This window comes from Mirounga angustirostris, unplaced genomic scaffold (genome assembly GCF_029215605.1).
Source record: "Mirounga angustirostris isolate CCGP_5_RB_7025 unplaced genomic scaffold, mMirAng1.0.hap1 SCAF_1, whole genome shotgun sequence".
NCBI classification, from domain to species: domain Eukaryota; kingdom Metazoa; phylum Chordata; class Mammalia; order Carnivora; family Phocidae; genus Mirounga; species Mirounga angustirostris.
Window position 1 is genome coordinate 180148553 of NW_026991709.1, and position 1153433 is coordinate 181301985.

General features: G+C 39.2%; 2 protein-coding genes, 2 long non-coding RNA genes, 3 other non-coding genes and 2 pseudogenes across 10 annotated transcripts; 7 read left to right on the forward strand and 2 right to left on the reverse strand.

The window, feature by feature from the left end:
* Positions 1-501: 501 nt before the first annotated feature.
* On the forward strand, positions 502-5181 carry LOC135362306 (uncharacterized). Its single transcript, XR_010406834.1, has 3 exons — positions 502-687; positions 4409-4715; positions 4993-5181. It is a non-coding gene; the product is annotated as an uncharacterized LOC135362306 (long non-coding RNA).
* Positions 5182-5795: 614 nt separating this feature from the next.
* Positions 5796-206639, forward strand: TAFA4 (TAFA chemokine like family member 4). Of its 2 annotated transcripts, XM_064593882.1 has the most exons (7): positions 5796-6109; positions 53795-53860; positions 60066-60202; positions 67511-67626; positions 185507-185662; positions 195956-196080; positions 205158-206639. In XM_064593882.1, the coding sequence occupies exons 3-7, from the start codon at positions 60189-60191 to the stop codon at positions 205167-205169; spliced, it is 423 nt and encodes a 140-aa protein (XP_064449952.1). In that variant the 5' UTR covers positions 5796-6109; positions 53795-53860; positions 60066-60188; the 3' UTR covers positions 205170-206639. The 2 variants fall into 2 exon arrangements, with proteins under 2 accessions (XP_064449952.1, XP_064449943.1); XM_064593873.1 differs by lacking the exon at positions 53795-53860.
* Positions 105986-107003, forward strand: LOC123862996 (large ribosomal subunit protein uL1-like; annotated as a pseudogene).
* A 101824-nt stretch (positions 206640-308463) lies between the features above and the next one.
* TAFA1 (TAFA chemokine like family member 1) lies at positions 308464-883143 on the reverse strand. 3 transcript variants are annotated; one of them, XM_054504642.2, is made up of 4 exons: positions 882623-883143; positions 485705-485842; positions 378718-378842; positions 308464-309646 (listed from the first exon to the last, which is right to left on the reverse strand). In XM_054504642.2, exons 1-4 carry the CDS (start codon positions 882738-882740, stop codon positions 309620-309622), a joined length of 408 nt encoding a protein of 135 aa, XP_054360617.1. In that variant the 5' UTR covers positions 882741-883143; the 3' UTR covers positions 308464-309619. The 3 variants fall into 3 exon arrangements, with proteins under 3 accessions (XP_054360617.1, XP_054360616.1, XP_054360618.1); XM_054504641.2 differs by having other exon boundaries at positions 485705-485845; positions 882623-883137; XM_054504643.2 differs by lacking the exon at positions 308464-309646 and adding an exon at positions 367982-372891 and having other exon boundaries at positions 485705-485845; positions 882623-883125.
* Positions 597018-597148, forward strand: LOC123835035 (small nucleolar RNA SNORA63). The gene has a single exon (XR_006788595.1). It is a non-coding gene; the product is annotated as a small nucleolar RNA SNORA63 (small nucleolar RNA).
* On the reverse strand, positions 714747-714849 carry LOC123835018 (U6 spliceosomal RNA). Its single transcript, XR_006788580.1, has one exon. It is a non-coding gene; the product is annotated as a U6 spliceosomal RNA (small nuclear RNA).
* Positions 881751-900181, forward strand: LOC129045408 (uncharacterized). The gene is made up of 3 exons (XR_008505111.2): positions 881751-882084; positions 884864-889385; positions 899395-900181. It is a non-coding gene; the product is annotated as an uncharacterized LOC129045408 (long non-coding RNA).
* A 132310-nt stretch (positions 900182-1032491) lies between these two features.
* LOC123834761 (large ribosomal subunit protein uL22-like) lies at positions 1032492-1033083 on the forward strand (annotated as a pseudogene).
* A 112571-nt stretch (positions 1033084-1145654) lies between these two features.
* LOC123834971 (U6 spliceosomal RNA) lies at positions 1145655-1145761 on the forward strand. Its single transcript, XR_006788546.1, has one exon. It is a non-coding gene; the product is annotated as a U6 spliceosomal RNA (small nuclear RNA).
* Positions 1145762-1153433: the final 7672 nt, after the last annotated feature.

A 1153433-nucleotide genomic window follows, 5' to 3' on the forward strand; every position in this document is an offset into this window, starting at 1 on the left:
ATGCCTGAATTATTATTACTATTATCATTGTATTTTTCTTAATTGGTGTCACCTTTTATTTTAATCTCATTCTAAATAACAATATCCATGAAATCTCAAGTTTGGTGTTTTCATTTAGCTTCTCCCCCTCCAGTATCCATTACAATAAATTAAAACTATTAAAATAATCCTTCTGTGTATCACCCAAAATAATTTTGTAAGAAAACTGTGAGATGCAAACCACAGTTTGGAAAAAAAAAAACAACAACCCTAAGTTAATATTCTGTTTCTTGTGTTACTGCACATATATGTTAAGCCTGGTAAGCTTTGATACAAATTGAATTACACCTCACATTTTAAGCTTTAAAATTTTGCCAGTTTTGATTAATTTAGGAGAATTTCTGTTAGTTTAAAACATTTTTAGATTGTGGCAAAATACACATAACACAAAGTTTACCACCTTAAGCATTTTTTTTTTAAAAGATTTATTTATTTATTTATTTGACACAGAGAGACACAGCGAGAGAGGGAACACAAGCAGGGGGAGTGGGAGAGGGAGAAGCAGGCTCCCCGCAGAGCAGGGAGCCCGATGCGAGACTCGATCCAAGGACCCTGGGATCATGACCTGAGCTGAAGGCAGTCGCTTAACCAACTGAGCCACCCAGGCGCCCCCACCTTAAGCATTCTTAAGGGTAGCGTTGAGTGGTGGTAAGTGTATTCATGTTGTGTTGCAATCATCACCACTATCCATCTCCAGAACTCTTTTCATCTAGCTGAAACTCCATACCCTAACTCTGTACCCTAAACACTAACTGCCCATTCTCCCCTCTCTCTATCGTCTGCAACTACCATTCTACTTTCTGTCTGGACAAACTGACCACTCTAGGTACCGCATATAAGTGGAATTATATGGTAGATGTCTTTTTTGACTGGCTTATTCCACTTAGCATAATGTCCTCCATGTTCATCCTTCTAGGAGCATGTAGCAGGATATCCTTCCTTTTAAAGGCTAGATAATATTGTATTGTATGTGCATACCACATTTTGTTTATCCATTCAAGGACACTTGAGTTGCTTCTAGCTTTTGGCTATGTGTATACTACTGCAATGAACATGGATGTACAAATTTGACAGACAAAATTTTAAATGAATTCATAAAAGAATCAGTGAAAAAAATAAATTAATGAGTGACAATGGGGTCTTCTGGGGAGCTGGGGGCAATATGACCACATTGGGAGATGGTGGGTGGAAGGGATGGGGAAAAAAAATAGTACCAAACGAGTATTATTTCTTTGATGGTTCTACTCGAGGCTGGTCCTGCTCGGAGCTAGCTCATAGTACTCCATGCAACAGCTCTTGTGTGATCTCTAAAAATGCCCTCCCACTGTGGTTTCATAAATCCTTCTTATGCTAATTTGCCCTGAAGTGCTGTTCTTTTCCAGGGCATAAATTATTGAGGCAGTTGTGGTCAGTGAAGGGAAGGATAGTGAAACCCACCTGAGCCTTCCAAAGCAAACAGCCAGACACCTTGTCTGGGTTCCAGAAGTTTAAAGCAAGCCTGACCAAACCATCCCAGGCAGGAAGTCATTTCACAGCTAAAACGGCTGCCCACTTCCTAAGTGAGGCCTGGGGGAGGGGGTGAGTCTGGGATGCAATGAGAGATACCTCACATCTTCTCACCATTGCAAGTTTCCCGGGCTTTTTCCCTGACCAAGACTGTAGGGAAGCTGCTAGAATAGAAAGTGATTCACAAAGACCGGCTGAAGCCATTTTTAGATGTTCACTCTCAGGGAGGAGAGCCTATTAGTATCTGTGTGAAGAGGCTAAAGCTGGCGTTCCACATCGTGCCCAGCATTTGGTTTGGCAGGGGGGCATTTTTGAGTGAGGGGAGGGACCCCCTTTGTGTTGGGGAGTGTCAGTGTGTGAGGTAGGGATGTCTGAAAAGGCAGGCTGAGCTCAAGAAGCTTGACTCACATTTCCTCAGAGGGTGCTTGAAAAACAGGCTGAAAACAAAAAAAATCTATCAGTCATTTCATTTTTCAAAGTTCTTGCAGTTCCCAGTTTGAAGTAAGGGAAAGCAAAGCAAATATCTGCCTAGAAAAGTGAACTTGAAAGCTAGAGGGCTGGGGTAAATAGGAAAAAAAAAGTCAGAAAACAGTGCTTTGAAAATTTCAAAAAACAAATGCAAAGGAATGCACAAATGCTTTTTGCTTCCTGCTCGCCTGCCCCCGCAAAAGCCTTGCAGTTCAAAGAGACTGGCTCAAGGCCTAAGTCTGCCATCACATAGCAGTTTCAACTGTGGGCATATTACTTAACCTTTCTGGAGCCTCGGTTTTCCCATCTGTGGAATGGATGTTCTATATAAGAGAACTTACGTCCTAGGGTTGTGAGGATAACAATCCACGTGAAGCACTTAGCATCGCGAACCACACACAATCCCCCGTTTAATGGTAATTAGTATTCTTATGAGTCTCCTAAGTAAAAATTACATTCGAAGTTCATGAGCACTGCACAATTTTAAAACTGAAGCTTCACTTGATAATAAGAAGATTTTATGAACGGGCCTCATAGAGTTAGAATTTTCCTTCTCACGCACAGTTGGTTATCAGTAGATTGAATTAATCCCCAGGATGTGCCCAACAGATGCTACAAATATGGAAAATAAACACAATGTCTAAGTCCTGTGGTATCACCGTCTACAAATACAGAGGCACGTCAGAGGGTGTATTGTGAGTGTGCGTGTGCTGTTGGGACAACCTTCACAGGGTCTTTTGTAAGAAGAGAAATAATTGGACCCCATTTTTATGAAGCAGATATTTATTGATTTTTGCACTACCTCAGAGGATGCAAAATCGGTGATAAAGAGAGAAAGGAAGGGTGTTATAGAATGAATGGCAGGGATTTTTTTTTTTTTTTTTTTTTTTTAACAAGAGGGATTGTTATCTTTGCCTAGAACAGTTTTTACCAGCTCTTTGCTTGGATGGCTTTCTGTCACTGGGGTCTTAGCGCATACGTCCCTACCTCATGTGGACTTACCCTGGTCAGCCAATCTAAATTAAACCCATCCCCCATTCTTTTAATCCTCTAGCCTTCTTTCCTTTCTTTTAAGCCCTTACTCTGTTCTGAAATTACCTTGTTCATATATTTGTTGATTTGCTCACTGTCCAACGCTTCCTGTAACAAGACACACAAGTCATACGAAAGCAGAGACCACATCTGCCTTGTTTGTCATGGTATGTAGCAGGCATTCAATAAATATGTGATGAAGAAATAATTGAATAATTGGGGCTTATGTGGCTTTATTTTATTTAATTTATTTAGAGAGAGCAAGCGAGCCAGTGAGATGGGGGGAGGGGCAGAGGGAGAGGCAGATGGAGAATTCCAAGCCAGCGCTGCACTCAGCGCAGACCTGATGAGGGGCTTGATCTCACGACCCTGAGATCATGACCCTGAGATCATGATCTGAGCCAAAATCAAGAGTCGGTTGCCTAAGAGACGGAGCCACCCAGGTGCCCTTCATTTGGCTTTTCTTTTTAAAAAACATAATTTGCCCTTTCTTTTGGTGATTTGGTTAGTAAATCTCAATTCGTCAGATCATTCTGGCTTCTTGCCATTGCACAAAAGACATTGGAAAATCGTAGATGGTACTTAACTGTGCCATCTTATCTCAGAATCATACTTTTATTAGTTTGTTAGGGCTGCTTTAGCAAAGTATCACAAATTAGGGGGCCTAAACAACAGAAATTTATCATCAATCAGCTCTGGAGGCTAGACGTCTGAGATCAAGAAGTTGGTGAGTTTGGTTCCTTCTGAGGGCTGAGAGAAAGAGAGTCTATTCTATGCCTCCTCTTCTGGTGGTTTGTCAGCCATCTTTGGCACTCCAAATAAGGCCACATTCCAAGGTACTCGGGATTAAGACATCAGCATATGAATTTGGAGGACACAAACCCCTAACAATATTGAACACCCAGGATGGTAGAATATGGTATTAGGTAGAGCCACAAAATTGTTAAATTTGTTTTTTCCCCATCAGGATAGGTAAACTTCAGTCCAGGGAAACTTAGACTTAGAAAAACAGCCGTGCTTAAGTGAACACTCAGACCCATGGCAGGACCATGCTTAACACAAAGTCCCCAGTCAATAAATATTTGGTGAATGAATGAATGTGGGGTACTTCTAAATGACTTGCTCCCTAAGTCTTTGTTCCAAAGGTCAGGTGACAACTAGCTTGACCATTCCCTTAAAATCACCCCACCCCAGCACTAATCTCCTTTTCCACACTTAATTTCTCTCTGTAATACACCTTTTATTCAACTGTATTTTACTTATCACATTATTGCCTGTTTTCCTTCACTAGACCGTAAGCTCCATAGGAGCAGGAGTTTTTCCTGTTTTTTTTTTTTTTTAATTTGTTTTTTTACTTTTGTAGGTATCAGCACCTGTTTACAGTGCCGGACACAGAGTAGGCCCTCTATTTCACTGAGTGAATGAATGGTCTCTGGAGAGAGGTCTGGAATCTCTTGGCATGTTTTCCTTGCATCTGTCCTCATTCTCCCTAGAATCTCAGCACAAAGAGACATCTCAAAGTTCAAGCCCCTGTCTCTGATGCTTGAATTCCCTCCAAGACTGGGGACTACTTGGTAACACAACTGTCTTTGGCTCAGAGCCCCAGTTTTGATGATAAAAGAGCAAAGAATGGAAAGTGTTATATGATACACAAAATAATACGGTATGCGGTAAGTGTGTGCATAGAATAAAGGAATGGGGAAGAGAGACAGGAAGGCTTCCATATATTAGCTCAAGCAGTAGGCTCAGAAAAGGGCAAATATACTCTGGAGCGCAGCTGGGGCAGGATGACGCATTATTTTATATCAATGCAGAGTTAAAGGATCAGAAGATTGTAAGACAAACCCTGAACAGTGAACAGCTTAGTGGTATAGGGTAATGCTTCTCAAACTTTATGCATATACTAACCACCTGGGGATCTTGTTAAAATGAAGTTTCTGATTCCAGGGTCGGGTCTCGAAGTCTGCATTGCTAACAAAGTCTCCGAGGGTGCCTCTTCTAGATTACACTGTGAATATTAAAGAAAGTGGATTCTGCAACCAGACTTGCTGGGTTCAAATTACACACAGTTACCGCTGATGAGCTGCGATCTTCAGTAAACTAGTCTCTTCGTGCCTCAGTTTTCTTATCTATAAAATGGAGATCAAATGAGGTATTCTCTGTAAAATAAATACTATTTAAAAGTCACGGATTATTAGTGTCACTTCACTTGGAGAGGGGAAGAGGGCTTAGCATGGAGTGCCAGTCAAAGAAGTCTTAGCCGTACTTTCATAATTTTTAAAATAAGAAAGTATTCCAGTATTGACGTGTGTGCGGATTTCCCTCCTCTCCCATGCAAGCAAGTTACATAAGAAGCCGGATTAGTTAAGCCTGTGTTACGCTCAGGGCGTCTGAGGAAGCCTGTTTGCAAACCGTTTTGGGCCCTCGGATGGGGACACCCTGCGTGGGGATGGTTTTTGATTGGGAGCCGAACCCTAAATTCCACTCCCTTCTGCAGGGCTCACGCGGCTCTCAGGTCTTCAGAAGGAATACCTTTCCCCAGCACCTGCCTGCGGAGTGGTGGCCACAGCGAGGCGCTCGGGAGAGGCGCTGGGAGGCGAGCGGGGGCGAGGCGGGGAGGGCGAACGAGCCCGGGTGCGGGGAGCGAAGAGGGCCGGCCCACGTGGACCCCCGGGCGGGGCGGTAGGGCAGGGGCGGCCGGCGGCAGGGCCAATCAGCGCGGCCCGCGGTGAGCCCGGCCCCTCCCGGCCCGCGCGCCTGCCGGCTCGGCTCCGCACTGCCAGCTGCGCGCGGCCCGGACGGGGCGCACCGACCCCGCGTGCGGCTGCGGCCAGACCCCCGGAGTGAAGTCGCACCCGCGCTTCTGCAGCCGCTGCTTTTCTGCGGCAGTTTCGGACTTGTCTTCGGAGAGACCTGGGAACTTTCACAGTGAGCCTGCGGAGGTGATGGGCCACAGCCGGGGCGCCCGCGGGGAGGTGGCACGGTGAGCATCCTCCGGCTGCGGTGCCGAGATCCGTGCCTCGTCCTGGACGCGCCAGCCCGACTTGGATGCGGCTCTAGTCAAGTAAGAAGGGTTGGAAGGGCAAAAGAGGGGTTGGGAAGACCGGGTTGGGGTGGCGCTGGACCCAGTGCTCAGTCTCTGTCTCGTGGGCGGCACCTGCCTCTCAGGCTGATACCGACTTGACTCGGCTCGGGGCAGCGCCCCTCATTCCGACGCTCATGAGTTGCGGGGGTGACCTCCTGTGCGGTAGTTGGTTGGCACCCCGAAGTTGGAAGCGGCGCTCCTAAGTGGGGTTGCGTGGCTGGGGCCGGGCAGCGGCCGCTGCCAACTTCGGGGTTCATGTCTGCTTCTCACAAATCCCCGGGGTGCTCCTTGGGGGCGAGAGAGGCCACTTGATGGATTTAGGTATGAGGAGGGGGAGCGCGAGCTCGGGGTGAGCGATAGTTTTGGAGAAGCCGGCCTTGGGGCTTCATCCCTTGGGTCTGAGCCTGGATCCTTATAGGAGCCGCTTAGCCTACACCTGCAGCCCCGGTTGCGGGGCTCTTGCTGGAAGGACGCTGCGTGCACCCGGGGCGCATCTTTCAGCTGAAGCGCTAAGCTTGCCGCCCGAGCAGAAAACTAGAGCGGGTCTGGAAGTTCTGTCTCTTCCCCCTTTAGGCACCTCGGATTTTTCCACCAGGCCGGAGTGGCTACGTTGCTTCGCCTCTTTTTCAGACCTTCTGTTGCCTCATTTGCCGTGTCAATCCGCTCCTGGAAGGAAAGGCATCTTTTAATCCTAAACTCATGGCTTGGGAAGGATGGGAGGTGGAAAGCCTGGTATCCCGCACCTAGGGAGGCAGCCGACGCCAGCGCGGTGCCCCTGGTGCGCTTTTCTCCTGAATCAGTAGCGTTTAACGTCTGGGGGTTCCACGGACGCCTTAGCCAAGCTGTGATTCAACTCCCAGGAAGATGTACATGCACAGGTTCATGGACTCGCTGAGAACTCCCCATGTGCCCACATCCCTCCACCCAACCAGGGTTTAAGGACCCCCCTTGATGAAGCATCTGCATCCCTGTACTCTTTTCTCCTTTAACTTTTCTATGGCCGTCCCTCCAAAGCTAGCAAGGTTGATGTGATGTGACAGGCGATTCCTGTGTGTGGGGATGGGCGTGTTCAAAGCCTTGGTTGGCTTCTTTCTCTAATGTCCTTGGTATAGAGATTATCCACACCAGCCCGAAAATTCCACCTGCACACCCAGACACCCACACCTGCCCAATCACAATATAATCAGTGTTTTCCACTTGGTCATTCTTGAACAGATGTATGACTTAAGGAAATTCTTCAACAGCTCGCTGTGGGTTTACAGTGACAAGCATTCCTGCTAAGTTTGTAGTCATAAATCAGTGCACAAGCCTAACACTTCCTTTGGATTGGAAATACAGATCTTAATAAGGCAGCAGGAGAACAGTTTTCAGAATCATCATGACTAATGATGACTTATGTCCTCTCAAACTGACCGCGTGAGTTGGCATTGCTCATTTGTGCAAACAGCTTTCTTCATATGTGTGGACATTTCTTGATCAATAATCTCATAAAGCTGTATTTCAAGGTTTCCTCTCTCAGTTCTGCTCATTGTTCGCTTTGAGTGACTTTTCTGTCTTCCCTCTGTGCCATTTTAACTACCTTTGACACTTTAAAATTTATTACAAGGTTTTAAGTCACGATTTGACTTGGCTAATTTTCCCTGTTAAAGATAAGGAAGTTGCTGTTCCCAGAAAAGTAATAGCTACTAGTTCGCTTATTTTTCAATGACTTTAGTTTTTTTTAACTTGTCTCCCAAACACACAAAAACCTTACAAATATCTCTACTTAATTACTGAATATTTTTCATTGGAGGCAACATTTCCGTATTTCTAGTACTAGAATGTTCTAGGTCACTTGAATTTCAATATTCATTTTTTGCTTTTTTTAGAGATGTGTATTGTTTGATGACCTAGTTCCATTTAGTCTAAAAAAAAAAAGTCTTTGTCCCCTAACTCCTTTTCAGTGGCACATAGCCTTTCTCTAATAGCTGTTTTTAACTGCACAGCTTATTTATTGTTACACTTAATATAATACTTTGTTATGTAAATGATGTGTTGATGCATATGATATTAAAACTGCATTCCCTGGGGATTAACCCCTGGGGATGACATCATTGCCAGCCAATCCTCTATCTGATTTGAACATGCATTGACAAAAGTCACATTATCTTATTGAGCAAGGGTTTCTATATTGCCTGTGATGAATAGGAGAAAGAGGAAAGTCATTTTGGCTCTTTCTAACTCTCAATTAGCTGCCCAGTTGGAGAGTTTTGGGGATTTCTATACTAAGAAGCTTAGCTTAATAAAATTCTCAGATTGCAGTTTATAGATCTCCTTAGAATTTGCAGAAGTATGTTTCCCCCTTATGCCTCCTCTTCTTTGGAAGTTTTTTATGCTACATTTTTGCTCTATTTCTTTACTATTATGGAGAGACATCATAGTAAATGGACTAGTCTTTTGAGTTTTTTTTCCCTCAAGATAGATGGAACATCTGGATGATGGATTCATTTGTATACACGTGTGCATTTTATCAGGTGTTGGATAAATAAATCTGCTAGGATTGGCAAAATGACTTAAAGTCCTAGAGCCAGTCGTAGATGACTTGGAGATCATACAGTGGACTTTCTCCTGATTTGTTAGAGAGATACAGGATTGAGGGTGAGGGACAGGCAAGAGGAAAAACATGTCCACAAAAGGATTGGCGAAGGGATCTTGGACACATTAATCACTTCATAGCTATTTGTCTTGAAAACATTATTAGAAAAAGCTCCCGGCCTTCCTAGCAGTCCTTACTTATAGACATAGGCTTGAGTTACACTTTGGAATAATAGCGCACTCAGTTCGTGATCTCCGGCAACCCCCCTCTCACAAGAAAAAATTAACTTTGGCTCCCCATCTATTTGATATCTGCTGGAACAATAAAAGTTAACTCTTTGTGGTTTACAGTTGCTAGTCAAGCTAAGTCCATTTTCTTCCATAAAGTCAGTGAAAAGGGCTCTTGTGTGTGTTTTTCAAACGTAAGTTTAATTGCATAATCTGGTTTAAAGAAAGACTCAAAGCTCACAGAATTTTAAATCTGGAGAGTACCTCCGGAGTTCAGTATTCTAAAAGATCAAGGGTAGAAGGTGTTATGACTTAAGTCCATTACGGTGTAAAAAGAACTGGGATCCTAACTTCTAGCCCAGTGCCCTTTACTGACTTTTCCGATAAAGGCCTGCAGGATGGTGGAAGGACCCCTCATTTCATCCATCTCTGCAGAGCAGAACCATGTCCACCTCTCTCGGTATCAGGGATCAGTTTGTTAGAATGTTAGGCTGATTGAACCCAGTTCAGGGATTTGACAACTGTATGCACCAGCTAGCCTGGGCCACTTCCTAGTAGACATCCTAGTATCTGCATTTACAAAAGAGACACTTAAAGGGGCGGTGGCAGTGGAAAAGAATGGGGTCGGGTGACTCAGTTTGGCCCTATTTGAGCACGTGGAAAGACACAAATGTGAAAATTAAGATAAGGCATGATGTAAGGTTTGAGAGCTCAGAATATTAATTTATTGTGTGATCTGTCTCCTCTGTCATACTTTGTGCTTTTCAGCTGCTGTAAAGCCAAACTGGTAATTTGGAATAAAACTCTATTTTCTGGCATGGTTGTGAGTAATGGTAATGGTGCCCTGCATTTGTTGAACACTTCAGTGTGTGTCAGGTGTAGAATGTTGATGTTAATGAAAATCCTGGTTAATAAGTGGCTTTCTCTCTGTGAATGAACTACTGATGTCCAAAGAGTCATGAATCTAAAACCTTGTTGAATCTCTTTTGTCACTCTTTTTAATTCAAAAGATGTCAGGATCTTACAGTAAGCAAGTCATTAGCATGAGCATAGATAATTTTAACTCAAAAGCATGGTATTGTCAGATGTTAGGGAGTTCTTGTTAATAAAATGGCAAATAAAAATAAGACACTATATTTAGAAAGGTAGATAGTAAAGATATTGCTAATTTGTCTCCTTTCATAAGATTGTTTGTATTATTGCAGAAGAATAAAATACCTCTCCTAGAAAAATGCCCTTGTATTTCTTATAAAGAGAAAACACTAGGCTTTTTTTTTTAAGTAAAAATATGGCATTGCAGAAAAAATAACCTATGTGGGTTTTTTGTTTTTTGCTGTAAGTTTATTTCAAACTAGAAAGCAATTGAACATTTCCGCAGCATTTCGCTTGTCTTAACTAAAGGTGGAACTGTCTAAAGCCGGTGTTATTATTCGTTTTTAAATGATGATTGCATCTGCTTGAATTCTCTGTTTCCTATCTATGCCACATGTCCCAAAGTTTTCTCTGAAAATTCAGTTTTATTTATTTTATGCAATTTTATTTGATCTTCTGCTTAATGAATCCTGAAAATATTAATGAGACTTTGGTCTGCCATAAGCACTTCCCTGTGCATCACTGGGGCTAAAACTCAAACTTTAGGCACAGGGTTTAAAATAATCAAAGAAGGTTTCCAGCAAGGAAGAAACTTACGGACCATCTAGTGCAGTGGTTCTCAACTGAGGGCAGCTTTGCTCTGTAGGGGACCTTTGCCAACATCTGGAGACATTTTTGGTTGTCACAGCGTGGGATAGAATTAGATTGTGGTGTGCGGAGGCGAGAGGTGCTGCTAAACTTCCAATCAGGCATAAGGCAGCCCCCACACAAAGAACTCTGCGGCCCAAAATGTCAGTGGTGCTCAGGTGGAGAAACGCTGGTCCAGGGTGACTTTTTGGGGCCCAGACCAGTGAAATGGCTTGTCCAGCGTCCCCAGATCCCTATTTCTGGCAGGGAACTCAGGTCTCTAATGCATAAGTAGGATTCTTTTCCTCACTCTAGGCTTCTGTTTTGAAGATGTCTTTTGTTTTTGATTTCTTTAATTTATAAAGATAATACATGTGTGGGGTAGAAGATTCAAACACAGTAAAAGAGTATAAAAAAGAAAGTGAAAAACGAACCCAGTTCTGCCATCGAGATAATACCTTTTCATATTTTAATTCATATATTTCCAATTCCCTCCTTCTGCCTTTATCCACAGAGAGACGTTAAGACCAAATCATTTTAGATAAATGGGGTCATATATCGTATAATCTGTACTGCTTTGTTTACTGGGCAAAGGGCCATGGGAAGGCCGTCGGTGCACCCATGGCTGGGAAGGAGTCTGACATCCCTGTGGTCAGCCAACATCCGTGTGGTCAGGTGAAATCCCCTTGATGATGAAGACTTTCTATGGAGTGGTAGCCATTTACCTGTGTTCATAGGAGACTCAGATACACTCTGGAGCCATTCCAGGAAGGATGACAATTCGGTGAAGAGAGCTCTAGGTCATTCTTTTTCGTGGCTGTATGTTTTTCTATTTAAAAATGCATCTTCCTACTTGTCATAAAAACACCCGAAGTTAAAAAGCAATTTTGAGTTTCTTTATAATGCATTCCTCTTTGCCAAAGACAGCAAGTTTCATAATGTCAGTGCTGGAATACGTCCTTCAGTTCGATTTTTTATTATTGGTGTCCAGTTTAAGATTTTAAGTAGTTTGAGAGCCAGAAATATTTTATACAGTGGGGCGTTTAAATAAGGCCATCCCAAAATATATTACTGGGGTGAATTCTCTGCATATATCGGTGGGGGCAACAATTCGCTGGGGCCAGCAATCTCCGTTACTATTTAAATCATTTGGCAGCTCTACCAGAAGCAGCCAGATTGTAATGTAAACATCTGTTACCTTTTCTCTGCTTTCAGAACTGATTATGCAACCCGGCTTCACATCCGAGACACAGCTTTCTTCATCTATATTTTTGGATTAATTCGTTCTCAACACACACACACACGCACACGCACACACACATCCACGGACACAAATCAAAAGAGCCGTAAAATTGGTTACCATGGGTCCAGTCCTCCCAGGATAAAACTCGCATCTTCTCCGCACTCTGTCCTGCTCTTTGCAGACCGTTGGATCTGCTCAGGAGCATGGAGCTCCATTAAGCAAGCTGGGGGATGGCTAGGAGTCTGTCCCCTGGCACCTGTCTGGTTCTCCTTGTGTGCTGAATTTCCACTCACCTCAGCTGGGGGGATTGGGGGAATGAACTGGTTAACATTGAAACGTCCCCCAATAAGGCCACGTAGTACCAGTGGGGGTTGGGGTAGGCGGGAGTGGGCAAGGAGGCATTTAAATGGAATTGGACGTTAGATAGCAAATGTCTCTTTCACTAAAGTTTTCTGCAGGTATTTACCATTTTCACATTAGGGAATGCTTGTTAAATATTTGCTTTGTTAGCCTTTCAAAAAATCATAGTAGCTACAATAGCTATCATTTGTTGAATAAGGATGTTGCTGGGTATGGTGCTAAGTGTTTTATTTTTTAAAGAGTTATTTATTTAATTGAGAAAGAGAGAGTGCATGGTGGGGAGGGGCCGAGGGGGGGAGAGAGAGAGAGAGAGAATCCTCAAGCAGACTCTGAGCATTGAGCCTGAGCACTGCTGAGCTCTGAGCCTGACTTGGGGTCCTATCCCTTGACCCTGAGATCAGGACCTGAGCCAAAACCAGACATCCCTATGCTAAGTGGTTTTTTTTTTTTTTTTTTTTTTAAGATTTTATTTATTTATTTGACAGAGAGAGAGACAGCGAGAGAGGGAACACAAGCAGAGGGAGTGGGAGAGGGAGAAGCAGGCTTCCCGCCGAGCAGGGAGCCCGATGCGGGGCTTGATCCCAGGACTCTGGGCTCATGACCTGAGCCGAAGGCAGACGCTTAACGACTGAGCCACCCAGGCGCCCCTATGCTAAGTGTTTTTTTTTTTTTAATTGCACTAAAATAGAAATAACATAAGTTTACCTACTTAACACTTTTTATTTTTTTAAGTTTTTTTATTTTTTTAAGATTTTATTTATTTATTTGAGAGAGAGAGAATGAGAGACAGAGAGCACGAGAGGGAAGAGGGCAGAGGGAGAAGCAGACCCCCTGCTGAGCAGGGAGCCCGATGTGGGACTCGATCCCGGGACTCCAGGATCATGACCTGAGCCGAAGGCAGTCGCTTAACCAACTGAGCCACCCAGGCGCCCCTATTTTTTTAAGTTTTTATTAAGATTTTATTTTTAAGTCATCTCTATGCCCAGCGTGGGGCTTGAACTTACAAACTCAGGATCAAGGGTCACGTACTCTACCGACTGAGCCAGCTGGGCACCCCGCTACTTAACCATTTTTAAGTGTGTCATCCAGAGGCATTACTTGTTCACATTGTTGTGTAGCCCTCACCACCGTCTATCCCCAGAACTCTGTTCGTCCTGTTAAAACCCAGACTCTGTGCCCATTAAACAGAACTCCCCTACCCCCCCACCTCAGCTCCTAACAGTTAATTCTTTTTCTATCTCTAAGAATTTAACTGTTCCACATACCTCACTGAAGGGGAGTCATACAGTATTTGTCCTTTTGTGGACTGGCTTATTTCACTTCGCATAGTATCTTCAAGGTTCATCCATGTTGCCGTGTGTGTCAGAATTTCATTCCCTTTTAAGGCTGGGAAATAGTCCGTTGCACTTGTAAATCCCATTTTGTTTATCCATTCATCTATGGAGGTGGGTTGCTGTTAACCTTTTGGCTACTGCGAATAATGCTCCCAGGCACGTAGGGGTACAGATATCTTCTTGAGTCTCTGCTTGCAATTCTTTTGGGCATGTGCTCAGAAATGGAATCGCTGGATCATGTGGTAATTCCATTCTTAATTTTTTGAGGAACCATCATACAGTTTTGCATAGAGGCTGTATCATTTTACTGCACTATCTCATTTAATCCTCCCCCAAGCCCTGTAAGGTGGAGAGAGCCCTCATCAGAAAGGAGCCACTCCTTTCTGTACACCAGGAAGGTGAAGGACATTGGCTGGAACCACACAGGTAGCTTGTGCAGGAGCCACAGTTTGAACCCAGGCAGTGTGGGAGAACCAGACTCTTACTTGATCCTTCATTCTTCCAGCTCGAGGAAGATTGACCGAACGTCTCATGTGCACGGCCCAGGTGTGGTGGGGGAGAAGAGATAAGTAACAAATATGTTTATTGTGAGGAAAAGCTCTGAAAGTCCTCACCCTGCCACACGAAGGAATTTGATTGAGACGTGGAGCTCGCGTGGGCCATACTCATTGTGAGATCGGTATTTGATCAAAATAGTAAGAGGCCGGTAAATATACACTGCGGTTATTTTGGCTGCTAATATTAGCACTGCCTCAAATCCTCTGGCGATTAATAACCGTGCAGCTCATGGTGTTCCAATGCTTGCTTCTCGTTGGAGGTGGGGGGTAGTGGTGGGTGTAGACAGTACAAGGAAATAATTGAGATCGAGATAAGCCTTAGGTAGGATCTGAGTGATGATTGTGTTTTTATTTTACAGAGACGGTAAGCAGAGGACATGGGCATCTTTCCCACCCAAAGCCCAGCTTAATGGAATTACTGCCAAAGAAGACACGTTTAGTCACTTTATGAAATTAACAATTGATCAGTTTTGTGGTTCCCGAGTCCTTTATAAGCACCCCATGTTTATTCATTATTGTGATTACGCGGTGGAAGCTGCTGTGCTTGATGTGATGAGCAAAAGCGAGCTGCTAAGGCATTGAAATACACTTGAAATTAACATTTGCACAAATAGGCGTCTGATGCAGTATTCTAATTTGATTCTAAAGGCCTAGAAATAAGCCTGTAGCTAAGGGTGTCCTCCTGGGAATCCTAAATCAGATGTGTGTAGCTCATTTGCAAGGTTTCTGTGTTATTTAAAAGGAAAACGGCGATGTGTGGAACACATCAGCCCCACGTCCTTCGTGGGTGAGTAGGGGGAGCAGAGTACCAGTAAGCTTGGCTGCTGATACTAGCCTAGCATATTGGGTTACCCTTTAGGATAGAGCAGCAAGCTCTAGTGTTCCTGATAGTGGGGGGAAAGTCAGCTTGTCCTGATACATACTCGAACAAAGTACACTAATCATCCTACGGAAGTATTAATCAGAGAAGGAAAATGCTCCTCAAGTCTGAAAGTTAAGGTCACCCTGAGAAAAAGGACTGGCAGAATTCCTAGAAAACTCTGTTTCTTCAAGACATTTGATTCCAAATTTACTCTCTTCACATTTATAAAAGACTCATGATCCCAAGTGTAAACTCAGTTTCTGGTTTGATGTGCAAATATTTCTGAACCAGAGCATAAATAGACATGAACTTACAAGCAGTTGACTACATTCATAAACAAGTTTCAAAGTCCTCGTTGACTCAGAAGTCAGTAATGAGGAGAGATGAACGTAGGGTTTATGCTGATTGTAATTTTTTTTGTCCTCTGAACATTCTGGATTTAAAAAATCTATTTCATGTTATCAAGTCTTATTTGGTATGCCAGTATCCCAATTCCAGTTTTATTACAGTTCTTTTTATTGAAGTGTAGTTGGCAGACAACGTTACATTAGTTTCAGGTGTACAACATAGTGATTCGACAGGTCTATACATTATCCTGTGCTCACCACAACTGTAGCCACCCTCTGTCACCATACAACACTCTTACAATAGCATTGACCCTATTCCCTATGCTGTCTCCCCCTGACTTACTCATTCCATAACTGGAAGCCTGTATCTTCCACTCTCCTTCACCCATTTTGCCCATCCCCCTAAACCCCCTTCCCTCTGGCAACTATCAGTTTGTTCTCTGTATTTATGGATCTGTTTCTGCTTTATGTTAGTTTGTTTCTTTCTTTGTTTGTTTTTCAGATTCCACATATAAGTGAAATCATATGGTATTTGTCTTTGTCTAATTTATTTCACTTAGCATAATGCCCTCTAGATCCATCCATGTTGTCACAAATGGCAAGATCTCATTCTTTTTTTTTAATGGCTGAGTAATATTCCATTGTGTGTGTGTGTGTGTGTGTGTGTACATATATATTCCATTGTGTGTGTATATATATATCATATCTTCTTTATTCATCTATTGATGGACACTTGGATTGCTTCCATATCTTGGCTATTGAAAATAATGCTTCAATAAATATAAAACATAGGGGTGCATATATATTTTTGAATTAGTGTTTTTGTTTTCTTTGGGTAAATACTCTGTTGTGGAATTACTGGATTGTATGATATTTGTATTTTTAATTTTCTGAGGAACCTCTAAACTGTTTTCCATAATAGCTGTATCAGTTTGCATTACCACCAACATTGTGCAGGTGTTCCTTTTCCTCCTACAATTCTTCATATTTTCACAGAGACTAGTGCATAAGAACCACCTGGGGGGTATTGTTAAGACACAGATTCCCAGGGCTCACCCTCAGAGCTACTGGTCTAGGATGGAACCTGAGAATTTGCAGTTTTGATGAGCTCCCCCAGAGCACTGAGGGGTCAAACCTATGCTTTACACTTCTGTTTACAGTTCATCTTTCAGAGTTAAAAAATTGCAATATGGACATTTTCATACAAGTTTGTTTTGATGAGGTTTTGAGTTTCTCATTTTGTAATACGCTGGTTAAGTTTGTCGAAACAGTACAATTCTGAAGATCAATTTAAATCACTGAACCCAAAATACAAATTAGATGTTGTTTGGATCAGTGTTATATATGAGAAACTGATTTTGATAACACCTGTTAAGTTTCTTTTAGAGTGTAAGGTATATTTTCCGTAGTTAAGAACTTTTAGAATAAGAATCGTATGTTGTTTAAATGGATATTGAGGCAGTTTGGCTGTTCATAGCACGTAACCAGCATATCACCTGCTTCTGTCATCTGGCTGATGTCTACATGGATCAGGAAAAAAATGTGGCTTCTATTTTCATATACTTTGAGTCTGATTTAAATTGTAATCCTATCGGCAGGTGACACACAGGAATTTCGTGTTGGTTCCTGTATAGTTAAGACTCAGCAGATGTTGGGATGCCTGGGTGGCTCAGTCGGTTAAGCGTCTGCCTTCGTTCGGCTCGGGTCATGATCCCAGGGTCCTGGGATCAAGTCCTGCATCGGGCTCCCTGCTCCGCGGGGAGCCTGCTTCTCCCTTTGCCTCTGTCTCTCTCTCTGTCTCTCATGAATAAATAAATAAAATCTTTAAAAAAAAAAAAAAGACTCAGCAGATGTTAAAAGCTGATGTGGATTTAAGATTTCATCCGTTCTGGGAATAATTGAAGATTTAGTTAGGACCAGAAGATGGAGTTGCAGATAGAGTTATAGGGCTTCAGGGTGTATGGGAAGTTTTTGCCCAGATGCCTGGCTTGTTGCGTTCTCTTACCACTTGGAGGAATAAATTATCATCTGTGTTTGCTTAAATGAAAAGCTTTCCGTGGATTTTACTTCGTCTTGCACTATTAACAAGAACTTGAAGTTTGCAAACCAGAGTCTCTTCTGAATGAAAAACAAATGCTGAGGAACTTGATTTTTTAAATCTTGATTCATTTTTTTTAAAAATGGTGGTTTTGTGAGAATTTTTCGAGATAGTCTGACTTACAGAAATGTGTAGGTGTTGGCGGGAAGGTTACCATTGGCAGCCACCAAGAAGAGCGGATGGGCTGGATCAGAGCCACTTAACCTTCTCTGTCTCCAGAGCTGTGTTTTAATTACATGGCTGGTTTGCGAAACCGTGATGCTCTCTTGAAGGCTGTGCCGTGTTGCGTATGACTAGGTTTGTACTAACATTTCCTTGGGACCCATCAGTCACTGTTGTCCCTTCGGCAGGTTTCACTTTGGTTATCTTTGCCCAACTGTCAAGACGCTATAGCTCATGGCCGCCTGCCAGGGTGCCCTTTGTCTCTCTCCAGTTCTCAACTCCAGACAGTTAGGGATGAGGCTTCAAGGTTAAGTGGCAGACTAGGGCGCGACAGAAGCTAGTTTACATGGAAGACAAAACAGCAGAACATATCCACTTATATATATAAAAAAAAAGCGTGGCATTTTTCTGCTGGCTGGGAATGGCAGGTCAGTGGTATTACAGCGACTCTGGACAGTGATGCCCCCAGTGATAATACAGGATCACAGCAACCAGCGACCCTGTGGAGGACCCACTGGTAACATGCAAGTGGTAAAAAAAAAATAAAGGTAAAACTGCAGTAAGATTAAAAGCAAAGCTCCCCTTTAATGACCCCTCCAACCCATTTCTAAACCTCTCTCCCCAAATACTATTAAGAGTTGGGCTGATATCATTCTGCATGTATTGCACATACATTATGTCTCAAAGAAATCCCAACATGAGGAGGGAGAATGGACTGATGATGTGCTGGTAGACTCTCTCTAACCATTTGAAGTTCATTTGTCAGGGCTCACCGATCAACAGAAGTCGGAAGCAGATCTGGCATTTTACGTTTATTTCAAAGTGTGACGTGGAAACATCAAAACATGTTCAACTTTTCAGTTTGTGTTATTTAAATTATGTATGTTTACTAAATATGCAGTATTGTGTGAATTTTCTCACTTAAGTAATTTACTATACATCAGGTTCAATAGTTTGCATTGTTTGCTTACCATTATCTTGGAGTCCTATCATGTTGGTACATATGTAGCGCTTGTCCATTTCTTTAACTGCCTAACTTTCATTAGGAATGTACTACATTTTATTTAGTTGTTCCCTACAGGTGGATATTCAGATTTTTCCATTTTTTTCTGTTACAGAGAGTATTATGAGAACATTCTTTTTTTTTTTTTTGAAGTATAGTTGACATACAATGTTATATTAGTTTCAGGTGTACAACATAGTGATCCAACAGTTATATACATTACAAAATGCTCACCATGGTTAAATGTAGTTAGCATCTGTCAGTACAAAGTTATTACAATCTTACTGACTGTATTCCCTATACTGAACTCTTCATCCCTGGGGCTTATTTATTTTGTAATTGGAAGTTTGTATCTCTTCATCTACTTCACCTATTGTGCTCATACTGTTTTCCATAGTAGCTGCACCAATTTACATTCCTGCCAGCAGTCCACGAGGGGTTCTCCTCCTCTTTTTTTAAGGATTTTATTTATGTATTTATTTATTTTAGAGAGAAAGGGAGAGAGAGACACACACACACAGAGCATGTGTATGAGATCAGGGGAAGGAGGAGGGAGAGGGAGAAGCAGACTTCATGCTGGGTGTGGAGCACAACTCGGCTTGATCTAGGGGCCCTGAGATCATGACCTGAGCTGAAATCAAGAGTCTGATGCCTGACTGAGCCACGCAGGGGCCCCGAGGGTTCCCTTTCCTATGAGAATATTTTTGAACAAATTTATACCTCACACTGAGATTCAATGTTTACTGTTTAAAGCCCTCTCAGAATTACATGTAGCTTTGTAGCCAAATGCTAGTTGTTTTTTGTTTTTGTTTTTGTTTTTTTTTTGAAGTACACCCAGAAGAGACACGTTAGAGGATGTGTTTTATAGTGTTGTAGTGTTAGGTTGCTTAAGAATGCATCTGGAAAATGTGGGGACAACAGAAAGTCTCTTTCATTACTATGTTCTCTCGGAATTAAGATATATGAACCCCAGAACACGTCAGGCTTTGGACATTATATGTAAACAATCTTACAAGTTCCAGTAGAACTTTCTGCCATGAGGGGAGACAATTCTAAAGTCTGTGTCGTCCATTAACAGAAGCCGCTGAGCCACATGGGACTGTCGAGCACTTGAAGTGTGGCCGTTGTGACAAAGGAACTGAATTTTAAATTTTATTTATTTTAAATTAATTTAGCTTTACATTTAAAGAGCCACTTGCATGTAGTGGCTGCCATTTTGGACAGTGCAGGTGGAAGGTAAACTTCGTCAGAGGGGGTACAGCTACTATTTTGCCATTTTACTCCTGAAATGTTTTCGTAAGTGACTCCTCAAGAGATGGGAATGTAGTCCGTTGTGTTCAACAAGAGGCCCAAGCCTCTTTCACTGAAAATAGAGAGATAAATAATAGACTGAAAACAGGACGGAGTCATTAAGATTTATCAGGCGTTTTCCTTCCCTCGTTCAGGCTCCTGTCTGCTCTGCCCTGGCAGGGCTGCCTAATGGGAGCCACGTCATTCTACCGGGGCAGTTCTTTGTAAAGGGAATTGATGGCTATGTAAATACAGCCATTAACCTCAAGCACCTCAGACAGCTCCTTGGGCGCTGTAGTTCTCTTGCCCTTGAAAATGCTGGTTGATGGATGCTAAGATATTAAAAAAATTTTTTTTCCCTCTCTAACTGTTGGAAACACTGGACCTTTTAAGGACTGGCCAAAGGAGCCAGTGAAATTGAGGGCCTACTAGGTGTAAATACTCTGGCAGGGGTTTGGAATTCTGTTATTGCAGAGGGATATTTTATAGGTTTACTCTAGATAGATAAGAAATAGGGCTCTGCCATCAAAAGGAATGAGATCTTGCCATTTGCAACGACGTGGATGGAACTGGAGGGTGTTCTGCTGAGCGAAATAAGTCAATCAGAGAAAGACATGTATCATATGACCTCACTGATATGAGGAATTCTTAATCTCAGGAAACAAACTGAGGGTTGCTGGAGTGGTGCGGGGTGGGAGGGATGGGGTGGCTGGGTGATAGACATTGGGGAGGGTATGTGCTATGGTGAGTGCTGTGAATTGTGCAAGACTGTTGAATCACAGATCTGTACCTCTGAAACAAATAATGCAATATATGTTAAGAAAAAAAAAAAAAGAAGAAGATAGCAAGGAGGGGAAGAATGAAGGGGGTGGAAATTGGAGGGGGAGATGAACCATGAAAGACGATGGACTCTGAAAAACAAACTCAGGGTTCTAGAGGGGAGGGGGGTGGGAGGATGGGTTAGCCTGGTGATGGGTATTAAAGAAGGCACATTCTGTATGGAGCACTGGGTGTTATGCACAAACAATGAATCATGGAACACCTACATCAAAAACTAATGATGTAATGTATGGTGATTAACATATCAATAAAAAATTAAAAAAAAAGAAATAGGGCTCTGTGTTTTCGTAGGCACTTCTTTGAATAAAACACACACACTGAGATATAATTTGAAAGCATGGGTCAAAGGAAGTTTGTGGAAAATTTGCTCTGAAAGCAAATGGAGTTTTATAATTTTGAAATTTTGTATATATTTTAAAATTAATAGCATGTCTTGCTATTAAAAATGCCTTCCCTTTCTTTTCTTGGAAGATAGTTGTAGGAGATTGAGTGGTGGTGGAGACAGACAGAAGATAGGTAAGATTCCCACGTTGAAAATGCATTTGTTGGGATGTCTGGCTAGCTCAGTCGGTAGGACATGCAACTCTTGATCTCAGAGTCATGAGTTCGAGCCCCCCATTGGGCGTGGAGCCTACTTAAAAAAATAAAAAAAGAAAGAAAATGCATTTGGTTGTAGGAAAAGTAGCAGTTGTGTAGAAGTAGGGCCAAAGGGTGACAGTTACTGGTGTCTTGATTTTCTGATGTCATCTGAGATCTCTTCCCCTTGCTTATTCTCCCTATAACCACCTTGACCATCTCTCATTTCCTAGAATGCCTAAACTCGCTCCTTCCTCAGTGACTTTGTACTTGATGTTCCTTTCCTTGGAACGTGCATCCTGTTTGTTTTCCTATCTTTTTTGGCTGGCTCCTTCTCATTCTTGAAATCTCCACTGTTACCTCAAGTACATAAATCCCTTACCTACTCAGAGCAACAGCTATCTGGCCTCTTATAAAGCATTGGTGGGTGTTTCCAAAGCTGACTAGGTGGAAATACTTTGAAAACTGCAGCTTATTGTATAAATGCACACTGTCATTATTCCTGAAGTTCTGCCAAACGCCACATTGCCTCTGCCAAGCCGTAGTGATCTTCCATAAGGCTGGGCATTGGTGTGAAAATGCAGAGGTGTTGAATTCAGAGTTTGGGCTTCTACCTTTCCATCTGATCCTTGGTGAATGCCATCGCTTCCCTGAGCTTTCCGTCCTTCCACACTGACACACAGGGAAGGAAAACTGTGATCTTGCTCTTGGGTTTGGATGGGACAGAAACACACATGGTTTAATAATTAAATTTCACAGAAGACAAAACCTGAAAATTCAAACCATACAACACCTTAGTCTCATAATAAGTGCAGTTGAAAATACGATGAGGAAGTATGCAACACTGACCAATCTGAGTCTTCTGAAAGGTTCCCTGAGGTGATGAAAGGCACCATATTGGTACCTTTCTTTCATTGACTTAATCATTGATTGTTCCTCTTTACAATACAATACAAGGTTGCGGAAGAGATGCTCGTTACCTACGTAATATCCATTTTCCCCCTTCCTTCCTAACACTGATTTCTAGTGAGGCACATGCTGACAGAATCCTAACTCTTTCACAGCCTCTTTGGCACTAGGGTGGCTGCGTGAGATTCATGTAGAAATGTCAGGTGGTATTTCTGTGGAGTCTTCCTAAAATCGAGAGTGGAGCCCTTTGTGGATCCCTAAAGTCCTGGAATGTGATGTGATAGTTGGTTCTCCAGCAGCCATCTTGGTCTGTAAGGTGACTTTGAGGATGATAGGCAGATGGGAAGAAGACAGAATAGAAGGAAACAGTGGGAGGTCTTGATGATTGTGTAGTGCTCAAGTACCTCCCTTGGCCTGTGTACCACTGGACTTAACTTTCGTAAAAGAGCAAGTCATTTTGTGTTGAAGCCTTTATTTTCTACATCATTGTTCTGGGCAGTGATGTGAAATGATACAGACAGAAGGTTAGCACTCAACCCTTTCTGAGTTCATAACATGGTAGAAGGATTTATAGTTCGTAAATCCAGAACGCTCTTTCAAGTTAGGTGTAGACATAGCTTTAGTTCTGGAGAGCCTGGGTGATGGGAAAAGGGATGCGATGCTATAGATTTGGAACTGTAGGGACTCATACGACACAGATAGATACCGAGGGCCATTTCTGGGGAGGGTCAAACAGAGATACTCTGTGGTTTGGGAGCAAGACGTGAAGAGAAAACTGCCAAGGCTATTAAAAGCCATCAGAGGACTCTCCAAATTCCCAATATTGAAGTTAGTTACAACTCATTCTCAAATAAATTGAAGTCTTACCCATTGGATGTGTTTTGACAGGAAATGTGTATTTACTGCCTGAAATGACTCCAATTGCTAAGCTCTGAACCACAGTATATCATAAATGATTAACATTAGAGCCTGAAGGAACCTTACACCTTTTCTTGAACAGCATTCTATAAGAAACAATTTTTCACAACTATAAGGTATTTACCCTATTTCTGAAAGTACGCATTCATACTGGTGGGTTTTTAACTTGTCTGTCAAAAATAGTTACTGCTTTTGCAGACAGAGAAATAGTCATTTAAAATCTAAGGCAATGAGCAGATAAAGTCAGCATATCTTGATCAATACCATATTTATTGACTGAGGATTAGAACTCCCTCTCGGTTTCTTTCTTCTTCCATATATTTCTCAAACGCCCATTTTGCATAAGATGGTGGGCGTGGCACAATTCTTGATTCTGATATAGTTTTCATATTCAGGGAGCTTTCAGTCTGGTAAGGAGAGGTAGCTACAAAGAAGATAGGAGGAAGGATATTCCATGTGAAGGAGATAGTCTATTGAAAGTTCAGTGATAGGAGAATTCATCTTCCATCACGTTTCTTATCAGCCAGTTAGCACCCTAATTATTTTCTATTGGTACATTTCCAACAACAGCCTTAAATGTTGATACTTTAAAAATACATTAGTGCCTTGAAAACAGAATAGGACTCTCAAGTTGTTGGTTTTTAAGCAAGAACTAAGCTGAGGGCTCAGTAAACATTCCAGGAAAGAAACGGACAATTTTACAGTGTCTTCAGAGAAAGCCATCATGTTCCCTCGTGATGGTTTGTGACTGCATTGTCCTTTGTGGAAGCATCTTCTGATCGTGCTTTGGTTGCCATTGGGTCAGATATCAGAGCTTGCACTCGTGCTGTGGGCTTTATTTTTTTAAAGATTTATTTATTTGAGAGAGAGAGAGAGAGAGAGCAGGGAGAGGGGCAAAGGGAAAGGAGAGAGAATCCTTGAGCAGACTCCCCGCTGAGCTCAGAGTCCGACGCATGGGGCTCAACCCCAGGACCCCGAGATCATGACCTGAGTCAAAATCAAGAGTCAGATGCTTAATTGACTGAGCCACCTCAGTGCCCCTGTCCTGTGGGCTTTATAAAGTCAGAATTTGGAGCCAAGGAGTTAATCATGGTGGTTATTGGAAAACACCTCATGAGAAGGGATTAGAAGAGTATGTGACTTCATAGGGCAGTGTCAGTGGCAAGGATGGAAGTTATCCGTTGGAGCTGAGATCAGCAAACCTTTTCTCAAAAGGCCACGTAGTAAATATTTTAGGCTTTGCGGTCACATGGTCTTTGTTACAACTACTCAGCTCTGCCATTGTCATGGGAAAAGGGCCAGAAACAGTATGTAAATGAGTGAGGATGGCTGTGATCCCATACCATTCCATTTACGGACTTGGAAATCTGAATTTTATATCATCTTCACATGTTAAGCAATGTCCTTTTAACCCCCTCTCCCCCCAACTATTTAAAAATGTAAAAAACACGCTTAGTTTATAGGTTGTGTAGAAGCAGGCTGATTCAGTCCTTGGCTGTAGTTTGTCCACCCTTGGACTAGAATAAAGGCCCATTTGACTCTCCTCCATAGCTGCTCTAGAATCTAGTGATTTCTAAATTTCAGTCATTCGCACATTGCCTTCATGATTTCTTCCCCAAATTCTTCCATATTTTTATTGAAATAGACTTATATTCAGTCTCATCTTCAGCAGTAATATCTGTGAAATAATGAGTTTGATGTTCTGATTAATGAAAGACAGGCTAAATGCATCACTTCTTAAAATAAGCTTTGAAACTATTAATTACTAAAACAGAAAAAATTTAACTTTGTACATGCAGTCATACCTCCCATACTGACTCAGCGGCTTCTGTTAATTCTTAAACGTTGAGGTGTAACTTATAATAAAGTACCCAAATCTTAACCATGAGAGCCTTGTGAGTATGCACATACATGTAGCTCACCCACGAAACCACTACTCAGAATGCAGAATTTCTAGTACCTCATGGGTCCCTTATGCCCACTTCTGTCACAATCATCCCCCCTAGGTGACCAGGAGGCTCCTTCTGCTAGTAGAGCTTTGGGTTTCCCTCTTCTATGGCTTCATATAAGTAGAAGCACATAGTGTGTATTCTTTCCTGAGTTTGTTAAGCAATATGATGTCTGCTTCACAGGTAACCCTTCTTCATTGCTCCATAGTATTTCATTGTACAAACAGGCCACTCTACTTCCCCATTCTAGTGTTAAACATTTGGGGTTTTTCTAGGTTTTGCCTGCTATGAACATTCTCATACGTGGTTTGGGTGGACAGATATGCTCGTTTCTGTTGTATACCTTTGTTTTTTTCAGACTGTGTGTATTTGAGCCAGGGCTGTTTCTTTTTTTTTTTTTTTTATTCTTATGTTAATCCCCATACATTACATCATTAGTTTTAGATGAAGTGTTCCATGATTCATTGTTTGTGCACAACACCCAGTGCTCCATGCAGAATGTGCCCTCCTCAATACCCAGGGCTGTTTCTTGACAGAATTGTTAAATAATTAAAATAAATCATAATTAACACTTAAATAGCATTTGTCCTGTGCCAAGCACTCTTCCAAATCCTTTGAATGTATTAATCCATTTAATTGGGGTGAGTAGGATTATCGTCTTCATTCCATAGACAGGGAAACTGGAGAAGACAGTGATGAAGCCCCTTGCCAGGGTCACGCAACTACTAACTTTGAGCTTGAATTTCTCTCCGTCTCTCTCTGTCTTTCTGCCTTTCTCATCTCTGAGAATGTCTTTCCAACCTTGATCAGATTAGTAACATTGATTTCTCCAAATGGTTACCCTTCTGCAGGACCTCATGCCCAAGAGAGAGGTAGCAAGGACCAGCACTCTAAATTGAACGGTAGCAGCTAGTGATTTGAGCTGGAATTTGAACCCAGCTGGTCTGGCTTCAAAGGCTCTGCTCATAACCATTCTGCTAAATAAAACAAGCATTGTCTTCCGCAGCCTTTCCCTGTCCCATCGGGCACATCTTCCCCCCTCTTTCTGTTCTGCCCCCTGATGGCTAGCTTTATTTTGCAGCCCCGCTGGTTGGGGTTGCAAAAACTACCGGGCTGCTAGGTGTAAATGAGGCAGAACAGGGTGGCCTTTAGGAAAATGGGGCTCTGGAGTCACTCACCTGGATTTCAATCTTGGCTGCAACTCTGACTGTCTGTGCAACCTTGAGCAGATAATGTTAACCCTTTCAGGTGTCCTCATCTATATAAAAAGGAGAAAATACCAGGTGTGCATTGGATGGGAAATGCACGCACAGCGCACAGCACGGTGTTTGGCACGCAGGAAGTTTTCATTAGATATAAGCAGCCACTGTATTTGTTATTATTTATTTTGGCTGGTGTTTTTCAAAAGGAGTGTCTTTAGGACCATTTCAGTGAAAGACTGAGCAGCTCAAAATCCTCCCACGTTAATTCCTCTAGGACAGACTGTTCCTTAGTAACCCCAAGCGTTGATCTCTAACAAGATAACGTGGCTGGGGAAATATTTTGGGGCAGGATTCCTTCCCCCGTGCTTTCAAGTATGCTTTTCCCTGCATTAGGAACCTGGGTAAATGCCTTGAACCCCCAAAGTGAGATCCACAAGTAGTTTAACATGCACTCAGAGGAAAATATCAGAGAACCCCGCATCTTTTCTTTCCATTTTGTTAATCTCCAGTGGTTTTCTGAAGCCCAGGGAGAGCGTTCTTAGGGCTTTCCAATTTTCCAGCTATAGCAGAAGAAAAACTGAGTTTGTTCTCTTGGGGTTTAAGAGAATAGCCATGAATGCGAGAGCAACTGAGTGAGAGCCAACAGCACCTTAGTCCTCCTGGTTTTCAGATACATGCATTATTATTATTTCAGCGCAGGGCTTGAACTCACAACCCTGAGATCAAGACCTGAGCTGAGATCACGAGCCGGATGCTTAACTGACTGAGCCACCCAGGCGCTCCCAGCTACGCCCATTATTAATTCTTTGTGAATGCAGTGGCACACGCAGATGAGTAAGAGTGATTAACGGCATGCTGCTAGCTTGCTCATCTGGTCCCCGACACTTGGAAAATGCAGCGGGATGGGGGTGGGGGAAACCAGGGGTGTTTACTGTATAGAAAAAAATAAAAGCCCAATATAGTGTTGCTCATCCCATTTTACATTAATGCTACTGTTTTGCATTTAATTAGTGGCCAGTAGTTAAGTCAGATATCTAACATTTTGGTTGTGTCCTTGAGCTACGGCAGTCTTTTAATCAAGCAGTCCCCTGCCCCCCCTCCTTTTGATGTACTATGTGCAGGCAAATAAAAGGACCCAGCTTCGATGGGACTGGTAGGGGTGTAAGGGAGATTTTGGTTTGCAGGTCTTTCCTGATGTTTCATGATTGAAGGGGCGCTAGCAGGTGTAGGAAAGGAAATTGCTCATATACCCTTTAGGGGCGGGCTTCCCTTTAATGTCTTGAGAAGTGGGAAACAGACAAGAGGAAAATAATAGAATGGAAATAATGGAATAAAGGTGCGGGAAATATTCTGTGAGCCTAGACTCAAAGAATGAGGGAGAAGGATCAGTGATTTGCTGGAACGTGGCGGATGAAACATTGATCCAAGGGGGCTTAGGGGAGGGGTGGTGCCTTGGAGGTGAGGTGCCGAGAATTGAAATGATTTCACACCACTTGGGCTGATGATCTGGGCACTAGAGCCCTCTGCGTGGGTAAGAAACATATTACTAATAAGGGTTTAGAGCCAAGACAGGCCTGCCTGACACATACATCACCACGTACACATACCCTTTCCAGGAGGCTTTGCGGCATTTTATTTTTCTGTTTAACCTTTTCTGACATGCTGATATAAATTAACCAATCTCCCTTCCCTATCCCTTCCCTGTTACCCCAAGATTACAAGTGAACTTGTGTTTTGGGGTCTTCCCTGTTTATTGGTTCTCTGGCTTATTTATAAGCCACACGGTGGCTGGTGGTGTTTAGCACATATACTTTCAAAATATTTGTTGATTAGCTGTGGGGATTCTGTTATGCTGGAGAGATGCTCTATATTAGGGGATCCTCTTCTGAGAGTCTAGCTTCCAGTTCCATTTGGGGTGTGTGTGTGTGCATGTGTGTGTGTGTGTGTGTGTGTGTGTGTGGCTTTAGGCTAACAATTTAACACTTCTCACAGCTTCTGTTTCTCCATGTGTAAAACAGAGTCAATCATACCCACTAGCTAGGAGGGACTATGATACAAGTGAGCGAGTATGGGAACAATGCCCAACACATAATGTCTCTCTTAGTGTCCCTTTTCTCTTTACCCTCTCAAACCACATCACAGGGAGTGTAAATCTTTTAGAAAAGAACATTTGGCTCTCATTGGAAAGCACCTTTTAATTGTCGATGTTTTGTCCTTGTTTTCTGATATGATAGAGACATGGGGGAGAGGAGTGAGAAATCGCCAAGCGCTGTCTTCTATAGGAAGAAAATGGATTATGGAGGATTAATCTTTACAGTTCGTTTTATTGATCGGCTTGGCATAATTGCTCTCCTCTCGAACATCAGCAGTATCTTTGCTTTCAGAAGCAAGCTGCTCAGAATGTGGCTGGGCCTTAACATGTTTTGGGGCTACAGTTATTGAAATGTAAATTCCACAGAAGGGAAAGATACAGAGTGTGACCCTCCTTTTGGGGAAGTGACATTAAAATGAGCAACTATTCCATGCAAAATCTATCATCAGATCTTTTTTTTTACATGCTTAGTAATTTAATAGGCGATAGGAGCTGATATTTATCAAACACTTTAGTACGGACACTTAAGTCACCCTTCTAATGATGTTTTGTTATGACAAGCCTATGAGGTTGGGACAGTGGAATCTGGCTGCATGTGGGATTTGGTGCTGAATTAAGTGTGTAAAAGAAAAATCATATATAGTCAGAATTCTTCCCTGAAAAATCCCATATAATATTTTGGGATACAACCCTATTGAAGAGCTCTTAACCCCTAAAGTTTGAGAATTGCTGAGCTAGTCCATAGGAAGGAACAAAGGGAATGCTGAAGTCTGAGCATTCAAATGTGTTGAATAAATGAATGTTGAATGAATTCTGCTTATAACTACCAAACTTCTAAAGATGGGTGTTGGGTTGGGAATTCTTAAGTATTTCTCCGGCTTAAAGGGTCAGCTTACTTCTCTTTTCATCTTAAGCCTCTTTAACCTAAATCTACCCTACGAGACTTGTTGTTGTGGCGTTTCAACACTGCTGTGGAGACTAACCTGACCCTCGTTACATGCTAAAGTGAGTTTGTATATTAAATGTGTCCTATAATGACTCTGTTGTGCAATTAGTGCCTCATTTCTATGGAGGAGGACCTGGGCTGTGCTGACTTGCCAAAGTCACTGTCAGACACTGGGGCGGCCCTGTATGATCCCCGCCTCCTAGCGTTCACACTTTTGTGGGCAGAACCTGACTTGCTTCTAACCAATGGAATACAGTAAAGGTGAGAGGATGTCATAGCTGATTGTTGCATTATGTAAACTCTGCTTATAGGCGGCATGTTGGGAAAGCCCATGTGGCAAGGAAACGCAGATGACCTCTAGGAGCTGAGCGCCAAAAACCCTTGAAGCTTTCGGGCCTGCAAATGCAAAGAGAAAGGACGGAATGTTGCCACCAACCATTCAAGGGGGGGGAGTGGGGTCTTCTTCAGTCGAACCTCCAGGTGAGACGCCAGCCCTGGCTGACACCTCAACTGCAGCTTCATGAGACCGTAGGCATAGCACACAGCTAAGCTGTGCCCAGATTCCTGGTCTGCAGAAACTGTGAGGTCATAAATGTGTGCATGTGAAGTCATCAAGTATAAATTAATCTGCTATGCAGCAATAGATATAGAGTCCTACAAATAATGAATGTCAGGATTTGAACCCAGCCCCATCTAATGGCAGACATGAGGATCAGAGCTGATCTGGAAGGACCTAGAAGGCCATCTAGTCCAGCAGCCTTTTTTGGTGGATGCCTGGAGCTTCCACAGTCTCCCTGGCAAGTGGTCAGCCAGCGCCTTCGGGACTCCCAACGGACTGGGGGGATTCATTGTCTTTTGAGGCATTTGCAGTCCATGTAGACAGCTTCCTATTTCATTGATTGATGGATTCACTTACTTATTAAATAGAGGTATTTCCTGAGGGTCTCCTCAGTGCCCAGCCCTGTGCTAGATGATGGGCTATGGTCTTGCTTTATAGAACTGACATTGTCCAGATACCTGGGTGGCTCAGTCAATTAAGCGTCTGCCTTCGGCTCAGGTCCTGATCCCAGGGTCCTGGGATCGGGTCCTGTGTTGGGCTCCCTGCTCAGTCCAGAGTCTGCTTGTCCCTCTTCCTCTGCCCTGCTCATGCTCTATCTCTCTCAGTCTCTCTTTCTCTCAAATAAATAAAATCTTAAGAAAAAAAAAAAAGAACTGCATTTGTCATAATTATTAAACCCTTATTTCTACACAGTAATGGTTTTTTAAAAATTTACTATAATTTCTCTAAGTCCTAGTTCTGCTCACTGGGCTCCGAAGAGTATTTCTAAACCCTTTTCCACAAGACAGCACTTCAGATATTAAATACTGTTGTCATTTTGTCCCCCTGAGTCTTCTTTCCAGGCTTGCTATCCTCCCAGCTTTTTCCACCATGTGGCGTGTAGCTTTGTCTGGAGCCGTGCTGCCCAATACGGTAGCCATGAGCCATAAGCGGCTACATAAATTTAAATTGATTAGAATTAAATAAAACTAAAATTTCAGCTCCTCAGTCATACTAGCCACATCTCAAGAGCTCAGTAGCCATATGTGGGGGTGACGATTGCGTTGGAGATGGAGAACATTTATTTCATCATGGCGGAAGTGCCATGGGACAGGGCTGAATCTGAAACTGAACCAAATAACACAAAAACCTTTCATTCTGGTCTAACTAATTCACAGTATAACCGACTTAGCCCTTCTCTAGTTTGAAGTAATAAACTCTTACTAATGAAACCTAAGATCCAAAATAACATTTTTAGCAGCCATATTGTATTCCTCATTTAAAATTCAAAGTCCTTTGAGACATTTATGAGCAATTTTTCTCCATGTGCTATGTGAGAGCAGTGTTTCTTCCGTCCTGTACTGTCTGCTTATGTTCTTAGACCCACGCTTCATAATTTGCATTTACCTCCAGAGAATGTAATTGTGTTAATTTTCAATGGATTGGTCACCTTACTGGAATTTTTTCAATTTTGCTTTTGACAGATCAAAATTGTTGTTTTTCTTCCTAGGTTCAGTTCATCCCCAAATTTGAGTGGAATGCTGGTAATATCGGCATCCAAATTATTGATAGGAAGATGAACAGCATGGGGGCTCTGGATAGAGGCCAGTGGCATAGTACTAGAGAATATACTCTAAATCGACATAGATGTAATTAATCAGCGGAGAGGAAAATTTTTGATGGGTTATTCAGCCCACTTATTTTCATTATGTCTGGCCTCTATTTCTTTATATTTTTGCATTGGAGTTTTATGAAAAACTCAGAATATCTTGGTGAACTCTGGATTTTATGACCATAGTAGTTTCTTGATCATCAGCTTCATTGGGTATGAAAAAAGGGAATGAGCATTGTCTGGTAAGATTTTTCTTAGTGAAGCCACACGGATTTCAAGGAATCATTGCTGCTCCTTGCCACCCATGTTAATAATGGCATTCTAAGTATTTTTTGTGAGGTTGGCACATGCTTACTGATTTGTGATTGGCAGAACCTCTGTTTTCATTCCTTTCCATTTGCTGGTACATCTCCTATTCTCCCAGATTTTTCAGAGTTTGCCAGCAATGTTTTACCACCTTATACCTCATGCTATCGGTAGTATGGGGTTTAATTCATCAGGGCCAGGAGCCTTGGGCTCATTTAGAGAGAGCAGACACTCTGACAGTCACAACACCTATTGTGGACCTCAATTCCCTCTACCCTGTATCCCCTCTACCCTTTATGGAAAGCATCTCATCCTTCTTGACAGAACACAGACACAGACTGGAGGTTGAGTAATTCCACCTGCTGTCACCCGTTAGCATCACACTACCGTCACCAAGCAGGAGACCTATGTCTTGTTGTTCTTGCTCTGAGCATAATGAAAATAGCCCTTTTGTAGTTCTGTGCATTTTCTGCAGGGCTCAGCTCATTCTGGCCTTTTGCCTTCCTGACACTCGTATCAGAAGCTGGAAGATTTTTCATTTGAAGATCGAGGCATTCTCCAAAGCAGATGACTTTATAGGAGCCAGCTAGATAGAAAGCTACTATCTTGAGAATGCCAGTTGGTGCATATCTTTGCCTCCATCTTCTGTTTGGACAATGAGCATTAATTTCTTTGACTATTTTGGGTGTTACTGGAGGACCAAATTTTCTCAACCTTCTTTCCCTTGCCTTTTTTCCTGTCTCTTGGCCAAAAATCACTTTATTGAGACCCTTTCATGATGGATGTGACATACTGTGGACACTGATTTTCAGATGGCAGTGAGTTCTGTGCAAGATGCAGGGCCTTCTCTCCAGGAAGACTTCCAACCTTCACAACGCTGTCACCACAAAAGTCAGCTGTGCAATTAACACGGATTTAACAAAGCCCTTAGAGCTTGTGTTGAGAGAAGGGCTCTGGAGTCAGACCCTTGCTGGTTCAAATCCCGGCTTCCCTACTTATCAGCTTTATGACCTTGGCCAAATTATTAACCTTGCTGTGTTTGCATTTCCTCTAAGACGGTCCGTATCTCAGAAGGCTGTGGCCAGACTTGGATGCGTTAATGTATGTAACAAGTTTTCAGCATCATATTTGGCCACAAGTTAGTGCTAAGTAAAAGCTTTCTAATAGCAGTGATTATTATTTGTGCACTGAGACTCTCAAGGCTAAGAGGCCCCAAATAATTGAAATTAGAGGGCAGTCAGCTGGCAAGATTTTCAATTCTAATGTCCAGGGAGGGATATATGAAATCGATACCTGATTTTCTGTTGTGCCAGTCAATGTATCATCACCCAGGACGTGAGAAAGGAACGCGGATGCAGAGCTAGCTTTGCCATTTTGAGGAAGGACGCTTCACCCTTTGATGAGCCTTGATCAGCCTCCCGCTTCCTTATCTGGCCTGCTTGTGTACACAGAGTGTTACTCACCTGGACCTACTCCCACCTGCTCCTTATCTTCTCTTCCTCAGGTGGGAAATGACTTTATAGTTTGCTTTTGTTTTCTCCTTTCCAAAATGCCTTGGCCTCCAGGCAGTTGGGGATTTTTACTTCAGGTTCAAGCCTGGTTAACACCGTGAACTTCAAATTCAGTGATCTGTGGATGAAAATGTGGAGAGAGAAAAAAAAAAAAAAAAGGAAAAAGAACAGAAATCCTTTGATCTGGTTGGAAATTGCCCTGCAGAGAGGACTCTGTATATTGTACAGAACTCATCACCATCTGAAAACGAATTTCCACGGTGTGCTCACTCTCTGACCAGTGAGAACTCCTGCTTATAATAGATGCCCCCTTCCACCCACCTTATGGGAGACTCTTCTCACTAGAGCCCTGGCTGGCTTCTTTGCACCTCAGGGCCTTTGGATGTGCTGTTCTCTCTGTTTAAAAGCACTTCCTCTACGTGTCCCACAGCTGGCTCCTTCTCATCTTTTAGGCTCCGACTCAAAACAACAATTTCCTCCTGCCCTTTCTGAATTCTCCTCTCCGCCCTCTTCCCCTTCCTCGTCACTTTCTATTGTCTGTTGTCACCTCTTTTTATCAATGTTAAATACTCATTTTTCAGATGCCTGAAACCAGAATACAAGGAAGAGACCCCGCCTGTCCCCCTCATTGCTTGTCCCCGGACCTGGAGGCAGTGCCTGTTGCGTAGCTGGGGCTCAGATCTATTTGGTGAGTGAACGAAGTTTAAAATTCAGTGCAGGAAAGCTGCTCTAGGAGAGAAAAGGCTGCATTCCTCCTTTGCCCCTGGTGGCAGGTACCTCTGCAACCTCATGACATATATCCCTCAGCCCTCGGCAGCTGCAAAGGACTATTCCTTGCAAGTTCAGCGGTGAATCTCTGGGGAGCTGAGGCCTATAGCACAAGGTATGAGCGCATATGAGCCGCTCGAGCTGCTCATGTTCTGTCCCTAGCTTCTGCCGAGTGTCTTTCTGCCTTCCTCACAGGTCTTGTCTGTCACAGCAAGGGCGACCCAGCAAACCTGGGAGGTAATGTCTCTGATGGAAATCTAGTGGTTAAATGCTTCTACCTTCTGTCTTTCGGTGGACGATTCTGGGAGCCATTCTAATGCTTCTTGAGAGGCCCTAAGGAATCCGGCTGCCACTGTTTGAGGCAGCGACCTCATTTATGCACCTGTATGTCGTTGTCTTGGGCTCTGCTTGGTGGCGAACCCATCCTGAGACCCCATTCGTACTGGTACCTTCACTTCGTTGTTGCCTGCCCTTTGTCACCTGCACAGAAACTTGCAGTATCACATCGGGAAAGCTTTTATGAACCTCTTTGTTAATGCTTGCCTGCATGTGTATTTTATCTCTTTCAGGATGACGGGGGTCTCTTTGCCCTTGGACTCCTGACACCTGTTACCCTAAAGATCTCTGACACTTCATCTCCCTTTTACAGCTGTTCACTGAGCAATCTGCTGGCCTCCAGCTCTGCCAGTTTCTTCCTTGAAGATGCAATCATGGAATCCAGTTCGCTCTTGCTTTCCCAGGCCATGCGTATTTATAGCTCTGGCTTTTAGATTGCGGGCTAACTTTCAAATGTGCTTGCTTTGAAATAGACTTTCTGAAGGACCTCTGTGGGGATAATGAGGCCATTTCTACACTTGCAAGCTGGAATACATTACAAATAGTGGTTGTAAGAAGTACTTGAAATGATGGTGCTTTCTACACAGGGCAAATTGTGTGTTTTTTTTTAACCTTGCAAAAATCATTCTGCAGCTCTTTCCTGGTGCTTCTGTGACTGGTTTATGCCTTACACGATGTCAGTGCATCATCTGTGAGTTTTCTTTCCAACTTCCTGGGTCAGTACTGACAGAATTGATGGGTGCGAGGTCTGGCTTTCGTAGGGTGGGAGGGGGAAAGAGGGAGAAGGTAGCTGTGGGACTGCAATTGGTTTTTACCAACCCCTGGGATCTAGATCCTTTAACCTCTTTGGTGCCATAGGTCCTTTTGGAGGTTTGGTGGGGCCAGTGGGTCTTGTCTCAGAATATGTTTTAAAGCGCATGAAACAAAAGCCATAGGATTACAAAGGAAGCCAACTGAGTTGTCATGTAGTGATCACAACATTAAGGCAGTTTGTGATATAGAACACACACTTTTGTATTAGTGCATTAAACAGCATGCTCTATGGGCAGATCCGTGAGCTATATAATTATGGAGTGGCCACGGACACAGATTTCGAGGTATACACCACAAACTGTAATGTGACTTGAAAATACCTGTGGTTTCTATGTGTGACCACGTCGTAGGAACTGCTACATAACCCCTGTCATTTGTTGCTGACTTTTATCATTGAGGGATGTGATGGACTTCAAATAGAGCTGAGTGAAGAGAAAGATATCATTTTTTTTTCTTCATCCCAGTTCACGGACCCCTGAATTCTACCCAAGGACCCCAGATTCAGAAGCCCCATTCTCAGGATCGGCGGTTGCTTTAAGTCCTGGGCTAAAGCTTCCGTTTGCTCCAGTGTCTGCCTCACAGGAGATGCTTGGCAAATGTTGGTCGAAGGAAAGCTTTGCCAGCGAGGTACCTGCCGTTATTCTAGGTCAGAGCCACGTTAATGACGAGAGTTAGGACCCTGGGATGTTACCTCTCAGGATTCCTGTGTCTGCCTTTTTTTTTTCTTTCTTTCTTTTGGTTCCTTTCATCTGTTATAGAAATGGCCATTGATTGGGAGAACCAAGATGTCTGAAATTACTTATTAGATTGAAAATACTTTGGAAAGTGACTTTACTAACTTGGTTTGTCAGGTTTTCTCAGGCAGGATCTGTTTGCTGATTACTGCTTTGCATATTGCCGTGGCGTGAACAAGGCTGACTTGTGTTTTGACATCAAGTGTTTTCAGGTCCAGGAAGGTTTCAGACCTGTAGACAAACATATATATGCACACAAGGTGAAAATATTAGAAGAGAAAGCCCGAAGACAAGATTATAACTAGAGTGTGTATCCACAAAGTGAACGATATCGGGATTGGCTGAAAAAAGTGGTGGTAGGGGTGGGGAAAGAGAGGGGTGAGTGCTCATTTCTAGATGTTGGAAAGACAGTGTTGCCCAATGGTAGGGAGAGCAGACTCTGGAACCTGGGTCCCTATCCCCATTCTGCCGCTTGGTAGCCGATCTTGGGCAAGTCGCACCTGCATCCAAATTCCTCCTCTGTAAATGGGATAATGACAGCACTTACCTCAACTCATCTGGGGAGGATTAATTGAGTTCATGCAAAGAAAACCCTCAGGGCAGAGCAGGGCATTTACAGGGGTTCTGGAAGTCATTACAACGGCTCATATTAGAATGGGTGTCTTACTCTGTACATGCCTCATTTAACTTTACTGTAGCCCAGGTAGTTATTTTATAATCCATTTTCAAGATGAAGAACTTGAGGTTCAGAGAGGTCCCATGATTTGCCTGTTGAACAGATGTGAACAGTGGGAACAAGAACCCACATTTTGGGTTGGCGAGATCAACCCAGATTCCAGTGTCTTCCACTGTATTTAGTGTATCGGCTGAAGTGAGCTTCTGCAGTTTTTTTCTCTCTCTCTCTTTCTTTTCTTTTTTGTCTCTCTTTTTAAAAAAATTTTATTTTATTATGTTATGTTAATCACCATACATTACATCATTAGTTTTTGATGTAGTATTCCATGATTCATTGTTTGCGCATAACACCCAGTGTTCCATGCTGTATGTGCCCTCTCTGATACCCATCACCAGGCTAACCCATCCCCCCACTCCCTCCCCTCTAGAAGCCCCAGTTTGTTTCTCAGAGTCCATAGTCTCTCATGGTTCGTCTCCCCCTCCGATTCCACCTCCCTTCATTTTTCCCTTCCTACTATCTTCTTCTTTTTCTTTTTTTTAACATAAAATGTATTGTTTGTTTCAGAGGTACAGATCTGTGATTCAACAGTCTTGCACAATTCACAGCGCTTACCATAGCACATACCCTCCCCAATGTCTATCACTCAGCCACCCCATCCCTCCCACCCCACCCCCCACTCCAGCAATCCTCAGTTTGTTTCCTGAGATTAAGAATTCCTCATATCAGTGAGATCATATGATACATGTCTTTCTCTGTTTGACTTATTTCACTCAACATAATACCCTCCAGTTCCATCCACGTTGTCGCAAATGGCAGATGGCTGCATAATATTCCATTGTATATATATACCACATCTTCTTTATCCATTCATCTGTTGATGGACATCTTGGCTCTTTCCATAGTTTGGCTATTATGAACATTGCTGCTATAAATCTATCTATCTATCTTTCTTTCTTTCTTTCTGTCTTGAGAAATTAACTTTTGTTTGAGCCATGAGTTGTTGGGTCTTTTTGTTAAAACAGCTTGTGTTCTCCTGAACACCTGTGTTGGATATCAGGTTTACTGCATCCCACATAGGAAGATTTTCTCAGCTTATTTCTTGATTTTGGTGGAGCAGCCCCTCCATTTGCATTTCTTAGAAGGTATGCTTGAGCAGTAAATATTTTGGAAGCTGAATTCCTTTGCATTTGACCTATTTTTTATCTTTCTGGAAACTTTAAGGATCTTCTGTTTGTCTCCAGTGTTCTGGTGTGTGTCTATTTTCAACCATTGTGCTGTCGACTCAACCCTTTCAATTTGGAAACTTATGTCCTTCATTTCTGGAAATAAAAATGTTTTATTTGATGATTCTCTCCCTTGCATTTTCTCTGTCTCTCTTCTTAGCAGAACTCTTTTTTTTATTTATTTATTTATTTATTTATTTATTTATTTATTTATTTATTTATTTTATTCTTATGTTAATCCCCATACATTACATCATTAGTTTTTGATGTAGTGTTCCATGATTCATTGTTTGTGCATAACACCCAGTGCTCCATGCAGAATGTGCCCTCCTCAATACCCACCACCAGGCTAACCCATCCTCCCACTCCCCTCCCCTCTAGAACCCTCAGTCTGTTTTTCAGAGTCCATCGTCTCTCATGGTTCGTCTACCCCTCCGATTTCCCCTGCTTCATTCTTCCCCTCCCGCTACCTTCTTCTTCTTCTTCTTTTTTTTTTTCTTAACATATATTGCATTATTTGTTTCAGAGGTACAGATCTGAGATTCAACAGTCTTGCACAATTCACAGCACTTACCAGAGCACATACCCTCCCCAGTGCTATCACCCAGTCACCCCATCCCTCCCACCCCACCCCCCACTCCAGCAACCCTCAGTTTGTTTCCTCTTAGCAGAACTCTTAATATCCGGGTCCTGGAATTCCTTGCCTGACAGTCTAAGTTTCTTATGTTTCTCTCCTAGCTCCCATCTGTTTGTCTTTTTGTTTTACTTTTTGGCAAATTTCCTTATCTTCCTTCTACTGATTTTCTTGTTTGTCTCCTGAATATTTCTTCTCTCTCTCTCTTTTTAAAAAATATTTATTTATTTAAGTAATCTTTACACCCAAAGTGGGGCTTGAACTCACAACCCTGAGATCAAGAGTCTCGTCCTCTTCCAACTGAGCCAGCCAGGTGTCCCCTCTTTTCTTCTTTAAATAACACCCTGAATTTGTTTCTTGGTTACAGACCCTCTTATCCCTCTGAGGATATTTTATTTTATCTTATCTTATTTTATTTTTTTAAAGATTATTTATTTGAGAGAGAGAACGAGCGAGAGAGAGAGCATAAGGAGGAGGAGCAGAGGGAGAGGGAGAGAGAATCCCAGGCAGACTCCATGCCAAGGGCAGAGCTGACTTGGGGCTCGATCTAGGGCTCTGAGATCACGACCTGAGCTGAAACCAAGAGCCAGACACCCAACCAACTGCACCCCCAAGCACCCCTTTGTGAGGATATTATTGATAGATTTTTGTCAGTTTTTTTCTTCCTGTGTGGGTTATTCCTTCCGAGTTGCCATTTTGGTTCATTTTAGAGTTTTCTTTTTTTTTTTTCATAGAGTTTATTTTTTTATTGTTAGGTTAATCACCATACATTACATCATTAGTTTTAGATGTAGTATTCCATGATTCATTGTTTGTGCACAACACCCAGTGCTCCATGGAGAACGTGCCCTCCTCAATACCCATCACCAGGCTAACCCATCCTCCCACCCCCTCCCCTCTAGAACCCTCAGTTTGTTTTTCAGAGTCCATCGTCTCTCATGTTCGTCTACCCCTCCGATATCCCCCCCTTCATTCTTCCCTTCCTGCTATCTTTTTTTTTTTCTTAACATATATTGCATTATTTGTTTCAGAGGTACAGATCTGAGATTCAACAGTCTTGCACAATTCACAGCGCTTATCAGAGCACATACCCTCCCCAGTGTCTATCACCCAGTCACTCCATCCCTCCCACCCCACCCCCCACTCCAGCAGCCCTCAGTTTGTTTCCTGAGATTAAGAATTCCTCATATCAGTGAGGTCATAGGATACATATCTTTCTCTGTTTGACTTATTTCGCTCAGCATAATACCCTCCAGTTCCATCCACGTCATTGCAAATGGCAAGATCTCATTCCTTTTGATGGCTGCATAATATTCCATTGTATATATATACCACATCTTCTTTATCCATTCATCTGTTGATGGACATTTTGGCTCTTTCCACAGTTTGGCTATTGTGGACATTGCTACTATAAACATCGGGGTGCACGTACCCTTTTGGATCCCTACTTTTGTATCTCTGGGGTAAATACCCAATAGTGCAATTGCTGGATCATATGGTAACTCTATTTTCAACTTTTTGAGGAGCCTCCATACTGTTTTCCAGAGTGGCTGCACCAGCTTGCATTCCCACCAACAGTGTAGGAGGGTTCCCCTTTCTCCGCATCGCCACCAACATCTGTCATTTCCTGACTTATTAATTTTAGCCATTCTGACTGGTGTGAGGTGGTATCTCATGGAGGTTTGATTTGGATTTCCCTGATGCCGAGCGATGTTGAGCACTTTTTCATGTGTCTGTTGGCCATTTGGATGTCTTCTTTGGAAAAATGTCTGTTCATGTCTTCTGCCCATTTCTTGATTGGATTCTTTGTTCTTTGGGTGTTGAGTTTAATAAGTTCTTTATAGATTTTGGATACTAGCCCTTTATCTGATATGTCATTTGCAAATATCTTCTCCCATTCCGTTGGTTGTCTTTTGGTTTTGTTGACTGTTTCCTTTGCTTTGCAAAAGCTTTTTATCTTGATGAAGTCCCAATAGTTCATTTTTGCCCTTGCTCCCCTTGCCTTTGGTGATGTTTCTAGGAAGAAGTTGCTGCAGCTGAGGTCGAAGAGGTTGCTGCCTGTGTTCTCCTTTAGGATTTTGATGGACTCCTGTCTCACATTGAGGTCTTTCAACCATTTGGAGTCTATTTTTGTGTGTGGTGTAAGGAAATGGTCCAGTTTCATTCTTCTGCATGTGGCTATCCAATTTTCCCAACACCATTTGTTGAAGAGACTGTCTCTTTTCCATTGGACATTCTTTCCTGCTTTGTCAAAGATGAGTTGACCATAGAGTTGAGGGTCCATTTCTGGGCTCTCTATTCTGTTCCATTGATCTATGTGTCTGTTTTTGTGCCAGTACCATGCTGTCTTGATGATGACAGTTTTGTAATAGAGCTGGAAGTCCGGAACTGTGATGCCGCCAGCTTTGCTTTTCTTTTTCAACATTCCTCTGGCTATGCGGGGTCTTTTCTGGTTCCATACAAATTTTAGGATTATTTGTTCCATTTCTTTGAAAAAAGTGGATGGTATTTTGATGGGGATTGCATTGAATGTGTAGATTGCTCTAGATAGCATTGGCATCTTCACAATATTTGTTCTTCCAATCCATGAGCATGGAACGTTTTTCCATTTCTTTGTGTCTTCCTCAGTTTCTTTCATGAGTATTTTATAGTTTTCTGAGTACAGATCCTTTGTGTCTTTGGTTAGATTTATTCCTAGGTATCTTATGGTTTTGGGTGCAATTGTAAATGGGATCGACTCCTTAATTTCTCTTTCTTCTGTCTTGTTGGTATATAGGAATGCCACTGACTTCTGTGCATTGATTTTATATCCTGCCACTTGACTGAATTCCTGTATGAGTTCTAGCAGTTTTGGGGTGGAGTCTTTGGGGTTTTCCACATAAAGTATCATATCATCTGCAAAGAGTGAGAGTTGGACTTCTTCTTTGCCGATGTGGATGCCTTTTATTTCTTTTTGTTGTGTGATTGCTGTGGCTAGGACTTCCAATACTATGTTGAATAGCAATGGTGATAGTGGACATCCCTGCCACGTTCCTGACCTTAGGGGAAAAGCTCTCAGTTTTTCCCCATTGAGAATGATATTCGCTGTAGGTTTTTCATATATGGCTTTTATGATATTAGGTATGTACCCTCTATGCCTATACTCTGAAGAGTTTTGATCAAGAAAGGATGCTGCACTTTGTCAAATGCTTTTTCTGCATCTATTGAGAGGATCATATGATTCTTGTTCTTTCTTTTGTTAATGTATTGTATCACGTTGATTGATTTGCGGATGTTGAACCAACCTTGCAGACCAGGAATAAATCCCACTTGGTCATGGTGAATAATCCTTTTAATGTACTGTTGGATCCTATTGGCTACCTTTTGGTGAGAATTTTTGCATCCACGTTCATCAGGGATATTGGTCTGTAATTCTCCTTTTTGATGGGGTCTTTGTCTGGTTTTGGGATCAAGGTAATAGTGGCCTCATAAAATGAGTTTGGAAGTTTTCCTTCCATTTCTATTTTTTGGAACAGTTTCAGAAGAATAGGTATTAATTCTTCTTTAAATGTTTGGTAGAATTCCCCTGGGAAGTCATCTAGCCCTGGGCTTTTGTTTTTTGGGAGATTTTTGATGACTGCTTCAATTTCTTTAGTGGTTATAGGTCTGTTCAGGTTTTCTATTTCTTCCTGGTTCAGTTTTGGTAGTTGATATATCTCTAGGAATACATCCATTTCTTCCAGGTTATCTAATTTGCTGGCATAGAGTTGCTCATAATATGATCTTATAAGTGTTTGTATTTCTTTGGTATTGGTTGTGATCTCTCCTCTTTCATTCATGATTTTGTTGATTTGGGTCATTTCTCTTTTCTTTTTGATAAGTCTGGCCAGGGGTTTATCCATCTTGTTAATTCTTTCAAAGAACCAGCTCCTAGTTTTGTTGATCTGTTCTACTGTTCTTTTGGTTTCTATTTCATTGATTTCTGCTCTGATCTTTATTATTTCTCTTCTCCTGATGGGTATAGGCTTTATTTGCTGTTCTTTCTCCAGCTCCTTTAGGTGTAGGGTTAGGTTGTGTACTTGAGACCTTTCTTGTTTCTTGAGAAAGGCTTGTATTGCTATATACTTTCCTCTTAGGACTGCCTTTGCTGCATCCCAAAGATTTTGAATAGTTGTGTTTTCATTTTCATTGGTTTCCATGAATTTTTTTAATTCTTTAATTTCCTGGTTGACCCATTCATTCTTTAGTAGGATGCTCTTTAGCCTCCATGTATTTGAGTTCTTTCCGACTTTCCTCTTGTGATTGAGTTCTAGTTTCAAAGCATTGTGGTCTGAAAATAGGCAGGGAATGATCCCAATCTTTTGGTACCGGTTGGGACCTGATTTATGACCTAGGATGTGACTGATTCTGGAGAATGTTCCATGGGCACTAGAGAAGAATGTGTATTCCATTGTTTTGGGATGGAATGTTCTGAATATGTCTGTGAAGTCCCTTTGGTCCAGTGTGTCATTTAAAGTCTTTATTTCCTTGTTGATCTTTTGCTTAGATGATCTGTCCATTTCAGTGAGGGGGATGTTAAAGTCCCCCACTATTATTTGTATTGTTGTCGATGTGTTTCTTTGCTTTTGTTATTAATTGGCTTATATAATTGGCTTCTCCCATGTTAGGGGCATAGATATTTACAATTGTTAGATCTTCTTGTTGGATAGAGCCTTTAAGTAGGATATAGTGTCCTTCCTCATCTCTTATTACAGTCTTTGGTTTAAAATCGAATTTGTCTGATATAAGGATTGCCACCCCAGGTTTTTTTTGGTGTCCATTAGCATGGTAAATGGTTTTCCACCCCTTCACTTTCAATCTGGGGGTGTCTCTGGGTGTAAAATGAGTTTCTTGCAGACAGCATATCGATGGGTCTTGTTTTTTAATCCAATCTGATAGCCTGTGTCTTTTGATTGGGGTATTTAGCCCATTTACATTCAGGGTAACTATTGAAAGATAGGAATTTAGTGCCATTGTATTGCCTGTAAGGTGACTGTTACTGTATATTGTCTGTGTTCCTTTCTGGTCTATGTTGCTTTTAGGCTCTCTCTTTGCTTAGATTTCTTGTAGGGCTGGTTTCGTGTTTGCAAATTCCTTTAGTTTTTGTTTGTCCTGGAAGCTTTTTATCTCTCCTTCTATTTTCAATGACAGCCTAGCTGGATATAGTATTCTTGGCTGCATATTTTTCTCATTTAGTGTTCTGAATATATCCTGCCAGTCCTTTCTGGCCTGCCAGGTCTCTGTGGATAGGTCTGTTGCCAATCTAACGTTTCTACCATTGTAGGTTACATATCTCTTCTCCCGAGCTGCTTTCAGGATTTTCTCTTTGTCTCTGAGACTCGTAAGTTTTACTATTAGATGTCGGGGTGTTGGTCTATTTTTATTGATTTTGAGAGGGGTTCTCTGTGCCTCCTGGATTTTGATGCCTGTTTCCTTCCCCAAATTAGGGAAGTTCTCTGCTATAATTTGCTCCATTATACCTTCTGTTCCTCTCTCTCTTTCTTTTTCTTCTGGGATCCCAATTATTCTAATGTTGTTTCATCTTATGGTATCGCTCATTCTTGAATTCTGCCCTCGTGATCCAGTAGTTGTTTATCTCTCTTTTTCTCGGCTTCTTTATTTTCCATCATTTGGTCTTCTATATCACTGATTCTCTCATTTATCCTAGCAGTTAGCGCCCCCATATTTGATTGCACCTCACTGATAGCCTTTTTGATTTCTACTTGGTTAGATTTTAGTTCTTTTATTTCTCCAGAAAGGGTTTCTCTAATAACTTCCATGCTTTTTTCAAGCCCAGCTAGTATCTTTAAAGTGATGATTTGAAGTGATGATTTAAAGTGATAGACATCGTGCTAATGTCCATATTGAGTAGGTCCCTGGCAGTCAGTACTACCTCGTTCTTTTTGTTGAGGTGATTTTTTCCATCTTGTCACTTTGTCCAGAGGAGAATAGATTAATGAGAGAATAAAATGCTAACAGGGTAACAACGTCCCCAGAAAATATACTCTAAACAAATCAGAAAAGACCTGAAGCAGTGGGAAAAGAAAGGGGAAGAGAGAAAAAAGAAAAAGAAAAAAAAAAAAAGGAAAAGAAAAAGATAAAGATAAAAACAAAAACAGAACAAAACAAAAAAAAACCAGAATGTGATCAAATATGATCAGGCTGGTATATAGATCAGTGCCACACACTAGATTTTGCGTGTATTTGGTCTGTTAGAAGAAAGTGCCTCCCAAAATTTTAAAGAAAGAAAAACTTATATATGTACAAAAATAAGGGTTGATATGATGAAGGGATGGAATATGACTGTAAAATAGAAATTATAAAAAATTTTATAAAAGGAATTGAGAAGAAGTTGTTTGAAAAAGGAAAGAAGAGGATTTAAAAAAAAAGAAAAAAAAAGGGAGAGAATGTGATCAGGCAGGGGAGTAGAAAAAAACCATACAATAGAGATTTAGGGTATATTTTGATCTGTTAGAAGAAACTATCTCAAAATTTTAAAGGGAGAACAACTTATATATATATGCCCAAAATACAGGTAAGTACTATGAAGGGATAGAATATGACTCTAAAAATGAAAAATAAAAATGAAAAATAAAATTTTTTTTTTAAAAAAGGGATTGATAAGATGTTGGTTGAAAAAGGGAAAAAGAAAAATTCAAAAAAAAAAAGACAGTTAAAAAAAATTAACTTTGAAAGACTAAAGAATCAGGGCGCCTGGGTGGCTCAGTCGTTAAGCGTCTGCCTTCAGCTCAGGTCATGATCTCAGGGTCCTGGGATCGAGTCCTGCATCGGGCTCCCTGCTCGGCGGGAAGCTTGCTTCTCCCTCTCCCGCTCCCCCTGCTTGTGTTCCCTCTCCTGCTGTGTCTCTCTCTGTCAGATAAATAAATAACATCTTTAAAAAAAAAAAAAGAAAGAAAGACTAAAGAATCATGGTAAAAAATGATGTTTTATGAATTCTATGTGCAGTATTCCCCTAGCGCTGGAGTTCTGCCGTTCTCATTGATCGGTAAACTTGGTCTTGGCTGGCTGTTCTCGCTGATCTTCTGGGGAGGGGCCTGTTGCCGTGGTTTCCAAATGTCTCTGCCGGAGGCGGAATTGCCCCGCCCTTGCCCCCTCCCGGCTCAGTAATCTGCTCGGGTTTGCTCTTCGGGGCTTTTGTTCCCTGCGAGCTTTCCGTACAGCTTTGGAGGCGGAGAGTGAAAATGGCGGCCTCCCAATCTCCGCCCCGGAGGAGCCGAGAACTCGGGGCCGCTCCTCAATGATCCCCCAGAGAAAAGCCGTCAGTCACTCCCGTCTCCCCGGTCTCCGGCCGCACTCCGTGCTCACCCGGCCTGTGACCGCGCGTTTCTCTCTCTGGCACCCGACCCCGGGTGGAGTCTCCAAACCCAGCAGATCCCTGCGGTGCACTCCCGCGGGGCTCCTCCCGGGGGAGGAAGGTGAGTCTCCCCGGATCTGCCGCTTGTGGGGTCCCTGCTGGAGGAGCAGGGGCCCGACTGGGCCGCGGATCACGGTTTATGGCCACCCCGAGCTGAGAGCCCGCGCCTGGGCTCCGCCTCTGCAGCCGGCTTCCCCGCTCAGATACCTGGGAGCTCTGCCACCCTCAGGCACCCCCGGTCTTTCTGTGACCCCGAGGGTCCTGAGACCACACTGTCCTGGAGGGTTCCACCCCCCGCTTAGCCACCAGAGTGACGTCCCTCGGCGGAGCCAACTTCTAAAAGTTCCGATTTTGTGCTCCGCGGCTCTCTCAGTTGCCAGAAGCGGCCGACGGAGGCCCCTCCCCCGCCGTCTATCCTCCCGAATGTCGCCTCGGATTCACTTCTCCACACGTCCTACCTTCCAGAAAGTGGTCGCTTTTCTGATGAGAGAGTTGTTGCTCTTCTTTTCTTCGATCTCCTGTTGAGTTCGTAGGTGTTCAGATTGGTTTGATCCCTATCCAGCTGAATTCCTGAGAGGAGACGCAATCCAGGTCTCCTACTCCTCCGCCATCTTGCTCCGCCGCTCTCATCTCATTTTAGAGTTTTCAAATTAAGGGGACCCTTCATGGATCCAGTGCTGTCCAGTAGAACTTTCTGCAGGGGTGGAGATGTTCTATAAATGTGCTCTATAATATACCATTCACTACGTGGAGCTGTTGAGCACTGGAAATGTGCCTAGTGCCACTGATGAACTCAATTTAAAGTTTTATTTCATGGAAGTTAACTCACATTTAATGGCCCATGTGGCAAGGAGCTCCCAGCTGGACAGGGCAGACAGAGTTGTTCTTGTTGGGGGAGGCTTGGGTATGAACCCAAGAGGTACCACCAATTAGCTTTGTAACCTTGGGAAGGTAGTTTCTGGGGTCTCAGTTTACCCGTCTAGGAAATGGGGGTAATTCTACTTGAAGTCAACTAAAAACTCACTCTAGCTACGCCAAAGGTGAAAATTATTCTTTTAAAAAATCTTTTAGGAGTTCTTATGGAATACAAGGGAAAGGTTGAAGGCAGGCCAAGGAAAGGCTAAAAATAGAACAACCTTCTGGGACCTGGATCATGTCCTCTGTCTCATTTCTGCTCTTTGAATGGCTGTGTCAATCTTGTCTCTGTGCAGACCGGCTTTTCTTGTGCCCCTATGTGTACTGAGGGAGAGATGGGCACCCCACAACTCCCAAATCTGTGTATCTCTCCCTCAAGAGTTTATTCCTAAGTGACTAAGAGACTAGCTGTCTCTCAGTCTCAATTCTCAGTTCCAGGAGGAAGAAACTTCACTTGGCGTGGCTTGAATTTTCGCCACGGGTGGCTGAACCATGGAACAATCCGTACTGCCCTGCGGTTCTTAAGATGTTTGGTGGGGGGCTGGGATGTTCTCAGGGAAAGCCAGAGTTCTGAGTTGGGTCCACACCTAAGAAAGTGTATATAGTTAAAAACTTTGCCACAGGGTGAATATGGTGATTGAAAACCCGAATTTGTTGGGGATAGGGGACTGGACATCCTACCTCAGGTTAGGTTTTCAGATTTATTTATTGATTCAACAAATATGTGTTGAATGTTTGGTACATGTCAGGTCCAGTACCAAGGGCTGGAGATGAGATGCAATGCTGAGAGGACACCTATTCTTGTCTTCATGGAGCTTCGGGTCTTACGGGGGAGACCCATATGAGTATAACAATGCAGTTCTGAATAATCAAGAAGAAAAGGCTAAAATTTAGAGATTTTACTTAGTAATATAGGTAAGTGCCTCCCCGAGGAGGTTATGGCTGTCCTGAGAAATGAAGATTGAGCAGGAATTAACCAGGTGGAGAAGGACAGATCAGTGTGTTTGGCTCTGAACCAAAGAAATGACATGGGCAAAAGCCCTGAGGCAGGAAGGCTATGAAAGACTGGATCGTATTGGACCTTCATTGTTTCTGCTCTCTCATGCCCTCGTGTTTACAAAGGTGCTTTGGAATTGATTACAATTGATGAGGTTTCAGGTATCTGTTATCTTAATTAAATTTTAAACATCCTGTCTGTCACAAAGATAAATCTGCATTTTGTGTATTTTTATGTTATGCAGCAGATTATGATAATCTTAGTTTTTTTTTTTTTTTTAAAGATTTTATTTATTTATTTGACAGAGAGAGAGACACAGCGAGAGAGGGAACACAAGCAGGGGGAGTGCGAGAGGGAGAAGCAGGCTTCCCGCGGAGCAGGGAGCCCGATGCGGGGCTCGATCCCAGGACCTGGAATCATGACCTGAGCCGAAGGCAGACGCTTAACAACTGAGCCACCCAGGCGCCCCGATAATCTTAGTTTTTACATGCATTTCTTCCTTCTGGGGATGAATAGGGCATTTATTACCTTGAGAGCATATATTTATGACTAGAAAGAGTGGTTATTCTTCCTGGCTTCCTGTGTTTTTCTGCTTTAGAAGTCTCTTCAAGTGTGTGGTGCATCTCTTGTGTGTTGGAATTATGGGATCATGACCCCACGATTTCCTTATATTTCCTTATATGGGCATACTTGCTGTCAGAATGTTTCCCTGATGCCCAAATGAAACACAATTAGTGAATACTTGTGTGAAAATGTGGACTGGGCTAGAAATGTCTTAAAACTCAGTTTCTGGTTGTAATGCATTATAAATGTAAGCTGGGTTTTTTGTTTTGTTTTGTGTTTTTTGGTCTTGAATAAGAGGAATGGCCTCACAGGCCATTATCTGAGTCAGATATCAAATCATAGGAGGAGTTTAAGACAATTGCTGTGAACGCCAAAAGGTCTTTCCAAATGAAGAAAAAAATAATCCGGAGTGTACTGTATCTGTGGATAACACTTGCAGTTACACCGATAAGCCTGGATCTTGTTTTTCACTTTCAAAATTTTATTTAACCCCCTATCTAAACTTCTGTCATTTCAAAGTGCAATTAATATTTGCAATTATTAATGAGGTGGTTCTTTCTTTTGTACTAAGTCTTTCAGATCCGATGTGGTTTTTACACTTAGAGCCTATCTCAACTCAGAGGGCAGTTTTTCATTGGAAATATTTGATATATCTTATAATGTTTATGCAGGAAAAAGTAGATATGTGGCTGGAATTTATGCGATGTCATCCTTCTTCAACTGTGGCCAGTTGTTAGGAAGACTCTGTCCTTCTCAACAACCCCGTCTCCAGACTGTGAGACGTTCTGAGTGGGATTTTCTGTGTTGCACAAACCCCAGTCTTCAGTCTTGACCAAGCACGTACTATCTCCAGCCCCCTCTCTGGGTTTTCCAGGCTTTTTTTTTTTTTTTCTATTTTAAACTCCCCTTTCTTCCCAGAGGGTGGAATCTCTCAGCCCAATTTGGAATCCTGAGTCCACCTCTTACTTGTTTTGTGCTATTGGGTGAGTGAGCGGAATGACTTACTTTCTCCCTTGTTAAATAAAGATTGACAACAAAATAAAATGGAATTGCCTTATCAGATTATTTCGAGGATTAAATGAGATGAGAAGTGAACTGAGGGGTCCAGTGTTGGACCCTGAGTACCCATCTGTTAAAGTATTACCATGCTATCAGATTCTTTGATTCTCTTCTTTTGACTTAAAATCTAAAACCATCAGGTGTGGCTTTCCACTGTTTCCTAGGGCCCATGAACATTTTTCTGGATTCTGGGATCACACATATCATCAGGATCTTAATTTCAGACGACATGTCTGGTTTGAATCACCGTGAGCCAGGACTGAGCTCTGTTAAAGCTGTAAAACATGTGTCCTTGGACTCCCTTCCCATCCAATCCCTTTGTCCTTTGTCTTCTCCCTGGTCCCCTCACCGCTTGCTTCCCTATGTTGTATGCAACAGACTTTGTTCCTCACAGAAACCAAACCCTCCCGGTCCTTGGACCCATTCCCTCCCACCCTGTTACCTACCAGGAAACCCATCTGTGAATCCCAACCTGATTCACTGCCTATTAATTCCTGTGTTGTATAGTCTCGGTGACATTTTTCATTTTATGATTTGGAGATAATGCTTTTACCCTTAGGTGGCCATGTCAAGGTGGGAATTTTGACTTTTGGTAAGGCAAGTCGAATGGGTAGACAAAAGGGAAGTGGATGAAGAGATAGGAAAAATTGAACTTTGAATCCGTTAAAGAATATTAGATAATGTTGTCTTGTTCATATATTCATGTATTTGTGTCTGTCCCCATCAAAACAGACTTGAGAAAGCCTTTAAAAGTATTTAGTGAAATGAAAGATAGAGGGAACGTAGAACAAACTAAGTATAAATTTAGTATATAAAATGCATGGTGAAAAGTTCTATTCACTTGCTGAAGGTAGATGATAAATCTGGCTCTGAGCTTCCTAGTAGCTAAAGTGAAGAGTGAAATATAATTGATGTTAGGATGTGCAAAGCCTGTAACAAAAAAAGTTGGAGCCCGGACCTGAGGCTTGGACCTTGCAAGTTGGTTCATTAGTTTGCCTCCACACTGAGTGTCAGAGATAACCCAGTAATGTATGTAAGAGGAGATCTTAAAGCAGTCTGACCTCACTGGTGCTCTGCTTTAGTGATAGCTGGCTAAATTCATTCTGTCTCTCTCTCTTTGTTAATTGTAGTGTACTTGTCACACAATGTTACATTAGCTTCAAATCCAAATTCATCCTCTTACACTACTAGGTTGAGACCTTAGTGTGCACGAAACAAGCAGCTGATAAAATGTTTTGCTAGTTTTTCTTCTCTTGAGGGCATAGATAAGGCAGTTAGTAATTTTGTTGAACTCACTGGTAATATAGACGCCAGCCCTAGAGAGGATTAATGAAGGGAAAAGGGGAGTTTTACCTACTCTCTTGATTAGGCACTCGCTCATTCATTCACCAACATTTATTAGGAACCTGTTGTATGCAAGCATTATTTTAGGCTTTGGAACATGAGTTTTTCTTTGGCTCTTTTGTCCCCATCCTGCTTTAAACCATCACCATGTCTTGCTTGGACTGCTGCAGTAGTCTCAGCATCTGCTCCTCAGAGTGCATTCTCCATCTAGCAGCTGGAGGGCACTTTTTTTTTAAAAGATGTTATTTATTTATTTGACAGAGAGAGAGAGAGCACAAGCAGGGGCAGTGGCAGGCAGAGGGAGAGGGAGAAGCAGGCTTCCTGCAGAGCAGGGAGCCCGATGTGGGGCTCCATCCAAGGACCCTGGGATCACAACCTGAGCCGAAGGCAGATGCTTAACCGACTGAGCCAGGTGCCCTGGAGGGCACTTTTGAAACCTAACCCATCTTCAACTTCTGTCCTGTTTAAAACTCTCACAGCACATGTGGAATCAAATCCCACCTCCCCTCTATGATTTGCAAGCTCTCTCGTCCTCTGCCCCTGGGATCTCTCTGATATCATCTCATACCCCTCACTCCCCTAGCTCCACTCTGACTGCCTCTCTGCTCCTGACTATACCAGGCTTAGTTTGGCCTGTGGTTCCTGCAGGCCCATGCTGTTTCTCTCCCTGGGATCTTTTTCCCCCGGAAGTCCACATTTTGTCATTCACCATTATGTCAGAATCACCTTCTCAGACAGGCCCTCCCTGAACACTCAGTCCAGGTAGCTTCTCGTCCTCCAAGGCCAACCAGTCTCTCTTACACTCTTCACTTTCGTTTTCTTGGTTACACTTATCTCAACCCACAGTTCTCTTATTCACGCTCGTTTACCTGTCTGCCCGTCTCCCCGTGCCGGAACACAAACTCCAGGACTCCCAGGACCTTATCCATCCTCTGCGCACAGCACCCAACACAGGGTCTGGTGCAGGAGAGTTGATAAAAAAATACTTGTTGAAGGAATCCCGCAGAGGTGACCCACGAACATGAAGACAACAGAGAAGATGGTGTCCAGCTCTTCTGTAGGACTTCCACATAGGGTCAGTCCTTTTACCTGCCTCCGCTCCTTTCCCCCTTTCCCTGAGTTCTGTGGTTTCCTTTAGTGGCCTTTTCCCCTCCTTCACCATCTCAGATCAGAGCAAAGCCAAACAAAACCACACATGCATACAGACCTTCCTCCGTCAACAACAAAAAACAAAACCCCAAATTTAAAACCCCCCAAACACCTCTTTACTCTGTTCTCCAAATGTTCCTTTATTCCTTCTGCTGTCTGTATTGTTGCCTCTTGTAGAAAGCCTTCCTGGATTACAGAATTCCTCCCCGATTTTACTTTTCTTGACATTGTTAGTCTTTATATTTATTATTATATTCTGAAAGACAATACCAAATATCAATGACCTACGCTCTTGGTTGCCCTATGTATGTTTGTCTTTTCCAATTAGATGATCACTTCTGGATGGACAGGAATTAGTCCTATTCTTTATTCCCCCCCAGTACATACTGGTGTAAAGCAGTACCTACTAGGCTTTTAGTATATACAGGCTGGGTATTTTGAGCATCTTTATTTATTTATTTTTTAAAGATTTTATTTATTTATTTGACAGAGACAGACACAGCAAGAGGAAACACAAGCAGGGGGAGTGGGAGAGGGAGAAGCAGGCTTCCCACAGAGCAGGGAGCCCGATGTGGGGCTTGATCCCAGGACCCCGGGATCATGACCTGAGCCGAAGACAGATGCTCAACGACAGAGCCACCCAGGAGCCCCGAGCATCTTTAAATAGCCTGGGGACCTTTGATAGATTGTAACATTGACTTGTGTTGTAGAAGTAACAGGGAGAAGCAACAAATACTAAATCCCAGTATGGTCTGGTGTTTATTCTATTGTAGTATTCCATATAATAATTACCATTTCATTTAGAAGTTGTTGATATATTTTAACTGTTTTTGTGATGTCATTTAGTGTGACATGGTTATCTAAATTATTTGATATCTTATGTTTATTTAAGGATAGCTTATATCCTGTTTATAAATATGGCTTTATTAAAAAATTAAAACACACTTCTCTAACAAAAACCTAGATCAGTTAATGTTAGCACTGTCAAAAGACTTCCTTTTTTGGCCACAGGAGGGCACTGTTGCCAAACAAAAGATGATTTTCAGATTGAAATTTAATAAAGGTTTAGATTAAGCTCTTAAGAAGCATTTATTCCACAAATAGATTAAAATGGCCAATATTGTCTGCAGTGGGTGTTACCTTGCTATGCAATCCTGTCACAGCTGAATTTGCTGTGTATATATGTCCATGAGCTGTATGTTACCGATAGCTGAATCAAACTGTGTTTTTCCTAAAATGCTCTGTGAGTCATTACACCTAAAGGCACCTTGCTGGTCTTCTAATTGAACTATATTAGTTTACAGGTGAGGAATTTAGGGCTATAGAAATGAAGTGACCATTCATTTGGGATTGAAACAAAAGACTTACATTTACTCATTTATTTAACCAAGCATATTTAACACCCCTGATGTGCAGGGCGTTATGTTAGAGATGACGGTGGAGGAGAAATAAGATATCATTCTTTCCATCAAGAGGTTTAGATTCTGGATGTAAGTGAACAGATCCCGACCCTGCCCCCCCCATCCTCCAGCTAAGATCGAAATGATTAAAGTAGTAGAAGCGATGTTACTGATATTCACATACAACTTACTTTATTAATATTCTTTATGTAGAAGTTCGATCACATCACATAAAAACTTTTTAGGTAAAAATTCAAGTGCATGGCAACTTGTGGGCAGCCTTTAAAATATTCTTATGTTGGTTATTTATTATGTTAAAATCCTTGCACACTCTGTTTTGATTATTTGAAAAATGAGAAATGAGAGGAAAATTTCCAATTAAAAACTGGGCTAATTAAAAGAAATAAACCCTCTCTGCAGGAAGGATAATTGGGCCTTGAGAGATTTATGGCTAAATTGTCATTACCGTTCACATTTGTTCAGCCCCAGACCTGGGCGATTTCACTTGGACAACAAGCTGTGGAGTCATGCTGGGTGTCCCTGAATTTGGTAAGTGCATCTTATTTCATGTAACTTGCCAGTTTGTTTTGTCTGTTTTATGTATACAGGCTCTCAATGAACCATTATCACTTAGTGACGATTGCTTGTGTACTTTTCATGGTCACTGGAAGGCTGGAGTTTTTCTTCATTAACAAAATGCACCGTTTGCCCATAATTCCACTAGAAAGGATTGTGTCACAGCACTTAAATAAAGATGCTGTGTGGTTTTAAGGAATTTCTCAGTTCTTAAAATGACAGTGTGAACCTTATAAAAACACAGCATGTCTGTTTAATTTATTTAAATCATCTCCAACTGGAAGAGCCTTTTTAAAGAACTCCCTACCACCTAATGTAGATGAGATGGTACTGGTAACACTTGAAATTAAAATGCCATTTATAAAATTCTTTAATATTTAATAGACACAGTTATTGTCTATAATGGCTCATTTACAACTTGCTTTCATATGTTGTAAAATGGCTCAGTAGTAAATTCTTCATAGATGTTTTTAAGCAAGCAATAAAAAAGCAATTTATGACATGCATATACCACATTTTTGGCAGCAAAACGTGCCCGCTTTCACATATGATGGTGAACATACTCTAAATTACAAAGTAATTCCATGCGTCATGTGATAATTATAAACGATAACCCAGCGAGACATCAACCAGGCATTAGTGTTTGAAATATATTCACATAAGCGTCGATAACCTATTAAATACATTTACCTTCATCAGCCCACTCTTAAATGGAAGAAGCTCATTAATACTGGTTTCAGAATAAATTTGTCAAGAGAGGGGTTACGTGTGGTTTTACATATTTTTGTGGAAAAGCTGTTTGAAGATTTCCAGGAGACAATTCAATGTGGTTTTTTTATTTAAGCACCTGGAAATGGAAACATCTTTCCTCATTTCTGCCTGAAGAAATGGTGAATTATTTTATGTAGGCAGCTTCTATTTCCAGATTTCCGTTGTTTATCAGACAAGACATCACCGAGGGGGATCATCTTTTAATCTGGTTTCCACTCATAACCCCCCTCCCTTTTTTTTTTAACTCCCCCAAACCCAGGTTGCTAATTCAGGATACATTTCTCACCTATGTCTTGATTCAGTAGAAATTAATGTGGTAAAGTGATTTACCTTCTGTAAATCTTCTTCTGTCTTGACTGAGTAGAAATTAATGTGGTAAAGTGATTTACCACAATGTCCAAACTTTTAAGTGTGTCACATCTTCTATCAGTAGCTGGAAGAATTTTTCCACCTTGCACCCTGGTACCTGGGGGGCTGAGAACTGGAGTCACCAGGCCATCCCAGTAGATCCCACTGTGGGAGGTCAGTTGGACTGATGGTGAATCTGGAAATAACTAATTATTCAAATGTACCCACTCTGGAGGTGGTGCAGGGTAGAACCTGGAACTCTCCCCTGCTAGTGGGCGGGCAGGAAAGGACAGGGGTTAAGCAGTGCAGGGACCCTTTGCTTTGTGATCAAGGGAGAATCTGCCGTGTTGTATGTTTGTAGAAATGCTTTCCTCCTGGAGTTTGTCAGGAAATGAGTCTGAGTGGATGCATGGACAAAGATCCACTTTTGTTGTGTTTCGGTGCTGAATTCTTTCATCGAAATCAACAGAAGTAATTTAGCCTTTGTGTGTGATGTTTTGGTTCTGGTGGGTTTTCTCTGAAATGTTTTAGAGGCGTTCTGATAGGAAGTGTGGTTGTTTCCCATCTGTTTGAAAAATGGCAGCTTAAGCACTCAAGGACTTTAGTAGAATTCTTGCATGTTTGGTCTTAATTTGGAAAATGACACAAGTCTTTAATAAATCTGCAGCAAATCAGAACCCTGCAGCCATTCTGAATCACTGTTTTTCACCAGGTTTGCAGAGATGAAGCAAAACTTATTTAGGGGTTAATAAAATACCTCCTTGGCTCCAAGCTCTGCTCTGCTTTCAGATTCACTCCAAGTGCCTCTACGAATTTTTCCGTAAACAGAATTCTCATCTTTAGGATGCTGATCAATGTCTTGAATTCCCAAAGATAGATTTATTTTCAGTCTATTTACTAAAGCATGAAGAGGGACTAATACTTTTTGGGAATAATTGTGCAGGAACTGAAACAGTAGGTGCCTTGGTGTCAGATGGCTTGAGTTTGAATCCTGGCGTAGCTGCTTGCTAGCTGAGTGACCTTGGGCAAGTCCCTTATTCTCTCTATGCCCTACTCTCCTCATCTGTATATCAGGATATAAGTAAATCCTACTGTTAGTGAACTAATATTTTAAAGTGCTTAAGAGAGGGCCTGGTGCTACGTGAGTGGTTTTTAAATTAATACAAAATAAGCCTGGGGGACACCTGAGTGGCTCAGTTGGTTAAGCGTATGCCTTTGGCTCAGGTCATGATCCTAGGGTCCTGGGATCGAGTCCTGCATTGGGCTCTCTGCTCAGTGGGGAGTCTACTTCTCCCTCTCCCTTTATTCTTCCCCTCTGCTCATGCTCTCTCTCAATAAATAAATAAAATCTTAAAAAAAAAAAAACCAAACACAACAAACAAACAAACAAACAACAAATAAGCTTGGGTGAATGCTCACAGAATTTAATTAACCGGAACATTCCAACTATCAACTCTCCTCATTGTTTAGGACTGGTAACACATTCTAAATAATTTGTGTATATCTTTTGAATTGAAGGCTACTAATTAGTTATTTAATGTCTTATTTGACACAATTTCTGACTTCATGAAAAGTTGAAAGAATGGTATAAAGAACTCCCATAAGCCCTTTACCCAGATGCACCAGTTACTCACATTATGCTCATTTGGTTTTTAATTCAGTCATTCACTCTTTTCTTCCTCCCTTCTTTTCCCCTTCCCTCCTTTCTCTCCATTTTTTCCCCCTCAGAATCATTTGAAAATAAGGTGGAAGCCTTTGTTTCCTTATTCTTAAATATTTTAGGGTGGGGGCGCCTGGGTGGCTCAGTCGTTAAGCGTCTGCCTTCGGCCTGGGTCCTGGGATCGAGCCCCACATCGGGCTCCCTGCTCCGCGGGAAGCCTGCTTCTCCCTCTCCCACTGCCCCTGCTTGTGTTCCCTCTCTCACTGTGTCTCTCTCTGTCAAATAAATAAATAAAATCTTTAAAAATATATATTTTAGGGTGTATTTTTTAGTAATAAGGACATTCTCTTTCTTATCTACATTATGATCAAAGTCAGGAAACTTAATGTTGATACAACACTGTAATTTATTCTGCAGACTATATTTAGAAATTATTAGTTGTCCCAATAATGTCCTTTAGAGCTGTGTGTGTGTATGTGTATGTGTGTATGTTTGTGTGAATGTATATATGTGTGTATGCAGTTTATTCTGAGGAAAACTGTGTGTGTTGTATTTTTTTCTGGTCCCAAGATCCAGTGTATGATCACAATTGCATTTCGTTGCCATGTGTCTCTCCTTTATTGAAACCATTCCTTAGAGGTTTTTTTTTTTTTTTTTTTTGGTCTTTCATGACCTTGACACTTTCAAAAGCAATTACGTTTTAGAATGTCCCTCAAATTTGAGTTAGTCTGATTTTTCGTCCTGATTAGATCTAGCTTTAAGGTCGTTGTGTCTTCTAATTCTAAAAGGAACTGTGATATTTCATCCCTGTAAATTTTTAGACTGGAAAGATGAGGAGCTTGATGCTTTGCTGATTGACATGTGTGCAGTGACGTGGGTGTAGCAAAACCAACAAAGATATTCCGAGGGTGCTTATCTACAAGTAAATGACTATATTCCAAAAGAATAATCCCCTTAGGGAATTCAGCCTACTAATGGTGAGGACAAAGAGATCAAGAGAAAAGAGAGGTAAGACCTCACTATTTCCTTGATAAAAAAATCAAGTGTAGGCAGAATTCTTTCCTATGTGCAATGGAAATAAATTAAACATCACAAGAATGGTCTCCTCTGGCTGGGAACCTCCAAGTTTCTTGGTACCAGGAAACATAACCAGGCATTCTGCTCTTTTGTTGGAAAAGAGTGACTGTCCCTATACAGTGCCAACACATCAGGGGAAAGATGAAAAATGTAGCCTGGCCTCTAAATGCTGAGTCTTTGAAGTTCATTCTGAGAATGACTGGACATGTGAAAACATTTGTATTTTTTTGAGAGAGAGAGCATGAGTGGGGGTGGGGGTGGTGGGAGGGGCAGAAGGAGAGGGAGAGAGAGAATCTTATTTTTTTTTTAAGATTTTATTTATTTATTTGAGAGAGAGAGAATGAGAGCGAGCGAGTACATGAGAGGGGGGAGGGTCAGAGGGAGAAGCAGACTCCCCGCCGAGCAGGGAGCCCGATGCGGGACCCGATCCAGGGACTCCAGGATCATGACCTGAGCCGAAGGCAGTCGCTCAACCAACTGAGCCACCCAGGCGCCCCGAGAGAGAGAGTCTTAAGCAGGATCCATGCCCAGTGTGGAGCCCCATGTGGGGCTTGATCTCACGACCCCAAGATCGAGATTTGAGCCAAAATCAAGAGTCAGACGCTTAACTGACTGAACCACCCAGGTACCCCAGAAAACATTTTTTCTTAAGTCTAGATATGGATGGTGTCTTTCATCATGAAAAATTAAAAACAAATGAGTATGGAAGCACATGGATAGAAATCACTGTGCTATGGCTGGGAAACAAAAGAGACAGAAATGAAATGACTGGAAGCAAATGCTTTTGGTGCCATGCACAGAATTACTGATGGTCTTGAATGCACTCAAGTTCAGAAGTGACAAGAAAGAGTTAATCCTTTTAAGCCAGTGCTTAGGGTATGCCCTGGGAAAATCTGACCAAATGAGTTACTGCTCAGCCTAAAATTAAACTCCTGGCTCCTTGTCTGGCATACAAACTATTAGATCACATTTCTTTCCACTGATGGATCCATTTTTTAATGAATTGAAAAAAGAATCCCCAGTGGTTCCTTTTGTGTGAAGAAAACAAGATAAATATTAGCTAGGAAAGGTCATTTTGGTTTCCAATATGTGGGAAGTTCATTATGATGGATCCTGATAAATTATACTGTGTATTTCTTTCTGATAACAGAAGGTCACACTGTGCCCTTGGGTGGACATCAGGACAAACATACTTAACAAAGTTGGAGGAAGTGGGAGATGAACATTTTCCAGTGTTTTATTTTTTCCCCTGAGTACCTTGTATTTGTACAGTTATTCAAACCACTCCCTCTTGAGCTACTCACTCAAAGCTTACTCTTTTTCCTTTGGCCCCAAAGGGGTGGGTCTGCAAGTCCATCACCTACAGTATTCTCTGGGCAAACTTGTGTAGTTATCTTCAGGGGAAGATATCTAAAGAAGAGAAAAATCTCAGTTGTGCTTTGTGGCAGATTTGTAATGGGTTCAACGGGATTCTAAAGTAACTAGACTGTGTCACAGGATCATTTTTATCTCATATTTGCAACTTTAATATTTACCGATGCGCATCATTATTTTTCCCCGCTCTCCACCACTGGGAGGGATGTTTTTAACATAGCAGTGTTAAAAACGGTGTCGTTTCATGGTCTGTTTTTTTTCTCTTGAGATGTCTTTGGTTTGGAAACATCTGAATCCTTCTTGCAAAAATGTTTTCGCTGAGTAGAAAAGTCCTTTTAGGTCTGTGCATTAAAGGAGTGTGTTGAATGTCAATTATGGTATTAACAAGCATTCTTTGTATGTTGGTGTGATGTTTTCTATTGGATAGACGTTTTCTCTCTTCCTCCCAAAAACATTTTTCAGAAAAGATCCTCACAGATTGTTTAGCAACATCTGCAGGTTTATGTCTCACAAATATAGGAATTCAGATCTTCATGCTGGCTTTTCCACTGCTGTGTGAACTTGGGCAAGTTGCAGAATTCTTGGGAATGGACCATCTCCATTTCCGTTTTCATCCCATTGTTAATGACATGGGGAGAATGAAATTTTGCATCATGAAGGTTGGGGATCCTCTATCAAGTTTGGAATGCCTTTGCTGCTGAGATAAGTTCTACTTTAAAATTGTATTCTGTTAACTAATCTGTGATGAGTTAATGAGTACTGGATTCTGTGGCTTTTCTCCCTCCTATATTAGGACTCCTTACAAATGTGGATGCATCTGGTTGCCTACCACTGTCCTGAAACTGCAGGTTTCATGGTAAAAAAAACCCATTATTCTGCTACTGGAAATCTGTTTGATTTCAACATTAACATGCTAATGACTTCCTGTCCTTGTTGTTTCTTAAATAGGTTTTTCCAAGCTAAGATAATTTTTTGGAACTGCAGAAATTGTTGGCCCTTGCTACAAATGGGAATTTGGAGTTGCTTTGAAATCCATCCTGAAATAATTGTGCTTGACTGGAACCAAATCTTATGAAGTCACCAAGGTAAAATGATTTTAAGAGACACCTAGAGATGGTTTCTTCATGAAGCATTGAGAATTTAGCAAAATGGAGAATCCTAGAGTTGATGATCCTTTATAAAAGGTGTCTTTTTACATTGAAATTTTGAGTATTTTGGGAATCTTAGTTTTTCAAGTTTTAGTTCTCATTTTGGAAATCATTTCCATTTGTAAAGCAGCATTTTGACTATCTGGTAGGGTGAAAGGTGAGATTTAAAGATAAACCAATTTTGTTTTACGTTTGAACAAAATGTTCAAGGGGGAAGCAATTGAAGTTGAGGTATTATGGTAGATGTGGTAGGTCAGAAGTCCTTTGGGGGTCTGGATTATTGGCCACAATAAAGAATGATTGCTGAATAGCTGTCCACTCGTTCCCTGGCATTTCTCCAGACAGTGATAGCTATTGTAAAGTAAATACCTGCCCTAGGCAGTGGAAGCTTCACCCAGGAACCTGGTACATAGAATTGTCTATGTACGAAGATGGATCAGGGATCAACTCCTCAGGTTGGAATGGCTGTCCTTGAGACTTCAGATTTGGGGTTTGTTGTTGGGATCCAACCAGGAAAACAGACCATTCTGATAATGTGGGACATAAGGAATTGAATTCAGGGAATGTATGTAAAGGGAGAGTCAGAGAAGTCAAGCAGAAGACATGGAAGCAGCCCAGAGGTAAGGAACGAGAGGAAGCTACCACCGTCCCCAGGGCTGGTCGGACAGATGAAGGAAGTAGTGTTTGCCAGCACCTAGGGGAAGGGACCCTCAGTGAGAGCTAGAACCAGAGTGGGTCTTCTGGCAGGAACTGGCACCATGCAGGAGAGATGGCCACTCCATAGATCCTGCCCAAGACGGAGAAGGTAGGAAGAAATACCCCTATCCTTTTTCTTCCACCCTCCAGGCTCTAGCTACTGTCTCCTATTGGTTAAATCCAGCTGATTCAGGGGCCTGGAAAATGCAGCCAATGAGAGTGACCTAGGGGAAGGGAAAAGAATGGATCCGAGGGCAAAACAGGCCCAGGAGGGGATGGGCTTCCTATATGAAACCTCTTCCTATGACATTTTAATGGGCATGGCATGGCCTTTTATACCTCAGGATGGGTCTTCTCTTGAGGATGACTCCACAGCCTCAGAAAGTAAATTATGCATATTGCATATGCCATCTTCTATTTGAAGATGGATAGTAGTAGACGCTGTGATGCAGAAGGATTTATTCCCTCACTGTCCAGAGCCCCCTTTTGGAATGAAGGCTTATTCCCCCCTTTAGGAATGAGGACACACCCAACTGAAGAAGATGGCCTACAACTTCTTTGAATTATTCTCAATTCAAAGAGTCCCTTGCCTAAAATTACCCATCTTTTTAAGGGCAGCTCATATCCAGTGATGGGTCAACATGGAAGTATAAAGCCTTGGCCCCTCACCCCAGCTTGGGACCACTGAGAAGGGGCATTTCAGCTTTGGAACTCTCCACTGGGTTGTCTGAGGCCTTTTCCTCCTCCTCTCCTGCCTTCTTCCCTCCCTTGCCTTCCCCTTCCATAGGTGATATCCCTGGACTACCCCTTGATTAACCTCCTGCTCACCAATTCCCAACCTTGGGACTCAGATCATCTCAAATATACTCTCCAATTTGTTAAAACCCTTCCAGACAAGTTTAGGTGATATAGGGACTGATAAACAGATGGAAACTGAATTTCAGTGGTACATTAGGTAGGAGAGATTATAGATCACCTGAAAGACCTAGTCTGAATTTGGAGACTAAATTGGGTGGGACTTTATGGTTAGAGGCAAGGAAGCCAACCCACTAAGCAGAAGAAAAGTATTTAATGATACTCAGTGGAGGGTAAATAATTAAGAAGCCAATAGGGATCTGGGCATCTGGAAATTGGATTAAGAACAAGAAGGTGGGTTTCAGAACCAGATTGAGTCTGATAGGTTTATTAACAAGGAGAGAGAGCAACGTGTACTCGAGGTTCTCAGCAACGTTGCTCACATCTTGGAGAATGGATGGTGTATACCCGGACTGGGCAGGGAAGATGCTGGTCTGCAGGTCAATTTGGCAGCACTGGGGAGTGACAGCTGAAGGAAAGGACAGTGAGGGAGAGCACATTCCCTTTGGGTAATGTTTTCATCAGAGTCCATTTTCAGTGATATAAATCTTGAGATTAACGTGTGTGATTAATCACTTAAATCAGTTAGATTGAATACCTAGTTGGACCTTTGTAAACCACATATATGGATAAATTTTTGTGATTAGGATTGTTTGCCCATTTTTGGTAGACAGAGTTCTAAGATGGCTCCTAAGATTTGTACCCTTCTGTGTGTACAATCTGGGTTATTTCCTTCCCTTGACTGTGGGCAGGTTTGTGAATATGATGGGGTTCACTCCTGTGGTTAAGTTATGGTTATATGACAAAGATGAAGGGATTTTCTCATTGTAATTACGGTCTCAAATAAATTGATGTTGAATTAATCAGAAGGTAGATTATCTTGGATAGGACTGACTTGACTTGGTGAGCCGTAGCAAAGGACTACACTTTTCCTGATAGAGGAGATTTGGACTGAAGCAGCCTGAAGAGGGTCCACATATGTGGCCAAGTTCAGGATGCCACATCTCAGAGCTGAGAGCAGGTCCTGGCTGATAGCAAGAACACAGGGACCTCAATTATATGGGCCTATGGAAATGGATTTTGTCAACAGCATGTAGGTGGTTAGAAGTCATTATTTCCCCAGTTGAACCTCCAGATGAGGACACACCCAGATGACATTTTTATTTCAGTCCTGTGAGTCCCTGAGCAGAGGACCTGGCTAGAATGTGCCAGACTCTGACTTAAGGAAACTATGAGAAACTATGGAAACCATGTCCATATTGTTTTAACTTCTGAGTTTGGCAGTTTATTTGTTATGTCAAAATAGAAATTAGTACCCCATTTATCTGATTCCTTAAAATTCTCCCTTTTGGGGCCGCTAATTGCTGCAAATTGGAAGCCAAGGTGCCTTATCCAGCCTGCAGATGTATTTTACTTGGTCTATTTTGCACTGTTTTTTTTTTTTTTTTTTTGGAATTTTTTTTTTTAAGATTTTATTTATTTGAGAGAGAGAGACAAAGAGAGCAGAGGCAGGGGCAGAGGGAAAGGGAGAAGCAGACTCCCCACTGAGCAGGGAGCCTGATGTGGGGCTCGATCCCAGGACCCTGGGATCATGACCCGAACCGAAGGCAGACGCTTAACCGACTGAGCCACCCAGGCGCCCCTGCACTCTGTTTTAGTAAAAGGCGAAAGATTTATGCGATCTGAAGAGAAACCAGAGTATTGCACTCTGTTTTAAAAATAAAACAGGGCGCCTGGGTGGCTCAGTTGGTTAAGCAACTGCCTTCGGCTCAGGTCATGATCCTGGAGTCCCGGGATCGAGTCCCACATCGGGCTACCTGCTCAGCAGGGAGTCTGCTTCTCCCTCTCCTGCTCCCCCCTCTTGTGCTCTCTCTCTCTCTCTCTCACTCTCTCTCTCAAATAAATAAATAAAATCTTAAAAAAAAATAAAAATAAAACAAACTGAATTAGTTGCTAACGTAAAAATTTGGGTAAGAAACTTTATAACAATGAGATCAATAACTAATATTGGAGTTAACAACTGGAATTTATTTTTTTTTAAAGATTTTATTTATTTATTTGAGAGAGAGAGAATGAGAGAGAGAGAACACATGAGAGGGGATAGGGTCAGAGGACGAAGCAGACTCCCCGCCGAGCAGGGAGCCCGATGCGGGACTCGATCCCGGGACTCCAGGATCATGACCTGAGCCAAAGGCAGTCGCTTAACCAACTGAGCCACCCAGGTGCCCAACGACTGGAATTTTAAAACATTATGGGTGGGACAGAGCACTTCATCCACAAATTTAGTGAATACAGAATTTTGAAACTACATGCTATCCCTAATTATCTTTTTTTTTTTTTTTAAAGATTTTATTTATTTGACAGAGAGAGACACAGCGAGAGAGGGAACACAAGTAGGGGGAGTGGGAGAGGGAGAAGCAGGCTTCCCGTGGAGCAGGGAGCCTGATGTGGGGCTTGATCCCAGGACTCTGGGATCATGACCTGAGCCGAAGGCAGACACTTAACGACTGAGCCACCCAGGCGCCCCTAATGCTTTCCCTAATTAGTAGTAAATAAATAATCAGTTCCCTGAAATGACAATATAATTAATGGCAGTTGATCCTTGAACAACACGAGGGTTGGGGCACTTGACTCTCCATAAACGTAACCACTCAGAGCCTACTGTTGACTGGAACTCTTACCAATAACATAAACAGTCAGTTAACATATATTTTATATATTATATATATTACCTACTGTATTCTTACAATAAAGTAAGCTAGAGAAAAGAAAATGCTATTTAAAAAAATCATAAGAGGGATGTCTGGGTGGTGCAGTCGGTTAAGTGTTCAACTCTTGGTTTCAGCTCAGGTCATGATGGCAGGGTTGTGGGATCGAGCCCCGTGTCCAGCTCCCTGCTCAACACAGGGTCTGCTTGGGACTCTCTCTCCCTTTGCTCCACCCCCTCAAATAAATAAATCCTTAAAAAAATCATAAGAAAGAAAATACATTTATAATACTGCAATGTATGGAGAAACTCCATGTGTCAGTGAACTCGCACAGTTCAAACATGTGTCATTCAAGGGGCAGCTGTACTCATACCAAAGCTCACGTAGACCCACGTATTTTCTTTGCCACTTTTTGAACTGCTCCCAGGGTGTCTATCTCCCATGTGTACAAGATGAAGTGGGGGAGACGGAAGGTGGTGCTTTGAGAAATTAAAGCACATGCAGGGCCTTTAAAGCAGAGAGACCTGATGTTCCCATGTCAGTTGGAATGCTCAGGATTTCCAAGGCCAAGGGCAAAGAGAAGCCAAGACTTTGTGTCTCCTTTAACGTTTAGTTGTTCAAAGACGATCTTAGAACCTTGTCTTGCCCTGACTGCTTCAACAGCACAATGAGTCTCACATCAATGAACTGTATGATACCTTTCAACAAGATCTATTTGACTAAACTGTAAGAGGCCAAAAGCGAAGGGTGGGGGTAGAACCTGTTCTCTGGAGTATGATTTGGGTCCTAGGTCCCCAAGGCTGTGCTTTCCCTCAAGCACAGACTCAGGGTTCTGGTTGAGATGCTGCTCGTCTCTGGTTGAGACCCTTTCTTCCAGAACTTTAGGAGATTTGCCTCTAGTGATGCAAACAGGAATCCACATATATCTATGACAGGGGTTCCTTTGACCCATTGTGGTGAATTATATCATAGACAGCACGATGCATGTGCCAGGCAGAACCTAATACCACTGGAGTTTCAAATGCCAAGCTCTCTGTCCCACTTTGCTTGAAAAAGTTAATTAAAAAAAATAGCAAACAGAAGTTAATCTAGTTTTATCTAATTTCCCTATAATGTCTAATTAGTGGAGATGTCAACTATTCTTCAATTAAAAAAAAAATTGAGGGGAGAATGCACTTTTAAAAAAGATTTTATTTATTTATTAGAGAGAGAAAGAGAAGCAGAGGGAGAGAGAGAGTATCTCAAACAGACTCTTCCCTGAGCACGGAGCCCGACTCAGGGCTCAATCTCATGATCCTGAGTTCATGACCTGAGCTGAAATCAAGAGTTGGATGCCTAACTGACTGGGCCACCCAGGCACCCCGAAAATGCTTTTTTTTTTTTTTAAAGATTTTATTTATTTATTTGACAGAGAGAGACATAGCGAGAGAGGGAACACAAGCAGGGGGAGCAGGAGAGGGAGAAGCAGGCTTCCCGCGGAGCAGGGAGCCCGATGCGGGGCTCGATCCCAGGACCCCGGGATCACGACCTGAGCCGAAGGCAGATGCTTAACGACTGAGCCACCCAGGCGCCCCCGGAAAATGCTTTTTTGATATTTTCTTTTTATTTAATTTCTTTCAGGTTTTTCTGAGAATAGTAGACTACACATACACATTTGTGAACTGAATTGTCTTTGAGCAACTGTTTTGATACTGTCCATCTGTATGAAGTTAAGTTTATTTATCTTAGCTGTATTGATATATAATTGACATACATTGTATATGTTTCAGGTATTCAATGTGCTGATTTGATACATATATAAATTGCAAAATGATGACTACCGTAGTATTAGCTACCATCTCCATCCTGTCACATAATTACCATTTTTTTTTGTGGTGAGAACATTTGAGATCTACTCTTCGCAACATTCAAGTAAATGATAAAGTGTTATTAGCTATAATCACCATGCTATACATTAGATTCCCAAACTTGTTAATCTTGTCACCTTTTTAAAAAGATTTTATTTATTTACTTGAGAGAGAGAGAGATCACGAGGAGGGGGGAGGGAGAAGCAGACTCCCTGCTGAGCAGGGAGCCTGATATGGGGCTCAATCCCAGGACCCTGGGATCATGACCTGAGCCAAAGGCAGACGCTCAACCAACTGAGCCACACAGGTGCCCCAATCTTGTCACTTTTGATCAATATCTCCCCATTTTTCTCACCTCCCAACCTTTGCTAACTACCACTCTATTCTGTGTCTCTGAGTTTGTCTTTTCCAGATTCCACATATAAGTGGAATCAAACAGTCTTTGTCTTTCTCCATCTTATTTCCCTAAGCATAATGCCCTCAGAGTCCACCCGAATTGTTGCAAATGACAGGATTTCCTTTTTTCTCATGGTTGAATAATATTCCATCGTATATACATACCACATCTTCTTTATGTATTTATGTATGTATTCATCTGTTGACATCCATATGAAGTTAAGTTTACTTTACATTCACCTATACTTGCCCATATTCCTACCAAACTTTGAGACTGATAATCATTTATTAATGCACAGCCAGAGAAACCAGGAGAAAACTCTCAGGCTGAGTGTGACAATTTCTGTGTTTTCTTTGAGGTGTAGAAACCATGTATATTTTATTTGAGTCCAGCTCTAAGTGTGTAGCTTTCTAATTTCATGATATAAAATAGTATGTTACCCCCATGTTCTGTGAGGATAAGTCACGTGACACAATGGAGCTTCATAGATAGACTTCTCATTGAAGCATGTCGCTAACTTGGAAAACTCGTAATTATAAAAAGCGTTCATTGAAAATTGAGTTAATGCACGGTGGGAATCAGGTTTGATTTGCCTTCAGTGTCCTTGGGGGGAAAGAAGTCCAGCGCTGAGCATCTCTTGCGTGCTGTTTGCTTCTAGTTTTCCCCAGCCCCTGCTTGAGCGTCTGCCGCAGAGCCTCACCTCACTGAGTCCTCACTGACTTGTGTCCTGCTTTCTCTCCAGGATGAGAGTTTGTTCTAAGTCAGTGTTGCTGTCACATTGGGTCTTTCTGGCCTCTGTGTTAATGGTGTGCTGTAAGCTGATGTCCGCCTCGAGCCAGCACCTCCGGGGACACGCAGGTAAGCCCTTTAAGCTCATTATGCACCACGGGGATCAATTAATAAAACCCTTTCAAACGTCAGAGTCCACATTTTAGACACAGGTAATTGACAAGAGTGTTTGATGGTGTATAAATAATCAGAGGAAGCCTGAGATACATCAGAGCAAAGCAGTTCAATGGTTTGGTGCTAAGAGTGTTTTCTAGACATTTTTTTTTTAAAGATGTTTTCCAGGGTTTTTTCCTCCTTTTCTTCTCCTGAGTGCATTTCCAATCTTAGAGTGATTTTTCTCAAAGAATCCTGGAAAACCATCAGCACTTTCTTTGCATATGTATTACTCCTGTAACTTCCTTTGAAGGCAGGACATCTTTATTGGTAAACTTAAACACTTCCAGGGCTAGAGTGAAGCTGTCAGATAATCTAAGAGATTTTAACACGTGTGGAGAAAAGACGGTGAATGATTTAAAAACATAAAGAAGAAAGAAAAGGAAAAAAGCAGTGGTAGCTGTAACATGGGGCCTAAAATAAAATGTGTCTAAAGTTTTAGAGAATCATTCTCATAATTTCTCATGAGACCCTTGTCTATATTTGGCTTCTTTCTAAAAAAAAAGATGAAAATAATCACTTAAGTATCTACGTGTGCAGGTGCATGTGTATGTGTGTTTCTGCCCACCCCTACCCCCTTTCCTTGTTACATCTACATTTAAAGTGATACACAGACTTGGAAAATCCCCAGTGTAATGTGTTTTCCTGATAAATTCATATTTGTTTGTGGACTCATTGCCAAATAATTAATTTACTGTCATTGCTTCAGTAATTTGAAGTGTGGCAATGCCAGGCTTGCTTCGACTGCTTAGTGAAAAAGTGAATCTTGAACCGTCAACCAGGTGTATGTCACAGTCATAAATTCTGTCTCCCACAGGACTGATGTATGGACTTTATCACATATCCTTACCCTCACACATATAGCAGGCTGTGCTTTCCACTCAGTTATTCTGATATTTTAAGGTGAAGACGTAATATGAGGCTTACAATGACTTTAAAAAATCTCTCACGACTCATTTTTCCCGCCTCAGGTGAGAGTTCAGAGAAAACGAGAAAAATAATTGAAATTGTAATGAATCAGCATAAAATCAATACCATTTGGCTGCTGTGAAGTGCCTACAGCTAGCTGGTCATTGCACTGTGTATCTTTTGATGAGCTTGTTCTCAAGGATAGAGAGTTTGAAGTCTTTAGTCTTATCTGTTTAATTCATATCTCTTTTCTTGGGTGGAGGTTGAGAGCCCGGGTAGCAAGCAGGCAGAGCATTTCAGTGGGGCAGGTTATCAAGAGCAGATTTCCAGACTTCCAGGAACTTGGCTTGAGAGATTGTGTTGAGAAGTGATTAAAAGTAGAAGGAAAGAGAGGACATGACTGAACCTTCAATTTTTATCCATGTGGCAATCCTCATTTCTTTGAATTTAGAAAAGGCACAAGCATAGGAATAAATCTAAGTTAAGATTAGAATTATATACACAGGAAATACAGACAATATCTTCTACATGAGCAGACTCAACAGCAATCAGGAGAGCGAGAAGGCAGAGCAAAGCCTTGGCAAATCCTGCTCAAGGAATGAAATTTTCAGCCCTAGAATTCTAGCTGATTTTATTTGGATTCTCAGCACATGTCCTTTGGCTTTGGGGGGATTCCTTCTGCTTTCCTCTTCGGGATTTGCATTCTTTTCACCCCTTGTCTGAACAACCACGGAAGGAGTCAGGACTGGTTCCTCCCTGCAGGGGCCTCTGTTCTCTCATTTTCTTATCGTGCGTGTGCATGAGTGCGTGTGTATGATATTTGTGATACAGAAAGAGATTTATTATGAAGTATTGGCTCACACAGCTATGTAGGCTGAGAAGTCTCATGATCTGTGGTCTGTGAGCTGGCGACCCGGGAAAGTCAGTGGTGTGGTTTAAGGGTCTGGGAACCAGAGAGCCCACGTGTACTCTAGTCTAGGTCTGAAGAGCTGAGCACTAGAACAGTGAGGGCACGAGAAGATGGATGTCCCAGCCCAACAGTCAGGCAAAGAACAAAGTCAGCTTTCTCCCACCTTTTTGTGCCGTTCAAATACTCAGGGGATTGGTTGACGCTCAGCCACATTGGGAGAGCCATCTATTCCACTCGTCCACCAATTTAAATGCTAATCATTTCCAGAAACACCTTTATAGACACACTCAGAAATAATGTTTAATCAGATACCTGGGCATCCCACGGCCCAGTCAAGCTGACATATAAAATTAATCATCACAGCTCTCCTTCCAGAAAAAAAGAATGTGTATACCAGTATGTGTGTATGCACTTACGTATCACTATGCCCTCTGTTTTGATTTTTTTCCCCATTTAACAATAGAGTTTATAGATCTTTTCATTTGAGTGGTTATAGATCTATCACGCTCTGTAACACTGCATAGTCATCTATGGTATGGAGGTGCCATAAATGATTTGATCACTCCCAATTTTTGCGGACATTTGACTTGTTACCATATTTCTACAAATATGTATGTTCTGACTTCAGGTGAATTCCTAGTAGCGAGATCTTGAATTAAAGTGCACGCACGTGTATCAGTGAGCGTAGGGTAATTGCTGTAACCAATAGACCAAATAGACATAATGGCTCAACAAATGGAGGTCTGTTTCTTTCTTTCTTTTTTTAAGATTTTATTTGTTTGAGAGAGAGAGAGACAAAGAGAGTGAGAGAGAGAGAACACGAGCGGGGTGAGGGGCAGGAGGAGAAGCAGACTCCCCGCTGAGAAGGGAGCCCTACGTGGGGCTCGATCCCAGGACTCCAGGATCATGACCTGAGCCGAAGGCAGATGCTTAACCGACTGAGCCACCCAGGCGCCCTGGAGGTCTGCTTCTTGCTCATGTGTCCTGGAGATGGGGGGTAAATATATCCGCTGGATGACCCTCCGGTACTGCAGTCTTTTTGGAACCCGTGGTGGATGGAAGTACTATCATTTTCAACCTGTAGCTTCTAAGGCTGTCCTAGAGCGGCCTCCATTCTAGCCAGCTGGAAGGGAAATGAGCGCTGAGGCTTCAGCTGGGAGGTGTTAATGAGCCGGCCCAAGCGCGGGCAGCCTCTCGTGCACTGTCCTGCCATTGGCTAGAGCCCAGCCCATAAGCACGTCTTACTGACGGGCAACTGGGAAACGCTCTAGCTAGGGGCACAAGGAGCCTGGGAGAGCCCGAACCTTGGTGAGTATCTTGCAACTTAAGATGCAGCGCATTCACGTTTTAATCGTGCCAAAGTGCTCTTCAGAACTCTTGGACTTATTTATACTTCCACCAACTGTAATAGTGTGATAACACCCATTTCCCTTTACACTTATTAACTCTGGGTGCTATCAAGTTTTAATTTTTTGCCAATCTAACAATGAAGATGTGTCATTTGTATGGGCTTGTATCTCCTTCTGACTGACGAGTCTCTTAATGTGCTGGTGGACTATTTATTTTTATTTGAGCTATTGCATTCTTTATCCGCTTTTCTGTTGGCTCTTATGTTTGTTTATTTGATGATTGGCAAAGCTTTTTGTAGATTGAGGACACCAGAGCACTTTGACCATCCCTTTCCTCCTTCCTTCCCTCCTTTCCTACGTTCCTCCCATTCTAGCGAGGCTCTGTATTCCATTGTGGGGTGGGGTGTGTGTGTGTGTCTGTGCTCTTTGCATGGCCATGTGGTTGATGGAAAACTCAGGGTCAGAATCAATGGGGGGTGGGGAAGTCTGTCTGTACCTAGATGCTGAGAAACTGGTCAGGTTTTACTGCACTGTGGAGGTACCCAAGGCAGCTCCAGCGCAGGAGCAAGCTGCTGAGGGTTAACTGCAGAAGCCTGTGCATCAGTGTCCAGAAGGGCTCTTGTCACTCTCCCAAGGGCTTTGTGGTTCGTGCTGGCCAATTAACGGAACTGTGGTCCCGGGAAACCCTAGTTAGACGTTTATTGGATGCTTTTAATGGCTCAGATTAGGAGAGTGGCTTGTTGATGGTTGCGTATCAACAAGGAGAGATTTCACAAGGGCTCTCTAAGATAAAGGGGAGGAAGGTGGGACTCACCCCCAATTTTGAAAGATGAGGTACTAGGTGTGGCTTGAAGTTTTCCTTTTAGTTCAAGCATTGAAAAACCAAACCTAATAAAACCCCACCTAATTTTCATAGCAGAGGTCGAGGGAGTCTTTCTTTAAGGCAAATGGCTTTTGTAAACTTCCACAAGAGTCCAGAAGTGGTATTTTTAAGGAATTAGAAAACACAAAAGACCACCTGTGTTGTTTTTAAAACTCTACTTGAGGTAATAAGTGAGTATGAGACCACGTGGACTTTTGAAGACTCAAGCTATAGAAAAGGAGAAAGGATCAGTGGATAGGTCAGTTTCTTTTAAAAAGGAAGCCAGAGTAAACTCTGTTCTTTTTTTCAAGAGCTAGCTATTTGTCCTTTTGTTCTTTTTTGCTGTAAGTAGCACCGTTTCCCCGCAAGAGGGCAGCAAACGTAATGCGGTGGAAAGATGCTGGCAGTTTCAGAAACTTGAGAATCCTGTGGAATTAATCCTGTGGGGATCTTTGCAAAAGTTTCATCTGATGTAGACATGATGAGTTTGGGGCAGTAAGCACCCCACGCCCTTGAGATTTAGTCATAGGAATAATTGGACACTCCAAAAAATTAATAATTTCCCCTTTGTAGACAGAACCAGAGCTCCTCTCCAGATGTAACAGAGAGGAAGGAACTTGGGTGCTGCTGGCTTGCAAATTAATTTCAGTGGTTCTATTTCCCCAAGGGAGCTTTAAGTATGACCTGGTTGGGGGTGTGTAAATTGCAGCAAATGCTGTGCTGTTTAGCTACTATTTAATATAATCTGTTTCAGTGTAAAACCTCCTATGTAGTATATACTCTGTCCAGGTGTATGTAGGACCTGAAAAAAATGGAACACACCTGGGAATGAAGCAGTAAAGGGGACCAAGTGTTTGGACTCTGGAGTCAAATATGATCCCGATTCTGCACATCTGGCTGTGTGACGTTGTCTAGGCCACTTAGCCTCTCTGAACCTGCATCATCATCTGTGAAAATGGAATGATCTCCCTGTTTACCTTATGAGATTATTGAAATGACTGAATAAGACAAAGTAGGCAGATGGATTAGCATAGTAAACATTCCATAAATAGTAGCTATTTATATGTCTAGAGGCATCCAGAATGAGAGGGAGTCTGGAAACGTTCATCTTTGAGAACAGTGGAGGGCTGTGGGCAGGTACAGGGAGATAGATCAATGCCTGGAGAGATCGAAGCTTTATCGTGTACAAGAGAAAAAGGCTTGTTTTTCATTGTTCTAAAAGGCGGACTGTAATGAAGAGCATTGCTTTATGAAGACTGATATCAGTTTCAGCTCAACCCCAAGAAAGAAGGAGAAAAGGAATGTCTAACAAATAAGGCTTCAGCAAGCTGGGACAGAGTGACCTGGAGGTGTTGGAAGCTGGGCGGATGATAAGAATTGTGACAGGTCTGAGATTTCACCCTACTTGCCAGCTAATGAGTTAGCCAGTCACAGTTTGCAGGGTGCTGGCGGGAGACTTGACGTGCCTGGGTCAGATACAGGGGATTTTATTTATGGCACAATGAGCTGTAGGAGCTTCACGTGTGCCTGGTTCTCCTTTTGTTCTTGGGTTGGCTGTCAAGCCAGGTAGGGTCTGAGTCTCTTGTTCCGTAAAGTGGGGACAATAAAAGATAGAAAGAGTCCTGTTAGGTTTGTAAGTAGGTGTCCATCACAGGCATACCCTGTTGGATTGTACTTTGTTTTATTGCGCTTCTCAGGATTGGGATTTTTTTTTTTTTTTTTTTTTTTAACGGAAGTCTCGTGGCAACCTTGTGTCAAGCGAGTGTACGGGAGCCATTTTTTGCAATAGCATTGGCTCACCTTGTGTCCCTGTGTCACATTTTGGTAAATCTCGAAATACTTCAAACTTTCCCATGGCTGTATTTGTTATGGGATCTGCGATTGATCAGTGATGAGGACTCACTGAAAGCTTGGCTGATGGTTAGCATTTTTTGTAATAAAGTATTTTCAAATTAAAGTATGGGGCGCCTGGGTGGCTCAGTCGTTGGGCGTCTGCCTTCGGCTCGGGTCATGATCCCAGGGTCCTGGGATCGAGCCCCGCATCGGGCTCCCTGCTCCACGGGAAGCCTGCTTCTCCCTCTCCCACTCCCCCTGCTTGTGTTCCTGTTCTCGCTGTCTCTCTCTGTCATATAAAATAAATAAAATCTTAAAAAAAAAAAAGTATGTACATTGTTGTTTCCAACATAACATTAGTTCACGCTTAATAGACAACAGTATATTGTACACATGATTTTTACATGCACTGGAAAACAAAATCCACTTGTCTTGATTGTGATGTTGACTTTATTGCCGTGCTCTGGAAACGCCTATATTCATGTCTGGAAAGTGCTAAGAATTGTGTTGGCGTAGTTAGTGCTCAAAACATGTTAGCTGTCTTTATTGAAACTTGCCTTCTCCTTTGGAATATATTCTATTTTATAGATATCTGTACTGTTGAAATTTATGAAACCTAGGTTTCCTGTTTTCTGTATTATAAATGATGATGAACGTTTGAATTGTGATTGTGCTTTGTTGTGTCAGGGAGCAAGGATATCCTGTCCCCTCAAGGTCTTTCTACTTGGACTAAGAATTAAACTGACATGAGACAGATAAACAGGAAAAAAAAATCTAATTTAATAGGCTATGTATGGGGAAGCAATACAGACATGGAAATTCCAAAGACAATAGGGTAAAATGAGGTATATATGTGATTGTGAACAAAGGAGAAGGGGGTAGCGGTCTGGGTCTTCAAAGAAAAGGAATGCAATCCTCAGGAAGAACAAAACAGTAGATGTTCAGTAAACAGATGTTTCCTGGGCCCCTCAGGAGCACTGGGTCATGGAGGACTTTCATGGAACAGGCTTTGCTCTTCTCCCTGTCCACCTTACCCAGTTCATATCATAATGTAGTTACCTCTGATGATAGCTGTTTTCCTGAAGCAGGTCTTCTATCAAAACTCATTTTAGACAGTTGTCAGGGAAGGTAAAGAGCTTCCCTGAATCTGCTGAGTCTTGATTGCTTTTAACTCAAAATAACCTTTATGGGACAGTGGTCCGTCTTGGCCCCCACAGGTGCCTTGTGTTCATTTTAACTTAGGATAAACTGAAGAGTAGTTGTTGCATCCAAGTTTGGGCTCATGTTTCTGGCCCCTATAATGGCTGAAATTTTATAGGAACCCTGCGGATACTTTTGATTGGATTGACTATTTTAGCCCTAATTTTCTGTGAGAAACCTTTCCAAGGTACCAGTTGAGTGGGGAAGGTAATTTCTACTACAGGAGTTTTTTGGCAAGACTCGAGTGCAATTTATTATTGGTGAAAACTGCAAATAATAAAGCTGTGCATGTAAGCTACTGTTTCTTACTTTGCAGGCTAAAATGAATAATACCTTCGAACAGATGGTTTTGAAAAATGATTTGCCTGTACTGCCTGAATTCTGACACTAGGGGGCAGGCAAGGCTTAGAAGACCGCAATAGCAAAAAGGAAGCCCGGTCTAGTGCAGTGTGGTCCAGTAGAAATAGGAGAGGCTACACAGGTAATTTTCAATGTTCTATAACCACGTAAAGTAAAAAAAAAAAAAAAAAATTGGTGAAATTAATTTTGTATTAATACATTTTATGTAACCTGTATCCAAAATATTTTTTTTTTAAATTTTTATTTATTTATTTATTTGAGAGAGAGCATGAGAGAGAACAGGGTCAGAGGGAGAAGCAGATTCCCTGCAGAGCAGGGAGCCCGATGCGGGACTCGATCCCGGGACTCCAGGATCATGACCTAAGCCGATGGCAGTCGCTTAACCAACTGAGCCACCCAGGCGCCCCTGTATTCAAAATATTATTTCTACCTATGAGCCTGGCCACATTTCAAGTGATCAAGGGCCACACGTGGCTGGAGGCTGCTGTAATAAACAGTGCATGCTCACAAATTGGGTCTTAAGAGTACTTTCTGAAAGATGAGAAGTAGAAGTTATTCGTGTTTTCATGGGTCAATCATAGGGCACAGTGTTTCATCTCCTTTTATTTCGGTTAATCTATTTTTATGTTTTATTTAGTTCTTTTTTTCCCCCCTGAATGACCACTTCTAGATTTATGGAGAATGCCAGGTAGGTGGGGTTTGTAACCTTAAGTCATAAAGACTGGGGAAGATTGTTCCGTTTCCTAATCACTGCCTGTGTGATCATTCTTTGTAAGAGTGTACTTTAAGGAAGAGAGAAGTGTCAAAATAATGTGTGTGTGTGTGTGTGTGTGTGTGTGTGTGTGTGTGTGTGTGTGAGTGAGTGAGTGATGGCTCCAGCCAGTAAGTCTTGAAGTTACTCCCTGGACAGCTTATTTTGACCAATAATGGGCATTTACCCACCTGAGTGCAATCCAATGATACAGTTTTAATATGGTTCCTTCCATAATTGTCCCTGTCTGTCCTCCTCCTTCTCCACCCCCAGTGAATGGTTACTTTGTCAACTGTATAGATACATCTCTATGTAGGCAACTCCATAGGATTATCCTCTATTTTATAAACAAGATAAGATTGTGGAATGGTCAAAAAGACTGTTTTGGTGGTGATTGAAAAGGGCATCTCTATGACGATGCCTACTTAAAATTCTCTCTGGGGAGCTTTTACATGATAAAACACAGCACCTTCATCACAGCTATGTCACATCTGAATCTTGCAAGGTGGATCCCAGGCAACTGTATTATTTAATAGCTTCCTGTAGCCAAAGATGAGAACCACTGATTCAGAAGAAAAAAAAAAGAGAAATTTGACTCCCAACTCTTACCAAACTATAGTTTGATCCAGGGCTGTTGAGTCTCTCTTTTAGCGTTAGTGGGCCACAGTTAGGCTGGGAGAGATCTGCTTTCCCCCTACAAAGGTGCCCTCCATCTCTACTTTTTGGAAGGACTGAAAATACTCTGGCATAGCCATTCCTGGATGCTAAAAGCCTCTAGCATGAGAGATTCCATTGACCTCCCTTGTACCCTACATTATTTTTCTCCAGTGCCATCTTCATGGGCTTTTCATAATCTTGGCATTTAATAAGAAGGGAAAGGAACAGATTACACAAGGTGTTAATATTTGGCTTCTTACCTCCTTGGCTCCAAGTTCAAGTCCCAATGCCATTGGCAAGGTCAGCTTTGCAAAGTATCTGACAAATGAGCCGGCTTCACATCCTTTTTCGAGGGAAGGAAGGGTTGTTTCGCTGACCAGAGAGTAAAGAATTTCTGTTCCTTAAATGAGCTTGTGAGCCATCCTACTTGGCAGAACATGCTTTTCCTGCTGCCCCTTTCTGAGTCTTTGAGGCAGAGTAGGTAAAGATCCACCTTTGAAGAGTTAGTTAGGAAAAGATTCTCCTAACCCTTAAGAAGAAAGTTCCTCTTTGTTCTTTCAAGCCTTGCACTTAAACTCATCTAAACAAAGCCTACAATTTGGGGTTTAAAAAGCTACAGGTCAGTATCTCATCTGGATGTCAGTGGTATCTAAGGAAATCAGAATCTTTTGTCCCAGATAAAGAAAATGAAATCACTGGTAAAAAGAATCAGGAGGGTTGGCGATAGGGCAGGAAGAGAAAGGTTTTGTGTTTTTCTAGGTGTGGCTTGGATGCTTGAAATATTGTGGCCGATATGGTGGTCTCAGAATAGCACACTGGAGATAATGTTATTGAAGAGATGTTCAAAAGCCACTAGAAACAATTAATTGATTACGAGAAGACTATGTGTGTCTATAGAGTTAAAAAAATAATTTCACTCCTAATGCCATGTGTCAGCAGTGCTTATGTTTTGGAGTATGTCTGAAAGCAGATGAAAACTGTAAACAATTTATTTTTTTAAAGATTTTACTTATTTGTTGAAGAGAGAGAGCGTGCGTGCGCACAAGCAGGGGAAAGCAGCAAGCAGAGGGAGAAGCAGATTCCCCCCGTGAGCAAGGAGCCTGATGTGGGACTTGATCCCGGGACCCTGAGACTATGACCTGAGCCAAACCGACTGAGCCACCCAGGTGCCCTGAGAACTGTAATCAATTTAAACAGAGTAAGGAGAGCCTGAAGGCAGCAGCATCTCCAGCTGGGTTGTGTGGTCCTGTTTCTTCCCTGTTTGGTGTGAGTTATGGGGTCCCAAAGTCAGAAGGCAAAATAATAGAGAACTTTGTTTCAGGAAAAAGATACTATGAGCATGAAATGAAAAAAATGAATATCCACAGTGTTGCCAGAAGCAGGTAGCTTTTCTGTGGTTCATCACTGATTTTGCATAGGTAGCTGCTAAAGGACTAGAAATAAATACCTGAAATGTGGGGGTGGGAGACTTGAACAACCTGAACTTGGTGGTGGGTGAAGGAGAACAAAGTTAAGGTGTGTGTCATCTTCCTCCAAATCAAACACAGTCACTGACTTGGTAGTTTGGAAAGCATTTGCAAGGGATGGTGGAAGGCACTTCTTTCAAGAGGAGCTTTGAAAGCCTGGGTGGATTTGAGCCAGGGAAATGAACATGGTTCTGTTTTCAGTGCCCCTTCATCAAATGTCCTGTGGTCTAATCCTAGAGACTTCCAAGTAAGTGTGGACCAGCAGAGGATAGTGAATTCCAACTGATGTATATTATACCTGCTTGAGCTGTTGCTGGCCAATTCTATCCTGTAGGAAATAATGCCCATATGTAAAGAGAGAGAGCAGCAATCAACATTTATGATTTTTCTAGTTAGTGTACTTCTAGGGCACCACCTAGAAATTGGAAACATCCACAGAATGGCTAGATCAGCAATTTAGTTGTCAGTGTGTGTGTGTGTGTGTCCCCCGAAGAAAAACTCAGGCGTTTGCTCTCTCCAGGTGGGAACAAGAAGGTTATTAACCTGACTTTTCTACCCTGTGTTGTGCTGATGTTAAATTGGTTTTCCAGTGAGCCTCACTTGCAACTCTTAGGTGTGTGACACATCAGAACCTGGATTATTTCTCTTAAGTCACTGAAACCTTAATTTGAACCCTATTAATTTTAGAATTTGTGCTGATCCTGAAATGATAGGGCTGACATTTACCCATGTGTTGTCTATGAAAAGAGATTTGCTAAGCAAATAAATAGTGTAAATATATTTGCCTGGGATAAAGATATATATATATATATATATATATCTTTGCCTGGGAGCTATTTAAGTTACCTTAAAAACTTGTCAAGTGCTTTGGAAACATTTATTTAACATGAAATCAAAACGCTTGTGCCTTTGCTCTGTAAAGTTCTAGCTATGGGAGTTACTGAATAACAAAGTTATTCATTCTCTGTGCGCCTCAGTTTCTTTCTCCTGGTAATGGGTGTAACAACATCTCCTATTTCAAAGTGTTATTGTGAGGTTTAAATGGAATAGTTCATATAAAGAGTTTTGGTATTACATTAGGAAGTAAGGCATTTCTTTTAATTTTACTTATTTTTAACAGCTTTATTGAGGTGTGCCTGACATACAGGGAATGGAACTTATTTAAAAAGAGTACAATTTGATAAGTTTTAACATACTTATGTACACCATGAAATCGTCTCCATGATTAAAATAATGAATATACCTTTCACCCCTGAAAGTTTGCTTGTGCCTCTTAGTACCTAGTACCTTTTGCCCCTCTCCCCACCATCCCCAGGTAACCACTGATCTTTTTGTCATTATAGATGAGTTTGCTTTTTCTACAATTGTGTTTAAGTGGAATCATACAGTATGTATTCTTTTTTGTTTGATTTCTTTGTGCATAATTTTTTTATGGTTCATCCATGGTGTTGTGTGTATCATAGCTCATTTTTTATTATATTTTTTAATTGTTCTATTTTTCTTTATTTGAGAGAGAGCGAGTGAGCATCAGGGAAGGGAGGGGCAGAGGGAGAGGGTGAGGAAGAATCCTCAAGCAGACTCCCTGCTGACCGTGAAGCCCTATGTAGGCCTCGATCCCAGGACCCTGAGATCATGACCTGAGCCAAAATCGAGTTGGACGCTTAACCAACTGAGCCATCCTGGTGCTCAGTAATTTTAAAAATTGCTGAGTAATTCAATTGTCTGCCATACACTGTTGATCCATTCACCTGTTGATGGACACTCAGGGTGTTTGCAGTTGGGACCATCTCAAATAGAGGCGTTACGAACATTTTATACAAATGGACAAAATGGACATATGCTTTTGTTTCTTTTAAGGAAATACGAGGGAGCAGAATGGCTGGCTCATGTGGTAGATGCATATTTGATGTTTTAAGCAATTGTCAAACTGTTTTCCACAGTGGTTGTACTGACCCCCACTCCCACCAGCAGTGAAGGAGAGCCCCAGTTCCCTCATGTTCTTGCCAGCACTTGGTAGGATCTGTATTTTTAACGTTAGCCTTTTCAGTAAGTATGTGGTGATACCATATTGTGGCTTTAATTTGCCTTTCCCTAATGACAGATGACATTGCACATCATTTTCTGTGTGTGGTAAAGTGTGCATTCAAATAATTGGCCCATTTTTTACAAGTTGGGTTTTTTTTGAATATTGAATTTTGAGAGTTCTTTATATATATATATATATTTTTTTAAGATTTTATTTATTTATTTGAGAGAGAGAGAATGAGAGAGAACACATGAGAGGGGATAGGGTCAGAGGGCGAAGCAGACCCCCCGCCAAGCAGGGAGCCCGATGCGGGACTCGATCCAGGGACTCCAGGATTATGACCTGAGCCGAAGGCAGTCGCTTAACCAACTGAGCCACCCAGGCACCCCAGAGTTCTTTATATATTCTTGATACAGTTTCTTCATCAAATAAATGAATTGCAGATATTTTCTCCTAGTCTGTTCATTCTCTTCATGGTATCTTTTGAAAGGCAGAAGTTTTCTGTTTTGATAAAGCCCAGTTTCCCAATGTGTTCTTTTAATGTATCTTGCTTTTGATTTCTTAGGAATAGTTGCCTCTAACCCAAGGTCACAGAGGTGGTTTTCTAGAAAATGTTTTAGCTTTAGGCTTTACATTTAGGCCTGTGACTCATTTTGAGTTAATTTTTGTATGTGATGTGCTTAATGAATTTTTAGTAGGTAAAATAAAAATATTGCTGATTATAAATTCTCCTCTTGTTACCTAGGTGAAGTTGCTGAGAGTGCTTGAAAATAATAACATCATAGATTTTTTTTTAAATGACTTAGGCATGTTAATAAGCCAGACCGATATTACCACACTAATTAGTCTGAATTAGTAAGTTAAAATAACGGTGTGCAATAATTTAAACAGTACAGCTTTTCAGAATATTTTTTTTTTTTTAAAGATTTTATTTATTTATTTGAGAGAGAGAATGAGAGACAGAGAGCATGAGAGGGAGGAGGGTCAGAGGGAGAAGCAGACTCCCTGCTGAGCAGGGAGCCCGATGCGGGACTCGATCCTGGGACTCCAGGATCATGACCTGAGCCGAAGGCAGTCGCTTAACCGACTGAGCCACCCGGGCGCCCCAGCTTTTCAGAATATTTTAAATAGATCATATCTGTGCAGCTCTGAACACTGAGGCTGCCAATTTTGAAGCCAGGCGACCAGCCTTTCTCCCAGGTTTTTTAGACAATTAACTAGTTGTGTAGACCATGAAAAATTATTATGACAAATTGTTGAATCCCTGGGCCTCTGTTTCTACAGCTGTAAAACACAGAAGTTAGATGAATTTTTAAATTGACAATGTGTAGGTCTGCTGACTAGAAGAGGGGCAGGTTGTTAAGAATCCTTATATCCATCTTGGTAGCAATAATTGGCTAGATTGAATAGATGTCCCTCATCTGTATATATCTCATTTTTCAAGGGTGTGTCGATAGCATTTTGATGGACAGAGAGCTTAAGGATTCAAAAGGGCTATGACTTCCTAGTAATGCTGTGTCGTGTATGCATTTTTTTAAGATTTTATTTATTTGAGAGAGCTACAGAGAGAGCACAAGCGGGGGCGGCAGGGTCAGAGGGAGAGGGAGAAGCAGATTCCCCGCTGAGCAGGGAGCCCGATACAACACGGGCTTGATCCCAGGACCCTGCAGGGCTCGATCCCAGGACCCTGCGATCATAACCTGAGCCAAAGGCAGACTCTCAACTGACTGAGCCACCCAGGTGCCCTGCACATACGCATTTTTGTAGTCAGAGTGCAACAATGCAATGACTATCTGCTTGGAAAACTGTGAACTTTATTCTTACTAGTAAAAGGTATTCTTAGTCATGGTAACTTGAAACCCCCAGCTAAAGGGTCTTTTGTTAAGGTTCTTTCAAGCTTTGAAGTGAATGAGGGCATGGTGTCACACACCGGTCAGCAGTCGTGGTTAGTGGATTTCAGTGTTGCAGAGATGCCGGTTTAGATGATTCCAGTCCGAGGTGACGGAACGCCTGGATTCTGCTCCCTGGCCCCTGACAGTGTTCCTTATTCTGCTTGATCCATGTTGCTGATGGTTCAGAAGGTGGCGAGGGAGCTAGATAGAGTGATGCATGTCACACTTAGAATATATTTGTAGCTTGGGCTTTCCTGAAGGATAGAGTTAGAATCTATCATCTGAGTATTCTGTAATATGTACTAGTTTGGAAACCCTCAGAAACCTGTTAATCAACAGGTAATTAGGGTAAAAATAAACATCCCTGTAAGGACTGGTGCGTGGCCCATATGCTGCTCTATACCTATTTTTTACTAACAACTACATGTATGTATACAAACCTATCATAGACAACATTTAAAATTGCTTGGATTCTGCACTTAGCACATTTTATTTTATTTTATTTATTTTAAAAAAGATTTTATTTATTTGAGGGAGAGAGCGAGCACGAGCGAGAGAGCACAAGCAGGGGGAGCGGCAGACAGAGGGAGAAGCAGGCTCCCCGCCGAGCAGGGAGCCCCATATGGGGCTCGATCCCAGGACCTGGGATCATGACCTGAGCCGAAGGCAGATGCTCAACTGACTGAGCCACCCGGGCGCCCCGAACTTAACCCATTTTATTTTATTTTATTTTTTTAAAGATTTTATTTATTTGACAGAGACACAGTGAGAGAGGGAACACAAGCAGGGGGAGTGGGAGAGGGAGAAGCAGGCTTCCCGCGGAGCAGGGAGCCCGATGCGGGGCTCGATCCCAGGACCCTGGGGTCATGACCTGAGCCGAAGGCAGACGCCCAACAACTGAGCCATCCAGGCACCCCAACTTAACCCATTTTAATATAACTATTTTCCTTTGCAATCCTATGAATTTTATCTTATGCATTTACAGTATTTGTTTTGAGAGGAAGTTTGTAGGGTTCACCCCGGCATAACACAGATGATGAATGGCCGTGTCTACAGCCACCTCTTCACCTCCCTGCCCGAGGTAACAAGTCTGCCGTCTTGGTAAGGGGTGCCGCAGCTCCAGGCATCTGGTGGTCTCATCAGAGAACCATTTCCCTCCAGGGAGGTGATTCGATGGTTGAGTGGGAAGCCGCCCTGCCAGGACCTCAGGGGTCCACAAAGGTGAGCTCGCGTTTAGGCCAGCTGGGAAAGGCCACCGAGAATAAGCCTGTCAGCCGCTGCATCATGTGGCATTCTTGGCCCGTGGAGCTTGTGTGTGACTGATTTGGGGGACATCAGTGGAGTTTTGTTGTCTCTCTCGGGTATCTAGTAAGTCGAATCTCCATCACTTGCATTTGTGTTGTCGATCTGCAGTTCCGGCAGGTGGGAGCGGGACGGGGCACAGACGGCTTGGAGTTCTGGTGAATCCTCACGTCCCTTTCTGCGCAAGTGTGGAAAGAGAGGTCAGGGAATGCTTGAAAATTTGCAGAGGGTGTAGAGCTGGGCCAAGGGGCGGTAGTTCGAGCAGCGTGTCCTCTCTCCTGGCATCCTGTGGGTAAGCCAACACCTTCGGTGATTTCATGGCCTGGGTGAACACATCGTTTGCGGCCTTTATCATCGGGGATGAAAAGGATTTGTGTCTGTCTCCCTTCCAAGGCAAAGAGTTCCAAAAGGATAAGCACAGGTGTCTTATTTTTGTTTCACAGGGTACCTGGCACGATATGGTTGGTTTTTGTTTTTTTTTTTAACTGAGTGAATATTGACTATAATAGGCTATTTTCTCATGTAAAATGAAATTTCCCAGGGCTTGTCATCTCAGCTCTTCAGGATATAAGTGGGAAAGATTTTTCCCAAGTTAGTTCTTAGAGTGAATAATGAACAGACCCAAACTGGAATCACTCCCGAACATTCTGTAGCAAACACCTGCCACAGGTGAGTTCATTCTCTTAGCGGTGGACACTTGGTTTGCTCCAGCTCTCTACTCTCCCAAAACAAGGACAAAACAAACAGCAGCCGCAAATGCATTGGCGATCCATGTCGGTGAATTTCCCTGGGATCCGTGGTTGCCTGGGAGGATTTGCTGGGGTGGGGGTGCGTACGTGACGTGACAAGACACTAACAGATGACAGGCCACAGTGGTCATTCTCCTTTATAGTCACAGAAGCTGTGGATGAGATGTCTTCTTAGAAAGGGAGGAATTTGAAGGCAAAGATTTTGGAAAAATAACTTTGGGGCTTCCCTTGGTCAGGTTCAGGGTCCCAGCCCAGTTATTAGCATATGTGATTAGCATATTGGGTTAAGGACGACCTCCATGGACTAGAACTATCTTTTAGAAAACTCCTTATAACTCTAGGATTTCAACATTCTACATGCATATTAGACATTCAATTTTAATTATATAGTAATCTAAGAAAATCTGATGCTAGGAATGTCTGAAAAGTGGGCGTTTGCCACTTGGAACTGAAATACTAGATTGTCCTTTTGTCAGAGTTACAAGTGTCCACCCTGATTGGCGAGCTCTCATTGCTGACCCTGCGTGGTAGGCTACCATCTCGGGGCTGCTTTCCCTGCTTGGATGCAGTGCAGTTCAAGGTTGGTGCATGGTTGGGAAGTTCTCTGCCTAAATTAGTTCCATTATTTCCCGAGTCTCAGCCCATTAACCAATTTGGTCCAAAGGCCAGGAAGAGAAATGGCATTCTCGAAACATTATTAGCATTTTGCGGTGAATGCTAACTACTGTACATTTACAGCCGGTTAAGTTTCACGCTCTCTATTTTATTATGGATTATGACAGGGATTTTGAGATGGAGTTCTGTTAAATAATAAATAGAACCAGCAAGGTCATTTTCTACCTGACCAAAGGAAAACTTTGCAGCAAGAAGCCATGAATTAAGAAACAGGTTTGGTTAAGTGTCTCAGGAGGAGGGAGGGATTCAGGTTTTTCCGAATCAAACAAATATCAAACAGATAATTGGCAATGACATGTGAATATCACCTATTATTTATTGCCAATGAGTTGACGTATTGTATCCCACCAAAAATTTGATGAAGTTGTAGTTTGAAGCTGAGGTCTCAAAGTGGTGGCCCACAGGTAACTTAGGCCCACATATGTGCTTTTTTGGCCAGATTATGTTTAAAAGTATTTTTAAATTGGTTGCATTATTTGAAAATCACAGAATTTGACGTAAAAATTCAGCTTTGGGGCAACACTAAGTTTTTATTTCTGCTTTGTAACAGTTTGCTGTAGCTGACTGCTGGCTGCCCCCAGCCTTTGGGGTATTTTTCGTTCCCTATGCCGCCCGCTTCCCTCATTTATGTTGACTCCCTTGACCCTGCAGTATAAGCAATTGAGTTTGAGGGCCTTGACTCACATGTTCAAGAATAAAGATAAAAATAACTAGAAGATTTTCTTTCAAGTTTCAAGCATTGCTGTCATTTATAGCACACTGGTTGGGTCTGGGCTCCAGGATCAAAATTACCTGGAAACGAAAGCTGGTTTCTTCCAGATTAGCTGTGTGACCTTAAGCAGATGACTTAACCTCTCTGAACACTAGTTTCCTCAGTTGGGAAAGCAATTGTGTGTACCTTGTAAAGTTGCAGTGAGGATTCCATTTGCATCTGTGTGGATGTGTGTCCATTAAACACGGACACACTCAAACATACCCATACTACTTACAATAGCGCCTCCTTCATGCTAACCCATTAAATATTTTTATATACGATTTTGTTGAAAAAGAAAATGTAATTGGTAAATAAAAGAGTAATTTCTCATTTTCCCATCAACTGAGAAAGGCATGAGGTAGTATTTTTGCTTCACACAGGTGTTCCTTAAAATGGTGGGTACACTAGGTTGATAGTATTATTAACTTCACTATAACATAATTACAAAAAGGATACTATGAAAGCTGATGGACAGGATCCTGTTCTTGATACCCTTCTAAGCACTGAGACTCGAGGGGATGGTACATATATGAAGGATGACAAGCATTTCCACGAAGCAGTATCTCAAATGAGTGAGCCTTGTTCCTCATACGGGAATCTGATGGCTTTATGCGAGAGAAGTTAGAGATAATGCCCCACTGATGGATAGGGTGAGCAGGACCCGACCGTCCACAGCGGGGAGGGAAAGGATCACTCTCGTTGGAGGCAGCATCTTGTGGTGGTGTGTGGTATTTGATAAGCTGATGGAGAATCAGGAATCTGATTTAAATTACTGAGTGATGGAGTGAGAGGGAGATAAATTGGTCTGCTCTAGTCCTCACATCCGCTCTTGACTAGAGTCAGAGCTTAATATATTGTATTTCTTCAGATAATACAGCTTTTTCCTATCTCTCTCCCTTTAAAAACAATAATGTTGGCTTCCAGAGCTGTTCGGTGCTAAAACCAAATGCTATTTCTGTGTAGTTTTTGTCTCTGGAGCTGTAACACTGAAGGAAAATTAAGAACATTTTACTATATTATGTGTGTGTGTGTGTATGTGTATATATATTTGTAAATAAGTCTTTATGCATTTGTATTGCACAGTGTACTTCTACATAACTTATTTTTAGGTAACAAACTAGTAGAGCAATCATAGTATGTAAAACCCATTTTTAATTTCAATGATTTGAAATCATTTTGGTGGCAATTAAGAACATTATCTGGGAGTGAAAGGTTGACATCCATGGTTTCTCGTTAGCTAACATCTAATATTATTTCCTGTTTATCCTCTTTTCAAATTAGTTCCGTACCTTAGGGTACAGGCATTGTTTTTCCATCCTTGCGACACTCCATGGATGCTTGATGTGCTGAGCAAAGTGACAGGCTGTGATGCTCCTTTATTGAGAGGGACTTTGTCTTTTAGATGTACTGTACTGTATTATTTAGATGTACTGTATTATTTAGATGTGCCACCAGCATATCTTTGAGTTTTCAGAAGTGGCTGTGTGGCAACATTTTGACAGTTTGTGTGAATTGGAGGAAATCACCGAATGCCCCTGTGACAGGGATGCTCATTGCCACACTTTGAACATGGAGCAGGTGCACAGAAGATGATAATAAGAATGCTCTGGGAATTTAAGTTTAATTCAAGAAGAATGCTATTTACATGATGATGAGTTTAGTTGATAGAAATGATTATTACGATATTAGTAACAGGCACTGAGCCACATCATCTGCCTTATACATGTCCTGTTTGATTTCCTCCCTGATCCTGGAGGTCTGTGTTGTTATCCCTACACATTTGCACTGAGGCTCAGACCCATTCAGTGACCTGAGGTCTAATTGGTATTTATTATCCGTATGAATGCTGAAAACCGTATTTTGGGTTGAGTGCCTTTTCCAGAACTGATGAGTCCTAGAAGTAAAAGTGGCCCCATAATACCTGTTTTCCAGCTCAGGATTCCTGCCTGAGTACTACTCGTAGGAGTTAATTTAAAAATCATGTGATGGTTACTGCTACAAATGGAGCCTATGAAGTCTGTTAACCCAAGAGGCTGCTTAGTGGGTTGAAGATCTAGGTCAAGAGAAGTTTCCATAGGACTCTGGAAGAATGTTCTAAGTGGGAATAGTCAGACAAGTTAGGTGTGTTTGGGAACGTATTGATCTTCAGAGAGGGACATTGTGTAAGGGAACGTAGCGGCCAATTCCTTTGTGCAGCATTATTCATGGACTCTCAGAATGATCCTCTATTCTATTTTTTGACTAAATAAGATACAAATAATACAGCAATGTTATTTTGAAACCTTCAGAAAGATAAAGTTGCCTTAGACCTTCTAGTCCTCTTTGCGCATGTGCCCCTATCCAATTTTGTCCTCAGAGACAAAGCTCCTTGAATCCTGGCTCCTAAGAATTCCACGATCCGTGTTACAATTTTTATTCTGCTGTGAGTTTGAGACCAAGGGTTAGGATTGTAGGTTAATGAGAGTGATGTCGTGTGTATTCTGATAGTTAGAAGTTAAATGTAGAGATTTTGTGTTGAAAAGTTAGGACTGATTCTTGCAGAACTTCGTAGGACGTTTTGTGTTCTTTCGAGGCTGTGTTCCAGGCGTTTGAGGTTGTTGGAAAGTGGACTTCTGTGGAGGTAAAATTGTTCACTTTTCTTTAAAGGTGGTTAGGAGAGGAAACACACAAACCAAACCCCACAAAAAAAAAAACAAACAAAACCAGAGAGAACATATTAGAAGATACTCGGTAGGGCACCTGCGTGGCTCACTTGGTTGAGCGTCGGGACTCTTGATTTCGGCTCAGGTCATGATCTCAGGGAAGTGAGACTGAGCTTTGCATTGGGCTCCATGCTCAGTGTGGAGTCTGCTGGAGATTCTTGCTCTCCCTCTGCCCCCTGCCCCCACATCATGCCCCTCTCCCCCCGCCGCCAATTGCTTACACGTGCATATGTGCTTTCTTTCTGTCTCTCTCTCAAAAAAAGGATACTTGGTGATTTTTTTTTTTTTTTTTTTTTAAGCTCAAATGAGAAGCAAAGATCATTCAATCACTAAGGCTTTAATCATGTATCTTTTCCTTGCTCCAAGTAAGCTGGGTGAGAGTCTAAGAATTGCAGGACTTGGTGTCTGCCCACAAGGAGCTCAGAGGAGCAATGGGCGAATGTGTAACATTTTGACGATTAGTGAAGATGTATATGATTCTAGTATATTCTCCACACAGCACGTTATGTCACTTCCCTGCTTGTAACCCTCTAGTGTCTTCCCATGACCTTAGAATAAAGCCTGTACTCCTTCCCATGACCTCCAAAGCTCTGTCAGACCCGGGCCCTGATTATATCCCTCACATCATCTCTTGCAGTTGTCCTCCTTACTCCCTTTGTCCCACCCATGCTGGCCTCCTTCCTTTCCTCAAAGAACGCTCTCATCTCAGGCTTGTGTTCCTTTTGCCTTGAACCCACTTTCGTGTTCACCCTCCTATTTCACTGAGGACTTGGCTTAAACGCTACCTCTTCAGGTACCCCCTGTCCTGCCATATTACTCTCCTACCCTTTATTCTGCTTTATAATTCTTTATGGAAATCATAATTATCTGACAACCTAGTATATTTTTATTTATTTATTTATTTATTTTCTCTCAATGAAGTAGGTGCTCACAATTACATCCCCCGAATAGCACCTGGTATGTAGTAGGTGCTCAGTAAATAGTTGTTAAATCAGTGAATGAGATCTAAAATATGAAGCTGTCACTGTACCCTATTTATTTCCATATTCCCTGAGCCCACAAATACACTTAGCAATAGTAGTAGAAGTAAAAGCTAACATTTATTGAGGCTTGCTACACTCCAGGCACTGTTGCATGTCATACTACTAGATCTGTTTGGAAGGCAGCTATGCTCACCACTATACCACCAACGCTACTAGATCTGTTTGTACAGCTAGGGAAACTGAGGCACAGGAATTGAGCAACCAGCCCAAAGTCATGCAAGTAGTAAGTAGAGGATCCAGAATGACTCAGCCCTGGGCATTTTTCCATCCTTTAACCACCTTGCTGTACTGTCTTTGCCAACAGTAGGCATTCAATAAATATTTATTGCATTGAAATGAATAATTAATAAAGGGCCATATCATGGAAAACAGATGGCAAGAGACTAGAGGAAAATATAGAGGAGTGCTGATTGCATTGTATAAATTAGAAGTAGGGTAGGAATTAGCAAAGGGAGTGACCCAGGAAAGGTAGAGGTCATGGCCTGACCTCACCTCACAGGAGAGATGGGACTTATCCAGATTTTAAGAACAAATTTCTTCTAGTAGGCAGAGAGGAGGAAAGGTGGGCATTCCGGGGAAAATTAATAATAAATGATAAATCATGCATTTAAAATATTACTTAAAATAAACTTGAAGTTAATAGAAGGAAGATGAATGTTACAGAGTCACACTTTCTTGTATTAAAAACACAATTGGGGTTGCCTGTGTGGCTCATCAGTTAAGTGTCTGCCTTCAGCTCAGGTCATGATCCCAGGGTCCTGGGATCAAGCTCCTGCATCAGGCTCCACGCTCAGTGGGGAGTCAGCTTTGAGGATTCTCTTCCTCTTCCCCCCTCTATGCGCATGTGCTTTCTCACTCTCTCTCTCCCTTTCTATTTGAGAAAGAGTGGGAGAGAGAGTGAGCACAATATTGGGGGAAGGGCAGAGGGAGAGGGAGAAGCAGACTCCTGGCTGAGCAGGGAACCTGACTCAGTGTGGAGTGGGGTTGGGGGGTGGCTGGATCCTAGGACTCTGAGTCATGACCTGAGCTGAAGGCAGACACTTAACCGACTGAGCCACCCAGGTGCCCCATAAATAAATAAATCTTCAAAAAAAAGAAAAAAACCCACACAACTGATTCATATCTATTAACACTTGAAGATTTATTTTTACAACACTAGCAGGGGAAAAATGTTTTTTTCCCCCTTAGTTCTGTAGTAGGTAATAATAATAATTAAGGCTAATAGATATGTAAACATTGTGACACTCCAACTTTATATCCATTTGACATTATAAATTAAAGTATAATTTACTTAGAAATCACATAGCTTTGTACATTATTACCATGTTCTTGCAAAAGATTCAAGTGAATCACAACTGAACTTTCACATTTCTGGTTTAAGAACCCTCAGTTTTCCTTTGAAGGGAGAAGAGTTTATTAAGAAGGAATTATTTCAGAACACTGTAGGGGAAACACGTAGGGTTTTTAGATCCAAAAGGATTATCTAGTCTGATCATGAATATGAGGGAGGTTCCCCCCCCCCCACCCAGAGCTCACATGACCTGAGGGCTCAGTCTTGCTAGTTACCTTTCTTTTTGGTAGATGATGATGATGATGATACATTGAGGAAGATGTGATAATGTTTGGAAACTTGGTTAGTGAATTTCAATGACTAAGGATTCAGGCTTAGTGAATCTGAAAAGAAATTGATCATGAGTGCCTACTGACTTTTAGGCTGAGCTGAAGCTTAGCCAATTAAATTCAATTCAAACCTTGTGATTGGAGTTTTGGGAGGCCCCCTATTCAGGTCTGACCTGGTTGAGAGAGAGCTGCAGAGTCAGGCAAGTGGAGATGAGCGCATTGCCTTGGGCACTGGAAAATTTGTTGGAGAATGTGCTTTTGGGTCTGCAGCCAAACTCACAAGTGCAGTTAGTGAGATGCCTGGTTCTTCCTAATACTATCTGGCTTGAAACAGTCCCCTCCCTGTAAAGGAGCCCTTCTTGGTCTCCCTGTTTCTGTCTTGGCCTTACTCAGTCTTGAGACTTCAGAGGCAGTGTTGATTCATCATTTCTTCTCCTGTTTCTCACTCATTGTGTGCTAAGACCTCAAGTAGGGATTCTCAAAGAGTGGTCTGTGGCCACTTGCATCAGAATCACCAGGAAGCTATTAGAACACGCATTCCTGGGCTCCCACTCAGATGTACTGAGATAGAATCGTTTGGTCTGAGCCTAGGAATCTGAATTTTTAAGAAGGTCATTCTGAGGCATGCTGAAATTTACTCACCCCAGTCCCATAAGTTTGACCTTAATCTTACTCTTGAAACTATCTCTACTTCTGCTGCCACCATCTGAGGGTCCAGTCCCATTTATCTCTCCCCCAGGTTGCTTTCCCCTCTAAGCTTGCTACTACACCATATCAGTAAGTTTTAAAATTAGATAACCCAATTTCTTGCCTTCCCTTAAGTGTTTAGTGTGAGTGCACTGTACTTATTTGAAGGTATAGGAGTCTTTAGTGATCAGATGGAATTTGAAGAGGAGGGTGTAGATCCTGGTGGTTTTACAGTGAAGGAGGCAATTTCTCAGCACTATGGGAAATGGCGACCAGCAAGCCAGACACCCTCTAGAAAGACTGACGAGTGGGGAGGGGATGCAATAGAGGAACCTGTTGAGAGACGGCCAAGAAGCTGGTCAATAGTGGATCATTTGGGAGAGAAGATGTTGAGTGAGACAATGTGAATGAAAGTTGTTTTTTTTTTTTAATTTTTTTTTTAAGATTTTATTTATTTGCGAGAGAGAGAATGAGAGAGAGAGAGCATGAGAGGGAGGAGGTAAAAGGGAGAAGCAGACTCCCTGCTGAGCAGGGAGCCTGATGTGGGACTCGATCCTGGGACTCCAGGATCATGACCTGAGCCGAAGGCAGTTGCTTAACCAACTGAGCCACCCAGGCACCCGAAAGTTGGGGTTTTGAGGAAGGACTGGTGATTAGTTGATGCTTGTAACAGAGGACTCCAAGACTTAATGACTTAATACATTTTATTATGTCATGACTGCAGATCAGCAATCAGGCACACTTGGTTAGGGCACAGTTCTCCACATGGATCGGGTTGCTTGGTGGTATTCAGATGACATCTGGGCTAGTGCGAAAGATTTAAGGTAGCTTCACTCATGTTTCCCCCACTTGGGTGGACAGCTGGGAGCCTGAACTCAGCTGCGTCTCTTTGCATATAGTTTCAGTGTCTCTCCACGTACTTCTTAATACCATCTCAGGGCTCGAGACCAAGCTTTCCAAAAGCCAGGGAGTAGAAGTTGTCAGTCTCTTGAGGCCTGGGCCCAGAAATTGGCACAGGGTAATTCCTGAATATCCTAGTATTGGTCACATGGCACATTCATTTTCCAAGGGAAGGGACACAGACTCCATCTCTCTCTCTCAGAGAAATGTCAAAGCATTTGTGGCTATCTGTAACATGTCACAATGAGTTACCATCACATTTTAGATCAATCGATTGACCAAAAAGAATTTAAGAAATCTGAGAAGGAAATATGGATTTTTAAGTGAAATTCCTACTAGAATGGCTAAATAAAGATAAATAATGGAAAAACTATATTGCATTATATTCATCAGTAGTTTTTATTGCTCCTTTTCCCTGGAAGGATCGCCAATGCTAGAGGTAAGAAATCCATTTAAGGGACAACTTCTGGAGGAGTGTTCTTACTTTTTCTCCTTGGCAAACATCCAGGGAATCAAGTTGGTTTTTGTTAGGTGAGCTAATGAAATAGAAAGGAGACAGTATGCCACACTCCACACGCTATGAACGGCCATGTTCTCACCCTAAGATAGTTTTGCCTGAGGAAGTGGTTCAGGAGCTAGGACCTCTGTTTTGGGATAGGGAGTGGTGTAGTGCAGGCTTCACTGCCTCTGGAGGTGGCAGTAGAAATTATTGCCCGAGGCGTTGGCACCGGATGTGGAAGATGTTAAAAGGGACCATTGAGGGGATGAGGAAGTAACACAGTTAAATAGGCCTGCCCATTTTTTTTTTAAGACTTTATTTATTTGAGAGAGAGTGAGAGCGAGTGCCAATGGTGGGGAGGGTGGTAGAGGAGCTGAGGGAGAAGGACAAGCAGACTCAATACTGAGTGCAGAGCTCCATGTGGGGCATGACACAGGGCTCGATCTCACGACCCTGAGACCAGGACCTGAGCTGAAATCGAGAGTTGGAGGCTCAACCAACTGAGCCACCTATATGTGTCCCCCTGCCCCCCTTTTTTGTTTTTAAAGATTTATTTATTTATTTTGGAGAGAGAACATGAGAACCCAAGCAGGGGGCGGGGCAGAGGGAGAGAATCTTCAAGCAGACTCCATGCTAAGCCGGCGCCCACGACCCATGAGATAATGACTCGACCTGACACCAAGGGTTGGACATTCAATTGCCTGGGCCACCCAGGTGCCCCAGGCCTCCCCACTTTTCCCTTTAAGGGTTCATGGAACCATTGCCACCAAGGTGAGTTGACCAACCATGGTCCGTGGAAAGGCCAAACAGCAGGATGAAAACACCAAGACATGTTCTACCTTATTGATTGAAGATGCCTGTTTCCTGGGGAAGAACCACATGGGTCACAGGAAACTACAGTTATATTTCATGCCTAAAGGACTAAAATGTATGAGTGGAGACCATGATTTTTATTTGCTGATAGATGACCAAGAGCAGAGAGAGGATACTGTGTGATTCATTTTCTCTCATGTCACGTCTGGCTTTGGAGTCCTGTGTAGGGTAGGGTCTCAGAAAATGCTGGGCAGATTATTATTATTTTTTTAAGATTTTATTTATTTGACAGAGAGACACAGTGAGAGAGAGAACACAAGCAGGCGGAGCGGGAGAGGGAGAAGCAGGCTTCCCACGGAGCAGGGAGCCCAATGCTGGGCTCCATCCCAGGGCCCTGGGATCATGACCTGAGCCGAAGGCAGACGCTTAACGACTGAGCCACCCAGGCACCCCTGGGCAGATTAATTTTGCGTGTGTTGCACTTATAGATGGAGAAGGTAGATATCCCGGGGTATTGCAGGGCGGTGTTGTGTGGCAGTTAATGGCCTAGGCACTGGAGCCAGACTTTGTTCAAATTTTGGTTTTGCTACTGAATAGCTGTGGAAACTCAGATTTGTTACTTAATGTAGTGTGTCTCAGTTTCCTGAACTATAAAATGGGGCTAATAATAACGTCCACCTTTTCGTGTAGATGTGGAGGTGAAATGTCATTGCATGTAAAGTGGACATAGTGCTATAAAAGAGATAGCTATTAGCAGCAGCAGCATTTAACTTTTCTAGAGAAGTTGCTAGCATTAGTTCTGGACACAAAGTAGGGACTTGGAAATATTTGGTGAGTGAATTCTTTTTTTTTTTTTTTTTTAAGATTTTATTTATTTATTTGACAGAGAGAGACAGAGAGGGAACACAAGCAGAGGGAGTGGGAGAGGGAGAAGCAGGCTTCCCGCTGAGCAGGGAGCCCGATGTGGGACTCGATCCCAGGACCCTGGGATCATGACCTGAGCCGAAGGCAGAAGCTTAACGACTGAGCCACCCAGGCGCCCCTGGTGAGTGAATTCTGTGTGTGTTTCACTTAACCTCTGGAGGACAAGTTCAAAGCAGGAACTGCATACAGTGGTGGTAAATGTTTCTAAAACATGTTACATATCTGGGAAATTAATGTGGATTTTATGACCCAGTGATTTCATACTTTATTGTGCTCAAATCTCCTAATTGGTAATTGGTGGCCTTTTGAGAAGCTCAGTTCCTCTCACACCATCCAGTAGATCAATTGGAGGTGACAGTGTATGAATTGTGTAGAGAGATAGTGATAGTGATTGTGATTTAGCTCAGGGGCTGGTGGCCATGAGCTGTCAGGGAAGAAAGGCAAGAACAATGCCTCAACTTTTGCATCAACATGGATGGAACTGGAGGAGATTATGCTAAGTGAAATAAGTCAAGCAGAGAAAGTCCATTATCATATGGTTTCACTTATTTGTGGAACATAAGGAATAGCATGGAGGACATTAGGAGAAGGAAGGGAAAAATGAAGGAGGGAAATGGGAGAGGGAGATGAACCATGAGAGACTATGGACTCTGAGAAACAAACTGAGGGTTCTAGAGGGGAGGGGGGTGGGGGGGATGGGTTAGCCTGGTGATGGGTATTAAGGAGGGCACGTACTGCATGGAGCACTGGGTGTTATAGGAAAACAATGAATCATGGATCACTACATCAAAAACTAATGATATACTGTATGGTGACTAACCTAATAAAATAAAAAAAACAAAAACGAACAATGCCAGGCGATTGTGGGACTGCAGAGACTTAATGCAAATTAAAAGGTGTGTGTGTGTGTGTGTGTGTGTGTATTCTTTAAGAGCACCTTCTATTTGGGCTTATAAAGGAAGCCTTTAGAGTTTTGTACTTAATTCAGTGTTATTGTCTTGACAGCAGGGGTGGGGAATGTGAGACAGGGCAAGTCCAGGATTAGAAAGCAAATTCACTTGGTCCAGTATTTTAGGAACTAATAGTACCTAAAGCAAGAGTGGCTGATAGTTGGTCAGTCTAACTGTGGTTGGGGCAGTAAGCCCAGGGAAGGCTTTGGCAGGCATGTTGGCTCCCAGAGGCAAACCACAAAAGGCTTCTTCTCATGTAGGAAGAGTGTTTGCTGCTAAACTGTGGAACTCTAATTTTTCCAAGTGGGGAAGGCCTAGGGCTCTTTTTGTTTCCCCTTCTCCATCACCATATAGGTTATATGTCAGTGTCATCAACCAGCTTCTTAGTAATGAATGAAACGGAGTATAACAGCTTTATTTTGAAAAGCCACGTGTGTTCTCTTGAGCATTTCTTGGAGAGACTACTTACCTAGGCTCACAAATGGTCTATCTCAAACCAGTAAAGTGGTGAGAATGATTTCTGGCCACAGAGTTCACTGATACAGCCCATGTTTGTCACGGGGTCCTTCTGTCTCTCAATCTCTATCTTTTCTTGAGACTTTAACTTGAGGGAACAAAGCATCTCTTTGGAGAAAAGACAGTGTTCTATCACAGCTTCTACCTGGAAACAAAAGAAGGTGAATGGGAGAGTCTAACAAAGCTGCTTCTCCCTCAGGCTTTCTGCCAGTAGTATATTCAGTCTGTGTGCACAACTTTTTTTTTTCCCTTTAAAAAAAAGATTTATTTATCCATCAGGTGGGGAGGGGCAGAGGGAGAGCGAGAAAGAGTTTTTTTTTTTTTACTTATATCGCAGTGTTTTTTAAAAATTTTTTATTGTTATGTTAATCAGCATACATTACATCATTAGTTTTTGATGTAGTGTTCCATGATTCATTGTTTGTGCATAACACCCAGTGCTCCATGCAGAACATGCCCTCTTCTTTTTTTTTTTTTTTTTTTTAAGATTTAATTTATTTGCAAGAGAGAGAATGAGAGACTGAGAGCATGAGAGGGAGAGGGTCAGAGGGAGAAGCAGACTCCCTGCTGAGCAGGGAGCCCAGTGTGGGACTCCATCCCAGGACTCCAGGATCATGACCTGAGCCGAAGGCAGTCGCTTAAACAACTGAGCCACCCAGGCGCCCAGAACATGCCCTCTTTAATACCCATCACCAGGCTAACCCATCCTCCCACCCACCTGCCCTCTAGAACCCTCAGTTTGTTTTTCAGAGTCCATCGTCTCTCATGGTTCGTCTCCCCATCCGATTTCCCCCCCTTCATTCTTCCCCTCCTGCTATCTTCTTTTTTTTTTTTTCTTAACATATATTGCATTATTTGTTTCAGAGGTACAGATCTGTGATTCAACAGTCTTGCATAATTCACAGTGCTCACCATAGCACATACCCTCCCCAATGTCTATCACCCAGCCACCCCATCCCTCTCACCCCACCTCCAACTCCAGCAACCCTCAGTTTGTTTCCTGCAATTAAGAATTCCTCATCAGTGAGGTCATATGATACATGTCTTGCTCTGATTGACTTATTTTGCTCAGCATAACACCCTCCAGTTCCATCCATGTCATTGCAAATGGCAAGATCTCATTCCTTTTGATGGCTGCATAATATTCCATTGTATATATATACCACATCTTCTTTATCCATTCATCTGTCGATGGACATCTTGGCTCTTTCCACAGTTTGGCTATTGTGGACATTGCTGCTATAAACATCAGGATGCACATACCCCTTTGGATCCCTACATTTGTATCTTTGGGGTAAATACCCAGGAGTGCAATTGCTGGATCGTATGTTAGCTCTATTTTCAACTTTTTGAGGAATCTCCATACTGTTTTCCAGAGTGGTTGCACCAGCTTGCATTCCCACCAACAATGTAGGAGGGTTCCCCTTTCTCCACATCCCCACCAACATTTGTCATTGCCTGACTTGTTAATTTTAGCCATTCTGACTGGTGTGAGGTGGTATCTCATGGAGATTTTGATTTGGATTTCCCTGATGCCAAGCAATGTAGAGCACTTTTTCATGTGTCTGTTGGCCATTTGGATGTCTTCTTTGGAAAAATGTCTGTTCACGTCTTCTGCCCATTTCTTGATTGGATTCTTTGTTCTTTGGCTGTTGAGTTTGAGGAGTTCTTTATAGATTTTGGATACTAGCCCTTTATCTGATATGTCATTTGCAAATATCTTCTCCCATTCTGTCGGTTGTCTTTTGGTTTTGTTGACTGTTTCCTTTGCTTTGCAAAAGCTTTTTATCTTGATGAAGTCCCAATAGTTCATTTTTGCCCTTGCTTCCCTTGCCTTTGGTGATGTTTCTAGGAAGAAGTTGCTGCAGCTGAGGTCGAAGAGGTTGCTGTGTTCTCCTTTAGGATGTTGATGGACTCCTGCCTCACATTTAGGTCTTTCAACCATTTGGAGTCTATTTTTGTGTGTGGTGTAAGGAAATGGTCCAGTTTCATTCTTCTGCATGTGGCTGTCCAATTTTCCCAACACCATTTGTTGAAGAGACTGTCTTTTTTCCATTGGACATTCTTTCCTGCTTTGTCAAAGATGAGTTGACCATGGAGTTGAGGGTCCATTTCTGGGCTCTCTATTCTGTTCCATTGATCTATGTGTCTGTTTTTGTGCCAGTACCATACTGTCTTGATGATGACAGCTTTGTAATAGAGCTGGAAGTCCAGAATTGTGATGCCACCAGCTTTGCTTTTCTTTTTCAACATTCCTCTGGCTATTCGGGGTCTTTTCTGGTTCCATACAAATTTTAGGATTATTTGTTCCATTTGTTTGAAAAAGTGGACGGTATTTTGGTGGGGATTGCATGGAATGTGTAGATTGCTCTAGGTAGCATTGACATCTTCACAATACTTGTTCTTCCAATCCATGAGCATGGAATGTTTTTCCATTTCTCTGTGTCTTCCTCAATTTCTTTCCTGAGTATTTTATAGTTTTCTGAGTACAGATCCTTTGCCTCTTTGGTTAGATTTATGCCTAGGTATCTTATGGTTTTGGGTGCAATTGTAAATGGGATGTAATTTCTCTTTCTTCTTTCTTGTTGTTGGTGTATGGGAATGCCACTGATTTCTGTGCATTGATTTTATATCCTGCCACTTGACTGAATTCCTGTATGAGTTCTAGCAGTTTTGGGGTGGAATCTTTTAGATTTTCCACATAAGGTATCATATCATCTGCAAAGAGTGAGAGTTTGACTTCTTTGCCGATTCAGATACCTTTGATTTCTCTTTGTTGTCTGATTGCTGTGGCTAGGACTTCTAATACTATGTTGAATAGCAGTGGTGAGAGTGGACATCCCTGCCGCGTTCCTGACCTTAGAGGGAAAGCTCTCAGTTTTTCCCCATTGAGAATGATATTCGCTGTGGGTTTTTCATAGATGGCTTTTATGATATTGAGGTATGTACCCTCTATCCCTACACTCTGAAGAGTTTTGATCAAGAAAGGATGCTGTACTTTGTCAAATGCTTTTTCTGCATCTATTGAGAGGATCATATGGTTCTTGTTCTTTCTTTTATTAATGTATTGTATCACATTGATTGATTTGTGGATGTCGAACCAACCTTGCAGCCCAGGGATAAATCCCACTTGGTCGTGGTGAATAATCCTTTTAATGTACTGTTGGATCTTATTGGCTAGTATTTTGGTGAGAATTTTTGCATCCACATTCATCAAGGATATTGGTCTGTACTTCTCCTTTTTGATGGGGTCTTTGTCTGGTTTTGAGATCAAGGTAATGGTGGCCTCATAAAATGAGTTTGGAAGTTTTCCTTCCATTTCTATTTTTTGGAACAGTCTTAGAAGAATAGGTATTAATTCTTCTTGAAATGTTTGGTAGAATTCCCCTGGGAAGCCATCTGGCCCTGGGCTTTTGTTTTTTGGGAGATTTTTGATGACTGCTTCAATTTCCTTAGTGGTTATAGGTCTGTTCAGGTTTTCTATTTCTTCCTGGTTCAGTTTTGGTAGTTGATACATCTCTAGGAATGCATCCATTTCTTCCAGGTTATCTAATTTGCTGGCATGGAGTTGCTCATAATATGTTCTTATAATTGTTTGTATTTCTTTGGTGTTGGTTGTGATCTCTCCTCTTTCATTCATGATTTTGTTGATTTGGGTCATTTTTCTTTTTGATAAGTTTGGCCAGGGGTTTATACCATCATGTTAATTCTTTCAAAGAACCAGCTCCTAGTTTCATTGATCTGTTCTACTGTTCTTTTGGTTTCTATTTCATTGATTTCTGCTCTGATCTTTATTATTTCTCATCTCCTGCTGGGTATAGGCTTTATTTGCTGTTCTTTCTCCAGCTCCTTTAGGTGTAGGGTTAGGTTGTGTACTTGAGACCTTTCTTGTTTCTTGAGAAAGGCTTGTATTGCTATATACTTTCCTCTTAGGACTGCCTTTGCTGCATCCCAAAGATTTTGAACAGTTGTGTTTTCATTTTCATTGGTTTCCATGTATTTTTTTAAATTCTTCTTTAATTTCCTGGTTGACCCATTCATTCTTTAGTAGGATGCTCTTTAGCCTCCATGTATTTGAGTTCTTTCCGACTTTCCTCTTGTGATTGAGTTCTAGTTTCAAAGCATTGCGGTCTTAAATTGGGAATGATCCCAATCTTTTGGTACCGGTTGGAACCTGATTTATGACCTAGGATGTGATCGATTCTGGAGAATGTTCCATGGGCACTAGAGAAGAATGTGTATTCCATTGCTTTGGGATGGAATGTTCTGAATATGTCTGTGAAGTCCATTTGGTCCAGTGTGTCATTTAAAGTCTTTATTTCCTTTTTGATCTTTTGCTTAGACAATCTGTCCATTTCAGTGAGGGGGGTGTTAAAATCCCCCACTATTACTGTATTGTTGTCGATGTGTTTCTTTGCTTTTGTTATTAATTGCCTTATATAATTAGCTGGTCCCATGTTAGGGGCATAGATATTTACAATTGTTAGATCTTCTTGTTGGATAGACCCTTTAAGTAGGATATAGTGTCCTTCCTCATCTCTTATTACAGTCTTTGGTTTAAAATCTAATTTGTCTGAAAGAAGATTGCCACCCCAGCTTTCTTTTGGTGTCCATTAGCATGGTAAATGGTTTTCCACCCCCTCACTTTCAATCTGGGGGTGTCTTTGGGTGTAAAATGAGTCTCTTGCAGACAGTATATCAATGGGTCTTGTTTTTTAATCCAATCTGATAGCCTCTGTCTTTTGATTGGGGCATTTAGCCCATTTACATTCAGGGTAACTATTGAGAGATAGGAATTTAGTGCTATTGTATTGCCTGTAAGGTGACTGTTACTGTATATTGTCTGTGTTCCTTTCTGGTCTATGTTGCTTTTAGGCTCTCTCTTTGCTTAAAGGACCCCTTTCAAGATTTCCTGTAGGGCTGGTTTCGTGTTTGCAAATTCCTTTAGTTTTTGTTTGTCCTGGAAGCTTTTTATCTCTCCTTCAATTTTCAATGACAGCCTAGCTGGATATAGTATTCTTGGCTGCATATTTTTCTCATTTAGTGCTCTGAATATATCCTGCCAGTCCTTTCTGGCCTGCCAGGTCTCTGTGGATAGGTCTGTTGCCAATCTAACGTTTCTACCATTGTAGGTTACATATCTCTTCTCCCGAGCTGCTTTCAGGATTTTCTTTTTGTCTGTGAGACTCGTAAGTTTTACTATTAGATGTCGGGGTGTTGGCCTATTTTTATTGATTTTGAGAGGGGTTCTCTGTGCTTCCTGGATTTTGATGCCTGTTTCCTTCCCTAAATTAAGGAAGTTCTCTGCTATAATTTGGTCCAATATACCTTCTGCCTCTCTCTCTCTTTCTTCTGGGATCCCAATTATTCTAATGTTGTTTCGTCTTATGGTATCGCTTATCTCTTGAATTCTGCCCTCGTGATCCAGTAGTTGTTTATCTCTTTTTCTCAGCTTCTTTATTTTCCATCATTTGGTCTTCTATATCACTGATTCATTCTTCTGCCTCATTTATCCTAGCAGTTAGCGCCCCCATATTTGACTGCACCTCTTTGATAGCCTATTTGATTTCTACTTGGTTAGATTTTAGTTCTTTTACTTCTCCAGAAAGGGTTTCTCTAATAACTTCCATGCTTTTTTCAAGCCCAGCTAGTATCTTTAAAGTCATGATTCTGAACTCTATATCCGACATCATACTAATGTCCGTATTGAGTAGGTCTCTGTCAGTCGGTACTACCTCTTGTTCTTTTGGTTGAGGTGATTTTTTTCCATCTTGTCATTTTGTCCAGAGGAGTATAGATTAATGAGAGAACAAAATGCTAGCAGGGTAACAATGTCCCCAGAAAATATACTCTAAACAAATCAGGAAAGACCTGAAGCAGTGGGAAAAGAAAGGGAAAGAGAGAAAAAAGAAAAAGAAAAAAAAAAAGGAAGAGAAAAAGATAAAGATAAAAACAAACAAAAACAGAACAAACAAAAAAAACCCAGAATATGATCAAATATGATCAGCCTGGTATATAGATCACTGCCACCCACTAGATTTTGGGTGTATTTTGGTCTGTTAGAAGAAAGTGCCTCTCAAAATTTTAAAGAAAGGAAAACTTATATATGTACAAAAATAAGGGTTGATACGATGAAGGGAGGGAATATGACTGTAAAGATGGAAATTATAAAATATTTTATAAAAGGAATTGATAAGTTGTTTGAAAAAAGAAAGAAGAGGATTTAAAAAAAAAAGAAAAAAAATGGAGAGAATGTGATCAGGCAGGGGAGTAGAAAAAAACTATACACTAGAGATTTAGGGTATATTTTGATCTGTTAGAAGAAACTCTCAAAATTTTAAAGATAGAACAACTTACATATATATGCCAAAAATACAGGTAACTACTATGAAGGGATAGAATATGACTCTAAAAATGAAAAATAAAAATGTTTTTTAAAAAAGGGATTGATAAGATGTTGGTTGAAAAAGGGAAAAAGAAAAATTCAAAAAAAAAAAAACCGTTAAAAAAAAATTAACTTTCAAAGACTAAAGAATCATGGTAAAAAAGCCATGGATTCTATGTGCAGTATTCCCGTAGCGCCGGAGTTCTGCTGTTCTCATTGATCAGTAAACTTGGTCTTGTCTGGCTGTTCTCGCTGATCTTCTGGGGGAGGGGCCTGTTGCCGTGGTTCCCAAATGTCTTTGCTGGAGTCGGAATTGCCCAGTCCTTGCCGGTCCGGGCTAAGTAATCCACTCCGGTTTGCTCTCGGGAGCTTTTGTTCCCTTTGAGCTTTCCATACAGCTTTGAAGGTGGAGAGTGAAAATGACGGCCTCCCAATCTCCGTCTCGGAGGAGCTGAGAACTCGGGGCCCCACTCCTCAGTGAGCCCCCGAGAAAAGCTGTCAGTCTCTCCCGTCTCCCCGGTCTCCGGCCACACTGTGTGCTCACCCGGCCTGTGACCAAGTGTTTCTATCTCTGGCACCCGACCCCATGTGGAGTCTCCAAACCCAGCAGATCCCTGTGGTGTGCTCCCACGCTGCTCCTCCTGGGGGAAGAAGGGGAGTCTCCCCGGATCTGCCGCTTGTTGGGTCCCTGCTGGAGGAGCAGTGGCCCGACTGTGCTGTGGATCATGGTTTATGGCAACCCTGAGCTGAGGGCCTGTGCCTGGGCTCCATCTCTGCAGCCAGCTTCCCCGCCCTGATACCTGGGAGCTCTGCCGCACTCAGACACCCCCGGTCTTTCTGTGACCCCGAGGGTCCCGAGACCACACTGTCCTGCGAGGGTTTCACCCCCCGCTTAGCCACTGGAGTTACATCCCACAGTGGAGCGGACTTCTAGAAGTTCCCATTTTGTGCTCCACAGCTCTATCACTTGCCGGTATTGGCCAACGGAGACCCCTACCCCGCCGTCTGGCCTCCCAAATATTGCTTCGGATTCACTTCTCCGCACGTCCTACCTTCCAGAAAGCGTCACTTTTCTGTTCAGAGAGTTGTTGCTCTTCTTTTCTTCGATCTCCTGTTGAGTTTGTAGGTGTTCAGAATGGTTTGATCCCTATCCAGCTGAATTCCTGAGACCAGATGAAATCCAGGTCTCCTAGTCCTCCGCCATCTTTCTGTGTGCACAACTTTTTTTCATGGTGGACCCATCAGGGGTCACTCCCATTGTCCTTATATCTCAGCCCAGTGCCTCTGTGACTTTAGCTGATGGTCTCTCTGACCTCTGCCACTTCTAGCCAGTTGACAGAGTTGGTGTCCTTTAATTTTCCCCCTTAACTGTAACTCCAAAGACCAGGCACTCCTTTGCAACAAACTTTTTTTAAAATTTTTTAATTTTTATTCTTATGTTAATCCCCATACATTACATCATTAGTTTTAGATGTAGTGTTCCATGATTCATTGTTTGTGCATAACACCCAGTGCTCCATGCAGAATGTGCCCTCCTCCATACCCACCACCAGGCTAACCCATCCTCCCACTCTCCTCCCCTCTAGAACCCTCAGTTTGTTTTTCAGAGTCCATCGTCTCTCATGGTTCGTCTACCCCTCCGATTTCCCCCCCTTCATTCTTCCCCTCCCGCTACCTCCTCCTTCTTCTTTTTTTTTTTTTTCTTAACATATATTGCATTATTTGTTTCAGAGGTACAGATCTGAGATTCAACAGTCTTGCACAATTCACAGCGCTTACCAGAGCACATACCCTCCCCAGTGTCTATCACCCAGCCACCCCATCCCTCCCACCCCACCCCCCACTCCAGCAACCCTCAGTTTGTTTCCTGCGATTAAGAATTCCTCATATCAGCTTTGCAACAACCTTCTAGAGTGAGGATCAACTGATCTCAAAATTAATGCTTCTAATGGATTAACGGGAGGTTGGAAAGCAGAGTGGCAGGCCATATGTCAGGGAAAGAAGGAATTCAAATGATTTTTTAAGAGGCAGGGAGCATTTCTCAATATGAAAAGGTTGTGAATTGCATCTGAGTGTTAATGAAGCTTGAGTTGGTGCTGACTTTTTCAGGACCTGTGTGAAATATTTGCATGTATATCATGTAGTAAAACTTTCACTTCTGTCTTGACTATTAATATTTGTGCCCGAAGCCCTTTTTATTATGAATTATTTGTTTTGGATGTTGTTTTCCTGTGTTCTCATGTGGTGTTCACATTATTCCCCATAATGATATTTTTTTTTTTTCTCAAAGCCAGTGTTCTATTTATTTTTGTTTTTAAAATTCCAGTAAAACTAACCAGTAAAATTAACTTGACCAGGCCTTGGTGTATCTGTGATCCTGCTGTATCTGTATCCCTATTTCATTCAGATTTCTGCTTAAATATCACCTTTCTTGGCCACCCTCTGTTAAAAGTCGTCTTCTGCTGTCACTTTTTATCCCCTTACTATTTTTTTTTTAAACATTTTATTTATTTGACAGAGCACAAGCAGAGGGAGAGAGAGGGAGAAGCAGGCTCCCTGCTGAGCAAGGAGCCCGATGTGGGACTTGATCCCAGGACCCTGGGATCATGACCTGGGCCGAAGGCAGCCGCTTAACTGATTGAGCCACCCGGGCGTCCCTACTTATTATTTTTCTACTGAACTGACTTCCTATCTACATTTTAATCCATTAATTTGTTGATCATATGTATCCTTTTGCTAGAGGATGGTCTCCTAGAGGGCAGGGTCTCCTGTCTGTTTTATTCACTACTGTAGCTCCATCACCTGGAGCAGGGATGTACAAGATACAACCCACAGGCCAAATCTGGCCCATAGCTAGTTTTTGTATTGCAGGAGAAGCAAGAATGATTTTTACATTTTAAAGTGTTAAAAAAGGGGTAAAAAAAAACCCTGAAGTAAAAATACGTGGCCCACAAAGCCTCAAATATTTCCTATATGGTTCTTTAGAGAAAACCTCTGCCAACCCCTGACCTAGAGCAGGACCTCGCTATGGAGCGGGCCCTGGATGGATATTTGTGCTAGGAGTGAATGTTATGTGGGTCCCTCAGTGTTGGACTCCCAATCTACCTAGAATGATGCCTTACAAACCTCTGGTGTTCAGTAAAGTTCCTTGAATAAGGTCATGAACATATGAAAATGGATTCTTGTCACTGAAAACAATAATGGTGGTGAAGTAGTAGCTGAGAGGTAAGGCATTTAACCCCTGGACAGCCATGGAGTCATTACTTTGCAATAAACTACTGCTGACCAATGTTCTGGTGCTGTTTTCAGTATTTAAAAGAAAAATGATGGGGTGCCTGGGTGGCTCAGTTGGTTAAGTGTCTGCCTTTGGTTTAGGTTGTGATCCCAGGGTCTTGGGATTGTGCCCCACAGTGGGCTCCCTGATCGGTGGAGAGTCTGCTTCTCCCTCTCCCTCTTCCACTCCCCCTGCTTGTGCTCTCTCTCTCTCTGTCAAATATATAAATAAAATCTTTAAAAAAATACAAGAAAAATGTTAGTAACAATGGGCATGAATGAAGCTTTTGATTTTTGGCCCAACTCTACACGATATAAAAGCATACTCTTAAGTGTTTCCCAAGTGATGTTCCGGGATCACTTACGTCTGAATATCTTCAGGGGGTATTAGTTTAAAAAATTTGGATTGTTTGACCCCACCTCAGACTCATTAAATCAGAATCACTAGAGGGAAGCCTAAGGAGTTTCTATTTCCAACAAGCTGTATATGTGATTCTGATGTTCACTAAGGTATAAAATCATTGTTCTGAATCCAGCTATTGGCTAGAATGGTAGGAAGGGGAAGGTTGATATTGACCCAATCATTTTAGGGCAAGAATGCATCTGTCTCTTTTCTGGTTACTGCGGCGCAAAGAACCATTAGCAGCAAAGTCTCCCATGACACCCTGTACAATGTGCTGTGGGAAGTCCTGCACGGGAACCAGTGCAAGCCCTGGAAGTTTTTGGAAATGGTGGAGCTGCAGATCAGCCTGAAGAACTATGACCCTCAGAAGGACAAACGCTTCTAGGGCACCGTCAGGCTTAAATCCACTCCCCACCCCAAGTTCTCTGTGTGTGTTTTGGGGGATCAGCAGCACTGTGATGAGGCCGAGGCAGTGGATATTCCCGACATGGACATTGAGGTGCTGAAGAAACTCAACAAGAATAAGAAATTAGTCAAGAAGCTGGTCAAGAACTATGATGCCTTTTTGGCTTCAGAATCTCTGATCAAGCAGATCCCACGAATCCTGGGCCCAGGCCTGAATAAGGCTGGCAAGTTCCCTTCCTTGCTGACCCACAATGAGAACATGGTGGCCAAAGTGGATGAAGTGAAGTCCACCATCAAATTCCAGATGAAGAAGGTGCTGTGTCTGGCAGTGGCTGTTGGCCATGTGAAGACAGATGACGAGCTTGTGTACAACATCCACTTAGCGGTCAAATTCCTGGTGTCCTTGCTCAAGAACAATTGGCAGAATGTCTGGGCTTTATACGTCAAGAGCACCATGGGTGAGCCCCAGCGCCTGTAGTAAGGCACAGTTCAATAAATCTAGTGCTACCCAAAAAAAAAAAAAAAAAAAAAGCATCTGTCATGGCCACACTCTATGGCCCTGTTTCCCAGCCTTCCATGTCAAAGGATTCACACTTGGGGATCTTGCTAAAAGTGGATTGACTCCTGTCTGGAGTGGGGCCTCAGATTTTGCTTTTCAAACCCACTGCTGGGTGATGCTGTTGGTCCCTGTTCTTGGATCATTTGGCATAACGCCAGGATTACGTTGGCAAGTTTTTTCTCTAAAGGGTCAGAGAGCAAAAGTATGATGCTTTGCGGTCAACAGCCTGTAACAACTGCTCGAATCTGCTGTTGGAGCATGAAAGCAGCCATAGATTATATACAAATGTCTGTCTTGATACAACTTTGTTTACAAAAACAGATGGCCAGTTGGTTTTAGCCTGAGGCCATAATTTTCCAGTTCTGGGTTAGAGAGTCATACCAATTATTATCACTATTCTTTAGAAATATTCAGCACCTTCCATATGACAGGTGATTTGCTAGGTGCTTTCCTTCATCCTTTGTATCCTGGTATAATACACAAAACTAAAGATCTGGAAAGTTAATGAAGGAACTTCCTCAAGGATGCAAGGCAACCAGTTGGCATTGTCCAGACTTGAACCCTGACCTCTGGATTCCAAACTTAGTGTTTTTTCTACTATACAAAGTGGGTTCCACACTGGCAACGAATCTCGCTTTGGAAATAACTTTTCTTTTTGAAGGGCAACTAGAATGTAAACTCCATGAGGGCAGGAATTCGTTTGTTCTGTGGTTTCTCTATCCTCACTACCTAGGAGAGTACCTGGAGCATAGTAGGTGCTCAATAAACATTTGTTGAATGAATGGTTAGTTTATGATTTGCCACTTCTAATGTTAGTGTTTTGTAGAAAGTGATTTTAAAGGTAAATAATTCAGCCAATGATACGGTATAAGTCCTAGAAGCCAGATGTTGGTACATATAGGCTCCTTGGTGCTCAAGATTCTTGGTACTCGGGCTGCTTCATATGCAGCAGTTCATTTACATTTGATAGGTACCATTTGCAGGGACCCACATTGTTCCCTGTGGCTTAAATAGTTAGGACCCCCTTTGAATTTTGATCCTTCAGTTCCTTCTCAGTATTATGTTTTGACAAACCACTGTGGTGGATGGAGGAATCAGGATTATTTCTGGGGCAAGAGATTCAAGACAAAAGCACCATTTTCTTATGATGGGGAGTTCCTACAAAACACAGTCAGCAGTGCGTTCTTATGCCAACAGTCAGAAGAGATAAGGGGCCCGAGAGGGTAATACACCCTTTTCTTCTTTCTTCTCTGTAGTTGCTCATTTTAGAATACTTAATAAGATTTTATTTTTTATTTTTTATTTATTTTTTTAAAGATTTTATTTATTTATTTGAGAGAGAGAATGAGATAGAGAGAACATGAGAGGGGGGAGGGTCAGAGGGAGAAGCAGACTCCCTGCTGAGCAGGGAACCCCATGCGGGACTCGATCCCGGGACTCCAGGATCATGACCTGAGTCGAAGGCAGTCACTTAACCAACTGAGCCACCCAGGCGCCCACTTAATAAGATTTTAAAAATGAAATTTGCAGACCTTGCTGGAATGGTTTTTTTTTGTTTTGTTTTGTTTTGGGGGTAACAAGATTGCATATTATTAGAAAACACTCTATAATTTGCAAGGGGTTCTTCTGACACAAAGGGAAGGGCAATTTTGTAGGTGTGTTTGAAGAATCACAAATTTTAAAGAGGGGTACATGAAGAAGACAAAATGACTGCCCATTTCAGGGCATTTCAGGAATTTACTGAAGTAAAGATGCTGTTGAATGGCTGAGAGTCTGACTTTTGATCCTGAAGAAGGAAGAGGGAAGGCACAGCTGTGGAAGCGACAGGAAGACTAACTGAGAAGACATACAGATTCCTTTATCATTGCTGAGCATTCCCACCCCCAGTGACCTAATTATGGTACCTGCAAGCCAACTTGGTACCCATGCAAGACTGCCACATGACGTTGGGGCTTTGTAGTGAAACTTCCCACAAAAATGTTCTCTCTGTGCTATAACTTGAGCTAACTTCACGAATTTACCTTAGATGGAGAAATTCGCAATTTTGGAATTTTGGGGTTTGTTTATTCAAGGTATCTATTATTATCAAGCCTTCTAGAGGCCACAGGCAAGGAAGAAAGACATTTGTATCATGTGCCTCCATCTCCTTCATTTATTTGTTTTTTGTTTTTTTTCATTTTTTTTTTCATTTGTTTGTTTAACCAATATTTGGGTGTTGTTGACTGTGTATCAGACAGTGTTCTCATTCTGGGGAAACAAAGTCTTTGTCCTCCAGGAACTTTTAATGCTAGCGAGTGGAGACAGACAATGAACAAACAGAAAACGTAAATATCAGATGGTGATGAGTTCTAAGAAGAAAAATGACAGAGTCGAGGGGTTGGGGGAGCAGGGTGGGTGTGAGCAAGGGTGCTGTTTCAAATGGGGTCATCGGGAAAGGTTTTACTGGGAGGTGCCATTTAGACAAAGACCCACGGATGACTGGGAGCAAGTGTTCTAGGGGGAGGGTACAGCAAATGCAAAGGCTCTGAGGGAGGAGGGGAAGAAATAGGTAGTAAGGTTGGAGAGTTAAGTGGAGTGCATATGGCAGGCAGTGGGGGATGTGGACCGTATTGGGCCTCGTAGGCCATTGTGAAGATATTGGCTTCTACCCTGAGTGAGGTGCGAGACATTGGTGGGTTTTGAGAAGGAGGAGACATTTTCTGACTTGAACTTGAAAAGAATTACTCTGGCGGTGTGTTGATATGTGGGAGGGCCAGAGCAGAAGCATGGAGGCCCCTAAGGAGGCTGTTGAAATAATTCCTGGCAAGAAATAGGGGTGCCTTGGATGAGGGTGGTACCGGGAGATATGGTATTTGAATTGAGTAGATGCTGAAAATGTGAAATGGAGCCAACACAACTTGGCTGACAGATGGACTGTGGATTGGAAGAGAAAGAGAGGGATCAAGGATGATGCAAATATTTTTTGGCTTGATCAGCCAGAAAGAAGGAGTTGCTGTTTCTGAGATGAGGAAGGATATGGGAAGAACAGGACCTTTTCTGTGTGGAGTGGAAGTAGTTATCAGGAGTTGGATTTGGGATATGTTGAGTTGAAATGCTTATTAGCTACTCACATGAAGATGTCAAGAAGGCACCAGGATATAAATTGGTGAAGCTCAGGTAGGAGGGTTTTGGTGATGATGGTGTAATAGCAGTGAGTATTATGTGCCTATTATTTGGGTTGTATGAGCACAGTAAAGAACATTCTTTCCCATGTATCTGAACTCAGAACCAAGTATCAGCACCATGCTCTAACCAACTGAGCTAACTGGCCAGCTACAAGAACCAAGTAATAAATTCAAACAAAAATTATACAGGTAAAGAACTAAAATTTCAATGTTACTCTTTATAATGGCAGGAGTAAAGAATGTGGCCTTGGGTTCATGGCAGAGTGGACTTGCCCATACTCTACTCTTAAATCAGATGGGCTTATTTACCAGGCCTGGTTGGGGTGGGTTCCTTACTGCACAGACACAAGCAGATCAGAATGTTAGTGTACGTTCAGGTAAGCAGATCCTACCACAGGTGGGCCTTCCTTCTCTCTAAACTTGCCAATCAGCCAGTTGTGTAAGTCTTCCTTCCTCTTCTAGAGAGGGGTTCTTGAAGTCTGGGAGGAGAAGCCAGGGTGGTCATTAGCTCTAATGAATTATGAGGAGTGGGGAATACATGTCTCTGCAACCCATCTGAGTGTTAGAAGCTTTATAATAATTGTTTCATGTAATCTTCATATTTTTATCATTGTTTTATAGATGAGGCACCTCAGACTTGAGGATGCCATTTACCTAAGATCTTGCAGCTTGGAATAGGAATACCTCAGTGTGCGTTTGACACTAGTCTTGTATTCCTCTGCTATGTTTTGTAAAGAGATGAAAGCAGTTATCATTTTATTTTATTTTTTTTAGACTGTAGACAGCAAAGTAGTTGTAGTTGTTGATGAAATTTTAAGAGTAGATCTCAGTTAAGGGAAACTTTTATTCAAAGTTGACAAAGGAATTAAGAAAAATAGCTCTTCCAAACAAATTAAATATTTACACACTGATTAAAAAGTTTGTGGACTGTTCATTCTTAACAGACTCATGTTAAGGAAAACTTCTTATTTTCACGTCTATTTACAAGTACCTGAATGCTTTAGTTACTCAGAATAATCTTTACATTGATGTTTCTACTGAGGCTTCTTAGACAGACATGCTACTATAACCTTGGGTGGTATGTTTCATACAGAGTTAGGTTTCAGTCATGGAAAGTTCTAGACTCTTTCTGGTATATATGCTGAATTTGCTCTTATTCTCAAGTCTTTGGAGCACTAGGTAACTTCCTTTAAATGGAACTCTTCTGAAATAATACATGACCTGTTATTTTATCTTACATCTGGTTGTTCTCGTAACATTACTGGGTAAAAAAGGTCCGAGTAGAAAAGGATTGAATCTTCAGAAGGAAGGTGTGTTTTCATTATTCTTGAGCCTCCTCAGACTGTTGATAATACTATACAGATCTTCCTTGACTTAAAATGGGGTTATGTCCTGATAAACCCATAATAAAGTGAAAATATCATAAGCCAAAAACGTACTTAATACACCTAGCCTTCTGAATATCATAGCTTAGCCTTAAGCTGCTTAGCCTGCCTTAAACGTGCTCAGAACACTTAGAATAGCCTACAGTTGAGCCAAATCGTGTAACACCAAGCCTATTTTAGAATAAAATGTCAAATATCTCATGTAACTTACTGAGTACTGTTCTGAAAGTGAAAAACAGAATGACTGTATGGGTACAGAATGGTTGAAAGTGTATTGGTTGTTGACTCTTACGAATGCATGGCTGACTGGGAGCTGGGGCTGCCACTTCCCAGCATCACGAGAGAGCATCCTACCATATATTGCTAGCCTGGGAAAAGATCCATATTCAATAATTCAATACGGTTTCTCACGAGTGTGTATTGCTTTTGCACCATCTCTAAGTCACAAAACTGTAAGTAGAACCATCATGAGTGGGGGCCCATCTGCACTATGTCTCCTCTTCCCCTTTCTTTCCAGGTAATGCTTCACTACCCTATAGTACCCTCAAATGCAGATGAACACTTTTGCAGACGCATTTACATCATGTTATTTATTTTGCATAACACCCCTCAGAACTAACATTCATATTATCCATTTTTTTATGGATGAGAAAGCTTGGCATAATCAAGTAACTGTGGTTACACAGATAGTGACAGAGCTGGCTCCTCAAAGTAGGCTTTCTGATTCCAGGTTCAGTGTTCTGTTCCTCTCTCCCCTCTTCTCTGCAGCCCAAATAAAACGCTTCCCTGAACTATGCCATGATTTCTAGCCTCTGTGTTCTATTCCTGCCCAGCAGTGCTCTCTCACCTCTTCATTCTGCAGGGCTCCTGCCTGTTCTGAAGGTCCTTCTAGTTTGATTTCTTAAGAGCCTCTTCACAATGTTGACCACCAGCCTGGGTCACTGGCCGTGTCCCTCCCTGTCTAATGGTCAGGTTTACACTGATTGATTACTGCCTCCTCCTGCTTGCATCCCTTAGGTTGTAAACTGTTTGAGAGCGGGGATGGGCCCTTCACCACGTTCCCAGTAGAATCCAAAAGAAAGCCTTGACCAGAAGGGCAGAACTGGTCATTGAATGCACCTGACATATCCTGGAGAAGGGCTCACAGAGAGTGAAAGGCCTTCCCTTCAAGGCTGGGTTTTCATTCTTATGAGTTATGGGGAGAGATAAAGAAGCTGCTAAGTGAGCCTTTCCTTTTTGCTTCCCCCTACTCTGAAGTATGTCCATTAAGGTAAGGTTAATACTGGATAAATAAAAATAAAATTCTGGACTGACTGGGGACATGGCAGTGAAGGCACTAGGCTCCCAAAAGCCTCAAAAGAAAGCATTAAACTCTGCATTCAAGGCTAAGTGAGGGCAGGTCTAGAGAATGTAGGACAGCAAGTCTGGAGGATAAAGGATAGGGGGATATTGAACGCGCAAAGAGCTCACACATAATAGGCATCCCAAAGTAGCTCTTGTTAGAGGCTGGTGGCTAAGAGAACCGAGTCCTGTTTCTGTCGCTTGCTGGCTTTGTGACCTTGAACTCTGAATTTAAAACCTCAAAATTCTCAATTCTGAAGGTACTTTTTTTTCTTCTAAGTTTTTATTTGAATTCAAGATAGTGAACATATAGTGTAGTATTGGTTTCAGGAGTAGGATTTAGTGATTCCTCACTTACATAAAACACCTAGTGGTCATCCCAGCAAGTGCCTTCCTTAATCCCCATCACCCATTGAGCCCAACCCCCATCCAAATCCCCCCCCAGCAACCCTCCATTTGTTCCCTATAGTTAAGAGTCTCTCATGGTTTGCCTCTCTGTTTTTTATGCTGAAGATCATTTCAAACTCATTTGATTATTTTACCAGGTAAAGCATAGCTGGAAATAGGGTTAGTGTGGTAGACAGAATAAGGTTTCCCAAAGAGCTCCACATCCGAATCCCTGGAAGCTGTGAGGGTTACTTTACGTGGCAAAAGGGGACATGGCAGGTGTGGTTAAATTAAGGATTTAGAGGTAGGGAGATTGTCCTGGATGAGTCGGGTGGGCCCCACGTCATCACAATGGTCTTTATGAGTGAAAGGGGGATGCAGGAGTGTCAGAAGCAGAAGGAGATGTGATGTCAGAAGTAGAGTGATGTGGAGCTTGATGGGCCATGAACCAAGCAACATGGGCATCTGGTAGAAACTTGAAAAGGCAAGGAAATGGCTTCTCTCTGGAGCCTCCAGAAGGATTGTGGCTCTGTCAATGCTGATCGTAACCCAATTAGACCCATTTTGGACTTCGACATGCAGAGTAATAAAATAATGTTTGTATTGTTTTAAGTTGCCAAATTTAAAGTAGTTTGTTATGGCAGTAATAGGAAACAAATACAGTAGGTATTAAAAAATGATCTGGGTGGTAGCTACTGTTCCTATTTTTTGAATAACTTAGAGCAGCCACGGAGCCTCTCCCGGCTTCAGTTTCTTTCCCGGTCCTGAGAACTGTCCCCATACCACATCACCGGAGTTCTTTCTCTGAGCCATGGGCCCCTTTGGCAGGATATTACGTATGGATTATGTTTTTAATTCACAAAATAAAATCAGCACTACAACAAAGGAAACACATTAAAAAAAAAATGTAACATTTACCATCTTAACCATTTTTTTTCCATTCTGATTTTATTATTTTTAAAATAAGCTCTAGGCCTGGTGTGGGGCTTGAACTCATGACCTTAAGATCAAGAGTTGCATATCCTACTGACTGAGCCAGCCAGGTGCCCCCAGGAAATGCACTATGTTTTTAATTCATAAAATAAAATCAGTACTACAACCAAGAAAACCCGTTATATTGAAATACAGTTATCCAATATTTTAAAAAGTGTGATGTAAGGTGGTATTTGAACTTCAGTAACACATTTAAAAAGCTCTTGGGGCAGGCCTCATAACTACTGTAACTTTGAAGTAGGAATGCACGTAAACAATATCCTAGCACATCTGGCACAATTGAAATGTGAGATGAGAAGATCCATGATTTCTTTTGGTGACAGAAATCGTCAGCACAGCTGATAGTATGGTGTTCCATTGACCGTATTCATCGTTGACGTTGCTGCTACATTCAGTGTGAGATTAGTGGAATAAAGATGTAACTTGTCCCCACTCAAGTTCACTTACCCTGTTCCCCACCCCCCACCTCCCACCAGTTCTGACTGTGCACCCCTCGGTGTGAATTCAGGTGTGAATCCCTGACCAGGGGCATTATGAAAAGACAACAGGAAGGGTGGTGAACTCCCAAGACCTTAACTCTTAAGAGTCAGTGAATATCTTCTGTAAATTCCTTGGGGCTGAAGGGGTGATAGGTTTGAGAGGACAAGGCAATGACTGCCCTGCTTCATTTGCAAAAGGCCAAAGCCAGTCTTATAAACCCAGTTGAGTTGATGGGGGCTTGAAACATCATTTGTAAAAACAAACTGAGCAGGAGAGAAGAGCTGGCAAGTAAACAATTTTATGGTACGGTTAGGGAGGTGAGTGTGAAATTAATTCCATATTAGCAAAGCATTCTAACACAACAACAGGAATGAAAAGCGGTGCAAGAATTTCAGTGCAGTTGCCTCCTAGAGGTAATTTTGGGTAAATAGCAGCAGTTAGCAACATTTTCTTGACCGAGAAGGAGTCAGAAGGTCCACTAAATTGTGCTGACCATTTTCCCTGAGCCATATACACAAATGAGCTTCAGTCGGAGTTCATAAGACAGTTGCTTATTTGATAGCTTATCAAACAGCTCATTGAGTGAGGATTTTAGGCTTAAATCTGGCACACTGCGGTGCACATAGTAGGCATGCAGATGTTTGTGATACTGGCTTGACTTAATATTTTACATCCTCCTCACCTTTGGGATTACTTTTTTTTTTTCAAGTCAGTATTTGTTTTCACTGGAAAATTTGGAAAGACAGCTATGGCAGCCACAAGAAACCAAGTAGCCTTCCAGAGCTTTCCACACCTGCTGTATAAATAGAGCAAGCATAATACATTTTTGTTAACATGAGGCTCAATAGGATTGTAAAAATTAATACCAGTAGAGGTTTTCCACAGGCAGTTTTCATCACAGATTTACTGGAGGAGCACTCTCAAATATCTCTGTAAGTGATGGATTTGACAGCTGTGTCTTTAAATAGAAGACAGAGAGCTGTTAGGTACTTACCATGGTTTAAACATGTCAATATTTTCTCATTTTTCTTCTGGATGAAAAGTGGTATATGGGCAAAACACCTGAATGAAATGTAGTTATCGGGAATGTGCCCTCATGGCCTTCATCCCTGTGGAAAGATTTAACATTCAGGGTGGCGGTGGGGTTTATCGTTGGGGCGATATGTGAAGAACTCACGTTAATTCATAACGCATAACTTCCAAGACTTGTTTTCTCCCGGGGGAAAAAAAAAAAAGGTTAACTTCACGGCTCATAAATCTACAGCCGTCCTATCTTACTGTTGCTTTGATGCTGTGTTTATTTCCTCCATATTATCTTTTTTTTTTTTTAAAGGTTTTATTTATTTATTTGACAGAGAGAGACACAGCGAGAGAGGGAACACAAGCAGGGGGAATGGGAGAGGGAGAAGCAGCCTTCCTGCTGAGCAGGGAGCCCGATGCGGGGCTCGATCCCAGGACCCCAGGATCATGACCTGAGCCGAAGGCAGACGCTTAACGACTGAGCCACCCAGGCGCCCCTCCTCCATATTATCTTGAACAGCTCTGAGTTTGTACCCAAATGAACAGCATGATATATATTTTGGCAGTAGTTCAAAAGTTATCGATTTTTGACCATGTTTTTCAGCGTCACTGGATGTATGGATGACATTATTATGGAATTAAAAGTAATTTTAATTTGTAAGTATTGACTGTGAAAGCTACAGCACGATAGTGAGTAACATAATTTGTGAATCAGTTTCCGCAGTACTAAAAGAGTCAGTGGGTGTCCGCAGATCAGCTAAATTGGCACCTTCCTGTGGTGCAGTGTGAGCAGTTTGTAGTTTTCCACGGCTCACCAACTATGAAATGAAGTTCTTCATGTTTTGCTTAATTGCGGAGGGTTTGCATTGCTCCTAATTTTGTACGTGTAGTGAGATTTTAATACCGCATATCTCATGATTTTAAATTTGTCGATCTCAAAACTGCGAAACAAACCCAGCCAAATTATATTAGTAACAAAACATATTTCTGGACAAATAACTACAATCCCTATACTGTTAGAGTGCACTTTAAATTCATGTCCAATTTATTTTGTTGTACTAGAATTTAATTGCATTGGTAAACTGAATTCACAAACTGGCAATCCGAGAGACATTATTGGTTCTGATGTATACTGATCAACAGTTCTTTCAGGGTTTCGACTTGGAGTTGAAAATGTTCAAATCCACTGCTATCATCATATTAGAATAGAATACCAATAAATGGCTTGTTGCCGACCATGAAACGTATACTCTAGAGGTATGAGGGTATTGCTAGGAAGTGTTCACTATGCAAGCTGATTCATTTATTAAAGATTTTAATACTGTTTGAAAATCTGAAAATATTTGTTGTTTCTTCTCTCCCTGCCTCACTGACATCATGTTTGGTCATATGGTTTGCTTCAGCCAATGAAATATGAGTGGAAGTGACACATGGATCTTCTGAGCAAAAGCTTCCTTAAATCAGGAATCCCCATGTTCTCTTTTCTTTCTGTCACAGTGAGCAGCAGTTTCAAGATGAAGGCACTCCCTTGATTTGTGTCCTAGAATGAAGATGACAAGGAGCCAGAAGCAGTGTTGATTTGTATTGAACATTTGACATAAGTGAGAAGTAAATCTTTGTTGTAAGCCCCTGAGATTGTGGGGCTGCTTGTTATTGTAATGTAAGAGACCCTATTTGGACTACTGTGTCATACTTAATGGCTCCCTCTAGGTTTTTAGAGGAAGAAATGATCACTTAGGACTTCTGAATAAGGAATTTGTGTTGAGCCATAAGGGAAAGATAAAGGGTTTAGAATTAGAGGTGGGAATGGGCTTTGCCATGGGGAAACCAGAAGCCAAAGGTATGAAGATGAGATTTGGGATGGCTTGTGACCTATTTAGGGAAAAGTAGAGATTAGGGTGGCTCATTCAGTGGGCTTGGGTAGGCAGAAAATTTATTTTAGGAGTATTGGTTGGGTCTAGATTGTGAGTACATTAAGGTAACTTGGGACTTTGGAAAGCTTTTGAGTAAGACAAAGATAATAGTAATGATCATTTTAGAATGATTATCATGGTAGCTGGATAGATACACGGGTCATGGAACAGGGAACAAGAGGTGTTTGCGGTGGTCTGACCGAGGTGGAGGGTTGAAGGCCTAGCACCAGCTGGAAGCTGTGGTTGAAAGGGCCATTTTAGAGGCTTGCTCATGGATGTGAATGGTTCTGTGTTGGAATACTCTCCTTCTCCTGTATGTTCCTTCTTCTCCATTCTGGCTGGTTTCAACCCCATCAGATCCAATTCTCTTTTTTTCTAACAAATATTTTTCAGCACCTCTTTTACTGTTTTAAGCCAAAATTCGCAAGTAATACTATCTACGTATGCACATAAAGAAAAACCCTCCACTGCAATGTCTTACTCTGTTATAAAGGATGAAACAAAAAGGAATAGAATGCTCTATAGTTCAATATGTAAATTCTCAGGAATGACAACACCAGAGGACATGATACTTTAGCTTTGGATGCAAATCAGCAGAGGTGTGTTAAGTCGGGAAACTTAACACAGAGCAGTCCTGTGTAGGTAGTAGGTCTACCTGAAATGGTGAGCATCTCTTGCTAAAGCTCTGAACAAAACAGGGCAGTCCTTCCTAGATTGACATGTTAGTGCGCTCCACCTTTATATGCAAAGTAGAGTCAGCCTTTAAGTCCTGGTAGTTACAAACAGATTTTCACCTAAATGAATGTCCTGCAGGGTATTAAAACTCCTGTAGATCGCAGGACAATTCTCTGTGCAGGACTTCAAGAGTATTGCAAGATATCAAGCATCATTGTCTATCCAATTCCTGGGACAACCTGAAATGCCCCATATATTTCCAAAGTGTCTACTGATGGACAGTCTGGCTCTGAGTTGGGAATTATTGCTGCTCTTCATCATTGCTTCTGCTCACTCATTGTTTCTGCCGTCTTATAACATCAGCTACATTTGCCTTTAATAAGACCTCCCTGTCCTCCTTACAGAAAGACAGCCATCATAAACTCTCAGCTTCAGCTGCCGTTGCTAACTGCCTTATCTCTTGCTCATCTTTAGTTCAAATTCAAGGAGTGGAAGAAGATCAACTCAACTTGGTGGGGTTTTTTTGTTTTGTTTTGTTTTTTAATACCAGACCATAGGTCTTAGTCACTAGCCAGCCTATTGGTTAGCTACTCTAGACCAGTCAGTTGTAGGAAATGAGGCACAAGATCGTGGAGAATTAAATGCGGGCTGAGAGAGCGAGTAAGCAGGTGTTGTGATTGACATGGCTGATGTGCTCAGCTCTTCCTGTCCATCACTAAGGTGGAAGCACAGTGAGTGTGGGGACTTGATTTTGTTCACTCGCCTATTCTCAGCTCCTAGAAGAGTTTCTGGTACTTGTTAGCATTCCTTAAACAACGATGGAATGACTATCGATGACATTTGTGTATCATCAGTCTTGTGCATTCTTGGTCAAATCTTGCATGCAAGGCTTATATCCTCTTGGCCAAGTCCTGGATGGTAAGCTTTTTATAATAAAAGCTGAACCACAGAATATATAATACATGGTTTAGGTATATAAGAGAGAATAATGAACTAAATGGCTGGGGCTTATTTGTTCTTCCTTAGAAATGTCACTTGAAGTAAAATATTTTTCTTGTTTGATGCCTTTGACAGTTGTTAAAGCAGACAAGTGTAATGTGTGGGAACCAGTAGAAGAGTGTCTTCTACCAACTAGTGAATTTGAGGAAAACCATTTTTCTTTTTACTTGGAAAGAAAATACCGTGTCACAGACTTTACTGAAAGGGTTTTTCTCTGCCTCCTGATCACCAAGGCATAAACTATAAAATGAAATGCTGCCCAGGTCACTGGCGCACTGCTTTTCTGCAGTGTTCAGAATGTTATCATGTACTTAAGGTCACCCAAATTCAAGATACTGTGTACCCAATTGGTTGTTTGTGAGTTATTTTCTAATACTTATATATTTTATATGTAACTAATGCCCTTTATGTATTGATTTATCCAGAGACCACATTCTTAGGTAGTTTCTTTAAAGCGTTTGCATTGAATTCATGTTTCTTGAAGAAGGGGGATAGATGTTTTCTACGCATGATTTAATTATATAAATGTTTGAAACAAAACAAAACAAAAAGTAAAGACCCTTGAAGGCTCTCACCTTCTTGAGGGCAGGAATCTTATCTGTTGGTACCATGAGTCCTATCCCTCTTTTTTTTTTTTTTTTTTTTGAGTCCTATCCTCCTCCACCCTCCCGCCCCCCTTACTGATCCTAAGGAAAAACAAACAGATGAGGCAGAGAAACATCAAAACATCAGCTATACCTCTGGTAAAACATGATTAGAGAATGAAGTTCAGACCTCCAGCTCAGATAGACGTGTTGATACTTCTCTCCCCACCCTGCGTCTCCTCCCTGGGACTCACCCATGGCCGAACAGTTCCCTAGTTATCCATGTAACCCAATGTGGCAGATCCTGGCCTTTCTCATACCCCTTGAACACAGGAAGACCACATCAACACAGCAGTTGTGAACAAATCAACTTTGCCTAGGACAGAGTTGGGGATCAGGGATGTTGGACTCTCATCATTGTACCTGTCAAATGAATATCTCCTTCTCCTATTTAGAGGAGTGCAAGAAGGCAGCAGTTTCATACCAATTCTGTAGAAACACAGGGAAAGGAGTATTTTCTAAGTCATTCATCTCTGTATCTGTGGTTCTCTAATACAGTACATAATAGGCATTAACGAGGAGATGGATGGATCTCACATGTATTTATTTATTCAAGCCTGTAGAGAATATTATGACTGTAGCAACAGTAGATAGGAAATGAGCTACCTTTGTAATTCAGCAATGAAGAGAATTTTCAATGAAGATCTTTTTGGATAGCATTTCAGGTATTCAGTTAGGTAGATAGGAGCAAGGAAAAAAGTCATAGTACCTAGAGAAGGGGGAAAGTTATACTTAAGCTAAAGCAAACCATCCCATTAGAGTTGTCCATTGCATTGTTCAGCTCTTTATCTTAAGAGTAAGCTGGGATTTTGACAGCAAGTTGTCAAAGAAAGCACTTGAAGTTCTAGCTCAAGTTCTGTATTGTGCAAATGTGGTAATTTAATTGGAAGAAAAAGGCTAACTTCCTTGTTATGTAACCTTTAACAATGAGGTTGCCACGTGGTCACTGCAGCATGGAAAAGCTGGCTGATGTCTCTGATGTTCTACTGTGCTTAGAAATCAGACTATGGGGAAAGGATTCTCATTCTTCTGGATGTGTCAGACTGTTCTCTCTATGCTCTGTGTTGTTCAACACTGTTGTGTTTTGGCTGCTCTTCAATGCAGAGTACTTCTGGAGCTTACATATTTATGATAACTTCAGGCCATCTGCTGCTCAACTACTATCAGAATGAAGCACAATTTTCAACTTAAGTACAGTCCTCCTTATTGCACCAAAGCGCTTTCCATAGTATTTATTTTCTAATGCACTAGAAACAACTTTGTTGTTCTGAACTTACATTGTTATTACTTGCTTCTTTTCTAAGAAAAGAACTATCCTTCCTGCCAGGAAAAAAAATTCACCAGGCTGCCTTTTATTTCTGGGCCAATGTACAGGGCTCTAAACATGACAAAGATTCATTTTGACCTTCTGATTTAGCATGTAAATTAGGATACTTGAAGCAGAAGGCTCCATATTTTCTTCTAGTTCATGTGTAATGCCAACAGATTGGCATAAATCAAAATGGAACACTTACAAAGCAGATACCATTTATAAAATGTCAATTAGAGAAGGAAAAACTGCATATAAAAGTTATCTAACTGGTGATATCAATTAGAATGGTTTTCTCTGTTGCTTAATACCACTATTACCATTTTGCAATAGGGTAAGAACACAGTGTATTCTCCCTTCTGTTATTTTGAAAAACCTCTTGAACAAATGTGTCTATCAATATTCCTTAATTGCATTTACCTGCAAAAAAACCCTGAAGATCCCAGTGGTTATTTTGCATCTTGTACCTATAAACACTGTAGATTTCTGGACTCTGGGTGAAAAACTGCATGGAATTTTGTATAAATAATTTCAGTGATTAGAGGAACAGGTCAGTATGGCCTTTGGGCCAAATCTGGCCCACTGTGTCCTTTTGTAGGGCCCATGAGCTAAGAATATTCTTTAAATTCTTAAATGGTCACTTTAAATGATTATTTAGGCATGGATATGATAGTGTTTATTCTGCTGCTTGACCCTGAAAGCCTAAATATTTACTGTTTGGTCTTTTGAGAAAAAGTTTGCCAACTTCTGATCTGGATTATGGTAATAAGACTTTGCCTAATTGAATTGCGGTGATAAATAGGTGGTAGGTATAAAAAGGTCTTTAGGGGCCACATTCATGTTGTTGTCAAAAGATACTTGATGTAAGCAGAATATCATCATAGCTTGTGCTGTGAATGGAGAAGCTTTAAGAACTAAGAAACTTCTTAATCTAACAATCTAAAAAGCTTCTTTCTGTCTTTTTCGCTCTTTATTTATTTAAATTAATTAACATATAGTGTATTATTAGTTTCAGAGGTAGAATTTAGTGATTCATCAGTTGTATATAACACCCAGTGCTCATTACATCATGTGCCCTCCTTAATGCCCATCACCCAGTTACCCCATCCCCCCACCCCCCTCGCCTCCAGCAACACTCAGTTGATTTCTTTTTTTTTTATTCTTATGTTAATCCCCATACATTACATCATTAGTTTTAGATGAAGTGTTCCATGATTCATTGTTTGTGCATAACACCCAGTGCTCCATGCAGAATGTGCCCTCCTCCATACCCACCACCAGGCTAACCCATCCTCCAACCCCCCTCCCCTCTAGAACCCTGTTTGTTTTTCAGAGTCCATCGTCTCTCATGTTCGTCTACCCCTCCGATTTCCCCCGCTTCATTCTTCCCCTCCCGCTACCTTCTTCTAATTCGTTTTTTTTTTCTTAACATATATTGCATTATTTGTTTCAGAGGTACAGATCTGAGATTCAACAGTCTTGCACAATTCACAGCGCTTACCAGAGCACATGCTCTTCCCAGTGTCTATCACCCAGTCACCCCATCCCTCCCACCCCACCCCCCACTCCAGCAACCCTCAGTTTGTTTCCTGCAATTAAGAATTCCTCATATCAGTGAGATCATATGATACATGTCTTTCTCTGTTTGACTTATTTCACTCAACATAATACCCTCCAGTTCCATCCACGTCGTTGCAAATGGCAAGATCTCATTCCTTTTGATGGCTGCATAATATTCCATTGTATATATATACCACATCTTCTTTATCCATTCATCTGTCGATGGACATCTTGGCTCTTTCCGCAGTTTGGCTATTGTGGACATTGCTGCTATAAACATCGGGGTGCACGTACCCTTTCGGATCCCTACTTTTGTATCTTTGGGGTAAATACGCAGTAGTGCAATTGCTGGATCATATGGTAGCTCTATTTTCAACTTTTTGAGGAGCCTCCATACTGTTTTCCAGAGTGGTTGCACCAGCTTGCATTCCCACCAACAGCGTAGGAGGGTTCCCCTTTCTCTGCATCCCCACCAACATCTGTCATTTCCTGACTTGTTAATTTTAGCCATTCTGACTGGTGTGAGGTGGTATCTCATTGAGGTTTTGATTTGGATTTCCTTGATGCCGAGCGATATTGAGCACTTTTTCATATGTCTGTTGGCCATTTGGTTGTCTTCTTTGGAAAAATGTCTGTTCACGTCTTCTGCCCATTTCTTGATTGGATTCTTTGTTCTTTGGGTGTTGAGTTTGATGAGTTCTTTATAGATTTTGGATACTAGCCCTTTATCTGATATGTCATTTGCAAATATCTTCTCCCATTCTGTCTTTTGTTTTGTTGACTGTTTCCTTTGCTTTGCAAAAGCTTTTTATCTTGATGAAGTCCCAATAGTTCATTTTTGCTCTTGCTTCCCTTGCCTTTGGCGATGTTTCTAGGAAGAAGTTCCTTCGGCTGAGGTCAAAGAGGTTGCTGTCTGTGTTCTCCTTTAGGATTTTGATGGACTCCTGTCTCACATTGAGGTCTTTCAACCATTTGGAGTCTATTTTTGTGTGTGGTGTAAGGAAATGGTCCAGTTTCATTCTTCTGCATGTGGCTATCCAATTTTCCCAGCACCATTTGTTGAAGAGACTGTCTTTGTTCCATTGGACATTCTTTCCTGCTTTGTCAAAGATGAGTTGACCATGGAGTTGAGGGTCCATTTCTGGGCTCTCTATTCTGTTCCATTGATCTATGTGTCTGTTTTTGTGCCAGTACCATACTCTTGATGATGACCGCTTTGTAATAGAGCTGGAAGTCCGGAACTGTGATGCCGCCAGCTTTTCTTTTTCAACATTCCTCTGGCTATTCGGGGTCTTTTCTGGTTCCATACAAATTTTAGGATTATTTGTTACATTTCTTTGAACAAAGTGGATGGTATTTTGATGGGGATTGCATTGAATGTGTAGATTGCTCTAGGTAGCATTGACATCTTCACAATATTTGTTCTTCCAATCCATGAGCATGGAACGTTTTTCCATTTCTCTGTGTCTTCCTCAATTTCTTTCCTGAGTATTTTATAGTTTTCTGAGTACAGATCCTTTGCCTCTTTGGTTAGATTTATTCCTAGGTATCTTATGGTTTTGGGTGCAATTGTGAATGGGATCGACTCCTTAATTTCTCTTTCTTCTGTCTTGTTGTTGGTGTATAGGAATGCCACTGATTTCTGTGCATTGATTTTATATCCTGCCACTTGACTGAATTCCTGTTTGAGTTCTAGCAGTTTTGGGGTGGAGTCTTTTGGGTTTTCCACATAAAGTATCATATCATCTGCAAAGAGTGAGAGTTTGACTTCTTCTTTGCCGATTTGGATGCCTTTGATTTCTTTTTGTTGTCTGATTGCTGTGGCTAGGACTTCCAATACTATGTTGAATAGCAGTGGTGAGAATGGACATCCCTGCCACGTTCCTGACCTTAGGGGGGAAGCTCTCAGTTTTTTCCCATTGAGAATGATATTCACTGTGGGTTTTTCATAGATGGGTTTATGATATTGAGGTATGTACCCTCTATGCCTATACTCTGAAGAGTTTTGATCAAGAAAGGATGCTGTACTTTGTCAAATGCTTCTTCTGCATCTATTGAGAAGATCATATGATTCTTGTTCTTTCTTTTGTTAATGTATTGTATCACATTGATTGATTTGCGGATGTTGAACCAACCTTGCAGCCCAGGGATAAATCCCACTTGGTTGTGGTGAATAATCCTTTTAATGTACTGTTGGATCCTATTGGCTAGTATTTTGGTGAGAATTTTTGCATCCATGTTCATCAGGGATATTGGTCTGTAATTCTCCTTTTTGATGGGGTCTTTGTCTGGTTTTGGGATCAAGGTAATGGTGGCCTCATAAAATGAGTTTGGAAGTTTTCTTTCCATTTCTGTTTTTTGCAACAGTTTCAGAAGAATAGGTATTAGTTCTTCTTGAAATGTTTGGTAGAATTCCCCTGGGAAGCCATCTGGCCCTGGGCTTTTGTTTTTTTGGAGATTTTTGATGACTGCTTCAATTTCCTTAGTGGTTATAGGTCTGTTCAGGTTTTCTATTTCTTCCTGGTTCAGTTTTGGTAGTTGATACATCTCTAGGAATGCATCCATTTCTTCCATGTTATCTAATTTGCTGGCATAGAGTTGCTCATAATATGTTCTTATAAATGTTTGTTTTTCTTTGGTATTGGTTGTGATCTCTCCTCTTTCATTCATGATTTTGTTGATTTGGGTCCTTTCTCTTTTCTTTTTGATAAGTCTGGCCAGGGGTTTATCCATCTTGTTAATTCTTTCAAAGAACCATCTCCTAGTTTCGTTGATCTGTTCTACTGTTCTTTTAGTTTCTATTTCATTGATTTCTGCTCTGATCTTTATTATTTCTCTTCTCCTGTTGGGTTTAGGCTTTATTTGCTGTTCTTTCTCCAGCTCCTTTAGGTGTAGGGTTAGGTTGTGTACTTGAGAATTTTCTTGTTTCTTGAGAAAGGCTTGTATTGCTATATACTTTCCTCTTAGGACTGTCTTTGCTGCATCCCAAAGATTTTGAATAGTTGTGTTTTCATTTTCATTGGTTTCCATGTATTTTTTTAATTCTTCTTTAATTTCCTGGTTGACCCATTCATTCTTCAGTAGGATGCTCTTTAGCCTCCATGTATTTGAGTTCTTTCCGACTTTCCTTTTGTGATTGAGTTCTAGTTTCAAAGCATTGTGGTCTGAAAATAGGCAGGGAATGATCCCAATCTTTTGGTACCGGTTGAGACCTGATTTATGACCTAGGATGTGATCTATTCTGGAGAATGTTCCATGGGCACTAGAGAAGAATGTGTATTCCGTTGCTTTGGGATGGAAAGTTCTGAATATGTCTGTGAAGTCCATTTGGTCCGGTGTGTCATTTAAAGTCTTTATTTCCTTTTTGATCTTTTGCTTAGACGATCTGTCCATTTCAGTGAGGGGGTGTTAAAGTCCCCCACTATTATTGTATTGTTGTCGATGTGTTTCTTTGCTTTTGTTATTAATTGGCTTATATAATTGGCTGCTCCCATGTTAGGGGCATAGATATTTACAATTGTTAGATCTTCTTGTTGGATAGAGCCTTTAAGTAGGATATAATGTCCTTCCTCATCTCTTATTACAGTCTTTGGTTTAAAATCTAATTTGTCTGATATAAGGATTGCCACCCCAGCTTTCTTTTGGTGTCCATTAGGATGGTAAATGGTTTTCCATCCCCTCACTTTCAATCTGGGGGTGTCTTTGGGTGTAAAATGAGTCTCTTGCAGACAGCATATCAATGGGTCTTGTTTTTTAATCCAGTCTGATAGCCTGTGTCTTTTGATTGGGGCATTTAGCCCATTTACATTCAGGGTAACTATTGAAAGATAGGAATTTAGTGCCATTGTATTGCCTGTAAGGTGACTGTTACCGTATATTGTCTGTGTTCCTTTCTGGTCTATGTTGCTTTTAGGCTCTCTCTTTGCTTAGAGGACCCCTTTCAAGATTTCCTGTAGGGCTGGTTTCGTGTTTGCAAATTCCTTTAGTTTTTGTTTGTCCTGGAAGCTTTTTATCTCTCCTTCAATTTTCAATGACAGCTTAGCTGGATAGAGTATTCTTGGCTGCATATTTTTCTCATTTAGTGCTCTGAATATATCCTGCCAGTCCTTTCTGGCCTGCCAGCTCTCTGTGGATAGGTCTGTTGCCAATCTAATGTTTCTACCATTGTAGGTTACATATCTCTTCTCCCGAGCTGCTTTCAGGATTTTCTTTTTGTCTCTGAGACTTGTAAGTTTTACTATTAGATGTCGGGGTGTTGGCCTATTTTTATTGATTTTGAGAGGGGTTCTCTGTGCCTCCTGGATTTTGATGCCTGTTTCCTTCCCCAAATTAGGGAAGTTCTCTGCTATAATTTGCTCCATTATACCTTCTGCCCCTCTCTCTCTTTCTTCTTCTTCTTGGATCCCAATCATTCTAATGTTGTTTCGTCTTATGGTATCGCTTATCTCTCGAATTCTGCCTTCATGATCCAGTAGTTGTTTATCTCTCTTTTTCTCAGCTTCTTTATTTTCCATCATTTGGTCTTCTATATTACTGATTCTCTATTCTGCCTCATTTATCCTAGCAGTTAGCACCCCCATTTTTGATTGCACCTCATTAATAGCCTTTTTGATTTCTACTTGGTTAGATTTTAGTTCTTTTACTTCTCCAGAAAGGGTTTCTCTAATAACTTCCATGCTTTTTTCAAGCCCAGCTAGTATCTTTAAAGTGATGATTCTGAACTCTAGATCTGACATCGTACTAATGTCCATATTGAGTAGATCCCTGTCAGTCGGTACTACCTCTTGTTCTTTTTGTTGAGGTGATTTTTTCCGTCTTGTCATTTTGTGCAGAGGAGAATAGATTAATGAGAGAACAAAATGCTAGCAGAGTAACAATGTCCCCAGAAAATATACTCTAAACAAATCAGAAAAGACCTGAAGCAGTGGAAAAAGAAATGGAAAGAGAGAAAAAAGAAAAAGAAAAAAAAAAGAAAAAGATAAAGATAAAAACAAACAAAAACAAACAAAACAAAACAACAAAAAAAAAACCCCAGAATGTGATCAAATATGATCAGGCTGGTATATAGATCAGTGCCACACACTAGATTTGGGGTGTATTTTGGTCTTTTATAAGAAAGTGCCTCCCAAAATTTTAAGGAAAGAAAAACTTATATATGTACAAAAATAAGTGTTGATATGATGAAGGGATGGACTATGACTGTAAAGATGGAAATTATAAAAAAATTTAAAAAAGGAATTGATAAGAAGTTTTTGAAAAAAGAGAGGATTTAAAAAAAGAAAAAAGAAAAAAAAGGGAGAGAATGTGATCAGGCAGGGGAATAGAAAACACCATATTCTAGCGATTTAAGGTATATTTTAATTTGTTAGAAGAAACTATCTCAAAATTTTAAAGAGAGAACAACTTATATATATATGCCAAAAATAGAGGTAACAACTATGAAGGGATAGAATATGACTCTAAAAATGAAAAATAAAAATGTTTTTTTAAAAAAAGGGATTAATAAGATGTTGGTTGAAAAAGGGAAAAAGAAAAATTCAAAAAAAAAAAAAAAGACAGTTAAAAAAAAATTAACTTTGAAAGACTAAAGAATCATGGTAAAAAAGCCATGAATTCTGTGTGCAGTATTCCCCTAGCGCTGGAGTTCTGCCATTCTCATTGATTGGTAAACTTGGTCTTGGCTGGCTGTTCTTGCTGATCTTCTGGGGAGGGGCCTGTTGCTGTGGTTTCCAAATGTCTTTGCCGGAGGCAGAATTGCCCCGCTCTTGCCCCCTCCCGGCTAAGTAATCTGTTCGGGTTTGCTCTCCCGGGCTTTTATTCCCTGTGAGCTTTCCATACAGCTTTGGAGGCAGAGAGTTAAAATGGCAGCCTCCCAGTCTCCGCCCCAGAGGAGCCGAGAACTCGGGGCCCCGCTCCTCAGTGAGCCCCCAGAGAAAAGCCGTCAGCCACTCCCGTCTCCCCGGTCTTCGGCCGCACTCCGTGCTCACCCAGCGTGTGACCACGCGTTTCTATCTCTGGCACCCGACCCCGGGTGGAGTCTCCAAACCCAGCAGATCCCTGCGGTGCACTCCCGCGCGGCTCCTCCCGGGGGAGGAAGGTGAGTCTCCCCGATCTGCCGCTTGTTGGGTCCCTGCTGGAGGAGCAATGGCCCGACTGTGCCGCGGATCACGGTTTATGACAACCCCAACCTGAGAGCCCGCGGCTGGGCTCCGTCTCTGCAGCCGGCTTCCCTGCTCTGTTACCTGGGAGCTCTGCCGCACTCAGGCACCCCCGGTCTTTCTGTGACCCCGAGGGTCCTGAGACCACACTGTCCCGGAGGGTTCCACCCCCCCGCTTAGCCACCAGAGTGACGTCCCTCGGCGGAGCAGACTTTTAAAAGTTCCGATTTTGTGCTCCGCGGCTCTATCACTTGCCAGAAGCGGCCGACAGAGGCCCTTCCCCTGCCATCTATCCTCCCGAATATCACCTCGGATTCACTTCTCTGCACGTCCTACCTTCCAGAAAGTGGTCGCTTTTCTGTTCAGAGAGTTGTTGCTATTCTTTTCTTCTATCTCCTGTGGAGTTTGTAGGTGTTCAGAATGGTTTGATCCGTATCCAGCTGAATTCCTGAGAGGAGATGAAATCTAGGTCTCCTACTCCTCCGCCATCTTGCTCCGCCCTCAGTTGGTTTCCTATGATTAAGAGTATCTTATGGTTTATCTCCTCTGTTTTCATCTTGTTATATTTTTTCCTCTCTTCCCCTATGCTATTCTGTTTTGTTTCTTAAATTCCACATATGAGTGGAATCATATGATAATTGTCTTTCTCTGATTGACTTATTTCGCTTAGCATAATACCTTCTAGTTCCATCCACATCGTTGCAAATGGGAAGATTTCATTTTTTGATGGCTGAGTAATATTCCATTTCTCAATACATTTTTCACGTAAGCCACTGAACAGCCATCAGGAGAAAAGAGATTGGGTTGGTTTCCTACTCAGAATTCCCCAAAAGGCTGCAGCAACATTCATAGGGATTCCAGAGCTCATTCATAGCTACAACGTGATGGTCAATTAAATAAAGACAATAAAACAGGGATGCATCAGCAAAACATTAATTCTTCTTAATATTTTGGCCAAGAGGGACATGGGTGTGAGTTTCACTTGGAAATCTACATGCCAATGATAGGAGATTTAATAAATAACATTTTCATGTACTAAATGCATAAAAATAAAATTAATGACCCTGGCATAATGGTTGACCTTTTCTGGAACTTAAATGCAGAACAAGTCTGGCTGTGAAACTCTAGAGTCCTAAGGGAGTGGTCACACAAATCAGTGGTGGTCTCTTTCATACCAGGCAGCTGTGACCATTCAACACTTGAAAGCCCAGTTAGCTTTGCAACTGTTGAAAAGTAGGCATCTGTGCCTTTCCCCTCGGATGCTTGCCACATACCCATGGCTTTGGTGACAAAGCTGATGTCCCATGTTTTTGATCTTAGAACTTTGCCCCCTCAGCCTATTTTCAATTCCATGTCTCATTAATGATGATTCCAACACATATTTCATGTGCTCTGGTTCTCATTAAATTTGTGGAATATGTACCTGGCAAAAGAACTTGCTTTTCTTCCGCTCTTTAAGTTTCGACAAGCTTTCAAACATGCCTTAATGAAATTCTTCAAAAGTGGCCTCTCCATTCTGGTGCCAGGCCCTGGAGAACTGAGAAGCAAGTGTGGGGAAAACCTGTTGGAGGTGAGTGTGAACAGTGAGGCAGGAAAGTTACTCTTTCTGAGGTTGGGCAGGTTGCCTAGCCACCGTGGCTCCATTTTTTCATATAAGCCGAACTGCAGGGCCATGATTGACTCTATGGTTCCTTATGTTTTGAAAAGTTTCATTCTGTAATTGACTCTATACCACAAACTTAATTGCTCAGAACACACAATTTTATCATCATTTTACAATTCCAAAGGTAAGAAGTTCTAAAATCAAGGTGGTTGGAAGGGCTGGTTCTATCTGGAGGCTCTGGGGGTAAATCCGTATCTTTGTCTTTTCCAGCTTGTAAGGACTATCCTCATTCCTTGGCTATGGCCTCTCATTACTCTGCCTCTTCCCCATCTACTTCCCTTGTCACACTGCCTTCTCTCCGACTCTGAGCCTCCTGCCTTCCTTTTAGAATGACCCTGTGACTCTATCGAACCCATCTGAATAATCCAGACTATTCTCCCCATTTCAAGATACTTATTCACACCTGCAAAGTCCTTTTGCTAGGTAAGGTAATATAGTCACAAGTTGTGAGAATTAGGATGTGGATATTTGTTTGCCAGGGCGGGGGGTGGGGGGGGGCGGAGAGGAGAGAAGGTGGTTTTATTTTGTCTACCAAGTATTCCTAACCTGTCTCTGTTCAAAAACCCTTCAAAGGTTCCCTGTTGCCCAGAACATAAAGTATTTTTAAGATGCATCTTTCTTTTTAAAACAAATAAGGACTGCAATAAAACAGATAATTTCCTTTTTACCCTGATTACAAGGAAGCTCAGCTCCTATTTAGCTTAATCACAATAACTTTGCTGATATTGACATATTTTATTATTTTCCTTCGTCCCATTTTATTTTGTGTGATTTAATTTTACTTGTTTTGCTTTTCTGAAAAAGGCAGTGTATGATTTTATTCTCTTTATACAGAACAAAAATATATAATATATATTAATATATATATTAAATATTGTGTAGCACCCTTCATTTTGGAAGTAGTAAGGTATCTGAACCCTAAAATCAGGTTTTTGTTTTTCTACAATTTGACCATTTTTTAAATTTTTTTATTTTTTCGGCTTCATCCCCTAATCAATGGCTATAACCTTCCCCGCAATGAGCATGTAGTTTATTTAGGGTCTGCAGCCTTTATAACATTGGTCATATAGGTTCTTATTTTACTTAGGTTTCTTTCCAAGTGGCAGTAACTTAACCAATGTGTCCCAAGCCAAAGAATATGGTGATTCTTATGAAGACATAACTTGCTCTCATTATAGCCTGATGGACCTTCCAACAATAGCTCTAGGATTCAGTTTCTGTCTATCTTTTGCCTCTGCTTTCCTCTGGATTTGGTCCCACGTGGTGGCAAGATGACAGTAGTAGCTCAAGCCTTCTACCCTTGTGAGTTTCAGTGTTCTGGGATAGAGCAATAAACTCATCAGTTGGGTGTAAGACCCAGTTAGCTCTAACTGGGTCTGCTTGGGTAGGGCTGAGTCATGAACTCCTCATCAGCAAACCAATTATTGTGACCAAAGGCAAATGCAAGGCAATGACATCTTAGATTTGGGTCATAGGATTTGTACATGGAGCTGGAAGGTAGGACCCTACCTCTGCTACAGGGTTGAGCATGGGAAAGGAAGGGTCTTGTACTAAAGGAAAATCAGGCTGTTATTAGCATTGAGCTAACGGATGCTGGGTAGCCCAAAGCTCACAACTATAGAAGCTGTTCCCATCTACGATGCTTTCTGTCCTCTCTGTTATTTGTAACTATTCTTCAAAGTCTAGTTAAAAATTTTTTTAATCTCTCTTAATCTCTCTTCTGAGAGATTAAAAAATATATATCCTTCCTGCAGAAATCTCTGCATAGAATCTTTAATTTATCTGATTATCTGTGGAATCTATTCTTTCATTTAACAAACATATAAAGCATATTCACCTCTCAGACCCTGTGTGCTGAGTACAGAAATGTTGATCATTTGCTTTGAGGGAATTGCAGTGTGGAGGGGCAGACTGGCCTTTCACAGGTAATTGTAGGCATGATGAATGTTACCACTAAAGAGACGATGGGAGAGTTGAACAGGAACAGTTAGTCAGGAGGTTCTGAGAGGTCTTCCGTGCAGAGGTGTTATTTAACATGAATCGTGGAATAACCTTTACACAGGTCAGGAGACTTTAGAATAAGCTGAATGGAATATTGAAGATTGAAGGAAGTAGAAAGGCCCAGAAACTTTTTTTTCTTTAGAGCGTGAGTGCATAAGTGGGGTGGGGGGTGAGTGTGGGAGGGGAAGGGGCAGAGGGAGAAGGAGAGAGAGAATCTTAAGCAGGCTCCACGCTCAGTGCAGAGCACGGGGCGGGGCTCGATCTCACAACCCTGAGATTATGACCTGAGCTGAAATCACGAGTTGGACGCTTAACTGACTGAGGCACCCAGGTCTAAGGCCCAGAAACTTTTACACACCAGAGTCTCACACTTCTGTGTCTAGGAGGATGGCTAATCAAAAGAAATGAGCCAGGACTGGTATAAGACATGTGGCAGGGATTGCGAATCAAAGCACTCAAGCCCATTTCAAGTGGCTTTGTCCTCTGAGCTCCAATCCAGGATTAGATTGTCTGATTTTTCAAGAGTTTCTCATTTCATGCTTAGAAAAGTAAAAAATTTTGGTGCTTGATTAAAATTTAATTGTATGGGCAAAATAAAATTCTGGCTAAAGTGTCTCTGTGTCTGTTTTGTGGCTTCCGGTATACACGAATCTGTTCAGGGAGCTAAGAATTGTAATCTGTGGATTTTGGATCTTATCCATTACGAGTTTTCAGGAGGGGAGAGTGAGTGTTGTGCTAGATTGCGCTGTATACTGGCTCATGAAAGCTGATGGTTCACTTTGTAGGATTTTGGTAAACAAGTTGTTACACCATTGGTAGCTTGAAATCCACCACGGAGAACTGTTTACACCATGGAAATTGGCAAATTGAGATGGTTGTTAAACATTTGCAACACACCATTGAGTCTGTTCATCAATACATACATGTACTATGTATATATATATATAAAATACATTTATATACATATTTTTTAAGATTTTTATTTTTTATTTTTTTTAAGATTTTATTTATTTATCTGACAGAGAGAGACACAGCGAGAGAGGGAACACAAGCAGGGGGAGTGGGAGAGGGAGAAGCAGGCTTCCCGCCGAGCAGGGAGCCCGATGTGGGACTCGATCCCAGGACCCTGGGACCATGACCTGAGCCGAAGGCAGACGCTTAACCCAACTGAGCCACCCAGGTGCCCTAAGATTTTATTTTTTTATCTTTACATTTTTAAAGATTGATTGATTTATTTGAGAGAAAGAGAGAGTGAATGCACAACAGGAGGGGCAAAAGGAGAAGGAGAGAACATCTCAAGCAGGCTCTGTGCTGAGCATGGAGCCTGATGTGGGGCCGGATCTCACCACCCTGAGAACACGACCTGAACTGAAAACAAGAGTTGGACGCTTAACTGACTGCGCCTAGGTGCCCCTTAAGATTTTATTTTTAAGCAATCTCTACACCCAATGTGGGGCTCAAACTCACAACCCTGAGATCAGGAGTCACATACTCCACCGACTGAGCCAGCCCGGTGCCCCCTGTACATATATTTTATATAATACACTTTCATATATATAATTTGAAAGATTGTTCTGGCTGCACTGTGGAGAGTGAACAGGAGAGGGCAAAATGGAAGATGTAATATTGTAGGTGAGAAATTATGATGGCAGAGGAAGATGAGTACGTTGATGTAGAGAAGCTTTTGTTTCAAACATATGTTTAAAAACAGTCATTTGTTTAGCTTGAAATTCTTGGCAGGTCTCTTGTAATCTTGTAATCTCAGCAGAGTTCGGGCTGGCTTGTGCGTTGCTTGCTTGTGTGTCTGTGGTCATTTAGCAGGTCATCTAGGGACTGCGTTATCAGGATGGTTCCAGTTACACGTCTGAGGTTGACTGGCTTTGGCTGAATGATAGGGTGGCTGGATTTTTTCACATGCTTACTGCCAAAACAACACCAAGAAGCAAGTCCCAATGTACAAGTGCCTCTCAAATGTTTGCTCATGTCCCACCAAAGTAAGTCATAGATGACCATCCTTTATTCAGGGGTAGAACAGAGAGCCCCTCTTGCTGAGAGAAGCTACTAAGTCCCGTTGCAAGGGATTGATAAAAGGAGGGGAGAAATCTGTGGCCAGTTGTGGAGTCCATCACGATGGATTTAGGATGTAGCTAGGAAATCGTATTATCAAGACTGCTGGTGACTGTCTGACTGTGGGAGGTGAGGAAAAAGAGTGAAGCATGATTAGTTAACTTGTGTGTGCATGTGATCTCCCTACCAGCATATAAATGTAGGCAGAGAGTGTCATGAAGTACAAGAAACTATTGCCTAACACCTTGGGCAACTTATTTGTTGTCTAGTGAAGTAAAATTATTCTCTTGTGAAGTTTGCCACCAGCCTGAGTTTGACTAAGACACAGCACCAGTGTGTATTCCATGTTCTTCATTTCCTTCCAAATAAACCTTGCCCCAAACTTCCCTGTTTCAGAAAGTCCCACCTGAAAAATAAAAGCTGCACACCCTGATGCTTTCTGCCATGATGCATTTGCTAGTCTTAATGTTGAGACCTCACTCTTTGGCCCCAGTCCTTGAAGTGTGTATGCACATAGGTAAAAATGGTTTCTAATTCTACTGATGCTCTACGGGTGCTTTGATGTCCCATGTTGCTCTCAGATTCATCGAGTGAATGGACGAGAGAAGAGTGTATGCTCTGTGGGGACGGGGACCAGGTCTTTGTTCCTCAGGGCTGTTTCCCAGGTGCTGGAGCAGCATCTGATGCACAGTAGGCTTCAAATACCTATTTGCTGAAAAAGGGACCTTTGGAATTTATTTTGTAGTTTATGGACTGACATACCTGTCTTTAGTCTCTAAACAAGAGATGCAAAAGCACATCAGAAAACCAGCCTCCACTCTGAGTTTACTTCCTTCAGCTCCTTGCTATAATTCCTCAGTAACCTCCACATCCAAAGAAACACTTCTGCCAGCAAAGTGTGTTTATGCTTACTCTGTTACCTGTCGTTCTTATCCAAATCACTATAAAAACCCAAGCATGGTTTTAAATACTAGTCAACAATGACAGCACTAGAAATTTAAGGTTTCAAAATTAATGGTGATTTTGCTAAGTGAAACATGAACTTGATCCAAGAGCAAAGGCTTAGTTTAGGCTTCATAACTCTTGATAGAGTATGTTTTTTTCAACTGTATCTGCGCTTGGTTCTACAATAACTGTATTGTTTTTCCTCTTTGTTTTTTGATGGAGCCAATTTCTACTACTCTTTGCCTTAGTGGTGGTAAGCAGATGATTATTAATAATGAAGAGAATCAGAACTGCTGGGTCACGTTCATTAATGGGGTTATGTCATGCTTTCTGAAGTGTGGAGTGTATCTATCTACCCCACCCTCTCCGCCTGCCATGATTGACAAAGATATTCTTGGCTTTCAGTTGCTGGTACTGCTGTCTGCAGGTAGGCCTAAGCTGTTCACTGTTGAGATCAATACATAGTGTGGAATTTTGAAAGAAGTGTGAGGAAAGAAGGGAGCCATGGAAAGTGGAAAAGAGTGATTTGGGAAGTGTTAGCGAAGTGGGAGAGCAGACCTGTGGTCAACTGGGGGGTAGAGGGGAAGAAAAGATCATCTCAAGACCAGAACTGCCCCTGTTACTTCCAGTTAAATGAGAGTGCAAGTCTTTAAAGTCCTTTTTGGTTGCTTTGTAATAATGCAACATATAATTTTTTTTTTTTAAAGATTTTATTTATTCATTTGACAGAGATAGACACAGCGAGAGAGGGAACACAAGCAGGGGGAGTGGGAGAGGGAGAAGCAGGCCTCCCGCAGAGCGAGGAGCCCGATGCGGGGCTCGACCCCAGGACCCTGAGATCATGACCTGAGCCGAAGGCAGACGCTTAACGACTGAGCCACCCAGGCGCCCCAACATATATTTAACATAAGCAAAATACAACCATCTTGTATACCTATGGCTTTTTAAAATTTTAAGGGAAGACATGCAGACAGCCAGCATAGAAAACAAACAGCTCCTGTTAATGATTAGTTTTCCGGGAAGGGGTAAGTAGGGGAAAAAATGATGCAAATGAATTGGTGTCATCTTTCCTGAGCTTGTATTCATGGACAGTGATGCCTTATAACATGAGTTCTGTATTCTCATCAATGGCAAAATAAATCATCATATGCCTACTGAGGCTTGGTAAAAGATACTGGAATTTTTAAGAAAACCTTGTATTCCAAAGAGAGGAGTTTAAAAAAATAGGGGGTTGCACAGGTCAAGATCCTAGCAGCTCCTCAGGGAATGAAAGGTGTTTATGTCCCATCGATTCTGACAACCTGCCCACTTTTAAATGAGTCATCGGGGACAGGGTGTAAAGTGAAGCAGCTTTGCAATTCCAGTGTCTTGACACATTTTTTGATTATGCCATTAAACACAGTAAAGCTACATTTTGAGTTATTTTATAGATCGGCAGGTAAAGAGATGGCGTTTTCTGAATTTCACTTTATCTGATTTGGAATCCCTCTTTATGTGCCTGCATTTGATTCATCATTACAGAGTGAATTAAACTTGCATGCGTGATGCAGTTTTTAAAATCCATAACTCAAGCACAGTTATAAAAATGGCAGCTCCCTTTTTTAAAGAACGGGCTCAAAGTCTCATTCCTTTTGCAAAAGATTGTAATTGTTCCTCTCCATGAATTTCAGCTAAGTGTTATAGGAGAGCACATTGGTTTATGCTAAATGTTTTTAATGTGCTCTTGCTCAAATATAAGCTCAAAATTAAAATGCCATTTTTGCCATTTAGCTTTATGACTAATCATTGCCTAAGTGGCAGTTGGATTTCCGAATTGGGCTGCCTAGCTGTGAACCACCAAATAGGATTGCTTATCAGAAACAGTTTGCTGCAAAACTAAGCCCTGAAACGAATTACAAGGAAGCAATTAAAACAGAGGGTGTTTTTCAGTAGACCGATGATCATCTAAGTGCGTTTTTTGGCTCTCTATTCCCTTAATTATGCAATCTGTTTAGTGGAATTTAAAAACAATAGTCCATTCTTCTTTTATTTAGTAAACGTCGGGGTCAGGCCAAGTGGGCCAGCTTCTTTTTCTGAATTGAATCAGACAATCTCATCCGAAGATCTATCTCCCAGGGTAGGATTTGGATAAGTCAGTTTCTACTTCCCTGAAATCAGAGAGCGATTAACTGCCCGTATTTGCCTGCCAAAGTTGAGATGCTTTGCGAAGTCAAGAATAATAACAGCAGAAATATAGGAAAAACGTAATCCCACTATTTTTTTTTATAAATACAATCTTTTTTTTAAAGATTTTATTCATTTGTCTAACAGAGAGAGACAGCGAGAGAGGGAACACAAGCAGGGGGAGTGGGAGAGGGAGAAGCAGACTCCCCACTGAGCAGGGAGCCCGATGCGGGGCTCTATCCCAGGACTCTGGGATCATGACCTGAGCTGAAGGCAGACGCTTAACGACTGAGCCACCCAGGCGCCCCCATAATCCCACTATTAAGAGACAGTATAACCCATTGATCTCATAGAAGCAGTAGTGCCCCTGTACAGGGATAATGAAGAGAGTGACGGAAGCTTTTTACCTGGGTGTAGATGGCCATCAATTTAATAGAAATAGGAAAATATCAAACTCATTTCAATTTTTGAGATTCTGCTTGAATTTAAGATGAAAGGTCTGAGTTTCATTAGGAAGAGAAGCAAAGTTGTATCTATTCTCAGAACACATTTTGTGTGTAGTTAAGTGGCATTCTTTTAATCAAGTTAATTTGAAAACACCAAAGATGAAAATTACTGCCCGTGCGAAGAAAAATAATTACAAAATGACATGGGCAACTTTAGATTAATTTAGTAACCCCGAAGATTTTCATCAACTAAAACAGGACAAGAGATAGCAGGAATCAATCTGGTTATTTTTCTGAAAATTTGAAAGCTTTGAGGGGATTATCTTTGGAGTGTAAGTACATTGTATTTTGAGTTTGAGATAAAAAAAATGCTATCCAAATGTCAGAAAAAGTTCTCCATTCTATTGTCTGTTGTACAAGTTTGCAAACTCTGCTGCATGCTGGGATCACCGGGAAACTTTTAAAAATGCTGATGCCCAGGCCATGTCCCATATCCTGAAATTGGGATATGTGCCATCAACTTCGAAATTTCAGTTCTGTCTCTTACAAAAAATTCTCTTGACTCACTGATGGAAAAAATGATTATCCATGGGTGAGTCCATATATGTAATCATAGCTAATGTTCTCAGCCAAGAAATAAAAATAAGATTAATAATTGATAATTTCCTTCCACTAATGATGAGTTAAGGTTTTTTTGTCCATTAACCTCTTAACCTTGATAAGTACTATTTAATAATGTGGTATCAGGCCAGCATTTCCTTTTATGAGTGAAATGAGCTTGCAAAGATGGATATTGATGGCATGTTTCTAAGAAAAACTAAGATTGTTTAATAACTTGAGAAATCCAGACAACTGATGAAATCTACTGGTAGGCTGTTAAGTATTAAAGGTACTATGACTTTCTTTCTTTCTTTTTTTTTTTTACCAGTTCCAGAGTTTTGTTAGAATCTCAATCTCTGCCTTGGGGTACAGGGTGTGATTGACAGGAGGGATTGTACACAGATAGCTTTTGGGCTGTGTTTGGCCCAAATTGGTGCTGTGTTCAGCCTGTACATTGTTTCACTGTCTGAAAATATACACATCAAAATCTTAATTTCTTGTTCCTAACAAAAGTTTAGTACATCCAGAACTGAGAATCTGCTGCTATAATCCCAGAGACAGGGCTTTCATTTGTTTCTGTGCCTATTTAGGTTATATGGCTGCTCTTCTCATTTACTTTGCAGTCTTGTAAGCTTGAGATCCCCTGCATTAGACAAGGGTGTGAGGCAGGGAATGGGTTATTTCTTGGGTGTTGGGTTCTTATAATGGAAACAAAGCCTTATCTTTTCTTCTATCCCTTCTTCAAATGATCTTAGGCTCCAAAGAGAAATAGCATCCTTTGCTGTACTAGTTTCCCTGGACTGTCCTAACAAAGTACTATGAACTGGATGGCTTCCAACAACAGAAATTTTTTTCTCCCACAGTTGTGGAGGCTAGAAGTCCAAAATCAGTGTATTGATGGGGCCATACTCCCTCTGAAGGCTCTAGGGGAGGATCTTTCCTTGCCTCTTCCAGCTTCTGATAGCCCCAAGTGTTCCTTGGCTTGCTGCTCAGTACTGCAGTCTCTGCCTCCACTGTCACTCTCTGGGCGTCGGTCTTCACTTGGTGGTTTCTTCTTGCAAGGACACAGGTCATTTGATTACATTTGTGAAGATCTTGTCTTTAAACAAGGTTACATTTATAGGTACTGACTTCAGTATATTTTTGGTGGTTACAATTCAATCTACAACACTTAATGTTGAGCAGAGAGCAAGACCAGTGTGACCAGTGGCCCTTGGTCAGGTCCTTAGGGTGGAGCGAGATGCTTCCAGCCACAGTGACCTTGTTTTGCCATGTTTCTTCCTCTTGTAGTCACATGTCTCTGTTAAGTGTCTCCATCTGTTACATACCTGCCTTGTCCTCCTACTAAGCTACTACACACATTGGGGATACCCAGAAATACTTGAAAAGTAAATCAATGTGCGTGTTGGAAGTGGGCATGAATGCCAGAGCCAAAATTTGCCAAAGTAGGATTCCTGAGTCTTGCTTTCTTCCTTTCTTTCTTTTTTCTTTTTTTTAAATTTTAATTTCATTATGTTATGTTAGTCACCATACAATACATCATTAGTTTTTGATCCACGATCCATTGTTTTCTTATAACACCCAGTGCTCCATGCAGTACGTGCCCTCCTTAATACCCATCACTGGGCTAACCAATCCCCCCTCCCCCCTCCTCTCTTAAACCCTGTTTGCTTCTCAGAGTCCATAGTCTCTCATGGTTCATCTCTCCCTCCGATTTCCCTCCCTTCATTTTTCCCTTCCTTCTCCTAATGTCTTCCATGCTATTCCTTATGTTCCACAAATAAGTGAAACCATATGATAATGGACTTTCTCTGCTTGACTTATTTCACTTAGCATAATCTCCTCCAGTCCCATCCATGTTGATATAAAAGTTGGGTATTCATCCTTTCTGATGGCTGAGTAATATTCCATTGTATATATGGACCACATCTTTATCCATTCATCTGTTGAAGGGCATCTCAGCTCTTTCCACAGTTTGGCTATTGCGGACATTGCTGCTCTGAACATTGGGGTGCACATGACCCTTCTTTTCACTACATCTGTGTCTTTGGGGTAAATATCCAGCAGTGCAATTGCTGGGTCATAGGGTAGCTCTATTTTTAAATTTTTGAGGAACCTCCACACTGTTTTCCAAAGCGGCTGTACCAACTTGCATTCCCACCAACAGTGTAAGAGGGTTCCCCTTTCTCCACAACCTCTCCAACATTTGTTGTTTCTTTCCCTGTCCATTTTTGCCATTCTAACTGGTGTAAGGTGGTATCTCAGTGTGGTTTTGATTTGAATTTCCCTGATGGCTAGTGATGATGAACATTTTTTCATGTGTCTGTTAGCCATTTGTATGTCTTCTTCAGAGAAGTGTCTTTTCATATCTTCTGCCCATTTTTTTTGACTTGATTATTTGTTTTTTGGGTGTTGAGTTTGAGAAGTTCTGTATAGATCTTGGATACCAGCCCTTTATCTGTAGTGTCATTTGCAAATATCTTCTCCCATTCTGTGGGAGATATCTCTTTGTTTTGTTGACTGTTTCCTTTGCTGTGCAGAAGCTTTTTATCTTGATGAAGTCCCAAAAGTTCATTTGACAAAATACAGCATCCTTTCCTGATTAAAATTCTTCAGGGGGCACCTGGGTAGCTCAGTCAGTTAAGAGACTGCCTTCAGCTCAGGTCATGGTCCCAGGGTCCTGGGATCGAGCCCCACGTCCTGGACCCTGCTCAGCAGGGGCCTGCTCCTCCTTCTCCTTCTGCTACTCCCCCTGCTTGTGCTCTCACTCGCTCTGACAAATAAATAAATAAAGTCTTAAAAAAATAAAATAAAATTCTTCAGAGTATAGGGATAGAGGGAACATTCCTCAAGTTCATAAAATCCATCTATGAAAAACCCACAGCGAATATCATCCTCAATGGGGAAAAGCTGAGAGCCTTTCCCTTAAGATCAGGAACACATCAAGGATGCCCACTCCACTATTGTTCAACATAGTACTAGAAATCCTAGCAACAGCAATCGACAACAAAAAGAAATAAAAGGTATTCAAATTGGCAAAGAAGAAGTCAAACTCTCTCTCTTCACAGATGACATGATACTTTATGTGGAAAACCCAAAAGACCCCACCCCCAAATTACTAGAACTCATCCAGCAATTCAGTAATGTGGCAGGATACAAAATCAATGCAAAGAAATCAGTTGCTTTCTTACACACTAACAATGCAACTGTAGAAAGAGAAATTAGAGAAATGATTCCATTTACAATAGCACCCCAAACCACAAGATACCTCGGAATAAACCTAACCAAAGAGGTAAAGGATCTATACTCTAGGAACTACAGAAAACTCATGAAAGAAATTGAAGAAGACACAAAAAGATGGAAAAATATTCCATGCTTATGGATCGGAAGAATAAACATTGTTAAAATGTCTATGCTATCCAGAGCAATCTATACCTTCAGTGCCATCCCTATCAAAATTCCAATGACATTTTTCAAAGTGCTGGAACAAACAATCCTAAAATTTGTATGGAGTCAGAAAAGACCCCGAATCACCAAGGAAATGTTGAAAAAGAAAAACAAAGCTGGGGGCATCACGTTGCCCAATTTCAAGCTATATTACAAAGCTTTCTTAATGCTAACTTGGTACAAAAGGTGGGAGAGATCCTTTAAATTTTTTGCTGCTTCTGGCTTATACTCTCCCCCACTTTGCCCCAAGTTTGCAGATCCATTTTATTTTATCCATTTACTTTATTACTATGGCATTGTAAGTTTGTTCCCTGGTTGATACTTCTGGACTCATGTCTAATTTAAGGTCATTTGTGCTATTAATTCAGGGGATTCCCATCTCCATATGAATGGGACACTGAACTTCGACCTTAGAATTGACTGTATAATGCAAGTCACCTGACTATACTTTAGCATGCTCTTTTCCCTCAACACATGAAGGGTTCTTATTTTGTTAAATTATGAGTATTCTCATTTTATTCAGTCTGATAATCTCTGTCTTTGAATTAGTGTGGTTAGGTCATTTACATTTAATGTAATGATATGTTTGGACTTGAGTCTGTCATTTAATTATTTGGATTTTTTTGTTTTGGTATGCCACCACTGCTTTTTGCTCCTTTGTTCCCTTTTCTTGCCTTGTTTTGCCTAAATTTTAATCTTTTTTTTTTTTTAAAGAATTTATTTATTTGAGAGAGAGAGAATGAGAGAGAGCACACGAGAGGGGTTAGGGTCAGAGGGAGAAGCAGACTCCCTGCCGAGCAGGGAGCCTGATGCGGGACTCGATCCTGGGACTCCAGGATCATGACCTGAGCCGAAGGCAGTCGCTTAACCAACTGAGCCACCCAGGCGCCCTTGCCTAAATTTTAATACTTTATGTTATCTACTGGCTTTTTGGTTATATCTCTTTGTATTATTTTTTAGTGGTTGCTCTAGGGCTTAAAATACATCTAATCTTTCACAGTCTACTTTAAAGTTAATATTGTACACACCAAGCAAAATATAGAAGCCTTTTAAGCATATAAATCTCTTTATTCACCTTCCTTTATATTATAATTGTCAAATGTATTACATATATGTACATTAAAAACCCCACCAGATAATGTGATAATTTTTGCTTTCAACATATACAATTTTTTTAAATGAAAGGAGAGAAAAATAGACTATATATATATCTAGTTATTCACCACTTATGTTCCTCTTCCTTTACTGATAAAATTCCAGATTTCTCTCTGATAGAATTTCCCTTCAGTGTGAAGAATATCCCTTAACATTTCTTTTAGGCCTACAATAAATTGTACTCTCATTTTAGAGGTGTGACGTCCTCATGGCTTCATTATCATGTATGGGTATGTGTTAAGTGTGTGCTTTTCTTTTGTTTTCTGATGAGAAACACAGTTAATTCATTTGATGGCTATGTTTTTTTTCAGTGCCTGTTATGTGCCAGGCACTGTTATTCATCAGACAATTGATGATAGAGGAGTAGACAAAAGAAAATATTTGCCCTCTTGAGGCTAACATCATATGTGGGGGGGAAATAGACAATAAATAAACAATAAAGCAGAGGATGGCAGATGTCCTGAGTTCTACAGGGAGAATTAAAGCCAAGATCATAGGTGGACTTTTAAATTGGGTGGTCAAGGATGCCTTCTCTGAGAAGAGAATGTGGGAGTAAAGACTTGAATCAGATGAAGGAGCCAGCCCTGATGAATTCTGGGGGAAGAATCTTCCAGGTGAGGGAACAGCAAGTGCAGATGTCCTGAGTCAGTAGATAACTGGTATGTTTGACGAGGAGCAAGGAGGCCAATGTGGCTAGGTGGCAAGGCAGAAGGGTGGTAAGGGATGTGGGAATTCAGCCATATAGGTGAGGTTGGGATCACAGAGAGGCTATAGTGAAAAAGAGCAGGAAAGAAGAGCCATCTGTGTTATACCATAGCATGAAACTTGTATAGAAAAAGTTGTATTTTTCAATTTTTATGCTTCTGGGGCTCTAACGGGAAAAAAACCCTCAAATACTTAAGACTTGTCTCTAATAGAAATATGCAAATGTAGGACTAGCATTGGAGTCTTCCAATTTTATCAGCAAGCTGGAGATAGACCATTGAGTTGAACATCTTGACTTTTAAATATTGACAACTAAGAAATTAAATTCTTTGAGGATCCCTAAGCCAAACACAACACCTGTGCACTGGAATCATTTTACAGGTTGCCAGATTTTGAGCATGTACCTAGAAGCTTTATCAACAACAAGCTGCTTGTTCCATCCCTCTTTAAGGAAAACAATAGTCTGTGCACAGATTGCTTTAAATCTGATTTGTACTCCTATGCCCTGTTTCATTTAATTTAATGTTGTAGTCAAGGATTGTGTACCATAGTGAATTGCTTGGTGAAAAATATTTTATTTGCAGGTATTTCTGCTTGTAGTGTAGATTAGATGTGACCTGTTGGGGTGAATCATGGGGTTCTGGTTTGTAAGTAGCTCAAGGACGAGTACCGTGATGCCACTGGGCATCTACCTTCCACCCTTCTTTCTTCTTTACATGGCAGACTTTGGACATTCATCTGACTTTATTGCCTGAGAGGTTTATTGTACTTATCACAGCTTTCTCCACAGCCTGGTGAGATAATTATGATTGTTATCTTCTCCTTATCTTCCCTCTCTCTCCTTTTTATGAGATGAAAACCTCTGGTATAAATACGTGACAGCTAGGGCATGAGCTTTTTCTTCTTCTCAGCCTAATGGATGAACAGCTGGGAGTTAATGAGCTTTTAATAGTGAGTGTAGGGGGTTAGTTTGTTGCAATTTCAGTCTCAGCTGAATACTCTGAGGTCTCGTTGTTTTTCTATTTCCTCTTAACATTAGCTTTATTGATACCTGCAAACACCTGTTTAAAATTCACTCAGCATGGAGGGAACATATTTCTCTTTGGATCACCTTGGCCTCAACTGACTCTCCTTTAATTATGAGGCTCTTGTGGAACTTCATGTGATGTTTTTGTCTTCATTTTTAAGGACCTCAAAAATGTTAGAGATTAAATTTTTATCTAGCACAGAATTTTTTTAAAAAGCCTTTTGCATGAGTATTTCTATGTTTTCCTTGACCCTTTTAATTTTCCTACTCTGAACTTAAAAGCAAAACAATACAAAATCCTTCATCCAGTATTACATTTTACAGCTATGTTCTTAGCATTTAGTTCTCATTTATCTTTTCACCTAAAAATTAAATTTTCTTTAGACCTATCTAATGTAAATCCTGGGTCATAAAATGATTATCAAAATCACAATTAGCATTAATATATAACTTTTATGTAGTTTATGCAACATTCTATAAAGATTACAGATCACTTTCATGCATCTGCATTTTCTCATTTACTATTCACAGTTACCTTCTGAGAGGAGCTGGACATGTATTACAATTTTACATAGTAGAAAACCAAGGTACAGTATGTTATTAGTCAAGGTTAAATGGTGATAAAAGCTAATACATGTACATGGTAAAATTTGAAACAGTACAAAGGATATACAAAAGTTTCTCTACTTAGAGGTAACCAGAGGTAACCATTTTCTTGGGTTTCTTCCAGTACCTTTCCATGTGTATTCAAACTTGTGTGCACTTTTTTTTTTTTCTTTTTAAACACAGGAGGAGAATGCTCTCCATACTGTCTTCAAACTTGATTTTATTTCATTGTGGAAATTGAACATGTATGATAGCAGTCCCCGCATATCTCCCTCCTATGTTGTGTGGACTTAGCATAGTTTGTTGAACCAGTCCCCTATTGATGGACATTTAGTTTGTTTATACTTTTTGGTACTGAAGAGCCGGATACATGATCCTTTGTATATATTACAAATATTTCTGTACCTAGACAAATACACAAATTCCTAGAATTAGAATTGCTGAGTTATTGGGTCTGTGCATTTAAAATTTTGATGTGTATTTCAAAGAGTGCCCTGATACATCATTACAGTATTTACACAGCATAACAATTTACATGAAAGATTGTGCCAGATCTCACAACTGCTCTGATACCTTAAACTATAAAACTTTTTAAATTGCTAGGTGGGTTTAATTTGTGCTTCCTTAGTTATTAGTGAGGTTGAACATCTTTTCATATGATTATAAGCATTTTCTACTTTATTTCCAGTTCTTGTCTATTTGTGATTTTTTGGATATTCAATAATCTTTTCTTATTGATTGTAAGCACTTTCTATATATTGAAGAACATAGCTCGATCTGTCCTGTTGCAAATATTTTTCTAATTTATGTTTTGACCTGTTTTTCATAAAAAAAATTTTTATTGCAAGAGCAAACAAGATCATTATAAGAATGAATGTGGGAAAATCTGAAAAGCAAACCAAAGGAAATGAAAGTCTCCATAATCTTGTTATTTAGGGACAGCCACTTCTGTTATATTTGGTATATGTTTTCCCATCTTTTTTCTGTGTGTGAGTGAGAGAAAAAGAGGGAGAGAGAGAATTGTTCTTCAAAGTTTATCTTGTAAATTCTGGAGCTACCTGGGGTACCAGAAAACTAGGTGGGGAGCTCTGAAATAGATCCATTCAATTTTTGTTTCACCATCCCCTTTCCATTTTCTTTTAGAAGAGAAATCCTCAGTGCTTGCAAGAATCCTTTTTTTGTTTATCTAAGATCACTTCTGGGAGGTGGTAGATGGACCTCTCCTGTTTGGACTTTGGGCACAGCACTGAAGCTCCTAAGCTGGACAGAACTTTTTTGTTTATGTCTTTTTGAATCTGTCACTGTTTGCCTCTGTTTTGGTTTGTTATTAGGGATGTAATCACTGGATTTTAGGACCAATTACTGTGTTACTCAGTCTGCATTAAAAAAAAAAATCAAGTTTTTTAAAGACATAATTTACATATACAAAATAATCCCTTTTGTAATCTTCATGCCCTGTTAGTGGGAATTCATGTTGGTGCTGCCATTATGGAGGGTGGCGATTCTTCAAAAATCAAAAATAGAGATACTATACAGCCCATAATGTTACTTTCAGGTATCTACTCAAAGAAAACCAGAATGTGGGCGCCTGAGTGGCTCAGTTGGTTAAGCAACGGCCTTTGGCTCAGGTCATGATCCTGGAGTACCAGGATCGAGTCCTGCATCGGGCTCCCTGTTGATCAGGGAGTCTGCTGTCTCCCTCTGACCCTCCCCCATCTCATGCTCTCTCTCAAATAAATAAATAAATAAATAATCTTAAAAAAAAAAAAAAAAAAAGAAAACCAGAATGCTGATTCAAAAAGATACATGCATTTCTATCTTTATTGCAGCATTGTTAATAATAGCCAAGATATGGAAGCAACCTAAGTGTCCATCGACAGATAAATGGATAAAGGAGATGTGATATATATACACAATGGAATATTACTCAGCTATAAAGGAGCATGAAATCTTGTCATTAAAGACAACAGGGATGGACCTAGAGGGTATTATGCTAAGTGAAATAAGTCACACAGATAAAGACAATTGCCATGTGATTTCACTTGTATGTGGACTCTAAGAAACAAAACATACAAACAAAAAAACCAGAAACAGACTCATAAATACAGTGAAGAAACTGGTGACTGCCAGTGAGAAGGGGATATGGGGATGGAGAAATAGGTATAGGGGATTAAGAGGTTAGAATTTCCAGTTGTAAAAGAAAAACTCATGGGGATGAAGTGTACAGCATAGTTCCCTATGATAGGGAATAATATTGTCAATAGTCAATAATATTGTAATTAACTTTGGTCACAGATTGTAACTATGGTTACTATGGTGATCATTTTGTAATGTGTATAATGATCAAATCACTGTTATACACCTGAAACCAATATAATATTGTATGTCAACTATAGTTCAATAAGAACAATGACCACTTTTAAGTATATAAGTTTTATTAGTTTTGACAAATATATACAGTAAGTGTAATGATAACAATCAAGATAAAGAAAATTTCCATCACTCCTAAGAGTTGTCTTGGGTATATTTGCATTCCACCCCTCCCTCAGTACGCAGCTTCTGGCAACCATGGATCTGATTTCTTTCCTTATAATTTCTCTGTTTTCTGGACTGACATATAAACACAATGATAGAGTATGTTGGCTTCTTTCAGTTAGCATAATGCATGGGAGAATCCTCCATATTGTTGCGTGTGTCAGTAATTTGTTCATTTTTACTGTGGAGTAAGTAGTATTCAGTTGTATGGATATACCATAATTTGCTTCTCTGTTCACCAAGTGATAGACGCTGGGATGTTTCCAGTTTTTCACCATTAAGAAAAAAGCTGCTATAACCATTCACATACAAGTCTTTATGGGGAAATAAGTTTTCATTTCCCTTGGGAATTGGATTACTGGCTTGTATGGAAGTTGTATGGTTAATTTTGTAATAAACTGCATATTTGCTTTCCTAAGTGGGTATACTATTTTGCATTCCCATGTATGAGAATTCCAGTTTGTCTGCATTCTCAGCATTTGGTTTTGTCACTTTTATGATTGTAATTATTTTAATAGGTAACTAGTGGCATCTTATTAAAGTTTTAAATTGCATTCCTCTAGTACATGTTGATTTTGAATGTTTTTGGAGACAGAGCTATCTATCCATTAATTTGTTTTCTTATTGAGTTGTAAGAGTTCTTTATATTCTGGATATAAGTCCTCTATCAGGTAAGTTTTACAAATTATTTTTCCTAGACTGTCTTAAAAATTTTTTTTTAAACAGTGTCTTTTGGGCAGAAGTTCTTAATTCTGATGAAGTCCAGTTTACCTAATTTTGTTTCTTGTTTGTCGTTTTAGTGTCCTAAACATTATCTAATTATCGATTGCTAAATCCAAGGTGTCAAGATTCGTCTTAACTCATTTATTTTATTGAGATATAATTGACATATAATATGATAGTAGTTTCAAGTGTACAACAGAATGGTTCAGTATTTGTATACACTGCAATGATCACCATAAGTTTAGTTTTCCCCAACACCATGTAAAGCTACATAACGTGCAATAATACAACATTGCTGATCATAGTCACCATGCTGTACATTACATCCTGATGACTCATCCATTTTATGACTGGAAGTTAGTACCTCTTGACTCCCCTCTTCCCTTTTTATCGACCACCAACCCCCTTCCCCTCTGGACAACCATCACTCTCTTCTCTTCATCCATCATCCATGAGTTTTGTTTTGTGTCTTTGTTTAGCTTTTTAGATTCCACATATAAATGAAATCATATGGTATTTGCCTTTTTCTGTCTGACTTATTTCACTAATCATAATACCCTTAAAATTCCATCTGTGTTGTTACAAATGGCAAGATTTTGTGCTTTTTTTCTGGCTGAGTAATAATCTATTGTATATAAATAGTACAGTTTCTTTATTCATTTATTCATTCATCTTTTGATGGACATTTTGGTTGCTTCCTTATCTTGGCTATTGTAAACAATGCTGCAGTGAACATGGGTGCATATATCTGTTCAAATAGGCATTTTTTATTTCTTTGGATAAATACTCAGAAGTGGAATTGCTAGATCATATGGCAGTTCTATTTTTAAATTTTTGAGGAAACTCCATACTGTTTTGCATAATGACTGTACCAGTTTGCATTTCCACCAACAGTACACAAGGGTTCCCTTGCCTTCACATTTTACCAACACTTGTTATTTCTTGTCTTCTTGAAAAGAAGAGGTATAAGGTGGTATCTCATACCATTCCAAGAGGTATAAAGTGGTATCTCATTATGGTCTGGATTTGCTTTTCCCTTATGATTAATGATGTTGAGTGTCTTTTCATGTGCCTGTTGACCAGCTGTATGTCTTCTTTGGAAAAATGTCTATTTAGATCCTCTGCCTGTTTTTTTTTTTTTTTTAAGATTTTGTTTATTTACTTTCTTTGAGTAATATGGACATTTAACAATATTAATTTTTCCAGTCCATGAGTACAGTATATTTTTCTATTTATTTGTGTTAACTTCAGTTTCTTTCATCAAGGTGAAATAGCTTTTAGAGTACAGGTCTTTTGTCTCCTCAGTTAAATTTATTTCCAAGTATTTTATTATTTTTGTTGTAACTGTAGATGGGATTGTTTCTTAATATCCCTGTCTGTTACTTCATTATTAGTGTATAGAGACATCACAGATTTCCATATGTGAATTTTGTATCCTGCAACTTGACTGAATTCATGCACTAGTTCTAATAGTGGTTGTTTTTTTGTTTTTTTTTTTTGGTGGAGTCCTTATGGTTTTCTACATGCAGTACCATGCCATCTGCAAATAGTGACCGTTTTACTTCTTCCTTACCAATTTGGATGCCTTCTTCCCCCCCTTATTTACGTGGCTAGCACTTCCAGTGCTATGTTGACTGTAAGTGGTTAGAGTGGGCAACCTGGTTTTGTTTCTGATCTTAGAGGAAAAGCTTTCAGCTCTTCAGCCTTGAATGTGATGTTAGCTATGGGTTTGTCATATATGTCCTTTATTATGTTGAGGTATGTTCCCTGTTAACCAACTTTGATTTTGTTATCAGGGTAACATTGGCCTTATAAAATGAGCTTGGAATTACTCTTCCCTCTTCAATTTTTGGGAATAACTTGAGATGGATAGGTATTAAGTCTTCTTCAAATATTTTGTAGACTTTCCCTGTGAAGTCATCTGACTCTGGACTTTCCTTTGTTGGGAGTTTTTTTTTTTAATTACTAATTTAATTTCATTGTTAGTAATCAATCTGTTAAGGTTTTCTATTTCTTTCTGATTCAGTCTTGTACGATTGTGTGTTTCAAGGAATCTATTTCTTCTAGGCCATCTAATTTGTTGTAATTGTTCCCGGATATACTAATTATTCATAATATTTTCTTATGACCCTTTGTAATGCTGTTGCACTGATTATAATGTCTCCTTTTTCATTTCTGATTTTATTTGGGTTCCCTTTCTCTTTCTCTTGATGAAGTGAGCTAAAGGTTTGTCAATTTTGTTTACCTTTTCAGTACCAGCTCTTAGTGTTATTGACCCTTTCTTGGCTTTTTTAGTCTCTATTTTATTTATGTCTGCTCTGATCTTTTTATTTTTTTTTAAAGATTTTATTTATTTATTTGAGAGAGAGAGAGAATGAGAGAGAGAAAGCATGAGAGGGGGGAGGGTCAGAGGGAGAAGCAGACTCCCCCCCCCGAGCAGGGAGCCTGATGCGGGACTCGATCCCGGGACTCCAGGATCATGACCTGAGCCGAAGGCAGTCGCTTAACCAACTGAGCCACCCAGGCGCCCAAATAATTTCTCATTGGGGCATTCTTTTTTTTCTTAAACAATCTGTCTTTTCTATGCCCTGAACTACTTTTTTTTTTTTTTTTAAGATTTTTATTTATTTATTTGAGAGAGAGAGAATGAGAGCGAGCACATGAGAGGGGGGAGGGTCAGAGGGAGAAGCAGACTCCCTGCCGAGCAGGGAGCCCGATGCGGGACTTGATCCCGGGACTCCAGGATCATGACCTGAGCCGAAGGCAGTCGCTTAACCAACTGAGCCACCCAGGCGCCCTGCTCTGATCTTTTTATATCCTTTTTTCTAACTTGGAGCATTTTTGTCTTTCTTTTTCTCTTTTTTAAAATGTAAAGTTAGATTGTTTATCTGAGGTTTTTGTTTCTTGAGGTAGACCTGTATTGCTATGAACTTTTCTCTTAGAACTTCTTTTGCTCTTTCTCAAAGGTTTTGGAACTTTGTGTTTGAATTCTTACTTGTCTCAAGGTATTTTTTATTTCCTCTTTGAAGTCTTCACTGACTCACTGGTTGTTTAATAGCATGTTGTTCAGTCTCCATGTTTTTGTGGTTTTTTTGCACTTTTCTTCCCGCGATTGATTTCTAGTTTAATCTCCTTATAGGCAGAAAAAATGCTTTGAAATATTTCAGTCTTCTTGAATTTATTGAGACTTGTTTTATGGCTGAACATGTGATCTATCCTGGAGAATGATCCATGTGCACTTAAAAATAATGTGTATTCTGCCCTTTTTGGATGGAATATCCTGTATGTATTTATTAAGTTCAGCTGGTCTGATGTGTTGTTTAAGGCCAGTGTTTCCATATTGATTTTCTGTCTGATTGATCTATTCATTGATGTAAATGGTATATTAAAGTCTCATACTATTATTGTATTATTGTCTGTTTCTCCCTTTATTTTTGTTAAAATATGTTTTATATATTTAGGTGCTCCTATATTAGGTGTATAAGTGTTGGCAAATGTTATATCCTCTTGTTAAATTGAGCCCCTATAATGCCTTTCTTTGTATTTTGTTACATTCTGTTTTATAGTCTGTTTTGTCTGATACAAGTATTTTCCCCCAGCTTTCTTTTCATTTCTATTTGCATGATACATCTTTTTCCATCCCTTCAATTTCAGTCTGTGAGCATCTTTAGGTTAGAAGTGAGTCTCTTGTAAGCAGCATATGGAAGAAGCTTTTCCCCCCCTTAATCCATTCAACCACCCTGTGTCTTTTGATTGAAGCATTTAGTCCATTTACATTTAAAGTAATAATTGATAGGTATGTACTTACTGCCATTTTGTTAATTGTTAATTCATTTCTTCCCTTGTGATTTGAATATTTTCTTTAGTGTTTTGTTTAGATTCTGTGCTCCTTTGTCTTGTGCTATAAGTTTTTTCTTTGTGATTCCTCTTAAGCTTACATAAAACATCTTAAGTATATAGCAATCTCTTTTAAATTGATAATACCTTAAATTTGAACACAGTCCATAGCTTTATATTTTTATATTTTGATGACATATTTTGCTACTTTTTACTTTATGTATTTGGTAGTAATTAGTTATTTTAAATGAATTTTACTACTTTTTTCCTGGGGATATGCCTTGCTCTTTGGTTTATAGTATACTCCTCTGTCTCCTCATTTTGCCTGTCTCTGTATGTTCCTCTCTCTGTATTAAGCTAAACAGGTACCTCCCTCAGCCTTGCATAAATCAACTTCTGTAGGAGCTGTTCCTTATGGCCCAGAAGCACAATCTCTCATCTCCATCAGAGCCAGGCACTCCATGGTGTTTTCCTGTGAGCTGTGTTGTGATTGGGCCTTGACTTCTGTGAGGGGAGGGTAGGATGCTGGGTACTAGGTTGCAGACAGATTGCTGTTTGGCCACTGAGTGGGGGAGTTGGGTTGGAGTGACTTGCCTGTCCTGGTTGTGGCTCAGTCTCTGCGGGGAGTAGGCAGCACTGGGGCACTCCTCTAGCTTGGTTATGGCTTCTCTGTCTGCTGCTTGGGGAGGTCATTACTTGGGGCACTGCCCTGCTGGTTGCTGCTTGTTTTCTGGTGGGGTTGGTGGGGGCTCCAGGCACTTGCTTGGCCTTGTTGAGGATGGACTGCTGCACAGGGAGGATGGGGTTCAAGGTACTCAGCATTCCTGCTTTGGAGTTGATCCCTCTGTGGGATGGGCTATCTTGGGCCCAGTTGTTCGTTAGCTGCAGTGCAGGGATAGCAGGGCCCAGGGCCCTCTTGTGGCTCAGTTTCAGAGCTGAATGCATGGGAATAAGAGCACTCCCTGGTCCACTTTTGTCCCCATTCATTGCTTGGTGAGAGTGGGACTGGGGCACTTGTCTGGCCTGGTTTGGCTTGCTTGCTGCTGAGTGGGGTGGGGTGCAGCGCAGCTCCGGGTGTGTGCCCTTCTCAGTTCTGTACTAGGTAGACAGAGTCAGGGAGTTTGCCTGACACACTGTGGCTCAGTATTTGAAAGGGTAGGGCAGTTCTGGGGTGCTTGCCCAACCCTTTTGCAGCTCTGATGCTGCACATGGTGAGCAGGGTGTGGGTCAGGAGAGCACACCCCATGGTACTAGCAGTTTAGAGGGAGAGCACCGAAAATGGCACCCATCAGCTCTGTCACCAGCAAATTAGGATGATTTTGCAAAAATCATGTCTACCCACACTTCCCTCCTAGATGAAGTCTCTGAAGGTTCTTGCCTAATAGCTGCTTTAAAATTAGTAGGTTATTGTCCATTGACTGTGGTCTAGGTACTTTCAATCTATTACTTTTGTCCGGATATCAGGGTGAGTGGGTTTGTGCATGAGCCCTTTAAGACTGAGATCTCCATTACTTGTAGTTCTGTGATCCTCCTGGTCCTATTCCCCATTGATTTTCAAAGCCAAACATTTTGGGGGCTTATCTTTCTGGTGCTGGCCTACAGGTGCCTGTTGTAAATAAGCTGTAAATATGTTGTGTCCATGACAGGAAGTGAATTCAGGGTCTTCCTAGCCAACATCTGGAGCCCTCCTTTTATTTTTCCTCTTAAATCCATCAATTTGCTTTATGTATTTTTAAGCTCTATTGTGTTTAGAGTAATGATTTCTGTATCTTTCTGTTAAACTGGCCTTTTTATTCTCATGAAATGTTCATATTTATCCATGGTAATGAACTTTGTTTTGAAATATATTCTGTCTACTCCTAATATAGCTATTTCAGTCTTCATGTGTATTTTGCATAGTATATCTTTCTTCCATTCATTTCCTTTCCACCTTTCTGTTTCAAAAAAATATAGCCTGTAGCTAGCATATATTTGGGTGAAGTTTTTATTTTGTCCATTCTGACAATCTCTGCCTTTTGACTGAATTCTATAGTCCATTACTATTTACTATAATTATTTATATGCTTGGATTTGAGGCTACCAGTTTATTTATTTATTTGCTTGCTGCTTCTCTTTTTCGAACTTCATCCTCCCATTCCTGTCATTTTGGATAATTTTTGGTGAATTCTATTTTAATTTTCTTGTTGTATTTTGCCTTCATTTTTGAACATAAATTTCTGGGTTGGCAGTTTTTCTTTCTTTCAATACTTTAAAAATGTTCCTTCATTATTTTCTAGGCCATTTTCTCTTGATTTATTGTGTGTGTCTCATAATTTGTTATTTAATGTAAGACAGTGTATATAGAGCAGGAAACTGAGATAAAGGTTATTTATGATCAGAAATAGGCCCATCTCTTTTCCATGAGGCTATGAGTTGAGTCAGTCTAGTGTATAGTTAAGCTGGGTTTGTTTTGATGTTGTTCTTGCTCTCATTACCCTCAGTGGCCCCAGCTTTCCCCATCCCTTCGACAGTGGATTCTTGTTACCTTGTGCATAGTGTTGGACCTGTATGGAGGTAGTCTTCCTCCCTGCTTTTGTCCTATCCCCAGTGGTAGACTGATAGTGCTCTTTACTCAGTCTTGTGATGGGGGCAGGGATGTTGATGGCTCTTCTCCTCCAGCATCAATCTTAGGCAGGCCCTGTATGCCTGAATTTCAAGGGCAGGGCTTTTTCTGGGTTCTTTCTTGTGCTCCTACCTCCATAGTGGCTGAACTTTCCCTTGTATCTATAGAGGGAAGGTTGGGAGTGGGCAAGTGGCAGCAGACCTCTGGTTTTTATCATTCTAAGATCCCAGGATTGAGTGGGTTTTCCTGTTTTTCCTCCAGTGGCCAGTGGCTTTTGTCTTGTGGCAGTGTGGTCAAGGTCACTCAGGTTTTCTACCTCCTTGACTGTAACACCATCCTTAATCTGGGGCTGCATATAACTTTTACATAGTATGTGAGAAGTTTCTAGGACAGTAAGTCCTATGTTTTTCTCCTGTGACAGCTGGTCACCAATCTCACACCTGCACTGCCTAGAGCCTCTCTCTGTTTTATCCTCTTTTCAGTATTGCTCTTGAGCACCCAGTGGAAGACCTTGTACAAGATTGAGAGCAATTTCTCTCTGGGCTTGGTGCTCCCAGCTCACATTTGTCCTTTAAGAAATGGTTAAAATTTCCATGGTTTTCCAAAAACAGGCCACCTTTTTCTCCCTTTTTCTGACAAAAGTCAAACAGTTCACATTTTCAAAAGACTTGCCATCCCTTGGAAATCAGTTCACCTGAGTTCTTTGAGACTCTGATGGGCTCAAAAAAAGTTTTGATTCTATAATTATGTGGCTTTTTGTTAGTTTGTTACTGTGGAAATAATTTTCTTTTGCAGTTTTCTATATCCTATGCACAAGTGGAACCTCTTCTTGTATTTAACTATTTTTATATGCCTTTGCCACATAATTTTCTTCTCACACAATCAGATATAGTTTTTCTCCCTTATGCCTCTGAGTTTTATGTTTTGATTAGAAAGGACTTCTTACTACAAAATGAAAAAAAATGGTTTCTGTTAGTGCATTTACATGTTACTCTATGTTCAATTTTTGTATTTATATTTAAGTATACCTGGAGTATATGTTGGTTTTTAGCATTATTATTAATTCATATTTATTTGTTTCCAAGTAGTTATTCAGTTGACCAAATAAAATTTGCTGATTAATTAATCTTTGCCCTGCTGCTTGTCAGGTATGTATTATTAATGGGCAGTAGGCAGGATTGCTTAAGCTTTACTTGTATACCATTTAATCACATTGTCTTGGTTTAGTTTCTGATATTGATGCTTGAGAGTGCAGAACATAGAAAGAGTTAGCTTCTCCACAAGCAATACCTCTGTGTTCATGGTCCTATCTTTCTTCCCCTCCAGTTCAAGAGCCATTTCAAATGAGATAATGTACAGTAAATAGTACAGGCATTGTCCTCAGAAGTGTTAATTACCATCTACCTGATCCTTGAGACAGAATGAAAGAATTCTGTAGAACTAACAATATACTATAGATTTTTGGCATAGTATATCAATTCCAGTGTTGTGTTACTGACTGAGCTTAGTAGGTATTTCTAGGGGCAAACTCCTCCTTCTAGAGGCTTCCTTTAGATATAGTTTTGGAATATAGGTGAGGTTTGGTGGGGTGAGGTCCAGAGCCAACGGCCAAGAAAGAATTCTTGAGACAACTTTGGTGCAAAATGGTGGTTTCATTAAAGCATAGGGACAGGACCCGAGGGCAGAAAGAGCTGCTGCCCAGGGGTTGTGAGGGGTGACTGATTATATACGTGGGAGTAGGGGGTAAGGAAAAAGAGGTTTTCAAAAGAATTTCTGTATGCTAAAGAGGGCCTACAAGATATTGGAGGCCTTGCCATTGTCAAGTTAAGGTTGTTTTTCCCTCTAGTAAAGCTTTAACAGTATGATAGTTGGGAATTTCCTTCTGGAAGTTAGGTTATTGATAAGAATGTTTTTTTTTTTTTTTTTCTGGTAAATCACTAAGACATTTTGTAAACTGAGGGAGACTCATATCTTGCAGGACTGTGATCTCAATAAGTTAACCATTTGTTTTTCCTTCCCTTAGCTTTAAGTCAGACAGGAGTGCCCAAGGAATGTCACCATGTCCCCCCTGGGAGTTGGGGGGGCTGTTGCAGGGTGTCAGCTTGTGCTTTGTCCTCAGCTTGCCTTCTGCTCCCTCATCACTTTCCAAGTATTGCTACCTGTCCTAGTACTGGAACTTGACAGGGGAATCCTCATTTTTATCACTGGAATTTCCAGTGTCTAACCCTAGACCTAATGTGACCATTCTGGTTCATCTCCTAGATGAAAAAGTAAAGTCCATCCTGTTTGGATTCTCCCTGCAGGTGCTTTGTTTCTATACAAAAACTTTTTTTTTTTTTTTTTTCGAACATGTTGCCCATACTGTTCTGTCCTTAGGCTGTCATTTCCTCCTCGATCTAGTTCCTTTGTTTGCTGTGTGTTCTTTCATCACTGTTCTTAGTTTCCTTGTTTTCGTTCTTAACCCTGCTTAAGCTGACCTACTCTTGCTGTTCTCTCAACCCAAAATTTCATTAAAAATTTCACAATATCTTCCCACCATTTTAATTTACCTATTGCAATATAACAAAGAACATATCTGGTTTTTGTCCCTGTTTTCCTGACACAGAATTTTAAAAACCTTGAAATTTCCTGCTGGAGTGGAGGGGGGTGGGAGGGATGAGGTGGCTGGGTGATGGACGCTGGGGAGGTTATGTGCTATGGTGACTGCTGTGAATTGTGTAAGACTAATGAATCACAGACCTGTACCCTGAAACAAATAATACATTATATGTTAATAAAAAAAATAAAAAACTTTAAAAAAACCTTGAAATTTCCTAAGCGATAGGACTGTCTTTGTTATGCTAATGAAGTCACTCAAGATGGGCCCCTATATGGCTTTAGAATGCAGGATGGCCACAGAAAGACCAAGATGTGAATGGAGGGTGGGAACTTGCAGCCTTCTGATCTCTGGGTAGAGGAGGAGAGCTGGAGACTGAGTGCAATCACATGGCCAGTGATTTATTCAATCATGACTATGTAATGATATTTCTGTAAAAAGTTTGGACACCGGTTTCGTTCAGCTTAAGGTTGGTGAACAGCACATCAATGTGCTGGGAGGACGGCATGCATGTAATCTGAGGGGGGAGGGCACTGGAGCTCAGCGTCCAGGACCCTTCCGGACCTTACCCTGTGTGTACCCTTATTAATGAAAATGTAAGTGTCGTGCTTCCTTGAGTTCTGTGCGTTGTTCTAGTGAATTATCAAAGCTGATGGGGTTGTGGGAACGTCTGAATTTGTAGCCAAGTTGGTCAGAAGGGCAGGTGACTTGGCATCCACATTGGGAGCCGTCTTGTGGAGAATTGAACCCTTAATCTGTGATGCTGACTAACTCCATCTAGTGTGAGGATTACATTGTAGTATTGTGGTACACCCTATTGGGGTAGAAACAGAACACCTGCTCTTATAGGGCATCCCTCCCTGTAACCAGGGGTAATATGTGCTCTTTTAGGAATGACTGAGCTGAAGTTAACTTTGACTTTTTAAGTAGATGCTCTCTTATCGAGGTGCTAGTTATATGGTTAGCTGAAAAAGTCATTTAGAGAAGGAATTATTTTTTTTTAAAAGATAAAACATACCTTAAATCTTGTATTTGAACTTAATGTCTATAAGTGTGCACTCATTTACCAATCATTTGTTGTAATATTGAGGTTATTTCTTTGAGCATGGATCTGCTCTTCTGAATTCCATATGGTCTTATTTCTCTAAACCTGGCCTATTCTGTCACTCTTGAATTTCAGATTCTTTGGAAAAGGAGAGTGTAGAGATGAGACACTTGTGAAGCTTCTAAGTTGACATCTTCCCCGTTAGTAAAATTTTACTGGGATTTCATGTCTTAATGAGATGAAAATTGGGGAGGGGGCCTTCAGTGACCCCCAAACTTCAAACTCTCCTTTTGTTGGAGAGCAGGCATACATGTGCATACATCATAGCACATCGTATATGTTTAGGTAAGAAAAACAATGTATGGAGAATAATCTAGATTGATTACCTTAATTGTGAGTGTACCTTTTCGAAAGTCTTTCTGTATTTCTAGAAGTTCGCGTACCCTAGTTTGAAAACTGCTGTTGCAGAACATTGGTAAGAGAGCTGCTGCTTTATTTACACCCATTTTTACAGTGCTCTTATTTTCTTTAATTATAAAATCAATTCTTGTTTATTCCAAAAATTGTTTTCCTCAGCGTCATTTCTCAGAGATGATCACTGTTATCAGCAGTGGTATATTGTACTAGATTTTCTGGCATTTCAAAACATGTTATCACCAACTTGTCCTGGGTGGTCACAAACTTTACTACCCTTATAGAATTTAAATTGCATAACTCACACAAGTAACCCTCTTTTTTACCCCTCTTTGGGCATCATTCTTAAAGCCCTCATGTGTTTAGGAGGGAGGCATCTTTGATAGTGTTTTTCTCAAGTTTTATTAAAAGCAAACAAAACAAAAAGTAAAAATGAACAGATGAAAAGAAAAGATATTTGGCATTTGAATAGGATTGTATTTGAATTTCGTTTTTTTTTTTTTTTTTTAATGCGTCTGAGTTCCTGACTCGCCTAGAGGATGAACATACAGCCTCATGTGGGGAAATCTTCCTTGGCTTTCCATGATATTAAGGTTCTCCTGGCTCAAATTCATAGGGCATTGATGCAGCTTTAATGGAACGAGTGTCTTCTAGTATTAGTGTGGGTTATATATGAAAAAGAGGACTAAAAGGATTAACTCCTTAATTCAAGAAGAATTTATTGACTACTTACAGTGGGGATCCAATCATGAATGAGTTGTGTTCTCTGCCTTCTTGAAGCTTATAGTCTAAGAGAAGGTGCTCAGGAAAAAAAATATCATAAGCCCAACACTCAGTGAGATTTTTGCTTCTGTTTTGGAGGGTTTTTGGTTTTGTTTTTTAAGATTTTATTTATTTATTTATTTGAGAGAGACAGAGCACAAATAGGGGGAGTGGCAGAGGGGGAGGGAGAAGCAAACTCCCCACTGAGCAGGGAGCCTGATGTGGGGCTTGATTTCAGGACCCTGAGATCATGACCTGAGCCAAAGGCAGATGCTTAAGCGACTGAGCCACCCAGGATCCCCTGTCTTGGAGGTTTTAAGAAAAGTTTTTAGCCAATATTCTTGTAAGGAATTACTGTATATATGGTGTGATGACTTAAATACATCTGAAAAGTACAGCACATAAAGATAGATTTTTTTTTAATCTGAAAATAACCTGTGTCATAGAAAAAAGACTTACTTAAAATAGCAAACTAACAGATATTTAGATATAGTTATCAACTGCAAGGAGTCACTTCTGTGTGTGTACATCTCTGTGTGTGTGTATGTGTGTGTGTGTGTAGATATATGTATGCATGCATGTAAGGACTCAACTAGGAATGTAACATACTATGGCTTTGGAAATCATCTGGCTGGTTAGGATTTCAAAATATATGATTAAATTTACCAAATTAATATTGGTATATTATTGACTATCAACTGCCTCCCCTCTCTGTATCCTTAGTTCTACTCTCCAGCTACAACTATTTTTTTATCTTAGATTTTCTATTAACACCGTATTTCTATATTTTTTTTAAAGATTTTATTTATTTGACAGAGAGAGACACAGGGAGAGAGGGAACACAAGCAGGGGGAGTGGGAGAGGGAGAAGCAGGCTTCCCGCTGAGCAGGGAGCCCAAAGAGGGGCTCAATCCTAGGACCCTGGGATCATGACCTGAGCTGAAGGCAGGCGCTTAACCGACTGAGCCACCCAGGAGCCCCTAACACTGTATTTCTAAACAATATGCATATGCTGTGATTAATTGATTCATCAATTTTAGATCTTATTATTAACCCTCATTATGATAGGTAAAGATTATATTGCTTGGACAGTTTTACTGTTTCTAGCTGTTTTGTTCATAATGTTTTTAGCTTATGTGTCGTATCAGATTCTCTTCTGTTCCAGAGATCTTCTCCATTCTGACTAAGCTGAAAAACTGACCCTGTGGCTTTGTTTCACTAATCTTTTGGATTGAATTTCTTGTTTTCCCATGTCTTTCTCTTTCTAACTTTATTCCTTTATTTTGCTACAGCATACCCTCTAGCAAATTCTTAAATAATTGGATTCATGAAAATAAAAATTTTGAAGCAATGTCTGAAATACGTTTTGTTTCACACTTTATTGACAATTTTGTTGGATATAGAAATTTTCCTTTAGAATTTTGAAAGCATGACTCCATTGGTTTTTAGCATATACAGTGTTGGATTTGAGAAGTGTAATAAAATTGTTTCATTTCCTTTTCTGCATGTTAATATTTCCTATTCTGGCTTCTCAAAGTTCTTACCATTTTCTTTGGTATGTTTTTGTTGTTATCCTTAAAACTTTACATTTCATGATAGTGCGTGTTATGGTGTTGGTCTGCTCTAACTGGATTCAAGTTACTCATTCCTCTGATCTTGGACTTTTTTTTTTTTTGGTGATCTCACTGTGCTTTTTGCTATTGTTGTTTTCTATCTCTAGAATAGGATTTTGGGCCATCTGGGTTGTTTCTCTAACTCTTTCCTGTTTGGTTTCATTCTTTCCATCTCTTTTTATTTTTTGAATTTCATGAGAGATTTTCTGTGGCAAAATAATTGATTTTGCTATTAAAAAATTCTCAAGAGTGTTTTCTTATTGCTAATGTTTTTATCATATGATTTTCAGTATCCTATTACCTGGATTTGAGATGGGGTTTTGTTTTGGGTTTTTTTTTTTTTAATATTTGATGGATGACTTTGAAACAGTCTTATTCCCTTACTTTACTTATTGTCAAAGATTTAATGAGTGTGTGTACATATGTATACTCCATAACTATGGGATTTCATATATATTATAATTATATATAAAACTAATAAGGGGATATGTAAAATGACATGTATATAGGCATATATATATTTATACACATACATATACACACATAATGACACATAGTAAAAGTTCATCATCTCCTTGTCTTCTTTTTCTTTTTTAAGTCATAAAATTATTGTTAGTACTGTTAGATCCTTGTCTGTTCCATGCATTAATTCTCTGCCCTCTCATTTTATTTTTTCACTTGATTTATTTTAGTCTTCATATTAGAAAATTTCTCCAAATGTTGTACACTTAACTCTTGAACAGCGCAAGAGTTAGGGGCACCCACCCTTGTGCAGTGTGTAACTTTTGACTCCCACAAAACCTTGACTACTAATAGCCTACTGTTGACTAGAAGCCTTACTGATAACATGAACAGTCTAATTAACACATATTTTATATGGTACATGTATTATATAGCATATCCTTACAATAAAGTAAGCCAGAGAAAAAAGATCTTATTAAGAAAATCATAAGAGAAAATACATTTACAGTACTGTACTGTATTTATTTAAAAAAAAAAACAGGTACGAGGGGACCCGTGCTGTTCAAATCCATTGTTCAAAGGCCATTTGTGTCCTCTTAGGGAAGTGTGGACTCTCTGAATATGGATAGGATTTAGTGACTAGTGGACTTTAATTTTATGTATACTGATGCTTTCAACTCCATACCTTGAAGGACCTATTGAGGCCCTTAGAAATGAATCAGTCTCGTCCCCTCAGTACCCACTTCTGCCTGTCACTCACTGCTAATCCATCTGCTTTCCATCTCCCAAAAGACTATTGAATGTCTCTCAGCTGCCGGTACCTCCCCTTTTCTTTCTTTGCTTTTGTAAGTTTGGATCTGTTGTCTTCCTTTACTGTAGTTTTAGTGGGGTCTTAGGAAAGAGAGATCAACAAAGGTCTTCCACTATCTTTAACTGGAATTAAAAAATTTACAACATCTATTGAAAATGGGTTCTGCTAAGTGATGTTAAGGTTGATAGTGCCATGTCAGGGTAATTTTCTGTTTTAATTCTGGGCTTAGGTATTTAATGACGTGTATAATAATATGTCAACAAAAGTAATGTTTATAAGAGTTTAACACCTAAAATATTGTTTAGAGTATGATGAAAAACATGATGCACTTTCTTGCTGGAGTCTATTTCAGTTAGAAGTAAAATAGAACAAAATTTCCTAAAGGAAAATGTTAAAAATACACATATACTTTTTATATTTTAAACATACAAATAGTAGCTTATCACCAATTTCTACATTATATGTGCATAGATTTATTTTTGTCTACTGAGATGGTTCTGCACACAAATTTAGTAGAACAACAAATAAGAAATCTATCCACCTGTGTATGAAATGTTATTGAAATCATAAATGCAGATATTGAAAGAGACTTGCAGGGACTAAACAAGTACTTTTATTTTTATCTTTAATTCTCATTTGCCTTTACTCTAACTTTATTTTATATGTATAGCTTTTTATTTTTTTTAAATTTTAAAATTTTATTTATTTATTTTTAAAGATTTATTTATTTTGACAGAGAGAGAGAGAAAGAGAGCAGGAACACAAGCAGGGGGAGTGTGAGAGGTAGAAGCAGGCTTCCCGCTGAGCAGGAAGCCTGACGTGGGGCTTGATCCCAGGACCCTGGGACCATGAACTGAGCCGAAGGCAGACGCTTAAGGACTGAGCCACCCAGGCGCCCCTATATGTATAGCTTTTAAAACATGTTCTTTGAACACAGCAATTTCACCTGTTCGTTCTTTCTTTCCTTTCTTTCCTTCTTCCTTCCTTCCTTCCTTCCTTCCTTTCTCTTTCTTTTCTTTTCTTTTTCTTTCTTTCTTTCTTTCTTTCTTTCTTTCTTTCTTTCTTTCTTTCTTTCTTTCTTTCTTTCTTTCTCTCTCTCTCTCTCTTTCTCTCTCTTTTTCTTTCTTTCTTTCTTTTTTCCTTCTTTCCTTTCCTTTCTTCTTTTTTCTTTTTCCTTCCTCCCTCCCTTCCTCCCTCCCTCCCTCCCTCCCTTCCTTCCTTCCTTCACCTTACACTTAGCTTTCTCCCCTGCCTTTTTCTCCCCCTTGTACTAAGAAAGAGTGGGAGACTGGGGCTCAGAGTAGAGACACAAGTGAAGTGTAATGTGGGCTCTCTGCTTCATCAGTTACTTCTAAATAGAGAGGCTTTTTGCAATCTCTTCTGTGTCTCTGCAATTACGTTACCCTTTCAGAAGAAAGGTGCTTGCTCTGACCTACTGAGAGTGGGGAGGCACTTCATTTGATTTCCTGTCCTGTCACCTTGTGGTCCTGCTGAGTCTGAAACCTTTAAAAGTACTAGGCAGTAGTAAGACCAGAAGACAGAGAAATAGGAACTGGAGCGTCCAGTATAGTCCTATGCAGTAGGGATGGGAGTCATGACTCACATCATTGGAAATGCCTGAAATTGGCATCAGCTGGTTTCTGATGGGAGAACTCAGGGTTTGAGGAGGGTACTGGATGAACACTTGTGGGGAAATAAAGGGATTCATGTGCCAGGATGGAAAAAATTAAAACAAGGATTGCTGACTATCTCAGATCTCAAATTCAATGAATATCAGTTGGGTAAGCGGCCTTTGCAATGTGCTGATTTTTTGCTTCTAGAAGGCACTTATTTTTTCCTTATTCTGAGAAGTATAATTATTTTTAAAGATTTTTATTTATTTGAGAGAGAGAGAGAATGAGAGAGAGAGAGCATGAAAGCGGGGGAGGGTCAGAGGGAGAAGCAGACTGCCCGCCGAGCAGGGAGCCTGATGTGGGGCTCAATCTCGGGACTCCAGGATCATGACCTGAGCTGAAGGCAGTTGCTTAACCAACTGAGCCACCCAGGCGCCCCCTGAGAAGTGTAATTTTTAAGAAAATGAATTGCACCCAGAGTTTTATATTTCTTTCTAGATCTTCCCAGTTTACTAGTTGTTTAAATAGTTCATAAGAAGAGCAGTAATAATGGTAGCAATGCAGCACTCTCTATATTACCTTTATGCTTACATCAAAACTCTGAAAGTTTGTTATTTTGCAGATATGGACACCAAGGCAAAGAGAAGTGAAGCCACTTGTTGAAAGCCTCACAGGAGAGAGATGGCAGAGTAGCTATTTCAACGGAGGCAGCTTGGGTCTGTCCCTCTATAATGCTTTCTAGTTATTTCTTGTAATAGTAGTTTACCTCCATCCACACCCCCCAACTTCTTATTTGGAAACCTTCAAAATCTAAAGAAACGTTGAGGTGCCTGGGTGGCTCAGTCGGTTAAGCAGCTGCCTTTGGCTCAGGTCATGATCTCAGGGTCCTGGGGTCGAGTCCAGCATTGGGCTCCTTGCTCAGTGGGGAGTCTGCTGCTTCCTGTTCCTCTGCCTGCCGCTCCCCCTGCTTGTGCTCACTCTTTCCTCTCTCTCTGTGTCAAATAAATAAAATCTTAAAAAATCTAGAGAACGGTTGAAAGGAATGCACAGTGAACATCTTTATATCCCTTGCAAGAGTGACCACCTGTTATACCCTATCATATTAGAACTACCAATTAAAAATCTGCCTATCTTGCCATTTTTTTTTTCTGAAGTATTTGTAAGTAAGCAGCAAACCACATGTATTTCCTAAGAATAAGACCATTCTCCAATACAGTTTGGTATTGTAGTAATCTGTGTTGCTGTAAACTAAGGCAGATTGGGTCCACACCACCAACAGTTGAAGGCAAAGATCATGTCTTTTACTTGATATTTCCCAATGCTCTGTAATGGATTGTAAAAACATTTTTATGGGACACATACCTGTACACATGCATACATGGAGAGAGATGTTTTCAGAAACATGAGTGAACCCAAAAGATTTGTTTTACCCAGTCATGTTAGTATAATACCCCTTGAAACGAAGTGTGTCACCTTTTCTCATTCTGTAAAGTTAGAATTAATAAGTGACCGTCAGCTCGGGCCACCATTACAAAATACCAGAGCCTCGGTGGCTTAAACATCAGAACTTTATTTTCTCATAGTTCTAGAAGGTAGAAGTCCAAGATCCATGTGTCAGCAAATTTGTTTCCTGGTAAGGACTTTCTTCCTAGTGTGCAGGTGGCTACCTTCTCCCTGTGACATCATGTAACCTTATCTCTGTGCCTGTGTGGAGAGAGGGGCACCTGTCTGGTATTTCTTCTTATAAAGACACCAGTTTTTCTGGATTAGTGTCCTGCCCTTAAGACCTCACTTAACCTTAATTAGCTTGAAAAGGCCTTATCCACATATATGGTCCCTTGAAGTTTAGGGCTTCAACAAGTGACCTTGGGCGTGGGAGGGGTACATTTCAGTCCATAACAGACAGTTGGATGGACTCCTTCTGAAATAAGGGAGGAGTTAGTCCACTAAAAAGTAATGGTATCTCAATATAACATTGGAAAGTTATATGTTGTTAATTAAAAGGAACTTTTGTATTATAATTAAAATAGGAGCTCTGTGTGTGTGTGTGTGTGTGTGTATTCTCATTTATGCCATGTATTCAAAAGACCAAGGGTCATTTAATGATGAGGTCCCCTCAGCATTTATTCCATGGTGCTTTTCATATCAATATATATATATCTTCTAATTGATGGTACTCTTGGTAGAGAATGGTAAACAAATAGACTTTTGATTAAGAAAAATGTGCAGGGCAAGTACTTAGAATAGGACTTGAGTGATAAGGGAAGAAAAGTTTTTAAAGACTAATTAGAACTGCTAAGCTTGGGAAGTTTTAGGTATTCTAAAAACCAAGGTAAGAGACTGGGGTATGCTAGGTTAGAACATACAATTTTTTTGACCTTCAATCAGTTGAAAATTTTTATTTGCATTATCTATTAATATATTTGACATATAATATTCTATTGTTTTAGTTTCACATCATAGCGATTTGGTGTTTTTATACATTGTAAAACTATAAGTCTTCTAAGACATTATAAGACAATAAGTCTAGTTACCATCTGTCATTATTACTAAAATTATTCTAGTATTTCTGCCTATATTCTCTATGATGCATATTACATCCCTGTGACTCATTTATTTTATAACTAGAAGTTTGTAGCTCTTAATCCGCTTCACCTATTTCACCTGCCCATTAATACCTTCCACTTCAACTAATGACTAGTATGTTGGATGTTTCCATGAGTCTGCTTTCTGTTTTGTTTGTTCATTTGTTTTATTTTTCAGATTCCAAATGTAAGTGGAATCATATGGTATTTTTCTTTTTTCTTTTTAAAGATTTATTTATTTTTAGAGAGAGCGCACACATGTGTCTAGGGAGGGGTAGGGGGAGAGAATCTTTCAAGCAGATGCCCCATTGAGCTAGGAGCCCAAGTTGGGGCTCAGTCTCACAACCCATGAGATCACTACCTCAACTGAAACCAAGAGTCAGCTCAACCGACTGAGCCACCCAGGTGCCCCCTGACTTAATTCATTTAGCATAATACCTTCAAAAGCCCCTCTGTGTTGTCCAAATAGCAAGATTTCATTTTTTTCCAGACGTGTTGGTGTGTCTGTGTATAATATACATCTTTATTCATTTATTGATGGACACTTTGTTTTCATATCTTGGCTGTTAGAAATAATGCTGCAGTGAACATAAGGGTGCATATATCTTTTGAACTGGTGTTTTTGTATTGTTTGGATAAATATCCAGAAATGGAATAGCTGGATCATATGTTAGTTGTGTTTTTAATTTTTTGAGAAATTTGCATAGTGTTTTCCATAGTGCCAGTGCCAGTTTATAAACCCACCAACAGTGTATGAAGATTGTCTTTTTTCCACATCCTTGCCAGTCTTGTTATCTTTGTTATTCCTTGTCTTTTTGAGAAGAGCTATTCTGACAGGTATGAGGTGTTATCTCATTCTGGTTTCGTTTTGCATTTACCTAATGATGTTGAGCATCTTTTCATGTGTCTGTCATCTGTATATCCCTTAAAAGAAGTGTAAACTCAGATCCTCTGCCCATTTTTTTTTTTTTAAAGATTTTTTTAAATTTATTTATTTGACAGAGAGAGATAGCGAGAGAGGGAACACAAGTCGGGGGAGTGAGAGAGGGAGAAGCAGGCTTCCTGCGGACCAGGAGGCCCGATGCGGGCCTCGATCCCAGGACCCCAGGATCATGACCTGAGCCGAAGGCAGATGCTTAGTGACTGAGCCACCCAGGCGCCCCCTCTGCCCATTTTTTAACAGGTTTTTTTTTTTTTTTATTGTTGAGCTGTAAGAGTTCTTTATATATTTTACATATTTGCACCTGATCAGTCATATAGGAGATGTTTGATTAGTGCTTCAATATCCTTATTAGTAATTGGTCTATTCAGATTTTCTATTTCTTCCCAAATCAATCTTGGAAAATTGTATTTTTTTGGAACTTACCCATTTCTTCTAGGTTGTCCAGTTTGAAGGCAGTTGTTCATAGTAGTCTCATGATACTTTATTTCTGTGGTATCAGTTATAACTTTGCCTCTTTCACTTCTGATTTTGAGTCTTTTTTTTTTTTTTTTTTGGTTAGTTGGGCTACATGTTTGTCAATTTTAATTTGTCAATGAATTGGCTTAATTTCACTGATCTTTTAAATTGTATTTTTAGTCTTGATTTCATGTATTTTAACTTTGATTTTTAGTATTTCCATCCCTCTACTAATTTTGGGTTTTGCTGGTTTTTTGTTGTTTGTTTTGTTTGTTTATTTTTGTTTTTGTCTAGGTCCTTTGGGTGTAAAGTTAGATTTATTATTTGAAATTTTTCTTATTTCTTGAGGTAGGCCTGCGTTGTTATGAACTTCCCTCTTAGAAACCACTTTCGCTGCATCCCATAGATTTTGGTATGTCATATTTTTGTTTTCATTTGTCTCTAGGTCTTTTTAAATTTATATTTATATATTTTTGTTATTTCTTTTTTGTTCAAAGACCTACTAGTTGTTCAGTTATCTTTTTGTAATTAATTTCTACTGTCATACCATTGTGGTCAAATGAGATGCTTGATATTAATGCAGTTTTCTTGAATTTATTAGACTTGTTTTGTGGCCTAACCTGTGATATATCCTAGAGAATGTTCCATTTGCACTTGAGTAGAACGTGTGTTGTACTGCTTTTGGATGGAATGTATATATATTTACTAAGTCCATCTGGTCTAATGTGTCATTTAAGGCTAATGTTTCCTTACTGATTTTTTTGTCTGGATAATCTATGCATTGATGTAAGTAGAGTGAGTATTCAAGCCCCGTACTATTATTGTATTACTGTCAGCTTTTCCACTTATGTCTGTTAATATTTGCTGTAAATATTTTGGTGGTCTTATGTTGGGTGGGTGGGTCCGTTCCTGGCCCATTATTGGGGTACAACAGCAACTGCTTCTTTGCATTTGTGGGTGGGGCTTTCAGTGGGCACACACACTGGTGCTAGCAAGTTAGAGGGAGAATGCCAAAATGACACCATTCAGAGCCGGTATCAGGAAGATAGACTGAGATTACAAAAACGGCTCCCACCAGTGTCTCAGTTCTGTGGAGAGTCCTTGTCTCCTGCCTCTCCAGCAGACTCTCTAAGATTAGTAAATGGACTCTTTTATCTAGGGCTTTTCAAATTGGTGTTTTTGAGATGTTTTCTAGGTCAAGTGATTCTGCACATGAGCCCCTTTACAGTTTTTCCAGTCGCTACAGTTTTATAGCTCTTCTGAACATAATCCCCATCGATTTTCAGAGCCTGGTATTTTGGGGTCTTGTCTATCCTGTGTGGGATCTAAGGGTTAGGATGCCTGATGTGGAGCTTGAATCCCTCGCTTCTCAAGAAAAAGTTCCATACCTTTGTAATCCCTCCCGGTTGTAATTCACTTAAGTCTGGAATGTTTTTTTTCCTGGTGAGTCCATGTCTCTGCTTCTTCCTGTCTCATTGCTGTCCTTTTATGCTTTGTTGTGGAGGCTCTCTTCATTAAATTTTCAGGTGCCTTTTAGAGGGAATTAGTCCATATGTAGTTGTAGATTTGTTGTGTCTGTGAGAGGAAGTGAGTTCTGGATCTTGGTATGCCGCCATCTTAAACCCAACTCTTTGCCCCCACACATTTATTTTTGGTTTTATTTAGGCCACTGGCTACCTTTTCTCTGCTCCCAAACTCAACATGTAAGTGATCATTTTTTTTTAATCGTCTGGCTATCAATGTTCTTTCGGGGATTTTATCCAGTGTCATGACTTGAAATACTATCCAATATTACAATGGTGAGTAACTGTCCACCTTAAAACCAGACTTCTCTCTTGAACACCAGACTCAAATGTCTAACTGCCTATTTGACCTTCCTCAGTTAAAATCTAATTGGCCTCTAAAATTTAACAGCCCAGCTCCTACTTTTCTCCTTATTTATTTAAGGGACAGCCCCACCTTTCTCAGTGTTCAAGTCAACAACTTTGGGGGCAGCATTGACTCCTCTCTTCCTCTCACATCTTAAATTTAACTTATCAGCAAATCCTGTCACTTCTACCTTCTACATAAATCCAGAACCCAACATTTTCTTACCATTTCCACTGCCGTGACCTTGGTCCAAGCTATCATCACCTCTCCTTGGATTATTGTGGCAGGTGCTATGTCCCTGCTTTCATCCTTGCTCTTCTTCAGTCTGTTCTGATCATAATAGATCTTTTAAAAATGTAGGTTAGATCAGGTCATTCCAAGTTCATCATTTCCAGGGGCTTCCCATCGTATTGTGAGTAAAAGCCCAAGCCTCAACAGTAACCCATGAGGCCCTCTGTAATCTGCCCATTTACCCTCCATTATCTTTCTGGCATCATCTATTAATTTCTCCTTCTCTTCCATAGCTCCAGCTATAAGGGCCTTTTTCCCTTTGATATCTGCAGGACTTATTTTCTTACTGCTTTAATTTCTCACTCAAATATTAGTTTCTGGCCTTCCCTATTTTAAATTGTATCTTTCCTGCTTTGTGTTTCTTTCATACTAAAATATGAAAAGTCCTTGAAGAGGATTTTGGGGGGCCTTTTTTGTTCAGCATTGTTACCATGTGCTAGCATAGAGTAAATAGTCAACAAATATTTATTGAATAAATGTGTCAACAAAAAACAAAGGCATTTATTCAACATCTATCATTTTTCAAATAGCTCACTATGTTCATTAAGCAGTTTAAAATTCATAACCATCATGTGAGGTAGATAATAAACTACTTATATATGGGAAAATGAGAGTGAGAGGCTCTGTGGAATTACCCAAGTCTGTAAGCTGGCGTGCTAGCTCAGCAATTCTGACTCCAAGGCCAAAAGAAGGTAAGGAGAAGGCCGTTTCCTCCTTGGGAGTATTGCAAGATATTTTGTTTGGTGTCTCTACTTGTTGAGACCAAAGGCCATCTCTTCTTTACTGCTCTATCCTCAACCCCAGCAGAGGGCCTGGCACATACTATGGGCTCAGAAGATATTTGTCTCCACGAGTAAATTATCATGATTGTCCAGCTGGTGGTCCCGTGGCTACCATAGTTTTACATCTATTCTGTGACATAACCCTTTTTTGACTGAAAGCTGAGTTGGGGCAGGTATAGAGGGAGAGAGTTGAGAATTATAAGAGAACTACAACCAGGAATACTAGGCATGGTTTCCAAAGGCAATGACTAGCCACTACCTCATTGTCTGCTTTCATTTCATGAATTCGTCTTTTCATCTTTCTCTTTCCTCTGTTGTGCTTTCGTGAAGAGAAAGGCTGAGAATGCCGTAGAGAAAAACCACACTCAAATAAAATAAATGCCTTCTAAGAAGATCACTGGAGTGTGAGGCTTCCTTTTAAGGGTGTATATTCTTGAGCTGGGCAGGAGGAGGAAGGGGAAAAGGGATTTGAACAAAAGGAAAAGGATCCAAGGGAAATAATCGCATGAAGTAAGTCACCCTAATCTGATGCCTCCTGACTCCCTATCAGCTTTCAAGTAGTTTCAGTGGAAGAACTTCTATTGCAAATGAGGTTTTGTATTTTATCTCTTTAACAATGAAATGGCCCTGACTGCACTGCGACAAATGGGCATTTCCTTTGTTGTTGGCAACTTTTCTTAAAAGCATGGTTAATAAGAAAAAAAGATAAACATTTAAGCAATTCACTCTTCAGATAAAGTCAACCGACTGAGCCACCCAGGCGCCCCTATCCATCTTCTATAGCAATCCCAAAATAGTAAGTTATTGTTTTAGGAATTATAATGTTTTTAATGATGTCCATGTTAACTTCAGGTGAATGAGGAATTAGGCATCTTATATTTTATAGTCTTGACAATACTTTAAGTCACCTTTTCTGAAAAGAAAATATGCAACCTGATTGCATGGTCAAAAGTGTGGAAAGGAATCAAGGACCAATTTTAAGTTTCCCCACTTACATGTCTCTAGGAGCACAGGGAACAGTGTCTTGTACGTAGTACACTGTATGAAGTATTGGTTAAATACATAGAAATAAATACCCTCCCTTCTACCTACCCAGACAGGCCATTTCCCGGGAAGGGAAATGGCCCAGCAGCTGACAGAGATGAAGAGAGAGCACAAAGAGGATAGTGTTTTGTTTTCTGTTGGGCCAGTTTTGCTTCTGAGAGCAGCTCTACTTTTGGATAACTTAGTCTTATCCATTTCATTTCACACCTGTAAGGTAAATCCCATAAGAGAAGTCTGAGGTACAGTCCCTCACTCTCAATACTTACATGTATTTAGCTTTAGTTTTCAAGGTGAATCCCTAGCCAAAATATTTCCTGCTGCCAAACAGAGCGATGTATCTTTGTTTTAAGCGAATTTACTTGCAGTGGCCACTCTTTGGTAGTGATCTTACTGAACAAGGCATCCTTCCTGTACCTTTCCAGAGAACTAAGTTTACCATGAAAGTCATTAACTTCTTGTCTCTTTTAAAAGCTTTCATTTGAGGTGCCTGGGTGGCTCAGTCATTAAGCGTCTGCCTTCAGCTCAGGTCATGATCCCAGGGTCCTTGGATTGGGCCCCCATTGGGCTCCCTGCTTCTCCTTTTCCCGCTTCCCCTGCTTGTGTTCTCTCTCTCGCTGTGTCTGTCTCTGTCAAATAAATAAATAAAATCTTAAAAAAAAAGCTTTTATTTTTTTCCCCACATCCAGTAAGACTACACTACATAGTTTTATCATGTTTATGGTGATGAATTTTATATAACAAATTGACTGGGCCATGGGTTGCCCAGATGTTGATCAAACATTATTTGTGTGTTTCTTTGAGGGTGTTTAGCATTTGAATTGATAGATTGAGTAAAGAAGATTGCCCTCCTTAATGTGGGTGGGCCTCATGTTCTGGGCTGAAGACCTCAGTAGAACAAAAAGACTGACCTTGCCCTGAGTAAGAGAGAATTTTTCCTGATTTTGGACTGGGACAGTAGTCTTTTCTTACCTTTGCAAACTGAAACACCAGCTCTTGCTGAGTCTTGAGCCTTCCAATCTTTCAACTAGTGTGACAACCTTGGCTCTCCTGGGTCTCAAGCCTTTGGACTCAGACTGGAACTAAACTTTTGGCTCCCTGGAGTCTCCATCTTGCTGACTTACCCTCCAAATCTTGGGAATTTTCAGCTCCCCTAATCACGTGAGCCAGTTTCTTATAATAAATCTCTTTATGTGTATATACCTGCTTCATGTTGGTTCTTTCTCTTTGGAGAACCCTAATACAAGATGAGCTGCTCAAGCCAAGTATATAATCTGATTTCTGTGCACGTTAGCCCACAATGGATCCCTGTCTTCTGCCATCATTCCTTGAGCAATTTTAAAATACTTGTTTCTGAATACTTACCTCCTGTGTCAGGAACTATAGATTACAAAGAAATGAGGCACGTTCTTATTCAAAGACCAAAGTCCAGTGTAAACAAATGACTAGAAACAGTGTCTGTATGGAGTCCCACACACACTGCCGTTGTGTAGGGAAGTTGTTTTCAGTGGGAAACTGAACCATATCTTGTGGTTTGCTGAGGTGGAGATGCCACTTTGACTCTCCTTAGTTAAATATTGGTTACTGTCTTTCCCCTGCATTCTGTGACAGAATAGACACTGCCTGGGTTTGCATCTGTCCTCTTCAATTTCTAGTTCTGTGATCTTGGGCAAATTAATGTTTGCTTATTTTATTAAATGTACAAAAGGAATAAAAAGAGTACCTACATCGTAGCATTTTTATAAGATCACATAGGATAGTATTAGTAAAGGATTTAAAACAGTGCCTGCCACCTACCCTATTTTATCAAATCTAAGATGCCATTAATTTTGAGATAAACTGCGATTTTGTGTATTTCTTTTTTTTTTAATTGTTAATCAGCATGCATTACATCATTAGTTTTTGATGTAGTGTTCCATGATTCATTGTTTGTGCATAACACCCAGTGCTCCATGCAGAGCGTGCCCTCTTTAATACCCATCACCAGGCTAACCCATCCTCCCACCCCCTCCCCTCTAGAACCCTCAGTTTGTTTTTCAGAGTCCATCATCTCTCATGGTTCGTCTCCCCCTCCGATTTCCCCCCCTTCATTCTTCCCCTCCTGCTATCTTCTTCTTCTTTTTTTTCCCCCTTAACATATATTGCATTATTTGTTTCAGAGGTACAGATCTGTGATTCAACAGTCTTACACAATTCACAGCGCTCACCATACCACATACCCTCCCCAATGTCTATCACCCAGCCACCCCATCCCTCCCACCCTCCAGCACTCCAGCAACCCTCAGTTTGTTTCCTGAGATTAAGAATTCCTCATATCAGTGAGGTCATATGATACATGTCTTTCTCTGTTTGACTTATTTCGCTCAATATAACACCCTCCAGTTCCATCCACATTGTTGCAAATGGCAAGATCTCATTCTTTTTGATGGCTGCAAAATATTCCATTGTATATATATACCACATCTTCTTTATCCATTCATCTGTCGATGGACATCTTGGCTCTTTCCACAGTTTGGCTATTGTGGACATTGCTGCTATAAACATTGGGGTGCATGTACCCCTTCAGATCCCTACATTTGTATCTTTGGGATAAATACCCAGTAGTGCAATTGCTGGTTCGTATGGTAGCTCTATTTGCAACTTTTTGAGGAACCTCCATACTGTTTTCCAGAGTGGTTGCACCAGCTTGCATTCCCACCAACAGTGTAGGAGGGTTCCGCTTTCTCCGCATCCCTGCCAACATCTGTTGTTTCCTAACTTGTTAATTTTAGCCATTCTGACTGATGTGAGGTGGTATCTCATGGAGGTTTTGATTTGGATTTCCCTGATGCCGAGCGATGTGGAGCACTTTTTCATGTGTCTGTTGGCCATTTGGATGTCTTCTTTGGAAAAATGTCTGTTCATGTCTTCCGCCCATTTCTTGATTGGATTCTTTGTTCTTTGGGTGTTGAGTTTGATGAGTTCTTTATAGATTTTGGATACTAGCCCTTTATCTGATATGTCATTTGCAAATACCTTCTCCCATTCTGTTGGGTGTCTTTTGGTTTTGTTGACTGTTTCTTTTGCTGTGCAAAAGCTTTTTATCTTGATGAAGTCCCAATAGTTTATTTTTGTCCTTGCTTCCCTTGCCTTTGGCAATGTTTCTAGGAAGAAGTTGCTGTGGCTGAGGTTGAAGAGGTTGCTGCCTGTGTTCTCCTTTAGGATTTTGATGGACTCCTGTCTCACATTGAGGTCTTTCAACCATTTGGAGTCTATTTTTGTGTGTGGTGTAAGGGAATGGTCCAGTTTCATTCTTCTGCATGTGGCTGTCCAATTTTCCCAACACCATTTGTTGAAGAGACTTTCTTTGTTCCATTGGACATTCTTTCCTGCTTTGTCAAAGATGAGTTGACCATGGAGTTGAGGGTCCATTTCTGGACTCTCTATTCTGTTCCATTGATCTATGTGTCTGTTTTTGTGCCAGTACCATACTGTCTTGATGATGACAGCTTTGTAATAGAGCTTGAAGTCTGGAATTGTGATGCCGCCAGCTTTGCTTTTCTTTTTCAACATTCCTCTGGCTATTCGGGGTCTTTTCTGGTTCCATACATATTTTAGGATTATTTGTTCCATTTCTTTGAACAAAGTGGATGGTATTTTGATAGGGATTGCATTGAATGTGTAGATTGCTCTAGGTAGCATTGACCTCTTCACAATATTTATTCTTCCAGTCCATGAGCATGGAATGTTTTTCCATTTCTCTGTGTCTTCCTCAATTTCTTTCATGAGTATTTTATAGTTTTCTGAGTACAGATCCTTTGTCTCTTTGGTTAGATTTATTCCTAGATATCTTATGGCTTTGGGTGCAATTGTAAATGGGATTGACTCCTTAATTTCTCTTTCTTCTGTCTTGTTGTTGGTGTATAGGAATGCCACTGATTTCTGTGCATTGATATTATATCCTGCCACTTGACTGAATTCCTGTATGAGTTCTAGCAGTTTTGGGGTGGAGTCTTTGGGGTTTTCCACATAAAGTATCATATCATCTGCAAAGAGTGAGAGTTTGACTTCTTTGCTGATTTGGATGCCTTTGATTTCTTTTTGTTATCTGATTGCTGTGGCTAGGACTTCCAATACTATGTTGAATAGCAGTGGTGAGAGTGGACATCCCTGCCGCGTTCCTGACCTTACGGGGAAAGCTCTCAGTTTTTCCCCATTGTGAATGATATTCGCTGTGGGTTTTTCATAGATGGCTTTTATGATATTGAGGTATGTACCCTCTATCCCTATACTCTGAAGAGTTTTGATCTGTACTTTGTCAAATGCTTCTTCTGCATCTATTGAGAGGATCATATGATTCTTGTTTTCTCTTTTGTTAATGTATTGTATCACGTTGATTGATTTGCGGATGTTGAACCAACCTTGCAGCCCAGGGATAAATCCCACTTGGTCGTGGTGAATAATCCTTTTAATGTACTGTTGGATCCTATTGGCTAGTATTGTGGTGAGAATCCTTGCATCCACATTCATCAAGGATATTGGTCTGTAATTCTCCTTTTTAATGGGGTCTTTGGGTTGGGGATCAAGGTAATGGTGGCCTCATAAAATGAGTTTGGAAGTTTTCCTTCCATTTCTATTTTTTGGAACAGTTTCAGAAGAATAGGTATTAGTTCTTCTTGAAATGTTTGGTAGAATTCCCCTGGGAAGCCATCTGGCCCTGGGCTTTTGTTTGTTGGGAGATTTTTGATGACTGCTTCAATTTCCTTAGTGGTTATAGGTCTGTTCAGGTTTTCTATTTTTTCCTGGTTCAGTTTTGGTAGTTGATACATCTCTAGGAATGCATCCATTTCTTCCAGGTTATCTAATTTGCTGGCATAGAGTTGCTCATAATATGTTCTTATAATTGTATTTCTTTGGTGTTGGTTGTGATCTCTCTTTTTTCATTCATGATTTTGTTGATTTGGGTCCTTTCTCTTTTCTTTTTGATAAGTCTGGCCAGGGGTTTATCCATCTTGTTAATTCTTTCAAAGAACCAGCTCCTAGTTTCATTGATCTGTTCTACTGTTCTTTTGGTTTCTATTTCATTGATTTCTGCTCTGATCTTTATTACTTCTCCTGCTGGGTTTAGGCTTTATTTGCTGTTTTTTTCTCTAGCTCCTTTAGGTGTAGGGTTAGGTTGTGTATTTGAGACCTTTCTTGTTTCTTGAGAAAGGCTTGTATTGCTATATACTTTCCTCTGAGGACTGCCTTTGCTGCATCCCAAAGATTTTGAATAGTTGTGTTTTCATTTTCATTGGTTTCCATGAATTTTTAAAATTCTTCGTTAATTTCATAGTTGACCCATTCATTCTTTAGTAGGATGCTCTTTAGCCTCCATGTATTTGAGTTCTTTCTGACTTTCCTCTTGTGATTGAGTTCCAGTTTCAAAGCACTGTGGTCTGAAAATATGCAGGGAATGATCCCAATCTTTTGGTACCAGTTGAGACCTGATTTATGACCTAGGATGTGATCAATTCTGGAGAATGTTCCATGGGCACTAGAGAAGAATGTGTATTCCGTTGCTTTGGGATGGAATGTTCTGAATATGTCTGTGAAGTCCATTTGGTCCAATGTGTCATTTCAAGTCTTTATTTCCTTGTTGATCTTTTGCTTAGATGATCTGTCCATTTCAGTGAGGGGGGTGTTAAAGTCCCCCACTATTATTGTATTGTTGTCAATGTGTTTCTTTGCTTTTGTTATTAATTGGCTTATATAATTGGCTGCTCCCATGTTAGGGGCATAGATATTTACAATTGTTAGATCTTCTTGTTGGATAGAGCCTTTAAGTAGGATACAGTGTCCTTCCTCATCTCTTATTACAGTCTTTGGTTTAAAATCTAATTTGTCTGATAGAAGGATTGCCAACCTAGCTTTCTTTTGGTGTCCATTAGCAAGGTAAATGATTTTCCACCCCCTCACTTTCAATCTGGGGGTGTCTTTGGGTGTAAAATGAGTCTCTTGCAGACAGCATATCGATGGGTCTTGTTTTTTAATCCAATCTGATAGCCTGTGTCTTTTGATTGGGGCATTTAGCCCATTTACATTCAGGGTAACTAATGAAAGATAGAAGTTTAGTGCCATTGTATTGCCTGTAAGGTGACTGTTACTGTATATTGTCTGTGTTCCTTTCTGGTCTATGTTGCTTTTAGGGTCTCTCTTTGCTTAGAGGACCCCTTTCAAGATTTCTTGTAGGGCTGGTTTTGTGTTTGCAAATTCCTTTAGTTTTTGTTTGTCCTGGAAGCTTTTTATCTTTCCTTCTATTTTCAATGACAGCCTAGCTGGATATAGTATTCTTGGCTGCATATTTTTCTCATTTAGTGCTCTGAATATATCCTGCCAATCCTTTCTGGCCTGCCAGGTCTCTGTGGATAGGTCTGTTGTCAATCTAACACTTCTACCATTGTAGGTTACATATCTCTTCTCCCAAGCTGCTTTCAGGATTTTCTTTTTGTCTCTGAGACTCATAAGTTTTACTATTAGATGTCGGGGTGTTGGCCTATTTTTTATTGATTTTGAGAGGGGTTCTCTGTGCTTCCTGGATTTTGATGCCTGTTTCCTTCCCCAAATTAGGGAAGTTCTCTGCTATAATTTGCTCCAATATACCTTCTGCCCTTCTCTCTCTTTCTTCTTCTTTTGGGATCCCAATTATTCTAATGTTGTTTCATCATATGGTATCGTTTATCTCTTGAATTCTGCCCTCGTGATCCAGTAGTTGTTTATCTCTCTTTTTCTCAGCTTCTTTATTTTCCATCATTTGGTCTTCTATATCACTGATTCTTGTGCCGCATTTATTCTAGCATTTAGCGCCCCCATTTTTGATTGCACCTCATTAATAGCCTTTTTGATTTCGACTTGGTTAGATTTTAGTTCTTTTATTTCTCCAGAAAGGGTTTCTCTAATAATTTCCATGCTTTTTTCAAGCCCAGCTAGTATCTTTAAAGTCATGATTCTGAACTCTAGATCCAACATTGTACTAATGTCTGTATTGAGTAGGTCCCTTGCAGTTGGTACTACCGCTTGTTCTTTTTGTTGTGGTGATTTTTTCCGTCTTGTCATTTTGTGCAGAGGAGAATAGATGAATGAGAGAACAAAATGCCAACAGGGTAACAACATCCCCAGAAAATATACTCTAAACTAATCAGAAAAGACCTGAAGCCGGGGGGAAAGAAAGATAAAGAAAGAAAAAAGAAAAAGAAAAAAAAAAGAAAAAGATAAAAGCAAACAAAAACAGAACAAAACCAAAAAAAAAACCAACCAGAATATGGTCAAATATGATCAGGCTGGTGCATAGATCAGTGCCACACACTAGATTTTGGGTGTATTTTGCTCTGTTAGAAGAAAGTGCCTCCCAAAATTTTAAAGAAAGAAAACTTATATATGTACAAAAATAAGGGTTGATATGATGAAGGGATGGAATATGACTGTAAAGATGAAAATTATAAAAAAATTTATAATAGGAATTGATAAGAAGTTGTTTGATAAAAGAAAGAAGAGGATTTAAAAAAAAAGAAAAAAAAGGGAGAGAATGTGATCAGGCAGGAGACTAGAGCAAAGCCATACACTAGAGATTTAGGGTATATTTTGATCTGTTAGAAGAAACTGTATCTCAAAATTTTAAAGAGAGAACAACTTATATATATATATATATGCCAAAAATAAGGGTAACTACTATGAAGGGATAGAATATGACTCTAAAAATGAAAAATGTTGCTGGCACTTGGGTGGCTCAGTCATTGAATGTCTGCCTTCGGCTTGGGTTATGATCCCAGGGTCCTGGAATCAAGCCCCACATCGGGCTCCCTGCTCTGCGGGAAGCCTGCTTCTCCCTCTCCCACTCGCCCTGCTTGTGTTCCCTCTCTCGCTGTGTCTCTCTTTCTGTCAAATAAATAAACAAAATCTTAAAAAAAAAATGAAAAATGTTTTTTAAAAAAGGGATTGATAAGATGTTGGTTGAAAAAGGGAAAAAGAAATATTCAAAAAAAAAAGTTAAAAAAAATTACCTTTGAAAGACTAAAGAATCATGGTAAAAAAGCCATGAATTCTATGTGCAGTATTCCCCTATCGCTGGAGTTCTGCCATTCTCATTGATCAGTAAACTTGGTCTTGGCTGGCTGTTCTCGCTGATCTTCTGGGGGAGGGGCCTGTTGCCATGGTTTCCAAATGTCTTTGCTGGAGGCAGAATTGCCCCACCCTTGCCTGTCCGGGCTAAGTAATCTGCTCGGGTTTGCTCTCGGGAGCTTTTGTTCCCTGCAAGCTTTCTGTTGGGCTTTGGAGGCCGAGAGTGAAAATGGCGGCCTCCCAATCTCTGCCCTGGAGGAGCCGAGAACTCGGGGCCCTGCTCCTCAGTGAGCCCCCAGAGAAAAGCAGTCAGTCACTCCTGTCTCCCCAGTTTCCGGCCGCACTCCGCGCTCACCCGGCCTGTGACCGAGCGTCTCTCTCTCTGGCACACGACCCCTTGTGGAGTCTCCAAACCCTGCAGATCCCTGTTGTGCGCTCCAGCGCCGCTCCTCTCGGGGGAGGAAGGGGAGTCTCCCCGGATCTGCTGCTTGTTGGGTCCTTGCTGGAGGAGCAGTGGCCCGACTATGCCGCGGATCACCCCGAGCTGAGAGCCCGCTCCTCGGCTCCATCTCTGCAGCCAGCTTCCCTGCTCCGATACCTGGGAGCTCTACCGCACTCAGGCACCCCCAGTCTTTCTGTGACCCCGAGGGTCCTGAGACCACACTGTCCCACGATGGTTCCACCCCCCGCTTAGCCACCGGAGTGATGTCCTTCAGCGGAGCAGACTTCTAAAAGTTCCAATTTTGTGCTCTGGGGCTCTATCACTTGCCAGAAGCGGCCGATGGAGGCCCCTCCCCCGCCGTCTATCCTCCCGAATATCGCCTCGGATTCACTTCTCCGCATGTCCTACCTTCCAGAAAGTGGTCGCTTTTCTGTTCAGAGAGTTGTTGCTATTCTTTTCTTCGATCTCCTGTTGAGTTCGTAGGTGTTCAGAATGGTTTGATCCCTATCCAGCTGAATTCCTGAGACCAGATGAAATCCAGGTCTCCTACTCCTCCGCCATCTTGCTCCCCCCCCCCGATTTTGTGTATTTCTAAGAAAGAAAAGCATTGCCAGTTACAATAAGATACTATCAGTTGTGAGACCTGAAATGTTTAAAGATGAGAAAAACACTGTATCTTAAAAATCAATGAGGTACCATAGTCCGTGTTATATAAATGAATAAAATCCTAGACTACACAAGCTGATTATTTAAAGAGAAATTTGAGTAGGGAAAAAAAAATCTGTTTGCATTTGTGGATGGTTATCTAAATAGCAAAATTCTAAGCCAACTATAATATTAATCAATATCCCAATCACTTCTCAACTATGCTAAGTTACTAAAATGCATTTCTTTTATTTTCTTAGTGAGGTTTAGTTCTGCCTTCATGGCTCTCCAGCGTCTTTGAAAATCTAATTCAGGGGCGCCTGGGTGGCTCAGTCATTAAGCCTCTGCCTTTGGCTCGGGTCATAATTCCAGGGTCCTGGGATTGAGCCCCACATTGGGCTCCCTGCTCGGCCGGGAGCCTGCTTCTCCCTCTCCCACTCCTCCTGCTTGTGTTCCCTCTCTCACTGTGTCTCTCTCTGTCAGATAAATAAAATCTTAAAAAAAAAAAAAATGAAAATCTAATTCAGGATGGCTGTTATATCTACTGAATATTTGCCCCCCCATTCCTAAGTTAAAGCACTAACCCCCAAATATGACTATATTTGGAGACAGAGACTGTGAGGAGGAAATTAAGGTTAAATGAGGTCATATGGGTATGGGTGTGGCCCTAATCTGGGAGAGCCAGTGTTTTTATGGAAAAAAAAAAAAAATAAAAGACAGCAGAGCGCTCTGTCCCTGCCCCCTTCTGCTTTTTGCAAGCTGCAAAGAATGCCCTCACCTGAATTGGCCAGGACCTTGATCTGTTGTTTAAGCCACCCAGCCTGTGGTCCTTTCTTGTGGCAGCTGAGCGAACTGTGACAGTGGCCAACAGGGGAAGGCACTGATGGAGGACTGGGGATGAATTCACCCTGGGCCCCCCTACCACATGGCTAGTCATTCAGGGAACGTTTGACCTGAACGTGCTTACTTGCAGTTGGAAACCAGAGACAGGGTCTCCTCTTGAGCTCTTCCCAGTCCTTGCTGTTCTGCTTACTCAGCACTAAGTGCCCACCCTACTTTCCCGACATTGTAATTACCATTTATTTGTATTTATTTTTTACAATTGTATGCAACTACCTATGGGAAATCAGCATTCTTTTTTTTAAAGATTTTATTTATTTGACAGACACAGCAAGAGAGGGAACACAAGCAGGGGGAGTGGGAGAGGGAGAAGCAGGCTTCCTGCTGAGCAGGGAGCCCAAAGGGGGGCTCAATCTCAGGACCCTGGGATCATGACCTGAGCCAAAGGCAGACACTTAACAACTGAGCCACCCAGGTACCTCGGAAATCAGCATTCTTGTTGTGTACATTTAATTGGGTTTATAGTTTTAATCACTTTATGCTTTCTTCTGTAGTAGATGGAAAATTTCAGGATGGTGGTTTGATTCTCTGGGTAGTGGTTCTGCTTTTATGTGTTTTACAAATGAAATTTTGCCTTAGTATTTGTTCTTGCCAGTGATTGAATTTTGTTTCCACCGAAAGTTAACATAGAAAAAAGGGCTAGAAATTTTTCAGAATAATATAGAGGTTGTTTTGTGGAAGGGCTTGTTTTATCAATTAAAAATATTCCATAATTCAGATTTTTAAGCTAGTTTTGTGATTTGAAGTACCTGCACCCACCACAGAAACCAAGCAAAGCATTAGCCCCTGGGAATCTTTGGGGAAACCTGTCTTAATGAGTAGATGAGACTGCTTGTAATTCACAGAACAATTTATTGTAAATAGCATATGTGAAATTTGAGGGTGCTTGAAAAAGTTGTCTTTTACTAATAATTTCTAAATATTGCCTCCACAGCCTTGTTTACATAGTTTTTATCAGAGCAGAGGTAAATCTTTCCAATCCTGCTATAGCCAGAGATGATAATTAGTTATCTATCACTGTGTAACAAATTAGCCCAATTCTTAGAAGCTTAAAACAGTCAACATATATAACTTCACACAGTCTGTCAGTAGCTGAAATCTGGGAGTGTCTTAGCTGGGTGGTCCTGTTTCAGGGTTATCAGACTGACTTTAAGCTGTTGGCTGGTGTTGGAGTCTTTGAAGACTCGACCAGGGCCACTGGACCCACTGAGGGACATTCTACAAAATAACTGGCATGTATTCTTGACAGATGTCAAGGTTAAGAAAGATCAAGGCTAAAAAATACTTTCTGACTAAAGAAGGCTAAAGAAATGTGACAACTAAATACAATATAGGTCCCTGAGTTGGATCCTGAACAAGGGGAATAAAGGCTAGAAAAGACATTATTAGGACAACTGGCAAAACTGTAGATCATGTAATAGCATCGTGTAAATAGCATTGTATCAGTGTCAAATGTCCTGATTTTGATAATTATGTAAGAGACTGTTTTTATTTTTAGGAAATAACCACTGAAGTGTTCCTGAAGGGTCAGGGGGTATCATGTTTGCAAGTTACTCTCAAATGGCTCAGAAAGATATGTGAAAGAGAGTGAATGACAAGACAAAGAGGGTCACGTGTTAACAACAGTGAATCTGGATAAAAGGTCTTAGTTATTGCTGCTGTGACAAATCACCACAAATTTAGTGGCTTGTTTCTGTAGGTCAGAAGTCTGGCACAGTGTAGCTGGATTCTCTGCTCAGAGTCTGACCTCTGGGTTAAAATCAAGGTATCAGCAGGCCTGCATTCCTTTATGGAAGCTCTGGGGAAGAATCTGCTTCCACATGTATTCAGTTTGTTGGCTCAGTTCCTTGTGGGTGTAGGACTGAAGTCACCATTTCCTTGCCTTTTGACCCCCTGATCTTTAAGCCAGCAGTGATGCTTTGAGTCCTTCTCATGTTTTCAATCTGACTTCCCCTTCTGCTCTCTCTCTCTGATTTTAAGAGCTCATGTGAGCACATTAGCTCAAGTTCCTTCTCTTAAGATCAACCAGTTAGTAATTTAATTATTTTTATTTTATTTTTTAAAGATTTTATTTATTTGAGAGAGAGAGTGCAAACACAAGCAGGGAGAGAAAGGGAGAAGCAGATTCTCCGCTGAGCATGGAGCCTGATGCCGGGCTGGATCCCAGGTACCTGGGATCATGACCTGAGCTGAAGGCAGATGCTTACCTGACTAAGCCACCCAGGAATCCCCCAGTTAGTGATTTAAATTATATCTGCAAAATCTCTTTTGCCATGTAAGTAACATAATGGGTGTGATACCGGGGGTTGAAGGTTCTGGGGGCTGAATTTCTGTCTACCACAGGTTTATAGGAATTTTTCGCACTATTCTTGACACCTTTATAAAAATTTGAAATGACATCCAAACAAAAAGTTACAAAGATTCTTAAGCATGGTGCAGGAAGCTGGAAAATGTGGTCATGGTATCGTTCACATACTTTGTAGCTTCATTTTTTTCCTGACAGCACTGGGTCTGTTTTATCCATCAGGTCACCACCAAATCAAGCAAGGGACCTGTGAGGTGGTCGCTGTCCACAGGTGCTGTAACAAGAACCGCATCGAAGAGCGATCACAAACCGTCAAGTGCTCCTGCTTCCCAGGGCAGGTTGCTGGCACAACGCGGGCTCAGCCTTCTTGCGTTGAAGGTAAGACCTTTCTGGTCAGTTTCTCTACTCTTGCAAAAGTATGTAAAACCACCAACAACCTCCTTGCTTTACTGTCTTTTCAACTCAAAACTAGGCTGCTTTCAGGTTAGCATTGCTCCAAAAGTGAACATCACTGTAACTCCACACATTGCTTGGTGCATAAGGTAGGTTATTAATGATATTTCTCAAGGGGTCCTGATGGGGGAGTTCTATCACTAGACAATCAGGAAGATATACTTTGATTTTTTTTTTTTCCTTCCCCAGCTGTCTTTCCAAATCTTATCCATCAAAGCACTTGCTTCCCTAGATACACTTTTCTCCCTGATTTCAAGCTCTCAACTCAAAAGCGATTAGCAACTTGTTTTTCCTCACCTCATTTTTAATGTTACAGACTGATATTCTCTTTATTTCTAGTTTACTATCTTAACAAACATTTATAGAACATCTCCTTTGGAGCAACTTCCCTGAGAACAGTTTGGGATCACATGTCATTTATTTGTTGTCTCCAAATCCCCTCGCAGAGTACTGTGCCAATGGGTTTTTAAAAAAATGAATGAATGTTGATGGGTTGTAGGTAGAGGGCTGGGATAGATTCCTTTTGATGCCTCTGGCGTCTTGTAGCACACACCTTGTTAGAAACAAGTTATCAGTCCCCAGGGGCAGAGATACATGAGGTTAAGCCTTGTAGCACTTTCTCCACAGTGCCATGAAAACTCCCTAAACATGAATGCTTCCTGTCTTATTTGATGCATGTCTAAAGGTCAGCCATTAGAATAAACCTATGCATTCTTAACTCCAGAATCACACAATCAAGAATAGTAACTGACCCATATCCCGCCTCCCTGACCAAACACAGGCACAAATTTATGGTCTGTATGATCACTAGTGGTATGTATCACCGTGAAAGCTGGAAAGTGAATATGGTCAACTTACCATCTACAGTTCCTCCCAGAAACCCTAGGGGCCGAATGCATTGCTGAATTCAGATTTTTTAAAGGTAGCATAGTACATACAGCAACTGTTTCCTCACAAACCTAATGTCTTTTCTGGTTGTACCCCATAGTCACAGATGCTAATATTTCTACAATGAACTATGTAGAATATTCTTGCAGAATGGGATAGGGCAAGAATTAGAAGCTCATGTTAAATCCGGTTTTGCCGCCATCGTACAGAAGTCCTGTCCATTTTCAGAGCTTTTTGGATTTGGGGATCACAGATAAAGGATTGTGGATCTATAAAAAAAGATGAAGATTTTTAGCATTTAAAAAAAAGACATTTTTTAAAAAAGATTTTATTTATTTGACACAGAGAGAAAGAGAGAGAGCGCGCGCGCACACAAGCAGAGGGAGGAGCAAAGGGAGAAGCAGACTCCCCGCTGAGCAGGGAGCCCAATGGGGCTCAATCTGAGGACCCTGGGAATCATGACCTGAGCCAAAGGCAGACTCTTAACTGACTGAGCCATCCAGGTGTCCCAAAAAAAGACATTGCAAAGAAATTTGCTAAGTTCTATCTCTCCAGCAGGGACAGCGGAGCATATTTATTTCCTCCATCAATTGAATCCAGACCACACCTATTTTGTCCCCTTGGTCTGTCTCAGATTCTCTATGTTGCCATCACCTGCTGTCTAGAGGCTCACATTACATTCTGCCAAGCTTACTACTCCAGTCTCCCATTCTCTCCCCTGAGCCTTCTACAGAAGCAGAACTCATCATGTCACTGCCGTATTTAAAACCACCCTTCAGTGACTTCCCACCATCTTTAAAATAAAATCCAAGTTCTTTACCATGGCTTATGAAGCCTTGCATAGTTTTGACTCTGTCTCCCTCCTCTTTCAACTACACTACCCCCGTCCAAGTGGGGGCATTTACGTTCTTTTAGATCTCCACACTCCTACCTATATCCTTTACCTGAATCATTGCCGTCTTCCCCACAATACATATTTTGTCTACTTGATTCCTATTTTCCTTCCATATCTGCTGTATGCTCTTGTATCTCCCTGTACTTCTAGTTCATGACCTGTATGCCATTATGTTTTAAGATCTTTCTGAATGTGTGCCTTCCCATTAGTCTGTAGGTTGCTTAAGGATGGAAACTGAGTCTCTTATTTCTCCCCACCCTCCCCACCCCAACTGTCTAGTGCATGAATGACTTTGAGCACAGGGGAGAACTGATTCATTTTCAGTAATCACAGATTGTTTTCAAATTCATGGTACCAACTGTGTTTGCTTGCTCTGTGGATTTTAAACTCCTTCAAAAGCTTAAGAACTTAGGAATTATAAACTTTCTACTCTATCCATCATAGAATCTTTAGATATAAAAAGCCTTACACATTTATCTCAGAGCACTTTTATCAGCATCTGGCAGGTATAGATGGTGTGGCAATTAAATTTACTATTTCTCTTAGTATAGGAAATATTAATACCTTGTCCTCCAGTAGCTTGTTTTATATACATTTATTATGTGGTCCAAATCCCCTTTGGGCACCACTGTAAGAATAACTGCGTATCTGTTTGGTCAATCCATTTGTTTTTGTATATTTGTGTATTTAAGATAGGTCTCTAGAAAATGTGGTACATTTTAATATGAATGTGTTTTACCTAAATGGTATCACATTGTATATTTCTTAATCCAACCAGTATCAATATTAAGTTGTGGAGATCTTTGTGTGCTAGTACATACTGACCTATTGTGTTTATTTTTTTAATTGCTCCATAACATTCCATTGTATGGATAGGTTATAATTTGTTTAGCCATTCCTTTACTGAAGGACATTTTAGTTGTGTCTGTGTCATAACAGACTCCTAGGCTAACTAAATGATTTCCTTAGTGTTATAGGATCAGTAAGTGATAGAGATCAATGATTTAGTGTCTGAGCCGAGTCTGTGCAGTGGAAGGTTCTGTGATGATGTACATATTCTTTCTATATATCCTTAGCTCTATGTGTTGATGCCCATGTGCCCAGTATAATTGGTAACCACTAACCACATGTGACTAGTGAGCATTCGAGATGTGCCGGGTATGAATTTAAATGTAAATGGGAACTTAAGACTAAAAGCTTCTCTGTCGGACGGTGCAGGATCAGCTTTATGTACCTATGTAACTTATGAGTACTACATTTGTAGCCAGAGAATACCCAAACTCTGAAGGATAGGCTTGTGATTCTATCTTAATATTTGTATCCCCTGAACCTAGCAGAGCCTGGCAAACAGTCGGTGTTCAATAAATGTTTATTGGATCAAAGTCAGAGGAGGTGTGGAAAGTTGTCGTTTAGACTCTAGTTAGGATGTATGTCTGTTTTCATATCCCCTTTGATCTTCTATTCCTTATCCGAATGTTTCCATTAGGGCTTTTTAGCTTTATCCCATAATAATCTTTATCCCATAATAATTATGCAGTATCATGCTGCTAGTTGGCTTGTGGAAAGACCTAGTCTCTGCTGGTAAGTTCCTCTTATCTTATTTGTCAATAAGAATGTGGAGAGGATCTAAAATATAACATTCACTTGATTTACATTTAAATTAAAACAAAGGCGAGGAGACATTGGAGCGGGGCACTAATTAATGTTGGCATAGAAAGTGGAATATCCTTATGCGTTTCTGCTAATCCACAGCAGAGATACTTATCTAGTGTTTTCATTGCTTTTCCATAAAATCATAGCTTTTATTAGTTAAAAAGGGAAAATAATTAGTTGGTTTTTGTCCTCCAATTTTTTTGGATATAATTAACTTATAAAGCCCTCCTGTATTATGGAAATGTGTTGTACTCCACATTTGGGATTTGGGAGGAGGGGTGGGGAAGTACTTGATTAAAGTTGTGGTTACTTGGGTCCTACAACAGACAATTGTGTAGCTGGTAAGCACGTTCCCTTTTGAATCTTTGACTGGTATATATACAAGGAACTGTATTCTCCACATTTATCAAAATACCACTCTATAGAGATAATGCTGAATGGTTTATGATAAAACGAGATAAATGCATAGTACGATGAAGCTTCATTTATTTTGTTAGAGTGAATGCTTTCTAAACATTGGGTTTAAAAAAGACTGATAAAAGCTGAGGAATGGGAGGCAGCTGCTTTTTAAAGCTATTTGTTTTCTTTGGCTGATGGCTGAATTTGTGTTCTGAGATGTCAGAAATCACTTAGTGAAGGCCGAGAGTTCCCGTTCGTACTGCAGCAACTAATGTGGTTTTTATGGACTGTGTGATGAGGTACGGAGTCGGTCTTCAAGATGGGGTTTCACAGAGCTGTGTGACTGGGTGTGTTCTCTGTGCCACTTGCAAGATCAAGTGGTTTTCAGGGCTTTTCCCCGTGGTGATCAGGTGAATGACAGAGAAGTGTACTTCGCAAAAGCACTGGGGGAGGTGGAAGGATGCACCTTGCATACGTTGGTTCGTGGAGTTTTAATGTAGCACATTGTGCCCGGCATGTCCTAGATGCCGGGGGATAGGATGCTAATTAGACTCAGGTCTTGCTTTCCCGCAACAAACTCGAGAAAATGAAGGTACTTGAAGAGAGAGCAGAGAAGCGGTCAGAGACGGTGTCCCATGAGAAGCAGTGGGTCTGGTTTTACCAGGCAGGAGGGAACTAAGTGGTAAAGCAAGTAAAGTGTGTGCCAACGAGTAGGGGCAAGCGTGAGAATAAGTGTCTCTGTCGGGCTCTGAAGTGGTCGAAGACAAGGCTGGAGATGTAGACAGAGCCTTTGCTCTTAGAGACTTTCCATCAACTCAGATTGTAGGATTAATTCCTGCGTTCTGGGAATTTATATTCAAGGAATAGCGGATGAAGGAGAGTAGACCAGTAAGAAAGGGTATTAAGTGCTATCAGTAAAGTTCATATCCAATCCCCGAAGATTCCTGAAAAGGAAAAATGGGATCTCTGAATTTGCCAGGTCAGGTAGTTTGTCAGCATAGGTTTCAGGGTGAGCCCTGGAGTAGCCAGGATTTGTGTGTGGGAGAGAGAGCAGTGAGACTGAGCCGGAGAAAGTGAGATTCAGAGAGAGAATATGCACATTCTTGCCTTGTAGGCTTGCCCACAATGGAGGCTCCAGGAGGGAAGAGAAGGAATAGAGGTGGCATTGTGTTTACCACGTATTAAGGATTATGAGGTCTGCTGAACTAGCTCAGCTTCTCATCCGGGGCTGAGTACATCCCAATGTACATGACTGTAGATTAATTTTTTTTAAAGATTTATTTATTTGAGAGAGAGGAGAGAGGGAGAATGAACAGTGGGTGGGGGGGAGGACAGAGGGGGAGAGAGAGGGACAAGCCGGCTCCCCACAGAGCAGGGAGCCCGATGCGGGGCTCGATCCCAGGACCCTGAGATCATGACCCGAGCCAAAGGCAGACGCCTAACCAACTGAGCCCCCCAGGCACCCTGATTAATGTTTCTTAACCAGGGGTGATTTTGGCAACCCTAGGGATATTTGACAATGTCTGGAACCACTTCGGGGTGTTAAACTGGGGGAGAGGGTGCTACTGGCATCTAAAGGGAAGAGGCTTAAGATGCTGGTCACTATGGTATAAGGTGCAGGATAGACTCCTACAGTCAAGAATTACCCAGCCTCTAAAGTGCTAAGGTCAAGAAACTCTGCCTTACGGGCAGGTCATGGCTGGGGAGGGTTGTACTTGTGTGAGCTCACACTTTGTGGAAAAGACAAACCTAAATCACAAAAGATCATTCTGTACCTATTTATCCACAGCCTCACTCAGTACTCTGTAGAAATAACAATACCTTGTTATGTGTGAAGTGTGTGAACAAGTAAAATGTTCCTTTAACAAAAAATCATGTTCTCAGGACTACTTCTTTGCATGATACCTGGGTCAGGTTGGAATGGCTTCTTTTCTTGAAATAACAAAAATTAGCAGGTCTCCTTCCTCCCCCCACCCCTGGCCTATCTTTATTTAAAGTTAACAAATGGCTTAAAGTTAATAAACCTTTCTTTAATGTTAATTGGCAAAGAAAATCTTGAAAGAACACTGTTAAGAGCAAATCAGCTAAATTATCTGAAAATCTCAGAGCATATTTTTGTGATTGTTTCCATTTTTAAGACTGTATATATTCTAGGAAGATGTGTTCATCTTTCGGTCTGTACCTTCAGTGTAAAAATATGCTTTTCTTTAGAAAAGCCTTAACTCTGTAAATGCAATGAAACGAGGTCAAAAAAATGAAAGACCAACTCCTGAGAAGTGAGCCTGGTGTTGGTCTTACTCGAAGGTGGGTTTATAGAAATAGCTATATGAATACATCTTGTGTTTTATTTCATGGAATAATGTTTAATTGGGACAAGGGATAGAAAAAAAATCTCCATCTATTTTATACAACAGAGAGTACAGAAAATGCACCAAGAGCAAGATAGCTAATTGGTCCCATTACATTTTCACCTAGAAAACAACATCACAGAAAACACTAGTCACTACCATAAAACCAGAGTTTCACTGTTTTTTTTTTCTTCTTTCTTTCTGCATAAAACTAGAAATTCATTACAGGTTGGCAGCTTGAAGATAGGGATGTTTTGTATTTTCCTAAGTCAGGGAGGCATGGGGCTTTCTAAAGAATTTTATTTTAAAAATAGAAGTGACAAGACACTTTCTCATCTCTAGTATATTATGGTATTTTGAACAGGATAAAATAGATACCTCCTACAAACTTATTTTCCTATGGAGACAAGGCTCAGTTAAGTGGGCAGATGTTCTCAAGAGTTACTTTAATAAAATCCTACTTCTGCATCCTTTGTCTCAGCTCAAAGCCCAGCTCAGTAGGCATTCAACACTGGAACTTCTGAGCTTTTTAATCACCTTATTCACTGGTGGGTGAAACCCTCAGTTGGTTCTCACCCTTGCTATGAGTTCCTTAGTCAGTCTTTAACGCATAAAGGAATTTGAAACTTTTATTTATTTATTTTTATTTTTTATTTTATTTTTTTAAAGATTTTATTTATTTATTAGAGAATAAGAGAGAGGACATGAGAGGGGGGAGGGTCAGAGGGAGAAGCAGACCCCCTGCCGAGCAGGGAGCCCAATGCGGGACTCGATCCAGGGACTCCAGGATCATGACCTGAGCCGAAGGCAGTCGCTTAACCAACTGAGCCACCCAGGGCGCCCTGAAACTTTTATTATGGCTACTAGGGTGGCGCTCATTAAGACTTTCTTTTCTGAAAGAACATTTGCTGTTAAGTAAGTACGTCTCTAACACTTGGAGGGCCCCTCTTAAATGTATTCTTCACTCAAATATGAAAATGATTTTTTTTTTTTGGCAAATAGAAATATTTTAAATTTCAAGATAGGTTGCTCTTTTAAGGAACCTATTGTGATTCTGTCTTCAGAAAAATCACTCCATATTTTCCAGTTAAATGAAAGAAAACTGGTAAATAATTCTGCAAGAGCTTGATCATACATGCTTTCTTCTTTTGTTTAAATAAATTGAAAGCCTTAAACAAAATACTGTGAAAGTCTTTTAACTTTTCTGTAGTTAAGAATTGGCACAGTTTTTGGTGATGAATGCCTGACTCTTTTTTTCCCCTCAAGCTCCTCTTCTAGATTTGGCATCAGAATGATCTTAGGACCCCATGAGGCCAGTGAGGAAGTATTAGCATTTCTTTGCTGTGAAGTTGACATAGAATGAATCAGATGATTTCCTCTGTAGGGAATTTATTCCCAGATTTCTCACTTTATACCTCAAGTGGTCTCCTTCAGAGTCCTTTCTGTCCCAAATTGTTTACTATCCCCTGTCAGACTAGCTTTCCCAGGCACACAGTTTTCCCTGCCTTACTGCACCCCCTTGTTTAGAAACTTTCCATGGCTCCCTACCCCTTGGGGAATCCAGTCTAATCTGGAGTTGGCATTGAGAGCCGTTGAAGGTTGCTTCTCAGACCACCCACCTTGCTCAACTGGGTCTCCTGGCTTCCAGGTAGGTCACTCCCTGACCCAATGCACTGCGTGCCTTCACTGGGGCAGATCACTTGTCAGCTGCCTGGGCTTCTGTGGAATCCTCCATGTAGCCCTGGCCCCTGTCAAGAGTACATAGGTGCCCACGGCTGAGTGGCAGAGAATCTGCCTAAGGGAACGGTTTTAAAGATAAAAAAAAAAAAAGTATTTTAAATTCAGCTGTAACTCTGTGTAAATATAACTTAAGCTCTGTCAACATTTATATAACTTCCACAGTCCTGCAGATGGAATTTTAAATTGAGGGTTGGGAACCATGTCTTATTTATCTTTATATCTACTTGGGATTGGCCTAAGGTATTCAGAAGATAATGAAGGACTTTGAATCTGGTCAAACTCTACGTAGCATATGTTAATCTAACTATTATTATAAGTTGTGGTACAGCAGAAAGACTTGTAGATGCAGAAAAAGAAGTTGATTCTAGTACCTCCTCCCTCATTTTACTCACTTTGTGGAAGGCTCTCGTTTTTATTTCTGGCCATCTGCTTCTGAAGGTTGTTGAGATAATCGAAAGAGGAACAGTATGTAAAAGGGCCTTGAAAATAACAAAGCTCCATACAGTGTTGAGGTGGGATTGTTGTAATATCAGTGACTGAAAAGGATACGGCTTTCTCAGACTTCGTCCAGCTGTCTCCATCCATCTGCTCAAGTTCAGTGGCACTCTCTGACAAAATAAATAACCCATTTAGCTATATTCCTTTCTCCTCAGTGCTGGCACCTTCTGACTTAAATAGCTTATGGTTCTTCTAGATCACAGTTCTAACTCATTGAGGTATGATTGGTTTATCAGATAGAAGCACAGTATTTGGCCGGAATCAGGAACGGTGGTTTTCATGGGGAGTAGACAAAATGTCTAGCCACTTCAGCTGATAATGAAATGTTCCAGCGCCCTAACCATGCCATATTGCATTGGCCTGACAGGAGCAGAGTTTTTATTTTTTATTTTATTTTTTTTAGATTTTTTATTTATTTTCTGACAGAGAGACACAGTGAAAGAGGGAACACAATCAGGGGGAGTGGGAGAGGGAGAAGCAGGCTTCCCGTGGAGCCAGGAGCCCGATGCGGGGCTCTATCCCAGGACCCTGAGATCATGACCTGAGCCGAAGGCAGACACTTAACGACTGAGCCACCCAGGTGCCCAGGAGCAGAGTTTTTAATGCATGAGCCTGCTATGTTCCCTGCTTTTGTTACTGTCTCTACACCTCTAGTTGTTTCTCCTACAGATCTCTGGTGTGAGGGAGGGGTGTGACTTTAAGGGTTGAAGAAGGGGCTCTAGCATTAGAATGCCTCTGTCAAAGGGCCTCAGTTTTCTCTCCTCTACAAAATGCAGGAAATACATTTAGCAGGGTGCCTGACCCTCCAGAAAAAATAGCTATTAGGAATTCTCAAGACTTGTTTGAAATGGTAGGCAATGGTAGTTGGAATCAAATCCATTGGGATATTTTTTTTTAACCAAAGTGCTGTTATTTCAACAGAAAAACAGGGCTCAACAACCCTCCCCCCTTAACCTACACACCTACCCGCAGCCCCAGATCTCTGATCTATACCATTTGTGAGCTCACCATAGACACTGAATCACAATCCCTTTGTCCTTTGACTCTGTGGGAATACCCAGGCAAGTTGATAGAGTTTCCTTAACGTGTCTTCATCTGCCTCCAAACCCAGAGAATTTTCTGCTTCCTCATCTTATTGGCAGATGTCAGCAGAGATGATGGTATAAGGGGGAGAGGGCATTCACAGGTGAGATTGCGAGTCTAGAATGTGGGCAAGTGAGGGAGTGCCACGCTCTTCCACCTTCACTTGGCTTCTGGTTGTTGAATTCAAGGTGTTACTCACCACTTGCTGGAACGGCATGGAGAGGTGAATGACTCTGTGATGGAAATGCTGACTGTTTTGGGTTGTGCTCCGACAACAGAGAGCATCAAATGTAACAACTTGGCCAGGTTTGCGTCCACCATTGGAGCCTACAAAATGATGACCACAGCAATAGCTAACATTTTCTGACAACCTAGTGCCTGGCCCCTGGTTAGCAGAGAGTTTGATATGGATTAGCTCTATCCTCTTGACATCTGTGGCGAGCTTCTATTATTATCCCCAATTTACAGATGAAGAAATTGAGGCCAAGAGGAGTTAAATAACTAGTCGAAGGTCATTGGAAAAAAAAAAAATCCAGGCATGCTGCAAAGCTTGGTATCTTACTCTTACCTAAGCATAATTCTTTAAATTTACTTACTGTGAAATAGTTCTTACTAACAATCTTTGAAGTCAGTATATTGATCCGTATGAGCTTTATGTTGTCCATAGTCGGAGGAAGCAACTATCACAAACATTATGTGGCCTTTGTCTTACAGCTTCCATCGTGATTCAGAAATGGTGGTGTCACATGAATCCTTGCTTGGAAGGAGAGGATTGCAAAGTGCTGCCAGATTACTCAGGTTGGTCCTGTAGCAGTGGCAATAAAGTCAAAACTACAAAGGCAAGTATAGACACATGCAATTCTCCTTTACAACTTCCGCAGATTATTAACTATGCGGTTTTCCCCCCTTCCTTTTATCCTGGCACCACGGCATTATTTTATGTTGAGCCACCCTATTACTTTGGCCTTTTGAAAAGCCCATTTCTGAATATTGCCCTTTATGTCCGATTTTACAGAGCAGTGATTTGGGGGATGAACTTGTTATTTTAGGCAGGGCCACGAAATTCATTACATCTCCTTCAAGAGCCCAGTTTAAAATAAAGGGATCGGAGTTGACAGGCCAGCGTATCAAAACAGCATGGTGAGGTTCCACACACAGTTGACTTGCTGAGGGAGGGATACTTCCTGGGAGGAGTTTTAATAGGTGGAGACTCAAATTCAAGGTGTCACAAGTTAAGAGTTGCCTCCCCCCAGTGATCCTCTGTCCAAGCCACCCTATCTCAGAAGAGTACTGCCATCTACAAGTTCTTGAGCCAGAAATCTCTCTGCCTTAAAGTCCCCATGTCCCATCTATTATTGGTCCTTGGGACTGTTCCTCCCAACTCCCTCCTTGAGTGTGTGTCACCATCCTTACAGCAGGGGTCCTGTCCCCACCATGTCTCATCTGGAGGACTGAGTTGCTGCCTCATTCTCCACACGATGACTCCCATCACTTTTGTGAAATGAGATCTTCTAAGCTAGTCTGTCTCTCTTGCTACACTGGTCTTGTCAGTCTGGTGCTTCACGAAGGGAGGTGGCTTGGTGGGTTATTTACTCTTTTTTTTCCCCCCGTTTCAGCCTTCTTTTGGTACCTCTTACCATGGTGCCTTTGTGGTGGCAAAGGAAGGTGTTCTTCATGGAACGTGCTTCCCTCCTTTCTTTTCTACTTCACCATTATTTCTTCAGAGTCCATCACTGATTGGATTTGTGTCTTGTGTATCTCTGAGCATTGATTATGGTTCTACTTTACATGGCAGGGTGTCCTGAGGTGCTTAGCACCTAGAGCTTTTTCTCTAGGAGAGACCTATGAGGTCAGGCCCCATGTTTGCAGTGACCTTGATAGTCCCATAATAAAAGATTACATTTAGAACAAATGGTAACATTTTATAGAAAACTGTAAATGTAAATTTTAGCTGACATCAAATACAAAATTAATAGTACAGTAAGTCAGACGATTAGTTACCTGGTTAAAATCATAATTTCAAACTCAAAACTATTTAACATTAATTGTAAACTTTAATATAAAGATGACTGGGATAAATAACCTGATACAGGCATATCTCATTTTACTGTGCTTTGCATAGACTGTTTTTTGTTTGTTTTACAACTTGGCTTGTGGCAACCCTGTATCAAGCAAGTGTATTGGCATTTGCATTGGCTCATTTAGTGTTTCTGTGTCACATTTTGGTAATTCTTGCAATATTTCAAAACTTTTCATTACTTGTTATGGTTATCAGCGATCTTTGGTGGTACTATTATAATTTTAGGGTGGCAGCCCTGTAAGATGGCAAACTTAATATGCACACCTATGTGTTCTCTTCCCCTGTCTATCTTCCTCTCCTGGGCCTCCTTATTTCCTGAGATACAACAATATTGAAATGAGGCCAATTAACAAACCTACATGGGCCTGTAAGTATTCCAGTGAAAGGAAGAATCACATGTCTCTCACTTTAAGTCAAAAGCTAGAAATGATTAAGCTTAGTCAGGAGGCCTTGTTCAAAAGTCGAGATAGATCCAGATCTAGGCCTCTTGCACCAAACGATTAGCCAAGCTGTGAATGCAAAGGAAAAAGCCATGAAGGAAATCTTAAAATACTCCAGTGAACACACAAATGATAAGAAAGGGAAACAGCCTTTTTTGCCCATATGAAGAATGTTTCAGTGGTCTGGATAAAAGATCAACCAAGCCACAACATTCCCTTAAACCAAAGCCTGATCCAGAGTACGGCCCTAACTCTCTTCAGTTCTGTGAACGTACAGAAGAACAGTTTGAAGCTAGTAGAAGTTGGTTCCTGAGGTTTAACAAAGAAGTAAGTGCAAGGTGAAGTGCCAAGTGCTGATGTGGAAGCTGCAGCAAGCTGGCTAAAATAAAGAAGGTGGCTACTCCAAACAACAGATTTGCGTTGTAGACAAAACAGCCTCCTAAGGGAAGAAGATGCTATCCATGACTTCCATAGCGAGAGAGGAGAAGTCAATGCCTGGCATCAAAGCTTTGAAGGACAGGCTGACTCTTTTTTTTTTTTTTTTTTTTAATTTTTTTATTCTTATGTTATTCCCCTTACATTACAACATTAGTTTTAGATGAAGTGTTCCATGATTCATTGTTTGTGCACAACACCCAGTGCTCCATGCAGAATGTGCCCTCCTAAATACCCACCACCAGGCTAACCCATCCTCCCACCCCCCTCCCCTCTAGAACCCTGTTTGTTTTTCAGAGTCCATCGTCTCTCATGGTTCGTCTACCCCTCCGATTTCCCCCGCTTCATTCTTCCCCTCCCGCTACCTTCTTCTTCTTCTTTTTTTTTTTTTTTCTTAACATATATTGCATTATTTGTTTCAGAGGTACAGATCTGAGATTCAACAGTCTTGCACAATTCACAGCGCTTACCAGAGCACATACACTCCCCAGTGTCTATCACCCAGTCCCCCCATCCCTCCCACCCCACCCCCCACTCCAACAACACTCAGTTTGTTTCCTGCGATTAAGAATTCCTCATATCAGTGAGATCATATGATACATGTCTTTCTCTGTTTGACTTATTTCACTCAACATAATACCCTCCAGTTCCATCCACGTCGTTGCAAATGGCAAGATCTCATTCCTTTTGATGGCTGCATAATATTCCATTGTATATATATACCACATCTTCTTTATCCATTCATCGGACAGGCTGACTCTTGTGAGGGGTTAATGCACCTGGTAACCTTAGGCTGCAGACAATGCTCAGTTACCATTTCAAAAATCCTAGAGTCCTTAAGAATTAGACCAAATCTACTCTGTCTGTGCTCTAGAAATGCAACAAAGCTTAGATGTCAGTGTATCTGTTTACAGCTTGGTTTGCTGAATATTTAAAATTCACTATTGAGACTTATTGCTTATAAAAAGATTCCTTTCTAAATATTACCACTCAGTGACAATGGACTTGGTCCCCCAGAAGCTCTGATGGAGATGAATGTTGATTAATGTCTTCATGGCTGCTAACATGACTCCTTGATCCAAGGGCTGCAGAATGGATGTCATTTAGTCTTTCTTATTATTTTTTTATTTTTTAAAGATTTTATTTATTTATTTGACAGAGAGAGACACAGCGAGAGAGGGAACACAAGCAGGGGGGAGTGGGAGAGGGAGAAGCAGGCTTCCCGCGGAGCAGGGAGCCCGATGCGGGGCTCGATCCCAGGACCCTGGGGTCATGACCTGAGCCGAAGGCAGACGCTTAACGACTGAGCCACCCAGGCGCCCCTAGTCTTTCTTATTATTTAAGAAGTGCATTTTATAAGGCTACAACTGCCACAGTTGGATCTGGGCATGCTAGATGCCATCAAGAACATCGCTGATTCATGGGAAGAGGTCAAAATTAACAGGCATTTGGAAGAAGTTGATTTTAACACTCATGGACAACTCTGAGGTGTTCAAGACTTCAGTGGAGGAAGTCACTGGGGATGTGGTGGAAATAACAAGAGAACTAGAATTAGAAGAGGAGCCTGAACATGGGAAAAAAGTGCTGCCATCTCATGAGAAACGTAATAGATGAAGCGCTTCTTATGGACGAGCAAGAAAGTGCTTTTTTTGCGATGGCATCTACTCCTGGTGAAAATGCTGTGAAGATGGTTGACGTGACAACCAGGGATTTAGAATCTCACATCAACTTGGTTGATAAGCAGCAGCAGGGCTTAAGAGGATTGTCTCCCAGTTTGAAAGAAGTTCTGCGAGTAAAATGCTATCAACAACATGGCACGCTATAGAGAAGTCGTTCATGAAAGGAAGAGTCAGTCAGTGTGGCAGGCCAGATGGTCTCGTTAAAAGAAATTGCCACAGCCACCCCCCCCCCCCCGATTCTTCAGCAGCCATCAACATCAAGGCAAGACCCTCCACCAGGAAAAAGATTCGGTCTGGATGCAAGCTCAGATGAGGGTTAGCACTTTTTGTGTGCTTTTAAATTAAGCCATGTACATTTTTGCTTAGACAAAATGTTATTGCACACCTAAAAGAGTACAGCACAGTATAAACATAACTATTATAGGCACTGGGAAACCAAAAAATTACTTTGGCGTGCTTTATTATGATACTCATTTTATTGTGATGTTTTCTTTATGGCAATACTTGCTTTCCTGGGCTGGTCTGGACCCAAACCTGCAGGCCTCTGAGTTAACGCCTGCATGTGCTCTTATATCCAGAGCAGTGGAAGTTCGTGGAGTCCTTTGCTGGCGGAGGAAGGAGGTTAACGCTCCCATGATTTCTATCAAGTCCGCTTCTAAGCTACTCCAAATTGACTTCCAATCTATGTAAACCCAAGTGTGCTTGCTAAGCAAACTCTGCCTTAAAGTAATTCCACTCTCCTTTCCCCACTGGCCCCTTTCAGCCCTTTTTCCCCTATCCCCTTCCTGAGTAAAAATCTTGGAGTTGCCAACAAACTGGGGTCTTACATCCATCATTGATAAAAATTTCCCTTTATCCTATTGCTTGTAGACTAACAGTCGGAAGATTATACTTGTATTGATCTTTATATATAAATATAAAATAAGCCATGAGCACAAGCCAACCGTGTTCCAGAAAAGAATGTGTCTAAGTAGTCTCTTGCTGGAGCGGCTCCCTCTCTATTTATGTGCAGTTAGAGAGAGCATTTGCAGGAAGCAAACCTTTAGGGGCATTTTGGCTCTCTGTGCTGGGAATATAAGTTTGCTCTAGCTAAATCCTCAATGGTAGTGACATTTCATTTGGCACTTTTAAAGTTGTAGAAACACAATACAGTTCCCTAAGCCATAATGATACTTAGCTGCCTTTTTTTTTTTTTTTAGTGATATGCCACTTGAGAATAATCTCGAAGTAGTAAAACTTTGTTTCCTTTATTAATCCAAGTCATTGTGACTTGAGCTGCATAAAACATTTTATGTCTTTTATGGATCTTATGAACAGAGTAAATTCATTTGTAGAGGTGTAACTGGCTTCCTGGGAGAGCTTAGTACCCTCAGAAGCTGTGTCTTTTTCTTAAAATAGACAGCAACCTTACACCACAAGTATGACAGAGGTCCTACAGAGGTAAACCATTGCAGCCCTAGAGGGGGTATTAACTATATAACAAAGTAGCTTTCATTTTCCTTAAACAGTTCATGTATAGCAACATCAAAACATGGAAACGTTGAAAAAATATAATCCTGCAGTAAGCCACCTATGTCAGAATTTTGTTTTCCATTTAAATGCAAATATGAAAAGAGTAAGCAGTCAAGTTGAGATATTAACAGATGAAGATATGACAACGAGGGGGACCATTTCCAAGCCAGTCATCCGGTCTTTTCCAGGGGTAAAAAGGTAGCTGTGAGTTTATTCTGCCTCTACAGTTTTCAGTGTTTCCAGAGAGAACTTCAGCTACTAGTTCTCAAGGAGAACTACAACTCTCATTGTCATCCGGCCTCAGTTTTCCTTTACATTTGAGTTGTTCATATTAAAGCTCCTAACAACTGCACGATGTTTTATCACCACAGTGAACCACTGGCCAGGGCTGTTTTTTGTTTGAAATTTCAAGAAATTTTAGATTTGTCATGTTTTTATTTTTCCAACATCTGAGGGTGAAGAGCTATGTCTTAGGAGCTGTAGTTCTCAACCAGGGGTAATTTTTCCATCAAGGGGATATTTTTAGTTGCCACACGTTGGGGAGTGGGGGTTATATGGACATTTTGGGGGGAAAATCTTAAAATGCACAGGAGGGCCCCCCATAGCAAAGAATTATCTGGCTCCAAATGTAAATAGTGTTGGGGTTGAAAAAAATCTGCTTTAGAGAATTTTTTTTTCCTTCTTTTTGGTAGCTCTTTGTAAGCATCTTATTTGATTCTCTTACTTCATGTAGCTCTTCAAAGTTTCCACTTAGTATCTACACGTTTCCAATATTTCATATTAGAAAACTAGAGATAGGAGTTAATGTAAACAACAGGTTTTCTTTGCAACACCTCTCACCCTCAAGACCTAAGATGATCCAGTCCTTACGGTATCTTCTTTGGAACGTGTTCTAAATGGTAACCTTCCCTCTGTTTCTTAGGCTACCACCATGGATCATCCTCATTCTCTCTTGACCAAATATTAATTATTATTATATTATAATATGTATTATTATAATTATTTAATGGTAACAGTGGCTGCAGGAAACTTATCGTGGGAACGTGTATCCACTGTTTTGAGCCCCATCTCTAGGGTATTCTGGTATAGTAAGTCTGGGATGGAGCTTAGCAAACCATTCTCAAAAATTTGTTCTTATGTTGATTCTCGTTTAACCAGGCTCTGTACCTGCTCTGTTCTTGCCTTTATTTCCCTGCCTAGATTTCTCCTTGGTGAGAGACCACCAATGGATTCCCATGGGTAACAGAAAATAGAGTATAAGCACCTTGAGATGAGCCATCAATATGACTCACCCAATAGACCATGTATTTCCATATCCCACTGCTGCCTTCTTCATCTGTTCCCTTTTATAAAATTCTACTTGTCTTTTAAGGTCCAACTGAGACCGATCCTTTACCTATAGTCTTGTCTTTCTTGATCCCTAGGGCCAGAGCTTGAAATACTCAGAGTACCCTGTCACGTGAGAGTGGAGCTAGTATTGGTAATTAGCAACCTTATGTCCACCAAATTCCAAAGCAACAACGACCTTCCATATACAGTTAGCAAAATGAAAATTTGACAGGAGAATAAATCGTAAAGAATCTTACCATTCAACTTTAATAGAGATCAACTCCAAAACGAGCTGGGCATGCAAAGCTTCCTTAAATAAGAGGCTGTTGAGAATTACATCCTAGATATAGGTTGCTACCTGGCTGTGAACACTGTTAACTTATATGCGTGGATGCATGGCAGATCCATGAGGAGCTAACGGGATAAGAGCCACGCTTTCCTGAGTGTCAACCACATGCCAAGCCCTGGGCCATGCCATTCACATCTCACTCACTCTTCAGTACAACTGAAGGGAGCAGGTGCTAATTTAACATTTAGCAGCTGAAGAAGCTAAAGCAGTGATAGTTCTCCCCAACCTACAAAATTTGAAATCAAGACTTTGCTTGAATCCTCATTCTCTCACATCCATTGTCCTCATTTTCACAAGTCCCGTTGGCCTCACCTTTCATCTCTTCTACCAATGTGATCCCTTTAAGTTGGCAGTCTGGCCATGCATCCCTGGTCTCCTCTTTGTGCCCCAGGTGGAAAAAGGCCAAAGTTCTTCTCCTGGGTAGTCAGGGCTCCCTTGTCTCCTTCAAGCAGCTCCTCATATGACAACCTCTAGAAATCCATAGAGCCCTACCCTCTTGGCCCTAGTATCTTTTTGTCCATAGCACCTATCACTTGCTGACATGTCGTTCCTTTGCCTGTTGGTCCAACTATTTCCTCTACAGTAGGAGTCACCAAGCTGTGGCCTGCAAGCCACACTCAGCCCTTGGCCTATATTTTGTGGTCTGTGAGCTAAGACTGGGCGATATGGTTTTAAAGGGTTGGGAGCAATCAAAAGGAAAAAAGTGTTTCATAACATGAAAATTACACGAAGTCCCAATTTCAGTGTCTACAACTAGAGTTTTACTGGAATAAAACAATGTCCATTAGTTTACGTGCTGAATTGTCTATGCTCCTTTTGTGCTATAAAGGCTGAGTTAAGTAGTAGTGGCAGTAACTGTATGGTGTACGATGTTGAACAAACTTCTGTCTGGTCCTTTACCTAGAATAAGGCTAGCATACTTGTTCTATAAACTCCACGAGGACAGGGTTTTTGTTCTGTTTGCTATAGTATTTCCCTCACAAACAAAAGGGCAACTGTATTGTAGAATATCTAAAATAAAGGCTATATGTCAATTAATAGCAAATCTGAGGTTTGAATAAATACTTGATTGGGTCTAAAGGCCAGGAGTGATGACTTTTTCACACTGTAGGCCTGTTAAAGTCTCAAGCTTTTGGGGTTTTTCCCCCCCTCTAGCTTGTGTATGGATTATCTAACCTGTAAAATACCTTACCTGACCAAATAAAACTCAAGAAACTGTTAATCTTTTTTCTTATAAGTATTTAAAAATAGAGAAAACAACAGTACACTTTTAATGAATGTCTGTTTCTAGTAATTATGGCAGTTTTCTAAAAGAACCTATTTCTTTCTTTTATTAAGGATTTATTTATTTGAGAGAGCATGCAACGAGAGAGAGAGTGAGTCGGGGCGGGGAAGAAGGAGTGGGAAAGAGAATCTCAAGCAGATTCCCCGCTGAGTGCAGAGCCTGACCTGGGGCTCAATCTTCCTGAGATCACCACCAGAGCCGAAATCAAGAGTCAGATGCTCAACCGACTGAGACACCCAGGTGCCCCATAATAACTTATTTTTAAGAATAAAAGTTAACTACATTAAAAAAGGGGGGGATGCCTGGGTGACTCAGTTGGTTAAGTGGCTGCCTTTGGCTCAGGTCATGATCCCTGGGTCCCACCTTGGGCTCCCTGCTCAGCGGGGAACCTTCTTCTCCCTCTCCCCCTGCTTGTGCTCTCTCTCACTCTCTCTCTCTCAAGTAAATAAAAGTTAACTACATTTTCAGATTGACATACACTGATCTTAATTGGTATTCATTTGAAAAAAAATGTAGTGCCTTCAAGAAAGCATGCTCAGCAGGCATACATTAACTCTGTGGGCAATGAATGTACTTAATCTGATGGGTTTTTTATAACTCAACAAAATACCAAGCTAAGGTACATAATACCATGTTGTGGAAGTCTTTGTGCATGTTTTCTATGCAACCTGGAAGCAAGAACTGTGAAGAAGAATTTGATTTGAACAGTTGATTTGGTTGAGACAGGGACTTCTGGGTCTGGTAGCAGAAAGGACTGTCTTCAGTGGGGATGAGATACTGAATTCTCACTTATTTAATTTGTTTTAGGTAACACGGTAGTGAAGAGAGGTATGCTTAATCCTGGAGGAGCGACAGGATGCAGAGGTCTCTTAATTGGATTACTGTCCTGGCTGGTTTGGGGGAAATTGTCTCGGATTTCAGCAACATCACATTCGCATGTGTGTGCTATAAGGAGTGTCATTTACTTAACTGTTTCAGCCCTCTCCGTTTCATGATTTTATTACATTGAATTATAGCCATGGGCTGCCACACAATTCACATCCTCTCTGGATCCCGAGGAACATACCTCCAAGAAACCCTGGAGGAACAAAGCAGAGACTTCAAAATGGATCTCCACTGGGCCTTCCATGTCTTTCTGCCTTCACAAAGGAACACGGATGGGTTCACAGGGTCCTTATTCTGTTCCTCTTTTGAACGTTTCCTTTAGCCCTTGCATTAAAGTGGTTTGAAAGGGATCTCAGTACCAAAACATTTTGGCAAAACATATTTGCAGATATAGATTAATGAACTCTGATTAACTGGTGAAGAAAATTCATTTTATAAATCTCGATGAATAGACTTATCGGGGTTATTGTGTGTGTATTTGTATTTTTGCTTTAGAAGGATTTAAATTTTTGCATTTTAAGTTCTATTGTCAGGTTAGCAGAAATAAAATAACATTTTAACTTCTGTGCACCATTTTACTGAGTGCTAAGGAAGCATATCTCAACTCTAATATTTTATAACTGAAGCTTGATCATGACATATTCACAAAAGAAATAAAACCTGTTGAGATTTTTATGGCTTACGTGTAGTCATAAAGGTAAATCACTTAAAATATAAAACAGTCTGTTAGATCAAGGGTGATTTCTAAGACCCAGTTTGTGTCAAATGTATTAAAATATTTTGTTTGAAATGTTGAATTTTTAGGCTGTAAATGATTTATTCTTAGCTGTTCTCTCATTTGTTAGTTGTTTTATTTCTTTAAATGTAAGTAAAATCTGAGCCATTTTTTTCTTGGTTTAATGATTTTGCAGCAGACGTGTGTCCACATATTCTCAAATGCTGTTATGCAGAAATATATTACAGATGAAAAGTGACTGACCCAGATTTTAAATATAATGTCATTAAAACACATACTACTGTAATATAGGATTTTATATATTAAGAAATGCCAAAAACATCCTTTCTGCACTGTTAATTATCCCTGTCCTTTCACAATTGGGGGGGGGAGAGAATATTACTATAACATTTATAGCAGTAACAATTACATCTACTTGATTTTAGTCTTGCAAAAGGAATGGAAATAGGGGACATCGATTTGTTGGCTAACTTTGTTTGAATTTGACGGGATGCTTACTAGAATTATTATTGTCCTATTAGTAAGTAAAAAATTCATTCTGCTGATGGCACATAAGTTTTTGTGATTATTTTATTGCCTTAAGACTTCATGTTAATACCCTAGGCTTGCAAATTTTAAATGCAAATGTGAAAAATAAAAATTATACTTAATTTTGGGCATGTGAACTGTATGGCAAACTTAAGACTTCAACATGTAGCATTAAAGATAATTTAAAATCTAGGGAGATTTAAGTTGAGGACCATGCATGATGCTTTATATACTCAGCTGCCTTTACTATAGAACCCCCCCCCCCATTGTAAGAGGAGAGGGTTAAAAAAAACCAATTTTATGGTATTTGAAAGAATGTCTCCATCTTTTGCCCATACATCTGGTCTAGTACGCCAAAAAAGATCAAGTTAAAATGACACTGCTTCACCTTGAGGTACATTTCTAGGGTGTAAACTACTTTGGGGGAGTAAGTGGTCCATTAGGGAAAATAGCGGGTATCACAACTGCCACTTCATCCATTATTGCTTCAAAGTATACTTTTTATCAAGTTCAAAAGTTAGTCCTAAAATGGAGCTTGCACTGCAGAAGCATTTTAATGTTACCATTCCTATACCTTTCCTGGAGGGAAGTAGATAAGACAGTTTTCTATGTATTCCAGAATTTAAAGCAAAGATACCAAGGGTGTTGTGAGGACATTAGTCATGTCAGCATTAAGCCCACTAAGTGTGGTACTTGTGATCTCAACACCTGAAGACTTTCAATTCTTTTATCTTAAAACCTGACGCTGCCCAGCAAGGGCTGTGGACTTAGCCTGGGCCTCTCCAAAGGAACCAGCAACCTCCTAGATTTTATAGCTTTCCCTCAGATCCAGATTTGTTGCTCTAAACCATATGGACCTCAACTATATACATGGGGAACTCCTCTACTCATTCAACAAACACTTAATGAAGACCCCCCCCAAGTGATCTACCCTTATACACACAAATGTTTTTCTTCTCTCCCTGTTAGGTCTTTATGAATATTCCCATTTTATAGAATTTAGGACCAATAAAATTAAACTTGCCCAAACTCACACAAGTAGTTACTACTAGAAATTATGAGGAATCATGAAAAAAATATCAGAAACTGTAGATTTACTTTTCCTTGAGAGCTTTTGGGATAATCTATACTAATCCTGTGTCTTAGGGTGTCAGGGAAATTGGCTAGCCCTAGAATCTGGCTAACATCTGACCTACTTTATCAGGGTTTAGGACTTGCACTCTTTGCCATGATCTTATAATGTACCAATACACTGATGAAAAATCTCACTGCTAACATTTTTAAGTTGGGCAAAAGGAGATGGTCCTTTCATCTTAAGAAGTCCCAGAACTCACCTCCTCCCATGGACACACAGACTCTACAACTCAATATAGAGCAATTCCTTCTGAAGAAAAACTGCTGATTGAATGGCTTTTGCACAACCAATGATAGAGGGACCGCCTAGAGAAGAACAGGACAGAGGGAGACATAGTAATGATGGGAACCCTACCCCTGATGTGATGATCTGCACTAGGGACAGATATCACTGAGGGGCCTGTATATAGACTCACCTGCCTTAGGACACAGCAAAGAAACAGCCATTTATTTAAAGGGCAACTACACTGTAAGTGAAGGAAAGCCATTTACTAACTCTAGAGCATCTGCCAAAGTGTGAGGACTCTTTGAACTCTCTTTGGAGTCTGAGGTGCCACCAGGCACCACTGTTTATATAACCCTTGACCTTGATAGTGTAGATGGGAGCAGGGTCCAGGCACTCAGCAAGCCCCAGGCCCCAAGCCTACATCAACTGCAGCCATTCTACCAAGGTGGTCTCAGTGTGTGCTCCTGGTCTCCCCTGGTCTGTGCCCAACCCAGCCATCCTGCTAGGCAACCCAAGTACACAGCACCTCAGGACCCCATCAGGCCTGCATCACTCCAGCCATCCTTCCAGGGTGGCAAGCAGAGAGTGCACACTTCTACTTCAGTTCCAGCCATCCCTCCAGGACAGCCTTATAGAGGAGATGATCTTTCTGAGAACCCCAGCCCATGAATGCTCCAGTTCCAACTATCCTGCCAAAGGCGGATCTGGTTCACAGCATCCTGTGACTTTGTGGTCCATTTCCAGCTCTAGCTGTCCTGCCAGGGTGGCCTTGGTGTAGCACACTCCGGAACCCTCCAGGCTGCACCTTATTCAGCTCCAGCTGGTCAGCCAAAGCCACCAGGCACATGTAGTCTACAAAGGGGATGCTCCAATGCAAGGTGACTCATGATTGGGAGAGGTAGGTGTTCTCCATAATTTACAGATACAAACACAGAAAGTTAAAAAAAAAAAAAAATGAGAAGAGGAATATGTTACGAACAAAAGAACAAGATACTACCCCTCCCCCCAAAAACCCGTAATAAAACAGAGATAAGTAATTTACCTGATAAAGAGTTCAAAGTAATGGTCATAAAGAAGCTCATATAACATACAACTCCAGAGAAGAATGTAAGAATAGAGTGAAAACTTCAACAAAGAATTAGAAAATGTAAGAAAGTACCAAACAGAAGTCACAAAATTGGAGATTATAATAGCTGGACTAAAAAATACACCAGAGGGAATCAACCACAGATTAGATGACACAGAACAGGTCAATAATCTGGAAGAGAGAATAGTGGAAATTACCTAATCCGAAGACCAAAAAGAAAAAAGAATTAAAAAATGAGAATAGTTTGAGACCTCTGGGATACAACATCTAGCATATTAACATTTGCATTATATTTATCCCAGCAGAAGAATAAAGAGATAAAGGGGTTAAAAACTTTTTTGAAGAAATAATGGGTGAAAAGTTTGCTAACCTGGGGAAGGAAACAGACATCTGGATCCAGAAAGCACAATCCCAAACAAGAAGAATCCAAAGAGATCCAAACCAAGACATATTATAATAAAATACAAGGGAAACCTCATAAGACTACTAGTTGATTTTTCAGCAGAAACGTTGCAGGCCCGAATGGAGTGGCATACCACATTCAAAGTGCTGAAAGGGAAACCTTACAACTGAGAACACACTACCTGACAAGGTTATCATTCAGAATTTAAGGTGCAGTAAAGAGTTTCCTAGAAAAACAAAAGCTAAAATAGTTAATCATTACTAAACTAGCCTTACAAGAAATGTTAGTGTTTTCTTTAAATAGAAAAGGATGTAACTAGAAATTAGAAAATATAGGAAAGAAAAAAATCTCAATGGTAAAACCAAATATATAGTAAAAGCAGCAAATCGGCCACTTGAAAAGTTACTATAAAAGTTATAAGACAAAAAGTAAAACCAACTCTAACTACAATAAGTAGTTAAGGGATAAACAAAATGAAGTAAAATAAGACATCAAAAACAAAGCACAGAGTGGGGACTAAAAATGGGGGCATTAAAATGCATTTTAATGCTTTCTTAAGCAACCATCAGCTTAAGACAGATTGCTACATATGTAAGCTACTGTATATGATCTTCATGGTAACCACAAGCCAAAAACCTACAATAGATACACAAACAATAAAGAGAAAGGAACCCAAACATAACACTAAAAAATACTATTAAATCCCAAAGGAAGAGACTGAAAGAAGAACTACAAAAACAACCAGAAAACAATTAACAAAATGGCAGTAAGTATATACCTTCTAATACTACTTTAAATGTAAATGGACTAAGTGCTTCAATCAAAAGGTATGAAGTAGCACAATGTATACAAAATTTTTTAAATATATATGCTGCCTACTCACTTCAGACCTAAAGACACACACAGACTCAAAGTGAAGAGATGGAAAAGGATTCCATACAAAGGGAAATGGAAAGAAAGCTAGTGTAGTAATATTTCTATCTGACAAAACAGAATTTAAAACAAAAACCTAACAAAAGACAAAGAAGGGCATTACATAATGATAAAGGGGTCAATCCAAGAAGAGGATATAGCATTTGTATATGTTTATGCACCCAACATAGGAACACCTACATATGAAACCCAAATGTTAACAGATATAAAGGGAGAAATTTACAGTAATACAATAATAGTAGGGTCTTTTAACATCCCACTTACATCACTGGATAGATCATCTGGACAGAATCAAGAAGAAGATATTGGCCTTAAATGATGTATTAGACCAGATAGACTTAATAGATATATACAGAATATCCCATCACCAGACAGCAGAAGACACATTTTACTCAAGTGTACATGGGACATTCTCCAGGACAGAGCACATGTTACACCACAAAACAAGTCTCAGTGAATTTAAGATTAAAATAATCTTTTCTAATCACCATAATATGAAACTAGAAATCAATTACAAGAAGAAAAATGGGGGAAAAAGCCCCCACAAACATGTGGACACTAAACAACATGTTACTAAACAACCAATGGGTCAATGAAGAAATCAAAGAGGAAATTTAAAAAATACCCTGACACAAATGAAAATGGAAACATAGCTTTCCTAAATCTATGGCATACAGCAAAAGCAATTCTAAAAGGGAAATTCATAGTGTTATGGGATTACCTCGAGAAACAAGAAAAATCCCAAATAAACAATCTAACTTTATACCTAAAACAACTAGAAAAAGAGTAAACCAAGGCTGAATTAGTATAAGAAAGGAAATAATAGTGATCAAAATGAAAATAAGTGAAATAGAGACAAAAAAAAATCAGCAGACCAAACACGTTCTTTGAAAAGATAAATAGAATCAATAAACCTTTAGCAAGACTAATAAAAAAAAAAAATTCAGGGCCAAAATAAATCAGAGATGGAAGAGAAGTTACAACTAACACCACAGATACAAAAGATCATAAGAGATTACTACAATTATTTGTCAATAAATTGGAAAACCTAGAAGAAATAAATTCCTTGACACACACAACCTTTCAAGATTGAAACATGAAGAAATTAAAAATCTGAACAGACTGATTACAAGTAATGAAGTTCAATCAGTAATTTAAAAACTTCCCCAAACCAAAAGTTTAGTACCAGATAGCTTCACAGTTGAATTCTAACAAATACTTAAAGAAGAACTATCTATACTCAAATTATTCAAAAACTTTCAGAGGAAAGAATGCTTCCAAACTCATTTTATGAGGCCAGCATTATACCAAAGCCAGACAATGACACTACAAAAAAAAAAAAAAAAGAAAACTATTGGCCAATATCCCTGATGAACATGGATGGAAAATTCCTCAAAAAATATTAGCAAACTCAATTCATAATACATTGAAAGGATCATACACCACCATCAAGTGGGATTTATTCCAGGGATACAAAGATGGTTCAATATCTGCAAATCAATTAACATGATATACCACATTAATAAAACAAAGGATACAAATCAAGTGATCATCTCAGTAGAATCAAAAAGCATTTAATGAAATTCAACAAAGCAAGTAAGGAAGGAGCTTAGTTCAATAATAAAGGCCATATATGACAAACTGACAGCTAACATCATACTCAGTGGTGAAAAGTTGAAGCTTTTCCTCTAGAAGCAGGAACAAGACAAGAATGCCCACTCTTGCTACTTTTATTCAACATAGTATCAGAACTTCTTGCCATAGAAATTAGATAAGAAAAAAGGCAACCAAGTCAGAAAGAAAGTAGTAAAGTTTGCAGAAGATATGAAACTATATATAGAAAACCCTAAAGACTTCACCAAAAAACTATTAGAATAAATGAATTCAGTAAAGTCACAAGATACAAAATAACATACAGGAATGGATTGTGTTTCTATACACTAAGACTGAAACATAAGTTTAAAAAACACCATTTACAATTGGATCACAAAGATTAAAATACCTAGGAATAAATTTAAACAAGGAGGTGCAATTAATTTCATCAAGGAGGTTCAGAAACTACTCTGAAAACTCTGGCACTGATGAAATAAATTGAAGATGACACAAATAAATGGAATGATAATCTCTGCTCATGGCTTGGAAGAATTAGTATTATTAAATGTCCATATTACCCAATGCAATCCCTATCAAAGTACCAATGACATTTTTTCAGAGAATTAGAACAAAGAATCCTAAAATTTGTATGGAACTACTAAGGACCCTAAGAGCAAAACAATTTTAAGAAAGAAGTAAGCTGTAGGTTCTATGCTCCGTGATTTCAAACTGTACTACAAAGCTATAGAAATAAAAAAGTATGGTACTGACAGGAAAACAGACACACAGATCAATGGGATAGAACAGAGTTCCCCTCTCTCCATCAAAAGACTCCATACATACGTGATCAATAATGACAAAGAGGCAAAAATATACAATGGGAAAAAGACATTCTCTTCAATTAGCGGTGCTGAGAAAATGGGACAGCTATATACAAAAGAATGCAACTAGACTACTATTTTATACCATATACAGAAATAAATTCAAAATAAAACTTGAATATAAGACCTGAAACTATGAATGTCCTAGATGAAAACATAGGCAGTAAGGTATTTGACATCAATTTTACTAATATATTTTAGGACCAGTCTCTTCAGGCAAGGGCAACACAAACTAAAATATATAAAAAGGACTACATCAAACTAAAATGCTTTTACAGAGCAAAGAAAGTCATCAACAAAATGAAGATAACCTACAGAATGGGAGAAAATATTTGCAAACCACACAGCTGCTTAAGGGTTACTATCCACAAGAGACAACAAACTCGACAACTTAATAGCAGAAATGCAAATAATCCAATTAAAAAATGAGTAGAGGACCTCAATAGACATTTTTCCAATGACATGCAGAGGACCAACAGACACAAGAGAAGCTCAACATGAATAATCATCAGGGAAATGCAAATGAGAACCACAAGGAGATATCACCTCACACCTGTCAGAATGGCTATTATCAAAAAGACAAGAAGTAGCAAGTGTTGGTGAAGATGTGGAGAAAAGGGAACCTTGTGCCCTGGTGATGGGAATGTTAACTGGTGCAGCCCTGTGGGAAACAATATGGCGGTTTCTCAAAAAATTCAAAATAGAACTATCATATAATCCAACAATTCCACTTCCGAGTATTTATTCAAATAAAATGAAAACAGTCTGAAGAGATATATGCACATCATTGCTCACTGCAGCATTATTGATAATAGCCAAGATATGGAAGCAAACTACCTGTCCATTGATAGATGAATGGATAAAGAAGATGTGATACGTAATATACAATGGAACATTACTCAGCCATTAAAAAAATGAAACCTTGCCATTTGTGACAACATGGATTAACCTAGAAAGTATTAGCCTAAGTGAAATAAGTCAGAGGAAGATAAGTATCATATGATTTCATTTATATATGGAATTTAAAAAACAAAACAAATGAATAGAATAAAACAGAAACAGACTCATAGATACAGGATATAAGCTGTTGGTTACCAGAGGGGTTGGCAAAATAGATGAAGGGGATTAAGTAGTACAAGCTTCAGTTATAAAGTAAGTTATAGGGAAGTAATGTATAGCATAGGAAATAAATCAGTAAGATTATAATAACTTCGTATGGTGAGAAATGGTAACTAGACTTACTCTAAGGATCATTTTGCAATGTCTAAAAATATTGAATTATTGTGGTGCCCACCTGAAACAAATAGGAGATTGTATATCAATTATACTTCAATTAAAAAGATTAAAATAAAGTAAAATATTCACTACTGAATTTCTACTTGAGTTTGAAAAGAGTAATTAATCTCTTTTATTTACTTAAGGGAGAGTATGGGACTGAGGCAATACAGAACAAATATTGAAAACCTCCAACTACTACTCTGTAGTTGAACTTAGACTGTAGGCAACTCTAAGTTTCTCTATACCACTGTGTACGCTGGCAGAACACCAGCCTTCTCCATGTAATCTTTAGTCAGAGGCTGCATGCGGGCAGATGCATACCCAGCATGTTACATGGCTTCCCAAGGACTTTTCTGCAGATGTGGCAGTAACGCTGAGCCCCTAATTCCTCCACTTCAAGACTGTTGGATGGAAAGGAGACAGTGACCCCTTTGGCTGATGTGTACTCCCTACCTCGTCCAGCCCAGTGACTACTTGGCCTACTGCCTTCACTTGAATTTTTGCACACACTATGGAATTTCTGGAAAAAATTTGTTGGTGCACAGGTTGGGTACTGTCTCCTCAAAGTGTCAATGGAAACAACCTTACCAAAGTACCTATTTCACAGATAAATCTTCCAGGACCTGAAGAAATTTCCTCACAGAATTCTTTGTCATGGGCTATTAAGGACTTACTGAATCCAATGCTAACTAACTTTACCATTTAGGGTGTCTCTGAAATAGGCAAAGCGTTAAGAGTTGTACCCAAAGCACGTGGATTCTCCTACTGTAGGGGTTGGCAAACTCCAGCCTGTAGGTCAAAACCAGCCTGGATGTTTTTGTAAATAAAAACTTATTGGAACATAGCCTGGGCATCCGTTTAGTTATCATCTCTGGCTGCTTTTGCACTGTTACAGCAGAGTTGATTGACTGCGACAGAGCCCACAGGGTCCACAAAGCCTAAAAATTGGCTCTTTCAATCTTTACAGAAAAGTTTGCTAATTCCTGTTCTACACAATGGTGAACAAGACTTTTTTTAGGAGTTCACTGCAACAGTGTAAGATAGTGAGAAAGAAGTGCTGGAGGCAAACAAAACCAAGTTTGATGATCAGCTCTGCTATTTACTGTCACAGCTTTCTACCCTGTAAGTTTCAGTTTATCTATAAAATGTTTATAATAATAACTATATCTCACAGGAGATTTTAAAAAGAATTTTGCCTCAAAAAAAGCTCAGCATGTTGATTAGCAAATATTTTAAGTTCTTGATGAAGTTGTTCCTCTTTTATGAACAATTTGTGGTCCAGGTAATAACCTCGTAAAAAAGAATCAAACAGCAGACCCTCCCCTCAAAACTGGGCATAAGGTTTAAGAAGACACAACTGACAGAGAATTAGGACCAAGTAAGAACAGATCTTAAAGAGTTTTCTCCTTGTTTCCAAGTCAGTGGGAACTTTGAGAAAGCAGAACAAGGACAAATGTGGAAAATAACTCAAGGAGCATTGCTTTCACTTGACCTTGGCTGTCAGTTAGGTGGGATACTGAAATTGCTTGTGCTTTCTTCATGGACAGGAAAATGTCTTGGAACTGTAATGCAAATCTCAGAGAAGTTGAAGCACTGGACAGAAGGATGCCGCACACAGGTACCTTGATCTGAATCTGCAACCTAAGATGACCAATGCTGCCCATACACACAAACACTGTTCTTTCAAGTTCATCTTCAAGTTATCTTGTAAACAGAAACCTTGAACAAAAGAGGCCTGTAAATAATTGATGAACAGTTACTGAAGCATGTTGGGCAGTCTTTGTAGTACTGATTTTGGACTGTGAACAAAGCAGAGCTCTGCAAGCTCATGCGTTAGTCCCTTTCTCTCCTATTTGGTGCCATCAATATCCATCGCCTGCTCACATGTTAGGAATGTGAAATGATACTTCTTTCATGTTGCTCATTTGGGCCTTTGCTCTCTGTGGATAGGGTCTCTGACCCATACTTTAATTATCAGCTTTGATCCTCTTAATGAGGAGTTATCAAAATAGTTCAGGACACTGAATTATTAATTGAATAACTGTAATTAACCATCAAGGAATGGAAGCCAGCAAATGAACTTTGGTCCTCTACTTCCAAATTTGAAATCCTACTCTCAGTAGTTCAGCATAGGTCTCTGAACTTCCTGCCCTCTTTTTGAATTGCATCTTCACCCATGCTTTGTTACATATATTAAGTTCAACATTCAGTGTTTTATAGACCATTCACAGACATCATAGAAAATAAAATCATCTCCTTGCAATTTTAGCATTGCAATAACTGAAAAGAAAACATAAAAAATAATCCATCATTTTTCTCTCACTCACACACAAATCAATAGAGCAGAATGCTTAGGTCAGCTCAGTGGGGGCATGGGTTGAAATAGGAATCAGGACAATACTTTGGCATATTTAAACATTTATGAGTGCTATATATCTCACAGAGGACTGAAACGGATTCTTAATGCCACGGTAAAGAAACTGGAGTAAAACCAGTAAATCTCAGCTTGAGAAAAAGTTAGTGACAACTCCTGAAACTGTCAAAATCAGAATTGGTAGTTGATGCTGCCATATGCTATTTCAATCACTGTCTTTCCTGATTCACTACTGGAGCACAGACAGAGTGGGAATAGGGAAGGGCTCGCTATAAGATGCTGTGTCTGCCATTCTCAGGGGAAAGGGGCTTTGCCTGTGGGAAAATCACCACAAATGGCTCTGATTTGGTATCTGATGTAGGCACTTGGGTTGTGGTCAGTGAGGGTAAAGTAGAAAGACATTTGAGTGTGTTTGTGGAAGACTCTTATTTCACCTCTGATTAGACAAAAAAGTAGTGTCGAAGGTCTTTCTCTTGTGTTACTGCATTCTTCTTCTGGTGGTTTAAAGAGAGCTAAGTTCATTTTTCTTTTCCCTCCTGACATCTCAAATGCAAAAAGGACGTTGAGTTTGAGAAGTTCTTTATAGATCTTGGATATCAGCCCTTTATCTGTAGTGTCATTTGCAAATATCTTCTCCCATTCCGTGGGTTGTCTCTTTGTTTTGTTGACTGTTTCCTTTGCTGTGCAGAAGCTTTCTATCTCAATGAACTTCTCAAACTCAACACCCAAAAAAGAAACAAGTAATTAAGTCAAAAAACGGGCAGAAGACATGAACTGACACTTCTCCAAAGAAGGCATACAAATGGCTAACAGACCATGAAAAAATGTTCATCATTAACCATCAGGGAAATTCAAATCAAAACCACACTGAGATACCACCTTATACTAGTTGGAATGGCAAAAACTGACAAGACAAGAAACAACAAATGTTGGAAAGGTTGTGGAGAAAGGGAAACCTTCTTATACTGTTGGTGGGAATGCAAATTGGTATAGCCACTTTGGAAAACAGTGTGGAGGTTCCTCAAAAAATAAAAAATACAGCTACTCTATGACCCAGCAATTGTACTACTGGGTATTTACCCCAAAGACACAGATGTAGTGAAAAGAAGGGCCATATGCACCCCAATGTTCATAGCAGCAATGTCCACAATAGCCAAACTGTGGAAGGAGCCGAGATGTCCTTCAACAGATGGATGGATAAAGAAGATGTGGCCAATATATACAATGGAATATTACTCAGCCATCAGAAAGGATGAATACCCAACATTTGCATCAACATGGATGGAACTGGAGGAGATTATGCTAACTGAAATAAGTCAAACAGAGAAAGACAATTACCATATGGTTTCACTTATTTGTGGAACATAAGGAATAGCATGGAGGACATTAGGAGAAGGAAAGGAAAAACTAAGGGGGGGAAATTGGAGGGGGAGATGAACCATGAGAGACTATGGACTCTGGGAATCAAACTGAGGGTTTTAGAGGGGAGGGGGGTGGGGGGTTGGGTGAGCCCAGTGATGGGTATTAAGGAGGGCACATATTGCGTGGAGCACCTGGTGTTATACACAAACAATGAACCATGGAACACTACATCAAAAACTAATGATGGGGGCGCCTGGGTGGCTCAGTCGTTAAGCGTCTGCCTTCGGCTCAGGTCATGACCCCAGGGTCCTGGGATTGAGCCCCACATCGGGCTCCCTGCTCCGCGGGAAGCCTGCTTCTCCCTCTCCTATTCCCCCTGCTTGTGTTCCCTCTCTCGCTGTGTCTCTCTCTGTCAAATAAATAAATAAAATCTTTAAAATAAAACAAACAAACAAACAAACAAAAAAACCACTAATAATGTACCGTATGGTGACTAACATAATAAAAAAATGCAAAAAGGAGTGAAAAGTGGGGAAGAAGTTTATTCAGGCTCAAGGTAGGACCTGGAAGCCATGTCTACTCCATAGAAAAATATTTGTAAAAACTGATAGATTTGACTATGTAAAAAGCAAAACCTTGCACATGGCAAAACCCCATAAACCAAATGAAAAGTCAGACTGGGAATCATAGTTACAGCCTATATGGCCAAAAAAAAATATGAGTAGCCACATATACAAAGCTTTTACAAATTGGTAAGTAAAATACAAACACCTCAATAGTAAAGTTAATAAACGGTGTGATAATTCACAAAAGAAATACAAAAATGATAATGGTTTGCAGTTTTTGATGAATAGTAGAGACAAAACAGTCTTTCACCTATCAGTTTGCCCAACATTAAAAAAGGAAGAGAACATTTAACAAGAGTTGCAGGGGTGTAGTGATACACTGTGCATCTCAAGAGCTTTAGCGATGTAATAGTTCCTGACTCAAGATTTCTACTTCTGGGAATTTAAGGAATTAAAAGGCCAAGTGGCATGAGCAATAATATGAATCACAGAATTGTTTGTAACAGCAAAAATAAAAAATCCTAAATAACCATCAAAAGGGGCTGTACTTTTGGTGCTGGGCAAAGTCTATTCCATTTTCCTTCTTCTGCTAATTACAAAACACATAAATCACTTAGGAGAAGACTCCAAGATGGAGTAGAAGCAGACTTGCTAGGGGCTTTGAGACTCAAAGAACAACCTAGCAGTAAGGTCCTGGTTTTCTTTTCTTCCTTTCCCTTCCTTCTTCCTTCCTTTTCTTTCTCCTTCCATTGCTCCCTCCCTTCCTTCCTTGTGTCCTGTGTATCCTAGGTGAGGCCCTGGAGAAGCCCACAACCCAGAAAAGCCAGAGTGCAGACAAAATTAACCCTCCTAAAAACCTACTTTCTTTTGTGCAAACAGCTGGGAAGAGAACAATGCCACCATGCAGAAATCTTTAATCATATCTGCCTGTCTTGAATGAACACTATGAAAACCATCTGCAGCCATCCTCTAACCCAGTGGATACTGTAGCAGTGCAGTCTGCAGATAGAACCCTGTCCTTTATCCTTCTCTTTTACAGTGTTGAGTCAATCCCTCCCCTGCAGGGCCTGTGGATGAATTGGACTTCCACTACCCTCTGGCAGGAACAAGCAGGTGTGCTCCTCTCCTGTATAGATCTATGGGCAGAGGCCTGTCTTTCACATCCCCTACAATAATGAGGCAACACCCCTTCCTCCAGAGGCTGTGGGCAGAACTCTGAATCCTCTGTTTCCCATACAATGTAATGAGAAAATGCTCTTTCCCTGTGGGCAGAACTCTGACTTCAACCCCCACCTCACTACAACAGTAATGAACAGGCATCCCTGCCCTGTGTAGCCTGTGACAGAATTTTGATTCCATCCCTTCTGCAAGGACAAGGTGACCCCCTCTTCTTCCTCACGTGTATCAGTACATAAAACTCTGTCTTTTGTCCTCACTCTGAGGTAATGAGGCATATCTCCCACTCCCCATCCCAAACTGAGAATACTACAGTATTGAATCCTATCACCAACACACAAGTAAGGTGGAAGAAAATAGCACTGCAGAGGCTTTATAAGCTAAATTGACATATCAACCACAACCCACAAGAGTGAGCCAGGACATACATTTTGAACCTAATAGGTTGACTAGCTGTCAAAATAGAAGATTTAAATGGGGCCCAGAGTTTAATAATAAAATATTCAAAATATCCAGGATACAGTCCAAAATTACTCATCATATCAAGAACAGAAAAATCTCAACTCAAATAAGAAAATATCATTAGCAGATGTCAACATTGGGATGACACAGATGCTGCAATTTTCAGACAAGGATTTTTAAGCAGCTGCCATAAAAATGGTCCAACAGGCAATTATGACACTCTTGAAACAAATTATAAAATAGACTATCTCAAAAAAAAAAAAAGACAATCTCAACAACAAAGTAGAAGATATAAAGAAGAACTTAATTGAAATTTTAGAACTGAAAAGTATAGTAAGTGAGATTTTAAGAAGAGCTTCAATAGATGTGTTTCATAGCAAAAATGAAAGGAGATGGAGAAAAAATCAGTTAACTTAAAGACAGATCAATAGGAATTATCCAATCTGAGCCACAGATAAGTAGCAGCTTGAAATAAAATAAACTGAGCCTCAGGGGCCTGTGATAAAAGAACAAGAGATCTAATATTCATCCCCTAAGAATCCCATAAGGAGAGGAAAAAGAATATGGCACTCAAGAAAATGGCTGAAAACCTCCCAAATTTGGCAAAAGACATAAATCTACAAATTCAAAGGTGCATGTACAATTTTTCATTTCTCTGTGATAAATACCCAGTTACTGGGTTCTATGGTAAGTGTATGTTTAACTTTGTAAGAAAGGTTGCTAAACTTTTTCAAAATTCTATAACCATTTTACATTTCAACCAGCTAATGTGGAAGAGATCGTTACTCTACATACTCACCAGCATTGTACAGATGGTTACTGTTATTCATGGTAGCTTTTATCTATAAAGTCACCATGAACACTACATTAATGAGTACTATATCATTGTTCCTATGGATATATAGGGCTACGTTTCTGTGGGCCTCTTGGTCACATTTTCATCAACCAATCAATACAATATATTATTTTATGTATGTTTCTGTTTAAAGACACCTTATGTGGGGGTGCCTGGGTGGCTTAGTTGGTTAAGCATCTGACTCTTGATTTTGGCCAGGTCATGATCTCAGGGCTATGAGAGTGAACCCCACGTTGGGCCCTGTACTCAGTGCTTGAGTCTACTTGGGATTCTCTCTCTCTCTCTCTCGCCCTCTGCCCATCCCCCAACTCATGCTCTCTCTAAATAAACAAAAAATAAATAAAATCTTTAAAAATGAAGACACCTTATTTAATACAATAATGTTGATTAACATTGAACTCCTGGCCAAACTCATGCTGGAACAAAGCTTATTTAATACATGTATTTTCTCCTGGGTAGATCTCAGCCTTCTTGTGCTTAGAAGCACTAGCCAGCACTTCAGTACTATGCTTGGAGTCCATCTTAAACAGTGCAATCACCAACAAAAAGCTCAAAAATGCCAGAAAAACGTGATGCTAAGCAGACTGAAGAAAGGACTCTTATTTACTCTATAGGACCTGAAACAAGAAGGCAAAGAATCCCTGTATTCAACCTCAGCTGTGAGGTTTTACATTGGGCAACCCAGATTTTTTACCGCTCTGTGTAGGCACATGTCCAAATGACTGCAAACGCTCTGTGAATATTGATTTTGGGGATACAAATAAATTTTAGCAAGTAGACAAATTCACGAATACAGAACCCATGAATAATGAGGACCAATTATACCACCATCAATTTTCTGGTTTTAACATAGTGTAAAAGGTACACATAAACTCTACTAATTTTTTAACTTTTTGTGAGTCTTTAATACTTCAAAATAAAACATTATTATAAGGAGGGGTGATTAAATATATCATATCCACAAGCAATGAATTATTATGGAACCATTAAAATAGCATTGCCTTATTTCTAGTATAATCCCATTCAATTAAAATATACACATATATCTCATATATAAAATGCTAAGGGGGAAAACAATTTGTGGTTTTAACTTCCTCCTTCACAATGTCCTTTTTTGAGACAGGTTCACTAACATGTTTAATCTCCAACTGGGTTCCTTTGGATATTGGCTCATCTGGTCATTCTAACTTGAATTATCATTCCAGGGCAAGGAAGACAATCAAGATAGCTAGTTATGACATTCTGTTTAAGTGGTAAAACTCTCTGAGATGACCACTCTTTCAACTTGCTCTCTCATGTAAGTTCCACCAACTCAGAGTTATCATGTATCTGAATGTTTGGAAAGCGTGTTGTGTAGCTATCAGAATTCACCTGTTACTTTTCTGTCTGATCTCCCACATTCTAGGTTTTGATGCAAGTCTAAGAAATCTTTGGCTCCAATATACAGAAATTCCTAGAAAAAGAAAAGGAACTGTTGTTAATGAACACTATGAGTAAGGCACAACATGGTCCCAGTATCTTCCAGAGGAACAGAGTCTTAGAAAAAAATGAAAAGCCATCCTGAATACTCATAGATGTTATCAGAGTTTGTTATGTTCCTACCTCGCCTTTTTCAGAGGACTATAATTTTTTAAAAAGGATTTTACTTATTTATTTATTTGAGAGAGAGAGAATGAGAGAAAGAGCACATGAAGGGGGGGAGGGTCAGAGGGAGAAACAGACTCCCCGCTGAGCAGGGAGCCCAATGTGGGACTCGATCTTGGGACTCCAGGATCATGACCCGAGCTGAAGGCAAGTGCTCAACCAACTGAGCCACCCAGGTGCCCCAGGGGACTATAATATGAGAGTAAATGTTAGGAAATAATAATGTCAGAAACCCCAAGTCATTCTCATGGCTTCAAAGGCGTCAAAACTCCCTCCCCCCAGAGAAGGTAGTATAAAAATAAAGCTATATCAGGGTAGTGATAATAAATATCAAAAGGAAAGAGATTTGGAGCCTAATGCTATAATTAATTTTGTAATTACATAAGAGTGTCCAGAACTGGGAATTTGAGTTCTTAGAAAGTAAATAAATTTTTTTTTTTTAAAGCCACACCTGAGGGTTTTTTTTTTTTTTTTTAAGATTTTATTTATTTATTTGACAGAGAGAGACACAGCGAGAGAGGGAACACAAGCAGGGGGAGTGGGAGAGGGAGAAGCAGGCCTCCCGCTGAGCAGGGAGCCCGATGTGGGACTCGATCCTAGGACCCTGGGACCATGATGTGAGCCGAAGGCAGTCGCTTAACCAACTGAGCCACCCAGGCGCCCCGAAAGTAAATAAATTTAAATGAGAATTACTTAACTAAAAATTTGATAAGACACTAATTGATTTTAGTAAAAAGACATTATGTGAAGTATAGTCAGCAAGACTGGTAAAATAAGGAAGTACGTGTCTTGGAGTTTAATGGAACACCATCCCAATCGCCAAGACGCTGTCTCAGCAGAAAACAGGAACCCACAGGATGCTATTAGGTAGGAAGAGGTTGTTTTCATGGCTAAAAGGAGGAGGGGCAGGGCCTGGGGGGAAATCTCTCTGGTTCTGCAGCTCTACATGTGATAACCAACTGCCTTCTGACTTGGTTGCAAATCACAAGAGTTCCTTGGCCCGTCCAAGATTTCTTCAGGGTAGAGAAAGGTATCCTTTAAAGCTGGGCCACTGCTTAGGCCAGAAAAAACAATGACAAAATTAAGGCCTGAGAGAAAAAGATGCTTATCTTAATTTGATCTCCAATGGAGACTTGAAGCCAGGTATGTTTTTCAATAAGTAGCTCCATTCTACTTTGTCACAATCTTTCTCTAACAAAGGAAAATTCCCTTTATCTTAAGTTTCTGTCTAAAAAGTTCTCCTTGTCAGAAACGTAGTAAGTATTGTCATATGCAATATCAGATCAGTGCTAATGACTGTGTTTGGAATAAAATGTAGATAGCAGAAAGACAGATTATCAAACCAAGCTCTATTTTATAGCACTCCACGGAGGGACCATAGTGGATGTTGATTTATTGAATCAAAGTAAAGCCTTTGTTGGTAAAAGTGCCTAATGACATAATTAAACCTTTGATCATGTGTAATGTTTGAGCCCTGCTTTAGCTTTTTGCTGCACATGTAAAAGCAATAGTAACTCTTTGGTTCACAGTTTAAAAAGAGGAAGAATCAAGAATAAAAAAAAAATTTTTTTTTCTGATCTTTGGAATAGCTGTGGTGTGGTACAGATCAATTGCTAGAGATGCCTTTATACATCAGATGTATTTAAGAGATACATTGATTCAGTCACTCAGAATAAATCAGAGCTCATCTAATGGGAGGTTAAGATACTAAAGCACATCAGTTTCAATTTTCCTGCAGTTTTCATCCTCCATTTGTATCTGAAATTTAGTTGTCCAGACAGTCCCAAGATACTGACGGAGACATGTAGTTAATTTTTCCATTAGAATCTAAGATGCTGTGAAAGGTAGGCAGATCATTCTCAGGAAACTTGACTCCTTTTTTTTTTTTTTTATGTTATGTTAATCACCATACATTACATCATTAGTTTTTGATGTACTGTTCCATGATTCATTGTTTGTGTATAACACCCAGTGCTCCATGCAGAACATGCCCTCTTTAATACCCATCACCAGGTTAACACATCCCTCCACCCCTCTCCCCTCTAGAACCCTCAGTTTGTTTTTGAGAGTCCATAGTCTCTCATGGTTCATCTCCCCCTCTGATATCCCCCCCCTTCATTCTTCCCTCCTGCTATCTTCTTCTTCTTCTTCTTCTTTTTTTTAACAATATTTATTTGTTTCAGAGGTACAGGTCTGTGATTCAACAGTCTTACACAATTCACAGCGCTCACCATAGCACATACCCTCCCCAATGTCTATCACCCAGCCACCCCATGCCTCCCACCCCCCAACACTCCAGCAACCCTCAGTTTGTTCCCTGAGATTGAGAATTCCTCATATCAGTGAGGTCATATGATACATGTCTTTCTCTGATTGACTTATTTCGCTCAGCATAATACCCTCCAGTTCCATCCACATTGGTGCAAATGGCAAGATTTCATTCCTTTTGATGGCTGCATAATATTCCATTGTGTGTGTGTGTGTATACCACATCTTCTTGCACCCAAAACCATAAGATACCTGGGAATAAATCTAACCAAAGAGGCAAAGAATCTGTGCTCAGAAAACTATATACTCATGAAAGAAATTGAGGAAGACACAGAGAAATGGAAAAACATTCCATGCTCATGGATTAGAAGAACAAATATTGTGAAGATGTCAATGCTACCTAGAGCAATCTACACATTCAATGCAATCCCTATCAAAATACCATCCACTTTGTTCAAAGAAATGGAACAAATAATCCTAAAATTTGTATGGAACCAGAAAAGACCCCGAATAGCCAGAGGAATGTTGAAAAAGAAAAGCAAAGCTGGCGGCATCACAATTCCAGGCTTCCAGATCTATTACAAAGCTGTCATCATCAAGACAGTATGGTACTGGCACAAAACAGACACATAGATCAACGGAACAGAATAGAGAGCCCAGAAATGGACCCTCAACTCTATGGTCAACTCATCTTTGACAAAGCAGGAAAGAATGTCCAATGGAACAAAGACAGTCTCTTCAACAAATGGTGTTGGGAAAATTGGACAGCCACATGCAGAAGAATGAAACTGGACCATTTCCTTACACCACACACAAAAATAGACTCCAAATGGTGAAAGACCTCAATGTGAGACAGGAGTCCATCAAAATCCTAAAGGAACACAGGCAGCAACCTCTTCGACCTCAGCTGCAGCAACTTCTTCCTAGAAACATCGCCAAAGGCAAGGGAAGCAAGGGCAAAAATGAACTATTGGGACTTCATCAAGATAAAAAGCTTTTGCACAGCAAAAGAAACAGTCAACAAAACCAAAAGACAACCGACAGAATGGGAGAAGATATTTGCAAATGACATATCAGATAAAGGGCTAGTATCCAAAATCTATAAAGAACTCCTCAAACTCAACACCCAAAGAACAAATGACCCAATCAAGAAATGGGCAGAAGACATGAACAGACATTTTTCCAAAGAAGACATCCAAATGGCCAACAGACACATGAAAAAGTGCTCAACATTGCTTGGCATCAGGGAAATCCAAATCAAAACCTCCATGAGATACCACCTCACACCAGTCAGAATGGCTAAAATTAACAAGTCAGGAAACAACAGATGTTGGTGGGGATGCGGAGAAAGGGGAACCCTTCTACACTGTTGGTGGGAATGCAAGCTGGTGCAGCCACTCTGGAAAACAGTATGGAGGTTCCTCAAAAAGTTGAAAATAGAGCTACCATACGATCCAGCAATTGCACTACTGGGTATTTATCCCAAAGATACAAATGTAGGGATCTGAAGGGGTATGTGCACCCTGATGTTTATAGCAGCAATGTCCACAATAGCCAAACTATGGAAAGAGCCAAGATATCCATCGACAGGTGAATGGATAAAGAGGAAACTTGACTCTTTAAATAACAGTCAGAGCTGTTAGCAAAATGGCATGTTGAAAATCTAGGCCCACCAGGGTGAATGGTTCCCTTTGGATTTGCTTTTTTAAGTTTTTATTTAGAAATAATTATAGGACTTGCAGGGATAATACAGAGAGATGGGTCTCTTGTCGTTTTCACCCAGATCACCCACTGGTTCCATCTGACATAATTACAGCATAGTATCAAAACCAGGAATTCGACACCGGTACAATGTGTGTGTGTGCAGTTTTAGATATAAAATTATTTCATTACACAATAATCTCCCTCATAATTACCTTCTAAGTCACACCACCTCCTCTGCCACCCTCCATTGCTAACCTTTAACAACCATTAATCTATTTTCCATCTCTATAAAAATGCAGCTCAATGCCCTTGAAATCCATCCAGGTTGGTATGTGTCAATATCTTGTTCTTTTTTATTGGTGAGTAGTATTCCAGGGACCACAATTTGTTTAGCCATTTACCTAGTAAGGCATAATTTGACTGCTTCCAGCTTTTGGCTATAATAAATAAAGTTGCTATGAACAATTATGTACAAGTTTTTGATGTGAACATTATGTTTTCATTTTTCTGTGACAAATGCCCAGGAATGCAATTGGTGGGTCTTACAATAAATGTATGTGTATTTTGTTTTTGGGGTTCTTTTTTTATTTTTTTAGAAAATGCAAATTATTTTTCGGGAGTGGCTGTACTACTTTACATTCCACTAGCAATGTATGTGTGGCCTAGTCTTTCCACATCCTCACCAGTACTTTACCAGTGTTTGTTTTTAATCATGAGTTTTTCAGAGTTTCTTATGTATTCTAGATAGGAACCCTTTGTCAGATAGGTGGTTTGTTAATATTTTCTCCCAGCCTGTAGCTAGTCTTTTCTTAACTGGTTATTTAAAAGAGTAAATGTTTTCAATTTTAACGAGGTCCAATTTATCAGTTTTTTCTTTGATGATCCTGTTTGTGTCCTAACAATCTTTCATTAAGTGGTTGGTCCTAAAGGTTTACTCTCATGTTGTCTTCTGTAAGTTTTATAATTTTACATTTTACACTTAAATCTATGATCCATTTTGAGTTATTTTTTCTTCAACGAGTAAGGTTTAGGTCAGGATTCATTTTTTCCCCCTTTGGATATCCAGTTGCTCTAACACTACTTGTTGAAAAGACTACCCTTCTTCCATTGAATCGCTTTTGCCCCATTGTCAAAAATCAGTTGGCCGTACTTGGAGTCTATTTCTGGGTTCTCTCTTGTTCCCTTTATCCATGCTCTATCCCTCCACCAAATATACTAGTATATAATAAATCTTAAAATCAATAGAATGATTCCTTTGAGTTTACTCTTATTTTTCAGTATTATTTTTAGGTATTCTAGTTCCACTGTTTTTCCATATCAATTTTAGAGTAGTCTTGCCTACATACAAAAATATGATTGCATTAAACTTCTTATTTTAGGAGAATTAGTCTTTAGTAATTGGAGACTTCCAATCCATGAACATGGAATATCTCTTCACTTTTTTAGATCTTCTTTTTTTCCCCCATCAGTACCGTGTAGTTTTCAGCATACTGTCCTATACAGGTTTTGATAGATTTGCAACTAAGTATTTCATATTTTTGGAATAATTGTTAATATTTTATTTTTAGATTTCATTTTCCATGTGTTCATTGCTGCCACATAGAAATACAATTGATTTTTGAATATTGATCATGTATCATGAGACCTTATTGAATTCATAAGTTCAAAGTTCTAGGTTTTATTTTCTTTTTATATATTCTTTGGGATTTTTTTTGTATAGAATCTCATGCTATCTGCAAAAAGAGTTTTATTTCTTCCTCTCTGACACATGTGCCTTTTCTTTTCTTTCTTTTTTTTTTTATTTCCTTATGGTACTAGCTAAAATTTCCAGTACCATGTTGAGTAAGAGTGGTGAGAGCAGTCATCCTTGCTTTGTACTTGATCTTAGGGGACAAGCATTTAGTCTTTTACCATAAAGCAAAATGTGAGCTGTAGGGTTTTGTAGGTGCTCTTTATCAATTTGAAGTTCACCTCTATTTTTTTTTTCCTGAGAGTTTTTATCACAAATAGGTGTTGAATGTTGTCAAATACTTTTTCATGCATCAAATGATATGATCTTGTCCTGTTTCTTCTTTAACCTGTAATACAGCGAGTTATATCAATTGATATCTGAATATAACAACCTTGTATACCTGGAATAAACCCCTCTTGGTCATGGTGTTTACTTCTTTTCATTTATTACTCAGTTCTATCTGTATTTTGTTAGTGATTTCTGTATTTATATTCATGAGGGAGGTTGGTGCACAGTTTCCCTTTTTTTGTACTGCCTTTGTCTGGTTTGGTATTAGAATAATAATAGGTTTACCAAATGAATTGGAAAATGCTCCTTCCTCTTCTGTTTTCTGGGAGACATTGTTTAGAGTTGGTGCCAATTCTGCCTTAAGCATGAGGTAGACTTCTCTAGTGAAACAATGTGGGTTTTGAAAATTCCTTGTCTATGCACACTGATGTTTCCAAGTTACTGGTTTCCTCAGCACTCAGTTGGAGACAAAAATGAGGCAGAAAGAAAACCTGGGGAATTCACTATCATGTTGTTCCCTGTATCCCAGCCTTCCTAGCTAGTCTGCCTTCTTGTTTCTACCTTTTAGACTTCTGTTATATTTGTCCAGAGTTTTTCATTTGTACTTAGTGGGAGAAACAAGGAAGGTACATATATTCCATCTTCCCAGAGGTAGAAGTTTCCCAAAGGATTTTAATCTGGTGGTTAGCCAGGAAGAAAAATATTTAGGAGAAAGGGGAAAAGAAGGCAAATTTTAGTGAATGGTTCTGTCTTGAACATAAATGGATAGTGATGTGCTGGGTCCAGTAATAAACTACTGCACCTCTTTGTTTTGTTTTCTATAGAGATATAATTCTCATATCATAAAATATGCCCTTTTCAAGTGTACCATTCAGTGCATTTTTAGTATATTCAAAAAGTTTTATATCCCATTTCAAAACAATTTTTTCATCCCAGAATAAAATCCCATACCCATTAATAGTCACTCCACATTCCTTTCTTCCTTGTCCAAAACCCCTCACTGAACTACTGTCTTTATATAGTTGCCTATTTGAATAGCTCATATATATATTTATAGAGAGAGAGAATCATACAATATGTGTTCCTTTGTGTCTGGATTCACTAACTTAGCATAATTTTTAGGTTCATCCATGTTGTAGCATATATCAACACTTCCTTCTTTTTACGGCTCACTGAGATTCTATTGAATGAAAATGCCAGATTTTGTTTATTCAGTCAGCAGTTGATGGGCATTTGGATTGTTCCTACTTTTTAACTTTTGGGAATAATGCTGCTATAAACATTTGTTTATGAGTTTTTATGGAAATATGTTTACAATTCTCTTGGGTATAGATCTGGTAGTAGAACTGCTGGGTCATATAGTAACTCTATTTTTAACTTTTTTAGAGATTGCCCAGGTGTTTTCCAGAGTGGTTGCATCATTTTACATTCCCACTGGTGATGTAGGATGGTTCCAATTTCTCTACATTCTCATTTTTTCCATTTTTAAAAAAAATTACAGTCATTCTAATGAGTGTGAAATGTTATCACCTACTGGTTTTATTTTCATTTCCCTATTTTCATTTCTCTATTGACTAATGATGTGATTACCTTTTCATGTGCTTATTGGCCTTTTGTATATTTTCTTTGGAGATAAACCTATCCAAATTCCTTGCCCATTATAAAATTTGATTGTCTTTTATTGTTGAAATATAAAAGTTCTTTGTAATTCTGGATATTGGATCCTAATCAGATAAATGACTTGCAAATATACTTCCCCCATTTTGTAGGATGACATTATGTACTCTTGACAGTATCCTTTGATGCACAAAATTTTAAATTTTGATCAAGTTTATTTTTTCTTTTTTTCCTTGTGCTTTAGATATCTTACCTAAGAAACCACTATCTAATCAAAGGTCAGCAAAATTTACACCTGTATTCTCTTTTAAGTGTTAAATAATAATTTGGACTCTTGCATTTTAATCTTTGATCCATCCTGAGTAATTTTTATATATGATGCAAAGTAAGCATGTTAGTTTCATACAGCTTTTGTAAAAATTTATCACAAACTTGGTGGCTTAAAACAAAAGAAATTCATTCTCTCACAGTTTTTGAGGCCAGATGTCTGAAATTAGTTTCTTTGGGCCACAAGCAATATGTCAGCAGGGTTGTGTTCCCTCTGGATGGACAAAGGGAAAATCCATTTCTTAACTCTTCCAGCTTCTGGAATGCTGCTCATAACCACATCAGTCCTTGGCTGCTTGGTTCATGACCATGTCAGTCATGAGCTCCTTTGCTCATGACCTTGGCTCATGACCACATCAGTCCAATTTCTACCTTTGTGATCACATGCTTTCTATTCTTTTGACTGTATCAAGTCTCTGTCTGTCTCCCTGTTACACTTCTGATTGGGTTTTGGGCCCACCCTGATAATCTGATAATCTGAAATAATCTCCACATCTCAAAATTCTTAAATTTAATCACATTTGCAGATCCTTTCTCCAAATAAAGTAACATTTACAGATTCCATAAACAGAAACTGATACTTTTGGGAATCATAATTCAGCTTATTTTAGTAGGGGTTCAACTTCATTGTTTTTGCTTGTGTATATCCAATTGTCTCACCACTAGTTTTTGAAAAGTTTGTTATTTCCCCACTGAATTGCCTTGTCACACCGGTTGGACATCGGTTGACCATCAATATATATATTTTTTCTGGTTCCTCAATTCAATTTCATTCATCTATAGGTATGTCCTTATGGCAGCACCACAATGTCTTGATTACTATAGCTGTGTACTAAGTTTTGAAGTTTGCAAATGTGAGTTTTCCAATTTTTTCTTTTTCAAGATTGTTTTGATTATTGTAGATCTTTTGTATTTCCTTTTGAGTTTTAGGGTTGGCAATAGATTCCTGTAAAACAGTCAGCTGGGATTTTGATAGAGAATGCACAGCATCAGTATATCAGTTTGGAGGGCATTGATATGTGTTAACAATATTAAGTCTTCTTTTTTTTTTAAAGATTTTATTTATTTATTTGAGAGAGAGAGAATAAGAGAGAGCACATGAGAGGGGGGAGGGTCGGAGGGAGAAGCAGACTCCCCGCCAAGCAGGGAGCCCAATGCGGGACTCGATCCCGGGACTCCAGGATCATGACCTGAGCCGAAGGCAGTCGCTTAACCAACTGAGCCACCCAGGCGCCCAATATTAAGTCTTCTAATCCATGATCATAGGAGAACTTTTCACTTAATTATGTCTTTTTGAAATTTTTTCAATGATTTTTATAGTTTTCAGTATACAGACCTTCTGCTTCCTTCTGATACATTTATTCCTAAGTATTCATTTTGATATCATTGTAAATGGGATTTTTTTTTTAAATTTCTCATGACTGAAGTGTAGAAATACATTTGATTTTTTAATAATGATCTTCTATCCTACAACCTTCATTAACTTATTAGCTGTAATACTTTTTGTGTGTATATCTTAGAATTCTCATTATGTAAGATAATGGTACCAGCCAATAGAGATAATTTTACTTTCTTCTTTTCAATCTGGATGCTTTTTATTTTCTTGCCTAATTACTCTGGCTAAAGCTTCCAGGACATTGTTGTATAGAAGTGCCTATGTATCCACTGTTCCTGATCTCAGGGAAAAATCTTTCAGTTTCAACATTGAGTATGATGCTAGCTGTGGATTTTTCATGTGTACTCTTAAATAGGTGAGGAAGATTCCATTTCTACTGTGTGTGTGTTTTTTTTTTTAATCTTGAGTTGATGTTGGGTTTTGTCAAGTGCTTTCTCTATTTAGAGTTAGATGATCATGTCTTTTTGTCCTTCATTTTATTAATGTGGTGAATTACATTGATTCTCATATGCTAAACCAACCTTGCATTCCTGGAATGACTCTTTCTGGGTCATGGTATGTAACTGTTTTTACATATTGCTATATTTGGTTGGCTAAGGTTTTGTAAAGTATTTTTCCATCAATATTCTTAAGAGATTTTGATTTTTGCCTTTTTTTTGTTTAATTTTTGTTTAATTTTGGCATCAGAATAATTCTGATCTGATAGAATGAGTTGGGAAGTATTCCCTCCTTTCCTATTTCCAGGAAGAATTTGAGAAGTTTTAGTGTTAATTATTCTTTAATCATTTCATGGTATTCACCAGTGAAGCCATTTGCACCTTGGCTTTTTATTGTGGACAGATTTTCTGAACACTAACTAAATCACTTTACTTATTATAGGCCTAATTAGGTCTATATTCTATTTCTTCTTGGGTTAGTTGCATTAGTTTGTTTCTACCCAGGAATTTTTCTATTTATCGTAGGTTATCTAATGTGTTGGTATATAAATGCTCATAGAATTCTGTTAAAATTCTTTTTATTTCTGTAAATTTCATAGTAATGTTCCTTGTTTTTATTCATGATTTTAATAATTTTAGTGTTTTTGGTTCTTGGTCAGTTTAAAGATTTGTCAATTTTGTTAACTTTCCAAAGAATCAACTTTTTTTAAATTTAAATTTAAGGTAGTTAACATACAGTGCAATATTGGTTTCTGGAGTACAATTCAGTGATTCATCACTTACATACAACACCCAGTGTTCATCCTAACAAGTGCCCTCCTTAATACCCATTACTGATCTAGCCTATCCCCTACCCACACCCCTTCATCAACCCTGTTTGCTCTCTATCATTAAGAGTCTCTTAGGGTTTATTTCCCTCTCTCCTTTTTTCTCTTTTCTCCCTTCCCATATGTTCATCTGTTTTCTTTCTTAAGTTCCACATGAGTGAGATCATATGGTATTTGCTTTTCTCGGACTTATTTCACTTAGCATAATACTCTCTAAATCCATCCATGTCATTGCAAATGGCAAGATTTTTTTCTGATGGCTGAGTAATATTCCATCCATATATATATATACCACATCTTCTTTATCCATTCATCAGTTGAACATTTGGGCTCTTTCCCTAATTTGGCTATTGTTGACAATGCTGCTATAAACATCAGGGTGCATATATCCCTTCAAATCTGTATTTTTATACCCTTTGGGTAAATACCTAATAGTGCAATTGCTGGATCATAGGGTAGTTCTATTTTTAATTTTTTGAGGAACCTCCATACTGTTCTCCAGAGTGGCTACACCAGTTTGCATTCCCACCAACAGTGCAAGAGGGTTCCCCTTTCTCTGTATCCTTGCCAACACTTGCTACTTCTTGACTTGTTATTTTTAGCCATCCTCACAGGTGTAAGGTGGTATCTCATTGTGGTTTTGATTTGTATTTCCCTGATGATGAGATGCTGAGCATCTTTTCATGTGTCTGTTAGCCATCTGGATGTCTTCTTTGGAAAAGTGTCCAAAGAATCAACTTTTAGTTTTGATTTCCTCTGTTTTTTTCCTACTCTCTATTTCATTTATTTTGGCTCTCATCTTTATTATTTCCTTCCCTCTGGTTGTATTATAGTTCTTTTTTTTTTTTTTTCCCTTAAGACATAAGGTTAGCTTACTAATTTGAGATCTTTTTAAAATATAGGTGTTTACAGCTATAAGTTTTCCTCTAGGCACTGTGTTAGTTGTACTCCATAAGTTTTGGTATGCTGTGTTTCATTTTCATTCATCTCAAACTACTTTCTAATTTCCCTTGTGAGTTCATCTTTGACCACTTAGTTATTTAGATGTATGCTATTTAATATCCACACATTTATTCCCCAAATTTCCTCCTGCTAGTGATTTATAATTTCATTCCATTGTGGTTAGGGAACATGGTTTATATAATTTCAATTCTTTTAACATTTTCAAGATTTGTTTTATTGCTTAACATATAATTTATATTGGAGAAGTTTTCATGTACACTTTCCACTTTCAGTATATTCTGTTGTTGTTGGGCAGAGTGTTCTATAGAAATCTACAGTTTAGTTGGTTCATAGTGTTGTTCCAGTCTTCGATTGTCTTGTTAATCTTCTGTCTACTTATTTTGTCCATTAGTGAAAGTAGGATATGTAAGTTCCAACTATCATTGTTGAATGATTATTTATTCCTTCAATTTTGCCAATTTTTGCTTCACATAGTTTGGGATGCTCATGTTAGGTGCATCTGTCTCCTGTTGACCCACTTTCTATCTTAATTGACTCTTGTGATTTAAATGTAAAACAATATTCTCAAAGTATTTTGTATATAATTATCTTTAAAAAGGTAATTGTATAACTAATGTTCCAGATCAGGGGCCAGAAAATGTTTTCAGTAAAGGGCCAAATACTCTTTGAGGTTTCTGCAGGACATACAGTCTCAGTCACGACTACTCCATTCTGCATTTGAAGTGAGAAAACAGCCGCAGAAAACATGAAGGCAAATGAGTGTGACTATGTTCCAGTGAAACTTTATTTACAGAAAATAGTCAGTGGGCTGGACCATGTTTACCAAACCCTGGCCTAGATGATTGTTTTTTGGCAGTGTGATTTATTAACAGGGTACTTTTATCAATATTATTCTCTGTGCTCTTTTGGGCTATTTCCTCTGCATAATTCCAGCCAATAATTTTGATTTTATGCACTTTACTCATATCCTAGAGATTCTAATCGACCAACTTGTAATGAGTTTATTTGTAAGAAAAAATTATTTTTTAATGTCTTCAGTTTTGAAACATAGATATGAAAACGCATTCCTGTGTTTTTTTTTAACCAGCCATGTCTACATTAGTAGAAACTTGAATATTGACATTTGACATATCAATCTGAGACAACATAATATTCTCATCCTAACCCAAAACATCCCTATGCATGGATTTGAATGAGTTGCATCGGTGTTCAGAGTAAGTCCCTGCAAATCAATTACAAAAAAGCAAACGAAGGTGTACCATATTTAGCTGAGAATGTATGAAACTCTGTGTTAGAAAATATTTGGCAAGTATTGAGACTTCAAGATTCCAAGAATACTCCTGAGGCTTCAGAGGTGCGGGGCAGGGAAATTGTGCCCATTCCAACATACAGGTGTGACAACAGGAAAATTGAGTGCTGATTGCTTGCTGCTCAGCGGCATGAAGCAGTCCTTAGCAGAGTCCAAATGAATGAATAATCAAATCCCAGCTATAAAGTAATGGAGTGATAGATTGCTCAGGAAGGTTCTGTTACCAAGACATGTTAGTCAGAGCTGCAAGAATACCTTTATGCTCTGGGAGGGAACAACAGACGTGATGTAAGGTATTTATCACTATATGATTATCCCATAGCGCATTTTTTTTTTTCCTTCTGAGAGCCTTGAATCGCTGCCACAAACTTCATCAGTGAGAGGAGACAGAGGGGGAAGTTATCTTGGTTTAACAGACTTGGAAATGATGGCCCACAGTGGCTTAGTGACATACCAGTGAGCTTGTTTGCTTCAGCTCTGGAACCCCTCCTGGGATGAAACCTGGACAGCTTCCCAAGCTGCCAGCCTTCAACTGCATTACAGCAACAAGTACTTATCTGGCTTTGGCTGTGTCTGGTGAGGAGGATAAGAGGATAAGAGCAGCCACTGGTGGTTGCAAGCTTCTCTGGTGCCAGGTCCAGTGTTAAGGGTTTGACACATGTTATCTCATTTATTCCTCACAAATGATGCCATATAGTGATTAAAATTGTCCCCATTTTAAAGATGAAGAAACTAAGTCTGAGAGCAAGTGAACAACTTGACCATATTGAATCTTCTCTGATTCCAAAACTCTCTTTAAATACTTTCTGCACTTTCTTCAGACAACACACCTGTTCTGGTTTGCTGGTAGCGACACTGTGTGCTAAATGACAACGATGTCATTCTGGTTACTGACCAGTCTCTTGTGAATCTGGGCAGGCTAAATTAGGCTGTCAGAGCTGAACTGGTGATCAAATTAAGTTGCCCCAAAATGATAGACAACGGTTTCTTATGACCCACATGAATGAACTGGTTCTTTGGGGGGGGGGGGCAATAGCTGCCTACTTCTTGCCCATTTTCCCCTGAAGTACAGCCAATTATTGTGGGAGGTTCTGGAAGGCTAAATGCTATGTGAGTTTGGACAACCACAAAAGTTGTGGTAGGCAGAATTCTAAGATGGCTCCCCCTCCATCCAGAGATTTCTGCCGCCTAGTGTACATACTAGTATATGTTCTAGTGTAATCCCCTCCCCTTAATGGATGAACAGGACCTGTGAATATCGCAGAATATCATTCCTGTGATTAGATAGTATGTCAAAGGTAAAGGGATTTTGCAGATGTAATTAAGACTCCAATTCTATGGGTTTTGAGTTCATCAAAAGGGAGATTATTCTGGGTGGGCCTCGTTTAATTAGGTGAAACAGTGGATTGTTTTGAAGAGATTCATTCTCAGGCTCACCTTGAAGGAATAAGCCGGCACTTTGAGGGAGAGCCACACACCAAGGACAGCTGGCACCTATTAAGGAAACAGGGACCTCAGTCCTACAATTAGAAAGACCACCTGAGGTTGGTAGAGGACTCTGAGTTCGAGAAAATACAGTTTGACCAACGTGCGGGTTGCAGTCTGGTTAGATCCTGAGCAGAGGACTCAGTTAAGCCATGCCGGGACTCCTGACTCACGGAAAATGAGCTCATAAGCGAGAGTTGTTTAAAGCCCTATGTTTGCACCTTTTTGCTACATGGCAACAGATAACTAATACAGAGTCCTTTCTCAAGGAGGGGATGTATTAGTCAGGGTTCTCTAGAGAAAGTCCCATGATCTGTGGTCTGCAAGCTGGAGAACCAGAAAACCAGTGGTATTCAGTCTGTGTCTGAAGGTCCAAGAGCCACATGTGCTCATGTCCCAAGGCAGGAGAAGGGGGAGGTCTCAGCACAACTAGAAAGCAATATGCCCTTCCTCCACTTTTTTGTTCTATTCAGGTCCTTAACAGATTGGATGACACCCACCCACACTGGTGAGGGCAATCTTTCTTCATTCTACCAATTGAAGTGCTAATCTGTCCTGGAAACACCTGCACAGACACACCCAGAAATAATGTTTTACCCGCTCTCTGGACATCTTTTAGCCCAGTCAGACTGACACATAAAATTAACCAACACAGGGGGCTTTTCCCACTTCTTCTCTCTTGTCCCTCTTTAAACCCACTGTCCAAAGAGCAGCTCAAGCGACCTTTCAAAACTATATAGCAGATCATGTCTTTCCTTGCAGAAAACTCTGTCTTTCCCCCTAACCAGAGTCTACTCTGAATCACCTTAGCGTGTAACACTGTGTATGACATGGCCCTTGCTCTGTCCACCACTGTGCCATTTTCCTCCCTCTGCCTACACTCCAACCTCACAAACCTTCTTAGAAGATACCACCAAGCACTTTTCAAATCCAGATCCTTCACCCATGCTCTTTGTCTGAAATACTCTTCACCATGCTCTGAACCACTTCATACTCTTCATTCAGGTCACTTTTTCACAGACGACCTTCCTCCTTCCCTATATAAATAACAAGTCTTTATTTACAACCAGTTATTCTGTCCCAAGGATATGTAACTGAGTATTTGTGTATTTTTAATGATCATCTCCATCCTCCCCTCCCCCCCATTAGATTCTAAGCTCTATGAGGGCAAGGCACATATTTATTTCATTTTGCACTGAATGTCCAGAATGCTAAACAGCAGTGGTAGGCAATTCATTAGTGCTACTCAGTGATGATTTCTTTCTGTCTTCCAACAAGGACAAGGTGGAACATCTCTATGCGGCCCCTGGAAGGTAGAAGTGAACATGGGACTTACTTTGGCTGATTCGATGCAAGAGGGCATGATGATCATTACTTCTGGGTAGAAGATTTGAAGGACCAGTACATAAGTATCCATGTTTCTCTCTCCCCTAGCAGTACATCATGTTCTGGACCTGGATACTTTAGTAGCTGGCTATTGAAATTTAAATGAATTAAAATCAAATAAAAGCAAAAATTTATTTTCTTGGTCACATTAACCCCATTTCAAATTTTCCACTGCAACCTGTGACTAGTGGGTACCATTTTTTGGCAGTGCAGATACTATTTCCTTTAACACATAAAGATCTACTGGACAGAGCTGCTACAGATGCTGGAGATTCTGTGCTTCTAAGTGAAGAAACTATGAAGTCCCGCCTTCAGTCACCTACAATACACATATTATACGAGTATGAAATAACCTGTGTTATCAGCAACTTATATTTCAGGTTTGTTTTTGTAGCAAAACCCAGCCTATCCTAACTGATAAAAGTCATCATTGAGTAAGTCTTTGCTAAATAACAGAATGATTGAATTTCATCTGAGGAAATTGGATGATGAAGAGGGAAGGAAGAGTTTTAAGGGCAGTGAACAACATAAGCAAAGGCTTGAAGTAACAAGATCTTTGGGAGTAGTAATGGTTTATGTGATGAAGCTTCAGATAAGGGAGAGATCTGGAGAGTAGAAATGAAGACTAAGAGTTGGTGCACAGAAAATGAGGAACTCAATGGTAGATCCCAAACTTGCATCTGACCTCTAGATCTACTGAAGAGTTCTAATTTACAGAACTTATAACTTGAACCCATGACTGATACTGCATTGTCCTCCCACTAGAGTATAGGCACTACAGTGTGCTACCTTTGCAAACCACCACATCCTTCAAATGGAGATGACAAACCTACTTCAGAACACTATTATTAGTTTGCTGAGGAGAGCGTGCGTAAAGAACTTGGATGATGACTGTCACCCAGGAGTATGCCCCTGTGGTTACAGAATTGTGGCTGTGTTCTAAAGTCAGAATGAAGAGGACAGCTACTTCCCTGTAGCACTTGCTTAAGGGTGCCATTGCAGAATGATTCGTCCCTCCTACCCAACTCAGCCTTGCCACTACATTAATAAGAGAAAGACAGTAGGAAGAGCGGCTGCCTCTACTTCTCCCAGTGGGTCAGTGATGAGAGGTACTTCCTCTCCTTGGAGTCAACAGTCCTCCAGGAAAATCACTTCTAAAGCTTGTGAGGGACTGAACTGCTCCCCTCATGGGCTGTGGGGAGATTGGAGACGGGAGATTCTTTCTTTTTTTTTTTAAAGATTTTATTTATTTATTTGACAGAGAGAGACATAGTGAGAGCAGGAACACAAGCAGGGGGAGTGGGAGAGGGAGAAGCAGGCTTCCCGCGGAGCAGGGAGCCCAATGTGGGACTCGATCCCAGGACCCTGGGATCATGACCTGAGCCGAAGGCAGACGCTTAACAACTGAGCCACCCAGGCGCCCAGACAGGAGATTCTTTCTAATGTTGGTGAGATTCAGGACTGGACACGATGGGGCAAAAGGGAAAAACAGATCAGAATAACATCTAAAACATCCAGGACTGAATCTCAGTACAAATCCTAAAGAGACCACTGGAGCAAGTGAAAAAACACCAAAAAATTGTGGAATTGGGCTGAAATGCTAGGGACGGTGTTTCTCAGCTGGGAAAGAGTGGGAGTGATTTTACATATGCTTCTGGAAGGCTATTATTAGGAAAAAGTTTTTCCCTAAAAGTTACTCTAGTAATTTGAGACTCTTCAGTGAGCCAATTACACTAGGATGATGCTGGGGACATAGCAAGCCCTTGATGATCTTCCCAGGTACGACAGCTGGAGAGATGTTTTAAAAATTGGCTCTTGAATATTCTTCACTTCCATCCCTTAAGCTCTGAGTTGATGAAACAAAGTTATCATTAAAAGAAAGTGTGGGGATACACTCTGATATTCTTAGAGTATTGCTAGTTTTATAATTAATTCATGGACGAGAGAGCCATTATCCAATAGCATCCAGAAATGTGGAAATTATTTGTTTCAGACAAGCACCCCTGGTCCTGTTATAGTTTTTGATTAAAATGAAAACTTACCAAGTTTTATTCTTCAAAATGTGATAGCTTCACAGGCAATTGCAATCAGCTAGTTCCATTGTTGGGTTTCTAATTCCAGGGTTTATAATAATTTTTTTTTTTTTTTGGAGTCAAACATGACATAACGCTAGAACTCCTGGAGCTAGCAAAGATGATAAAATGCTTTTGCCGCAGCAGGTGCTCTGCAAAATCCTTTATTAAAAAGGGCTGCCACACGCAGGCACGGAGTGTGATGGATTGTACAGAAATTAAGAGTGACACGCTATGAATTCACAACATCAAAATTTCCCCCTAATTAAAGCAATGGGAATGGCCTCCAAACAGAATCTGGCTGGAGTTGGACAAGAATGATTGTATTTCCCAGGACTCCAGAAGAAGGATTCTTGACCCACTGTTCTCACAACAAGAATGCTTGAATTAAACTAGGAGCTGACGGTAAAAGGTAACTGACATTATTTAATTAAAAGCCTCTCTCTTCTGTTATACTTTGACTTCTATTTCCAACATGTTATGTGGACATTTTCTTTTCTTTTTTTTAATGTGTGTAATTAGACTTGGTAATGTAGCTGTCCTGTTGACAGAGTAAACCCCCTTGACAGTACGAGTGTTCTACTTCCAGACATAGGAAGGGCTCACAGAGTCATTCAGACTGTGACCGGGGGTGTGTACTACCACTGACTGAGCAAAGCTTGACAAGCAGGATCTACTAACAACTCCACGATTGCTGTGGAAAGAGTCGAATGACTTTTCCTTATCTGCATGTTCATTCTTGCACAGAGGAAAACGGAGGTACGTGTATGTCTCCTGCAGGAGGTATTTAAGGAGCCACAACTATGATATGAGAACAGATGAATACTGGGTCTTTCAAAGCCTTTGGAAGAGAAAAGATAGGTGGCCAGGATCATGTCTGGAACAGAGTTTTTCAGAAACCATAATGTACCCTAACAAATAATAGACTGTGAAGCTAAACAAGCTCCCTTCTCCCTAGATGGTCATCTCCTAACTGTCAGTTATGTGTTTCCCACACTGATCCAGACAGGGACACCCAAGTGTTTCCTTAATCCAGTAGATTTATGGCTTTTCTCCCCCTCTTTAGAACTCCAAGGAGGATATGGATAGCAACACACACACACACACACACACACACACACACACATTATTTCCATACATTCCCAAACACATACACAAAAGTCTTCAATTTCTCACTGTTTCTTAAATACATCTGTATTTCTCATCCCAATAAATCATTTAATAACTTTTCTTTACTAGTGTGAATAGCATTATTATTAATAGCTCGGACTTCAGAGCCAAGCAGCTCCAAGCTTTCTCTGAGTTGGGCTGTCTTGGGCAAGTTACATAACTAAATCTCTTCTATAAAAAGAGGATGTTAATACTATCTATCCTCCAAGAGTTGTTCTGAAGAAGAAATGAAATCATGAATGTATATCCAGCACATGGGATGCACCCACTAAATGTTGGCTATGAATATTACCATCATTGTAATTATTATCAATGGACTGAGACCTGAAATCACTCAAGCTAATAAATTACATTTGCAGAAGCTGAAACTGGTAATAAATTACAAAACTATTTCAGGAAGACAAGGAAAGGCCTCTGCCTTTATTCATATACTCCTATTTTCATTATTCTCAGTGTTCGGGATGGGTGATGTCGGGAGAGGGTAAGAAAAATGCGAGGAAAGGAAAGTTGGAAGAAATGAGAAGATGGAGCTGACGAAACTTCCAGAAGGTGGAGGATAAGAGAGATGTAGAGGTACATAATTCTAAAACGACATTCTTCTCTCTTTTTCCCAAACCAGCAGCTTCTCTGACTGTTCCACTTATTTTAATGAGGCCCCAGATTTCTGCTCACATGTTTTGGAAGTCTTCTCCAAATGCTTTTCTATCACGATGACTGTAAGGGTGTCAGGGCTGGACCAGAAATATCCTTCTTGCTTTCAAAATTTCAACTCCCCATTAGTCTATTCTATCCAAACCACAGTGACTTCTTCGAATCCACAGTCCCAGGATGGCAAAGAAAGCTCAGCTCAGGTCCCACTTCCCATTGAGTGGTTGTGGCCACTTGCATTGCTATGTTGGAAAGAATTCTAAGTCTATGTCTGGCTACAGTAATGAAGAGAGGCACGACTCATATTATGTGTGCCTCAAGTATGGGAGGGGACACAAGATTCTCATGTTATTACTGTCCCTCTTGTGACCACTACCCTCTGTATCATTACCGTAATTTGTTATGAATCCAATCCTTCCTTGAGTTCACTCTTGTCTGCCATTATTTCACCTAACCCCCAATTTTTTTGAGGAATTCAGATAACTCGGGGTTTTTTTTTTGCTCTCTCTTCTATTAACAGTTGCACCATGAATGCTTTGCATGCTGTAAATACTTGGTAATTATATGCTGACTGATTGACACCGGGGAGCAGAAATTAAGGTGTTTGAGTGAGTACAGACAGCCACATGACAGCTCTCCTTTCTACTGCCATTTTTTCCCCCTAAACATCCAGACTGTAACACCTCACCAGCTCCCTTGGTGCTTTTCAAAGGAAAATATACATATGCTGTCTGTGAAAAGGAAGACGTGTCTGCCATAGTCTGCAGGATTAGTCTCTGCACCGCACCAATCACTGAATCTTTAGAGCCAAGTATTATTTCCTCTGTCTTGCCAGCCATTGGGAATGGCAGGCTGGAAAAAGCATCTCTTGAAAGGGAATGCACATCCAATCATCTCCACAGGAACCACATTGGAAAGGGTGTTCAAAGCCAGGGCATACAGAGCTTAAGGTTGGCAAGAATCATAGCTAGGTTGGAAGGCAAGTGGAGCCATTTAACTTTTCCTATTCCCCATTGCTCCTCTCCATGGGTTCATTAAAAAGCTACAGTGAATCAACCACAGCAGGGGCATGCAGTCAGCACGTCAGAATCATTATGGCAACTTTCAGGCTGCTGAGACATAGGTGCAAGAGACAGGCTTTATATTGGGGTTCACAAAGTGAGTGTGTGTGTGCACGCATGCACATGTGTATGCACATGTACAGCAAAGCTGCACCTGGGATCAGCTCAGCCACCTCAATTTCTCAGGACTCTTGCCAGGGTAAGCCGGAGAGGCATGCGCTCGTCAAATAAGTAAGTGAGCTATCACTTGAGTAGCGGCCAAGAGGGCTATCAGTAGCGGGATATGGATGTCCACACTTAAGGGATACCAGAGGGATTTACATTCTTCAGACTAGCCCAGGATTTCTCATCCTTGGCTTTATCAGTTTGGGCCAAATAATTTGTTAGAGCAGGACTGTCTTGTGTATTGTAGAATGGCGAGTGGCATTCCTGGCCTCTCTCTCCACTGGATATTAGCGGTGGCCCCTCCTTAGTTGGGACACAGGGTCTCCAGATATTGCAAAATGTCCCCCAGGGAAAAATCACCCACTTTTGAGAACCATCAGACAAGACCTTTCTCTTTCAGTTTCCTGAGGGTGAGCGAGACATCAGATACACACAGGTTTCACTGGTAATACAGTTTGACAAATTATATACGTGTACCTTGTATTTTATCACTCAGCATTGTCTTGAAGGAAAGTTGTATCTGCCCCAAGCAGCAATTATGTTAAAAATGTCCTTAGTGTATTAAATACTTGCAAAGAACATAGAATTTTAACTTTGAAACATATCAGCCTCCATTGATCAGAGCATTTTCCTGCAGATAGAAATATATATTCAAACACCAAGAAGTTAGAACTACAAATCATGGCAAAGCTAGCAGTCTAACTAAATTGGAAATGAGTCTACAATACAAATGAAAACACAAAACATTATAGAATAAATATGTCCCTTACTGCATCCTTTTTGGGATTGTTATAAATCAAAAAGAAAAGAGAAACATGTACAGTGGGAGTTAAACATAATACATTCCACCTGTCAAAATACACTCACGCAAATAGATTTTTGAGCAGGTGTATCTAAATGCTGTGGTCATTAATCTGGATTTGCAAACCTCTTAAGTTTCTAATGACAAGGTGGAGAAAAGTAAGTGAAATCCTCATCAGCATTAATTCAATGACAAAACAAATGTTCAAGATACACTGTATCACAAGTTTTCAACGAAATCTTTATGATTTTTATTACTAGGCATTCCTTCTCTTTGTTTCTATTCCTTCTATCTGTAGAGTGAGCTATCGCTCATTAACTTATTGGACAGTCATGGTATGGAAAGAGGACAAAGATGGGCAAATGACTTTAAGGAAGCTTTCCAGTTCACAGGTATACTTTCTCCTGGACAAAGACAAGCATAGTCAAATTGCTCTCACCTAATAAAACTTAGGTGTTAATTTAGCAAATACAGGGCTTGAATAAAGGTTGTTTTAAGTGTCATTCTTATCACCAGAAAAAACAAGAATTAGAAACAGTCACTTCAACATTATGTTTACACTGGATAATTTAACCGAGTAAGAAGTAATTCTATCAAACTGACTCATCACACTATTCCTTCCCCTCCTAACAGCAAGGATGTTTTCTATCCAAGTTAAATTTATTCTCTGTCAACAGCTCTCTTGTGCTCACAGGTGAAGTCGCTACATCTTTTTCATTGTGAGGAAAAGGCTATTTCATTTGATGAAATTGTGGACTGTTTCATTCTTACTGTATTTGTATTTTGCTTGATAATTAGGCATCTGCAATAGGAGAAATTAATTCCTTAAACCAGCACTCCGTTTACCTTCTGTTGTGAAAGATAATCCCTTGCTCACTGAAGTATTTCTGCCATGCCTCCATTCCAATGATGAGTAACTGAAAATACTCTCGGAGCTTGCTTTCTTTCCAAAATGCAACGAGGGAGTCCAAATCAAATGCTATCGAACTTGTGAAAATGTAAGGTGTTTTATTTTACCAACTGAAATTAGTATCTTCTGTGGATTTATACATGTGATCAAATGATGGGAGTTAAAAACAAGAAGTCACCCCTCCAGACTCAGCTCAGAGAATATTGCCTTTATAAACCACCAGGATCAGATTGCCTGTATGGCTCAGTCAGTTCAGTGTTTGCCCTCGGCTCAGGTCAAGATCCCCAGGTCCTGGAATTGAGCCCTGCGTTGGGATTCCTGCTCAGCAGGGAGCCTGCCTCTCCATGCCCCTACCTCCCTTTTGCCCCTCCCCACCACTCATTCTCTCTCTCTCTCTCAAATTAAAATCATAACCACCAGGATCAGTCAGTCCATTCTTACTCTGTGCTGAGGCATTTTGAACATAACTCCTATTAGCATTTAGCTAATGGTATTAGGATTATTTATTTGAATGTCTTTCTCCCCTAACAGACTGTGAACTACTTGAGGGAAATGAACACATCTTATTTATTGGCTTATCTCTCAGAGATTGTCCTTTCCTAATACTAGCATAATTACATTAACTTGTCTAGTGCCCGTCTTCTCTCCTGGACTGTTACTAGGAGGCAGACATTGATAATTGTAACTTACACTTACATGATACTTTAAATGTGTGAGGCATTGTTCAAAATGGTTTATAGTATTAGTTACATCCTATTTCATCCCCAAAACAATATATGAGGTCAATACAGCTATAAACTTCATATTATAATTGAGAAACCTCACGTCAGAGAAGTCACTTGCCTAAAATAATTAGCTACTAAGTGACGGGGCTAGAATTTGAACCCATGCAGTCTGACCCAGAGGCAATTACTCTTAGTTCCATTATGCTGCCTATTAGGGACCCAAACAATATTTGGTAAATGTGTACAAGAAGGAAAAAGGAAGAAAAAGATTAAATAAATGAAGCAAAGAACAAATGAACAAGGAGGTGATAGTCATTAAATGTTTGCTAAGTAACAGAAGAGCAGAATCTAAATGCCACAGCAAGAAAACTGAGTATCACAGGAAGGAAAAAAAAGTTCTTTTATAGTATTAAGTACAATATTCAAATGATAAAATATTGAATTGATATTAAAAATGATAATCTTGATGAATTCTTTACAGCATGTGAAAGTGTCTGTGCTATAATATTAAGTGAAAAAAATAACAGAAATCAGTCTACATCAGCTCTGTCCAAAGGAAATAGGAGACCCAAATATGAATCACATGAGTGATTTTAAATGTACTGGAAGCCATATTTAATAAACAATTTTTTAAAAATAGCTGAAGTATATTTTAACTTTTAGTTAACCCAATATAGCCAAAATATTGTCATTTCAAACAGGTAATTAACATAAAAATTATAAATGAGGTATTTTACTTTTTTTCATAATAAATCTTCTAAACCTGGACTATATATTCCAATTAGAGCGCATCTCAAAAAAGACTATCCACATTTCAAATGCTCAATAATGACATGTCGCAGTGGCTACCACACTGGACAGCACAAGCTTCAGAATATTCCTATTAAACATAGTTGGTCAGCTCATCTATGTGTAAGAAGAAACTGTTGACAGGAAATGTACTCATATGTTCATTGCATTGGATTATCAGAGACTGCTATGAAAAATTACATGCTAACAAAAGGGAAAACAGTAAAGAAATGGATACATTCCTAGAAACATAAAATCTTCCAGGGCTGCATCAGGCAGAAACAGAAAATCTAAACAGATTGATTATTACTAACAAAATTGAATCTGTAATCAAAACACCCAACAGACAAAATCCAGGACCAGATGGTTTCACAGGTGAAGTCTAACAAACATTTAAAGAAGAATTAATACTTAGCTTTTTCAAACTGTCCCAAAAAATAGAAAAGAGAGGAATGCTTCCCAATTCACTCTGTGAGGCCAGCATCACCCTGACATCAAAATCAGACAGATAAAAATAGAAAATTACAGACCTATATCCTTGATGAACAAAGATGCAACATTTATCAACTAAGTATCAGTGAACTGAATTCAAAAACACATTAGAAGTATCATTCACCATGATAAGTGACATTTATTCCAGGGATACAAGGTTGGTTCAATATATATGCATCAATCAACATGATATACCACATTAACAAAATGAAGGGTAAAAATCATATGATCATCTTGGGGCACCTGGGTGGCTCAGTTAAGTGTCTGACTTTGGATTTCAGCTCAGGTGTGGGGCTCTGTGCTAGGTGTGGAGCCTACTTAAGATTCTTTCTCTCTCTCTCTCTTTCTGCCCCTAACCCCGCCCCCCCCACCAAGCCCCAGGGCTCATATGTTCTCTTTTTCTTTCTCTCTCTATCTCTCTCAAAAAAATCATATGATCTTCTCTAAAGATTCATAGAGAGCATTTTGATAAAATTCAACATCGATTTATGAAGAAAACTCTGAACAAGTGGGTACATACCTCAACATACTAAAGGCCATGTATGACAAACCCTCAACAAACATCATACTCAATGGTGAAAAGCTAAAAGCTTTTCCCCTAAGATCAGGAACAAAACAAGGATGTCCACTCTCACTTCTATTATTCAACATAGTACTGGAAGTCCTAGCCATAACAATCAGAAAAAGAAAAAAAAAAAAAAGAAAAAGAAAAGAAGAGAAATAAAAGGTATCCTAAATGGTAAGGAATAAAAAAAACTGTCACTATTTGCAGATGACATGATACCGCATATATAGAAAACACTAAAGACTCCACCAAAAAACTATTAGAACTAAAAATTTAGTAAAGTTGCGGGATATAAATTCAATATACAGAGATCTGTTGTGTTTCTATACACTAATAATAATGAAGTAGCAAGAGAAAGACATTAACAGAACACGTCCATTTACAACTGCATCAAAAAGAATAAAATACCTAGGAATAAATTTAACCTAGAAGGTAAAAGATCTGTACTCTGAAAACTATAAGATGTTGTTGAAAGAAATTGAAGATGACACAAATAAATGGAAAGATACACCACACTCATAGATTGAAAGAGTTAATATTGTTAAAATGTTTATACTACTCAAAGCAATCTACATATTATTATTTTTTTTTAAGATTTATTTATTTGAGAGAGAGAGAGAGAACATGAACAGGGAGAGGGACAGAGGTGGAGAAACTCAAGCAGACTCCATGCTGAGCACAGAAGCTGACATGGAGCTTGATCCCACAACCCTGAGATCATAACCTGAGCTGAAATCAAGGGTTGGATGCTTAACCAACTGAGCCACCCAGGTGCCCCAGCAATTTACATATTCAATGCAATCCCTATCAAAATACCAATAGTATTTTTCACAGAACTACAACAAATAATCCTAAAATTTGTATGGAATTTCACTAGAGCCCAAATAACCAAAACATTCTAGAGAAAAAAGAGCAACTCTGGAAGTATCACAAACCCAGCTTTCAAACCATACTAGAAAGCTACAGTAACCAAAACAGTATGGTACTGGCACAAAAACAGGCACAAAGTCAACAGAACAAAATAAAGAGCCCAGAAGTAAATCCATATGTATATGGATCAAGGGACCTATGACAAAGAAGGCAAGAATATAGAATGGGCAAAAGACAGTCTCTTCAATAGATGGTGCTGGGAAAACTGAGCAGCTACATGTAAAGGAAGGAAACTGGACCACTTTCTTACACCATACACACAAACTAGAAATGGATTCAAGACCTAAATATAATACCTGAAATCATATAACTCCTGTAAGAATACATAGGCAGTAAAGTCTCAGACATCAGCCTTAGCAAAGTTTTTGTAATTATGTTTTCCCAGGCAAGTGAAACAAAAACAAAAACAAACATGTGGGACTACATCAAACAAAAAAGCTTTTGCACAGTGAAGGAAACCATCAAACGCAAAAAGGCAACCTACTGAAATGGAGAAGGTATTTGCAAATGATCTATCTGATAAGGGGTTAATATCCAAAATATATTTTTAAAAAGTGATAAAACAATATAAAAAACCCACAAATAATCCAATTAAAAATGGGCAGAGGACCTGAATAGACATTTTTCCAAAGAAGACATACACATGGCCAAAAGACACATGTAAAGAAGCTCAACATCACTAATCAGGAGGGAAATGCAGATGAAAACCACAATGAGATATCACCTCACACCAGTCAGAATGGCTATTATCAAAAAGACAAGAAATAACAGGTGTAGGTGAGGTTGCAGAGCAAAGAAGAGAAACCCTCGTGCACCACTGGTGGTTGGTGGGAATATAAAATGGTGCAGCCACTATGGCAAACAGTTTGGAGGTTGCTCAAAAAAAATGTAACTAGAAATACCATACAACCCAGCAATTCCACTTCTGGATATTTGTCTAAGGAAATTGAAAACACAGATGTATGCACTCTTATGTTTACTGCAGCATTATTCACAATAGCCAAGATAGGGAAACAATCCTCCATTGGTGGAGGAATGATAAAGATGTGGTATATATGTGCAATGGAATGCCACTCAGCCATACAAAGGAATGGAATCTTGCTATCTGTGACAACATGAATGGACCTAGAAGGTATGATGCTAAGTGAAATAAAGCTGACAGAGAAAGACGATTTTATTTATATGTAGAATCTAAAAACCAAAGCAATTAAATAACAAAATCCAGAAACAAACTCATAAAAACAGAGAACAAATTGGTAGTTGCAAGGTGGGGGTGGCAGCCATTAGTCAAATAGAAGCTTCCAGTCATAAAATATTGGAAATACAAGCTTCCAGTCATAAAATAATTAAGCCATGGAGATGAAAAGTACAGCACAGAGAATAAAGTCAGTAAGATTTTAATAACTTTGTATCGTGACAGTAACAACACTTACCATGGTGAGCATTTCATAATGTATATAACTGTCTAAACATCGTGTTCTTCACCTTAAGCTAATATATGTCAAGTACATTTAAAAATAAAACATAAAAATAAAAGATTTGTTATGTTTAGAATCAAGGAAACAATTATAGTCTTCACTTACAATCTCTTAGGAAATTCAAATATTATAAAAAGGAGTAAAATGAGCATATGACATGTGCAAGAGTAAATTCAACATAAGTGTCCTGAAAATAAAACAATAATCAGGATTCTGATGGAATAAGAAAAGAAGGAAGGAAAGAGCCACAGATGCCTTTGAGACAATTACCCTCCAGAGAAACATATCTCAACATAATAAAGACCATCTATGAAAAACCCACAGCTAATATCATCCTCAGTGGGGAAAAAACTGAGAGCTTTTCCTCTATGGCTAGGAACAAGACAGGGATGTCTACTCTCGCCACTGTTATTTAACAGAGTACCAGAAGTCCTAGCCACAGCAGACAGACAACAAAAAGAAATAAAAGACATCCAAATTGGTCAAAAAGAAGTCAAACTGTCACTATTTGCAGATGACATGATACTATCTATAGAAAACTCCAAAGACACCAAAATACTGCTAGAAGTGGTCCAACAATTCAGTAAAGCTGTAGGATACAAAATGAACATATAGAAATCAGTTGCAGTTCTGTACACCAATAATAAAGCAGCAGAAAGAGAAATTAAGGAATCAATCCCATTTACAATTGCACCAAAAACAATTAAGATACCTAGGAATAAACCTAACCAAAGAGGGAAGAGACCTGTATTCTGTTTGTTCTCTATATTTAAGAGTCTCATGGTTTGCCTCCCTCTCTGTTTTTATCTTATTTTCCCTTCCCCTCCACCATGTTCATCTGTTTTGTTTCTTAAATTCCACATATGAGTGAAATAGTATAATATTTGTCTTTCTCTGACTGGCTTATTTCACTAGTTGCTGGAGGGGAGGTGGGTGGGGAGATAGGCTAGGTGGGTGATGGGCATTAAGGAGGGCACTTGTTGGGATGAGCACTGGGTGTTATCACTATATTCTATTCCTGAAACCAATACTACACTATATGTTAAATAACTTGAATTAAAAAAGAATAGGAAGGTAAAAAAAAAAAAAAAAAAGCCCTGTATTTTGAAAACTATAAAACACGGACGAAAGAAATTGTAGATGACACAAAAAATGGAAAGACATGCTTATAATTGGAAGAACAAGTATTGTTATGATGTCTATACTACCCAAAGCAAGCTGCACATTTAAAGCAATCCCTATTAAAACACCAAGAGCATTTTTCACAGAGCTAAAACAAACAATCCTAAAATTTGTATGGGGCCACAAAAGACCCTGAATAGATGGAGAAACCTTGAAAAAGAAAAGCAAAGCCAGAGGCCTCACAGTTCTGGACTTCAAGTTATATTACAAAGCTGTAGTGATCAAAACAGCATGGTACTGGCACAAAAATAGACACAGAGATCAATAGAACGGAAAACTCAGAAATGAACCCACAGTTAATCTTCAACAAAGCAGGAAAGAATATCCAATGGAAAAAAGACAGGCCCTTCAACAAATGGTGTTGGGAAAACTGGACAGCAACATGCAAAAGAATGAAACTGGACTACTCTTACCCCATTCACAAAAATAAATTCAATATGGATTAAAGACCTAAATGTGAGACATGAAACCATAAAAATCCTAGAGGAGAACACAGGCAATAACCTCTTTGACATTGGCCATAGCAACTTCTTTCCAGATATGTCTCCAGAGGCAAGGGAAATAAAAGCAAAACTAAACTATTGGGACTTCACCAAAATAAAAACTTCTGCACAGTAAAACAAACAATTGACAGAACTGAAAGGCAGCCTACAGAATGGGGGAAGGTATTTGCAAATGACATATCCAGATAAAGGGTTAGTATCCAAAATATATAAAGAACTTATGAAACCCAACATCCCCAAAATGAAAATCTAATTACAACTGGGCAGAAGATATGAATAGACATTTTTCCAAAGAAAACATACAGATGACTAACAGACACATGAAAAGATGCTCAACATCAATGATCATCAGGGAAAGACAAATCAAAACTACAATGAGATATCACCTCACACATGAAATAACAGGTGTTGGCAAGGATGTGGAGAAAGGGGAACCCTCTTGCACTGTTGGTAGGAAGGCAAACTGGAGTAGTCACTCTGGAAGACAGTATGGAGGTGCCTCAAAGAGTTAAAAATAGAACTACTCTATAATCCAGCAATTGCCCTACTAGGTATTTATTTGACGAGTACAAATATACTAATTCAAAGGGATACATATATCCTGATGTTTATAGCAGCATTATGTACAATAGCCGAATTATAGAAACAGCCCAGGTGTCCATTGACTGATGAATGGATAAAGAAGATGTGGTATATATATATACAATGGAATATTATTCAGCCATAAAAAAATCAAATCTTGCCATTTGCAGCAACATGGATGGAGCTAGAGAATATCATGCTAAGTGAAATTAGTCAGAGAAAGACAAATACCATATGATTTCACTCATATGTGGAATTTAAGAAAAAAAATGAGCAAAGGGGAAAAAAGAGAGAGAGAGAGAGGCAAACTAAGAAACCCTTAACTATAGAGAACAAACTGATGGTCACCAGAGGTGAGGTGGGTGGGTGGGGCATGGGTAAAATACGTGACGGGGATGAAATAGTGCACTTGAGCAGTGATCAGCACTGGGTGATGTATGGAAGTGTTGAATCGCTTTATTGTACACCTGAAACTAATATTACACTGTAGGTCAACTAACTGGAATTTATTATTATTTTTTTTAAAGATTTTATTTATTTATTTGACAGAGAGCACAAGCAAGGAGAGCAGCAGACAGAAGAGGGAGAAGCAGGCTCCCCACTGAGCAAGGAGCCTGATTCGGGACTTGATCCCAGAACCTTGGGATCATGACCTGAACAGAAGGCAGATGCTTAACTGACTGAGCCACCCAGGCGCCCCAACTAACTGGAATTTAAATAAAAACTTAAAAAACAAAACCAAAAAAAAGGAGAGAAACTACGTGGGACTAGAATTTCTGTTAATATAAAACATCACGGCTTTCTCTCCAAGTTTAAGAAAAGACAAGGATGCCGGATTTTGCCATTTCTATTTAGCATAATGCATGAAGTTCTAGCCAGAATAATTAAGCATGAAAAGAAAAGTCATCCAAATTAAAAAGGGAAAAAATAATTTCTGCTTCCAGATGACATGATTTTAAAAAGAAAACTTTAAAGAATCTACAACAAACCCTGTTAGAGCTAATAAATAAATCCAGCACATTTGTAAGATACAGTCAACACACAAAATCTGTATTTCTACACACTAGCAAAAACCGTCTAAATAGGATATTAACAATTCCTTTACAATATCAAGAATCACATAATTAGGAATATATGTAACCAAGAGGATGAAAAGCATGTGCACTGAAAAGTATAAAATATTACTGAAGAAATTACAGAAGATATCAATAAATGAAAAGACATTGTGGGGGCACCTGGGTGGCTCAGTCAGTTGAGTGTCTGACTCTTGATTTTGGCTCAGGTCATGATCTCAGGGTTGTGGGATCGAGCCCCATATCAGGCTCTGCACTCAGTGCAAGGTCTACTTGAGATTCTCTCTCTCACTCTCCCTCTGCCCCTCCCCCATCTATATAAATAAATAAATAAATAAATAAAATCTTAAAAAAAAAAGAAAGACATCCCACATCATAGCCTTGAAGATTGAAACAAAAATTATAATGCTATCTGATACAATGATGATTGAAAATGGGAAGTTAAAGAGACCTAAATGGAAGTGAGTTTTCCACAATTCACTTGAAAAGTGGTAAAATGTTCAAACTAGAAGACTTTGATAACTCATATAATGAAACTGTAATACTCAACCACTACAAAAAATACATTAAGAGATATACTAAAAAATACTATAAATGAATCAAGATGAAATTATAAAAAAAATGTTCACAAAACGCAGAGGAAGGCAAGGCAAGAAAAGACAAACAGAAGAATTTAAGTCAGAGAAGACAAATATGAAAAAATTATAGAATGGCAGACTTAAGTGCTAGCATATCAATTATTATCTTAAATGTAAATGGTCTAAGTAGAACAATGAAAAGACAGAGAAGGGCAGAGTACATTTTAAAACTACATGGTTCAACTATATGTTATTAATAAGAAACTCACTTCAAATTAAATGACATAGGTTGAAAATAAAGGGATAGAGAAAGATACAACGTGCAAGCTTTTACAAAAAATACATGTGGCTATATTAGTATCTGACAGTTGTAGACTTTAGAGCAAAGAAAATTACTAGAGACTAAGAGGGATATTGTGAAATGATAAAAGGATTAATCCATCAGGATGACAGAATGATTCTATGTTTATGCACCAGACTACAGTGCCTCAAAATACTTGAGACAAAAACTGATAGGGCCAAAGGGGAAAAAGACAAATTCATATGATAGTTGGACACTTCAACACTCCCCTCAGCCAGAATATAGAAGATTTGTACAACATCATCAACCAACGTGATCTCATGACATAGGTAGAATACCCAACATCAGAAGAACACAAGGTTTTTCAAAGGCCATGGAGCATTCACCAAGATACACTATGTCCTGACCCACGAACAAACCTTTACAATTTTGAAAAAGTTAAAATCATATAGAGTGTACTCTCTGCCCCTTATGGGATCATACCAGAAAATCATTAACAGAAAGACAACAGTGAGAACTCTAAATATGTGGCAATCAATCAACACACTTCTACATAATCTGTGGATCAAAGAGGAAGTCTCAAAGGAAATAAAAAATTACATAGAACAGAATTAAAATAAAAATATAACATATCAAAATATGGGGGATACAACTAAAGCAGTGCTGAGAGGGAAATCTATAGCACCAAGTGTGGATACAAGAAATGAAGAAAGGCTTCAAATCAGTAATCTAATTACATGCTTCAAAAACTAGAAAAAAAAAAGAACCAAATAACTCGAAGCAAACAGAAGGAAGGAAATAATAAGTACAGAAGTCAAATGGAAGTGAGAATAGAAAAATAATATAAATCAATCTGAATCAATCAAGCTGGCTCTTTGAAAAAAATCACTATAAATGATCAGCCTCTACTAAGACTGACAAAAATATAAGGGAAGAAAACACAAGAATGTCAGAAATGAAATAGGTGATTTGATCGCAGATCCTGCAGCCATTAAAAATATTACAAAGGGATATTATAAACAGTTTTATTCTCGTAAATTTGACAACTTAAAGGGCCCAATTTCTCACAAACCACAAAATACCCAAAATTAACCTCAAGGAAAGAGAAGTACTTAAGAATTATATAGTCCTTAAACAACTTGAATTTGTAATTTTAAAGCTCCCCAAAATGAAATTTCTGGACCTACATTGTTTCCCTAGAGAATTTACCCAGAGATTTAAAAAATTAAAAATTTTACACATTATCTTCAGAAAATACAAGAGAAGGGAACACACCCTAACTCATTTTGTGAGGCCAGTATTATCGTGATGCCAAACCAGACAAAAACAATACAAATACAGAAAAATGCAGACCAATATCTCTCAAGAACTTAGATGCAAAAATCCCTAATATTAACAAACTGGCCCAAACATCTTTAAAAATTTATACACCATGAGTAAATTAGAATTACTTCAGGTGTGCAAAGATTGTTCAAGACTTGGAAAAAAATCAATATAATCATATGAATAAACTAAAGAAGAAAATTCATATAATCATATCAATCGGTACAGAAGCAACATTTGACAAAACCCAACAGCCATTGTGATAACAACTCTCAGCAAGTTAAGCATAGAAAGAAATTGCTTTAATTGATAAAGCACATCCACAAAAAATTTACAACTACTACCATCCTTAATTCTGTCCACCTTTTTTCCTAATATCAGGAAAAAAGCAAGGTTTTCTGCTATCACCACTCATTCAACATAGTACTGGAAAGTGTAACTACTGCAATAGGCAAGAAAATGAAATAAAAGATATACATATGGGAAAGGGACATATAAAATTATCCTTGTTGCTGATTACATGATTGTCTACATAGAAAGCCAAGTAATGTACAACAACAACAAAAATCAGTGCTGTAACTAATAACCGTAGTTTCAGCATGGCTAAGGTATAGAAGATCAACATACACAAATCAGTTGCATTTTTCAATACTAAAAATAAACATGCGGAAAGTGGAATTAAAAATACAATATCATTCACAATTGCAAAAAAGAAACAAAGAAGTAAAAGTAAGAAAAAAAGATACACTTAGGTATAAATCTAACCAAACATGTACAGGATTTGTATGCTGCAAATAACAAAATATTGATAAAATAAAGAAGATCTAAACAAATGCAGAGAAATACCATGTTAATGGACTGGGAGGCTCAACATAGTAACAATATCATCTATCCTCATTTGACCTATATACTTACTGTAATTTCAGTCAAAATCCCAGAAAGGTTTTTTGTAGACACCGACAACACCATTTTGAAATTTGTATAGAAAGATAAAGAAACTAGAATTTTAAAACATTTTTTAAGAGAAGATAAGGTAGGAGGAATCACTCTGATATCAAAGCCCACTATATGGTGACAGAAATAAAAACCATATGGTTTCACAGAGGGCTGGACACATAGACCAATGGAGTAAAAAAGATAACCTCCAAATGGCCCCATACATATAGACAACTGGTTTCAACACAGGTTTAAAAGTGATTCAGTGGAGGAATGTTAGCCTTTCAACGAATAGTGTTAGAGCAACTGGGCATCCACTAATAAAAAAATGAACCTCAATTTAAACCTCATGTTTTATATAAAAATTAACTTAAGATGGATCACGGACTTAAATGTAAAATGTAAAATTACAAAACTAAAAAAGACGTAGGAGAAAAATCTTTGCAATGTAGCTCTATGCAAAGAACTCTTCGACTTGACATCAAAAACAATTTATAAGAGGAAAGATAAATTGAACTTACTTTATCAAGTCAAAAAGCCCATGTGAAAAGGATAAAAAGACAACCTATACCCTTGGAGAAAATATTTGCAAACCATAAATATAACGAAGACCTAGACTTCAGAATATATTAAAAAAATTTTCAAAACTCAACAATGAAAAATGAACACATTAATTAGAAAATGGGCAAAAAACATAAAGGGACATTTCCCTAAAGAAGATCTACAGATAGCAAATAAGCACATGAAAAGATGTTTAACATCACTGACCACCAGAGAAATGTAAAGTAAAACCACAGTGAGCTATTACTATCAACCTATCAGAATGGAGAAAATAAAAAATAGGGATTATTCTAAATGTCAGTGAGGATGCAGAGAAAATGGATCACTCATACATGCTGGTGAGAATATAAAGTGGTATATAGACACTTCAGGAAGACTTTATGTAGTCTTTTATAAAACCCAACATGCAATTCCCATACGACTCAACAACTATACTCTTGAAAATTTATCCCAGATTTCTCTTAAATGTAGGTTCATACAAAAACCTGTCCAGGAGTGTTCATAGCTTTTTTTTTTTTTTTTTACAATAGCCCCAAAGAGTTTAGATGACCTTCAACAACAGAGTAGTTAAAGTGTGGTACAGAAACACCGTAGAATATACTCAACAACAAAAAGGGACAAATTACTGATCACGGTAAATGGAATGCTGAGCAAAAAAAAAAAAAAAAAAGCCAATTCCAAAATGTCAAATACTATATAATTCTATTAATGTAATATATTTTAATGTCAAAATTTTAGAATTGGACAATAGAATCAAGGTTTCCTACGTTTCCTATCGTTAGGGGTATTGAGGGTGGGAGGGAGATGGTTGTTGTCAATAAAAAGGCAACATGGGTGAACCTCATAATGTTCCAACTGTTCATTATTTTGACCATGGGGGTGAACACACAAACCTACACATTTGATAAAATTATACAGAACTAAACACATGCATACACATATGCAAATAAATACATGTAAAAGTAAGGAAATCTGAATAAATGTAGACTGTATCAGTGTCGATATTCTGGTTGTGAAATGATAACAGTAGTTTTGCCAAATGTTACCATTGGGAGAAACTGGCTAAAGGGTACGTGAGATCTCTGTATTAATTCTTCTATCTGCATGTGAATCTACAATTATCTCAATGAAAATTAAGTAAAATTTTGTGTTTATTAGTTTTGAGAGAAAAAGAGCCAATGATGTAAAAAACATACAGACTTAGAAAAAGAGTTGTAAAATTTGAGAAGTGTATAAAAGATTAAGGATATTATGTGTGAAATGTTGATCAAAAGCATAAATTTATTGTCCTTTTGGGAGAAGGCCAATTTTTAGTAGATAAAAATGAGTTGGCAAGAAGTTACCATTGAGGGAGACCGGGAAGTGTACACAGAGACTCTGTATGATTTCTTACAACTGCATTTGAAACTGTATTTCCAAATTAAAAGCTTCATTTGAAATTAGGGACAAATCCCCCAAAGATGAGAGGTCATGGATAAGAAGAGAAAATAGGGAGATTAATGCCAAGAGAAGTGACCCATATATTCAATGATGGGATAAAGAGAGAAGTTAGACTCACAGCTGAAACTTGACCAAAGAGAGCAAGAGTTTCCATAAAGACTGGAGTGCATATTTCATTCTGTTACCCTTGATAGGGCCCATACTTAATGGTAGTGATACATTAAAAAGAAAACTCATAGGCAAGTTAGCCAGAAAAATCAAAATGAGCATGAATCAGATTCTTTTTACCAGCAATTGTTATCGCCAGCAATTGGAGGTAGAGGAACCCATGTAATGCCACATCTTAGACCGAATTGGGGAGGCTTAAGGGCTGCATACAAAGGAATAATTTGAGTTTATAGACAGATTCTATTGAGACTTATGTCTAAATATTTCTGGGTATTTCATATACTGGTTTCCCTCACTGGTTCAGCCACCACCAGAGACAAAAAATTAAGCAGCTGTACAGCCATTCTGTCACAATTCTACTAACAGCCATCACTGTAAGAAGATACTTGGACTCAGGGATGGGAAAACTCATTGTCCTGGTAGTCTGCATGGACCTGCATCTTAAGACTGCCTAGAAAAAAGGAGGGATACTAGAATAAAAATGTCAACAGAAAATCTCAAAAATGTTAAAGTAGAAGCACTACAAGGCACATATAACGTAGTAAGAATTTAACGAATTAGAAACACAACCTTCTAAAGGTTCTTAGGTGAAAGAGGAAACCAACAGTGATATTGCAGACTTTTGGAAAGTATCATCAACGACAATTGTATTTATTAAAGTGTAGAGGATACAGCAAATAAGAAAAACTCAAAAACAAAGAATTCCTACTCTTTAGTAGTTCCACTGAGAAGAAAAAAAATAAACAGCATCAAATAAACATTCAGTACAATAATATAAAAAGAATAAAATAACCAATGAGAAATTTGAAAGAGTAAAATTAAAGCAGAAATTAATTTGAAAGCAAAAAAAGAGATGAGAGGTATCTCCAAGAGCTAGTTATGTAAAAGGACCAATAAAATAGATCAGTTTTTCACTGGTTTGAATTAAAAAAAGAACAAAGAAAGGACAACTTTGGAATTAGAAACAGCTAATAGCCACACCTGGAAGAAATTTTTAAACAACAAAACAATTCTGTGTAAAGTTTGTCCATTTAAAAATCTAGGTTAAATGGTTGCTTAAAGAAATGCTTAACAAAATGGATTAAAAATCAGCATATCCACAAAATTGAAAAGGGTACAAAAAACCTGTCTTACAAAAAAAAAAAGCAGGAGAAAAAATATTTGTTGTCTATAAAATTATTTACTATTTTTCAGAGCACAGAAACACATGATGTTACAGGCTGAATTGTAACCCCCCTAAAATTCTTAAATTGAAGCCCTAACCTCCAAAATGACTGTATATGGAGATAGGGCATTTAGGAGGTAAACAGTGTTAAATGAGGTCAGTAGGGCCCTATTCTGATAGAATTGATGGCTTTAGACACCAGATAACTTTTTTTTTTAAAGGTTTTATTTATTTGAGAGAGAGAGAGAGTGAGAGCAAGCGAGTACATGAGAGGGGGGAGGGTCAGAGGGAGAAGCAGACTCCCTGCCGAGCAGGGAGCCCGATGCGGGACTGATCCAGGGACTCCAGGATCATGACCTGAGCTGAAGGCAGTCGCTTAACCAACTGAGCCACCCAGGCACCCGACACCAGATAACTTTTTTGCTCTCTCTCCCAGCCATGTGAATGCACAACAAGAAGGTGACCATCTCTAAGCCAGGAAAAGACTCTCTTACCAGAAACCTAATTGGGCAGTGCCTTGACCTTCAGAATCTTAAGAAATAAATTTCTGGGGACAGTGTGGGCAGGTGAAAGATGAAAGGAAGAAAGAAAAGAAAAGAAAAAAAAAAGAAGAAAAAGAAAAAAGAAAAGAAAATTTCTGTTGTTTTAGCCTCCCAGTCTGTGGTAATTTGTTATGGCAGCCCCAGTGGATTAATACAGATGAAAACCTTCCCAGTTTATTTTTACAAAAGTAACATAATATTAATTCCCAAAACTGACAGACAATAGTACCAAGAACTGATAGACTTATCTCCTTAAAGGTTAAAAAACCTAAAGAAAATATTACCAAATGAATTTAGCAAAGTATTCAAAGAATTAACACTATGATATTGTTGGTGTTTTTATTTAAGTAATATAAGAACAGTGAACACTGGTAATTCTATTATTTTAATATATGTATGAGTAGGCTAAAATAGGAGACAGAGAATGTTTTCTATGTAACACCAGCAAATCTTTTAGGTTTTGTGGGAAAAATCAGTCTCTGTTACAAGTATTCTGCCAATGTAACACAAAAGCATCCACAGACAGTATATAAATGAATGGGTGTGGTTGTATTCCAATAAAACTATTTACAAAAACAAGTAGTGGATTTTGTTGACATTTGGGCCAAGGGAGAAAAATAGTATTTAATAAATCTAGATGCTAAAAAGATATTTGATGAAATTCAACATACAACACTGTAAACAGAAGTCTTACTACAATGAATAAAATCACTTTCATCAACATGAATATCAGAAAGCAGTCATCTTTTATAGGGAAACACAAGAAGTGCAGTCATTCAGGTCAGGAAAAAGGCTACTGATGCCTGGTATTATTGCTATTATTCAGTTATATTGGATATCTTTGTCAATGCATAAGGTAAAAAAAGAGATAAATATTCTTTTTTTTTTTTTTTTTTTTTTTTTTAATTTTTTTATTCTTATGTTAATCCCCTTACATTACAACATTAGTTTTAGATGAAGTGTTCCATGATTCATTGTTTGTGCATAACACCCAGTGCTCCATGCAGAATGTGCCCTCCTAAATACCCACCACCAGGCTAACCCATCCTCCCACCCCCCTCCCCTCTAGAACCCTGTTTGTTTTTCAGAGTCCATCGTCTCTCATGGTTCGTCTACCCCTCCGATTTCCCCCGCTTCATTCTTCCCCTCCCGCTACCTTCTTCTTCTTCTTCTTTTTTTTTTTTTCTTAACATATATTGCATTATTTGTTTCAGAGGTACAGATCTGAGATTCAACAGTCTTGCACAATTCACAGCGCTTACCAGAGCACATACACTCCCCAGTGTCTATCACCCAGTCCCCCCATCCCTCCCACCCCACCCCCCACTCCAACAACACTCAGTTTGTTTCCTGCGATTAAGAATTCCTCATATCAGTGAGATCATATGATACATGTCTTTCTCTGTTTGACTTATTTCACTCAACATAATACCCTCCAGTTCCATCCACGTCGTTGCAAATGGCAAGATCTCATTCCTTTTGATGGCTGCATAATATTCCATTGAATATATATACCACATCTTCTTTATCCATTCATCTGTCGATGGACATCTTGGCTCTTTCCACAGTTTGGCTATTGTGGACATTGCTGCTATAAACATCGGGGTGCACGTAGCCCTTCGGATCCCTACTTTTGTATCTTTGGGGTAAATACCCAGTAGTGCAATTGCTGGATCATATGGTAGCTCTATTTTCAACTTTTTGAGGAACCTCCATACAGTTTTCCAGAGTGGCTGCACCAGCTTGCATTCCCACCAACAGTGGAGGAGGGTTCCCCTTTCTCCGCATCCCCGCCAACATCTGTCGTTTCCTGACTTGTTAATTTTAGCCATTCTGACTGGTGTGAGGTGATATCTCATTGAGGTTTTGATTTGGATTTCCCTGATGCCGAGCGATATTGAGCACTTTTTCATGTGTCTGTTGGCCATTTGGATGTCTTCTTTGGAAAAATGTCTGTTCATGTCTTCTGCCCATTTCTTAATTGGATTCTTTGTTCTTTGGGTGTTGAGTTTGATGAGTTCTTTATAGATTTTGGATACTAGCCCTTTATCTGATATGTCATTTGCAAATATCTTCTCCCATTCTGTCGGTTGTCTTTTGGTTTTGTTAACTGTTTCCTTTGCTTTGCAAAAGCTTCTTATCTTGATGAAGTCCCAATAGTTCATTTTTGCCCTTGCTTCCCTTGCCTTTGGCGATGTTTCTAGGAAGAAGTTGCTTCGGCTGAGGTCAAAGAGGTTGTTGCCTGTGTTCTCCTTTAGGATTTTGATGGACTCCTGTCTCACATTGAGGTCTTTCAACCATTTGGAGTCTATTTTTGTGTGTGGTGTAAGGAAGTGGTCCAGTTTCATTCTTCTGCATGTGTCTATCCAATTTTCCCAACACCATTTGTTGAAGAGACTGTCTTTGTTCCATTGGACATTCTTTCCTGCTTTGTCGAAGATTAGTTGACCATAGAGTTGAGGGTCCATTTCTGGGCTCTCTATTCTGTTCCATTGATCGATGTGTCTGTTTTTGTGCCAGTACCATGCTGTCTTGATGATGACAGCTTTGTAATAGAGCTTGAAGTCCGGAATTGTGATGCCACCGGCTTTGCTTTTCTTTTTCAATATTCCTCTGGCTATGCGGGGTCTTTTCTGGTTCCATACAAATTTTAGGATTATTTGTTCCATTTCTTTGAAAAAAGTGGGTGGTATTTTGATGGGGATTGCATTGAATGTGTAGATTGCTCTAGGTAGCATTGACATCTTCACAATATTTGTTCTTCCAATCCATGAGCATGGAACGTTTTTCCATTTCTTTGTGTCTTCCTCAATTTCTTTCATGAGTATTTTATAGTTTTCTGAGTACAGATCCTTTGTCTCTTTGGTTAGATTTATTCCTAGGTATCTTATGGTTTTGGGTGCAATTGTAAATGGGATCGACTCCTTAATTTCTCTTTCTTCTGTCTTGTTGTTGGTGTATAGGAATGCCACTGACTTCTGTGCATTGATTTTATATCCTGCCACTTTACTGAATTCCTGTATGAGTTCTAGCAGTTTTGGGGTGGAGTCTTTTGGATTTTCCACATAAAGTATCATATCATCTGCAAAGAGTGAGAGTTTGACTTCTTCTTTGCCAATTTGGATGCCTTTGATTTCTTTTTGTTGTCTGATTGCTGTGGCTAGGACTTCCAATACTATGTTGAATAGCAGTGGTGATAGTGGACATCCCTGCCGCGTTCCTGACCTTAGGGGGAAAGCTCTCAGTTTTTCCCCATTGAGAATAATATTTGCTGTAGGTTTTTCATAGATGGCTTTTATGATATTGAGGTATGTACCCTCTATCCCTATACTCTGAAGAGTTTTGATCAAGAAAGGATGCTGTACTTTGTCAAAAGCTTTTTCGGCATCTATCGAGAGGATCATATGATTCTTGTTCTTTCCTTTGTTAATGTACTGTATCACATTGATTGATTTGCGGATGTTGAACCAACCTTGCAGCCCAGGGATAAATCCCACTTGGTCATGGTGAATAATCCTTTTAATGTACTGTTGGATCCTATTGGCTAGTATTTTGGTGAGAATTTTTGCATCCATGTTCATCAGGGATATTGGTCTGTAATTCTCCTTTTTGATGGGGTCTTTGTCTGGTTTGGGGATCAAGGTAATGCTGGCCTCATAAAATGAGTTTGGAAGTTTTCCTTCCGTTTCAATTTTTTGGAACAGTTTCAGAAGAATAGGTATTAATTCTTCTTGAAATGTTTGGTAGAATTCCCCTGGGAAGCCATCTGGCCCTGGGCTTTTGTTTTTTGGGAGATTTTTGATGACTGCTTCAATTTCCTTAGTGGTTATAGGTCTGTTCAGGTTTTCTATTTCATCCTGGTTCAGTTTTGGTAGTTGATACATCTCTAGGAATGCATCCATCTCTTCCAGGTTATCTAATTTGCTGGCATAGAGTTGCTCATAATATGTTCTTATAATTGTTTGTATTTCTTTGGTGTTGGTTGTGATCTCTCCTCTTTCATTCATGATTTTGTTGATTTGGGTCATTTCTCTTCTCTTTTTGATAAGTCTGGCCAGGGGTTTATCAATCTTGTTAATTCTTTCAAAGAACCAGCTCCTAGTTTCGTTGATCTGTTCTACTGTTCTTTTAGTTTCTATTTCATTGATTTCTGCTCTGATCTTTATGATTTCTCTTCTCCTGCTGGGTTTAGGCTTTATTTGCTGTTCTTTCTCCAGCTCCTTTAGGTGTAGGGTTAGGTTGTGTACTTGAGACCTTTCTTGTTTCTTGAGAAAGGCTTGTATTGCTATATACTTTCCTCTTAGGACTGCCTTTGCTGCATCCCAAAGATTTTGAACAGTTGTGTTTTCATTTTCATTAGTTTCCATGTATTTTTTTAATTCTTCTTTAATTTCCTGGTTGACCCATTCATTCTTCAGTAGGATGCTCTTTAGCCTCCATGTATTTGAGTTCTTTCCGACTTTCCTCTTGGGATTGAGTTCTAGTTTCAAAGCATTGTGGTCTGAAAATAGGCAGGGAATGATCCCAATCTTTTGGTACCGGTTGAGACCTGATTTATGACCTAGGATGTGGTCGATTCTGGAGAATGTTCCATGGGCAGTAGAGAAGAATGTGTATTCCGTTGCTTTGGGGTGGAATGTTCTGAATATGTCTGTGAAGTCCATTTGGTCCAGTGTGTCATTTAAAGTCTTTATTTCCTTGTTGATCTTTTGCTTAGATGATCTGTCCATTTCAGTGAGGGGGATGTTAAAGTCCCCCACTATTATTGTATTGTTGTTGATGTGTTTCTTTGCTTTTGTTATTAATTGCCTTATATAATTGGCTGCTCCCATGTTAGGGGCATAGATATTTACAATTGTTAGATCTTCTTGTTGGATAGATCCTTTAAGTATGATATAGTGTCCTTCCTCATCTCTTATTACAGTCTTTGGTTTAAAATCTAATTTGTCTGATATAAGGATTGCCACCCCAGCTTTCTTTTGGTGTCCATTAGCATGGTAAATGGTTTTCCACCCCCTCACTTTCAATCTGGGGGTGTCTTTGGGTCTAAAATGAGTCTCTTGCAGACAGCATATCGATGGATCTTGTTTTTTAATCCAGTCTGTTAGCCTGTGTCTTTTGATTGGGGCATTTAGCCCATTTACATTCAAGGTAACTATTGAAAGATAGGAATTTAGTGCCATTATATTGCCTGTAAGGTGACTGTTACCATATATTGTCTGTGTTCCTTTCTGGTCTATGTTGCTTTTAGGGTCTCTCTTTGCTTAGAGGACCCCTTTCAAGATTTCCTGTAGGGCTGGTTTTGTGTTTGCAAATTCCTTTAGTTTTTTTTTGTCCTGGAAACTTTTTATCTCTCCTTCAATTTTCAATGACAGCCTAGCTGGATAGAGTATTCTTGGCTGCATATTTTTCTCATTTAGTGCTCTGAATATATCCTGCCAGTCCTTTCTGGCCTGCCAGGTCTCTGTGGATAGGTCTGTTGCCAATCTAATGTTTCTACCATTGTAGGTTACATATCTCTTCTCCCGAGCTGCTTTCAGGATTTTCTCTTTGTCTGTGAGACTTGTAAGTTTTACTATTAGATGTCGGGGAGTTGACCTATTTTTATTGATTTTGAGAGGGGTTCTCTGTGCTTCCTGGATTTTCATGCCTGTTTCTTTCCCCAAATTAGGGAAGTTCTCTGCTATAATTTGCTCCATTATACCTTCTGCCCCCCTCTCTCTTTCTTCTTCTTCTGGGATCCCAATTATTCTAATGTTGTTTCGTCTTATGGTATCACTTATCTCTCGAATTCTGCCCTCATGATCCAGTAGTTGTTTATCTCTCTTTTTCTCAGCTTCTTTATTTTCCAGCATTTCATCTTCTATATTACTGATTCTCTCTTCTGCCTCATTTATTCTAGCAGTTAGTGCCCCCATTTTTGATTGCACCTCATTAATAGCCTTTTTGATTTCTACTTGGTTGGATTTTAGCTCTTTTACTTCTCCAGAAAGAGTTTCTCTAATAACTTCCATATTTTTTTCAAGCCCAGCTAGTATCTTTAAAGTGATGATTCTGAACTCTAGATCTGACATCGTACTAATGTCCGTATTGAGTAGGTCCCTGGCAGTCGGTACTGCCTCTTGTTCTTTTTGTTGAGGTGATTTTTTCCGTCTCGTCATTTTGTGCAGAGGAGAATAGATTAATGAGAGAACAAAATGCTAGCAGAGTAACCACGTCCCCAGAAAATATACTCTAAACAAATCAGAAAAGACCTTCCAGAAAGTGGTCGCTTTTCTGCTGAGACAGTTGTTGCTCTTCTTTTCTTCGATCTCCTGTTGAGTTTGTAGGTGTTCAGAATGGTTTGATCCCTATCCAGCTGAATTCCTGAGAGGAGACGAAATCCAGGTCTCCTACTCCTCCGCCATCTTGCTCCGCCCCCCGAGATAAATATTCTAATAGAGAAGATGATGTCTATGCAATAATGTTTTCTATTCTAAAATACAAGACAATCAACTGAAAAATTACTGGAACAGACACAGATTTGAATGGTGTGGTTGGATATGAGATAAATATACCAAAAAATCAAAAGTATTCTTCTCTACAAAAATTGACATAAGACTCTCCAACATCATTCTTCTAAACAAATGATTCACCCTGCAAAATTAGGATAGGCCCTGCTGAAGGAAAACACAGCTGCTGTGAGTCACTGTTAGGAACAAGAATTGGCTGCATCTTTTTTTTTTTTTTGAAGATTTATTTATTTGACAGAGAGAGAGAGGGAGCACAAGCAGGAAGAGGGAGAATGCGGGACTCGATTCCAGGACCCTGGGATCATGACCTGAGCTGAAGGCAGATGCTTAACCAGCTGAGCCACCCAGGCCCCCTGGCTGCATCTTTCAGGTGGCCTAAATAAAGAAGCAACTACTGAAAAATCATTGAAGAATGTCAAGAATCCAGTCATCAAGGGAAATATATCTAGTTTCCCTGGATGAAACATTGACCATTGTAAGAATACTCTGTCTCCAATTAAATCACAAAAGCATGTCTTTGAACTAGAAAAAAATCATTTTTTTCATGCATTTACTCATTCATCAAATGATGACTCCAGTCCTTCTGCTAAGTGCTTGGATTTATTAAAGAATAAAACAGGCAAAGATTCCTGCCTTTGTGGAGATTACACTCTAGTCAGGCAAGATCAGCTTTAAACAAAAAACCCACTAAGTAATGTTTATTAGAAGGCAATGAATATAGCAAGGGAAGAGAGATCAACAATTTAGGAGCAGGCAGGGGAGTGGTGGGTAGTAATTTTAAATAGGGGGTTGGGTGTGACCTTTTTGAAGAGGCACATTTAAGCAAAATTCTGGAGCAGGTGAGGGAGGGAGCCATGTTGATATCTGATGGAAGGAACATCCCGGGAATTGGGGCGTGGTGGGGATGGATCACTTGGTGCCAAGGCTTTAAGGCATGAATGTGACTAAGGAACACCAGAGAGAGCAGGGGACAGCCTGACTGGAGTGGAATGAGCACAGAAGGGGAAGAAAAGTAAGACATGATGCTGATGAGGCAACAGGATGCAATCATATGGATCTTACATCATTCCATTAAACTAAGTAAAATGCTAAACTCTAAATAAATAGCACAATGTTAGTATTGCTGGAAATAATTTATTAAAACATCATAAATGAACCTGTTATGTAACAAGTAAATAAAAGATCCTTAATAAAACAGAAGAAATAATTTAGGAGAGCCACATATATTTGATAATTCAGTATATGACAGATGTGGTGGTTCAAATTTAGAAGAGCTGTCTATTTGGGGGGAAAAAAATCTAACTTAACCATACCATGGAAGAATAGGGAGGAGATTGAAGGGTAAGAGAGAACTGACCTACTGTTGTTGGCTTTGAGGACAGAAGAAGCAGGTCCTAGCCAAGGCATGTGGTTAGATTCTACAGGTGAAGAATGATCCTGAGCAAAGAAACTGGGACTTCAGTCTTAAAACTGGAAGGAAGTGAACTCTGCCATCAACCCCAATGAGCAAGGAAATCGATCATCCCATAGAGCCCTGTCAACAACGTGACTTTACCCTGATGTCTCGTTTTTAGTGTCTTGTCAATTTTTCACCCATAGAACTGTATGATTAATAAATGTTTAAGAAAAACATTAATTCCCTCTGAGTTAAAAAATTAAAGATTAAATAATTTCTAGGAGAAAATACATGAAAATATGTTCATAGTGTTGGCAGTAGAAGACCTTTCCTGGAATAGAAATAAACCCAGAAATTTTAAGGCTTTTTTTTTTTTTTTTTTTTTTTTTTAGGAAAAGGATTTTTAGTTGTAGTATATGTTAGTTAAAATTTCTAACATAGCAAATGGTATAATAAAGTTAAAAGAGAAACAACCTAGAGACATTTTTGCAGTATATTATCACAATGTATTAATATTTTTCAACATGCAAAACAGTAAATAATGAAGATAAAGAATAGTCTCTGAATAACAAAATGCACAAAGATAGGAGACCAAAAGTTTTAAAAAAGAAATACAAACAGTTACCCACAGAAACATATTTAAGCTTATCAATAATGAAACAAATGCAAATTAAGCTCTAAGTTTGTTTTTCCTATCAGATGGAAAAGGATTTGGGCTTGCAATAATGCTCAGGAGTGGAGAAGGAAGAGGGGGGGATCTCTCACACCGTGGTAGGCTGGTGGGCATTTAAATTGTTATGCCCTTTGAGCTAGTATCCAAAATCTATAAAGAACTTATCAAACTCAACACCCAAAGAATAATCCAATCAAGACTTGGGCAGAAGACATGAACAGACATTTCTGCAAAGAAGACATCCAGATGGCCAAGATACATATGAAAAAGTACTCAACATCACTCGGCATCAGGGAAATACAAATCAAAACCTCAATGAGATACCACCTCACGCTAGTCAGAATGGCTAAAATTAACAAGTCAGGAAATGACAGATGTTGGCAAGGATGCAGAGAAAGGGGAACCCTCCTACTCTGTTGATGGGAATGCAAGCTGGTGTAGCCGCTCTGGGAAACAGTAGGGAGATTCCTCAAAAAGTTGAAAATAGAGCTACCCTACCACCCAGCAATTACACTACTGGGTATTTATGCCAAAGATACAAATGTAGTGATCCGAAGGGGTACGTGCACCCCGATGTTTATAGCAGCAATGTCCACAATAGCCAAACTATGGAAAGAGCCTAGATGTCCATTAACAGATGGATGGATAAAGAAGATGTGGTACACACACACACACACACACAGGAATATTATGCAGCCATCAAAAAAATGAAATTTCGCCATTTGCAATGACATGGATGGAACTAGAGGGTATTATGCTTAGCGAAATAAGTCAATCAGAGGAAGATAAGTATCATATGATCTCACTGATATGAGAGAATTTGAGAAACAAGACAGGATCATAGGGGAAGGGAGGGAAAAATGAAATAAGACAAAACCAGAGAGGGAGACAAACCATAAGAGACTCTTAATCTCAGGAAACAAACTGAGGGTTGCTGGAGTGGTGGGGGGTGGGAGGGATGGGATGGCTGGGTGATGGACACTGGGGAGGGTATGTGCTATGGTGAGTGCTGTGAATTGTGCAAGACTGATGAATCACATTGAAACAGCATAATTGAAACATACTGAAATAAATAATACATTATATGTTAATAAAAGGGAAAAAATTGTTACACCCTTTGAGATCATGATGACAGGATAGCATGATTCTAAATGTGGAGTTCATTTAAAATTTCATCTCTATAAGTTTATCTTAAGGATCAAGTATGATCCTTAAAGTAAAGATATGTAAAATTACATATATTGTAACACTGCGAATAATAGTAAAAACCTGTAAAACTGGTAAATATCAATTCATAATGGATAACCAAATTATGGAACATTCATATAATTGGATTAATACGAAGCTATTAACAATGATTAATTAATTCTATATGCATTATCAGAGAAAGTTTTCCTCTCTATGTTAAGCTAAAATAGCAGGTAACAAGTAATATGGGCACACTTAGGAAACAAGATGAATGTTACACAGAGATTAAACATGTAGACAAAATCTGAAAAGGAACACTCCTCAAATATTTGGAGTTGGGAAGTATTTGGAGTTGGGAAAAATAAATACCAACAATAACAATTATCTCTATGTACACTATATTGAGTGTTTTTTTTTCTTGTATTTTTGGATTATTCCTTAATGAAATACATAGCATTTATAAAAATTATTTTATATAAAAATGTGTTAAACAGTAAGGAAGACAGTGAATAGATGATAAAGGATCTAGGAAATCGGTTGTTGCTATATACAACAGCTTTGTTAAATACATCCAGAATTCAGGCCAAATAAACATGTAAAAGTACAGGGAAGAAAGGGTGGAAAACGAAGAAATACTTACAAGGAATCCCTGAAAGACAATAGAAGTGTTGGAACACAAGGAGTAGCAAAGAAAAGTACAGAATGGTCAATTCTTCTGTCCTTAAGAAAGGCCTGAAGAAAAATTAATGAAAAGAGCTAAATGCCTAGGCTTATCTGGTGACATCTCCTGAATTTTATGAAATTAAAAATCATCTTATGTATCACCAGGAAAAATGTCACTTACAAAGGAACAAAATTCCAGGGGTATGTAGAGACTGTAAAACTAAACCAAGAAAATAAAACAAATCACATACATTTGAGAAAAACATCTAATTCAAGAAATCTAATTCTGGTTAAATAATTTCTCATCTCTGAAGACAGTAGTAAGATGTTCTTAAACATTTAATGGCTCAGAAAGTATCCTATACATATATCCTTCCTCAAAACAATTACATATATATGTGCACATAAATTTTATATACACATTTAAATTTAGGTATATATGTAAAATTTACATATAGATGTAATGCTTTGAGATGAATTAGTTATTGTGTAAGAGCAATTAGCCCTGAAATAAAACAGGAATTCTACATGACAATTGTGAATGGGGTACCAGAACAATGGAAAATTAAAAATAAATCATGAAAGATTTATAGTATTTTAAAACTCAGTCCAGCCTAAGATTTAAGATATAGCATTAAAACTGAGCAGTGGATACAGAGAAGATACAAAAGTAAGCTTAAGGACTCATCTACTAGAGACCAGATATTTTTTTATTTCCAATATTAAAAAATTTATAACAAGTTAATTTATGTTAAAGATTTTATTTATTTATTTGACACAGAGAGAGAGACAGCGAGAGAGAACACAAACAGGGGGAGTGGGAAAGGGAGAAGCAGGCTTCCCGCTGATCAGGGAGCCCGATGCGGGGCTCGATCCCAGGACTCTGGGATCATGACCAGAGCGGAAGGCAGTCGCTTAACGACTGAGCCACCCAGGCGCCCTTAATTTTTTATATTAAAGGTAATCATTAGTCAGGAGGGGGGGTGGGATAAAGAGGTCACCTTTTGCCTTAAGAAAATGTCATTTTCTAGAAGTTTTCTAAACACCTGTGACTATACAACAGATTTAATCTAGCCAAATAGATATTTGTGTTTCTCCTCCCACTGGTAATTAAAATAGACTATGTACTGTGTAGTAGTGTTTTTTCCAGCAGATTAAGTGCATTGAGAACACAGGGATTTTTGCTGATGATGGATGATGGAAATGATCTTAAACATTCAATCATGGTTCATTATCAGAGAAAAAGTCCATGGGGGAAAAAAGAAGAAGACAAAATGGGGAGATTGGGTTAGCCGACACTGTCTTTCCTTCCAAGGTCAGCCCACATAAAAAGTGTGTCCTATGCATGCCTGTGCCATATATTGACACAGAGAAATATGTATTTAAAACAGTAATAAATGAAGAGGATGTCTGTATGGGGCTTGCTTTCTTAGACTCTCAAGACCAAAGAGCAGGTGTTTCTGAAATGGCTGGGTAGAAGATCCAGGGATGGCTTTTGAGAAAATCCCTCTCAAATTCTAGTGCTTTTCAATGAGACAGCTCTTTGAAGGGAAGCAATCTCAGTTTCCATAGATGCAAACTTCTGACAGGTATTTTTAAAAAATACAGAGAGCCATTATGTTGAGTTCATATAGGAAAGAGCATCACTTAGAAAAGCGAGGCTTCTACTTTGAAGAGTGAAACTTATTCCTAATTATAGGGATGACAATTAAATGCTTGAGTAGGCTTATAGAAATGAGAAGGGGCATTTGAACAATCCTGCACTGTGGGCATTGCAAGGTCTAAGATGGGGCTGAGGAGGCCGGGGAGCCCCTCAGGCAGGGATCAGAAGGCTGGCCTCAGTTTCCGGGTGGTCACTGGGAGGTCCTGTGCAAGGTAAGGAGCCTCCTGGGGCCCTGGTTTTCTCAATCCGTGTCCCTGCCTGATTTCCAAACGCTCCTAAATTAGCCACTGAGGACACATCAGCACACCATATTGGATGAGAGCCCAGCGGTTCAGGGTCCAGCAACGCAAGTTCAAGTCCTGATCTGACCACAGAATTGCGGTGAGACCATGGGCAGTCTTGCTTTTAATTGTCCTCATCTTCGAAGAAGTCCACAACCCCTAATCTTATAGGTACATACCGACTAAACAGATAGATAGATCTTACGTAGTCTGAAAGTGTTCAGTAATTCCTTTATCAGAAGGAATATATTCTTGCAATAAGAGAATGATAATAATAAAGGCTTGCTTCTTCTATGCCAGGCACTTAATTGTTACCTACAATGATTCCAGGAGAAAGGTTTTATTATTCCCATTTTACAGATCAGGGGACAGGCTGACAGGGATAAGAAACTCGCTCAAATAAGAAAGAGAAGCACAGGGCTTCTCCTGTATTTCAGGTCTAACTTATTTCAGAGCTCAACTTTTAGCCACCACCACTTAATGCCTGGGTAATTATCTATATATTTAAGACATTTTGCATACATTACACATTTTACCTAAAAATGACTCTGTTATGATAGCATATCCATTTTCCTTTCCTGATCTTAAATTGAGGTGACTAGTTTGGTGGTATGCAAGCTGGTTCCTTAGAGAGTTAGAACAATTATAAGTCCCTTGGGAATCAGTAAATGGTGAAGTTTGTCAAAAAGTAAAATATTACAAAGGCAGTTGCTATTAATTTTTTAAATAATTGCTGGATCCTACTTCCATAAGCAAGGAGCTACATATATATTCTGACTAATTTGATGGGGCTGAACTTCAGAAACAGATTAGATCTTTTTAGCTTTTTACCTCAAAGATAATTAGCTTGAAATATAGGAGAGGAGAATAAATCACAAATACTGTTATTTCAAAGACATTTCCCTTTACTCGATCCTGATTTGCTTGACATCTCGATGCATAAAAAGTAATATTCCATCTGTACAAAAGTTTTGCACATTTTGCTCAGAAGTACCATTTTTATATTTTAGCCCCTGGAGGGTAATTTGCATGGCTTTGTCTCCTCTTGTGTGACAGTTACTCAGTGATTCCTTGGGACTTCCTGAGTATAAACAGCAAATAAGAAAATGTGGTAAAAGTGAGAAACATCAGGAAGCTAAAGATGCAGTGAGGGAATTGTACTTTATAAACTTGAGAGAAATAGTTAAACTCTCCTTGCTGCTTTGGAAGACCAGGAGCCACTCCTAAACCCTTCTCCTGTGGCTGGATTATGTCAGTTTGTGCTCTCACTGGCCTAGAAAGAACCTCAAGATATTTATGTCTGTCTGACAGTTTCAAGAAAGGTTTTACCCAATATAGCAACATGGACATCTGGGCAGTGCTCAGGAAATTGAAATAAGCATTTGTCAACAGAGCCTCAAGTTCACCCTAAAGGACTTTTTTTTTTTTTAAGTATTATCTCATTTCTAGCAGAACCTCTACTTTGGGACCATGTCCAGGGGACCCTAGACAAAGTCCAAGTTAATTTTTCTCCTTGGCTTTGCCTGATGTATCATGCATCATGCTCTCTCCTAACTTGTTTACCGGGAGTTAACGTTTATGTTAGCCTTCTGAAGAATTACTCTTAATACCGCTCGTGTATCTGATTCTATAGATCACTATCAATAACAAAATACTGACTGGAGTAATTTTCTGTTTGTCATTCCTCTTGGATTCACCAGCCACATCCTGACGAAAGTGTTGGTATTTGGGTGCTACGGTGGTCAAGGAAGGGAAATATTTATTTTGGACAATTATCTGCCCTTTTCCAAATCCCAGACTCTGACTGCCAATCTTTTAATAAAGTATTTCAAAACCTGACCAAACCGTTGGAAATAAATTTGTAATACAAGCTTGCCTTTTGTATCACTTCCCATTGTTTACCTCATTACAATGAGAAAAATTGTATTAATGACTGAACATTTCATCAGTTCTGAGAACTGTAGGCAGTTCATAAAATGGAAATCAGTAACTGGTTGGATTCATGTATACCACACCCACAACTGTTTAATTTGTGATAAATGTGTATACTTTGGACTCAAATCATACATGTGTACTGCACTGAGAGTGGGGAGGGGGCTTTGGTTGATGGTGGTGGAAGAAGTTCTAATACGGTTTGAGAGGCAATTTAGGGTTACTTGTGCAGTAGGTAAGAAACTAAAACATTGTAAAATATTCTTTTTTTAAGATTTATTTACTTATTTAAGAGAGAGAGAGAGAGACAGAGAGTACAAGCAGGGGAAGCGGCAGAGGGAGAGGGAGAAGCAGACTCCCCACTGAGCTGGGAGCCTGATGTGGGGCTCTATCCCAAGACCTGGAGATCATGACCTGAGCCGAAGGCAGACGCTTAACCATCTGAGCCACCCAGGCGCCCTCATTGTAAAATATTCTATTATTCTAAAATAATACCTTCCATGTCCTCTTTTTTAAATTGACGTATAATTGACATATAGCATTATATTAGTTTCAGACACAACAACGTGATTTGATATTTGTATACATTGCAAATGATCACCATGGTAAGTCTAGCTAACATCTGTCACCAGACCGAGTCACAAAACATTTTATTTTTTCTTGCGATGTACATATCCTCTTCTGATATCACTGGTATTTATAGTCTACCTCCAAAATTCATTCTAGGGCTGCACTGAGTGAATTATGCCCCTGTATGGATCAGATAACAGAATCACCGCCTGTCTTTTGAAGTGTTTGTGTGAGAAAAGAAATTGATCAAGGTGAAATTGATCTGTGCAGATCACCTTGGCCACTCCCAACAACTCAGTTTTTTTTTTTTTCCCCTCCTGTGTCAAAGCTCTAACCAGACAGGTAGGGGCCACGCACAACATATTTTACTGGGAAACATTTTTCTGTAGGATGGCAGAAGATCATTTTGATATCCACACTATCCCCTGTGTGCCACAGTCTTTGCAGGCTGCTAAAATAACACACACACACATATCCAAACATGAGCCTTGGCATTGCTGTCCTGAAGACCCGGTGTAGAGTGAGTGTTCACCCTGACTTGTATCTGCTAAGTGCCCGTGTAACCAATACAATACATGATAAAGCCCAAGTGATTACAGAACAGGGTTTCAGGACACGGATTTTTCCCGTGATCTCTGTTCCTGGACTTCAAACTCAGGGCACCTCCTTAGTATCTCTATTGATTGTCATGTGGGCAAAGCTTGCAAGGGCTGCAGTCTCAGCTGCTGCCAATCTCTAATGCTCTCCTTGCAGTTAAGGTCACTTCAAGGTGAGTGATTAAGAGGGTGCATTGCCAGCTCCCAGACCAACCCATTGGAGCAGGTTGGGGGAAGGTAGCTCTGCGGGTTCAGGAGCCATTTTAAACACCAAAACTCAGTCTCCAAATTTGACTTATGCTGCAAAACAGACTGGAGTTACTGGGGCAGACACAGGCGGAATGTGTCCCCTAGAGGGCAAGTGTCCCCTGCTTCTCAGGGGCAGCTCAGGAAGCTTCACTGTTGGACCGCAGAGGCCAGTGACAGAGGAGCCCTGAGCGGCTGAGACCTTCACTATGACAGGTGAAGATGAGACTGACAGATGGCAATACATCTTCCATTGAAGAAACTGGTGATTGGCTCTGCTATTTTTGTGTTGGCAAATCCTCAAAAGAAGAAAAATCCACCCTAATGAAAGGACTTCTTGAGTGCCTAGTTGGCTCAGTCAGTGGAACATGTGACTCTTGATCTCAGGGTTGTGAGTTCAAGCCCCACTTGGGTGTAGAGATTAATTACTTAAAAATAAAATCTTAAAAAAAAAAAAAGAACTTCTTAAATACTAGAATTGGGCTCATCGCCTTGAGGGGATTGGGCCAGGTGGACTCATGCTTTAGACAGATACCAACCTATCATTTATTTTGGTATTTAGAAAATATTTTCTTTATTCTGTCTTTATCTCTTCTGTCCTGTATCTTGACAAAAGCAGAAAACTTATTCAATTGTCAACTGGCCCACAATTACTGGTTGACTAGTGTAGTCAGTAGACTAGTGTAGACTAGAATAGTCACTCTGGGAAATACAAAACCATGATCCTCAAAAGGATTTTATGTGATGCAAAAGGAAAAACCTTATACTGAGAAACAATTAGAGAACAGTTATATTTTAGGAGTATTTTAGCAGATCATTACATTCTGGGGTAGTAAAAAATGTTTCATAGAGCGTGAGGAATTGAGCTTTGAAAGCTAAATAGAATTTAAATAGGCATTTTATTTATCTACCTATTTTGACATTGGGCTAGTTACACCACAGTTTACTTGATTACATGTTCCTCCCTCATCCAGGAAAAAGGAGCTTCCAACTTTGTGCCTGTGAGAATCATATACAGTTCTGGGCACTTTCTCAACTAGGTCTGTGTCTTCTCACATTCAGAAAGTGGCTCTGAGCCCCTCCTTGGGTTATACCCTCTTAAGAAGATAGTCAAGAATTGTACCAAATATCAATTTCTTCTCTTACAACCATTTAGAAGTATTACTTAAGACAAAGTTGTAAGACCCCTTACAACAAATGGATTAGAAATCTATTATTCTGATAAAGATCCTGACTCTGGGTTGTTCATCTTGGGTAGCCCGCACAGGGCTGGGGAGGGGTCTGTGGATGGGATGCGGCTGGACAGGTGGATCAAGGAGAGGAGGGGAGGGACAAGGGGACTTTGGCAGGACAAATTTATGCTGCAAAATGTGACTGTTTTAGTCCCTGTGGGGTTTGAGTCCTGGCTCTGCCTCATGTGTGACTAGGCTCAAATTTCTCAGCTTTTCTGGATGTTAGTTCCTTAGGTAAGTGGATCTCGGTGCTGCTTATCTGAAATTGATATTAATATGAGCAACATTTACTCAAAAGTGTTATTGTGGATGTTAAATAATTTAACATCTAGGAAGCTTGGTGGAATGAAAGTAAATTAGATTTATTTTGTGTATTTAGTTTATTTTTGACTTTTCAAATATGCCCTATCACTGTTTACATTTTATTGTATCAGTAAAAATGTTTATATGGCATGCAATACATGTGTTACATTTTTAATAGCTAAAGTTTTAAATTTTAAAATGGGGAGAAATGAATACAATTTCTTGCATCTCATCCTAAGAGATTAGGATCTGCAGAGGTGTCCCGAGAACGCTGCATTTTGGAAGTAAGTCCAGGTATTGATAACACAGACGATGCCTGAGCTACCTTTTGAAAACCAGTGTATAAACTCCACACATCTTGTTGGGAAGACAGCAGGTCGCTTTTCTGGATATCTTCAGCAGCTAGTACAAAGCATGGCACATAGTAGCTACTCAATAAACATTTGATGAATGAGTAAAGGAGTGAACTGTTGGATGAAAAGGAATACTAATCCCGAGTCTCTCAACCTCAATGTTGACATTTTGGGCCAAATAATTCTTTGTTGTGGGCACTGTCCTGAGCACAGTAGGACGTTTAGGAACATCCCTGACCCTATACCCACTAGATGCTAGGAGCACTCTGTCCAGTTGTGACAGCCCCGAATGTCATCAGACATTTATCAAAAGGGGGCCAAACCACACCCAGCTTAAAACTACTGTCCTAGACTAAGGCAACAGTAGAAGCTTTGAACACAATAAGCATTGAACAAACATTGGTGCTATTGCTTAAAATTATTTGGGATGTTGAGTCACTGCAGGTGAATTGGACAAAGTGCCAAATGAAAGGGTTGTAGGATAGTTCTGCAAGCCTTCTTGTAAGACGAGATCATTACTTTCTCCTTCAGAATGGTCATCTGAATATGGTCGTAAGAAAAAAAAAATTAATTTGATTTTGAGCATCCCTAGCGGATGTCTAGCCCTTAATTAAAAAAAAAATATTATGTGTTGTAATTTATCGGTGTGGTTCCTGTTAAGTCAGTGGGGAGTCAATGAATAAATCTATATACAAGACTTGAAGATATAACCTTGGGTGTTATCCACTTGTTATATTCATGAGAATTATAATCGATGGCCTATAAATGGGCACATTTTTTTCTATTCCCCCCGCCCTTTAAAAATTTAAAGCCACACACACTTTGTAAAAGGAACTCACTTTGCCAAGAAAGCAAATAGACAAACGAAATATAAAAGATTAGTGTCCTAAACATCATTTTCACTTTATTCTTTTTCACATATGGCCATTTGTATAGCTTCAGCCAAACTTTTGAGTTTCCCTCGGGCACCTGACAATTACAATTTGAAGTACAAGTAGGTGTGACTTGGTGCTCTCCTCCATCAAAGGAAAAAGTGAGGAGTAGCAGCCTCAAAGAAGCACAGGTCGCCATGGGCCTCAGATGGAATCCTGTGTTTCACGGTTGGTTCGAAATCATGAATTGGGAATTTTAGTGAGACAGGTAAAATGAAAGAAATAATAGAGAAGTCCATTCTGCATTCTGCTCCGAGGTCCCCACCACGCAGCTTCTTGCTATACCGACCCAGTGGCAACAGACACCAACCGCAAGTCAACACCTCTCTCTCCTGCAAGAAACACCACCAGCACCACTAAGTTCTGCAACCACACAGTCGTGGACAGAGTGCTATTCTTCCTGCGGGTCCGCGCTGGGAACAGCAGGGACAACAGCCGTAACTATTCTTGCTGCTACCCCTCCCCCACCACTGGGGACAGTAACCGTGCTGACAACCCCAAACCATCCTACGAGGTAGGTGTTTACTCCATGTTCCCAAATTGAGGCTGAGAGTGTAACTATCACTAAAGGCAGTAAATAAGGGTTCCTGGGAGACCAGTCTGGCTAGGAGTCCTTGCCTCCAGTTCAGTGATAGGAGGCTACACACCGTAGCCAGATGCCTCCGCCTTCCGGGAACAGGGCCATCTTGTTTACTGAATGCCGCCAAGAATGCATATGGGTAAGCAGCTTCCTCTAGTTCTTCTCAGATGAACTCTGTCACTATGTCATGTAAGCCCAGAGCAGCGTGGCACCACTCAGTGACACGGAACTGGATGCTCAGATGTGTCCCTCCCATGGGGGCACCTGGCTAGAGCTGTGACTCAAGCCAACGGGTGTTAGGTGAATTTGTCCTCTCCTGGCCAAGAGGACAGTGTTGAGATCAGAGCCATCCCCCCGCTTTGCCCTTGTCCACACCAAGGCTGGCCATAAAATAAGCCATTTTTATTTGAACTTTGAGAAAGTCCAAAAAGTGCTGGCTATGGAAACCCCCTAAGTTAGACATCCTTTAAAAACACATTCCTTCAAGGAGATCTTGCCATTTGCAACGATGTGGATGGAACTGGAGGGTATTATGTTGAGCGAAATAAGTCAAACAGAGAAAGACGTATCATATGATCTCACTGATATGAGGAATTCTTAATCGCAGGAAACAAACTGAGGGTTGCTGGAGTGGGGGGTGGGGTGGGAGGGATGGGGTGACTGGGTGATAGACACTGGGGAGGGTATGTGCTCTGGTAAGTGCTGTGAATTGTGCAAGACTGTTGAATCTCAGATCTGTACCTCTGAAACCAATAATGCAATATATGTTAAGAAAAAAAAAAAAGAAGAAGATAGCAGGAGGGGAAGAATGAAGCGGGGGAAATCGGAGGGGTAGACGAACCATGAGAGACGATGGACTCTGAAAAACAAACTGAGGGTTCTAGAGGGCAGGGGGGTGGGAGGATGGGTTAGCCTGGTGGTGGGTATTGAGGAGGGCACATTCTGCATGGAGCACTGGGTGTTATGCACAAACAATGAATCATGGAACACTACATCTAAAACTAATGATGTAATGTATGGGGATTAACATAAGAATATAAATAAATAAATAAATAAAAGATTGAGCAGTTCAACTTCAAAAAAAACCACATTCCTTCAAAAAGAAAGCCTGAGGGAGGATTTGAGAGCAGGAAGAACACATTCAGGCCTGTTTGTAAACAGAAGCATCAATGGCAGCAATGTTCCTAGTAGTGTAGTTTATAATACCAAAAACATTGGATACCATTTACACACCCATCAGGAGGGGGCTGGCTACCTAAATTAGGAGATCTCCCTACAGCACAATGCTGCAAAGCCATTACAAACGACGCCCAATTCTACATATGACACAGAATGATACACGTTTCATGTAAGTGACAAGATAAATTATCATCATAATCCCATTTACAAGAGACAGTTCCTCATTTCAAACTCTGTATGAACAAGGAGAATTAAAAATATATATACATATATATACACAAAAATATAAATCACTGGTACCTCTTGGCAGTGGGTTAAACTTGCTCTTTACTTTTGTCTGTATAAATTTTAAATAATAGGCAGAAAAAAGATATAAAACTATTTTGAAACTATTTCTAGTGACGATTTTCTGTCTCATCCCAACTTTGCATGCAAATTGGCTGTAGATTTAATTTACATACTATATTAAGAAATCAGACCTCTTCTCTTTAAAAATCCCAATCTCCTACCTCCACATTGTTAGCTTTGATTGTGAACAACTGGTAGCTTCTCACGAAAGTCACGAAAGTCTAATCCCCCAAAAGGAGATGTACTTTTTTTTTTTTTTGCAGGTACAAACCCCATAGGTTATGACAGCAGTTCATGTGAACATCATTACAATAAATACGAAGCTTCAGAGTCAACTACAGGGAAGGAAACAATGCTTATCTGAACACATACATTATAAGGTGTGAGGTAAGAAAAGCACCTTTTTTTTTTTTAAAGCACGTAAGTGAACACATAGAACGATACAGTCAGCTCCCTTTAGCCTAAATTTTATATGATTTTCAAATTAAGCCTTTCCAATCTCCAGTCTTGCCTTCCCGACCCAATTTGGTTTGCTGATCTATTTTCATCCGTCAATTTTCTGTTTGAGTACAGTGCATTTTGGGCTCATCTTTTCCTTGAGGCCTGGAGGCATTTTAATAGGATGAGTCAACAAATGAGCTTAATTGATCCTGTTGGGTCTTTGTTTATGCAAGGACGGTGAGGAGCTGCTGGCTCAGTTCTCTTCTGAAAATTTTAACTTGGGAAAAATGCATTTCTATCTAATTTTACTTGCTGAAAGGATAGTCACCTATCTATTATTCAATGCATATTGACCACTAGATTACAAGCATCCTCACTTTTAAAGACACCTTTCCCCAACCCTGCTGGATTTAACGCTAGAACGCCACTGGGTGATTCACAGCAGCTGTTCTCCAAAAAAGGTTCAGGGGCTTTTAAATACCTTTTCACAGTTTCCAGCTCCCGCCCCACCCCCCACCAAAAAAAAACCCCTTGGTAGTGTGAAGGTGAGAAGGAAACCTGATTTACCCGAGGATTAAGAACTAGCCCAAGGCTGATATCAAATTTACACTAAAAAGCTCAACCAGACATAATTCGCAGGTGCCTTCCACCTCGCATTCCAACTGCCAGGGTTTGCCTCTCCAGCATTTTCTTAGGCTGCCAGGACTCAGTGAATTCCTTGGTTTATCCTGAACACATTCCTCAAAACAAGGCCCAGTACTGGAGATGTTGTCCTATCTCCTCTGCCCCCAACACAACAAGGAAGAGAGTGACTTGGTCACTGTCTTATACCCTGACCCATCGTCTGGTGGTTAGCCATGCTTCGGTTTCCTCTCCCAGCCACCTCCTGACACCTCCCTTCTCAAAATGCTATCTCCTTCTGCTTAACATTCTTAGCTGACCACCTTGCTCTTTCCTTCTTTGAGAAAATTAAAGCAATAACAAGAGAACTTCCACAAACTCCCATGTCCACATCAACTCACCTTTCCATATGCTCTGTCTCCCCTCTTGTTCCTGCGGGTAGACTCCCCGTGCTCCTCTCCAAAGGCAGTACTGTCCCTTCTGCGCACCTTCCTTCTCTCTCCTGCTCATAAACTCCACTCCTGCAAGCCGCCCCTCTCCCTCTCACGTCATCAGTTCTTCCCTCTCTACCAGATTGTTCCCAGCTGCGTGAAACCACTGACATGTCTCCAACCTTACAACAGTCTCCCTTCATTCTGTTGCTTCTTCCTTCTGGAGCCTCATTTTCCTGCTCCCTTTAGCGAAACTCCTCTAGGAATTGTTTATGCGAATGGTCTTCACTTTGACCCTGAACGTATTCAATCATTTTTTCCCCAGGCTTTTACCCAGATCACTGCACTGAAGTCACTTCGTGATGTCACCAGAGAATTCCTTGCAACTGCTTCTAATAACCTCCTAACTAGTCTCCCTTTACCCATCTTTGCCTCCCATGCAGTACATTAAACCCATCAATAAAAGTCAAATCATGTCACACTTCTGCTCAAAACATGTTCATGACTTCCCATTATATGAAGTCCTTATAATTTTATGCAAGGTCCTATGTGATATCACTCCCTCCCTCCATTTACTCTCGACCCTCATCCATTCCGCTCTGTGTCAGCCATGTCATCTCCTGAGTACTCCTTGAATAAGTCAGGCACATACCTACCTCAGGGCCTTTGCACTGGGTGTTCTCCCTCGGATATGCTCTTCCCTCAGTTGCATGTTGGCATACTTCCTTAAATTCTCCAGGTACCTGCCCAAATACTACTCTCTCATTTAGGTCGCCCTGTCTACTCTATTTACAAATATAATTTTTATCTCTGCTCCTGGAACTTCCCCTCTACTAACCCTACAATTAGGTTTCATTTTTCCTCACGTCACTTACCACATTTTATGATACTACCATTTACTTATGTATTGCATTTATTGCCTGTCTCCTCCCCCGGAATGAGAGCTCCTTGAGGGAAGTGGTTTCTGTATTCTACCTTTTAGAACAATTCTTGGAACAGCACAGGCTCAGTAAATAAATCTTGAATAAAGGAACTAGTGGCAAGATGACCAATAGTACTCGAAGGAACTCGTATCAAAGTACTTATTAAAAAATGCAAGGTTTTTGGCTCCCTACATGACTACTTGATTATAGTCTCTGGGAGTAGGCCCCAAGAATCGAACAATGATTTCTGATAGTGATGATTTGAAGACGGTTCAGAAGCTAGAGCTACAGAATTCTGAATGGCTCTTTGGTAGTAAACCAGGGAGAGGTGGTCACTCAAATGGCTTGACTAGGCCAACGATTCTGAACCAGGGATGATTGTGCTCCCCATTGGACAATGTCTAGAGACATTTTTCTGTGTTCACCCTGAGGGGGAAGGAGTACTACTCGCATCTAGTGAACAGAGGCTAGGGATCCTGCTAGACATCCTACAATGTACAGGAAGGCTCCCAACAACTAATTATCTGAGCCAGAAAGATAATGGTGGTGAGGTTAATCTTGGACTAAGCTAGTTTGATATCCTGATCTGTTCACTTGCACAATTTCTGATCCCCTTCTCCAAATTAGAAGACTGGCAGAGATTTACAGAGAGAGACTGAAAGGCAATCAGGCAAAGGGAACATTGCTTTAGGAATAGTGTACAGCCTTCCAGTCTCAGCCCTGCTTTGAATTGTATGATCTTGATGATCTCACCTATTCATTCTATTTAGATCACGTTATGGACTGAATTGTGTCCCCCTCAAATATCCTATGTGAATGCCTTAACCCTTAATGTGGTTGTATTTGCCATTAGGGCTGTAAGGAGGTAATTCAGGTTAAATGAGGTTGTCCTTATAAGACGGTACCCTTATAAGAAGAGGAGGAGACACTGAAAGTGTGTGAGCCCAGACGAAAGGCCACATGAAGACATAGGGAGAAAGTGGCCCTCTGCAAGTCCTCATCAGAAACCAACCAGGCCAGCACTTTGATCTTAGACTTCCAGCCTGCAGAATGGGGAAAAAATAAAAATAAGTGTCTGTTGTTTAAGCCACCCGGTCGGTGGATTCTGTATGGCAGTCCAAGTTGACAAATGTAGATTGCAAATAAACTGTTTATGCTGCCTAGCATATGCTCCCCTTTCTTCTTATGGCAGCATCTTGATTTTCCTTTGGAGAACCACCTCAACTGTTACATCACTCTCTGCAGTTCAAGTAGGGTTAACCTCACCCTCCAGCTCCCAGGGCTGACCCACGAACTAGGCTTGGCTAATCAAAGCATTTGTTCTCTTGAACACACTAACCAAAACTCAGTCAAGAGAAAGTCTAGGATTTTTGTTGGATTTCTTGGAAAATTGGATCTTGCCTTCTGCTGGCTTGAAGTTGGGAGCCTGGGAGACTGCAGCTAGCTGCCAGGTGTCTCTGCAAGTCTCCTCCGGGCCCCTAAATGTGGCACGTGAATCAAGTTTGAGGCACACAGTAGGGCTTAGAAGACATCGTGGGACTCTTCCCTGGGATGAAGGTTAAATTGGAAACAGGAGAAGCATTTGTGAGGAATTCAAGTTCAAGTGGTAAGGCAAGCCAACTCTAGCCTCGTGGAAGATGAGAGAGATGAGAAGAAATACAACAATAAATTAGTATTTAATGTGTGCAGGCCAGGTGGCTTTGCTGCTGAGTCTTCATGTATTACATACATCCCATGATGTACCTAGTGTGGAAACAGGGTTTATTGTCCCTAGGAAAAGACAGTCAGAATTCAGAGCTATTAACAAAAATAATAGGGCTGGGGCCCTGAGGAGCCTTTCTTAGAATGCCTACACATATTCTACCTAACCTAATTTAAGCGATGTCATAAGTCAGAATAGATCCCCATCAAGTCTGTCATGCTTGTCATAACATGACATTTGAATAGAAGACATCCCTTCCCAGGAGATATTCCTGCTAAGGAACTGTGTTATTTAATGGGGTTTAAAGGTTCCTTTTAAGTTGCAGGGCCTGTTTGTAGGAAATTTGCATTGGAGAAAGCAACTGTTGGCTGAGCTCCTCTTAAAGGGAAAGAAGCTTTCTCCAGGCTAGGATTTGGAGGGCAGGCTCCATAGCCGTAATTAGCTAATGGTGGCAAGGAAATCTAACAGAGAAAGGAAGGGGGGTGGGGGGTGGGGCTTTGGTTTGAGTTTGGAATGACAGACACAGTTTTTTAAAAGCTACCAACTGTGATTCTCACTTACTTCCAAAATAACCCTGTGCTTATTCATGACGATGTTTGCATTTCATGGTGTCTTCTCTCTGGATGAGGTGACTGGACCAGAGGTGGACACCTGGCTTTAAGTGTAGTGTAAGTGTGGAACTGTCTGGTTTCCAGACACAGGGTGATTCCTTACCAGGTTAGTCATTTCAAGACGAGTGTTAAGAGAAAGTAGCATATTTAATTATCAAAACCACATTATAATTTCATTTCAAAAGTAGCATCTCAAACTCTTTGCATTTCTGCTGGTACAAAAGTGACAGAGTAATTATGTTCCTGGAGTTATGTAAGCAGAGAATTACTGAGGCATCTTAGTCTTATCCATCTTTAAATTCTTTCCTTCTTGCCATCTTCACCTTTTCAAATGATAGTCACCGACTCCATACACATTTAGTTGTACCGAAGAAAGGAACATTGCCAAAACAGCACAGGAGGATTCAGCTTACGCAATTCAGAGAAGGATATCTGCTCACGAAAAGGTAGACATTGATTGCAGATACAAAAAGGCTGGCTGGGTATGTCACTCATGAACCCGAATATTGCAGTTTCGAAATATCCACCCTTATCTTAATGTCGCGGGAGGGGTCAGTACCCAAGTGATTCGTTATTCCTCTGGATATGTTTCTCAAAGTTTATTTGGCAGTTCAGTAGCAAGAAAAGTTATATTTTTCACATCAAGAAAAATTTGGGAGTAAAATGAAACCTCTCATTAGTGACTCTCGTTTCCAGATGCTATGTTGCCATATTTCTCGCACATCATGACAGCATATCCCTTGAACCTTACACTTTTGTGTTTCAGATCTCCTTGCTTGCTTTACTTACCTATTGTTATCTGTCTCTTTTACCTCCCTGATTAGAAAGACCTCTCAAGTGCTATTTTAGGAGAAGTGCCACTGGGCTTTCTGGAAGAGGACATGGTTGGGGTAGAAGTGAGAAAAGTAGCCTCTAATGGTTCGTATTTGGGGGACTTTAGGCAGCTTGGGGCAGTGTAGACAGAAAGTGAATCATCCCCACAACCAGCAACAAATGTTCTGACTGTGGCTGGGGTCAGCCCGCTAAGCATATGCAAGTGGTGCTGGAGCTTGGCTATCAGTACAAGTTCCCAACCAATTAGTCCTGGGGTGGTTCAGCATTCCAACTGCAGCTAGACTCTCTGTTTGGCTGAGAAAGCAGACTCATGAACAGGGGTGATTTTGCCCCAAGGTGAAATCCTGAAATACTTGTGGGAAAGCACATTCATCAGGAGTTTCACTGTAGGGAGCCCGAATTTGTTCTGGCATAAACATTAATTGGCTCAAATCCCTGGGAAGTCAAGGGAACCAAGAGCTTCAGGAATAGCTGTATCCAGGAGACCTGTTGAGATCAGTCGCTCTCCATCTTTCTGTATTGGCTTTTTAGTTTCATACAGGCTTCTCAGCATGGTGGTCCCTGACAGCTCCACACTTACACTACACTTAAAGCCAGCAGAAATTCAAAAATTCCACAGAAAGAGATCTTCCTCCTTAGTAGTTTTCCCTCCCCCCTCCCCCATCACTCTCACATTATTCCTGAGATTGATTTACTCCCTGACCAGTCCAGGGAAGTGTTGTTTTCTGGAGTCAGATGTGTGTGTGTGTGTATGTGTGTGTGTGTGTGTGTGTGTATGGGACAGGGTGTTGTCAGCTCCCACTAAAACCCATAGATAAAGTGTGAGAAAAAGGTGACTTCCCAAAGAGAACCAAGTTACAATTACCAGAAGAATGGGGGCTAGAAGACAGGTTTACAAAACCAGCATTTGCCAATATCTACCCTAAAGGAAGCCCTACAAGGACTGCCCTTCACCCCTGAGGACACAAAGATTGGTAATTATCCAGACCAGGCATACATGTTCACATATCTTCATTCACACTCACAGGCTAGCTAAATGTGGCTCAGTTAGGTGTGACCTGTTTTTAAATTGACCAGGATGAGCCTAGATGGTAGGGGAGCCCACTTACCTTCACTGAGTTCCTGCCACATACGGAGTACTTTCATATACGTGATTTCATTCTCTTCTTAGGCTCTTTCAAGGCAGGTATTATTAGCTCTGCTTTAATATGGAAACCAAGAAAGTAAAGCAACAAAGAAGCCTGTCTATAATCATACAGCTAGTGAGAATCTAGCTCTTGTCTTCAACCTAGCACATTATTTTTATGTTTACATAATTCAAAAAATTAATGAATAAGCCAGAGGTCTCATGTTTGGTGATGATGATGCGGGGTCTCTCCCAGAGCCTCAAATGTGTTATTTTTCTAGCTCTTGATAAAATTTCTATGGTTCAGCTGATTGTCTATCTTAGTGCTTACACTGCCGTAACAAAGACCATAGACTGGGTGGGTGGCTTACACAATAGACATTTATTGCTCATAGTTCTGGAGTCTGGGAAGTTCAAGATCAGTATGACAGCATGGTTGGGTTCTTGGTGAGGGCTTTCTTCTTGGCTTGCAGACAGTCACCTCATTGCTGTGTCCTTGCATTTGGAGAGAGAGTGCTCTGTTCTGTTCTTCTAAGGACACTAATCCCATCATGGGGCCCTGCTCTCATGACCCCATCTGTACTTAATTATCTCCCACAGGCCCCATCTCTAAAAACCATCACACTGGGGGTTAGGGCTTCAACATAGGAATTTTGGGGGGACACAGATATTCAGTCTATAACATCGTCCTACCTTCCATCCTAGCTGAACTTAACTCAGAGTCATTTATTCTGGTAATCCTTGCCCCAGTTCTGACTGCCTGCTGTATCTCCCTCCTAAACCTATCTATGCCACAATAGGAATTTCTTTTGGAAAACGAGCTGGAGTCTCTTTCTCTCTCTCTCACTCGTCTGCTATCAGGCAGCCTTTGGCAGGCATGTGAACTCAGAGAAGGGAGAACTGGCTTTGTAAAGGTCACTTTTGCTTCTGTGTTCAATAATGCCCACATCTTAGAGCCAGAGGAATCACTTTTACTCTTTCACACAGGCTTTACAGTATTTCATCCCAATATATCTTGGGATTTTTGAACCAGTAATAGTTATGAGTTGGATTCCCAATTAACTTTCCCAAACAAAAAGGAGGGGCACAGTGCCACCCAACTCATTTTGACAAAACACTTTATTTGGCGTCTACTGAGAGTAACAGCCTTAAGGTGTTAGCTGGCTGGGCTGAGTAGATTAATAACTTGCTTTGGGTTATCAACTGAGTTTTATCCACAAATAAATCCTGTCTGATCTCTTGGTACAAGCCATGAGATTATTCCGTCTAGTCCAGAGGCAAGGATTTTTTTGCCTTGTAATTGAGCAGTAAAATGACTCTGACTAAAGCATATTTTGTGTGTCTCAGGGTTCGGCTAATTTATGAGCCCGGATCATGGGAGAAAGATGGTTTGCTCACTGTCATCAGAAATTTTATGGTCAAAGAGCATACGATTAAGCTACAACAGTAGTTCTCAGCCTGGGGGCAATTTTGCCGCCCTTCTTGTCCCCCAGCAGACATTTGGTAATGTATGGAGATATTTTTGATTGTCAAAATTGAGGAGAAGAGGTACTACTGGCAGCTCATGGGTAGAAGCCAGAGATTCTGCTAGGTATCCCAGAATACTCAGGACATCCCCCGCAACAAGGGGTTATCCAGCCAAAACGTTAATAGTGCTAAGGTTGAGAAGCATTAAGTTAAATCATATGTAGCCAAAGATGATACTTGGATTTCATGTTGGATAGAATACTTTCTTAAGCTCAAAGAGGAAACACCTTTCTTTTTGGCAGACATGGCTGATAAGGAACTTAGTCCTTGTATTACTGTCCAATGGCTAATGTAACAAATGACCACAAGGGAGATGGCTTGAACAATACAAATGTATTATGTTACACCTTGGGAGGTCAGCAGTCTCACTAAGTCCCTTCTGGAGGCTCTAGGGGAGAATTAATTCCTTGCCTGTCTCATCTTTTAGAGGATGCCCACATTCCTTGGTTTGTGGCTCTCTTCCATCTTCAAGGTGAGCAATCTCATCACTCGGCTCCATCACCAAATCTCCTTCTCTGACTCCCTATAACACCCTGCCTCTATCTTGGAAGGATCCTTGTGATGCCATTGGGCTCACCGGCTAATCCAGGAAAATATTCCCATCTCAAGACCCTTCACTAACCACATCTGCAAAGTCCCCTTTGCCATATAAAGGTAGCATATTCACAGGTTTTGGGGATTAGGACATGGATATCTTTGGGGAACCATTATTTTGTCTATCATGGCCCCCTTCCTCTGCTATAAGAATCTGTAGACTACCCGTGCTTTCTGAGACATCTCTGCCCCAAACTCCCATACATTACTAGAATCCTGAGACTACGGAAAAATAAAAAGCAGTTCTAGACAAACAAATCAAAACAACAACATTCCTAACCATACAAAAAAGGACACTTCTTCTTCTTCTTCTTCTTTTGGAACCCAATGTGGGGCTTAAACTCATGACCTTGAGGTCAAGACCTGAGCTGAGCTCAAGAGTCGCTTAACAGACTGAGCCACCCAAGCACCCCCTAAAAGACAATTCTTTTAAAGAAGTGTCTGGCCACTGTTCAAGCTATGAAGCTAATTCCACATAAGGTTGAATACAACAATGATTATAATTTCAAGAAAATGGGAGAGTTGAACCATTCTTTTGGTCTTCAATCATTTCTTCTTTCTGAATAGAGATTTGCAGTAAAGAGAGTCTCTTTTTAAAAAAATTTGAATCTCTAGTAGTCTTTATTCTCTCAGTCTTGCCTAATCAAAATTTCCAAGAACAGAGCTACTATTTTGATCCAGGTGGGTGTCAATGTTCAACTCAGTCCTTCTTGGCCTCCCAAAATGCAGATTCTGAACTTGAAACTCACCATAACAGAATTGTGGGGTTTGTATTAATTGCATCAGTTTGAGCACCTACATGCTTACCATTGTACTTTAGAGGGCAAAAATGGGACTGGAGAAATGCCAGATATCCTCCGAGTGTTCAAGGAACTTAAAACTTTTTTGGCTCCACTTAAACGGTTTGGGAACTAGAAGAACAAAAGTCAAGCCAACTGAGTAAACATTTATGGAACATGTACTCTACACTAGCTTGGCATAAAATGCTAAGATAAAAAGATAAATACACAAATGCTGCTCTTGAATTTAGGACCCAGAAGGAATTTACCCTAATCTTTCTCATTAGGCTATGTTATCAAAGATATTTCTATAATAGCAAGGCTTCAATTTGTCCCCACCTCTAAAAAAAAAAAATCTCTAAATAAATGTGACACTGTGCAAAGAAAATCAAATCATTTCCTCCCATAATGAAACTATCAAACGTAGAATTTCTCTCGGGGTCTCTTTTTAGAAAGGCAACATGACATGGTAGAAAGCATGCTAGTTCTCAAGTACACAGATGTCAGTATGAACCTTTTCTTTTTAGAAAGGCAACATGACATGGTAGAAAGCATGCTAGTTCTCAAGTACACAGATGTCAGTATGAACCTCAGGTTGGTCCCTTACCAGGCAGTAGGACCTTCAGCAAGGCACTTATTATGTCTCAGTTTCAGTTTCTTCATTTGCAAAATGGCTCTAATAAGGGTTCCAACTAAAACACTATAGGAAGGACCACAAAAAATGGTGGAAGGACTTTACACAGGAGTATAGTGGGTGGTGGATGAGCAATGGCTACCATCCTCACTCTCCCTTTCTGTCTCTGGTCCCTGGACCCACTGCTTATGTGCAACCTTACCAAGTTTAAGTCAGGTTGCATGCTCATCCTTTATGGCTCTTTAACTTCCCCCAAGGTCTTGGAAAGAGCTTAATATACAGATCAGCTACAGTTGCTCACACTCCTCAGTTCACATTTTTTCTATATCTTTAAGTGTAACTCACTTGTCACATAACTGGATGCTATAAAAGCCTGCACTTTTTTTTTTTTTTAATTACACAACTGAGTATCTTCTAGAAGGTGCTGACTTTACATTTTTTAAAACCGGTTACTGATGGAGTCATTTTTCACTTCAGAAACAATCCCTCATTTTCGTAGGTCACACAGGGCTGGCCACACAGCCAACTGGGAGCCTTTACAACTCTCCATTCCATTCATCCATCTCCCATTTGGTATAATTCTGCCCAGAGAAAAAAGTGGTATTGACGTTTTTGATCCATCCATCCCGTGCTTTCTAGAAAATTTGAACATTGACATCTTCATTTTTATGATGCATTATTTTTGTGGTTTTGAATTGGTGAGCAATTGAGAGCTTGGGTTCTGGAGTCAGGGGGGATGTAATTTCAATTCCAACTCTGCTACTTGCTAGTTATATGGCTTTGGGCAAGGTACTTACCTTTCTGTGTCAGTTTACCCATCTACAGAATAGAGACTATAAAAGAATCTCACTAGAAAGGTTTGATGAGTTTAGACAGGGTACTATAGAGCCTAATGCATACATTATTATTGCTGCTATTACTGTTACTATTATTTATGAATTCTTATTACCATTACCCTACTATACTTCATTGATTTATGGTTAGGATAAATTTAGATGTTAAATGTAAAGTACTTAGCATAAAGTCTGACACACAGTAAGTTCTTAGTAAAAGGCAAATATTATTTATTATTTATTTTTACTTATGGAAGGATTTTATAAACAATAACTTACTTAATCATTATCCTTTGTGCAATTTCTGTTATGCCCATTTCAAAGCAGATAAACTGATCTGTATCAAATGGCTAACAATCTTGCTCCAAAGTCACATAGACATTAAGTGGTAAAGGTGAGATTTGAACCCAGGCAATTATTCAACAGAGCTCCATTTTATTTGTTTGGCTGTAAGATTCTGCTCCATCTAAAATCTGTCACCAAAATGCCCCTTGTATGTCATTAAAGTCATGGCCACCCTGAAAGGCCAGTTAAATTATCTAGAGCTAGGCAAGATAAATGAGATTATAAAAATATTACTGGGTTTAGCGTGGTCCCTTCCTTTCCAGGGCAGGACACCATCTGGCTGGCCCAGAGAAGGTAGGAAGTCAACATCATTAATAAACTCGCTCCCTCAGTATGGAACGGCCATGAATTCAGCATCCGTGACGATAGACACGCGCTGATTCAAGCAGACTGGTTCTTCAGTAAGAATGACTAAACTTTTTCATTGTTTTGATGGCAGTTGAAACAACTAATCAGCAGCTGCTTTACTCCCTTAAGAAGGAAGAAGGTCTTCAAGGGGATGGGAATTAGGAACACTGCGTCTGACATGAATATGAAGCTGAAGGGGGAGATTGCATTATAATGCTGATTAGAGCCAATTTTGTTAGGGCGATTGGCTGAGAGAACTCAGAGGTTCTGGGAAATCAGTGGGTTGGGTTACTCAGTGCACAACAGTGATGCTGCTTCTCCCAGAGAACATTCCTTGGCTCAGGGCAATCTGCTGTGCACGTAGACACTGCATTTTACAGTGCAGTGGCAATGAAGGATTTGACAATATTGTTCTTAGTGGACACCGTTTATTGAGCATTTTCCAAGGGCTTGACCCTTCCCCTACTAATTCTCACTGTATCCTCATACCAGCCATCTAAAGAAAGTAGAACTGTTTTTACCATTTCACAGATGAGGAAACTGAGAAACAAAAGCCTGAAGGCTCCCATGTGACAGAGTCAGACAAGATCGGGCGTGTTCAGGGTGGTATGGCCGGTAGACCCATGTGACAGAGTCAGAATTCAAACCCAGGTTGGACCGACTCCATCACCTACTGGTCTAGTTACTCAGCCACACAGGTGGCTGAAGATGGTGGGAAGAACCAGATCAGAAGAATTTTAGTTAGCTGGGAGGTAGAACGGAACAGCACATTGTTTTCTCATCCCTACAATGAGGAGTTGGTATACAAAACATCCTTGGTGAGTCTCTTTGTCCTTCGTAAAGATAACCTGAAGAACAAATATCATAACTTCAATATGTTTCAAAAAGGTAAAGAAGGATTCTAATTAAGGTAGCTCATCTGATTTTCCACTATTCGAACAAACAGATTAAAGCTGGGCTAAGGAATGTAAAAGCCAGATTTATAGAGGCTTTCCAAAGAAAGGTATAGATTCATTTGTGGTACTGAAAACTCTAGCATAATTGTTCTTGAGGTACACTGGCTGATTTTCCATCAGCTTTCTGGATCACTCAACAGCATTGCTTCTCAAACTTTAGTGTGCATGGAATCACCCAGAGGGCTTATGAAAATGTAAACTGTAGGGTTCCACACACACAGTTCTGATTCAGCAAGTCTGCACTGGGGACACAGCAGTTTGCATTTCTTTCTTTCTTTTTTTTTCCCCTGAAGATTTATTTATTTGAGAGAGAGAGTGTGCATGGGGGGAAGGGTAGAAGGAGAGGGAGGGAAACTCAAACAGACTTCCCGCTGAGCCTGGAGGAGCCTGACCAGCAGCCCCAGGACCCTGAGATCATGACCTGAGTGGAAACCAAGAGTAGGACACTCAACCGACTGAGACACCCAGGAGGCCCAGCACTTTGTATTTCTAAGTTGCAAGCTAATGCTGGCTCTGCTGGTCCTGGGGCCACACACTGGAAACCACTGATCTAGAAACTGTAGTATATTTCACAGGAGGCTTCATTCACAGGGCACATACACTATCACCAACACCCAAACTGCTCTCCTCTCTTCTGCCACCTGCAGAATTCCCTTCATCTTAGCCTCTGCATTTGCCTTTAGCAATTCCTCACTGTAAAGGCAGCAGGATTTCTATAGCATTTTATTTCCCCCATGCCTCGCTTTATAGGGGTGAGAAAGCAAGAGTGTTTCATTCCTGGAAACACCATCTCTTTCTCCCAAATGTTCCACGTGTCTTATCAGTTCTGATCTGTTCAGGCACTCATCCTTGAGTCAATCCCTTGGGGATGGGGGTTGACTGAGGCCAAGCAGAGACTCTAGAAATAAAAATGGGAGATGAACCCCAACTGAAACATATGGCTGAGAAGGGCTGAGGGATGAATCCCCCGAAGAAAAATCAGGGACCTGACTTATTGTGGGGTGGAGCGGGGGTAGATATTGGAGAGATAAGCAACGTATTCCCACAATTTTATAATAGGATGAGGTCCTTTGATGAAGGCAGCGCTGAGGTCAGAGGGAGCCCTTACCATACAGGTTATTTCAGAATAGGAATTCCTTCAGGAGACAGCCGGACTCCTCTCAGAATCCTTAGCTGTGCTTGTGTGGGGTTCTGCTCCATTTTCTCTTATTAAGTAGGTATCATGAGTTCAAGATATATATTATCTCTTCCTGCTTAAATGGCTTCATAACACTAAGAAAGAAAGAGATCTTATGGTCAAAAGATACTAACTTCCAGTTATAAGATAAATAAGTCTGGGGGATATAATACACAACATGGTGACTCTACTTAATAATACTGTATTGTACATTTGAAAGTTACTGCGAGAGTAGATCTTGGAAGTTCTTATCACAAGAACTAAGAAAAAAATCAAAATTGTGTGACGGTGGATGCTAATTACACTTACCGTGGTGATCATTTCATGCTGTACACATGTATCAACTCATTCTGTTGTACACCTAAAACATACAATATTATATTGTGTTAAAAAAAAAAGAGAGACCCTAAAAACTGACAGTGTGACCAATTTTTAAGTCTGAAAAAAAAAAAAAATCTCAAAGCCTTAAAGCTGTAGCCATCAGCTCTGATGATGACTGGGGTCTCAAGAGAACCCATTTCTTAATCCTAAGCAATTATGTAGGCAAAAGCATCCCTATCATGTAGCTCAGGAGGGTCCACAGACCTCTAATCCACTGTCTAAACAATGAGGAAAAAAATGCTCCACTTTCAAATGCTCCACTTGGTAAAGGAAAAGGCTGTAGTCTGTCTTTGTTCATTATGCCTGAGGTCAGCTTCTTGGGAGGGGCTCCGGATAGAGACAGCTCAGGTGAGAAAAGTCTTACACATATGGTTTCTTACAGAGGGTCAGGTTCCTGTCCCTTACTTCACCCAGTCTCTAGGTATCTTAGTTTGACCTAGCCCAGAGCTGGCAATTCTCGACATTGTCCCTGACCCCCAGCACCCTACATATTGCTTGATAAAAATGAGGCTCAAAATGTTTGGCCATTTTGGCTGGACTTAAAAGCTTATTTTTCATTCATTTCTGTAAAGTGTTCAGTCCATTTGTTTGGTTGCTGCTGGGATCAGTGACCACCAGATCTTAGGGAGTATTCTTGGGACTTTTGGAATGATGGTAGAACGGAGGGGGGAAAAGTTTTCTCAATAGGAAGTCTTATGACTTTAATATGAGTCATTTCATTCACATATTAAAAGTCATGACCAGGGCGCCTGGGTGGCTTAGTCGGTCGTTAAGCGTCTGCCTTTGGCTCAGGTCATGATCCCAGGGTCCTGGGGTTGAGCCCCGCATCAGGCTCTCTGCTCGGCGGGAAGCCTGCTTCTCCCTCTCCCACTTCTCCTGCTTGTGTTCCCTTTCTTCGCTGTGTCTTTCTCTGTCAAATAAATAAATAAAATCTTAAAAATAAATAAATAAATAAAAGTCATAACCTTATTGTGGCAGGCGAGAATTCTACCACTGAACCACCAATGCTGACATCATAACCTTATTGTGGACCACAAACTGGTAAAACTACAAGTCAGTAAAATAAAGATAACAATAACACAATAATATTTAGTATATTTTTGAGTGCTCACTATATGTGAGGCGTTTTTCAAAAGCACTTTATATGTTTTAGCTCTTTCAGTGCTCATCATAACAATGCAATTATTATTACTATCACCATTTCCCAGGTAGAGAAATTAAGGCAAAGAGGTTAGGTTACTTGCCTAAAGTCACGTGGCTAGTAAGTGGCAGATGCTGCTTTCGGTCTTAGATGGGTGATTCTCAAATATTAGTAGGCAACAAATCCCCCTGGAGCATTTGTTAAAACACAGGTGGCTAGATCACATCTGTAGAGTCTCCGATGGTGTAGGTCTGGAATGGGGCCTAAGAATGTGTATTTCTAAGTTCACAGGGGCTGCTGGTGGTGTTTTCCAAAGGCCACATTTTGAGAACCATGATCTTAGAGAGACAGATTCTGGAGTTTACACATTTCACAAATTTGGGGTGAAAAGGACAGTCATTAAAGAAATCGTAGCACCTGTTGCTTGGACTTTTTCACTCTATGTTCCTGGTACGGGATCTCATTTTTATGCCCAAGTAGGAGTCAGTCCTCTCTCACGTCCAGGACCACAAGCATTCAGGCTGTGCACTCCCTGAGCCCTTTGTGTAGAGTTACCACAGCTGTAGTGTGAGCTCGACTTGCCTTCCGTTGATTATTCATTCTCAGAGTAACTTGCTACACAGGACTGAACGGCCCCAAGTCTGGTGGCCATCGCTTAGTGATTGACTAAATAAAAGTAAATACATCTAAATAAAGGAATACTGCAAAGCTGGAGAAGAATGGTGGTCCTCCTAACATCTATTTTCTGCTTTTTACTGGTTCTATGGCTGGTCTGGTAGAGAAACAACTTCCCAGATTTCCTTGAGGTTAGGGGTGGCCATGTGATTAAGTGGTTCCCAGATGAGACAGATACAGCTCTCCTTTTATTTCTTGATGGGAAATTGTTTTTGCTTGTTTTCTCCTTTCTGCAAGCTGGAATATAAATAGGATAGCAACGTGGCTTTAATTTTATAGATGAGGACAGTACCCAAGGGGATAACAGAACAATAAGATTAGAGGAAGCTGGGTCCTTGAAAGACTATGAGGAGCAGAATTTCTCTACCAGCCTGGGCCTCACATCTCCAAACTATTTTTTGGGAAGGAAAGAGTCTTATGCTTATTTACATCATTGTATTTTAGGATTGTTGTTTCTTTATTAGCTTTTGCAATAACTAACAAAAATGACATATGATGGTATATATTATCTAAAATTACCCCCAAACTTAGTGGCTTAAAGAAACAAGTGTTTATCATGTCACAGTATCTATTGGTCAGGAATTTTGGAGCAGGTTAGCTGGATGGTTCTGACTCAGTCTCTCATGAGGTTGTAGATAAAATGTTGAATGAAAGCCTTACTTGGACTGGAAGATCCACTTCAAAAATGACTCATTCACATTGTTTTGGAAAGATGCCTCAGTTATTTGCCTCTTCATAGGGCTACTTCAGTGCCCTCCCAATATGGTAGTAGGCTTCCTCTAGGGTGAGTGATCCAAGAAAGAACAAGGAGGAAACCACAATGCTTTTCATGACCTAGTTTTGGAAATCATACTTCATTCTTTCTGCAGTATCATATTTGCACATGTCAGCCCTATTCAATATGGGAGGGGATTATACCATAGGAGGGGATCGCTAGGGTCATCTTAGAAGAGTTCCACTGTATGGTATGAAACTATATCTGAGATAAACTCTTAGCTGGTAGGGGATGAAAGGTAGGCAAAGTATGCTGCCATTTGTTTTGATTTTATGGATACATCATACCTGTACTCACATACACCTATGTGTCTAGAGACTCTTTGAGAGGACACCTAATAAACTCCTAACTCCTGGACTGAGACTTAGGGGACTAGGGGTGTACAGTAGCGTAGTAATATCTTTTATGAGTTTTTGTACAGTTGGATTTATCCAGTTGGATCTGTATATTTATTTGTGGCAGTGTTTAGTGAAAACACTTTTTGGTTAAAAAGCTGAAAAAAATGAAAACAAAGCAAATAAAAAATTGTTATTCAAACTTGAGTCCAAAATACAACCATCCCTAAAAAAGCAAGCTAGTGTTAGAATTTGATGTTGTTCCTTTTTTCTCCTCAGATTAATAACTCAATATTACTTAAATAGTTTTTTTTACTATGTAAAAAGCAGTTTTCCAAAGTGATTTTTTTTTTTTTGCAGTTAATATCTTTGCTGTAATGCACAAATATTTGGAAGGTGAAGTTGGAAGTGCTTGAAAACACAAAGTATCATCAATAGCAAATGTGTTCAGTAGGCAGAAATAACAAAGAAACATAATGAACTCCATATTTCACTTTTGGAAGAATAACTTCTTTTATGTCACCAAAGGCATTTAAAATGCTCCTAATTGATATGGTTTACATCTTGAAACAAAGCAGCCCATGTCTACAGAATTGCAAAGTTATTTGCAAACAATGGACAAACTCTGTCCCCTGGAAGGCTTTACAGAAAGTTTATTTTAGATTGTGTTCTTTAAAAGGAAAAGGGAGATTTTTGAATTAGGTAGAACAATAAGTTGGCAGAAATAATAACAATCTTTTGTTTAGGACCCAAGTGTTGGAATGGTGAATGGGGTTTACATAAATAACTATGGAAAGGTAGAAAACTTTTTTTTTCCATTTGTGATCATTCACAGCCTGTTCACCACATCAGTGGATCTCAAAGGATTTGTAGAGAGCGAACCTTCCAGTCCATGGTGTGACCAATTACTTAGCCCATGCCATGTGAGTTAGCATTCAAAACGGCCTATTTCCTTTCAAACAAGCTAAGTTCAGTGAGTACGCACTTGACTGTCACAGCATGGTAAAAATGCTCTGGAAGTATCTAAAACTTACTCTCTCTTTCTATATTTATTGCATCCCAGACCTAGTCAGACAGTTCACGAAAGTTGTCAGTCACTGGGCCAGACGTTAAACAATACTGAGCTACATCACTGTTTGTGGGTGGGAGGTGATTTGGGCCAGTAAAGTATGGTTGGACGTGTTTGTCTTGTATACGCTGTGGTGGGTAGAATTGTGTTTCTTGAAAAGGTATTTTCAAGTCCTAACCCTAGGTGCCTGTGAATATGACCTTACTTGGAAATAGTCTTTGCAGTGGATCTAGTCAAGTTAAGATAAGGTCATACTGGATGAGGGTGAGCTCAAAATCCAATGACTTGGTGTCTTTATAAAGAGAGAGTGAGCTGAAGGCCAGAGGAGTCACAGGGAAGAAGGCTATGTGAAGAATGAGGCAGAGACGAATTATGTGTCCACAGGTCAAGGGACACGAAAGATCACGGGCAAGTACCAGAGGATAGGAAGAGGCAAGGGGAACTCTCTTTCTCCAGTGACCTCAGAGAGAGATAGCCCTGCTGACACCTAGATTTTGGACTTCTAGCTTCCAGAACTCCAGGAGCATACATTTCTGAGTTTTTTGATACCTAGTTTGAGCTATTTTGTTAGCACAGCTTTAGCAAACAAATACAGATGCCAGTGGTGAAGGCTGTGGGAAAATATTTTAATATGTACGTTATGTTGGAAAATGGTTTTTGTGGCCAAATAAGTTTAACAAGAAGAAAGTTAAACAACGCTAAAGATTTACTCTCTATAACATTTCTCAGGCCTTTGCCATAAAATCAGCAAAGCCTATTGACTAAACACTGCCCAGAAGAGGTGTCAAAAATGATAGGCATATTAATGTATTTGATTGACACAATAACTCTGAAGTTGGGAACTGTCGCTATCCCCATTTTAGAGTTGATGGAACAGAGGCATGGAAAGCTAGGATGACCTACATAACTGATGAGGAGGGGTGGGGCCAAGATTCAAAACCTGGAAGTCTGAGTCTCAAGCCTGGGCTCTCCCTGACATGTAAGGAGCACTGGGGATCTCTAAGGTCTCCCACGATGACAGCAGGTTCCTAATTTTTTTTTTTTTAAAGATTTTATTTGACAGAGAGAGAGAGACAGCGAGAGAGGGAACACAAGCAGGGAGAATGGGAGAGGGAGAAGCAGGCTTCCCGCTGAGCAGGGAGCCCGACGTGGGGCTCGATCCCAGGACCCTGGGATCATGACCTGAGCTGAAGGCAGACGCTTAACCACAGCCACCCAGGTGCCCCAGCAGGTTCCTATTTTTGTGCAGAGGATTCACAGAATGAATACTCAATGCTCAATGATGGTGGGCCTGTTCTAGTGCTGAGGTGATATCTCAGGATTCAGGCAGTTTAGAATCTCTGAGAAACTAACTGAAGTGAATATCCATGGCCTCCAGTGGTGCAGACATTTTCAAAGAGCTGAACAAATTATTTCTTTATCTAAATATTCCTGTTTGGAATCAACTTCTTTTTTGTCTTCCACAGGATTTGGGATTTGGACAGGGAGGCACACCTTGGTTAGTGACAAATACAGCTGACAAAAGCAAAAGAAAAAACCCACACCAGCAAATGGAAGAAGGTGCCATAAGAACTGAAGGGAAACTGACTCAGGTGTGAAGAAATGGCATGGTTGTGAGTCATGCTATGTTGCCAAGAGGGTGAGCTCATTTTAAAAAATGAACAACACAAAAGGAATCAGGGAGACCCTGACACAGGACCAGGGGGATATGACTATTGGAAGACAGAAGGAAAGTGAGAAGTGGTCAGTCACAACATTTCAAAGTGCACACACTGAGCGAGGAGTGAAATAGGGGGATGACTACAAAGGTGTAGAAGATCACGCTCCTGGTGTCAAGATGTGTTTTCCCCACTCTCAGATAACAATCTTCCTTCTTATTTCATTGAGAATACGGGAGCAACCAGAAAATCATTTTCTCATGTTTCCATCACCAAATCTACCACCCACCTGCATCTCTACCCATTTCTTTTCTTTTGCTCCTGATACATGGCATCATCTGTCCCTTCTGGTCCTGCCAATGTGCACTGGGTGCCAATCCTTCTGCCTCACCCTGGGACTTTCTCCTGTAATCTTCCTCTTTCCCTTTCATGTCATTATTTGTTCATGCTCTCTAGGATTAAATCAATCAGGTTATAGCCATACCGAAATTATTTCCCTCCTTAAAGTCCTTTCCCCCAGCCCTATTTCTTCCTCCAGCCAAAACCCATTTCTTCTCCCCTTCATAGCAAAACTGAAAATTTTTATGTACTCCTCTTGTCCACCTCTTTGTGTCCAATCTGTCTTGAAAACACTCCAACCAGGCTTTTTATCTGGACCACTCCCCTGAATCATTCTTGTTAAATTGGCAATGATTCTCTGTTGCCAGATCAAACAATTACCTCTCTGTCCTCATCTTACTCAACCTCTCAGCACAATTGACATGGCTAATCACTTCTTTGAAACTCTTTTTTTGTTCGTTTTCCAGAGTACCAAACTCATCTGGGGTTTCTTCTGTTTCACCGCTCCCTTCTTTTCAATCTTCTTTGTTGGATTCTCTTCTTTCTGGCCTCTAAATGTCAGGACTCGGTCCTTGGATCTCTTCTCCATCTACACCTGCTCAGCAAGAGTTCTCATTTAGTCCCATGGCTTTAAATACCATCGATGAGTGGTTTGTCTCCCAAGTTTGCATCTCCATCCCTGAAGTTCGTTTGAGCTCTAGGCTCATATATACAATGGCTTCCTTGACATCTCCCTTCAGCTGTCCAATAGATAACTTGCACACACCCTGTTTAAAACAGAACTACTAATTTTCTTCCCTTTTTGCCCTCAAATGTGCAGGTTGGGATCTCTGAAAGAAAATGTTGAGATGGAGTTTGGTAGGCAGGTATTCAGTGGGGATCAACCTCTGTGGAGGGGAAGGTGGAAAGGGGGTGAGAAGCAAGATTGAAAAAAGAAAGAAATTTTGTTGTGTGGCAGACCCAACAAAGCCTTGGCTTACCCCACGGAGAGTTCTGGAATACATATGACCCATTAGGGTTGTCCCTGGTTGGGCCAGGCCTTTATACTCTTCACTTCACTGAATGTGGGCTGCCCTCAGAAGGGTGGTCTCTGGGATGGGGCAGCTCGGTGCAGCTGAGCAGATCATGAAGGCACTCACTGTTGGAGGTGTGTATCTCTGACTGGGAGTCTTTGTCATCACTAGAACCACACTGGGTTACCTAACCATTTTCTAGAGCAGAGCACCTCTGAGTTTTAAACAAGCAGCCCATTGTGAATGCAGGCATTTTGCTAATTGTTGATATTTTGTTCCAATCTACAAGTATTCTTTGCATAACATCAGGACACTGTTTTCCCTACTCATTCTACAATGATTACAGTGATCTCCCCAATATTTTATTATTTATTTTTAAAAGATTTTATTTATTTATTTGAGAGAGAAAGCACATGAGAGAGCTTGAGCATGAGGGGGTGGGAAAGGGCAGAGGGAGAGCTGGGAGAAGCAGGGCTCAGGGCTCGATCCCAGGACCCCAGGATCATGACCTGAGCCAAAAGCAGATGCCTGACTGAGCCACTCAGGTGCCCCTACTTTATTTCATTTTAAAGAGATTTTTAAAAGGCACATGTATGACAATGAAGCTTTGCAATTGTGAGGGTCATACCTCTGGAAATACTTAATCTGTGTATAAAGACAAGCAGAAACTAAATGTAAGAAATTAATTTGGTACAGGAGTCTCTGTAAGTATCTTAAACTAAAATGGACTGAGGGACTTTCAGGAAAGGCTTTTTCTAAATTCTACTTGGCTGTGGAAAATAATTGAGAAACTTTGTAAAGACTTGTGTGTAAGGTGATTCCCTCTTTTCTGTACCATGAATTTTGAGGAAAATACCTTGCCTTATATTCAGGCACATATGTTATTTAAGATTACATAAAAACCAGGTAGATAGATCTGTCACAGTGGTTGAAGTAAACCTTAATCTATATACTGAAGTGAATTCCTCACAGGCCCAAACAACAAAACCACTTTTCTTCAAAGCAACACATCTTAAAAAAAATCCTGCAATCCGGTTTTACCTCTATTTAATTTTCTACATAGAGCTCCTCTTGAAAACCCAAACACCTCATGGAGCAAGTGACAGGCCCTTAATTCAAGGCACAGACTTTAGAATTCTACAACGCATGGGCCCAATAAACCAATTTCATATTTTCTAATCTGCTTTGAGCAAACTTGGCTTGTCCCCTTCTCTTCTGGGGTTGCTTTCCTCATCCTGGACATTCTGGTTGTCTTCTAAAGTCAAGAGATAATAATGAGAGTTCCTGTGGGGACAGGTCCCCGAAGCCCACGCACAGCACATGGGTCTTCCAAAGGAATTTATGGATATTTCTGCCCCCTCATTCTGCTGCCTCATGATTTATCAAGACCTCAGACACAGATGAATACAGAATTGAGAAATGACGTGGAGAGTAGACATGTTCCCGGTTAATAAGTTTTATTTTTTAAAAAGTTCAAAAAATAAAAAAACTCTAGGCCATTGTCTGCTTTTTAAAGCTCGTTATCAAAAGAGATACTGTTGTTTGCTATGTTTCATTCCTGCTCTTTCCCCAACCTCACTCTGCCTGCTATTACTAAAAACTTCAAGAGTAACATAGGACTTGGTAATACGGTTTAACTTTATTGCGCGATCTCCCCAGATGGCCTGAGGTCATGTGGAGCACCCCGTGGACCCCCAGGTGGCATGACTGGGGGCCACCCCTGCACCGCCTCCTACTTTATTTCTCTCCAAAAAAATCGGTTGGCTTAAAATTTTTTTTTTTTTTTTTAATTTGCGAGAGAGAGAGTGAGAGAGAGCACGAGAGGGAGGAGGGTCAGAGGGAGAAGCAGACTCCCTGCTGAGCAGGGAGCCCGATGTGGGACTCGATCCCGGGACTCCAGGATCATGACCTGAGTAGAAGGCAGTCGCTTAACCAACTGAGCCACCCAGGCGCCCTCTAAAATTCTTTTTTTTTTTTAAGATTTTGTTTATTTATTTGACAGAGAGAGACACAGCGAGAGAGGGAACACAAGCAGGGAGAGTGGGAGAGGGAGAAGCAGGCTTCCCGCTGGGCAGGAAGCCCAATGCGAGGCTCGATCCCAGGACCCTGGGATCATGACCTGAGCCGAAGGCAGACGCTTAACCGACTGAGCCACCCAGGCGCCCCGGCTTAAAAAAAATTTAAACCCCAGTCATTATTACAAAAGAACCCAAAGAAACCAGCTACTATTTATTGACTGTAGGTTTCAGGGTGCTTCATCTAAACTATCTCCTTTGGAAGTGAACATTATTAAGCCCATTTTCCAAATAAGAAAAGTGAGACTTAGAGAAGTTAAGAAACGACAAAGGTATTTAAGTGGGAGGGAGGTTTGGCCTAACTGCCAGAACTTAGGCTCTTAACCTCTGCCTAGCTCCCTGTGCTTGGAGCTACAACTCATCCAGTGAATGCTCTATTCCAGTCACCTCATTTTCAGGATGGTAGAGTGACTCATTTGAAATGACATGACAGCTAACCCAGATTAGAGCTTGGATCTTTTCCATTCAAATCCTAGGGTCCAGGTACACTGCCTCCAACATGATTACGATTCTAGGAAATAAGGGACTCGTTGCTCACACTGGTTTTGGCTCAAAGGAAACTGACTTGAAATTGTAATAGAGGTATGTAAGGGCAAGCACCTAGGAGAGAAAGTACTGACTCTTTAGTTCCAGTTACTTTTCAGCTTCTTTTTAATTCATGCCCATCATGCAAATTGGCACCCTTCAGTGATGCCAATATAAAGTGCTCTCACTGACTGGGTGAGTATCTGTGTGGATTTTTGGATATGGCTGGGAGGAAATCAGTTCTGCTCATTGGACTTTCTAGGACTTTGTTCTAACTTTCCTCATCATGCTTGTTTAGAAAGTGAGGCCAATAGATTCACTAAAATGAATTTTTGAGACATTTTACAAGATTTATCTTTTCAAAGGATAGTTTTTAAAGGAAATATAGAATATTTTCTCCCTCCAAGTTTTATTACTTCTCTGTCCAGTATCATCATCTATCATCTATCTATCTATCTATCATCTATCTATCTATCTATCTATCTATCATCTATCATTATATTTTTATTACTTTAGTGGCCAGATGTGAAAACAGATTCATATGTGAAACCAAGTATGATAATAGAACTGCTCATAGAGTTAATAATTGACTTGCTATGTGCTCTGATTCAACTATGTTTTTGCTAGGCTTTTGTGAGAACATTTCATTGAGCCTGATGAAGAATCTCAGAACAACTTCTGAGCTAGCTGCCAAGCTACAAACTAATAAAATTAACAAGGACAGTGACTCCATGCGGGGGTAGTAACTTCATAAAGGATTGCACAGATTTTGATCTACAAAACTCTTCTAACAGATTTCCTGGCTAGAGTTTCACTTTGTGTTTGCCATGGTATTAAGGCATGCTATTTTTCATGGATGAAAACAAATGATTGTTTTGAAGAATAATTTGCCACTTCTTCTACTGGAGTTTGATGGAACTATTCAAAGCCATTTGATTGATTAATTATTTATAAACTACAGTCCTGATGGCCTTTTTTTCTCCATGACTGTGGATCACTTGCCCATTTTAAATTGTAGCAAGTGGAAACTTGGTGGAGAGAATGATACTTTATAACAAAAATTGCCATTGGTTTGGTAGATAGCAAAGAAAATTGCCTTCTCCTAGGTCATATTTAAATCCCCAGGCACACCAAGTTTTGAAGTAAGGGAATTGGAATAAACATACATTTTTCTCAAAATAAAACCAAGATGGTTTATTATCAAGGGGAATGATACAATATGTTTTTATATAAGATTTAAGGTAGGTTGAATATACAAATAAAATGCTGGGCAAACTCACACTACCGTTTCCACATTTATGGGGATCGTTGTCCCCTGTCACAATTAGACCTACCCCCTAAATTCTCTCAAGACAGCATTTCCTAACATCTTGAACTGCCCGTCATTAGGATGGGGGAAATGTGGCGCTCATGGGCATGACAGACATCACTAATCAATGGCAGCACTATTACAGCCCGCTTTGCTGCTGAACCTGGCTGGGCCAAAACGTGTTTAACCTTTGCTAGTTGTCTAGGCACTGGTATCCACTGAGGATGCACTCCACTACTCCCATTCTACAGAAAGAGCAAACACATTTTTTAAAGATCTAAATTCTATTTCAAATCAATTTAACAACTGTTGTAGGCACTGTGGAGATAATGGGAGAAGAATCGCGTTACTCCAGTGCACAAAGTAGCTCACTAGACCACCCTGTGTGTGTGTGTGTGTGTGTGTGTAAAAACTTCCCTACCTCATTAGAGTAAAATGCCTAGTTCATGACTTTAAAGCCACAGATGCTCAATGAATAACAGGAATGAATAGGATTTGCACAGACAGGCCATGCCCTGGTTGTTTGGTTAAAAAAAGTAGTCACTATACATTAGAATGAATTGGGTTTCCCTCACTATTCCCACTCTCCCTCCCTCCAAATCCCATCAAGCTTGCTATAATCTAAGCCACCATCATCTCCTATCTGGATAATGCAATAACATCGTAATCTTAACTTGGGTCCATGCACAGAGTTGGGGGGGGGTGTCCTTGAACTACAATGGAAAAAAAATAGGTCTTTTTCACTAACCTTTAAGTGAAATTGAGCATTTCCTTCGATTATGTCTATATGTAGCAAATCACAGTGCGACAGGTAGAATCTGTGACTTGTTACAGATAAAAATCATAGAAATTTTCATGTTACATGTCAACATGTTACATGTTGAAAATACCTTGAAATTAGCTTTGAGTTATCATATTTTTGAAGTAATGGTAGATTCACCACGAGATTCAGTCATTTAATGTCTTCATAAAGAGACATATATATTCCTCAATGACAGTTTTCCTTTAATGTTTTGCTAACTTTATTTTGTAGAACTATTTCCTTTGTAATCCTATGTATTTTACAAACATTTGAAAACATTTTTTCTGAGATGGGGTGAGATACTGAAGGCCCAAAAAAGTTTAAACCCTCATTCTTACCGATTTCTCTGTTTTCATTTGTAGTTGATTGTCAATGCTGCAATCTCAGTGATTCCTGTTAGCACTATCATGTCTCTGACCTTCTTCTACCCTCCAGTGGCTTCCCAATACAGGATGAAATCTAGAATCCCTGCCACCGTCTATATAGAACCCTATGTCACCTACCCACCACCTTCCCCATCTTCTCAGATCCCATCTGCTCTGTCTCTTGCCCTCACAAATCATTCTACTTGAGATCTCTACCCTGCCTTTGTTCTTCTTTTGTACTTGCTCATCCCTCTGGCTAGAAATCTTATCCTTATTCTCAAGGATCCCTCCTTACTTCTTCAGGTTTGTGTTCAAATCTATGTCTTTATCAAAAAAACCTTCCCTAACTGCTTTATTTAAAGCACCCTCAACCCCACCACTCTCTTTCCTCTTTCTGCCTAATTTTCCTCATTGTTTTATCACCACCAACATATTACATACTGGTTTCTCCCCCACCAGATGCTCAAGTTGGTGTCAAAATAATGAACAGGTAAATAATATAAGGGTACCTGGGTGTCTCAGTTGGTTAAGCGTCTGCCTTCAGTTCAGGTCATGATCCCAGGGTGCTGGGATCGAGCCCCGCATTGGGCTCTCTGCTCAGTGAGAAGACTGCTTCTCCCTCTGCCCCTCCCCTGCTCTCTCTCTCTCTCTCTCTCTCTCTCTCTCTCTCGACAGCGAGATGGGGAACACAAGCAGGGGGAGTGGGAGAGGGAGAAGCAGGCTTCCCGCCGAGCAGGGAGCCTGATGTGGGGCTCGATCCCAGGACCCTGGGATCATGAATTGAGCCGAAGGCAGACGCTTAACGACTGAGCCATACAGGTGCCCCAAATAAAAAAAAAAAATTTTTTTTAAAGAAAAAGAACAGGTAAGTAATGTGCAGGTGAGACAAAGCAACGGGATGCCCAAGGGCCAACTCAAAGAGTCTCCCTATTTCTCCAAAGTCTCCTCCTATCAGGGGGATAATTCAGGTGGTCTTCATGGTTTGACAAAGGGCCCCGTAATTTTACCTTGGTCCCCAGCAAGGGGAATTCTGGGAAGTCTAAGCAAAATAAGCATGTGGACTGGGAGAATGAAGCCTAAAATTCTTGAACTGGGGAGAGCTATATAACCTCTCCAAAATCCATGTTTCTCAGCTGTAAAAGGGAGATAATAACACTCCTTAACCCTCAGGGAAGTTCTAGAGTGAAATGAGATAAGGCAGGTAAGTTTAGCCCAGTGCCTAGCCAGCTGAGGCCAGTGTTCAGAGAAAGGTTAGTTGTTGCCACTTTTATTGTATAGAAATGAACCATCTATCTACTCTGCTTAGGATTCAGATCAAGTCTTCTTCACAGGAGGTTGTAAATACCAAATATTTTTGGCATGCACACATCTAGATTTCTCTAGAAAAGAGAGCATGATGAACCTGTTTCACTACCCTTCCCCTCACACAATCAGAAGGGGTCAGCATCAAGGTGAAACCATAGAGGGACTGTAAGGAATGGCATGGTTAGGGATGCACAAAGCTGCCTGCTCTTCATAGCATATGACTGTCAATTTATCTAAAATACTAGAGGAAAATATTTGTGTTCATTGGGTTAAATATATTACAGTACAGAAGACTAAATTTTCATGAACTCTAGAGAGAAAATACTATAGTTCAAGGACATTTCCTACCATGGAGGCTTAGGACGTTGCCCCCAGATCCCCTGAGGTAGAGGGCTTGTGGCTGTTAATGGGTGGTAGTGATGGATGCAATTTAGTACAAGAGTGGGAGTAGAAACAGTGGTGCTCACATTTTATTGTGAATCAAAATTCTCTGCAACATGCATTAAAATGCCCTAGATTCTGATTCAGTGGCTCAGCCATGAGACCCAAGGATGTACATTTGTAATAAGCATACCAAGGAATTTTGATACATGTGGTCCAAGGCCCACTCTAAAAAAAGATGTATTGAAATGAAAGAAGTTAACAAGAAGGACTTCCAGCATATTCCAGCCCAGGATCAGAGAGCATAATGGTTTAGGGCAAACTCTATAGGTAACAACAAAAGGATACATTTGTATGGAGGATCTTTTCTATCTATAGTGTTAGAAATCTGTGCGGTGATAGGGGGCTAGTTGAGGCTGAGAGATCTTTACCATCTCCTCCTTGGGGACCTTGCTCATTTCCACTGTGTTTTCCATGATTCATTCATAGTCCTCTTTATCCTGGAACACCTTTTCGTCTGTCTAGGAGTCCAAAGGTAAGTTCTCAATTGTCTCCCAGAATCCTGGATTTAGAAGGAAGATCTAGTGTGCAAATACTATCAAAGAAACAAGACAAAGTATGGTAAATTAGGTTATTATTCAGCCAAAAAAAAAAAAAAAATCACTTGCTTTCACTCCTCCCTGACCTCCATGGGAGCAGTATACTTCCCAGCCCTGTTCATTTTGGGTTTGGTATGGTAACTTGCTTTGGCTAATGGAAAGTGAGGAGCTGTGACAGTGTGTGAATTCCAAGCCCATCACATAAGATTCTGTATGTTTCTACTTATTGCTCTGTGTATTCGTTTTTGGGGGTTGCTGTAACAAATTGCCACAAACCAAGTGGCTTAAAATAAATTTTTTCTTTCACTCTTCTGGAGGCCAGAGGTCTGCAGTCAGGCTGTCAGAAGGGCTACAGTCTCTCTCAAGATGCTAAGGGAAAATCCTTCCTTGCTTCTTCCAGCTCCTGTGGCCCCAGGCACTCCTTAACCTGTTCCTGTATCACTCCACTCTCTCTTTTTAAAAAATTTTTAATTTAAATTCAATTTAGTTAATATATAGTGTATTATTAGTTTCAGGGGTAGGATTTAGTGATTCATCTGTTGCATATAACACCCAGTGCTCATTACATCAAATGCCCTCCTTAATGCCCATCACCCCATCCCCTTCACCCCCTCCCCTCCAGCAACCCCCAGTTTGTTTCCTAGAGTTAAGAGTTTCTTATGGTTTGCTTCCATCTCAATTTTCATCTTATTTTATTTTTCCTTTCCTTCCCCTATGTTCATCTGTTTTGTTTCTTAAATCCCACATGAGTGAAATCATATGGTATTTGTTTTCCAAGGACTGACATTTCGCTTAGCATAATACCCACTAGTTCCATCCATGTCATTGCAAATGGCAAGATTTCATTCCTTTTGATGGCTGCATAATATTCCATTGTATATGTATACCACATCTTCTTAATCCATTCATCAGTCGATGGACATCTTGGCTCTTTCCATAGTTTGGCTATCGTGGACATGGCTGCTATAAACATTGGGGTGCAGGTGCCCCTTTGGATCACTACATTTGTATCTTTGGGGTAAATACCTAGTAGTGCAATTGCTGGGTCATAGGGTAGCTCTATTTTTTTTTTTTTAAAGATTTTACTTATTTTTTTTTTAAAGATTTTTTTTTTTTTTTTAAGATTTTACTTATTTATTTGACAGAGAGAGAGAGAGTCAGAGAGAGAGGGAACACAAACAGGGGGAGTGGGAGAGGAAGAAGCAGGCTTCCTGCGGAGCAGGGAGCCCAATGCGGGGCTCAATCCCAGGACCCTGGGATCATGACCTGAGCCGAAGGCAGATGCTTAATGACTGAGCCACCCAGGTGTCCCTATTTTTAACTTTTTGAGGAACCTCCATACTGTCCAGAGTGGCTGCACCAGTTTGCATTCCCACCAACAGTATAAGAGGGCTCCTCTTTCTCTGTATCCTCGCCAACATCTTTTGTTTCCTGGGTTGTTAATTTTAGCCATTCTGACCCATCTGAGGTGGTATCTCACTGTGGTTTTGATTTGTATTTCCCTAATGCTGAGTGATATGGAGCATTTTTTTCATGAGTCTGTTGGTCATTTGTATGTCTTCTTTGGAGAAATGTCTGTTTCATGCCTTCTGCCCAATTCTTGATTGGATTATTTGTTCTTTGGGTGTTGAGTTTGATAAGTTCTTTATAGATTTTGGATACTAGCCCTTTATCTGATAAGACATATGCAAATATCTTCTCCCATTCTGTGGGTTGCCTCTTTGTTTTGTTTACTGTTCCCTTTGCTGTGCAAAAGGTTTTTATTTTGATGAAGTCCCAATAGTTCATTTTTGCTTTTGTTTCTCTTGTCTCTGGAGATGTGACTAGAAAGAAGTTGCTGTGGCCGAGGTCAAAGAGGTTTCTGCCTGTGTTCTCCTCTAGGATTTTGATGGATTCCTGTCTCACATTTAAATTGTTCATCCATTTTGAGTTTATCTTTGTGTATGGTGTAAGAAGAATGAAACTGGACCACTTTCTTACACCATACACAAAAATAAACTCCACTCTCTCTTATCCTCACATGGCCATCCCTTCTATGTCTGTGTCTTTTCCTCTTCTGTCTCTTATAAGGACGTTTTGGTCTTTGGATAGGGCCCATCAGGATTATGAATCATGATCTTATCTTGAGTACCTTAATTATATCCGCAAAGACCCTTTTTTTAAGTAAGGTCACGTTCATAGGTTCATGGGGTTAGGACATGGATGTGTCATTTTAGAGGCCACCATTCAACAGAATACACTCTGGGAACTTCTGATTTTTACAGTGAGAACATGCCTTAGTTCTTCAGTCTGGGCCTTGACAGAATTAAACCCAACCCACTGCCTGAAACAGAGCATACCAGCTGATCTGCCAAAATTTGAACAAGAGATAATCACTGATTACAGTGTGCCACTGAGACATTCTGGTAGCTTGTTATGCAGCAAAAGCTGACTAATACACCAGGTGTGAAGAACATACACATTTATTTCTCTCCTGGCGAATGAGAATTTGTAAACTATGTCAGAGACACAGCAATAGTAAGCAACAGTAAGAAGTGACTTTGTGACAAGTTATTAGAGAAGTTGGTATGGGGATCTTGTACCAGATAACTTACCCCCATGTTGGACTGGAAATATTCACTCTGCTTTGGGACTCACATATAATGATATAACTGCCAATATGGCGGGTGGGGAGAGGAAATAATTTTAGTACTTCTTACATGCTTATTTCTCAATAAGGCAACCCATAGTTGCAAATAGTGATAAGGCTCCTTTGGGTAATTTGCGTTTTTCCTTACAGAGAGAAACTAGCTTTTTGGAATCTGATTAAATGTATCTTGCTATTGCACACTTTTAGCAGAATATATACCAGTCCTTGATCAGGTTTAAGAAAGGAGTTATTAGTCTGATTAGAGAAAGTAATGGATGAGACTGTGAAAAATGTGTTTGCCACCAAGGAAACAGAAAGCAATATATAGGAATGGTGGAGGCACTCAGCAGTGGAATAAAATTACAGCCTCACTTACAACCCATGGTCCTTGTCCATGGACTGAATTAAATAAGACATTTACTGCAGAGTCTGTGAATTGATAGAAGGGAGCAGATTTTGCTCAGTTGTGTGTCCCCAATACCCGGCTTCAAGCTTGATACTAAGTATATGCTCACTAAGTATTTGTTAAATGAACGTGCAGGAGCCAGAGTGAACTTCTTGAAATGTAAGACCCATTATGTCACTCCTCTGCTCAAAACCTTTCAGTGGTTTCTCTCTCACCCAGAGATAACCTCGAAGTTCCCTTGATGACTTTCAAAGCCCTACATAGTCTGACCTGAATGCCCAGTCTAACCTCATGTGCCTTCTCATTCTCTACAACTCACTCATTCTTCCCCAGCAAAACAATTCTCCCCATTTCTTGAACTCAACAAGCATGCTCCTGTTTCAGGACCTTCGCATTTCCCAACTCCTCTACCTGTGTTGTGCTTCCCTGGATGTCTGCATGGCTCACCTCCCCCACTTCCTTGAAGCCATTATTCAAATGTTTCCCGCTCCGACTAGCCTTCTATGACTACCACATATATAACTGCACCTCTCAGCCTTACTCCTCAACACTTCCTGCTTCCACTCACTGCTTTATTCATTTAATTTTTTCTTTTTTCTTAACCCACTATAACAATGGATACTGATATATTTATTTCCCTCTCTAGCTAGGCTCTAAGCTCTCCCAAATGAAGAGATTTTTACATATTTTTTGTTTATTGCTATATCCTACAGTAGTGCTTGGCCCAGAGTAGTCATGCAATATAATTTGTTAAATGAGCAAGAGAGTAGCAGTTGTGCTCCACAGTGGGTGATTCCACCCTTGGCAATGAATGATGTTGCCCCAGCATAGGATCATGACTGTCTCTGCAGAACTCACTCGAAGGGAATGCTAGTCTTCAGATAAGTAGAAGGCCTGTAGGAGATAATTCTTCAAGCTGCTTGTGATTATCTAACCTTGACAGCTGGAACAATAAGGCAACTTGGTGCTAATGTGCCATGTTGTGGCAGCAAGGGTGCTTCAGTTCAGTATTACAGATCAGTCTACAGCTTTGTGCCGGTCAACAAGAAACAGCCCGATGAGTGTTGTCATTTATTAAATGTGTCTCCCTAATTAAGCTAAAATAGTTGATGCATTAGTATTTTCCTTGTCTGCTGTCTGAGTCGTAGCAGGAAGAAATCCAGTAAGAGATAAGCCCCTCCGATTCTGATGAATTGCCTTGGGGGGCGGTGGGACTTGTGAAAACTGTCTTTTTTTCTGATGGAAAGAAATAGGGAGAGGCACCCTAAAAGTTGTGAGCTCTGGAACAGATTGTGGCTGCATCTTTGCCATTATAACCAGTCATTAAGGTGGGAGCTCTAAGAACCAATGCTACCTCTCTGGCTCTCCCTGGGGGGAAAAGATTGGGGCCTGAGTCAATGGTTCAGAAAATGTCATTAACGCAGCATTTTCCATAAGTCAAACCAATTCTTGCGGGAAGGAACCCCAGACCTTGTTTACCTTGAGTGTGTTCTATCTTGGAGTCAGGGTAGGAGAAGTAAGGAGGGAACTGAAATACCCATTTCAGCTTTATCTTATCCTGCTCTACACACATGCACACATCTCTTGAGTAGGCTTTCTTGAATATGGGATTAAAGAATGTTTAAATCTGGTAAACCAAACTGATAGGCTAAAGAGAACTCGAACGCACTCTAACCTACTTTTTAAATAATCTGAATGATGGTGTGTAAATGAATAGTGTTGTACTATGCAAAGGGAAAATTCCAATCTTGTCAAATCCTAGGGCATAGATAGAAGGCTGTTCTGGAATCCAGGGAAGTGAATATCTTGAATATTGGCAATGTATGGGCAAGGTATATTAGCCACATTATCTACTAGAATTCTCATCATAACCTTGCTAAACTGATAATATCATCCTTCCCCTCCCCCTCTTCTCCTTCTCCTTCTTCTTCTTTCTTCTTCTTTACCAATAATAAAAGTTAGGTGACTTTATTACCACCTAATAAAAGTTAGGTGACTTGCCCGAAATCAAACAGTTAGAAGCAGCAGTAATGATATGAAGCTGGGTATGTCTCTTCCCAAGTCCTCGTCACTATACCCCACTATTTCTTTCTTTTTTCTTTCAGATTTTTATTTAAATTTTAGTTAGTTAACGTACAGTGTAATGTTGGTTTCAGGAGTAGAATTCAGTGATTCATCACTTCATCATATCAAGTGCCCTTCTTAATGCCCATCCCCCATCTAGCCCATCCCCTGCCCACCTCCCTCCATCACCCCTCAGTTTGTTCTCTTAATTTGAAGAGTCTTTTATGGCTTGTTTCCCTCTCTCTTTATTCTCCCCCCCCATATGTTCCTCTGTTTTGTTTCTTAAATTCCATATATCAGTGAAATCATATGGCATTCATTTTTCTCTGACTGACTTATTTCACTTAGCATAATACCCTCTAGTTCTATCCATGTCATTGCAAATGGCAAGATTTCATTCTTTTTGATGGCTGAGTAATATTCCATTGTGGATACATAACACATCTTCTTTATCCATTCATCAGTTGATGGACATTTGGGCTCTTTCCATAGTTTTGGTTATTGTTGATAATGCTGCTATGAACATCAGGGTGCATGTACCCCTTCAAATCTGTATTTTTGTATCTTTTGGGTAAATACCTAATAGTGCTATTGCTGGGTCATAGGGTAGCTCTATTTTTAACTTTTTGAGGAACCTCCATACTGTTCTCCAGAGTGGCTGCCCCAGCTTGCATTCCCACCAACAGTGCAAGAGGGTTCCCCTTTCTCTGCATCCTCACCAATATCTATTTTTTCCTGTGTTGTTAGTTTTAGCCATTCTGACAGATGTGAGGTGTATACCCCACTATTTCACCAGAAGCATGAGAAGATTGGACTGACAGCACCTCAAAGAAGTACAGTATTACATAGAAAATAGCAGTATAAAACTAAATTTCCAAAAATGGCATTCTTAGAAAGCTCAAAATTTCAAAGGGGCTCTGGATAAATTCAACTCTTACCCCATCTTTGATTATTTATCAGATTTTATTTAAACTCTTCAGCTGAACATGACTCCACACAAGATTTCTCATCTCCATGTCTTTACATGAACATTGTTCTTTCACACAGGATGCTTTGACCTTTGATACAAATGCTACATATTTTCTAAAACCTACATACGATGCCTCCTTTCTTTGGAACCTCCATCTTTGGAACTTAGGTACCTGCTTCTTTCTTTATACATCTCATTGGGAGCCAGGTTTGTTCCTGACTTACTGCTATGATGCATAGTAGACACTCAGAGCATGGTTACAAAATGAATAGATGAAATGAAAATAGATTAAATCTCCATAGTCTATAAGAAACATAAGTCAGAGCTCCTTTGGCGGATAGCACCAAGCATCACAGATTAGCCCCCTGAGGAGCAGCCAAGCCTACTGAAAATCTGGCTGCATGGGATCCACTGACCTCGTCCCTTTTGACATCTGCACATGCCCGTCTAAAAATGCTCCACTTGTTATTAAGGAGGTACAGGTAAAATACAGAAGATAAACTGAATTTTTTTACCCATTGCAAAACCTCCCATGCATTGAGCAATGTGTTGGCCATCATGGTTCACATTAACATGGGATAGGGAATTCAGAGAAATGCTCTTTTGGAAGCAGATGAGGCAATTTTGTAGAAGGAAAATAACAGGGCATAAGAGTCATGAGATCTGGGTTATAATCTCAGATATGCTACTTTGGGCAATCACTTATCTCACTAAGCTCAATTTCTTCATTTGCAAACAACATTTATCATTTTTTCTCTGCCTACTTTGAAGGGAGATTCTGCAATCAAATAAGAAAATATTTTGTCTGATCATTATGTAAGAATAATTATATTTTTTCTAAGTTACAACAACCCGTAGCTCTTGTTAAGATAATCTCAACTCCATAGGCCCCCACCATATGGACTGACAAGCCAGGCCATTGGATAACTAGGAATGTGAAGGCAGAGGATATTTAAATCTACTGCCAATCATATTTCTTTTAAATAAGTTATTTTCCTATTTCTTATGTCACCCCTGTACTAGCAATACTATGAGATTGAAATTCACAAAGTTTCTTTCTTTCTTTCTTTTTTTTTTTTCTTTTTTAGGGTTTAAATATCTTACAGGTTAATTGAGAGGAAAAACAACTCCATGTTTAATGTGGTTACTACTCCTCAAGGTTCCAAGTCAGCACTTAAGACCCCGTCTTGAAAACCTTAATTGAAGGTGAAACCATGCTAATCAGGATAATGGGAATTTATGTATCTAAGTGTCCGCTTCCTTTGGGGCAGCTCCTCACTCAGGTGGGAGTGAAGAAAATACATTGGGAAAGTGATAAATATTTACTACCCTATGAAAATATATTTGGAAAATACCATCTTTCTCTCTGCTTGGGGAAGATTTAATGCTGTGACAAGAACTCAGAAGGAATTCTCCAGTATCTGAGATCAATAGATACTTCTCTGTCCCTCAGTCTCTTGTGTAATTCTTCCTTTACACACACACACACACACACACACACATCTGCAGTGCCTTTTGGAACTCATTTTCCCCTTTAGGCCTGCCTTTATGATGATACACCAGCATGGCATCCAGAGCTTATTAGCTCTCTTTATCATCTTTTATGTTGCCTCTCCCAGGAGAAGGGAATACTATTTTTATTGGTCAGATTCTGGGTACTTTAGGGAAAATTTACTAGTGGATGGGGGCACTGCAAATCAAGAGGTTATACATATGGTATTTAGGGATAGAATTAAATTCTTAAGAAATTCAATGTTAAAATAGACTTGAATGAACTAAAACACATTTTATATCTAGAATTTTTCCCCTAATGTCTGTCTTGCATCTACAAAACTAGATTCCTGTGGATAGTCAGACAAAAACATAATGAGTTTTCTTGTCTTTTTTGTCCTCCCAGATAAGTCAGTGTGAGTTTCTTCTTCACCCATACTTTCAGTTCTGAGAACCAGTTACAGCCCAGTGTAAGCAAGAGTAGAAGTGTGAAAGCTGAATAAAAGTAAGTTTTCCTGCCTAGGGATTTATATTTCTGCAGTTCTATTATTGGGTTCCAAGGAGTTTATTCTTATATCTTTAAAATATTAAGTGACAAGCTTCCTCACATCTCTACCTCTCCTCTTTCTGTCTCAGAGACATGGGCATTTACAGTCTTTGGCTGAAGGAATTAACGGGAGCAAGTTTGTCAGTGGTTATCATTTGGAGTTCATAAAATCCTTGTGAAAGCCTATCTTTTTGAGTCAGTCCTGAATCAGGACTTTGTTTGACTCTTAGGACATATGATATACCACACTGGAAGAACAAATTCCAAGTTTTGCCAACCTAATTGTCTCTTTCTCAGGGACGTTGGCTGGACAGGAGACCATGGCAAATGCACACATATTAGATACAACAGTTGGATGTAGCTCTCTCTCTCTCTCTGCTTTTCTCTCTTCTCTAGCTTACTTCTAAGATAAAGGTGCACATAGTCCCCGGAGGGACCTAGCTAAAATTCTGATTCTGATTCAGTAATTTTGGGGGGAGGACAGAGATTCTGCATTTCTAACAGGCTCTCCAGGGAGGCAGATGCTGCTGGTCTGCAGACCACATACAAGGACATTCCTAAGTTTCAGCTCGTCTTGCCAGAGCATGGTCAGGGTCGGGGAGCAGGCTCAGATCCACCTAATAGTCATCTAGTATTTTGCTTTCTCCTCCTTCTCTCCCTTGTAGGTGCAATTCCCTTAAACTTTTTTTGTGGAGGGATGATTGGAAAGGTAGGTAGGGTCTCCTGGCGCAAATACTATACTGATAACCTCCAGGATATCACCACTATTCCTGTATTCCACCATTCCATTGAAAAGTCTAGATTTCAAACTGCGGTAGTGAAGTATTTGCAATCCGGAGGATGACGGCTGGTGGCCAGAAGAATGTCATTGTCACTTTTATCTTTTGGCCTCAATTTATGTTTAAGTTTCTTAAGACGTCCAGTTTCCATGGAAGCTGTCATCTGTTCGATGGCTGATATTTTTAGAGACTCCTGCATACGGGCTAGTAAGAGCTTTTCTAAACTAATGACATCTGAATTAAAATAACATCCACAAACACAGCTTTAAACATAAATGAAGACTCAGGAAAGCTACAGAGGCACATTAGCCTGCTTAACGAGGCAGGCAGGGAGAAAGAGAATGATTCCTGTTGGATCGAGGACGTTAGCAGCCCCCGTAGACTAGCTGTTCCTTGGCATTAGTAATAATACTGAATTCTATTCCTTTATGGGATGGTTCTTCTATAAACATTACTGAACATTTGCTTTGTGTCAGGGACATGTGAGGTACTGTGGGAGAAACAAAGATAAACAAGACGAATGCCTACTCTTCAGAGATCTGCATGCAGGCTAGAACTAACATATTCATAGCATGAGATTTTAAAGGATTTAGCAGACCATTTAATGTATGCATCTGATAGATATTTATTGGGCCACTACTGTGTGCCAGGACATAGTGGTGAGAATACATATAGTCCCTCATACAGTGGAGCTAATGAAATGGCCAATCACACAAACAAATATGTGATGGCAAATCGATAGAAGTGTCAGGATGGGCCCCAAGGAAGAAAAAAACAGGGATATGGTGGAGAACAGAATCAGAGGCCTACTCTGAGGAAAACTAGCTGCTCTGCTCACCTCCCCCGAGACTCTGAAGGATGAGGAGGTGTCTGCTAGGTAAAAAGATAGCAAGACCAGTCCAAGAAGAAAGAAAGGTGTGTTCTGAGGCCCCAAGGCAGGAAAGAGCTGATGCATTCCAGAACTAAAAGCAGGCCAGTGTGGCCAGATGGCTGTGGTGGAGAGAAAGGGGGGAGTAAGATGATGCAGGACCAATAAGCAGAGGAGGAGCCCATTACAGCACCTGCAGGACCTTTCCCATAGTCCGCATTTTCTTCTCTATGCACTGGGACACCTTGTCATCCAGTCTGCTCTTTGGGAAGCTGACTCTGCCTGCAGACAGCAGAGAGGAAAAGGCAATGCTGAGGGACCGACAGGAGTTGCCCTGCTGGGTCATGCTCATCATCTTCTTCAAAAACTTCAACACTGCCTGGAGTACCTGAAGTCAACTTGGACGCAAGTTTGGTCACAGTGTTTCATCCATCCATTTGATAATTATTTACTAAGTATCTCTTATATGCTGGGAGCTGGGGGAAAAGAGTTAGTGAAACAGAAAAAAAAAAATTGCTTGCTTCTCCCCTTCCTCCTCCCTACCTCTGTCCTTTCTTCTCTCCCTTCCTTCCTTCCCCCCTCCTTCCTTCTTTCCCTCTCTTCTTAAAATGTCAATTAAGCGGCTTCTCTGTGCCAGGCCCTCTATAATGAGCTTGTGAATAATTCTTTGCATGGAGATCCTTTAACTACTTATACCCTTGGGTGGATCAAACCCATTAGTTATTAATATCTACATTGGGATATAATAAGAAGATACTTCCTACAAATGTTTATCATTACTATTAATGATCATCTATTCCCTTGTTTTCTTCTATATTCTAAGATCAGGCCCCTTGAAGGGGATATGAATTGGAGAAGAAATTTTAGAGCATGTCCTCCAGTGAAAAGCGTGGGTTTTAGACATGACGTAAAAATACATAGTAAATCTTAAATTATCCTTTTGGGTAAGACCAATGTACTAGGTGCTGGGGGACCTGAGTTCCCATTCCCATTCAACTATTTGTAAATTTTAACCTTGGGCAGAATGTTTATTTTTCTCGTGTACAAAGTAAAAACGTTGAATTTTATAATCTCAAGGCCCCACTCAGCTATAAGTTTCTTCTGTGGAAATCAACATGGGATTTGGAATCAGAGGACCTAATATTTCTGCTCGTTAACTTGTGACCTTGGCAAAGTCATTTGATATTCCCGAAGCCAGAGTCCTCATCTGAAATGAAGAGAGAAATGATGCTACTTCAAATTTCAATCCAGCATTTTAACACAATACCTCGCACTTAGTAGAAACTAAAAACCTATTTTTCAGTGGATGATGTATACTTTCTACCTTGTAAAAGTTAAATGAGATCAGGCATACAAAAGAAGTTTGGAAACTACTTGGTACTGTTTCCGTAAGAGTTCATATACTTATTATGAACTCGACTTGTGTATTTTTTTAAAAACCCTTCGCTGTGGTTTGAGTGGAGCATGACTCTTTATCCAGTATTATTTATTAAATTGAGAATACATCTCCAAATTCTTCAGTGTGCATTAAAACAGCAGAAAGTAAGGCTGGGAAAAATGAGTAGGTATGCCATTTAATGAGCTATTAAATTCCCATCAGAAAGCCAGAAACTCAGAGGCAGTCCAAAATAGCAACTCTGCATAACCAGCCAAATAATAAGCTACATTTAAGAGCCAGCAATTCATTCTTAACACGCCTACAAGATAAACTAAACAGGAAAAAAAAAAAAAAGAGCCAGCTTTGGCTCAGAGACTTTGCTGTAAGGTAACTTTATTCATAATCTTTAACACTTCCAATTTCCAGGCAACTGTCTCTTAATCTGGGCTTGCAGGTTTCATATGAGAATGACAAGGAGTTTAAAGTGTGAAAAGTCACCTCCACAGCAGAGTGTTTGTCTTAGGTTGGAATTTCTTTGATTTCAACCTGCCGATGTTATTTAAATGCCAGGGTGGTTGTCCCCTGCTGGTCCCCACCCCCTCTCCCACCACTCCAGTTTGTCTACTGCTGCTTTCTCATTCAGGAAAGAATTGTAAGGCAACCAGCTGTAGTTTGGTCTGGCTTTGATGTTCAGGAGCCTTCCCATCTTCCCCATGAATGATCTCTCTCATTGAGACTCATTTTGAGTTTGAGGTAGAGTTCAATGTTCACAAAAGACTAAAAAAATTCCCTTTGGTATGTGTTGTAAAGAAAAGACATTGCCTCCTTATTTCTGCTCCAGTTCATCCATCTAGAAGGCGGGCCAGTGGGAAGGTTGGGACAAAGGCAAGGCTGAATTAACATTCTGGTTCCAACACTCACTCGTGATACATTGCACCGGGAAGCCTGCTGGTGGCCACCATGAGTGGGCTGGGAGGGAGAGAAGGCAGGGATGGCTGTGAGCATAAAAGGCATGAGAGAGAAGAGCTAATGTTTCCTCGGGGGTAGTAGGGGCCGGCTATCTTACTGGTAAGAACCGTAGCAAAAAGAGAAGCAACACGAGTGACAAACCAACTACCCTCTCACTGACTGCCTCCTGTGTGTCAGGTAGCATTACCAGGTCCATCATACACGCTGGCTTGTTTAGTCCTCACGAAAACCATCTGAGATTTTCACACGTGAGAAAACGGAGGCAAAGAGAGATTAAGTGATTTATCCAAAGTTATGTCATTAGGGTGACACAGAGCTGAGATTCCAAGCCAGTTCTGTCACGCAGTCTGCAGCCCAGGGTCTATATACTCTGTCACACTATGGAGTGCCAAAGAGGGTCTTCAGGATGTTGGAATGGTGGCCTTTTCTTTCTGGCTCTCCTAATTTCTAGGGCTTATACAGGGGAGATGGAGTTGGCTCAGGGCTAACGGAGTGATTCCTTTCTGCTGAGAGAATGAGAGCTTTGTCCTCCCCGCCCCCGCTCACCGCCATTTAAAGCAAAAAAAAAAAAAAAAAAAAAAAAAATCCCAAATGTGAGGTGTTGGCCAAAGGAAAGAGGTGTGGTACAAAAGGTAAAGGGCATCCTGGTGATGTTCACAAGATAGTAAGTAGCAGGTGCATATAGTTCAGGGGCATATATGTCCAAAGGGGAAACATGGGCATGAAAGGAGAGAGAAAGTAAATCTAGTTGGGTGGGAGTGATAGACTTCCAAGAGGCCTCATGGAGGAGGTGACTTCTGAGCTGTGCTTTGAAAGAGAGCAAAAATGACAGCAGGCAGAAATGGGTATATTCCAAAGTCAAAAATAGAATCCCTGTTAATTGCATCCCAGACAAAAACCTGATTTTAGGTAGGAGAAACTCACCCTGAAGGCAAGCATCTTCCGGCCAATAAAAATGTTGACCCTAGCAGTTTGCTAGAGTGGATGTGAGTACACTCAAGTAGAAAGAACATTTACTTGGATAGAAGTCTGCTTTCAAATTCTAATTCTGGCACTGCAGTAGGAGGTAACCACTCTGAGACTCAGTTCCTTCAGCTGGAAAACTCTAATAGCCTCTGCTTACCTTCCTTGCAGCTTCTGGAAAGGTTCAAATATGATAAAGTAGATGAAGGGGTTGCAAGTGAAAAGAATTGCCATTCCCTTTGGAACATTTTTTTCCCTAGTACATTCTGGATATTTCTGGGGATAGTGGCTTCCATTGGAAATTTCCTTCAAGTTCCACTGGCTAAATGACTTGCCCACACCATTTAATCATCTATGTCAAAGCTCACAAGGTGTTTGAATGTCTCAAAGAAATAAATGATCAAGATACATTTTTGACACAAATTCCTACACGTCAAAGTAGGTCATAAAGAAATCCACCACATATGCACACAAAGCCCATATATGCATGCACATACTACCATCTACGACATTTGGATGCCGAAAAAGTAGGAAGGAGGGAACCTCAGTAAAATGCCCTTTAAGTGGAATAAGTGTGGCTTTATGAGAAATTCACTGCAATGTCCCTCTGCTGCAGAAGGTAAAAGTGTCATATTGTGATGACATCAAGCCAGATTGGGACCCATTTCCAATTTGCCAGATGTTTGCTAGGGACAGTTTATTTTATTTATTGATTAATTTTTTTTTTGATGGCCATTCCATAGGCTTGAGGATAGGATTTCTAGGTATTGTTTTCTGTAGGTTGAGATGAAGTTTAAGGCTCTTTTTTTTTTTTTTTTAAGATTTTATTTATTTATTTTGACAGAGAGAGACACAGCGAGAGAGGGAACACAAGCAGGGGGAGTGGGAGAGGGAGAAGCAGGCTTCCCATGGAGCAGGGAGCCCGATGCGGGGCTCGATCCCAGGACCCTGGGATCATGACCTGAGCCGAAGGCAGACGCTTAACGACTGAGCCACCCAGGCGCCCCGAAGTTTAAGGCTCTTAAAGTATCCTTTTAGGGTATCTACATTCCTAGCCCCAGCACAATACCTGGGATGGCACTGAAGACAGTACAGGGCCATAGGGAATATGAAAGAGAATGAAGTTTCTGTGGGCTTATCAGGTAAAACAGAAATTATGCTGGAGATGGAGCATTTAATCTACAAACTGAATATAGACCTAACAGTTTCCCAGCCTCACCTGCCCCCCCCCCAACCCAGATTCTACTCTATCATCTCCTCAAATAGCTTAATGTTAGGCAGTCTTCATGGGTAAGTGGCATCAACTCTGAACAAGTAGGGCCATTGTATAGTTTTTTCCACATATCTCATTTATTGCTGAAGATTTTCTCTTTTTGTCAAATGCTGAAATGTTTAAATGTCCCAGTATCCACACAGAGACTTCTCTTTTGTTTCTTCCTTCAGGGCTTCTCAAACTTTGGTAGGCATAATATTATGGAAGTGTGTACACAAATCATGGACCTGAACTTTGGGGGATAATCTGTAACATATTCAAGGTTATTTTTGATCAGTCACAATTTCTACCTTAACGCAATGACTTTAACATTTTGCCTTTCCCTTTGTGTTTTTTTTTTTTAAATTTTATTTTATTATGTTATGTTACTCACCATACATTACATCATTAGTTTTCGATGTAGTGTTCCATGATTCATTGTTTGCGTATAACACCCAGTGCTTCATGCAGAACGTGCCCTCTTTAATACAGCCATACCACCCTGGACGCGCCCAATCTCGTCTGATCTCGGAAGCTAAGCAGGGTCGGGCCTGGTTAGTACTCGGATGGGAGGCCTTCTCCTTTGAACCGAACAATGGGTCCATACCATGAATCACTGGGCTACCCAGCACAGAACTTGGACCTTTATGGCAAGTACAAGAACTGTTAGCTCTGTGGGTAAGTAACCCAACAAGTTCGGAAGGAGAACACTGAGACACTGCCAAAGAATTTGCATGGAAACTGAAAAATAACCTCTGGCTTGCGTTTGTGATGTTCTATTAGTCAGCTACGACCACAATAATGTTATGTAAGAAATTACTCCCGAGCTCAGCTATTGAAAATGACGATTAAGTATTCCTGTGCCCTTGGGTCAGGGCGTCAGGCTCCAGGCTGTGTTCATCTGGGCAGCTCTGCCTTCAGCTGTGGGTCAGCTGGACCTGGCTCTGGGCTTGGAGTTGGGCTCAGTTTGTTCCGTGGTCCAGGCAGAAAGGGCAGAGCTACTAGAGCATGCTCTTTTCAACCTTGAAAGTATAGTTCAACTGTATGCTTGTATCATCACTAACTGCCTAGTATCAAAACAGGTCACAGGATTTGCAGTCAGTAATTAAGGCTACTCCAAGTGAAGCAGTCCACCTATCCCATGGAAGGAAGGGTTTGGGAGGCTAAAAGGACCGAAGCTTGCTTGGTGAGTTAAGTTCTCCTTCAGTCTGCTAAGTAAGCACACTTTCCCAAGGCAGTGACAAGATTTTTTTTTCTATTAGGTTGTATTCTTTTTGCCAGATCCAGGCTCTGATGGCTATGATTGATTTCCCCAGTTCTAGTATATGGCACATCAGTAAACATGGAATAAAGGTTCACCAAACTGTGGAAAACCCAAACATTGGTTTCTGTGATCTAATTCCTAGCTTCAAAATACAACAGTGGTAACCTGAGTGAGACAAGTTAATTAACCTCTCCCAGCCTCAGTTTCTTTGTTGATAAAACAGACTCAATAACAGTGTCTACTTCATAGGACCATTGAGAAGAAATACAAGACAATGCAGATGAAGTATTTGTCACAATAACTCCTCAATAAATGCTCTCCTTGCTCCTTATATGAAAACAACTCTCAGGAGGCACATCCTACGGACGGACAAAGAAGGATGTCTCGGAACATGTTATATTAAGTTCTTCTTGAGATGACTGCAGAAGGAAGAATACTTTAATGGCACTTTTAAGAGACATTGTCTGACAAGAGAACAAAAATGGGTATCTGAATACAAGAGCTCTGATCAGTGTGACTGCTAAACATCAGCAGCTCCTCATTTCTGCACTGCCCTGTTATCTCACAGGCTGGTTTCGTGGTCACTTCGGGAAACATTTGCTGAACATACTGTCAGGATTTTCACTGGAAGAACAAAGAGGTGTCTGGAAGCACTGTTCATAGGACCTCTCAACCTCATACCTTATTTTGCCCTGCTCTGAGCATTAGGACTTTGGAATGTGTTCATTAGTCTGAATTTGTAAGAAGTATCATTCTGAGAAATCTTTTCATAACTCACAAACTTGTCTAGATACAATGACTTAGGACCCAGACAGCTTTTAGGAAATCACAGAGCTTTATTTGACTTGGCAAAATTTTGATCAAACGCTAGGCTGGGAGTTTTGTGTACTGACAATATCACAGTCTGTGTGATTTTATCCTAGGAGCGGTTATTGCTGTTTAAAATAAAAATCAGGAGTCCAGTGACAATCTTTATTTTAGCAGTTCTCGAAAAGAATTCACAATATTACTAGTGTGCCATGAATCCTTTGCATGTTTGTCTTCTCATTTTGATCAATGTGTCCAATTAATTTTTGTTTCAACTGAGGGCACATATTATTATCATTTCTGTCAGATACAAGGTTGTGCTGAGTGAGACTTAGGAAGCCTCGTAGAGTCGAGAAATGCTGACTTTAAGAAGAGGGTAATCATCATATCAAGTCAGCGTGAAGAAAGAGTCTTGGGTTTCTTGGAATACTCAAGAACTCTGCCTCGTAGGTATAGTAGGGGAACTTAGGGAAGTACACTGTTCTTCTAAAATAGTCTGCATTGAGTTGAAGGACAATCAACAAAGAGGATGAAACAATGGTTATTTTCATAAGCACTGTGTAGTATCACCCCATTGTCATAGAACCTTACTGTAATTATTACAGACTGATTTATCGTTGCTTTCAATCTCTTAAGTGCTTTAATGTGTGGCCGGAATTTCTGTTGTTATAAAGGTAGAGAATGACTAATTTATCACCAGAAAACTGTATCCTTTAAATGCGGTAGGGAGAGAAGCTCAGTATTTACCCAGTGAATGGGAATCTGGGATCTAATGTTCCAGGTTCTCAGGACAGCTTTGGGATTTGAGGAAGCACAAAAATATCTGAGGAATGGCAAGTTTGGAACATCCTAGTATTAAAAGTTAGATGGAGGGGCGCCTGGGTGGCTCAGATGGTTAGGCATCTGCCTTTGGCTTGGGTCATGATCCCAGGGTCCTGGGATCGAGCCCCGCATCGGGCTCCTTGCTCAGTGAGGAGGCTGCTTCTCCCTCTCCCTCTGCTGCTCCCCCTGCTTGTGCTCTCTTTCTCTGACAAATAAATAGAAATCTTTAAAAAAAACAAAAACAAAAACAAAAGGAACTGAACTCTATGGGACGCCTGGGTGGCTCAGATGGTTAAGCTTCTGCCTTCGGCTCAGGTCATAATCCCAGGGTCCTGGGATCGAGCCCCGCATCAGGCTCCCTGCTCAGCGGGAAGCCTGCTACTCCCTCTCCCACTCCCCCTGTGTTCCCTCTCTCACTGTCTCTCTCTGTCAAATAAATGAATAAAATCTTAAGAAAGAAAAGTTAGAGGGAGTGATGATGGGGAATCAAAAGGTGTAAAAAGAAAGACAGTTATCATACGATTTCACTCATATGTAGAATTTAAGAAACAAAACAGAGCACAGAGGAAGGGAGGGAAAAATAAAACAAGACGTAATCAGAGAGGGAGACAAACCATAAGCTACTCTTAACCATAGGAAACAAACTGAGGGTTGCTGGAGGGGAGAGGGGGGGATGGGGATGGGGTAACTGGGTGACAGACATTGAGGAGGGTACATGATGTGATGAGCACTGCCCGTTACAGGCAACTGATGAATCACTGAACTCTATTTCTGAAACTAATAATACATCGAATGTTAACTGATTTTTAAAAAATCCTCTAAAAATAATAATAAAATGCAGCTAGTAAAAAAATTGCTACATGCAGAACTTTGAAGGAGCAGAACCCTAGTGATTGAGTACATATTGGTTGACTACACAAACAAATGAATAAATCAGTCAACGAATAAATAACCTTTACCAGATTTTCTATGTATTATACATGTATATGATCTTATATAAGAAGGCAGGTATTATTATGCCTATTTTGCCTTTGAGGGTTTAATGCAAGAAATTAAATAATTTCTGAGATCAGATGAACTGGTAAATGGTAGAATTGGGATTTGACCTCAGAACTATCTAATTACCAAAACCTATTCTTTTTTTAAAGATTTCACGTATTTATTTATTTAGAGTGGCATGGGTGGGGGAGGCAGAGGGAGAGGGAGAGAGAGAATCCCAAGCAGAATCCGGCACTGAGCACGGAGCTCGACGCAGCGCTCGATTTCACGACCCTGAGATCATGACCCGAGCTGAAATCAAGAGTCAGATGCTTAACCAACTGAGCCATCCAGGTTTCCCTACCAAAACCTATTCTATCAAGCTATTATTATTAAACAAAAAGGTGTAGCTCTATTCACTACAGATCCACCCAAATGTAATCATATAAAGGTTAAACGTGATCATATGCTTCTCCTATTAAAATCCGATGATGGTTCTCCATCACTCAGAGAATAAAACCCAAATTCCTGACCCGGGCCAAGAAGGTCCCACATCATCTGGCCCCTGCCCACCTATGGGCCCTCATCTTTTTTGCACTGAGTTCTTCTTGTTGTTCTAATCAGCCCAACTTGTTCTTGCCTCCTTACTGTCTCATCTCTCTGGAATATTCTTCTCCTAATTTTTTTTAGATCTCTGCACAAATGCCACTTCTTAGAAAGTCATTCAGTGGTCACCCTGTCTACGTGGAGGCTCTATTTCTTGACCTTCCTGTTTAAATCACTATCTGAATTTATGTGTTTTGTTTCCTTATTGTCTCTCATTCCCAGTAGTATGTGAGTTGCAAAGGTCCCCTCAGGGTAGCCCTAGGCCCTAAATTAATGCCTGAGAACAGCAGATACTCAACTAATGTTTATTAAGTAAATGCATGAATTCATTCTTCGAAGCAAAGATTGAGTGCTGCTTGCAATCATGAAAACATTTCCCTTGTCTGGAAGACAGATAACATCTTGTAGAATTAGGGAGGTGAAAAATAATGCCTGGGTAAAATGTTTTCACTTTAAGAAAGCACAAGATTGATCAAGGGACATAACCCCCCAGCCTGTAAGAACAAAGGAGCAAAAAGGTGAAGGTGAACCACAGGATTGCAAGGGTTGAAAATTTGTGGTTATAGTCTCACTGGTCAGGTGAAAGCTTATGACCTCAAAATGGTGCGGGTAAAAATGAATTTTGGCCCAAGTGAGTTGATGACAAATTTGGCCTCAGGGTCACAAAGCAGACATAATTTTAACATAAACCACCTTCTGTAGCGAGAGCAGTCTCCTATTTGTGAGCGTGATTCCAGTGTGATATTATAAAGGGCTGCAGCAATTTTGGCCAGGCACTGAACGATAACAAGTCTCTAGCTAAGTTTAAAGCACTGCAGAATTCAGAGTATGTCGTCTGAGCATCAATTTGTGAACTCTTAGCTATAGCAAGTTTTAGAAGGTGACAAATCAATTCCCATTCAGCTACCCTTCCCAAGGTTAAGGTATCTCTGAGGCCTGATCACCAAGACTCAGATGGAGTTTGGAATTTAACAGTTATTGTTTCAGGTTAGAAGTATAATCTAATGAAGTGTGCAGTAATATCCTGTGGTGAGCACTTGAACGTTAATCTGCTTGGAATAAGGCAGTGGATCTCATCCGACCTTGTCATCTATATTGAATTTAACACTCCCAGTGAACGCATTTCAAGCAGCCCATGTCAAATGGATGTGATCTATTTCGATTTTCATTCTTCCCCCTAATAGTTTAATACAGCTGAGTAACTCCTGGGGCCTCGGTACAAATCAGCAGTTGCTCCTGCTGCCAGTTATGGGCTGGTGCATGACGTAGCTAGAAATTGACCTTCATACAACACCTCTCTATTTCCACCACTGATCCTGATTCCAGGAGGTGACTGCGAAACCCACTGGCTGGCTCATTCTTCCCTGAGGGTTTCCCCTGACTAGCTCTTGGAGAGCCCTGGCAGATGCAGGATGTATGAAAGATGGGAACATCTGTTTTTTTGTTTTTTTGTGTGTGTTTTGTTTTGTTTTGTTTTTCATAATTAGAGCTAAACTTCTTTTAGAAGTAGTTTGAGGCTGTGGGGTAATATTATGCAGTGGCTGCTAGTTTCCATATTTGGTAGAGAACAGTGAGGATGGCATAATTCAACACTGATCAGTTCCATTTTCCTGCGTGAGCTGGTTACCGCCAAAGGCATTTTATGTTTTCAGGATATTTGCAGGGATTCTACTTCAATAACCCATTATAGTTCCCATCTAAAGAGCAGGAAGAAAAACCTTTTTCTACACCCCATCCAAGCAAATAATCGATAATTATTTAACTAACATTGTATAGGCAACAGGAGAATGTAGGTCTCAGGAAAGGGGCTGCTTATGTATGCTCTGTTGAGAATGAATGTGTTCGTCTAGAAAATGGCATTGGTAAGGGAGTATGATATTTAGTCTCTTTGTACAAATCAGATTAAACTGGGTAAATTTTAAACACATCTATTTCTCCTTGGTGTAGATTACAGAGTTTTACACTCTCAGGAAAACAACTACAGTTTATATACTCAAAAAGACAACAAAAATGGGTCAAAATATCACCTTGGTCATTTATGAAGAATCTACTATGTGCTAGATATTACTGCTGAATTTCATAAAATGAAGTCATTTTAGAGATGAGAAAATTAAGGCTCAGAGAGGTGAAGTGATTTTGCCAAGTCCCACAGCTGGTTAGAGGCAGCCCTAGGATTTGTAACCAAGTTCTTTCCGACTCTAAAGTCCAGTGTTTCCCCAATCCATCTGTAATCAAGTTTTGAGGTTCTACCAGCAATGGGCTGACTCCCTAAAGAGATAAGCTATTTCTGAGGTAGGGGCTCTGAAGGATCCTTCTGAGATAGTACTACTATCTGGAGTTTTAGGCACCAAAATACTTTGAGGATTGTATCTGAGCATTCAATTTCCATGAGGATGGAAATTCATGTCTGTTGCATTCATTAGTTATTCCTCGTGTCTGGCAAGTAGTAGGTGCTTAATAAGTAATTAGATGCACAAGGGAATGAATGAAGCAAACAAATGGCATGCACAAGAAAAATCTAAAATACTTTCTTAAGTAGAAAGAAGTTAGATTATCAGATCTGGGTAAGACGTGTAAGTCAAAAGCAAGAAGCACTGCATGGAGCCCTGGGTGTTATACGCAAATAATCAATCATGGAACACTACATCAAAAACTAATGATGTAATATATGGTGATTAATATAACATAAAAAAAAAAAAAGCCAGAAGGAGAGGCTGAAGCCAGATCCTTGAGGACTTGACTATCAGCCTAAGGAATTTTGATTAAATAATGGAAGCTAATGTTTCCTACACTGGTTCTGTGAAGCAGTAATCCCAACAGATGTCTTTTGAATAAAATGTTCTATGGTTAAACTTGGAAAGTGTTGCATGCTAAAACAAAAAAACAAAAGCAAGAAGCACTGAAGAATACCCTTAGTTCAGGCTATCATCTCTGCCTGAGTAAGTCTACAAATCTTTGTGCATTTAGTTCATTCTTTCCCTTTAGAGCTCATTTCCAGTGTCATCTCCTTGGAGATACTTTCCTCAACAATGGTTGGAGTTTACCTCAAATCTATTTACTTCTTATACCTTGACCCTGATTTATTTTCTTTATAGAACTCATGAGGGAGGCTGTCTTCATTATTCATTTGTTTGTTTCCTCATGTATTGTCTGCTTCCCACCTTTCCAGTGCTAGCTGGCATCATGCTTGTTTTCACCACTTTATCCCCAGTGCCTAGGCACACAGCAGGCCCTTTATTTCTTGAAAGAATGAAGCCAAATCCTGGAAAATGGGCTCAAATCAGGATCTCAGAAGTCAAAGTCCAAGAGAAGGGTCAAGGTCCAAGAAGCTGGTATTAGTTAACCCAACAGCACATGGCTGATTTGCCGAAGCTCTACATACTGTCCCCTGCTCTCCAGGACATCCTCCCCACAAAGACTGCTTGACTGAACTGTTTCCATCCCTTGGCATTTCAAATTATTCCTTGTTACTGAACACCGGGGCTTAGTGATAGAACACGTTCCATTCTATGACATCAACATTTCATGCCCTCATTTCAAAGGGCATAAGGGGTCCAACTGGCACCTGGCTGGAGAGAACTAAGAATCTCCTAGGAGGTATAGTATGTTGTCCCTGTGTCCCTGAACTCCAGGAAGCTGGCATTCTCCAGGATCAGCCCATCCAGCATTTTCAGCTTCTCTATGACCATTGTTACCTTTTGGACCTCTTGGTCTTCTTTTATAAAAATCCTCTCATTTATGCCTCACCATTATCCCCACTTTATAGAGGAAGAAATGGAGGCTCAGAGAGGTAGGGTAGCCTGGTCCATAGTCACCCAGCTGGAAAGTGATGCTGGAGAAATTTGAATATAAGTTAATCTAACTTCAAGGATTGTACTTTTCTACATCAACATGTAAATGTAAATCTGCGTGGCTGCCTGATGCTGAACTTTCCATTTTAGCCCCAGTTACAACAAGAGGTTGGAAGGGTAGCCTTCAGCCTCCTTCCATCTGTGTCCTATGGAAAATGTAATTGTATGTATTTCTCCTTTTTCTTTAGCTTTAAGCTCCCTAACAGCAGAAGTCATGACATCTAACTGGTTTTAAGGCCAGGACATGTAAAGTAAGGCTTAGATGAGCAGTCAAAGGGTAGTTTGGAAACATTCCCCAGGGATGATTCACCTAAACAGATCCAGCATCAGGGGCTGGCTCCTTATGCAGTGGTGCCTTCTCTTCTCACTTCCCCTACCCTTGGTCTCCAGCCAGACAGATGGCTTCATCTTCCTGCCATCGTGCTGCGTTTCTCACCCTGGGATTCAATAAATGAGTCTAACCAAAGTAAATCTCAGGCAGGCTGCGTGGGCTGCTTCGATATTAGGGCAGGAAACGCTGCTGTCCATCATCATTTGGGCTTTTCCTGAGAAAGCCTGTAGGTCCAGGGAAGTCCATCATTTTCCAAAAGGCACATTCTGTTCCTCAAGGCAAGAAAGGAGATTTGTCTAAACCCAAATTGCCCTCAAAAAAAAAATTTTTTTTTTCTGGAGGCTGATGGGCTAGAAACAAATAGGAACATGTTAGTCGTGCATCATTCAAACAAGGTGAATTGATAATAATGATCGTCCTTAGTGTTATGATTGCCAACGTTTATCAAGTGTTTATTAAGTGTCAGTCTGCGTGTTACATTACCGCACTTGATCCTCATATCAGTCTTCTGAGGTGTGTATTATGATTATCCCTATTTTCTATACACTCAGAGATGCTAAGGAATTTTCCCCAGGCCACACAGCTAGAAAGTGGTGGAGGTGGGACTTGAACCCAGATACTCTACAGCAATGGCTCTCAGTTGAAGGTGATTTTGCTTCCAAGGGGACATTTGCCAAGATCAGGAGACACTGTTTCAGATTAGCTTTTTATTTTACAATAGTTTTAGGTTTACAGAAAAGATTTGAAGGTAGTAAGGGAGTTTCCACATACCTTACATCCAGTTTCTCCTATTAAAAACATCTCTCATGCTAATCATTTATATGGTACATTGTAACAATTACTAACCAATATCAATACATCACTATTAAATAAAGCCTATACCTTATTCAGATTTCATGTGCTTTTACCCGATGTCCCTTTCCTGTTCCAGGGTTCATCCAGGATACCAGACCATGTTTAGTCATCTGATTCCTTGGGCTCCTCTGGGCTGTGACAATTTCTTGGACTTTCCTTGTTTTGGATGACCTTGACAATTTTGAGGAGGGCTGGTTAGATATTTTGTGGAACATCCCTCTGTTTGGATTAGTCTATGTTTGTCTCATGATTGGAGCAGGGTTATAGGATTTGGAAGGAAGAACACAGAAGTAAAGGGTGATTTTCATCACATCATATCAAGGTACATAGTGTCAACATGACTTATCACTGTGGATGATCACCTTGATCACCTGGCTGAGTAGTATCTGTCAGATTTCTTCCCTGTAAAGTTACTTTTTTTTTTTAAAGATTTTTATTTATTTATTTATTCATGAGAGACAGAGACAGAGAGAGAGAGGCAGAGGGAGAAGCAGGCTCCCAAGGAGCAGGAAGCCCGATGCGGGACTCGATCCCAGGACCCTGAGATCATGACCTGAGCCGAAGGCAGATGCTTAACCATCTGAGCCACCCAGGCGCCCCTGTAAAGTTACTTTTTAAATCACCCTTTCCATACTGTAATCTTCAGAAGGAAGTCACTACATGCAGCTACACACCACCTACTTGGAGGCTGAGTATCTACATAAATCACTTCAAATTCTTCTGTAGAGGAGACTTTATTATGTCCATTTATTTAATTGTTCAATAATTTATTTGTATCAACACAAACTCATGAATATATATCTTATACTTTAGGTAATAACCCAGCGTCACTTTATTTTGTTGCTCAAATTGTCCCAGCTTTGGCCGTTGAGGGCCCTTTGTTTGGTTATCGTGTCCATCTGACATAACCCCGTCACTGACTTCGTATGTGTATGTTGTTATAACTTCCCTTTTTTTCTGATACTACGAGACACACTAGACTCATCTATTCTTTCCTCAGCTGCAGAATCGGTCATTTCTCTAGAAACATTTAGGGGGAGGGTTCTACTGGGATCTAGTAAGTAGAGGCCAGGGATGCTGCTAAACACCTTGCAATACAAAGGACAACCTCCACAGCAAAGAATTATCTGGTTGAAAATGGCAGCGTATCAAGACTGAGGAACTCTGGTCTATTTCTAGAAGTAAAAATGTATTATCTTGACAATTATTGTCTTCTCTTTATCCAAACCTTCTGAGGGAAAATGTAGGAAAGGTGGGCATACAATCTGTGGATGCCATACACTTCTCCAACTGACATGAAACCATCAGGCTGATTCAAAGTTTTTTTTTGTATTTGCCCAATTTTTCCTTGTCTTTATGCTTGCCTTGAAGAATGAGATATGTTTGACAAAAGGAAGGATTTTTAAAGTAGAACACATAAAACAGAAGGAGCAATAAATGAAAACATGAATTTAGCATCTGCTAAATTAAAAATAAAAGTTTGTGTCCCTGGAGAAAGCTCTGTTAACTTTCCCTCTTCCCTTCTAGCAAATTCTCCTTAGTAAGAAGAACGAAGACTTCTTTCCTAGCCTCTTCTATAGGAGGATATTTTAGAATTCACCCTGGGGGAAATTATATGGTTGGAAAATATAACACAGTACATAGTAAGAGGAGCAGACCTGTAGCTTGATTGTAGTAGTTATCTCTTGATTTAAGTAGCTAGTTTAGTGTGGGCAACAATTACTGCCTTATGCTTGGTTGTCACCAGTTCCTAACACTTGTTTGTGTCAAATTCATGTCTGTAATTGATTTTCAGATTGTAATCCTGGGCTAACAGGGCTTGCATGTTCTCTCTTATGTGCACACTTCCTCGCTTTCCTTAGAACAAGACAGTTATTTTGTTTATCTTCCTCTTACCACCATTCCCGCTTATAGGATGTACAAATTCTTGCAGACAAACTGGTAAAAGAACAACACTATGAATGAAGGCAAAGCCAGGTCATTGAGAGAAAGTCAGAGCTTATGAAGCATGCCAGGTCAATCTCTGGGACACCCAAATGTGTCCTTAGCAGATTGAAACATATTGAGAGAGAACAAATCACCATTTATCGTGGAACATTCTTACCCCTCACCCTCACCCCAACACATACAATGATTCATGATTGAAAGGCAGCTTTGTGCAGGCAAAGGCACTGGACTCAGACCTAAGTTTCTAGCCCTGGCTCCCTCACTACCCAGCTGGGTGAAGAGCTAGTCATTGAACCTCTTTAAGCCTTACTGGATACTCATTTGTAAAACTGGGCTCATTTAACTACTTCATAGAGTTGTGAAGATTCAATGAAATGGTGAATATAAAGCACTTTTCATGATGTTTTTTTCATAAAGCTACATGTTGCAGATGTTCTATAAATTATGCTAATTAGACATACCTCCATATACACATTATACTGATATGGTGAGTAATAGAGGAATAGCTTTCTGAGAAAAAGTGAAGCTTGGACAAATTAGTTCACCGCTATTGATCTCGGTTTCTTCATTTATAAAAGACAGGGTGGGACAAAATGATGTTTGAACCTCCAGAGCTGATAAAATTCCAAAATTCTATGATTCTATTAAATTAGCATTGAGATAATGAACAGTAGCCATTTACGGCTGATATACACACATACATAGTTGTTATTGCTATTATTTATCATAGGATGTCCATAGATCCTATTTTTGTAGACCCCGAAAAGAATGGATCATTTCCAACCCAAATTCGCTCTTTACCCCCTACTTTGTAATCCATCCCTTGCCTTTCCCCAGCTGGGAGACCTGGGGATGCAGATCTGGTAAAGGGCAGAGGAAGCAGACCCCTCTGAGGGGCATTGGTGGAGTGAGAGTTGGTGAGAGATTCAGGAAATCTCCACAGTGAAGCCAAGGAGAACAGAGACGGCTGGGCATGGGCATGTGCAGGGCGGGGTGGGGGGGGGGCAGTGGGCAAATGAGAGTTCCAAAGAGTTTCAAGCATGTAGAGAAAAGAGGAAAGGAGATATAGTAAATGGTGAAACTTTTGAATTGAACCTCTTGAATTATCTCATGAATTCCTTACCTGATGGACTTTTCCCTTTGAACTTCAAACATGTACATATAGCTTCCTGCTCTGTCGTTGTCCATTGGGACTGCTCTAACAAGATACTACAGACCGGGTGCTTATAAAAGCATCAGTTCTTACAGTTCTGGAGGCTAGAAGTTGAAGATCAAGGTGCCAACATGGTTGCTTTCTCCTGAGATCCCTCTTCCTGGTTCATAGCTGGTATATTCTTGCTGAATCCTCACACGGTGGAAGGAGTGAGGTGTCTGTGTGGGTCTCTTCTATAAAAGCACTAATCCCATTCATGAGGGCTTCACCCTCATGACCTAAGCACCTCTCAGAAACCCTCCCTCCTAATACCATCAAATTTGGGGTTAGAATTTCAACATAGGAGTTTGGCAGGGGCAGGAGTGGGGGGACACATGTTCAGACCATTGCATTTACTTTGGCACTTGGATATCTAATAAGGGTTTAAACATCACCTGTTCAGAACTGAGTTCCTAATCTTTTCCCTAAACCAGGTTTTCTTATCATCTTTCCTATCTCATTCAGGGACCATGTGATCCTCTAAATTGCTCAGGACAAAGTCTTAGAGTCCACCCCACTGTAGTCTTTCTCCCACACTAATACCACATGGTCAGAAAATTCAGTCAGTGCCACTGACAAAAGCCAATCTGATTATTTCTCCCCACCTACATTGCTACCACCTTGTTTAAACCACTATTATCTCTGGCCTAGAATATTGAAATAGCCTCATAATTGGTCACCCTACATCTATCTGCCCAACACACCAGCTAGTGTCATACAGCTAACATGTAATCAGGTCATGCCATGTGACTGCCCCAAATCCTTTAGTGTCTCTCTTGCCCATATAAAATGTGATGGTGATGGTTAATTCTATGTGTCAACTTGACTGGGCCACAGGGTACTGAGATATCTGGTCAAACATAATTCTGGGTATTTCTGGGAGGGTATTTGTGGACGGGTTTAACGTTTAAATTGGTAGACTGGGTAAAGCAGATCTCCTTTCCCAGTAGGGGTGAGCATCATTTAATCAGTTGAAGGCCTGAATAGACCAAAAGGGCTGACCCTCCGCTGGATAGGAGGGAATACCTCCTGCCTGACTGCCTTCAAATTGGGTGAGGCATCGGGTTTTTTCCTGCCTCCAGATTCAAACTAAGATATTGGCTTTTCTTGGGTTTTGAGCCTGCTGGTCTTCAGAGTGGAACTATACCATCAGCTCTTCTGGGTCTCCAGCTTGGGAACTGTGCATCTCAGTACTTGTCAGCCTCTAGAATCTTACGAGCCAATTCCTTATAATCTCTCTCTCTCTCTCTGCACCCCCTCCCCACATGCATGTACACACACACACAACTCACTGGTTCTGTTTCTCTGGGGCACCCTGACTAGTATACAAAGTAATATCCAAAGTTGTTGCAATGATGTATAAGGTCATACACATTCAGATATCACTACACTTGCTCATTCTTTTAGACCCGGGGCCAGCAAATTATGGCCTATTTTCTGTGGCAGCTTTCATACCACAATGACAGAGCTGAGGGCTTGTTGTGGATGCTGTATGGCTCTCAAAATTGAAATCTTTTACTATCTTGTCCTTCACAGAAAAAGTTGGCTGACCTTTGCTCTAGTCTCATACTGGCTTCCTTATAGTTCTAAGAAAGGCTCAGTGCTCTCCCACCTTTGCCCTTGCTGTTCTCTCTGCCTGGAATGCTCTTCCTTCAGACAGTTGCCTCTCTCTTCACCTCCTTCACACTTTTGGACAAGAGTCATCATCTCAAAGTGGCCCTCCCCTCCCAGTGCTCCCAATCCTCTTTTGTTGTGTTTTCTGCATATCACTTGTCATCATCTAACAGGTTACACATGTTATTTGGGTTATCATCTGTCTTTTTCCACTCATTGTAAAATCAATGAGAGGACACTTTTTGTTTAGTTTGTTCACTATTAAATCACTAGTGGCATGAATATGGCTGGCATAGAACATACCCCACAGAAATGGTAAATAAACAAATGGAATACATCTTAATTTATTTCTGGACTGTTGAACTGTGCCTCCTGAATAAGATACCATAGACTGATCACATGGGTCACAGATTCAATAGGGTTTCACACACTTATTTAGCTTGTGTAAGTGTGGATCAGCCCCAAATCATATTGAATGAAATAGCAATCTGAACAAAAATATAATAGAAATAGATTCCATTTCCTTCGAGAACACACACACAAACACAGAGTGTATGCTTTAGGCATTACAAATAATTTCTTTTAATCTTTTTTCCTGATCCTCTCTTGCACTTATAAGCATGTGCTGTCCTTTGCTTACTCCCTTGACTCTCTGACTTTCCCGGAAATGACTACATTTGGTTTTCCTGGTCTTATTATCTTCTGATCCTCTTCTATTTGTCCAGGCCATCTCAATTTTAATCCTTTAATTCCATTTAGCAAATATGAGTGGAAAGAATGAAAAAGAGATAAACCTCCAGCCCAGAGATTGTTGACAAAAGTAAGTTATTATGAGAAATAGATATTCGTCTCTTACGGTATAACTCCTGAGAGTCTGCTGGGCAATTTTGCACACTCACTTCCCTTCATGGAAGCAGATATTCCTGGGCTTACATGCTGTGGGTGGATGGGAGGGTTGTGAAGATCTGGTGACTTTTCTCTGAGAGCCTTCATGATATTCTTATTTAACCTTTTGGGTACCATTTAAAAACCAATGTATTTATGTATCTCTTTCCTGAATGCAGTACCACCCCCCTGTATAGAGTATAGACACAGATATAGATATTATCAAATGATATATGTGATCTGTATCTACAATAGAGATGATATATAGGATTTATATCCATATATCTATACCTACCATCTTTTTAGAATTCTCTATACCTTGAAATATTTTTCAGAGTTTGTGATGGATCAGTATCAGTAGAAAATAAATTCCAGGGGCGCCTGGGTGGCTCAGATGGTTAAGTGTCTGCCTTCGGCTCAGGTCATGATCTCAGGGTCCTGGGATCGAGTCCCGCATCAGGTTCCCTGCTCAGTGCAAAGCCTGCTTCTCCCTCTCCCTCTGCGACTCCCTCTGCTTGTGCTCTTCTGTCTATCTCTCTGTCAGATAAATAAATAAAATCTTTAAAAAAAAAAAAAGGAAGAAAGAAAAAAGAAAAGAAATTCCAACTTCTCATGTGCTTTATTTAGTCCTTGTTGATTCATATGGTAAGAAACTTGACTCAAACTGGTTTAAGCAAAAAGGAAATTCATTGCCTCACATAACTAAAATGTCCGTGGGATGATTTCAGGCACAGTATGATTCAAGAGCTCAAACTGAGTCAAATAAGCTCCCACTTTCTCCGGAATCCTAATATGGAGACTAACCCAATTCTGCAGTAGCAAAAGCTATAGGTGCCTTACCCAGATCCTCCTTAGGTCTTATTTCAGACCAGCAGAATCAGACTTCCAAATTCTAGCATCTGTACCTCTTTGCTTGACGTCATTCTTTTGTGACTGAACATCTACTCTGCTGGTGCTCAGGGCAGGACAGAGGTAACAGGGTTGAACATGTCAAGGAATAGTCCTCTACTAGTGACTGATAGGGATTGATATGTACTCCTCTGATGGACTAATTTGTTCAACACTGACTCTGTGCCCCCCCCCAAGATGAAGCTCCAATTCCCCCCCATTGTATCTTGCTTGATACATCAACCAATATTTCTTGAGATCACTTCTCAAATAAACCATTTACACTCAAATCTTTATCTCTAGATCTTCTTCGGGGGGTTCCTTCTGATTGAACATATCACAAACCTTATCCTAATTCATACTCCATCCCTGTATCAGTCACTGTGGCTTGGGGGAACGGTGTACTCATTGGTTAGATTTGAATCATATTCTCCACTCCTGGAGCCAGGAGCCAAAACAGCCAAAGCAAATGCATGTGGACTGAGAGTGGGGTTAGGGTGGTTCCCAAATGACACCAAGGGGAGTAAATCCTAAGTAACCCAGAAAATAAAATCAACAATGACCACTATTACCACTGTCTGCTATATACAACAGGCAAGTCCATTAGTATGTTCAGGTTTTAGGCCCCAGACATCATATCTCGTGGCCAGATCAACTTTCTTTGATGCAGATAAGCTAGATTAGAGGTTGGGCTAACTCCAGCTGCTCACTGTTGTATACAGATAAAGTTTTATTGGAACCTAGCTACACTCCTTTACTTATGAATTGCCTTTGGCTGTTTTCCTGCTGTAACAGTGGTGTTGAGTAGTTGCAACAGAGATCTTACGCTCACAAAGCCTACAACATTTACTATCTGGCTTGCTATGGTCTGAACGTTTGTGTTTTCTCAAAACTCACATGTTGACATCTTAACTCCCTTATAAAAGATGTCCCAGAGTGCTCCACAGCCCCTTCTGCCAGACTAGATAAAAGAAGACATCTGCCACCTTGAACAGAGTCCTCCTTCTACCAGCCTGGCACCCTGCTCTCAGATTTCCTGCCTTCAAGACTGTGACAAATAAATCTCTGTTGTTTACGAGCCACCAGTCTATGGTATTTTGTTCTAGCAGCCCAAACTAATGAAGACATGACCTTTGCAGAAAAGAATTTGCCGACCCCTGAGTAACACAGCAACCACTTGGGCTTCAAGATGTTGTCTCTTAAGTGCCAAGGCAGCATGTGAAGAAATCTTATTCTCAACCCTTCTGTCTCCTTTTCTGTTCTCTCACAGAGACCTCTATGTGAGGAGGAACACCCGAACAAATGGCGATTAGCTTGCAGATTCAACTTGTCATATTTCCCTAAGCAAGAACTTTGTATTAAATCACACAACCCTCTAGCGAATCTTGTCAGTAGCTCTGTGCCCCTGGTACTGCTAATGGAATACACTTCATATAAAATGCAACCTGAGCTCTTCTAAACACAGTTGTCATGAGTATGATTAATTCAGTGACATTCCCCATATTCAGCCCGAGAGAATGAGTTACTCTAAGGCAAATGTTGGTGGGTTATGAACCTAAGGTAACAATCTCAGGTGTGTAAAAATTAACTTTATTCCTATGAAAACTTTTGATTTTATGACTCAAGAATCCCCCAGAGAGAAAAATTAACCTAGCCCTTTCTAGGATTGTCTCACTCCAGTCCAGAGATTTTTACTTGTTACTTCTAGGTTAAAAGTCAGGCTCATTCAGAAGATCTCAGAAACATCGTGAGGTTCTCTTCTTCCACCTAATTCACTCCTGATTTTAAATGCTCCAGGGTTAAGACAATTTTTGCAAGATGCCACTGGGGAGAAAAGTATAGATTTTGGTCTTATTATATCTTCATATCTGGAATTTTTTTTGGAGTGGGGGGCGCATTTTTTTAATATCTGCACAACTTGTCTTGCCCGAGTCTTGAGTGTGCTATCTTGTATAATGTGGCACTTTACCCTTCACGGCTTTGTGTCATTGGCTCCGAGCTACCCTGTCCCTTGACCTGATCAAAGTTTTGCTTTAGCTCTGATCCTGAGGCCTTCAGGTCATTCTCCATCCTTCACGTTCTTGCCCACAATTTCATTCAGATTTTTGGGACTAACCTGGGTCCTTCAGGTCTCTCCTATAGGTCTGATTGTTGTCCCTCATCTTTTCAGGGTCCACAGGAAATAAAGAATTAATCTTTTCCTTAACACCTTATTTTCAACTCTTTGAGACTACTAATGACTAGAGTTTGAGAATGAATTGTCAGGGTGCCAATCCTCTCTAGTCCTAGATCCTCAAATTAAAATCAGTTTTGAGGTGGTTTCTTTTCTCCATCACCAGGATTGGTTCCAGGAAAATGAGACCGAGTAAATGGCTCCTGCAATGTGTCTTCTCTCTTCTCATCCAAATTCTTTACTCCAACTATAGCTTAGAATCTGGGGACAGGGGGAAAACATCTTTTCCTGCTCACTCTTCCATTTGGAGGCTAAGGATGTCACCTCTGTTCTCAGCAGTGAATTGTCCTCTGCAATTGGAGTTCATCCATTTGGTTGCTACAACAAATGGTCAGCTGCTAGACTGGGAGGTAGTAAGTAGTACTTCAGTTAATACTTGGAAATTTTATTTTGCTACACTGAATAATAGGTTGTTTTTGACATCCCAAAAAAGACAAAGGATTATCCTAAATGATATTTAAAGTTAGCATTTCTTGTCTGCGAAGAATATACTAGACCTTAAGCAAAGCAATTCATAAACCTCATCTAATTCTCAAAAATCCCTATGAAATAGATGTCTCACAATCCCCATTTTTAGGGGGAGATGACTTTTTTAAAATTCAATTTTCTCTGGAATTTATTGCATTTAATAAAATGTGTAAATGTCAACCAGACTTAGAAAAATATATTTGTAGCTTAATAAATAGCTAAAATAGATTATTCATAGACAGATACAATGCAGACAAAAAAAAATCACCACAATCTAGCTAATTAACACACCTATCTCTTGGTATTTTCTTTTTTTCCCTCCCTCCCTCGCACTCTTTCTCCCACTCTTCCTTCCTTCCTTCCTTCCTTCCTTCCTTCCTTCCTTCCTTCCTTCCTTCCTTCCTCCCTCCCTCCCTCCCCCCTTCCTTTCCTTCCAGTGAGAGCACATAAGATCCACTCTTTTAGTAAATTGCAAGTATACAATACACTATTATTAGCTATAGTCACAATGCTGTGTATTAGATCTCCAGAATTGATTCATTCTGTATAAATGAAACCTCGTACTCTTAACGAATGTGTCCTCATTTCCTCTCCCAGTTCCTGGGAAACACCATTCTACTCTGTTTCTATGAGTTTGACTATTTTAGATTTCACATATAAGTGAGATCATATAGTATTTGTCTTTCTGTCTCTGGCTTATTTCCCTTGGCATGATGTTTTCCAGGTGCATCCATGTTGTTACAATATCAGAATTTCCTCCTTTTGCAAGGCTGAATAATGTTCCAGTGTGTGTGTATGTTTCTGTATCTCACACTTATTTTATCCATTCATCTGATGATGAACGTTTATTGATATGTTGTTTCCATATCTTAGCTATTGTGAATAACCCTCATGGGAGTGCATGTTCATATCTCATTTAGATACTGATTTCATTTGCTTTGGATAAGTGGGGAGAAATTTGAGAAAATTAAATTAGATCATTTAAACAAAATCACATGACCACTATGTGGCAGAGATAGGGCTTAATCCCAAGTCTCTGGCTTTCTAACAAGTGTCCTTAACTCTTAAATGATACTACCTCCCCCGTGATGTTAACAACCCATATTTCTATTTTTTTTTATAGAAACATGGCTTTGCAAGGAGTCTTTATGGATTCCAGTAAGACTTGGCAAATGACCTGTTCATATGTGAAAAGAACACCTATCAGCACTGATCCATTGTTAGGCTCATATATGTCTGCCCTTAAAACTGTTAGTTCCTTAATGGCAAGAATGTAAGTTGGGGCCCCTGGGTGGCTCAGTTGGTTAAGCGGCTGCCTTCGGCTCAGGTCATGATCCCAGGGTCCTGGGATCGAGCCCCGCATCAGGCTCCCTGCTGAGCGGGAAGCCTGCTTCTCCCTCTCCCACTCCCCCTACTTGTGTTCCCTCTCTCGCTGTCTCTCTCTGTCAAATAAATAAATAAAATCTTTAAGAAAAAAAAAGAATGTAAGTTACCTTCATGTCCCTGGGGCCTGGCATTTAGTAGGTAGGTAGCACTCGAGTGCTGCATGACTGAAGAAATCAAGCGTCAATAGGAAGAGGTTCTATGAACCAAAGCCATCCTCAACTCTCGCAGAATAGTGTTCATTTTTGGTATATATAAACATTGGACACATACTTTTAGCCATATTAATGTATTTGTTTAAAATGACCATGGATGACATCATCTTTGAATAAGGATATCGATGATTTTCAAACATTTCACCTTCAGCCATCCACCCAACTTTCAGTAATGCCTGCTATATACATGATTCTGGGCCACGTTCTGGGGACATAAACCTTGACCTTGAGCAGCTGTCATTCAACTGGGGGAGCCAGAAAGGTAAAGAGCTAATTTCAATGTAATATGATAAGTGCAAAATGAGAAGTATGAATAGAAGGCTGTGGGAACCCAAGAAGGGAGTAGCATCTGGCCCATGGAAATGTTCATGGAAAAGTTAAAGACAGCAACTTTCCAGAAAGAGCTGACAAAATAATATAGAAATTAAGAGCACTACTGTGATAGGCTTCACAAAGATATCCATTTCTAAGCACCAGAACCGGTGAATATGTTTCCTTACATGGCGGGGGTGTGGGAAGGGGGGACTTTGAGGATGTGATAAATTAAAACTGAGATAGATTATCCTGGTGACCCCAATGTAGTAACAAAAGAATCCTTTTAAGAGAAAGGCAAAAAGGTAAAATTTAGAGGAGATGTGAATGGGGAAGCAGAGTCCCCTCAATGAGAGGGGAAGAGAGAGACAGAGAGAGAAAGAAGGAGGGAGGGAAGGAGAGAGGGGAGAGAGAGACACACAGATATACAGAGACAGGAAGACAGAGAGACAGAGAGCAATTTCAAGGTACAACACTGTTGGCTTGGAAGATAGAGGAAGGGCCATGAACCAAGGAATGCAGGCAGCCTCTAGAAGCTGGAAATGTCAAGGAAGCAGATTCTCTCCTAGAGCTTCCAGAGGAATATAGCCTGCTGACACCTTATTTTTAACCCAGTAAAATTCATTTTAAATTTCTAACCTCTAGAACTATACGATAATACATTTGTGTTGGTCTGTTATAGCAGCAGTAGAAGACTAATAAAGCTACTCTGGAGTCAGAATGTCCTGACTAGAATTCTCCCTCTGCCATTTCTGATACATGTGTCCTTGGATGGGTGTCACTTTGCTGGTGGACATACATCCTTGGAATGGTGTCACTTTGTTGAGCTCCACTTTGTTCCCCATATTCCTTCTTATGCCTAATAAGATGATCAACACCCTATGCCTAACATCATAGGGTGTTGATCATCACAGTGCTGGGCATGCAACATGAACTGAACAAATACGAGCTTCTAAGGTGATCCTGGATTAAAGCCTTGAGACCTCCACAGAAACATTCCAGGCAAAGGGAAGAGAATATGCAAGACATCACATCATGAGCAGTTGGGGTACAGTGAAAACTCTACTCTGGCTGCAGTAAAACATGCAGGCTGGGAAGAAGTCAGATATGAGGCAGAAGGGGTAGGAGAGAAACAGATTGTGATTGCCTTGTATGGTATCTTAAAGAGTTTCAGCTTTATCTGGTTAACTAGGAGTGATCTTTAAGAGAGGGAGGGTCATGATGAACTTGGGTATTCAAAGAGGTAGCTCTTTTGCTGGTAAAAAAAAAAAATAGAAATAGGAAAGATTTGTTTGTGGGAAATAACGTAAAGTGCCCTGCAGTCTTACAAATAATGATGATGATTACTGTCATCATCATCATCATCATCAAAATGCAAGTATTTCTTGAGTACTTATGTTACACCAGGTACTATGCTAATTACTTTCCAAAGGTTATCTAATTTAATGATCCCAACAACCCTATAACTTAGTACATCATTAACCTCAATATACTGAAGGAACCATGTATACTTAGGAAGTTAAGTGACTTGCCCAAGGGTTGCCCAAGAAGTAAGGTGGACAAAGAGGATTCAAGTCCAAGCTACTCAGCTGCCAAAGCTTATTGTTTTACCTGCTGCATAGTTTTTCACTTCTATCTCTCTGGGGCCATCTCATAAGTGAAACTATCTTTTGATGAAATCCTTGGGTCCTTAAAAGCCAAATTAGGGCTCCATGAAGGACCCTCACTCTATCTATCCAGTCTCCATTTTTTGCAATCCATACAAGAGCCAGTTTCCAGTATAGTAGTTTCTCTATGAGCTTATCCTTCAATCTAGCACTCCTATGTGCTAGGGACTGTTTAACCACTGCACATCTTTCTGGCTGTGGTTTTATGCTCTTCTCTGTGTTCAGCAGATGAAATAACAGCCATTGATGAACTAATGAAGCACTGCTGATGCTGGTGCCCTAGAAATATAGCCAATTAAATTCACTGGGCAGAAATGAACCCTATCATAACTGTTGCTGGTGACAGACACTGCTGTTTGTCTTGGTAGAGGAAATAAACATAATTAGCTTTTGCTTTCTGAGAGTGCATCAGAGACAGTACCTGCCTTTCTGGGTGCAGAAAGATGCTCTGTTAGCAACTTGGTATCTTTCCTTATGTGGAATGGGTGAGAAGGAGATTGATGGAAGGAGCTCAGGTTATGGGACTTGTATGAGATGTCCTTTATTAGGGATTATAAGGGAGAACTTGCCCAACCTCAGTCATATACCCTTAAACACTGAGAGCTCCCAAGCCCCCAAATAGCAAGATCAAGAAAGGACAGTACGGAATCTGATTGCAAACTTAAGGCCAAAAGAAATGGAAGAGCAGCTTCAAAGGCAAAGAAAAACACTTGTGGTTCCTATACCAAGATAAGTAAGGTAAGCTGAAAAAGGAAAATGGAAAAAGAAAAAGGAAAAGAAAAAATATGGAATTATGGACTTTAAGAGATAGGAAGTTGTAGCTTATCTAGTTTGGGGTTAGCAAACAGGTGACATTTGGTCCATTACATCCCATGTAACCCTGCAGGGAAGGATCTGGGGGTTAATCCCTGACCTCAGTTTTCTCCCTCCTTCCAATTCCCTGCTTGTGTTCTCTGTTGGTTGAACTAAAATGACAGCCAGGAAATACGGAAACCTGTAATGTTATACATACGGGTCAGCCTGGAGGCAGAGATATGGTGAAAAGTAGATAAAGAATGGGCGCTTGGGTGGGTCAGTCTGTTAAGCAGCTGCCTTTGGCTCAGCTCATAATACCAGGGTCCTGGGATGGGGCCCCGCATGTCGGGCTCCCTGCTCAGCAGGGAGTCTGCTTCTTCCTACTTCTACCCTTCCCCCCTGCTTGTGCATGCTCTCTCTCTCTAATAAATAAATAAAATCTTTTAAAAAAAATAAAAAGAAGGGCAAAAGTGAGACATCTACAACACTGTGGGGAAAAGTTAATCTTAGTCTAACAATTAGAAAGGACTCTCACATCCCTAGTGTAGTAACAGTGCTACATGAAGCCATCTGATGACCTGTGTATCACACTAGGACAGATACTTAGCTCCTTGGTCGTATCTCCCTCTACTTGTAGAGAATCAGGCAGTGGTCTCTTATTAAAAGACATAATAAGTCTTTCTTCTCTCTTACTAAGCCAGTAGTTCATCCTAATAAATACTTGGTGATAAAGATTTTACTGTTGTGCATGAGCTAGACCCAAAGTCAGACGCAGATGGTAGAAAAGCATGCTGAATAAGTTATAGGGCCCACTTGCCTTCAACAGTTGGCAGTTCTCACTCCTGTCTCCTCTCTGCCCTACCTTCTTTAATATTTTCCCAGCACATTTCTACCATAGAATTCACTCCTTAGGCTAAGCTGGATAGCTGCTTTTGAACATGGGAAACACTCCTCAACCTTATGAGAACTACCACATAATTCATTAAGCTGGACACTCATGAAAGGCTTACTTTTCTATATATGTGTATACATATTACACTTCAATAAAAAGTTAAAATTTGTTAGCTTGGAAAAAGGTATGTCTCCACATAAAATATATGCATCTGTTGTTTTCAAACATTCAAATGTGGTTATTTTAATATAGTTAATCGGAAAGTATCTTTCTGTTAGAATAAAAAAATGTGGTTTTAGTGGACACTTAGATCTTTGTCTTCTTTATTCCACTTTCTTTGGGGGATCATTTCTCCCACTGTCTCTCTGACTTTGTGTATGGCTGCCCCTGCTCCCTGAGCCTACAGATGATCATGTAATCCAGTTTTGGCCAATGTTCTCCCTTCTTCTTGCTGCAGTGACTGATGTGAGGATGGATACTCAACTCAAGGAGGCCAATCACAGTCTTCCTTGGACATCTCTGTTGGAAATCTGAAGAAGATGCATCCCCTTTGCTTAGATAATAAATCATCAGAAAGACTGACTATACATGGGACTCCTGGCTGTCGTCTATCCAATTGCATGGCAGGAGAATGAAAATGAGGTCAATGCATTATTGGAAGTGGAACTAGAGATGGAGGAAGAAAGGCAGCCAGACGTCATCTGAGCCCCTGGAACCCGCTATGCCTGGCATGTCAATATCTTCTAAACTTGACTCCACTCCCGGACTTCACAGCTCAATGAGCCAATATATTCTCTTTTTGTTAGTTTGGGTCATATTTCTGCCACTTCTTTTATCTATTTATTTATTAAAAATATTTTTTTAAAATTTATTTGAAAGAGAGAGAGAGAGCACAAGCAGAGGGAGGGACAGAGGGAGAGGGACAAGCAGACTCTGCACTGAGCACGGAGCATGATGCGGGACTCGATCCCAGGACCCCAAGATCATGACCTGAGCTGAAGTTAGACACTTAACCCACGGAGCCACCCAGGCACTCCATGTTTCTGCCATTTGTAAACAAAAGAATTCAACACTAGTTGAATATGATACTAGTAGTGTTGCTATATTTAAAATTATTATTAGGTTTCTTTTCTCCTAAGGTTGAAACATTATGGGCTTCTCCCTTCGAAACAAATTAAATAATTGTCCCAATATTTTCCAATCTCATTGAGCCTCACATTAAAGGAGAAATGATCTTATATGCATCAGCAAACACTAAGCGCAGTTTCCATATCCAAGGATCATTATTGTTTAAAAGGTAGATAAAGCCCTAACAAAATCATAGAACCTTCTGCATTTTAGATTCCTCCTACACAGTGGTCTTGAGATTCTTGACTTGGAATTTGCCCCTGAGACTACATTTCTGAGAAAGAACTCACCTCAACTTATTGGGATTTTTAGGGAGAAAGAGAAAGGCAACACCGCTTTGGTTGGAAAAGCAGAGGAACACTGGTGTGTGGCCTCCACCAAGAGCTTGAGATAAACAAGACCCCAAGAAAAGAAACTTGAGTGACCAGCAGAGCTGTCCCAGCCTGCTGTAAACTGACCCCTGGAATCTGGCCAAGAGCCTAGCAGGACCACAGCTGATTGTTTCCTTAGCTATGCACTCATCCTCCTACTTTCTGGGAACTTCCTTGTGCTTTGGCCTACAGTCAGACTCTTTTTATATTTCTGTTTTAAAGAAATTGCCCATGTTATTACAGTCTCTCTTGGAATAATTGCAAAGACAAACCTTGTTTCCTTCTCTCAGTTTGACTGGTTTCACAACAGGGCCGACAACTAACCTTCTAGGGTGACACTTAACGAGAACATGGCCTTGATCTTAAAATAACTAATAAACCCTACCTTACGGGTGTTTAGTCCACATAAGATGTTTCTCAGATGTTAAGATTTACTTTCTAGGCTGACCCTGGCCTTTCCCTGAGATCTGAAGATCTGTCCTGTAATGCAATGTCATCATTTTTGGAATGAGGGGGATTACCTACTGATCAATGTACTGGAGTCTCCAAGCTGGTTTTCCTTTCCTCTGGCTTTCTATAACATCCATTTCTTACTACCCTGTCTTAATCAGTTCAAACAAATTGTCATAGACTAGGGGGCTTAAACAACACTCATTTATTTCTCACAGTCCTGGAAGCTGTGAAGTCCAAGATCAAGGTGTGAGACAATCTGGTGCTTAGCGAAGGTCCTTTTCCTAATTTGCAGATGTCTATATTTTCCTTGAATCTCAGATGGTGGAGAGCAGAGAGAGAGAGAGAGAGAGAGAGAGAGAGAGAGAGATCCTGAATCTCCTCATTCTACAAGGACATTAATCCCATCATAAGCCCCTTACCCTCATGATCTCATCTAACCCTAATTACCTCCCAAAGGCCCTACCACCAAATACCATCACACTGGGGGCTAAGATTTCAACATATGAATTTGGGAGGACGTGAACATTCACTCTACAGCACACCCACACTTCCACCCCCAATTCTGGGCTGCTATCCTATCTCACCTAGATTGTGATCACAGTCCCCTAGAACTGGTCTTACTTCCACCTCTATAATCTGTTTTCAAAGCAGCAACCAGAATTATTTTATTAAAAGCAAATTCGGCACATCACTCTTGTGCTCAATACCCTACCATGGCTCCCATCTCACTTAGATTAAAAGCTGAAGTCCTCATGGACAGCCCATGGGTCCCACATAATATAGGTCCTTCTTACCTTTCTGACCTCATTCCCACTACTGTCTTCCTCATTGACTTTGTGTCTGCCATACTGATCTTCCTCAGTTCACCAGGCCTGTGCCCACCTCAGGGTCTTTCCACATGCTGCTTCTTCTGTCCAGAATGCTTCCCTTCACATATTCTTATGGCTAGCACCCTCATTTCCTAAGGGTCTGTTCTCAAGAGTCACCTCACTGAGGCCATCTAGAACCACTTGATCTCAATTTCAAGCCCTACCCTCTAGCATTTCATATTGTCCTTCCTTGTTTCATATTATATCTTACTAATTGGTTCTGTTCCTTCTAGGAGAACGCAAGCTCTGTGAGGCAGGAAGTTTGGTCTGTTTATTTCACTATACTGAATCCTCAAGGGCCGGACGAGTACCCAGCACATGGTATATGTCAAAAAAGATTTGTAGAATAAAGAAATAAATGGACGGATATTTAAAATGGAAGCCGGGGACACATGGTTGAGGGCTAAAGTGAGGACACGTGGGGGAGATTTTTCAGAGAAGCGTTGCTCCCGATTGAAGTGGGGGCAATGGTTATAGAGGCAGGGAACATACAACGTGTATGAAATGCTATTAGGAGTTATAAAAAAAAAGAAGTTGAGATAAATATATTGACACAGAAAAATCGTCAAGCTATACTATTAAGCAAAAAAAGCAAGTTGCAGAGCAGTGAAGAAATAGAAATACGCAAAACTATGGATTTCTATATGTCTATTTGTGTGTTTATATATGCACACACATAGATACATACTTAGAAAAAGGTCTGCAGTTTATGCCAGCAGTGAAGTATATTTTTTCTGTAAAGGACCAGACTGGAAATATTTTAGGCTTTGCAGGCCCTATAACAGTTGCTGCTGCATATTATTCATGTTTTTACTTTTAAATAACCCTTTCAAAATGTAAAAAGATTCTTACCTCATGGAATGTACAAAAATAAAATCTAGCCCGTGGGCCCACTGGCTGTTGACTCCTAATCTGGGGCTTGGTTAGTTATGGTGAAGGAAGTGGCCTTAGGAAGAGTGAAGTGAGATTTTAGGTTTCTTTTTTTTTTTTTCCTTTATATGCTCTCTATTGTTTGAAAAAAATTTTTTTTTTTTTTTCTGGAAATGTAGTCCTGAAATGTATGGGCAAAAAATAAGGTGTGATAAAAAAAGGAATGGGAAAAAAACTTGGTGCATAGTAGGTATTCAAGATTATTTGCTGAATAAATGAATGTAATTTAAACAATTTCTATTTTTTTTAAAGATTTTATTTATTTGACAGAGAGAGACCCAGCGAGAGAGAGAACACAAGAATGAATGAATAACTAAATATTCAAATGAACAAATGAGCGCATAGATTCCAGCCCTTTTGCTATGTCTTGCGTGGAAGCAAGGACATTGCTTGTGAAGTCCTAAGGCTTACAGAGCATGTGCTAACAAAGATCACATAAGCTACTAATTTTATGTTTTCTATCATTATCGGTTTCATAATATTAGTACAGGAAAACCTGTTAAAAAGTCAATTCTTTGCAATAAAAACCCTTTTACCTAATGCATTCATCTTTGATTTGTATCAGGTTCTGCTACAATACACCAGAGGAAAGCTTAAAATAATATTTGGTTACTTCACATTTTATTCCAGGCTTAAGTGGGCATTGGGCCACGAATATTTATTCATATTAAACCCAATTGTCTAGGTATGAGCTGCTTTGCAGGCTCAACATATCAAACAGTTTTTTAGAAAAAGCACTTTAAACCTTCTTGGATTTTTGCAAAAACCTGTTGTTCAACAGCCTCTTTGCAAAGAAGCAAAATGAAACATGCACGTCTGTGTCCTTGTGGAGAAAGGAAACTGTCTTTACTTTTCTTTAAAATGCTATTTTTATAATAATAATGTAAATTTCAAATTGTCCTTGAGATTAGGGTCTAAATTGCTAACAATTGTTTAAAACATCTCCCCATGCTTTAGTACCTATCCTATGTGGTTTCACAAAATAGCACATTTATCATCATCAACATAAATCTCATTAAAAACACACATTAGGCACCCATCTGTACTGTCCTGGGAAATGTAGTCCAGCCAGGCGTGCCCGGGAAGGAGAAGAGAACCATGTGGTGAACCCCCAGGTGGTCTTTACCATAGCCTCCATCTCAAAGGATTTTGGGAAAAAGAAAACCAACAGTGTAAGTATGGGGAGTCCTTTAGAAGTCACTATCAAGATTGATTTTAATCCTGCAAGAATTCCATCTCTTAAATGTCTAGATTTCCCCCCAGTGTTACTGAGATAAACATTACGTCAGTTTACAGTGTACAATGTGAGGATTTGATAAATAAATATCTAGATTTCCCCCCTTTGTTTGTAGGAAGTTTTCACTATTCAGTTGATTTCCTAATTTTATTTTCAAAAAAATATTTGACTGAGGTCCACATTTCACTGTTTTAGGCTTAGAGTTACCATTGTCATACAAGAGTGTCCTTCAGCTATAACTGATGCTGTCAGATTTACTGCACTGAATGCCATTTTAAATAAATGCTAAAATACAATATTAACTGTCTGTGAGCAAATACTCTACTACAATATGTGAACTACCTAATATTTTCTTATCGTCCTAAAAAGTGCGAATTAAATTATAATATAATGAGAAACTAGCGGTTTGTAGTAATTCCGAATGCAGCAAATCTTCACCAGTGCGTGAAAATTTTCAGTGACTGTGAAGAACAGTGGAATGATTTGAGCCTTGAAGCTTTCTCCCAGCTACCAAAAAAGGACCCAAAACAAACAAGCATAGCTAAGCGTTTCATCCTGGAAGCGGCTTATTGAATTAATAAGACAAGTCAATTAATGTAATGCTCTGTTGCTTTGGGATAAAACACCATACTGGAAAAATGGGGAGCTGTTTACCATATTAGGATCAAGCAACCAGGAAGGTTCTGAAAAAAACATCCTCCTCTCTCCAAGTCTTAGAGAAGAACTTGACACATGGCTTCTGTCATGGACTGAAACGTGTTCTCCCCCAATTCATCTGTTAAAGGACTAGCCCCCAGTGTGACTGCATTTGCAGACAGGGCCTATAAGGAGTAAGAGTTGGGCCCTGATCTCATGGGATTAACATCCTTATAAGAAGAGACACCGGCAAGCTCACTCTCTTTCTTTACAGCAAGAGAACACCATGAGAAGGTGGCCATCTACTAGCTATGAGGTGGACTCTTGCCAGAAATCCAGTTGGTAGTAGCTTGATCTTGGACTTCCAGCCTCCAGAACTGTAAGAAAACACATTTCTTTTATTTAGGCCACTTGGTCTGTGGGGTTTTGTTATGGCAGCCAAAGCAGAGCAACACAGCTTCCACAGATATCCTGTGTAGCAGTCTGGAGAGGACTGCTGGTAAAGACCACCTGGGGGTTCACCACATGGCTCTCTTCTCCTTCCCAGGCACGCCTGGCTGGACTACATTTCCCAGTGTCCCTTGCAGGTAGGTGGGGCTGGACTACATTTCCCAGCGTCCCTTGCAGGTAGGTGGGGCCATAAACTGGATTTCTACTTAATGGAACCTGGGCTGTTTTATTTTATACCACTTTCAGGGTTGTTCCTTAACAATACTAGAATGGTTCTCTGTGCTTGCTCTCTTCCGTCTCTGCTGATGGGAAGCAGAGGCTCAAATGGATTTTCCCATGGGCCCAGAAATGCAAAGACTCTCAGGTATTTTCAGCCTTGAGTCCATGAACCCTGGCCCATGGATAAAATTCAAGGAGAACACGATTTTGGTGAGAAAAACACTGTTCTCTATTTCCACGAAACTCTGCTTGGTTAGAGAAAGATTACATCTCTATTTTCACTTAAATTTAGCATTTTCTTCTGTTATGAATGTAGGCAAATAACTATAGTGGGTGAAGTACTTCCTATAACTTTATCACCTAGGGAAATCATAGATATTTCATGTCACATTATAGTTGCAGATATTTCAAAATATTTTACATTTAACACCTTTTAAAATTATGATAATTATTAAACCAGCTGCTAGATTTTATTATTTAATGCCTTAATAAAGCACATATACTACTATACCACATTGAAGAATATTTTGATTACTGAATTTCAATATAATTTTCTTTAAATCCTATATGTTGTATTTTATGCATTTGAAAACTATTATCCTGAAAAAGGGTTGACAGACTTCGCCAGACTGCCCAAAGGATCCAGGGCACAAAAAGGTTAAGAATCTCAGTACCCCATGGAAGGAACCTGTGACACGAAGAGGGAATAAGTATTTGTTGTGTTAACTCACTGAGACTTTGAAATTGCTTGTTATATTTGTTAATCTTTGCAAATAAAAGGGTCTACACCCTCCAAGACATGGGTCAGCAAAGGTTTTCTGTAAAGGGTCAGATAGTAAATATTTTGGACTCTGTACGCCATTGTAGAGTAAAAGTTACCACAGACTATATATGAGTGAACAGTCATGGGTAGATTCCCATAAAACTTTATTTATAGGCCCTGGAATTTGAATTTCTTATCATTTTGATATGTCATTAATATTATTCTTTTTTTTTTAAAGATTTTATTTATTTATTTGACAGAGAGAGACACAGCGAGAGAGGGAACACAAGCAGGGGGAGTGGGAGAGGGAGAAGCAGGCTTCCTGCTGAGCAGGGAGCCCGATGTGGGGCTCGATCCCAGGACCCTGGGACGATGACCTGAGCCGAAGGCAGACACTTAATGACTGAGCCACTCAAGCACCCCTCATTAATATTATTCTTTAAAATTCTTTTCAGCCATTTAAATATGTAAAAACTATTTTTAGTTCACAGGCTAGACAAAAGCAGACATTGAACTAAGTTTGCCACCCCCTGATCTAAGATATCCATTAGGTGGTACTTCTGCAAGGATCGGGGAGGGTAATTGTGTTAACTGTTCAACTTGCTGGATGACTCAATGCAACATTGTATCCCTTATTGGACATATCACTGAATGGCCATCTGAAGCAATTCTTCATTGTTTACTCTTTGTAAATCTAAGTATCATTCTAATAACACGTATGTCCTTAATGTCAAGATTAGTGGTTCCTCAGCCTGGCTGTGCCTTAGAATAACATGGAGAGCATTAAAAAACAAAAGACATCAAGGCCTTGGGGTCACACTGGACCCATTAAGTCAGAATCTCTGGGTTCTGAGAGTGTGCACCAGCATTCTCACAAAGCTCCCAGATGATGTCATGCACAGTGAGGGAGGGAACCCTGCTACGTGCAGTGAAGTTGGAGATGAGCATTTCCTGCCTTCCACGATGGGGGGCTTGAATGAAAATCAAGATTTCTTCTTTTGTGTGTGTGTTAATCAACTGTTTATTTTATTTACTTATTTTTTATTATGTTATGTTAGTCACCATACAGTACATCAGTAGTTTTTGATGTAGTGTTCCATGATTCATTGTTTGCATATAACATTTCCTTCTCCAGGGTCTTGGTCTTCACTTTGTTTCATTTTTCTTAGGTTGAAAATGGCACATATCATTTTGGCCACATAAATATACAACATCTCCTGTCTTCTGGTACATACCATGTCATCAGAGCAGTGTTGGTTCCAAATATGATTGAATGGGCACAGCCTTTTGCCTGGAGTTTGAAAACTGGTAGTTTAAGGAATGGTTTTGGCCATTTGGTTCTTATTCATTTTTTCTGACTTTTACCTTTCTTTGTTTTTGTTTCCTCTCAGCCTCTCTGCCTCCATCCCTCTCTCTTTCCCTCATTCCCATTCCTCTTCCCTTCTAACATATATTTATTGAGACCTACTATGTACTTGATGAATACTTTTCTGGATGCCATGAGATTTGTTTTGGTTTTCCTCTGCATTGTCCTGAAATTTTTCAATTATTTTCCAACATTTAAAAATAGGGAGATTTCACCAGATCATTAGAGAAGATAGAGACACTGGACATTTCCATGTGGTGACAGTTAGGTATGGCTTAGTACAGGGGTCCCTTTACATTGGTGGGGTGGGAGGGGGCCAGGCCCCTCCTGCTGAACTATAATCTCACCACTTCCAAACGTCTTATAACACTCGTATGTCTCTCATGTAACTGAGAGTTTTCACCCTGTAGGCCTTTGAGCTATGATCTCCAACTGGAGCCACTGTTTTAGAAAAATATTCCATAACCTCACCTTACTCTCACACCTGCCACTAAGTATTAAATTCTCACATGAAAACAAAATATTCTGACCTCATCTATATCAGAGGTCTGCAACCTATGGGTCATATACCAAATCTAGCCTGTTGCTTATTTCTGTATATAACTTCATAAATAAATTATAACAGAATACAGCCCTGTCCATTTGTTTATGTATTGTCTGTGTTTTCTTTCAAATGGTGATGGCAGAGTTTGGTAGTTTCCTACAAAGTCTAGAACAATTACTGTTTGACCCTCTACAGAAAAAAAGTTTGCTAACCTGTGATTTAGCTACTTGGTATAAGAAACTTGTATATCTAGACATCTGTTAAAACCAGACTGATTTCATTTTTAGCTTTTCATTCAGAGGTTTCATATTATTGTGGCATCTACTTACTTCCACGTAGTCCACTAAGCAACTTGGAGGGCCTTGCCTTTCTATTAGAACACAGCAATTTGAGTAACATAGAACGAACATGGAGAGATGTTACTAGCATCTGTGGTTGTTCTTTCACTGAAAAACTTTGCTTTCAAATTAATTTAAGTCACACTCACTTGTTTTTCAGTCAACTGTTGAAAGAGTCATTAAGAAAATTTTATTTCGGGCGCCTGGGTGGCTCAGTTGGTTAAGCGACTGCCTTCGGCTCGGGTCATGATCCTGGAGTCCCGGGATCGAGTCCCGCATCGGGCTCCCTGCTCGGCAGGGAGTCTGCTTCTCTCTCTGACCCTCCCCCCTCTCATGCTCTCTGTCTCATTCTCTCTCTCAAATAAATAAATAAAATTAAAAAAAAAAGAAAATTTTATTTCATCTTATTATCTAGGAGAACAAAGTCATTGCCTGACTTTTCAGCAAATTCCCATTTACTCCCAACCTGTGATGGAGGAAAACACTACTGGTTGGGTACCCTTAGACCATTAGACCATTTTAAACACTACAGTTGCAGCTAATTTCCTTGACACATGTTTAAGATATTATGCTTATGTTAGGTCTCCAGTCAGCAGGAAAATGATCCAGTTTACTGGGTGAGAGCACAGTGCTTGACAGTAGCAAGATACCTATCACAGGACTTCATCTTTTCCCAGGAAAAGCTAGTACAACCTGAAATTCTTTTTTTTTTTTTAAGTTTATTCTTTTAACTCCAGCTTCTCCCTACCCCTGCTTGACCAAGAAAGACTTGTTAAAATAAGATTCGTTCTCTACAAAGTGCTTATGTGGCAATAATTTCTCAATCTTCCTCCATCCTGGGAAGTGGACTTTCTGATGTATCTCATGGACTGTGATTCTCATCAAGAGAAAATATAACATGCTATCATCTACCATGTTGGCCCATAGCATGAAAATGTTCTGTGGGAAGAGGTAACTGTCGGTTTAATCACACATTTATGTCTTCAAGTATCTTAGAAGGTGTCTAAGATTATTCTCAAGACTGTGATGGGAACAATCCTAACAAGGATAATATGGTCAGCTTTATTAAGATATGTGTTAAGAGCCCTGAAATCAGATCTGATATATCATCATAGCTCTACCATCAAGAAGCCCTGGTGACCTTAGCAGAATTTCATTTATCTGGGCTGTGTGTCTTCTACTATTCAACATGGTTACCACCAGGTGCTGTCTGAGAGCCCACCCCCAACATTACTATGACTGTGGACGAGTCCAAATGAGAGAAATGAGAGAAAGAGTGTAGCGCTTTGTAAAGCACTCTACAAAGGGAAGGAGCTCTTAATCTGCTGCTCCAGAAGCTCTTGGAATTCCTACTGAAACTCCTTTCTGGTTTGCCTTTACAAGTCCCTAAAAAGACATCGGTAAGTTTCAAATGGCCAAAGAGGGGGCAATTTGAGCTTCAGTAAGGATAATACATGCAAAGAATTAAAAGACATCAAATATTTGACTTCCACAAAGTCAAAATGATACCAAAAAATGCACTGGTCACTTCGGAGGATGCTGGCAAAACATCTCAATATTTGAAAGCTGACAAACAAAGAGAATCAACCATTTATCATGCCTTCTTATGAAATCTGTACCTCTAGATAGTGATGAAGAAAAATTCCTTTTTAGACAAGTATTCTAGTTAATAAAGAAGGAATAATAGAATTAAAAATATCACTATTTGTAACTGCTAAGAAATTAAGGAATGAGTAGTGATCATCAGTGGCTAGTAATCAATCATTGATGATCAATGACATCACAAAAAGAGGCAACCAGACATTATGTGCCTCCTGATGAAAGTAGACATCCTTGCTGAAGAAGTCTTACCTGAACAAAGAAAGAATAAAAAAATACAATGTGAATCTGATCCAGCCTCTTGATGTAATTTCTAACTTACAGGAAATTCAAGGGACATGGTCATTTTAAACAATACTATGGAGATGTAGTCCACAAAGTGAAGAAGATTTGGGAAGATTCTACAGGACAGAGGCAATCCACTGTTTAAAATTTTCTTTCGGGAAAAAAAAAGCAAGACAGAAGGGAAAACTACAAGACTTAGGAAAGATATCAATCTGCTGTTATTTATGGAACTCACATCCATATTTGGATCCTGACTCAAGCAATTTTCTAAAAAATTATAAGACAGTCAGGAAAGCACAGGTAACACTGATTTGGCATTTGGTGATATTAATGATTCATTGTTAATTATTTATTAGTTTTGATAATCATATTGTGATTATGTTTTTTAAAAGATGCCTTATCTTTTACGGTCTGATATATTTATGGATGAGATAATAATGAGTTGCTTCAAAATAATCTGGGGTGGGGGGTGTTGGTGGGCATGTGGCTAAAAAAAAGATGGGCTATGTATTAGTATTTGTTCAAGCTAGCTTATGGGTAAACAAGTTTTCACTATACTGTTCTATCTATTTTTGCTTATGCTTGAAATTTTCTATAATAAAAAGTTAAAAAAGAAAAAAAAACTTGCTCCAGCATGCAACAAGTAATGGACCTCCACATCCTCATGCATGTTCAGGGACTGTGGCCTTAGAGCGGGCAGTTCTCAGAGCAGACAGAGTAGGGGGAGGGCCTCAAAGACTCACTTTTCTATCAAATGCTTATATTAGGTTTTGAGTTACCAACGCTGAAACCCATAGAACTTCAAAGCCCCCTCTGTAAAATCCATGTCTTACACTTACACATGTCTCAAATGTCACCGAAATCTGTTAAATATCTCAGAAGTTATACAACCAACATAATGACCACTGTTTCCTTTCTAATTGGAAGGCGATCTCCAATAGACTTTTAGCCTAACTTGAGTTTTTCTAAAAATATGTTGGATCTGACCCAAACCTATTATGCTTCTTAGATACAACCTTGAATAAATGTGAACATAAAGCTAGATTTCACTTAATTCAAGGAGATAATTAATTTTATGTTCAGATTAAAACATTTGACAAAAAGTTTTTATTTCCAGTGGTAGAATTTGCCGAGTTCATGTTAGGAAGCCAAATGGAATGAGCCTAAAAAATACAAGGTATGTCTCTAATCCTACTCTGGCATTTCAAAATCCTCTTTGGCATTTAGGACATTTTTGAATAAAATGCCTTCATTTCTCATCTCTTTGAGACTACAGTCAATGTGTGAGCTGAATAATTATTTCATCAAAAATCCCACCTCATAAGAGGCAATGGTTCATGGGAGTCTGCAGAAGGCATGCTCCCAGTGATATCGGCCAGTGACCAGCAGGCTGGGTATTATTTTTGAGAAAGTCTGGTTGCATTGCCCACCTTTTCTATGTTACCCTGGGGGCATATTTTATTTTGAAAAAGACTATAAATAAAAATAAAGTATTTTGAGAATTTCTGACTCTCCTCAAAATCATTAGAGACGTCCTTGTGTGTACCAAAACTTGGTTTAGGAATCACCGACTTAGATCCCGGTTTTAAGCCTCTAGCACTTGGAAGGAGCCAATTCAAGAATAGAAAAACTGAAAAGATTCTTGGCTGCTTTTTGTGATGCCAGCAGCCCATGATGCTGCCTCACCCCTGCAAGCAGTCAGCTACTCAGTTGCACAGTTGAAGCCCTTCCCATGCCTTGAGGCTCTTTTAACTGCTGGGTTAAATGGAGAAAAACAAGCAAGAATAAAAAATCTTTGAGAAACATGAAAAAATCCTAAATAGCTTGGAAGCTTTTTTTGTTTTGTTTTGTTTTTGCTTTTCACCCTCTACCTCAAAGCACCACAGAACTATACAGTTGTTAAACTCCTTCTAAGAAACATATCATTACTGAATCTTAAGAGACGCTGCAAATTCTGAGAAATACCGCACATCTGAATAATTTGTTTTTAGGAAAAAAATCCAAACAGAAACCTGCACACATTTCCCGGGTCACTGGACAGGAGTATATTCTGCCCTGCTATCTTAAAAGTTGGGTGGAATAGGAAGGAGAAGCAGGTGAAAGGACCAACAGATGCAGCTTGAACAGGCATTGAAGTGGTCTCTAAGTGGTGGTAAGTGCTACCAGTCAGATGGAAATCCGGCAAAGCGTGGTGACAAGTATTTATACGTCATAATTATTTTTTCATGCTTTTACAACTGTCATTCTCAGCAAGAGCCATACCTTACCCTCACGGGCCATGTGGAAATTTGTGCAGTGATTTCTTGATTGCCATAGGGGTTGTGGGCTGCTACTCCTATGTGGTGAGCAGGGACAGACGCTAGAAGCCTGACATGCCTGAGATGTTTCTGCTCAGGGCAGAATTATTGTCTCAAAGAATTATTAATGTCGCAGTGAACATTAGTGTAAGTGAAAATTCTGTTTTAAGTGATCTGAGCACGGAAGTAAACTCAGATATAAAAAGAGAAATTTTTGCATGCTTTTGAAACCTGAGGCATAATTAACATTCCATAAAATTCAACCTTTTAAAGATTTTTAAAAAATTTATTTATTTATTTTGAGAGAGAGAAAGCACAAGCAGGGGAAGCGGCAGAGGGAGAGGGAGAAGCAGGTCCCCACTGAGCAGGGAGCCCAATGTAGGGCTCGATCCCAGGACCCCTGGATCACGACCTGAGCCAAAGGCAAGATGCTTAACTGACTGAGTCACTCAGGAGCCCCAAAATTCACCCTTTTAAAGCAGTGTACAAGTCAATGGTTTTTAGTATATTCAAAAGCTTGTGTATCTAGACGACAGTTACACTTGTGGTGATTGGAGCATAATATTTAGAGATGTTGAATCACTATGTTGTATACGTGAAACTAATGTAACATTGTGTGTCCACTATGCTAAAAAAAAAAAAAAAAAGGAAGAAAGAAAAGAGAAAGGTTGCGTATTGCACTATCTAGTTCCAGACAATTTTCATCAGCCCCAAACAACCAACTAGCCATCACTCTCCCCTCCCCCTTCCCTCCAGCCCATGGAAACCAACCAACCTCCTTTCTGTCTCTAGAGACTTGTCTACTCCGGACATTTCATATAAATAGAATCATAGGATACGTGACCTTTGGTGTCTGGTTTCTTTGATTTAGCACAGTGTTTTCAAAGTTCACCCATGTTGGAACATATATCAGCACTATATTCCTTTTTATGGTTCAATGATATTCTGTTGTATAGATGAGCCACGTTTTGTTTTATCCATTCATCAAGTGATGGACATCTGTGCGGGCATGATTTTGATATACACTAAAATTATTCAGGAGTGTAACTGACATGTACATGGGGAAAGATTGTCCTGGTTTGTTCTGAACTTGACCAAGAATTAGTTACCATTTTAGAAAAATCATATTAGTAATAGGAACATGGATTATGGATTTGAATCAGCAACAAACCCATTTGCTTCAGTTTTTATTTACAGATGTCACATTCTTGACTTTATGTAAATACACCTTTTCTATTATTTCGTCTGTATTTTAAAATATTTGTACACACACACTTTTGCTTAGTCTGTAATTTAAAATATAATACATCAACAGTATCTGAATAAATTTTACTTCTCTTAAATCCAAATTTAGTCATTATAAATGTGTTCAAATCTTTAGAATTTCATTATGTCTTCTAACATTATGTTTCAGAGCACTTACAGATTAAAATAAATATTATTTTATTATAAGTCAATTTTCTTGTAGTTCTCTTTTATATTATACTTGTGAATTACATTAATTTTTTGGAATTACATGTATAGGGAAGTTATATTATTCATGAATTTCATTTCAGGAGGCTTAGATGATGTCTGAAGGGGGCATTGGATCTTGCAGGGTTGACAGTCATTGTATTAGGGCAAAATTATAAAGAGATTATTTTGTAGGGTGATGTCCCTCAGGCATAAGCCCCACAATTCTTTGATGGCATTTGCATGCATGCCGTATTATTCAGCACTTTGGGGTATTTGGGGTTGTTGGACCCTGGGTAAATGTGCCACAATGAAAACTTAATTAACAATGGATGTGGCACCTCTGAGTTAGCACTGACCTTTCCCATTTAGCAATTTTCTTCCAAAAAAACACTTCCTCCCAGAGCAAAGGAATATCTGATGGTCTTTTATTTAGACATTCCTGGAAAGAGCGCTGAGATCATAAGCAGCATGTTAGAATGGGAAAGTGAAATAGAGTTGAGAGACTTTTGTCCAGATAAATTTTCATGTATTGAATATCCCACTACTCATATGTGTTATTGCCTCTGAAATTATGGTATATAATGAGATGATAACTATAATCTGCCAAACCATTGTAAAGGTAGTGGAGACACCCCTGGCTAAAATATTGAGTGACTTGTTCAGTTTTACATCTTCGCACCAATTCCTGCCTTTAACCATTTTGGGTTTTGGCGGATTTGTTTTTGGTCTGCTTCCCCACTATCAAACTTCTGCCTGGTTCATCCTTGCAGTTGAGGTTATACCTGACTGAACTTTTGGCCCATCTCCCTAACAAAGGGCTGCTGGTTTCTTAGAAAATTCCTCCGTCTCCAAGTCATTTCCATCATCACCTCATCATTGCTGTAACCGGCTGGTTAGCGATGGAACAGACTTGCTTGCTAACCGATTGCTTTGAAGAAAATGATGCCTATGAAACTGGGAAGGAGGATCTGTTTTTGCTGGTGAGCAATACCTCGGGGGCAGTTAAGGGACATCTGTACATCCAAACCAAGCAATCTGGATATAGGCCGTGTGAGTTGTTCTTGAGAACGTAAGAATTTCTTGCATCATAAGAATCTGATATTACCAATGATCTCCAATTCCATTTTTACTCTACTGATAAGAAAGCAGACTCAGATTGTCACAAATTCTGAGAAGTATAAGATTGTTTAGGCATGAATCCTCCTACAGAACTCCCAAGAGTTCTCGTCTGTTTGAACACCCTTCACAACAAGCAAATCACTACTTACTGTGAAAAACCTGTTGGGTAAATTGTTCTTATTTTAACTGAAATATATTTAGTTATATATCCACACACTCTGGGACACCTGGGTGGCTCAGTCGGTTAAGCATCTGACTTTGGCTCAGGTCATGATCTCAAGGTCCTGGGATCAGCCCTGCTCAGTGGGGAGTCCAATTATCCTTCTCCTTCTGCTCTTCCCCCCAACTCATGGGTTCTCTCTCTCAAATAAATAAATAAAATCTTAAAAAAAATAAATTCCACACACTCTTTAGAAACTAATTTTATCCCTTTTCTAAATGACAGAACTTCCACTATTTAAATACACCTGTCATTCTTGATCTGTTTATTCTTTCTCACAAATCTAAATAGCATGTCCTTCAACTGTTTCTAACCATCAAAACTGCTTTCCTCTGCCTGCCTATTTGCTTGAACTTGATTTAACCATCCTACATTCTCAATGACCACTTCGACTGCAGACCATCTGCAAGATCGGCCTGCATGCTGTGTCAATACCCTCTTCCACGTGGTTCATAATAAAACAAGGCACAGGACACAGCCAGGACAGAACTCATTTTTCTGCTACTAGGAATATTTCTCCAGGATACAATCATTCCATGAATTAGGAACATTTGAATATGGCTATTCATTGTGGTTATGAGCCCATGTGAATTTTTCCTATCATCCAGCCTTTTCCATAATAGACTAAGATTCAGCAAAGTTTATAAAGGGCCCAGTAGTAAATATTTTAGACTTGCTGATCCATAAGATCTCTGCTGCAGCAACTATTCAACTGCTGTTGTAGCTCAAGTGCAGCTACAGCCAATATGTAAATGTGGCTGTGTTACAATAAAACTTTATTTACAAAAACAGACAGTGGGACAGATTTACTCTAGGGCCATAGTTTGCCAATTCTTGGCCAAGAACTCATACCTTGCTGAAGTCTGGACATACTATGTTCATCAATGTCTTAAAATCTTTCAGACTAGTTAAAGAAAACAGGCCAGTGAAAAAGGTGCCTGGCATGACTTTTTTCCTGGTGAATGCAAGTTGGCTCCTGGTGATCACTGCTTGCCTAATTATTCACAGAAATCCCTTAAATCATCTACTGCATAATCTTGCCCTGGGCTAGCCTCAGGGTCACTGGTCTATACTTTTAAGAATTCGCTTCTTCTTTTCAACAACTGTAGCTATACTTAACCAATACTAGACTTCGGGTGCCTCTCTTAGATACCTCAAAATTCCCTGTCAGTACTGTGGTCATTTTTTGATAGTTTGGTGATTTGAAGCTTTGTGATTTCTTTCACAGAGGTGGTAATATGCTGGAGCCAGCTCTCATTGGCTGTGGGAGTCAATGGTGCACATCTCTTCCCTACTTCACATTGGCAGCTTGAAATCAGCTGTGGTGGGAGTATTTACACTAAAGGAATCAATAAATTGTACAAAGCAGAGCTATCCCCCTCCCCTGATCACTGCTTGAACCATTTGGACCACTGAGGAGAGCTAGAGGCTATCCTGAGTTTACTTCTTTCTGAACAATATTCCTTTCAGATGTTTTTAGGCAGGAGATAGTTTTCATTAACATAGGAAAAAGAAAAGAGAAATAAAACAGTTGCTTGGGAAAAACCTGACTTCTCTATCACCTGTACATTCCTGGCTTTAGGCAGATTTGTCCTACTTGCTTTGAACATAGATGCTTTTTAGGATGACCTTACTATTTCTGGAAGTCAATTTTAGTCTTTAATTCATTTAGCCTTCATAATGATACTGTTAGAGGTCTCTGTCATTCTTATACAGTCTTTCCTGATTATGTGACTTTCCTAGATCTTTCACTTATGCCCTTTAAATTTCCACACTGGTCCTTTAGGCCACCATTTTCTCCTATTGGGATGATTTGGTATTGTCTACACAGAATGTCATTTCTGAGAACCGCTTCAAGAGTGTTAATGATTCCCTAAATGAGGACTAGAGATTAGGGTTCTTCGCTACATTTTCTAGAATGCCATACTAGTTTTACCATTTGGTGAAAGAAGATACTAGGATTAGAGACAAATTTGAAATTGTCTCATTAGAGAAATTTTGCTCTAACTACTCTGCTTTGACAACAAACTAAAAGAGACTTTCTCTCAGGCTTACAAACACACAGAAGTCCCCCGTGGCTAAGGCCTTCGCCTATACTAATCTGTCCACCTGCAACACCCACCCTGCTCACCCTCACTCCCCATTTGGCTCTCTGCATGGCTGTTTCCTGCTACCCTCTAGTTCTTAGACTAAATTCCACCTCCTCCAAGAGACACTCCCCTCTTATCCTTCCACAAGCTCATGTTTCTCTCCCATTATTTACTTTTGTGGCTCTTTTTGTATTTATCATGATTTATAATTACTTATTCACTGTTTTTTGTCTGTTTCCCCTAGAATAATGTAAAATCTGAAATTATCTCCAGTATCTAGTACTGTGCGTGACATGTAGTAACTACTCAACAGGTACTTGGTAATCGAATGAACGAGTGAATGAATGAATGAAAGCAGTATCTACCAGTGTGGTAGCTATAAGAGTGGACAATGAAAGGTCATACCTCTGTCGTAACAAGAGTCACATAAGAATCTGCTAGGACAATAGCCTGAATGACAAGAGGCTGGATGTGGGAAAAAAGTAGCTAGGTAATGACACTGTGTGCAGTTGCTGAAAATTGTCTTACACAGCAGATAGATCAGGTCATCAGTGCTTCAAGTTCTGGATGAACATTCTGGACACCAGCAAGGTGCCTTCTCCAACATGCATTACTTGCTTGTGCCAACACCAATGCTTGAATGTAAGTTATACTGGCTTAAAAACATTAGCAATGGTAATGGCAAATGGCAAATCCTACAAAGTTGAGCAAGATCAGTCTAGTTCTAGAGCTTTCTAGAAAGAGAATATGAAATCATATTTTGGCTGTTAGTTTACCTAAGTTTGATTTTGTTTTGTTTTGTTTTGCTTTGAGTGGGGCTAGCATTGACACAGGGAGCATCTAGGTGACACACAATCATAGGAATCTGAGAAGAAGAGCACAACAACCACAGCTTACCTGCTGCTTTGCATTTATAAAATATTTCCATTTTCTCTATTTCCCTCATCCTCCCATAACCTTTAAACTTTGTGCATGATCTCCATTTTATAGACATGAAAACTCAGAGGGTACAGGCTTTTCTCGGTTATAAGTGGAAAACAAGGACTTGAATCTTTGCAGGGGAAGCTTTTCTGGCTTACAGTCTTAGGGTTCTTTTCAATGGATACAATGTGAAAGAGAGAAGAAGAAATGTGTCAGTGCGGAGGTGAATGGCAGGGATAGGGGAGGGGTGAGAAACTTTGAGAGCTTCTAAATCTGGAGGAGGATCCAGATCAGGGGACAAAGAAATCAAGAATCTGCATGTATGGGAGGGTATGTGTGGAACATGGAAGCAGAGAGGAGGTCATTCTGATCGGACAGCCAGTTCGTAACATTCTTTAAAATAAATGTACAAGCTTCTCATATCTATTAGCACCAACTGATGGGTTCTGCTGACTTTATACTGCCCCCTTCCAGTCCCTAAATTTTGCTCCCACACCAGCTCGTGACCCCCAGGTTGGAATTTACAGAACTTCAATCAATCAACTCCATTCTAGCCAGTGGTTGACCCCTTTTTGCAACCGTGGCAAGTGTCCCCAATCGAGGACAGTTGAGGTCTGTTGCTGCACCCACAGTATTCTCAGTGGAAAAGTAAGACAATCTGCAGGTTAAGTGCAATGAACTTCAAACAAGCTCTAACTCCATTGCTTTTTCTACCACCGGAGGATGGGCACAAGGATGCAAATCCATGAGAATAATGTAATTTTAGGCCAGACTTGTAAACTGGTATTTCATGGACAGAACAGAGTCATTAGTCCTTTTCTTTTAATGAAAATTCAATGGGTTGGAGAATTCATACAAGCCTCTAAGTTTCTGGATTTTCCCAAAACAACAACAAGAATAACAACAACAACAACAAATAAAACAGAAGAACTGGGCCACCCTGGCTCCCTAAGTCTGGGACCAAATGCTGGCTGCTAGAACCCTGTCGTGTCAGGTCTCCAGCCTCATCACTGTGTGCCTAGGCTTTAACATGTGACCCTGGTTAACTAACTAGTGTTACCTGGCTAGTGCCTATAGGCACGTAAGTCTCTTGGGCCTTGTTTGAGAACTACCCTTAAGCCAATTATAATTCCTTTTAAGATGTATTTGCAGACTTGATTAATAGTAAGGAGTCACTTCCAGCCCACTCCATGATGTATGGCCACAGATCCATGTACCGTGGCTAAATGGTTGACAACCACTGTCTTTTTTTTTTTTTTTAAGATTTTATTTATGTATTTGAGAGAGAGCACATAAGAATGGGGGAGCAGGGGGGGAGGGGAGGAGGGAGAGGGAGAAGCAGGTTACCCACTGGGGGCCCGATATGGGACTCGATCCTAGGATCCTGGAATCATGACCTCAGCTGAAGGCAGACGTGAGCTGAAAGCAGACGTTTAACAGACTGAGCCACTCAGGCTCCCGACAGCCACTATCTTAAGGCAAGTCTGGTCCCAGATTTTCCTCGGCACGTGCATGTGAGTCTACTCTCTGAACAGGTGGGAATTAGGGCTGCATATACACTGCCTGGTCTATAAACACAGTCACTTATGGCTGGGGTCCTGGCTTTCATGTTTGATAATTATTATTTTTTTAAATAATGCATCTAGCTGCCAAAACAAATAAATGAGAGCTTAACACCTGGGAAAAAGTGAAGCAAACTAAATAATGAATAAATAAATAAATGAGAGCCACTCGCAGACCAATGATGTGAGAGCATGCCACCACATCTCCTGATACGTCCCTAAGAGCTTTACAAGGAAAAAACCCCCGCCTATTCAACCTAAACATTTTAAATCTTTAACAGGAGATATGTGTGTGTGTGTGTACGTGCACATGCAATTAATGGTTTTCCATTTAATTTACTTTGAAGTGTGAACATGATTCTGCTTTATCACTTTGCATGATGCCCGTGGGCACTAGGCCATCTGATTCTACCACTGCTGTCACTAGTCCTGAGCCCTCACTTTTCTTAGTACGTCTTATATCTTGTTTTCTTATATTTATCCACTAGATGGAGGTGGCTTGAGCCCTAGAATTTACTAGACACTAAATCTTTTATTTGGAAAGCAGACAGCTCATGAAAAGGAAAATAGTTCACTTCTTTTTCAGGTAAACCTTAATAGATTTTGAAATGGAAGTGTCAAGCTTAATTAAAAGAAAAACTCATATTATGATATGCCATTTAAGCTTCCAGGATGGAGTGCGTATCCTATGGAGGTGAGGAATGTGTGGATCTCCTCATATAAACAATTTTTATACCCTTCATAACTTACATCAGTGACAATGTCAAGGTAGCATAATACACTGCCCTATATAAAACCATTGCTTTGCGAAAGTTACACTGGATTTGATCAGAAAATGATGTTGAATTGTGTGTTGGTAAAAACATTCTTCATCATTCGATAACGGAAAAAAGCCCAGTAGTAAAACTTCTCAGTGTGCTTGCCAAATCCATTAAGAGATAAATCTAATCACACATACAAAAAAGTCAAGAAATAAGCTTTACCTAACTAAAAAATCTGTCTTATGAAATGAGCCATATTTTCCTTTTTACCCAGAGATGGGTTCTGGATAAAGCCCTTTCCATTTGCTCTAATTATGTTAGAACATTATTTATATCACACCTGAGGCACAAGCTCAAAAATCATTATTAGTCATACCACACCAAGCTCTTTATTACCAGCAATACATGATAAAAGTTTTTAAACAATAGATGTAGGCACGGGATAGCTACTGAATCCCCCTAACTGGGGTGGGTCCAATTTAAGTACAACTTGATGGTTCACACATTTGTATAAGGACCTTGATGAATCCAAATTGAATTTGATGACATTTACAAATATTTGCACTGTTTTATTGGATGGTTGCCTGATTCTGATGTGGTCTTTTCCCCCATTCTCTCTTCTTCTAGGTCTTTCCAAGGGAGGTTATTGCACGAAGTGATCACTAGGAAATGAACTGACAGACCTGGGCCTCTAGACTCTTTCATTGACTTACAGGCTCTGGTTACAGAACAGGAGAAACTGTGAGCCCCACATATTGTAAATTGTGAGAAGGGTTTGTATGCATGAGTCCATAGAAAAGAGAATATTCTTTTTTCTTCCCATTGGATTTTCATTTAGGACTAATGCTTTTTTTTAAAAGGGTATTCCAGGAAACATTCATCTCCTAGAAAAAGCCACATGATCAGGGAATTTGGGGGCAATAATAGTGCTTGTAGAATTTTTAATGACAAACATCTCATATTAGTTAATCTTATTTAAGAATGTTAGGAGATTTTATATAAAAATCCAGATTTCTGGTTCTATTGAAAAAAACTGAAGAAGTGACAAGGCAGCGAATATGTCCTCACACAATTTCTTGCAGTTTCTCATTAGGCAGGGATGTACTGTCCATTTGTCAAGTAACCACCTTACATGTCTGGATTCTGGAAGTTCTTGACTTGGCAACCCATGTTTTAGTCTTTCTTGAAGACATACATCACTTCTGGTGTATTAAAGGCTCTGAAAATTTCCTCGGTAAATATTTCTGTTTTATTTTATTTAAAAACTTTTTCCCAATGTATTTGATTATGGAAGTTTTTTCCTCCCCATTTGGGGAAGTACTATTCCAGATAATTCTTTGCATTCATGATTTCAGGTTTTACTCTGAAGTTTACAGGTGAAAGTCAATTGCTAATATATTACTTGGTACATGAATATGGACCATAAATTCAAGGGATTCTGATTTGGTTATATGAATTTTATGCTATCTTCTGGCAAATATTTGTGAAAGTATTTGGAAAGCCTAGATTTTGCAATTAGGGTTCCATTTCCATTTCTGGATGCTTTTTATAGGCATTTGAGATACAGAATCAATCTATCTGATTAGAGTATTTACATATTCAATCAGACTTCAAGCTATATTGGTAGACATGAAGGAACCTCTAGATTTTACCTGAGGTTTAACTTTAAAAATCCACACTAGGGGACCACTTGTGCTGGTGATGTAATAAGAGGCCCTAACAACATGTATTCTAGAGAAAAGGCTTTGGAGAAAAAACAGATATACTTGAAATATGCTAGGTTAAGTAACTGGAATGTATAGTACTATTATGCTATCCCAGGTAGATAATAGATATTTCTTTTCTATAATCATCATCTGAGTAACTTTTAACAAGAGAAGATGGACAGAAGTTTCTTTTTTAGAAGTGAGCCCCATATGTCTCATCTAAGTGGCCAGTACAGAAACCCTGTAATGGGATTTGACATTTCATTTTGTGGGCTAAGAACACAGCAGTTATAGTAATGAATTTCTGATTTTCAAAATACTGGGATTAGAAATACTGGCAGCAAAGACCTCATGGAAAAAAATTCTGGCTGACTACAAGTCTCTAAGCAGGGTGTTCTCTGGATTTGGCTAAAGCTGACTCAGGACAAATACATGGCAAATAAAGAGGACAAGTAGGTTTAGAAAGAAGTTATTTACCACTTTAATAGGGCTGTCCAGCATTTGGTCACATAGATCATTCTGAAACCTAATTGCTTTAATGGCCTTCCTGAATCTTCAGATTCAGAAGAGATCTGAATACTCTTGGAAAAAGCAAATCAAACATAGAAAGAGGTGCCATGATAAGACTTGTGGCTACAGCACTATGTACTTAATGATGCCAGGCTTTGGATTTAATCGGAGGATATTTCTTCAGTCTAGGACAGCTATACCAAGCCTTAAGACATTGTATTTACAGAACTTATTAACACAGGGATCCATATTCTACCATAATTTTGCCAGAGTCTTAATAGCATGGTGGAGTAGCTCCCTCAAGAATCCTCATTGTCTTATCTGTGGAAAAGCTAGTAGTTCTAAAAATACTTTCCTGGAAGAGGTTAGAATGGTTATTATATATCAATTGAATATAAAGTATGGTTATGTAAGCCAGGCTTGCATGCTAATATTGCACGGGTAGAAAGCAATAAAACAGGACGATGTGCTTCCTTGGGTCATCTGGTAGAAACGGAAGGAAGCTCTCAATTCAGTATGGTTATGATGCCTCAGATTCCAGGAGTCCACCTGTAGCTGGCCTTCCAGTGTGAGTGCCATGTTGAAATTTCAAAAGGGGCACATGTCTTCTTCCTTGCCAGTAAAAAAAGAAACTGCGACAAAACAAAACAAAACATCCAAACTCAAAGAGGTACACCAGCCGTCTCAACCTGTGGCATTGTTCATTTCTTGAAGAGAATATATAATATTTCAAAATATTATGTATATACATATATTTAAAATGGTACAAAGTAACTATAGATCCAAATTAGAAGATAGTTGATCGTTCTTCGTAATCCCAAAAATTTTCTTTGAGAAAACCGTTTTTGTTTTTGTTTTTTTTAAACCCACTTTCCATGGTGCTGCCAAAAGCGCGGGGTCTTCTCACTATAGGATACTTTGTGACACACAGTAAAAGCACTGTGATTATCTGGTAACCAGTCAAAGTGCAAATAAGAAATCCATTTGGCTTGTAATGTGTAAGATGTTTTAAATTCTTAAAATTTATTTTCCGCAGAGGTGATTTTCCTTTGCTACTATAACAAATGCTTCCGTTAGGTTCTTGGGTGAATCTGAAACCAAAGAAAGAAAGAAATTTCAGGGAGAAAAGAACAAAATGAAGGCATAAAGAAAGGTGAATAGGCAGAAAATGAGGACATCTTGAATTTATAGTACGTTGCTTCTTTCAAGTGCTCTGAAGCCAAAAATGTTAATCTAGAGCCGTAGTTCTCAAATGGTGATCAAAAAGCACACTGACAGGCCATCGTATTTTTTATCAATTCATTACTTTTATTTTGCCACAGCTGAGGAGATAGACTCTGGAGCAATGAATAACCATGACTGGCTTCATGGGCACATGATCTGTACAGTTGCCCAGAGTCCTGTGCTGAACAGGGCCCCACACTTCATTTAATGACCTGCTACTGCAGTCTTGAAATTATTACTAGGGGTGCCTGGGTGGCTCAGTCGGTTAAGCGACTGCCTTTGGCTCAGGTCATGATCCTGGAGTCCCAGGATCGAGTCCCGCATCGGGTCCCCTGCTCAGCGGGGAGTCTGCTTCTCCCTCTGACCCTCCTCCCTCTCGTGCTCTCTGTCTCTCATTCTCTCTCGCAAATAAATAAATAAAATCTTTAAAAAAAAAAAAGAAATTATTACTAATTTTTGAACAAGAGGCCTGTGTTTTCATTCTTGCACTGGGCCCTTCAGAATATGTAGTTAGTCCGGTGTGTTTGATGAGAATTTGAACTGAGTAGGTCATTCCGTGGCCTTGTCAAGTTGACCTGCTGTAACATGTTAAAGGGGTGACATAAGGTAAAGTCACTGCCAGGATTAGAACACATTTTCTTAGGAACATAGGAGACCCTTGCAGGATGAGGAACTCTTCCTCCCAATGACATAGTACTCAAGGGCAACCAAGAGCATACTTCTACCACTACTGGTACCATTTAATATATTTGAATATGGTCCCAAAGACTCTAATGTTCAAAAGGATGCATGCACAGAGAGTCACTGGTTTGGGGCAGAAATGATGATTCTAAGAGAGTTGAAGGTTCTACTTTAGAGTTCTAGGACATAGGCATTTTTCTTCATCATCTCTTAGTTCTTTATAGTCTTAGGAATTGAGTGTTCTGAGTCCAGGCGTGGAGTCCATGAAAAGGTTTCAGGGTTGGGTGGGAACAGTAATAAAAGTTTGCTTTCAAAAGTTGGTTGTGCCCAGGGCAGCATGTATGAGAAATCTTCACACATTTATTTTTTTATCCTCTCCATATGAATAACAGATTCTTCCAAACTTTGGTTTCCTACATTCTAGTAGTGTTTATCACCTTCTGTTTCCACTGTCTTCTTCTTCATCAAAAGGAGGGAGAAAGTGACATTTACAAAACTGAATTGGAATTGCCTTTCTATCGACTTGCCATTCCCACCCCCATGGTACCCCCCAACTTTAGGCCCTACCCTTCATGGAAGAACAGGAGATGGGTCATATCTACCATCACATCCCTAAAACCTTAATACACTAACTTTAGATAGAAGAGGCTTAAATATATTTGTTGGTTAAAGAAATGAATGAGTTCACTCTAACCCAGGGGCAATTTTAACAGCATAAATTGATTTATTTTTCCTTCTTGCCATTTCCAAATCCACCTCCCCCTGCACTGCTCCACATTCCTACCCTTCTCTCTTAAAGGTAGTTCATGCAAAATGGTCTGGACATCAGGATTGTAAAGGCTTTCATAACACTTCAGACCAGGTGGAAATTTTGAGTGAATTTTGAATGATAAAGCTTGGATATGTCAAAGCTGGTACTTTACACTTCTCTAATATAAAAAACATTGGCTGATGAGAATGGATGGAGATATGCAGGGTCTGAGTCACTATTAGGAGGATGGGCCCAGGAAGGTGTGGACAAATGACTGTAGTGGATTTGTGTAAAACATCAATTTGACAAGATAGCCATTGTGTTTAGGTATGCAGTCTGAGGTCTGCTAACTCACCCTTTTAGGGAAGGCAACTTGACTCCACCTTGTGGAAATCTAACTGTTGATTTTCTCATTAGTCTGAAAGATACTAACGAAGTTGCCTGATATGTTCCCAGGTATTATACCAGATTATGTTCTACTATTTTAACCTGCTGATTTTTCCTTCCAAGCACCTTTAGTTTTCTCCTCATTTTATTCCCTTCCTCATTATGTCCCCAAACAACAAATGTTCACTTTTTACATGTGAATTTTTACAGCATTGTCAAACAACTTATTTTCTCCAGGGAGAAGTCTACCTTTCTAAATTAAGGCATCATTCCTGAATACACAGAGTATACATTTAGGGCTGAATGCATTGGATACAGCATCCCCAACTTTCTTTTTTTAAAATACATATACCATATTATACCTTATTATTTTGTATATATTAAATGTAATATTTATTATAGGGAATTAGCTCATCTGATTTTGGAGATTGGCAAATCCAGAATCTACAGAGCCAATTTTCCAATAGCGTCATCAACTTGCAAACTTAAGTTTTTGATATATATGTTTAAAGAAAAGAAATAAACCAATAGGTTTCTAAAACCATTAGAGAAGATCTCTTGTCACTATCAGGATTGGTGAGTCTTGCCACAGACTAACAACAAAGCAATTTAATGAAACAATTGAAGCAATGGTTAAGAGGGAATAGGGTTAAAATTTAGCCTTGACACTTCACCCAGATGTACCAGACTTCTCCCCAGGTGGGTTTCTGTCACCAGCTTTATTGTACCCCTTGCTAGGTTTTGGAAAACTTCTCAAGGGTAACTATTTTCTCTCTGTAAAATGACATTCAGGAAGCTTCCTCTTTTCCTTAGGTTTATTCTCCCCAATCTCCTGAAAGGGAAGCCTGTACCTGATTCTACTTATCTTTTCTCCTTCCTTCTGTAGTTTATATTATCACCTAGATCTAATTTTCTCAAGGCTTTCCTTCAGATTGTGGCCCGTTACCCTGGCTAGTTCCCATTCTGCTCTGTCTGGTCCTTTAAATGAAACATAATTAAAAAAACAAATAAAGAAAAAGAAAAAGAAAAAACAAAAAAAAATAAATGAAACAATGAATTTCTACTCTCCATCCTCCTTAAAAAAATGAGCATCATGAAAGTCTGAATTAGATCACAGTTTGGAATATCTTTTGTTTATCTACATTTCACAGACTGCTGAGGATTTGGCTTGGGATGATAAGGTTTTGAAAAAAACCAAAAAAGGAAAAATGACATCTCGGACTCTATCTTGCAAATTTCTTCATATTGGAGTTACTTTTAAAAATTAACAGTATGAAGGAAACTCTCAGTTGCTATTAACAAGCTGGGCATGTTTCTTCTGTCTTTTTTGCTTTTATGTTTTCTTTTCTTTTTTTTTTTTTCCTGAGAGCACTCTCTTTGAATCAGTCTTACACATAAGAACCAGAGGTGATTTTCTTTATTTTTCTTCTTACTTTAAGAACTTGATTTTTTTTATCCTAAAGATTACTTCTTAGATAAGAACAGAACAATGAAAGCCTATGACTCATAATTAAAGTACATCTGTCTATTAAACTGTTTTTAAAAGTTAAACTGCCAGAGGCAATATTTGAAGTATGTAGGCGTATTTATACTCTGACAGGGAAAATCACATAGGGCGTACTAGAAAAATTAATATAAAACCTATTTTGGAGCATATCATCTAAGGACTGGTGTTGGCACGTCATTTATACAGAAGGGAAAGCGCCTGTACGTATCAGCTGGACTTAATTGTGCCTTTGTGTTTAAAAGTATGTATTTCACTGTGAATTTCTTTGTAAGGAAGTGGGGGAGAAAATTAAGTAAGTAATAGTGTCTGAGTCCTCTCAAGGTGTAAAAAAGTACAGCTTTTCCTCGTGTTTCCTTTAACCTTCTCTAAAGACAGTGTGGAGATTTATTAGTTGAGTGATATGTTGCTCACATGACTACAGAGCAATCTCTTGTTTCCTTGATTGAAATGGACACACACATTAGAACAGGTACATCCTCTGCTTTCAAACCAACTGCATGGGCGATTTATTTCTCTTGTACACTCAACTGTCTTGGTTGCATTTAGCCCACCCAGGACAGTAGCAAACACAGTGAGCTCCAGACTCTATTACTGTGATCAGACCTGCACTGTACTTCCGGGAGAACAGAAAATGTCTGGGAGATATTTACAATATGTTTTAAAATACACTCTACAGAGGCCAAATCAAGGAAAGTTACACAGTCATAAAAAGTAGCATTAACATTTCTGTGTTTTGTTTATTTATATTCTGTCTTCCAAAGAGTCTCCTAGTTGGTACCCTTGGAATTTCACATACTTAAATCCTGAAATAATTTGACTTGTATTATTGTTCTTTACTGAGTTTCAGGTCTGGAGGAACCATGAGAGCAGGCTTATGTTCAATAAAGGGAGATCAGTTATCATTTGAAAGAGGAAATGGAGATTTGGCAGAATAAAATATATTAGCAACCTGCTTGAAATAATGGTGATCAAATTCCAATCATACCGGCCGTGATTCAGAGTAGCAGAAAACCAACTTGTGAGGACATCTTCAGACTGTTTGGTCGTATTAGTTTCAGGCAAAATGTAACCAAAGGGAAACCTGAAATCCACTCTCCATCAGTTAATGAAGATGGTTTCTGGAGGTAAATGTCATGAACTGGATTCATTTTCGAATAATCTCTCCTGAGGGTGTTTCTTTACATTGAAATATGATAATCCATGCTGAGCATCTCAGGTGCATGAAAATACATGTTAACAAGCTAAGATGTTCAGGAACCTCTCCTGGCCACGAGCCAAGGAGGCATAGCCATTTACTGCTTATTGTAGTCAATACGGGCAACTAAATTTGATATGCAAAGAGTCTCTACTTATTTTATATATAAAATATGTTTTATAAGGTATTATGTTTTCTGCATCCCAAGGGTGCAAGTATCAGTTTTATTTCTTGAAAAGATAACACTGAGAAGAAAGATCAACTTAAAACTCATTATACAGGGGTGGGAGTCACAGATGTCGTTTTAAATTGGAGTCACCCTTTTGGAAGGCTACAAGTCCAACATGTTGGAATTTTTAACTAGTAGAGCTTGCTTTCAACAATACCCAATGCATTAAAATACATACACATGTAACAGGGCTCACGGTCACATGATATAGATATGTGTAACCCTACTGGTTGTAAAAATATTAACATAGTTCTGTAGTACATTTGAATAAATACTTTCTTAAGTGCTCTGAGTGCCACCCCCTCCCCCGATCTTCCCCCCTTTAGGACTCCCACACTTTCCTATGATCTAGTATTATAGGGTCAATGGCTGGCCTAGTGGGGCCTTTCCTATCTGCCATCACAACACCAATTCTGATGAGTTGGATGGCCTCACTATGCAGGTTGTTATATATTTTGAAGATAACTCCTTATTTTACCACAGAAACCAAGGAATGAAAATTCACATCACAAAAACCTTTCACTTCCTTAAAAGACCATCAAATAATTCTTTGAAAGACCTATAGAAAATGGCTGTACTTAAATGCAGTGCTTTTTAGCAAACCATCTGGATGAATTAGGCAAGACCCTTATTTTATAAGCTCTTTTGAGCACTATAGTTGTTGGCTGAATTATTTGAATAATTACTGTTCCTCTTCCTTTGGCTATGGCAACCCAGCCTTATTTATGAGCCAGTCACAGAAATACTGAACTGCTCACTATGGAAAAATCAAGTACAATCTCTAACTTGAGATTAACCGATATGAATGGTTAAGAATGTTTTCTGTCAGGGAAAAGGCTTTCTTGTCTCCTGTTCAAACCTTCTCTGGGGGCTGATTATAGAACACAAAGGTAAACAGTATGGTTGGTAACATGCATGAGACATTTGAAAGAAATAAACTTACTCTTGTAGTCTTAATTTTATTGCCTGTAGCGCACATCCATCCGGAATTATCAGGTAGCGTCTTACATTCTTCTCCCTCTAGACAAGGCTCCATCTCACACCACCATTTCCCAATCACTATGGAAGCTGCACAAAAACAAGAAACAAGGGTGTTTGCATTCATCCAAACAACTTGGGCATGGGTGCTGTGACCCTCTGGAAGTGTCAATTCTCTTTGAAGTACAGTAGTTTCTCTTTAAGCTTCTATGACTAGCTAAGAATTCTCTCTGAAGAAGAGTAATATTTTCATGTATCAGTCTTACATCACAAATATAATTTTATGCTGCCTGGTTTGATCAAGCAACATTTTGTCAAAAATCTCCTCAGACAATAAAAGATGAAAACATATGGATTGGGGAGACATACTTTTTGGAGGAAATTTTATGTTAGTTTTCACAAACCAAGGACCTGTACTATTTATTTGCAGGGAAGGGGACAAAAGTATTAACTGCTCTTCAGAATGACAGAGCTATTCCTTCAGAAAGCCCAGTTTATCCACCCAGCGTTAGGGTTTATCCCCCAGCCTAATGCCTTTGAGAAAAAACAAAATGAAAGCATGAAAGAAAACCTGCAAAATAAAAACTAAGAGTAATAATTAATAAAAGTATTTGTTTACAATCAAAGTTATATTTGATGTGAGCTGGGTTTCCTTTTGATGTTTGATGTGATGTGGCTGAAACTTTAGAAAGTTAAGCCTCTGATAAAAAAGCTTTACTTTTCAGGGTAATAGCAAAGATGACCAGAACACGAAGCTGGCAACGAATTTAGTGGATCTATTTATAGCACAGACTTGTTTTTGTTCTTACCAAAGAAAAGGTGTACACTTTTATAGTATTTTGAGTGCATGGGAGTTCACAAAAAAGTGGCTACACTTTTCCATTTTATTTTTGTTTTGATAATAAGATTTTATAAAATAGTGACTGGATGCACTCCACACAAATCAAGAAGCTCCACATCTTCCCTGATGCCTTCATGAGTGAAGAATTATTTCTGCCATCCCAAATTCTCAAAATGTCTGCCAGTCTCTCTTTCCAGCACTTTCCGATTGGCTGTTTTCATACTGGACGGGAACCCTAGTTCTGTAGATACTCACCCCTCATCCCCTTACCCCCCAAAGAAGAGTCCCCACCATGATGCTTCCTCCTCGCAAAGACAAAGAGGTCAGATGACATCTGTTAACATCACAGAGGATTCATATTAAAACAGAATGGAGTGATACTCCCCCCTTGGCAAAGTGAAGCAGGAGTACATTGAAATTCCCCACCCATCGAGCATTAGGCATTCTGTAGAGGGATGACATTGCTAACTTACAAGCAGAATGGTTTAAACATCCGGCCATCTGCCTGCATTCAAGTTTTCCTCTTTCTACACTACCCTTACTTTGGACTTTCCCTCCTTTGGAATCCAGTGTATGGATTGCAAACTTTTGATATTATATGCAAAATCATGTCTACTCTATTATCCAGTCAATTTAAGGAATTTTCCAAGGGTAATTTTGCCTCTGTTTGATTCATACCCTATGTGTGGACCAGGCTGAATGACATAAAATAAATCTCCATTGGAATATAGCATGCAAGTATAGCAAGTAAAATCTTGTAAATGGTCTATCCCTATGCAAAACAATGTGATATTTTGGTAAAACACAAAGTAGTAACAGAAGACACAAATCCTCCACAGGGTACAAAATGATTATGAGAGCTAGGAGTGTTTTTCTTTTCTTTTCTTTTTTAAGATTTATTTATTTACTTGAGAGAGTGGGGGTGGGGGGAGAGGGAGAGAGAGAAAGCACGAGTGTGCAGGTACAAGTGGGGGAGGGGCAGAGGGAAAGAATCTCAAGCAGACTCCCGCTGACCACAGAGCCTGATGTGGGGCTGGATCTCACAACCCAGGAGACCATGACCTGAGCAGAAACCAAGAGTCAGATACTTAACTGACTGAGCCACCCAGGTCCCCCTAGAGTGTTTTTCTTTTCAATAGCAGGGCTCTGTTGATGAGGATGTGGAATAGGGCCACATTCCAGTCATAGGTAAGGGAACTTACTTATGTGAATTAATAGGTGACAATAGTAAATAAGAGATGCATGTATTTTGGCAGCAAGAAAAACACTTGTAGTGTTGAAAGGGGACAAAAATAAATTGTCAGGTTTCCGGTAACATAAGATAAAAGTCAGGGCTTGGCAGTGTTTATCGAGAGTCCACAATCTAAAGCTTCCTTTTGGCCGGCACTCAGTCAGCAACAGGCTGGTGACATTTGCCACACTTGTCCCCTGAAATCCCACCTAATATCTCATGATAGCTGCCCTGAATCGACACCAAGAATGGAAACCCTCTGATCTTAGCTCTGACGGGAAACTGCCTTTCTTGACAGTCTCCCATTTAGCGGTTGTGACATTTTTTTTTCCACAGAGGCACACAAATAATGAACAACTGGCAGGAAGGTCAGCTTTAGCATCTTTACTTCCTTCAGAAGGACACTGTGCCCTCTTCTTTAGGCTGCTCTCTGCCCTCTCCGAGCTGACCTACTTTGTTGCAAGCTAACAAAACAGTTTCTCTTTCTCTTAAGCGTTAATATCTTCTCAATGACAATGTAGACAATAGGAAAAAGAAGGCATCTCAAAACCCACAGATTACCTTTAATTCCAGGTAGTAAAGGTGCACTGGCTCACAGGTAAAAACAAAAGGCTTTCTAAGAATTAAAACAGCCCCAGACCCGCCTATAATCTCTAAAAATTCATATTACACTTGCTTCTCCTAATTAGAGTTTGATGCTTTGACATTACCCTCTCGTTTATTAGAATCTAGTTCATTATTCCGGTGTTGCTTTTCTAAAGATGCTATTAGGCTGATTTTGCTTCTGATTTATGCATTACACAGTCATTTTAATGTATATTACTTCATGTCCTAGGTCAAACTATAGTCTTTTTTCCTAATTTTTTTCATACACTCATATTTCCTGAAAAAACTTTAAGAAAATTCAGAGAGGATTTATAAATTTCTCCCTCTTCTCCCACACTGGAAACTACCTAAAACCTTCAGATTATTGAAAGAGGAATGATTGATTAGATTTAATACAGTGAGCTAATATGAATGTTACTTAACTGTTTTTATAATTCTTCTTATGAAGATACTTGTAATAAGAAAAATGTAAAAACAAATAATTGTAAATATCTTGAATTATAACGGTCAGTGCAGTAATAAAAATGACACCTGACATTTTTGATGGCCTCTTCTGTGTTAGGTACTTTAAATATATTATCTTAATTTTCATAGCAATCCTAAAGGTGGGGATTATTTTGAACTTATTGTATGGATGAAAAAACCGAAGGCCAGAGGGGTTAAATAACTTTGCCAAGCTTACACTGGTAGGAAGTGTAGTTATTAACACTAAAATGCAGATCTGCCTAATGATAAAATCTATGGTTTGCATCATATTAGTGCAAACTCATTCAAGTTTTGTGTTCAGGATTCACAGAACTCTTAAAAAGCATTTACTGACTGCTGAGTGAATGAATGAATTCTCTCTGGTGTATGATTATTGAAAATAAATTTCAAATAAACTCAAAACACGTGAGGCAAACACAAAACATTTAGTTTCTTATAAAATTAAGTTAATGTAAAAAAAATATTTTGGGTAAGAGCCAGTTTATATCACACTTGTTTCTTCCTAGACTGAGCTACATGTTGCTCGATTTTACTACTTATAGTGTTTTGGTAAAAAGTCCCAGTAGTGAACAATTTTTGAAGACACAAGAAATTTGTGAAGTAGATGACTAACTTCTATGAGGACTTTTTATCCCCTAGAAGAACTGAGTTAATTAAATATCAGCTGCAAAAACCAACCCTCTCTTATCTGTGGTGATTATGAAAGAGGCTCCTTTTTACCCTGGAGTTCTGGAATTTGCCTTATGAATGTGTCATGCTCAGGAAAATATCTGAGCTTCAACTTTTCCAAGAATGTTCATCTTTCCTTGAGAGATTTTTAAAATCACTAAAGCTACTTTAATCATGAGTTTTGATTTCACCCTTATACCAGGTCATGTTGCTACAGAGCAAAGAGAGACTGTCAAAGGAGAATCAATCCCTCTTTCAGTGATAAATCTTAAATAGACCAGAAATCCTTTTGTTGTTGTTGTTATTACTGTTTACTTTGAGGCATTTTCCCATGTAAAGAGAACAAGGTACTGATAAGCAATGGACTTAAGAAATACAGCACATATGCATTATCTTGTTGAGGAGGTACAGTCCCTGTTCATCATTTCAATAGACAATATTTGGGTCTCAACTCAGTAAAAGTTCTTTGCACACACTCTGTAGTCAAAGGACTACCTGATTTAGTGAGATGGATAAAATAATGAACATGACATAGTTCTTGCCCTGAGAGCTTACAGCTCAGCTCAGTTTCTCAACATGGGCACGATTGGCATTTTGGCATGAATTACTGTAAGGGGGTATAAATGAGCAAAGTGCTTGCTTGGCAGTAAGTACATTATTGTGCTAGAAGAGTAGGCTCACACTGGGGAGTGGGAAGAGAAAATCTTAATAAGATTGTAGAAGTTCTTGAAAGCATGAAGCTCAGTCCCCCCCCCCCCTTAAAGAAATGGTAAGTCACTGAATATTCTAGATCCTGTGTGCAAATGGAAGACACGATTATCAGGGTGGTTGGGAAAGATGTATTTGGCAGTGATGTTCAAGATGGAAGAAGGAGGAAGCAAGCAGCTGAAATGCTACATAAACATGGCAGCATTCACACAGAAGGGATAGGCATTGATTTTGGTTGCCTACTCCAGAATTGTGAAGAAGGGCAGAGCTGAAAGTGATGTTAGGAACAACTGAGGAAACTATATGGCCAATAACTCAACTACATCAACTGTAACCCTCACTACATTGGTCTAGAATTACTAGCTCATGTACCTGCCTATTCACCAGGCAATGTGCTTCTGGAGTGCAGGGATCCTACTGCATTCATCTTTGAATGGCATGGAGTAACTCAAGACAGGTTTAGAATTTATAAATGAGTGAATTAAAAAAAAAGAAATAGAGAAAAAGAAAAAAAATAGTGCTTATATCAAAAGATTGGGAGAATTTCATGAGAAAGTACATTCAAAGCAATGAATATAAATATAATATAATAATTATAAATATGTTCAAAACATATTTATAAGCAACTTTTTAAATAAAGATTTATTTATTTAGAGAGAGAGAGAGAGTGGGGTGGGAGGGGTAGGATGGACAGAGGGAGAGGGAGAGAGAGACTCTGTGTTGAGCGCAGAGCCCGATGTGGGGTTCAATCTCACAACCCTGAGATCACGACCTGAGCAGAAACTGAGTTGGACACTCAACATACTGCGCCACCCACACACCCCTTATAAGCAACATTTGAGTCACATGCACATGTATATATCTTTTGAGTACTAGCTCTTTGTGTTCTTACAGTTTAGAAATGGCTCTCTAGAGGAATATATTTGTACACAAGTATTTTCCCAATGTTAAAAAGTACTTTGTGAGGTTATTATTAAATTCTATACATAGTTTTTGCTAAAATTGCTACAGATTTATCATAATCAAATAATGTCAGTTAAATACATTTTATTCTTTTCATATATGAAATAATCACTTTTACTGTTATTGATACATTAAAAAATCACTTTTGGTTGATTCCACTTTGCAACTAATCCCAAATATTGGGATTAAAAAAATAAAAAAAAAGAATTAAAAAATTATTGGCATCAAGCTCCTTTGCAAAACTAGGGCTTGAAATCTTGGCCTTAATGGGAAAGTTGTACACTGATTGTAAGCTCTTTCATTTCAATCTTGTTCCCACTAGAGAAGACTGATATAAATAAAATTTAAATAGAAAACACATTTCAGATGCCAACAGTGAAAAAGACTTTGTCAGCCTAATGAAAAGGTATCAATTTTCTCTACTTTATTCAATAAATTGTGAGTCATTTTCTAAATGGATTAGATTAAAGGAAAGTTCAAACTCCCAGTGAGATGCTCTTGGCACTGATGGAGACTTTAGACAAGAGAGAAAGAACAGGGCACATAAAACCTCTTAGGCCTCGTCAGATCTATAAAATTGATAGCAAGTGGGAGAGAGGTGTCTCTAACCCTGAACTCACCTATTGCCTGAGAAGCCAAATCCTGGGGAATTGAACAAGACACACAGTTTCTCTTATTTTATTAGGATGTCATGGAGGTTGAGTAAATTACAGCTGAGAACACGGAAATCTTGGGAGGGGTGAGTCCTGGGTGAAAAGCCTGTGGCTCTCAATGCTTTATATGCCTCTCTCATAGATGTATGATAAAATAAGAGAACATTATGCTATAATGCAATTATGCTCAAACAGCCTCTGTGGGAGACTTTGATACCTTCAGGTTTATTATAATTAATTTAACTTCAGAAAACATAACCTAACCTTCATGTGAGGATGAAATGTGTAAACCTTGATCATAGAACACTCTTGGATCTAATCGGATTCTTGTGTATGTGTTTGAAATGGCAAAATAATTTGATAGCTGGTTATTTTTGTAGTTTGGAAGAACTGCCCAAAACCTCTTTAGGCATATGCATTCTTTCCCCAGCCCCTTGAGAAGTGAAAAATAAAAACCAACTGTTTTATTTTCCTCTACAGAATACCACACAACAAGCATGGTTGTTTTTTGTTGAAATGCCTGAATGGTTTGGAAGAGTTTAGCTTTCCTTATCAGAAAATATTTATAGACTATCTGCTCTATGCTTAGCACCACTTCATATAGGCAGTCTGAGTTACATAAAAGCAGGCCAGAGCTTTCACATGAATTTTAAAGTAAAAGAGGAAATAAGAAATCTTAAAAGGTCCTCATTTCTAAATATTTACTTCCAATAATATCGAACACTTAGAAGCTGTGTGCTAGATGGCGGCGTAGGAAGACCCTAACTCATCTTGTCCCATGGGTACACCAAATCTGTACCTACATATAGAGCTATTAGGAACAGTTTCTGCACAACAAATGATAGGGGGACCACATAAAGAAGGGTAGAGTAGATGGAGATATGGTAATGATGGCCCCCCCCCGCCCCCTGCCCCACAGTGTGATGATCTGGAGTAGGAAAGGATATCACTGAGGCCAGTGCACCAACTTGCCTGTCTTGGGACACAGTGAAAAAAAAAAAAGCTTAAAGACAAACTAGACTATAAGTGAAGGAAATCCATTTACTAACCTTACATTGCTAAAAGGTGGGAACTGCTAGAACTCTCTCAGGAGGGGGAGGCACTAGCAAGTTCCATTTCCTACATTTCCCCCCTCCCTTGGTAGCAGGGGTCTTGGCACCCTAGCCAGCCTTCTAGGGCAACCCAGAGAGCCCCAAGCCCCCATCTCACCCCAGCTCCAGCCATTCCATCAAGGTGGCACTGATGTGGTGGGTCCCAGGAATCCCCTGACCCACCCCTGTTCTGGCTCCAAATGTCCCACCAAAGTGGCTCTGTCGTAACATGCCCCAGGAGCCTAGTCCACACCTACATCAACTTCAGCTGTTCCACCAGGCTGGCCCTGGTGTGGTACACCTTGGGACTTCCCTGGCCCACACTGGCTCCAGCTCCAGCACGTCTATCAAAGCTCCCAGCATACGCAGTCTACAGAGGGAAGGTTCCTACACAAGGTGACTCCTTCCAGATGGGGAGAGGTGGTTGCTCCACCTAATTCATAGGAAAAAATACAAGTCAGACAGAATGAGGAGACAGAGAAGTATGTTTCAAATGAAAGAACAAGATAAAATTCCAGAAGAAAACCATAATGAAACAGAGATAAATAATTTACCTGATAGAAAGTTCAAAGTGATGGTCTTAAAGATGTTCACTGAAGTCACCAAAGAATGGGGAGGACACAGTGCGAACATCAGCAAAGAGTTAAAAAATATGACAGAACCGGTCAGAATCGAAGAATACAATAACTGAAATAAAAAATACACTAGGGAGAATCAACAGTGATTAGACGACACAGAAGAATGGATCAGCAATCTGGAAAACAAGGCAATGGAAATCATCCAATCAAAATAACAAAAAGAAAAAAAAAGAATTTTAAAAAGTGGAGTTAGTTAAAGCAACCTCTGGGAAAACATCAAGGGTATTAACATCCAATTTATAGGTGGCCCAGATGAAAAGAAAAAGAGAAAGAGGGCAGAAAACTTATTTGAAGAAATAATGGCTGAAATTTCTCTAACCTGGGGAAGGAAACAGACATCCAGCTTCAAGAAGTACAGAGTTCCAAACAAGAAAAGCCTAAGAGATCCACATCCAAGACACATTATAATAAAAATGACAAAAGTTGAAGATAAAGAATCTTAAAGACAGCAAGAGAAAAACAAATAGTCACATAGAAGGGAAAGCCCACAAGACTATCACCTGAATTTTCAGCAGAAATTTGCAGGCCAGAAGAGACTGGCATGTAAAGTGCTGAAAGGGAAAAACTTAAAACTGAGAATACTCCCTGGCAAAGAATGCTATCATGGTCATGGATGGGAAGAATTAATATTGTTAAAACGTACACACTAACCAAAGCATTCTACAGATTCAATGCTATCCTCATCAAAATACCAATGGTGTTTTTCACAGAACTAGAACAAAGAATCTTAAAATTTGTATGGAACCACAAAAAGCCCAGAATAGCCAAAGTCATCTTGAGAAAAAAACAAAGCTGGAGGGATTTTGCACCCTGATTTCAAACTACACTACAAGGTGACAGTAATCAAAACGATATGGTACTAACTAGCATGCAACAGATACATAGGTCAATAGAATAGAATAGAGAACCCATACATAAACTCAGAAATATATGGTCAATTAATCTATGACAAAGGAAGGGAGAATATACAATGGAGAAAAGGCAGTCTCTTCAACAAATGGTGTTGAGAAAACTGGACAGCTACATGAAAAAGAATGAAACTGGGCCACTATGTTATACCATACATAAAAATAATTCAAAAGGGCTTAAAGCCTTGAATGTAAAACCATAAACATCCTGGGAGATAACAGGCAGTAAATCCTTTGACAGGATTCTGAGCAATAATTTTTTGGACCAGTCTTCTCAGGCAAGGGCAGAACAAGCTAAAATAACAAATGGGACTACATTGGACTAAAAAGCTTTTTCATGGTAAGGAAAACCATCAACAAAACAAAAAGGTAACCTACTGAATGGGAGAAGATATTTGCAAGTTATACATCCAATAGGGGTTAATATCCAAAATACATAAAGAATGTACACAACCTAATATAAAAAAATATTCCATAGTATATTTACCATTTACCTAATATAAAAAAACCCCCACAAAAAGCCCAATTAAAAAATGGGCAGAGGCTTGAGTAGACATTTTTCCAAAGAAGATTACAGATAGCCAACAGGTACATGAAAGGATGCTCAATTAATCATCAGGGAAGTGCAAATCAAAACCACAGTGAGATATCACCTTATACCAGTAAAAATGGCTAGTTTCAAAGACAAGAAGTAACAAGTATTGGTGAGGATTTGGAGAAAAAATACCTGGGTATACCATTGGTGGGAATGTAAACTGGTACAGCCTTTATGAAAAACGGTATGGAGATTCCTCAAAAAATTAAAAATTAGAACTAGCATATGATTCCACAATTCTACTTCTGGGTGTTTATCCAAAAAGAAGAAAAGAAAACACCAATTTGAACAGAGATATACACCCCTGTGTTCATTGCAGCAGTTTACAAGGGCCAAGATATAAAAGCAACTTAAATGTCCATTGATAGATAAATGAATAGAGAAGATGTGGTCAATATACTATGGAATATTACTCAGTCATGACAAAGAATGAAATCTTGCCATTGACAATTACATGGAGGGACATAGAGGCTACTATGCTAGAGAAAGAAATATTGTATGATTTCAATTATATCTAAAATCTAAAAAACAAAATAAACCAACCAACAACACAAAACAGAAACAGACTCCTAGAAATAGGACACACTGCTCATTACCGGGGGGGGGGGGGGGGGGGGCAAGATGGATAAAAGGAATTAAGTGGTATAAACTTCTAGTTATAGAATAAATAAATCATGGGGCTGCAATGTATAGCATAGGAAATATAGTTAGTAATATTGTCACAATTTTCTATGGTGACAGATGGTAACTAAGACTTAATTATGGGGATCATTTTATAATGTATAAGAATATCAAATCACTATGATGTACACCTGAATCTAATAAGGTATGTCAATTATGTTGTCATAAAAAAATCAGATACTTTATTTAAACATCCAGAATAGCTTTTAGAAACTGCCAATACACATGGGAAAAGAAAACTCACAATATTGGCACTTTGCAATTTGTTTTGTTCATCTTTTTTTTTTAAAACTGTTTTTTTTTTATAAAGATTTTATTTATTTGAGAGAGAGAGCATGAGATGGGGGAGGATCAGAGGGAGAAGCAGACCCCCCGCCGAGCAGGAGCCCGATGTGGGACTCGATCCCGGGACTCCAGGATCATGACCTGAGCCGAAGGCAGTCGCTTAACCAACTGAGCCACCCAGGCGCCCTGTTTTGTTCATCTTAATGATAGCATCAGGAAAGCTGGAAAATCAAAGGAAACCAGTAATATAAATACAACAATGTTTCAGGTGCAGTGATATGCAAAAAATTCAGAATTATAGTTGTTCTGCCTTGAGCCATATATCCCCTTCTCTTCTGACTTGAAAATTTCTAAGTTTAGCTAAACTGGAAGTAGGATGTAATATAAACCCAAAGTTCAGTCTGAGGGCTGAGAATCTGGGAAGGAGGTGGGGATGGTTGTACCGGTTGTGGTGGTTTGAAAATCTCAACGCAATAGCAATCGCGATTTAGCAATGCTGATTCATTTTTAATTTTTGTGTTGATCATCTCTTTATGTCAGGTGATACTAAGATCCCCTTTTCTGGTCGTAGAAATGGCCAAAAAATCTTACTCTCTCTTTGTGCAGTTGTTTGCAACGTGATCTCCCATCAAGGGCAGGGTGGGGGGGGGTGAGGGGGGATGGGTGTAGTAGGTGATGTGGATTAAGGAGTGCACTTGTAATGAGCACCAGGTGATGTATGGAAGCGTTGAATCACTATACCATCATACACATAAAACTAATGTAACATTGTATGCTAACTAACTGGAATTTGAATAAAAACTTTAAAAAAAAAAGAAGTGGAGTCTATTTCCCCAGCCCTCCTTTTCTTTTTAATTTAAATTCATGTAATTAACATATGTGTGCATTATTTGTTTTAGAGGTAGAGTTTAGTGATTCATCAGTTGCCTATAAGACCCAGTGCTCATTACATCCCGTACCCTCCTTAATGCCCATCACCCAGTTACCCCATCCCCGCCACCCACCTCCCCTCCAGCAACTCTCAGTTTGTTCCCTGTAGTTGAGTCTCTTATGGTTTGTCCCTAGGCCTTCTATCTGAATCAAATGACCAACATTTGATTTATTTGGATTAGAGATTAGCCAGCATGACACAGGAAGAGGCTTGAAAGTGCTTGTGCTTGGGGTTTGTTGCTCTTTGGAATCCCCCATGATGAAAGGTCACCTGGAATAGAGAGTAACTATTCCACCTGAGGGCTTCCTGGATTAATTAGTCTGCTAACTATCAGACATATGACTGAGGCCATCCTTGTCTCCAGCTGCACAAAGTCACTGCTGACCTGTCCTCAATCCTCCGACTGCCTGTCTTGAATGCTTATATGACAGTTGCAACTTCAGTGGCTATCCTATCCGGAGAACTGCTGCAATAGTGGTACTTACGTCATCAATGAACCAATATCACCAACCAATGCCTCTGGATTTCTTGTTATACAAGAAAAATTAATACGTATTATTCAAACTACTCCAGTTGGGCATCTGGTACTTGCTTCCTAACACAATCCTAAGTAACACTGAAGGTATTTGATAAATATTTGTGGACTAACTAAATGAATGAATGAATGGATGGATGGATGGATGAATCTGGCAGTTTCTTTGCACCAAAGCCAGATCACTGCCATTTCTATCCTCATAGTACTAGATATTCACAACAGCTGAATGATTTTTTTTTTGGCATTAAAATTCAGAAATTCAATTGACCTATAGACAATCCAGAGAGTGGCTTTCTGTCCTCATTATGTGTCTCCCTATTTTGCATGTACAATCACATCATCCTTCACAATGCACCAGATGCTGAAGATAGAGAGTTGGCATAGCTCTATGTAAATTAGGCACTTTCCCAGAGCACTTCAGTGTCAGTGGCAATGTTGAGTTTTCTTAATTACAATCCAGATATGCTCACAATGGAGTAATACTAACTATTATGGTCTAGAGAAGCTACATTCAGTTTTACTAAACGATTAAGATTCATTTAGATGTCTCTGCTACGATTTGGGCAAGAAGAAGAGAGCATTTAGAAATTGCTCTCATGGTGAAGTTTTTTCTGAAGCTTGCTATAGCACAAGAAAGAAACTGGGAGAGGGCTGAAAATCAGCCAACAAAAAAAGAGGAAAAATAGGACCTAAAGAAACTTCTAATATTTATTTATTTGTTGGTTTAAAATTTTCTGTCTTACCTGCAGCAAACTGAAATCTATCTCCACCTGAGTCTGAGCCATGGGGACAGAGCCTGAAAATATTTTTGAATTGATATGATTTGAGGAGAAGACAGGTCTAAAGAAAATTTTTTATTTTATGCTTTGAGTTTTTTAAGTTGGCTCTAGCCCAAGTGTCAAGCTCAAAAACCATTTTCATTTCACTTTCTGAGATGACAACTTTTCTCAAAGAAAAAACCATCACCAGTGTAACTTGGCTTCACATGAAATTCTGAGTAAAGGCATACTGCTTTGTATCATAGAATTTTGTTAGGTTGCAAGAGCCTCTTTCTATAGGAAGGAATATACCAAAAATACGTCCTTTAAATTATGAACTTATTATGCAACCTTTTTTGAATAATGTTCCTCTTACATTCAGAAAGTTAAAGTAGATAGAATATGTAAATCTATAATACACACACATCCTAATATCAATTCTTTTTTTTTTTTTTTAAAGATTTTATATATTTATTTGAAAGGGAGAGAGTGAGAGAGTGAGAGAGAGAGAGCACGAGAGCGGGGTGAAGGGTAGTGGGAGAAGCAGCCTTCCCGCTGAGCAGGGGGCCTGATGTGGGACTCCATCCTGGGACTCTGGGATCATGACCCAAGCCGAAGGCAGACGCCAAACCGACTGAGCCACCCAGGCGCCTCCTAATATCAATTAATTCTGAGATGCATCATGCTACAGAATATAGTTAATACAAAACTATAAGGCAATCATCAGCCCCTTCCTAGAATGTAATTTAGATCAAGAAGCTAAACAGCTTGAAAAATATAGACACGTGTCACCTCATACTATTTGGTTGTTGAAGAAAAATTACTGATATTCAAAAATTAAATTTAAAAATTAAATTTAGTCTCATTTATACTCATCGTTAAAACTGTTGTCCTTCCTGTAAAGACCCAAAAAGCAGGCCTCATGGACAAATAAAAATTAATCTGAAACCAGTATCGTTCTTGTCTGTTATTTTGGCCTCTCCAGCAATAATTTCATTTCCCCCCTAAATTTACCAATTGAGTTTACCTTTGGGGAAACAAGCTTCTTTCATTCTCTCAATTCATGTGGTGATGGGACCTAGTCCCAACCTCTGCATATTTCTCCCCCTGTGCCTCAGTGATTGGTTCAGATGTGAAAGAAACTACCCAGTAACTTGGTTGTGAGACTTTAATTGGCTCTGAAAGAAGGTCTTTTGACATGAGCTCATTAAACTGTAAATCTGAAGTGTTCAGGACCCCCACATGAAATGGTTCTGTTTGAGAAAAAAGACAACACACAAGAAATCACAGCCAAAAGATGATGACTGAGAGCCCAAGTCCTGAGCACTGCTTGATGGTCCGAGTCCAGATATGCCTAATTTGGTATTTGGACTTTTCAGTAAAAAGCCACAGACCTTCCTGTTTTGCTCAAGTCAGTTTGACTGGTGCCTTTGTAACTGACAAATGGCATAAACCAAATTAATATAATTAGTACATGGTTCTGATGCAAATGGTAGTGATAATGTGAGTTTTACTGAAAAGCTTATCATTTGAAATAAATTAACAGCAATCAATTACACATACCCATGTAGACTTATACCTATTATGCAAATTTCCTGAGTAGCAAATCATTAAAGTATAGTTGTTGAAAGTAAAATCTTTGGAGTCTGATTCCCTTATTTTAAATCCTGACTCTACTGTATGATCTTGGGAAAAGCATGAACTTCTTTCTGCCTCAGTTTTTTAATCTCTGAGATGGAGATGGCAATCTTGAATTATGAGATTCATAATTATGACCTAGATTAAAAGATTGTAGAATTGAAGAGATTAATACACATAAAGCCCAAGATCAATGCCTGATACAAATTTCACCTTTTAATTATTATTATATAAGAAAGCATCAGCTGACCTCATCCAGATGCCATTCAATTAAACATGAATGTACTATATTTCTATACTATGCTGGGGCTAAGGACAAACTGAATTAATTTCAGTCTATACCCTAAGCCTAAGGAGCTCTCAGTTTAATAAAATATAGTTTAATCAATCAGTGTGGTCAGTGCAATGATAAAATAAATAATACTTGAAATCATAACACCTATTGAGCACTTACTGTCAGCCAGGCAATGAGCTCATTGACTTGTATTGATTCTCTAATTTAATCCTTTTAACAATTCGGGGATGTGAGCAACATTATTAGCCCATTTTAGGGAGAAGGAAATTGAAGCAAAGTAACGTTATATAACTTGCCCATGCTTACACAGCTAGTAAGAGGCAGAAGGGTGAATTAGCCAAAGCAACTTTCTTCAGAGCTCCTTAGAGGTTAGAAAAGTGATGTCAGATATAAGTGCTGAGGATGAATACTAATTTGCAAAGTAAGCAAAGTGGAAATGAGTGATCTCAGTGGAGGTCACACTGTACACAACCCAGAGGCGTGAGCTAGAATGCTGTATTCCCAGAACTATTGGGTAGTTCAGCATTTTGGGGGCACAAGTGTGTGTTTATGAGTGAGTGAGGGCAGGTGAGGCTGGTTGTATTTTAGGTATTGTGAAATTTGATCACAGTTTCTTAACTAACTAAGCTTTACAGAAATGCAATTGATGTAGCAAATCCAAGGTGCCATGAGGAAAATGGAGACAATCACTTTTGATCCAACACAAGCTGTCTCATCTCAGGAGATACTATTTCCCCATCAGATAGATTTCCCCTCCTGGGTCATGGTTCTGCATCTGGAAAGTGCAATTTAGTAGATGGTTCTGGAGATGAATTAATTCATTTGACAGAAGCAAGCAGTCTGGCCTTACTGAATATTTCCTTCTGTTCAGATCTCCATCGGAGGCAGCCTGGAGGATGCTTGCTCGGCATTTCTATCTCTCCTCAGATTGCAGGCCACTTGACTGCAGGCTTGCAGAGCTTTCCCTGCACCCAGGTTGCAAGACGAACTAGGGATCCTCCGTGTATAAACAAGGAGCCAGGGCTAAAAGTAACTGTATGAGGCCGTGACCCAAGTAAAGAGCTTCACTGAGTTTTAAGATCACAAAGTATCACTTTGTGATACTTAAATTTATATCAAAAGGGAACATTACTTCCTTGATATAAATGGAAAACTGGTATTTGCTGTAAGGTCTAAACAAAAGAAAACAAGGTTACTGAATCTCATTAGATACTGTCGTCCTAAGGTGAAGTACTCAGTTTGTTTTAAAAAATTGGCAATGAGTAAATTTTAGAGAGGTGTTTAAAGACATGATAGTACCAGACTTAGATCTTCTCTTCAAAGATGGCAGAGAAACACAATAAAACAATTTCTCTCTCTCGTTCTGGCTCTCTTGATCTTTTTTCTTGCTTCATATGACAGCAGGAGGTAGCAAGAATTAGTTCTAAACTTAGATGTCACACAATATCTTGATTGCTTTCAATCTAAGACCACTTTTAATTGAGATCAAATCCAAGAACTAGATAAATTGAAGAGATAAAAAAATGAAACTGTAAAATATGAAAAAAGCTGCAACCTAAGAAGCTTAAGATTTTCAGCTGGTGTTCACACTAAAATAATGTATAAACCAAGGCTAACATTTCTGGAAGGACAGTTCAGTTTCAGCTGTGTCTTTATGATGAAAAGCACCAGACTGAAAAGTCATGGGTCTGGTATTTTAAGACACATTTAATCACTGGATTTGGAAGACAGGTTCCAGTACCTGAATGTCCAGAAAAAATATTAAGCAATCAAGTTTTATCAGTGATGACCAATAAAAGAGAAAAGGTAAATTCGGTCCTGTTTCATTATTAAGATGGGTTGAGCAACCTCCAACATTCTTTAAAAGACCAATGGCCTTGAATGCTTAGGATTGTGAGAGAAATGAATTTTGAAGATAAAACAGGAAAAAGATGCATAGAGGCACTCTCTGAGATGAATGAAGACCAAACTGTATCTGCTTGTATTGATCAAAGCAAACAATGTGAATGGGATTTGGCAAACTGATGGCCAGAGCAGCCTGTAAACAATGCTCGGTCTCTGCACATTTGAAACTCTGTAGGTTACTCCATTCTGTGCTACTGTCAAAGGGGGTGTTAGCTTCAAGAGGAGCTCATGGCTCTAGTGTAAGAGGTTTCATCAGGGAAGAAAAAGAAGGGGATAACATTTTTGAACAAACCTCAAGTACTTTATATAGAGTACTTCACTAATCCTCATAGCAACCCTGGGATGGTTATTACTATCCACATTTTATAGATCAGGAAGGTTCAGATTTTAAGTAGTTAGCCCAAGCTCATTAATGGCTGAGTTAGGATACAACTCAAAGTTTTATGAACCTGATGGTTTTTTTTTTTTTTTTTATTTTGGCATATATATATATTTTTTATTCCACAATGCTGTTGGAATCACAGATTTGGTGATGCCAACATCAGTTTGTAACATAGCTTGTTCTTTCTATGTACCTAGCATCTGCTTCCTTGTCTTTTGGCAATAATACCCTATTTTTCTTTTGGGGACCTACTCTTCTCAAAATGTCAGTCAGATGCTTTGGATGGAGCTGACTCCAACCTTTGGAAACAGAGAAGGCATATGACCAGGCTTGTCCAGTCAGATCCATATCTATGTAGATTAGCAACTGCTGCAAAAAACTAGCTGCCCCTCTCATTGAAAAGCAAACTATCATTTCCCTTCTGTTGAAACTGGGTTGGCCCTAGTAACGTGCTTGAGCAACAGAAAACAGCAGAAGTGGCATTCTAGGATTTCATAAAGTAGGTCATAAAAAGCCTGGTGGCTTCCACCCATGCTTCTTAGAATCCTCTCTCTGGGAATGCTGAGCCATCTTGTTAAAAGATCAACTACCCCAAGACTACCATGTGAGAAAGGATGGAGAGGGTGCATTGTCATGCCAGCTGAGTCCATCCTTCCAGCCATCTACCTTAAGCCTGGGCAAATGAGCTATTTTTGACTTTCCAGACCAATCCCTCCCCATCACCAAATGAATACCATGGAATGACCTCTGGTAATGTCATGGGGGACAGAAGAATCACCCTGTGGACACTTATACAAATTACTGACTAATAAAATAATAACATAGAATAAAATGATTATTGTTTTAAGCCACTTAGTTTTAGGGTTATTATGCAGCAATTAAAAATGAGAACAATCTCTTTGGCCACAATGATTGGTTTGGAGATGAGCATGTAACCTGAGTCAACCAATGACATTCATTATAGGAATTTTGCTAATGAATTAGGAAAAAGATGCTCTCTTTTTGTTGTTAGGTGGTGATCGGGTAAGATTTAAAACTGGGGCTGCTGGTAACATCTTTTTACTATTGGAACAGATTGTTTGAGACTGAGGTCAGCAGAGAAGAGAATAATAGGAGAATGGAGAGAGGGGTAGTGATATCTGAAAATAATCATAGCATTGGCCTTTTATTTCCTGGCAAAATAAACTTTTTGTTTAAATTAGTTGAATTTTTTTCTTGCCACCAAGAAAAGCTATACTAGGGGAGAAAGGTGAAATGAGAAGGAAAAGTTTGCAAACAATGAAATGAAGAATCTCTATGCATGTATATTTGTACATCTGTGCATATTTTTTTAGATTTTGTTTTTATTTATTTGAGAAAGAGAGAGGGAGAAATAACATGAGCTGGGGGAGAGGCAGATGGAGAGGGAGAGGCAGACTCCCAGCTGAGCAGGGAGCCTGATGTGGGGCTTGATCTCAGGACCCTGTGATCATGACCTGAACTGAAGGCAGATGCTTAACTGACTGAGCCACCCAGGTGCCCCAAAGTGTGCATATTTTAAGTGACTATCAAAGGCACTGTTTAATCGTGGAGTCACACTAAAAGAAGGATGAAGGGGTGCAAACTAAAGGCACATCTAAAAATATTTTGCCAGACCCATGGAGGAAGATCTCAATCCAAAGGCCATTCTGATCTTTCTAATTGTACTTCTAAACAATAACAAAAGTTCAGATACATAGGACCCTGAGATCATGACCAGAGCAGAAATCAAGAGTTGGATACTCAACTGACTGAGCCACCCAAGTACCCCAATCTAGTATCAATTTTTACTCTGTTTATAAACAGTCCGGTCACAAGCCCCAGGAAGTAAGACTTCATGGAAACACAGCTGCCTCGGGACAAAGTTCCATCCCACTGGCCAAGGACCAAGCAGCTGGGAGTTAATGGTCACCCCACCAGGCTGGCCTCGCCCTGCCGGCCTGAGGCAAGCCGGGCCTGACTTCCTGCCCCACCAACCAGCCGTCCTGACCGTGGGGTGAGGGCCTGCCCAGTACACGAGCCCCACACCACCCAGCAGGCGCTGCTTACACACGCACCGTCCAACACACCCTGGTCCACCCCATCTCAGCTCCTCATCCCACCCCACTCAGCTATGCCTAGCCTTGAACTCTGCCTCCCAAACCCAGAACCCATCCCCCACCACCACCCATGGGCTGCACTCAGATGTCTCCCTGTCAGCACCAACCACCACCAGCCGCCTGTCACCGGCCTCCGCAGGCAGGGCAGGGAGGGTCTGCTCCTCCTCTGCCAGAGTCTAGAAAGGACCAGACACCACGCCCAGTGAGGAAGGCCATGAAGGAGGGTGCAGCATGGCAGGACTCCCAAACTGGCAGGGAAAGGGGCCCAGAGAGGGCAGGTGACTCCTCCAGGATTACACAGCACGGGGCTGCTGAGCCCAGGCAGACTGGCATTTCCTCCGCTCACCACACCAAGCCCACCTTTCCCCAGCCATGCCTCACCAGCCTCCTTCCAGGGCCATGGATCTAAAATGTCTGCGTGCTGGCCAGAGGGCAGGAGGGGGGCAGCAAGGGGGTGGAGTGAGAGGAAGGCAGAGAGTGTTTCCCCTCCATGCACACCCAAGGCCTCACAAAGGCCCTTTGAGGCTGGTCTCCTTCCCCACCCACCAGACAAAGGAGAGAGAGGAAGGCGTGGGGGCCGCGGGGCCTGAGAGGCAGGAATCTTGTGGCCTGGCCAGGAGGCTCCTGGGAGTTCTGGAGAACCGAGGTGTCGGGCAGAGGGCCAGGGCAGGCAGGACTCCGGGGTCCTGGCCTGGCTCAATTACTGGCTCCCCAGGGCAATCGGGACATGCGCCTTCCCGCCTTGGCCTCAGTGCCTCTACCTCTCAAGTACCCCAGTCCAAGAAAACTTGGCCTCAGTGCCTCTACCTCTCAAGTACCCCAGTCCAAGAAAATACACAGAATTTTTTGAGTTGGAAGGGACTTGAGATCACAGCCTAGGAGAGGAACATGAAAACTGAATCCCATTTTCCCAAAATGCCTAGGAGGTCGGAGGGAACTTCATAAAATGCACATCTGCTCCCGTCACACCCTGCTGAAAACCTCGCGCCCCCCGCCCACCACCCTCCCGGGCTCCCACTGCCCCAGGGCACACCAGCCCCACGAACCCAGGACCCAGGCTCCCTCTTCCCCGATGCTCCTGCCATGTCCCAAATAAGCCTGAGGGTTTCAAGTCTCCCGCCTTTCCCACACGGTGCCTCCTCCCCCCTTCGACCCTGAGATGCCTCCGCTGGCTATGGGCAGAGGGCACAGCATGGCGCCCTGCACCAACATCCCTCCTGGGTGACCAGCTCAGAGCCAGCAGCCGCCCGGTGGCCCGGCGCCCAGGGCCTCACACGCAGGGATCAGGGTTAAAGAGAGTGGAATCGTGTCAGGAGGCCAAACAATTCTGTTCGACACATTCTGGCGTCAGCGACCAAGGCCGGGCCGGAGAGCAGCCAGACGGATGCCGCGGATTCGCCATCCTCAACGGTAATGGTGCGGCTGCGGGCGCTGGGGGCTGGGGGCTGGGCGCGGTGCCACGCTTACTCACCTGCCATCTCTCGGAATGCTCCCAACAACCCGAGAAGGCACTGTCACCTCTTACTGCTGTTCTTAGTATTGATTAACCATCATCATGAGTACTTTTCATTTGCAGCAAACGACCATCTCAAAATCGTACAACAATCGGCAAACAGCTCGCACCTGAATGTCACTCTATGTTGTACGAGAGTCGAACGTTCGCCTCGTTTTCAGCCCCAAACCACCCTGGGTTTTATTTTGGGTGGCGGGGCAGAGGGCCCCATTTTCCCTGCGAGGAAGCTGAGGCCCAGAGAGGGGGCAAGGTCCTGGCCGGGCAGCGGTGGCCTGAGGATGAGGGCGATTCCCCGGCTCCCCATCCGGGCGAGACCCCACAGCAGGAGGGCCCTCCGCTTTCCCGGCCACCTGGGGGCTCGGGATGACCGGCCACCGCGCCGTCCCCTAGAGACTGGGCGGGTCCGGGCCTGCTCGCCTCAGCTCCAACCGTGACCAGACACTGACCTTGGGCCGCTTCCACCTGACCGTGGGGCCTGGGGTGCCCTTACAGTACAGCGAGTCATCGGTGGCCGGGAAGTTGGGGTCCTCGAAGAGCACCTTCCTGCGCAGACAGGTCCGCTTCAGGGCAGAGTAGTGCTGGTCCTCGTAGGGCTTAACACATGAGAACATGGTGGCGGCTGCCCCATCAGGGGAGGCCGAGACAAGGCAGCAGACAGCGAGGTGGGGACGCGGGCGGCTCCTGACATCCCTTGTTCACGCCGCTCTCCGGCTGTCTGGAAGGCTCTTCCTGCCCTCTCCGGGAGGCAAGTGCTCATAATCAGGCCTCTAGAGCCAGGCCCTCCATCCCCCTCAATTTTTAAAAAGCACATTCTCTTAAGCTGGCTGCTCATTATTTTTCATTGATTGGTAGAATCATCTCTACTTTTAAAAGTTAATGAATGATGTTTTCTAAAGTGTAAGGTTTTTGGAAGTGCCTCAGTTCTATATTGTGGGAAACCATCTAAGTCCACTAAATAATGAGAGAGACAGAATAAAAATTTTAAACAAATTGGTAGTCCTATTTATTGGGGTGCTGCTCTGAAGTGGTTGAGAACTTTAAATGGGGAGTCAGTGAGGCTGAGTTTCTTGTAACCTTAATTAAATTACACAACTTCTATAAAACCTTGGTGCCCTCTTTCATCAATTAAGGATAATCATAGTGTTCCCTCTTGGTAGCATTGTTGGGATGATTATGTAGTAAACACTTAATACAGAAAGAAATTAGAAGAGGGCATGCCATCTATAAGTGCAATATGTGTTATTAATGATGATGGTGATGGCCACCATCATCACTTAAAATACTTAGAACCATTCCTGATATATAACAAGTGCTTAATTAAATATTGGAAATCATTTATTTATTATTGTCTACTGTAATTCTACAATGATATATTTGGCTTTAATTTGAATAAGTAAACTATACTGAGAATTACAGTAAAGGCAAATAATTCTAACAAATTATCTATGGTGACTAAGACTACCGGGAAGAGGTTAAAAGATTGTTAAGTCTGGTGAATATACATCTGAATTTAACTAATAGTATTCTTTTAAAATTTGAAACTAAGTATTTCTTTTTACTAAATAATCCTTGGTATTTACTTTCTTAGAGTAAGTAGAGGATTCTTCAGAATCATTTTATGGAATGAAAAACTCATGTTAATTTATCCAGTTCACACCCCATTTCCTCTATTCATTTAACTCAGGTTTTACTGTTTTGATATAAGAACAATGGTTACCTTTTCTAGTGTATTTCTAACCGAGTTCTAGAAGGAACAAGTTATTTCAACTTGTCCGCCAGTAGAAATATCTGATTAGCAACCTACTGAAGCTACAAAGATAATTACGTTAATATCATTTATGGCAACTGCATTTGCTAATAGTATTATTTTCACATTTGTTTTCATACCTATTACTTCATGTTTAAATTCATCATAGCAAGAGGCTGAGCCTTATTTCCATATTAATAGCTACCCAGATATTTATACTATATGTTTATTTAAAAAACAGCAATGGGTGTAATCTTGAATGTGCAAAGCAATGAAATATGATTACCAAAGATCTAATGAGGTTCCCCCCCCCTTTCAGGAAATAGCTAACACAGTGGATAGATGGATCTGCATTTGAGTCTCCTTAATATATGCTCTGGAAAATCAATACAATAGATACTTGACCTTCCTCTTGTTCTTCTGAATAAGCAAGTCCATACTGAAACCAAAAGGTATAAAATCTTAAGTATCCTAACAAGCAGATTTACATCAGGGAACAAATTAGTAACTTATATTTACCTGATAGGCAAAGAAGAGTAATAACTTGCCTATTACTTCCCTTTACTCTTTTGTAGAACCCAATAAATCTGTCACTTTCCTGCATTTTTATTTTTGTTTTATTCATTTTTTCTCTGTTTATGCAAAATGATACAGTGGAAAGAACATTGAGCTGGCAGTCAGAATTCCCTAGTGTATGTCTGCACTCTGTCATTAATGAACTGTATCACCTGTTCGGCTTATTCAACTTTTGTGAGTCTCAATTTCTTTACCCTAAGAAATATGTAAACTCTAAATTCTAAAGATAATATAAAATTTGATAATATCTTATGGACAGGTCAGAGCATAGATGGCTGAGGGCTTTTGCCCTGAGACATGTAACTAGGAAATGTGATGTTGGACCAGTCAACCAGGGGTGGCTCTCCGGGTTAACAAGGAAGCAGGCTCTTCTTCAGGAGACGGGTTAAACTGTGCTTCCTATAGCTCAAGGTGGTAAGACTGGGTGTCAGTTTTCACTCTGGCATCCTTGAGTGGAAGGGAAGATATTAAAGAAGACTACTATGTGTGTATCTGTGTATGAGCGTATGTGTTGGGGGGGCAGGGTAGGTGATCACCTGATTACCTGGTGGTCTACTCGTTCTTGGCAAAGTGCTAAGCACTGGGGATACAGGGGTGGCCAAAGCACTATTCATTCTCTTCCCTTCTTGCTCAGAATGCACTAGAGGTGACAGTCAAGTTAAAAGGTAATTATGCTTTATTGTAATAAGTCCTACAGTAGAGTAAGCAGTGCATACTAAGGCAGCACAGGTGAGAGACACCAGACTCAGTCTGGGAGGGTAAATAAGGAAGATTTGTGTTAGGAGATAGTGATGCAAAACAGGGAAGGAAAAAGCAATGGAAGTGGATGGATCAAATTTTGCAAATGCCTGAATGTGAGAGGAAGGTTGAAATAAATAGATGGGGGCCGATGATTAAAAATCTTATAAGGCCTGATAATGGCATTGGACTTTATCTAAACTAAGATAATGGGGACTCCAAGTTACATATAATATGGGTCTTTCTCCCTTAAGTCCAGAAAGGGCATAAACTAATTATAATAGCCCTCTGGAGCCGGATGCCCTGGTAAAACGGCCCAGTTCCCTTCAGCCTCATTTTATTCTTCCCTTCAAGGTCTTATTTCCCTCTGGTTTATCTTCCATCCTCTGCCTCCTTGGCAGTATTCATATTCTGGGAAACTTCCTTTGCTTTTCCTTATGTAGTTGTCTGTCGTTCTCTGAAAAGGATTGAACCAATAAATTACTTTCATGTGGTAATGGCTGAAAATGACTAGATGTGCTATCCTTTCAAGGGGGTTTAGGTTTTAAAAACAATTAGGACTATGACAGTGATTAAAAAAAAAAAAGTCTCCCATTTTTCATGATCTCTATTAGTCCTTGCCCACAAGCATATCTAAATTTTACAGGATTTAAATTGAAATTCAGTTAATTCTTTGAATCCTTTTTTGTTCATATAAAACTGAGAACATATTCATTTTGTCTTGATAATGGCTTAACTTTGTGGAAGAGCATAGTGTGGAATTCAAGAGACAGGGCTGCCAGATACACCTGCTGCATAGGATCATGAAGGAAATCTGGCCAGTGGCCTTCAGTTAAATGTACAAGTGTCTTTCTCTCTACCTTTATGAAAGGTAGAATGAACCCGAAATGAACTCTAGCAAGGCCACATATATTGACAACACTTGATTAACTTGTGTTCTTTCTTTTCCCACCAGACCATAAAATACAGACTCCCTAGACTCTTTTGGTAATTTGTTTGTGACAGTTAAACAAAGGAGTATGTAAGTCACCCTCAGTTTGTTTCCTGAGATTAAGACAAACTGAGGGTTGCTGGAGTGGTGGGGGGTGGGAGGGATGGAGTGGCTGGGTGATAGACATTGGGGAGGGTATGTGCTATGGTGAGTGCTGTGAATTTTGTAAGACTGATGAATCACTGACCTGTACCCCTGAAACAAATAATACATTAAATGTTAAAAAAAAAAAAAAAAAGAAGAAGACAGAGAAGATAGTAGGAAGGGAAAAATGAAGGGGGGGAAATCAGAGGGGGAGACGAGCCATGAGAGACTATGGACTCTGAGAAACAAACTGAGGGTTCTAGACGGGAGGGGAGTGGGGGGATGGGTTAGCCCAGTGATGGGTATTAAAGAGGGCACGTACTGAATGGAGCACTGGGTGTTATATGCAAACAATGAATCATGGAACACTACATCAAAAACTAATGATGTAATGTATGGTGATTAACATAACATAATAAAATAGAAAAAAAAACAACTAATGATGTACTGTATGGTGATTAACATAACATAATAAAGTAAAGTTAAAAAAAAAAGTATATAAGTCACCTAGCACTATGCCTAATGCATACCAGATGTTCAATAAACAGTAGTTCTTTTTTGTACATAGAGATTTATGGGGACACATCAATACCTAGAGACCTATGGGACAGTGATTCAGAGGTCAGACAGAGTGGCATTTGATTCTTGAACTCGCTGCTAATGCTCAGACACACCCACCAGGCTTCTGCCTTCCAGCATCTATGCTTGCTCTTTCTGCTGCCCCTTGGCTCCCAACCCATGGCTTTGCTTGGCCAACTCCAACAGCTTCTGGTGCTTGCTCAACTCTAACTTGCTCTGTGAGCTCTATCTATACCCTTTCATTTAATGTTATTACTTACCTCGCTTTCCCCCAGGACTGTGGATCTGACATCACCTATCCTGTTTTTTCATGAACGTATAATTTCCTAATTTAACATATTACTGTTTTTCTTTCTTTCCTTCCTTCCTTCCTTCTTTCCTCCCTCCCTCCTTCCCTCCTTTCCTTCTTTCCTTTCTCTCTCTCTCTTTCCTTCCTTCCTTTCTGTCTGTCAATGCTAAATGAGGTCATAAGAATGGGTCCCTGATATGGTAGGATTAATATCTTTATAAGAAGTGACACCCGGGGCGCTGGGGTGGCTCAGTTGCTTGAGCCTCTGACTCTTGATTTTGGCTTGGCTTATGATCTCAGGGTCCTGGGATCAAGCCCTGCATCAAGCCCCATGTCAGGCTCCATGCTCAGCGGGGAGTATGCTTGGGATTCTCTCTCTCTCCCCCTGCCCCCCCCAATTAATAAATCAATCTTTTTAAAAAAAGGTGACACCAGAGAGCTCACTCTCTGCCCCACCCTCCACGTCCATGTGTACACCCCAAAAAAAGACCATGTGGGGACATAATGAGAAGGGAACCATCCACAAGCCAAGAAGGAGGGGCTTTATCAGAAATACGAAACTTCATCTTCCAGGACTTCCAGCCTACAGAACAGTGAGAAATTTTGTTGTTGTTTAAGCTGTCCAGTCTGAGTATTTTGCCATTTTGCATATGGAGAAATGGGTTCAGGGAGTTAAGAGGTTCATATAAGGTCACACAGTGAGATATGCTAAGAATCTGGGTATTTGATCTATAGGTATCTTTACCACATCACAATGCTTCTCCACAGTGAATCTACTCTTACAGAAAATGTAACAATGTTAGAATTTAAAAACCTTGTAAGCCCCATAATCACTTAGTAGGAGAGATACCTTTCTTATTATGGATACTGTTTCTCAACACAGCTCAGCTGAATGTTAAGTACAGTTAGCAGGCACACTGAAGGGCAGAAAAGCTGAAGAATTCTAGCTACTAGTTTTAGTAGTTAGAACTGAACTGTTTGCTCTGATCTGACTATTTAGGAATTATAGATTATAATTTGCAAAAGCATACTGACATATCTCATTTTTTCCATATACATAGTATTTCAACAAAACCTTCTTTCTACTTTATCTCAGTAGTATCAGTAGCATGTGTCTCTTCCCCCACCCAGTCACATCATTGTTCTTCATCAGTCTATGGTTGCTATTTGCTTTTGAGCAGATTATCTCATCTTTAGTTCATTTTCAGGGCCCAAAGGTGGCTCTATGATAAAGCAAGTTAAGTGGCTATCCAGACCAAGGAGGGTCAACAGGCTTTAACTCAAGTTCCAATCCAGTCATTGATAGTGGCTGCCTAGGGTTCAACATTTAAGATTCTAAAGCAGGGTCTAGATTTGAGGCAAAAGAGTGCTCTGATTGATTTATCAGTGTCTCCCATGGGTGGCAGAATGTCAGCATGAAAGCTCTGGATTTGCTATGTATGGGGTACAACTTTAAACATCCAAGACACTTCCTGGAACACAGGCCTGGCATGTGGCCATAACAAACACCCTTCCAGCCCAGAAAAAACAATGTAGGATACTTTAGTGCCATAGGAATACATGCTTCTGGTTTGTTTGCAAGATGGCTGCTTTGGGAATGATTCAAATGAAATGAATGGGTATATTTCAATCACTCCAAAATGAAAGACATTTTTAGGAGCATTTCATCTATCAACTCACTGAAATGGTCACTGTTAGGTATTAAATTAGAACAACCTGAAAAATTAACTTCCATTACAAATATTTCAAATTTTAAAACATTTTGTCAATGCAAGGACAGTTATTTCACCCTGAATTAATGAGCATCAATGAACCAAGCAGACCACAACCAAACACAGACCAATGGAGCTCAATATTGCCCTGATTATGCCTGCCTAAGGTTTACACTAGCTCTCAGATACTGGAAACTACCCTGGAATATAAATTGATAAGGCATGGCGCACCTGGGTAGCTCAGTTGGTTAAGCATCTGACTTTGGCTCAGGTCATGATCTCGGGGTCCTGGGACTGAGTCCCCCATTGGGCTCCCTGCTCAGTGGGGAGTCTGCTTCTCCCTTTCCCTCTGCCCCTCCCCCAACCCCCCCTCATGCTCTCTCTCTCTCTAAAATGAATAAATAAAATCTTAAAAAATAAATTGATAAGGCATATTTGCTATATGTATGGTATGTGGGGGACACACCCTAAGGTGACTGCTAATTATTCATGTCCTTGTGCAATCTTTCCTGCTTATATGTGAGCAGGATCTGTAACTTGATTTCAAAAAATAGAATATGGCAAAAGGGATGGGGCTACCACTCCCATGATTATGTTTCTTTATATAAGACTCTATCTTGGTAGACCAGAGAGAGATTCTCTTATTGGTCTTGAACAAGCAAGCCATCATGTGTGAATGCCTATGGAGAGGACCAGAGGACCATGAGATAGGGAATTATAAGCAGCTTCTAGGATCTAAGGGTGGCTTCCCTCTGGCATCCAATAAGAAGCTAGGTCCCTCAATCTGACAGCTGCAAGGAAATAAATTCTGACAACTGCCTGAATAAGCTTGAAACTGGATGCTTCCCTCGTTGAGCCTCCACATGAGAACCCAGCCCAGCTGATTTTGATTGCAGCCTGGTAGACAGTGAACAGAGGACCCAGCTAAGCCACGCTTGAACTCCTGACATAAACTCTGAGTTAATGTATGTGTGTTAAGTTGCTATATTTGTAATTTGTTATGCAGAAATAGAAAAATAATATAAAGTGGTGGAGAATTTATAATGAAGATCTTACACTTGAATAGTGTGATTATAAGATTATTAATGTGATTATACAGTTATACCCAAATGTCATGAGTGTGAGAAAACCTGTTAAAAGACAAAAGCAGAAGATGTAGGAAGAATACAGTTTGAATCCGTGTGACTATACCCTGTATCACAGTTCTTAACTTGTTTCGTTTGCTAAACACTTTTAAACATGGCATTTAAACACTTGAAAGGATTAAACTGTTTCTGCCTCTGCAGTTATCTCGTTATCCAGTGGGGCACTCTCCAAAACCTTGTCACTGTTTGAGTAGAAGCATTTGTTGCCCCATCTCTGCTCTTTTATGTACATAGGAGGTAACTCTCCCATGTTTCAGTAAACACATTTGGCCTTTGGTGTCTGGCTTAACAGAATGCCACACTTCTTACTTTTACTTGCAGCAAGATGTACTCTGTTCTTCCCATTCCACATCATCTACAAATTTTATAATCTGACTGCCTTTTCTCCCAATCTTTGCTTTTGAGTAGATCACCTCCGTTTCAGCAGGAATTATATTTATTTCTTGACCATATTTAGATTCTTTGAAGGGACGGTGGTAGCGCTGTGTATCACAGCACAAGGTTGAAACTGCTGTCCTTTGGCTTTGCTACCGTTGGAGAGATTTTAGGGTCATTGATATTTTTATTAATGCAGATGGGGAACATTTTAAAGCTCATTACTTCAAATGACAAGAGGTTGGATGGTAAATTTGTAGTAAAGGGTTAAGAAAAGGATTGCTAACCCCAATGTAGATTTGATACAAGACTTCCTTTCTCTTTTAAACAGTTGGAGTCAGATGTGAGGACACTTGATATATGGTGACAGCTATAGGGCTTTTGTGATTGTGCTCTTGTATGGCTCAGGTGAAACTAATCAAGTCAGCTCAAAGACCCAGGGCAGAAACTGCAGGAACAACATGGCTGTCATCCTTGGGTCCTTGTGACAATCATAGTTAAGAGGCTCCAGGAACACAAGTGAGTCAAAGGAGGTCCCTCACAGGGCTGTGGCAGACAAATCTATATTACCTGCTTTGAGAGTCATTTGTGCTGCTCAGGTTAGGATGGCATTGAAGGAGTCCTACTGATTATCAAAACAAAGGCCTACCAAGCAATTTTCCCCTGGCTCAAACTGGTGAGCCGGGCAAGAAAAGCTTGTTTGTACAGGGAAGAGCCTTACAGAAAAATGCATATGGTACCCTAAGGGAATGTATGGACTCCCTGGCTGGAAAGCTCTACTCTTTTCTTTTTTAGTTGTACACAAATGAGACTCACATGTGGTTTTTTATGTTTTCCTTGTCCCTTCATCTCAGGTTTATACTTTAAATATATAACCCTTTATAAAAAACCAGCCAAGTATGCACTAAAAATGAGTTTTCTATACACTGGATTAAATTTTCTTCTGTGATTACTAAGTTTATCCAGATTATGTGATGATGATGGTATAATGATGATAATGATGATTACCATGGCCATGGATCATCATCACCACCAATTATTGAATCATTCTGTCAGCAGCGAGCACTTAGTTCAAACACAAAAACAAATCCATCAGTGCTGTTTCATTGGCTTCCTTTCCAAAATACGTGTTATCAGAAAATGAGGCCTCGTTCTGGGGAAATGCACACATACTTGCTTTTTGCCAGAAAGGCCTTCCTATCAGGAATGATTCTTGGGATAATTTTTAAAAAGTTATCAAGGCAAAATTCACATAACTAAACCACACCATCTTAACCATTTTAATGAGTAAAATTCAGTGGATTTTAGTGCATTCACAATGTATAACTATCACCACTATCCAGGGTCCAGAACATTTTCATGATCCTAAAAGGAAACCTTGTGCCCACCAGGCATCACTCCCCATTCCCTTCTCTCCATAGTGCCTGGCAACCCCAGGTATGCTTCCTGTTTCCAAGGACTTGCCTATTCTGGACATTTCCTACAAATGGATAATATAATATATGGTCTCTTATATCTGGCTCTTTCATATAGCAGAATGTTTTCAAAGTTCATCTATGTTGTAGCATGGATTAGTACTTCATTCCTTTTTTAATGGCTGAATAATATTCTACTGTATGGATATATCACATTTTGTTTTACCTATTCATCCATTGATGGACATTTGCATATTTTGACCTCTTGACTAATATGAATATTGTTACTATAAAAATCATGTGAGTTGGGGTTTGAATATAAATCTTCAATTCTTTTGGGTCTTGGAATGATTTTAAGGCCTGATTTGCGGTCTTTTGCTCTGGTCAAGACTGGTTGGTTCTAACAACACCCTAGCTTTCTCCATGTTCTATTTCTGACAGCTCTGAGAAGGAGATGTTTGATTTGCAAGGATGAAGGTGAACAAGGCAAATGCAAGTACAAGTAGCGAAGTCAGGGAAGGAGAAGCATACAAGCAAAGGAAACTGGGTCCTCTCTGGAGTAAATATAATTTTTATCATCTGCTATATATTGGTAGAGGTAGAGATTATATCTACTTGTCTATGAGGATTAGTCTGATGGTCTATGTTCATCTGTGTTTCGAGGAATATATTCAGTTTCTACCCAGTTACTCAATGGTTAGTAATCCATTAATTATCTGAAATGATTAGGACTAATTATCACAAATCAGGATATTTGGGCACTGTAGGCCAGGTTCCATTAACAAGTATTTTGTGTTTGATGACAGTCTTTGTTTTTATGTATTTTAAAGCACGAGAAAACCCAAATTTATTTTTCCTAGCAGACAATAAAAAGAGTAATTATCATCATTATCTGTAAAATGGAATTAATAACAGGCTTGCTGTAAGGATTAACTTAACACATTTAAATTGCTTAGAACATTGCCCTTAATGTGAGTCAACTATTATCATCATTATTATTACTCATTCAATACACATCAACAAAAGTGGTATTTTAAAAAATAAATCAAACCATGCCATCCACCTGCTTACTACCCTTCAATATCTTTCTACTTCACTATTCAGTAGAGAATTTGCATGTACTAAGGCCCTGCCTGAATGATTTAGCCTCTAACTTTCCAAAGGTTTTTGGACTATTTTTATTCTTGCTTACTCCATGTCAACCACACTTTCTTTCCTAGAACAGATCAAGACTTCTCTGCTGCAGAGACTTGGCACCTGCTTTTCCCTTAGCTGGGAATGTTTGTACATTATATTTCTTTCGGCTAGTTGCACCTCATTTGTAGAACTTTGCTTCATTGCTACTTTCTCACAGATGTCTTCCTTGCCAAAGGAGATTCTCCATTTTTGATCTCTATTTCCACTCCTTTTGGTTAGATCAGATGATAGCCTAATTAAAACCTGCAGTTATTTTATTTAATTACCACTGACTACAGTTTTGTTCCTCTCTGCAAGTCACTTGAAAATACCAATCTCTAGCACAGTGTTTAGATAGTCATGGTACATATTTATTAAATATTTTCCAAATAAATATAATCTCCAAATAGTTTTCATTTCCACTTCTGGAAATTAGAGTTAACTAGGTATTTTATAAGTATGATAATGTTAAGATTTTTTTTATTATTTATTTGATACAGAGCATAAGCAGGGCTTGCACTTGACAAATAAGTCAAAAAATGGGCAGGCAGAGGAAGAAGCAGGCTCCCTGCTGAGCAAGGAGCTTGATGCGGGACTTGATCCCAGGACCCTGGGATCATGACCTGAGCCGAAGGCAGATGCTTAACCGACTGAGCCCACCCAGGCACCCAAGTATGATCATTTTACACACCATCATGGTAGGTATCATCAATTCTCATAATACCATTTTAAAATTATTTATTTATTCCTTTGCATATTTGATACCTCTTCACTCATCAAAGGATTTGACATGACAAATTCTTCCCAGTCTTGGTTATGGCCTGACTTCATCTGAGGCATGTTTTGACTTTGAATTCATTTTTTTTTTAAGATTTTATTTATTTATTTGACAGAGAGAGACATAGCAAGAGAAGGAACACAAGCAGGGGGAGTGGGAGATGGAGAAGCAGGCTTCCCGCTGAGCAGGGAGCCCGACGTGGGGCTCGATCCCAGGAACCTGAGATCATGACCTGAGCCGAAGGCAGACGCCCAACGACAGAGCCACCCAGGCGCCCGACTTTGAATTCATTTTATTAAAAAAAATTTTTTTTAAAGATTTTATTTATTTGACCATAGAGTTGAGGGTCCATATCTGGGCTCTCTATTCTGTTCCATTGGTCTATATGTCTGTTTTTGTGCCAGTACCATGCTGTCTTGGTGATCACTGCTTTGTAATATAGCTTGAAATCAGGCAACGTGATGCCCCCAGCTTTGTTTTTCTTTTTCAACATTTCCTTGGTGATTTGGGGTCTTTTCTGATTCCATACAAATTTTAGGATTGTTTGTTCCAGCACTTTGAAAAATGTCATTGGTATTTTGATCAAGATGGCGTTGAAGGTATAGATTGCTCTGGGCAGCATAGACATTTTAACAATGTTTATTCTTCTGATCCATGAGCATAGAATGTTTTTCTTTTTTTTTTCTTTTTAAAAGATTTTATTTATTTATTTGACAGAGAGAGACACAGTGAGCGAGGGAACATAAGCAGGGGGAGTGAGAGAGGGAGAAGCAGGCTTCCCGCTGAGCAGGGAGCCTGATGCGGGGCTCGATCCCAGGACCCTGGGATCATGACCTGAGCCAAAGGCAGATGCTTAATGACTGAGCCACCCAGGCACCCTGCATAGAATGTTTTTCCATCTTTTTGTGTCTTCTTCAATTTCTTTCATGAGTGTTGTGTAGTTTCTAGAGTACAGATCCTTTACCTCTTTGGTTAGGTTTATTCCAAGGTATCTTATGGTTTTTGGTGCTACTGTAAATGGAATTGATTCTCTAATTTCTCTTTATACTGTTACATTGTTAGTGTAAGAAAGCAGCTGATTTCTGTGCACTGATTTTGTATCCTGCCACATTACTGAATTGCTGTATGAGTTCTAGTAATTTGGGGGTGGAGTCTTTTGGGTTTTCCACATAAAGTATCATGTCATCTGGACCCTCAACTCTATGGTCAAATAATCTTCGACAAAGCAGGAAAAAATATGCAATGGAAAAAAGACAGTCTCTTCAATAAATGGTGCTGGGAAAATTGGACAGCTATATACAGAAGAATGAAACTTGACCATTCTCTTACACCATACACAAAGATAAACTCAAAATGGATGAAAGACCTCCATGTGAGACAGGAATCCATCAAAATCCTAGAGGAGAACATAGGCAGTAACCTCTTCGACATTAGCCACAGCAACTTCTTTCAAGACTTGTCTCCAAAGGCAAGGGAAACAAAAGCGAAAATGAACTTTTGGGACTTCATCAAGATAAAAAGCTTCTGCACAGCAAAGGAAATAGTCAACAAAATAAAGAGGCAACCCATGGAATGGGAGAAGATATTTGCAAATGACACTACAGATAAGGGGCTGATATCCAAGATCTATAAAGAACTTCTCAAACTCGACATCCAAAAAACAAATGATCAAGTCAAAAAATGGGCAGAAGACATGAACAGACACTTCTCAAAAGAAGACATACAAATGGCTAACAGACACACGAAAAAAATGTTCATCATCATTAGCCATCAGAGAAATTCAAATCAAAACCACATTGAGATACCACCTTACACCAGTTAGAATGGCAAAAATTGACAGGGAAAGAAACAACAAATGCTGGAGAGGTTGTGGAGAAAGGGGAACCCTCTTACACTGTTGGTGGGAATGCAAGTTGGTACAGCCACTTTGGAAAACAGTGTGGAGGTGCCTCAAAAAATTAAAAACAGAGCTACCCTATGACCCAGCAATTGCACTACTGGGTATTTACCCCAAAGACACAGATGTAGTGAAAAGAAGGGCCATATGCACCCCAATGTTCATAGCAGCAATGTCTGCAATAGCCAAACTGTGGAAAGAGCCGAGATGCCCTTCAACAGATTAATGGATAAAGAAGATATGGTCCATATATACAATGGAATATTACTCAGCCATCGGAAAGGATGAATACCCAACTTTTGCATCAACATGGATGGGACTGGAGGAGATAATGCTAAGTGAAATAAGTCAAGCAGAGAAAGTCAATTATCATTTGGTTTCACTTATTTGTAGAACATAAGGAATAGCATGGAGGACATTAGGAGAAGGAAGGGAAAAACTAAGGGGGGGAAATTGGAGGGGGAGATGAACCATGAGAGACTATGGACTCTGAAAAACAAACTGAGGGTTTTAGAGGGGAGGGAAGAGGAGTAGAGGGTGATGGGTTAGCCCGGTGATGGCTATTAAGGAGAGCACATATTGCATGGATCACTGGGTGTTACAAGCAAACAATGAATCATGGAACACTACATCAAAAACTAATGATATACTGTATGGTGACTAACATAACATAATAAAAAGAAAAAAAAAGATTTTATTTATTTATTTGAGAGAGAGAGACAGAGATAGCAAGAGAGAGCACAAGTGGGGAAGAGAGGGAGAAGCAGGCTCCCTGCTGAGCAGGGAGCCTGACGTGGGGCTTGATCCCAGGACCCTGGGATCATGACCTGAGCCAAAGGCAGATGCTTAACTGAATGAGTCACCCAGGTGCCCCTATTTTTTTAAATTTTTAATTTAAATTTAATTAGCCAACATATAGTACATCGTTAGTTTCAGATGTAGTGTTCAATAATTCATCAGTTGTATATAACACCCAGGGCTCATCATATCATGTGCCCTACTTAAGTGTATTCATTTTATATAGTAATTCAATTTTAAGTAGAATCAAGGAAAGAGGAAATGAAAAGTGGAAAGATCTAAATTCTGCACTTGAAGGTCCTTAGCTTCCACAAATAATTTTCGCTTTCTTTTGGTAGCTGAATTTCAATTTCCTTTGGAGAATCATCCCATTCCTACTGTCCATGTATTTGCTTCATGAGTTGAGCATGTTACTTTTTCTTTTCCAGTCATAAACCATGGTCTTCTGGTCAGTGATTGCTTAATGTAGGAACTAGCAAACTTTATTCTGTAAAGGGCCAGATAGTAAATATTTTGGCCTTGTAGGCAACAGTCTCTGTCCAACTGCTGAACTCTGTTATGATAAAAACAACCTAGACCATATATAAACAAGTGGACATGGCTATGTTCCAATAAAACTTTACTAACAACTGGGAGAGGAGCAGACTTGGTATGTGGGTTGTAGTTTCCTGACCCCCAGCTATAGCACTGTTCCTTCAAAGTGTGATTGTTTGTCATGCATCTGCAACATGGTAAGTACAGAAATTAAGAGTAAGTGTTTAGAAAAATTTATACCAATTTGACAGAGTAATCTTATGTCTGTGAAATATAATAAAAATTTGGGCTTATATTCCGTAAGTCTATTTTTTTGCTTTCATTTTTATGTTAATTCATTTTTAATTGTATTTCACAGAGTTATTGGACCATGACAGATTGGATTTTTTTTTTTTTAAAGACAATTAAAAAGTCCTTCATGATGGAAAGCTTGAGAAGCACTGGCTTAAGACACAACAAGACTTAAGCCAAACTCATTAGCCCAAATCAAGCTGATCTCAAGACTTTTATGAACAGACTCATTTCCCCCTCGGCACTCAAACCCAGAAAAATGTGAGGGTGGAGATGTCAGGGACCACCTCAAAGAGCCGAGGAAGAAATGCAACACATTGGAAGACACAACCAAGAGGTGGATAGAAATCGAGCATGATGACATCATTTGAGACTATACCTTGATGAAACCTGCAGTTTACTTGTTATTGTGTCTTTGTGTTTTGTCTGCTCACCCAGCTGGTAAGTTTCACCATGGGACTTTACTTGTATGTAAGCTAAAAAATCCCTTCTGCTCCTTCAAAGAAAAAAAGCCAGCTAAAACTTGTAACCAAGAGAATCCTGGCAAATATAAATTTTCTAACCTTTCACTTCCATTAACTAACTGTGACATAATCACCTCCCTTATTCATACATTCATTTCCCCAACTATAAAAATAATGGGGTTTTACCAAATACTCCCTTAGTTCTATTATAACTTTAAAACGTATTACTATGTTTACATTTTTATGGTAAATTAAAGGTATTTATGTTCTAAATTTAAAATGTGATTTCAAGAATTTAGTTTGTAGTGTGTATTCTAAGAAAAAAAGAACTCCCAAACAATAAACAAAAACAAAAGCAAAAGTAGCGTCCTTCCTGAGAATTCAGGTTTCAGTTAAGTCATGTCATTGCCAAAAGACTATTATTGAATGCTTCAATAAACAGTAGGGTGTTTTTCTTTTTTTTTTTGGATTAACATATAAAGAGTTTTCATGGAAAATACGGACCCAGATAATTGTTATTCTTATCAGTTTGGCCCTGACAAATAAAATGAGTTGCTTAGTATAAATAAAAATTCTGCATGGAACACAAAGGATATTTTAATACCCAGGCTGCTTTATGAGAATGGAGAGATAATGTATCTCTTCGATAATTTCTACAGCTCCATTTTAATGACAAGTTGACTATTTTGATTTCTATCAGGATAAAGGGAAAAGTCTGTTGCAAAAGTAGGAGAGGGAAAATTGACGTCTAGGCTCCAGCCAACACATGTCAAAAATCCCGTTTGCTGGAGACAGGCTTTCAAGGCTCTATTTCCCAGTAAGTGTTAAAAAAATATCTCTTATACTCATGAAAGTCCCTGAAGACCATTTCAAAGTCAATCACCCTGGCAGCTGATCCTTCCGACATAGGCACTACTTCAGATGTTTCCTTCTACATGGTGGCCACTAAAATAGTTTTCACTCTAAAAAAAAAAAAAAAAAAAAGCCACCAAAAAACTTTTGGAGGCATTTTTATGATCCAAAATAGGCTTTTTAAACTCTTCTACTTGAATCAGCTTTTGAAAGCATACGATCTTTGCATCCCCAAGCTGTCTTGCATTTCCAGTGACATCTTGGGCTGTTAACTACCACATTTTCAATCAGGGGTCACCTTGGCCTTGTTTTCTTAAAATAATAAACTCCACTAGAGAGAGGCGCAGTGATTTGAGCCAACCTAGCCACAATGTCCTTTTCTAATTTGGTGTTTGCATTTTGCACAGATGCAGCACTGTTCTTTGCCCATTTATCCTCGTGATTTATAACCCAACACTTGCAGATTATAAGCATCTATAAGAGTGGGGACATTCACTAATTTATCTTTGAATCCCAGTGCCTGTTCAATACATGTGTGGAATGGATGATTATAAAATAATAATAATAATAATAATAATGATGATTAAGGACTCTCTCCATTCCAGGTGCTATCATGAATACTTACTCTACTTCTAATCCTCACTGCACCTCCATGAAGTAGGGAGTACTCTTAGCCCCATTTTACAGATGGGAAAAGGGGCACAGAGAAGTATTTTTCCAAGGTCATACAACAACCAGTAAGTGCTGAGCCAGGAATTAAACTGTGAATCAGAATCTCTAAAATATTTCACAATACCTAGGATTGAACTTTAAGCCACTGTTGGTGAAGAATATACTTAACTACCAAGCAAGAGATTAGTAATCAGAATCACTAATAGGTGATGCTCTCTACAGTATCATCAGATTCACGTGGATCCTTTGGAAAAATTCCATTAGTTTACTACCAACTGGGGATAATTATCCAATGGCAGGTGACTGCTGAGTATTTCTCTACATCCAGGCCACCACTCTGTAGGCCAAATCATCCTCTTCCTCCTGGGCTAGTTATTTCTTCTAACAAACATACCCCTCCCACCCTTTCCATATACAGCAGTTACAGCCACCTAAACAAACAAATAAACAAACACACCATACTGACTCTGTCATTTCCTTTTTTAAAACCTTCACTGTAATTCCACAGACGCTTAGGAAAAAAGTCAAAATCCTCATCTGAGTGTGGAAAGTCTTTAGTGAGTGGTCCGCTTATTTTTCCAGGCTCCTCTCAAGCTTCTTTCACTATATCCAGCCACACTCTGTCTACTTTCATTTCCTGGGGGAACTGTGGTCTTTCCTAGCTGAGGACATTTCCTCAGGCTGATCCTTCTGCTAGACACACAACCACTCCACACTTCCACCCACCCAACTGTGCCACTTTGATTTGCTTGTACATTTCCACTGATCCGTTTTGGTGTCTTCCTGTTCAGAAAGGACCTTCTTGATACCTCCCAACCCCAGATCACATCAGATTCCTCTAATTTATACAAGCATAGCCTTGCCTTGCTTTTCTTTCTTTCTTTTTAAACCCTCATGATACCCTTATAATTACTTGCTTACTATCTGTCCGTCTTTCTTGCCAAACCCCCTGACTCATCATAATAAGATCTGTCATAGGGCTGACACTCCATAAACAGTTGTTGAATGAATTAGTGGACATATGTTAAATCATTAAAATATTGTTACTTCTAGGAACTGCTACCTTGGAAATGAAAAGTGTCTATAACATATCTTGAAAGTTTGAGTAGTTGATAAAACACTATAATAGTTTACCCAAGAACATTGACAATTAGAAAAAAAAGAGGTATTATAATAATAGCTAATATATGCCATGTATTTTTGTAAAAGACACTGTGGAAAGTGGCCATTTTGGTTTTGTTTTTCCATTGGGTTTTTTATGAAGACCAAGTCAGAAATCTCTCTCTCTTTCCTCCTAAAAGCTGGTGAGAAACAACAACAGTATTAACAGTAGTGGTAGTGTCGATTGTGGTAACAGTAAAGATAATTATGATGATGATGATGATGTCCCTGAATTACTATATGCCATGTTCTTTATATGCAGCATAAGCATATATGGACTTCAAGATCACCCCATGAGCTAGATAATGTTATTACCCATACCATAGAGATGAAGAAACTGTGTCACAGAAGCAGTAAATAATTCTCTACATTTACAAAGATAATAAGGGCAAAGGCAGGACACACATCAACCCAGTCTTAACATCAGAGTGCATGTGCTCGACCACTGTGTTTAACAACATCTCTTTTAGTTATCTATTGCTTAAAATTTAGTAGCTGAAAACAGCAATATTAAATCTCAGTTTTGCGGGTTAAACGGGCTCAGATGTGAGGTTCTTGCTTGGGATCTTTCATGAAGTTGAAATCAGTTGTCAATTGGGGTCTTTAGTCATCTATAGGTTTGACTGGTTTGGATATCCAAGATGGCGTACTTGTGGGACCAACAATGGACGCTCTTGATGGCTAGGAGCTTTTTGAGATTGTTGACTGGAGGAGCACTCCATGAGGCTTGGGTGTTTCACAGCCCTAAAGCTGAATTAGTACATCCCAGCAGGACATTCCATGATACCAGAGGAAGTTGCAAAACTTCATGTGATCTGGAAGTTCAGAACGTGACTTCTCTCACATTCTATCAGTCAAGCAAATGCTAAGAATATCCAGGGTTGAAGGGGAAAGGAATTAAACTCAGTCACTCAACATGGCAAGAAGCAAATATACAGAGAGTAGAAATTGAAGAAGGCCATCTTGGAAGCTATCTACCTTAACATGCTATCTTTTCCCTTAATTTATTCATAATTGTTACTCTAACCTTGAACATGCAGACTAAGAAGCTAGGCCTTGCTATGTATATTCCTTCCAATTCTCATGGGAGAACAATTTCAGGCTTCTCTTAGACAAAACACAGACACAGTGATACCTGATTTGAGAAGATCTGCTGTTTGCCTTTTTTTTTTTTTTTTTTTTGGCTTGAGGAAAAGAAGGTTCACTATCATTCTATTTCAAGAGGCAAATGGGAAAATCCTACAGAACAAACAGGAGCACTTCAAAGGATGCCTCTTAAATCACTGTCCATAGAGATCACCTTTCCCTTTAAGCCTGTGAGGGAAGTTTGGAGTTGCCTAACTTACTTTGATGTAAAGTCCTTACTTGGTTTCCTTTCTTTCTTGATCCACTTGGGAGCCAGGGAAGCATGTATCTTTCTGTAGCCTCACAATCAACCCTGAGTGGCTTTAGATATTTGTCCTCAGGCTATGCCTGCAGCAGCGTAGACTGTGAATGGGACTGAAACTGTGCCCCCTAATCCAAAATGATGGAGAATGGTAGTTGGTAAATTAGTTGAAAAATTCAGTTAAAACAATAAATGACAAAAAAATCCCCAACAATAACTTGACCCGTTGATATATATACCTTATATACATTTCAGTGTAACTTAAAATGCCTAAATGTACATTTATTTGCCAATTAAAAAATTTAAGGCCAACGACTTTTCTTAGAGTCAGAGTCCAGATTTTGAGGTTCCAAGTAGTCAACCTTGCATAAACTAGATTTATTATACATTATCTTCAAAGCCACGTTTTCTATTATTTGAAGTGAGAAGTTAAGGCAGAACACCGAATACTTCCCAAGAATACATTTTAGGCGATTTTTCCCACCTGCAAAAAGGTAATCTTTCTTTTTCATTTAAACTTTTTAAAGCATTTAACTCTTTTCTTTTCCATCTCATATTTCATTAGCTTATATAATATTTAATTAAGTTATGTATTTCAATAGCAAATACAATATGCATGAATAAGTTTGGAAACACTGATTCTTGCTAACTATACAACTCAATTAGTGAGAACACAAATATTCAAATGAACCAAAAAATGACCTACCAGCCAGCCAAAAGTCTCACTTTTTTGTTGGCCTCTACTGGGATTTTTATGGGGAGAATGGAGAGTATGAGTTCACCCAGTGTGCTGGTTAGAGGTCAGTTAAGGGAGTTTCTGCTGTGTTCCTTTGTTTTTTACACTGACTATCACTTAACCTCACTGAAAACTACATTGTCCACAGTCCAGAGGAAAATCAACATGATCTTTTTGGAAAGCCCTATGGAATCCAAGCCCAGTTTTAAAAAAAGTTATCATTTTCAAAAGCATGTTCTATGTGCCAGGCATTGCTTAAAGTGCTTCATGTGCTTTACCTAATTTTATCCTTACAGTGACTCTATTAGGTAAAGGATCAGTTAGGAATGGCCTTAAAGTGTTAGTGTAGTTGCAACAGGACTTAAAAAGTTTAGGCTTCTTTTGGGAAAAATGACTGGAAAGGTATTAGCCCAAGGTTTGCATGCTATCATTAGGAATGCATTCATTGGGAGTAATTTTATTTTCAAGACCACTGCATGATCCAAGAGGACCATTGGTGCCTTCACATCTGTTTACTGGCAGCAAGTGATGGAAAGGAGAAAAGCTCTCTGGGAGACTTTTCTAAGATCTAGATCTTACATTGTAAAGACCACATTTGTCTATGAGGGAGGTTGGGATATATATATTTTTAGCTGTGCAATTTGATACTCAAAATGTGAGTTCTTCTACAAATGAAAAAAAAAAAAAAAAAAGGATACTGGGCATCAACTAGCAGACCAGGACCAGGTAGCTCTTCCTATTGTCTCTGTTTCATAGAGGAAGGAACTGAGAATGATTAAGGTCAAAGTCTTGATCACCAACGTAGTAAGTGACAGGTCTGAAATGTATACCAGATGTGGTGTTAGAGTTAACCCTCACCACCAACCCTGAAAAGTTTATAATATTAGTCCTAATTTTCAGGAAACTCAAGCTTAGAGAGGCTAAATCTATAAATAATTACATGGCAACTAAAATGAGACACTGAAATGGAATCCTGGTTTATCAGATTCCCAAGTGAGAGCTCTAAACCATGACACCATACTTGACTTTATCAGGTGCTTTAGGGAAGAGTCAACATAAATTTCAGATACTGTCTCATCCCCCTGTACATGAGGCCCCCAGAGAATGTTGCTCAGTTTAGGAGAATATCATTCATTTGCAATATGCAATTAGCAATATGGTTCATTATTCTTAAATCTGTTTTCAAACTTTCCAATCACTCAGTATCCAAATTTACCTGATCATAGATATTACCTGATGTATTTGTCAAAAAAAAAAATTAATTCCCAATTCTTCTCCCTAGAAATTATATTGAGTGGATCTGGGATAAAACAAAGAAATCTATGTACAAACACTGCCCCAGCTCATCCCAATGAACAGGCTAATGTGGAAACTATACCTTTTACAAGGTGAATCAAGGGCTTTTTTTAAAGGCTGAGTTCACACAGAGCTTGAAGGTGGAAATGCATTCTCACAATAATGTTTGTTTTTTAAAGGCTTTTCTTCTGACAACAACAAAAACCCCCAAAGTGTTGCCTTTCCTTTCTGATCTTTTATGTTTTCTACAAAATAAACATGGAAACAATCCCAACCAAACTATGGGTCAAATTCCAAAGTCACTTATCTTGAAACATTGCGATTAAAAAGTCATCCATGAAAAAAGTCAAGAATGAAAGTCCACAGTGAAACAACAGAGAACTTGAACAAATACTCTTTTCTGATTCATTCATTGGTTTCTTCTTTCATTCATGGAGAGATCAGATAAACTCAAGGAGAAAAGGAGGCTATGCAGACTATCAGAGAAGCAACTCACTCAGAAATTCTCTCTGTAGTCTGGCTTCCCTGGGCTTTGCCGCCTTAACTTTCACAAAAGAAAATCTCAATGACATAGAAACCTGCACTGAGTGTTCTGGAAAAGGCTTGATGCAGAAAAGTCCACTGAAATAGAGTAAGGCCAGAAAGAGCGAATGGTTCTTAATTTATCAGGGCTCAATCACAGGAGGAAAGAGAGTTTTTACAAAGCCTTTTTAGCCTTTTTCTGGAGCAACACAATTTATAACTGGGGACTCACATGGACCAGTGTCTATGGGTGCAAAATATAGAACAGAAAACATCTCATCCTCTAATATCATTTCTATGTGTGTGTGTGTGTGCATGGTTCAGTTTTTTGTCTAGTGTTCATAGTATATTAGCACAGATGTGCTTGTATACAGACGAAATAAGTATACATAATCTGAGGGTATGTTCTCAATTTATTTTTAATGTTTTAAATTTTTTTTAATTTTTGCTTTTTCTTTCTTTTTATTTTACTAATGATGTAGGTGATGAACACAGTGCTTTATCTTTAGTGAGCTTTATAATCACCTGGAAGTCTTGTTAAAATGCAGATTCCTGGAACCCACATCCTGAGATTCTGATTTGGTAGGTCTAGGATGGGGCCCAATAAATTGCATTTTTAACAATTTCCCAGGTGATGCTGACATAACTCATTCATAAACAACACTTTGAGTAGCACTGTTCTAGAGCAGTGGTTATCATACTTTTTGGTCTCAGAATCCTTTTATACTCTTAAAAGTGGTTGAGAATACCAAATAATTCTATCTATTGATATCTATTGATAATTACATAGTTAGAAATTAAACTGAGAAATAAAAAAAATTATTAACTCATTTAAACCTAACAATAAAAAACTTCACGTTAACATAAATAGCATATTTTAATGGAAAATAACTATATTTTGCAACACAAAATAATTTGTAGGAAAAGTCTTATTTTACAGTTTTTAAATCTCTTTAATGTCTGGCTTAATAGAAGGAAGTTGGAACTTCATATCTGCTTCTGTTTTCAGTCTCTTGCTATATGTTTTTTTGCTTGAAGTATATGAAAAAAATCTGGTCCCCCATTGGTATGTGGTAGGAAAGGGAGGATATTATATTATATGATGATATTATAGAATCATAAGAGACTTTCAAGGTAATTGTGAATATTTTTATTTGATACTCAATACTCAAAAGTAGTCATTTCTTCAAGTTTAACAGCAATGTAGCTCTGAAACCATATCAATGAACTTTTCATGATCAGTTACAGAAGAATTCATTAATCTATTCTTCACTTGGAATGATCTTATTTCCATGCAAGATTTTGTAATATCATGAATTGTTCACTGGAACATATTGGTTCACTGAGTTACACAGACTTTCCAAATGTTGTCATATGTCATTATACTATATAAAATAAATCATATTTGTTAAGATAACTCCATTTGACAAAGTACAGCATCCTTTCTTGATCAAAATTCTTCAGAGTATAGGGATAGAGGGTACATACCTCAATATCATAAAAGCCATCTATGAAAAACCCACAGTGTATATCATTCTCAATGGGAAAAAACAGACCTTTCCCCCTAAGGTCAGGAACACAGCAGGGATGTCTACTATCACCACTGTTACTCAACATAGTACTAGAAGTCCTAGCCACAGCAATCAGACAACAAAAAGAAATAAAAGGCATCTGAATCAGCAAAGAAGAAGTCAAACTCTCACTGTTTGCAGATTATATGATACTTTATGTGGAAAACCCAAAAGACTCTACCCCAAAACTGCTAGAACTCATACAGCAATTCAGTAAAGTGGCAGGATATAAAATCAATGCACAGAAATCAGTGGCATTCCTATACACCAACAACAAGACAGAAGAAAGAGAAATTAAGGAGTCGATCCCATTTACAATTGCACCCAAAACCATAAGATACCTAGGAATAAATCTAACCAAAGAGGCAAAGAATCTGTACTCAGAAAACTATAAAATACTCATGAAAGAAATTGAGGAAGATACAAAGAAATGGAAAAACGTTCCATGCTCATGGATTGGAAGAACAAATATTGTGAAGATGTCAATGCTACCTAGAGCAATCTACACATTCAATGCAATCCCCATCAAAATACCATCCACTTTGTTCAAAGAAATGGAACAAATAATCCTAAAATTTGTATGGAACCAGAAAAGACACCGAATAGCCAGAGGAATGTTGAAAAAGAAGAGCAAAGCTGGTGGCATCATAATTCCAGACTTCAAGCTCTATTACAAAGCTGTCATCATCAAGACAGTATGGTACTGGCACAAAAACAGACACATAGATCAATGGAACAGAATAGAGAGCCCAGAAATGGACCCTCAACTCTATGGTCAACTAATCTTCCACAAAACAGGAAAGAATGTCCAATGGAAAAAAGACAGTCTCTTCAACAAATGGTGTTGGGAAAATTAGATGGCCACATGCAGAAGAATGAAACTGGACCATTTCCTTACACCACACACAAAAATAGACTCCAAGTGGTTGAAAGACCTCAATGTGAGACAGGAGTCCATCAAAATCCTAAAGGAGAACACAGGCGGCAACCTCTTCGACCTCAGCCACAGCAACTTCTTCCTAGAAACATTGCCAAAGGCAAGGGAAGCAAGGGCAAAAATGAACTATTGGGACTTCATCAAGATAAAAAGCTTTTGCACAGCAAAAGAAACAGTCAACAAGACCAAAAGACAACTGACAGAATGGGAGAAGATATTTGCAAATGACATTTCAGATAAAGGGCTAGTATCCAAAATCTATAAAGAACTCCTCAAACTCAACACCCAAAGAACAAATGATCCAATCAAGAAATGGGCAGAAGACATGAACAGACATTTCTGCAAAGAAGACATCCAAATGGCCAACAGACACATGAAAAAGTGCTCAACATCGCTCGGCATCAGGGAAATCCAAATCAAAGCATCAATGAGATACCACCTCACACCAATCAGAATGGCTAAAATTAACAATTCAGAAAACGACAGATGTTGGCAGGGATGCGGAGAAAGGGGAACCCTCCTACACTGTTGGTGGGAATGCAAGCTGGTGCAGCCACTCTGGAAAACAGTATGGAGGCTCCTCAAAAAGTTGAAAATAGAGCTACTGTATGACCCAGCAGTTGCACTACTGGGTATTTACCCCAAAGATACAAATGTAGGGATCCAAAGGGGTACGTGCACCCCAATGTTTATAGCAGCAATGTCCACAATAGCCAAACTGTGTAAAGAGCCAAGATGTCCATTAACAGATGAATAGATAAAGAAGATGTGGTGTATATATATACAATGAAATATTATGCAGCCATCAAAAGGAATGAAATCTTGCCATTTGCAATGATGTGGATGGAACTGGAGGGTGTTATGATGAGCGAAATAAGTCAATCAGAGAAAGACATGTATCATATGACCTCACTGATATAAGGAATTCTTAATCTCAGGAAACAAACTGAGGGTTGCTGGAGTGGTGGGGGATGGGAGGGATGGGGTGGCTGGGTGATAGTTATTGGGGAGGGTATGTGCTATGGTGAGCACTGTGAATTGTGTAAGACTGTTGAATCACAGACCTGTACCTCTGAAACAAATAATATATTATATGTTAAAAAAAAAAGAAGAAGAAGAAGAAGAAGATAGCAGGAAGGGAAGAATGAAGGGGGATAATCGGAGGGGGAGATGAACCATGAGAGACTATGGACTCTGAGAAACAAACTGAGGGTTCTAGAGGGGAGGGGGGGATGGGTTAGCCTGGTAATGGGTATTAAAGAGGGCACGCACTGCATGGAGCACTGGGTGTTATACGCAAACAATAAATCATGGAACACTACATCAAAAACTAATGATGTAATGTATGGTGATTAACACAGTAATAAAAAAATAAATAAAACATACATGTGAAATTAAAAAAAAGAGTCAGCACTGCAAACTGAAGTTGGCATATATATATATGTATATGTACATATATATATATATATATCAGTGTTAAAAAATAAATTGAATTAGCTATAACCATTTAATAATTAGGAGATTTCATATCATATCTGGGTTCCAGACTCTTCCTGATGGATCAGAAATCTGATAGGCAACAGAGCCTCAATCCTTCATGGTGATAATGAGTGTTGGTTACTTATTTACATGAGGCCGGCCCCTCCCTAGTGCCATTGTGTCTGCCCAGCTTATTTCATTCATTCCATTTACCTTCCTAGATACAGGGCAATTTAAGTTTGTAAATCCTTATATTATGATAAAATGGTGAAAAGAAAAGATTTTGGAACTGGATATGTGACAGTCAAAATCTCAACTTTTCTGCCTACTAGTTATGCGACTTTGTGAAATTAGCTCAATCTTTCTTAATCTCAATTTCCTTATCTTCCAAATTGGGATAATAATATGGAAGTTGCGAGACTTATGTGACCTCATGACAGTAAAGGATCATGTTCTGAGTCTATCAAATCCCTGAGTGCACAATACATGTTAGTTCTGTTGGCAATGTCGATTGGAACAGTCATGTTTTCACTTAATCTTCATGGTGACCCAGTAAGATATGTGATCCCAGTTTATTTTTTTTATTTATTCTTTATTTCTTTATTTTAAAGATTTTATTTATTTATTTGACAGAGAGAGACACAGTGAGAAAGGGAACACAAGCCGGGGGAGGGGAGAGGAAGAAGCAGGCTCGATGTGGGGCTCGATCCCAGGACCCTAGGATCATGACCTGAGCCGAAGGCAGACACCCAGGTGCCCCAGTGATCGCAGTTTAAAGATGAAGAAAATGAGGCAAAGAAAGGCAATCAATAAATAGCAACAGCTCTGGTGCTACCACTAATAACAGTGAGACAAATGGCACGTACTGAGCACTTACCATATTGCTGGTGTTGTACTACTTATCTTATATGTACCATCTCATTGAATCTTTTTTATTGAACTATAATTGACATGGACATTATGTAAGTTTAAAGTATACAGCACGCTGATTTGATACATTTATGTATTGTAATATGGTTACCACCATAGGGTTAGCTAACACCTCCATCACATCACTTATTTCATTATTTTTATTCATTTATTTTTTGTGATGAGAAATCTCTTGGCAGCTTTCAAATATACAATCCGGTATTATTAACCATAATCACAATGTGCTGCATTAGATCCTCGGAACTTATTTATCTTCTGACTTCAAGTTTGTACCCAATGACCAACATCTTCCCAATTCCTCTACCTTCTAGCCCATGGTAACCACCTTTCTATTCTCGGTTTTTATGAGTTTAGCTTTTTAAGATTCCACATATAAGTGAAATCATACAATATTTGTCTTCCTCTAACTTATCTCATTTAGTATAATGCCCTCAAGGACAAATGATGGGATTTCCTTCTTTCTCATGGCTGAATAATATTCTGATTTAAGAAATGGGCAGAGGAACTGAACATACATTTCTCCAAGGAAGACATACAGATGGCCAACAGACACATGAAAAGATGCTCACTATCACTCATCATTAGGGAAATGAAAATCTAAATTACAATGGGACATCACCTTACACCTGTTGGAATGGCTATTATCGAAAAGAGAAGGAATAACAACAGTTGGTGAGGATGTAGAGAAAAGGGAACCCCTGTGCACTGTTGGTGGTGTGGAGCTCAAATTGGAACAGTGACTATGGAAAACAGTATGAAGCTTCCTCAAAAAAATAAAAATGAAACTACCATATAAACCAGCAATTCCACCTCTGGGTATATATCCAAAGGAAATGAAAACAGGCTATTAAAAAGATACCTGCCCTTTTATGTTCATTGCAACAACAACTAGGACATGGAAACAGCCAAAGTGTCCATGAATGAATGAATGAATAAAGAACATCTGATTTAATCTTTACAAAACCCTTTGATGGAGGTATTTTATTGCCATTATACAGATGGAAAAAATGAGGCTCAGGGAATTCAAGGGATTTGCTCAAGAGCAATTGTAGTACCTCATTTGCTGGATGGGGCTCTAAAGTTTTTATCCTTAAAAGCCCCAAATACTGACTTCCATCTATAACACTCTCATGGGCTGAAATAGGCTCATATCCATCTCTACTGGTCACTGATGATCAATGGGTGGGGGGCCTCCACAAAGAGGAGATCTGTGCTACTTACTCAGGCTTGTGAATGTTAAATCACATTTTTCCCCCTGTGGAGTTTCTCCAACCCACACCAATGAAAAGAAAAAGCAGAAACATCCACAAGACTCTAAATGTTTCAATAAGATTAATTTATAATATATCACATTACCTTTTTTGGTAGAGAGAACAGTCTGACACTGACAGAAGTTTCAACATTTAGAGTGATATATGTACACTTCCACCTTCACGAATATGCCACAATTTGTGAATCACATAACAAACCATAGTTAACTGGCTGTGAAAAATTAAAACCGCAAGCACTTTTTTTTTTCTTTTGTCAAACCTAGAGGTTTCAAACAATGAAAGAAATTCACATTATGGTTAAAAAAAAATGTTGCTGGTTTCTGACTGTAATTAGAACCATCTGAACTTTGCTGTAGAGTACCATCCAGTTTCCCCAAACCTTTCCTGACATTATAATATTTTGGATTTAGGTCACATTTCTGGGCTATTGACATTCTCTCTTATTTGCAATTAAATTCTGGAGTTTTCAAATACTCTCTGACCCCTCATAACATTGTCATCTTTTCCTAAGTTTAAGAATGACCTTGCCTGGGCTAATTGATCCCAAAGGGCTATAATTTCTTGTATTTTATTTCATTTTGTCCTTGGCTTATTGTCAAAACTTACTGGAAATAAAGCATCACAATAAACACATTCAGCGTTAAACGGTTTCAAAAATAAGCACATCAACAACCCATAGGGTGAAGCCAGATTGCCTCTGAAAAGCAGTGTAAACACTGATGATGAGATGCCAACCAGACAGATGAGAAATAGGTAACTCAGTTGTCCAAATGCCCAGATACCAAGACATCTGGGTAATTAACATAACAATTGCCTTTTTTTATAAAGATTATTGCTATGCTGACAATATAAACCAAGGTTCAGGTCACAGATCTGCGAGGTCACCATCGCTGAATGCTTTGCTATGTTGCCACATCGTGTGTACGTACAACGGTCATCTCTTACACTAACTACCCCACAACCACCCTACTAAAGGGATGAGTTGTTATTCTCATTGTATAGATGAGAAAACTGAGACCTGGAAAGATTAAGAAATTTTTTTGCAAATCGCTGATCTAGTAAATGGTGAGACTGAGATTCGAACCCATGTCTGTTTGATTTCAAAGCTCTGGATTTGTTTATGGTGAAGGCGCGGTGTAGATTAGGGACTGCAAATGGAAATGCTCCCAGGGGTAGGTAAATGGCCTGGATTTGTGAACAGTGTCATGTTTCAGACCACAGGGAGTGGCCAGACTCACAATGAACTGGAGATTGCATGCCCTGCCTGATAGCTTGTAAATCTGATGTTTGAAAAAGGAGTATGCGGCAAAACAGAACAATCACCTGGTCTTCCCAATACCTTAGTTTACTGCTCTGATGTAGACAAAAAAGCAACAATGCCCCAAATACTGGTTTCTATTTTTTTTAATTTAACAACCAGTTGTTAGGCAGATGAAATCTGTTTTAATAACTTAGGGATGAAGAAAGGGCTTCTGTGTTACCACTTTTGATGAGATTATAGGTTAAACTTTTTTAAGCAGTGCCTGGAGTGAAGTCAGTGATTTCAAGCTCTCCTCTTAAATCTTTACACTAGCGTTTTACTGTAGCAAAATGCTCATATAAGTATGAAAATTTCCTAAAAATTGTAGCTCAAAGTGCTACCCAGTGATGAACTACCCTTGGGCAAGTGACCAGGGAGGGGGACTGCATCACCTGAATAAATAACCGAGCATTTGAATTTAGTTGACTGGATATAAAATTCTTTATTAGGTAGACACAAGCCTGTTACAATAACTCTAATTTACTTACATTTATTGGAGTGTCAAGAAAAGGAGAAGAATGAAAATATCTCAGATGTTCCCTGTCAATATGTTAAGTATAGACTGGGTTTCAATATTGTACTAAGAGCGGTTCAGTAATTTTCCATCAGGTGCACCAGCCTTATCTAAACCTTGACTTTGTCAGTAGGAGGAAAAATGGCTTGACTTTTCTTAATTCTCTAAGGAAGCCAGTGGCAAAGTAGAAACAGATTCAGATTTCTTTAGGCCACTGTTCTGTGTGTAGTGTGGTTGGGGGTAGAGCGACTTAATTCAAACAAGTGGTTATTTCGAAAACAACTGGCTGGAATCAGTTGAACATCTGGTAAAGCCAGCTGGTAAGTTGACAGCATTTACCCTTCTCCCCCAGCTGGCTTGTGTATGATAAAGTATTGGCACCAACTACCAGAGAGATTCTGTAGCCTGTAGCCAGTGGCTGTGGAAATCGTTAAGAAGAGAAGACAGTCATTTGTTCTGGGTGGATTAGAACCCCTAAAGGCTTGAGGGCTGGGGACTGCAAGCAATGAGCCCTTTCCTGGTTTCTTTGCCTGTGTAAATACAGCCACCTCCACCTCTTAGAAATTCCAAAAATCCCTCTACTTTGCAAGAGCACAAGCCACCATGGAAGGTAATCAAGAGATGGGTTAAAATAGCCCTGGCTATGATTCTTGCCTTGAAATTAAACCCCAGCAAGCAAATTGTTTCCTTTTTCCCCAAAAAGATTTTAAATCCAATTTATTTGAGGTTTCTATTTAAATGGAAAATACTATAGCATCTCATGCAAAGTGATATCAATCTCTTCAGCAATAGGAGGAGGAGAAGGGAGAAGGAGAGAATGTGGGCCAAGCATGTGTAGATTAAAACTTGCTTTTTCAAAGATTTTGAAATATGAGAAACTATCTCTGCCTATAAGATTAATGATGGATCCTTGGGACAGAACCACTCTGTTTAACTGCTTTCCTGGATGCCTAATAGGCATCTCAAACTTAACATATCTAAACCCAATTTCTCATTTTGCTTCTGCCTAGCTTAGTTCTTTCCTAGGTTTGTTCACTCAGAAAATGGAACGAACAACCTAGTTGTTCATGCCCATCCATAGAAATCCTCTTTGATTCGTCTCTTCGCATCACTTCTCACATCCAACTCATTTGATTTTATGTCCACAAAAAATTCCAAATTAATCTCTTTCTGCTACTCTTACCCTGGACCAACCCCTTTCATCTAGATCACTGCTACGGCCTCTTAGCTTGTCCCCTGGCTTCCGTCCTTAACTCTGGAGAATCCATTCCCTACAGAGCAGAGTGAGCTCTATAACAACAACGTCCAACAGGGTAGTCACAAAACAGAACTGGCTATCAAACCCTGGAAATGTGGCTACTTCCAATTGAGATACACTCTTAAGTGCGAAATACACACTACATTTCAGAGATTTAATACAAAGAAAAAAGAATGTGAACATCCCATTAATACTCTTTATATTGATTACATTTTAAACTTATAATATCCTGAATGCATTTGGATTAAAGAAAAAATATTACTGAAGTTAATTTCACCTGTTTGGTTCTACTTTTTTTTTTTTTTTTTGCTGTAGCCACTATAAATTTAAAATCACATGTGTGAATCACATATTTCTATTGGACAGTACTATTATAAAATATCAGATTGTGGTCCTTTAAAATCCTTTAATGGCTTCCCATGACATAAAATCCAAGCTTTACCATGATCTGTAAAGCCCTAAGTGGCCTGCCCTCTGACCTCTTCTTGTGCTCCTCTATAAACTTCAGGTTCCAGTCACACAGATCTTTTGGGTGTTTTTAAAATATATGTAAGATATTCTCCCCTTAAAGTCTTTGCTCTTGCTGTTCCTTCTTCTTGGAAGGCTTTTCTCCCAGGTATTCACTTGTCTCAGCCCCAAAGAACCTTTCTTTCAGAGGGGTATTTTCCAAACCAATTACTATCTTACTAGTCTCAAATTATCTTGTTGGTCATTTGTTTTCTGTTTTCTTTCCCCATCCCACCCCCACTCACTTCAACTGGGACAAAAAACAGAGCAGTGTGTGTACTAGATGTAGCTTTACATACAGAGATTACAAACAGAGCCTGTTGTAGAGCAAGTGCTCAGCCAGTATTCATTGAATAGATCAGTGGACAATTCTTGAATGTGTTTTGTACCCATGAAGCAGAGCCCACACAAACAGCCATGTCTATTTGTTTGCATATTGTTTATTGGCTGTTTATCCATGCCACAAGTGAGGAGTTGAATATTTTTGAAAGAGACCATAGGTGGCCTCTTGGCCCACAAAGCTGAAAATATTTACTCTCTGTCCTTTATAGAAAAAGTATGTCAACCTCTTACACATTTTCTAAAAAGTTATGCAAGATCCTTTATGAGTTGGGCCTTGTCTGTCTCGCCAGTATCTTCTCAAATCACTTCCTCTGTCCTATTCTTTGCTGCAGCCAAGCCAGACAACATGCTGAGAACTGCTTGCACCATTGTCCCTCAGGGGTATACTTTTGTACTTGTTTCCTTGGCTGGAAACATCTTTCTTCCCTACATCTGGCAAAATCCTATGTTTGTTGCAAGAGACAACAGAGATGATTGCACCTAGTTTAAGAAAGAAGCTGAATTCAGCAATTCCATTAACGAAATAATCTGGAGTAGGATTAACTTTAGTCAGCACAAGATCCAGGGGTTTAAATGATGTCCACAGGATTTTCTCCATTCTTCTGTTCTTCTTTCTCTGTTTCGCCTGCTGTTGTAGGCAGATTTTCCCACTTAGATTACAAGAAGGCTTCCAAGAGCTCCCCAAACTCTAAGGTTCCAGAGGTCCCAGGGAGACTGTTACTGAATTGGTTCCAGTTGAACCGTAGGTTCATGCCTGAACCTATCACCCTGGCCAAAGAATTTGTTGTTTTTAATTGGCTCAGAACTGGGCTAATTGTCAGCCTGCTGAATGAGGTCTGCAGACAGTTCTACCAGAAGGTAGAAAGGAGTGAAGGTGATCTTCTAAAGAACATCAGGAGCTTGTAACCAGGAGAATCAAGAAATGGAAACTGTATGATAGAAATCATGGATGTCTGCTGCTCAGTCCTTTAAGTCTTGGTGAAAACGCCAGCATCTTCTTTTGGGAGTCCTCACTGATTCTTTCACCACTGTTCTGGCTGAGTCCTATACCCATTCTGGTCTTCCATGATCCTGGGCTTTCTCGTATACCAGCAGTGCTCACACCACATAGTAATAAGTGGTTAACTGGCCTCTCTCCTGGGAGGTTTCCAGCTTCTTGAAACAGGACTTTGCTTTTTGTATCCACAGGGTCCAAACCCAATGCTTGGTATACAGGAGGAGCCCAATACATGCTGAACAAATGTTTATCAATATCTGCTTTATCCACTGTTTTCTTGAGTAAGGCATAAGTGTACAAAGGTGGATTTTAGGTGGATTACTCTGGTAGTGACTTGTAGGGTAAATTTGGAAACATGGCAGCTAGAAGGCCCTCATTATATTCCAGAGTGAAACGAAGAGGGATGACAGGAGGGGCAGAACCATGGCAGTAGTGAAAGAGGTGAAGGAACTAGAAATTCTCTCTCTTTCCGACTCCCTAGAATGTCTCTCTCTCTGAATCACTCATCTGGAAACAAATTTCTAAATTATTGATCCAAAGTTTAGACCAATTTAAAAAGCTACTGTTTATTGACACTTGCTTACTTACTAAACACTGTGCTACTTTATAGAAATTTGCAAATTGAAGCCTCTCAATACCCCTTAAAGTAAGATATTCTATTTTTAGAACTAAAGAATGAGTTTCAACAATGTTAAGCAAGCTGTCCAAATTATGCAGTGAGTTAGGGTAGAATCTAGATCTGAATAAATACCCACCTCTAAAGGTTGCGTTACTGATAGGGCAAAAGGGGTATGCAAAGTGACCGGATTCTCCTAAAACTCTTTTATGTCCCCAAATGAGTGACTTTGGGATTGTGGGTTTATATTAGTTTTAATAATTTGAGCAAACCATTACTTGTTTATAGTAATATTCTTCAGAAAACTAATACATTAAAATACCCAGTGTTTATAGACTCCCAATGGTCTATCGTTATGATAAGGTTTCAGGAGAATTCTCTGACAGCACCCAATAAATTCATAATTCAGGTAATGCTCGTGAGTTGAATAAAGAGCTCATAGCTTTGTTGTTACAGAGTCTGAGAGTAAATATCAGATATAGTAATCAAATATTAGAATTCAGTCATTTAGGTTCAAAGGTTAATTGTTGATAAGGTGGGCCAAGTGTATGAGGTATTCTTATAATAACATGCCCTCATTATTTGCTAAGAAAAGCAACAGTTACTGCCCATTAACTGGATTTCTGGCCCACTTGTTGCTCTCAAAAAGCTCCCAATCTAAAAGTAAGGACTGAGATACCTAGGGTCTTGAGGGTTTGAAAGTTTCATAGGACATACGAGCTGGAAGGGATATTCCAGATCATTTAGGTCAATGGTTCTGAAACTTTAGTGTACTTCAGAATGACCTGGAGGATTTTGTTAAAACAGGTTAGTGAGCCCCAACTTCAGAGTTTCTGACTCAGTTGGTCCCGAGCAGACCTTGAGAATTCACATTTCTAAAAACTTTCCAGGTGATGCTGATGCTGCTGGTATCCAAACCACACTTTGAAAGCCATGTATCTTATTTTGACATAATTTTGAGATAATCCAAGACCAGAGACATGAATGACTTGTTTCACACCATGTTAGCTAATGTCACAGCTGAAAATGGGGCAAATGATAATTTGTTGGCTCCACTCAAAAGTGGAGATGTGTGTTTATGAGTTTGTGTATATGTCTGTGTGTGCATGTCAATGTGTGCATGTATGGATGCATATGCTGTTTGTTGTTGGCCTATGAAGCATCCTTTACTCCTCCTTCTGGTCATGACAATGCCTCTCCTGCTCTTAATTTTTATTAAGGGTGGAGTTTTTTTTTTTATCATGCCTCCCTGCAGAGACAAGCATGTGAAAAAAGCCTGGAAATATTTTCAGAATTGATGTTACCCCTCTGATAGAGCATGTAGATTTTCCAGAATCTATCCTACAAATATGGTTTCATGTTAAATAAAGATAATAAATATGGATGTTCATTCCAGCATTGTATTAATGGGGAAAAAAAACCCAGCAAAGAACCAAAAGGTCCATTAAGAAGAGAATGTTCAGCTGTATTATGGTATATGCCTGTATTGGCATCTTATGTAGCCATTTCCAAAAATAAGAGAAATTTACTGACACTGATTCCTGAAAGTCTTGCAGAATTCTCACTGAAGACATTGAAAAACTGTAAAATACAAGAAGTGAGAGAAAGGTATATCATAGTCCTGAGATCTACCATTTTCATAGGGAATAGAAATATATGTATTCATATCAATATACACCAGCACGTAAGTGTATGTGTATATGGAGCTACCATTTTTAGCATATAGCAATATATATTCTTAAATATATTTATATATATATACTCATATATATATATATATATATATACACATGCCACATATTAATGCATATGTGATTGCCACAAGGTAATACGTAATTTAAATGTCTAATAAAATTAATTTTCTTTTTAGAATTTTCTTTTTCTCTTATAATGTAGAACTACAGAGCTCGCTATTTGCATACATGATGCTTTTAGCATTTTTCAGGAAAACATTCACTCATTTAAATAATACTTTTTAATCACTGTGCAGTTCTACGTTAGGCTCAGGCTGTCCTTACATAAATGAAAAAAAAAAGTGCTGGTTTCTTCAAAGTGGAACAGAAGTTGAGGACCATTTGAAATAATGTCTTAGAATTGATAGGTTCAATCTACATAGCTTATATTTATTCATCATTTTTCATAGCTTATAAACTACCATGGCACAGATATGATTCTAGAGTTTGAGGGGAGAATGATTATTTCAGCTGTTAGCTTCTTATGGAAGGTGGATAAATAGTCATTGAAAAAGAGTTTCATGTTTCTCAGTCTCTAAGTCTTACTGAAAATAATTTTTGTCTTTTTTCTTACTTTCCTTTTCAGGTCATAGAAGTCACTAGATGTTTTCTCAAATGGATTGCTGAAAGGCTTGCAGATCTCTCAATTAGGAAGAACCCATTGACTCTTTTGCTGAGGAGCATAAGCAGACCACCTAATATGCACAGGTGTCCTGAGCACAAAGTACGCATTGCTGAGAATTCTCCACAATTCTTCTGTCAGCTTGCCACACCATGTTCTGATTTGTTAAACAAAAAAAGCAGCGAAGTTAGAAGTACCTAATGAGGCAACACATGCTGCTGCTGTCACCTGTGAGACTTCAAGAGTCACAGGGACTGTCTGCTCATACCTCCAAGGACCAACCTCAGTCTTGATCCCCAAGAGTCCTCCTATCTCTGAAATTCTGTGATTTAAAAACTGCCCCCATTTTCTGGCGAATAAGACACAAGATCCAAGTCTCTTGTGAATAGATGAACGATCCCCAGGTTAGGGGATCGTTCATCTATTAGTAGCTGATTAGTAGAACTGTTAGTAGATTAGTAGAACTGTTTCCATGTTACTGATGGTCCATACTGCTCATTTAAACTCAAATTCTAAAACTCAAATTAAAATGAAATGAGATACATCAACAATATGATTTAACACCCCCTCCGCCCAAAACTTGGTAATACCAAGTGTTAGCAAATATGTGGAATGATTTGAACTCTCATACACTGTTGGTAAGAGTATAAGTTGGTAGAACGTCTTTAGAAAATTGTATCTTCTAAAATATGTATATTCTGTAACCCAGAAATTCTACTCTTAAGTTTATATCCAACAGAGATAGTCACATATGCTTGCCAAAAGAGGTGTATTAGAATGTCTATAAATGTGTTTGAAGTAGTCCCAAACTGGAAGCTACTTAAAGACACATCAAAAGTAGAATAAATCAATAAAATGTGGCATGTTCATTCTGTGAAATACTATACAGCAATGAGAAAGAAAAAACAATTACTGTACACAATGATATGGATGAATCTCACCCACAAATTAAGTTTAAAAAACAGACATAAAAGAGTAAATGGTATATAATTTCATTGAAAAAAAAAAAGTCCGATCTTTTTCATTCATTCAAAAAAAGTTAAAACTAATATATGGCATTAGAAGTCAGGATAGTTAATATCTGTGAGGGAAAGTAGAAGGTAAAAGGAAACACAAGGGGGCTTCTGGGATGCTGATAATGTTCTGTTCTTTCATCGCATGCTAGATACATGGATATGTTCACTTGGTATAAATTCCAGCAGCTTTTCAGTAGGTATGTTATATAATGATAAAGACAACAACAACACAAACAATAGCTACTGTGATAAAATTTACTTATTTCATTGTATCACCAATATTGAAAATTTTAATAACTATAATATTGGTATAGCTTTTTTCAGGTTACTATGTTTTATATCTCCTTTTTAAAATATCTGACTATGAGAAAAAATGCCTATGAGCTTGAAAAGACAGATATTAGAAAATAATCCACTTGAGGTTAATTTAGGTGAGGTCCTAGGCCATACCATATATTGTAGTCTCCACTGATGAATAATCAACAGGTGTTTAACTATGAAGCCATCTTAAGCCAATCTGGAAAAATGCTATTAATTGGGTTTCCTTAATTACGTGAAAATATTCATTCTTACTCCCTACTTTCAAATATGCAGTGAATGGAGAAGAGGTGTAAATTTTAAATGGCTAACCCTGAATTCTTCAGATTGAATGTCACCTCAAATTCTCCAGTGCCTGGTACCTGTATATTTAAAGACTAGTTGAGTTCCATGCTTTTCTTTCATAGCCTTTGTGACAGAAAGGAGAGGTTCCAAGCACTTTCTCACTGTGTCAAATGGCTGCTGGTTTCTGAAGACCGTGGCTATCTCAGATTTAACAGCTGAAGGTCAAGCCCTTCAAAATGAGAAGCCAACATTTAAAAAGTTGCTCTACAGGCTGGGGACAGAACCTTTTCACATCTGACCTTGAGCAAGATAGATTTTCGATTTCAACATTGATGGTAAACTCAAGGGAACAGGGCTTCTTTGATAAGGAAGTAGGGCCTTAGCTAATCGGTTCAGTAGATCTCATCTCAGCTGTGAGAGACTCTCCACCTTTCTAATATTCAAGAGGAAAAACACAGTCATAGTGAAGAAACAAAGCTACACTAATGTGATAAGCAAGAACTTTGTCCCAGGAATCAAAGTTATCTTTGCCACTTTCATTGCTTCTCCCTCTTATACTATTTTTTCCCCTCTGCTAGAGACCATATCCTAGAGATGATTTATTTGGGTCCCTTTGTCTTAATCTCTTCTATGCCTTTCTATGTATGACCCCTGTCTACATTGGAAAAGTAACAGAAATGATTGGGAATATAGTTAGGGAAATAATTTTCAAGGATTTCTGAAGCTAAGATGCCAAACCCATGATATATCTATGTAAACTTGGTTCTCTTGACAACCATGCTCTCTGAAAGCTGCATTTAACTGTTTGATCACTAGAGACCAAGGGCTGCCCAGGGAGTATATACCTTACTGAGCTTGACTCTGGTGGCTCCTACCAAACAAGTTCTAAAGCTTCTGGATGTACATAAATTCTGATAGCTGGATAGCTCTGTCTTGCTCCTATGGGTGGTATAGCCAACTCACCATAGTTTTGAGTAATGGGGCATAGATGTAGAAATCAACTCGCAGATTCTCAAATGGATGAGTAGACAGTGCTTCATTCCTATTATAATCCCTCTTCCCAGGCCCTTCAAAGAAGTGAAGCAGCCTGAAACAGTGGTGAAAATACAGGTTCTAGAAACATGTGGACTTATATCTTGAGTAATTTTAGCAACCTTGGCTTAGTCACTTCATCTATTTCCCCTTTGTTTTGCTATCTATATATATGGGAACAATAATATCTTCATAATAGCATTCTGATATTAGAAAACACCTATGTAATGTGCCTAGGAAATGGTTTGGCATTTAAATTGCAGTCAAAACTTACAAAGATAGCTTAGCATTTTATTTATTTAGGTGCAAATGCACCATGTCGTATTAAGTTGTAAGCTAATCCACTTTGCCCATGGTGACCTTCTCCATAAAGCCTTTCTTCATTCAACAAATATTTATCTCACACCTTCCACGTTTCAGGTGCCCTTATGTACTGGCAGTTTAAAGTAGAACAAATTAGGAAAGATAATAGCCCTTGTGGAGATTACATACTAATGGAGAGGAGATAAAGAATAAATAAGCACACAAGTAAATGTATGGATTACAGATTGTGATAAGCTCAAGGAAGATAAACAACAACAATAACAAACTAGATAGGGTCACTGATAGAGTGACTGGGGTCTGGGGAAGAAGTATTCTAACTCAAAGTCCAGTAGGTCTCTTCTAAGAAGAGTCTTTTCTGTGCTTGTAGGAAACTAGAAGTCAGTGATCAAATCTTAGACTAACATTTCCTTTGCCTGGGGCTACTTGCTTGCCTAGCCTCACACGGCAGACAGACTTCAAACATGAGGGTCCTTATCTCAAGTAGTCATTTTACCTTTGGTCAATTCTAGTTGAGAAGGAGGCAAACCAAATAGCTGAGTCTGTTGCTACCTGGTGGCAAGTTTCATGATGGAAACAATGTCACCCACAAATAAGACCACTAGATCTTTAGTGTCTGGTGATAAATGCTAAACACAAAAATAGATGGGAGAGTTAAGAAAAAAAAAACCCACTTAGCAATTTATACATCTAGAGATGATAGAAAATTTATTTTCTATCTGTCCTGGATTGTCTGTCATGGACTCACAATCATTACAATCATCACTGTCATAAGCATCATGATCGTGATCATGATTGTCTTTGGCATGGCCACTATCATTAATCTTCACCCCCCGCCCCCGTCCCCTGTCTACATTCCCTCTTTCTCATGGGGAAGAAAGCTGAGAATTAGAATTCCATTTCCCATATGTTTTCTGGTTAGATTCAGTCAATAAGAGGCATTTGAGTGAGTTTTGGAAGGTGAGTGAGAAACAAAAGCCATTGTTCTCTGGTGGAGGTTTTAGCCTGTTCAGATCAACAGTTCTTCTGGGCTACTGAGGATTGCCAGGTAGCTGAGAAAATGGACAGTGCCTTATTTTATCATTTGTGGGATCTTCTGAAAATCAAAAGTATTGGTCTTGAAAGCAGCTGGACTCATTGGTTCTGACTTGTATGCAATTACTAAAAGATTTCCTGAACGTGGTCTCCTAACCATTTCTTTACTTCTCCATTGTATCCATTGTTTAATCCTGTAGTTCCTGTATTAAAAGTGGAGATTGGCTTCAAAATCTCATCAAAATATCTAGTGGCTTCTATCTTTCTGTTGAAAGCTTGACTTATATACCATTCCTCATTTTTTATGTTGTGTTCCATACAAGAAACCGATTTTATTAGTCAAAATAATTCATTAGATAAGTGGGCACTTAGCTTAAAAGTAGCTATCATTCATTGGGGACTTAGGATGTCCCATGCATTGAGCTAATTGCTTTATACTCATTTTATTATTTCTAAATTGCGGTAATTATAGATGCACATGCAGTTGTAAAAAATAATATAGAGAGATCCCATTACCTGGTTTCCTCTGATGGTAACATTTTGCCAAACTATGGTACAATATCACAACTAGGATATGGTATTGATACAATCTACTGATCATATTCAGATTTTCCCAGTTTTACTTGTATTTGTGTGTGTGTGTGTGTGTGTTTAGTACTAAACAATTTCAGCACATGTTACAGACTCATGTGTTCACCCCCGCAGTCAAGGTACTGAACAGTTAGTTCCATTACCACAAGGACTTTATATGTACTTTTAAAGTTCAATCCCATAGGTATTATGAATATCTATAGGTGATGTCATTATCTCTACTTTCCAGGTAAGAAAACTGAAGCTTAGATAATGTAAGTCAATGGTTTGAGGTTATGCAACTAAAAAGTATCAGAACCAGAATTTGAGTCCAAGTTATTTAACATCTGGTCCAGTAAGAAAGTGGGACTGCCCCTGGAAGATAGCCAGTGAAGTTCCCAACATATGACTCAACTTCTTAAAGGAGAAAACAGGAGAACCAGTCTTGAAAGCTGGCAGGAAATGATAAATGAATTATGTCTTTCCATTGTTAACATGCCTCCTTTCCATTTAAAGAGCCATTAAGTCTCTGGACTGTTTCTTTCAAATTCTTTCTTTCAACATCCAATAAAATGAAAACAAAACAAAATACTCTAAATGCATTCTTCTCTCCAACTTTTTAAGCCTTTTCCAGCTCTGACCTAAACAAGTGATTGGAAAAAAAACTTCAGTTTGAGCCATTGTGGCATATTGCTCATCTCTTTTTTTTTTTTTTTTTACTTCCTGTGACTTTCCAGTGGATCAACTACTTTGACAAGACATAATTTGACACTGTGGAATTCATTTCATACTTAAAATGATAGAACTATTGATGAGTTGGCAGTTTTTAAAGTCATGCAGGCAGCAAGCATATGTCTTTCTTAGAAGCCAGATTTTAAGATAATAGAAAAGCGCTAATGTGAACTCCACACTGGATGTAGCTAACCAGTGAAGAAGCATCATAAATCTCAACAATATTGCCAACTCTCCACTATTGATGGTAATAGGGGTCTAGGAGAGCACAAATACTGTAATTGAAATCCACTGACAATCTAAAAACTTCATTTTATCCAATAGTTTCAGTGCCCTCTTGGGCCAAACCCTTGACAGGAATGGATAACAAGTGGTCAATGTGACTGATTTGAGTTTCATCTCCTTCTTCCTGTCTTGGCACAAGCTAGCAGCAGAGGTGCTCAGCCTTGAAAATGCAAAATGCAGGAAGCAAAGCCTGTCATTGAGGGACTGGGGGTGGAATTTGACTCATGTCTTATAAATACAAAGAACCCCAGTTTAGACTTATGAAAATATCTCCAGAGAGTTTTTTCACACATAGTCACGGAGGCACAAGGTAGGATTGAAGAGAAAGATATCTGTCATGCATAGTTAAACTTCTATGCCATTTCTAGATTGCTATCTCCCTGGTTTAGGTACCATGAATTACTAATTTTTATAGTTCCTATTATTCAGGTATGAATAACACAATGATTCTATGTTTCCTTTGTTTTGCATTAAAAGCTAAAACTTGTTAAATGTAAGTCTTCAAATATTTTATAATTTTTGAAACCCTGTCTTAACACTTCTTGGCTTATTTATATATCACGGCCATCAAAAAGTGGAAATGTCCTGTTTCCACTGGAAGAAAATTTAAAAGAATTTAAGAGGCACTGGATAATCCCTTCTTGATATCACAGTACGGTATATAGTTATCTTTACTTTTCAAAAGACAGAGACTACTTATTAAATATTTACTACGTTGTATGTAAGGTTTATGAACCTCTCTAGATTTTGGACTATTTACCCACTCATAAGTATGTTTTTAGTATGACTGTTCAGTGGTCAGTAAGCTAGTGAAACTAGTGAAATCAAGGACTGTGAGGGTCCAGGAGACCTTGAAAAATATATAGTTTGTTCAACCATATTTATCATTAGGATAAACAGTTTAACATTTGTAATGGAGCATGGAGAACAAGAAAGATTCAAGTTATCACACCTAAACGAGATCCAGTGTTTCAAGGAGTGTGGTCTTTGACATGTCATTGACCTTCTCTGGCCATATGAAAAGTAGAAATGGTAATATTTACATTTTGGGACTGTTATAATTGAAGAGAATATACGTAGGTCAGTCAAGATTCCTGGGTTACCCCATGAAAACAATATCCAAATCTCAGTGGCTTAAAACAAAGGTTTATTTTCCCAGGTACACGTGCCCTGTAGGTTGGCTGGTGTGTCTGCTCCATCTCATTGTTGTTCATAGTGTGGAAATTGGACCAACAGAGCAGCCACTCTTTGGAAGATTGCCAGCTACTGTGAAAGAGGAGAAACTCTGTGTAGTTTTGCATCAGTAGGTATTGCTTTGCTGAGAAGTGAAGCATGTCACTTCACTCGTGCCTTTCCCAGTCTCTAAAGTACCAGGAAGTACAGAAATCTACCATGTGACCAGACATGGAGCAAGAAGTGGAATATTTGGCAGCCAGTTCAAATGCAGAGCCTGACACACTCAGTAAATAGTAGTTATTGCCATAGAAATACACGATATGATCAGTTCTCAATACACTAATAATTGCTGGTCTTTTGATACAGCTGTCTGTGGCAGAGACTGCCTGCAACTCCCCCTCCTCCCCCATATGTTACCTTCATCTTCCTTTGGCAACTGGTTCTCCAAGTCTTGACTGGATTCGTAGCTTCTTAAGCCAAAAGAGATTTTCCAGCCTCCTTTGCAGCTAGAACTATTCATGTGACTAAGAGCAATGTGATGTAGGTGAAAATGGTTGTCCTTAAAAGGGAAAGCTTTATCCTTCTCTCTTTCCTTTCTTTCTTCTGCTGGTTGGAAAATGGACTGAGTAACTGGAGCTGGAGCAGATGCTTGTCCTACAAGGGACCTTCGGAATGGAGTTCACCAATGGTAGAACAAGATTAAGGACCCATTCTAGTCCTGGAATATCTACATCTAGACTTTGAGAAACAGACTGCTATATTGCTTAAATCATTGCTATTTTGGGCTTCACTCATCACTTTACTATCAATTATGAAAAAGTTGACAGGGCTTAGCAAATTTATACACAAGTGTATCAAGTAGAATGCATTTGGCTGTAAATAGAACACCCAAATCTTTGGGTGTCTTTTAAGCATAAAAGACAACTACAAGTGTCTAGGTGTGGATGGTTCCACAGTTCTGATGCTCCATAGACTCAGGCTCTTTCTTTCTGATCTATTATTCCCCACATGTTAGATTTGGTCTCCGTATAGTGATAAGACTGCTGGTGTAATGCCAGTTATCCCTAATTGTCCTTAAGACATAAAGAGGCAGGGGCCTCCCATTATCTCAGTTTTTATCAGAAAGCAATATTGCTTACCGAAGTTTAAGAAGCTCTCTGCTCCTCTCCCTTCCCACCCTAACCCACCAAGAATTTTCTCCTCCATTATCTAGAATAAAACCACATGCCCTCCTTTAAACCAATCATTAGCAAAAGGGTTCTGGGATTATTATGTATGGCTTAGGACTTCATGTCTCATCTTCTAAGACTGGGGAATGGACTGCCCTTCCCTGAGCAGACTGCTACCCCATATCAGGATTCTATAGATTAAGGAAGAAGGGGGAAACAGTGTCTGCCTCAGCAGTTAAAGAATCTGTCTAGTTTCTCCTTTACTTTTATACTTAGCCAGTCACATAGCTCTGTGTTTATTCTAAATATACAGAACTACAACCTGAGGAGGTAGAAAGAAAGGATACCTTATCACTGCTCTACCTTTCATCCATTCCCCCAGCTCCCCAGCTTCAACTCAACTTATTCTCAAGCAGCAGGTGCTGGCTACATTGGTTTTTTTTTTTTTTTTTTTTTTTTAAACAAATGTATGTTACTGCCCTTGCTTAAAACCCACTGAAAACTTCCTACTGCATGGATGAAAACATCCACACCTTGACTGCGTCCTATAAGTTTAGTGCTGCGTGATGCTGGCTTCCCTCAGTCTGACATCTCATGCTACTCTCTCCTCTCACTGTTCAGTCAGAAGAGACTTTGGAGTATTCTCCAAATGTTATAAACTCAATCCTGCCTTGGAGATTATGAAGCCACTATCATGGCTCCCCGTGAGACTACCTGACAGGTCTCTTCTTGTTTGCTCAGGTCTCACTTCAGATGTACCTCCCGAGAGACTTTCTCTGGCCATTCAGTAGAAAGGAGCTCCCTCCACTTCAACTGTCTGTACTTTTACCTGCTTTTTTTTTTTTTCTTGGTATTTTCACTATCAGAAATTATCTCATTTATACATTTAAATATTTTTCATGCTCATTTCCTTTTTACTCCCACTAGACTGTGAGGTGAATGAGAGCCAGGTTGTTATCCATTTTCTTTACCTACATAGCTCCAGCAAATAGACCAGTACCTGGTACCTGGTAGGTGTTCACCAAATGGACAAAAAGTTGGGTGATGGTGGCGGTATTCGAGATCATCCCTGCCTGGCTAACAGAAATGGCATGAAATCAAGTTTCCTTTGCCTACAAAAGAGAAATGACATCCTACCTCATCAAGGGTGTACTGGCTCAAATCTATGAAGGGTCAGGTGAAGTGCAGGTGTTATTTATGAAATGAAGTGGAAAGCACAAGCCTATCCATTCACTTAATAAATAGCACTGTTTTTAAATCCATGTAGCTCCCTGAATTTGTCTTAAACCCAGTATATATGCATAGTAACAATATGTATCTTATTCATGAGCCTCTTCCAGAGGCTATGAAATTGCCTGTTAAGCTATGGTCCATAATTCAGCAGAAATGGCTCAAGGAAATTCAAACTAAATGTCAATCCCACCAAAAAAAGGTCATCAGATTTTAACTTCACTCAATATAATAGCCAACATCAACTCACAGAGCTTGTTCTTGGGTGTGAGGACAAGCTTAATACTTTGTATTGGGGTGTTCTTTTCTGTGTAAATCTGGAACATAGGACATGGATTCAATGTTGGGATGGAAAGAGAGTTTACAAGTGACAAATATAAAGAAAATAAGCAAGACAATTCAGCAGGCAGGGGCACTTGGGGGGAGATCCAGGGAAAAAGTCAAACTGATTATACAACTAAAATTCCCATTTGCTTGTCAAGAAAAAGGGCTAATCAGAAAACTAACCAAAACGAAATCTTTCGATAAAAATCTTGTAAGTGACTGCATTTGAAATGCAAGTTGTTTGTATCAACTCCGAGATGAAACTGGTGTTTCCATTATGCTCCAGGAAATAGAGGCTTGCTGAATAACTCTTTTAACTTTTTTCTGGCATCTATTGATTATATGCACAGAAATTAAGAGAAGAAGCCAATTAAGTTTAAAATTTAATGGTGTTCTGATACTGTTAATTTACTAGCTGACTCAATCAATGTGTCACCCTGGATGGAAATCTATGCCCTCCTCCATGTGCTAGAAAGCTCTTTGATGCCCTTTTAGCTAAAATTACAGTAATCACAAGAAACCAAAGAACTTAGAAGCAGGTACCATAAAAAGAAGTGAGAGAGTGACAACAGTTGCTTACAACAGCTTAATCCAATTTTTATAGAGGCTGCTGAAATTGAAAATAACAAGCTTTTTGAATTGTTTTGTTTATCTTAGTGCTTGCCAATTTTGGAACCCATGAAATGGTATATAAGCCACACCCATAACAAAAGGTACATTTTTCCCTACCAATAAGAGCTTGTGTGTGGGGGGGGCGGGGGTAGAATTTTAATTTGCTTCTCAGGAAATGAAAAGAAGTTCTGGGCATATGTCATGATTTAATCTGAAAAAAACACATGGTTACTCTCAAAGGAGTTTACCCCATTTATCATAAGATATTAGCATATTGGATAAGCCCAAAGCTTATCACTTTCCTCATGATACAATTTAAGACAAATAACTAGAATGTCTTGCTTTCCACAAGCGGTATCAGTGATCTCTTATCTATTAGGTTAACCTATTATTTCCTTTTAAATTATATTTTATTAAAAATTGTTTTTGTATATATGTATATGTATTCATGAATACTTCAAAATACAGAAAAATATAAAAATGAAACAAAAACCTAATTTCGTAAGTTCCTTTTTATCTATTATAATGAGAATTTTACCAAAGACTTCAAAAGTGTACCTTTAACAGCTAAAATATATTCTATCTTATCGCCTCACAACCACTAACTTTCTTCTACATAGAATGATCTTACCACTTTTGCTATCATGGTTCCTCGTGGCAACCCAGAAAACAGCTCTTAGGGCAATTATTTCTTTTCTCCCAAGGTATTAACCCATTATGCATTACAACCAAAAGTGCCCCCAGAACTCTCTGTCATGGGAGGAGTACCCAGAGAACCAGCAGAGAAAGATGCATCTATTGTCCTGCCCTGAGTCCCAGGACAGCACTGCTAAGATTACCCATGATTCCAGTGGAAGAAAGGCAAATGGGACCACAAGAACAACTGTTTTCTGCTTGAGAATAGATGAACGTAATATATGAGATAGGTTTTCATTCTCAAAGACATGATGATGATATGTTGTGGTAAGCTTGTGCTCTAACACTAGAGTTTCCACAAAACCCACAGAGACCATTGTTACAGAAGGGATGTGGAAATAAAGTGAGGGAGGTGTATGGAGCAAGGCTTCAATCCCTCTTCAAGCTGGCACTCCTACCAAGATCCAGGATTCAGTGAGAATAGCCAGAGACAGTGACAGCAGATTGGATGCTGCTAGGAAAAAATAATTGGGTCACATAGCCAGTTCCAACTAGCTAAAAATCTGTATATGGGATATATATATATATGCAGTATAATTTTTGTGGATCCCTTCAGGATACCTTGGCCAGGTTATTTGTATTCTTTCTGTTCCCTAACTTGGGCTCTGAGAACAGATCTTTTTATGTTTTACATCTTGGGTTTTGGAGAAAGATTTCACTTTAAGGTATCTTCCTCTTTTTAAATATATTTTTTAAAAAGTTTTCTAAGTTTTTAGTATAGTGGTGCTCAGTGTGTGGTCCCCAGACCAATAGCATCAGCAGCACCTGGGAACTTGTTAGAAATAGAATTTCTCAGGCCCCAGCCCAGCTCTGCCAGAATCAGAAACCCTGGCAGTGGGACTCAGCAACCTGTGTGTTAGCAAGCCGCACGAAGTCCTGCATCTTGTTTCCCTGGCATCTGTGTGGGTGTCTATTCATTCTCTGTGTTTTGGGGCCCTGCTCCTGGGAAGGGGCAAGGGATGCTTTGATCCTGGAATGTAGAGAAGAGAAAGATACCCTCACAGAGATCTTGCCTCTGAATGCAGGATCTAAAAATATAGCTCAACTTCTTATACTGAATGGTTATGTTCCTGCTGGCATCTACCTTGTACTTATTATGTTAAAAGTCTGTCTCTTCCCTGGATCTGAGTAACAGTATTGAAAAATAAAAATCCTGCACTCATGGAGGAATCAGACCTCAAGAGGGGAGTGGGGAAGGGAAAAATAAAATCATCCTTCCATTGATTTCTTCCATGACATAAGAAGGGAAAAACTTGATGCATCAGATGGGCTGAGGTGGGGCAGGATGAGATAAAATTTCCTTCCAAATTTGGAATTCTGAGATTTGAAAACATACACTTTGTCTCTTCCCTTTTTCATTTTAACTAATACCACCCTAACCATTTTCCAGTTAAATTTTTACTCTAGAAAGAAGAAACATTAAAAAAAACAAAAAACAAAACAAAACAAAAAAAACCCAAACCTTCATTCCCCCTTTCCTTCTGATACCAAAATAAGTTATTTTTTAAACCCACTTGGAGACTTGGGGAAAGACCCTAAAGTCATCATTTCAGAGATGATGGAGCAATTGCTCTTCTCTCCAGCCCCAATAAAGGGCTTTAAGTGCATTTGTTTAGCACAAAACAGGGATTAAGTATTGTGTGAATGTGAACAAACTAATATTGATAACAGAGCTTGACTTTAGAGATAATGATTACAACATAGCCCACTATGTTTCCCAGAGCTTCAGCAATCTTGGATTACACATGAGAAGTTTACCTTTATTTATCATTTTCTTTTATTTCACTGGGGATGATATTACTTCATGGACATTTGACTGGGGCATCTTAAAATGAAAGCCTTATATGAGCAAATAGGGAATTAGGGAAAAAGCAGCAATGAGATTTCTTTGTATTGATCTTATCACTCATTTCAAAGATGAGATAATACCTTCTATCAACTGCAAACACTTTCATTTAGCTCCCATAAAACTAGTATTAGTTCCATTTATTTTGTCCTCAGAACCAGGATTTAGTTATATTTATTCAATTCTCAGAACTTGTATTTTGCCAAAATGAACATTCAAGTCTGAATCATTGCTTGCTTCTCTTAGTGCATTCAAAGAAGGAGAAAACAAAAAACCATGTTTGAAATTAGTCCCTGCTTTAAAAATTTTATTTCTAAGGCACAGATTCTGAACTCAAGATCAAGGTATAAAAATATGAATTTCTAAACAATATCAAGTGTCCTTTATATTCTAAAACCTGTCTCTTATTTTTCTTTTTAAATGCTGCTGAAGCTTATTATCCTCAAGATTAGGAACTTATTACTTATAGTGGATCCCCACTTAGGACCAAGATGCTCATTCTCCCAGCTCCTGAGGTGGCTGATGGCTCACTGGGAACTGCCCTCAGCTGAAGAGAGCCTCCTTGCCCCAAGTCACATGCCCTCCGAGGGGTCACCCTGCATTCAATAATGTGGAGAGAGAAAGGCCTGCTTCCTTGCCTAAAGGAGAAAATCCTGAGGAGTTATCCTGATGGGATGGCTGGAGACTGTGCTGGGACTGGATCACAGCTCAGCTCAGGCCTCTGTCATCCCTGTTACTCTGTGTCACCCCTCCCACTGATGCAGATGTGGAGGCCATTACTCAGTATACCTTCTGCAGGCAAATCTGTCTTTGAATCTGTATCCCAAGGAACTTATCTAAGGTATTACTAAATATAACATGATTTACCCTCTCCTAGAGGAGTAGTAATACACTTTTTAAAAAGTAGAAACTCTCCAAATATATCTACTCCAACCATATAAGATTCTCACCCAAGCAACTCGATGTGACCTACCAATGGAGTGTTTGCACATCAGACCTCTGGGAATGGCACAATGGTAGTTGCCATCATGTGTTTTATTCCCAGTTGAGAAACCTACAGATCCTCTTAGGAAGACTAGGGTGAATGATAAACTTAGAATTAAAACCCTATATCCTAGGGCGCCTGGGTGGCTCAGTTGGTTAAGCGACTGCCTTCAGCTCAGGTCATGATCCTGGAGTCCCTGGATCGAGTCCCACATCGGGCTCCCTGCTCGGCAGGGAGTCTGCTTCTCCCTCTGACCCTCCTCCCTCTCATGCTCTCTGTCTCTCATTCTCTCTGTCTCAAATAAATAAATAAAATCTTAAAAAAAATAAAAATAAAAAAAAAATAAATAAAACCCTCTATCCTAGTATTGAATTGAGTCGATATCTTTGGACGGACCACTTAACTTTCCTGGAAATGATTGAATGGTGAAGAAGCAACTCTGGTGAAAAGCAAAACTGTAACCATGGATTATCAAATATCCACCTATTCTTTCTTACAATAAAACCAGAAATTAAAATGTTTTATGGATTCATTGCCTTACCCAAGAGAGATACGGTCAGTTATTCCAAAGCATGATTCACAGGAAAACTTCATCAGAATGACCCAGGAGGCTTGCTAAAAATGCAGATTTTTAGATCCCCACCCCCTTCTAATGAATCACAATCTCTGGGGGTGGTGTTAGAGAGATAGCATTTTAAGTAGACATTCTTGGTAACTGTTACGCAACCTGAAGAGTGGCAGGACAGGGGTGGGTGTGGGGGCTCAGGGAAGGAAAAAAAAAGGGTCTGAACCCACAGCCATTATAGATCAGCAACAATAGTCAGAAAGAATTGCCACTGAGAGCTCAGGTACAGATGGATGAATTGGTGTCACATCAAGTCCAAATGGCCCAAGACTTCCAGTACTTCTCAGAAGCTTAGGAATGGGCCTGAAGTTAATGGACTCTTCTACCAATCCAGAGCCGGGGGCTGTATCAAATCAGATACAGTGAGGGAATGTAGCCATAGGCTGCCAAGTTCACAGTCCTGGTGCAAGGCTGCTTGATCTAACACTGGGGAGGAAGAACATGAGGACCAACGAGGGGATGACAGATGGGGGAAATAAGGAGGGACCTGGAGCTTTCCACTAGGGGTACATAGAATCCAGTTCAGTAGAAGCAACAGAGTAGATGAAACACACAAAGGTTTAAAGACTGAGAACATTTAAGAGATGAAATACACATGGTGACCCTATTTCTTATAAAGAAAATCCTGGAAACTTCGAAAAGCTGCCACAATTCTTTTGCACTTGGGTTGAATACGGTAGAGTTCATATTTGAAGTGACAGACCGCTCATGCTCATTTAACAACACAATTGGAGGCACTGTTATAAATTTACAAGTTGCCCTGGGTGCCCCATTGATAACAAACATCTGTTAACCTGCTTCTACTTCCAGAGACTGCAAAGAATTAATTTTTCATTTCAGTCCTTCTCCTTAAGCTTTATTTACTCAGATGTGCCCAAGAATTAAGTTCAGATTTCCAGCAGAGTGCCAAGGTGAGAAGCCTCTAGAAGTTGCTGCATCTTTATCAATAAAGAATAAGCATAGAGAAGATTATGGGGAATGTGAATGCCTCGCCTGCAATGAACGAATTGTATCTCATTGTCATTTAAATCATGGGGTTGATGAATAACATCCCAGGAATAATGAGCATTCAGCTTGACAAATAGTTCCTTAAAAATTATCTAACACAATTTTGGCATATTGCTGTTTGTCAAATTATTCCTATGCCAGATGCTTACACAAAATCTGTTGCCCATTGCCAAATGGCCTCACTGCACATTTTCTCATTAGATAGCATTGATATTCTGTGCAGAGGATGTATCAAAATATAATTGAAGACAAAGCGATTTGTACTTGTGTTCCGCACGGACAATGCCTGTTGCCACTTCATACTTCCACTCACCTGCTCATTCAGCCTACTCCTCATCTTCTCCTCTGGGGCATCCGGAATGCACCAGCCACTGAGGACAGGACTATAGCTTGCATTTTTATCAGAATGGGAGTGAAAAGTGGCTTGAAGATGAGTTGCATTTATAACGTGCACTATTTCTGTCATTTTTGAAACATGCTGTATTTTGTGATTGGAGACATTTTCACATCCTAATATAGGTCCTGTCATTCCCCAGCACAAATTACATGAGGGGGAGAGGAGTCTGCGGTGGTTCTCTTGTCAAGAGAGAGGGTTTGGGGCACCACCTCTGACCCACTCAAACCCCATCATTCTTAAAAAGAATTTGAAAATCTTGAGCGGGTAACTCTCAAGGTTAGTGAGCACTTATGTCTCTAGAGATTAATCCAGTTTTTCAATCTTAGTGAAATAAAGCAATACCATAGCAGTGAGGGGGAAAAATTAGTGGCTACGTGTAGTGTTTCAAATGAATTCATATTATCATTCAAAGAGGAGAGTAGATTAGCCCGTGATTGACAATTACAGTATGCAACATTTACAATTCCCTCTTCAGGGATATTCAGAATCGACTGAAAAAGAATGCAGTGTTTAGGAACTACTCAGGGGTCCTTTCAGTAAAATGCTTTAAATAATGATTGTCCAAAGCTTGCTAGACGCTTGGTAAATGTCAGAAACACATTAAATATGTTAAATGGGCATGTTCAGTGTCTAGAAAACAAAGCAAGTGATTTACAATCAATTTCACCACATGCCCAGGATCGTCTCCCTTGACGGAAGACAAGAACGTCCTCTTTGACTGGGGTACACCAATCCCAAGTCTTCATTTTGCTACGGGATATAATAAATTCACAAGGCTGGTCAACACACAAGGTGGGACATTATCTGGAGAGTAAAATCTATGCTTTGGAGCTGAATACAAGTTCAGCGTTCAGTGTGCCTTCCATGGCTGAGTAAGCGGCTAATAGCAGGAGCTACATTCCCATGAAAAGTGGGGTATAAAAGAGAGTACTTGGCTCCTTGGAGTTAAATTCCTAAATTCTCTGACCTCTCCCTATTGTCCTTTGGGCTTTCTCAGGCTCTGCCCCCACCATCCATACTCTTCACCATCACTGTGGCACTCACACACTTGGTCCTTTTATCTTCTTCCAGCTCATCATCCCTTCCCCTGGCTGCTCCTTTCTGGGTGATCATGTGAACCACTTTCTCATAAGGCCTCTGGATTCCTTCCCAGTTGCATGAGCCCATCATGTGTCCAGAAAAACTTTGATGCATACACAGCACTAAACTCATCTTCTCCCCATACAATGGTGGGTCTCCAACCTCAGTCAGGCCATCAGAACTCCCCTTTAATCCTTTTATTTGTTATCAGCCGACTGCCTGCCCCATGGTCATTGACTGTCCCAAACCTCCACCTCCCTCCTCCAGCTTGCACAACTTTCTCTTAGCAAATGGCTCTGACCTCTGCCTCAGAGAGCGAGTCTAATTCATCACTGTGGTCTTTCTCAACTTTCCATCCTGTGTCTTTATTCATTTTTATACCTGCGTACATCTGTACCTCTATTTTTCCCATCTTAGAAGTTGAATTTTACTTTTTTTTTTTTTTGTGGTCAACCCCTTTGTTTTCTTTGGAAAAGAGTCTATTCAGGCCCTCTGCCCATTTTTTAATCAGATTGGTTTTTTGGTGTTGAGTTGTGTAAGTTCTTTCTATATTTGTATATTAACCCCTTATCAGATATATCATTTGCAAGTATCTTCTCTCCATCCAATAAGTTGTCTTTTTGTTTTGTTGATGGTTTCCTTCTCCTTGCAAAAACTTTTTATTTTGCTATAGTCTCGATGGTTTATTTTTGTTTTTGTTTTCCTTGCTTTAGGAGACATATCTACAAAAATGTTGGTATGTATAGCCACTGTGGAAAACAGTATGGGGCTTCCTCAAAAAATTAAAAATAGAAATACCGTATGATCCAATAATTCTGCTACTGGGTATTTACCCAAAGAAAATGAAAACACTAATTCAAAAAATATATGCACCCCTATGTTTATTGCAACATTTTTTATAATAGTCAAGATACGGAAGCAACCTAAATGCCCATGAACAGATGAATGGTAAGAAAGATGTGGTGCATGTATATGTTTGTGTGTGTGTGTATATATGTATATATACATATTTCTTATATATACATTTCATAAGTATATACATATATGTACATGTATACACACATAGATGTATATATACACATATATACATATACACACACGTACACACACAGTGGAATATTATGCAATGATAAAAAAGGACGAGATTGTGCTATTTGCGACAACATGGATGGACCTAGAGGGTATTATGCTAAGTAAAATAAGGAATACTGAAAAAGACAAATACCATATGATTTCACTCATATGTGCAATCTGAAAAAAACCCCCAATGAACACACAAAAAGCAGAATCAGACATAAATACAGAGGAAAAACTGATGGTTGCCGGAGGGAAGGGGTATTGGGGGGAATGGGAAAAATGGGTTAAGGGGAGTGGGAGATATAGGCTTCCAGTAATGGAATGAGTAAGTCATGGGAATAAAAGCCACAGCATGAAGAATATGTAGTCAATGATATTGTCATAGCACTGTATGGTAATAGATAGCAGCTACATTTGGGGTGAAAGTAGGTAATGTATAAACTTACTTGTGGAATCACTATGTTGTATACCTGAAACTAATGTAACATTGTCAACTATACTCAAAAAACAAAATAATAAAACAAAGTCAACCTCTCTGCACTTAGAACATTATTAGGAGTCAATATGTGTCAACTTTACAGATGAATATACAGATGAAGAGAGAAAATGACAGAAATATGAATTCATGAATAAGGTTGTAATGCCTTTATTTTCTTTGTGATGTAGGAGTGACTTCAATACCATCTCTTTCTCCCGCTTTTGAGAGGTGACTGGATCAGTAATGTACCTTTTTCTGTATTCCTACAAGTTTCTCAAATCCCTTTAAATCTTATTAACATGGTTGAGTTTTTACCACTTTAGGTACAAATTTCCCTTCTCTACTCACATTCAACATTTCTCATGCATTCATTTAACAAATGTTTCTTAAGAGCTTATATGAACTGTAACATACTGTGGTTCAAAGAGGTGTCTAGGCTCACAATATTTCTTGAATGCTCATTCACTGCATGAGTGGGGTGATCACATATCATTTCAACCTAGAGAGCAGTTCTTTTTGGATAGGATGTTGGGACAATAGGCATAAATTGGGTCAATCTATTTATTACCCATTGCAGTGTGAAAAGAGCCTAATAGTAATAAAATCAAGATCCTGGGCTCTGGAGTTGGACTGCCTGAGTTTGAAACTTGGGCTCTATCTCTTACTTGCTGTGTTAACTTGTGTAAATTTTGTAACATCTCTGTCCCTCATTTTCCTCACTATTAACATGGGGAAAACCACAGTCCTCATAAGGTTATTGTTTTAAAAGAGTTAAAAGGAAAGCACTTAGGACTCTGCCTGCAATGTAGTTAAGTACGATGTAATTATTTTTGTTATCTGGCATTGTCCTTACAACTTCACTGACGCTGCTTTCACTAAGATGGACAATGAACTCCAAATTTCCAAAATGAATGGGCCATCCACTCTTCACTTCTTATTGCATTTGAAACTTCTTAAAAATCTATTCCTTTGGGGTGCCTGGGTGGCCCAGTTGGTTCAACATTTGACTCTTGATTTTGGCTCAGGTCATGATCTCAGGGTTGTGAGATTGAGCCCCATGTTTGGCTCTGCTCTGGGTGTGGAGTCTGCTTAAGATTCTCTCTCCCAGGTGGCGCCTGGGTGGCTCAGTCGTTAAGCGTCTGCCTTCGGCTCAGGTCATGATCCCAGGGTCCTGGGATCGAGTCCCACATCGGGCTCCCTGCTCCGCAGGAAGCCTGCTTCTCCCTCTCCCACTCCCCTTGCTTGTGTTCTCTCTCTCACTGTGTCTCTCTCTGTCAAATAAATAAACAAAATCTTAAAAAAAAAAAAAAAAAAAGATTCTCTCTCCCTCTCCTTCTGCACCACCCCCCCTAAAAAAAATGTATTCTTTTGGCCTCCATAATATCCTCATGCCTGGATTCTTTTTATTCTTGTCTGGTTGTGTTTTGTCTTTCTTTTTTTTTTTTCCAGGTCGATTTTGTGGGATCTATTCCTTAAATGTGCTGTTCCCTTGGCATCTGCCCATGAGCCATTCTTGAACCTCAGGTTCTCCCTCAGTGATGAAATTTTCTCTCATGGCTTCACCTACCAACCATCTGCTGCTGCCTAGTTAAATCCAAACTTTTCACCCGGATCTCTCTGCTGATTTCATGCTCACATATCCAACTTTCTGCTCAACATTGCTACTGTGTGTCCCAACTTTACCTCCAACTCAACATGTTCCAAATTGATCTCATCTTCACCCTACATCTGTCTTTTGCTTTTTTATTCCCTCATTTGATGGAACCATGGCCAGCCTCCATACACAAAGTAGAAACCAAAGAAATCATTCTTTTCCTCTCTTGGCCTCCAAGCCAATAATCATGAACCCTGTGATTCCATCACCTATGGATTGTGTGAATCCATCCTTCCCTTCCAAGCTCAGCACCATAGTTTTAGCTCTCATTCTTAGCGTGCCTTGCCTGGATCATAGCAATCTCCCAACTGTTCTCCCTGCTTCCAGTTTGCTCCATGAAATCCATCTCCCAGAAGTCCATCAGTTCATGCTGTCTCTGGCAAGAGGGGTTGCAAACTCAAATGTCAAGCTTGGGCAGGTATAGTGAGTGAGGGGAAGCATGTTAGAATAAGAAAGAAAATACGATCTCTCTCATTTTTCTTGAAACATGTGGTCCTCTTGGTCTTTCTCTTTTTAACTTTCAACAGAGACATGAGCACAGAGAAATACTTCTTTACTATAGGAAAGATGCTGTATGCCTGGTGATAAATGGCTTCACTTATTTGGGCTCAGTGTTGGCAAAGAAACAAAGAGTGGTGGAACAAAGACCACCTGGAGAACCCCTGTCCAGTCTAAATGGCACAGTCACTAGTCAGCTATGACCAGTAGATGCCATACACAATATGAACTCAGAGATACTGTATCTTTCCATTTTTCAGAGGGAGGGTAGTCTCCTGATTTTTTAAATATAGGAAGAATTTTAAAAATTCAACATACTGGCCAAACAAATATGTTGGCTAGATTTTTCCAGAGGGTCATGGATTTGCAATCTCACTCTAAAACATAGATTAGATCGTGTAAATCACTAACTCAGAAGACATTAGGGTCTCCCATCCCCTATAAAATACTATCCAAGAGCCTTAGCACCACAGGTAAGGATGTTCACACTCTGGCCCCTCCTTCTTCCCTCTTAATCTCTCCAAAAGCTCTCTTCTCTCTAGTACTTCATGCTCTGGATATGGTCAAATGAGCCTCATTTCCTGCATTCATAAGCTCATATTTTATTCTTTACTACTTCTTATGCTGTCCCCTTTAGCTGTACCATCAATATCTCTTTCTTTTTATTAAAAAAAAATATTTTATTTATTTATTTGACAGAGAGAGATACAGTGAGAGAGGGAACACAAGCAGGGGGAGTGAGAGAAGGAGAAGCAGGCTTCCCGCTGAGGAAAGAGCCAGATGTGGGGCTTGATCCCAGGACCCTGGGATCATGACCTGAGCGGAAGGCAGATGCTTAATGACTGAACCACCCAGGTGCCCCATCAATACCTCTTTCTATTCAACTTCTACTCAACCCTTCAGGCTTGGTCATCACTTCCCACAGCGGCAGGATCTTCCCCAGCTCTTCTCCCTGCACCTCATTCGCACTGCACTTCCCTCACTGTTTCATGGAGATGTGTCTGTCTTTCCCATAGTAGATTCCAACTGTCTTGAAGGAAGGTGCCTGTTCCATTTCATATTCATACCTTAGCAGCATGAGCCCTATCCTAGTGTGGACACATAGGAGGCAGTCAATAAAAGATGTTTGCCTGTTTTTTTTTTTTTTTTTTTTTTCCCAGTATGAATGAAAGCTGAGTAACAGGTAACCCAAATTCTTATACTACTTTACAGTGGCTTCTCGAATAATAATCAAGATCTCTTAGAATTTACTAATAAAGGGCTTTACACCTTACAGAGTCATTTCCAACTATGTTACTGTTTTTTCTTTCCATCATCTGTATGACAGAGTTTATTCCCATTTTACAGTGAGAAAAGGAAACTCAGAGAGTTTGGGAGACTTATTCAGGTTATACAGTTACAAAGAAGTTATTAAATTCTACTTCTTCTGTCTCTCATATCCTGTTTTCCTTGTACAACATCAGAACTGCTCTTAATGTAGTTCCAAGTTTCAGTGTATGGAAATAAGAGGGTCTGTGACCTTCGACAGAACAAAAATCACATCCTTACTTTCATTAACATTTAACTGAAATTTAGCAGCCCTTTCAATTACATAAGAAGGTAACAAACCACACTAGATTCAGAAGGACCTGTGATTTTGTCATAAATGGAAACCACCAAGATTTTCATATAACATTACAGTTGTTGCAGATTATTTGAAATATTGTTTATGTTCTTCATTATTTCAAATGACGGCTGCTATTAGACTCATGGATGGATCTTGTTATTTACTGCATTAATAGAGGAGCATGTATATTACTCTTTCACAAATTTACTTCTAAAAATATTTTAGCAAGTGGATTTCAGTATATTTGACTTTCGTAGTTATCTCATGTGTTTTGTATTATGCATTTAAAACATTCTGAGAAGGGGAGTCTGCGGATCTTACAAGACTATTAAAGTCTCCATGGCACAAAACAGATTAAGAAGCTCTGAGACTATCTTCTTATGCTGTCCCTCACTAGGAGAGGACCCCAGGGACCCAAGGTCTGTCTCCTCACTCTAGCAGCAATGATCCCACCATTGACAGACTCTGGCAGACTTCTTGGGCTCATATCCCTGCTCTGCTACTTAATAACACTGAACGCAAATTAGGTAAATCATTAACTTTGATGCTTTTGTTCCTCCATGTGTACCAATTTTATAGAATTGTTGTAGGAGTAGCCAAGTTAATATATTTAAAGTGTTCAGTTCTGTATCTGGCAAGTCATGCAATATGTGCTCATTCTTCTGATTACTATTTATAATAGTCTTTCCTTCTACAGCAGAACACAGTCTCAAAATTCTTCTCAATACAGCACTGCAGTAACCACTAACAATTAATTGAAGGTGACTCAAGAGATGGAAATTATTTGTCAGCCATGGAATTATTCAGTTTATGGGCCTGGGCATGCCTCCCCAGGTTTTTGAGTTATATCCCCTATGAAAATATACACTTTTAAACATTTCAACTATCAGCTACATTTATCTACATATTGACTGTATCTTTGGAATGAGCTCTTTTGGCTTGCCTGTGACCAGACCAAAAGCTAGAGAGTTTGGGAGCTATGGCCACAGGTATCTGATGCAAGGGTATTTTCTGTAGAGTAGATAAGAGACTCACTAGGGGAACAGGTGAGACTAAAGTAAATGATGTTTATGGATGAATGTAATTATCACATTCAGGAAATTTATAGGAAGGAATTTACAGTGGGCAGAGTGGAGTAGTCAACAGTTTGGTTGTTAGTCCACAGTTCAATCCTGGCTATGGCATTCCCTAGTAGGGTAAACTTGAGAAAGTCCTTTTAGCTCTTGAAAGCTCAGTTTTTCATCTACAGAATAGAATAATGCTACCATGAATATCATGAGGCTGCCATGATGTGTCTTGGAGCTGATAAGCATCAATATAAGAACAGTACATGGCATAGTTAGGGAGACTCAACAAATGCAAGTTTCTTTTTTTTAAACTTCACCTTTTAAGTATAGGATATCACCCCAATACCATATAAATCCTTTTAAAATTTCTTATCCAAATGGCTACAAATGACCAAATACCACCCAAGAGAATCTGACAGCTTACCATTTACTGTTGAATAAACTAAAAAAGGCAACAGATAATTGATGGCTCTAAGTAAAGCACAGTGGTCAGATCCAAGGAGTCATCACAATGACTTTCCCTTCTGACTACTCCACTGAAGACCTCATCAAGTAGTGACAGCATTGAGATGATGTGCTCCTGTCCAATGAACACCTTGTTTCATTATTCGTGCCTCGGGTCCAGATGAGCAGGTCTAATTAAATGGACACAACAGTGAACCATTCATTACATTCATTGAGCCCCTTTGTCATCTCAAAAGATTAAGCTTCCACTGTGCATTTTCTAAGAGTGAAGAATTTAAGATGAAAGTTGACTTTGTGATTCCATTTAGATGTAAGTCTTCTATCCATCTGGCAGAAATTGGGTACTGAAGTGTGTAATTCAATTCCTTTTAATTTTTGCTCTTTAATGACAGGCATATATAAATGATTTGTCTTTATAATTGACTGTGCTGTTGGTGAGCACAGAGCTAATCCCTAATTCCAAGGCAATAAAGGAAACATATATGAAGTACAGATGGAAGGGAAGGGGCCAGGTCTCTCGCCATTCTCTTACACACTCACTTCCCTATTCTTTAGCCAGGGGTCAGCAAATTCTTGTGCCAAGGATCAGATATTAAATATTTTTTGCTTGGCATGCCATATGGTCTCTCTTACAACTATTCATCTCTTCCATTATAGTGTGAAAGCAGCCACAGACAATGAGTAAACAAGTGATCATGGCTGTGTTCCAGTAAAACTTTATTTACTAAAGCAGATGGTGGGTCAGACTGAATGTGCAAGATGGAGTTTGCTGAATGCTGCTTTAGGGTAGTGGTTCTTAGAGTGAGATCTCAAGAGCAAGAGTAGCAACATCACTTGAAGAGTTTTTAGAAATACACATTTCTGAGCCTAAATGTACAGAATCAGAAATCTTGAAGATGAGATCCAAAAATCTGTCTCTTAAGAAGCCCTCTAGGTAATTCTGATGCATGAGAACCACTGCTTTAGCCTCAGGGACCATATGTCTGATCCAGATAGAATTCCCTCCTACCCAGTTAACAGCTAGAACTCATTTCAAAAATTTTCATGCTGAATGTTAATTTTAATGTCTGGAACTGCATCAGTATTTATATATTTGTTCAATATAAATTATCCACGGAGAATTCCTCTGAGAAAATTAGTTTGCCCATACCTTATTGCATAGATCATTTGTTCATTTGCTGACTGATTAAAACAATAATCTTGTAAAGCAGATAATCCTTCGGTGCTCAATTCTACAAAGTTCCACAGCCAACCGCCACACAAACTGGGATCAAATTATGCACTGTTTGGTGCAGTCAGAAGACTTTCTTCCAACTGGACTGAAGTGGTTGATATCACTTTCCCGAAGTGCAAAATTTAAAATGGCAGAACTAGACAATGTACTATACATAATTTGCTAAGCAGGTGTCTTGGTAAATCAGCAAGTTTTATAGTAAAGGAAATAAAATGCTCAAAATGAAAAAAAATATATATAAAGTATGAAATGCCTTAAAGATGTAAATATCAGGGCGCCTGGGTGGCTCAGTTGGTTAGGCGACTGCCTTCGGCTCAGGTCGTGATCCTGGAGTCCTGGGATCGAGTCCCGCATCGGGCTCCCTGCTCGGCAGGGAGTCTGCTTCTCCCTCTGACCCTCCCCCCTCTCATGTGCTTGCTCTCTCTCATTCTCTCTCTCTCAAATAAATAAATAAAATCTTAAAAAAAAAAAGATGTAAATATCAGCATGTCCAAGTCTTGTCTAATTACCATTGGATTGTGACAAAAACTAAACAAAGATAGTAGCTGTAATTATCAAGATAACTTTTCACACACATTTTAAATTACTGGGAAGTTATTGGTAAAATTAGATAAATTTATCATTCAACAACAACCTTGTGAATATTTTATAGATAACGAAATGTGATGCTCAAAAGTAGTAGAGTAATGCCGGAGATAGAAGGATTGCAAATGGAAAAGGTGGGAATTGAACACAAATTCATCTTAAAGAAGAGCTAGCAGCAGCAGCATCAATTTACATTTCACATACATAGCAGAGTGTTTATATTCCTGCAAATATTCTTAGGGAGATAAAGTTCAATGGTCAGCTCTTCACTGAAGAGTTGTATCTTTCCACGGCATAACATCATGGTGGAAAGCCCAAACAAGGACTGTATTTCCCAGATTTCCTTCACTTAGAAAGGATCATGTGACCAGTCCTGGTAGAAATAATGCATGTCATACAAGGGTGAGAGAGCAAAGACCTAAAACAGACTTGAGGGGTGCCTGGATGGCTCAGTCGGTTAAACGTCCAACTCTTCATTTTGGCTCAGGTCATGATCCCAGAGTTGCAAGATCGAGCCCTGTGTGGAGCTCCACGCTCAGCATGGAGTCTGCTTAAAATTCTCTTTCCCTCTGTTCCCCCCCCCCCCACATACTCACATACTCTCTCCCTTTCTCTCTCTCTAAAAGAAAAAGAAAAAAAGAAAAGAAGCAAGCAAGCAAGCTTGAGAATTGTTTCCAAGAAATAACCCTGGAAATGATTACTGGTAGGTAGAGGTTATGGGGGGAAATAGGTCAGTAGCCTTCTGAGTGTTTGAAAGAACTATATTGCCCTAACAAGAAGCTCAGATTAAAAAAAAAAAAAAAAGTATTTAGCCATCTGAGCTTGAAACAAACTTTGGGTTCCCAAATTACTATGAGTAAGATGTATGCTGTGAATGCTGTGGTGCCTTAAAGAGGATACACTGCCTGGCACTCCATTCAGATGAGGCCATGGGGGATGATGGACAAGGAAAACCTGCCAAGGGGCACAGCAGGGCCATGGAGGGACTTGGACCAGGGTGTTTTCCACACACAGCTAGGGCAGGCGTCCCTACAATGCCTTTAGGACAGGATTTCAGATTGTTAGGAAATGTTGACGGCTCTTTCCTACTCTGAAAGGGAGTTTTTCATTGTTTCTCTCCCTGCTTCAACACCTACGTATTTAGTATGTGGGGTGGGGTGGCATGTTATAGTTTCTAGGAGGCCAGACAATGAGGCGTCTCATCCAGACCTGAAGAAACTACTCACGACCTAGAGACTCTGGACTTTGGGCTAACTCTTCTGAAGAGGGGGAAGGGTGTGTCCTGTGTGTGGCAAGATATTTGGTGGCTGGAGATAAGTATTGTGGAGGAGACACTTAGCTGCCTTCCAGAGCTCCATGTTCTTTCATGGAAGAAAGATGTGACCAAGAAGAGGCTGCTTTGCCTTTCTAGGAACTCTATTTTCCAGTTTTCTTACAACAAAGTGGGACCACTTACCAATACAATGTGAGTAGAAGCGATGTGACTATTTCTGGGCCAAGGGGATAAGAAGTAGGTGGGCCTTCTCTACTGTCTGCCACTTGACGTGGATGCTCCCGGTAGCCATACATGATAGAGCTACAGTGAGGAAGACTCAAGGTTTCCCGAATCACCACATGGAAGAGAGCCACCTGCCATTCAGGTTTCCATGAATCAGTTTTCATGTGAGTGAGAAGTGAACTTCTGTCATGTGAAGCCACTGAATTAAGCAGCTGGAGTGACAAAGGAGTATAACATCAAATTTCTGTCCCTCAGTTCTCATGAGGTGCCTGGTAGAGAGTAGCAGTCTTGCGAAAAGTTGGCCTGTGGGATAGTTAATCTGTTCTCTTCCCTAGGCACTCAGATCTATTTCTGGTTTCAGTCAGACTAGCCGAGCACTGATGCCTGAACCGGGTCATTGTGTGTTACACAACCACTAGAACTACTTTTATAGAACGGTGGGAGGCCATCGGCCCACACTAAGGAATGTTGGCAAAGCATCCCGTGAATTTGGGGATATATAGTACAGGCCCTCCCAGCCCTTCTTTCTTCTTCCATTCACTCACTAAATATGTATTAGCAGCCACTATGTGTCGTGGACTCTATTAGGGTGTGGGGGAATACTGTTATTTTATACAGTATCCTCTTTATTTAAACCTGGAGATGCTTCTCTCTGGTATTGTGCCAGAAAGAGCTATTCCTCTCCTAAGTAAACTGCCTGGATGAAGCTGGGAACTTCCTCGATCTTGTGACCAATCTCATTTCCCTCTTCGCATTGCCTACATGGCTTAAAAGGCTTAAGGCCAATTTGTAGCCCACTGCTGGCATATTTATAGTCCCTACGACCTTCTCTCGATGTGTTCACTTCCCTCTTGGCTTCCTCTCAAGTCTCCTACGCTTGCTTTCCCCGGATCCTGACTTCCTTCGTGTGTACGTTACATTTTATCTTTCCCTGCTGTGTTGGCTGCATCCCTGTAAGTTACCTCTCATCTTTTTTCAGAATATTTATACATGAAAAATGAAAAGAACAGAAACCATTTTCAGCACCATTTAGAGGTTCCTAATAAAGTGGGCTGAATCTGGACAACAGAAGCGGAGTTGGCTCTATCTGTGAATGAGAGCCAAGGTGTCGCAAAGATGAGCATCTGTCTCCCTGAGCACCAGATATTATTAATACCCAGTAATTTGCTGTTCATTTTTGAAGCTCTATGCTGATTTAATCTCGGCTTTTCACAGAGACATCTGTTGGTTCCACATTTACGTTAAACTCACATCAGAGCCCAAGTTTTGGAATGGACTCTGAGCCACCCTTTAATTTATTCTATTTTGTACAATATACACCTGCTTGCCTCACATTTGGGGAGCACATTATTAGATGATCAATTAATGAACACTTGCTCAAATGTGAACATTAGCCTGGAACTCAAGAAAGCAATTTGGCCCCAACTTGCCTCTCTAAATGTTTTTTCCTATTACTCCCCGAGGCACCAGCTAAACTAATTGTTACCCTTGAAACATGCCTTGTAATTTCTGTCTCTCTGTCCTTGTTTCTCCTATTAACTACATCTGGGTTAACGACAATAGTTTATATTCATCGAGCACTTACCTGCCAGGTATTTGTAGATCACCTTACTTGTTAACTCATTTAGTCCTTGCACTGATCCTATCAGGTAGATACTATTATTTTTCCATTTTACAGATAAGGAAACTGAAAGCAGAGGAGTAAGAGCTAAACTCCTTTCATGTCGATGTTTTGTCTTTGTTAGATATATCTATGTAAGCCACCTTTACTGCATTATGGAAAGTTAATAAATGAAAAGTTAAAAGAGCAAAAATAATTCCATTTCCAAAAAGAGCTGGAATTCCAACTCACACTGCCTTATTCCCCAGCCCATGCTCTGGACCACTACACCTTTGGTTCTTGAACCTGGTTACAATTTAGTATCCCTTGTCAAGTTTTAAGAAAATACAAATCCCCAGGCCCCCACTCCCCAGCCCAATTAAAGACAAATGCCTAGGGGGTATAGTCAAGACTTTGGTATTTTTAAGAACCTCTGTAGATGATTCTAAGGTGCAGCTAAGCAGCAATGCATAATATTCTTCAATCTTCCTAGCATGGGGTGTCTCTTCCTTCCATGGTTGAGACATCATAATCCCAGTTCTTTTCACTTCTTCTCCTTTAGTGGAATCAACTCTCCCCTTGCCATAGTGATCCTGATGCCTTACCAAAAGTTTTCCTAAAGAACCTTGGAATCCCATCCTTGACCTTCTGAAGATGCACAAGGCAGGGCTTTCTAGTCATAGGCCTAATTAAATGCTATGATTTCTCTGCAAGTCACTTCCTCCTGCATAATCTCCACTCTGAATTTTTGCCAGCAGAACTGTGACACACCTTTGCTGAGTGAGCTTTGAGCCAAAGATCAGAATTGACCTGCAGCCTTTCCAGCATTCCTTTCTTGGGTTTATTCTATCAGTTCGAAATATGGGCCCAAGTACAATGAAGAGCAGTTCTAGTAGAAATCATTTACTTAATTCCTTTGCTAGCTAATGATACACTCTAAGATAAAGCTAACCACGTCATGTATGGGCACAAAACCCTTTAGTGCCTGATCCCATCCGTTTTGGACAGAGTTCCACCATTCAGCATGGCTACCAGGGTGCTGCATGAGCTCACCCCAGCGACCACTCTGCTCTCACTTCTTTTCACACCTAGCCTATGTTCTTCTCTCCCCAGGCACGCCGAACTGCTGTCAGATCCTTGGATTCATTAGACCCCTTCTTGACTCCAGACTTCTGCCTGTGCCTTTTTTTTTGCCTTAAACATTCTTTTACATTATCTTACCTAGATGCTTAAGGTCTCAGGGTGAATGTCACGTCTGCTGGGAGACTATCCAGAGCCCTTCCCACCATGGGTTAAAACATTCACCTCTGTTCTCAGAGTAGGCTGGGCTAATCCCCATCATAGCACAAATCACACAATTTTGAAATCACCCCTTTACTGTTGTCTCCCTGGATCTCAGAGTCTTTTTTTTTTTTTAAAGATTTTATTTATTTATTTATTTATTTGAGAGAGAGAATGTGAGAGAGAGAGAGCATGAGATGGGGGAGGGTCAGAGGGAGAAGCAGACTCCCTGCTGAGCAGGGAGTCCGATGCGGGACTCGATCCCGGGACTCCAGGATCATGACCCGAGCCGAAGGGAGTCGCTCAACCAACTGAGCCACCCAGGCGCCCCTGGATCTCACAGTCTTTAAAGCAGGGTCCATGTCCTATCACTTACTCTATCTCTGATGCTTAAGATAAGAAAGGATGAGTCAGTATGTATGGAATGAGTCTTCTGATTTGGGCATTTTCTTGGGCCATATTATGTATCATTTTTGGTTTACACAGGAGGTAGTATTAAACCCTTTTCTCTTGAATTCTACAGATCCTGCAAGATGAAATCATCAAAAATGACAGGTTTAAGACAAGTGGTGTTAAATCTAAAAGATATACCAAAATTCTGTATGTCAGTCAACCAGTAAGCTGCAAGGCCATTTGTAGAGTTTACCTGTCTGATTAATCATTGAGTACACAGAATAATTCTACCTTTGATCAAAAGTTCTGTGTAAACTTCATCCTTATATATGTTTTTCTCCATTAGTACATACGAAGAGTCAGGGATGGAATATACTTCTGCTTGAGGTCTTTTTGTTTGCCTTAAAATGGAACAAAAATTTCTCAGCATATAAACACAAGGAAAAGGGTAAGTAATGTCAAGCTCTTTAATGTACTTTAAAAACAATTATTTTAAGTGCAGAATCTGATGAGTTTCTATGGATGAATCTGTTTCTATACCATTTCTTATAAGTAACAGAGAATATTTACACTCTCTTCTAACAAGTGTTGCTTGTAACAAGTGCATAGCTAGAAGAGGCTGCATTTATATAGAAGTACAAAAGCGAGGGATAGGCTAACTTTCCACAGAACATAGTCCTTTAATTGCTGCAAAAACTAACTTAGTGCAAAGCATCCCAAGTTACAACAACACACAACACTAGCAATGTAATAGTAACACAACATACAAACTCCAGTTTATTTATTTCGGGTTGAGTAAATATTTAAAAGAGTTAATTGCCAATTTAGTTTTGTTGATAGTAATTATCCCTTCTAGGAAGTTAAAAACCACCTGACTTTTGATTGCCCCCACCAAGCACAAGGATGCATCTTTCCTCTGCTTTCACCATTGAGAGAGAAAAATTAAAGGAGTATAATACTTTAGTTGAATTTGTAGAATACAGAGGCCAAAAGAATGTCCTGTTATGTATAAACTACATATACTCAAGTCTAAGTCTGAAAGTCACTGTGTTAGCTTTATTTCTTCTCCATACAAACAGTAGAAAGCCCCACAGATGGTCTACCAGAGATGGGGGGATCTTTACTCTATATGCATCTTCTCGACTCTTAGAGCCAATATTTATTGAGAATAACTCTGAGTTAAGTGTTGTGCATGCCTTTCCTCAATTCATCCTCATGATCACACCATGAAGTTGTCTTCATGCAATGCCTGTTTTCAGGAATGTGGAAACTGAGGATTAGAATCATAGTAGAGCTGGGATTGGAACACACATTCTGTCTGACCCCACTACCTGGGTGCAAAGGGCACACAATATTTGAGTATCTACTCCAGGCATTGTGCTGGGCCCTGCTGTAGAGCCTGAACAAGACCTTCATAGGTCTTGGTAGTAGTGGAGATAATATTGACATGCAACTTAAAGTGGGAATTATGTTACAAAAGGTGAAGAATAAAACACACTGGTAGCATGCATCAAGAGGAATTACATTAGTTACTGAAGGCCATGTATGATAGAGCAATCAGGCAATAAGAAAGAAGACCTTTCAGTAATCAAGGCAAAGGATGACCATGGCCTGAGCCTGGTTGTTAGAAGTGCGGATGGAAAAAAGGGAAAAGATTGGAGAGATGTTTAGGCAGTAGAATCAAGGAAGTCTGGTAGAATGGATGTGGGCCATGAGGAAGTGAGAAAAGGCAAACATGTTTCCCAAGACGCTGGCTTGAATAAGGAGCAGATGCATGTTTTAGTTCTTACAGGCTGCTATAATAAAATACCATAGATGGGATAACTTATAACCAGAGATTTATTTCTCATAGTTCCAGAGGCTGGAAGTGCAAGATCGGGGTGCCAGCATGGTCATGTTCTGGTGAAGGTCCTCTTCCAGGTTGCAGATGGCCAGCTTGTATCCTTACGTGGTAGAAGGAGTTGGGGGTCTCTCTGGGGCCTCTTTTATAAGGACACTAATCCCACTGTGAAGCCTCCACCCTCATGACCTAACTACCTCCTCAAAGCCCTACCTCCTAATACCATCACCTTGGGGCTTATAATTTCAATATATGAACTTTGGGGAGACATGAACATTTGGTCCATTGTCATGCAGGTGCTATTCACTGATGTAGGGATCATGCTTGCATTACTAGGCTGATAGAAATGTGTGCTCCATCTTGAGTGTACTGAATTGGGGTGTCTTTAAGAAATGCAAATGGCAATGTCTAATACTTGCCTGAAAAAAGGGCCCGGAGTTTGGAAGAATGGATTAGGTTAGATAGCAACTATCTAAGTCTCTGAAGCCATGAAAGTGAATGAATGAAGTCACCTAGAGAGAGTATCTACAGTAAGAAGAGAAAAGGCAGTTCTCCTGTGAATGCTGAGAAAAGACCAAAGCAAAGACTAAGTCAATCTACACCTAATGAACCTTGTCTCTGTTGGAGTGCACACAATCTGCTCCTTTCTGAAACTGATCTTGTCTACTGAGATCTTTTATCTCAGAGATGTTTATGTGTACCAACAGGCACTTGGAAAATGATGTTTTCTCTTACTGGGACTGGGATCAGAAGAGGATGTCCTCAGTATCTTCCCTTCTGAATGGAAAACAAGCATCACATTCAACTTGCCTCCTCTCTTCATGCTCCTCTGGAGACAGGCTTCTAAATCATTATCTGACCTGCTTTTGTTTCTGTGCACACATTTTTAGAAGCTCAAAAGCCTTGTTTTATGGTTGGAGGTAATCAAATGAGGAAGAGGTATATAACTATTGGTATTTCAATCAAAACTGCAGTTCTGAATCAGGGTTTCTCAAAATCCAGATACACACTCATTAATGAAACTATAAATTCAATATCGTGTTCTTAACATAATCATGAATTTAGTAAGGATAATATAATTGAGGACTCACAATATGCCTGGAGATTCTATTACAGATTTGTGGCTTCTATGAATTTTCTTATTTGATATTCTCATCAGCTCTTTGACATTGCAGTTTTTTTCATCCCTGTTTAACAGAAGAGGACACTGCAGATCCAGGAGAATAACATGCTGAAGGAAAGCTGACTCATCAGGGGCAAAACTAGGGTTGAAATCCACATCCGTGTGGGCTCCAATTGCCATGATTCTGTCTTGCCACAGAAATGTTCTAGCTGTCTGTTTGGGAACTAATGCAATATTAACATCTTACATGGGTGCTGTTATCAGACTGTCCAAGATTAAATCTTGGCTCTACTGTCTAGAAGCTGTATGGCCTTTGGCAAGCCCCTTCTTGCTCTGAGCCTCAATTTCCTTATCAGTAAAATTGGGACAATAATAACAGTACCCATTTCATATTGTGAAATATGATGTGAAAAGGTTAATGTTCTCAGGGGGGTGTCTGACACATAGTGCTCAACAACTTTCAATTTATGTAGTTATTAGTATAATTTTTCTACAAGGGCTGTTAAATACAGTAAAGAATTTTTCTAGTGTATATGTGGCTTTATTACATTGTTTCTCAAAAGCATGTGCTTGCATAGTTTGAAGGGAGTGGAATGGGTAATATGAGAAGCAATCATTTCTCCATAATCTTCTTCTTCACAAAATAGACTCATTAATGCCTGCATACCCATTTAAAATTTATACACTACCCTAGATTTCAGGAATGGGATAGTCAGGCATCCTTTGATGGGGGTATTTTAGAGACTTTTTTGGGGGGGGCTACATAGAATATAGCATTATTAATTCATAAGGAAATGGAGTCAAAGAAGATACAAGTTAGTCAGGAAGAAAATAAACTGATATGAGCCTGTAGTTAGCCACCATGTTTAAATATATCCCCAGTTATAAACCCTTAGCCTTAATGCCCCTCCTGGTATAAAGAATCCACTAATTACAATGTTATCTAATGCAGACAATAGAATGGAAAAGCAGTGACTGAAAATTTCTATCAGAAGCTGTTGTTTGCTTGATTTGGGGTGGTTATGAGGATTCTTTCAGCAGCGTGAGTGGTTGGGAACAGAGGGAGGGTGAGACATTCAGGTGACAGCAACACTGTGGATAACAGCGCGTGAGCAAGGTGGCAATATCATAAAGGCAATTTGATTTGTCTTGCTTTGCCGTTGTTTGAAGTGTGAGTATTGAGGTTTTGCAATCTGATGTCAGACACTGCAGAAGGAGGTTTTTATCTCAGTAGAGGGCTCTCAATGCCATCTCCTCATGCACAAAACTCCAAGTTGACACCATCTAATTTCCCACAACAGATACTGAATCACTGCCTTTTCTAAGAATTTGATTAGCACATCTCAGTTTTAAGAACTATATTAGGATAACCTATAAACTTGTTGAATCACTACATTGTACACCTGAAACTAATGTAACATTGTGTGTCAACTATACTCAAATTAAACAAAAAAGAACTACATTAGGAAGGGGAGATGCACAGCTCAATTATAACACTACTGGTTAGCCCCACCCATCTTTTCTGCCTCCTCTCACATATGATCTTATTGTTCTTTGGGTTTCAGCCACAAGGGCTTTCTCTGAAGTTCTTGATCAAAACCCAAGGCTTTTGCCTTTGCCCATGCTGGCTCTCTGCCTGGAAAGCTCTTCACCCAGCTAGCTTGAGTCATACCTCACATCTCCAAATTCCTGTCACTTCTTCACAGAAGTCTCGGCTTTCTGGCCTCCTTTGAATTCTTTGTGATAACACCCTCCCCAAGGACTGAGTTCTTTTCCTTCTGAACATGCAGTTTTTGCTTGGAACATGTTTATGTATGATTAGATTGAGGTGTGTTCCCCTGCTGGATTGTAGGCAAGGGCTTTGTTCATCATTATGTGACCAAGTGTTTGGCATAATTCCTAGGATGCAGTCAGTGTTCTGAAAATAATTGTTGAGTGAATGGGTGAGTCTCTCTATCAGAGAAGATCACAAGTCAACAAAAGTATGGAGTACAATATGGTAAGTTATGGTAAATGTTGTATAGGAGGCCTCAGGGATGTGGAGGAAGGTATCTATTAGCTTTGGGTGGCTAATAGTGGTGGTTTGAGGGAAGACCTGTGGAATTGGTAGTTCAAGCTGGGTAACAAAGTCAGCATTGGGCAATACAGGGCATGGGTGTTAAGGGCACATTAATTTGGGTCAATATAAGAGTCTTGATTATGGCAGTAATGAAATTTGGGAATGGTGAGGAATTGAAGGATCTGAGATGCATAGGATATGAAGGATAATGGTGTATGTGCTGGAGGGGATGCTTAAGTAAAAACATAGCATGCCTGAATGATGATGGTGTTTTTCTCTGGGGAAGGGAATACAGAAGTGAGCAGGTACTCTGAACCTTTGCTCCCCATGCTTCTCAGGGGATCGCCTACCTATCATTTCTAGCAACTCCTCATTTGGGCTGCCATGTCTTGGAAGAAATGATTTAACTTCTTTAAGGCATCAAGTTCCTCCTCAATAAATTGGGGATAAGACTAATAACTATCTTATAAGGCTGCTGTTGCAGGAGTTACATAAAGTAATACAGACAAATTTCAGAAATATTGCAGGTGCAGTTCCAGACTACCACAATAAAGCAAAAATTGCAATAAGGCAGGCCAAATAATTTTTTTTTGGTTTCCCAGTGCATATAAAAGTTACGTTATATTATACTGTAGTCTATTAAGTATGCAATGGCATTATGTCTAAAAACATTGCCCATGCCTTAATTAAAAAAATACCATATTGCTAAAAAATGCTAAGCATCATCAGAGTTTTCAGGGAGTTGTAATCTTGTTGCTGGTGGAGGGTCTTGGCTCCATGTTGATGGCTGCTGACTGATCAGGGTGGTGGTTGCTGAAGGTTAGGGTGGTTGTGGCAATTTCTCGAAATAAGATGACAAGAAATTTGCTGCACTGATTGACTCTTCCTTTCACAAGTGATTTCTCCTTAACATGCTATGCTGTTCGATGGCATTTTACCCATAGTAGAGCTTCTTTCAAAATTAGAGCCAATTCTCTCAAACCCTGCCTCTAAATTTATGTAATATTCTAAATCCTTTGTGTCATGTCAACAATCTTCACAGCAGCTTCACAAGGAGTAGATTCCACCTCAAGAAGCCCATTTTTTTTTTTTTTTTGCTCATCCATAAGAAGCAACTCTTCATCTGGTTCAACTGTTCTCATGGGATTTTAGCAATTCAGTCCCATCTTCAGTCTCCACTTCTAATTCTAGCTTTCCCATTATTTCTACCACATTTGCAATTACTTCCTTCACTGAAGACTTGAACCCCTCAAAGTCTTCCATGAGGGTTGGAATCAACTTCTTCCAAACTCCTGTTAATGTTGGTATTTTGACCTCCTCCCATGAATCACAAATGTTTTTAATGGCATTTGGAGTGGTAAATCATTTCCAGAAGGTTCTCAATTTACTTTGCCCAGATCTATCAGAGGAATCACTATCTATGGCAGCCATAGCCATATATTTCTTAGATAAGATTGGAAAGTAAAAATTACTCCTTGACCCATGGGCTGCAGAATGGATGTTTGTGTTAGCAGGTACAAAACCAACATTAATCTCATTCTACACTGCTATCAGAGCTCAGATGATCAGGTGCATTACAGTGAGAAGTATTTTGAAAAAAACCTTTTTATTATAGCAGTAGGTCTCAACAGTCTCAATAGGGCTTAAAATATTCAATAAACTATATGGTAAACAGATGTGCTGACATCCAAGCATTGTTGTTCCATTTCTAGAGCAAAGGGAGAGTAGATTTAGAATATTTTTTTAAAGTTTTTTGATTTTAATTCCAGTATAGTTAACATACAGAGTTATATTAATTTCAGGTGTACAATATAGTGACTCAACAATTCTATACATTACTCAGTGCTCATTATGATAAGTGTACTCTTAATCCCCATCACCTATTTCACCCATCCCCCCACCAGCCTCCCCTCTGGTAACCATCAGTTTGTTCTCCTTAGTTAACAGTCCATTTCTTGTTTTTTCTCTTTTGTTCCCTCCTTTGTTTGTTTTGTTTCTTAAATTTTATATATGAGTGAAATGAAATGGTACTTATCTTTCTCTGACTTATTTCACTTAGCATTAAATTCTCTAGCACCATTCATGTCATTGCAAATGGCAAGATTTTATTCTTTTTAATGCTAGAATAATATTCCATTATAGATATATACTCATCTTCTTTATTCATCCATCTATCGATGGACACTTGCGCTGCTTTCATTACTTGGCTATTGTAAATAATGCTGCAATAAACATAGGGGTACATATATGTTTTCGAATTTCTGTTTTTGTATTTTGTACTGGGTAAATACCCAGTTGTGGAATTACTAGATTGTAGGGAGACTGAGCATAATTGTTTAGGGCCCTAGCATTTTTGAAATGGTAAATGAGCACTGGCTTCAACTTAAAGTCACCAGCTGCATTAGCTCCTAACAAGACTGTCAGCCCATCCTTTGAAGCATTAAAAGCATGTATTGTGTTCTTCTCTCAAGCTATGGTAGTCCTAGATAGCATCTTCTTTTAATAGAAGGCTGTTTCATCTACACTGAAAATCTGTTGTTTAATGTAGCCACCTTCATTAATGATCTTAGCTGGATCTTCTGGATAACTTGCTGCAGCTTCTACATTAGCACTTCCTGCTTCACCTTGCATTTTTATGTTATGGAGACGACTTCTTTCATTAAACTTCATGAATCAACCTCTGCTAGCTTCTAATTTTTCTTCTGTAGCTTCCCCACCTCTCTCAGCCTTCATAGAATTCAAGTGTTAGGGCCTTGCTCTGGATTAGACTTTGACTTGAGGGAATGTTGTGGCTGGTTTGATCTTCTATCCAGACCACTCAAACTTCCTCCAGATCGGCAATAAGGCTGTTTCCCTTTCTTATCGTTTATGTGTTCGCTGGAGTAGCACCTTTAATTTCCTTCAAGAATTTTTCCTTTGAATTCACAGCTTGGCTAACTATTTCATGCAAGAGGCCTAGCTTTCTGCCTACCTTGGCTTTTGACACATCTTCCTCACTAAGCTTAATCTTCTAGCTTTTGATTTTAAGTGAGAGATGTGTGACTCTTCTTTTCACACTTCCTTTCAATGACTTAGGGGTCATTGTAGGGTTATTGATTAGTCTAATTTCAATATTGTTGTGTTGCAGGGTATAGGGAGGTCCAAGAAGAGGGAGAGAATTGGGGAACCAGAGTGGGTCTGTGGAGCAGTCAGAACATACACATTGCAGAAGTGTGTTGATGTAAACAGGTGCCCAGCATAAAGCAAAACTGGTGTGTAGGCACCAAAGGAGATGATGAATGATAACTTCTGAGTGGGCACATGCAGGCCATTCTAAATTTGAAGAAATGGGACCTTCCTTTGAATGAGTGGCTGGTTAACCATGCAATCATTTTACCACCCTAAGTAATATTGAGTCCATTGAATTTACCATTGAATTCTTTAAATGATGCAATATTGAGGGACACCTGTCTGGCTCAGTCAGTAGAGCATGCCACTCTCAATCTTGGGGTCATGAGTTCGAGCCCCACATTGGGTGTAGAGATGACTTAAGAAATAAAATAAATATTTACAGTTGGTAGATCTTCTTGTTGGATAGACCCTTTAAGTATGATATAGTGTCCTTCAAAGCAAAGCTGGGGGCATCACAATTCTGGACTTCAAGCTCTATTACAAAGCTGTCATCATCAAGACAGTATGGTACTGGCACAAAAACAGACACATAGATCAATGGAACAGAATAGAGAGCCCAGAAATAGACCCTCAACTCTGTGGTCAACTAATCTTAGACAAAGCAGGAAAGAATGTCCAATGGAAAAAAGACAGTCTCTTCAACAAATGGTGTTGGGAAAATTGGACAGCCACATGCAGAAGAATGAAACTGGACCATTTCCTTACACCACACACAAAAATAGACTCCAAATGGTTGAAAGACCTCAATGTGAGACAGGAGTCCATCAACATCCTAGAGGAGAACACAGGCAGCAACCTCTTCGACCTCAGCCGCAGCAACTTCTTCCTAGAAACATTGCCAAAGGCAAGGGAAGCAAGGGCAAAAATGAACTATTGGGACTTCATCAAGATAAAAAGCTTTTGCACAGCAAAAGAAGGTCAACAAAGCCAAAAGACAAGCGACAGAATGGGAGAAGATATTTGCAAATGACATATCAGATAAAGGGCTAGTATCCAAAATCAATAAAGAACTCCTCAAACTCAACACCCAAGAACAAATGATCCAATCAAGAAATGGGCAGAAGACATGAACAGACATTTCTGCAAAGAAGACATCCAAATGGCCAACAGACACATGAAAAAGTGCTCAACATCGCTTGGCATCAGGGAAATCCAAATCAAAACCTCCATGAGATACCACCTCACACCAGTCAGAATGGCTAAAATTAACAAGTCAGAAAACGACAGATGATGGGGGGGATGCGGAGAAAGGGGAACCCTCCTACACAGTTGGTGGGAATGCAAGCTGGTGCAGCCACTCTGGAAAACAGTATGGAGGTTCCTCAAAAAGTTGAAAATAGAGCTACCCTATGACATAGCAATTGCACTACTGGATATTTACCCCAAAGATACAAATGTAGGGATCCGTAGGGGTACTTGCACCCCAATGTTTATAGCAGCAATGTCCACAACAGACAACTGTAGAAAGAGCCAAGATGTCCATTGACAGATGAATGGATAATGAAGATGTGGCATATATATATATACACATATACAATGGAATATTATGCAGCCATCAAAAGGAATGAAATCTTGCCATTTGCAACGAAGTGGATGGAACTGGAGGGTGTTATGCTGAGTGAAATAAGTCAATCAGAGGAAGACATGTAATCATATGATCTCACTGATATGAGGAATTCTTAATCTCAGGAAACAAACTGAGGGTTGCTGGAATGGTGGGGAGTGGGAGGGATGGGTTAGTCTGGTGATGGGTATTAAAGAGGGCACGTACTGAATGGAGCACTGGGTGTTATACCCAATGAATCATGGAACACTACATCAAAAACTAATGATGTAATATATGGTGATTAACATAACATAATAAAATTTAAAAAAATAAAATAAATAAATGATGCAAAAATGAAAGTACCAAATGATATCAAGGATTATAAGTGAGATAGGTAGGTTGGGGAAGGTGAGCGTGTTCCACCAACGTCCTAGCTGGGTTGGAAACTTAGTTTTATGTAGTTGGTGCATGAAATTTCCTTTCTGTGTCCACTCCACCGATTAGGGAGTCCAGGTCTCTCCTCTCACTCCTGGAATTCATTAGCATCCTGGAGGTTACCTCTGCAGCATGGAAGCCTAAGGAGGCCTTAGGACACTGGTGATTATGACTCCTGTTGGACAATCAGGGTTCAATATGCTAGATGCTGTTTGTGAATGGTTTTCCTGGGAAGGCAACCAAAAGGATATGAAGAGAGTGTGTTGAGCTATCAGGTACAGTGCTCTCTTGGCTGGTGATTGGATAGGTGAGTCCATAGGTGGTGACACACATCTCTAGTGGTAGTGGCAGATAGCCTTGGCTCCGGTGGACCACATTTTTCTTACCCAAGTGTTCCTTTCTCCCTCCCTAAGCTGACTCATCATATTACTCTGAGGACAGGAATAAATGAACCCTTCCATTACATATCTGAGTCTTGGAATGGCTTTTGAACTTAAACACCAAATATTCGGGCCTCTATTCTCTGGTTAATGGGTGATTCATGTTCTGTTGTTTGGGTTGGGTCTGGTCCTCAAAAATCCCAGTAGCTTGGGTGGATTGAGGAAGACATCATTAATTTTTCAAAATATTATTCATCTGCATAAATTTCTACACAGTCTTCAGAAGGGGACATAAGTTTTACCGTATCCTTAGATGAAGTTATCAGAACCTTCCACAAAGAAATGTACAGATATCCTCAGCAGCTTCCAGTGCTATTGCAGAAAGACAGGGCTATAGATTTTCCTAGAAGTGTGAAATAATTCACAAGGCTTGCTCATTATTCATATGGACAGCACATTAATAACACAGAACCCTGAAATCTTGCCTTATCTAGGCTGAAGCCCAGCTAGAGGGATGGGGGAGGAGCTGACTCCTTAGATTTAGAACAACATTTTTCCCCCTTTCCGAAAAAAAATAAGAATTGATTAAAAGTGCTCTCATATCAGACAAGAACGGGTATTTGAAAACACCTAAGCTTTTTGGAAATAATGGAAACCGGTGGCTTTGGAGCTACTTTCGGGAAATTTCCTTAATGAATTTGGAATTCTGTGTAACCAAATACATTCTGAACTAGAAAAATGACAAGAGTTTGGGGTGTGTTGTACCATGATTACACACACACACACACACACACACGTGACATACATACCACTACACATATTTGTGTACAGAATTTTGTACCTCCCAAGTAGCTACATTGATTGACATTAAAATGGGATTTACTATATTTATGTCCAAGTACATGCACTAAATATACTTTCACATATAGTTTTGCCATGGAAGTGAGATCAAGATCCTTAGAGGATTTCTTAGATGATACCCAGATGCATGAACCTGATCCTATTGAAGAAATGGAGGGCATTATGTATACAAGAATCGTTGCTAAATAAAGTCACTGTGCACAGTTATAATGCATGTAATTTGTATTATGTTCCCCAAACATCTAGTCTCATTATAAAATTACCTATTTATCTTCTTCTCTTTTGGTGAACCAAATAAAGAAAAGTGGCTAACTAACTGAGTTTGTAAGCTGTTTATCACAGAGTATGATTTATATATAATTTTTCTCTCCTGCCTCCTTAACACTGGGTATTACCAAACTTTTTATCTCTGCCTATTGGATTGATGAAACACTACATTTCAGTGTTTAATTTACATTTCTTCAATTGAGTGACATTGAATGTTTTTTTCCATGTTTATCAGCCATTTTCTTACACACACACAAAAATACAGGTTCAGACCATTTTTTAAATTATATAACAGCCTTTTTTGTTTTTTGTTTTTTATAACAGCGTTTTGATTTATCAGGTTGTATATGTGTGCATCCTGTGTGCAAAAAAAAATACAGGTTCAGACCATTTTTTTAATTATATAACAGCGTTTTGATTTATCAGGTTGTATATGTGTGTCTCCTGTGTGTGCATGGATATTTTCTATAAGGACACACAGAAATCTGGTGACAGTGGTTGCTTCTGGCAATGAAGATGTGAGAGAATCAGTGGGCAAGGGGAGGAGAAGAATTACTCTTATTTTCCTTTCTTGCCGTTTTTGTGTATGTATATTCCTATTTATGCCAGGTTATATATATCAAAGAGTAATTTTTTCCAGAAAATTAATTTTTTTTTATTTAACTTGAGAACAGTAGGGAAATGACTCTGAGCCAGGAGGCAGGGATTCCCTTGATCTTTAGGGATCCGGCAGGTCACATGAATGGGCCAGAGCCAGGTTTCATAGAAAGGGGCGAGGTCTGTGCATACTGGAGTATCCCATCCAAAGGCACACAGTCCATTTCACTACTCTGCCAACCTAAGGAATAGGTCTGAAGGTACTTTCTGTGGCTGGGCTGTCAGCTGGAAACTGCTGCTTTAAACTTAAAAAAAAAAATGACATCCCTTCTTAGTTTCAGAAGTATGGGGATATCTGAAGACTGAATTCCTGTTCTCTTTATTATGCAAAGAAACAAAACATAGAGACAGACCTTTTATTAGATGGTACAAAAAGCTTTGACAGTTCTTCTACATCCTTCCTCTCATTCCTCCTGCTAATGCAGACTTGGATCCCTCACATACCTGGACAGGATTAGGTGCCAAGGAAGGAGCAAAAGAACATTTGTATGTAATTTAGAAATTACGCCTGAATGTGCCACAATGTTACTAATGATGCTCTAGTAGACCCTCTTCAATAACAATAGAATCTGTCTTCAGAAATGCCTCCTGATGAAGTCAACTGAGCTCACCATCCCGTCTATTAAACAAGCTAGAGTCTGTGTTAAGGAGGGCATGTACTGCATGGAGCACAGGGTGTTATATGAAAACAATGAATCGTGGATCACTACACACTACATCAAAAACTAATGATGTATTGCATGATGACTAACATAACAAAATAAAATAAAATTAAAAGAAAGAAAGAAAGAAAGAAAGAAAGAAAGAAAGAAAGAAAGAAAGAAAGAACGAACGAACGAACAAGGCAGGCATCAAACAGATGGTAATGAAGGGACCCCAGACTGCCGCTGTGTCGTGTATCCCTGATCTACCACAGCGATTCATTATCTTGGTATTTCATTGTGTGGGGACGACAAGTAACAAATGGCAGAACCAAAATAGGTCATCTTCCCTGTCCTCTTAAACATCTAATATTTGTGAATAAAAATAAGGGCTTAAGCTTTTTCATACAATGTTTGCTCTGGAAGGTCCCTAGATGATTTCCAAACTGTAGTTCAGCCTGACATGTCACAGAGATATTATAAATCACATTACTACCAAGACCTGTTGTGCAATGTTTGGTTAGCCAGTGTTAAGAAAAAATACTGAGCTATTGGCATAGGAATTATCAATCAGTCTCAAAAGGGATGTATTTGAGAATACATCCCTGGAAACAAAAACAAAGACATAGTCTATATAGTCTATACTAACATGGCCTGAAGTCCAGTTCATGGAACACTGGGTTTATAGGGCACAAGTAAATGTTACAGAGAAAAAGGTTCTCTAGTCAAAGAAGTCTGGGACATAATGGGTCCAAGTTCAACAAGTTTCTTTTCTGCAGAACTTCTCAGAGGCTTTCATATGCTATCATATTTTGGATGGCTAAGAAGGGGCTATTATACGCGGTATTTCTCATATGTATTTCATACTACTCTATAGAAAACTATTGCTAAATTTCAAATTTCCTTCAGTTCTCAGACCTTTTTCTCCACCATGGCTGTCTCTAGAGACTACGACGTTATGTGGGCAAGAAAATTTTATCATGTATTTTCCAAAGGAGCAATCTCCAGAAGCAATTTTTACAGATATTTGGGTTCTGGAATCTCATATAATGCAACTTGAAAAAAAATTCCAAGTCTCAATCTACCAAATAAATCTTATTTTGTTAAAATTAGTTATAAACTGTGAAAGTGAATACAAACAATTGTTTGGAAAAAAATGAACGAAGCCATTTTATAGATAGATGTTTTAATCCTTTTAAGCATTCCTTGTCTCATCTCCCTTTGATCACTTTTTTCCTCTGAACGTTCCTTGTTCCTCTTTGTGTGTCCTGTCTCCCTGTCTCCTTCCCTGTAAGTCTAACTGTTTTTCTGCATCTGGGTCTCTGTGTATCTTGCTTGCTTGGTCTTACCTTATAGGTTATGTATGATGAGTCAAGAGCAAAACATCCTCTTATACGGTGGGGTTTTGTCTTCACAGAAACAGGAAGGAGTATGAAGATTTTTTCATTATATTAACTATACACTAATCCTAGTGACAAACAGAAAATGTGGGATTTCTATAGTTGTGAAAGTTAAAAAGTTCTGTGATATAAGCTAGTCACTTCTGGCTGATATCCAGTATAAAAAGACAAGAACACCAGGTCATGTTTGTAGCAATCAGTCAGAGAAATGATCAGAATTCACACTGAATGAAAGGAAAGGCCTATGAACTTATCATGTAGACTTTTCTTAATAAGAGTGATGCTCAAATCCAGAGAGAATTATGAGAACTTCTCTACAAACCAGTACTTATAAGGATGTTTTTCACATATTTTTCTAAGTCGCCAGTAGACATAAATTGCATGAGAATAAAATCCTAAATAGAGAAAACTGCATGAGAATTTCTCCATAAAACAGTCATTTTGTCCCTCTATCCCTTAAACAATGATGCTTCAGTCATTCCATATAACGGAAACCATTATTTATAAAAATGCTTCTAATTACTCAATGGCCATGACCTCAGAAAGGGCAATTAATCAGTCCTGTCTGACACAAAAAGGGGAAGGAGCAGGCATGGCCTGAAGGACCGAATGTTTCTGAAAATATGCACATGGTTGGACTTTCTGCCCCTTCTCACCCAGGATTTTGGTATCTTACACGAAAGGCTTTGGAATAGAATGTGTGTTTTTGCTACATCCTCGTCTGCCCACACTTGGTAAATAGGGCCCTGGAGTCAGAGAGCCCAGACTGGACTTCTGGATCTGTCATTACTGGCTGCGTGATTTTGAGCAAGTCACAGATTTCCCATGCCTCAATTTTCTGACTGGCAAAATGGAATAATAGGAGACACCTTTGGGAGTTGGGGTTAGAATTAAATGAACGTACAGACTTGAAGGACCTCAAAGAAGCGTACAGGGTAAGCCTTCAAGAACATTTTGGCCATCATTTTGATTATTGTTAACAAAGATAGTAAGGAAGGCACCCTTCTCTAGGGTTAGAGAATAATTAACAATACACGAGATGGTGTGAATCAGTGTAATGACTTAATATCCGGTCAGAATAGTGCTAGGCACATGTGCAAGAGTATAATGCTTTTCAAAATATTTATAAATACCTATCACAATATTTAAGCTGTTGAGTGTTTTTCTTTGGTATTTTCACTTATTAAGCAATAGAAGATCATTCTTTAAACTCAAAGCCCACTCTTTAAAAATTTCTCCCAAAATCCTGTATTCTATTTTTGGATAAGTTGCTAAGATTACACTGAAGACTAAAATTTATGTCCCATTTTGAATCATCTGGTCTCTGATTTTGAATCTTAGAATAATAGAATATATGCTTATTTTAAAATCATAGCTGTTTCTCCGGTTTCGAAAACACTGTGGAAGGCAAGTGACCTGTAATTTCAGAGGCAAGTAAATAACAGCAATTGGAACAGTTACATGGGAAATGCACTATGTACAACAGGGTATATGTTCAGGACAAATATGGTATATGGATTGTCAACCGCTGTCATGGGGAGAAGCTGGTTTCTATCCATTTTTAGGCTTAGAAAGGGAAATGCATGAAACACTATAAATATGTCCAAGTGGAGGAAATGGTTAGATAAATGAAATTGTATCCACCCCTGAAACCCTATACAGCTATTAGAAATAATGTTTTTGAAGAATATGTTTTAAGTTGGGGAATGTTTGTCATATGGTAAATGAAACAAGCTGTCGATAAAAGAGTACTATGACATTTTAGTTTAGTAAAATACCTGCCATGTGAGTTTCTTTCTTTTTTTTTTTTTTAAAGACTTTATTTATTTTTCAACAGAGAGAGAGACAGTGAGAGAGGGAACACAAGCAGGGGGAGGGGGAGAGGGAGAAGCAGGCTTCACGCGGAGCAGGCAGCCCGATGCGGGGCTCGATCCCAGGACCCTGGGATCATGACCTGAGCCAAAGGCAGACGCTTAACAACTGAGCCACCCAGGCGCCCCCCATGTGAGTTTCTTTTTAATGATGGTTAAGCCTAAATGGACATGTACGTGTTTTCTTACAAAATAATGATAATCTCTGAGCAATAATATTATGTGTGCCTTTAATGTATGGATTATTTCTACAGTTTTCAAAATTCCTATAAGAAACACACATTCCTGAAGCTGACTCACCAGCAATAGTGATATCCAGGATAATTAGTTAGAAGCAGTTCCAGGAAAAGATGGTGGCTACAATTAAAATGCAACAAAACTTTGGAAAACAATGTGCCTTTCTAAGCATTACCCACACTTACTAGTAAAATAGGAAAGAGACACCAACATTTAGCGAGTATGTAACGGGAACCAGATATTACGCAAAACAAACTCTACACATGACTTCCTTAATCCTCACCACAAGTCAAAATAATTATCATCTCCATTTCACAGCCAAGGAACAAATTAAAAAGCATATGTGACTTGCCCAAGGTAATTCTATTAGTAACTGATATAGCTGAGTTCCACTCATGTCTGTCTAATTGCACAGTTCATGATCTTAATAACTACACTGGAATTATTAATTTATGTCTGCACTTCCTTTTTCATTTGCATGTAGAGATTTGGGCCATAAAAAAAATTTTGATCATAGCAGCACTTTTCTCATGCATGCCAATGGATTCAAGGATTTTAGAAGAGTGGAATGCTATAGGTTCACACCATAGAATACTCTATAATTTATTGACTTTTGCTTGGAAGATAGGGACTAATAGCCCTCTTGCCTGAACCTACCACACTAAAGAATTCAGTTTCCAAAGTCAAATAAACTTGTTCTGAGAGACAGAATATTCCCATTATGTGGCTGAGCTTCTCATAGAAACTTAGGGCCAGATGCCATTTCCCCCTCTGCCAGAATAAACAGTGTATTGCTCTTTATGTCTTACATCCAAATCCTGAAGGCAATTCTAATTCTAGATCATTAGAAAAAAAATGAACTGGAAACAAAATGGAGATTCATAATTAACAGACTCGAGGCTTTCTTTGGCAGACAGCTTGAGAAACTATCATGGCTTTATAATGTTCGTTGGCTTCAAAGGCCAAGAGTTTCCTCCTACAAGTGAAAAAGTGGCATTTCTAGTCTAACTGCTTGCCTCTCCTGCATTGGAGGAGATGTGATGTTGACTGTGATCTGGAACAAATAAATAACCATAAGCGCAAATTTTCAACCTCAATTCCATTGACATTTGGGGCTGTGTAATACTTTGTTGTGGGTGCTGTCCTGTGCATTATAGGATGTTTAGCAGCATTGTTGGCTTTTACTCACCAGATGTGAATAATATCCCCCTAATTGCAAGAGATGTCTAGATCAAAAATGTCTCCAGATAGTGCCAAATGACCCCTGAAAATGTACTAATTGAGAATTTACTGATAATAGTATATTCCCAAACTTGGCTTTTTCTCATCCTTTAGAAAAATTAAAAAAAAAAAAAAGCTTGACCTTACCATGGTACACAATGGTAAGGTGAACAAGCCCCATGTACAGCTCTCTGGCTATGGTTGATTGGGCAAAGGTTAACATGTGACACAAGCTGAGCCAGTTATATTTGGTCCTTTTGGAGAATGCATTTAAAACACAGGAGACGAGTCAAATATATTTGGGCTGTATTGTGATGCCATATGAGATTGGAGTTGGCATCATGGAAATAACAGCTTCACACCAGCCCATAAGTTATAGGAATTCGAAAGCTAAAATCTTAGAAGAGGGAACCAGTCCACACAGAGGAGAAGGAGGGAACAGAGATCAGAAAGAGTGTGTCCCATGAACAAAGAAAACAAGATGGCGGCTGCTGGCAGAATTTATGGATTCCATGAGGTTTCTAGGAAATGGACTCCCCAGGATTCTTCTCTTTTCTTAAAAAAAATAACTTTCCTTGGTCTAGCTTGAGTGTGTTTCTCTTTCTAACCACCATACTTCATAATGAAAACATAACACAAGCCAATCTAGAAGGTGTCCTGCTTTATCTGTTTCTAGAGGTAGAACAATGGATTCTAAGCCAAGAGATTTGGGTTCTGTTTGCTACTGTGTGACCCTGAAAAATGACTCACTTGAGTCCTGATTTTCTTACTGAAGAATCTGAACATCACCTCATACTTGGCTCTAAAATTATGAAAGATAGTGATGGGGAGAGATACTTATGGTCCTTTTGAACCTTGGACTCACTATTAGCACATATAAAGTTGTTTTAAAGATGGTGGTCAAGACTTGGTAATACCGTCAGTTACTCTAGGCTTAAGAGTCAGTAAAGCAGAGGAGGGGCCTGGGGCTCAGTCGGTTAAGCATCTGCCTTCAGCTCAGGTCATGATCTCAGGGTCCTGGGATTAAGTCCTGCATTGGGCTCCCCACTCAGTGGGGAACCCGCTTCTCCCTCTCCCTCTGCTACTCCCCTCTGCTTGTACTCTCTCTCACTCTCTCTGTCAAATAAATAAATAAAATCTTTAAAAAAAAAAGTCAGTCAGGCTACAGCTTGTCAGCCATGGGACCAATGGAACATTACATAACCCTTCTAAGCCCCAGTTTTTTCATGTTTAAAATAGGAGGAAAAGTGTATCTGTTGCAATGATCCCTGTCTTCTGGCCTTCAAGTCCTTATAGCTCACTCCCACACTGAATGGGGATGACTTAAATAACCAACCGGATATTGTGGAAATAGTGAAGTGTAACTTCTGAGGCTAGATTATAAAAAAGAAGGCCACTGTGGTCCATGCCAACAGCCATGTGAGTGAGCCATCTTGAAACCATCCTCCAGCATCAGTCAAGCCTTTAGATCTTGACTGCAACTGCGTGAGAGACCCAGAGCCAGACACACTCAGCTAAGTGGAATTCCTGACCCCCAGGAGCTGTGAGAGAATGTTTGCTGTTGCAAGCTGCTGGGGGTCATTTGTTACACAGTGATAGGTAACTGTTCTAGGATCCTTGGGAGGAGTAAATAAAATAATGCATGCGAAGTGTTTAGGACAGTGCTTGGCACATGGTGAATATTCAGAGCACCTCTATTTGTTTATGAATGCATGTGAGGCACCCAGAGCAGTTGTCTGGCATAGAGTAAATGCTCATTAAATATGCATTGAATAAATGTTATCTTTGGTACCATTGTCACCATCATCATTATATAAAACCTCAATCCAAAATCACTTCCCAAATGAGCTGGACCCTACAATTTCTTTTTCTTTTTTTTTTTTTTTAAGATTTTAGTTATTTGAGAAAGAGAGACAGACGGAGATAGTGAGAGAGAGCACAAGCAGGGAGGAGAGGGAGAGAAGCAGGTTCCCTGCCAGGCAGGGAGCTCGATGAGGGACTCGATCCCAGGATCCTGGGATCACAACCCAAGCCAAGGCAGACGCTTAACCAACTGAGCCACCCAGGTGCCCCTGGACCCTTCAATTTCTTGACTTGAGAAATTATTTTACCTTAACCTTCTCTAAAAAACAATAAAATAAGCCATGTGAAAGTCACAAAGCCAGAGAAGCAAGAATTCTAACTATGCTGAGGACTGGCATTTGTACAACCTTCCAGCGCTTTGGATGCACCTTGTTGGTTATCCTGAACCATATATAGGTGAAACAAAAAAATATATATATCTATTACAGACAGTGAACACCTAGATAAACACCTAAAGAGAGATGTAAAACCAGCTACTTACCATCAACACAGGAAGGTCTGTTTCTTGTCGTGCCAGCCACTTTTCCAGGTAGACAGGAACACTTGACTGTTTGCGACCGCTCCTCGATGCGATTCTTATTACAACATCTGTGCGCGGCAATCACTTCACATGTCCCTCCTTCTGGCAAGAGAGAAAGAACAGGGACACTGATTAGAAATAATTCAGTGGCCATTAAGGCCTGTGGGGGTATGTGTGGAGGGGCTGGGGAAAGTGAGAGAAAATACAGAAAGAGTGTTCATGAAGCATAATTACCGCAGGACTCTCTCCCGTCCACTCTCTATTAACATCTATTTACACATGTCTACAAGACCATATGCTAGGTATGCACAGTCCTGGAGAAGACAGGTATTACAGCACCATACTTCAAATGCAACAAAGAACCCCGATGAGGGCGCCTGGGTGGCTCAGTTGGTTAAGCGACTGCCTTCGGCTCAGGTCATGATCCTGGAGTCTGTGGATCGAGTCCCGCATTGGGCTCCCTGCTCGGCAGGGAGTCTGCTTCTCCCTCTGACCCTCCCGACCCTCCCCCCGTCATGTGCTCTCTCTCTCAGTCTCCCTCTCTCAAATAAATAAATAAAATCTTAAAAAAAAAAAAAGAGCCCTGATGAATAGCCCTCAAGAGGTGATGGTTCTAGGCTGTATATACTGAGAAGCAGTGAAGCAACGCATGCCTGGAGCTAACACAAAATAAAGAGTCTACCTGATTTAAATGCATTATATTATGGGAGCTCACTCCTGTGTTATCTTTCCATTTAGAATTCTCTGAGCTCCCTCCCACTAATGACAAGCAACTGACACGCCAGTCATACAGAACCTGCAGTGGGTGGCAGGAAGGCTGCCAGAAAATTAACTCTCCCTCCCACTGCCTGCTCACTCTCCAGGGGGCTGAATAAAAAACCTAGTTGGGGAGTCATTTGCCAAATCCAGATCCCCCATCCAAAAAATGGTAGAAGGAATAGCTGGAGAAAATAGGTATGTGCTTTAAATGGCATCTCAAATTACAGAGCTAGGCATATGGCTTCACTTAATTGTTACAGGTCAGCCATGCATTCAACATTTATTGGCAACATAATGTATATCACTCTCCACTAGGTTCTTAACAGGTGAAGGGTTGGGTCTGTCTGAATGTTGGTGAGCATTCAGGTGGCTCTTGACAGCATGCAGGACAGTTCTTTAGGAACACAAAAGATACTCCAAGTGACTGGAGACCAGGAATTAACTTTCTCAATATCAAGTTTTATGTTCAGGAAGGATATATTTTATTTATTTATTTATTTTTAAGATTTTATTTATTTGTGAGAGAGAGAATGAGAGACAGAGAGCATGAGAGGGAGGAGGGTCAGAGGGAGAAGCAGACTCCCTGCTGAGCAGGGAGCTTGATGTGGGACTCAATCCCGGGACTCCAGGATCATGACCTGAGCCGAAGGCAGTCGCTTAACCAACTGAGCCACCCAGGCGCCCAGGATATATTTTATTTGACAAGAATGGACTCAGAACATTTAGGATTCAGTTGGCATAAATTCAGCAAGCATTTGTCAAGCAATCACTATATACAAGTTACTGTGTTATAAGTTGTTAGAGACATGTGTTCAGCCCATACATGGTGGGCCTTAGGAAACACTGGAGAAAAAGAGGAGGGAAGGAAGAGAGGAGACAGGAAAGACCGAAGACCCAGCTTCATCCTATCCTGAGAATCCACAATATAATGCAGTGATTCTCAATGCAGGGGCAGGAATGGGCTTGATTTTGCTATCCACCCTCCCCACCAGTGACATTTGGAAAAATCTGGAGACATTTTGAATTGTCATTACTGGTGGATGGTAGGTACTCTTGGCATCTAGCAGGTGAAGGCCATGGATGCGCTAAAACATCCCACAGGGCACAGGGAAGATCCCACACCAAAGAACAATCTTGTCCAGAATGTCATCAGTGCCCAGGTTGAGAAATCCTGGTTTAATAGGAAAGAAACACAAGAATCTCTGCTTCAAGGCAGACTAATTCTGCCTCCCCTCAACGGGAGGGCAGAGTTTGGGCTTTAGAGTCAGCCTCTTTCAGTCTGAATCTCAGCTCTGCTACTTACTGAGTGCTTCAGTTTCCTCATCTGTAAAATGGGAATAATATTAACACCTGCCTCACAGGGTTGCATGATGATAAACCAACATATGTATAGGGGTTAGCATTGAGCCTGATACATAGTAGAGAGTCCATATGTGCTACCTATGATAATATCTGGCCATCATGATATATTTCCTTGGGAATGTCACCCTCCTTTCTGCCTCAGTAATTGTGCAAATATGGTTTCTCCTAGGATATTCCCTCTTACTCCTCATCCTTCTACCCACCACCTACAACTCAAATGCACTCACTAACCCTTCTTTGAACTCAGTGCAAAGGTCAGTTCCTCCAAGAACATCTCACTCCCACCACTGCTCATTCTCTTGGCACTTTACACATTTCCTCACCGAACTGTATCCACGAGTCTGTGACCACAGGCAAATTGAAAGCTTGGTCAGGGCCAAGGTTAGCCTTATTGTCAACAACTGCTGTAGGTACACTATAACTGTTGGTTGAATGAATGAAGAAATAAGTGCATTAACTTAAAATTAGCACCACAAAGCAAGTACCAAGTTCTGTGGACATAGGTCAAAGGAGATACCCATTTTTTTTAAAGAATTCAAAAGTCTTCTTAAGTTGGGAGATGAAAGGTTGAACTTCAACAGGCCATGATGAAGGAAAAGCATTTCACTAATGTGAAAGTTTGGGGCATTTTTAAAAATATAACCTTTTAATTAATTATAGAATAGTCTTAGATTTATAGGAAATTTGTGAGGATAGTACTGTGAGTTCCCATATGCCACAGCCTATAATTTCCTATTTTTATTCCACTAATATTAACATCTTATATGAGTATGCTAGTTTTGTTACAATTAATGAACCAATACTGATACATGATTATTAATTAAAGTCAATGCTATATTCAGATTTCCTTAGTTTGTATCTAATGCCTCTTTTTCTGTTCCAGGATACCATCCAGAATGCCACATTACATTTAGTTGTTTTATCTCCTTAGGCTTCTTCTCTTGGCTATGATAGTTTCTCAGACATTCCATCCTTTTTGATGACCTTGACAGTTTTGAGAAGTGTTGCTCAGGTTATTTTGTAAAATGTCCCTCAGGTGTTATTTATCTGATGCTTTTCTTATGATGAGACTAAGGTTATGTGTTTCTGGAGGAAGACCACAGAGGGAAAGTGCCATTCTCATCACATCATATCAAGGGTACATACTATCAACATGACTTACTACTATTGAAGTTGACCCTGATCACTTGGCTAAGGTAGTGCTCGTCAGATTCCCCCACTGTAACAGTACTCTCCTCCTTGTCTTTCCATACTGTCCTCTTTGGAAAGAAGTCACTATGTGCAGCCCACACTTAGGGAGTAGAGAGTTATGCTCCGCCTCTGTGAGGTTACAATATCTACTAAAGTTACTGGGAATTCATCTGCATGACAGATGTGTCTCCTCCCTCCCATCTACTTACTTATTTAATCATTTATATCAGTATGGACTCACAGAGTTTTATTTTACACACTGGGTTATAATCCAATACTACATTAATTATTTTGTTGCTCAGAATTGTCCAGCCCTGGCCACTGTGAACTCCTTCAGTTGGTTTCTGTGTCCTGTCTCCCTGTACTGCCTGCACCCCTCACCTTTTTTGAGCACTTCCTTACTTTCTAACTCTACAAGATGCCTCAGGCTCATCTTGTATGTTTCCTACCCCAGTCCTAGAGCCAGACTTCTCTAAGGAGCTGGTCAGGGCATTTAAAAAAAGATGTTAGAGTAGATGGAAGTAAGGACCTGAAATTGGAGAAAACTTCCCTCTCCAGAAAGAGTACTTGGTGTGAGTCTTCTGTTTCATTGAGGCACTAATAGGGATTTTGAAGCCAAGAACTGATAGGATCTAGATATTGTTCAAGAGTGACCCCCCCCCCCCAGGGAGGAAGTGGAGAAGTGCAAGGTGGTGAAGCAGAAGAAATAAAAGGCCAACGCAAAATTCTGAGCAGAAAGTAAGGGGGCTTGAATTTGGAACATGGGAAGAAATTCACACTGTTGCCACATGCCCTTCATTGGGATGAGAGTTAATGAAACAATAAGGCTAATCACACATTACACTCCTCAACCCAGATACCTGCAATCAGGTTGCTTTAACTTGTAATTGTCAGCTCTAAGTACCCTTAGTCAATTCAGTAATTGCTGGTTCTATACTTCATGAAAATAACACCAATTTTAAAGTTACCACTTGGTTTTAATATAAGACTAGAACAACATTTATGAATGAATGTGGTACAAGCTATAGAAAAGCTTCTAGGATACATCTTGAATCTCATTTGACTTATAGTTAAGTCAATGACAGACATGCCAAATCATCCAAATCACTGCCCTGAATTAAACAATGTGGACAATGAGGTGGCCACTGGAGGCCCAAAGCCAGTCTCTCCTAACACTCTTGTAGATGAGCCAAAGGAACAGTTCTGGGTCAGCTCAGTGCTCACTGACATTTACTGAATTCTGATTGGATGCTGGGCACTGTACCTGGCACTCTATCTACATTATTTATAAAGCTCCTAGCAACTGCAAAAGTTTTTGTCCCCACCTAACAGATGAAAAGCTGAGACTCAGAGAGGTTGAATAACATGCCCCAAATTATACAAGTATGAACTGGTCTGCTGGACTCCACAACTTTGTGTTTGTGCGTCTTGTCATGAGTTGTCATTCTTTGTTGATAAAGAACTTCCAAAAGGGAGTCAACACTTTGCTTACAAAGGTTATCAAGGTTAAATATCCAACTCACCCTTCTTCCCTCAATTATATTCTGACCCCATTTGCTACCACCCTTCCCTCCATCGCTCTGCTCCATGGACACGGGTCTCCTTGTAGGTTATTGCCTGAACATGGCAGACGTGGTCCCTCTTGAGTGTTACTCTAAAATCAGGTAGGTGTTGCTCTAAATAAGAAGCTCATCTGGTCTTCTTGACAAGTTGAACTGTGCCTCACCTGGGATATGGCAAATCTATGGCTCCCCCCTTCACTCTCTCCACATCTTTGCCCAAATGTCATTTTTTTTTCAGAGTCTCACTTGACTACCCTATCAAAATCATAATTCTCTTAGAAAGCATTCATGATCTCCTTTATTTTGCTTCACGTCCTTACCTGTGTCAGCTCCAGAACATTTGTGATTTTCAATTACTATATGTAATTAATGTATTTATTATCCTTATTGTCTCTATGTCCCCCTCCCCCCAATATAACCATCTCAAGGACAGGGACTCCTATTGTTTATTTATTAAAAATTGTCTGGCATAGTATTATTAGTATTTAACAAGTGTTTAACAAGCGACACAGCTACGTAACTAGTGGTGATAACTATGGTAATACAGGAGTTAGCCACTTGACTACTTACTATGTTCCTGACACCATGAAAGATACATTATAAACCCTTTATTCATTTTATGGTTACTAAAATCCAATGAGGTTATGATTACCCCTATTTTACAGGGGAGGCAACTGAGATCAAGAGCAGTTAAAAAACTAGCCCATGTTTTAACTAACCAGATATCTATTCTCTGGCAGCATGTGGACCAGAGCCCAGATCTTCTGATCCCCTTTGCAGTGCTCATTCTCCAGTCCCACCTGGGCCTAGCATACATGCTGATGTTTCTCTGAAAAGGGCAGGAGAACTCAGTGACTGGAAATTGACAAGTGCTCCATTTTCATTAAAACCTTGTGTATAAAGTCAGTGACCCCAGACCACGTCTTCCTTGGGCTCATGGATGATGGATTTGCCCATGGGAAGCCAGAGAGGTATTGCTCTAAATAACAAGCTCATCTGGTCTTGACAGGTTCAACTATAGCTTCATTTTACACCAGCTGCTTGGAGGTATGAAAATGTGGAATATGCAACCAGGTCCTGGAGCCCATAGGACCCTAAAATTTAGAAAGTCTGATTAGACCTGTCATAGCCAAATCTCCTGAATCCAAAGGTTTATATTTGTGACTGACCTAGCCATAGTCAACCAGAGCAAGTCAATCTTTCAATCTATCCAGACCATGAAATCCTGGTCCACTGACTTATGTTGGAGAAATAAAAATATTAGATGGTTGACAGGAAATGGTTCAGTTCTTTTATCACCATAGGGAGAGAATTTTTCAAGACCCTCTGGAACTGTAGTCTAACTTACCTATTGTCTTCATTAGCTGGCTGTTTGAAAAAGGGGACCAGAAACGAAAACATTCCTCAGCTTTGTCTCTGATATGTAAGATTTGTCATAACCCTTTCTGGAAACTAGAAATTTTTTTCCTTGAAATCTATTTTATCTACATTTTGAAGATTACCTAGTGAACTGTCCTTTCAAACCTAACTGCCAAGGTTATTGCAAAATCATAATGATAATATTTGTCATGTAAATGTCTTTCAGACTTTGCTTTGGCACCAATGCCAATCCATTCCTAAATTTTATCTCAATCCAAGTCAAAATGATTTCAAGATGAGCTATGGCCCCTCAAAGCAGTCATTTAAGTGCTCAGAAAATTGAGCTTCCCTTTTTTGCTTATGGATTATATGGAAAATGGCTTCTTTTCTGGATTTCACCCAGCATCTGTAGCTCCAGCAAATATGATGGTGAGGTAACCTATTAGCTAATGGCAAAGAATGTGGCATAAAGAACAAGCCAGTATAAAGGTTGTCTGTACTATTCAGATTTTCCAGATTATTGCTCATATCATCACTTGACTTTGTCTATGGGAAAACATCTAAGATAAAATAAGAAATTAGTCTCATAACCTAAATCACATTTTATAAGGGGTCCCATTGTTCTTTTAGATTAGAAGGTAAATGCGGCAATTACCCGGCTAACACAGGTCAGTCGAAAAAATGTTAGATATGTTAGATGAACATCAATTTCTGTTCTCCCTCTACCACAAATTTTCTAAATGATGGCCTTGCTTCTCACTCCCTTTGTCCATGTTCACCCAAGTGGCAATGGCAAAGTCCCCTGCAGGGAAGCTCCACGGGGCAGCTCTCCACTTTCCTTTCTGCTTTTTCTCTTGTGTTTGTCAGACCTCTGAGTAGATTATCAAAATCTAATTTTTTTTAAAGATTTTATTTATTTATTTGAGAGAGAGAGAATGAGAGAGAGCAAGCACATGAGAGGGGGGAGGGTCAGAGGGAGAAGCAGACTCTCCGCTGAGCAGGGAGCCCGATGTGGGACTCGATCCCGGGACTCCAGGATCATGACCTGAGCCGAAGGCAGTCGCTTAACCAACTGAGCCACCCAGGCGCCCAATCAAAACCTATTTTTAACAGGAAGAGAAAGTTTCTAATATCCGAAAAGGGGGGGCGGGGGAAGACAGCATTTCAAGATTATTTCTGGCAGCAGCAGGGCTCTCTGAGCTGGAGAAGTTAAAAAAATGCCAAGCCCAATATGCTCCTAGCAATGATCCCTCCTTCCCTGCTCAATGCATCACTGTCTTGCCCTGCACAAGCGAGGAAACACAAAGAAGATGAATTGCTAAGGGCAACGTTTCTTTTAAAAAGAGTCCCCACTGATGACAATGATATGGCAAGATAGAAAGAGATGATGAGGTTAGAAATGACTGGCAAGCAGATGGTAAAAACTTGAAGGTTGGCATCATGAAATGGTTTGCTCCCAGAATGGTCATCTAAGAGAGCTCACACCAAGCCACTGGATTGCTCTGGGCTACAAACTGGGTCAGCCATTTAAGAATGGGCACTTAACGGAAATTGCTAGTGTCTGATCCTTTTCATCTGCCAGGGAATTTGACATTCAGTTTAGTTTGGTGTTGATGGCTTCGTGTCAATGACAAAGCATGGCCAAGCAATTCAAAATTATCACAATACCAGGTTTTCTGGGAAAGGAAATGCTAGGGGAGATTAAAAAGTTGGAATAAAAGAGAATCACCTTAAAAATAAAAAGAGAGAGAATATAAGTCTAAACCCTATACTTTATTTTTATTTTATTTATTTATTTTTGCCCTCGTACTCATCATTCAGGTCTTCTTTAGGTGTCCTTGAACCATACTGGCAGTTAAATTCCCCTGCTATATGATTCTACAACCTCACATTCTCCCAGAATAATATTCACAATGTATTATTTTGACATTTTCAAATAATCTTTTGCTTTTTCTGTAAAGGGTAAAGGCAGCAATTTTTCTTTTTTATCACTCTATCCCTAGTACTCAACTTGGAATGTGGCCTATGTTTGGTCTGTAAATATTTGTTGAATGAACCTCTTCCCCAAAGACTAGCTTTGGATCCTCATGATATGATGTCTTCACAAGCCAAACTTCTCTTTTGCAGCGTATCTCCTAGCAGGAATGTTTGGTTCACTGCTTGTCTGTCCCATTGGGCTGGACACTGTGATAGCAGGGATTGCATCTTGTTTACTTCTTTATCCCTAGTGCCTGGCATAAGAGTAGGAATTCCACATTTGCTAAATGACTGAATAATGGAAGGAAAGAAGGATGGAAGGAAGGAAGAAAGGAAGGAAGGGAGGAAGGGAAGAAGGAAGGAAGGAAGGGAAGGAGGAAGGAAGGAAGGAAGGATGGAAGGAAGGAAGGAAGGATGGAAGGAAGGAAGGAAGGAAGGAAGGAATCAGGGGAAGAAAGAAGGAAGGGAAGAAGTGAGGGGGAGAAAGAGTAAACAAGGAAGAAATGACAGGAAAAGAAGAAAGACTGAATATAAATTAATCCTCTTTGGGGGAACTTTTCCTACCCAAATATTCATTATGTGATCTTTTAAGAAAATGAACTTGAATGATAGATGCAGCTTTTGCCAGAAAAATCATCCCTTTGGTTTGGGGTAGAGCCAAAATGTTCAAAAGATAAACTTTTCATTCTACATGAAATGACTGGAACACGAAATAGCAATTAAGAGTAACCATAAGGAAACTTCAGGCCTCATTTAAAAGTTAGGCCAGAACATATCTCCTTATAGTCAAGGGCAACTTTTGGAGGAAATGAATAAAACGTAATCAAGGAATGTTAAGACTAACATCATTATTCAGATACTTCCATTTTCACTTCATTGTAAATGGTCCCTCTCTTTAAAAGCTGTTAGGTCTAAGACAAAGCACAGATTTTTTTGACATTCACTTTTATAGGACGTTTTGATCAAGGCCTTATAAGTAGTTCTCTTGGAATGTATTGTAGCGGAAGTCAGAAATGCATATTTAAGACTCTGTTAAAAATGCTTTATTGACCCAGTAGACTGGAAGGAAGCTCCACATGTCTCTGTCTGTAAATCACTGACAAGAGAGACTCTAATGGATCCTTAAGCATGTTTTGGTAGAGGAGGACAAAATGGCTGCTTGATTTGTTTATGCTTCAGATTAAACAAATTAACATCTCCTCCCTCCTAGCGCTCTGGGTTATGTAGAAGACAGATGAATGTAGGAATAAAGAACAAATTCGGGGCTGGGCAGCCCTGTTTGAGGCAATATAGCATGATGAATAAGATCACAGATTCTAGAGTTAGGCTGCCAAAGTTCAAGTGCTAGATTTGTTGCTTCTGATCATTTTCTATGCTGTGTCTCAAGGTTCTCATCTATAAAATGTGGATAATAATAACATTAATTTTGGTTGTTCTGAGGACTAAGAGAGTATAAGAATTAAATAAGTAGAGGCAGTTATAATAATACCTCGCTCAAAGTAAGCTTTGAAAGGTATTCTGCTATTAGTAATACTGTTGGAATCAGGATTATGACTGAGAAAAAAATTTGACCCTTTCCAGTTTTTCTTTAGTTTCACTAACATGGACCATTCCTCACACCTGTATCCTTACTCTCAGTCTAGGCCAATGACTGGGAAACATTTAGACCCCACTCTTCCCCTAAAATGAGATCGCTAAAAGTAATGTAATACTGCAATAAACTGATCACCCATACCCCAGATTTCTCCTTTATTTTTTTTTAAGGAAGAAAAGGGCTTATACAGAGGATATGCTGAAACTCTACCGTAGAAATCATTTTTAAAAACTGCTCTAACAACATGGAAATAAATTTTACCCAAAGATACACCAATGAACTCATAAGAAGAACACCTTTGTTCCTTAGTGTTCTTTAAATACTACAGAACTTTGACTCTTTTCCAACAGGGATGACTTGGATAGCATTAGGGAGGACAACCCAAGTGATGGTTTAGAATCCGATGATGCAGAATAAATAAATTGTATTCTACTATTTTGGGGAAGGCAAAGGTTAGAATGAAATGAGGCTTTTAGAGGAATAGTTATGTCCACTGTTGCTCTCTAAGGTTCAACGTTCTTCATCTAAGTCCCACTTGGGTCTCCCCCAACTTTTTGCCTAAACTGAAATCCCTGGTCCAGCTGGGTGATAGTTTATCAGGATTTTCTTCTCCATTGCTAGCCTTCAAGGCTGGGAATGACATGGAAACAATTTTTAGCAGAGACAGGCAACCCTATTTTACATGAGCAACTCCTCTGGCTATGTTAATTTCCCTAAAATTACGTGAAACATTGACCTTAAAGGTTGAATATGTTACTACTGAAATGATATTTCAAATAACCTAATTTGGGGGTTACCAGCTAGATGACTAGGGACAAGTTGTAATCTCTAAACTCTGGTCCCTCATAAGGAAAATGCCCAACTCTATAGGATATTAGAATTAGAAAGTTGTGTATTAATACACCAAAGAGCACACAGTAGGCAGACTACAAATAAAAGCTAACATTCTTATGGTTTAACCTAAAAAAATGAAACCTAGTTTTAAAGATGACATTGGAGGCAGTTTCTTCCGGCACAAGTTTTGATGGAAGGATAGAATCGTGAAAGGCTGAAAGATGGAAGAATTTACCTTTCAGCCTCCAGGACCTCATGTCAAATGTCTGAACCTTTCATGCAGTGGTGGGTCTGATGTATTCTCTTTATTGAATCCTTGCCTATCTGCTCCTACGTCTTTATTCATTTTTCTGTGTTTCCTCACGGCATTTATTTAATGGCAAACAAGTAGGAATACTCTCTGATATCGAAGTCCAACAACAATTATAAACTTGCTCTATTCTCTTAAAATGAGATTCTTCTATTATCCTTTGCAGGTGAGTAGAGTGGATGTTAACAGGAACATGGGTGGTAATTATACATAAACTCCATTAGGAAAACGTAAAAGTCGAGCCAACAAAATAAAGCAGGCAATGCAATGACTCCAAATCCATCACCTCTAAACCAAACTGTTCTTTGACATTTTTTCCTCAAACTAAACAACAACAAAAATGCCCATGGAACATCATTTCTGACTTGGCTGAGAAGCAAAGACAAGAAGGCTAAGAGACACTTTGATATAATCAAGGAAGAAATACTCTCCTCTGAAAGAAGCATTTTCACTTTAGGGTCTGATGCCCACCAGTGGATAGCCCTGCTGAGTCAGGAAGTGATCTTAAATCGCAGGTTCTTCCTTTAGGATCTGTCGGAAAACCTCATGAATATCCGTAGGCATCCATGGGCTAATTACTCCCCAACTCCTAACTGAATTCTTAAGCATTATGGAAATCTGTTCCACAAACATTAAAATTAGCATTTTGCATCTACTGAATTTTATAATTAAGGCTTTTGTCAGGAAGCGTTCTCTGCAGTAGTGAGGGCTGGGATTTCTGTGAGTCCTAGAGGGTCCATGTGTGGGACAATGGTTAAGAGTACAGTGTTCAGGGTGGATTTGGGAGCTCTGTTGACTGAGCTGAAATACCGTCTTTCCCCCCCCCCTTTTTTTTTTAAGATTTTATTTATTTATTTGGCAGAGAGAGACACAGGGAGAGAGGGAACACAAGCAGGGGAAGTGGGAGAGGAAGAAGCAGGCTTCCCGCAGAGCAGGGAGCCCGATGCGGGGCTCGATCCCAGGACCCTGGGATCATGACCTGAGCCAAAGGCAGACGCTAAACGACTGAGCCACGCAGGTGCCCCCACCTTCCCCCTTTTTAAACTGTATTTATCTCAGGAAAATCACTTAAGCTTTTCATTCTTAGTTTTATCATCTGTAAAATGGGGAAGGTAATAGTACTTTCAGGATGAGGATGTTGTGAGGATCGGTGAGTGAACACTGGCAAAGCACTTAGAACAGTGCCTGCAGTGTAAGAATAATGCAATTTCCTGCTATTAATATTCTTGCTATTATTAGTTTTAGCCGTGGCAGCCATCAGAACTGCTAAATGATGGTCTCTGGCTCTCTTCCTCCTGGGCTTACTGGTATTCTTAGCCCCCTTGTGGGAGGTGGGGCCATGTGACTATTTCTGTGTTCATGCAAGTGACTTATCACTTCCATGCTGAGTTTTTAATTCCCTATGCAAGACTCTCCTAGGCTCTCTTCCTGCTGGCATGACAACCCAGACATATTTTAGATCAGGGGTCGGCGAACTTTACCTATAAAGTTCCAGATAGTAAATATTTTTGGCTTTGTAGGCCATCCGGTTTCTGTGGTTAACTACCAAACTCGGTGATTTTATCCTGAAAGTAGCCATGAACAATACATAGGTAAATGAGTGGGGGTGTCTGCTGATAATATTTTATTTATGGAAACTAAAACTTGAGTTTCATGTAATTTTTATGTGTCACAAAATATTCTTTTGAAGGTTTTTTTTTTTTTTTTTAGCCATTTAAAAAGGCACAGGGCATCCTGAGCTCACTGGTGCTGCAAACCAGATGGTGGACCAGATAGGACCCCTGGGCCATGGTTTGCCCACCCTTGTTCCCTTGTTTTAGGTGGTGGCCGTTCCAGCAAGTCTAGTCGTGAGTGACTTCAACGAACACAACCCCGCTGTTGAACCACGACAGGCCTGGTGCCTGATCAAGAAATAAGACTTGGTTGTTTTAAGCCAACAAGATTTGGGGGAGGTTTGTTGGTCAATCTGTATGTTAGCCTAATCTGACTAATAAATTATTATTTCGGATGATTAAAGTCAAAGAAGTATCTTACCCCCAGAAGAGTACTTAAATCACTTCTCTAAAAATGTTTAATTGTAACTAGCGTGGCAGCGTCTTCAGGGCTTTCACCCGTGAAATACCATCTTTCAGATCTTCGCCTTCCTTGGAGAACTAGAACGACATATAGCTGCTTAGCTTCCTCTGTGCATATACCTCATGCAAGCCAAGAATCTGGCCCCCGCCATCTTGATATTTTTATCAGGTGAGCTGAGAGGTGATAAGAAAAGTATATATTTATTTATATCATGAGACTGTGCCTCACATTCACAGCCAGAGAGAGCAGAAAACACACATTTAGAGGGAAAGAAGACAAACAGAAACTCTGATTTGTGTTACACATTGTAGAAGTCATTAACTATCGCTCAGGTAGAAAAACTTATTACTTCTCTTTTTGACGGTGATGACAATTTAATAGTATTTGACTCTACCGAGTTACATACAGCGTCCAGAGGCACTGAAAGGGGCTGTTTATCAAGATGATAAACAAGGTTTCATTTCGTCCCTGGCTGCATGGATGTGATCAGAAGTCGAAGGCCATCCAAGATCACTTAGTCTGTCCACCAGGCAGACGTTAAGGTACTCGGGACCATCTGCGCTTGAAATGAGCTTCACTTAATGGACCTTCTCTGAGCAGGTCAGCACTAAGGTAGGTATGGTGCAGGACATGTGAGCACTGGGGCTGAGGGCTGAGGGAAGGGTGTTAGTCCTACTAAAAACCCCACTCTCTGGGAATCCCATACTTAGATTTCAACAGAGCTAGTTTTGCCTTCCGGCTTGGGGCTGGATAGATTTTTCAACACGCCAGGAGTGTAGAACGAGTTTGTATGGGTAGGTATAATAAACACTTAGAAAATAAGTGGTTTTTCTTACTGTTATTACTATTATTTCTGTTAGCTGTGACACCCATGAAAGCAATTAGACATTTCTACTCTGAGGAAGGCCCCTGTTCTTTCTGCCTGCCCAGCAAACATTCCCACTTCTACCGGTGAATGCTTCTTGGCTTTTCAGGGGAAGCCAATGGTCTTCTTCCCTAGTCCCAGATCACGGAGTTTTGGAGATGCTGATTCTATCCCTAATTCAAGAGAAGGCACAAGACTTAGGACTAGCAAAGTGGACCCTGTGTTCTCTAGTGAACGAGGGATTGCTATACTGGCCAGTTCCTGGCCTAAGCCATACATAATGAGAGCCAGTTATAAAACATTTATTCTTGGGAAGAGAACATTTTTTCTACAAGCGTTCCTGATAAAAAGACATAAGTCTGGAGCTTTCCACTATCTTAATATCATGATAGAAAAAACTCAGATGAATGGAGCCAACACAGGGAGTGTGTTGAAGTGTGTGTGAATGTGTGAATGTGTGAAGTGTGAATGAAGCCAAGTGGAAAAGTGCAGTGTTACCTGACACCATTGATCGTACTGCTTGATGCAACTGTGCCTGAAGGTGGAGGCTGAACTTTTGCCAGTACATGCCTTTAAAAAAAAAAAAAAATTCAGAATAGCCAAACTGTGGAAAGAGCCAAGATGTCCATTGACAGATGAATGGATAAAGAAGTGGTATATACACACACACACACACACACACACACACACACACACACACACACAATGGAATATTATGCAGCCATCAAAAGGAATGAAATCGTGCCATTTGCAACGATGTGGATGGAACTGGGGGGTATTATGCTGAGCGAAATAAGTCAATCAGAGAAAGACATGTATCATATGATCTTACTGATAGGAGGAATTCTTAATCTCAGGAAACAAACTGAGGGTTGCTGGCATGGTGGGGGGTGGGAGGGATGGGGTGGCTGGGTGATGGACACTGGGGAGGGTATGTGCTATGGTAAGCGTTGTGAATTGTGTAAGACTGTTGAATCACAGACCTGTACCTCTGAAACAAATCATACATTATATGTTTAAAAAAAAAAAGAAGATATCACGACGGGAAAAATGAATGGGGGTGGAAATCGGAGCGGGAGACGAACCATGAGAGATGATGGACTCTGAAAAACAAACTGAGAGTTCTAGAGGGGAGGGGGGTGGGAGGATGGGTTAGCCTGGTGATGGGTATTAAGGAGGGCACATTCTGCATGGAGCACTGGGTGTTATACGCAAACAATGAATCATGGAACACTACATCAAAAACTAATGATGTAATGTATGGTGATTAACATAACATAATAATAAAAAAGTAGAAAAAATTCAGTTTAACTTAGATTTTCTGCTATTTGTGAAGAATCATGAAGTACACTTATAATATAGGCATCCAAAGATTATCAGAAATTACTGTCTGCAATTATCTTTTCTTCTTTTCTATGAACTTTGTTACATGCAGGCCGTATGTTAGGTGCTAAAACTGAACTAGATACCACCCTAAGTGCCACCTCCTCAGGGAAGCCTTCCCAACTTCCCTAATTAGGTCACTCATGTCTCCTCCCTCCCATTCTTTTGTCTTGTTTTAAGATTTATTTATTTGTCAGAGAGAGAGAGAGAGAGCACACAAAAAGGGGGAGTGGCAGGCAGAGGGAGAGGGAGAAGCAGGCTCCCTACTGAGGAGGGAGCCCAATGCCGGGCTCGATCCAATCCTGGGATTCCGGGGTCAACTGATTGTTTAACCATCAATTGCTAGGGATCAATATGTTGAGTGATTCAGACTTCACCTGCGCCCGAGGGTGGAACTTTTAAAATATAGACTTTAGAATAGAATACAGCAAAGCTGATAGGATGTTACTGCTGTAATTAGGCTACCTTATGTGGCAAGGATGATGTGATGTCCCACCATGGTTATCTCTATCTTTATCTCTACATAGAATCTTACTAGTATACACTAGAGAGACTCCCTGTCCATTGCTAGCTTTGAGGAAGTTTACATGGCAAAGACTTGCAGGTGGCCTCTATGAGCTTAGAGGGAACCCTGGCTGGGTTTAATACAACCATGAGGAGATGAATTCTGCCAACAACCTAAGGGAACTGGGAAGTGGATATTTACTCAAGGCATCCTCTGATGAGGGTCTATGTGTCTGTCATCTCATACCTCTCTAGATTCTCGCAAATGATGAGGGATTAGTTAAGTAATTCCAGGTAAAAAATGTCTATTACATTTGGTGTTTGATTCCATTTACCAAGGACATCTTTCAAGAATTAAAAGCCTCTATAAGATTTATATAAATATGAAAACATATGTTTTTCTCTTTAAGAATCTGTTCAGAGAAGAATAGTACTTAGTAATTTTACTTTGCTATGTCTAAATATAACTCTTTGTTCTATTTTAACTTGTGAGAATTAGATCAAGGGATGTGGAATGACCCAGGTAACTTTCCTGGTTTCTTATCAGGGTTGAAATAATAAGCAGAAGCAACAAACTCCCCTTGAAAATCTTCACTTGTAGAGACTCAGTTTCTAAAAATGCACTGTGGTTTTGTGACTACCCTGAGACTTCTTGGCTGGAACACTACCTTTCTATCTGACTAATGGGCAGATATCGACATGTCACTCTAAACTTCCTGAACCTCAATTTACTTGTCTGTAAAATGGGGATAATGGTGACTATCACTTCCTGTAGTTGAAACCCTCTGCTCTTGGTTGCCTATGACTCACTTCCTCTTCTGCTGATTAATAGCATTTAATCCTTCGGGGACTGACTACCCCACCTTAGTTTTAGTCCATGGCATGCAGGTGAACAAAGTCTCCAGGGTGGGACTGTGACCTAGCATAGACCAAACAGCATAGTCCATTCCAGCCACAAAGATTGGTTTGAGGATGAGCCTGTGATCCAAGTTGGTTCAGCCAGACTAAACCTGAGGGCTGTGTGGAAGTACAGAGTAAAAAGCAGGTTGCTTTCTGCTGGGCTGGAAGATGTGACCCGACCTTTGCGGAGATTCTGGGTGAGACGGAGCTGACAAGGAGCAAAGTGGAGAGAAGCGGCAGCAAGGGACCCAGCCCTCATGACACATTTGAGCTGCCAGATTCAACATGCTGGCTCTACCTTTGAACTTTTTAAGTATTCCAATACATCCTGTTCCTTTTATTGTATGTGCTTAGGCCATTGGGGATTCTGTTGTCTCCACCTCTCCATCGGAAAGTGATATCCAACAATTCAATTCAGTTCTGACACTAACTACTTGGAGTTTGCACAGACCCACAGGTTGAAGGGATCAGTCCCCCAAGAATGAGCTCACCTCAAACACCAGTCACAAATGGGTGCCCAAAACACCTACACTTCTGTCTGACTTGATGATAAATTTGGGGATTCCCAAGACCCATTGTCAGGTTCAATAATTTGCTAGAATGGCTCACAGGACTCAAGAAGGCAGATTACTTACATTTACTGATTTATTATAAAGGGTACAACTCAAGAATTTTCAAATGGAAGAGATGCATAGGACAAGGTATGGGGGAAGGGCAGAGTGTACCTTCCACCCACCTGCCCAGCACCTCAAAGTGTTCACTAACCCAGTTCTCCAAACCCTGCCATTTAGGGATTTCTGTGGAATTTTCATTACATACACATGATTGATTAAGTCATTGGCCATTGGTGATGAACTCAACCTCCAGTCCCTCTTCCTCCCAGAAGTAGGGGTGTAAGGTTGAAAGTTCCAACCCTCTAATCTTACACTCAGTCCTTCTGGTAATCAGCCCCCACGGGGAAGATAAGGCCCCTCAGCCAACAGTAATCTCATAAGCATACAAAAGACACTTGTTACTTTGGCAGTTTCCGAGGGTTTTGGCAGCTGTGTGGCAGGAACTAGAGGCAAGGACAAAATGTCTTTCTAGAATTCCAGAGGAATTAAGTTTTAGGGTTCCAACATTATACTTCATAGAGTCTTTGTGGGGACTAAATTTAAAAATGCACAGAAAGCATTAAGCACAGTACTTGGGACATAATAAGCACTCAGAGCAAGTAGTCATTTTTGTTGCTATTATTGTTACTATAATAATAACTATCATCCTATCCTTTATTATGAAGTGACTAGAATTTTATTATGCTAATATGCATATGGGGCTACAAGTACTGTTGAACATCTACAAATTTACTGAGAACAATTGAGCAAGAAGCAATTTTTTTTAAGATTTCATTTATTTATTTGAGAGAAAGAGAAAGAAAGAGAGAGAGAGAGAGAATGAAAGCACAAACAGGGGGAGGAGCAGAGGAAGAGGGAGAGGGGGAAGGAGACTCCCCTTGAGCAGGGAGCCCGATGTGGGGCTCCATCCCAGGACCCTGAGATTATAACCTGAGCTGTAGGCAAACGCTTAACTGACTGAGCCACCCAGGGGCCCCAAGAATCAATTTGATACTGATTTTCTGTGACTTCTACTACAGGTGAAGTCCAAATAACTCACCATATTGATCCCTAGCAATTGATAGTTAAACAATCAGCTGAACTGACTCATAGTCAAATGGATGGTTAAGGCTCTGTTCTTAGGAAATCCCAAGCAGCAGAGCCATGAAATGATTGGCAAAATACTACAGTGAAGTCTCCTGGGCTCAGTAACTGCCAAGCATGAGTTCGAATTCCAACTCTGCTGCTTATACATCACATAAAACAGATCCATTTCTTAATCACTCTGAGTTCTGTAAAATGATGTTATAAGAACACCTTCTTCATAAGGTAACTATGAGGAATAAACGGAGTATGAAAGCCTGACTCAAACTGTGTAACACCATAGTCATCAGCACTTCCGATGTTATTAAAACATGTTGACTGGTATGAATAAACCAGTTCAATCTAAAGCAAAGTGATGTGACCTTAACATTTTTATGGTCAAACAATATTGACTAACTGTCATTTGAGCAATGTAGAAGCAATATGTAGATTAATTCAAACATTTAAATTATGTGTACTAAATGAGAGAGACATTTTCCCACCTCATGTAAAAGAATGCAATCTTTAAGATTAAATTATTCTTTTAGATTAAGTCATACAGAAAGGATGAGTGACCCTGCAGTGAGAAGCCTGTAAAAAAAAATGACCATTCCTCTTTGGTTAGATGTCAGTTTGTCAGGAAACATTTAATGAGTGATCATTTGAAAAAGCAGAATATGGTTCCTGAAGTGTCGAGTTCCTTCAAGAAAAAGTCCTATAAGTTAATGATTGTAATGAAATAACATTAGAAAAGCTGGCCAAAAAGTACATAAATTTCAATCTGAGGCTAAAGTTTTCTTCTTCACAGCAAATTATATTCAGGTTAATGGGGCAGACATATGGACTGCAGCTACTGAGGAGGCCTCGTTGGCTCATACCAAGTTTCCGCTAGGGTCAATAATGCATAAAAACATGGGGAAGAATGCTATTTCCAGGTGGTATGTGTGAACATGCAAAGTCTTAGTGGGAAGAGCCCTCAGAAAGAATACCTTTCTCCTATTTTTCTCCATAGGTTTGTTTAGACATTTGTGTCCACCTAGAATGGTGTCCATCCTCTCTGACCACATTTCACCATCCAGTCTCTCACCCCCGAACCCACCACTTTTTCTTTTCTTTCAGCACATCTTTACAGAAAGCTCAGAGAAGCAATATAAAACAGTAGCCAAGGGGCACCTGGGTGGCTCAGGCGGTGGAGTATCTGACTTTTGATTTTGGCTTAGGTCTTGATCTCAGGGTGGTAAGATTGAGCCCCACATCAGGCTCCACGCTCAGTGTGGAGTCTACTTGGGATTCTCTCTCTCCCTCTCCTCCTGTCTCTCCCCCACTTGTGCTAAATAAATAAATAAATAAATAAATAAATAAGTAAATAAAATCTTAAAATTATATTAGCATATAATGTATTATTTGTTTCAGGGGTACAGGTCTGTGATTCTTCATTCTTACACAATTCACAACGCTCACCATAGCACATATCCTCCCCAATGTCCGTCACCCAGCCATCCCATCCCTCCCACCCCCCATCACTCCAGCAACCCTGTTTGTTTCCTGAGATTAAGAGTCTCTTATGGTTTGTCTCCCTCTCTGGTTTAGTCTTGTTTCATTTTTCCCTCCCTTCTCCTATGATCCTCTGTCTTGTTTCTCAAATTTTTCATATCAGTGAGTTCATATGATACTTATTTTTCTCTGATTGACTTATTTTGCTTAGCATAATACCCTCTAGTTCCATCCACGTCATTGCAAATGGCAAGATTTCATTTTTTGATGGCTGCATAATATTCCTGTGTGTGTGTATACATACCACATCTTCTTTATCCATTCATCTATTGATGGACATGTAGGCTCTTTCCATAGTTTGGCTATTGTGGACATTGCTGCTATAAACACTGGGGAGCATGTGTCCCTTCGGATCACTACATTTGTATCTTTGGGGTAAATACCCAGTAGTGCAATTGCTGGGTTGTAGGGTAGCTCTATTTTCAAATTTTTGAGGAACCTCCATACTGTTTTCCACAATGCACCAGCTTGCATTCCCATCAACAATATAGGAGGGTTCCCAAAAGGGGTTGTTTTAAAAACCATGGAGGAGAATAGTGAGAAACAGCATTGGGTCACAATTACCTTAGAAAATCATTAACTCCTTCATCAGACTGGAGACATGCCTACAGTGTAGGAGGCAACGAGATTTAAAAGGAAGTAGAGGACAGGAGACACAGGACCACTAGCTCTTGCTCACTCACTCCAGGCAATCCTAAGAAGAATGGTGAGGGTTAGCACCACGTAAACTGTTACTCATTCACTGTTGGCTCTAGCTCTCCCCTTCTCAAGCACAAGCGGCCAAACTGAGGAAGTTCAAAGCATGTGGAGGAGCACTCCTACTCTAAGTCTTGGAAGATTAGAAAGAAAAATCAATTTCACTCTATTATCATTTTATCTTACATTTCAGCAATAAAAAAATTTTGTGGAACTTTGTTCTTCAGCCATTTAATTTAAGTACCTGCATAGTAACCTCAAGTTTGCCATTTGGTCCACAAAGCATAAACTATTTTTATCTTGTCCTTAACAGAAAAAGTTTGCTAATCCCTGTTGTAGCTGAGTTTAAACTCCAATTCTTTCCTTAGGCATCTGATAAGTGGAGTGAAGGACAGAGGGAAATTAACTTCCTTCCTTCCCTTCCTTCCCTTCCTTTCTTTCCTTCTTTCCTTCTTTCCTTCTTTCCTTCTTTCCTTCTTTCCTTCTTTCCTTCTTTCCTTCTTTCTTTCTTTCTTTCTTTCTTTCTTTCTTTCTTTCTTTCTTCCTTCCTTCCTTCCTTCCTTCCTTCCTTCCTTCCTTCCTTCCTTCCTTTCTTTTCTTCCTTTCTTCCTTTCTTTCCATATATTTCCCAGAGAGAGGGAAAGCACAAGCAGGGGGAGTGGCAGGCAGAGGGAAAGGGAGATGCAGACTCCCCACTGAGCAGGGAGCCTGATGTGGGGCTCCATCCCAAGATCATGACCTGAGCTGAAGGCAGACGCTTAATAGACTGAGCCACCCAGGCATCCTGGAAATTAACATTTTTGCTGCTAAGTGAAAAAATGCTGATCTGTCTCACTCTTCCTTCATCTCAGAGAGTGTGCTTGACGTTGTAAGAGCAATAGTGATCATTAACACTGGTACATCATAGTGGCTTACCTTTCAGACTTTAGTTTTTTTAATCCTACAATACACTAAGAATTAGTTTCTGTTATTACCCATTTTGTAAATAGGAAAATTGAGACTCAGGAAGACTTACCCCAGGGCATAGTTAGTAAGGTTTGGAAAGGAGCCTCTTACCCAGTTTTCCATATACAGATATTCATGGTAATGAAGTGATGCAAAATTATTGTTCACTTTGGTCTAAAATTGTTAGCACTTATTTTGTGCAATGTATGTTTGGTAAGTAAGCCATGGTGAAGTGGAGAGTAAGGTAGAAGTGAATGTACAGAAAGAGACATGTTGTATGGAAGTTTTAGATACTGAGGCATGTAAGTGAATTTCACCCATTCCTTTACACAATCATTAATTCATTCAACAAATATTTTGATGACTACCTATTGTTTGCCATCACTGTGCGAGGCAGGAGGATACAACAACGTAAATATCCTTCAGGTATTTACAGTTCAGTGGGAAAGACAGACAAATAAAAATAAGTCCAATATAGTGATGTAAATGCTATGATTTTGATAAGTACCTGAAAGGGACCTAACTCCAATTTGGTGGGAAGGGGGAGGTTTCTAAATGTCTTGAGACCTAAAAGATGAGCAAGATTTTCTCAGCCAGTGGTGCAAAGGAGAGACGAAAAATTTCCAGGCATATCATTCAAAGAGGTTTTGCTGTAAGCAGAAAGGCAAGCAATTGGTATGGCTGAAGATTCCTGTGGTCAAATTGGGGGTAGATGCTTTAGAGAGGAGAATAAGGGAAATGGCCAAAAGATAACCTGGTGTAAAATTCTTAAAACCGAAGTTTAAAAAGTTCTCAGTTTATTTTAAGGACACAGAGCAAAATGACATGGTTGAAGCATTGTTGTAAAAAGAATGTTTAAGCTTGTGCAGAACATTGTTACCCTACTTCTAGTGATATACCCAAGGATAATGAATGCATTCACAAGAAATGTCCATGAATGCTCATAGCAGCTTTATTCATAATAGCCCCAAACTGGAAAGAACTCAGATGTTCATCAACAGCAGAAGCAGACCATGGAGTGCTTCCTCGTGGAAAACCACACAGCCATGAGAAGGAGCCACCTACCGCTGCATGCAACAGTCAAGGAAAGCAGCGAGACATCAAAGAGGATATGTATATTAGTGTATTTATTTATTTTTAATTTTTTTAATTTTTAATTTTTTTTTATTTTGTTAAAAGATTTTATTTATTTGTCAGAGAGAGAACTCACAAGCATGGGGAACTGCAGGCAGAGGGAGAAGCAGACTTCTTGCAGAGCAAGGAGCCTGATTCAGGGCTCGATCCGAAGACCCTGAGATCATGACCCGAGCCAAAGGCAGACGCTTAACCAACTGAGCCACCCAGGCATCCCAAGTATATTAATGAATTTAAATGAAGGATATTTTTATTCGTGTGTTTTAGGCAAGACCAGCCCTTGGTGTTAGGAGTTAGAAAAGTGTTTACCTTGGGAGAGGGAGCAGTGAGTAGAAGGGGTCTCCAAGGATACTTCTGGATGGCTGGTAACATTCTCATTCTTGATGTGGATTGTAGTATCACGGATGAGTTCAGGTAATGAAAATTCATCGAGCTGCTCACTCATGACTTGTATGCTTTTCTCAATGTATATTATGTTTCCATTTTAAAAATTATTTAAAAAGAAGCAAACACTGGAGGCACCTGGGTGGCTCAGTCAGTTAAGCATCTGACTTCGACTCAGGGTCATGGAATTGAGCGCAAGTCAGGGTCTATGCTCAGCTCCCTCTCCCTCTACCCTTCCCCTCACTCATGCTCTCTCTTTCTCTCAAATAAATAAATAAATAAATAAATAAATAAATAAATAAATAAATAAAATCTTTTGAAAAAGAAGCAAACACTGGAAACTTTGACTTTCCTATTTTATAAGATCCCCACTCAACAGAGTTTTTACTCTAAAATAAACAAAGAAATAAATGAACAAAAACAACCCTCACTTAAAACAAAAAACTAAAGTTAATTTAGAAATATTTTTCCCTAATCAGTTTTGTAAAAACGATAAAGATGGCAGATATCCAGAGTTGATGAAGGTATATAGAAACAGACACTCCTCAAATGTAATTAGGAAATATCAACAGACATTTTTTTTTTTTAAGAATAGAATTTGGCAGTGTTTACTACTATTTAAATGGACATACCTTTTGACCAAGTGACACCAATTCTAGAAGTCTTTTCTACCAATATCTTTGCAAAAGTTTACAAAGCTCTATGCACAAAGATATTCAATGCAGGCTTATTCATGATAGAAAAATATGAGGGTTATTGAAGATGATATAAAAATGAATAAAGCATTTTTAATTACAAAGAGGCCAAGCTGATGAAAGCTGTCTATGTGTTTTTGCTGGTTAAAACAAATACCAAAAAAACCCCAAAACCCCACCAAAATACTACTGGGTATTTACCCCAAAGATACAGATGTAGTGAAAAGAAGGGCCATATGCACCCCAGTGTTCATAGCAGCAATGTCCACAATAGCCAAACTGTGGAAGGAGCTGAGATTCCCTTCAGCAGATGAATGGATAAAGAAGATGTGGTCCATATATACAATGGAATATTACTCAGCCATCAGAAAGGATGAATACCCAAATTTTGCATCAACATGGATGGGACTGGAGGGGATTATGCTAAGTGAAATAAGTCAAGCAGAGAAAGTCAATTATCATATGGTTTCACTTATTTGTGGAACTTAAGGAATAGCATGGAGGACATTAGAAGAAGGAAGGGAAAAATGAAGGGGGCGGCAATCAGAGGGGGAGAAGAACCATGAGAGACTATGGACTCTGAGAAACAAACTGAGGGTTTTGAGGGGGGGATGGGTGAGCCCGGTGATGGGTATTAAGGAGGGCACGTACTCATGGAGCACTGGGTGTTATATGCAAACAATGAATAATGGAACACTACATCAAAAACTAATGATGTACTGTATAGTGACTAACACAACATAATAAAAAACCAAAAAACAAAACAAACAAAAAAACAAACTTGAGCTTAAAAAGCTCAAATACCTACTATATTTAGACTTAGAAAGACTAACTGAAAAATCAAGGCAAAGCACATCACAGTCTTACAACTTGATCTCCTTGATCCTGGCATATTTTCCAGGATGGCTACTGAAGGTGTTCATAATGAGCCTTGCCAATATGTGCCACTTTGGCATGTGGATAATTCTGAGCTGAAGGTAATCATGGCCCAAAAGATGCAGGAAGAGTGTTTTACCTCCCCCTTAACTGCCTCTAAGAATTTAGATAGAGGGCCTTGTCCAGAGATAAGCACAGGGAGGATGGGCCAAGTGTAAACTAAGGGGAGGCTCAGCAGGGCCTGGAGATCAAATTCCTCTCTGTGTCCCACTGTCTCTGCATGGCATGACAAACATTTGTTTATCAAACGTCTGCTCTTCTCATCTTCCTGTGAATTGTCTTCGTCCCCTCGCAGCCCCAGACCCCTATCCCCCTTTTCCTTTGCTCAGGATGCATTCAAGCCTCAATTGCCTGACTGTCTCTGAGACGCTCCCGTCTTTGTGGGGTTCCTATAATATATAGACTTCAACTTGTTTTTCTTTGTTAGTTTGTATTATGTCAACTTAATTAATAGATCAGACAAAAGTACCCAGAAAGGGAAGAAGGGAAATTGTCTCCTCCCTTGCACTACCTACAATCATGATCTTTGAAAATACAGAACAGCCCTTATCAACACAGACTAGGTGCGAGTTGGCAGAATCCACAATTTTATTTTTAATTAAAAAGTTATTTGTACCCTTTGGCCCATGGTCGGGAATACTTTTCTTATTTTCCTTGTAGAAAAAGGTCTTGCAAAAAGTACAAATAAAGTGACTTGTATTATGGCTTATTAACTCTCATAATAAAAACCCCTTTTCCAAACCACCCATCGGTGGATGTACAGTGATTCTCTTGGGCCGGTTTCCCAGATAAATATCACTTAACAATGCAAACAATTACAATCTAATTTTCTACAAAACAGATTTTTGAAGTAAAGCTAAAGCATCAATGGCTAATCACATGGAGATCTATATCCCATTGTGATAGAATTGTTGGCTAATTATTGAGCTTTAGAAAGCCCATTCAAAAGGCTTCTTTTGCTGCTTAAGTTTATATTTAAAAAAAAAATCAAACAGTCATAAACTTTTTAAAAAGGAGCATGTCTTTATTAGGATTGATTTGGTCTAGTGGAGTTTTTTGCCAGTGTTATAGTTTTGGCATATGGGACCAAAGGGGTCCAGAGGAACATGGCACAATGAACATCTAGTTGGCATGCTCTCTACGTCTGCAGGTGATGGGGCTTTATTACAGGGAGCAAATTAAAATACCGGTGAGAAGATCCAAAAAGAAATTCATAGGTGGGATAACGAGCTGAATACAGCAAGAAGGAAGTAATAGAAATGTTAGGTATGACATTAGAAAAAAGTCTGTAAGTATAGATGGAAAAGAGGTTTGGCAACAGCAGTGGTTTAAAAAAGAGAGAGAGGTTTAAATTGATGAATTTAGAATGGGGAATCTGTATGATGTGGTTACGAAAATTGCTAATGTGCTTTTGGATTTCATTAATAAAAGTTTAGTACCCAGTTTAATGGTTCCAAGTATGGATTCTTTAAATCCATACTACCTCTTTACAAAGCTAAGATTTAAATCTAGTGATTATGATATGCATTTATTTGGCGGCATATCCTCCCCTAAGCCCTTTCTAAGAATCTTCCTTCCCCCATATTTCTTCCTGCCAAGATTCCTTTGACCCTAACTTTTGATAATGTCAGTTAAGACATCAGGAATTTTATTTGATTTCTAATAATAACAATGTGCTGAAATACTGAATATGCCTCTTCAAACTATAGAGAGTATGCTTATTATGCGACCAATGATTAATATTCTTTTATAAAATAACACAAGTTCCTTTGGTGGGATGGGGAAATGTTACCTTGAATCTCAAGAATTAGTTTTTTTTTTTTAAAGATTTTATTTATTTTTATTTGAGAGAGAGAGAGAATGAGAGCGAGGGAGTACATGAGAGGGGGGAGGGTCAGAGGGAGAAGCAGACTCCCCGCCGAGCAGGGAGCTCGATGGGGGACCCGATCCCGGGACTCCAGGATCATGACCTGAGCCGAAGGCAGTCGCTTAACCAACTGAGCCACCCAGGCGCCCCAAGAATTAGTTTTAATGATAGAGTCAAGAAAGGATTTAGATACCAAAAGGAATACAATTGCTGTTTTGTATGAAAACAGAGACCTGAATGGAGTGCATATTAGAAATAACCTCCCAAAGCTGTGGTCTCAGAGAGCAACCATGAGCTCCTCTGCTGAAAAAGAGAGAGAGAAAGAGAGAAAATTTTTACGTCATTGTTGGAAGCAGTAAGTACTACTGATGACCCTGTATGGGAATCCTTAACTATACGGCCGAGAAAAGACGTCCTGCGTGAGAGGAGAAAGAAGACTCGCAAAAGAAACAAAATCTGAGAAAAAAGATTGACCCTCGTACAACCTTATTCTTTTGTTTCCCCAGCATCAGCATAATGTCAGGCACAGAGTTATTTCTAAGTAAATGTTTGTTGAAGGTTGAACACAAGGTAAAATCATACCAAGACTCTTCACTGAGACATAAAATTTCCATGGTATAATGGCACAAATTACCATGCATAAAAGTTGTCTGGATATAAGAAAGCATAAATAAGTACAAATGAGGCACTTTAAACCTGATTTTTATTTAATAAATGATCCTAAGGCGACGTTTTTAGATAACTGGAAAATTCCAAAAATCACCTGACAATCTAACAAAGTCTTTCATAATGTTTTGAAGAAGATCCCTATTGCAGAGTGAACTACAGACTGCCATTTGGAGTCTAGCACAGAGGACATGAAATCTGTAAGAAACTAATTATCCCTGGAAGTACAATGTCTGGATTTAGAGCCACCAGAATTTTTAATCCTGCCTTCAGCCAACAACAAAGACAACTTTTTGAAGATTTAGATTTGAGATTCATTCCATCACACCCTTCTTGTGCTTAAGGGCTTCGTCCTTAGGAAAGTGTCTATGTGCAGACACCAAACAAAGGAACATTAAGGCACAGGGTGTATGGATTTAATTTCTGACTTTACAAAGAAAATTCTGAGCACACTAGCAATCTAGATGTAGGGCAAGTGTATGTATTTCTTTATCAAACCAACATACACACTAGAGAATGATCTTTCTTTCTAAACTAAAGGTTCCTGCAAATTGAGCTCATGGGACAGTTTTCCTAGGACCTAATTCTTATGCACATCTTATATTTCAAAAATGAATCAAAGGAAAATGGCACCTTCTTAAACAAAATAAGCTTCTCGCAGGCACAGCTTTGGACCCTCAGCATCTCCACTGGCTTCATACCTACTAGTCACAGAGCAGATATCCAAGAGGCCAGTAGGAAAGAAAGGCACAGTCTGTGACATTAATATTCATCAGCTACACAGCTGGCCTTATGGAGGCAACGAGGTTGGTGAAGGCCAAGAGTTCCCTCCTGGAAGGGGAAGATGATTGTTGACAAAGATGGAGGTAGGGGAACGTACCTGTCACCAGCCTGGCTTTACTCAGGCTTGTCAACTTAGAGCTCAGTTTTCAGCACAGGTGAACTGCAGTGGACTGGCCTGAACATAAACTTTTCAACTCTGCACTCTGTGCTATCTACTTATGAGATGAGAGACAGAGTGGAACCCTAGGAACTACCACAGCCACTGTTCATCATCAAAGAATAACCTACTTCAATCTGGAAAATATGGTTAGAAATGCAGATTTCGAGTCATAAAAAAGTGGTTCCAGGTCTATCCAGGTCTTTACCATTTATTAGTTGTGTGACTTTGGGCATTTTACATAATAACTCTGAATTTTTGCTTCTCCTTATGCAAAATAGGGATAGCAAGAGTATCTACCGAGTGTTGCTGGCAGAAAATGCTTTTCATCTTATGGGGATTACATTTAGCACAGTACCTTGCTTATAGCCGAGATCAGCAACCTTTTTCTGGAAAGGGCCAGATAGTAAATATTTTAGGCTTCAGGGGCCACACAGTCTCCCTCACCACCACTCAGATTGTCACTATAGCACAAAGACAGCCTGAAAATATGTAAATGAATGAGTATGACTATGTTCTGAGAGAACTGTATCTACAAAAGCAGGAGAGGAGCTCAATTCAGCTGGTAGGCTGTAATTTGCAATGGTTTAGAGATATGCTCAATCTCAGTATTCTAAATAAACCTAATGATATCAAATATTTGAAATTGCTTAAGAGATGCTACCTATTGTGCTTCTCAGGGATTAATTTACTCAGTTGCCATAAGGTAGAAACTATCATTATGACCAATTTGGCAAATTTAAATAGGCCCAGAGATGTTAAATAATGCAATCAAAGTTGCATAGCTTAATAAGCTGAAAAGTTAGGATTTGAACCCAGGTCTTCAGGCTTTTGAGTCCCTCCTCTTAGCCACTCATGATGGCACTGAGAATTACCTACTAACTCCTGGTAGATTGCAACCATAGGCCAGGGGAAAGCCACTCTGCAATTAAATTTCAAACAAAACTCTCACGTATTTGAATTTTGAGGAAATACATCATCCATAGTTATGATCTAGATTAGATAGGTGGTGAACTTAGAGGAATTTCAATTAGTTTTATCTTTGGTTGTTACCATCACAATGTAGTTTTCTTGGAAACATGTTCTACCTATGAGTTGTGGGTAAGTCCATGCTGTGAAGTTATTTGAAGGAAAATGAACTAATGATGATACTGATGAAAATGGATAGGGCTGATCTAAATGATTTAGGTCAAAGAGAACCTTAAGAATGATTTATCATGGAGTATACCCACTTGCAAAAACAATATACCATACTCAAGAATTCATTTAAAAACACATAATAACTTGGGGCATCTGGGTGGCTGAATTGGTTGAACACCAGATTCTTGATTTTGGTTCAGGTCGTGATCTCAAGGTCATGGGATCAAACCCTGTGTGGAGCCCTGCTTTGGGCTCCACGCTCAGTGTGGAGTCTGCTTGTCCCTCTCCCTCTGCTTGTTGCCTGGCTCGCACACTCTCTCTCTCAAATAAATAAACAAACAAACAAACAAATAAAATCTTTAAAAAAATAAAAAATAAATAAAAACACATAATAACTTGATTTACCAAGAACTTTACTCTTTGACCAGGATGTATCCTAAGGAAACACAGTGGTTTTTACCATCATTGGAAATGTTTTCAAAATCACAAGCAAAAGATTTTCTCTTCTACAGGAGACAATGGGAAATGCAGTTCTTTCCTGGTTCTTTGTAACACACTAGAAACAGGCATTATCTTATTTAGTCCAGTAAGGTGGGCTCTATTATTATCACAGATGAGAAAGTTGAGTTTCAGCGAGGTTAACCTGCCCAAGCTCACCTAGTTAGTAAATTCTAGCACCAGGATATAACACCAAGATATTAGATTCCAAGGTAAAATATTGAGGCAATCAAACTCTGCAATGAAACGTCCCTTTTCAACTCAGGAATGTCACATAATTGATGGAGATGAGGACTTGGGGCTCAAAGGTCCATATCCTGCCTAAGACCAGAAGACAAACAAAAGACAAACCTTGAAATGCAGTGAAAGAGCACTGGAAAACATCATCTAATTAAGATAGTGGTATTGGGGGCGCCTGGGTGGTGCAGTCAGTTAAGTGCCTGACTCAGCTCAGGTCCCGATCTCAGGGTTGTGAGGTCAAGCCCCAACTGGGGCTCCATGCTCAATGTGGAGTCTGCTTAAGACTCTCTCTCCCTGGGCGCCTGGGTGGCTCAGTTGGTTAAGCGACTGCCTTCGGCTCAGGTCATAATCCTGGAGTCCCGGGATCGAGTCCCGCATCGGGCTCCCTGCTTAGCAGGGAGTCTGCTTCTCCCTCTGACCTTCCTCCTTCTCAAGCTCTCTGTCTCTCATTCTCTCTCTCAAATAAATAAATAAAATCTTTAAAAAAAAAAAAAAGACTCTCTCTCCCTATCCCCTGCATACTCTCTCAAATAAATAAATAAATAAATCTTAAAAAAAAAAGATACTGATAAACACTCACTGGTGAGTGTCTCTAGTAGGCTTTAAAAATATATAGGTGCCTGGGCTGCTTGTTTAGAGATTCTCATTCATTTTGGACTGGGGTGGAGCTAAACACAGAGGCTCATCCTCAAGTGTACATTAGAAAAATCTGGCAGAACTTTACATATATATATATAGAAAGAGTGGGCTACAGCAAAGGTCTCAAACTTGGCCACCACATGTGAATCACTTGTATATGTAAAATACTTAGTACAGAGCCTGATCTATAGAGAGAACACTCAAAAGAATTAATTCCTGTTAGGTGAGAAGGTTAAAAATGAAGGAGCAGGCTTTAGGTCCATTTTAATGAATTGAGTTACACAAAGAAAAATGATTCATAGTGGTCCTTGGAAATCATCTATAAATTAATCTGATACTGACTTTTCTCAGATGTGGGAGTTGATTGGGCTTATTTATACACAGAATATATAGATCCTAACTGACTTAAGGTCAAGGACAACATTTGATTCATCTCCATTCCTTTTGCTCAGTGACTTGTATGGAACATATGCAATATATACTCACAGAGTTGATTTCAAATGTGCTTTATGTATGTAAGCCACAACCTGTGATTTTAATGAACCATATATATTTTTTTAAGATTTTATTTATTTATTTGACAGAGAGAGACACAGTGAGAGAGGGAACACAAGCAGGGGGAGTGGGAGAGGGAGAAGCAGGTTCCCGCAAAGCAGGGAGCCCGATGCGGGGCTCCATCCCAGGACCCTGGGACCAAGACCTGAGCTGAAGGCAGACGCTTAACGACTGAGCCACCCAGGCACCCCAATGAACCATATTTTAATCGATACCAGTTTAGAAATTATTTGCTTGGTAATAGAAAGTCCTGATAGACATTATCAAATGATAACATCAGTGTCTGGAGTAGGATGAACAACAGAAACCAAGCCTATTTGGAAAAAAAGGAAGCTCTCGCCTTCTATGACAATGGCTGATCAGCAAACAGATTGAAAAACAGGAGACCAGAGGGCTATTTATGTGTGAGAGGATTAGCGTCCAGGTAGGAGCCCTGAGAAAAAGTCTAGTACAGTCATGTCAAAAGAGGACCTTCTTCCACAAAGATTTGGGTTTGATAAGATCAGCACCAGATAAATGTATCCCCAAATACAATTATTTTGAAATGTGATTAGCCTATGGAGAGTCTATGATGCCATCACCAAGACAGAAAGGTAGTTAGAGATAATGCTTTCCTTTTACTTTTCCACTGGAGGACGATTTTGCAGGCAGGGAGATAAGAGGCGTTGGAAGTAATGTGATCCATAAAGAATGTATAGAGACAGAGCTCCTGAGATCATTGAGATAATATGAAAAGGCTGAGCTAGAGTTCCTAGCAGGGATGGGGACATGTATCTCACAAGAAAGCATAATAAGTAACTTAACAACTAGCAGACCTGGAAGTAAATGACTTTCATCAGTACAAATCATAAGGTGAATGCTGAACATGATGCTGGCATGTCCTGGCGATCTTTAGAAATAGTCAGGATATGGTTATATAATACAGAATGGTTGTGGAGTTTTTAATAGTCATTTTACACATCAAGGCACACTGAATTCTAGAGTGCTCAAGGAGCCAGTTTATCTTAAGAAATATTAATCTATTAAAACCTAGACAATCAGGGGCACCTGGGTGGCTCAGTCAGTTAGGCGTCTGCCTTTGGCTCAGGTCACGATCCCAGAGTCCTGGGATTGAGGCCTGCATCGGGCTCTCTGCTCAAAGGAGGGTCTGCTTCTCTCTCACTTTGCCTGCCACTCCCCCTACTTGTGCTCTCTCTCTCTGTCAGATAAATAAATAAAAAATCTTTAAAAAAGTTTTTAAAAATAAAACCTTTACAACCTGAGCTTGGGAGAGGGAGTTATCCTTAAATCATCAATTGTCCTTCCAAGTTTAGAAGGTTAGAAAGGTTAGAAAGCTTTTCCCATTCCAGTTTTTGACACATTTATCCCTATTACAAAATGATGAAGTTTTAAGAAATAAATAAATAAATATTTAAATAGGGAAAAGAAAACCTTTACAATCCGTAAACTCTCAGACCAAATTCTACTCTGTAAGAGATTTTACACAGCAGGGACGTTTTCCTTTTTATCTGTATATATAGATAACAGTATGGAGGACAACTGAACGTTGCTGATTTGCTGAGAACCTACTCCCCCTCACTCCCTTCTTTATAGAGACCAGCCCCTTACTGCTCTGCTCTATCATGCATACAACCATATTCGTAAAATATGACCTCTGTCTCCCTGGTTTCAATTGATTGGAGTGGTGGGGGTGGGCGACTGACCCAATCTGGACCAAGAGGGATTTGGAATTCCTGCATTCATGTGGTTGCCCTCATGAATAACTAGATTTAATCACAAAATGCGTGGATGGCTGTGTTTTACCATGGGGGTTGAGAAGCAGAAAAAGCTAATTTGCAGAGTAGAGAGACACAGAAAGGAGAGTGGACTTGTCTGTGGTCTATTTCTGCATCTTAGATGCCTTCCTGCCATCAGGTTTGAGGAGACACAGAATATCCTTACAATAAATTTCCTTCCCTGTGTTTTATTCTTGCTCAAGTGGGTTTCTATTCCTGTCAGACAAGTCTGAACTAGTACAGAAATGGGCTCTAGCTGTTTGCAGAATCCATTTGCTTTTACTTATGAAAAAGGGTCCTAACAAAATGAATGTTTGCTAGGCAGAATGACCCAAGTTTTCAGTTTGAATGCTGACCCAAGCATTTCCCTCACATCGGAGTTAGATTTAAAAATCTGGCCTCAAATTAAGATTGGCATATCTGGTCTTCCAGATGGTGACTTGTGTCTTGATGTAAAATGAAAAGACTTCTGTCTCTTATGTTAGCTCTGACATCAACATTTATTACACAGTCAGAGTGTGTTGCTGGCTACTGAGTAAAACACACCCGAGACGTACTGTTGGCCAAGGCTTCGCTGAGGAAAACAAAGCAGGTATGGGGGACTGTGGTGTAATAGAAAGAGTAGCCAGGTTAGAGGAGATAACCTGCCTGGATTTCAGTCTTCTGTTTCCTTGTGTAGCTGGAACCACTTCCCGTAAGCCTATCTGGATAAAACTAACAGAAGGCTATAGAGAAAGGAGTCTGCTTTTACAGTGAACTGGTTACAGGTTCAAAATCTCACTTCCGCCCCTTAGTAGTCATGTGACTTTAATTCAGTTCCTCTCTCTTCGTGAATCTCAGTTTTCTCATCTGTGAAATGAAAACCAGACAATCCTCTGCCCTTCTAGAATCATCATCACTAATACTGTAAAAGCTAGGTACACAGTAGTGATTCATCACATAGGGGTTACCAGATCAAGCTACGAAATTCATTTTTTCCTTCATTTACTCATTCGTGTATTCCACAAGTATTTTCTTTTTCTGCACCTACTGTGTCTGAGGCACCGTGTTAAGGGATGCAACTGCTCGAGTCAGTGAACAGAAGTGATGATCATGTCTTTAGGGGGCTTACAATTCATGGGGCATTAGAGACATTAAACAAACTTCTTGCTATGTGGAGACCCCATCAAGAGAGAGATACCCTAACAAGATCCTTCCTGTCTGAGCCTGTGGGGATCCCTGTTTGCCATTTATCTATCTATCTATCTATCTATCTATCTATCTATCTATCTATCTATCTATCTATTATTTATTATTTAAAGATTTTATTTATTTATTTGTCAGAGAGAGAGCACAAGCAGGGGGAACAGCAGAGGGAGAGGGAGAAGCAGTCTCCCCGCTGAGCAAGGAGCCCAATGCTGGGCTCCATCCCAGGGTCCTGGGATCATGACCTGAGCCAAAGGCAGACGATTAACTGACTGAGCACCCACGCGCCCGTTTGCCATCATTTTAAATGCAATGTGCATAAACATGCTTCTTCCCCCTCATGCTCATTCTTCAACCACCTGTAAGAGGGGTCCGCCATTTGGGCCATTTTCTCTTGGTGACAGTTTGCAAGGCTGTGATCTATACCTTCTTCATAAGCAGCACCCTTGTGCTCCATAAATGGCCGTGGAAAGTTGCAATTTAAAACTACAAGGATATACTAACTGTGAACTTTACATACAGAGGGGCCAACTTTTTCCCCACTGATATTGAGGCCAAATAAATCCATTTCCATCTCCAGTGTGAGATTTGCCTGCAGACAGATTGGGGGTCTTGCACACCGGCTTCCTTTATAAACCTCGACAGTTTTTCAAATAACTTCTGTACTTTCCAACAGATTCCCTGGTTTCCTTTCTTATCAAGGCTATTCCTTTGTGCCTTTTAGTTCTTTTTCTAATCACTGATTTCTCTGGTGTTGGATTTTTTTCCCCCCATTTGATTGGTTGTGCTATTTCATTGTATTAATTCAACCTTTGTTGAATCAGATCTTGGCAGTTTCTTCCCCAAATTGTATTTTTGCGATTCAGCTTTCATTTGCTTCTTACAACAAGGCTCTACTGTATTATGCCCTGAAATTCTTTAATGCTGCATTTTTGTATCACCTGCCAGTTCCATACTAGGCTATTCATCACATGCTTGACAAGTAGTCAAAATGGCATTTCGAGCACACGCCCAAAGCAGCACCAAACACTGGGGGGGATCCTATGTCCAAAGCCACCTGGCTCTCTTCCTCAAAGTGCTCATGAACTCAGAGTTTGGGCTTCCATGCTGTCAGTTTCTGGGACTGATCATTCTCCATTAGGGTCTGGGTCAGCCTCCCTGACAGTCTTGCTGTTTACCTACATTTACATCTCCAGCTGATACCAGACCATTGGGTTGCTGCCAGGCTCTAGAGGAGCCCCAAATCAGGCAAAGTTATGTTCTTCTGGGGTTGGCCAGACCACAAAACTATCAGCACTGTTCCTGTTGTATTTCAAAAACAAACAAATGACACCTAATTTCTGTGTTTCTTTGATCGCTTATTTCCAACCTATGGGGACATCTTAAATAATTTGAATATTTATCCTATAATTTAGACTAAAGTATGAAACATAAGGAGATTATTTTTATTAAATACCTTCTATGTGTTAGACTGCAGGTGTCCAACAGCTTGCAAAGCATCACCCATTAAATATTGGCCTACCTCAAATTTTTTAAATGTTTGAAGGAGTCACCATCAAATTTTGTGTAAAAATCTAGGTTTCTAGTTTCTCTGCAAATTAGCAGAATATTTAACAACATTGGGCCTCCATGGACCCATGCAAATAATTATCTGGTGCTAAGGCTAACTAGTAACCCCTATTTCAACTAAAAGTAGCATGTGCTCAACTCCCCACCACTCCTCTCTGTCTCCAAATTGGCCACTTCGGTTACCTTTTCTTTTTTTAAGATTTTATTTATTTGTCAGAGAGAGAGAGAGAATAAGCAGGGGGGAGTGGAAGGCAGAAGGAGAAGCAGACTCCCTGCTGAGCAAGGAGCCTGATAAGGGACTCAATCCCAGGACCCTAGGATCATGACCTGAGCCGAAACAGCCGCTTAACCAACTGAGCCACCCAGGCATCCCAACTTTGGTTTCTTTTAAATCTTCTACATCCTGTATGCAACCGAAGTTGCAACACCTGCATTAGGTGATTATAAGCATTTTAGCTTCATAAAAACCTTGAGAAATAATTATTATCTGCAGTTTTCTGATGAAGAAACAAAGGCTCAGAGAGGTATCTGATGGAGAGATGAAAAAAAATTATAATCTTCCCTTAACAAAAGAGTCAATAAGTTAAATAAAGTATTTCTGGCTTGCTTGACCTCTTCATTCCTCTTCTTCGCTGATTTCTAGATGATTATACTAGTTTACTGTTACAGTTAGATGAAAAAATAACTAACCAAAGACAGCTACAGGGTGGGGGAAGGGAGGAAAAAAATCAGTGTTCTAAAAAGACTATACCCCCCAATACTTGCTTGAAATCAGAAGATTCAACCACATGGTGACAGTTAATTAAGTTGATAGATTTTTTTTTTTTTTCTCTCTCCACTGGACCAGGATACCTTGTTTGTTCACTCTTTGGCTAGAAATTGGAACTGACTGACAGGTGTCTTAAACACACTAAATAAGGGGAATTGTGTGAGCATCATTTCTGACTGTGACACTATACCACTTACCCGGCGATTATGGAGTCCAGACAATTAAAAAACAAAAACAAACAAAACATGAAGGAGGTTTAGTGAGGATATCAGCCATTCTCCAATTTTCTAAGAATTTTTCTGTGGTTCTTCCATGTGGTTTCATGAAGACAATTTCTAATTCCTGTAAGGTTTTTGACATCACTTTCCTTCCCCCACATGCTTAAAGAAAATTACTATCACTTTCGTAACACCCATTTCCTTAAGGAGTCAACAAGTCATTTAGATGTTTTGCAATTAAAGTTCGGCTCGCTCTTTCACTTTGGTTAAATTCAGGCTACACAACTTTTTCTTCTTTTTCATGAATGTTCAGCAATTTAAAACAAACATTTATTCAACCATTAAATCTCTTGTGTGTTTTAAAAGCATATGGGTGGTCTTATTTTCTTTTCTCTCGTCTTAAGGGAGGATTTCTCCTGTCTTTTGAAGGTATAGCACTGGAAAATATTTTGAGAAGGACACGGGTTTGTTCTTAATAAGAATCCTAGAAAGAGAAGCTCTTGTTAACAAGAAGAATATTTGTAGAAACAATGCAAGAGGCAGAGCCAATTTATATTGAGATTGAAAACAATGTGAGAGTGAGTGATGGCAAATCCCTAAGAAATTGAGGATTTAAATGCAACAAGAGCTATAAAAATAGAATTGGCAAAGGGAGAAAGATCACTCAGAAACCAGATCGGACGATATCGTCTTTGAACTGTAACTGCTGATGCCCAATAACCAATTGGGTAAAGTGGCTGACAGAACTGAGTTTAAAATTTGCCTCTCATAGAGATTCTACAGATTTAAATTATTTGGTTAAATATGTATACCTTCACTACAGGCATGATTTCTTTGCAAAAAATAAAAAAAACTTAAAAATGCATTTTTTTCAATTTTGTTGAACTTCACCATTGATGTATTGACATGTAATGCAAGCCAATGCATGACCTCTTTCTTCACATCCATGATAAAAGATACTCTGATTCAAGGATTTGTCAAAAGCTCATCTCAGCTGGTACAATGGTTGCTGCTTTATCAGCCTTCCATTACAAAGCAATTTCCACACTAGACTCTTCAGTTCTATTTTTCTTTGGGGTGTTTGTATGTGTGTTGTGTGCACATACACATGCTAGGCTGATGGCCCAGAATGTTCTTCCCTGACTGGGCAGCACTGGAGCTACAAAACCTGTTTTGGAGAAGTCTCTGCCATAACCAAACACATGTTATATATTCTGATAATATCAGGAGTTTATACCCAGTAGAAAATAGCCATATATATCCTACACAATAAATTCTATCTTCATTCAATGCTCTCCTTAAATGATTTCTTAACTCTCCAGCACACATTTGTCCTGGTTCTAGTACGAAGTTACACACAGAGGAAATAAAAGAGAACAAGAAAGAATAGGCATAAACGAGGAATTCAGCATATATTCATGTGTGGTGAGGTACTGCTCCTAAATTGTAGCTGATTCCAAGGATTTGTTGCCCCCAACTTCCCTTGGGTCTAGGTGAAGGGATTGCTGGGGGAGACACTGGTGGATGGATGGGACACATTTGTGTTCCCTTTCCCTCTTTCACCCGTGCAAATAAGTAAATCCAAAGATGATGCTGAGGAAATGAAGGAGGGAATAGAGAAGACAATTTAGAAATTCAGTTTTTCGTCACAAGGAACACTAAAAATCTCAAGATAGTCTCAGGTTACTTGTCAGATTGTCATGCCAGTTGTCTTTAGGAGGCACTTGTCAATGTTCTGTATAATGGGGTTTTCTTTCCTTTCACTGTTACCTTAATGGGACATAGAGATGTCAGGGCTTTATGGTCCATCGGAAGTAATTTCATGGTATAGTAATGAGGTCACTGGTACTTGTGGCCCCCAAAATGATCTCTCAGTGGGAACTGGGACTATTCTTATGGAACCAAATGTTCAGTGCTGCTCTTGTTTACAAACTCTAAGACAGAAAGTTAGATTACCAGAGAAAACCTATATTAAGCTAATGTCAATCTATGAGGTTTATTTCATCCAATAAATTTAGTTTGATTACGAGATGATAAGAGAAAATAGTGAGGTTAAGTACCTTTTCAAAGGCTGCCCAGGTTGTCTGGTACCTGGAGAGGGGGATGAGGGGATGGGAGGAGGGGAGAGGGTGGGTGGAATTCCTAGCTTTTTCACTTGGGAATGTGAACAAAATGAAAATTCCAGGCAACTAACTGCCAGAATTGCATGTATATTTATACGTAGGATGGTGCATTTTTCATTGTAATTAGCTTTTAGAGCATCACTTGGGATTCGAATAAATGTATGGAACTGTGTTCATATAAATAAACTGTTTGCATTTGAATTAATTTGCTTCACCACGAGACACACACAGCAGCTAAGTGAGCCATCAATGTTGAATATTAATTTTGCAGACAACAGAACTACTCGCTCCATCTAGGCAGTTGCCCTTTGTTCTTCTGTTGCTATCCTAGAACCTGCCCTATTAGAACTTTTACACCCCATGTTGTAACCTTGACTTAACATTGGAAATGCTTGGAGAGCTTTAAAACAAACAAATGCATGGGTTTGGCAGAGAACCTTACATTTTGTCTGGGGTATGGTTGGGTTACAGTAATTCTTAAAAAGCTTCTCAGGTGATGCTAATGTGTGTCTGAGATGGTGGACCAAAGAATCCCAGCTTGAGTTTCTACAGATTTTAGGAGCATCACCTGGATAAACACCCATCTTTCATCCTTGTCTCCTCCCTTACAGGTGACTTGTGGTGTTCTTAATTTGTTTATCCTTTACCACAGGATGGAGAAAAATCATGGCATATGACCTTTGATGAACCCTGCAAGCTGTTACTAGACTAGAGGGTTAGGGGGTCATTTGATCTAATTTTTGTTTCCTTTTGCTCTATTATGCCTCACCATTGCAATATTGTTAAAACCCAAAGAGATCTGGCACACTTTCTAAGACAACTGTATCAAGTTAAGCGTGGGGGCCACTGCTTGAGTGGCACTGGTTATTTATATGAATTATAATTTCTGAAGGGGGAACAAGAAGACATTAGACTCTGGGAGACTTCTGTGCCAGAAACCTCTCCCTTAAAGCTTCAGATGGGACTTAAAAAATAGATAACCTGACCATTTATGTGTGGGCATTGCCTGAAGGACTTTAACATTGAACTTCATGCAGTACTTAAAGCAACCCTGGGAGGTAGATGATCCCAATCATTATCCTTGTTTAAGAGGTACGGAAACTAAGATTGACTTAGAAGAAACGGAAGATGTAAACAATGAGCTCTGGAAGCTTTGAATGAGTCATGGTCAATGTCCAGGGTATAATAATTGACAAGAGAGGCCAGAATATAAACACCTTTGAATACGATCTGGCTTTAGAGGCGTAGATACGTTTCCTGGTTTTTCATTCTGTATCTTGCTTCTAATAATAACAGAAGGTCCTATTTATTGAGCACATACTATTCATCAGGCACTGTGCTAAGCAATTCATATTAATTATTTCATCCATCCCCACAATCCTAGATAAGTACTACTCTTTGTCTCAATTTATAAAAGAGAAAATCTAGGCTTAGAAAACTTGTCCAAAACTCAAAGTTGAGTTTGCACTGTCTTGCCTTGAAATTTTGAAACTCTGCCACTACCACCTTGCTATAAGGAAGGGATTAAACACATTTGTATCCATTATATTACACTATTTCCTGTGTCTTTACCTTTCTACCCAATGAAGTCCCCATCTCCATTTTAAATCTTTCTGCTTAAGAACAATGGTTTTATAAAGAACTTCTCAAACTCAACACCCAAAAACCAAATAATCAAGTCAAAAAATGGGCAGAAGACATGAACAGACACTTCTCCAAAGAAGACATACAAACAGCTAACACACACATGAAAAAATGTTCAACATCATTAGCCATTAGGGAAATTAAAATCAAAACCACACTGAGATACCACCTTACACTAGTTAGAATGGCAAAAATTAACAAGGCAGGAAACAACAAACGTTGGAGAGGATGTGGAGGAAGGGGAACCCTCTTACACTGTTGGTGGGAATGCAAGTTGGTACAGCCACTTTGGAAAACAGTATGGAGGTTCCTCAAAAAGTTAAAAATAGAGCTACCGTATGACACAGCAATTGCACTACTGGGTATTTACCCCAAACATACAGATGTAGTGAAAAGAAAGGGCACATGCACCCCAATGTTCATAGCAACAATGTCCGTAATAGCCAAACTGTGGAAGGAGCTGAGATTCCCTTCAGCAGACGAATGGATAAAGAAGATGTGGTTCATATATACAATGGAATATTACTCAGCCATCAGAAAGGATGAATACCCACCATTTGCATCAACATGGATGGAACTGGAGGGGATTGTGCTAAGTGAAGTAAGTCAACCAGAGAAAGACAATTATCATATGGTTTCACTCATATGTGGAACATAAGGAATGGCACAAAGGACATTAGGGGAAGGAAGGGAAAAATGAAGGGGGGGAAGTCAGAGGGGGAGATGAACCATGAGAGACTATGGACTCTGGGAAACAATCTGAGTGTTTCAGAGGGGAGGGGTGTGGGGGGATGGGTTAGCCTGGTGATGGGTATTAAGGAGGGCACATGTTGCAATAAACACTGGGTGTTATATGCAAATAGTGAATCATAGAACACTATATCAAAAACTAATGATGTACTATATGGTGACTAGCATGACATAAAAAAAAGAAAGCATACACAAAAGAAAAAAAGAACAATGGTTTGAAAATAGGGACTCCATGGAAGGATGTTTAAGGAGGTCTCTGAGCTTCTGTGTTCATCCCAGTGTCAATGCCTCTTGCCCTTTCTGGAAGTCAGGATTCAGACCAGTACACTCACCCTGTAGCAGTTCCCTGGCTCAACTACTACCCCATGGGGAGACTGGAAAAGACACCCATCTTTACTGGAAAAGTCCTACATAGTAATTCACATCCTTCACATTCTGCATCTGCCCTCCTACCCTTCTGCTCCTCTCCCTTGGTCAAAGTGTTCCCTACATTCCATTTTTTGAGCATCCAAACTGCCTTGCCTTCTTCTGTAATTTGGAAGTTCCACAAAGACTTTCAAGTATAGACATGACTTCAGTAGACATGGTCATTGTCTTAGAAGTCACGTGTAACTCTTGCATCTGAACTCGTGTGAGTGCCAATACTGATTCCATAAGAAGGAGCAATACAGTGTCCAGAAATTGGGCTTCCAGTCAAACAGACCTACATTTGAAACCTGATCTATCATTCACTATCTGTGAAATTTTAGCAGTTACTGAGGATCTCAGGAAAGAAATTCAGTTTCCCTATCCGAAAAAGGACCAAAGCATACTTACTCCATTGGGCCATTCATAAGACAGGGCATATGAAGAGCCAAGAACAGCGCTTGCTTAGTATATGTTAGCTGCTACAGCAAAAACAACTATGATAATGATTACTCTCCCACCCCATACTAATAAAAGAGTCTTTCAGCTTTATGATCAAGGTGAAGGGCACAAGCTCCTTTATAGACAAGCTGGTTGTCATCCAAAAAAAAAAAAAAAAGTTTTATGTAGCTGACTCTCCATAGCTAGACATCTGGATTTGAATCCCTGTCTGGCTCTTTCTGTGTGAAGTTTGGTAAGTTCCTTAAATTCTCTGCACTTCAGTTTCTTCATCTATGAAACGAGGAGAAAAGGGCTGTTGCGAAGATTGAAAAGGTAACATGAAAATTGTCGCATGGGTAGGTCCTTAGAATGATACCTTGCACGTAGTAAGCAATATGTCAGGGTTAGCTATTTTTGTTATGATTTCAGTGGAGTTCACCCCAAATTCACAATGGCAAAACAGAATTGAAGAATGTACACTCTATGATATTCTTAGGTAGATGTCTAGGTTTCTAGGGAAACCTGCTTAGAGGTTATAAAGTTATATGCCTGTAAATGTATTATTTTTTTAAAGATTTTAATTATTTATTTGACAGAGACACAGTGAGAGAGGGAATACAAGCAGGGGCAGTGGGAGAGGGAGAAACAGGCTTCCTACTGAGCAGGGAGCCCAACGTGGGGCTTGATCCCAGGACTCTGGGATCATGACCTGAGCCGAAGTCAGATGCCTAATGACTGAGCCACCCAGGTACCCTCTGCCTGTAAATTTATAAGATAAATATATATTCCTAGGAATAGGTTTCCTTGATATGCATTCTTCTCTTTATTATCCTTAACCTCTTAATTAAGTCTTTGCCACAAATCCCTCTTTCTTTTTGTAGCTTCTTAAAGTTTAGAGATGGGCCTTCTGACTCATGACTTACACACATTATCTAGGCTCTGGTTATCAACTGCCACGAATCACTGTTTCCTAAATTTGTCTGTTAGGATCCACTCTAAGGGCCTGTGAAGTATGCAGATTACCTGGCCACTCCCTGGGAAATCCAAACTCAGCAAGTCTGGGTTGGGAGCCCAGGTATCTGTATTTTAAACGAACACTACAGGATATGCTTAATGCTAGATCCCTCTGTCATAACGGCTGACTTACCTAAAGCTGAGGTGGGAAATAGTAACAAGGCCTCCAGATACACTTCTCATTTCACCTTCTGTTGTCGCTCCCCGCCCAGCCCCACTGGGTACAGTTCTCAGCTCATTCCTGTGAGCAAGTTTTTCAAACACACTGTGTAGCCTTCATTTCCAGGATTCCTAACTTCTGGTACTCATGTTTTCAGAGCACCCTGAATCCCTCAGCTGGAAACAGTTTTCATGGCATGTTGAACAAGACAGAGGCCATTCAATCCCCAAGACTCTGTGGAGTGGAGAGAAATAGGTAAAAACCTTGTGTTGACATTTTTGTAACCTTAAAAATGACAGGAAGGCACCTGGACCTTAGTTTGGGTACCCATATGGAAAAAAGTTATAACTTGCCTTTCTTTTAGGATGCACTGGAGAATGTCTTTGGTTATTCCAGGCAAGAAAATGAGCCAATGCTTTAAAAAAAAAAAAACAGGATAAGGGGCACCTGGGTGGCTCCATTGGTTAAGTAGTCTGACTCTTCATTTCTGCTTAGGTCATGATCTTAGTTAGGGTCCTGAGATGGAGCCCTGCAATGAGTGCTCACTTAGCATGGAGTCTGAGTCTGTTTGAGATTTTTCCCCCTCCCTCTCCTTCCCCTTCTACTCCCCCCTCCCCCTCTTGTGTGCACATGCTCTCTTTCTAAAATAAATAAATAAAATCTTAAAAAAAAAAAGAACCAGGATAAGTCTTCTAAAGAAAATTAGGTAAAAAAAAATAAAGAAAGAAAATCAGGCAAAAGACATGTCTAAAATTACAAATTTTTTTTTCTTGTTTATGTTTCCTTCAAATTACTCTCTCTCAGGAAACGGTTAGAAGACATAAGATTTCTTAGCCCTGCTGTAAGTAGGACAGTATAAATAGAGCTTCGAGGTCAAGAGTATGCCATGCTTCCATGAACTGGCTATGAGACAGAAGTCACTCAGCTTCTCTGAGGATTGGTTTTCTCAGCTATCAAGTAGGGTAATACTATCTACTTCATAATATTTAATCCAAACTGATTTTGGATTTAACCACCTCTGCTACTCACCAACTTGGTAACTCAGGTAAATCTGTAACCTTCTTAGAAACCAAGTTTCATGTGTAAAACAGAATAATAATGCATACCTCACAGATTTTTTTTGCATCATAAATAAATGAAATAATATGCAAAATCACTGGACACTAAAGGTTACAAATAGTGCATGTTCAGACACCTTGAATCTTTCTTTTGCTTTCTTATTAGGTCCTACCTAAGATAGGTGTGCTACAATTTAACCCTGTTTATTGGTTTGCTCAACACTTGCTGGAGGCAGCCAGGGGAGATTGACTACCCACCTACAATTATTCAAACACTTGGAAGAAGACTAATGTGAGATCGTTCTTCAGATATCAGTAATTAAGTTTGAGTTTTCAGCAAAATTGTATTTTGCCTAATTACTTCTTTAGCATAACCTGGTACCAAACTTTTATCCATCATCATAACAGAGATGACTGGAAACATTCTTTCTTGTGAACATTAGACTTATTGATTTAAAAGACTCTCACCAGTCTAATGTTCAATGAATAATAACCAATATTAATAAATTTTAGTTTTCATTAGGGTACTATAAAGCCTTTTTCAGGGCTGCAATATGTTGTTAACATGCTAATGTATAGTTCAGTGACTTCTGTTTTAGCAGAAAATGTAAGCATTTCCATATGAGTCAGTGATTTTAGCATTGTTGTGTCTTCATATGGGGCCAAGCTGTGAATTTAAATAGGAGCATATGTCATACTTATGTATACAGGCAGTATTATAAATGACTAACTATGACAATATTAGTGATACTGACTTGAAATTTTCAGCCTGCTGAGTGAACATTTGTGATTTTTAAAATCTACACTACGTCACATAGCCGCTAAGTAACTAGGAACGTGAATTTTGCCCTTTTCCTTCCACCCACAGCCTTTTTATTTGTAAATGTGTGTCGGGTGACAAGTGGAGTTGGCACCCTGCTCTGGGAGGAAAACTTGAATTAGTTATGCCAACAACAGTGCTGGGACTCCATGATGTATATCATGTCACATATTATGGCCTTAACTAGGCAAACAGCCTTGCAGAGAGAATAAGCATCTATGCTCTACTAAGCATTTAAATTGTTAACCATAAATGCTTTGCATTTGTTAAAGTGGTGCTCAAATTGGCTGCTATTAGTGGTGCTGTCAGAATTCTCTGGATGTTGTAGGCCTCCAAGAGGATGTGTTGAATAAATATTCTCTGCCAAATCACCATGTCATTTAGCATTAGGAGGCATGGAATTGAAGAGCTTCTGAAGTTGGTTATTTACTCGTATTGTTCAAGGGGGGAAAATCTGTACCAATGTTGCGTGGCTGTGAATACTACAGGGGCAAGAACTGAATTCTGATGAATATAAATTGGGGTCTGAAAAACATACACAACTACCAACAGGAATGGTAAACCCATGAGGCCTCTCGATGTAAAGCTTTTTAAGGGAGTAAAGACTTGAATTTTCTCGGGCACCTGCGTGGCTCAGTTGGTTAAGTGACTGCCTTCAGCTCAGGTCATGATCCCAGGGTCCTGGGATCGAGCCCCGCATCGGGCTCCCTGCTCTGTGGGGAGCCTGCTTCTCCCTCTCCCACTCCCCCGGCTTGTGTTCCCTCTCTCGCTGTGTCTCCCTCTGTCAAATAAATAAATAAAATCTTAAAAAAAAACAAACTAGAATTTTCTCATTCAGTTTTTCCATGTTTTGTTAATATGTCTTATATCAAGGTCCCCATTAATAGAATCTACAAAATGGCTCATTATGAAAATATAAAGGTGTTTCCTTTGATGGAAAAAACTCTCTGCTTTGACAATGAAATAAAATTCAGCTGCAGCCAGGATTTGATAATCTATGAAAGGGTATTTAGGGGCTATATTTCTTTCCTATTACTATGGTAACAAATTATTACAAACATGGAGGTTTAAAACAACACAAATTTATTATCTTACTTTCTGTAGTTCTGAACTCCAACTAGCGTCTCACCGGGCTAAAAATCAAGGAGCCGGCCGGGCTGTGTTACTTCCGGGAGCCTCTAGGGGAGAATCTGTGTCCTTGACTTTTGCAGCTTCTCAAGGCACTTGGCTCCCTTCCTCTGATGTCAAAACCAGCAATGACAGGTTGAGTCCTTCTCACATCCTATCGCTTCAATCTTCTTTTTTACCTGCCTTTTCCATTTTTAAGGACCTCTATGATTACATTGGGCCCCCCAGATAATCCAGGATAATCTCTCTGCAGTCAGATTAGCAACCTTAATTCTATCTGCAAACTTAGTCTCCCTTTCTCTCTTAAGGCAACATATTCACAGGCTCCAGGGATTAGGAGGTAGAAGTTTGGGGGTGGGGCACTATTCTGCCTACTACAGTGGCCAATCCAACAGTTATTGGAATCTGTTTGGCAATTTCTGAAAAACGTGATTTTAAGAATATTTGCCTTCTACCACAGAACGCTGTAAGAAGAATTTCACATGCATGCACCATGTGTGAATAAGAAAAAAGGAGGTATCTCCATGAGAAGGGCCTTATAATTGGTATGTATCTGGTCCAAGCGTAGGAAATTGTGCATTGGACACAAAGTTTGTACTGCCAACCAGATTCATGAAAAGAAAAAGACTTTCTGTTAAAGTAGCAAGACTCAGGTATAATGTAGTACTAGATTAGTCATAAATTTAAGAGGAGAGAATACCCAATTAATTTCTTATGTTAAAGTAACTTTTTTTGAAAAGATTTTATTTATTTATTTATTTATTTATTTATTTATTTATTTATTTATTGAGAACGTGAGCAGGGGGAGGGGCAGAGGGAGAGAGAGAGAATCTCAAGCAGATTCCATGCCCAGCATGGAGCCTGACATGGGGTTCCATCTCACCACTCCGAGATCATGACCCAAGCTGAAATCAAAAGTCAGACACCCAACCGACTGAGCCACCTGACTGAGCCACCCAAATGCCCCTGTTAAAGTAACTTCTGCCTTGGGCAGGATTGAAGGCAGATTTAGGTCTGGAAACAGAAAGTCAATTCAGATCATTCAGCGGGTGCCAAGAGCTTAAAATAACAGTCATGCAAGGATTATTGTCTTCTTTATCCATAATGCCACGGTGAGTTTTCTACAACTATATCTAAGAACCATAACAGTATCACTAACATACACCACAGGGGTTATATTTCTGAAGGCTATAAAAAGAGGGACAGCATTCATTCATCAGCACTAACTGTAGCTGAGGGCTCTGGGTAGTGCAGTGATGGGGACAGGGAGTTATCTAGGGATGTGGGGTGGGAATGAGGGCCATCTCAACAGGAAGTGGGTCCGTTGAAGTTGTGGTGCAATGATGAGACATCCATAAGATGGAATAATATTCAAGCATTTAGGAAGTGAGCCGTATTTTATAGTGATTGAGCGGGTCCATCAGTTACCAGCTGTGCATCCTTGAGCAAGTTCTGGACCTCTTTAAGCTCCAGTTTCCCTTCTGGTAAAATGGAGATGATGCTAACACTGGGATAATGCCTCAGGTTAATTGAAATGTTAATGAGATGGTTAATGTAAATATATTAGTACAGAATCTGATATATGGCATGTCCTTCATAATTACTGGCTGTTCCTGGCATTTTAATTATGAATATTCTTATTAGCTCAATAAGAAAACATGGAACAGTATTCTGGGATATGAAAGTAAGGACAATTAACATATAGAACTAGAATGATTCCATTTTTTTTTTTTTGTAAAAGCAACTCAAAATTATGTACACAGAGAGCTCATATAAGTTTAGAAAACTGTCTGAGAATACACCTGTTAATAATAATTCTGGGAGTGGGACTGGATACAGATATCTTTGACTTTCAGTTTTATTACCATGGTAAGAATACACAGCTTTGTTGAATGCTGGCTCCCTGAAAATATCACCAAAACAACCTGCCGATAAGATGGTCTATTTAATAAATCCAGAATACTTTTGTAAAAACAGCAACAAAGCAAATGAAGCAACATGTAGAGTAAATCTAAGCATTGCACATAACATTTGAAGACTTTCATAATCTGAAATCATGCCATCATGTCCCGCGGAACAATCCTCTCTCCAATTTCCAAGATTCAAAAACCTAAAGTAAAATGAAAATCTTCCTTATAATTTCTTGGGAACCAGAACAAATGTAATTGGAAATCCACAAACTCAAAGAACACTGACATCTCCAACAGGGACATAAAATTGCCTGGTAATTCCACCCTTAAGTTTCCTTTTGCACAAGGAAGAATCAGAAAGCTTGGAAAGCATGCAGTTGCCAACAGCCGATTTCTCCCTCTACCTCAGCCTCAGAAATACTTGTTTAATTAACCCATTGTTTATTTCACTGGTGTTTTCTCCAGGCTGGCTTAGCAGAGAAACTGACTAGGGTGGGGGAGATGTCTTAAATAGAGGGGTGAAAACGGTCTTAAAAAAACAAAGGCCATCATAGCTGTTTAAGGAATTAAACAACAATAAAACAAAACAACAAGAAAATTACTGATGGGTACTCTATCAGCCAAATGCTTTTTGCCTCCCCTCCGGTCCCAGTTACCTTTCTGAGAAAAGAAGCTCTTTTTACCCAGACAACAGCCATCTATCAATCATTCAAGCGATAACAAATATATACATAATAAGCATATGGTTTCTTTTGGGCGCCTGGGTGGCTCAGTTGGTTAAGCGACTGCCTTCGGCTCAGGTCATGATCCTGGAGTCCCGGGATCGAGTCCCACATCGGGCTCCCCGCTCAGCGGGGGGGTCTGCTTCTCCCTCTGACCCGCTTCCCTCTCGTGCTCTCTGTCTCTCATTCTCTCTCTCAAATAAATAAATAAAATCTTTAAAAAAAAAAAAGCATATGGTTTGTTTCATGAAGATGGGTAAGTTTCCACTAAAGTTAGTTGCTAAATAAGAAACATTTCTTAGTCAGTCTTGTCCTTTTAGAAGATTTAGCTCCACATAATTGGGCAAACACTTATTTAATCATTGTGTGTTGTGTACAGTTCTGAGAGACACAGAAGAAACAAATGTTACAGATACAATTCTTGTCTATGGAGGGCTTATAGAATCATTGGGAAGGAGAGAGAAATATTTGGTATCTTTTTTTTTTTTTTTTTAAGATTTTATTTATTTGACAGAGAGCACAAGCAGGGGGAGCAGTAGAGGGAGAGGGAGAAGCAGGCTCCCCGCTGAGCAAGGAGCCCGATGCGGGACTCTATCCCAGGACTCTGGGATCATGACCTGAGCCGAAGGCAGCCGCTTAACCAGCTGAGCCACCCAGGCGCCCCTATATGGTATCTTTATCTTTGTATGACAAAGGCCACAGTGACATCACTCTTGAAGATTCTGCTCATCTGTCTTATAAACAAGGAGGCTAGGCTGGGAGCACAGAAGTCAAACGCCTAGAGCTAGAGAGACTTGAGTCCAAATAAGCTGTGTCAGTTCCTTTGTATAAGCTCTTAAAAGCAAGGCATTTAATTCTTCAAAAACTTTTCACCTATAAAATAGCTATTGGAATTAAATGAGATGATGCATTAATGTTCTTGGCACAGCATCTGTCAAATGTAACAATCTCTATATACTAACCATTATAAGTGAGAATTATTGTGAGTCAAAAGAATCTGCGTTTGAATTCTGTATTCTGGGCAGATCACATAATCTCTCTAAACATTAGTTCATTAGTTTCCTCAATACGAGGACAGTATGAGTACTTGCCTCCCAAGATGGTGGTGGGAATTAAATGAGATATGCAAGGAGTTGGGCTTGGAGCCAGGTACGTGGTTATATGCTTCCTGATGGTAGCTACTGGGTATTTTTTTTGGGGGGGGGAGGCTGACACAAAGTGGAGGCTTTACTGTACTTGAGATTGCTGGCTTTACCTAGTTCCTTCCCTTTAGTTCAAGAAAGAACCCAAGCATGCGTTAAGAAAGCACCCACTTTCTGCTAGGTGTTAAGCCTGAATTTTATCCATTTATACTCATAATCACCCTTTGAGGCAAGTTTTAATTATAGAGCTGGGAAAACTGAGTCTCAGAAACAGTGTTTTGCCTGGGGCTATGCATGAGTTTGAAATCCATGAGTCCATGGGTAGGTGAACCTCATACTATTCAGTATCTCAGTTCCTTCCATGTGTTCCATGCTTCCTGGATTGACCTTTTCCAAGTGATCAGATTCAGAATGCCAGTGCAGGGTATCTTTCTACAATGTGCTGCTCACCAGAACTTTCTATGATGATGGAAATGTTCTAAGTCTGTGCTATCCAGTAAAAGAGCTGTTGGCCACTTGAGGCTATTGTTACTAGCACTTGAAATGTGGATAGTGTGGTTCAGAAGCTGGTTTTTACATTCCATTTAATTTTATTTCCTTTTTTTTTTTTTTAAAGATTTTATTTATTTATTTGAGACAGAGAGAATGAGAGAGAGAGAGCACATGAGAGGGGGGAGGGTCAGAGGCAGAAGCAGGCTCCCTGCCGAGCAGGGAGCCCGATGCGGGACTCGATCCCGGGACTCCAGGATCATGACCTGAGCCGAAGGCAGTCGTTTAACCAACTGAGCCACCTAGGTGCCCCTTCTTTTCTTTTTTCTTAGATTGTATTTATTTATTTGAGAGAGAGAGAGAATGAGAGAGAGAGCACATGAGATGGGGGAGGGTCAGAGGGAGAAGCAGACTCCCTGCCGAGCAGGGAGCCCGATGCGGGACTCGATCCAGGGACTCCAGGATCATGACCTGAGCCGAAGGCAGCCGCTTAACCAACTGAGCCACCCAGGCGCCCCCATTTAATTTTAAGTAACAAATTTAAATACACATACCTCATGGCTACGAATTTGGACAGCAGATCTATGACATCCCTAGCCGACAATCATCTAGTCCTTGCTTGAATGATCTAAGTGACAGGTTGCTCATCTCCTGATGAACAGCCCCTTCAATTGCTCTGAACATAAGAGATAGGCCTTCATTATGGTGGACTAACATCTGTTGCCCTCTAACTTTTACTTACTTGGTCCTAATTTTTCCCTGGAGTTGTATAAAGTATGCTTAATCAGTTCCACAAAATAGTATCCCCTAATAGTCTTCACCACACACAAATCTTCATAATTGCAAAGCATTCTGGAATCAGGGATTTTTTTTTATGAGGCTACTGTGAAGAATCGGCATACTGGGATGATGATAATAGAATGATGGTAATAATAATCAGTACCGTGTACTAAGCACATACTACCACTGGATGTGAGCCAGTTGAGCTAATGCCTTGTCACCCAGTCCTACTGTCTGGGAGGAAGTAGAGAGCATAGGGGACACTGTGGCAAACTGAGGGGGCACACATCCTCTCTAGAGGGGCAGTGGGGACTCAGCTGCTTATCACTCCCATGGTCAAGGGCATGAAGCTCTGCACACAGGACTCTTGTCATCAGAACCCCTGAGCTTTCAAGGGAGGTGTGAAATCCAGGTTTTTTTAATGTAAAATCTTTTACTTGTTAAGTATTGACAATTAATCCAATTAAAAAAAAAAAAAACATCCTGTACTAAATGCACAGTGGTACCCTAGATTGGATCTTGAGATAGAGAAAGGACAATAGAAGAAAAACAAATGAAATCTGAATAAAGTCTGGAGTTTAGTTTTTTAAAAATTGGGGAAAAGAAGACCCTATGGCCAAAACTGGCTGGTCACTTAATGCATACATATCCCATGGGCTGCTAATTTGCCATCTCTAATCCAGTCCAACTTCCACATTTAATGACGAGGAAGCTGAGGCCCAAAGCTCAAAAACACTTTGCTCAGAGTCATGAATCAGTTCCAGTGTTTTGTCTAGAAACCCCATTTCATATTGCTCAGGGCAGAGCTGATTAATTCTGGAACAGTAATATAACTTCCTGTTTTTTAGTCCACGCTTGGAATATGGATTTGATTTGTGAAGTTCATCACACGTGGTAAGACGTTACGTGATGGAAATGTGCCACCATGTTAGTGATGAAGATTCTTCCTCTTCTTCCTTCCCTCCTGGCCTTCTTCCCCGGCTGTCTGCCTCAGGCTTGATTTTTCTCTACATTGCCTTTTCCTGAATATTTAGAGCTTTCCTTTTATTGTTCCCTACCTCCCTATAGCCACTGTTGCATGACAAGCCAGATTACGCTGCAAACAGTTGCTATGAATACAAAGTAATGTGCTTATCCATAAATGGGGTTTAGAAACACCCTTCCATTAAAGCATCAAGAAATTTTCACACCAAGTAAGAATTATTACTAGAGAGCTGCTGCCAACCCAGTCACATTCTATGCTTGTGCAACCGAGCAGAAAACGATAAGGCTGGGATCACCTATAAACGGCCAAAAGGATATATGTGTCTTCAGTAAAGAAACAAAGAGACGCCTGCAGGCAAGTCCAGCTTGACCATGTGACTCTTAGGGAACAGAGAGGACTTAAGAAAGCAGACTACAGACTTCTTGTTTGTCCAAATATGGACCAGAAGGTTTAGGTGAGTTGCATAAAGCAGGTAGGAGACGAGTGAAAAATCAGAGCCTGGGATAAAGGACCATTCCAGCAAAGAACAACAAACTTGTGGAGCGTACTCTTTTCGGCACTGAGTACAATTCAAGGACAGATAAGGGTGTAACCTCACTGAGAAAAGGTGCAATTTTAAGGGGACAAAGAAGCTTTTTTTTTTTTTTTTTTTTTTAAGAGCAGCAGAGAGAGAGAAGGTGGGGGAGGAGCAGAGGTAGAAGGAGAGGGAGAATCTTAAGCAGGCTCCACGCCCAGCCTGGAGCCTAATGTGGGGCTCCATCCCACAACCCCGAGATCATGACCTGAGCCAAAATCAAGAGTTGGATGCTTAACCGACTGAGCCACCCAGACGCCCCCAAAGAAGCAATTTTCTAAGTGTTGTGGTTTACTAGTGGGTCCATTTGGCTAACGGGGAGCTAGGTTTTCCAGATTCTTGGCTTTGTGACTCTGAGTCGGTCTTGAACACAACAGAAGTCTGAGATTCTGAAGTCTGTCACAGTTAGAGATGGTGGGGGAAAGATGTAGACTCCTGGTTGTCCTATTCTCTCCAACTGCTGACCCTGCAGATCACCAGCGACCTCAGGGCTAACATTAGACTCTGGGACTACAGCTTTCTGTGGGCTTCTCTGCCAGTGGCTAGGGCACCTGCCTTCCCACATTCCCATGCAAGCTACTACTTATCCACACTCCCCAGAGCTTTGTGAGTGCTGGTTAGTGACTTTTTTCACATCTTCTAATTCCTTCAGACCCTTGCTTCTCCAGCTTCTCCTACAAGCATGTATCTTTACTCCTAGTATACAACCCTTATTCCTTAGTACTCCTAGAAATCCTGCCCCCACACTGGACTCCGCTTAATGTACTAAAGTAATTCTCTGGGTGGTGTTTTCCCAAGTTTACCAGATCACAACAATTACCTTGGTTGCTTATTAAAAACACAGATTCCCAGGACCTGTCCCAGGCTCAGTGAGCTAGAATGTTCGGGACAGGGGCCCAAGAGCCCACACTTTTAATAGGCATCTCTCAGGTCACTCTTGAAATGGAGTAACTTCTTGGCTACACAGTTGATAACTTAGGTTGCACATTAGAAACACCTGGGGAATTTTCATAAGAAATTTTGATGCCAAGGTCCCACATCCAGAGATTTGGATTTACTTGATCTGAGCCTGGACATTAGGATTTAAAAGCTCCCATATGATGTCCACGTGCCACGTGCCACCAAGGGTGAAAAGCCCTGCTCTATTGGAATAAAGGTGAGTCACCTAATAAGAGGGAATAATTTTCTTCTAACTCACTAGCAAAATATGATAGGCACCATATGCTCCAGCAAAAGAATTCTTTTATAGAATTTTAAAGTCAGTGTTCCAGCTAGAAGGGTCTCAGTGGTCATTTAGCAACGCCCTCCATTCGGCCCTCTCTGAGGCCAGAGAGGTTAAGTGGCTGGTTCAAGGCCACACAGCTAGTTATTAGAAGACCCAGCATAGAGCTCTTTCTGCCACAGATAAGCAACCTTTCATTAACGCTTAATTGTGCCTGGAATAAATGTTCTTTCATGTAATTGACTCTGTTCTGAAGAGGCACCCTGCTGCTTTTCTGTTAAAAGGGGGTTTAAATTACATCTAATAAACAAACAAGAAGTACCCTATCTGTACTTACCTCCTTGCAGCAGTTCTGCAAATTCTACCCTGCACAAAAGAAACACACTGGGACCTTTTAAATGTGCAGATCCTGAGAGGCTGATTGAGGAAATCGGTGGCTAAGCATCCTCAGTTCCTACCTAATTATAAGTGTACATCCTTCCTACTCCCCATGATTCTGATGCACAGTCCAGAGCCAGACATTGAGAAGCCCTGTCCTGTCATTTGATTCCAAACACTGGTGTAAAATATTTAAATGAGAACAGCATCTAGCTCTCATCCTATATAACACAATACTTGACATTTTGTTTTTCCAAATTTGTGCAGAACATTAAGCTCTCAGCTCTTCTAGATCAGAGATTATAACCACAGCTTCTAAAGGAATGCTCTATCCAACAAAACCGATCTAATCAGTGACTGAATACCTATAAATTTCTGCCTAACTGCCCTACCATCCATAGTTGGGCTCACCAGACTTTTAAGATAATGCATGCCATTTATATCCCAATATGTTTGCATGTCAATGATTCAGTTTAAACCAGTCACAGACTCTGAATCCTACAGAGGCCAGGGAAGTATCACTGATGAGTTAAGCCAACTGGGTTGGGAGTTTCATGGGAGGTAGTGGGCTGTGGCTAATGTATAGCTCATTTTTTGTGTGTCTAAAAAGAACAGCTGTTATTTGGCTTGGGACTATTATGATGCTGATTTTTCTGGTCTTGCTCCCCTATCCCACCCCCCAAGAGAAGATGAGAATTACCATCAAGATTCTCCAAACTAAGACCTGAGAGCCAAATCCGACCCCTCATCTGGCTTTGCAAATAAAGTTTTATTGGAACACAGCCACACTCTTATGTACATACCACCTGTGGCTGCTTTCTCCCTACAATGACAATTAAGTATTTGTGACTGAGCTCTATGGCCCTCAAAGCCTTAAAATAGTGACTCTCCGGTCATTTACAGTTTGAGTTTTCCAATCCCTGATCTAGATTTGTTATGTGTGAAATCTTAAAATGCCAGCTCAAATTCTTTTTTTTTTTAATATTTTATTTATTTATTTGAGAGAGAGAGAAAGAGAGAGAGAGAGAGAGAGAGAACACAAGCGGAGGGGAGAAGGATCATATGGTAGTTGTATTTTTAACTTTTACAGGACCCTCCATACTGTTTTCCATAGTGGCTTAACTGACTGAGCCACCCAGGCGCCCCACCAGCTCAAATTCTAAAAACACTGCATGTCCAAATAAAACAGATATGTTGATGAACTGAACAATCATTCCTGTTCACCCTTCCTCTGGTCTGTATGGGTGAGAATATGACTCTACGGTAGAGCAGAGATGGGGGAATCATTTCTATAACACCTTTTCATAAAATATCATGTCCAAAAAAACGAGCACTTAAGAACTGTGATATTTGGTGGAAAAATTTGGCAATTAGAAAACATTTTGCTTGTGGAAACAAAGAAAAAAAAACACAAAGGATTCTGAAGACAATTAAAGCCAGATTTAAGGAAAAAAAAAAAAGGCCTCAAAGAAAAGGTACAGTCTAGATAACAGACACTGTGGGAGACTCTACCTCACATTTTATGACGTCCTAGGAAAATTACCAAAATGTCCTGAGTACAGAGAGAATGATTCAGAAGTTTCCAAAAAGAAAAATTTACCAGTCCCTTATAAAGAACAAGAAGCAAGTTGGCATCCAGCCTTCTAAGAGGGTTTTAACATCAGAAATCCAGTTTGTTTCAGAAGCAAAGCCTTCTAGAACTTTTATGAACTGTGTTTTAAAATTATCAAAAGCTGTTCCTCTTGCTTTCCCCTAACCCTCTATTTTATATGAGTCCTTGATCTTTTCTACTGCAGTTTTTCCAACCATTATACTTCTCATGCAGGAACGTGATCCCTGTGGCAGTTGGGGGATTGCAATAATTCATTCTTACATTTCATGTTGAGTTTTAAAAATTGCTTTCAGAGGTTTTGGGGGTAGAAGAAAGAAGGAAGAAAAGAAGGGTCATAAAAAACTTGGGTTGAAATATTTCAAAACTGTAGCAAGATGGAAATCCTCTACAATTCACTTGGTGTTTTAGGAGCCAAACTTACATAACAGCTCAGACTTGGGTCTTACAGCCTAGATTTCCTTTCCTCTACCCTCTGAGATGCAGCCAAGGAAGAAAATTAGGAAGATAGGTCTTAAATAGCTTGCAAATGGTATTCCATACCTCTCATTTCTAGCTTAGAAAAAGCATGTGTGTGATGAAATAAACTCTGTTATTCAAGGAGTCAAATACTTTGCTGGTAGAAGACAAGCAACTTGAAGGATACCAGCAAGAAAAACAGATACACATTGTGCCTAAATCTGTACTCAGGCTTACTACTCAGGAAGCATTCCATCATCATAAGTATACAGATAAATAAAAACACTAGTTAGTATAGACTTACCATGGACAAAGCTGTAGAGTGAGCACTTTACATACATTATCCCTTTAATTCTTACAGGCTATCATCCTACCTTCTATGCAACAATGCTGAGATCTAGAGAGGTTAAGTAACTTGTTCTAGATGATACAGCTTGCAAGAAGTAGATTGTACTACTATGTATTGTAAAAAATATATACAATTACAGATATAAATGCTCTGAGGAATGAAGTTGCATGTTACCATGGAGTTGGTAAATGGGAGCATTGGGATAGAACCCAGGTCTCTGGACTTTTGTGCCCTTTCCATAATGCCACACCATTCCCCACCTGCAAATCTTCTAGCCTGCCATTCCTAGGAGAGAGAGAGATACAGAGAAAGAATCTCAACAGGAGAGGAGCTATTCAGAGATGTTACCAGTCAACAAGTTGCACAGGATGAAAGTGGCTATCTCAAAATGGACCCTTTCAAAAGGCAGATCATGAGAGACTATTGCTAGAATATAGATTGTGAGTAAAAGGTTAAGGCTCTTACACACACACACACACACACACACACACACAATAACACCAAAGCTAGTGATCTTAGAGAAGGAATCAGCAAACTGTGGTCCTATTGGCCAAATCTATCCCCAAGTTGGTTCATTTGTTTTGGTTTTGGATTCTTCATGTAAGTGAAATCATACAGTATTTGTCTTTTTCTGTCTGACTTATTTCATTTGGCAGAATACTCTCGAGGTCCATCCATGTTGTTGCAAATGGCAAGTTTTCATTCTTTTTAATGTCTGACTAGTATTATTTCATATATATCACATTTTCTTTATCTGTTCAACTATTGGTGGGCACGTGGGTTACTTCCAGAACTCAACTATTGTAAACAATATACAAGGAACATGGGGAGTGCATATATCTTTTTCAATTGGTATTTTTGCTTTTATCGGATAAATACTTGGGGTGGAATTGCTCGATCATATGGTAGTTGTATTTTTAACTTTTACAGGACCCTCCATACTGTTTTCCATAGTGGCTGCACCAGGTTACGCTACCAACAGTGCAAGAATATTCACTTTTCTCCATTTCTGCTTGTTACTGAATTGTATGAGTTCTTCATATATTTTGGGTATTAACCCCTTATTGGATATATGATTTGCATATAGCTTCTCCCATTAAGTAGGTTGTCTTTTTGTTGATGGTTGCCTTCACTGTGCAGAAGCTTTTCATTTTGGTATAGTCCCATTTGTTTATTTTGGCTTTTCTTGCCATTGCTTCTCTAGTCATATCCAAAAACATATCACTAAGACCAATATCAAGGAGCTTACCACCTGTGTTTTCTTCTAGGAATTTGATGGTTTCTGGTCTTACACTCAAGTCTTTAATCCATTTTGAGTTAATTTGTGTGTATAGTATATAATAGTGGCCCAGTTTTATTTTTTTGCATGTGGCTGTCCAGTTTTTCCAACACCATTCATCGAAGGAACTCTCTTTTCTGCATTGTATATTCTTGCTTCCTTTGTCATAAATTAATATATATATGTGTATATATATATATATATATATATATATATATATATGAGACCATATATGCATGGTTTTATTTCTGGGCTTTCTATTTTTCACTGATTTATGTGTCTGTTTTTATGCCAACACCATACTGTTTTGATTACTGTAAGTTTGTAGTATCGTTTGAAATCAGGGAGTGTGATGCCTCCAGCTTTGTTCTTTTGTCTCAGCAATAGAAAGAGAAATAGTTTGGTTTGAGATCTTTTGTTATTCCATACAAATTGTATGATTGTTTTTTCCATTTCTGTGAAAAATGCCACTGGAGTTTTGATAGAGACTGCAGTGAATCTGTAGATTGCTTTGAGTAATACGGACACTTTAACAATATTAATTCTTCCAATCATTAAACACAGATTATCTTCCTTTTAACTAGTTCAATTTCTTTCATCAATGTCTTATAGTTTTCCATGTATAGGTCTTTTACCTTTTTGGCTAAATTTGTTTCTAGATATTTTATTTTTTTTTGATAGAATTGTAAATGGGCTATTTTTCTTAATTTCCCTGATACCTCATTGTTAACGAATTAAAGTGCATTAGTTTTTTTATACTGATTGTGTACCTTGTGAAATTACTAAATTCATTTATTAGTTCTAATAGTTTTTTGGTGGAGTCTTCAGATTTTTTATATATAAAATTATGTCATCTGCAAATAGTGACAGTTTTATTTCTTCCTTTCCAGTTAGATGTCTTTAATTTCTTTTTCCTGCCTAGTTGCTCTGGCTAAGACTTCCAATACTACGTTGAATAAAAATGGCATTCATGTCTTGTTCCTGATCTTATACAAAAAGCTTTCAGCTTTTAACTGTTGAGTATGGTATCAGCTGTCCGCTTGACTTATATGGCCCTTATTATGTGGAGGTACACTCCTTCCATACCCATTTTGTTGAGAGTTTTTATTGTAAATGGATGTTGAATTTTGTCAAATGCTTTTTCTGCATCTATTGAGATGGTCATATGATTTTTATCTTCCGTTTCGTTGATGTGGTGTATCTCATTTATTGATTTGCAGCTGTCGAACCATCTATGCTTCCACTTGACCATGGTGTATGATCCTTTTAATGTGTTGATGAATTTGGTTTGCTAATATTTTGTTGAGGGTTTCTGCATCTATATTCATCAGGAGTATTGGTCTATAATTTTTTTGTATGTATGTTTTTTTGTGTGTATGCATTTATACATATTTATACATTTTAATATTTATTTGTATATTTAATGTATGTTGTTTATACAGTTATACAGAAATAGTATATACAATAATTTTATATAATAAAATTAAAATTATATGATATAATGTAATAAAAACATAAATATAATATATAAATATATTATGTTTATAATAAAATCTATATAAAGCCAATATATGTATATATTTTTCTGTCTCATGTGAGGAAAAGAAATTGAGAAGCTAGTATAGCTCATTATTTAAGGCTATGGAACAACTCTAGCTAGAAATTTTAAACTTGGGATACTTTGTGGACTGAAACCTCTAACCATGGCTTTGGCATTCAAATGAAAAAATGTCTATCAAGCACAGTGTATAACAATGATCAGACAATAGAGTTTCAAAAAATGTTAGTGATCACTTGCAACCAACTCTTCTGCTGACTTCATAGAAAACATAACTTACTCCCTTCAAGTACTGCTGCTTGGGGATATTCATGCTGGGAGGTCCCTTTGGGAGTAGGGTGGTGGAGATTCTGGACTCAGAGAAGGAATCTATAGATTCTCACCCACTCCCACTATTAGCCACCTGATAGCACTTTGTTAAAACAACTAACCTATAGGAAATTTGATCCATGCATAAAAAAAGGCCTGGGAAGGATAAAAGATACTTGGAGTGTGTGAAGAATCTACTATTAAATCTTAAAGGCTGCACTGCATAAAGTGAAATTATTGTTATTAAATTCTCTACAGATTACAAGGTAGCAGCAGCTCATATTGTAAAGGCCAGATTGGGCCTTTGTGATGTGTAACGTGCTAAGCACAAGGGAAGTAGACTTTGCTTCTTGAAGGATATTTGCCTACAGCATAATACCAATAATGGAAATAATATCAGATCACATAAAGTTGAGGCTTTTACTCTCCACAGAACTGAGAAATGATGAGAGAAGCACTCTGGGAATTTTCTCTTTAGATTAAATATTTGAGTCATGACTGTCTGAGACAATCACATTCAGCTTGAAAATTACTTTGCTATCTCAAGCATGCTGAGAATAAAAGACACTTTCAGTATCACAATTAAGACATGAAAATCTTATTTTCTACGGGATTTGTATAGTTAAGGAAAGAGAATAAAAATATTTGAATGGTACCTAATGTTTTAGCTGAATTTTACTCCCGTCATCTTCCTGCCATTGTATGGGAATAAACAAGTTGGCAGCCTTTTGGAGCTGAGTAAAGCTCTCCTCAGTTTTAAGCAGGATCAGAGAAGAGAAACAAAGGAAAGGCAACAGGGCAACCGCTTTGTCGTTCTGCATCAAGGTGGCAAACCTCAGGTTTTCCAGCACCTTCTTAGGTCAACGTCCAAGCTGGCTTGGATCTCAAATTCCCCTCACATATGAACAAGGCCTGGGTGGGCAGGGGCAGCATTTATTTTCTAGGTTTGTTCCCTTTACCTAGTTCTTGCCAGGGTCAGGTGTCATGTCTTTTGGACGCCACCCAGCTTCCGGAAGAATTGGTCAGAAGGATGGAAACATTCCATCCATCCATCTCCATGTGGGACTGACCTTAGGAGAAGGTGGTAACCACTGGGTGATAATTTCTTTAGCAAGATCTCCTTCCCATAGTAGGCCCTCACTCAATTATCCATTCTCAGTGAAGTCCATTCCCAAACCACCTCGGTATCAGAGGCCTTCTTATCAAGGCTACATTTTGGTTGCATGTCTCCTCTTTTCCCCTTTTAAGCTCCAGGCAAACTGAATAACCAGGATTTCTTGGTGTATAATCTCTATTCCTCCATCTCTGCAACCCTTTCTATTATGGGACATTATCTTACCCCTTCTCAACTTTCATATGCTAACATCTTACCCATTTTTTTTTTCATTTCAAAATTTTATTTAAAATCTATTTAGTGGTGTGCCTGGGTGGCTTAGTTGGTTAAACGTCTGCCTTCTGCTTACGTCATGATCTTAGGGTCTTGGGATCAAGCCCCGCATTGGGCTCCTTGCTCAGTGTGGAGTCTGCTTCTCCTTCTCTCTCTGCCCCTCCCCCTGCTCGTGTGCACTCTCTCTCTTTCAAATAAATAAATAAATAAATAGTCTTTAAAAAAATAAAAAATAAAATCTAGTTAGTTAACACATATGGTAACATCTTACCCATTACTGATGCTACCTTTTCTAGAAAGGTTTCTATGGCTCTCAGCATCCCTGCTGACCAAGTCTCTGTTTTACTAGATCTGGACCTACAGCATTGATCTCCATGTGCTCATCACTCTCCTCCTGATAGTATGGAAATGCGGGTATAGGTCAGATTCATGTTTTACTCATTACATTACAACTTGTAAAAGATTTAATTCACTTTTGCATATTTCCTGGCATATAAGCAGGGCATATAGCCGGCCACTGATGAGTAATAAATGAATTAGTGAATTAGAGAAAATAATTGATATGCAGTTTCCCCTAGAAATTCCTCAAAGACTCTGATGTATCTAAGGTATAAGTGACTGAGCTTTCCTGTTTCTGTGCAAGGCAGTATTCATGTAAAGAGAAGAGAAGGAGTGTACACAGAATATGAGGTCATCGCTCAACTCTGGGGTCAGGGGCTATGGAAAGAGGACAGCACGGGGAGGCATTTTAAAGGTACACTTCACCTAGTTTAATTATTTTGCTTAGTACCTGGCAAGGGAGGGACTATTTTTCCCCATTCAAATCCATGTTCATTCAGATGAAAGAGACAAGAAGGCACAGTTATCTCTCATATTGACCACACTCCCCAGTGTAATCCAAAGTTATTGATCTGGATTTCACATAGTCCATCGCAGATGGAAATGGCAGATGGAAAAGGAGGTGTTCTCTTTGGTCCACTGAGACCTTGACTATTTAAGTTCAAAGAAAACATTAGTTTCTTTCTTAAACCATAAAGAACATGTAACAGATGACATGCTACAAAATCATGTAATTCTCTATGTAGAATATGTAATTAGCTGTACATCAAAAACACAGAGGCCTGTTTTCAAGGCTTCGAGCACAATATTTTCATACGGACCTTCCCTTACACATGATGCATTGTATTGATGGTGTCTGTGAATAAACTCAGGCAACGGGAAAGAATAATCAGAGTAAAATAAAAGAGATAAGAAACTCCTCAATGGAACAAGTAGTATTACTTACCTAGGAAGAGATTCCTATGGGAGTTGGCTAAGAGTGGCATTTTGTAAGCTGGAATATTGAAAGGAGCCATGTGATTTACATCACAGAAATTAGCAAACATGACAAATCAAAACCTTTTCTTTCCCTTTCTTTTTTTTTTTTTTTTTGAGAACTGGTTTATCAATACACTAGTGAGTAGGCACTAGGGTAGTCATAGCTTGCAGAGAAGAATAAAAAAGTAGACTGAGATATTCTTATTGATTTTTTGTTTCCTGAAAATCTACATGAAGAGCAATTATCAGTGATTACATATTGAAAAACACTGGCAATGTCTAAGCAGAACTGTACATGTGGCAAATGTATGATTCTATTTAGAACAAGAGGATTATAAATCCTAGCTTCATGAAAATCAAAAGATCTTTTAATAAGATGCCTTTTTAATACACAAATTTCCTATTTCTCACATATATGTAATACCCTCAATAATGATTGAACCTTGAATTACTTCCTCTGTCAAATTTAGTTGGCCATTATCCTCTATACTTGCTGTAATCATCTTTAAACAGTAATCATGATGTATATTAAGCCCCTGTTTCTAATAATACAATTCTCTACATCTTTATGACTAAGTTTTCTGCGGTAAAAACACCATGAAATGACAGAATAACTTGAATAAGAGTCACAAAACAAAATCCTATTATACTTTGTAGACAAGTATGGTTATTTTTTTTTAAATATTTTATTTATTTATTTGACAGAGAGAGACACAGCGAGAGAGGGAACACAAGCAGGGGGAGTGGGAGAGGGAGAAGTAGGCTTCCCGCTGAGCAGGGAGCCCAGTGGGGCTTGATCCCAGGACCCTGGGATCAGGACCTGAGCCAAAGGCAGATGCTTAATGACTGAGCCACCCAGGCACCCCAAGTACGGTTATTTTAATGCTGTGCTCATTAGAATCCAACCCCATGTCATTGACTATGAGAGGAGGAAGGGTTGCTCTGATATATACCCAATCAGTGCTGTAATCCTTTATGCATCTGCCCCTTTGCCAGTATCCACACTCATTTTCCTATACTTCCCATGGCACTGCTGATGGTATTGGCCATCCAGAAGGTGGGTAGAACCCATAGTGTCACTCCTTATCCCAAGTCCTCAAGAACCATTGTTCATTTCTCTTCTGTTCCTGCCACTGACCATGAGGAGCCCTAGAAAGCTGCATCCCTTAGCTTGAACCCCAGAATGAGAAACACAGCACAGACTTGAACCCAACCTATAGCCTCATCCAAGCTCAGAAAAGAAGACTAACTGAGATCAACCAAACTCCAGGCAACTCACTGACCCATGAGTGAACACCAATGCTTATTTTAAGCTGATGAGTTTTTGGGTTTCTTTTGTTTTGAGAGAGAAAGCATGAGCAGGGGGAGGGGAGGAAAGGAGAGAGAGTGTCTTTCTTTTTTTTTTTTTTAAGATCCTATTTACTCATTCATGAGAGAGAGAGAGAGAGACAGGCAGAGACAGAGGGAGAAGCGGGCTCCCTGCTTCTCAGTACGAGACTTGATCCCAGGACCCTGGGAATCATGACCTGGGCTGAAGGCAGACGCTTAACCAACTGAGCCCTCCAGGAGCCCTGAGGAAAGAGAGTCTTAAGCAGGCTCCACACTCAACACAGAGCCCAATGCGGGGCTCAATCTCAAGACCCTGAGATCACGACTTGAGCTGAAATCAAGAGTCAGAGGCTTAACCAACTGAACCACCCAGATGCCCCATAAGCTGATGAGTTTTGAAATAATGTGGTATGCAGCCGTGTGGTAGCAACAGCTGACTAATCTAGTTACCAGACATTAGGCATAAGTAGAAATTATGTGAAACTTTCCTTATGACAGCTTGTATAAATCAACCGTGTACAGGTTTTGGGATGAAGAAGCAAAGTTTTGAATCATGGCTCAATTATTTACAACCCCTCTAGCCTCCATTTTGTCATCTATAAAAGGAGGACAATAATATTCATTCTGTAAGTTTTAGTGAAGATGAACTGGGAATCCTCACCATAATATGATCCATTATAAAGGGCTTGACATAGGATCTGGTAGAGAATAAGAGCTGAAAAATTGATAGGTCTAAGTATTATTTTTATTTAATAGCATTTATTGAACATTTACTGTTGACCAAAGCAATAATAGGAACTGAAATCTGGAAGAGAAATGAAAAGCATTTCTGGTGTAGAGTCAGAAATTACTAATAAAACAAAATCACTTGCAAGACAACATATTTAATATTGACTGCAGAACACAGCCAAAGGTAATTGCTTTAGAATTAAACACAGGTTTGGAACAGGAATTTATTTTTTGAATACGGCTAAGCACTGACCATATCAAAAAGTCTGTAAAATTTGATGGATGTGTTCCATTATGTAAGTAAAAATTAAGGAATGGCCTTATCCAAGTGCTGTTAACAACAGGCACCAAAGATCCATAACAGCCCAGAGCTCACCATGGAGGAAAATTTTCAACATAAGCTTGTACAGCAAAAACAAATATTCACATCATTAAATGAACTCTAAGCCAAAGAACCTTAAGCTTTGTACTTGAACAGAGGCTAATCTAATTTGACAGAAACCCACTAAGTGGTTAGAAAATTCAACCATATGGTCTTCAGTGAATTAATGAAATTGGTTGGGGACTTAGTATCTTAGACATACCCTAATGCTCCTTTTCAGTTGCAAGAGAGAAAATAGATAAATAATAAAGAATGTAAAGCTTAGGTGGATGCATATATCACTTCACGTGGTTGTGATTCCTCTTAGAAGCCACAGTATCCCCTGTCCCTGTGTCTCCCAGACACTGTCTCATGATTACTTTCTAAGGGCAGCACTTTAACTAGTCTATGGTGTCAAGCATTAGAGGGCATAGAATCATGTAAAAAGCTTCTTTAAAATGTCCATGGTGCTGAACACAACACTCAAATCCTGATTCGGTGGTCCCTGGAATTCAGCAGTCTGGAGCAATGTTTGGGATTTTCCTTTTTTGCCCATTTGTACTAGGTAATGGGCAAGCAGATACGGTGAGAACTGGACTTTGAGGAATACTGAATTAAGCTTCATAGGAGGTCACAAACTAGTAGACCATGGGCCAAACATGTGTTTTCTTTGGCTCACAGATCTGTTTTACTTGGTAGTTGCCAAAAAGGAGGAAATTTCACATGAACAGATTTCTGGATTTTCTTAAAAAGTAAGTGGATAGATTTCTGTGGCAAAGCCAGGCTTCTGCATGACAGAAATACACTGGACAGGAATAGTAACAGGGAGGTCTGTCTGGAGGATCCTGAAAGCATGGAAACAAGAGATCACAGGTATGGTCCTGGTAGGGCAGGAGGTCAGAACTAAGGCTCTCAGGGTGAGAGCCCAGTTCACACGGCCTTTTAACAATCATACCCAATGTTTAAAGCAGACATGTAATGAGCTGGACCTTCTGCTAGATGCTTTACATATATTGCTTCTAATCCTTATAACTGCCCTACAAAGTAGGTATTATGTTCTTTATTGTAAGATTAGAAAACCAATGATCAGAGAGATGAAATGTTTTACCTAAGGCCACACAGCTGGCAAAGGGTGGTGCTGGGCTGCAAGCCCAGGTCTGCCTGGCTGCAAGCTCCTCTTCCTTAATGACCCATTGCTTTTCCAACTCAGTATATTAAGGAGAAAGAGGAGCGTGCCACAAATGCTGAAAGCAGTGGGCTGGGATTCAGGAATTGCAAAGAAGGGTTACAAATCAAAACTTGACAAAGCAACAATGAAACGTTTTCCAGAACTCAACCTTCCATGTTGCCAGCAATATATCATGTGACTTTCTTCCTTTCTAAGGGTATTTTTGTTTGAGCAAATAATTCAAAGATAACTTGGTGTTTGTTCTGACTACTGACATCATCTATTATTTATCCTGTAATTTTTAGAATTAATGGAAATTCTTACAGTAAGTGGACTCAATGACCTGCCAAACTTGGAACATGATTATGCATCTTCTGATGCCACTGTGTTTGTGTGTGTAAAACCATTTGTCCTTAAATTTTGTAGGATATCCTCCAATTAAAAAAAGTTGGTCCCATTGTGCCTAAAAATCATTGGAATGGCCCGGAAATTTTAGTTATTCAGCATCTAAGTTCCATTTTAATTCAACTATTTTAAAATTAAAAAGGGCACAAAATTCTTTATAAAATCATGTGTACTGCCCATGGATATGGAAAAATTGCTCTCTGGATAACCCATCCGTCACTTGCCATTTATCAGAGTAAGAAATGGGCAGGGGTGCCATAAAGAAATTCACAATGTGTAAGCCAAAACAACTGAATTCTAGACTTAATATTCCTTTTCCGGAAAGAAAAGTGATTACCCTTCTTTCTATGCCTCTGCAAATAAAAGGATTGGAAATAAATTCTACAATTCTTTTTGGCTCCAAAACTCTATCAGTCTAGAAAAATAATTCTATTTGCCTATCCTATGAGGAGAAAGAAAAATCACTCCAAAATAGAGAGCATGTAACTAAAGCCTTAAGGCAAATGTATTTCCTCTGAAACTTGTGAATAACTAGTATATTCATGTGATGAAATCCCATGCCCAGTCCCTCAACATGACAAGTTACTAAGATTCACTAATACGTGGTTCTGCTCTACTTCTGAGTACACAGAGGATTACATTTCTCTGCTCCCTTGAACTTAAGCATGCTCATGGGATGTGTTCTAACTAACCAAACATGATCAAAGGTGACATGGGACACCTTGAAGTCAAGGTGGGGACTCAATTTTCCAACCCTCTTCTTTCCTATCTTTGATGGTTGACTACAAGATAGTAGATTTTCTCCTGATACAAGTGACTGAGGACTCTGTAGAGCTAAGTTTCTCACTAAAATTCCATCAGATATATATAACATGAATAAGACATAGAAGACTTACAGTGTGTGTCAAAACCCTGGGATTTCAGAGTTAATTTCTTCCCACAGCAAATATCAAAGGGTGGTATATGATCTAGCAGCATTGGTATCACTTGGGAGATTAAAAATGCAGACTCTCAGGCCCCATCCAGAACTACTGGATCAGAGGCTGTTTTTTTATAAAATCACCAGGTGATTTGTATGCACAAGCACTGATGGTCTATTCCGATTTATACAATGCTTAAGTAATTTTGTCCAATGTAGAAATATTTGAAAGATCTAGCATTCCCCAATAATTATGACCTTCTTCTGCTTAAGGATCTTCCTCCACATGTTCCAAAGCTGTCTCACAAATCTGACAAATGCAACAAAGAAATAATTGAAAAATAGCATGTCACTGATGCATCAAAATATACTTAATAATATGAATGCCCTCTATTTCTAACTTGAAGAATCAAGAGGGGGAAACACATATAAATGGTCTTACTCATATAAATGTCTTAATGGCATCCCAGAAGATGGCTTCAGTTCATCACAAAGAGCATGTTTCTCTGCAAGAGGTGGGTACAGTCCTCGTGACCAAGTTACTCCCTAATTTTTTTAAAGGTCTTATATCGCATTAGTATCCGTTCATTTGTTTATTCAACAAATTTTTTTGAGTACCTACTATGTGCTTCATCTTTTTTGTAGTAAAATTCATGTAGCAAAAATTCACCAGTTCAACCATTTTAAAGTACACAATTCAGTTACATTTCACACATTTACAGTGTTATGCAACCCTCAACACAGTCTAGTTCGAGAACATATTCATCAGCCCAAAAGGAAAACCCATACCCTTCAAGCAGTCACTCTATTCCTCTCTCCCTATAGTCCCTGGCGACCACTAAGTTACTTTCTGTCTGTATGAATTTGCCTGTTGTTGTTGTTTTTTATTTAAAGATTTTATTTATTTTTTAGAGAGCGAGCGAGCGAGAAATAGCATGAGAGGGGAGAGGGTCAGAGGGAGAAGCAGGCTCCCCGCTGAGCCGGGAGCCCGACGTGGGACTCGATCCCAGGACCCCGGGATCATGACCTGAGCCGAAGGCAGACGCTTAACCATCTGAGCCACCCAGGCACCCTGTTGTTGTTGTTTTTTAGATACGTAATCATATACTCTGTGGCCTTTGTGTTTAGCTTCTTTCGCTTAGCATAATGTTTTTAAGGTATCCCTTGTCATGTGGACATCATTCTTTTTACGGTTGAATATTTCATTGTATGGTTATACCACATTGTATTTATACACTCCTCAGTTGATGGGCATTCAGGTTTTTTCCACCTTTTGGCTATTGTGAACAGGGCTGCTATGAATATTTGGTACAAGTTTTTGTTTGAACACCTTTTTTTTTTTTTTAAGATTTTATTTATTTATGTGAGAGAGAGAATGAATGTGTGAGCGGGGAGGGGCAGAGGGAGAAGGAGAAAGAATCTGAAGCAGACTCTACACTGAGAGCAAAGTCTGACTCAGGGCTCCATCCCACAACCTTGAGATTATGACCTGAGCTGAAACCAAGAGTGGATTCTTATCTGACTGAGCCAACCAGGTGCCCCTGAATACCTGTTCTCAATTCTTTTGGGTATGGAAACTTTTTTAAACTGAAACAAACAAACAAAAAACCACAAATGAAATTCCCTGTAGTCAAGGGATTTAAATCTAGTAAGGGAAAAAGACATTTCACAATTGAAAGTAGAAAATGTCAGATTCTCTTAGACTAAGACCATTAAGATCAGGTTTCAGTTAAATATCTCAGGGCTAAAAATCCCCAAAGTTAAATAAAACAAATAAACAAGGCTAGAAGGGGTAGGAGTTAGTTACACTTGATTTCAATCCCACTTCTACCACTTGCTGTTTGTGTGGCCCTGGACAATTTACTTAATTTCTCCAAGTCTTAATTTCCTCTTTTGTAAATTGGGAACATATCTTATTTCATAGGGTTGTCTTGGGGATTAAATGTGATAACACATGTAAAGCTTTATAAGAACTCAGTAAGTGGTCATTCCTATTACATGCATTTGAAATAAAAATGGGGCTTACTCAAGGCAAAGTGAAAACACATAGAGGGGACCTGGCATACTTCTCTTTCCAGAGTCCCTTCCTTACTTGATTATTAAAATTCTCTACACAGTAACGAATGCATTTTATGTGGTGCAGCGAGGCTGGCCTGACTGTCCAATCTCAGGAAAGAGCACGTGTCCTAGCTGGGCCAGTCCAAGGACTCTATCACTTCAGGGAATGGCAGGTGACCAAAACTGAACTGGAGTCTAAGGTGAAAAAAAATTTTTTTTATAATGTGGATTCTGGCAGAAAAAACAAAACAAAACAAAAAACACCTCTAGCATCTAGACCCACAACAAGGATGTAACCCGTACCTTCTTTCGGCCATTTGATCATGCTGCATGGACAAAGCCAGTGGTAAAAGGAAAGAATTAGTCCAATACATGCATATGAGTGGCACTGACAAATGGAGTGAGAAAATCCACTGACACATTTTGAGCCTCTGGATCCAGCTCTATCTGCGATTAGGTACTAATGGATACTTATTTACTTGAGTTTATGTACGAATGTATTTACTTTTTATTTTGCCTAAGCAAGCTTGAATTGGGGTTCTGTCACTTAAGAAGCCAAGACTAATGCAAATTCAACACAGACCAGGTAAATGAACTTGTTGACATAATTCTAAATTTATGAGGTATGGAAAACCAGTGATTTCTCCATCTCTCTGCACTGAGCATCGTCATAAACATGACAGTTTGCAGGTTACTCATACTGACACAGGCTGTCTATGGTTGTCCTTCATACATATAAACTCTTCCAAAGTATCGAAGAGTCTCCCAGCCGCTAGTACTGAAGATGTGTGCCTGGAGCTTGGAGAAAGCCAATGGCCATCATGTGAGATGAGCACATTTAAACCAAAGCAAAACAGTAACAGCATGGGAGTTTTGTTTAAGCAAAGCAGAAAGGCTCTGGTAGTCAGCCACTATGGCCTCTGAGCTTTGAAGCCAGTTTTTAATCATCGGCACCTAGTACAGATTTATCCTGTGACAGAGCTTTGCTGGGACAGATGGACGTTGGAAGCTGAGACACCAAACATGGCAGATCAGAAGAGTGGCCACAAAGGGCGCGCAGGTGGCTTAGTTGGTTAAGCATCTGACTCTTGGTTTCGGCTCAGGTCACGATCTCGCCGCTGTAGGATTGAGTCCTGCATCTGGCTCTGAACTCAGCATGGAGTCTGCTTCAGAGTCTCTCTCCCTCTCCCTCATACTTACTCTCTCTCTCTTAAATAAATAAATAAAATCATAAAAAAAAAAAAATAGTGGCCACAAGATGATGTTCTACTTCTCCAAGGAAGCTTGTGAGACATGAGGAAAGGCATAGATAGCATCAGACTACTTGAGCAAATCATGACATTATTCTTTTCCCTATTTTGCATATAGCTTGAGACCAAACTGCCATTCCATGTTTGCCTTCCTATATGGTTTTTATTTCAGTACATTCAGCCTCCCCTCTTTGTTTACCACTAACTCTCTCTTCTTTGCTTCCATGCCACTATTCCCTACCATTAAGCTCTGATTGCTAGTTCAATTTCATTTGTCTCTCCTCCTTGGAGCTGTAATGCTAAGTACACATTCATTACATATAAAGAGCTTATTCTCTGAAATGAAGAAATAAAGAGTGTACAGGACTCACTGTTATCTGTGTGTTGATGTTCAGACAGAGTGAATTCCAAAGTAAAGTGCATAATAAAAACTGGGTAATGTATCCATGCCCATATTAGCCTTCTGCTTTATGTAAGTCCCTGGAAAATGCCCTGAACAATTTGTGATCATCCAGAGAAGTTGAAATGTGTGCAGGGCAACCACATGGGCTTCTTAATACCTCTCAGGAAATAGCTGAAATACTTAGACTAGCTCCCCAGCCCAGCAGACGCTATCCCCAGCAATTTCAGCTCAAGGGGTTTCAAAGCTGGGTAATAACTACTTTCTCCAAACACAAATCTGAAACTAAATAGGATCATCAAGAAGAAGAGACTGTCCTTCTGAAACTGGGGCGGCAATTGCCGTGTTCAATAAAAATAGCATCTTACCGAACATCAAAAGCAATTTTATGAAATTGGTAATTTCAGCGCTCCACACAGCCCCAGCCAGACACTGGGGAATGCATTTGTGAGAGCAGCACAAAATCCCAGTTGATCACCAACAAGCTGATTCATGAAAACTAGACATGTAGAAAATAGAGAAGTTGAGGACAGCTTTCCAGTTGAGCCAGATGAGGAAAATGAGATCCTAGGCAGCAGCAAAGAGGAATATCCTTTTATAACAATGGATTGATAGGTCGATAACCTATATTAATTAAGATACCCTTGAGGACACTATATTTAAAAAGTTAATACCCTGTAATCAATTCATTATTTTAATATCCAGATGCCTCTAAAACTTCCCTCATATTATAAAAAATTATAGTAATAATTATCAAGAATTTGGAGGATGTCTTGTTTGTAGGTTGTCTTGGTCCATGTATTTCTCCTGATGAAGACTGATGGTGAAGTAAGGCAGCCCTCCATCTTGCTTTGAATGATATCATCCATTTGAAAAGATTTCTTCAATGAAAAGTCCTGTCATTAATAAGAGGTTGAAGATTTTCATGCATTTTAGTTAATTACAAACACATGATATTGAACTTTAGGCAGAGCAATAAACACCCCAACTCATACCCTTTCGTGAGTACTTATTTCGTGCCCAGCACTGTGCCAAGGATTAATATGAATTAACCCATCTCATATTCTCAACAAGCCTATCAAGTTAGTGTAGTTATCTCCATTTTACTGATAAGAGAATTAAAGCTTAATGATGTTAAGTATTTTGGCCAGAGTTTCATGCAGCTAATTAGTGGTGAAGCCAGTACTTGAGCCCAAGTTGGTTTAATATCATAGCCAATACTTAACTCATATAGCCTCTCCTCAGTTATAAATCCATTTTTATTTCAAGTTTTTATAAAATTTATTTCTTGCTGAAGTTCTAAGGTTAAGGCCTAACATTCTTAAAATAGTTTCCCTGTTCATATCCAGATATCCTTGGGAAAGGTAGAAGTTTGGGCAACACTGTGTCCAGAAATTGGACATCTTTGAAGTAAGATGTCCAAACTCTGCTTTACAGTTTTGGCTTTGTCACATAACACGTCTCAGTCTCATTTCTTTATCTTTTCAAAGGAGATGTTAATACCTCCTTCCCAAAGTTGGATTAAATGAGACAACATATAAATATCTCTGAATTGTATGTATCCAGTAATAACAGCTGTTTAGATTCTAATTTGCTTTCATTCTGCCATGATTACTCTTTTATTATTCATGGTGAAAGTGTATGTATCTTTTCTTTTTTTTTTTAAGATTTTATTTATTTGTCAGAGAGAGAGAGCGAGAGGGATCACAAGCAGGGGTTGCAGCAAGCAGAGGTAGAAGCAGGCTCCCTGCTCAGCCCGATGCGGGACTTGATCCCGGGACCCGGGATCAAGACCTGAGCCGAAGGCAGAGCTTAACCAACTGAGCCACCCAGGTGTCCCATAAAGTGTATGTATCTTTTCAAACACCAGATTCTGATGATGCACTGGCCATGTAGAAGGGGCAGTTAGCTAAGGGTGGCAGAGATGGAGCAGGGTTATGCAGGGCAGCAGAAAGGATGTGGTGAATGCAAATACTCAGGTAATCATACCCAAGACTGATGTGAATATACGCATAATTTGAATGGGAAATACTTACACTTAACAGATAGGATTAGTGAACCCAACAAATTCCCAATGGTTCTTATTCTATTCCGTTATAATCCCTCCCCTTTCCCAGGCTTGATTTCCCAAGGTCAGTGTCAATGACACAACCCAAAGGGTGCAGCAGTCAAAACTCACTGAAAATGATGGCAGATACTCATACAACCATGTGATACGAGGGACACACACAAGTTGGTTGTGTTCAACACTAACATCAGCAAATAGGAAACTCAGTATTCTCTACCAGCCTGGAAACCTCAACTCCTTTTTTGTCATGTGAAAATTTAAAAAAATAAAATAAAAAGTAAGGAGCTTCAGGAAAACAGCATTTGGGACTTGAAGTCCAGTAAACTCAGCTAAGCCCTTCCCTTATATTTTTTTAGGAATAGCCATCTTCTTGGATTCTCAACATTTTAACTTGTCCTAAGTCTATCTCAAATGGCCCCCTTCAACAGCTAAGACCAAAGAAATCCTTATATCTCCTGCCCCATAATGAATCCTTTGTGTCGTGGCACCACCATCACAGAGGAGTATTTGAGTTTGGGATCTGGGTTCAAGGGTGCTTTATCACCAGCAAGGTACGTGTCATTGGGCACATTATTTAACCTCTCTCAAGTCTCAGGTGCCTCACTCAGCTGAGGAGAGCCTGTAGGATCCTCACAGAATTATGGGAACCAAAGTGATAGAGAAGTCAATAAATGTCAAATATTACATGTGATTAATAAAACAATAGATCTTAAAACCTCATCTGGTTCATCTCAAAGCTCATTGCCATTGCAGCTCCCAGAAAGGAATTCACTAGGATGCCTGGCCCAGCATCTGGAACATAACAGGTACACAATAATGAGAGGGGTCTTTCTCATCACTATCGTACTGGTAGATACAAATACTGAGCATTTATTCAATGTCAGGCACTGCTCTAAAATATTCACATATATTGGGGCACCTGGGTGGCTCAGTAGGTTAAGTGTCTGCCTTCGGCTCAGGTCATGATCCCAGAGTCCTGGGATCGAGCCCTCCATTGGGCTCCCTGATCAGCGGGGAGCCTACTTCTCCCTCTCCCTCTGCCTGCAGCTCCCTCTGCTTGTGCTCTCTCTTTCCATGTCAAATAAATAAATAAAATCTTTAAAAAAATCTTTGCATATGCTGCCTGAATTATCAAAACAATGCTTAGAAATAGATACTAATACCTTCATCAGTTTAAAGATAAGGAAGAGGTTGAGTAACTAGCCCATATAATATGTGGGGGCCAAGATTCAAACCATGCGGCTTTCCCCCTCCCACACTGTTAACCCCAGGACTTGAGAAGGAATAATGTATGCTTAACTCAACCTTCCTTCTACAACTCATGAAACTGATGCCTGGTGCCACTGTTTTCCTAGGGTCACACATCTAGAAACTCAAGCCCATGTTTTCCAAGACCAGTCTTCTATCTATTGCAATGGTTCCCAGACCCAGATCTCATGAATAATTGTGATATTGAGAGATGAGACAGAGAGAGAGGGAGAAGTAGAGACAGACACACACCCCTGACTGGTGTATTCGTGTCAGCATGGAGCAGACCTGGCCCTGACAGTCAGACCACAGTATTTTCCTGCTAAATGCAAACAATTTCTCAGAACATCAGCCAACATCAGATAAGGTTACTTGGTGACCATGATGAAGAGCGAGAAGGAGAGACCACCTTCGAACCATATCTGAGCACAGAAAAAAACAAGAACATGATCCAAGCCACAAAAAATAACCAACCCTCCCCTTTGCCTAATAGTGACTGCTCTTTCTCGACTAATTACTGCTTTAGCTCCATTTTGTTCCGCCCACTTACTTACAAGAGTGGTCATGATACCCAATCACAGAAATGTTCCTGGTTTCTGAAAGTACCCAATCCATAGCAAAACCACGAATCTTCCCCCAAATACCTAACAAGCCAAATGTTACGACAAGCGCTTCTTCACAGTTTCTCTACAGTTCCCTACACACACACACACACACACACACACACACACACACACACACACACACACACGCCCCCAGCATGTGCCGTTCCCAGCAAGGAGCCCTGCTTTTACTGCCTTGTGGATGTTCCTGGTATTCTTGTTGTGTTCCTGATGTTCTTCAATGCCCAGGGCCTGTACAGATATAGAATTTTCAAATATATGTATTTTTTTATTACCTGAAGGTAGTTTTTAAAAAATGACCATTTACTCTCTATGGCCAAAATTCCTAAAACAAAGGGCATTTATCAGCAAAACATAGTAAGGAAATACTTTCTCCCACTCTGTGCATTAAAAAAAGCCTCACAAAAGAATGATTAATATTATTAGTTCAGCTCTATGTAAAAGTCTCTACATTATTTTTTTTCCTATTTTGGACTAGCAACACCTTTGTCATGGCCCAGCACTACCAGGAAGAGGTCTAGGTTTTAGGAAGCCTAAAGCTTATACGATTTGGGGGTAAGAAAAATACAAAATTAGTCAGACAAACTGTTGTCTACTGAGAATGAGAAAAGAAATACAAGGATTCCTAGAGACCTAAGAGATGTAGGTGCCCTTCTTCTGATATCCCTTTAGATACTTTATCAGAAATGCTTTGACAGAAATTATTTCCTGATCGCAATCTGGCTTCTCCGTCCCACCCGGAACATAATACAGGGTTCTGCGCAGGTGGAGGGTTCCAAAGCTCAAGTTTCATTTGCTTCATAGTAAATCCACCAAGGGCTGGCATTTGGTAAACAGTGCCTTACGTCATACTGCTTCTGAGAATTATTTCTCAAGAAATGAATTCCAACTGATCTCCCAGACTAAAGGAATAAACAAATGTTAGTATTACTTGGCTCACCTTTATTCTCTAATGGTTGGCATTTCTTCCCCCTGCCCTTTCACGTTAAGATAAATATATGGGCGTTTCAGCCTTGAAAAAAATGATAGTTTTGATGGCCCAACTTACTTAGTTACACATACAAGGAGGGGCAGTTCAGTAAATTTTGGCCAGAAAATTGTCAACCACTGACCTGTGGTTAACTCAGACGCTCCCGCTTCCTTTCTTTGTAAAACTCAACATTTGATTTTGTTTGGTTTGGGTTCTAGCTCTCCCCAGTTTCTCTTTGCAGTTGTGTTGGCTCCTATTTCCTGAGTCTTCAGGCTGTTTCCAAGTTCTGGACACTTGAATCTATTCATTTCAGTGCATTTTGCACAGCTGGGTAGGTCTGCAGGTGGCAGCTAAGACATTATACGTGGTGGCTGCATAAATCCTAATTCCATTCCTCTGGAGGAGGTAGCACCTCTCCCCGACATATGGTTAGTTCACCTGGATCCAGGGCACACAGCCCTGGTCACACTGAAGCCAGTGTTTAAGATGAGACAACGCTTGGCAAAAGTTCACGAGGATGTGATGTACAATTTATTTTTCAAAACATCTTTTAAGATAAGCAATGACACCACTTTGCAGAGATTATGTTTATGATCACAGACCCCAAGTGGCCCTGATTTTCTTAGAAGCAGTGAGGCTGTGTGATGTGATAGCAGAAACTTAGACTTAACCTAACTCACTTAACTCTTGTCCAAACTTAGTCTCTATATGAACCTGACTGGTTCTTATAGAGACTAAGTTCATATAGGCTGTGACACTTCTCCAGATCTATGGATCTGAATAAACTAGAGACAGTTACACTGATGTCTTGGGATTGTGAAAATTAACTAACAAGGACTCTCTGGATTTCTTGAATAATGTGTGTGTCTTTCCAAGGATATATGATGGTACTGAGAAGAAGAGGAAGGACACAAGCTCAGTACATCTTACTGAAGTACTAATTTTACTTAAAGATTAAACTACTACTTTTGTATTACAACAATTGTAGAGTTCTAAGCAAAATGTGAATGCATTCCATAAATTTAGCTATAATACAAAATTACAGAAAATTTTCTCTTATGTAGGTAATTTTGGCATATTGGCCCCAGGCCCATGAAATGAGAAAAGTAGCCTCCTCTGTTCTTGGAATAATTCATAAAGGTCCTTTGTATTTATAAAGTACTCTATCAGATCCTGGAACAATTGTTCACATGGCTGTGGAAAAAGATCTCTCTGCCTTTGGGAATGAATACAGGTGAAATGCATGGGAATTTATTTTAGGATTGAAATATGTCTGTTATGAATGACATTCACTGGAGAGAGAAGAGAGTAATTATTCATATTTAGGCCCCTGCAGAAAACCCTGGAGTTGCAGTTGGCTATTTCCTTTAAAATGGTAGACAATGTCCTCCTGTGGTTTTCATGGCCTTTGAGTCCAGATGGAGCCTGGAGTGGCCTGACAGAGGGAGAAACGTGGAAGGCCAGGTGGGAGGAGGTTATGGGGATGGGTAAATGTGGGGGGAGATGCTGGTGGAGGGGAAGGCCAGGGAAGGAATGACCCTGGTAGGCAGGGAGGACATGACAGATAATTAAGAGCAACAACAGCTTCCTGTTACTCAAATATTTAGAGAGCATGTAACTTCCTGAAAATCCCTAGCATTTTTAAAATTGCAGTCTTTATTATTACATGCCAGGCTTACCTAATGATTCTTATACAAATTTGAGCTATTTTCTTTTTTTTAAGATTTTATTTATTTGATAGAGAGATTGAGTGAGAGAGAGAGAGAAAGAGTGAGCATGAGATGGGGAGGATCAGAGGGAGAGGGAGAAGCAGACTCTCCGCTGAGGAAGGAGCCCCATGCGGGGCTTAATCCCAGGACTCCGGGATCATGACCTGAGCCAAAGGCAGACGCTTAACTGACTGAGCCACCCAGGTGCCCCTTTGAGCTATTTTCTTACCTTTCAAGTAAAACAAGTAAAAAGGAACACCTTCAAGATTTGGTTCTTATATATTTAAATTTTTTAATTTGTTTATTAACCTACCTTTACTTCCCTCTTTTTTCACTCCACCACCAAGGGGGAGATTGATTAAAGACACCCCCACCGCCCCCCGCAAATGACATCTCATTCACAATAGTGAAGTTACTAAACATTCATTAAGGCCATGCACAGACATTAATCCCATTAAATCTTACAACTAACTTATGAAGTAGGGGCTCTTTGTATCTCCATTTCATGGGCAGACCAAGAAGGATAGCAATAGCAGCTAATTGTGTAAGGAGTTTTCCATGTGCCAACCAGTGCTCTAATAACTTTTGTGTATTAGACAACATAGAGGTCATGATAATTCTATGAAGTCGGTCTTATTATCCCCTATTTTATATGCAGACACCAAGTAAAGAGAGATTAATTGTTTTTTTTTTTTTTAAGATTTTATTTATTTATTTGAGACAGAGAGAATGAGAGAGAGAGAGCACATGAGAGGGGGGAGGGTCAGAGGGAGAAGCAGACTCCCCGCCAAGCAGGGAGCCCGATGCGGGACTCGATCCAGGGACTCCAGGATCATGACCTGAGCCGAAGGCAGTCGCTCAACCAACTGAGCCACCCAGGCGCCCAAGAGAGATTAATTGGCTTCCCTGCATCAAACAGCCAGCAAGAGGCGGGTCAGAAGTCTGAACCCAGACTGTGTCAGGTTTTGGAGTCCATTCTCGTGATTCTGGTCTGTATTGTCCCCAGTGTAGGACTAACATGGAAACGTCTACTCCATTCTCCGGGGGGAGATCAATAGGGTACTGTCTTCAGCTCTTCTCCAGTGCCTTCTCTGTCTCCATGGGAAGAGAGGTTCTTATCTGACCAGAGAACCTCGGGGAAGAAAGTGAGCAGGAGTTCTGGTAGCTCCCACCAAGGAAGAACCTACTCTCAGGGTATAAACTTTCTGTCCTCAACTTCCTGCCCTTGGGGTCCAACCTTGAGTTCTGGGTGAGAGATAAGCACCCAGTTCTAGGTGAGCCTGAGTGTGAGAGAGTCTTCAGAAATGGCTTTCATCAGAAAACTACATACAAGTGGTGAGAGAAAAGGTGAGAAGCCAAAGAGGAGATGGGGCTTGGCACCCATCTGAGCCACCCATGGTCCTGGCTCAGAAGGAGACCAGAAGGAGGTGCCCTTATTGGGGTTTAATTCTCAGAGTCTCTCCATGAGAGGTGGAACCATGGCGGGCCTCTTGGGCAGGTATGGAACCATAGAGGGGACAGAGCTGCGGAGGACATTGCAGAAGCAAGGGGGTAGAAATACCCGTTTCTCCTTTCCTAACATCTCAATCTCCCATCAGCGTCCCCACTGTCTGAACCCAGATGGCACAGGGGTCAAGGACATGCAGCCAGCAGCAGACAGCCTGGCTGCACCCAGCAGAGCGAGGCAAGGGGGAAGGTGGATCTGAGGGCAGAGAGCCCCAGGCCCACACAGTGGGTGGGTACATTCCACTGACATGGAAAAACCCAAAGAAGCCACTTACCTAAGCCTTGCTTAGGTACCTAAGCCTTGTGGCCACTTACCTAAGCCTTGCTCCCAACCTGGACTTATCATTTATAAAGCTAAAATATTATATTCTTCATTTATACGACTTACATAATCTTTCAACTGATGTGGAATATGGGGGAGAAGAGATGGGGCTTGATTATTTCTCTCTGTCCCAACCCAAACAGCACAACTGATGGTTAAACTGTAAGCACTGAAGGATTTGTTTTTGTTTGTTTTTTTTACATATGTATATATGTAAAATATGTATTATACTTTCTATTGATAATATATATAAAATATATATATTTTCTCAATTTGGACATGAAGTATTCAGGTGAAATTCAGGTGAAATCATTATTTTAGAAGAACCTCAGTTCTAGTAGTATTCTCATTACTTGCTTTATCAAAGCTAACAACCATTCTAATGTTACTATGAAAATACCAATTATTTTTATGATAATGAAGACTTTAAATAGCTCAGTAGGATAAATTAGATCCAAACCATGGCTTAGCTAGTTCCTTCCATCTTAGGAATACTAAACTAGAATGAAGGGTTTAATCCTTCTTATATGGAAACGTCTCTTCTGAACTATAAAGAAAAAAAGATTTTTCTCACTTGATTTCAGGAATGACGAATTAATTTTGAGATGGGGATGTGAAAAAAATGATTTTACCTAAGGGACAAAGCCCAGAATGAGTTTAACTTTGTCAAAATCTTTACTTGTAACAATGACAGACATTACCGGTGCGTGTCCATGGGACAACACTGGACAAAATGACCTCACTCCTTGATGCCTTGGATGGAGCAGCTGGGTCAGGGTTTCTCAACCTCAGAGAATTCACATTTGGGGCCAGGTGGTTATTTGTTGAAGGGACGGCTGTCCTTTGTAAGCCAGGAAGTTTCAAAGCATCCCTTGCCTCTACCTACCAGATGCGGTAGTCTTCCCCACTCAGTCATGACAACCATGTCTCCAGGCATTTTCAAATGTTCCCCGGGGGAGGGGGCGAAATCACCACTGGCTGAGAATTTCTGCTCTAGAGATTTACACTTATCCCACTTATGCTATTGCTGGTTATGACTGTCTGCCACTTTTGTTAAATTAGCTCAACTTTCAGCTTTAAAAACCATGCACGTTGAAATGGATTCTACTAGGTGTAGAAGTAATACCCAAGGATCAAATTTCTTTGTGGGATTAAATCTTTTTATAACTTATCTCTTATATGTCCTTAAAGTGAACCCAAACTTCAGTTTCAGCATGCCTAAGGGGACCCAAGATACCTCAATCGAAATGTGTGCTGAACATGCATAGGAAGGGAGGGAAGAGGGGGAGGGGGAGGAGGAAGAGGGATCTTCAAATAAAATGCTGTCTTCTGAGAAATCTGCATTAGAGTAATTCCTTCAAAAACTAATGATGTAATGTATGGTGATTAACATAATAAAAAAATTTTAAAAAGTGGACGTTTATTCATGTTATTAATTCTGTTTTCTAGCTATGACCTTAAATACTGGGATCCATGCCTTGTATCAGAGGGTGCATTACGTAGTGTATCTTTATGGAAGAGGGCATCATTCAAAAGGCTTAAATTCAACTAATTATCAGGTAAATAAGCCTGCTTAGACCAGATTACCTTAGAATCTTTTAAGCCATCATAAGGAAACTTATATTCTTCAGATGCCAAAAGAACTAGGTTTCATGTAAAACATTTATCCAACAGTTTAAGACAAATATTTAACTCCTCCCATAATTTCAGATGGAAACTGGAACCAAAAAGCGATTTAAACACTCAAGGAGGAAGAAAAAGAGAACCAGAAATCAAAACAATGTAACAAGAGATAGGTGGTCATGACAGTTGATTTCTTGTCATATCTGTACTAATACACTACAGACGACCACAGATACGTCCCTCTGTGTCTGTGGGATTCAGCTCTTAGCAGGAAGACAGGAGAGTCGGGTGCAAAGACTACAGGGAGGGGAACCAAGTAGCTGATAGGTTGAGGGGTAGAGCTTTGAGGCACATGTAGAGGTCTCACTCACCAGCAAGTCCCTGTGCCTGAGCAAGCTTGCGATGAGATACCAAAAGAAAGAGAGGAAGAAGGGAAAATGTATTTTCATAATTCTAATGGTCTATTCCCCCTATTTTTTTTTAATTTTTTAAAAATTTATTTATTCATGAGAGTCAGAGAGAGAGAGAGAGAGGCAGAGGCAGAGGGAGAAGCAGGCTCCCCACCTAGCAGGGAGCCCGATGCGGGACTCATTCCAGGACCCTGGGATCATGACCTGAGCCAAAGGCAGACGCTTAACCATCTGAGCCACCCAGGCACCCCCCCCCTATTTTTTTAATAAAAGGCCCTGTATTTTCACTTTGTACTGTCCCATTCAAATAATGTAGCTGCCGCTGTAATCAATAAACACTTCTTGAACATCTGGCATGTTCCAGGTACTATGGTAGGTACGAGGCACCAGAGGAGCAAAACCAAGCACACACTCTAGCCGTTGGGGAGTTTTCAATGACTTCAGCATTGGTCCTCTACCTTTCCACCCCTGACATTCCTTATGAAGACTCCTTTTAAAGGCATTCTCTATATGCTGGTGAGACATTAGCAAAATCAATATGATAGACTGGATTCCTAGCTTATCAAATATTCTAATTCCCATTCCTAGGTATCCTTCCCAGGGGCAGGAATTTACGTCTTCTCCCTGGTGAACTCGGGAGTGGCCATGCAACTTTTGGTGACCCAGGAAAAGTGGGTCAAAGTTTCTGTCACTCGTGGACAGGGGCTTTAAGAGCCAGCAGGTAGTTCTCTTGGTCTCTTCTTCCGGTGTGGTGACTGGCAATATTCTTAAAAGATGGTTCTTTACTCTGGGTCCTGGGAGGGGAGCAACACAGAGTAAAGTTGCAGCTGACATGTAGCCTCATTAAGAAATAAACTTCGGTTGTGGCAGGTAGTGGATAGGAGAGTTGTTTGTTAACAGTGTAATCCAAGCTATTCTCATGAATCCACCCATTTATGCCTTTTCATTTGAGAAACACCTCTGTAAAATCCCCAGAGCTTTAGCACGAGAGATGAGAACTCTGAACACCTCTGTCTCTACTAATTCCAGAAAATAACAATTTTGAAACAGAGCGTCGGAATCCTTTTTCCTAATAATCAACTCCCTATCTATCAAATTTTTAGCCATCCCCTTCCACAACTCATCATCAAATTATTGACTCTTCAATTAATATGTGTTCAGCTTTGGGGCACCTGGGTGGCTCGGATGGTTAAGTGTCTGCCTTCGGCTCAGGTCATGATCCCAGGGTCTTGGGATCAAGCCCTGCATCGGGCTCCCCAGGCTCCCTGCTCAGTGGGAAGCCTGCTTCTCCCTCTCCCGCTCCCCCTGCTTGTGTTCCCTCTCTCACTGTCTCTCCCTCTGTCAAAAAATAAAAAAATAAAATCTAAAAAAAAACCAAACAAACGTATTTAGCTTTAATTTTTTGCCTTTTCCAAATGCTCTTGGGTGTTCACAAGCTACCATCACTATGCAACAGGAAACAAAGAGAAGGAAGTAATGGAGACATTAGGCTATCTTTCCATTTATCACAACAGTTGAGAAACATTCATTCATTTCTTATGTCCTCTTCCCTTTTTCTGCATGTCAAGCAGATCAAGAATTGACTGAGGCCACCAAATTCAAATACTGGCACGTAGTTCTACTTCCTAGATTCGTTCCACGTGTATTTACTGAGACCTACTGAGACCTACAAGTGCCAGACGCTTGTAGGCATGGACTCCTCCCAAGGCCTAGGTAGCACCAGGCATGTACAATGGTCAGTAAATAATTTGTTGGAAAAAATGGGAATTGAATGAATTTAGTTACACTCTAACCACCTCACAAAAACTATAAGGCTTTTCAATGTTTCCTAGACCCATTACTTTGCCTCGTCTGAAAGGAAATGCCAAGAAGGAGAGAGAAAAGACCAGGTCACTGCAAGTGATGCAACCTCAGAGGAGAACATTATGAAAAACCCCAACATTATAAACACATTAATCAGCCCGAGATTTAAATCTAAAGCAACATGAAACAGTATTGTTAAAGAATTAGTTTTGTTTCCTTTTCACCGGAGGGTAAATTCTGAGTTAGTTTAGGGCAGGCGAATTTTCCAGGCCACTGTAATTTATTTAACCATTTAGTGAGGTTTGAACCTCCTCCTGACTCCCAAGGTATTGTTCGGTTTTGTCAACTTTACACACCAAGCAGTAAAATGCATATTTAAAATAAACCATTTCAATATGTGCATTAGCATCGTACGGCACAAAATAGTCTTTACTCAGCTTAGATGAGTGAATCCCTCATTTAATTACAACTGGAAAGGTTAGAAACTTTTTATCACACACACATATTCTCTGGGAATTATCTGATATAATTAATCATCCTCTGTCACGCTTTCATTATATGCACAGCTCTCCAAAGCCACGGCTTTCTTCCTTCTTCATTCATATTCCTCTGACCTTCCTCCTCACTGTTCCTGCAGACCTCAGGTGAATTTCGTGGACTGCTCAGAAATGACTGGATATTGTTAAACCCATTTGTTAACCACATTATCAGCTCACAAACATGAGATCTCTGCATATGTTTAGACTTTTCCATATATAGCAGTCCAAGTATTAACATGGATGGCATCTGTCAATGTTGACAAAAATTAAACTTCGAAACTACTGTAAATAATAAAGCAGTCATATAAAGATTATTTCTCTGGAGCATAAGCTACCAGTAAACACAATTTGCATATTGTGCTTACAGCTGTTTCAACATGAGCTGTTTGCTGTGGTTCATTAAAATGATTTGATTTGTCAGATTCTAGGATCGTTGAAAGTTTGTATGTAAAACTATTTAAGGAAGTTTCAGGAAAGTTTTGATTTTTAGAGCTGTGCACATATGGCATAAGAAGAAGAAAGTGAATTGAGTAATGCATCTTCAGAGAGAAATCACTAGGGTTTTAAGGCATAAGGATCCATCATTAACTCAATTCCAAAGGAGTTTGGGGAAAACCAAGTTCCCCATCCCCGCAAAGCTCACGCACTTCCCACGCACAGCTCAGTGGAGTCGGATGGCCCAGTTATACCATTCTCAGCAACATGGGAGAGGACATGATAGTCTTCCCTAGCAACAACTGAACGTGACAGAATTAACATGTGCTCACCAACCTGGTAAGCATTTAAATTTGTTTCGGACAGTTTTGTATGGAATTGACTTAATTCTCTAATTCTACAGCTCTCCTATCCTATAACTTTGCAACCAGAAATCATAAAATCTAATTGCTCAGTGGAACTGATAAAGGACATGTGGGTTGGCATTTCTTCTCCAGGAAGAGCAGAACTAACCTGTGTGAGGAAAATGGTTGCAAAATCTGGTTTTAATGCTTACCAGGGAAGAATATTCCATGGTATCTTACTTACTGAAGTCCTATTTAATAAAGAAAAAAGCTTCTTTTTTCATGGCTAACTAATGATTTCCCTCATATATTTTATTCTTTTATTCAATGTTGATATATATATGTATATATCACTAATACCATCACTATCTATATAACTCTCCTGAGAACCAAAAATAACCAGAGTAAGTCAAGTTTTAGACAACTTTTTCAAATTGTGGACCTGAGTATTTTTTCACATATTACTGGGATCATTTCTGTTCTGGGGCTTCCTCTGTCTCATTAACCTGCAGGGATCAGGCAAGCTTCTCTTGTTACAGGTCATGCATTTAAAAAGAACTTTTAAGATTTTGAATATAAAAGCTCTTACTAAATGCAGTCACAAATGAAGTACTGAGAGCAGCGGAGAAATGCCTCTCATTCATTTAGTGGCCATCACAGTGATTGTGTGTGTGTGTGTGTACAGGCCCGCACTCATGTGGACTGAAGAGTGATGCTCTCTCCTTCAAAAATCAATCCCATCAAAAGAAGAATTTGCCAATCATTTTTATTTTGTCCAGTGATACGTGGTTTTGACGGAGGAAGAATTATTTGTAGACAACAATTTGTGGAGCACTAATAGTGGGAGAATCAAAGCATAGGGGACCAGAGAACCGACAGGAATGATTATGTGTCGGCAGCATGGCGTTAATGTAACTCTATGGCAAAAGGAAGATATTAATTTCCTTTATGGAGAAGTATCCAAATAAAGCCCAGCTCTGAACATATGATCAGCTCCTCTATGAGCAGGAACAGGTGTTCCTATTTGAATTTTATAAAGAAGTGTACACTTGCCTACTTACCCACATGTCAACGATCACTATCTAATTGGACCAGGTGTTCAATACACAGGGTAGTTTCTGCCGAAAAGGTAGTTCATGGGCTATCATAAGAAAAACAACCATCAAACACCAAACGGAACAAGACACTAAAGCCTAGGAAAATCAGCCAGAAGGACTGCAGTCATTTTAAATCCATGCAGGGCTACTCACTTACAATGCAGTAGAAATTGTGGTTTTGCTTAATGTTGAAAAATAGATTCCTTTCTACATTTCTATTTCTTTTTGTAATCAAACATGCAAAGCAGAATTGTTATTTCTGCAGGCTGATAGTCACACCCTTTCTGGAAGCAAAACTATCCCTCCACCCCTAGCCTATGGGCTTCTACTAAAAACAATTTTAAGCCTAGTCCCTAAGAGTAAAAGAAAGGCACTTCAGAATAGTCCATGCACCAGCCACCAGAACAGTCCATGCACCGTGCACATGCGTGGAGTGATTGATTTAGGCAAACAACCCAAGGCTGACTATTAGGGTCAAATAGAGTGACTACTGTTCCCCTTCTCCCCCCTTCCAAGGTAGTTGTATACAGTTATCCAGGTTGTACACTGAGGAAGGACATTAGACCTGAGGGCTACCATTCATATTGATACATCTTTATTGTGACATTTTGTTTCTTATTTTATAACTTTGTTAACTTCAGCATAGATGATTTATATATTTATTTTAACAATTTTGGGGGCAGATGGTGCTAAGATGTCTTATTCTAAGAAAATCAACTCATTAGGACAATTCTCCAGCAAATCAAAATAAAGACTGTTATTCTGACAGGGTATACATAGATTATTATGCTTTGATGAAAGATAAGCAAGTTGGAGAATTGAGAGACTCTGCCAATCCAGCATCATCAAAAATAATTTGTGATTTTAAGCAAGGAGCTTAAAAAGTAGACAGGTTCTGGAATGCAAAACAATATTATAATCCCCACTATTTACTTTCAAATGTATTTGATTAGTATTAATTTGGTATGATGTTGTAAACAAAATTAATGTTATAAGCAACATGATGAGCAATCAAAACTCAGCACAAAGCACTTGAAAGCACTAAAAGAAATAAATTCTTTGAGGAGAAATGAAGTGATGTTTTAAATATATATACAATTGAAGGTACATAAATGTAAAATATTTTAGCATTAACAGAGTTATCCAGCAGAGACGATATTAGACTAATTTCAAATATGAAAACCATCTTTACGTGCTTTCTGTGATCCAGAACTAAATTTTAAAATACAATTCTTTCACTATATTTTTCATTAACATAATCACCTTTAAAATACAAGTTTATAATAGTTTATGAGACTGCTAGTTGAGATGTAATTTGAAAAATTGCAGTGAACAGGGATGCCTGGGTGGCTCAGTCGGTTAAGCATCTGCCTTCAGCTCAGGTGATGATCCCAGAGTCCTGGGATTGAGCCCCCTGTCGGGCTCCCTGCTAGGCAGGGAGTCTGCTTCTCCCTCTACCTGCTCTGTCGGCTTGTGTGCTCTCTCTCTCTCTGACCAATAAATAAATAACAGATCTTTAAAAAATTGCAATGAACAAGAACTATTCCAATAGTGTAAAATATAAACTTGAAATTGAGTGAGGAACATAGTAAGGAATGTGATATTGAGGGGACGTCAGAGGATGAAGAGCTAAACTTACACATAGGTTTCTAACATTTAGAATGACTCTTGTTGTAGTACTGAAATATTCATGGTAATAATTCACAAGAAATATTTCCATAGGCTTTCATTTTAAAACTTACAGGATACATTTAACTTAGTACCGATCGTTGGTCAAGAACTTGGCATCTCAAAATTAAAATGAAAACGACTTGCAGTCTCCACCTTTCCCACTACAAAGGTTGGTGAAGTCATGGTGTTACTGTTGATGCAGATAATCTTTGAAGCAATCTTGTTTTTCTGAAAGGATGACTTGTAACTCTTTTATACCAATTCATGTATCATAGTGCCTTTGGATTCTTAATTTTTCTGATTAAAAATGTATCTATTCTATTATTTTCAGTAGTGTGATTTACATTGTTTTTAAGAGTGTCCCATGTACATTCCAATAATTATTGATAAATCATACACCAACTTTGGAAATTTCCTTAAGAGAGGGGTACCTTTTTCTAATTTGTACAAATGTACCATATGGGCTGACAGCAGCCTTGACTACTGGGGAAACAAACTTCCTTCTTCCCGCTGACATGAAAGAGAATACATAATGTCTGGAGCTGCTAGAACTACCCACCTGCCATATTAACACCAAGGAAGTAGAGTGTGGAAATATGAAGAAAAAACTGGCTGCTACTAACATAATATGAGCACTAGGTCAAGCCTCCTTTAGAGCCGCCCCTCCAATCTGTTCAATTTTGTAGGTTGATATGTTTATTTATCTTATTTTGTACTTTCACTCAAGCAGATTTAAGTGATTTCTGCCACTGCTAACAAAAAAAATCTAAAGTATATAAATCTGATGGAGTATTCATACACAAATAATCATTTCTGGTGGCCAGAGGGAAAAGTGTTAGGTAGGTAAATTTGTCTTTGAGTCCCACATTGCACATATTCTCTTGTTCTTTCTACATTTGTGCATAATGGTAAATGACATTGTTTTAAGATAGACATGGGTTCAAATCCATCTTGGCTATTTATTAAGGCTGTGACATTCTCATTATATGAGAGTTAAATGAGATAGGTGCTCAGTAAATGATAACCTTTCTTCCTTTCCTCTTCAAGATACTAGGTATCTTTGTGGTGTACTATGATTGTTTATTTTACTACTGAATTATGATTATATTTGACAAATAATTTCTTGAGCACCACCTATATTCTTGGTATGTTATGGACTGAGGATATGAAAGACAAGGTATGTTTTTCACTATCACAGAGCTTATGGTAGAGTGGAAAAAAATGAATAAGAAAGAAAATTAACAAATAAAGCTCCAAGATGTGATAAGCCCTATGCAGACAGTAAAATAAAATTGTAGGATTTAGAGTGTCTGGAGTAAGGGGTAACTTAAATTGGTTAAGACTCTGAGCTTTAGGTGTAAGCAGTAAGAAAAAATTAGCCATGTGAAGATCCATGACAAGGGAATTCCAGGTCAAGGTCAAAGGCTCTGAAGCAGGCTGGGCATTCCAGGGATAGGAAAAAACCAGTATGACAGCATACTGAGTAAGTGAGGTGATAAAAATTAGAGCTATAGGCAGGAAGAAGACTATTAGAGCCATGTAGGCTAGGGTATTGGTACTAATTTAGATTTTATTTTTGTACAACCAACGCTTTTCAACCACCTGCTACTTATAAGAGAGAGAGAGAGAGAGAGAGAGAGAGAGAGAGAGAGAGAGTTGGTTCAGGCTATTTACTACTTTCTAACAGCTTTTTTGTGGATGTGTGTGTTATTGATGAGCATATGCTCAATATAAAAGAGTATTATCCTCTTGATGGAATCATTTGTTTCCCATGCCAACATGGGGAGTGATGGAAACGCCATCATTTTTAAATTTTAGGGTGTTGATGGGGTTTTTATGAACAAACTGGCAAAGAAGAAACTTTTCTTTTCTGCATTGCTATGAAAGCATCTACTTACTACATTATCCATTTTATGCAGTCTCTGCAGGAGATAGCCAATTCACTGGGAAAGTAGGAGGGAGTATAGAGAAAAAATGAAAGTAGAAAAGTATTTCTTTTTATTACAAAATGAATACAAGCACCTCCTTAAAAACAAACCAATAAATGAAAAAGACCAGTAACTGAAGAGTATGACCACTTAAGGGGTGGCAACATTTTCATGAAGACTGAATACAACAAAGTAGGTACAATTTTGGATACCAAGCAGTGTATGTGAGCATCACCTCAAGTATGAAGCCTTCCTGGGGCATCTGAATTCACACAATATGATTGGTGTGTAAATCTTAGGGTTTTATTTTTTTTTTTAAGAGAGAGAGGGAGGAAGGACAGAGGGAGAGAGAGAGAATCTCAAGCAGACTCCCTGCAGAGCGCTCAATCTCAAGACCCTGAGATTACGACCTGAACTGAAATCAAGAGTCAGATGTTCAACTGGCTGAACCACCCAGGCACCCCCTAGGTTTTCAGTAGCTGAATGTTCCAACATTTGGTGGCTCATTTTCAGTTTAGGAAGTGAAATTTCCTTTCAGATCACCCAATTTCCTACTATACTTGCTATTTCAGGGAGCGATTTCATGTGTTTTATCAACAGGGGACAGTATTAAAAATGACCACTTTCTTTTGAAGGGAGATAATTACTTTGGAACATTTAAGAAAGCTAACATAGTCATATTAGAAACCAATGAAGTGACGAGCAATTATGAGTCTCTGGTGCAGTGATTACCCATTTCTTATGCATCTTTACATAGTTCTAACCCTGACCTCATGCTCACCTTCTCACATGGAATTCACGGCTCACTATGTCTTTCTAGTCCTAGGGAAGTCATTCTCTCATGAATTCTTAAATTCCCAGATGAAATGAATATGGCAAATCAAGAAAGGAGTCTGGGATATGCCTCAAATCTCCAGCCCTTTCAAATGTTTTGCCCTGATCAGCGAAGCACAGTAACCATCAGATAGAAGGATAAAATATGAAAATTGTTTCAAGGAAAAGTGGAGGCAAATTTCCAATAAAAGCCACAATGAGAACTGGACAAAGTCATACATCTAGTAAACCTGAGACAATTAGAATATCCTATTATTTATATGTGTAGTTGAATGTTACTGCTGAATGTAGTAGGTATTACTGTTCTAAATATCATTATTTCTAGAACTGTGGAATTTGCACTTAGTCTGTATTTATATACCTGGCCACGGTCTTACCTACAAGACCACTCTAGATTGGCAATGGAGTACTGGAAAAATTATTCAAACTGTCCATCTTCTTTTTCATTTTGAATTCCAAGGTAAGACAGTTATTTCTTACTCATGCTAACCCAAATAATCCTCAACTTTTGATTAATGAGGCATAAATAAATATTCTAAATAATTTGTTTCACCAATATTTTATAAAATGGACTTTGGCCTTGACAAATGTGGGATGGGAAATAATAGCTAAAGTAGGCAAACGTGATTAGGCACATTGCTGTGTGCCAGGGACTGCATTAAACATTTAACATGCATTATCCCAATTATACTATTATTATTAGCATTTTTACATATGGAGAAACAGAAGCCCATAACAGTTAAATAGCTTTCCAAAGTCATATGGTGGAACTGGCATTTGACCAGTCCTTGCTGGCTCTAAAGATCATGTTCTTAATCATTACATAACACTGCCTTGAAATGTCACCCAACATTTACAGAAAAAGGCATGCAAATATTTGGCAGAAATTGGTTGAACATATGCAAATTAAGCCATAATTTGTCTCTTGGGGAAGCATGGGGGTGAACTCGGTGCTGGAATGTAGACATTCCAGAGGAAGATCCTTTCTCTTACACCCTGAGGGTTCAGCACCAATGACAGCAACCCAGCGGGTTATAGGTGCTAAGACTAGGCACCTGGTCCAGAGGAGCCTGCCACTCTGTTTGGACACTGCACACAAATATCTGTCATTGAGACAGGTTTGCACATAATAGAGTTCCAGAGACCAACTGGAGCTCCTCTGAGATCTGGGTCTATCCAGTGGGGAGACTCAATTAATTTATATGACACCAAATTTAAACTGTTCAGTCAAAATATACTTTATATGTTTGAACACACACACACACACACCCAGATGTTTGAGTTAAAGAACTTTTCCACAAGTTGGAAAACTAAACTCAGGCAAACATGGGTGGTATTTAAGTCTTGCATGTTTCAAAGTTAATAGCAACCTGATAATTACTGTTATTTAATTACATTTTTTGCAAAGTCAAACCCAAATAGTTACTTGTTATTTCCCTTTAGGCCCACTGGGGGGAAAAACACCCAGTAAAAATGAGGTACAATGAAATGCAACTTCAAAGAAACGCAGCTACCAGATACAACCCATGATCCCAGAGTTGGATCTTTTCTTGGAATCTAAAGTTCACTGGTTTGTATTTTCTCTGCAGGAACAACTTCAGACACCTGGTCCCTATATGAAATCACTGTTTCTTCTTTTCTCCCCTCCCTTACTCAATCATCAAAGGGCTTTAATTAGTAACTAATTCACTAGGGCCAAATGTATTAAAACCATGCCTCACACAAGGCTTTACTCTAGGTGTTCTATTTACTAGCGCACCTGCCTTGTGCTATTATTATTATCCCAACTTTATATGAGGAAACTGAGGCATGGAGACATTCTATAACATGCTCCAGTTTGCATAGCTAGTAAGTAGTGATGCAAGATGTGAACCAGCCTTTTGGTGTTTTTGGTTTTTTGTTTTGTTTTGTTTTCATAGCTACAATTATTTTCTTGTGATGAGAACTTTTTTTTAAAAGTTTTTATTTAAATTCCAGTTAGTTAACACACAGTGTAATATTAGTTTCAGGTGTACAATACAGTGATTCAGCACTTCCATACATGACCCAGTGCTCATCACAGGTGCCTTCCTTCTTCCCCATCACCTATTTAACCTTCCCCTGGTAACCATCAGCTTTGTTCTCTATAGTTCTGTTCTCTAAGAGTCTCTTTCTTGGTTTGCCTCTCTATTTTTCCCCTTTACTTGTATTCTTAAACTCCCCTCCCACCTGTCAATATCCATAATATTACCTATGATCTTCTCCTGGTGGTATTTCTAAACCCTCTAGAAGGCACCTTCTTTCCACCCCCTCACCACACCCCCTCTCCAGAATCATTATAATTATGTGCTCTAGCTAGAGAATTTATGAGTATATTCCTATATTTACCAGGGATCTAAAGTACCTACTACTACTATTTTAGAAAAAATATGCGTCCAAGGAATTTCCCTCTTCCCTAAGACTTTGTTATGTATTGAATGCTATCTTCCCCACTACCCCCAAAAAAGATATATTAAAGTCCTAACTCTTCACAGGTGGTGAGTTGGTGAATGTGACTTTACTTGGAAATTGGAAATAGTATCTTTTCAGGAATAATCAAATTAAGATGCGGTCATTAGAGTGGGTTCTAATCCAGTATGACTGGTGTCCTTACAAAAAGATGAAAGTTCCAGGAGAAAGAGACACACAGCAAAAACACCAGGCGATGACAGAGGCAGAGAATGGAGTCATGCTACAGCATGCCAAGCGATGCCAGATATTGACGGCGACAACTAGAAGCTAGAAAGAGACAAGAAAGAACTCTACCCAGAATCTCAGAGGGAACATGGCCCCTGGCCCTGCTAACACAATGAGTTTCTATTTCTAGCCTTCAGAACTGTGGGAGGATGAATTTCTGTTGTGGTAACCACCTAGTTTATGATACTTTGTTTTGGCATTCCTAGGGAACTCAGAGAGACTTGCTTATTCTACTTTTAGTCTGCTTAGCAGTAGGGGAGGCAAAATGGACACATCCTGATAGGGATTGGCTCTCTATGTGACCTCCTCCACTGACTCTTTGCCTGGCTAGCTAAAACACACAAAACAAATGAAGATATCCAACCAACCAACCAACCAACCAACCAAATAAACCTTCCCTAGCAAACTTTTCACCCAGCAACTTCATTTTTACTTCTTCTTATGGACTAAGCAAATAACTCATTAGCATCAAAAGGAATTGTATCTTCTCAGTTCTCTATTTTAACACTATGAGCTTGCCAAGTTTCTCTTCAACTTCTGTATGTACTAAAGTATTTTTCTACTACTTTTCTGTGGCTGTTTGAAAAGAATATACTGAAACAGTGCTTTACAAGCTTTATCTTACTTCCTGGGTACCACAGGAATGGTTATCGCTCTGTTACTAGTACAAATCCTGGGAATAAGGCATTATCCTCAGACTTTATGGACATCCCAGGGTCTGGAGGGGGCATAGGACATGCTGCAGATCCAAGTCCTGCCCTTCATTCAGATTACTTAGAACAGAGTTACGTGCAGGAAAAAACAAACAAACAAACAAACAAAAACAACAACCACCCAGCAATAACAGAAAGATAAAAGGATAACCAGGAAGACCTCTTAGCTCAGTCCACATATAAAGAAAACTTCAAAAGGTTTGTCACTGTGGTTAGATATTTGCTTATATTGACTTGGGAGTTTACAAATAAAACTCAGCAGTATTTGAATTTTGGGTAGTTTATTCTACATGCAACCTTCTCCTTTACGTATACTCACATCAGGCATATATCACTTAAATCGCATAGATCTTGAATACTTTCTACATTAATATGTGACAGGATGAAAATAGGGTTAGAGTGCTTTCACATGTTTTTACACATCTTCATTTTACCATATTTAAGTATTCAAGTTCTGATTTATATCATTTTAAAATGGCTCTGCCTCAACGGCCCTCTTGGCTCAGTGGGCAGTGCATCAGTCTCATAAAATGACTCTGCCTCACTTTTTCTGGGTAAAGCTATTATCGTACACTTCAATTTTCTGCTAATATAACATCTACCTTTGTTAAGGAAGCACTATATTGTGGGAACAGACCTAATATTTGAAATTCTAGTGAGTATATACCCAGGGCAACATAAAGAAATAAAAAAGTTTAAATATTTTTTTAAGATTTTATTTATTCATTTATTTGAGAGAGAAAGAAAAAGAGAGACTGTGAGAGAGCACCAGCAGGGGGAGGGACAGCGGGAGAGGGAGAAGCAGGCTCCCGCTGAGCAAGGAGCCCAACTCAGGGCTAAATCCCAGGACCCCAAGATCATGACCTGAGCCAGAGGCACACTTAACCGACTGAGCCACCTCGGTGCCCCTAACTTTTTTCTTAAATAACATTTTAATAAGGGGAAGGATTGTGTTTTTTTTAACTGCTTTTCAAATACATGTCAGCAAACCTGTCATTTCCTATAAGAATTTTGCCTGTTTGTGACGTATTTTTAATTCTTCCAAAGAATTTTCATAACCAGGAGAGTTGGACCAAAATGCATTTTCTCCGCCCTCTTGTTAGAATAATGGCAAACTTTTAAGCATTATGTTAGGGTCAATCAAAAGCTCCCTTTTTCCCAAAATCTCATCTGTCAGTATGCCAGCATTTGGAAGGATGTTCGTTATATCTATAAATTTGGTTAAAAGCACTGTGGTTCAGGTCACCTCTGTGGCTCAGTTATTAAACGTCTGCCCTCATCTCAGGTCATGATCCCAGGGTACTGGAATCGAGCCCCGAGTCGGGCTCCCTGCTCAGTGGGAAGCCTGCTTCTCCCTCTCCTACTCCCCCTGCCTGTGTTCCCTCTCTCACTGTCTCTCTCTCTGTCAAATAAATAAATAAAATCTTCAAAAAAAAAAAAAGCACTGTGGTTCTAGGAGCTTCCTGCTGGAACACAAATGCGTGTCCCTGAAGGAAGCAACTTGGTAATCTGGAAATCTACACCTGTACAGCTTTTTATACAGAGAAGTTACTTTCCTTCACTGTCTCACTTGATTCTCACAATCATGCTGGTGACAGCAGAGGCTAATACTTACTGAGCATTTACTATGTACCAGGTACTTTGCTACATACTGTGAAGGGAATATGTAGTCCTCCCAACAAACTTATTAGGTAGAATATTCATATTTTTTTCTATTTTACAAATGAGAAAACTGAGGTACAAAGTTTGTTTTTTTCCCACAACCTAAATTCTTATTTATTTATTTTTATTACTATGTTATGTTAATCACCATACATTACATCATTAGTTTTAGATGAAGTGTTCCATGATTCATTGTTTGTGTATAACACCCAGTGCTCCATGCAGAACGTGCCCTCTTTAATACCCATCACCAGGCTGACCCATCCTCCCACCCCCCTCGCCTCTAGAACCCTCAGTTTGTTTCTCAGAGTCCATAGTCTGTCATGGTTCGTCTCCCCCTCCGATTCCCCCCCTTCATTTTTCCCCTCCTGCTATCTTCTTCTTCTTCTTCTTTTTTAACATATAATGTATAAGTACCTTGCCCAAAGTCATATACAGCTCGTAAGGAATAGAGCTGGGATAGAACTTAGGTGCCCTGACTCTAGAATTTTGGGCCTGAATCATTAGTCCCTTTTTTTTTTTTAAAGATTTTATTTATTTGACCCACACAGAGAGAGAGAAAGAGAGAGAGAGAGAGAACACAAGCAGGCAGAGTGGCAGGCAGAGGGAGAGGGAGAGAAGCAGGCTCCCTGCTGAGCAGGGAGCCCCAAGTATTGCACCAATGCCAATTGATTCCAGGACCCTGAGATCATGACCTGAGCCAAAGGCAGACACTCAACTAACTGAGCCACCCAAGCACCCCGTTAATCTCATTTGTAAATGGAGAAACTGAAGCTTAGAGAAGATTATTTTCCCTGCTGGTTTATAAAGTGAGGAAGTGTCAAGGCAGGGAGACCTGATTTCTGGTCAGTTGGTCTTTCCTGCTACCTCTGTTCCCATTCATTGAAAAGGGTTTAGAAAGTACCTCCTCTGTGCCCACCATTGTCCTAGGTGGGGGGATACAACAGTGAACAAGATAGACGAGGACTCTGAGCTCTTAGAACTTTCATTTTCATGTGGGAGTAAATGATAAGTAAACGAATGAATAAAAGGACAGAAATTAAAATAAAAGCTAAGAAGAAAATGAAAAACATGATGTGTAAGTGGCTGGGAAAGCTCATTGCCATTGTCACCTACCAGCACATGAATGCCATTCATTTTTCAGAGTGGTTAGCTGTTATTTGGAAAGGTTCTGCATGAGGGGGTCATGATAAATGTGTGTGTGTGTAATATAGATATTAAATGTGTATATATATATATTTTTAATTAAGCTCTATGCCCATTGTGGAGCCTGAACTCATGACCCTGAGATCAAGAGTCACGTACTCTACTGACTAAGCCAGCCCAGCGCTCCAGTCATGGTGTATTTTGATAGGAGAGACCAGGGGATTATTTGAGTAGGAATTCTCCCAGACATGTGTATAATGCCTGACACGTGAGAGATGCTCAAAAATTCTTCAGTGAATTTAATAGCCTTTCTAGGGAACTCTTGAAATCTCTACAGCACTAAAAGATCGCTGGGCTGGCTGAGGAATAAATACCTCTCTATTTCTCGTATTTTTACTGATGAGTGGAAGTCTAATGTAATTATTACCTTGGTCACTCAAACTCCAGCTAAGAGTATTTATCCCTTCTTTTCAATTATGGTTAAAGAAAACGTCTGATGTCTGGTGGTGATCACTGAATGTCTCTTAGATGGATTTATGTTTGTGTTTATAGACATACACACATATGCTTAAGAGAAATTCCAGAACAAATTCTGAATACTTTGTGATTATCACAAAAGATAAAATAATAAATGAGTAATTAACAAAAATGAAGAAGAAACTGCACTAAGAATAGAAAGTTGAATAAACTTCCCGCAAACAGTCGATTTTGCAAAATGTATATTTAATTAATCCTATCATTCTGAAACAATCGTTCTTTCAACGTGGCCTAGACAGGTAACTGGTGTTCTTTCTTGCTTTTCCACATAAGCACCAACTCTCACTCATCTGACAGACTTCTGACAGTTTGTACAGTGCTGCTGAGTTTCCAATGCCAATTTTTAATTCAGTTGTGACCCCGTTATCTCAAATGGTGCAGGTGATGTTCTCTTTGATTAAAAAAAAAAAAATCCATCTTTTCAGCCCTGCAGAGGTATACACCAACCCTTAGTTCTGCTTTACTTCTCCTGCCCCCGCCACGTGGCGACTTTGCCCCTCCCCCCTTGAGAGAGGTGCCCCAGTTTACTGTGCGCATTTGGAAAGCTTCTCTTGAGCTTTTTTCTGAGACTCTTGTTTTGTGAGATACATATATTAAATGTGTGTGTGTGTATATATAGTGGCTTTTTTTTGGCAAAGAAAGCCACTCAAAGATTGCTTAAGTGAATTAAAGGTGCAGTGTTTATACAGTGGGATACCGTGCACTTATGAAAGAACGAGGAACTCTTCTTCATGTGAGGATATGAACTGATCTCCAACACTAAGTGAAAATAGGGAGGGGCAGAATAATTTACATAAATGACCTAACTTTTATATAAGGAGGATGCACATTATAATATGTATATTTTGCTTGTGTTTTAAAGAAGGATGAATGGATTGGAACGACGTGGATGGAACTAGAGGGTATTACGCTAAGCGAAATAAGTCAATCAGAGAAAGACAAGTATCATATGATCTCACTGATATGAGGAATTTGAGAAACAAGACAGAGGATCATAGGGGAATTGAGGGAAAAATGAAATAAGACGAAACCAGAGAGGGAGACAAACCATAAGAGACTCTTAATCTCAGGAAACAAACTGAGGGTTGCTGGAGTGGTGGGGGGTGGGAGGGATGGGGTGGCTGGGTGATGGACATTGGGGAGGGTATGTACTATGGTGAGTGTTGTGAATTGTGTAAGACTGATGAATCACAGACCTGTACCCCTGAAACAAATAATACATTATATGTTAATAAAAAAAATTAAAAAAAAAAGAAGGATGAATGGAAGGCAAACATGAAATAGTGAGGTGACCATTTATAAGGCAGGGAACAAGATGAATGGGGGGGTAGAGTTGTGATTTAAATGTTTCACTGAGTATCTTTTAATATTATTTTGATTTTTTAACCATACAAATGTATCACCTTTTAAAAAAGATGTGACAGATTTTAGTAGTGGTTACACAAATCTATATACATGTGATAAAATTCCATTGACCTATACACCTAAAACAAAATAAACCAGTGCATGTAAAAACTGGGGAAATCTAAGTAAAATCTGTAATTACTAGAAGTGCACCAATGTCAATTTCCTGGTTTTGCTAATTTTGCCACTGTTCTGTACGAGGTTATCATTGGGAGAAGTTGGGGAAAGGGTAATGGGAACTCTCTGTCCTGTTTCTGCAACTATGTGAGTCTAAAATTCTTTCAAAACAAAGTTAAAAAAAACCAACAAAACAAGTTACAGAGTTAGTTGGGCATTTCAAAGGGTCAGTATTTTGGAAAAGAGAAATAAAACAAAACTTCTATTTTTTTTTATTATTATGTTATGTTAATCACCCTACATTACATCATTAGTTTTTGATGTAGTGTTCCATGATTCATCGCTTGCGTATAACACCCAGTGCTCCATGCAGCACGTGCCCTCTTTAATACCCATCACCAGGCTAACCCATCCCCCCACCCTCCTCCCCTCTAGAACCCTCAGTTTGTTTCTCAGAGTCCACAGTCTGTCATGGTTCGTCTCCCCCTCCAATTTCCCCCTCTTCATTCTTCCCTTCCTGCTATCTTCTTCTTCTTCTTCTTTTTTTTTTTTTTTAACATATAATGTATTATTTGTTTCAGAGGTACAGGTCTGTGATTCAACAGTCTTACACAATTCACAGTGCTCACCATAGCACATAGCCTCCCCAATGTCTATCACCCAGCCACCCCATCCCTCCCACCCCCTACCACTCCGGCAACCCTCAGTTTAAAACAAAACTTCTAAATAAACTTCCAAATAAACTAATGAAATAGAGAAGGAGAAAAGATAAATAATAAATAATATTTGGAAGATAAAGGGGGGGTTGGATCTAACTATCAATCCGATAGTGAATTCAAGGGCAGGAAAGAGAGCTCGACAGACTCAGGGCAGGATAAAACTCTTCCGAGTAAAAGCAACTGCTCAGTGGTCCCCGTTTTCCTGCTCGTCTCCTTCTCTCTGGCCCACTTCTCTCTGTATCATCACTTCTCCCTCCCTGTGTCTCTCTGCCCCGATATCTCTTCTACATTCTTCTTTCCTTCAATCTCCCTTTTTCCCCCTGTTTTCCTCCCTTCCTCTGTGTGTGTGTGTGTGCACGTGTTTAAGATTGCATTTGTTTGTTTATCAGAGAGAGGGAGTGAGCACATGCAGGAGGAGCGGCAGGCAGAGGGAGAAGCAGACTCCCCACTGAGCAAGGAACCTGATATGGGACTCAATCCTAGGACCCTAGGACCATAATCTGAGCCAAAGGCAGCCGCTTAACTGACTGAGCCCCCCCGCCCAGGTGTCCCCTTTCCTATGTTTCTGCCCTCTTTCTATCCATGCCACTATGTCAGCTCCCAGACTGTCCATCCCTGCTGCAATTCCATCTTCTTCTCTTCTGTCTCCTCCTGTTCTTTCCATTTCATCCCATTCCCTTGACTTCCCCTCATGCAACAGCTTCTCAGCAGATGACCTACACACTATTCGTTCATTGCTATTTATGGCCCATCCAACCCCATTCCTAACCTCTTACTTCAAGTAGTCTAAACTAACTAACTAATTAGATACGTTGGACCCCTGTTGCAAATCCCTGCAAGAGGCATCTCAGTGACTCTGCCAGGACTGGTGTCCACCTCCGGCTGTTGCCATGGTAGCTGTGTTATTGGCTCATGCTCTGTTTATCGGGACTGTGGGCACAAGCCATCCAGGGAAGGCTACAGTAAGAACAGATACCTCAGTCCACATAACAGTTGGAACAGGACTGGCAGATAAGGACAGGGAAAAAAAATCTCCAGGTCCAATGAACTAATTTAGTCGGAGAGGAAACATCTTTGTCGTTCGTGGGAAGTGTTCAGAAAGTATAAACAATACTGACTGCAACAAAGTATCTGAATGATAGGAAGTTCTTACTGAAGGACAAACAAGATAAAATGGCACTATCTGAAAGGCTACAATTACTGAGCTTGTTGTAAGAATGGAGTTAGTTCAGTTTCAGAGTAAATACAGACTTAAAAAGAATCAGGAATTCCTTTTTCAAGGAAAGCAAAAGAAGGGGAATGATTTATAGAAATATTCTTAATATAGAAGGCCCCAGAAATTTCAAAAACTAAAATGTCACAAAGCCCATTGATATCAGAAGAGGAACATCTTGCTGGAAAACTTCTTCTCCATTAGCTAGTTTCCAAAAGTGACTGGTAATATCATCTATTCTGCTGAGGTTGATACTCTTTATAAATAAAAGGGTGATAACACAAAACTGAGTTTTTGCCCAGACATTATTGCCCAGACATTGCCCATCAGATTGGCGAGTAGAAGGTTTAAAAGATAAAGATGGCTATGCCCATCCTAGATCTATGGAATTAGAATGCCCAGGAACTGGAGAAGGAGGTCTTATCATCTAATTTGCACATCTAATGTCCTAATCTCAAAAGTGGCTCCCGGTGAAGATGCAGAATTGAGAGTGGCTGTTCTCAAGACTTAAGGAGAAGGTTCCATTCTAATTCTTGGCTTGCTGAAAAAATTGAAGATGGGCTAGTGACGGTCTAAGTCGTCCCAACAATCTTACGAATGAAAAGGAATACCCTATTACAATGGGTCTTAAAACAAGATCAGATTAGATTTAAAGACTTAACCTATCAACATTTGAGATAGAGCCTACCAAGTCTGACAGGGTCTGGCCCCCACCTAACTTCTTCTGTGCTATACTCATGCTTGTTCTCTAAGCTCCAGTGACATGCGCTTTCTTTGGCTTCTTTGAATGTGCCCTGCTACCTTCTACCTCAGAGCTTCCACACATACTATTCCACTGACCCAGGAGATCCACCCTCCTTTTCTCTTCCATGGTCAGGTTAGCACTTTGTCATACTTTGGGTCTTATTTCAATCATAGAAGCCTTCCTGACTTCTCCACTTAGGTTATTTCCTTCCTAACTCCTCTAATTTCACTGTGCCCTCCACCTTTATATGCTGTTTGGTATGGTTAAATTTTTCCACTCGGGTATTTGATGAACAGGACTCCTCAGGGACAACAAGCTTCCTAAGGGCAGCTGCCATGTCTGTTGACCATCATCCCGAGCACTTTGCATGGTGTCCGCACACGGTAAGTGCTACAGACTGGATGTTTGTGTCCCCTTAAAATTTACATGTTGAGGCCTAAATTCCCACAGTGATAGGATCAGAGGTGGGGCCCTTAAGAGGTAATTGAGTCACGAGGGTAGAATCCTTAGTATAGGATTTGTACTCTTATAAGAACAGATGTGAGCGAGAGGCCTGGGAGGATACGATGAGAACACAGCCATCTATAACCTGGAAGAGGGCCTTTCCTGGGAGCCCTCCCATGCTTGTATCCTAACCTCAGACTTCCAGCCTCCAGAACTGTGAGAAATACAATTCTGTGGTTTAAGGCACCTTGTCTATGGTATTGTGTTAGAGCAGCCCAAACTAAGAAAGTAAGCCTTCAATAATTATTATTTAATTTAATTAATAGAGTTATATTAATATAAAGGCACACAGGTGGGCCACTCATATGTTCAGGGAGAAAGTGCTTCCATCTGGACAAGTCTGTTCAACAGAGACCTAGGAGCAAGGTGACTCAAAGCTAACACAGAAGCTATTTTTGAGTAGTTGTCTTTCTGAACCCTCAAAAATCACTTGTTACCTTGTATTCTCTTCAAGGGTAATCTGAATACATAAAGCTGATTCTGTCTTTCTGTGGCTGCTTAGCATGAAAACATCTAGATGGATTTTCATCAAATCCAAGGTAATGTTTGGAATTATGTGGTCTACGTAGAGATTTCAAGGCACATGTGACAGAAATTCATTTAGGGGGCTTTTGGGAACAATTCAAGCAAACAGGCAATAATCCCTCAGAGAGGCCAAGGCTGAAATTCAAGAGGATATACACACAGAGAGACATACACATGTTTTAAAATGCTGAAGATAGGAACAACAACCATGGATGCCAAGTATGTAACCAAGGAAAAATTTATGAGGGCAGGTGATCCGAATCACCAGTGGTGATTATGTAGTGGGGTTGGGTCTCACAGGGACTGCTCTATGGAGCTGGGTTTCATGAAGTAAAGCAGCTATGATTTATTGATTTCTCCATATTAATTCCCATGAGCATTAATAGGGTTCGTTCTCCAAAGATAATTAATTTGATCTCTTATAAATGTAGAATCAGAGACCTCTGCTTTATATCAAATGATTTTTTTCATCTGTCCCGATTTTTATTACAGAAATAATATTATGTACTTTGTTTAAAACTGAAATACTAGAGAAGCCTTTAAAATAAAACAGAAAAGACCCTCTTTTTTTGTTTTTATTCTCTATCTGTGGGGTACTTTTAATAATGTGATGTGTATCTTTTCCAAACACACACACACACACACACACACACAGCACTGTGACCATGTTACCACTTAAACTCTTCTTCAAAACCTCAAAAGTTTTCTTTTATATTTAAAAACTGTATCTTGAGTACTTAAAGTTAAGAGGAAAGCATTGATTTTTCTAATGGGAAGCAGGACAATGAACTGCTTTCAAAAGGCACCAATCCACAGAATCCTAACTTTAGGATTTGTAATCAATCTTAGCAATAGAAAAGATGACTTGTTTCAGCCTCCACAAATGTATAATCTGATTTGAAAGGCCTAAGTAATTAACTCTCTCCATATCACTAAATTAAAATTCCTTATGTTTACATTTCATTTTATAGCTCTTTCTCTTACATGATCTCATTCAACACTCAGAAAACTTAACAACTTAGGGGGCTGTATACGGCCAAAAGAACTGAGGCTCAGAGAAGGTAAGCAAGTTGCACAAAGACACACGGTGAGTAAATGGGAGACAGGATTCAGATCTAGAGCTTCTGACTCTAAGTTCACATTCTTCCCTGTAAACCTGTGCTTTCTAATATGGCAGCCACTGGCCACCTGTGACCCGTATGCACTTGAAACGTGGCCATGTCACTCAGGAAAAGGAGTTTGGATTTTATTTAACTTAAGAAATAAAAATAATACAAAATATTTTCCTCTAAACACAACCTAATTAAAAAGATAAAAATAAACACATTCTAATTGTTTTGGCAGAACTGCATTTTACTTTTATCACTGAAAATTTCATATCAGAATATGGATGCATTATAATAGACACAATGGATTTCAAGACTTGGTGTAAAAATAAGAATGCAAGATACCTCATTAATGAATTTTTATGCTGAGTATGTGTTGAAATGATATTTTGGATATATTGGATGAAATAAAATATAACAAATTTAACTTCAACTTTTTAAAATGTGGCTACATGAAAATTTAAAATTACATATGTGGTTTACATTTTACTTATCTTAGGTAATGTTGTTTTGGATTACACAGTCCTATCCATTCCTTAACTACTGGGAGAACTGGGTGTAGAATATTAAAATTTGAATTTTTTTTGTTGCTTATTGCATACTTTGACAATTACAGATATTGTAAGGTATTCCCTAAAAGAAGGGAAGACCTGAGCAAGAATCAGAGACAATTTTCTTAACTGCTGAGAGAACATTTTGATAATGTTTCTCTGAATATATTTTGCAGCAAATGAACAAAAAAATCCTAAATCTTAATCGATAGTGTTGCAGAGAGATTCTCCGCTTTGATCAAGTTCTGCTTCTTTGTGTTTTTTGGCAAGGATTGCCTTTCTCCCTGACCTCTTTCATAAGAGGGCAAGAGGGAGCATCCCCTGGCAGGCCTCAAAATAAAATGAAAGGTTCCTTTCTCACCCTGGTTCTCAACTTGAAAATTGCTCTTTAGTTTCCCCCAGTAGTCTCCAAAGACCAGGTTCTTTGCCTTGTCTTCCATCTCCACTGAAAAGCGTTAGATACTAAGTAAAACAAAAGTTTTATGAAGAGAATAATAGCTAATATTGATTAAGCCCACGTGCTAGGCAATAAGCTGTACCCTGTTATATGCAATATCTCATTTAATCCTTTATGGACACCCAAAGACATAGATGCTTACATTAACCATGAGACTAGGAGTGGACAGTTTGCCTGTGATCAGATATTAGAAAGAGACAAGGTTGAGGTTTGAACCCTTATCCATTGATCCTGAGTATGTACTGTGAACCTATATTCTAGGCAATACCAAGAAAATGAAAGGGGGTGATAACAGGGATTCTTAATCTGGGGTTTGGGAGTGAATATCAGAAAGTTTATGAAGATTGTGGTGTTGTTCCTATATTTTGTCTGCATATGATTATTTTTCCTCCTGGGGAGGGATCTATAACTTTCATTACACGATTAAAGCATCCAATCAACCAGCAAGAGTTAAGCACCTTTGGGCTACAGAGAATTGAGTCTTCTAGTTTTTTAGCTATCAATCAGGTTACAGTTGTTAGTATAAACCTAAGGTCTTTAAAAAAAAAAGAAAGCTATTCTTTTATACTAACAGTTTAAAGAAGGTATGAGATTGAACATGTAGCTTTTGGAATTCATGAGGGAAGAGAAGGGAATTAGTCAATAAAATGCCTCTTACTATAAACTGTGGATGAGAATGGGGATGGGGTCATTGTTTTCTAGGAGCTTTTTCACAAGATGGGAAAAAAGAGAGGACCAAAATTTCATGAAAACACATGAAACCCAAACTACATGCATATGAGAATCTCATCAGTTTTGAAACATTTCTGGAAAGAAGAATGGCAAATGAGCAAAAGAAGACCAAGAAGAAGAGCCATAGAGAAGATGGTATGGGAAATGTAGACAGATGCCTGGTCCTTATTCCAATCTCTAGATAAGCTAAATGTGATCTAAATACATTTAATTGAATAGTAAGAATATACCACATTGGATGTAATGTGTATAGAAAAGAACTATAGCTGATGCCCAGGTTGATTGTGGCTGGGAGAGAAAAATGATAAGAGAAGAGTATATGCCATGAATGAAAGTTGAAACCCTATTTGCAAAAACACAGAAATAATGTTCTTAAGATTTTAAAAGGTAAATTTCTCTGAAATTTCACTGAAACCATTCTTAGCATCCTTACAAATTTACAAAAGTCAAGGGACTTTTTGACAAAAGTCAAGGGAATTGTGCAACTTTTTAAAGAATCTTGAAAAGCTTCCTTTCCATCAAATGTAAACTGCTATTCTGGGAACTTAGTTTTGCTCACATCCTAGGGTATCTACCTCCAGAAAGGCTGACTACCTTGAGTTTCCTCAGAACAAATGATGAGTACATGCCATACTCATCTTCTTGTGTACAAAAGTAACTAAATTTTCCAATTAGTTTACCTATTTTAATCCTACCAGATGAAGAACCATCTCTTCTAAAACACTTTCCACAAATGTCCACATTCTCCTTGTTCACTTCCCTTAAGAATGGTTTTGCTACCTCATGTTCTACCAGTGGTTATATTCCTTGCTGGTTTAAAATGCCCTGTGGTTCATGCAGCCAGCCCCCTTATATTTATGGAAAAATATTATACACCTGCCACCATATTATCTCCCCATTAAACTACTAGCTTTTTAAAGGCAGGGAAAGCATTTTAATTCTGTTATTCCTTGTATAGCAGCTGACCCAGGATTCTCTAAATAAATATATTTATTTGGAAGGAACTATTCGATCTAGTAGGATTTGTAGCTTTAGGGACACAAACATCATGTTGGGTTATAATACTTTGCAAATTCTTTAAACATGATCCAGATTCTTTTGGTAGGGCATGGACATGTTGTGTTGATATGCACTACCTTACATGTAGATCCTCCTCTGCTCTCACTCCTTCCTTTATAAAATGACCTATTCTACAAGATTCTTTCAATAGTAGTACTTAGAGTGGTTAAGAGTATGGGGTCTGGTGGATGGAACTGGAGGGTGTTATGCTGAGCTAAATAAGTCAATCAGAGAAAGACATGTATCATATGATCTCACTGATATGAGGAATTCTTAATCTCAGGAAACAAACTGAGGGTTGCTGGAGTGGTGGGGGGTGGGAGGGATGGGGTGGCTGGGTGATGGACACTGGGGAGGGTATGTGCTGTGGTGAGTGCTGTGAATTGTGTAAGACTGTTGAATCACAGATCTGTACCTCTGAAACAAATAATACATTATATGTTAAAAAAAAAAAAAAAAGAAGATAGTAGGAAGGGAAAAATGAAGGAGGGGAAATCGGAGGGGGAGACAAACCATGAGACACTATGGACTCTGAAAAACAAACTGAGGGTTCTAGAGGGGAGGGGGGTGGGGGGATGGTTTAGCCTGGTGGTGGGTATTAAAGAGGGCACGTACTGAATGGAGTACTGGGTGTTATGCACAAACAGTGAATCATGGAACACTACATCAAAAACCGATGATGTAATGTATGGTGATTAACATAACAATAAAAAATTAAAAAGAGTATGAGGTCTGCAGGCAAAAAGATTTAGGTCAAAATCTACCTCCACCACTTACTAGCTCTTTGGTCTTAGAGTCTCTGGGCCTAATTTTGGTTTTCTTGTAAAATGGGACTTAAAATACTTCCCACCTGATAGGGCTACTATGGAGATTAACTGAGATCATGCCTATAAAGGGCTTAGCACAGCCCTAGGCAGGTAAAGACTACTGTGTACGTGGAAGCTATAACATTGCTCTCGAAGATGTCTTTAGGTCCATTAATTGTTCATAATTACATTGCCAATTGTGTCTAAGATGAGATAGTATCTTACGGTGTACGACTCTGGTTCTAAATACCTCTTAGTCTACTAAAGTAATAAGGGAAACTTCAATGTAAGTTTAATGTTATTTCAATTGAACAAATATATGTGGAACCCATCTTGTCAAATCCAAAAGTCTTTAGAACTGAGATGGACAGAGCTAACATTCCTTGAACATTTTACTGGGGCCAGATTCTGCTCTAATCCTTTTACATGCATCCCTTGAATTTGATATTCATGATGACCCTAAAACCATTATTTTCCCCATTCTACAGGTGAGAAAAATAAAGCTCATGGTGAAATACAACACATAATTGAAATTGAAATTAAATTGAAAGTGAGTTAGAGCTTCAGGAAAAAAAGGAGAGTGTTTAAAAAAAATGGTTCAATTCATTTTGGGTTGCAGTTTGAGATTTATCTATGCTTGACATCCATGTGCTTGATAACGAGTAATTTCTCTTTTATAATTATTTCTCACATGCAGATCAAAGGTTACAAATTAATAGTTAAACATACCGGGGAGTGTATATTCTTTTAAAAGCAGCAATATAGATATCAATTAAAAAGTAAATTAGATATACCTTTTGACTTATGTGCAAAGAGGAGAATTGCTACAGTATTTAAGTGTTTTTAACTACTGGGTAGTCAGGTAATTAGGAAGCTGTCAAAGCTTGTTATGTTATCTTGTAGCAGTTGGTGTTCAGAATATTTCCTGCTACTGATGCCTGAATGGGATGTGGTTAATATGCAACTTCAATCAACAAAGGTTCAAAGGGGACAATTTAATTATGACTCTGTAACTTCTTAATTTTCAATTATTATGACACAGGGGAACTGCCCTTCACAAAGGGCAGTTAAAAGACATTTTACCACTTGCATAAGATTGCAGAAATAGACAAATTTGATCAAGCATCATGTTGACTGGTTGCTTATTTTTTGAGTGTTGCAGTAAGTCTCCAGTGTGTACGTGTGTTCATACGATAATGGACTGATGAATAACTTTTCCTGAAGATTGTTTCACAGAATACTAATACTAGTTTTGAGGAATATTAACAGGTCTTCCTCAAAAAACACTTTTGTAGAAAAAATAAATTGGAGAAATACGAGGTTAAGTAAAGTCAAAGTAGTATTGTTTTCTTGCAGAATTTCCCCAAGATTTAAGTAATGTGTGTAATAAGACATCAAGAGAGTTAGTATAAAAACTATCCAAAATTACTTGACCAGAAGATCTTACTTTGTTTTCCCATAATACTTTGTAAGAAGTTCAATGGGATTTTCTCTGGATTATGTTAGGAGAAAAGTCCTAAACATAGGGTTGAAACACCTGGGTGTTCTAATCCTACCACTGACTTGCTTGCTTATCAGGTACAAGTCTACTGGTTCATGCATTCATTCATTCATTCATTCATTCATTCATTTCTACTCAGATGAATCATCTCAAACTTAACCTGAATAAAACCTATTTTTTTCACTTTATTTGCCCTACAAATCTTTTCTTCTTTTTCTTCTTCTTCTTTTTTTTTTGTCTGCACAATCAAAATCAGTAATACTGTCACTCACCCAGTAGCTCAAGTTGAGAACCAGCAAGGCATCTTTAATTTGTCTTTTTTTCTCATCACCACCTGTGAAACTTGAAGGCTCACCTCTGAAACATATCTCAGATCTGACCACTCCTCTCCACATTCACTGTTACCACCTACATCCAAGCCATCATCATTACTATCTGAACTATTGAGGTAGAATATTCAAAATACTCTCCCCTCTTCCACTCTTCTCCATCTTCCCTACAGCAGCCAAAAATGTCCTTATTCAATATAAACTAGCCATGCCAGCCCTCTTCTAAGGATATTCTAGTGGTTTCCCATGGTTCTCATGCTAACACCCAAACTAAATTTGGGGGTGAATCTAGATCTGACTATGAAGGACAAGCAGTAAATCTTCTGGGAAGTGAAAGTGTAGACTACCTTCATGTGGAGACTATGACTTTGGGATAGGGAGACATTTTTAAAATTGTCTACAAAAAGACATTAGCCACAGCAGAAAATCTTGATAAATTGGGTCACAATAAAATTAAAACTTCTATTCATCAAAAGATACCAATAAAACAATGAAAATTCGGCTTACAGAGTGGGCTTTTATTAGCACATACAGTACACAGAGAATTCGTATCTAGCCCTTACAAAGAATGTATATAAACAAGAGCTATATAGATCATACAAAAAGTGGAAGCAACCCAAAGAATATGGGCTAGAGACATGAACACAACATCTTAAAAATACACTATTTTGTGACCCCAGCAGTGGCTATGTACTTATATATACTTAGTGATAATTCACTGAGCTATATGTTTATGGTATGTGGTTTCCATTTCAATAAATGTTACAAAAATTTACACACCCAAATACTTTAAGATATGAGCTGACTTCCTTGGGGACGCAAGTAACTTGGCCTAGTTTAAATGCTTCGTTATCTCTACCGTGGTCTTCACAAGGCAAGTCATTTTTCCTTTGAAAAGACAGACACATTTCACTTTTTTCCCTACAGGGTAGTACCGGTGGAACATTCTGAATAAGAATTGCATGATCATATAAAGCCCTTGCTCTCCATATCATGGAACAGTCATTAATAAGTCATTGTGTCTGCCCATACAGTAGCATTTAATACGGATGGAGGGCTCACTGTTGCGTTTTGCATAAGACGAATAAACAAAGAGTCAAAGAGCAAGCGGTATTAATATTTTAAGTACGATATTTAATTTGAAAAAGAGGACGGGGAGACATTAGCATTGAGAGCAGAGAGGGAAAAATGCCTGGATGAGAAATGAGAAGAGACATCGTTAGAAACGGGAACTAGATAAGAATACAAATACAAAGAATTCTAGTCTCACTTGACAAACAGTCACACTAACGTGGTGCAAATGGCGACATAATCTTCCATGGGCCAATTCTCCAGTAAGCTGAGCCGACAAAATGGAAGTTTCCCAGAGCCGATCTGCATTTTATTTGCCTCATTTCTGCTTTCACCAACTCCTTTAGATTCAACACAGATACGAGCCCAAGGATAGCTCCATCTTAGCAAAGCTGCTTAAAAAAGTAAATGTTCTGGGGCGCCTGGGTGGCTCAGTTGGTTAAGCGACTGCCTTTGGCTCAGGTCATGATCCTGGAGTCCCGGGATCAAGTCCCACATCGGGCTCCCTGCTTGGCGGGGAGTCTGCTTCTCCCTCTGACCCTCCCCCCTCTCATGTGCTCTCTCTCTCATTCTCTCTCTCTCTCAAATAAATAAATACAATCTAAGAAAAAAGAAAAGAAGGGGCACCTAGGTGGCTCAGTTGGTTAAGCGACTGCCTTCGGCTCAGGTCATGATCCTGGAGTTCCGGGATCGAGTCCCGCATCGGGCTCCCTGCTCGGCAGGGAGTCTGCTTCTCCCTCTGATCCGCTTCCCTCTCGTGCTCTCATTCTCTCTCTCAAATAAATAAATAAAATCTTTAAAAAAAAAAAAAGTAAATGTTCTTTTTGTGCCTGTGGCAATGTCAGGCATCACACGTGGGCCCAGAGCCACACTCTGTTTTACACTGTGACAGGTGAGCAGCGGCAAATGCAGGAGAATTACCACCTCAAGGAGCATATTTTTCTCTATCTGCTAATTCTGAATTAGAAACAGCCATGAACTCTCAGCCCTGCAAGGAGAAGGTAGATCATCCATGACCAGAGAGAAAAGTAATGGGAAATGAGAGCAAAAGCTTTCAGAACCCAAGGACAGGGCTTCACAAAAGGGAGTCTACATTGTCTCCCGCAGTGTCCCCTGAAAGTTGGTGTTTAAAAAAATAAAGGAGATGCAGGATCTAGTTACAATGTAGCTGTAAAGTGCTGCCTTGTCTTTGCCCCCTGCTCAAAATAAAGCTGTTACCTTTCTAGCCCTGTCCGCCATGGTGCTTAGCAGCCAGGGATGCATGGTCTCAGACATGTTTACCAAGTAAAACACTAACTTGAGGGGCGCCTGGGTGGCTCAGTCATTAAGCGTCTGCCTTCGGCTCAGGTCATGATCTCAGGGTCCTGGGATCGAGCTCCACATCGGGCTCCCTGCTCAGCAGGGAGTCTACTTCTCCCTCTCCCACTCCCCCTGCTTGTATTCCCTCTCTCGCTGTGTCTCTCTCTGTCAAATAAATAAATAAAATCTTTAAAAAAAAATAAATAAAGGAATCAAAGGACTCTAATCGCTCTGAGGCTCTCAGGAAAATACCCCCCCCTGCCCAAACAAAACCAGACAAAACCCACTACCAAACAAAAATCTTACGGACATGAGAAATGTGCCCATTAAAAGATCTAAAAAAGAAATACGTAGGCATAATTAGATTTCACAAATGGGCCTCACTTCAGGGGCGTGGTGGAGGGAGGGATAATAAATAGTCCACATTGGAAGTGTATTGAGTATGTGACACAAGCTAGGAAGTGTCCTCTATTGAAATCATTTCCTCAGACAGATATTTAACAGACTTAAAATGCACATGGGAACGTCAGGAGGGATCTTTAAAGCCTTTAGCAGGAGGGACAATGCAAAGCTGAGGTCCTTCAGTCTGAAAAGTGTGGTAAGATGGTCTCACAGTTCTAACCCATTAGCCAGGTGTCCTGTTCTGCACTTCAAGGGAAAGAGAACGGTGAGCCATGCTCTCCATCCCATGAAGGCAAAGAAAAAATCTTGTTGGCCCTAACTGTGACTTTCATGCGCAATAACTTCAACTCCAAATGGAACTCATCTGTTTGCTCCTGGAGCCGAGTGGGAGACCAGTGCAGGTCAGGGTGGAACAGCTGCCATTAAAACAAAGCAGCTCGATTAGCTTTTCATAGTTTGCAGGTGATGAATGAAGGGCAAGGAGAAGGCTGTTCCTTGTGTAATAGGGCAATAACAGGAGCCTCATTTCGGCTGCTACACTCCACTCTGGCTGATGTCAGCTTTTCCATTATGCACACGGGTTTTCAGGAAGGTGATATTTCAAGGAATCAGGAAAAATAAAAGGAAAGTAAATTAACTGTGGGCTGAGACGTGGCACGTAGGGTCTCCACTTGCGCATGCGGAGCCCAAGGAAATATGAAAGCAGGTCTCTTTTAAGTCTAGGCCAGAGAAATGGCTATTTCCTGGCATTTTTATTTGCAGTGGGGTTGACTGCGGGACACCGCCACTGCTGAGCTTCCCTGCTTGAAATGCCATGAGCCTCTTTTCCAACTGCAGAGCATGGAGGATGGTGCTGTTAGAAGTGTGGGGTGCCTGGCTCCCCCAGGAAGATGGCGTCCTCCTGGTCTATCAGCACAAGGGGTAGACAGTGCTTCAAAGTTTCTTCAAGGGATTACTCTTCTTTCTCTCCTACCTACCCTTCTGGTAAGAGGTAATACTCAGGGTCTTGATTACTACAACCTGGTGTCTGTCCTGGGACAGCCCCAGGAAAGTGTCAGCAATGACCTCTCAACGGTTCAATTCCAGTGGCTAGATAGGTAGGAGGTGCTCTGAAAATAGTTGCTGAATGAAATTCAGAAGATGCTCTTAGCAATTCCTCAATTTCCTGGGCTTTCTGCTTTTTTTTTTTCCCCCCTCCCGGGTCACCCTCCTTCATCCTTGTTAGCCTGCTCTAGTCTATCCATTCCCTTTGTCTATTCTTTGCATATTAAGGGTCTTCAGCTTCTGCCAGCTCGTTGGTTTCCTCAAAATATTCTCTTTTTCGGATTTCGTTCAAACCAAGAGCTGCAAATGGAAGGACTGGAGATCCTTAAATCTTCCTCTCCGGTTCAGACCTCAGTGGTGAGCTCTTGGCCCACAGAGCTGGTGATCTCCTCTCATTGGTACATCAAGTTGTGGTTCAAAAATCAGACTCATTAACTCAGCCCTCATCCCATCCTGACACTTTTTTATTATTTTTATACTACTTGTTTCAGTCACCTAAGTCATAAAAGTGGACTTTGTTTCCTAAAATACAACATTTGGGCGTTATTCTTATTTCATAACTGTTTGCTCTTTACCAGGTGACATATTTAATGCCAATCATTTTATCTTGAGTCATGATACCATTACCCCACCCCACTAAATGATATAAACCCTTAATATTTAACAATCAACTCCTGTTCAGTTTTCCCCCAATGACTCAAAAAAATATCTTCAGTTAAAAAACAAACAGGACCCAAACAAAACCCACATAAATTGCATTTGACTGATAAGTCTACTCAATACTTTTAAATCTGCAATAGTTACCTCTTACCCCCTTTTTTCATGTCACATATTTGTTGAAGAAATGGAGTATTCAGAAAGTTTTACATAAAATCACTCATTCCCTGTAATATCTTATATTAATAAATCTCTTCTAAGACAATATATAGGTTATTTGGAGCTTTTGATGCATAAGGGAAATATAACAAGATCTACAAATCTTTAAAGCACATACTCATTAATTTGTATACACACACACATATGTGTCAGATAATGGCACCATCAAGTTAGAACATGTTTATCCCCCAGAACCTTTCCTTGTGCCCCTTTCCAGTTATCACTACCTCCAGAATTCAACACTATTTTGACTGCCATCAGCATAGATTGGTTTCACTGGTCCTTGTACTTCATGTTAATGAATTTATACATTATGGACTATTTTATACCTCACTTCTTTCATAAATCCTAACGTTTTTGAGTTTCACCCATGCTTTTGAATGTATTTGTAATTTATTTTTTATTGCTGTTTAGTCTTCTATCATATGAACATATCATGATTACCCATTCTCCTGTTGATAGACATTTGGATAGTTTTCAGTATCAGTTATTGTAAATAAGATACTAAAAACGTGCATGTCTTTTTGAAGACATAGACATCCATATTTTATGAACATAGGCTGGGTCACAGAAGAGGCATAGGTTTTGTTAATGATTGCTGGTTTTCTAAAGGGGTTTACTATTTGACATTCTCACCAGCAAAATACGAAAGTTCCATTTATTCCACATCCTCACAACACTTAATATTATCATTTTTTAAAGTTTTGACCATTCTGAAAATTTTGGTGCAGGGATTGATGAATGTACAGTGCTAGCATTTATTTTTAATTCCAAAGTGCTGAAAAAATTAATAATCCAATAACTTTTATAAATGTTTAGTAGGAACACACTCTTTCAAGTGTCTTCTGACATCAATAAAGTATAATTAAGGTTGGTGGGCTGAAAAACATAGAAAGACTCAAATCTCATCAAATTCTTCCCCTTTAAAATTCTTTGGTGGATGTGGGCATCTATAAAGACTCAATATCAAAAGCTTAATGTCAACCTGACCAGTTTCAAATAACTTCACATGGAGCAACAGGTGTTCTCCTAAGGAAATCTCAGTCTTGGCTTCTGGTTATAGTTGATGTATCCATCCTTTAACTTATAGTATTTTTTTAAAGATTTTTATTTATTTATTTGACAGAGAGAGACACAGTGAGAGAGGGAACACAAGCAGGGGCAGTGGGAGAGGGAGAAGCAGGCTTCCCGCGGAGCAGGGAGCCCGATGCGGGGCTCGATCCCAGGACCCTGGGATCATGACCTGAGCTGAAGGCAGACACTTAACGACTGAGTCACCCAGGCACCCCTAACTTACAGTATTTACCTAAAAAGATATGTGAAAATGCACAACCATTCATCCAAGAGGATTCAACTAATAAATTAGTATTTTGCAAATTGTGCAGCGATACAATGTATAAAAGCAAGTTAGTGGCAAATGAAAAAAGCTGCATGCCCTTAAACTCAGGAAAGAACACTCATTCCTGCCTTATGGCATAAAATAGCGGTAGGGAGGAATGAGCTGGGAAGGAATGTAACACTGGTCAAGTACCTATAATGTGTCAGGTATTATGCAACACCTTTAATGTAGATATAGTCTTGACTAATTCAGTCATCACAAAAAAAGATCAAGGTGGGTTTGTTACTCCATTTTACTGAAAATGAAACTGAGGCTCAGAAGCATTTAGAAGCTTTCACTGTAAATACCGGGGCCAAAATGCACCCAGGAATATAGTAATGCCATGGAGTTTTATATTACAAGGAGGATGGAGATTTTATTAAATTTAGAGATAATATTAAAAGTATGCATAAATTCTGATAAAAATCCTTTGCATTTCCCACAAAGTAGGACAACGTGGCTTGGTGTCTGTAACCCTAAATAGTGATACTTATGTATACTAAAGCTTGAGAATCAGTATGTTAGAAAACATAAAAGAAAGAACAAAAGATATATATAGATTCAGAGCTCTCTGACCTTTTGCATTAGTTGTAAAATCTCTAGTGGTAAACAGGTATGGCAGAACAGTCTCAAGCATTCCTGCTTATGTGCAGAGTTTGCTCATTTGAGTATTACTCCTCTGTGATCATAAAATAAATTACATCTGTCTGCTATCCTGAGAATTTTATAATATAGTGGAATCACAGCTGTAAGGGAGAAGTTTATCTTCTAAAATCAAACAAAAGGTAAAATGTGTATACAGTATGACTTTTTTTATTCCTATGGATTATGAGTATAACTGAGGTTCAGAGAAATTTGACATGTATATGCCCAAAGTTCTAGTATATACCACACAACAAACTGAACCCATTCATCTACTTTCAAGCTCAAAGTCAAAGGCTCTTTCCACGAACTAGCTGATCTGTGGCTTAGACACAGTAGACCCAAAATCAATTAACCTGGAATTTGATATACTTCAGACTGACTCAGTGAAAGAAAAGGTGGGGAAGCTTGTCCATGAAATTGTGTATACTGGGCAAATACTTCGCTCATTAGAGAATGAAGGCCAACAATTCTCCTCTTCAAAGATGAAATGCTTTAGGACAGCTCTTTCCAGCCTTCATGCTGCTGTGATCCTATCAGATGGTGCTTTCCAGGGAGCAGGCTATGCTCGCTGTATATGTACCCGGTTGTCATTCCATGAGTTTGCTCTAACTATACTCCATTCTCTCACACTCAAGAGAACACATCAGAATCCAAGTCGTTAAAATGTCATGACTTAGAGAAGGTTGAAAGTTCTCACTTTTGAATTAAGAAATGAATCATTCACAAATGACTCTTTGAAATGCTATTAGAGCTTTTGTTTGTTTGTTTTGTGACACATCTATAGCCTAATAGGACACTGAGAACCTCTAGCTTTATATTTTCCCTAAAGTGAAAGGAACTGCTGAATGGTTTTGGGTTTGTCAGTAACATGATCTGATTTATATTTAAAAGTATACTGCTCAGGGCGCCTGGGTGGCTCAGTTGGTTAAGCGACTGCCTTCGGCTCAGGTCATGATCCTGGAGTCCCGGGATCGAGTCCCGCATTGGGCTCCCTGCTCGGCGGGGAGTCTGCTTCTCCCTCTGACCCTCCCCCCTCTCGTGTGCTCTTTCTCTCTCTTAAATAAATAAATAAAATCTTAAAAAAAAAAAGTATACTGCTCAAGAAGAGAGGGAGGGAGAAAGAGAGACAACTGCCACATACAACAACATGGATGGACCTTGAAGGCATGATGTTGGGAAAAATCAGACAGAGAAAGACAAACACTGTATAATATCACTTATATGTGGAATCCAAAAAAAACCCTGAACTTGCAAAAACAGAGAGTAGAATAGTAATTACCAGGGGCTGGGAGGTGGGGGAATTGGAGAGATATTTAAGAATACAAACTTGCAACTAGTAGATAAATGAGTTCTGGAGATCTAATGCACAACATAGTGATTATAATCAACAATATTGTATTAGAAACTTCAAAGTTGCTGAGAGACTACATCCTAACCTTTCTCAACATAAAAAAGAAGTGATAATGCAGTATAATAAATGTGTCAAACCAACACACTGTACAAACTTACACAGTCTTGTGTGTCAGTGATACCTCAAAAGAAGAAAAAATAAAAATAAATAATTAAAAAAACCAAAGCTCTAGCTTTATAAAGTGCGCCACCAATTCTTGTGACAGTGGTACTCCAAGATGGACTTTAAATGGGCAAACATGAATGAATCCCTTGAGGATAAGCTAAAGAAGAGAGAATCAAGTCAGATTTCTTAAGTTAAATCCCAGCTTTATTTTGAACCCCCTGTTAGAGCTGGGACAACCTAATTCAACTTTCTAAGTCAGTATCCTCAGTTGTAAAATAAGGATATAGTCATGTCTACTTCATAAGGCTGCGCCGAAGATTGAATCAGTTAATATACATAACATGCTAAGAGTGCTTAGTACCTAGCAAGTGTTAAATGTGAGGCAAAGACAATTAGAAAGTAAGTAGGAAAGATGGGCATAACCTGTCATCTTATGTTATTAAGAAACAGCTATCTTTAGCCTTAAAGAGGTAGACAACACATTGCACATGCCCTTGAAATAGTTTTCATTATCCTGACGCATAAAGGAGTGGTTAGAATGATTTTGGTGAGAAGGAATCCAAGTAATGTCAGACATAGGATCTTAAGTTCACACAGGACACCAAGGTCAGAAGAGATTTCTTCAGTAAGAACACCGAGATGTCCACAGCTTTACTTTATAATACCAGGAAAGGCAGCATAAACTGATCTCTAAGAGGATGGGTGCTGGAACTGGAGAACCAGTGAATGAATTCCAGTTCTACAATTTACCTGTTGTGCCAACTTGGGAAAGTCACAGAACTAGCCTGATTCTCAGTTTCCTCATTTGTAAAATGGGGATAATAACTGGAACTACCCAACAAGGTTGTTGGGAGGATTATGCACAAGTATACACACAGTATTCAGAATGGTATCTGACTCACAGTAAGTTCTCAGTACCTGTCCATGATCATCACCATCAGGAATAAGAGCAAAGTGAATTCACCCACTTGGGTGGACCAGAAGGATTGATGATTTATTCTAATGGAAATCAATCAGGTAGAATAATGATGCCGCAGATGCATCCCCTCTTTTTAGTAACCCGAGTAAAACCTTCTCATAGAAGGAAAAAAAAATTCAAATTCATCTGCTCCAACAGAACCATCACATCAAATAAAAGGTCTCCACATCATTAATTGAATTTTCAAGCTGATGACAGATTGTGTGTGAACAATGGCCCAAATGATTAAAAAATATGAATATGAATTCTAAGTTGGTTGCAATTCACCTATATCACTACTCTGCTGCAAATAAATAGAATTAAATATAATTGCATTCTCCTGGTTTTCTTTTCAGAGCTGCAGTTAAATGCTCCATTAGAATGGTTAATATGGAAACTGGTGCCTCCCCCAATCAAAACATCATAAATAACTGATTCTAGGGCTTGATGTCACAGCATATTTTCAGCATTTTTTATTTAAAAAGCACAAAAATCAAATCTTAATATGGTATAAAGATAACATCAAGGGCAAAATGATATAAAGGAAAAGTACAGAGTCAGAAAATGAAGGTTTTAATGTCCTAACATCATTTCTTTTTGTGCCACTTTAAGTTGCTTCGTAATGCATAAGGCGGCCAGGTTGTGACCATTCTTGTCTTTAACCTTCCCAAGACTCAATTTACTCATCTGTAAAACCTCAAATAAAACATTTATCATGCCTATCATACAGACCTGTTGTAAGAATTGAAGGGGACAATGTATATAAACTGGAAAATGCTAACATCTTATGAAATATTTTATTAGAAACTGTATGAGTTTCTTATTCCTTAAGAATACTCCAAAAGAATAAGAAATAAGTTCCACAGCAGCACTGAAATATTTCTAACCATCCTGCAGGGGGAGAGATGACCAAATCCAGAGAACCTGCCCGGCCAACTCCTTTAAAAGTGGAGGTCGGGTTCTCTAGCAATGATGGGAGGCTGCCAGTTTATATCCACGCATCCTTTTAATCAGTACAATGTCCTGCCTAAAAACCACTCTTTACCACCTGTGGAATTCCCTAATTCACTTAACCAGCTGCATTCATCAACACACAGAATGTTGAGACTGTCTAACTGTGAACCACAAAACGGGACAGAAAGAACGCCACTAACCTCGTAACTTATAAAGAGTGATTGCCAGCCAAGGTTGTTAAAGGGATCGATGGTATCGAAAGAATGAGCTGTGGTGAGCAGAGTATTGACCATTGAAAAGAATGATGGACAATTACAGTCCTGGCCCAACATCAGTGTTAGAAAGGTCACTGCTGATAGATGTCTCCGTTCCCTCTTCGAAAAGTCCTTTTATGCTTGATTACAGTTCTTTTTCCTCTTCATTATTCTGTTTTCTCAAGCGGTTCTTTCAGAATCTTAATGACAGTGAATAGCACCATCCAGCAGATGGTAAACATATCACTTACATTATTATTATTAGTGTTTTGCAACTTTTACACCCTGTATAGAAAGCCATATAGAATGAGAATTTCAGAAAACAAGACTGAAATTGGCACATTACTTAAAATGCAGAAACTACAGTTGTATATCATTAAGGCTACAAATTGAAATTCCCCCAAAGTCAAAGAATGAACCAAGTTATGGTTCTCTAGGTGGTGTTCATTTCCTACTGTCATATATGCTGTGTAATGAACAACATGTTGTGTTATAAACCTAGCTAATAATCGGCACTACAATCCATATGCAAAACCCATATTATGACTTATATGTTATGTGGAAAACCATCACCTTGACATTTTTATGCTTTTGTGAGATTTCTTCTTGAAAGGGAAGTTTCCTATTGAGTAAACGTTTAAATTTAACTTCTAAAAAGGAGTAAACAGAGAAAGAAAAGCAATCTTTCCCTTCTCTGACTTCCTATAGGGATTATGTGTTATTATATCTGCATCTTTCACCAGGATTTCAGATCTAGAGAGATAGGATCATCTCTGATTCAACTCCTGATTCATTTCTGCATGGCCCACAGCATGCAGCACCATCATATAAAAGGTCAATGCAAATACATGTGTCTTGACAAGATGGATGGTTTGGAAAGGGACCAGATGAATCCAAGAAAGAACGCCCATGTGTCATCTATGGCATGCAAAGTAGTGGCTCTAAAACTTACCTGTGCCCCCAAATTGACACAAGAGTTGTCTGAACACTTAATTCCCAGACCCCTGTCCAAACTCAGTGGATCAATTTCTCACTGGAGGGACCTGGAATCTAAATTTAAATAAAAGTTTACCAGTTGATTATTTTGCAGCCAGTCTGGGCTTAGGGTATGTAGTGATACTTAGGTCTCTTTGAGATCAAAAAAGCCCTTATTGCTAGGTCAGGCATAGACCCACTGATTCACTTCATAAGCCGTCTCTGGCAGCATGGCCATTGAAGATCTACATACTGAAAATGTGGTCCATGGACCAGGGACATCTGGAAGCCTGTTAGAAAAGCTGAATCTCAGGCTATGCAGCAGACCTACTAAATAAAAATCTGCATTTGAACGTGAGCTCCAGTGATTCACGTGCACAGCAATGGAAGTGCTTGGTCTAGAAAAATGTACAAGTGTCATATATAGACCAGCACCATCAGCATCACCTAGCAGGTTATGAGAAATGCAGACTCTTAGGTGCCACCCCAAATCTACTGAATGAAAATTTATGGAGGAGGGATCTAAGAATGTGATTTTTTGTTTTGTTTTGTTTTTGTTTTTAACAAACTCTTCAGGTAATGCTATGCATACTAAAGTTTGAGAACCACTGATCTAAAGCATATTGCTAAAGAGTTGTAAGGATACACTTGGGCTTACTCAAAAGATGTATTGCTCAATTAATAATATCTACCAAGGTACAGAAGGGGACAAGTAATGAGATTCATGCCACATATTTATTATCTCTGCTATAGATAGAAAACCTGACTCATGGATATGATGCTTTAAGACCAAATACACAAGACTTTGAAGAAATCAAAATTGGTACTAGGATAAGAACTAAAAAATGAACAAGCAAAAAATAAAAAGTTAGGGGAGGGAAATGCCAGGAAAAACAGGAAAACGATTAAACCCTACACAGATAAAACAAGTGTGGCCATATACTGGTAACTGTTAAAGCTGGATGATGGGCAACGAGAGTTTATTTTACCATTCATTCTACTTTCAAGTATATGTGAAATGCTTTATAATAAAAAGTTTCAAACTAAATCCATCCAGCGATACATTATTGCCTATGCAGTTAGAAAGCATTAATAATATTGATAACATCCATTGTTGATGCAAATGTGGAAAAGGAAACCTTCATATATTGTTGGTAGGAGTATGATTATGGTCTTTTGGAAGGCAACTTGATAGTAAATATTAGAATGTTTAAAAATGTTTCATACATATTGACCCAGTAATTCTATTTCTAGAAAGCTTATGTACAAAAGAAGTCATCCATTTGTGTATGGATATAGTACCAAGATATACACTGTGACTTTATTAACAATTTGGAGAAAGTCTATCTACTAAGATGGGACAGTTTAATCACTGTGATATGTTCGCCATATAGACTATGGTACAGTTATTATTTCTAAATGGCTTAAGTCTAAACACACCGATCTGGAAGGTTGCCAATGATAGATTGTGGAGAAGAGGAAAATGTCTACCATACCCTTTTAGTGGGAAGAAAAAACAGACTTAATGTGTGTGACTCTCTTTGTATATACATAAGCATGCTTATGGAAGTCTAATTCTAAACAGTTAATGCTTACCTTGGGGAAAGAAAACATCTACTTTTGGAAAGACATGTATCACTTTTAACTTTGTACAATTTTGTATGATTCTTTTCATGTTTTGCATCTTGATCCATGTGACACAGTTCTAGCCAAGGGATATAAAGAGGAGTCCCTGGGAAAATTCTGAAGTTCTAAGAGAGCTTGTTTATAGGATCAGATTCACATGGCCCTTCCTTGGGCTTTTTTTTTCTTCTCCCACTTCAAAACCCAGATGAATAGCTGAATAAGGAGGCAGCTGTTTTGTAAGCTTTGGACCAATGGATCCATGCTTAGCAATAGCACAATGGAAAACCAAAGGAGTCTAGGTTCCCAGTGGAAGTGTGGACTCACTGGATGGGCCCAGAGTGGTACTCTTTCAAACTTCTTATACAAATAAGATAAAGTTATTAATTTAATTAATTTAATATTTTTCAGGTTTCTGTCACTTAAAGCCAAACAGTTCCTGGCCAAAGCCATGTGTCCAGGTACATCTGGTCTGCGTAGAGGGAGAATATACATAATAATACATATGCAAATAGGCTTCCCCTAAAGAGGTACCTTGTACATCTGGTCCACCATGAATCTCTAGCCTTAGCACAGTGTCTGGCACATAATTTAATGAAAGAATAAATGAATCTATTAAAGAGTAATATACATAGTTGCCCCTAGATTGTGGGATTATAGATGATTTTAATTTTCTTTTTTATACTTGCCTATATTCTCTGAATATTTAAGATTGGAAAAAAAGCTCTTTTTAAAAATTAAAACTGTACAGGAAAACTGTATGGTACAACTTAATGATAAAGTGGCACTGTGTTATTCCATAGATTACAACACATTGTAAATCAACCCTTTTCGTCCTCTCTCCCTCCCTCCCCAAACTACTTAAAAAATAGAATAAAATCCTGATAAAACTCAATATACAAGATGAGTATTAGTCTGATCCCCCATCAGAATGATAAAGGAGGCTTATTCTACAATTATATTACATATTTATAAAGAAAAATTTTGAAAGTGGTTTCTTTTACAGTGATGGATGTCTGAACACTCATCATAAAAAATAATAAAAAATTAAGCATCTTTGTTTAGCTGCTGCTAAGAATACATGTATGATTTCCAGTATTTCAATTCAGGGGACACATTTATACCTCTCAAGAAATCTTTGCACACAAATCAACTGGAACTCCTCTGGGTGGTACAACTTCCCCAGCATCTTAGCAAGTGTCATGGCATTGAGACCTTTACGTCGGTGGTCTTAACCAGGCCATACAGCAATACATAGAGACAGGCTGGTTTGTCACCATGGAAGGGATGCTACCAGTATCTAGTGAACAGGGGCTAGCAATGTTGCTAAGCAATGCACAGGACTGTTCAGTCTAAAATGTTAATAGTAATGAGGTTCAGAAACCCTATTTGCCTTATTTTTTTCCCCATCTTGTTACTTGGATTGTATCTACCCTATACAAGCTATTTGATTGCTTTGACTTCTAGATTCTTAAAAATTGGGTTATTAGATTGGCTGATTTCCAACACTTGAACTGTTTCTTTCTAGTCTTAGAATTTTAATACTAGATATATGGCCCCTTTATCTTAGAGATTCTTTTGTGAAACAAATTTTTCCTGAGTGCCTAATCAGTCCTAGTCATTGTCCCCCAGCACTGAGTAGACACAGTCCCTACGTCCAGTTGCTTACAGTCTAGTGGAAGAGAAAACGCCTCCACACCTCAAGAAGCAGGAAGCCCAGACAGGTGATGGCCCTGGGGAGCAGTGAAATTAATCCAGACTCAGGTCTAAATTCTAGTTAACCATTTCCTTCTATCTATTCATTAAACCAATAGCACAGTCTTGCTTCCTGGTCTTTGCACTGTTAACTCTTCTGCTGGACAAATATCCTTTTTCATATTTCTTCTCTGCGATTTTTTTGCCATTCAGGTCTTTGTTCCAATGTCACCTCCTCGTAGAGACATCCCTGATTAACCCAGCTACTGTCTCCTCTAAGCTTTCTGTGTCTCATTGCCCTGTTTCATATTCTTCCTCTGACAGTGTCCTGCTTACTTATGTAGGGTTTGTCTCTCCAACAGGGACTTTTTATGACTTTTGGAAAAATGTCCCCCGATTCTTGAAGACCTCAGATGATTTAACATCTGAGGACATGGGTGGTCTTACTTGAGACCCTCCTGCATTCCCTCTTTCTCCTTTCTAGCCACACTGGTCTTGCTCTGCTCCTTCATCAGAACATGCTGCCTCCCACTGGAATAAAAGGCACAGCACAGGGAATAGAGTCAAATGATATTGTAATAGAGTCTTCTGGTGACTGATGGTAACTACACTTGTGGGGAGCATAGCATAGACAATAGAGATGGTCAATCACTCTGTTGTACACCTGAAACTCATGTAACATTGTGTGCCAAATATACTCGAATAAATAAATTGAAAAAAAAAAAAGAGCAGGCTGTCTTGCAGCTTTTGGACTCTCTTTTCTCTGCCTAAAATTCTTCCCACCTCCTCCTGGGTAATAGCTATTCATTCTTGAGCAGTAAGCATGACTTTTTCCACTATCCACCAAGGTTGCCCTCCGTGTTTCTCCCCACTTACTACATTTGAATTACTGGCTTCCTGTGCCTGCCTTCTCTTTTGATGGTGAGCCCCCCGAAGTCAGGAACCTTGGCTCCTGAGTCGCTGCTGCCATCCCAGGACCTGCCATAATTCCTTCCTTATGGTATGTGCTCAACAAATAAAGATTGATTAACTTATTCCATCCTGCATCCTAAAACTGGTTTTGAAGAAATAAAATATTTAATAAATATTTTAAAATATTTTAAAATATTAAATGTTTTATTTATTTAAAAAATTTTTTTTTAGATTTTTAAAAAAGATTTTATTTATTTATTTATTGGTCAGAGAGAGAGAGAGCACAAGCAGGGGGAGCAGCATGGGGAGGGAGAAGCAGGCTCCCCCTGCTGAGCAAGGAGCCTGATGCAGAACGCCCAGGACCCTGGGATCATGACCTGAGCTGAAGGCAGCCACTTAACCAACTGAGCCACCCATGCGTCCCTAAAATATTAAATGTTTTAAAATATTAATATTTAATAACACCTTGTCTGCTTTTTCCAAGAAATACTAACTTTATGGACCCACTTCTACTGTGTTTCTACAAATTGCATGTGGACTAAATATTAATTCTACAACAACACTAACAAAAGTGTAAAAAAAAAGCCCTTTGCTAACAGAATCACTTCCAGAGAATCGAACTCAGCAAGAGAGAAAGAGAAAAAGAGAAAGCGAGCACACACACATGGTCGTCATCTCATTAAGTTGAAGCAGAAGCATGTAATCAAACTTCTGATTAAGGCTGGTGACATACACAGCACACAGTTTTATGTGGGGAGAAATGCAAATGCTAAAACCCTCTCTACTTTTGTGAGGACCGTGATGATGCGATTTATGGGTGGCGTAACTAGAGAGTCCCCCAAAGTCTCCCTAGTACAAAACACTGCCTCCCACAGCAATCCAGACAAACTCCTGGAGCAGCCAAAGCAGGCTGGGTCTTGTCCTTGAGGATATTAGTTGCAGAACGATTTTTGCAAAGCACACGGTGAAGCCCACATTGATCTGCTGGCAGCATTTGAATCTGCAAGCAGAAATGAACTTTGGCTTTTCTTGAATGTATTGGCATCCCACCCTGTTTTGTTCTATTAATTTACCATTTTTATCTGAACACCAAAAGAAAAAAAACGTTGAGGGGAGGTTTGGAGAATTTTCGCTTTCTAATTCCTTGTTTAATAAAACTTGTATCATGGCTCTTTTCAATCTTTTGCACTTCTCCATGAAAACCATCATTCTAAATACCATGGACTGAAACGTAATTAATCTATAATCTGGACTTATGAAATTTATAGCCTGAATTTGGAATTGGAAATTCATTTGTGCACCTGAGTGGGCCATTCTGAAGCCATTTCAACTGTAAAAGAAAGAAAATAACACTGCTCAAGGCCAGCCAACCCCCACAGTTCTCAGTAAGATTTACACTAATTTCTTATTCTTTGGTACATCAATATTCCCACATCTTTGCCTTGGGGAATATCTGGGAAGCTGGTCAGAGCAAATTACTGCATCTGACCTAAGCCAAACAGATTTGATGGAAGGGTTCATCTGGCTTAGAGATATTTATAAACCAGAATAAAATGTTGATCTGGGAGAATCCTAAGAGATTGCATTCTGCATGCCCTTGTTATAGTGAAACTGAGTTCCAGAGATGGAAAGCAATGCAAACAAGTTACGCAGACACTAAAGGCTGAAACATTTCTTCCTGTACGTGATACTGTCATAATCCCCATTCCCCGCCCCCTCTAGTTTAGCCCCTCATTGTCTCTTCCCTGGATTTCTCTCACAGCATTCTAACTGCCTGCATCTACTCTTAAACCCTCCAATCTCTTTCCCTACTGTAGCAAGAGCGGTTTTAAATGATAACTTAGATCATTCTAGTCCCTTGGAACAACAGTGCCTCAATGCACAAAAAACAAACAATGCAAGCTCTTGTCAACCCTACAAGATCTCATATGACCTGACTCCTTCCTTTCTGTGATCACATATTATTTTCTCTCCCTGACTCACCTTGCTTCACACATACTTGTTCAGTTCTTCAAATATATCCAGACCTTACTTAACCCAGGGCCTTTGCACTTGCTTTGCCCTCTGCTCGGAATGCCCTTCTTTTTCTCTCCTTTGTGTGGTTGGATTCTTTTTACTCTGTACCTTAGCCTAGGTCTCATCTCCTTTTAGAAGCCTTGCTATAGGAAAATGAGGCTGCCCCTATTAGCAATATTTCTGTTCCTCTTGCTCTCTTTCTCTCCTTCATAACATGTAGTATAATTTGCTATTATCTCTTGTCACCTATTTTTACCCCCTCCCCCCAATTAAAATATAACCCCTGTGCTGAGCACAGAGCAAGGGACAGAGCAGGCACTTAGTCCATCCATCCTTGTAGGACAAAAGCATGAATGTGACTTGAATCCAAAGCTCTGACCTCCCAACCAATGCATATCCAACTGTAGGAGGAGGAAATGCAATTTTAATATTTTAGCAGTTTTAGCCACTACCAAATCACTGCTTAGCCTGATGTAAGGTTTAGCTGCACTTCAAAAACATTCACCGTTCTTAAAGTACACAAAAACTAAAGCTACCGACATTTTTTTTTTTTTTTTTTTTTACTGAGAATCTCTGAGTTTTAAAGTCTAAGAGGATCCTAAAGACTGTACTTGGAATCTTTTATTTCATAGATGAGAAACCTGTACCCCAAACAGATGAGTTACCGTGTCAGGAAAAAACCCCTGCTTATTCTCTTAACCTAACATGTAGTCTGTTTTTTAATCCAGTTTCTCAAAAAATAGAATGAAGGTAACATTTGCCTGCCTTGCATGGAATCATTATATTCAAGTTACTGCATTCTCATACCCCAAAGAGTCACAAACTCACCCATCACCAGTTGTTTGTATCCTTATAATATGCCAAGTCCTGTGTTATATGTTTCACAGGTTTATTTCTTTTTTTAAGATTTTATTTATTTATTTGAGAGAGAGCATGCTAGTCGGGGCGGCGAGGGGAGGAAGGGCAGAGGGAGAGGGAGAAACAGTCTCTCCTCTGAGCAGGGAGCCCGACACTGGGCTCCATCCCAGGACTCTGAGAGCCCAAGGCAGACGCTTTACTGACTGAGCCACCCAGGCGCCCCATGACCGGTTTAATCTTATTTTGCCCTCATAACTCCCCACACTTTAGGTTACTTTATCCTAGTCACTGAAGAGATGAGGAAGCTGAGGCTTTGCAAGCATAGCAGGTCCCTAAGCCAGAGAACAATCTGAGGGCATATTGGTGCCAAGTAGACGGTGTTAAGCCCTCTAGTCCCTCCCTCCATGAAGGGCACTCCAGCAGCCCGTGGGTGCTGATAAGGTTTTCCAGAGTGCTTGTGCTTTGTTACAAAAAAGCAGCTTATCACCTGGTGAGAATAAGGCTCTTTTCATGTAAAGTGATTTTTATCTTTGGCAGAAAGCAAATGCAATACAAAGCCATATTTCACTCTGCTCAGAGCTTGGATCTCCTCATACATCTCCATAAGTCAATAGGATCGGGGAAAGAGAATTTTCCCCTGAGCATCTACTTATAGTTACGGAGTGCAAATAGCTCTATACTTGAAAATCACTTAGCCACATCTCAATCATTTGAGTAAAACCCTCTGGCTGGCATCACATCCCCATTTCTGAGGTGAATAAGCTCATTGCATCATTGTATACGTTTACACACACACACACACACAGTGTGTGTGAGAGTAAAATCTGCTAAGGGGCAAAATACAAGTAGGTATAATCCCCCACTCCCAACTTCTGAACTCTTAACTTCAGAAACTCTTGTTTCTGACAGACACCAGGGAATGCTTATCTTCTTTCATGCAAAGGCTTAGACTCTCCATCTCTTTTCCAAGTTCTTTAAAGGAATAGATCACCTTTATTCCTTTTTGGTTCTTAGAAATCAGCTTTCTCTCCTGCCCACAATTCATGTGAATTCTCAGGGATGCGGTGTGCATGGTCCAGGCTTGACCAATTGGAAGGACACAGTCCCATTCCTAGGACTGCATAATCGGTTCCTGGACCAATGTGTGACAAAGCTACGCCTATAAAACTCGATTTCAGGACTTCCATGGATCTTCTTGGGAAGCAGGAGTTCTATGTTTCCTTGGAATTTTATGCCCTGGTAAAAAGTAGACCTGGAGTGGCTAGTGGCCATCCTTGCTACCCACGGCAAGATCTTTCCTGAGACTGAAACCAATCCAGAAGCAAGCAAGAAACACCAAGAGATGGGGAGGGCACTGTTTGATTCCCAGCATCCTGCCATCTCTCAAACCAGCTGTGTCCTTGTGAAGTGCAGTAATTCAACCCGAAAGATTCCACCTCCATTTTCTGGGGGGGGGGGGAGGGGGGGGGCTTAAGTTGTTTTGCTTGGGGTTTTATTATTTTCAACAGACTCTTCATTAATATAGATCAGAAATCAATGTTTTTAAGAAGCCTTCAATAAAGACAAGAAATGCTGTTCTTTTCTCACCATTTTGAGCTCATTTTCTAAATAGCTCATCTAGGCCACATGGCTCCCATGTGCTTCCCTAATGAATTGTGAATTGAGGGTTGACTTTCCTCTGCTATTGAATCCATAATATGTCCCATAACTGCTGGGGGGTGGGTCTACCATACCTCCCAGGAAATAGTTACCTTTGACCTTTCCTCTAGAGCCTTCATCCAAGGGATCAACACTAAAGATAAAAGCTCCAGGCCAAGTGGAAAGACACTTTTGGTTGGATCTTTTAGCAGTTCCAGATTCTATTTTCATACTTGGCCCACAGATAATCTGTTCCTCTTGAAAAAATCCTTTATACCTATAGGGATCAAGTTCCAAATGATTGTACTGACCAGGGAATCAGTGTTACATTAAAAACATCAAGACATGTGTGTAAACCCTGAAAGTTGTCTAACTTTGCATGTAAGATCACACTAAATGTTTCCTAACTCCAAGTATAGACAATGTGAGAAATTTTGGGATTTTCTCTCATCTTCTTACTGACCACAGACACACCAAATGTGACAAGAATCACCTCAAAATATTAACAGGTCACACTTCTAGACTCCCGTATTCTGATGCTTGCTAAGCCTTCACTGAGGTCACCCACAAACCCATTTAGGCAATTATTAGTTTCATCCTTACTTTAAGCCGGGGCTTAGAGAGGTTACCTTAGAAAACCATAGAGGCTAGATTCAAATCCACTTCTGCTGGAACTGAGACACCTAGGAGCCCCTTCACTTCTTCATCACAACAGCGGGGAAGAATACATTTGGATGTGGTCGCCCCCACCCCCCAAGCCTGCCTTTCAGCACTGGGATAAGTCCTCAGACTTCCCAGGGTTGACGTGAGAACTATTTTACCCTATCACGACCTGAGCAACAGGTTCTAGCAGGGCCTTTGGCTTTGTTAAAAATCAGTTATCTCTAACAGCACTAGCAAGGCGTGGACCCCTCTCTTGAAACTTCCCGAAGCGTAATCCCGGAGTCTCCCTCATAATCATCTCCAGGAACATGGCTAAAAAGTGCAATCCCAGGCCTCACCCTAGACTTACTGAATCAGAATCCGCATTTCAGTTAGCCCCCCAAGTGCACATGTACACTCAGATTTGCAATAGACTGGTTTGGAACAGGCTACCTGAGTGTGGTCCTTAGGCTGGCAGAGTGAGAGTCAGCCTGATGAATGTGGAAGAAAAGAAGAAAGGCGGGGGGAGGGAAGGCAAGAGGGAGGAAAGCATAAGGTGAGGAAAGCAAGGGAGGAAGAAATGTTCACATTAGCTGGAGACTTTTACATGCCTGATGTAATGGGGTATTAGAATTAATGTTAGAGCAGTCAGGCAAGACAGCTTAGGGTAATGAGTTAGTGTCAGCCACTCTCAAAGTTTACATCTTTTTTAATTATCATGATTACCCAACTGACTGGTTTCTTTCTAACAGCAGGAAAGTGCATGGAGCAAGGCAGTTAAGCACCATTAGCATCACCTACAGCATATGCATAAAGAAAACAGAGGAGAAATGTCCACCAGGCAAGAGGTGGGTATTTTTAGGTTTCTGGAAGAAAACCAAAGGGCTTCATTTGACTCTCTCTTCTCCCACTGTCAGGGAGTCTGGCCTCTACCCACTATTCATTCATTCTTTTCCTTTCTATCCCTTTCACCTTTTATTTCCTTCACCGTATTTTCTCCCAGTGGGGGGGAAAAATGGTGATAATGCTCATCAAAGAGAGGTCAAGTAGCACAGGAAGAAAATATCTCAGGGGCTCTAATATTGAGCTGACAATTGAACTGCCCACCCCCCCCCCTCCACTTCTCAGCACCCACAGCGTGTGAGTCACTGGGGCCAGGCAGTTTTGGTCTCCGGTCTGGATCTGCGAAACCTCAAAATGTCAACGTTGAGGCAACACCTTAAAATATACCTCTCCTTGTTGAAACTGAAATGGTGCTCTCTCCCCTCTCATTTTCTTACATCCTGACCTGGCTGTCCTTTTTTAGAACATTATCTTTTGGAGCCAAAACTTTGGGCATCTTCTCAGAATAAGAAGGCCACGTAATGGCTGTCAAATACTTTAGAACCTTATTTTTGGAGCTGGGGTCACGAAAGCGAGTGACAAAATGATTCTGAAAATATGTCTCACCTCTTACCTCTTACACAGAGTCAGAAAATTTCAACACAAAGAACAAGTAAAATGCATTGTCTGGACTGCCAGTGGTGACGGACTACAGCACTTCTAATGAGTTCATGACTATGAAAACCTCCAGAACTGAGTTATCTTTGCCAGTTCATATTCATAGTAGCATCTAGAAGCCTTAATAACTTCTGACAATTGTCTAGCAGAGATTTATCACATGCTAGTAGTCTTCCTACGGCAGACGACTTATTTGAAGAAATAAGAGGAGACACAGAAATAGCACTCAGAGGAAAAGACAAGGCGGAATTGAAAAGTTATGTACAGAGAGAGAAACGGAAGGCTTGGATCTCCCCACCCCCACCCCTGAAATACTAAAAAAGAAATCCTTCAAACAACCTGTGCAGCGTAGAACAAAATTTCCGGGACTTATCAGAGAAATCTTGTCATAATTGATGATCCTTTCATGAAGAGAAGGCCCCAGAAATTTCCCACACAAATTCACTTCAGTCCAGGCAGTGATAGAAAACTTTCCATCTATAGGGTGGGATAATTCTTGAGATGGCTAGGTACCCGGGCTCTAGGATCCCACAGCCACACTTCAAGTTTTGCCTTCAGACTCTGTGAGTCGCTTCAGCTTTTGGAACTCAGAATCCTTGTCTGAAATACCCACCAGAACCCTGACACAGGACTATTTTGTTTGAATAAAGTAATACATGTAAATTGCTTAGTATATAAATATGGGTACAGTTAAGTCTTAATCTATGAGTTCCAATGATCCAGTTTACACAAAGGGGTGGGAACAAATGTTTACTGTGAGGAGAAACTCAGCTTTGTCTTTGTTCACGTATCCCCTGGGAAGGAGGATCCTTTGCATGCGGGAAGACTGTCACTGGGAAATCTGTTTTTACTGGCACCCAATGCTGCCAGCGCCCTTGGCAATAGTTTCACAGGAGAAACAGGTGTATTAATCCACAGAAGCCTCCTTTGCTTGACTAAGCCCCAGAGTGGTTGTGCCCCACTAAAAACCAGTCAGATGGGACACAAAGCCTCAGATTATGGCAAAACGCCAATTAAAACCACATACTTATCCCTGGGAGCTGGGCAGCATCCCCTGGGGAGGATGGTTGCAGAAAACAGATAAGCTGCTGGACAAAGGTGGCCAGAGTCTTTGGCATTCCTTTCTCACTCTCTGCACCTCCTCAGACATCTAGAAACTGAATTCCCAGCTCTGGGCATGGTCCCATATACTGTGTCTCCTGGAATGCCCCATGCTCCCTCATCCATATCCAATCGTTGGCAGCCCCATGTTCTAGAAAAGTTGAATTTCAAAGCTGGAACAGGTTTGGTAAAGGAGAGTAACCATACTGTGTGCACCAGAGAGGTATGAAGATTAAACGCATTTCTGTTCGTGAAAGCTCTTTGTAAACCACACAAAATGAGCCGAATGTCAGTATCGCTAACCATGATGGTGAAGGGAGGTAGAGATTTACTTAGGTTGAGCCCAGCCATGCCTCCTCTTTGAGGTAAGGACATGAATTCCATTTGTGATAAAACTTTCAACTTCACAACCCATGTGATACAGATCTCTCCCATTAAAGATGTTTTATATCTCCATCTCATTCCGTTAAGCCCCAAATCAAACTTCACTCTCTCCCAAAGGCAGGGACACCTTTATGACGCGATATGAAAGTATAAAGGACCATCCCGGCTGTAAATGAAATTGCGCCACATGAGAAAGACGACGTCCTCCTTCTGTCTCAATTCAGCTGCAGCAGTGACCACTTCTCTTGAACATTATCCTTCTCATGGATGCTTTCTTTTCCTCACAAAGGAAATGATTGAGGTCCTTAAGAGCGGCAGCCTGGCCCGTGCAAGAGGAAAAAGAACTTGTTGACTGTGTCTGGGGGGCTTCATCTGCCCGGGCCGATCAATTTAAAAACTCAAGACATTAGCATTCCACTGGCTGTATAATCTTTTTCTTCTTAATATTCATAACTTTGACTTGAAGGTAAACACCGGTTAAGAGGTGTAAGAAGTGGCAAGTGCCCTGGAGAAAGAGTCCAGTGCTTCTCAGGCCCAGCACCTTCATTAGCTACGTCCGGGCCTTTCTAGGGGGCTGGTCTAGCTTCTTTGTCCCTCCGCAGTGCTCACAGACCATGGGAGGGAAGGGACTTGTCTGTCTTGGGCCAGTTCTGCAGCAACCCTCACAGGGACACCTCCTTGAAACTGGCTGCAAAGCCGTGTTTTTCATGTTCATGTGATCTAAGGCCTGGAGATGAACTCAGTTAGCTCAGGCTTCACATCACATCTGTGCCCCTGAGAAGTTCCTCTCCCTAGAGGGACAGATCAAAAACATCTTTAAGAGATTTCAGAATTCACAGAAGTTCCCACTGGGAACATCAAGTGTGATGTGGCCAACCCTTGCCAGGAGTCAATAGGCTGGTCTTGGTAGGGTGCTGGGTGAGTGTGCTAAGTCATCTTTAATTAACTAACGAGTTGCCCTTGATGATGGGGAGTGATTTTCACAGGAAAAGGCCTCTCAAATTAGGTTGATGCTGGAAGCAGCAGGGCCCAGGCCCCTTTAGAATACACAGTGAGGATGCCGTGGTTAGATTTCCTAGCAAAAATGATTAAGACAAAGGGAATGAAATCAACACATGTTAATAATGGCCGAGAAAAATTAAATGGGAGATTGAGATCTAAGTGAACAGAGCCTCAGAAAGGGTTTTTGATGAGATCCTTTTTGAAAAAGGTTTCAAGTTAAACAGAACCATGATGATGTGAAAATAAAAATTGGAATGATGGAAATTATACTAAATTGAACATGTTTCTTGCATTGCCAGCTAAGAAACCTATGAGTTTCTAGCTTCAATATTATATAAAAATGCCCCAAATTATTATGTACATTTTTACAACACGTGCTAATTTTATACAAGAGACATATTATAGCAGATCATAATAATTATTGATAAAATCTTAACATCTTTTTTTTAGCCTTACTGAGTTGTCACTGACAAAACTGTAAGATATTTAAAATATACAACATGATACTTTGGTGTATGTATACTCTCCCCATCAGGTTAACATAACCATCCCCTCACATATCTACCTTTACTTTTTTCTTGGTGAGACGTTGAAGTTCTACTCTTTTAGCAAATTGCAATTATATGTAGCAGCATTATCAACTGTCATCACTACATTATACATTAGATCCTCAAACCTTACTGACAACCTGCAGATTCTGAGTCACTGAGTATGGGGTGGGATCTGGGATTCTTAATTTCTAGAAAGCTCCCAAATGCTGCTGGTGTCTGTACTGCATTTTGCATGGAAATGTGCTGGGGTATCTTTGATGATATCCGAAGCTCAACATGCCCTAAATGATGTTGGACTAAAAGGCTTCCAATGTTAGGCATCAATGTATCAAGTTATTATAAGACTCTGAAGTCACACCAGCAGCAGCTGGTCTTTCTGGTTCTATGCAATTAGCATTATCAGAAATTTTGATGTGGAAATATTCACTGAACACTAGATTCACCATGACAACCGCTCTGTTAAATAAAATGACTAGAATCACAAAACAGTTTCTTCTTATTCTGAAACAAAATATTTTTAAAGAAAATATTCTAAAACAAAGCCCGTTATAGGTTTGTTTTGTTTTGTTTTGAACAGAGACGGTATAACATATTCTTAATATTCAAAATAGTCAACAACATGCCATACAGGAGCTCTGACCAATCCCAACCAACATGCCACATCAACTTAAATCTTGGCAGCTGTAAACAACCAGGGTATACCAGCTAAATATCAGTCCTGATTTGTAACCCAATTTGGCTGCTTAACTTTTTTTTCTAATTTTTAGAATTATATTAGCTAACAGAAAGTTTCAAAGCTACTATAGAGAGCTCTCATATACCCTTTACTCGGCTTGGCCTAATATTAACATCCTATATAACCACAGTTCGTTTGTTAAAACTGAAAAATTAACATTGGTACATTACTATTGACTAAACTAGAGCTTTCCTGGTATTTCACCAGTTTTTTCACCTTTGTCCCTTTCCTTCTCCAGGATCACACATAGTATTTAGTATCTATGTCTCCTTTATCTTCTCTGATCTCTGACGATGTCTCCATCTTTCCTTGTTTTTCATAATCTTCAGAGTTGGGAAGAGGTATTTTGTAGAATGTCCCTAAAATTGAGTTTGTTTGATGCTTTCTCATGATTAAGTTGGAATTATGAGTTTTGGGGACAGATATCAACCAGGTCAAGTGTCTTTCTTATCTCATCATGTCAGGGGTGCATGATATCAATGCCTTGCCATTGGCTATATTAACCTCAATCACTTGAGTAAGACGGTGTCTTCTAGGTTTATCCATTGTAAATACAGTTACCATTTTTACCTGTTTTTCTTCCATTTATACTTTATTCTTTGGAGGCAAGTCATTCAGTTCACCCCATGTATTCTAGGGGAAGGGTAGCCGAATTTTCAGGGGAACCAAACATTCCCTTCTATGCCCACTCTATGAAGATAGATCATTTCCTCATTTGCAAAATGGAAATTCTTTTTTTTTTTTTTAAAGATTTTATTTATTTATTTGACAGAGAGAGAGATAGCGAGAGCAGGAACACAAGCAGGGGAAGTGAGGGAGCGAGAAGCAGGCTTCCTGCCGAGCAGGGAGCCCGATGTGGGACTCGATCCCAGGACCCTGGGATCATGACCTGAGCCGAAGGCAGACGCTTAATGACTGAGCCACCCAGGCGCCCGCAAAATGGAAATTCTAATGGTAATTAACTCAAGAAGTTATTGTGAGGAGAGAATAAAATCATGAGTATTGTGCACTTAGCTCAGTGCTTGGCACACAGTTGGGCATTCATTTGCCCATGCATTCACGGATTCAACAACTATTCACTAAGCACCAACCATGTCCGAGACATTATCCTGGGTATCCAGATACAGTGTTTAGAAAAAAAAAGAGAAAGAAAAAGAAACAGATATACAGTCCCTGCCCTTGTGGAGTTAATTGTCTCCTGGGGAAGACAGATGTTAAACAAACACATAGAAAAAGGTAACACTACAAATCGAAGTAAGTTATATAAAGGAAAAGGTCAGTATGCTTTGTCAGAAAAACAGATTAATGATGAGGGAGACTAATTTAAATTCTGGGGTAGGGTGGCTGGGCTTCAAAAAGCGCTCTCTAGGAAAGTTATCTTTAGCCGAGATCCGAAGGATGAGCAGGAATGAGAGGTAGGAAGTGTGAAGGGAAGGTGTCCACATAGAAGAACAGCATGTGCACATGTGCCATGGCTAGAAATACTTCATGTGTTCAACGACTGGGGGAAGGATAGCACGGTCAGAGACACTGAGTGAGGGGGGATGGGAGATGAAGTTAGAGAGGGAGGCAGGAGCTTGATGCTTTCTATTTACCCAAAGGCCAACCAGCGAGGATGCTAAACAGGGGAGTGACATAAGGTGGTGGACAATCCTAAGTAATCGTGTGGGCTGCAGTGTGGAAAACAGACTGGAGGAGGGAAGAGGCATTCATTCGGGAGTTATGGCCAGTGTGGCTAGTGCAAAAATTGGGAAGAAAGATGGTGGCTTCAGGGAGACGGAGAAGTGGTTGTACCCGCTCGATAAACATATAAACAAACATCAAAACTCCTTCCATCTTCTTCTTTTCCTCTATTACCCAGCTTGATTTACATTATAACTAACCCTCCATTTGAATTTGCTGTCTTCCTGTCCCAAAGTCTGCAAAAAGTGTTCTTCACAATGCCAAGGCCAGGTACATTAAATTATATACAAGACTATATACATGAAAACATTCAAAAACAATTATACAACTGCTTTCAATGACATCTCTTATGATAGACACTCAGAGAGAGAGTGCATGAGCACAAGCGGGGGTGGGGGGATGCAGAAGGAGAGGGAGAGAAAGACTCTCAAGCAGACTCCACACTGAGTGTGGAGCCTGATGTGGGGCTCGATATCATGACCCGAGATCATGACTTGAGCCAAAATCAAGAGTTGCTACTCAACTGACTGAGCCACCCAGGAACCCCCAGATACCACAGACTTTTAACAGCAAGTGTTGCTAATTAACAGATGGAGACATTATTTTCTGAAAGAGATAATAACAGCACATAAATAACACCACAGGTCAAGCATTATTTAAAATGTGACTTTATACTACAACATGAGGATATAGGTACAATTATTTTTCCCACTTTACAGATATGACAGCTGAAGTACAAACATGTTAAGTCCTTAATCAATATCTTGGTCTCACAGCTAATCTCCATGCTCTGAACCAGTACGATATACCTCTCAGTACTAAGGGAGTTTTGGTTTGAGAAAACACGTGGCATTTCCCCTGGGGCTAAAGGAAGAAGTGAAGAGGTATCTTTAAAAATGTGGAAACCCTTTAGCACTAAAAACTCCTGCCAGAAGTCATTCAAGACCAAGCAAGAATAGGGCGCCTGGGTGGCTTAGTTAGTTAAGTGACTGCCTTCGGCTCAGGTCATGATCCTGGAGTCCCTGGATCGAGTCCCACATCGGGCTCCCTGCTCGGCGGGGAGTCTGCTTCTCCCTCTGACCCTCCCCCCTCTCATGTGCTCTCTCTCTCATTCTCTCTCTCTCAAATAAATAAAATCTTTAAAAAAAAAAAAAAAGACCAAGCGAGAATAAAAATTCTTGTATTCTACTCCACAGCTGAATGAGTTGTTATAATGCCCCAACTTAAAGGTAGCTGGAATAGCCATCTGGCTTGATACTAGAATCTAATATCCTGAAAACATTTTAATTCAATTTTCTGGCTTTGATAAATAGTACGTACTATAGCAATTAAAGCTACTGTTCCGAAAGAAAGAATTATTAGTAAATAGATTCACTACCAGAATGAATCATTAGTAAATGGATTCATTAACCCCATTTCTCTTAATAAAAACATGTTTATTAAGGCAGAAATTTCAGTATGACAGATTTAACTGTCTGTCAGCCAGAGAAACTGGAGTAGCTTTTCACTTTCTATCAGTCTGCCTCCAACCATCCCTGCAGTAGACATGTTAGACAAAAGAAAACCTCATGAAGCTCTGGGTCCCTTCAACAAGTAAATTATCATCTCTGACAAAACAGGCAAATGAACAAACAAAAAATTATAAAGATCTCTAGCATGGGTTTTAGTTTTCCTTTAGTCATTCCCTATGTTGTAGCCATTGATCATGGCATCCTCTGAATGTACTTATAGACAATAATTACCTCCCACTACGAGAAATAAAGTGGAATATAAAGGTTCCTTCCCAATAAACGTCACATTTGAGGAAAAATACTGGTGACTGCTGAATGTACATCAAGTCTTTTTAAAAGGTCCTCAGTTCTCAACACTTCTTTGGTACAACAAAGAGTTGGTCAATGTTTTGCATGACCCAGATTTAATGATTACTTGCAATCAGAACCAAACCAATAAATGTAAGTGGATTACATTATTCTAGGTTGGACACAAACCAGATTTACAATATATAGATTTGTAAGACAAAGCTCATAGAACAAAAATAATATTTAGTGGAAGGTCATTTGAAAACCACAGTTTCTTTATTCCTTCTTTACTCAGTCACATTTCTCAGATTGAATCACCTTACTTTGATCTAAGTTTTGAGCGGAAGATGACCTAAAGATGCATGAATATTCTTCATCTGTTTCACTAGCACTTATTTATTGCTTCCTGTTTCGGCAAAATGGCCACTCGTTGGAGGAGTTATTATTTCCTATTGTAAAATCAAATATCTTTGAGTGACAAGTAATTCATTACAAAATTCAATTCCTCTCCACCTTCTCAATAGGGTCAAGTGGCTGACACTTCCAGGGCTAGTTTTGGCCAGGGGATCAAATTACTTTTTCTGCTCATTTCACTGTGTAGGCTGGCACTGTGGGTTTAGCTTGCTGCCAGCAGAATTAATTTGGTATTCTGTGATCAATCAAATGATTTCATTACTCCCTTCTGCCTGCCTGACAGACACCATGGTCCTTGTGAGAGTCAGACATGAACATTCTAGAAGGTCACTACTTTCAGAAAACTAGGACTTAATTGTGGTGGACCCACTGCTAAAACCTCGAATGACCTGTAATATTTCTACATATCTTTAGCTTTCCCCCACAGAGGTAATAACTATCCATCAAAGGACCTCTTTGGTTCCCATATGGATGGATTTCAGCAGTAGTATTTAGAAAGTGGCCTTGGTAATTATAGCCCTACTCCCCACCATGGTGGCATATGGAATAGTGTTTTATTTCAGAGACTTATGCAAATGATGCCACAAGTATCCTCCTTCCAGGTTTAAAAAATTCTTCTGAGATCTGACTGAATTTTAGGCAGGAATTCACTGACATTTATGAAAAAGTACACTTTGCATCTTCCATCTCCGCTAACAGTCATCTTCAATGGTTCAATCTTGATGTAATTGATTTCCACACTTTCTCAGTAATTATTTTCATTATCTCTATCACATAACCTAATATAACTTGAATTCTCATATTGTATCTTTTAGCCATGTTGAAGATCAAGGCCCAATATGTACCACGCTCATTTCTGTATGTATATGTACAGTTTTCTATTTAATGTTCGGAACTCCAAAGAAACGAACTCTGGTGATTTTTACAAATTTGCCTCTTGGGTTTGTAGCTTTAATTTGGACCTAGTGTCACATAGTAATGACCTTCAACCCACATCAACCTCTATTAGAAGGGGTGAAAAACTATTTCAATGCCACAACTGTATTATTTGTACTTTGCTACCTATTTCAACATTCTACTGATTAAACAGAAACATGACCTTCTAACTTGGTATTGCTGGCCAAGAAAATGTCCTGATAAAATTTTCCTCATGAGATTTCAGAAAATAAATGTTGTACTGTAGAGCATTGTTGCCAACTATCTGCCAGCAGATTGAAACATGACCCAATCATCACCTGCCGTACATCTCCATTAGGAATCTCCCATCTGGTTAGAGAGAGAAAACATCAGCACAGGACAGTTAAAAAGCAATGCAAAGGAGTAGATGAAGCTACAATGGGTAGCTAATTGGAGCTAGAGGAATGGGAAGTAGTGAGAAAAGAAGCCCAGCAATGGTGGCCAGTGAAGGCTTCACAAAGGGGTAAGATTGGCAGGAAACCTTAAGAGATGGATCAGAGTCATGATCACAGTAGACTGGGTAGGCCTTTAGGGAATGAGGATTACGGACACAAGAGCAGGGAGATGAGACTGTAAAAGGCACGTTCAATGTGACAACTATACCAATTTAACTGATATAGAGCAAGAATTATAAACAGCAACCTCAAAAGTCAACCTTTATTGAGTGCTTTCTATGTCCAGCCATTGTTCTAAATGTTTTTTTTTTTTTCATGTATTAATTCATTTAATCATCACACCAGGGACAGAAGCTAGGTATGACTATTACCTACATTTTGCAGAGCAGCCAAGAAATGTTAAATAACCAGTAAACATTTTAAGTTTAGTGAGTGGCAGAGCTGAAATTTCAACCCAGTATTTTGGCTCCAGAAAGTACTTAGAGCTAGTATTCTTATTTATTGCCAAAATTTGTGTCAGTGCCTGCAAAGACCAGACAGGTTATGTGTGATGTCTGTGGATGTCTGGCTAGAGAGAGTAGTGTGGACTGTGGAGAATTGGAGAGGTCATTCCCTACACCAAATGAGTAGCCACTGTTCTGCTTCAACCTGTGGGAACATGGGTCCAGGGTTTTACCTTTTTGATTTTTCTAGAAGAGAATCTAGGAATATAATTTGTATGTAAAAACATTTTTTAAAAGAGCAATGGTCAACATATCACCTGCAGATGAACAAGTTGAGATACTGAGGAATAAGGAGGGATGGGATTGAAAGGTAGGCTCATATCAGATTACTGAGGGGCCAGAAATCTTGAGAAGATAGAGCATACAGAGCTAGAAGCTGATAGAAGAGCAGTACCCATGGAAAAGTAGGGCTATAGCTTGTGAATTTTTTTTTTTAAAGATTTTATTTATTTATTTGAGAGAGAGAATGAGATAGAGAGCATGAGAGGGGGGAGGGTCAGAGAGAGAGGCAGACTCCCTGCTGAGCAGGGAGCCCGACGTGGGACTCGATCCCGGGACTCCAGGAACATGACCTGAGCCGAAGGCAGTCGCTTAACCAACTGAGTCACCCAGGCGCCCTATAGCTTGTGAATTTTATAGGGGAATAATTCACTGGATCTGTGGCCAGAGGGGGGAGATCAGAGGTAAGTTAGGTGAAGGAACAAGATGAGAAATAAGCCAGCTTAGATTTTGAGTGAGGGGATGTCAACAGAAGAAGGAAGTTGGTTTCAAAAGTTAAGGTTATCAATAAAGTCAATGGAAGAGCACATATATATGAAAATATCTATTGAGTAACTAAAAATCTATGCTGTGATTATAAACGATTTAGGCTTTGGAATGTATAGAACCCTTACCCTGGCTATGGGCTTCCCAGATGTGTCCTAACAGTGAGTTATGTATCATTGCTTTAGTTTCAGTTTCCTCACAGGTTAAAGCATGTCACTCCCCTGCTTCACCCATATACAGCTTTCCATTATCCTCAGAAAGAAATCCAGGGTCTTTATCTGGCCTACAAGGCCCTGACACACATACCTCTCTCAGCACATTCCATCCACAGAGGCCAAGCTCTGTTCTTCACAAACACTGTTTCTTCCCCAGGACCTTTGCATATGATGGCTTCTACACCTGGAACAGTTTCCCCTGAGCTCACTCACACCATTGCTTCACTTACATCTCTGCTCAGAGTTCATCTTCTTGATTCCTTCTTCTCTTCCACCACAAGCTCTTCTCCCCTCACTTAACATCTTTCCCCCCCACTAGAATGTAGGCCTTTCTTTTCTTCATCACTATACACATAGTATTTAGGATACTGCCTGGTTTAGAGTGGGCATTCAGTGAATGTTCACTGAAGGGTATGGATGAATGAAATGAAAATTACAAAAGAAGGGAAGAGTAGAACTGTTAACAGAGAAGTGGTATGTAGATCAAATGAGACAGTATGTGTAAGGCACTTAGCACATAGCCATAGCAAACATTTAAAAAAAAATGTAGCTGAAAAAGATAGGAAGTATCAAGATGGGCAGGGAATTGGGGGTGAGCCCTGGAACTTAGAGTCTCAGATGGTAAACAGGCTTCTGAGCAGCTCACTCTGTACCCACTGTTACCACCCAAACTCTTGAGGGTCTCTCACCTGAATTCAGTGAGAAGTTGATTGGCCACCATGGTGTGTTATAAACTACTATTTTGTTTTCTTTTGTTCTCATGCTTAAAGATAATCTATAAACTGCCACTTATCGCTGCTCTGCTGATAAATTGGAGATTTGTGAATGGTATGGTATTAAACTAAAAGCAATGAGAAGTCGAAAGAAAGCAAATGCCATTTCTATCTTATGTATTGTAGCTCTTTTGAAAATTACCATTCCATTACCACAATAAGAGAAATAGGGTTTTCTGATTTTTGTGTAATTATGCCCTTTATGAATAGTAATTGACTTGAAAATAGATCCTTGTCCTGCAGGGTCAGGCTCCAGGGAAGAAGAAAATTGCCAGAAAAATGATGTAGGGATCACTTAAGCTTGCCCAATTTGGCTAGAAAATTCCTTTTCTTCTCTGAATCCCTGTCTCATTCCCCACTCAAGCAATTTTCATTTTGCCTTTGGGGCTGGCCACCTGAAAAAGAAATAATAGATGGGAATTCTAAAGTATGCAAGATAACTTATTGCTAAGTCCATCAATGTTTTGGGAAAAGAGTTAGTCTCTTGACAACAGGAAGTATTATGGCTTATTCCTAGGGAGCCTGGATGGACAAGGTAGGAGCCACCCTCAGGATAAAATCTGTGCCAGAAGCCAGGTTGAGCTAGGAGTAGTGTAACTCTTGGTCTGGTTTCCAGGTCCCTAATACTGAGCATTGGTGTATTATACCGTCTCGGAATATTATAAGCAAATATGTCTCATTAATTCTGAGACCGTTTCCAAATGATGCCAAATGCCTGAACAATAATCACAAAGTGAGTTTACTGTCTGTCAGGTATTGAGATAACAAACCTCTGCAAAGGGTATTATTATCCCCATGGAACTAATAAGCAAACTTAGAGCCACTTTCGCCCAGGGTTACACCATTAACAGGCAGAGAAGTTCAGATTAGAATCATTACACTGAACAATGAAGCAGGGATAGGACTATATGCAATGATGTAATGACGGGGCATGGTTATTCACTGAAATACTTCTCTTCCAGAATGAATTTATTGTATACTTTGGTATTAATAGTCTCGATCTATGTTTGGGCGATCAAAAACCTGAAAAAATTGTTTAGAGAGACATTTTTCATTTTTTGGTATTATTGAGGTATGTGCATTTGGAGGACATGGGGTTGAAACACATGCATCATATTCAAGTGGCGCACATTGGATTGGATGCTCTGCATCTGGCCCTAAAGAGTACTCACAAATACCAACATATCTCCTAGACAGGACTTCATGTTGGGGCGATGGTGTGCCTTCTCTACCTCTGGCAGCCTTAATTCTGCTCTTTTATGTCTAGTGGTGAAGTAGATCTTAGGGTCTGGAGGTGCGGGGTGGAGGGGAATTTCTCATTTTTCTTTTTCAGTTTTGCTTTCCTTTCTGGGCTCGAGTTGCTCGGTTTTACCTTCATCCACCCCATGCCTTTCAAATCAAGCCTTGGCAGATGGGTGGTAGAGGACACCATGTTGTTCTTGTTTCCCGAGCAGCCAGTGCACCTTTTCTGGTAACAGAAGTTCAATTTCCTCCAGAGAAACACCTTCATTGTATTCTTATGCTGTCTGATACAAGGGACAAGCAACAGTTGATACTGAGCCCAGGCAATTGTGAAGCTCTTAGGGATGGTCATAGGACCCACACCAAGTAACGTAGACTCTGTCTACGTTATTGGCAACTGGCAATTGCCAATACACCTGCGAAAGACATTTTCTCCCAAGTGGACATGCTGACCTGATGGACATGAAGCCTGGAGCTCCTGAAATATCTTGACATGACAGGAAGGTTCTTCCCAGTAAGTGAAACCCAAGTAAGAAAGGCAGAAACATGGACTGGGGGAGACCCAGTTCTAATGACATCATCGAGTTCCTGGATCTGGTTTTATTTCTGGATTATTGTACTCACTTGAGCTACTACATTTTAATTTTTTTAATTTCTTTTTTGGGTGCTTAAACCAATTTGAATTGGGTTTCTGAAGGCAGCTGGCTTGTGTGTGGGCTCTCTTCTAACTAGGCATGCCGACTTTAATAAGATGTTTACTTTAATGTCTGGTTTCAGTCATTTTACAAACTTTTTTCTTTCCAAGCAATTTATCTCATCCTTAATCTTTTCTCAATAATTTAATTTTATTCCTAGAAATGTCAAGCCTGAAGGCAAATTGAAATCTTCTCCCCACTAATGACCTGCAATTACGTAGCTTTATCAAGTGTTTGCCTTTAGTGGTTCTAGTTAGGGCTCCATATTAACCAAACCAAGAATTTCTTGAATTCCTAAAACAAGAAGCCCCACCCTCAGACTTTCCAAATAAAGCTTTGTGTGATAGTACCACTGTATAAAGGTTATTAGAAATTATGACAATGAATATTTTTAGTGTTTCACAATGATTTTAGCTATTCTTTTGACAAGCATGCATCTAAAGTCAGTTATGTTCTCAAGGCTCACATTCATCCGATTCTGAATGTCCAGGTCTTAAAAGGATCTTAACAGGACATGTTTTTTTGCCCCAACACTTTTGCAACTAAGTACTCCAGATGGAGTCACCCTTAATTCTGCCCTTCAGCCTAGGGTAGTTTGATATTCAAATTATCTTCAATTTTTAAAGGATACAAACCACAGCCTGAGAATTTAAGTCACCTTTCCAAAGTTATACTACATAATTCACAACAACAGAATTTCTACACATTTCCACACAAGTGAAGACAAAGAGTGATCAGGCTAATTGATTTGGGCTCAGTGCAGAAACACTGCAGAGAGCTCAGAGCGCAAGCTGCCCACCAGAACTTGATTCAATCATCTAGTGGCAAGAATTTCCCCTTTCACATTCTGTGGTAGAGTCACAAGCCACGCTGCTGGGGCTTTTTGGTTTTTGTTTTTTAAATCAGACATGATGATATTCCTTTCTTCCATGCAGGCTGCATTTGGATCACTGGCTCAAAGGCACTTGCGGGAAATGCAAATTAAAATGGTGGGGGCGGGGCATGGGGCGAGAGTGAACACTACCCACACGAAGCTGGCAGCCCTACAGAACCCGGGGCCCTAGTGTGCAGGGATCCTGCCCAGCCTGTCACCTCCAGGCCCCTCAGCACCTATAGCAGGAGCAACTTGAAGTGGCTTCAGGCAAAAATCACCCTGAAATTGACAAGGTTCCAAATGCGGCCACGTGAGAAGGCCTGCTGGAGTTCACCAGGGCTGGAATTAGGACAGGTGTTAGCTGTGGTGACATGTGAGACAAGAAAAAATAATCCTCCCATGTTTTAGCTTTTATTTTTGTGTGTGTGTGTGTGTGGTTTGTTGTTGTTGTTGTTTTGTCCTTAAAGCAGAAGAAGCAACTAGACAATTCCTAGCAAAAAGAAACTCTCCCCAGGAGGATGCATATGAAACAAAGAGATCTTGTTAGTATCTTAGGGAATATTCCAGGTGGACTTTCTTCAAGATGATACACAACAAAATTTTCTGTTTTTAATTACACCCATGTTTCACAATCCAGAAAAGCAAGGAAGGAGAGAGAACCAGGTAAGAGGTGCAGAGGGTAGTTGGAAATTTTAATAATAGCTCATATGCAGTGAAATTTATTAAGTGCCAGGCATTTTACTAATAATTTCATGTAATTCCATTTCATTCTTACATCAACCCCATGAGATAAGAATCATTATCCTACAGCGTTTAGCCGACAGTGAAACTGAGGCAATGAGAACCTCAATAAGCAGTAGGGCCAATATTTGAACTCACGTGGCTTAATTCCATGGTTTTGTTTTTCCTAATTCCACATTTTAATCTTTATTATCCTTCAGAATCCTCGAGTTACCTATTCTTTCCCCTGTTCTTTTCCCCCCATGGGAAAAATGAAGACTGGCCCATTTTCCAAGTAGTTTCATCCTGGCATTATAGTTAAGATATGAACCAGTCAATGTGAGCAGAAGCCAAACTGTGGACCACTCCCTGTTATGCAACAGTAACAATCCTTAGATTGGGAACAGTGCTCTGCCATTTGGAAAGCCCTTACATTGTATAATCTCATTCCATATTTACAACAGACCGGTGAGATCTGGAGTTATTACCTCATTCTACAGAGAGAACACTGAGACCAAGAGAGGGAAAACAGATTGACTAAGATTATCCCCAACTCTTTTTTTTTTTTTCTTGTTCCAATTTTGTTTCCCCAGGAAGGCTGGGATCATTTGGGAGGCTTGTTTGGGCACAATGAAGGCAACAGATGGCTGGGGTTTGTGTGGTTGCCTTAGGATGGAGCGTGAGGTTCCAAGTCACCTCGGCTGATTTCACTCCCTTCCCAGCTCCACACAGAGGTATGGAAACAGGAACTGAAACAACAGACAGAGGAGAATGCCAGACTCTCTTGCTGATTCTGGAGACAGGGCAGCGAATGAAACACACGGATTCTTTGTACTCAGAGACCTTCCATTTCTGGAAACTGTGTCACGTTAAATTCTACCCATGTCTGTGTCTTGCCTACTGCCCTAGATGGGCCTTCTCTTGGCTCTGGCAAAAGACCCACATACTTCTTCTTGCTTCCAAAAAACCAGCTGATACATTGGGCAAAGCAGTAAAACAATAAAAGCTAACCCTCAAGAGCAAAGCATTTATTTCCTTTGTGATCGGCACTCGCCAAGATGGGCAGGTTTAGAATTGGAGGCTGCTCAAGGTCATTCAGGAAATAATCAGTAGAGGAAGCAAAACAATTCATCTTCTGAATTTCTGTTCTACCCACAAGATTTTCTATTTACAAAAGGTGACCAAGTACCAAATGTTTATGAAAAAAAGTAGAACTACAAAAACCAAACCAAACCAAACAAAACAACCAAAAAACTCCTACCAATTTCCTCCCAAGCCATATATGGTACTAGGCGACTCTGGTTCATTTTGCTCTAATAGGCAACATCTAAGCAAGCCTCCATGAAATGAAAAGTACATTAGAAATATATGTAAATTGAGGGTGTACCATGTAAATCACAAAGAAATCATTACTACAGGTTAATGTCCAGGAAAATAGCCTATCAAGATTTTAAAAAGGAATTAGAGACAATAAATAAGGAAAGTCATCCTTAGCTATGTGACTTTTGTTAAAAATCAGAATGACTCTGGAAGAAGTTCTGTTAAATACAAACTGAATAAAAAAGAACAAAGATGTGTTAGATACTCTGGTTTTAACTACTGGCAGGGTAAAGAGTATTGTTTAAAAAATGATTCTGGATGAAGACATCATTTCCTTTTCTAAAATGGTTATAGATAATATAGCAAATGCCTGGTTCAGTTTCACAACCAGTCTCCAAACTTCCAGCTGATTTCTTGAGCTACAGAAACATATTGTGAAGGGTCTGCCAAAGGAGTCATCAATCCTAGCTGAATGACATAATGAGGACTTGAGAGATGAAAAGGCTTGATTCGGAGCTTCCTCTAGTGAGGAAACATTTTAGTATTAAGCTTGTCATGGGTTTTCGATCAGCAAGATCTGGATTCTAATTCTTTGTATCACAATACCTTTATGATCTTGGCATATCAGTTAATGTTTTCAAACCTTTGTTTCCCTATCTCTAAAATGGACATAATAATATTGCCCACATGGGTTTTTATGCAAAATAATAAATGGTTAATAATTTAAGTAAAATGTTTAGAAATACGCCTAGCACAGAGTGAGTGCTCAAAAATTTCTCATTATTACTATGGGGGACACATAATTTACTTAGGGACTATGTATCTTTTTAAAATCAATGGACATGGAATAAGTTTTTCAACAAATGTTGCCAGAGTAAATGGACATCACAGGAAATCAAATGAGCCTGAACATAAACCTCATACCTTTTATAAAAATTACTGAAAGCGGATCATGGACTTCCATCTAAAACATAAAATGCCAGAATCTCTCAGGAAAAAAATAGAAGAAAATCTTCAGGACCTAGGAGTAGCAGAGTGCTTAGACTTGGCATCAAAAGAACAATAATGGAAGGAAAAACTGTGAAATTGGACCCTGTCAAAATTAAAAACTTTTGCTCAGCAAAGAGAGGATTTTGCTCTGCAAAGGAGCATTAAGGAGATGAGGCTGAAAGAAAGTATTTGCAAATCACATATATGATAATAGACATAATCTACAATAGATGAAATTCTCCCCAAACTCAACATTAGCAAACAAACACTCTAACTAGAAGATGAATGAATAAATACAACAGATACTTCACTGGAGAGGATATACCTCCCGCAAATAAGCACATGAAAAAATACTCAACATCTTTAGCCATTAGGGAAATGCAAATTGAGACCACAATGAGGTATCACTGAACATGAATCAGAATGGCTAAAATAAAAAAAACAGTAATTGGATCAAATGCTGGTAAGGATCCAGAGAAACTGGATCACCCCTACATTACTCCTGGGAACATAAAATGGTATAGCCACACTGGTAAATAGCATGGCAGTTCCTTTAAAAAGTAAAAAAGGAAATACCCTATGGTCCAGAAATTGCATTGTTGGTTATTTTTTCCAGAGAAATGAGAAATTCTTCTTCTCAAAATATGCACAGCATCTTTACCTTAATAACCAATAACTTGAAACTACCCAAATGTTCTTCAACAGCTAAATGGTTACACTGTGGCATATCTCCATCATGGAATATTACCTGGCAATAAAAAGGAACGAACTATAGATACATCTAACACTCTGGATAAACCCCAAGGAAATTATACTGAATGGAAAAAATCTCACTGAAAAGCTGCATACTGCATGATTCCACTTACAGAGTATTTGTGGAATAGCATAACTAGAGAATAGAGAACAGATCAGCAGTTGTGAACAGCTAAGGAAGGGGAGGAAGAAGTGGGTGTGGCTATAAGAGAGGCTCACAAGGCAGCCTTGGGATGACAGTACAATGAAGTATCTTCATTGCGGTGCTGGTTAATGAAGCTACACATCTGATGAAATTGCATAGATCTACCACACATGCATGCTCATGTATACATGCACACGCACGCACACATGTACATACACACAGACACAAATGAGTGCAGGTATAACTGGTGGAATCTGAATGAGCTTGGTGAAGTGCACCAGTGTCCGTTTCCTGGTGTTGCTATTGTACTATAATCAGACACAAGGTTAATGCTCGCGAAGCTGCCGGGTGAAGGGTGCATCACTAGTCCCCATACAGTTTGTTACAACTTCCTGTGAATCTGTAATTATTTTGAAATAGAAAGTTACAAAAACTATGCTGGTGTTAGTATTTTAGGTAAGCACTTTCAAAGCTCTACACTTCATGGAAAGTTCCAGTGTGACACCTGAAGCCCATGGGTACCCGTGCTGTTTGGTAAGGAGAGTAATTTAAAATACTTGCTAGGACTGAGAAACAAACTGAGGGTTCTAGAGGGGAGGGGGGTGGGGGGATGGGTTAGCCTGGTGGTGGGTATTAAAGAGGGCACGTATTGAGTGGAGCACTGGGTGTTATACGCAAACAATGAATCATGGAACACTTCATCTAAAACTAATGATGTAATGTATGGGGATTAACATAATAAAATAAAATTAATTCCCTTGAGGAATAAGGATCTAAAAAAAAATACTTGCTAGGAAATAGGACATGGAAAATGGAGTCTCTTTCATCACACTTCTTCTGCTACACATGCACACACGTCTCCCATCGTTCCTCAAGAGTCACCATATGCTAAGTGTTACATACAACACAGCGATACATTTCATGTAGTCCTCATTGAATTACAGTTTATGTAACAATATATGCCTGCACTTAATTCTCACCAGCAACACAGAAATAGGAGAAAGAAATCACATTTTCGGTTCTATAACTAAATTTGTGATGTTAGCAAAGCACTTCAACTCTCTAAATAGTTTTTAATATGGTGATTAAATTAGGTGATATTAAAGATTCTAACTATAATTAAATAACACCTAATTACTAGGAGCAAAAATTCATTAGGCACAAGTGCTAGAGATGTACTATACTTAATGTATAGTAAAACCTCATCAATTTAGATTCCACTAATTTATAACCTGTAATAACTTAGAGTGTTGCTTTACATATCTCTATTTTAATATTTAAGAAAAAAGGGATTTGCTATCTAAACAAACTGTGCAAAGAAGTGTTTAAGAGAATATTTGAACAGAGCCAACTTTTTAAAGTATCAGTGAGGGCTTTAGAAATTCTTGTGTAAATGCAAGAATGGAGGGGTTTATTAGAAACCCTTCTTATCAGGGTGCATGGGTGACTCAGTCGGTTAAGCCTCGACTTTTGATTTCAGCTCAGGTTTGTGAGATCAAGCCCCACATAGGGCACTGCACTAGGCACGGGGCTTAAGATTCTCTTTCTCCCTCTGCCTCTGCCCTGCCCCCCATCTCTAAAAACAAATAAGCAAACAAACACCCTTCTTATCTATACATTGATTTATAGGGACACTTAACATAGAGTAGAGATAGGGACTAGACCTTAACAAGAGATTCCCCTAAACTCATGCATGCTAAAGAAATCTCCTGCTAGCTTCCAGTTGCTACCCTAAAAGACATCCAGCTTGCCAATCTACTAACCTGGCCTTAGCCTGCATTACTGCACATTCAGACAGAGCAAGGGACCAGGCCCAAATCCAAGGCTATTAGGATTAAAAAAAACCCAAAACCCCAAAACCAAAAACCAAAAAATAAAAACCACAATTAATATGACAGAATGGCAAAACAAAATCTCTGGATCCAAATTTTTATTTCTAAAATTTAAAAATTTTATCCAAATTTTCACTACTCAGATAATTTGCAAGGCTGTGGGATTTTCCAATTACAAGTTTTTAAAGAAAGTCTTTCTCACACCTTGTGCTTTCTGTTGGTCTTGCTTTTGGCTTTGGCTCCAAAATCAATCTGCTTTTTCGGGTTTGGGTTCTGCTGGGGAGGAAAAAATAAAACCTTTGTATCAAGCATTAAATTGTGTGGGATGCACATGTGCCTGCCATACCCTTTCCTCTGCCTGTTCATTTATTCACCAAGTTGTCTGCCCCCCAAAGTAGCATAAAGTTGGGTCTGGCTCCTGAGGGAGTCATAAGGAAGTTTAATAATCAGCTCAGAGGAAGTGAAGACACGGTAGCATCCCACTCAACTCATCATATGGGAAAAGAATTATTACATCCTTGGAAAAGCACATCTATTTTGAGTTTAGGGTTATGTTCTGGGTCTCACTCTAAAGTTCTACTACTTTTTGCACTAATTCATTTGTAAGCTGAAAAAAATTCTTTAAAAGTCATGGAGAGATGGATTTCTTAACATAGTTTCTCCCATGACATATTGAGTCCAGGGAGCCTTAAAAAAAAAATCCCAAGGAAATCATAATATTTGTCCAAAAATAATGATGGAAGATAATTATGTCATCTCACGGTATCCAAAAAAAAAAATAATAACACAGAAAATCACCAAGTAATCACTATATTCTTTTCCTTCTATTTAAGTCTATAATAAAGAGACTTTACCAATTTTATGTTCTAATAGGGTGAAACAGCAAAACTTTCTATATGAAATAACTAATGGGCAATTTTATGAAAAATTTAAGTATTATTTTCAACCCCAACATTTTCCTTACACCTCTCATAGTTGCCCTAACCATTGTGAAGACATAAAATTTCATATTATAATTTCCAGAAGACAAGCCAAAAATATTCTGTGATGGTTTATATCGGTGGAGATCTTCTTCCCCCTCTCAAAGAAAGATATGAAGATAGCCACACCAGAGCTCATTTTAGAGCCTCAAAGCTTTCTTTGGCATTTACGTATGGCCAAAACTCAGAAGTCTTTAATACTTCTTACAATTCTCTATTTATGGCTGAGTTGCTTTCTGTCTTTGTGCAACAAAGCCTAGATTGAGAAATAGAAGCAAATCTGCTTGTTTTCCTGGCAGTACAAATCAATAAGAGACTGTCCATGAATTCTTTGGAAAAAGTTCTTTATGAAATGCAAATCAGGTTCAGAAGGCATGTTGAACTCTAAAGGAGAGATAACAACCAAGATTTTGCCTCTCCTTATTCCCTGTCTACCTGGCTCCCTACCCGAGAGAGTGATACACACTCGACAAGTCAAACTCTAGGACATGTTATGTCTAGGTCACAGAATGGTCCCTGTTTACCAGCGGGCAGGGATGCTGTGAGGTCAAAGGTCATACCAATGTGACACAATGTGAGTGGACTGCCTCTCTGTGGGCAGCTGGAGTGATAACAAAGAAGGAAGAGCTTTGTGATTGTTCTTAATCATGTATCTTCTGGCACTCTTTGCTTTTCTTTCTTGTGTCCCAGGTAGTTGACCAATGACAATAGCCTGAGACTTACCTTTGTGTTTAAATGAGAGGGAAAAATCCCCAAGGTGCCCCTAATGGACAGGACTTCTGACTTGCTATTTAGCACATGCTCAGCTGCATGTGAGGTGCTGTTAGGTTCTTAAGCAACTTCCCTATTTATCTGTCTCTTAAAGGGACACCATAAAGTGGGGTGGGTTAGTTGAGGAGAGGATAGGGAGTATTCCTAGATCATTTGGCATAAAATATCCAAGATCAGCCCTTTCCTTCCATTGTTTCTAAAAATGTAGTAGAGCAAGCACTAGATTGGCAGTCCAGGGATAGGAAAGTTCTGATCCTGGCTCATATACAAACTTGGGCGATCATTTCACCTCTTTAAGTCTCTGTTGTCTCATTTGTAAAATCACTCATTTTACAAAAGAGCTGCTGTGAGCATCAGATTTCAGAATGCATGCGAAAGCCTTTTAGTGGTAAAGCACTATTTATTTATAAGGTGCTTTTATATATTTAAAAGGCAAGTTCATTTCCAACAAAACCATCTGTCTTCTCATCTAGGAATGTGTCAATGAGGTTGCCATGGGGACAAGGGGGCCTCAAATGGTTCTGACTAATTGTCTGAGGGATTCAGTGATCAGTTGGCTGTTTGCTCTAAATGGCACAAAAGAAGCAGATGGACTGCTTCCTTCCCCCTGACTAAACCTGCTAATTGTTTTGGCAACTAAGCCTCTGAGAGATTAGAAGTTATACCACACACTACTTGAACTCTTCTATGTGTGCCTTGAGAACTCTCTGAAAGGCTTGGACCCAACTCCAAATATTAGTAGCATCATCGTCAGGGTTAACGTTTTTATTTGGAGCTAGGGTGGGGTGGGAGTTGTAAGTCACACAGAATTGCAGGTGCCTCTCCTGGATAAAGAGCGACAAATAGGAAAAAAAAAATATCCTCTTGCCACACATTAGGGAAGAACGAATGGTTAACTGACCATAAAATGGAAATTCAGCACAGCTAACTGAGAAATAGAAACCCAAGCACCTTAACTGTAAGTAGCTACTTGAGTTTAGATTCAGGACTACTGAGTTCCCATAAGTTATTGATCCGCTTTCTAACATTTGCTTACACTGTATTAATTTTTTGATCTCTACTTTTTTCTTCATTCCACTTATTAATACCATGTTCTTGACAAATGGGAAGTGGGGTAAAGGGGAGAATGGAACACTAAGAGCATTTCCTTACTTCACATGTAACTGAGGTATCCATAAAAGTTAATTTTGGCACACAGAAGTATAAATACACATTCTTACTGTGATCCCAGTCTGTGCCTCACAAAGTCAGTCTCCAGCAAAAATTTAATATGCAAAAGGCATTATTCAGCTAAAGTATTTCCATTTTGGAAAACCTTCTTGGAAATCAGCCTAAATAAACCATAAATTTTTAAAAAGTGGATATGTTTTAAAGTTTTGACCCCAAAAGAACTCCATAGACCATTAATTTTCATGTGTTTCAAATAAAGTATCTATGGAGGCAAATGAGCCTTCATCTATGGATTTAAATACTCATTAATAAGGTAACATTTCCTTCAGGGTAAGATTTCTCTTATAAAATTAGATATGCGGCGGGGGAAAGATGGTGGAGGAGTAGGGGACCCTATTCAAACTGGTCCCTGGAATTGAGCTGGATATCTACCAGACCACTCAGAGCACCCACAAAATCAGCCTGAGATGTAAGAAAATAGATCTAGATCTCCACAAACAGAATATCATGGGCGTTTGGTTTTGAGGTATGAAGCAGGGAGCCGTGATTCTGGGGGCAGATACCAGAGGATAAACGGCAGTGGGAGGGAGCCTGGCCCTGGGGATCCCACACCGCCAGTGAGCAACAGCCTCGCACGCTGGAGATGGGCACAGACCCACAGACAGGTAGCAGCGGGAAAGGGACTTTAGGGCAGCCCCTGGGTCAGAAACCCGGAGCGGTGGAGTCACGCCTGTGAACTGCAGTCCCTGGCGCGTAAACCCAGAGTGGCAGAGTTGTGCACACGGGAACTGGGAGTGGTTTTAGAAGCACAAAGGGCAGAGATGTGCTCCGACCTGGAGGCAGGACTGGGGGCGCTGCAGAGGGGCACACGACCCAGGACGCTGCAGTTTGTAGCAGTCCCGACAGAAACAAAGACAGTGTAGCCTGGAGAGCTCACTGAAGAACAGACTGCGGTCTCTCTGCTCTGAGGCAGAGGGTTGGAAATGGTCTCTTCTGCTCTGACTCATGGAAGAGACACGGAAAGCCGCCAGGGAAAGCCACCAGAGAACAAAAGCCCCCCAAACTGGTTCCCACTGAGCCCATCCCCCACCACAGAGGGGGAAGGGCAACTCTGCCCAAACAGGGTGGCCTGAGTAACAGTGTGGCAGGCCCCTCCCCCAGAAGACAGGCTGGGAGAACAAGAGGCCAGCAACCCTAAGGTCCCTAGAAAACAGGTGCATCTTGCTTGGGTTCTGGTCAATAATTTGGACTCTACAGATTCCCTCAATCACCCATCAACAGAATGACTAGGAGGAGGAACCCCCAAAATAGAAAAGACACAGAGATTATGACTTGTGCAGGAGATTTACAAATGAATGTAGATATAATCAAGATGTCGGAGATAGAATTCAGGCTAGCAATTGTGAAGACAATAGCTAGAATGGAGAAATCAATTAATGGCAACATAGTCTCTAAGGGCAGGAATGAAAGCTGAATTGGCAGAACTTAAAAATGCTATCAATGAGATCCAATCCAATCTAGATAATCTAACAGCTAGGGTAACTGAGGCAGAAAAACGAATAAGTGACCTGGAAGACAATTTAATAGATAAAAAGGGAAAAGAGGAGGCTAGGGAAAAACAACTCAGAATCCATGAAAATAGAATCAGAGAAATAAGTGACACCATGAAGCATGTCAAAGCAATGTCAAAATTATTGGAATCCCAGAGGGGCTGGAGAGAGACAAAGGAGTAGAAGATATATTTGAGCAAATCGTAGCTGAGAACTTCCCTAATCTGGGGAAGGAAACAAACATTCGTATCCTAGAGGCAGAGAGGACCCCCCTCCCCAAGATCAAGGAAAACAGACCAACACCCCAGCATGTAATAGTAAAACTCGTAAATCTTAGAACCAAGGAAACCATCTTAAGGGCAGTTAGGGGGAAGAAATTCCTTATGTACAGAGGGAGGAACATCAGAATAATGTCAGACCTACTAACAGAGACCTGGCAAGCCAGAAAGGCCTGGCAAGACATAGTCAGGGTACTAAATGAGAAGAACATGCAACCAAGAATACTTTATCTGGCAAGGCTGTCATTTAGAATGGATGGAGAGATGCAGAACTTCCACGACCGGCAGAAGCTGAAAGAATATGTGACCACTAAGCCGGCCCTGCAAGAAATATTAAGGGGGGGTTCTATAAAAGGAGAAAGACCCCAAGAGTGATCTACAACAGAAATTTACAGGGACAATCTATAAAAACAACATCTTCACAGGCAACATGATGACAATTAATTCATATCTTTCAACAATCACTCTCAACGTGAATGGCCTAAATGCTCCCATAAAACGGCACAGGGTTGCAGAATGGATAAAAAGACAGGACCCATCCATATGCTGTCTACAAGAGACTCATTTTGAACCTAAAGATACATCCAGACTGAAAGTGAAGGGACGGAGATCCATCTTCCATGCCAGCGGACCTCAAAAGAAAGCTGGGGTAACAATTCTTATATCAGACAAATTAGATTTTAAACTAAAGTCTGTAGTTAGAGACACAGAAGGACACTATATCATTCTTAAAGGGTCTTTCCAACAAGAAGATCTAACAATTGTAAATATCAATGCCCCCAACACGGGAGCAGCCATCTACATAAGCCAACTGTTAACCAAAATAAAGAGTCAAATTGAAAACAATACATTAATTATAGGAAACCTCAATACTCCACTCTCAGCAATGGACAGATCATCTAAACAGAAAATCAACAAGGAAACAAGAGCTTTGAATGATACACTGGACCAGATGGACCTCATAGATATATACAGAACATTCCACCCTAAAACAACAGAATACTCATTCTTCTCGAGCGCACATGGAACTTTCTCCAGAATAGACCACATACTGGGTCACAAATCAGGTCTCAACCGATACCAAAAGACTGAGATTATTCCCTGCATATTCTCAGACCACAATGCTTTAAAACTGGAACTCAGTCACAAGAAAAAATTTGTCAGAAATTCAAACACTTGGAAGCTAAAGACCACTCTGCTCAAGAATGTTTGCGTCAACCAGGAAATCAAAGAAGAACTTAAACAATTCATGGAAATCAATGAGAACAAAAACACATTGGTCCAAAACCTATGGGATACTGCAAAGGCAGTCCTAAGGGGGAAATACATAGCCATCCAAGCCTCACTCAAAAAAACAGAAAAATCCTGAATTCACCAACTAACTCTACACCTTAAAGAACTAGAGAAAAAACAAAAAACGATGCCTAAACCACGCATCAGAATAGAAATAATTAAGATTAGAGCAGAGATCAATGAATTAGAAACCAGAAACACAGTAGATCAGACCAACGAAACTAGAAATTGCTTCTTTGAAAGAATTAATAAAATCAATAAACCACTGGCCAGACTTATCCAAAAGAAAAGAGAAAGGACCCAAATTAATAAAATTATGAATGAAAGGGGAGAGATCACGACTAACACCATGAAAATAGAAACAATTATTAGAAATTATCAACAACTATATGCCAATAATCTAAGCAATCTGGATGAAATGGATGCCTTCCTGGAAACCTATAAGCTGCCAAGACTGAAACAGGAAGAAATTGACAACCTGGATAGGCCAATAACCAGTAACGAGATTGAAGCAGTGATCAAAAACCTCCCCAAAAAACAAGAGTCCAGGGCCTGATGGATTCCCTGGGGAATTCTACCAAACAATCAAAGAAGAAATAATACCTATTCTACTGAAGCTGTTTCAAAAAATAGAAACAGAAGGAAAACTTCCAAACTCATTCTATGAGGCCAGCATTACCTTAATCCCCAAACCAGGCAAAGACCCCATCAAAAAGGAGAATTTCAGACTGATATCCCTGATGAATATGGATTCTAAAATCCTCAACAAAATCCTAGCTAATAGGATGCAACAATACATTAAAAGGATCATCCACCACGACCAAGTGGGATTTATCCCCGGGATGCAAGGGTGGTCCAACATTCGCAAATCAATCAATGTGATAGAACAAATTAATAAGAGGAGGGAGAAGAACCATATAGTCCTCTCAATGGGTGCAGAAAAAGCATTTGACAAAATACAACATCCTTTCCTGATTAAAACTTTTCAGAGTATAGGGATAGAGGGAACATTCCTCAAGTTCATAAAATCCATCTATGAAAAACCCACAGTGAATATCACCCTCAATGGGAAGAGCTGAGAGCCTTTCCCTTAAGATCAGGAACATGTTAAGGATGCCCAGTCTTGCCACTATTGTTTGACATAGTACTAGAAGTCCTAGCAACAGCAATCAACAACAAAAAGAAATAAAAGGTATTCAGATTGGCAAAGAAGAAGTCAAACTCTCTCTTTTCTCAGATGACATGATACTTCATGTGGAAAACCCAAAAGACTCCACCCCCAAATTACTAGAACTCATCCAGCAATTCAGTAATGTGGTAGGATACAAAATCAATGCACAGAAATCAGTTGCTTTCTTATACACTAACAATGCAACTGTAGAAAGAGAAATTAGAGAAATGATTCCATTTACAACAGCACCAAAAACCATAAGATACCTCGGAATAAACCTAACTAAAGAGGTAAAGGACCTATGCTCTAGGAACTACAGAGCACTCACGAAAGAAATTGAAGAAGACACAAAAAGATGGAAAAATATTCCATGCTCATGGATCAGAAGAATAAACATTGTTAAAATGTCTATGCTACCCAGAGCAATCTATACCTTCAATGCCATCTCAATCAAAATTCCAATGACATTTTTCAAAGTGCTGGAACAAACAATCCTAAAATTTATATGGAATCAGAAAAGACCCCAAATCACCAAGGAAATGTTGAAAAAGAAAAACAAAGCTGGGGGCATCACATTGCCCAATTTCAAGCTATATTACAAAGCAGTGATCACCAAGACAGCATGGTACTGGCACAAAAACAGACACACAGACCAATGGAACAGAATAGAGAACCCAGATATGGACCCTCAACTCTATGGTCAAATAATCTTCGACAAAGCAGGAAAAAACATGCAATGGAAAAAAGACAGTCTCTTCAATAAATGGTGCTGGGAAAATTGGACAGCCACATGCAGAAGAATGAAACTCGACCATTCTCTAACACCATACACAAAGATAAACTCAAAATGGATGAAAGACCTCCATGTGAGACAGGAATCCATCAAAATCCTAGAGGAGAACATAGGCAGTAACCTCTCTGACATCGGCCACAGCAACTTCTTTCAAGATACATCTCCAAAAGCTAGTGAACAAAAGCAAAAATGAACTTTTGGGACTTCATCAAGATAAAAAGCTTCTGCACAGCAAAGAAAACAGTCAGCAAAACAAAGAGGCAACCCACAGAATGGGAGAAGATATTTGCAAATGACACTACAGATAAAGGGCTGGTATCCAAGATCTATAAAGAACTTCTCAAACTCAACACCCAAAAAACAAATAATCAAGTCAAAAAATGGGCAGAAGATATGAAAAGACACTTCTCTGAAGAAGACATATAAATGACTAATAGACACATGAAAAAATGTTCATCATCATTAGCCATCAGGGAAATTAAAATCAAAACCACACTGAGATACCACCTTACACCAGTTAGAATGGCAAAAATGAACAGGGAAAGAAACAACAAATGTTGGAGAGGTTGTGGAGAAAGGGGAACCCTCTTACGCTGTTGGTAGGAATACAAGTTGGTATAGCCACTTTGGAAAATAGTGTGGAGGTTCCTCAGAAATTTAAAAATAGAGCTACCCTATGACCCAGCAATTGCACTCTTGGGTATTTATCCCAAAGATACAGATGTAGTGAAAAGAAGGGCCATATGCACCCCAATGTTCATAGCAGCAATGTCCGCAATAGCCAAACTGTGCAAAGAGCCGAGATGCCCTTCAACAGATGAATGGATAAAGAAGATGTGGTCCATATATACAATGAATATTACTCAGCCATCAGAAAGGATGAATACCCAACTCTTACATCAACATTGATGGGACTGGAGGAGATTATGTTAAGTGAAATAAGTCAAGCAGAGAAAGTCAATTATCATATGGTTTCACTTATTTGTGTAACATAAGGAATAGCATGGAGGACATTAGGAGAAGGAAGGGAAAAATGAAGGCAGGGGGAAATCGGAGGGAGAGATGAACCATGAGAGGCTATGGACTCTGAGAAACAAACAGCGTTTTAGAGGGGAGGGGGGAGGGAGAATGGGAGCCTGATGATGGGTATTAAGGAGGACATGTACTGCATGGAGCACTGGGTGTTATATGAAAACAATGGATCGTGGATCACCACATCAAAAACTAATGATGTATTGTGTGGTGACTAACATAACATAATAAAATTAAAAAATAAATAAATAAATAAATAAAATTAGATATGCATTGACCAGGGCCAAGGAGAGAAGAGAGACAAAAAAATGGATTTAATATCATAGTTGCCTTCAGTTCCATGTTTCTGTTAAGATATTACAAAATATTTAATCATCAGCCATCAATTTGGCAAAGGAAAGAATTAACAAAAACAATTCCACTCGTCCCTTTGGTATTTAGTCACTTTCTGCCAGCATTTGATTAAAGTCTCATTTAACCCCCCACCAAGTTGTCATTGTCAGAAAAATGAAATTTTCAAAAATTAGCTGCATTAATGGATCATAGAAATGTATTATACATATGAAAATTAAAGCTTTATTCCCGGACAATTCACCTGAAGGAAACACATGACCTGACATTTGGAACCAAGTTGCCAATCCCTCTTTGTAGAAAATTCTGAATTTCTCTCCTACCCAGTGCATGTAATCAATAGGGAAAATTATCTGGTAAAATTAAGAAGGTCCATGAAACCCAACGAGGTCTAGATCTTAGCTTGCAGGAGGAAGGTTCTCCTAAGGTGCTGTATCTGAGCACTAAGCATAGTGAATGCTCATTATATCTCCTATTCCAATATTATATAGGGTTTCTCTTTAAATCTTAGTAGCCAGTCCCTTAATACTCCAATCTCCTATTACAGATGATAAATCTTCATATTTAACTTCCTGTTCCAGTTACTGTATGGTTTCTCTTTTCTGATTGGACCCCTACTAATTCAACATCATTGGATATTCTTTTACTTTTTTACAATGAGTAAGGAATATATTTGTAATTGAATAAAAACCAACAAAGAGAAATTTTAAACTAAAAAATGTAAGAAAAATATAGACTTCAAATATATGTTTATTATTATGATAATCCACCTCAAAGATGTAGCATTCCCAGAATATCATGACTTACATTCACGAATACATGAAAACCATGCCAAATTATCCATTCACACTTGATGTGTGGGTAGCATTTAAAATAAACCAACTGGGAGTCTGTTAGCTACTTGAAGATCAATAGTCTATATTACGTATCCTGTCTTACAATGCTAACATATGCTTGTGATATTATTTGATGGCTTATTGTTTAGTGAACACAACCTAATTTTGATTAGAGCAGCTAATTCATCTCTGAGATTCCTGCTGAGGCCACATTAACTCTAGCACACATTTTAGGAGCTCCGATTGATGTGCTGTCAATTTTCCTCCAGAAATGATTCCTTGATCATGATCTCACGAGAAGGTGCTACCTCTCCCAACTCAGCTGGGAGTCCAAGGAAGCAGTTTCAGTGGTAATGTTATTTCATGAAGCCTTTTTTATGTGACCAGACAGGGACAGTCTAATTGACGCTTAGTTTCAGGAATAATTAAAATCCACTTTAAGATGAACAATTCCCTATGAATAATACTAACTCACTCTGAATATGAGAGGCTGCAACTGAAGTATCTGGTACAACAGAGATGCTTTAAACAACTCTTCCCTATTGTTTTTTTTTTTTTTTTTTTTTTTTCCCCACTGCATACTTGGTCAATATCAGCCTCCTAGGTTGGGTCCGTGAATATCTGCTGTCAGCACATCTTGTTTTTATGGTCACGGTCACAGAGTCTATTATCAAATAATGAAAGGGAGTGAATTTAACTGGTCTTAGTCCCATATTTTGGCCTATATAAGAATGCCATTTCCTAATTCCAGAAACGATAGTAATTCAAAATTCCATTTTGAATGATCTAGTTCATGGAAATATATTTTTAAATTATGAATTATTGAAATCAACCTATAACCAAGACAATCTCACCAGTATGTGTGTTTTAAACAAAAAGCTTAGAATATCACTCAGCATACCCTGAGGAATGAAACGTATAAATGATTAGATGGTTCAGAATTCCCATTTCTCTTATGAAGTGATCCTTTCCCTTGGTTCTACTCTACTTAACTATGAGATTTCAGGTATTCAGCCTTTACTGAGCATCAACCTTATACAAGAGATTGACAGAAGTTTTATATTGTGGTGGTTTTACTATTAATTAATACGTACAGCAGTATGTTAATCAAGACTCCTAATTGCAGATGTCAAAAACCCAACTCAAACCAACTTAAACAAATGGGTCACAGGAAGCTTTCATTAGCCAGGAATGCTTGATCCACAGAACATGGGTGTGATCAGCACCAACTAAATTGTAAGGACTCCCCAGACTCTCTGGGGAAAATGGAAATAGGTACTGGATAGAGATAAACAAAAGTTCTCCATTTCCAGCAAGTGCTATTTATTTTGGCTAAGTACTAACCTATAGGCCAATATTTAATCCTCATACACACTTATTTCTTTGAATCATTATATGTGATTTATAGATGAGACAGCTAGTCCTCAAAGAAATTAATTAACATGCCCAGGATTTCATAGGTGGTAGGTGTTAGAGTTGCTATCAATAGAAGAGAGACAAAGTAATTACTCCTGAAGAGACCCAGTCTGTTAGGGCATGATCTCTAAAATGCCTTCCATGACTAATGTGCCAAGACATAGGAGGGGGAAGTGTGTAACTCAAAATAATTCACTTATTTGGATTTAAGATTCCTATCTAAATAACAGAACTCAAAGTCTCTCTACAAAATAGCAATATTAGAGGCAGTAGAATACTTATGATCCTTATAGAAGCAGCAAATAGCTCCTTCATCTTGATCTGAGATGAAAATGCATATTGCCCTTTCAGAGCAAGACCTTCAAAACTCCAAGGAAGGTGTGTATGTGCAGTGGGGAAGAGTCAGGAATGACTCATTTATTCAAGACAATAGAGTATTTCCCTGTGCTCTTCATTCATTCATTCATCCAAGGGTGTTTACTGAGCTTGGACGCTGTGTCCGAAATTCAAAGCAAGTTGCACCAAAGACACACTCAAGCCACACTGCTTGAAATAAAAGGGACCGGTTCTGATACTTTGCCCTTAAGCATTTGCTTTTCAGGGACTGAACCATCAGAGAAAATCTAAGTACATTGACTGCAAACACCAATTACACGGTGTTTGTTTTGCGTTTTTTTTAGCTTCCAAAAAATATACAATGTGGGAGAAATTAACCTATTGACAAAGAACCTAAGCTGGGAAGACTCGATCTTGGAAGGCCAAGCAGAACTTCAGTGGGCCAGGTGAAAGCCATGAAAAAGGAACCCAGGACAGTGTCACCTGTGAATGAGTCAGGAGCCAATCTTTTTGGAAACAGAGAAATGGGAACGGTGTCCATACAGCCTTTTGGAAGCACTGGTGCTTTTTTATACTTTAATTGCACTCAGAGTTGACAACTCCCAGATACTCTGCGTTGGGTGAGCACTGACAATTTTATCTCCAAGAGAGAAGATTCTCAACATGTGAGGGTGGCATTCCAATTGCCCGCTCCCCATCCTTATATATCTTCAGGGGATTTTAATGTCAAAGAAACCTAAATCTGTTTGCTTGGAAGCCTGCCACAGCAGCAACTTTAGTCTGCGAACGCCTTCGACTTCCCTCATCACCCACGGAGTCAGCATCTAGCTCCTTTTTGTAGGAGGCCAATTCCAAATGCAGTTTCCAAACACCTGCCACTGCTGTTCTTTGCACTCTCAAATGCCATAGTGGGGAGTCTGTTCAAGCAATTACCAGCCCAGCTGATAACCCACAGAAATATCAGCCGCTGGATCGCCTGTGTCTGGTTCCCCCATCCGGCGATGTTCCATGCAGGTACAGCGATATTCAGCAAAGCCGGCCTCAGAGCAGTCAGCAAAGTGATGAACAGCAGGAGTCTCCTGGTTTTCTGGCCACTTTCAGTCTCTCCTCCTCCTCTTTCTTGCCTTATTTTTTTGTATCCATAAAATGGGAATGATTTTGCACACTAGGTGTGAGGAATTAGAGTGAGCAGAGAGATAACAAAAATCATAGGGAAATGTTTTTGTGTGTCATATAACTTCTGCTTCATGAAAAATAAAGTAAGGTCCCTCTTGTCATGGACAGTTCAAAAATCTTTGTAATCCTGGGAACCATAATATAGGAGCACGCCCATGAACCCATGCTATGTTGGTGACAACTTGTGGCTTTCAAATCCATTGAGACAAAAAGCAGACTCATAGTTATGTGGAGCTGAGGGTAAGAAGAGGGAGTGACTGTCAGTGGGCATGAGGAATCTTTTTGAAGACGATGGAAATGTTCTTTTTTTTAAAAAAGATATTATTTATTTGACAGAGACACAGCGAGAGAGGGAACAGGGGGAGTGCAAGAGGGAGAAACAGGCTCCCCGCTGAGCAGAGAGCCCAATGCGGGGCTCGATCCCAGGACTCTGGGATCATGACCTGAGACGAAGGCAGACACTTAATGACTGAGCCACCCATGTGCTCCATGATGATGGAAACGTTCTTAAGTTGGAGTAGAGTGATGGTTGTGCACTCTCTCAATCTACTAAAAATCATTAAGTCGTGTGTTTAAAACCAGTGTATTTTATGGTATATTAAATTATATCTCAATAAAACCATTAGCAAAAATAAAGTGGTTTGAAGGACAAATGGATTTGTTGATAGATGATAAAGCAAATATAATAAAATGTTAATTGGGCAAGCTGGGTGTTGGCCATGGGTGTTTATCATTAAATTTTCCTGCTTTTCTGGATATTGAAATGTTCATAATAAAACGTCAGATAAAATATGTGTGTACAAAAGTTGGTATCTCTGGGCTTGGTGGAAAGCACTGAACCTTCCATTTAGCATATTTCTGTGTAAATACACACACACAAACACACACACATATACTTAAAAATATAAACAAGCATCCTCTTACTGTCTTTGAGAAAAATACACTAAATATAGTAAGATTCTTGTGGTTAGAGATGGCACTTAGTAAATAATGAATGAATGATACTTAAACAATTACTTAAGAAGCCACTGCCTTATCTCCTGTGCTATTCTAAGGACTTTACATACATTATCATTTAGTTCTCACCAACAGCTATTTGAGGCATGTACTATAAATAGCTCTATTACACAGATGAAGAAACAGGCCTTAGGGGTTTTAAAATGTACATGTGAGTGGAGGAGTTCAAATGTGACACAGATCCAACTTGCAAGAATGAACATTTATATTCTGGTCTAATGAATCTCTCTTGGGAACAACTCACATGACAGTGATCACAATTTTATTAGTCTACTTCCTCTTGTGGAAAACAAAACTTAACTGTCTATGTGACAATTAGTTTGGCCATGCTGTAGGTTTAGCCTATGTTTCTACATTTTCTACAGTAGAAAAGCTTTTGGTATCATTTGGGAAAAAAAAAAAAAGGTACTTTATGCTACTGCTTTGGTGACTCTGGGGTATTTGGCCCCAACTCAACCACCGATGAGTGAGAATGGCTAGGCGATATTTCAGACTATAGAGCGGCAGGCATTTGTCCTGCTTTATTTATTTATTTATTTATTTATTTTAAAGATTTTATTTATTTATTTGACACACAGAGAGAGAGAGCGAGAGCAGGAACACAAGTAGGGGGAGTGGGAGAGCGAGAAGCAGGCTTCCCGTGGAGCAGGGAGCCCAATGCGGAACTCGATCCCAGGATCCTGGGATCATGACCTGAGCCGAAGGCAGACGCTTAACGACTGAGCCACCCAGGCGCCCTGTCCTACTTTAGAGTAAGCTATCCCAGCAAGAACTTACGTTTTTTTTTTCAGCTAGCATATAAGGATTTCTTATACATGTTTATTTCACATAGGTCAAACTGTTGCTTTAACACTGAAAAAAATCAGAAAGAGCAATAGGAAATCTTAATTATCTGCTTCACTACCAATGAAGAAAACCAGTGAGGAAACATTCAGCATGACTTTCAAATCTACTCTAACACAAAGTGTTGCCAAGAAGATTGTGCCTATTTGGTTCAAAAAGCTAAAGCCGGTAGCCAAGATCTCTAGAATGTGATGAATATCGAGTCACATGAAGAGTTGTATCAGATGCCATGTTTGGAGGGGGCAGGGCGAGGCGTGGCTGTGGGAGTAGAAGAGGGAGAGTGTCTTGCTTAAAATTTATTCTTTTGGGGCAATCCGTTCACCTTTACCCTCATAGTGTCCCTTTTCCTTCTTCTCCCCAATTCTCCTTTATTCAAACTTCACTTAACCTTAGATCTATGAGGAAGACTCAGTGTAGGTATAGGAGAGATGCCATCCTGGGCTGTTCCCTTTCAAGTAGCCTGGCATCACATCAGATGGTTTCATTAAAGTTTTGGCTTATTTCCAGAGAGTTCTACTAAGAAGCAAAGAATTGCCACTTTAAAATCAAGTAAACCTGTGCATACTGACACAGTGACTTACCACTAGAACCAGAGAAAATGACATAAGTACAGAGCCATATGGTCCTGCTGTATAGATCAGAAAATATATCATAATAATGTATTTTTTTAGTAATCATTGCTATTTTATTTCATTTTTTATTTATTTAAATTCAATTGGCTAACATATAGTACATCACCGGTTTCAGATGTAGCATTCAATCATTCATCAGTTGCGTATAACACCCAGTGCTCATCACATCACGTGCCCTCTCTATAGAAATGTTTTGGGGTCAAGTTATCAGACAACCTCGAAATAGTACTAGTTAATATTTATGGAGGGCTTACAACCTATCAGGTGATGCGATTATGCTTTACATCCATGATCTTCTTTTATCTTCACAATTATCCCATCAGATGACTATTTTTTTTTGGGCTCCATTTCTACAGATGAGCCAACCTCGAATATACCTGCTAGATTAGGTTGTTCTATCTCCCCATCCAGGAGATCTAGCTGCAGGCTGGATGCTTACTCACTTGTCAACCTGTCTCCAAGTTCAACCCTTTGCTGCTTTCTCCACAGGAAGCATCCAAAATAAAGTACGTGTGCAACTCTAAGTTACAGCTAGTGATAAAAGATTTCCTTTTGGGGATTCACTTTTCACTTATAATGTACAGACCTTGCTCTGTGGAGCATCTGTGGTGGGAAAAAAAGAATAATTTTAATAAAATGTAAAGCCCCAGATGCTCCCAATATTGAGTGATAAATTCACACCCTGTTTGGGAATTCACTAAGGATTTAAGCCAGATCTGTAGAGAGGAGGTTAATATCTCTGACCGAAGCTGGAACAAAACAACACTCTCTTCTGTAATACAGAAGTGATCATGTGTATTTTCCATTTCCATTTCCATTCAGCCTTTCATTTAATTTTCCCCTCTTGCTTGTGGTGGTCTTATTTGACTCAATATGTCCCCAGTACTGTGGTGTGGAGTCCTGCTTTGTGGGAGGTGGAATTCTGAGCTTGAAGTACTCATACTTCAAGTTCACCTGGAGAGAGGCTGTCTCCAAGTTGGCAAGGCTTAAAAGGACCTGGCTGAATTCCAGCCCCTGTAGTTATGTTCTAATCTGTCTTTATTCCTTCTCCTCATTTTTCATGTAATGTTCTTAGCACAGCTCAAACCACAATTTCATTGCTTTTTAGCAGGAAGGGAAATTAATGGATGTACTGTGAGATTATCTAATGACATATGATTTATTTTTAGTTCTACTCCAGTTAGATGATACCTAAACAGAGATTGCTAGGATATGAGCTAATCTACATTTTAAAAAATATCTATTTTCTATATGAAATACACAAAATTTGCCTCTGTTAGATATATTACATGCAATTATATGATATATGCAATGTTTGAATATAAGCTACACCTACTGGAAGTATTTGCTTCCTGTTAGAAAAAAATTTTGGTTAAATACTTAAAGACTGTTTCACCAGTAACAACTTGACTCCAGGCTTATAGACCCTTGTTGTTCCATACGTGTGCATCTTGGTTCCCCCATCACAATAAATCTTCTCTAAGTGACAGACACCAGATCAGCTTCTCTTATGTGCCCCGCAGCACCTTTGGACAAAGTCGGGTACCCTTCGCTCCTCCAAATGTCTAGTCTGCTTCCTGGGGGCACTCACGGGCAGTCGCTGCTTTTTCCAAGAACTGTTTTCCCAAGTGTTTTGCGTGGTGGGTGTGATGGAATGAAGATGCCCTGGCATCAGGAGGGGCTGACCAGTCTGAGCATTACTGATTCTATGACTTGGGGCTAATCACTTTGAGCTTCAATTTTTCAGATTTCAAAAGAAAGACAATAATAATTCATTATCTGCTTAAACTTCAGGACAGTGGAGAGTCTTAAGCAATATTACACTCATATACATATCTTGTAAAATGTGCTATACAATGGAAGTTCATAGGAAGTAGAGGAGGGCAAGGGAGAGGGGAAGAAATGATTAAGTCTTCTCTCTCATTTAAATTACAAGCTCCTTGAGGTCAAGGGTTATAGCTATCAGGTTTTATTTTTGTTATATAAAACTTGTGTCTCCTATATTAGAACCTCACAGAAAGGCATGATAGAGACAGGAAGACATGGTGGGGGAATACTTGAGGAGGCCAAGTAAACATTTTTTTTTTTAAAGATTTTATTTATTTGAGAGAGAGAGGGAGAGTGAGCAAGGGGAGGGGCAGAGGGAGAGGGAGAGGGAGAGGCAGACTCCCCACTGAGCAGTCCCTCAGAAGCATGAGCATCATTTATCTGAACATGAAACAGAGAGACAGAAACCCTGTGGTTGTGATAATATGGTCTTTCCTCTCCCTTTGTTAATGGGCATGAAAGCTTGTCATACACTTCTGAGCACATCAGCCTGCCTATGAATGAAAAGCACTTGTACACGATGCAAAAAATCATTTCATTTTGAGCTATAACCTGACCCTTTGTTTTTAATTGTCTAATCAAAAAGTAATAAAAAATAGCGGGAAAATGGAGACCTCTTGAGACCAAAAGGGAAAAAAAAACCCCACATTTTTCTATCAATCAGTCTTTCTTTGAACCTGAGTAAATTGAGCTCTGAAAATGGGACCCGAGTTTCAATTCTCCCAAGGACCGCATGCTCAATAAGCACTGTGATCTACTTTTCGTAAAATGACTTGAAGTCTTCAGTCATGCCTCAACTATATGCTATACATTTACACATAACAAATAATATCTTACCTTTCCATCCCACGTACGGCTTTCGATGTGTTTTCACGTGGATTACGTTCATGCAATGCGCATGGCAATTCAGAGATGCAGAGTTAGTGCCTCCCTTTCACACGTGGGTTACCTGAGCCTCAGAGACATTTGAAAACTCGCTCAAGATTCTACAAGTTTGCCAGGTAAGGATAAAGACAAAAAAGAATGCAAGATGTGGAAAATCAGGCTTTGAACTATTAACTAGATCGCCTGAGGTCTCCCAGTTAGTAAGAGGAGAGGCAGGACTTGAACCCGGAGAGATTGAGTCCACAGTCTACTCTCTTAACTGTGCAGCCATGTTCTCTGCATGCGGGATGCTTGGTGCCAAATCGGCACAGAGTAAGCGCTCAGGAATTGTGTACGTCCTGTCACTATTGGTGTCCATGCCCTGAGGCAGAGAGGGCAGACACATTTAAAGAAGATGTGACCTCCTCAAGGTCGCCAGCTGGCCCTCCTTCTGTGGTACCATATTGCCACCACAGGCAGGAACGGTAAGGCCATCTCTTTGAGCTCTTGCTCTCAATGGTTCCTTTGGTGTGGGTCAATTTATTTTAAATAGATGACCCTGTATTAGTTGCTAGGTATATATGGGCACAGGATGCTGCTCAGACATTACAGGTTGTTGAAAAACTTCCCACTTGTGCCTCCTCTTACATGGGAGACTATTCTAGGTCAAACCCTGAGAAATAAATTCCACCCAAACAACGAATATCCTGCCACGAGCCCAGGGTTTCTGAAATGCAGAACACCAAGGAGATCGTCACAGCCGCCCCCCTCAGCAATGTCTTACACTCTCCTACCTCCTACAAATCTGGAATCCCCTCTTTCTATTATTGACTACTCATATGAGCTGAAAGTCTTTCAGAAATCACTGGGCTAAATGCCTCATTTCAAAGAAGGGGAAACCGAGGACCAGAGCAAGGAAGGGAATTGCCCAACACAGCAGCCTGTGAACCTCATTGAGAAGAGTGACTCCGATGGCCAGTCTGTCCGATGTATGTTTGTTCGTTGGTTTTACCATGCTGTGTTACTGTCCCTCCTATTGGAAGCCAAAGGCTACAGAGCTTTCAAGACACAAACTCTCATCTCAAACTTAACCCCCCTCTCATTGCTGGATTTGTAGAATCCCAAAGGGTTTGCCTCAGAAACTAAAGTCAAATTAGTAGCCCTTCAGCTCAGACTACAAAAATTTTAAAAACAAGAGGATTAACATTTATTTAGGTTTTTGGGATTTCCTCTTTTGGAGCCTGGACCCTAAAGAGCGGGTGATCATATAACCTCTTGGGTTTGAAGGAGAGGTAAATGAGCTGGCATTCTGACTGCTGTGACCCCACCTGAAGGGGTCAGAGCCACTGTTAGTCTTCACTATTAGGTGTAAGCTAGTCTTCAATTTGCATACATCTACCTTTATTTACTGAAGGTGTTTCAGACAAGTATTTAAACCTTTCTAAAATATTTTAGATTTTATGTTGAATGCGAGCAGCAAACCAGAAAACATTGGTCAGGGAAGGAGACATAAAACACCCTAAAATATTAGCAGTTTGCCAAGATTCGCATGGTTGATGGCTATAAAATCTGTGCTCAATAAATTTTATTCTCATTAACCGCATTCTGGACAAAGAAAACAATGGATTAAGGTTTAGTCAAATTAATTTATTTGATGTTGGGGCATTCACATAAACATGGTCGTATGGCCTTGCATTCCATTTTAAATGCTGAAGTTAAAATAAAGCAGGGTGAAACCCAGTCAGCTTTGATCAATCACCGATTTCAGTCTAAAACTGCTAACAACTTTAGGTCTATCATGAATTACATTTGTCCTGACCAGCATTCGTCATGGCTCTGGGTAAATAGCCATTACTGATAAAATATGGCCATTTGTCTAAACTTCTTCATCCCATCAACGGGCAAGGGAAAAACTCTTGGATGGCTAAATATTTGGGGCATCACCTGGGGAACTTGGAGGGTCTCCCAAGAATTGCATTTTATCCATCCCTTTGTAGGTACAATTCTGCAAAGACTTATATTTCTATTACAGAGGCATGACAGTGATAAGAAATGTGTGTAAGATTCATGTGCATATAAGTGCACACACACACACACACACTCACTAAGGAAAATTAGCAATGGTCGTTAAGTGCTTTATTTCTAGGACTAAGTTACCCTGGTTGTAAATACCCGGATGACACTGCTGAATAACACAATATATTTAAAATGCTTAGCACAGTGTCTAGGACATAGTATGTGCTCATTTACTGAAACAAACAAAAAAACAAACTTTGGGTGGGAACTCCAGATCGCTTATTGCCAGAGATTTCCCTGCAAGTGTATGTAGAAAAATTGAGAGGCTTGGTTAAGTTATCTCGTCCTTAAGTGCTTTGATAAAAATCATTTAATAGGCTCTCAAAGAAATCACACTGATTATCTGGTCCAGAAAGAAAACCATCCATCCTGATTCCCTACCTCAGTCACCAAACTTGGGTGTGAAAGATTTGCTTTCTTTCGAAAGGGAAATGAAGGTTTGAAGGATGAGAAAATGCCATAAGAGGGTGTTCAATAGAACGTGATTCATACTTTTTAAAAAATGATACTCCCTACCCCTCAAAAGAGAGAGAAAGAGAGAGAAAGAATTCTTAAGGCACGACTTAGAACAATGATTCCTCCATTAGAATGAGTATTTAACCCACCACTCTGAGAGGGAAAAAATATCCTGCACAAATAAACTCCAGGAAGTTAATTCAACCAAATTAATGGATCAAAGAGATATTGAATACCCTCCAGGTGGAAAAAAAACAAAAACCCAAAACTAGGTGAGGCACTGGGAGGGAGTGAAAGGTACAGAAATAGAGGAAAACAGCCTCACTTTTCACAGAACTCCAAAGCTGTCAGAGAGAGAGACAATTAGGTAAGAGACCAACTCTAATTGCCTTACTTTAAACCCTGCAAATAAAGATGTATCAGAAAAGGAGATGCAAAGGACAATATAGTGCTTTCCTATCTGGCATGAAATTTATCTTGTGAAAAGAACAACTATCTCAAGCCAGACTTCTTTCTCAATGACATCAGATAAAGTTGGCTTTAAAGGGCAAGATGAACCACCTCAGCTTTTACTCCTTAGGCATGTTGTAGTTCTAAAAACACAAGGCACGGTGTGTGTTCACTTTCAACCTGTAAATCAGAACCATAAACCTTCAATGAGTCAGGCTTTCTCCCACATTCCTCTCCCTCTCAATAAAATCATGAAAGTTAAAATGAAAATGTTAGAGGATTTTTGGTTTCCTCCAGACCAGCTGTTATTCATCTTGAGGGAAGAGACTCTCCAGAGTTGGCCTCGAACCACCTCCCAGGTGTCATTCTCTATCACATTGCGAAGTTCAACAAATACACCATGAATTCTCCTTCTACTATATAAATAGGTAACTTCTTTCATGTGTTCCAATTATATTACAAATATTATGATTTTTAATGGCATATCTGAAGGGATTAAAAGAATCGAAATAGCACAATCATATCCTGTTTTTGTGAGTCCTATTCATTGAGAATCTCCCTACTGTATATTTGCTTATTCTATTCCACCTACCTACTCAGCTGGCTGAACTACCACTTAACCTTCTTTGAAATGATTTTCAAAAACATCACTGATTCTTTTTTCCTTTTACTCCATTGTTCCAGTGCATCCACCTGTTTTGGGGTAGAAGAGGCTGGGTATTAGGAATGTAGGAACAGAAACAAGACAAGGAGATAGGTAACTTTTTGCTTCTGACATTAAAAAAAAAATCAATGTTGTTGCAAAACAATTGCCTTATAAGCCAGGTTATTTTCTTAAGAAAATATAATCAAAATTATTTTATTTCTCATTTAACATATCAAAAGGCAAACTAGTCTCTCTGTTAGAGTTTTACATGAGGAAGATCCAGATAAGAATAATAAGGATAAAGTCTTTTTTTTTTTTTTTAAAGCCCATGGAAATGATGGGAAGGAGGAAAGAGAAGAGAAGAAGAGCAAAGCTGGGTCCTGATTTTCTTCACTCGGTGTTAACTAGATGGGCAAATGAGAAAGGGCATTTGGTGCTGGAATAAGATGGTTTTCTGAGCTGTTTCCCCATGTCAGTCTGAAGATGCAGTGTGTCACAAAGAGCACATAGAGGGAAGTCCTGCGGCTTAGCATTCCTGATCCACTCTTGATTCTGGTGTGGTAGAGATCAGACTAGAAGCTGCTAAGGTTATGACTAGAAGGCTTCCAATAGGGATGCTAGAGCAAGAGGAAGGCAGCTCTGTCGCTAGGGCTATAAGCCAACCACTAAAGCCGGGTCTAGATGGAGGTCACAGGCAGTCCACAGAGGCATCTATGGTACCATTGGAGATGACGTAAGGCTGAGTCAGCTGGGAGCACCACCGGCTCCAGTGATGCCAAAAGAGACCAAGTCAACAATACGATCAGCCACCTCAAAGTGCATAAGCTAAAGAGAGATGAAGGGACATTACTCAGTGGATAGGAGCCAGAAAAATCCATGACCCAAGGGCCTCAACATCTCCACCAAGAGACTGAGAAAGCCATACGTCTTTACCCACACACCCAGATGCCATCTTGGAGAATATCTCAGATGTGGTGGTGGAAATGAGAGGCTGAGCCCTTTTTTCCAGAGAATTCTTTTACAAGAAACTGAACTCGTCCTAAAGAGACTGTGTGAACTAAAAGATCAGACAGACCTGTTATCTTGACAGGAGATTTGCCCATAGTTATTTTTTTCCTTCACTACTGACAGGGTAAAGGACCTGTGAAGAAGATCATATTATTTATACATTATTTAAAGAAATGACATCTCTGCACATTCAAGTTGTACCAAGCGTTAAATGTCTTACCCTACTCTGCTTCCAGTCTCAGGGCGAATACCCCCATATCTGTGGGAATCATCTCGGTCTGAATTAATCACTTCTTCATCTGACATCTCAGATCTCACCTTACTTGAGCTGGAACTTGATTCAGCCTGGTATTGCACACAATATTTGCATAACTGTGTCACAAACTTATAAGCTCTTCGAGGGCACCCATTTCAGTGATCATGTCATATTTTGTCTTACCGAGTAAATAGAGTTTAGAAGCTAAATGGCATTTTTTTCTAATTAAGAATGTTTTGCTGCTAAGGTCTAATTTGTGCTCTACTACAGTTCCTATTGTGACACATAATTAAGTGGGGCTCTATAAAACTTGTAAGCTGGCTTATGATATTAAATCTACAAATGATGAGGGAAGGCAAAAACTTTTCATGCTTTGATGACTGTGGTAGCTCTTGTATCTGTTTGCCCAGCATGTACAAGGGCACCTCTTTGTTCTGGAAAGAACTATAATCCACAGACTCATCACTAATGCAAAGCCACAACTGGTACCTGCTTGTGACAGGTGGTATTGAAGGTGGCCTCTGGTGTAGCCACCCTGGGGATCTCCTCCTTTCAGTGGGAGCAGGATCCGGGAGTACGAAAGGATAGCTTTCCCTTGATGAGTTTACCCATCGGTTGACTTGGAGTTAAGCAAAAGGGAGATGATCCTGGATGAACCTGACCTAATCAGGTGAGCCATTTAAAAGGTGAAGCATGAGAGGTGTGCTGTCTGGAAGGCCTGGAGAAAACAAATGGCCATGTATGTGAGAAGAGAGGGGTTCCTGAGAGTGACCCCTGGCAGACAGCCAGCAAGAAAGCTAGTGGAATGGACCTGCGTGTAGAGGCAGGACTAGACAGAGGGAGACAGGACGAAGACACCTGTATTTGTATGCAATTGCTGTTGGTAGAGCTGAAAAGGAAGAGTGACAGAGTGCCACAAAATCACTACTTCCTAAGTACTGCGCATTCCAAACTATGGTTTGATGTTCAGTAATGTCTACAGCAGTAATCTACATTCGCAGGTGGATTTAACTCCTCCAGGTTTTATTTTACTATAGTTCTCGTCAAATTAAAATACTTTTTAAAATGTCTTTGGTTATAAGGAAACCTGTTCTGGAGAGGAATATATATTCATTTCTGTCAAGCTATACCTAAGATTTATTTTTTTAAGACCTAATAGCTGCAGCCATATTTCCCTAGTGATAAAAAGAAATCCCCTTAGTAATCCCTACAAAATCCTAAAGGGCTAAAATGCAATGAAGAGGATTTCTAATGGTAAGTTATAAATCCTTCTAGAGAACATCTTGGTTTAAAATAATTTCAAAAAAAAAAAAGAATGCTTAGAAATTGAATAGTACTATTTAGAAATCCTTCAGCAATATCAAGGACATTCCAAAGAATTTCACATTCAGAGCTGAGAAGAGGCAATGAAGTTGTATTGGTGATGGTCATGGCCAGTAAGAAACTAAAGGTACCAGAGAAATACAACTGGACACTCTCAAAGTGTGACAGAGATCCACAGGGGCCATTCATTCCATCTACCCCAACTTCAGATACTCCTCTTCAGCAAGGATTGCAGGCAGAGATCTAAGCACCTCACAAGTCAACATATTCCTCAGGTTAATTAAGGAGAAATTTAGCTCAGTGTAGATGTTAACCTTTATAGAAGTTTTACTCTCTGGCACTCCAGAGAGTAAGTTCTCTCTCTTCTATCTGGATGTGCTTCCAATATTTGATGGTAGCTGCTACTATTAATAACTTTCATAAATTGGATACCTATAGGGCCAGGCATGAAATTTAAATGAAGACATAAAGATAGAAGGTGTAAAACTTCAAGACAATGAGAGTGATATGCACTGTGGCAAACTTGAAGTAAGGTCAATGTCCCCGCTGACAGGGACAGCTGCTACTCATTCTCCACCCATGTGTGCTAATTTGGAAAGAATCACAACAAACCAGAGATCCCGATCATTGAGAATAAAATCCTCCCCTCTAAAAAAATGTCATGAATTAACCTGTATATTAAGACGTCACCTTTGATCCTCTTAAAGACATCCTTTAAGCTGAGACTTTAGAACACCATTAATATTTCAAAGCTATTTGTCATTTGATGTTGGAGAAGATAATCTGAAGTCTACATGTATTTAATTAAATAGAAATGGAAATCTTGAGACCCTTCATTGAGTTTCTACAGTTGGGGCCTGAAAGGCTAGAATGTTTTACATTGAATTAATGCTGGAAAATTGAAGCAACAAATTCTGGGGGATGCAGATTACATCTCCAGGGAACATATTGTGTAAAAATCCTTCTGCCATATGACCTGAAGACATGATGAGCGCTTTGGACACTCTTCCCAGAAAGCCATACAAGTACGTAGCATTCGGCATATCATCTCTGAGATTCACCCATCCCCTTGAAGGGTATTCATTGTCTTCAAGTCTAAATACCCTTCAAAATAAAAATGATAATGATAATAAAAGCTAACACATATTAGGTACCGCACAGGGTTATTGTGAAGATTATAAGAGATAAGTGCACTTTTCTCAAGAGTTGTAAGAATGAAATAAGTCAATACATGTAAAATGTTTGAACTATGCATTATCTTAACTACCAAACCAACTTTCCAGTTTTAAGACAAATTTTTCTGAACAGAATTAGACTTACAGAAACTATGACAATAGTACAGAGGCCACACCCAGTTTCCCCTACCATGAATGTTTCCCATTAGTGTGGGACACTTGTTTTATTTAATGATTCCATATTGATACATTATTTTTAATTAAAGCCCACACTTTATTTACATTTCCTTAGTTTTTTCCCTAATGTCCCCTTTCTGTTCCATGATACCACCCAGGATACATTACCTTTAATCATCTTAACTCCTTAGGTTCCTTTTGGCTGTGACAATTTGTCAGACTTTCCTTGTTATTGATGACCTTGATGGTTTTGAGGAGTACTGGCCATATACTTTGTAGAACATCACTCAGTTTAGATTTATCTAAGGTCTTTCTCAAGATTAGACTGAGATTATGGATTTCAAAGAGGAAGACCACAGAGCCCAAGTATCATTTTCTTAATATGTCAAAGACACATACTATCAACATGGCATCACTGATGATGCTAACCTTAATCACCTGGCTACAGTATTGTTTGCCAGATTTACCTCTGTAAAGTTAATCTTTCCTCCTGCCGCCCCCCACCCATTTTCACACTGTTCACTTTAGAAGGAAGTCACTATGTACAACCTACCTTTAAAGAGTAGGAAGTTATGCCTTAGCTCCTTGAAGGTACAGCATCTAAATAAATTACTTGGAATTCTACATAGATTTGTCTATTTGTTCATTTGTTGACATCAGTATGAGTTCATGGATATTTATTTTATACTTTGGGTTATAACCCACTACCACTTTATTTTGTTTCCCCAGTTTTGTTCACTAGGAGCTCTTTCAGTTAGTGCCTGTGTCCCTTTGACCCCATCAGTGTAGGGTGTTTACTTTTTGTGTGTGCACTTGCTTGCTCTCTGATACTATAAGATGCCCCAGGCTTATCTTGTCCATTTTCTGCCCAGTCCCTGAATGAGACATTTCTGCAAGGAGCCCTGGATCCTTTTATTAGATCATAGTATTAGCAACGAAGATCTGGACGCTAAGTGTGCTCATCGTTACTGAAGGAACACTTTTATGTATTTATCCACTCGTATATATACATATTTAACCCATGCTCCTTTGGGATACACCTTTGTCAACTACAGTACATGTTTATGTACAATTTCCTTTACCTTTTGTTTTACAAACTCCACATATTTCCAAGACTACTTTTCAGTGTTGTTTTTCTCTACTCCTTTCCATGAGGTTGTTTCATATATTTTAATATGATTAGTTTTGTTGTGTCACAGGCTACATTCATCTGGGATTCTCTTGACCTCTGAACTATTTTTTTTATATTTGCATACATTCAGGTTTATTCTTTGTTCTGTAAATTTCAGTGGGTTTTGACAAAAGCATAGTGTCATATACCCACAATTACAGTATAAGACAGAATCGTTTTACTGCTTTAAAAAAGTCCCCCATGCTTGATCTAGTCAGTCCTGAATCTCTGGCCACCAAAGATCTGGTAACTCTCTCTAAAGTTTTACTTTTGCCAGAATGCCATACAGTTGAAATCATGTATCATGTAGTCTTTCCATAATGGTGTCTTTCGCTTAGCTATACGCATTTAAGTTTCCTCGTGTCTTTTCATGACTAAAAAGCTCACTTCGTTTTATGCTGAATAATATTCCACTGTACGGATATGCCATAATTTGTGCATTCACATATTGAAGTTGTTATAAACATCTACCTGCAGGTTTCTGTGTGGACATAAACTTTCAAATCAGTTGGGTAATATCTAGAAGCATGATTGCTAGATCATGTAAGACTGTGGTTTAACTTTAAGATATTGTCAAACTGTCTTCCAAGTGGTTATACCAGTTTTTATTCTCACCAGCAACAAATTAGAATTCTATTTGCTCCACATCTTCGCCAGCAATTGTTATCGTCAGTTTTTAGGATTTAAGCCATTCTAATGGCTTGCTGTCCTTCACCGGGTGTTTGTTTTACATTTATTTTCACCCAGTCTGTGGTTTGTCTTTCCATCCTATTTTTTTTTAAAGATTTTATTTATTTATTTGAGAGAGTGAGAATGAGAGAGAGCAAGCACATGAGAGGGGGGAGGGTCAGAGGGAGAAGCAGACTCCCCGCGGAGCAGGGAGCCTGACGCGGGACTCGATCCAGGGACTCCAGGATCATGACCTGAGCCGAAGGCAGTCGCTTAACCAACTGAGCCACCCAGGCGCCCTTTCCATCCTATTTTTAATAAAGTTTAGTTTATAAATCTTTTCTTTGGAGGAGCATACTTTTGGTGTTGTATTTTAAAACTTACCATCAAACCCAACTCAATCTAGATTTTATCCAAGTCTCCATTTTTCAACAATTATACACTCCTTTTTCTAGATGGCAAAATTGGGAGGTGAAAAATAACTAGGTCAAGTTCACAGAGCCTGAATTTCAACTCCGTTTGTCTAACCTCCAAACCCTATGTTCTTAGCATATATATGTGTTTTTATTTTTGAGAACTATGTCATTTAGTGTGAAGATTAAATGAGATAATGCATGGAAAGTATTCCGGGCATGTTGAGTACGATCTATCTTTCTATCTATTATGGTTATTGTTTTGGTTTTGCTGTTATTAATATTCCTCTTAGGCATGCTTACTATCTCATGTTTTGATTTCAGTGATAACCACACTAATTCAGAGTGAAACCTCCCTGGCTTATTGGACTAAAGACGTGGCACTAAACGTAAAGTAGTTTTATGCAGCTTTATATTGATATGATTAAATAATGCATACATCTGCGTGCCCTTCATTTCACAGATGAGCAATGATATATGGAACATCTAAGTAAAACTATAACTTTCTCCCTTATTAAGACACTTGAGCTAAGATCATTGAGAAGTCCCCATTTGATCTTTGGGGTCTCTTTTTCCTTACCACCTTCAAAAGAAAACATTTGGCATTTATTATTTAAAAGGCAGGTGCAATGGATTCTCTTATGAATGCAATAAATCACCAAAGACGGTTTGTGTACAAGGAGACTGGGAACATCCTGCAAGGCATGTTGTGAGGGGAAAGTGAAGCTGCTGCTGGTAATTTAAAATATTTTTTGATTTCTTGCTGTGTGTTAGACACAGTAACAAGAATTTAACACATATTACATTACTTAACCTCAGTTATTATAATTGAAAACCAGGAAACAGAGGCCCAGAAATATTAACTAAATTGTGTAGGGTCGAGCGCCTGGGTGGCTCAGTTGGTTAAGCGACTGCCTTCGGCTCAGGTCATGATCCTGGAGTCCCGGGATCGAGTCCCGCATCGGGCTCCCTGCTCGGTGGGGATCCTGCTTCTCCCTCTGACCCTCCCCCCTCTCATGTGCTCTCTCATTCTCTCTCTCTCAAATAAATAAAATCTTTAAAAAAATAAAATAAAAAAAAATAAATTGTGTAGGGTCACACAGTGAGGAGGAATGACCTAAGGATTTGAGTTCTGGTCTCTCTGAACCCAGAGCCTTTTCTCTGAAGCACACAGCTCTTCTACCCAATGGAACTCATGTGGTTAAAAGGCTAGAGCTTCATCATGCCAAATTTCTTGTAAAGGGAAAGACATCAAAGCACCAAAGGCATTGGGTGGGAGAATTTTGAAATACTACCCCAAAAGTTGTACTTATGTCATGTGGCCAGGAGAGTGACAAAGCATCACAGCTTCTATTCATAGAGTTCAATTCCTAATCAGTTTAGTAACTAAGCTGTATTGGTCCCGGTATATTTGACTGTATTCTACAAATAACTAAAGGAAATGAGAAGGACGGACAGAAGTATCTGGACCATGCTGAATGCTAGTTGTCAATGTATGCTAAGGAAAGGACGGATAGCCGAGCAGATCTGTTCTAACAAGCTAATCCAAGAAATCAATGCTAATATGTTTAAATAGGAGAATCAGAATCAATTGAGAAACAGCTTCAGTCCATCCCAACGGTATAGCATAGTAGACACATACATACACAGCTAATGTTGGTAACAAGAGGACCTACTTTAAAGTTAACTCTTTTCTATATGTCATATGTTTTCTGTATAATAATACCCATCTGACATAAGGATGGACAAATGTCAAATACTTTTTTATTAAAGTCAAGGTTGAATTGATTCAATATTGGAAGAATGTGCTAAAGGCTCTTCTAAGCAAAGCTTTCTGGATGGCTCTGCTGGTCTCAAACATTTGCCCTGGGTATAATTCTTACACTGGAGGTTAATTATGCAGAAAGATGCGGTGTATGACTTTTCATAATATACTGATCAAATAACCCTGAACATATAAGCTGGGCATCGCCTTGGCTGGGTGTGAGATTGATAGAATCACAAGATTAATTTCCCCTAAGATTTAATACCTCCCATACATCCAATATCCTCCCTTGCTTCATCCTGTAGGGAGTTTGGAGGTAGAAGAAGGGAAAGTAAAGGGAAAGTATCACTTTTGGCAAGGACACCCTGATTTCCTTCTGGAATATTACTTCTCTGAACTACATAGTGTCAAGCTACATTAATGAGCTCTCAAGAATTTTACTGTTAAGAATGATGCAAAAAGGAAAACAGCAAAAAGTGGTGGAGTCTTTTCATTCCGGAAGTGACAACCTGAAGAAATTGTGAACTAGATCCTACATCTTAAATCATGACCAGGTACTGATTTCTGTGCGTGTGTGTGTGTGTGTGTTTTCCTAAAAGCTGTTTTTAGGAAACATCTCCTTCAATTTTCCAAGCCTCCTGATAGTCATCCAGTAAATTCGTTTCCTACTTCTATTAGCTGGATTTGTCTTTTTTAAATTAACTGACAACAAAGTATTATAACTGATCATATCATGTAAAAGAATCAGGTACCTGTGTCTATTGAAGTGCAAAGAAACTGGTAACCTCACTAGGTTTATGTTCTATTTTTTCTCTGCCTAAAATGTCTTTTTTATAAATACCACCGTTAGAGAGTTACGTTTGTTAAATGCTAAAGAAGGTAACAGAGAGAATGTGGCATATCCTGAGAGCTTCTAAAGATGAGAGCTCCCCCTGTGGCTGGAATGGTGTGCTGCAAGCCCATTTAGCAGCTCCATGTTTACTTCAGCCATAGGGCTGGGTGTGCACAGGCAGAACCCATGAAAGAAAACAAAAAGAATGAAAGTTAACAGCAAATGAGATGGGCCATCCATTTTCTACCTAGTGCCACAAGCGATCAAACCAAAACATAAAGAAGATCATGTTGCTTCTCTACTAAAAACTTGTCAATGGCTCAGTGGCTGCCATTGCATTCAGAAGTGACCCCCAAGGCTCATGTGACTTGGCCTTTTTTTTTTTCCCCTCTCCAATTTCATCTCTTGTCCCTCTCCTTCCCTTTCAGTGTGTTTTAACTACACTGATCTTTTTTTTTTTTTTTTTTTTAGTTCCTTAACAGGCCAAACTCTTTCCCTAATGGCTTCTGCCTTTGATTTTTCCTTGGACTTGTTCACCCACCCCTCACAGTTCCCTATCTTTACATCACAGGTTCCTTCATCATGCTTTTGGTCTTGGATTGAATGTTCTCTCTTCATCCTATCCTATATAACCACCACTCTCCAGTTATTTCCTATCTCAGTGCTCATTAATTTACATTATAATGCTCATCGCAGTATCTATTTATTGGTTTAGAGTCTCTCCCATCTAGAATATAAGCTGGCATTCTGTCTACCTCAATCTTCACGGTATCCTTCGTGCCTAGAATGGTGACTAGCAAATTGTAATATGGAAGTAAATATTTTTAAATACTGAGATTCAGACAGATTCAGAGATAAGCATCATGAAAATAAAGGCATTAGTCAGTATGTTCAGAATCTGCTCTCTTTGTCACATCTTTCAAGCCAGGAAAATTACTTAGTAGTTGAGAATAGCATACAGAAAATATACTTTGTAAGCAAAAATTACATGCTATACCTACATCTAAAGGTCATATTCCAAGATGGCCACATTGATTCTTACCACCTGGTATTCGTGCTCTTGTTAAGTCCTCTCCCACACTGAGTCAATCTAACCTGCACAACCAGTAAGATACTGCAGAAATAGTGGTGTGTGATTTCCAAGGCTATGTTATAAAATCTAAAGCTATGAGTGCCTTGCTCTCCCTTGGACCCTGTGCTTTGAGGGAAGCTAGCTGCCATGTTGTGGAAAGACTCCAGCAGCCCCATGGAGAGGGCCAAGTGGTAAGGAACTAAGACCTTTTTTGAATAGCCATCATCAACTTGCTGGTCGGGTATGTGGGTTATTTCAGAATGGGGTCCTCCAGCCCTAGGCACTATTTTGTCTACAATCTCATGAGACACGCTGAACTAGAAATACATAATTCAGTCCTGGATTTCCAACCCACAGAAATGGTGAAACAATTAACGTTTGTTGTTCCTTTAGCATCTAAGTTTCAGGGTGATTTGTTATGCAGCAATAGCTAACCAATATACTATCTCACAGAATCTGGAACATAATAAATATTACAAAAACAGTCACTAGCAGCAGCTAGTAGCAGCAACAGCAGGGTAGCTACCTAAATGGGATTAGAGAAGAATAGATACATATGCACAGAGAGGGAGTTCTGGGCATTTATCGTCCTGCTGAGCCCTGGGGAGCTGTGACATTATGTACTGGACATCTTAAAAGTGATGGCTAAAGGGTAGATACAGTTGACAATAGAAAAATGAAAGAAAACAAAAAGAAGTGAAAGTGAAGACATTAGTCAGTATGCAAAGCTGATCACAAAAGTGCCTAATTAATGTGTGTTAATGCTGATGATCTTGCTGATAATACCTGGGCTCTCAGGATGGTCCCCTGAGTTGTCATCTATATAGATCACCTTTCTTTTAGAGGAAAGACCTTAAAAATGAAGACCTGTGACAAGCTTAGTTTTCCTGACTTGAGTCAAGATACTTGTGACAAAGTCTTCTAAGTTAGTTTTAATTTCTTCAGGTTCTGATAACGGAATCACACTTCTAAGGTAAAACAAATGGAAGGTGTTAAATAATAGGCAATTCTTCCAAAATAGGACTTGGTGGTAATAGGAGAGAGAGTTCCAATTATTTTTCTCCCTTTCTTTTTCTCTCAAGTGCAAGCTCTTTACAGATCCAAGGCAGCCAAATGAAAAACTAAATAGATATTTGTGATGAACTTTGGTGCTTTCAAATCATCTTTAAGTCGATACTTAGGGAAAAAATTAAAACTGATGTATATGGGTTTAAAAGACAGGCCCAGAATTTACTAGAGGTTTCATGTCCATTAATTTGGACTATGTATTCTTGAATTTCAGTCTGAGACAATAAATTAGATATAAATTGTATTGATTTTTATATTTTTTGCTATAGTTGTTTCTGTATTATGAAACAAGAATATGCAGTTCTCCAACACCACAAACATGAACAACATAGACCAAAAAAAAGTCTTCAAGATGTTGCACTTTTTACTGATACAATGAAAATATTTCAACAATTCCAGAAATGAAACATATTACTGCAATTCTGAATCAATGTGTGAACACTGGAAGCCAGAAACTCAGGGGCTGAGACGGCAGAGAACAGATGTATAATACCACATGTGGGAGATGGCAAATAAACTGGCTAAGAAGAAGGGACAATGACAATATGATGTGTTACCCTCTTAACTTGTCTATGAGAATCACAGCATTTCTGTGTTGCTTCCCATTTGCTATGAAACCACATTATCTAGTTTTTGTGTAACAGTCTTGGAAAATTACCACTACATGATGGAATATTCTGGATGGAGGGCTAAGCATGTTCTAGGCTGTATTCGTTTTCTCTTGCTGCATAACAAATCACCACAAACACAGTGGTTTAAAACACTTTATCATCTCTCAGTTTCTGTGTGTCAGGAGGCTGGCGCATTTCAGCTGGGTCCTCCACTCAGGGTCTCTCACAGCTGAAATCAAGGTACTGGCTGTCCTTATCCTCATTTGGAAGCTTGACTAGGCAAAGATCTGCTATGAATCACCCTCAAGTTGCTGACAGAACTCATTTCCTTACAGCTGTATGTTTGAGGTCCCACCCTTTTTTTCCTACATGCTGGTTGAGGACCTCAGCATCCAGAGGTCACTCTCAGGCCCTATCCATTAAACGGCATAAAAAGTAGGAGGTGTCTCTGCAGCTTTGAATTTCTCCGATTTTTCTGTCAATGACCCTTAGACTCTCTTTTAAAGGGTCACCTGATGAGATAAGTTTCAATCATATTCAAGAGCAAGAGATTCTTCAGGGCATGAACACCGGGGAGTGGGGATCTGGGGAGCCATCTTTCAACTATGGTTACCACAAAGGCAGACAGGTTGAAGGGCATTTTGCACAGAAGGGCAGCACATGTGTAGGCACGTGCCTGCAACCAGGAGAGTCGCCTTGCTTCTTTTTCCCCGCAGGGAGATGAGCTCCCTGGGACACTGAAAGATAGGGGTTATGACATTGTTTAGGGAGAACAGACACAGCTTTGTTCTCCAAACAAGAATGTGACCTTGCTGTGGCTGAGCTCAGCTCAAGAGGCAGCCATTCCCTAAATGAAAGGATTCCAATTATCTGAGTAGGTTCTCCTGATCCGTGACTTGAGTGACTACAAAAGGCAGGGTGCAGAAAAGATTCAGGTCTTCTGTCAAATCTGGCAGGACGCCACCTTCACAGAAAGTGTTCTCTCAGACTGTGGACCAAGAAAGGACTCGGGGTCAAGAGAAAAACTGTGCCCAGATATATTGCCCTGATTCTGCTTGCTATTACCACCTTGCTGGTTACACCATTGAGCCAATCAACATGGTGGGCTCTAATGTTTTAAATACATGGTGGGCTCTACTGAGGCTACAAGTGACTGAAATAAAATGACCAGGTTTGTACTGGTGCACAGGTCCCAGAGAGATAAATGGAATAGCTCCCAAGCTTTATATCTTCTACCCAGCAGTGACTGGCAAGTTGTATCTTACTATGGAAAATGTTTTAAGATTAAAAAAATTGATAATAATTCCATCTTTTCTTTTCCCATACAGCTAAAAATAAAAACAGGTAGTGTTTATATTAAAGTGAGTATGAAGTCTACTGTTATTCCATTGCTACCTGGAGAGACTACCTTTCCAAGTGCCAAAATTATAGAATGCAATGGGTGATAAAATTAGGTGTTATTTACTAGCTGTATGACTTGAATAAGCACCTTTTTTCTCTTAATCTCTTCTTTACAATGGGATGAATAAGAGTGCCTAACTTGAGAGTTGTGATCATCAAATGAGATCTGCATTATGCCTGGCATACAGCAAGAGATTTGTAATTACTCCTATTACTGCTACTGTTAGTACTATCAGAATAAAGTTTTTTATGGAATTGTTATTGTTGTAAAACTATGACAACCAATTGCTTATGGGTTCCCAATTGGTAGTTCTTAAAGCTTAGTGTGTATCAGAATCACCTAGATGGCTCTACTACATATAGCCTGCTGGGAACCTACTTCCACAGTTTTGGATTCAGCAAGTCTGGGGTGGTGCCCGAGAATTAGCATGACACGCTCATGATCACAGTCTATTCTATGAAGTAGGGCAGTAAGAAAAAAAGGCAATCCAAATGGTAATGACATTCTACTGCATAGGCAACCCTGTAACACATGATCATATTTTCCACTATTATGAGTTTATCTGATGGTTTATAGAAACAGAACCAGTTTTAATTAACTGTGACATTTTAATATTATTTATTTTGGAAAACACAAAGAAAGCATAATGTATAGGATCTTGGACCCCTGCTTGAAGAATAGGAAAGTTTTAGACAACAGTAAATTTATGGCTCTTGATTACCAGGAAGTCACCCGATATTAGTCACTAGTGAGCAGTATCTTCAACTTTTTGCTAATACGGGGCTGAAAATACCTGTTTTCTGAAAACCATTAATCATGCAGGTTGGTAACACTCAGGATAGTCTTTATCATGCATCTTAGTATTAACCTTGACCATAAACCTTTAATTTATTGCATACTATGCACACAAAATTTATGGATTTTGTTGATGTTAAACTAGTATTGATGTAGCCCAAGTCGGTCCAATGAGATACAATGTCAGCATTGTGTTTGGAACCATTGAAAAAAAGTAGTTCTCCTGGACTCAAGGTAATTAAGGTGATAGGATGTAAATCAGGAACTGGGGGTGGGGGTTGGGGTGGGGGGTAGCTCTCTTGTCTTCACACAGAAAGACCTTGCCAGACAACAAGACCAACTCAGAGGACAGCAGAGCTTAGAAATAGGAGCATGATTAATGATGATGTTGAACAATTGGATCCATCTGTGCCTGAAGACACATTTTTTTCATATATATGAATCAATAAATCCTTTTTTTTTGCATAAATCAATTTAAGCTGACTTTTCAATCTGAGACTGAAAGAGCCCTTAATAGTATCATTTGGAAATTGTTGTATTTTTATAAAACATGAGTAACTTATTATCAACACATATTTTATAGCATTTCATGACAAATCAGAGACATAGTAAAGAGAAGAAACCTTAACATTTACTTTATGTTAAGGCTGTCAACCCGCTATTATCTGTCATTGGTTGTCATAATACATTTTTTTCCAATAAAGTATCATCTTCTTTACATTGACAGAGAAGTAAATTCAAACAGCCATTATCCTACTCCTTTAACACTCAGCATATCTCTTTCTTATCTCATCATGTTAGACATAGTTTAAACCCTGCCCAAATTTCTTTACTATTCACCAAAGATGGTTGGTTACATCTGCAGTTTTAAATTAAAACACAGAACAAAGAATGGAAATATGTAAAATCACTCCAGTCTCCATGTGGCATGTGGAATGATGAGGAAATTTTAGACCATGCCCTTTATCATATGGTTGCTTGTCAAGACGGCCACCTTCTCACATCCACTGCAAAGGATTCCAAAGCATTGTAACCACAGAATGTTTTTGCATGTTTCCAGAAAATTCGATTTAACTGAAGAGAAAATCTGAACAATACCTAACTTTTCCCCTTTCTCCAGGTTAGTATTTTGCTGCCTAATATTTTGTTATTCATGTGAGCGGGACTAATTCTAGGAATAATTGCTCTTTTTTCTCTTTATATATGCTTAAACAGTAATTTTATTTTTTTCTGGCACACAGCTTGTAGTAGTTTGTATTTCATTATAATCTGTTCCTTTGAAATTCACTTCAATTACTAACAAATATAGTGGTTTGAAGAAAAGATTATCTAGAGACACTTTCCAGTCTCTATAGTCTAATGCCAGGCTAGGTTCCCCTTTGCCTGATGATAGCAACATAAGCTACCGTTACTGATGGAACTGCCCAAAATGTGTGCTTTAAGTATCCACTTCTTACAGATGTAGCCAGTGGGACTCAGAGATGATGTGTCTTGCCCAGAGTTGCAGAGCCCTGATGGACTCCCAGCCCGATGTTCTTTTCCATTTCCTATACTCCTTCATGGTCATTTACCTCTTCACAAGGCTTTGAGGACAAGTCTAGAATATCACAGGTGATACTAGCTGTGTGAAAAGGGGCTGTGAAATGAACACAGCCAGAGCCCCGATCCTTGCAATGATTTCCATTGGGTTTATCGACTAAGAGTTTCAGCTCATAAAGTACAAACCCTTGTTATTGAACTGATTTTAATCATCTCAGGAAGAGGGTGATATCTAAAAGTCACCCGTATCTTACAGAATAAGTTAAAAGAAATCCTCTGTCACATAATCCTTGCACTGCAATGTTATTAAGTCATGGTTCATTTTTTTGGGCTTACCTAAGTTACGGAATCCCCACACATGACATACAAGGTCAGTTTTATCCTGTATGTGGAAGTGCAATTGACCAATCTACTTTATAATTCTGTAATAGGATATGATTTGCTAAATGGGAATAGTTATGCTTGAAGTGAAGGGAAAAAAAGGAAGTGAGTTTACAGGGCATCTGGGAGTCCAAATGATACAATGGAAACAGGCTCTCAACCAGGAAACTGTAGATCTTAGTTATCTCATAGATAAGTCATTAACTCACTGGATGACCTTGAACAAATCACTTCAGTCTGAACATTTCAGTTTGCTCATAAGGGAGTTGGAAGTTTACCACTGAAATCAAACTCTCTACAGAGAGCTTGTTAGAGGGAATGTAGTGGACATCTGGACATCTGTCTTGTTGCTTTAACTTTGTCCTTTTGTCTGGGATCTACCTCTTTTTCACTTCATGTTAGTCCCAGAGGCTGCCAGTCCCAATTACAGATTGCCTGCCCCAGTGATGGCACATGATTCAAGATCCCATCTGTCAGAGTGTCTCTCACCCTGTAGACACAATTACTGGTTCAGAAATGAGCAATATCATGAAAGAGAGATAACCAGAGTCACTTTTGGAATTCATATGGTTGTAGGGGATGGAGAAATGGACTGATTTTTCTGGGATTGCTACCTGTAATTCCAGGTGAAATGGGGCCTTCCCATGACCTTCTTTGATACCAGGTGAAAAGACACTGTATAAGAATTAAGCCAACCCAGAGGAAAGTAGCAATGAAAAATATAAAAAGAGAGACAGAGTCCAGGTTTTATCTTTGGTACCTCTGGATACAGCTATACCTGAGGACATATGACTTCCCAAAACATAATCCAACAAGCTCCCTTTCTTCATTTAAGATAATTTGAATAGAGGGTGCCTGGGTGGCTCAGTTGGTTAAGCGACTGCCTTCGGCTCAGGTCATGATCCTGGAGTCCCAGGATCGAGTCCCGCATCGGGCTCCCTGCTTGGCAGGGAGTCTGCTTCCCTCTCTGAACCTCCCTCCTCTCATGCTATCTCTTTCTCTCTCTCAAAAAAAAAAAAAAAAATCTTAAAAAAAAAAAAGATAATTTGAATAGATACTGATTGAATTTTTATTAATATCTCCAAAAATTATGTTATTTAATCTCCAGAACTGAATACTATACTGCAATTAAGTAGATGCTCATTAAATATGTGTTGGTAAATTGAATATGTGTTACGAATGGTTCTAGGAAATGTATGTTCAATATGTAAGTCTATATTGTTAAGAAACATGAAGATTTTTAAAGACTAATCACCATTCATTCATTCAATGAATATTTATTGGACAACTTTTACATGCTAAGCCCTGAGGATGCAGTACTGAACAAGAGAGACAAAAATTCCTGCACCCACTGAGCTAACATTCTAGCAAAACTTGAGTTACATTATATTTAATTACATGTAATTGAAGGTTTGGGAACATTCAATCCACTATATTCAGGAGCAATTAAACCCAGCATACAAAATAATAATATATAACTTACAGATCTTAGTTCTCCAAATACTTTTCTTTCACCAGTGAATTTGAAATCAAGTGTACCATCAAAGCCTGAAGGTACTATATTTGTTAAGTTTTTAAACAAGAGCTCTTGCTTGCTGTTTTGACAAAGATATATTTATGCCTTGTCTGATCGTACATTTCTGTAAAATAATTTTAAGTAGTCCCTGTCAACTAAAGTTAGATTTAATACAACCACCCTGACAGCAATTATTTTTAAAAAGGCACTGACATTTCCTTCTTTATAATTAGATGTTGCCACTGATATGGAGAATAAAGACACCATGGTCCTGAATGTCAATTGTTGCCTGATGCCATGCTCATTGCATTCCTTCAATCTCAAAGGAGCTTGTCCTTCTGATTAAACTGTCATAGAACGTACTAGGTAAAAGTCAGGTAATTCCAAAAGATATACCTGATCTGATGAAAGCATATAATCCATACCATACCCACTTAGTTCTCCTAAATTTTATCATTTTGTTGTTAAGAAAAGCAATACAGTATGCTACGGGAAACATTTTAGCAGAGCATAAATGTTCTATTTATGGGCTATGGAATTTTTCATGCACTGTGCTGGCAAATCATTCTAAATAAACCAGAGTGTTGGCAATACCTAACATAGTAAATTATCACACATTTTCTTCAGTTGGTGCCTATATATATTCACCAATTACTGCTGGGGTATAAAGCTTGATTCCAGGCCTTGTAGAAGAAAGAGAGAAGCAACATATGGTGAATCTGTGATAGGATATCTGATATATTGGGCATTCACTATGCTTTCTTGTCTAGCAGTTCTTTCTGCACTTACTCCTAGTGATGAAATACCTCTTTCTTCTCTGAAATCCATTCCACACAGCTGGCTGGAGTTCTAACTTCCCCAGCTAGAGATTTGGTACTATGGTTGGCTCTGATCAAATGATCCAACCTGTGTGGCCAGAGTGATTGGTTCATTTGCTGGTAAATGACACAAACTGAAACAAAGTTCTTCTTAGAAAAGTTCTGAAGAGGGTACAGGGCATGGTTACTCAGCAGGGATTGATGGTGGCCGTCTTGACCACCAGGTTGAAAAAGCCTGTTTGTGAGATGGACAGAGACACGGAGTGCTGAAAACAGCAGGTGTAACATCTGGTTCCAATCATACAGGAAATGTAACATAGGAAAACAGAAGTAGGAGGAGGAATGAAAGACAGAAATTTCACCACATCATTTTTGCTCCCCGTATGTAACTACACTCTGGGTCTTTGAAAATATTGAGGTAACAAACCTCCCTTTGTTTTTTCCTTAAATTAACACGAACTGCATTTCCTCGGCTAAAATAACAGTGACTGTACATTGGGAAACTGACGTGTCAGTACAAATACAGACCCACGGAAGTATCATCCAAACTGACTGACTGATTTATACATTGACTGTCTGCAAGATTCATTCACCCATTCAAATACTGCCAAGCACCTACCATGTTCCAGGCACTTGGGAGAATAAAGATAAGTAAGACCCAAGCCCTTCAGAAGTTCCTTGTTGAGAGGGAAAGGTAAACACACCAAAAAGCTATTCTAATGTGACATGATGACAGCATTAATTGCAGTGTGAGAATTGAGGATCTGATGAGAATATTCTTGGAAGCTGAGGCAATTAGGGAATGGTTCCAGGAGAAAAGAGTGCAGAACAATTAACTAAACTCCAGTTACCCACTGATAGGATAAATGCATTACTGTTTTACCCCTTTTGAGAGCCTGGGGGAAGTATTAAGTTATGCAGAACAAAGGAATGTCTGGGCCTGGTGAGAACTGTTCACACACAGCTGAGAAGGTCAGAACCAGGTCCCTGATTCTTGACCAGCTTCTACCTTGCCCTTGTTGGAGGATCATTTTTTTCCCCAAACCTCAGCTCTTTGATGTATAACCCACCTTCTAAGAACCATGATGTTTCTGAAATCCCATGTATTTCTGGTGCTATTTGAACCATAGGAAGAGAGAAAAAATACATATTTTTTATCTTTGAGTGGCAGAGTGACTTGGGTGCAAGACATTTTTATAGCAGTAGATTCCAGCCATAAACATTTATTGAGCATCTACTACTTCCCAGGATCAGTGCTAGGAGCTAAAGGGAACTACAAAACACATAACATATGGATCTGTGGGGAGAGACATGGGGGAAAAAAAAAGTATTATATGATAATGACCTCAGTGCAAAGTAGGAATCTCTATGGCTTGATACAGTTAAACACAACATGATCATTCTGGGCATGGCTTGGAGTAAGGTTTCTCAAGCTTGGCAATACTGACATCTGGGACCAGATGATTTATTGCTGTGTGGGGCTGTCTTGTACATCGGAGAATGCTGTACAGCATCTCTGGCCTCTACCCACAAGTGCCAGTAGCATCCTCAGTTATGACAACTAACAATGCCTCCAGTTGTCAAATCTTCCTTGGGGGTTGGGGGGTGGTGGGCAAATCACCTCTGGTTGAGAACTACTGGTCTCGAGGTACTAATATTTGAAAATGGAAAGATCATATCTGGAATTCCAGTTAAGAAACAGTAATAAGCATCTCTATATAAGACATTCCCAAACTCTATTTAACGAAAATGTTAACAAGTCCAGATGTTTGTGTACTGTGCAGTGTACTGAGACTAGAGGAGTAAATAAGAACAAGAAGCCTTATGTTACATGTTCCCAGGGCATGAACTTTCCCCTTGAGGATTTAGAAGAAATTAAGCAATTTAGGTAGTCATTCAGAGCACCCATATTTATATTTAAGTAAATGCACATGAATTACAGGGTAAACCCAATTTTAGTAGAAACTCGAAAGAACATTTCCAAATGCTGTGGGCTATTTCAGGCTATAGTCCCAACCCCTTCAAACACATCCTCGTCCTCCTCTGCCATCAAGAGAACATTGGAGGGTGCCTGGGTGGCTCAGTTGGTTAAGCGACTGCCTTCAACTCAGGTCAGGATCCCAGAGTCCTGGGATCAAGTCCCACATCAGGCTCCTGGCTCAGTGGGGAGCCTGCTTCTCCCTCTCACCCTCTCCCCTCTCATGCTGTTTCTCTCTCTCTCTCTCAAATAAATAAATAAATTAAATTAAATCTTCAAAAAAAAAAGAGAGAACATTGGAAAAGCACATGAGGGCCCAGACATAGATTAATATACAGGGAACACATGCACTTTAAATAGGATTTTGGGAAATGAAGTGGCTGGACTCAAAGAGCGACTATTGCAGAGAAACCTGGTAGAAGACAATTACCACTATTGATGATGATAGTGGTGATGAAGATGACTGATGATGATGATGATGTTGATGTTGATGACGACGACGACAAAGCCACACCTTTAATGAATACTTGATATGTGTAAGTCTCTGTACTATGCACTTTACATTTAAGACCTCACACCCTATGGGATAGCTACTGTTGTCACTATCATTTTAAAGCAGAGCAAGTAAAGTTTTCATACACTGAAGTACTTTGCCCCTGGTTGCAAAGCTAGCATATTAGTTTCCTAGGGCTGTCATAACAAATGACCACAAACTGGGTGACTTAACACATTTATTCTTTCATACTTCTGGAAGCTAAAAGTCTGAATCAAGTTGTTGGTAGGACCATGCTCCCTCCAAAGGCTCTTGGGAGGAATCCTCTATTGCCTCTTTCTAGCTTCTGGTGGTTGCCAACAATCTTTGTCATCCCTTGGCTTGTAGCTGCATCACTCCAATATCTGCCTCCATCTTTACATGGCCTTCTTGTGTGTGTGTTGTGTGTGTGTGTGTGTGTGTGTGTAACTCCAAACTGTCTTCTCCTTTTCATGACACCCTTTAGTCAATGGATTTACGAGCCACATCTAATCCAGTATGACCTCATCTTAATTTGATTACATCTGCAAAGACTTTTTCCTAATAAAATCTCATTCACAGATACTGGGGGCTAGGACTTCAATGTATCTTTCGGGAGGACACAATTTAAACCACTACAACAAGAAAAGGACATAAGCAGATCTCCCACTCAAGATCCATCTGCATCCTCTACCCATAAGCTCTATTATTTAACAAGCATTTTTTTTATTAAGAAACATGAACTGTGTGCTAGATAATCTTTTAAGTGTGCTTTAAGGATTCATTCTGTTAAATCTCCTAACAAGCGCTAGTATTACCCCCACTGTACATAAAATGTATCTGAGGCACAGAGTTACAAAATTTAACTAAGGTCTCTCAAGTCTGGCTCTTACCCACTCTGCCATCCTGACTTCCCCATTTGCACAGTGAGTTATAAATTACAATCAAAACCCCTGAGACATAACTGGAGATCATTGCAGGTAAATAATATATTTGCAAAATGTGATAAAAGAGTGTCTAGGTACATGGGATTTATGGCTGACACCCATAAAAACTTACCCATTTTGGTTTTTTTAGCTCAGTTAACCTATAAGATGACTCTTAGTTTTGACCACCTTGTTACCATTTTTTAAAAGTAGCATCACTTTGTTAAAGAGAATTTGAAGAGTAAATGTATTGAGTACTATCAGAGTCTACCCATGTTTTCCCATTCAAAAATAATACTCTTGAATTGTTTATTACTCTGTTTTATTACCTTGTTTTTACTACTTTGTTTATTAATTCTAACGCAATCTCAATCCTGATAAAGAAATTAGCTATATTAGCTAAAAATGACAAGCTTGTTTCTTGAAACAGGCTCCTCATGTTGTATCCTTTTTGGAAATGATTCACTTCTAGTTTTACAATTTCAAACTGATTTATTGCATACAACTATCCTTCATCCCTGAAGAATACCTTAAGTGGATATTATGTGGCAAAAAAAAAAAAAAAAGAAATCATACTGCTTGATCAGATGATTTAATTTTTTTGAGTGCAATGTATCTTTGATAATGATAGCACAGGATTTACTGTTTAATCAACTGACATCAAGTCTGCTATTAATGTATCTGTAGAGATAATGCTCTAGTTAGTCTTTTTTTCATAGTGGTTGAAGAGTTTCAATTTGTATAATGACATAGTCTAAGTGGAAAAAGCAAAGGTGACTCCCATTTAATGATATTTTAGCCACCAGGGTAGGCTGGATTATTATTCCCAATGCCTCACTTTCTCCTTGCAATAGAATTGTACATGCCCTTTGTCATGTAACTTGGTAGTGAGTCCCCTTATTGGAGGCAGAGTATGCATCTCTATCTTACTGACTTTGAGCTTGACCATATAACTTGTTTTACACTGGGCAGAAGTGATAGCATTTCAATTCTAAGTCATGGTTTTAAGAAGCATTGCAAGATTCCACTAGTTCTCTTGAACTTTAGCCCTTTGCCACGGGAAGAATATACCCCAAAGAGATAACAATCTCTTGGGGTATACACACAAAGCCACAGTGAACCTGACACAAAGCCTGAAATATAGCCTATCACTACCAAATTTAGCCAAGCTCAACTGAATCACAATGAAAGGTAAACCCTTGAACATATCAATAAATATTTGCAGTCATAAGAAACTGGGATTGATTGTTACACAGTGTTAGAAGAGAGACCTGGCTAATACACCTACCATATACAACAGATACAGAGAAGTTCTATTCCCTTTTTTTGCAACCCAACTCTAAAGCCTAGGTAACCTGAGAAACTTGGGAAAAACAGAATTTTTGTAAATAAAATCATTTTTTCCTATTGACTCATAATCATTTCAGAGATGTTTTTGCCTGGGGGAAAAATGTTGTCTTCAAAATAATAATGAAAGCCACACTCTTAAGAATGCAGCATACTCAACAAATATAACCCTGCCTAAGTCCCTATCCTTGACAATGCAAGAAACTATTGAGAATCACTTCATGCTGAAGGAAGAAGTCTCATTGGAAGAAGACATAGTCTGGTTTTTTGTTTTCTGGCTGTTTGGTTAAGTTTTAACGTAACTGTTTTGGACACGTTTTCTTTCCTTAATTCTATTTAACTTGCTCTTTCCTTTCTTGACAGTTTTGTTGAAAATGTTGAAGTTAGAACACAATGCTTTGCAATCTCTTTAACTTGACATCTTAAAAAAACCCTTTCTAATACAAAAGTAATTTATATTTGAATGAAAGGGATGTATATAAAATGAAAATAAGGTATCTCTCTCCTAGCAGATCCCACTCCCCAAGCACCATAGTTAATAGCATGATATGTAGAGTTAAGACTTCTCCAAATCCTCTGTTATCCTGACAAACACTAATGTTTATTTTTTATTTAGGAGCAAGAGGTAGGTCCTGTGGCTGATTCCTCATACTTAAAACACTTCAATGGCTTCTCATTCCCCATGAGATAAAGCTCAACATCTTTAATGAGGCTTAAGAAGCCCTGAATGGTTTGTCTACACCTACCATCTCATCCCAAAGATACTCTCTACTATATTTTGTACTATTTGCTTTTCAGCCATCCTGGACCTCTCTGGGCACATTTCTACACTCTGTTCCCTCTGTTCAACTATACCACAGGCTCCTCCATCCCTGAGTTAACTCCTTGTCAAGTATCAGGTCTCAGATGATCCATCGTGCCCTCGAGAATATCTTTTATTTCCTTAGACTAGATAAAGCCCCCGATATGCTTTTAAAGCCTCCTTTTCTTCCCTACTAAAATATTCACTATAATTTTAATCACATTTTTTTATTTTTCCAGCTTTTATCAAAGTATAATTGATAAATAAAACTGTAATATATTTAAAATGGACAATAGGATTATGTGATATATGTGTACATTGTACGATTCCCACAATCAAGTTATTTAACGCATCCATCACCTCACAAAGTTACTTTTCTTTTTCTTTTGGTAAGAATGCTTAACATAGATTTTTTTGGCAAATTTCAAGTATACAATACAGTATTATTAGTGATGGTCATTGTGCTATGTATTAGACCCTCAGAACTTACTCTTCTTATAATCAAAAGACATGTGCCTACTTTTAATTGTAGTGATCTCCATGAGAAAAGGAGCTTTGTTGCTTATTCCCTTAAAGCCCCTGCATATGGCACATAGTAGTCACTCAAATAGTTGTTGGGCTAGCGTGACACAATTCTCATAGCTCAGAAAACAAATACTTAGGAATTAAAGTTAATGATACATTTATGCAGGGCTTTGGGAACAAAAGGGAGACCAAAGCAAAGGAGAGAAACCAAGAACATGGAAGGAAGCCTTACAATTGAGAATTCACCTAATCGTTGAGTCAAAAAGAAGCAAGTAATTCATTCAGTGGCTATTATGACTGAGGAGATTACTCCAATGCTATCAAATCAGGTCCTGGATAATGACTACATCAATCAGGACCCCTAAATTGCCCATGGTGAAAACCAAGTGCCCATTATCATTTGGCTTAGGGTCCTATGAGTATTTGCCTCCAACCTGCATAATGTAAAGTTTCCCTGTCATGTTGGGACTTTAAGCCAGGTTTTGGCCCACTGAAAAAAATTCTTCTCTCCCTTTCTTTGATTTTACTGTCTTTGCTGTAGTAAAAAAAGATCTGTGGCAACTACAGGATTAGGCTGCTCTGATAAGTCCAACTTACTAATATGGAACTTGACCTAGCCATAGGATTTCCCCAGAGACTTCACTCTATATCAGTTCTACAACAACACTAAAGCCAAATGAATAGAGACACAAAGACTAAAATAACTGGGTGCAATTTTGGCTTAGCGTCTTTAGCGAAGCCACAAGTTTTAGCTTCAACTTACCTATGCAGGTGATTCATTTTATTTTGATGATAACCATGGTTTTTCACTGCTTGAACAGGCTAATAAATGCTTCCATGATAATAGTCCTATGTGTCTTGGGGGAAACACTTCTAATGTCTAAATTAATGATACATGCTACCCTGAGTATGTACTCAGCTCTTTGCCTAGTTGGGGATTCCAAAGGAGGGATATTAAAAGAGAAAGTACACTATATGGATAAAAAAAAGTAGTATAACGTGTTTTCCAATGAACAGAACAACCGAACAAAAGAAACTAAAAACAAGATAGACACACTATACACTAATCATAAAACAATATTCACCCGGCCCTTCTCTAAATGCAGTGTGAGGACCACTCACATGGGATTTCCCCTAGGGCATGTTTGAAGTCCACACCTCACACTGGCTGAAACCAAGGTTTTGAATTCAACCTGCTAGGCTATGGGTTTTTAAGGTCTCTAAAACACTAGAGTACTGCAATATGGGCAGTATCTGAAAGTACTAGGATGTCAATGTGAAGTGAGAGGTATTTGTTAAAACTGTGTCTTGGGATAGATACTTTATTGTATTCAAACTCTGGTCTCACTCAAAGTTCATATTACTTTGTTTGAGGAAGCCCCCTATACATATTAAATTAGGAATCAATGAAAAATTTATATTTTCCTGGCTCAAAAAGATACATTAAAATATATGTTAACAGCTCCTGTGGTGAATTTCCTATTCTGCTCTCACAAACCTCTTCCAACTCATTTAGGGTGACAGACTTTAAGTGGGCACTTTTCCCAGCTCAGTAGTTTGTCTTCAGAAAACAAAACTCATAAAAATCAAGTTCAGATGGAGAGTGGCAGTGTCTTCAGGAAATATTTGCAAATGCTCTCCTAATGACATGCTGGTATCACTTAAACCTTATCGAAAAGTGTGGCCAGCCTCCCCATATCAGAAAGACTGCCAAGCTGTAATGTAGTGAATCCTAGATAAGCTATGATTTAATTAATCATTTATTTCACTATAGTATAATGTAGCCATAAAAGAAACTTTTGATGACTGACAATGAATACTGAAGGAAAAAAAAAAAGAAAGACACAATGTCAGAATTTTTTAGTATCTCTCTTTCTGACACCATTCAAAGGAGAGAGCAGGTTGATTCCATCCAATAGCAGTTCTTTTGACAGGATCTCCTTCAAGTGGAGAAGGAATTCATCCGACCCCTGGAGCCTGATACAAACATCTCTGAAGTTCACCAGCTTCCTTCGTTCTTATTCATTCTCACCAAGCAACCTTCTCCTCTGTAAATGGGTCTCCAAACTTCACTCACATGCCAGGAGAAATTCCTAGTGTAGATGACCAAGAACACCAATGATGCCAATAAGAATTACAGAAGGAACAAGAGCAATAGCAATGGCAGCTCACTTTGTGCCAGACCCCTGTCCTGCATTGTCTCATTTGATATTCAAAATCTCCCTCTGATGGAGGTATAATTATTACCCTCACTTTAGAGATGAAGAAACTGAGGCTCAGAGAGATTAAATAATTTGAATGAAGGGGATAGCCACAAAATAATTAAGTGGGCCAGCCATCATTTACGATATTTTTATCTGAATATAAAATTTACCTTCTCTAATTTTATTTTCTTTCCCTTAATAGAGTACCTGTTGTGGGCTCATTTTGTGAACTTCTACAGGGCCAGTGTTGGGAGTGAGACAGTGAGACACTCTCAATGAGGCCATGAAATCAGGGTTTTGGACAGGGCTATGAGTGGGCAGCCATATTTAAATATGCCAAAGGGTAACTGAAATGGTTTGCCAATCCGGAGCTGGTATTTAAACTGGGAGTACAGAGCCAGGAATTTATGAAATAGAGCTAATAAGAACAAGTGCAGGGTTGAATGTTATTTAAGGTCATTATGAAGCAACATTTAAAACAATTTGCTCTCTAGGGCAAGATTTCTTGTGAAAAACAGTGGCATATGGTTGAGTATGCTAAATTGAAAGAGCCAAGGATGGGACAGACAGTGCTAGTTACTCTGTCTACTACGTCCATCCATCCTTCCCTCCTTCCTTCCCTTTTTTTGTTTCATTGGAGTAACTTTTATTGAGCACCTACTGTGTGCCTCGCCATTGTGAATATGATGATGAATGAGACATAGATCCCACCTTCATACAGCTTCCATCCTACAATTTTACATTACAAGATTTTAAATCACTCTCTATGGATTTCAACTGGTGCAAACAAGCCCCTGAGAATATAATCACTAGTGATGATCCAACTTGAGAGTCTGTCTAAAAGTAATGACTATAGCCTAGATCCAGAAAGACTTGAGCATTGTCATAAGCCATTCTTATGCCACCTGGTCCCTTTTCTATTAAGGAAACAGAAATGACAGGCCACAAAGAATATACTTCATCAAAATTACATGGATTAATAAAAATTAACTAAAAGAACCATCATATAAAATGATGGTCAGTGTCAAAATATCAACTTTTCTTACCTATCCATGGTTCTATCCTGAGTGCAAAGAAGCATGGAATTCAGAGTTAAGAAAATCTACTGTCCTTTCTCTCTAAACCACTTAATGCTTAATGGAAACACAAAGACTGCACTGCAAGAGCCAGCGTTGCTTCTGTAAACATTAATACAGGTCTAATAGATACTAGTTTCAAAAGGCTTACAGAAAAATATTTAGAGAAATTCCAATCCATTTAAAAATTCCATATGAAAGCCAAATGACTAAAATAATTAACCAGGCTCTGATATGGGAAATCACATTGCAAACTTGCTCTTACCAATGTTCTAGAAAGTTAGGCAGCATGAAACTTGGTGTGTCTTAAGTGAGAATTTCTTAAACAGGATGCAAAAAAGTACTTAGAAACTTGACTATGTTCAAGTTAAACATTTCTGTTAAGCTTAAAAGCAAGCGAGCAAACACCTGTAAGACAATGAAAAGGCAGTCTACAGAATAGAATACATAATACAGATAACAAAGTCTTATAGCCAGATTATAAAATAACTTATATAAATCAGGGAGACAAAGTTAAACACAGTAAAAATGGACAAGAAATTGAAATAGAAACTTCACAAAAAAGAATATCCCAAAGGCCAATAACTCATGAACAAGTGTTCAACTTCATTAGTGATTAATAATGCAAATTAAAGGCAAACGCCACTGCAATACTCACCCAAATGGTAAAAAATAAGAAGACTGGCGGAACCAAGTGCTAGCAAGAATGTCAAGCCCAGAGAATTATCATACACTGCTCCTAACATCAATATAAATGTGTAAAACATGTTGAAAAACTGCTTGGCATTTTCTACTAAAACTAAACTAATGATTTGCATATAGTGACCACAAATCCCATACCTAAATATGTACCCAAGAGCAATACATGTTTCCAGAACACATACAGTAAAGTTCACGGCATCATTATTTATAATAGCTCCAAACGGAAGTTCAGTATTACAGAGGATTTCTAGAAATGGTCATACAAGCATACCATGCAGTGATAAACTATATCAGGTAACATAATTAATTTTCAAACATGCTGTGGAACAAATGGGACCACAATGTATCAGCCCACATCATCAAAAGTTCATGAATAGGGGGTATAGCTCAGTGGTAGAGCATTTGACTGCAAAAGTTCATGAATAGACAAAGCCTATCAGCCCACATCATCAAAAGTTCACGAATAGACAAAGCCAATCTGTAGGGTATTGTTAGGATCATACCTTTGGCCAGGACTGGAGGTAAATAGGAGAGGTGTGAGAAAGGCTTCTAAGTCACAGATCATGTTTTCCTTAAGGATCTGGTACGTTCACTTTGGGATGATACATTAAGCTCTACATGTATAGTTTGCACACTTCTTTGTGTGTGATACTTCCATAAATAAAAATTTTAAAGATACTTTGAAAGGCTGCTTATGTACAGAAAATGATTTCAGATTACGTGAGGAGTAGACAAAGAAGCAATGCTCATGTTTTATTCTTTATCCACACCAAATAATGATAAGCAAGATGAATTTAGCAGGGGACTCAGGGCTTCATATTGCACAGATATTCCTAAATTTCCATAAACGTTTGGCCTGAAACAGAGTACAGACCCGAAGATGGGGTGGGTGTCTAGGAAACTGTCCTGATTCATTGTCTGGACAAGTTTCCCATGTTTTCAAAAATCTGCTAATTACCCACAGAGGAAAGAAGTACAGATGATTTTTAGAAGTGTATTTTATGGACTCAACATAGCAGTGTGTTTTTAAGGGGCCACCTCCTAACGAAGTGGGAAATTAATGTGCCATCCTCAAAAGTTTGAGCTTCCCTGGCAGCCTAAAGCAATTCAATACATCCTGGGCACTTAGTAAAAAGTTCGGCACATAATATGTTTGATGAATGGATGGATGGATGGATGAATGAATGAATGAATGAATGAATGAATGAATTGGAAACAGGAAGTGAAGCAGGGAAAAAGGGAAGGGAAAGAGGGAGAGGGGGAAGGATTAAAAAAAAAAAGGGAAGGAAATAGCTCAGGCAGATTACGTGTCTGCGTGAAGTGTTAACAGGAGGGTAGAGACACCTACGGAGGAAGCAACAATCTTTTCTAGCTCCAAGTGGGGACGAGACAAGGATGCCTCTCAGCCATGGAAATCTGACCCAGAGTCCAACACATAAAATACAAAACCTAAATTGCATTGGTTAAATGGAGTAATGAGAATACAGAGCCCTGCTCCCTTAATAATTGAAACCATCAGAGACTTCTTAGATGTGTATTTGAAATATAGAAATATCAATCTCTTGGTAATTCCAAAGCATATTTTCCTTCAGTATGAGAAAGAAATAAATGCATGAAATCTATGACTTTCAACCCTAAAAATGCATGTATTGGAGGCCACTAAAAGCCACACAATGAATGTGTCTGCTTACTAACATACATTGACTGTGTACTGCTATGTTCCTGTCCCTATGGGAGTGATGAGGGGTCAGATGGTGAAAAAGTAAAGCCTAGTATCTGCTCTCACATCATAGTGCAACAGGCTTTACCCAAGGGTCCATTATTATTATGGGAGGTGGCTGCATTAGTCTACAGAGCATAAAAATCACACTTAAATGTTGAAAACAGAGCCTGAAAACTCAAAGGTATTTTCAGCTTGCTGCTTTGGCTTGAGGCTGTTCTGAGTACTCAGTGGACAAGTTAGGTAAACATACCATTAACTATTTAAAAGTCCTCCAACAGTTTCTAATTGCCCTTAGGACAAAATTCAAAATCTTTATGATTTAAAATAATTATTCCCAAAGAGTAGGAAATGTATTAGAGAAGACTTTCAAGATGATAGTAGATCCTACTCCATCCAAAGGGGTGGTACATGGCTCAGGCACTAAATAACCAATTTTCTTACAAGGAGAAAGTCTCATATTGGTGCTAGGTTAGCTTTACCTCCTTTCTGATACTGGCTCCCCTCCCTTTTTGACAAAGAACAGGCTTCATGCTTAGTATTTTCAGATGGCAACAACAGGGACTTAGAATTTAACAACCTAACTTTGTTTCAGTTTAATTCATTTAAAAAGTAACCTTCTCTCCATAGTTTGGCTATTGTGGACATTGCTGCTATAAACATCAGGGTGCACTTGCCCCTTCGAATCCCTACATTTGTATCTTTGGGGTAAATACCCAGTAGTGCAATTGCTGGATCATATGGTAGCTCTATTTTCAACTTTTTGAGGAACCTCCATACTGTTTTCCAGAGTGGCTGCACCAGCTTGCATTCCCACCAATAGTGTAGGAGGGTTCCCCTTTCTCCGCATCCCCGCCAACATCTGTCGTTTCCTGACTTATTAATTTTAGCCATTCTGACTGGTGTGAGGTGGTATCTCATTGAGGTTTTGATCTGTATTTCCCTCATGAATGGATAAAGAAGATGCAGTATATATGCACAATGGAATATTATGCAGCCATCAAAAAATGAAATCTTGCCATTTGCAGTGATGTGCATGGAACTAGAGGATATTATGCTAAGCGAAATAAGTCAATCAGAGAAAGACAATTATCATATGATCTCACTGATATGAGGAATTTGAGAAACAAGATGGAGGATCATAGGAGAAGGGAGTGAAAAATGAAACAAGACGAAACCAGAGAGGGAGACAAACCATAAGAGACTCTTAATCTCAGGAAACAAACTGAGGGTTGCTGGAGTGGAGGGGGGGGTGGGAGGGATGGGGTGGCTGGGTGATAGACATTGGGGAGGGTATGTGCTATGGTGAGTGCTGTGAATTGTGTAAGACTGATGAATCGTGGACCTGTACCCCTGAAACAAATAATATATTATGTGTTAATTAAAAAAAAAGTAGCCTTCTCATTATGTTAGACAATGCTGATGCTGCATTCACATAGCAATATGAAGTCTCTCTTTAAAACAAATGCATTTGGAAAAAGAAATGAATAGCAGCAGAGCAACATATTGAGCAAATAACCGTACAAGTGTGCCCAGGCAGGGCAAAGCCATGAAAGTGGTTTGAATGTACTGAATGAAGACTGATGAACACACGTAATTCCCACCTAGGTTTCAAATCCACCCTGTTTTATTGACTCTGGGCCCACAAACTGGATTTTCTCTATTTGCATATGTCCTTTATCTGTCTCTTCCCTTCTTTGCCTTCCCTTGACTGGGTCTTATACATCCGTCAAGGGCCCTTCAAATATCACACCTTCACAGCTGCCCTTCCTGCTGCCCCAACATGGATTAGTTTATGTGCATCTGTGCTGTGTGTCCAGATATCTGTCACCCAGTCTGGTAGCTTCATGCAAAAGTGTTTGGGCAGATTTCCTGCAACATATCTGAGTTAAATATTTATCAAGTTAATGAATAGGGCTGTGGGGGTGGTGGTAGGGGAGCAGCATCCCAAACAGGAAATTGAATTTATACCACTGGTTACTCAAATGAAGAATGCAGAACGAGGATTTCCTGGGTGCATGTGTAAAACACACTTTCCCAGGCTTCCACCTTTGAGTATCTGTTTCATCACACTGGGTTCAGGAACCAACCTTTTTTACAAGTAAAATAGGGGTCCACATGTTACACTGAGAAAGATTAAGTGTATACACGTGACAGTCAATATCCTTTGGACCTATTATTTTCTTTTCCTAGAATAATTCCACATGAGTGAGTAGTTAATCTTTGCTCATTTACTCAAACCCAGTATTTATTCAGCACCTACTTTGTTAACAAATGGGAGCTTCTGGATTCCCAGTATATATAGGAGCTAATCAATAGTACTTATTTGGAGATAGAAGGAAAGACATCCCCCAAAATACGTTTGTAACATTTCAGGTTATTTTATTGGGGTAAAAGATAATTTTTATACTTAGACAAAAATAAAATCACTCTCATTCTGTTTTTCTTATATGCATGCTCACACATACATACATGTGCGTGCACACAGAACTTATCAGCTTAAATGTGAAAAATATGTTGATATAGCTTCTAGCCTCAGTGTTTCCAAAATATGAACTCTAACAATTTTCTGAGCCTCCAGCCTGTAAGGCCCATCAAATCTGTTACATGCTTTTGTGTAGGATTTAGGATGAGCTTGCTGTCATGTATCTTGTAGAAGTGATTTATTTTATCACTATATCCACCTTCTGTCAATCATCTGAGTTATAAGTGTTAGTATCAACTCAGTCATTTGATTCCTTATTCACAGAAATTCATAGCAAAGTTCAGGGAGAACATGGTATATGAGGCACTTTTTGCTGTCCAGTTCTTCTATGAGGCATATGAATGTAAAATGTCATATTGACATCCTGGAGACAGGATGCTGAATGTTAGTGTTTGGATAAGATGTTTGAGTTTATTGTTCAGGTTACGGATTAGGAGCAATTACATTAAACTGTGATGAAGGGCAATGTTTTTTTGAGTATATTAGCTTTGCATTACAGAAGACCAGGGTTAGCTCATTATCCCTCATTTTGGTTATCTCTAAAGCACATGGAATTACACTACACGTTTGTGCATTCATTTTCCCTGACATGTTAACTACAGTATGACTGTTCAGTATGCATGGATACCCATTCTCTGAGCAAAATGAAAACTACAGAACTGACTCTGATCTAAATAAAATGTGCTTAGTAGCAAATATGCTATCTTAATCCCTTGTGGGGGATTCAAACCCAAAGTGGGTTTGAAATCGCCACACAGGAAAGGAAGGAATGAGCAGCACTTAAATTCAAAAGAGATGCATGATTAAAAAGCTATGTTTCAAGTGGACTGTGCAAGTGGTGGAATGATCAAATAACCTTGTCTCTCATGGTTGAGGGCAGCCAGTAAATAGGAACAAAACATAAACAGGATCCAATAGAATCTTCCCAAATCATAACAGTTCACTTCTGAAAGTCTTCATTATATTGAAACTATAGTTCATTCTCAAAATGGGAACTTGACCAAGGTATTAATATGCACCTCACTTTATACTTCACTTGAGACAATGTATCTGAAACATAATCAGTTGCTGGAGTGTTCTAATGCATGATAATGCATGTTTTCTAGTTCATTATTTCCTGGTGTTATGACATTGTTGTCCAATCCTGGAGCATAATGAGGAGCTCGAGATCTTATATTATCACTTAATGAAGCCCAATTAAGAATCATTAACCTTTGATCTACTTTGCATGCTTAATGGACAATGAGTGGTCTTGGGAAAACTTTAAAAGGTGAACTTGGGCGAGATTAGTCAATGGATTCTTTGAAGAGTGAAGGCTGTCTCAAACCACCATTTTCACCAGAAGCAAGGGCCAGGTGATGCTGCTGATTGATAATAAAACTACATACACATCCCTCGTGTCAAATGTATTGAATACTGCAAGGATTTTATAATGGGATAATTATTTTGGGAGCGTTTATTGAAACGAGATAACAGAGAAACACGATTCTGATGATTTATGTTTTTAATGTTTTATCTACTAACTGCTTTAACCTAGATAACAAATTATATTTCTTTTTTATTTTCAACTAAATCCAACTGGTATTTATCACCATCATATGCATAAAGTATAAACATTTATAAAACATGATATTATTACCCAATAAGAAATTAAATTCACCAACATTACTAATAAATGTATATAATGCATAAACCATTATCTTTTACATAAGGTTTACAGGAATGCAAAGTTTATACAAACAAATGGTTTATGGGCTGCAAGAAATTACATTAAAGCACACATTGAACTATGTATATGTGAATATCATTAAGTGCTTAAAAGGATGTTCAGGTTAATCTGAAAAAAATCAGTATTATAGAGAAGCAGAAAAATGAAGATATAACTGAAGTACAAGTCGAAGCAGCAACCTAGCACTCATCATTCCTAATTTCCACTTTGTATTTGAATACGTTAACCTGTCAAAATAGTTTCGAGTAAAATACTATTGCACTGTTTGTAGTACTTACATCCTAAATACCACAATCTCAGACCTAAAGATACCGTGAATAGCACTCTGTGTCTTATTAATTTTTATCTCTAAACTGAACACAAAAACAGGTGCCATATGGGGGTTTTACAAAGCTTCCTGAATACAGAATTGCACAGTACCCTGTTTTCCAACTGAGAAAGTAATACTGAGTCTGCAGTTTCTAATAGTCCCTGTAGGAGTCTGGCATTCTGAGAGCTTGATATGGTCAACAGTGTCCAGCCTTTTTGAATCTGAGACATACTTTTGATAATCAGAATATTTGGAAGCACATCTGAAGGGGCATAAAAGAAGATCTACTCAAAGAATATTGATAAAATAATATTATATGAACAACATTTCTGTATAACAATCTCTTATGACCCTTAACTCACCATTGGCAGCCTTTTGTTTCATAGCAACTGAGTACCTTCAACATCAGTCCTTATGCTAAAATTATAGTCATGGGAATAGAAACATTCACTGCTTTGATTTCCATAATCCCAAGGAAAGTTTCTTATATGGGCTACTCAAAGCACCATCTTTCTCTGAAGTAATAAGATATATTATTTATCTATTGCTGCTTAACACATTATTCTGATGTTAGCAGTTTAACACAACACAGTTTCTTTAGGTCAGGAATCTGGGTACAGCTTATCTGGTCCTCTGCTTCAGGGTCTCTCAGGCTACAACCGAGGGATCAGCCAGGAGGATGGTTTTATCAGAAGGTTCAACCAGTGAAGGAACTGCTTCCACACTCACTTGTGTGGTTGTTGTCAGGATTCAGATCCTTATGGGGTGTTGGACTGAGGGCCTTAATTCTTGACTGGCTCTTGGCCCCAGATCACCCTTGCTTCCTTACTCAGTGTGCCTTGTCACCATGGCAGCTTGCTTTATGAAAGCAAGCAGGCTAAGAAAGCAAGACAGAGAATGCCAGCAAGATGGAAGTCATCCTTTTATAATCTAGTCTCAGAAGATCGCATCACTTTTGTTGAATTTTTTTTTTTTCAGACGACAGTCACTAGCTCTAGCCCATGCACAAAGGGAGGGGATCACACAAGGGCATGACAACTAGGGGCAGCCAATGTTTGGGGGCTCATGTAGAAGCTACCTACCACATAGGTGATGTTAGTGTTCTAATGATTATACACTTAAAAGGCTACCGGGGTATAGCAAGGACTGTAAAAAACTAAAGCATGTGAGATGCTAAAAGAAATAATGAGAGGCAGGGACCCTAGCAAACTAGGGGGCATTTGAAAGGGCAAATACTACTTAGTTCCTGCTGATTTGGGCCAAGCAGGAATGAGGACCCACTTTTGCCAAATGACCAATTTTTCAAGTGATAATATGAATCCTAGTTTCTCTCTCAAATCTTCTAAATTTCAAATACTGGGACAACACAGGTTGGCTGAACAAAACTTCCTTATGGGTATTTGTTTGGTCTCCTTCATCTTTTACTTACTATAAGCTCCTCTGCTATTTCTGCTGACAATTTGCCTAGCTCAATAGGAGTCTCGTAGTTATAATTAAAATATTACATATTCTCAGTTCTAGGCAAGAACAAATCTTAATCAGGTGCCAAAATTTGATGTGCACTGGTTGACTTGCCTATAGGTGCCAAAATTTGATGTGCACTGGTTGACTTGCCTATAGTGTTTACCATGGTTAATAATTTATTTGCATTCATATAAACACACAAATGAATGGGTAAGGCAGACAAAGAACACGCAGAAGGCTGTCCTTCCACATTTAAAGAGCATGCATTTAAGCAAAGTTGCCTAATTAGACTTCAAACCCAGTTCAAGAGAAACAATTTTCTACTTCATAAATGTGTATCATCCAACTCATTTAGTTGATAACTAATAAATGAAAAACTCCAGCATTGTTGGGGTACATCAAGAAGAGACAGATTAGCTGATGTTACTTTGGAAACTTTACAGAGGAAACATTTTCAGTGTTCTCTAGGGGCAGAGTTGCAAATAAGAAGTCCTTGAATAGAGCACTAGATAAGTGCTTGTTATTACATTATTATTTAATAATTCAGCAACACATGGAGTGCAAAAAAAGAAAACCCTCAATTCAATTTTTACAACTTCAATTTCTCTAGAAATACATGCCAAAGTAAAATGAGCAAAAAGGAAAGATGGACCAAATAAGCAGAAAAAACATGGTGTAAAACAAAAATCCTAATGAGACTCCCATATTCACTCTGTGATACTTATGCACTCAAATTAAGTTCTGAAGGTCATTTAGTAGTACTCTGTTGTAACATGCCAAAAATATTTTCCACCTAGAGAGGAGAAAAATCAGAGAAATATGCTGATCTGGCACATGTCCTTGAATTTTGTATTTTAAAAATACCCAAAGTGGTGTTTTTGTGCAAAGAAGGTAGGGAGATGTAAAATATAGTTTTCCTGGAAGTGAGTAAGTTATGACCTAATGATATTATGAATGATGAGGTGACTTTCAAAACAACAGTAAATGCAATCTTGAGTGGTTCTGCTATAAAAAGCTGCTTTTACTTACCAAGTAAGTGCCTTCTGAGCATCATCTCCCCCAGGCCCTGATGCATGGACAATGAAAACATCTAACATCCCAGAGTTCATCAGCTACAAAGTAACCCTAGTTATGGAAGTTTGGAAATTTTCCCTTTGATCAGTAAGGAGGAAGCTTAGGGAAACACTGTTGATTTTCTTCAAGCCATTCTCCATAGGGCAGCTTGAAGCTCCTTCTTAACTATCAACCTTACTACATGTTCTCTTCTAGGGCTTCTGCCTACATTCGAAACTGAAACTAAACTTCTCACCTGGGTTACAAAGCTCATGATACCTAGCCCTTGCTTTCTTCTCTGAGCTAATATCATCATTCCACCTCATTTTCCGTATGGTCTAGCCACTGGCCTTCTTTCAGATCCTTGTACATACCAAGCTTTTTCTACCTCAAGGCATAAACAGCTGCCAATTCTTCAACAGGAATGCTTTTCCCTGAGCTCATCTTCCAAACACTCTTTGCCCTTCTGTTATTAGCTTTATAGACACTGTTTGCTGGAAACCTATCTGAACACTCTGAATTAATTATCATACCCCTCTCCCCATTTTTACTTTACGTATTAAACTTTTGCTTGCTTCTCTCTTAACACCTATTATAATTCATGGTTATTTATCTGATTGCGTCCTTTCCACCAGATTATTAACTCAATGAGAAAGGAACTCTAACTACCCTGTTCACCATTGTACCCAGCATCTAATCAGAGTGTCTGGCACATGAAAACAATTAATAAATATGTGGAATATGAGTAAGTGAATCAATAAATAAATGACAAATTGTAAAGCCTTTTTGGTTAGGCCACTGCATTACTTAACACAGTAATAGCTACCATGTACCAAACACTGTGCTTTGCAAGATTATCTTTTTAAATTTTATAACAATCCCCTGAAGTAGCTGCTATAATCATCATCACATTTTAGAAAGAGAAACAGAAGCTCAAAAGTATGAAGTTATTTGCCCCAAGCCCAGACAGATAGTAAAGGGAACAGTAACAGTACCTGAACCCAGTTCTGTTTTACTCAGGAGTTCCAGCTTGTAACTATTACCCACACCATTAATATTAAATCCCTTGTTGAAAATCAGGAGTTCCTAATTATTTATATGGGAACTACATTTTAGATAAGTGCCTAAAACCACATTTAAACTTGTACCCAAGATGACAATGTATCTAATCACAAATTGACTATTACAGGAGTTCACTCCTATTATATTCTTGATTACTACAGCTAGAAGTCTCAGGGTGGCAAGTTTCTCTCTTCCAAAGAGCAAAGTGACAGTGAAGGAGCTGGAAGAGCCGAGAGCTCCAGGATTTTTTTACTTAGTGAGGCTTCCCTTTAGCCACTAGCTCTGAAGCTACATCTAAGAGAAGTCAAATGTGAGTATCAGTTTTCTAAAAGAGCTAGATCTAAACTTTTCTGAGTATCCACGTTGATTTACCGATATCCCAGAGCAGTTCAAGGAGCATGCGTTGGTGTCTCCCTGGCAGAAATATACAGGCAACCTAGGAATTCACTGCATCCTCCTTCAATGAAATATGTTACCATTTCTGCCTAATTAGAATTACTCCTTTTCCCTTTTAATAGCTTTCCTATGCATATTTGTCCCCATTTATGTAATATAAACAGTGGCACCATCTGAGTTACTGTAACATTTACAGTTTGAGTAAAGTCTATGAAGACATCAATGAAAACACCAGTTCTCCATGATCACCAGTCCATAAAACATCTTAATTCAAATGCCACCAAGAATCAGATGAGCAGTATAGTGAATCACAAACAATGAAATCAATTTTCCCCCACATTATTCCCAGATCCAGCAAACAATCTACTCCCAGGTTGAGCTTTTGTGCTGACTTTTATCCCAGAGCACAACTTTACAGCAGAGTTATAAACCCCTAAATTGCTGATACAGCCTTAATTATCGCTATGCTGGTGACATCCTTCTAATGAACTCTTCGCTATTTTATGTGGCCTGGGAATCCCAGAAGGAGCATTTTCTAAATGTACAAACACACTGGTCAGGGTTTAGTGGGATATTTTTGGAATGGATTATTAGTAGGTGTGTATGTGTGTGCAGCTTTTAGTGCAAATATAAATTATGTAAATTTTATTTATTTTTTATTTATTTTTTATTTTTTTAAAGATTTTATTTATTTATTTGACAGAGAGAGACAGCGAGAGAGGGAACACAAGCAGGGGGAGTGGGAGAGGGAGAAGCAGGCTTCCCACGGAGCAGGGAGCCCAACTCGGGGCTCGATCCCAGGACCCTGGGATCATGACCTGAGCCGAAGGCAGACGCTTAACGACTGAGCCACCCAGGCGTCCCAAATTACGTAAATTTTAATGTGTATGAAATCACAATGGTGATAGCATTTGTCATTACAGAAGATAGCTGAAATAATATAAATCTTCCAATTTAAAATGTATCAAGATTAAAAAGGAGAAAAAAATTACCTATAAACTGTATTTATGTTTATATTATTCCCTTTATTGTTATCAACAGCAATAATTTGACTTTCAAACTGAAGTACCAGTCACCATTTTCAGTTCTGTAAAAATCAGTGTTCTCAAAATGTAATGTGCTTGTGAAGTACAATCCAGTTAAATTCAGATTTTGATTTGGTATATCTGGAGTAGGGCCTTGGATTATACATCTTTCACAAGCTGCTGGTCCATATCACTATTTATTTGGAATGGAATTTCTAAAAGAGACTTGCGTTAGCACCGTACTGTTTTTATAGCATTCAAAATCACTTTGAAAATATGTTGGGTAACAGATTCACACCCAGAAATATGTGTTTCCTTACACGTTGGAGATAGGATTTTTAAAAAATTAAAAATCCTGTAACTTGTTATCTAAACATTCTTTAACTATTCATTCGAGCACTGTTTTTTTAAAAAAAAAGCTTCTGAAAATTAATGACTTTGGAACTGAAGGGAGTAGCTTAAAAATACCATGAAGAAAGGCAAACAACCAGTATGACACACCATATTGCTAACTTAGGGAAAGAGTACTCAGAAGTAAAGTTAATGCTAAGAAGACAAAAAGCAGCATGAAAGCCAACATTTGTAGATTTACATCTCCCATTCTTTTTTTTTTTTTTTTTAAGATTCTATGTATGTATTTGTCAGAGAGAGAAAGAGAGCACAAACAGGGGGAGCAGCAGAGGGAGAAGCAGGCTCCCTGCTGAGCAGGGAGCCTGATGTGGGACTGGAGCCTGATGTGGGACTGGAGCCCGATGTGGGACTGGAGCCTGATGTGGGACTTGATTCCAGAACCCTGGGATCATGACCTGAGCTGAAGGCAGACGCTTAACTAAGCCACCCAGGCATCCCCAAATCTCCCATTCTTTTAATGTATTCTCATGGGAAAAGGAGACTTGAATCCTACAAGTTTTAAATGCTTGAGGACTTCAAAATATGCCCCCTCCCTAATTACACAGACCCTATTATATTTAAAAAATCTAGCTAAAAATAAAACAAGGAACCTCACAATATACTATTTCCCAGGTTCTGTTTGTTTCAAACTTGATACGTTAGGATGACCAACTCTTTTGCAACATGAGGATATTGCATCATCTTTAAGGAAAATCTTAGGAGAGTTGGCTCAAAAGCAATAATCTAAAAGTCCATTTAAAAAAGCATCACATAGAAGACATTAGGCCACATTCTGTGACTACAGATTCCGATTTCTACTCTGAAAACAAAACAAAACAATAGACACATAAGACTGCTATTAAACTTACAGGATTTACTCAAAATAAGAATCTTTATTCCATTGTACTGGGAAATTCAAACATCAATCAAAACAGGAAAGTGAAGAGGCCACTTAAATGCTCTATAGAAATGAATATACATTGTCATATTTATTAGATTAATTGCATCTCCAACTTGAGTAAACGCATGTATTTCTATGTGTGAACTGCCACTCAAGTATTTGCAAAGAGGCTCTTGAATGGCTTGTGTTATTCACAACTTTGACATGATATCAAATGAAATATTAATAATACAGCAACACAGAGGGATGGGGAAGTTGGTAGAGTAGATCCTAAGCTCACCTTGTCCCATGGACACACATAGAAAATAGCCACATCAGTGCAACCAACTCAGAAAATAAATCCTCGAATATCAGAAGAGACTTTCCTCTGCTAATCATAGAAAGGAGGTCATATAAAAAAGAGTAGAAAGGCCTGGCTACAATTTCAGAGGTCAGACTTCTTGACAGTGCCTTCTTTCTCTCTACGTCCTGACAACTGGAATAGAGCAGAGGACCACAGGGGAAGGGAGGGAAAACTGAATGGGAAAAATTCAGAGAGGGAAACAAACTGAGGGTTACAGAAAGGAGGTGGGTGGGGGATAGGATAAGTGGGTGATGGCTTTTAAGAAGGGCACATGTTGGGATGAGCACTGGGTGTTATACACAACTAATGAATCGTTGAACACTACAACAAACACTTATGATGTACTATATGCTGGCTAACTGAATGTAATAATAATAAAGAATTAAAAAAAAAAAAAAAGAGTAGAAAGGGCAGAGATGCAGTTGGGCACCAAACTCCCAGGGAAACTAATGATGAATGGAGGGGACACCACATGCACAGAGAAGGGAGAGGAACAGACCCCCCAAGCACCCCAGACACAGGGGGCCTGCACTGAAAAGACAAGTTCCCATAACATTTGGCATTGAAAACCAGTGAGGCTTAACTCCATGAGTTTTTATAGCTGGTGGGGCTTAACTCCAGGTACTTTAAAAATTGGTGGGCTTGGCTCTGGGAGAGCTGAAGGGCAGCAGGAAATGGAGTCACCATCTTAAACATATCTAACAACCCCACTGAGATATAGCATAGAAATAGTTTGAAAAGTGTCTGGGGTTTACAGAAAGGAGATTTACTTACTCATCTTAGAATATATTCTGGAGGAACAGGGATCTTTATAAGACTTTTCCAAGAACAAAAGAGCTGGAGGACACCATTTCTTTCTCAGCCTAGATACCCAGACACCTGCAGGAACCAATGAGAACACTCACAACCTCACTTGCCAATACCACATGCCCTGCCCCTGTGTTCTCCTGTGGACTGTCCCATCCAACCCATCCTGTTCAGTAGGAATCCATCCAAACTGGCTCCTGCTTAGTCTCATCCTGCAAGTAGCCCTGGCAGGGACTGCCACCATTCCAAAGTGACTCCTGCCATGAAGAGAAGGTAATATAACCACACATACTACTACATTTACAGTCCTAGCAGCTGAAAATTATAACTGGCACTACAGAGAGAATGCCTTCCAATCAGTGAATTTGCAGCTCTGGTAGGCATCTGACCTGACTGCTGTCTCTGCCCACCAACAAAAGCCTCTCAGGGGACAATGCAGGGAGGGCACCCTGAAGTTCAGTGCAACTGCAACATTAGGAAACAGGCTGAGAGCAGGCATCTGGTCTGACTACTGACACCACCCAACTATCAGTCCATAATGGCCCCAGACTGGCCCTTAAACAACAGAGGGACCAAACTCAGCCCAGAAAAAGCAGAGGCCATTGCATCCAACTAGACTGAAGGCAAATGTGGATCAGCCAGAAGAGCAGGGCACATACAACCCACAAAGGAGACATCCCTGAAGTGCTAAACAGGGGACATTGTGCTACAGGGCACCACAGGACCTCTTCTTCATAAGGCCACTAGTTTTAATATCAGTAGACATAAATTACTTCCCTAATACACAAAAACACGGAGAGTTAGTTAGACAAGATGAGGAGACAGAGGAATATGTCCCAAATGAAATAACAGGACAAAACCACAGCAAAAGAGCTAATGAAATGGAGATAAGTGATATACCTCATAAAGACTTCATATTAAGCAGTGCCTGGGTGGCTCAGTCGGTTAAGCATCTGCCTTCGGCTCAGGTCATGATCCCAGGGTCCTGGGATCGAGCCCCGCGTCGGGCTCCCTGCTCAGTGGAGAGTCTGCTTCTCCCTCTCCCTCTGCCTGCCTCTCTGCCTACTTGTGCTCTCTATCTCTCTGTCAAATAAATAAATAAAATATTTAAAAAAAAGACTTCATATTAATAGTACTAGATACCTACTGGACTTGAGAAAAGGGTGGAGGATCTCAGACCTTCAACAAAGTGATAGAAAATATAAAAAAGAACCAATCAGAAATGAAGAACTCAATAACCCAAATTAAAAATACACTAGGGGAATCCATAGTCAATTGTAAGAGGCACAAAAAGAAATCAGCAAGCTGGATGGCAGATTAATGGAAAGCTACTTAACTGAATATCAAAAATACAAAAAAAGTAAAAGTGTGAGAACAAGTTAAGGGATCTCAGCAACATCATCAAACATAATAACATTATCGTTATAGGGATTGCAGAAGAAAGGGAGAAAAGGGGGCAAAATATTAATCTGAAGGAATAATAACTGAAAACTTCTCTAACCTAGGGAAGGGAATGGATATCCAGATCCAGGAGGCCTAGAGAGCTCCCAATAAAATCAGCCTAAGGAGGTCCATACCAAGGCACATAATAATTAAAATGGCAAAAAGTAGTGATACAGGGGCACCTGGGTGGCTCAGATGGTTAAGCGTCTGCCTTCAGCTCAGGTCATGATCCCAGCGTCCTGGGATCGAGTCCCGCATCGGGCTCCCTGCTCCTTGGGAGCCTGCTTCTCCCTCTGCCTCTCTCTCTCTCTCTCTCATGAATAAATAAATAAAATCTTAAAAAAAAAAAAGGTAGTGATAATGAATTTTAAAACCAGCAAGAGAAAAGAAAACAAGGGAAACCCCATAAGGCTCTCAGCTGATCTTTTAGCAGCAACTTTGCAGGCCAGAAGAGAGTGGCATAATATATTCAAAGTGCTGAGAGGAAAACAAACAAACCTGCAGCCAAGAATACTCTACCCAGCAGGGCTATCATTCAGACTAGAAGTAGAGATAAAAAGATTTTCAAAAGTTTTTCAGACAAACAGAAGTTAAAGGAGTTCATCACCGTTAAACCAGCCTTACAAAAAATGTTCAAGCAAATTCCTTATGTGAAGAGAAAAGTCCATAAGCCAGACTAAGAACATTAGGAAAGGAAAAAAAGGGGGCACCTGGATGGAGCCGTCAGTTAAGCTACTAACTCTTGGTTTTGGCTCAGGTAGTGATCTCGTATTCACGATCTCAAGGTTGTGAGATGGAGCCCCGCATCAGGCTCTAGGCTCAGCACAGAGTTTCTCTCTCCCTCTGCCCCTCCCCTCTGCTGGCTCTGTCTCTCTCTCTCTCAAAATAATAAATAAATCTTTTTAAAAAAAGGAAAGGAAAACAAATTACAGCTACATACAAATATAATAAAAATGTTAAATTAATCACTTATAAAACCAGTACAGAGGTTAAAGCACAAAAGAAGTAAAATCAGTTCTATCTATAAAAATCAGTCAAGGAATTCACAAAATAAAAGGATGTAAAATATGGTATATACATAAAATGTGGGGAATGGGGAAGTAAACATGTATTACTTTTACATAGGGATCAAACTTAAGTGACCATCAACTTAATATAGACTGCTATATGCATATCAAGATGTTATACACGGAATCTAATGATAACCATAAATCAAAAACCTGTAATAGATATGCAAAAAATAAAGAGAAAGGAATCCAAGCATATCACTAAAGAAAACAAACAAACCACAAGGGAAGAGAGCAAGAGAAGAAAGGAACAGAGTAACTATAAAAACAACCATAAACAAATAACAAAATGGCAATAAGTACACACCTACCAGTCATTATTTTTAATGTAAATGGACTAAATGCTCCAATCAAAACACATAGGGTGGCTGAATGATAAAAAAAGCAAGACTCAACTATATGTTGCCTCCAAGGGACTCACATCAGTGCTAAAGACACATACAGACTGAAGGTGAAGTGATGGAAAAATATTTATGATGCAAATGGAAGGAAAAAGAAAGGTGGTGTAGCAATATTTTTGTCAGACAAAATAGACTTTAAAGCAAAGACTGTAGCAAAAAACAAAGAAGGACACTATCTAATGAAAAAGGCAACAAACCAACAAGAGGATGTAACAACTGCAGATATTTATGCACCCAAAATGGGAGCACCAAATCCATAAACCAACTATTAAGAGACATGAAGAAGACAGTAATATAATAATAGTAGGGGACTTTACACACCCTACTTACATCCATGGATAGATCATCCAGACAGAAAATGAACAAGGAAACAGTGGTTTTGAATGACACATTGGAGCAGATGGACCTAACAGATATATTCAGAACATTCCATCATAAAACAGCAAAATACACATTCTTTTCAAGTGTACATAGAACATTCTCTAGAATAGATAACATATTAGGATACAAAACAAGTCTTGATAAATTAAAAAAAAATGAAATCATATCAAATATTTTTTCTGCCTACATTATAAAACTAGAAATTCAATCACCAGAAAAAATCTGGAAAGAACACAAATACATGGGAGCCAAATAACATGCTACTAAATGATGGATTGATCAATCAAGAAATCATGGAAACAAATGTAAATGAAAATACAACAGTCCAAAATCTTTGGAATGCAGCAAAAGCAGTTCTAAAAGGCAAGATTATAGCAAAACAGGCCTACCTCAAGAAGAAAAATCTTAAATAAAACCTAACCTTATATGCAAAGAAGCTAGAAAAAGAACAAACAAAGCCCAAACCTGAAGTAAGGAAATAAAGTTTATGACAGAAAGAAAAGAAATAGAGACTAAAAAATAACAGATCAATGAAGCCAAGAGCTGGTTCTTTGAGAGATGAACAAAACTGATAAGCCTTTAACCAAACTCATATAAAAGAAGATAACTCAAAATCAGAAGTGAAGGAGGGGAAGTAAAAACCACAGAAATTACAAAGGATTATGAGAATATTATAAAAAATTATATGCTAATGAATTGGACAACCTAGAAGAAATGAATAAATTCCTAGAAACACATAACCTTACCAAACTAAATCAGGAAGAAATAGAAAATTTGAACAGACTGATTACTAGCAATGACACTGAATTAGTAATAAAATAACTCTCAGTAAATAAAACTCCAGGACTAGATGACTTCCTAGGTGAATTCTACCAAATATTTCAAGAAGAGTTAATACCTATTCAACTATTCCAAATAATAGAAGAGGAAGGAAAGCATTCAAATTCATTCTACAAGGCCAGCATTACCATGATACCAAAACCAGAAAAAGACATTGTGAAAAAGAGAACTACAGTTCAATATCTCTGATGAACACAGATGTAAAAATCCTCAAGAAAATATTAGCAAGGCAAGAGGCACCTGGGTGCCTCAGTCATTAAGCATCTGCCTTCGGCTCAGGTCCTGATCCCAGGGTCCTGGGATTGAGCCCCGCATTGGGCTCCCAGTTCAGCAGGAAGCCTACTTCTCCCTCTCCCACTCCCCCTGCTTGTGTTCCCTCTCCAGCTGTGTCTCTGTCAAATAAATAAAATTAAAAAAATATATATTAGCAAGACAAATCCAACAATATGTTAAAAAATCATTTACCACAGTCAAACAGGATTTATTCCAGGAATGGAGAGGTGGTTCAATATTCACAAATCTATCAACGTGATGCATCACATTAACAAGAGAAAGGAAAAAAGCTATATGATCATTTCAGGAGATTAAAAAAAAAATTTGACTAAGTACATTCATTCATGATAAAAACTCTTAACAAAAGTGTTAGAGAAAACATACCTCAACATAATATAGGCCACAGATGAAGAACCCACAGCTAATGTAATACTCAATGGCAAAAAACAGACCTTTTCCTCTAAGATCAGGTACAAGACAAGGATGTCCACTCTCACTGCTTTTATTCAACATAGTACTGGAAGTCCTAGCCATAGCAATCACACAAGAAATAAAAGGCATAAAAGTTGGTAAAGAAGAAGTAAAACTTCCACTATTTACAAATGACATAATACTATAAAAAAAACAAACCCTTGGCGCACCTGGCTGGCTCAATCAGCAGAGCATGCAACTCTTGATCTTGGGGTTGTGAGTTTGAGCCCCAAGCTGGGAGTAGCGTTTACTTTCAAAAAAAAAAATATATATATATATGTATATATATAAACAAAAACCTTGAAGACTACCAAAAAATCTACTAGAACTGATAAATGAATTCAGTAAAATCATAGGACACAAAGTGGATATAGAGAAATCCTTTGCATTTCTATACAGCAATAATTAAGTAGCAAAAGAAAAATTAGGAAACAATCCCATTTACAATTGCACCAAAAATAGTAAGATACCAGGAATAAACTTAACCAAGGAGGAGAAAGATCTGTATTCTCAAATCTATAAAACGTTGAAAGAAATTGAAGATGATGCAAACAAATGGAAAAATACTCCTTGCTCAGGGATTGGAAGAACTGATATTGTTAAAATGTCCATGCTACCAAAAACAAGCTACAAATTTAATGCAATATTTCTTTCCAAACACCAACATTTTTCACAGAACTAGAACAAATAATCCTAAAATTTCTATGGAACCACAAAAGATCACAAAGTAATCTTAAGAAGAACAAAGCTGGAGGTATCACAATCCCAGATTTCAAAACATATAAAACTGTAATAATCAAAACAGTATGGTACTGATACAAAAATGGACACGTACGTCAATGGAACAGAATAGAGTCCAGAAAAGTACGTACATTCTTATTGTCAATTAAGAAGTAAAGATATAGAATAGGAAAAAGACAATCTCTTCAACAAATTGTGTTGGAAAAACTGGGTTGTTACATCCAAAAACATGACACTGGACCATTTTCTTATACCATACACAAAAATAAACTCAAAATGGATTAAATGTGAGACCTGAAATCATATAATTCCTAGAAGAATACATAGGCAGTGATCTCTTTGACATCAGCCATAGAAACATTTTTTTAGATATGTCTCCTTTGGCAAGGGAAAAAAAAGCAAAATTGAACTATTAGGACTACACTGAAATAAAAAGATTTTGCACGGTGAAGAAAACCACCAAAAAACCCAAAAAGGCAACCTACTGAATGGGAGAAGGTATTAGTAAATGATACATCCTATAAAGGGTTGATATCCAAAATATATGAAAAACTTAAAGAAACCAAAAAAATAATTAATCTGATTAAAAATAAATAACATTTTTCCAAAGACATAGAGATGGCCAAAAGACACTGAAAAGATGCTCATCATCACTTATCATCAGGGAAATGCAAATTAAAACTACAATATCACATTACGCTACAATGGCTAAAATAAGAAACATGAGAAACAACAGGTGTTGGCAAGGATATGAAGAAAAAGGAACCCTGTTACACTGATGGTGGGAATGCCACCTGGTGCAGCCACTGTGGTAAACAGTATGGAGGTTACAAAAAAATTAAAAATAGAATTACCATATGAACCAGTAATTCCACTATTGGATATTTACCCAAAGAAAACAAAAACACTCATTCAATAAAACCCATACACCCTTATGTTTATTGTAGCATTATTTATAATAGCCAAGATATGGAAGCAACTCAAGTGTCTATCAATTAATGAAAGGATAAAGGTATGGTACATAAACACACACACACACACACATAATGTAATATTAGTCATAAAAATGAATGAAATCTTGCCATTTGTAACAATGTGGATGGACCTAGAGAATATAATGCTAAGTGAAGTCAGTCAGAGACGACAAATACCATATGATTTCACTCATATGTGGCATTTAAGAAACAAATGAACAAACAAGCATGAGACAAAAAAAAAAGTCTCACTTTTAAAAACTTTTTTTATTGTTCTGTTAATCACCATACAGTACCATATGACCTCACTGATATGAGGAATTCTTAATCTCAGGAAACAAACTGAGGGTTGCTGGGGTGGTGGGGGGTGGGAGGGATGGGGTGGCTGGGTGATGGACATTGGGGAGGGTATGTGCTATGGTGAGCGCTGTGAATTGTGCAAGACTGTTGAATCACAGATCTGTACTTCTGAAACAAATAATGCAATATATGTTAAGAAAAAAAAGAAGAAGATAGCAGGAGGAGAAGAATGAAGGGGGGAAAATCAGAGGGGGAGACGAACCATGAGAGACTATGGACTCTGAAAAACAAACTGAGGGTTCTAGAGGGGAGGGGGGTGGGAGGATGGGTTAGCCTGGTGATGGGTATTAAAGAGGGCACGTTCTGCGTGGAGCACTGGGTGTTATACACAAACAAGAATTATGGAACACTACATCAAAAACTAATGATGTACCAAAATCTATAAAGAAGAACTTCTTAAACTCAACACCCAAAGAACAAATGATCCAATCAAGAAATGGGCAGAAGACATGAACAGACATTTTTCAAAAAAAGACATCCAAATGGCCAACAGACACATGAAAAAGTGCTCAACATCACTTGGCATCAGGGAAATCCAAATCAAAACCTCAATGAGATATCACCTCACACCAGTCAGAATGGCTAAAATTAACAAGTCTGGAAATGACAGATGTTGGCAGGGATGCGAAGAAAGGAGAACCCTCCTACACTGTTGGTAGGAATGCAAGCTGGTGCAGCCACTCTGGAAAACAGTATGGAGGTTCCTCAAAAAGTTGAAAATAGAGCTACCATACAATCCAGCAATTGCACTACTGGGTATTTACCCCAAAGATACAAATGTAGGGATCCAAAGGGGTACTTGCACCCCGATGTTTATAGCAGCAATGTCCACAATAGCCAAACTGTGGAAAGAGCCAAGATGTCCATCGACAGATGAATGGATAAAGAAGATGTGATTATATATATATATATATATATATATATAGAGAGAGAGAGAGAGAGAGAGAGACACACACACAATGGAATATTATGCAGCCATCAAAAGAAATGAGATCTTGCCATTTGCAATGATGTGGATGGAACTGGAGGGTGTTATGCTGAGTAAAATAAGTCAATCAGAGAGAAAAACAGTCTCTTAAACACAGAGAATGGTGGTTGCCAGAGGAGAAATGGGTGGCAGGATGGGTGAAATACATAAAGGAGATTAAGACTGTGGCATTTTCAGATGTGGCATTTTGACTTATATTGATGAGCTGTGAGAAATGTACAGAATTGTTGAATCATTATATTGTATACCTGAAACTAATATAACCCTGCATGTTAACTATACTTGAATAAATCAATAATATAGCAACACATAGCCTAATTGGAATTGTATGCACTCAAAGTTTGTGGCATCTCAGTTTATAGTCTACCTTCAGGCACAATGTAATTTTGTTGGGGAGGGGGGAATGGAGGGGTTTCATGGAAAATATTTAAAAGACAGAGGACTGTATTTAAATAAGAATTCCTATATAGAGTCTTTAGAGTAATACAGCTTAAAAACACTTTCAAAACATTTAGTCTGGGGAGTTTTAAACGTTTTAGTCAAGCAAAACTTTGTACAGTATATAAAACAGATGAAATCAGATTTGCTCTGGTTGAGGTCCCATCAGTACCATAAAATTCACACTTTTAATTTTAAAATTCAGTAGTATTAAGTATATTTCACAGAGTTGTACAAACATCACTGCTACCTAATTCTGGAACACATCACTACCTCAATGAAAAGTCCCATAAAAATTAGCATAGCTGTCACCCCTTATTCTTACCTACCTCCAGGCCCTGGAAACTACTTATCTATTTTCTGTCTCTATGGATTTGCCTATGCTAGACATTTCATAAAATTGAATCATATTATATGGCATTTTTGACTGGTTATGTTCATTTAACATAATGTTTTCAAGGTTTATGCATGTTCAAGCATGTGGCAGCACTCTATTCCTTTTTATGGCCAAATAATACTCCTTTTTACATATAAACCACATTATATTTATACGTTCAGCAGCTGATGGACATTTGAGCTGTTTCTACTTTTGGCCATTACGAGTAATGGTACCATAAACAGTTGTGTACTAGATTTGGAGTGGATGTGTTTTTGGTTCTCTTGGGTATTAACTAGGAGTGGAAATGCTGGGTCACATGGTAACATTATGTGTAACATTTCAGAGGGCAGTCCAAGATGGTAGCATAGGAAGACCTGAACTCACTTCCTCCCACAAACATACCTAATTTGAACCTACATATTGAGCTATTCCCCCCTGAAGAACAACGAGGGCTATTTCAATAGCTTCTGCACAACAAATGATAGAGGGTCCACATAGTGAAGGTTGGAAAAGAGGAAGATATGGTAATAAGAACTCTATCCCCAATGCAACAACCTGCAATAGGGAGGGATATCACAGAGGAGCCTGCATGTACTTACCCACCTTGGGGGATGGGGAAAAAGGCAGTTTAAAAGGCAACAAGACTATAAATGAGGGGAATCTATTTATCAACCGTAGAGCATCTGCCAGAGACCAGTAAACTGTTGGAACTCTCTTTGGGGTCAGAGGCACTGATGAGCACGATTTTTTACATCCGCCTCAGCTGTCCCTCCAAAGTGGCCTGGTGTGGTACACCCTGGGACCCCCTCATTCATGTCTATACCAGCACCAGTTGTCTCACTGGGACAGCCACAGAACACACACTTCAGGAATCCCCCGGCTCACGCCCACTCTAGGCCTGGCCATCCTGCAAAGGCAGCCCTGGTATGGCCATCCCAAGACCTTCTGGGGCCAGTGCCCACTATAGCTTCAGCCATCCAATTAAGGAAGCTCTGGCACAGTGTGCCTGATCCAGCCACCCACCAAGGCAACCCCAATGCAGTATGCCCAGAGACCCCACCAGCTTGTACCCACTTCAGCTTCAGCTGTCTTACAAAGCTGACCCCAGTGAAGTATGTTTCAGGTTCACCCAGCCCCTGTCCATTCCAGTTCCAGCTATCTTATGAGGGTGACTCCAACAAAGGGAGACCCAGGAACCCCAGACTGTGCTCACTTCAGCTCCAGCTGTCCTGCTAGGGTGGTGCTGGGATGGCTCACTTGGAACCCCTGGACAGCACCGGTACCAGCTCCAGTTGACCCACTAGGGTGGCCCCAATGCAATGCATGCTGGGATTTCCCCAGCCTACATCCATTCTAGCTCTAGCCAGCCCTTAAAACTTCTAGGAATACAGTTTACAGAGAAGATGTTCCTAAACAAGGCCTCTCCTTCGAGACTGGGAGAGGTAGCTCTTCCACTTAATTCAAAACAAAAACAAACACAGAAAGTCAAACAAAATGAGCAGAGGATTATGTTCTCCATGAAATAAGATAAAACCCCAGGGGTATGGGAAAACTAATGAAATGAAGATAAGAGTTCAAAGTAATGGTCATAAAGATGCTCATTGAACTTGGGAAAAGAATTAGAGGAACACAGTGAGAACTCCAACAAAGAGTTAGAAAATATAAAAATGAACAAACCAGAATACAGTAACTGAAATGAAAAAATACACTAGAGGGAATCAACAGCAGATTAGATGGCATAGAAAACTGGATCGGCAATCTGGAAGACAAAATAGTGGAAATCACTCAATCAGAACCACAAAAGGAACAGAAAGTGTTAAAACAGGATAGTTTAAGAAACCTCTGAGACAACATCTAGCATACTAACATTCACATTATAAGGGTTCTAGAAAGAAGAGAAAGGGGCAGAAAATTTATTTTAAGAAATAATAGCTGAAATATCCCTAACCTTGGGAAGGAACTGTAATCCAGGTCCAGAAAGCACAGAGAATCTCAAATAAGATGAACCAAAGAGATCCATACCAAGATGTAATAAAAATGGCACAAGTTAAATGAGAATCTGAAAGGCAGCAAGAGAAAAGCAGTTATACGCAAGGGAAGACCCATAAGATTATCAGATGATTTTTCAGAAAAACTTTGTAGATTAGAAGAGACTGGAAGGATATATTTAAAGTGCTAAAAGGGAAAAACTATACAGAAAGAGACTCATAGGTACAAGATACAAACTTAGTGACCAGAGTGGGGAGGGGCTGGGGAGGTGGGCACAGTAGGTTAAGAAAATTAAGAGGTACAAACTTAGAGTTACAAAATAAATAAGTCATGGGGATGTTAATGAATATAGGGAATATGGTCAGTAATATTGTCATAACTTTGTATGGTGACAGATGGTAATTAGAGTTATCGTGGTAATATAAAAATACTGAATTATTTTGATATACATCTGAAACTAATATGATATTGTATGCCAATAATACTTCAATAACAGTATTTTTTCCCAAGGAATTGCCGAACGATTGTACTAAGTGTCCGCATCATTTTAAAATTCAACCAGCAATGTATAGGTGTTTAAGGATTCCTGTTTCTCCATAACCTTTCCAATTCTTGTTTTTCTTACTTTTTTTAAGATTTTATTTATTTGAGAGAGAGAGAGCAGGGGGAGGAGCAGAGGGAGAGGGACAAGCAGACTCCATGCTGAGGGCAGAGCCTGACGTGGGGCTCAATCCCATGACCCTGAGATCATGACCTGAGCCGAAACCAAGAGTCTGACACTTAACCCACTAAACTGCTCAAGCTCTCCATTGTTTTTGTTGTTCTTTTTATTTTAGTCATCTTAATGGGTATGAAATTGTGTTTCATTATAATCATTTCTCTTTCCTGAATTACTATTTTGAACAGCTTTTTATGTGCTTATTTTCCATTTGTAAGTCTTCTTTGGTGAAATGTTTATTCAAATTCTTTGCCCATTTTAAAATTTCTTTTTATTGTTGAGTTATAAGTTTTTTTATATATTCTAGACACTAGACATTTATCAAGTATGCAATTTGAAAATACTTTCATCCACTCTGGATTTGTATTTTCATTTCTTAATGGTGCCCCTTGAAACACAAATTTATGATAATAATAAGTAACATTGATAAAATCAAATTCAACTTTTCTTCTTTCATTGCTTCCGCTTTTTGCGTCATATCTACTAAACTATTGCTTGATAAAAGATCACAAAGATTTACTCCCATTTTCTTAAAACTGTTCTACAGTCTTAGCTATTGTATTTAGTTCTGTAGTCCATTATAAATTATTTTTTCATATGGTGTGAGGTAGAGGTCCAACGTCATTCTTTTGCATGAAGCTATCCAGATGTTGAATCGACAGTTGTTTCCCTCACTGAACTGGGTTAACACACCTGTCAAAATCAATTAACTGTAATGTAAGAGTTATTTCTGGATTCTCATTACTATTGCGCACACACACACACACAAACAGGATATATATAATGTATATAGCATAAGGATGAAAATTATATCTGTTATATATATAATAATTTCCATCCGCATGCCAGAAACACATGATCCTGTGTTGGCTATTCTGGGTTCTTTGCATTTCCATATGAATTTTAGGATCAGCTTTTCAAAATGTAAAAAATGTAGCTGGAATTTTGACAGATTATAATGACTCTGTAGATCAATTTGGAAAGTATTTTTGGCTTTACATTAACTCAATCATGGCCATATGATCTTTTAAATTAACTTTGACATTTAACTTTTTTCAACAATGTTCTGTGATTTTCAGTGTACAAGTCTTGCACTTCTTTTAAGTTTATTCCTAAGTATTCTATATTTTGGTTCCTAATGTAATTTAATTGCTTTCTTAATTTTGAGAGTTCATTGCTAGTATATAAAAATACAATAGACTTCTTTTTTTAGACTTTTTATGTTGATCTTGTATTCTGGAATTTTGCCAAACACACTTGCTAGTTCTAACAATATTTTATTAGTTCTTACAGATTTTTAGTGTATTCCATAGGATTTTCTATATCAAGATGATGGTATCAGCAAATAGAGATGGTTTTACTTCTTCCTGCCCTATCTGGATACATGTACTTCCTTTCCTTGTATAATTTCCCTGGCTAGAACCTCCAAAACAATTGTTGAATAGAAGTGATGAGAAAATAGCCTTCTCTAATTCCTGATCTTAGAGAAGAAAGCATTCAGTCTTTGACCATTAAGTGTGCTATTAGCTGTGGGATTTTTGCAGACATACTTTATTAGGTTTAGAAAGTTGCTTTATGTTCCTAGTTTGCTGACTGGTTTTAGAAAGGGTATTGACGGGGACGCCTGGGTGGCTCAGTTGGTTAAGCGACTGCTTTCGTCTCAGGTCATGATCCTGGAGTCCTGGGATGGAGTCCCGCATCGGGCTCCCTGCTGAGCAGGGAGTCTGCTTCTCCCTCTGACCCTCTCCTCTCTCATGTGTGCGCTCTCTCTCACTCATTCTCTCTCTCTCAAATAAATAAAATCTTAAAAAAAAAAAAAAGAAAGGGTATTGATGTTTGTCAAATGTTTTTTCTGCATCTACTGAGATGATCATGTGACATTGTCCTTTAGTCTATTAATATAGTATATTTCATATGTTAAATCAACCTTGCATCTTAGGGAAACATTCTACTTTGGATGGAGTATAATTCTTTCCATATATTTCTGGATTCTGCTTACTAGTATTTTGTATGAAGATATGTCTACATTCATAAAAGATATTTAGATTTGTGTGGTTTTGGCATCAGAATGCTACTGGCCTCCTATAATGATCTGGGAAGCATTATCTTCTCTTTTATTTTTTAGAAGGTTTTGTGAACCACTGGTATTATTATTAGTATCTTTTTTTTTAAGATTTAGTAGATCACCAGTGAAACCGTTTAGTCCTGAGCTTTTCTTTTGGGAAATTGATTACTAATTTAAAATGTTTACTTGTTATAAGTATATTCACATTTCATATTTCTTCAGTTTTAGTAGTTTGTGTCTTAGGGATTTTTTCATTTTATGTAAGTTATCTAATTTATTTACATACAATTATTCATATTATTTTCTCATTATTCTTTTCATTTATGTAGTATCATTAGTGATATCCCCTCCCTCTTTGATTCCTGATTGTAGTAATTTGAGATGTGAGTCTTCTCCCCTTCTCTTGGTTACTCTAGGTAAAGTTTTGTCAATTTTGTTGATTTTTCAAAAAATAAAGTTTTGTTGATTTTCTCCCATGTTTTTCTATTATCCACTTCATTTATTTCTACTATAATCAATCTTTCTTTCTTTCTTTCTTTCTTTCTTTCTTTCTTTCTTTCTTCTACTTAATTTAGGTTTAACTTGCTCTTATGTATTTTTTTTTATATGGGATGCTTCACAAATTTGCATGGCATCCTTTTGCAGAGGTCAGCCTAATCTCTGTATCATTCTAACTTAATATATGTGCTGCCAAAGGAAGCACTATTTTTCTAGTTTCTTAAGTGGAAGATGAGGCTGTTGATTTTAAATCTTTCTTCTTTTTAAATTAAATAAATACCTATTGCTATAAATTTCCCTCTAAGCAACTGCTTTTGTAGCATTCTATGTTTTAGTATTTTATATTTTCATTTTTATTTATCACAATTTACTAACTTATCAGTGTTTTTTTACTTGACCTCTGACTACTTATGACTATGTTGTTTAATTTTCACATATTTGTGGATTTCCCAAATTTCCTTCTGTTACTGATTTCTAATTTTATCACCTTATGGTTTGTAGAATAAACTTACGATTTTTGATCCTTTTAAATTTATCAAGGCTTGTTTTATGGACCTATATATGGTTTATCCTGGAGAATGTACCACATGTACTTGGGAAAAGAATGGACATTCTATTGTTGGTTGGAATGTTGTGTAGATGCTTATTAAATCTAGTCAGTTTATAGCATATTTTAATTTTCCATTTCCTTATTGCTCTATCCATTATTAATAGGGTGGTATTGAAGACTGAAGTCTCTATTATTATTGAATTATCTATTTCTTCCCTTGAGTACATCATCCTACTACTTTCTAGGCTTCATGATTTCTTTTTAATTTATTTTACAGGGGTTGGGGGGAGAGGAGGAGTAGAGGGAATGAGAGAATCTCAAGCAGATTCCCAGCTGAGTGTGGAGCCCAATGAGGGGCTCAATCTCACATCCCTGAGATTATGACCTGAGCCAAAATCAAAGGTCAGATGCTTAACTGACTGAGCTACCCAGGCACACCTAGGCTTCATGATTTCTGAGAAGGAATATTAATCAGTTTAAGAAGGCTTGTAGATGATTTTTCTTTGCTGCTTTCAAGATTTATTCTTTCTTTTGATAATTTGACCACATGTGTAGGTGTGTGTCTCTGAGTTTATCCTCCTTGGAATTCTTTGAAGTGCTTTAATGTACTAATTGATGTTTTTTTAATCAAATTTAAAAATATTTAGGTCATTAGTTTTTCAAATTTTTTTTCTTTTCCTCCTTTTACTTGACTCATTTATCTGTATATTTGTGCATGTGCTGGGGTTCCCACAGATTGAGGCTCTGTTAATTTTTCTTCATTCTTTTTTAAACTGTTCGTACTGGATTATTTAAACTGACCTATATTCAAGTTTTGTTTGTTCTCTCTTCTGCCAGTTGATCCCCTCTAGTGAATTTCTTTCTTTTTTTTTTTTTTTTTAGAGAGGGAGGGGGGTGGGGAAGAAGGAGAGAGAGAATCTTAAGCAAACGCCACACCTGGCGCGGAGCCCAATAAGGGGCTCTAACAACTCTGAGTTCATGGCCTGAGTCAAAATCAAGGGTCAGACACTTAACCGACTGAACCACACAGGCACCCTCCTCTAGCGAATTTTAACTTCACTTTTTGTACTTTTCAACTGGAGATTTTCTATTTGTTTCTTTCTTTTATAATGTGTTTTTATTGACAATTCAGCAAAGCATTTTTCTCACACTTCTCACTAATTCTTTAGACATAATTTTTATTAAACACTTTTAATTTAGTTCATTAAGTGCTTTTAAAGCTTATTTACAGTCTTTGTCTACTAAGTCCAACATTTGTGCTTCCTCTGAGATAGTTTATATTGACTGGCTCTCTTCCAGGGTATGGGTTATACTTTCCTCTTTTTTATAACTTATCATTTTAAATATATAATCTGGCAACTCTGCAAATCATGTCCTTCCTGACCCCATATTACTTTCCTATCGCTACTGAAACAAATTACCACAAATTTATTGGTTTAAAACTATGCAAATTTATTATTTTCCAGCTTTGCAGGAAAATGGGTCCAAATGGGTCTCCCTAGGCTAAAACCAAGGTGTTGGCAGGACTACATTCTTTCTGGAGGCTCTGCAATAGAAAATGTTTTCTTTCTTTTATTTTCTTTTTTTCCACCTTTTAGACACTGCCTGCATTCTTTTACTCATAGCCCTATCACCTCTTCAAAGTCTTTAGTAGCTCTTTGAATCTTTTCCACATTTTATCCCTCTGACACTAACTCTTCTTCCTTCTTCTACCACATTCAAAGAACCTTTGAATTGGGACCACCTGGATCATCCAAGATAATCTCTTCAAAGCCAGCTGTTGGCTAATTTAACTCCTTGCCAGGTAACAACAGATTTCACAACTCCTGATGATGAGAACATCTACATCTTTGGGAAGGGGGCATTCTGTCTACCACACCTTCATAACATTTGCTATTGTTATTAGTGATGGGTTAATGAATTTCCTGGACTAGTTGTGTAAAGTCTGAATTTTGTGTGTGTGCATGGAGCCATTCACACCTCTGCTTGATTAACTTAGTTGTCAGCTAGTGACTGGATGTAGATTTCTTTAAATAACTTGAATCAGTAAGTCTCCCAGTCTTTGCGTCTGTGTGTGTCTTGGGACATGCCTTCACTGTTTTGGCATTTTATAACTCTGAATTAGCTTTCCCCTCTTGCTCTGTGCTGAGTCTTATTATGAGCCAGAGATTAAACAGAGTTTAGGGCCTTCTCAGTTTATTTCTGACATTAGTACAGCCCTGAGCGTGTGTGATATCATCTGGGGCTTTGCTGGAGCATTTTAAATATGTTGGGGCATTTAAAATGGACCTTTCATTCCTCTGTTCTTCCTTTTAAGTTTTTTGGTTAGCCACTTGTATCCCTGCCTCAGGATTAAATGACCGCAGCTGATTGTTTTGACAAATACTCTGGGGATAAGGCTGTTTTCACAGACAAATCTGCATTAGACTATGTAAAAGAATTGGTTTTTTGAAGGAGCTACTAGACAAGAAAAATAATGAAAATACTCTGGGAATGGGGTTATTAAGAGAACCCAAACTGTTTTGCTCCATCCAGTGTCTGACAGACTTTTGGGTTTCACAAATACCATGGTTGCGAGGTTATTGGTTTCCACAGCTCTATGTATCTGGGACAGAGAAATGGGAATAAAGCAATTTAAGATATCACAAAGCTTGCTTTTCTTACTGATATTCAGCTGCTTTCTTTAAGTGCTACTGGAATTGTTAAAAGCCTTTCATTTATTTCCAAATTTCTATAGAAGTTGATTTAGAGAATTTTTTCAATTGTCATTGGTTTTATGGAGAAGTTGATTTTTAGAGGTCCTTATTCCACATTTTGGAAGAGCTCCCTGACAGGTCTTTCTTAACCTTCAAAATTTGCCATTTCTGCAACTAACATTCTTTCTCATTACCAGTCTATCAAACCTTCTGACCAACCACTGAAGGTAGCCAGACTTCAATCTTTTGAGAATTTACCACAAGTATGAGTTGTTTTTCTCTACCTCACCACCACAATCTATTCTTCTAAAGTCTGGTTAAAAACTAATTTCTCTCTTAAAAATCTTCACATAACCAATAGAATGAGATATATATTATGATCATTATGACATTTGGCCTTCATCCAATAATTTGAATCTTTCATGTCATGCTCTTGCCTTTGGTCATAAAATTTGCTATTTATTTTCTATTGTTGAATAACAAATTACCCCAAAGTTAGTGGCTTAAAGCAGTGATTTTCATGTATTAGTCATAAAAATCCTACCTATTAAACAGATGTTCAGGGCTATGTGATCAAGCTACAATTGCCATGTGATTTCTGTGGTAAAGAAAATTGGAACTGTTTTGGTTGGGTGATTCCAGCTTGGATTCTGTTATGTTGCAGTCAGCCACTGACTCGGTCTAAAAGACTGTCTTCCAAGGTGATTCAATTACAAAGCTAGTAGCTTTGTATTGGGTTTTATTCAGAGGCCTCAGTTCTACTCCAAATGGGCCAAGGGTTGTTTGAGCACAAATACTTGGAGACATGAATCATTTGAGAACATGACTGAGGCCCACTGCTATAATATCTATTTTACTTAAGACCCTGTATAAGATGTAAAATGTTTAAAAATATGACCCTTCCCTTAAAGAAGTACAAATCTATTTATAGAGGAAAAGGTAGACATTCCAGTAACAATACTACTGCAAGTGATAGGTTATAAATGAAAGATTATATACTCTGGGAATTGAGAATAGGTAGAGATTATATCCAATGTCCCCAACAGGGGATCTGGACTGACAGGGATTCTTGGCTGTGACTGAGAAATTAGAACACAATTGTCCATTTATTAATCCCAATAAATACCTTCTCTGATATTAAGGAAAATGCTTATTTGAATTGCTTAGGTAAGAAGCAGATTTAGATTCCTTGAACTAAATTTTTGTAAAAAGACTTTCAGCCTCATGGTAGCCAAATAACATCAAATATCAAATAATTTTTAGCTAAACCCTTGATACCAGAATTTATTGACCATAATTATAATCTGCCACCAGGATTTGAAGAAAAACCAGTCTTCTGAATTTAATTCCTATACTGGAATAGAGATTAGCCAGATAGCATTTATAACCAATCAAAATAATTTGAATAGACTAATAGCTAGCAAAGAAAGTCAATCAGTAATTAAAACACTCCCAACAAACAAAAGTCCAGGACCAGGCGGCTTCCTGGGCAAATTCTACCAAACATTTAAAAAAGACTTAGTACCTGTTCTTCTCAAACTACTCCAGAAAATAGAAAAGGAAGGAAAACTTCCAAATTCATTCTATGAGGCCAGCATTATCCTGATACCAAAACCAGATAAAAGGCACCACAAAAAAAAGAGGACTACAGACAATACCTCTGATGAACATAGATGCAAAAATCCCCAACAAAATACTCACAACCCAACTCCAACAATACATTTAAAAAAATCATTCACCACAATCAAGTAGGATTTATTCCTGGAATACAAGGGTGGTTCAATATTCACAAATCTATCAACATGATACATCATATCAATAAAAGGATAAAAACCATATGATCATTTCAAAAGATGCAGAAAAAACATTTGACAAAGTAAAACATCCATTCATGATAAAATCCCTCAACAAAGTAGGTTTAGAGGGAACATACCTCAACATAATAAAGGTCATATAGGAAAAACACACAGCAAACATCATACTCAATGGGGAAAAACTGAGAGTTTGGCCCTTAAGCCCAGGAACAAGACAAGGATATTTACGCTCACCAGTTTTATTCAACACAGTGCTGGAAGTCCTAGCCACAGCAATCAAAAAACAAAAACAAATAAAAGGCATCCAAATTGTTAAGGAAAAAGTAAAACTTACACCATTTGCAGATGACATGATACTATATATGGAAAACTTGAAATGCTCCATTAAAAAAACTACTAAAACTGATAAGTAAATTCAGTAAATTTATAGGATACAAAATCAATGTGCAGAAGTCTGTTGCATTTCTATACACTAACGATGAAACAGCACAAAGAGAAATCAGGAAAATAATTTACATTACAATTGCACCCAAAATAATAAGATCCTTAGAAATAAACCTGACCAAAGAGGTAGAAGACTATAAAACACTAATGAAAGAAATTGAAGATGACACAAAGACATGGAAGGACATTTCATGCTCATGGATTCAAAGAACAAATATTGTTAAAATGTCTATACTACCCAAAACAATTGACAGATTCAATGCAATCCCTATCAAAATACCAACAGCATTTTTCACAGATCTAGAACAATCCTAAAATTTGTATGGAACCACAAAGACTCCAAATAGCCAAAGCAATTTGGAAAAGAAAACAAATGGAAGCATCACAATTCCAGACTTCAAATTATACTACAAAGCTGTGGTAATAAAAACAGTACAACAATAGACACACAGATAAATGGAACAGAATAGAAAACCCAGAAATAAACCCACAATTATATGGTCAATTAACCTTCAACAAAGGAAGAAAGAATATGCGATGGGATAAAGACAGTCTCTTCACAAATGGTGTTGAGAAAACTGGACAGCTACATGCAAAAGAATGAAAGTGGACCACTTTCACCACACAGAAATAAACTCAAGGTGGACTGAAGACCTAAATGTGAGACCTGAAACCATAAAAATCCTAAAGAGAACACAGGCAGTAATTACTCTGACATTGGCCCTAGCAACTTGTTTCCAGCTAGGTCTCCTAAGGCAAGGGAAATAAACCAAAAATAAATATTTGGGACTACATCAAAATAAAAAGCTTCTGCACAGTGAAGGAAACAATCAACAAAACTAAAAAGCAACCTACTGAATGGGAGGAAATATTTGCAAAGGACATATCCAATAAAGGGTTAGTATCCAAATATATAAAGAATTTACACATCTCAATAGCCAAAAAAACAAATAATCCAATTAAAAAATAGGCAGAAGCCATGAACAGATATTTCTCCAAAGAAGACATCCAAATGGCCAACACATGAAAAGATGCTCAACATCACCTATCATCAGGGAAATGCAAGTCAAAATTATAATGAGATACCACCTCACACCTGTCAGAATGGCTAAAATCAAAAACACAAGAAACAACAACTGTGGGTGAGGATGTGGAGAAAAAGGAGCCCTCTGGCACTGTTGGTGGGAATGCAAACTGGTGCAGCCACTATAGAAAATAGTATTGAGGTTTCTCAAAAAGTTAAAAATAGAACAATCCTACAATCCACCAATTGTACTACTGGTTATTTCCCCAAAGAATACACAAACACTCAAAGGGATGCGTACACCCCTATGTTTGTAGTTGCTTTACAATAGCCAAGGTAAGGAAGCAGCCCAAGTGTCCATTGATAGAGGAATGAGAAAGAAGATGTGGTGTGTGTGTGTGTGTGTGTGTATCTATATCTATATATATACAAGATAGAATATTATTCACCATAAAGAAAGAATGAAATCCTGCCATTTGCAAGACACAGAGGGAACTAGAGAGTATAATGCTAAGCAATGTAAGTCAGTCAGAGATAGACAAATACCATATGATTTCATTCATATGTTGTGGAATTTAAGAAAGAAAACAAATGATCAATGAAATGAAAAGAAAGAGATAAACTGAGAAACTCTTAACTATAGAGAACAAACTGATGGTTACTAAAGGGGAGGTGGGTGCAGGATGGGTTAAATAGATGAAGGGGATTAAAGAGTGCACTTGTTGTGAAAAGCACCAGGTGTTGTATGGAAGTGTTGAATCACTATATTGTACGCTCAAAACTAACGTAACACTGTATGTTAACTACACTGGAATTAAAATAAAAATAAATTAAAAAAATAACCTATGAGTCTTTCCAGAAATGTAAAGTTGTACAGTTTTTAACTACTTGCTTTGAAATTTGGCAAATATATAAATATACAACAGAGAGGTGCTGGGTGGCTTATTGAGTTGAGCTTCAACTCTTGATTTTGGCTCAGGTCATGATCTCAGTGGCCTGGAATTGAGCCCCTCACTGGGTTCCACACTTAGCACTGAGTCTGCTTGAGGATTCTCTCTCTTCCTCTGCCCTTTCCCCTACTGGCACCCACATGCATTCTCCCTCTCTCTCTTGAACAAATAAATATTTAAAAAATATATACACTGAGAATGAATATGTGGTTGATGACATTATCTGCTTGAACATTTTGGAACTTCAGTCAACGATTTGCTCTAACAGTGTTAAGTCTATTCATAGGCACACACTTATTCATCGTATTTTGAGATTAAAGAACTATAGTTACAGTAAATGCAACCAAGCTGAGAGGAATAGAACCTAAAACAAGGTGTAGTGATTCCTATTGAACTAAACAAATCAAGCCTATTTTATTTTGTATTTGAAAAGAAATAAAACTGGGGAAAAATGAAAAGTTTATTACAGCCAATAAATAGACAATTTCTAAATTTATAATAGCCATCAATTTTCTCTAAAATTCAAAAATTTGCAGTCAAAACCTGGGAAACAGATAGAGGACTCTGTCCACTGACCAGTGACACTGCAAGTGACCTTTAGCCCTACCTCCAACTTTGATTTTGCAGTTTTTTCTAGAAATATTTACATGGATTCTCCTTTGTTTTTAAGCTTTTATCCAGGTGGTCATTTAGGCTTCTGCAACTTTCATTAAGTATCTCAGCCTGCATTAGGTGTTCTTTGGTGCAGTGGTTCTCAAAATCTTGTGTGGTAAGAATTCTGAAGCTCTGTTGTGAAAAAACACAGATTCCTGGGATCCTCCTTCAACAGAGGTTGATTGGGTGAGGCCCTCAAGTTTGCATTTTAACTCCCAATAGCTGATTTTGAAGCAGTCATCTAAGACCACACCTTGAGAAGGAGAGCATTACTGTATGGGACTTACACTCTTAGAGCACAGAAGGAACATCCTACATTTTGATTCAGTAGACCCGAGTTCAAGGCCCAACCACAACACTAACTAGCATGTGACCTTGAATGGTTCCCTTAAACATTCCTAGGACCCCGAGTGAATCATGGTGAAATTTGCTGTCTTGTGCTGGATAGTGCTAAAGATAAAACTGGTAGCATTAGTGAAAGCCTTTATGAACTGTAAAGACTCTGCAAAGGATATTAAGAATATTCTTCCTGCTGAGGCATCTGCCAGAAGTGGCTAGTTTACATCCTTGATCTTATTTATCATTCAGAAGATATTTATTGCATGTCTACTCTGCATAAGGCTTCGTGGCAGATGTACTTCCCCTGGCCTTTATAGAAGCCTGTAACGGGATTTCAGAACTCACAAATGGGCAATTAAACCTCCAGCCTCTTCCTGAGAGTTCTGCCCTCCCTTTGATACACAGAACTTTCCTCTGATAATTAAATTGTCACCTCTGCATAAAAATGTCCCCTTCTCATCCTCCGGGGAGGGTGCTTTCTCCTGTTATGAGCTTCACAAGGGAAGAGTGTGGCAGGCTTTGCTGTATACTGCACATTGTTAATTTTTAATGTGGGAAGTTAGATTCTTCTGGCTTTCTTTATGTTACGGATTGTGCTGCTTGTCTCTCACACACTATGCAATGAATGGTGGCTTTTCCTTGGTAGCAGTCTCAAGATGCCAAGTTGTTTAGTTACTATCTAAATAAGGACACACAGGATCTAACTCTGTTCATTATGAAGGACTGGTCTGACAAAACCTCAAAGGAATAATAAGCCGTGTGATTGGCTGACAGGTGAGGGAGAAAATGTACTAAGAGGAAGGGGAAAAAAAAATACTCCCAACAATGGTTGAACTCAGAAATGCAGATGGGTTCAAGATCCACTCTGCTTAAAAGTCTGTAGGCATCACTACAGATGCCTACAGATTTGTAGGATCTCCAAACCTTGTCCCTGGCAAGTAAGACCTTCACAGTCAAGTTCCAACCACTTGTCTAGTCTCTGAGCTTGGGTCACACTGAATTTCAGGGTCTGGAATGCATTATGGTCTCTCTCACCTGCCTTTGCTTGGACTTCCCCCTCCTCCATCTGGCATCACTGCTTTCCTTCTCTCTACCCTCCCACCTCCTACAAACAATTTGAGGTCAGGCTGGACTTCTCTTGCTGCTGTAGACAGAACGAACCAGTGCCTTAGTCCTTTGCGATCACTTTGCTATGCTAAGTGGCACTTGTAGCCTCATTTTACTCATGATTATTTTTATTCAAGGTCCCAAATATTTAGTGAGTGCATACTATGCATCAGGTACTGTACTAGGTACTGGGGATATGGCAGTGAGCAAAACAAAGCCACTTGCTTCCAAAGTGTGACTCCTGGTACATGCTCTCTTTCCTGGGAGACAGGAGGGTGGGATCTTGTCTATTTAGTTCAGCACTCTATTCCCATAGCCTAGAATAGTGCCCAGCACATAGAAAGCACTTACTGAATATTCACTAAATAAACAGACCTTATTTTAATACTGAAATGTACTATAGGATGTCAGTCAGGAATCTGTTTTGCATAACAGACTGTAGGTAATTTGAGAGTAGAGGACACATCTTCTTTACCTTTTGCATCTATAGTAAAAAGCCATGTACTTGGCATAGAGCAGATGCTCCTGAATAAATAAAACTAAGATTATTGTTTTAGCTATATCATGCTCTTTATATTCAAAAGCTAGTTGGCCAACTTGTACAATTATTTATCCTGAGACAGTATAAGACCAAGGTGTTAGCTTAAAAAAGTATTTTTCTAAATATAAGACTTTAGACAGACTTGTAGGGGACAGAATCTGTGTGTGGGAGTCTCACTGCTGCTGATTAGGCAGTTTTGCTAATAGCAGAAAGGGTATTGAGGATTCCCACCTTATGCCAGAGAGGTTGCTGCAAATTTACCAATGTTTTCCACTGTTATCAGTGTTGGTTGATTCAGAGAGTCACTCATCAGGTAGAAGATGAACTTCTAAAATTCCAACAGCTGATAGTTCTGTATGTAAAAAATAGCAAAGACTTCTGGGATCTTATCTATGTTCAAATTCTTTTACGCTGCTGCATTGTGGCCTGAACTTAATCCTTTTCACTAACCATCATGAACAAGTGTATGAAGAGTTCATATATAAACAACTGCTCTTTGCTTACTCATACTATGAAAGGAAAGGGATTCGTGTACTTCAAAATAGGGGCATATGTAGAGCAGTATTTAAATAATTGACTTTAAAGATATTTTATGGAGTTTGGAGAACAAAATACATTCCCAAAAGGATATACCTTAGAGAATCTACAAAGGCCTTTACAGTCATTAATTGTGCATTGGAGTGGGGGAGAGGAGTCAATCTGTTGTATTTCAGATGGATGGAAAAAGTAGAATTGGAGGAGAAATATAGACAATCCACAAAGTGGTTAAGTCTATGGGAACAATTGAGAGCTGACCATAAGCACTAGAAATTTCCCCATGTAGACACTTCTTGCACCCCCCCCCACACACATACACACACACTGCAAAAACAATGAATGTGGTAGATGAGTTCGTGGGGTGAAAAACTAAGAGCAAAAATGAATGGAAAGGGGAAAGAGAATGTAATAAAAAAGAAGAAGTGCTGCAAAAAAGAGAATTTGTTGAGTTTACAAGAATTGGAAATATGCTACATAATATACCCAGGGCAATTACCCAAGGCAGGACAAAGGGATCTATTCAAAACTTGCCTGATGATACCTACATGATGAAGTGTCAACATTCCGAGTAACAACTTAAGTTATAAAGCCTCAAAGGCCCTTTGCAGAATTCCACTTGAATATCTGTAAACTCTGCAATAGTTCACACATCAAACAATGTATTTTAAGATTATGTTTGATAAAAAAAAATGCCACTCGAAGCAGGACTTCCTATGACAAGTTTCTACTCCGAGTGAATTTTTATGACCAAATTAGAAACCCTGGAAAACAGAGACTGTACTGGAAGTGCTGACTCAGCAGTAAATTGCAGAAAGGCAATGGGATACTAATTTAATGATGCTAGAGCTGAAATGCATCATTCCTGAGATTAGCATATCTGTTAAAAAATAAAAAAGAAGAACGTTCAGCCACCCAGCTAAAACATTTCACCAACAGTCAACAGAAAGGAGATTTTTGCACACATGGAAGATTGGGAGATGAGGTCAGATTTAAAAGAGATTCTACAGTTTATAGACCTAAGAATTTGGGCTATGGAACTTCAGATTGGATTCATCTCCTTATGCCTAACTTGTTCCAGAAGGATTTTCTTTAGTACAGTCCCTGGCAGATTTAGACAGTCATTCCCATCCTTCTAGTAGAGCTTCCAGTTTATTGGCAAGAATTGTCTCTTTAATTAGCTCATCTATCAGAAATGTATTGAGTATCCACCCTATACCAGGTAAAATACCCTGAGGATCAAGATCCAGCTTCTATCCTCAAGAATGTCAAAGTTTACAAGGGAAATACAATCAACACAGCAAGTGCTTTCAGCCCAGAGTAAATTATGCAAGACGGAGATAAGTAAGCAGAGATGACTATGGGAATGCAGAAATGAGATACTCATCGCAGTTTGGGGGAGGTCAATGAAATGAAAGATTCAAGCCTCAGCTTAAGGATCATCAGGTTGACTCAGCCTTTACCATACTTTTCTAGAATGATTAACACATTCAGAGTACAGCATCAATTTCAGACATTAAAACCAGTTTAATGCCTATATATAGGTAGAACCAGCTGATGAAGTGCAGAGACATATGGTCTTAGAATCAGACCCAGCCTTCAAGCTGGCTATGTACTAGCTGAGTGGCTTTCTGCAAGTTACTTCACCTTCAGTTCCTATGAAATAGGAATAATACCAACTCATATGAACTCTGAGATTTGAAGGAAATAATGTGTGTAATGCATTTGATAGCACCAAAAATGTTCCCAAGACAATGGGAGCTGCAGTATTTCTTCTGCTTTTGTAGCTGCTATGATTACCAATATTATTATTATTTTTTTAAAGATTTTATTTATTATTTATTTGAGACAGAGAGAATGAGAGACAGAGAGCATGAGAGGGAGGAGGGTCAGAGGGAGAAGCAGACTCCCTGCCGAGCAGGGAGCCCGATGCGGGACTCGATCCCGGGACTCCAGGATCATGACCTGAGCTGAAGGCAGTCGCTTAACCAACTGAGCCACCCAGGCACCCCACCAATATTATTAAGATATAAATAGAATTTTTCAAGTTGAAGTCACGAAGCACAAAATTTTCATGGTTCTATATTTATTCCTACAGTTCTTAATGTATAAGTGAAGGATCTTGTTCATCAAAATAGTACTGGGCAGAACTTTCTCATAAACTTTTTACTACAATGAAAATATTTATATAGTATTCACTAGCCACATGTGGCTATTCAATGCTTGAGATTTGTCTAGTGTGAAGAATTGAATTTTAGTTTTTATTTCATTTAAATTAATTTAAATATTTAAGTAACCTACATAGTCTGCAAGTTTATGTTCCTCCCAAATTCATATGGTGAAATCCTGATCCCCCCAAAATGACGTTACTAGGAGGTAGGGCCTTTGGGAGGTGCTGAAGTTATGAGGGTGGTGCCCTAGGAAGTGGGATTAGTGCCTTATAAAAGAGGCTCCAGAGAGATTCACTAGCTCCATACTGTTATATGAAGCCACAAGAAATCTGCGACCCAGAAGAGGGCCCTCACCTGACCATGCTTGTGCTCTGATTTCAGACTTCCAGCTTCCAGAACTCTAAGAAATAAATATTTGTTGTTTCTCAGGCACTCAGTTTGTGATATTCCAGCATAGCAGCCTGAATAGACTAACACAAACCATGTGTGGGACTAGCGGCTACTGGATTAGACAGGGCAATTCTAGGGTAACTGTTAAACATAAAGTTACCCGGATCTCACTACAGGCCCAGTTAATCAGGATGAATGATGAGAATTTGCATTGATATGAAGCACCATATAAGATTCTTAAGAATGCAGATGTTGAGAACCACTGCTCTATTCCTCTGACTGAGTAGTTTTGATTTTATGGCTATGAGCTTGCAGAAGGGCCCTGAGGTATTAATTAAATAAAATATATTTTCTTGGAAGATATCTCTGTGCGAGGCTCTAGAAGTTGAACAGTTGAACCTAAGCGTACGGTCTGTTTCCTATTTTAAACAAATTGTGATATTTTGTAGCCTCATTAAGACATACACTGCAAATGGGAAAGAAAAGCTATTTTAAAGTAGGTGAAAAAATTATACAAAAGAGGTTGTGAGTAGAGGGTCACTATGGTGGAGTTATAAGGGAAGCCATCAAAAGGAAGCAAGCATGGAAGCAGAAACTATAAGAGCAAGAGTGAGAGTGGTTACAATGACAATTGATAGACCACTGGAATACTACTAACAACCCTCATTTTCTCATCTAAGAAAGGGGGCAATATGTAATAATCAATACTAACTGAGCACTTACTTTATGCCGAGACACTTTTATCTGTACCATGTTATTTAATTTTTCCCACAACTTTAGGAGTAGATGCTATTATCAATCTCCATTTCACATCTGAGGAAACTTAAATAATTTTCTCAACATCATGGATCTTGACTACAAAGTGGTGTCAATGTGGGCCAGAGAAAATCGTAGATCCAGGGGCCAAAGGAAGCCATTAAATCTTAATTGAGCTGAATTGAAATACTCACCTAATATTCATTGCGGAAGATATATTTAAAACACACAAAAAGATGGAAGTAACAAAATCACCAACAAAAGTTAACAGGTATCATTTACTGGGTACTTACTATTGCCAGGTATTCTGCTAGGATCTTACATTCATTACTCACAGAATTCTCCTGACAGGCACTCCAAGATAGGCCCTGAACAATGTGGGGATCAAGAAAATTAGCAAGCCCGTACCTAAAGAGCCTTGGGGAAGAACCATTTCAGGTGAAGAGAATTTTCCTTCTTCAGTTCACAAATAAGCTCTTTAATTTAGGTCACCAGTATAGAAAAGCATGCAACAGTGAAGAGAAGCATGCAATACTCATGTAATTGTGCTGACATCATAGCCCGGTCCAAGCTTTTGCCATGAAATGACAAATTTTATTGATTCCTTAAAAATGGAGGCAGTGCCTTTCACCTTGTGTCATAACGGTGAATTCAAGAAGTTCCAGGGGCATCTTCTGATATGTCAACATCTGCTTGTGATTTTCTATTGCATGATATTAAGGGATCTCCCCCACCCACCCACCTACTCCCCATTACAAAAACTGGGACCAGAAAAAAGCAAGATCTATAAAGATTACAAGTAAAAAGTTGTTTTCTTCTCTAATACAAAAAAAAAAATATCTCAAAATATGGCTTATATAATTAAAACAATTATACCAAGACTAATATACCCGGGGATCAATTTCTTTATCTCCACAGTCTTTTGAACATTAGACAAGGTTATCTATTATGTACTGGGTTTCAAGCAGAGTATATAGTGTTTAAGTAGAGCTGCATGGGGGACTCATACTTTGACAGTGATCAATGTTAAATATATTTTAACAATTATAATGGCTCTATCACCCATATCTTCCAGATTTTTTTCAGGATATGGCAAAGTCAAAATTTTCATTGTAATTTTATTGTCCCCCCAAAGAACCACCAGTAACTATTCACTCTTCTGGATTCCATCCATATCTTAACATATGCAGACTTTAAAATGTAGGTTTATTACCAGAAGGTGCAACTACAGGAAATACGTAAGAGAAAACATTACAATTCTACACACCATCATAGAACCCAGAGATCATCTCCCTGTTATTGGCAAATCGCTTAAATTTATACAGCAACTCCTATTTCTTGAGACTAGTTGTTGAGAATACTGAATTGAGAGAAATTTTGAGACTGGCTCATTTGAGAAAGAAGGTACAGGGATCGACTAGTGATGTCTGCCATAATGAAAGCAACAGAAGTGGCGTAGAATTGTTTTACATTACTGGAAACCAATTTTTACTTTAGTAATTAAGAAAGTGAATCCACATGGTTATGTTGTCTACCCAAGGTGGTACAGCAAGACCATAGCGTCACCAGTATGAGGATGCTTACTGGTTAACTCCCACAACAAATGTTCGCCCACTCTATCACTCTACAATCATCCTATGTTTTTTTCCCCCAAAATCAACAGTCCTTAGTTAAAATCCAACTAAACATACTGGAAAAGGCTGATCAATACATAGACGAGAGCAGTCCTTCAGAAGATTACACAGAAAGAAAACTAAATTGCTATGCCCTTGAAAGAAAAGCTACTTTTATTTAAGTTAATAAAGCTTTATTTGTTCTCTAGCCGTTAAGTTTATATAAAAATTAAAAGTCTTGACTATTTGTCTTTTGCCAACGTGAATGTAAAAGTGGCTTTAAAAAATCTCATTAACATTGTGCTTTTTTTTTCCCTGTCCCAAGATGATTCAATACAAAACAGATTACCTCCTGTCTGTACCACTAAAGTGCACATAAATATTTTACAAACCAATTTATCTAAAAATTTTATCATTCCTCATTCTGAGTCTGGACACAGAGCTCACTATAAAGCACTTCAGGTTTTCCAGATAACGTAATCGTTCAGACAAGAGTATATTATATTTCCTTTTTTGATTCTTGCCAGGGCTCAAAATATTCCTCTTGGGGTGTTTTCAGAATTTCACTATGTCAGATTGGTATATACACGGTTAATGGAACTTTCAGAGAATGACCAGAAAATACTTAAATGAAGGAATTTAATAGTCAGAATACTGATAGCATCCACACTTTTGAGCCATAGGGGAAGGGGAAAATAAACTTAGCTTTTACTGATTCAGGTGGGAAAAATGATAGTCCGAATGTGAATAGACTGATCTAGTTCACCAAGATACACAGGCAGACAAGAGTTGGGGAATCCTCATAACTAAAGTTATGAAACCAAAGTTAATGGCTTTCTTCAGCTACTCTATCAGTCAAAAGTAATGTGGGATATCTGTTGTCTCCAGACCAGTGACTGATAAACATTTCCTAGAAAAGGTCAAATAGTAAAGAATTTCTGCCCTATGGGCCATCTGACCTCTGTTGCAACCATTCAGCTCTTCTGTTCTAGTGTAAAAGCAGCTGCTCATAGGCAATATTTATGCAAACGAGTGTGGCTGTGTGCCAATAAATCTTTATTTACAAAAACAAGTGGCAGGCCAGATATGGTTTATAGGGCTATTTTTGGCTGACTTCTACCCTAGAGGACTAAAATCATAGGTTTCAAGGGGCTCTTCTAACACCCCCAGGCTGCCTACTCTCATCCTTTATTAAGTCCTCCTCCAGGTTCCTTTTAGTCATGTGGCTTCCGTGTTGTCTACCAACACTTTCCTCCTCCAGACAAGACGGGGAGCTCTTTGAGACCAGAGTTTGTATCTGTCTCATCTCTTCCTAGCAAACTGAACAATGCTTGTAGTATGGGAGGCACTCAGAAATTGCTTGTTGAATGAATAGGTGATTGAACAAAAAAAGGGTTTGGGATTTCTTCCTTCAGTCACAATCTGGCTTGGCTGTCTTCTAATGATGCAGGTATTCCCCATTTCAACTTCAGGATTCTCTCCTTACCTCTCTACATGCAAAATGCCCTGTCCTGACACAAAATACATACATGCAGTTTTAGCCTACATTTATTTAAATTATATGAAATCAAAAGGGCTTACTTGGGAAAAGGAAAGAAGGAAGGAAGGAAAAGAAAAGAAAAAAAAAGTAGTGTGCAAATGGAAAAGAAAAAGGAAAAGAATAATTTGATTGAAAATTCCAGGGGGTCCTCTCAAATGTAGGCCATCTCATCTCAGAATATGATTCCAGGGTTAAACACTGTATTTTTCACATAACATGACCCTTTATGCAAGCCGATGACTTCATCTTATATTGAACGCATGAAAGAGTAAACAAACTTGAACCCTGAAAACTCAGCTGGGTAGGACTTTTGGATTTATGATCCCTCATACCCACCTCCAACTGGCATCAATAGGGCCACAATATATCTACTATCTATATTGTCAAGATTCACTAAAGATAAATTTGCATCATCTGGATGAGCTATTTATACGAGTTACACGTTACAAGTTGAATTTGAAATCAACCCTAGTGTGAGATGACGTGCCGCCCTACTGTTCACATTACACTTTCAATGGCAGCACAGTTAGCAATAAAAAGTAGGGGCTCCCATGAGATGCTGGGAAGCCAGCCTCCTGGATCACACAGTAAAGCGGGCAGGCACTTCTAAACTGGCAACACAGCAGAGCAACTTCATTCAGGAGGATGCATGCCAGTGTAAAGATTCGCTGAAATCTGAAGCCTATTTCCTGTCCTTCTCATGCTGTCAGGAGAATAAAGATCCAGCAAAGGTGTTTGTCTGGGGTTTCAATATTCGGGTGGCTCTTCAGGGCAGATTTTGTAAGGGGGTTGGGGGAAGGCTCATCACAGGTTTTAATTTCAGTTGATTCTTACTGAAAGGTATTGATTGATCTCTGGAACTTGTGAAGTCTAAGGTGGAGAGACAGGATCTCACAGTGGAGAGACGCAATGTGAAAGCTGCGCAGCTCTCAGGGGCTCCCCGTGAGCCAAAAACACAACACAATTTTTCATGATCATAATTCACAACTTTCAAACCAACAAGCCTTATTTTTGTTAGTAAGGAAACCAAAGGTAATGTCTGCCTATCTACCTAGCAGTGGCTAATGCTAAAGACAGCTCTAAAATGAAATTTGCAGCCAGAGGTATTCTTAAGAGGAGACAGACTAAAGACACCAGCCCTCTTTGGAAGTGACTAAAGAGAGCACATTAAGAGTTTTTATTATCTTGGTTAAATAAATGGGAAACCTAAAACCTGGGAGATGAGACCATAGGATTTCTTTATCATTTCTATTGATTGGAAAAAGGTCCCAAAGGACTCGACACTATTTAAAAATAAACAAACTCTATTTTTCTCCCGTTTGTTAGGGTGCCTTCCAAGACTTTTCCCCTTCCTCTCTACAGCGGTTGGCAGAAATTAGTTTCCAGTAAAAAAAAAAAAAAAAAAAAAGAGGTTTATCAGATGTTTTTGAGAAAGTGGTGAACATTACTATTGCAGTTATTTTTAATACCTCTTGACAATGTTCTACTTTCTCATTTAAGATCATGGACCCAGGGACCTACCTGCCACTGAATACTGACCTCAGCATGAGTTTCAATGAGATGCTCAAGAACACGTATTAAAGCACAAAAACCACAAACAAAAATAGAAAAAAAAGCTAACAAATAAAAGATAAATGTAATAAAAAATAATAATTTTCCCAGGCCCTTTCTGAATATGCTTTGAATGCATGTTTTTCATACCATACTCATTGTTTCTGAGATCAAGTCGAATTAAAACGCAAGGGCTATGCTAAGATAACCTAACACTGCAACATAAAAGTTTTTTAATATTGCAAAAAGGAGCCTGAGAACATTTCCCTTAGGGCTTATAAAGTCAGAAGAGCACAGTGCTTAAATGATGATAGAACCATATATCTGAATTCTAACTCATCTCCCTCTTTTATTAACTAAAAATAGGCATTTACCTCCAGAAAGTAACGTAATCTCTCTGTGCCTCAGTTTTTCATCTATAAAATGGGAATGTTAGTATCTATCTCAAGGTGAAGGAGAGCAGAAATTAAACCTAGCACTGGATTTAATGTTTTCCCTGGCACATAATTCATACTCAAAAGATTATAGCTACTATTAATGTAGAAATGAAAATGGGGATAATGTTTATCATTTCAAAGCTTATTCACCGTCAATCATCCTAGCTCAAAATGTAGGTTACCGAACTGTTTCCTCTTTTGGATACAATACAGATAAAACCGTTAACATTCATGAATCAATTCAGTGTACAGCAAATATTATAGTAAGTCATGTTTATGCATTTTCTCATTTAATGGACACGACAGTCATATTATCCATTTTGCAGATAAGGAAACTGAGGCCTAGAAAGTCATATCATTTACCTCAAGCCTCACACTTAATAAGAAGCAAATCCAGAGGAAAATAAACAAGCAAGCAAGCAAACAAGAAACTCTATCCAATTTCAAATCCAATGATTATGACCACTAAGGACATTGCTTAAAAATTGAGAACGCATGCCTACCTTTGGATCTTCATCCTTGTTTGCCAGAGACTCTGGTCAGCAAGAGTAAGCCAGAAAGTCCAAACCTCAAAGATACAGTGGCTGCTGGTCTAACAGTCTTCCCCTTCCTCCAGACTTTATCTGAGGATCCCAGATGCTCTTCTTTGATTCTGGGTCAATAACACCAGTTCGGTGCTTGTGCTTTATTCACCCTATCCCCAGCGACTAGCTTATTCTGCCACCGCTCTTAGTTCCTTCAAAAGAACTCAGGATCAGAAATGGTATCTTGACCCCAACGCAGCCTGCCTGACCCTGAGGTTTAGACCAACCAGGTACTTGCAGGGGGCGGGGGGAAAGTAAGAACCTAATTATTGCAACCACCTGCTTGCCATCGCTTTTGTTCTCCTGACTGCTGCCAGGTGCTAGGCTGGCAGGCTTGAATCAGTTAGTAATTGTAACTGAAGCTGACTGCAATTAATTATATAACTTTAAGCTGTTCAAGCTTAATACCTCCCCCCAAATAACTTCAGGAAACTGGGATACAGTGCACTGCAGCAAATAAGGAAAAATAGCTATGAATGAGGTTTCTGTATTTTCTTCAGTTTTGCATCATACTGAATCCTCATATATCATGTGCACGGCCAAATTGTCCTATTTACTCATTACTAATGAAATGATGTGTTAATTTCTAGCTTGTGACCCAAGACTGAAAAGTGAGGCTCTTCCTCTCCTAGCCCACGAGAGAGGGGACCTCCCCCCGGGGCCATGGTGTGATGGGTCTTCAATGAGGTACAGGACACTGCATTAGATTGTGGACTATGGGACTGTAGGGATGAGGGTTGGAGTTCTGGCTCCACCCTTAATTAACAGGACAAAGGATAATCTCTACCTCCATGTCCTCATCTGTAAAATAGGCATAATATTAACGCTGGAGAAAGGAAGCAAAACAGAGTTTACGAATTCACTGATGCACTGTTTGGCATAAAGTTGATGCTTGATAAATGCTAACGCACCACCACTCTCTGCTAAACTTTGCAAAGTTCAGGAGACTAGCGAACCTTCGAGTGAGGCTCTGTCACAGAGCTTCCCCCACTGACCGGAAACTATAGCATGATATAGTTGTTAATGACTCAGAATTTGGAGTCTGTGGTACATGGGCTGTTGTCATGGGCTATACCTAATGAGGTGTGTGTTCAGGAACCAGTAACGTAACTTCTTTAAATCTCAGTTTCCACATCTTCGAATAAAGAGAAATGTTTGTAAGGTTGCTTACAATGATTAAATGCAATAAGACATGGCTCTGATATACATAAATGATATTAGCAAGACATTTTAACATGTATTTATGGCAAAATCATTTAGTGGAATTATAATTTATATATATTTTTTTCTCTTGGTATTTTCCCCTAGCTTCATTCCACAATGGTAGCCAAGCTCTTCTATGCTTCTTGCTTCAGGAATCTTGGTAGGACTGAAGATATAAGTCAAACTAAATACCCCAAGTGCTTTTGAGAAATAATATGGGGCAGGGGCAGGGGCCAGGCAGGAATGAAGGCTGGAGAGGAGAAGTTATGTGAGAATGGCAAAAGTTCAAGGAGAGAGAGAGGAGAACCACCTCTAGACCCGGAAAAAGAAAGGATGTCTGTGAGTCTCCAGAGCAGGGAAATCTACATGTGTTCTCTGACAAAGCCTAGAATACTAGGAAGAACGTTAGGTAGATAGCTATATTCTCACTTGAGAAAGATGAACCAAGAGCATCATGATTTCCAGCCTCAGCATGAATCCCCACATGGGCATGAGAGAGGAAAAACATGAGCCTCAAAGAAATGGCAGGAGTTTGGGTAAGAGGATGGGAGGATTGGTAGCTGCAATCATAATAGGCTAATGAAGCCCCATTTTGCAACCAGTTACCTAGATTTTACTATAATCTAGAAGCAAAAAGAGGCCCCAGTAAAGATTATATAGTAGGAAGTTACTGGATACTATTAAATCTATTTCTTTTTCTTGGACACACAGGGAAATTACCTTCATCAGCCTTCCTTAGTTAATGTGGGTCCTTTGCAGCTCAATTTGGCCAATGGAAAATGAGTAGATATGGTGTATACAACTCCCAGACCTCTAAAACCCTTCAGGTGATGTGTCAAGCTCTTTCTCTTTGCTCATTAGCTGACTCCACGCATAGGATGCAGTAAGGGAATCTGAGAATGGATGGAAGGTTACAGGATCCCTGAACCACCATGAGAAGAGTCACTTGCCAAAATGTAATCAGAGTATGAAAATACTGAGAAATAAATTTATATGATATTAACCCACTAAGATTTGAATGCTGTTTATTAGAATGTCTAGCATTAATTACTCTTACTAATAAAATGCCTGACATAGAATTTTTCATCAGCCCTAAAAGGTGGAGGATAGAAAAAGAGAATTCAAGTTGATTTAAGTCAAATAAAGAATATAATGCAACTCATACCTAAATTTGTGCATGGCTTTATTACTGCAAAAAGCTAGAATCTCCATGCAGCAACCTAAATAGTAGGGAGGCAAAAGGAGTTACAAAGGGCAAGTATTTTACACCATGGGTCGTTCTGCTAACTAACTCAAGAAGTCATATGACAAGTTTCCTCAAGAAGCACGCCAAGGTTGGAGTGACTGTCCCCTAGCTGTCTCGCCACAAGAACGCCTCCACATTGGTCAGACCACCTTCGGACTCTTAACCACCTCCATGATGTCCTCTCTGCAAATATGAATGACGCTAATACATGGAGTTTAAAATAAATACAACATGAACAAGCAAAATAAACGTGTCTTTGAGAGCTCAATTTCAAAGCCCTTCAAAACTGTAAACAAGCTTTTCAAATTATGTTTAAGAAACACCCTCATCTTTATCTGTATCTTACAGCTTTCCCAACAAAGTTCTCATTCTCTCCAGCCCCTCATCTTCCTACTTTTTCAGTTTCTAATCATGACCGTCCTGTCCTCCCCAATCTGCAGTGGTTTCTAATTGGTCCTTTAAAGTGTCCTGTGACCTATAATAAACCAGTTTATCCATTTCAGTGATGTGAAGCATCTGGGAGATAAATTCCATTAGAACGCTAATTGGGTCTGATATGAATAGTTTACTATTGATCTATATGGAGACATACTTGACAGAGCACTGGATCATGTTAGGTTTGGGGACATTTTAAAATATTTGCTAAGAAAATTATGCTACATCTAATCACCTGGGAGAAAATGACAGCTGAGCTGTGAACAGAGTATAGCTCATTTTATCCATTCAGGGGCAAGAAGGATATCCATTGATTTTCCTGCTCATCATTTATTCCCCTTGCTTGTAGGATCAAGACCCAACATTCCTTTAAGAACCAAGCCTCCCTCACTCTCAGTTCATGTGGTTCATGAGTGGCTGATTTTGCCTCTCATTGCCTCGTCCTCCCAGGTTCAGGACTGTGGACAGGATCCAGTATGGCCAAGCTTGAGGAGCCTGCCATCCCCCTCTAGCTTCTGTTCGGTTCAGGGAGGTTATGGTAGTAATCTGTGTCTAAGTCCTGGAGTTCTTGGAGAAGTTATGTTGAAAGACGTATTCTCCCTACCAGAAGTTCTAACCTGGCAGAATATAAGCCTGGAGGTGGTGATGGTCACCTCATCACTACTTGGATGTGGCTACTTAAGAATGAAACTAAAACTGGGAGAGGAGCACCAAAACATGGAGGGTAGGGGACTTGTGGTGATTGTGTTTGAGTACCTGGATCTAGTTGTATTGCCCATAATCAAATGAATCCCCTTTTATGCTTCATCCTGTTTGAACTCTATTTCTCTAAAAGCATCAAGTCTAAAATCATGACACTGAATTAAACCAATAGCCTCAGGGTCAGATTTTCACAGAGGTGGTATATTCAGTCATTTACTTTTGGCAGTCCAAAATTGTCTCACTCACTAACCTGAACCAGAGTAACCATAGTACTAGTTACTTCTTTTTTTTTTAATTTTTTTTTAAAGATTTTATTTATTTATTTGACACAGAGAGACACAGCAAGAGAGGGAACACAAACAGGGGAAGTGGGAGAGGGAGAAGCAGGCTCCTCGCTGAGCAGGGAGCCCGATGCGGGGCTTGATCCCAGGACTCTAGGATCATGACCTGAGCCAAAGGCAGGCGCTTAACGACTGAGCCACCCAGGTGCCCCAGTACTAGTTACTTCTTAAGGGACTTTCCAAAGAGTATGAGCTTTTTACCTGAATAAAATTTATATGCATTCCAAGGAGAGTTGGGAACATTTTTTTTTTTTAAGATTTTATTTGTTTATCTGAGAGAGAGAATGGGAGACAGAGAGCATGAGAGGGGGAGGATCAGAGGGAGAAGCAGACTCCCCGCTGAGCAGGGAGCCTGACTCAGGACTTGATCCTGGGACTCCAGGATCATGACCTGAGCCGAAGGCAGTTGCTTAACCAACTGAGCCACCCAGGCACCCCAACATTTTTTAAAATTACAGATTCCTAAGCCATGTGTGGATAGATTCTGATTTAGGAAGTCTTTTGAACATTCCACAATTCAGCATTTTCAACCAGCAGCCTAGATGATTCTGATACAGGTAGCCACATTTTAAGAAATATTACTGTAACAAGCAGATCAGAACTGAGGGACTAAAGTCATATACAAATGAATTTCAAATCCTGTTTCTGCTGCCTACCAACTATACCTTGGACAATGGCAAAATCTTTCTTTCCTTCAGCTTCCTAATTTACAAATGAAGATAATAAAGCCATCATAGAGGGCTTTGCAAGATAGTGTTTGTAAAGAATTTAGCACAGAGCTTATCATATCAGTAAGGCTCCAATAAATGGTATCTGTTGGTAATTCATTTACATGGATTAGCTTCTCAGATAAACCAATTATTACTTCTTAGAATCCAGCAGCATATAAGACCTTGTAGCAATTAGACATAGGGTATATAAGTTTTGGTGTGGAAAAGAGGAAGCAGGCTCTAATTTTCAGTTTGATATATGTTCTGGTGTACAAAAGAACAGGAAAATACCAAGAAAAAAAAATGTCTATCCTATCTATGAGCTTGCCAAAAACCGCTTAGGACATTAAGTTTGCCAATATAGCTTTAGTCCTCACACTGAAAACTTTTGTACATTAAATAATAACTACTCAACCACAGACATGAGTAAGGCAATGGGACTGGTAGAGCATCACAAAACATTTTGCACCTTGTATAGCAAGTACGGCTATCCAAGGGGGTGACGTTAGTGGTGAACATGGTGGAAGGAATAAAGAGGATATCTACATAAAGTGTATGGCATCCCGATGTGGAGGACAGGCTTTGAAGGAGGACCAGCCAGGCTGGGTTTACATCACAGAGACCCCATTTCTTAGGTGAGCCATTCTGTTGAGGAGTCACTTAGCTTCTGGCTCCCGGTGTATAAGTTGAGAAAAAATGAAGCCAATCTTGTTAGATTATGTTGAGGACCCAATGAAATCATCGATGTAAAATGTCTAATAGAATGCCTGACATATGATCTATGTTCTGAAATGTAGCCATTATTATTTTTATTTATTATGATAATATTATTATTATTACTGTTGTTTTACTGGAGATCCTGTTTAAAAAAAACTGGCAAGATGAGGATATTTTTGCAGGAAAAAAACATACAAAATGGTGAATATTTCCACAAACATGACAGTGAGGAGAAGTAATAATCATATACAACCCAACCCACCAATTTCAATACATTGCGGAGAAAAACAAGAGGAAGGCTTAAAACAAGCACTTCCTGTCCTCAGTGTTGCACTCCCTCATTTCACAGGTGAGACTTGCTTGGCCTTTGCCCAGGGACATGGTGGAGTAACAAGTGTCCACCAGCACCAACCAAGGCTCTGATTTTAAGCATCTCCACTGGCTATCTGCAAAATCTATGTTTTAATGATTAGCCTTTGCTGCCATAACAGTTGCAGAAAAATCAATTCTACAGTTCTTTCCTTTTCTAAAATGCTTGGCTTTTGGCTGATAAAGCAATGATTTAAGTCAATGGCTGAGGTGAGAATTTGAGTAGGTTCTTAAAGGATAATCACTAGGCTCCTTCTTGGGATGCATCTGTTTTTAACCAATTTCTCAACTCTGAGTGTGGTAATTAAACAGAGAGGTGTACAAAACATAAACAGTGGAAACTGGAACCCGGCTTCATTAGTTTCTGCATCTTAGGTAACTACAGGTGTGTGTGAATGAATTACACGACTGGTAAAATAAAATTAAAGGCAGCTGCACGTGTTTACAATACTGCAGCCGCAAATTACAGGTTATCTGTAGCATCCATAATTCATCCATAATTGACAATTTTCATATTACTGGAATAGAGAATCAAGTCATGCAGATGATTACAGCATTTGCCTCTCAGCACTAGAGATCTTGCTTCATTTTTCATACAGCATCTCAAATGAAATAACTTATAGTTTTTTAGGTGGAGCTGGACATCAGGGTAAAGGACCAAAGGATTGCAGACACCCTAGCCCCCAGTTTCACCTCCCATGCCTCCAACTCCTGGCTCCCTGTTCATAAGGAAGTGTGCCTACACACAGGCTTTAGAAACACCAGAGCTGAGTCCAATTTTGACAGTGCTACCTAAATCTAGAAACAAGAGCTAAGTGTTCAGAAACTCTATGCCTCTGTTACTTCATCCATTCATGGGTTAACAAAAGTGCCTACCTCCCAAGATCATTAGGTTTAATTGAGTTCATTAAGATGGAGTTAATATAACTCTTCCCATAAGAAACCTGAGGAGATCCCTGAAAATGGTTCCCTATTCACTTGACCCAGAAAACCATACAAAATCATGCAAATAATCAAGAGATTCAAATATTTGTGTTCTCTTTAAGAACACACGTGAAACTGCCCAGGCCATCAAGGGTATGCATATCCAAAAAGCCACCAACTGTCTAAAGTATGTCACTTTGCAGACGCAATTTGTGCCATTCTGTTGCTCAATGGTGGAGTTGGTAGATATGCCTGGGGCCAAACTGTGGGGCTGGATGCAGGGTCAGTGGCCCAAAAAGAGTGCTAAATTTTTACTGCACATGCTTAAAAATGCAGAGAGTAATGCTGAACTTACTTTAAAGATTTTGTTTGTTTGTTTGTTTGTTTGTTTTGTTTCGAGTGAGCAGGGGGAGGTGGAGAAGGAGAGAGAGAATCCCAAGCAGACTCCGCACTGAGCTGCAGAGACCAATGCAGGGGGTTCAGAACCCTGAGATGATGACCTGAGCAGAAATTGAGTCCAGTGCTTAACCAACTGAGCCACTGAGGCACCCCTGAACTGAAGAGTTTAGATGTGGATTCTCTGGTCATTGAGCACATCCAGGTGAACAAAGCCCCCAAGACACAGTGTGGAACTTATGCGGCTCATGGTCAGATTAACCCATGCATGAGCTCTCCCTGCTGCTCTGAGGGTCCTTACTGAAAAAGAGCAGATTGTTCCTAAGCCAGAACAGGAGGGTGCACAGAAGAAAAAGATATCCCAGAAGAAACTTTAGAAACAAAAACTTATGGTCCTGGAGTAAATTCTGCACAAAATAATGCAAATAAAAGTGAAAAAAAAAGATTAAGTCAATATATGTACAGTGCATAGGGTAATGGCTGGCATTAAGAGCTTAGTGAATGCTTAACTATAACTTCTCCAAACCCCGCCTTCCAGAACCATAAAATGGGGGTAAAAACATCACCTATCACACATGGTTCATTGGACAATGAGATAATGCATATGAAGCACCTAGTTTACTTCCTGATACACAAAAGCTCTCAACATTTCAGCCAGTAGTAGACATAGTAATAACAGCAACTTTACCTTAAATTGGCAAAATAAATTAATATTGCTAATTAAAAATATATTTTGTGTAAAAATCCCATCTCGGGCTCCTAACTTATTTAGAAGAATTTTTTTTTTTCTCCTTTGGGTATTCTGATTCAGATACTATCAGGATTAGGTTTTTACAAGGCATCTTGGACTAAAATAAATGTAATATTGATAAAAACCCATCCTATAAAGAGATGTCCTGTGCATTGTTCTAGTTCTACCTCCCCAAAGAGGGCTAACCAGATGCACACGGAATTCTCTGCCACTTGCTGAGGATGAATAAGGAGGCTGCTTTAAAGCTACCAGAGTTGGGAGGGGCACAGCAGGGGCTGTGACAGAGACAGAGCTGACAAGCTACAGGGACACAGACCAAAGGCTGATCTGAAATCTCTGTAACATTCCCCAGAACCAACTTTCTCAAGTACCCATTATTTCACACATGAGAAGTCATGGGTCTGCCTTCGTGTGGGTTCCTATCACTGAGATTTAGGAAGATAAGACAATGCAAATACACAGTAATGACAACATAAAATTTCTTAGACAAACTCATCTGAACTCGTGTCGAAGTTTATTGCCCATTAATGAGGAACCCAGCAGGTAGAAAATGCTCATTGGAAGGACATGGAAGAGGGAGGTTAAGTATGTAAGTCTTCCAGCAAGGTACAGACTGCTGTGTTACTTCAAACGGTCATAAAAAGGTCATATTTTTATCAGTGGTTGGGTAAATCTGTAGCACAATATGAAGCCATCTTTGGATATGATCCATTCATCAGAAATAATAAGTAATCTATAAGAGAAGCAAATGATTAGCAAATTGATCTGCAGCAATTAATTAGACATATCAGATAACAAAGTTTCTCCTGACTCTTCCATAGAGAGCCAATTTGCACCCAGGCACTGGGCAGAAGTCAAATACAAGACTGACACAAGTGCAGAGTCCTGCTTTTCCTCAAACAAATTTCTGTAGTATATGATCAAAGATACCAGACAATTTACCTAATTCTCAGAAAGGGAGATGACATTTCTCTTTCACAATAAAAATATCTTGTAATCTTTTATCTGCATTTGGTGTAATAGTTTACCAAGTGTTTTCTCTCCACAAGCTCACACTTAATTTGCACAACAGGTGCGAGAAGCAGACAGGGCAGGTGTGAACCCCATTTGATACCCAAGGAACACGACACCCAGAGGAGCTCACTGTCTTTGCTAATGCTCTACCTTGAAGTAGGTAAAAGAGCCAGGAGTGGAACTTATGTCCAATGTAGCTATGAAAAAAAATTCCTCTCTCAAATATTTCTGGGGTTGCAAGGAAATTCTTAGGTCTGAGCCAAACTAGACACAGATGGAGACATGAATTCAATAGCATGGCGGCTTTTGGGAGTGTTTAAAAGTCCTTGTGGTCTTTCTCTACCCAGTCCGTCAGCTCCAGTGTCCCCACATTCCCAGCCTGATTTAAGTCTAGTAAGTCTGTTTAAACAAGAAACCTATTGTATAAATGTAGGTCAACCACTTCAGGAGTTATGTTTAGCATCTGATCATAAAGTGTTATCAGATGGACTACTTTGACTGCTGAGTTGTCCGCAAGGGTGCTCTCTTAGCAGAATTTCCTCCCCCTACCCAATGTTCACTATACATCAGAATCTTCTGGAGAGAGTTTAAAAATTATTGATGCCCAGGATGCAGCCTCAAGTCTCTGATGTAACTGACCTGGTCTAAAGACACTTGGAAAATATGTAAGGAAAATTCTACATTAAACCACGTAAAAGGTTTTTGTTTGTTTTTTTACAGTAGGGTTTTTCAGAATTTTTAACCCATTCATGAATCATGTGGTTCTCCAAGATGGGGAGTTACAGTTCATCGTGTTTGGCAAACTTCTTTCACTCCAGAGTGCTTTTGGTGTTGAATATTTCCTGGGCCTCTTATTCCATACTGATCTAATGAATTCTGTGAGAGAAGTGCATCTAGTAGGAGTTATTGGCACCTACTAAGGAAAAAGACTGCATCTAAAGAAAGATAGGATCAAGACAACCTTCCTAGTCTAGAGCCTCACTACACAGTGTGGTCCCTGCAGCAGACTCAGCTGCATCCTGGGGAGCAGAATCTCAGGGCCCATCCTAAACCCCAGGAAGCAGAATCTGCATTTTGACAAGATTCCTGGGCGGGGGGGTAGTCATAGGCACATTAAAATTTAAGAAGCCTTGCTCTAATCCACCATTTTTTCCAAACCTTTCCTGTGTCTCATCATTGTGACTTTGAGGAAAACTTCACCAGTGTGTCGACAGTATGTCTACCTGCAGTGCTCCACGGACAGACAGGGAAAGCTCAGACTGTGGCTGCACAACTCCAGGGGGCATCAGTCATGAAAAACACAAAGGTCACACTGTCCTCTAGGGTTGTTCAACCAAAGAAATATTTTCAAAACTGACACTATACCATGTGCAATATAGAGACTTTGTACATCAGTTCTGTCCAAGAGCTTGAATTGGTTCAAGCACATCAATGCTAGTTAACACTTTTTGAGAACTTAATAGGGTCTAGCACCTTGATGTCACTTTACAGTCATTATTATATATTATCAATATGACAACACTCTAAGAAATAATCTATTATTATCCTCATTTTTTGATGAAATGGGGGTTGCTATGGGTTTATAAAAGATGTCACGCTCAAGGTCAAGGAGTTGATACTAACACCATTGGGATTGGACTCTAGATCTAATTCCGACACCACGTTCTTACTATAGAAAAACTGGATTTAAAAAAAAATCTTCAGGATAGACTATTGAGGTGGAAAATTATAGGAGAGTTTAGGGATCATACCTGAAGAGAGAGATTAAAATAAAAAGTGTGGCTAGAATGTGTTCTTAGGGAACATGGTCTAGTTTTGTCCAATTCGAAATTAAGAATGCTGTGCAAGTAGACAATGGTGAAACCAGCATTTGTTACATGATTACAATGTCTGATCATAGTAACAAATAATTTCCAGAGGCATTATAATATCTGCAAATAGTTACTCTCTTGTTTTATCCTCAGGGTAGTCCAGTGGAGAGGAGTTTTACCGCTCCGTGTTTAGGGACAAGGTAAGTCCCAGAAACTCAACAACTTTTCCTGAGATCTCGAAATCTAGAAGTGATGGTGATAAGATTTAAAACCAGGTCTTAAAACTTTCAAGTCCTAAGCTCCTTCCACTGCAGCATGGCCACCTTCCCAACCATCAGATAAATGTCAGGACCTTAAGAATAAAAGATAATAGGCACCTTTCTCAGTTGGCCAGCCTGGCCTGGACAGCCGACAGACAGCAAATGAGAGGGCTCACAGAAATGAATTGATAAAACAACAATAACAAAATTTAGAAAATGCCTTCCAACAATTTTTCACACTTTAGCAGACATTTGATTCTAACAAATGGTTGATTCTGGTACCTAAGAGCACAGAATGTTATTTTTTCACAGGCCTTAAATTTGATTTTTTTTCCCCTTTCTCTTTTAAAAAAAATATTTCTGTCAAGCTTTCTCAAAAAAAAAAAAAAATAGAAAGAAAGAAAAAAAAGTCTCCTCCAGGCTTCCTGTGGACATGAAGGGCCTGGTGGATAGTGGGGCTGCTTGACAAGCACTCTCATTAGTACAGGACAGGGACAGGGAGAGAAAGGAATCAGGCCAGGTCTCAGACAAACACCGTCCTAGAATTCTAGGGGCAGCAGGGATTTTGAGAGGTCAGTTGGTCCATTCCTTTGTCTCCAGGAATAACTCACCTTTCTCCATTAATCTGGACCATGATAGAACAAGATTATTCTATTTTAGAGAATATTGGAAAACAGGTTGTTCTGTGGATCAACCCGTGAAAACACTTCTCCACTCGTACGTACCTTCTGTTGGCTTTGGTTCTCAACTGGAAGAGTTTTGCTCTCCCTCCTCCCCAACCACCCATTCACCTAGGGGACATAGGACAATGTCTGAAAGCTTTTTTGGTTGTTAAAACCAGAGAGGAGTTTACAACTGGCATCTAGAATGTACAGCCCCAGGATGCTGCTAAACACTCTACAATGCCCATGGCAGCCCTATCACAAAGAATTATCTGCCCCCAAATTGAATATGCTGAAGTTGAGAAACTTTACAGAAGAGAGAAGAAAATGCATTATTCTTTGCATATTGCTGTCAGAGTGTCAATAGAAAGGGAGATAACATGATATTCATCAATACAAATACCTACCCATAGTGGGACTAAAGTTCTATGCTTCAGAAACAGATTTCTTTATAAGACATTTAAAGGATATGTGGAACTCTTTTTTTCTTTTTTCCTTTTTTTTTTTAAAGATTTTATTTATTTATTTGACAGAGAGAGACACAGCGAGAGAGGGAACACAAGCAGGGGGAGGGGGAGAAGGAGAAGCAGGCTTCCTGCGGAGCGGGGAGCCCGATGCGGGGCTCGATCCCAGGACCCTGAGATCATGACCTGAGCTGAAGGCAGACGCTCAACGACTGAGCCACCCAGGCGCCCCTTCTTTTTTCCTTTTAAGGTCAGGTTGACCTCACCCTTTACCAACTAGCTAGTCTTCGATATTGGACAGTAAATTCCATGATGGCAGAAACCATATATGGTGAATCTCTATTCTCCCAGGGTCTACCACAGAAAATAGCATATAGTAGATACTAAATATATATTTTGAAAATCTCTATGTAAAAATTTAACTTAATTTGGTTATGTAAAAACTGCTAGATGGATTTTCATGAAATTAAGGGCATGTGCTAGAGATGGTCTCTCTCTCTCTCTTTTTTTTTAAAGATTTTATTTATTTATTTGAGAGAGAGCACATGAGAGGGGGGAGGGTCAGAGGGAGAAGCAGACCCCCTGCTGAGCAAGGAGCCCGATATGGGACTCAATCCCGGGACTCCAGGATCATGACCTGAGCCGAAGGCAGTCGCTTAACCAACTGAGCCACCCAGGCGCCCGAGATGGTCTCTCTTGAAGTTATAGGTTATTTTGTGTACTTGATATTTTGGCATTCCCTGGGTGAGGCATATCAAAAACATGGATAGTCTTCCAAAATAGTTGAAACCAAGGAATCTTTGTGACTGTAATTGGGGCATGGCGTGCCATATGTGTGAAGATTTTGTAGAATAAAAAGGAACTGTGGTTTCCAAAGTGAATCCCAAAGTGAAAATCATAGAGGCAGATCCTCCAACTTGTAGATGTTTCTTCGCTTTCCACAAAGGGTGCAACCCTATTTAATTATGTAGTGGTCCACTTCTTGGAAATGAGCCACCACTGAAAGGAAAGTCTTAAAGAGTATCAGAGCTGAGAAATTCATGGCACAGGGTGTATTTAAAGTGCTCTTGGAAACCTACCAACTATCGGTATCACAGGCACAACCCATTTTTGTTTTAACAGGAACTGCTTTAGCCCATCCTGTTGGAGTAGGAGGTTTCACCAACTTCCTTTAGACTTTAATTGATAACACACAAATCTGTTGCCACAGATGGTTGGGTGGGCAGCATCTGAAGCTGAGGTCTGGAGAAAGACTTCCCACCCCCAGCAAATGCAAGAACATTCAAGAAGTGTAGATGCCGGGTGCACCATGGAAACAGAATTGAGGAAAGAGCTCTGAGTTGCACATCAAAGCATAAGGGGTCTGTATTAAAGGTGCCCCTGTATGAAGACGGTTACAAGGTTCCAGCTCCTCTTTCTGTCATGTGAAAATAAGATTATTTGGTTTTGAATCCCAAATATACCAGCCGTTAACGGTGTGACCTTGGGCAACTTATTTAACTTCTCCAAGATCTGTTTTTCCCCTACCTCTCTTTTTAGATTTTGAGAAGACTGAATGAGATATAAAGACATTTTCTATTAATTATTTGTATTTCCTCATATATGAAACAGAACTATTCTAGAAATAATCTCTATTCTCCTTGTCTTAGAAAACTTTTCATCTTTTTCCAATATGATATGCAGGATCTAGGGAATTCTGTTAATCTAGAGGTAGAAAGGCAGAACCCAAGAGTTAGTAAGCTTAGTGACCTCAGGTTCTTCAGGGGCAACTGATGGAATCTCATATAATGCCAAGTGCTTACAAGAAAGTAAAAGTGACCTGGGTGGGCAGATATCTCAGAATGAAGATAAACCTCACTGAATTGGTCTCTTTCTTTCTTTTTTTTTTTTTTTAAAGATTTTATTTATTTGAGAGAGAGAATGAGATAGAGAGAGCATGAGAGGGGGGAGGGTCAGAGGGAGAAGCAGACTCCCTGCTGAACAGGGAGCCCGATGCGGGACTCGATCCTGGGACTCCAGGATCATGACCTGAGCCGAAGGCAGTCGCTTAACCAACTGAGCCACCCAGGTGCCCGAACTGGTCTCTTTCAATGGCAGGTGATTGAAAGTCAAACTAAAACTGCCTAAAGGAATAAACAGAAAGACATCTATGGACTGTCATTACAAATGAGAAGCCCAGTGTAAAGCTTCAGGCCAGGTGGGATCCAGTTAATCAAAAGAGACCATAGGGAATCTGTCTTTCCATCTCTTGGTTTTGTTTCCTTTTGTGTTGGCTTTGCTCTCAGGAATGCCTTCTGCAGGGGGGCTCCCAGGAGCTCCAAACATATATCCTCTCACTATCAAGGCCAACAGACCAAAATGTAGCTTTCCCATTCACTCTAGTAAAAGGCTGAGGATTTAATCTGTTTTGGTCAGTCTGGGTTGGGTGCCTATGCCTGTGGCTGGCACCACCCCCGGAACCAGGTAAGTGAGAGGGCAGAGGAATAACCAGAGAAAGGCAAAATGGATGCCAGTCAGGCAAAAACAGCAGCATGCACTGCACTTGCTGACTATCTTGGTTCTTTTCCTTCATAAAAGGCTTCCCTCCTGTTATATTATTGGCTGGTTATGGAATTGCGTTGAGCAAGGGTTGAAATGAGAGTTGATTATGTACAGCTGGGCTGAAAGAGGTTTCTTGTGAGCTGTTTAAGTCTCATTTAAAAATGTCTTCCTTGAGGATCCCTCGTTGGCTTAGTTGGTAGAGCATGCAACTCTTAATCTTAGGGTCATGAGTTCTAACCCCATGTTGGGGGTAGAGTTTGCTTAAAAAAAAAGTCTTCCTCAGAAATAGGTGCCATGTTGCATGTTGCCTATCTCATGTAGCAGGTGGGCTACATGGGAAAAGTAGACTCACAAGTTCCTGCCAGCCACTCACCTTTGGTTCCCCTTTATTTTTTTATTTTACTTATTTTTTTTGCCCCACCCCTCCCCACTTCAGTTATTCTCAGACTCCAAAGAGCTAATTTCTATCAAAGCAAAAAGAGGAGACTTAGCTTGGATATAAAACTCTAAACATAAATGCATGGTCTGATAACCCCATGGACAAGCAGAAATTTGAGCTTATTCTAGCATGTTTCTACAATGTCCTTCTCGAACATAGTTCTGGTATCTTTCTTCTGAAGCTCATGAGGATCATTCTAACTGACCATAAAAAGTTTTAAGGATGACAGGACTTGGACTCACATTTGTATAGGGTGGATGCTAGAAGCAGAGCAGTAAAGGGGCTAAAGGCTAAGATTTTAAAGGTGGGCAGAACGGGCTCTAAAACCCTATGCAAATTGTCTTACTGTCCTGAGACTATTTCCTCTTCTATAAAGTAGAGATCATGGTAATACTGGCTACTGCCCACTGTGTGCTTTCAATATGCCCCACACAATTTTAAATATGTACCTTAATGCTAAACTTCTGTATGGAACTCCATGAGGTAGGTACCAATATAATCTCCATTTTTCAGATGGTAGCACAAGAGGTTCAGAAATAATCAAGGCGACAATTCTAGTAAGTGACAGGAAAATGTTCAGCATAGGGCCTCACAAGTAACAAGTAATCAAAACCTGTTCATGGGTGGGGGGGAGAGTTGGTGATATATGCACGTCCCCCACTAAGACATGCACAATCCAAAAGGAGTGCAGAACATTCAAGATGACTGAAGAGGAAAGGGTATGATTCTTGATTTAAAAATGCAGTAGTTTATGGGCGCCTGGGTGGCTCAGTTGGTTAAGCGACTGCCTTCGGCTCAGGTCATGATCCTGGAGTCCTGGGATCGAGTCCCGCATCGGGCTCCCCGCTCGGCGGGGAGTCTGCTTCTCCCTCTGACCCTCCTCCCTCTCATGCTCTCTGTCTCTCATTCTCTCTCTCTCAAATAAATAAATAAAATCTTTAAAAAAAAATGCAGTAGTTTAATCTGGAAGGAGTTTCTGGAAGAGGAAATTTGTTTTGAAATTCTAGCAAAAGAGCATCATACTCAGCCACCTCTGAAGAAGGCCCTGTCCTCTTCCTTCAAAGCTTTAGGATCCCATCACCTTTCTATGCAATGAGCAAAGAAGAGCCCTGGGCTCCAAATCAGCTGCTATCTTTTGAATCAATTCTGATGACTAATGTCAAGTGCTATTGTCTCCAAATTACCCTCCCACCTAAGATGTGAATAGACAGATGATGTGATAGACTGGAACCCAAGACTGCTTTCACTCATATCTACCATGTGTTATTTGCTGCAATTTGAGATGCAAGAGTGACACTGAGTCCAAGGTACTACAGGAAAGTAGTGTGGGTTGACACCAGTATTTAGGGAGGACTTCTTTAGAATTTCACATGCATTATTTCATTTCAGCCTGACAACCACCCCATGGGTTAAGTACCATTATTATTCCCATTTGCAAATAAGAAAACATGAGCTGTATGTCCAAGATCACATACAGCAAGTCAGCAGAAGAGCCAGCCACTGATGAAGAGCTTGTACTTTTAACCACTATATGGTGAGTTTCCTGTGTGACATGAGTTGAGATAGAATAGGAGATGAGTGCAGATAAGAAGAGGGTTGCTATTGATTAGAAGGGATTCCTATATCAGATTCCAGGCATTATCAAAATGCAGAAGTCAGGTCTGGCATAACTGTAGGAGCTCAAGGTTTTTTGTTTTTTAGGGTGTTCTGGTCATGAAGAAATTGTTGAGGGCCAAGAAACTTTCTAGTTCATTCTATTAAAAGAAAGCAATCTAAATGTCCCAATTACAATTAGCAACTCCATAGATTTAGTTAAAAAAAAAAAAAAAAGAAGCTGAGAAAAGACCACAGACTCTGTCTTTATCACAAGACTCATTGTGCCCACAGTGAATCAATATTTCCCCATAATGTTGTCTCCCACTGAATTCCTGGCAAATTCTGTAGAGAAAAGCAATGCTTACAGTACATTATTGCTTTGGTGTTTCAAGGAGAATTATTCATCCCCACATATTATTGAAACAGTGTTCACTTTACAGAACCAATCCCCAAGTCTGATTTCCAGTGGTGTGTATTTCTCCTCTTACTGCTATTTAAATGCACAATTAATCTCTCAGGTTAATTGACCTGGTATTTGGTATGTCAATGTTTGCATGTGTTAACATAAATAAATATATATAATGATAGATGTAACAGTGTAGTAGAAATTCATTCCCCAATAGAACTCATTAACAATTAAAATACGCTGGTGGTTTCCAGAATTCTAAAGGTATACCAGGGCAATTCTAAAACATAAGACAAATACAATCTGGTTCTACATGGCCGCACTCAAGGGCAGTAATTCACAGAGCAGAGGAGTTTTCACATCCCAGTTCACTCAGAATTTCCCCCTTGGATGATGGCATTTACAGGCTCAATTCTACCAGTCCTGGCAGCTTCCAGCTATGTCTAATATATCCTAATTGCACCTGAAAAAATTTGCAATGATTCAGTTCCGGACGAAATGCAACCTCACTATTATGGAAACCAACTATTGGTAATAACAGTAGAACGCTTATCAATACTACTGAATGTACACCATGGAGTTTGTAGTGTGGCCTTTCTATTGGGCAGGATGGCACAGTACAATGGCCTACTGCTGTTATTACTTACGAGCATGCTGCAAGGTGGGAAATGCTTTCTTGATTTAAAATTAAACTCTCTCTGGCTGAATGTAATCTGATGGGACATTCGCTCCTTCATTTAATCATAAAACTGAAGGAACAATGAAAAACAGAAGATTTGGAAGGGAAAAAAAGCAAGATATTTATATGAAATAGTTTGAAGTGACTGCTTAAGGGTTTTTGTTAGTTCGTTTTGTTTCTTTCTGCTTATAGGAGTCTCTTAACATATTCCAGGTGAAAAGAAATATCCTCCTACAAAGGACTCTTATTTCTAGACCTTGAGAAACAAGTTTAGAAAACAATAAACCCCTGACATAATGGAAAAATCATTCTGGTGCTTTCACTCTTCTCTTTTGAAAACTTCTATCCTTGAAAACACTATTGTGAGACTTTCCCCTCAGCCAAATCCTCAGGGCCTGAGTGGCTGATGGCAGTCCTTAATGAACAGCTGAAGAGCAGAATGAAAGTATCCTGTGAAATTTCAGCAAACCACTGGGCCAAAACTTAGTAGCAACCGAGATACAAATTAATCGATCCAACCCATATCTCATCAGGATGCTCACTGATGGAAGAGAGAATCCAACATACCAGGTAATTTTTAATTACTCCTTTTTTGATTTGTATCCATCCAACAAGGAGACAAATTGAGAAAAAGAAAAAAAAAATTCTCTGCTTTTGCCCCCGTGTCTGTTGTTCTCCCCACACCCTTTCCCCATCTAGGAACTCAAAACATATATATTTCATTTCCTTCCCAACGTGCTCATTTTCAAAAGAGAGATGTAATGAATGCAGTCTGTGAATGGGGTTGCCATGGAGAAGCTGTTCCAGGTAAAGAATAGTCACTACAGAAAAGTGGCATGCAGCTTGTCTGCAGAAATTCTGCAGCAGCCCCAGAGCAATCATCCTTTCTGCCCCCACTAATTTAAATACAGCACAATTCTGCTGGTCTTCAGGAAAGGTTCTGTTCTTCTGTGGGTGTGCCTTGCTTTACAGAAGAGCTGAGTCCTGGCTATTTGGATTTAAATCAAAGCGCACTTCAGAAGCATGAAGACACTGTCACATTTAATAGAACCCTAATGCAAATCCTTTGTTTAAAGCCTTTTCCTCTAATAAATAAGGTTTCAGTGTATTGGGGTTACTGAGAGCTGGGTAGACCCATAGAATTCTAACTCCTGACCTCTCCCACTATGAAGAAAATAAAGGTCCCTTATGAGCAGCCTTCATTTTCTATCTTCTCTCATTCTTGAAAAAAGGCATCAGCCCAAATCAGAGGAATATATACAAGTTCATCTTTCTGAAGTCCAGGCTTTTTCTCTGCTGGTTAAAAATTACTTAAAGAATATGTAAGTAAATGTAGTAAGGATCCTTGATTAAACTTCAATATAACAGCCCAGGTTTCAATGAAAGGAAATCTACTTATGTGCACATACCCTAAACATGCATGAAACATACATCTGTCATACCTACAGTTATGTAAATGTAAAGTGGAAAGAAAATCTTGACATTTTGAAAGGAACGAAGAAACAGTGGTTGTGATTCAGTAAGATTTGTTTAAATAAATAAACACTGTTATTCCGCAAGCCCACATGGTCTAATCCTTCAAGAATCAGCTTCCAGCTTTGAGCATGCAACAAATACCACTGACATTTCGTAAGTATCTATTATGTTCCAAGCACAAGGCTAGATCCTTTATATTCATAATTGTGTTTGATCCTCAAAGTAATTCCATGGTGGTTCACAAACAAGAACATAGTGCTTTAGAGTGGTTAAGCTACTTGCCAAAGTCTGTTCTTCCATACTATAGCCAAGCTGAGGGTTTGAACCTGGGTTTTGTAGACTCCTGCAGACTCTGTTTCTTCCTTCATGCTGCCTGAAAATCAGGAAATGCCAAAATTCAAATGCAGGACCTCAGCCATGCAAAGCACGTGCCCCATCACAGAATCCTGGGACAGTGTCAGAGAAGAAATGATAGGATTTGTTTGGCCAGGGCTAGGTACCCTGGAGATGTATGATGGCAGACATTGGTCAATGACTATATGGAATCCATTCTCCCTGCCTCTTTACTAACAAGTGGCAACATGGCCAGCTGAATAACTGCACTCGCCAGGCTCCTGTACAGATACGCGTGGCCAGTGAGATATAATCAAAAGCTCTGGATAAGGTTTTCAGCAAAGCTTTTTAAAAGGGTCTTATTTGGCTGCCCTGTGCCTTTTTTCCTTTTCGCCTGCCTTGCCTTACTGCCTAGGCACCCATCCAATGGCTGAAAGGCGAGTGACAAGTCATAATCACAAAGCAACTCAGAAGACAGAAACCATGCGCTACCTGAAAACAGTGATTCTTCAAGTCCTAGTTTCCTGTTATGTAAAAGAAAATTATCTCGTATTTTATTTTAGCCACTTTTATTTAGGGCTTCTGTTATACAAAGTCAAAATTGGCTCCAATTAAAACCTCTGTGGTGTTAGAATAAGAAAAAAAAAGGAGTCAGAATTCATGCCCTTGTCTTCCCAATAAGATGATAATCTCCTGGAGGTTGGAGAGCCTGCCTCTTACATCTCCTTTTATGTCTCCCCCAGTGCCCAGAACTTTTCTAGATAAACAGCAGAGTCTACAGTCACTTGCTTATTTAAACCATAGGTAGTTTAGAAGAGCCAAGGAAGGTCTAACTTTTTGGATGTCATCTTTTTTTTAAGCTAAACCCAATTTAAATACTTTAAGAAAATATGCTCTGGATAGATTCCAGCCAACCACTGACACTGACTGACAAGTACCAACTGTTCCTCAACCTGAAAAAACAACAACCGAGAATTCAATTTACCTCTCTAAATGACAGGGCCTAACAAAGGACGTATGTGGATATTTAAATGACAGTTAGCAAAGAAATGGCTTTTTATACACACATGCACACACTCACACACAAACACACACACATCAGAGGTCCTTGCAGAAACTCATTCCATTCAGAGTCTGAATGCAACCTGAGTGTTGGTCTTCTGATTTAACTCCCTCCTTCCTCCACAGCACTCACTGTGTCCTTATTCCCTTTTAGACCATTGACTCTATTTGCTTTTTTTTTTTTAGATTTTATTTATTTATTTGACAAAGAGAGAGGGCCTCGATCCCAGCACCCCGGGACCATGACCCGAGCCAAGGCAGACACTTAACGACAGAGCCACCCAGGGCCCCGGCTCTATTTGCTTTTAAAATCTCCATATTCCCCTCCACCCCGGGGGGCCTAGTTTGCATACTTACTCTTTCCTCTCACACATGCCATTCTAGAAGGCATTCTCTGCAGCAGTATAATCTTCTCTAAAGCCACAGTACCCCCACTGGTAAGTGAGGAAAAGAATAGAATCTCATCTGGTTGTTGGGTAGATTCTATAAGGTTATCGATTAACAAGATTGGCATAGGATCAGCTTCATGAAATGTACTCAATCAGTAAATATTGGTGGCTTTGGTTGTATGACTCAATCAGAAATCCATTCCACATGGACATTTTAGCTCTCCCTTTCCTCCAATCAATCAATCAATCAATCAGTCAATCAGTAATTTTTCCTCTCCAGTCATCATCATTGCTCTGGTCATTTCAACTAATTTCCACTCCTATTCTGAGGTCCAGTCCCAATCCTACACTCTTCAAGGGTCCAGTACTACCACTATGACATCAGAAATGTCTTCATCCCTTGTCATTCCATCCAGGCCCTGGGGCTCTAAAACCTGAACTTGAACCACAATGCTACAGTGATGCTAAGGCATGAGCTTGAACGCTGAAGGTTTTCTGCAGCCCAACCCCATGCAGTAAGACTCGCAAACCACCCAACTCAGCCTGCTCAATAGATGAAACCTGTCCTCACTCTTTATGGATTTAACAGCCCACAGCAACAGCTAAAAAGTTTGCTTAATCTACCTCAGAGCAGTACTAATAAGTACGGCAGCAGATTGAAGAAGGGCAGCAGCATGGTGGTGAGAAGTCTAAAAATAAAAATAAGGATGCAGGAAGGGTGAAACGTGAAGGCAATTAACCTACGCTCTTCCTCCAGGGAGAACAGAGGCAACTAATTGGCCAGCTCAAATAGTTTTGACAGTCACCTTAGAGCCAGACTCTCCTTTTTGGGATGAGTGTATGTCCAGGGATGATTATAAAGAGATGACATTACACATCCAGAGTGTGGGAGAATGTGGGATCTCCCAAGAGGAAGTATAAAAGAGTCACTGATGAATAAAAAAAAAATAAATAAAATAACCACTACTTCATGATGGTTTCAAAGATCACATGTGTGACCAGTCACATATGGTGCAAATAATCACCTTGAGACACCATAATTCACCAATTCATTCTTTCCACATGATTTGATTTTCTAAAATATTTTTTTAAGATTTATTTATTTATTTAAGAGAGAGAGCACGTGGGGGGAGGGGCAGAGGGAGAGAGAGAGAGAGAATCCCAAGCAGACTCCCTGCTGAGTGTGGAGGCCGGTGTGGGGCCCGATCTCATGATGCTGAGATCAGGACCTGAGCTGAAACCAAGAGTTGGAGCCTTAACAGATTGTATCACCTAGGCACCCCTTCCTAAAATAGTCATTAAGTGCCCATTATGTGCCATGCATAATGCAGATACCAGGGATAAAATGGTGAACAGTCAGAGAAGGTCTCTACCTTCATGGAACTTGCCTTTTATTGAGAGAGGTTGACATCAAACAAGTCAACCAATGGATGAACAAGAACATAACTGTGTTATGAAGGAAAAAGACAGGGCAATGGTCTGGAGGGGGGACAGGGAATGTTTTATGGTGAGGTAATATTTAGGCTGAGATATCCAGGATGAGAAGCAACCTTTTCTGCAAAGATCTAGTGTAGAGAGTCTTTTAGGCAAAAGGAACAGAGATGCAAAGGCCCTGACGCAGAAAAGAACTTGATGTGCTTGAGGAAGAGAAATATATGACTGGATAGAGAAACTGAGATAGGAGAGGTCAAAGTGGACAGGAGCCAGATAAGAAGAGCTTTGGAGACCAGAGTATAAACTTGGGGTTTTACTCTAAGCAAAGGGAAGGTTTTAGAGCATTGTAGGGCAGACCACCATGCTCTTGGCTTGTATTCAATGCAACAAGAGAAACAGGGAGACTAGTTAAGAGGCTGCTGTGGAGGCCTGCATGGTTCACATGAATGTGGCAAAACCAGAGATGGAAATAGATGGGAGGTTTTGAGATGATCTTGGAGAAAGAACCACTTGTGCCTTTTGCCCAAAGGCTTCACTGCCCCAAATGTCAGCAGCAAGCTATTCAAGTGCCTGAAAGTTCTGGAATTAAATAATTTAAAAAGATAATGGGTTATATTCAAAACTAATTCAAGATAGAGATTTTAGGTAGTTTTGCTTCCAGCTTTAGCTTCCTGAATGCACAGTTGCTTTGCTGTAGGCCAACTCTTTAACCTGAGGTTCAGTGGGTTCTACATTCCAGGGCAATGTCTGCCCGGCTACCTGGCAGGGTTATTGTGAGAAATTAACTAACTAATGAATAATAAATAAAGTCCTTGAGCCTCCATGCCAGTATTTCCCAAACCAAAACATGTTTGTTCCAAAAAAATATGAAAATAAGCATTGCATAGTCAAATACAGGTATAGGCTTTTATATTGCAGGACTTATCAGAGCCTTTAATAATTACTGGGTATGTTAGGTGCCAATATTACACTGTATTTCTCAAAATTATTTCAAGAAGGAATTTCTTTTGTCTTTCAGAGCACCTGGCTGCAACTGCCATGGAACCTAGTTTGACAAACACTGTATTATGAAGATGTGAACGACTATTACTGAGACACCAGGAGACCTTTTAAAATTCAGAATCTTCAAGCAAAGAGAATATATTTCACACTTATAATTATCAGTGCTTCGGAGAAGAATTACCAGTTTAAGGAGCCAGCATCTTACCCAGGTACCAAAAATATAAGATACCAATCGTACAATAAAAAGAAAAGACATGCTTAAGTAAGACATTTTAGAAATGCAGTCTCCCTTAATCCATAGAAGAAACCTGTGAAGTAGCCATTTTGATCCCCATTTAACAGATGAGAGAACTAGGCTTGAAGAAGTTGAGTGACCTGCATCAGTTCATCCAACTGATGTGTAACCAACCTGTGTACTTCTAACCACTATACCAATGGCTCATTAAAAAAAAAAAAAAATTATGTGCATATAGTTGACATACAGTGTTACAGTAGCTTCAGGTGTAAAACAGTGATTCAACTTCTCTATACCTTATGCTTGCTCACCACAAGTATAACTACCATCTGTCATCATAAAACTTTATTACAATATCATTGACTATATTCCCCATGCTGTGCCTTTTATTCCCTGTGACTTATTCATTCCACAACTGACTAGTGTGGCTTCTGTTCTAATTCTAACCACAAGGAGCAGCAGAGGGCAGGGCAGGACAGTCAAGGGGTTTAAATCCTGGCTTTCCCACTTAGCAACTGTGTGATGTTAAGCAAATCACTTAACATCTCTGAGTGCTGGCTAACTTATCTGCACCAGACAGATAATAACAATGCCCCCGATCCACTCTTAGGTTTGTTATGAGGATGAAATGGGACAATACAAGTACTTAGTTCAGTTCCTGGCATGTTAGGAGTCATTATTAAATGTTTGTCTTTGCTTATTATTTTGTATAGTATGGCATGTATAACTTGGGATTTTTAAGGGGACAAAGACCCCCTAAGGGGATGCTGGGTACCAAAAGATGAAGAAAAGCATCACCCTTTTCAGAGTTTTGATAAGCATGATTTATTCTGATGTCAAAGTCAAGATTTAAGTGACAAAGCACAAAAGTTGCACGTTTTCATTTAATCTAGGGAGATTATCTTTTTTTCTCCAAATCAGCTTTGAGTAAAAGACTATTTTTTTTTTTTTCTGGGAGTACTCAGATTGGAGTTAAATCACTGAGCCTGAGCAATATGAGGAAAATTGGAATCCTAGTGAGAGATAAAGACTTAACTCTGGATGTCTAAATGATTCCCAAAATATTGCTCTAAGTACCACAGATTTCCTCTTCATGGAGTGTGCCCACATAATAACAGGTGGGGACAAGCATGGGGAAAACAGATCGTGAGAACATGGTAGACGATCAGGAATGATATTTGTGCACGTGTGTGGAGGGGGTCTGTTCGGATTACAAATAAAGCCGCTGATCTAAAATCACACCTATTCTTGCCTCAGTTAAATCTACAAGAAACCAGTTTTTGACCTTTAAAACACCACATAATCTTGTTCACAGTCCCCCTGTGACTTGCTTGTCTACTTAATAAAATTGTTGCCTGGTTGATAAAGTTATGGCTGAAGTCCTGCCTCTGAGCCATTAACTTTTGGATCTGAGCACAGTTTTCTATTCATTATACTCTTAAGTCCCTTAGCAGTAAGATATAGGGTCTTGCTTAGAATTGAATTTGGATGGTCTCAGATCCTGACGAGTTTAAATTGGAACACAGGATGTTAGATTAGTATAATGACTATGTGGAATAAAGTGTCTGGAGTCAGCCTGTCTGAGTTTGTTTCTTGGCTCTACTACTTACTGTGAACTCCCTAAGCCTGTTTCTTCAGCTTTAATACCTACATCATCATCATCATCTCTACACTACATTAGTAAGTGATTATGAGCATTAAGGAAAAGTAGAGTCCCTAGACCATAAACACTAGCTATCATTATTGTCACTACCATCATCATCACCACCGGCACCATCATCACCATCACCACCATCAATCACCACCATCAATTACCACCATCAATCACCATCATCATCACCACCATCATAATCACCATCATCACCATCATCATCACCATCATCATTATCACCATCACCACCACTATCGGCAGCACCATCATCATTACCACCACCCTCATCATTAACACCATCATCATCACCACCAGCACCATCATCACCATCACTACCATCAATCACCACCATCAATTACCACCATCATCACCACCATCATCACCATCATCATCACCATCATCATTATCACCATCACCACCATCAATCACCACCATCAATTACCACCATCATCACCACCACCCTCACCACCACTATCAGCAACACCATCAGCACCCACATCATCATCACCAGTATCAATAGCCGCAGCAGCAACAGCAACAATGTCATAGTCTACCCAAACCCATTAACGCAATTCTTCAAGATCCACTTAATACCTTTTTATCTTCTTCTTGAATCCAGGCATCTTTCATTTCTCCCAAGTCCATTTTACCTATGTTTATGTTTTTCACATTCCAAGTAAAAGCAGTTTTAAACCTAACAAGAAGTTAAGCAAAAGCCATTGTGGCAGCTAGCTGAGGTCTTTAACACCTCCAGGTTTTGCCTCTTTTAGGTAGTTTAATTCAAATGTTCTGCCCTTCATCCATTTTCTGTCCCTCATATACTGTCAATGCCCTTAATATTTTCTTATTAATCACTAAATAAGACTCACTGGCTTTTAAAAAGTTATCTGTAAAAACCTCCTCCTCTTCAGTGTCCAGACTCAGGACCTCCAGAAATCTGATTGCTGAATTTTGCTTATGGTCTGATCCAGCAAAAATCAGTTAATAAAGCTCATTCATGAGTTTTCAGTTTATATTAATTGTTCTTGCAGTGAAGCCCTGTTGTACACATTTTATATTTTCAGGCAAGGTAGCAATATCCTTATTCTAAACCAATATCCGAAAACATCGAGCTCATCAGATTCTGCAGATCAAATCTCTAAAACTCAAATCTTCCCTCTTTAGAAAGGCAGAAATTACGAGCCTATCATATTGAAAAGTTCACAACAACTGCTCTTATGTTATGAAACAGGAACATGACTGCACAGTGAAGAACATCCCACATTCTCAAGTCAGCCTGGGAGGACTGCTATGTCACTATTGTTAGTGAGTGAGGTGTGGTGTCAAATGAACCCCCATCTAACATGATGGGCCTCAGATTATAGTCTCCTAGTGTCTAAATATTGTCCCACGATGTATTTTTGACTATGCACTTGGTCTATAAGCTCCCTCTTGCAATTCATCCTTCTTTATTATCCCAGCCAGAAGCAGGGCCCATAACAGAAAATAGGTGGATATTTGCTGATATGTAAAACGTGTATCTTTAGAAATATATATTTTTTAAAACAGAGATAACCATCAAATTCACCCTTTGTTTTCCTTCAGGATCACACTCACCAAGACCAAAGATGGAAGTAACCAGGCAAGATATGAGGGCCCTCCAAGGAAGATTCTGACAACCTGTTGCCATGTTACTGGTATAGCATTTAGTAAAGAAAATTGAGCAGTGCACCATGGATCTATTCATTATCAAGGTCTAAGAAACATGTTTATGTATTTGTTCACTGATTGAGTCATTCAACTAGCATTGGCTGAGTGCCTATGATGGGCTAGGCACTGGGAGCTCAACAGTGAAAAAAGAAATGGAATTTACAGGAGATTTGCACAATGACACTGGCTTTGGCATTAGGGTTTTAGAACAGCTTATGTGTCTCAGTTTAGGTCCCAGAAATCAGAGCCTGAGATAAGGACTTATTTGCAGGTAGTTTATAGTGCAAGTAATTCTGTGAGACAAGAACAAGGGAACAGGGAGAGTGATACAATAAAAGAGCAAGTCCAATATCAGGGTCTGTTTTGAAGGTGCCTACTGTAGGCCCTAGGGGCTGCTGAGAATCCACTGGGGCCTCTGAGAAGCACACAGAGCACTCTCTAGAATTGTCCACCAGGAGGGTTGGAAGGCTGCAGTGTTTACCTACCAGTCCCTATCCCCATTGGCTAAAGGGTTGTTTGGGGACTACCCTTACACACAGGCTGAGTGGGCTCCCTCAGTGATGGAGAAGACCTTGAGGCAGAAAGCAGGAAGACATTTGAATGCACCTGAGGCAGAGGCTACCAGGGTGAAGGGAATCTGAGCCCCCAAGGCACCGCCCACCACAGCTAGAGCTAAGATGACGGGTTATCTGGGGAGATGCAACATGGGACACCCAAACCGAGTGACTGTCATTCTTTTAAGAAGCTTTTTAATGAGGGCCTGCTTCACTGACTGGCCCTCTGTTAGGATCCTGTCTGTGAGCTTAAAAAGCCATACAGCTTCCACATCTCATATTATACACATTTTCAGGCAGGAACCATGTCTCTCTAGCACACTTAGGACATCTTTCAGACCACAGCCACAGACCAAATAAATTGTTTTGGTGAGGAGATTCACCGTCCCTTTTTAAAGCATATTAAATGTTCATTTCCAAAACAATAACAAAATATGGTAGTAATAATAATAATAGCAAAAAAAAAAAAAAAACCCACAAAAAACAAAAAACCAATAGCAGCACAAATGACTCTAGGTACCAGGCTTTAAGTGCTTTACATATATCATCTCTTTCAATCTTCATACTAACTCCATGACATGGGATTATTAGTAGTATTAGTATTATCCCCATTACATAGATGAAGTGACTAGAGTTATAAGAAGTTATAAGATATGCCCAGGGTGAAATAACCAGTGAGACGCAAGGCAAAGATTCAAACCCAAGCAGTCAGATTTGTCTGTACTTACTATGTCATTCTGTTTCTCTAAGCCTAATGGAAAACCTAAGCATTTTCCCCTCATTCCAATCATCCGCATCCTTTTCATATCTATTTCCTCTATACAGTCAAGTGCATTCAGAGATCGTAAGAACCTCAGTCAATGCCTGGTGGAGGCAGACTTGGTTTGTTTCTATTCTAGAACTGAAAAGAAATACAGAGCTCATCCTCTAAGACCCCAACCTCAGCCCACCACCCCCTGCCCTTACCCCCTCACCCATATTTACAGATGCTCCAAGAGAGCAGAAGTTCCATTCCTTTGGGTAGTGATACACCAAGGGCTGGCTAGTGATAGAGCAGTTTCCAGAACCCCTGTTTAGTGAAGGTGCTAGGAGTATCAGGCTCTGAATTCAGAGACTTCCTAAGTTTGAATCCTGACTCTCCTAAGTTCTCCAAAGCATTGGTTTTCTTACCTACAATATGGGCATGATAACAGTGCCTAATGTACTAGATAATATTTATAAATTCCGTAGCACAGACATGGAAAGCATTACCTATTACCATTATTTCCTCTACTGCAATGTATCCTTTATGAAAGGATAGAGAGTTGTGGCTTCTTTTAAAAGTACATGAGGCTATGAACAGACTTCCCTCACAAATGCACATATACGCATAATTTTATAGACACTCTCAGAGACATCACCACCTACTAAGCATCCCCATGGGCCACATAGGGATGGCTCTAGGCAGACCCTGTGAAGGTATCTCCCATATTAGCCAGTCCACAGGAAATCTTACCCAAGGAAGTGTTTCAGAAAGAATAGATGGCCAGAGGCCATATCAACTGCTAAGAGCAGAAGGAATAGAAAGAGAAAAAAATAAAAAAGCATTACTCCTTTTTTTAGCCCCTACTAATTATAAAACCCCTATTATCATTGAGTGGTGAAGCTTAGAGCCAGCACAATTAAAATTTTAATTAATTAAGCCAAAGGCAACATTAACTTATTGCAGGAAAAAAAAAACAAAAAACAAAAAACAAAAAACCTCTACACATGGTGATCAACATAGGTCAGCAAATCAGCAAACATTGCAAGGATTCCAGACTCCTGACCCTCACACTTGACTTGTCCAATGGTCTGATGTAAGGAAATTGTGTCAAAGCCCAAGAGAGCTCAAGGATAGGGATTCCTAAAGTTTCTAGTGAATCAAACACACTTAAAAAAAATATTATTCTTTATTAGAGTGTAAAAGTCATATAAATATTCTCATAACACAGCTGGTTAAAAAAGCAAAGGTAACCCATAGTATCAGTACAAATAACCACTCTTTATTAGTAAATCTACAGGCAAATTTCAGGTGAACAACTATATGGATTTAGAAATAATTCCAGTAGAAACACTGTTATGCCAGTTGGTTATTAAACCGACCCCAGACCAAGCTACTGTGCTAATTGAGAAGAGATGAATTCATGCTGAATGAAATAAGTTCAACTATTCAATTAAAACTATTATCAGGAACAGACCTCTGCCATTTCAGATATGTGAAGACGCCTTACCAGACCTGGAGGTCCCACTGCAGACCTGATCATCCACCATATTGTCTTGAGCATATAATAGGAAAAGTTCTATCTTGGGCAGGACCCCTCTAGGGGGTGTCCTATGCAAATTGTGCAAGAAGAAATGACCCTTTAGAGTCCTTCGTCCATCTCTTCCTATTAGACAACATACCCCTCAGGCACTCTGGGAAATATTTAAACGAAGGACAGCCTTTGGCAAACCTTTAAATGATATACTAAAGACAGCAGCCCACTCTTTCTTTGCTTCTTGTCAACCTTATTCCCTGGTGAGTACTTCTTACCTTCTTAACTTTTCTGCACTTAAAATGCATCTAAGCATCTAAGGAGGTGAACCTGAAAATGAGCATAATGGAGAGTTGCCAAGGGAGAGAAATAGCACATTTTCCTATGGCAAGAGGAAACTCTTATGTGAGAGCTGTCTGGGGTGGGGAAGGAAGGAAGGAGGAGAGGGAAGGAGGAAGGAAGAAATCTACAGAAGTATTTTTGAAAAAGAAGCTTCCAAACCTCATTATTTTCTTTACTGCTATTTTCAGTGGGTCAGCCCCCACTACCCAGTGAGTCATGAAAATACACATACACACACATATACATATATATATACATATATATGCCATGAAGTAAGTTAAGGTCAATAAAAGCAACTGAAGTCTTAATATAAAAATAAATTTGTCATTTATTTCAAGTTCTGCTTATGGAATTTTAAGCAACTTGCTTTTTCCAGGCTTTGCATTTTACAATGAACACATAAAATATGCCACTGGCAAACTATTAGGTTTATCTTGACATTGGTTTTCATCAGAACATGGTCCTAAATTCATATTTAACTCATTTTCTCTCCTCATACAGGAGTAAGTGTTCCTGTCATGTGGATTGCTTAAGCTGCACATTATGTTTAGCTCCATATAATTTTTTCATTCTATTATTGTCATCTCATTTATGATTCCATTCCAACCTGCACTTCTCCTGGGACATATGTGATTATTTAATCTTTTATAACTTACATTGCATAGAAGACAAAACCCCCTCTGGGCCAGTGTGTTTATAAATATGATGAGGGGTGCCTGGGTGGCTTAGTCAGTTAAGCATCTGCTTTTGACTCAGGTCATGATCCCAGGATCCTGGGATGGAGCCCCGCATTAGGTGTTGGGCTCCCTGCTCAGCGGGGAGTCTGCTTCTCCCTCTCCCTCTGCCCCTCCCCCTGGTCATACTGTCTCTCTCTCACAAGAATAAATACATAAAATCTTCATAAATTTGATGAAATCTATACATTAAAAGGAAAACTCCTCCCCCCAGTTATAGTGTCATTGCCTTGGAGGAGATGAAAGACTGGCTGTATAATTGAATGAGAAATTCTCAAAATCATTAGGAAAGTTAAATTATACAGAAAGCCTCAGAACTAAATAATATAAAGCATAGTTTTATGGGAGCCCCAGATAGAGTGAAAGCTTCAGAAAAATTTGACTTTGGAATTGGATGAAATGAACTTTGAAGCCCAGAGACATGACTGATTAGTAGACCTCAGCTTTCTTCTTTATAAAATGGAGATAAAAGGATACCTACTTCATGAGATAGATATGAATATAAAGAGACTGTATACCTAAGGGCTTAGCAGAGTGCTTAGCCCATATCAAGTGCTATAGACATATTAGGTGGTATTATTAATAGATACAAAGGACTAAAACATAATTGTAAGCATCCCACAATTAATCTTCCACTATGCTTCCAAATGATAACTGCCTACAAAATTCATATCAAGAATCATACTGAAGCTTCTGAAGGGAAGGAAGACACTCCACTTTTAAGTCATTGCTGTTTGTTAGAAATCACAGTGTTTGTGGGTGCCTGGGTAGCTCAGTTGGTTAAGTGTCTGCCTTCATTTCAGGTCATGATCCCGGAGTCCTGGGATCGAGCCCTGAGTCGGGGCTCCCTGCTCAGCAGGGAGCTTGCTTCTCCCTCTCCTCCCTTGCTTGTGCTCTTTCTCGCTACCTCTGTCTCTCTCTCTCTCAAATAAATAAATAAAATCTCTGAAGAAGAAAAAAAAATCACAGTGTTTGTATTTTAATTGATCTAGATGACAAAGGTATGATATTGAACACAATAATAAATTATGTCTATTTATATTAGGATTTTTATATTCAACCATGAGCACTGCTTCATTTTGGGAGAATTGGAAAACAAATGATTATTGAATTAGAAACACCATGGAGAACTTAGTATCCCAGCTGGTTCATTCACACTCCAGACACATACTGTTCCTATTCAATTACAGCCTGTACATTCAGTTCAATAGTGTTCTTCAAAAACCTTGTTAGTGAACTTCAGATTTCTTGGAACACCAAAAATAAGCTTGAATATGTGAAAGATCCACTGACACAGAATAATGAGTTCTGCTAGGGTTTTTAAAAACAGAGGAAAATATTCTTATTTCCTCTCTCTCATTTAATAATTACTTAGCCAGAATGTCCTGAGTGAGGGATAGATATATACAATGTCATTATTCACATTCTGTACATATTTTCATGTACAACATTTGAAAATCCTAAATCAAATTGTGCCCTATGAATAATTAGGATGAGATGCATTATAAAAACCATTTTTCAGCCCTTGCATTATCAGCAAGGGAACTAGAATATACTTTTCTTTATTAAGACTTGGAAAAATTTATACCCTGGCTTGTCATCCCAATACTGCTGACTCAGTAATGGGAAATAGCTAAAACAACAACAATAACAACAACAACAACTAAACAAAAAACAAAGAACAAAAAACAAAACGCTAGTGGCAGAAAGACACTATTGACTCCATGCAGGATTTGAATTTGCAATTTAGCTCTCAATCCAAGCTACATATAAAGTTCTTCAATTTAATTAACTTTTCAGGGACATCTGGGTGGCTCAGTCGGTTGAGCGTCCAACTCTTGATTTTGGCTTGGTTCATGATCTCAGGGTCCTGGGATCAAGCCCCATGTTGGGTTCCCCACTGAGGAAGCAGCCCCTTCCCCCACTGCTCACATGCTCTCTTTTTGTCTAAAAAGGAAAAAAAAAACTTTTCAGGCATTTGACAATAAAAAATGGAGCCAAACCCTCATATTCCTAAAGTTGATAGGTACTTGAGAGAACTGTATTAACTCTTTTAGTACTTCATATAATCCTTTTTATTGTCTTAGGGGAACTGAGTCCCCTGAGGATATCTCTTATGATGTGTTTTATTTATTTATTTATTTTTTAAGATTTTATTTATTTATTTGACAGAGAGAGAGACAGTGAGAGAGGGAACACAAGCAGGGGGAGTGGGAGAGGGAGAAGCAGGCTTCCCGCAGAGCAAAGAGCCCAATGAGGGCTCCATCCCAGGACCTGGAGATCGTGACCTGAGCAGAAGGCAGATGCTTAACGACTGAGCCACCCAGGTGCCCTACTTATGATGTGTTTTAGAATAATCACCCCCAAAGAGTCATGGAAAAACAAGTCTCTTCCATGAATTTTCATAAAACAGCAAGCCCCCAATAAATACCTGCCACACAGAAACATAAAGATGGACAGTCCCATCTTCAAATAGCCCATTATAAACCTTACTTCAGGTAAGATGAGGCCAATATCATCTCTGTAACTCTTGGTAGGATAAACAGATCTAGATAAATGTTAAGGCTGTGGAGGCATTGTAAACCTGACTGGCAAAATTTGCAAGCAAAAAGGGCCATTTGAATATTTTCCACTCACCCCCTGGGGTTAAGGATGTCATAGTTCTCTTAAAAGAAGAATGGATTGAATACTCCTACCATTTACATATGGATCTCCTTGTTTCCTTTCTTCTAACCTCTAACTGTAGTAGACATAAAGGTGCTTTATAGGATTGCAAGAAACTATGCATACTAAACTAGATGGGTGACCTGAATAGCCAAAACAGTGTTGAAAAAGGACAAAGCTGATATCTCACACTTTCTGATTTCAAAATGTATTACAAAGCTACAGTAATCAAAACAGTTTGGTACTGGCATAAAGTCAGCCACGTAGACCAACAGAATAAAATACAGAGTCTATAAATACTCTTGCATATATAGTCAAATGATTTTTGACAAGGTTGCCAAGATTTTGTGATGTACAAAGGACAGTCTCTTCAACAAATAATGTTAGGGAAACTGGATATCCACATGCAAAAGAATGAAGTTTGATCCTAACCATATACCATATATAAAAATTAACTCAAAGTGTATCAGACCTAAACATACAAGCTAAAAATACAAAACTCTTAGAAGACAGCATAGGGAAAGTCTTCTTTTTTTTTTTAAAGATTTTATTTATTTGACAGAGAGAGACATAGCGAGAGAGGGAACACAAGCAGGGGTAGTGGGAAAGGGAGAAGCAGGCTTCCCGCTGAGCAGGGAGCCCGATGCGGGGCTCGATCCCAGGACCCTGGGATCACGACCCGAGCCGAAGGCAGACGCTTAATGACTGAGCCACCCAGGCGCCCCGGGAAAGTCTTCTTCTTCTTCTTTTTTTTTAAAGATTTTATTTATTTATTTGAGAGAGAGAGAATGAAAGACAGAAAGCATGAGAGGGAGGAGGGTCAGAGGGAGAAGCAGACTCTCTGCCGAGCAGGGAGCCCGATGCGGGACTCGATCCCGGGACTCCAGGATCATGACCTGAGCCGAAGGCAGGCGCTTAACCAACTGAACCACCCAGGCGCCCCCTGGGAAAGTCTTCTTGACATTGTATTTGGCAATGATTTCTTGGATATGACACCAAAAGCATAGGAAACAAAAGTAAAAATAGATAAATTAGACTGCATAAAAATGATAAATTGTGCATCAAAGGACATAGTCAATAGAGTGAAAAGGCAACCAACAGAACAGGAGAAAATATTTGCAAATTATATATCAGATAAGGGGTTAATATCCAAAATATATCAAGAACTCCTACTACTCAACAACAGAAAAACAACTCAATTAAAAACTGGGCAAAAGACTTGAATAGATATCATCTATTTTCAATGCACCAATGGCCAAAGAGCACATGAAAAGATGCTCAACATCACTATTCATTAGGAAAATGCAAATCAAAGCCACAGTGAGATATGATTTCACATCCATTAGAATGGTTACTATTTTTTTTAAAAGACAGAATATAGCAAGTATTGGCAAGTGAAATTAGAACCCTTGTGTACTGTGGCTGGGAAGGCAAAGTGGTATAATCATTATGGAAAATGGCATGGCTGTTCTTTGTAAAATTAAAAACGGGATACCATATTATCCAGCAATTCTACTTTCTGAGTATAATATACCTAAAAGAATTGAAAGCAAGGTCTCAAAAGAGATCTTTGTACAAACATGTTCATATCCGCATTTTTCATAAAAGCAAAAGGTGGAAGCAACCCAAGGATCCATTGACAGATGAATGCATAAACAAAATGTGGTACATACCCATTATGGAATATTATTCAGCTTAAAAAGGAAGGAGATTCTGACACGTGCTACAACATGAATGAGCATTGAAGACATTCTGCTAAGTGAAATAAGCCATTGGCAAAAAGACACTGTGTAATTCTACTGATATGAAGTATCTAGGACAGTATACCTCATAGAAACAGAAAGTAGATGATGGTTGCCAGGGGCTGGGGTAAAGTGGGAAATACTGAATTGTTCCTGATGGTATGGAGTTTCAGTTTGGAAAGACGAAAAAGTTCTGGAGATTGGTTGCATGACAATGTGATTATACTTAACTTGGCTGAATTGCACACTTAAAAATGCTTAGGATGGTTCATTTTATGTGATATGCCTTTTACCACTATTAAAAAAAAAACAAAACCTGACAAGTCACTTAAGGAAAAATCAAAGTTAGTTCTGACTATATGAAATTTTCATTATGAAGTAATAAAAACCATTAAAACCAAACCCTAACACTAAACAGTGATTCTACTTTATTTCCTGTTCTCAAGTTTTATATTTATAAAACAATAGAATTATAAGGAATTACAAACCTCAAGTAACCTAGCTTTTTTGAGTTATTAAAGAAGAAACTGAGGAATACTAACTTGGAGAAGGGGCCCACTGCCCAAGTTTATAAATAGCTAATGGGATTACAGATTTAGAAACCAGTCCACTATACTGTTAACTATGTATTAAAATGTAGTGTACTTCCATACCTGAATGCTGATAACCTATCATTAAATCCAACAAGGGGTTATAACAAATCATACTATCCACACTAATTCACCACATTCCATCCTTATTAACTTGGCTTTTCATTTAACTCATAATATTATTGCCACTTTTCTGAGAATGAGAGAGAGCTGGAACAAATCTCATATATGTAATTAATGTGCTCCTGAGAAGTTGTGCTTAAGTTGATTCATATACTCCCATACCTCGTTGTATTTTATTTTTTTTAATTTTTATTTATTTTCTCATTGTATTTTAGCATAACCAAAACCCCAGACTGGCTCCAAGAGAAAATGAAAGGCACCTAATAATGCAATGAGGGCAAGAAGGTTCCAAAGAGAGACCACAGTATAATAAAACAATTAATTAAGAGTAACATCCAAGAAGAAACTTATTTGGGCAAAAGAGAGATGCTTAGAGACACTAATAAATGATTATTTCATTCACCCAATAATCAATGATTATGGAGAACACACTATACTGTAGCCACTGTTCTAGATCAGGGATCAGCCACTATTCCTGAAAAGGAGCAGATAGTAAATATTTCAGGTTTTGTAGGCCAAACAGTCTCTGTCTCCAACTCTTCAAACCTGCCACTGTAGCATGAAGGCTGCTATGGATAATACATAAATCAATGGGCAATGCAATGTTCCAATGTGGTTTTATTTGTAAAAAATGTGCAGGTGGGTTGGATTTAACACATAGCCATAGTTGCAAACTTCTGTTCTATATATTGGAAGATAATGTTGAAGTAAGCCCAGAGGACTTGTTTTCATGAATCTTACATTCCAGTAGAGAAGCAAGGGGAAAGTATACATACCTATACACACACACACACACACACACATACATACATACATACATATATACATTTCAGATGATATTAAGTGACATGAAGTTACGTTCTTTTAAAGACAGATTGTTCCAACATCTTCCAAACTAAAGGTTTTCAGATCTGGCAATTCAATAGATTGTCAGAAAAAAACTGTCAAAAACACAGACTATAAGGCTTCATTTGGGAAAATTTTTAGTTAGGTAGACCTCTAGGATAGAACTTGGGGAGCATTACTTTTTAAAAAGTTCTTCAGGTGAGACCTCTGCCAAACAGCCTCTGTTTCTATAAGTATGATTAATAATAATTAGATTATTGTTAATATCATTGAGAGAAAAACAGAGAAATAATAAAGCTGAATCAATGTTCTAAAAAGGAACTAGGTTTTTCAGTACACAAACGCCAACACATGTTTCTAAGTAGCACAGCTAAATGGGATACTTAAACTTCTTTTATATAAGCAAGCTAAATGTTTGCATTTATGTATGACATAAATTCCATGTTATTCCTTAAGAATTTCTCAAACTGATATATTTTTATCAGAGGGTAGTTTTATATATCAACACCAGAGGGTAATTTGTCCCCAAATTTTGTTTTTACCAGAAATATTTATGGTAACAATAGGACACATGTTACACAAGTATTACAAGCAATTCTGAATCATCCCCAGATAGACTCAACAGGCTTTGAATTACATAAATAAACAATCTTCTTGTCATAAAAAATGAGATATGAAAACAGCACATTGGAATAAACTGATAAGGTATAGGCACCTCCTGACTTGCATCCTGCTGTGTTTTCTGCTGACAAGTCTGTAAAACCGAGGGACAGGGACACACCTTCAGCATGGCTGAAGCTGCCGGGGAAGCAAGGAGCAAAGCACTCAAAGGGGTACTTTAGCTAATGTGGGTTGCTACTCAGATCGCATCAAAACCTCAACCTGGTCCATCAGATGTCATCTACCACCGATTCTGGGGCTCGTTATTTGGACTATGTGTCAACATTGCTGCACAACATTCTACTTCAACACTTAACACTGGAATGCTAATAAAGGAGGATTTGCAGCCATCTGGTCAACCAGTCTTTTGCTTCAAAGTAGTAGTGGTAATAGCTGGGAGAACAGTAACAGGCTGGTTGGATTATCAGTAACAAATTCACATTGTTATTTTTTTTTCCCCACAACTGCTATTCTTGAACTCCCATAATGCCTCTCTGTCTCTTTAACGTTTTCACTGTGAAATATAACATGCTTATAGCAAGTGCATAAAACATAACTGTAATAATCAATTACCATACTGCAAAGCTTCATGTAACCTTTACTCAGGCCAAGAAATAAAATTTTGCCAACATTCCGGAAGGCTCCTGGCTGCCCTCTGGCACTTACAATCTCCTCATTCTCTGATAAATGTAACCAAAATGCTGACTTTTATAGTTATGGACTCCTTACTTTTCTTTATACTTCTATCTCAGGTGAACTATAAATTATACTATAGTTTAGGTCTGCCTATTTCTGAGCTTTATGTTATAATATTACTGTATTATTAATATAGTATATATTCTTTTGTATTTTTGTGTAATATTCAACATATATGATTAATCATGTTGCTGTTTTTAATTGTAGTTTTTCTTTTTCATAATTGCACAGTATTCTATTGTCTGAATATATCAGTATCCATTTATAAGTTGATGGATATTGGTTGTTTTCAGTTTAAAACTATTATAAATAATGCTGGTATGAAAAGTTCTGTGTATGTCTCTTAGTATACAGATGCATATGTTTCTTTTAAATATATATCTAAAACTGAAATTGCTGATCCATAAGGTATTTGTATTTTCAGTTGTATTCGCTGATGCCAAACTGTTTATCAAAGTATTTGTGTAATTTTATATTTCTACCAGAATCAAACGAAAGTTAAAGTTGCTCCATATCTTTATCAACACTGGGCATTGTTAAATTTTAATTTTAGCCATTCTGGTAAGAGTCTCATTGAGTTATATGTTTCTCTGATGATTAACAAGATTGAGCTTCTTCTCATATGCCTATTGATCATTTAGATAGACTCTTTTTTTTTTAATTTTTATTTATTTATTTGAGAGCAAGAGCATGAGGGAGAGAGAGATTGAGAGAATGAGTGGGGGGGAGGGACAGAGAAGGAAAGAGACTCCCTGCAGATCAGGGAGCCCAATGTGGGACTCGATCCCAGGACCCTGGGGTCATGACCTGAGCCGAAGGCAGACGCTTGATTGACTGAGCCACCCAGGCACGTATATATACTCTTTTGAACAGTACCTGTTTGTCTATTGCCTATTTGTATCAGTCAATTGTTGCTGAGGGACAAACTATTCCATAATTTAATAACGTAAAACAAACTCAAAGAGGGCACCTGGGTGGCTCAGTCATTAAGCGTCTGCCTTCAGCTCAGGTCATGATCCCAGGGTCCTGAGATCGAGGCCCACATCGGGCTCCCTGCTCGGCAGGAAGCCTGCTTCTCCCTCTCTCACTCCTCCTGCTTGTGTTCCTGCTCTCGCTATCTCTCTCTCTCTGTCAAATAAATAAATAAAATCTTTAAAAAAAAAACAAAACAAAAAACCCCACAAAACTGAAAGAGGAAATTCTCAGCATTTAATCATTAAGTATATAATATCCACCAGTGTTTTTGGTAAAGATAATGTATTAGATTACAGACACTCTCTTTTTGTTGTTTCCTAAGAGTTTTTTAAACTACAAAATGACTTAATTTTGTCCCTTCTTTGCGTTAACTGAAATGACTTCCCTCTTTTATTCTGTTAATGCAGTATTTTACACTTAAAATCCATCAATGTTAAGCAACTTTAAATTTCTGAATAAACTCTACATAGCATGCTATGTGGCTGGAATCAGTCTGCCAACATTTGTTTCTGATGTCTGCAACTATACTTGTGCATGAGATTGCCCTATAATTTTCCTTTTCTATAATTCCCTTTTTGGGTTTTGGCTGCTTATGTATACCTCCTAAAATTAGCTGGGATTGTTGCAATTTTTTATATTTTAAGATTATTTGCTTAAGATTATTGTTACTTCTTCCTTAAATGTTTGGTTGAATAGACAAAATAATCCAAGCATTAAGTTTCCTTTTGGGAAGATTTATTTTTTTACAGATTGAATGTCTTTCATTGCTGTAGGGCCATTCATACTTAGTATGTATATTTTGTGTCAGTTTTAAGTAATTGTATTTCTATAGAAATTTTTCCATTTTATTTACATTTATTTATTGGCATAAACTCATAATATATTCCTTAAATTTGTATCTGTAGGATGTATTATGAGGTCCCCATTTTTCTTCTTGATAGTACTTCTTCCTTTAAAAATTAAGCTCACTAGAGGTTTAATCTTTTCAAAAAACTAACTTTTGATTGCACAAATATTCATTGTTTTGTATTTCATTAATGTCATTTCTTACTTCGGTATTTCTTTCCTTCCACTTTCTTTGAATTTATTCTGTTCTTTCTCCCTCTCTTTTTTATTTTAAGTTCTGAAATTTTGAAATTTTCTACTATTCACCAGAAACCACTGATCAATCATATGCCTCAGGAAAAGTTGCAATAAAAGTATATTTGAAGGGGGACGCCTGGGTGGCTCAGTCGGTTAAGCGGCTGCCTTCAGCTCGGGTCGTGATCCCAGGGTCCTGGGATCGAGTCCCGCATCGGGCTCCCTGCTCAGCGGGGAGCCTGCTTCTCCCTCTCCCTCTGCTTGCTGTTCCCTCTGCTTGTGCTCTTTCTGTCAAATAAATAAAATCTTAAAAAAAAAAAAGTATATTTGAAGAGACTTTCTTTTCAAATGCATCCATTGGAGACTATTTTTTTCATATAAGCATCACTATAAGCTGCATCTCACAACTTCTCATGCTAGTTTCATTATCATTCAAGTAAAAATATTTTTTAATTTCCATTATGATGTTTTTTCTATGATCTATGGACTATTTAGAAATGCACTGCTTAATTTTCAAATATTTGAGAATTTCTTGTTACCTTTGTGTTCTCAATTTCTACATTAACTAAACTCTAATTAAACTCTGGTAGGAATCCTCCTACACATACTCTGTAAGTTTAATTTGTTGAAATTTGTTGAGACTTATTCTAAAATAATGTAAGTTTTTGTAAATATGATATATGTGCTTAAAAATATGTTTTCTGCTGAGGTGCCTGGGTGGCTCAGTTGGTTAGGCGTCTGCCTTAATCATCTACCTTTGGTTCAGGTTATGATCTCAGGGGCCTGGGATCGAGCCCCACATTGGGCTTCCCTGCTCAGTAGGGAGTCTGCTTCTCCCTCTCCCTCTGCCCCTCCCCTGGCTTGTGCTCTCTCTCTCTGAAATAAATAAATAAAATCTTTAAAAAATATGTTTCCTGCAGTTATTGGATATAGCATTATATATATCCACTGAGTTTTCAATTTTTGGTCTGCTTGTTACATTAATTACTGAGCAAGAAGTATTGAAATTTTCTACTATTCCTCAGAAGCCACTGATCAATGATATGCCTCAGAAAAAGTTGCAATAAAAAGTATATAGCACTACCCAGGAAGAAATTTAGTCTAAAATAAATTGAACCTGAGTCATATCAAGTCTCCAGAACTACCTACTGACTTGCTGGGTAAAGAGGGATAGAAAAACAAGGTAAACAACATTATGAAGAAGCAATGAGTCAAGTACATAGGCATGCCACAGGATGTATGCATTGGAACAATAGCATGAAAAATAAATGAAAAGGACATGGATTATGAAAAAAATAAAATATATTTGAAACAAGCTCCTAATCATTGTATCATTGTATGAATGTATAATTATTTCTGCTCATGTTCGTAACCATTTTTCTTTGTATATTTTGAGCCATGTTCCTAGGTGTACACAAATTTAGAATTGCTATATCTTCTCAGTTAATTGAATGTTTTATTATGATGCCATTCCACCTTTTGTCTCTGGTAATGTTGCCTGATAGCTGTTTTATCAGATATTAATATGACTACATCAGCTTTATTTGGTTAGTGTTTCATAGAGTTTCTTTGCCTATTATTTTAGAGAAATAACCATCTGAAAAATAATTGGCTTTTAATTGGGGACTTAATCCAATTAGTGATATACTTCTGTTAAAATGACCTACTATCCTGTTACATGCTTTAAATTTGTCCTGTCCTATGTCTCCTCTTTACTCCTAGGATGCCACCCTTCAGGATTCCAGACCAAGCAAAAAAGGTTATAATGGACTCCACCCCTAGTTTATTCTGGACTCCCAACTTTTTCTATCTCTCCAGTACTAGTCAAGGTATTCCATGGTCTGGCCCCTGCCTTTCTCTCTAGACATTAGAGTAATTTTTGGTCTATAAAAAATCCAAATTAGTTCCTTCCTTAGTTTCTTTGTACTCATAGTCTCCTTTATCAGAAAAGAAAAAAAAAACTGAAATGAAAACAAAACAATTTCCTCGGTATATCTCATGGCTGGCTCCTCTTGGTCATTCAATTTCTCCTTGAATGTTTTCCTGTCTATGATGTCCTTAACATCCCAACTAAAGTTCCCCTCCTTCAGTGACTCTCCTGTTCATTACTCCATTAATTTTGTTCACAGCATTTGCCACTCTTAAAAGTATTCTTTTTATTTCATGCAACAAACTTCAGTCAAAGATAATGTGAATATGACTTTTTTTTATAGAGGAGACTGCTTGAATGTCATAATTGATTAAAAAAACTAAGTCAACAGAAAAGAAATTACACATAAAAGCACGTGGCACAATGCTGGCACATAGAAGATATTTTAAATACGTTTGCTGAAACTGAAAACACAAAGCTCTGGATATCACACATAAATCATTAATCCAGTCATGGCCTTATGAATTCATCCTTATATAGCAATCTGATTTTCTTTCCTTTTATAATTCATCTCATTTGATATTACCCAATTTCCTTCCCAAGAAAAAGGCATTTTTTTCAACTAAAAAAATTCTGTTTCCAGCAACATATCCAAAGAAATAGTCACTTATGTGAGCAAATAATTGGGTACAAACATGTACACTGTAATAGGGGAAAAAATGGAAAGCTTAAATATTCAATAAGAGAGATTTGGTTAAGTACATTATAATGTATCTTAAAGCCTAATTATATGCTACCCTGAGGAAGACCTGGAGGTACTTTATGGAAAAAGTTAATGATAAATTATCTATTAAAAATGTAGAAATAGGGCACCTGGGTGGCTCAGTTGGTTAAGCGACTGCCTTCGGCTCAGGTCATGATCCTGGAGTCCCTAGATCGAGTCCCGCATTGGGCTCCCTGCTCGGCAGGGAGTCTGCTTCTCCCTCTGACCCTCCCCCCTCTCATGTGCTCTCTCTCATTCTCTCTCTCTGAAATAAATAAATAAAATCTTTAAAAAAAATGTAGAAATAGATGTATACTATGATAAAGCTTTAATTTTTAAAATATTTCTTTATATATACACATATATACATAGGTTGTGTCTACAGTGATATTGGCATTGGGTAAAAACTATTATTTTCTACTTCTAAATCCCTGCCATGTTCTAATACTTTACTTATGAATTATATTTTTTTAAATAGCAAAAACACAACAGAACTACTCCAGTTTTAAAAATCATATCCTGTTAATTTTGGTCATTTCATTGAGCTGTATTTTTATATATTCATCTAATCAGCAATGACATTATTCTCAAGGTGTCAAAAATTACTAATGCATTTGTAAAGCCTTATGCTGTCTAGATTAATTTGTTCTTCTCACTTCAAGTCTAGTCTGGCAAGCTCGGCCAGGAAACTCACCACTTAGCAAACAATGTTGTGATATCCCAAGCCCAGTAGGTAGGCATGGCAGTGGCTAGAGCATATTGTAATGCTTAACTCTACTGCATAAAAAAAATCTTCAAATCAGACATTTTTTTCTCATTTCCTTTTCTTGGCTTTATCACACTTGACATTCCAAAGAGCAAAGTTACTTAATTTGAACATATTTTGGCCTATTTTTTTTTTGTCTAGGACCTATTGATGCATTTAAATAATATTATTTATTACATGTCAGCTCAACTGGTACACTGCACTCAAAAATAGCTCTCACAGCCTTTGTTTGAGCAAGTTTACTTTTCATAATATAAAATAAACACTTTAGAGCACAGAAATAATAAGCTATCATACACTATTTGACACATCCATCCTATAGAGTTATACAATAATCATCTAATAAAGCTGATTTTACTTTCAATGACACAAAAACCTTGAAAAGCTTGCCCAGAAATATTGGAATATGATATGATTAGGAAAGAATCCTACCAACTTGTTAATCTCTGTATTTCTTCCCCCATACATTTTAGCATTGTTGTCACCAAAGTGAGGCATGAATAGGTAATTTAGTTCTTAATAAGTGTTTAACAGAATTAGTACCCTAATGGCTAGGACAGAATCATCCAAGGGCTACTGTAAAATCAATAAAAGCACAAGAAGTAAATTGGAATAGACATTAAATTATGTGCTAAAAGATTTTAGCCCTTTGAACTTGGATTTAAAAGTAGACTGTTATTTGATGCTATTGTCTGAGTATCAGAAATCATATGAAATCAAGCCACTCCTAGGAACTTGATCAGGAAGGAAAATCCCAAGCTCTTTAGTCTGACATAAGATATGACATGTCCCTGAAAACCCATTTGATGGATTAATAGCAATTATAGCATACCTGGTATGTTTCATGCTCAAAGAATTGAGGCAATGTGAAGCCTATTGGAATAAAACGTTGTGGATTTTGGTCCCAAGGGAAATATTTAGCTTAATTCATGTTTGTAGTTTTATTTTTAAGTGAGACAAAGATAGAGACAAGGGAGAGAAACGCTTATCAACCACTCAACTTCTTATCTGCTATAACTGTCCTCTCATTTAAGTTTTCAGAACAGTCTCTGCAAGAGATCAAAAAGTACAGCACAGATATTTTCCCATAGGAAATCTGTCTTTTTCAAAGGGAGGCTCAGTGATGTGTAATTAGGTACAATAAAAGTCACCCGTTTTAAGTGTATAGTTCTGTAAATTTTGACAGAGGTATATATAGTATAGTTTCATCACCCCTAAACTTTCCTTGTATCCCTCTGTAGTTAATCATCTTCCCCCACTAAAGTAGCCACTAAAACTACTAATTTGCTTTGTGTTATTATAATCTTGCCCATTCCAGAATGTTACATAAGTGGAATCATATACAGTGTCATCTTTTATGTTGGGCTGTTCTCATTTAGCTTAATGCTTTTGAGATGCATCTAAGTTATTGCATTTATCAATAGTTCATTCCCTCTTGCTGCTGAGGAGTATTCCATTTATAGATGTACCACAAATTTGTTCATCCATTCACTAATTTATAGACATCTTATTTGTTTTCAGTTTCAGGTAATCATGTATAGGTATTTGGAAGGACATATGTTTTCATTTCTCTAGGACTATAATTGCTAGGTTATATGCAGAGTCATAGTGGTAAATATTTAATAAATGCCCCCCAATCTCTTATTAGTAGCATTTGTCTATTCCTGTACTATAAATACTCCCACCTTGGCTTATTTCAAGCTTTCCAACATGGTATTAGCAAACATGGGGTTGGAAATACATGTGACATGTTGTATTCCTTCCAGCAATATATGAGGGTTCTAGTTGCTCCACATTCTAGCCAGAATTTGCTATTGTTCAGGTTTATAAAAAAATATTTTAGCCATTCCATTAGGTATATAATATTATATATCATTGTGGTTTTGAGTTTCCCTAATGGCTAATAATGTTGAACACATTCTCTTGTGCTTATTTACCTTTTGTATCTTTTTGTTGAAATGTCTGTTCAAATGATTTGCCCATTTTGTTTTCTTGTTACTGCATTTTGAGGGTTTTTTCCTATATTCTGGATACAAGTCCTTTATTGGGTATTTGGTTGTAAATATTTTCTCCCAGTGAATTGTCTTTTCATTTTCTGACCACTGTCTTTTAAAAAGCAGTTTTTAAAAAAATTTTATAAAGCCTAGTTTGTCATGTTTTTCTTTTATTGTTTGTGCTTTTGCATCCTATCTAAGATATCTTTGCCTAACCTCAGTTACAAATATCTGTTCCTGTAATTTCTTGTAAAACTTAGATGTCCAAAACAAAGGCCACCAGCTACATGTGGCTATTTAAATTTAAGTTCAAGTGAATTCAAATTAAATAAAGTTAAAACTTCTGTTCCTTATTCACATGAACCACAGTTCAAGTGCTCAATAACCCCATTGGCTAGTGACTAACCTATCCACCAGTGCAGCTACTGAGCATTCTCAGCAGTGCACAGTGTTCCTTTTGGACAGCACTTTCTTAGAAGTTTTATAGTTAGAGATCTTACATTTAGTTTCTGATATATTTCAAGTCAATTTTTGTATATGGCGTGAGGTTTGAGTAGCGTTTTTGTTTTTGCACATGAATTTCAAATTGTTCCAGCAACATTTTAAAAATCTACTTTCATTTTTATTACCTTGTAATTTTTGTATGTGAAAGTTAATCACAAAGGCATTCCTTTGGCATTTTTAAAATTCCTTTCAAAAAAAGGCATACCTAGGGGAGGAGGGGAAAGAAGGCGGAGGAGTAGGGGACCCTATTTCAGCTGGTCCCCGGAATTGAGCTGGATATCTACCAGACCACTCTGAGCACCCATGAAACCAGCCTGAGATGTAAGAAGATCTGGAACTCTACAAACAGAATATCGCAGGCGGTTGGTTGTGAGGTACGAAGCGGAGACCCGTGATTCCGCAGGCAGATATCGGAGGATAAACGGAGGCACAAGGGTGCCTGGACGTGGGGATCCTACACCACCAGTGAGTGACAGCCTCACACGCTGCAGACGGGGCACAGACTTGCAGACCGGTAGTGTCGGGAAAGGACTTTAGGGCAGCCCCTGGGATGGAAACCCAGAGCCACGGAGTTGCATGCATGGGAACTGCAGCCCCTGGGGCGGAAACCCAGAGCGTTGGAGTCGTCTGCACGTGAACTGCAGACCCGTGGGACAGAAACCCGGAGCGGCAGAGTAGCGCACCCGAACTGGGAGCGGCTGGCAGTTTTAGAAGCACAAAGGGCAGAGACATACCCCAACATGGAGGCAGGACTGGGAGCCCTGCAGAAGGGCGCACAACCCAGGATGCTGCAGTTTATAGCAGCACGGACAGAAATGGAGACAGTGTGGCCTGGAGGGCTCACTGAAGAACAGACTGAGGTCTCTCTGCTCTGAGGCAGAGGGTTGGAAACGGTCTCTTCTGCTCTGACTCGTGGAAGAGACACGGAAAGCCGCCAGGGAGAGGCGCCAGAGAACAAAAGCCCCAAAAGCTGATTCCCCCTGAGCCCATCCCCCACCACAGGGGTGCAGGGCAACTCCGCCCAAACAGGGTTGCCTGAGTAACAGCACGGCAGGCCCCTCCCACAGAAGATAGGCTGGGAAAACAAGAGGCCAGCAACCCTAAGGTCCCCCAAAAAACAGGTGCATCTTGCTTGGTTTCTGGTCAATAATTTGGACTCTATACATTCCATCAAACACCCATCAACAGAATGACTAGGAGGAGGAGCCCCCAAAATAGAAAAGACTCAGAGATTATGACTTATGCTGCAGATTTACAAATGGATGCAGATATAACCAAGATGTCAGAGATGGAAATCAGGCTAGCAATTGTGAAGACAATGGCTAGAATGGAGAAATCAATTAATGGCAACATAGAGTCTCTAAGGGCAGAAATAAAAGGTGAATTGGCAGAACTTAAAAATGCTATCAATGAGATCCAATCCAATCTAGATAATCTAACAGCTAGGGTAACTGAGACAGAAGAGAGAATAAGCGACCTGGAAGACAATAGATAAAAAGGGAAAGAAGAGGCCAGGGAAAAACAACTCATAATCCATGAAAATAGAATCAGAGAAATAAGTGACACCATGAAGCGTTCCAATGTCAGAATAATTGGAATCCTGGAGGGAGTGGAGAGAGAGAGAGGACTAGAAGATGTATTTGAACAAATCATAGCTGAGAACTTCTCTAATCTGGGGAATGAAACAAACATTCGAGTCCTAGAGGCAGAGAGGACCCCTCCCAAGATCAAGGAAAACAGGTCAACACCCCGGCATGTAATAGTAAAACTTGCAAATCTTGGAACCAAGGAAACATCTTAAGGGCAGTTAGGGGGAAGAGATTCCTTACATACAGAGGGAGGAACATCAGAATAATGTCAGACCTATCCACAGAGACCTGGCAGGCCAGAAAGGCTTGGCAAGACATATTCAGGGTACTAAATGAGAAGAACATGCAGCCAAGAATACTTTATCTGGCAAGGCTGTCATTTAGAATGGATGGAGAGATGCAGAGCTTCCATGACCGGCAGAAGCTGGAAGAATATGTGACCACTAAGCCGGCCCTGCAAGAAATATTAAGGGGGGTTCTATAAAAGGAGAAAGACCCCAAGAGTGATCTACAACAGAAATTTACAGGGACAATCTATAAAAACAACATCTTCACAGGCAACATGATGACAATTAATTCATACCTTTCAACAATCACTCTCAACGTGAATGGCCTAAATGCTCCCATAAAACGGCACAGGGTTGCAGAATGGATAAAAAGACAGGACCCATCCATATGCTGTCTACAAGAGACTCATTTTGAACCTAAAGATACATGCAGACTGAAAGTGAAGGGATGGAGATCCATCTTCCATGCCAGCGGTCCTCAAAAGAAAGCTGGGGTAACAATTCTTATATCAGACAAATTAGATTTTAAACTAAAGTCTGTAGTTAGAGACACAGAAGGACACTATATCATTCTTAAAGGGTCTATCCAACAAGAAGATCTAACAATTGTAAATATCAATGCCCCCAACATGGGAGCAGCCATCTACATAAGCCAACTGTTAACCAAAATAAAGAGTCATATTGATAATAATACATTAATTATAGGAAACCTCAATACTCCACTCTCAGCAATGGACAGATCATCTAAGCAGAAAATCAACAAGGAAACAAGAGCTTTGAATGATACATTGGACCAGATGGACCTCATAGATATTTACAGAACATTCCACCCTAAAACAATGGACTACTCATTCTTCTCGAGTGCACATGGAACTTTCTCCAGAATAGACCATATACTGGGTCACAAATCAGGTCTCAACTGATACCAAAAGATTGAGATTATTCCCTGCATATTCTCAGACCACAATGCTCTAAAACTGGAACTCAATCACAAGAAAAAATTTGGCAGAAATTCAAACACTTGGAAGCTAAAGACCACTCTGCTCAAGAATGTTTGGATCAACCAAGAAATCAAAGAAGAACTTAAACAATTCATGGAAATCAATGAGAACAAAAACACATCGGTCCAAGACCTATGGCATACTGCAAAGGCAGTCCTAAGGGGGAAATACATAGCCATCCAAGCCTCATTCAAAAAAATAGAAAAATCCCGAATTCACCAACTAACTCTACACCTTAAAGAACGGGAGAAAAAGCAACAAACGATGCCTAAGCCATGCATTAGAAGAGAAATAATTAAGATTAGAGCAGAAATCAATGAATTAGAAACCAGAAACACAGTAGATCAGATCAATGAAACTAGAAGTTGGTTCTTTGAAAGAATTAATAAGATTGATAAACCACTGGCCAGACTTATCCAAAAGAAAAGAGAAAGGACCCAAATTAATAAAATTATGAATGAAAGGGGAGAGATCATGACTAACACCAAGGAAATAGAAACAATTATTAGAAATTATTATCAACAACTATATGCCAAAAAACTGAGCAATCTGGATGAAATGGAGGCCTTCCTGGAAACCTGTAAGCTGCCAAGACTGAAACAGGAAGAAACTGACAACCTGAATAGGCCAATAACCAGTAACGAGATTGAAGCAGTGATCGAAAACCTCCCAAAAAACAAGAGTCCAGGGCCTGATGGATTCCCTGGAGAATTCTACCAAACATTCAAAGAAGAAATAATACCTACTCTACTGAAGCTGTTTCAAAAAATAGAAACAGAAGGAAAACTTCCAAACTCATTCTATGAGGCCAGCATTACCTTAATCCCCAAACCAGGCAAAAACCCCATCAAAAAGGAGAATTTCAGACCGATATCCCTGATGAAAATGGATTCCAAAATCCTCAACAAAATCCTAGCTAATAGGATCCAACAATACATTAAAAGAATCATCCACCACGACCAAGTGGGATTTATCCCTGGGATGCAAGGGTGGTTCAACATTCACAAATCAATCAATGTGACAGAACACATTAATAAGAGGAGGGAGAAGAACCATATGGTCCTCTCAATTGATGCAGAAAAAGCACTTAACAAAATACAACATCCTTTCCTGATTAAAACTCTCCAGAATATAGGGATAGAGGGAACATTCCTCAAGTGCATAAAATCCATCTATGAAAAACCCACAGCAAATATCATCCTCAATGGGGAAAAGCTGAGAGCCTTTCCCTTAAGATCAGGAACACATCAAGGGTGCCCACTCGCACCACTGTTTTTCAACATAGTACTAGAAGTTCTAGCAACAGCAATCAGACAACAAAAAGAAATAAAAGGTATTCAAATCAGCAAAGAATAAGTCAAACTCTCTCTTTTTGCAGATGACATGATACTTTATGTGGAAAACCCAAAAGACTCCACCCCCAAATTACTAGAACTCATCCAGCAATTCAGTAATGTGGTAGGATACAAAATCAATGCACAGAAATCAGTTGCTTTCTTATACACTAACAACACAACTGTAGAAAGAGAAATTAGAGAAACGATTCCATTTACAATAGCACCAAAAACCGTAAGATATCTCGGAATAAACCTAACCAAAGAGGTAAAGGATCTATACTCTAGGAACTACAAAACACTCATGAAAGAAATTGAAGAAGACACAAAAAGATGGAAAAATATTCCATGCTCATGGATCGGAAAAATAAACATTCTTAAAATGTCTATGCTACCCAGAGCAATCTATACCTTCAATGCCATCCCAATCAAAATTCCAATGACATTTTTCAAAGTGCTGGAACAAACAATCCTAAAATTTGTATAGAATCAGAAAAGACCCCGAATCACCAAGGAAATGTTGAAAAAGAAAAACAAAGCTGGGGGCATCACGTTGCCTGATTTCAAGCTATATTACAAAGCTGTGATCACCAAGACAGCATGGTACTGGCACAAAAACAGACACACAGACCAATGGAACAGAATAGAGAACTCGGATATGGACCCTCAACTCTATGGTCAAATAATCTTTGACAAAGCAGGAAAAAACATGCAATGGAAAAAAGACAGTCTCTTCAATAAATGGTGCTGGGAAAATTGGACAGCCACATGCAGAAGAATGAAACTCGACCATTCTCTAACACCATTCACAACGATAAACTCAAAGTGGATGAAAGACCTCCATGTGAGACAGGAATCCATCCAAATCCTAGAGGAGAACATAGGCAGTAACCTCTCTGACATCGGCCACAGCAACTTCTTTCAAGATACATCTCCAAAAGCTAGTGAAAAAAAAGCAAAAATGAACTTTTGGGACTTCATCAAGATAAAAAGCTTCTGCACAGCAAAGGAGACAGTCAACAAAACAAAGAGGCAACCCACAGAATGGGAGAAGATATTTGCAAATGACACTACAGATAAAGGACTGGTATCCAAGATCTATAAAGAACTTCTCAAACTCAACACCCAAAAAACAAATAATCAAGTCAAAAAGTGGACAGAAGATATGAAAAGACACTTCTCTGAAGAAGACATACAAATGACTAATAGGCACATGAAAAAATGTTCATCATCATTAGCCATCAGGGAAATTCAAATCAAAACCACACTGAGATACCACCTTACACCAGTTAGAATGGCTAAAATGGACAGGGAAAGAAACAACAAATATTGGAGAGGTTGTGGAGAAAGGGGAACCCTCTTACGCTGTTGGTGGGAATGCAAGTTGGTACAGCCACTTTGGAAAACAGTGTGGAGGTTCCTCAAAAATTTAAAAATAGAGCTACCCTATGACCCAGGAATTTTAATCCTGGGTATTTACCCCAAAGACACAGATGTAGTAAAAAGAAGGGCCATAGGCACCCCAATGTTCATAGCAGCAATATCCGCAATAGCCAAACCGTGGAAAGAACTGAGATGCCCTTCAACAGATGAATGGATAAAGAAGATGTGGTCCATATACAATGGAATATTACTCAGCCATCAGAAAAGATGAATGCCCAACTTTTACATCAACATGGATGGGACTGGAGGAGATTATGCTAAGTGAAATAAGTCAAGCAGAGAAAGTCAATTGTCATATGGTTTCACTTATTTGTGGAACATAAGGAATAGCATGGAGGACTTTAGGAGAAGGAAGGCAAAAATGGCGGGGGGGGGGAATTGGAGGGAGAGATGAACCATGAGAGACTATGGACCTGAGAAACAAACAGGGTTTTAGAGGGGAGGGGGGAGGGGGGATTGGTTAGCCCAGTGATGGGTATTAAGGAAGGCACGTACTGCATGGAGCACTGGGTGTTATATGAAAACAATGGATCGTGGATCACTACATCAAAAACTAATGATGTATTGTATGGTGACTAACATAACATAATAAAATTAAAAAAAAAAAAAGGCATACCTAGGGATAAAATATTACATACCAATACTGTGATTAAGTTATGCCCAACAAATTTACCAGGTGAAAATTGCATTCCCTACTGCTCTTTGCCTCCTGAACTGACATCTTTTCTGACATCCTGTCTAGTAGGCCTTAGGGAATGAATCTGTGAATACCAGGAGGATGGTTTACATAGGGAGGCAGCTCAAACACAAGGGAAATTCTGCCTCTTGCAAAGACCCTACCCAACAATCTAATCAAGGTAGGAAAACATCACTTTGTCCCCTTATGTACAAGAGATGGACTTCTGCAAATGGACCTTTGTTAGTAGGGAACAGGTGTGAGTACGTTTGTTTGTTTGCTTAAAATAAGTTTACTTAGAAAAAATTTATTTCTCACATGAACTTTGGTATTTATCATTTCCCAGTTTAATTCTGCTGTAGAGAAAAAAGTAAATACTTGATTCTGAGTTTTATCACAAAACCTCTTATGGTATTCTTAGCCTTTCATTTCCCATTAGTAAGTACATTTGATAGACATTCTTGCTTAAAGAGCAACCATAGGATTGAGATAACTCACCATGATTTTTACAAATATTTTCAAAACAATTCAGGTGGCAATAAAATAAAATATGTTTCTTTAACTGGCTGAACATTTTAGAGTCCAAACATTGTTTTGACACAGTTGTGCTTTTGTCCATTTGGAAAGTCTCCAACATTAGGGAACTCTAAAGAATTATTGAAGTGTATATCTACCAACATTTCAGTTTGTACAATTGTTTAGAGCAGGAGTCCTCAAATATTTTCTATAAAGGACCAGATTGTAAATATTTCACTTTTTGCATGCCATATGATCTCTACCACCAGTATTCAACTGCACTGTTGTAGCACAAAAGCAGCCAAGATAATATGTAAACAAATGAGCCTCACTGTCTTTCAATAAAACTGTATTTATAAAAAACAGGCTGTGGGCTAGATTTGGCCTACAGGCAGTGGCTTGCATACCCCTGATTGAACGTTAAGGTTCTTTACTCCAACTCTTTAAAAATTCAATGCAATTTGTGTAAAAATAAATAAAATGTAAATGTAATTCATTTTCTTTAAAGTGATTTCTAGGAATGTGATATTTTTAACCACAGTATAAAAGTGATGGATTTTTCCTGTTAATATATTTCACAATTTATATATAAATTTTTCTCATTTAAAAATTCTATATTTTGCCATACTATAAAAAAATTAAAGACTTAATTGAATGAGGCAATAATTCTTAGGGAATTATCCTTGGGATCATTTGATGCGAGCTTATCATGTTTATAGTTATCTAAATAAATACAGTAGATCCATATGAATATGAATTCTAGCAATCTCCCATGAATCTTAATCACCAGTATGGTATAACTGTGGCTACTGAGTTCAGAATGCAACAATCATAATAGTAAGGGTAATAAAGATTAATTATACACTCAAAATAACCTAACATTAGACTTCAAATTTCTATAGTGCATTGGAGACACGTGAATAGTAAATCAGAAAGTTAGGCTGACAAAAGACATATGCAAATAAAGTGAGAACTCTCAGCCAACGGGAAGGGGTGATCAGATACCTGGGTTCAGATTCTGACCTTGCTACTTATTAACTCTGGGGCTTAGGAAAAATCACTTAGACTCTCTCTGCCTCAGTTTTTCTCATCTTTATAGTAGGGGTAATAAAATGACTTATTTCATAAGTTCTATGAGGATTGAATGATATGAACAAAGCCTGACACATAGCAAATATTCAACGTTTATTAGCTGCTGGTGTTATTTATTATTATTATCATCATTATAATAGTGCTGAAGCTTGTAATGTAGAGATTCAGGGAATTCCAACTCTTCCAGACATTTACTAATTCACCACAATGAAATTTACTAATCCTTTGTGCTTTGCCTCTGAGCCTGCTAGGTGACTGGCTAATCAGATAAATGCATACAAAGATATCAATTGTTGCTAGTGAAAAATACAAAAGCATTAGGACCCCCCAAGAGTTATTCATATTTCAACTAACATTCAATGTCTAAACTCAAGAAATGAATTGCTAAGGGTGGAATCACTGTGATACATAGTTAATAAACAGATTTGAGAAAAAAGAAAACCTTTAAATATATTTGCCTATTCCAGGATTTCTTTTTTTCTTCTCAAAAATGTTAGACTACCGTCCTGCAGCTAATTTCCTTGAACCTCTTTTTATTTTTATTTTTTAAGATTTTATTTATTTATTTATTTGACAGAGTGAGAGAGAGAGAGCACAAGTAGACAGAGTGGCAGGCAGAAGCAGGCTCTCCGCTGAGCAGGGAGCCTGATATGGGGTTCGATCCCAGGACCCTGGGATCATGATCTGAGCTGAAGGCAGATGCTTAACCGACTGAGCCACCCAGGTGCCCCTTGAACCTCTGTTTAAAGAGTGGGCATTGACAGGTCTAAATACCTACCCCAACACTTGTTGGGCCTGAGTCAAGAGAACAAATGGAGACCTCCTTCCCAGCTCACCTGCCTCTCCTTGCCCAACTCCAGTCTGCACTATGAAGAGTCAAGTACATGATTCTGGACACCAAAGCCCTCCAGTGCCACCTTAGAAATATTCACTCCTTGGTGACTCCATATATGTACACCCCCAGCATCCTTTTCTGACCTTGAGGGAATGAATTCACAGGAGAAGGAACTTGAAAACAGGTTCAGGGCCACTTGTGCTGAGAATCTGAGGGTCTCAAAAACCCAGAGCATGGTATGTATGTGTGTTGGAGGGGGCAGGGCATGGGTTCTGGATGGACACATCCCTTAGCTCAGAGATTCTCATGGGGAGGGTCACAACCAGAAGAGGCTAGAGCTGGACCTTTAAGCCCAAAGCCTAGAGGGAGGCCAGTTGGCCTGGGTCTAAGTGTTGTATTGATGACAAATGATTGATGAACCAGATCTAAGAACCAGAGAGACAATGTGACTTTTTTCCAGAAAAGTGGTTGAAGTAGATTACTAATTGAGAGTCCAGGCATCTTTTTCCTATGTTCCCAGAAATTGATCATAACAGCAAGTTGACTGTTTGTCTTGTTTTTTAATGGGTACTGGCCCAAGAGTCAGCCTCATGTAAAGTTTTATGTGTGTATATAGCAATTTCATATGGGCAAAATATTTTAAGAACCAGCTTTCTATACGTATTATTAGTTAACTGACATTAATGCCTCTACCCACTTTTCCTACCAATTATGGTACTGTAAAAATCCTGCTTTACACATAATTGAATGGTTGGATAGAGCTACAGGATGTTGCAAAATTGTAATATCACAGTCACCTGAGAAATAGATAATTAAATGGTAGTAAAACAGCAGCCTTTTAAATTCTAAGCATAGGATATTTAAAGAATTGGGAAGTGGTTTTAGAACTTTCATCATGGGAGAGTTTACAGTCTTCTAAACTTCAAAAGATCCCATCAGTTTCACAGTTCAAGTCAACCTTAATGTTTCTACCCAGAATGAATTAGACAGAGGAAAAGAAAGGAAGCCTTTCCACCTAAAGCCATGATAACTTCCAGACTCAAAATGCCACAGAGTTACTAGCCCTAATGCAAGGGAAACAGAAGCAAAAATAAACTATTGGGACTACATCAAAATAAAAAACTTTGGACATCAAAGGAAACCATCAACAAAACAAAAAACCATTCTGTCAATCTACTAAATGGAAGAAGATATTTGCAAATGATATATCTGATAAGGGGTTCATATCCAAAATATTTAAATAACTTATACAACTTAACACCAAAAAACCCCAAATAATACAATTAAAAATTGGTAGAGGACCTGAATAGACATTTTTCCAAAGAAAACATACAGATGGCCAACAGACACATGAAAAGATGCTCAACATCACTCATCATGAGAGAAATGCAAATCAAAACCATAATGAGATATCACATTACACCTGTCAGAATGGCAGGAATAAAAAAGATAAGAAATAACAAGTGTTGGTGACAATGTGGAGAAAAAGGAACCCTTGTACCCTTTTTGTGGGAATGCAAATTGGTGCAGCTGTGTGGAAAACAGGATGGAGTTTCATCAAAATATTAAAAGTAGAAAAACCACATGAACCAGTAATTTTATTACTGGTTATTTACTTAAAGAAAATGAAAACATTAATCTGAAAAGATTATGCACCTCTATGTTTATTGCAGGAATATTTACAATAGCCAAGAAATGGAAGCAACCCAAATGTTCATTGGTAGATGAATGAATATGATGTGGTATGTGTATATATGTGTATATACATATACATATGTAATATTGTGTATTATGTGTATATATGTATATATATATATATATATATATATATATATACACACACATAATATTGCTTAGCCATAAAAAATGATGAGATCTTGCCATTTGCAACAACATGGATGGACCTAGAGGGTATTATGCTAAGTGAAATAAGAGTGAGAAAAACAAATACCATATGATTTCACCTATACGTGGAATCTAAACAAAACAAAACAAAATAAGCAAATAAACTGAAAGCAAAATCAGACCTGTAGACAGAAAGAACAAACTAACAGTTGCCAGAGGGGAGAGGTGGGGGATGGACAAATGAATGAAGGTGAGGGGGAGATACAGGCTTCCAGTTATGGAATGAGTAAGTCACAGGAATAAAAGGTACAGCATGGGGAACATAGTCAATAGAAGAGAAGTTACTAGCTGCTATAACACTTTTATCTCTAGAAAGTTATAGAGCCTGTGATGCATCTTTGTCTTTGACAAAGCACTTGATTTTAAAGTTGGTCTGACCCTACTCCCTAACCACTAACCCCCCAACAAAGAAACAACTGAAGGCCCACTTAGCACTCCTCATGCAAGTTTCTCTATCCACTTTGAGATCTGTGTTAACTTGGGTTTCTGGAGGGATGCTTCAGGAGTAACTGGTGACATAGGAAGAGCCACATGAGTTGTTTGAGCCTTGGATGTTGGGAGAAGTTGCCAATCTCAAATGGCTCTTCTCTGAAATGCCTGGAATCCCCTAAGAGAAACCACCCTCAGGAGAACTTAGCACCACTTCTTACTTGTGTTTATCAGTCTCCACCTTCTCTTAAGACCTGGGCAATGCTGCTTTCTATTGCTTGTGCTCCCCTTCTCCCCCTGCTTCAAAAATGTACAGGGCTGGGGTGGAGCAAGACGGCGGAGGAGTAGGAGACCTGGACTTCTTCTGGTCTCAGGAATTCAGCTGGATAGGGATCAAACCATTCTGAATACCCACAAACTCAACAGGAGATCAAAGAAAAGAATAGCAACAACTCTCTGAACAGAAAAGTGACCACTTTATGGAAGGTAGGATGTGCAGAAAAGTGAATCCTAGGTGATATTTGGGACGATAGATGGCGGGGGAGGGGGCCTCTGTTGGCCGCATCTGGCAAGTGATAGAGCCACAGAGCACAAAATCGGAACTTTTAGAAGTCTGCTCCGCTGAGGGACGTCACTCTGGTGGCTAAGCGGGGGGTGGAACCCTTGTGGGATAGTGTGGTCTCAGGACCCTCGGGGTCACAGGAAGACCGGGGGTGCCTGAGTGCGGCAGAGCTCCTAGGGATCAGAGCAGGGAAGCCGGCTACAGAGAGGGAGCCAAGGAGCGGGCTCTCAGCTCGGGGTCGCCATAAACCGTGATCCGCGGCACAGTCGGGCCCCTGCTCCTCCAGCAGGGACCCAACAAGCGGCAGATCCGGGGAGACTCCCCTTCCTCCCCTGGGAGGAGTGGTGCGGGAGCACACCGCAGGGATCTGCTGGGTTTGGAGACTCCACGTGGGGTCGGGTGCCAGAGAGAGAGAGACGCTCGGTCACAGGCCGGGTGAGCGTGGAGTGCGGCCGGAGACCAGGAAGACGGGAGTGACTGACTGCTTTTCTCTGGGGGCTCACTGAGGAGCAGGGCCCCGAGTTCTCGGCTCCTCCAGGGCAGAGATTGGGAGGCCGCCATTTTCACTCTCGGCCTCCAAAGCCCAACAGAAAGCTTGCAGGGAACAAAATCTCCCAAGAACAAACCTGAGCAGATTACTTAGCCCGGAACGGGCAAGGGCGGGGCAATTCCGCCTCCGGCAAAGACATTTGGAAACCACGGCAACAGGCCCCTCCCCCAGAAGATCTGCAAGAACAGCCAGCCAAGACCAAGTTTACCGATCAATGAGAATGGCAGAACTCCAGTGCTAGGGGAATACTGCACATAGAATCCATGGCTTTTTTACCATGATTCTTTAGTCTTTCAAAGTTTTTTTTTTTTAACTGTCCTTTTTTTTTTTTTGAATTTTTCTTTTTCCCTTTTTCAACCAACATCTTATCAATCCCTTTTTTAAAAAACATTTTTATTTTTCATTTTTAGAGTCATATTCTATCCCTTCATAGTAGTTACCCTTATTTTTGGCATATATATATAAGTTGTTCTCTCTTTAAAATTTAGAGATAGTTTCTTCTAACAGATCAAAATATACCCTAAATCTCTAGTGTATGGTTTTGTTCTACTCTCCTGCCTGATCACATTATCTCTCTCTTTTTTTTAAATCCTCTTCCTTCTTTTTTCAAACAACTTCTTATCAATCCCTTTTATAAAATTTTCATAATTTTCATCTTTAGAGTCATATTCCATCCCTTCATCATATCAACCCTTATTTTTGTACATATATAAGTTTTTCTTTCTTTAAAATTTTGGGAGGCACTTTCTTCTAACAGACCAAAATACACCAGAAATCTAGTGTGTGGCACTGATCTATGTACCAGCCTGATCATATTTGATCATATTCTGTTTTTTGTTTTGTTTTGTTTTATTTTTGTTTGTTTTTATCTTGTCCTTTTTCTTTTTTAATTTTTTCTATCTTTCCCTTTCTTTTCCCCCAGCTTCAGGTCTTTTCTGATTTGTTTAGAGTATATTTTCTGGGGACGTTGTTACCCTTAGCATTTTCTTCTCTCACTTATCTATTGTCCTCTGGACAAAATGACAAGACGGAAAAAATCACCTTAACAAAAAGAACAAGAGGTAGTACCGACTGCCAGGAACCTACTCAATATGGACATTAGTACAATGTTGGATCTAGAGTTCAGAATCATCACTTTAAAGATACTAGCTGGGCTTGAAAAAAAGCATGGAAGTTATTAGAGAAACCGTTTCTGGAGAAATAGAAGAACTAAAATCTAACCAAGTCAAAATCAAAAAGGCTATTAATGAGGTGCAATCAAATATGGGGGCACTAGGGCACCTGGGTGGCTCAGTTGGTTAAGCGACTGCCTTCAGCTCAGGTCATGATCCTGGAGTCCCTGGATCGAGTCCCACATCGGGCTCCCTGCTCAATGGGGGGGTCTGCTTCTCCCTCTGATCCTCTCCCCTCTCGTGCTCTGTCTCTCACCCTCTCTCTCTCAAATAATAAATAAATAAATAAAATCTTTAAAAAAAAATGGGGGCGCTAACTGATAAGATAAATGAGGCAGAAGAGTGAATCAGTGATATAGAAGACCAAATGATGGAAAATAAAGAAGCTGAGAGAAAGAGAGATAAACAACTACTGGATCACGAGGGCAGAATTCGAAAGATAAGCGATACCATAAGACGAAACAACATTAGAAAAATTGGGATCCCAGAAGAAGAAGAAAGAGAGAGAGGGGCAGAAGCTATATTGGAGCAAATTATAGCAGAGAACTTCCCTAATTTGGGGAAGGAAACAGGCATCAAAATCCAGGAAGCACAGAGAACCCCTCTCAAAATCAGTAAAAATAGGTCAACACCCCAACATCTAATAGTAAAACTTACAAGTCTCAGAGACAAAGAGAAAATCCTGAAAGCAGCTCGGGAGAAGAGATATGTAACCTACAATGGTAGAAACATTAGATTGGCAACAGACCTATCCACAGAGACCTGGCAGGCCAGAAAGGACTGGCAGGATATATTCAGAGCACTAAATGAGAAAAATATGCAGCCAAGAATACTATATCCAGCTAGGCTGTCATTGAAAATAGAAGGAGAGATAAAAAACTTCCAGGACAAACAAAAACTAAAGGAATTTGCAAACACGAAACCAGCCCTACAAGAAATATTGAAAGGGGTCCTTTAAGCAAAGAGAGAGCCTAAAAGCAACATAGACCAGAAAAGAACACAGACAATATACGGTAACAGTCACCTTACAGGCAATACAATGGCACTAAACGCCTATCTTTCAATAGTTACCCTGAATGTAAATGGGCTAAATGCCCCAATCAAAAGACACAGGCTATCAGATTGGATTAAAAAACAAGACCCATTGATATGCTATCTGTAAGAGACTCATTTTAGACCCAAAGACACCCCCAGATTGAAAGTGAGGGGGTGGAAAACCATTTACCATGCTAATGGACACCAAAAGAAAGCTGGAGTGGCAATCCTTATATCAGACAAATTAGATTTTAAACCAAAGACTGGAATAAGAGATGAGGAGGGACACTATACCCTACTTAAAGGGTCTATCCAACCAGAAGATCTAACAATTGTAAATATCTATGCCCCTAACATGGGAGCAGCCAATTATATAAGGCAGTTAATAACAAAAGCAAAGAAACACAATGACAACAATACAATAATCGTGGGGGACCTTAACACCCCCCTCACTGAAATGGACAGATCATCTAAGCAAAAGATCAACAAGGAAATAAAGACTTTAAATGACACACTGGACCAAATGGGCTTCACAGATATATTCAGAACATTCCATCCCAAAGCAACGGAATACACATTCTTCTCTAGTGCCCATGGAACATTCTCCAGAATGGATCACATCCTAGGTCATAAATCAGGGCTCAACCGGTACCAAAAGATTGGGATCATTCCCTGCCTATTTTCAGACCACAGTGCTTTGAAACTAGAACTCAATCACAAGAGGAAAGTCGGAAAGAACTCAAATACATGGAGGCTAAAGAGCATCCTACTAAAGAATGAATGGGTCAACCAGGAAATTAAAGAAGAATTAAAAAAAATCATGGAAACCAATGAAAATGAAAACATAACTGTTCAAAATCTTTGGGATGCAGCAAAGGCGGTCCTCAGAGGAAAGTATATAGCAATACAAGCCTTTCTCAAGAAACAAGAAAGGTCTCAAGTACACAACCTAACCCTACACCTAAAGGAGCTGGAGAAAGAACAGCAAATAAAGCCTAAACCCAGCAGGAGAAGAGAAATAATAAAGATCAGAGCAGAAATCCATGAAATAGAAACCAAAAGAACAGTAGAACAGATCAATGAAACTAGGAGCTGGTTCTTTGAAAGAATTAACAAGATTGATAAACCCCTGGCCAGACTTACCAAAAAGAAAAAAGAAAGGACCCAAATCAACAAAATCATGAATGAAAGAGGAAAGATCACAACCAACACCAAAGAAATGCAAACAATTATAAAAACATATTATGAGCAACTCTATGCCAGCAAATTAGATAACCTGGAAGAAATGGATGCATTCCTAGAGATGTGTCAACTACCAAAACTGAACCAGGATGAAATAGAAAACCTGAACAGACCTATAACCAGTAAAGAAATGGAAGCAGTCATCAAAAATCTCCCAAAAAACAAAAGCCCAGGGCCAGATGTCTTCCCAGGGGAATTCTACCAAACGTTTAAAGAAGAATTAATACCTATTCTTTTGAACCTGTTCCAAAAAATAGAAATGGAAGGAAAACTTCCAAACTCGCTTTATGAGGCCAGCATTATCCTGATCCCAAAACCAAACAAAGACCCCATCAAAAACGAGAATTACAGACCAATATCCTTGATGAATATGGATGCAAAAATTCTCACCAAAATCCTAGCCAATAGGATCCAACAGTACATTAAAAGGATTATTCACCATGACCAAGTGGGATTTATCCTTGGGCTGCAAGGTTGGTTCAACATCCACAAATCAATCAATGTGATACAATACATTAATAAAAGAAAGAACAAGAATCATATGATCCTCTCAATAGATGCAGAAAAAGCATTTGACAAAGTACAGCATCCTTTCTTGATCAAAACTCTTCAGAGTATAGGGATAGAAGGTGCATACCTCAATATCATAAAAGCCATCTATGAAAAACCTACAGCAGCTATCATTCTCGATGGGGAAAAACTGAGAGCCTTCCCCCTAAGGTCAGGAATGCGGCAGGGATGTCCACTATCACCACTGCTATTCAACACAGTATTAGAAGTCCTAGCCACAGCAATCACACAACAAAAAGAAATAAATGGCATCCAAATAGGCAAAGAAGAAGTCAAACTCTCACTCTTTGCAGATGAGATGATAGTTTATGTGGAAAACCCAAAAGACTCCACCCCAAAACTGCTAGTACTCATACACGAATTCAGTAAAGTGGCAGGATATAAAATCAATGCACAGAAATCAGTGGCATTCCTATACACCAACAACAAGTCAGAAGAAAGAGAAATTAAGGAGTCGATCCCATTTACAATTGCACCCAAAACCATAAGATACCTAGGAATAAATCTAACCAAAGAGACAAAGGATCTGTACTCAGAAAATTATAAAATACTCATGAATCAAATTGAGGAAGACACAAAGAAATGGAAAAACGTTCCATGCTCATGGATTGGAAGAACAAATATTTTGAAGATGTCAATGCTACCTAGAGCAATCTACACATTCAATGCAATCCCTATCAAAATACCATCCACTTTTTTTCAAAGAAATGGAACAAATAATCCTAAAATTTGTATTGAACCAGAAAAGACCCTGAATAGCCAGAGGAATGTTGAAAAAGAAAAGCAAAGCTGGCGGCATCACAATTCCAGACTTCAAGCTCTATTACAAAGCTGTCATCATCAAGACAGTATGGTGTTGGGAAAATTGGACAGCCACATGCAGAAGAATGAATCTGGACCATTTCCTTACACCACACACACAAATAGACTCCAAATGGTTGAAAGACCTAAATGTGATGCAGGAGTCCATCAAAATCCAAAAGGAGAACACAGGCAGCAACCCCTTCGACCTCTGCTGCAGCAACTTCTTCCTAGAAAATCACCAAAGGCAAGGGAAGCAAGGGCAAAAATGAACTATTGGGACTTCATCAAGATAAAAAGCTTTTGCACAGCAAAAGAAACAGTCAACAAAACCAAAAGACAACCGACAGAATGGGAGAAGATATTTGCAAATGACATATCAGATAAAGGACTAGTATCCAAAATCTATAAAGAACTTATCAAACTCAACACCCAAAGAACAAATGACCCAATCAAGAAATGGGCAGAAGACATGAACAGACATTTTTCCAAAGAAGACATCCAAATGGCCAACAGACACATGAAAAAGTGCTCAACATCACTCGGCATCAGGGAAATCCAAATCAAAACCTCAATGAGATACCACCTCACACCAGTCAGAATGGCTAAAATTAACAATCAGGAAATGACAGATGTTGGCGGGGATGCGGAGAAAGGGGAACCCTCCTACACTGTTGGTGGGAGTGCAAGCTGGTGCAGCCACTCTGGAAAACAGTATGGAGGTTCCTCAAAAAGTTGAAAATAGAGCTACCATATGATTCAGCAATTGCACTACTGGGTATTTACCCCAAAGATACAAATGTAGGGATCCGAAGGGGTATGTGCACCCTATGTTTATAACAGCAATGTGCACAATAGCCAAACTGTGGAAAGAGCCAAGATGTCCATTGACAGATGAATGGATAAAGAAGATGTGGTATATATATATATGATGGAATATTATGCAGCCATCAAAAGGAATGAGATCTTGCCATTTGCAATGACGTGGATGGAACTGGAGGGTGTTATGCTGAGCAAAATAAGTGAATCAGAGAAAGACATGTATTGTATGACCTCACTGATATGAGGAATTCTTAATCTCAGGAAACTGAGGATTGCTGGAGTGGGGGGTGGGGTGGGACGGATGGGGTGGCTGGGTGATAGACACTGGGGAGGCTATGTGCTATGGTGAGCGCTGTGAATTGTGCAAGACTGTTGAATCACAGATCTGTACCTCTGAAACAAATAATGCAATATATGTTAAGAAAAAAAAAAAAGAAGATAGCAGGAGGGGAAGAATGAAGGGGGGGAAATCGGATGGGGAGACGAACTATGAGAGACGATGGACTCTAAAAAACAAACTGAGGGTTCTAGAGGGGAGCGGGGTGGGAGGATGGGTTAGCCTGGTGATGGGTATTAAAGAGGGCACGTTCTGCATGGAGCACTGGGTGTTATACACAAACAATGAATCATGGAACACTACGTCAAAAACTAATGATGTAATGTATGGTGATTAACATAACAATAAAAAATAAAAAAAATGTACAGGGGTCCTCCTACTGGATAACCTCTGTAATCTGGTATCCAAGGCCTTGGAGATCTCACCTCCCTTCAGGTACTCACGTGCCTCCTCTCCCTTAGCCAAAACTGTGCCCCAACCTCCAGTGTCTGGTTGGGCAGGTAACTAAACACATGGTACTGGTAAGGTGTGAAAATTCAGGCATACATTGGTTTCCACCCTTATTTTGTGTTTAGGTTTTCACCATATTCTGACTCAGGCTACAGTGATCTGCATTTTTCCCACATCATTTCCTAAACAGGGAGCTTCTGAAAAAGAGGGATGAAATCTCACTCATTACTGATTTCAGAGTTGCAAACTTGAAACACAACACATGGTCAGGAAATATCCCTTTATTCCCTCATTGAAAGGGATATCAGGAAATATCCCTTTATAGATTAATAGATTGATACTGGTAAACAGATAGCTGAAATCACCAATGATGACCTATGAAGGAATGCTTAGCATTGAATTGAATTGAATGCAGTCTAACCATGCACAGCAAACCTACAGACAAGCTGTATCAAATCCTACATTTGGTATGGGGACTAGAAAACAAAGGATCCATCTGGTGCACATGGCAGTCCCGTGCTAAGCCAAGATACTCTTGCCATTTGCCCATCACTCTTGGCATCTCTCTCCATAGAACTTCATTATCCTCCCTTGCAATAATTTGTGCACGTGCTTGTCTTCCCCCACCTCCCTACCCTGTGCTCCTCCAAGGTATATATGTCATCACATGACTGGCATGATGCACTGCATGTAACTAGTGGCCAAAAATTATTTGTGAATAGGTGAACTAATGAAAGAGACCTTAGACAGATACAGATCTCCTAAAAACACATTGAGATAAAGAAGTTAATGCTTTTATAAATTTATTTTTATTCTCTTCATTTTATGGCTTTGGGAACTGAAACTCATAGAGTTCTAGTAGCTATCTCCAAGTCACAAGTGAGGAAGTTAGCACAGTGTAATACAAAATTCCACTCTTCTTAAGGTAACAGTAGCCATTTGGATGAATGTAAGAAAAATGTTTAAAATATAGTCAACACTTTAAAATGTCTTAAGTTGGCAGGTTGTGATGTTTTCTTCCTTTTTCTATTTGATACATTCAATTATTAACTTTCATCATGATTCTGTTAAGACACTTCCAAGTTTCCTTTAAGAGAAATAACATAATTCTGTGCAGTGAGAACCCAACCAGTCTTTCATGGTCAATGGCAATTACAGCTATTGACTGTTTAACATGTGCTGGTCACTAAGAGCATCACGTGAATCATTTGCCATTTTACAAAGAGAAAATTGAGGTTTGGGAGCGATACCTGCCAACACTTTCATGCACAGCAAATAGGGAAACAGGATATAGACCCATCCTTACCTGACAGTGGGGGCATGTTCTGGACCACTATGCTGTGAGGCTTTGTTCGCAGGGAGGCTGTCATGAATGGCAGGGAGAGCTTGCACCTCAGCTTTCTATTCTCTGCCTCAGGGGAAACTGGACTAGTACCATACATTTTCATGGCTCTCCTGTAATCCCTCTATCATAGCCCTTACTACACTTCCCTATGAATGTACTCACGGAACAAGTATTTACTGTGCACTTACTAAGTCCCAGGCACTGGGACTGAAAATGTAATTTTCAGTAATGTAAAAAATGTAATTACATCAGCACTGAAAAAGACAGATAAAATAGTCTACCCTGTCCTTTGGTTGGAATGTAAGCTGCATAAAGGCAGGGAACATGTTTGCCTTCCTCTCTCTCCTAACCTTACTACATAAATGAGATCATTAAATCTACTTGGATTCAAAGCACTGAATAACTGGTGTGAGACAACAGAATACAAGCTCAAACTACACACAAAGAGACATTTCATCCAATGCTTATTTTAGGACAAATGAAAAATGTTTAGTATTGGTATGCCATGCAGCAAACACAGGATCAAACATAGATTGTAAAGGAAAACAAACAGAGGCAATAATTTATTTTGTTTACTCAAACATAAGTAGAAACTAATTGCTCTTCAACCTGAACATAATTGTTGTGGCCTTGAGGCTTAAAGGTGTTCATTTCAAATGAGGTTTATTATGGGAAAGAAGCATCATGTGTAAAAACCTATGTTAATGAGGCTGAGATTCTGTAATTATAATCATGAGAAACCCAACCCTGGGTTATACCCCCATTATGATCTCTACTGTGCTTGTGTATCAGATGATCATTTCTCTTAGGATGTGCTCATGGTGAACACAAGGATGGGAAATGCATCTATGGCGACAAAAGACAATTCTTTTGCTTTAATAAGAATAATCTCAGAGCATCTGTTATTGAATCCCTCAGCTCAGAGAAGCACAGTATAGACAGAAAGGCACATTTAGTGAAAGAAGCATTTACTTGGGTCCCCAGACACCATTTTACCTGCTGAGCGTGCCTGGGGGCAGACACCTGCTAGATGGTAATTAGGTGTTTTCAAAACCTGCCAATCCATCTGATCGCTCTTCACCATTATCTCTCAGAACTTTTCCAAACTCTCATTTCTAAGCTATATAAAAGTGCTTTGTGATTACAATTCTCTGAAGGTATAGGGTATATACATATGTTTGTGTATTATTTAGGCATGTTAATGATAGTGTCTTCTTTGTTAAACATCATACTCTTACAATAGTAGAATCTGGAATTTAAGAGTAGAGGCTTTGTTGTTCCAAATTCCGTCTCTGCCATTTACAAACTGTGTGGCCTTAAGCAAGTTACCTAACCTCTCTGAGCTTTAGTTTCCACAGCTGGAAAACATAGCTAGCGCTTCTACCTCACAGAGTTGCTGGAAGAACAGAATAAGATAATGTATCCAAGGGGCGTCTGGGTGGCTCAGTCGTTAAGCACCTGCCTTCGGCTCGGGTCATGATCCCAGGGTCCTGGGATCGAGCCCCACATCGGGCTCCTTGTTCGGCGGGAGGCCTGCTTCTCCCTCTCCCTCCACTTGCCAATCCTCCTGCTTGTGCTCTCTCTCTCTGTCAAATAAATAAAATCTTGAAAAAAAATAAAAGATAATGTATCCAAAACATTTTCAGCACAGTGAGAGGTGGGGAATTCTCTGAAGTCAGCTCTAGTCCTTTGACAAATCATTTAGCCTCTCTGAGCCATTTCTTCATCTATAGAATGGGGATACTAATAGTACCTAATTCATAGGCAATTTTGCCAGGGTTAAACTAATTAATGCGCAGAAAGTATTTAACCTAGTGTCTAAGACTTAGTAAGTCCTCAATAAATGTTACCTGTTAGTACTGTTGTTGTTACTATCATGATCATCATGATCATCATGATCATCATCATCACTTGATAATCTACTGTAGGTCAGGGACCATGTTTACAAATGTTTCCTCAGCCCAGATGCTGGGGAACTAAAAATTCTTTAATATTTGTGAATAGCTATCATGGAAATTTGGGGTGACCTCTCTACAGAGGAAAGACATGCCACTAGGGAAGGAGGGATTTGATATTAAATAATAAGACATTAAACCCATGATATGAAAAGCCAGTGAGTTCCAAGGCTAATATAAAAAGCTCTTCAAGTGCGAGTGTCCAAAAACTTGGATAGCACCAGGGAAAGTTATCTCATTGCAAAAATGTGTCTGAATAGTACTCTTTGAACTAATAAAAATTTTCATTAATGGTAAGGTCACTTAAACTCAGGCATGTTTCCATTTGAACTGGTATCAAGATCCAGGAATTTTTTCTCATGGGAAGTGAGAAATGAGAGAATGTGTAAGCAGCAGAGTTTAGAACCTAAGAGCTGTATCAAATGTGGGCAGAACAGGAGTATCCAGGGAGGTGTAAACACACATTGGAAAACAGCCAGTCAGATTTCTCTGGCTTGAAGATGAGGGACCAGAATGCTGCTTGCCTGAGGCCAAGCTACTGAGGGGTGAGGGCCTCTGAGAGTATCACAGCCCATTTCTTATGATGGGTGGCCTTGTACACCCTGCTGTAGGAGTAATTCTCTGGGACTACCAACAGTTATTCTACAAGATGACTCCTCATTAGCCAGAGGAAAATGGCCAGCAAGAGCTAAAGAAACTTCCAATTATTGTTGAGGACCAGAGTCCTTGTTCAATTTCTTTTTCCTCCCTTCTTTTCTCTGATTTTCCATATCACTCTATAGGTTGATACCTGGGAAAGTGGAACATAAGGAAACTAAGAGTCAGTGAGTACCTGTGATGTACCAAGCACAACCCTATAGGATAGGTAACTCTATCTCCATTTTACAGATGAGAATACTGAGGTTCATGGCAGTTAAATAACTGGCATAGCTAGTAACTGGCAGACACAGGATTAAAATTAATCTTCCCCTTCTCTCTTTCCATGAGAACTGACACATGTCTGTTTGTTCCACATTGTAACCTCAGTATCTGACACTTTCTAAGCATTCTTCAATGAATACTATTAAGACAACATACTTTCTCACCTTATACACAAGACTTGACTCTTCTTAATACTTGTGGCTAAATGGGCATAAGGGAGTCTATTTCTTTTATTCATTCATCATTTATCTATTCAACAGTTATGAGACCTTCTTAAGTTCCCAGCACCAAAGAAACATCAATTTCCTGCCCTTGTGGATCCTCTATTCTAAAGGAGGAAGTGAGAAAATAAGTAATAAACTGAATAAAAAATTTAGGATGTCCAAGAAAGATTCATTGCTCCAGAGATGAATGATTTAAACACCCATGAACCCATCAAAGTTGGAAATCATGACTGAATGAATTAGGGTTTTGATAAGTATAATATTTTTTAAAATATTAAACTGAGGTACTTCTCATTCATCTTAAGTCACCATACTCTGGTCTAGTCCCCTCCCGTAATGGGTTTCAGTGCCTCAGAGAAAGGGCAGGCATCATCTAGAATAACAAAATCCATGCTTCATGTTGACTGTCAAATTAGATTTATTTTGAGTCCATAACAAGATAATAGTTCTGACAGTCAGGCCTTGTCAAGAGAGAAAAAAAATTCTCAATACTCCCTTTCCACATCAAGAGACAGATCTGATGACCATATGCATAGGGCTTCTCTATATAGACAAAACTCAAGATAGAACATAATGCAAGTTCCCACCTAAGTGGGGAATAGAGAATGCTTCCAGGGAGGTCAGAAACTAGGGTTCTTATTTCTCATCAAGCCCTTTCCACCTTTGGGGATCAATCCTCAGGGGGATATAAAAACATAAGATATATTGACACAGGATGCTGTAAGCAGCCTTTCACCTGTAATTCAGGAACGTGCTGCTAGCAGTGTGCACCATTCTGATATGGGGCAATATAAATGGACACATGGCATAGTCAGAAAGTAACTCCATCACACTGACTCACCTCCCTAGAATCCACCATGGTGCTTCATGTTTCCCTTATGATACAGAAAAAATCTGAAAGAACCTTTTGGGCCCAACAAATGGTTGCTGAATTTAAGAACCAAGAACACGTCACAGAAACACCAGGATAATTTTTAAGGTCTTTCTTGTAGTTGAAATGAGGGAGCCTGATGCAAAAAGAGCTCCTGAGCCATCAGAAGCCAAATGAGACCAATTTATAGCATGGGAAGTGGGAGGCAGAAAGGACAGCCACTATGACCCACAGGGTGAAAAGAACACTAATTACTAACTGTAAACTTGAAAGACACATAAAGAAAGATGTTCAGCCACCAGGCTGGACAAGAATGATCTTAATGGAGCTAAATAAAAACCCAGGTGACAGTCCTGCTACTCATACTTACTCCAGGTTTCCTTTCTCCATCACCATGAGTACAGAAAAGCTTTTTATCTATACCTAACGCCATCTTGGATTTTGAGGAAGGACAGGGAAAACTTTTGAGAGAAAATAAATATATATGAAAATGACTTTCAACCATTAATTTGTGAATATTTATCTAAAAGAGACTGAGCTAATTTGAAAGAGACTGTTTAAAACTAGGAGTGAATGAAACACCTAAAATTAAGCTATGCCCAGGCAACTTTGTTGAGCTAGAGACAATAATGCTGAGTTGTACGGTATAAATCTTGATCCCTGGGTAAAAGGGCTACTGACTCAGCAATTATGATTTATCCTGCTTTATCCTGTATGCATGTAGGGCCAGCTGATTTCATTTTGGCACATTTAGGGAATGCAATTGCTATTCTGGTAGGTGTCCAGATACTAAGAGTTTCCATTTACGATTTCTGAGAGCTGTTGTTCTGTTTGTTTGTTTTGCTTTTTTGTTTGTTTTGGGCAGAGAGGAGGAAGAAGTGTTATTTTGCCTGAAATCTCTCTCCATGCCATAGTGTCTACCTAGACACATGTAGCCCTCTTCCCAAATTATATGCTTACCTCCATCTGCCCAGAGCCTTCCTTTCTGAGTATCACTTGGGACTCTGGAACTTTTTCTCTGTAACAAGTTACTTTGACTAAGCTATATCCCCTCTTTATGTTTATTTACATAGGTCTTATTTAATAGGTCTTATTCCGAATCTTGCCACAGCAAAGCAAATAGTGATGAAATCTTTAGGCATCAGAAAAAATGTTCTGTCTTTCACTCTTTTGTCAATGCCTTCGAGCCAAAGAACAACAGGAACACACTTTTAATTGAACAATGTTGAGTTTATTGACTTATTGCAAGGAGGGAGGGTTCCATAGGGAACACCATAGGTAAGTCGGTTGGGGGGAGGAGGGTGTTAGGAAGGGCTTATTAAAGAATTTGGGATTAGGCGATTTAGATATAGTTCAAAGAAATGGGATTTTTCTCTGCCTTGGACAGTCAGGGAGCTGGGATAATTCTGTGATATGGATATGTTAATAATTATTAGCTAGAAGATGAGAACACAGTGCAAGCCTCAAACTAATTGGTAAAGCAGTAACAGTCACTCATAGTAACTTGGTCATTTGGGTGGTTTGTTCATGTTTTTGTCTGTGTTCAAAAATGATTACAGTCATTGTCTTGATCAATTACAGTCACAGAAAGGCCTTCCTGATGTTGATGTTCTGTGAAATTCTTTATGTTCAACATAGAAAATCTAATTCTCAGGGCTGCTTTCCCCTCTTTCAGTTTGGTCATTTATTCTCTCCGTTGTAGTAGTTTATCAAATTGATAATTATTTAATTAACTGGTCTGCTCTCTTGATATTTCATTTGTTCCTTATATTAGAAATAAGCTCTATAAAGAAAGATACCATGTCTAACTTGTTCATCATTCTATCCCAAGTGACTATCCAGTGTCAAGGAACAAAGCAACCAGTAGACTGAGAAATCTTGGAAGGTCTCACTCAAATCAGACACTGATCATTATATTAAATCTTAATAGCTCACAACACTGAAGACATGAGAATGTATAAAAAGTCAGCCAGTTAGTCCAGACTCCAAAAAGCAAAACTTTTCAACAAAAAGCTTTTAAGATATACCACATGTCCACAGATCTAGCCATTAAGGTATACTTTTTTTTATTAGACTATTTATTTCAGATAACCTCCCAAGCTATTTAAAATGCCCAATTATCAGTGTTCCATCATCCCTAGAGAGAAGCCTGTGGGTGTTCTGGGTGACCACAAAGAAGGTTTCAAGAAACATTAACTTATATTGTCATTTAGGAGGGAAAGTCATTCAGCTACGATTGTCCAGCTGATTAGAACAACATTAGAGAACCAAAAATGTGTTCATCAGGAAAGCTATTCTGGAATAGACTGTTGTTTCAGACTTGATTTTAAGACATTGCAGGAGTTGGTTCATTGATATTTAACTCAGACTGGATTCTTCCGCAGAATAATAATTTTTCCCATGTGTTAGAACACATACGAATTTTGGTTGTTCGGTGGATAGAAATCTTAGAACAGATTTGGGCTCAGAGAAACAAAAGTCTTACTGACATTGATTTTTAGCAGCATCACTAATAATGCCCTAGTTTTCTATGACCTGTTGTTGATTAGATTAATTGATTATCTCCACCAAATAAAATTCATCCAGCCTCTCCTGGTGTCAGACACTTTGCCAGGTGCCATAGAAACAGTAGTGAATAGAAAATGTAATTTTTGCCCTCTGAGCTTACAGTCACAAAGGAAAGCTGATACTGAACAAGGATTACTAGTGAACTGAGTGTTAGAAAAGAAGAGGTACACAATACTACCAGAGCACAAACAGGAGGCCTATCCAGACCCATAGGGTCACAGTTGGAGGAGAACAGCATAGAGTAAAAAATAGGAAAACAGCATTAGCTAAGATGTCTTTGCATGTCTTTAGTTGTAGTTTCCAACCTTACATTTATAATTCCAATGATTCAAGTCTCAATGTAATCTTAAGATCCCAAATCTTTTTTTTTTTTAATTTTTTTTTTTTTTAAGATTTTATTTATTTGCGAGAGAGAGAATGAGAGACAGAGAGCATGAGAGGGAGGAGGGTCAGAGGGAGAAGCAGACTCCCTGCTGAGCAGGGAGCCTGACGTGGGACTCGATCCCGGGACTCCGGGATCATGACCTGAGCCGAAGGCAGTCACTTAACCAACTGAGCCACCCAGGCGCCCCAAGATCCCAAATCTTAATGTAAAAATGAATTGTCAATATCCTGGCTGTGATATTAACTATAGTTTTGCAAAATATTACCACTGAGGGAAAATGGGTAATGGGTACACAGGATCTCTCTGTATGTGAATCTATAACTATCTCAAAATAAATGTTGAATTAAAAAAAAATGAAGCATATGTCTTGCAGGGATTTGTTTCATGTGTTAAAGTGAAGACTCTTGAGTTATCAACCAAAGACAGATAACTCTGCCATCACAACTCCAAAAATACTAAAATTCTCAGCTAGTAAGATGTCTGGTTCACATTAATTGTTCTTCACAGCTTTGGTGATTGAATGAAGGAGGGAATTCTTAGTGAGTAGATGGGCGCCAGCTACTAATCTCAACTGCAAAGTCTTGGTCATTGTGGTGAAATATTCACTTAGTGTTTATGAGGGGTTCTTGAGAGGTCAGCGAGCCAATTTCATTTTCAGAGATCACACATATAATAGCTTCTGTGAGTCATGAACATGTTTTTAAACTAGAAATTGTAATTCAAGCCAGGATTGTTTATATTTCTCTCTTTAATATTTTATCTTTTATTCCTAACAAGGCCTAGCCCAGACATCGAGGGACCATGTAAATACAGTTGGCTGAATTATTAAAATGATTCTCTCTGAGCACGTCAAGGACTATACAAGGCTTTTCTAGTTAACATTTCCATCTAGGCAAGGAAGGTCAAGACCGCACTTCAACCACAAAGATTAGATTTGGCACAGTCAACCATGATAATATGGACCCTGGGATTCATGGCTTGGTTTCCCTGAAAAGTGTAATTAATAGCCCATATTTATTCAACCTCTAATCTAAATAAATTTAGGATCTGTCTTTTCTCCTTTATCCTCCATATGCTACACCGAAGCTACATGAATACACATTTTCTCCATCTTCTCCAAGATGGGTCAAGCCTCTGAGTTGGGTTTTAAAGTGTTCAGATGGGTTAATAAGTTCATCACCAATCCATCCATCCATGCAACATCATAGTGAAGAGGAGGAGTGAATATTTATCAGATACTTATTATACAAGTCAGTGTGCTGAAAATTTTATAAAATTCATATTACCTCATTTAATGTTTATTAAAAAAATTATACCCATCTTACCAAATGATTAAATTGAGGAATAGCAAGATTAATTGCCTTGATTAAGATCATTTAGCCATTGCTCATAATCTAATCTCCAAATTTAAATTGCCAGCTCTGTCCTCTCTCTTGAGTTTTAGACTCATAGATCCAGGTCCCCACTTAAACATCTCCAGCTCCATGTCTAATAAATACCTCAAACACAGAATGTACAAAACCAAAATGCTGACAATGCTCCTCTCTACCTCCATGAAACCTCTGCTCCCTCAGTATCCTCCATCTCAGTGACCGAAAACTAGCATCTCTCTAGTTGCTCAGGCCAACAATGGAGTTATCCAGAACATCTCCTTTCTCTTACCCTACATGCTAGCTGTCCGCATATCCAAAACCAGCTCTAGTTCCAAAACACAGTCAGGATGTGACTTTCTCACCATCTCCAGTGATACTACAGTAATCTCTCACCCTGTCAACCAGAATTGCTTTTTTCCATATGGTCTTTCCACTTCCATTTGTGACTTCCTGTAGTCTCTTCAACACCCATAGTGATCATAAACTTCCAAAGTTTAAAATACCGAATCACTCCTTGGCTCAAAGCTCTCATTGTATTTATTATTTTGTCATCCATATCTCTTAGCATAGCTTGGATTGATGGAACCAGTATTCATATTAGGAGCTCAGACCATTTCAGTGGTAACTTCTAGCAGAAATATGAAAAACCCCCAGGCTAAAGATTGCTAGATTGATAGAAACTGAGAAATTATTTAGTAACATGTTCTCATTTTACAGAGCAGGAAACTGAAACTCAAGAATATCTGATAACCTCTAAAGGTTAAGTAGCTAATAAGCAGTTGAGCTCAATATCATATTGAGAATTCTCGGCTCCTGGCCAGTGCTCTATATACATGATGTCACACTGTCTCCACCTACCTGGTGGTTATGAGTGGAAACCTCTGTATGTGTCAAAACCACAAGTGATCAATAAAACCAAAATCAATGGAAAAATAAATGCTGTGTATTTGCCTGATATTGCCATTTGACTCGGGCTGTGGAGACAGTCAGATAATACAGTTGCTATGTTGTTTTTTTAGTTAAATTAATATAGGATATGGATGCTCTCTGAGTACATATTATTTCAAGGCCTGTATTACAATGTTATTTATATAAAATCTGTGCTCGCTTTGGCAGCACATATACAATGTTATTTATATATATATAAATCTTTTAATGACCTTTGAAAATAATAGCCAAAAGTATTGGCCTTCTAACTGATGATAAGGACCGTCAAAATAAATATTGTTACTCCAAACTAAATTTAAACAATCTCATTTTATTTATCATGGAAGCATAGGAAGACAGAAACATGAGCTGTGTCTAATATCATTATAGTCCAGAATCTGGCATGTAGTATTAGCATAATAAATACTTATTGAATAAATGATTGAATGAATTCCATTTATCACAAAAATGTTTATAATAGACAAAACTTAGAAATAATATCAATGCCCAGTAGTAAGAGATTTGATATATAATTTATGGAACATTTATACAATGAAATAAAACTCCGATGAAGTAGAAATGTATTTACTGACTTGGAAGACATTCAAAACATGCTGCTTCATTACAAAAGCAAATTATGAAAAGTTTATGTTTAATATAATATTATGTTTTAAATACAAAAATAGCTGGTTGAAGAGGAGGAAGGGAGGGAGAGCAGGAGGAAGAGGGGAAGGAATGAAAGAGAAAGAAAAGGAGGGAAAAAAGGATGAAAAGGTGATAAGAAAGAAAAACAAGACCAAAAAATCCAAAAGGGTATTTTCTAAAATGTTTTCTCGAGGTGATAATTATAAATAATCTATTTTTTATGTTTTTGTATTAATAAAATGAATTGCTTGCTTGAACATCAATCCTTGCTTTAAAAAATGTCTAGCACACAAAGTCAAATTTTATTGGCAACGTCATGTCCTCTAAATTAAATGCAAAACAGTGAGAGTAATTATTTTCTTTTATGACCACAATAACAAAAGCCCTCCAAACCAAATGAACATCTATTTCCCAGCATTTTCAACCATTGTCTCAAAAGGATTTCTACTGAAGTATGTGGATATGAAAGCTTTATGGATTTTGCAAATCAGATTGAATTCCTTTCTAAATGCAATTCCTGTACAACAGTAGGTATCCAATGGTAACTAAGCAGGGTTATTTGAACAATGCATAAATATTTCATAGTATGCGAAAAGCCACAAATGCCAAACTCTAAAAGGTCTGCAAACATGCAAGATTTCTAGTTCCAAGAATGTAATTATTGTCTTGGGATTTGTGGGGTATCGTGTTGAAGACCCTTTTTATTTTGATAAAACGATGATCTTGTAAGCAAAATAATGCTCTAACATCTCATGTTAACCTCAATGGTCCTGATGAAGGGGAAAGATTCTTTTTGTAAATCATTTATGAGAACACTACCTAAAGCCTTTTGTTATCTGATAACATTAAAGAATTCTCTCCACTGGGCTACTATCTGGGAAAATGGGTTTACATCATAATAGGCTATGGGGCCACAACTGTGACAACTTCAAAATCATTATTATTGGCATCAAGCTGCCATCGCTTTTGAGTAAGGCTAAATTAGAAGGAAATAATGATATCTCATCTTCCCTTCTCCAAATTCTCATTACAGAATAATTAAAAAAAAAGCCACCAGGTCAGATATAAATTTTGAAATCAGAAGGGGAAATAATAGTCAGAATGCTTTTTTATGCAGCTACTAAAGAATAAGTGAAAATGAGAAGGAAGAATGCTGTTTTAACAGGGAACAATCAGAGACACCTATAACAATCAGGTCATGGAGACATATAAAATACACAGCTCACACTGCTGAAATGAAAAGGCAAAGAGAAAGACAGGAAGCTCTACCGATTATGATGGACAACCCCCCACCCCTACCCCCCGCCCACAAAATAACTCGCATCTCCAAGAACTTCTAAACAGACCTGGAGCTCTATACAGTCATGGGCACCTGACATTGGTCGAGCCCCTCTTCCAGATGAAGTCACTGACCAGTGCCCTCAATGACCTGGGCCATATTCTGGAAGTGTCTGTGAGCATAAAACACTTTGGGATAGGAGAGGAAGTGACCTTCAGAGGTTTTCATCCTGGACTACTAATCAAATCAGAACATCAGGTAATCTTCTGCTTCCAGATGTCTTGGTTAATGACTGGCCATTTTAGTATTTGCAAATAAATGGGCTGCACCTCTCGTGAAGAGAGAAAATGCCTTCAGGGCAGTAGGGAGAATTGTGAATTTCATCAAGTATCAGATGTTGGTTTTCTCAAATACCAGAATTATTGCTCAGCTTCTGCAATAAAGATCAAGACCTGAGGCTAGAGCTTTCCATGTTGGGCACATCTGTTCCGGCAGAGATGTATAGTGGGCTGCAGCTTCACCACATTAAGTGTGGAAAGAGACTTGGGGGGAAGCACAGCCCCCATGAGAATGCTTATGCCCCATAAGAATATCATAGTCTTCCTACTGGGGGAGTTCATTGAAAACCTACTAAAACTACAGAATATCTAAAGTTATATTAAAGCCTTTTTGTAGTCCCTGAGTGAGTAGGGAGTTCCAGGGAATTCTAAATATGTGAAGAAACATGCATTATTAGAATAGGGGGATATACTCTTGATAATGGATAAAAGCTAAAAACAAGTCAATTTCACTTCAAAGCTCTGCAGAAAGCAATATTTTGATCCTTAGTCTCTTACAAGGGTCAGCAGTGGTGCTAACCTTCAAGGGGCATATTTGACAACTTACTGAGGAACTCTTGTTTTGGTGAGTGAGCTGGATTTTTGAAAAAGCACAGACCATGAGAGAGCAAAAGTTTACAAAGAAAAATATTGAGCAAAGATTGAATGAAGGCTAGTTGAGAATGGACCAGGCGCAAGAAAATACACCAAGCCAAAACTAACAAAGTATTTGTTGCCAGAGTGAAGAGGGAACTATTATTAAGGAGGTTTACAGGGACACTATCCCTTCATTTCCATTTTCCATGAGCCTCAGTGGCATGATGATGCCTGATCACAGGTTCCCTAGAGAGTCCCACTAACCTGCTGGCCACTAGGATTCACACAGTGTGCCAGTCTGAGTAATTCTGGTCCTTGCCACTGAAAGAGACTAAATTAAAGCAAATTTGGAAATAGAACAGAGAAAACACTTAAAATCTCACTGCTCACACGTAATGATCATTTTGAGGTATTCACCTCCAGTCTTTTTGAGGTATAATTTTATTTGAAATGATTTTCACATAAAATCTATAGAAAACAGGCAATTAAAGTCCAGATAATTCAAACAAGGACAAAAGTATCACCTAAAATATGTAAATGCTTAGAAATTAATAGGTGAGGTTTGGAGGCTTGGTGCAGTTAAGTGACTCAGTTAATTTTCTTACTGCTCACAACGGTTTTTCTTGCTAGGCAGAGCCCTCCTCTGATTTGAGAGGCACTCTCTCATTGGGTATGACCATGACAGAGGGCATCACCTTCACACTCTTTCACTTGGGCTCTTTTATGCTGCAGCACTTTGTAACTACAAAAAAAAAAAAAAAAGTTAAATGGTAGGCTATGAACGCCATTAATATCTAATAGTAATCCCTCACAAATTAAGGTACAATTTGGCATTAAGTGTTAAATGCATTTTTACAGCATCTCTGAAGGGCAGGTGGGATACCCTTTCTTTATATATGAAAAATGGATAAGCCAGGAGGGCCAGTGATGGCCTCACTGTCAAACAGCACCATAATCAGTAATGGCAAGCTGGACCTTGGTTGTTCTTAAATTCCAACTCATTCAACTCACTCCTGTATTTATTAAATTTATTTGCCTTAAAGATAGCCAAAACTGTCTCTGAGGACACACATGGATACAATTCAGTCCTACCTTCAAGGCATTCACTGTTTAGTGGGAAAGACAGACAGAAACAAATTAGCACATACTATACAAAGGAAATCATCATTATCATCGTCATCACCATCATCAGCAACGTAGAGTATGCTCTAAGATTGTTCCATTTTCTTCATTTGAATTCCATCTTTCAGTCCTCAAACAACCAAAAGAGTTTAGGCACTATCAATGGCTCTAGTTTACAGATGTGGAAACAAGACTTCAAGAGATCAATTACTCACTTGATGTCATAAAACTAGACGATGTCATTCTTAGAACCTGAACCCAGGTTTATCAGAGAGCAAAATTCAGGTTTATAACCACTGTATTGATGTGCTTCCTATATTTAAGATTTATATAAATCAGTTACAAAAAATAAGGAATTAATTAGGAAACAGGAATAATGCAAAGACTTTTATGGCTTACGTGGGGGCTACTTTGGAGTCTTGCTCTTTTTTTTTTTTTTTAAGATTTTATTTATTTGTCAGAGAGAGCACAAGCAGGGAGAGTGGCAGGCAGAGCAGGCAGAGGGAGAAACAGGCTCCCCACTGATCAAGAAGCCTGATGCGGGACTCGATCCCAGGATCATGACCTGAGCCGAAGGCAGACACTTAACTGACTGAGCCACCCAGGTATCCCATGGAGTCTTGCTCTCTTTTGTCAAACTCTGATCCCTAAAGACAACCAGACCAAGAGTCAAATAGCTGGGCTCAAGTCCTAGCTTTCCATTCATCTTACACCAAGAATATTTAAATGGCGGTAGAGTCATGACAAAAAACTTGCATTTCTATAATGATCATTTAATTCTGCTGATGGAGACTTTTCTCAATGATTGGAAGGATCTTTTTTTAATGAAAGATAATGGTTCTTGGTCCATCCACAGTTATGTTGACATCAGCTGTACCTTTCTACCTGCTTGAGACACTTGGAATATGTCTAAGGGTTAGAAGGTTAACTTACTTAGACAAAATCTTAATTGCTGCTTCTTCACTATGTGTAATAAAACAGCATTTACTTTTAACAGCCCCCTTGTTAAAGTCTTTGGTACTTAAAATGGTATAATATGAAAATAATTCATTATAATGCTACTGAAGCAATCTTTTCACCACACAGTTGAATGTAACATCCTAGTTAGGTTTTCAATATTCTTATCACAAACTACAAGTTGGTTTCTGAATCAGCTTATAAAAAGGGAACAGAGAAGAAAACTCATTGAAGTCGACTAATAATAGTCTATTAGCCTAAGAGTAAGAGTCAGAGTCACAGGGGTCCCAGAGTTCCATGGAAAGTCAAAAAGCAGCTAATTTTACCCCAGTGCCAATTAGTAGGGAACATAGTAACTATGCAACGTGTATAAAGCAGGATCCAATGTGGCCAGTCTCAATGCAATATTGTAAACAAAAACAAAAAAGGAGTCAAATTTAGAGTTTTAAATACTGTTCAAATAAGAGTATTTATTGACCCTGGATCTATTTTCTTTGATTCTACTTTGTCTAGTCTTACATGCAAAATACACACTTTTTGTCAACTGTCAGTTTCCTGAGAAAAGACCAATCACCCATGATCCAAAAAACTAATGCTTAAAACAAAGGTATCTGACTGCAACAATTCCAGATGATTCATAAATGGAACATTCTATGGAACATTCCAATGTTGAAAATGTTCTGGGATGGGGCTCCTGGATGGCTCAGTTGGTTCAGCGTCTGCCTTCGGCTCAGGTCATGATCCCAGGGTCCTGGGATCAAGCCCTGCATCGGGTTCCCTGCTCAGCAGGAAGCCTGCTTTTCCCTCCCTCACTCCTCCTGCTTGTGTCCCCTTTCTCACTGTGTCTTTCTCTGTCAAATAAATAAATAAAATCTTAAAAAAAAAAAAAAGAAAATGTCCTGGGATAACAAATCCAGAGATACCTAAAGCAGATCTTTCTCAAGATTCAAGACTGAAGTAATTTATCCAAAGAAAATGTAAATTGTAGTTATGAACAAGCTTGGGAGTCAGATAGATCTGGATTTGAATTCCAACTCTACCATAAAACAGACTTGTGGATTGTTTCACTTCCCTGAGCCTCAGTTTGCAAATATGTATAATGGGGATAATAATAAAGCCTCCCTGATAGAGTTAGGGTTATAAGCTTTGCCAGATGCTTTATATACCTTTTTTTCATTTTAGTCTTACCACATCCCTTTCATACAGGCACAGTATCATCATCACTATTAATTCCACTACAGCCATTCAGCTGTAGTTACTACTACCACTCCTGCTACTACTGCTCTTATAATTAATACATGCTCAGGAAAAGAATGGGCAGGAGGATGTGACATTTGTCTTTTAAATATGGAAATATTTTAATCCAACAGAATTTTCTTTTTCATTCGTTTTAAAGATTTCATTTATTTATTTATTTATTTTAAAGATGGGGGAGGGGTACAGGGAGAGGGAGTGAGAGCATCTTAAGCAGACTCCATGCTGAGCTTGGAGCCCAATGCAGGGCTTGATCTCATGACTCTGAGATCATGACCTGAGCTGAAATCAAGAGTCAGATGCTTAACCGACTTAACCCAGGCGCCCCCTACAAACAGAATTTTCTTACCAAACCTTAAGGGACAGTTTAAAACTAGCATACTATGTTTCGCTGAGAAGAACTTTCCAAGCCAACATATCCACTCCAGTAGTGCTATATTCATTCATAATTTATGTTCTCCTAAGCTGTCAGGTAAATAGGAAAAAGGGAAGAACAGAATTAAGGGGTGCAAAGACATATGCATTTCAATATTGAAAAATGAGAGTCTGCAGGGGACACTGCCCCAATCCAGGGGATTTCACTCCTAGTGCCTGGTCCTGTCGTGTATTTGCTGTGAAATCTGGAGTGAAGCACTAAGCCTCAGGGGACCTCTTTTTTTTTTTTACATATAACATAATATCAGGCTGCTTCTTACTCTAATATATTGCAAATCCATAAACATGCCTTCTTCTCACAATAAAGCCATAGGTATAAGTGATCCTCCCAGAAGCCCACAATAAATGGAAAAGTCTACCCAAAGATCTTTTCTGCTGGTTTATCTACTTACTTTCTAATTAACCAAGAACAAGGATGGCCTATCTGAAAATTTCCTTTGGAGGTCTAGAATTTAAATGCATGTCACTGAACACAGTGTTTTCTCTTCAGAAATCCTTCTAATGAACTGGGGAAAGAGTATAGTGTTTCTTTTTAGAAAAATTTCATGGGAGTTCTTTGTATTCTAACATAAACTAATTATTGTTGAAAACGACAACAATAGGATAGCACTGCTCTGAATGCCTTATACTTGTATTGGGTTGGTGTTTTTTCCTGCACTTTACCATAGCTTCTGTATATATAGGCCATGTGTTCCAACCCCAGACCACACCAGTGACTCAAACTGTAGACTCGTAATGTCCAGCTGCTGTATGCTATGTGCTGTATGGCCATGCATGTCTTTATGTGGACATCACATGGGTACCACAAACTCCACAGCCCAAAACTGAACTCACTGAATCTGCAAACACTCCCTTATGCTTCATCTCAGTTAGTGGCTTTGCTGTTCACCCAAATCCCAAGACAGAAACCTGAATTTTGTCCCTCTCTTCTTGTTAATCTGTCTCCATAAAATCAAGACCAGTATTATCTCTCAAATATTTTTAAAATAGTCTTCCTCCATCCTTCATTAGTGCCTGTGTTCTATCTCTTCCGCATTTGTGCCCTGGATCCCTGCAGGTCCTTCTAACTAGTCACCCCAACTGTCATTCTGTTTCCCTCAAACCTAAGCTCTGCAGATCCATCAGAGTGATATCAAAAATACTGCTCTGTGATACTCCTGTGAAACTTCTCTATCACTTTAAAATCCACAATATAAGCCCAGGGCCTCTGGGACCCATCCCCCTGCCTCCTTCTTTAGCCTCACATTCCAGATTTTCTCTTCTAGCAACATGAGGCTGTTCCTCATCTCTATGCTTTTAAGCATAATGTCTGCTCTGCTGGGAATGCTACCTGCTAATACCACATCTGGTCATTCACCTGGCAGACTCTTCCTCAACCTTTTAAGCCTCAGCTCAAGGATTATACCCTTGAATAACAAAAATATGACAAGAAGAAATAATTGAATATCACTTACAATGTTCCAGGCACCGTTCTAAGCAAATTACAGGTATTAACACATTCAATTCTTCCCATGACCACGTAAGTCAAGTACCATTTTTATCCCCATTTTGCACAAGACTAAACTGAGACACAGAAAAACAAAGTGACTTATTCAAGGTAACACAACTAGCAAGTGGCAGAGCTGGGATGGGAACTCAGGCTGCCTGGCTCCAGAATTCCCTTCCTTACCACTTCATCTCACCTTCTTCTAGGAAGCCTTCCTTGATTTACCAGTTATCACCCTACCTATCCCACTAACAAGACACGGTTACTGGCAGACCCAGGCTTTTATTTTCCATCCTAGCAATTTATTGGTTAGGTTGCATATACACCATTGTTTCCCAAAGGGCAATCTTAGCAATACCTTTGTCAGAATGATCCAACATGTGTGTTAAAAACTTCAGGATTCACGTTACTCCTTTTCTTAAAACCATCCAAAAAATGCAGAGTCCTGCACCTAACCCCAGACCTACTGATTTAAAATCTCCAAGGGCAGAGCCAAGAATCTGCATTACAGACAAACTCTATAGTATATTCTTAGGTGAAACAATGTGGGGGATTAAATCAGATACGTGTGTAAGGTACTTAGCTTGTGGATTCTCACATGCTAAATGCTCAAAGTGTTGGCTACTATTATCTTTATTGTTTCTTTGTTATTGTTTGATCCATGGAGAACACACAAGAATAACTTTTCTATTTCCTGCAAAATCAGGTGGGAAAAGGGAGACAGCAAGCGTGCTACTAAAACAATAACACATGGGGTCTTTTCATGAGCAGACAAAGAATAATTTTGGAGGAAATAAGTTTGTGGTTTCCAGTTCCATGTTCTTTGGGGTTTGTTTTAGGTAAACCACCGGAGAAGAAAAGACACAGGTACATATTTATTTTAGCAGCTCTATTTCTGAGAATAGTGGTGCCTACTTAAGTAACATGACCCCAAGTACAGGAATTGGAGTGATTAAAGATTTAAAAGCTTAGAGCCATCAGCATTGTCATACTGTGATGTCTCAAGACTCAGAACAGTAGAAATAAAGCAGAAATAGCCAGCTACTATAAACAAGAGGAATCCATCTGTGCTAGAAATAGGTGTCTGATTCTAGAAAAGAAGATCTACAATAAAGTTAACCCCATGGGGAGTGCATTAAAGTCCTTGATGGAAAAAATGACACTTTGAGCATGGTGTTGCACAATCTCCAGTTTCGTTCCATGTTGTGTTACTGTATATGCATCACATATTGAAACCAGTTATTTAACTTACCTGACATCCAGTAGTCAATTAAAAAAATTTTTTTTAAGTTTATCTTTTTTTTTAAATGTTTTATTTATTTATTCACGAGAGTCAGAGAGAGAGAGAGAGAGGCAGAGGGAGAAGCAGGCTCCCCGCCTAGCAGGGAGCCTGATGCGGGACTCGATCCCAGGACCCTAGGATCATGACCTGAGCCAAAGGCAGACGCTTAACCATCTGAGCCACCCAGGCACCCCCCCCAAAATTTTTTTTTTTGAGAGAGAATGAGTACAAGTGGGGTAGGGGCAAAGAAAGAGAGAGGGAGAGAGAGAGAAACCCAAGCAGGCTCCATGCTCAGCATGGAGCACAACACAGGGCTCAATCCCATGACCCTGAGATTATGACCTGAGCCAAAACCAAGAATCAGACACCCAACTGACTGAGCCACCCAGGCACCCCTAAAACTATTTTTAATTCAGAAGTGTTTGCCTAGTATAGGTTAGTTTTTAATCCTAGTAGCCAGTGACCTGCTGGCTACTAGAGCCAGGAGACCTACAATGAGTTGTTATCTCCCAGCTATCAAAGGCATTGCTGCCACCTGAAGAGTTGGGAGGATGGCAACTATTAGAAGAAGCAACAAGAACTGTGATGTTGGTCACAAACAAGTAACCATGCCTATCTTCACACTTTAGTTTAAGCATTTCCTAATTCCTTTACTAGAAGGATTGTGTTCCTAATTATAATTGTTTACTCATCTGTCCTTCTGCCAGGTCTTCAATGGCAGGGCCAGGGTTTCATTCAACTTTGTGTCACAATATGTAGCACAGAACTGTCCATCAATAAATGCTTGTTGAATAAGTGGGAGGAAGGAAGGAAGGAAGGAAGCCCAAAAAAGAAGGAAGGAAGGAAAGCTCATTAAAGGATGACCATAATGTTTAGCAATTTACAAGTAATATTGATGCCAATTCCAAACTTGCAACAATAACACAATAAAAACAATTTTATAAAACCATTGTGTCTACAAATAATGTAAATGTCTAACATGTGCCAGGCAATGTGCTACTTTCTAAACCTAAGCTCTTCTATTACCTATCAAGCCATGCATTATAATATCCAAATTCAGCTGCACAAGAATAAGAGAAGAAACATGGCTCAGAGCAACCAATTTAGAAGACATATTTAGGATGGTTACAGAATGTAAAACAAGGACCTACATGTAGATATCACAAGAAAGTAGATTTGGGGTTAATTTGAGGAAAAATAATCTCACTGTTGATCCTCAAATTTGAATCCTAGCCAGTACAATGAAAAAAAAGTTATCCTACTATAAAGTTCTATGCCATTCATTCCAAATTCAATCTAACCAGAAAATTTATTTCCCAGTTAGTCTATGTGGTGTTGACCATCTAGCCTGGTATTGAAGACTCTGTACCAGTGACTATTTTTATTTAAGTTTCCTTTAAGACCACGTGCCTCAAGGAAACCTGTTACTTTTCGACTGACAGAATTCCAGAATCGTGAAGGGCATATAGCTTGTAAACACCCTCAGCGTTCTCCTCCTCAGTTCCAGGTTTTTCCCTGGTATTCTGCTTCTTTTCTTGCCTGCCCTGAATCCATCACATTTTGGTCCCAGGTTATCCTGCCTTTACTATTGCCTCTTGATGCCTGTCTATAATCTTACCATAGTTCCTAGAATCACCAGAGGTTTCCTCTCCTGAACTTGGACATTAACTCTCTGTGGTCAGCTCCTCTCATGAAATATTTATCTAATCTTGTCTTTCAACTTACAGTTGGATTCTCCTTCTACCTGTTTATTCTGTGTGATTGAGTGCTGCTCATTTCTTTGTCACCTGGGTTTTGTTTGTTTGTTTGTTTGCTTTACATTTTCCAGAGCCATCTGGAAATGTTCCTACTCTATTGAGAGAAAGAAAAAGATGATGATAATTTTTAGACAATACACATTCAAAAGAAGGAACAGAATATTTATATCTACAAACGGTATATACCCATTTTTTGCATTTATTTATTTTTTAAACAAATAATTACCGAACGCTTACTAAGTGCCAGAGACAATTCTAGGTGATGGGAATATAGTAGTTGGTAAAAGAGAAAATCCTTTGTCTCTGAGGAGCTAATATTTTTTATTTGCATAAATGGGAACACACATGCACACACATGCAAACACACAGACACATATATGGCTTCACTGACATAAAACAGATTGTAAATAGTGTACAATTTGATAGATTTTAATACATATATATACACACCTGTGAAACCATTACCACAATCAAGATAATTTCCTCCTGCCCCTTTAAAATCTCTCCTTACAACCCCCTCCCGAGTAACTACTGATCCACTTCCTATCACCTTAGATTGGTTTATATTTTCTAGAAGTTTATATAAATGAAATCATAAAGTATGTGCTCATTTTTGTCTGGCACAATTATTTTGAGATTCACCCATGTTTTTGCACATGTCAATAGTTCATCCCTTTTTATTGCTAAGTAGTAACCCACTGCATGAATATTTAACAGTTTATTTCTCCATCTACCTGTTGGTGGACGTTTGGGTTGCTTCCAGTTTAGATAGATGCATAGATATATACATATATGTACATCTATATAATTACCAAGGCACATGTGTACATATGTCTATATCTATCCCTCTACACACAAAGAGAAATACACACACATACATATTATTAATAGATTAAATGGAACACATACATGTCTCCACTCACAATTTGCATTCTCCAGCACTTTAATTGGTTCCTTTGTGAGTTCTAACTAGAAGGAAGTCAACAGTCATGATATTGTGATATAATAACAAATATACATTTGGTCTTCATCCCTGGTTCCTGGCACAAGAGTTCCTTGGACCCTTGAAATATCCAGAGTGATGAATGTCTTTTTGTGTACTAATGAGATAACTGGTGGCTCAGGGCCCCTAGATACCTTTAGGATGGCTGGATACCAGAAAGACCAAGGCTTGATTAGAGGGTTGGAACTTTCAGCCCTGAATCCCTATTCCAAAGAGGGGAGGGGGGCTGGAGATTGAGTTCAATCACCAATGACCAACAATTTCATCAATTACACCTAGGTAATGAAACCTCCATAAAAATCCCTTAACAACGGGGTTCAAAAAGCTTTTGGATTGGTGAATGCATTCTTGTGCCAGGAGCATGGGGCACACCAACTCCATGTGGATAGAAGCTCCTGTGTCTGTGAACCTTCTGGACCTCACCCCATGTACTTCTTTATCTGGCTGCTCATTTGTATACTTTATAATAAATTGGTAATAGTAATTAAAGTGTTTTGCTGAGTTTTGTGAGCTATTCTAGTAAATTGTGGATCTCGGAGGAGGCGACCATAGGAACCTCTGATCTGTAGCCAGTTCACCAGAAGTACAGGAGGCCTGGAACTTGTGACTAGTATGTGAAGTGGGGGTATTCCCAGGGGACTGAGCCCTTAACCTGTGGGTTCTGTGTTAACTCCAGGTAGTTATTGTTGGAAGTGAATTAAACTGTAGGACACCCCCAAATTTGAAGAATTAGTTGGTGTGGGGGAAAATATCCAACACAAAAGTGTGGGTAAAGACATTTTCAAAAGTAAGGGCCCCTGGGTGGCTCAGTCAGTTGGGCGTCTGACTCTTGGTTTCGGCTCAGGTCATGATCTCAGGGTCCTGGGATTGGGCCCTATGTCAGGATCTGCCCTCAGCACAGAGTCTGCTTGAAGACTCTCTCTCTCTCTCTCTCTCCCTCTCCCCCCCTCACCCCGCTCATGTTCTCTCTCTCTCTAAAATAAATAAATAAATCTTTAACATTTTTTTTCAAAAGCAATAGGTTTGGGAGACCATGACTACAATTTAAGCATTAAGCAGGAAAGGTTACTCAATTACCTCAAAGATATCTTTAAACAAAGAGGGCAAGACACTAGGCACCTTCTCAATCACTCATGAGGTGCCCTTGAAATGTGCTTCCAAAACACCCAGGACATTGCCCATCACAGCCATTGCTCTCATTCTAGTTTAGAAAATCTTCTCCCAGAGTTCAAAGAGCACATGCTCAAATTTATATGATCAGGTAAGAAGACACTTTGCAATCATACTTGGAAAATCCTACCTAAGTAAAACAAATTACAACAAACCAAAACCCCTATAATACGCCAGGAAAACACATCAAAACTGGAAAACGGCAACCCAACAACAATCAAAGTTACAATGGACACTGATACTTGTTTTCTGTCCCTGTTGGAGATAGAAGCACCTCCCTAACTAATTTGAGGGCTGTTGTAATTTACATAAAAGATGACACAAACTCATTGAACATATGACCAACAGGAAGCCACTTGCAAAGTGCAAAATCCATAGCCTTATATTCCATTTGCTCTCCTTGGTGGGTCTGGATTTCCTATGACCCCGCAGCTCCAGGAGACAACATAATGAGTATATAATGTACACTTATCATGGCAAGTGATGACCAGCTAAGAGGTATATATCAAGGCATTTTTTTTTCTCAAAAATGCAGATATTGCCACAAAGAGTAAGGAAAAAAGAATTTAAATGAAGAAAAAGACGCTCCTAGAGCTTACACCTTTGTGTCTCTTATTAAATTTACAACAGGAAGCAATTTTATCATCAAAATTATATAATGGCATCAGCCACAATAAGATAACTTCTCAGGCAAAAAAATGAAACACACACACACACAAACACACACACACACACACACACGAAATGTTTTCCAAGGAGTTAAGAAGCTTTCTTGGACAAGTTATGTTACAATAAAATATTAATGTGTGCTCATTTGTCATGTGTTAATTAGCAGAATAAGCTGTAGGAAGTCCGGATTACCATGCAAATGTTAATTAGGTCATAATTTATGTTAAGCATTTCTAAGTTTAGGAGCACTGCGTCTCATTTAGCAACAGTTGAACTTTAGAAATAATTTGCATGTGCAACTGCTCCTTTTCAATTTTAATATGACAGTCACTTCATTTTAATAAATACAAGAAACTGCATTTAAATAATAGCAAATTCAGAGCTAATTTGGTCACAGTCAGTACATTTCCTTGGGAGATGGAAACTCTGTCCTTTAATCACCACACAGGTGAAAAAACGCGCTTCTGAAGATAGTTTCTCTAAAAGAGCTGGGAGTCCTTCCCCTCCCCCAGCAACTATCCAGAATGTTGATGCTTTTCTCCTTTTTGGAGAAAAGGTGCTCTTAAATGGTTTTTACATGATCCAGCTTGACCAGCTTTAGGTCCAACGTCATCATGTTTTTCTCCCTTCACTTTGATTGGCTACAATCACACAATGACATTCTGCAGCTTGTCCCTGACCCTGTTTTTACATATTGCAAAGTAATTGAGATAGAGTAGGGACTGGACTCGGGTCCCCTCACCCCCAACCACAGAGTCCAGCGTTCCTTGGCTAGGTCTATAGAAGAAATTGCTGAGCCACCTTCCTCCCTTTTTTTTTTTTTTTTTTTTTGGCATTTTTTTAAATTATGTTATGTTAATCACCATACATTACATCATTAGTTTTCGATGTAGTGTTCCATGATTCATTGTTTGCATATAACACCCAGTGCTCCATGCAGTATGTGCCCTCTTTAATACCCATCACCAGGCTAACCCATCCCTCCTCACCTCCCCTCTAGAACCCTCAGTTAAGAAGATAGCAGGAAGGGAAAAATGAAGGGGGGAATTGGAGGGGAGACGAACCATGAGATACTATGGACTTTGAGAAACAGCATCCTCCTAAGCAATAGATCTCATGGAATGTGGAAGTAGGATATTCACATAAAAGGATACTTGAATGTGAGTGCCAGACCAAACCAATCTGCACCAAGATGGACCCCAGCACTGACCTTTCACCTATTTTCTCTCTCAGAACACTAAAAATCACACCCAGGGGTGGAGATTTAACATGTTAATTAGACACGTGATGCATGAAGAAGCATGATCTTTGAGTGCACAAGCACAAACGAAATCCCCATCCCTTCCTTGTCCTGACTAAGACTCTCAGGCCTCTGAGGACTGCTCCAGACCTCTCCATGGAGAGGCAGCCTGAGGGCTTTTCTCTTTGTGCTGTCTCCCCGTGCTCACGCACAAGTCCCAGCAAAGCCTTGCCTGGAACTCCCATTATGGCCTCTTGTCAGTTTCCATTGTTGAGAGAACCCAAAGGCCTGGTTCAGTATCATAACGTTTTCAAAAATCTTTATTTTTAAATTCATTTTTGTTCTGTGTCATAGCAATGAATGATCCCAAAGTCTCCTGAATTCCTATGAGCAATAGGAAACTCTGATTGGAAGGGTTGTCCTTATCCCAAGTAGGAAAGCTTGCAGAAAGTAAGGCCATCCTAGAGTGACTCATCCTAGGCGGAGTCACCTCTTTACTGCTACATTGGTTCAGAACATGGCTTCTCAACTTTTCTCATGTCATGAGCCTCTTTGGAAGCCTTGGTGAAGCCAATGAACTCCTGCTCAGAGTAAGGCTTTTAAACCTTAAAATTAAATATGGGATTAAAAATGGAACTAATTATAGTGAAATATTTTAAACATGTGACATAGTAGTTTGTATATGTGCTTCTTTATTAATGCATTGAAGAACATGATCCAACTGCGGGTCTACTAAGAACTGTGATTTCAAGTATCTGTAGTAATCTTCATTTCAACCCATCTGCAGGTCAACACTATGAAAATACCTGGGATTTGGATTGGTGGCAAAGTCACAGAGGTACAGCTTATGCTTCTGTGGGTTATTAACCATTTCATAATGGCAAGAAATGCTACACTTCAATTAGAGGATAATAGAAATAAAGACGTAATTATGCTTTTTTTCAATTTCACATACTCCCTGAATGTTCTTAGGTTTAAACTACTGATTTGGAGGAAAAAAATTTCTAAACTTCTAAAAAGATTTCTTAATTCATATTTTCTTAATTTAAATTTTATGCTATAATTAGGAAACATTTGAAATGAAATCATCTTTATACTAGCAAAAACTATTTTCATTTTATACTTCTTGTCCATGTGCATACATTTTTTTACATATTTGTAATTATAGGGCATGCCAAGTTTATTATCTCTTCCCCCATTACAGATAGCACTTATATTTAAAACACACTCTAGGTGAGAAACCCACCCTTGGCTCAAGAAGGGAAAGAATGTAGACTCAGGACGGGGACATGAGTAACCTTCACCCCCACACCTATCAACTCTAGATTTATTTTACATACGAGCTTCCAAATAAGCTTTGATTCACACTCTTTTAATGGGAATTTGCTGCCAACATTTAAAAATCATAACTTTCAAATAAAAACCCAGATTTCAGACTTTTCATGGGCAAGGCTGGCACTGCATTTCTCCATGGTAGCAATCCACTGGACCTGAGTCTGCTTCTTATCTAGATACAGTGCCCTCCCCACCTCCAAAATATTTTTTTTTTTCTTTTCCGGTTACCTGCCTGGCTCCTGTGGACGTTTGAGTTGGCAACCACCTACTAGAAGATAAAGTGTATACTCCTTTGTCTGCCATTTAAGACTCTCAACAACTAGTGTCTTCAACTAATCATTTTCATGAGCTTTTTACCCAAATCAAAGTGACCCTTGTCCCAGGAAGGGAGTTGGAAACTCTTCGTACCACAGGGCTTTCCCTCCCTTCATTCAACTCATAAGGACTGCTTCTTCATTTTTTTTTTTTTTTGCTCTTAACCAGATAATATTCATATTTCAAGTCATAAGCCAAATATTACTTCCACCATGAATCATCCTTTTCTACTCTAAACTGAAATATTTGCCTCTATTCTTTTTTTTCTTTCTAAAAGATTTTATATATTTATTTGACAGAGAGAGAGATAGTGAGAGCAGGAACACAAGTAGGGGGAATGGGAGAGGGAGAAGCAGGCTTCCCTCAGAGCAGGGAGCCTGATGCGGGGCTCTATCTCAGGACCCTGGGATCGTGACCTGAGCCGAAGGCAGACACTTAATGACTGAGCCACCCAGGTGCCCCTATTTGCCTCTATTCTTAACGTGCACCTAGCAGAGAGTACGTGTTTTGCCTTATGGTTTAGATTTTCCAGTGGACAAAGCCGAGAGTACTACACATCCAGAAAGATATTAATTATTTGTTGATTTTATTTGAGTTGGTTCGGTCAAGAACCTGCTTTTTGTTTTGTTGATGCTTTGCTCTTGCTGTTTATTTATTTGGTGTTAATTCCCCCCTTAACAGATTATTCTTTAGAAGTCACAATGTTGTATTTCAGGGCCTAGGCATTATTTCAAATGGCAGAAACCTTTGCTTCTTTGACCATATTTCTGGCATCTCTTGAAAATATTTGTGTAGAATCACAACTTTGGGTCTACAGCCCCACATGGCAACTATTGGCTGAAAGTGAGTAGCAGCAGCCTCCCTTCACAAAGGAGTATGACCTCCAGTTTGCCACAGTCCCCACCATTCCCTAGGGAGTCCCCTTGATTCATCTCAATATTCCATATGACTTGCCTGCCTGACCCCTTCTGAAGCATCTTGGTTTGAGACCACCCAGTCTACACAAAGACAAACATATTCAAGAAAAAAAAAAAAAGTGACAGTAAACCAAGGGATTTGACTGTTAGAAATGTAGTAGCAAAAGATAAATTGTCAGCTTCCAAAATAAAATACCACTTTCCTATGCCTACTATGTGTTTGTTGGAGGCACTGGAACCACTACCATGAGATTGAGAAGAGAGACTATATTGCCTAAGGTATCATTTTCACTGTTGCCCATAAAGAGGAAAACGCCATTTAGACGAGGGATAAATGTAATACATCCAGGGAACATAAAAAGAAAGAAATCTTGCTGTACCACTGCTTCAACTTCCCCTCCTTCCCTGAAGGGTGTTTTGTGGAGAAAGATGACCTCATCCTCAAAAATAGAGATGTTTCCTGAATGTTCTTAATGTACCTTTAATCATCAACTACAGTTTTACTCTTCACTTATTTACCTGCTCTTCTTTGGAATCTACTTCTCTTTCAAGCTGCTGCACATGATCAATAGTGATTATGACCTGTGCAAAATGCATCCGTTATTCTAGTCTTAAATCACCACTTTCGAGCTTCTAGCAAAACCCTCAGTTTTCAAGGATGTGATAAACAAGTGCACATTTATCATGCCTGGCCCCTTTCTAATTTTGTGCATGGCTCTACCATTTCTACGCAGAACTAGTATCCTTATGCTGACTCCCACTGCGCCTTTTGACTTCTTCTCATAAAGAAACCACCCCGTCACGTTCAACTTATCCAATCTCCTTTCTCTGGATTTATCCTGCCTTTTCTACCCTCCTTGAGGCACACAAACTGAATTAAATGTAAAATTCTTGCTATGGAAAGTCCATATGAACAGAGAAATTTATCAAGCACCGTTTTTTTAATTTACTTATGTTATATGGATGATCAAGTTGCAAAACTGCTTTCCACCTGAGCCATTTATTTAAATGTCCTCAAATTCTGCTACTGGATATATGCCATCTGCACAGAGTACTGATGAGAATGACAGAGTCACATTACCATGTCACAGAGCTTCCTGCTGGGAAGAGTTTCCCTGCCTCTTCACTGGCTACTGTCCACTCAGTTGAAAACAGATATTTACTTTCTACAACCATTAGCTCCCTCTCCAAACAAAGCTGAAAAAAAAAAAAAACATCCAGAGAGAGACAGAGAGCACAAGCGAGCACACACACACTAAAGAGAAACATGTAGTCAGTACAAATTTGAACCTATTTCAAAATGCACTAAGGGATCAAGTTGAATCATCCATCCTGACAAGACGGTCTGTGACCTGAAGAATCCATGTTTTCATTATACGGAGCTTTCCTGCTAAGAAGAGCAATCAAAAGCCAGCTAATTGAATTATCCATGAGCTCATTTAAAGAAGAAATATTACTCAGTAAAATTATACAGTCTCTCTCCAGCCCGCCCCTCCAACTCTTTTATCTTTCCTCTAAGGCATATGGACCTGACAGCCATGACAAAAACCTGCTGCTCCCTGCTCAAGAGAGGGCTGGTCCAGGAGGAGTCTGGGTGAAAGCCTTTCTCTACATTCACAGGCCGGGGAAAGCTATTCATACACAAAAGGGAGTTTACTGTAAATTACAACCCCTCCGTTTCCGTGAAAGGCCCATCGTCTCACCTGCTGGTCCAGAATATTCCCCCACCCTCCCACATCTCTGAAATTCCAGCTTTAGCCCTTCGAAGGAAGGTGTTATGGCCTCAAACGGTATCTTTTAAAATAAAAACCCCCATCCTGGGGGTAACAAGGACTTGAAGATGCATTGGCCATTTGTACACCCAGTGTCTACATGTGCAGTCCAACCAGCAGGCGTAAGAACCCAGATGAGGGAAGGCTGAGGTAATTTGAGCTGTGGTATGCATGTGCAAACACACACACACACACACACACACGGTTGCAGTGATGGACTTCTGAGGCAGTGGAGCATGTAGGTTACAGGACAATATGGAGGCGTCAAAGACAAACTTTTCCTTCCTGGAGTCGCTTGGACAAGCCCTGATTAGCAAAGGAGCAAACCTTCTTAAGTATTCAGAACAAATTCCCTCACTTTAGTCTCCTGAATAGGATGTGAATAGCTGGTTCATCTGGTGCCCAGATGAGGAAGCCAAGAACAAAGCCCACAGAGCCCCCCACTGCCTCACAGAAATAGATTTATTTGCACCCAGCAATTGAGGCTCAGGTGCTCTTATAAGTAAAAACAATTACACTCTTTCCACCATGGCACTTGGGTTAATAATTCCCAACTGAGTCAGTAAATCAAACAAGCACGTTTTTTTACAAAGACCTTATTTCCTCTGAATCTTAATTTATTTAGTTAGGGCTGGCCCTTGGCTAAATTGTGGAATAAAGATTATCCGGGGGACCTTTTCTTTCAGTTTGTTTCCCTGCATCTCAGGCCTCCTTCGGTCATTGCACAAACATATATTGAGTGCCCCATGTTTCCACAGTGATTAGGGACACTCTGAAGGTACCTTAACTGGGTCTATACTCTCTACCCAGCCTCGTCTCTTCTTGCTTTCAAAACTCATCTATCCTCAGGATTCCTGGGTGGCTCAGGCAGTTAAGTGTCTGACTCTTGGTTTCAGGTTAGGTCATGATCCCCAGGTCATGAGATCAAGCCCTGCGTGGGGCTCTGTGTTGGACGTGGAGCCTGATTGAGATTCTCTCTCTCCCTCTGCCCCTCCTCCCCCTCTTGCTCTCTCTCTCTAAAACAAAACAAACAAACAAAAACCTCATCTATCCTCTGTGCTGTTCTCTGAGGTCTCTGAGGTTTGTTTTCTACATTCCAACATAACTTATTAGTGAGTAGGAACGTAGGCTCTGGTGCCAGGTCATTTGAGTTCAAATCCCACTTCTGCCACTTACTAACTCAGTGACCTTAAGCAAGTTATTTAACCTCTCTGCCTCCATCTCTTCATGTATAAAATCAGATAACTAATAGTCCCTACCTTGCAGGGTTAGTGTGAGGAATAAATGTATTTATATATATATAGCAGGGTTACAGCAGTGCCTGGCATTTTCCAAACCCTCAGTGAGCATTAGCTAGTACTGCTATCATTATAATTGGCATCGAGTACAATGTTCTTTATCACATGGTCTTCTGCTTCAAGCCATTAGCATGAATTTTCTCCAGTACTTTTTCTCAGCTCCTGTAGTAAATATGAGGTTGCAGGAAGAGGCACTTTGATGCCATTCACACCCTGAAAGTGACAGGAACAATTATGTATTACTTATGTGTGGATTTTGTATATAGTAGTGAACATCACAATTTGGTTCCATCTTCAGCAATCACTGGGTGGCCTCTGGTCCTGAAACTTCTCAATCGGGGACATTTTTCTGCCATCAGACCTTAGCTCTCTAGGCAGTGACTAAACTCAGAGACAGAGCAGCAGAGAATATTATATGAGCCTTTTTTTCCCTATGGCCTTTTCATTTAAAAGTAATCAAACTCTAAAGTTTCTAAAAGTCTAACAACTAGGTATCAGTACATGGTTCTGTTCAACAAACAGAAGCCTGTTGTGTTCTGAGACACTAAGCCTGCAGGGCTGTGCACGCACCACTTTTCAGGCACACGTGTTTGTCCTTTAGCCCTGGAACTCAGCACTAATTTCATTATACTCCCAACATCAACCCTGAAGTGAAAAAGGCACCTGGCTAGGAGGCATTCTCAACCACACCTGTTAATGACTCGGAGATGACTTGTGCATATCCGTTTTCCCTTCCCAGATCCTCTGACTCTATGTGGAAAAGGGTGAGGGAGAGAAGCAGGAAACAATCTCACAGGATTGATTAAAGTTTAAACTAAAACATATGAGAACACTCTGTAAGTTGTGAGATCATCACAAGCATAAAGATCATCGTTGTGATGTCACCACATTGACAGCCAATGCTTCTGAGCTCTTACTACATGCCAGGAACTCTTGAATTATATAGATGATCTTGTTCAATGCTCGTAACAACGACATAAGCGACGTATCATTAAAACACCCATTTTACAGATGAGGGAACCATGGTGTGAAGTTGTTACATAACTTTCTGAAGGTCACACTGAAATTAAGTGATGGGGCTGTGGAATGTGAATTCAGTTACTGGATTTTTAACATCTATGCTAGACTTCCACCAGAAAAAGAAACAAGAAACATCAATGCCTCTACTTTAGCTTCATAGCTTCGATCTCTTATACCCTGTGTATTAGTTTCCTATCGTGGTTGTAACCAACTCCTACAAACTTAGTGGTTTAAAACAACATACATGTATTATCTTACAGTTTTGGAGGTCAGAAGTCTGAAGAGGGTCTTACAGGGCTAACATCAAGGTGATAGAGAGGTCATGTTCCTTCTGGATGTTCTTGGGGAAAATTCGTTCTTTGCCTTCTCCTGCAGAAGGAGGCTGTCCTCACTATTGGGCTCATGGTTCCTTTCTCCATCTTCAAAGTCACAATCACATTACTCTGACCACTGCTTCTATCCATCCTCACATCTCCTTCCCTGACTCAGACTAGAGTCTTCCTCTTCCACTTCCAAGGACACTTGTGATTACACTGAGCCTACCCAAAAATCCAGGATAATCTCCCCATGTCAAGATCCTTAATTTAATGATATCTGCAAAATTCCCTTTGCCATGTAAGGAAACATATTCATATGTTACGGGGATTAGGATGTGAACACTTTGGGAAAGCAATTATTTTGCCTTCCACACTCTGCAATGGCCAGGTTATAACATTACAACTAAAGAACTGCTTCTAATATATAAAAATGGAAAGGGAGCAAATTGATTCCATCTCTACCATCTTTTCTGTAATAAAGATCCATGTTCAAGTGAGGTGGTAAAATTGATGCTCTTTCATCAAGCTAGCAAAAAGATGTGTAGTCAGCAACAGAATGAGTGAGGAATATACATGGTATCACCTCTTCCAACACTAATGACAGGGGGCTGGCTTTGGGTGGATATTAGGAGCTGTTTCAAGGAATGGTATTTGGCCACATGATATAGCTAACAATATCATCTCTAGCTATAAAACATTAGACACTATTTGAATTATCACAGTGACAAATCTGCAAACCATGGATCTCTATCCCTGGCTCCCAATTCAGGGCTGTAGACTATCCACTGACTCTGGTCCAGGAAACGATGCCCTCCCTTCACTGGGGAAACAATAGAGACTGACAGAATTGCTGGCCAAAGGTGAGAGCAATCTAAAATAGATGACAGAGGGAAGAGATGACAGACTGCAATTGTAGCTCAGGTCTAACAGGACTGTAACTTTTTCCCATTAAACCTCCTGTTGTGAGTCTTGACCAGCCACCCCCTTACTATGATGAAGTCAACTTAACATGGGTCATAAGTAGATCCAAGTACTGCCAGGGGTAGGAAGACCAAATGTTGAATTGCCTCACATATCTTCCAGATCTTTCAGTGTCTCCAGTCAAATACCAGCTGCTAACCTCTGCATCCCTGGGCCTGAATATTTTTTGTTTGTTTTTCTGAAACTATGATAAGAATACCATGACCCTGGTCAACAGGCTAGAAGTGCCCAGAATTTAACATGCTCCAGAACAGCCCTTCCCAAGGAATCTGAGGAACTGGTATATAAACTTCCCAGTGTCCTTCCTTCTCTACTGGGAAATTTCTGGTGCTGTGTTCTGCCCTATTTCCGTTTCCCATGAAAGTAAGATCTGACTGCTCACTGTGATACCTGGCTTAATAATGTTGTCTTGATTGGCTGTCTGCCCTTCAACATATATTATTTTCTGCACCTCCCCAACAACCACGATCAGCCTCAAGATCCACCACTGGGGCAATAAGACAGTTGGAAATAGGGTGATCAACCATCCTGGTTTGCTCAGGATTTAGGGGGGTCCTAGATGGAATTTTCAATTTTAAAACTAAGACAGTGCTGGAAAAAACCATCCTACATTTGCCTGAAACTGAGGACTTTTTCAGGACTTGGATCTGTTGGTACTACAACCAGAGACAGTGCTAAGCAAACTGGGATGGATTTGTCACCCTCCTTGGAACACAAAGTCATCCTAGGAAATAAATCTTTGGAATTGGCTTCTGCTGCCACACTGGCAAAATGGCAACACAATCACCATTGCTGGTAGCAAGTGGAGTGGTGGGCTATGATATCATAATTGCTAAAACTCTCCCTTGAGAATGAACTGGGACAGGACAGATGGAAGAGGCTGTCCCAGTTTGCTCACTCTCTCAAACACTTGACAGATATGGTGGCAATAACCAATGAAGGGCCATGGAATTGGGTAGTTGTGTCGGGTAGCAGGAGCAAGCTAAAAAAAGAAAATGAAAGAGCTCAAGTGAGCTGAACACCAAGCTAGGGCACAGTGGGAAAGCCAGAATATCTCTCCAACATGAGTTAAAGAAACTCATCTTCTGCAGACTCAGAGAAGATCATGATGAAAATCAGGGCCAGGATTCAATGTGAAAGAATCATTGTAGGGATTGGAATATTATGCAGCCATTAGAAGGAATGAGATATTGCCATTTGCAACACCGTGGATGGAACTGGAGGGTGTTATGCTGAACGAAATAAGTCAATCAGAGAAAGACATGTATCCTATGACCTCACTGATATGAGGAATTCTTAATCTCAGGAAACAAACTGAGGATTGCTGGAGTGGGGGGGTGGGGTGGGAGGGATGGGGTGGCTGGGTGATAGACATTGGGGAGGGTATGTGCTATGGTGAGCACTGTGAATTGTGTAAGACTGTTGAATCACAGATCTGTACTTCTGAAACAAATAATGCAATATATGTTAAGAAAAAAAAAGAAGAAGAAGGCAGGAGGGGAAGAATGAAGGGGGGGAAATTGGAGGGGGAGACGAACCATGAGAGACTATGGACCCTGAAAAACAAACTGAGGGTTCCAGAGGGTAGGGGAGTGGGAGGATGGGTTAGCCTGGTGATGGGTATTAAAGAGGGCACATTCTGCATGGACCACTGGGTGTTATATGCAAATAATGAATCATGGAACACTACATCAAAAACTAATGATGTAATGTATGGTGATTAACATAATAATAATAATAAAAATTAAAAATATATATACATATTTATGTACATATGAAGAAAAAAAAAAGAATCATTGTAGGGAATGTTTAAGTCACAGCCCTGGCAAGACTGCTCCGTTACAGGCAGGCACTGATGGAGCAATCGAGGGACCATGAGCTATGGGAGACTCACCTGGGTAAATGTACCCTAGAAACTTGAACTCTCAGATTACTCTGGACCTCTGGGAGGCAGAAGTCAACCATGTCTCATGGATAGAAGATAATGTTATCTCCTTGCCTGGAGACCAAGTAGAGGCCTCATGTGGGAGAAGGCCTTGTGAGATGATACTTTTTTCTTTGAGACCTGCCCCCCGCCCCCCTCGCCCCATCTTCCCACATAGGTCAGTAACAAGTGCTAAGCTTCCCTGAAGAGTACCAACTTTGCTTCAGGAAGAAAAGAATTACTCAGCAACAGAGTTTTAGGACCTGGCTAATAAGTATCTGCAGAAACTGGATAAACTTGCTTGGCAATGGCTCTTGAGAGTGCTACACTTTGAGGTAAGGGAGGAGAGCAAAATAAAACACTTGATAGGGGAGAGCTTATAGATACCAAGGCATATCCCACAAGAGGAAAGCCACAAATGCTAAGAAATTAAAACTTCTTCCTCCTACCTCACACACACACACACACACACACACATACACACACACACAAGCAGCCATTATTAATGACTCTTGAGAGTTGGTGTACAAATACTCCCACTCTCTTGTTTCTTGTGTGGGCCATTTCTGAGGGGTGTGTGTTTTGCACATTTCCCAGGGTTTCCCCTTGGGATTAAGTTCCAGTCACCTGATGTGGCAGATGGTTTAGTAATACACCTTTTATGGACTGCTTTCCCTTCCTTTTCTGGGGGTGTGTTCTGGACAGCTCAGATAAAATGTTCATACCCACATCCTTAACTGAGAGTCTGCTTTTGGGAGAACCCAGACCAAAACATGGAGGCAAATATCTCATTACTAAAATTCCGCAGCATACTCTTTAACCTATCATCTTAAAAATTAAAAGAAGAAAAGGAAATAATCCAGTATCAGATTAAAAGCTTCTGAATCATAAAACTGTGTCTCCCATTATGCTGTGATTACAGATCTTAGAACACTGGCCACTTTTAAATATTAGTTAAATAAATAAATAAACAAACGAATGGATGAAAAGATTAATTCCCACCAATTATGTAACTCAGGAGTTGGCAAAACTCTGCCCATAAAGGGCTGAATAATGAGTATTTTAGGCTTTGCAGTTCACACAGGCTCCATCACAATTGGTTACCTCTGCTGTTGTAATGTGAAAGTAGTCACAGATAATATGTAAACAAATGAGAGCTGTTACCTAATCAGATTTTATTTACAAAAAAATGCAGGGGGCTGTATTTGGCCCCTGTTTGCAAACCATACGAGTCATAGTTTGCAAACCTGGCTTTGCAAGCCTTAATCCAAATAGAAGTCATGCCAAAACTTCAAATAGATAAAGTCTAGAAAAAGTTTTCATTTATCTGATGGCTGCTTTTTAAAATATAATATTATTTAAAAAAAACAAATTTTTAAATTTTTGGTCGCCCTGCATTGCTCAAAGCTTAATTTGCCATTTGGGTAATTCTATGCCACACAAATTACTGTAAAATAAAATTTTGCAAAATGAAGAGCAGAGACAGATTCCATTGGATAAAAGTAAAATAAATACATACATTAAAATATGGACACCGAGTTTTGGGAGGAGGAATGCAAAGAGATGGAGGAGACTAGTTGGTAGATATAATTTTTTTTATTGCTACTGGAAAAAGTACCGGGAGACTCTACTAGCAGCCTACACTCATGCCTTAAACGTGGACATTGTCACCTGTAGAATAAGATCTTTATCACGTCTGTTTAAATTTAAATAGGCAATCTACTCAGAGTAATACTTGAAACAATTCTCCTTGGGATTTTCCTTGGCTCTGCTGTCTAAAGAAGCTCCCACCCCCCACCCAAGCACCCTCTGTCACAGCACACTGCTTTATTTCTGTCATTTATTTCTGTCCTCATTATCTGAAATGTTTGTATATTTGAAAGTTGCCTGGGCTAAGGTTAGGGGAAATTGTGAAAACTTTGAAATGAACCAAAACTAACTGCTGTAGAATGCTAGATGATGTCTAACGGATCCTCCAGCGATAATCTGATTGTGTGGAGTAGATACCTTTCATCGTCTGTCACCAGTCTATTTTGCAACTCTGTGAAGAAAAAGTTAAATTATGGATGGTGCTGGTGAAATCAAGGTAAGAGAGCAAGGCAAAGGAGTCCTGCTTGTGTCAACGCAAATGAATCCGGGGCAGTGGAGATGACAAATCTTCGTAAATTCAATTCTCACTTGGACCAATTGTTAAATATTACTGGCTCCTTCATTAATTAACAAGCTAAATAAAATCTGTGATGTTTGTTCACTTTGTATTTGGGTGGGAGTCACGGTTCTACCTTTTTGAAAATTATGTAATGCGAGACACAATTCAGAACCTGATAGGAGACTTTGTCTTGTTCACTGTTGTGTCAGGCACATAGAAGGAACTCAAAGAATATTTGTTGGCTGAATGAATAAATGGTCAAATAAACGAACATATAAAATAAACAGAGATAATCCCACAGGATAGAAAGCTGGGGGAAAAGCCACAGGATAGAAAGCTGGGGGACAAGCCTGGTTAGGATATAACTTTTAGGAATGCTCTGTAAGAATGTACAAGTTGTGCACAGTTTTATGGAGATTATTTCCTCAAAGATGCCTTTCCTTATAGTCCAAAGGTTCCACATGGGCTAGGGGAGAATGCAAGAAAAGTGTAAAGACACTGGAAGGCCCAAGGGGTCATGGAAATATGGGGAAATTCAGGTGCAAGCTGAACCCCCAAACAAGATGCTGTTATTGAGAAGTGATGTATTGATAGAGATGGTCTATTTAGAGCTGCGGATTTTTTTAAATAAAAAATCTCTAGCAAATTCATCTGTCAAGTTGAGAGAAGATCTCAACACTTAAAAATAAGAGAAAGAAGAGTTCATGGTGATTTCTCGACCATGAAGAGCTATTAACAATCACTCCAATGTGGTGAAATTCAGAACTGAAAGCATTTTGAATTGGGATAGTCCATTTCAAAAATCATGCTGTCATAATATTGAGAGTTAAACAGGTATAAATAATAGCCTTGCACTCTTCCGTTTGCCAGATACCTCAGTAATTTATGGAGAAAAGTCTTTCTTAAATCACAACAAAGATGACAGATTTGGGAGGCTGTACTTTATCATCTCAAATGCTGTCCTAGATTGATAGAAAGATAGAGAATGTAAAGAACATCATTTGTATTGTTAAAAAGATTCTTCAACAGTTAAAATTGTTTTAGAAGAAAATGAAGTATGTGGTTTTGTCAACCAGGCACCTGGTGTATTTTTTTTAAATTATAGTGTCATTCAAAAAAATAACACTCCACACCTAAATCTATTTATCTTGACAAAATATTTCCATGCATCTTTTTGAAGCCTATGAACCTGACAAATCATGGTGACAATTTAAAAATCATCTGAAATATTGTGACATGCACAGTACCAAATGTTAAAGGGTAAAAGTTCAGAAGTGACATATCCAATCTAAACCAGGTTTTCTCAATCTCAGCTCTGGTGACATCTGGGGCCAGATAAATCTTTGTTGTGCAGAGGTATACTGCACATTGTAGAATGTTTAGCAGTATCCTTGCCTCTACCCACAAGATGTCAGGAGTCTCCTCTCCCCTAGTTAGGACAAACAGAAAATCTCCAGATATTGCCAAATGACCCCTGAGAGGCAAATCACCCCTAGTTTTAAGAACTACTGATCTAAGCCCATACAGTTCTGAGAGTTTATTAAAAAGTAAGTAGTAAATATTTGTGCCAGATCCAAATCTTAGCAAGGATCTCAAGAACTGTCCTGTTACCTTTCCACCATAGAATTCCAGTGGATTCTTCCAATGAAAAAGCAGAGTAGTAGAAGAAATCAAAATGTAATGGAAATATTTATTGAGTTCTGATCATATGTCACACACTATGCTAAGCCTGGTATGTGGATTAATTCCTCTCATCCCCACAAGAACCCTAGGAGGCAGATATTCTTATCATGGCCATTTTGCAGATGAGAAAACCAAGGGTTGGAGAGAATAAATGTTTTGCATAAAGTCACCAAAGCAGAAAGTACACCAGCTGAGGTCCAAAACAAGGCAGACTGATACAGACTCTCCTTTTAATGTCCAAGCTCTACTGTCTCCTATGAAGTAAGGTCTGTTCTTTAACTCACATTAGACAGCTGTGGAAAAAGACACTTTGGCTCATGGGAGAAACAATGGTCTATGGGCCAAATCCAACCCATCACCTGTCTTACTAAGTACAGTTTTATTGGAACACAGTCATACTCATTCATTTACTTCTTCTCTTAGGCTGCTTTCACTCTAGAAAGGCAAGTTGAGTAGTCAAGACAGACACCATAGGGCTCACCAAGATGAAAAATCTACTACCTAGACTTTACACCAGAAGTATGCTGGTGCCCACCCCTGCTTTAGAGGCTGAGAATCTGGCTTCCCGAGTGATGAGTGGTAGAGCCAGAACTTGAATCCAGCCCAGTTCCATACCCTGGCTCTTACCCACAGGGCTGTTTTGAGCACAACAATAGGAATAGCACGAGTAAAGAGCTAGAGCTTACTATGTGCCGGGCATGTCTCTAATTACACACACGTAAACTCATCTAATGCTCAGAGGAACCCAACTAGGATGTGCCGTCGCAGATGCTGTTAGTGTCCAGCCCATATCCATATCCATATCCCCTCGGCTTTCACATCTACACACTGAGGGCTTTTCTTTCCTTGCTTTGGGAACACATTTGGCCCAAGCACAGGGAGAGTGGGAAGTGCCAGGGAATAAATGACTCATCAGCAACCGTCAAAGGCTTAGTGATAAATTTCTTAAAGTCTTTTCCCTGGACTGGGATAAATCTGAGGGCTCTTCTACACTCAACCCAAGTTCCCAGTTCCCCACAGTGGTTTGATTAAGCATCCTTTATTGACTTTCTCCTTTCCTTCTCTTACCTCCCCATTTTCCAACCCATGTCTCCTGGAAACATTTCCCAAATAAACTATTTGCACTTGAATTACTATGTCAGAGTCTGTGTTTGAGGTAATTAAAATCAAGATATGCCATTTTTCTTAACAAAAAACTAAGGCCCAGAGAGGTTATGTGACTACCCCAAATTCACACAGCTGGTGATTGGTGGTGTCAGGATTTGAACCAGGCCATCTGGGTCCAGAGTTCATGTTCTTAAACAAAACACTCCCAAGTAATAGCCATTTTGGGGGCATCTGAGTATTTCTGCTCCCCTTTCTCTACTGTGCAGGATGAAATAAATAATCATGAACACTATCTCAGAGTCCATTTGGAGAGAGATAAAAGTCATTTAAGGGGAAAATACACACACACACACACACACACACACGATGCCTTCTCTCAGCTTCTTCCCCTCCCTATCTATGAGGGACAGTCAATTTCTGTGCCAATACCCAAGAGAGAGGGATAGAGGCAAACTTTCCTCTCTCTAGTCTTAAAAGTAACATCTATATACTCCCTTTGCTTGTGCTCCATTACCAGCCCTTACCCAAAATAATCCCTCAAGCTCTAAGTAAACAATCGGAATTACCATTTCCCCAGGCCTTCTAAAGGATATGAAAGCTCTGTCCAGATTCCATTACTGAGATGCAGAATCCTCGTGTGCCCACCAACACAAATCACATTTCTATTCCTCTTCAGTGTAGAAAAACAGACTACCATTCTCTTTTCTCTTAGGGATTAAAAAAACCCCACACATTTGACTGATCTACCACTACCATAATTCCTCATCTGCAGCCTACAGTCCTCAAATAACGAGAGGCATTGAAATCACACAGCCTCTCATGCATACGACCTGCCTAGTGGCTGAGTAAAGGCTCCTCCCAAGGGAAAAAGTTCTACTTCAGTAGAGACCCTCACTTGCCCCTACCTTAGGCACTTTGGGCAAAGATTTGGGGTTTATTTTCTTTTAATAACCTATATATTATAAAAAGGAAATTTCTGGGAATATGAGTGGTTAGAGAAAATGAGGAACTAAGCCAGGGTCAACACATAGAGTTATACATTATGGACCACATGATTGGTGCTCCCTAGAATTGCTCAGTGAAGAATCTGTGCAACTGTAAGTGGCAGCCCTGCCTTAAGCCCATCTCCAAGGCTCATAAATCCCATACGTATCTGTCTTGCCCAATATGTTCCTATAATCATAACTATAATATTATTCAGTACTAATAATTTTCAGAGAGAGGTACCAGAATGCTTCTATTTGGCAGTAACAGAGTACTCAAAAAACAGCAGGTATATTTCATAAAGCGGGAAGAAAGGAAACAAGGCAGTCAAAGATCTGTTACCTTAGTGATTTTATGACATCTAGGCTCTGGGTTGATTTCTCTGCCTCAGGGTCAAAAGATGGCTGCTGCAGCTCTAAACATCATCCCTCCTAAACACCTGGCCAACTTAATGCGTTCACATAATCTGAGTCCCCCTCTCTTGAAATAAAGTGTTGGAGTAAGAATCTTAGGTTTCTGAAGTTTGCAGGGCTATTATAAATCTAGAATCACCCAATAATTGGTGTCTTCCTGAAGCCTGGTTGTTTTGTTCTGTGGTTCTTTATATGCAAATTTTTCTAATATAGCCCATCCCTGTTACTTAATATAACTTCAGTGAGTTTCTGTTCCTTGTAACCAAATTATTTGAACAACTCAGTTGGCTGTTACTAGAAAGGAACATTTCTCCCACTACAGTTTGAATCCAGTGAAATTACATGGCATTCCAAAAGAAAGAACAGAATCTGTTCATTCTAGTCCATTCCAGAGATGAGGGTTTTCAGTCCTCATTAAAAGTACCTGCTACCCATATAAAAGAAACTTTCCCTTGTGGACTTCCAGGAAAATTCAGTAGACTACTCTATTGTTTCTTTGTGATGAGCCCCTTCTTGATTTTTTTTTTCTCATATTTTCTGTGTTTTATTTCAACCAGAAGATTGTTTCAGAATTATTTCATACTTGGGTTCAGGTACATGAGTTTATGTCACCATCTGATGAGGGTCGTCCTGAATCTGTACACAAGCTTCCTATGCTGAAAGAGGTGACAGTACCCATGTCACACCCTAATTATCTGAAGGAGAAGTAAATTCTGGGATTAAGGAAGTGACAATACTTTCAAGGGTCTATTTATCATGTCTTTGTTTTGAGGATGAATTATTTTATACTCTGCAATCAGTCACTTAAATATAAGCTTACTTATCATAGGCAACAATTCCAAAAAATTATCTAGACCTGCATTTCAATTTTTCATGTAGTACAGAAACTAAATAAAGATATGGATTTGTTTCAAATCCTGAAAAACACTGCCAAAATAACTGTATGCCATCCAACACTGTGGTTGCAAAAGTGAGTATCCTCCATGGGAATATAGCTTACATAAATAATGGAGAGAAGAGAAAAAAATGAAGGAATTGCTGTAAATCTAAGAGGAACTGTAAACTTACTAGGGAAAATATGCTGCCAAAGGGGCAAGTTAATTAAAACCTGTCACTAAACTAATTCCCAAAACTTTAGTAATTAACTTATGACAATATCACTAGAACACTGTTCAGATTATTTACAGCTCATAATCATGTATGAATGAAACCTTCTCTAGGATACAAGGTGTTCTCACTGCAAGAATGTTCTCCATGTTAATTTTGTACTTCATTTTCAAAATGGAATAAAACGGAAAAATAATAAAACGAATAACTAGAGAGTTGAAAAAGACTTAAGAGATCATCCAGGAGCTGAATAATAAATAATATATGATGCATAATAAACACAAATCACCTATGCTATCATTCCCCTCTCTAGTGCTCATGGTAGACAATAAACTGAGCTGCCTGGTCCCACAGCTCAGAGCAAAATCTCCCAGCCAAGATCAGCTGACTCCTGGTTGCATAAGTGAGCCAGCTAAGATCAGCTGTGAGATACCCCCAGTCAATCCACAGAAACATGAGGGGGGACAAAAGCCAATATTTTATGCCCTGTGTTTATGTGGTATTTGTTACTCAGCACTAGCTGACTGATATGATTATGCATATGATAATGATGATTACTATCTCAAAAACTTCTATATGCCAGGCATTTTGCCATTTTATGTCTAATCCTCACAACATTTCTGAAACAACAGTATTTTTATTCCCATTTTAGAGACTCAGAAATGAGATCCAGAAAGTTTTAAAAACTTGCCCAAGGTCTAACACCTAGTAGGTGGCTGGTCTATGGTTTGAACTTCTAAGTTCCAAAACTCCATGTTCTTTCTTAAACACCATACTTACTCTCTCTTTTTATCTCCTATCTAGCTATCAATATCAATATATCAATGTAAAATAATGAAATTTCCCTGAAAAAGAATATATGTTTCTTTAACCATAAGAGAACACAGCTCAAAACTGGAGGAAAGTTTGCAGAGGGAAAATAGTAGGACATGAGGTCAAGGAAAAGACTGGAGGCTGTGTTATCTAGGGCCCCCCCAGCTCACTCTAGAAAGTTCAGATTTTACTCTGAGCAAAATGGGGCTCCTCATGAAATGGGGAGCACATAATTTGCTCACTCATGTACTCCCTCAGTAAATATTTAATAAGCACTTCTTTAGACACTAGGGTTTCAATGTGAGCAAAGAAAGGACAAAAGTCCCTACCATTGTTGACTTTACTGTGCAGGGTTCAAGAATGAGGTAGTAATTGAAGAACCAAAAATAAAGGCAAAAATATAATGGGCATTAGTGATACAAGGGAGGAGTACATAATACTTTGAGCACCTGAAGTAGAAAAAAATTGAATGAATGATTAAATGAATGAACAAGCAAACCGATAGAAAATATTCCCATCCAATCTAAGGGCATGACATGTTTGTCATACATGATGTTCAAAGAGTAGAATCCTAAAATGCAGGGCTATGAATTTTCTCACCTTTATGTCTAAGTGAATAGGGTGGCTGGAAAGAGGGGGAGGGGGTTCAAGATCAGAAAATAGGAATGAGTTTTCCTTGAAGAATCCACGTGTGCTTCCCTTAGAAATAACATACTCCAAAATAAATGCCATCAGCAAAAATGTAGGCAGCTTTTGACTCTGGCAAGCAACATCAAAGAGCCTATATATTAGAATGACCCAAGAAGAAAGAAATCTAGGAGAGGAAAAAAATAGTTTAAATCCTACAAGCAGCCCCAGCCTCTTTTTAGGATTCAGAGAGGGGGGAAAAAAGCAAAACTCTGGCCTTACTTTTAGAGTCCAGAGAAAAAGAACTCATAGAATATTCTATGACTAATGAACTTGCATTTTTATTTTTCATGTTGTGGATCCATCTTTTTCCTCAGTAGCAAAAGAAAAATCAACCTACTTTGAAGAATTCTGATATTTATTAAAGGAAATGAGTAGTTTCTGAAATAGACTGAATGCTTGTGTGTTTTGGCTTGGCTTAGCTCATTAACTTTCATAAAAACATATATATATATATTTCACCAAAAAAAAAAATTTATGAGTAATTTCTTAGAAAATCAATACCATTGACTATTCTATCTGGATAGTTCTTTACTTTTGAAGAAAATTCTTTTGGAAAGTTAATCTTTCAATCAATTCTTAAAAGCACTTCTTTGCTCACCCCAAATAGAAGAACTCAAAGAGACGCAGGGGAGGGACCTGGGTGGATTTAAAATGAACAGAAATGAGAGATTTTTGAGAAGACAATTTTAGCAATCCCTTCTTTCCCTCCGTATCACCGCCTTCCCCTTCCAGCAAGCAGTACCAGAGTCACAGAGCGAATGGTGGGCAAAAGTCAGAACCTGCTAGTTTTTCTTACAGAAAACACTGCACTCTCCTGTTAACACATAAACTCAGAATAGCACAATATAAGTGGTGATTGAAGTGGAAATTAATGTACACCTGGAGTCTTGGGGACTCAAAGCAGTTATCAGCCTCTGTATCTCTCATTTATAAAACAGGAGAAAAATAGTTTTCTCCTTAGAGATGTGTTGTGAGGATTAAATGAGTATGTACATATATCTAGGTTATGCACTAGTATAGCCATTTAAATATAAATACATAAAAATCAATGTTTCCATTAATCAAAATTGAAAACAGTATCTGCTATGCATAACTCAGAGACATGTAATCACTAGACAAATGTAAAGGATTATTAGGATCTCAAATAAGTGTGAATAGTACATGTTGTTTAGGTTCTCAGACAGGAAGTTAAGACTATGAACAAAACATCCTACAAACTCAAGGCAGGTGGTATAAATTAGAATAAGAGAAGAGCAATCATAAAACTGGTAGTGGTGGGGTCTATGGTAAATTTCAGCCAATTATGGGAAAATGCAGGCTCCATGTAACCAGACCTGCCAATTTTTCTAGAAAAGCAGGAGCCCTAGATTTTTCTGAATTTTTATAATACTGGCAAATAATTCAAAATTTGTGAATATGATGACAACACTGATGGTATCCAGCAAAAGCTCTCTGTGATAGATGTTTGCAACCTCTAGTCAAACCATGCTATGTGAAAGATCCAGAGCTAGACTGGAAGATTCAGAATCATGTCTCCATTCAATGGACCATACATTCTTGAGTTCACTTTCTTCCCTTTCACTAGAGTAACTCAAATTTTATCTTCTAGATATTGAACTTCTAGATAAGATACATTTTGAATCAACAGGTTCAGCTCTTATAGAACGTTGGGAAAATGTTGGTCTATAGAGAGGTAGTATGGTTTTTGCCCATTTTGGACTGGAAGCTTGCCCTGTGTCTGTCTTATCTCCCCAAACAGCCCCAGCACCTACCATAATGCCTAACACAGTGGACACTCAATATATGTTTTTCAGAGACCAAATGATGGAACAAGCAAAATGTTAGATTTCAAAGCTTTTCCATCCAGATTCATTTTCTGAAGCTCTCCACATTTAGGTTATTCCTACTGGGAAAACAGGAGACAAAAAACGTGTCCTTCACAGGGACAAAGCAAAGATGCATGAAATAATCTATATAAGTTATAATAATCTGGCTAAAAAGTAATAAAACAAACTGAATTTTGGCAAACCAAATAAGTTAGTTTCATTATTTTTTAACCGGATTATTTTACAAGCAAGAAGAATCTGTTTTATGTAGAAGAAGCTCAACAAGGCACTATTAGGAATATGAACAATGACATAGGAGGGAGGGGAAGGGGAAAGACTGGAATAAAAGTTTTTTGGTTTTGAATTATAGATTTCTTTATAGTGAAGCACAAGCCTTTATAATTACTAGCCATAATACTTGTGCATATTATCATGCCATTTTATGAAAATAATTTAAAAGATACAATCATGAGATAATCAATTTGTATGATAGCAATAATCCTTGATGTATTGGAAGAAACAGAGGCATTGACTGAATATGATTTTCAAAATAATATTCTGTATTTGCTGAGTTGCCTAAGCCATAAATGTGCAGAGATTGAGGGCACTGGCATCTTCATTGGTGATGTGTTATTAAAGAAGAAAAACTTGTTAATAAGAGTAGAGATTTGCTATTTTCCTCAAAAAAAAGAAATTTTATTTTATACAAATTAATTGGCCACAAACACTTGGACAAATATAAATTATAAATGACTGCAACTGCGGGTCTGAAACTTTATTGCTCATCTAAAATCTCCTGGAGGGCTTGTTAAAACAGATTGCTAAGTCCCACCCCAGAGATTCCAACTTGATAGATGTGGTGGGAAAGAGGGTCCAAGAATGTGCACCTTGAACAAATTCCCAGGTGATATTGATGCTATAGGTTTGATGACCATGCTTTGTGAGCCACTGAACTAGAGGAAGCCATCATACCCTTTCAAGATGAAGCTGTAGTAGCTATGGGTAAATCATTAATCTGCCATTGGAGCAACAGCAAAAATACATCCCTAGTGTTAAAAAAAAAAAAGACATTTTCTTAGACACACAGGTTGCATTCAGCTTCAGAGTCATTAAAGCAGTGACTGGGTTTCTTGACTCAATCCACTTGAAAGCCACCTATAGGAGCACTGAACCTCCCCTGGGAGAATGTTACAGAGTTGGATTGTTTATCAGGAGAGCCAGAGAATATTTCAAGACAATTAAAGTGAAGGGCTGACTCAGCAGGGAAGGAAGCTAAAAAGGAATAAAACAATTATGCATAGTATTGAACAACAGAGCAGATGAGAAAGATTGCCTTGCAATGAACATTTTTCATAAGAAAACGCACAAACCAAGACACAGGGCCCAGGTAAAAGTGTTAAAAGAGGAATATGAAATTTTTTCCCCCAAACCCTTATTAAAATATGGACACAAATGCACAAGAAGGTGGCACACAGATGTTGTAGTAGATGTTCTCTGTGCCCTGTCTACACCCTCTCAGCAGTCAAAGTTCCCACAACCTACAGCTTCCTACTCTGAGCACAACACTGAGAACTTCCTATGGACATGAATGCAGGGGTATGCACAGCCTAATCACAGGACATGTCAGAAGTGCTGTGGAGTCAGTAACCCAGAAGTAACCCACATCCAATGATAAGTTGGCTTTGGTAGAGTCATACCTCAAATAGGACTTCTCTGAGGCATGTTCTACACAATCCTCCAGAAGGCCACAGTGGGATTGAGTCCCACTTGTCCCAAGCAATGACCTGGTATGGAAGCAACACTGTTGGCTTCCCTCCGTTACCTGTCTTATTTCCTCACTCCCCTACTGGTCTTTCCTGCGATGAGATCACTAATCACCTCAAAGTGAACTATCTGCCCCTCAATCCTTATTTCAAGGTATGCTTCTGGACAAATCCAGCTGTTCACTGAAAACCTGTTTAAAATAATAAAAAAGAAGGGGCAGCTGGCTGGCTCAGGTGGTAGAGCATGTGACTCTTAATCTTGGGGTCATGAGTTTAAGTCCCACATTGGGTATAGCAATTATTAAAAAGAAGAAGAAGAAGAAAGATAAGTGAATCATCCATTATTGTATAAGATGAAATCCATGAGTGCCTGGGTGGCTCAGTCGGTTAAGCATCTGCCTTCCACTCAGGTCATGATTTCAGGGTCCTAGGATTGAATGCTGTGTGGGCTGCCTGTTCTGCGGGGAGTCTGCTTGTCACTCTCCTTTTGCCCCTTCCCCCTACTCGTGCTCGCTCTCCCTCTCTCAAATAAATTAATAAATACAATCTTAAAAAAAAAAAGATGAAATCCAACACAATCACTGAGTGGGCAGAAATGTGTAGAATAAGAATAACATAATATCACTTATATAAAATACATTCATAAAATGACAGTATATACTTTTATGAATGCATATATCTTACGGAAAGCCTGAGAAAGGGATCTAGAAAGATTCAAATCCACTGATCACTATGACTTTCCCTACAAGGAAATGTGGTTGGTAAAGAGTACTTGGGCCTTATTTGTAATGTTTCCAGTTTTACTTGGTGAATATATTTATGTATTATTCTGTATGCATAATTCCTAATACTGATATGAGTGAAATCATTCATAGATGCTCCTGTAAAAAACATTAAAAGTTTATGACTCAAAAAAAAGTTTAAGACTTTACAGAGAAAGACAAATACCATATGATTTCACTTATGTATGGCATTTAAGAAACGAAACAAATAAGAAAAGGGAAAATAGTAAGAGAGAGAGACACCAGTCAAGAAACTGACTCTTAACTATAGAGAATAAACTGATAACTGGAGGCGGGGGTGGCGGTGATGGGGATGAAGGTGTGCACTTATGATGAGCACCTGGTGATATATGGAAGTGTTAAATCACTCTATTGTAACCCTGAAGCTAATATAACACTGTATGTTAACTATACTGGAATTAACATAAAAAATTTTTTTAAAGTTTAAGAGTAACAATAGAAGATTGAACACATGAATGATGGTATATTCAGAAGAGAAGAAACCGTGCAAATAATACAAACAAAACAGTAGCCATCAATCAGCCAGTGCTGACGCAGGCCGGGGGACCAGGGAGGCATAGTTCCTGCCCACCTAGAGTCGAAGAATGAAGATGCTAATGCAGAATCTTGTGCACTGCAAGTCATAATGTGAGTTATAAGACAGATGTTTGTGATAAATCGGTAGAAAAAATTAGGCCACGAACCAGTAGGTACCATAGCATCCCCTTTTTGTTAAAACAAATGCAAAGACAAATATATCGACTCACTCTAAAGAAGATGGGAGGTTATATAATGAAATGGCAACAGTAATGATCTCTGGGTAGTGAGATTCATTCAAAAGCATCTTGGTTAAACATCTACAAGGAGCTAGAGTTGTTTATTTTTCCACATTTAATGTAAATGTTTTCCTGTAAGCATTGACCCTTGTGTGTAGTTTTTAATTTTTTTTAAGAGACGGCCTCTACTTTAAACAACTTGTAACTCAGAAGTTTTGAGCAATCTCCAGCTGACCCATAGCAGTTTCTAGTGGACCCTTCCTTCATCTTATCAGTGTTCTGAAGCACTCAGTGGTTAGGTCAATACTGCAGGCATCACGGCATCATTCATTCCTGCAATTTCCACTTCCCATATTTCTGCTACAGTTCATGCTCTATGCCAAATGCTGTGGACTGAGCTGCGTAAAGAGAGACATGCCCCCTGGCCTCCTATGGCTTCCAGTCCAGAACAGAGGACTGCTAAAGCAAAGCATTACATAAGCTGTTATACCGAGCTCAACATAGGACTCCACATTGGTTATACTGAAATTAGACCTTCCCAACATTAACTGAAGATCCGTGTGACGCAAAACACTGGTTTTCAAAAGTTTTTAATTATTTGTCTCTATTTTCTAAATCCATTCTTTCCCATCACCTTCCCAAAGTGACTCATTGAAAAGGCATAAGGAAGACTTTTGAGACTCCATGATCTATTGTTCTTAAATGTGACAATGACGGTCCTTAAAATTATGATAAAATATGGTAAAGTATTCCACAAGGCAAAACAAGAGTACATTAAGCTAAATATACTGTAGGCAAAATTCAGCATTGCTCTGGAATTTCCTAATGCTGCTTTTGTGGTCTGTTAATGGGACAATCAGTTGACAGTCATGTATAATATAATAATTCAAATGACACCAGGCTTTTATGCAATTATATGGAAAGGTTCTTTGTGGTTTTCTTTATGTTTCTTTTCCTTATTCGTCTGTGTCAGAGAGGAGAGAGACCACACAATTTTGTGGGGATTGCATTCCCACTTGCCCAGAATGGCATACAGTAAGGATATGTTTTTCTTCCTCTGTCCTGTCTGGCCATAAGATGTTTAAAAAAGGATTCGCTTAAAATTGAGACTCCAGAGCTGTAAAATATATCTTGCCAGAGACCTTCCCTCTCCACACTGCCTCTAGGGTGATCTTTCTGAAATGCAAATCTCACTGTGTCTCTCCCCCTCCGAAAACCATTTAAAAGGATCCCTTCCACCTACCACAGGAAAAGATTAGAATACTTGCGAGCTGAATGTTTTCCCACTAACATTGAAAATAGTTTTTACCAAATCCCATGCATGTACTGTATATTCTTCCAAAAATGGATTACCTCGTTTATTGAATAGAAAAATGTCATTGGGAAAGAGTGAAGCTGTTCACACATACAAAGTTAATACCTAGATGTTTTTGAAAGGCAGTAACAAGAGGATCGCTCTCCAATCTTTCAACCTGAAACGAGATTGTGGGCTTCAGTAGAGGCAGATGGGACCTGTGGCTTGTGGGTTACCCATCACAGACTTGCAAGATTAAAGTACGAATTCCTCAGCATGATATACACGACCCTGCAAACCTGGCCCTCAAGTCTTTGGCGTCTCCAGACACAAGCACCTTTAGATGTCACCTTCCAGCAATTCTGTGCTACATGCATTTCCCAGAACACACTCTGCTTGTTCATGCCTCAGTGCTTTCTACTTGTTCTTCCCTCTGCCTGGAGTGCCCTTCTCCCACCTTTCTCTGCCTGGAAAAAAATACACTCATCTTTCAAAACTCAGTGCAACTACCATGATTTCTGTTAATTCTTCCCTGACCTCCCAAAGCAAGAAATTAATCATTGCCCCTCACAGCTCTCTGCAATTGCTGCAGGCACTGTGCTGCATCTAACGGGCACGCATCTGTCTGCTCCACCTGACTCTGGACTCCGGAGGGCAGGACTTAGTTCTACCTCCTAAGTTCCTGACCCAGGACTTGGCACTTTCGTGGTGCTGGGTAAGTGTTCAGTAAATGAATGATTGTGCAAATGAGAAAAGTAAAAAGGAAATTCAATGTGACAGACGAGTATTCAAAATCCTGCTGATTTTGGAATGACAACAGACTAGGTTCTTCTTATTTAAAGGAACGGATTTGTTATATAGTGTTCTGGATTTCTGGAAACCATACCAACAAAGGAATAGGAAGGATTGCCCCAGAAGTCGATACCTTTTAGGGAATCCACAAAGCAGACTCCATGCTCTAACATTTTGTTGGGAGAAAAGGGCTGAGATTTGGGGGCAGAACAGATAGATGAGGAGAATAAAGGTAAGTGGTCTGCCCTCATCAATACTTGTACAACCAGCCTGACCTTGCAGGAATTTGCCATGCCCTCTCTAGCTGAATGCCAACTACCTCCAAAGAGTGTCACACCCTTGAATTGGTAGACTCATAGACTTTTACCCAACTCAAAAGAGAAAAGGTCCAAATAAAGAGGTGACAGGCTCCATGACTTTATACACAACATGTGATCAATTTATAAATGTCAGGACATCTTTTGGCTTTATATTTTGTTCATCATTTTAAAATTTACTTATAGTAAAATTCATCCTTTTGGGTGAACTGTTCTATGAGTTTTGACAAATCCACAGTCAAGTAATTACAACCACTATCACAATAATAGAGCATTTCAGTCCCCAAAATTTCCTGTGTAGTCCACCCCTACTCCCAAGCCTCGCCCTGGACACGACTGACCAGTATTTGGTCTCTATAATTTTGCCTTTTCCAGGATGCCCTATAAATGGAATCACGCAGGATGGTGCCTTTCATATCTGGCTTCTTTCACTTGGCATGATGCATCGTGTCGTGACTGTTGCATAGATGTACCACAGTGCTGTTTACGTGCTCCCATTCATTACAGGGCGTTTGGAGTATTTCTTCCTCGTCAATGATTTTGAGGAGAACTTTTACAAATATTCATGTATGGTTTTTTGTGTGAACATACGTTTCATTTCTCTTGGGCAAATACCTAGAAGTCAGATTGCTGAGTCATATAGGGAGAGGGTGTTTAATTTTATAAGAAACTGCTAAATTGTTTTCTGAAGAAATTGTGCCATTTTTCACTTCCATACAGTTGCTCCACATCCTCACCAATACTGGGTATTGCCAGGTTTTTTTGGATTTTGTCGTTCTAGTCAGAGGCTCTTTGATACGGGATGTGGGATTTTAAACGGGTAAACAAAAATTATGTATGGTATGATGAAATAAGTTAGTAGTAGTAGTGATATAGTTACAATGGACAGTGTTCTTTTTAGCAAATATTTAAATACTTAGTCAATTTAAGGAAAAGATGTGAGGAAATTACATACACAGAGAGTCTGAGGTTTGAAAACAAGAGGACATGATTATAAAAGAAATAGAAGCTTTGTGCTAAGTGAGAAATGCCCCCACATTGCGTGTAGGAAATTGTAGTCATTGGCCTTGATAGGACCACAGGCAAGACTGGACCAAGCATCTCTGGAAAGAAAGGTATGATTTCAGATGGCAAATCCAAGGGATGCTTGTTTTCTGAAAATCTTGTCTGACATGAAACAAGAGCTGGGAAGGGAATTAAACTTAAATTACACTTAAAGACATAAAAACAAAACAAGTCAAGCTAGTGTCATTGTGGAATAGAGGGAATGACAAAGTCCACTGTATCAACAGGCTTATCTGTGAATGTTGGGTGACCCAGAGGCATGATCTTCAGGTAGAAATAAAGAGAATTTGTGAATAAGCCTAAGATGTCTCCAACCTGGGTGCCACTGTATGGATGGATGTGTACACAATAATGAATAGATGCTACTATCCCTGCTTTGGAGTGTAGATTTGTTTTATTCTTCCTGCCTGAGACAGTATCAGATATTTGCCTGCCCACATGTTCAGCTAAACATTCATCCCAGCATCCCTGTCCTCCTCAACCTATAGTGTCCCCAGTCTCTCTTCCAAACTGTCATGTGCACAGGGACAGAAGAGCTATGGACCTTAAAAGCCTAGAATGAAAAGCATCCTTACTCACCAGACACATGAAAGGCTAATAGTGACTTTCTCATTCTCCGGTGCCAGGAACACAAGAACTAAAGGCAGAAAAGAGCACTTCTGTCAAGAGACTCTTTGAGGCCAGGCTGGAGTAGAGTCAATTCAAGGTCATCGTCAAGAGCCTGAACCCTGGAATCAAACTACTTGGGCTCAAATGCCACTTTCCCCCATGTACTAGGTGTGTGATGTTGCCAGGCAAGATCTGAAGAACTATCTTGCAGGATCCTCTCATGTCAAATGGGATTAATAACCGTCATACCTTGTAAGCGTATGGTGAGGATTAAGTGAATATACACAAGTAAGGAGATTAGAGTCGTGCCTGGAACACTGGAATTTGATCAATGTTGCTTGCTAGCTATTACTACCCGTAAGCTGATTATCATTATCATCACAATTAACATCGTTATCTATCCAGTGAAGGAAGTATTCTAGGGGACCTAAGTCTTCTTTTATGCTAAAATCACATGACCTCATTTTTGCTCTAAGTCCAAGGTTCTATTTACTTGGCTCAATGTACAAATTAGGTCCTGAGCACTAGAGGTAGGTATGGGTTAGCAAGTTGGCAGTGCTATACCTACAAAAGTCACTGCTGCCTCTGATTCATAGGTCAAAGGGGGGGGGGGGTCGCAAGGACTATGTTTGCTCCTGACTACATTGCTTTATTCCTCTTTCATCTGGTCATGTTCTTATTTGTTTCACAGTGATACTGTCACCTGCCCATCCTGCTATGAAAGGACTGATAAGAGAGTACGCGAAACTCCAAACTGGAAGGTGCTGTTGGAAACCCAAACATAATGTCTATTTGTCCATCTAACCCCATGTAGGTTGCAAACCATATTTCCAGCATTTCTACACTGATAAAGATGTCCTCTAATAAAAGAGTTTTTGACAAGGAAACATATGTCAGTTACTTAAAAAGCTCTTAAAAAGAATAAACGTGGCCTATTTAAAAAAAATTCTTTAGTATTGGCTAATATGCATAAAAAAGCACCATGCCATCAGAGGGAGTATTAAATCTGGATGGAGAGTGTTCTTGTTTAAAAGAAAAACATCTCACATATTATGCAAAATCAATATCCATGTCAGAAGCTAAATACGTGCATTGTGAATGCCTTCAAAAAACACACATGTGAAAATAAAAAACAAATTAAAAATAAGCCACTAGTAATCCAGTGCTCTGAAAAATATAAAGATGAATGACTTTGAGATAGATTGTTCCAGATATGTCAGGTGTTGAAAGTAAAGTACAGTCCCCAACTGTGAGAATGGAGAAGGTGAAGATTGGAACAGCTGAGCAAGTTGGCAGTAAAAGAAGTGAGTATGAAAGCTCAGACACAGAAAAATGTACGAGTCCCCAGTTTCATACAATCAAACAGCAACTAGGTCAATGGAAAAATGTGGAAAATTATAAGAGATGTTATCTATTTTTGCTGAATATTGAAAGCAATTTAGTCACTTTTTCATTATCATAAAAGTGTTTCTCGGGCGCCTGGGTGGCTCAGATGGTTAAGCGTCTGCCTTCAGCTCAGGTCATGATCTCAGGGTCCTGGGATCGAGTCCTGCATCAGGCTCCCTGCTCCTTGGGAGCCTGCTTCTCCCTCTGCCCCTCTCTCTCTCTCTGTCTCTCATGAATAAATAAATAAAATCTTTAAAAAAAAAAAAAGTGTTTCACAACTAGGCATTACCTTCCTAAATGACTGTTAAGTATATATATTTAGTATTATATACATTTACATATTTAGTATTTTATATATTTACACATATATAATTATACATATTAGAATATATATTAAGTATATATATTTTTATATTAAATATATATTTTCACTGTCTATATAAAGCATACACATAAGTGTTCTTTCCTCTGACTAAATTTTGGAAGAAATGAAAGCGTACCACACATAGGAAGGGAAAGGGACGGAATGAAGAATCGGGAGGGGAAGACAGAAGGAATAAGGGTGAGGAGGTAAGAAAGGAAGAGCAACAGAACCAATGATTAATTAACAAGTGTTAACATCCCCCAACTTCTTGAGTATGTGGGTGGGTCCTGAGGAAGATCCTTTGGCTGCAATGGGCAGGAGGGTATAAGGGTTAAGCTCCAGAGGAATAGATTTCTACACCTGAGAAATGGCTTAGTGTTACCCTGAACAAAACAGCAGAGGAGTCTGGGATGGGGGAAGCAGAGGCAAGAAAGGGCCAGGGGGGTTGGGGAGGGAAGCAGGCCAGGTGACTGGGAAAGGAATGGCTTGGGCTTTGGAAAAACATGGACAAGGATGCAGGTTGCTTTTGGGAGGATTACACTGAAAAGGAAGATTTTATTTTATTTATTTTATTTTTTATTTTTTTTAAAGATTTTATTTATTTATTTGACAGAGAGAGACACAGCGAGAGCGGGAACATAAGCAGGGGGAGTGGGGGAGGGAGAAGCAGGCTTCCCGCTGAGCAGGGAGCCCGATGTGGGACTCGATCCCAGGATCCTGGGATCATGACCTGAGCCGAAGGCAGACGCTTAACGACTGAGCCACCCAGGCGCCCTGAAAAGGAAGATTTTAGCAAAGTCTCTCTCTCTCTGTGTTTATAAGGTATAATTACCTTTGTATTAGCTCTACAAAGCCATGTCAGCAAAGGCCTGTGTTACCTTCTAAAACCTTTGCCATCCAGCCAGTGTTTCTTTTGGATGTATTCATGGGATTAGATGGGCTTTTGGATGGCAGCAAGATATCCACAACTTACATGGGGTGAGGGACAGAAAGAGGAAAAGATGAAGAACAAGAGGTCAAAACAACAGTAGATTAAATCTGCCATCATCTGATAATTTTAGCACATCTTCCTGCATATCTCCTGTCAGTATTTTATGCACTTGCTCACTTAGAGAGAGCACTTGTCTACACTTTAAAGCACTGTAAAAACTCAAAAGTATCTTCAGAGCTACAACTAATGAACCTCAGGTACAGACCGAACAAGTTCTTGGTTTGTTCGGCAAAGATGAGGCTGCCCCAACCCAAACACAATCTGAAAAGACATAAGGGTACCTGAATGAGGCTTAAGGTTAAAAACACAGTGAAATCTCAGAGAAAAGAAAAATACCAAGACTCAATTTTTAGTAGGTACAATGAGTAAATAAACCCTGCAGCTTAGGGAAGGAAAATCTGTAAGAAAATACAAATAGGTATAACTTAGAGATTAAGTATTAAAACCATGGCTCCTCGATTCTGGTGCAGTTTATCACAATGTGATATGACTCAAGCAGTATTTAGATCAGGACTGAAAATAGAGGCCATGGGAAATCTAACAGAAGACACAAGTCATTGAAACTAACCCTCTGACAAAAATAGTATAGCTCCATATTATTTGGAATGGACGTTTACATAATGAAGACTAAAATGTCTTTTTTTTAAAAGATTTATTTGTTTATTTGAGAGAGATGGCACAAGTGGGAGGGGCAGAGGGAGAGGGAGAGAGAATCTCAAGCAGACTCCACATGGGGCCCGATGAGGGGCTCAATCTCATGACCCTGAGATCATGACCTGAGCTGAACCAAGAGTCAGACACTTAACCGACTGAGCCACCCAGGTGCCCCCTAAAGTGTCTTTTTAAATAAAACTTTTCAAATCACACGTCTCATTTATTCACAACTCTTTTAAATTATTGGTCACCCTACGCAATGCTTTCAGATTTATGGCAAGCCCATCCAAATAAGAACAAATTGACACATGGAATTATTCTTCTTATCTTTCTTCCACGCTCAATCCCCTGTTGTCTACTCCACGAATGAGCTCTCCCCCCAAACACAAGGTAGCGTGATGACTCTTCTCTTCCTCGTTCCTTTATTCAGCATCTATTTCTCCTTGCCTGGTGTTACTGTTCATTCTTTAGGCATTGCCCACTACATCATAAGACCTTTGGTGAGAAGGTCTAAATGTATTCATCATCTTTTTTGGCTCCTAAAACTCTAGCCCAGCACGACACAAATGTTGGAAGGATGAAAGCAGAATCCGGGTAGGGCAAGACGCTGGCCACACCAGACATCTGTAGGAAAATGACCACAACATCAATTTCTCAATATGGATAATTCCAGGCCCCAGTCCATACTCAATATTTATCTTTTTTCCAAAAAATGATTGTATTAAAATATTCCTAATGGAGCCATGCTAGTTTCTACTTCTTTTTTTTTTATTTTAAAGATTTTTTTTTTTTTTTTTTATTCATGAGAGACAGAGCGAGAGAGAAAGGCAGAGGGAGAAGCAGGCTCCCAAGGAGCAGGGAGCCCGATGCGGGACTCGATCCCAGGACCCTGAGATCATGACCTGAGCCAAAGGCAGACGCTTAACCATCTGAGCCACCCAGGAGCCCTCTACTTCTAAATAAGGATGTTTTTCTTCTTAAAAATTTTTTTTTTCTTAAAAATTTGCTGAGACTTGATTCTGGATGGAAACTTCTGAAGTGACTAAGGAAACAGTTTCAAATATTAGAACTGACACTTGCTGGCCAAATATCAGCAAAATGTTTTAGTAGCTTGACCATCTCAACACCCATAGTCTTTTTTGTTGGTACAGTTCTTTCTGGTATTCAATCTACGCTGTTATAATGTAATATATGAGCTGACTTGTGGTCTTTTTAAAACCACTAAAAAGGGGCCATCCTTCCCCTTCCTCAGAAGGGTACATTTCAGCCTAGGATTGCTATTAAGAGCAAACAATCAGCATCTTATTTGGGAACCTCTCAGGCAAAATGCACTATATAAAAGATATATGGTTTAAAATGCCATTAAGTTGTATGCTGGTCAAAAAAAAAAAAAAAAAGAAAGCATGAACTTATTTTATCTTTATAACTTATTTTACTGATGTGACATTACTGTTTGCCATTATTAATAATGCTATCCATTTTATTTCCAGCTACAGTCACATTTTAAATATATTCTCTTATTTCTTCATCTTTTTTTTAAGATTTTATTTATTTATTTATTTGACACAGTTATTTCTTCATCTTAAAAAACACGAAGTTAGGGGTGCCTGGGTGGCTCAGATGGTTAAGCGTCTGCCTTCGGCTCAGGTCATGATCCCAGGGTCCTGGGATCGAGTCCCGCATCGGGCTCCCGGCTCAGCAGGGAGCCTGCTTCTCTCTCTGACCCTCTCCCCTCTCATGCTGTTTCTCTCTCGCTAGCTCTCTAAAAAATAAATAAAATCTTTAAAAAAAAAAAAAAACACGAAGTTAATGCCTTAAAAAGAAGTTAATTAGAGGAACTAAGAAGGGTATTCAGATCATGCCTGATGAAAAGCCAAAATCAAAGTTCTGCTGAGGTTCTGAGCAATCAACTTTCAAGTAAACTGACTTCTTAACCAAATATCTTCAGATGTATTTTCCCATTGGTTTCCTTATCTATCATCCCATACAAACATCGGACCCGTGGGGCATAGGCAAGGCAAGAAAACCAATGCAAGTTCCAACAGGAACTTCCACAGGGGGCGAGGGGACAGGGGGTCCTGTCTATCTGGTTTATTATCATATTCCCAGGTCCTGACACACTGTAGGTGCTCAAAAATACTTGCACCATAAATTACAACATTTAATGCCACTTAAGGCTAAGTCAGCTCAGTTTACATAACAGAGTACATCAGCTATCATATATTATCAGTAAATTTTAATAATTAACGTAAGCTCTAGCCCTGCATTGTACAGCACTGTAACCACTAGCTACATTTGGCTACTGAACTTGAAATGTAACTAGTGAGACCAAGGAAATAAACTTTTAATTTATTTTATTTAAATTTTAAAACTAATATCTGATTTCTTAATGGAAAACTTATTTTTAAAATATTTATTTATTTATTTGAGAGACGCAGGGGGAGGGGCATTGGGAGAGAATCTACAAGCAAACTCCCCGCTGAGCATGAATCCCAACTCTGGGACTTCATCTCAAAACCCATGAGACCATGACCTGAGCTGAAACCAAGAGTCAGATGCTTAACTGACTGAGCCACCCAGGGGCCCTTTACCAGAACACTTTTAAATATGCTTGGAAGAACTCAAGTATGTGCATCGATTTTTTCAACTTTAAATTTTATAAAATCCAAATAGAGATCAATTATGTCCACTGAAAATTTAGTGTCTGCATTGAGGTGTGCTGTAAGTATAAAACACACACCAGATTTCAGAAACTTAGTACAGAAAAAAAGAATGTAAAAGATCTCATTAACAAGTCCTTATATTGATTACATATGGTCATGATCATTGTAGTGGACTGGATGGTGGTTCCCCGAAAGATATGCACTCGTCCTCATCCCCAGAATCTGGGAATATTACATTATTGGCGAAACAAATGTGATTAAGAATCTTGAGAGGGAAGAAAAAAAGGATCTCAAGAGGAGGCACTTACCCTGGATTATCCTTGTGGGCCCTAATCCAATGACATGTTCCCTTTTAAGAGTGAGGCCAAGAGAGATTTGACAGACAGAAGAGGGGGCAATATAAGGAAACAAAGATTGTAGTGATGTGGCCACTAGTCAAGCAACACCAACAGCCATTAGAAGCTGGAAGAGGCAAAGAAAGAATTCTCCCAGAGAGCCCCTAGGGTGTGGCCCTGCCTACACCTGGATTTTGAACATCTGGTTTCTAGAACTGTGTGAGAATAAACTTCTATTGTTTTAAGCCACCCAGGGTGTAGTAACTTGTTACAGCAACCACAGGAAACCAATGAAATAATATTTTGGATATGTTAAGTTGAAAATATTACTAAAATTAGTTTTACTTGTTTTTTTAAAATGTTTTAAAATGTGGCTACTAGAACATTTTAAATTATATACGTGGTTCTCATTATATTTCTATTACACTCCACTGCTCTAAAACAAACTATCAGAGACTATCTCTCTAAATAATATTTTTCCTGAAATTTCCATCTCTCAAGTCACATGTGGAAGAAGCAGCTTAAAAACCTTCTTAAATTCACAAAATGATGGCATTGTGACGTACTATCTCCATTCCTGGAATGTAGTAGTGTTTGATTCATGTTTAGAAATTAATTTTTTTAAATTTAAGTTTATTTGCAATATACTGGTCGATTATATAATTGATTCTTAAGTTCTTTTTAAAATTTAAATTCAATTAATTAACATATAATGTGTTAGTAATTTCAGAGGTAGAGGTCAGCAATTTATCAGTCTCACATAACATCCAATGTGCTCATTACATCACAATGTCCATCACCCTGTTACCCCATCCCCCATCCCCCTCCCCTCCAGCAACCCTCAGTTTGTTTCCTATGATTAAGAATCTCTTATGCTTTATCATCCTCTCTGATTTCAACTTGTTTTATTTTTTCCTCTCTTCCCCTATGATCCTGTTTTGTTTCTTAAATTCCACATGAGTGAGATCATATGATAATTGTCTTTCTCTGATTGACTTATTTTGCTTAGCAAAATACCCTCTAGTTCCATCTATATCATAGCAAATGGCAAGATTTCATTTTTGATGGCTGAGTAGTATTCCATTGTGTACACACACATGCACACACACACACCACATCTTCTTTATCCTTTCATCTGTTGATGGACAGAAATCAATTTTTTCTCTTTTTTTTAAATTTAAATTCAATTAGCCAACATATGGCACATCATTAGTTTTAGAAACAGTGTTCAATGATTCATCAGTTGCGTGTAACACCCAGTGAGAAATTAATTTTTTACTCTTTAACTTGTAGATTTCTCTATTCATTCAAAAACATTAATCTGGTAAGTCCAGTTAATATATTAGATGAGAGAACTGGAATTTTTAAAGTTTCCGATAACATGAGAAGAAGGTTGAAATCTAACAAGATGGAAAGTAACAGGGACAAATTTAAAGGCCACACTTGAGTCCAAACAGCCAGCTGTGAAAACAGAGATTAAAGAAGATATGTCTTCGCTGTGGCATGTGGGAAAGAGACCTGGGGCTTCTTATTGATGATAAATTCAAACGGAGTTGGCAGGGAAGCAGGGCTACTGAAAGAGCTATTGTGACCTTGGGCTGTTTCAATACAAATCGGGATTCCACAACTGATAGTCCTGTCCCAGCCCACAGCTGCACCATTTCATATGACAATCAGTTAGCCTGGAAGAAGAATAACCAAGGAGAAACGTATTGAGATATCTTTACATCTGAAAGGCTCTCCTATGGAAGACCCAGTGAGCTTGCTCTGTTCCCACCATACAATTTAAAACAACCCAGATATTCTTCCCTAGTCCCCATTTCCTCAGGATTCTACTAAGTATCAGGGGCAGAAATGGAGCTAATAGTTTTAGCTTATTCAGTATTGAAACACACAAAAGACAACCAACTTCCCATGTCTTAGAGGAAATTCAGGAAAGTGCCTTCCATGCGGTCTGAGAATGTTACTAATTTTCCTTATGAGTGACATCACAAGGTAACTGTATACCCTTTTCCAGAAACAAGGTACACACATGTGAGAGTGTAGGACAGTGGTTAGGAGCATGGACGGTAGATTCAGACTTCCTGGGTTTGAATCCCAGCTCTGTCATTTACTGTGACACTGGGCAATTTCCATAATCTCTCTGAACTTCTTTTTCCTGACCTGAAAAATGAGGATGAGTTCCTACCTTTTCAGGTTATTGTCACAAGGTTTGGCCACAGGCTAGGAGCTTCAGGCCAACCCCAATGCCCACCATGGCCAACAGAGTCACGCCAGTTCAGGGGGCCAGCATACTGAAGCTAGAAAAGAATTTCATTTTCGGTGGAGACCTGAAGGCAGTGGGGGCAATAAATGAATATTTATTATATACCATTTGATGGGGAATAGAGGAAATGACCTCTATCTCATGAGGTCCTAATTTTTTTTTGTTGTTGTTCATTCAGTCAGTCAGTCAGTCAACAAATATTTCTTAAGAGCCTTCTTGTGCCCTGTGATGCATCAGGGAACAGTTCTGATGAAAATCTCTGCCCTTATAGAACCCACATGCCAGTGGGGAAAGACAAATATTACATTGAATAAATAAGTGAATGATATAGTATGTTAAAAGTCAGCAGGTGTGTTTGCAGAAAGTAGAATGTGGTTAAGGGGATCTTATGATCTGAGAGGAGGGTGAAATTAAAATAAATGAAGTGGTCAGCTGAGAGGTCACAGAGGAGGTGATATTTGAGCAGACGCTTGAAGGGGGCAAGGTTGCGGACCTTGCAGATATCAGGGAAGCACACTGCAGGCAGACAAGAGCCAAGGAACATAGAAGTGTGTGTCTTTGAAGGGACAACAGGGAGGCCAGTGTGGATGCAGGAGAAGGAGCAAAGAAGACAGTAGTGGATGTCACCAAGATAGTGGGGGAAGCACGGTGACATATTGCATGGGGCCATCAACTTACCCTGAGAGAAATATGAAACCACTGAGAGTTTTGGACAGATGAGTGGCAAAATCTGACTGACTTGTCAACCTCACCATTCTGCTTTCTCTGTGGAGAAGAGATGGTAGGTTGCACAGGTGAAACAGGAGACCAGCACATCTTTTTTTTTTTTTTTTTAAGATTTTTATTTATTTATTTGAGAGAAAGAGAGAATGAGAGAGAGCACATGAGAGGGGGGAGGGTCAGAGGGAGAAGCAGACTCCCTGCAGAGCAGGGAGCCCCATGCGGGACTCGATCCAGGGACTCCAGGATCATGACCTGAGCCGAAGGCAGTCGCTTAACCAACTGAGCCACCCAGGCGCCCGAGACCAGCCCATCTTAAGCATTAACTTCTCCAAGCTAACACACTCCTGACTTGCTGACCTAAGGCCCTTGATGTAAAACTGATCTAATTTACTTTCTTTGAGGTTTGTAGACCACTGGCCTGGAGGAGTGAAGGACCAGAACTTTCCCAGGCCACAGAGGCCAGCAAGTTCTGTTGGGAGCGGCCTCGGCTTTCTTATTAGCCCAGCAATTTTTTCAGCAAAATGTTTTTCTTTCTTTTAGGTCATACAAATGATTTCACTGACCTCCCTTTGTGTATCTACAGAACTTGCCCTCCTTCACAGGAAGAATGCAGTCCTCCTGCACATCAGGAAACAAGAGCCAGACCCCCTGGCACAAGCCCGGAGCCCTGCGGTAATGTCTGGAGCTGACACCATTGGGTCTGCATGGGACCAAAACATGCTGCAGGCCACCGCACTCCCTTTGCTGATAAACTGCCCTAAGCCCCTTTAAAAACCACTGGGCCAGGCAGAAACCTCAGAGTCGGCTTTTGGACAAGAGTCCTCCTCCCAAAGTTGCCAGCCTCCCGAATAAAGCTCAAACTCCTTTCCAGTCAAAACTCTTCTCTTGATTGATGATGATCTTTCTGGTGACGGGCAGCTGAACTTGGATTGGGTAACACAGCCATAGCTTTCTGTAATAATCCACCTCAGGGAAACAGTGGCTGGGCCCAGGAACAGCCGTGGAGGTGGTGAGAAGTGGTTGGAGTCTAGATATACTCTGAAGTTAGGAGAAATCATTTTGCTGATAGATTAAGTGTGAGATCTGGAGAAAGGGAGTTGAGAGAGAGTCCAAGATTTTTCATGTGAAGAACAGAAGGAAGGAATTGCTATGAACTGTGATCAATAAAACTATGAAAGGAAGAGGTTTGGGGACAGGGGCAGATCAGTTTTATAATTAAAAGAATTTTACCTAGGCCAGAGAACATGTCCCAAGTTCAGCATGCCCCAAATCAATATGGTGGTAAGATTCAACCAGTGAATCAACAACCATTTGGCAGGAGGTATTTTGAGGCAAATAAAGTCTCTGATGACAGCTTGGTCTGGATGATTGCTAAAATAATTTCCAACTCTTAAGTTACTTAAGTATGATATTAACATATTTTAACAATGTATGAGGGAGTGTGTGTGTGTGTGTGTGTGTATGTGCAAATGTGGCAAAGAGATCATCTAGAAAGTCCTTGAAAATCTTGACAAAATGATTGCCTCGGCCTTATTCCACTTTCAAGAAGTGGGAAGTCAGACACTGAAGCCACGTTTCACAAAACTAACCCTGCTATGTGACTGTTGTCTTACTGAACCACCCATGGGAAAGCAACACTTGTTCATGACATTTGTGACAGATAAAGTGTTGATGACCCAAGGTAGTCTTCCTATTTCTTTCCTTTCTCTAGGTTCACAATAGTGGATTAGAGCTTTCTCTTCCCAACAACACAGACTTTTTTTTTTTCTTTTAGCTAATAAGGAGAAACCCTGTACCTTAAAAAACAGCTCTCAGGAAATCTAACTCGCCCTAAAATGTTTCTTCAGCAGAGGTCACTGTAGGTTATGAGAACGGTTTATTAAAAGAAAGGGGAGAGGAATAATATTACTCTACTCCCAGGGTTTGAAAATAAGTCATTTAGCACCTAGAACTGCAATATTCCTTGCTATCACTTTTTCTTAGCTTCATTAATTTTTCTTCTTCCAAAGTCAGCATCCACCCTTATAAGCCTTTGTCTTTTGCTGTCATAAAAGCATTTATATGCATTAATCCTTGACAAATGGGTGCATTTGATCCATAACTGATTTCTCTGCCTGACAACTAGAAACAGATATGTACTAAAATGAAAATAAGAATAGAAAATACCGAGTATAATGTAAAAATATCACCTACTTACTCCATATGCCCTATAAAAGTTTCATCTGAAGAAAACAACAGCCTCCCAGAGAGTGTAGTAGTGAACGCTTTGACCTTTTATTCACAGGAGACCATTCCTAACAGTGAAAAATCAGTTCACAGATTAGATTCATATAAACGAGAGGGTGGAGGGAGGGAAGGAGAGAAGGAGCAAGCAAGAGCCTTAGGTGTTTGCTGGGAGGAAAGAGACTCAGCGGAAGAAAAGGTCAGGAACTCCCAGTGTCTCAAAGGTTTGCTTCACATTCACTCAGCTGTGGAGCTGGGCCTGGTAAATCCCACTTATTCAAAAGTCGGCTAGGTGTGAACAAACAAAACTGGATGCTTGGTGTTGGTGTCACACTGTGTTTTGATTTGATTTTTTTGGACTCATTAACTGAATTATCCTCTTGTTTTTAGACAGAGAGAATGAACTTTCTGGAGACTTCTCCAAATACTAAAAAAAGCTAAGATATCTAAATAGCTGAGAATAGAAGAGTACTATACCAAAGAAAATATCATTTCCTAACCACTAAGGCATTTTTTTTGGTTGTCATGAATGCTCTACATCCCATATCGCCCACTATTGGCCTTCTGGGCTCATGAAGGAACCCCTTTTGTGGCCCCTTGCCATTGGGTTGAGCCCTATGACCAGGGCTGGCCGATGAGTTCTGAGCAGAATGACATGAATCACTTTCAGGCTAAAGAGTTTATTTGCTGATCTTACCTCCAAAACTCTCTTTTTTTCTGCCATGATAACAGTACTATTTCAAATAGATGCTGCTCTTAATTCTGGGTTGAAGATAACACGGAACACAGCTTCTAGCCAACCTCAGGGAGTCAGACATATGAGTCAGACATACACTTTGCTAAAATATATAAGACTGCCTTGAGCAATTGAGATTTGGAGCTGATTGGTTACCAGAGTATCACCTGGGCTAATCTGAGGGGCATTTATTTCCATCTTAGTACTGTCCATCACAATGAAAACAATACGGGCAGAAGCAAAGAATTTCAGTAGTGTAGTCATTAAGAGCTTGGGATCTGGAATCAGATTACCCCAGTTCAAATCCTGGCTTCACACTTATTACCTGCACACTTTGGGCAAGTTATTTACATTCTCTGAACGTTGTTTCCCTCATCGGTGGAAAAAAGAGAACAAGAATAGCTACCTTACAGTGGTAAGTGTAAAGATTAATGAAATAATATGGAATTCTTAGCACAATGCCAAGAACATAGTGACTACTAAATAAAAATCTATATTTAATGTATATACACATCAGACACAATTAAGAAGTTAAGTTAGTTTTTAAGGCTAAATTATATTTTTTTTCTTCCAAAGTCAGTTTTGACTCTGTCTCCTGCTGTCTTCAAAATATTTACATGCATTAATCCATGACAAAGGAGTGCCATTTCCCTGATATTGTGATCTTCCTCAGATTATGTATCTGTCTTCATAATGCTGTTATCTTTGCCTCAAATTCTTGGCGGCCAAAACTCCATCCCTAATTCTTGGTACAGTTCTTCCTTTTTCTTCTGGTCTCATTGGAAGCACTTTTTTTTCACCAAAGCCTTGACCCAGATCTTAGACTCTTCCCACCATCAAACGACTCCTCCAAGGAAAGAGCGGGAGGTGAACAGATGGTCTTGGAACCCCTCAGGCAACATAGTAAAAAGATCGGGATGTCTCCCTTCGTCGGAACCCTAGTACACTTACTGAACACTGGGTTTAAGATTATCAATACTATGTGAAGCTTTCCCTCCAAATGTTCTATTAGAATGACAACTCTCTTTAATTAGCATTTTTATACTGCTTTCTGTTGATGAATAATACCATACCCAGAAGAAAAAACTTTACACCAGATCTTATTCACACAAATAAGTACATCAATAGAGCTTTCTGCTTACAATAATAATAAACTACCCTTACTTGTTTTCAACAATTTAATTAAATACAATTAACTCTAGTTTGTTTTGGCAACCTATTAATGTCACAATTGAATATAAATAGACTCACGAAAAGATTAAAATTAATAAATCCTTTACACTATTGTAAAATTACCTCAATGCTGTGCTTGCCAGAAATACTTAGCAGCGGTTTTGAAGTATGTTAATGAGGACAGTAAAAAAGAGATAATAAAGTTTTATCAAATAACTGAGCAAGGCTTCTGTGAGGCTTTGACCTCTTCAGAAGAGAGCGCTCGCCTGTTGGGTATAGTTCTTAAGAGACTCTGAAACACTAATTGCTAATTTACCATCATTTTACGGTATCTTTAATCCATGTCTCTAACTGTATAAGATCTTCACTCATGCTAACTTGAAATCCCTAGTGTCTTAAAACAAGAAAGTAATCATGGCATTTCATTTTTGTTGTTGTTGTTGTTTGGTTTGTTTGTTAAGTCTCAAAATATTAGACCCTGTGATACTTAGGCAATTCTTAAAACACAAAGATATATTTTGTATTCATAGTAGAAAATACAGGGTACACATACGAGTACACATAAATGGCACCCTCGGATGAAGCCTGTGAACATTTAGGTACTAATGTGCTTATCAGTATATACCATGTAGTCAGTGGGCCCTGTGATAAAGAGTGCATAGGTTATTGTAAGAACACAGTTAATGGAAAGAAAAAAACACCTGAGGAAATATAGATAAATACTATCAGATTTCAGTTGACCAATGGCTCTTTTAAGATAAGGATATAATCCATTCTGAGAATCACAGAGCACCAAAGCTGACTTTTGGACTATTTCCTGTTAATGAGTTATTGGCCGGATGTTTAATTAATTACCCAAACTTCACCATTATTTGGCATCACACAGACTCTACTAAACTTACTGATTACAGCACCTTCATCAGTAATTACATGTGAAAATGCTTTTGGAAGGAAGGATGCTCTAAGTAGTGAATCTAAGTACTGACTTAGAACCTATGGCTACCCATTACATAGAGATTAGCCATAAAAGCTAATATCCAAAATCTATAAAGAATTTGTCAAATTCAACACCCAAAGAACAAATAACCCAGTCAAGAAATGGGCAGAAGACATGAACAGATATTTCTCCAAAGAAGACATACAAATGGGCAACAGACACATGAAAAAATGCTCAACATCACTCAGCATCAGGGAAATACAAATTTCATTCTGACACTGATCAGAATGGCTAAATTTAACAAGTCAGGAAACAACAAATGTTGGCGAGGATGCAGAGAAAGGGGAACCCTCTTACACTGCTGGTGGGAATGCAAGTTGGTACAGCCACTCTGGAAAACAGTATGGAGGTTCCCAAAAAGTTGAAAATAGAGCTAACCTATGATCCAGCAATTGCACTACTAGGTATTTACCCAAAAGATACAAATGTAGTGATCCAAAGGGGCACCTGCACCCCGATGTTTATAGCAGCAATGTCCATACTAGCCAAACTATGGAAGGAGCCCAGATGTCCACCGACAGATGAATGGATAAAGAAGATGTGGTGTGTGTATGTGTGTGTGTGTGTGCATATATATATATGCAACTGAATATTACTCAGCCATCAAAAAATGGAATCTTACCATTTGCAAGGATGTGGATGGATCTAGAGGGTATTATGCTAAGTGAAATAAGTCAGAGAAAGACAATTATCATATGATTTCACTCATACGTGGAATTTAAGAAACAAAACAGAGGATCATAGGGGAAGGGAGGGGATAAATAAAATAAGATGAAATCAGAGAGAGAGATAAACCATAAGAGACTCTTAACTATAGGAAACAAACTGAAGGATGCTGGAGGGGAGTTGGGTGGGAGGATGGGGTAACTGGGTGATGGGCATTAAAGAGGGCATGTGTTGTAAGGAGCGCTGGGTGTTATATACAACTGATGAATCACTGAACTTTATCTCTGAAACTAATAATGCACTATATGTTATTTAATTGAATTTAAATAAAATTCAATTCAATTAAAAAAATCTATATCTTTAACCTGTGCTAAGTACTTGGATTTTATTAACGGAAGACTCAGGTGTGGTCATAAAACGAATAAATAAATTCAAGTTGTAAAATTTCTTTTTTTTAAAGATTTTATTTATTTACTTGAGAGCAAGTGAGCAAGTGAGAAAGAAACAAAGTATGAGCAGGGGGAGGGGCAGAGGGAGAAGCAGACTCCCTGCTGAGCTGGGAGCCCGATGTGGGAACTTGATCCCAGGACCCTGGGATCATGACCTGAGCCAAAGGCAGACCCTTAACCGACTGAGCCACCCAGGTGCCCTCAAGTTGTAACACTTCTATATGCATTTTTTTTTATACACTAAAATATTATGGATGTATGTGTTAGTATCAGGCACTTTCTCCACCATCTTTGCTTTGACATTCATATGGTTACATAACACTATGAGATACCATATGCCAGATACCTATTGCCTGGCAGGTGTAGAACAGGCATCTCTAGTCTTTATGCAAACCTGCCAAGTGGGGATTTTATAAACATGGATCCCCATTTTATGGGTGCAGCAGAGAGCTACACTAATTTGCCCACATTTAGAGCTAATAGTGTAACAACAATAGAGGTGAGATGCAATCCCCTGGTTTACCTTATATACCAAGATGCTCCTATTTCTATAGGTTCCTTGAACCAAGAGTAGCTGGTGGCAAAGAGGGTGAAATCAGGTAAAACACCCACAAGCATGTGAACTCTATCCAATTCTCAAAGATGTATGTAGATGCTACGCTTACCCTGAGTTGAAGGGTATTTACCCTGTTGCGGGGACCTTTCTATGTACTCATACGTGTTAACTTACTTAATTATTTAAATCATTATTTTTAAATGAAGAACATGGCCCACGTTGAGAGGTGAATTAAATTACGTATAAAAACATATAAAAACCCTTAACGGGCAGTATGTTTCATCTCAAAATTAAGCAGATAATTCCATATAAGGAACTTTGCACAATATATGACACAATAGATGCTGAATAATTATTGTTTTGGGGTGTTGTAGTTGTTTCTGAAATCATCTCTATCTCCTTTAACAACTCAATGATTGAAGTGTTGTACCTGGAAGGATTCAGAGGTTGAATCTGGGTTGATTAGCCATGTCTGCAGTGGTATAACCATAGAAAGAGTGGGCTATGAATCAGGAATTTGCCATCACTAGCCAAAGGGATATTTTTGGAAAACACAGATTTATTTTGATGCTGAGAGGAATTTAAAAGGGAGACTTCAGATAGGATTCTATAAGCAATTTCTACCATGTTACTAGGCCATGGGTCTAGCAAGTTTAATGTGAAAGACAGCAAATTCCATATTTTAGCAAAAAGACACTACTGCAAATGATCAAACCACTTACTAGAAAGGTCAGCCCACTTTACAATATTCTAGATAATTTATAAAGTCTCAATATGATAAATGCCAAAAAAAGTTTATCAAAAATTAAATTGCAGTTAGGAAGAATTCTTTTCCAGTGTGAATGATTTATAACTGATTTGAAGTAAAACAGAAAATCTACACTAAGACTGAGTCTAATAAATGTAGATTTATCCTATGTTGTTGCTTTGTCGTGTGGAGCACAAAAAAAGGGTCTCTAAAATCTAAAAAAAAAAAAAAAAAAATTACAAGGAAACTGTAAAAAAATACTTGAAAATGAGGTGCTGTTATCCCAATAAGACAAGAAAGCATGTTTTCAGCAAGGCCTGTTGCACAGCAAAATTAAGAACAAAGCATTACTCAGCCAGCCACAAGACTCAAAATTATTGCATGATATAGCCAAGCTAAATGCCCAAGACACGGTTGCCTGCTAATACAGAACAATGCCCCTCAGCACAGAAATTTGTTTTGTAATTTATTTTTTTTAACGATTTTATTTATTTGTCAAACAGAGAGAGAGAGCAAGAGCACAAACAGGGAGAGTGGCAGGCAGGGGGAGGAGCAGGCTCCCCGCTGAGCAAGGAGCCCGATACAGGACTCGATCCCAGGACCCTGGGATCATGACCAGCTGCCCAACCGACTGAGCCACCCAGGCATCCTTGTTTTGCAGTTTAAACTAACCAGGACTAGCTTGCTGATGTTCCTAAGTGCTAAAGTAGTAGCTGGTTGTGATGGCAAGAGCACCAGAGTGGGAGTCAATGCCAAACCTAGGCTTTCCTTTCAGCTTTGTTACTATTATCCACAATTTTCCAGTGTTTTGTACAATGGAGATGACAGCGCCACCCATGTAGGGTGGTGGTATAGATCATATGCCATATTATAAGAATCAGCCCTTATTAGGGCCTACCCACAGCTGACACTCAGGAAACTGAGCTGGAAAAATTCTCAATTTGCCCTCCCAAGCTAGATGACTTTGAACAAATCAATTAACTTGTTCTTTTTTTTAAAAGATATTTTTTTTATTGGCAAAAGGGAAAGATGTTCTACCTCACGAGTTTATTATGAGGATTCAATGAAACATCAAATGTGTAGGGTCCTTCCTTCCTTCCTTCCTTCCTTCCTTCAGCAGGTATTTGTTTGGCCCTCACCATGTGGCAGACTCTCTGTGAGGCATTGTGAGAGACTGCTGGGCTCCCTATCCTTTCTGAGCTGACAATCTAGCGGGGAAAGCAGGGTTGAACCAGCAATTGGAATAAAGTGGCGTCAGTATCTTTAGTGTGGAAGCATAGTTCTCTGCACCTAGTAAGTGACTGATAAACATTTGTCGAATAACAAATATTAAATTTGTTGTATGTTAAAAATAAAAATGATTGTCCTCAGGCTTTGATTTAGAGATATGAGGTTTTCTCTAATATAATAGCCAGACTTTTAAAATCAACAGTAGTGGGCGCCTGGGTGGCTCAGTCGGTTAAGCGACTGCCTTCGGCTCAGGTCATGATCCTGGAGTCCCAGGATCAAGTCCCGCATCGGGCTCCCTGCTCAGCAGGGAGTCTGCTTCTCCCTCTGACCCTCCCCCCTCTCATGTGCTCTCTCTCATTCTCTCTCTCTCAAATAAATAAATAAAAATCTTTAAAAAAAAAATAAAAAATAAAATAAAATCAACAGTAGTAACATGTTTTGTCTTTTATTACACAAAGGTAACAACAATTCAAAGTTGTGAAAGGCCTTATGGGACACCAAGAATTTGGCCAGAGTACAGTTGCTGGATTTTTGTTAATTAACTGACTTGCTTTCCACAGAGACTTTAACTGTAGGTTTTGGGACTCTTCCCTTCCATCTTACCTAGCCCTACACCTGTGACCATGAGTGTACATTGATAAGGCAGCCCGTAGATTAAAAAACGGTAACAAAGAAAAAAATAAATCTTGCCTCCCCTTTAAGTGGAATAATATCAAGTTTCTCCAACTGGCAAAAGGCCAATGGCCATCCAAGTTACCAGCCCACCATATCTCTACTACCTGCCTCTAAGTTCATGTGTTTTGTTCCCCTTGGTTGAAGCTGTCACCCTCCATCCTCTCCTGCTAGCTGACTTCCTCACCAACATTCAAAGCTCAACACAAAATCATCCCCCTTCATGAGGGCTTCCCAAATCCTCTCTGCTCAGTGTAAGTGGCTTCATGTGTTATGATCACAGAGCACCGTGTTTGGTTAGAGCTCGTATCAGAAGCCACTCTGATTCTTAAGACACAGAAATACAGAAGAATGGAAAAAGGAACAAAAACTTCCAGAGGAAATAGAAAGAGAGTTGTATAACTCTCACAAGTGGACAGCAGAATTGTCTAACGCTACACTATTGTAAACAGTAGTTACAGCAAGACACGCGGCTATTTAAATTTTGATTCAATTGCAATAGGTTCATTTTTCTTATTTTTCAATGAAATGTTTTATGGCGTGCCTTTTTTTTTTTTTTTTTTTTTTTTGGATAAGAAACAGATTCTGGAGATGGTCAGTCAATTAACCCACAAGGGAGTTGGTCAAAGACTTCCAACTTGCACGCCAATGTCAGTCAATTGATGGGCGGGGCCTGGAGAGGGACTGAGAAAGATTCTGAAATCACATCCTGGCTCTGCGGTAACAACCACGGTGCATGATTACCTGGGCCTGTGATAGATGGAGGACTGGAGATTGGCAGCTTGTGTGCCATAAATCTGCTCTTACTTCCAAAAAATTCTGGGAGTAGCTGTCAAAAATGTTGCCCTACAAATGTTCACCCAGTGACCTAGTTTCTCAAGCACATGTCTAGTACCTGGCCTCTTGCATTTTCATCAGATAAAGAGATAGAAGAAGCTACAAAAACAATTCACCTAATAAGACCTCGTCCGAGAAGCTTCCAAACAACACCTTCTCCTGTCTTATATCTTATTTTATTTCGAGGGAAAAAAATGGTTTTACTTTTATTTTTTGCCATGCCACGTATTTTTTAATTCAGAGTTATATGTAGGGCTGGTCTCTTGTTACAATTTCTTCATAAGAGTGGTATTCAAACTTTGCTGTCTATAGCACACCAAGGAGGTGAAATACCCAATTCCTATCTGTTTCCACTTCCCAGTGGAAAAATACTCAGCTAATAAATACTTGGAAAGACACATTTATGAATCACTAATTATTTTTATAAAATAAGAGGAGCCTATTAACATGTTCATGTATTATAAAATGATGCCCTATGGATATAAAAATAAACCAAATATGTTATGTACCTTGAGAATTCTGTTGCATATGTTCACAAGCAGTATATAAACAATGTCACCATGTAAGTGTCACCATAGAAATAAGTTTGAGAGTGATTACATATACATGTTTTCCAATGTGGATATAGGTAAATCATTTCTGAAACACAATTCAGGAATGTCTTAAAGTCTATTCCTTGGTGAATCTAAAGCAAACATATGCATATATGCATTATTACAGGCTATAGGGTTAATGAAACAGCCCACAGCAAACTTAATTGATAATGATGAAACTAAACCAACACTAATTTATAATTAAAAAGCAAAGACCACAGCCATTCAAAATCACTAACAACTCAAACAACACTCAAGATACACTGGTAACAAATTATCCCTCCCAAAATTGCATGAATTCTAATTATTTGCATGCAGGCATTTTGCAATGTTTCCAAGAGCTGGCAGCCAGTTTTCTAAATAGAATACTGAATTAGGGAAGCTCAGTAAACCTTAGTTACATGTCATTCTAATAGAAGATAATTCAGTTGGTGTACTAATAAGTAGACTGTATTCATATACAAAATAAATGCACACGAAATCTGAAAAGAACAAGAACAGAAAAAAAAAAACCAATGTTGAGTTTCAAGATAAATGTATAACCCACTAGTGGACTGCAGACTAGATTTTGAGAACTTTAATAAAGCATTAAATTAAGGGTTTTATACAGGCAACATTACGCTGTCTGATGCTTTCCTCTGCTTCATTACATTTATAGTTTACTCTTTCTGCCAAACTTTAATCTAAAGGAAAATTAATTTATTTTTACCTAAGATTCAAATGAGACCTCTGTTCAGGCCACTGGCTTCTTTATATAAATGCTCTTTGTTTATCAGCCTCCCATTAGTAGCTCCATTTACAGTTAGTAGCTTGTAGATAAAATAGCCAGAGACTCAGCACTTTAGCATTTGGGGCATAAGTCAGGATGGGACAAAACCACAGGCATAATTTTAAAACAAGCCAAGACAGATGTGCATAAAAATTCCCCACTTTTAGCCGCACTGCCTTCACCTCTCTCTACTTTGCTTGCATAAAAGGATTTGATAAATTCATTAAAAATCAAAAAATGTTGGAGCTGGAGATAATCTTGCCTGAGGTCACACACTAATAGCCCGCAGGTGGGATAGAGCCATGAGTCAAGTTTTGTTTGGCCCACTTGACATTTAAAAGATAAGGAAATTACACATAAACTTAAGTGTCCTGCTTGCCTTGAACCATGGGATGATCTGGTCACATTGAGCCTATCTCAGGCTTAGCTAAGGATGTGATGTGCCCTCTCAATGCACACATGCTCTTCAGCTGCTACAGTTATCCTCAGGCTGGTCCAGTCATCTTTGTTAACTGGCTGGTGCACGAAGGTATTTGCCAGGTCCATCTATGACGGACAAGAATATACTTTGCGGAATGCATAGATGGCCTCTTTGGAGCTTCTGTACACAATATGAAAACCACTGCTTCCTTCTACCCTCTTACTGGAGACTTGCAATTGACAATTGACGTGAGATCCTGAATGCTCCAGGGTCCTACCCCTACTGTGGTGCTCCTTCCTCATTACCATTCGATATAAAAAAGGCTTCATGTGGTACTTTCCTGCCAGTATTTGCATTTTTAAAGGATGTAAAGTTCTTGCCCAGTTATGAGAAAATATTTATTGAATACTTACACAGCATTCATGCAGTGGGAAGTATGACCTAGTGGCCTGCTGACCCGAATCTAAGATGTATTATCAATTTCAAGAGCATTGAAGTGCTTTTTCCTCTTACTGTGCCATAGCTCATCTAAACCTGGAAGCTGACATTCTGTATTCATTTCAAAGCCTATGACTCAATCTATCCATCCTTCATCCACATGAGGGGGAAACAAAAAAATCCTTTGGGTACATGCAGACTCATTTAGCTCCCATCTATTTTGGGGTGACACGGAAGCATGCCTAAAAGAGAAGTTCTAGTAAGGGCATAGTAAAGATAAATATAGGTAATCACATCAGCAGAACAATGACCTTGGCTGAGGATGTAGGTCTTCCTCCCTCCTAGATTCAGGGTGAGGTTTGGTTTGACTCCTTCCGTGTGGAGGAAGAATCCGCTTAATGAATAGCGACATCACTCAGCGTCATCTATCCATCTTCGGAGAGAAAATCGCTGATTATATCAATTCTCTTTTCTTTCTCTGGGCCTTTATTATATAAAGATGGGGAAGGAGAAAGAAATAGTAGGCCAAAAGGATTCCCTAAGTGCTTTCAGGACATTAACTTTACAGAATCTAATTAGTTTACACAAATGGTTAACAAAATCATTCATTTTCTTTTTATCCCAAAGAAAGGAAAAATTGCTGTCTGTTCTTATTTCTCCCTGCTACAAAGATGAAGTGAGTTTTTCTCTTGATACCAAAAAATTTGAAAGCAGAAGGCCTTTTCCTATTTGCTAAGAGAAGTTTCTCTTCAGTCCCTTAAGACCACGCTTACAGTATTTTCTAAATTTATAGGAAAAAAACTCATGCTGTGACTGAAAACCTTAGGGATTTAAGTTTTTACTACATTTGTAAGCATATTCTTTGGGTTATTTTGGTTAATGGAACTGCTGTCAAATAGAGTAAATAACTACACAAAGATATTGCACAAATACACACATACACACATACATATGTATGTTATACTGACAATTTAATATTTATACCTCTCTCCATTTGTGGTATCCCTAAATTATAAAGACGCACACAGATACATATGCATCCATACATACACATGCACCCCCACACAAGCAGTAATAAATGAGGGAGAGTTAAAGGTTTTACCAGAACATTCATTCCTTAAGAATGTAACAAATATTTTTTCAGCACCTATTATATGTCAAGTTCCTTACTAAAAGTGAGATATAAGAAGATGGATAGCACAGTGGCTTACACTTCTCAATGCATGTGATAAGAATAAGCACTTTAGATATTGCCCAAATTAAAAAAAAATGTTTAGATAATTTTAGTTAAACACAATCAGGTTTCCTATCTGCAAATCTTTCCAGAACTTGTATACACTTACATGTACTGCAAATCTCCAAAAGGAGAACATACCAGACAATGAGTACGTCCCCAACACTTAATAGCTTTTTTCCAAGCAGCATCTTGAGGGTACGGTATTTTCTGAACTGGAAAATACTGGCCTAGACACTTCATTGGATTAAGGCTCTTAAAAGGAAAAGGGCCTCATGATACTTTCCTACCTAATCGTCCTTCTTTTTCCTTAACCTGAGAACACTGTTTGATACATTTCTAATTTTACCATAAAACTACAGCTAATATTTTAAGTTTTTTATTAAAAAGTAATATATACCCATATTTAAAAAAATCTTAAAAACACATAATTGGGGCACCTGGGTGGCTCATTCGGTTAACCAGCAGGCTCTTGGTTTTGGCTCAGGTCCTGGTCCCGGTATTGAGCCCCACTTAGCTCCTGGCTTCCCACTGAGCAGAGTCTGCTCCAGGATTCTCTCCCTCTGCCCCTTCTCTGTTCTCTCTTTCTCTTTCTCTCTCTCAAATAAATAAATGAATCTTAAAAAAATTAAAAATAAAAAAAATAAAAACCACATCATTATAGGAAATAAAAAGTCCAAGTCATTCTAGTTCTACCACCAGGTTTAACTGATGCCATGTATAGAATGTTTATAGCCTTTCTGACATCTTTTTATGCCTGTGTTAATATTTTTTTCCAAAATTATTTTGAAACTGCATATTCTGTTCGTTTTTGTTTTTGTTTTTTTCCCTCAGCAGTGTATCATAGGCATCTTTCCTTAAGAGTACATATAAGCACATCTCATTCTTTGCAGTGGTTACATTGAATCCCGTTGTATGGTATACAACGATTTATAGTACCAAGCTCTTTTTGCTCTAGCTAAAACCCCCCTCTAATTATTTGCCATTAAATCAACTAGACCTTTACATACATTTTTTCACACCTGTCCAATCATTTTCTTAGGCTAAGCATCTCGAAATGGAATTGTGTAGGATTTGCACATTTTACATTTTGGGAGATGCTGCCAAATTGTTTTCAAAAAATGTTGCACGAATTTACATACTCAAGCTTTGAGATTTTCACACAGTTTAAAACTGGAAGAGTTTTTCAAAAAGTTCAAGTAGTCGTCTTAAATGAACTTTAAGAAATTACCAATTGAAGGCTAAGGTTCATTTGTGCCACTTCTATATGTTTTCAGTGTGACATAAGATCTATTCTCCTTAACTATGACGAACTGAGGCCATAGGCTTGAGCTCACATAAGTAACAGTATTTATATAGCATTGTAATAATTCTCTTATAAATTCAGGGGATTGACAGGAAATATTTATTTGCATCTCTACTTGGTTTTGATACTTTGAGGTCTTATCAAATGTCCATAGCTGCACTCTGACTCTGGGACAAGGTCAATAACATCAATCAGATGATCAATGGATTATCACTAGCACCAGCTTACACCAAATAACAACCTGTCTGCTCTAATCCTTAGGTCAATTCACTACACTTGGCAATTCAGTACTGGTAAGAATTCTTAAAAAGCCAATATGCAACCACTGTTGTTCTGACGATATCTTTCATACTACAGTTCTAAAACAATACTTTATTGTAATGTGCCTTGGTATTCTAATGCGTATTCCTTAAGCAGTTTTCAATAATATTGAATACTAAGGTAAAGATAAGTATAAGATATACAAGAATGCTTTTTAATATTTTAACAAAAAAAATCACACTTTTAAATGAATGGTGATGTTCACTATGTAATAATTAAGTCATAAATGAATACCTCCCTCTAAATACATAGTTTGCTTAATATAGTTTTAAATCAGGCCAAGTATAAGTTACATAGACAATTCTATTCAGAGTAATCTTTCCATATATCATTTCCATACACACCTGTCAATACAATAGCAGCGACTCAAGAATAAATGATTCATTAGGCACTTATAACTTCTTGTCTCATGTAATTTATCTTTATAATTTTAAATTACTAAAGAATCCCAAGGATCTTTTCTTACTCAAGTATTTTGCAATGATCCATATTTTATTAAGTTTCAAGAATAACCCCCCCACACACACACATACCCACACACTTGAAATTAAGTAACTATTAAAATTAGTGTCATAATTCATATATCCATAAGGGGGAAGAACTAATTCTAAAGTAGAAAGTTACATCCAGCAAACCATTCATCCTTTTTCACCTGTTACACACCTGATGCTTATAAAGAGTTGAAGCTGTCTGTTTTAATTTCTTGAAACAAGGGAACATACCACTTTTGGGTTTTCATTGTTCAGTCTGTCTTTTTTAAATTATGTGTCCCCTTCCAGCTTTACTATTTATATATATAAAAGGCACGAGTATTCTTCAAATTGTTGTGGTAATTTCCTACATTGTTCCCAAAATAAAAACTTGATTTAGCCAAATATTAAATTATTGAAATTACAAATCTGTTAATCTATGGCACATTTTACTCATTTGTGTAATTTTAAAGTTCACTTCCATTTGATTGACTATTTTAATCCTTCTTAACTAGTAAGTGAAAATAATGGTGCATTCCTAATACCATAAATATGGAAAATAGAAAGTACTTAGGGACTACAGGGGAATCTATTAAAATCAGTCTGTTTTCTGGTTAACATATTCTCATTCTGTTTGTGTACTAAGCCACTGCATTGAGAAGACAGATCTCAAATTCACGGCCTCACAAAGACATTGTCCTGATTTCATGTTTTGACAGCAGAAATTGGCCCAGATCTCTAACCATTTCCCCTACAGGACCCTGGCTGGCTGGTGCCATCCAGGTGCGGCAGAGTCTGATGAGGGGAACATCGCGTCAAATTCCACTCATTTGTCAGTGTAGTGGATTATTTCTTGAGAGACTGAAATTGGCTGCTTGGGATGGGAACACCATCAATCTTACTGTGTAGGGGATGGCAAAGCTGCCCGTAAAAGGCTGGCAAGAGGGGGGCCAGCCGTTCCTAAGCAGGTAAGGAGGCAGCTGTGAAGCCTTCACTCTCCCCCCATTCGGGGCTCTGAGGGAAAGATTTGTCATTTTTCACATTTCCCGGGTACTTGGTATGCATGCAGTGTCCGCTTGTTCCTGCTTTATGGAAGAGGCGATTTTTCAAGCTTAGGCAAATGTGGCAAAGCTCAGGGTCTGCCTGGTGTCTCATTTTTTCTCATCATGTCACTTGTTTTAACTGATTTGAGAAAATGAGATTATGTTTTTCCTTTTTGCTCATTTATCCTGCTATTTATTTATTTATTTGCTCATTTAGGGGTGGATTGTCACAGATAACTGGCCCTGATTTCTCTCTTGTTTTCATACACATTTCATTAGTGTCCCTGAAGATTTAAGACCCACAAAGGGAAACATCACAACTCTCATCAAAAAAAGCATACATTTACTCTTAAAATCAAAACAGATTGTATTAAAGGAGATTGCATTTCTGACTGAAATAAGCTAGAATATTGCTGTGTCCAAGATCTATCGTTTTAATCTTTGCAGCTATTCTTGAAAACCCAAGAAAGTTGAATAAACCTATTACATAGAACCATTGGACTTTCAGTTTGATATCATTTTAATCTTTCTGCACCTAGAAAGGAGTATATATAGTTTCTTAATTTCATCAATGAATCGGTAATGGATCTCAAATGTATAAGCGCTTGGGGCTGAAATTGGGTTCAGTGCTACAGTTTCTTGGGATATCTGACATACAGATCGACCATGCATTGGTGATAATAAGCAATTTCTAGCAGTAGACGTTGGAGAAAACAAATACTGAATTCAATTTTAGTCAGAACTTAACGACATGTTTCTGAGCTTGAAATTATAATATTTTGATAACAAGCCCCATAAATATTTGAGTTTACTTAATACAAATATCATAACCATAACCCCCGACCAAAAAAACTCCTGTATTAACTGATTAACAGAGATAGTCTAAGTAAAAACTCACTGCAAAGTGTACTCTATTTCACAACTATACACATCGAGCGTAAAAGACAGGCAGCGGTTGGTGATATATTCTAGCCAGGTACCTCATAGTTTTAAAAAAAAACAAACACGAGATTAAAACAAGGTTTTGTCCTATGTGGATTGTTAGCTGTGTGAACAGCAAAACTTTACTCATTTAGCACCTCTAACATGTACTTTTGTAGTCTATTAAGAGAAGTCAGAGTTATTGATATTTATGAGGAACTTCACAGTTTACAAAGCACTGTCACAAAAAATTATTTTACTTACACCCCCACAATATCTTTAAATGGGGAATTGGGCCCAGAGAAGAAAAGTGACTTTCCTAAGGTCAAGACACTTCTGGTTAAGTAACACAGATGAGTGCTGGTCCTGAGTGCTGCCATTGCCACCGGCCAGCCCTCACCAAGGTCAGCCAAGGCCACCTTTCAGAAGGGGTTTGAGTCCGTGCAATGACATAACTTGGAAGTTTTCACAAGTTATGGGAAACGGCTCACACCCCTCAAAGAGGCTACTCGGCGTGATTATTCTGTGCCCTGGGAGATATATCCCCTCCTTGGGAAACAGGCCAGGGAGGTGACATCAGACCTACCCGACTTCCAATGGCAGTTACTGGCTGTGTGGTCTCACACGAGTCACCCGATCCCTCAGAACTTCAGTCTCCTGGCAACAGAAGGATTGGGGGCGGTGCGCGTGGTGTGAGGGGTAGGGGCGATTACACCTACTTGTATACGGATTAAGACGACGTGAGCGTGCCGGAAAACCTCACAATAGTTATTTTTGTTACGAATTCTTACTGTTAAGTATGACAATGAATGCAAATTTCCCGCGTTATTTGTATGACTGTAACAAATCAGACATTTTTGCCTGAACCGATTGGTAATTAACTGACTGGAGGTAAACCGCAGACTCCAAAACCCACGTTTGTTCTTCCTCCACCTCGGCACCGAAGCCTCAGAGTCTGGGGGTACCCGCTCCGCTCGGGGCTCAGCACGCCCGAGGCAGAAATACAAGCGCGCGGCAGGGGCGGCGGAGCGGTTTCCAAGCCCACCGGCAGGGGCACCAGCGCCCCCCTCGCCTTCCCTCCGCAACCCAGGGCGTGGGGAGTGAGGGTGGCTGGGGCCCTGACGCAGCCCCGGGCTGAGGCCGCCCCGACGCCCCCTCCCGCGCCCACCCCCTCCCCCACCCCAGTCCTGGGGGGGTTGGCCCGGGCTCCTGCAGAGAACCGGCTCGCGCGCTCCCCCGCAGCTGGGTGCGGGCGCGCGGCAGGACCCGGGCTGCACCGTTGCTCTTTCCGTCCAGCCCGCAGCCTGGAGGCAGAGCCCGGGGAGGCAGCACGCAGCGCCCCGGGAGGTGTTGTTGGACGATTGTGCCGAAGAGCCCAGGACTGGCGCCCAGGCCGATTGCGGAGCCAGAGAAAGGCAAAGGCGTGGACGCTGGACCGCGCAGCTGGAGCCAGCCGAACGGATGGGAGGAGGCCAGGAAAGAATTTGGAGAGGGGATGGAGGGCGGGGAGCACTTCCGACTTGGAGACCTGGAGCTTGGCCGCGCAACTAGTCCCCTGGGCCCGGACTTGGCGATGGGGGAGGAGGGCTTAGGTGGAGGGCGGAGTAAAGGAGTGCAAAGGTTGACACTAAACAATGTGGAAGGAAATCTTTTCAGAGAACGGGCGAGGGTAAGGACAATCGAGCTGGGGGGCAGTAATGAGAAAGGCAAAGAAGGAGAAAAAAAAAAAAAATCCAGACGGAAAAGTGAGGCCATGGAAGGGTAAGAAATATACTTTAAACGAAAAGACGAAGAAAGCAAAATGCGTCCGGAAATCAAAATTCAATATAGGGGGGAAAATCAGGCTAAAGGGAACTTGTTCCTGAAAGTGCCAAGAAAGAGAGAAAAATACCACCGTTAAAAACTGGAAGAACAGAAAGTGAAGGAAGGGAGAAAGAGGAGACAAATTAAAGCAGACAAGAAATAGTAAGTTATTTTTAAATTTCTTTTTCATTAACGAACTACTTCCAAAGTTAATTTCGGCACTAACATATCCACAAAATTCTTAGCCACGCACACACCGAGATTATAGTATCTACACTAGATAGGATATCCCAGCAGTATACATACCCATTATTTTATTGGTTGCAAAGATCATATTTTGCCTCTCTAAGAAATCAAGTCTTGCAAGTTATCCCACCTTCTGCAGAGTATTTTGATATTGGCCAAAGTATCCAAAAACCAAGGACTTCACTTTTTTAAGGTGTGAGGAAGGGGTAGGGAGACTCTTAGAGAAAACCGTGTGTTTTGTTTTGTTTTTTCCTGAGAAATTCATAGAAACACCTCTAGGGCATTTTAGTATCCCCCTCACCTTTCCCCAAAGCATCCAGCCAACAATATGTGTCTTGGAATTCAGAGGCAAGCTGCCCGCACTATATAGTGCTTTCTGTCCTTTACAGTCAACCATCTGTTAAGGTGACAGCAGTGAGACTGGAGGCTGCCGAGGAGCCAGCTCCCGACTTACCTGGTCTGTGCAGGTGGTGCTGCTGGAAAGTGTGCTGAAGAGATCCATGGCATAGGAGCACTGCACAAGCACTTATCCACAAATACAGGACCCAGGACATCGCAGAGACCATTGCCATTCTCTAAAAAGAACATGAGACAGCAAGGATTACCCCCAGCTTCAAGCCCCCAGCTCAGTCAGTGCCACTGATGAGAGAAGGAGGGTCTCAGACGTCATGTCCCCTTTGCTACTTTGCTGGCTGAAATTAATAACCCAGCAGAGGTCATGCCATGAAGTGGGACTTAGGGAAGGCCTTCCCCAAGAGATCGTGAATTCTTTTTGAAATTCTGCAAAGCCAAACGCCAAGGACTGCCAGACACATAAATAAATTAAAGTTTGTGACTATCAGGCAGTTTGAAGCACAATATCCTGACTTTACATCCTGTTTTTTACAGTGATCTTTAAACTATAGTTATTCCAGGCATTGAAAAGCTGCATACTCCTGTTCATTCTAACTTCATTGTAAGTCTGACATAAGCCTGAAAGGAAAGAGTGGATTCTTTTTTTTTTTTTTTAATTCTACCGTCATGAATTTTTAATCATTCTGCTGTCTTCTAAACTAAGTAATCATTTCTCAGAGGCATGTTGTAATCTCCTGATAGAACTGGTCTTTTTTGGCTGGACTTAAAATCAGACGGAATTGTCTTCAGCCAGAATGAGTTTCAGAGGCAAGATCTATGCTTCTATCCTAGCGTAAGCCATAATTTACAATACTGCTTTGCCTCCTAAGAGGCAATTGTGGCATTTGTTGTATAGTGTTGATGAATATGCATACACAGGTGGTGTATGTATTTATGGATGAACATATACCTTTTCTCAGGCGCTGAAACTTTGACAGTCTTATCTGCACCTATAAGGATCTTAGGAGCTACAGAGGCTCAACTGCGCTACATATTGTCCAATTTCTCAAACAACACCTTATGCTGCATTTCATATTGCCAAATTAATCAAACTTGAAGCATCGTCCTTACTCAGCCAGTGATACGGAAGCAGTTTCTATACAAGAATCCAGTTAAGTGTATTCTTTTCTTTTAGAGAGAGCTTTGGAACCCAGATTGTTCCTTTTAAAATTTTTTCCACTGTCAAATTATACACTACAAGTATTTCAACTATACATTTAAATCTGCTAGTGACCTCCCAGTGTGGTTTCTTTATTCGTGGAAATTGGCACTCTTTCAAAAACTGTGATGTTCAGAAAGCAGAAATATACATCGTGTGTGTGTGTGTGTGTGTATAAAGATATAATACAAGATAATTTATGGGCTTTAGGAGAGAGATGCAGTCTTTAAAAGGGGTTTAGAACTATAATAGACAAATGGTGACAACTATAATTAAGTGCAAAGTAGGAAAACATTATTTTCAACAGCATGGTGCCTTTCATGCCTCACTCTGTGATTCAGATGGACCATTCACTTTATAATTAGTTTCACTGCCCACTGTTTACTTTTGTACACAACAGATTTATCCTCATTGTCTTCAGAACTATCAGTATAACATAGATGCATTCTCTTCAGTAGAGATAAATAGCAACACCCCTTCTATGAATCTTGAAATGAATGCATTTAGGGGCCTTTTCAAAATACGCTGCAAATTATAGAAAGACAAAATAGAGGTGACTGTGGCATGCATTGACTAGTTGTGAATTTCAGTTAAAAATGCACTAGAAATTCATCTAAACTTTCAAAAAGCCTACCACAATCAAAACTTAACAGTTTTTCAATGACTCTGCTTTCTCTTGCTCATTTCTTCACCCCTGTAGCTTTTAGCACTTAAAAAGATTACTGTGACTTCACATTTGCAGTATTTTCCTTCTTCTTCCTTTTTTTATTTAACTTTCTTTAATTCTCAGCATCACTTCCGAGGTTCCTGCATATCACTCTCATTGCTCACTCTCCTACCAAGAGGTTGTCTCTATGTTAATAGGTGTTTTCCACCAAATAATGCATCCAGCCTTACATAGTTCTCTAGATATGACTGAATAGGTTACAAATCTGCTTTCTGAATCTTAAATCCTTAAAGAGGCTTCTTACCTGAAAAATCCAGCCAAGAGCAGAGTACTCTATTAGTGTTCATTGGAAAGCTCTAACACTTTCTAAAATCCATCTGTGCACAATTGGAGATTTTTTTTAAAAGAGCTTCCCAATAATCTTCTTTATCAGGATTAAAAAAATGTGTTTTTCTCTTCCAATGCTATTTCCACAGTAAAGAAGACATCGGGTTCATTCAGACTGTATTGTCAGAAAAGGAGCCAAGGTTTGAGGGGTGGAAACCTTGTCATTTTCACCTTTAAATCATCTCCTCGCGTCACCTCTGCCTGATGAGACCTTTGAAGTGATCCTGATGAGAATCAGTTTACAGTTAATGATGGACCATCCCCAGTCCCGTGCATTCGGGGCAGAGTAAGGCAGCAAAATGTAGGAGCAGGGCTGCTATACGGTGCTGTAAGTAGCAGTAGTCTGTTTCAATACATCCCTCCTCTGTGAAGTATCACATGTCTTAAAGTGACATTACCCTCTATTACAGCTACAGTGAATTGTAATGCCTGCCCACTAACTCTTCAGCTACTCAAGCAGCACTTTAACACTATACTGTCTGGCATGTTATGTTAGAGCTTTCACTGATACCGTTCATTTGCCAAAAGAGTAAAGAGGGAAGGAGAAACAAAAGAAAAAAACATTCTGCAAAATATTAATAGTGTTAATGGGTGTTAGGCTTCTTAACAGTAAATGCAAAAGTGAACTACAGGCCATTTCTTACCTCTTCATGTTCTTTGACCCAGTACGTTAACCAAAAATATTGTCAGGTTTATACAAATTTAAGTCTGTCGATTGTTTTGGCAGCTAAATCTGGGAATATGGCATGCTTGGAATACAATATAGATGCTTATATGCATAAGCCCAATAAAAACCTTCTGAGGTTTTTGAACATGTTTAATAAATAGAAACATGTCATTTTCAGCATCGAAGATTGGGTTTTGACAAAGAAATATGCTCAAAGCATTTTTTAAAAAATCTCCCTCTCCCTCCAATAACATGCTGGGGGGGAGAGGAAACCCTCAGAAACTGAACATTTTGTTTCTAGTACTATGGTTCGGACAGTCTCTTCTTCGGAAATAAAGTGATTGTATCCAAACGTTAACGATGCACGTAAGGTGACCTAGTTTTCACTTATAGACTGCATGAGCAGAAATTCTCATTCAGTTATTTCATGAATTGCTTATAAAGCACCTACTATGTGCTAGATGCTTGGGGACAAGGCAGAGAACAAGGTCGATGTGATCCCCACTGTCATAGGTCTAGTCTTTCATAATTTTTTCAAAATCAAGGTGGTTCTCATGATTTTCCCCCCTCACAAACCTTTTGAAATGCCTCAGAATACCCCTGCCTTGCACAGGTGTTATAAAGAAGGGTCGAAGGGGCCCCTGGGTGTCTCAGTGGGTTGAGCCTCTGGCTCTTGGGGTAGGCTCAGGTAATGATCTCATGGGTGGTGGGATCCAGCCCCATGTCAGACTCCACACTCAGAGGAGAGTCTGCTTTAAGATTCAAAATAAATAAATCTTTTTTTCAAAGATTTGAAAAATAAATAAATCTTAAAAAAAAAAAAAGAAAGAACGGTGATGCCACTGTGCGACTTTGGAAACCATCACCTTTTCTCATGTTAAACAGAGTGAAAGAGTGAGAGCCCCTACAGATGGGTCGGTCTTCCCCACTGGTCTTTCACAGTGCACAGTGCACAGGTAACAACACCAAAGTTATAGTAGGTAGTGCATGTTTCATTTCTGTGGTTCGTTATTGTTGTGTTGGTGATACGTACAGACTGTGCGGTATCAAGACACAAATAACAGCAGTGCGGCAGCTAATGTTCATTAAATCTTTCCTATGAGTAGCGCTACTCTATAGTATGTTGCTTATAAGGTATGATTTAATCCTTTTTACTAACCCCATAAGATAAGTATTATTATTCTTATCTCCATTTCATGGATGAGGAACCCCAGGGGGAACAGGGAGATTAAGAAACTTGCTCAAGGTAATATAGCTTGTAAGTGATAGAGTAGGTTTCAAACTCCAATGATCTGGTGCAAGAGCCCATGTCTTAGACACTCATATAAAATACTACATGGTTGGGCTGACTGGGTGGCTCAGTCGGTTAAGCATCTGCCTTTGGCTCAGGTCATAATCCCAGTGTCCTGGGATCGAGCCCTGCATCAGGCTCCCTGCTCAGCAGGGAGTCTGCTTCTCCCTCTCCCTCTGCACCTCCCCCCTGCTCATGCTCTCTCTCTCTCTCTCTCACACACACTCCCTCTCTCTCAAAGAAATAAATACAATCTTAAAAAAATACTTCATGGTTAAAATAACCCCCCCAAAAAAACCATTACATTTTCTCATTTCTTTACCATTAAGAGAGTCTCAAAAAAGTATTATTCGTTCATTCAAGAAGTATATATTGAGTACATTCCAGGCTTTTGAAATATAGAAGTGTGGAAGATAGTCTTTGCCCCATGAATTTTTTTGGGGGGGTTGTTTTTGCTATGCTAATATATTCAAATTAAAAGGAAGTTACTAATAAGGGCTACCATTTTGAAAAACTCACCATTATGTTCTTCCTTTCTAGGGATTAAATTAAAGCTAAACATAGTTATTTATCTACAAATTAATTCAATTTAATGAACTTGAAAGATGTATTAAAGGATTATGTTCAAGGCACTCAGATAAGCATTATTAATTTTTTTTAAAAAACTGGAAGAAAGACTTGCTCTTTTAGGCTTAAGTGACTGTCTATATATGTATGTGATGGAACAAGAATATCAACATAGTTCCTCGTTTTTCTTCCAAATCCCTTGTAGTCCATTGTACTGCAGCCAATGACCATTTGTCCTAAATAATATAAGCATCAACAAATATTGGCATGTAAGGCAACTTAGTTTATTTAGTCTATCCCAACTATTTTGTGATAACAAACTACTATCACACCTTTCAAAGAAGTTGGCCTTTCCACCATCTGGCCGTAGTAGGATTGTGTCTCCTGATTCCTTTATCATTGAGTGGGCCACAAAGTTCTGGCCAGTGAAATATCAGCAGAATTGATGGTGTCTTTTTGAGGCTGGAACATTTAATTGTTGAAGCAACACCCTCCTTTGTCTCCAGAACAGGGACTAGTCACACTATCAGCCTGGATCCTTGAATGATCACAAAGAAAACAGGCCCTCCCTTTTCCCTACCAGCCCATAATGGATATACACAGTAAATAAGAAATAATTTGTTCTTCAAGCAATTGAGATTTGGGAGCTATTTGTTATTGCAGCATAACCTAGTCTACTCTGACTGATGAAGATTTTAACTTACATTATCCAAGTATTAATTAAATGTTTATGTTCTATACACTGCCCTAAGCTCTGAGGAGACAGCAGTATGCACATCAAACCAAGTTCCTGCTTTTTCAGAGCCCCTTGTAATGGAAATCTATTGGAGATTTTTTTAATCAGAGCAATGATAAACCCAAAGCATTGATTATTGCTGCTGGAATGCCTTTGGACTCTTATAAACCAGGAGTTATAGACTGATCACCCATGTGGCCTATGGCTATGTCCTGCTCAGCCATTTTGTCATGCAGGCACAATATTTCAAAAGGCATTATTCCAGCACTATTGTTTTAGCCCATCCAGTTTCATTAATTCAAGATACCTAGGCAGTTGGGTATTCGAACCATGATTCAAGCCAAACTCCTAAAGATACACACTTCAAACACAGTATCTGTGTATATGCACATTTGTTTATGTGAGAAAGAGAAAATTCTATTCATTAGAACTCTGCCCTATGGAGAAACCCACATTTATTCCTAAGAAAAGCCCAGTGAAAATAACTGGGGGTAAAAGCCAAAACACTCAGAATGCTCAAATAGCCAAGAATATTCAGCAAATAATCCTGCATAATAAAAAAATGAGATAGAGAGATAGAGGATGTAACAAGGAGAAAACCCGGAGGGAGAAAGAAAATGGTGGGGGGCAAAGAGACAGAGATAGAAATATATTAGAGGCTCAGGAAGAGAAGGACCAAGAACAAATGTCAAAAGGGGATTTCTTGGTGGAAAACTATATCCTATGGAATGTGACTCTTCCCTGCCTCTCCAAATGATCATAAAAGTCTTTAAAAAAAAAAAAAAAAAAAAAAAAACCCTGACATATACTTTGTGTTATTAAGTTACCTGGGAAACCCATTGAAAGGGCTACCTTCCCCATCCAGGCATAAAGTACCACAAGAAAATCCCTCATGTTGCTGATTATCACATTTCTCATTTCTTGGCATTAGAAATAAAAGCTATCTGGGGCACCTGGGTGGGTCAGTCAGTTAAGCATCTAACTTCAGTTCAGGTTATGATCTGGGTTCTGGGATTGAGCCCCATGGAGCTCCAAGCTCAGCAGGGTGTCTGCTTCTCCCTCTCCCTCCGCCCCTCCCCCTACTCATGCTCTCTCTCTCTTTCTAAAATAAAATCCCTTAAAAAAAAAAAAGCCATCTTATTTCAGCTTAAGACCAGTACACTTAATAATAATTTGGCTAAGAGAGGGCAGAGCAAGATGGCAGAGGAGTAGGAGACCTGGATTTCGTCTGGTCCCAGGAATTCAGCTGGATAGGGATCAAACCATTCTGAACACCTACGAACTCAACAGGAGATCAAAGAAAAGAATAGCAACAACTCTCTGAACAGAAAAGCGACCACTTTCTGGAAGGTAGGTCGTGCGGAGAAGTAAATCTGAGGTGATATTCGGGAGGGTAGGCTGCGGGGGAGGGGGCCTCTGACGGCCGCTTCTGAAAGGTGATAGAGCCACAGAGCACAAAATCAGAACTTTTAGAAGTCTGCTCCTCTGAGGGACATCACTCCGGTGGCTAAGCAGGGGGTGGAACCCTCGTGGGACAGTGTGGTCTCAGGACCCTTGGGGTCACAGAAAGACTGGGGGCGCCTGAGTGTGGCAGAGCTCCCAGGTATCAGAGTGGGGAAGCAGGCTGCAGAGACAGAGCCAAGGTGCGGGCTCTCAGCTCGGGGTTGTCATAAACTGGGATCCAAGGCACAGTTGGGCCTCTGCTCCTCCAGCAGGGACCCAACAAGAGGCAGATCTGGGGAGACTCCCCTTCCTCCCCTGGGAGGAGCGGCGCGGGGATCTGTTGGGTTTGGAGACTCCACAAGGGGTCGGGTGCCAGAGATAGAAACGCTCGGTCACAGGCTGGGTGAGCACAGAGTGCGGCCGGAGACCCGGGAGACAGAAGTGACTGACTGCTTTTCTCTGGGGGCGCACGAGGAGTAGGACCCTGAGTTCTCGGCTCCTCTGGGCGGAGATTGGGAGGCTGCCATCTTCACTCTCACCCTCCAAAGCTGTACCAAAAGCTTGCAGGGAATAAAAGCTCCCGAGAGCAAACCCCATCAGATGACTTAGCCTGGACCGGCAAGGGCGGGGCAATTCCGCCTCCAGCAAAGACATTTGGGAACCATGGCAAGAGGCCTCTTCCCCCAAAAGATCAGCAAGAACAGCCAGCCAAGACCAAGTTTACTGATCGATGAGAAGGCAGAACTCCAGCGCTAGGGGAATAATGCACATAGAATCCATGGCTTTTTTACCATGATTCTTTAGGCTTTCAAAGTTAATTTTTTTTAACTTTTTATTTTTTGAATTTTTCTTTTTCCCTTTTTCGACCAACATCGTATCAATCCCTTTTATTTAAAACATCTTTATTTTTCATTTTTACAGTCATATTCTATCCCTTCATAGTAGTTACCCTTATATTTGGCATATATATAATATAAGTTGTTCTCTCTTTAAAATTTTGAGATAGTTTCTTCTAACAGATCAAAATATACCCTAAATCTCTAGTGTATGGCTTTGTTCTACTCTCCTGCCTGATCACATTCTCTCCATTTTTTTTCTTCTTTTTTTTTTAAATCCTCTTCTTTCTTTTTTCAAACAACTTCTTATCACTTCCTTTTATAAAATTTTTATAATTTTCATCTTTACATTCATATTCCATCCCTTCATCATATCAACCCTTATTTTTGTACATATATAAGTTTTTCTTTCTTTAAAATTTTCGGAGGCACTGTCTTCTAACAGACCAAAATACACCCAAAATCTAGTGTGTGGCACGATCTATGCACCAGCCTGATCATATCTGATCATATTCTTTTTTTGTTTTGTTTTGTTCTATTTTTGTTTGTTTTTATCTTTTCCTTTTTCTTTTTTTTTTTTTTCATTTTCTTTTTTCTTTCTTTCCTTTCTTTTCCCCCAGCTTCAGGTCTTTTCTGATTTGTTTAGAGTATATTTTCTGGGGATGTTGTTACCCTGTTAGCATTTTGTTCTCTCATTCATCTATTCTGCTCTGGACAAAATGACAAGACAGAAAAAATCACCTCAACAAAAAGAACAAGAGGTACTACTGACTGCCAGGGACCTACTCAATATGGACATTAGTACAATGTCGGATCTAGACCTCAGAATCATGACTTTAAAGATACTAGCTGGGCTAGGAAAAAGCATGGAAGTTATTAGAGAAACCCTTTCTAGAGAAATAAAAGAACTAAAATCTAACCAAGTCGAAATCAAAAAGGCTACTGAGGAGGTGCAATAAAAAATGGGGGTGCTAACTGCTAGGATAAATGAGGCAGAAGAGTGAATCAGTGATATAGAAGACCAAATGATGGAAAATAAAGAAGCTGAGAAAAAGAGAGATAAACAACTACTGGATCACGAGGGCAGAATTCAAGAGATAAGCAATACCATAAGACGAAACAACATTAGAATAAAAACAGGGATTCCCAGAAGAAAGAGAAAGAGAGAGAGGGGCAGAAGCTATATTGGAGCAAATTATAGCAGAGGACTTCCCTAATTTGGGGAAGGAAACAGGCATGAAAATCGAGGAAGCACAGAGAACCCCTCTCAAAATCAATAAAAATAAGTCAACACCCCAACATCTAATAGTAAAACTTACGACTCTCATAGACAAAGAGAAAATCCTGAAAGCAGCTCGGGAGAAGAGATATGTAACCTACAATGGTAGAAACATTAGATTGGCAACAGACCTATCCACAGAGACCTGGCAGGCCAGAAAGGCCTGGCATGATATATACAGAGCACTAAATGAGAAAAATATGCAGCCAAGAATAGTATATCCAGCTAGGCTGTCATTGAAAATAGAAGGAGAGATAAAAAGCTTCCAGGACAAACAAAAACTAAAGGAATTTGCAAACACGAAACCAGCCCTACAAGAAATCTTGAAAGGGGTCCTCTAAGAAAAGAGAGAGCCTGAAAGCAACATAGACCAGAAACGAACACAGACAATATACAGTAACAGTCACCTTACAGGCAATACAATGGCAATAAACGCCTATCTTTCAATAGTTACCCTGAATGTAAATGGGCTAAATGCCCCAATCAAAAGACACAGGCTATCAGATTGGATTAAAAAACAAGACCCATTCATCTAAAACTAATGATGTAATGTATGGGGATTAACATAAGAATAAAAAAAAATTTCAAGAATATGAAAGAACATTTAAAAAAAAAAAAAAGACCCATTGATATGCTGATTGCAAGAGACTCATTTTAGACCCAAAGACACCCCCAGATTGAAAGTGAGGGGGTGGAAAACCATTTACCATGCTAATGGACACCAAAAGAAAGCTGGGGTGGCAATCCTTCTATGAGACAAATTAGATTTTAAACCAAAGACTGTAATAAGAGATGAGGAAGGACACTATATCCTACTTAAAGGGTCTATCCAACAAGAAGATTTAACAATTATAAATATCTACGACCCTAACATGGAAGCAACCAATTATATAAGGCAATTAATAACAAAAGCAAAGAAACACATCAACAACAATAGAATAATTGTGGGGGACTTTAACACCCCCCTCACTGAAATGGACAGATCATCTAAGCAAAAGATCAACAAGGAAATAAAGACTTTAAATGACACACTGGACCAAATGGACTTCACAGACATATTCAGAACATTCCATCCCAAAGCAACGGATTACACGTTCTTCTCTAGTGCCTATGGAACATTCTCCAGAAAGGCTCATATCCTAGGCCACAAATCAGGTCTCAACCGGTACCAAAAGATTGGGCTCATTCCCTGAAAATTTTCAGACCACAATGCTTTGAAAGTAGAACTCAATCACAAGAGGAAAGTTGGAAAGAGCTCAAATACATGGAGGCTAAAGAACATCCTACTAAAGAATGAATGGGTCAACCAGGAAATTAAAGAAGAATTAAAAAAAATCATGGAAACCAATGAAAATGAAAACACAACTGTTCAAAATCTTTGGGATGCAACAAAGGCAGTCCTCAGAGGAAAGAATATAGCAATACAAGCCTTTCTCAAGAAACAAGAAAGGTCTCAAGTACACAAACTAACCCTACACCTAAAGGAGCTGGAGAAAGAACAGCAAATAAAGCCTAAACCCAGCAAGAGAAGAGAAATAATAAAGATCAGAGCAGAAATCCATGAAATAGAAACCAAAAGAACAGTAGAACAGATCAACGAAACTAGGAGCTGGTTCTTTGAAAGAATTAACAAGATTGATAAACCCCTGGCCAGACTTATCAAAAAGAGAAGAGAAATGACCCAAATCAACAAAATCATGAATGAAAGAGGAGAGATCACAACCAACACCTAGAAATGCAAACAATTATAAGAATATATTGTGAGCAACTCTATGCCAGCAAATTAGATAACCTGGAAGAAATGGATGCATTCCTAGAGATGTGTCAACTACCAAAACTGAACCAGGAAGAAATAGAAAACCTGAACAGACCTATAACCACTAAGGAAATTGAAGCAGTCATCAAAAATCTCCCAACAAACAAAAGCCCAGGGCCAGATGGCTTCCCAGGGGAATTCTACCAAACATTTCAAGAAGAATTAATACCTATTCTTCTGAACCTCTTCCAAAAAATAGAAATGGAAGGAAAACTTCCAAACTCGCTTTATGAGGCCAGCATTATCCTGATCCCAAAACCAGACAAAGACCCCATCAAAAAGGAGAATTACAGACCAATATCCCTGATGAACATGGATGCAAAAATTCTCACCAAAATACTAGCCAATAGGATCCAACAGTACATTAAAAGGATTATTCACCACGACCAAGTGGGATTTATCCCTGGGCTGCAAGGTTGGTTCAACATCCACAAATCAATCAACGTGATACAATACATTAACAAAAGAAAGAACAAGAATCATATGATCCTCTCAATAGATGCAGAAAAAGCATTTGACAAAGTACAGCATCCTTTCTTGATCAAAACTCTTCAGAGTATAGGCATAGAGGGTACATACCTCAATATCATAAAAGCCATCTATGAAAAACCTACAGCGGCTATCATTCTCAATGGGGAAAAACTGAGAGCCTTCCCCCTAAGGTCAGGAATGCGACAGGGATGTCCACTATCACCACTGCTATTCAACACAGTATTAGAAGTCCTAGCCACAGCAATCACACAACAAAAAGAAATCAAAGGCATCCGAATCAGCAAAGAAGAAGTCAAACTCTCACTCTTTGTAGATGATATGATACTTTATGTGGAAAACCCAAAACACTCCACCCCAAAACTTGTAGAACTCATACAGGAATTCAGTAAAGTGGCAGGATATAAAATCAATGCACAGAAATCAGTGGCATTCCTATACACCAACAAGACAGAAGAAAGAGACATGAAGGAGTCGATCCCATTTACAATTGCACCCAAAACCATAAGATACCTAGGAATAAATCTAACCAAAGAGACAAAGGATCTATACTCAGAAAACTATAAAATACTCATGAAAGAAATTGAGGAAGACACAGAGAAATGGAAAAACGTTCCATGCTCATGGATTGGAAGAACAAATATTGTGAAGATGTCAATGCTACTTAGAGCAATCTACACATTCAATGCAATCCCCATCAAAATACCATCCACTTTTTTCAAAGAAATGGAACAAATAATCCTAAAATTTGTATGGAACCAGAAAAGACCCCGAATAGCCAGAGGAATGTTGAAAAAGAAAAGCAAAGCTGCTGGCATCACAATTCCAGACGTCAAGCTGTATTACAAAGCTGTCATCATCAAGACAGTATGGTACTGGCACAAAAACAGACACACAGATCAATGGAACAGAATAGGGAGCCCAGAAATGGACCCTCAACTCTACGGTCAACTAATCTTCCACAAAGCAGGAAAGAATGTCCAATGGCAAAAAGACACTCTCTTCAACAAATGGTGTTGGGAAAATTGGACAGCCACATGCAGAAGAATGAAACTGGACCATTTCCTTACACCACACACAAAAATAGACTCCAAATGGTTGAAAGACCTCAATGTGAGACAGGAGTCCATCAAAATCCTAAAGGAGAACACAGGCAGCAACCTCTTCAACCTCAGCCACAGCAACTTCTTCCTAGAAACATCGCCAAAGGCAAGGGAAGCAAGGGCAAAAATGAACTATTGGGACTTCATCAAGATAAAAAGCTTTTGCACAGCAAAAGAAACAGTCAATAAAACCAAAAGACAACCGACAGAATGAGAGAAGATATTTGCAAATGACATATCAGATAAAGGGCTAGTATCCAAAATCTATAAAGAACTTATCAAACTCAACACCCAAAGAACAAATGACCCAATCAAGAAATGGGCAGAAGACATGAACAGACATTTTTCCGAAGAAGACATCCAAATGGCCCACAGACACATGAAAAAGTGCTCAACATCACTCAGCATCAGGGAAACCCAAATCAAAACCTCAATGAGATACCACCTCACACCAGTCAGAATGGCTAAAATTAACAAGTCAGGAAACGACAGATGTTGGCAGGGATGCGGAGAAAGGGGAACCCTCCTACACTGTTGGTAGGAATGCAAGCTGGTGCAGCCACTCTGGAAAACAGTATGGATGTTCCTCAGAAAGTTGCAAATAGAGCTACCATACAATCCAGCAAATGCAGTACTGGGTATTTACCCCAAAGATACAAATGTAGGGATCCAAAGGGGTACATGCACCCCAACGTTTATAGCAGCAATGTCCACAATAGCCAAACTGTGGAGAGAGCCATGATGTCCATCGACAGATGAATGGATAAAGAAGAAGTGGTATATATATACAATGGAATATTATGCAGCCATCAAAAGGAATGAGATCTTGCCATTTGCAATGACGTGGATGGAACTGGAGGGTATTATGCTGAGTGAAATAAGCCAATCAGAGAAAGACATGTATCATATGACCTCATTGATATGAGGAATTCTTAATCTCAGGAAACAAACTGAGGTTTGCTGGAGTGGTGGGGGTGGGAGGGATGGGGTGGCTGGGTGATAGACCTTGGGGAGGGTATGTGCTATGGTGAGCGCTGTGAATTGTGCAAGACTGTTGAATCTCAGATCTGTACCACTGAATCCAATAATGCAATATATGTTAAGAAAAAAAAAATAGAAGAAGAAGATAGTAGGAGGGAAAGAATGAAGGGGGTGGAAATTGGAGGGGGAGACGAACCATGAGAGACGATGGACTCTGAAAAACAAACTGAGAGTTTTACAGGGGAGGGGGGTGGGAGGATGGGTTAGCCTGGTGATGGGTATTAAAGAGGGCACATTCTGCATGGAGCACTGGGTGTTATGCACAAACAATGAATCATGGAACACTACATCAAAAAACTAATGATGTAATGTATGGTGATTAACATAACAATAAAAACCATTAGAAAAAAATAATAATTTGGCTAATTTTAATTCACAAATATGCAGGAAAAATATTCGAGATATGCAACATTTTATGTCTATGCATATTTCTAAATTGAAAAACATCTAAAGGAATTTAAATAAATTACATCTGGACTACGAAACATGCCAAATTTCAATCCAGTGCAAACTAAACTGGCTTACATATATACCATTTAAATCATATTTCTTAAAATAAAACATTTTGGTTGTGATTTCCCAACCCTGACGTTTTTTCTTGTTTCATTTCAATTGGTTAATGATAATGGAGGCATTGATGAAAGGATCATTGTCACAGCACCTTCTCTCTAATCTATATGCCTCCTGTAGCACTGAGGCCCAATTTCTCTTTCTTTCTTTCTTTCTTTCTTTCTTTCTTTCTTTCTTTCTTTCTTTCTTTCTTTCCTTTTTGTAATCACTGGGGCTACCTATCAGTTGGCTGACAATGCCTATTTTAAATAAGAAGGCAATATACTTTTCCCTTGGCTAAGTAATAATGTTACCCTATCTTTCTTCCATTTGTGTATGTAAATCATTTGTGTTATTTTACTATTTTTCTAGGAATCATCTGAAATTTTCCAATCTACCAAGCAGTCCTATGTGCCCTATACCAGATACATAGCAATATGCCTAGCTTCTCAGTCTTACCTTTGGGGCCTAAATGATGTGTATATATTTGCCTTATTTCTCTATTCTATACCTGCATTGCTTCAAAATATATTTAAGCTAAGAAAAAGAAAAGCATGATGAAGAGAAAGCAGATGAAGAACAATAAGAGAACGGGAGTTATAATAATATATTGATGATGACCAAGGATATATATAATATATAATAATATCATAATTAATATTATATAATGATGATGATAGTGTTGTATTAATACCTATTTTGGGGGGACTCTTGCTATGTATCAATCCCTGGCTGAGCCTTTACATTAGTGTCTCATTTAATACTTACAAAAGGGCTAATAGATCTATATTTCAGTATTCTCTACTTTATGGGTAGAAACTCAGATTTCAGAGAAGTTAAATATTTGAACTAATGTCACACCTCTAATAAGGTTGAGACTATGATTCAGACTTATCTTTGATTCCCAGAACCTAAACTCCAATCAAGCAAATATAGGCAAGCAATATTAGCAAGAAACAATACATTTTACATGAGAAAAGACCAAGTAAACAAAGATGAGCCTAATGTCAATTTGAATATGAAATGTAAACCATCCGGTGATACAGAGGAGGCACTATTTTGACTCTACACTTCCTTTTACTATCTAGTGAAGTTAAGAAGAGAAAAATTATTTCTTAAAAATCCATAGCATCCACAAGGTAAAAAACAAAACAAAAGCAAAGAAACAAAACAAAACAAAAAAGCCAAGCTACAGTTCAAGAGACAATAGGAATCATTAATAATAACAGAGGATGAATAGAGGCTAAATCATTTTCTGTAAAACTAGTGATACTTAGTTCTATATTTGGATCTGGATACATAAGGCAGAATTTTCAGGAACTGCAAGAAAAGGGAAATGGAAGACAAAATTTTTCTCAGGCTGGAAGGAAAGATAACCTTCATGTCAAAGTCTCATTTTTCACCTCTAGCAGCCTATCTCTACAATTACTTTATCAATTATAATTTCTCATTGCTTATCTTGTCTGTCTTCCAGGCAGAAGAGAAAGAAAGAATAAGGTTATTTCTTTTGTTCTTCCACTTCTCATCTCTTTGTTCTTCTTTTAGAACAGAGAGAAAGTTGAAACAACAGCTTCACTTCTCTGTAATCAAAGTAATAAATAAACTGTTGTGTTAGAAACCAAGTGGTCTCTTTATTACAAGAAAATAAACATATATTATAAGCACATAAAGGTCATGAAAATGACTGCTTTGATGATAATTATAAAAACAATAACATGATTTCTGTGGTTTATAAAATTCACACATCCAAAGTTGTATTCATCACTGTTGCCTTATCCCAATGGTTCAAGCCAGAAATGAAGACTGTCTTTCCCCTCTCCCTCTCCACGAACTCCCACATCCAGTCACTTCCTATTAATTTGATTTTATGTCTATGTCTTAAATCTGCCCATTCTCTCCTTCTTCATTCAAACACCTGTTTTGGCTACCATCATCTTTCATCTGAACTATGATAATACTTTCCTAACTAGTCCACTTGCCTTCAAATGTGCACCTCTCACCAATCCATCCCCATTCTTCAGCGAGAGGGAATGTGTCTGATGTGCATGTTGATCATGCCACTCCTGTACTTAAAACCTTTCAGTGGCTTTCCACTGAGCTTAAAATAAAGCCCAAATTCATGACCATGGTTGAGAGGGCTCTGCATCAGCTGGCCCCTGTCTACTTCTCTGGCCTCATCTTTTACAACACTCTCACTCTTGACTCCTACTACAGTCTTCCCTTGGGTCTTTGAATACAGGGAAACTTGTTCCAGGTAGTCTTCTGTCCCAAAAGAGATCAAGTCCCCCGGGTACACGCTCTTGTAGCCCTCAGGATATCATCTCTATTACCTTCACCACCATTGTAAAAAATTATTTCTGGAATTACTTGCTTGATTTCTGTTTCATCTCCTTACTAGAGTCATGAGAGCAACGAAAACCAGTATCTTATTTACTACCGTATCTTCAGAATTGAGCATATATATGGTACCTGGCATATAGCACACGCTCAAATGTTCACATAAATAAATGAATATAATAAATCAATCAAAAGTAAAATATGAGGTCACTATCAAGATGGCATACACAATAAACTGTTTTCTCTAGAAATAAGTTGATGGTGTGCCCTCTCCAGTACCATTTGCTAGTTATTTTGATAGCCAATAGCATGCTTTTATAAAGTGGTGACATATCCCGGATGACTGCTTTGTTCTGTGTTGGTCAACTGCTATGACACTAAGTCAAGGAAATTGGCCCATACATTGTTTAAACCCATACATATCTGCCTTCTAAATTTGTGTTGGATTTTTTTTTTCTCTCTCTAGAAGAGAAGAAATGAAACTGTCCTGAATTTTCAACCCTGGTTTTCAGTATTTGATATCCGAATACCATCTGATGATAAAGCTCACAGCTGATCCCTGAAGAATAAAGAAAAGTCTACAAATGTTAAAAATCAAAAGAAAGCACTGGGTGCCTGGGTGGCTCAGTTGGTTGAGCGACTGCCTTCAGCTCAGGTCGTGATCCTGGAGTCCCGGGATCGAGTCCTGCATTGGGCTCCCTGCTCAGCGGGGAGCCTGCTTCTCCCTCTGACCCTCCCCCCTCTCATGTGCTCTCTCATTCTCTCTCTCTCAAATAAATAAATAAAATCTTTAAAAAAAAATCAAAAGAAAGCACTTAGAATTTCATTATATTGAACCTAGAAAAGACCCTCTGCCAAAACCTCCTAGTCCAACCTCTCTGCTCTAGAGGGAATAAAAAGACTTAAGACAGGGAAAAAGCTTACCCAAGGGAATAGGGTGAGTTTAGTGGCCTGGGTGACATTAGAACACAAGTGTTCTCATTTAATGGCTCTCTGTCTCTCTGTCTCTCTGTCTCTCTCTCTCTCAGTCAGCACTATCCTGTAGCACTCTCTGTAATGCTGGAAATGTTCTCTGTGCTAGCTAAGATGGTACCACTATCCACATGTAGCTATTAAGCACTTGAAATGTGGCCAGTACAACCAAGGCAATGAATTTTTCACTTAATTTAATTTTAATTAATTTCAATTTAGGTAGACACATATGGCTTATAGATACTGTATTGGACAGCACAATTCAAAAATATGCCAGCTAGGTTAAGGAAAATAAAACCAGTGACATCAAATAATTTTCAGTAAGCTGGAAGAAAGATCTTGAATTACCTGATAGTAACCTTCCAGGACAAGAATAACATAGAAAACAGGAGGTAGAATATTCTTGGTTTCAGTTAAGAGAAAATAACAACAAAAAGAATTCAAATTAGAGTATATAATAAAGAAGATGTATGATTTCTTAAAGGTTGGGAGTTCACAGGTGGGGCTCACCTCCCAAACTCCATGGGTTTGATTCAGTGACTCCACTAAAGCCTTCAAGGACCTAGCTCATTTTCAACTCTCTCTTTGCCTTTCAAGCTGTCCATTCTAAGGCAGGTTCCCTACCATGGATCAAACATAGCTGCCAACAGCTGTCTGGGCTATGAGCTTCTTCATCCACATAATAGCAAAAGAAAGGAATGTTTTGAGTTCTGTTAGATGAGCAAGGAAGAGTCTTTCCTGGCTTCCCCAAGCAAGCCACTTCTTGTATCTCTTTAATTTAACTTGGGTCACTTGCTCCTTGTTACCAACTGAGCCAGTTACCTTGGCCAGGGGAAAAAGATCACACTGTTAGGCTTAGAGCCACACCACATAGCCCATGCCCAAATAGAGAAAGAAATCAGCTTCCCCCAGAAGAGATGCATGGAGTGAGGCAGGTGTGGTCCTTAAAGAAAAAGTAGGACAATAATGAGAAAAGGAATGAATATTGAAGACATAACTATAGCAACTATAGCGTTGACTAAAGCTAATAATATTTTCATTTGTATTTTTAGGACTGAAGTACTCTGATGGATTTTTTCTACATATAAAGTGTTAAACAACAAAATTCAACCAAGTAAATCTGAAGATCTAATTGGCTTTATTAAGTGATTCATGAATCTGGCAGCATCACATCTAACAAGTGGAAGGGAACTCCAAAGAGATGTCCAAAATGGAAGGTTTTATAAGAAGGAGGGTGAGGCAAAGAAGTTATTAGCAAAAGAAAAGGAAGGATTATTTCAGACAAAGTCATCTTCCCTTAGGGGAAGGGCAGGGCGTGTTTTTAGGTAGATTACCTCATCTTTCTATGGAGTGAGGATGGAGAAGACCCCTGTGGCAGATTACCTCATTGGTGCTGGCCAGAAAGTTCCTGACTCCCTTAAAACTACATTTTTGGGAAAGGTTGAAACCGCAATTAGATTAGGTATTAAGCCCTGGTATGGTGATTTGGCCTAGCATAAGTGACTCTATATAGGGTCTATGGTTTTGTTTTGTTTTTGTTTTGTTTTTGTTTTTAATGAATATAATATATTCTTTTTTTTTTTTTTTAAGATTTTATTTATTTATTTGAGAGAGAGAGAGAGAGAGCACGTGAGAGGGGGGAGCGTCAGAGGGAGAAGCAGACTCCCCGCCGAGCAGGGAGTCCGATGCAGGACTCAATCCTGGGACTCCAGGATCATGACCTGAGCCGAAGGCAGTCGCTTAACCAACTGAGCCACCCAGGCACCCTATATATTCATATTTTTAAAAGGTAGAAAACTCAAGATCTAAATAGAAAAATTTTGAAGTCATATATAATCTATCACACACAAGTTACCATTACTCACATTTAAGTGTACACGTACTTTTCCAAATATCCTTATTTGGTCTTGTTGCTTTTCTAAAAATTGTACTTTAATATATAATATGTTTTATGATTTGCTTTTTTTTCTTTGAAAATATCACATTTTCCAGTGTAACTATTCCTCTAAAGATGACCTTAATCTACATAACCAATCTAAAATACTTTCCTTTTTCTAAATATTTCACATCCCTTTGTTGCTTGTAAACTGTGGTTGATCTTACTATTATGCCAGTAAATTTCCTGCTATATAAGACAAAGAATTAACTGTAGGAATGTTTTTTGTTTTTTTTGTTTTTTTGTTTTTTCCTAGAGAATCTTACCTGTACCAATGCTTAACTACAACAGACAAACATAAAACCTCTTTGCCTGGTGTGGGCTTAAATCCCATTAAGTTTTCTTAACACCCTAAGTTTGCATATAATTTGTCTTCAAGTAAATTTCTTTACTGGTCTTTGTCTTAGTATCAATATGGCTGATTATCTCTTTTTTCTGATTTGCATTTTAATTATGGAGAAAAGATAATTTCCAGAAATAGAAAAAAAAAAAAAACAGAAAAATAGAAGTGTGTATGTGTGTGTATTTATAGATATACATATAAAAATAATCCATATCTCCTTGGGCCTCCCTCCTTTTACTTTTTTATTTTTTGACTTTGTCAGTAACACAGTATAATAGAAAAGCTAAGAAAACAGACTCTAGATTTCAGCCACACCATTTACTAACTGTTGGATCCTGTACAAATAAGTTCCCCTAAATTGCCTCATTGATACCTAATTCAAAAGATTATCATTAGGGTGTGTACCAGCGTGCCTGACATTCTAAATCTCTGTAAACTCTTAAAATTAACTTTGATTTATATGTATCACTAAGATTTAGCTCTAAATTTTTTAAAATATTTTATTTAGAGGGAGAGAGCATTAGCAGGAGTGGGGGGGGAGGGGCAAAGGAAGAGGGAGAGAGAGAATTTCAAGCAGACTCCACACCCAGTGCTGTGGGTGGAGCCTGACTCTGGGCTCAATCTCAGGACCCTGAGATCATGACCTGAGCTGAAATCAAAAGCTGGATGCTTAACCGACTGAGCCACCCAGGTGCCCCTAGCTCTAAATTTTAAGATGCTTCTCTATGCTTTTGTAGATTCAACATTTTCTGTGTGAAACATCCTGTTCCTCCTTCCATTTCTACCTACCTTTCCTCTTCCCCTTCCACCTTCTAAATCAACCCACTTTTAGATTCAGTTTTGGTACTTCATTCTCCATGGAGTATTTCTTGGCTTCCCAAGTCTAGACTGGACACTCCCCCTCTGCAATCCCATAAGAGTCAATGTCAACTGCATTTGCTCCAGCATCTACTGCTATGTGCAATATATGTCTATTCATTTGTCTCTCCACTAGACTATCTTTCATCTCTACATCTTCAAATAAAGCATGGTGCCTTTCTCTTCATCAAATATATTATGCCTTTCTTGGCTCCCAGCTTTTGCACATCTTGTTCCCTCTCTGTGGAACATTCTTACAACCTATTCTTTGTCCAAATGGCTCTTTTTAATCCCTCTGGACTTTCCCTGTCCTTATCATTTTCTGTTTGAAAATATGCAATAGTTTTCCAATGCACAGGATATAATGTCTGATTTTGTTTTGAAACCATAGGCTATAGGTCCAGCATAACCAATTTATACTCATATTTCCAACCTAAATATCATTCTAGTACTCCCTACCCACTCCTACACTCACCATACTCCAGTGCCTCTGATATTCTCTCAGTAATACATTCAGGTATTCATTCATCCAGCAAGTATCCATTCAATGAACAAGGCACAAAGAACAGAACTCAAGAACTGGTGAACATGATAATCATTACGCCATCTCGCACATGCCAAATACTTTCCAGATGCAGGGCCTTTGTATAGGCCATAAACTTCTGTTTTATTTATTACTGTTCACTCACCATCTGGCAATGTACCTGGCACATAGTAGGTGCTCAATCAATATTTATAGATTAGATGAGTAAATGAAAGTGTGAGTGAATGAATAAACATAGCCATTTCTCATTTATTCATGTTTTAGGTGTTCTATGAATTTGCAGCAATATTCTGAGCAAGCGGTTGGCAGTGGGCTGAGCAGGGAGGAGGCAGGGAAGAATTTCAGATGATGTGTCTGTGTGTGTATGGGTGTTTGTGTGGGAATCTGAGTCTGAGAATGCCTAAATGTGCATCACCAACCACATCCCAGTGCCAGAGAGAAAGGCTTTTTGCACTGCTTCTTGTTTTCTCTCATCCACCCTTTTGTCCCTTTCTCCTAACACACCATATTGACAGTAGGCCTTCCCCCCTCTTGGTTTCCACCCTCACATTCAGGATTTTTCATACTGTAATGGGGACCATGTGGTATCTCTGGGAGTCCCGGCTTACGGAGGAGAATCTAGCAATTACTAGTTTAGAGTAGAAGAGAAGAGAATTAGAAAAAGGAGTTGAAGGAAAAAAAAAAAAAAAAAGAAAAAGGAGTTGAAGGGAAACTTGGATGTGACTCTAGAGGGTAGAATGTATTTGAGCATGCCCTCACTTAGATGCCCCAAACTGGAGGTTCCAGTCTAGACTGTGAACTACAATAAACTGGGGAGTTTTAAAAACTCTAAATTTCCAGACCTCCACCCCAAATCAATCACACCAGGATTGCTGGAGCTGGGACCCAGGCAATAGTATTTTTCAAAGCTCCCTAAGTGGTTCCAATTTGTAGCCAACTTTGAAAATGACTGTACTAAAACAAAAACTTACTGCAGTAGACCTCTGGTCACTATAGCAACTCCAAAAATACCCATGATTTCTGTTAATTAGTTGCCAGCTACAAGGCATGTTCTCTGTGTTTAACCAGTTTAAGGTTAGTCCAATGCATCTTTATTGAATGCTTACTAAGTTCTTGATATGAGAATTATCATGTAAACCTCTAATTTATTAATTTGGGCTTTTTTCCCCTAGTTCTTATTTAACTATATAGATTATGTGAACTTCATGGTTGCCTCCCTTACATACATCACCCCTTCTTGATCTTCAATCAGTGAGACACAATCCCTTTGCTTGGGCTAACTGCTGGTTTGAGGAGTCTCTCCCATGGCTCAGGGCAGCCCCAGTCCCTGACCATGATCAGAGATGAGCACAAACGTCAATGTGTGCCAATGATATGTGAGGACAGGTTTGTAAAGACACTTCTCCATTCCTCTAAGACAGATTCAGGAAATGATTTTCTCTTTTTGTCCAGACCTGAACAATGAAGCCGGTCACTGACTCAAAGTCATTAACAGGCACTTGGAGATCCTAAAGGGGTGACAGCCTTAGCACAAGGCTGATACCATGAAAAGCTCAAGTGGTAAAAATGTCCTTCACTTTATCAAACCATCCTTAAAGTCCACACAACCCATACCAGACTTACCCTGTGATAGTTTCAGGCACTTTGGGTAGGGCTTTCTATTACTTGGAACCAAAAGGATCCTAATTAACAGAGCATTACTAGATAGCCTACAACAATGGAAACATAAAACTAAAAATATCCCAAAGATTATTTAATCCAAACTCATATTTTAAAAATAAGAAGATTAAGACCCAAAGCACTGAAATGACATGTGCAAGGTGACACAACCTTCCTTGCCTTATTTTACCTAGAATTAGGTCTCAATCACCAATGTCCTCATTGCCAATCCATTGTTCATCCTACTGAACTAGAAAGTTAACTTCATTGTGAACATTCGCTTTAATTTTCCAGTGTTGCTAAATTAGCTGTGATGACCCTAATTTTTAAAATGTCATTAAATTTCCTTGGAAGGAACTCTCTCTAGAAATAGATATTCTCAGCACTCTCTTAAAAGACATACTCAAAGCCTGTGGATACCATCTGATTTTTAAATGTAGACGTCATAAAAGAATATGTAAAACTGTTGAAAATATGTATCACACAACCCACCCCCAACCAAAAAAATATTTAAAAGTTCTATCCAGTTAGGCTGCTTCAGTAAATTATGTTGCTGAATATATAAAATACTTGAATCTAAATTTAAAAATGCTCCCCCCTCCCCTTGATTAACCAGATTGTCCCCTCCCCTATATATAGGAACACTATGTGCCTGAGCCCACTTGCCATCTGTCACCACATTTTCCAAACTTCTCCTCCACCCCCTCCTCTTACACAATCTTATCACATAAAAATATTAGATTTTAGGGATTTGTATAATTTCATTAAATTTTCTGAACCAAGTAAAAATAGACAAAGTATTGATATATCAAACTGACTCAGTTTTTGAGTGCCCAACACATATCTGGGGTAGCCAGTAATGTCTTTTAGGAAGAATTTATGTGGCCAGGAATAATAAGCTTTTTTTCCCCTTATTATGACATCTCATATTAGGAATTTGCAGATGTTCCCCATGTTGCAGAGAGGAATTTGGAGAGCTTCCAGAGAATCCTGACTCATATACCATCCTATTGCTTTGTTTATTACCTTTTATAAAGTTTTGTGAGTTTTCTCAGATTAGAAAAATACTTACAAGCCAACTGGGGATTATCCATGTTACTGCTTCCCCATCTCCTGCCGCCCACAGTTTGAGAAATGATTTTTAACCATCTAAATGCAGGGTACCTCTACTCATCCAAATGCTTATGACAGAAACTTAAGAGTCTTCCTTGGTTGCTCTCTTTCCTGCTTCTCACATACAATCCTTCAGAAATCCCAACCAGGGCTTTTGTTTCCAGACCACACACCAGGTCTTTGAGGAATAACCATGGAGACTGGCTATAAAGTATCAAGTGTACTACATAATGAGGAACTGTTAGGGATGGCCCTCTGTACTTGGTTCTTTCCTGCTTCTCTGCATATGTAGGAGAAAGGAGGCTTGGAAGGAGCATCTTGTTATGTCTACCAAGCACCCTCTTTCTCCCATCCCTAACCCTGGTGGTACTAAAAGGCTCATCAGTCACAGTGCCCCAACCATTCTCTGATCACAGGGATAGTTAGATGACTCAAGCCTGCCCAATCAGGAATTCCCATGCCCTGTCAATAAAGCTTGGTCTGACTGTGGGCATGTTACCCAAGAAGAATGCTAGGGAGAAAGAGATTTACTTCCCATATGACATAGGCTTGTGGCTACCGGTGGCCATTTCTGTCTGCAGTGAGCTAAAAATCTGCCTGTGGCAGGAGGAAGTACGGGGCCCAACCAGATGAGAAAGAGACAAAGGAGGAACGAGAGATGGAAAAGCAGAAGGAAGAAGGAGAGTAGGAATAGTCTAAATCAGGGGCGAGCAAACTGAAGTGTGTCTCTGGTTTACATAAATTAAGTTTTATTTCAGCACCAATACAACCATTTTTTTAAATGTATTATCTATAGCTGCTTTTAAGTTACTATGTTGGAATGTGGTCAGAACAGATACCATGCCTAACTGAGAATGCCTGAACAAGGACACAAAATATCTTGTCCTTTTCAAAGATTTTATAATTTACTGAATGGTCAGGAATGCAAATACATATTTATAGCACAGTAAGATAATGGAAAAAATCAAAATACAGAATTAGAAAGAACACATACAATCTAACAAAATAACAGTGGTAACAGTGAGGATAAAAATGTTACTGATGAGGGCAGCTACCATTTTATGTATATTGTCACTCATCCTCCAGACAACCTTGCAAAGTGAATGTATCAGTCAAGATAGGATAAGTTTTGCTGCAGTAATAAACAATCCCAACATCTCATGCCATATATCCACAGAGGATCAGCAGAAGACCCTGCTTATTGTTGACAGCCAAGGCCCCAGAAGGTAAAGGCTCCTTCTTAACATCTTTCTGTATTTGATTCATTGAAGAAGGGGACCAGAGTAAATGACACACTGTCTCTAAAAACTTCTGTTCACAAGTGAAACACATCACTACCACTCATTTTATTAGTCAACCAAACCATATAATTATGCCTAAATTGAAACAAAACAAAACAAAACTGGTGGAATGTGTTCAGAAGAAGATCTGGAAATATTTAGAGAATTCCAGGAATGTTTATCCAGGTAAGGATTCTTAGTCCTTACCTTTCCAATGAGGAAATATAGTAAGAGAAGTTAGGAGACATCCTCAAAGCCACAGCTAAAAAGTAGTAGTGTTTGAGTTGAGCCTGAGTCAGTATGACTCTAAATTCCAAGCTCTTTTATGTTCTACCTTGTCAAAGTCTTTTCCCATCAGCTTCATGCTGGAAAATATCAGAGTTTACCAATGAAAGGAATGGTAGATTGCATGATGGAGGACCAAGAAAGTTGTAGGCCTGATGAGCTTGTAAATAGCAAGCACTTTAACCTTTTTGGTAAAGACATTTACAATAATACAAACAGTGTTTAACTAAGATATGGATGGTGGTTTTGACTAGAGAATTGGATCAGGGTGGGATGAATGAGGGGAGGGAAGGGCAGTAGAGAAGCAGGAATGAAATAATACAATTTAAAAAAATAAGGGATCAAGGGAAAAAGAGAGAGGGAGAAAGGAAAGAGGGAGAGAGCATGAGAAAATGAGTAGCTGTGAGGGAGATTTTAGACAGAGACAGTTCCTGTTCTTGAGTACCTTAAGTATAATTCTTTCCTAAAAGGTTCAGGTTCAAATATTTATGAGACAGAGTTACTATTCCTTTTAGAGGCTTGTCAAGTGTAAAAGAGGAGGAAAAATCTGTTTGTGAAGCGAGTTTACAGTATACTTAAAGTTTATTTTAAAAATAAATAGGACTTGATAGATAGGGCAATAAACAACAGGCCCCACCAGTAACCTGCCAGGAGCACTAACAGGAAACATCTGTAGGCTGCCAAGAGCCAGAAATAAGAATGAACAGTTCTTACTGTCAGAGAGTCACAGGAACATTCACAAACAAAGAGAGTATTTGGGGTGCAGCATTTCGAAGCCAAGTTACTCTGTCATGAACACACTCACAGTTTACGTGGAATACACCCACACAGGTAAAGTCACATCTGAGTCAGATGTTGTTGGCTTCCTTTGCCATGAATGCCAGGTTTTGTTGCAGATTGAAATTGTTACATGGCATACAAAAATACATAGAGACCTTTAGAAAAATTTAATCTTGTAGGGATATTAAACTTTGCATGACCTCAATAATTATGAACATGAGACCAGAAAAGGGTCTATGTGTTTCCCTCAAATATTTATATTTAAAATTGCTTATATTTATTAAATGTATACAAGTGTGACTCATTATTTATGTGTGTCTACTATGCTGGGTAGGATTGCAGGACCTGGGGATGCAGATGTGAAAGAGAAATGATCTTTTTCTTCGTGGAAACTTCTATTTTAGTGAAGGAGAAAAATGAGAAAACAAATCAATGAGGTGATTAAAGACTGGGGTAAGTGAAATAAAGCTATGAAAATAATGATGCACTAGAAACCCTGGGGGACAAAGAGTGGGACTGGCTTTAGGTAGTTGTCAGGTAGAGCATTGTGTTGAGGACCTTTGAGCTAGGACCGGAAAGGTAATAAGGAAACCATGCGATGACACAGTATGATATATATTTAGACCTATTTAAATTAATAAAGACTTTCTTTCTGGAGACAAAAATATAATAGAGCTGGGTTATAAAGCTCATTGAATGAGGACTCAAGAGATCTGAGTTTCTTTTCTGCCATTTAATAGCTGTGTGCCCTTAAGCTAGCCATGTAAACTTTATGAGTCTGGATTTCTTCATCTGTGAAATGTATGGGTTGAGTCAGAGAATCTGTAAGATCTCTCTGGGCACTAAAAGTTTATACTACTTCCCCTTCTTTTCCTACTGTATGTGTGTGCATATAAGCACATGTGCACGCACACACACACATACACACACACTGGACATGTGTATTAAGTCTCTTATTTTTTTAATTGCTGTAAGGAACAGACTCAGCAAAATAAAAAATGCTTATTCAATACACTATCAATATAAGTGAAAATCACCTTGCCCACCTTTAGCCTCTTCAAAAAACTCTACCTTTGCTGATATACTACATTAGTCTATTCCATAAAGGTCCCTGGGAACAAATGTGACTACTTTGTCTTAGAAGATATACCCACAACTTTCTCCCTGACTATCTGTCACTGTCATAGCCTTTGACATTCCAACAATATATGACTCTTCTTCCATACTCTTCCCCCACCCCAATGCACCCCAGTCCAGCTGCATCTGATTGGTCCAGAAATAAACACCTAACTCAAAGAAGGATCAACTATAGGTGGGCCACTGACCTGGGAAATAAGGAGAAACGCTTAGTCAGGCCAACAGATTTACTTCCAAGGAATTTGGATTTGGGGCTGTGAAACATGATATGGGTTGGTGGCAGGGCCAAAAATTAAGGACACAGAAAAGGCTGCCAAAGCATAATGATGACAAAGAATTTGAATGAAGTCTGTCAACTTGGTGACTGCTGAGTCTCCCAGAGCTGTCTAGATCCAGACTCACTCTCCAGTTTCATCTCTCATGAGGCCCTGACATTACAGTATTTCCTATCCCCTAGGTCTATGAAATTTTTGTGTCCTATCAACAGCCCCCATTTCTACTTGAACTAGCTTAACTGGATTTCTTTCTGCCACAGTACATTCACTAAAACAAAGTGTGACTCATTCAGTAGATAAGCTGAACTCCATGGAAATAATCATGGTGACCAGATTAAAATGGGGGAAAGGCTCTGCTTTCAGGAAATAGTGGTCAGAGGGCCATGAGCTGCTTGTATGAGGAGGTGTGAAAGGTACCTGCAGCCAAAAATGGATGCCAGGAAACATGCCATTTGGGGGGGCTCTAAAATTGCTCTGGGAAGGCCTAAAAGAGAAGACTAGAATGGGAATATGTGATCCACAATTTTGTTAATGAGAAGCACTCAACTTTGTTTTTTTGTTTTGTTTTGTTTTGTTTTTGAGAAGCCCTCAACTTTGTAGGAAATAAATAGCTCCCCAAATTTTCAAACACTTGGCTTCCCTGACCTCCCATCTTCCTCCAAGCACAATGCATAATATATAGTGGAAAATAATCATTCTTATTAGTGGAGGCATGAAATTCTCTCCTTCAGGAACCACACTGGAAGGCAATTTTTCCTAGTCATTCTTTAAAGAACACTCTGTTTTCTATCCCTGCTTAACTCTTCAGAAGTTGTTTTGTTTTTTTTTTTTCTTAATTCTGTGGCTTATGCTCTTCAACTTAGGGACCATAGGGAGGCAAATCAAGCTTGTTGTTTTTAAAAAGAGGGTGGTATGGAGTGATCGTCCAATAGTCACTTCCAACTGCCATCTGTGACAAGTCTGTAAAACATTTCATTTGCATAATATATGGGTGTGCTATTAAAATACAGCACACTGTTAGAAGAAGGGGGAATATTCTAAGTCAAATTATGTCTCCTCATAAAACAGTCCCCCTGGTACTGGCAGTAAAGCAGAATTCTTCTGTATTGCTTTAAATTAAAAAAAAAAAAAATCTCCTGCTCAAGGGATTACCAAATAGACGCCAAACCAGTTTAATCCAATGCTGTAGACATGTTGTGAAATTATAACAAACGTAAGGCTGAGCAAAGGTCATTTAGTAGAAATATGCCTGTTTGGATTGAACATCTTCTCTGCTCTAGGGTAAGCGAGGACAGAACAGCAATCAGTTTATAAAAGCAGGCACTGTGTGCCATCCATAATGTAGACCTATATATCTGACCTAAAAAGGCTACTGTTCATGTTTCCAGAAAGGAAAAATGTATATCAAATGCTTTACCTGTAAGAAAAGATCTCTATGTTTAGTCAAAAGTGAGCCAGCAAACTATCCTGACAGCATGCTGGAGAATCTAGCAAGGAAAGATGGAGGGTCCTTGGGCTTTTCATTCATTCCCTGTCTCCATTCTAAAATACCGATGACATAATTGCTCTAAAAAAGGACATTTTGTCTAGGTCCAGAATTTTAAAAACAGTGCTATTATTCTCAGCTTCAAACTGGATGGTGGCTACCAATGTGATTTTTTAAATGTCACCATGTTAGCAAATCAAAGGCCATGGTACTTACTTAGTGGCCGGTCAGGTCACCTCTATAGCCCACCCAAATGTCAATGATCAATTGGAGGAAACTTGATGGAAAAACAGGACAGGAGAGCATGGAAGAGGGTATCTTATCTTCAGTGTTTTAATTTGCCCAGTCTAGTAAAATAATGTAAATTTTCATTGAATAGTTTAAACATCACCATCGAAGCATTCCTATTGAAATGCAAGCCCTGGAAATAACCTTTGGAGCCCTTTTTAATTGTTTGGTTCCAACTCTGCACAGAGTGCTCAACCCAAGGCTGGAAAAATGTATAAGTGGTTTTGTTTCACAAACAGTAGGAATGACAGCCACTCCTATGTCATACTTCTTTCAAGACAGATGGTGAGAGCACAGTTTACTGTTCAGTTTCAATTCGTTGCTGTCTTTTGTAAGCAACATGGCTAAGCAAGCTGCTAAAGAGAAAGGCTCCAAAGCCATTCTGCTTAATTTTAATAATACCAGGATGAAAACTTGTGCTTTAATATTATGGTTCACATCCCTGTGGTGTGTCATGAAACTTGACTTAAATTTGTCATCCTTAACTCATATAATTGGTCAAATTCAGACACTCCCCTAAAAAGGAAATACAAGAGAAGTTTATAATCTTCTATGTCATTCCTGACACCATTGACCATCTCCTGATTTGGGTAGTTGTTTTCCATTTTCAGATCTCTGGCTCAATGTGTGTTTATGGCTCCATCTCTTTTATTCCCAGATGCCACTAAAGAGAAGCAGAGATCCACCAAACAAATATTCCACATCTGGATTTGTTTTCCTTTAATACTGAGTGCCTGTTGTGGACCAGTCACTGTGCTAAATGCTTATATTCTTTATCCGTATTAATTTCACAACACTGAAAGATTAATGCCAGTTTATAGATGAGAAAACAGAGACTCAGACAGGTTAGGTAACTTTTCTGAAGTTACATAACTCATAAATAGCAGAGCAGAAATGCAAACCTGGTGTAAGGTTAAAGCCTCACATTTTAACTTACTTCACTAATCAGCTCCTTCACTTAATTCCATTACTCAAGGGGATGCTTCAGCAATGACTTGAATAATAAGGCCTGAGCAAGAGCAGTCTTACCTTTGAAATTCCAATCCAGGATTCTATTTTGGTGAAATCCGACCTGGCCACTAAACGCCTGTAATATTTTGTGCCTAGACCAGGTGAGAGGAAATTGATTTTCTTTGGGGTGGGTACAAAAATAGTTCAAGCAGGCCTTGCCCCATGAAAAAGGCCAAGGTGTACAACTGTGCTCTCACTTACATTTAATACTGTACTACAGTGCAGTGTCCATAAGTTCAGCAACCCAGTATGATAGCCATGCTTGAAGCCCAGAGGTTGGCACTTAGATATTCAAGTATTTGTTGAATGAATGAATGAATGAGTGAATGAATAGAGGCTTCATGACTTCAGGAGACCTCAGACCACTCTGTGCCCTGATTTCACCAATTATACTTTGGATATTTGTCCATTTCCCGGTTCCTGGTTGCCAGTTTAATTATTAACCTAATAAAACCCCCAGTCCCAAAGCTTCCCTTGGCTCTTCCCCCCTTATTGAAATCTCTGTCCACTCACAAGCTTACCATTAATTTCAGAATGAATTTCCTCTTGTGATACTTTCATACTGTTTTCTCCATACCTAGCATCCAAGGGATGAGGAAAAAAAAAAAGCAGAGATTGTTTTTTGTGCTTTAAATTAAAGATAAATCATCAGACTTCTTAACAATAAAATGTTAATAGTCTCATTTTCATTCATTCAAAAAATAATTTTTGACCTCCTATTGTGTGCCATGAATATTGTAAGAGCTGTAGCTATTCTGAGGATGCCAACCACACAGACAAGAATCCTCAACCTTAGAACTTCAATGCCAGAGGAGGGAGTCAGGAGGAAACCAAACAGACAACTAAAACACAGGGTGTATTAGGAGGTGATAAACAGCAAGAAAAGAAACCAATGACAGAAGTGAGAGAGGCAGTGATGCAGGCAGGTGGAATTTTTAATAGATGGGGTGCTGTGGGTTCTATTACATCCCCCCAAGAAGGTACACTGAAGTCCTAACCCCCAGTACCTCAGAATGTGACCTTATTTAGAAATAGTTTTTGCAGATGTCATTAGTTAAGATGTGGTCATGCTGGAGAAGGGTGGGCTCCTAATCCAATATGACTGGTGTCCTTCTACAAAGACAATGTGAAGACACACAGGGAGAGTGCCATGTGATGACAGAGGCAGAGGTTGGAGTGATGCAGTTACAAGCCAAAGGGCAGCAAAAATTTATGACCACCACCAGAAGCTAGCAAGAGGCAAGAAAGCATTCTATCTAGAGTCTCTGAGGTGACATGACCCTGCTGACACCTTGACTTGAGACCTCTAGCCTCAAGAACTGTGGGAGAATAAATATCTGCTTTAAGCCACCCAGTTTGTGGCATTTTGTAATGGCAGCCCTAGGAAACTAACATAGTGGGGGGCTGGGAGTGTGCCTCACCTATGAGGATGACATCTGAGAAAAGACCTGAGATTGGTGATAGAGCCACCTGTGTGGCTCTTTGGGGAAGAGGGAACAACAAGTACAAAGGCACTGAAGTAGGAGTGGATTTAGTATACTCGTGTGACTACAAGGAGGCCAGAGTGGCTGGGGTAGGATGAGGAGAGGGAGTATAATGGAGTCAGGGGTAATGAGATCTAAATACCATGGAGTCTTGTAACACAATAGTGCTCAAACTTTAGCTGGGTATCATAATTACTTGAAGCATTGTTAAAACACAGATTACTGCCCCTCCCCACCCCGAGATCCCCAGACTTTCTGATTCAGTAGATCTGGAGTCAGGCTTAATAATATGCATGTCTAACAAGTTTCTGAAGCTGATAGTGTTGGTCCCTGGACTACCCTTTGAGAATCATGGTTGTAGGACATCATAATGACTTAGATCTTCGTTCTGAGTAAGATACAAGCTATTGCAAGATTAGAGCAGAGGGCTGACACAATATGACCTCTGTTTTAGCAGGACACTGTGCTCATGGGTTGAGAATAGATTATAAGGGGTTACAGAGAAGCAGAGAGACCAGTTATGAGAGTATCAGAATAATGTGAAACACCTATTTGAAAGTAGATATAAACTAGTATGTGTTACATATGACCCGGGGGGTTTTTTTGGAGGGGAGAAAAGCATTTGGGTTAGTTCACAGAAAACAAATACATAAACAAGAGACCTAAGTTACCTGGTGCCTTGAAAGCTTGGCGTTCTTAGAGAACAGCTCTTATTTCATACGGGTTATATTACCTCCAGCGGTTATAGTCCTCTCCTCTCACCTCCATTCACAGCCAATTCAACAATCAAGGCCATACCACATCTTGAAATTTTTAATGGGCTCTGCAGGCCATCCACTGGAGTTTTGAATTCTTGGATTGCTTTTGAAAGAGAAAAGGGTCCCCTTTCCTCCATCCTAATACCAACTCAGAATTCTTTGAATTTTAAGAGTTTTTGCTTGAGTTGCTAATGAGGACTGTAGTACATATGTCCTGTTAAAACTCTCAGATCATTCCCAGAATGACCTTTAAGAAGGTCCTAAAATAGATTAGAAAATATATTATCTTTTTATATAAAGCCTAAACCTTACAGTGGAAGAAATTTCAAATGTGAATAAAATAAAATACTAGGGTTAATAATAACCAAAAAAGTAATATTTAGAAGAGAATAATACAGCCAGCCTTTTTAAAACATTTGATTCCTATTAACACATTCTTTCTTCACTCAGTGTGTGCTCTCACCTTCCTATTGATCTATCATCTTGACAAGACGCTCATAACATCTACCCAGACTGCTTCAAAACATAATGGTTTTATTTCTTGGCTGTTTGAAAGACATTCTTACTTTTGGAATTGGGTTTTTTAAAAATACCTTGACTTAAAAAATGATAGTTTTTTAAAATAACCAAAATCCTGGAGACATTGCCTATGGTCTTTCTACTGTAAGAGAAAAAGTGAAGCATCTTCCAGGTCTTATCTAGATCACTTGAGGGCTGACATGCTCTATCATTAGCTATGTGACCCTAAGGTAAAAATCAACTTCTCTGTTTCTCAGTTTCCCTATCAGTAAGTTTTTGGAGCAAATCATGAAGGTCCCAGTAAGCTCTAGAATTAGCTGATTTAAAGTGCACCATTGAATCCTAGATTTATTTTGGCTTTAAAAAAGAAGTTATTTTAATTTGTGTTCTTTCTGATATTAAAACTTTGACCCAAATTCAAATCTTTCAGGGGGTAGTAGACTGGTAATGTAAATGAGTGAAGCAGATGAACAAGGGAAATAAAAGTCAAGGACCAAGAAGTGGTCACGTATGGGGAGACCATGGTGACTTCAAACTGAAGAACATTTGATACTGAGCTCCAGGCTATGTGTGCATCCTAGGAATATAGACCTGGGTTTGTTAGTTTCCAATGTTTCAGAATCTCAAAATATTCACTTTTGTTTAAAACACCTTGCTCTGATGGTTACCAGAGGAGAGGTGTGTGGGGGGGTAGGTGAAATAGGTGAAGGGGATTAAGAGTACACTTATCTGGATGAACACTGAGTACTATATGGAAATGCTGAATCACTATATTGTACACCTGAAATTAATAGACCACTGTATGTTAACTACACTGAAATTAATATTAAAAAAAATAGGCATAAAAAAGCCCACCTTGATCTTTAAATGACAAGTAATTAAAATTAAAATCATCATCATCACTGTGTAGGCCAAACCAACATATCTTCCAGCTAAATCCAATCTACAAGCTATTAGGTTGTATGATGAAAGCCATATTGGTTAAGATTCATCCCTTTGGGGATTATTGTTGCATCAAAGTTTCCATAAAGGGAAGATCAGGTTGCAAGAGTCCTTATCATAATTAATTTTCTCATTGAAAAATAACTACTAATCTCATGCATATCCCTCCAAGGAAAAAGTTAAATAAAGCATTCAGAATAGCCAAAGATAGAAAGACAGACACATATGTAAAAATACCTACAGAGCAACACAAACTGATTTTGCAGAGGAAGCTTAGGTAACTGAGATTTGAACTGTCTAGCCCTAAATCAAGATATGCTCTATTACTGGCCAGTTCAATTGGCCAAATGGTGAACAGCAGAAGTCACGGTTGGGCTGACTGATCAACCTGGCCACAGGATGAAAATTTATCTTCTTTTCCTTTCCTTCAATTTCTATTTCTCCCATAGATTCCATTCATTCACAGCTTCTACATGAAATTACTCATTGGTCATAAATCACAACTGCCCCAATACCCATCCTAGAAAATAGACAAGTGAGGATGTAATAAAATTATAAATAGGAATTTTCTTTGATAGAAAGATTAATAAGATTAAAAAGTAAGCATCTTTTGGATACCTAAGTATTTATTTACCTTGTATGTGGAGATTCATAAAAAAAATTTCAAGAAAAGCTACTTAGGTTTATGGATTTTCTATATAAATAAAATTAGATTTCTCAGTTTGCCTCCTTGTTATGGCAGCACACAAAAATAACAGGATGAATTTTCACCAATTTTGGAGACTACAATTGAGATGGCCTAAGTGAAAATAGAAGCTATATTCTGCATGTCAAGTTGGAGTCTGCCATAAAAGAGCCTGAGACAAAGTCTTGGTTAATTGATTTGAGAGATGATCCCAGGAAGCAGGAAGAATGGGAGCAGAATAAGCCAATGAAGCAGGATTATTGAACTGGAGGAGGCTGTAAGAAACTAGGCTCATTCTTACCTGGGACCACCTGAGAACCATGTAGAATGTGTCTCAGAATGGGTCTCTCCAAAACCAGAGAGATTGGGACGCTCGTCCTGCAGTGGTTGAGATTTGCCATGGGTGTTAGCTTCCCTGCATACTAAGAACTGTTCATAGCTTTGGGAAAAGTCTTGAGGCAGAAGAACAGAGAGATCCTGGAGGCATTTTAGGTAGGATGCCATAGCATCATAGGAACCACCCATCACATTTGCAATTACAGGTGGACTACAAAAAAAAAAAAAATACTCATGAAAGTATGTGTGCAAAATTGGGGCCCATCAGAAAGATAGGATGTCATCCTTCAGAGCAGCTAGGACTGAACTGAGATACAAAGAGAAATCTATGAATTTGCCAATCAAGAGAGAAAGCGTATGATCCTCATGATTGCTAGTTTTGTTGAGTGCAGACTATATACAGAGCTGTTCCATGTGCGTTTTACATAGATCAACTCATTTAATCCTTATCACAGCTCTATGCACTATTTTTACCCCATGTTATAATATGCAAATGAAAGATTGGGAAAATGAAGTCACAACATTTCAATATACCACAGGACAGAACATTAACTGTGGCTTGAATACATGCCCAAATTAACAGTCATAAGGGAAGACACCTTGAATCTCAGGCACTGATTTGCCGCAAGCTGCTTCACAGGTAGGCAACCCTTGAGAATATTCCCAAACTAGTGCTATTAATGAGACATTTATTTGATTATAGTTCATGATTCTCTTAAGCAATGATCAGCACACTAGCAAGTCACAAGTTAAAAGTCTTCTGAACATGTAGTCAAATTCTCTGTGAAAACAGAGCTCAAGTTAGAAATGTCTCATGGGTACTGAACTTTCAAGAAACACACCCACTGTATATCAAAAGATCCACTTACATAAAACAAGGGCTTATGTAATGTACCTGAAGAGGAATTTACACTAAAGGAAATTATGTTCTTTTAATAAAATGTATTTTTCTCTCCTACTGGGTATTACCATGATGGAGCTCTAAAACAGAAGCAGGCATTTACAATTAGTTAACTTGTACCACCACTTGAGACCAAAGACTTGTGTGCCCCATGCAGAGACCTTACTTATCTTCCATGGTAACTAATGACTCCTCCACACTCTGTTTTTTTGGCTTCCAATACAGGTTTTGAATACCAAGGGGAAGAAAATGGAAAAACAAGAGCAAATAGAAAATGAACTGCTAAAAAATAATGGGTAAAGTTATGTCATTTCACAATGAGCATTTTTATTCAGATTCATTTAATTTTGTTTAGACAGGTCAGGCATGTAAGTGCTATAGATTTGGTCAAATGAGTTCCAGTAGGTGACATTTGAAAAGCTCTTAATGATGTCCCACTGTAGTGTTAAAAACTGATGCTTTGCAACTAAGAGATTTATCCATCTGGATTGGTCTTTTCTTCACTGTCATGACAGATCTTTCTATGATTTGAGTTTCAATTTTGGCTAAACTAGAGGGATTTTGTTAAACTGTATTCCATTCTATTCTATTAGTTAGCTAGTTAATTTAATTTCCTGGGATATGAAATCATACTGATAAGCAGATATCACACTGTCACAGAAATCCTTTCCATGTTGCTTAAAAATATAAAAGTGAATAAAATAGAAAGAAAAAGTAGACACCTAGACAGTGTAGACATAAATGGCAATGGACTTAGGTGCAATGTGAAAGTTGGCTTGTCCAACCTGTTAACATACTGGCAGAGATGCCAGTGTCTTGCTTATTTAACTTTTCTTAAAAGATCTTAATTTTCAAAACATATGGTTCTATTAAAAATTGGCCAAATGATATTTGCACATGAAAAATTTTTGAAATCAGAGCCTACAACACTAAGTATGTTTCTCCTTTTTTCCTAATATTATAACAAAAGGAAAGTGGGCATCTTGGGATTTTTGCTTGGTCTTCAGAAACTCCTTGACATTCTGATACTGTGTGCCAAATTATGGGGAGACATACTTAGGAGACAGAGTCCACAGCTGTCATTAAATTCTCAAAGAGGTCTAAGACATTTCCCCACATCCACACACACACACACACACACACACACACACACACACCAAGTCCAAGAAAAAATGAACACTCAAGCTGAGATAATTTGATCTTTAATTACTGTTGTCAAGCTGGTCTCAAGTCATCAACTACTGACCTTCACTGAGTGATATCAAAGAGTCATCCACTCTATGACATGGTATTCATTCCATACTGGAAAATCTTTCTGGGTCAGCAAAATGTTCTTATGAACCCCTGGATGGTATTCATGTTTTGGCCATAGCCAATCTAACAAAACACTTGAATATTTCTCTTTGCTTTAAACAACAGGTTTAGTGCCCACTTTGTAGCTCCCATGCAGCCACCATACCTGACTATAAGATCTACATTTCCACAATCTAATTTAACCCCAGAATGTAACAGTTTTCTTAACCTTATGCCCAACTTCCTCAAGTATTTATGTAATTATTCTGTGCTTTGTGTATTTTTATAAGGTGCTTTAAATTCCTGTGCAAATAGAACTCATAAAGTTCCTTATGAGGAAAGTTAAACCTGGGGCAATTAGGTGGCATTTCTATCATTTTGGGCCCCAACCTTGCCTGATCTTTCCTCGTAGCACTATAAATAACTCTGTGACAATATATTACATAACAATTTGTTTCTGAGTTTTGTATGTCACCCCAGAGAAGATAAATGCCACCACCAGGCAGGGATATTGCCTACCATGTCCTGGACTGTATCCCCAGTGCCTAGAACAAAGTTGAGTCCTGATAAGACCTCGGTAGAGATTGGCTGAAGGAATTTAGTTATCTGAGTTCAGAGAAAATGTTCTCCAGAGGCCAGCCAGTCAACTCACTCCTCTATGCTGTTTTGGTTTCTCCTGATGAATTCTCCAAAGTGTTCAAATAGAATCATGCTTAAGTTTTGCAATCTCCCAAGTTTAGACAGAAATCCATTTGAGATACATGAATGTTCCCTATTTATATAACAATATAATTCTTACCACTTGTTTTAAGTGATCCTAAAAGGAGAAAATCATTGACTTTACAAGAATTTCATAATTGGATAGCTGGGTACATTTTAGCAAAAGCTAATGGATCCATATTTATTTTCCTGTGAGCTGCTTTTCTATAGTGCCTTGAAAGGCACTCTTATTAAACTTTTAAGGATATTCAAAACAAGCTTTCTTTTATGTTTCTAAACAAAATTAACATACTGTTTGTAGCCTTATACTGACTTTAGTTTCATGGCCCTTAAATCATCATTTATATACTCAGTGTTCAGCAAAGAACAATATATGTGTCCCATAGAATTTGTGGTTTGTTTTAAGGACACATGAGAGTACAATTGAGACCTATGTAATTCATAACAAATTCAATCTAGACAAGACAGTATACCATTAAATGCAGCTCCACCTATTTCTCCTTTCCCGCAAGAGACTGAAGAATGGAAGTCATTTACTCAAATATGAAATTCATGAAACACTTTAATTCTATGATAACCATACACCATGGACCAGAAAAATCATTTCATCTCATAAAGTTTTAGAGACACCAGGCAAATGTAAACAGTAGATACTGTTAGACATTAAGAATTCATTACAAGTACTAAACAGCTAAACTGAAAATCTACTGATTTATTTGGAATTCCATGGGATTCTGGTAGGAGATTTATCAAATTATTTACCAAACTTCAACATAAAAAATTACCATTTACTGAATCTGACTATAATGATTATAGGCTTATTTCTTTCACAACATGGTTTATATTAAGTGATTAAGTACATGGTAAAATAACATCTAGTGTCTACAATTAATTCACCAGTAGTGATCCATTTTAATATAAGACTACATTGCTTCTATGAATTGACTCACTGCTTAAATATTCCTCACATCTTGTGATAAGTTTTACCTTCTGTCAGTGAGACCTGTCTGGGTCTCAGAGACCGAGCTTTGGTATTTATATAGAGACTTGTCCTCTGTCAACCAATGTCTTTTGAAACAACTATCTGTATAATTTCATCACAAATGGTTCCACATAATTCATCTTCCAGACTTTCTGAACGGATAGTATAATTCCTGGATATTATTCTTCACTTAAGTGAGTGTGTTCTTGCCAAATATGTATCTCCATATGCCACATAGGATTCTATATGTATATCTCTCAGATACTGTGCATGTCTGTCCACATACCCAAATATTGTTAGCATATGTATACATCCAAATATTTATTGTATGTGTTGGTATACACACAGATATTGTGAGCAACTATACATGTGGCAAAATGGAAATGAGGAACTAGGATTCAGCCAGGTAGCTCTATGAATATCAAAAATTAGATGGTATGGGTAGAATGAACAAGTCACACATAACCATCATAAACAAAGGCATCATTGCAAGAGTACAGGTCAGCCAAAAGATCCAAGAGGACAGATGACCAAACAAATTTTATCTCAGAAAGATCTATTTCCTAGTAGATAAAGTTTCTTGGGTGATAATGGAGTACAATAAAATGGTAAGTTGTCTGACTAAGAACAACACTAATTTAAAGCAGGACCTGTGGCTACCAATACTTGATGGTAGGGGATGTAGGAAGAGAGGGATGGGGAATGGCTCGTCACAGGGAAGAAATGGACAGCACAAGGCAATTGTGTTTCTGTCGTGAAGGCTGGTTGCATAAGGGTCCTGGTAAGTGGAAAAGGGAGGTAGGAGAGACAGACAGACAGTGACAGATTTGAAGATGCTACACTGCTGGCCCTTCAAGATAAAGGAATGGAGCCACAAGCCAAGTAATGCAGACAAGCTCTAGAACATGAAAAGGCAAGGAAATGGATTCTTCTCTAAAACACCCAGAAGCATCCCAGTCCTGCAGACACCTTGATGTTTAGGCCAGTAAGAATTCTGGTGTACAGAACTGTAAGATAAAGAATCTTTACTTTTTAGAACCACTAAGTTTGTGGTAATTTGGTATAAGAGCAATAGGAAATAAATAGACCCACTCTTACCAGGAGTAGCCACTTCTCGTGTGACTCTTCTAGAACTATCTTATTTTGTACTCATTGGATCCAGTAAAGCAGAAGAATACTTTTGGTTGAATAAATTTTATTTTCCATTCTTCCTTCCACTCCTCAGTTTAGGATTGAATGATTTTATCTGTGGAGAATTTGTGGTGGCTGGAAAGACCTGAACAATTCATGTCATCTCCAAAATCAAATTTGACTGTTCAAATCATTAAGCCCAGTATACCTCATATTACTTCAGATAAATTACTTCAGATAAATTTTAAAACAGATAAATTTTAAAAAAGGGAAAAGTTGATGTTTTCATTTAATAAGCAATTAAATTAATTCGATTGACTTTACCCAATTTTAAAATTATTTTAATCCATTAACACTGGTTCTGTCACACTAAAGATCCAAAGATTTGTTTTATAACTTCATGATTCTGTTGAAAAATTAAAGTTAAGTTCTTTTGTCTCTAGACGGGGAAGAAGCAAAAAGTCATTTTCACAACCCATTTCACATTCTGTCACTGTTTACTTCTTAAATCAATTTACATGTCCCTCAAGGAAGTGTGTCTATATATTTTGTCCATCATAACCCTGTTAAGTCCTCATCCCATGTGTTCATTCCCACTGAAGTGAACAGATCAAGGGGTTCCATAAGGGTGTCTGCTCGGGGCTCCATAACCATGAAACTTGGGCTGCCTCCTTACCCTGTTGTCATTTGTTGCCAGTGAGAGTCTAGAGGGGACAAATGCCCTAAATTCACCTTCATCCAAGACTGACCAGGCATAATTAGTTTGTAATCTCCTTGTTTTGTCACTTAGTTTTAAAAACGAACAAACAAAACAACTAACAAGGAAAGCAGCATAACACAAGGTCAAGTCCAGAAGTTTTGGAATCAAACTGGGGTTTGTTCACTGGCTGTCAGTCTTCCTGATGTGTGATCTTGGACAACCAACTCAACTTCTTCCAGCTCCCATTTTCAAACCTATGCAAGGGGACACGTAATAGTATTTATTGTGCTTGCCTCTTACGAGGATTAAATAAGATACTGTCTCCAAAGTTTTCCATAGCCCTGGCCTGTGGCAATTGCCCAATAAAATGCCTCTTGCACCTCCTAAATTACTATTTGAGTGCAAGACCTATTCTTAACTTCTTTTGGGGGTATCTTTTTCGTTTGTTAAGTAAGGGAGTTTGACTAAGTAATTATCATTTCCTCTTCAGTAGTGAAATTCTAAGAACAATAGAAATATGAAGACTATGGTTGCAAAAGTGAAAGGATATTTAAGTTAAAGGGTATGGAAAGACAAGAATTGTATTTTGATATATTTCTCCAACATTTATTTATTTATTTATTTATTTATTTATTTATTTAATGTTATATTAATCACCATACATTACATCATTAGTTTTTGATGTAGTGTTCCATGATTCATTGTTTGCATATAACACCCAGTGCTCAATTCAATACATGCCCTCTTTAATACCCATCACCAGGCTAACCCATCCACGTAACTCCCTCCCCTCTAGAACCCTCAGTTTGTTTCTAACTTTCTTTTATTAATAATTGCTGTGATATTCGCTGTGAAGTTCTTTGGTGCCATGGATCATTTTGGAATATACTGATCTGTGATTTTTTTTCAATCAAAATTTATAATAAAATAAAAGCTAATATTTACTGTTTATGGCAGGCACTGTTTTAAGTGTTGTATGTTCACTAATTCATCTGTTCCTTGAAAAACACATGTATATATGCATATACATGTATACAAACACACACATACACACAAACACTGGGGAAAATTATATATATATTTATATATATATATATATGCATATATTCTCCCTAATATAAGATCCTAATGTATATTATATATGTTTAATATAAATTGTACAAGTTATATATATCATACAATTATAATTAATATAATAACTTACTATATGCTATATATAATATATATACACATAGGGAAAATATATATATTACATTTACAGTAGAGAAGAAACTCAAGCAGATCTTACCATTGTAATTATTCAGTAAAATCTTACTTTGTCATTAATTTTACTTTATCATTCAGTTTTATCCTATCTTTATAGGATAAAATTGATTTGTAATCTAACCCTCTCCCTCTGCCTTTATACTTTTTTTTTACAACACATTAGATTTTTAGAACACACAAATTTGAAAGTCATTTCAAATATTTAGGAAGGTTTAATAAATTTTTAAATAGCATAACAAGGTCTAGATTAAAGTGTAGAGTGCCAAATATAGGAAATAAACAGATGATTATGTTAATATGAGGCTTAAATACTGGCATAAGAGTCTCAATCATTTTAAAAGGGAAAACATACTAAATAAAGAATAAGGGACGCCTGGGTGGCTCTTCTGTTAAGTGGCTCCCTTCAGCTCAGGTCACGATCCCAGGGCCCTGGGATCAAGTCCCGCATAGGGCTCCTTGCTCAGCAGGGAGCCTGCTTCTCCCTCTCCCTCTGCTTGTGCTCTCTCTCTCTCTGTTTCAAATAAAAATAAAATCTTAAAAAAAAAAGAATAAAATCAGGGGAACATACCCAAGAAAAATGAAAAACTCTACAACAGTATTGTCCAATAAAAACATAATGTGAAGCATGCATGTGAGCCACATATTTTATTGTATATTTTCAAATAACCACATTGAAAGAATTTTTAAAAATAGGTGAGATTACTTTTAATAATATGTTAATCACATTAAAAGCAAAATATTTTCATTTTGACATATAATCAATATTAAAAATTATTGAGATATTTTACTTTCTTTTTGTCATACTAAGTCTCTGAAATCCAGTGTTTCTGATACTTACAACCATTGAGACTCTCTACATTTCAAGTGCTCAACAGCGATGTATAACTAGTGACTATCAAGTCAGACTATATAGGTTTAAATCTATCCAAACTTTAGCTAATATCCAAGGTGTGACAAGAGGTGAATCTATGAAAATCATGTATTTACTTCTATTTTGAGATTCAAGAATTATTTCAATAAGGTATCTGTAGGTTACATAGAATTCACTGCTTGTTCCAGGGATAGGTTTGGGTTTCACAAGTATTGGGATTTCATGAGGGAGGGAGAAGAACACTAGGCAGAGACAGAAGGCCTAGAATCAAGTCTTGGCTTGATTAAGTCACTTAAAATGCATATAACTCATTGATCTCATCTCTAAGATGGTGAATATTACATGTTCTATTTGCTTCCTTGCATCATATTTTGAGGATTAAATTAAGTGAACTAGTAGAGAAGACTATGATGTAAAGAATAGTGACTATGATTGTTGCTGAGATAATGTTGGTGATAATGATAATGATACCAGCATTGTTGTTCTTTTTAAACTAAAATCTATATTAAATAATCCTTCCATAGAAGAATAATTCTAACAAATAAAGCTTTAGTTGAATCATTAAATTATAAAATTATTAAAAGTAGAATTACAAACCAGCTACATAATGATTGAATTTTCTTAACAGTTGCCCTTTCTTTATTTTTCATCAAAATTAGATCTTTAGTTCTAAATAAACACATGAAAAGATAAAGGAAGTAACATAAACAGCATAATGGGGATGATGATTTATATTTCCAGACGCTATATGAAACGGAAGTATATTATAGGCAAAAAAAAAAGTCATTTTGACTGTATTATCATAATAAATCATTATGCCAACACTTTGTGTCAATAAAACAGGTAAACCAGAGAGGTACTGTATTTTACCAGGAAACAGAAAATTTTAAGAATACTTTAACAATTTAACAATTATTATTGTTAGCCAGGTTGATAACAATTCATTTATTCTAGACTGGTTTATTGCAAACATCAAAGCCTCTTCTAAGTAAGAGTACCTCCTTATATTTATGTAAAAGGAATTACAGAATTTCAGATGCAGTTAAAAATATAAATTGTACTTAGCCTTCACTTCTGGTGAGAAAAATGTCAGGCATAGGTCCATGAGAAAAAATTCTGCATTAACTCACATTTTTGTAGAAGCTTTTTCAAAAACTTTGTGTCAGTTAGTTAAGATAAAGCAGAGAATATCTACTCTTTAATTTCAAAACAACAACAGTATAGTTTAAGGTGCTATAGCAAAGAATATTAAACAGGTAAAGAATCATATGTGTAATGATAAAATATATCTTTCATCCCTTAGTTTGGTTTAAAGGAATTATTTTCTCAAATGAAATATTTTGTAGAACCTCAAAATGTAAAACAAACTAAAGTGATATTTTATTAGCCTAAGTTAATTTTATGCTTGAATTTACATTTTCTCGTTACGGTCCACCAATAAAAAGGCAGTTTGGATCAATTAAAATATTGCAAAATAAATAAAATTATCTCCAATCTTGGGGTCTCATTCTCTCTGCATTTGTATATTCATATATGAATAGCTATAATATTAGGATAAAGCATAAGAACATCTTGATATTGACCAATTTTAATCAGAAAAATGACAACATCACATCAACCTAATAGTAATAATTGTGTTTCTGTTTCTTAAATAGCTCCACTTGTGATCTTTCCATTCCCTTTAATTTACAGCATCCAAAAACTTAAAATAGAAAAACAGTCATATTTACTTCAAGGTATAATCATTAATAATATCAAGAATTTGCTCACACATACTATTCTGAGAGTAAGAATCATACCATTAAAACTGAGTGATTTATTGAAGGCTCTGACTCTCACTAAAAGAAACTCTAATAGATGTATATCAAGTAGAAGGAAAATTATATCACATGGAAGGGCTGAGTTGAAGGAAGAACTGTGAGAAAAGATACTGGCATATATGTGGGTAAATAAAAAATCACTAACAGTAAAGAATGTAATAGTATTGTCTAATTTGGGAGGGATTAAAACTAAAACATAGAAAATGTTAATAGGTAAGTTGGGAGGAAGATGATCTGAGTAAACTGCTCTAAGTTCTTATTATTCAGCAGTGTGATAAAAATACTGATTAACTTCAGATGTCATTAAGATAGGTAGGCAAGTTACAATAGCGTGGGTCATTACTACAATAATAGATATATGAGATAGAAGTTCCAAACAAATCAAGGGATAAAATGGAGTGAAGGAAACAAAATTTCATCAATCTAGAATAAGAAAGAAGGAGAAAAAAAAAAAGAAAAGCAAGATGTACAGTGCATGAAAAAGATGACCTCAATAAGTGCAAATATATTAGAAATCATATGAATATAAATGAGTTTAACCTTCTAGCAAATTCTCTAGTCTAGTTATACAAAATTGCCTGTTTTCTAAAACTTTGGCAGCTATCTGTCATTTATAGGTGATAAAGCTAAAGACTCAGAGGAGTTAAAAGATAAAGGATATATCAGGTAAAAGTTAACTGAAAGACAGTGGGTATAGAAGTAATCATACTAGACACAACAGACTTTAAGACAAAAATAATAATTTCATAAAATAGTAATCATTTAATACTAAGTAAGCATAATAACAATTTAATTCACTAAGAAGGAATACAGTTTTAAACTGGTATAAACCTAATAACATAACTTCAAAATACATAAAGTAGAAAATGACAACTGCAAGATGAAAAACAGGCAAGTTCACCATCAGAAAAGAAGGATGATGTTCCTTTTGCACAAACAGAAAAAGATTTAGTAGGAATATATAAAAGTTAAACAACACAATTAGCAAGCTTGATGTCATATGCCCAGTATCTACATGATCTTCTGGAATACCTTGCCTTCCTTTCCAAAGGAAGGGGAGAAACCTACAGCACAATTCTCTGTTTTTATGAATGCAGGAATGCATCTAGGCTTCTGCTTACAGAGACTGCAGGAGAAGTGTGGGAGTGATGAAGGCACAGAAGTCTTAACAAGCCTTACATGGATACACTTGGCTGGCTCCCTTTCTAACAAAGGGGTGCATAGTGTCCCAATTCCATGACAACAAGGAAAGCCCAATTCCACATTCTCTTATGCTTAAAATAATTGCTGAAACCATACTAAACAGGACAGTGCTAATGCATATTACACACATTGTTATCACCACACTATGTGCTATTCTCTTCTTTTTTAAATTTTTTATTTTATTTTATTTATTGTGTTATGTTAATCACTATACATTACATCATTAGTTTTAGATGTAGTGTTCCATGATTAATTGTTTGCATATAACACCCAGTGCTCCATTCAATACATGCCCTCTTTAATACCCATCACCAGGCTAACCATCCCCTCACCCTCTCCCCTCTAGAACCCTCAGTTCGTTTCTCAGAGTCCATAGTCCCTCATGGTTCATCTCCCCCTCTGATTCCCGCCCCCCTTCATTTTTCCCTTCCTACTATCTTCTTTTTTTGGAGAACTATACCAAAGAGACATCACTGGCATTTCATTGAGCTTGCTCTCACTTGCCTGGTTTTCAAAGAGCAGACAAGTGCACTTCTAAATTTTAATAAAATGACACTTTAGAATTAATCCCAATTCATTAACATGTTCTCGGGATTTCGAACACTGCAGATGCACAGAAGTAGGGTGTGTAGGCCAGAGAGTGGGGGTGATATTCCAAAGTCTGGACAAAAGGAGTTGGTTAACCTGGCTTCAAAAGTTTGGTCTTGGGAATTCTAATGTGTTCTCAGAAATTATGAGAATGTATGTTGGGTTTTATTAATTTTTTAGGTAGCTAAAAACACAGTTATAAATAAAATCAAAATTAAATGTACTAAGGGCGCCTGGGTGGCTCAGTTGGTTAAGAGACTGCCTTCGGCTCAGGTCATGATCCTGGAGTCCTGGATCGAGTCCCACATCGGGCTCTCTGCTCAGCAGGGAGTCTGCTTCTCCCCCTGACCCTCCCCACTCTCATGCTCTCTCTATCTCATTCTCTCTCTCAAATAAATAAATAAAATCTTTAAAAAAAAATTAAATGTACTAAGAACACTGCAGCAATCTCAGCAGAGCATAGTTAAGAACCAGCGCCCAGGGTCACCTGGGTGGCTCAGTCAGTTCAGCATCTGACTTTTGATTTTAGCTCAAGTGATGATCTTGGGTTCTGGAATCGAGCCCTGCATCAGACTCCAGCATGGTGTCTGCTTGAGATTCTCTCTCTCCCTCTCTCTCAGCTCCTCCCCGTGTTCTCTCTCTCTAATAATTTTTTTTTTTAAAAGAAAAGAAAACCAGCAGCCCATGATACAGAGGATTGCTACACAGAAACTTAGACACACAGGAAAAGCAAAGTATGCTTACTTTAGGTACTTTCTTCTAATAAGTTAATTTCAGCCAACCTATGTTAATTCATCATGCTTGTCATTATGGGGTCATATCCCTACCACTAACTATGTAATCCAAGAACAAGCACAAATAACCAATGTAGAGACACATACCTGCATAACCCACTGTGGTTAAGTACTACACATGGTAAATTTCTGCCGGAATTTATTCACTGATTGTTTTATTAATTCAACTAAAACTCAAAGCTTCTACCAAGTGTCAGGCATCATAACAAACACTGGAGATGCAACATTGACCAAGACAGACAAGATTCCTGCTCTCATGGAGCTTGTGTCCTAAATCGGGAGATAGATAAAACTAGAAAAAGAATGAGTGAATGAGATAGTTTCAAAGAATGTCAAATTCCTTAAAGAAAATAAAACAAGACTACATGCTAGGTGCAATTTTGCAACTTTAGCACTACTGATATATTGTGCCAGATAATTATTTGTTGTGAGGTGTTTAGCAGCATCCCTGGCTATTAAATATCAGTAGCACCTTCTCAGTTATGACAACCAGCAATACCTACAGACATTGCCAAGTATCTCCAGGGGGTGCAAAATCACCTCCAGCTGAACCACTGTGCAAGAGTGACCAGAATGAAAGTGGGTTTTTTGTTTTGTTTTGTTTTTTAATTGGAGGTCAGGAAAGTCCTCTTTGAGGGCTTAAAAATGAAGGGGGGAAAAAAGAGCAGAAAATGATTTTGGAAGAAAGCTTTCCAGGCAGAGTTGAACAGCAAGTACTAAGGCAATAAGGTGATAATGAACTTGGAATCCTAAAGGAACAGACAGAAGGTTTGTGTGACTAAAGCATAGAAGCAGGAGATGGTATCAGAGAGGAGACAAGAACAGATCACAGGATCACATAGGATCTTAGAGGCCATGGTAGAGAGTTCAGATTTTTTTTTTTTTTTTGAAGGGTTATGAGAAGTTTAGATGCAAGAGAGAATTTCTGATTAATTGTGAAGAAAAAAATGTTTCTAGCCAGACCTTTAAAGAAAGATAGGCCTGGATTTTTACAGGCTGGGATGAAAAGAGGTACAGATAAGGGATCAGAGATGATAATATGTGGCTGAGCTAGTGCAAGGGAAGCACAGAAATGGAATTCCAGAATTTTCAGAAACGTAGAATCTAATGCAGGAAGCAGGGACTTTTGAGGGTCATCTTCCATCCAAACACCTCTGGAATGACAGCTAAGTGGAACTCTCTGAAGGATAATGTGTTCTAAGCAACATACTGGCAGCAGCTGTGAGCTGTGGGACCCACTCTGTGTGTGTGGACTCTGGCTCAGCCCCAAATATGCCCCTTTAGGAAGGGAGGGCCCGAAGCCAAGGGCAGGCTGAGCTACCCAGCAGGAGCCAGAGACTAACAACCCAGAGACAGGCAACTAACAGCACAAAGATGTCAGTGGCTTGATTCCAAAATATACTTATGAGAGGTTTAGAGAGTCAACTCTTTCAGAACTGACACAAGCATAATAAACTTTAGCTCTTTATTCCAACTGCCTCACTATTGTATTATCGCTACCATTTTTTAAGTATTGGCACCTGCAAGGCACTGTTCTAAGTGTTTTCCATTCCCAAACAACCCTATAAGGTAGATTCTCTTTTTTTTAGCATTTAAGAAAAAAGGGCACCGGAGCCTAGAGATGTTATGGTACTTGCCCATGGAATCTGAAACCTAAGCAATCTGACTCAAATCCAGTCTCATAACCACCATATCATACTCAGGTAAAAAAGCTGTACCATATGCTGCTCAGATGAAGCAACTGACACACATGAAATCACTTGCCAAAGGTCACACCCAGCTAATGCCTGTTTGAGAAACAATGAACAATACATTGCTAGCATTTGAACACCTACTAGTTCCAGTTACTTTTCTAAGCATTGTGTATGAATTATCTTGCTCAATCTTCGTGAAACAACAAGAAAGGTCCTACTAGTTGTCTCAGTTTATAGATGAGAGACCTATGTCTAGAGATCTTGTCACTCATGCAAGTCACCCAAGCAGCAAGTTATGGAAATGAGACAGCAATTTAGGTGGTCAGATGCCCAACCCTTCACCCTTAATACCGAATCACAGAAGCTGGTTCTCTTCCCACAAGAAACTGTTTCAGAAACTCTTACAGCCTTACTTGGTAAAAATCAGGTGTATGATGTAAAATAATGCAACATTACTTAAAAGAATTTCACCAACAAGAACATCTGATTATGTTCTAACAGAGGCAATCCCTTGGAAAGCCTCCATTACTTTTTTTTCCTCTTTGTGCAGAAGTTTTAAGGGAAATATGTTAAATTCATTTATCAATTCATTTCACATACCTTAATTTCCAAGTAAGTATGAAAAGAGGGCTTGGTGCATTGATTCTGCAATCTCTCATTAATGCCTGGGATAGTTAATGAGTTCAGGTGGTTCTAAGTTACTTTAGGTGAGGATTTGTCCTTAACCCTATCTGCATCCCCTATCTTCAGATCTTCTAACCAAACACATTTTGAGAAATCAACAAAGACCTAGAGTCCCAGAAGGTACTGTTTTGGAATCTGCGTGTTTATCTGACTTCCCATGGTGGATGTAGGAAAGCCAGGATGCTGCTACCTTTGCCTTAGCATACTTCCCATGGCACCAGTGTGATGTAAGAGAATGACCCAATCTGCTGGTGACACAATCTGTTGAAAAGTGTATATTCTCAAGGAAGAAAATTGGATATATTAAAAGACATCTATGAAGCAGAGGAAGAAAACCAGTATTCGGCATCAGAAGCTGCAGATTTGAGTCCAGCTGTATCATTTAAATGCTCATGGCCTTGGGCAAGTCACTGTAACTGCTCTGAGAGTAGGGTTCTTCATTACGCAGGAGGCAACATAATCCTGACCCTGGCTACCAGACATGCTGCAATGCAGATCAATAAGACAATTTATGCATGGGTGTTTTATGAACAGTGTGATGCTCTAACAATAAATAGAGACATTCATAAGAGAGATGTCAAGTAACTGGTTACAAGGCTGTTTACTGAACTAGGGATGGTGTGTCTCTTCGCTATTGTCAGGTATCTTTGACAATGGCAGCATGCCGAAACAAAGTTGATCCAAGTCTATGTGTTCTGGAGCTTGAGAGGGGACAAGGTCAATGGGAGCAAGATATTTATGCTTGAGGCAGCTGCTCAAGATAGAAACTAAAAATTCCCAGTGTTTTAAGACACTAAATCTAACCTGTCTAAGTAAAACTTGAGTGAGATAAGCCCTGCCAACCCAGGAATGGCTATCTTTGAAATGTTCAATACTAATAATTATTATTTTAATGGGAGGATCTCATGTATCAGTGAACTCCTTTAATAATCATTACTGTAACAATAATAGCATCTCACATTTCAGTCAACTACTTTTTTTTTTTTATTTGAGAGAAAGAGAGGGAGAGAGAGAATGAGCACAGGGAGGGGCAGAGGGAGAGGAAGCAGCAGACTCCCCGCTGAGTGGCGCAACACAACTAGGGGCTGGATCCCAGGACCCTGAGATCATAGCCTGAGCCAAAGTCAGATGCTTAACCAATTGAGCCACCCAGATGCCCCTAGTCAACTACATTTGCAAACAAAAAACTCTAAGACTCCTAGCCTCAAAAACATTTATTCTCAGTTCTCTAACTGCATATTGGGTGGACATTGGTGCATCTAGGTTGGGCACTGACAGGCAGCTCTGCCTCAGACTGTAGGCTCTCCTCGTCATGTGTTGGGCTCATGTGTGCTTATTCTGGAGTCCAGGCAAAGAGAAAAGCGGCTACCTACAGGCAAGGCCTCCTCAGGGCAATGGCAGAAGTGCAAGAGAGCAGGTATGTGACCACATTTTAGACCTCTGATCTAATCTACATCAGTCCTATTCACTAGGCACTAAGCAACTCTGTACTAAGAGCTTTGCCCCATTCTTTCACATAATCTTCACAACAACCTTATAAAGCAGGGCTCATTTCATTTTAAAGACAACGACATGGAGGTAAAGAGAAGTTAAGAAACTTTCCCCAAGTCCTACAGCTAATAAATGCAGGGTCAGGATTCTGGTATATACAGTGGGAATCCAGGAATATAAGATTTGCCAGTACATTCCTATCACTGCTTAAATCCTGGCCCATCAACACTGCAGTGAAAATGGGGCTAGTTTAAAAGTGTTGAATATATTTGGGTTCCCATACCATGACGCTTAAAATATATGAATTTTGTTTTATTTATATCATGAAATATTTGCTATACACAAAGCATGTGTAAGATGCATCTACCGTAGGGTGCCTAATAAAATGAACACATATGAACTACCACCCAAAAACTAGAATATTACCAATATCTGTATGTTCCTTTTCTGTCTTAACTTTCTGCCTCTTCCCTGAAGGTTACCATTATCTTGAATTTTATATTTATCATTCCCTTGCTTTTTAAAAATTATATTGATTATGTATGTATATATCAAATAGTTTTGCTTGGTTGAACCCCCAACTTTTCTGTCATGTGTACCTATAGTTAATTCATTTTTTATTGTTGTACAATAGTGCATTTAGTGAATATATTACAATAGCTAAATATAGCCAAAGAATATTGGGCTACTTCTAATGTCTTTCTATTAAAAATAATGCTTTTATGAACAATCTCACTGGTAAAGTATGAGAGTTTGTATTATGCTATATTCTATTCTATTTTATTTTTTATTTTATTTTTAAATATGCAATGTTATATTAATTTTAGGTGTACAATTTAGTGATTCAACAATTCTATGCATCCCAGCAAGTGCACTTCTTAATTTCTGTCACCCATCTCACCCATCTCTCCACCTACCTTCCCTCTGGTAACAATCAGTTTGTTCTCTATAATAAAGAGTCTATTTTCTGGTTTGTGTGTGTGTCTCTCTCTTTTTTTTCCCTTGGTCATTTCTCTTTTTTTCTTAAATTCCACATATGAGTGATATCATATGCTATTTGTATTTCTTTGACTTATTTCACTTAGTATTATACTCTCTAGCTCCATCCATATTGTTGCAAATGGCAAAATCTCATTCTTTTTTATTACTGAATAATATTCCATTATATATATATACACCACATCTTCCTTATCCACTCATCTATTGATGGACACTTAGACTGTTTCTGTACTTTGGCTATTGTAAATAATGCTACAATAAACATAGGGGTGCATTTCCTTTGAATTAGTATTTTTGTATTTGGGGGGTAAATACCCAGTAGAGTGATTGCTGGATCATAAGGTAGTTCCATTTTTAACTTTTTGAGGAAACTCCATACTGTTTTCCACAGTGGCTGCACCAGTTTGTATTCCTACCAATAGTGCAAGAGAGTTCCTATTTTTCCACATCCTATCCAACACTTGTTGTCTCTTGTGTTTTTGATTTTAGCCATTCATCAGAATAGTGTGAGGTGATATCTCATTGTAGTTTTGATTTGCATTTCCCTAATGATGAATGATGTTGAGCATCTTTTCAAGTGTCTGTTGGCCATCAGGATGTCCTCTTTGGAGAACTGTCTCTTCATGTCTTCTGCCCATTTTATAATTGGATTATTTGCTTTTTAGGTGCTGAGTTTTATCAGTTCTTTATATATTTTGGATACTAATCCTTTATCAAATATGTGAGGTGCAAAGATCTTCTCCCATTCAGTAGGTTGCCTTTTAGTTTTGTTGATTATTTCTTTCACTGTGCAGAAGATTTTATTTTGATGTAGTCCCACATTTTTATTTCTGCTTTTATTTCCCTTGCCTCATGAGATGTAGCTAGAAAAATGTTGCTACAGCCAATGTCAGCAACATTACTGACTGTACTCTCTTCCAGGATTTTTACAGTTTCAGGTCTTTAATCCACCCACCATTTTTATGGTTTCATTTAGGTCTTTAATCCATCTTGAGATTATTTTTGTGTATGGTCTAAGAAAGTGGTCCAGTTTCATTCTTTTGCATGTTGCTGTCCAGTTTTTCCAACATCATTTGAAGAGACTGTCCATTTTGCATTGGATATTCTTTCCTGCTTTGTGAAAGATTAATTGACCATATAATTGTGTGGGGTTTTTTTCTGTTTTTGTTTTGTTTTGTTTTGTTTTAATTCTGTTCCATCGATCTTTGTGTCTATATTTTTGTTCCAGTAGCATACTGTTTTGATTACTACAGCTTTGCAATATAACTTGAAGTTTGGAATTGTGATACCTCTAGTTTTACTTTTCTTTTTCAAGATTGCTGTCTATTTGAGGTCTTTGGCACTTCATGCAAATTTTAGGATTGTTTGTTCTAGTTTTCTGGAAAATGCTGTTGGTAATTTGATGGGGATTGCATTAAATCTGTACATTGCTTTGGGGAGTACAGACATTTTAACAATATTTGTTGTTCCAATCCATGACCATGAAATGTCTTTCCATTTCTTTGTGTTGTCTTCAGATTCTTTCATCAATGTTTTACAGTTTTCAGAGTACAGGCCTTTCACCTCTTTGGTTAAGTTTATCCCTAGATATCTTATATTATGCTACATACTCAACAATGCTTGGTATTGTCAGATCCCATAACTAAAATAACATTTTATTGTGATGTTAATTTGAATTTCCCTGCTTACTAAGAAGGATTGGCACATATTCATTAGACAATCTACCATGTATGTTTTCTCTTCTGTGAACTGCATATCATGACCCTAGTCAATTTTCCTATTTGGTTACTTATCTGTCTTATTTATTCATACCAGTTATTTATATATTATATATTGTATATTTATATAAAGTTGTCCATTGTTTCTATTACTAACATATTCTCTCAGTTTTTATGTTATCTTTTCATTCTCTTTACAGTAGTCAAAAGATTTATCAATAATTTCCCTCATGGTTGAACTGAGTTGAATAGTGTTCCCCAAAATTCATATCCACTCAGAACCTGTGAATGTGACCTTCTTTGGAAATAGGGTCTTTGTGGATATGATCAAATTAAGATGAGGTCACATGGATTAGGGTGGGCCCTAAACCAATCACTCATGTTTCTTATAAGAGAAGAAATTAGACACACAGAGAGAGAAGACACAGGGAAGGAGACCACATGACAACAGAGACAGACAATGGAATGCTGCCGCTACAAACCAAAGAACACCGAAGATTGCCAGCAACCAGCAGAAACTGGAAGGGACAAGAAAGGATTCTTCCCTGTAGGCTTCAGAAGGCACATGGCCCTGCCGAAACCTTGATTTCAGAATTCTAGATTCCAAAACTGCAAGAGAATAAATTTCTGTGCCACCCACTTTGGGGTAATTTGTTACAGCAGCCATGAGAAGCTAATACAATGGTTAACAATTTTTGTGTTAAATTTTTTTAAATCCTAAAGCTATGAAGATACTCTAAATACTGTGTTCTAAAATTTGAAATACTACCTTTGCATTTAAGTTTTTGATTCAAGTTGTGGTTTTGTTTATGGGCATGTGTAGGAATCCCATCTTGTTGGGTTGTTTTTTGTTTGTTTTTGTTTGGATAATGAATTGTTCCAGCACCATTTACTGAAAGATTCATCTTTTCTCCATTAATTTGCAAAGGCTCTAACATATATGAAAGTGCCATAAAAGTTTGGGCCTCTTTTGGGGCTCTTCTGAGTCTGTTCCTATGGTCAATTTACATATCATACTAATCTAAGCTAATTACTGTAAATTTATTATCATTCTTCCTATCTGGTAGAGTTAATACTTTCACCATTCTCTTTTTTTTCTTTACAAGTCTCTTGGTTATTCTTGGTATATGATCTTCCATTAAAATTTAAAACAAGCTTGTTGCTTCATTGTTTGAATATTACACCCAGTGCTCCATGCAATACATGCCAATGGATCATGGGACACAACACCAAAAACTAATGATGTACTGTATGGTGACTAACATAACATAATAAAAACAAACAAACAAACAAACAAACAAAACAAGCTTGTAAAACTTTTTTCAAAAGTCTGTTGATTCGAATTAAAATTTCATGTAATTTCTAGATCAACTTGGAAGAATTAACATTTTTATGATATTAGCCCTGGCAATTTATAAAAATAATTACATATTTTAATTTACATTTTAAAATAAATTAATAAAATGTTACAATTTTCTCCACATGAGTCTTGCACATTTATTGTTCAATTTATTCCTAGGTACCATATATTCTTTGTTGCTAATGTAGTATTTTCCTTTCAAAATTATGTTTTATAAATTTTTGGCTGGTTTATATAAATGCAAATTTTTATTGTTGGTATTATACCCACCTTACTAAATTCTATCGTTATGTTTACATGCCAAAAAATGATGAGAGCATTTTTTTTTTTTTCTTTACAATCCTTATACTCTTTGTATCTCTTTCTCTTCCTCCTGCTCTGTCTGGGACCTTCAGTAGAGGGTTGTATAGTTGCAGTAAAAGTAGCATCTTTGGATTATTTCCTAGTTTTAAAGTTAATGCTTCTACTGATTTACAATTAAGAATTATGTTTGCTGTAGGGTTTTGTAGGGTTTTTTTTTTTTTTTTGGTACTCTTTAAGAGATTAAAGAAATTTCTTTCTAGTCATAGTTTGATAAAAGTTTTATTGCAAATGAGTGTGGAAAATATTAAATGCTTATTTAATATCTACTGAAATCATGTGATTTTTATCCTTAAACACATTGATGTGGAAAATTATATAAAGTTTTTTTAAAATCACTTCATTAAGGTATGATTGACACACAAAAAGTTCTACATATTTCATGCATACAGCTTGATGAGTTTGGAGGGAAGCGTATATCCATGAAGTCATCACTATGCCATAAACATATCTATCACTTCCAAAAGTTTCTTCCCATGTTCTTATTATTTTTATGTGTGATAAAAACACCACACACATAAGATGTATCCTCTTAGCAAATTTTTAAGTATATAATACAACATCATTAACTACAGGGACTGGGATGTACTCAAGATCTTGAGGATTTACTAATCTAGAATTATTGAAACTTTGTATCTTTTGACTAATCCCTCCCTGTTTCCTCCTTCCTCCAGCTCCTGACAACCACCATGCCACTCTCAGCTTTTATGCATTTGACTATTTTAAAGTCCTTATGTAAGTGATATTATGTAGTACTTGGCCTTCCGTATCTGACTTATTTCACTTAGCATGATGTCCTCTAGGTTCATCCATTCTGTCACAAACGGCAGGATTTCTTTCTAAGGCTAAATAGTACTCCGTTGTATGAACACACCACATTTTCTTTATCCATTTATCTGTTAATGGACATTTAGGTGGCTCCCATGTCTTGGCTATGGCAAATAATGCTGCAGTCAACATGGGAGTGTGGGTATCTTTTGAAAATCCCAATTTCAACTCCTTCAGATATATACCCAGAAATGGAATTGCTGTATCATATGGTAGTTACATTTAATAGTTTTTAGTAATTTCTGTATTGTTTTCCATAGCAGCTGCATCAATTTACCTTCCCACCAACACTGCAGAAGGGTTCCCCTTCTCATCCTTGCCAACGGTTTCATTTTTTCCATAATAGCCATCCTAACAGGTGTGAGGTGATATCTATTATGGCTTTGATTTGCATTTCCCTGATGATTAGTGATATTGAACAACTTTTCATGTATTTGTTGGCCACTTGTATGTCTTCTTTGAAGAAATGTCTATTCAGTTTCTTTTTTAATTGGGTTATTTGGGTTTTTTTGCTATTTACTTATTTGAGTTCTTTATATATTTTGGATATTAACGCCCTATCAGATATATGGTTTGTAAATATTTTTCCCATCCTATGGGTTGTCTTTTCACCTTATTGATGTTTTCTTTTGCTGCACAGAAGCTTTTTAGTTTGATGTTTCTTTTTTATTTTGTTACTTGTGCCTTAGGTGTCATATCCAAAAAATCATTACCAAGACCCATGTCAGGGAGTTTTATTCCTGTGTTTTCTTCCAGAAATTTCATGGTTTCAGGTCTTACACTTAAGTCTTTAATCCATGTTTAGTTAATTTTTGTGAGTGGTGTAAAATATGGGTGCCATTTAATTGTTTTATATATGAATATCCAATTATTCCAGCACTATCTATTACAAAGACTCTTTTCTCCATTCAGTATTCTTGGCTCTCTTGTCAAATATTAGTTAATTATATATGCTTGGGTTTATTTCTGGGCTCTCAATTCTGTTCTATTGGTCTATTTGTTTTTATGACAGTACATACTGTTTTGATACTATAGCTTGAAATCAGAAAGTATGATGTCTCCTGAGTGGTTCTTCTTTCTTAGGATTCCTTTGGCTATTCACAGTCATTTGTGGTTCTACATAAATTTTAAAATTCTTTTTTTCTATTTCTGTAAAAATGTCATTGGAATCCTGATAGGGCTTGCATTGAATCTCTAGACAGCCTTCGGTACTATTAACATTTTAACAATATTAATTCTTCTAATCCATGAACACAGGCTCCCTTTCCATTTATTTGCATCTTCAGGTTTTCATCAATGTCTTACTGTTTTCAGAGTAAAGTCTTTCACCTCCTTAGTTAAATTTATTCCTAAACATTTTATTGTTTTTGATGCTATTGCAGGTGAAATTGATTTATTTCTTTTTCAGAAAATTCATTGCTAATGCATGGAAACACTACTGATTTTTGTATCTATAACTTGATGGAATTCATTGACTAGATCTAACAGTTTTCTGGTTGATTCTTTATGATTTTCTATTTATAAAATCATGTCATATGCAAATAGAAAAAAATTTTACTTCTTCCTTTCCAGTCCTGACAACTTTTATTTCTTTTTCTTGCCTAGTTGTTCTAGCTAAGACTTCTAGTACTATGTTAAATAAGAGTGGTGAGAGGGGGCATACTTGTCTTGCTCCTGATCTTAGAGGGAAAGCTTTCAACCTTTCACCATTGATATGATGCTATCTGTGGGCTTATTATATATGGGCTTTATTATATTGAGGCATGTTCTCTCCAAAGCTGGTAAAGCTCTTTGTTTGCTGTCTTAACTCAGCCAAACTGGACCCTAAGTACCCTAGCCAAACATGGCCACTGGCTTTGTTCTGCAAACCATGAGCTCTGCTTACCCTTCTCTCAGTTTGTGTCACTAGGTCACACAGCTTTCTGGAGTTCTCATCAGACCTTCTGGTCAGATAGGGTGAAAGATACCACAGCAAGTGGGGGCTATATCTCAGCTCTCTTGCCTTGGTGGAAGAGGGAAGGGCCACTCCAGATTACTCTCAATTTCTCAGACAGGCTCTCCAGTTGGCAGGGGCTGAGAGTTAGCCTTGGCCTATGCTTTGAATTAATTGCCCTGTTTGTGCATCACATGGGAAATCACATCTCGTACTGGCTTTGCACTTGGAGCAATCTGCTCTGGCTCCCCACCACTTAGCTCAAGTGCCACTGGGCCACACAGCTTCCAGAAGTTGCCAGCCCTTCCAGTCAGATGGGGCTAGAAGACACTTTCCAGTGTGTGGGGCTGGGATTCAGCTTCTTGAGCCCGACATGGACAAACCTCCAGGGCTGGCAAACCTCCTTGTTTGAGGATCCAAATCAGGCACATCTGTACTCCACTGACTTCTCTGGTTAGAGTGAGCTCCCAACTTGGTTCTATAGATGAACAAAGCTGCTGGTTGGGATTATACCTTGGGCACTGCAGGTACAATCCATATACTGTTTCTTGTAAGCCCCTCCCCTCTTCTCTGTCGCAGTCAGATTCCCTGCAGATACCCTTGAAATTCCTGTGGTGTAAAATCAGTGGAGGGACTGCTGCAAAGCAAGCCACAATGCTGGTTATTGGTTGTACGCCCTGGGTTCTCTTTTTGAATTGAATTTGAGACACCGAAGGCTCAAGGAAGACCTCTCCACATGGTGCTCTACTGGCCTGGGGGAAGAACAATGGGGTCAACATGTAGCTGCTTCTCTTACCCTTCTAATGCAGTCCATCTTGTTCTCTGTGATGCAAGGTGCTTTAGCCTCACCTTCTGTGTTCTAGGATTCTTTCGGTGATGTCTTGTTTTTGAATAGTTGCTAGTTGTCCTTCTTGTGAGGAGGAGCAAAGTCAAGAACAACAACATCGCCATCTTGGTGATATCATTCCCCTAATAGTTTTCCAATTAATTTTTTCCTGTATGTATTTATATACAGAAACCATGCAGCTTTGTCTTCTAGAACAGTCCCAATGTTAAAAAGCTGGGCATACCAGATGCAAAAATAGACTTTTAGTTATCAAATATCTGGCTATTTTTGATAACTTTAAAAGTTGCTTGCTCATTTTATTACATCTTTCATTTCTTTAAAGTGTTCAAAAAGTAATTTATATTCTATATCTGATATTCTTATATCAAGTAATTAGGTATCTAAATTTGATTGCTTGCTTGCTTTTGCTGACTCTCACTTATGGTGGTTTATGAGCTCCTGTGGATTGATCTTAATCAATTGGGAATGTGGCTGGCTATCCTGAGGATACTTAGCACCACGGAGAATTTGTGTTTGCTTCTGCTCAGAGCCAGGGGATTCTACAAGCCTGGGATGACTTTACACCTTTCAGGGGCCACAAACTTAATCTAGGAATCTCAGGTTTTGCTCATCTAATCACCCCTGATAGTCATATTCTTATGAAATCTAGAGATAAACAATATACAGGTGTATATATATATAATCTCAGATAATATATGAGATACCTGTTCTACAGCACTTTAAATCCTCCTTGTCCCATCTTTCCCTCCAGGCACTGATATGATGATGGTTTCTTCCAAGCTTTGATGGTGCAAGCTCACAGTGACTCACTCCTTTCCAAGGGTGGATCCCTTTCTAACATTTTATCTTTGACCCTTTCAATGTCATTAAATAGCTCCAGGAATTCCTTTAGTGTGAAGTTTTGCCACACTTCATATCCCTCTTGCTTCCTTCCTGAAAACTTTTCAGACATCATGGCATGAAATTCCTACAAGAAGCCACTTAATTTCTGGAAGGGTGAGGTACATGGGGTTACTTCTGACCACTAAGCGCTGGGAATGGAGGATAAGTGTGTCTCTACCCTTAAAATGGATGGCTTTGGTGGGGCCCTAATCTGTTAGGATTGATTAGGATTGCCTTTTAAGAAGATGAAGAGAGCTATCTCTCTCCTGTGTGCAAGCTCACAAACAAGAATCCATGTGATCACACAGGAAGATGATGGTCACTTACAAAACAAGAGGAGAGGCATCAGAAGTAAACCTGCCTTGCCAGCACCTGCAAAACTGTGAAGAATAAATTTCTGTTGTTTAAATCACCTAGTCTATGGTATTCTGTTATGGCAGCCCAAGCTGAGTAAGACAAAATGTTTTATTTATTTATTAAAAAAATTGTATCAAGAGTAATTTAAGTAGTGCTTGCCTTCTTCTCATCACAGAACTTACAGTCCTGAGCCAACATCTTTTCTGTCTTGGCAAATTCTCATACTCCTTTCTAAGTATGAATCACCTTCCAACATTTGAACCTTAAGCTTTTGATGTTTTGAGATATCTCCAAAGTCCCTTTAATGTAAAGTTTGCTTGCTGAGTTCACTTCCTCTAGGACATCTTCCTGCTTTTGTCACAATCCCTTTCCTCATTTATGTTGTCCGCTTTGCCTTCACTAAATTCCACTGCATGTCTAGGTCAGTTAAAAGATGGCATTTCTATTGTTTAATAATTTGAATCCTCCATCTGAAAACCATTAGCTGTGTGATTTGGTAAATTATTTGTTCTAATTCCTTTGCATTTCAATATCTTCATTTGTAAAACAGAACTAATAACACACTTAACAGGGTTTTTTTCTCTTGGTTATCATTCATTGGGAACTTAAATGCTATGTAGGATGTTAGACATGTTAATATGTTAATGCCTAAGAAAAGTTACATTTAATGTTTTGTTTTCTTTAGAGATCTTAGTGTTTTCCATATTGTTTGGTGTTTGTTTTAGGTGATTTTTTATTTTTTGGTCTTCCCCCAAAGATGGTTTACATGTTTAAAATACATTCTGCTCATACCCTTTGCTCTTCACCCATAAGATTAAAATACACTGTTCAGAAAAGTCATGACATTCATATGAATACGAATAGTCTCCTTTTAAATGACTATTTAAAGGAATAATTAAAATAATTAGTGGTTAAATTGTACAAGGTACAATACTTCTTTTGACCTTTCCATTAAGGTTACAGAAATGAACTAACTCATACAATCAAAACAAAATAATGAATAACATCTGAAAATGGCTATATTCTTGATTTATAAAGCCCCTTGCAACACAATACATACAACTAAGAAACACCAACTTTTAAAGTCTCACCACCATTGTTTATGTAGAATAATAAATACTGTCTTCCTATAACTTGTATTATTTTAACTTTTTCATATCTATTTATAATTTATTGAGCAATTCACAAAAATGCTACTATTGACTTTATAAATCATAACTCCCTAATCAAATATTGATGAAAACTTTAATTCTCCAAAAATCACACACTCTCTAGAGGCTTATTATTTGAGAAATGTTTTATTTCTTGAGTTGCAAAAGGGGAGGTTGCATGTATAGGGAAACTTAAGCATATGCTAAAAAAAGGAAACCACAGATGTTTCTTCTAGGATTGTAATGCACAGACTGCTTTGAAAGGATTGTTTTCTAACTTTCATCAGACTATGATCATATTTAAGAAAGAAAACTAAAGTCATTGAATACACTGATAAAAAGGAAAGATTACTGAACTAAAAAGTTTTTTTAATGAATATAAAGCATGGGTTGGTCATTACTAACTGTTTGATAAGATGAGGAAGAAGGCCAAAAAATGAGCACAAACCAGCTGCCTTCACTTTTAAGTTAAATATATAACTTTTTTGTGTTCTGTTTTCATAAAGGTGGGTTGCAGTGTACTGTCCCTGTAATAATAGAGGCTTTTTTTAAAAAAAAAAAATAATTATCTTCTTGGAATTGTTAACCTAAAACCTTACAATTGATTATACATATTAATCATAGGAAACTTCAATTATTACAGTATTTTAGGTAAGAGGTAATCACACTGGCTAAAAAGAAAGAGGTAGAAAAGCAAGTGTTAGGAACTGTCATATATTTCTGATGTGAGTGTGAAGAAGCAACCACTTTTGAAAACTGACATTTTCTGCCAAAGTTGAAAACATATGCAATCCATGTCTCCAAAATTCCATTGCTAAGTATATTCACAACAGAAATGGGCACACATTTATAAAACAAGTATTCAAGTATTCATAGCAGCATTATTTCTCACAGCCCCAAACTGGAAACTACGCAGATGTTCATCCTAGTGGAATGGATTAATAATGGAATATTCATGCATTAGCATGAGAATGAGCCATCTGCCATGATATGAACTCTTATTGATCAACTTACAAACTCAATGCTGAGTAGAAGTCAGATAGGACAAATAATGCCAAAATGTGTATGAAACCAGAGAATAGCCAAAGCAATCTTGAGAAAGAACAAAGCCGGAGGTATCACAATCCCAGATTTCAAACTATACTACAAACCTATAATAATAAAAACAGTATGGTACTGGCACAAAAATAGACACATAGATTAACGGAATAGAATAGAGAGCCCAGAAATAAACTCATGCTTTTACGGTCAATTAACCTGTGATAAAGGAGCCAGGAATATACAATGGGAAAAAGATAGTCTCTTCAGTACATGGTATTGGGAAACTGGACAACTACATGCAAAAGAAGAAACCAGACTCCTATCTTACACTATGCACAAAAATAAACTCAACATGCATTAAAAACTTACTATAGTTAAGACTATTTCTTGGCTTACCTCTCTCTCTCATTCTTTTTGCATCCCAACTATAGAGAACAAATTGATGGTTACCGGAGGGGAGGTGGGTGAGGGAATGGGTTAAATAGGTGATGGGGATTAATGAGTGCACTTGTGATGAGCACCTGGTGTTGTATAGAAGTGTTGAATCACTAAATTATATACCTGAAACTAATATACTTCATGTTAACTAACTGTAATTTAAATAAAACCGTTTAAAAAAAAGACTTAATTATAAGACCTGAAACCATAAAATTCCTGAAAAAACACAAAGAGTAAATTCTCGGACATAGACTTTAGCAATCTTTTTCTGAATCAGCCTCCTCTCCCAAGGGAAAGAAAAACAAAAATAAACTATTGAGACTAGATCAAACTAGTGCAAAAAAATGATTTTGCATAGCAAAAAAAGAATCAACAAAATGAAAAGGCAACCTACTGAATGAAAGAAGATATTTGCAAATAATATATTCAATAAGGAGTTCATTTCTAACATATATAAAGCACTCATACAATTCAACAACAACAAAACCAAAACCAAACAATATGATTAAAAAATGGGCAGTTCTCCAAAGAAGTTAGTTCTCCAAAGATAGTTCTCCAAAGAAGACATACAGATAGCCAACAGACATATCAAAAGATGTTCAACATCACTAATCACAGGGGAAATGCAAATCAAAACCACAATGAGACACTATCTCACACCTGTCAGAATGACTAAAAAAAAACCCCCAAAACAAAAACCAAAACAATAAATAACAAGTGTTGGTGAGGATGTGGAGAAAAGAGAACCCGGATATACTGTTGGTGGGACCGTATATTGGCACAACCACTGTGGAAAACAGTATGGAAATTCCTCAAAAAATTAAAAATAAAAAGATCATATAATCCAGTAATTCCATTTCTAGGCATGTATCCAAAGAAAACAAAAACACTCATTAGAAAAGATATATACACCTCTATGTTCATTTCAGTATTATTCACAATAGCTAAGACATGGAAGCAACATGTGTCTGTTGTCAGATGAATGGATTAAAAAGATACAATGTATATATAAAATTGAATACCACTCAGCCATAAAAAGAATGAGATCTTGCTATTTGTGACAGCATAGATGGATCTTGAGGGTATTATGCAAAGTGAAATAAGTCAGACAGAGAAAGACAGATACCATATGATCTCACTTAAATGTGGGATCTAAAAATCAAAACAAATCAATAAACAAACAAATAAAACAAAAATATAAATATAGAGAACAAACTGGTGGTTGCCAAAGGGGAGGATGGTGGGGAGATGGGCAAAATAGTTCAGGGGGATTAAGAGGTACAAACTCCTACTTATAAAATAAGTAAGTCATGGGGATGTAAAGTATAAGGAATCTAGTCAATAATACTGTAATAGTTTTACATGGTGACAAATGGTCACCATGGTGATCATTGTATAATGTATATAAATATCAAATCATGATGCTATATACCTGTAATTAATACATTATTACATGTCAACTATACTTCAATAAAAATAATTAATTAGGAAAAGAAGTCAGACACACAAAAATGTACATACCATATGGTTCCATTATATAAAGTACAATGTGGAAAAAATTAATCTACACTCTTCAAAAGTCAGGTTCATGGCTACTCTGGGAGGTGGGTGGAGTCATGTCTGGAAAGAAGCATGAGGGTCTTGTGATGGGCTTGTTTATGAATGCACTTCACACAGGTTTGTCCAGTTTGTGAAAATATATTGAGCTGTACACTTTCACGTGCATGTATATTTTTCTATGTAAACAGTATTTCAATAAAAATTTTGTATTAAAAAATAAAATGCTGTGATAATTGTGTCGTTCACTTCAATTTATATATTGTTTTTCCTGTTAACTTTATGATAATCAACAGCTAAGTGTAAATTAATAACTGAACTACCGCTTTCCTGCAGAATATTTTTTTATAAATTAACTAGCAACTCATTCGTAAAACACAAAGCAAAATCTAGTTCTTCTACAAAATGGATTGAGTAGGGTTTTCATAGCATTGCAGTAGCAATATGATAGTTATGTCACTTATTTTTTGGATAGGCTTAACTAGATTAGCACCACTGAAGATTGCAGAATAAATATTCTATATTCCCCTTTAGAAATGCATTTTATTATACAAACATTAAAATCCACTCCTTCAGATAATAAAACAAAGTTAACTGAATTTGCATCCATTTGAGGTTTAATGTCAGAACTTTGTTCTTAAAATGAAACATATGTAGAATCAGAATTATCTTTGAAAGGTCCTGAGTAGTGTAGCATACCAGAGATGGAATTACAACTCAGTCTGTACAAGATATATGGTTTTTCCACTCTCACTAATTCAATCATTTTTCTTCTTATTTAACATGAGATAAAGAAGCCAGCTTGCATTTATAGCCATATTATCAAGAGCAGACAAAAGTATCAGAAACACACCAGGCTTACACGCATCTGGGAGCTCTAATGACCTGAGGTAATAGCAGATGTATAGTTCAGAGTTCCTGTAGAATGCATACTCACTGGATAAAATGGCTGGTTGGATTATCCATATTAGTTAAATTATTTTCTCTTTCATTCTCTCTTATCTCCCATCCCTGACCCCAATGCAGTGCACCAATATTGGAATTCACAAAAATTAATCCCAGATATGGGACTGCACTGTACTATGGAAAGATCTGAACTTTATAGTCACACCAATCTGGAATCAATGGCTGGATCTGAGACTTACTGCCAACTGATGAATCTTAGTGTACTTGTCTGGAAAATGTGAATGATATCTCTCTTATATTGTCATGTTAAAAATGAAAGGTAGGGAGCCTGGGTGGCTCAGTTGGTTAAGTGTCTGCCTTCGGCTCAGGTCCTGATCCCAGGATCCTGGGATCGAGTCCCACATTGGGCTCCCTGCTCCATGGAGAGCCTGCCTCTCCCTCTGCCTGCTGCTCCCCCTGCTTGTGCTCTCTCTGTCAGATAAATAAAGAAAATCTTTTATTTATTTATTTATTTTTAAATAATTAAGATCCTTAAAAAAAAAAAAAGAAAGGTAAATATATATAAAATACCTTATGAGTTGTAGAGTACTTGGCATATTATGAGTGCTCAGTAAATGACAGCTATTATTACTGTGGTACAAGAAGTTGAAAGTAAATAAACGATACGAAATTGCTATGATACATTCTCAAACCAAAGATTAATATTACTCTTTTTCAAACTGGAAAAACATGTTTTTACTTTAAAAATATATACATTTCACCCAACCCAGGGTCCTTGGTCCGAAGCTCAAAAACCATGTGGCCATGGTGCTTTCCTTTTTAGGACCCATACCCCTGGCATAATGGCTTTGAGGGCCCTCCACCAAGAAGTGGAGTCTATTCCCCAGTGCCAGGCTTCCGCGCTGACTTACGGCGTGCTTGGCCAACAAAAGGCGGCAGCAGAAGCAGAGTGCCACCACTAGGTTTGGGCCTCAAGAGGTCATGCGAGCTGTCACTTTGTCTCTGGGGACTCTGTCTTGGCCATGAGAACAACCTCAGGAGGAAGAGAGATAATATAGGTAGGAGGTTGTACAGCTAATTCTACCAGTTAAGGTCCCAGACATGTGCAAGTTCCCAAACTCATGAGTGGAGCCAGCCTGCCGTTTTCCTGTGGCCACTCCCAAAAGACGGCAAACACATGAGGACGACCAGCACATTAGACCTGCCCAGCAGAATTAGGAGCCAAATAAATGCTTGTTATTTTAAGTCATTGTTATGGGTGGTTTTTTTCCTCAACCGTATCTAACTGCTAAAGACCATATGTTTTCTCATCAGTTCTTCAAATTTTTCTTTTAAACTGAGAGCATTCGTTGCCATTGGAGGTTCAAATATAGTATTCCTGTATATTATTTAATATGCTCAGATATTCCTTAAGATTCCCATGAGACATACATATACACAAACTTATAGTTGGTTTTATAAAAATGTCTTGAAAAACAAACTGAGGGTTCTAGAGGGGAGGGGGGTGGGAGGATGGGTTAGCCTGGTGGTGGGTATTGAGGAGGGCACATTCTGCATGGAGCACTGGGTGTTATGCACAAACAATGAATCATGGAACACTTCATCTAAAACTCATGATGTAATGTATGGGGATTAACATAAGAATAAAAAAAATGCTGCAAAAAAAAAAAAATGTCTTATTGACTTCAGATTCCCTTCTCAGTGAAGCCCCAGTAGACCTAAAGTGACAAAGTCAATACTTAGACCCTAATTATCAGTATACTCGGTCATTTTCTATCTGTCACAATTTAAATAAATCAACATATATATACATACATATATATACACATATACATATATGTATATGATTCTCACCAAGGTGTTGAGGTAAGCGATTTATTTCAGACTTGCTGTATAATAGGAGACATCTGATTGAGAAGATCAGCTTTAATACCAGGTTAGTATAGTTGTATGAAGGAAGACACCTTTAAACTTCTTTTTAAATTTAAATAACTACATACGGTGAAAATTAAATTCATCTTCCTCCCCTGACTCATTCTAAAGGCAATCTCATTGCCAATTTCTTATACATCCTTTCAGAGATATCAAATCTGTTTGTATACATAATGTATATGTATACACAAAATTATGTGTGTGTGCATTTGTGTGTATGTATGTATACTTGCTCCCCTCCTTGCTCCTTTGCATTTTACAGTTTATCTTGGAAATCACTTCATATCACTAAATAGAGATTTTAAGACAGACCTGAAACAAGACAAGCCCACTCAAGGTTTGTTATTGAGTTAGTTAATAACAGAGGTTATTACTATTAAGTAACTGGGAAGGCAAGTCTACTGGTGTCTAGAAGACTGCTATAGCTTCTGATTTTCTAGTTTCTAGTCAACTTCCAATTTTTTAAAAAGATTTATTTATTGGGGTGCCTGGGTGGCCCAGTTGTTAAACGTCTGCCTTCAGCTTAGGTCATGATCCCAGGGTCCTGGGATTGAGCCCCGCATTGGGCTCCCTGCTCTGTGGGAAGCCTGCTTCTCCCTCTCCCACTCCCCCTGCTTGTGTTCCCTCTCTTGCTGTGTCTCTCTCTGTCAAATAAATAAAATCTTTAAAAAAAAGATTTATTTATTTATTTGAGAGCGAGAGATTGGGGGGGAGGGGCAGGAGGAGAGGGAGAATCTCAAGCTGACTCCCCACTGAGCACAGGACCTGAGGTGAGGCTCCATTTCACAAACCTGAGATCATGACCTGAGCCACAATCAAGAGGCAGGTGCTCAACCCACTGAACCACCTGGGCTCCCCCCCCCCCCAATTTTTTTATTCCTTTCACTGAAGAGAGAGACAGGGTATAAGTGCCAGGAAATTAGAGATCATTAGAGACTGTTTACTGCTCCTCTCTTTAAGCCAACATTTGATGAAGTCATGGTACGTATTTAGCCCAATCATTTAAATAAAATCAGCCTCAAAATTTGTAAGGGCAGAGAGAACTCAGCTTCAACTTGGATCAAGTTCTTTAAAAAAAAAAAAACAACAACATTTAATCAACTTAATGATATTAGTGAGTCTTATATTTTCTAAGAACACCTATGTAGGAAATCAGTCTATATCCTTAAAGGAAAATCGGAGGCTAAGGAAAGCATCTGTGTTACCAAATGTCAGAATGTGTGATTTATACGCCCAAAGCGCAGAAATGATTAGATCATGCAGGAGGTGATGGCGCAGATACAAGTCCTGAGTTCAAAGACAAAGGCCATATTTACTCAGAAGCCATGTTTATACAATTGCGAACGCTGCATTTTTCAGAGGAATGCTTGTGGCTTGATGATCACCCTTCTTAAAATTCCCCTTAAATATAGTGTAGTGCACCACAAACACATCTAAATCCCTTTTAGCACCCAGAACAGAAAAACATCAGTGATAAAGTTCCTAAAAATTTTTAAACTATCCTCAGTCTGTATTGCATCACATATTGAAGACATATAAGGTGTTTGGTGTTTTCTTTTGCTTGTTCGTCAGTCATTTTCATGTTACCACCTAATTTAGATGACACTAGCTAAGTCCTAAAAACATAAAGCCAATAAAATAGTAGCAAGTTATTATAAAAAATTGAATCTGCATTTTTTTTTAAGAATCGGATTAAATTTCAGATGCATTTTTCTGTCATAAAACTTTCAAAGTGCTTAAAATTTGGGACACTTTTTAGCGATGTTACAGGAACTAAGGTGGGAGAAAGAAGGGGAGGTGAGGCAGAAGTAAAGCAAACATGGAGGAAGAGAGGAAGAGAGAAGGAAGGAGAAAGAAGAAGGGGGAGAGGAAGTAGGGGGCAGGACACAAGTTGAAGGGAAAAGAGGAAAAAGAAGAAGGGAGAGAACCAAGATCCCTTACTCTCTAAATCAGCAATTCCATGAAGTAGTAATTCTATTAGAGAGAGACCTTTAGCTTACTTCTGAGGACTAGAAGACATTCTTATCTGAACTTTAAATTGGAAGATTACTGTGTACTCTGGCTTTACCATGGATGAAGCAGCCCATTTTCTTAGAACACCCACAAATAGGCTTCAGAGAATTACATGCTGAAGACTGATACAAAAATAAAAGTTCTAGAGGGGAGAGTGGTGGGGGGATGGGTTAACCTGGTGATGGGTATTAAAAGGGGCACGTGCTGAATGGAGTACTGGGTGTTATACGCAAACAATGAATCATGGAACACTACATCAAAAACTAATGATGTGGGCGCCTGGGTGGCTCAGTTGGTTAAGCAACTGCCTTCGGCTCAGGTCATGATCCTGGAGTCCCTGGATCGAGTCCCGCATCCGGCTCCCTGCTCAGCAGGGAGTCGGCTTCTCCCTCTGACCCTCCCCCCTCTCATGCTCTCTCTCATTCTCTCTCTCAAATAAATAAATAAAATCTTTAAAAAAAAAAAAAAAAAAAAAAAAAAAAAAACTAATGATGTAATGTATGGTGATTAACATAACATAATAACCCCCCCAAAAAAGCTTTTGCATTATTTCTCATTAGATGAAAGCCTATAAAACACTGAATGTTTCAAGAGAGAAATCTGATATAAAAGTTCCGGTTAAGAAAACATTAACTTGTACATCCGGAGAGGTAAGGGAGGGAAACAGTTCACACTACTTTTTCCCCTCCATTATATTTTCTCTTCCTGATAATTTTGGGAATAACATCATGTCCTATATTCCTCCAGTTACTGTTAATGCTCTGAACTTTCTGTTCTTGCCTGGCAGGGATCCATCAATCCACAACTTTTCTACTATTAAATCTATTTCTTAGTATAGGTCACCTGAGTCAAAATTACTCAGTGATGGATAAAATATAACCCTCCACTAGAGGGACATATTTTTATCTCAACATTCAAAGAGTTGCCTTCTTAACATTCGCCAGTGTTAATGGAGGTTACATTCATAACTCTTTTAGAAGAGACTATAATTTAGAAATCTACTCTACCCTTGATAATTAGGCATAACTGCCATTAATATGAAATGAGAATTATGTGATTTATAGGTGGCAAGATCAGACCCCTTTGTTTAAGCTAATGGTGAAAGTTATGACTTCTCCATATTGTGAAAGACTCCTCTGAAGCATACCAACATTTAAGAAAATGCCATTTACCCCCACTGCTGTTGCCCAGAACCCAAATGGTGAGAAAAAAAAAATTCAAAGCTCTACATCAAGACTGTATATTGTTGGTGTCACTTACTTCTCTCATCTTTTATTTTAGATCATGGCTTGCATTTCAAAGTAAAAGAGGTTCACTTCGCTAATATACAGTTGACCACAAGTGATAGATGCATTTTTTTTCTCATTATCACTAATTTCTGATTACAAAAGGTCCAGGTGAAGCCTTTGCCCCAAATCCTACCTTATGTTTAAGTCACTATAAAAGCAGACTATATTACATATATAAAAGAATTAAACGCAAATTTGGTCATATTGTATGTTTAGCAAAGACCATAACACCAAGATAATTCATATCAAAAACTAAAATTTTATCATATTGAAAAACCCACTGCATATCCAAGTGGCATATTATAGATATTATTTAGGAATTTGTTAGCCTTAAATCCAGGAAAACCCTATTTTCCTGTTAATACATTATATAATCAAAGAAAAGACAAATGATCCATATCACCTATTTTAAAAACTAACAATAAATACAGTACCCCCAGTTGGGCTCATGGAATTATCAGATGCCTCACGACAATAGTTCATTCAGATCGAGAACATTTTTTTTTAACAAACCCATATGTGGAATTCAAGGGGCAAGGTGGGGGTATTGAGGTAAATGAGAACCCAAACAGATCCCTGAGACAATAAAATGTATAATATAAACCAACTAATGTGTTTTACTCTTAGAAAAGTATACTCACTAATGACTTAATTATTCTTATTTTATTTTTTAAATATTTATTTATTTACATATTTGAGAGAGAGAGAAAGAGAGAGCAAGTGAGCAGGGGGAGGAGCAGAGGGAGAGAATCTCAAGCAGACTCCCTGCTGAGCAGGGAGCCCAATGCCGGGCTCGATCCCAAGACTCAGCAATCATGACCTGAGCCAAAATCAAGAGTCAGATGCTTAACCAACTGAGCCACCCAGGCGCCCCATATTTTACTCTTATTTTAGACACACTTTGAATAATTTTAGCCATCTCATTTCTTGGTACATAAGCTATTATAAAAAAAAATAAGAAAGAAAATGGAAGCTAAGACACACTTTCAGCAAGACAGAAAATAATATAGCATCGGACACAAGTATTCAAAAAGTCCAGCTTGCTGGGATTAGTAAGGGCATCTCAAGACACCACTGTTGTCCACATGGTTCAATAATAGCAAAAAAGATAACCCTAAGCTATCTTACACAAAACACAAAATTGTGTTCAAAATACTATTTAAGATGGCAAAGAAAGCTATAATTCACCGTAGAAATGCTTTCATTTTATGGCTAAGTTTTTGTTGTTATTGTCAACATTTTACTCACAGAGGAGATAACTATAATTACCTAAACCAGTCACCTGTGAAGACCCAGACTTCCCAATATCATAAGGTAAACAAGGTTATCATGTGTGCTTTGGTTATGCGCTACCAAGAATCGATTTTATTTGACCCATATTGAGCCCCTCTCCTAGGCAAGACACATACTAAGGAAGATGCACTGGGAATGAATGACCTTATGGTATATACTAGTGAAATTTCTCATCCATTCAATTTAATTAATTCATTATTCCTGTCACTCATGACAATGGTCATGAGAAACTTTTTAAGCCTTTTATATATCCCTCCTCACCCTATCAAAACACAACTTCACAAGGAAAATGGATGTGACAATAGTGACAGCAAACAGTTGGATAAACCTCACTAAGTTTCAGGCACTTTTCTAAGCCCTTTACAGATACTACTTCATTTAATCCTTACAACCTTCCTGCAAAACAGGGACAATTATCACCCTAAACTTAGAGATGAGGAAACAGACACAGAGAGATTAAGAAACTTGCTCAGGGTCTCCACAGTCAGTAAGCAGCAGAACTGGGAGTCAAATGCCATCATTTCCTAGGAAAAGGAAATGATCAGCGTACCCATGAATAAGGATTTTTTAAAGAACATAAATGAAGTACATTAAGTATGATGAAGGCCAATTATCATAATTCAGAGCTATCAACGTGGCATGTCTAAGTTTAAGTAAAAATTTGAAACTCCCAAAATTTTCATGGTTTGTTCCAAAAGGCTGGTGAAGGATGTATGTATGCATTGCTTATATCCAGTTCAAATGCAAACTGCCTCAGTGGGCCTGAATGCCAGAAATAGCACATAGCCTTGTATGCAATGGACTAAGAATATTTTCTTAAATCTGGTGCATCATGCAACATATAAAATTTATCATTCATTGCTAATGGATCCTAACAATTAATATTTCAAATACATTAGAAAAAACAAACCATAAGAGATGAAAATGATAGTGTGCACGAAAAAAAGGTTCTTGCTAAAACCAAACTTTGAAAGACTGGATTCTTTTGGTTGTAAATGGTTGTAAACTCAAATCAAACTAGTGTAGGCAAGAAGGGTGTGGAGGAAATATTTTATTCATTCACAGAACTGCAAAGTCAGATATTCAGCTGATTCCAGAAGCACAGTGTCCCTAGGGCTCTGCTATACTTAGCTTCCCATTCTTCTGCCATGGGGAGGGCTGCTATCCCTGGCTAACTTTTCCACAGAAAACAGCAATGAGTAACCCCAAAACTGACTTTCATCACTGAGTGACAAGGTCTTAGATAAATTTCTAAATAAGCCTGGCTTGGATCACGGGCCCCTCCCAATCTAATCTCTGAAGCACAGAGACCAAATATCATGACTGGCTCTGCCGGAGGGCCTGCCTGGGATTATCTGCCTAACCAAGACCTCGTTGACTGGGAAAAGGGCAGTTGCCCAAAAGAAAAATATGTTTAGTTACCTGAAGAAAGGGAAGATATGCTGAACAGGCAGAAATAATATCCGACCACTACTGTCTTGATGCAAATTTCTCCATGGAAAAAGCACAGGTTTATGAAGGTAACAACTATTTTGTACTGAGGATGAATTATGGGTCAAGCACTCTGATAAACATTTCACATGCCTCACTTCATTTAATCCTTTCAACAATCGTGAGGTAGACTTTACTGTTATTATTCCCAGGAATGATACACAATTTATGCCCCAATTCACCTATACCTGCTGTTTACACCATCACTAGCCTATGCCCCTTTTAATTGATTGATTCCCATGCACATCAGTTGATGGGTTTTGAATGACCAGTCTTGGTTATTTCCAATACTTCCATAAGGAAATGGAATCTGATAATTAAAAAAAGTAAAATCAGGAACTATGAATTCTGAGTAAGGACAGTAAGTGTTATTCATCATCAGTGATTAGTGTTAATTATATTAGAGCCTAAACATGACAAATTCTATAAATTCATTATACTTTAATTGCTTAAGAGCTTCACTGAGATATAATTTGCATAAAATATAATGCACCAGTTTTAAGTGTATGGTCTGGCAAGTTTCACCCAAAAATACAGCCTTCTAACTACCACCCACCTAACACAGAGAACATTTTCCCCATTTCAGTAAGTTTCCTCTCACCCCCTTTCTTTTTTTTTTTTTTTTTAAGATTTTATTTATTTATTTGACAGAGAGAGAGATAGCGAGAGCAGGAACACAAGCAGGGGGAGCAGGAGAGGGAGAAGCAGGCTTCCCGCCGAGCAGGGAGCCCGATGTGGGACTCGATCCCAGGATCCTGGGATCATGACCTGAGCCGAAGGCAGACGCTTAACGACTGAGCCACCCAGGCGCCCCCTCTCACCCCCTTTCAATCAATCTCCTTGGCAACCACCAATGGAAACTGTTTTGTCATACAGTTTTTTCTTTTCTAGAATTTCATATGAATGACTCCGTAAAGTACATAATCTTTTGTATCAGAGTTCTTTCATTCAACACATAACTTGGAGAGTCATCTACATCATTGCATGTATCAGTAGTTTGCTCCTTTTTCTTGCTGAATAGTATTCTCTTGTTTGGATATGCCATATTTTGTTTATCCATTCACCAGTGATAGAACTTTTAGTTTACTCTAATTTTTAGATGTTACAAATAATGCTGCTATAAATATTCATAGGAGCACTACAAATCCTAGGGTAGACGTATGTTTCATTTTGGGGGTAAATAATCAGGAAAAGAGCCAATAAGTCATAAAAGTGTTCACTTAACCTTATAGGAAACTAACAACCTGTTTTCCAAAGTGGCTATAACATTTTTGCATTTCCATCAGCAGTGAATTAGAGTTTCATTAGTTCCACTTCCTTACAAAAACTTAGTATCAAGTCTCTAATTTTGGTCATTCTAGTGGGTGTCCAGTGGTTTTGCTTTGTTAATTTAATTTTCAAATGCCAGTGACATGGAGCACTTCCAATATGCTTGTTGGTCATCATGTCTCTTCCTCACTGAAGTGTCTGGCCCAATTTTTGTCCATTTTTCATTGGGTTGTATGTTTTCTAAATTCTTCATATAGGATGCAAGTCTTAGGTATATGACTTTGCAAATATTTCTACCAATCTGTCAATTACCTTTCTTTTTTGTTCTGGAGTCTTTCAAAAAGAAATTGTTTTTAAATTTTAATGAAGTCCGATTTATCAATTTTTTCTCTTTTATGGTTTGTTTTTTGTATCATACTTAAGAAATCTTTGATTAAACCAAGAACACAAAGACAAGAAGATTTTTCACATTTTTGTCCAGAAGGTTTATCATTTCAGCTCTTACATTTAGGTTTATGATTCATTACCATTTAATTTGTGAATGGTATAAAGGGCTAAGGTTTCTTCCTCCCCCATACAGATATCCAATTATATTATTTTTCTATGGTTGTAGCAAATTGACAAAAACGTATTGGTTTAAAACAACACAAATTTATTATCTCACAGTTCAACATAAATCTCACTGAGTCAAAATCAAGTCATCAGCAGAGCTGTGTCCCTTTCTGGGGGCTCTAAGGGAAAATCCATTTCCTTGTCCTTTGTAGCTTACAGAGGTTGCCCACATTCCTTGGCTCATAGCCTTCTCCCTCCATCTTTAAAACCAGCAACATTGGGTCCAGTCTCTCTCACCATGACATCTCTCTGGTTCTTTTTCCCTCTTCCTCTTTTAAGGATGCTTGTGATAATACTAGGCCCACTTGGATAATGTAGTATGCTTTTCCTATGTTAAGGTCAGCTGATTAACAAATTTAATTCCATCTGTAATTTCCATTCCTCTTTGCCATGTACCCAAACATACAGATTTTAAGGATTGGGATGTGGACACCCTTGGGTTGGGGAATATTATTTTGCCTATCACATCGACTGTACCAGGAAAATTCATTGAAAAGATTCTTGTTTCCCCCATTGAATTATCTTGGCATCTTTGTCAAAAATCAGTTGATCATGTATGCATGGATTCATTTTTAGATGGTATTCTGTTCCTCTGATTTGTCTATTTTTTAACCATGACCATGGCATGCGTTTTTCACTGTAGATTTATACTTAGAATTATACTAGGGCTTAAAATCAAGTAGAATAAGTCCTTCAACTTTATCCTTTTCCAAATTCTGTAAGCAATTCCAGGCCCTTTTTATTTCCATATAAATTCAGAAACAGTTGTCACTTTCTACAAAAATTCTGACAGAATTTTAGTAAGAATGGAATTGGATCGATATTGGAGAATTGACATCTTAGTAACACCGAGTCTTCAATTTCTCTCTTCATTTATTTAGTTCATCTTTAACTTATCTGAGCAATGCTTTGTGATATTTAGTATACAGATCTTACACATCAGTCTTTGTTAAAATGATTCCCAAGAACTCTATTTTAGGTGTCATTGTAAATGCAACTGTACTTTTAATTTCATTTTCCAATTGTTCATTATCTATATTAGAAATAGAGTTCATTTTTGTACATTGCTGTCATGCTGCATAAAGTTACTTAATTTGCTAGTTCTAATAGCTTTGAAAATATATTTCTTAGGATTCTACACACGATACTGTCATCTTCAAATAAAGATGGTTTTCTTTCTTGCTTTTCAATATAGATGCCTCTTCTTTTTCTTGTCTTGTTGAACTGATTCAGACCTCCAGTACAACACTGTACAGAAGTGATAAAAGCAGACATTCTTGACTCATTCCAGATTTTAGGCAAAACATGTTCAGTCTTTAAGTATAATGCTTGCTGTGAATATCTGTAGATGTTCTTTACCAAGTTGAAAAAGCACTTTTCTAATGCTGGTTTTATGAGTTTTTTGTAGCACAAATGTATGTTAAATTTTTTTCTGCTACTATGGAGATGATCAAATAATCTTTTTTCCCTTTATTTTGTTAATGTGATACATTATATTCATTATATTTGAATGTTAAACAAATCTTGAATTCCTGGGATTATACTCTCTTCTTTGTGATTATCTTTTCTTTTTATATAATGCTGATTTTGATTTGCTAAGATTATATTAAGGATTTTTGCGTCTATATGTATGTAGTTACTTTTTTTGGAATATCTTAATCTGGTTTTGGTATCAGTGTAATACTGACCCCAAAAAATGTTGGCAAGTGGACTCTCCTTTTTTTTTTTTTAAGATTTTATTTATTTATTTGACAGAGAGAGACACAGCAAGAGAAGGAACACAGGGGGAGTGGGAGAGGGAGAAACATGCTTCCCACGGAGGAGGGAGCCCAATGTGGGGCTCGATTCCAGGACCCTGGGATCATGACCTGAGCCGAAGGCAGACGCTTACCGACTGAGCCACCCAGGCACCCCTCCTTTTTTTTTAAAAAAAAAGAGTGTTTGTGAAAGACTGGTACACTTCCTTTATTAAATGTGGACTTCACTAGTGAAGCCACACGGTTCTACGTTTTTCTTTCCTGAACATTTTTAAATTATGAATTCAATGTCTTTAATGGACATAGGGTTATTCAGATGTTCTATTTCTTCTTGAGGCTGTTTTGGTAAATTGTATTTTTTTTTCCTTTTTGTAAAAAGATTTTTATTTATTTATGAGAGAGAAAGAGCACAAGCAAGGAGCAAGGGGGCGGTGGTCAGAAAGAGAAGCAGACTCCCCACTGAGCAGGGAGCCTGACATGGGACTTGATCCCAGGACCCCGGGATTATGACCTGAGCCAAAGGCAGATGCTTAATTGACTGAGACATTCAGGGACCTGTTAAAATGTGTTTTTCAAGGTATTTGTCCATTTCATAGAAAGTATCAAACTTATTGGCATAACAGTGTTCATAATATTTCCTTACATTGATTTCTGCTTTTATTTATATTATTTAATCACTTCTTACTGAATTTAATTTGTTCTTTTTTGCTAGTTTCCTATGGTGCAAGTTTAGAGCTTGAGTTGACGTGTTTCTTCTTTTAAATATAAGCACTTAAATCTGCTGAGCATTGTTTCAGCTACATTTCACAAAATTGAATATGATTTATTTTCATTTTTATTACATTCAAAATGATTTCCATTTCTTCTTATAATTTTTTTAAAGATTTTATTTACTTATTTGAAAGAGAGAGAGAGAGAGAAGCAGACTCCCCGCTGAGCAGGAAGCCTGACACAGGGCTCCATCCCAGGACCCTGAGATCATGACCTGAGCTGAAGGCAGACACTTAACCGACTGAGCCACCTAGGCACTCCTATAATTTATTTTTTAACTGTGGTAAATAATACATAACAAATTTTGCCATTTTAACCATTTTTAAATGTACAGTTCAGTAACATTAAATACATTCACATGCTGTGCAACTATTACTCTCATTCATCTCTAGGACTTTTTTATCTCCCCAAACTGATATTCTGTACCATTGATCAATACCTCTTCATTCTTCCTTTCCCCCCAGACCCTGAACACCACCATTCTACTACTCTCTGTCCCTATGAATTTCACTACTCTAGATATCACATATAAGAGGAATCATATAGTATTTGTTCTTTTCTGTCTATTCTATTTAGAGAACATCCTATGTATGATTTCAATATTTTTGTACTTATTGAGACTTCTTTTATGGCCCTGCATTTGGTGTGTCTTGGTCAATTTTTCATGTGTTCATGAAAAGAATGTATATTCTGCTGTCACAGGGTAGTCTTTTTTTTAAAATATCAGTTTGGTCAAATTGGTTCATATCGTTCAAGTCTTTTATATCCTTACTGATGTTCTATTTGTCCTGTCAATTACTGAGAGAAGAGTATTGGAGCTTCTAAATATACTTGGTAATAATTATTAAATTGTCTATTTTTTTTCAGTTCTGTCATTTTTTGCTTTGTGTATTGTGAAGCTATTTCATTAGGTACATAGACTTCTATAACTGTTTCATCTTCCTGTTGCATTGATCTTTTTTGATTAAATATCACTGTCTCTACTACTACTCCTTGTCTTCTAAACATCTAATATATATAAATATATATTTACATTTCCTTTTGTGCTTACTATTCCTCTTGTGCTTACTATTTGAATATTGCATCATTTTCCATCATTTTACTTCCAATTTGTGTCTCTGTATTTAAAGTACATCTCTTATTGACAGCACATACTTGGATCCTTTTTTTTTTTAATTTTTAATTTTTTTATTCTTATGTTAATCCCCATACATTACATCATTAGTTTTAGATGAAGTGTTCCATGATTCATTGTTTGTGCATAACACCCAGTGCTCCATGCAGAATGTGCCCTCCTCAATACCCACCACCAGGCTAACCCATCCTCCCACCCCCCTCCCCTCTAGAACCCTCAGTTTGTTTTTCAGAGTCCATCATCTCTCATGGTTCGTCTACCCCTCTGATTTCCCCCACTTCATTCTTCCCCTCCCACTACCTTCTTCTTCTTTTTTTTTTTTTTTAACATATATTGCATTATTTGTTTCAGAGGTACAGATCTGAGATTCAACAGTCTTGCACAATTCACAGCGCTTACCAGAGCACATACCCTCCCCAGTGTCTATCACCCAGTCACCCCATCCCTCCCACCCCACCCCCCACTCCAGCAACCCTCAGTTTGTTTCCTGCAATTAAGAATTCCTCATATCAGTGAGATCATATGATACATGTCTTTCTCTGTTTGACTTATTTCACTCAACATAATACTCTCCAGTTCCATCCACGTCATTGCAAATGGCAAGATCTCATTCCTTTTGATGGCTGCATAATATTCCATTGTATATATATACCACATCTCTTTATCCATTCATCTGTCAATGGACATCTTGGCTCTCTCCACAGTTTGGCTATTGTGGACATTGCTGCTATAAACATCGGGGTGCACGTAGCCCTTCGGACCCCTACTTTTGTATCTTTGGGGTAAATACCCAGTAGTGCAATTGCTGGATCATATGGTAGCTCTATTTTCAACTTTTTGAGGAACCTCCATACAGTATTCCAGAGTGGCTGCACCAGCTTGCATTCCCACCAACAGTGTAGGAGGGTAGTTGGATCTTTTTTTTAAATCCAATCAAACAAGCTTTGCTTTTTAATTAGAATAGCTAATCTACTTATATTTATTGTGATTATTATATAACAGGACTTCAGTCTGCCATTGTGCTCCTTATGTCCTATTTGTCTCATCTGCTTTTTGTTCCTCTCTTCTTCCTCTCCAGTCCTCTTTGGTTTTGTGGAAATATTTTAGTATGTCATTTCATTCTCTGTTACCTTTTTTTTTTTTTAAGATTTTATTTATTTATTTATTTGACAGAGAGAGACACAGCGAGAGAGGGAATACAAGCAGGGGGAGCGGCAGGCAGAGGGAGAGGGAGAAGCAGGCTTCCCACTGAGCAGGGAGCCCGATACGGGGCTCGATCCCAGGACCCTGGGATCATGACCTGAGCCGAAGGCAGACGCTTAACCGACTGAGCCACCAAGGAGCCCCCGTCTCTGTTACCTTTTAACTATGTTTCTCTGTATTTATTTTTATTAGGCACTTGGGAATAACAACATGCATTGTTAACTCAAGACTATTATATTTAATATTGAATTATTACTTTGATTAGAATATCAGAGTCTTGAAACAGTATAATTCCATTTACTCTTTCATGCTATTGTTTTCATATAAGTTACACCAGCATAACTTATACTCTACACTGCCTTTTTAAAATAATTAAGAAGAGAAAAAAGTTACTTGTATAATAGTTTATATTCCACTACATATGTATCTTTTCCAGTGCTTCTTTCTTTCTGAAAATCCATGTTATTGTCTGGTGTCATTTCCTTTAGTCTAAAGCAGTTCCTTTAGTATTTCTTATAGTGCCAGTATCCTAGCAATGCATTTTCTAAGTTTTTGCAAGGAATTCTATTTCATGTTTATATTTGCATAATACTTGCACTAGCTATAGATTTCTTGGCTGCCAGTTTTCAGTTTTGCTTTAACTATTCAGGAGTAAGAATATATAACTCCAGTGTCTTCTGGCCTGCATCAGTTCTGCCAATGTCAGTTGTTGATCATAACGTTGGCTCACTGCGTATAATGTGTCTTTTTTCTCTTGCTGCTTTCAAGAGCTTCTCTATATCCTTGGTTTTCAGGTGTTTCACTGTTGTATACTGAGAATGGACTGCTCTGTGTGTGTGTGTGTTTGTTTATCTTATTTGAGCTTCTTGGACCTCTAAGTTAATGGGTTTTCTTTACAGATTTCAGAAGATTTGACCATTATTTTTTCAAATATTTTTTTCTATCACTTTCTCTCCCTGCCCTGTGTACCCCATTTGCACATATATTAGAGTGCTTGATATGGCACCATAGTTCTTGGGAATTATGTTCATTTTTACTAAATATTTTTCTCCATTTTGTTCATATTGGGTAATTTCCACTGATCTAACTTTAATTTCACTGATTTTCATCCGCTATTTCTAATTTTGCTTTTGCTTGTATAATGATATGTTCACATCCAGGCTTGTACTTTATAATTTTAGAATTTCCCTTTGGTTTTTTTCTTATAGCATACACTTCTCTGTTAAGAGATCTCCTATCCATTTACTCATTAATATATTTTCCTTTAATTATCTGAATGTATTTAAAATTACCTCTTTGAAACCTTTGCTCAGTACATCATCAGGGCTTACTCAGTGTCAGTTTCTACTGACTGTCATCCGTAGTCAGGCAAAGAAGCATTTTGGTTCAAAACTACATGTTGTTTAAAACTACAAGTTAATTTTTGTTTTGAAGCTATGTGTTGTAGATTACACTTTGTGGTGTCTCTGGGATACACTGAAGATTACTGATTTGTTTTTTGTTGTTGTTGTTCTAGTGGGTTATTTACTTTCTTAGAATCAAACTGTGAAATTGTTCTCCCTGCGGGGAGCCTGGGTGGCTCAGTTGGTTCAGCGTCTGCCTTCGGCTCAGGTCATGATCCCAGAGTCCGTCGGGCTCCTTGCTCAGTAGGAGCCTGCTTCTCTCTCCCCTCCCTGGTCATGCTCTCTTCTCACTATCTCTGTCTGTCTCTCTCTCAAATAAATAAATAAAATCTTAAAAAAAAAAATAGTTCTCCCTGCTATCTTCTTTGACTTCCAGATGCTGCTTGTTTGGCTTGACCCCTGGAAGTCCCCTGTGCCTGCCTACTTTAGCTGTCCGCCAAAGATTTGGGTAATACTTTACATTCAGATTTTAGGGTTCATTCTCTCTGTGGTTCTCTTTTTCTGGGGGCTTTCTTCTAAATCTCCAACTGTTTTTCCAAACTAAACTTCATACCTCTGATGTCTAAGATCAGGAAGGATTCTACTCTCTGCCCCTTGAGTTGTGTGTGATTTGGAAAATGCCCTTGGTCAAAATTGCAGCAACTCAAAACCTCACCAGCAGCAGTTCTGAACTGCAACAGTAGCTGACCCTCTAGTTTCTATTTCAATTCATTCTGGTCTCCCTTATTCCAGGCATATGTAGTTTTGTGATCAGCTAGGGATTTGGTGAGAGTTTATACTCAGATTTTGGACTTCAGTACCCCTACAGCTCTTTCACTTCCAGAATTTTTTCTGTAAAGGTCAAACTTTTCTGTGTTCTGAACTCTATCATTTGCTCCTTCCAACTGGTAAGGGAGGTGGGGGTAGTTTTTATTAAGATAACTGTAATTAATATGAAGTTGCAAGGAATAATAAAGAGAGATCGCATATATGCTTTACTCAATTTCCCTCAATGGTAACATTTTGGAAAACTACAATACAATATCATAATCAAGATATTGACACTGATACAAGACACTGATCTTATACATATTTCCTCAGTTTTCTTTGTGTACATATATATTTTATTCTATAAAATATTATAGGTTTGTGTATTCACCACTACAGTCAAGACACTCAGTGGTTCCATCAGAAGGATTTCTTGGTTTGCCCTTCTGTGAGCACATTTACCTTTCTCCTGCCCCCATCCCTTCTTTTTTTCCCCCCAAACTTAAACTGGTATACTTTATTTTGTTTTATTTTTTTTTTATTAACACATCATGTATTATTTGTTTCAGGGGTACAGGTCTGTGATTCATCAGTCTTACACAATTCACAGCACTCACCACAGTGCCTACCCTCCCCAGTGTCCATCACCCAGCCACCCATCCCTCCCAACCCCCTCCACTCCAGCAACCCTCAGTTTGTTTCCTGAGATTAAGAGTCTCTTATGGTTTGTCTCCCTCTCCAGTTTCATCTTGTTTCATTTTTTCCCTCCCTTCCCCTGTGAGCCTCTGTCTTGTTTCACAAATTCCTCATATCAGTGAGATCATATGATACTTTTCTCTGATTGACTTTTTTTGCTTAGCAAAATACCCTCCAGTTCCATCCAAGTAGTTGCAAATGGCAAGATTTCGTGGGTTTTTTTTTTTTTTTTGATGACTGCATAATAGTCTGTTGTATAAATATATACCACATCTTCTTTATCCATTCATCTGTTGATGGACATCTAGGTTCTTTTCATAGTTTGGATATTGTGGACATTGCTGCTATAAACATTGGGGTGCATGTGCACCTTAGGATCACTGCATTTGTATCTTTGGGTTAAATACGCAGTAGTGCAATTGCTGTGTCATAGGGTAGCTCTATTTTCAGCTTTTTGAGGAACCTCCATACTGTTCTCCAGAGTGGCTGCACCCGCTTGCATTCCCACCAGCAGGGTTGGAGGGTTCCCCTTTTTCCACGTCCTTGCCAACATGTGTCATTTCCTGACTCATTAATTTTAGCCATTCTGACTGGTCTGAGGTGGTATCTCATTGAGGTTTTGATTTGTATTTCCCTTTTTCATGTGTCTGTTGGCCATTTGGATGTCTTCTTTGCAGAAACGTCTGTTCATGTCTTCTGCCCATTTCTTGATTGGATTATTTGTTCTTTGGGTGTTGAGTTTGATAACTTCTTTATAGATTTTGGGTACTAGCCCTTTATCTGATATGTCATTTGCAAATATCTTCTCCCATTCTGTCCATTGTCTTCTGGTTTTGTTGACTTTCCCTTGCTGTGAAAAGGCTATTTATCTTGATGAAGTCCCACTAGTTCATTTTTGCCCTTGCTTCCCTTGCCTTTGGCGATGTTTCTAGGAAGAAGTTGCTGTGGCTGAGGTTGAAGAGGTTGCTGCCTGTGTTCTCCTCAAGGATTTTGATGGATTCCTGTCTCACATTTAGGTCTTCCATCCATTTTGAGTCTATTTTTGTGTGTGGTCTAAGGAAATGATCCAGGTTCATTCTTCTGCATGTGGCTGTCCAATTTTCCCAAAACCATTTGTTGAAGAGACTTTTTTCCATTGGACATTTCTTTTCTGCTTTGTCAAAGATGAGTTGACCATAGAGTCGAGGGTCCATTTCTGGACTCTCTATTCTGTTCCACTCACCTATATGTCTGTTTTTGTGCCAGTACCATACTGTCTTGATTACAGCTTTGTAATAGAGCTTAAAGTCCGGAATTGTTATGCCACTGGCTTTGCTTTTCTTTTTCAACATTCCTCTGGCTATTTGGGTCTTTCCCGGTTCCATACAAATTTTAGGATTATTTGTTCCATTTCTTTGAAAAAAGTGGATGGTATTTTGATAGGGATTGCATTAAATGTGTAGATTGCTCTAGGTAGTATAGACATTTTCACAGTATTTGTTCTTCCAATCCATGAGCATAGAATGTTTTTCCATTTCCTTGTGTCTTCCTCAATTTCTTTCATGAGTGTTCTATAGTTTTCTGAATACAGCTCCTTTGCCTCTTTGGTTAGATTTATTCCTAGGTACCTTATGGTTTTGGATGCCATTGTAAATGGGATTGGCTCCTTCATTTCTCTTTCTTCTGTTTTGTTGTTGGTGTATAGGAATGCCACTGATTTCTGTGCATTGATTTTATATCCTGCCACTTTACTGCATTCCTGTATGAGTTCTAGCAGTTTTGGGGTGGAGTCTTTGGGTTTTCCACATAAAGTATCATCTCATATGCAAAAAGTGAGAGTTTCACTTCTTTTTTGCTAATTTGGATGCCTTTTATTTCTTTTTGTTGTCTGATTGCTGAGGCTAGGATGTCTTGTACTATGTTGAATAGCAGTGGTGATAGTGGACATCCCTGCTGTATTCCTGACCTTAGGGGAAAAGCTCTCAGTTTTTCCCCATTGAGTATGGGTTTTTTACAGATGGCTTTTATGATATTGAGGTATGTATCCTCTATCCTTAAACTGTGAAGAGTTTTAATCAAGAAAGGATGCTGTACTTTGTCAAATGCTTTTTCTGCAGCTATTGAGAGGATCATATGTTTCTTGTTCTTTCTTTTATTAATGTATTATATCACATTGATTGATATGCAGATGTTGAACCAACCTTGCAGCCCAGGAATAAATTCCACTTGGTCATGGTGAAATAATCCTTTTAATGTACTGTTGGATCCTATTGGCTAGTATTTTGGTGAGAATTTTTGCATCCATATTGATCAGGGATATTGGTCTGTATTTCTCCTTTTTGATGGGGTCTTTGCCTGGTTTTGGGATCAGGGTAATGCTGGCCTCATAAAATGAGTTTGGATGTTTTCCTTCCATTTCTATTCTTTGAAACAGCTTCAGAAGAATAGGTATTAATTCTTCTTGAAATGTTTGGTAGAGTTCCTCTGGGAAGCCATCTGGCCCTGGTCTCTTGTTTTTTGGGAGATTTTTGATTACTGCTTCAATTTCCTTAGTGGTTATGGGTCTGTTCAGGTTTTCTATTTCTTCCTGGTTCAGTTTTAATAGTTTATACATTTCTAGGAATGCATTCATTTTTTCCAGATTATCTAATTTGCTGGCATAGAGTTGCTCATAATATGTTCTTATAATTGTTTGCATTTCTTTGGTGTTGGTTGTGATCTCTCCTTTTCATTCATGATTTTATTTATTTGGGTCATTTCTCTTTTCTTTTTGATAAGTCTGGCCAGGGGTTTATCAATCTTGTTAATTCTTTCAAAGAACCAGCTCCTAGTTTCGTTGATCTGTTCTACTGTTCTTTTAGTTTCTATTTCACTGATTTCTGCTCTGATCTTTATTATTTCTCTTCTCCTGCTGGATTTAGGCTTTATTTGCTGTTCTTTCTCCAGCTCCTTTAGGTATAGGGTTAGGTTGTGTACTTGAGACCTTTCTTGTTTCTTGAGAAAGGCTTGGATTGCTATATTCTTTCCTCTTAGGACCGCCTTTGCTGCATCCCAAAGATTTTGAATAGTTGTCTTTTAATTTTCATTGGTTTCCATGAATTTTTTAAATTCTTCTTTAATTTCCTGGTTGACCCATTCATTCTTTAGTAGGATGTTCTTTAGCCTCCATGTATTTGAGTTCTTTCCGACTTTCCTCTTGTGATTGAGTTCTAGTTTCAAAGCATTGTGGTCTGAAAATATTCAGGGAATGATCCCAATCTTTTGGTACTGGTTGAGACCTGATCTGTGACCCAGGATGTGATCTTTTCTGGAGAATATTCCATGGGGACTAGAGAAGAATGTGTATTCCGTTGCTTTGGGATGGAATGTTCTGAATATATCTGTGAAGTCCATTTGGTCCAGTGTGTCATTTAAAGCCTTCATTTCCTTGTTGGTCTTTTGCTTAGATGATCTGTCCATTTGAGTGAGAGGTGTGCTAAAGTCCCCTATGTATTTCTTTGATTTTGTTATTAACTGGCTTATATAATTGGCTGCTCCCATGTTAGAGGCATAGATATTTAAAATTGTTAGATCTTCTTGTTGGATAGACCCTTTAAGTATGATGTAGTGTCCTTCCTCATCTCTTATTATAGTCTTTGGTTTAAAATCTAATTTTTCTGATATAAGGATTGCCACCCCAGTTTTCTTTTGATGTCCATTAACATGGTAAATAGTTTTCCACCCCCTCACTTTAAATCTGGAGGTGTCTTTGCAACTAAAGTGAGTCTCTTGCAGACAGCATATCAATGGGTCTTGTTTTTTTGTTTTGTTTTGTTTTGTCTTTTTATCCAATCTGATAGCCTGTGTCTTTTGCTTAGGGCATTTAGTCCATTTACATTCAGGGTAACTATTGAAAGATAGGAATTTAGTGCCATTGTATTGCCTGTAAGGTGACTGTTCCTTTATATTGTCTGTGTTCCTTTCTGGTCTATGTTGCTTTTAGGATCTCTCTTTGCTTAGAGGACCCCTTTCAATATTTCTTGTAGGGCTGGTTTTGTGTTTGCAAATTCTTTTAGTTTTTGTTTGTCCTGGAAGCTTTTTATCTCTCCTTCTATTTTCAACGACAGCCTACCTGGATATAGTATTTTTGGCTGCATATTTTTCTCATTTAGTGCTCTGAATATATCATGCCAGTTCTTTCTGGCCTGCCAGGTCTCTGTGGATAGGTCTGCTGCCTATCTAATGTTTCTGCTATTGTAGGTTATAGACCTCTTGTCCCAAGGTGCTTTCAGGATTTTCTCTTTGTCTGTGAGACTTGTGAGTTTTACTGTTAGATTTCGGGGTGTTGACCTATTTTTATTGATTTTGAGGGGGGGTTCTCTGGGCCTCCTGGATTTTGATGCCTGTTTACTTCCCCAAATTAGGGAAGTTCTCTGCTATAATTTGCTCCAATATGCCTTATACCCCTCTCTCTCTTCCTTCTTCTGGGATCCCAACTATTCTAATGTTGTTTCACTTTATGGTATCACTTATCTCTGGAATTCTCCCCTCGTGATCCAGTAGTTGTTTATCTCTCTCTCTTTTTTTTTTTTTTTTAAGATTTTATTTATTTGACAGAGAGAAACACAGCGAGAGAGGGAACACAAGCAGGGGGAGTGGGAGAGGGAGAAGCAGGCTCCCCGCTGAGCAGGGAGCCCGATGCGGGGCTCGATCCCAGGAACCCGGGACCATGACCTGAGCCGAAGGCAGACGCTTAACGACTGAGCCACCCAGGCACCCCTATCTCTCTTTTTTTCTAAGCTTCTTTATTCTCCATCATTTGGTCTTCTATATCACTAATTCTGTCTTCTGCCTCATTTATCCTAGCAGTTAGAGCCTCCTTTTTTATTGCACCTCATTAATAACCTTTTTGATTTCAACTTGGTTAGATTTTAGTTCTTTTATTTTTCCAGAAAGGGATTCTCTAGTATCTTCTGTACTTTTTTCAAGCCAGCTAGTATCTTTATAATCGTCATTCTGAATTCTAGTTCCAACATCTTACTAATGTCTGTATTGATTAGGTCCCTGACAGTCAGTACTGCCTCTTGTTCTTTTTTTTGAGGTGAATTTTTCCATCTTGTCATTTTGTCCAGAGGAAAATAGATGAATGAGAGAGCAAAATGCTAAAAAAAAATGCTAAAAGGGTAACAACGACCCCAGAAAAATATACACTTCCAGAAAGTGGTTGCTATTCTTTTCTTCGATCTCCTGTTGAGTTTGTAGGTGTTCTGAATGGTTTGATAACTATGTAGCTGAATTTGTCCCCATCCCTTCTTAACCCCTGGCAACCACTAATCTACTCCATTTCTAGAACACTTTTATTTCAAAATGTTACATGGATGAAATCATACAATATGTAGTCTTCTGGGATTGACTTTCTTTCCATTTAGCATAATTTCCCAGAGATTCATCCAGTTTGCAGCATTTATCAACAGTTATTTCCTTCTTATTGTGGAGTAGTATTCATTGGAATAAATACGCACCCAGTTTGTTTAGTCAGTCACTTGGGGCAGGACATCTGGAATGTTTACAGCTATTATGAATCAAGCTACTGTGAACATTTGTGTATAGCTTGTTTGGTTTGTGTGCATGTGTGTGTGCATGTGTGTGTGTGTGTGTGTGTGTGTGTGTGAATATAAGTTTTCATGTATCCGGGAGAAATGCCAAAGAGTATAATTGCTAGGTCATATGGTAATTGCCTATTAGTTTTTTTAAATTGCATATTAGTTTTAAAAGACATTACCAAACTCTTTTCTAGTGACTATACCATTTCTCATTCCCATCAGCATGAGTGATCCAGTTTTTCATTCTTACCAACAATAGGTATTGGTACCATTCTTTATTTTAGCCATGCTAATTGGTGTGCAGGGCTATCTCGTGGTTTTATTTGCATTTTCCCAATGGGCTCATATCTAGAATATATAGATAACCTTAGCAAATAATCAATTAGAAAATGGGCAAAAGACATAAAAAAAATTTTACTGAAGAAGATATACAGATAGAAAAGTCTATATATGAGTCATTTTAAACTTTCCTGGAGGAGGAATTTCATATTCATGCTACCATTATGGAATTGATATTACATAGGAAAACATCTGTAACATTAGTATAACATAGAATAGAATTTCATTATATATTTGAATATAGTACTATTAAAAACAAAAACAGGGTCTTTATAGATAAAAGACTAAAAATAGATATACCAAAGTTGCAATGATTATCTTTGATGATACTAATATGAGTAATTTTTGTCTATTCTCCATTTCTTTGTACTAGTGGGTGGTTAGTTATCTTCTATAATTACTAAATTATTTCAGCATTTTTACTAGCTTACAACTTAATCATTGCTGAAAAGGTGTTTCTCAAAGAGGTAAATGAAAATTACAAATGGAATATTATGCATAATCACAGGAATTTCTACACATTCCCCGAATTCAACTTTGTGATGGTAATATACTTCCATAAATCTCCTAAAACCATAAGTAAGTTGTGATAAGGAAAGCATATAGCTTTTCTATTATCAAACAAGTGTTTAGATAATGATTTTGAATTGATTATCATCCATACAGATAATATGCATATAACATATTATTAACTATAGTAGCATCTCATGAATAATTTAAGCAAGTTTAAACCATATCTTAAAAACTTTAAGGCTGGCCTCCTGAAATATTGAAATTAATATGCCAACAATTAAGGTAAAATACATCTAAGGCATATTATCTAAAGATGGGATGTATTTTGAGTTGAACATTTTTAAAAGTAGTTTCACATACAATAAATAAAAAAATTAAGTAATGAACTAGAACTTTTATGGACATTTTGGCAAAGTCTTTTAGAATAAGCTGGGCCCAGGGCAACTCTTTCTAATTTGCTGAAGATGATACATTCAAGTTATAGTGGAGTCAATTAGAATTTCCTATAAATGTAGCTGAACATTCTGGATTTTCTTAGACAAATCCGCATAATCCATTTAAAATTTATTTTGGTTCATTTTTCCCCCAGGATCAACAGAGAAATCTGTCCTACCCCCAAATCAGTAAACCCAGCATATTAAATTCAGTCTTTTAGACTCAATTATTATATTCAACAGTACAGAAAGTTTTGCTTTCAAATTTATAAAAGTTCATAAACATATATAATTAAGGGAGAAGTAAAAATGACTTATTGGACAATCAAGCCATTCCCATGCCAAGATTACAAAATTCTGAAATCCCTCAGTGGAGTGCATAAACCTTTCTTTTTCACCATAAGGCCATTAACGTTTAGAAATTGGCAAGGTTGGCATTTTATGTAGTAAATAACTTCTAATAATACTTCCATCCACACATCAATGCCAGTGGCTCATGTTCCAACCTGACCTGCCTGTTTATGGAAGTCAATGAATATTGTTTTTAAGAATATTCCTTTTGCCTGGAATAGTAGTTGGAGGGAAAATCCTCAGAGTACAATATTAATAGTGTGCTGATGATTAGTGTACATTTAAGAGCACATAAATTAGAAGTTCAAGTCATGAACACTGCAAACACTCCACTAATGTACATGCTTCTAAAAACTGAGTGGGCCATAATGAGGGAGTTGAAAAGGGGTAGTTTAAAAAATTTATATATTTTTTATTTCCCTTTGGTTTTTATAATAAGCAACTACTCAAAGGAAATAAGCTGCCAAAGAAAAGTTTGCAGCAAAGTAATCTGGGGGCTGGGACTATATCAGGGAATAAGAACATTTTTTTATTGGTGCTGAAAATACTGCCCCAACAGATAGAGCAGTAGCCTGGATGTGGGAGCTCTGGTTTGCTTCCTAAATCTACAGGAGATAAGATTTAGGAATTTAACTTACTGCTTCTGAAAGGCATTTTAAGTTATTCGACAGGAGTGAAATTGGCAATATAGTTATACTGATATTACATACCTCAGATAGTCTTTCAAAGATTTCTCGGCAGCCAATATCCTCGATTTACTTCATCTAGTACATTGTTAGTTTTTGCTTTAGGGACCTTATTTTAATGTGAAAACATCACATTGAGTATCAAGCATATATGATGAATTTATGCCTGAGGAGTTTTCCCTCTAATGTGGTTGAACAGGGAAATGTTAGACTTTGATAGAAATATCCTGGTGGCTGCTTGGAAGGTGGTATGCCCCAGTATGATGCATTGTTCTTTTCTTCCTCTTCTTCTTTTCTTCTTCTTTCTCCCTCTTCTTTCTCCTCCCCCTCCTCCTCCTCCTCCTCCTTCTTCTTCTTCTTTTCTTCTTCTTTTTTCCAATGATATATTTTGCAGTGTCAGATGTTAAGGACTGGGAATGCACAAAGCCCATTTCCATCAGAGAATTTATGTTTTGGTGTATTGAGCTCTCTCACAATAACATTTACATTTTTCCCCCAACAGTGATGCCCACTGACCTAACACTAACATCCTATAATACAGTTCTCTAAGAGGCTCCAACCACAGATGGTTGGTCTTGAAATCTTCCTTTCCCACCCCACTGGCACAGTGACCTTACATGAAAATTGCTGCCACTAAATTCTGCTACAGTATCACTGCTAGTTGGAGGTGAAATCTGATTGTTTTTGCAATAATGCTCAGGGAGATGATCTACAAATTTCTTGTTTATGTCTGTGAAATTAAATGAAGTTCAAAAGTAAGAGTTATCTGTAACTACCCAATCATGATTGGCAGGGCATATTTTTTTAAAATGTGTCCACACTTTATGGAGGCTTATTTAATTCTAGGAAAGAGTGAGGAAAAGTGGGAGAGGGAGCAGGGAGGGAGGGAAAGCAAGGCTGGGTAGAGTGTTCCAAGCCAGCCTCAGCCTCCCACCAACACACCACAGTCACTCAGTCACTCAGAAGCCATGCCGAAAGGCTATGCCCCACTCCCTTGAGGGGATGAGTAGCAGCACTTTATCTGCTGGCTTTTCTCCCTCTACCATCACTTATTGGCCAAAGTCATCTCCATGGACTATTATCTTTCCTGTACCTTTGGTTTATGGGTTATTATCTTCCCTGAACCTTCTGGATGGCTACTGGGAAAGCCAGAGTTCTGTGGGTACAGAGCTATGTCTTGAACTGCTATGGTTTCTACCATAGTGAGCACAATGATTTTCACACAGTAATCTGGTTTCCGTCCCCAGAGGAGGGAAGTTCATAACTTTAGAGCCATACAACAGGATCCTCCACTGGGGCCATTCTAACAGGAAGCTAAGCAAGCAACGGATGCCTATAGTGAGAATGCATGTAGGCTGAGCAGATACAAGGAGACACATAACCTGAATGATCTCATATCACTGCACAGATCCACACAAAGTAGGCATGGTTCTCTCTCACAGATAGAAGACTCTGGTCAGGGATTCTTTCTGAAGTAGCTTTGAGCCGCACAATTTCATGATTATATGGCAGCAAAAGCCAACTGCATTATTGTTTAGCTCATTTAAACCCTAGATATAGAGAATCGCAGTGAAAATTTCAAGTCTTCTTAACTTTCGGGGTTTTTAACCCTCTTCCCATACATCTGGTGAGTTCAAGTCAAACATGTCTCTGATGGCAGAAGGGTGTGGCTGCTTGAAAGTGGGGCACAGGTGCAAATGACTTCAGTTACTCTTCTATGTTTTTGTTTTTGGGGATTTTTTAATTTTTTTAAATTTTAATTCCAGTATAGTGAACATACGGTGTTATATTAGTTTCAGGTGTACAATATAGTGATTCAACACTTCCATATATCACTTAGTGCTCATCACAACAACTGCACTCCTTAATCCCCATCACCTAGTTCACCCATCCCTCACCCACCTCCTTTCTGGGTTACTATTCTATTTTTAAGAAATACTGTAGACACTGAAATTTAAAGCAACAGGTAACATTCTGCATAAAATATTCCACTAGCTGGTGCCACTAGTTGGTCCTTTTCTCTTACAACTTTTTTGCTTCAAACTTTCCCTGAGGTTTGTTTGGGCAAATAACTGATGGAGCTGGGCCTTCAATCACTTTCCCAGCTCTCCTCCCCCCAGTTAGATACTGATCCTCACCTTCTTCTGCTAAAATGCACCATCCTTAACCTCTGATTGATGTGAACAGCTCATTGACTTAGAGATGTGTATCTGTATCAGCATGTCTGCCTGAGAATTCTAGCTTCCTGCTTAAATCAGTCCTTTGTGCAATGAGGAGCTCAATATCTATTTTTAAATAATTGCAAAGAAGCTGCTCCAGAGGCAGTGGCAGCAATGCAAATGGCACTGACATTATTTCTTCATGTCTCTTCTATGGAAAAGCCCCTTGAGGGCAGGAACCATTTCTTGCTTTGCTTTGTGTCCTCACTCAGTATCTAAGCCAGAATCTGCCACATTGGAGCTACTCGGTAAATACCTATTGAATAAGTGAATGACACAAACAAGATGAAGATTGGCTCTGAAAAGCACAAACTTAGAATGGTGGGAAGAAAATTCATGATTTTTCATGATGATGTTATGTGGAATATTACATAAAATACAACCATGAAAATAAGTAGGATGGAAACCATATCATCCATGCTAATATGGCAATTTTGTTTGAAAAGCATACGATCACAAATATATGCATGCACACATACAAAAATAACGTAAAGGAAAACATTTAAAGAAAACCCAACAAAACATAAATAAGCCCCTGTCGCCAGTTGGATTATAGGTAGTGCTTGTTGTATTATTTCTATTTTTTCAGATTTTCTGAAATGAACCTGTATTATAACTTACAATTTGAAAAATGATGCTATAAAAAGTCTTACCCAAAATTCAATAGAGGAAAGAGAGAGGGAATTAGAATAAGAGATAATCATCTTATAATTTATCAAAATATAAGAACTGTACTTATTAGAGTATTACTAATAATACAAATAAACTTTACAAAATAATGTACTAGACATCAGGGTAAGGCAACATAAATTCCCTACCTAGAATATGCTTCTGCTAGATGGTTTTCTAACATCCCAAGACCTGTACCTCAAGATTGATGGGGATGGAAGACTCCTCAAAGAATCACAGAATGAGGATTTGGGGTAATACTGTGTCCAGCCACTGTTCATGCTACATACCCAGGTAGAAAGTAATTCAGTCTCCCTAAACAGAGCCCTACTGTTCCAGGGATAGGAAGCCATGCCATGTTCCTTGCTCCAAATTCTTGCTCTGTGGAACTATTTGAAAACTTTTTTTTTTTTTCAAATCTTACAAAATACAGAATGGAACAAGAGGATCAGAAGGGCTGTGGAACAAACAGGATGCATGATTTTAGGTGAATGGGTCCAACAGGAGGTGATTTTGGTGATCAGGGAACATTTGTCAATGTCTGGAGACATTCTGGGTTATTACAACTGGGGGTGGGGGGAGGAGGACAGGTGCTATGGGCACCTCATAGATAGAAGCTCATCACTTCACAGTGTCAAGTACAGCCTGCAGAATAGAATTATTTGACCCAAAGTATCAACATTATTGAACATTATTGAAACATGAAACACTACTTTAGAAGAGAAAAGAATAGGTTCAAAATGAGACTTATGGCCTCCACCACTGTCAGGAAGGCGGGGCATTGGGAAACTACCTGGAAGGGCCAACTCCAGGCCAGAACCAACAGAGATACCAGGAAAACACTGCCATTACAATTATTGGTTTCACAGCCAACACCCTGCTTCCTAAATCCACATTGTGCCAAGATGACGAATGGCATGCCCTTGACCCTAGCCTAAAACCATAATCTCAGGATTACTCACTGGAGCAGGTCAACAGAAAACTCAAGGCTTCCCATCAGGGGGATGCATGCAGATGGAAGAGGAGCCAAAGTGCCCCTATACCTTATTTCTGCTTTCTGAAACCTTCCTCTGGAGCATCCAGTTGGTAGTCTAAATCAAGGAATGTTAGGAAGGGAAGGCATCATTTTTACAAACTGTACCATAAGATAAGGGTAGCAGGGATGTTGACCAAGTTCCTCTTCTGTATCTATGATGATATTAAATTTATATTGAAATCCAATCAGTACCACCCTCTGGAACTTCAATCATTCCTGATGTTATAATTCCTGAATTGCTAGTCTGATTAGTCTCTCAATTGGCTGGCTTTTTGGTTTTCAAGATATTTTTTTTTTTCCCAACAAGAGCTTATAGACTCTACTTTCTCCAATTTCTTTTATGTTTAGTAATGTCTCTCTGTAACCATTGGAAATAAATGTGACTTTGGCCGGTAACAATTCCTTGGGTGGTACTCTCTCTCTGTCAAAACACTACAGACATTCTTTCTGTCTTCTGGCATTGGATGTTACTGTGGGAAAGTCTGAGGCCAGCCAGATTTCTTCCAGTACATGATCTCTTTTTCTGCCCAGAAACCTGAAACACTGAGTATATTCCTGGATCAACATGTGTTCATTGATCTGCCTACATAGTTCTTTCTTCATGTCAGGGACATTCTTTTGTGTTATATCTTTGAATGCATCTTTTTTGTTGTGTTTTGTTTTGTTTTTGTTTTGGGGGCATATCCACCTCAAAGAGATCAGTTATTTATATGCTTGTTGTTGTAGTCTTCTTAATGTGTTAGTATTTTTCTTGTTTGAATCTCATCAGGATTCACAATGATTATATGTAGTCATCCCTCTATGTCAATAGTTCAGTTTTCAATGTTGAGTCTCTTACTTACTGTTTCTAATTATGGTATCTGCTCTGTAATGACATTGTTTTAGTACTAGATTTGTTTCTTTGGGTCTACAAATTACTCTGTTGTTTATGTAATTAATATAGGAGAAAGGCTGGACTAAACAGGATATAAGGATGAAATGTTTCTTCCCACTGTCTCTGTCAACCTCTACTGTGTGCTTACCCTTTCTTGTTCTTACCTAAAGAGTTGGAGAAGTCCCATAGCTTCTCTTATCCCTTCCAGTCACAAGAACGGTCTCATTTCAGTAACTAAAATGTTTAGTCTCAGGGACATTCTAACTTTAATTTTACATTATTCTTGAAGGTTGAGAAACACTACTTTAGAAAAGAATGGGTTCAAAATAAGACTTATGGCCTCCACCACTGTCAGGAAGATGGGGCATTGGGAAACTACCCAGAAGGACCAACTCCAGGCCAGAACTAACAGAGATACCAGGAAAACACTGCCATTACAACTATTGGTTTCACAGCCAACACCCCGCTTCCTAGATCCACATTGTGCCGAGAAGACAGATGAGGTGCCCTTGACCCTAGCCTAAAACCATAATCTCAGGATTACTCACTGGAGCACATCAACAGAATACTCAAGACCTCCCATCAGGGGGATGCACGCAGACGGAGCAGAAGCCAAAGTGCATAGATCCCTTATTTCTACTTTCTGAAACCTTCTTCTGGAGCACCCAGTTGGCACAGTCTAAATCAAGGGATGCTGAGAAAGGAAGGCTTTACTCTCACAACCTGCACTAAAAAATGAAGGTACAAGGGCTATTAACTCTCCTTTCCCAGTTCAATCTACTTAAAACAGAGAAGTCTGTAGTGATTAAAGGAGCTGTGATTGGCTTCTCTTGTTTCCCTGCCCATCCTCTACAGCTTCTTTCTCAGATGGGCCTCTGAGGCATGAAAAATTTAACCCAGAAAGATGTTGGGGTTTAGTGGCTGAGCCTGAGACACTCTCCCATGAGGAGCTTCTAACGGTAGCTCCCATGATACCAGCAATGCCTCTTTTCCATCTGGCTACTTTCAACTTTCCTTCTAGTCCTGCACTTACTGCTATTTATTTCTCTCTTGGGTTATTTGGCTCATTCTGGGAGTTCTCTTGGGTGGAATCTCTTTCAGAATGCTTCTGTGAATTTTTTTTTTTTATCCTCCCTCCCCACCACACACACACTACAGGTCTAAGGAAGAAGGGATAGCTGTCCACCTCCCTTAGTAGTCCTCTAGCTTCACATCCCACTTGGGTTTAGGTAGAAAGACACACAGCCCTTCCCTCCCCCATGAAGGAATAGTGTGAAAACAAAAGGGTGCAGCACACCAACATTTTTCCTTCTACTTCCCTCCAACCTTAACTGCCTATATAAGCCAGAGGTGGGTATTTGCAAAACCTGGCAGAATCAGGTTTGCCATTTTTCTAAAATTATACACAGGATTTAATGTAGAGTGGTCTGACCGAATGATGACATGGGAAGGCCAAAGTTATAGAAAGAAGAATTTATTACTTACATTTCCTAAGAGAAGGGTATCATCATGCCACACAGCCACAGGGGAAGCATCAGGATGGTCAGGAGGAAGATGGGAGAAAGTCCAAGCCCCAGCTTTCATCGGGGTTTCTATAAGAAAGGCAAGGCAGGGCAGAGCTAACGGTTTATGATTGGCTAATTTGAATAATTCAGACACATAGTTGAGGTATGGGGGCTGCCACTTATTGTCTGGTACCTGGCCCTGGGATGATTTAGGGCAGGAAAATATTGGCTTGGTGCATTATGAGCTAACTAAAGGAGATGGCTGTAGCTATAGGCTTGGGACTAGTTGGCTTACATACAAGAGATGTGTTCCTGCTTGAGCTTTCTCCTGTCTCTAAGAATTAGCCAGCCCTGGGAGGGACATCTTCCCCAAGTTCTATAAGGCCCCCAGATGATAGAGCATCAATAATACAGAAAATATGGAAAATAGTTCATTTAACTGGCCCTATGGTGAATGAATTTCAAATGAACAAATATGGAATCTAAAAAAAAAAAACACACACACACACACAGAATAACCATCTCTTAGCATATTCTGCTTTCCTGATCTAACTTCCTACTTTATGATATAATGGTAATTAGCCTCTATTTTTTTTAATATGTCATGTGCAATAATTGGGATATATTTATACAAAAAAAAGTATTATTGTGTTGGTTTTCTATTGATGCCATAAAAAATCACCACAAATATAGTATCTTAATCCACAACAAATGTATTAACTTACAGCTCTGTAGGTCAGGAATCCAACATGGGTCTCAATGGGCTAAAATCAAGATTTTACTTGACAGGACTGTAATCATTTCTGCAAGCTGGTAGAGATATCCCCAACATGGGGAACATCTTCTCCTTGAGAACACTGCTAAGGTAACTTGCCCTCCTCTGGCCAGTGACAAACAATGAGACAGTTTTCCTCAAGCATTTGAAAATTAAGTGGAATAATTCAAGTTTGGAATCCACTGGAGCTATTTCATCACATCTGAGGGGACCTGAAATGACTGATCATGTGTCCATGCCTCCTAGATCCACAGCTTTGATTTTTGTCCTTTCTGAGGCCTGGATATTTATCTATTCTCTTGACTCTTTGAGCTATACCTTATCTTTCCAAGAAGTGTTTTTTTGTTTGTTTTCTTTCTTTCTTTTTTTTTTTTTTTTGAGAAAGAGAGAGAGAGAGAATGCACACATGCGTGTGTGAGCAAGGGATGGGGGTGGGGAGGGGCAGAGAGAGAGGGAGAGAGAGAATCTTAAGCAGGCTCCACGCCCAGCACAGAGCCCTGTGCAGGGCTTGATCTCACAATCCTTAGATCATTACCTGAGTCGACATCAAGAGCTGGATGCTTAACCCACTGAGCCACCCAGGTGCCTCAAGAAGTTTTTTGTTTGTTTGTTTGTTTTTTAACCCAAGTTAGTCAGAGTCCATTTCTGTTGCTTTCTACCAGATAAAAGTGATATCTAGTGTTAATGTTAAACAGAAGAAAAGGAAATGTTTTGAATAGTAATTCTGCACTGTTGATTTCACAGTCAAGTTGTATTTCTGTGTTTCTGTGACATATTGGATGCTGAGAATCATCAATCGATAATATCTTCATGAAGTATAATACTTCATTTTGCCTCACTCCAGGAAGAATTCATTTTGTTTGGGGGAAGTCAATGAAAGAAAGATAACTAATAAAAATTCACTGTTTCTTATAGTGATTTAGGTTTTTGCTGAATTTGAAATTTTTATGCCAATACTCCATGGGTCACTGATTTAGACAAATTAAAGGCATAAATCATATGAAAGCTGTAATTGCCAGAGTGGTTTGGTATCACTTTATATTTATAAAATCTATTTGTTTTGCTCTGTTTTATTGTCTCTGCTTTACCTGATTTTGTTGTTATGCTAATATAGTTTCTTCCTTGAGATGTCCACTTATCTGGGCCCTGCTTACAAACTGTGTTGAATCACAGTTGGGGCATGCTGGGCTTTACCTGTTTTCCAAATATCATTAACATCTTTAAGAAGGAGCCAGTATTTCTATGGTAACATTCATGATATTACCAATCCACTGAAAAGTCCTCTGGGAGATATCTGGGTTAATAAGTACCTAGCCAGCATATTATAATGTAGAATCATTCTTTAAAGAAATCTGTTCCTTACTTAATAGTTAATTATAAATAATAGCTACTTTACTAATTTATTGGGTATTTATTATATGCTAGATAAAGGCAAAATTAAATTTAGCTTTCCTAGTAACCATATAATTTAGGAATTCATCGTGCTTAATTTATAGATAAGGAACCCAGAACGTGGGGACTGTAAGTGACATGCTTCAGCATCATCCAGAGGCAGAGCTGGGATTCGAAACCAGACCTGGATGACTCAAAACTCATTGCTTCCAAAACCTCCAAAATTTGGCTTTCTCTCAACTTTTCATTCACCTCCTAAATCATTCAAAATATGTTTATATTCATTTTTTTACACTTTCCATAAAATGAAAGCCCAAATCTTTCCATGAGTTATCATGGAAAACTCAGAAATCTCACTTGAGTATTGACTTTCTTGAAACTCTAGGCCATCTAACCAATGTCAGAGTGGTTGTTTGGGTATTTACTGTGGACACCCTGGAAACTTCGTTAAGTCAGTAAATGAAGGAGGGGTTTAAATAACCCCTTTGAGAACAACTCTTATGAAGGGGTGCTTTCCAAGCATCTGTGGATTTGAACCATTGGTCCACTCACACTCTCCTATAGGGCAGTGAGTGGAAGATTCCAATAACTGGGACTGATCCTTTTCTTGACTGAATCATATTACTCATCTTATGGAAGAAAAGCAAATAAAGTGAAATGGCAGAACTCGACATCTGGCAAGAATCTCAATACAGTCCATTCTTCCATTTTCTATATTAAGAACCTATTAGACTTGGGTGCCTGGGTGGCTCAGTTGGTTGGGCGACTGCCTTCGGCTCAGGTCATGATCCTGGAGTCCCGGGATCGAGTCCCACATCGGGCTCCCTGCTCAGCAGGGGGTCTGCTTCTCCCTCTGACCCTCCCCCTTCTTGTGCTCTCTATCTCATTCTCTCTCTTAAATAAATAAATAAAATCTTAAAAAAAAATTTAAAAAAAAAAGAACCTATTAGACTCAATGATGTATATTCTTCTTAGCATTTTAGAGTTCTCTTTCTACTCGTGTATATACATTTTTGAATTTATATGTGACACAATGTAGTATAGTGATAAAGTATACGCTTTGAAATGAGAACACTTGGGCTCAAATCCTGGTTTTGTCGTTAACTAGTTGTCTGGCCTAGGAACATGTAATTTGACTGCTCTATTCCTTAGTTTCTTCACCTGTGAAAAGGGTATTATAGTTTCTACTTGGTTTCACAAAGTTTTTGAGGGTTAATACTTGCAAAGCACTTATAAAAGTACCTAAGTTATTATAAATGACAAATGCTAGATATTGCCTTCATTTTGCATATTCATTCAGGTGTGTGTCTCAAATTGTTAGGGGAACATTTGACACTGAAATAAGGGCCCTCAAAAATAACTTTCAAAAAGAATCACTATATACACATGGCTGTACTGGGACTGACATTGAGCTAAATATATCAGTTAGTTTCTGCTAAATTTTACTATTGTGCAAAACTAGCCTAAAATCTCATTGGCTCGCAAAGTTTTGTTTCTTCACATCTATGTCAACTGAACCTAGGTTGCATGTCATCTCACGCATGCTTCATCTTTGAAGGAGCAGCCCATGTCTGGGACTTGGCTGGCCTCATGATAGAGGGAAAAAGGGGGCATTGAAGAACCACCAATGACTCTCAAAGTTTCTACTCAAATATGACATATATCACTTTCACTTGCCAAAGCAAGTCACTAGAGATAGCCTAACTTCAAAGGATCAGGGATAAATAATCATCCCACAGAGAAGGAAGAAAACATTTTGAAGAATACTATTGCTACCATATCGAACATAACTAGTATTTATTGAACAACTACTATATGCCACGCATCGTTTTACATAGTATGAGACACATTAGAGTTATATAATACCTATAATACAATAATATCTAGATAAACTATATCTTCACAAAAGCACTATAAAATAGTTCTTTTCTTCCTTCTCTATAAAGGAGGAAACTTATACACAGGAAATTCTGATTTATTCAGCCACAATTTTTGCATTCAGCTCTGTGATGAGCTTTGCAGTGCACCTCACTGTGGAGGTACAATAATGACCAGGAAAGTCATGACCTTTACCAGCAGGGAATCTGAGATTAGCAGAGAAGACTAGTTAACACATAATTATTTGAATGCAATTGTGATAAGTGCTCAAGGAAGAAGTACAGGATGCCATGAGAATAAATGCAGAGAGTAGTCAAGGACATTTTCTTGGAGAAAATGATCTTTAAGTTGAAATAGGGCAGATGAATAGAAGGTAGCAGGATGACTGTATTCGTGGACCTTATGCACAAAAGATCCAAGGAGGGAAATGACAGCCCTGATTTCATAGCAACACAGTCACATGATCAATGGGACTGTATCAGAATCACTGGCAGAGTACTCAGGTCCTTTTAAGGGAAGTAAAGAAGAAGTCATTTAGCCTAGAAGTTAGGAGTACAGGCTATAAGCCCGATGGTTTTCTCACCTATTATCCATATAAGATAAAGCATTTAACCCCTTGTTGTCTCAGATTAATTACAAAATGGGAATAGAAATGGTAACTACTTTCAAATTTTGTTAAATTATTTAATTTTTGTAAAGCTCTTAAATTACAGTGCCTAGAACTGAATTATTGTTCAGTAAATTTTAGCTTTTCTCAGTTTTTATATATTTCACATGTGCAGAACAGGAAACACAGCCAGCCTATCTGTTAAGCAATCAGGTGTCGAGGTGGCCAATTAAGACAATGAGCAAAATGACAGTAACAATCAAACCTTTACACACTTACTGTAACAGAATAAGACATAAGAGAGGTGTAGTCTCCCTATCGTTCCATTTTCCACAGCAAAGTGCACTGGGCAAGGGGCAGAGGTGTGTAATGCAGATGAGGGATCCATCTCATCCTATGGCTTAGGAGCAATGAACAAAAGTCTCCTGAATTCTCATGGGCCCGTGGGCCAGGGCAGGAAGAGAGAGGAGGAGAAAAGGGTCCGAGGGGAATGGTACCAAGTCAAAGTAGAGAAAAACGCCTCAGCCATGACCCCGGATCAGGAGGTCTCAGCGGAGGTGTCTGGGACAGGAATACGGACATGCATCAGAGCGAGGCTGATCCAGGCTCCTGAGCCCTTGATGGCAGCTCCCTCCAGAAAACTGCAATCACTGTCTATACGCCAGTTCTGGTGTGGAGAGGGCAGCTCCCTCTGGTCAGGCCTGCTGGGCAAAGCCTTGTCATTGCCTTTGGGTGGTTCTCAAAGATCATAAATAGGACTTTGGCCTGCAACCAGACTCCTCAAGGTTCAGTTAGAGCTATAAAATTTTTTGGCCTAAATTGTCCCTATGAAGTTTCCCAGCTGCCGATCATACTGTGCTTGGAGTAGGAATTGCAGCAGGTCCTCTGGAAGGGTCTCAGATTGCTTTGTGTGTTTGTTTCAATAACCTTCTGCCTCCTCTCCATGGATTTGGAGACTGACTTTCCAGTAGAAGGAAGTGATTGCTAACAGCCTAGCACCTTGCTCAGTGCCACACAAGATGAATGTCACAGGTGAATCAGCTTCCTCCTGGGTGAGGCGTCAGGCTAGGAGATAAAGCCTTCATCTTGTTTCAGGAAAACAATTAAAAGGCCAATGTGACGGAAGTGTGATTAGATAGAAGCACAAGATGAGGCTGGAGGACAGAAAGGGACCAGATCAAAGTGTCAGTGAATTGACCAAGGTCATATAACTAAATCAATAGGGAGTCCAAACTCAAAGCCACATGTATTTGGTTTCAAAGCCCTCTGAGTGCATCAGGCCAGACACACACCATCATTTGTGCATGATGATGGCGGAGGAAAATGTCTGGGTATTTCTGCCAAGTTGTACCTGGAGCAAGGGAGAATGGGCTATTAAACATAGTTCATTGTCAGGAATGGAGGACATGTTTACGTTGTTTTGATCTTTTGGTCTTAACAAGGAAGAATGAAGCTCACAGGGCTAGGAAACTGGTGAGAACTGACAGACCAGATGAACAACCTGAATCCAATAGTCTATCAGTGCAGATGCGGCTAATACCCTCTCCAGCAGTTAGCTTTTCCATGCAACATAATGAGGGAAAAAGTAAATCTGAATCAATGATACATCTGCTCATAAACTTCCATTTGTTAAATATGAAGCAAAATTCTGACAGCCATAAAACAGGGTGAACAGTTGTGTGTTTGTATTAAAAGATCATTGAGATAAGCAATAACCAGCTATCCGAGCAAAGGAACATCTGCGATATTATCACACTATTTCTGGCTGAGTCATCTCATGCTGGGAGAAAACACAGGGAAATGGAGATATCACTCGTGGTGTTCTTAATTGAGTTAAGAAAGGGCTCTGTTTTTTATCTTCCCAGGGTAAGTCCTAGAAATGCAACAAGTATTATTTAAAAATAAATGTTTAGCTGATTGTTACAGTTCACTGCAAATCAGTCTTTGCAACCTACTTAAAAAAATATGCCATGACAATTCCCGCAATAAAATGTGAACATTGGAAGTTTTATAATTAATGAACCTACCTCTAACTTTTTAGTGTTTGGAAGGACTTTTTTGTTTGACCTCTGTGGAGAAGACTAGTATATCAGAAATATTTTTAAAAATTGCTATTTCCCAGGCTCTTGCTACAAGAAACCCTAACTAGTAGGCAAAAACCCCTCTATAATCTTGCCATTTGCAATGATGTGGATGGAACTGGAGGGTATTATGCTGAGCGAAGTAAGTCAATCAGAGAAAGACATGTATCCTATGACCTCACTGATATGAGGAATTCTTAATCTCAGGAAACAAACTGAGGGTTGCTGAAGTGGGGGGTGGGGTGGGAGGGATGGGGTGGCTGGGTGATAGACACTGGGGAGGGTATGTGCTCTGGTAAGTGTGGTGAATTGTGCAAGACTGTTGAATCTCAGATCTGTACCTCTGAAACAAATAATGCAATATATGTTAAGAAAAAAAAAAAGAAGAAGATAGCAAGAGGGGAAGAATGAAGGGGGAGGAATCGGAGGGAGAGACGAACCATGAGAGACGATGGACTCTGAAAAACAAACTGAGGGTTCTAGAGGGGAGGGGGGGTGGGAGGATGGGTCAGCCTGGTGATGGGTATTAAAGAGGGCACGTTCTGCATGGAGCACTGGGTGTTATGCACAAACAATGAATCATGGAACACTACATCTAAAACTAATGATGTAATGTATGGTGATTAACATAACAATAAAAAAATTTTAAAAAACCCTCTATAATAGGTCCTAATAAAGTGTTTAGTAATTTATTAACTAAACACTTTGAATAGGGATGAGACCAAAAAAAGACAGTTATTACACCAAATTACATTCTATTGAAGAGTATTGAAGTAATGGAATCAAGATTTTGTATTGTTACAGGAAGCCCTAGAAGTAACTTACTGTGAACCTTTCATTGTATAGATGGTAAAAATGCACCCACAGAGATGAGATCACCTGCCAGGTCTACACAATTAGCAGGTAGGGGTCATACATTATAGAAAAACTTTGAGGTCCATCATACCTTGATTTAAACATTAGATTTATCATCTTGAGCAAATTATTTAATCATTCTGAGCTTCAGTTTATTCATCTATAAAAGGAGGAAAACATCGTAAAGTCTTCTAGAGTTCTTGCATAGAATAAATCAGATGATATATTTAAATTGTGAGGGCATAGCACTCATAGTAGATACAGTAAATAGTTCTTACAAGCTTGAATAGAGCTGGGACAAAAAAAAAAAAAGGAGAACCCACAAAGCCAGTTCACTCTAGCAAGCTATTTCTACGTATATAGTAAAAAAAAGAGAAAGAAAATCAAAGAAATCTAGATCTTGAAACACTTTGTCAATTTTTCCAGGTGTATTTACCAAGCCCATGAGAAGTGTATGCCTCTAAGGATTACCACCACACCTAAGAAGTCAAAAATTTAAATCACAGCTTATTTAAGGGCACCTTTTCCAGCCCAGGTGATGCAAGGAAAAAAGGAAACTTAGCCTGAGGATTGACTGAGTGCAAAAGACTAACTAGACTAGTAAAATAATCCTGCCACTTAACTTTCTATGCGGTAGAGAGGAATAGGCACTTTATCACTGTTCCTGACAAGGCAAATCTTGCCAGTTGATTTTGGTACAGCCATGCTTTGGATTCAGAAGGTTGGATTCACACATGTCCTCATCCTTCCCAGATGCCTACTGAAAGCAAAGAGCCCCACAGCCCACAAATCATTTATACAGGCAAATTCTGACAGAGACATGAAGCTACATTATGGACTCAATTTTAAAGACAATGATCTCTGTATGCCTCCATTAGATATGTAGATCCCTTTGAAAATTACCTTCAAAGAGCAAAATACAAATAAACAGCTGGTGACTTGAAACAGAAATTTACTTTTAAGTAGCACAAACTAGAGTCATCAACTTAAATTTGTGTTCTTTAATAATATAAGCTGTAAATTTGTACAGTAACTTTTATCTATATTTTATTGATCAGACAGCACATTAGAAGTATAAAAAATTAAATAACTCATTAGAAATCCTGGAAGCTTAGAAGGGTTGCTATACTTCTAATACACGGCTTGTATTTAAATATAACTACCTGTACAAAGATCCAATAAATTTATATCTTCTTTCCAAATGCTCAGCCTCTTTACTAACAAATTAATCATCGTGACATCCCTATAAGGTCTGAATGCACTGGTGTTTTACCTTCATTTTTCTATACTGGATACTATGGGAATAATCACTTCCCAGTGTGAATGATGTTCATTGGAGCACAACAGAACAGGCATCCCTCGTGTAGTATGACACCCCTGTTTACCTTCCAAATGATGGTTTCCTATTAAAAGTGTTATCTAAAATTATTCCAAGCTTTTGTTGCCTGTTTTTTCCCCTATAAGCCCTTGCTTTGAAATGGACAGCATCTATGTTCTTGCTTTGCTTGAGTTCTTACAGGTGCTAACTTAGCGAACACACGTGAGATGTCCACCAGCCCTTCAAGTTCTAAGAGCCCCATACACATCACAGGTCTCCCTCCCTGTCTCACAGAATAATCTCAGAACCACATGACCCTATCAATACAGCAAATGAATATCAAGAGTTGGCTAAAATGAATCCTGTATACATGAAAACCTAAACTCCCTTTAAAATATCACAAGACTAACACTTCCAGCCTTTTCAACCCCAAATAAGGCACTTACAGTCAGTTGTTGGTAACCATAAAAATCCTACAGAAATTAGCAGGAATGTCACCAGCATATATCCTCTAGACATTGATGGTTTGGTTTTTAAATGTTACTTTGGATTTTTGTTTCCATAAATACATGATTTAACATTGTACAAGAATCTATTTGTCATCCTTAATTATGATTTACATTAGTGTTTCTATTGATTGGTTTTTGATTGGCTCTGAACTTTGTCCAGAAACAAAATGTAATTTCCAGGAGAAATTGCCATGAGTGGCTCAGTCGGTTAAGCGACTGCCTTCGGCTCAGGTCATAATCCTGGAATCCTGGGATCGAGTCCCACATCGGGCTCCCAGCTCAGCGGGTAGCCTGCTTCTCTCTCTGACCCTCTCCCCTCTCATGCTGTTTCTCTCTCGCGCTCGCTCTCTAATAAATAAATAAAATCTTTAAAAAAATAAAAAATAAATAAATAAAAATGCATGCTTTTATGATGACTGGGGCAAAAATCATTTTTAACTATACCTAACCTCTAGCTATTGGGTTATGTTAGTAAAATAATACAAGGTTTACATGTAATTGCCAAGTGGTATTAATTTACTTGCCAAGTGGTGTTAATGTTTTGCAAAGTCTGGTTTTCCCAACAATGGAGTTTTTAGTTTAGATTACCTTAAAGTGCTTGAATTTATATTTACACTGAATGAAAAAGGAACACCAACTAATGCCCCATTTCTCACATAGGGTTTAGAATTGCCTGGAGGTTCTTGTTATAAATCATGGACTTGCCTCCAGGCCTAATGAACCATGAGAGGTCACTAAGGTTAATTGTGGTAGGTGAGTGTTTGTCTCTAAAGCTGGAAGGTGAAGATAATGATGATTATGCCCATTTTAACAGTAAAGAAATTGAGGCTCAGAAGGTTAAGAGACTTATCCTAAGTCACTTAGATATTTAGTAGCAGGACCAGGACATACACCCATGTGTGTCCAACAACCAAGCCTTCGCCACAGTACTTCAAGATATATCAAATTCATATGAAATTTAGAAATTCATACAAATTTATATAAAAGATTCACAGAGAATATGGATAAGACAAACAAGGGAGACAAGAACAATATGAAAAGGCAGGAAGAACAAAAGGGGAAGTTTTTTCAGTAGACTATAAAGAATTCCTATTGACCCTGCTCGGTTTTAATGTTTAACTGAGGGAGAAGCTCCATAATGGGAAGCATCTTGAACATTAAGTTGAGGAAAATGCTGGCTAGCAATACAGTGGTTTCCCACTAAACATGCTAGTCTGTCTACTTCTCTGGACATCCTTGGTTCGGACCATTGTCACCTCCCAAATGGACCACAATAGCATCTAAGTACCCTTCTACCTATGGTCTCGTTTTCCCAATGTATCTGTCATGCTCTGTTCACAGTGATCTTTCCAAAATGAAAATTTCATGTCATAACTCCATTTAAAACCCATCTTGACGTCCCATTACCTTCAGAATAATGGAACCTAAGATATTTACCATGACTTTCACGGTCTCTTAAAGTCACACCCCACCGGGACATTGTTACCTCTCCAGTCTTCATCTCTAAAGATGTCTTTTGTCTGTCTGTCTCCGCACAGTCCTTTCAATCACCCATTACACTCTGACACCAGACACACAGACCTTTCATTTCTTCACAAGGCCATTATCTTTTCTTCCACTTGGCCCTTACATACGCTGGTCCCTGCCTGGAACATTTTTATATCATTTTTACACATTTCACTGCCAACTCTTACCTATCTTTCTGGTCTCTCTCTCTCTCTTTAGATTCTATTTATATACTTCAAGAGAGAGAGTGCAAGCTGGGGGAGGGGCAGAGGCAGAGGGAAAGAGAATCTCTAGCAGACTCTCCACTCAGCAGGGAGCCTGACACCAGGCTCCATCTCAGAACCCTGAGATCATGACCTGAGCCAAAATTAAGAGTCAGTCGCTTAACTGACCCAACCACCCTGGCACCCCTGGTCTCTTTTTATATTCCATCCTCCCCCACCCCAAACCCACCCTATACAGGCACATTTACATATTCTGCCCTTTACTTATTTATCATTTATCTCACTGTGTCGTAGTAAGTTTTGTGCTTGTCTAGAAACCCCATTAGAGGTAGTACTCCCCTGGGGTAGGTTCAAGCTCTATCTTATTTGCTAGGGAATCCCTAGTGCTTACTGCAGTGCCTGCCAGTAATTGCTCAACAAATATAATTTGTCAAATCGATGAAGAGATGGATGGATAAATGAATTATGTAGGGTGTGGGATATGACAGGACAGATGAGACAGGATAAGAAAGGATAGACATGAAAAACGTAACAAAGCAATTTGGTCACCATGGATGTGGGAATCAAAGAATAATATACTTAATACCACAATGTATCAAAGCACACTTTCAAAAAGAAAAAAAAAATCTTTTCTTCAAGTTATCTCCATAGGATGTCCACAAAGTCTGGAAACACAGATTACATTTTTTTCCCTATAATTTGAAGATTTCTTTGATGACATTATAGTAGTCATATATTTGCCTACATTTCTAGACTTTTTGGACAGCTACAGATATAAGCATCATACAAATAACTTTTACAATCCCTTTTGTCCCAATTTCCATCTGATGTGGAAACAATGACAGCCCTCCAGTCAGAAAGGGAGGAGTCAGTTGATAGGAACAGGTTGATTTGGAATGTCTCATTAATCTGGAGCATGCCAGGGGCACCTGGGTGGCTCAGTCAGTTAATTGTCTGCCTTTAGCTCAGGTCATGATCCCAGGGTCCTGGGATCAAGCCCCGCATCGGGCTCCCTGCTCAGCGGGGAGTTTGCTTCTCCCTCTCCCTCTGCAACTCCCCCTGCTTGTGGTCTCTCGCTGGCTCTCTCATGCTCTCTCTCTCAAATAAATACATAAAGTCTTTAAAAAAAATATCCGGAGCATGCCACCTATGTGATGGATGGCCTTCTCTATCAATGAGCTCTTCCAACCTCCAGCCACTAGGGAGATACTGTGACAGGCACCCTGGTCCAGAGGATGGTCTTTGGTGTCACACAGATGTAGATTCAAAGTCCCACAGGGCCAGGTGTAACCTTGGAACATTCCAGACCTCAGTTTCCCACACACAACACTTTCCATACTCAAATCACATTTTTGCAGCACCTCTGTGCTAGGAAGTGGACTCATTTCCTGATGTTGTGGCCACTACTGAGAAGATCATCAGCAAGTAAAAATGTCCCCCAAAGCCTCCCCCTTCTTTTTATTATTTTTATTTTTTAAAGATTTTATTTATTTATTTGACAGAGACAGAGATAGCAAGAGCAGGAACACAAGCAGGGGGAGTGGGGGAGGGAGAAGCAGGTTTCCCCTCGAGGAGGGAGTCCTATGTGGGACTCGATCCCAGGACCCTGGGATCATGACCTGAGCTGAAGGCAGACGCTTAACGACTGAGCCACCCAGGCACCCTCCCCCTTCTTTTTAAAAGGCATACTTAGGAGACTCTAAGTTACTCTTGGGTGAAGAAACAAAGAGATAAGAGGCTTGCCCACCTAGAAATCAGCACAGTTGTTGATCACAAAACAACTGGAAAAAACAAATCTAGATGTTTCCAACAGTGAAGGAGAACATATTGCCCTTGAAGGAAGGCATTCCTGCGTGAGTGCTACATATTCAATATAAGCATCTAAAATTATCAACAAGTCTCTGTTAACTGTACTTATCCTAGAAAGGAGAACAATTTTCACATTAGCTTCATGTACTACTGACATTTATTACTTATATGATGTATTACTATTATTTAAAACAATAGAAAAATACTATGGTGAATTGTTCTGTAAAAGTAGGGACCTCAGTCTATTCTTAGTCCTTTTGCTCTAGGCCTGGAAACCTTTCCAGAGTGTCTTATTTTTGTATTTTTGTGTCAGGATAATCACTTTGGGACATTATGCTGTATATTAGTTTCTTTTAAAATAACATTTCTCTATCAAATATTAAATTCTTCAGCTTTTCATTAATTTTTAGAATATTTCAGGATTGTGGGTTATACTTCTTTTCAAAGGAAAATCACTCTTGGCATCTTCTGCAGTTAGAGCAAGAAACATACTCCTCTTCAAATTGCCTTTTTTATTTTTTATTGTTGTGTTACAGCACAACCTTCTGTGTATAGCATACAAATGATAGGTGGTAAAGATATTGTGGGTTTGCATGCATAATAAATACGGTTTCATTTCAGGAGTTGGTGAGTATTTCATAATGCAAGAGTAGAAAATGGGACAATTTGAATATTTTGGGAGGCATCAATATATATTCACTGTGCATGCATATACATATTTACATATAATTTTCAACATTCTTATTTATAAGCAAATAGCCAAACAGGAAATTATCTGTATGTGGGCCAATATGACACAGTCAATGGTTTGGAAAATATAGGCTAGTTAACTAACTCATTATTGTAAATAGAAAACGCAAGTAAGGTGTATCAGCTAGTTGAAACATAAGCCACTGAAGACAGAGTAGCTCCCTTAGAATCAAATGTAAGAGGTATGTTTAGATAGAAGTCCTCTCCTTTTTGTGATATTTAAGAAAACATGGGATTATGAAACATTTTGGAAAAGCCTTTTTAGAGTAAAAATGTGGCCCAGTCCCTTTCTGCAGAAGAAGGCAGCAAATCGAAACCAATGTATTCCTTGTGATTTTACATGTTAATTCCTAGGAATATTATATTAATTGGGCTGCGGCTTCTAATGCACTTAGTCATTTGAGTCACAAATGGTAATACCCGCAGAGAGTGGTGAAATAAACCTAATGAGCCCTTACATTAGTGTCAGAGTCTCTGTTGAAGTCAAGTGTTTGAAATTACTCAAACGAAGTATAAGGAGGAGACACATACGACATGACAGGATGTTGTGGCAAGTGAAGGGGTCGTATGTGTGCTCGGGTGCAGCCAGCACTCCATCAATGCCCATCCTGCTCAAACACTGAATGAAAATGACTGATCTACAATTTGCATCCTCTTTTCAGTCCATCAGCAGAACATTATTAAAGCCAGTCGGCCAAAACCCATTAGAACAGCACTCACGTAGGAAACAATGCCCAGGTCTGCTTGTTCTCCATTTTTATGCACTGCTACAGGACTATAAATATTCATCGTAATGTAACTGAAAATTATTGAAGTGAGAAAAAAGAGAAACAGGGAAGCCATTTGCTTCAATTCATAAACAGCATCTGTTGGGAAGTTATTCATAGATTGCTTCAGGGCCTGCTGAGCAGCAAGCCCACGGAAAAGGATGCCATTGCAAGCAAATTGGTGCAAACTGCATGGAGATGCTATTAGACATGATTCACTGACAGCCAGGGAGAATGATCAGGCACTGGGTTGTTTTATGTGTTCTTTTATCACTGGGACACAGAACTACCCTCCAGCCAATGTCTCACACAGTTCAAATTAGAAGAGCAACCTTCTAAGCGTATTAAGGCCTAACCAGTAGCTAGAGAAAGTTAGAGGAAGCAGCCAAACTCCAGGTGATGGAGCTTGTTCGTCTGTCCACATCTTAGGCACACTCAGATCCTGCCCCTACAACCTGGCAGATTTGCACGTCCTGGTAACACAGGGTCCGTCAAAAATCAAATCCTGAAGTCGAAAGTTTCTAGAAGGTGGAGACTAAATTTCTGGTTCTGCTACCCTGAGAGGAATGAAACTGAGCACTCACTACTTATCAAACCAATGTTAAGAAGAAAAATTAGCAAGGAATGCTTTCCAATCTGGCATTAGTGGCGAAGTCGTATTTCATAAAAAACTGGATTTATAGCTTCCTAGTCAAAGCCCCAGATTCAGTTCAAAGAAAATAAACACAGCAAGAGCTTTCAAATGTGAAGTGATCATGAATAAAATAGATGGGTTGATTTAGTAAGTGTTTATATTTGTATATTGATTTATGTTTTTGTGATAAAAAGGCGTCTTCAAGACTGAGAAAGAAAATATGTATTTCAGATTTGGGGTGGGCTTTTTTTTTTTGGTAATATTGAATGTCATCCATTTCAGGCTGAAACCATTGATCAATCTTAGTATCACTAAAGGGGAGAAAACCAGACACAATGTGTCACCTACGAGGAGGCAATGGGAAAGTTCTACCCTGCTCCATGAAAGACCTTTGTGGCTGCATGTAGTCTCCCCTCCCCCGCCACAGAGAGAGAGAGAAACCTAATTCAGATCAAACCTTTAGATCCAATTAGCTTTACAGGAGAAAGACAGGAGAGAGGAGAACATGTTAGCAATGTGATGGAAGTAAAATCAGCAAAATTCAGCCTGTGGAAAACTCTAAGACAAGTGACCTGGTTTCCCCAAAAACTAAATTATAAAGAAAATAAAGAGGGTGGAGAAAGGAAGAGGGAACTTATAGGTTAAAAGAGACTAAAGAGATGTATCAACTGAATGCAGTTGTCCGGATCCTGATTTGGATAGGCTATACACCTCCACCCTCCCCCGCCAAAACACACGAAATCAGGCAAATTTGAATGCTGAGTCTATAGTTGGTGGTTTTAAGGAATTATTGTTAGTATCTTTTGTAGTGTGGTTGCATTTTTAAAGAGTCTGTAACTTTTAGAGACACGTTTGAAGTACAGGCTTCAAAATAACCCATTTGGGGATGGAAGGAGCAGGTGGGATACAGATGAAATAAGAATTTGCATGGTTTGTTAATTACTGAAGCTAGGTAATGGGAACATGCGAGTCTGTTAGCCAATTCTCTCTTCTCTTTAAAATATTTTATAAAAAGTTTTATAACCTCATAGTTACCTCAGCCACTATTTTGCCTGAGTTGGCTTACACTGGCTCATGAGAGCTGATTGTTAAATTTTCAGAAATTTTATGAGCCCCCTGATGTTAAACCATCAGTGGCTGGAAATCAGCCATAGTGGGTGTGTTTACACCATGGAAATCAGCTACTACTACAATCTCAGCTTTTTTTTTTCCACCCTGAAAAATTGATTGTTAAATATTAACCAGCACACCACTGGTTATGACCCCAAAGCCTAATGCACAGAACTCTATGTAGAAGTTAGAAATTTTCTCAATTAGTACAAGAAGCTGCCTTTTCATCTTAGGTTCCTCTCTGCTCTCCCTACCCGCCCCTACCACATTTTTGTTGCCTCAGACCCCAAGGTATGGCAATCAATAGGCCCACCCTGAAACATTCTACCTGGGCTCCAATCATTCCTTCTTATGGTAAGCCCTTACTGTTTCTCCTTTCATCAAAATTTATCCAATGTGTGGCCCTTTTCTCTCAGGACTAGTCTGACAGAGCGCAGGGCTCAGATGATGAGATTAACAGATTCTGGCTAAGTAGGGAAGAAGCCTGAATCCTACAGAAATAATTTTCTTTGGAAATTTCTGACCCTTTGGCAGGCTTCATATTCTTGGGTAATTCTATACGTCCAAAGCTCCTTTATACACATTGGTTCATTTACTTATTTATTTATTCTTGTTATTTATTAAGCAACTGCTTATTAAATAGAAGATAAACCCTCATTAGTACATTGCCTTATTAAATCCTCAGAATAAAAATATAAGCTAACAAAGGTGCTAGAATTTTGTTCCTCTGACAAATAAGGGCATAAAAAATATAATAGAAATCAAGTGTCTTATCAAAGGCCACCTGACTAGAGACAAACTCAAGCCCAAACCTAAGAATATTTTCTAACATGAATCAAGAATCTTTCTACAAACCACCAATTCACCAAAGCACCTAACTCACTGTTTGGGTGAACAAAGCAGATTTTCCTGCCCTCTCCAAAGGCAAGTTTGTGTAAATATGTGGACAACAAAGGAAAGGAATCCCAAAGGCATTTTTTTTTCCTTTTCATGTACATGAGCATGAAGGCTACTAGTTACTTAAGTCCAATCTGTAAGCATTTAAGAGCCTACAAATGAATGAAACACCTGCTATGTGGTATCAGAAAAGGAAAACATCCTAGATTTTAGAAGAAAGAAATGTTGGCTCCCTTAATTTGTAGTTAGCCTGTATTGCCAAATGGGTGTGTTTTGTTTGAAATACTGTGATTTGCAAAATTACGTGTTTGTCATTACTGGGTTTCTTCATGCATTTTAACATAAGCCATGTCAACCTTGCCCAGAACTATTTAGGAGGCTATGGTTATTGTCCCATTAACATCTAAATTTATTGCATTTGTGTCCTTTTCAAACTAGATGAGTAAGACAAACAACCCCATCAGCTCTTGTGGTTTCCTTCAGCTTTTCTATGACTATTAATTCTAACCCAAATCCTGCAACTGAGAAAATGGCTGAGTGTGGGGGACAAAATGTGATCTCCATGCTAACACTAAATAAAGAAAACATATTCTGTTCTATGTGTTCTTGGCAGAAATTTGAGTAGAAATTAAGTGTTCCTAATTGTTCATCAATTTCATTATCTCTTTCTTGTCTATTTGTCTATTATTGACAAACTCCTATATGCCAGGGACTGTGTAAGTACTTGGGATATGATAGTGAAAGTTCTTGGTCCCAAGGAGCTCACTGGGATGTGAAAAACAGATATAAGTAAAGACACAAGGATATTAGAGCATACAGGGTGCTGAATACCAAAGAGCTCAATGGGAACACAAAGGAGGAGAATCTCACTTTTAGCCTGGGGTGAAAAGAAATATTCTTAGAAAGGGGAACATCTAAGCTAATGCCTGAAACACAAGAGAATGTTTCCGATGAAGTCATTAAACTAGGCGCAGAGACACTGCAAACAACAAGAACAACATATGATGAATTTGGGAACTAGTATAAGTGATTTAAAACTTTTTTGAGAAGTTCAGAAGCAACATGGTTGCTTTGAACTAATTTGAAACAGTTCAGAATGTGGTCATCCTGAAAAATTTGGAAAGTTTGGAAAATATGCTCAGGTATCCACACAGCACCTTCCTTGGCACCATTAACTAAGTCAAGCCATGTTGATTATGTATCTGTTGCGTGTAAGCCTAGGAGGCTAATGGGGCAGCTCTAGAGGTAGAACAGGACTCTGCCAAGAAGAGAGACGTGCCAGATGAGTGGTATATATAAGTACCACACCATAAAATGTATAACATTAGAGGAAGGCTTTCTGTGCTACAAGATGCTGAACTAGGACTTCTGGAAAGAGTGCAATATGTAAGGGGAGGGTACAAGCATTTCAGGTCATAGAGTTTAGTAATTTCAAATTCTAGATTGAATCTATGTTTGGTTACTTCCTAGCTGTGACATTCAGCAAGTTATATGACTTTATTTTGTTTCAGTTTTTTCATATGTAAAATGGAAATGATAATTATTTCAACTTGGCAAACTAATATAAAAGTATATGAAGTGATCTATCAAGTAAAATATATATGGATTCTGGTACATAGTAAGTGCTTAATAAATACTTACTGAACAAAAAAATGAAAACTAGTTGTTATTACTTTTCTCTCTAGGGGTTCTAACCTCAATATTTTTCCAGGCTATGACTTGATATTTAGCAATGATCTCTAAGAAGCTTATGGGCTATCATAGAACCATGGCTCTCAGCTTCAAAGGACTTTATAAGATCATTTGATTCTAGTTCTATATTTTGCAGTAGGCAGAGTATGGTGAAATGACAGATATTTTGGGATTAGATTACCTAAATTTGAATCCTAGTCCACTATTTACTTGCTGTGTAACATGTAGCATGTTTCTTAAACTCTTTTAGGCTTGGTTTATACAATAATACAATGAATGTATAACTCTTTGTAAAGAGGTCTATTGATTCATTCACTCAAAGAACTATGAACTGAGTACAGTTGACCTTAACAATGCAGGGGGTAGGGGTGCTAACACCCCATAGAGTTGAAAAATCCATGTATAACTTTTGACTTCCCCAAAACTTAACTACTAATAGCCTACTACTGACTGGAAGCCTTACTGATAACATAAACAATCAATTGGCCCATATTTTTTTTTAAGTTATATGTATTATATACTGTATTCTTACCATAAAGGAAGCTAGAAAAAAGTTATTAAGGAGGGCGCCTGGGTGGCTCAGTTGGTTAAGCGACTGCCTTCGGCTCAGGTCATGATCCTGGAGTCCCTGGATCGAGTCCCGCATCGGGCTCCCTGCTTGGCAGGGAGTCTGCTTCTCCCTCTGACCCTCCCCACTCTCATGTGCTCTCTCTCATTCTCTCTCTCTCAAATAAATAAATAAAATCTTAAAAAAAAGTTATTAAGGAAATCATAAGAGAAAATACACTTACTATACTGAATTTATCGAAAAAAACCCCATGTGTAAGTGAACCTGTGCAGTTTAAATTCAGGCTGTTCAAGGGTCAACTGTATTTGCCAAATGTGAGAAACTGGTCCAGGATCTGAAAATCAGCAGTGAACGAAAATGAGAGAACCCTACCTTCTTCTACCTTACATAAAAAAAAAAAAAGATAGCTGTATTATTTCTCTAGAGATGTGTAACAAATTTCTATAAACCAGGTGGCTTAAAACATCTGAAATTTATTTTCTCAGCCTGGAGGACAGAAGACTAAAATGAAGGTGTCACAGGGCCATGCTCCCACCAAAGGCTCTGGAGAAGAATCCTTCTTGGCTACTTTTAGCTTCTGGCAATCCTTGTGTTTCTTGGTTTATGGACCCATCACTCCAATCTCTGCCTCCATTGTCACATGGCATTCTCATGATGTGTATGAATCTAAATTTCCCTCATCTTATAAGGAAACTCATTCTAATCCAGTATGAACTTATCTTAACTTTATTACATTTGGAAAGACCCTATTATAAGATCACATTAACAGGTACCAGGGGATAGGATTTCAACATATCTTTTTGAGGGACACAATTCAATCCACAACAGTAGGCAATGAACAACCTGGCCATGTAATTTCTGGTAGGCCATCCTAAGATCAGTCTTCCAGGAGGCCCTCAGTAAATGATAGCTAATATGGGTGACATATTTTGCTCACATCTTTCAGATAATGTCACTGAATTTTGCATCGTTCATCAAGGATCACAAAACTAATATAATGGAATTAGAAATCTGGCCAAATAAATCCAAAGAAGGCTCTCTATAAACAGAGGTGTCTCTTATAATTGGTTATTCATATGTCTTATGGCTCCTAAAAAATGTTAGGTGTTAAGAGTACAATCTTTAATTTTAATAATTATGTCTTTATTCTAACATGTATTAGAAGAAATATTGCTAACACTTAAAACCTGTGATTTTAGGGCGCCTGGGTGGTCAGTTGGTTAAGCAACTGCCTTTGGCTCAGGTCATGATCCTGGAGTCCCGGGATTGAGTCCCACATCGGGCTCCCTGCTCAGCGAGGAGCCTGCTTCTCCCTCTGACCCTCCCCCCTCTCATGTACTCTCTCTCATTCTCGCTCTCTCAAATAAATAGATAAATCTTTAAAAAAAAAAACCCTATGATTTTACAGATAACATTTCTTACAATGTGTTTAATACAGATCTGCATTTAAAACAATTAGGCATTTGCCGTTTGGCTGGAACCTCCATCTTCCCATAATTTGCCCAATGACCAATACAAAGCATATCAAGCACTCAAAGAGCTGAGACAGCTTCCTGAAGTGTGTGAAGGAAAAATGCTCAGGAAAAGAAGGAAGCCAAAGAGAAAGGTACTTGGGTTCAACTAAATAGCCAGCCAGCTCCACCCAGAGAAGCACACTTTGTGAGAACCAATGGAAAGGAGCCTGAGCTGCTGGAACCCATTCCCTATGAATCCATGGCATGATAAGTATAAAAAAAAGTAGAAGACCTCAAGACTGTAAAAATAAACAAACAAAAATGATAAAAGAGTTGGTAAGTGGCTACAGCAAAAAATTCTGCAGTGGTACTTGGGTGACTCAAGTTTTAGAAATGTCACACTCCCACATGATGTTTCTTTGTTCGTTCTGTCAAACAAGCTAGTATTGCTGGTTTTCTGCCTTGACATGGACCCGATTTGCAAAATGCATTGTGGGAAATTTCCCAGTTGCAGCACTGAACATAAAGATGCAGTGTCTTTGTGTCAGCTGCCTGTTAAACTGGTGATCACTTCTCTCAAGTCCACATCTTAAATACCTCTGAAGCTCAATATCAAAGCTTACTGATTAAACTACAATAATCAAGACTGTGTGGTAATGGCATAAGGATATACATATAAATTAAGGGGATAGAATTAGGTATCCAGAAATGAACTCATACCTTTATGGTCAATTGATTTTCAACAAGGGTGTCAATATAATTCAATTGGGAAAGAATAGTTTTTTCAACAAATGGTACTGGGGCAACATAACCACACGCAAAAGAAGGAAGCTTGATGTCACTTCATATCATGTACAAAAATCAACTCAACATACATAGGAAAAGAGTATATTATCCTGTGTGTGTGTGTGTGTGTCTGTGTGTCTGTGTGTGTACACAAATATTTTATTCCATTCTGGGTGTTGTCTTTTTACTTTTTTGATGGTGTCCTTTGATCTGTTTATTTCTTTGGTTGCTTGTGCTTTAGGTGTCATAACTAAGAAACCATTGCCTAATGCAAGGTCATAAAGATTTAGACCTGTGTTTTCTTCCAAGTTTTAGTTCTTACATTTAGGTTTTTGGTCCATTTTTAGTGAATTTTTAAATATAGCATTCTCTTGATTTTTGTTTATCTCAGGGGGTCTTGATTTCTCCTTAATTTTTAAAGGATAGTTTTGATGGATTTATTGGTTGACAGTCTTTTTCTCTGGACACATTGAATATATCACCACACTGTTTCTAGCCTACATAGGTTCTGATGAGAAATCAGTGATTAATCTTACTGATAATCCCTTTAAATTAGGAGTCACTTCTCTCTTGCTGCTTTCAAGATTCTCTGTTTGTATCTGCCTTTCAACAGTTTGATTATGTTTTATCTAGGTGTGAATCTCTTCGAGGGTATCCTACTTGGAACTTACTGAGCTTCTTGGATGTGTAAATAAATGATTTTCTTTAAGTTTGGGAAGCTTTAGCCATATTTCTTCAGATACTCTTTCTACTTTTACTCTCTTCTCTCCTTCTGGGATTCCCAGTGTGTGTATGTTAATATACTTGAATGTCCATTGGCCAGTTTAAAATGTTTATCTACTTAGTCCAACATCTGGGATTTCTCAGGGAGTTTAATCAATTGCTTCTTTCTTGTGTTTGGGCTCTTCTTTCTTTCCTTCCTTCCTTCCTTCCTTCATTTTTTTACAAGTGTTCCCCTTAATCCCCTTCACCAATTTAACCCTTCTCCCCACCCACCTCCCCTCTGGTAACCATCAGTTTGTTCTCTACAGTTAAGAATCTATTTCTTGGTTTGCCTCTCTCTCCTTTTTTTCCCCCATTACTCATTTGTTTTTTCTTAAATTCCACATATGAGTGAAATCACATGGTATTTGTCTTTCTTTGAGTTATTTCACTTAGCATGATACTCTCTAGCTCCATTCATGTTGTTGCAAATGGCAAGATTTTGTTCTTTTTTATGGCTGAGTAATATTCCATTTTGTGTGTGTATCTTTTTTTTTTTCTTTTTTTGAGAGAGAGAGAGAGAGCATGAAAGGGGAGAAGTCAGAGGGAGAAGCAGATTCCCCGCCAAGCAGGGAGCCCAATGTGGGACTCGATCCCGGGACTCCAGGATCACAACCTGAGCTGAAGGCAGCTGCCCAACCAACTGAGCCATCCAGGCACCCTCATATCTTCTTTTCATCAGTTGATGGAGCTGAGCTAAATATGAGTCGATGAGCTATATAATCTTGTTTCTTTGCATGTCTCATAATTTTTGTTGAAAATTGGACATTTAAATAACATATTGTGGAAACTCTGAAAATCATTATCTCCCCCCACCCACAGTCTTGTTATTGCTGCTGATTATTGTTTGTCTAGTGATGTTTCTAAACTAATTCTGTAAAATCTGTATTCTTTGCCTTATTTGGTCAGTGAAATTTCTGCTCAGTTAGCTAAGTGATTGCTAATTATTAAACAGATTTTAACACTGAAAACCAATAGGCAACCTAGTCCTTGCTGAGGAGCACCATGTGCATGTTGGGGCACATCTTCTCTTTTTTTAAAGATTTATTTATTTATTTTAGAGAGAGAGAGTGCACAAATGGGAAGTGCAGAGGGAGAGGGAGAGAGAATCTCAAGCAGACTCCACGCTGAGCATGGAGCCTGATATGGGGCTTTATCCCACGACCCTGAGACCACGACCTGAGCCGAAACCAATAGTCAGACACTTAACCAACTGTGCCACCCAGGCACCCCTGCATGTTGGGGCACATCTTAACACTCAGTAAGCCATTTGACAAATTTACCATAGCCTTACTTCATGCTTGCCCAGAACATCAAGGTTAGCCAGAAGTGAGAGCTTAGGACATGTAACTCAGGTCTTTCCTAAGCATTCATGCAGTCCTGGGGACGTGCACAGACCTACAAATGTGTATGGTTTTCTAAATTCCCAGAATAGGTGAGAGTTTTCCAAAGCCTTTATAGACTTCTCATTTCCCAGCTCTTCCTGTTAAGCTTTTTAGGTTAGCCTAATGTTTGCCTTAATTTTTGTCCATTGCCTCAGGAAACCACAAAGTTAAACAATCGCCCCTACACATTTTTGACAGATGTCCTAGGAAAAAGTCTTTCCTCACTAAGGCTTTCTACAGTGGATGAGCTGTGAGTCAGGTCAAATAAGGCAGCTTTATCACTGGGGACATCCTAGGGACCATCAGACAGGTGAAATAATGACAGTTCTCTAGGAATGTGGCTTTGAAGCAGCTCCAGCCACTTTCTGTCCCTTTATGCTTTCACCAAGATTGTGGTCTGCTGGCTTTCAACAGAGGGAGATGGGAATGGAGCAAGTTAAAATGTAACAAAGCTCACTCTTCTTATGAAGATTTACCTGTCTTTCTTTTCATGAACATTCCCCAGAGTGCTGCAAGCCTTTGTTAATTTCCAAGGTTCTGGAAAAGTTGATTTGGATAATGTTTTCTAGTTTTCTCATTGCTTTTATGAAGAAGAGAACTTTTGAAAGTTCTTATTCATTTTTAGTGATGTCACCTCTGTCCTTCTTTCTTTGTAAGTGCAAGGTTGGCTTCTAACCAGCACTGTGCTGATTCTTTCCTCTTTTTTTTTTTTCTTTTTCTTTTTAACTCTTCCTCTTAGTTTAATTTTGGAAAATACAAAGTATCATAGTTGGGTAAAAACACCAGTGTCAGGTTTGGTAAGTGTTTAGAAGATGAGGATCATTGAAAGCTAAGTCATTTTATTTTTGTCCCATCCCAAATGGTGATTACTCCCCTAAACATGTTGTTATTTACACTAAAATAAAACTGCATGTTAAATGATATCCATGGCCTGACAATGAGAACAAAATACATAATGAGATCATCACAGATGCTCAAGCTGATGGATACAGGGTGACTGCTTCCTTTTTAATCACACCAAGAAACACGATTTCCTCTGAATATCCTCACTTCACCAATAACCCACCTTTCCACCTTTACTCCAATTCACCTTCACCTGGGAGCCATTTTCCCAAAGAAACAACATTGCTGTTACTGTTTTAATCAATGGACAAATGTTATTAAATATAGGAAATAGTCAAATATCACAGCCCCATTGATATCTCGATGCTGGGAAGTTAGGTAGGTTCACTCACTAGCTAAGTGACTCGTTCTTTCCCCTTACCTGAGAAAGTTGAATATTGTTATCTGTTGTGAACTTTTGAGGTCATCAGTGAACAGCTAACGATGTGAATTTTGAATAACAAAGACGGATACTTGTACAGAAACTTCAGAGATTGTAATTTATAGATGTTCTCTAGAATATGAAGTAGCCAATGATTCATAAGAGCAAAAGTAGCATTTGCCAGCGGCTTCATATGCCCTTTCCCACCAGGCTTGACCTTTTCCTCAATGCTTCCCCAAATTCCAAATTCTTTTCTGCCTGAGGGAAGGAAAAGCATTTTCTCCTGCCAGTGACAGCCAAGATGCTACAGAACCAACAGCTGGCCAGAAGTGATTCTACCTTCCTGTGGAGCCAGCCAAGTCCTAGAACTGGATCATTATGTTTCTAGGTGAAAATCCCAGACTGGTAATTCTTTGGGCTTTTTTTAACGTCTTTTATTTGATGAACATTTAGCATATCATCCCACTATACTCAAAGGTCTAACATTTATGTAACGCACCCAGAAGTATATCTGACTAAATAGAATGATGAAAATTATTTCGACTGAAGCCACCGCATCAATATTAAGACAAAACCCACACCACAGTGCCTTCCTGCAATTAACCCACAAAAACATACACAAATTAAGGATGGTTATGGTTCTGAGGTCTCACTGGCAGTTGGGAAATGGGAATTTGTGCTTGAGCATAAGAATTATTCACTAAGTGGAAACCCAATGTTCCAAATTTGACCAGTTTACTTTAGGGAATTTACTTACCACTTATTACCTAAATATTTATGATTTGGAAATTTTGAATATTTGTGTGTTTTTTTTTAAATCTTGGGACTAAAGTGTGAACAAACTTTATTTGTTGTTTTTTTTCAAACCACTGTGTTAAGTGAGGGCCCCCAACCAGCATTCCAACCAGGGAACAGTCCCAGCATTTCCCAACAGCTCAGTGAGGCTATTTTGAGCTGCCAAAGACAAGGGCTCCAGTACAAAGGGTGACTGCTCCACTGGACACATCTGTCTGCCTCTGAGTATGGCCTGAAACATCTGGCAGGGACAGAAACTCATAGCCCCCTTGCTTGCAGTTGCAGACAGATCCTGAATGATACGGATCTGGGGAGGAAACCACAAACCAATGCCCTAGCCCACTTATTTTATTTTATTTTATTTTATTTTTTTATTTTTTATTTTTTATTTTTTTAAGATTTTATTTATTTATTTGACAGAGAGAGACACAGCGAGAGAGGGAACACAAGCAGGGGGAGTGGGAGAGGGAGAAGCAGGCTTCCCGGCGAGCAGGGAGCCCGATGCGGGGCTCGATCCCAGGACCCTGGGACCATGACCTGAGCCGAAGGCAGACGCTCAACGACTGAGCCACCCAGGTGCCCCGCCCACTTATTTTAATTCAACAGGGAGATAAGGAAGTAAGGACCTTGCTTCTTTTTTTTTTTTTAAGATTTTTTTTTTTTTTTAAGATTTTATTTATTTATTTGAGAGAGAGAATGAGATAGATAGAGCATGAGACGGGGAGGGTCAGAGAGAGAAGCAGACTCCCCGCCGAGCAGGGAGCCCGATGCGGGACTCGATCCTGGGACTCCAGGATCATGACCTGAGCCGAAGGCAGTCGCTTAACCAACTGAGCCACCCAGGCGCCCCAGGACCTTGCTTCTAATGTGAATTCCAAGAAAGGAGGTGAATAAATTGTCTCCACTCTATCCAGACCACTATTAATTTATATAAATACTGGCCAGTTAAATTAGATTACACTTGTAAAGTGCTTGGCACCAGGGCCTGACACATAGTAAGGCTTACAGTAAATCTTGGCAATTAATCATAAATCATATTCTGAACTACTTAATGATATTTTGCATGCCTTTAAAATTTCAACAGAGAAAATGACCTCAATGCAAGGACACTAACATAAAGTGTTCTTTTAAACACATCAGGTATCATGTAATATTCCACATGTCTGAAAAGCCTGGGTGTTTTGCCTTTGCACATGTATGAACACCATATATGTTTGCATTTGGGAAAGACAGAAAGAACACCAGCAACTATGGAGGTGAGGGGTTGAAAGGCATAGGATCACTTAATGATAGTGAAATGTGAGATACCTGTTACTTCCATCTGTTGTGCATACTGTATAGCCAATGAACCAATAACATTTTAATCTTTGAATGGCTATGGATAAGCAATGACATACTACTTTGTCTCAATATCCTTTGTGTAAGAACCCTAAGTTAATTTCTGCTTTAGGATTCATTTCAAGAATATTGTTGTCTTTATAGATTAATATATCTGCTTTCTATTTTCAGAAATCACATTGAGTCACTTGTTATCTTTCTTTTGTTGCTTTAGCAGCTTTATTGTTACACCGAAGTTTATCACCCAGGTGGGTAAAATCTGCTCAACCAATATATGGAGTGCTAAAAACATCAACTCCTTCTGCCTTCTCCAGATGGTTTGGAGATGTCTTACCCTGCCCAGTGTTTGAAATTGACCTAGTATATAACGGTATAAAGAATGGCATAAAATAGCATTCATAAGGAGCAATGTGGCATAATAGTAAGGTGTGCTATTCAGGTTTAGAAAACTGGGGTTCAAATGCTCCTGCCACCAATCACTTGCCTCTTTAGTTTCTCCATATCCATTCTTTGTCTTTGCTCCTACAGTTTGACTGGTTGGGATGCCTTCCCCCCTTCTCTCTTCTAATCTAAGCCAAGTCAGTAGTCAAAGGCTTCAAGCTCCACATCCTTGGAGGTTTTTTACCTATGGACAGTTCATGTCAATTACTATATTTCTGTCCCTCCAATGAGAGTGAATTGCTTGGGAGAACAGGTGACTCTAGGAGGTCTCATCAAAACAAAGTGTTTACATGCCCGGTACTTGTGGTGGAAACATTGAGAAGAAACTCTCTTCTCAGTAAGCCTCGGGCTTTCTGGTGGTCTTATTGATACCCAAAGGGAAAAAGTTGCTGGGAATTTAATAGTGACCCTGTCTCATTGAGTCAAGGTTCTTGTGAGAGATACCAATGAGTCAATGAGTCATCATAACTGCTAAAGTGGATAAATATAGGGAGCTATGGGAGCACTCGGCGAGAGCACTGACCCAATTTAGGGAAGACTTCTCAAAGAAAACAACATCATACAGATTTTCTGTCACCTGTTCTTCAGGGGTTAAATTAAAGATGTTATACTTTTATCCTCAAACTGAGTGCACGGTGAGTAATAATGTTGACACCTAGCCATAGGTATTATCATTATAACTCTAAAACTATAACTTTTCCTTAAAATTCCCACCCAACAAGATGTCATCCCCCATTCTATTTTAATAGCTAAGTTTGCATTATTCATGATTATTGCCTCAAAAACATAGATTATCACAGCTGTTCAGCCATCATATATATAGTTTCCAACCCCACCACCCACTCCCAATCAGAATTTTGGCCATGGCCCCAGTTGGTGCTAAGAGAGAACACATAAACGTTAAATACTATAACAATCTGTGGTAGAGGAGAAAAAAAAAATTAGCAACCAACAGTGCTGCAAAACTGTAACCAGGAAAACAAAAATATCTCATCCAAGCACCTATTTTTAAAAAGTGATATATTCTGACACAGCAATTCTTTGATAGGTTTAGTAAACCCCTCAAATGCTGATGGAATGGACTCAATAAAACCTTCCTTTTATGACTCTCTTACTGAGAAAACAGTAGAGTTGGTCAGGATTTGAGCAGTAGATTAAGTGTCAGAAAGCAATAAAGGACAATATGAATTTCAGATATATAAATATAATTTGCTAGGCAGATAACCTATTAATTTCTCTCTCTATGTAAATAGGTTTTAATTATGTACCAGAGATTATAAGAACTGAAAATTTTCAACCCTTAGTTAAAAATTTCAAAGGACCAATAATATTAGATTGTTTAATATCTGCTTTTAGGAGTTCTTCCCAACCCACTTGTCCTTTGGTTGTTAAGTCCAAAAGACTGTGAGGAATTGCACTCTAAGAGATCCAGGATGGAAGCTGTCAGGCTGTCCTTCAAAACACCCTTATGAGTGACTTCAGAATGAAAAACTTAAACAAACAAACAAAAATCCCCAAAACCCTAAAAGAGAATTATGATGAAACTTTCCTTGACTAAGCTATTTTAAATGTGGATGAATATTTGAGACATGAATCCACAAGAATAGGGCTGATAAGATGTAGTAGCCAGCCTCCAAGACAGTCCTTAGTGATTCTTGCCTTCTGTATTTATGCCCTTGTGTAGTCCCTCCCACAACGAATAGGACCTGCCTGTAAAACCAACAGGATATTGCAAAACAAAGGAGTGTGATTCTGAGGTCAATAAAGATGTTGTGGTTTCTGCCTTGCTTTCCTTGGATCTGTCAGTCTAGGGAAAGCTAATCTCCATACTATGAAAACACTGAAACAGACCTCTGCAGAAGGCCAAGTGGGAAGGAACTGAGGCTCCTCACCAATAGCTAGCACCAACTTGCCAGCCATGTGAATGAACCACTTTGGAAGCAAATCCTCCAGACTCAGTCAAACCTACCAATGCTGATATATTGATTATGAGCTCATGAGATCCCCTGAATCAGAACTGCTCAGCCAGGCCACTCAGGGGATTCCAGATACACAGAAGCCATGGAATAATAAAAGATTATTGTTATTTCAAGCCACAGTGATTTAGGGTAATCTGTTATGCTAAGATATATAACAATTCCCTAGACAGATAACCTACTAATTTCTTTTTCTTTAGACTTTACAGGTATTATTTATTTAATAATAGAGTGAACATGTTTTCTAAATATTCATCAATACTGATGACAGTTAAGCTATGAGTTCCATAATATTTTCCCAGTGGTCTACACATGTCCAGGTGGAGATCTGACAGATTCCTAAGACTGAAGGCATCTATACCTCCATTCAGTACATATCCAGCTCACCACTGGCATAGTGGACAAAGTGCTCATCTACTACATCTGCAAGGAATTGTTTGTGAAAAGATGCTCACGCTTATCCATGCACACAGAATGTCTGTCTACACCTTGACCTTCATGGAATCAATAATTAGAAAAATTGATAAAGACCATAAATATCCTCAATTTCAACCCCTCTTCAACATGCCAGCTGTAAGTTCTTTAAGCTAAATCTTAACACTTTCAGTGACAAAAATTCATTATTCATCACAATCCCTTGAAAAATGCAGGCAAATTTATTCAAGCAAAATCTCTCTGTCCCTCTGAATTCCAGATACTAACCTCAGACACTGAATAAGTCTTATGCCACTCTGGTCAGTCCTTCAGATATCTGAAGAAAATAGTATCTTCTATTTGAGATCTCGCTTACATAGGATAAAGTATCCAGCTCCAAGTATTTCCCATAAGACATAATTGAACCCTTGATATCCATGATGCTTTCCTCTGAACATGCCCCAGTTTCTCTTTAATCAGAGCCCATCAGCCAGCAGCCTACAAGCCTGTAGGCACTGTTTTGTTCTGTTTTGTTTTGTTTTCAGAGATTTGAATCTGGATACTTTTAGATGTAGCATGCCATCTTCAGTTACCAGTCCCACAACTCCTTGCCATCTTACAGCTCAGTTCCCATCATCCATTCTTACCTATCTGACCCACATCTCCCAGAACACAGTATTCCTGATTTAGAAGGTATTTAAAACTCTGCTACTCCTGTTCCATATTCCACAGGTGGCAATAATTCAGAAAGCTTCTCCTGGTTATTACTGGGAGGAAATCAGAGCTTCATCATCTTCTTTCCTCATGCTTAAGCATATCAAGTTACACAGTATCTACTAAACATCTCCTGAATGTCTCAAACCAGGAGTTGTGTAAATAATACAGAAGATAGAACACTAGCCATTTCACACCTCAAGGCCAGGATCTGTGCCTCTTATCTGCCCATTCCCCTGTGGGAACCTGGCACGTAATGACTACTCAACATATGTGATAAAAGGGAAGAAAGCAGAGGGAGACAAGGACAACAATCAACAAGCCTCAACTGCCAAAATACAAGCAATAACAGCTTGGGAAATCTAAACAGGAGAAAGATGTCTACTCCTTGGTATGGCCAAAAGGAAGAGACATAGAATGAGGGTAAATTCCTCAATGGGCAACTGTGAGTCTGTTTGGTCTACCCCATAAAGCCTCTTTGGAGAATGACCACGTTGGGTGTGTTTAATCAGTGCCTGGCAATAGTTAACTCTGATTTTGCTCCCCTGTGTTGGCAACCTTAAGGCCTCGAAGATATTTTTTCGTTGTTTACTGCATGATTTAGTGATGATATAAATTTGGGAGAATTAGATCTAAGGTCTTTTTACCTTTCAATCAAGGAAAAAGTTACAGTGGGTCAAAAAATGTAGGCAGTGAGTTGTTCTCAGTAAGGAATATTTAGGGGAAATAAATAATCTGCAGCACCCCTCAAGAGATCTATTTTTATTGTGTTTCATGGTACACACATCCTTGCAAGCCTCAAGTAGGATAATTACTTCTCTAAATATCAGCCAAAGGGGGGACAGAAACCAACACACAATAGCACTCGACTTTTAATTCCAGTGACAGCTAGAACACCATTAAACTGTACTTCAAGTCTTTGAAGTGCTAAAAAGTTCACTCAGAAAATAGAATATGGCCATGTTTCCAATTTAATAGTTAATGCACTTCCCTCTCTATCCAGTTGAGAAGAACATTCAAAGTATGACAGAGTGGCATTGGAAGCTTTAAAAACCCAAAGCAAAGCAACAAGTCTTTTGGATCAGCTAGAAAGAATGTGGGAATTATAACCTCTTCCCACTTTATCGTCTTTATCCAATCATATTAGACACTCTCGAGAGCCAGTAGAGATTATTGGTTAACACAACAGGCTTTCTCTGAGGTCAGAGAGACCTCAGCTTGCCACCTAGTCTGAAGCCTACAAACCATTGTCTTGGTTCAACCACCTGACTTCTGTGACACTCAGTTTTCTCATTTGAAAATGGAAGTAATAGTAGCACTTACCCTATGAAGTTCTTAAAGGAGTAAATGAAGTGATATATAGTAATCATTATACCTCTAAGCTCTCTACTTACTGAGACCTTACTATGTGCCAGGCTCAAAGATAAGGGGTACATTACCCCTTTTCATCCTAACAACAGTGTTTCCCTTTATAACTTCATAGAGGATACCCAAGAAGAAGCAAGTTTGAGGGAGAATGATATTCAATTCTGTTTATAACAAGTTGAGTTTGAAATATCAGCAGGCTGTAGGAGGAGAAAACATGCTCTCTGCATCTCTGAACCACATCCCCAGGTCCTCCTTGGATAAAGCCACCCTAGAATTTTAGACTGTTCCCAACTGCCCAAACTGCCTTAGAAAAGTTCACATTCTAAATATAATCTGACAATACTCTATGTAGTGGCTCAAAGCCTGTATATCTAAGGTTGCAATATCTATTTAAGGGGCTACATTATATAAGCACTGCTTGTTGTCACCTAAGACTTCTATTTTTCTCTCCCTTCCTGAGTAGATCTTAATCCAAATCATCCTGGTATCATTATTGGATTTTTGATGCCTCTTGACATTTATTTTTATCAGAATTAATCTTAAAGGAATTCTCCATCTTTTTGGCTTGTCACATCAGATTTTCATTTTCATTTTGGCATTTTTCACATTAGCGCTCTCTCCCAACTTTGGTACAACCACTATATCGTAAGGGGTCTTTTATGACAAAACCCTCCTCAGTCTTTATGGAAAGAACATGGAGAAGCTTTTCTAATATTACCTGGAGTCCAGCAGGTTGAACCTGACACATTATATCCATACTATTCCTATCATCCAGTGGACAGCAACTGACATACTGTATACATCAAGCTGCGGTCTGAAATATTTGCGCTTCCATCCATCCAATGCCTTAGTTCTCAGGCCATGAAAGAAAATGTACAACAGAAGAAATATTAGTAACTAAGAAGTGACAATGTATACCAATTAGCCAAGACATGTAGTTATATAACAAGATATCAGGCACTTCCTTATTTTGAAAGTCAAACTTTCTGTACAAAGTGATATTCAGTTTCTGCAGCTGAAAATTGCTAATCAGAAGCAGATTTCACTATCAGGTTAGTAAGTCATTCATGTGCAAGTTGGACCTTGTATAATTAACTATTTTACTTTGGATGTGGCCAGATTCTTTTATGATATTAAATACCCACACTTTGTTTCCTATATCTTGACACGAGAAATGAAGCAAAAAGATATATCAAGAACTGATGAGGAGAAACTTTCTATTCATCAAAAATTTTCATGGGAAATGTGAAAAGCCAATAGCTGTTCATACGGAAAGAATTATTTCCATTTTCTACAGGATCGCAAAATAGTATGTTTATGGCTATTATATGAGGACTAAAATTATTTTAAAAAGTTAACACATAGCCCACTAGCTATTGAGAAATAAAGCTATGAAGGCATTATAAATGGGTATTGGTTGCAAAGTTTAATCAGTAAAGTTACATACAAACCATATCAAAGTCCTTTTTAAACTGAAAGCAAAAACAAATATCTAGAGGTTTGTCTATAAACTATAACTTTCAGAGAACAATGTTCACCGTGAAGGACTATTATGTGTTGGTTAAGAGACTTACATGGACTTCTAAATGTTTTATTGGCTCATTCCCTAACAACCTGTGGAAAAGAGAATCTTTTCTAAAAGCCATTATTTGTGACATTTTTCTAGGATCATTTTCCTAAAAATACATCATCCCATTACCTGTAAGCTCAATGGATAATAGCAGGATTTGATTCTCAGTCCCATCTAGGTTTGACTCTATAGCTTCTTAAGCCTGTAACCTTTGACTCATTATTTAAATTCTCTTTGCCTCAGTTTCCTAATCTGTAAAATGAGGATTGAAAGGGTCTTAGAATAAGAACATGCACAATGTTTTAATACGGAAAGTCAACTATTTTTTCTTTTCATTTTTTTTATGAAATTGGAAGATTAATTCTAAGAATATCCTTTCACCTTCTGGGATGGTTTCAAGTTTATGTTCTTTATTTTGAAGATAGGACATCTTTTTTTTTTTTTTTCCCCTTGGTTGCTAATAATTTGTGTTGTGAGTTTGACTCCTTCCTGTCAACTGTGAAAGAACAAGAAGAGAAAACATTTGCAAAAAGAATAAGGCAGAGAAGGAGGAGGTAGTAGAGGGATCAAAGGAAAGTAGAAGAATTATTTAAAAAAATTTTTAAAAGCTCTGGGAGGTTAGAATCCAATCCTAGGGACAGCTGCCTTAAAAGATTGAAGATCATTTACCCAGGAAGACCCAGGTATGCAAATTGATGGAAGGATCACTTGGAGTAGCACTGTTCACATAGACTAGTGGGTCATATAGATGATCTCTCACTCTCATCACTAGTTGCCCAGCCATCACTGAAGGGAGAACCTGTCAGGTGATCTTCCCTTGAAAGCCAAAAGAACATAGCATCACCTATAAACACCCAGCAGGAGTGATATGTATTTACCGTAAAAGACTTGGTAGGTTTCAACTCATTTGGCCCAGTGACACTCCATGAATATACTTCTCAATTTTGTAGGCACCTGTATGCCCCTCAAATGGTAAGGCGACTTTGGGCATTAATTAGGGTAATGATGGAGAGGCTATCTGTGCTTGCAGGATAGGTGGGGTAAAGTTAAACTGAATAAACCCAATACTCTCATACTGGATCAATGATTACATACTGCACGTTAATTCCTACCTCACTGGGTTCTTGGAAAGATTTAGTGAAAAGAATTATGTGAAGTTCTTGATACTGTGAGAATTCAAACCAGTAGTTACTTTCATCATCATCATCATCATCATCATCATCATCATCATCATCATCATAGTGGCAGTGCCTCCTTCTGTTATCAGGGCATTGGGAAACTTAAGCAGAGATAAGAGAGGGGGAGATGAATGGCAGGGTACACTCTGGAACTTTGTAAGAGGTAGCCGTGGTCATCAGAAGCTTCCAGCAAATACAAGAGAGATCATGAGGTCATTACAAGAAAAGCTGTCTCTGAATTTTAAATTTTGGGCCTGGAAATAACCTTGAGATCATCTAATTCTAGCTCTAGATATGCACTCACTTCTAGCTATAGATAGACAAACACCGATGAGAAGTTAAGTTTCTAAAGATGCGTTTTCAGTAACTGATTACCTAGAAAAAGGTGTATGATGCATCCTCCTGACTTTCAGCTAGCCCAAGTCTGTGCTCTCAATTCCATTGAAAAGTTTTTTTTAAAAAATCAAAATGTATTAATCAAGACTCTTCTGAATTGCAAATGAACCCCCACTGAAATTCAATGAAGTAGGAATTTCCTGGCTGACCTAACTGAAAAGACTAGAAGAGCTTCAAGCAAAAAGGATTCAGGTGTTCAACAATATCACCAAGATTCAGTTTTTCTCTATTTTCTCCATTTTCTTTAAGTCCTCTTCTCTCGGGCAGCTTCTGTCTCTCTCTCTCTCTCTCTCTCTCTCTGTTTCTTTCTTTTGAATAAAAGTCAATCCTGCAGCCCTAGTTGAAAGATGAATTCTCCTTTACAACAGTTAGATCCAAAGTCCCCAGATTGAGAGTCTTTGCCTATCTTGGGTCTTATGCTCCATCTCTGAGTCAAGCATTATGACCAGAAAAATGGTCTATCTTGACTGCCCTGGCCTGGGTCACATGGCTGCTCCTGGAAATAGAAAAGTAGTCTATCCTCACACAAATCAAGTGAATGAGACCAGAAGTTTATTCCCCAGAACAAATTGGGATACTATTAGGAGAGGGGGGGAAAAAAAAGAAATAGATGCAAGGAAACAAAAACAACAGCTATCTACTAAAGTTACTTTTATGAGAATACAGAGAATATTAGGATAGACAAAATCCAAGTATAAATTCAAAGTTTTCAGGATACATTATTATTGTTTTCAGAGCGTAGGCAACTATCAAACTCTTAAAGCACTTCTGCAATCTCTCTTCATAGACTTACAAATACTAAATCAAGCATTTACAGTTAAATTGTGGTTCCCTTACCATAGTAATGACCAGCTTTATGCAATCAGATTGGCCATTTAATCGATCCTATTCAGTTTGAAAGACAACCCCAAACATCGAATTGACCTTTTCAGTCTAGGATTTTCTTAAGTCCTGAACAATGTCTCCTTCATTCTCATTTACCGTTTTCACATCCATTTTTTTCTTCTACTTTCTTCTTTTCTACTTTTCCTATATACTCTCTGACTCATGTACATTCTCACAGCAGACCTTTGAATTAGACTTTAGAGTTTCCTTTACTTTCTCTGAGTCTACTAAATGTATCTTTGTTGTTGTTGTTGTTGTTGTTTTATTCTTATGTTAATCCCCATACATTACATCATTAGTTCTAGATGAAGTGTTCCATGATTCATTGTTTGTGTACTAAATGTATCTTGATTAAATTCTACTCTACTCCATTTATCCAACAAATAGCTATGTTCCCGGCAGTGTTCTGGTGCCTGGGTCACAGCCACAAATAAGTCAAACAAGATTCCTGTTCTCATAGAATTCACATTTTAGTACTGGAAACAGGCAAACGTATTACCTACTTGTGATTCCTTGCCTGCTGCTAGCCACCATGAACTGTGGTTGGCATGAACTGTGGGTAGCTTTTCAAAGCACATGGTTTGCTTTAATCTTCCCAAATCATTGTGGGAGGTAGAACAAGTTTCCTGACCTCATTTTACAGATGTTATTAAACAGATAGGTAAAGTGAGATCATTAATTTAATCATTCTAGGATCTACTAAACATCTACCTTAAAAATGCCAGTTAGTATTTTAGGCTTTTGGAACAATAATATTGACTTGGGCATTATCCTCATGAATCCAGTGAGGGACATTGATAAATAAAATGACAACTAAAAAAAAAAGAAAAACCATATGAATTCAAACAGCAGATTAGTGGTAGACCTAAAATAGTTTACAGTGTTTCAGACTTGAGCCTGCTATCCTCACACATAGTACGACTACTCCCTGCAAATGATCATTGACCAAAACCCATACAGGGATATGGCGCCAGCAACAAAAGCTATCTTTACTTCAGTGCCGGCTCCAGAGGGCAGACCTAAAAAAAGAATTCTATAATTCCCAATCATGACAATACTGCTACTTCACCAGGAACTCCACTGACCCCACCTCTTCTAACACCTCTCCTATTCAACACTGTACTGAAGGTCTTCTGAATGCAATGTGATAAGATAAGATGGATAGGCTAGGATGGGATAGGAAGTGACAACCCAGTGTCCATCTCAGGCAGCCTGGCTCCAGAAATAAAGCTCCTAAACATTCTGCTATGCTGCCTCTACCAAAGATTTTAATAAAGGAAAAGTACAATTCACAAAAGAAAAAACAAAATTTGCCCAAATTAAAAGCATCAGCTTATACATAGTTTAAGATTAATATAAAGAAGCGAAGGAATATGAATAGTTATTTGTGATGCATACATAAATAGGAAACAATATTCAGAACAGGTAAAAGCTTTTACAAACGAGTTAGGAAAAAAATGAGCCAATGATACAAACAGGAAAAGTAGAAACCCAATAGCCACACACACACACACACACACACACACACACACACACACACAGCTTAACTTCAACTAGCAACCAAAGCACTGCAAATTAAAGTAATAACAGCATACCATTTCATACTCTCATAGAGGGGAAAATGTCCGACCTCATAAAGTGTTGATAACAGTGTATGCTTCTGGAAGGAACTGAGTTGCTACACTTTTGAGCATAATTTGGCCAACATATCAAGAACTTCTAAAAAGGACATAATCTATAACCTGACAGCTCCATTCCTAAGTATATACCCAACAAAAATTCTTGCACTTGTATCCCAGAAAACTGTTTGAGAATGTTTACACCAGCAATCGTGAAATTGTATTATAAAAAACCTAAACATCCACCAATAGTAGAGCAGATAACTAAGATGGAATGCAGTAGAATTTAAAATGAAAAAGCTATACCTAGGTGATGCAACACACACAGCTATCAAAAACATAATGCCAAATGAAAGAAATGTACATACAGCACATCGTAATTTCTGAATATTTTGAATACTCAAACAAATAGCAAATACATTGATTGGAAATATAAAACAGAAAATTGAAAAAAAATTTCCAGAAGTAGAAAACAATGACCCAAAGTATGCCTCCCTAACTTAGAAGATGGTGGGAGAGGAAATGGGAAGATGGAGGGGTAAAGGGAATGTCAACAATCCCTGTTATGTTTTCTTTCTTTTGCATTAAAAAATATGAAACAAGACTGACAAAAGGAAATCTTTATCAACGTGAAAATCCCAGTGTTTTTATGTAATGTTCTATATTTTACATTTTAACTCTATTTGCTGCTTCGTGGTTCCAGATGCCAAGAAGAACATCATGATAAAGAAATGGGCCTCTGGCATTAGAACCACTTGGTGCCAATGTCAGCAGCCTTGCTGTGTCTCTGGGTAAGCTACTCAACTGCTCTCTGCCACAGCTTTTCCATGTGCAAAAGGGGAAAAGCAAGAGTATCTCAAGTGTAGGGATGTTGAGGGAAACAAGTAAAATGTAAAACACTTCTTAGCACTGAGATTGGCGCTGGTGGTTAGTTTCGTGATGACTAGCGGTAGGGAGAGCTGGCTGGCAGTGAGCGTACTCCAGGAACCTACTGCTGAGCCAGAGTCCTTGCCTGCCTCACAGGGCCATCCCAGGCTTTCAGCCCAAAAGAGAGGTCACATCTCATTCATGTGTGCATCTTCCATGGTGCCTCATCCATAGCAGGTGCTCAATCAATACTTAACTGAAAAATTACTACTCAAACAACTCTAAGTGCAAGGCCAAAATAGGATCTCCAAACAAAGAAATCATTAACATACACATCTTAGCATGTTCTTTCCTTGAATTCTTTCATTCATTGCTTCATTTAATAAATATTCCCAGAATGCCTCTCATACACTAGAGCTACTCGAAGTGGGGTCCAGATCAGCAAAACTGGGACCCACAAAATCAGAATTTGTATTTTAACAAGATCCTGGGTGATACATAATCAATTAAAGTTGCCTAAATCAACTGTTTGTTTTGTGTGTGCAATGTTTGGGATTAAATCCTTGTTCTACGATTACTAACCATTGGACCTTTTACCATGTAATTTGGCTTACCTGAGTCTGCTTTCTCATCTGCAAATGGGAATGTACATACCTACCTCACAGTCACTGTAAGAACTAAAAGATTGTCTGCCTCGAAGTGTTTAGTACAGCCATGAGACATAACCTGCCAATGGTGTTAGTTTTTATTAAGTTAAAATCTGAAAGAAATAACAATTATCCAAATGAAGACATGGAAAGAAGGAGGGGAAGGATCTCGGTCATTAGGGGAAGAGATGGAGCCAGAGAAAAAATGGTCCATGGAGGTACAATAGTAAGAAATTAGGAATTAGGGCAAGGTGGAAGAATGACAAAAAAAAAAAAAAAAAAAACCTTGCCAGGCATTAATCCTGAAATCAGTTTATAGCTACATTTTATAATCACTTCTGTTCTCAAACTTAATGCAAATAAAGTTTCTCCTTCATTCCATAAAAACAATTTTTTTTTTTAAAGATGTATTTATGAGAGAGAGAGCACATGCGAGGGGGGAGGGTCAGAGGGAGAAGCAGACTCCCTGCCGAGCAGGGAGTCCGATGCAGGACTCGATTCCGGGACTCCAGGATCATGACCTGAGCCGAAGGCAGTCGCTCAACCAACCGAGCCACCCAGGCACCCAAACAATTTTTCTTTTTAAGGGAGAGAACTTGCGAGCAGGAGGTTGCAGGGGGAGGGGCAGAGGGAAGGAGGAAATCCCAAGCAGCCACGACACCCAGCGCAAGCCCACAAAGCTTGATCTGAGGACCCTGAGATCACAACCAGAGCCAAAACCAAAAGCCGGACGATCAACTAACTGAGTCACCCATGTGCCCCTGTAAAAACAAATTTCTGATGGTCATGGTGGTTTGTTTTGTTATTCTATATTTCATGTTTTGTTTGTAAATGCTTCAACTACAAAACATCCATGCACCTGTATGGTGCAGGTTTCCTGCTCATCTGGAGTGGAGTGTTCTGTCTACTCTTTTTAAATACCAGACATAAAATCAAAGCCTTGGACAAAGTCCTATGTCCTTTTCTGGGGGCTGTTTCCCCTCCCTGCAGTTCATGGTGTTCTGTTCATGATGCTCTGGTCCCCACCAGGTTAGTTAAAGCCATGTGCTCCCTCCCAGGATCATCTTCCACTCTTACCCTGCTGCACCCTCTACTATACAAAGTGGCAAGAAGGAGATATTAAATTAACAATTCTAATGTTATGACACTGTTTAAAACCCTCAGTAGCTGTCCATTGCTTTTCAATGGGGGGGGGTGGTGAAAATCCTGCCTATAAAGATGAAACCTTTAGGAGCTTAGCTTTCCAGTCGGGAACAGCACAGATTTTCCTGTTATACTCTCTGCAGCCCACATGACTTTTCACACAGTCAGCTTTCTGCGAGGACTGCTCACCCATGGCCTACACTGCCCCCGTCCAACTCAGCCCTCAGATCCCACTCCAGTGGGATCCAGCCCTCAGATCCCACGGTGTCTCCAGCGAAGCCTCCATAACACTTGCCTGACCAACTCTAGCCAGATTATTTAGCTGGATGTTCTCAGAGCACCATCTTGTTTTCCTTCAGAACCCTACCTTAGTGGTGGGACTTAAATTCTACTGTCCAGTGTGTCTGCAAATTCACACTGTTGGTGAACTATTCCCTATTATGTGCTCCCTGAGAGAAGCTTCTCCTTCTGCTCTGCACACAAGGCAACCAGAACTGGAGCACATACTCTGCTCTCAGGGGGTTTTCCCCTAGCTTCTGAGAATTTCCCTGGCTTTTTCCCCACATTCAAATATTTCTTATTGTATTTCGTCCAATGTTTGGAGTATTTTACAACTAGAGGATTTCTAGTTATCTTAATACATAATATTGAAAGAAATGTACCCTACCTCAGAACGTAAATGTGTTCTCATTTCATTATTGAAGAAAATGTGCCCCTGTCACTACATTGCATGGCAATGTGTATGTTGGACTCATTAGGGTCAGGTTTTTTAAGGGGGCCTGGCACAGAGTAGATACTCAAAAAACATTTGCTGAATGAATGAACAGATCAGAGCTTGAGGGTAGGGGGATATTTCTTGGAGCATCTTGCTGAATAACAGGCTGATAAAATTTAACCAAAGGCTATATGACAAATTCCAAGATGTTCAACATTCTCCCAGGCACTTCAGATGAAAGTCTCAGAGTCTTTGATCACCAGGAAATGTGGCTCTCCCACTAGTCTAATGTCATTAATCTTTAATGCATTTTCACTCCATCCATCCTACACTTAAGTTTCCATATTCTTCATTAATTCTGACATCAAGAGGCTGAATTCCTCTGAGGCCCAAGACACTAGAGCTCTCCCTCCAAATACCAAAGGCACATTTTTTAAAAGACAGGCATAATTTTTGCCCACAAGATTTTGTGTAACAATATTACCAATTAGCCTCTTGTACAGTCCAGATAAATTGCCTACTAGTCATCACTTTAAGGGATTAATTAACCATGCAAATACTGAGAGTCATAAAATTCTGCTGCCAAACAGAGACCTAGTTAAGGCCTCTTTAAGTATTTCTCCTTGAGAGAGCAAACTCCTTTATATTTTAATTATATTGTATAATTTGAATAAAACTTACAAAGTCCACTTAAGTTCTTTGTCCCTAGGATCATCCTCAATTTATTTGTTCTTTGCCATCTAGAATTGGCCAGACTTTCTTCAGGCATTTTGCACAAAGGTGAACAAGATGCTAGAAGGTAAATATTGGAATTCCAACTGGTTTTCCATACCTCTCATTGTACCTTAGAGAGATTAACCATGGCAGGATTTCCCCTGACTTATCTGAGCTATGTGGATACAGTCAGAATATTGGTAATGGGAGGTTTCTTAAAGATCATCTAAGTTCAGTGAAAGGTTGGGGCAGTAGATAAGGCAGAGCCTACTAGAAAGTGTCCCACTAGGGCACCTGGGTGGCTCAGTCAGGTAAGCATCGGACTCTTGGTTTTGGCTCAGGTCATGATCTCAGGGTCATGAAATGGAGCCTTTATTGGGTTCTGCACTTAGCAGGGAGTCTGCTGGAGATTCTCTCTCCCTCTCCCCTCTCCACCTCCACACACACTCTTTCTTTCTCTCTATCTCTAAAATAAATAAATAAATCTTTAAAAAAATAAAGGGTTCCACCAGGAAATAAATGGCATGATCAAATAGAATAATGAGGATAGGTTTTTTTTGTTTATTTTTATTTTTATTTTTTATTTTTTAAAGATTTTATTTATTTGACAGAGAGAGATACAGCGAGAGAAGGAACACAAGCAGGGGGAGTGGGAGAGGGAGAAGCAGACTTCCCGCAGAGCAGGGAGCCCGATGCGGGGCTCGATCCCAGGACCCTGGGATCATGACCTGAGCCGAAGGCAGACGCTCAATGACTGAGCCACCCAGGCGCCCCATGAGGATAGTTTCAATAAAGAAAATGTTTACAAGGGTGTAAGAAAACTATAAAAGCTGTAACAGTGCTCTGATATTAGTCCCAACAGAGCGGTCACCACCCCTTTGCTGGAAGGGGTCAAGAGAGGGAACAGTTCTAAGAACTTGGAAAGAGACATATGAAGAGGGCTAACTTTGAAGAAGCTGTGGTCTTTGGTCAAAGTGAAAGCCAGTCCAAAGTGATCCCTTAAGGAAGGAACCAAGGGAATAAAATAGACCAGCCTCCTTCTCCTTGCCTCCTTCTATAGCCCACCATGGTTTTCCACAGGCTGCTCCCAACAGGAAGCCAGAAAGCAAGGGAGTTCACCAAGGTAGTCCACAGAGCTTGGCCTTCTGAGACTAGAGCATGACTAAAAAAAGCTGAGTGTACATCTAGAGGGTAAAACAGGAGATATCCAATATAGAAGATGCATCTAGGGAAGACTCTTAAAAGCACAGATTCCAGGGACACAGCCCACTCTTACTGAATCAGAATCATAGCAAAATTCAAAGGCACATGAATTTTGGGAAAACTGCATAAGCAATGATGATGCATACTTGTGATTAAGAATAGCTGACATTTTTAGCTTAAAACCCTAATTTTAACCTTTATTTCACAGCTCTTAGTAGCCCAGGAAAATAAAAAACGTTGGTGCTGCAAATTTGTCTTTGTACCAGAAACATCAATCCAAGGGAATGGGGCTATTTAGGAACACAGGCTTTCAACCTGGGTAGATATCCATCCTGTTCACACTGGTATTGCTTTGCCAGTGGTTAAAGAGTTTAAATATTTATTGGTTGGTAAATAGCCACAGTCCTAAGTTCCCAAGTATCCAACCTCTACCTCAGCTGTCCAGAACTTCTTCAATTCAACAACTAAAGGGTTAACACTTAGACTAACACCCCAGGATCCAGGCCAATTAGATGTTTTGAATACCACATCTCAGTTTTCAACAGACTTGTTCTACTTTTCCCCCATACTTTACCTCTTAAACAGGAATTCTAATGTATAAAACTGATAAATCTCTGACAGAATTATTAATAAACCCAATAGCAAAAGACTATTATCGATGAGACATAGAGACCTACTAATCAGCTGGATGCTTTGCCCCTAAATTAACAGCAGTGAATTGTATATTTTCCCTGTATCAGTTTTCAGCATTGAAACCCAGGGATTGTCAACCTTGAATTCAAGAACAACTGAAAGGGCATAAACCCAAGAAAACGGCATTTGCAGTCAAAATCCTACGTTTGAATTCTGTTCTGTCACAGCCTGCTGGTTGACCTTGGTCTAGATATTTAAACTCTGGGCCTCAGTTTCCTTATCATTTCAAGATTTAAAAACAAAACAAAAAGCTTACTCATAATGTTTCTGGACAAAGTTCCCTAATTGAAAACAGATCTCATGTTTTGATTGTTCAGTTAGTTAGGAAGAAAAAAAAAGGGAGGAAAAGTTAAAATGAACAAAAACATAATAATGACAACACATTCCAATGTGTTTTCATATAAGTAACAAAACACCTGTCACGTATGAAGCTATTATGCTTCAGTGAATGCATAGTAGTGACTTTGCACATATTTAATTCTCATGTAAGTCCTAGTAGCTATCATTCTTCAACCCAGTACACTAAAGGGGAGATGAAGCTTTGAAAACAATATGTTTAAGAGCACACAACAGCAGAAACCACCTCCTAGCTGATTTATTGGACTCCCGAGAGATGTACCAACCTACTACTTAAATAAAATCATCAACCTATGGTCTCATTATTATAAACAAGATCTCTAAAACTGCTTACCAACCAACCACTCATATCTCATCTCAGAAAAAGGAGACAATTACAAAATATTTGTTTTTAATGGGAGGCCCTTATGAAACTGCCATATAAAGAAAGGTCCATTTGCTCAAGCCTTCTTTCTCTGTTTATCTGGATTGGCTGAATTCTAGATTTCGAACGTGCCAGAAAGAGTGATTCAAAAATCTTTAGGGATTTGTAAAAAATAAATAAATAAATAAAAAGCTATTGATTTCTCTTTGTGAAAGACTTTGTTTACATGTTTACAAACACAACCAACATCGAAGTAACTCATGGCTCAGGAATTGTAGTTGTAACCAGAAAGCACTTTCTTAGGAGAATGAAGGCTTAATCACATAATTTGGCATCCTTTCAACTCGTTTTCATCCCAGACATATGTAGATTTGATCTTTGAGCCCCAACACATCTGGGAAAATAGCCTCGTGGGGTCTAATAATGTGCGATTCAATAAAGCCCATTATGGGAACAGGAATGAAATACACTTCACTGACTCTCAAGTATAGAATCAGAAGAAAGTTTAAAAAAAAAAAATCAATGTTTTTCTGTTTATGAAAATACATTGGCCTTGTTTCCTGTTTCACAGGCTGTAGAAAATGCATCACTATAACTCATTTTCACCTAATCCAGGGCTCTAGATCCTCAAGAGCTTTTGCCTCCTGATCTCAGGAAATCCACAGGACAGCCACATGAGGAGTATGTTACCACTGTCCCTGGTTCTCAGAGGGCTTTAGGGATTTGTCTAAGGTTGTAGTTCTTAAGAATGACTGCTTGTTAGAAAATCAGAATCAAGAGCTCCACCCTTGCCTCTCAAATCAAAAACTCGGAGGTCTTGGGGCGCCTGGGTGGCTCAGTTGGTTGAGTGACTGCCTTCAGCTCAGGTCATGATCCCAGAGTCCTGGGATCGAGTCCCGCATCGGGCTCCCTGCTCTGCGGGGAGCCTGCTTCTCCCTCTCCCACTCCCCCTGCTTGTGTTCCCTCTCTCGCTGTGTCTCTCTCTGTCAAATAAATAAAATCTTTAAAAAAAAAAAAAAAAAAAAAAAAAAAAAAAAAAAAAAAAAAAAAACTCGGAGGTCTTAACTAGTTCTTCAGGTGATTCTGATTCATGCTCAAATGTTGCCTGGTAAAACTTACCTGGGATAGTTTTCTTCAACCAGAGCTTCTAGCTGGTGAAGTTGATGAGTCTCTGAAAACCCTTCCCACAGAAATTCTGTCTCAGGGAGTCCCAGATACAGTTAAGGACTAAACTGTGTCCTCCCCAAATTCCTATGTTGAAGCCCTAACCCCCACTCCCTCAGAATGTGACTTCATTTGGAGATGGGCACTTTAAAGAAATAATTAAGTTAAAATGGGGCTGTTAGGGTGGGTCCTAGTCCAATCTGATTGGCGTCCTTATAAAAAGAGAGTGGACACTCAGAGAGAGACCAAGGGACCACAAACACAGGAAAAAAATCACTTGAAGAGGCAGCCAGAGGGCGGCCGTCCCCAAGCCAAGGAGAAAGGCCTCAGAAGAAACTGAACCCTGTTACCTTGATCTTGGATTTCCAGCCCTGCCCTTATTTAAACCGCCCAGTCTGTGGTGTGTTGTCATGGCAAAGTGTATTTTCAATCAGCACCACGGGTGATTCTCTACTCTGGCAAGTCTGAGCGATTCTACCCTTCACTTTTGCCACTCAGATGTGATTCTCAAAATAGTAGCGTCGACATCTCAACTCCTGAAGCAGAATCTGCATTTTAATAAAATTCTCATGTGATGCATATGCATAATAAAGATTGAGAAGCACTGTCCTGCGGGACATCCTATGGTTGCCATAATATTTATAAATATTTACAATATTTGGGACATACTTGTCCATACAAACATATATAGATATGTTTATACTAAAAACTCAGTTTATCTGAAATTCAAATTTACCTGGGCATCTTCTGTTTTATCTGGCAACCCTGCCACAGGGGCCTGTCCTAAGGTGTAGGGGAGAGGCTGGATAGTCTCACCACAATGAGTTGACAACATGAGTTAACAAAGACTCACCCTTGGTTTTTAAACGCTCCGTGAGTGCTGTGTGTTTCTAATCCCCCAATTGAATAAAATAACAACACTCAAAAGGCCAGACACTTCCATTAGTTGAAAGAATAACAGATCTCAATGATCTTGTCTAATCTTCAAGTAGTGAAATTTCTCACTGGAAACATCTGTATCCATCCTCACCGCTAAAGCCAACAGCTTGTATTCTGGAAGGTAGCCCTCAGTTCAGAGCTCCTCATCCCCCAAATAGCCTCAGAAACATCATGTCGTTATTTCTTATGGTGATGCCCTATCTCTCAAAGTTAAGATGGCCAAATCATTAATTTTGTTATTTCTTAAAAATTACAGATGTTAGTGCTGGAAAAAATCTTGTAAATCTCTGAATTTAACCTCATGGTGCAGTGATAAGAGTCATAACAATTGCTATTGATAGAACAGTTACAAAACATCAGAGTAATTTATAAACATTCTTTCAAATTTCCAAAGGAAAAGGTATAATGATCTCATTTTCAAGGCAATAACTGGGCTAGTGTTAGTGCAAACTTACTATATGGTGGGCACTATGCTAAAATGCTTTACTCTATTGCTTATTCTATTCTCATGCTAATCCTCTAAAGTAGATATTATTATTTGCCCCATCTTTCAGATAAGGCAAGTTATTTTCCCAAGGTTTGCAGAGCTGATAAACAATTGAGCAGAGGCTCAAACACAGGCAAAATATCTCTATAGCCTTAATTGCTAATTACTGACAACATCACCTCACCTGATACAGGTGGCAACTCAGTCAAAGCATTTAACACATTTCCCTCTTGTCAGAGCTGATATTTCAATGCAAACCTGTGATTTTAAAAACTATCCTTTATGTGAGCAAATTAGAAGCCTTAAGGGACTAAGGAACCAGAGGATGGTCTCAGTGACTCTGTCAGTATTAGGACTCTTCATTGAAGAAGTCCAACTCAAAGATTTTCCCACCATCTCAACATGGCAGATGGACAGGAGAAAACAAAGGTAGCCAGGTCACTTGGCAATCCATGATTGCCATAATTAATCAGCTGGATCTCCAGTTGATGGTACTGTATGGATATAGCAGAACTGGACCAAGAAGAAAAATTAAGAGAGGACACATAGAAGTGTGTCATCTGTTAAGGGCTTAAGGACTAACATTTGCAGAGTACTGGAATATTTTAGAACATATTTATTTATTCATTCAACAAGCCAGTACTGAGTGCTCTCTATTTGCCAAGCATTCATCCACTCTCTGGAGAGTTGACGTCAGTTTGAATAGAATAACAGAGAACCTCAGACATTCTTCTTTAACCATAATGGGAAATATTCCTTTCATACCACCAAACAGTAGTAACCTCTTAGAATTTTTGAATTTACAAATCAGTTTAAGGTTTTTTTTAAGATTTTATTTATTTATTTGACAGAGAAAGAAAGAGAGAGCAAGCGAGCACAAGCAGGGGGAACGGCAGGCAGAGGGAGGAGGAGGCTCCCAGCTGATCAGGGAGCCCGATGTGGAACTTGATCCCAGGACCCCAGGATCATGACCTGAGCCAAAGGCAGATGCTTAACCGACTGACCCACCCAGGCGCCCTCAAATCAATTTAAGTTTTACACTACCATAGTCCACATGTATTATCATATCCGGGCTTTGTTGCCTAGTAACAATGTCAACACTGGGCAAGTTATTTAACCTCTCTGAGCCTTGATTCCTTCATCTGTAAAATATGGGTACAAAGAGTATCTAGCTCATAGGGTGTCTGTGAGGATTGTTAGTAAATGTGTATAAAGTAGCTAGAAGGATATCTGGCATATAGTAATTGCTATAAAGTGTTACCTTTCACTGACAAGCAAACTGAGCCTCCAAGATCAGAGTTCTTCAAGGATGGTGGACCACCTGAGTCAAAATCTCTTAGGGTGGCTGTTAAAAAAAAGTTGATTCCTGGGTCTCATCTATGGCATCAGAATCTCAGGAGAATCTCTGGTTATTGCAAGCTCTCCTTGTCCTTCAGGTGATTCTTATGTACATAAGTGTCTGAGAAGCCCTGTCTTGGAGGATAAGAGACCTGCTCACCTTTCAGTAGCAGTATCTTTGCCCCCGCGCCCCCAACCAGGGGAAAGACATCTGAGTCCTCCAAAGAGTCCCTGGCAGATATCAGAGTGCCAAATAAAATGGGATTTTAAGTGGTTTTTTTCAAGGTAACAAGTCACCCTACTCAGAATTTCAGTGCACGTCTGTGACAATGCAGCTCTCCTTCAGCTACCCCCTGCCCCAGCTAGAAGAAAAATGTGTCCAGGAGAAACTCACCGGCCTCTGAACAGAGTGGAATGAAATCTCTCAAAACATCTTTTCTCGTGTTGGACTTCAGGCCACCTTTTCCATTAAACCGAGTGTCCTTTCTGGTACTCATTTTCAGTGGTCCCCCTTACCCTAAGGAAGCTTTGTACTGAACAGCAGACCCTTGGGTCCCTGCGAGAAGGGTGGGCAGGGCCTGCCAAAGCCAACCCTTTGCATTGAGAGCACCTGTCGACCAAGTAAGACCTTACTTTGGAGCTGCAGTCCTAAAGACTGTGAAATGCTCACACCAGGAGGACTGCCTGCAGCCACGATGGCCTTCTGGTCCAGCAATTTCACTTCTGAGATTTTTCTGTAAATGGGGTTTTGAATGGTCAGAAGGGGGAAAGGTCGACCAGCCTGAGCTCTTCAACAAGTCAGTGTTCAAGGGGGGAAACAAAGGGGGTAGGGATGACTTGAGATTTAAAGACACTCAAGAGACAGTAATGACCCTAGGTAATTCAGGCTCTTGCTTGGTGTCTGACTTGAAAAAAATACCATAGAAGGATGTAAAATGGGTTTTATACAATTGGGAAATTTCTAAATAAACTGTATTAGGTGATATTAGGAAATTATACTTAATTTTGCTATATATGATAATATGATGGATATGTAGGAAAATGTCCTCATTTTTATGAAAATCATACTATAGTATTAGGGCAAAATGTCATGATGGATGTGTTTTATTTTTCAGTGTTTGAGAAAAATACAGACCAAGCACATGGAGCGAAATGTTAACTGGCTAAATACAGATGCTAGTCTTATATTGATGTTCATTACACAATCCATTCTAATTTTTTCTTGTTTTGAAATTTTACATAAAAAAAAAGTAAATTTAACAAACTCTTGAATGGGAGAGTTTGAGTCCAGCAAATCCATTTCTAGAAATTTGTCAATATTCATTTGTTTATTAAACAAATGTGCCAAGCAGTAAGAAAATAATTAGGCAAGTATTAAAGTTGGTTTTTACAGTGTTATATATAACAGATTAAAACTAAGTTTTTAGAAAGCTAAATAGCCAACGATTAGAAACTGCTAAACAAATTGCAATTCATGTCTACACTGGGGAGGTGTGCATCTCATAAAAACAATGAATGACATAGGTGTCTTTTTCCAGAGTCATAAAGATGTTCAAAATACAATTGTCATATGAAAAAAGCAGATACAAAGCAGCATGCATGCTGTTTCTGTGAGATCCTTTTTGTAAAAACAATAATACATTTATTTAATAGTGATTTTACAAGCTAATCTGCATTGAGAACTTCCCTTTTCTAGCCCCTGGGGCACATTATATGATTATTTCATAATTATCAGCATTTTCCACATTGGGAAGTTGACGTACAGGGAAGTTAAGTAACTTGATCAGGATCATCCTGCTAAAAGAAACTTTAAAGCTAGGTCTGTGGGATTTCCAGGCCCAAAGCCCTTATGCTCTGTACTGCGCCCCCATCCAGGCAGACAACAGGACCCACCACCAGCACTTTTACACTGGTTCTGAATGTATGGTGGACAGATGGGGAATTGTATTCCTGACATGTTTCCCTATAACTTTTTTTTTTCTATAACATTATTACCTGGGGCTCATCTTACAAATTCAGGAACAAATCATATAAAATGATAGGAAAAAATGCAACAATGAGCAGAATTTCCCTGATCTGGACCCAGACATCCATCACCATCTGACTGTGTGATATTGTCTGCTTAATCCGCTGCCACCCTAGGAGGCTGTTCCTAGTAACCTGCTCTACTTTTCTCTTTCCGTTTACTTGTGCCTGGCTTAAACCCAGTGTGTTTAATTTTGTCAAACCTCTTACCTTGATGAACTTCCCTTCCAATATCTTCCACTTCAGTATAGGTCATATTTCCCAAAGATGGTCACAACCATATCTCTCATCCCACATGCTTCTCTTGATAGATGACTTGTATGTGACTTTGCTACTCCCCAATCAAGAGGTGGTGTCTATATCCCTTCCTGAGATCCTAACGGAACCCTGTGACTGCCTTAATCCTTACAGTAAGGCACAAGTGATTCTATGTGACCTCCCAGACTCCATCATAAAAAACAATACTGCTTCTACCTGATTCTTCTTCTTAAGGATGTTTGCTCTTAGGATTCAGCCACCAGGCGGTGAGGAAGCCCAGGCCCCATGGAGAGGCTGTGTGTAGTGTGCTAACCTGCAATCCCAGCTGAGGTCCTAACCAAGAGTTAGTATCACCCACCAGCCATGTAAGTGCAGAAGCCCTATGAGATGACTCTGAGCCCAGGAGTACTGATGGCAACTACATGACACATCCAAGCAAGAACCACCAAGCTGATCCCTGTCCACCTCCCAAACCACGAGAGATAATAATAAACTGTTATTTTTATATCACAAAGTTTGGGATATGTTGTTACATAGTGATAGATAGCATACAGAATTGTATAGTACAGTGTAGTTTATGAAGCATTTTTATGTTCAGTCTCATACAACCCTTGTAATCTTGTGGCTGTAGTTAAGATAATAAGATCCTCTTTACAGAGGGAAAAACTGGGGCTTTGGGAGTTAGGAGTCTGGGATAATAAATATCAGAGATTAAGTCCTATTTCAGGTACTTATGGTCTTAACAGTTTACTTAAATGTTGAAAGACTCAGTTTCTTCATCTATAAAATGGGTAGAGTGAGATTACCAGGCTTACCGGGCTGAGCAGTGGGTTGTCTAATGCATGTGCAGTGATTAGCACTACCTCATCTCAGTACATGCTTGCAGCTTTCGGGCCCCAAACCTTGGAGGGATCCTTGACTCCTTCCCTTCATTCCTCACATTCAACCGTCAGCATATTTTAGCAGTTCCAGCTCCAGAATACATGCCGAACCCATCATTTCTCCCAGTCTCCATTGGCCCAAGCTCCAGCTCTCCTCCTGGATTAGGGCAGTAAGGCTCTCCCAGCTCTGCCCCTGCCTCCACAGGAGTCTGTTTTCAAGACAGATGAAGAAGTCATCCTCTGGTCAGGAAACCACATCATGTCACACCTCTTCTCAAAATTCCTAGTGGCTCCTCCTTCCCCTCCAAGCAAATGCCAAAGTCCTTCCATTGGAGAACCAGCTGAACAGGCACAATCTGACTGCCGTTATCCCTTCCACTCCATCTACTTCAACCCTTCAATCTTGCCCACTCCCCTTCAGCCTGCTTGGCCTGCTTATTCACTCTCCAGCCTGCAGCCCTGAGTCCTTTGCACTCCACTGTTCCCTCTACTGGAAGACTGTTTCTCCGGGGGTCTACCAGGCTAACTCCATTCCCTCCTTCAAGATTTTGCTCACATGGTAGCTTTTACAGAAACTTTCCTGGACCATCCTATTTAAAATTGCAACCTTCTCACACCCCCAGAACTTCCCATCCACCTCCCCTCATTCATGGTGTTTACGTCAGCATCAGACATATCATATACCTCAGTTTATTTATTAGTGGCTTGTCTATCCCCACCCACATCTGCTAGAGTGTAGCCTCCATGAGGACAGAGATTCCTGCCAGTGTTGTTTGTCACTGAGGTCCCAGAATCTAAAAGAGTCCTTGGCATACAGTAGATGATCAATAAATGTTTGTTGATCATGAATGAGTGCCTGACAAATGGTAAAATATATATATATATATAGTGTGTAGTTGTTGTCATATTATTAATCGGGATTAAAACCCAAGTTTTCTGACTCCGTATCTACTATAGTGAGTTGAATAGTGGCCTTAAAAAAGATATGACAAAGTCTTAACCCCTGGATTTATAAAGATGACCTTATTTGGGGAGTTCTCATGAATTCTCCCAGGAGCCACTGCTCTTCCTCTTCCCCTAAGCAGCCTGAGGTGACCTCTGAAAATGGTTCGCTATCCGCTTGACCCAAAAAACCCTACGAAATAACACACGTGAAACTGCCCAGGCCATCAAGGGTATGCATAGCCGAAAAGCCACCAAGTATCTGAAAGATGTCACTTTACAGAAGCAGTGTGTGCCATTCCGTTGCTACAATGATGGAGTTGGTAGGTGTGCCCAGGCCAAACAGTGGGGCTAGACACAGGGTCGGTGGCCCAAGGAGAGTGCTGAAGTTTTACTGCACATGCTTAAAAATGCAGAGAGGAATGCTGAACTTAAGGGTTTAGATGTTGATTCTCTGGTCATTGAGCACATCCAGGTGAACAAAGCCCCCAAGATGCGGCGTAGAACATACAGGGCTCATGGTTGGATTAACCCATACATGAGCTCTCCCTGCCACATTGAGATGATCCTTACTGAAAAAGAGCAGATTGTTCCTAAACCAGAAGAGGAGGTTGCACAGAAGAAAAAGGTATCCCAGAAGAACCTGAAGAAACAAAAACTTATGGCCCAGGAGTAAATTCTGCAGAATAAATACAAAAAAAAAAAAAAAAGATGACCTTATTTGCTAAAAGGCTCTTCATAGATATAATTAAGAATCTCAAGATGAGATCACGCTGAATTTAGGGTGGACTCTAACTCCAGTGACAGGAGTACTTATCAGAAGAGGAGAAGATGAGTGATGTGAGGAGGGCAGCAGAGATTGAGTGATGTATCCACGATCCAAGGAACCCAAAGGATTGCCACGTAGAAGCTGGGAAAGAGGCATGGAACGTATTCTCTCTCAGTGCCTCCAGAAGAAACCAACACTGCAAACACCTTGATTTCAGACTTCTAGGCTCTGGACTGTGAGAAACTAAATATCTTTTGTTAGCTATCAGGTTTCAGGTAATTTGCTATGGCTGCCCCAGGAATCTAATGCATCTCCTGGGACACCAAAGTTGTCTCTGGTTTGTCCTAATAATCTGGACTTGACCTTATTTTGCCAGCTGGCCTCAGCCTAACTACACTCCCTTTTGCACGTGGACAAGCATGCTGGCACAGCCTCAACTCCAGCCTGTTTTGGCCGCTTCCCTCTCCAGCCCAGCCTGACTTCTAGTCCCAACACTCCCCAAGCTTATCTAGACCCGGGCTTGGTACTGCTGTAAGTTGCTGATAAGGCTCTTTGGTCCTGTCTTTCTGCCCATGTTTCCAATTCCTGTCTCCAGACCTGGATATGATACAGCATCTGGAGTGAGGACAATTGCCCTCCCGAGCCCCAGCCAGTCTGTGGGGCTGGCTGCAAATCACCCAGGGCTCCATACCTGCTGGTGATCTCATCGTCCCTCAGAACCCATTGGCCAGACTGCATTAATAAAGTGCTGGAAGTACCTTAGTTTCCTGTAACTTTTTCCAGCCTGATGTCTGCTGTGATGTGTAATTTATGTTGTAAGAAATATAAGAAGTGCACTCCTTCCTGCTTAAAAATCTTTCCATCCGCTGAGGTCTCCACTGTTGTTCTTGTGCCATGGAGACAAAGTATCAGGAGGAAGATTCTGTCTGAAACCAGAAAGGTTTAACAACACCCTCCTCCCAACAGGTTGCAGCAGCATCATTTCAGATGTCCCCAAACCTCTAGATAAATACTCCCTTACACAGACAGGTAGCTGAATTTCAAAACCCCTTTCTTCCTAACTGAAGAGATGGATTTCCAAATGCTTTATGCTTCCTGCTAAACAAGCTGCCGTTTCCTTCCCCCCCAACCTACTCTCATTTTTCAAGTCTCCCCGCCAAGCCAGGCAAGATAAAGTAGAGACACCTCCCTCCTTCCCATAATTCTTTATACATGCACTGAGCGGTAAGCCATCACTTCATGGAAAACAAATAAATAAATAAGCAGAGTACTCGTCAAAGGGAAATATTTATCTCTTTGAAAAGGTGATAGCTAAGGAAAATAGTTTCTTGTCTGTGTTGAAAATTTTCAGTCCAAAAAAGGAATTCCATTCGAGGGAACCAAAATGTATTGAGTACTTCTCTGTACCTAGAGTAGTTCAAGAAAGGCCAGCTCCCCCTAGCATGCAAACTGCTGAAGGGCAAAGACTTATCTACACTCAGTGTAGCCCTAGTGCTTCAACTGGTCCCAGCACATAGTAGGTGCTCAATAAATACACGATGAATGTTGAATCCTTAGGAAAGATCCTGGAAGAAACTTCCAGAAGGTATCCCAAAATTCCAAAGTGGCAAGACCTCTTTGGGGTCATCTAGTCTATGCCTGAATTTTTATTAATGATTGCAATAGCTGGCACTTACTGTTGAGTGCCAGACACTGAACTGAGCATTTTATTTTTTTTTTAAGATTTTATTTTTATTTATTTGAGACAGAGAGAATGAGATACAGAGAGCATGAGAGGGAGGAGGGTCAGAGGGAGAAGCAGACTCCCCGCCGAGCAGGGAGCCCGATGCGGGACTCGATCCCGGGACTCCAGGATCATGACCTGAGCCGAAGGCAGTCGCTTAACCAACTGAGCCACCCAGGCGCCCTGAACTGAGCATTTTAAATGTATTGCCTTATTTAATCCTATCCCTATCCTTATTATGCATATGAGGAGATGAAAAGTCAGAGAGGGTAAGTAACTAACCTAAGGTCACACAGCTGGGGAATGACCAAGTCAAGATTTGCACTCAGTTCTTTGAAGCCAGGGCCTGTTTTCTTTAATTCTGTGCTCTATTGTCACTTTTTTACAGTTCCATAAGCTGAAGCCAAGAAGGAGGAAGAGGACACCCTAATTTTGCACCCTAACATGTAACAGAGAGGGCTTAACCTTGGTGTTACTGGATCTCTAACTCAATGTTCCTAGTATAGGACCACACTGCCTCTTATTTGTGAAACACGGATTTAAAAACTTCAACTCTTTTCAGAAAAAAAGTGCTTTCTTATCTTGCTACTCTTTCCTCTGGGGTTGAGAAAGAAATCTGGTTGATGCTTTTAAGGAAGAAATTTAAAAATCAAAAAATTCTTCTGGGAAAAGGCAACATGTTTGATCATTAAGAGAAAAAAGACTTTTATTCACATAGCAAAAGTTAACCTGTTTAAAATACTAATATACTGTTTATATACTGCCTTTCTTCCAGGAACTGAAGGAGTTTAATATAGCTCATTAATTCTTAGACTATTTCTGTGAGGGAAGAAAGCAAGCATCATTATCTATATGTTAATATGAGGAGGAAACCGAAGCATAGAATCAACTGGAGAGTCGGGAAACACAGCCAATTCAGATTCCAATCCAACAGTAAAAGACATGATCATTAAGTCACACTATAGCTGGAATGTTCATTGGATGTGGATCATTTCCCTGAAGTACATTGATCTTTGTTGAGTACTCGATGCCTCGAGAAGCCCACGGTGTCATAGCATTCATCAGTGAACCGTGTGATTTATAGAATTTTTCTGGAAGTAAGAGTCAAAATAAGTGATACTCAAACTTGAGGGTGCATGAGAATCACCAGGAGGGAGAAAACACACATCGCTGGGCCCCACCCTCAAAGTTTCTGATTCAGTAGATCTGGAGTGGGATCAAGAATCTGCAATTTCACAAGTCCTGGCCCATGGACCACACGTGAGAACCACCCATCTAAAATGGTGGCCATCACAGGTGGTCCTACTGGAGTCAAGCATTCAGACATGGGAGTAAAGCTGTATGGCTTTTAGTCCTGGCTCTGCTAATTTTCATAATTCTTTTATATTTCTATTTTTTCTCTTGAAAAACTGGAGATTATGATAATAACTTTACCAGTCTGTGGCAGAGAGGGAGCGGTCCATAATGGTTGGCTACCCTCATTTTGTCATGATCCAGACTACACATGCATAGCAATCTTCCTTGATGTTACAGAGCCCTCACTAACAAGGTATCATAAATTAGGAAATATCCCTTCTAAGAAGTTGGGCAGTCCCTAGGGAAATTAACATCAGGCAGAAATCTTAATTATGAGAATGACCATTAAACTCATAGGTCCTGAAACTTTGATCAATGGGTATATTGCTTTAGGATACAAACTTCCAAGACTTGCTTTACAAGTCCCATTAGCAAGGGTAGAGACCCTAACTATGATACACTTCCAGAGACTTAAGTAACAAATTATCAATGTTAATGATGCTGGAGAGGATAACTGTGTTTGATGGAGGTATATTCCCTAATATTTAACTCTGAATTTTAAGGAAAGAGATTTTCCTCTGTTCCTAGGCTATGATTGTTCCCCACTTAGAAGAAAGGATGCTATGCACATCACGCTGAATGATAACGGTGTGCTAAATTTTTTAGCCAAGTTTCCACAATTCTTCCAGGGAAATGAAGGATTTAGTACTATGTGTTTAAATCAAATCACCTATAATCTCCATCGTTTGCCCCTTCAAAGGCGTAAGGGGGGAATTACTCAAATAATTTATGCAAAACATTCATTTCAAGTAGTTAATAGGCTTCAGGTTGTTCATGGCATTTTATGGACGCAAACGGGAAATGCTATGAATTTGTAAAAAGTTTGTCACACTGTGCTCATTCAGCAGCTCCTAAATGTCTGAATCTACACTTCTCCCTAAATTGCATCCTTCTCCAACCTGCAAGGGTGAGTGCACACCCTATCCCTGATCACTATGGCAGGGCATCAACTTCACATCTTTGCACACAAATCGGATTCCCAAAGGGAAGTGCAAGAACTGGTCCTCAGTTATAATACACAGAAGTCATGTAGTTCACTGGCCTCTAATGAAGGACAACACAGGTATTCATGCCTGTTTCTTGCTCCTTCCCTTGAATCTGGACCATCTCTGGGACCAACAAAATGTAACAGAAATGATGATGTGCCTCTTTTATGCTTACATTTGTTTTTTTGGGGGGGGGGGTTGTTTGTTTGTTTAAGATTTTATTTATTTACTTGAGAGAGAGAGAGCAAGCGAGAGAAAGAGCAGGGGAGAGGAACAAAGGGAGAGGGAGAAGCAGACTCCCCATTGAGCAGGGAGCCCTATGCGGGGCTCAATCCCAGGACCCTGGGATCATGACCTGAGCCAAACGCAGATGCTTAACCGACTGAGCCACCCAGGCGTCCCTGTGCTTAAGTTTTAAGAAAGTCTATGGCTTCTGCTTTCGTACTGTGGGGGAAGCCTGCTATTGGGTAAGACCTGACCATTCTAAAATGGCCATGCTGTGAGAAGTCCAACCTAGTCATGTCGAGAGGCACATGTGGATGAGATCCAAGGCCCGCTGACAGCCTGCACCAACCTGCCAGCCATGGGAATGAGACCGTCTTGAGAGTAGAGCTTCCAGCCCCAGTGGAGCAGCTGAACTGTGATTTGGGAGCACATGAATAAAATCGTTTTTGTATAAGCCTCCAAGTGTGGTGTTATTTCATTAGGCAACAACAGATAACAAAAAGCGCTAACTCAAAGAATAGCCCAGCCCTGTTCAACATATGCATACTGTGTAAAAATTCATGTTGATGCAGACTTAACCAGCCCACAATCTTTTTCTGGTGCTTTGTAAAACATATCGATTCCAAGTGAGCAATTATACACACTTTATTTGATACCAGTTTCTGATAACAGTTTTCTTTTACCATTTTGTTCTTGCCCCTTTTGGTTTGATTTTTATATCAGGAAGAACCCCAAGAAGAGTTGGGATTTTTTTTTATGTCACTCTGACAGTCCAATAATCTAGGCCTGGCATTTAATTACTTCTTATTCATGGTTATCATAAAAGTATCAGAAAAACATCCAAATGGTCAAATACACAAAAGGGATTACCTGATTGACCTGATGGTTCTGTGTGCCTTTAAAATTGAAAGCACGTCAGTGCATTTGGGGACTGTGACCCATTCCATCGTCCAGCTTTATATTACCTACCTTGGCAGAACTACACATTTCTGTAGATTATGGAGACAACTACGTAGAGTCAAAAGTTCTAATAATTCATCTGTAATGCCATTCAGAATTCTACCACTCGTCTTTTCAAAATGAAAGAAAACACATGAAATCCAAATGCATAGATCAGCAAACAGTCACTACGTAAATATTTTGTAAAATTTCATTTTGTTCTCTTTTAAAACTTGAGGGAAAACTCATACACATCCAGTTGTAACAACCAGAGACTTTTTTTCAAAGGTTTTTAATTTTCTATGAAACCATTTCTCCAGATTCTCATGCACCCTCTTAATCTTTCTTCCCCCCAGAGGATAGCAGGTGGTTACATCAGCTGTTTGCTAATTCCATCCTGCAACTAGGGAGACTGGAATATGCATTAAGGCTGTGTGTTTACCTTTGCAACAGTGGGGTTTTCCAAATCTTCTGCAAACAGATCCTTTAACCTCAAGGTATATTTTCTGGGAATTGAATAGGAGGAGGCATAAACCTACAAGGAAAATGAACTGCACTGTTTGCATGGCACATTTCGTCTTCTGCTGCCTACAGGGAGGTGGAGAAAGCACGTTGGGTAGAGATTCAACTTGCGCTCAGACTGCACTTAATTACGTGGCTTCCTGGGCAAATAACTGCATGATGGAGCCTCAGCCTCCCCACCTGTAAAAAGAGAATAGTGATACCTCCCCATGAATGAAGCAAAATAAACAAGATATTTGAGAAAGCACATTGACACGTGCTCTACAAAGTCAAAGAACTGTCATCATTGTTGCTATTATTACTATATTCTTAATCTCCCTAAATATGAAGAACAGCAACCACATGTTGACTATCTGTTATGCTCTCTTGGCACGAAAACATCGTTACTCGCGATGGTAGTTGTATGATCTCAGACAAGTTATGCTTTCCTCCTTAAGCCTGTTTCCTCCCCAGCTGATACGATGGAGTAGTTGTGAAGATTGAGTGGAATGACCTTGGAGTGTAGCTCTGATGACTTTTGCACTCTACCCCAGGTACCAACACTGACCCTAGACCCTGAGAGCTCCAACCAGGGCTTTACCACCACAGACGGTTCTCCTACTATTGTGTTCCTTTTGCATCCAGCTTCCAACATGGAGAAGCTGCTGTTGATGTGCCGCCACCCTGCCTCTTATCCCCCCAGCCCAGCTCTGAGCTGACCTGCCACGACAGTGGACAGTTCCTGGCAAGCTGGCCACCTTCCATCTTGAATGTCTTTCACTTTGCCACCTGGGACTTCCTTTGGTGCCTCAGGAGCTCACTTAGCCCATGCCCTGGGGAAAACATCAACCAATGATGTACAGAAGCTAGTAGATAAACAGCCAAGCTTCTCATTGAGGTGCTTCTAACTTGTTTTCTAGAAGATTCCTTAGATGGTAGTCAAGAATATTGAGACTCAGCTTTTTATATCTGTAACCTGCTCATCAACAATCCTTTTAACGGCCTTTCCTCTATGCCTTCTCTCAGTTTCCCCATTCCTTCACTGACACTTCTGGGTTTACTTCCCAAATAAACAAATAAGCCAAAACCATGGCTCAGGGTGTGTTCTTGGGAAATCCCAAACTACCAAACTATACAAAGTTTGGGGTGGATGTGCCCAATTCACTAAGCCTGTCATTAGCCCGTGCTTTCGCTATAAGGCAGACTGGAGAGCTGCCTTACATTTTCAGCTTCTACTGAGACCAATCATGTCACTTCTACCTCTGTAGCAGCCTTATTTTCTGTACTCTCCAAGCAGGTGAAGTCTTTTTAGATACATATACTAAAAAATTAACAAATGTCTCCTATTCATTATTTCTTTCATCAACAGAAGAAAGTACACCTAGCTTCATAATTCCTCTGGCATGTAAATATCTCGTAAAAATGTGGATATCATCTTTATCTTTGCAGCAGGGGTTCTAAAAATCTGTTCATAAGCCCTCATTGTACTTCAGCTCCCTCCTGTATCCTAATGAGATTTCTATGGCCTTTTTGGTCTGATGTTCGATTCAACCAGCAGACTCCCTTTGTGTTAACCCAAAGCCTAGAAGAATGAGTCATTGCCTTTGGTCCTCAACTTTCCTGCAATCTAGCTAAGGAGGCCATGATGTGTATATACAGCTCTGATTCAAGGTGGACCCTGGCTAATGCTGTAACGTAGGGACCAAAGGCAGGAAACTGGAAAAAGGAAGGATTTGTTTCCAGTGAGAGCAAAAAGCTTGGGCATTTCACCATTTGCAGACTCCGGCATCTCTCAGAGATAGGCAAGATGACTAGCAAAAGCCTCAGCACTAATCTGAAAATGTGCAAAAAGTACTTTTAGGCCCTTCAAATAAGCTATAGCTATTAGAGTGTTTATATGAGTGACACAGTTTGTCATAGATTTACAGGGAGCTCCTTGGGGAAACTGCCAAGTGGTTACCCAAGTGAGTCCCTGATTAACTGCAAGGTCAGGGCTGGTTCATGTAGGGAAGATGGCCCTGTAATTGACACAATGTTGAAGCTCAGGAGTTTGCTCAGGAGATTTGAATTGATGGTCATATTACACGTATTTTCTTCCTGCCTGGGGAGAAGCAGCTTTTTATTCACAAAAGTAGGACTGACTCATCTTGATGCAGCGATGTTTTCTCTTCTTTTAAGCCACAACACACAACCACAAAGTCAGGAGCTGGTTTCACATAATGCTTTGCAACCCTCATATACACATTCCCAATTCTAGCACACCATCTTGTATTCCATTAGTTGCAAAATGACAAGGGTTCTATCCCAACAGTAGACCTTCATCCTTTCTCTTCCATCCATTACTACCTTTACCTCCCTGGTTTTGGAGGCTGGTGGATCATATCTGGACTTTTGCCATCCTGTCTCCCTGTCTTCTGCCACCAATTTTTCCTATTCAATCTAGCCATTCTTCCTCTGCTGAAAGTGCCTTTCTGAATCTTGATTTCAAGCAATATAATGCAGTGATTAAGAGAGCAGGCTCTGGCACAGACTTGAGTTGGAGTCTTGGCTCTGCAGATTAGATGATATTAAATGGGAGTGATGATCTACATCCATGGTTAGCAAATCTGGCCTATCGCCTGTTTGTGCAATAAAGGTTTATTGGAATGAAGCCACTCCCATTCATTTACATATTGTCAATGATTGTTTTCCTGCTACAATCACAGAGTCGAGTAGTTATGACAGGAATTATATGTCCCACAAAGCCTAAAATATTTATTATCTGGCCTTTACAGAAAAAGTTTGCCAATTCTTGATCTATATCGCAGAAGTTCAGAAAGAATTAAATATAAAAATACACGAAAACGCTAATGTACCTGACACATTATAAATGCTCAGTAAATGTGAGCTATTATCATTGTCACTATTTTAGAATCTCTATTCACTGACTTCCCTGTAATCAATTTACCCAATTAACCAGTGCTCTCTACTCCTTGTGTATAAATCATGACTGGTGGGCAGGGCATACCAAAAATTCTCAACTAGCCAATCACTCCTTGCCACAAAACTATATTTCCCTAGAGAAAAAGGACTTGAGAACCCCACATTTAATCCTTATCTATTCTAGTTTATCTCATATCTCCAGCTCTCTATTAGATAGTTCTGCTCCTATGTCCAATTTTCAAATACCATAGACCCCAAAGCATGTATTTTTATATTCTCCCAAGTGGCCTCCTGAGTTCCAAATTTCCATCAAATGCACTACCATTAATGCAATCTGGAACAGAGCTTAAAGATTTAGAGAATGTTGGAACTCACAAAATGTTAGAATTCTGGCTTCTTAAACAGAAGAGAATCCTATAACTCAGGTGTCTTGCTTCTTACAAATCAAGAAGTTTTGTTCCTTCATTTAAGGCATGTATTTGTAGCCAGATTGTATTTATTCTTCTCCTTAAGTGTTTCTTTTTCATGCTATTTATCCACGTCCACCTGTACCGCCCCCTTTTGTGCAAACATTCTTTCCTTTATTCACCTCCTCCATCATTCATTTATCCATCTGACATTTATTGAGCATCATTAAGTAGCACATGTTGAGTGAGGCCCTGGGGAGATGACAGTGAATAAGACCCAGCACCTGCCCTGCCGAGTTACAACAAATATTATGGAACCGAATTTTCATTAAAGATAATGAGAACAATTAAATCCTAATATTGACAGTCAGGCATATTGATCATTCATTTTCCACCCCTCTAGCAGTGCAATTCAGCTTTTTTGGAGTTCCAGATGTTTTACATTGGTTAGGATATATTCATTTGTCTCTATTTAGATATGGTCTATGAGGAAATATGTCTTCTGCTTGTACCATAAGCTTCTCACGGTTTATTTCAAAAATTGCCACTGGTGGTTTGGTTTTATCCAGTGTGTGGGGGTTTTTTTTTTTAAGATTTTATTTATTTATTTGACAGAGAGAGAGACAGCAAGAGAGAGAACACAAGCAAGGGGAGTGGGAGAGGGAGAAGCAGGCTTCCCGCTGAGCAGGGAGCTGGATGCAGGGCTTGATCCCAGGACCCTGGGATCATGACCTGAGCCAAAGGCAGACGCTTAATGACTGAGCCACACAGGCACCCCTCTAGTGTGTGTGTGTGTGTGTGTGTGTGTGTTTAAACAACCTGTAGATTTCTTGGCATTCTACACAACTTCTTTGTGTAACATTTCAGGATAGAAAAGGAACAGGAGCAATTGGATGGGTTTTTCCCTTCAAATGCAGCAATGTATTAATCATGATATATTAATCACTTATAATAGCTAGAAGAATGGGGTTCTACGATTTTTTTAAGTTTTTAAATAACTGAGTGTCTTATTTATAACAAAAATTTCATTTTCATTTTAAATTTCTGAAAGTAATCCAAATTCAATAAGAAAAATAAAACATCTTTTTAAAGTATTTACAATGTGCTTTTTAATCTATCAGTAAACACCATAACTACGCCTGTGTGTTCAAGTGAATAAGTTTAGGGTCACAGAAGTAAAGTGACCTTCCCTATGTCCCATAGATTGTAGGGCAGAGCCAAGAAAAAAATCCCAAGCTGTTTGACTCAACATCATTACCTTTAACCACTCTGCTCTCTAGTTTATACAGTTGATCCTTGAACAACATGAGTTTGAACTGCATGGGTGCACTTATATGAATTTTTTTTTCAATAAATGCAGTACAGTACTATAAATGATTTTCTCTTCCTTATGATTTTCTTCATAACATTTTCTTTCCCCTAGTTTACTTTGTTGTAAGAATACAAGATATAATACATATAATGTACAAAACATGTGTTAGTCTACTGTTTATGTTATCAGTACAGTTTCTGGTCAACAGAAGACTATTAATAGTTAAGGTTTGGGGGAATCAAAAGCTATATGTGAATTTGACTACAGGTGAGAAGGATCAGTGCCCCTAACCCCCATGGTGTTCAAGGGTTAACTGTGTACTGGTTTCCCCTTTCCTCTACTACCTTTTCTCTCACTCTTTTCCTTTAATTTTTTTTCTTTGTAAATAGCATATGCAACAGTCCCTTGATTTTTATTTAATTTTTTTAAATGTGACAGGTTATTTTTGTTTTTTGAATTAAAGACTCCAAGTATATTTGAATGTCTCTCTGGTCCCTTACTTCATCAACCTATCCCATACACTTAGCAAATTAACCCACCCCAAACACAATTTTCTTCATTTCTTTGTCATATTTTACCATCTCCTAATTCTTCCTACTATCTACAATGGCATCATCCAAAATATCTTCCTTGAGATGTTAGCAGATATTCCATTTAACCAAAAGAAAAAAAAAAAAAAAAACTTGGTATTTTAGTTTCTTTTTCTTAGAAGAAAGCGAAAAGAGAGAAGAATTCAGATATTTTTTAAAATATTGTAATTCTAGGGGCACCTGGGTGGCTCAGATGGCTAAGCAACTGCCTTCGGCTCAGGTCCTGATCCCAGGGTCCTGGGCTCGAGCCCCACATCGGGCTCCTGGCTCAGCAGGGAGCCTGCTTCTCCTTCTCCCTCTGCCTCTCTCCTTGCTCATGCTCTCTCTCTCTCTGTATCTGTGTCTCAAATGAATAAATAAAATCTTTAAAATAAATAAATAAATAAATAAATAAATAAATAAATAAATAAATAAATAAAATATTGTAATTCTAATGGCGCCAGGGTGATTCCATCGGTTAAGCATCCAACTCTGGATTTTGGCTCAGGTCATAATTTCAGGGTTGTAATATCAGGCTCAGTGCTGTGTGTGGAGCCTGCTTAAGAGTCCCTCTCCCCCTCTCCTGCTGCCCTTGCCCTCCACTCTGCCTCTCTCTCTAAAAAAAAAAAAAAAAAAAAAAAAAAAATTGGAATTCTATAAAATAATTGGGGAAAGTACTTTCAGGAAAAAATAATTTTTTCTTCTGTAGCAACCAGACACCTTTGTTTTTGAGGTCTTGTGAAGAATACTTCCAGAATCACTGAATTAAAGAGTTATTACATTTGTTATTTTAAACACTTAAGAAATTAAGAAGCATAAAATATTACATAATTAGTGGTCAGTTATAGCCTAAGCATTTTTTGGGAAGCTAATAATTTAGTATCAAAGAGTTAAGATTTATTTCTTACTATTAAGTTAAAGTTGTAGTCATCCACTGGAGTAGAAGAAAGACAAGATGAAAAAATCCTAAAAGCAAAGAACAAGTTTATTGTCAAAGATAGTTTCTTCACAAGGGCAATGGTGTTAACCAATAAGAAACTTTTAAATAGTATTAATTTGAAACTATGTCCTAAAGATGGCAGAGCCACCAACCTGGAAAGGCTAGAACTCACCCCACACTCCTTAGACTGAAGTAAGGGAGAAGTAAACTGTTATTGTGTTAAACCAATGAGATTTCAAGTTGTTTGTTATTGCAGCTGGTGTGACTTACCCTGACAGAAACTGAGGCCCAGAAATGTGACAGCATGTCTGAGGTTCCACATAAATTAAGGCACAGCAATCTTGTACTCTTTCTACCTAAAGATATTGCTTTAGATACGAGAGATTTCATTTTTCCATGTCTCTCTTTCTTAAAAAAAACGCATTGTAAAGGGCCCTTGTTTGCAAGTAATCATTGGTTTCCTTTCATAGCTTACTTCAGGTAAATGTAAAAACTTCAATGACCATGACATTAAACCAAGTTATTATAAAATTACAGAGGCAACTACTTGAAAACATTTAAAGCCTCTCTATAACACAGCACATTCAGATAAATGAAGTCACATGCTTAAACTTTCTACTTTTATCCAGTATTAGAAGAGGGCAGCCTGGCATTACACAAAGGGTCCCACAGTCTCACAGTAAAAACTGTACGTACTTTAGACAACTCTCCTTCCCCACAACAATCATTCTGTTTCTCAATATAATTATATGGGAATTTCTTATTTTAACAATCCCAGAATGTAGGGCATAGTATCTTTAAACACAGTCCTAAATAGAAACCCTAATAAATCACTGTGCTTTGGACTAGAGCCATGGCTGTTGTATAAATTGGAAGGGAAGATAAATGATTCTGCAGGGGGACATTCACCTAAATAGGTTTATCCTCAGTAACAATGACAATCCCCTCCCTGGGTTGTAGGCATATAATAGAATCTCCAAGGAAGTTGGAAAGGTAAGATTTGAAAAAGGTAAATGCAGGTCCTTCCTACTGAACAGATATGCCCAAACCAATATTGACCAAGAGTCAAAGATCTCAATAGAAAAAGACTAAGCAATGGAGACATTAGAGCCTTTTTCTTTAATACATGGCTAAGGCTTGGACTATTGTTCCTGTGTTCTGTATGCTTCTCAGACTATAGACTTATAGACTATAAGCCTCATGAGGTCAAAATCCTATCTCTCTGGTTCATCACTGTATTTCCACTGTCTTCATTAATACCTGACATGTAGGAGGCCATAAAATTTGTGGAAGGAAGGGAGAGAAGGAGACAAGGAGGAAGAGAAAAAAAGGAAGGAAGAAATGAGCATCTTGCTGTACTGTGTCTCTATTTTTTAGTGTGACTTGGCCCCTAAGAGAAGCCATCCACTTTACCAAGTGTAAATGGAAGAAAGAGCAACAAATTCTAATATGTGGGAGAAACCAGCTGTGTTGGACTTTTGAAAGAATTATCAAGGGTAATTTCGACTAGACACAATTTTCTGCTTATGTACTTTAAAACCCACCTGCCAAGTAATATGCAACTGTACCGTAATAGTAATTGTATACAAGTACTTGTATAAAAGTAATTGTAACAATACTTGTATAACCTAACTCAGGAGGGTCATATAAGAACTCAGTAAGATTAAAACATAGAATAGTATTCTGCATAGTAAGGTTGTAGTATGCAAATGTCAGGTGAAAGTAGTTTGTATCCTTATCTGACTTCACCTACTAGTCCTATCCTCTTACAGTGAACTTAGTCACATAACACAACTACTGTATATAGTTTCGGTAGTTACATGACAAAAGGAATTTCTACAGTTGAACTACTGGCAGTGATGATAACCGATGAACAGGAAAAGTAGCCAAGGAAGGAAATATCTGCTACTCATTCCATCAACCAACTTAGCCTTGTAACACTATTGACATTCCCATCTTGGCTCTGCGGAGCTTGTCAGTAGAGATGCTCACAAACAATTAAAAGCTTTTACTACCATTGTTAAGCTTGTGAGCATGTATTCATTACTATTTGTGAGGTGTTGTACAATCTAATGACAACTCATTTGGTCAGTCGCTGTTAAAATAGTGTAGGCTAACAGTTAAACCTGCATCTTCAGACAGACCCGGGGTCAAGTTTAGGTTCTCCATTTCTTTGTCATATGATTTTGGACAGGTCATTCATGTTCTTTGTGTCCTCTTTCTCAGCTGCACACCATGTCAACCATGCATCTCGAACTGGATGAGTCCTAAATAGCTCTTAGTTCTCACTCCAATGCTCATGCTGTAGTCCTGTCCATGTACATGACATCTCTCTACCCCCAGGTAATTAAGACAAACACTTAATTGATGCCTTCCTTTCCTTTACCCACTCCCAACATCCAAGCATCACCAAGTTCTCTAGGTCCCTCTTCCAGACTCTATTTCATGTCAAACCACTTCTCTCCTTCACTACCATCACCTTACAGCATACCACTATAACTTTCTGAATTTCGATAGCCCCCAGATGCATTTGTTTTCCTCTCTTCGCCCTTGTCATAATGATTCTTTTTAAACCTAAGATCAGAGAATGCCGCTACCTTGCTCAAAGACTTTTAATGATTTTTCTTCTATTTCTATTAGTATAAAATCCAAATTCCTATCCTATGCCCTACAAAAAACTTTTTAAATACTCTAATGATTTCCTACTTCTGTGAATTCATCTTCTACTCTTTCGCCATCACTCACTACTGTCTAAGTAAACTGTTCTTCTGTTCTTCAAACACATCAAACATCTTCCCAACTGAGGTTTTTGCCATTATTACTCTTCTTTCTACCTAGAATGCTCCCTTGACTACTTATCAACAGATTAGCTTATTCTTGATCCTTCAGGGCTCAGTCAGCTCCTAAGAAAACCTTTTCCTGACTACCTTCATAAAAACATCTTGCTCCTTGTTAATCTCTATAATCCCAATTTTCTAGTAACTACTTCATATCTTAATCATTTAAAAATTGTTTCACCCACCAGAAAGTAACTTTCATGACATCAGAGACCTTCTCATCACTCTGTGTCCAGTATGTGGCACGTTGAACACACTCAATAAATAATTCTGACTGTTGGAATGAATGCTCGAACAGAAAGGGTGGCTGGCTGGGTTGTACTTATTGAAGGATGGGTTTCCCAAAGATAATTCTGACTATGCACAATTTTCTTCTAGTATATTTAGAACCCCTCTCCTAAGTAAGGTATAACTCAACTACAATCATATCTGTGTATCTTAACTTATTAGGCTTCTAGAAACTCATTGAGATTAAAATGCATAATAGGCACTCTTTTTAGGTATTAAGCACTCTGCAAATGTCATAGTGAGTATTTTTATTACTCTCATATTTTGATTCTTGGTGTATCCTCTTATGTTAATATTGATACATAACATACCAATATTCATGTGAGAGTTAGGATGGTTTTGGAGACAAGGAATAGAAAACCCATTTCAACCCAGCTTAAGTGATACAGGGAATTTAGAGGCTTACATATCTGAAAACTTCTGCAGAGAGGGCATACTAATCAGGAACCAGGTTTGGTTCCTCCTTGAATTCTCTTCTCTCTCTTTGTTGGCTTCATGCTTAAGCTGGTAGTGAGAAGGCTGCTATGGTCTGCCAAGACAATGTACACAGCCAAGGGAGGCCATATTTTTCTCTTTCCAAATGCCTCCAGCAAACATCCCCTCCTATCCCCTTTACTTGCACTGAGTCATTAGCCATCTCCTGAACCAATTCTTTTGTCCAGGAAGGGTTGGTCATCTTAGGCCTGAGTTCCTACACCAGCTACTACTGGAGAGACGGGAGACAAATCAGACTCCATCTGGGAGCTGGAGACAAGCCCTATTTCACTGAAACACTGGTGCTACAAAGAGGAAATGTAAATACCTCAGGGTAAATCAGGCAGGAAGAGGTGATACATTCACTACATTTATGAAGATTAAATGGCTTAAGGCAGGTAGAACATGTAGACATACCTGGGATGTGGAAAAAATGCTTAATAATATAGGGTGCCTGGGTGGCTCGGTTGGTTAAGCAATTGCCTTCAGCTCAGGTCATAATCCTGGGCTCCCGGGATCGAGTCCCGCATCAGGCTCCCCGCTCAGCAGGGAGTCTCCTTCTCCCTCTGCCCCTCCCCCTCTCATGCTCTCTCTCTCTCTCTCATTCTCTCTCTCTCAAATGGATAAATAAAATCTTAAAAAAATTTTTTTTAAATGCTTAATAATATAAACTGCTCTTTTGTTGGGACTAAAACTAACTTATCTATTTTTCTAAATAAAATTCTAGAAGCATGGACAACAAAGAACTTATGTCTAACCAAGAAAAATCATGGTCTCATACAAAATATTTTGTAGATGTTTAAATTGACATGAGATCAAGTATTATTGTATATTTTCCAGGTAGATTTTGATGTGAAAGACACCCATGAAAGACACAATGTTAAATGCTGCCGAAAACATTAGGTCTAAAATATAGCTTCCTCTAGGAACTTGGAAACTAGCATATGACATATGTTCTAAATCAACATATAATAACAATGTAAATTAAGTACTACATAAGCAGAGCTATATCAACATGCAACAATAATGTAAGTCAAATCTAATATTTGCATATAACATAAATATGTACACATAATATATTTACATAATAATAGAAATACTAACTAAATGGTTTACCTCAGGAGTGTTTAAGAGCCTGGCATTAGAGCCATGAAAAATAGGGTTTGATCCTGGCTCTTGGGTTGGTATCCGGGTGATACTGAATAAGGTATTACTCCTCCCTTAGCTTCAGTCTTCTCACCTGTAAAATCTACCTATCTCATTGGGTTGTTGTAAAGGTTAAATTAAATGAGCTGATGCAAGTAAGTTCTGTCACTGTGTCCAGCATATCAGAAGTGCTCCATAAAGATTAGCTACTCTTAGAATCACCATCCTCATTATGATTCAGTTTTATAGAATTCCAGAAAAAGAAGTTAATGAAATAGATGGGATTTGGTTCTCAGTATTAAAGGAAGTGTGGGATTCAAACAGGAGAGGAGATAGCTGACCATGTCATCACAGGTCACACTTAGGAACTCAGTAAATAACCCACACTGTATGGGGTAGGGGGAACCCATTTCATAACAGATCATATTTGTACAGCATTGTCTGATAATCCTATTGATAATTTAAGTAGCTATTATCTCCCCTCACTCCCATTTCCAACCCAACTCACATATGTCTTCTGTTTACAAACAGGGAAACTGAGACTCTGCAGGGTGGAAATGGACAAAACATGGGCCTCCTAAATCCTGTTTGTTTGTTTTTTTTTAAGATTTTATTTATTTAATAGAGGAGAGAGAGAGAGAGCACACAAGCAAGGGATGCCGCAGAGGGAGAGGGAGAAGCAGGCTCTCCTCTTAGCAGGGAGTCAGATGTGGGACTCGATCTCAGGACCCTGGGATCATGACCTGAGCTGAAGGCAAACACTTAACTGACTGAGCCACTCAGGCTCCCCCTAACTCCTGGTTTTTAAAAAATGTTTCCTACAGTACCCATCCCCTTCCATGGAAAGGAATTATGAAAAAAGATTGTTAAGGAACATCTCTGGGGAGTGCAATGGCCAGAAACTCAGGTGATCACACAATGAACTGATCTGTTATATTCCAAGTATCAACACAGAATAGCAGGGAAGCACGCAGTCTGGTTACAACTTTAGTTCCTCCTCTTATGTGGCTCTGTGACCTTGGCTAAGTTATTTAACCTCTGTATCCCATGCCCTTCATCCATAAAAAAGGGGGTAAGAGAATAGTATTCATCTCGTGGAGTGGCAATGATTAAAGGAAACAATGCAGGTAGAGCATGTAAAACCATGCTTAGAACATAGAAAGCACTCAGAAATGTTATCAATGATTATTAAGAAAAATGGAAGAACCTATCCTTGAGAGCTTTGCTGTTTGTTATTTGTGCCCACCAACCTCTTGCATCTGAGCATATGCAACTCAAAATCATGCTGTTCCTTGTCAGAGCTGTAGCTGTAGCTCTAGGAAAAGCACTCTCAATGAAGGGAGGAGAGGGGTCTCTGCTTTACTGAAATTACTCCAGGAAGCAATCACCCACCTCATCACACACATTTTTCAAACTAGGGAAAATGTCCCCTATTCTATTTCCATGAGTCTGCTACCCAAGACAGGCTACATAGTTAGTGGGGACTAGTGCAAAATGAAAACATGTTCAAAACATACTAAGAATTTCAAGACAGCAACAGCAGAGGATTAAACCAAGCCCAGGACCCTTCTGGGCTTGCACATTCCCCACCCCCGACCCCCCACCACGTTGCACATCCAGGAAGCCAGCCCTGCTGATGCTTTAAACATCTCACCTCTCTCCTTCTTGTCTTCCTTTGTAGTTATCCTGCTACTTTTGCCCCCAACAACTGAAGGAAGTATTCTTTGCTCCCTTGATCTTTGCATTAAACTTGCTTTGAATTCTGGAATCCAACTACCTGGTTTCACATTTGGATTCCACTCCTCACTAGCCTGTCTGACCATGGGCAGAATGCTTAACTTCTCTTTACCTTTATGCTCTCATCTGAAAATTGAGGATAATGATGATAGCAACCTTATAGACCTATTATGAGGATTGAATAAAAAGCTTTTAAGTAATATCTAACACAGTGGTTCTCGACCCTGGCTTCACATTAAAATCGCCTGGGAGCTGTGAAAAAATACCATTGCCTGGGCCCCACTCACGACCAATTAAATCAGTCTTGGGGGTGAGGCCAGCAGAATAGTAGTTTCATAAAGCTCCCCAGGAGATTCACATGAGCAGGAGGATTAGAGACTGCTGGTTTTGTGTATGGGGAGTACTCAATAATAAATAATAATAATAATAAGTAAATGTTATAATAAATAATATAATAAAAATAAAAATAATATAATAATAAATAATAAATGTTGGCCAGTTATTATTACATGGGTTAGCTAAACTAAGTAAAAAGTTCTATATGTCAGGTCTTCCCTTGGATCTACTCTGCATCTGGCTTCTTTCTCCTACTCTCCTCAGCTTTGATCCAGCATGTACCTGCAACCAGTATAAATCAATACCAAAGATGTCTTACAGTCCTCCCGCTGAGACAAAGGTGCCTTTGAATACAGGTCTTTCCATTAACCCAGAGATGAGAGGGGAAATGTCAACTCCTCCAACAGGGGTCCTTCCTTTGATATCAGGGTGGTGTATATTCCAAAAACTCAGCACACTGCAGGTTTTGGGGGGCACAAGGCAGTGGTGTGAATGTTAATTTCTTGAGCTTGTATTTCTCTCCCGTCAGTGTGGATAATCATCTTTTTGAAAATGTCCTTTTGTCATATTTATGATGGTGACACATCCATTATGACTACAGTAGCTCATTTGCAACATGACCTGACAAATATTGACTGTTCTAGGCTACATTTAATTTCAAGGTAACTAAAATCATTTGTGTTTCTTAGTTGCCAGAATGGGTTCTGATCACACAAGGTTTGAAACAGTCGGGCTTTTTATTTTTTACTTTGTTCTTCACAGTGAATCCACCAATCAGGACCTGAACTGAAGTTGGGGTAAGAGCTGGAGGAGCAGACAATCGAGTTAATTTGGCCTCAAGATCAGGAGGATCTCAATTTTGAGGTGAGGTTCATGGACACATTGTTGGAGGAGAACTCGGGGAGCTAGTCACAAACGGTTTCTTCATGGAAACCCACTGACCATCTTCTACAGCTAAATCAGGGAATAGGGTTTCAGATCCAAAGCCACTGGGACTCAGAATATAAAAGCTGACTTGTGGAAACTCCCAGAGTTCCCAGCCCCAACATCCTCTTGTTGAATAACTGCTATGTTTGCTGAGACTGTGGATCTGAGAAAAAAGAGTAGATTCTGCTCACAGCTATTTATATTCTATTTGGTTCTCTAAATCCTGAACACCTGAGGAGGCAACTCTTAAGACATATTACAAAATAACATAAGTTTAAATGGCAAAAGAATCATCATAGTCACGACAGTGTTTTTAATATGGTTTGTAAGCATAAGTCCTGATTGTTTGAGATGCCTATCATAGCTCCAAATGGGAGGTAGACAGTTGGATACATGATCTGGAGTTTGGGACTGAAGCCCAGGCCGATATCATAGATTTGGGATGACATATAAATGGTATTTCAATCCATTTTCTAGCTGAGACTACCTTGAAAAATGAATGAAGAAGGCAAAGAGGTTTGAGGCCTGAGCCCTGTGGCACTCCATCATTTAGGGTCCTGGAAGATTAGGAGAGTACAGTAAAACTTACTCAGAAAAAGGGATCATTGAGAAAGGAGATGAAGGAAATAGCTCTGTGAAGGAAACCTAGTGAAGAAAGCATGCTACTCTCAAAGAGGAGGAGGAGTTGAATTCTAGCAAATTCTGCTAAGAGGTTGAATAGGAGGAAAACTGAGAATTGACCATTGAATTTTGTGACAAGATCTATGACCTGAAAACCAGCAATCTTAGAGGAACGGTATGGACAAAAGTCAGAGTAAATTAGGATCTCAGGAGAAAATGGGAAGGTAGGACTGACAGTGAGTTTATACAACTCTTTCAAAGCCCTATCAAAATTAAGAAATATCAGACAAATTGAGATGCATTCTAGAAATCAACTGGCCTTTTCTCCACAAAAACATCAATGTCATGAAAGATAAAGAAAGGCTAAGGAAAGGTTTAAAATTTAAAAAGACCAAAGAGACATGACCACTAAATTATATACATGATTCTTTTTATTTTTTTAAGATTTCATTTATTTATTTGAAAGAGAGAAACAGAGAGAGAGAGAACAAGCACAAGTGGGTGGAGGGGCAGAGAGAGAAGGAGGCTTCCTGCTGAGCAGGGAGCCCGATGCAGGGCTCGATCCTGGACCCTGGGATCACAACCTGAGCTGAAGGCAGACACTCAACTGACTAAGCCACCCAGGCGTCCCTATATACATGATTTTTGATGGAATCCTGGATCAGGGAAAATTGTTACAAGCAACATTATTGAAAAAAACCGATAAAATTTAAATTTGGACTGCATTTTAATTGCGGGTATTGTATTAATGCTAAACTTTCTTAATTTATCATTGAATTATGGCTATGTAATGGAATGTCTTTTTTCTTAGGAAATATATCCTGGAACACTCAGAGATAAAGAGGTAGGATAGATGCAACTTCCACTCCAATGATTCGGAAAAATAATAATAAATATACATACATATAGGTGTATATATAAAAGACAAATACATCTATATAAAATATATGCATGCATAATATAGAAATAAATTATATAAATAATAAATATTAATATTATAATCTCTACATAATTGGATTTCTATGTATAGTATATATGTATATGCATATATACATATGCGTATATACACATATACATATATAATATATACATAAATGGTGTATACATATAAACATATATAGTACATACATATATAGTATATACATATATGCATATACATATATACATATTATTATGTATATCTAATCTATATTATGTACATATACATGTTATTATATATAATATATATGCATATGCATATTATGTATATTATGTATTTGTATAATGTATATAGCATATATAGCATATATGTATATGCATATTATTATATATATATAATCTAGGTGAGGAGTACATGGGAGTTTTCTGTGTGATTCTTACAACCTTTCTGTAAATTTGAAACTATTTTATAATAAAACATTTTTGAAAGTACTATAGCAGTTATCTCTGAGTAATGAAATAATGAATTTTTTTTTCCCATCTCCTCATCTCTATTTTCTTTCTCAACAGCAAACAGGAATCAATTATGTGGAAATATATTTTTGAATGCAAAAAATATATATCAATTAACTTTATCAACCACTCAAAAGGGAAGTATTTTAATGACCTGAGCAGATACTAACTTCATGAGAAATATTTGTCAGATTATTTTGAAATCATAGAACAAGATTTATAACAGATCTCTAATGATGAGATTATATACCCATATGATACCTGTGGGCTATTAATGTTCACTTATCAAGAAAGAAGAAGTTAATAAACTGAGATTTTGCTTTAAGTATTTTAATATTAATTATAATGATACAGTACCACATATATTGATCATTTTAAATTTTCCTTAACTCAATTGCCAGAGCTTTCTTAAGGGCTTAAATTATTATCTCTATGTTTTGTGTGATGGCTAGACCATTCACAGAGAAGAAATCTCAAGCAATTAAGTATACAGTTCAGTCTCCCTCCCTGAGAAATGCTTATAGGGAATCTGTAAAAAGGAGGGCAGAAATAGGGTGATCATAGGAGATCTGTTTAGTCAGATTCTCACTCTGGGGAAAATCTGGTTAACACCTGGTGGCTATCAGAACAAGCTTGCCATTACCACATAACAGATTTGTGGTAGAAACTCGATAGCCACATGTTGATTAAGTGGTGGGCAAAGCAGGAGACTTTATATCAGAGACAACCTGCTTTGCAAGATCTATCAAGGTTAGCATCCAACTCTGTCTCAGAATGTACAGTATAAACACCACAGTGTTTAGAGGCTGAGTGAAGTTTTTTAAAATGTTAATCCACTTAACAAAATGGATAAGATAACTTTGTTAACCACAACCCTTAGAGCTCTGTATTGACTTAACAGCCAAAGAAGAAAGAAAAATGGGGGTGAGGGGTGTAGTAATCAGTTAAAGAAGTTTGACTAGCAATAATTTGGCTACCGAGATTTGTAATTCAATTGAACTAAGTCATTTAAAGTAAGCCTTGGGGCCCCTGAGGGGCTCAGTCGTTAAGTGTCTGCCTTCGACTCAGGTCATGATCCCAGGGTCCTGGGATCGAGCCCCGCATCAGGATCCCTGCTGGAGGAGGCCTGCTTCTCCCTCTCCCACTCCCCCTGTTTCTGTTCCTGCTCTCTCTCTTTCTCAAATAAATAAATAAAATCTTTTAAAAAAAGATTAAAGTAAGCCTTTAAAAAATTATAGGGAATATCTTTTCAGATTTACTATAAATATTGTGTTTTGAAGGTATTTAAAAATATATATATATTAGTACATCTTTCTCAATTTCAGTTCCTGGCAGCATAGCAGATCAAATAAACTAAACCCCTTGACTAAAACTAAATGAAAATGAATAAAAATATGAACATCTATTTTATTGCATTAACAAACGAGCAAGAAGATAAGGATTCTCCAGAGATCTGTAGTTAAGGGAAAACAGAAGTTCAACATGGTAAGCAGAGAACAGCTCACTCTCACCCCAAGGGCATCTTCTAAGCCCAGATAACTTTGGGCTTCACTTTTGAAGGCCTCACAGGGAGTGAAAAACCTGAGAACAGTCTTTCAGAGTGGGAGGCCTAATAGGAAAGTCTACACATATATCTGAGTTTAAAAATCACACCCTCAGCAAATAAACTAGACATAAAACTGTACCTCTTAGGAAAAGAAAATAAAATTAGCTATTTAAACCTTGTTTCTGGATTGAAGCCAGGAGGAAATATCTAAAAATAGAAAAGAGCACACATATAGAAAAGAAATTAAATTTCCTTACATGAAAAGCACTTGAAATATGTAATTTTTTTAAAAGATAGCATTTGCAATAACACTGACAAATCAATCAAACCAAAGATGTACAAGACATTACCAACATCAAAAAGCTGTGAAATTTTATTGAAACATATTAAATAAGAGCTAAATAGATAGATGTAGAGAGGTACCATGGTTCATAGACAGGAAGATTCAAGATTGTAAAGATATCACTTCTTCCCAAATTGATCTATATGTTCACTCCCAGTAGGTTTTACTTTGAAACTTGACAAGAAAATTGTGAAATTTAAATAGCAGGGCAAAGACTAAGAATAGTCAAAACAGCCCATCACAGGAAATACATAGTGGAGATATCTGCCTTACCAGGCATCAAGTGTTATAAAAATCCAATATTTAAAATAAGGCAGGGGTGCCTGGGTGGCTCAGTTGGTTAAGTGTCCAACTCTTAATTTTGATTGGGGTCATGATCTCAGGGTCATGAGACCGAGGGCCCCCCCTCAAGATCTGCCCATGATGGGCTCTGTACTGGGTCTGGAGCCTGCTTGGGATTCTCTCTCCCTCTGCCCCTCTCCATCTCAAGCACATGCATGCTCAGAAGGATTTTTTAAACACTACAGAAGTAGAAACCCTGAGGAAAGAGACTTAAGCCTCATTACCTTAAAATGAAGATTATCTGTTCATTTAAAACATCCTGAAGCAGAAGCCATGAGTACTCCCAAATATCATTGTGTTACTCCACACTTCCCAGCCTCCCTTGCATTACAGCAGGGCCTCGGGATTAGATGTAATTTGAACAGTTGTGACATAAGCCACTTCTAGGCTTAGCACTTAAAAATAATCTGTGCAGTCCTCCAGCTGTGTTTCCCTTACTTCAGCAACTTGGAAGTCCATGCATTTTCTAAGGGACAGCTTCAAGATGGAGGACCTCCCTGCTAACACTAGACTTTGTTACTCCACTGAGACTCAAGGTTTATTTGTTACCCCAGCTGAGCCTATCCCATACTAACTAATAAACATCACAGAGAAAATGACAGCTACAAAGCAGAGTAGACAACTTTCAGTCCCTCTACTCAACAAAAGATGAGTATCCAACATATTTTTTATTTTTTTAATTTTATTATGTTATGTTAATCACCATACATTACATCATTACTTTTTGATGTAGTGTTCCATGATTCATTGTTTGCATATAACACCCAGTGCTCCATGCAGAACGTGCCCTTTTTAATACCCATCACCAGGCTAACCCATCCCCCCACCCCCCTCCCCTCTAGAACCCTCAGTTTGTTTCTCAGAGTCCATAGTCTCTCATGGTTCGTCTCCCCTCCAATTTCCCCCCCTTCATTTTTCCCTTCCTGCTATCTTCTTCTTTTTTTTTTTATCATATAATGTATTATTTGTTTCAGAGGTACAGGTCTGTGATTCAACAGTCTTACACATATTTTTAAAACTCCCATAAATTAATAAGAAAACTAATGAGAAACTAATAAGAAAACTAATAAGATAAACAACCCAACAGAAAAATGGGCAAAAGATCTGAATAGTTTCTTTCATGATGATCAACAACTACATAAAAAGACATCCATTCTCCTTAGTATATGTGAAAATGATACCTCATCATTTTCACTCCCATCAATACAGCAAAATGTTTGAAGTCTGAGAGTACCCAGTGTTAACACAAATGTGGAACAAGAGAGATTCTTATCCACAGCTGATGGAAATACAAATCAATACAGTATTTTGGAAAACGCTTTAGTATTACCTAATAAATGCTAAGAAGCTTATACTCTTCAATCAGCAACTCTGCTCTGAGGTATATACTCCAGGCCAGTGCTGCCTGGTAGTAACTTTAATGTTGAAAGAAATTTTTTATCATCCGGTTGCCCAGTATAGCAGCCACTTGCTACATGTGGCTATTGAGCACTTGAAATGTGGCTACTGTGACAAAAGAAGTGAATTATTTTATTTTATTTTAATTCATTTTTTTAAGATTTTATTTATTTGACACAGAGAGACATAGCGAGAGAGGGAACACAAGCAGGGGGAGTGGGAGAGGGAGAAGCAGGCTTTCCGCCGAGCAGGGAGCCCGATGCGGGGCTCGATCCCAGGATGCTGGGATCACGACCTGAGCCGAAGGCAGACGCTTAAGGACCCAAGCGCCCCAATTTTAATTCATTTTAATTGAACTATCCACCTGTACTAATATATATTGGACAGCACAAGCCTAGGTGTAAAAAAAAAAAAAAAGAACCGTGTCACTTACGCACTTACGCTTCTGGGAAGAAAGAGTAGATGTAATCCTTTCTATTTCTCCCACTAAGTGCAACTAAAACTCTGGAGGGCATTGGGGAGATCTGTATAACTATGGGCAGTGAAGAGAAAGCAAACTGGCTGGGACCTAAGGACCCTATGAAGAAGATAAAAAGATAAACTAGAGATTGAGAGAAAATATCTACAAACCACATATCCAACAAAGATCAGGTATCCAAGTAATCCTTGAAGAAGTCTTAAAACTCAACATTAAAAGAGCAAACAATTCAAACAGAACAGGGGTAAAAGACCTGAAAAGACATTGCACCAAAGAAGATATATAGATGATAAATAAGCACATGAAAATATGTTTGGCATCATTAGCCATAACGGAAATGCAAATCAACACCATGGTGTGGTTCCACAATACACCTATCAGAATGGATAAAATAAAGCAAAATGACAACACCAAAAACTGGTGAGGATGAGAAGAAAGTGAATTACTCAGGCATCGCTGGTAGGAATGGAAATGGCACAGCCACTCTGGAGACACTGTTCTGCAGTTTCTTGGACAACTAAAAATATAATTGTTATATGACCCAGCAATTGCTCTACTGGGCCCTTATCATAGAGAAATGAAGACTTAGGGTCACATCCAAACCTGGACCCAAGTGTTCATAGCAGCTTTATTTGTAATAGCCAAAAACTGGAAATACCTGATGTTGTTAAACAGGTAAGTGCCTAATAAACTATGGTATATCCATACCATGCTATGACTCAGCAATAAAAGAAATTGAAGTATTGTTACATGCAACTGGCTGGATGAATTTCCAGAAAATGAGGCTGAGTGGAAAAAACCAATCCTAAAAGGTTATATACCATATGATTCCATTTAGAAAAAAATTTTTGAAAAGAGAAAATTATAGAAATGGAGACCAGATTATTGGTAGCCTCAGGTTAAGGACAGGGGTAGTGTTTGGGAAAAGTGAGTGTGGGTATCCTTGGGCTGATGGAAATGTACATCAATGTTAATATCCTGGCCATGGGGTTGTACTAGCGCTTTACAAGATATCACATTTGGGGGAAAACTCGCTAAAGGTTATATGGGAGCTCTCTGTATTCTTTCCTGTAACCACATGTGATACTATAATTATCTCAAAACAAAAAGTTTAATTTTAAAAATACTGGAAAGAACTCAATGTCCATCAACAATAAAATGCAAGCATAAGGGGTGCCTGGGTGGCTCAGTCGTTAAGCGTCTGCCTTTGGCTCAGGTCATGATCCCAGGGTCCTGGGATCAAGCCCCGCATCGGGCTCCCTGCTCCACGGGAAGCCTGCTTCTCCCTCTCCCACTACCCCTGCTTGTGTTCCCTCTCTCGCTGTGTCTCTCTCTGTCAAATAAATAAATAAAATCTTAAAAAAAAAATGCAAGCATAAATTATGACATATTCATTTAATCATTGGAGTAAAATAAATCGGTGGAGAGTACCTCTGAAAAGAAGAGGAAGCAATGTTTTCAGGGGTGTGCCCTTAAGGGTGTTTCAGAGAAGAAGTAGTATTTTTCCCCTTAAACTGAGTGGTGCGTACACAGGCATTTATTGTACCTTTATTCTTTATAACTTACACATATTTTATAAATTTGAAATGATTTAAATTTTGAAGTTCTTTTCAAAGTTAAAAACCTTTTATTTTGATGTTTTTAAAGGATATTTTCAGTTCACCAATAAACTAGAAATTAAAAAGTCCACACTCCTTAGTATACGTGCTGAATAATTTCAATAAAAAATAAGCGCATTTAGCAATTAAGATCAGGATTCATATTCTGCCTCTGCACAAACTGTTAAACAACATAGGAAAATGATCAGAACGCAGTTCAAAACAAGGTAGCAGTGAGATGGGAAATGAAAGAGGAAAGAACACAGAATTTAAGGTTAAAATGTAGCGAGCACTTTCTAAACGCATGTAACAGAATGACATTTGGGCTGGGTCTTAGACCAACAGTGAGAAAAGGTAAAAGCAGATGGAGTCTTTACTATTTTGGATGGAGGGGACCCAGGAGGCTCTGGCCCTCTATCAGACCTGCTAGCTCTTCAGTGTATGAGTGGCTTTAAGAAAAAGGAAGAGCGTTTTAGAATATAGCACTCATTAAAGGAAGGGCCTAGAGAATTCTGTGAAGGAGATGAAACCAAAACATTAGGGCAGAGGATGCTAAAGACAGAAATTCAGTGGAAATGTCTATCAAATTTTGAACAAAGTCCATCTGGGGGAGGGAGGGTAAGTCCATAGGTGGCATGTTTTGGGAGCTAAATGGCAATTCATAATACCAGGTGACCCTTGTTGAACACTCACTGTATTTCGGGCGAGGGGCTAAATACACTGCCTCATTTCATAATCAGAGAATGCTTCTCCAGGGTGACTCTTATTTTCCTTATTTTGTAGGTGGGGAATCGAAGACTCAGTGAGGTGAAGGATGCCACTAACAAGTGGCAGAACCAAGACAAAGACCCAGATCTGTCTGTCAAAGGCTAGAACACCTGCTCTGAATGACTTCAGCAACAGCAATGGGAGGGCAGAGAAAAGTTGCAAGTCCAGGTGTCCTGCTTTGGAAAGGAATGGAAGGCATGACGAGCAGCCACATAAGTAACTTTATACTGGCCTAGCTAACTGCCAGAAAAGTCTGACTGACTGGCGGTATAAGCTTTCAATTTGGGAAGTGATTCCATGGCTAAGACGCCTACCCTTTGCTCTTGGTCTTTTTCATTTGTTCTTGTCTGTACTTTGTTGTCCCTGGGGGAAAAACAAACTAGATACTCTTGCATGCCTGGAATTATATATCCAGCAAGGGTAAGAGGAGAAAGAAAAAGCTGTCAGAAACTTAAAACGTTTCCAATTGTAACATTTTTGCTGACTGCATGAGAGAGGTCTTAACATGAGGAAGGAAATGCTAGCTCTGATGTGATCAAGGCAAGAAACTGGGATTTCTGAAGCAAAATACTGAACTGACCCATCTGCCTGAAAAAAGTTGTGCATTACCCTTTCTAAGTATTTTGAAGGGGTGCTAAAACCCAACGTTTTCTGATTCTTTGGAAAAGTGAAAAGCCATTTTTCCAATCCACAAAGGCATCCTGAAAAAGTAGTTCTGCCCCCGCTCACCCCCAAAAGGCAAAACACTTTCTGAGAGCACTAAACTAGCTTGCCCTTGGTGTAATTTAGCAATGCTTCTATCCACTCGCAGAAATAGCAACACATTCTCTACAGATCAAATTTGCAATTTCTTAGGAAAATATCTTGGGTTTTGTATATGCATATTCATAAAATGAAAATAACTTGATTTGCTGGCACTCTGGGCCTGGAAGCAGAGGGGCTTGGGAGAGGATTATCCCTGGGGGTTTGAGAAAAAGAGCAGGGCCAGAGAAAACAAAGAGAGTGGAGGCAAAACACAGGTCAGGTTTCTGGAAAGAGGAGCCCTGGACAGATGTTAACAGTGCAGATGTGCTGGGGAAAGAGTAGAGCTTTTCTACTCTAGATACTAGAGGATGAACTTGAAAACCCTGCTTGCCTGACCCAGATGGTGGAGACTCTCATGTCTGCCAGTGCAGAGCTGAAGGTGTGTCTGGATGCAAGCTGGCTGGGACTCCAGCCAGGGAGACAGAAGTGAAGCTGGGAATGAGAGGGAGGCGTTCTGATCTTTTTCAACAGAGGTGCCCTTCAGAACCGGTTCCTATCTACCGCAGTGGCAGCAGCTTGTAGAAAAGCAGAGGGAATAATCTGGATATTCGTTGTTTGCCCGTAGTTTCCACTCTCTGCCTTTCTCTGTATTTTACTGATGGATGGATGGATGGATGGATGGATGGATGGATGGATGGATGGATGGATGGATGGATGGATGGATGGTTGGATAGATGAGTGGATGGAAGGAAGGAAGGAAGGGAGAGACTTCACCGCATTTATTCTGCAGCTCCTTCCCTGCTGGGCTATGAGGCTGTAGGGGCTGGGTTCTTCCAAGGCCGCTGTTGCTACTGGGTGGTGGTACCTGCTCCCTGCTGATGCTAGGCAGGGGGTGCTTCTCCATCTCCTCTGGTTTCTCTTAATACTGCCCTTGCCTATGTAATGATCCCCTCATGATACACTACGCAGTGGGGGTCATTCCCCAAATATTTGAATGTTTGTCTGTCTCCTGCCAGGACCCTAACTCAGGCGTGAATATCTTGTGGCGAGCAAATGAGTTCCAGGAAGGCAATTTGAAGAGAGGGAAAGAGACTAGTGGCAAAGATGGGAGAGAAGCCTCCAGGACAGCATGCTGTTTGTGGTCCTTGGCTGTCCTCTAGGAAAGCAGCACTACCACCGAAGCCATCTGTCTTAGGTTATGGTGTTGCAGAAATTAAGCAAATGACATTGGGTGTCACTGGGAGCTTGGAGGTGGGAGGCAGTGTGAGGTTATGAAATACACACAGGTTTGAAGGTCACACAGACCTGGATCTGTTCCGTAGTACTTTTGCAGCCTGGAGAAAGTTACTTAAATCTCTGAGTCTCTGTTTTTTCATCAGTGCTAAAAGATAACAGTACTTGCATCTAGGGGACTTTGTGTGATGGTTAATTATTCAGGTAACAAAAAGAATACGTGTAGGACGGGGTCCAGAGTGTTGCAGGTTCTAGGCCAGTGTTAGCTCCCTTCTTCCTTCTCTGCTTCCAAGCAACAGGACAAGTGATGGGAGGTCATGGCCTGGGAGAGTAGATGCTTCTAGTGGGGAGAGGGGATGATGGTGCCAGACTATCACTTTGCTAGTAACAGGCTGAAGTACCCAGTGGAAGGTGCACTATCACAGCATCGGAACTGGATTCAAGGTTTAGATCATCCACAAAGTTCATTGACTTTATACAGGACATCTCTCCTCTCTGAGCCTCAGTGTCCTACTGGGAAAGTGAATCATTTGGGCTAGATCAGCTTTTCCTAAGCTATGACTACAGTCTAGAATTTGGAGGGAGACTGGGGAATAAAAAGCAGAGCATGTGTTCCCTCAACTTCCAAAAGGAAAATATAGAAGGCAATAGAAATGAAAATAGTGCATAAAATTACCTAGAGCATAAATAATGTGTTGGCGGGCCATATGCTAGATACATTTGCAGATGTGTTTTCTTTGACCTTGTGTGGTGGTGTTTTTAAATCCTACATTACTTAACAACCTTTAGAGTCAGGAGACATCACCTGAAGATTCAGATCACCAGCTTCTTTTGAAGGTCTGGCCTACGCCCCCTACCACACAACTTCCTATGGGGTATATTGGTAGTTGGGGCAGAGCTGACAGGCTCAGAGAGAACTCCCACTGGCCACAACCTTCACCTGAACCCCTTCACTCAGATGTTACACACCAGGCTCCCAGAGACATTTGTAAGTCCCAATATTAAAGGCTGTGTAGTAGCTTAAAAGTTGCCTTTTATTTTCATTAAAATAATAATAATAAGAGTACAGTACTAGAATACAACTGATAAATTGATTCAAGGAACAATTCAGTGATGCTATTTTGTCATAAAGAGATTGACTGGGACACCTTTCACACTGTTGGTCACTGTCAGGAAAACAGCCACATTATTCTGAAAACTAGTAAATGAGGGGAAAACAAAGATGTATTCTGTCTTTATTGTATGGACTCTATTTTCAGGTAATAATTGATGAGGGGAATCTCCTTTTTTTTTTTTTTTTTTTTTTTTTTTTTACTATTTTATTCATGCATTTGAGAGGGAGAGGGAATCTCAAGCAGACTCCGCACTGAGCACGAGCCCAACGAGGGGCTCAATCCCACAACCAACAGATCATGACCTGAGCCGAAACCAAGAGTCGGTCACTTAACCGACTGAGCCACCCAGGCACCATGAGAAAGCTCCTTTTATAGACATTTCAGCTAATAATTGCAGAAGGAATCATAGAATTAGGATATCATCATTTTATAACACTCAATGAAATAATGATAAGCATCAATGGTCTCTAACGCCACAAAATAAAGCCAGACCAGCTCCTTATGGGTTCCTGATGGGTGCACAGGATACCACCTAAAATATTCTTTCCCCCCAGATCAAACCTGAATCTAATCAAATCTATAATTCTAGCAATATCATCACCCACTCAGAAATACAAGGGAACAGAGAAATTGGTCAAATGATACCATGGGGTTACAATCCACATTATCCAGACCTAGGAAACTTTACATTCATTCAGCAAATAAATACTAAGGAAAAAGTAATAGAGGGGAGGGGATAATCCATAAATTAAAAGAGCCAGTACAAATCGACTAATGGCAATGTACGCAACTCATTTAGAACTCGATTCAAGCAAACTGTAAAAATCAAAAATAAATTCGTAAGGCAATCAGGGACGTTGAGTGGATGTTTCATGGCATTTAGAAGTACTGCATTTATTTGCTGTAAGACTTACACTAGCACTTTTTGTTATTAATTCATTTCTTAGAGGGGTTTTAGACTCACATCAAAACTGAGCAGAAGGTATAGACAGTTCTCAAATACAGCCACCCCCACTCCCAGACACAAACAACTTCCTCTGCTAGCCACATCCCCCCAGGAGACTGGCACATTGGTTATAATTGATGAACCTACATTGACACATCATCACCAAAGTCCATAATTTACATTAGAGTTCACTCTTAATGTTGTACATTCTCTGTTTTGATAAATGTAAAATGATATGTATCCACCATCGTACTATCATACAGAATTGCTTTCACTGCCCTAAAAAATTCCTTGTGCTCTGCCTACTCACCTCCTCCTCTTACCTGTCCTCTGGTAATCTTTACACCGTTCTAAATAACTTCACTTTTTCCAAAATGTCACATAGCAGGAATCATACAATATGTGGTTTTTTCAGATTGGCTTTTTTGACTTAGGAGTATGAATTTAAGGTTCCTTCATGTCTTATCATGACTTGATAGCTCATTTTTTTAAGCATCAAATAATAATAGCCTATTGTCAGGATTTGCTGGCTTGTCCATTCACTTACTGAAGGACATCTTGGTTGCTTCTAAGTTTTGACAATTATGAATAAAACCGCTATAAATATCCACGTGCAGGTTTTTGTGCGGACATAAGTTTTCAGTTAACTTGGGTAAATACCAAGGAGCATGCTTGCTGGATTATATGGTAAGACTATGTTTAGCTTTGTAAGAAACTGCCAAGCTGTCTTCCAAAGTGGTGATACCATTTTGGATTCCCACCAGCAGTGGATGAGGGTTCCTGATACCTCACATCCTCACCTGCACTTGCTGTCTGTATTTGGAGTTTGGCCATTCTAATCACTGGGTAGCAGTATCTCACTGTTGTCTTAATTTGCATTTCCCCAATGCCATGTGATACGGAGCAGCTTTTCATATGTTTATTTGCCATCTGCTTATCTTCTTTGGTGTGTGTTAATATCAGTGGCCCATTTTTTAATCAGATTGTTTTCTTAACCTTGGGTTTTAAGAGTTCTTGGTCTATTTTAGACTACAGCCCTTTATTAGATGCATCTTTTGCAAATATTTTCTCCCAGTCGGTGGCTTGTCTTCTCGTTCACTTGGCACTATATTTCACAGGGAAGAAGTTTTTAATTTTAATGTAGTCCAGCTTATTAGTCATTTCTTTCATGAATTGGGCCTTTGGTGGTGGTGTACCTCAAAAGTTACCACATCACCATGCCCAAGGTCACCTGACTTTCTGTTGTTATCTTCTACGAGTTTTGTACTTTCACATTTTACAATTAGGTCTCTGATTCATTTTGAGTTAATTCTGTGAAGGGTGTAAGGTTTGTGTTTAGATTCTTTTTTTAAATTATTCATTCATTCATTCACTCATTCATTCATTTGCATGTACATGCCCAATTGTTCCAGCACCAGTTGTTGAAAAGATTATATTTACTCCTTGTATACCCTTTGCTTCTTTGTCAAAGATCAGTTGACCATAGGTATGTAGGTCCATTTCTGGCCTCTGTATTGTGTTCCATTGATCTATTTGTCCATTCTTTCACCAATACCACATTGCCATGATTACTATATGTCTACAGTAAGTAATCAAGTTGAGTAGTGTCAGTCCTCCAATTTTGTTCTTCTCGTTCAATATTGAGTTTGCAATTCTGGATCTTTTCCTCCTCCATATAAATTTTAGAATGAGTCTCTTGAAATCCACAAAATTATTTGCTGGGATTTTGAATGGGATTACATTGAATTTATAGATTAAATTAGGAAGAACTAGCATCTTGACACTATTGAATCTTCCTGTTCATGAGTATGAAATAGACCTTCATTCAGTTGGTTCATCTTTGGTATCTTTCATCAAAGTTTCATAGTTTTCCTCATATAGATTGTGCACATATTTTGTTAGATTTATACATAAGTATTTTATTGGGGGGTGTTAATATAAATGCGGGTGTGTTTTTAATTTCAAATTCCATTTGCTCATTACTGGTATATAGGAAAGTTATTGAGTTCTGTATATTAACATTTGCTATAATTACTTATCAGTTTCAGGAGCTTTTTACTGATTCCCTCAGGTTTTCTACACAGACAATATTGTCATCTACAAAGAAAGACGGTTTTACTCCTTCCTTCCCAATCTGTACTCCTTTTATTTCCTTTTCTTGTGTTACTGGGTTAGCTAAGACTTTCAGTACAATGCTCTATTCCTAGCTTATTGAGAGTTTTTATCATGAGTAAGTACTGGATTTTGTTAAAAGCTTTTTCTGCATCTATTAATATGATCATGTGAGTTTTCTTCTTAGCTTGTTGAGGTGATATATTACATTAATCGATTTTTGAATATTGAACCAGCTTTGCATAACTGGGATAAATCCTACTTGATCATGGTGTATAATTCTTTTTATACATTGTTGGAATCCATCAGCTAATATCTTGTTGAAGATTTCTTATCTGTTCATAAGAGAAATTTGTCGGTAGTTTTCTTGTAACATCTCTGTTTAGTTTGGTGTTAGTGCTGCCCTCATAGGATGAGTTAGGAAGCATTCCATTCTGCTTCTACCTTCTGGAAAAGATTGTAGAGAATTTGTATCATTTCTCTGTTAAATGTTTGGTAGAATTCAGCAATGAAGCCAGTTCTTTCTATTCTGAAAGGCTATTAGTTATTTAATCTATTTCTTATAACGGATGTTGGCCTAATTAGATTGCCTATTTCTTCTTGTGTGAGTTTTAGTAGATTGTAGTCTTTCAAGGAATTGGTCCACTTCATCTAGGTTACCAGATCTTTTGGCATAGAGTCATCCATAATACTCTTTTATTATCCTTTAATGTCCATAGATTCTGTAGTGATGGCCCCCCCTTTCATTTCTCATATTAGTAATTTGTGTCTTTTGCATTTCTTTCTTAGCCTAGCTAGAAGCCTATCAACTTTATCAGTCTTTTCAAAGGACCAGCTTTTGGTTTTGTGGGTTTTCCCTATTGATTTCCTATTTCTAATTTTGTTGGTATCTGCTCTACTGTTTATTTATATTATTTTTTCTTTAAATTTATTATTCCTTTTATTATTTTTCTTCTAACTTTGTAAAGGGGAGGCTTAGATTATTAATTTTAGATCTTTCTTCATTTCTAGTATATGCATTCAATGCTAGAAATTTCCTTCTAAGCCCTGCTTTCACAGCATCTCACCAATTTTGATAAAATTGTATTTTCATTTTCATTTAATTCAAATATTTTAAAATTGCTCTTGAGATTGCCTCTTTGACCCATGTGTTATTTAGAAGTATGTTATAGACTATACAAGCATTTGGGACTTCACAGCTATCTTTCTGCTTCGAGTTTCTACTTTAATCCCATTATATAGACGTTGTAGAGCTCCTATTTTTTAAAATTTGTTAAGGCATGTTTTCTGGCCCAGAATGTGGTCTGTCTTGTTGAATGTTTCATATGAGCTTAAGAAGAATGTGTAATCTGCTGTTGTTAGATGAAGTTGTCTATAGATGTCCACTATATCCAATAGTGTTGTGCTGTTGAGTTCAACTATTTTCTGCCTGCTAGATATGTCCATTGATGATAGAAGGATGCTTACATCTCTAACAATGTTAGTGGATTTATCCATTTCTCCTTTCAGGTTTATGAGTTTCTGCTTCATGTATTTTGATGCTCTGTTTTTAGATGCATACATATTAAGGATTCTTATATTCTCTTGGAGTACTGACCTCTTTATTATTATGGAATGCCCCACTTTAAACTTCGTAACTTTCCTTGCTCTGAAGTCTGCTCTCTCTGAAATTGGTATAGCTACTCCTATTTCTTTTAATTAGTGTTAGCCTGGTATACTTTTCTCCACCCTTTTATTTTAAATTTGTATGTGTCTCTATATTTAAGTTAGCTCTAATTTTTTTGATCCATTCTCATGTGTCTTTTAATTGGTGTATTGACATTTAAAGCAAGCATTATTCTCATAATATCTGTCTTTTAATTGGTGTATTGACATTTAAAGCAAGCATTGAGATCATTGGATTAGTATCTACCACATTTGTTACTGATTTCTATGTGTTGCACTGTTCTTTTTTATCTAATTTTTTATCAACTCTTTTCCTGCCGCTTGTAGCTTTCTTTGAGCATTTTATATTTTTCCATTTTCTCTCCTATCTTACCATATCAATTATACTCCTTCTTTTAAACATATTTTTAGTGGTTGTTTAGACTTGTCTGCAATAATACATTTACTGCTATGTATGTAGCTCATTTATATAGTTTATACATACATGCATATATATTTGAATACATTTGCTATTACTATTTTGAACAAACTCTTATCTGTTAGATCAATTGAAAATAATAAAAATAAAAGTTTTTATTTTACCTTCACTTATTCATTCTCTAACATTCTTCCTTTTAAAATGCAGATCCAAGTTCTGTGTATATCATTTTCTTTCTATCTAAAGAACTTCTTTTAACATTTCTTGCCAGACAGGTCTACTGGCAACAAATTCCCTCAATTTCTTTTTTTTGACAAAGTCATTATTTCTTTTTCATTTTTGAAGGATAATTTTACAAGGTACAGAATTCTAGGTTGATGGGGTGTTTTTCTTGTAACACTTTAAATATTTCACCTCACTTTCTTTTTGCTTGCATGGTTTTTGAGAAGTAGAATGTAATTTTTCTTTTGTTTGTTTTTGTTTGTTTTACTAAAAAATGGGTTTACTCAGGAATAACAGAATTGCAATCCAGGACAAGCAAGTTATGACAAAACCATAGGCTTGTCCCAGAATATAATTCTGATCTTTGCTCTCTGTAGGCAAGATTTTTTTTTTCCTGGATTTTCCAAGATGTTTTCTTTCTCTTTCACTTTATGAAGGTTGAAATTGATACACCTTGGTATATGTTTTTTTGTCATTTATCCTGCCTGGTGTTCTCTGAGTTTCCTGGTTTGTGTGACATTACTTGGGGGGAAATTCTCACTCAGCACTGCTTCAAATATTGCTTGTTCTTTTCTCTCTTCCTTCTTCTGGTATCCCCATTATGTGTATGTTACACCTTTTGTGGTTTTTCTACAGTTCTTGGATATTCTGTTTTCTTTCTATTGGTCTTTTTTTCCTTTGCTTTTCAATTTTGGAAGTAGCTATTGTCATATCCTCCAGCTGAGAGATTCTTTCCTTAGCCATGTCCAGACTACTAAGGAAGCCATCGAAGGCGTCCTTTATTTCTGTTATAGTGTTTTTGATATTTAGTATTTCTTTCAGATTCTTTCTTAGAATTTCCATTTCTGTTTACATTAGCCACCTATTCTTTTTTTTTTAAACATTTTTTTATTTTATTTTTATGTTAATCCCCATACATTACATCATTAGTTTTAGATGAAGTGTTCCATGATTCATTGTTTGTGCACAACACCCAGTGCTCCATGCAGAACGTGCCCTCCTCAATACCCACCACCATAGCCACCTATTCTTTCATGTTGTCTATTTTTTTCACTAAGGCACCTAGCATATTAATTGTAGTTTTAAAATTCCTGGAATGGTAATTCCAACATTCCTGTCAGGTCTGACTGTCTTTCTAATGCTTGCTCTGTCTCTTCAAATTGTCTTTTTTCCTTTTAGTATGCCTTGTAATTTCTCACTGAAGAGTGTACAGGATGTACTGGGTAAAAGAGACCCGCAGTAAATAGGCCTTTAGTGATGGAGTAATAAGGGAAGAGGAAGGAAATGTTCTATGGTCCCATGAGTAGGTCTCAGTCTTTTGTTGAGCATGTGCTTCCGGACTGTGAACTTCACAAGTACTTCTCAGGGATTTCTCCTTACTTAGGTGCAGTAGGATGGCTACAGGGGGCTGAAGTTGGGTATTTCCCTTTCCCTACATAGAAGACTAGAGCCAGCTGAGGTTGGGTAATTCCCTCTGCCTAGATTAGTTAGGCTCTGGTAAAATAGTTTCTCTTGAAGGCAGGCCTTGTTAAGAACAGAATGCTCTGGTGTATTTCAAAATGGTTCCTTTTCCTTCCCACATGCTAGAAGCATGTGGGAATTTTTATCAAATATTTACTGTGGGAACTTGATAGAGCTACTGGAGGAGGCAAAATTTACAAAATTCCAAAGTCTAAAATCACACAAATGTGGGGATTTTACTGAGTCCCCTTGCATTTTTTTAATTCTCAGAGTCATACACACTGAGCCTCTGGCAATTCATCAAGAACAGTTCAGGTTTTCCTTCCTGGCATTGGTTCCCAAGAAGGGTTTGGTTTGTGGGTTTCTGCTCCAGTAATTATGATTCTCTGTATCTGATTGTCTGCCTCTCCAATATTGGGGTGGTGGTTTGCCTGTGACCTCACTTCTCTAACAGATATAAGAATTGATTTTTCAGTTTATTTGGCTTTTTACTTCTTAGGACAGAGTGGCAACTTGTAAGTTCTGGACTAGAGAATGGAAATCTACTTTGTTTTTAAAATGAGTCCCTATATTTTAAAGATACATGTAAACTATTTATAGATGGAATGATATGAAATCTGGGATGCTTCAAGATGACCTGAAAGGATAGAGGATACAGATGAAACAAGATTGGCCATGAGTTGATTGTCATTGAGTTGGGTGATGGGGATAGTACACTGGTGCTCAGTATATTATTCTCTACATATAGTATATGTTTTCAATTTTTCAGTTTTTTTTTTAAAGATTTATTTATTATTTGAGAGAGAGAGAGAGAGGAAGCTCATAGTGTGCGGCAGGGAAGGGACAGAAGAAGAGGGAGAGAAGCCCAAGCAGACTCCCTGCTGAACACAGATCCTAACATGGGGCTCAATCCTATGACCTTGGAATCATAATCTGATCTGAAATCAAGAGTTGGACACTTAACCAACTTAGCCACGCAAGTGCCCCTCTTTTTTCACAGTTTTTAATGTGTCCTCTTTTTCACTCCCTGATGAATTTCCAATAGCTACCCCTTTCTAACAGCCAGGCCCATTTCTCCCCCTCCCTCCCTTTTCTCCAAATAACTTATAAATGTTGGCTATAGCTCATGGATATCCTAAGAGAAAGAAAAATAATTATGCCTTAGAAGTATTTCCCATTCCCCAGTCCTTCACATTTCTTTACCCTTATCCTGAATACACCATTCTATTATTCTCCTCAAAATTTTCTCCATCTTTTAAATCAAATTTTTCTTAACTTTGCCCTAAGAATATTATCTATGAAATCAAAATAAAAGAGGTTGTAGCAATATTTTAATACACACAAAAATAAATCTTTAACCTGTTGTAGGTTCATAACCCTCTTGGAAGATTTCCTGGAGTAATCTAAAATCTACCTCCACATGCAGAGGGCAGAGAGAGACTGAAGAGAGAGACAGGCCACTTCAGGTTTGTAAGTGGCAATCTTAATAAGAGCAAAAGGAACTTACATACAAGGCTTATCTTGGGCAGCAGCAAGTTGAATGGATCTCTGCACCCACCCTCCAAATCTTGAGAATTTATAAAGAGTCCCTAACTGGGCTCTGTCACATATGCTGTGCAGGTGTTTTCAACATCACATCATTGTCTCAAGGCTATGTCCTTGGCAGCAGCTTGTGGGACAGGGAAGGCAAGCAGAACCCACATTCCAAGGACAGGAAACAGGATGAGGAGCCCCTGAGCGTCCAGGTCCAGCTCACAGGTCAATCGGCAGTAGTCATGTCTTTTTTTTTATCATGTTCCCCAATACAGTAAAATAAAATGCATTGGTTCATGGACCTCTTTACATCAACATACATTTCACCAGAAGATATGTGTGCTATGCTCTGGGAAATACTGCATTAGCTCAAATGATGATCACAATCATGGAGAGAGGTACATGAATACCTGCCACAGCACCCTCGAAATTTTTAAGTCATGTTATACCTCCCTGTTCCTGTGCTAATATTTGGAAGATGAGTAAATGGCAGAATTAGAATTTTTGCTTCTTCAATGTGGCAGTTTTCTTAAACCTGAATTTCTTTGAGAAATTCCACCTGCTTTATTATGCAAATTCCCAATAGTTTCAGAGAATTTAACTGTTGTCCTGACTGTCCATCAAATGAGGGAGGTATAAATACATGTTTGTTTCTTGAGAGATGCTTCAGAATTCCAGCTAAAAGAGAGAGCTGATGTTTTGGATACACTTTGTTTTTAATTTATCTGAGAAGGGAACTGTGAATGAATTGGTCACAGAAGATGGTATTTTGTTTCTGAATGCAGTCATGTAAAAATCAATGCACGTATAAATGTGGCAAACCATTTCAACTGTGCCTAGAGTTTGGTTTCTCTTTCACCTCTGAGATTGAGTTTTCTTTCATTGGATCAGTGCTTTAGAGACCCTGAAGCTAGGGGGGGTGGGGGGGGAGGCTGGAATACAAAAGAGTATAAGTTTGGGCTTTGATCCAATCTTATAGAACTTGAAAAATGACAATTCTTTGCTTTTTGGTTATTATAATGCAACAGGACCAACAGCTGAGTGATTTTAAGAAAACAAATGCTCCAATAAATTGGTCATGTACTACCACCACCATTAAAATCTGAGCATATATGGCTAGGAACCCAACAAAATCCATGAAATCCATGTGAGGAAATGCTTCTGAAAATTGAATGACTCTGGAATACTGGAACTTCATAAAAAGCAAACAGGACAACTTCTATAAATGTACCAGGCTTTTAAATTAGCCTTAAAATAATGAATGTCGATTTTCAACCTTTTTAGGGTATTTTATATCAAAGAATGTGATGAATGTTGCAATATCACTTTTTACTCTTGTGCAAAAAAATATTATTCTCAGTAGACATTGCAACATAAAACAGAAATGCTTTTATTACCAGTAGCAATGATGTGACAAGCCTGATAAATGTAAGTTTAAGATTACTTTGGGTTTTGGCATCCCTTCACACTTATTTTCAAGTTACTAATAGATTCTGTAGGTTTGACTAGCCATCATTTAAGAATGTCATTTAGTCTGAAGTGACAGAAAAGTAAAATGTTCTTAAATGCCCAGTTTTTCTTTTTTCCCTGACTGAGTTGCTAATGACTAAAAGTAATATCTTTTATTCATGTTGTCTGAGTGATGAAATGGTCATTGCGAAATGATGAATATCAAGTGGAGATATTTTCATTTAACACTCTTCAAAAACACTTTAACAGGAACCTGGCTGCCCTGTTTTGGTTGTTTTTGTTTGTTTTAAGGAGACTTAGATTGGCAGATACACTCTTCCAACTGAATGAGCCTTAAATGTCTCTCATGCGAAACCTAGATGTATTCGAGGAAGCCTGCTTCAAATGGGTTGGCTTACAGGCTAATTAGTGCATTGGAGACCAAACAGGGTTCTACTGTTTTCTCTTACACTATGGAGGTTCCTCAAATGGTGACAGTTGGCTACCTACATATAAGTAGTTAATGCCAAAATGACCCATTGCATTCCACGCTGTACATGCTTTGAAAGTTATGTGGTCATATTTGAAATGCCACATAACAGCCACATTAGGGGTCTCTAGGCTTGTTACCATGAATTTTGAAATGTAAATAATCAGCTCAGGTCCCTCAGGGTGTCTTGGGGATTGAAATTTAACTAGCTCTTAATATTTTTGCTTGCCATTTGGAAAAATACAACTTATTTCTTTACAAACAAGTAAGCATCCCCAAACTTGTATAAAACAATGCTTATCATTGCTGGAACTTTTCATCCATTCATTCATTTCTTCACTTATTAATTTATTCCAAGAAAAAAAATTTTTAGTTTCAACTGTATGCCAAACACAGAGAGAACAACGAAAAACAAGGCAGAGAGATCTCCTCTCCTGCAATGACTATACCAAGGGTAATTTAAATTGTGAGCAATAAATACAGCAGATTCATATAGTGATAGAGTGGCAGAAAGACAGAGAAGTATGGGGAGCTATTTTAAATGGATGAGTCAGCAAAGGAATCAAGGCCCATGCACAGTGATACTCAAAATACATTCCTTGGACCAGCAGCATCTGCATCATCTGAAATCATGATAGAAAGGCAAGTTCTTGGGCCCCACCCTTGATCTAATGAATCAGAAACTCTAGAAGTCAACCCAAATGTCCTGTTTTCATCATCCTGCCCCTTAAGAGATTCTGATGCACTCGGGTGGGGCCGGTGATCTCATTTTAACAAAACTTCCAGGAGATTCTGAAGCACCTTTGCACTTTGAACTTCTGATGACTCTGAAGTAACAGTGTATCCTCTCTTCACCACATAACTGCTCCCCCACCTCCAAGTTATTTCCCATTTCTTTGCTCTTCAAAGAGAGTTTACTTTTCTCACAGTCTTTCTTAATTCTACTTCAATCAAGTTTACGTTTATATCACTATACCAAAATTGCTCATGCCAACATCACCAGTGACCTCACTTTGCTAAATCCAAGGATTTTCAGTCTTTGTGTTACCTGAATTATTCACAGCATTTGATACAATTGACCCATTCCTTTCTGAAGCAGTTCCTTCCCTTGGCAGTCTCCTACCTTACTAATGATCCTTCCGGTTGGCTTCCCTTTATCTATCTTCCCTTTATCTGTAAACTGCAGTGCCCCAGACCTTAGACCTAGGACCTCTTCCTCAGTGATCTCATTTAGTTTTATGGGTTTAAATACCATCTACATACTTTCAACTTCCCAACTTAGATCTCTATCTTTGACTTTTCTGTAAACCTCAGATTTCCACTTACATGTAGATGTCTAATAAGCTTCTGAAACTTAACAAGACCTTAACAGAACTTTTGATTCTCACCCTGAAACTTGCTTCTCCATCTCCATAAATGACAACTCCACCTTCTGAACAGCACTGGCCTCAAATCTTGGAGACAGCCTTCACTCTTCCTTCCTTCCTTTTGTCACTACATCTTCTTAGTAGTGACATGTGTTCTACTTATTTCAATATATGCCTCCTGTTGGTCTTATCCTCAAAATTTAATTAGAATCCTACTACTTATCACCCCCATCACTATTACCATTCTGGCTCAAGCCACTATCATGTCTCACTTAGGTAATTGCTCTAGCATCCGAATGGGGGTTTCTACTCTCACACTTGTTCCCTACAGTCTATTTTCCACAGGAAGAACCATCCATCTCACTCAAAAAAAAAAAAAAAGGCAATGTTTTTACAATAAACTACAAAGCCACATGTGGTCTGAACCCCTGCTTACCTCTCAGAGCTTCTCTTCTACCAGCCTCTCCCTTGTTCCCTCTGCTTCAGTCACTTCGTTTCCTAGCTTTCCTCAAACAAACAGGCATGCTCCTGCCTCACGGCCTTTGTATTTGCTTTTCCAACTGCCTCGAGTGCTCTTCCTCTAGATATTCTCATCTATGACTCCTTCAGGGTATGCTCAAACATCTTCTTAGTAGTGACATGTGTTCTACTTATTTCTTTACTTATCTGATAGAATAGAGCACCCTCTGAGATACTATATAATTACTCATGTGATTTGTCTGTTGTCTATCTCCCCTCACTAGAACTGAGGACAGAGACTGCCAGTTTTGTTCATTGATTTATCTCCAGTGACTAGAACAGTGCCTGGCACAAGGCAGGTCTTTCAGTACATATTTGAAGAAAGAACTAATTTAATGCTTCAGGTCTTAGATCAAATATCTTACCTCCTCAGGGTGGATTAATCCATCTAAAAGGCCCTTCCACACCCCTACTCTCTGGCCTATCACCCTGTCTCTTTCTTTATGTGATTGTGAAGGTCTGTGTTATCTCATTAATATGTAATTTATTTGTGCATAATGTCTTCCTACCAAACACACTAGGTTATACATCCCATGGGAGCTGGGACCTCATCTATCCTCATGATGCTTAGCACCTAACAGAGTGATGCACCTCAAATATTTTCAAACAAGTGTGGAAAGAAATAAGGAGCTTTCTCTGCGCTCTCTTGACATTATCCTATTTAGTTAATCTTCGTATCACACCTCTGAGACATATGATGTCATCTCCATTCTATTTATGAGAATACCAGAGCTCAGGGTGTCTAATAGCTTGCTCAAAGTCACTTAAAAAGAAATCACAAAACCCAGGGCAACATCTAAAATCCACCCTCCTACAATACATTAACAAAAGAAAGAACAAGAATCATATGATCCTCTCAATAGATGCAGAAAAAGCTTTTGACAAAGTACAGCATCCTTTCTTGATCAAAACTCTTCAGAGTATAGGCATAGAGGGTACATACCTCAATATCATAAAAGCCATCTATGAAAAACCCACAGCGAATATCATTCTCAATGGGGAAAAACCGAGAGCTTTCCCCCTAAGGTCAGGAATGCGGCAGGGATGTCCACTATCACCACTGCTATTCAACATAGTATTGGAAGTCCTAGCCACAGCAATCAGACAACAAAAAGAAATCAAAGGCATCCAAATCGGCAAAGAAGAAGTCAAACTCTCACTCTTTGCAGATGATATGATACTTTATGTGGAAAACCCAAAAGACTCCACCCCAAAACTGCTAGAACTCATACAGGAATTCAGTCAAGTGACAAGATATAAAATCAATGCACAGAAGTCAGTGGCATTCCTATACACCAACAACAAGACAGAAGAAAGAGAAATTAAGGAGTCGATCCCATTTACAATTGCACCCAAAACCATAAGATACCTAGGAATAAATCTAACCAAAGAGACAAAGGATCTGTACTCAGAAAACTATAAAATACTCATGAAAGAAATTGAGGAAGACACAGAGAAATGGAAAAACGTTCCATGCTCATGGATTGGAAGAACAAATATTGTGAAGATGTCAATGCTACTTAGAGCAATCTACACATTCAATGCAATCCCCATCAAAATACCATCCACTTTTTTCAAAGAAATGTAACAAATAATCCTAAAATTTGTATGGAATAAGAAAAGACCCCGCATAGCCAGAGGAATGTTGAAAAAGAAAAGCAAAGCTGGCGGCATCACAATTCCGGACTTCCAGCTCTATTACAAAGCTGTCATCATCAAGACAGCATGGTACTGGCACAAAAACAGACACATAGATCAATGGAACAGAATAGAGAGCCCAGAAATGGACCCTCAACTCTGTGGTCAACTCATCTTCGACAAAGCAGGAAAGAATGTCCAATGGAACAAAGACAGTCTCTTCAACAAATGGTGTTGGGAAAATTGGATAGCCACATGCAGAAGAATGAAACTGGACCATTTCCTTACACCACACACAAAAATAGACTCCAAATGGTTGAAAGACCTCAATGTGAGACAGGAGTCCATCAACATCCTAAAGGAGTACACAGGCAGCAACCTCTTTGACCTCAGCCGAAGCAACTTCTTCCTAGAAACATCACCAAAGGCAAGGGAAGCAAGGGCAAAAATGAAGTATTGGGACTTCATCAAGATAAAAAGCTTTTGCAAAGCAAAGGAAACAGTCAACAAAACCAAAAGACAACCGACAGAATGGGAGAAGATATTTGCAAATGACATATCAGATAAAGGGCTAGTATCCAAAATCTATAAAGAACTCATCAAACTCAACACCCAAAGAACAAAGAATCCAATCAAGAAATGGGCAGAAGACATGAACAGACATTTTTCCAAAGAAGACATCCAAATGGCCAACAGACACATGAAAAAGTGCTCAATATCACTCAGCATCAGGGAAATCCAAATCAAAACCTCAATGAGATACCACCTCACACCAGTCAGAATGGCTAAAATTAACAAGTCAGGAAACGACAGATGTTGGTGGGGATGTGGAGAAAGGGGAACCCTCCTACACTGTTGGTGGGAATGCAAGCTGGTGCAGCCACTCTGGAAAACTGTATGGAGGTTCCTCAAAAAGTTGAAAATAGAGCTACCATATGATCCAGCAATTGCACTACTGGGTATTTACCCCAAAGATACAAAAGTAGGGATCCGGAGGGGTATGTGCACCCCGATGTTTATAGCAGCAATGTCCACAATAGCCAAACTGTGGAAAGAGCCAAGATGTCCATAGACAGATGAATGGATAAAGAAGAAGTGGTATATATATACAATGGAATATTATGCAGCCATCAAAAGGAATGAGATCTTGCCATTTGCAACGACGTGGATGGAACTGGAGGGTATTATGTTGAGTGAAATAAGTCAAACAGAGAAAGACATGTATCATATGATCTCACTGATATGAGGAATTCTTAATCGCAGGAAACAAACTGAGTGTTGTTGGAGTGGGGGGTGGGGTGGGAGGGATGGGGTGACTGGGTGATAGACACTGGGGAGGGTATGTGCTCTGGTAAGCGCTGTGAATTGTGCAAGACTGCTGAATCTCAGATCTGTACCTCTGAAACAAATAATGCAATATATGTTAAGAAAAAAAAAAAAGAAGAAGAAGAAGAAGGTAGCGGGAGGGGAAGAATGAAGCGGGGGAAATCGGAGGGGTAGACGAACCATGAGAGACGATGGACTCTGAAAAACAAACAGGGTTCTAGAGGGGAGGGGGGTGGGCGGATGGGTTAGCCTGGTGGTGGGTATTGAGGAGGGCACATTCTGCATGGAGCACTGGGTGTTATGCACAAACAATGAATCATGGAACACTTCATCTAAAACTCATGATGTAATGTATGGAGATTAACATAAGAATAAAAATAATAATAATAATAATAAAATAAAAAAATAAAATCCACCCTCTTTCCATTCCATTCTTCTATAGGGAAACCAGCCACAGGGACAATAAGGTCTTTTTGACATAATACCCTAATTTGAAGAAGAAGATGTTTTGTCAAAGGTGTAAATAATGAATAATGTCTTCATGGCTATTCCTCCCTACTACTTTATTGTTACTTTAAAAGAGGATTTCACATTTTAACCCAAGTGAGTTATAAAGATATTGAGACCTATGAGAGAAAGACATTTCAGAAAATAAGGCTTTCATTTTTTTTAATGACTCCAAAATGGTGGCTAAGTTTGGGACTACATCTAGGGGATGGTGGAGTGGAACAAGTATTGAATTTGGAGTCCAGGTCTGCCACAAATTAGACTTTGAGAAGAATCACATCACCTCCCTCAGTGGCAATTTTCTCATCTAAAAAGTGAAGATAACACCTACTTTGAACACCTACTAACCGCAGAGATAAGAGCACAAAAAAGTCCATCAAATTGTCTGTTGTCACTTTGATGTCATTGCCATCCCTTCTGGGGTGTCCTCTGCTTTGCACAGAAGAAACCAAAACAATTCTCCAAATCCCTTTCACAGAACACTTCCGGTTGGTTTCTGCCAGGAAAAATCAATTGTAGAAGATGTGGGGAACAGAAGGGAAAAGCAGTGGATTACCATGAAAAGGCGATGTGATGTTCTCAGCAGCTTCCAAGTAAACTCCCATGCCTCACTTGCTTCAGTGGGGCAGGACTCTGGGGCTCTCTCCCCTAGTATGGCAGGCTGGGTGGCTCAGTGGGGCTTCCTGGAGCTTTTCAGAATCACAGTAGTTTGCAGGAAGCACCCACACCAGACAGTTCAGGGCTGCAGGCTGAGGGGATTGGAAATGGCTTTCCAGGGGTGCCTGTGTGGCTCAGTTGGTTAAGCATCTGCCTTCGACTCAGGTCATGATCTCAGAGTCCTGGGATGGAGCCCCATGTCAGGCTCCCAGCTCAATGGGGAGTCTGCTTCTCCCTCTCCCTCTGCCTCTGGCCCTCCACACCCCCACTTGTGTTCTCTCTCTCTCTCAAATAAATAAAATCTTTTAAAAATTAATTTTAAAAAAAAAGAAATGGCTTTCCTGACCTTTCCTCCCTCATGCTTTGCAAAAATTGCACAAATCTCTAATCCCCTGAATTCAGTCTCTTTATACCAGAATACCTGGAGTGATTTCTGTTTACCCAGTAAAACCCTGAATCCTAAACAATAGGAACAATGTATGCATATTGAGCACATCTTTTGAAGAGCTACATTTTCAGGTACACCATCTCCTTGAATTCTTGCAGTAGTCCTGTGAGGTTGAGGCTGTTAGGAGGTCCTTTTAACCCAGGAGAAACTAGGGTTTAAAGAGGTAACTTGCACTCAATTTATAAGCACCACAGTGGGGATGAGGTAAATGTCTTGTCAGTTCAGGCTGCTGTAACAAAGAGCCAAAGACCTGGTGGCTTAAACAACAGAAATTTATTTCCCAAGGTTCTGGAGGCTGGAAGTCTGAGATCAGAATTGCCAGCATGGTCAGATTCTGGTGAGGGTGCTCTTCTGGGATGCAGACCACTGACTTCTCATTGTGTCCTCACAGGGTGAACGGGGGACAGGAGAGAAGAGCTCTCTGGAGTCCCTTTCATGAGGGCATTAATCCCATTCGTGAGGGCTCCACCCACATGACCTAATCACTTCCCAAAGGCCTCACCTCCTAATATGATCCCACTGAATGTTAAGAGTTAAGAGATGAATGGCGGTGGCGGGGGGGGGGGGGGGAAGAGGGGACACAAACATATAATCCATAATAATAAGAGAGCACATTATAAACAGGAAAGCACATTATAAATGGAAAAAGCACTGTATAGAAAAGATGCATGGCTCCATATTCTTTCCCAGCAGGATTTCCCACAAGCGTGAGAAAAAACCCCTTTTTCCTTTTGGGGTCAGGGTCCTCAAAGTTCCTCCATTCTAGAGTTTTTCAATCCTGACACCATTGACATTTGGGGTGGGATAATTCTTTGCTTGTGGGGGGAGGAGGCTGTCCTGTGCCTTGGAGAAAGTTTCACAGCAATCCCTGGCCTCTACCCACTAGACACCAGGGGAACCCCCTACAGGTAGGACAATGAGAAATGCCTCCAGGCATCATCAAATATCCCCTGAGGGGTAAAATGCCCCCCTCTGAGCCTCCCTCTTTCCCAACCACTGTGTTCTGTAGCTGTAATGCTGTAAAATCTGCCTCCAGTAGGACATCCTCACTAGGTTCCTGTGCTAACAGCAGATGGGCAAGTGCAAGCTTTACCTGAAGAGAAGATGCAGTGTTGTGGTTACTATACAATTTGGTTTACAAACATTAAAACCCACCTATAGCAAAAGATAGGAAAAATGCTCATCAACCTGTTCACATTCATTTATATCAGGGATGTAAGCTGGAATCAGAGCAGGAGAGCTGATGAGCTCTTCTAAACGTGTCCCTGCTGTGGTTTGACTTATTAGAGTGAACCAAACTTTTCCAAACAGTGTTTCAAATTGTTTTATTGATTACAATTAAAGCGGCAGTAAAAATTAGAGCACACAGTATGTGCAGACCCCACGTGAGACACAGGGAAAGAGACCAAGATGAGACACATAAAGTCCCTGCCCAAAGCCACCAGACCTTTCTGGAAAGATCAAGAGAGTGTTCTGGAATGTTCTCGAGTGTCATCAGAAGGGTACTCAAGGTTGTGGCCCCTAACACAGAAAAGCAAGAGAGAACAACTCTGAAGGCATCATTGCCCTGCAAGCCAGCAGCCCCCAGTCAACACCTTTCCTTGATTATCTGGTAATAAAGGGAAACACCTCAAGTTCCTGTGACCCCAATCGTAGGCAAAAGGTATTTCATTCTCCACATGCAAATTGCTGATGATCCCCTCTCCCTACTCAGTCCCTACCTACTTTAGCTCTCTGTTACCCTCCTGCAGGGTAAAGCAAGCTCTGCCCCAAAGGAAAGCAGAGAGAATTACTGATCGCTGGTGCTCCTGCATTCACTCAACATCAGCCACTATGGTTCTAAGTTCTTTGAGTTAGGACTGTATTATTCAACTCTAGAAGCCTGTAAATAGCTAGTATGTTCTCAAACCAACTGAATGAAAGTCACTGGGATCAACACCAATCGTACTGGAACTGAATATGAGAGCGGGGGACAGTGTGGCGTAGCAATTTTAACAACTCCTCAGGGAGACATTTTTGCACAGAAAGTATACTATTTTTATACAATATGCACTTAATAAATATTTTTTAGTCATTTTAAATTGATTCAGATGAAACCAAGTGAATCCTTCATTGAATGCTAAAAAGTATAAAGAGATGTTGAATTGAAAAGGTATGAGTTTTTCAAGCTTGGCATTTCCCTTCCATAAACCTCTATGATTTGGGTTAAAGCAGAGTAGCTTTCAAATTAAAGAGCAGTCTAATAGGCCTTTAGAAATGGATATGAAACATCATGGCAAATGGCCCCGAATTCCAGGAGACTTTGGGATAGATTTAAATCTGATGTCTGGGCACCCTATTAGTCGACTGTATTACTCTGAGAAGTGTTTGAGAGCAAATAATTATTAAAAACATCACCAGAAAGTTATTTCATCACTTTCTTAATTTCATTTCAGAGGATCTAAATTTATTTCTACCTGGATGTCTGCCTGGAGCAATCAAATCATCTCCGTGCCAGCCAGGTGAAGAGGACTGATATGGGAGCGTGCTTCTAAGAGCATCTGCACTTCTAAGTTTCAAGTCACTGAAAGTTTCAAGCCATGTCCGAACTCAAAAGGGATGTGCTGCCAATTATGATAGGGAAGGGGGAAATAGCACTGTCTCCTTAAAAAGGAAGATGGCCAAAACGAAGGAAAAGAAGATTTGGGCACACAACAAACAGAAGGAAATAGATTTAAACCAGTAAATAAACATTGATTAGTCTTTACAGGAAGGTTGTTAAATTACATTTATACTGAAAGGATGAAATTTTTGGAAAATGGTACACTGAAGGCTTCATTTTAAATTATAAATTTTCATCTAAAGAGCAAATTGTCTTAAAGGCCTCATTTTATTACTCAGCACTGATTTCACTTTATGGAATATTTTGCATTATATTTTAATTAAAGTTATAATTACAGAACTAAATATAATTAGCTTCTTTCTTCAAAAGAAATTGGAAGTGAACTTACTTTATTAAATTTTCAATTTGTTTCCTGCAGTGTTACATAGTTTATTCTAATTAATTGAAGGAGAGCTCATAAATATTTTATCAACATGGGAATATGATTAAAAACTCAAGAATTTTTCCCTTGATTTTTTTAAATTTTATACCCTTAATTTTTTGGCTTGTGCTCAGATGTATGCAGATGAAGTAGTAGGATAAAGTCCCTTGATATGTTCCCTCTTGACCTGATGCTTAGCATCTGAGTTGGTTGAGGTATTTATTCCTCCATTTTATTTTTCCTTCGGGGTCAGCATTTTGAAGTCATTTTGAAGGCTTCCCAAAGGAAGAAAGGAAATTGTCAGGCTTTATTCATCCTTACTGAGTGGATACATTAGTGGATATTAGATGTCACTGCCAGATGTGGTATTTTTGCCTGGCTTACCGCCCCCCTAAACCCTCGTGAAATATACATTTCACAAGTATGAGTACTTCATTTGTTTTGTTGGGTGTCCATCCACAGCACCAAACACAGCATCCAGCACCAAGGTAGTGCTCAGTAAATGCTTACGGAATGAATGAGAATGGGCCCACCTTTCCCAACATTTGTTCCCCTGAAGACTACTTCTGAAAGATAAACGAGTGTTCCATGTGATGATCTGATATACACATAACATTGTAAAAAGATTCCCCCCCCATCTAGTTAGTTAACACATCCATCACCTGAAATATTTACTTTGTGTGTTTATGTGAGAATATTACAGTTCTCTTTTCTTAGCAAATTTCAGTTATACAGTACATTCAAATTCAAGCAGATTTATGAATGGATACTCAGCATGTTTTACATTTGCTCTTCAGACCTTATTCATCTGAAAAATTTCACTTTTATCAAGCTCTCCCTATTCCCCCATCCCTCAGATCCCAGCAACCACTTTTCTATTGTTTCTGTGAGCCAAACAAAAAAGTCCAACTCATAGAAACAGTTTCTTGACAGAAAGACTTCCAAGGGAATCAAATGTATAATTTTACCCATTCTTTATTTAACCAGGAACATTTTTTCCCCTAGTGGATGTCTCATGAGACTAGTGTTCTGCAGAGCATACACTGGGCGATGCTGCTGTATGTTTTGGGGCTTTGGAAAAAAAATTTTAACCTTAAGTACTTGACAGTGCAGTCAGACATGTCCCTCAGTTCATGTACATCATCATCACCAAGCCATTGTGCAAGGCCCCATCTTGAGCAATTGATCAATTGATTCACCTTTAACTCCATTCAATCTCTTCTGCATATGAAACCATATCAGTGTGTTTAGTGTGCATATTTTTGTTCATAATACACTCTTATGTGGGGATGGAAAAGGAGTGGAAGGGATATGGAAAGAAGTGATACCTCTGAATATTCTTTTTTGTATATAGTTTGACTTTCTGAAGCTTTTAATTTTCTACATATAGAAAGAAAGAAAGAGAGAGAGAGAGAAAGAAAGACGAAGGAAAGAAGGGAGGAAGGAAGGGAGGAAGGAAGGGAGGGAGGAAGGAAGGGAGGAAGGGAGGGAGAGAAGGAGGGAAGATAGAAGAAGACTAAAACCAAAAGCAAACTGATCTACATGAATTCAATTATATTTCAAATGAATGTCATAACCACTCTTAAGTGACATAGAAAGAAAGAAAGGAAGAGAGGGAGAGAAGAAGGAAAGAAGGAAAGAAGGAAGGAAGGAAGGATGAACTAATCCAAGTAACTGACTATAAGCTTCCAGTGTGCAGCTGAATAGGATAGGGTGGAGTGGGTTAAGGGCAGGAATTGCAAACAAATCCTGAGCAGTTTTTAATAAGGGTTGTTCTTTGTAATGGTATGGGAAAAGCAATTATGAAACTATTTTAGACATATTACAAGATTGAGCAAATGAATAAATTTGGGAGCCAGGTGTTCTATTAAGGAAGAAGGTACATAAAGACATGAAATGGGGGGCACCTGGGTGGCTCAGTCAGTTGAGCTTCTGACTCTTGGTTTTGACTCAGGTTGTGATCTCAGGGTCATGGAATCAAGCTCCTGTCAGCTCTGTGCTCAGTGCAGAGCCTGCTTGTGAGATTCTCTCTCTCTCTCTCTACCTCTCCCTCTGCCCCTCCCCCTGGTTGCAATCTCCATCTCTCACTAAAATAAATAAATAAAATCTAAAAAAAAGACATGAAATGGGGAAAGACAAGAAAGAACCCTGTAGTTTGGAAATTGGGGATATTGATGTGAATTCATGATTTCAAAGATATGTATATGAATGTGTATATGCATGTATATGTGTACATGTTTAAGCATATATGTATGTAAGCATTGGTATAGAAATGTTTATGTACATGCATATAATTCCTAGCTCTGTGCATTGAGAGGGCCAAATGCCACACCCCAGCAACAAAGAGCACACCTAGTGCTTAGAGCTAGGTAGCTAAATGATTCTCCACTAAAAGGAACCAGGAATCCTTAAAGCAATGACTGATACTGGGGCTTGGATGAATAGGTACAAGATGAGCCTGGCACATCTTATTGTGTGATAAAGTAAGTACTCAAAGAATTGATGGCAGCATGTCTAAGAACACAGAAGTCAGCTTAAAGATGCTCCCACTAGCCAAACATGAGGCCATTTCAGCACCAAAATAATTAAATACAGTAATCAATTAAAAACCATTTTGTAAAAAAAAAAGGAATTTACTATTCCATATTGATAATAGATATGAATGAATGAATGAATGAATGAATGAATGAATGAAAAGAGAAGGTTCTTTCTTATAGCATAATGCCACATGCTGCTAATAAATGTGGAAGAAGCCCTGGGTTAGACAAACCAGCATTTTTGCAATCATTTACAAAGCAGATTTATGAATGGATACTCAAATGTAGAGGGATAACTTGATGAGGAGCAGAATATATACATGCTCTTAAAGTATCTCCCAAAGATTGTTTATATGCTGCAAGGGCAAAAATACTGGTTTTACAATGAAGAAATTAGACAGCACCTTGACAAAGTGATCAAAATTAACACTCCCAAACACAAGCAAATGGGTGTCCTGCCTCGCACCGTGACACGTGAGACATACGATCGCCTGCGCAGTGATCTGGACAAGAATGCATAGCCTGAATCTAATGATAAGGAAACATTAGACAAAGTCCAAATGAGGAACGTTCTATTAAAACACATGGTATGGAAGAGGACTGCAGTTTGGGGCAGGGGGTTGTTTGCTTGTTTGTTTTATGTTATTTCTTTTTACCTTTTGAACACCCCCCTCACCCACTCCCCACCCCCCAATTCTGACAACCACCAATCTGTTCTCTGCATCTATAAGCTTGTTTTTTCTTTTTTCTTTCTAAATTCCACATGTAAGAGAGATCATACAGTATTTGTATTTCTCTGACTTATTTCACTTACCATAATGCCCTCAAGGTCCATCCATGTTGTGACAAATGACAAGATTTCATTCTTTTGGGAGGCTAAATAATATTAAATATGGGTACGTGTATATACCACAATTTATCCATTTATCCACTGATGGACATTTAGTTTTTTCCTTATCTTAACTATTATAAATAATAATGCAGCGAATTTGGAGGCGTATATATTTTCTTTGAGTTAATGTTTTCATTTTCTTCAGATAAATAATCAGAAGTGGAATTGCTGGATCCCATGATAGTTCTGTTTTTAATTTTTTGAGGAACCTCCATACTATTCTCCATATGGCTGCACCAATTTACATTCCCACCAACACTTCACAAGTTTCCCTTTTCTCTACATACTTGCGAATACTTGTTATTTCTTGTTTTTTGTTTTTTGTTTTTTTTATGATAGCCATTCTAACAGATGTGAGCTGTTATCTCATTGTGGTTTTGATTTGCATTTCCCTCATGATTATGATGTTGAGCATCTTTTCATGTACGTTTTGGCCATCTGTGTGTCTTCTTTGGGAAAATGTCTATTCAGATCTTGCTACACATTTTAAACAAATTGTTTTTGTTTTTTGTTTTTGTTTTTGTATTGAGTTGTATACTTCTTTATATGTTTTGCATATTAATGTCTTATCAGATATATGACTTGCAAATACTTTCTCTCATTCAGTAGGCTGCCTTGTTATTTTGTTGATGGTTTCCTCTGTTGTTCTGAAGCTTTTTAATAAGATGTAATCCCACTTGTTTATTCTTGCTCTTGCTTTTGCTTTTGGTGTCAAATTCCAAAACTCATTGCTAAGACCTATGTCAAGAGGTTTAGTGCCCATGTTTTCCTCTAGGAGTTTGAAGGTTTCAAGTCTTACATTCAAATCTTTAACTCATGTTGAGTTAATTTTTATGTATGGTATAAGATAGTGGCTGAGTTTCATTCTTTATCACATGGCTATCCAGTTTTCCCAGCACCATTTATTGAAGATGCTGTCCTTTCCCCATTGTATATTCTTGACTCCTTTGTCATAAATTAATTGACCATATATGCATGGTTTTTTTCTGAACTTTCTATTTTGTTCCATTAATTTATGTGTCTGTTTTTATGCCAATACCATTCTGTTTTAATTATCATAGCTTTGTAGTATAGTTTGAATCAGGAAATCTGGTACCTCTTTCTTTGTTCTTTCTCAATGTTACTTTAACTATTTGGGTTTTGTGTATAGTGTGTGTGTGTGATTCCATGCAAATTTTAGGATTACTTGTTCTATTTCTTTGAAAAATATCATTGGAATTTTTATAGGAATTGCAGTGAATCTGTAAATTGCTTTGGGTAGTATGGACATTTTAATAATACTGATATTTCCAATCCATGAGCATAGAATATATTTCCATTTATTTATGTCTTCTTCAGTTTCTTTCATTAAGGTCTTATTTAAGTAGGATTCATTCCTGGGGCGCCTGGGTGGCTCAGTTGGTTAGGCGGCTGCCTTCGGCTCAGGTCATGATCCTGGAGTCCCAGGATCGAGTCCCGCATCGGGCTCCCTGCTCGGCAGGGAGTCTGCTTCTCCCTCTGACCCTCCCCCCTCTCATGTGCTCTCTCTCTCTCATTCTTTCTCTCAAATAAATAAATAAAATCTTAAAAAAAAAAAGTAGGATTCATTCCAGGGATGCAAGGATGATTGAACACTTGCAAATCAGTCAATGAGATGTGGTACATTAACAAAATGAAGAATAAAAATCATATGATCATCTCAATAGAGGCAGAAAAAGCATTTAATCATTTATTTATGATAAAAACTCAATGAAGTGGGTATAGAGAGAATGTATTTCAGCATAATAAAGGCCAGACATGGCAAGCCCATATCTAATAGCATACTCAGTGGTGAAAATCTGAAAGCCTTTCCTCTAAGATCAAGAACAAACAAAGATGTCTACTCTCACTGTTTCTATTCAACATAGTATCAGAAGTCCTAGTCAGAGCAATTAGGTAAGAAAAAGAAATAAAAACTATCCATATGGAAAGGAAGAAGTAAAACTGTCAGTATTTGCAAATGACATGATATTATATATATAAAATCCTAAAGATTCCATCAAAAAAAGTTAAAACTAATAAATGAATTTAGTAAAGTTGCATCATAAAAAAATGAACACATAAAAATCTGTTGTGATTCTATATACTATAATTATTAACTATGAAAAAGAGAAATAAAGAAAAAAGTCTCATTTACAATTGCATCAAAAAGAATTAACTTGAACCCAGGAGGTGAAAGACCTATATTCTGAAAACCACAGGACTATAGTTTTTTATATTATGAACATTGCAAAGAAACAAAGAAAAGCTGTGGAAATGTTCCATATTAAAGGAGGCAAAAAGAGTACCTGGGTGGCTCAGTTGGTTGAGCAGCTGACTTTGGCTCAGGTCATGATCTCAGGGTTCTGGGATCAAGCCCTGCATCAGGCTCCCTGCTTAATGTGGAGTCTGCTTCTCTCTCTGCCCCTCCTCCCCAACTTGTGCTTTCATGCTCTCTCTCTTAAATAAATAAAATATTTTTTTATTTTTTTAAAAGATTTTATTTATTCATTTGCTAGAGAGACAGAGAGAGAACAAGCAGGGGGAGAGGCAGAGGGAGAGGGAGAAGCAGACTCCTGCTGAGCAAGGAGCCCGATGTGGGACTCGATCCCAGGACTCTGGGATCATGACCTGAGCCGAAGGCAGACGCTTAACCATCTGAGCCACCCAGGCGCCCTAAATAAAATATTTTTTAAAAAATAAAAATAAAGGAGGCAAAGAGACATGAGAATGAAATGCAATACTTGACTCTAGACTGGGTCCTGTATGAAAAAGGAAAAATGTGATATAAGACATCTTTGGGTTAACTAATATGCTTGGAATATAATAAAATTGCATCAATATAAATTTATGAAATTGATAACTTATGTAAGAGGTTCTGTAAGAGGATATTTCTACTCTTAGGAAATACATGGTGAAATATTTTTTAGGTAAATGTCCATGACAGGTATAAATTATGCTCAAATGACTGAAAAAAAGAAAAAGAAAATGTTAAAAAAAAAAAAAAAAAGGAAGGAAGAGGAGTGCCTGGGTGGCTCAGTCAGTTAAGCATCTGACTCTTGATGTGGGTTCAGGTCATGATCTCTGGGTCTGAGATAGCACCCCATGCCCCCACATCAGGCTCCATGCTCAGTCAGCTGGTCCCCCTCCCTCCTCCTCTGCCTTTGCCCTGCTTGTGTGCGTCTGCACACTCTCTCTCTCTCACTCTCTCTCAAATAAATAAATAGATAAAATCTTTTTTAAAAAAAAAGAAAAAAAGAAAGATCACATGTGCCAATGATAAAGGAAAAAATAAAATACGAACAATAGGTGAATCTGGATAAAGGGTCTCTGGGTATTCTTTATATTATTCTTATTCTTACTTGAAAATATTCTATTTATATTATACTATTCTATATTAGTCTATGTGTACTAATCTTATTTGAAATCATTTCCAAGTAAAATTCTTAAAATTAAAAGGAATATATTTCTTAAAGCAATAGTCTTTTCAGAATAGTGATAATATTGAAGCTGGGTGATGGATATATAAAAGGTTCAATTTTCCATCCTGTTTACTTTGTCTATGTTTGAAATTTACCACAATAAAGAGATTTTTCATTTTTCAGAAATGGTTTGACTCATTATTGGTTTTTGTTTAAGTGGCTGAATACATGTGTTGTTCATGGGCTATTTAGAAGGGTAACACTCGTGAGATGTCATAAAAGTGACATCTCTGCACAGGACAAGTGCCCATACCACACCCAACATTCACTCAAAACTGCAGCATGCACAGTCCTTCCTGATCCAACACTGGGACTCTTTTTTTTATTATTATTCTTATGTTAATCCCCATACATTACATCATTAGTTTTAGATGTAGTGTTCCATGATTCATTGTTTGTGCGTAACACCCAGTGCTCCATGCAGAATGTGCCCTCCTCAATACCCACCACCAGGCTAACCCATCCTCCCACCCCCCTCCCCTCTAGAACCCTCAGTTTGTTTTTCAGAGTCCATCGTCTCTCATGGTTCCCAACACTGGGACTCTTATCTTTGTTTTTGTCTCATTGAGCCCATTCAAACTTTCTCTCCCTCTCTCCCTCTCTGCCTTCCTCTCTGTCTCTCTCTGAAATTTAATGACATTTGTCCTTCTGCATGGTGCATGGTGATGCCATAAATTAAGACACCTTCTGACTTTCTCTTTTTCTTGTTGCTTTCTCACTTTCTTCTAGGTTTTCCCATCCTTTTTTTATCACTTGTTTACTATTACCTTACACCTCTACAGCATAACTATGCTTTTGAAAACACCTTCACATACAGAATTTCACATCATTTGTAACCATCTGTTACATATATATATATATATATATATATATATATATATATATATATATATATATATATATACATACATGTCAACTTGACCAACAAAGAACCTGAAGAGATAGATGGTAATTCCAATGTCACCAGAAGAAGGAATTAGAAACCAGCCCATTTTCCTCTATGCTATACACTGGCCCAAGTAAGTTACATCATGGAGTCTAGGACAAATGACAAAATTATTCATGGTCTATGACTATTAATAGTTCCTGGTAAGTTTTAAATAACACAAGCCTTGTTTTTAGTTATGGTCCACTCTGACAACCATGTCTTTTTTGGCTGTGACCATGCATAGCCCAGCTTTCCCAGTCTTGGAACTACATCTTTTGCATTTGTCCGTATTGACTTCAATTCCATATGAAATATTTACATATGTTTATCACTTTGTCATCATTTAGCATGGCATCTGTTTGCCGAAAATGAGTCAAGTCTCAGCCACAGCAGCTTGTCAGAATGGCAAATGAAAAGGGAAGGGAAAACTGCCTTTTTGGTGGGTTCCCTTAAAAGTGGGTTGTTTTATTAATTATTACCTGATATTTCATTATTTCACAGTCTCAAATATGTTTTTGCATTGTTTCTCTTCATTTCAGACTTATGACAACCCTGGAAAGCATCTTTTATTATCCTATTTGGTTAATTTGGTTGTGGTGAATTCAAAATCTTAGAAGGTGAAATGATTTGGAAAAGGTCACATGGCTGAGGGCACAATGACCCAGGTTTCCTGATTCTTAGATTCGTGGTCTTTTCATCAAACATGCTGAGTCACATCAGTAAAATAAACACTACAATATGATGGCTTTTCAAAGATGCTAAAAACTGATTTTATAACTGAAATAACAGCTACAATTTAGTGAGTGTTTAAGTATTAATTTAAATATATAAAAGAATATTATAGAGAATGTTTTCTGGGACTTTCAGGAATCAACTAAGTGTCAAAGTCCCAAGAGGCAGTAGGAAACCCCTTATTCAAAAAAACGGTGACTGAACTGGTCCTCTGACACTCACCCCTAGCACCCATCCAGCCTATCCAAGCAGGAGACAAGAGTTAAGAGAGATTGCTTAAATCAGGATGATCATTGGCCTGGTAGCCATCCCATAAGCCAAGTGAGTGAGTTTCCAAGGAGAGATTGAAAGCAAATTATAAGGTGAGAAGATTAATGTCTCATTGCCTGGCAGACTCCTTTCAGGTCTACAGAAAATCTGAGTGTTCCCCACCTATATTCCTGTCTTTACCTCCCAGTACAGGGCTCAGTGACAAGATTTTTAAAGAAATTTTACTTATGCCCCCTAAATTAGGGGGCATATGTGAAACAAGAAGCTGATATTCGATTCCTGTTTGAAGTTTTCTGAAGATGAGAGGGGAAGCTGGCCGGACCAAACCACACAAAAAGGAAAGGAGAGAGCAACAGTGGGAACAGCCTACTCACTTAGCATGGCAAGGTTCCCATGCACCAAATAACTTAATGACCTTTCTTTTCTTTCTTTCTTTCTTTCTTTCTTTCTTTCTTTCTTCCTTCCTTCCTTTCTTTCTTTCTTTCTTTCTTTCTTTCTTTCTTTCTTTCTTTCTTTCTTTCTTTCTTCTTTCTTTCTTTCTTTCTTTCTCTTTCTTTCTTTCTTTCTTTCTTTCTTTCTTTCTTTCTTTCTTCCTTTCTTTCCTTTCTTTCTTTTCTTTCTTTCTTTCTTTCTTTCTTCTTTCTTTCTTTCTTTCTTCTTTCTTTCTTTCTTTCTTCTTTCTTTCTTTCTTTCTTTCTCTTTCTTTCTTTCTCTTTCTTTCTTTCTTTCTTCTTTCTTTCTTCTTTCTTTCCTTTCTTTCTTTCCTTTCTTTCTTTCTTTCTTTTCTTTCTTTCTCTTTCTTTCTTCCTTTCTTTCTTTCTTTCTTCTTTCTTTCTTTCTTTCTTTCTTTCTTTCTTTCTTTCTTTCTTCTTTCTTTCTTTCTTTCTTTCTTTCTTTCTTTCTTTCTTTCTTTCTTCTTTCTTTCCTTCCTTCCTTCCTTCCTTCCTTCCTTCCTTCCTTCCTTCCTTCCTTCCTTCTTTCTTTCCTTTCCTTTCCTTTCCTTTCCTTTCCTTTCCTTTCTTCTTTCTTTCTTTCTTTCTTTCTTTCTTTCTTTCCTTTCTTTCTTTCTTTCTTTCTCTCCATGATCTCGGGCATGGCCCCATCAGGAAAACCCATCAGATAAAGGCTGTATGTGAGCTACAGAAAGCAATAGCTCGTCAGTGTCCCCAAATCTTCAATCGATGGGAACTGAGTGTTTTGGTTAATTGCCCTGAATGTCCCTGTCTTAAACCATGTTCCCTAGAAGCAGATATTGAGACAGAGATTCAGACACAGGGATGGAGAATTCTCAAGAGAAACCTATAAAGGAGGAAGTGCAAGAGAAAAGGGATGGGAAAAGTGTCAAGCTAGTCGAGACAGGTAAGTCTAACCTTGGTGTAATCCATGGATGGAGGAGGGCTCTGTAGCATAAACTACCCAGCAGAACTTTTTTCTCATGAGGCAGAGGGCTGGCCTTCTCTTATCACTACATCAGTTAGTCAATGGCTATTGGCCAATGGAGTGAGAAGGTGGGCTTAACCAAGGACAGTTCTCAGGAGAAGCAGCCATGGGGTGTGGCAGCATCTCTGAGCCATCCAATGCTCAAAGCTAGAGGGTGTGTTCATGGCACCAGTAAAGGGATCCAGTTGGGGAGGCAGCAGCATCCACTCTTCTCCCCCCGCCCCCCCACCTTCTTCTAAAGAGAATGTTCTCAGGACGTTCCAGGAGGTATTTCAAAGACTTTGAGCCCCAGTTACTCATTGAAGCCATCTGTTCATAACATAGTTTTTTGGTGGGGGAGAGGGGCTTTTCTTTCTTCTCTCTTTCCCCATTTTTTCACTTGTACTACCTGGAGCCACCTTCCAGGCAGACTGACTGTACCCAAATTCTTGTGTCAAGGTCATTTTGTGAGGGAAACTCAAACTCAATTACCAAAAAGAAATTATTCTTATCACTGAGTGTTACCTAAGGTCATAAACTCCAACTGAACAGGTTTTAAGTAGCAAAGAATTGAAAACTGTAATTGGGGGATAAAAGAATAAGAAAGCTCTTTCCTGCTTGTACCTCCATGAAATTTAAGTTGGTTAATAAGCCGATACCCCTGTATTATCTCATGTAATCCTCACTTTCTGAGGTGTGTGAAATTGTCTCCACTTTACAGATGAGAAAACAGAGGTTCACGGGAGGTAAGGGAGGTAAGTCCAAAGTCTTTTAGTTGAGATTCAAATTCAAGTAATCTGATTCTAAAGCCAACATTCTCACCGGCTAAACCACATCACCTTCCTTAAGGTTTTAGAAATATGATGCAGATATTTGTATGCTCATTTCTAAAATTAAATATAGTGCAAAAATAAATTAATTAAATCAAATATGGTGCTCCTGAAACAATTCTTAAAACAATGGTGGTGGGAAGTACGCTTTTTTTTTATATGATGAAGGGGCACATTTTTCCTCTTCTAACATAGCCAGGAAGATGAAAAGGCCAGATAGCATGTTCTGTTTTTAAACTGACAACATTATTGATATTTTTCAAATTATTACAAGAAAGACCCAGGATTCACATGTTTTATTTAAGGCACTTCCTGCATTGTTTGGACATTACATTATTTATGTCAAAAATCATATATTAGATGAACATTTATTCACCCAATAACATTTATTAGTTACAACCAAGCCATTTTAAGACCAGAATAAGAGATTGGAAGAAAGCAGGAAAATAAATCAGTGTCTTATTTCCCTGGCATTCGCTCTGACATGTAGAGATTTGGTTCAAGTTATTAACTACATTCTCGACGTTTTCTCGATAGGGTCAACACAACTCCCTAAGTGGCTGGCTACTAGGAATGACTATTAAATCTGCCAGGTAAGTAAGCAGGTGTCAAGCACAGTTTCCATACAAGAGAGCATGCTGTATGGTAACAAGGGTACAATCACTGGTATCAGATAGTCTTTGGTTTAAACGAGGCCTCGATACTTATTAGTTATGCCATCTTAAACTATTTACATTCCTTAAGACAGTTTTCCCCAAATGAAAACTGGAGACAATAATAGTTGCTCCCTAATAGGGTCTGGGAGGAAATAAATGTGTCATGAAGACAAAGGGGTTACATGTACCTGACCACAGAGCGAGTACTCACTAAATGCTTTTCTAATGAGAAGAGAGTAGGAGGAGGGTACTTTGATGAAAACAAATACAGTTCATTTTGCAAAGTGGGCCTATGCAGTTCCAGTCCCAGGCACGCCATACTTTCCTGGAGGCCAGTAGCTGAATGGCATGTACAAACCCACTGAGCACAGCATGTTGGGTTGACTGCATTACTGACATTGTTTATCTGGAATGAGGTCACTTACAACATTCCCCCATGGGGTGCCTTTTGGGGATTAACCCTCTCCCTTGGGAAAGCAGCAGAGTAGAAATGGATTACAAACAGTGGAGAAGGAATACAGGTTGATATGGAGTGCTGTAAACCTCCATTACCGTGGTTCTGGGATGACAGCATAAGTCACAGGAAGGAAGCATGAGATGAATTACACAGGCCTTCCCCAAGAAGAGGTAATAAAACAGTGGAGTACCATTTGTCGTCCCATATTTCATGTGTGCTGGATAAATTCAACTCAAGAATTTTATCTTCATTTTTCCCCATTTTAGGTCTCTTTCTTATTGCCCCTGCCATATGACCCTGGGATTTATTTTTTCATTTAACATATAATTATCGAGTGCCTTTGCTGTTCTATAGAAGGGCATTGTCGAGCTATAAAAACAAGCTATGGTGGTCATTTCCATGGACCTCACAAAATTATATTGTTTTCCTGTTATAAAGGAGGGATAACAGAAAGCCAGGTTTAAAAAAAAGGTTTATTAAGCACCATTGGCACTCTCTAGCCAACACCATTATTTGATGTAAATTAAATTTTAACTGATTTCATGGTTGCACTTATGAAATGCTAATACTATAACAAGGAAGGACATACAGCAGAACCTCAATAAATGACAGCATAATAAGAATATTATTATTAGAACTGATTATCTTTGTGTACCCTACGCCACTGTATGTACCTCTACCCCTCATTCCCCAACCTTTCTCCTGACCCCCTACAGTCAGTAATGAGCCACCATGATAGAAAGGTGATTAAGAGTAGAAAAATGGCAATTGAGTGTCTCTTAGAGTAATGGCAACATGGAAATCAATGCTATCTCTTGGATCACTTTCATCCAGTAGTCTAATAAATGCATGGGATTAACTCCTGATGACCTAAGCTCCCTCATTCATAAATTAGAAATAAAATAACTCCGTTGCACGTTTATTTTGAACTTTGCATATAATGTATATAATTTATGTAGCATAGCTTCTGGCACATAGTAGACACTCAAAAATAGTGGCTGTAACTCTAAGTATTATAATTAATTGTTTTCATTCCCAGGATGAAAACAATGATTGAAATCTATTTTCAATCCCCAAAAGTCCCTCCAATGGGATGTGATAAAGGTATGATATTTTCTATCTCAACATCCTCATCTCCCTTTGCGCCCATGTCATTCTGTTCACACTAGCTGTTCTAGGACATCAAGGCAGGTCCTGGAAAGCTAACAACCTCAAGGAGAGCATCCAGTAACTCTAGGTGGAGTATGCTATAATCTGCTGTAAGTACACAAGAATCCAGGCATAAAGTGGGCTGTTCTACTCATAGTCAATTAGACCTCTGGTTCTTTATATTTCTCCTTTAATCCCCATGGCTTTGGTTTTAAGCAGAGCTGGGTCACGTGAAATTTTAACAAAGCCTTCTGAAAATCCAAAAGAACTATACTTTCTGTGTTATTATGTAGCCTCTTTTATGACCTTATTATATAAGGGGTTTAGTTAAACAGGATTTTCTTTTCTCCAAATTAGTACAGAACATACTTTACTTTTTTTTATGTCTCAGCAAGCTTTCTAAAATCCTTCCCACATTGTGCTTCATTTAGCCCAATGAGAATTCCATGAACAAAAGATAAACCACAGTTTAAGAGAGAGAGAGAGAGAGAGAGAGACCAGTAATGTAAAATGGTAACAGCCACGCTGGAAAACAGCTCAGCAGTGTCTTTAAAAAACCATACATGCAACTACCATAGGCCCAGCAGCTGTGCTCCTGTAGAAGTTTCCTAGGGAAATGAAAATTCATGCTTACCAAAAAAACCTGTACATGAACATTCACAGCAATTTTGTTTGTTATATTTAAGAACTGGAATTAGCCCAGATGGCCCTCAGCAAGTGAATGGTTAAACAAACTGTGGCACATCCACGCTGTGGAATACAACTCAGCAATAAAAGAGACAAACCACTGATACAAGCAATAATCTAAATGATTCTCAGGGAATTATGTTGAATAAAAGAAGGATACATACAGGTGATTCCATGTTTGTAACATTCTTGAAATGACAGAATTTTTAAATGGTGGGAGAGAGTGGAGTGGTAGGATAACAAGAGGGAGCAGGTGTGGTTAGAAGGGAGCAACATAAGAAATCCTTGTGGTGTTGGAACCTTCAGGATGGTGACTGTGATGGTGGATACAAGAACCTAAACCCAGGGGAGGCTGGGTGGCTCAGTTGGTTAAGCGACTGCCTTCGGCTCGGGTCATGATCCTGGAGTCCTGGATCGAGTCCCGCATCGGGCTCCCTGCTTGGCAGGGAGTCTGCTTCTCCCTCTGACCCTCCCCGCCTCATGTGCTGTCTCTCTCTCTCGCTTGCTCTCTCTCTGTCTCATTCTCTTTCAAATAAATATATAAATAAATCTTTAAAAAAAAAAAAAAGAACCTAAACTCAGGACAAAATTGCACAGAACACACAAATGAACATAAATAAAGCTGGGGAAATCTGAATAAGGTTACTAAATTGTATCAGTGCCAACATCTTAGTTATCATCCCATACTATAATTTTACAAACTGTTATCATTGGTATATGGAATGTGCATGGAATCTTTCTGTTTTATTTCTTACAACTGCATCTTAGTCTATAACATCACAGAAAATATTTTTTCAATTAGAAAAAAACTAAGTGAAAAAAAAGAAAACTATTAAATTAAATGAAGCCACTAAGAAAAAGGAAAAAAAAAAACTTTACACAATGTCAGTGTTGAAAGGAAATTATACAGTTCAAACCCCTAGAAAAATCTTGAATTATTAGCTAGTGATTGCTTGCCCTCTATTTACTTGAACCTAGAGAAGACTGGCCACCTCCTGAGGTAATCAGTACCAGTGTTCCTCAATCTGAAAAATCCTTCCTAAAATTGAAAATGGAATGTCTTTTAAAGAAGCTGCATCCTTGGGGTGCTTGGGTGGCTCAGTCATTAAGCGACTGCCTTCGGCTCAGGTCATGATCACAGGGTCCTGGGATCAAGCCCCGCAGTGGGCTCTCTGCCTGCTTCTCCTACTCCCACTCCCCCTGCTTGTGTTCCCTCTCTCGCTGTCTCTCTCTCTGTCAAATAAATAAATAAAATCTTTAAAAAAAAAAAAAAAGGCTGCATCCTTTGGTCCAACAGAACAACCCTAAAACCCCAAACATAAGGTAACCCTTCAAAATTTTAAAAAGTGCTCAATTTTGGAGGGTCTGAGTTTGATTTTTGATTTTCTTTATGATAAATATTCTCAGTCATTTTTCTCATATATCATGCTTCTGTGGGTCTTCCCATTCTAAATAGGTCTTCTCTAAGCACATTCTAATGCCACGGGGCTTTTCTTATGGTAATTGTAGTGTTCTAAGTGTGGTGTAAACAGCAGACAGTAGAGAGCCTATGAATGCTAAGGTAGAGGAGAGAGAGCAGGGGAAGGGAAATAGGTGTAGTTTAAAAAGGGCACCAAGACTGGGGATCTTCATGGTGCTGGAATTGTTTTGTAGCTTGACTGAATCAAGGTTAATATCTTAGTTGAGATACTGCATAGTTTTGGAAGACTTTACCATTTGGAGAAACTGAGTGAAGGGTATACAAGATCTCTCTGTATTGTTTCTTAAAACCATATGTAAATCTAAGGTTACCTAAAAATAAAAAGTTTAACTAAAACAAGACAGTGGGTGGGACAGACCTCAACTTCTAAGTTGTCATAAAAGGCTGAGTACTCGTAAAAATGAAGCAAAATACTGAGATTCCAACCAACTCTGGTTGGGTCACAAGATGTTAACATCTGTGAGTGATGAAGTGGTTTATGCATGGCACCAAACTGCATACCAGAAAACAATTAGTATGTGATCTCTGGTATCTGAATCTTTGGAGAAGTATGAATATTTATACTATGCATTTGTTAAAGTATTGCATTGTCCTCATGCTTTGGCTTTCTAAAATGTATCCATACATGCCCCAAATCTTGGAGCTCCCTTGATTATTCTTTCTTTTACATCTCATGCCCAATCTATCAGTAAAGTCTATTATCTTTGCCTTCAAAAATATCTCCACAACATGACCACTCTTTCATCAACTCCACTGCTACCACCATCTCTTACCTGGAAATGCTTATGGCCTTATAAATGGCTTTACAGCCTCCTGTTCCTCTACAGTCTATTTTTAACACAGCAGCTAGAGTGATCCTTTAAGACATAAGTCATATTATAATATCTCTCTCTTCAAAATTTCTCAACAGCTTCCAAACACAAAGAAACACAATCATGGAAGAAGTCAAAATTCCTGACAGCACTTTCCATGTCTTACATGATCTGACTCCCATTGTACCTCTCTGACCTTGTGTCTTCTACTTTCTCTTCACTCCATCCATCAACTCCAGCCTTATTGGTCTCTTTGCTACTGTTCATATATACCAGTCAAACTCATCATGCCTCATGGTCTCTGCACTGGCTTTTCCTCTATCTTGGATGCTCTTCCTTAAGATATCTACATGACTAACTCCCACAACACCTAGGGGTTTGCTTCAATGTCATCTTATCACAAATTCCTTGTTCCTTTCCCTACTTATATTTTTAATAGAACTTAATGCCATCTGCAAAGTATTTATCTTACTTCATTTATCAGTCTCCTCCATTAAGTGTGAATTTTGTTCACAGTGCAATAGGAATATTACCTATGATATAGAAGTCACTCTGTATTTATTGAATAAACTAACTTAAAAACTGCAATGAATGAATACAGCATTTCCATAACAGGAAATATTGATTAAAAGTTTGATAAAATTATCTTCCTTCAGGTCTAAACCACAGCCCCCCCCCATCCTGCTTGTTCCTCTCTACAATGTACAACTCCTTCACCAAATTCATAAACTCCTCCACAACACCCATTGCTTCATTTTTGTTCTAATTGCTCCATATATGGTTTGTGTTCTCAAGTAAATTAGAAGCTCAAGAGTAAGAGCTGTGTTCTAGTTTTTCAATCCTCTCTCATTACTGGCAGAGAACAAAGCACACTGCAGATATTCTAGAGATAAATACTCCTCCACTCATTTCCATCCCTGAATTTCATGATCCCTCCTGTACTGTTCTCACTTTGATATCTATTTTATAATGCATTTTAATCTTAGAATGATTATATCTTTTTTTTTTCAGATGCAATTGAGTGCCAACAGCCCTCTTGCTACTTAAGGTTTTCCACTGATATGATTGACCATATAACCTTGTACACGCACCCCACTCACATTCCCCAGCAGAAGACTCTGTCACCTTGTCCTTGCCATTAGTTGATTTGGAAGGTAAAGGATGTGGCCAAGAATATTTAAGTCACAAATGAAAGAGATTTCAGGGGGAAGTTCATCATCAGGGAAGGGGAAAATATTTTGTAGCTCACAGAAACAAGGAAAGGTTTCAATGAAATCCTCCTGGCTGTGGGGATTTACCTCGCCATGCATAATGACTGAAGCAACCATTTCCACTAGACTTTAGAAATGCAGATTCAGAGAATTCATTTTAGAGCATATCAGAAACTTAGCTCTTTATCTGACTGCTTCTATCCTTAAATGTCACTCTGAGTTTAAAGCTCTTGATTATTGTTTTATGTAGAGTCCTTAGAGACAAGTCTGTATACTGCAGATTGGGTTTGTGTAGCACTGAGTGTGAAGAAAGGATGAGGGCAGTAAGAACAACTATAGGGAATGAAAATTCATAGAAGAGACTGTACTGATAGAAAAAGGGATCAGAGAGGCAAAACAAACCACGTTTTTGTAAAAGATAATAAAACACAATAAGTGCTGGGAGTGGGGGAACCCTAAAGATCATTTATTTCACCCTCTTCAAGTAATGCAGGCAAGGAGGTCTGCCCAAAATAGTGAAATAAGTCCCTCAATGTTGCACAGTGGTTAAGGACAGAAATGTGATTAGAACACAGCTTCCATAGCCCTCTCCCAATTTATTTTCTTTATCATAGGGTTTCTCAGCCTTGGCACTACTAATATCTGGGGCCAGATAATTCTTTGTTATAAGGGGCTAGCCTGTCCGTTTTAAGATATTTAGCAACATCTTTGGTCTCTTTCAAGTCCGCCTCCCCAGTTGTGACAACTAGAAATGACCCCAGACTTGGCAAACATTCCCTGGGGGCAAAATCCCCTCCCCACTGATGATCAGTGGTGGCAAGCCACTATTGGATATGATCGATGAGTGAGAACCACTGAGAGGTTTCTACTTCCAGCACAACTATCTAAGCTTCTACGGCCAGTAGGTACTCATGCTGGTCAGGATTCTGGCTGAAGTGACAGAACGCCATCTGAAACTAATTTAAACAATGTGGTAATATATGAATGAAGCGCAAAAGGTGGGTGTTAGGCTGGCTGGCACTAGATGGCCATTAGGATCTCCCCATGACTCCCTTTCTTGTTTCTCTCTTGCTGGCCTTATTTCCTCAGGCCATTCATCTGGGAGTGCACACAGCTCTACAGAGCTGGAGTCAGTTTTATAACTCAATGTCCACGGGAAGGAAGAATGATCCTGCCACCTCCAGTCAAGAAAGTCCTGGAAAGACAATGATTGGCCCAGACTGAGGCATGTAGTTAACCTATGGTTAGGGTATGGCAGCCCTGTTTTCACCAGAATAGGAGGCGTGGGGCAGGAGGTGAGGGATATTGATCAGCAGCATAATAACAGCAACATTAATAAAATGCCCCCTCAACAGCGTTGTGAAAATCACTGGAAATAACTATTCTAATTTATATTACCATTTCCTTTAAATCCATTATACATTACTTGCTAGGTTGGAGGCTCATCCAAATCAGATGGGAAGTTCATGTCTCTGGTGCCCAATTTCCTAGCATGGGTATTTTTGCTGTTAACAAGGCCCACCCCCAACCCTGACAGGGTCCAGAGTAAGATTACAAGTGGAGGCCCATGGATCATATAGCTAAATATTTAAATCTCACCTAGCCCACTAAATATTAAATAAATGCATTCTTTCTTCTTACATTGACAAATATATATCCTCATAAAGACACAGAAGGTCAGGTTTGACTTTAGAATTCTCAAAGTCCTTGATGTTCTGAAGCAGAAAGTGGTAGCATGGGGAGAGCCATCCTCCGGCCTCCAAGCCCTGGTCTCCTCACCCTTCTCTCACTCACGCAGGTGCATTTCTGCCTGTACACCCACTCTCCATCAGAACTGCCTGCAAGTAACTGCTCTCAAATACCCTGCAGGAGTAGGTCTGCCCCACTGGCAGCATGGTCTATCTCAGGCAAGAAAGATTCAGTTAGGAGCTCATGCAGGCTCTGTAAATAGAAGCAGGACCACCTGGGCAGGGAATTCTAGGTCCAGGTATCAATAGCTTGTTCTAGACAAAGGGTGCTTGAGCTCCATGCAGACACAACCCCTTAGCCACATGAACTCTCACCCTGTGGAGAGCCAGAGGTGGGCCTCTAAAGCCTGGGGCCCAGAGGTTTCCTCTTACCAAAACCTAAGTGTGGTATTAGGTGGAACATGATATATGAGTTCTGAACAAAACTTCTGTCTTCTATAAAATAGAAATTAAAAATAATGCACTTGTGGGGAAAAAAACAGCTAAGGGTGTTTCAAATCTATTCAACTTCATAACCAAATTTAATAATAATAATAAAAAAAAACAATTGGTACCTTGGAAGAGAATTTCAACAACTTAAGAAGGTGGCTCAGGGAGACTGTTGCTGGCTTGTGGGCAGAGTCAGCGCCCATGGAAAGCAGGGTTGCTGCTAAGGTGGGCACAGAAGGAAGTGCAACCTGTTACGAGACAAGAGCTCAGCGAGTTTGAAGGGGAGGACGTTGGAGGTAGGCAATTATTTTTAATTTTCTTTGAAATGGAATTGAACAAAAAAAGAAAATAAATAAAATAAAATGGACTTGAAGTCTCCTGTATGCAGAGCACAGAACGGAAGGCTTTTCCTTTTCCTGCTGAAGGTTACAGTTGGTGCCATTGTTCCAGCTCCCTTCACCTAAGAAAAAGCACCTAAGACCCCAACATCACTTTCATGTTTAAATTGACCTCACTCCCTGTTTACAACTGCATTTGAACTAATTAACATGTGGGGACACATGTAGTAGCAGGACAGACTCTATAGCTCATTTTTCTTTATTATTAAAATAATGATTTCTTTGATAATTATTGCAGAGATGAAATACGGCCTGTCACCCAATTGAAATCACAATTTCATGCCACACTAATTCTATTCCTTGTTCAAAGCCCCATTCAAAGGCCATCTATTCCAGCATGCTTTCTTACCTGGTACAGGTATGAAATGATCCTGTCTGCTCCTACAACTTTGTGACATCCTCTCCCTATGTGTCCTTTAAGTTATTTATTACAGTTGTGTTATCTCATTGAGGGCAAAATTTAGGTTATATTCATCTTGCCATAGGTCACTGTACCTCAACCAGAGCTTGGCTATGGGAGGTGTTCAATAGAATGCTAAAGCAAATAAATAAAATCTGAGATCCAAGTGATGTGATCAGCACTGGGTGTTATACACAACTGATAAATTATTCAACACTATATCTGAAACTAAAGATGTATTATACGTTGGCTAATTGAATTTAAATAAAAAATTTAAAAAATAAATAAAAATAAGTAAAATCTGAGATCTAGAAGCCACAATTCTCTGCTCAAATTCAGTCTTGAATGATGAAAATTCGATGGTGATCCTGTGTCTATTATCCACCCACTCTTGCCTGCCCCTGAGAGACTGAATGTGGTTGTAGAAAAACAGACAACAAAAATATAACACAATAATAATAATTATTATTATATAATAAATGTTATTAATATATGAATGAGCTAATGCACATTGTGCACTTAGCTTCATGCCTTATTTCTAAAATTGCTGTAACAATAATTATATATAATAAATATTATTTACATATTATGTAATAATTATATAATAATTATTATTATTACAGCAATCTTAGGAAAAAAGGCATAAAGCTAAGTGCACAATGTACATTAGCTCACTCAATAACCATCCCACATGTAAATGGCAATACCTTTATTTTATAACTGAAGAAGCTCATGCTCAGAGAGGCTACATGACTTGTCCAAGATGGCAGAGTCTAGGTGAGGGACCAAACTGACAAAGCATGTGAATGTCAATGCCTCATCTATAAAATCAAGACAAATATTTTCCCTGCAGACCTTACAGAACCATTGTGAAGTTGATGTGAGCTGCAAAAGCCTAAGAAAATATAAATTTTTTACATTTGCAAAGAACATTAGAGGCTTTTAAAGTGCTTTCCCATGCATCAAGCATTTAGAAAGCCCAAGGGGTCTCTGCAAATGTAAAATATTATAAATCTCTTATGCTGTTTTTAATCCCTTACATGTTTTAGGCACTACAAGGTAATAATAGTATCAACAGCTAATATTAAAAAATGCTAAGCTCGGTGCTAAGAGCTTTACACTGATTGTCTTAATTTATACAGAAAAAAAGAGGTATCTTAATACCCACTTTGTAGGTAAGAAAATATATGGAAATTAAGCAATTTGTATAATTCATTTTTAGTACATTAGCATGTCAGGATTTAAACTTATAACACTAATTAAAAATAACTTATTTCATAACAGAATTCATCCAAGATGTCTTGATTATGACACTGTGTAGAATTCAATGTACATGTACTCATCACTGATTATGATAACCTACAAGTACAGAATTGTGGGAGGAGAAGCTTAAATTTTGAATAAATTGTGTCCTCTAAAGCATCACACACAAGAAATATTTAGCTGGATTCTCTTGAAAAATTCTGTGTGCGTCAATCATTTCCATTCAGGAATACCTCAATTTGTCCAACAGCTATGATAGTGTAGAATTATATATTTGCAAGTAAAATATTTGTAAATCAAATCACATTGTGAATGTGCTGGGTAGAGCAGCTCATCTTTAAAGCAGTACTTAAATTAAGAATTTTATAAAATAACAACAAAAATGTAAATTACTCTTCTAAGCTGTACCATAAGTTAATATTGTTATGTATCAAATTTTCTCAATGATAATAAATGGTTTTTTACTAATATTTTTTAACCAGCGTCAGATTTACAGAAACACTGAGCAGACAGCACAGAAAATTCCCATGTATTCTCCCCAGCCAGCCCTGTAGACAGTTACCCTTACTATTCATATTTTACATTAGTATGGTACATTTGTCATAATTATAAAATTAATATTGATGTGTTATTATTAACTAAATCACATATTTTATTCAGATTTCCTTTAATTTTACCTAATGTCCTCTTCTGTTTGAGGATCCCATCCAGGCTACCACCTAAAACTTATTTCTCTTATCTCTTTGGGCTCCTCTTGGCTGGGACAGTTTCTCCAACCTTCTTTGTTTTGATGACCTTGTTAGTTTTGAAGAGTACTAGTGAGGTATTTTGCAGAGTACCTCTACTGGGTTTGTCAGATATCTTACTCACAATTCCACTGAGGTTACAAATTTTGGGGAGAAAGACCACAGAGATAAAGTGCTTTTTCCATTACATTATACTAAGTGTACATATGATCCACATGGTTTATGGCTATTGATATTGACCTTGATAACCTGGATGAAGCAGTGTTTGTCGGGTTTCTACACTGTAAATTTACTCCTTTTTTCCCACCTTTCCATACTGTACTTTTGGAAGTAAGTCACTATGCACAGCTCACAAGGAATAGGCAGTTTTGTTTCCCTTTCTTTAAGGTTTACAATACCTGCATAATCTATTTGAAATTCTTCTGCATAAAAGATTTATCTATTCTCTCTCCACTTATTAATTTATTTAACTATCATTTATATTATGTATATTCTCATGAATATTTATTTTATACTTTGAGTTATAATCCAATGCTATTTTATTTATTTTCTTGCTCAAATTTTTTCCAGCATTGGTCATTGAGAGCTCTTGTAGTAAGCTCCTCTGTTCCTTTGACATACCTCCATCAATATGGTATGTAGTTTTCTGAGCCCTTGTTTACTTTCTAGGGTACAAGATACTTCAGACTCATCTTGTATATTTTCCCCTCCTGGCTTATAATCGGCCAAATCACCAAGGAGCCCTTGTTATTTTTATGATAAAATGATATTAGAAACCAAGATCTGCCAGCTAAGTGTGCTCATTGCTACTGGGGTATCATTTCTTTTAGGCACTCTCAATTTACAGAGCAAAGAAATATATGTATGTACACATGTATATACAGATATCTATAAATATTTCCATATGTAACAAATTGTACATTAAGTTAAACACAGGTTCCCTCTGATGTGTCCAACTTTAATCCATTATTACATTGATCATTCTAGGCTCCTCCCCTAGTTAACTGTAAATCCCCACTCCAACTGTGAGAAATCTGGCTCCAATTATTTTCCATCTTTGACTTAATTGTTCATCTTCAGTTTACATGTATAGCAGTATCAGAATTTTTAACCAGAATCCCATGATACAATCGTATCAACTGGAGTACGTGCTTCTGTGCAGTTCCTTTGTGTGATTCCTTTGCCTTTAGTTGTCCAAACTCTATTATTCATTTCCAAAGTTACTTAGACTAGCATCTTTTACTCTCTCCACCTCAGTGAGTTTACCTCACACTTTGTAATACATTTAGATTTTCTTGTCAGGTCTTCAGTGTTCCTGGGATCCCCTGACTTCCTAAATTATATTTAAAATTTATATATATATATATATATTATAGTCACTCTTTATGTTGTAAAGTTCTATGGCTTTTGAGAAATGCATAATATCATGTATCCAGAACTACAATATCTTACAGAATAATTTCATAGCCCCCCAAATCCCCTGTGCTTTGCCTGGTCTTCCCTTTTCCTGAAACTCTGTCAACCACTGACCTTTTAATTGTCTCTATAGTTTTACTGTATCTCAGGATGTCATAATTGGAATCATATAGAATATAGCTTTTTCAGATACTTTTTTCATGTATCAAAAATGCATTTAAGGTTGCTTCATATCTTTCCATGATTCATTTCTTTTTATTGCCACATAATATTCCATTGTATAAATGTACATTCACAAGGTTTATTCATTCATCTACTGAAGCACATTTGGTTGCTTTCAGTTTTTGATACCATGAATAAACCTGCTATAAACATTTGTATGCTGGTTTTTGTATATACATATGTTTTTAACTTAACTAGGTTTCAACTTAATTAGGAGCACAATTGCAGATTATATGGTAAGACTGTGTTTAACTTTGTAAGAAACTGACAAACTGTCTTACAAAGTGGCTGTATCATTTTTACCTTCTCACCAGTAATGAATGCACAAGAGCTCCTATTGGTCTGAATTCTTAATAGTATTTGGTATTGCTAGTCTTTTGGAATTTAACCATTATAATATGTATTTAGGAGAAGGATCTCATTGTTGTTTTAGTTTACTATGGCTTAATAATATATGATGCTGAGCATTTTTCATATGCTTATTTACCATTTGTATATCTTATTTGGTGAGCTGCCTGTTCAGATCCTTTGCCTATTACATACAGTTCTTTCTATATTTGGAATACATGTTTTAAAAAATACATGTTTTAAAAATATCTTATCCCAATCTGTGGCTTTTCATTAACTTAAAAAAATAGTCTTTTACAGAGAAGAGGTTTTTAAATTGAATAAGATACAAGCTAACAAATTTTTCTTTCATAGAGCATGATTTTGATGTTATATCTAAAATCTCATTGCCAAACCCATGACCAACTAGATTTTCTCCTATGTTATCTTCTAAAATTCTTACAGTTTTAGTATTACATTTAGACTTATGATCCATTTTGAGTTAATTTTTGTGAGAAGTATAATGTCTGTGCTTAAATTCATTTTTTTACATACAGTTGTCCAATTTTTCAATGAACATTTATTAAAAAGACTATCCTTTCTCAATTGAATTTTACATATTGTACAGGATCAGTTAACTATATTTGCCTGGGTCTATGTCTGGGTTCTTCTGTCCCATTGATCTATTTGTCTACTCTTTTACCAATATCACACTGCCTTTATTACTGTAGCTTTATAGTATTACTTGAAGTGTCAGATACTGTCAGTTTCCAAACTATGCTCTTTTTTGTTTCAGTATTGTGTGGGCTATTCTAGGTCTTTTACATTTCCATATAAACTATAGAATCAGTTTGCCAATATCCACAAAACCAGCTTGCTGGGAACTGACTGGGATTACCTTGAATCTATAAATGACTTTGGACGAATTGATTTCTTGGCAATATTGAGTCTTCCTATCCAGGAACATAAACTGTCTCTCCATTTATTTAGGTCTTTTTTGATTTCTTGTATTAGAGTTTTATAGTTTTCCATATATATAGCATAGACCTCATATTTTGTTAGGCTTCTATTTACTATTTCTTTTTTCTTTTGTTGCAAATATATAATGTATAATTTTTCAATTTTGATACATAATTTTTAAATTTCATAATGTTTTCAATTTCAATTTTCAGTTGTTCATTGCTGGTATATACAATAGTAATTGACTTATGTATATTAACTTTGTATCCTACACTTTTGCTATAATCACTTATTAGTTCCAGGGTGGTTTTTGTTGGTTGTGACTCTTGGGAATTTTCTAAACAGACATGTTCACAAGTTATCTGCAAATTTATTTTACAAAGTTATTTTTTCTTCCAATCTTTATACCTTTTATTTCCTTTTCTTGTGTTATTGCACTAGCTAGGATTACCAGCAGGCTGTTGAATAAGAGTGGCAGGAGGGAACATTTTTGCATTGTTCCTGATCATGGAAGGAAAGAATCCAGTTTCTCACAATTAAGTTTGATGATAGCTGTATTTTTTCATATGTTCTACATCAAGTGGAGGATGCCCCTCTCTATTCCTAGTTTCTAAAAGTTTTTATCATAAATGGATTTTGAATTTTGTCAAATGCTTTTTCTGCATCAATTATGGTTTTTCATTAGTTGGTTATTGTGATGAATCACATTAGTTGCTTTTGAATTTTGAATGATGGACCACTCTTGAATACCTGAAGTAAATGCCACTTATCATGATATATAATTACTTTTTATGCACTGTTGGACTTAATTTGATATCTTGTTGAGAATTTTTGCATCTATGTTCATAATGTGTAGTCAGCTGTAGTTTTCATTACTTGTAACATCTTTCTCTGGTCTTGGCATTAGGATATCAAGGATATGCTTAGGACAGGCTTGCCTCATCAAATAAGTTAGAAATGTACTCTGTGCTTGTGTTTTCAGAAGATATTATAGAGAACTGGTATCATTTCTTCCTTAATTGTTCGGCAGAATTCACTAGGAAACCATTTGAGCCTGGTGCTTTCTTTTTTGAAAGGTTACTAATTATTTATAAGTTTCTTTAATAGATACAGATTTAGATAATCTGTTATTCTTTCCATGAGTGTTGATGGTTTTGTCTTCCAAGGAATTAGTTTGTTTTATCTAAATTATCAAATTTGTCAGCATAGATTTGCTTGCAATATACCTTTATATCCTTTTAACGCCCATGGTATGGATAGTGATGACCCACCTTTCCTTTCTGCTATTAGTAATTTGTGTCTTCCCTCTTTTTTCCTTGGTTAGCCTGGCTATGGGTTTATCAATTTTATTGATCATTTCAAAGATCAGGTATTTGTTTCATTTATTTTCTCTACTTACTTCCTGTTTTTAACTATATTGATTGTTTATGTCCTTTTATCTGCTTATTTTAAGCCTAATTGCTCTTCTTTCTCTGCTTTCCCGAGGTATAAGTTTAGATCATTGATTTCTTCCTTTCTAACATATACATTTGATGCTCTAATTTTTGCTCTAAGCACTGTTTTCACAGTATCCCACAAATTTGGTAAGTTGTATATTCCATTTCATTTACTTCAAAATATTCATAATTTTTTATTGAAACTTCTTCTTTGACCTATGTTATTTAAAAGTATGTGGTTTAGGTTCTTTTCTGCTTTGTTTTGTTTTTGGTTATTTGTTTATTTTAATTGAAGCAGTCATCAGAAATCTCCCAACAAACAAAAGCCCAGGGCCAGATGGCTTCCCAGGGGAATTCTACCAAACATTTAAAGAAGAATTAATACCTATTCTTCTGAAACTGTTCCAAAAAATAGAAATGGAAGGAAAACTTCCAAACTCATTTTATGAGGCCACCATTACCTTGATCCCCAGACCAGACTAATACCCTATCAAAAAGGAGAATTACAGACCGATATCCTTGATGAACATGGATACAAAAATTCTCACCAAAATCCTAGCCAATAGGATCCAACAGTACATCAAAAGAATTATTCACCATGACCAAGTGGGATTTATCCCTGGGCTGCAAGGTTGGTTCAACATCCACAAATCAATCAACGTGATACAATACATTAACAAAAGAAAGAACAAGAATCATATGATCCTCTCAATAGATGCAGAAAAAGCATTTGACAAACTACAGCATCCTTTCTTGATCAAAACTCTTCAGAGTATAGGCATAGAGGGTACATACCTCAATATCATAAAAGCCATCTATGAAAAACCTACAGTGGCTATCATTCTCAATGGGGAAAAACTGAGATCTTCCCTGCTAAGGTCAGGAATGCGGCAGGGATGTCCACTATCACCACTGCTATTCAACATAGTTTTGGAAGTCCTAGCCACAGCAATCAGACAACAAAAAGAAATCAAAGGCATCCAAATCGGCAAAGAAGAAGTCAAACTCTCACTCTTTGCAGATGATATGATACTTTATGTGGAAAACCCAAAAGACTCGACCCCAAAACTGCTAGAACTCATACACGAATTCAGTAAAGTGGCAGGATATAAAATCAGTGCACAGAAATCAGTGGCATTCCTATACACCAACAACAAGACAGAAGAAAGAGACATGAAGGAGTCGATCCCATTTACAATTGCACCCAAAACCATAAGATACCTAGGAATAAATCTAACCAAAGAGGCAAAAATCTATACTCAGAAAACTATAAAATACTCATGAAAGAAATTGAGGAAGACACAAAGAAATGGAAAAACGTTCCATGCTCATGGATTGGAAGAACAAATATTGTGAAGATGTCAATGTTACCTAGAGCAATCTACACATTCAATGCAATCCCCATCAAAATACCATCCACTTTTTTCAAAGAAATGGAACAAATAATCCTAAAATTTGTATGGAATAAGAAAAGACCCCGCATAGCCAGAGGAATGTTGAAAAAGAAAAGCAAAGCTGGCGGCATCACAATTCCGGACTTCCAGCTCTATTACAAAGCTGTCATCATCAAGACAGTATGGTACTGGCACAAAAACAGACACATAGATCAATGGAATAGAATAGGGAGCCCAGAAATGGACCCTCAACTCTACGGTCAACTCATCTTTGACAAAGCAGCAAAGAATGTCCAATGGAAAAAAGACAGTCTCTTCAACAAATGGTGTTGGGAAAATTGGATAGCCACACACAGAGGAATGAAACTGGACCATTTCCTTACACCACACACACAAATAGACTCAAAAGTGTTGAAAGACCTAAATGTGAGACAGGAGTCCATCAAAATCCTAAAGGAGAACACAGGCAGCAACCTCTTCGACCTCAGCCACAGCAACTTCTTCCTAGAAACATCGCCAAAGGCAAGGGAAGCAAGGGCAAAAATGAACTATTGGGACCTCATCAAGATAAAAAGCTTTTGCAAAGCAAAGGAAACAGTCAACAAAACCAAAAGACAACCGACAGAATGGGAGAAGATATTTGCAAATGACATATCAGATAAAGGGCTAGTATCCAAAATCTATGAAGAACTCATCAAACTCAACACCCAAAGAACAAAGAATCCAATCAAGAAATGGCAGAAGACATGAACAGACATTTTTCCAAAGAAGACATCCAAATGGCCAACAGACACATGAAAAAGTGCTCAACATCGCTCCGCATCAGGGAAATCCAAATCAAAACCTCAATGAGATACCACCTCACACCTGTCAGAATGGCTAAAATTAACAAGTCAGGAAATGACAGATGTTGGTGGGGATGCGGAGAAAGGGGAACCCTCCTACACTGTTGGTGGGAATGCAAGCTGGTGCAACCACTCTGGAAAACCGTATGGAGGTTCTTCAAAAGTTGAAAATAGAGCTACCATACGATCCAGCAATTGCACTACTGGGTATTTACCCCAAAGATACAAATGTAGGGATCCGAAGAGGTACGTGCACCCCGATGTTTATAGCAGCAATGTCCACAATAGCCAAACTGTGGAAAGAGCCAAGATGTCCATCGACAGATGATGGATAAAGAAGAAGTGGTATATATATACAATGGAATATTATGCAGCCATCAAAAGGAATGAGATCTTGCCATTTGCAATGATGTGGATGGAACTGGAGGGTATTATGCTGAGCGAAATAAGTCAATCAGAGAAAGACATGTATCATATGACCTCATTGATATGAGGAATTCTTAATCTCAGGAAACAAACTGAGGGTTGCTGGAGTGGGGAGTGGGGTGGGAGGGATGGGGTGACTGGGTGATAGACACTGGGGAGGGTATGTGCTATGGTAAGTGCTGTGAATTGTGCAAGACTGTTGAATCTCAGATCTGTACCTCTGAAACCAATAATGCAATATATGTTAAGAAAAAAAAAAAGAAGAAGATAGCAGGAGGGGAAGAATGAAGGGGGAGAAATCGGAGGGGGAGACAAACCATGAGAGACGATGGACTCTGAAAAACAAACTGAGGGTTCTAGAGGGGAGAGGGGTGGGAGGATGGGTTAGCCTGGTGATGGGTATTAAAGAGGGCACGTTCTGAATGGAGCACTGGGTGTTATGCACTAACAATGAATCAAAAAGTAATGATGTAATGTATGGTGATTAACATAATAAAAAAATTTTTTAAAAACTAATGATGTAATGTATGGTTTTTAACATAACATAATAAAATAAAATAAAAAAAAATCTGTTCCCCTCATTCAATAAACTGCATCCATATTAGGAAAAAAAAAAAAAAGAGTCTCTTATGGTTTATCTCCCTCTCTGGTTTCATCTTATTTTATTTTGATGTTTTTGTTTTAAATATTTTGGGATTTTCCAGCTTTCTTTCTTTACTGATTTCTAGTTCATACCTTTGCGGTCTAGGTCTAAACCACTCCCCCCAGGTCCAATAATATTATTGTAAAATTGAAGATTAAGCCTTTGTTATGGAGAATGCCCTGGGGGTATTTCAAAAAAGAGTTCTTTTCCCCTTCCACCTGAGCAAAACATGAGGGTTTTTTCCTAGGATCATCACCATGAAAATCTGGTGAGCTTCCTCAGTGTAAAATCCATGAGATTGTGAGGCTTTCCTTAAGATTGGGCACCCTAAAGTTTCAGTTTAGTCCACACTCAGTTTTCAGCAACTCATTCCTACCAGTTCTTTGCTCCAGTGTCTTCTGCTCCAGGTAAATTGATCTTGGTTGTGATTCTCTGTATTCCTTTGTCTCTCCAGACTTTGAGAAGATGATTTGCCTTAAACTCAATACTCTGATGACTCTAAGAAGTTACTGATTTTTGTTTTGTTCATCTTTTTGTTGTTGTAAGGATGGGAGTGATTGACAAATGACTGTCAAGCACTTGGCATATTAGAGCTGAAACTAGAACTTCATACATTACCTTTTTTTTTTAAGAAAAAATCTTTAATTTTAAATTCTGATTTATGCATAAAATTCATTTTTTTATCACGGTTAAATTTAGTACAAACTATAAAAATGTTAACACTGAAGCTTCAACAGAAATCTATTAAGATCCCTTAGAAAAATTATGTAAAGAAACAACAGCAAGTCATGTACTGGTATGAGGTTAACACGCAAAGGAAAAAAATTCACACATTTTACTGAATTTACCAGTAAATAATTTTAGGTATAATATTTATCATAAAATTAAAAGTTTGAAAGTTACCTTCTTAAAGCACCCATTTTTTATTCTTTTTGGAATCTTTTTTTTTTTTTTTTTGTATGTTTCTGATCCCAATTCACATAGCTCTTATTTAGTAAGACTTAGTGAGAATGCCCTGGAATTATACTCAGGTTTCTTTTAACTCCATTGTTCTAAAATCCAATCATTCACACATCTATGAAAAACTTCCTACAAATGAGAATGATGAAGTTGAAGAATCTAAGTTACTTACTTTCAGTCACACAACTAGTTAACCCCAGAGCTAACCCCAGAGAAAAAGCTAGAATCTCTAGGGTCCTCTGTACTCATTGTCTCTGTATACTTCCAATGTGTAATTTCACTCTATAATATCTTTTCAAAACAATATAATTTAATAAGACTGCAAACCTAGTGTTTGCATAAAGTATAGTATATATAAAGTATATATAAACCTTCTGTTTATACTTTATTTTGTCCCCCCAAAAAAAATCATTATAAATCTACACTATCTAATATCATACACATTTATTTGGTCCCCTTCCTTATAGATGCTATCAACTTATAATTAATGGGAAAATCATTTTAAGGCATTAAAAAGTAAAACTTTACTACAGTAAAAATGAATATGATTAACAATATAAGATCACACTTTTCCATTAAATGATTTTCTCTTTAAATACTCAGGGAGTCTGATTTTATTTTATTGGCTTTTAAATAATAGGTACTTCCTAAAATCCAACTGACTATTTATTTGTTTAATCTGTCACTAAAGAAAATAGCTAAAATGATAAATTTCATGGTGTAAGTGTCCATGCTGGATATGTATGTAGTGTTTAGACAGAACATCAAAAAAAAGTTACGGAAAAGAATGCGAATTAAGCTGGTAGTTTGTCTTTGTAAAGGAGCATGTTAACTTGGAGCCTCTCATCTGTGTATTACCCCATTTCTCTACTGACAGTAAAGATGTTCATTTTAAGGCACCTAAAAGTCTGAACTGTTAAGAAGCTGTACTCTAGAATCAATGTTGGTTTTGTCTCCCACCCCTCCCAGGCTTTCTTTGAAATCAATTCCTCTTTGGGGCTAATTGTTTAAAAGCCATGACTTCATTTCCACTTTAAATACATGTCTGTACCTCTCTGAGAATTAAAAGAAAAATACTAAATAGAAAGAAAAGAAAATCATCTTGTGAGTACTAATCTCAATTTATTGAAAAATGTCTAGAATACTAAGGTATTTCCAAAGACAAATCTTTAGTGTGACAGATGCATAACAATATCCACAGGCTGAAGGGTCTTTCTTAGAAAAGCATCCTGTAGCTACTTTAACAAGAGTACTGGGTATCATCTATAATTCATGCAAGTGTATTGAAGCTTTCTGCTGCCATCCAAGAAAGATGGTTTTCAAAGCTACAGAGTGCAATAATCCAATATTCCTTGTACAGAGTTCCATACATCTCATACAGATTTTACACTGGAGATCATTTCCATTTTGAAGTCCTCAAGAACAAAATGTGATATTTTCAAAAAATACAGATTTATGCTACATGGTTTTTCTGCAGGCTTGGAGAACAGCCATTAAATCATCAAGTTGAGGATGTATTTCTAGTTTCCTTCATCAACATTATAGAGGTCACTACAAAATAAATGAGTGTCTAAATGCTTCAAGAACTTCATTTTTGTGTTCAATATATTTTTCAGTGGTAAAATGAGTTTGATGATCAGAGTATACTCTTGGTGGAAAGCAAAATGGCCATGAGAATAATTTAATCATTTATTTTAAAGTGTGGGGCTTAGGAAATGAGATCAACTTCTGTTGAATTATTTTGCAGGTCAAAAGAGGTGAGCTTCCTGAAGCGGTTTAACTATTTGCCACTATCAGAAAGTGTTAATGGCATAGTCAACCAGTAACAGGTAGTCATTTTAAGTTCTGAGTAATATTACAGTGCATTGGAAGACATGTAGTCAAAAAATAGTAGTAATAATTAAAGCCATTTTTCAATGGACACGTCTATGCAATTTAATCTTTAATCAGAATTCAATTATAGGAAGTTCTCCAACCACAGTAATCTTCAAGTAGTCACCTACCCCCAATACTTCTCTCCTTTCTTTTATGAATTCTACCAAATGGCATCAGTCTACTGCACAGCTACTGCTTAACATGGTATAAAATTTATTCTCAGAGTAGTGCCAGTAACAGGAGAGAGAAGATGCCCACCGTAGAACTGAGGAGTCTTTATAACCTAGGGCTACACTGCCACAAAGTATACATGAAATCAAAGATAATGAAAGATATCAATAAATGAACAAACCAATCAACAGATGAATTAACTAGTGAATAAGTGAATTTTCCTCTGACTGGTTTGCTTTTCTCTTTTTTTTTTATTCCAAGGCTGCAGGTTTTTTGAAATAAACTTTTTTATTTTAGAATAGATTTAGATATAAAGAAAAGTTACAGATAGTACAGCCATTTCCATGTATTTAATATCCTTCCTCTATTGCTAAAATCTTACCTAAGTATGGTACATTTGTCACAATTAATGAACCAATACTGACGTGTTATTATTGACTAAATACCATACTCATTCAGATTTCCTTAGTTTTTACTCAGTATTTTTTTCTGTTCTAGGATTCCATCTCAGAAGACACATTCCATGAAATTACTGTGTCTCTTTAGGCTCTTTTTGGTTGAGACAATTTCTCAGCCAAATTTGTAAAGACCTTGAGTATTTCAAGGAGCACTGGTCAGGTATTTTGTAGACTGTTCTTCCGTTGGGTTTTGTCTGATGTTTTTCTCATGATTAGACTGGGGCTATAAGTTTTTAGAAGAAAGACCACAGAGGTAAAAAGCCATTCTCATCACATTATACCAAGGGTACATGCCAGCGACACAACTTATTATTGATGATGTCAAGTTTGATCATTTGGCTAAGGTAGTGCTTGTCAGGTTTCCCTACTGTAGTTACTTTCCCTCTTTCCACACTGTCCTCTTTAGAAGGAAATCACTGTGCATGGCCCACACTTAAGGAGTGGTGAGTTATGATCTACCTCCCTGAGAGCAAAGTGTCTGTGTAAAATATTTGGAGTCTTCTGCAGAGAAGATTTATCCATTCCCTCCAATTTATTTATTTATTCAATCATTAATTTATATCAGTATAGACTCATGGACACTTGTTTTATACTTTGGGTTATAATCTGATATTACTTTATTTTGTTGCTCAAATTGTTCATTGTTGGCCATTGGGAACTCTTTTATTGATTTCTGTATTCCTTTGACATACCCCTAAAATTGTGGATTTTTTCTTTTTTTTAGGGCACTTACTTACTTCTTGATTCTACAAAATGCTCCAGGCTTCATCTTTTCCTATCCCCACCCTTGAATCAGCTCTTTTCCCAAAAAATGCTTTTTCTTTTGTTTGGAGAATAGTATTAGAAACCAAGATCTTGGCACTAGGTTCTACAGGAGTTTTTATTGTTATTAGTTTATGTGTTTGCTTATAGGATATTGGTAATATTTCCTCTGGTGGTCACCATATGTAACTTTTGGCAAATTACCTGAAAAGTGGGAATAATTCCTACTTCATAGAGAGTCACTAGCACAGCACCTGTTATAAAAACAAACCAAGCTATAGCTCTACATGATATTACTATCAATTGACTAGAAGTGAAGCAAATAATAATAAGTTTGTCAAAGTTTATTTTAATTTTCTAGATTTGTTTTTGTTTTGATGTATTTTCATTACCTATTCAGGGGCACCTGTGTGGCTCAGTTGGTTAAGCATTGGCCTTCAGCTCAGGTCATAATCCCAGGGTCCTGGGATAGAGGCCCACACTGGGCTCCTTGCTCAGCGAGGAGCCCACTTCTCCCTCTGCCTGCTGCTCCCCCTGTTTGTGTGTTCTCTCTCTCTCTCTCTCTCTCTCTCTCCCTCTCCCTCTCCCTCTCTGGCAAATAAGTAAATAAATAAAATCTTTGATGTATTTTAATTGCCTATTCAAATAGACAAATCAGAGGCTTCAAGTCTAGGCCTAGCTCTGTTATTAGAAAGAATTTAGTCAAATCATCTAATGTCCCTTTTTCTATAATGGATGTAACACTGTTTGCTTAATCTAATGCACAGGATTAGTCTGTAGGTAAATCAATGTTTATACAAATATATAGGTGGCAGTATTACTATCCTTTTGGTCAGTATTATTAGCCTCTGACTCTTGTTGCTTTCTGTCACTTCACTTTCTTCCCATTCCTCCAAAAAGTATTAATGATGCCATCTTGAATCCTTCCCTTAATATAAATTTGAATGATACCAGGTTTTCAAAAACTAGTACCTAAATTCAGATGTAACAATTGCTTCCAAATTTTATTACAATGAATCCAAATTAGGCAACTATTTTAGATGCTTAAAATTTAATTAACATTTTTCTAATTTGCCCACAGATAGCATTTTAAGCTGATGAGCCTTCTTGCTTCCTTCTTGAGAAACTTTAATTAAACCAAGTATAACTAAGCCCACTGAGTTACCAGGTCATAATGAATATGGAAAGACAGATGTTTGGCACAGCAAGGGATGACAGGAAAGTGTAGCATCTCAAAAATTCCCCCATATCAAATTATTGATGCAAAACAGTTGACTACGATCCTAAGAGGCAAGACCATCAACTGTCTAGACATGATCAGATACTAAAGTTGACGGGTTTTGCAATCTGATCATCTTTTTTTCTTTTACCAAGGTAAAGGCAAGGCACCTCACCATGCCTGATAAACTACAGGTGGTATCACTATAACCACATGTGTGAGGTTGGTCTCCTTAGAATGCATCAACCTTAAAAGATCAATGTAACTTTTCACTGGCCTGTGTTGGGGAGCATGAGTAAGGAAGAGTATCCTTTGTGCCTCACTTCCTCTCAGATACCAGTCATATCCCATGCAAAAACCCACTCTAACTGATCTTGAGACTTAATGGCAACATGTTGAAAAGGAGAATTGAACTAGGTTCCCATGCTTGATGTGTTGAAAGTCATTGTTATCTCACTATTTACTTTTATAAACAGAAAAAAGTCAAGTTTAACTATCTGCCGGCACTCACTAATTATTTTTTGTGGTTGGAATAAAACCTACTTGCAAGTCAGCAAAGTGGTTAATAAAATATTTCCTGTGCATCGTGTAATCTCTTATACCTTCAGTATATCTGAATTCTAAAAAGCCAAATATATTCATAATCCTGTGATAGATGTGGTCTTATTTATCGATGAATGTTTATTTTGGATTTGCCATTTTAACAGATTTGTCAATTTCTATTTCTTCCCAGTCTCCTAGCTACCTTTTTTTTTTTTAGTTGATAATGGATTCCTCTACTGGCATGAACTTGAAGGGTAAATTAAATAACAAGGCTGTGTGGGGAGAGAGCCTTAAAAATCCACATGGACATGTGTTACCTGGAGATGAAGGTAGATTTGAGAAGAGGGTGGAAAAGAGATTTTTTTTCCCACTGCTTATAAGTATTGTGCTTGATTTACATCTTGCTGCCAATAGCGCGAAAGAAAGGAAGAATTTGAGAGTTTCTGAGATTAGGCAACTCCCTGAAAAATGTTAAGGCTAGAAGTTCCATTGCCTGCTCCATCAGGAATGCACTGTTTTGATGCACCTGGGTAGCTCAGTCGTTAAGTGTCTGCCTTCAGCTCGGGTCATGGTCCCAGGGTCCTGGGATTGAGTCCCTGCTCAGCGGGGAGTCTGCTTCTCCCTCTTGCATTCCCCCTGCTTGTGTTCCCTCTCTTGCTGTGTCTCTTTCTGTCAAATAAATAAATAAAATCTTTAAAAAAAGAAAAGGAATGCACTGATTTCTTCATGTGGGCTTCTGAAGGATCATTAAGGATCATCAGAGACACTGGGTAGACAAGGGAGCAAGGAGCAACAAAGCAGTGCATTCTAGTGCAAGTTACTTTAAAAGGCAAATAGAGAAGACAGAAAATACAGGGAATTCATCCTTGCAGTCCATCTGAAATTAAATATCCCTTCCTCTCTGACTCCCATTTTAGCAGAGAAAGGGACATGGGCTGCCACTCTATGCTTGTGCCTGATGAAGTTGTAGGTAATAATAAAAATCTACCTCGGATCTTTCCACAGTTTGGCTATTGTGGACATTGCTGCTATAAACATCGGGGTGCACGTACCCCTTCGGATCCCTACATTTGTATCTTTGGGGTAAATACCCAGTAGTGCAATTGCTGGATCATATGGTAGCTCGAGCCAAGATGTCCATCAACAGATGAATGGATAAAGAAGATGTGGTATATATATACAATAGAATATTATGCAGCCATCAAAAGGAATGAGATCTTGCCATTTGCAACAATGTGGATGGAACTGGAGGGTATTAAGCTGAGCAAAATAATTGAATCATAGAAAGACATGTATCATATGACCTCACTGATATGAGGAATTCTTAATCTCAGGAAAAAAACTGAGGGTTGCTGGAGTGGGGGGTGGGATGGGAGGGATGGGGAGATTGGGTGATAGACACTGGGGAGGGTATGTGCTATGGTGAGCACTGTGAATTGTGCAAGACTGTTGAATCTCAGATCTGTACCTCTGAAACCAATAATTGCAATATATGTTAAGAAAAAAAAAAGAAGATAGCAGAAAGGGAAGAATGAAGGGAGGGAAATCGGAGGGGGAGACGAACCATGAGAGACGATGGACTCTGAAAAACAAACTGAGGGTTCTAGAGGGGAGGGGGTGGGAGGATGGGTTAGCCTGGTGATGGGTATTAAAGAGGGCACGTTCTGCATGGAGCACTGGGTGTTATGCACAAACAATGAATCATAGAACACTACATCTAAAACTAATGATGTAATGTATGGTGATTAACATAACAATAAAAAATTTTTTTTAATCTACCTCAGAAAGTCAGAAGAATTCTTAACTATCATTCAACCAAGTCATCATGTCTGATCCTTTCCTTTCATGGAATAGTAAAGGGACTATTGCTCTGGTGTCCAAACAATGTTTCAGCCAAGCCACGTTCTATAACAAGCCCGTTTTAAGTGATAAAGTCTCAATTCAAACACACATATTATCGAGCCCCACATTGGGCCCCCCACTTGGTGGAAAACCTGCTTCTCCCTCTCCCACTCCCCCTTCTTGTGTTCCCTCTCTCGCTGTGTCTCTCTCTGTCAAATATATAAATAAAATCTTTAAAAAAAAAGAAAAGAAAAAAACACACATATTAAAATGTACTGGCATATCTGTATTTCCTCAAAAAGAATATACATTTGGAATATATAAAGAGCTCCTATAAATCAATAAGAAAAAGAGAGATAACACAATAGAAAAGTGGGCAAAAGACTTGAACACTTCATCAGAGAAGATATCGAGGTGGTCAATAAAAATAAATTAAAGGTACCCAACTTCATGAGGAATCTGGGAAATATAAGTTAAAACCACATTCACAGTAGAAATGTGTGCAAATGTTCACTGAAAGTCATGTTCATGGCATCACTATTCATGATAGACAAAAAACTGGAAATGTCCACCAACCACAGACTGGATAAATAAGTTGTGTTAATATTCACACAATTGAGAATTATACAGCAGTGCAAATAAATAATCTAAATCTACACACAACAGCATAGAGAAATCTCATAAGCAGAATGTTGGATAAAAGAAGTCAGATGAAAAAGAATATACAGTATCTGATTACATTTGTACAAAGCACTAAAAAAGGAAAAACTATATATGCTGTCAAAATTCAAGATAGTGATTACCTCTGGGGACTAGTTGAAAGTAGGCAAGAGTCAGAGGGTTGGGAGAGCTGTGAACTTTGGTTTCCTGATCTTGCTCCTGGTTACATGGTTGTGTCCATTTCTTTAAAAATTCATCAATCTGTACACTTATGATTTATGAATATATATAATACAAAAATTGGCTCTTTTTATTGAGGTATAATTGACATGTACCATTATATTATTTTCAGGTGTACAACATAATGATTTGATATGTATATATATTGTGAAATGACCAACGCATCCATTACCGTACAGATTTACAGAATTTTTTTCTTGTGACAAGAGCTTTTGAGATCTACTCTTTTAGCAACTTTTTTTTTTAAGATTTTATTTATTTATTTGACAGAGAGAGACACAGTAAGAGAGGGAACACAAGCAGAGGGAGTGAGAGAGGGAAAAGCAGGCCTCCCGCTGATCAGGGGGCCCGATACGGGGCTCAATCCCAGGACCCCAGATCACGACCTGAGCCGAAGGCAGATGCCCAACAAATGAGCCACCCAAGTGCCCCTTTTAGCAAGTTTTAAATATACAATATAATATTGTTAACTATAGTTGCCATGCTGCTTATATTACATTCCCACAAATTATTTATTATTTATTCTATAACTGGAAGTTTGTACCTTTTGGTCCCCTTCACTCATTTCACTCATTCTCTACCCCTCATCTCTGACAACCACCACTAACAATTGGCTCTTATAACTGAAATACCCAGGGCTAACCCTCAAGAATAGTTCCATACAGGCACCCAAATTATGCCATTAGTGATTCTTTCTCTCTCTCTCCCCTCTGCTGTCTTTTTCATTGGTTATTGTCTTGGATAGGCTCTTCCTGTATGTTATCAGAATGTGCAATAGTAGCCCCAGGCTTATGTGCTCTCCAGTTAGAAAAAAAGCAAAAAGAGAACTCCTCTACTCTTTCCCACTGTGAAGATCAAGAAACTGAGTCTTTCTGGATCAAAGTGAGATGCACATGCATCCCTGTACAAAGCAATATGAACCGGGTGTTGAAACATAGTGAGACTAGAACTAGGTCATATGCCCATCTCATCATCTCTCAATTCTTGAATGCACTCACTTACATAGTTCTCATTGTGGGTCTTATAATCTTGTTACAGTCAGATAGATTTTGGCTAGGCTGGATTCATCTTGAAGACTTCCTCCTTATATATCCGTGAGGAAAGACTTGGACAACTAGGTCTCTGCGAGCATCTCCTTCTATTTCTATATAGTCTTTCTTCATGACCTTTCCTGGATGGTGGCTTTGGGATGGCTAGAAATGGTAACTTGAAGAGTGAGATGCCAAAAAAAGGTATACAGGTGGCAAATAATTATATGAAAAGTGTACGAAACGTATATGTGTTGTTCCACATCATATGTCATCAGGGAAATGCAAAACAGCAATGAGATATACTACCCATGTATCCAGAACACTGACAATTCCACATGCTGGCAAAGATGTGGAACGATAGGAACTCTCATTTACTGCTGGTGAGAATGCGAAAATGGCACAGCCGCTTTGAAAGATGGTTTAGTAGTTTTCTCTCAAAACTAGACGTACTCATATCTTATGATCCAGCAATCATGCTCATTGGTGTTTACCTAAATGAATTGAAAGCTATGTCTACATAAATACCTGCACACAAATGTTTATAACAGTTTTGTTCATAATTGCCCAAACTTATCCTCAGTAGGTGAATGGATAGACTTTGGTATATCTATACAATCACTAATATTATATAGCCCTAAAAAGAAATGAGCTATCAAGCCATAAAAAGACATTGAGTAATCTTAAATATGTATTACTAAATGAAAGAAGCCACTATGAAGATGCTACATAACGTTTAATTCCAACTATATGACATTCTGGGAGGAAAAAAAAAAAAAAACTGTGGAGATGCTAAAAACATCAGTGGTTGCCAGAATTTAGGAGGAGGAAGGGAGGGAAAGGTGAAGAACACAGGATTTTCAGGACAGTGAAACTATTTTGTATGATACACAGGGGTGGATACATGTCACTATACATTTATCCAAATCCACAGAATGTACAACACCAAAAGGGAACTCCAATGTAAACTACAGACTTTGAGTGATAATGACATGTCAATATAGGTTCATCAATTGTAATAAATGTTGCACTCTGGTGGGGGATTTTGACAATGGAGAAGGCTCTGGTTGTGTGGGGATAGAGGATATATGGGATATCTTTGTACTTTCTGTTTAATTTTGCTCTGAACCTAAAACTTCTTTTTTAAAAAGTTTACTTGATAAGAGAAAGAGTTAAACAGAAGCCATGTCATCTTTTATAGCCTAACCCACGAATTGGCAAATTACAGCCTGCGGATCAAATCTGACCCTCCACCTAATTTTATAACTTTTCATGACAACACAGCCAAGCCCATTTGTGTTCCATGTTACAGAGACAGAGCTATGTAGTTGTGAAGCTAAAAATATTTACTATCTAGCCCTTTATAGAAAAGGTTTGCTGACCCTTGAACTGGTCTCAAATGTCACACAGTGTCATTTCTGCTGCATTCTATTCACTAGAGGTCAACCTCTAAGGCCTGCCCATGCTTGGGCAGGGTATCTTTGTGGGTATCGTCTAAACTACCCAGAGGTGGAGCCACCTAACACATATGCATTGAGAACACAATGAGGGTGCTGTTGCTAAAGAAGGGCATAAGGATGCTGAGCTGAGCCAAGCAGAGAACCTGCTCTAGGTGAGATAGTATGTTTCTAAGTCTCTGGGCAAGTTAACTGAGTTGAGAAGATTCAAATGGTGCATTCTTTTTCCAAATTAGTTAACACCAGTGCCCACACCAGGGTGGTAAGAGTAGAACTTGTTCCTCTCCAAAATTATACCTGTTGCTCAGGGGTACTTATGTTGAAGTCATTCTGACAACTTCTATAATGCTCTAATTGAACTGCCTGGGAACAGAAGAATTGCTTCTGGCTACAGGAAAATAGTGGGGGGAATTACAAAAATGGCATATCAGAAAAAATGCAACATATTCTCAGGCTTTTGAAATGTCAGACTTCTGGGCACCAATTTATCTGACTTACATTACAGGGCTACAAATATTCAACAACTCTTATTTGGCCATTTTTCACAATAAAAATACATTTCTAAGTGCTATTTTAGCTCAATAATGATTGTACAGATCTATTTATTTTGCATTGTGTATGTGTTGGGGGGAGGGCCTGGTTCCCTAAGTAATACCTTGCCTTTGGCAATGTTGGGCAACAGAGGAGAATGTATTATATTAATCAGATTGGATCACTTTCTTAGTGAGAAGAATGTAATCTGGATTTTAACAAAATACAGAGCATTCAAAATTCACATGTAAAATTAAGTAGCCACTGACTTCCTTCTGAAACTGAAATATGTCACTATCATCTCTTCAGCTCTAGGGTAATGGAGAAAGCTAAGAGCCATTATCTTAATCTTGAAGAGATTTCTCTTGATTATATTACGCCTAGAGAGGCAGCTTAAAAGGTGAGTTGGAAATGGTGGAGAGTCTTCCACTGCAGAAGAACAGCCGACTCCTTTTGATTGACAATTGTTTCCATATTAGTAGATGCATATCTTTCTGAGAGAAATACTGGCCAGCAGAACTTTATGAAACACAGACAGATGTTGACAGAAATGGTATTTTTATCACCTATATTTCAAGTGTTGTTGTGAAGAGATTTTTTTTTTAATTACTTTTTTAAAACAAGCTCTTTATCTTATGAGAGATTCAGGCCTCCGAATGCAGGCACAATGTGAAGAGGACCTATCACAGAGTGGATGCTCAACAAATACAAACTGGGTAACAGCTAACACTTATTTAGGGCTTATACACAGCAAGCAACATGTTAGATACTCTACCCATATTCAGTCCTCACAATACTTTTATTAGATGTATAATGTTATTATACTTATTTTAGAGGCAAGGAAATGAGGGCTTCATAAAGCCAAGTAAAATGTTCAAGGTTACATGCATTTGATTTCGGAACCTGGTTCGGAACTAAGGAAATCTGATTCCAGAGCTTGTTACCTTAACTACTGTGTGTTACAACCAATGAATGGATGGATGGATGGATGGATGAGTGGACTCTTCAACAGTTTCCTTCTGAATGATGGATGGATAACATTTATTGAGGACTTACCTAGTGTCAGCCATGAAATGTTGATAGCCTCACAAGAACCCTATCAAATTTAGGAGTCGTTATTATGCCCTTATTTTACAGGTAATGGAGTTGAAATTCAGAGAGGTTAAATCACTTTCCTGAAGTCATACAATCTAGAACTGTTTGAATCTATATCTGGACATGGACAGTCCTCTACAGCTACAAAGCTAAACAGGGCAAGAGATGGCATGGTCTGATCCGCATTTAAAGATGTGACCATGGCTGCAGTGTGGATGGGAATGAACCTTAAGATAGAGAAACTAATCAGGAGGCTGTTTATGTTTAGATAAACGAGGCCATGGAAATGAGCTAAGGCAGGGCTTCTCAACCTTGGTACTATTAACATCTTGGGCTGGAGAATTCTTTGCTGTGGGAGCCTGGGTGTTTTAGGATATTTAACAACATCCCTGGCCTTTACTGGGTAGATGTCAGTAGTATCCCCCTTCAAGCTATAATAACAGCAAAAGTCCCCACACATTGCCAAATGTCTCCCTGGAGGGCAAACTCTTCCTGATTATGAAAACCAATGAGTTAAGACATGGAAGGGAAAATGGAAAATGGGATATTTCAGAAATATGATCAACAAGACTAAGTGATCAAAAGGTAGAAGGACTCAAACATATGTCCAGATGTGTAACCCATGGTAATAGTCGAGTCAGTACTAAGCTCAAGTGTTCAGAGCTCAGGGTCTGGATTTCACAGTCTTGGGTTTGAAACCCAGCAGTGCCACCTACTGCTGGGTGAACCTGGGCAAATTACTTCTACTCTTTAGGTTTTAAACAGAAGAATCTAAGCAAATTACATATCTGACAAGGGGTTAATATTCAAAATATATAGAGAATTCATATAACAACCCAATTGAAAATGGGCAGAGGATCTGAATAAACATGTTCCCAAAGAAGACACATACCAATGGCCAATAGGCACATGAAAACATGTTCGACATCACTAATATTTAGGAAAATGCAAATCAAAACCACAATGAGATATCACCTCATACTCATTAGATTGGCTATCATCAAAAGATAAGAAATAACAAGTGTTGGCAAGGATGTGGAGAAAAGAGAACTTATGTACACTGCTGGTAAGAATGTAAATTGGTGCAGACACAAGGGAAAACAGTATGGAGATTCATCAAAAAGTTAAGGATAGAGCTATTATATGAGTCAGCTATTTCTGTATCTGGGTATTTATCTCAAGAACATGAAAACACTAATTTGAAAAGATATATGCACCCCTATATTCATAGCAGTATTCTTTACAATAGCCAAGTTATGGAAATAATCTAAATGCCCAACTATGGATGAATGGATAAAGCAGAAATGGTAGAGAAGCACAACAGAATACTATGTAGCCATAAAAAGAATGAAACCTTGTCATTTGTGACTACATGGATGGGCACTGAGGCTATTATGTTGGTGAAATAAATCAGAAGGAAAAAAACACAAGCAGTATGACTTCACTCATGTGGAATCTAAACAAAACAAGTGAACAAGCAAAACAACAAAAGCAAATTTATAGACATAAAGAACAGATTGGTGGATACCAGAAGGGAAGGGGGTGGGGATGGTGAAATGGGTGATAGATGGTAACTCGACTTTTGAGGTGATCATTTTGTAATGAATAAAGATGTTGAATTATAATGTTGTTTATCTGAAACTTATATAAGGCTATATACCAATTTTATCTCAAAAAATAAATATAAATCATAGATTAATGACAGATGATAGATAGGTAGATGATAGATCATCCAAATAACATTTACTTCAAAAAGTTGTTGTGAAGATTAAAACAGTATACTATGAATCAAGGTTTTAGCAGACTTTCTGGCTCTTAGTAAGTGCTCAGTAAATGTTATTACTAGCCAGTAAGAGAAACATAGGGAAGCTTCTTCAACCCCAGTTTGCAAAGTTCATGGTTTGAGAGTTTAGTGAGTGGGCCCTGTAAACTCTATAAACAATTTTACATTAGATGAAATATTTCCCGATCCATGAACATGGAATGTTTTTCCATCTTTTTGAGTCTTCTTCAATTTCTTTCATGAGTGTTCTGTAGTTCCTAGAGTATAGATCCTTTACCTCTTTGGTTAGGTTTATGGATCAGAAGAATAAACATTGTTAAAATGTCTATGCTATCCAGAACAATCTATACCTTCAATGCCATCCCAATCAAAATTCCAATGACATTTTTCAAAGTGCTGGAACAAACAATCCTAAAATTTATATGGAATCAGAAAATACCCTGAATCGCCAAGGAAATGTTGAAAAAGAAAAACAAAGCTGGGGGCAACACGTCTGATTTCAAGCTATATTACAAAGCAGTGATCACCAAGACAACATGGTACTGGCTCAAAAACAGACATATAGACCAAAGGAACAGAATAGAGAGCCCAGATATGGACCCTCAACTCTATGGTCAAATAATCTTTGACAAAGCAGGAAAAAACATGCAATGGAAAAAAGACAGTCTCTTCAATAAATGTGCTGGGAAAATTGGACAGCCACATGCAGAAGAATGAAACTCAACCATTCTTTAACACCATTCGCAAAGATAAACTCAAAATGGATGAAAGACCTCCATGTGAGACAGGAATCCATCAAAATCCTAGAGGAGAACATAGGCAATAACCTCTTTGACATCAACCATGGCAACTTCTTTCAAGATCCATCTCCAAAAGCTAGTGAAACAAAAGCAAAAATGAACTTTTGGGATTTCATCAAGATAAAAAGCTTCTGCACAGCAAAGGAAACAGTCAACAAAACAAAGAGGCAACCCACAGAATGAGAGAAGATATTTGCAAATGACACTACAGATAAAGGGCTGGTATCCAAGATCTATAAAGAACTTCTCAAACTCAACACTCAAAAAATAAATAATCAAGTCAAAAAATGGGCAGAAGACATGAACAGACACTCCTCTGAAGAAGACATACAAATTGCTAACAGACACATGAAAAAATGTTCATCATCATTAGCCATCAGGGAAATTCAAATTAAAACCACATTGAGATACCACCTTACACTAGTTAGAATGGCAAAAACTGACAGGGCAAGAAACAACAAATGTTGGAGAGGTTGTGGAGAAAGGGGAACCCTCTTACACTATTGGTGGGAATGCTAGCTGGTACAGCCACTTTGGAAAACAGTGTGGAGGTTCTTCAAAATATTAAAAATAGAGCTACCCTTTGACCCAGCAATTGCACTCCTGGGTATTTACCCTAAAGACACAGATGTAGTGAAAAGAAGGGCCATATGCACCCCAGTGTTCATAGCAGCAATGTCCGCAATAGCCCAACTGTGGAAAGACCCAAGATGCCCTTCAACAGATGAGTGGATAAAGAAGATGTGGTCCATGTATACAAGGGAATATTACTCGGCCATCAGAAAAGATGAATACCCAACTTTTACATCAACACGGATGGGACTGGAGGAGATTACGCTAAGTGCAATAAGTCAAGCAGAGAAAGTCAATTATCATATGGTTTCACTTATATGTGGAACATAAGGAATAGCATGGAGGACATTAGGAGAAGGAAGGGGAAAATGAAGGAAGGGCAATCGGAGGGAGAGATGAACCATGAGAGACTATGGACTCTGAGAAACTGAGGGTTTTAGAGGGGAGAGGGGTGGGGGGATGGGTTAGCCCGGTGATGGGTATTAAGGAGGGCACGTACTGCATGGAGCACTGGGTGCTATACGAAAACAATGAATTGTGGATCACCACATCAAAAACTAATGATGTGTTGTATGGTGACTAACATAACATAATAAAATTAAATTTAAAAAAAATAAAAATATTTCCCAACTCATTAAAGTTAAATTGAAAAGTGAATATGTAACTGAATATTTGGTTTGATACCAATTTGAGTGCCTGGTATATATGTATGTATATATATGTGTGATTCTGTGTTTCTAGGTGTATTTGTGTACATGTATATATATATACCAATTAGGTAATTGGAATCACACCAAAATATTAATACCAATTAATCCAAATTAGATGGTATGATTATGGGTGAATTTAATTTTTTTTAATTTTTCTATTATCTTAATTTTTTCTATAATGAATAACTACAACTTTTGTAAATAGGGCACAAAAGTAAGTCGACTAAAATGTCTTCCCTTAAGATATATTGATTAACAGGCTACTATATGTCAGGCACTGTGTTAGAAACTAACAATATAATAATTAGAACTTTCCCCCCACACACACACAGACATACACATACGTATACACAGGAACAACGAAAGCCTCAATAAACCAAATGTGCCTACCAGAAGGCTAGAATTTGAAAAATCAAGTTCAAATATAACAGTAATACTCCCAAAGCAATGACAATGGTGGCTTTTGTCAATGCCATTCTAATTATGTTCTTAAGTCTGACAGAAGATCCAAAAGAATTTTCTAATTTTCCTATTTTGTAAGTGGTTCCATGGAAAACACCATCATCCTCTTGTGTTTAAGATTTTACTTCCCTTATTCAGTAATTCCTTTCCTCAGGGAATGTAATGTAATTTTGCAATGTCCAAACAGCCTCAAGTCTGATTAGTAGGGATAGCTCCCCTGAAAACTATAATTTTCCACAGAGAGACTGATTTCAGTAACAAAGGATTTCTTTAGACAGTATGTAGGGGGTTTTCTATTTAAAAACAAAAATCCTTGCCTCCCTGCACATTTAGGGAAATTCAAAACAGTATGCATTTTTCTGAGTTACCACAGACTTACGAAAACAACAATTTGGGCCTCAGGAAAATTCTTCAACATTCTGACTGTTTAAGATGGAAGTGCCCGCATTCCACTCACTGTCACAAGATTCTGGCTTAAAGTTTTCACTCTCGGTTTCAACTGGTGTCTGTGTGGAAAGTGATGGAGATGATCAATTAAGGATGCTCACTCTACCCTCTATATCCTTTTTAGTTAAGTACATACTGAAATGATGGACATTGTAGAGATGACAGTATAGCCCCTCCGTGTCTGCCCCTCATCATTCTTTCTCACTACTGTATTTCTGGAATTAGGCTTCATGTTCTGTCATCTCAAATATTTTAATAATTTACTGATCTTGAACATGTTCAGCCATAGGAGGACAGCAGTAAAATAAAATTTATAGCCAACAAAGTCCTTTATACCTAAAGTTTATTGCACATTTTATATTTTGTTTAACAGCACATGGCTCCTTGAGACTCTGAAATAAACAGAGCTTCCTCAGGTTGCAGTTTGTTTGTGTTCTTTTATTCCTGGAGAGTTGATTCCATTATTAGGATAGAAAGAATTTCTGATAATTGACCAGAGTGGCTAAAATTCTATGGGGCAGGTGCTTCTCTCTCCAAAAGTGTTAAGACAACCCTAACACTGGGAAAAATGGCCCACTTTCATCTTTGCTCCCAAAATATATGCATTTTCCATTCAGAGTGACCATGGATTCCCAATCTTTCTCAATATGGTGAAGATTTCATTCCATTTCAACCAAGTCAGGAAACAGCTGATAAAAGTGAAGGACACCATTGACTTGTGGAGTGGTTGATAATGTATTTCCAGCAACAAATTTTCTTGTTAGCTATAGTCTGTGAAAGTGTTACTTTAAAACAGTGACAAAACTATTTTCTGTAGTGAAAAAAATTCTTAAGTAATTAACACAATCTTAATTACTTCATTTGCCAAGCTACCATGGGTGGTCCCAGAAATAATGGAAAAAATTTTAATACGAGGTAAGATGTTAGAGTAGTTTCTATTTTTCCCAGATTGAGCAAAATAACTGGCTTAGGGTTTTGGCTGTTTTTGTTGTGTATAGGAATGAAAAACAGATTTTTCCAGAAGGTAAGTTGCAGAGAGAATTGGCATCCCAAAAGAGCATAATGTAATGGAAACACCTTTGTACTGGCTTTACTTCCCAGTTCTGATACTATTATTCAGAAGGCCAAAAGAGCCAAGTTATTCAGTTACCCCATTACTTTTTTTAAATGGATTAAATTTCATTTCTGAGGTCCTTCCTTACTCTGGTTTTCTATATAAAATTTTCTCAATAAAATATATTAACCTGATTTGATCCCCACTATGCCATTATCAAAATTTCATTTATCATGCTCTCATTCTCAATCCTACCCAGATTTATTAAACAACCAACAGTCATTGAGACCTCAATATCCTGACATCGTCTTCACCACTAATATTTCCTCACAGAATATATTTCAGGATATTCTTGGGAGAAAGGGTTAAGGAGAATGCTAACTGCCATACAGAAATAAACCACTGATCTCCTTGGTCTTACTGAGCTCTTGACCTATTTTCTTGTCTGAATAGCCAGGAAAGAAATTCAAAAGCCTTTAACCCTCTTCATACTTAGAAACAGAATCTAAAAATATCACATCTGATAAAAGATCCTTACCACCTCTTCTTATCTCCAAGGATGAGCTCACTGAGTCTTAGAATGGAAGCAGTGTTAGAGGGGTCACCAATTCTAGATGCTGACTTCAGATTTGCAGGACTCTTGGGCCATTGCTGTCAAATGCTGTATCTTCTATAAGGCCATCTTAAGAACTGAAATGTATCAGAAAGAGTGGAGTTTAGTTCTTGGATTTTTTAATGACTTGTTTCCCCTGATAACCTTGTGGCCGGGAAGATCATTTCATTGTCTACCTTTCTTGTCTTCAATTTAAATGAATTTTTTTCCAGTGTGTCTTCTATGGAGATGGAAGTTCTCATATACCCCTTTGAACAGCCTTTTTTACCCTTGAATATGGTTGTTAGGGTGCCCTTCAACTATCATTACTGTAAGCCATGTATCCTCTGCAATAAACATAATTAAAAACTGCTCCAGGGTCTTCTTAAAGTAATGTGAGATTTTTACATTTTTATGCCTCGTGTGGGTGATGTTAAAGTAAGTAGTACTGGGATGGGAAGGCAGGAGGGATGTCAAAAGAGTCCCTCCATCCTTAGCATTCCCTTGATGTAAATGACAGCCTTATTTGTTTTGTTAACCAGTGCATAATTAAAAGTCAATATTCAAGATCATAATAAAAATCTGTATAACTACTCATGTTATGAGACTGAGGCTTAGAAGGAAAATCCATTAAAACACAGCCATGTGTAATTTACAAGAAATCAGTAATAAAATGTTTGCTCTCAACATTATCTGCAAAATGGTCTGTATATTACCAGAATAAATCCATATTACTTGGAGGCTGTAGATAAACATCCATAGGCAAAGTTCACATTGAGGTTATCCGCCTCATGCTCTGAAATGGGGAGTGCTATTTAGAGGAGATAAATTGTGGTTTACTTCTCCAAGTCTCAAGTACATCTTGCAGAAATGAGTTTAGTTCCTGAGAGGGTATCTGTCATATCCAAATAGGAGAGAATGCCATTATAGGGTTGTGCCCATTGCAAAAAGGCTATAGCTTTTGTCCTCAGTGGAAAACAAAAGGAAGATTGTTAACAATTAAAAGCCTTGATACACCTTTTGTTCACCAAAAGAAGAAGAAGAAAAAAAAAAAGTAGTGGGAAGATATCTGATGCTTTGGAAAACACTGATTCATTCAGCAGTAGAATGATATCTTATTTAAAGTCTCCAGTGAATTCACTGCCCATGTATGCAGAACTGTTCATAAGGCTGTACCTTGGATTCTGAAGTTAGAATATTTTTATGCATAGGAAAAATCTAATGGCGGTAGGGTGGAATCCTGAAACACCCTAGCAGTTTTTATGAGGTGTCTGACATCTCTCAAGGCAAGAAAATGGGCACCATCTTTGGATAATACTCAATTTCCCCACATTAACTAATGATTGTTATTTCATGCCATTTAAATTAGACTCTATAAAGTGGTGTTAGGAAAGGGGGTGAGAACATTCTGTCTCTTTATTGTTATTTTGTCTCCTTTCCCAATCCTTTGTCATTTTTCTGCATTAGCAGAAGGGACTTATCCTGTCTGGTAATTCCTACTAACATCAATTTTTGATAGAAGTCCAGGTTTAGAACTCTAGGCTTTGCTTTTGATATGGAAAGGAAAACTCTGAAATTTACAAATCCCCCATCTTTCTCAGTACATTTGACTTTCAAGAACTATTGTCACTCTAGGGCAGTGGTTCTCAAAGTGTGATCTAAAAATCAGCAGCATGAACATCACCTTGGAGCTTATTAGAAATGCAAGTTCTGGAGGGGCGGAGCAAGATGGCAGAGGAGTAGGAGACCTGGATTTCATCTGGCCCCAGGAATTCAGCTGGATAGGGATCAAACCATTCTGAATACCTACAAACTCAACAGGAGTTCAAAGAAAAGAATAGCACCAACTCTCTGAACAGAAAAGTGACCACTTTCTGGAAGGTAGGGTGTGCAGAGAAGTGAATCGAAGGTGATATTCAGGAGGATAGAAGGCGGGGGAGGGGTCCTCTGTCGGCCACTTCTGGCAAATGATAGAGCAGCTGAGCACAAAATCAGAACTTTTAGAAGCCGGCTCCACTGAGGGACGTCGCTCCAGTGGCTAAGCAGGAGGAGGAACCTGCGTGGGACAGTGAGGTCTCAGGACCGTCAGGGTCACAGAAAGACCAGAGGTGCCTGAGTGTGGCAGAGCTCCCAGGGATCGGTGCAGTGTAGCCGGCTGCAGAGACGGAGCCAAGGCGTGGGCTCTCAGCTCGGGGTTGCTATACACCGTGATCTGCGGCATAGTCGGGCCACTGCTCCTCCAGCAGGGACCCAACAAGAGGCAGATCCGGGGAGACTCCCCTTCCTCCCCCAGGAGGAGCGGCACGGGAGTGCACCACAGGGATCTCCTGGGTTTGGAGACTCCACACGGGGTTGGGTGCCAGAGACAGAAATGCTCGGTCACAGGCCGGGTGAGCACGGAGTACAGCTGGAGACCGGGGAGACGGGAGTGATCAAGACTGCTTTTCTCTGGGGGTGCACTGAGGAGCGGGGCCCTGAGTTCTCAGCTCCTCCAGGCAGAGATTGGGAGGCTACCATTTTCACTCTTGGCCTCCAGAACTGTACGGAAAGCTTGCAGGGAACAAAAGCTCCTGAGAGCAAACCTTAGCAGGTTACTTAGCCTTGACCGGCAAGGGCGGGGCAATTCCACCTCCGGCAAAGACATTTGGGAACCACGACAACAGGTCCCTCCCCCAGAAGATCAGCAAGAAAAGCCAGCCAAGACCAAGTTTACCAATCAATGAGAAGGGCAGAACTCCAGCGCTATGGGAATACTGCACATAGAAATCATGGATTTTTTACCATGATTCTTTAGTCTTTCAAAGTTAATTTTTATTTTTTTAACTTTTTTTTTTTTTTGAATTTGTCTTTGTCCCTTTTTCAACCAACATCTTATCAAACCATTTTAAAAAAAATATTTTTTATTTTTCATTTTTAGAGCTATATTATATCCCTTCATAGTAGTTACCCTTATTTTTGGTATATATATATATATAAGTTTTCTCTTTAAAATTTTGAGATACAGTTTCTTCTAACAGATCAAAATATACCCTAAATCTCTAGTGTGTGGCTTTGTTCTGGTCTCCTGCCTGATCACATTCTCTCCCTTTTTTTTTTAAATCATCTTCTTTCTTTTTTCAACCAACTTCTTTTCTTATCAATTCCTTTTATAAAATATTTTATAATTTTCATCTTTACAGTCATATTCCATCCCTACATTGTATTAACCCTTATTTTTGTACATATATGTTTTTCTTTCTCTAAAATTTTGGGAGGCACTTTCTTCTAACAGATCAAAATGTGGGCAAAATCTAGTGTGTGGCGGGCGCCTGGGTGGCTCAGTTGGTTAAGCGACTGCCTTCGGCTCAGGTCATGATCCTGGAGTCCCTGGATCCAGTCCCGCATCGGGCTCCCTGCTCAGCAGGGAGTCTGCTTCTCCCTCTGACCCTCCCCCCTTTCATGTGCTCTCTCTCTCATTCTCTCTCTCTCAAATAAATAAATAAAATCTTAAAAAAAAAAATCTAGTGTGTGGCACTGATCTATGCACAAGCCTGATCATATTTGATCATATTCTGGTTTTTTTTTTTTTTTTGCTTTGTTTTGTTTTTGTTTGTTTTTATCTTTTTCTTTCTTTCTTTTTTTGTCCTTTTTCTTTCTTTCCCTTTCTTTTCCTCCAGTTTCAGGTCTTTTCTGATATGTTTAGTGTATATTTTCTGGAGACGTTGTTACCCTGTTAGCATTTTGTTCTTTTATTCATCTATTCTCCTCTGGACAAAATGACAAGACGGAAAAAATCACCTCAACAAAAAGAACAAGAGGCAGTACCGACTGCAAGGGACCTAATCAATAAGGACATTAGTACGATGTTGGTACTAGAGTTCAGAATGATGACTTTAAAGATACTAGCTGGGCTTGAAAAAACATGGACATTATGAGAGAAACCCTTTCTGGAGAAATAAAAGAACTAAAATCCAACCAAGTCGAAATCAAAAAGGCTATTAATGAGGTGCAATCAAAAATGGAGGCTCTAACTGCTAGGATAAATGAGGCAGAAGACAGAATTACTGATATAGAAGATCAAATGAAGGAAAATAAAGAAGCTGAGAAAAAGAGAGATAAACAGCTACTGGATCATGAGGGCAGAATTCAAGAGATAAGTGATACCATAAGACGAAACAACATTAGAATAATTGGGATCCCAGAAGAAGAAGAAAGAGAGAGAGTGGCAGAGGTATAATGGAGAAAATTATGGCAGAGAACTTCCCTAATTTGGGGAAGGAAACAGGCATCAAAATCCAGCAGGCACAGAGAACCCCTCTCAAAATCAATAAAAATAGGTCAACACCCCGACATCTAGTAGTAAAACTTACGAGTCTCATAGACAAAGAGAAAATCCTGAAAGCACCTTGGGAGAAGAGACATGTAACCTACAATGGTAGAAACATTAGATTGGCAACAGACCTATCCACAGAGACCTGGCAGGCCAGAAAGGACTGGAAGGATATATTCAGAGCACTAAATGAGAAAAATATGCAGCCAAGAATACTATATCCAGCTAGGCTGTCATTGAAAATCGAAGGAGAGATAAAAAGCTTCCAGGACAAACAAAAACTAAAGGAATTTGCAAACACAAAACCAGCCCTACAAGAAATCTTGAAAGGGGTCCTCTAAGCAAAGAGAGAGCCTAAAAGTAACATAGACCAGAAAGGAACACAGACAACATACAGTAACAGTCACCTTACAGGCAATACAATGGCACTAAATTCCTATCTTTCAATAGGTACCCTAAATGTAAATGGACTAAATGTCCCAATCAAAAGACACAGGCTATCAGATTGGATAAAAAAACAAAACCTATCGATATGCTGTCTGCAAGAGACTCATTTTAGACCCAAAGACACCCCCAGATTGAAAGTGAAGGGATGGAAAACCATTTACCATGCTAATGGACACCAAAAGAAAGCTGGGGTGGCAATCCTTGTATCAGACAAATTAGATTTTAAACCAAAGACTGGAATAAGAGATGAGGAAGGACACTATATCCTACTTAAAGGGTCTATCTAACAAGAAGATCTAATAATTGTAAATATCTATGCCCCTAACATGGGAGTAGCCAACTATATAAGGCAGTTAATAACAAAAGCAAAGAAACACAATGACAACAATACAATAATCGTGGGGGACTTTAACACCCCCTCACTGAAATGGACAAATCATCTAAGCAAAAGACCAACAAGGAAATAAAGACTTTAAATGACACACTGGACTGAATGGACTTCACAAATATATTCAGAACATTCCATCCGAAAGCAACAGAATCCATATTCTTCTCTAGTGCCCATGGAACATTCTCCAGAAAGGCTCACATCCTAGGTCACAAATCAGGTCTCAGCAGGTACGAAAAGATTGGGATCATTCCCTGCATATTTTCAGGGAAATTTCAATATTTTGAAACTGGAACTCAATCACAAGAGGAAAGTCAGAAGGAACTCAAATACATGGAGGCTAAAGAGCATCCTACTGAAGAATGAATGGGTCAACCAGGAAATTAAAGAAGAATGAAAAATATTCATGGACACCAATGAAAATGAAAACACAACTGTTCAAAATCTTTGGGATACAGCAGAGGCAGTCCTAAGAAGAAAATATATAGCAATACAAGCCTTTCTCAAGAAATAAGAAAGGTCTCAGATACACAGCCTAACCCTACACCTAAAGGAGCTGGAGAAAGAACAGCAAATAAAGCCTAAACCCAGCAGGAGAAGAGAAATAATAAAGATCAGAGCAGAAATCAATGAAATAGAAACCAAAAGAACAGTAGAACAGATCAATGAAACTAGGAACTGGTTCTTTGAAAGAATTAACAAGATTGATAAACCCCTGGCCAGACTTATCAAAAAGAAAAGAGAAATGACCCAAATAAACAAAATCATGAATAAAAGAGGAGAGATCACAACCAATACCAAAGAAATACAAACAATTATAAGAACATATTATGAGCAAATCTATGCCAGCAAATTAGATAATATTGGATAATCTGGAAGCAAATTAGATAATTTGGAAGAAATGGATGCATTCCTAGAAATGTATTAACTACTGAAACTGAACCAGAAAGAAATAGAAAACCTGAACAGACCCATAACCACTAAGGAAATTGAAGTAGTCATCAAAAATCTCCCAATAAACAAAAACCCAGGACCAGATGGCTTCCCAGAGGAATTCTACCAAACATTTAAAGAAGAATTAATACCTATTCTGAAACTGTTCCAAAAAATAGAAATGGAAGGAAAACCTCCAAACTCGTTTTATGAGGCCACCATTACCTTGATCCCCAGACCAGACTAATAACCTATCAAAAAGGAGAATTACAGACCAATATCCTTGATGAACATGGATGCAAAAATTCTCACCAAAATACTAGCCAATAGGATCCAACAGTACATTAAAAGGATTATTCACCACAACCAAGTGGGATTTATCCCTGGGCTGCGAGGTTGGTTCAACATCCGCAAATCAATCAATGTGATACAATATATTAATAAAAGAAAGAACAAGAACCATATGATCCTCTCAATAGTTGCAGAAAAAGCATTTGATAAAGTACAGCATTCTTTCTTGATCAAAACTCTTCAGAATATAGGGATAGAGGGTACATACCTCAATATCATAAAAGCTATCTATGAAAAACCCACAGCAAATATTCTCAATGGGGAAAAACTGAGAGCTTTCCCCCTAAGATCATGAACACAGCAGGGATGTCCACTATCACCACTGCTATTCAACATAGTATTAGAAGTCCTAGCCACAGCAATCAGACAACAAAAAGAAATCAAAGGCATCCAAATCGGCAAAGAAGAAGTCAAACTCTCACTCTTTGCAGATGATATGTTACTTTATGTGGAAAACCCCAAAGACTCCACCCCAAAACTGCTAGAACTCATACAGGAATTCAGTCAAGTGGCAGGATATAAAACCAATGCACAGAAATCAGTGGCATTCTATACACCAACAACAAGACAGAAGAAAGAGACATGAAGGAGTCGATCCCATTTACAATTGCACCCAAAACCATAAGATACCTAGGAATAAATCTAACCAAAGAGGCAAAGAATCTATACTCAGAAAACTATAAAATACTCATGAAAGAAATTGAGGAAGACACAAAGAAATGGAAAAATGTTCCATGTTCATGGATTGGAAGAACAAATATTGTGAAGATGTCAATGTTACCTAGAGCAATCTACACATTCAATGTAATTCCCATCAAAATACCATCCACTTTTTTCAAAGAAATGGAACAAATAATCCTAAAATTTGTATGGAACCAGAAAAGACCCCGCATAGCCAGAGGAATGTTGAAAAAGAAAAGCAAAGCTGGCGGCATCACAATTCCAGACTTCCAGCTCTATTACAAAGCTGTCATCATCAAGACAGTATGGTACTGGCACAAAAACAGACACATCGATCAATGGAACAGAATAGAGAGCCCAGAAATGGACCCTCAACTCTACGGTCAACTCATCTTCGACAAAGCAGGAAAGAATGTCCAATGGAAAAAAGACAGTCTCTTCAACAAATGGTGTTGGGAAAATTGGACAGCCACACGCAGAAGAATGAAACTGGACCATTTCCTTACACCACACACACAAATAGACTCAAAAGGGTTGAAAGACCTAAATGTGAGACAGGAGTCCATCAAAATCCTAAAGGAGAACACAGGCAGCAACCTCTTCGACCTCAGCCGCAGCAACTTCTTCCTAGAAACATCACCAAAGGCAAGGGAAGCAAGGGCAAAAATGAACTATTGGGACCTCATCAAGATAAAAAGCTTTTGCACAGCAAAAGAAGCAGTCAACAAAACCAAAAGACAACCGACAGAATGGGAGAAGATATTTGCAAATGACATATCAGATAAAGGGCTAGTATCTAAAATCTATAAAGAACTCATCAAACTCAACACCCAAAGAACAAAGAATCCAATCAAGAAATGGGCAGAAGACATGAACAGACATTTTTCCAAAGAAGACATCCAAATGGCCAACAGACACATGAAAAAGTGCTCAACATCGCTCAGCATCAGGGAAATCCAAATCAAAACCTCAATGAGATACCACCTCACACCCGTCAGAATGGCTAAAATTAACAAGTCAGGAAATGACAGATGTTGGTGGGGATGCGGAGAAAGGGGAACCCTCCTCTACTGTTGGTGGGAATGCAAGCTGGTGCAGCCACTCTGGAAAACCATATGGAGGTTCTTCAAAAGTTGAAAATAGAGCTACCATACGACCCAGCAATTGCACTGCTGGGTATTTATCTCAAAGATACAAATGTAGTGGGGCACCTGGGTGGCTCAGTTGGTTAGGCGATCGTCTTCAGCTCAGGTCATGATCCTGGAGTCCCGGGATCGAGTCCGGCATCGGGCTCCCTGCTCGGCAGGGAGTCTGCTTCTCCCTCTGACCCTCCTCCCTCTCATGCTCTCTGTATCTCATTCTCTCTGTCTCACATAAATAAATAAAATCTTTAAAAAAAAAAACAAAAAACAAATGTAGTGATCCGAAAGGGTACGTGCACCCTAATGTTTATAGCAGCAACGTCCACAATAGCCAATCTATGGAAAGAGCCAAGATGTCCATCGACAGATGAATGGATAAAGAAAATGTGGTATATATATACAGTGGAATATTATGCAACCATCAAAAAGAATAAAATCTTGCCTTTTGCAATGACGTGGATGGAACTGGAGAGTGTTATGCTGAGCGAAATAAGTCAATCAGAGAAGGACATGTATCATATGACCTCACTGATATGAGGAATTCTTAGTGTTAGGAAACAAACTGAGGTTTGCTGGAGTGGTGGGGGGTAGGAGGGATGGGGCAGCTGGGTGATAGACACTGGGAGGGTATGTGCTATGGTGAGCGCTATGAATTGTACAAGACTGTTGAATCACAGATCTGTACCTCTGAAACAAATAATACATTATATGTTAAAAAAAAGAAGAAGAAGAAGAAGGTAGCAGGAGGGGAAGAATGAAGGGGGGAAAATAGGAGGGGGAGATGAACCATGAGAGACAATGGACTCTGAAAAACAAACTGAGGGTTCTAGAAGGGAGGGGGGTGGGAGGATGGGTTAGTCCGGTGATGGGTATTAAAGAGGGCACATTCTACATGGAGCACTGGGTCTTATATGCAAATAATGAATCATGGAACACTACATCAAAAACTAATGATGTAATGTATGGTGATTAACATAATAAAAAAAAAGAAAAAAAAAAGAAGAAATGCAAATTCTGGGGGCCCACCCAACATCTACTGAGCCAGAAACTCTGAATGGGTTTCTGTAATAAGGCCCAGTAATGTCTCTCTTAGCAATCCTTCAATTGCTTCTGATGTTTACTAAAGTTGGATAACCATTGCTGTTTGGACTCCAGAATATTCTGAGTTCAGAGCCCAGCAATGATGTCTTTTTTCTGGATGGTACCTGTCCTTCCCCTAAGCCAACAAGTGCTATGGATTTCATGGGTGGGGAACCATAGAGCAAGATTTACTTAAATGAGAAAAGGAACATCAATCCCTTTATATGCATCCCGTCCAACAAAAAGACTGTGCCAAATCTATTGGTTCTCCATCTTCATAAGGATTTCTTTTTCCCACAAACCATTCTCTTTCAATGCTGCCAGAAAACATAGTTATTCCAAAGTCATCTGCAGGTCTAGACGAATTTCACATTACTGGAATTAGAGAAATAATATATTGCGTAGTACAGCTAATCTGGCATTCTGATACCATAAATTTATAAACTGGGCCTCACTGAACTCATAGAACCATGTTAATGAATAATCATGGTGAGGACCTCAGGACTTGGAAGTGCTTCTGAATCATGAAAAATACAAATACATCAATCTACACTGACTCTAAATTTAAGTAATAAGTGTATTCTGTTATCCTCTCCAGATTTGATAGTTCATCTCCATTGGTGTAGTTCATTTCAACATAACTGATGTTTACTGGCAGCTCTCTGAGTCCATATTTTTGACTCAGCAGAAAGCTCCTTGTCCAAACACGAATATAAGACGTGGGGATTGGAGGACATGGATATCACTACGAGAAACAGAAAAAAGATAGCTGAAGTCTGAGTTCTCAGACTGTGCATGGGAAACTAGAGCAAACACACAAGCACTGCATGGTGTTTCATATTTGTAAAAGACACACAGAGACCCTCAAGATCTGTCACCACTGCATGAATTTGTAGCTGCGGTAGTTCATGGCTTCAACATTAACTCCAGCTCCTTTTGATGACACCCTACCTTTGCAAAGCTGAGTTTTCAGCAGCTGCTCTGATAAAAAGCCAGTGCCAGGCAAAACTCACCATGGAACTGGAAATAAGGGTGGCGCTGTTCTATTTGGCACCAAGGTTTCAGAAGTGGTGCGCTACTGAACAGGCACACCCATCTATCAGTAAATAACTATGGTTATTTAAAAATATAATAAATTTTTTTGTTCAGTGTATGTGTATTTTTTCAAACAGCTACTAAGTTGTTAGGACATAAATATGTTCTGTGTCATACATTGAAATTGTTTGGACCTAACTACTTAATAAAACTCTTGGGTATTTTTTTTTTTTTTTTTTTTTTTTTTTTGGCCTAGAGGTACCATTAATGACTTTGTGAGTCTCTGGGCTAAGGGGGTTCTCCTTGTTTAGAATCATACAGAATAAGAATAAGATACTCACCACAGGGGTGGTAGGAACCAAAGGTTGTCCAGCTTACAGACAAGAATGCAGGGTACAGCTATCATGAATCCTTCCCTGGCCCAAAGCTTTTAGCCTAGCAACTTTTTTTCTCTGATATTATAATGAATTTTTCCACATCAATCTCCCCCATCAGACTGTAGATTCCTGAGATTCATCCTTATTTATTTCCATATTTTCCCACAAAAACATCTATACCACTTCCTGAGATCTTCCCTTGGAATCAAGCAACTTATAGATTCAGATTGAGGACACCCTTTCAACCTCCTACTTAGTTATTTGAGGATCCCTCAGATTTCAGCTGGGCTCAGCATTTGTGATGAGACTTCATGCTACTCCCATGTACATGTGGAGCTGATCAGATGTCAAAAGTCAAGTTTCCTTTAAACTTAAATGTTGGGGCCCAATGGCCTGGCTGGCCCCATTTTTCGGAATCCTGTATCTGTGTATACTTACTGAATGAATGGATAGGAGGATCAGTGAAGTCTCTCTAAAGGGTTGAAATGTAGTTTAACATTACTGCCATCAGTCTTGCAAGTCTGGAAACCAAAGGTAGCACACAAGGGTGACCAATAAAAACACTGCTTCTCTGAACCCCTGGGAAGTTCTCTTCTGAGAATTACATTCCTTAAAGGGCTTCTCCAAAATCATCAGCTCAAAGATTGTGCCTATCTTAAGAGTCATTAAAATATTTTTTTATCTGTTTGGAAACAAGATTTTCTGATAAATTCACTGAAGAAGAGAGTACCTTACTAATCTCCCTCTATGTTCACCAGGAAGGGAAGAGAGTTTATTTAAGGCATGGTTATACCTAGGTCATCTATTCAAATAAATACAATTGCCCCAACTCATACAACTGATCATATCTGCTCTAACTTTGCTCCAGGAAAATACCTGGTTATTGGAATAGAGAAGGAAGACTAAGCTAATCAAATGATCCCATGTAATTAAAGTTCATTGATGCATGGGCTAGATTTCTTAGCAGTATATGCTTGTAAATGAATTGTATTCCAATGGTTCATTTGTAAATTAGTTGGGTGGAACATGAAATTCATTTTTCCATTTAAAAAATACTTACGAGAAGTGGTTACATTTCTAGCCTGGCCTTCCAAACTTACCTAGCCAGTAACTTTGCTAGAATAAGGTATATTCACAATGGGTTGATATCACTTTGATGTGCATAGCTAAACAAAGTGGAAGAAAGAAAATTGAATGATAATTTCTTTTTTTAAAAATGTGTCTTGAAGGCTCATGCTTTGGGGGAAAAAAAGACAGTTTTAAAACAAAAGGGGTGTGTGTGTTCACTTCAGCAGCACATATACCAAAATTGGAATGATACAGAGAAGATTAGCATGGCCCCTGGGCAAGGATGACACACAAATTCCTAAAACAAAAGGGATGTGATAGATAAAATTTTAGGAATATTCTAAAGCAGATTTGGGGAGAAATCTGAATCTTTAGGATACTATCCCCAACTCAGAAAACAAACCAGGGATCACCAGGAAAGTTTTGGTGTTCATGGGATTAATTCTCCCCGACCTCATTCTCTAGTCATATCATGACCTCCTCCATGGGCAACAGATATATGTTGATCTACCCTCATGGCATCCCTTCCTTCTTTTGTTGGTGATAGCATCTCAATATACCTTTAGAGCAAATATCCCTACTCTTCTCTTAATTTATGTAGTTTACATAGAACTGACTCCATCTCTGGGGTTAAGAAATGTAACCAGGAATTTAGGCCAGTCTGAGCATTCCAGTTCCCAACTGATTGATTATTCCAGAGATGAACACATGACCTTAGGAGTTCCAGTCAGAAAATGTGCATGACTCTTACCAGGACTATTGGGAAAAAAGACCTTCATTCCCCTAGAGTGTCTAAGCTTTTAAGATGCAAGCCTGGTGCTGCTTATAAAAAATAAAAGTAAATAAATAATAAAAATTTAAAAAGTCAAGCCTACTTGGAAATTAAGCCAACACAGGAAGGCAGAGCTAAAGGATGTACAAAGATAAATTCCTGACCACAATTTTTAAACACCCGTGCCTCAAACCTATTTCTTGAATACATGAGCCAGTGATTTTTTTCCTTTGTTTCAGGAATTTTTCAGTTGGCTTTCTGTCACTTTCAAGCAAAAGAGTTGGTTTATTTTACAACAAATGTCAACTAGTAATGTATGTTTTAGACTACTTCTATGGGAATACCAAGGAAGATCCACCCAACCTCTTTCCAGATTTTGACACCAGGTGAATTGGCTTCTAGATAATTCCAAGGGAATTTGAATTACATGATACAAGTTGTTTTGTTATATTTTGTTCATCTATGTATGACTTTCCTTTTCTTGATTTGGGTTAATTCTTACCACTGATCACCCATTGTTAGTGACATTTTATTCCTCCCTTCTCTGCCCCCAGGGAGATTATAGAAATTTAACAAAAAGAGAAAGAGGGAATTATAGAAATGTAACAAAGATAGAAATATTTTTTTATTAGAGAATGGGAGTTCTTATCCTCTGTTTCACTATTAATATGCATGTCTTAGCAAAACCACTTTAGTCTCTTGAGGTCTCTCCTCCCATATTTGTGAATAAGCAACTGTGATTCTGGGACTTCTGAAGTAATTAGAGGCGGAAGGGAAAGGATGGTGGATCAGGGCTAAACAAAGCCATGGGGACAGATAAGAAAGGGATTCCCTGAGATGTGATAAACTGAGGTGAGAGAAGCAGAAGACAGGAAAAGTTGGCATGCCTTGGACATAATCCCAGTCAAAGGAAAGACAGTGGTTGAGAATAGACAGAGTCAAACAATTCCCTGGGGGAGGCCTCTGGCAGTGGCCCCAGACAGGGGCTAATAGATCAGGCTTTGCAGACCCATAAGGAGCTGTCCATTGACTGAAGGCTGTAATCTTCACTTTTCCCGAATGCTCTCAAGAAGTCTATGCTTAATAAATCTGGTCATTTATGTGACTCCTATAGTAAAACCCAGATGAGGAAACACTTAACCTTTTATAACAAGGAGGTGGGAGGGAAAGAGAGAGATTTTATGACACAGGATTTTTTTCTCTGAAAAGGAACATAACCCTGGTTAATACAAGCAAGAATTTTCAACTTACTGGAGTAATTAGTTGACATTTGGTTATAAAATAAACCAATTTTAAAGTGCTGATTTCTGCTTTTTCTATAGCTACTTAATGTCCACAGAAAGGTTTTAATTCCAAATGGAATGTATTGCTGGTAGTACATTAACAAGCTATTTAAGATATTAAAGCCACATAATATGCACAGACTTAAATGCAGCTGTATAAAGCCAGCCTTGAATTGTATGTATTATATATTTGTCAACATATTCCTTTTGGGAGATGCTAATTTTATTGCCAAAGGTTACTTGATACATGTTCTAGGGGGCTTTCCTCACTAGGTGATGAACACATGAAAAGAAAATTTGTGTTTGTCTTGTGTCTACTCTAAAAAAAAAAAAATGCGCATTATAATGAATTAAAAATCATTAGCCATTAAAATGACAGAATTCAAGGGACTTCCATGACAGGAAAAATGGAGTAGAAATACTTTTTCTTATTCCTCCTGCTAAGTATAACTAAAAACCCTGTGCATTACATACAGAGAAAACATAAGGAAATTCTGAAAGGTGGAGAGAAGACAGATGATCTGAGGGCCTTGTGACCCAAGTAACACACAGTGATAAGCTTCCTTGGTTTGTTGGGTTTTGGGCATTTTCAGGTTTGGTGATCTATCTATCTATCTATCTATCTATCTATCTATCTATCTATTGGAGGGGCGGTTGTTTTGCTTCATATATTCTAGACAGAAGACACCAGCAATCCAGAAATTCTAATAGGCACAGACAAAAGAAATTCCAACTAAATTCTGCTCTCTCCAGACAAAGGCCAGCAAAAAGGCAGCCTAGCAAGCTAGACCGAAACCTTTCAGAAAATAACTGCTCTACTCCAGCCACACGCCACAAAAAAACGCCATGGCCCCTTCCCAGCCTGTAACAGCAAAGGCTGATGTGGGAACCTAGATGTCACCTCTGCCAAACTGAACAAAGCACCCCAAACACTCTGCTAAAGCAGTAACAAAAGGCAGAGCAGGTAGCCAAGATTTCATCCCCACAAGAACAGTAACAAGCCTCCCTGTTCCACACTAAAAGACTAGTAGGGAGCAGGAACTACTTTGCCTAGTAATGTCAGGGAAAGCCAGCTAAAACAGAAGGTTTAAGTAAGATTCAGAAATACCCAAAAATTTATAAAACCCCAAATGTCCAGGTTTTAATAAAAAACCACACATCATACTAAGAACCAGAAATATCGTGCATTTAATAAAAAACATCAATAAATGCCAACACAATGCTGACATAGATGTTAGAATCACACGACAAAATGTTTAAAGCAGCCACCATAAAAATGCTTTGAGGAGCAATTAAGAATACACTTAAAACAAACGGGGGAAAAAAAAGCATAAAGTTTCAGCAAAGGAATAAAAATCTTTCTGAAGAAATAGAAGATATAAGAAAGACAAAATGGAAATTTTAAACCTGAATACAATAACAACAAATGGAATTTTAAACCTAAAATAAAATAACTAAAATTTAAAAGCTCCTTGGAAGGGCTGAAAATCAGAATGGAGAGGATAGATGAAAGAATATTGAACTTGAAAATAAAGCAATATAAATTACTCAACCTTAACAGGAAGAAAGCAGATTTAAAAAATAAATAAACAGAGCCTCAGGAATCCATGGGACTACAACAAAAGATCTAACCATTGGATCATGTCATTTGAGTCCCAGAAGGATAGGAAAAGGATGCAGGACTAAAAAACTATTTGAGAAAATAATGGCTGAATTCTTCCTGATTTGGCAAAAGACATAAACCTACAGACTCAAAAACCTAAGTGAATCAATTTTCTCACAGTTCTGGATGCTAGAAGTCTAAGATCTAAGTCCCAGCAAATGAGTGTTTGGTGAGGACTTTCCTCCTGGCTTATAGATGACTATTTTCTCACTCCATCCTCACATGGCTTTTCCTCTGTGCATGCATGGAGAGAGATGGAGAGGGAGAGAGAGAGATCTGGTATCTCTTTCTCACAAGAACACCAGTCCTGTCCAATTAGGAATCCACCCTTATGACTTCATTTAACCTTACTTAGCTCCTTAAAGTCCCCATCTCCAAAGGCAGTTACATTGGGCATTAGGGTTTCAACATATGAATTTGGGAGAGACATAATTCAGTCCATAACACCAGGACACATCATGATCAAACTTCTTAAAAGTAAACACAAAGAAAATATCTTCAATGCAGTGAGGGAAATGACTCCTCATGGAAAACAATTTGGATGATAATGAATTTCTCATAAACAACAATGGAGACCAGAAGGAATTCCCACATTTTTCAAGGGAAAAAAAAAAATTGAAATGCCAAGCCAGAACCTTCTATCCAGAGACGTCATCCTTCATAAATTAAGGAGAAATCAAGACATTTCTTTAATAAAGGAAAACGTAAGAAAATTTGTCTCTAGCAGTTCTACTCTAAAATAATGACTAAAGGAAATTTTCTAAGCAGAAAGGAAATAATAAGAGAAGGGACTTGGAAATATCAGGAAAGAAGAAAGAACATGGTAAACAAAAATATGGATAAATGTAATAGGCTTTCCTTCTCCTCCTCAATTCTCTAATTTATATTTGATAGTTGAAGCCAAAATTATAATGCCATTGGATGTGGTTTTAAATGTATGGACAGGAAATATTTAAGACAATTATATTATACATGAGGGAAAATAAAGAAATATAAAGGAAGGCAAATTTTCTATACTTCACTCAAGCTAGCAAAATGAAAATTCCAATAGACTGTGATGTCATGTATATCTAATGTAATACTTAGAGTAACTGCCAAAAAAGCTATGCAAAGAGATATACTCAAAAACACTATAGATAAAAGAAAATTGAATTCTAGAAAATGTACAAATAGAAAGGCAGAAAAAAGAAAACAGAGAAACAAGACAAAAACAAAAAACCTGAGAGAACAAACAGCAAACAAAAATAAAATGACAGGTTTAAGCGCTAACATAATAATTTCATTAAACGTAAATGGTCTAAATACACCAATTAAAGGATAGAAATTACACTATCTACTCACTTTAAATATAACACTGCTGACAGATTGAAATTAAAATTATGGAAAAATATATATCCTGGAAACATTAATCAAAAGAAAGGTAATTACATGCAAAAAAAAATGAAATTGAACATGGTAACTCACACCACTCACAAGAACCTACTCAAATGGATTAAGATGTAAATGTAAGAGCTGAAACTATAGAAGTCTTAGAAAAAAAAGTAAGTGTATATTTTCATGACTTTAGATTATATAGTGGTTTCTTAGATATGACACTTAAAGCATATACAATTAAACAAAAAAACACATAAGTTGGAATTCACCAAAATTGAAAACTTTTGTGCTTCAAAAGACAATATCAAGAAAATGAAAAGACAACCCACAGAATGGAAGAATATATCTGAAAAATCACATATCTGATAATACTGACAAAGAATAAAAGAGAAGGCACAAATTCCCAATAGCAGGAACAAAACACAGGAGAGCACTACAGACCCTGCAGACAGCAAAAGCAAAATAAGGGAACACTATGAACAACTCTGCACACATAAATTTGACAATTTGTATGAAATTCACCAATTCTTCAAAAAAAAGCACAAACTGCTACAACACATTCAGTGTGAAGTAGACCATTTGAATAGTCCTGTAGCTATTGAGGAATTTGAATTCATAATTTTAAAACTCCCAGAAAAGAAATCTCCAGGCCCAAATTGTTTCACTGGAGAATTCTATCAAACGTTTAAAGTAACACTGACTGTATACAGTCTCTTCCAGAAAATAGAAGAGAAGGGAACAATTCCCAAGTCACAAGGACACCAAGCTATGCTGAGTGAAAAAGTCAATTCCAAAAGGTTATGTGCTATATAATGCTATCCATGTAACATCCTAAAAATGACAAAATTCTAGAAATGGAGAGCAATTAGTGTTTGCCAGGATTAGGGAGGGAATAGGGGCTGGAGGAAGGTTGGTATGTCTATAAAAGGGTGACATGAAGAAACTTGTGGTCATGCAAATGTTTTGTTTTTGATTGTACCAATATCAATATCCTGGCTGTGATATTGTCCTATACCTTTGCAATATTTTGCCATTGGGAGAGACTGGGTAAAAGGTATATGATTATTTCTTACAACTGCTTGTGAATCAACCTACATTTGGAAATAATCACAATTGTCTCAAAATAAAAAGTTTAATTTAAAAAGACATTTCATTAGTGTGAATGCAGCCATCTGCTGACAATGATAGAAGTGTCTACAAAATGCTTAGCTCTAGTTAAAAATGAAATAAAGGACAATGTAAATCTAAAATATACATATCTGGGGCACCTGGGTGGCTCAGTCGTTAAGCATCTGCCTTCGGCTCAGGTCATGATCCCAGAATCCTGGGATCGAGCCCCACATCGGGCTCCCTGCTCAGCGGGAAGCCTTCTTCTCCCTCTCCCTCTCCCACTCCCCCTGCTAGTGTTCCTGCTCTCACTCTCTCTCTCTCTGTCAAATAAATAAATAAAATCTTTAAAAAAATAAAATAAATAAAATAAAATAAAATAAAATATACATATCTATCTGTGAATTAAATCCTGATGGTTCTGGGTATACTTTCAGCTGTTTTCAGCACAGATTTGAAATATATGGAGCCATAAGTTTTCAAACTAACACTTAAAATGATTTCATTATTCAATTAGACCACCCCTCTCTTCCTTTGTTAAATTATTAGAAACTAAGCCTGTTTTCTAAATGACCTGTCATAAAAATATATGCGTAATATATATTATCCGATTTTCCTGTAATTAGAACAATGCTAACAAGGAACAAGGCTGTTCCTGCAAGAGGGAGTGAGAGAATGAGTAGCAATATGGAAGTCATGGGGTTTTATAACCTAATCTCAGAGGTGACAACCTATCATTTTTCTTCTATTCTGTTCATTGGAAACCATTAAGTCCAGACCACACTAAAAGGGAGAGAATTACATGTGGGCATGAATTGTAATAGGCAGAAATCATTGGGGCCATCTTAGAGGCTGCCTATCACACAACATATTCCTTCTTCCCAGGTTAAACAATACTGACCCTAAGTTCTTTCCTGACCCCATGTTAAACAATTCTGGAATGGGCATACTTTCCCTACATTAAGAAACACTAATAACAAATATTACTTAGAGCCTTGCTCCAGGAAACACCTATTCCTGGAAAATAAGAGTGTAAAAACTAAGATACTTTCCTTAGACTAACATCTTGCTCATTAAGTCTGTTTCAAGATGCTCAGTTCACTGTGCCCACTCATCCAAAGCTATTATGTCATAGAGTCTGCCCTGTCACAACCAGGATTCACCTTAAAATCAGCTTGCCCATATGCTAAAACCTTATACATGTCCTCCCTGCCACTTCACATTTTCAGACCGTACAAAGACTTTGCAAAGGTGCTATTCTCTCTTACTGCAGTCGTTTTAATAATAGCTTTGCATGACCAACAGATTTTTCTGTGGGTCTTTTCAGAGGTCAAGAGTTGATGATCTCAAGTATAATTATTGCCATTTTCCATTATCAATGAAATTTTGACCTGCTGTCACTATAGAATGACAAATTATTTTAGTCAAACACCCCCTGAAATATAATAGAAATAAAATTATAATTAACCTTCTCAAGAAAAGGTACTGTGCATTGTTATACATTCAACTAAATGTGTATACTATTTACTATTTATACTAAATAATCATACTGAAAAGTATACATTGAATTAGATTTATGGATGGCAAAATGTCCAAATTAACGTCCACACTTTCTTCACATCATTGTTTTCTTCTTTTTTTTTTAAGATTTACTTATTTATTCCAGAGACAGAGACAGAGAAAGGGACAGAGAGAGAATGAGAGAGGGACAGAGAAAGGGAGAGAGAATCCTCAAGCAGACTCCCCGATGGGGGGGGGGGGGCCTCAATCCCAGCCTGAGATCATGACCTG

What these genes read in the sequence shown, in the direction of transcription:
- TAFA4 (XM_064593882.1), top strand. An exon ending in GCACCTCCGGGGACACGCAG is followed by an intron (nt 67,627 to 185,506) that starts GTAAGCCCTTTA and finishes TTTATCCATCAG; the next exon opens with GTCACCACCAAATCAAGCAA. An exon ending in TCAGCCTTCTTGCGTTGAAG is followed by an intron (nt 185,663 to 195,955) that starts GTAAGACCTTTC and finishes TTTGTCTTACAG; the next exon opens with CTTCCATCGTGATTCAGAAA.
- TAFA1 (XM_054504641.2), bottom strand. Translation starts at nt 882,740, where the DNA reads ATGGCAATGGTCTCTGCGATGTCCTGGGTCCTGTATTTGTGGATAAGT. An exon ending in CAGACCTTCCTGTGTTGATG is followed by an intron (nt 378,843 to 485,704) that starts GTAAGTAGCTGG and finishes GTTTTTGTGCAG; the next exon opens with CTTCCATAGTGATTGGGAAA. An exon ending in ATAAAATTAAGACTACAAGA is followed by an intron (nt 309,647 to 378,717) that starts GTAAGTTTATTT and finishes TTTCTTTGATAG; the next exon opens with TATTTGCACACTAGATCTTC.